The 1,089,230-nt window shown below is 40.9% G+C and overlaps 14 protein-coding genes, 4 non-coding genes and 3 pseudogenes across 40 annotated transcripts; 10 read left to right on the forward strand and 11 right to left on the reverse strand.

Annotated features, from left to right (window-relative positions):
* Positions 1–8,214: 8,214 nt before the first annotated feature.
* LOC102390453 lies at positions 8,215–9,066 on the reverse strand (annotated as a pseudogene).
* Positions 9,067–23,303: 14,237 nt separating this feature from the next.
* On the reverse strand, positions 23,304–24,155 carry LOC102390123 (ferritin heavy chain-like). The gene has a single exon (XM_044936784.2). The coding sequence runs from the start codon at positions 24,052–24,054 to the stop codon at positions 23,503–23,505; it is 552 nt and encodes a 183-aa protein (XP_044792719.1). The 5' UTR covers positions 24,055–24,155; the 3' UTR covers positions 23,304–23,502.
* Positions 24,156–46,184: 22,029 nt separating this feature from the next.
* LOC102391137 (ferritin heavy chain-like) lies at positions 46,185–47,067 on the reverse strand. Its single transcript, XM_006066439.3, has one exon. It carries the CDS (start codon positions 46,972–46,974, stop codon positions 46,306–46,308), a length of 669 nt encoding a protein of 222 aa, XP_006066501.1. The 5' UTR covers positions 46,975–47,067; the 3' UTR covers positions 46,185–46,305.
* A 9,083-nt stretch (positions 47,068–56,150) lies between these two features.
* Positions 56,151–56,426, reverse strand: LOC112582105 (ferritin heavy chain-like). Its single transcript, XM_044936787.1, has one exon. It carries the CDS (start codon positions 56,397–56,399, stop codon positions 56,151–56,153), a length of 249 nt encoding a protein of 82 aa, XP_044792722.1. The 5' UTR covers positions 56,400–56,426.
* A 19,156-nt stretch (positions 56,427–75,582) lies between these two features.
* Positions 75,583–432,463, reverse strand: PRRG1 (proline rich and Gla domain 1). 9 transcript variants are annotated; one of them, XM_044937112.2, is made up of 7 exons: positions 432,183–432,454; positions 319,929–320,113; positions 234,268–234,433; positions 166,222–166,274; positions 148,181–148,353; positions 135,790–135,950; positions 75,583–77,430 (listed from the first exon to the last, which is right to left on the reverse strand). In XM_044937112.2, exons 5-7 carry the CDS (start codon positions 148,197–148,199, stop codon positions 76,945–76,947), a joined length of 666 nt encoding a protein of 221 aa, XP_044793047.1. In that variant the 5' UTR covers positions 148,200–148,353; positions 166,222–166,274; positions 234,268–234,433; positions 319,929–320,113; positions 432,183–432,454; the 3' UTR covers positions 75,583–76,944. The 9 variants fall into 9 exon arrangements, with proteins under 9 accessions (XP_044793047.1, XP_044793043.1, XP_044793046.1 ...); XM_044937108.2 differs by lacking the exon at positions 148,181–148,353 and having other exon boundaries at positions 432,183–432,455; XM_044937111.2 differs by lacking the exons at positions 135,790–135,950; positions 148,181–148,353 and having other exon boundaries at positions 432,183–432,463.
* On the reverse strand, positions 272,843–278,381 carry LOC112582023 (annotated as a pseudogene).
* LOC102391476 (protein FAM47E-like) lies at positions 300,423–301,658 on the forward strand. The gene has a single exon (XM_044937223.2). The coding sequence runs from the start codon at positions 300,423–300,425 to the stop codon at positions 301,656–301,658; it is 1,236 nt and encodes a 411-aa protein (XP_044793158.1).
* Positions 318,492–319,040, forward strand: LOC102391795 (ferritin heavy chain-like). The gene has a single exon (XM_006066441.2). It carries the CDS (start codon positions 318,492–318,494, stop codon positions 319,038–319,040), a length of 549 nt encoding a protein of 182 aa, XP_006066503.2.
* Positions 334,084–335,131, forward strand: LOC102392127 (ferritin heavy chain-like). Its single transcript, XM_045164446.1, has one exon. It carries the CDS (start codon positions 334,435–334,437, stop codon positions 334,945–334,947), a length of 513 nt encoding a protein of 170 aa, XP_045020381.1. The 5' UTR covers positions 334,084–334,434; the 3' UTR covers positions 334,948–335,131.
* On the forward strand, positions 362,641–363,192 carry LOC102413936 (ferritin heavy chain-like). Its single transcript, XM_044937114.2, has one exon. The coding sequence runs from the start codon at positions 362,641–362,643 to the stop codon at positions 363,190–363,192; it is 552 nt and encodes a 183-aa protein (XP_044793049.2).
* A 126-nt stretch (positions 432,464–432,589) lies between the features above and the next one.
* On the forward strand, positions 432,590–554,070 carry LANCL3 (LanC like 3). Of its 2 annotated transcripts, XM_006066431.4 has the most exons (5): positions 432,645–433,645; positions 528,883–529,006; positions 529,627–529,824; positions 538,512–538,719; positions 544,444–554,070. In XM_006066431.4, the coding sequence occupies exons 1-5, from the start codon at positions 433,073–433,075 to the stop codon at positions 544,601–544,603; spliced, it is 1,263 nt and encodes a 420-aa protein (XP_006066493.1). In that variant the 5' UTR covers positions 432,645–433,072; the 3' UTR covers positions 544,604–554,070. The 2 variants fall into 2 exon arrangements, with proteins under 2 accessions (XP_044793040.1, XP_006066493.1); XM_044937105.2 differs by lacking the exons at positions 528,883–529,006; positions 529,627–529,824; positions 538,512–538,719; positions 544,444–554,070 and adding an exon at positions 502,925–503,967 and having other exon boundaries at positions 432,590–433,645.
* On the reverse strand, positions 458,622–458,868 carry LOC102414272 (annotated as a pseudogene).
* A 394-nt stretch (positions 554,071–554,464) lies between the features above and the next one.
* XK (X-linked Kx blood group) lies at positions 554,465–604,645 on the forward strand. 2 transcript variants are annotated; one of them, XM_044937106.2, is made up of 3 exons: positions 554,465–554,804; positions 564,120–564,382; positions 600,932–604,645. In XM_044937106.2, the coding sequence occupies exons 1-3, from the start codon at positions 554,797–554,799 to the stop codon at positions 601,756–601,758; spliced, it is 1,098 nt and encodes a 365-aa protein (XP_044793041.1). In that variant the 5' UTR covers positions 554,465–554,796; the 3' UTR covers positions 601,759–604,645. The 2 variants fall into 2 exon arrangements, with proteins under 2 accessions (XP_044793041.1, XP_006066494.1); XM_006066432.4 differs by lacking the exon at positions 554,465–554,804 and adding an exon at positions 555,217–555,670.
* TRNAR-UCU lies at positions 580,036–580,108 on the reverse strand. The gene has a single exon. It is a non-coding gene; the product is annotated as a tRNA-Arg (tRNA).
* Positions 604,646–619,414: 14,769 nt separating the features above from the next.
* Positions 619,415–619,487, reverse strand: TRNAG-CCC. The gene has a single exon. It is a non-coding gene; the product is annotated as a tRNA-Gly (tRNA).
* Positions 619,488–646,237: 26,750 nt separating this feature from the next.
* Positions 646,238–680,227, forward strand: LOC102415288 (cytochrome b-245 heavy chain). Its single transcript, XM_006066433.4, has 13 exons — positions 646,238–646,393; positions 648,603–648,698; positions 650,075–650,185; positions 657,068–657,152; positions 657,944–658,089; positions 660,509–660,699; positions 664,593–664,722; positions 667,121–667,213; positions 669,903–670,156; positions 671,462–671,624; positions 673,562–673,708; positions 676,173–676,297; positions 677,728–680,227. The coding sequence occupies exons 1-13, from the start codon at positions 646,349–646,351 to the stop codon at positions 677,852–677,854; spliced, it is 1,713 nt and encodes a 570-aa protein (XP_006066495.1). The 5' UTR covers positions 646,238–646,348; the 3' UTR covers positions 677,855–680,227.
* Positions 680,228–708,710: 28,483 nt separating this feature from the next.
* Positions 708,711–708,783, forward strand: TRNAS-GGA. The gene has a single exon. It is a non-coding gene; the product is annotated as a tRNA-Ser (tRNA).
* Positions 708,784–719,136: 10,353 nt separating this feature from the next.
* DYNLT3 (dynein light chain Tctex-type 3) lies at positions 719,137–731,246 on the reverse strand. 2 transcript variants are annotated; one of them, XM_006066434.4, is made up of 5 exons: positions 731,163–731,246; positions 727,880–727,921; positions 722,175–722,298; positions 721,481–721,558; positions 719,137–720,963 (listed from the first exon to the last, which is right to left on the reverse strand). In XM_006066434.4, the coding sequence occupies exons 1-5, from the start codon at positions 731,190–731,192 to the stop codon at positions 720,887–720,889; spliced, it is 351 nt and encodes a 116-aa protein (XP_006066496.2). In that variant the 5' UTR covers positions 731,193–731,246; the 3' UTR covers positions 719,137–720,886. The 2 variants fall into 2 exon arrangements, with proteins under 2 accessions (XP_006066496.2, XP_025133157.1); XM_025277372.3 differs by lacking the exon at positions 731,163–731,246 and adding an exon at positions 730,882–731,001.
* Positions 731,247–792,039: 60,793 nt separating this feature from the next.
* On the forward strand, positions 792,040–1,052,029 carry SYTL5 (synaptotagmin like 5). Of its 12 annotated transcripts, none has more exons than XM_044936827.2 (20): positions 792,040–792,297; positions 792,789–792,862; positions 793,247–793,340; positions 941,614–942,093; positions 971,567–971,776; positions 990,194–990,309; positions 992,745–992,853; positions 996,406–996,540; positions 1,012,024–1,012,165; positions 1,017,918–1,018,050; positions 1,020,181–1,020,287; positions 1,022,806–1,022,898; positions 1,023,508–1,023,573; positions 1,028,403–1,028,581; positions 1,030,495–1,030,594; positions 1,032,160–1,032,321; positions 1,043,511–1,043,619; positions 1,045,169–1,045,304; positions 1,047,879–1,048,087; positions 1,049,409–1,052,029. In XM_044936827.2, exons 4-20 carry the CDS (start codon positions 941,975–941,977, stop codon positions 1,049,549–1,049,551), a joined length of 2,268 nt encoding a protein of 755 aa, XP_044792762.2. In that variant the 5' UTR covers positions 792,040–792,297; positions 792,789–792,862; positions 793,247–793,340; positions 941,614–941,974; the 3' UTR covers positions 1,049,552–1,052,029. The 12 variants fall into 12 exon arrangements, with proteins under 12 accessions (XP_044792762.2, XP_044792764.2, XP_044792760.2 ...); XM_044936829.2 differs by having other exon boundaries at positions 793,272–793,340; XM_044936825.2 differs by lacking the exon at positions 792,040–792,297 and having other exon boundaries at positions 792,304–792,862; positions 1,049,409–1,049,553; positions 1,049,935–1,052,029.
* On the reverse strand, positions 852,135–852,241 carry LOC112582450. Its single transcript, XR_003106980.2, has one exon. It is a non-coding gene; the product is annotated as a U6 spliceosomal RNA (small nuclear RNA).
* Positions 902,395–902,745, forward strand: LOC102392276 (histone H2A-beta, sperm). The gene has a single exon (XM_006072320.3). It carries the CDS (start codon positions 902,395–902,397, stop codon positions 902,743–902,745), a length of 351 nt encoding a protein of 116 aa, XP_006072382.2.
* Positions 1,052,030–1,089,230: the final 37,201 nt, after the last annotated feature.

The raw sequence follows: 1,089,230 nt of genomic DNA on the forward strand, positions 1-1,089,230 counted from the left end.
TTTCAGCTTCAACATCAGTCTTTCCGATGAACACCCAGGACTGATCTCCTTTAGGATGGACTGGTTGGATCTCCTTGCAGTCCAAGGGACTGTCAAGAGTCTTCTCCAGCAACATAGTTCAAAAGCATCAATTCTTTGGTGCTTAGCCTTCTTTATGGTACAGCTCCCACATCTATACATGACTACTGGAAAAAGCATTTTTTACTATCAGACCTCTGTTGGCAAAGTAATGTCTTTGCTTTTAAATACACTGTCTAGCTTTGTCATAGCTTTTCTTCCAAGGAGGAAGTGTCTTTTAATTTCATGGTTGCAATCACCATCTGCAGTGATTTTGGAGCCCCCAAAAATAAAAGATAAAGTCACTGTTTCCATTGTTTCCCCATCTACTTGCCATGAAGTGATGGGACAGATGCCATGATCTTCACTTTTTGAATGTTGAGGTTTTAGCCAGCTTTTTCACTCTCTTCTTTCACAGTCATCAAGAGTCTGTTTAGTTCCTCTTTGCTTTCTGACATAAGGGTGGTGGCATCTGCATATCTGAGAGTATCAGATCAGATCAGTTGCTCAGCTGTGTCCAACTCTTTGCGACCCCATGAATCACAGCACACCAGGCCTCCCTGTCCATCAACTCCTGGAGTTCACTCAGACTCACGTCCATCGAGTCAGTGATGCCATCCAGCCATCTCATCCTCTGTCGTCCCCTTCTCCTCTTGCCCCCAATCCCTCCCAGCATCAGAGTCTTTTCCAATGAGTCAACTCTTCGCAGGAGGTGGCCAAAGTACTGGAGTTTGAGCTTTAGCATCATTCCTTCCAAAGAAATCCCAGGGCTGATCTCCTTCAGAATGGACTGGTTGGATCTCCTTGCAGTCCAAGGGACTCTCAAGAGTCTTCTCCAACACCACAGTTCAAAAGCATCAATTTTTCGGCGCTCAGCCTTCTTCACAGTCCAACTCTCACATCCATACATGACCACAGGAAAAACCATAGCCTTGACTAGACGAACCTTTGTTGGCAAAGTAATGTCTCTGCTTTTGAATATGCTATCTAGGTTGGTCATAACTTTCCTTCCAAGGAGTAAGCGTCTTTCAATTTCATGGCTGCAGTCACCATCTGCAGTGATTTTGGAGCCCAAAAAAATAAATTCTGGCACTGTTTCCACTGTTTTCCCATCTATTTCCCATGAAGTGATGGGACTGGATGCCATGATCTTAGCTTTCTGAATGTTGAGCTTTAAGCCAACTTTTTCACTCTCCACTTTCACTTTCATCAAGAGGCTTTTTAGTTCCTCTTCACTTTCTGCCATAAGGGTGGTGTCATCTGCATATCTGAGGTTATTGATATTTCTCCCGGAAATCTTGATTCCAGCTTGTGTTTCTTCCAGTCCAGCGTTTCTCATGATGTACCCTGCATATAAGTTAAATAAACAGGGTGACAATATACAGCCCTGACGAACTCCTTTTCCTATTTGGAACCAGTCTGTTGTTCCATGTCCAGTTCTAACTGTTGCTTCCTGACCTGCGTACAAATTTCTCAAGAGGCAGATCAGGTGGTCTGGTATTCCCATCTCTTTCAGAATTTTCCACAGTTTATTGTGATCCACACAGTCAGTATACTCTGTTCTAAATTAGGTGCCAAACATGCAGATCCTCACTGAATTATCATTGTTTATACTAGTATATGCCTTTCATAAGTGTGCTGTTTTTCACATTAAAAAATGTGATTGTGAAACTATTTTAGGGTTAGCAATTTGCTCGGATGTGAACTCTATCTGATATGGACTTGCTTCTCTAGAGTGGAGGACATCATTTCCAATATTGAAGTTGATTTGGGCCTATCACTGTATAAGGGCCTACCTCTACAAAATAAGTTTTGACATATAAGGTTTCTTTTTAATATGTTGTTGTATTTGATCTGCTAATATTTGTTGGAAATTTTTGCCTGTATGTTCACAAGGGATGTTAGTCTGTTGTTTTCTTGTAATGTCCTTGTTTGATTTTGGCATTAGGATACTCCTGCCCTCATAGCATGAGTTAGGAAGTATTCCCTCAGCTTCTGTCTTCTCGAATAGATTGTAGAAACATTGATACAATCTGTTCTTAAAAACTTGGTAGAATTCATCCCATTTAGAATTCTGGTAGAATTCTGAACTCATTTAGACCTGGGGCATTCTGTCTTGAAAGGTGATTAACTATTGGTCCTTTTTTCCTTAGTAGATATTGGCCTATTCAGATTATCTGTTTGATTAATTTTAATTAGAAAATAAACTCAAGATACTAAGGAGTCACCCTGGGTGTAGCCTCCATCTAGATTTCTTTCGAATTATTTATAAATGTTAACATTGCTCTTCTCACTTTTAGTTTGATGATGTTTCCTCTCACCTTTATGGAATCACAACAAAGTACACAACTCAGTTTTCATATGAGCTACTCTCTCTTATACTGTTTGTATTGCTTTAACTGGAAATTAAATTATCCAGCTATCTGAACTTGTCAAGTAGTGTTAGGAATATCGTAAAGAACACAGGTTATTCTTGGTGTACACATTCATCTCCCCATGAGAAAGGACCTACAACAGAGCAGCCCACCAGCCCCGAGTCTTGAGTGTGCGTTCAGATCACCTGACTCCATGTACAGAGACAGTAGAGTGCACCTGTTAATTAGGTGAAGTGGTTGAGTAGACCTCGGTTTGTTAAATGAGCTCATGACACATTAGATACCATAGGAGCTGTTTCATTGCAAAAGAAATCTGCTTAGAAAGCATGGGTGGCCTGATACTTATGATCTCTCCATCTCCCAAGACTTCCCTCATCATCTCGTACAATAGTGAGTGTAACTGGACATAGGGAAGGGCTGTCCTCAATAAGGGCATCCCTTTGGGTTCCTTGAGATCAGTTGAGTAAAAGGGAGAGGAAACCACATTCATAGTGCATTTCAAGACCTCTGCATATATTACATAACACAGAGATCTGTCTACACCACACACATCTAAGGTCCTTATTTTAATCCTTGCAAATTAAAAAGCTCCTTCTGTAAAGTAAGATTATTTTTACCACACCACAGATGGCCCAGACAAATGATATTTTTCCAGTAATTATAACAAAATACAGTTTAAAAATATCCTACAAGCCAGATGTCTTCACTCAACCCTGGTTAATATAGTAGTCTTATATTATACATGTTTTTATTATTATTATTATTATTGAGATAATAATACAAAATATGAGCCAAGATTGTGACGTCTTAAAGGTTAAGTTTCAAGGTTGGTAGAGGAAGAAAAAGATTGAAGGAAGTATGTGTCTGTTTTCAGAAAATGTGAGTCACTGCTTTCTTACTCTGAAAACAGTTTGTAATTGGCTTATGTAGGTGACTATGTATGAGAGAATCAAACAAAAAGTGAGATGAAAGCAATCTTTAAATAAGTAAAAGTAATCATGACTACTTTATATCAAAATTCCTGTTTTTTCTTTCTGTTGTTTTCCTCTTCCTCCTTTCTCCCTCTCTATTTTATAGAGGGGCTTAGAAATAAACATTGAATAAATGAAATTAGAAAAGACCATAAACTTAAAATATAAATGACTACAGAATTGGGAAGCATGGAATAGCTTATTTTATAAATTATTTTAAAGGAAACCTTTTATCTATCTATTTTGTCTTACAATATTTTATACTGAACTCCGAAAATTGAGCAGTGAAAACTCAACTTGGTTTTTCTCTATGTGCATTTTGCTTCTCTCTCTTAAAATGGAGCCCATCCTTAAAAAACAAAATTAAAAGGATATTCCAGTACAGCCATGAGTATTGGTGCTACACATCAGGTCAGTTTATGGCAGTCAATTTGGCTCCCTCAGAAGCACACACAAAATCTTAAATCTATGACCGAATGAGTTTTCCAAGACTGAAAAAATAATAATGAATTGGGAAGAAACTCAAAGCATTTAAAAATCATTTCAGTAGATAGTGAAAAGAAGGATATATTGAGGGAATATACATATTTGAATGTGTTCATGATTTACTTCATCCTTTTGCTCTATTAAAATTCCTGACATTTTGTCAAATAATGTTAATGAATTATAAGAAATTCCAGTTTCTGCCTTTTTAACTCAAAGCTAATGGTAAAAATAAACAAACACAGAAAGACTCTGGTGTCCATCACCCTCATTCGATGCCAGCTGTGAACAACTGCTTCCTATTGAATTATCCCCTTGTCTTTCAGTCTTAACCATCATCCCTAATAATCAGTGATGCTTATTTTTCTCTTATTTTTTACATGACCTATCAATGGTTCATATAAATCGAGCCAGTATAACTTTAGAAAAATATTGGAGTATAGTTAATTTGCAATGTTGTGTTCGTTTCAAGTGTGTTGTATAAGTTTTATAAAGCAAGCTTTGCTTTTATTTTAATTCTCTCTTGTTGTTCAGTCAGTGAGTCATGTCCCACCCTTTGCAACCCCGTGAACTGCAGCACTCCAGGCTTCCCTGTCTTTTACTATCTCCCAGATTCTCTCTGCCTTGTGCAGTCATCTGGATTCCATTCAGAATAGCTCCATAAATGGATTGCAGAGGTGGGATCTGCCCTCATCTTCAGCATTCACTGAGACAACTTGTATGCAGGCACAACTGCAGATCATCTGTTCCAACTTCCCCAGCTTAGTCTATGTAAGTCCATGGATAAGATTTTCCCACACTCCTCACATCACCATTCTGAAAGTCCAGCCTCCCTCAGAACCTTAAGAGTGGGTATTTGAGGTGCCTTGGAAAGACATCATTATTTATCTTCATCCATCAGTTAACCCATCACCACATATATGAGCGCCAAGGAGAATAAGAGTTCTGAGAAGTAGGAGCATAATAATAATAACAATAAATAACATGCTTGAGAGCCACAAAGTCTAGAATACACTGATGGTAGCTAAAACAAACGAAGCTGACTCACAGTTGCCAACTGGACCAATTCAGTGGCAAATAGAGCCTGCTGATGAGTTGACAGGAACACCGTTTTCCTGGTCACCAGGTGATGTGTTGAAGAGTAAGGTACACAGTGGTGAATTTTTACTCTCTTAGAAACTGTTTTGGTACAGCTACTTTTAGTAGAAGTTGAGCCTGGAGAGATATGAGAAGATTCTGTAGATCAGTGCTTCTCAAACTTTACCTTGTACATGAATCACTAGGGATTCCATTCAAGTACAGATTCTGATTCACTTGGTCTGGGGTCTGGCTAAGAATCTGCCTTTCTAGCAAACTCCCAAATGAAGCCAGTATTCTTGGTGTCAGGGAGCTTACTTTGAGTAGCAAGAATTTAGAGCCCTTGGCATGGAATCCACTAGATGAGCAGATGGAGAGATGAGGAACGGATGGGACTGTGAGAAGAGAGGACAGGTGTGGATCTTGTTGAGACAAGCAAGATGTGGAAGACTTTCCTCCTTATCATGTAGAATCCCTTCCTCTATACTTGGCAAGTTGTTGAGATTGTTGTTCAGTCGCTAAGGCATGTCCAACTCTGCAACCCCGTGGCCTGCAGCAGGCCAGGCTTCCCTGTCCTTCACTATCTCCCGGAGTTTGCTTAAACTCATATCCATTGAGTCAGTGACGCCATCCAACCACGTCATCCTCTGTTGCCCCCTTTTCTTCTTACCTTTAGCCTTTCCTAGCATCAGGGTCTTTTCCAGTGAGTCACCTCTTCGCATCAGGTAGCCAAAATATTGGAGCTTCAGCATCAGTCCTTCCAGTGAATATTCGGGACTGGTTTTCCTTAGGATTGACTGGTTTGATCTCTTTGCTGTCCAAGGGACTATCAAGAATCTTCTCCTGCACCACAGTTTGAAAGCATGAATTCTTCAGCACTCAGCCTGCTTTATGGTTAAACTCTCACATCCATACATGACTACTGCAAAGACCATAGCTTTGACTATAGAGACCTGTACAACAGAGCAACCCACGTAGCCCTGCATCACATAAGCTGCTTCCTGTACACAGACAGTGGGCAGCACTTGTTAATTAGATGAACTGGTTAAGTAGGCCTAGGTTGGTTAAATGAGCTCTTGATACATTAGATACCATATAAACTACTTCAATACCAAAGAAATCTAACTAGAAAGCCTAGGTGGCCTGACCTTTGTGATCTGTCACTTAATCTTCCAGGACTCTGCTTATCTTCTTGTCCAGTAGTTAGTTTATCCAGTCCTGTGAGTCCAGCACTCTCAAGAAGATGTTGGCTCCCCTATGTTTATTCAGTACTGTTATCTCACCTTGTTACTCAACCACCCTGGGCTTCACTCCCCCAAAACACAGTGAAACCAATCTACTGGCACAGGTTGCATAAGGGAAAGTACAGCCTTTGTTGCAGGCCAGGCAAGGAGAACCAGCAGCTCATGCTGAGAAGACCCCAGCTCTCCAGCTGCTTTCACCAGAAGGTTTTTTAACAACAGTGTGAGGCAAAGGGTCTCAGGGTGCATGACCACCTTGTGCTCAATTCTCTGATCCATTGATGGCGAGGTAACAGGGTGATGTTTTCAGGAATCTCAGTCATGAGCCTCCTGGTTTCAGCAGGTCTGGGTTATACATTCTTGTGGCCAGCATGTAGTTAACTTTTTCTACATGGTGGAGTTTTAGTAACTGCAAGACAAGTCAAGGACATATTTCAGAATATTATATAAAGCCCTTGAGAAGAAACTGAAGGTGTTTTAATGGCTAAACCATTATTTGTTCTTTTCTGTTTTCATTTGTTTCTGTATATTCTGATTTCTCTGATTAAATTTGCTGTAAGCTTCCTTAAAATCAAGAGGTGGGAGGGCACACCGAGATCTAGCCCCAGAAATGCCCCTCAGAGCAGTGCTTGACTTCCACATGAGCTTCAATTTCAGTTTTCTGGCTGCCTGCAAGGTATTTCCACTTGCACATCTAATAGGCGTCTGAGACTTACATGACATGCCTTCCCACATCCTTTTCATCTCCCCGCGAATGTCCCCAGATTAATTAATAGCAACACTTCAACCCAGGTGATTAAGTGAAAAAACTGGAATGGAGATTATTTCCCACCATTTCCCATTTTTCTCCTCTATCCCATAAGCAAATCTTATCTCCTAGTCCAAAATCCATCGGGAACGTGCAAAGGTCTCTTCCTCAGCGACCACTCTATTTCCAGCCACCACTGTCTCTCTGCCCTGCTACCATGTCTCCTAACTTGTCTCCCAGCCTCAACTCACCCTCACTCACCTACTTTGTTTAAAGGAGCTGAAATCACTGGCTTAACATTCGGGGAGTCTTATTTTATTTTTTATTCAGAAACAAAAATTTGACCTTAACCTTGACCACATATTTTTCAGCCCTTCTCCTGAGGTAGTTTGAGTTTTCTGGTATGATTACTTTAATGGAAGAAAGGGTACAATGGAAGGGGGGAAAATGTGTGTGTGTGTGTGTGAGAGAGAGAAAGAGAGGGAGAGAGTTGCACCATAAAAATTGCTGAGTGCCAAAGAATTGATGCTTTCGAACTGTGGTGCTGGAGAAGACTCTTGACAGTACTCAATGGACATGAAGTTGAGCAAACTCTGGGAGATGGTGAAGGACAAGGAAGCCTGGCGTGCTGTAGTCTGTGGAGTTAACAAAGCTGGACATGACTTACAGACTGAACAACAACATATATGATGGATGTTTTTTAAGGGCAATATGCATGACTAACATGGTGAGCTAGGATGTCACTCCTGTGTCTATAGGAAAGTCAGCCTATGGCTTAGTTACCAGTATCATTGTTGTCCAGTGATATGACGGACCCTGCCATAGCTGTTTAGGACCCAAGGTGCTACTCAGAAGCAACAAACTTTAACATTTGCATAAACTATTGAGCTAAAAGTTTTCAGGTAAGGTTGAAGACTCCTTTATTTTACTCCCTGTCCAATCTCATTCTTCACTTCTCCCTAAAAGACAACCAGTATTTTGAATGCTGTACTAGTTTATATATATATATATATATATATATATATATATATATCATTTTACCATGTACCCACATAGACTAGTGTCTCAGACGGCCCACCCCACCCTCTTCACCTACTTTGTTCATGGGGGTCCTGTGTTTTCCAGGATCTCAGGAACCCCTTCTCCATCCCTCTGCAGAGATCCTGAGCTATATATGGATCAGACCTGGGTAGCCAAGAAAGATTCCTGGATACCTGTTTCAAAGTTTAAAAGATGAGAGAGCTGCACACAAAAATCAAACAGAGAGACCTTTATTTATTGAGGAACCAAATAACTTTATGTGAAGAACTAGTAAAACTGCAAGAAAAAAACTTAGGTGAACTTTTTCTGCAAGGGCAACACTGTGGTCTGCATGGCAGGCAGGGTGACCTTGGCAGTCACCCGGGACTCGGGGGAAAGTCCAGTCCAGGCTCGTTCCTCCTTGTCACTGGTGTCCAGGGTGAGCTTGTCAAAAGTGTACTCTGCCAGACCACCTTCTGGCGCCCCCATCTTGCGCACGTTGGTGAGATGGTCCCCCAGGTCCTTGATGAGCTCAAGCTGCTGGTCCAAGTGGCGCGTCTCCAGGAAGTGGCACAGGTGGGCGTCGCTGCTCTCGGTGGCCAGGTGGTGCAGGTCGAGCAGGCTCTGGCTGACTCTCTTCTCCAGGTGCAGGGCGTCCTGCGTGGCTTGGAGGCCGCTCTCTGGCTCTTGGGTCTTGGGCATCCTGGTGTCCAGGAAGGAGACACGGCCCCCACGCTGGTTCTGCAGGAACATCAGGCTCTCAGCTGTCTCGCTGTGCTCCTGGGAGCGGAGCAGGAAGAAGTGGAGAAGTGCTCCAGGGCCATGTCGTGGTGGTGGTGCAGGGAGCAGACCCTGGCCAGGCACTGGAAGGAGGCATGGAACTCCAGGGCAGCGCGGCTGTTGGCCATGGCCTCGCACTCGGGGCGGTAGTGGTAGCGCGCCTGCAGGCCGCTGTGGGCAACATGGCGGGCAGCGGCAGGACCATCCGGAAGGCGTCTCGGATGAGGGAGGTGCAGCGGGGGCAGCAGCCGGGTGGGCAGCAGCGGGTGCGGAGGTGCTGGCCGCCTCCTCGAAGCCTTCTCACGATGACCCATGACGGCGGCCAGAGGCGGGCTCTGGGCCCCAGGGCAGGTGGCTGGGTGCGGGCTCTGGGATGGACAGGAAATGGTGACCGTTAGTGCAGGGTGAGCGCCTGGGCTTTGGGTCCCTTAAGGAAGAGGTCACCGGGTGGGCGGGGCCTGTGGGCAGGGCAAGAGCACTGAGTCCAAGTTCCATCAAAGCCTGGGTGAGGCACGAATGCTTTGACCTGAGCACCTGATGCCTATTAAGTTTTAAATTTTGCATTAATAATAATTTGAAAGAACTTTTTCTCGTTGTCTAATTCAGCATCCTCCAACATTTTTGAAACTTGGGACTGGTTTCCTGGAGGACAATTTTTCTCTTGGAGGGAGAGTATGTTTTCAGGATTATTCTCCTAAGGAGAGTACAACCTAGATCCCTCAGGTGCACAATTCACAGTAGGGTCTGTTCTCCTTTGAGAATCTAATGCCACTGCTGATGTGACAGGAGGTAGCACCCATGTGACAATATGAGCGATCAGAATCGAGTGTCAATACAGGTGAAGGTTTATGTGCCCACCACTCACTTGTTGCTGTGTGGAGCCATTCCCAACAGGGTGCTGGGGAGACCTGCTCTGATTGTTTTCTTCTATAGTATGTTTCCTTATTTGAAGGTTTAATGGTATTCTCTTCAGCTTTATATATCTGGGGGTTTTGCTCCAGAAATGGTTTGTTTTATTCATCATGATCTTCTCTTTTACTTGCATACCTTTCTTCATGTAAACTTAGGAATAAAGGGCTCATTTGATTTGCCTGGCTAATTAGCATGGATCAGCTCTAGAGCTAGGATGCCTATTTCATGTACAGTCTCAATTGTATTGGAGGGCAGAGTGTGTCAGTTATTCAGTGACCTTCTTTCTCCTTTGGGGAATGCATGGCATGGAGAACTCAGGTAGGCTAAGGACCCTCACTGTCACCCATTGATACCTACCTAAGTGGCTATAGAGTCATCCACGGTATGAAACAGCATCTGGGCTGCTGTCTGTAGTGAGGGGTGAAAGATAACTGTGGAATTTGATACTGATAGATCCAATACCAGGAGAGTTGGCTTGTTCCTTCCCCTGACTGCTTTTAGCCATGCAGGCTAATTGAGGAAAACTGTCCAAAAAGCTTTTGGTTTTTGTATTGCCTCCAGGATGCAGGAGAAAGGGCCCCCATATTTCCAAAGGTAAGCTTAGTGGGCCCAGAATGTTAAATGTTTTACACTGTTCTCTCTTCCAAATGCGAGGAAAATGGTTACATTCAATTCTCAGGAGTGAAGCAAAACTTTAGAAAAATCACAGAAGGGAGAAAGGCTGGAGGGGACACTCCAGCCATTTCTTTGACTTAGCTCTTATGGCAACTGCACTGCCCTTCTATGTCATATTCCAGACCAGATCTCCAGGATCTGTAATGTTAATGTTGATTGATTGATCTTTTTATTCGTCTGTCCATCCATCCAACTATCTATGCATCTATCTGTACGAAGTCTTAGTTGCAGTACGTGGGATCTTAGATTTTTGTTGTGCCGTGGAGGATCTCTAGTGACATGCAAAGTCTTACTGGTTGCAGCATGTGGGATCTAGTTCCCTGAGGAAGAGTCAAACCCTGGCCGCCTACATTTGGAACTTGGAGCCTTAACTAGTGAACCACCAGGGAAGTCCTAGGATCTGTAATGTTAAACCCATACCTTTTGAATTTCTTGTTAGGGGTTTGAGTGAATAATTTGTGCTGAGGAAAAAGAATCATAAAAAATGAGTTTGTACTTTGTGGCTAATTGCTTCTGGGTGTATGATGACATGGATATAAAATATTATATCCTTCTAATTATATAAATGTTACGAAGGAAAGCTGGGGGTGGGGGAAGCATTCGTGGAACATGCTTTCCTTGTTCTTTGCCATTGCTGGGCTGATTGTAAGTTAAACTCTTTGAATATTGAAAACTGTAAATCTTCATAGGCTTCCATAGTTGCTTAGTGGTAAAAAACAAACAAACAAACAAAACCAAAAAAAACAACCTTCCTGCCAATGCAGGAGATACAGGAAATGAACAGGTTTGATCCCTGGGTTGAGAATATCCCCTGGAGGAGGAAATGGCCACCTGCTCCAGTATTCTTACCTGGGAAATCCCGTGGATAGAGGAGCCTGGCGGGCTCAGTCCATGGGGTCACAAAGAGTTGGACATAACTTAGTGACTAAACAGCAATACATCTTGATAAGTGATGGTTTTTGCCTATTGGGATCTCTGGAAAAAGGGAGGCAACATGAAAGAGAAGCAGTCTCCAACTGGAGATACAATTTTAGAGTTTTTAAATACAGTTTTTAATTTTTTAAATTAATTTCATTGAAATATAGTTGATTTACAATGTTTTGTTAGTTCCAGGTGATGAGCACAATGATTTATTTATATACATACACATATCCACTTTTTTAGATTATTTTCTCATGTAGGTTATCACAGAGTTTTGAGTAGAGTTCCCTGTACTATACAGTAGAGCCTTGTTGGTTATCTCTCTTATGTAGTATATAGTGTGTGTATGTTCATCCCAGTCTCCTGACTTATCCCTGTCCCCCACATTTCCCTTTTGGTAACCATAAGTTTGTTTTTATATATGTAAGTCTCTTTCTGTTTTGAGAATAAGTTAATTTGTACCTTTTTTAAGAAAAAAATAAGATTCTACATATGAATGATAACATATGACATTTATCTAGGTTCATCTTTGTTGCTGCAAATGGCATTATTTTGTTCTTTTGTTTTCTGACCGAGTAATATATTTCATTGTGGGCTTCCCTGTTGGCTCAGCCTTAAAGAATCAGCCAGCCAATGCAGGAGACATGGATTTGATCCCTGGGTGGAGAAGATCCCTTGAACAAGGAAATGGCAACCCACTCCAGGATTTGTGCCTGGGAAATCCAATGGACAGAGGAGCTTGGCAGGCTACAGTCCATGGGGTCGTAAAGAGTCTTTACATGAGTTAGCAACTAAAAACAATGGCAACAACAATATTTCATTGTATATATGTACCACATCTTCTCTATCCATTCTTCTGTTGATGGATATTTAGGTTGCTTCCATGTCATGGCTGTTAGGTTGCTTCCATGTCCTGCTTCAGTGAACAATGAGGTGCATGTGTCCTTTTGGATTATGGCTTTCTCCAGTGCCTGCTCAGGAGTGGGACTGCTGGATCATATGGTAGTTCCTACCTTAAGTTTTTAAGGAACCTTCATACTGTTCTCCATAGTGGCTATACCATTTACATTCCCACGAACAGTGTAGGGGGTTTCTCTTCTCTCTGTACCCTTTCTAGCATTTGTTGTGTGTATACTTTTTGTTCACGGCCATTTGGGTGATGGCCATTTTTGTTGAAGGCCAGTATGAGGTCAAAATGGTCAATACTACCTCCTTGTAGTTTTGATTTGCATTTATCTGATATTTAGTGGTGAGCATCTTTTCATGCGCTTTGTGATTTTTGGCCATCTATATGTCTTCTTTGAAGAAATGTCAATTTAGATCTTCTGCTCATTGTTTGCTTTTTTGACATATAGCTGCATGAGCTGATTGTATATTTTGGAGATTAGTCTCTTGTTGCTCACTTCATTTGAAAATATTTTACCCTATTCTGTGCGCTGCCTTTTAAAAATTTTTTGATGATTTCCTTTGCCCTGCAGAAACTTATAAGTTTAATTAATTAATAAGCCCTGCAGAAACTTATAAACTCTTTGTTTATTTTGATTTTTATTATTCTAGAAAGTGGATCAAAAAATATATTACTGTGAGTTATGTCATAGAGTGTTCTGCCTATGTTTTCCTGGAAGAGTTATATAGTGTCCAGTCTTACATTTAGGTCTTTGATCCATTTCAAGTTTATTTTTGTGTATGATGTTAGAGAATGTTTTAATGTAATTCTTTTATATGTAGCTGTCCAGTTTTCCTTGGAACCGCATATTGAAGATGCTGTCTTTTCTACATTGTATATTCTTGCCTCCTTTGTGGTAAATAAATTGACCATAGCTGTGTGAGTTTAAATGAAGTTTTCAGTTGTTAGTGAGCTCTTACGAAATCAGAAGTCTGACACTTAAAAGTTGATTTTCTCGCCTGGCAAGTCGATTTTTTAGTGGGTCAGTTTCAACTGTAAGACTGATAAGCAAGTGTACTTAGGAAAACTCTGCCATTGTAGTGTAACAATAGCCAGGTGTAACAGCACCCCAGTGACAGGCTGTCATCAAATGAGCATGGCCGTGTTCCAATACAATTGTATTTAGGGCTGTTGAAATTTGAATTTTAGAAAAATTTTTTTTTAAAAAAAAATTACTGCTCTTTTAACATTTTCCAATCATTTGGAAATACAAAATTCATTTTCAGCTTGTGGGCTGTACATAAATAGACGGCGGGTCAGATTCAGGTTGTAAGCCATTGTTTGCTAACCTCTGTTTCAGAAAACATGTATACTTTTAAAACTGTAGAAATGAATTACTACAACCAAATAAAAATTTACAATTGAAACTGACTGATGAATGTAGTAAAGAATCACAGATGGGACATCATCATGCAGCTTAATATACTCCACACGGTTCCAAATCCTTATCTGACTCTCGGTTTATATACAGCTGTGTCAATACCAGTTGCTGCTGGAGAATTTGTTCTCAAATTGAAAAATTATCCCACAAGATTTAAGGCCTACCAAGTCACAAAAAATAGAGTCTAACTCAGTGGGCTTTTCTGTAGAGTGAGACACAGTTCTAGATAAATATTGAGATTGCTGTAATAAATTTGTTTGCAGGAAGAAAGGAAGACATATGTAATTGTGTTAAATCATTTCATGATAATTGCTTGACATTTGTGATTTATCGAGTTTATAGTTTTGAATTGTATATGATTTGATGTTCAATAGTTTCATTTGTGAATTTTATCGAGAATGACTTTGCCTTTTTTTTTGTATTTATTATGACTTGAGAAATAAGTACTACAGTGATAACCAAATAACTCAAAATGGATCAACAGGCCTAGTGGTAAAGCACAAAATTGGAGGTATTCTTACCTCTCCAGACTGGAAAAGGTGCTAAAATTAGGAGATTCACTGTTACGAAAGCATGTGGAGAGAAAGCCAAGGTGTCCCTGTGCAACAGAGAGAAGATGAAACAAAGGAATGTCACAAGGATTCCAAATCCTATATGCAGGAAACAGGCTACAACTACTCAGATACAAACATATGCTACCCTTTAAGAAAAATGAAGAATAGCTTTAAGAGAAGAATCTTGGGCTTGGAGCATGGAGCCTTCAGCACAGAAGGGGAAATCTTGACCCACAAAAAATTCCTCCTAGGCCTGGCAGCCTAATGAAATATCCATACTGGGCTTTGAAATCGCCTGGAATCAGTGACCTCTTTGTTCTTCTGTTTTTTGTTTTTGTTTTTTTTTTCCATTTTGAAATAGGAATGTCTAAAGCTCTTAGACTTGATTTGTTCCAGCACTGTTTTTTGAAAAGACGTAACCTGTTTTCTGGGCTTCCCTGGTGGCTTAATGGTAAAGAATCTACCTGCCAATATAGGAGACACAGGTTTGATCCCTGGTCTGGGAAGATCCCCTGGAGAAGGAAACTGCAGCCCATTCCAGCATTCTTGCTGGGGAAATCCCATGGACAGAGGAGCCTGGTAGGCTACAGTCCATGGGGTCGCAAAAGAGTCAAGAACAGCTAAACAACAACTTGTTTTCTAGTTTTACAGGTATAGAGATGGACAAGAATGTTGTTCTAAGATGGATCATACGCAGAGTCTCACTCTCTGATTTACATAATGCTGATAATTAGATTTTGAACTTCTAAACTCATATTTATATGAAATTTTGGACTTGTTTTACACTGTAAAGGATTAAGATTCAATGGGATGTTGGGATGGATGAATGTATTTTGCATGTGGGGTAAATGTGAATTTTGGGGGCCAGAGGGAAGAAAGACTATGGTAAGCTGAAAAACACACTACCAAAAAATATTTACATATGAATCTCTTAAACCCATGAAGGTAATCTTATATGGCAAAACTAAGACTGTCTTTAGATGTGGTTACTTTTAATATCTTGAGATGGGAATATTATGCTGGATTATCTAGGTGGGCTCTAAATGCAGTCACACACAACCACTTAAGAGGGAGATAGAGTTTTCACACTCAGAGAGGAAAATGTAATGGGCAGATAGAACAAAGATTTGAAGATGATGGCCTTAAAGACTGGAGGGATGCAGGCAGAAGCCAAGGAAAGCTAGCAGCAAACAGAAAGTGGAAGGAGAAAGGAAGATTCTCCCCTGGATCCTCCGGAGGATATGTATCATATCTGACACTTTGATTTGGGCCGAATGAACATATTTTGGTGCTTCTGGCCTCCAGACCTCTAAGAGAATAAGTATGTGGTTTTTGTTTTATGGTGGGAGTGGGGCGGGCGGTCATCAATTCAAGGCAATTTGTTACCACAGCCCTGGGAGATTATTTAAAGTAGAAGCAATCTAAATGCCCATCAAATGACTAATGGATATAAAAAATATGATATAACCATCTAACAAAATATTATTAATAAAAAAATAAAGTAATAATATGTTCTGCAAAATGAATGGACCTTGAAAATATGCTAGGTGAAAGAAGCCAAAAAGGAACAGATTGTACAGTTCCATTCCTATGCAATGTACAGAACAGACAAATCTGTAATACACAGAAAGCAAATTAGTAATTGGCTAAGATCAGGCAGGTAGGGATATTGGGAAATGCTAGCTAAGTGGAGTGGAGGGACAGTGAAGATATTCTAAAATTTATGATGGATGTATAACTATGGATATACTAAAGGTTCTTGGATATAAATTCAGAGGGTGAATTATATGGTATATGAATCATACCACAGTAAATTCATTTTTTCCAAAGAAGGCTCTACAGTGTGCTGAGAAAAAGGCATGAAATTACATTGAGAAAGACAAGTCCCATGAACTTCAGTGTCAAGCTGGAGACCTAGGAGTGCTGACGGTATAGTTCCAGTTCAAGTCCAAAGGCCTCAGTTCCAGTGTAAGGGTCAGCAATCTCAATACCCAGTAGAAGCTAGTGTTTCAGTTCAAGTCCAAAAGAAAGAAAAATCCCCCCTCATTTAAAGAAGGGTCAGCCGTTTTGTTCTAGTCAGACTTTCAATTGATTGGATGAGGCTCACCACCATTAGGGAAGTCAGTCTGTTTTCTTTATTTATTCTACTGATTCAAAGGTTAATCTTATCCAGAAACACCCTCAGGAACACACTCATAATAATATTTGCCCAAATATCTGGGCATCCCTTGGTCCAGTCAAGTTGACAAATAAAATTAAACATTATGTAAGTCCTTTATCACAGATACATATTGTAATGTTTTTCCCATTTGCAGTGTCTTTTAGTTTTTAATTTTAATCATCTATTTGATCACCTTTTTTCTTTTCACTTGTGTGTTTTTAAGATCAGCATGTTCATTCCTGCAAAAATAAGGCAGTAGCCTTTTCCCAATAGCCTTGGGAAATGCTAGCTAAGTGGAATAAGGTTGATGTGGGGGACAGAGAAAATATTCCAAAATTCATTATAATACATTTTTTGGGGGGATTTTGAGAGAAATTACGTTGAATCTGTGAATTCTTTGGGGGGCTTTAACATATTTACAATATTAAATATTCCCATAAATGAACAACAGATGTCTCCTCACTCGTGTTGATCTAGTTTAAATTATTTTAGCAATGTTTGTGGTTTTCACCGTAAAAGTCTTGCATCTTCTTGGCTAAACTTATTCTTAAGTATTTTCTTCTTCCTGATGCTCTTAGTGGAGTTGTTTTCTTAATTTCATTTTCAGATTATTCATTGATCAGGTATACAATAGAATTTAGTTTTGTGTGTTGAAGCTGTGCTCTGCAATTTTTCTGAACTTATTACTCCTAATTTGTTTTTTTCCTTTGGGATTCTCTTTGTATAAGGTTGTGTCATCTGTGAATAATTTTACTCCTTCCATTTCAATTAGAATGTCTTTTTCTCCTTGCCTACATGCTAAAGCTAGAATGTTTGGTTCAATGGAAATAGCAAAAGCAGGCATCCTTTTCTTTTTCCTGACCTTAAAGGGGAAGCTCTCGTTCTTTCACCTTTGAGTATGGTGTTAGCTTTGAGTTTTTCAAAACTGCCCTTTATCATATTGAGGAAGTTCCCTTTTCTTTATAGCTTGTGGAATGTTTTAATGATGAAATGGTATTTGATTTTGCCAAATATTTTTGTGTGTCTGTTGAAATGATTGTGTGCTTTTTCTCATAATCATTCTGTTAATAAGATTAGTTGATTTTTGTGTATAGAACCAACCTGGCATTCCTAGGGAAAATTCTACTTGGCCACGATATATAATACTTTTAATATGCTGCTGCATTCAGTTTGCCAATACTCTTTGAGTGTTTTATATCTGTACTCATAGGGGATATTGTTCTATACTTTTCTTTTGACATCAGTATCTGACTTTGGTATCAGTTAATACTGATCTTATTGAATAAGTTAAGAAGTGTTCCTTTTATTTTTTGTAAGAATTTAGGAAGAATTAGTATTCTTTATTTTTTTTACTTTTTTAAAATTTTGATTTATTTGTTTTAATTGGAGGCTAATTACTTTACAATATTGCAGTGGTTTTAGCCATACATTGACATGAATCAGCCATGGGTGTACATGTCTTCCCCATCCTAAACCCCTGTCCCACCTCCCTCCCCATCCCATCCCTCTGGGTCATCCCAGTGCACCAGTTCTGAGCACCTGCTTGCCTGCATCGAACCTGGACTGGCGATCTGTTTCACATATGATAATATACATGTTTCAATGCTATTCTCTCAGATCATCCCACCCTCACCTTCTCCCACAGAGTCCAAAACACTGTTCTATACATCTGTGTCTCTTTTGTTTCTTTTGCATTTATCTCTGCCCTAATTTTCATGATTTCTTTCCTTCTGCTAACCCTGGGGTTCTTCATTTCTTCCTTTCCTAGTTGCTTTTGGTGTACAGTTAGGTTATTTATTTGACTTTTTTCTTGTTTCTTGAGGTAAGCCTGTATTGCTATGAACCTTCCCCTTAGCACTGCTTTTACAGTTTCCCATAGATTTTGGGTTGTTGTATTTTCATTCATTTCTATGCATACTTTTATTTCTTTTTTGATTTCTTCTATGATTTGTTGGTTATTCAGAAGCGTGTTGTTTAGCCTCCAGATGTTGGAATTTTTAATAGTTTTTTTTTTTTTTCCTGTAATTGACAGCTAATCTTACTGCATTGTGGTCAGAAAAGATGATTGGAATGATTTCAATTTTTTTGAATTTACCAAGGCTAGATTTTATGGCTCAGGATCTGATCTATCCTGGAGAAGGTTCCGTGTGCACTTGAGAAAAAGGTGAAATTCATGGTTTTATAGTGAAATGTCCTATAGATATCAGTTATGTCTAACTGGTCCGTTGTGTCATTTAAGGTTTGTGTTTCCTTGTTAATTTTCTGTTTAGTTGATCTATCCATAGGTGTGAGTGGGGTATTAAAGTCTCCCACTATTATTGTGTTATTGTTAATTTCCCCTTTCATACTTGTTAGCATTTGTCTTACATGTTGCGGTGCTCCTAGGTTGGAAGCATATTTGTTTATACTTGTTACATATTCTTCTTGGATTGATCCCTTGATCATTATGTAGTGTCCTTCTTTGTCTCTTTTCACAGCCTTTATTTTAAAGTCTATTTCATCTGATATGAGTATTGCTACTCCTGCTTTTTTTTGGTCTCCATTTCTGTGAAATATCTTTTTCCAGCCCTTCACTTTCTTCTTTAAATGTTAGATAGGATTCATCCTGGACTTTTCTTTGTTGAGAAGGTATTTATTACTGATTCAATTTCTTTACTTGTTATTGGTCTTTGCAGATTATTTCTTAAGTTTTGGTAGTTTTTGTGTCTAGCAATTTGTTTCAACTAGGTTATCACATTTCTTGACACAATTTTTCTTTGCATTTTTATATATTTTATTTTTTGTAAAATCAGTAGTAATGTCCCCATATTCATTCCAGGTTTCAGTTCCTTGTTTTACTTCTTTAGTATAACCTAAAGCTTGTTACTGGAGAAGGCGATGGCACCCCACTCCAGTACTCTTGCCTGGGAAATCCCATGGATGGAGGAGCCTGGTGGGCTGCAGTCCATGGGGTCGCTAAGAGTCGGACACAACTGAGCGACTTCACTTTCACTTTTCACTTTCATGCATTGGAGAAGGAAATGGCAACCCACTCCAGTGTTCTTGCCTGGAGAATCCCAGGGACAGGGGAGCCTGGTGGGCTGCTGTCTATAGGGTCGCACAGAGTCAGACACGACTGAAGTGACTTAGCATAGCATAGCATAGCAAAGCTTGTTACTGTTGTTGATATTTTTAAGGAAAGAACTATCAGTTTCATTGATTTGCTACTTTGTTTTCCCATTCTCTACTTCATATATCTCCATTCTAATCATTTTTATTTCCTTCTTTGTGCTAGTTCGTCTAGTTTCTTAAGATGTAAAGTAATATTTGAAATCTTTCTTTATAAGTTGAGGCTCTTATAGTAATAAATATTCCTCTAAGCAAGGCTTTACATGCATCCCTTTCAATTAAGTAATTAGTAACAAGGGAAGACTTACTTCTGCTCTTTATTTTCTGTGTATCTTATTTTTGTTCCTCGTTCCCTCTATTGGTAACTTCTTTCAAGTTTGATTTTTTTGTAGTGAACCATTCTGATTCCCTCTCATTCATTTTCTGTGTATATTCTTATTTACTTTTTAAATGATTACTGTGCAGATTGCATGTAATATCTTCAGTGTAGAGCAATGTGTTTTGAATTAGTAGTAAATTAGTTTCAGGTGTACAAAGTATGCCACTACACAGCTCCATACTTCCCCCTTTATGTTGTTGTCAGAAATTATATATTAAATATATATATATATAGTGTTCCCATTAGTTTACATTAATGACAAATATTTATGACTTTTTAAATATCCTAGATGATAAAAGAGGAGTTCTCAGTGAAATATACAATAATAGTGACTTTTATATTTATTTATGTAGTTACTTTTAACAATATTCTTTATTTCTTCATATGAGTTCTTGTTACTATCTATAAATAAACAAATAAAGATATACTCAGCTCCATTAGTAATTATAGAAATTTTTAAAAAATCACAATAAAGTACTACTTAGGACCTAGTAGAATGGCTATGATTTAAAGTAAATAGGCAGGTTTGTGTATTGCCAAAACATTACAGAAATTGGACCTTCACACATTGCTAATGGAAATGAGAAATTATGTGGACACTTTGGAAAACAGAATTGCAGTTTCTTTTTTTTTTAATTTTTTTAATTGAAGGATAATTGCTTTACAGAATTTTGTTGTTTTCTGTCAAACCTCAACATGAATCAGCCATAAGGATACCTGTGTCCCCTCCTTCTTGAACCTCCCTCCCATCTCCCTCCCCATCCCACCCCTCTTGATTGATACAGAGCCCCTGTTTGCATTCCCTGAGATATACAGCAAATTGCCATTGGTTATCTGTTTTACATAGGGTAATGTAAGTTTCCGTGTTACTCTCTCCATACATCTCACCCTCTCCTCCTCTCTCCCTGTGTCCATCAGTCTATTTTTTATGTCAGTTTCTCCGTTGTTGCCCTGCATAAATTGTTCAGTACCATCTTTCTAGATTCCATATATATGTGTTAGTATATTTATCTTTCTCTTTCTGACTTCACTCTGTATAGGCTCTAGGTTCATCCACCTCATTAGAACTGACTCAAATGTGTTCCTTTTTATGGCTGAGTAATATTACATGGTGTATATGTACCACAACTTCTTTATACAGTCATCTGTCAATGGACATCTAGGTGGCTTCCATGTTCTAGCTATTGTAAATAGTGCTGCAGTGAACAATGTGTCTTTTTCAATTTTGGTTTCCTCAGGGTCGGAATTCCCTAGTGGCTCAGATGGTAAAGAATATGCCTGCCATATGGGAGACCCAGGTTCGATCCCTGGGTCCAGAAGATCCCCTGCAGAAGGATATGGCAACCCCTCCAATATTCTTGCCTGGGAAATCCCATCGTCATGAACTCCTCCGTCCATGGGGTCACAAAGAGTCGGACACAACTGAATGACTTCACTTCACTTTCTTTCCTCAGGGTATATGCCTAAGCATGGGATTGCTGGGTATTATGGTGGTTTTATTCCTAGTTTTTAAAGAAATCTTGATACCATTTTCCATAGTGGCTGTATCAATTTGCATCCCCACCAGTAGTGCAAGAGGGTTCCCTTTTCTCCACACCCTCTCCAGCATTTATTGTTTGAAGACTTTTTGATGATGGCCATTCTGACCTGTGTGAGGTGATACATCATGTAGTTTTGATTTGCATTTCTCTGATAATGAGCAATGTTGACCATCTTTTCATGTGTTTTTTACCCATCTGTATGTCTTCTTTGGAGAAATGTCTGTTTAGGTCTTTTTAGCATTTTTTGATTGTGTTGTTTGTTTTTCTGGTATTGAGTTGTATGAGCTGCTTGTATATTTTGGAAATTAATCCTTTGTCAGTTGTTTCATTGGCTATTATTTTCTCCCATTCTGAGAAAATCGGTTGTCTTTTCACTTTTCACCTTGTTTATAGTTTCCTTTGCTGTGTAAAAGCTTTTAATTTTAACTAGGTCCCACTTGTTTATGTTTATTTAGATTGGCAGTTTCTCATGAAGTTAAATATATGTTTACCATATGCCATTGCAATATCAGTCCTAAAGTATCTTGCCAGGAGAAGTTAAAACATTCTTTTTAAATTTGTATATGAATGTTCACAGTAGCAATATTCCCTAAAGACTATAAGTAAAACAACTCGAATGTCTTCCAACTGGTGTATGAGCAGAAGTAGCATATCTATGGAGTAGAATAGTATTCAGCAATAAAAACGAATGAAGTAGCAACATGTAACCCAGGTAAACCGCAAAAACACTATGCCTAATGAAAGAAATCCAACAGAAAAGTTTGCGTATTGTATGTTTCCATTTATAGTAAATTTCTTGAAAAGGCAGATGTCTAGAAACCAAAACTAAACCAGTATTTACCAGGGTCTATCTGGGGATAGTATTACAGAGAGACTGTAAATGGGCATGAGGTACCTGGGGTGTAATGAAAATATTCCAAAATTAGTTGTGATGATGGTTGTACAGCTCTGTAAATATATTAAAGTCATTGAATTGGGTGATTTCAGCATCACTATCAAAGTAAGAAACCCCAAGGACATGTCTCTCCATAGAAACACCCATTGGATAGAGACGATTGGGAGCCTGGGAACAGTGACAATGAATAATTCATAATAAATGTTTTTATATACTTCAATTTCTGAATCTTATGGATGTTTTCCTACTTCTAAAACTTAACACAAAGAAATTCACTCTTCCAGGGAAGGAAAAAAAGTACAGATAACTCTTTCAGGAAGCCTAATTTTGACTTAAAAGTAAAGTGTGCCAGGTGAGGATTAAGAGACCAGGTGTTAGTGAGCACCAAGTATGAAATAAGTCATTCAGGGCTGGAAACAACAGAGAACATGGATGCAGGGTCTGAACACCTGAAAGAAACATACAAATACCACGTATAAACCTATCGATTAAAAAAAAATAAAACAGGGATAATGCCATTCATCCTACAGGAATATTGCCTAAATGAAATCACGTATGTAGTATTGATTACATATCTCAAGGAAATGCGATGGCAACACAGCAGACAATAGGCAGTTCATCCCTTCTGAAGCCAGATAATTCTAGCCTCCATTCACCAGGGCTGCTCTTCACTTTGAACTTGTCAAAGAGGGATTTGGCCAAGCTGACTTCTGGACCCCCCATCGTGCTACCCAGAATTAAGCAGTAACATTTCACATAAAGTGAAAACCCCCTTCATTTCAACCCTTGCCCAACCCCATCCCCTTCACTCTTTCCCCAGATCAACCCCAATCATGATTTTCAGGCCATGTTTTGATACTTGAACTCTGCTCAGGCATCCACACTCACCAGGGCCCCAGACCACGCCCCACCCAACATTGTTTTACTAGGGGAGGATTGATTTTCTGTTTTCCATGGTCCCATGGAACACCTTCCCTCTCCATCAGTGGAGATCCTAAGCTGCATGTGGACAGGGCCTGGGTAGCTGGAGAGACTCTTGTACACCTGTTTTAAAGTTTAAGAGTGAGAGATTTGCACATACAAATTAGAGACGTTTATTTATGCATCAACTATTAACTTTATTTGAACAACCAATAACTTTTTATGTGAAGAACTGCCAAAACTGCAAGAAAAAAACTAAAGTGAAGTTTTTCTGCAAGGGCAATACTGCAGACTTCATGGCAGGCAGGGTGACCTTGGGCAGTCACCCGGGACTCAGGGGAAAGTCCAGTCTAGGATCAGTCCTCCTTGTCGCCGTCGCCCAAGGTGAGCTTGTCAAAGAAGTACTCTGCCAGGCTGCCTTCCGGGGACCCCACGTTGCTCAGGTTGCTGACATGATCTCCCAGCTCCTTGATGAACTTGACCTGCTGGTCCAGGTAGCCAGTCTCCAGGAAGTCGCACAGATGGGCGTCGCTGCTGTCGGTGGCCAGCTTGTGCAGGTCGAGCAGGCTCTGGTTGACGCACTTCTCCAGGTGCAGGGTGTCTTGCATGGCCTGGAGTGCACTCTCCCACTGCTGGGTCTCAGGCTTTCTGATGTCGAAGAAGGAGACGCGGCCCCCACGCTGGTTCTGCAGGAACATCAGGCTCTCGGCTGTCTTGCTGTGCTCGTGAGAGCGGAGCAGGAAGAAGCGGTAGAAGTGCTTCAAGCCCACATCATCACAGTCGAGGTAGAAGGCCAGGGCCAGGCACTGGAAGGAGGCGTGGAACTCCAGGGCAGCGTGGCAGTTGAGCGCGGCCTCACACTCAAGGCGGTAGTTCTGACGAACCTGTGAGGGCGGTGTGGGCATCATGGCGGGCGGCTCCAAGGCCCAGGGAATGGCGGCTCGGTCGGCAGGGGCGCGGGCGCCAGTGGCCTCCTCGGAGCCTTCCCATGGTGGATGATGTGGGTGGCCGGAGGCGGGCTCCGGGCCAGACGACAGGTGGCTGGGTGCGGGCTCTGGGATGGATGGGTAATGGCGTCCGTTGGGCCGGGTCAGTGCCTGGGCTTGAGATTGGTTAAGGAAGAGGTCACGTGGGCGGGCGGGGTCTATGGTCTTGACCCTCCTTCTTTCTGCCTGGTGACGTAATGGCTGTTGAGAAGGGACTCTAAGGCAATTTCAACAATCAGCTCCTGGGAAATAACTCAGAAAAGCTCCACTCCTTGTCTGTCTCCAGGTCCTTCTCACCTCTCTACTTTCTGATTCAAGTGAAATAGTCAGACTACAGTGTGTAGAAACTAGTCTCCTGAGGGGCTGATGAGAGGCTGGATAACGTGTCATTTACGTGTGGAAGAAGCCCCTTCGGGGTGGGCTTTGACCAATGAGAAATGGGGGCTGGAGAGAGCCTGTAAGATAAATACCAATGCCACCCTCTTGCACACTGCCAAGTGACCTGAGGAGTGCTTTCAGATTCTAAACCTCTAGACAAGCCTGTTCAGTGAATGATCTGCTGAGTCACTGTGGCTCATTGGGAAGCAGTGGCCAGCGTGATAAACACATAGGATTACATTTCTTCACATCTTTCCCTGCCTGATGTTTCATTCCTCTCACCCTTATTGCTGTGAGTTCACACATTCTAACAAAATCAGCATCTTAACAGCATTTAAGCTGAGTCTCAGTCTCTGTTTTCTAAAAATCAAGGATCAAACTCCTGTGTTGGTCATTCTGGGAATCTGTTATATGCCTTGTTATATATTATTTTATTTTCTCATATATTTTATACCTATTAGTTCTTTGAGAATTTCCTCGCTGTTCCTTTACTAGCTGGTTGCGATTTCTGTCCTCCCTTGGTCCTATTGTATTGCGGCAGGATTGTTTGATTACTTAACCATCTCTCTAATTTGCTATTCAGCAGTGCCTATTCTATTATTCTATTTATTGTACTTTTTATTCCAACAGTTAGTATTTTCATTTTAATGATCTCTAGTTTATTTCTATTGATGAAATATAAATATATGTGTATATATATATATATATATTTTTTTTTTTTACTGCCTGAGGATATTAAGAGTATTTATTCTGAAGTTCTGTTCTTACTCTACTAATGCTTTATCTTTGGGTGTTAGTAAGGTTTTTGTATGTATTTTTATTTTGAAATATTCTCAAAGTTTCAGAAAAATTGCAAGGATAGTGCAAAGAACTTGTTTCTGAACTATTGGAGAATAAGTCGTTGACCTGATGTTTCATCAGCTGAAATACATTAGTGTCTAATTTGTGAAAATATGGAAATTCTCCTGTAGCTACAATACAACAGGCAAAATTGAGGAATGAACAGTGATGCATTACTACCATCGAATAGTCAGATGCCATTCAAGTTTTTTTCCAAGTTATCCCCCAAATGCCTTATGCAGTAAAAGGACCCAATTAGAATCTCATGCTACAGTTAGTTATCATGACTGTTAGCTTCCTTCAGTCTGGCGTAATTCTTGAGTCTCTCCTTGTCTTGCATGCCTTGCCACTTTTCAGAATCATAAGCTGGTTATTTTGTAGAATGTTTCTGAATTTCGGCTTGTGTAATGTTTTGAGTATAAGGGCTCTTTTTTTCATTTATTCAGTTTGATATTTCTTCTTGATAGTTTATTTTTTCAAGTTTTTCTTCAAACATTTGATGACTTTTAATTCATGATTGGTTTTTAGATTCCTTTTTAAACATTCAGCTGTCTGAATTTAGAAAGCCGGGGAGATAAGAGGGGGGACAACTTCTACTCTGGCCAGTCATTAGTGAAATTGGAGAGAATCAACTCATATTTTTGGTGAACTGCTGGATTTGGATTCTCCTTGTTCTTCCTGGGTTTTTCTACTCACCTGTGGGTACTGTCCCAACCTGTGACAGAAGCTTCCACACATCCTGCTCTGATCTAAAAGCATTTACCCCCGCTCTTGCTACTGCTCGGTGTGGGGACTAGGAAGCAGCTGTGGGCAACAGTATGTGTACTTCCTGTGATATCCAGCTAATCACCTTCTTAGATGTGTCCAGGCTCAAGGCTGAAGGACCCTATGCATAATTGGAAATAGTAGAGCCAAGCATATTCTATCTAATTAATCAGTTCAGAACCTGCCTAGTAACATTTGGAAGTGGGTTATGTTCCCAGTGAGTTTGTATTGCTGAGGAGGGCCCAGCAACATTTATATACAGCATTCATATGGCTTCTTCCTTTCTTTGAACAAGCATGACAGGAAAGATAATCAGAGATGAGGGACAAAAACCACGATCCAAGCTCCAAAAACTGCCTTGTGTTGAGAACATAAAACAGAAATATCTGCAAGTTGGGCCATTCACAGAGAGGTGGACTGGAAGTTGCTAAAAAACTTAAGAGCCACCTCATCAACTTGAATGTTCTAGGGAAAATGGATAGACTATCACACAAGTCACTTAACATCTTTAATTTCTTCATCTATAAAATAAGATTTAGAAACTCAAACTTTTAGCAAAAATAAATAGGTAGAACACATGCAAATTGGGAAGTTCCATGCAAAAAGTATTCTATTGAAATTGTCACAGGGGAAGGCGGAGGACACATCGCTAAAATGCATTGTCTATGCTGTGTAATATCACTGCCAATTAATTTTAGTAACTATTAAAGATGAATAACTTGGGAAAGAGGAAGTCAAAGGTTGGTTGCATCTTGCTTAAAATAACCATAAATACTATTTGTGCAAGGTGGCATAATTGATATAAAGTAAATTGATATAATTTGATATAAAGTAAATTGATACAATTTATCAATAAATATATCAATATATCAATTGATATAAAGTAAAACTTCTTTCATTTTGGAAGAGTGTTAGAATTTGTATTCAGGACACTTGAATGGAAGTAGGAAGGGATTGGTAGCTGTCTTGGTGGACATTGTCTCGCCTCCTTACTGACTTTGTAGAATAAACCCAGTAACAGGCTACATGTAAATAAATGGTCATGGGTCAATTCCAGTAAAATTTTATTACAAAAGCAGATGGTAAAATCACAGCAAGTTATTTTGTGGATATCACTAAAATTATTCTAAAATTGGTAAGCAGAGGTAAACAGAAAAAACGAAACAGAAGAGCAAATACACTATTAAAGGAGAACAATAAAACTGGAAAACTGACATTACTCGACCTCAAGACTTACTATAAAGCAATGGTAGTTGAGACAGCATAATATTGGGGAAAGAATAGCCAGATAGTTCAATGAATAAACTAGAGAATAGGTAAAGAATCTGCCTGCAATGCAGGAGACATTGCTTGGATCCCGGGGTTGGGAAGATACCTTGGTGACAGGCATGGCAGCCCATTCCAGTATTCTTGCCTAAAGAATTCCATGAACAGAGGAGCAGTCCATGGGGTTGCAAAGAGTCAGACACGACGGAACACACACACTTTATCTCCAAGCAGTGTTAGGACCCCCAAATGGATATACTAAACCACCACCAGGGAGTCCAGAAATACAACCATATAAATATGATGAAGTGATCTTTAGCAAAGAAGAAAGGGCAATGCAATGGAGCAAAGATAGTATTTTCAAGAAATGGTGCTGAAACAACTGGACATGCAAAGAAAGGACACACACTGTACATCATTTACAAAATTTAATTTAAAATGAATCATAGACCTAAATGTAAAATGTCAAGTTATAAAGCTTCCAGAAAAGAACAGTGGATAAAGCTCAGATGACCTTGGGTATGTAATTGACAAACTGTATTTGATTAAAATTAAAAACTTCTGCCCTGTGAAAGACAATATTAAAAGAATGAGAAGACAAGGCACAGATTGGGAGAAAATATTTGCAGAAGACACATGATCAAGGACTGTTATCAAAAATAGACAAATAACTCTTAAAACCTAACAATAAGAAAACAAGCAGTGTAGTTTTAAAATGGGACAGAGACCTTAAGCGCTCATCAAAGAAGATATATAAATGGCAAACAAGCATATGAAAAGATGCTCCATATTGTATGTCATCAGGGACGTTAACACAAAAACCTGCATGTAGATGTTTGTAGCAGCTTTATTCACAATACCCAAGGTATCCTTCTATATGTGTAGAGATAAAATAAATTTTGATACAGACAGTGGAATACTAATCAGCACTAAAGAGAAATGAGGTATCAAGATATGGAAAGATATGGAGAAGACATAAATGCATCTTACTAAGTGAAAGAAGCCAATCTAAGAAGGCTATATATACTGTATGATTCCAAATGTATCACAATCTAGAAGAGACAAAAGTATGAAACATTAACGAGAACAGTATGGTATTGGCATAAAAACGGACACACAGATCAGTGGAGGAAAATAGAGCCCAGAAATAACCCAATTTAATTAGTTTATGGCAAAGGAGCCAGGAATATACAATAGAGAAAAGACAATCTCTGCAGTAAATGGTATTGGGGAAACAGGACGTCCACATGGAAAACAATGAATCTGGACCACTATTTTACACCATACACCAAAATCAACACAAAATGGATTCAAGACTTGAACGTAAGACTGCAGCCATAACAGTTGTAGGAGAAAACAGAGGCATTAGTAAACTCCTTGACATTAGTCTTGGAGGTGAGGTTTTGTATTTGACACCCAAGTGAAGGCAAGAAAAGCAAAAATAAATAGGTGGGACTACATGAAACTAAAAGACTCCTGCACGGCAAAGTAAAACTATCAACAAAATAAAAAGGCATGAATGGGAGAAAATATTGGCAAATGATAAATGCGATAAGGCAGCAGTCCCTAGTCTTTTTGGCACCAGGGACCAATTTTGAGGGAGACAATTTTTTCATGGACTGGGTGTGAGGGGATGGTTTCAGGATGATTCAAGCACGTTACATACTTTGTGAACTTTATTTCTAATCTAATGCTGCTGCTGATCTGACTGGAGGTTGGGGGCTCCTGTGATAAGGGGTTAATCTCCAAAACAGCAAAAAAAAGAAAAAAGTTGAGTACTAAAACTGACAGATCTGAATCAATGTTTCTGCAAAGAAGACATACAGATGGCTAAGGGTTATATAAAAAGTATTCAGCATCATTTATCATCAGTTCAGTTCAGTCACTCAGTCGTGTCCGATGCTTTGCGACCCAACGAATCGCAGCACGCCAGGCTTCCCTGTCCATCACCAACTCCCAGAGTTTACCCAAACCCATGTCCATCAAGTCAGTGATGCCATTCAGCCATCTCATCCTCTGTTGTCCCCTTCTCCCCCTGGCCCCAATCCCTCCCAGCATCAGGGTCTTTTCCAATGAGCCAATTCTTCACATGAGGTGGCCAAAGTACTGGAGTTTCAACTTCAGCATCAGTCCTTCCAATGAACACCCAGGACTGATCTCCTTTAGGATGGACTGGTTGGATCTCCTCGCAGTCCAAGGGACTCTCAAGAGTCTTCTCCAACACCACAGTTCAAAAGCATCAATTCTTCAGTGCTCAGCTTTCTTCACAGTCCAACTCTCACATCCATACATGACCACTGGAAAAACCATAGCCTTGACTAGACGGACCTTTGTTGGCAAAGCAATATCTCTGCTTTTCAATATGCTATCTAGGTTGGTCATAACTTTCCTTCCAAGGAGTACGCGTCTTTTAATTTCATGGCTGCAATCACCATCTGCAGTGATTTTGTAGACCCAAAAAATAAAGCCTGACACTGTTTCCCCATCTATTTGCCATGAAGTGATGGCACCAGATGCTATGATCTTAGTTGTCTGAGTGTTGACCTTTAAGCCAACTTTTTCACTCTCCTCTTTCACTTTCATCAGAGGCTTTTTAGTTCCTCTTCATTTTCTGCCATAAGGGCGGTGTCATCTGCATATCTGAGGTTATTGATATTTCTCCCAGCAATCTTGCTTCCAGCTTGTGCTTCTTCCAGCCCAGAGTTTCTCATGATGTACTCTGCATATAAGTTCTATAAGCAGGGTGACAATATACAGCCTTGATGTACTCCTTTTCCTATTTGGAACCAGTCTGTTGTTCCATGTCCAGTTCCAACTGTTGCTTCCTGACCTGCATACAGGTTTCTCAAGAGGCAGGTTAGGTGGTCTGGTATTCCCATCTCTTTCAGATTTTTCCACAGTTTATTATGATCCACACAGTCAAAGGCTTTGGCATAGTCAATAAAGCATAAATTGATGTTTTTCTGGAACTCTCTTGCGTTTTCAATGATCCAGCGGATGTTGGCAATTTGATCTCTGGTTCCTCTGCCTTTTCTAAAACCAGCTTGAACATCTAGAAGTTCATGGCTCATGTATTGCTGAAGCCTGGCTTGGAGAATTGTGAGCATTACTTTACCGGCATGTGAGATGAGTGCAATTGTGTGGTAGTTTGAGCATTCTTTGGCATTGCCTTTCTTTGGGATTGGAATGAAAACTGACCTTTTCCAGTCCTGTGGCCACTGCTGAGTTTTCCAAATTTGTTGGCATAGTGAGTGCAGCACTTTCACAGCATTATCTTTTAGGATTTGAAAATTCCTCAAATGGAAGGCATTAGGCTAAATTAAATAAGTCAGACTAAGACAGACAGATACTGTATATGTATCTGTATATGTATACATATCTCCTTTATATGTGAGATCAAAAACAAGAAGAAAAACCAAAACTCATAGAGGACAGATTGGTAATTGCCAGAGCAAAGGTGAGAGCATCAAGGTGAGCAAAATGGGTTACGGAAGAAGACAAAATCTTCAGGTTATAAGTCATGGGTTATAATGTATGGCATGGTGCCTGTCATTAATAACACTATTGTATATTTGCAAGTTCCTAGTATAGTAAGCCTAAAAACTTCTTATCACAAGTAAAACATTTGTAACTATTGTATGGTAATGGATGTCAAGTACTTGGGATCTTTTCACAACATATACAGATATCTAAACATTATGTTATATACCTGAAATCACTGGTGTATGTCAATTATATCTCAATGTAAGAAATACGGAGACATTAAAAAGATGAGTGGTTGAGAGGGGAGGAGTAAAGAATAGGTGAAGAGGATATTTTTTAGGGCACTGAAAACTCTACATGACTATAATCAGGGATACATGTCCCTATACATTTGTCCAAGCCCATAGAATGTACACCACCAATAAGGAATCCTAACATAAACTGTGGCCTTTGGGTGATTATGATGTATCATTGTAGATTCTTCATTTGTAACAAATTTACCACTCTGTTGCTGGATGTTGATGGTGGCATACATTATGCATATGTAGGGCCAGGGAATATGTGGCCTGGGAATATCTCGGTTCCTTTCTCTCAATTTTGCTATCAGCCTAAAACTTCTCTTAAAAGTGCAGTAATCTCGTACCCTAGTGAAAAATGGGTCCTGAAGATTGGGTTCTTAAAGGTACAAAATTGGTAACAAATACATAAAAGCAAAAATTAAAAATCTAGAGTAGAGTTTGGAATTTCAAAAATGCAATGTTAATGAAAAGAAGAAGGAAAAGAAAGAGAGAAAAAACGAACAAAGAAAAACAAACAAGGTCGTGAAAATTATAAAGAAACTACAGGTACAAAATTGATAACTAATACCAAAAAGCAAAAATTAAAAATCTAGAGTAGAGTTTGGAATTTCAAAAATACAACGTTAAAAAAAAAAAAAAGAAGAAGAAGAAGAAGAAGAAAAATAAAGAGAGAAAACAAACAAACCAACAAAAACAATGTCGCAAAAATTATAAAGAAAATACAGGTACAAAATTGATATCAAATACCAAAAAGCATAAATTAAAAATCTTGAGTAGAGTTTGGAATTGCAGATATACGATGTTATATAAAAGAAGAAGAGAAAGAAACAGAGGGAAAAAAAAAAGTCACAGAAATTATGAAAAAAACTATAGGTACAAAATTGATAACATATACCAAAAGGCTAAAATTAAAGATCTAGAGTAGAGTTTGGAATTTCAAAAATACAATGTTAAAGAAAAGAAGAAAAAGCAAAAAGAAAAAAAAAAAACACGGTCAAAAAATTATAAAATATATATATGAAGTTTGCTGAAGAAGGAAAAAAAAAAAAAAAATAGGGTCTTTTTTTTTTTTTCTTCTTCAGCAAACTTCATATATATATTTTATAATTTTTTGACCGTGTTTTTTTTTTTTCTTTTTGCTTTTTCTTCTTTTCTTTAACATTGTATTTTTGAAATTCCAAACTCTACTCTAGATCTTTAATTTTAGCCTTTTGGTATATGTTATCAATTTTGTACCTATAGTTTTTTTCATAATTTCTGTGACTTTTTTTTTTCCCTCTGTTTCTTTCTCTTCTTCTTTTATATAACATCGTATATCTGCAATTCCAAACTCTACTCAAGATTTTTAATTTATGCTTTTTGGTATTTGATATCAATTTTGTACCTGTATTTTCTTTATAATTTTTGCGACATTGTTTTTGTTGGTTTGTTTGTTTTCTCTCTTTATTTTTCTTCTTCTTCTTCTTCTTCTTTTTTTTTTTTTTAACGTTGTATTTTTGAAATTCCAAACTCTACTCTAGATTTTTAATTTTTGCTTTTTGGTATTAGTTATCAATTTTGTACCTGTAGTTTCTTTATAATTTTCACGACCTTGTTTGTTTTTCTTTGTTCGTTTTTTCTCTCTTTCTTTTCCTTCTTCTTTTCATTAACATTGCATTTTTGAAATTCCAAACTCTACTCTAGATTTTTAATTTTTGCTTTTATGTATTTGTTACCAATTTTGTACCTTTAAGAACCCAATCTTCAGGACCCATTTTTCACTAGGGTACGAGATTACTGGCTTGACTGCTCTCTCTCTCTTTGGACTCTCCATTTTCTCCACCAGGTCGCCTGTATCTCCTCCCTAACCCCTCTCTACTCTACCCAACTCTGTGAATTTCTGTGTGTTCCAGACAGTGGAGAACACTTAGGGAACTGATTACTGGCTGGATCTGTCTCCCTCCTTTTCATTTCCCCCTTTTATCATTCTGGCCACCTCTGTCTCCTGCCTCCTTCTTCTCTTCTCTGTATAACTCCGTGAACATCTCTGAGCGGTCCAGTTGTGGAGTGCACATAAGGAAGTGACTACTGGCTAGCCCACTCTCTCCACTATTGATTCCACCTCATCTCATTTGGGTCACCTCTAACTCCCTCCTCCCTCTTCTCTTCTCCATGTAACGCTGTGAACCTCTCTGAGTGACCCTCACAGTAGAGAAACTTTTCATCTCTAATGTAGATGTTTTATCAGTAGTGCTGTATAGAAGGAGAAGTTTTGAAACTACTGTAAAAATAAGACCGATAACTGGAAGTAGGAGGCTTAAGTCCAAACCCTGACTCCAGGGAACTCCTGACTCCAAGGAACATTAATTGACAGGAGCTCATCAAACACCTCCATACCGACACTGAAACCAAGCACCACACAAGGGCCAACAAGTTCCAGGGAAAGACATAACAAGCAAATTCTCCAGCAACAAAGGAACACAGCCCTGAGCTTCAAGATACAGGCTGCCCAAAGTCACCCCAAAACCACAGACATCTCATAACTCATTACTGGACATTTCATTACACTCCAGAGAGAAGAAATACAGCTCCATCCACCAGAACATCGACACAAGCTTCCCTAACCGGGAAACCTTGACAAGCCACCGGTACAAACCCACACACAGTGAGGAAACACCACAATAAAGAGAACTTCACAAACTGCCAGAATACAGAAAGGATACCCCAAACTCAGCAATTTAAACAAGATGAAGAGACAGAGGAATACCCAGCAGATAAAGGAACAGGATAAATGCCCACCAAACCAAACAAAAGAGGAAGAGATAGGGAATCTACCTGATAAAGAATTCCGAATAATGATAGTGAAATTGATCCAAAATCTTGAAATTAAAATGGAATCACAGATAAATAGCCTGGAGGCAAGGATTGAGAAGATGCAAGAAAGGTTTAACAAGGACTTAGAAGAAATAAAAAAGAGTCAATATATAATGAATAATGCAATAAGTGAAATTAAAAACACTCTGGAGGCAACAAATAGTAGAATAACAGAGGCAGAAGATAGGATTAGTGAATTAGAAGATAGAATGGTAGAAATAAATGAATCAGAGAGGACAAAAGAAAAACGAATTAAATGAGGACAATCTCAGAGACCTCCAGGACAATATTAAATGCTACAACATTAGAATCATAGGGGTCCCAGAAGAAGAAGACAAAAAGAAAGACCATGAGAAAATACTTGAGGAGATAATAGTTGAAAACTTCCCTAAAATGGGGAAGGAAATAATCACCCAGGTCCAAGAAACCCAGAGAGTCCCAAACAGGATAAACCCAAGGCGAAACACCCCAAGACACATATTAATCAAATTAACAAAGATCAAACACAAAGAACAAATATTAAAAGCAGCAAGGGAAAAACAACAAATAACACACAAGGGAATACCCATAAGGATAACAGCTGATCTTTCAATAGAAACTCTTCAAGCCAGGAGGGAATGGCAAGACATACTTAAAATGATGAAAGAAAATAACCTACAGCCCAGATTATTGTACCCAGCAAGGATCTCATTCAAGTATGAAGGAGAAATCAAAAGCTTTTCAGACAAGCAAAAGCTGAGAGAATTCTGCACCACCAAACCAGCTCTCCAACAAATACTAAAGGATATTCTCTAGACAGGAAACACAAAAATGGTGTATAAATTCGAACCCAAAACAATAAAGTAAATGGCAATGGGGTCATACTTATCAGTAATTACCTTAAACGTAAATGGGTTGAGTGCCCCAACCAAAAGACAAAGACTGGCTGAATGGATACAAAAACAAGACCCCTACATATGTTGTCTACAAGAGACCCACCTCAAAACAGGGGACACATACAGACTGAAAGTGAAGGGCTGGAAAAAGATTTTCCATGCAAATAGGGACCAAAAGAAAGCAGGAGTAGCAATACTTATATCAGATAAAATAGACTTTAAAACAAAGACTGTGAAAAGAGACAAAGATGGTCACTACATAATGATCAAAGGATCAATCCAAGAAGAAGATATAACAATTATAAATATATATGCACCCAACACGGGAGCACCGCAGTATGTAAGACAAATGCTAACAAGTATGAAAGAAGACATTAACAATAACACAATAATAGTGGGAGACTTTAATACCCCACTCACACCTATGGATAGATCAACTAAACAGAAAATTAACAAGGAAACACAAACTTTAAACGATACAATAGACCAGTTAGACCTAATTGATATCTATAGGACATTTCATCCCAAAACAATGAATTTCACCTTCTTCTCAAGCGCACATGGAACCTTCTCCAGGATAGATCACATCCTGGGCCATAAAGCTAGCCTTGGTAAATTCAAAAAAATAGAAATCATTCCAAGCATTTTTTCTGACCACAATGCAGTAAGATTAGATCTCAATTACAGGAGAAAAACTATTAAAAAATCCAACATATGGAGGCTGAACAACACGCTGCTGAATAACCAACAAATCACAGAAGAAATCAAAAAAGAAATCAAAATTTGCATAGAAATGAATTAAAATGAAAACACAACAACCCAAAACCTGTGGGACACGGTAAAAGCAGTCCTAAGGGGAAAGTTCATAGCAATACAGGCACACCTCAAGAAACAAGGAAAAAGTCAAATAAATAACCTAACTCTACACCTAAAGCAACTAGAAAAGGAAGAAATGAAGAACCCCAGGGTTAGTAGAAGGAAAGAAATCTTAAAAATTAGAGCAGAAATAAATGCAAAAGAAACAAAAGAGACCATAGCAAAAATCAACAAAACCAAAAGCTGGTTCTTTGAAAGGATAAATAAAATTGACAAACCATTAGCCAGACTCATCAAGAAACAAAGGGAGAAAAATCAAATCAATAAAATTAGAAATGAAAATGGAGAGATCACAACAGACAACACAGAAATACAAAGGATCATAAGAGACTACTATCAACAATTTATATGCCAATAAAATGGACAACGAGGAAGAAATGGACAAATTCTTAGAAAAGTACAACTTTCCAAAACTCAACCAGGAAGAAATAGAAAATCTTAACAGACCCATCACAAGCACGGAAATTGAAACTGTAATAAAAAATCTTCCAGCAAACAAAAGCCCAGGTCCAGACGGCTTCACAGCTGAATTCTACCAAAAATTTAGAGAAGAGCTAACACCTATCCTGCTCAAACTCTTCCAGAAAATTGCAGAGGATGGTAAACTTCCAAACTCATTCTATGAGGCCACCATCACCCTAATACCAAAACCTGAGAAAGATGCCACAAAAAAAGAAAACTACAGGCCAATATCACTGATGAACATAGATGCAAAAATCCTTAACAAAATTCTAGCAATCAGAATCCAACAACACATTAAAAAGATCATACACCATGACCAAGTGGGCTTTATCCCAGGGATGCAAGGATTCTTCTATATCCGCAAATCAATCAATGTAATACACCACATTAACAAATTGAAAAATAAAAACCATATGATTATCTCAATAGATGCAGAGAAAGCCTTTGACAAAATTCAACATCCATTTATGATCAAAACTCTCCAGAAAGCAGGAATAGAAGGAACATACCTCAACATAATCAAAGCTATATATGACAAACCCACAGCAAACATTATCCTCAATGGTGAAAAATTGAAAGCATTTCCTCTAAAGTCAGGAACTAGACAAGGGTGCCCACTTTCACCATTACTATTCAACATAGTTTTGGAAGTTTTGGCCACAGCAATCAGAACAGAAAAAGAAATAAAAGGAATCCAAATTGGAAAAGAAGAAGTAAAGCTCTCACTGTTTGCAGATGACATGATCCTCTACATAGAAAACCCTAAAGACTCCACCAGAAAATTACTAGAACTAATCAATGACTATAGTAAAGTTGCAGGATATAAAATCAACACACAGAAATCCCTTGCATTCCTATACACTAATAATGAGAAAACAGAAAGAGAAATTAAGGAAACAATTCCATTCACCATTGCAACGGAAAGAATAAAATACTTAGGAATATATCTACCTAAAGAATCTAAAGACCTATATATAGAAAACTATAAAACACTGGTGAAAGAAATCAAAGAGGACACTAACAGATGGAGAAATATACCATGTTCATGGATTGGAAGAATCAATATAGTGAAAATGAGTATACTACCCAAAGCAATCTATAGATTCAATGCAATCCCTATCAAGCTACCAACAGCATTCTTCACAGAGCTAGAACAAATAATTTCACAATTTGTATGGAAAAACAAAAAACCTCGAATAGCCAAAGCGATCTTGAGAAAGAAGAATGGAACTGGAGGAATCAACCTACCTGACTTCAGGATCTACTACAAAGCCACAGTTATCAAGACAGTATGGTACTGGCACAAAGACAGAAATATAGATCAATGGAACAAAATAGAAAGCCCAGAGATAAATCCACGCACATATGGACACCTTATCTTTGACAAAGGAGGCAAGAATATACAATGGATTAAAGACAATCTCTTTAACAAGTGGTGCTGGGAAATCTGGTCAACCACTTGTAAAAGAATGAAACTAGAACACTTTCTAACACCATACACAAAAATAAACTCAAAATGGATTAAAGATCTAAACCTAAGACCAGAAACTATAAAACTCCTAGAGGAGAACATAGGCAAAACACTCTCGGACATACATCACAGCAGGATCCTCTATGACCCACCTCCCAGAATATTGGAAATAAAAGCAAAAATAAACAAATGGGACCTAATTAACCTTAAAAGCTTCTGCACATCAAAGGAAACTATTAGCAAGGTGAAAAGACAGCCTTCAGAATGGGAGAAGATAATAGCAAATGAAGCAACTGACAAACAACTAATCTCAAGAATATACAAGCAACTCCTACAGCTCAACTCCAGAAAAATAAATGACCCAATCAAAAAATGGGCCAAAGAACTAAATAGACATTTCTCCAAAGAAGACATACAGATGGCTAACAAACACATGAAAAGATGCTCAACATCACTCATTATCAGAGAAATGCAAATCAAAACCACTATGAGGTACCATTTCACACCAGTCAGAATGGCTGTGATCCAAAAGTCTACAAGCAATAAATGCTGGAGAGGGTGTGGAGAAAAGGGAACCCTCTTACACTGTTGGTGGGAATGCAAACTAGTACAGCCACTATGGAGAACAGTGTGGAGATTCCTTAAACAACTGGAAATAGACCTGCCTTATGATCCAGCAATCCCACTGCTGGGCATACACACTGACGAAACCAGAAGGGAAAGAGACACGTGTACCCCAATGTTCATCGCAGCACTGTTTATAATAGCCAGGACATGGAAGCAACCTAGATGTCCATCAGCAGATGAATGGATAAGCAAGCTGTGGTACATATACACAATGGAGTATTATTCAGCCATTAAAAAGAATACATTTGAATCAGTTCTAATGAGGTGGATGAAACTGGAGCCTATTATACAGAGTGAAGTAAGCCAGAAAGAAAAACACCAATACAGTATACTAACGCATATATATGGAATTTAGAAAGATGGTAACAATAACCCTGTGTACGAGACAGCAAAAGAGACACTGATGTATAGAACAGTCTTATGGACTCTGTGGGAGAGGGAGAGGGCGGGAAGATTTGGGAGAATGGCATTGAAACATGTAAAATATCATGTATGAAACGAGTTGCCAGTCCAGGTTCGATGCATGATACTGGATGCTAGGGGCTGGTGCACTGGGACGACCCAGAGGGATGGAATGGGGAGGGAGGAGGGAGGAGGGTTCAGGATGGGGAACACATGTATACCTGTGGCGGATTCATTTTGATATTTGACAAAACTAATACAGTTATGTAAAGTTTAAAAATAAAATAAAATTTAAAAAAAAAAGGAAAAAAAAAGTGTTGTTGTTTAGTCAGTAAGTCATATCCAACTCTTTGTGACCCCATGGATTGTAGTATGTCAGGCTCCTCTTTCCTCCCACTGTCTCCCAAAGTTTGCTCAAATTCATGACCATTGAGTCAGTGATGCCATCCAACCATCTCTTCCTCTGTCACCCCCTTCTGCTTTTGCCTTCCATCTTTCCCAGCATCAGGGTGTTTTCCAGTGAGTCAGTTCCTTGCATCAGGTGGCCAGAATATTGGAGTTTCAGAAATAGTCCTTAAAATGAATATCCAGGGTTGATTTCCTTTAGAATCAGACTGATCTGATCTCCTTGCAGTTGAAGGGACTCTCAAAAAATATCATCTTTAACAAATTAAAAAAGTAACACAGTAGATGGTGGGCTGGGTTTGGCTTGCAGGCCATAGTTTGACAACCCATGGTATAAAACAAAGCAGTCTGTGATGAAACAAATAGGTAAATGTGTGTGTGTCTATGTCACTTGATGCGTCTGGTTAACCATGCGTCTGTTACCAAGAAAGGCTCACTGTGCATAGAATGTGCATAGAACCCCATACTATAGCATTGGCTTTTGAGAAAAGGAAGTTTTATTGTGAGGTCAGCTGGCAAGGAGACAGGAGGCAAGGCTCTCAAATCTGGTTCTTCACCCCAAGGTTAAAGGAGAAATTTAAGGGGTTCGAGGAATCAGCTGATTGGCCAGTCTTAAATCAGCCCATTTGAACTACTTGTGCTGCTGGAAGCCATGGTTTCCTTTTCTCTTGGGAGGGCAGAATATATTGCTTTACAATGTTGTGTTTGTTTCTGCTATAGAACAAAGTGAATCGACTGTATGCATCCATATATCCCCTCCCTTCAGCCTCCCTCCCACACCCACATCCCACTCCTCTAAGCCATCCCAGAGCCCCAAGCTGAGCTCCCTGTGCTATGCAGCAGCTTGCCACTAGCTGTCTATTTTACACATGGTAGTGTATATATGTCTGTGCTACTTTCTCAGTTGCCCCCCCTTCCCCCTCTTGTCCACATGTCCATTCTTTACGACTGCATTTCTATTTCTGCCCTGCAATGGGTTCAGCAGTACCGTTTTCCTAGATTCCATATATATGCATTAATAGACCATGATTTTTTTTCTCTTTCAGACTTACTTCACTCTGTATGACAGACTCTAGGTCCTAATTTTATTTCTTTTTGTGGGTGAGTAATATTCTATTGTATATATGTAGATCTTGTTTATCTATTTTTGTGTCACTGGACATTTAGGCTGCTTCCATGTCTTGGCTATTGTGAATAGACCTGCATTGAACATTGGGGTACATGTGTCTTTGAATTATGGTTTTCTCAGGGTATATGCCCAGTAGTGGGGTTTCTGAGTCATATGGTGGTTCTATTTTTGTTTTTTTAAGGAACCTCCATACTGTTCTCCATTGTGGCTGCACCAATTTACATTCCCACCAACACTGCAAGAGGGTTCTCTTTTCTCCACACGCTCTCCACCATTTATTGTTTATATAATTTTTTGATGATGGCCATTCTGACCAGTGTGAGGTGATACATCATTGTAGTTTTGATTTGCATTTCTCTAATTATTACCGACATTGAGCATGATTTCATGAGCTTTTTGCCCATCTGTATGTCTTCTCTGGAGAACTGTCTGTTGATTTGTTTATTTTGGCTGTGCTGGGTCTTTCTTGCTGTGTGAGGGCTTTCTCTATTTGTGCTGCATGGGAGCTACTCTCCAGCTGTGGTGTGTGGGTTTCTCATTTCGGTGGCTTCTCTTGTTGCAGAGCATGGGCTCTAGGCACGTGGGGTTCAGTAGTTGTGGCTTGCGGGCCTAGTTGCTCTGCAGCATGTGAGATCTTCCCAAACCAGGGATTGAACCAGTGTCCCCTGCATTGCAAGGCATATTCTTAACTACTGGGTCACTAGGGAAGCCCTCATGGTAAGTTTCAATTTGTATTGCTCTACTAATTAGTGATGTTGAGCATAACATCCCCATTCATCTGCTCTCTAGGTCCATGACTGAATACTGAGGCTTAAACAGCAATAGGTCCACACGTGGGATGAGTGCTAGGGTTTTAGGACCTGGGGTTTTGGTTCTGGCTGATTTTCTGTGGCCTGACAGACCAAATTATTTCCCAGGTGATGCTAGTGGTAAAGAACCCGCCTGCCAGCTCAGGAGACACAAGAGAGGTGCATTTGATCCCTGGGTCGGGAGGATCCCTGGAGGACGAAATGGCAGTCCACTCCAGTGTTCTTGCCTGGGAAATCCCATGGACAGAGGAGCCTGGCAGGCTACAGTCCATGGGGTTGCAGACAGTTGGATACAACTGAGTGACTTAGCATGCATGCATGATGGGCCAAATTATTTCCATTAGTTATATTACTATCCATCTTTTGGTGGCCTGGGGAGTGAGTGATGGCTGGTTCTTCCAACATTCTAACAGAGTCTAGTAAGTCCTGGATCTCCTCTGTGAATTTCTTTCCTTCCTGATGTTCATAGACCTCTCTTTTCATATGGCCCCACATACTTGTACCACAGAGAAGGTGTACTTAGAATGAGTAGCAGGAGTTACCTTTTTCTTAGCTCCAAGGTGCAGGGCTCTCATGCAGGTTATTAGCTCTGCCTTCTGGGCAGACATACCTGGAGGAGGATTTCTGCTTCTAGGGCTTCCTGATGAGTTACTGTTGCATACCAAAGAGTCCCCCGTCCATGAAGCTGCTCCCATTTGTAAGCATTTCCATATCTGGATTGTCAGGTCAGGTCTGCTAGAATGGACTTGAGTGAATTGTACAGAAAGGCCTTATGGCATTCTGCAGTCTATCTCAGTGGCTCATTGTCATTTCCTTTAAGAGCGTCATATAGGGGTTTACCATGATCCCAAACTTAGGGATCCAAATACAACAAAGCCCAGCCATTCCTAAGAATCCTCAGGATTGCCTTCTGGTGGTTGATGCCGTTACTCTAATGCGTCCCTTCCATTTGGAATATGTTTTTTTGTCATAAATATTTTACAGTTGGTTGAGAAGTTTTCACTTTTCCCATGGACACTTTATATCCCCAGTCTGCCAGAAAGTTGAAAGTAAGGATTGTATTTTGGCCTGAAGCTTCCTTCGTTTTACTGGCCATTAGGTATATTATTCATATATTGCAGTACAACTCTTTGATTTAATTGGCGGTCCCTTAAGTCCTTGGCTAAGGCTTGCCGAGAAGATGGTGGGGGCATTCTTCGATCCTTGTGGGAGCATCATCCAACAATAGGGTTGTTTCATATTAGTCTCTGGATCATCTCATTCAAAGGCAACAGTTTCTAGGCCTCAGGACTGAGTGGTATGCAGTACAAGGGATCTTTTAGGTCCAGAATTGTAAACCAGCAAAAGTCTCCAAATAAGATTGTAAGTAAAAGTATAAGAATTTGGCACTGTGGGACATACATCGTGTACAATTTAGTCAATGGGTCTCAGATCCCATGCAAACAATCTCTGGCCCCTGGCTTTTGTACCAGCAGTATTGGAGTATTTTATTGATATTGGTAAGTTTGATAAGGGGCTTCCCTGGAACCTCAGATGGTAGGTAGAGAATCTGCCTGCAATGCAGGAGACCCAGGTTGGATCCCTGGGTAAGGAAGATCTTCTGGAAAAGGGAATGGCTACCCACTCCAGTATCCCTGCATGGAGAATCCCATGGACAGAGGAGCCTGGTGGGCTACAGTCCATGAGGTCGTAAAGAATGGGACATGACTGAACCACTAACGCTACAAGTTGGATTACTTGGCATTTAATAAAGGTGGTTCTCAGAAGCTTTATACTTCACATGCCTCTTTAAAGGTTATTGCTTTTTCAGTTCTGACACTTGGCACCGGGCTGGAGTTTTCCTCCTACTGGGTCAGCGGTCTTGGCTCTTCCTGGCCTCCCCGCAACCCAAGCATCAGCTCTTACCTTTTGTAGAATTTCTTCAGCTACTTCTGGTTGAAGTTTGTCTCTCCATTGTCATGCACAGCTTGGATGGGGCAGGCTTGACCTAGGAGTACTTTAGTGTCTACTTTTTCTGGTGAGAAAGTCACTTGGGCATTTAACTTTGTTAGATTTTCCCCCAGTAAGGGAATAGGGCATTCAGGCAGATACAGAAAGCTGTGCCCTACATATGCTCCACACCACCCCCCCCCCCACCAATTATATCAGATCTGAGGTAGAAAATGGAAAGTGTACATGTACGAATGCCCTAGGTTGACCCTGGTCATCTAGCCCTTTGGGAACTTGTTTCATTTGATACTGCCCTGCCTGAGGGCAATTGAAAAGATACAAATTTTAAATATGTTTAAATTTAAATTAAACATTTTCAATATAATAAACAATCTACTCTTTTAAGCCATAGTTTTTTGATCCCTATTTTACATATGAGAAAACAGAGGCACAGAGAAGGTAATTCACATTCCCCAATGCCCTCAATTTAGTAAGTGGCTAGAATGGCATTTGAACCCAGGCCATCTGTGGGGAAGAATCCATGACACCAAACTATTTCTCCAAAACTGGAGAGTAAGAAGGATCTTCAGGCTTCCCTGGTGGCTCAGTGGTAAAGAATCCTTCTGCCAAACAGGAGACCTGGGTTTGATCCCTGATCCAGGAAGATCTCACATTTCGCAGAGCACCTCAGCCTGCGCATCACAACTACTGACCCTGCGCTCTAGAGCCGAGGAACCACAACTGCTGAGCCCATGTGCCACAACTACTGAAGTCCAAGCGCCTCGTGCCCATGGTGTGCAACAGGCGAAGCCACCACAATAAGGAACCCACATACCGCAACTAGAGAAGAGCCTGAGCAGTAATGAAGCCCTAGCACAACCTAAAAGTCAATTTCTAGTTATAAAGATGAAGAGATACTCACCTGGTGCTTGCTTCTATCTAGAGGAGAACAGTTAATTGACATATGTAGCATCTGAGACATTGTCAGAGAGAGGAAAATGAAAGTGTTAGTTACTCGGTCGAGTCCGACCGTTTGCGACCCCATGGATTGGAGCCTGCTAGGCTATTCCATTCATGGAATTCTCCAGGCAAGAACACTGGAGTGGGTGTACATTCCCTTCTCCCAGGGATCTCCCTGACCCTTGGACTAAACCAGGGTCTCCTGCATTGCAGGCCGATTCTTTACAGTCTAAGCTACAGGGAGGAATATTTGTGAATATTTGAATATTTGTAAATATTCAAAGCAGTTTGCAAACTTTAGGGAGACTCAGACTGACCATGTGTCAATCTGAGGACCATGTCTTATCAAGGACCATAAGACAGGCAAGATCTGTACAATTTTACCTTTTGCCTTATTAACCACACCTAGGCACAGAAGAAACATATTTTGAGTGTTTTTGTTAGGATATTAGGGTTTACATGTGTAGAGACTTCATCTGATCAAATAGAGTTGACCGAGAGGCTGAATTTTTAAAGGGGAAGAGAAAAAAATAAAGATTTTTTTGGCTGTGCTGGGTCTGTGTTGCTGCACATGGCCTTAGTTCTCCTGAGGCATTGTGGAATCAAAATTCCCGGACCAGAGATCGAACCTGTATCCCCTGTGTTGGAAGGCAGCTTCTTAACCACTGGACCACCAGGGAAGTCCCTATCATTTTCTTAAGAAACCCTTTTTTTTTAACTGGAAAATTTATTTCTGCATAGTCACAAAAAGATGAAAAGTTCAGTCTTCTCCCCATTTTGAAAGCAGATCCCAGAAGGCCACACTGAGGTCAAGAACAGGCTGATTTGGGGCCACAGGGTGTGGGCACAGGTGGGCACAGTCTGCAGTGAGCTAATGGTCAAGGTGAGGTCAGCACCCCTCTGGGCGTTTCATCACCTCAGCCCTGCTTCTACATGTTCGTTTCCCAGGGCTTGGGCTCTGCCACACTCCTAGTCCGCTCTCCAGTGAGGTTTTCCACTCCCATGACCACACACAATCTATATAGGGATCATGATATTTCCCATAGGTCTATTTCTAAACTGACATCCACATTCACTCTGAACTCCAGATTCATTTTTCTGGCTACCTGCATGACAGTTCCACTTGGATGTCTAATATGCATCTCAGATTTTACATGACATGCCTTCTCCAACCTTCCATCCCAGCTGTGCCCCTGGAAAAAGACCTCAAATTGACAAAATGGCACCACCATCAACCCAGGCTAAATTAGATTAATTTCTTCATATCTCACTCTTCGTCTCTGGTCCATGAAGAAACCTTGCTGATGTATCCCAATCCATCTGCAATGTGTCTACATCTCTTCATTTCTTCATCCTCCACTCCAGTTCAACCACCATTGTCTTTCACCTGGACCAGCTGTGATACCTCCCAGCTTCAACCCTTCCCACACTACATTCCTCAATACAGCCAGTACCAGTGACTTCATATTCAGGGGGATTCATTTTACTTTATATTCAGTATCACAAATTGACCTTCATTCAAGAGCTTATATTTTTCACTGTAGAAGGGCTACATAGATTCACCCTCAATGGAAATGAGGTAAATTTTGAGTGGTACCACGTTACTTGATCACAGGGTGGTACAGTTCAAGTAAAAATCACACGGGGATGTTTTATAAGGGTAGCATCCATGCTCAACTGACCACAGGAAGTGTGTCTCTAGGAAAGCCAGCCCTGCCACCCTTAGATTGTCACTGTAGCCCAGGGTGAGCTTGTCAGAGAGGGACTCTGCTATGCCAGCATCTAGGGCTATCATCTTGCTACCCAGAAGTCTGCTTCAAACCAACTGAAGACCCCTTTATTTCATTCCCTTCCCAATCCCATTGCCTTCACTGTTTCTGGAGATCTACACCAATCATGATTTTCAGGCCATATTTTTATAGCTCATCTATTCACAGTCACCCACATTCACCAAAGCCTCACCTCACCCACGCCCACCCCATGTACCACAGTTTATTAGGGGAAGGTACATTTTGTATTGTTCAGGGTCCTATGGGTCCCCTTCTTCCCTCCCTCTGTGCAGATCTTGAGCTGGCTGTGGACAGGGCATTGGTAGCTCAAGAGACTCCTGGATACCTGTTTTAAAACTTGAAAGGTTAAGGGTTTGCACGCATAAATCAACAAGGGACCTTTATTTCTTCAGGAAGGAATTACTTTATTGGAAGAACTGGCAACACTGAAAGAAGGAAAACTTAAGTGATCTTATTCTGTGAAGTTATTCTGCAAGAGCAATACTGCAGTCTGCATGGCAGGCAGGGTGACCTTGGGCTGTCACCCAGGTCTCGGGGGAAAGTCCAGTCCAGGTTCAGTCCTCCTTGTCACTGTCACCCACGGTGAGCTTGTCAAGGGCGTAGTCTTCCAGGCTGCCTTCCGCGGACCCCACGTTGCTCAGGTTGCTGACATGGTCCCCCAGCTCCTTGATGAACTTGACCTGCTGGTCCAGGTAGCCGGTCCCCAGGAAGTTGCACAGATGGGCGTCGCTGCTGTCGGTGGCCAGCTTGTGCAGGTCGAGCAGGCTCTGGTTGACGTACTTCTCCAGGTGCAGGGTGTCTAGCATGGCCTGGAGTCCGCTCTTCCACTGTTGGGTCTCAGGCTTTCTGATGTCGAGGAAGCAGATGCGGCCCCCACGCTGGATCTGCAGCAACATCAGGTTTTCGGCTGTCTTGCTGTGCTCGTTGGAGCGGAGCAGGAAGAAGTTGGAGAAATGCTTCAAGCCCACGTCATCATGGTTGAGGTAGAAAGCCACGGCCAGGCACTGGAAGGAGGCGTGAAACTCCAGGGTGGCGTGGTTGTTGATTGCGGCTTCGCACTCGGGGCGGTAGTTCTGACGCTCCTGTGAGGGCGATGTGGGCAGCAGGGCAGGCCACTCCCCGACCCAGGGAATGGCAGCTGGGGCAAAGCGTCTACGGGGCAGGAATCTGCGGGGGCGGGGGCGGGGGCGGGGGCGCCAGAGGGCTCCTGGGAACTTTCCCATTGTGGACGATGTGGGTGGCCGGAGGCGGGCTCCCGGCCAGATGACAGGTGGCTGGGTGTGGGCTCTGGGATGGACCGGTAATGGCGTCTGTTGGGCAGGGGTCAGTGCCTGAGCTTGAGATTGGTTCAGGAAGAGGTCCCGTGGGTGGGCGGGATCTGTGGCCAGGGCTTAACCACTGTCTAACAAAGCCAGGGTGTGGCCAGGGCGTGGCCAGGGCGAGACCACTGTCTATCAAAGCCAGGGTGTGGCCAGGGCGAGACCACAGTCTATCAAAGCCAGGGTGTGGCCAGGGCAAGACCACTGTCTATCAAAGCCAGGGTGTGGCCAGGGCGAGACCACTGTCTATCAAAGCCAGGGTGTGGCCAGGGCGAGACCACTGTCTATCAAAGCCAGGGTGAAGCAGAGCTGCTTTGAACTGAGTACTTCGCATCCACAAAGTTTTTAATTTTGCCATAATACTTTTTTTTCCAAGGACTTTCTCTTATTCTCTAATTACTCCCTTTTATAGCACCCTGTTCCCATTTTATAAACCCACTGTCATTTTTACAGTTCTGAGAATATGAATTTGGATTGTTTGGTAATGTTCTCTTCTGTTTCCTGTAGTATATTTGTCTTTTTCTCCATAAATCGTTCTATTTATTCATCATGATCTCTTTCACTTCCGTCAAATATCTGGTAATATTTGTCCATCCATATTTGGGAGTAAAGGACTCAGGTTCGATCCCTGCATCTGGAAGATCTCTGGAGAAGGGAATGGCTATCTACTCCAGTATTCTGGCCTGGAGAATCCCATGGACAGAGGAGCCTGGCTGGCTAATGTTAGTGGGGTCGCACAGAGTCTGACAGGACTGAACGATTAACACTTCCACGTTTTTCATTGTTATTTCACCACCTCACCCCCACCCAACCCCCTGCTCAGCCCCGCCTTGTGGTTCTTGTTATGATTGCAAGAGGTGTCTCAGCAACAACCCTTAGGGAACTTTGTAAAGAAAATATGGCTTATTACTCACAGGTGCTGGAGGCTGCACGGCATGCATTGGGCTGCACAGCCTGATCATGGGTAGAAAATGAGTACATGTGCCACCTGGGTCGCTTTTATTGGGGTCTAGGATGGGATGTCTAGCGTGTCACAGATTTAGTCTTTCTTGGTGAATTTAAAACAAGAGCGTGAATTAAAATGTCCGAAGGGAAAACCAAGTGGTCAGATGGTCAGTTATCCTAGTCATCCAGTGATGTCTAAAACAAAGGAAACTTCTGTGATGGGGAAGCCTGGTTCTCATCTAGTCTGGTAGCTGGCACTGTGTTTATTTAAGACAGCTGTCTGTGATGTGGATGCCTTGGCAATCAACAGCTTAAGATCAGACACTTATGTTACAATAAAAAAAAAAAACATTAAAAACAAACAAACAAAAAAAAACAACTCAGGGGATTTCCATGGTAGCCCAGTGGCTACAACCCCAAGCTCCCAGTGCAGGGGGCCTGGGTTCAGTCCCTGGTTGGGGAACGAGATCCCACATACTGCAGCTCAGACCCAGTGCAGGCAAACAAAACAACCCAGGTGCTTAGAGTACAGTCCAGCCTGTGATACTGAGACAGCAGAGTTAGGAGGTGAGAACATGAATGGCCTTCAGTATTTGTAGGCAGCAGCGCTGTCTGTTTTTGGTGCACCTTTTGGCCTGAGAACTGACTGACAGTCTGACGGGCCTCTTGGTCTAGAGTTGGGTCAGCCAGCCAGCACCCAGCAAGTTCCGCCAGATAACATCATAGTGGCTCGTCCTCTGGTACCATCAGGCAGTGCACTTAGTCCATTGTTTCTGGAACGTCTCAGTCCACATTGCAGTGTTCCACAATGTGAACTGGGGAGCAAGCCATCTGGGTGAGCAGCTGCATCTCCAACATGGTGCCCTGGCCCTTGGGTGTCATCTCTAGTGGACAAGGCATAGGCGTCTCCGATGGTGAACTCCTGGCCTGGGACGATGTCGCCTGGGATGGGATCATCTCCAGCGATGAGTCTGTCTCACTCACGAGTCAGGTCCTCTGGAGTGGAGGCCACCCAGGGGTGGGAACCCATGTGGATATGCAGTGTTGGTCATCGGCTGGGCATAGGCTAGCCTGATATAACGTAGAGGCTTCCTTGAGGACTGCAGGGCATGCTGCCTGTGGAACAAATTGTTGAGAGCTCTCTGGGGTCATCAAGGACATCTTCAGCAGTGGAATGAGTGGCTGTCCTTTCCTTCCTGGAAGAGCTCATCCAAAGCACATGAATATTCTGGGGACATTTATATCCTAGGCTACAGGCGATCTTATGGATGCTACTTAGGCACAACCATGAGGGCAGTCCCTGCACAGATCCTGGGAGCACATTCCCCATATCCAGATGGGTTTTGTGGAGGAGCGATCATAGGGCCAGTTGGCTTGTAGCACTATTTGGTGTTGATCCTGGAGGGCAAGTATCGTTTGGATGTTGCTTCCAGACAGCCTGTTGCCTTTAAAGGGCTTCCCTGGTGATTCAGAGGCTAAAGAACCTGCCTGTAAGGTGGGAGACCTGGGTTTGATCCCTGGGTCGGGAGGATCCCCTGGAGAAGGGAATGGCTACCCAATCCAGTATTCTTGTCTGGAGAATCCCATGGACAGAGCAGCCTATCGGGCTACAGTTCACAAGGTTGCAAAGAGTCAGACAGGACTGACTAACAGTACACTACTAAGTTTGGATTACTTGGCATTTAATAAAGGTGGTTGTCAGAGGCTTTATTCTTCACATGCCTCTTTAAAGGCAGTTGCTTTTTCAGTTCTGATACTTGGCACTGAGCTGGAGCTTTCCCATTACTGGGTCAGCAGTCTTGACTCTTCCTGGCCTCCCCACAACTCATGCAGCCACTCTTATCTTTTGTAGAATTTCTTCAGGGACTTCTGGTTGAAGTTTGTCTCTCCATTGTCATAGCACATCTTGGATAATGCAGGCTTGACCTAGGAGTACTTTAGTGTCTACTTTTTCTGGTGAGAAAGTCACTTGGGCATTTAACTTTTTTAGATCTCTCCCCATAAGGGAATAGGGCATTCAGGCCAATACAGAAAGCTGTGCCCTATGTATGCTTCCCCCCGCAATTATATAAGATCTGAGGTAGAAAATGGAGAGTGTACATGTATGAATGCCCTGGGTTAACCTTGATGATCTAGAGCTTTTGGAACTTGTTTCATTGGGTATTGCCCTGCCGGAGGCTGAGAACCCCCTGCGCCAAATTTAGTACCCTGGTAGGTTCAAGGATGGGGAGACCAATCCCTTTGGCCTCTCTGGTGAGGCAGGGTTCAGGGCTATAGGTGGATCTGTGGCCTTTGGAGGAGTATTGATGGAAGCTCTAAACTTTGTGGAGGGATTCTCACTTTTTATGGCGGGGGAAGCATGGGAGTCACTGAAGGAGGAGCCAGATGGACTCAGTCAGGATTGTCATTAGGCTCTGACCCAAGCGAGACAGGCTTTTTCTGAGGTTCAGTCTTCTCCCTGAACCATACCTTCCTTCTCTTCTGCAAATTCATATTCTTCAGAATAACTTAGAAAAACCGGTTGAGGTCAGACATTGTGAACGCACTCCTTGTACCTGCCTACTCTTGATCTGAGGGGAGTTGATAACGCCAGTGCCAGGCAGAGCTAATGGGAGGACCACCAAGAGTTCTCCATCTGGGAGTACGTCCTCTGAAGAAAGACTGGCCCTTCGTGAAGCCAGAGCTCAGAGGTTGGCGGACCATTTTCCACCACTGTATGGCTCAAGCTAGTTGACTTTTACGCCAGCAAAACCACGAAGGGCTGAGCACAAGTGCCAGTAGGAAATGCCTGCCACCTCTTCCCAGCCTTCATGGATGGGGCTCAACCTGCAGTCTTCTGAGAAACGCGAGGTCTGGGTGATGTGGGAAATTTGGTGGCACCAAACATTGCTTTCATGGGTGCTGCAGGGAAGCAGCAGGGTTTGCCAGTCTGGGCTCACAGTACACTTTGTCTCTTGGTAGGAAAAATCGAGGCACACGAGAGACTTGCCCCTCAACCACTCTCCACTTTTGTGCTGGTTCTGAAGGGTTAGCCAGCCCCTCTGAGAATGGATGTTTTGAGGAGAGAGAGAACAGACAACCCCTAAGTCAAAGGCTTAGTCTGTATCCCAGGTTTCAAACCCAAGAACTGAGAACAGTCTATGGATTGTCCTGTCTTAAAAAAACTGGCCTCCTTCATTCCCCGCCCCCACCCTAAACAGTCTAAGAAATTTAAGAGAGGGAGCTGGAGCGTAGTTTAATTTCTGGAGCAAAGGCGGCAGTGACTATCCACAGTTTAGCTGTAAGAATTTCCTGGAGAAGCCACGGAGGAGAATGGACCAGCTCCAGGATGACCAGCTTGGGTTTGAGGGTTCACTTAAGGAAGACAGAATAAGAAGCCATCGCTTAGAGATAGTTGGCACAAATGGTAGCTTGAAAGCACCCAGCTGCCAAGGAAGCCGTCCCAGCAGTTCCAAGACTGGAGCCCATTTGGTCAGAGGCTCCTAATAGCTTTTCCCCTGGTGCTAAGCGGCAGGCTTGCCTATCACCGAGGGGCCTGTGAGAGTCCAGGCTCCATCTCACTTGCCACCTTGAAGAACTTACCCAATGAGGAGGAGGGTGAAAGATGTGATTGTATCACCTGGGAAAAAGTGAAGTGCAGAAGCTCTGATAAAACACAGTGGTTAAAGTGTGCGGGTGTCTGTTGGTGTGTCTGTGTCACCATGTATGAAACATCAAATGCAAGAAGAGGTTTCCAAAGCCCTTTGTATAACTGCTGTTGAAGGCACATTAAGTTTTTATTGTGTTTGCTTCAGTCCTAACACGAGGGTATGCTGAGTTCATCTCGAGGCGTCTGCATTATTTGCCGGTGCTGCACGTGATTCCAAGGTGGAGCCATGTTTGACAACTAGGATGCTAAAGAATGCTTCTCAAAATCCAGTGTGCATATTCATCACCTGGGACTTTGTTAAAATGTCGATTCTGCTTCAGGAAGCCTGGGGTAGTGCTTAAAACTGAAGACTACTGAGTATCTAACAGGCTGTCAGGCGAGATGGCCACTGCTGGTTCCCACAGCACAGTTTGAGGAGTAAGGTTCTCGTGCTGGCTTTAGTTGCCTGGGATGTCCGGGTCCTGCCCCAGGGACTCATGTAATTAGTCTGGGATGTGTCTGCAGCAGCCAGCATCTTAAAAGCTCTATAGGCAATTCCAATGTACAGCAAAGCTTGTGACCCTCGATGGCAAAGTGCATGGTGATTTATCAAGTGTAATTATTATTTTATCAGTAGCCCTAAGGTGGTCTTCTCTTCCCATTCCACTCACCCTGACTTACTCCTCTCCCACCATCATAGATGGGATCAGGATTACCTCTACATCCTTCCTATGTTTCCCACCTGTGAGGTGTGAACTGTAGCTCAGGATAAAAAGAGGAGGCTCAGGCAACCTGAGTTGCAGAAGATGAGGCAAAAAGGGTTCTGGGGGCCAATTTAAAGAAAAAGCTAGTTGAAACAGAATGTGGCAGAGGCATTGCCAAGAAAACTTCTCACCTGGAAACTTGCCTTCAGTCTTGGGCCTGAGTCTGCAGCAGTGAAAAGAGCAATCTGTTCTCCTGATTCCTAAGGTAACACTTGACAATCAAGCAGTTACAAAGGATTTTTCCCCTTCAGTTAGTACAATGACAAGATTGGTGAAAATGCAAGAGAACCCCGTGGCAAAGAAAAGATAAATAAAAAATGCTTTCTCCGAAGTATAAACACCACAAGGGAACTTACAAGTAGTGTATGATGGTGATGATGGTGATGACGAGAAAAGATGATTACACAAAGTACTTATTATGTGCCGGCCACTGTTCTAAGCATTTAAAATATACTAAATCATCTAGTCTTTTAAGCAACAGTTTTATGATCCATATTTTACATGTGAGAAAACAGAGGCACAGAAAAGGTAATTAACATGTCCCAATTCCCTCAGTTTAGTAAGTGGCTCGACTGGGATTTGAACCCAGGCCGTCCATTGGGAAGAATCCACAACACTGAACTGTTTCTCCAAAACAGGAGAGTAAGAAGGATCTTCAGGCTTACCTGGTAGCTCAGTGGTAAAGAATCCTCCTGCCAAAGCATGAAACATGGGTTTGTTCCTTTATCCCAGCAGATCCCGCATTTTGCAGAGCAACTCAGGTAGTGTATCACAACTGCTGAATCTGTGCTCTAGAGTTGGAGGCAGCTACTGAAGTCCAAGCACCTCAAGACCATGGTGTGCAACAGGGGAAGCCACCACAATGAGAAACCCACATACTGCAACTAGAGAAAAGCCTGTGCAGTGATGAACACCTAGCACAGCCAAAAATAAAGAATATATATATATATATATATATATTTTAAAATAAAGCAGGCTCTTCACTCAATTTCTAGTTAGAAACACCAACCCGGTGCTTCCTTCTGTCTGGAGGAGAACAGTTTATTGACTTATGTAGGAGCTGAGATGTTGTCAGAGAGAGAAAAATGAAAGTGTTAGTCACTCAGGTGTGTCCAACTCTTTGTGACCTCATGGACTGTAGCCGGCCAGGCTCCTCTATTCATGGAATTCTCCAGGCAAGAACACTAGAGTAGTTAAGCAGTCCCTTCTCCCGGGGATCTCCCTGACCCAGGGATTAAACCCGGGTCTCCTGCATTGCAGGCAGATTCTTTACCATCTGATCCACCAGAGAACGCCCGTCAGAGAGAGGAAAGGTCCTCAAAGTGATCAGAGAAAGGAACAGAGTAAAAGGACAGCGGGTCTCTAAGAACAAAGGGACAAGCACATTTTCTGGAAACTTAACTGAAGGGACTTAATCCTCATTGGAAGAAAATATTCAAGTGCAGTCATGTTGAAATGGGAAAGTTAATTCCTTTCTAGCTAAGCTTGTTCATATATTAGTAAATTTTGAAAGCAGTATGCAAACTTTAGACTCAGACTGACCATGTGTCTTTGATAAGGCACACAAAATCTATAAAATTTTAACTTTTATCTTATTAACCACACCTGGGCTCAGAAGAAACATATTTTGAGGATTTTGCTTAGGCAAAGACAATACTAGGGTTTATATGTGTACAGATTTCATCTGATCAAATAGACTCGATCAAGAGGCTAAATTTTTAAAGGGGAACAGGAGAAAACAAAAAAGATGATTTTCTTGGCTATGCTGGGTCTTTGTTGCTGCACATGGCCTTAGTTCTCCTGAGGCATATGGGATCACAGCTCCCAGACCAGAGATCAAACCAGTATCCCCTGTGTTGGAAGGCAGCTTCTTAACCACTGGACCACCAGAGAAGTCCCTATCATTTTCTTAAGAGTTCTGTTTTTTGTTTTTATTTTTTTAACTGGAAAATTTCTTCCTACATAGTCACGAAAAGTTCATTCTTCTCCCCATTCTGAAAGGAGAAACCAGGAGCCACACTAAGGTCAAGAACAGCCTGATTTGGGGCCATGGGGTGTGGGCACAGGTGGGCACAGTCTGCAGTGAGCTAATGGTCAAGGTGAGGTCAGCACCCCTCTGGGCATTTCATCACCTCAGCCCTCCTTCTACATGTTAGTTACCCTGGGCTTGGGCTCTGCCGTACTCCTTGTCCACTCTCCAGTGAGGTTTTTCATTCCCATCACTGCAACACAATCTGTATAGGTTGATATCTCCCATAGGTCTTTTTCTAAAGCTGCTGTATACCCTGAACTCTAGATTCATTTTTCTGACTTCCTGCATGACAGCTCCACTTGGATATCTAATATGCATCTCAGATTTTACATGACATATCTTCTCCACCCTTCCATCCCAGCTGTGACCCTGACAAAAGACTCCAAATTAATAATTAGCACCACCATCAACCCAGGCTAAATTAAAAGTTCGATTATCTTCTTCATATCTCATTCTTCCTCTCTGCTCCATAAGGAAATCTTGCTGATGTATCCAAATCCATCTGCAGTATGTCTATATCTCTTAATTTTTTCAGCCTCCACTCCAATTCAACCACCATTGTCTTTCACCTGGACCAGCTATGATATGTACTGACTGGTCTCTAAGCTTCATCCCCTTCCTCTCTACATTCCTCAGTGCACCTGGAACCACTGACTTCACATTCACGGGGATTCATTTTACTTTATATTTAATATCACAAATTGACCTTCATCCATGAGCTTATATTTTTCAGCCCTTCTATTGAGGAAAATTTTGAGTGGAACAATTATTTTACTGCAACGTGGTACAGGTCAAGTAAAAAAAATCACAGGTGCATGTTTTCTAAGAGCAGCATCCATGCTCAACAGTGGTGACCACAGAAAGTGTCTGTAGGAAAGCCAGCCCTCCTACACTTTGAGTGTCACTGTAGCCCAGGGTGAGCTTGTCAGAGAGGGACTCTGCTATGCCAGCATCCGGGGCCCCCATCTTGCTACTCAGAACTCTGCTTCAAACAAAATGAAGACCCCTTTATTTCAGTCCCTTCCCAATCTCATCCCCTTCACTATTTCTGGAGATCAACCCCAATCATGATTTTCAGGCCATATTTTTATATTTATTCTATTCACAAGCACCTGCATTCACCAGGGCCACACCTTACCCCCCCCCCCCCATGTACCACATTGTTTATTAGCATGTGTGTGTGCTTAGTTGCTCAGTCGTGTCCCACTCTTTGTGAGCCCATGGACTGTATAGCCTACCTATAGTCCCTGGGATTCTCCAGGAAAGAATATGGAAGTGGGTTGCCATTATGTCCTTCAAGGGACCTTACCAACCCAGAGATTGAACCCAGATTTCCCATTGCAGGTGAACTCTCTACCGTCTGAGCCACCAGGGAAGTCCAGGGAGAGTACGTTTTTATTTTTCAGGATCCCATGGAACCCCTTCTCCCTTCCTCTGTGCAGATCCTGAGCTGCCTGTGGACAGGGCATTGGTAGATCAACAGAGTCCTGGATACCTGTTTTAAAACTTGAAAGGTTAAGGGTTTGCACGCATGAATCAACAAGGGACCTTTATTTCTTCAGGAAGCAATTACTTTATTGGAAGAACTGGCAACACTAAAAGAAGGAAAACTTAAGTGAACTTTTTCTGCAAGGGCAATACTGCACACTGCATGGCAGGCAGGGTGACCTTGGGCACTCACCCGGGACTCGAGGGAAAGTCCAGTCCAGGCTCAGTCCTCCTTGTTACCATCACCCAGGATGAGCTTGTCAAAGACGTACTCTGCCAGGCCGCCTTCCAGGGACCCCACGTTGCTCAGGTTGCTGACATGGTCCCCCAGCTCCTTGATGAACTTGACCTGCTGGTCCAGGTTGCTTGTCCCCAGGAAGGAGCACAGGTGGGCATCACTGCTCTCAGTGGCCAGCTGGTGCAGGTTGAACAGGCCCTGGTTGACGCACTTCTTCAGGTGCAGGGTGTCCATAAGGGTGGTGTCATCTGCATATCTGAGGTTATCGATCTTTCTCCCTGCAATCTTGATTCCTGTTTGTGCTTCCTCCAGCCCAGCATTTCTCATGATGTACTCTGCATATAAGTTAAATGAGTGGGGTGACAATATACAGCCTTGACACTCCTTTTCCTATTTGGAATCAGTCTGTTGTTCCATGTCCAGTTCTAACTGTTGTTTCCTGACCTGCATATCGGTTTCTCAAGAGGCAGGTCAGGTGGTCTGGTATTCCCATCTCTTTTAGAATTTTCCACAGTTTATTGTGATCCACACAGTCAAAGGCTTTGGCATAGTCAATAAAGCAGAAATAGATGTTTTCCTGGAACTCTCTTGCTTTTTTGATGATCCAGTGGATGTTGGCAATTTGATCTCTGGTTCCTCTGCCTTTTCTAAGACCAGCTTGAACATCTGGAAGTTCACGGTTCACATATTACTGAAGCCTGGCTGGGAGAATTTTGAGCATTACTTTACTAACGTTTGAGATGAGTGCAATTGTGTGGTAGTTTGAGCATTCTTTGGCATTGCCTTTCTTTGGGATTGGAATGAAAACTGACCTTTTCCAGTCCTGTGGCCACTGCCGAGTTTTCCAGATTTGCTGGCATATTGAGTGCAGCACTTTCACAGCATCATCTTTTAGGATTTGAAATAGCTCAACTGCAATTCCATCACCTCCACTAGCTTTGTCTGTAGTGATGCTTCCTAAGGCCCACTTGACTTCACATTCCAGGATGTCTGGCTCTAGGTGAGTGATCACACCATCGTGGTTATCTGGGTTGTGAAGGTCTTTTTTGTACAGTTCTTCTCTGTGTTCTGCTTCTGTTAGGCCCCTCCCATTTCTGTCCTTTCTTGAGCCCATCTTTGCATGAAATGTTCCCTTGGTATCTCTAATTTTCTTGAAGAGATCTCTATTCTTTCCCATTCCGTTGTTTTCCTCTATTTCTTGGCATTGATCACTGAGGAAGGCTTTCTTATCTCTCCTTGCTATTCTTTGAGACTGTGTATTCAAATGGGTATATCTTTCCTTTTCTCCTTTGCTTTTTGCTTCCCATCTTTTCACAGCTATTTGTAAGGTGTTCTCTGACAGCCATTTTGCTTTTTCTGTGTTTCTTTTACTTGAGGATAGTCTTGATCCCTGTCTCCTGTACAGTGTCACAAACCTCCTTCCGTAGTTCATTCAGGCACTATGTCTATCAGATCTAGTGCCAGACCACTTCAGTATTCTTACCTTGAGAACCCCATGAACAGTATGAAATGGTAAAAATATAGGACACTGAAAAATGAACTCCCCAGGTCGGTAGGTGCCCAGTATGCTACTGGAGATCAGTGGAGAAATAACTCCAGAAAGAATGAAGGGATGGAGCCAAAGCAAAAACAACACCCAGTTGTGGATGTGACTGATGATAGAAGCAGGGTCCGATGCTGTAAAGAGCAATATTGCATAGGAACCTGGAATGTCAGGTCCATGAATCAAGGCAAATTGAAAGTGGTCAAAGGGGAAATGGCAAGAGTAAATGTCGACATTCTAGGAATCAGCGAACTAAAATGTACTGGAATGGGTGAATTTAACTCAGATGACAATTATATCTACTACTGTGGGCAGGAATCCCTTAGAAGAAATGGAGTAGCCATCATAGGCAACAAAAGAGTCAGAAATGCAGTACTTGGATGCAGTCTCTGAAATGACAAAATGATCTCTGTTCGTTTCCAAGGCAAACCATTCAGTATCACAGTAATCCAAGTCTATGCCCCAACCAGTAACACTGAAGAAGCTGAAGTTGAACTGTTCTATGAAGACCTGCAAGACCTTTTAGAATGAACACCCCCCAAAAAATGTCCTTTTCATTATAGGGGACTGGAATGCAAAAGTAGGAAGTCAAGAAACACCTGGAGTAACAGGCAAATTTGGCCTTGGAGTACAGAATGAAGCAGGGCAAAAGCTAATAGAGTTTTGCCAAGAGAATGCACTGGTCATAGCAAACACCCTCTTCCAACAACACAAGAGAAGACTCTACACATGGACATCATCAGATGGCCAACACCAAAATCAGATTGATTATATTCTTTGCAGCCAAAGATGGAGAAGCTCTATACAATCAGCAAAAACAAGACCGGGAGCTGACTGTGGCTCAGATCATGAACTCCTTATTGCCAAATTCAGACTTATATTGAAGAAAGTAGGGAAAACCACTAGACCATTCAGGTATGACCTAAATCAAATCCCATATGATTATACACACACTTGGGCCCATCTAAATTTTAAGATTGTTGATTCTACTTCTACTAAAAAAAAAAAAAAAAAAACACAATTGGACTCTTCTTCATATGGATTCCATTAAGTCTATGGATGGGTTTGGGTGAAAAGTGAAAGCAGTATGAAAAATTTAAGTATATTTTTCAAATCTATGAACATGGGCTATCTTTTCATTTATTTATGTTTTCTTTGATTTTGTTCATCAATGTTGTACAGTTTAAAGTGTATAGATCTTTTGCCTACTAGGTTGTACTTTTCCATTAAGTATTTTTTTGTTTTTGATGCTATTGTAAATGAGATCATTTTCTCTACATCATTTTCAGATAATTCTTTGTTTGAGTGTAGAAACACTACTGACTTTTGAATATTAATTTTGAATCCTGCAACTTTACTGAATTTGTTGATTAGATTGAACTGTTTTTTGGTAGAATCTTTAGGACGTTTCTAGATATAAAATCATGTCATCTGCAAATAGAGACAATTTTACTTTTTCTTTTCAAATTCTGATGCATTTTATTTCCTTTCCTTGCCAGACTGCACTAGCTAAAACTTCCGTGCTATGTTGAATAGAAGTGTTGAGAATGGGCACCCTTGTGTTATTTCAAATCTTATAGGAAAGCTTTCATTCTTTCACCATTTAGTATAATTTTTGCTGCTGCTTGTCAACATTGCAACAATGTTATATGTTGTTATCATGCTGAGGTAAATTCCTTCAACATCTAATTTGTGAAGTTTTTTTAAATCATTAACAGATGTTGAATATTGTGTAGTGCTTTCTCTGCATCTATCGAGTTGATCATATGATTTTTTTTCATTCTACGAATATGATGTATCACATTGATTAATTTGTATGTGTTAAACCTTCCCTGACTCCCAAGGATAAATCCCACTCGATCATGGTGAATGGTCTTTTTAATGTGCTGCTGAGTTCAGTCTGCTAGTATTTTATTGAGAATTTTACATCTATGTTTATCAGGTATATGGGCCTATAATATTCTTTTCAGATAGTGTCCTTTTCTGGCTTTTAGGTAGTAGGATGGCCTCATAAAATGACTTTGAGAGTGTTTGCTCCTCTTTGCTTTTTGGGCAAGTAGTGGCATTAATGTTTTTTTTAATATTTAAAAATTATTTTTATTTATTTGGCTGTGCCAGGTCTTAGTTTTGGCACATGGGATCTTTGATCTTTCTTGCAGCATGTGGGATCTAGGTCCCTGACAAGGATCAAACCCAGGCTCCTTGCAGGGGGAGCACAGAGGCTTAGCCACTGGACCACCAGGAAAATCCCTAATGGTATTAATTTTTTAAAAGTCTAGTAAGATTCAACTGTGAAGCCATCTGGTCCTGGGTTTGTCTTTTTTAGGAGATGTGTGATTACTGACTCAGTCTCCTGACTAGTAATTTGTCTGTTCAGATTTTCTTTTCTTCCTGGTTCAATCATGGTAGATTGTATTTTTCCAAGAATGTTCCCATTTCTTCTAGGTTCTCCTGTTTGTTGGCATATAGTTATTCATGGTAGCTTATAATGATTCTTTGTATTTTTGTTGTAATGTCTCCCTTTTCATTTATAACTTTATTGGTTTGAATCCTCCCTTTTCCCCTAGCTAGTCTAGCCAACGGCATGTCAATTTTGTTTATCTTTTCAAAGAAACTACTGTTAGTTGGGTTAATCTTTTGTATTATTTTCCTGTTCTCAATTTCATTTATTTCTACTCTAATATTATTGATATCTTTCTTATGCTGCTCAATTTGGGTGTAACTTTCTTTCCCACCCCCCCCCCCAGTTCCTTAAGACATAGAGTTAGGTTTTTCATTTGAAATTTTTCTAGCTCCTCAATGTAAATGTGTTTTGCTGTGAACTTCGTCTTAGAATTGATCTCACACTGACTTGGTGGGGTTGTGGCCTGTGGGACATTCTGTGATGAGGGCATCATAATGGACTGTCTGCCCTCCATCAAGTTACCAGAGTGAAGCAGATGGTCAGGTGATGTAAAAAAAATCACAGAAGCATGGTGAAACAGAATCAGAGCTCAAGATACTGGGTTGGCAAAAAAAAAAAAAAAAAAAAAAAAAGTCTAAATTTTTCCATAACATCTTACAGAAAAACCTGATTAAACTTTATGGCTAACCCAATAAAAAGGGTATCATGTTAGAGTGTAAAAGCTCGAGGATTGCCAGAAATGCCAAAAGTGGAATTTGGAGGGATATGGGAAATAGATGGGGAAACAGTGGAAACAGTGTCAGACTTTATTTTTCTGGGCTCCAAAATCACTACAGATGGTGACTGCAGCCATGAAATTAAAAGACGCTTACTCCTTGGAAGGAAAGTTATGACCAACCTATTTAGCATATTGAAAAGCAGAGACATTACTTTGCCAACAAAGGTTCATCTAGTCAAGGCTATAGTTTTTCCTGTGGTCATGTATGGATGTGAGAGTTGGACTGTGAAGAAGGCTGAGTGCCAAAGAATTGATGCTTTTGAACTGTGGTGTTGGAGAAGACTCTTGAGAGTCCCTTGGACTGCAAGGAGATCCAACCAGTCCATTCTGAAGGAGATCAGCCCTGGAATTTCTTTGGAGGGAATGATGCTAAAGCTGAAACTCCAGTACTTTGGCCACCTCATGCGAAGAGTTGACTCATTGGAAAAGACTCTGAAGCTGGGAGGGATTGGGGGCAAGAAGAGAAGGGGACGACAGAGGATGAGATGGCTGGATGGCATCACTGACTTGACGGACGTGAGTCTCCGTGGACTCCGGGAGTTGGTGATGGACAGGGAGGCCTGGCGTGCTGCGATTCCTGGGGTCGCAAAGAGTCAGACACAACTGAGCGACTGATCTGATCTGATCTGATCTGATAATTGTATAATAACGTCCATCATTGTTTCCAAGGTTCATATCAAATAGTTTAAAATTATAACACCTTATTTTACACTGATAACAACTTCAATTTAATTTCTTTATATATATAAAGAAATTATATATATATAATTCATGCATCATGTGGGATCTTTCTTTCATTGCTGTGCATGCCTTTAGTTGCCTTGTGGCATGTAGGATCTTAGTTCTTCAACCAGGGATCAAACCCACATTCCAACCATTGGAAGATGGATTCTTAACTGGACAAGGGAAGTCCCTCAACTGAATTTCTAACCTTACCACTTTTACTTCTCCTTCCCATCACATTTTTTTGATTGTTGATATTACAGTGTACATATTTTTTATATTGCTTAAGTGATAACAGGCTATTGTAGTTATACTAATTTGTATTACATTTGTTTAACTTTTAAGCTAGAGTAGTAAATGATTTATGCACCACCATTATCATACTATAGAGTCTAATTTGAATATATATTTACCATCACCAATGAGTTTTACTCTGCTTTTTTGTTTTTATGTGTTTATTTATTCCTTCCTTCCTTCATTTGCTTTTTTCAGGCAAGGCTTTATTGGGGCCGCTCCTGCAGCAGGGGAGAGTGAGAACAAACAACAGGTTCTCTTATTTATTTGCTCCCTGAGGTGGGGCTAGCTTGTTCCTTATATGGGGTGAGGGTGGAGGTCTGTTCAGAGGTCAAGCCGGAGTCGTCACCCCTTAGGTGGTGTTCTGTGCAGAGGGCATGCGCAGTACCCTGCTTTTTCTCCAGGCTCTTCAGAAGTGGCAGTTGGGTTTTTTGGTCTCTCTGTATCTTTTGTCCAGCATTTGCCCCAACTGCACATGCACACAGCTATTTTCAGTCCCATATAGTTCCTTCGTATTTCGTTGCTGGAGGAAAAGTGTCTCCAGGTGCAAGCTTTGCAGCACTGCAGCAAGGGTCCCAGATCCCAGCCAGTCTCATTCCCGCAAGAGACTCTACATCCTTATTCTTAAGGAGTAAGGGGCTGAAGGTCTCTTTTTCTGAAACTTCTTCCTGCTGGACAGGGGCACAGACCTTAGCCTATACTGGAGGTGTAGAAGTCCCTCGGTGACTGTTTCAAGGACCTGTAGGGACCTGGGCCACTTGCCACTGGAATGAGCTGAATTCCTTGAGCCATCATGAGCCTCACTTCAAACTGTTAACAGCTTTAAAAGACACAAACTTAACCAAAAGGGTAATAAATAAACAAGGGATAAAAAAGACAACAGCAATAGCCATTGAAGGGCCTAGAAAGGGAAGGAACCAGGGTAACTTCCTTAACTGTTGACCATTCAAGTGAGGCAGTATCTCCCCTGCCAAAATTAGGAAGCCATTCTGCCTAGGTGTGTATTTCCTTAATATTAACTTGTATATGTCCTGTTGCATTGATCCAAATGTAGCAGGGAGTATCAGTTATTGCACAGACTCTGCCTTGGTCTGCCAGAAGGTAACCAAGGGCTGGACAACTGTCAAGAACCACATCAGCCAAGGAAACAAGAGGTCCCAGGTCCAGTTAAGACTTCAAATAGGAGCCAATGCACTACATCATTTTACTTAACTGTTGATCATCCCTGTCTTTTTAAAAATTAATTAATTTATTTTTGGTTGTGCTGAGAGTTTGTGGCTATGTTGGGTCTTCATTGCTGCACGCAGGCTTTCTCTAGTTGCATCAAGTGGGAGATTCTCATTACAGTGACTTATGTCGTTGCAAAGTGTGGGCTCAGTAAGTCATGGATTTAGTTGCCCTGCAGCATGTGGAAATCTTCCTGGATCAGGGATCAAACCTGTGTCCTGCATTGTCAGGTGGATTCTTAACCACTGGATTACCAGGGAAGTCCCATGCCTGTCTTTTGAAAAAGTATCTCAGATCTTCCACAGGCTCACAGGTGTATTGTTCTTCTGTTGTGACCTTTGCTGTTTCTGAAGGTAAAAACTTTAGTCTGGACAAATGTACCCAACTAGATATCCCTTGCAGTTTGACAGTAATCGGGATGGTTAAAATTACTTTATAGGGGGCCTTCTATTACAGCAATCTTTGGTATTTGAGGGACCCCCCTTTCCAGGTTTTAAGAAGAACTTGGTCCCTGGGGGTTTATTTGTGAAGGAACTGCTCCTTTCTCTATGTTTTTACTGGGAGTGGGCAGTGCCTTATAGGCATTGTCCTGGATTGCCTTCTGAACTTGTGCTAGATTTTTTTTATGTGTATATCTCATGGCCTGGCTCACTTCCTCATCCAGTAGAAAGTTAATAAGCAAAGACCTCCCATAGGTCATTTCAAATGGGCTAAATCTCAGACCACACCTGGGGGTTATATGGACCCTGAGGAGTGCAATAGGAAGCAAATTGGTCCGGGGTTCATGAGTTTTTTTGGCAGAGTTTCAATGTGGTTTTCTTTAAAGTATGGTTCATTTTCTCTGCCTTTCCTGAAGACTGGGAAAACCAAGAGGTATGTAGCTTGTAGTCTACTCCTAGGGCTGTTGTGAGCCCCTGTGTGATTTTGGCTGTAAAAGAGAGCCCGTTACTGCTCTCAAGGGACTTTGGAAGTCCAGACAGAGGAATTATTTCTTTTATGGGGGACTTACAGGTGTGTTTCACCTTTTCAGATTGGGTGTGGAAGGCTTCAACCCATCCTGTGAAGGTATCAACAAATGCTGGAAGATGTTTCTATCCTGACGGTGTGGACATTTGGGTGAAATCTAACTACCAGTCTTCCTCCAGGTATGGACCTCAGGGTTCAATTGACCTGAGTAATGAAGGGGGGATTGGATGGGTCTGTGCGTTATTGTGGGCACATAAATCACAGGCAGTATTGCTTATTTTACTGTTCTTTTAAGCCTCTTCACTGAAAAGGCCTTCTGCATCAAGTCCCATAGTACATCCCTCTCAGAGTGAAGGGCGTCATGTAAGCTCTCAGTGAGTTTCCATTGTTAGGCCTCAGAGATTAGAATCTTACCCTCCTTTTTAATATCAGCCTGTGATTCCCCTACTCATAGCCCCATTTCTTAGCATATTCTTGTTCCTGTGGGGAAACTCTGGGGAAGGCTAGGAAGTTCAGGGGGACCAGTCACTAAAGCCGGAACCTGTTTAAGTTCCTGTGGTTGAGCTGCCTGTTTTTCAGTTCAGTCAGCTTTGCTGTTCCCTTGGCTCACAAAAGCTCCTTCCTCTGATGGCCCCTACAGCTGATCACTGCTACCAGGGTCAGAAGCTGCATGGCTTCTAAAAGAGCTGAAATCACATCTTTATGTTTTACGGGGGAATTTCTAGCAGTTAACATTTCTCCTTTTTTCAAAATGGCAACAAGAGCAAGTCCATCCTAAAGGAAATCAGTACTGAATATTCATGGAAAGGACTGATGCTGAAGCTGAAACTCCAATACTTTGGCCACCTGATGCGAAGAGCTGACTCATTTGAAAAGACCCTGATGCTGGGAAAGATTGAGGGCGGGAGGAGAAGGGCACGACAGAGGATGAGATGGTTGGATGGCATCACCGACTTGATGGACATGGGTTTGAATAAACTGCAGGAGTTGGTGATGGACAGGGAAGCCTGGCATGCTGCAGTGCATTGGGTCACAAAGAGTCGGACACGACTGAACAACTGAACTGAACTGATCCTCATTGGCCTCTTCCATTAAGTCTCAGTTGTTAGAGACCTTGGAGGCATCCTCTACCAAGGTTGATAATGGGTTTTGAGGCCCAGCCTCAAGCTTTTGTAATTTTCTCTGGATATCAAGAGGCCAGTATGTCTTCCCTTCTGTGGACTCTGGGTCTATATGGGTGTCCTTCCTGAATGCCTCTGTCACTTGACTCAGGAAGACTGCCAGGTTTTTAACTTCTTCCTTGACAACCTCTCTGACCTTATCATAATTTACAGACTTTCTCATACACCTTTTCAGTCCTCCTGGAAGACAAGTAATGTAATGTCTCATCCTAGCCTGGTTTACACGATCTTCATAGTCCCCATGTGGCTCATGTTCTGGGGTTGCATCCCTACCACCTGATGAATTTGGTAGTGTGGATGGGTGGCCAGTAGACTTTTTCTGTGTATTCCCTGGCCTTTCTCAGTATATACTCCTTTTCATCCAGGGTGCAACAGTGGGCCAAAATAATTATGATACCCTGCCAGGTGAGAGAGAATGCCATCCCTAGCCTGACAAATTCATCCCTAAATTTGTTAGGGTTCTATGAGAATCTGGCCAATGACTCCTTGCAGATGAACCCAGTTAGTTTAGGATTACTCTTTGGGACATTCCAAGGGCCCTTTGGAGCACTCCACAGTTAACTGGAAGTCTAGAGACTTTCCATTAGAATTTAATATTTTGATATTGTCAAAAGCTTAGAAAACATTTTAAAACACCCAAACAGGATCGTAGGTTTCTGTGAAACTATTCTTTTTTTTTTTTTTTTTAATGTGTGAGAGTTTTAATTTTTCCAAATCTTCACCAACAATCACTCTAAGTGTTTTCAATTTTCATTTTCCTAATGATAAGTTAAGCAAATGTCCATGTGCATCCACATATCTCCTCTGGTCAAGTGTCTGTCCAATTTTTTCCCTTATTTTTTATATTGGTTGTTTGATTTCTTACCATCAAATTTGAGAATTCCTTATATATTGGGGGTACAACTTCTTTATTTGATACAAGATTTGCCAATATTATATTCTAGTTTGTAACTTTTTTCATTCTCATAACTGCATTTTTAAGAGAAGGAGCTTTTAAAAATTTTGAAGATACTAAATTTATCATTTTTTTTCTTTTATGGATCATGTTTTTGGTGGTGTATGAAATATTCCTTTAGTCTAAATTAATAAACATTTTATCCTCTTTTTTCCTAGGTGTTTTACATAGAGTTATTTTTAGTTCATTTTTGTTTACAGTCCAAGTTATGCACGAAAAGTTGATTTTTTTTGCATACATATAATTATTCTGGAATAATTTATTTAAAAGACTATCCCAGCTCCAGTGTTATTCCTTTGAATCTTTATTAAATAATAGTTGCCTTTATATGTGTCAGTCTTTTTCTTGATTGTTTATTTCCTTGATCTGTTTGTCTACCTTCATGAAATTATCACATGGTTTCTTACTGTAGCTTTATTCCTTGAGGTAAAGTGGGAGAAAAATCTAGAGTAAATGTAGATCACTTAAAGGCACATGCTCTGTTATCAAACGTAGCATTCCAGAACAACTTTGTTCTCTTACGAGAGAAACCGAATCCAGTCGTGCATCAGTCTTTGTTATTGAGTTGTTAAGTCATATCTGACTTTTTGCAACCCATGTACTGTAGCCAGGCTCCTCTGTTCCCCATTAACTCCCAGAGTTTGCTCAAATTTATGTCCATTGAGTCAGTGATGCTGTCTAACCGTCTCATCCTCTGCCACTCCTCCTTTTGCCTTCAGTCTTTCCCAGCATCAGGGTCTTTTCCAATGATTCAGTTCTTCGGGCCAAAGTATTGAAGCTTCAGCTTCAGCATCAGTCCTTCCAGTGAAGATTCAGGACTGATTTCCTTTAGCATGGACTGGTTTGGTCTCCTTGCAGTCCAAGGTATTCTCAAGAGTCTTCTCCATTCTCCAGCACCACAATTCAAAAGCAGTTCTTTGGAACTCAGCCTTCTTTGTGGTCCAACTCTCACATCTGTACATGACTACTGGCCAAACCACAGCTTTTTACTCTACAGACCTTTGTTGGCAAAGTGATATGTCTGCTTTTTAATATGCTGTCTAGGTTTGTCATAGCTTTCCTTCAAAGGAGGAGGCATCCTTTAATTTCTTGGCTGCAGTCACTGTCCACAGTGATTTTGGAGCCCAAGAAAATAAAATCTGTTACTGCTTCCACTTTTACCCCTCTATTTGCCATGAAGTGATGGGACTGGGTGCCATGATCTTAGTTTTTTGAATGTTGAGTTTTAAGCCAGCTTTTTCACTCTCCTCTTTCACTCTCATCAAATAGTTCTTTAGTTCCTCTTCACTTTCTGCCATTAAGGTGGTATCATCTGCATATGTGAGGTTGTTGATATTTCTGCCAAGTATCTTCATTCCAGCTTGTGATGCACCAGTCTACTCTTCACCAGACATCTTTAGTTTCTTTCACAAGACAAAACTAGGTATATTTAGGTCTGTTTAGCAATTAATATTCCAATATTGTATCTTTACTTGAAATGGCCTGGCCTGAGTATTCAATAAATTCCCATCATTTAACTTAATTTAGTTTCAAATGTACCAGCATTTGGAGAGACCATTTTATTTTATTTTTTTATTTTTTTTTTTTACATACAAAAAGATCTTTTCAGTTCTTTATTCTTGCGATTTATTTTCTTATACTGACTGATTCATGGTTATCCCCCTCCTATATTTTAATTATACTGTGTCTTCCTCTACCTAATTTTCCTTAGCTAATTTATTTTTTTTTAATTTTATTTTATTTTTAGACTTTGCATAACTGTATTAGTTTTGCCAAATATCAAAATGAATCCGCCACAGGTATACATGTGTTCCCCATCCTGAACCCTCCTCCCTCCTCCCTCCCCATTCCATCCCTCTGGGTCGTCCCAGTGCACCAGCCCCAAGCATCCAGTATCGTGCATCGAACCTGGACTGGCAACTCATTTCATACATGATATTTTACATGTTTCAATGCCATTCTCCCAAATCTTCCCACCCTCTCCCTCTCCCACAGAGTCCATAAGACTGTTCTATACATCAGTGTCTCTTTTGCTGTGGAGAGACCATTTTAGATGGACATTACCAAAACATACCTATTCCTTTAGATTTTACCAAAATGTTCTTATCTCAGTTACATTTACTTAAAAATTTAATCATATCTGGTTATTATCCCTGTTGACAGATTTTTGTAACAATATGCACTTACTGACTTCTAGTACCCCTAGATACAATGAAAGTATTACACTTAATGCTGATGACTCTACACCCAGGTGTCTATTAAGTAAACCCAGTAGCTTAAGCTAGATAAGGTAATTATATAGAACCAGAAGTGTCATGGTTTTCCTGCTTATATTTAAAATGGCTTTTATTTTTTCCAGTCTGGAGGACTACAGATAGATTAGCTAGTTCCTGAGAGCCCAGGCAGAAAAGTTACATTGCAAAGACAGAGGAAAGAAAACTGTAAGCTTTCTTGTCTTGTCTTTTTGTTCTTTGAAATCCCACTAAGTAACCCAAGGCTGGAGTCTTTGGCAGTGTAGGCTATATCATCCATTCTCTCTTAACCTGAAATGTTTTTGAGAAATCCATCAATAGTGTTAAGGGGTTCCCTTGTATATAACTTCTCTTGCCGCTTTGTAAATTCTTTGTGTTTGACAATTTAATTATACTGTGTCTTGGTGTAGTCCTATTTAAGTTGAACCTATCTGGCATCCTTTAAGACTCTTGGGTCTGAATGTCCATTTCTCTCCCCTGGTTTGGGAAGTTTTCAGCCATTATTGCTTTAAATATACTTTCTGTCCCTTTGTCCTTCTTTTTTTTTTTTTTTTCCTTCTGGAATTCCCATAGTGTGGATATTGTTTCTTTTTATTGAGTTCCATCTGTCCTAGCAGCTTTCTTTACTCTTTTATTCTCCCCCCCCCATTGGATAATTTCAATACTCCTATCTACTCAGTCACTGCCTTCTTCTGCATGGTTGAATCTGCTTTTGAAGTTCTCTGTTGAATTCTTCAGTTTACTCATTATATTTTTAAGCTTCAGGATTTGTTTTTATTTTTGATGATTTGTATTTCTTTGAACTTTTACTTTTGTTCATGTATTGTTTTCCTAATTTCATTGAGGTGTCTGTGTGTACTTGTAGTTCACTAAACGCCTTTAGAAAATGATTGTGAATTCTTTGCCTGACAGTTTACAGATTTCTATTTAGGGTCAGCTGTTGGGAGCTTTATTAGTTTCCTTTGGTGCTTTTCTATTTCCCTGTTTGTTTTTGTTTTGTTTTGTTTTAATCTTTGATTTCTTACATGGGTATCTACACATTTGAGAAAGTGGTTTTCTGTTTCAGACTTTACAGGCTTGCTTTGTCAGAGATAGCTCCTCAGCAGTCAGTTTAGTTTGGGTTCCTGTACATGCCTGCTAATAATATCATTGGGCCATGGGGCTTGCCATCTGGGTCTATTTTGGGGTGAGGCCACTGCCTGAGCTACAAGGTTGGAGGTGTGTGTTGCTGGCTGTCCACTGTGGGATAGGACTCTTGGCCTATTTCCCTGCCCACAGAAGGCTGTAGGGTGGGCTCCACGGTTGCTTGAGTGCTCCAGTCAGGCTTCCTAGATTGTGGGGACTGGGTACTCTACTAAATAAGAGGTGGAGCTATGAATTAATATTAAAGAATAGCAGCTCTGGAAATCAGATACTTCCCCTCCTCAGGGTTTGTTTTTTCTACTTGTTCTAGTTGTTGTTATTTTAGTAACATTTTAAACTCATTTTGTAAAGTCTGTATTCTTAATCAGATGTGGCTGAAGTCTCTGTTACTGTAGTGGTCAACTAGTGATTTGACAGAATTCCATAAACACGTGGAACACTCCCCCTTCAAAAATTGTCCTAGCTTTCGCAGGTGGGCTCTTTGTGTTGGAGAAAACCTTCGACTTACAGTCAGACAATATGCGATTCTGTCATAACCTTCACTTCTTGCTTACAGAGAACCTGAAGGTCAGACAAAGGTGAGTTTAAAGTCTCTCAGGTTTTTTTTTTTTTTTTTTTTAAGAGCATGTACCCAGCTTTTGATGTGCGCTTGACCTTTTAGATTACGAAGACCACCTGAAAGCTTTTCAAAGTCTGTATCCTCCCAAGCTTTTCCGTTTGTCTATTGTTTATCCCTGCTGTCAGTCCTTGTCTAGTTGCTAGCCCTAATGCTTTTACCTTTAAGTATTTTGACTGCCTTCTCTCCCTGCTACCCTGCCCCGTTGCTGCCTCCAACTTGGGAGATTTCCAAGTCAGGTTAAATAAACATAAACCTTTGAGCTGGTACTTCAGGAAGCCAAAATACAGAGCTGAGCAACCAACCTCTATTCTTTGAGGATAAGATTCATTTTTCTCCCTCTGGTACTAGGAACCTCGTCAAGAATTCTACAGTGCCAGTGAGAAGGGAAGCCGGGGCTAAGGACAGGGTAAAGGAAACATTTTTTCTTGATTGGTTGCTATAAGCTTTAAGTAGTTTCCAGAGTGCTAATAAAGTTGATTCTGCCAGATTTTGGCAGGTTTTTTTTTTTTTCCTGATTTTGTGGAAGAACATGGAGTTACCTATTTTTATTTACATTGCTGCTGCTGCTGTCACTTCAGTCGTGTCCAACTCTGTGCGACCCCAGAGACGGCAGCCCACCAGGCTTCCCCGTCCCTGGGATTCTCCAGGCAAGAACACTGGAGTGGGTTGCCATTTCCTTCTCCAATGCATGAAAGTGAAAAGTGAAAGTGAAGTCGCTCAGTCGTGTCCGACTCTAGCGACCCCGTGGACTGCAGCCTACCAGGCTCCTCCGTCCATGGGATTTTCCAGGCAAGAGTGCTGGAGTGGGCTGCCATTGCCTTCTCCATTCATTGACGTTACTCAATGCTTATTTTAAAACATAGTTTATGAGTATATTCAAACTATCATTTTCACAAATGCAAAAGGACTGATTATTGAAAATGTAGCAAACAGTATGGTGATGATGGAAATGATGTAAACAAAGAATCAGAACTGTTAGCATTCTGTGGTACTTCTGCTGACAAAATTCTGATAGTGTATGTTGGTGGTCAGGGCAGTACACTTGTGAGTTAGGAACAACTGAACCAGAAAAAACGTTAAAACTCTAAGCAGTCCATTAGTGGAAGAGATTCTGTAGATTGTTTTAGTGTGTGTGTAAAGATGAGGGACTAAGAAACTGGACATCAATAGGAGATGTTAAGTGATGATGTTCATCAAATTCTAACGTTTGCAGAGGAAACTTTGACCTGAAATAAGGGCAATTGATAAGGAAGGTCATAGACAGTGAGGTTCCAAGCTTCTCACTTCTGTCATCAGTCATCATCATCTCACCTGTTTAATATATTAGGGTTCTCTGAAGAAAATATTTCAAACTTTGTTTCTATTGTTAAAAACTTATAAAAATCACAATATAGCCTGATAGGACTGTATGATGACAATGACTAATTTTATAATATAAAATTTTCAGCCAAAAGATTGTCTGTGAGATGGGGTAGAATTAGGGTTATACCAAATTAGAAGATTAGAAGGTTAGGCCAGTCTAATTCCCAGGGACAAAGCTATAGGCACCACTGCTTTCTAATCCCATTAGTGTCTGTCACAAGGTAGGTACTTTGTAAGTATCTATCATCTGAGTTACTAAGAAAATAAGGTTAGATAAGCCTGTGGGACCAGATTATAGCAGGTTTTGGTCTAAAAAAAAAAAGCAGTAGATAAAATAAATAAAATTACTGAGAACAAAATGTCGTCATACAAAGTTTAAGGAAATGGCATGTGATAAGAATTACAAGACAAAGACAAACAAGAGACCAGCCAGAAAGGTACTAAGGTTTTGGTCAATATATAGTATTAGAAAGGCCTCATTTTAGGTGGCAACCCACTCCAGTATTCTTGCCTAGGAAATCCTATGGACAGAGGAGTCTGGCAGGCTACAGTCCATGGGGTTGCAAGAATCAGAGACGACTGAATGACTGAACCACAACCACATACTTGTGGAAGGGAGGTAAAGGGATTAAACAGAATTCTGGCCCTCAAAGAGCTTTAGGTATGTCAGAAAGGCTTAGAATGAGTAGGTGATTTCAAGGAGGGCCAGGAGATAGAAGAGCAGCTCTGGAATTTATAGCCTGAACTTTTTGGAAATACTTTGAAAAAGGAAGAGGGACAAGTCCATATGGCTACAGCCAAGTGTGAAATTTTAAAAACTGATCTGTTATGATCGATATGAGAATTGTGTTCTCTTTAAGGAGGGGGTAGGGTAAGAGGGGAGAAGGCAATGGCAACCCACTCCAGTGTTCTTGCCTGGAGAATCCAGGGACGGGGGAGCCTGGTGGGCTGCTGTCTATGGGGTCGCACAGAGTCGGACACGACTGAAATGACTTAGCAGCAGCAGGGTAAGAGGGAGCCTTCTGGGGGTAGAAATATCTTGATCTAGGTTTTAGGTTTCATGGATGTGTTAAGATGTATGTTATAAAATTTTTAGAAACTGATGTTTTTAAAAGTACCTAAACTTACACTTATAAAATATACATTTTAGGCTTACAATTTATACTTAAAATTTTTCATTGGATATAAGTAAATTGTTTTAATTTTGTATACCATAAAGATCAAGTCATATTTACATTTGCTTAGTTAATGACACGTCACATCAGCTTCTCATCTTTGAGGTAACTATACTTAAGGAGATGTCCTGTGATCAAATACATTTCCATCTTTTGCTTTCCTTTCTCAGTGTGTCATGTCAAATGCAAGCTATTCTGCTAAGGAGAAAACACAGGTCTTTTGTATCTGTAGACAACACTGTTCCCAGTAGTCGACAAACTCCACTATAGCAGGGAACTGAGTCTACCCCTTTGGAACAAGTGTTCCCATTTTGTATCATTCCAGCATCATTCACAAGTAGTATGGATCATTCTTTCTTAGGCTTCGAACACCCTGAAGTTATCAGCAGGTAATTTTTGATTACTGAGCAGTGTTCCCTAAATTCCTAAGAAAAAAAGAAGTGTAATAATTTTACCATGTTAAAAAGATCACAATAAGAGCTTATACAGCATGTTTATCACTTTACCATAATCTAATTATTAACAAATGGCAGAAGAAATCTTTTGGGTTTAAAAATAGCTTTATTTAGCATACCCAAAACAGAAACATAAGAAAAACCTTACCTGGAATGAACATAAAATAGTTAAATACCATAATTTAATGTAAACCAGCTGTTTAAAAATGTGAAATATTATCAAATACATGCTATTTACACAGAACCAAGGTAAAGCTCCCTCCACAGTTATTCTATCAGATCATCAATCTTGAAGTCATCATTAACAGTGAATCAAACACAGCATCTGTATTTGTACTGGTCAATAGGAAAAAGAGAAATCATTTAATTTAAACAGATACAATTCATTGTGACATTCAAAGCAGGGAGGCAGAAAAGTGCCAGTTCTAGGATTCCAGACACAATCACTGCAGATGGAAGTCTGGAAACCAATCCACTAAAAGACCAGGTAGCCCATTCTTTCATGTAAATATACACTGGTTGATTCAATGTAGTTACTTTTTAAGAAAGGTACTAAATAGATCTGTAAAAATAAACATTTATTAAAAATGATCAAAGGTGAATGTAATATCAGTCAGGTAAGAAAGGCTAAAGCGTAAAAATAGACACTATTCCAGACAAGCCCCTTTAATTATAACAAATGTTAAGAAACTCAGTGTACAAAACCAGATAGGGTAGCAAAAGGGTTTCTAAAAAGGTCAAACCCAAACCAAGATCAAACAAACTAATAGACTGTTTCTTAAAGAAAGTATTTTGTTTATCTTAGACATTTGCTTAGCCTGTCATTATCACCTGAATGCGGCCATGAGACCTGTGGCTGATGTGAACAGTGTGGAATAGTGTGTTCTCTGACAACGGTCTAAAAAGCTATAGCCATTGATCAGTGTAAGCATTTGGCGTTTGCTTCAAGGATCAACATTCATTCTTATACTTAAATTCAGGTATCTCTAAGAGGCAGCGTTAAATTCACTATCAGGAGTTTAGAATGTAAAATTAAATGACAAGTATGTATAGTTAGTAATAGAACATCCTTCTCCTTTGTCTCATCCTGTAATTTTCAAACTTTTGGTCTCCAGACCCCTTTATATTCTTAACATTTGTTGGGGATCTGGACACCAAAGAGCTTTTGTTTATGAAATTTATAGCTACCAGTATTTGCCATATTAGAAAGTAAAAGTGAAAAAAAAATTAAGTACTTATTGATTTAAAAATATAAAAGAAGTCCCCAAATTAAAAAGTCCATTACATGCTAAACACAAATAACATTTTAAAGAAAATAGCTATATTCTAAAACAAACAAAAGCATGGGAAGATGACTAACGTTTTTAACAACTTTTTGAGAGAGAAAGTGAAAAGACAACGTGTTGGTGTTATTATGAAAATACTGTTGGTCTCACAGACCTCCCTCAAATTTGAATGTTCTCAAGGACTCCCAGCGGGGCTCATTGCCATTTGTTGAGAACTGCTGGTTTAATCTGAGGCCTGATATTAATGACAAAAGAAAAAGTCCACATAAAAGGAGCCTTAATTTTTCTCTAAACCAAAATACATTACTGGCTCAAACACTCCCATTCTCAGCTTTAAGTAGAAGCCAGAGATTACCATGTACTCAGGGCCAAATTCAAAACAATGCTGTCATTTCTGCTGAGACCAGGTTCAAGATTTATTAATTTTTAGTCCATGAAAGCCGTAAAACCTGTTATCTAAACACAGTCAGCGGTAGTTCCCTTTCCAGCATTTGCTTACTCCTGCTTGTGCTGAGCAGACAGTTGTCATTAAGTAGGCCCAGCATTGGTATAGACCAGAGAATGACAGGTGTTGAACTAAGAGCCCACACACTCAAAGTAGGAACCTGTGAGCCACTAATGGAGCAACCTGCTCTATTTCTCACTGTGAAAACTCAGATGCATTTTAGGGAAACAGAAGCTTCTTCCCCCTTGAGAGCAAGGAGAACAATGCTGTGACCTTACACCTAGAGTGCTCTTCAGGTCTTACAAATGACTTTCACACATACCATCTCATTGCATCCTTTTAAAGCCCCAGGAGGGACTTTAAAAGGCAGGGCGAATGATACTATCGCCATTTCAGAGGTAAGTAAGGAGCTTGAGAGTCAGATATGGGTCTTTCCCAAAGTAGCCTGGCAAGGGTATGGCAGAGTGGGATCTTAATTCAGGTCATCTGACTCCTAGTTCAAGGTCCTCCCAAGCCGTGCTCCTCCTTAGGGTTTAGGGGAGTCTGCGTGGGGATGGATATGGAAGCCGCAGGACATGACGCTTCCAAAACCTGCTTGCCTTCTGCCTGATCAGCCATTTTATCCAACACTAAGGAGTTGTGGGAGTGGCACAGAAATCTGACCGATATAATGCATCTTCCATCAGTGCATGTATAACTGTTGGATTTTTTCTTCTTTCCTAGCCAGTTTATGTTGGCAATTCATTCACAGCCTGTTCCCCCTGCTCCAAAGATTTTCAACAAAAAGTCTGCAGTTAAAAAAAATCTGAAAATACAAAATGAAATAGCAACTGTGAGATATGTTTGCAGCTATAACTAGATTTATTGTGCGCCTGGCACAACACAGACTTTGCAGTCTTCCTCTGCCAACTGGAGAATAATACAGAAATCACAGTTCTTAATTTAAGGGAAAATTGCCTGGTAATCATCTTGAGACAAAGGCTTCACTCTATAGAAAAACATTAAGAAAATAATTCCCAGGGTTTTAACTAAATTCTTACTTGCTAGAAGATTCTGGGGTGGTAGGAGAGCAACTAGAGTAAAAGGCAATGTAACATGGAGAAAGAAAGTGTTGCCAATGAGCCAAGGAGAAGTCTGCATCAGTTCTGTCATCGATTCGAGTATCTACTTGAGAAATGATTCTTTTGCCAGGAAATCCACTCCACCAAGATGTTAATACAAATAGCATGTGACATTCAAGGACACTAAGCAAACACTGTTTAATTTTTGTGGGGGAGGCAGTCAATTACAGCACCAAAATCCCTCCTGTGAAAGCAGCCAAAAGCCATGAAGGACCAATGATTTTCTTGCTGTCCACTAGGAACAAGGTATCAATTATTATGCCTTCCTTCTCTCTCTGTCACCCTCTGAGATGTTCCTCAAGTCAAGACTGACTATATGCATTTTTTTCCCTTTTAAGGAAGTTGAAGAAGGTTAACAAAAGCCTGTAAAATTTTAAAAGCAGGCTAAGTTCATCTTATTTTCAAAATTCAACAGCACGTTGCTGTTACACAAATTGTTGGTGCCTTCCCCCCAACCTCCAATTTTGGTGAGTAATGTTCTCTTTACAGGTGATTTAGATAGATGTTAATGACTTTTTAAGACAGGTGCCCATATACTGGGCTGATGTACACACACGTATATGTTCAGGTACATATATACATAAACATACATACGCACACACCGATGTACAGCTCCTAGGAAGACCTCCACTAGTATTTTTCCCTCTTCACATATTTCCATTAGCAAAAATGAGCATGGATAAAGAGTTTAGAGTGGGAAACAGAACTAATGAAAATCAAATTGGAGAATATGAAGTGGTATGCTGTCAGAGTCCAATAAGTCAGATGCACATGTATGTAGTGGTAAAGTGCTAGAAAGTTCTCTCATTAGTATTTTAAAAACGATTATAGTAGAAAGAAGTTTGCAGTTTCATTTGATAGTGGTGACCACAGGCACCATAGCAATGGCACTGGCTGAGTTGGAGTTGATGATGTCTTCATACTCCGGAGGCGGATCAAGATGAGGTTCTGTTTCACTCCTCCGTAGGTTCATCTGCCCAGTGGCTTCCTCGTAGGTTGGTGGGGGATCGCAGTTGGACAGGCGAGTGGAGACGGAATCTGAGCGCCCAACCACGTATTCCAGGAAGCCTGGGGACAACCCGCTGTTATCAAAGACTTCATCTGGTGGGGGAGGTGTAGTGATAATATTGAGGTGTTGAGGGAAAGGAATATGACCTTCCGTCACTGTCTGTCGGCGAGTCTTGTTTCTTAGGAAGCATCTCCAGATCAGGAAAATGACAAGGAGGATAATGAAGAGGCCAAAGATTAATGGAAAGGTAAGGTAAAACTGAAACCAGTCACTTCCTCTGTTACTCTCTCCTTGTTGTGCTTTTGTGTACGTGTTCCAAAACTCCTTCTGAAAATATAAGAGGAGATTAACTGTAAATCAACATGATCCAAAGATCGGAAATAGCAAATGAATGCATATCTGGGTTTTATTAATATGATGAAAAGAAAACCCCAAACCAGATTTGTTGGTTCCAGTGACCTGCGGCCTGTATTTTCCCTGACAAGAAACTGCAGATCATGGTGCTCCCTCTGGACTCTCCCCTAAAATGGGGAGTCAGAACCCAAGGTCTTCAAGACTTGGTGTTTTTTGTATTTTCAGTTATGATATATTGGAAGGGAAAAAAGCATAAAGAATTTTCCCTTTTCCAAATATACCACCTAATCTCCCCTTTAATATAGAAGGTACATACCATTTTGCATGTCCAATTATGAGAGAGGGACCCCATCATCATTGTGCTATTTCGGGCTGTTGGAGGCTCTTAGTGCTCAGATGCAATGCCTTGTTTTCCAATAGCTCTGTTTGGGACTCTCTCCTACCAGGTATTCCCTCCCAGCCCCAGAGTACACAGATTTAATGCATCTAAACATTCAATAAGTAGTGGTGATTATAATGAATTTTTGTATATCATGGGCTTCCCAGGTAGCTCAGATGGTAAAGAATCCGCCTGCAATCCTGGAGACACAGGAAATGTGGGTTCGATCCCTGGGTTGGGAAGATCCCCTGGAGAAGAGGATGGCTACCCACTCTAGTATTCTTGCCTGGGAAATCCCATGGACAGAGGAGCCTGGCAGGCTACAGTCCATGGGGTCGCAAAGAGTCAGACACAACTGAGCGATTAACAGTTCACTTGTGTATCATAAGTCTGCTTCAAATTGGAGTAATCTATATCCCAAACCTTGGTACAAACACCACCCCCAATGCTTAAACTTAGCCAATAATGTTTGGTTTTTTCCCCTCACAATATTTGTTTGCAGGCTACTGATAGTATTTAAATACTTGGCAGAAGGTAAGACTGTGGGCGCTAAAACTGTTTGTTTCATAGCACTATCTTTTATTAGTCAAAGGCTTTTAAAGTACTATGTGGGTCTAAGAATGACCCACAGTGTTCCACCCCTAAACTTGGTCGTCTTATAAGGTACATTATTATTCCAACATTCTGTGATTCTAAGATAAAAGTTTTATATGCTGTAAGAAATACGGTATGACTTAGTAAAGGCTGTGGGCAGGTAAAAATATGCAAGGTACAACATTAAAACAAGCCAGGAGTAGAGATACTGTAATCCCAAGGTGTATAGCATTTATTTTAGGACAATATCCCAAACTGGAAATTAAATTTTTATTAGTGAAACAGTTAATAATCCAGGTTGAAAACTCATGAAGCTTTTTGTAAACAATAAAAGTGTACACTATTTTTGTATAACTGTTACTTTTAGTATTGCCAACTTTATTACAGAAAATATAGATTCTATAAAAATTTACTAATGCATAAATATCTGAAAAGGAAAAACCAATCATCTGTAATTACATTGCAAAGATATAATCACTATTAACATTTTAGGTTTACAACTACTCTCTTCCAACTCTCAGTCAAATCCTTACACAAATGTACATTTTTTAGAAATTTGGAATCAAACTGTACTAAATCTCAATAAAATTTTTATTAATCTACTTATAGAGACCTACCAAGTATCTACTTTGTAGGTAACTTTCTTAATCTATAGAGATGAAGACTTCTCTCTTTGCCATCTCTCAGATCACCATCTCCTTCCCCTCCATTTAATCTTAACCACAAAACACAAATAATATGTGATTTCAAATAATTATATAATGTTAATCTTAGAATAAATGGAATAGACAAATGACTTTTTAATCTTGTCCAGTCACTTTTGGATAATCAATAATGCACATGAAAATGGTTCTTTTTTTTTCATGCTTGGCTGGTATAAATCAATTTCTGTGGTTTCCTTGGCACACTTAGGAAAAAGCAGCAAAGTTGTGTTTTTTTTTTCCTTTGGGAGAAAAAAACTTTAACCCTTGAAAATAAAAGTGTGATTCTGTTTTAAAGACAAAGCTTAGACAAGAATAGAATCATCACAGCAGCTTTTCACTTTACCAATAGCAACACAATTCACAAGCTGCACCTAATAATCATTCCCACTTGCAGATGAGGAAATGGAGGCTCAGAGATATTACATTTTAATAAAACCAAGGTCACTTAACACACAAATGTTGGAGCTGGCATTTGAATGCAACAGGCCTGGTGTCAGAGCAAAGCAAAAAGCAGTCTGTCCTGATGCATAAGGTATGTCAAACTTGGACAGTTTCCTAGAAAATTCAATCTTTCTCATCATGCTAAATGTGTAGTTTGAAAACAAGTAACATTCATTGATCTGAATAAAAAGGTCTGCCAGATTTATTTCTTTGGAAACTAGACTGACTTTGTCCTTGAGGCAAGAGAATCAGGGAAATACTCACTTAAAATCAAGTAAAATAACTGTCATTCAAATAGACAAACCAGATTTATGTCTCTCTAAGCTATTTAGATTGTTCTTTATTTTACTGGAAACAGCCAGAAGATATTCAGAAAGCAAATAAGTGATTTCAAGACTCAGTAAAACAGAGCTTTAGAGGCAATGGAAGTTTATTTAAGAAAGAAAATTTTAATGAAAGAAAGGGATTCAGTAATTTTAGATAATGCTAAAATTACATAGATAATGAATCTCAAGGGATCAGAGGGGTCTGGCAAATCATTCAGATATGGATGAACCCTTGCACCCCTGGGATAAATCCCATTTGATCGTGGTGTGTGATCTTTTTAATGTACTGTTGGGTTTGGTTTACCAGTATTTTGTTGAGGATTTTTGTGTCTGTGTATGTTTATTAGTGATAATGGCCTGTAATTTTCTGTTTTTGTTGTATCTTTATCTGGTTTGGGTAACAGGGTGATGGTGGTATCATAGAATGAGTTTGGGACTGTTCCTTCCTCTGCAATTTTGTGGAAGGGTTTTAGAAGGATAGGTGTTAACTCTTCTCCAAATGTTTGATAGAATTCACCTGTGAAGCCATCTGGTCCTGGACTTTTTTGGTTGGGAGGTTTTTTGTTTTTGTTTTTTTACATGTACTTACATACTTATTCAGAGATGGCAATGGCATCCCACTCCAGTACTCTTGCCTGGAAAATCCCATGGACGGAGGAGTCTGGTAGGCTGCAGTCCATGGGGTCGCTAAGAGTCGGACACGACTGAGCGACTTCACTTTCATTTTTCACTTTCATGCATTGGAGAAGGAAATGGCAACCCACTCCAGTGTTCTTGCCTGGAGAATCCCAGGGACGGGGGAGCCTGGTGGGCTGCCGTCTATGGGGTCGCACAGTCAGACACGACTGAAGCGACTTAGCAGCAGCAACATACTTATTAATAATGAGAGGTTTTTTTCTTCATGTTTTGAAATACTGATGTTAGGTTTCAGATCCCATGACCTTCCACCAGCACCCTAAAAGATAGACTCTCATTATGGTAAGCAGACCTAGGGATTACAAATCTATGCCTTAGCATTTGTTGGGAGTTTTTAAATCACAGTTTCAGTACTTGTGACAGGTCTGTTCATATTTTGTATTTCTTCTTAGTTGAATCTTGGGACACTGTACCTTTCTAAGACTTTGTCCATTTTATATAGTTGCCTTATAGTCCTCAGTATTTCTGTGGTTTCCAAGTTCTCCTTTTCATTCCTAATGTTAGGTTTGTGCCCTCTCTTTTCTTGATGAGTCTGGCTAAAGGTTTATGAATTATTATCTTTTCAAGGAAGCAGTTTTTAGTTTCACTGATCTTTTCTATTGTTTTCTATTTATTTGTGCTTTAATCTTTATGATTTCTTTCCTTCTACTAACTTTGGGGTTGTTTGTTCTTTCTCTAGCTGCTGTAAGTATAAGGTTAGATTATTTGAGCTTTTTTCTTGTTCCCTGAGGTAAGATTGTATTGCTGTAAACTTCCCTGCTTTTGCTGCATCCCATACGTTTTGGATTGTCATGCTTTTGTTTACCTAGAGACAAATGAATTATTTTTTTTTTCTTCAGTGATCCATTGGTTGTTATTTGTTGCAAAATTTTCCCTTGTTGCTTTTTATATTTTCTCTAGTTTTTCAATTATTTCAGAGGCAAGAGCCCCAAAAGATAGATGTTTCATCACAGTAGGTAAGTATGTGAAAGATTCTACCAAACCAAATTTGTTGCTATTTTATTATAAAATGTCTGCTTTTCTGATTTGAATTTTCTCAATACCATTTTTAAGTGGAATTTGAGTGACTCAAGGCCTGAAGGACCGTATTCCTAAATTCAAAGAGTAAAGCCAAGAATATTTTTCCAGTCTTTGAGTAATCAGCTCAGAACCTACCTATGTGGTGAAGTTTGGAAGTGGGTGATGGGCCCAGTGAGTTTGTATTGCTGAGGGCCCGGCAGCATTTATACTCAGCACTCATATTCTCCGTTTTACTGAACAAGCATGACAGGGAAGGAAAGACCACCAGAGAGAAGGGACAGAAGCCACAATCTTAACTCCAAAAGCTGCCTTGTTGAGAACAGGTCGGAATATTCCAGCAAGAGGTCGTTGAACACTGTTAAGATTCTTTATATTCTTTATCTAGATGGGTATTCTAGGGTAAAAAAAAAAAAAATCCCTGTAAAAGTTACTTTGTGTTCTTTCTTTCATCAAAAGAGTAGGACTATGTAGATCTAACTTCTGAGAAAACAAAGACTACTTGTAAATTATGAACTACGATATAAAAGGTAAGGCATTCTCTTGACAATTGCCACTAGAGTGTATACAATTTGCTGAGAAGCAATATTTATGATAAGTATGGTGTCAACTTATTTTACTCTAAGTTGTAAATGATATGGCTGGGGGATGAAGAACAAGGTACGGTTTTTCTTTTATTTTTAATTGGAGGATAATCAGCCACAGATATACATATGTCCACTCCCTCTCAAACCTCGCAACCCCCCTAGGTTGTCACGGAGCACTGGTTTTGGGTGCCGTGCATCAGAGAGCAAATTCCCACTGGCTGTTTTCCATATGGTAATGTATATGTTTCAGTACTATTCTTAAGTCATCCCACCCTCTCCTTCCCCGCTCTGTCTACAAGTCTGTTCTCTATGTCTGTGTCTCCTTTGCTGCCCTGCAAATAGGATCATCAGTACCATCTTTCTAGATTCCATATAGATGCAATATGATATGATATTTGTCTTCTCTTTTTGACTTCACCCACCTCATTAGAACTGACTCAAATGTGTTCAGAAGTTACAGTTCTATCTTTTAAAAAATTATAGGGATTATTATTTTGCTAAGCAGCATACAGCTTACATAAAGTAAAAAACTCTGTAATTTAGGTATAATGGTAATGGTTGTAAAACTGTAAAGGATCAGATTCAGGATACTTGAGGTGGGAACTGATAGCCGTCCCAGTATAAGAGGCAACAGGAGAACTCTCAAGTCCCAAAATATCCCTTGTAAACAGCATTAAAAACTGACTGGTATTTTAGGGTTGCAGTTGAATATACCAATGTAGGAAGGCCCCGGAGAAGGCAGTGGCACCCCAATCCAGTGTTCTTGCCTGGAAAATCCCAGGGACGGGAGAGCCTGGTGGGCTGCAGTCCATGGGGTCGCACAGAGTCGGACATGACTGAAGCAACTTAGAACCAGCAAAGGCCCAGACTGTACTTCCTTCTGTGGACACATCAGATCTATGCAGGGAACAACTGTTTTCTGGAAAAAACTTATAAAACTAGCAGAGCAACTTCTACTCATCAGGTGGACCAGGAAAAAACCCTACACTGAGCTGGGTAGGAAAGGCTGGGACACAACCTCCCCATGGACCCCACCTGGCGTGTGAGGACCTATCATGGGGAGGGATCTCAGAAACATGAGCTGTTCTCCTTGAGGAGTAAAGGATTTGAGCTCACATGGGAGCACCCCGACTGTATTTAGCAGGATGGGAGCAGACTCAGAAGCACCCAGACTTTCTGTGAAAGAGACTCACTTGCTGATCTTAAAGCATCAATCGGCCTGAGGCACAGGCCTCTGAGATAGCAGACATCTTTTAGGCCTAATGCAATGCTCTGGGGGTGGAGGATGGCAGGGGCCACCTTGGCATCCTGGAGAGGGGCTTGTACCTTTGTATGCAGCCCCAGTTTCTGAGGGTTCTCTCTGGGTGTCTGGCTCTGGTAGGGCTTGTGCACACAGGTCACCAAGGGCATAGCAAGAAGCAGCACTAAGGTGCCAAGTCCTTCTGGGAAAGAGGCTTTATGTCACAGCTCTGTGGCCTAAGGGGCAGATTTCTACGGAAACACAGCTAGGGCCCCCTATAGTCCTCTCCAGAGCACCAGCACCTCCCAGAGGGGAGCTTGTACATGTGTCTGCTGCCCCCTAATCACCTGGCTGTGATGGCTAGCAGGTCCTGTGTTTGTGGACCTCTCGATAGTGGAACAGATGTAATAGTTCCTGGCTGGCTACCACTCTCAGGGCACAGCACAGACACAGATTGAAATACAGCCCAATTTTTGTGTGAAAAATCCTTCTTTGCTTGTCTTAGAGCTTCAGGCTGAGGGGCAAGAGTCCGGTTTCATGGTTATATATAGGGATTTCTGAGGGCTCTCTGTGGATGAAGGCCAGTGGATGGTGCCTTTGCACTCTCCCACCACGCTGCTCCAGGCTGCTGGTATCTCCTAGAAAGGTGCTTGTACCCTCCATCTGGCACCCCGACTTTGTAGGCTGCTGCCTAGGACACAAGTCTATACCACTGGGCCCTGGTAGTCAGATGACTTACGCTTGTGGTGCCACAGGACTATAGAGTTATGTTCACACATTTTAAAAGCTGCTGTTTGCGGTCTGGCTTCTCATCAGCCTGAATGTAGGTGCTGATGATGATCCTCTTCTTTGGGTCACTGAAATGTCTTGGCATACCCCCAAGCGCTGGGAGCCAATAGAAATAAAATGGGCTGCTTGAACAATCAGAAAGGTTTGGCAAGCAACCAAGAGCTAGGACAGGGTTGAATGACAAGGTTCTTCTTTTGTAGACTGCTGCTTCAGGACTGGGACAGGTGGTGGTTTCATCTACTAAATAGAAACCAAGAGAGTCAAGGAAAATGAAGAGAGGAATGATGAAACATCAGGAAAAAACCTTGACCGAAACAGCAGTAAGTGACTTATCTGATGAAGAGTTCAAAACAATGATCATAAAGGTGCTATAATGGAATGGGCACACACAGTGATAACCTCAAATGGAAGTTACAGAGCTGAAGGATATACTAGAGGAGTTCAGCAGCAGACTAGATGAAGCAGAAAAGGTCAAGCATTTGAAGACAGGTGAGTGAAACTCAGCCAGTGAGAGCAGCGAAAAGAAAAAAAAAAAAAAATGAAGATAGCTTAAAAGACTTTGGGGACAACATTGAACTGACTTAAGATTTGCATCTGAGGGAGGTGCCAGGAGGAGGAGAGACAGAGAAGCATGGAAAGATATTTTAAAGAAAGGATGGGGAAGGAAACAGACATCCAGATTGGGTTCATCTTGTTTGGAACTCTCCAGGTTTCCCAAAGAGACACACACCAAGACAGATTATAATTAAAAAGATTAAAGTTAAGGAGAGACTTTTAAAAGCAGCAAAAGAAAAACAATATGTAACATACATAAGACCAGCAGTAGATTTTTCAGCAGAAATGTTGAAGGCCAGGATGGAGTGGCATGATCTATTCAAAGTGCTGAAACGAAAAAAACTTCCAACCAAGAACACACTTCCCATCTAAATAGTTATTCAAAGTTGGGAAGAGGGTTTTTTTGGACAAGCAAAAGGTAAAGGAGTTCATTACCAGCCTTATAAGAAATGTTACAGAATTTTCTTCAAGCTGAAAAAAGGTACTAATTAAATCTCACTGGTAAAGGTAAATAATGTAATAAAATGTAATAAAAAGGTACATAATGTAGTAAAATGGTAGATTAATAATTTATAAAGCCAGTATGAATGTTAAAAGACAAAAGTAGTAATAAAAATAACTAACTACAATCCCATTACTGTTGACCCTTGAACAACACAGGGGTTAGGTGTACCAACCTGCTACCTACTTGAAAATTCCCATAGAACAGTTCCACATCTGTAGATTCAACCAAGAGTACACTATGTAGTCCTATAGTACAAGTTTAGTGAAAAAAAATCCATGTATAAGTGAGCCTGCACAGTTCAAAACCATGTTGTTCAAGGGTTAACTGTATGTAAGGGATATACAAGATACAAAGATGTAAAATGTGATATGAAAAGCATAATGGAGTGGGGAGGAGTAAGAATGTAGAACTTCAGAATGTGTTCAGATTTACAACAACTTAAGTTGATAACTTGTATGTATAAGCCTCATGGTAGCCATAAAGCAAAAACCTATAGTAGACACTTAAGATAAAGTATACTATTCAAGAAAATCATCAAATCACAAAGGAAAAGAACAACAGATGAATGACTAGAGGAACTGCAAAGTAGTAAGAAAACATTTAACCAACAAAACAGCAATAAATATATACCTATACTTCATTGTTGCAAGACATAACCGACCTGGGGATTTTTGCAGAAGCTAGTAAACTGGCCAGTGATTTGTTATGTAAATGAATAGTGAACATCTGCATTTGAGTAAAAACACTTTTTTTTTTGTACTTGTGCATGTCTTACTAAATAAAGCATTCTAATATTTCATTAGAGGCAGTATAGCTGGCACTCTGTGCAGGAGGACAGAGTATCTATTTCAAATATACTGTTTCACTGCTCTTTTCCCTGGAAGGACATTCTGTAATTTCTGGTGACATTTTTCTTTAGTCCTGTGGGTATTATTTCACCTAGAGTGTGTTCTTTTACCTGGAGTTGACAAGGTGGATCTTGTGGAAATGAGAAATTTCTCGATGTGTCAGTTTTGAAAATATTATGGTAATACACCTGTGTTTCTAACATATACAAGGTTGGAACAAAAACCTAACAGAGCAAAATGTGAATGATAATGACAACTATAAGTTGTATAATAAACCCCTGATCAGTGTTAAGCTTTAACAACTTTATACATTAATGCTAATTGTATCACTTTCTAAAAACATATTGATATGTGTTTGTTACACCAATGTTATTGCCTGGAAATGTATCAATTGATCAAGGGTTCATGATACAACTTACAATTGTCATTATCATTCACATTTAAGGCTGATGTTCTGTCTGATCTGTCCATTGATGAAAGTGAGGTATTAAAGTCCCCTACTATCATTAAAAACTGCTATTTCTCCTTTAGAGCCATTAATATTTGCTTTATATATTGAGGTACCCACTATGTTGGGTGAATGAATATTTACAAGTGTTATATACTCCTGTTCGATTGACCCCTTTCTCTGGAAAATTCAGAAATATGCAGAGATTAAACAACATATGAACAATCAATGTGTCAATGAGATCAAAGAGAAAAAAATTTTCAAGACAGATGAAATGGAAACATACCAAAACTTATGGGATGAAGCAAAAGCAGTTCTAAAGGGAAGTTCATCACAATAAATTCCTATATAGAAAAACAAAAATTAGAGACAACCTAACTTTATACCTCAAAGAACTAGAAAAAGAAGGAAAAACTAAGGCCAAAGTTAGAAGAAAGGAAATAACAAATCAGAGTGGAGATACATGAAATAGGAACTAAAAAGGCAATAGAAAAATCAGTGAAATTAAGAGCTGGTTGTTTACAAAGATAAACACAATTGACAAGCCTTTAGGCTCCTGAGAAAAAAGAGGAGGACTGAAATAAAAATCAGAAAATAGGAGATATTACAGTTGATACCACAGAAACTGTAAGAGGCTACAATGAACAATCACATGCCAACAAGTTTGACAAATTACTAGATATGTACAAACACCAAGACTGAATCATGACTAGAAAATATGAACAGTTACTAGTGAGGAGATTATTAAAAAAAAAAACCTCCCAACAAAAGACAAGGACCAGACCGTTTAACTGGTAAAATGTACAAAACATTCAAAGAATTATTAATACCAATCCTTCTCAAATACTTCCCCAAAAAAGAGGAGGAACACTGCTTACTCGAGGTCTATTGAGCTGCTGTGAGCTTTCACATACTGCCTTGGTTGTATACTGTGTTCAGGATCTTATCCCAAAGTTTCATGGCTGTTATATTAACTCAGCAGTATACCTAGAGCAGTATGCTCAAGGGCGAGGTGAGTAGACCATTAATTACAGAGACTTTAATTGACTAAATTGACTATGAATGTGTGTGAGGGCACTCTATACCTCAAGGCCAAGGAGAGCTTATGAAGGGAGACTGGATCACCAGGCTGTTGTCACTGCCCAAGGGGAGGCTCTGTGTTAAAGGCAGGATGAAAGGATTCCTATAGGTAAGGAAGATAAGAGACCTCCTCTTGTGACAATCACGTTGGTGGGTCATGGCTGGACTGAGAGACTTAACCTAGAACAGAGAGAGAGCCTTGTGACAGGAAACTGCTGGCTGCAATGAAAGGGAAAATACAACAAGAGGCCTGCAGTCTGTCACTGCCTCACTCACAACTGTTGCGCTCTTTGCCCCCTGACCTGATGAGGTCCCATGGGTGTACTACCTGCCGTGATGTTGCTGCACAATGGACAAATATAAATATCCTGTCATGAACATCAGGGGCCAGCACCTCCTAACAACTTTAAGGAGGTGTACTAGTGCCTCATAACAGGAAGGAAATGAGCTGCAATCCTGCAGCCAGCAGAAAGGAAACCCCCAAAAGAGAAAGTTAGAAAAACTGAGAGATGGCAAATGTGTTCCAGGCAAAGGAACAAGATAAAAAGCCACAAGAAAACCCAAATGAAGTGGAGATTGGCAACTTATCTAACAAGGATAATGATAGTGAAGATGTTCCAGGATTTTGGAAAAGAATGGAGGCACAGATCAAGAAAGATACAAGAGACGTTTAACAGTTCTTTAACAAACAAATGAATTAGCGATACAATCAGTGGAATGAAAAAGACACTAGAAGGACCCACTAGCAGAATAATTGAGGCAGAACAACGACTAGTTGGCTGAAAGAATAGTGGAAATCACTGTTGCAGAACAAAATACAGACAAAAGAATGACAAGAAATTAGGACAGTCTCAGAGACCTCTGCTGCTGCTGCTAAGTGGCTTCAACCGTGTCCAACTCTGTGCAACCCCATAGACGGCAGCCCACCAGGCTCCCCCGTCCCTGAGATTCTCCAGGCAAGAACACTGGAGTGGGTTGCCATTTCCTTCTCCAATGCATGAAAGTGAAAAGTGAAAGGGAAGTCGCTTAGTCGTGTCTGACTCTTCGCAACCCCATGGACTGCAGCCTACCAGGCTCCTCTGTCCATGGAACTTTCCAGGCAAGAGTACTGGAGTGGGGTGCCATTACCTTCTCCAGAGACCTCTGGGACAACATTAAATGCACCAACATTCCCACTCTAGGGGGTTCCAGAAGGAGAAGAGAGAAAGAAAGGCCCTGAGTAAATATTTGAAGTGATAAAAGCCAAAAACTCCCCTAACATGAGAAAGGAAACAAAGTCCAGTAAACACGGACTCCCAGGTAAGATAAACTTATGTAGGAACATGCTGAGACACATACTAATCATACAGAAAAAAATTATAAAGACAAAAAATATTAACACATAATAAAGGGAAAAGCAATAAATAACATAATGGGGAACTCCAACAAGGTTATTAGCTGGTTTTTCAGCAGACATTCTGCAGGCCAGAAGTGAGAAGCATGATGTATTTAAGGTGATGAAAGCCAAGAAATAACAGTCAAGAATAGTGTGCCCAGCAAAGCTTTCGTTCAGATTTGTCAGAAAAATCAAAAGGTTTACAGACAAGCAGAAGTAATGGAATCCAGCACCATAAGACCATATTTACATCAAAGATAAAGGAACTTCTCTGGGGCAGGGGAAAAAAAAAAAGGCCACAGCCAGAAACAAGAAAATTACCAATGGGAAAGCTCACCAGTCAAAGCAAATAAACGGTACATGTAAGAAATAATCTGCACACAAATATGATGTCAAAACCAGCAATTGTGAGGAGAGTACAAGTGCAAGATACTGGAATGAAATGGAAATTGAGATAACGGAAACTAAAACAACCTTGCACATTCAGAGAATGCAGTATCAAACCTCATGGGGAAAAATCCTCATAGAAACTGCAAACCAAAAATCTACAACAGATACACAGACATAAAAAAGAAAAAGGAATCCACACACAACACTAAAGTTATTCATCAAATCACAAGAGAAGATAAAAAGGGAAGAGAAAAAGACTTGTAAAAATGAACCAAAACAATTAATTATCTTAAATGTCAACTGATTGAATACTTCAACCAGAAGGCACAGACTGGCTGGCGGGCTGCGAAAACACCACCTGTATATATGCTATCTACAACAGACTGATGAACAGTACAAGAAGGCAAAAAGATATGACACTGGAAGATAGGCCCCCAAGGTCGGTGGGTGTCCAATTTCCTACTGGAGAAGAGTGAAGAAATAGATCCAGAAAGAAAAAAAGAGGCTGTGCCAAAGTGGAGACGTTGCCCAGTTGTGGATGTGTCTGGTGGTGAAAGTCAAGTCTGATGCTGTAAAGAACAATATTGTACAGGAACCTGCAATGTTAGTTCCATGAAGAAAAGAAAATTGGAAGTGGTCAAACATGAGATGGCAAGAGTGAACATCGACATTTTAGGAATCACTGAACAAAAATGAACTGGAATAGGTGAATTATATTTAGATGACCATTATATCTACTATTGGGGGCAAGAATCCATTGGAAGAAATGGAGTAGCCCTCACAGTCAACAAAAGAGTCTGAAATGCAGTACTTGGGTGCAATCTCAAAAATGACAGAATGATTTCTGTTTCCAAGGCAAACCATTCAATATCACAGTAATCCAAGTCTATGCCTTGGATTTTTCATTTTTCAGTAATGCTGAAGAGTGAAAGTCGCTCAGTCATGTCCAACTCTTTGCAACCCCATGGACTATACAGTCCATAGAATTCTCTAGGTCAGAATACTGGAGTGAGTAGCTGTTCCCTTCTCCAGGGGATCTTCCCAACCCAGGGATCAAAGCCAGGCCTCCTGTATTGCAGTCAGATTCTTTATCAGCTGAGCCACCAAGGAAGCCCTGGTGAATGCTGAAGTTTAATGGTTCGATGAAGACCTACAAGACCTTCTAGAACTAACACCAAAAGAAAAACAGATGTCCTTTTTATTGCAGGGGACTGGAATAAAAAAGTAGGAGGTCAAGAGATACCTGGAGTAACAGACCAAGTTTGACCTTGGGGTAAAAAATGAAGCAGGGCAAGGGCTAAAAAGAGTTTTGCTAAGAGAACACTTAGTCACAGCAAACTCCATCTTCCAGCAATATAAAGATGACTCTACACATGGACATTACCAGATGGTCAATACCAAAATCAGATTGATTATATTCTTGGCAGCGGAAGATGCAGATCCTCTATACAGTCAGGAAAAAGAAGACCGGGATCTGAATGTGGCTCAGATCCTGAACTCCTTATTGCAAAATTCAGAAGTTGGTGGCTCAGAGGTTAAAACATCTGCTCACAATGCAGGAGACCTGGGTTCAATCCCTGGGTCAGGAAGATCCCCTGGAGAAGGAAATGGCAACCCACTCCAGTACTCTTGCCTGGAGAATCCTATGAATGGAGGAGCCTGGTGGGCTACAGTCCATGGGGTCACAAAGAGTAGGACACAACTGAGTGACTTCACTTTTGAAGAAAAGTAGGGGAAACCACTAGACCATTCAGGTATGACCTAAATCAAATCCCTATGATTATACAGTAGAAGTGACAAATAGATTCAAGGGATTAGATCTGATAGACAGTGTACCTAAAGAACTATGCATGGAGGTTCATAACATTGTATAGGAGGTGGTGACCAAAATCATTCCAAAGAAAAACAAATGCAGAAGGCAAAGGAGTTGTCTGAGGAGGTCTTACAGATAGCTGAGAAAAGAAGAGAAGCAAAAGGCAATGGAGAAAGGGAAACATATACCCAAGTGAATGGAGAGTTCCAGAGAAGAGCAAGGAGAGATAAGAAAGCCTTCCTCAGTGATCAATGCAAAAAAATAGAGGAAAACAACAGAATGGGAAATACTAGAGCTCTCTTCAAGAAAATCAGAAATACCAAGGGAATATTTCATGCAAATACAGGCACAATAAAGGACAGAGATGGTATGGACCTAACAGAAGCAGAAGATATTAAGAAGATGTGGCAAGAATACACAGAAGAACTATACAAAAAAGATCTTCATGACCCAGATAACCACAATGGTGTGACCACTCACATAGAGCCAGACATCCTGGAGTGCGAAGTCAAGTGGGCCTTAGGAAGCATCACTATGAACAAAGCTAGTGGAGGTGATGGAATTGCAGTTGAGCTATTTCAAATCCTAAAAGATGATGCTGTGAAAGTGCTGCACTCCATATGCCAGCAAATTTGGAAAATGCAGCAGTGGCCACAAGACTGGAAAAGGTCCTGTTTTCATTCCAATGAAAAGTTTTCATTCCCATTTCATTCCAAAAGTTTTCATTCCAATCCCAAAGAAGGGCAATACCAAAGAATGTTCAGACTACCACACAATTGTGCTCGTTTCACATACTAGCAAAGAAATGCTCAAAATCCTTCAAGCTAGGCTTCAACAGTACGTGAACTGAGAACTTTCAGATATACAAGCTGGATTTAGAAAAGGCAGAAGAACCAGGGAACAAATTGCCAATGTCTGTTGGATCAACGAAAAAGCAAAAGGATTCCAGAAAAACATCTACTTCTGTTTCACTGACTAGGCTAAAGCCTTGACTGTGTGGATCAGAACAAACTGTGGAAAATTCTTCAAGAGTTGGGAATACCAGTCCACCTTACCTGCCTCCTGAGAAATCTGTATACAGGTCAAGAAGTAACAGAAGTGGACACAGAACAAAAGGCTGGTTGAAAATTAGGTAAGGAGTACGTAAAGGCTGTATATTCTCAGCCTGCTTATTTACCTTCTGTACAGAGTACATCATGCGAAATGCTGGGCTGGATGACTCACAAGCTGCAATCAAAATTGCAGAGAGACATATCAACAACCTCAGATATGAAGATGATACCACTTTAATGGAAGAAAGCAAAGAAGAACTAAAGAGCCTCTTGTTGAACATAAAAGAAGAGAATGAGAAACCTGTGTAAAACTCAACATTCAAAAGACTAAGATCATGGCATCTGATCCCATCACTTCATGGCAAATAGATGGGGGAAAAAATGGAAACAGAGACAGACTTTCTTTTCTTTCCCCCTAAAATCACTGCAGACGGTGACTGCAGCCATGAAATTAAAAGATGCTTGCTCTTTGGAAGAAAATCTGTTACAACCTAGACAGTGTATTGCAAAGCAGAGACATCACTTTGCCAACAAAGGTGTCTAGAGTCAAAATTATCATTTTTCCAGTAGTCATGTACAGATGTAGAGTTTGACCATAAAGAAGGCTGAGCACTGAAGAATTAAGCTTTCGAACTATGGTGTTGGAAAAGACTGCTGAGAGTCCCTTGGACAGCAGAGATCAAACCAGTCCAGCCTAAAGGAAATCAACCCTGAATATTCACTGGAAAGACTGATGCTGAAGCTTAAGCTCCGATACTTTGGTCACCTAATGGAAGATTCAACTCATTGCAAAAGACCCTGATGCTGGGAAAGATTGAGGGTAGGGGAAGAAGGGGCGACAGAGGATGAGATGGCTGGATGGCATCATGGAATCAATGGACATGAGTTTGAGCAGACTCCAGGAGACAGTGAAGGACAGGGAAGTCTGGCATGCTGCAGTCCATGGTGTTTCAGGGGGAGAGGGAGAGAGAGCGAGGGTGAAGAAACTCCTTATTAAATAGACATAATTGGGATACATATTTAGAAGTGAACTTTCCTACAGAATTTATGTTTCATGCTATGTCTATTTAAAGAGTTACTCAAATCTTTCCGTAACTTGAAACCTTACAGTTTTTCTAACTTAAGATAAATGATGGCAATTCAATGCATATCTGCATCATTGCAAATGAGAAAATATTGATAGATTAATTACCCAATATAGGTTTTGTCACCTTTGACGTCTCATTACAGGGAAGCTAAAGATACTGGGATCTGTCAGCAGACATGTGCCACATTAAAAGATATTATACTATGAGAAGTCATATGCTTCTAGAAATTATGAATTATATTCAGATGTGTTCCACTCTACAGAACACTTGTACAGCAATTCACAAGTACTTCTTAGTCTTCACTAAAAGTTAAGGTCTCTACAGGTTCAGAATGCTAATACATGTAATTAAAACTACTAGAAATACTAAGAGAAAGAAATATCACTATGCCAAATAAGCTGGATGTTTTGGCTAAGAAAAGATATGATGTATGGAGATGCGTTTTTTAAAAGGGAAATGAAAGTTATTTTATCCTAAAGTAAAACTGGGTGTTTCCAGACATAGAGAACAGACTTGTGTAGGAAGGAGGGGGTGGGATATATATGGAGAGAGTAACATGGAAACATACATTACCATATGTAAAACAGCCAGCCAATGGGAGTTTGCTGTATGAAGCAGGGAGCTGAAATTGGTGCTCTGCAACAACCTAGAGGGGTGGGAGGTGGCAGCGAGGTTCAAGAGGGAGAGGACATATGTATACCTGTGGCTGATTCATGTTACTGGATGGCAGAAACCAACACAGTACTGTAAAGCAATTATCCTTCAATTAAACATAAATGTAAAAAATAAAACTGGGTGTTTCATAATGAAAAGAGTAACATAAAGGGCTAACTGAATGGATATAGGAAGTTGAGGGCAGAGAGAAAGAACTTTATCTTGGGTACTCAAGCTAGCTAAAAATGGAATAATTTTATGGTAAGGTGTTTTTTTTTTTTTTTTTTTTTTTCCCCCAAGTAAGTAGTGAATGTACAGGAATCTAAAACTTAATTTTCTTTCATTTGCTAAAAGGACAAAATTTTCATGGGCTACTGGTCAGCTCCTGATAAGACTGAAAGGTTTCTCTTTACTTTTTAATAAATTTGCCTAGAAAACAAAGATCTTATGTTTTATCAAAAATAATTTCCTGTGTTTGGTGTTTTATCAAGTCTCTGGAAACTTAAAAACACCCAGTCTTCTCTATTAAAAGAGCTAAGGTGTTGTTTTTATAATTTTGTAACTTTCTGCTTTCCCTGATAAGTCTTTGTCACTTTGATTAAATGGATAACTCAGTACTGTTTCAGAGGGACCTATGATCCTATTTGTTTTAATATTTTGAGATTCTTTTGACAAACTTCCCCCAAATCAAATTACCAAATGAAGTCTTCTTGACCTTGAACTACTTTTGGGATTTTCCAGAAGTATCCTGGAACATGTCAAAAGATGTGTTGTCTCTCCTTACAAAAAAAGAGACTTTACTTAGGTTTATTTGATATGTTAAATTATATGGTAAATATTAATAAATAAGAAGTAATTATAAACCTTCTCAAGGTTTTATTTGACATATATGTTACTAATATTGTAGTCCCAGAAATTTTATAAAATCCCTAAAACTCTGATATGTCCTAGTAGACTGTTATTAGTTATATATCTAGTTATCATCTTAAAATGTTCTCTGTGATTGGAATAACCAAATATCCATGTCAACTACATTATTATGAACTCTTATCACATTTTTAACGACAGACATTTGTCTTTTTGTCATTAGAGTTAATTGTTTCTTGCTTTTGCCAGACTATTCCTACACAAAGTGTTTCATTTTCAAGAACACTCATGGAAAGCACTCTAACTAGTAGAGGTTCCTGATAACTTTCAGGTCTTTAAACAAAAAATATGGGAGGCAGATGGCCAATAAACACATGAAAAGATGCTCAACATCGCTTATTACAGAAATACAAATCAAAACTACAATGAGGTATCACCTCACACCTATCAGAAAGACCAGCAAAAAAAAATCTACAAACAACAAATGCTAGAGAGGATGTGGAGAAAAGGGAACCCTCTTGTGCTGTTGGTGGAAATGTCAATTGGTACAGCCACTATGAGAACAGCATGGAGATTCCTTAAAAAAAAAACTAGGAATAAAACTACTCTATGACCCAGCAATCCCATTACTGGGCATATACCTTGAGAAAACCACAACTGAAAAAGACACATGTACCCCAGTGCTCACTGTAAAACTATTTTCAATAATCAGGACATAGAAGCCAGCTAGATATCCACTGACAGATGAATAGACAAAGAAGATGTGGTACCCAGACACAATGGAATATTACTCAGCCATTAAAAGGAACAAATTTGAGTCCATGATAGTAACGTGGTTGAACCTAGAGCCTGCTACACAGAGTAAATGTCAGAAAGAGAAAAGCAAATATATATTAACACATGTATATGGAATCTACAAGAATAATACTGATAAACCTATTTGCAGGTAAGAAATGGAGATGCAGATGTAGAGAACCAACTTGTGGACACAGTAGGGAAAGGAGAGGGAAGGACGAATTGAGAAAGTAGCATTGATACAATACTCTATCATGTGTAAAGTAGTGGGAAGAAGATGTTATATATATAACACAGGGAGCCCAGCCAGGCGCTCTGTGACAACCCAGAAGGGTGGGATGGAAGAGGTGGGGAGGCGCAGGAGGGAGGGGATCTACATATAATTATGACTGATTCACTCTGTCCTACAGCAGAAACCAACACAACACTGTAAAGCAATTATCTTCCAGTTAAAGAAAAACATAGGGAAGAGAGGAACTCAAGATGGCAGAGTGGGAGGAGGCTGAGCTCACTTGGCCTCGTGAACACATCAAAAATACATCTACATGTGGAGCGAGCAATTCACACTGAAAACAAACTGGAGACTGGCAGAAAGGCTCTTCTAGAACCAAGGCTGTAAACAAAGATCTGCACAGAGTTGGTTAGAAAGAGAGGAGAAGTGATCAGCTTGGGACCCACATACCTAGGAGGGGACAGAGACGGGCAGGGGACTATCATGGGGTGGGAGATTCTCCTTGGGAGTAAGCGGTCTGAAGTACATATTGGGCACCCCAGCCCTGCGGTCCAATACTGGGAAGACGAGTCCTCTTTGCTGGTTTGAAAAACCGGTGGGCTGTAAGAAATTGAGACTCCACCCCTGAAAACCACACGCACAAGCTTGCTTACTCCTTAAACAAGGAAGAGATGTGGGGGATGGAGCCGGCTTGCAGCCCGCACATCTGAATGGGGTGAGAGCAGCCACTGCTGGCCGTTGGTGCAGGCAGTGGGTTGACAAGTAGCTGTCTGGAGCTCGGACTGGCATGTGGGGACCATCCCGTAATGCACCCCGGCCATCACGGTGCACCCACTCCAGCCTCTCTTGCTGCAGTGCTGCACCCCTCTGTGCCAAAGATGCCATTGCCGGCAGCAAGGAGAATGTATATTTCGAGGGAACAGGTCAGGCTTCTCCAGCACCTTGGGCCCTACCCCCACCCCCATCAGGACAGTAATGGCCGTGGAGAGTAGGAAAAGCACTGGCTCACCCCTGGCGCCGGCTCTAGCCCCAGCCCACCTCCCACCAAGGTGGTAACTGCCAACACTTCATAGGTGAACATTTGACCTGTGCTCACTTCAGATCCGGCTCTCTCACCAAAGCCACGGGGCCCGTGCAGACTGCACAGGGACACTGCCACACAAGGACACCTTTAAGACTGGGATAGGTAACTGTTTGACCTAATTTCAGAGAGACAGAGAAAGTTGTTTCAAATGAAAAAAGAAGGAAAAAACCCTGGAAACACAACTAGTGGAAAAAAAAAAAAAAAACAACTAGTGATCTAGAAAGAACTAATTAATGAGATAAGAGTTCAAAGCATTAGTACTAACAACTGAAACATGGAATAGATGGATACAGTGAGAATTTTATCAAGGCACTAGAAAATATAAGAAAGAACCAGTCAAGATGAAGAACACAGTAAATGAAATGAAATAAACACTCAAGGAACTAATAACAGATTAGATACAGAAGAACACAGAAGTGATCTGGCTGATAGAATAATGGAAATTATCCAATTCAAACAGCAAAAAGAAAAACAAATTTTAAAAAATGAAACAGTTTAAGGGATTTTCTGTTAGACAACGTCAAATGTACTGACATTCACATTATAAGGGTCACAGAAGGAGAAGGGAGAACGAAAGCGGTCAATAATGTATTTGATGATTTCATGGCTGAAAATTTCCTGAACCTGGGAATGGAAACAGATACCAAGGTATAGGAAAGCACAGAGAGTCCCAAACCAAGACATATCATAATTAAAACTGCCAAAGATAAAGAATTCCAAAGGCTGCAAGAGAAAAATAGGGTCAGTTCAGTTCAGTTCAGTCGCTCAGTCATGTCCGACTCTTTGTGACCCCATGAACTGCAGCACACCAGGCCTCCCTGTCCATCACCAACTCCTGGAGTTCACTCAAACTCATGCCGATAGAGTCGGTGATGCCATCCAACCATCTCATCCTCTGTCATCCCCTTCTACTCCTGCCCTCAATCTTTCCCAGCATCCGGGTCTTTTCCAATGAGTCAGCTCTCCACATGAGGTGGCCAAAGTACTGGAGTTTCAGCTCCTGCATCAGTCCTTCCAATGAACATTCAGGACTGATCTCCTTTAGGATGGACTCGTTGGATCTCCTTGCAGTCCAAGGGACTCTCAAGAGTCTTCTCCAACACCACAGTTCAAAAGCATCAATTCGTCAGCGCTCAGCTTTCTTTATAGTCCAACTCGCACATCCATACATGACCACTGGAAAAACCATAGCCTTGACTAGATAGACCTTTGTGGGCAAAGTAATGTCTCTGCTTTTGAATATGCTATCTAGGTTGGTCATAACTTTCCTTCCAAGGAGTAAGTGTCTTTTAATTTCATGGCTGCAATCACCATCTGCAGTGATTTTGGAGCCCCAAAAAATAACGTGAGCCATTGTTTCCACTGTTTCCCCATCTACTTGACATGAAGTGATGGGACTAGATGCCATGATCTTAGTTTTCTGAATGTCATATAGGGTCAAACCCATAAGGCTATAAGCTGATTTGGGGTGGAATGACAGTGTGCCTGGTTACTGGTGAGAAGTCATAATTCCTCTATGCCAATACGGCAATTATGTTCTTAAACGGTGCTGGGAAAACTGGACCACTATCTTACATGATGCAAAAATTCTACCAAAATGGATTAAAGACTTGAATGTATGACCTGAAACTATAAAATTTCTAGAAGGAAACATAGGTCATAAGTTCCTTGACATCAGTTTTGGTGATGATTTTTTTGGACTAGACAAAAAAATGAGCAACTAAAGCAAAAATAAACAAGTGGACTACATCAAACTACATAGCTTCTGTACAGCAAAGCAAGCTGTCAACAAAATGAAAAGGCAACCCTACTGAATGAGAGAAAATATTCACAAATCATATATCTGATTAGGGGGTTACTGTCCAAAATACATAAGGAGCTCTTACAATTCAATAGCTAAAAAACTATAAATCCCAGAAACAATCCAGTTAAAATATGGACAGAGGATCTGAATAGACAGTTTTAAAAATAAAGACATATAGATAACCTATAGGTACATGAAAAGGTGCTCACTGTCACTACTCATCAGGGAGACACAAAGCAAAACCATTAGGAGATACCACCTCACACCTGTCAAAATGGCTGTTGCCAAAAAGACAAGAAATAACAAGTGTTGGCAAGGATATGGAGAAAAGGGAACCCTTGTGCACTGTTGGTGAAAATGTAAATTGGTGTAACCACTATGGAACCTGGCTCCTCAAAATATGAAAATCATAACTACCATAAAATCAACAATCCCTCCACTGGGTATTTATCTAAAAGAAATGAATACAGGATCTCAAAGAGGTATCCACACCCCCATGTTCATTTGTAACATTATGCAATAATAACACATATATGGAAACAGTCTGAAGTGTCCAATCAACAGATGAATGGATAAAGATGATTTAGAAAGATGGTAATGATAACCCTGTATGCGAGACAGCAAAAGAGACACAGATGTATAGAACAGTCTTTTGGACTCTGGGAGAGGGAGAGGGTGGGATGATTTGGGAGAATGGCATTGAAACATGTATAATATCATATATGAAACGAGTCGCCAGTCCAGGTTCGATGCATGAGACAGGACGCTTGGGGCTGGTGCACTGGGATGGCCCAGAGGGATGGGATGGGGAGGGAGGTGTGAGGGGGGTTCAGGATGGGGAACACGTGTATACCCATGGTGGATTCATGTCGATGTATGGCAAAACCAACACAATATTGTAAAGTATTAGCCTCCAATTAAAATAAATAAATCTATATTAAAAAAAGAAAAAAGATGATGTGGTATAATACATAAAATGGAATATACAATCATCCACTATAAAAAAAAGAAATCTTGTCATTTGCAACAACATGGGTACACCTTGAGGGAATTATGCTAAGTGAAATAAGTCAGACAGAGAAAGACAAATATATGATCTCATATGTGGAACCTAAACAATCAAAGCAACAAATAACTGAGCTCATAGATACAGAGAACAGATTGGTGGTTTTCAGGGGTGGGAATGGGCAGAATGGTTACAAGGGGTTAAATGGTACAAACTTCCAATTATCAAGTCATGGGGATGTAATGTATAACATGATGACTATAGTGAATTGTATATTTGACAGTTACTAAAATAATTGATCTTAATCTCATCACAAGAAAAAAAGTTGTAATTATGTATGGTGATGGATGTTAAATAGACTTGTTGTGATCATTTTGCAACATATACAAATATCAAATCATGTTGTATATACCTGAAACTAATAAAATGTTATGCCTAATAAAATTATATAAAATATATAATAAAATTATAATAATTTATAACCAATAACAGTATATCTCAATAAAAACACTCATTCTTTTATATTGCTAAGGATAGAAAAAAAAGCAATATGCAGGATCCTTTAAATTATGCTACTCTTTAGGTTGGGGGGAGGGTATGCTGAAATATACATGAAACAAATGTACATATGAATATACAGAAAACTCCCAGGAAAAGTTTACCTTGAGGGAGCAGAGGAGGGACAACTGAGAGCCTAGGGATAGGAACTGGAGGGAGTCTTTCACATAATTTTATGTGTTTTATTTCTAAATCTTCTGGAAGTACTACTTCTAAAACTTAATAGTAAAAAATTCCTTCTTTTAAGAAAGTCAACAGATACAGGCAAACCTTTCCAGAAGCCTGGCTATGAATGAAAGGTTGAAATAGCTGTTAGTTTGAGATGCAGATAAGGTTTAGGGATTCGTGTATTTAAGGAATATTAAACACCTAAAGAGAGAGAGAGGGAAGGAGCAATCATACAGGGCTGGGTGTGACAAGGAGAGAATGAGCTGTAGGTCTGAACACCTGAAAGGGGTATGCAAACACTACCCACAAACTAAACTGCATTGCTTTTTCTAAAACAGAGGTATAACGACTCATCTCACAGGGCTATTGCTTAAATAAAATCACTTGTGTATTATGGATCACAGAGCAGAAGGAACTGAGATGAGAGCAAAGTAGAAGTGATACACAGACATTCATTTCAGTTCAGTTGCTCAGTCGTGTCCAACTCTTTGCGACCCCATGAACTGCAGCACGCCAGGCCTCCCTGTCCATCACCAACTCCCGGAGTTCACTCAGACTCACGTCCATCGAGTCAGTGATGCCATCCAGCCATCTCATCCTCTGTCGTCCCCTTCTCCTCCTGCCCCCAATCCCTCCCAGCATCAGAGTCTTTTCCAATGAGTCAACTCTTCACATGAGGTGGCCAAAGTACTGGAGTTTCAGCTTTAGCATCATTCCTTCCAAAGAAATTCCAGGGCTGATCTCCTTCAGAATGGACTGGTTGGATCTCCTTGCAGTCCAAGGGACTCTCAAGAGTCTTCTCCAACACCACAGTTCAAAAGCATCAATTCTTGGGCACTCGGCCTTCTTCACAGTCCAACTCTCACATCCATACATGACCACAGGAAAAACCATAGCCTTGACTAGATGGACCTTTGTTGGCAAAGTAATGTCTCTGCTTTTTAATATGCTATCTAGGTTGGTCATAACTTTCCTTCCAAGGAATAAGTGTCTTTTAATTTCATGGCTGCAATCACCATCTGCAGTGATTCCCTGAAACCAGAGGACTCTGGCTCTATCACTTTGCAGCTAGTGGCTGTAGAAAATTGCACCACCCTAAACCCATCCTCTCATCCAATAAGGAGCATCCATACCTCACAGGATTGTTAACAACAACACAGAAAATGTCTGGAGAGCACCTGAAACAGGTGCTGTATCTGAAACCACACATATAACACATAACTTACAACACTGCTTACTTAACAAGGGAGGGAAAAGTTATGATTTAATGTTGAGTAAGGCTAAGCAATCAGCGGTAAAGAATCCACCTGCCAATGCAGGACACCTAGGCTTGATTCTTGGGTTAGGAAGATCCCCTGGAGAAGAAAATGGCAACCCTTTCCAGTTGTCTTCCCTGGAGAATCCCAAGGATGCAGGAGCCTGGCTGGCTACAGTATGTGGGACTTAGCGATGAAACAACAGCAACAATCAATACCTTGCCCCTGAAGTCATCTTAGACCTGTTAGATCAGCCACAAGTAACAGAATACACACAAAGTACATAATAATATCAATTGTGCTTTCTTATCAAGAAGCCTAGGTGATAAAAAAAAAATGATAGGGTTGATGATTCTAGCAAAAGTATGGTCTATGTCTTCCTGCAATTCTCAGCCTTTCCTTATGGCTACAAGGTGGCTCTCTCTGCTCGTGGTATCACATCCTCATACAAGCATCCCAGTAAGAATGATTAGAATGGTGGCAAAATGCTTTTCACAAAACTGTATCTTTTATCAGAGAAGCAAACTTTGCTCAGGTGGCCAGGTTATTTACAGCTACTTCTTAGGCCAAAAATCAGTCACATGGCTGGCCCTAGCATCAGGAAAGATGAATAAAGCAAACCTCTTGTAAGGAGAATATAATTGCCATGCCTGATGCAGACTACTTATGACTTATCACCAGTAACTGGGGACATCGTCATTCCCCCCAAATTAGTGCCACCTTAGTAAGGAAGGATGAGTGGAATGGCCATTGGATAAGTAAGCAACAGTGTCTGCCACACTTCTCTTAGCTGGAGATGCTACTGTCGACTAAAAAATATAGTCACAACCTGAAAGTAGAGTTATTTTATTTGGTGGGAATGTTTAGGACTCTGAGCCTGGGAGACAGCATTTCAGCAGCTCTGAGAAAACTGCTCCAAGGAGGCAGGACGGGAAGTCAGGCTACATACAAGTTTGCAACAAAGGGAGCAGGCAGTCTGATCATCAAAGATCTGGTATCAAGGAATTTAACAGTCTATGTATGGGAAGATGCAAGCCTCTGGGCTCACTGAATTCCTTCCTTTCATATGCACCTCAGCTATCTGGGGCCAGTCCTGTTTTCCTTGGTCACCTTGCTTCCTACATCCCCCCAGCTCCTCAGCAATCACCATGAGGGGTGGTGGCATCTGCTGGATCACAGTTATGGGAGCCCTCATTCACATTTGGAGGCCAGAAGTCGCTGATGGCTGTGACATTTCTTGCTTATTGATATGGCAGGAGATATTTTCATTTCACACTATATTAAATCATTAACCTCCAAGATTAAACATACGCATTACCTTGCTTTCCTTTCTGCCAAAGGGTGGCTGTGGTAGGGAGATGGATGATTAAATTATAATGTCTGGATGTTGGAAGTATAAAGACACTTGTGGGTTTTTAAATATTTAGCACCTTTAGGTAAATTCAGGGCTTGTGACAAGTTAGTATAATACAGGGGTTGGCAAACATTTTGTTGCAAATAAGACAGTATTTTAGACTTTGTGGGACATACGGTCTTTGTCACTATGTACTAATTTGTGTAAGCAGCTCTTGGCAGAAAATAGCTCTTCACAGGAGGCAGCTTTTGTCTTGTCACTTCAGCAAACAAAGCTATATTTTAACTAACCTCTGGCTCAAGCACACTTTTCAAGTCTTTTGATTAGACAGAGCCTTGCCTAACCTGCTGGTTCCTCCCTTAGGTCAAAGAGATAGAAATGAAGAATAAGTAATTAACAGATGACCAGATCTCTTCCCCAGGTTCCCCTTCAGTAATATTGCAGACAAACTGGGTGAAGGAGATACATCTAAAGAAAGATCACAAGGCAACAGGCCTGTGCACAGTGGGAGATGGCAATGAGTCCAACCCCCTACCTCAATGATTAACTGAGATCACTTCCCTTTTTTCCCTTAAGAAGTTTCATGGCCAAGCAGAATCTTTATAGAGTTGGTTTTGGGACACTAGTCAAGTCTTCTCTCCAGATTCCAGCAACTTTTTAAAAGCAGCTTTTCTGTTCCTACCACCATTGTCTCTCCTACCAACTTTCTGGCGGCCAGCAGCTGGGCCTGAGATTGGTAACAACTGTACCACTGTAGCATGAACCCTGTCAACAAGCAGTATGTAATCAAATGGTCATGCATTTGTTCCAATAAAACTTTATTCCAAAGTAGATGGTGGACTGGATTTGGCTTGTAGGCCCCAGTTTCCAACCCATGTTTGTGATAAAACATAGCAGTTGCCATATGTTTACAAAACAGAATGCTTAAAAGTGTGTGTATGCACATGCAAGTATGCAACCTAAGTGGAAATGAGGTTTTCAAGTCTTTGTCAATATTTGCCAATTCAACAATTGAAGTTAAAGTTTTAGTGTGTTTGGTGCATACGTGCATAAGGATATGCCTGGATGATCTGTTTAAATCTGAGCATAAGTATCCTTTTCTAGCATCCCAGTCCCAGATTATCCCAAGATACAGCCATCGTTGAGAAGCAGGATGCTAAAACAGCAGTTCAAAAACTTCAGTGTGCATATTCATTGCCAGGAGTCTTATTAAAATGTAGATTATGGTTCAGTAAGTCTGGGGGTAGCATCTAAGATTAATGAATTTCTAACAAGCTCTCCTGGCTTCCCAGGTAGCTCAAACGGTAAAGAATCTGCCTGCAATACAGGAGACCTGGGGTCGATCCCTGGGTTGGGAAGATCCCCTGGAGGAGGGCATGGCAACCCATCCCAGTATTCTTGCCTGGAGAATCCCATGGACAGAGGAGCCTGGCGGGCTACACTCCATGGGGTCACAAAGAGTCGGACACAACTGAGCAACTTTCACTTTCAACAAACTCTCCCACTCCAGTATTCTTGCTTGGAAAATCCCATGGACAGAGGAGTCTGGTGGGCTGCAGTCCATGGGGTCGCAGAGAGTTGGACACAACTGAGCATAAGCATAAGCAAGCTCTCGAGGTGAGGTTCCTGCTGCTGTCCTACAGACCACCGTATAAGTAGCAAGGCGGTCTTGCTAGTTTACCTGCCTGGGATGCCTTGGTCCTGCCCCAAGAGACTGATAAAAGTGGTCTGGCATGTACCCTGCATGGGACTGTAACGTGCAACAAAGCATGAGGGACCCCCATGGCAAAGCATGTGGTGATTTATCAATTTTAGCTATTATTCTGTTACTAGCTCTAATGTCAGAGAAGGCAATGGCACCCCACTCCAGTACTTCTGCCTGGAAAATCCCATGGACAGAGGAGCCTGGTGGGCTGCAGTCCATGGGGTCGCTAGAGTCGGACATGACTGAGCGACTTCACTTTCACTTTTCACTTTCATGCATTGGAGAAGGAAATGGCAACCCACTCCAGTGTTCTTGCCTGGAGGATCCCAGGGACGGGGGAGCTTGGTGGGCTGCCGTCTCTGGGGTCGCACAGAGTCAGATACGACTGAAGTGACTTAGCAGCAGCAGCAGCTCTAATGTGGTCCTGTTTGCCTACTCCACCGCCCATGATCTGTGCTCACACATTACTCTCCTTTTCAGATTCCAACATCCAGATGATGGCAGGGGAACGGGGGGAGTTCAGGATTAACACTTCATCCTTTTGCTCTTTTCCATCTTTGAGAAGTGAAAGTTAGTTCAGGATGGAAAAAGAGACTTGGGCAATCTGGAATGGGGAAGAATAAGCAAACAATGTTGTATGGGATGATCTAAAAGGGAAGCTCATTGACACAATGGGGAGGATTGCCAGGGAAAGCTGTCATAGCAAAATTCACCCATAGTTTTCTGCCTGAGGTTAGGGCAGTGAAAACAGCAATCTACCCTCCTGAATCCTGGCAGCACCTGACAACTTTGTTGTTACTGTTGCTCAGTTGTGTCCGACTCTGCGACCTCATGGACTGCAGCATGCCAGCTTTCCCTGTCCTTCACCATCTAACCTCATGACTAAGCAGCTACAAAGAACTTTTCCTTCTAAATAGAGTGACAAGGTTGGTCAAAATGAAAGAGAGACCCACGAGTGGCAAAGCACAGACATGAAATCTTCTCCCCAAAGCACCAAAAAAAAAAAAAAAAACTTAGAAGTGAGTGAATGAGGAAGATGGTAATGATAAATGATGACTAACACACAATGTACTTACTATATACCAGACACTTCAAAATGATTTACATATAACTCATTTAACTGCAAAACCCCAATGGGGTTAACACTTTTATTATCACTATTTTACGTGTGAGCAAACAGGTGCAGAGAAGTTAAATAACTTGGCTAAGCTCACCAAAGATACGTGGATAAACTGGGATTTGAAGTCAGGCATTCTGAGGTTAAGAAATCAGTACAGGGGGACTTCCCTGGTGGTCCAATGGTTAAGAATTCGCCTGCCAATGCAGGGAACATGGGTTGGATCCCTGTTCTGGGAAGATACCACATGCTGCAGAGCAACTAAGCCCATGTGCCATAAGCACTAAGCCCCGTGCACCACAACTACTGAAGCCCACACACCTAGGGCCTGTGCTCTGCAACAAGAGAAACCACGGCAGTGAGAGGCCAGCACGCTGCAACTGGAGAAAGTCAGCATGCAGCAACGGAGACTCAGTGCAGCCAAAATAAATAAATACTTTAAAAAAGATATCAGTAAACTGCCTCTCCAAAACAGGAAAATAAGGCTCCTCAGTCAGTTTACAGTTATGAACACAGGTACTCACGCTGTGCTTCCTCATATCTAGAGGAGAACAGTTAATAGTTAGATCTGAATGTTAGAGAGAGGAGAGGCCCTCCAAGCAGGAAGAGAAAGAAAAACAGTACAAAGACCAGCACTAAGAAGAGGTAAATGACAATAGCATTTCTGAAAACCAAACTCACAGGGGCCTAATTTTCATTTTTTTTAAAGAAGTGTTACAGTGCAGTGATGAAATGTGGATGCTAATTACTACACAGCTAAACTCATGCACATTTTACTAAATGTTTAAAGCTATCTGCTAGCTATAAAGAGACTTGCACTATTCCTGTAACCTTAATTACCACAAACAAAATCTGTACTGTTTGACTTTTATCTTTGTAACACACAGGCAGCTCAGAAGAAACAAAATATTTTGCAAATTTTTTTCCCAGACATGGACAACCTTAGAGTTTACATGGGTACAGATTTCATTTGGTTAAACATAGTGGACTGAGTGAGACTGGGGGTTTTACAAGGGAACAGAGGGACTGCCTGAGGGTCCAGTGGTGAAGACTGGGGTCCCAGTGCAGTGGGCCTGCGTTTGATCCCCGGTCAGGCAACTAGATCCTACATGCCAAAGCTAACAGTTTGGAAGCTGCAAGATCCCAATGAAGGTCGAAGATCCCGCATGCCACCACGACCCAGTGCAGATAAACAAGTAAATTGTTCTCCCTACAAAAAAAAACAAAAGGGAACAGAAAAAAAATACAAACATAAAAAAGCAGATCATTTCCTTGGGGAATCTTCCTTTAACTGAGAAATATTTCTTTCTACCCACAGTCATGAAGGTGGCGCTAGTGATAAGGAACCCACCAGCCAATGCAGGAGACATAAGAGACACAGGTTCAATCTTTGGGTTGGGGAGATCCCCTGGAGAAGGAAATGGCAACCCACTCCAGTATTCTTGCCTGGGAAATCCTATGGACAGAGGAGCCTGGTGGGCTACAGTCCATGGGGTCACAAAAGAGTTGGACATGACTAAAGCGACTTAGCACTAACAGTCGTGAAGACAAAGTAAAATGCTCACTCTTTTCCACATTCTGAAAGGAGAAACCTGAAGCCACACTGAGGTCAGGAACAGGCTGATTTGGGGCCAGTGGGTGTGGACCCAGGTGACCACAGTCTGGAACGAGCTAATGGTCAAGGTGGGGCCAGCAGCTCTCTCAGTGCTCCAACGCTTCAACCCACCACCTACACTTAGCCACCCTGGGGTTACGGCTGGCTGTGCCATACTCTCTCTACACCCTCTTTCCAGTGAGCTTATCCAGTCCCTTGACCTCAACATCTTCTATAGCTGATACCTCTCATATGTATATTTCAATAGCTCCAGATTCATTTTTCCACCCACCTGCATGACAATTCCACTTGGATATCTAATACACATCCCAGATTTTACAAGGCAGGTCTTCCCTAACCTTCACCTCCAAAGTATCCCTGGCAAAAATCCCCAGCTTAATAACCAGTATCTTTGTCCCCCTTCAATAACAATTTGACATCCAATTGTGGACAAAAGTGCTTCGTGGGACGTGTGGGATGATCCAGCTCCATATGCCAAGTATCCCAGAAGCAGTTGCAACTACCCACACACTGAGTAAACTTGGTCTCAGGTATGACTCCTGGGGTGGCCCATGAACCAGTTCCAGTTTCTCTTGGCCCCAGTCCAGGAACCCCTGGAAAATACTGTTTTACACAATCACCCATAGATGTGAGAACCTCTGTGGAAGTCCAGGTTTCCAGAGGAAAAGTTCCAACATACCACTGGAAAAAGTAATACAAATTTCAGACACGTTGGAGAGGAATACTAAAGGACTGGGGGTCAGGCAGAAGTTGAGAGAGCAGCAGATAAGCCTCTAAGAGGGTATTAAAGGGACCTGGATCCTACTGTGTCTGACTCCATCAAGAGGCCTGCACACAAGCACTGGTTGCCCCCCATGGATGATCCCATCTGACCCCCCAATTGACCCCTGGGTACCCTCAGTACTCAGCATGCCGCCTCTACACACACACACACACACTTTGGTCAGCTCCCTGTGTGTGCTCCCAGTGGTGGTGGCAAGGGAAGGCCTTGGAAAATGGCTAGTGAGCATCTGCAGACAATCACCCAATTCTATAGGCTGGGGAAAGACGACAAACTTGAGATTCAGTGTCACTTTTTGAAAAATAAAACTGAGACTGTCAACTCTTGGCCTGATGCAGTGCAGGATCAAAAGAAGGCATAAGAGAAAGCTTAAGAATTCTGCCACGAGAGGGAGGAAGAAGTGTGGAGCAGCTGTGTCTATAGAAGATCTGAGAAAGCCTCACTAACAGGGCTCAGAGTACGTATTTTTCTCCTGAATGCAATTAGTAATGTAGGAAGTGACTACTGCTTCAAAAGAAAAGCCAGCCAAACAGAAAACAGCAAAATTCTGTAAAGCAATTATCCTTCAATAAAAAACAAATTTAAAAGAAAAGACAGCCAAGTAAAACTTCAAGGAGCATGAAAAACATCAAGTAAACATGACACGACCAAAGGATCACAATCATCACCAGTAACCAATCCCAAACACAAAGGAAAACCTGTGTTAAACACAAAAGCAAAACACTACCAACAAAAAGATTCTAGGACTTCCCTGGTGGTCCAGCAGCAGAATACACACATTCTTCTCAAGCACACAAGAAACAGTCTCCAGGATAGATCACGTGATGTCACAGAACAAGACATAGTAAATTTAATAAGACTGAAACCATACCAAGTAGCTTTCCTGAGCACAACGTTCAAGTCAAGTCACTCGCTCACTCATGTCTGACTCTTTGCGACCCCGTGGACTGTAGCCCACCAGGCTCCTCCGTCCATGGGATTCTCCAGGCAAGAATACTGGAGTGGGTTGCTATTTCCTTCTCCAGGGGATCTTCCCGACCCAGGGATCGAACCTAGGTCTCCCGCATTGCAGGCAGACGCTTTAACCTCTGAGCCACCAGGGAGCACAACGTTATGAAAGTAGAAATCATTAATGGAAGGGAGGATGGAAAAATCACAAATATGTGAAAAGAAAAAAAAAAAAACACACTGCTGAACAACCAGTGTGTCAAAGAAGAATTCAAAAGGGAAACAGAATATTATCTTGAAACAAAAAAGATGGAAACAGCATATGAAAACAAATGGGACGCATAAAAAACAGTTCTAAGAGGGAACTGCATAGTGACAAATGCATACATCGATAAAAATAAATGAAATTGACAGCCTTTGGCTAGACTAAGAAAGAGAGAAAAGACTCAAAATCAGAAATGAAAGAGAAGACATTACAACTGATACCACAGAAATACAAAGGATGCTGAGATCCTATAAACAACCATACACCAACAAATTGGCACCTGGAAGAAATGGATAAATTCTGAGAAACATGCAACCTACCAAGACTGAATCAGGAAGAAACAGAAAATCTGAAGAGAACAATACTGAATAAAGAGATTGAATCACGAATGAAAAAGGTCTTCCAAAGAAAAGCCAGGACCAGATGGTTTCCCTGTTTTAAAAAGAAGTAACACCAATCTTTCTCAAAGACTTCCAAAAAACTGCACAGGAGGGAACACTCCAAAAATCATCTCACAAGGCTAGCATTACCCTAATACCAAAGCCAGGTAAGGACACTACAGGAAAAGAAATTACAGGTCATTGTCCCTATTCAATGTAGATGCAAATATTCTCAACATAACCTTTGTAAACTGAATTGAGCAGCACATTAAAAGGTCATATTCTATGATCAAGTGGGATTTATCACTGGGATGGAAGGACAGTTTAACATATGCAAATCAAAACCTGACCCCACTACATTAATAGAATGGAAGATAAAAATCATATGATCACCTGAACAGATGAAGAAAAATGATTAATAAAATACAACATCCTTTCATGATAAAAATTCTTAAAAATTTGGTATAGAGAGAAGACACTTCAACATAATACAAGCCATATAGAACAAGTCCACAGCTAACATCATCTGCAATGCTAAAAATTTGAAAGCTTTTCTTCTAAGATCAAGAACAAGTCAAGAAACCCATTCTCATCACTCCTATTCAACATAGTACTGGAAGGACCAGCTGTAGCAACCAGGCAAAAAAAAAAAAAAAAAGAAATAAAAGGCATCCATATTGGAAAGGAAGACGTGAACATGTCTTTACAGATCGTATGATTTTATATACAGGAAGTCCTAAAAGAATTCCCCAAAACCCTGCTATAACTAATCAAGGAATTCAGAAAAGTTGCAGGATACAAAAATAACATCAACAGTTGCATTTTTCTATACACAAGACCTCTAAAAAATAAAATCTTATTCACACTAAAATAAAAAAGCAATAAAATACTTAAAAGTAAACTGAATCAAGTAGGTAAAAGATATGTATGCTGAAAATTTTAAGATCTTGATAAAAAATGGAAGACGCAATAAAATGAATAAAATACTGTGTTCACTAAGTAAAAGAATTGATATGGTTAAAAGGTCCAGACTAGCCAAAGCCATCTGTACATGCAGTGCAATTTCTGTCAAAATTTCAATCACATTTTTTACAGAAATAGGAAAACAACCCTATAATTTCTAAAAATGCACAAGACACCCCAAAGGGTGTGATTTGAACTATAATACAGAAACTTTAGTACTCAAAGCAGTATGGTACTGGTATAAAACACACGCACATAGTCCAGTGGAACATAAGAGCTCAGACATAAAGCCATGCATGTAGGGCCAACTAATATTCGATAAGGGAGCCAAGAATATTGAGTTAGGAAAGGATAGTCTCTTTGTTAAATGGTGTTGGGAAAATAGATAACCACATGCAGAAGAATGAAACTGGACCCTTGTACACCTCAAAAATTAACTTGAAAAGGATTAAAGACTTAAACATGAGATCTGAAGCCATTAAACTCCTGGAAGAAGATAACATAGGAAAAACTTCTTAGACTTTTGTCCTGGCAACAGTTTTGTGGATATGACACTAAAAAGTGAAACTGAAAGTCACTCAGTTGTGTCCAATTCTTTGCGACCCCATGGACTATACAGTCCGTGGAATTCTCCAGGCCAGAATACTGGAGTGGGTAGCCATTCTCTTCTCCAGAGGATCTTCCCAACCCAGGGATTGAACCCAGGTCTCCCGCACTGCAGGTGGATTCTTTACTAGCTAAGCCACCAGGGAAGCCCATGACACTAAAAGTACAAGCAAAAAAAAGAAAAAAAAAAAAGCAAAAATAAGTAAGTAGGACTACATCAAACTAAAAAAAGTTCTGTATGGCAAAAGAGACCATCAGTAAAGCAAACAGATAAATCTTATATCTGATAAGGGGTTAATATACTAAATATATAAAGAACTCACACAACTCAATAGTTTAAAAAAATAAAACCTAATTAAAAAGTGGTCAGAGGACCTGAGTAGACATTGTTCCAAAGACATAAAAATGGCTAACAGGTACACAAAAAGGTGTTCAACATCACAATTATCTGGGAAATACAAATCAAAACCACAATGAGATATCACCTCACATCTATTAGAATGGCTATCATTAAAAAGAAAAGAGGTAAGTGTTGGAGAGGATGTGAAAAAAATGGATCCCTTGTGTACTGTTCTGGGAATGCAAATTGATACAGCCAGTATGAAATCAGTATAGTATAAATGCTCCTCAAAAAGGATAATCCTAACATATTATTCTGCAATTCCTTCTCTGGGCATTTATCTAAAATAAATGAAAACAGGATATCAACGAGATATCTGCATCTCCATATTCAATGCAACATTATTCACAAGAGCCTACATATGGAAATAACGTGTCTATCAATAGATGAATGGATAAAGATGATGTGATATATATATGTGTCTTTATGTAAGTGTGTGCATATATATATCTGCATATATATACACACACACAAACACACACAACAGAATATTATTCAGTCACGAGAAAGATGGAAATCCTTATGTTTTTAACAACTAGAATTAACCTTGAGAGTGTTATTCTAAGTAAAGTAAGTTGGGCAAATATTGTATTCTATCACTTACATGTGGAATCTAAAAAAGCAAAACTCAGAGAGTAAAATGGTGGTTACTAGAGGCTAGGGGTGGGGGAAAGGGGGGAGACGTTAACCAAAAGGTACAAACTTTGGGGAATCTAATGTGCAGCATGCTCATTATAATTAACAATATTATACACTTGAATGTTGCTAAGATTGTAATTCTTAAATATTCTGACTACCAAAAAGAAATGGTAAATATGTGAGGTAACAGTTTTTAGCTAAGGCTTTGGTGGTAATCATCTCACAATACATGTATATAAATCAACACACCATACATCGTAATATTATATAGTCTTATAGCTCAAAAACTGACACCAAAACAAATAAACAGTGACAAAGTAAGTTTCATTCCAGGAATAATTCCACATAGGGAGATCTATTAATCTAATTTAGAGTGCTAGTATAATAAAGGTGAAAACTATATGATAATAGCATTTGGATGTAGTTAGTATTTAAAAAATGCTTCTTGATTACTGTCTCCTTTTATACAACCTTCTATTTTCACCTTCTGAAATTTCTATTGGTGGCTATCAGTTATTGGACAAGGTCCTTATGACTCATTTCTCTAAAGGAAATTCAATCTACTATACATTCATTATCAAAAATTTGATGTTCAGCTACTATGTTAAATTTTCAAACTTTGTAATAAGTAGGGTTTTCTTTCTCTACCAAATTATTAGAAGTTCTACAAAGGAAAAAAATAAAGGCAGAAGTTTTATAACAGCAGCAGCATATATGCCTGGCACTGCTAACTATAGAAAGTCACACCTGTGTCTATGGAGCCATCAGCCTAAGGCACAGTTCCCATAATCACTGACAAGGTGAACCTGCCAAACAGGGATGCCACAATGCCAGTTTCCAGGGCCCCAAATTGTTACTGAGAAACAATAAACATGGACACTTACATAATAAGCTAAAATACTTCAGATAAAGTGGAAGACTTCATTTATTTGTAGCTGTTAAGTCACTCAATAGTGTCTGATTCATTGTGACCCCATGGACTGCAGCATGCCAGGCTTCCCTGTCCTTCACCATCTCCTGCTCAAACTCATGTCCATCAAGTTGGTGATGCCATCCAACCATCTCATCCTCTATCATCCCCTTCTCCTCTGCCCTCAGTCTTTCCCAGCATCAGGGTCTCTTCCAATGAGTTGGCCCTTTGCATCAAGTGGCCAAAGTATTGGAGCTTCAGTCCTTCAGCATCAGTCCTTCCAATGAATATTCATGGTTAATTTCCTTTAGGATTGACTGGTTTGATCTTGCTGTCCAAGGGACTCTCAAGAGTCTTCTCCAACACCACAGTTCAAAAGCATCAGTTCTTCAGCACCCAGCCTTCTTTATGGTCCAACTCTCACATCCATTTAGTTAATGCCTGCCCAATCCCATTTTTGGGGCTTCCCTCATAGCTCAGTTGGTAAATCATCTGCCTGCAGTGCAGGAGACCCAGGTTCAATTCCTGGGTCAGGAAGATCCCCTGGAGAACAAAATGGCAACCCACTCTAGTATTCTTGCCTGGAGAATCCCATGGACAGCAGAGCCTGGCAGGCTATAGTCTACAGGATCGCACAAGTTGGACACAACTTAGCAACTAAACCACCACCACCACCAATCCCATTTTTCACGTCTTTCTGGGATGCAACCACTATTATGAATCATAGAACATATTTTTATCCATATTTTTTACCATATACGTGCACCCACAGACATCAGTGTCCCAAACCACTCATCTCACCCCACGCCATATAACCACAGTTTATAAGGGCAAAGTGGAGATTTTCTAAGGACAACATGCATGTTCTGCATAGGGGATCAGAGGAAGTCACCCTCACATCTTATACAGAAGACAGGTGAAACCTCAGTTTCCCTTATCACTGCAGCAAAGGATGAGCTTGTCAAAGAAGGACTCTGCCATGCTGGCTTCCAGGGCCCCCAACTTGCTACCCAGAATTAACCACTAACATTTCAGATAAAGTGAAAAACCCCTTCATTTCAACCCCTGACCAACCCCATCACCTTCACTCTTTCCCCAGATCAACCCCAATCACGATTTTCAGGCCATGTTTTGATACTTTAACTCTGCACAGGCACCCACACTCACCAGGGCCCCAAACCACCCCCAACCCAACATTGTTTTACTAGGGGAGGAATGATTTTGTGTTTTCCATGGAACACCTTCCCTCTCCATCGGTGGAGATCCTGAGCTGCACGTGGATGGGGCCTGGGTAGCTGGAGAGATTCCAGGATACCAGTTTTAAAGTTTAAAAGGTGAGAGATTTGTACACACAAATCAGAGACCTTTATGTATCAACTAATAACTTTATTTGAAGAACCAATAACTTTATGTGAAGAACTGGTAAAACTGGAAGAAAAAAACTTAAGTGAACTTTTTCTGCAAGGGCAATACTGCGGTCTGCATGGCAGGCAGGGTGACCTTGTGCAGTCACCTGGAACTCAGGGGAAAGTCCAGTCCAGGCTCAGTCCTCCTTGTCGCCGTCACCCAGGGTGAGCTTGTCAAAGACGTACTCTGCCAGGCCACCTTCTGGGGATCCCATGTTGCTCAGGATGCTGACATGGTCCCTCAGCTCCTTGATGAACTCAACCTGCTGGTCCAGGTGGTGCATCTCCAGGAAGTGGCACAGGTTGGCGTCACTATTGTCGGTGGGCAGCTGGTGCAGGTCAAGTAGGCTCTGGTTGATGCTCTTCTCCAGGTTCAGGGTGTCTTGCATGGCCTGGAGACCACTCTCCCACTGTTGGGTCTCAGGCTTTCTGATGTCGAGGAAGCAGACACGGCCCCCACACGGGTTCTGCAGGAACATCAGGCTCTCGGCTGTCTTGCTGTGCTTGTGGGAGCGGAGCAAACACAGAAGTGCTTCAAGGCCACGTCTTCGTGGCTGAGATAGAAGGCCATGGCCAGGCACTCGTAGGAGGCGTGGAACTCCAGGGCTGTTGACCGCGGCCTCACACTCGGGGCAGTAGTTCTGGCGTGCCTGCGAGGGTGGTGCAGGCAGCGTAGTGGGCGACACAGGTGCGGTGGGTGTGAAGGTGAAGCCACGGGGCAGGTACCACCAGCCTCGGAGAGTTCCCAGAGTGAACAATTAGGGTTGCCAGGGGAATGCGGCCCAGGTCTGCAAGGGACCAAAAGTCAAGTCCCTAACCGGCTTGGGAGGGGCAAGAGAAGGTTCCTGTTTCATTCGGGGCAGCGGGGGCGCGCGAGGGGGGCGGGGCGCGCGAGGGGGGCGGGGCGCGCAAGGGGGCGGGGCGCGCAAGGGGGGCGGGGCGCGCAAGGGGGCGGGGGGCACAAGCATCCTTTGTGACCCCATGAATTGCATGCAGCTCGCCAGGCCTCCCTGTCCATCACCATCTCCTGGAGTTCAGTCAGACTCATGTCCATGGAGTCAGTGATGCCATCCAGCCATCTCATCCTGTCGTCTCCTTTTCCTCCTGCCCCCAGTCCCTCCCAGCATCAGAGTCTTTTCCAATGAGTCAACTCTTCGCATGATGTGGCCAAAGTACTGGAGTTTCAGTTTTAGCATCATTCCTTCCAAACAACGCCCAGGGCTGATCTCCTTTAGAATGGACTGGTTGGATCTCCTTGCTTTACTTTTTAAGGACGTTCCTTTGTTCTTTAATTACTCTCTTTTATAGCACCGTGTTCTCCTTTTATAGTATCACTGTCTTCGTTAAAATTCTGAGAATAGGAATTTGGTTTTATTGTTTCCTGTATTATATTCATCTTTTCTCCAGAAATATTTATATTTGTTCATCATGAACATCTCTTTTATTTTCCTCAAATATCTGGCAAGCTTTTGTCCATTTAAACATAGGCATAAAGGACTCATTTGATTAGCCTTGGTAATTGGCATGGATCTGCTCTAGAGTTTTGACATCCATGTATGGAAGAGCAGACTATGTCTATTATTCAGTGACCACTTTTGTGGGTGCATGGCGTGGAGCTTGCAAGTAGGCTAGAGATCCTCACTGTTGCTTAAATAAAGATGTTATTTCTGACATAGCCAGGCAAATGTTTTTCCCTTGGAGGTAGCTGTGTCCTGATGTTTCCCTTCTGTGCAGGTCTGCAGTTTGGGGAGATGAAAGGTGCTCAAATGGCACAGGTCCTTATGTCCAGTATAAGTAGAGGTGGGAAAGGTTCAGGGCAGGGCAGGGCAACACGTGTGCTGTTCTCAGAATAGCCGTGCCATCTCACAGCTGACCTAGGACTCTGTACAGTGCTTCAGTTTTGGTGACTGTTCTTGAAGTGTGTCTGAACATCCTCAGTTTTCTACTGCAGATGTTTCAAATTCTCTTAATTAACTTGTTTGACTGCATCTGCATTTCCTATCTTCCAAGAATTCCTCATATTTATGATGTGCTAATAATACCCTTTAGTGTGGTATGTGTATGTGTAGATGTCTGTGTGTGTTTAACCACTGCCATGATTCAATTATAATTTTTAAAAATTTCTATATATATATTAATGACTGATTCACATTGATGTATGGCAGAGACCACCACAACACTGTAAAACAATTATCCTCCAAGGAAAAAAAAATCTCTAAAAGTGTACATAATTTTCTTAATAGGTAATATAGTCATATGGTTCAAAGCCACACTGGTCTTCTCTCTGCAAGCAAGCATTATGGCATTACTTCTTATAAATCAGGAGAAGAAAGAAGGAAAAGAGGAAGAAATAATATTCATGAGATTGAAGAGAATAAACTAAAACATATTCTTTAGAAGCACATTACCAAGATAGATCATATTCTAGGCTATAACCATGTCTCAATAAATTTCAAGACTCAAATCACACATCATTAGAAAAGAAAAAACATCTAAATCAAAAAAATCTACCCTCCTTTAAGGAATAAGAAAATGAAGAGCAATGAATACACAAGTCGAGCTGAAGTCAGAAAATGATAAAGAAAGGAAAATTCAGTGAACAAGAAAACAAAAAAATAGAACAAACAAAACTAAATATAGATTCTTTAGGATTAAAAAAAAAGATAAATTTCTCAACAGACTGATCAGGAAAAAAAGAGAGAAGGCAAGTTTCCAACATTAAGAATGAGAGTGAACACATTACTAAAGATTATGAAAAGGAACAATATTGCTGTGATCAGTCATGGTGATGACTAGATTAGAACTAGATCATGCTTAGACTATTAATAATTGTGAACTATGGTGTTGGAGAAGACTCTTGGACTTCTTGCAGAGTCTCTTGGACTGCAAGGAGATCAAACCAGTCAAACAATCCTAAAGGAAATCAATCCTGAATATTCATTGGAAGAACTGATACTGAAGCTCCAATACTTTGGTCACCTGATGTGAAGAGCTGACTCATTAGAAAAGACCCTGATGCTCGGAAAGATTGAAGGCAGGAGGAGAAGGGGACGACAGAGGATGAGATGGTCGGATGGCATCACTGACTCAGTGAAGGACAGGGAGGCCTGGTACGCTGTAGTCCATGGGGTCACAAAGAGTCGGACATGACTTGTGATTCACCAGTGGCTCAGATGGTAAGGAATCTGCCTGCAATGCAGGAGACCTGGGTTCAATTCCTGGGTCGAGAATACCCCCTGGAAAAGAAAATGGCAACCCACTCCAGTATTCTTGCCTGGAGAATCCCATGGAGAGAGAAGCCTGGTGGGCTATAGTCAGTGGGGTTGCGAAGGGGAATCAACTGAGAACTAACACTTTGACTTTCACTTCACTTCATCTGCCACACAAGCAGCAACTCAGAATACATTAAGTCAGGCAATTAGTTTCTTTTCTCAGCAAGAAGGTTAGTGGTAGGGCAATTCATGACTAAACTGCAGTGAGCACAGGATTTCTAGTGTAACGGAAATGCGTAATACAAAAGGTGGTAGAGTAGTTAAGGCAAACAGAATGGCATACACTGGAACAAAGGATCTTTTTATGGTAAACTGAAGAATATAATTCCTAGTAAATAAGTCTGTCTAAAGTTTACCCTGTTTTTATTTTTTTCAGGAATAGCTGATTTACTGTTGTGTTAGTTTCTGGATTTTAATACTTTAAAATACAAAACAGGAAAATGGAACAGTTTTGATGAAAAAACATAAATTCTAGGTTTCTGGGGAATTAATTGTTCTTACTACTTTATCTCATTTAAGTTATTAATATGTACCTGGATCTTTATAATATAATCTGTCTTTCAAAGTAATAAAAGTCAATCTCTGTATTACTGTAAAGTTTCATTAACTCTAAACAGCTTTATCATCTCTTCTACCACTTCAGACGTTACTCTAGAATTATAATGAAACCCCACTAGTTTATTTGGCTTAAAGACAGCTCTCTTGAAAATGATCTTACCATCAAACCAAACAAGTTCAAAACTGTCTAAGAGTTCAGGTCGCCACTTTTCAGGTAACAATAGGAAGTTTCAGCCTACCTCTATATTCCTTCCCAATTGGCCCTTTTATATTACAAGCCTTATTAAGTTTTCTTTTTCTTTTCTTCCTGTCTTGTGCTCCAAGTCTATCAGCTACATGGTATGATGTTCAGGAGTACTTGATTAGGAATCAAAAGCCACAAATTCCAACTCCAGTCAGAAATCAGGTACATCACTGGTCTTTTTGGCACTCACAATATTGGTTTAAAAATGCAAAGGATGTCACCTGCTTTGCCTGTTCTAAAGCATTTTAAAACAGTAAAAATAAAAATGCAGCCAAGAGTACGAACCAGCCACCAATTTTTCCATTACAACCGTATCTGGGCTTGAATAAGGATATGGTGATGTGCCTTTACTAATGGCCTAATAAGAACTGGCATAAAAAGCCTAAACTGTTCCACTGTGAAACCCCAGCCTCACCCTCACCCACCAGATTAGGAGGGAACTGTGTTCAATACAGAGGGAAGGGAGGGCAGGAAGACCTGGGTTCTCCCCTTGGATTCCCCAATCAGTATCTTGCTAGGGGGAAATGAGCAAATCAACAACTTCTCTTATTATTGCCTTATTTTTGAAATGAACAGCTTGACCTATTTGGTTTTCCCAAACCCTATCAGTTATAAAAATGACTGGAGCCTATATGGAAAGAAAAATCAGGCTTTAGTCTATTCATGATAAGCAGTGACTGGTATCAAATACTAGCTTTGGAAATGGGGTAATATTTTAACATTCAAATAATAATGCCACATTAAGTTATGGCATTAGTACAAGTCTCTGAAGGTTACAATTCAAGAAAAAGCAGAGCCCTCTTTGCTCTGCTGGTTGCTGTGTGCAAAGTGGGGGAAAAGATGCCCTGTTTCAGTTTGATGGTACCCAAGTCCTAGGTCTGACAATACTAGACTATTGCAGAGTTCTAATTTCTTTTGCTACTGATTTTATTGTACCTTGGAAGGAGCGAAACTGAATCTTATTTCTACAGTTGTTGACATTCCAACCATGAGAACCATGGTCAGAAGTCTTGCCCTGGGGCAGTTGTGCCCTAACACTAGGGAAACTGTGCCCTAACACTGGGGGAAAGAACCAGTTACAACCCCCAATATATTAAATCAGCAGCTGGGCTTCTAATTAATATGGCTCAGTGGATAAGAATCCATCTGCCAATGCAGGAGACACAGGTTCATTCCCTTATCTGGGAAGGTCCCAGATGCCGTGGAGCAACTGAGCCCGTGTGCCACAACTACCAAGCCTGCGTTCTAGAGCCCGGGAGCTACAACTACTGAGCCAACACACTGCAGCTGCTGAAGCCTGTGCTCCACAAGAGAAGCCACTGCAACGAGGAGCCCACGCACGGCAACTAGAGAGCAGCCCTTGCTCGCTGCTCACCACAACCGGAGAAAAGCCCGCACAGCAATGGAGACCAGCACAGCCACAAATAAATACAATTATTAAAAAAAAAGAAGTGTGAGTTGTTCTAAAGTGCACATTTATCTCTAAAAAAAAAAAGAGAGAGAGAGAAGTGATTGTAAGATATCCTAGAATATTAAAAAAGAAAGAAAGAAAGAAAGAAACAGCAGCTACCTACTTGATGTACAGTAGTGGCCTCACCCAGATGGGCTCTGAGGAGTGGTGACTGGTTGCTGCATTTTATCAAATATACCATGAATTGAAAAGCACACTTTTTTTCTGGGTGGGTTAAAAAAAGGAAAAAAAAAAAAACATGTTTTCAACCATATGTCATCAATTGGAAGCTGCACCTCAATTTCACAGAACTTAAAATGTGAATAAATGATTAGCGAATTGATGAAATATATTGGGTTTTGTAGAGAATTGACATAATATATATTGGATTTTGTCATCCACTTGCCTTAGTATATTTATTAAAGTAGCTAGTTTTTTAAACTATTCATAATTGCTTATTACTTTTGGAAATTGATCTGTGGCCCTAATGGTCTCTGCTGCTGCTGCTGCTAAGTCACTTCAGTCGTGTCCGACTCTGTGCGACCCCAGAGATGGCAGCCCACCAGACTTCCCCATCCCTGGGATTCTCCAGGCAAGAACACTGGAGTGGGTTGCCATTTCCTTCTCCAATGCATGAAAGTGAAAAGTGAAAGTGAAGTCATTCAGTCATGTCCGACTCTAGCGACCCCATGGACTGCAGCCTACCAAGCTCCTCCATCCATGGGATTTTTCCAGGCAAAAGTAGTGGAGTGGGGTGCCATTGCCTTCCCCGATAATGGTCTCTAGTATTATATATAAGGATAGAAAACCTTATTTAAAAAAAAACAAACTGGCATTTTCTATTGGATACTGTATCATTTTTCAACACATCAGCCTCATCCTAGAATGGGTGTTTTCTAACCTTTTTCTTCTTTCTTTTACATCTTTGAAGAGAGAGGTTTAATGTATTCAGTTAAGGAATAATTCCTCGGGTAATAGGTAACCCCTGTTCTCTGAATTCATAGCTAACCTCCTCCTAGCATGCCATGGGAGACATGTGACACCATCTTTCAGATGAAATAATAGGTGCATTAAATACTTAGCAAGGAAAGTTGCTGATTTAGGGTTCTACTCAAATCCCACTTTGAATGTGAAGGTTTCATTCTCATCAGTTCCACTGACTGAATGCCACTCACTACTGGATAATGTAAGCCACTTCTAACAGTGACAGCACTCTGGAGCAGCAGCACTGCATAGGCCAGGTCGGTCTGTCACACTTTCATAGATTCAAAGGTACTGCTGAGAACCCAAGACCCCGAACTACTGAAAGGAGCTTCAAGGAAGCCCAATGTAGGGTACCTGCACAAGGAGCTCATGAACAGTCATACCCTGAGCGGACGTCCGCTTCAGCAGTGGAATGGCCGGGGTGCCTCACTCCTGCCCACTGTGTCCACAGGAATATGAGGAAAAGCAAGGTGGGGAATATGCTCAGCAACAGAGCCGACGCCTTCAAAGGGTTAAAATGAGGCTGTAAGAACTTCCTGTAAGTTAGGTGGCTGCTGTGGAAAGCTCAAGCTATGTTGCTTCTACTCTGCCCCGCAGTGCTGTGTGCCAGGCAGAGGGCATCAACAATGAGGAAGTGACGTGTGCACAGCAGGACAGCAGTCCGCTGGGGGATGGGGCAAAAGAGGCCACCACACAGTCCTAACTCCTGTTCCTGGAACTGCGTCATGGGAAGGCTTCTTCTCGGACCCTTTTCAGAACACTGTGCACCTGCCAGCCAACTTATAATTACGCCCACCTGAGAATTGGTGACATCCAAGAAGGGGAGCAGTGATGGCAATACTAGTGACATTAGAGACATCTGTCCCCTTCTCCTCCCCACCCCCACCCTGGTCCTCAAAATACCAGGGGAGAGACAAATGGGGAAGGTAAGTGCTGAACAGCAGATCATGACCTTCTCCTTACTGCAAGATCTTCTGGTCAAGATGTGGCAGAAGCTGAAGTAGCAGAGGAGGAAAAGGTGAGCATAAAGCAAATCCAGCACTCCAGTTTTAAGTGGAAGAGAGTAGATAGGAATTTTTATGGCCCAAAGTGCCTAGAAAGGTAAGAGATCTGCCTGTCTTCAAGAAACAAGAGTTTATAGACTGTCAAACTAGAGGGATTAGGCAAAGCAGGGTCTTTTCAAATACCTGACTCACCACTTTCGTGACCTTAAACTCTGATGCAATGTCGCCAGGGGACCCTTGGCTTTCCACCAGCTCCATTAGGAGAACTCCTTCCGGCAAAATGAGGAGCACTGATGAGTTCTGAAATTCTACCTATGTCTTGGGGGGTAATCATGGGTAAATAGCAGCATGAAAATGTTGTGAACGTGTTAGCCACTCAGTCATGTTTGACTCTTTGCGACCCCATGAACTGTAGCCTGCCGGTTCCTCTGTCCATGGGATTCTCGAGGCAAGAATACTGGAGTTGGTAGCCATTCCCTCCTCCAGAGGATCTTGCTAACCCAGAGATCAAACCTGGGTCTCCCACATGGCAGGCAGATTCTTTACTGTCTGAGCCACCAGGGAAGCCCTGAATAGCAGCATATTTGGAGGCTAAACAGGACATCATTAACTAGACATTGCAGCCTAAGATATGCAGTTATATTAAATCTATGGTGCAGAAGATTATACAAATGACCAAAAAACAAAAAAAAGTGGACCCATCAATCCCACCAGTCACCAGTTCTCTGAGGGCTGGCCTGAAAAAAGGATAACTGGTATTGAAACTTGCCAAGGTTAAAAGACTGCTGGTATGGCAGTAGAGACCCACACTAGAACAACTCCACTGCTTTAGTAACATGCAGGCTGAAACCATCCAAATAAAGTTACTACCATAACTTGAAAAGAATAACAGACTACATAGCATTTACAATCTACAAAAGGGCCCAATTGCCAGAGAATAAAGTTCACCACTAATTGAGAAACATCGACAGTATAATCAATAAAACTAAATGATCATATACGATCATGGACAAAGTGCTGTCAGACATTCCTGATCTTTCTGGGAGCTCAGAATACCAATGATACACGATAACAGACTTTAGCCCTGGGTAACTTATTCTCAAGAGATCCCAAAAGATGTAGTGATGAAGTCCATGGGAACCCCAGGAAACTACCACCTGTAGCTGAGAGGGAACTTCACATTTCACTCCTCCAAGAGGGTCTAGGATGGGTCTATGGAAAGTGTGGTAAGTTCTGGATGGATATGCACAGAGGATGGCTGTGAGAGAGCCACGGTGAGGCTCCCTGTATGCCCCCGTATGTCTATGCCCAGACTTAACTCCCTCCCTCCCTTTTTTTTCTGAATTCTCTCAACCTTCAAAGGGCAAAGTTATGAATCAGTGGCTCAAATGCCATCAGTGGATCATGAGAGGCTAAATGAAATCAGAGTTCCCCTAACAGTGTCAAAGAATCCCAGTTTCTCCCTGTAAGTGTGATGAGTCATTTCCAGGGAACTAGTGACCAACTCTTAAATACCTCTGATCTTTTCTTATGAATCACCATCTCCACCCATGAATATCCACATGCTGTCTCCTGCTGTGGGCTCTGACTTTAGAGATCCCCAGTGTAGCTACTGTGGCATATTCTAGTATGAAGTGGCACTTTCTTCAATTTCTCTGTTAATAATTTCCACACAAGACAAATTTAAGGCAACACTTTGGAATGAGAGGTGTCATCCAAAAAGGAATAGCTCAACTTAGACTAAAATCCTTGGATTTGGTTTCTAAACTAAGCACTTTTAGTTAAATCATCTGGTTGACAGTCTAACAAAATGTTATCAGCTGATCACCTGCATTAGAATCCCCTGCTCATTAAAGCAGGTTCCCTGGCCGCATGGAGACCTGTGGACCCTGGACCGTACATTTGTAAAATGATTTTTTTTTTAATTTTGCTTGCTTGGGGCTGGTGCACTGGGACAACCCAGAGGGATGGTATGGGGAGGGAGGAAGGAGGAGGGTTCAGGATGGGGAACATATGTATACCTGTGGTGGATTCATTTTGATATATGGCAAAACCAATACAATATTGTAAAGTTAAAAAATAAAATTAAATTAAAAAAAAATTTGGAGTAATTTTAGATTTACAGCCAACTTGGAAAGATAGTACAGAGCATTTCTCTGTGTCCCTCACCCAGTATTCCCTCACATTAGCCTCTTACATTAGGATGGTACATTTGTTACAATGAACAAATATTGATCCATGACTATTAACAGTGGATTTGGACTTCACTGGTTTTCCTACTAATGACCTTTTGGTTCCAGAATTCAATCCACATTGCACTTAATCATTACATGTCTTTAGTCTCATCTGTTTTGTGACAGTTTTCCAGTCTTTTCCTCTTTGTCACAACCTTGACAGTTTTGAGGGGTCAGGTATTTTGTAAAATGTATCTCAATTTGCATGTTTTTGGCAGTTTTCTCATGACTCCACTGGGGTTATGGGTTTGAGGGGGAAGATACCACAGAGGTGAAGTCCATTCTCATAACATGACCTGTTACTGATGATGCTAACCTTGATCACCCAGTCAAGGTGGTGGTTTGCCAGGTTTCTCCACTGCAAGGTATTTCCCCCACTTTCCATACTTTAGCCTCTGGAAGCAGATCATCAAGTCCAAGCAACCCTCAAGAGAGGCCAGGAATTAGGCTCTACCTCCTGGAGAGGGGAGTATTTACATAAGTAGATTAGAATTCTTGTGTAATAAAGATTTGTCCCTTCTTACCTATTTATTTATTCATTTATTTGTATCATTATGGACTCATGTGTTTATTACATGCTTTACGTTATAATCCAAAACTACATCACATATATTGTTATTCACGTTGTTCTGGCTTTGGCCACTGAGAGCTCCTTCAGGTTGGCTCCTATGTCCCTTGGACATGCTCTCTTTACTTTGAGTACTTCCTTACTTGCTGCTGGGCTTCCCAAGTGGCTCAGTGGTAAAGAATCTGCCTGCCAATGCAGGAAACGCAAGAGATGCAGGTTCAACTCCTGGGTTGGGAAGATCCCCTGGAGTAGGAAATGGCAACCCACTTTAGTATTCTTGTCTGGAGAATTCCATGGACAGAGGAGCCTGGCAGGAGCTCTGAAAAAGCTCTAGCCCATGGGGTCAAAAAAAAAGTCAGAAACACAAATGATATGGCAGTACAACAGATTTCACTTCATCTTCCATTCTCTTGCTACAGCCCTAGAATTTGCCATACCCCAGGGAATCCTGATTTCTCTTGCTATGGAATTGTATGAGGGACCTAGATCTGGGCACTGAGGGGGACTGTGCAGTTTTGAGAAGCAACCAAGCAGATTCTTAGGCACGCTCAAGTTTGAGGGCAGCCATTTTAGAAAGTCAAGCACAAATAAACTTGATATAATTTGTCAAGAAAAGCTCTGAAATAGCTCGTTTAAAGAATTACTACTATTTTCTTCATGTTAGTTCAAGATCAAAAGTTCAAAAATGCAAACACCCTGGGGGACCCATAGAGAGGAAAAGAGAGAAGACAACAGTACAGATCAAATACTGATTCTGAAATACAGAGGTTAAAATTCAACACCTAAAAACTAGAATAAAATAGATTTATGGAAGGCTTTCTCTGTGCCAGGCACTGTGCCAAGCTAAGTGCATGGTCCCAAACCTAACGCTAAAGGTGTAATTTCTCCTTTTGTAAACGTTCTGAAATTGAGGCTTAGAAAGGTGAAATATTTGCAGAAACAAAATAGTCAGTAGGTGGCAGAGCTGAGACACCAAATCAGGTCCAGGTGCTTGCCCACGAAGAGGATTTCACTTGGCATTCTGTTAACTAGTGCAGAGGTGAGCTTTTCTGCAAAATTCAGACTTAAATTGAAGAAAGTAGGGAAAAACACTAGACCATTCAGGTATGACCTAAATCAAATCCCTTATGATTATACAGTGGAAGTGACAAATAGATTCAAGGGATTAAATCTGATAGACAGAGTGCCTGAAGAACGATGCTTCAGGAGGTTTGTGACGTTGTACAGGAGGCAGTGATCAGCACCATCCCCAAGAAAAAGAAATGCAAAAAGGCAAAATGGTTGTCTGACAAGCCCTTACAAATAGCTGAGAAAAGAAGAGAAGCTAAAGGCAAAGGAGAAAAATAAAGATATATCCATCTGAATGCCGAATTCCAAAGAATAGAAAAGAGAGATAAGAAAGCCTTCCTCAGTGATCAATGCAAAGAAATAGAGGAAAACAATAGAATGGGAAAGACTAGAGATCTAAGAAAATTAAAGGTACCAATGGTACATTTCATGCATAGATGGGCACAATAAAGGACCTAACAGAAGCTGAAGATATTAAGAAGAGGTGGCAAGAATACACAGAAGAACTATACAAAAAACATCTTAATGACTCAGATAACCACAGTGGTGTAATCACTCACCTAGAGCCAGACATCCTGGAATGCAAAGTCAAGTGGGCCTGAGGGAAACATCATTATGAGCAAAGCCAGTGGAGGTGACAGAATCCCAGCTGAGCTATTTCAAATCCTAAAAGGATGCTGTGAAAGTCCTGCACTCAGTATGCCACCAAATTTGGAAAATTCAACAGTGCCCACAGGACTAGAAAAGGTCAGTTTTCACTCCAATTCCAAAGAAAGGTAATTCCAAAGAATATTCAAACTACCACACAATTGCACTCATCTCACATGCTAGCAAAGCAATGCTCAAAATTCTCCAAGCTAGGATTCAACAGCACATGAACTGAGAACTTCCAGATGTTCAAGCTAGATTTAGAAAAGACAGAGGAATCAGAGATCAAATTGCCAACATCCGTTGGATCATAGAAAAAGCAAGAGAATTCCAGAAAAACATGTAATTTTGCTTCATTGACTATGCTAAAGCCTTTGACTGTGTGAATCACAACAAACTAGAAAATTCTTAAAGCGATGGGCCTACCACACCACCTTACCTGCCTCCTGAGAAACCTGTATGTAGATCAAGAAGCAACAGTTAGAACCAGACATGGAACAGATGGGTTCAAAATTGGGAAAGGAGTACTTCAAAGCTGTATATTGTCACCTTGCTTAGTTAACTTATATGCAGAGTACATCATGCGAAATGCAGGGCTGGATGAGGCACAAGCTGGAATCAAGATTGCCAGGAGAAGTATCAATAACCTCAGATATGCAGATGACACCACCCTTATGGCAGAAAGCAAAGAGGAACTAAAGAGCCTCTTGATGAAAGTTAAAGAAGAGAGTGAAAAAGCTGGCTTGAAACTCAATATTGAAAAAAATGAAGATCATGGCATCCAGTCCCATCACTTCAAGGCAAATAGATGGGTAAACAATGGAGACAGTGACGGACTTTATTTTCTTGGGCTCCAAAATCACTGCAGATGGTGACTGCAGCCATGCAATTAAAAGATGCTTCCTCCTTGGAAGAGAAGCTATGACAAACCTAGACAGCATATTAAAAACCAGAGACGTTACTTTGCCGACAAAGGTCCATCTAGTCAAAGCTATGGTTTTTCCAGTAGTCGTGTATGGATGTGAAAATTGGACTATCAAGAAAGCTGAGCACCGAGGAATTGATGCTTTTGTGGTGTTGCGAGTCCCTTGGACTGCAAGGAGATCAAACCAGTCCATCCTAAAGGAAATCAGTCATGAATATTCTTTGAAAGGACTGATGTTGGAGGTGAAGCTCCAATACTTTGGCCAGCTGATACAAAGAACTAACTCATTGGAAAAGACCCTAATGCTGGGAAAGATTGAAAGCAGAAGGAGAAGGAGATGACAGAGGATAAGATAGTTGGATGACATCACTGACTCGATGGACACGAGTTTGAGCAACCTCCAGGAGATGGTGAAGGAAAGGGAAGCCTGGTGTGCTGCAGTCCATGGGGTCACAAAGAGTGACACGACTGAGTGACTGAACTGAACTGAGCTTTTTTGCGTGCTTGCCTTTCCCAGATCTCAAAGCCAGGAGGGAGGGTCAGCACATTCACTGCTGAATGTCCTGTGTCTGTTATGTAGCAGGCAGTCAGCAGATAACATCTGAATAAATCTGCACAAATTCCTACATTGGTGAAAATGAGGACCATGAAGCATAACACATTTACTTCTACTGTCTCACAACTAGACTTATATTCCCAATTAGGTAAAAAATCAATGACAACAACAAAAAATTCTACTGAAATCATACTTTTAAACTTCAAGAAGTTCAGATTTGGGGATAAGGAAAATAATTATGTGTAAACTGGTCTGAATGCAAGGTTTTAGTAAACAAAAAGTCAATTAGCTTACAGGTGGTTTCTCAGGTGGCTCAGTGGTAAAGAATCTGTTTGTCAATGCAGGAGAAGCAAGAGATGCAGGTTTGATCCCTGGGTTGGGAAGGTCTCCTGGAAGAGGAAATGGGAACCTATTCCAGTATTCCTGCCTGGAACATTCCATGGACAGAGGAGCCTGGTGGGCTACAGTCCATGGGGTCACAAAGAGTCAGACACGACTGCTTACACACAGGTAGTCTAAGACTAGAAAGCAAATGCCAAAAGTCATGAGATCACTACTTCCTATAAATTAAATGGACTTCATAATACACCAATACATTCATTCATTACTTCATCAAGTATTTCTTTAATGCCTAGCATGTGCGGGCACTGTTTCATATGCTAAAGACCATAGCTATGAACAAAACAGAAGAGAAACACTGCTGTCAGAGCTAACAGTTAACAAATACCCTGAATACACGTCAGATGCTGATAAGTGCTGGGAAGAAAAACAATGCTCAGAAGGGGCAAGAGCTTGCAACTTTCAGTAGAGCTTGCAACTTTCAGTAGGATACTTCCTCCCTGAGAATGTGACCTTGATGGAGAGTGGTGACAGAGCTCAGAAACATCCACCTAGAATAGGAAAGAGCAAGTGCCAAAGCCCTGAGGCAGGACACGTGCTACATGTGTGTATGGAGCCACAAGGTAGCCACAGGAAAGTGACCAAGGAGTGATGTGTCACAGGAGATACAATACAGAAGTGCCTGCAGCCGTGGTGGAGGTATGGAGTAGACAGAGACGAGGACTTATGGTGCAGTGCCCTGTGGGTGATTCTGACCTCTTGAACATTTATTGAGGAAGACAGGAAGCTGTTACAGAGAAGACACTTGGAAGGATCACTGTAGCCTGCTGTTTTGAGAACGACCAATGATGAGGTGGCCAAGAAATCATACGAATGAGCAAGTGATGGTGGCTTGGACGTAAAGTGGTACCAAGAAGACAGGCTAAGAGGTGGTTCTATTCTGAATATATTTTCACGTTAGAACCAGCACTCTTGGCAGATGGAGTGTGGATATGAAAAAGAAGAGTCAGGGGTGGCAACAAGGTTTGGGGCTTAGCAAAGAGATGGATGGATGTATGGCTACCACATACCGAGATTAGAGTGGGATCAATCCTTGGTGGCTCAGCGGTAAAAAATCTGCCTGTCAATGCAGAAGACATAAGAGACATGGGTTCGATCCCAGTGTGGGGAAGAGCCCCTGGAGAAGGAAATGGCAGCCCACTCCAGTATGCTTGCCTAGAAAATCTCGTGGACAGAGGAGCCTAGTGGGCTACAGTCCATGGTCACAAAGAGTCAGACACAAATGAGCGACTAAACAACAAACAACTGAGATCAGAAAGGCTGTGGCAATTCCAAGAGGAGATGTTGAGTAGGCAGTCAGTCACCTGGGTCTGCATTTCAAGGTAACTCTCCAGGACTCCAGGATATAAATTTGGGAGTCATTAACATTTCAAGCCACAAACTAGGAAAGCTCACCAGGGGTGTGAGTACAGACAAGGCAAAAATGAGGTTATTGCTGGAGGGAGATAAGAGGGTGAGAGAAAGTTCTTTTTTTTTCCCCTAAAAGGTGGGTAGGTTAATGAGAACGATTCTACAGAGGGAAAAGGTGATGCTGGAGAGCACAAAGCAATTGCTGGAAGACTTTCTTTGATTTGCTTTGAATATTGCTGAAATGCAGCATCCTGTCTCTGAGGGCAGGAAAGGATATAGAGAAGCATTGACATGCATTAAGGGCCAGAGAGGGACGCCATAAAGACATCATCACTCACCTTGAAGGAAACAAAAGAGGCCACTGGTAAGGTAGTACGATCTATAATTAACACATAAAAATCAATAGCCTACAAAACACATATCTAACCACAGATTTGTGTCCAGGATATACAGAAAACTCGGAAAACTCAAAAATACAAGAAAATCTGATCAGAAGGTAACCAAAAGATAGGAAGAAAGATTTCACAGAAGAGAATATATAAATGGAAAAAAAGCATATGAAAAGATGTTCCTATGGCCACTAAGGAAATGGAAATTAAAACCACAATGTACCACTACACACCTATCACAATGACTAAAAACAAAAAAACAGTGATGACACCAAGTGCTGGAGAGTATACAGAGAAACAATCACTCAAACAGTGCTCTGGTGGGAATTTAAAATAGTCATTTATACAATGACAAATTAATCTGTCAGCAGCCTACAGAACTATACATGTACTTACCATACAACAAATATATCCCTGGGGATTTACCCCAGAGAAATAAAAACTGATGTTTACATAAAAACCTGTACACAAACATTCATAGCAGCCTTATTTGAAATAGCCTCAAACTGGAAGCAACCCAGGTGACCCTCAACGAGGGAATGGTTCAAAAAACTGTGATACATCATAGGGATCAAACCTAGGTCTCCTACACTGCAGGCAGATTCTTTACCATCTGAGCCACCAGGGAAGCCCATTACCATGGAATACTACTCAGCAATAAAAAAGAATGACCTATTGGTACACACCGAACTTGGATGAAGTTAAGAGCATTATGTTGAGTGTAAACAGACAATATAAACAGGTTGCCTATTATATGATTCCAATTATATAACATTCTTATAATGACACAGGTGGGGAACAGAAGAGTGATTACCAGAGGTTAGGGATGTCAGTGGTGATAGAAAGGATGTGACTATTAAGGAAGATTTTGTAATAGTGAAAGAATTTTGCATCTTCACTGTAGTGGTTACAGGAGTCTACACAAGTGATAAAATGGCATAGAACTATACAGACAGGTCATACCAATGTCACTTTCCTGGTTTTGCTACGGTACTACTATTATGTAAGATGTAACCACTAGGGTAAAGTAGATAAAGGCTCTGGTGGGACCTCTCTGTGTTATCTTTGCAATTCTCTAAGAATCTATAATTATCTCAAAATAAAAAGGTTTTAAAAATCTAATGCATCCTTGAAAGTTTAACTTGGACCATAGGATTTCTTAGAATTCAAGTCAAAATAAATATATATGGTTCATTAATTTTAAAAAGTCAATAGCCCAGTACATGAATATTCATAGCAGCTTCATCTGTAATAACCTCACACTGGAAACAACTCAAACGTCCATATACATACAATGATATACTACTCAGCAATAAAAATAACTACTGTTATGTGAACTATGGATACATCTGAACATAATTATGCTGAGTAACAGAAGTCAGACAAAAGAGTGCATAATGTATGATTTCACTTATAGAAAACTCTAGAAAATATATACTAATCCGTAGCAACAAAAATCAGATGAATCATTGCCTGGGGGTGGTCTTGTTCATGGGGAGAGCTGGGAAGGAGGAATTACAACGGGGCTTTTGGGAGTGATGAATCTATTTACTATCCTCACTGTGGTTTCATAGGTGTATGCATATGTTAAAACTTAGCAAGTTGTACAGTTTATATACGTGCAGTTAATTGTATGTAACTCAATAAGGTTTAAAAAAAGATCAATAGCTCACACATTCACAAATAATAACCAGTTAGAATTTTTCATGGAAAAGAACAACCCATTTACAACAGCAACAAAGAAACAGGAACCAACCTAACGAATGTGCAAAACTTGTATGATGAAAACAATAAAACATTTCTGAAAACAGTAAAACTTTCCTTATTTCAACAAACAGAAAAAAATCTCTTCTTGAGAGGGTGATTTAATACCTTAAAGATGTTAGTTCTCCCTAAGTTAATTTACAAACCGAAAGAAATCCAAATAAAAACACTGACAAATGACTTCTTTCTGTGCTAGACACATTAATACTAAAATTTATATGGAAAAATAGGCATATGAGAACAAAACACTGAAAAAGCTTATAAAGGAAACTAGCTGTAATTTATATTAAATATGCTAACAATCTTCTATAATTAAAACAGTGTGGACTAGCATTTAAGTAGAATGATGGACCAGCGGACTAGAATATGAACAATCCTGAAATTCACTAAATACACACGGAAATTGGGTTATGGTAAAAGGTAACTAAAATCACTGGGGCAAAGAAGGATTTCGTAACAAATTGTGTTTGGACAACTGGATAGCTACATGCAAAACAATCAGATCCATAAGTCACACCACACCCAAGAATAAACTAAGTGAATCAGAGGACTAAATGTAAAAATTCAAATATATTAGAAGAAATTGTGTGAATTCCTCTATAACCAGGGGCTAAGAGGAAAGTTTTCTAGTATGATTTAAAATCTAGATTCAATAAACTACTTGTTCAATGTATAGCTACAATGAAAATGAAAAAAAACTGCATAAGTAAAACCCATAAGCAAAGTCAAAATATAAATGACAATTGCAAGCACATATTTGAAATGTATCACCAATAAAGGCTAGTATCTCTAATATATTTTCTAAAAATTCGGGGTGGGGAGGCATGGGAAGGACCATAAATATGATAGGAAAAAAATGAACAAAAGGCCAAGACAACACACAAAATAGATATAATAATGGCCCATAATACATGGCAAAATACACAACTTCACTCATAAGAGAATTGTAAACTGAAACACAACCAAGATACCATGTCACACCCTGCTAGTCAGACTGTGAGGGAATAGGCACTCTCTCAAATATCTGGGGGGAATGTAAAACATTACAAGCTTTCTGGCAAATTCTAACAAACCTATACACACATCAACCCTTGATAAGCAATCCAATTCTAAGAATTTACACTGAAGATGTACTTCCTATCGTGCAAAATGATTTACTATGGCGTTATCTGTAATTGTAAAAATAGTGGAAACTACTTAACGCCAAAATACAACAGACCGGCTGAAAAAATGGTGACATATCCTTACAAGGAAGTCCTGTCAAGATATTTTTTAAACAGAGTAAGCTCTGTGAATACATACAGAATGACTTTCAGAAGGGACAGATGGATGAACATAAACGTTTTTCCCTCCCTATTATGATATGGGCATTAAAATTATAAAACCACTGTATGTGTGCTGTAGAACTGGGCAAATGAGTTAATATACTGGTGTAATTGACAGCCAGGCTTCTCACTGTGGAAGAACATCTATGAAGAATATTTACATTTCACATACAAATACAGAATGGGGAAAAGAGAAACCCTGAGGGGTGTTGGAACTGGAGATAAGCAGGATGAATATGCAAGTCCCTAACACACACAGACACGTGTGCGTGCATACACACACACATTTATATGCATATACATGTATCATTTTTTTCCCTCGCTCTGTTGTTGGAACATCCAGAAACAATGATACTCTGACAGCAATGAAAACACTCTAGCTCCCAGATCTTGGTTTCTAAATATTATTCCTAACTAAAAGCAAGCAAGGCTCCTCAGAGAAACAACCAATGCCAAGACTGGGGCAGGCAAAGTACAACAGTATCCTGGAGCACCTTGCTGGGCCAAAAAATTAAAAAAAACAAAAATGATAAGGACATGTCAAAGAGACAGAGAAGCTGGTTTGAAGAAATTTCCATTAGCCAAATTTAAGATATTTTTATCAAAACACTGACAGTAATGGATTATAACTCACAGAATAAAATGATCTATGAAAGAGATAGATCAAGGGAAAATTTTTGCCCATAGTGGACTGCCAACTAACAAATGTACACAGACGATGGAGTCAGAAACTCACCATTTAGCATCATGTTAAACTAGAATTTAATTGATTCAGTCAAGAACTATCAATAGCAGATGTTAAAACTAGTGGGTAGAAGTTTGCTGGAGAACAGAACATTTTTACGTAGTGTCAAAGTATCTTCCCACTAAAGTTCTTACCTTTCCTTTAAAGGAACATGATAAAGCAGGATGAAAAGGCACTAGCTTTATAAAAATCACAGTAGAGTATCTAAAATTTGTACTTTTTTGGAAAAACACAATATCAAAACCTAATTTTTAAGTACATGAGCCAGGTTTTATCAGAAACTCCATGCTACAAAATACTATTTATACTATAATCTTATTGTTATTAAAATTATCTATGTACTATGAATAGGCTAGAATGATAAGTACCAAAATTATAAAACTGATAGTACTAAAAATTCAAGTAATTTTATTCATTTTTATGTTTTACCATATTTTCAATGTCTCTACAATAAACATGTATTACTTTTATAAGAATAAAAAGTATGGGAAGAAAAAAACCCACAAGGAGTAAGCAGATACAACATAAAAAAGCTGGAAGGAAATTTAAAAGCTAAGAGTGTTTTGTGATTGCATGATGGCATGATAGATGATGTATTCTTTTCCCTGTTTTTACCTGTGGGACTTCAGAGTTAAAAACCCTGACGCTCACAACTGATCACTTTACACACTGATTTTGCCTTTGCTGTGCACAACGAAATCTAGCAACACTGCCTCTCTGCTCATCTCTCCTGAACTCCTTCCTCTTACCCCCTGGATCCTTCCTTACCTAACAAGAAACCACATCATCTTTCTTTAAAACTTCTGCATCCACTGCTCCTGAGATTATCTGATGTCCCCTGAGCACATCCCACACCACTTGTTTCTCAAGTAGTGTTCTTTTCACAGGAGCATACAGGAGTGGATCTTTATACAATATCTACCTCTCTGAAACATCATTTCCTACTGTAAAGCAGTTTCAAAGAATGTACACCATTGTCAGAATGGGGAGGGGAGTTCTGATATGTCTTTTCTCTGGTAGAAGTAAAATGTTTTAAAACAGCATCACTATCTATCAGCTTTCTCTGTACTTTCTCTGTGATCAAGCATGGTAGGGTCATGATGGTATCTGCAACTTTCCTGGACAAAGCCTTGTGTAAAACATGCTTACTTAGCCCTTGCACGGATGATCAAACTCAGCTCAGCAGGGTCCTATGGAAATGGAGCCCTCAAACACAGATCAGCACACAGGAAAGTGGACCGAGACCTCTGACCCACATCGTGTTCTTAGAGGCCACATTTAGAGTTAGCTCTTCGAGAGGTTAGTTTTTAACTGATAGCAACGCACACATTTGGGAATGCAGGTTTTAAATATACATCACAAAGGTAGGCAAATCTATGAATATTTTAAAAGACTGCCAATATACTCACAGTTTTTTCATTATTTTCAAAAGCTTCTCTTGCCTCTTCAAATGTACAGACTTCTTCTTTGCATTCACGCTCAATGTTGCCCTGTCTTATTTCTTCGAAGAGTCCATTCGCTCTTGGGTAGCGTTTTAATACTGAATTGGCTTTTTCTCCAGTGAGAAAAACTACAAAGAGATATAATAATAAGCATAAAATTGTAATTAAAAATACATGTGGAAAGTTACTGTACAAGATGAAGTCTGCTAGACGCTCTTTAGAGAACATAGCCAACACCCTCAACCTCTTTCTCTAGGTCAGCAAGGAAGTAACACTCGGCTCTCAACCACCCCATCCATCTGCTGTCTTCCTCATCATGTGTGTCCTTTCAGTGGCAGTTGCCCTGGGCAGGGACAGTGACATGATGAACTATCCTATATCCAGACTTTAGCACATTCCTGCCAACCATGGGTGTTTAAATATAGCAATAATGAAACCAGTACATGCATGCATTCATTACTGTAAGAGGATGCCCCAGGCATTCTGCTGGTGGATAGCAGCAATGAAATAAAAATCCAGTCTGTGGACTATCAGTCTTTGTTACCCCTAACTAAAAATAAATAAAACTCCAATTGACCTAATTATGTAAACCCAAAGCACCTTTACTCATGTGAAAAGAAGAGGTGACAAAATACTATCAAGAAATTAAGATAAATCTGGCCATAATTCATTCCAAAGGATATTAATAGTCATTTTGTTCTAAATGCACTTAGCTTGAATATATTTTGACATGTTAATATATTTAACCCCATTTTGATGTCCTTCAGAAAAAGAAAATTGTTCTGTCTGACTTGTAGAGGCATTTCATATAAACATTCAAAATGCACATTCATGATACCCAGTAAAATAAGGCAATGGTTATAATGCACACTTGTGGGAAATAATTTTTATGCACAGATTCATTTTAAACTATACCTCAATTACATTTGTCTAAAATGGTCATGCTTGTTTGAAGAGATAAATAGAATGCTACCAGAATTTAATCTTCTGCTAGAGCAAATAAATTAGAAAATACCCTAATCTTAAAGACCTCTGACATGTGACAAGGTACATAATAGATCCTTCAGAAAATTAAGGGAAAAAAAAGGCCACATTTTGGGGGGGAAAAACATTTTGAAGTTAAATGAAAATAAGTAAATATTCGCTTAAAAATGGCAACAACAGGAATGAATTTAAGGTTTACCTCAATTTTAGAAGTGTGTATTTGTCTTTATAGAGGATATGGATTCATTACTTAGGACTCTTTAAAATATCCAAATTGACACGAGTTAGATGGGTACACTGAAAACTATGGTACGTCTTCCTTCCTTCTGTGCCTCAGAAGGGTTAGGTAGCGATAAAAATGGATCACAGAATCATAAAAAATCATTAGAAGAAATCCTAGAACATAAAAGGGTGCTGCTGAGTTGGAGAGTAATAGTAGAATTTTCTGCCAGTGCTTTTCAGTTTAGCTGCATGACCATCTCTTGTTGGACTTACTATCACACATCCTGCTGGGCCTACCTCCCAGAGTCTCTGATTGCACAGGGCTGGGGTAGAGCCAAGAAGCTGCATTTCAAGTGAGAGCCCAGGTCACGCTGGTGCTGCTGGGCCCACTCCCACAGTTTGAAAACCACTACTCAAATGGGAGATCCTTAGAAAATTAGTTCTGAGGAAGGTGTTTATGGAATGCTGGGATTAACAAATGTAAAAAGATCTTTTACTGTATGACTTTTTAGGACTCCTACTATGTATTTAATATATATTTGAAATCTCCAGAAAACAAACACAACACACGTGTATGTCACATTTATTTGACTATGGAGCCCTTTTCCAAGGGACATTTCACTGAATTAACAACTTCCTAGTCACTGGTCTTATTTATGGCAATGAGAAACAATTCTCTTCCATATAATAGGCCAACTAATACATGAAGATGGTAACTGACTTCCCTTGAGGCTTCTCTTTTCTAGGATACACATGTCTTGTTCCTTCATCTGTTGGTCATATACCAGAAAAACACATAGGAGTCCCTGTATCATTTTTATCACATTAAATGCTATATTCTACACTGAGTGTTGTCTGACAAGTACAAAACTAATCATGGCTATCAGCTTCCTTGTTTTTAGACACACTAGATATGTCAATTGTGCTTCCCTGGTAGCTCAGCTGGTAAAGAATCTGCCTGCAATGCAGGAGACCCTGGTTTGATTCCTGGGTCGGGAAGATCCGCCAGAGAAGGGATAGGCTGCCCACTTCAGTATTCTTGGGCTTCCCTGGTGGCTCAGCTGGTAAAGAATCCACCTGCAATGCAGGAGACCTGGGTTCGATCCCTGAGTTGGGAAGATCCCCTGGAGAAGGGAAAGGCTACCCACTCCAGTATTCTGGCCTGGAAAATTCCATGGACTGTATAGTCCATGGGGTCGCAAAGAGTCAGACATGACTGAGCAACTTTCACTTTCAGATATGTCAATGAAATCTAAGGCTTCCTTAACTTTTGGTGACAGGTTTCTTGAAAATAAACCGATCAATAATATTGTATTTTAAGCTTTTAAGAGGGGAAAAACCCTAAATTCTCCTAAGGGAAAATCTTACATGCTGTCTACGTTGAAAAATGTGTCAAGCAAAGCAGCTGACTCCTAAAATCAGAATGCAGACTAATTCAGAAGATCACACAACTATAAGGTAATGTACAGCAGGACACAGCCCTTCTAATTCCAGCCTAACCAAATTACCAAGAGCATTCTACAAACATCTCCTGTGTATTTCTTGTACTGGGAGGCAACGTGGTATAATACTGAGACCTCTAGATGCAATAACCTGGCAATGAGGTTTTTATCTCACTTGCCAAATATGGTCAATTAGAAGTTATCACTTGGAATAAGAATCTGACCAGTAGGAAAGATACTGTTACAGATTAGTTATGTCCTGGGAAAGATTGAAGACAAAAAGGAGAAGGGGTGACAGAAGATGAGATGGCTGAATGGCATCACTGGCTCAATGGACAGGAGTCTGAGCAACTCCAGGAGATAGCGGAGGACAGGGAAGCCTGGTGTGCTGCAGTCCATGGGGTCACAAAGAGGCGGACACAACTTAGCGACTGAACAACAACAACATGTCTGCCATATATTAGGGAACACGAAATTGTGGAAGAGTATTTGCCAGTCCTAATCAAAGTAATTTGGAAATCTAATGGGTGATGTCAGAATTGGGATCCTTTCTATGCGAAAGCAAAATAAGGGAAAGGTGGCATCTTGAACCTGTAAGGTAAGATCAGACTATTTCTTCCTAAAACGCTGGGCAATCTCCATGATGCAGGGGCTTGTGTTTGGACTTAATGTTTGAAACTAAGGTTGATTACTTTCCTCTACCTCCTTTTCATCAAAATGTGTGAGGTATCCCTGAGGTGTCCAGAATCGTGTGTATGCCTTCATCAGAGATGACATGATATGACAAGTATACAGACTGTAAAGCTACTCTAAGAACACAACACTGAGGTGGTATTCAAACATGTTCTTGTCTCATTAAAGTACATAAGGAAAAACCTAAGCTGTTTTCTATTCAGTTAGGGAACATCCTCACTAAGGAAAATATTTCAACTCTAAGACTGAAATACCACCATAAAATAAGTATATTAATTAAAAAAACATAGCTACTTTTTCATAATTTCAAAATGAATAGCTCTCACCCATGCTTTCTCTTCAAAAGAAAACAATAAAAATAAGTGAAATAAGATGACTTCTCAAGTAACTCCCTAAATTACTCCCTTAAACCAAAATATGTAGTCATGTTGCATATTTTTAACATTGCAGGATACCAAAACTGATATTTTAATGTCAAAAATCTTTATCTAGGTAAAATCATGTGCATATATTTGCTGAAAAACAGCAGATGGCAGGGCCTGAAAGTTAACAGCTCATGTGGAAAATCTCTACTCCACTTATCTTATCAGTTCTCTCATCTTGGGTCTGAATTTACTCAAAGAGCCATTATTTAAAGTGGCAAATATTTACATTTTTCTTTTAAGTGAGCAAAATTTTTTCTTTAGGACATATTTACTGAACACAGACTATGTACAATGAGATAATGACAAGTCACAAAGATCAATAGGAAATGGCCTTTGCCCTCAAGGTTCTTTGGTGCAGATAATGAAGATAAGATATACAAACAGCTCTAATGGAAGATGAACTAGATATATGCTGTTTGAGGTTGGCTGATGCTGCTGCTAAGTTACTTCAGTCGTGTCCGACTCTGTGCAACCCCAGAGAGGGCAGCCCACCAGGCTCCCCCGTCCCTGGGATTCTTCAGGCAAGAACACTGGAGTGGGTTGCCATTTTCTTCTCCAATGCATGAAAGTGAAAAGTGAAAGTGAAGTCGCTCAGTCGTGTCCAACTCTTAGCGACCCCATGAGGTTGGCAGGCAGGCAAATTTCTTCTGGGTAGGTGTGTTGGTGGATGGGAGAGAGGCCTGGAGAAGGACAAGTGAAGTGTATTAGGGCTGGCCTTTTAGGGACATGCAAAGATGGTGAGGAAAGACACCCTACAAAAACAAAAAAGTGAGTGAGGGCCTAGAATCAAATAAACCTAGGGCCATAAATGAGAAATAATGAGCTTGCCAGTAGGGCAGAGTTCACCATTTAAAAAAGGAAGAGAGGGAAATGGGATTTGAAATGGCTTGATAGCTGTGTCATGAGGCATTGACTGTTAGGCTAAAATATTTAAACTATTTGATAGGCCCAGCACAGTCATAAATAAATAAATAAAGTTATTTTTAAAGTTTACTGAAAGAGAAATGCTAAATAAAGGAAGCAATATTCCAAAAAAAAAAAAAAAATCTTAGACCGATACTTCACAGAGAAAAACCTAGAAAAATGTATATGTACAAGATTTAGGGGTAGGATGAGGAGAAAATGGAGGGATAAAGGCCAGAAAAAACGCTGCTTACATTAGACCAGGTTAAGAAATGATAAGATCATGCTTTAGAATGGTGCCAAAAGGAAGGGAAAGAAAGGGACAGATGTGAAATTTAGGGTTAATATAACCCAACATATAAATATAACTAAATGTGTGATGCCTTTGGCCACTACACCTATCATGTAGCTTATTCCTCAGTCAAACCAAATCTTGTCATTCTCCATACAGGCTTTTTCATGCCACCGTTAAGTCTATACCTAATATTTCCCCTGCCAGGCAAACTCCTATTCTATTCAGATGTGAAGTGAAAGTGTTAGTCACTCAGTTGTGTCCAACTGTTTGCAACCCCATGGACTGTAGCCCACCAGGCTCCTCTGTCTATGGGATTCTCCAGGCGAGAATACTGGAGTGGGTAGCCTTTCCTTTCTCCAGGGGATCTTCCCGACCAATAGTCGGACACAACTGAGTGACTAACACACACTATTCAGCTGTAACATCCTCTAAAAATGCTCCCTAGATTCTATTTCCCACTTCATTAGACACAGCTGCTATAGACTCTCAGTATTTAGGTAGAATTCAATTATAGCAATTAAATAAACTATATTGTAATTTTATTAGAAGTTTTAGTATGCCTATCTGATTCCCTCTCAAGACTTGCTGACGGGCCTCACGTATTAATATTTTGATCTAACCTCTGTCTTTCATAATGCCTAGTAAAGATTTTGGTATAGAACAGGATTCAGTAAGAGGGGAAATAAAGGAAAATGCAGAACAGGAGAAACTTGAAATCTGAATGACTAGAAACTGGGAATCCATGGGCCATACCTCCAATTATGAAGCAGCATCACAAAGTTAATATATGATTGTGAAACGAACACATTTACAGCAAAGTTTCTAGTTAGCCGGCACTTGAATGTCCTTTTCGCAAAAGCAAGCACCTTTTGAAATTTGTACAACAGTTCTATTTGGACTCTGATTGGAGTATATGTTTTGTTGCTGTTCTGAAAGAAACACTGATTTGCCCCAACAGTTACGTAGCAGGAGAGCAGCTGGACACCTACTGATGTGGGAACAGGGCAGAGCCAGTTCCTGGCAAGGAACTAGCAGCTTAGCTTCGCAAGGTGTTGCAGCCAATTCATGACAGATGTGTGGGATAGTCTACATTTGGGGAGAAATTCATTGATACGTCACGTTGGTTGGATACCACACAAACTATGAGCTGAAGGTCATTCAGTTTCATTATTAGGTAGTTCTACACAGAAGGTGGATTTTGGCTGTGATTAAAAAACAAAACAAAACAAAACAAAAAACAGGTGCTATGTGTGAGAAGAAGTAAGAATGTTTGAGAAGTTTTGTGATCCTCAAAAGGTACACACATCCAATTAGTAAGTAACTGCATGGCTATTTAAAAGAAATATCAAAACAAAGTGTGAGTTTTTTGGTTTCCTAATGCACATAAGTTCAGTTCAGTCGCTCAGTCATGTCCAACTCTGCGATCCCATGGACTGCAGCACGCCAAGCCTCCCTGTCCATCACCAACTCCTGGAGCTTACTCAAACTCATGTCCATTGAGTCAGTGATTCTGTCCAACCATCTCATCCTCTGCCATCCCCTTCTTCTCCCACCCTCAATCTTTCCCAGGATCAGGATCTTTTCCAATGATTCAGTGCTTCACATCAGGTGGCCAAAGTATTGGAGTTTCAGCTTCAGCATCAGTCCTTCCAATGAACACTCAGAACTGATTTCCTTTAGGATGGACTGGTTGGATCTCCTTGAAGTCCAAGGGATTCTCAAGAGTCTTCTCCAACACCACAGTTCAAAAGCATCAATTCTTTGGCACTCACCTTTCTTTATAGTCCAACTCTTACATACATACATGACTACTGGAAAAACCATAGCTTTGACTAAATGGACCTTTATTGGCAAAGTAATGTCTCTGTTTTTTAATACGCTGTCTAGGTTGGTCATAGCTTTTCTTCCAAGGAGCATAAACATAACTAATGCCCATAAAAGTTATGTTTATACTATACTATATACTATTAAGTATGCAATAGCATTATATCTTTAAAAAGTAATGTACATACCGTAATTAGAAAATACTTCATTGCTAAAATGTTAACTACCACCTGAGAACACAGGGTTGCCCAAAACCTTCAATTTGTAAAAGTCACAATATTTGACAAGTGCATTAACAGGAAGTATTTATTATCTTTTTAAGAGGTGACCAAGCTCTCAAGATATAAATACCTATTAAGTTGTTTGGACCTAATTACTTCATAAATGGAACTATTAGGCATTTCTTTTGGCCTATAGCTGCTATGAAAAAGTCACTGCAATAACTAAGAGTACTTTAAACTCAGCAAGTTTGGGAACCTCTGACCTAGGGGTTCTGAAGACAGATTGGGTCTTGCCAGTGTGCTCCCAAATCCATCTGGCTCATCAAGTTTCAATGGGCTGCGAAGTTTCCTCTTTGAGGAAGGAAACTGAGATCCGTTTTGAAACTTGAAAGTTGGTGACACCTGTCACACGGGCTAGTTACTGTGGCCCTGATAAAGTTAGCAGGAAAAGAATCCAGTGTAGTCCCCACCCCATCCAGTCACACCCCCTCAGTTGTAGGTTACCTTCAGTTCTCCCCCAATTAGCTGCTCCAGTTCTGTGAGCTTGTCTGGGGAAGAGGCTAGGGAGATGAAAACTGAAATACACGATCACTAGGTAGCCGAAACACTGGGCAATCAGGCTTCCTGTGTTATGGAGCGCGCAGAGGGGAGTGAAGTGCCGGGTAGAAAGGTGTTCTCCTCTTTCCCTAGTGCTGCTGGTAATTACTACCAGCCCAGCCAGGGCAAACCTATGCCTCAGTTCAGGAAGTGGCTCCTCTACTGTCCTTGGAATTGCTGGGTATCAAAAAGCCTGGTTTGGGTGCCCTGGTTTCAGTGTAAGACGGCTCAGAGATTAAAGCGTCTGCCTCCAATGCGGGAGACCCGGGTTTGATCCCTGGGTCAGGAAGATCCCCTGGAGAAGGAAATGGTAACCCACTCCAGTATTCTTGCCTGGAGAATCCCATGGATGGAGAAGACTGGTAGGCTACAGTCCACGGGGTCGCAAAGAGTCAGACACGACTGAGCGACTTCACTATTCACTATATGCCAGCAACAACATGAAGAGCAAGAAAAAAGGGAGACTTCCTACAGATGCGCCTAGCATTCCATTATCTTTCTTCGGTGCAAGAGGCAGGATGTACTCCTCTATTTGTGGGAGAAGGTGAGCTTCACATCCTACTACTCCTTCATCTTCATCACTCCTCACAGGATGTACTCCTCTAGACTTCAGGTGCAACCCTAGAGTTCCTACATGTCCCACGGGAACAGGGCTGGTAAGGGAAGGAAGAAAGACATTCTCATATTTTCAGGGGCTGTGGTTAATTTGAGTAATGAATGTGATCTCACTGGTATCCCAAGTTTGTTAAATGGTACCCATCAGCTACACATTTACAAAGTAAGGAAGAGGCATTAAAGCAAACAGCTATGTGAGGAAAGCCAAAACCCTAAGCTTCCCTTCCTCATCTGTAAAACTGGAATAACAGCACCAACCTCAGTTATAAATGAAGTAGGTATTGGACATAAAGTGCTTTGCTCAGAGCCTGGCAAAGACTGGAGCTCAATAAACAAGAGTATGATTTGTTGTCACTGTCCTGGTAGCAGTTATTTCATTAAAGGAAAAACAAGAGATTTATTTACCAAGATGATAAAAAAATACACTTAGAAAAGAAAGAATAATTGATCAAGGATAGGATTAACTTGCAGTGAGTCTGTATGATTAACTCCAGGGATGCCTGGAAGTCTGGTCTCCATGGTCAAGTTTGGGATGAAATGTACAAGCTTTATACAATGCTGTAAAGCCCTTGGAGGCACTCTGTACTAGCCTGTCTAGTTTATTGAAAAATGTATAGATCGATGGTTTGCACTGATGGCATGCAGCCTACTTTCAGCTATATGACCATTAAATATCAGATTCTCAGTAAACTTGTCCTCTGGCACCCCTGAGACCAAGGTTATCTTGCATGTATCTTGACTGTTCTCAATGAGAAGACAAAGCATATCCTGTGTTACAAAAAATGGGCTTAGGAGCCATCTTTCTCCTGCTGCACCATACCTTCATCATTGTTGTTCAATCACTAAGTCAAGTCCAACCCTTTGTGACACTATGGACCATAGCCCCGCCAGACTCCTCTGTCCATGGGATTTCCCAGGTAAGAATACTAGATTGGGTTTTCATTCCCTCCTCCAGGGGATCTTCCTGACCCAGGGATTGAACCCACGTTTCCTGGATTGGCAGGCGGATTCTTTACCACTGAGCCACCAGGGTAGTCCATACCTTTATAATACCTTATGAGAATCTCATAGGTCCTTTCAATTAGTTAGTGTCAAGTAGTGGCTACTTGGAGAAGGCAATGGCACCCCACTCCAGTACTCTTGCCTGGAAAATCCCATGGATGGAGGAGCCTGGTGGGCTGCAGTCCACGGGGTCGCTAGAGTCGGACTGAGCGACTTCACTTTCACTTTTCACTTTCCTACATCGGAGAAGGAAATGGCAACCCACTCCAGTGTTCTTGCCTGGAGAATCCCAGGGCTGGCGGAGCCTGGTGGGCTGCCATCTATGGGGTCGCACAGAGTCGGGCACGACTGAAGTGACTTAGCAGCAGCAGCAGTGGCTACTTTGATGATTCATAAATATTCTGAGGATATCATGAGATTTAAAATTTTGAGGGCTTCCCTGGTGGCTCATTGGTAAAGAATCTGCCTGCCTGTGCAGGAGACATGGATCCCTGATCTGTGACAATCCCACATGCCATGGAGCAACTAAGCCCATGTGCCACAACTAGCAAGCCAGTGCTCTAGAGCCCAGGAACCACAATTACCAAAGCCCATGTGCCCTAGGACCCATGCTCTGCAACAAGAGAAGCCACCGCAATGAGAAGCCTGTGCACCACACCTAGAGAGTAGTCCGTGATCTCCGTAACTAGAGAAAAGCCTGGGAAGCAACGAAGCCCCAGCACAGCCAAAAATAAGTGAATAAATAAATAAAATTATTTTCAAAAACTTCAGAAATTCTTCAGAATATAAATTATGGACTATTTCTGGTCCTTATTTAAGAAGGACTTGATTTTATAAGAAACTCATAAGGAAGTATGCTTTACCATACCTTGCATGCTTACTTTTATTAACTTCAATTTTTGTCAAATGTGTGCTGATAAGTCTGTCATCATGCGAGTTTTAACAAAAGATTACAAAGACGCTCTTAAGGATTGAGAATTGAAAATCACACACATGACAGATATACATATTTAGAGAAGCATGAATGAGTAGCTGTAACAAAATATCCTAAATTATTTTCTACTGATATTTGGGTTATTTGATAGTTCAGGTAGCTATTCAATATCTGACATAATCATTGTGGATATTAAGGATAGTAAGACATTATTTATGCAGAAGTCACTCATACCATAAACTTAGAAACAAAACATGACCAAGGTGATGCATTAGAACGTCTGTTTTACCTATAAGGGAGCCCTAGCTCCCTTAGACTTAACAAGGATTAATTTACTCGTCCCTCATCCACGAGCCTAGCTATAAGACTGGAAAGCTTATTTTGCACATTAAAGCTGAGAAGTAGAAGGGACTAGGGGTGAGCTGAACTAGATCAACACACTGACAGCAACAAGAAGTGAAAGTTGGTGGATCTGAAGAGGAAAGAGATAGGAGGCCCTTTGAGGTTATTTACAAGTTTACAGAGGGCTTTTGTTTACATGATCTCATTTTACTCAGAACATTTTGCAAAGTACAGTATTTGCTATATCTCACAAGCAAGAAACTGCTCTTTAGAAAGGATGTATCACTTGTGGCCATGCTTCCTTTGTTGGGTTTTGGGGGCACCACCTTCTTCAGTCGTTTTTCCCCTTCCTCTCATTCTTCCCTCTCAGGAAAGGCTTTTTCTGCTGTCTTTTCCCTTAAAATAAATGTTAACTGGCCTCTCCTCTTCTCCTTCCCTCTTATTAGGTGACCTCATCCACTCTCATGTTTAGCCATCACATATAAGTGACAGCTGCCAACTCTACAATGCACAGCCTGGCCCTGTCCAAGGAGCACCTGACCGATACACACACCTTCTGCTAAAACTCTCATGTTCATCACCTGTGCCCAAGGAGCACAGTGAGCAGTCCCAGACTGGCAAAGGCAGTTGGCAGGGACTACTAGGAGGGAGGAGGCTTGTGTTCAGCAGAGGGGCAGGACTGGCAAAAGTCACTGGAGCTCACAGGTGTGCAATTCCTAAATGCTCAGTATTATCTTCCAATATTTTGATTTTTGATTCCTATGCTGTTTTTATACATGGTTTTAATTTCATGTTGCTTCAATTCTTTCTTTGAAAGCAAGAGAAGCTTAAGATATGAATTTGAATGACACAAGAACCTTGTATGCTACATAAGCCAAGTATTATTAGTCTAATTTTACCATTCACTGACTCACTCATTGATTTGTTCAAACATTTATGCAGCACTTTTTATGTGCCAGATGTTGGTGCAAGGCAGTGGGCTTAACAATAAGACAAAGTCCCTCAAGGAGCTCACAGTCTAATAGCAAACTACTGAGTAACTGAGGCACAGAGTGGTAAATGCTTTGCCCAATGAAGTGGAAATAACAGGTACCTGGAAATGACTGACTAGAGCTGGAGAGAGGGCAGGGTACCATGATGTCATCATAAGTAAACCCCTTTGACTGAAGAGCAAGGCTACATACAGAAACATATTACAGAATCTGCTTGCAAAAAAGGTTAAAATAGGGGACTGTCCCGGTGGTCCAGTGGTTAAGACTTTGCCTTCCAATGCAGGGGTGTGTGTTCAATCCCTGGTTGAGGAGCTAAGACCACAAAACCAAAAACACAGAACAGAAACAATACCGAAACAAATTCAATAGACTTTAACAATGGTCCACAGTAAACATTTTTTTTTTAATTTTTTTAAAAGTCAAAATAGTTTTCAACTGTAACCATGACTGAATTCACATCTTGCAAGGAATTATTAAACCATGATCTGATGGCATTTCTACACTTGCCCCCAAAGCCTGGGGCATGCCACCAGTCTGCTCCAACACAATCAATCTGTAGGGACCTTGAAGTCCAATTTTAGCACTGGGAACCATAGTGAAATACATTAATTTCACAAACTTTAAGTATACAGCATATTTATGATACCTCTACATACAGAGGTTTGGAAAAAACTCTTTTCTAACCCTCATTCAGAGGGTTCTGGTCAGTTATAAATACCAGAAAAATTAGAGAATACACCTGTTACTTTCCATATAGACATTATTTTGGTTGCACAAGGGTAAACAGTCTCACTTTGAAATACTCTATAAGCAATCTAAACATTATACAAATATAAACAAAGACATCATGTCCAGATGCATGCATACCCCTATCCATTGCAGACATGAACCCGTATTAAGGCAATTTCTCTTGTGATAAAAACACCTGATCCATGCAGCAAAGGGCAGAGTCCACAAAGAGCTGTCCATCCAGCCTGCCCAACAGTTTCAGTGATACTCTGTGTGATGCAGTAATCTCAGGAGGCAAGATGTCTATTTCACTGGCAAAAAAAACAGGGAATAATTAATTTTTTTTAAAAAAAGTTGTTTTCAAATGCAGAAACCATAATTATCTAGTAATCTAAGTAGTGAACTGCCCGAAGTTACTCCTGGCCTTATTGCTGTAAGGGAGAATGAGAAAGCATCGAGGATGATTTATTCCTCTGAAAATCACATCTGGTGTGTAATTCACCCACCCGGATGTCCCCAAAGATTCAATACCTGGATCCTCACATGCCGTTAGTTTTCACTTCAATCAACTCTTCACTCTGCTCTGGAGGATCTTCTTCTTTCTCAGGGTGAGGGTGTTCTGGCTGTGTGCTTTCGGCCGAAGAGCTTCCTACACCATCCGGTGTTTCCTTACTTGAGAGATCCTCCGTCGGACATACATAAACATCGATAGGTCCTGTGGTGCTCTTCATATTTAGTAAGACAGAACCCTCTAGGGGAATTAAAAGCTCCAAGCTGGTATCAAGCGGAGATTTAACTGCAACTACAGTCTGTTCACGGAAGATGTCAAGGCTACGAATATCTTCATATGACACATATGCTAGCCTCTTCTTTTCTCTGTCCGCTGTTAACTCATCCCACTGTTGAGAACAATCCTTAATTAATTCATCCAGAGATGCTTCTTGCGCTGATAAGTCAAGAAGTTCCGCCTCCAGCTGCCTCTGTTCAGGCCGTATTTCCAATTCATTAAGATCAGGTCCTATCCATTGAATATGGCTCCTAGACTTTTTTTCAACCAGCTTGATTCCACTTAAAACATTAGTGACATCATACAATCTTCGTTTTTGTATTCCCAGTGTTTTTGCAGCTTTATTTAAGTCAAGAACACCTTCAGGACTAGATTTGAGAAGAGCCATAAATCTTCGAGTTAAATCAGACAGGGATGAATTACACCGAGGTCTCTTCATACCTGGGCCTTTTTTCATGGACACCTGTTGCGTACTATCTTCTAAATTAACGCTTACTTTTAATGGGCGCAGGTCCTCCATGCAGACGGGGTCTTTGGATTCACCACACACCGTCTTCTCCTCCACCTGGTCCACATGCAAGCTGCGCGGCTCCCAGGCAGGCTGCTGCTGACTCATGCTGCCCGGCTGGCCCTCGCTTCGCACTGCACGAGCTCTCCCGCCTTCTCCCACTCAAGTCGGGCACCGCTTCCAACACACCGGTCCCGGGGGACAAGCACGAACCTGGCCCCTGTTGTGATCAGATGCTCAACGTGGCTAGGCCAGCCCTCAAACTGGCACACCGCTGCCCCACGCCCCTGGGAGCTGGAACGCTAGCGGAAAGAAAGCACACTGATCTACGGCACTCAGAACACGAGTGCCGCCATCTTTACGCATGCGCAGTGCGCTGCTTCTAGTGCGCATGCCTGCTGCGGCTGGCACGTTCTGATGCACGCAGTACGGTGTTTTACGTTTGTTTTGTTTTTGTTTTTTTTTTTTTTTAATAAAAAAAGATCGGCCTCAGCTTTGTGGCTCAGCTGGTAAAGAATCTGCCTGCAATGCGGGAGACCTGGGTTCAATCCCTGGGTTGGGAAGAGCCCCTGGAGGAGGGTATCTGGCTACCCACTCCAGTATTCTGGCCTGAAGAATTCTATGGAGTATATAGTCCATAGGGTCACAAAGAGTTGGACACAACTGAGCGACTTTCAGCAATCGGCAACATGTATTTATTCAAATAGAAAGTTTGTTCCTAGTCGGTGTTGTGTAAATGTTGGTGTGCCACAATCTGAAACTATAAGGAGTCCACGTACTAAGAGGTTATTTTTCTCTTTTTTAAATACATCTAATATCTTGTTTAGTTGTGAATTTCTCATAAAAGACTGTGTAAGATGCTAAGTTATCCATTTATTTGAGCCTTCTGTTCTTGGTCATATGAAAACTGCCTTTTGAGACTCTCTGGTTGAAGTCTGAGAAAGCCAGTATCTGTTCACTGCTTTCACCAACCCTGTATTGAGACAAATGAAAATTCAGGCAGAGTATGGTAGGGAGGAAGGATCCTAAATTTGTAGTCAGGTATGCGGATTTCTGTCCAGCTCTGGGACTAAACTGGCTACATGATTCGGCATTTGTTGCCCAATTTATCTGGGCCTGTCTCCTAATTTGTTAACCTAAGGTTTATATGTATGATTTCTTAGGTCTTTTCAGTTTTTACTGTAAAATTTTATACTTGGAAAGATTTTTGTTAAGTGGGAGTAGTGTATTGCATTCAAATTCTTTGGGGATATGAATATATTATTTTTCAGCCAAGCAACCACCATCTCCCAAACCAACAATAAAAACAAACAAGAAGCAAAAATCAACAAGATACCCTCCCCATCAAATCCTGTGCTCAGATTTATATACTATAAAATTTTTATAAAATGTCACACTCATATTTCCTTGCTTCTAAACTTTTGATACCATCATTCAGTCAGTTGTGTGTATGTACAATGCCTTCAAGTTTTTTCTGCTAAAATGGGTATAAATAGACATTTCTTATCACAAATGAATGGACACAACTTTCCTTAGAACAACTAAGTCTCACTAGAATTTTCAAGTGACATCTCACTTCCTAAAAACCAAAATTATGCAAAATAAAAAGATCCTATTTGACTGTTGGTGGGAATGTAAATTGATACAGCCACTATGGAAAATAGTATGGAGATTCCTTAAAAAACTAGGAATAAAACTACCATGTAACCCTGGAATCCCACTACTAAGGCATATACTCTGAGGAAACCACAATTGAAAAAGACACATGGACCCCAATGTTCGTTGCAGCACTATTTACAATAGCTAGGATGTGGAAGAGATCTAGATGTCCATTGACAGATGAATGGATAAAGGAACTGTGGTACATATATACAATGGAATATTACTCAGTCATAAAAAGGAATGCATTTGAGTCAGTTCTAATGAGGTTGATGAAACTAGAGCCTATTACACACAGTGAAGTAAGTCAGAAAGAGAAAAACAAATATCATATATTAATGCATATATATGGAATCTAGAAAGAAGATACTGTTGAACCTATTTGCAGGGCAATGATGGAGACAGTCCCTGGGGTCACAAAGAGTCAGACATGACTGAGCGACTGAACTGAACTGATGGAGACAGACATAGAGAACAGACTTATGGACACGGGGGGGGGGGGGGGTTGGAGAGGGTAGGATGTATGCAGAAAGTGGCATGGAAACATATACATTACCATAGGTAAATCAGATAGCCAATGGGAATTTGCTATGTGACTCAGGGGGCTCAAACCAGGATTCTGTGACAACCTAGAGGGATGGGATGGGGAGGGAGGTTCATGAGGCAGGGGACATAGGTATACCTATGGCTGATTCATGTTGATGTTTGGCAGGAACCAACACAATTTTGTAGCGCAATTACCCTTCAATTAAAAATAACTTTCAATACTAAAAAAGATCCTATTTGGATCATCTTCCTATTACTGAAAAAAAGAAAAAAGTTCCTCAGTCATGTCCGACTCTTTGCAACCCCATGGACTATACAGTCCATGGAATTCTCTAGGCCAGAATACTGGAGTGGGTAGCCTTTCCCTTCTCCAGGGGAATTTCCCAACCCAGGGATCAAACTTAGGTCTCCCGCATTGCAGGCGGATTCTTTACCAGCTAAGCCACAAGGGAAGCCCTCCTATTACTTAGGGAGGTGGGAAAAAGATTATTTCTCAAATGTATTTCACCACTGTAACCTATCTGTGGAAATTAAAAGGCTATTTTTTTCATAGAAGGTAGGTTTACAATTCAGAATTTGTTGTACAGTGGTGCTCATGTGCCCATACAGGTTGTCACAAACCTACAACTTAGTTAGAATGGCATGTAGTATACATTTTCACAGGAATTAGGAAGTGGAAACCCACTCAGGAACTGAGACATTTAAAATATAATTTAATGTTATAGGACTGAACTAGAGAGAGTGGGGCATCTCAGGGTTTGAGAGAAGTAACTGTTGTATCTTTAATATCCTGAACCTGCTTCTTAAGGACAATGTAGTGGTTATGATCCCTGTCTAAGAGTTCAAAAAAAGACATCTTTGTGCTATCAGAGGTATGCAATGAAATGCCAGATAACAGGCAGGTTTCCAGGAATAAGTGTGGAGAAAAAGCCAGAAATGGATTTCTATAAGACTGAAGACAAAAGAGGTAGTGTATGTCTATAAAGTCAATAGATCCCTTCCCCCATGAGGAGGGATCTATTACTAATTCAATATGGTTTACTTGAAAGCCAAATTTTACATCATATATTCAGATGTCTCTTGTCTAATGATTTTATGCTTTGTAAGAAATAATTAGATACAGAGAAATTATCCAATAGATTCTCCCACAAGGGAAGGTAAAAAGCCAAATTTTCTTTGAAGGAGTTTTACAATAACTCCTTATCAAAAAGAATACTTCATGAAATGGTAGATGACAGCAATCAAGTTACTAGCAATTACACCAACTGCTTAAATGTATGGTACTTTAACATGTGATATTTATGAACGAAAGCCGTGCCTTACCCACAGGAAGCAAACAAATATGGGTTTAGAAAATGATCCAATTTGCACAACATTAAGCACACAATCTGGTAGAAGCATGAAAACAGGGGAATTCCCAAGATAAGTATTTCCCATCACTAGTGCCTCAACTCTCATCAACAAGAAGATTATTTGCCTTAGAGTTTATAGTTGCTACAACCACAAAACTTTGTTTTTAGTTTATGAATATGATTTACACTGATTCTGGTTACACTGGATCTGTCCCATTTGGAAGAATACAGAAACAACTATAACAATCACCATTAAATGGGCTGGCGGGGGGCAGGGTAAGGCATGTAGTGAGACTCAGCAAACATGAAACATAGCTTTAAATATATAACTATGTTACAGTGAATGCTTTACACTCTGTCAACATAGACACTATGGTATTATCTATGGGATAGTTAACTGTAATCTAGATGCTAGGAGTGAATGATTGTCCTAATAGAATACATACTACATTTAATCAAAAAGTCTCATATCAGAGATGGTTGTTCAGAGAACATGCAAATCTAGTGGTCAGCTATCTTTCTATTATGCACAACAGCAGAGCAGAATAGATTTCAGAAACGGAATCTCACTGACAAATTAGTACTTTTATTAATTAGCACACAGATTTCAGAAAGGACTTTTCGCTGGTGAAATCAATGTTGTTTATATGTGAATTTGTTCTAGAAGTGATGTTGACAGAATTCAAACTTGTGCTTGTTCTGTCTGAAGGGGAGAGGAACACTCACCAGTATTCCCTCTTCTTTCCCTTCTCTCCTAGTGGCTCCTCAGGGACCCCATGTAGGAAACCTGGGGCTTCACTGAGCACACTGAAACCACGGATCCATCTCAATCCCTTCATTTTGCTGACAATAAAAGGGCAATCCAGGCCAAATGACTTATCCAAAGACTCCAAGGACAGCCTTATCCAAGGCTGCTTGATTCTAGGACCAGCACTACATCTTGGTTTCTAGAACCATAATGGAAGCAAATTTCACATACTAAGGTAAGGGGGAGTCATTCTGGCTTATATATGATTAAACTCAAAGTTTATGCTAACTAAAACAGCCTGTTTATGGCCTATCAAACAAACACCCTACATCTTCCTTGATCCTCAAAGAAAAGTGTGCATTCACCAGAAGTAAAAAACGTCTATGTTAAAAATAAACCTTAAATGCCTCCCTTCCTGGGCTGCCAATGGTGGTGCTCCTTCAATGATGAGACGCCCTTCCCAGGTACCAAGGCTATACTGACTCCTGTGTACATGCTGATTTGTTATTGTTTCAAAATCTTGAAGGAATGGATCCCTAACTTCTTATCAGGACAAAAAGCAAAAATGGTATTTTTTGTTCTGACAAGATATAAAACTGTGCTGTGGAGGAGGAGATGGCAACCCACTCCAGTATTCTTGCCTGGAGAATCCCATGGACAGAGGAGCCTGGCGGGCTATAGTCCATGGGGTTGCAAAGGAGTTGGGCACGACTGAGCAACTAAACAACAACCAGCCACTCACACACAGCAGAGTGAGCTGCTAAAAACAAACCTCAGCATCTAACTTTCCTCCTGCAAATTCTTCAGTGGCTTCCAGCTGCTTTTGGAAGAAAGTCCTAAATCTAAAGACCTTTCATAAATCAGCCTCTACCTTGCATCACCCCCCTCTTCGTTCCCTGTGTCCCAGTCACACTGGCTGGCTTTCTGTTTATTAAATATCTTCCTGCTTCAGAGCCGACACACAGGCTGTTCTCTCTGCTTGCAACACTTTTCCATTTCCCACTGTGCTAATCTTAAGTGTTTCTTCTCCACAGAGAACGTTTCTGGTTTCTCCATGTAGGTCAAGACTTTCTGTTAAATCTTCTCTTAGCACCAGGCCCATTTCAGAGCACTTACTGTGACAGTAATATAAAATTACAGATGTTAATTGGCTGGCGGGCTGCTAGACTATAAGCTCATGAGGGCAGATGTTGTGCCCATCTTATTCAGTACTGTATTCCCAGTGTTGGGCACACAGTTGCTACTCAATAAATTTTGATTGAATGAAAAAACAAAACAAAACAACTATGCTGAAAACTCCAGCGTAACTTCTCCAGCGTAAGTTCCTCAGAGTGATCTGAATTGTCTCCTGGGCTATAGTCCTTGTTGTTGTTCAGTTGCCCAGTCATGTCCAACTCTTTGCAACCCCATGGACTGCAGCACATCAGGCCTCCCCATCCCTCATCATCTCCCAAAGTTTGCCCAAGTTCATGTACATTGCATCAGTGATGCCATCCAACCATTTCATCCTCTGTCATCCCCTTCTCCTTCTGCCCTCTATCTTTCCCAGCATCAGGGACTTTTCCAATGAGTGGGCTGGTTGCGCCAGGTGACCAAAATACTGGCGCTTCAGCTTCCTTTGTTTGGCTTCCTTAATCCTTAGTTTGGCTCAAACAAAATTCCTTTCTATTCTGATCATAGATTGGTTTACTGATCATTTCTGTTGACAACCATATACATTTGTCCCTCAGCAGCTGTGGAGGATTGATTCCAGGCTCCCCTATGGATACCAAATTCTGCAGGTGCTCAAGTCCCTTATGTGAAATGGCATGCATGCTCAGTCGCTTCAGTTGTGTCCAATTCTTTGTAACTTCAAGGATTGCAGCCCTCCAGGCTCCTCTGTCCGTGGGATTCTCCAAGCAAGAATACTGGAGTGGGTTGCCATGACCTTCTCCAGGAGATCTTCCTGACCCAGGGATCAAACCCATGTTGCCTACATTGCAGGCAGATTCTTTACCATCTGAGCCACCAGGGAGGCCCAGTGCAATGTAGATTATACATAAATAGTTGCAAACACAACATGAATTCTATGTGAACAGTTGAGGACATGTAGCAAATTCAGGTTTTGCTTTCTTGAACTTTCTGAAATTTTTACTTTTTCCCAGTATTTTTGATCCTTAGTGGATTGAATCCATGGTTGTGGAACCTGAGGATAACTGAAGACACAGAGCACCGACTCTAACGCTCTCCTTGAGACTCAAATTACTTCTATGAAAATCACAATGGTGTTGTTTGGCTTATCTCTAAAGATTTCCTATCCTTTATTCTGGGGCTTCCCTGCTGGTAAAGAATCCGCCTGCAAAGCAGGAGACCTGAGTTCGATCCCTGGGTTGGGAAGAGCCTCTGGAGAAGGGAAAGGCTACCCACTCCAGTATTCTGGCCTAGGGAATTCCATGGACTGTATAGTCCAGGGGGTCACAAAGAGTCGGACACAACTAAGTGACTTTCACTATGACTATCCTTCATTCTAAATCAGTGGTTTTCTATCTTGGGTGATGTTGCACCCCAAGGAACATCTGGCGATGTCTGGATATATTTTAAAAAAATTTTTTTTAAGTATTTATTTGTCTGTGCTGAGTATCAGTTGCAGCACACAGGCACTTCCTTGTGTCATATGAGATCTTCTGTTGCTTAGCTGCTCCGTGGCATGTGGGGGTCTTTGTTCCCCAGCTAGGGATTGAAATTTGCATTGCAAGGTGGTTTCTCAACCCTGGACCACCTGGGTAGTCCCTGGATACATTTTTGATTCTCACAACTTGGAGGAGTAGGTACAACTAGTGGGGAGAAGCCAAGGATGCTGCTGAACATCTTACAATGCACAGGTCAGCCTCCACAACAAAGACATATCTGGTCCCAAATGTTGATAGTTACTCCTACAAATCTGGCCCAAATAATTGAGAACAGATACTCAAACAAAAACTTGTACATCAAGGTTCACAGGAGCACTATTTCCAATTAGCCAAAGGGTGGAAACAACCCAAATGTCCACCAACTGATGAATGACTCATCAAATTGTAATACATTCATACAGTGGGATATTATTCAGCCATAAAAAAAGAATAAGGCACTAATACAACATGGATAAATCTAAAAAAACATTATGTCAAGTGAAAAAAGCCAGACACCAAAGGACACATATTATATTATTCCACTTATCTGAAATATCCATGATAGATAAATCCATAGAGCTAGAAATCAGCCAATAGGTTGCCAGGGCCTGGAAGAGTGCAAAATAGAGACTGACTGTTTAATGGGTAGAGAAGGTCTCCCTTGGAGGTGATGGAAATGTTTTGGTACTAAAGTTACACAATATTGTGCATGTACTAAATACCACTAAATTGTACAGTTTAAAATGGTCAATTCTGGGCTTCCCTGGTGGCTCAGTGGTAAAGAATCCACATGCCAATGTGGGAGACATGGGTTCAATCCCTGATTAAGGAAGATCCCACATGCCACAGAGCAACTAAGCCTGTGTGCCACAATAGTTACTGAGCCAGTGTTCTAGAGCCCAGGAGTTGCAACTACTGAAGCCCGTGCATCCTAGAGCCCATACTCCACAAGAGAAGCTCCACAGTGAGAAGCCTGCTCACAACTAGAGAGTAGCTCCTGTTCAATACAACTAGAGAAAAGCCCACACAGCAGCAAAGACCTAGGACAGCCAAAACTAAATAACTAAAATAACTAAACAACTACAATTATTTTTTTTAAAAAAGAGTCAATTCTATGTTATATGAATTGTTTTGCCTATATTATGTATTTTGCCTCAAATTTTTAAAATGTCAACAATGCTAGGGTTAAAAAGCCATTCTAAATTTATGGAATACATTTGAAGCAGTTCTAATGAGGTGGATGAAACTGGAGCCTATTATACAGAGTGAAGTAAGCCAGAAAGAAAAACACCAATACAGTATACTAACACATATATATGGAATTTAGAAAGATGGTAACAATAACCCTGTATACGAGACAGCAAAAGAGACACTGATGTATACAGCAGTCTTTTGGACTCTGTGGGAGAGGGAGAGGGTGGAATGATTTGGGAGAATGGCATTGAAATATGTATAATATCATATATGAAACGAGTCGCCAGTCCAGGTTCGATACACGATACTGGATGCTTGGGGCTGGTGCACTGGGACGACCCAGAGGGATGGTATGGGGAGGGAGGAGGGAGGAGAGTTCAGGATGGGGAACACATGTATACCTGTGGCAGATTCATTTTGATATATGGCAAAACCAATACAATATTGTAAAGTTAAATTAAATAAAATTTTAAAAAATAAAAAAATAAAATAAATTTATGTACCAAAGTTATTCTTTTCTTCAATAGGTAAAAGGCAGAGAGGATCGTATCAAAGACAAAAAGCATCAAGCACTATAATGAGGTTTTTTTTTTTTTTTTTTTTTTAACACAGCCTGAACCTCACATAGTAAGCTCATTTTTTGTTTTCTAATGGGAAAATCTTGCCAGGAAAAAAATAATGGCTGTTGCCAGCTCCAAGTAGATTTGTTTTACTGTTACAAAATTATGAAGCTAGATAAGGATTTATAATAAATTGGTGACATCATCTGAACTGCACAGGCATGAATATGCTACCATAACAGCGAGACTCTCAGATTTAATATAGGCCAGAAAATGAAACAATTGTCTTTGAATGTGTGCCTTCACTTGAATTATAAACCTGGGAGCTGTCAAACAAAATTAAGCAGTACATTATTAAACAGTCACTTTACAAGCCTTGTCAGTTTGAATGTGCATTCCCTGTTTGAAAATATTGAGCTGTATGGCTTGACTTAAAGCTTAGGATTGACCTCAACTGAGCACTAATTCAGCAGAGACTCAAAGAACTTAGAAATTTACTCTAGTAGCTATGAACCATCTTTCCTTCCATTAAGTCTTGGTAAGTGGAGGGGATCTGTTTGGGTTCTTTGAAGTAAAGGAGCCAAGGGAATGATGCTGCTATGGTTTAATCAGTTCAGTTTGGTTCAGTCCCTCAGTCATGTCTGACCCTTTGCAACCCCCATGGACTGCAGCATGCCAGGCTTCCCTGTAAATCACCAACTCCTGGAGCTTGCTCAAACTCATGTCCATTGAGTCGGTGATGTCAACCAACCATCTCATCCTCTGTCGTCCCCTTCTATTCCTGCCTTCAATCTTGCCCAGCATCAGGGTCTTTTCAAATGAGTCAGTTCTTTTTGCATCAGGTGGCCAAAGTATTGGAGCTTCAGCATCAGTCCTTCCAATGAATATTCAGGGCTGACTTCCTTTAGGATGGACTGGTTTGATCTCCTTGCAGTCCAAGGGACTCTCAAGAGTCTTCTCCAACATCACAGTTCAAAAGCATCAGTTCTTCTGTGAGGGTCAGTCTCTCCCATCAGGAAGCTTCCATAAGCCCCTTATCCTTATTCATCAGAGGGCAGACAGAATGAAAACCACAATCACAGAAAACTAATCAAACTGATCACATGGACCACAGCCTTCTCTAACTCAGTGAAACTATGAGCCATGCCATGTAGGGCCACCCAAGACAGATGGGTCATGCTGGAGAATTCTGACAAAATGTGGTCCACTAGAGAAGGGAATGGCAAACCACTTCCATATTCTTGCCTTGAGAACTCCATGATTTAATAATAATAAACAAAAGACTGTAACTGGTAGCACCATCACTGTTTCTCTACAGCACAACCACATGTTCATGGATCCTAGGACATCAAAGGCATGTTACTATTAAGTATGGAAAATGAAGATGGAAACTGACTTTGTGGATTAAGAATTTATAGGCCTAGGATTACCTTCTAAGCTAGGTAAAACCTATCTCCAAAGACTAAATACCAAAAGAGGAGAAACAGAAAACGTGCTGAGGCATCTTTATATTTTTATGTTAGTTCAGTTCAGTCGCTCAGTCATGTCTGACTCTTTGCAACCCCATGGACTGCAGCATGCCAGGCCTCCCTGTCCATCACCAACTCCTGGAGCTTACTCAAACTCATGTCCATCGAGTTGGTGATACCATCTAACCATCTCATTCTCTGTCATCCCCTTCTCCTCCCACCTTCAATCTTTCCCAGCATCAGGGTCTTTTCCAATGAGTCAGTTCTTCACATCAGGTGGCCAAGGTACTGGTGATTCAGATTCAGCATCAGTCCTTCCAATGAATATTCAGGACTGATTTCCTTTAGGATGGACTGGTTGGATTTCCTTGCAGTACAAGGGACTCTCAAGAGTCTTCTCCAACACCACGCTTCAAAAACCATCAATTTTTTAGCACTCAGCTTTCTTTATAGTCCGATTCTCACATCCATACAAGACTACTGGAAAAACCATAGCTTTGACTAGGTGGACCTTGGTTGGCAAAGTAATATCTCTGCTTTTTAGTATGCTGTCTAGGTTGGTCATAGCTTTTCTTCCAAGGAGGAAGCGTCTTTTCATTTCATAGCTGCAGTCACCATCTGCAGTGATTTTGGAGCCCCCCAAAATAAAGTCTGTCACTGTTTCCATTGTTTCCCCATCTATTTGCCATGAAGTGTTAGGACCGGATGCCATGATCTTAGTTTTCTGAATGTTGAGTTTTGAGCCAACTTTTTCACTCTCCTCTTTCACTTTCATTAAGAGGCTCTTTAGTTCTTTGCTTTCTGCCAAAAGGGTGGTGTCATCTGCATATCTGGTTACCGGTATTTCTCCCAACAATCTTGATTCCAGCTTGAGTTGGAATCAATAATTTTATGTTAATTATTCTCCAAAAATATAACCAGTATGTCTGTTATCATTCAGCAATTCCAGATATTGTTTTCTGTACAACAAAGCAAAATAAAGCTGTTTGAAGATTCATGGGTAAATATTATTCTTATTCTGTAAAAGAGGAGTCGGAACATCTTGTAGTTTGCTATTATTGAGAAGGCAAGATGAATTTCTTTCACAAGCTTTGTTATTATGGTAAAGACATGAAATTAACCATCATAACTGCCTATTAGAGTAATAAATACCATAAATTGCTGCTATAGTACTTAAAATATACAGTAAGAGAAGTGTGTTCTGACATAGAAAAAAATCTGATGGAAAATAGGTATGACTAAAAATCAAATTCTACTCAAACTCTGTAACAAAAACAACCCTCAACTTTTTAGCAAGAAAACTCCCAAGAAATTGCTTTGTGGAGTACTGAGACCTTTGTCATTTTATCATGAATGTACCAGTTATTCAGTGGCTAGGGGGTAGGGGAAGAGGATGAAAGGGTAGGATAAAGTTTTAACGTCTATCTGAAGATGACTACAAGTACTTCTGGTACATAATATCTGGTAAGCCTAAACGTGCACCTTTGTAAAATTCTCATATTTTCTTTGTGAAAATGTTAATTCTCTACTAAAATCTTACACATAATTTAATTTATACATGCTGTTCTTTTTTTGTAACAGCATCTTTCCTTGTTGACTACATACTGTTCTGGTGTTTCACAGTGTATTGTCTTCTCTGTGTTATGAAAAACCACGGAGATAAAACCTATCAATCAAGAAGGGTGACTTTCACCATGGAAGTGGTGTCTTAGGCCCCTTACCTTGGGGACCTCCCACTGTGTGTTGTGTACACCAAGCTTCTGAGTTGAATTTCTTGTTACTTTAACTTAGTGACTGCCAATCAGTGCTGCTGCCTTTGAGTAACCATAGCCAGGGACCACTGCTGCTCAGAGGATTTTGATATTTGAGGCACTCCACTATGTGACACAGATGTTTTAGCTGTTACCATAAATGAGGATGAACACTGAGCCATTTCTCTTTTCTTCTCCTCCCACCCCAACACCATACTGTGAGAACATAGTTTTAAGAAAATATTTTCTTTCACACCATAAGGTAGTTCCTAGGTTTTTAATTGACTTTATACACAGCTGATGACTAGGGTGCTCAGAATACAGTTTACTGGAAGAAAATGAAAACTGCCTATGACATAAGGAGACCTAGGTTTGCCTACTGACTCTTCATGCATAAACTGTAGACTTTAGATAAGACTTTCTCTCATGACTATGTTTTATACTACATAAAATGAAGATAATAATCCATATTTATACTACAGGGTTCTCTCACAACTCAAGTAAGATAATGGAGAAATATAGATACTTGTTAATACCAAAATAATTATATATTCATAAGAATCATAAAAACTAAACCCTACTTAAATACTAAATCTCTATATGGTAAATGGAATTTCAATGCCACATACAATGGACACTGCTGATGGTCTACTGAGAAATGATTCACACAAGTCTGTTCTCATCCCCTCCACCATTTGTAAGACTATGAATTTTTCCATATCATACAAGCAAAAGAAGGATTCCTCTAACACATCTATAAATAATTTCTTCATCCAACATCAAAGAATACTAAAAGAAGTTGACCTCAATTTAATTTTTCATCTATACTGTATGGTTTCCCAGCTGTGTTCTTTGTTTTTGTGGCTCCTTCATTAATAAGGCCAATGACATGTCTTTTTGATATTTTCCTCTGCTGTCCCTTTGTATGACACATTGAGCTATGTTTGTGAGAACCTTCGCCAAAGCCAGTAAAAACTTCATTGTACACGGCCAGGAGAAAAAAAAAGAGCACACAGTAGCATCTTTTTTTCCCCCTCACTAACAGAGTCAGCAATTAACAAGTATAATCAGACAAACTAAAGCTTAGAGTGTCAAGGATAGATTCTTTGCGATTCAGGATGTTAAGGATGTTTTCAAAGTGCTCACACAAATGCTGCTATTACAAGCTGCCATGTGTTTGTAAAAGTAGCGTTTTTGGAAGTGCTTCTCTTATCTCATCTCCGGGTTGGAAACCTCTCCATCTTTGCAGATTACACTAACAAGCCGTATCCTTTAGCAAGAACTCTATTAACTCCCTGACTATTTAAACAGACACTTGCTGAGGCATCTTTTAAAGCAAGCACTTACTGATAATGATTTGATGACTATTCTAAAAAGGAAGAAGGGAAACAAGGAGTATGTTGCCCTGTCTCAGTGCCACTCTCTTCACTACAGGGCCATGATGAAAACCAAGAATCATAGCATTCTCCAAATCCACTTGAAGCTTGAAAGAAAGTGAAAATCAAACCATGATTCCAGTTACTCTGGAAGGTTCTGTTGATAGTTGATGCTGGAGTTAGGACCTGGCATAGATTAGTTCTAGAACTTTGACCATTTAAAAAAAATGTATTCAGGTTTTAAAAATTTCAAAGCTATCAGAGATAGGTATCTTTTGTGAAGGTGGGGACAGAACCAGAATCTCTGAGGGAGTGCTGGAGAAAACACACAAAAGCTGACCCATCAAGGTTCAGGAAGATATTTTCCATCTATAATCCTTGGGGCTGCCTACCAGGGCCCAGACTGGTGTGGGGTGAGAAAGATGCCTGGAACACAAACATAAGGAAGCACTCTATCTCTAACACGCCCTAGTCCCAGTCTTCCTGCCTACAGAGGCATCTGATCAAATAACTTCATTTTAACTACTGAATGACAGAACCAATGGAGATCTACGTCTTCAACAAGGACAGCAATGAGCAGAGACCTCTGCATTCTTCCATTACGCATTAGGATTTTCAACATGCTTTCATATATATTCTCACATTATGCCAGCCACAACCTTCTGAGGCTCACAATGTACTATGTTATTAATCCCACCACAGAGATGAACAGTCAAAGGCTTTGGTGTAGTCAATAAAGCCGAAGTAGATGTTTTTCTGGAACTCTCTTGCTTGGCAATTTGATCTCTGGTTCTTCTGCCTTTTCTAAATCCAGCTTGCACATCTGGAAGTTCATGGTTTACATACTGTTGAAGCCTGGCTTGGAGTATTTTGAGCATTACTTTGCTAGTGTGTGCAATGGTGCGGTAGTTTAAACATTGTTTGGCATTGCCCTTCTTTGGGATTGGAATGAAAACTGACTTTTTTCCAGTCCTGTGGCCTATGCTACATTTTCCAAATTTGCTGGCATATTGAGTGCAGCATTTTCACAGCATCATCTTTTAGGATTTGAAATAGCTCAACTGCAATTCCATCACCTCCACTAGCTTTGTTTGTAGTGATGTTTCCTAAGGCCCACTTGACTTCGCATTCCAGGATGTCTGGCTCTAGGTGAGTGATCACACTTTTGTGGTTATCTGAGTCATTAAGATGTTTTTTGTATAGTTCTTCTGTGTATTCCTGCCACCTCTTCTTAATATCTTCAGCTTCTGTTAGGTCCATACCATTTCTGTTCTTTATTGTGCCCATCTTTGCATGAAATGTTCCCTTGGTATCTCTAATTTTCTTGAAGAGATCCCTAGTTTTCCCATTCTATTGTTTTCCTCTATTTCTTTGCATTGATCACTGATGAATGCATTTTTATCTCTCCTTTCTATTCTTTGGAACTCTGCATTCAGATGGGTATATCTTTCTTTTTCTCCTTTGCTTTTAGCTTCTCTTCTTTTCTCAGCTATTTGTAAGGCCTCCTCAGTCAACCATTCTTTTTCTTGGGGATGGTCTTGATTACTGTCTCCTGTACAATGTCACAAACCTCTGTCCTTAGTTCTTCAGGCACTCTATCACATCTAATCCCGTGAATCTATCTATCACTTCTACTGTATAAGCATAAGGGATTTGACTTAAGTCATACCTGAATGATCTAGTGGTTTTCCCTACTTTCTTCAATTTAAGTCTGAATTTTGCAATAAGGAGTTCATGATCTGAGACACAGTCAGCTCCTGGTCTTGTTTTTGCTGACTGTACCAGACCACCTTACCTGCCTCCTGAGAAATCTGTATGCAGGTCAAGAAGCAACAGTTAGAACTGGACATGGAACAACACTGGTTCCAAATTGGGAAAGGAGTACATTAAGGCTGTATACTGTCACTCTGCTTATTTAACTTATATGCAGAGTACATCATGCAAAATGCCAGGCTGGATGAAACACAAGCTGGAATCAAGACTGCCGGGTGAAATATCAATAACCTCAGATATGCAGATGACACCACCCTTATGGCAGAAAGCGAAGAAGAACTAAAGAGCCTCTTGATGAAAGTGAAAGAAGAGGGTGAAAAAGCTGGCTTAAAACTCAACATTCAGAAAACTAAGATCATGGCATCTGGTCCCATCACTTCATGGCAAATAGATGAGGAAACAATGGAAACAGTGAGAGACTTTACTTTGGGGGGTTCCAAAATCACTGCAGATGGTGATTGCAGCCATGAAATGAGAAGATGCTTCCTCCTTGGAGGAAAAGCTATGACCAACCTAGACAGCATACTAAAAAGCAGAGATATTACTTTGCCAACCAAAGTCCACCTAGTCAAAGTTATGGTTTTTCCAGTAGTCATGTATGGATGTGAGAGTTGGACTATAAAGAAAGCTGAGTGCCAAAGAATTGATGCTTTTGAACTGTGGTGTTGGAGAAGACTCTTGAGAGTCCCTTGGACTGTGAGGAGATCCAACCAGTCTATCCTAAAGGAAACCAGTTCTGAATATTCATCGGAAGGACTGATGCTGAAGCTGAAACTCCAATAGTTTGGCCACCTGATGTGAAGAACTGACTCATTGGAAAAGATCCTGATGCTGGGAAAGATTGAAGGTGGGAGAAGAAGGGGACAACAGAGGATGAGGTGGTTGGATGGCATCATCAAGTCGATGGGCATGAGTTTGAGTAAGCTCCAGGAGTTGGTGATGGACAGGGAAGCCTGGTGCGCTGCAACACTCTGTGCTGGGGTCACAGAGTTGGACACGACTGAGCAACTGAACTGAACTGAACAGAGATGAATAGACAAGTTTAGAGCAATGACAGGATTTGATCAAAACAGTAGAGGTAGAACTCGAATTCAGGACTCTGACTCTCTGCCAAGTACTCTTCTCATTATACTACCCAACACCAACTCTTCCTTTGAGGTCCTTTATAACATCAGATTTCATGACCTATGTTGATTAGAATTTATCATCAGGTCACTGCAGTGGCTGGTTAACAAAGAAATAAACTTAAATTTGTCTGTTGTCAACTGCCCATATAACAGCCTTATGAGAAATGAAAAATGGACAAAAAGAATTGATCTAATGGGTCTTATTTCCAGTCTTTAACACTTTACAGGCAACCAAAGCCATTTAAGTCAACCTCACAGGTGATTTTTCCCCTATTATCATTAGTTGCATAGTACAATCATATTGTTGTTTATGTTATTATCATTAAGGCCTTAGAAATCATTAGCAGCATATGAGTAACTTTGCTAAGAGTTGTAAAGAAGCAGAGATTAGGGCAGGTTTATATAATATCAAGTTTGAGCCTTCTCTCCCTGTACTAAGAGATGTTCAGAAAAGAGCAGGGGTGGGGGGGGCGGGCAGTGCGGGGGAGGAAGACACTTTCCAGTGAGCAACCTGTCTCTGCACAGCACTGCTTCAGACAAAACCTTTCTAACACTAACCAGAAACACAATTTAGTTGTCCACAAAAGAAAAAAAAAACTTTGAGTTGCAAATCTAATTTCCTGTATATAGTGGATTACTGTAGAGAGAATCTAAATTATTTAAAAGTGAAGAGAGACTTACTTCTCCCCATGTTTTCCTGTGGTCTCTGGTAGATCCTTGGATGATGAGTCCCTCTGCAAAAGACAGCACACACACAGTCAGATTCAAGTTCCATTAAAACTGATGTTGTCAACATGAGCATTTCATTTCAGTGCTTTCCAATCTTTCCCCCTAATATAAATAAAGCTGATATCTAACCTCAGAAGATGGAAACACGGTATTCTGGAACACATGGGCTCCATATCAGTTGGCTATGACCTTGTTCATCTGGCATTAGTTTCTGCCCTTGCCAAATAAAAGTCATCAAATTGGTCACATGCTTCTTTCATGGGAAAGCAGGGATATCAACAAAAAAAAAGGTGGACAAAAATGCCAAAAGGCTCAATTTTAATAACAAGGCTAGCGTGTTATTAGCCTGTCTATCCCTGGTTTCTCTTCAGTGTCACTCTGTGACAAATCCAATACCCTTTACAGTGTAACATTTTCCTGAATGGTGTCAAACAGCAGTACCTCTAATCAAATTATCCCTCTGGCAAAGCAGCCCACAGAGTTACTACCAGTAAACAGCATGAATCAATAATAACTATGAGCTACTGACAACAGAAACTTTGGAGGAGAAAAATACATACTGCAAATGCAGGTATGCATGGAGGAGCAGCAATTCTGCTTCTTTAGGAAAATACACACACACAGAAGCTAATTTATACCACAATGGCTTCATTTTCTTACAGGGTTCAATCACAAAACTACCACACATTTACTGTTCTCTTGTCAAATTCCCAATATGGAGCTAAGCACCAGAGAGGCACAATTCTAAGACGTAATTTATCACTATGTTAAGGAATATATAACCTGCTTAAGTCAAACATATAGAGGAGAGTAATGTCAAAACCAGGGAGCTGGAACAGTAACCCTGGGCAACAGGAGAACCCAGCCTATGGGACTGCTAGAGAAGCAGAGCCGAGCCTACACTCCCAACCTACTCCTACACCCTACCAACAAACACAGGAGCCTAGCCTTACAACCATGATAAGCTGAGGAGCCCAGCCTATGGCCCGGCTCACTTGCTGGGAACAGCCTGTGGTCTTGCCCATGCAGGAAGCCCAGCTAGTAATCTTGTCCAATGAAGAAGGGTAGCTTGCAGTCCCACCCAACAAGGAAGCTCAGCAGCATGCAGCCTTGTTCAACTTCATGGCAGTGTCTGTGGCCCCACCTAATCCTGAAGCACAACCTGAAGCCATGTGAAAACACTCTGTCCTGCCTGGGGCCCTGCTTAAACATAAAATCCAGCCAGCAGTACCACTGGGTTGTGGAGTGCAATCTGAGATCCCACACAACAAGGCGTGACTGCTGAACCAACCCATAGTCCTGCTCAATCATGGAATTGAACTGGTGGCACCACCCTACCAACAAACACAGTCTGGGACCTTACCCAACTGGAGGTGATATCAGAACTCAGATAGTGGTCCCATCTCACTGCTGAGCAAAACTGGTAGCTCCACCCAAACAGGGAGATGGTCACCTAGTAGTTCTGCTTGAACTTGGAGCCCAGCCAATAGGCCTACCCAACAGTGGAGCCCAGTCAGTGGCATTTCCCCCAACCTCAGAGCATAGGCAATGGCCTCACCCAATGAGACTCCAAGTGCAAGCCCTGCTGACTGTGGAAGCTATCAGCTGACCCGCAGCTGAAAGCTAGCATGAGTGGTGAAGGTCTTTCTCTACAGAAGTGAACCTGTAAAGTGTGGAGGAGGAGATTGCTTAAACAAATGCACAGACACCAACGCAAGGAATCATGAAACAAACAGTTAAACATGACATCACCAAAAGAAACTAAAAGTTACAACAACTGACTCTAATGAAACAGAGGTCTATAAGCTGTCTGAAAAAGAATTCATAAAAAATCTCTTAAAGAACTTTCAGTGAACTACAAGAACACATTGACAACTAAAGAAAATCAGGACAATAGTACATGAACAAAACAAAAAGTTAAAGAAGTAAAGAGAAACCATAAAAAATAAAAAAAAAAAAAAACAGGATCTTTTGGGGGTTGATGGAAGTGTCCACTGTTTGTTTTTTTTTAACTTTTTATTTTATATTGGGGTATAGCCAATTAACAAACAATGTTGTGATAGTTTCAATGAACAGCAAAGGAACACAGCCATACATACACATGTATCCATTCTTCCACAAACTCCCCTCCCATCCAGGCTGCCACATAACATTGAGGAGAGTTCCATATCCTATACAGTAGGTCCTGGTTGGTTATCCATTTTAAATCTAGTAATGTGTACATGTCCATCCCAAACTCCTTAACTGTCCCTCCATCCTTTCCTTCCCCCAACCATAAGTTTGTTCTCTAAGTCTGTGAGTCTCTTTCTGAAAAACAGAAATCTTAGAGCTGAGGAATACAATAGCTGAAGAATTCAATAGAATAAAATGGTAATATCTAGCAATAATTACTTTAAATGTAAATGGGTTAAATTCTCCAATCAAAAACAGCATGGCTGAGTAGATAAAAAATAAGATTTCAATGATATGCTGTCTACAAGAGATTTACTTTACTTTTAAGGACACATATAAAATGAAGTGAAGGGATGGAAATAGATATTCCAAGCAAGTAGAAACCAAAAGAAAGCAGGGATAACTATACTTAGATCAGACAAGGTAGACTTTAAGCTAAATATGGTCATGAGAGACAAAGAAAGCCATTATATAAAGAAAAATGAGTCAATTTCATCAAGAAGATATAACAACTGTAAATGCTTATGCACCCAATGTTAGATGCACTTAAATATATAAAGCAAGTACTACTACAAATAAAATGAGAAACAAACAGCAATACAGTAACATGTGCTGACTTTAATACCCCACTCTCAACAATGGATGCATCATCCAAATAGAGAATCAATCAGGAAACAGTGGATTTTAACTACACTACAGACTAAATAGATCAGACAGACAGAGAGCATTCCATCCAACAGTAGCAGAATACACATTTTTCTCAAGAATAAACTTTTTCTAGGATTGATCATATGGTAGGCCAAAAAATAAGTTTCAACAAATTCAAGAAGGCAGAAATTATATCAAGCATCTTTTACAAATACAATGTTATGAAGTTAGTAATCAATAACTAGAGGAAAGCAAGAAAAAATTTAAGTACATGGAAATTAAACAACATCTCCTGACCAACCAATGGATCAAAGAAAAGAAATCAAAAGGTAAATAAAACAAATCTTGAGACATACAAAAACTGAAATACAATACAAGAAAACCCATCATATGCAACCAAAGTAGTTCTAAAAAGTTTATAGTGGTAAATTTATAAAAGAAAAAAAGAAGATCTCAAAAGAACAACCGAACTTTAGCCATAAAGAAATTAGTAAAGGAAGAACAAACTAAGCCCAGAATTAGTAGAGGAATTAAATACTAAATATTAGAGCAGAAAGAAATAAAGAATAGGAAAGCAACAGAAAAGATTAACAAAACAAAACTGACAAAATTTTAGCTAGACCAATGAAAAAAATGAAGATCCAAATAAATACAAATGATCATGAGACTACTATGAACAATTACCCACCAACAAATTAAACAACCTAGAAGTACTAGCATAAAAAAAAAGACAAATAGACTGAAAAAACAGAATCCTGAGTCCAGAAATAAATCCAAGCATATAAAGTCAACTAATATTTGACAAGGGAGCCAAAAACACTCAATGGGGAAAAAACAGTCTCTTTAACAAATGATTCTGGGAAAACTAGATATTCACATTAAAAAAATTGAAAATGGACCTCCTCCCTTACACCATGGACAAAAATTAACTTTAAATGAACTAAAGACTTAAATGTAAGACTTGAACTCATAAAAAGTCCTAGAAGAAAACAAAGGGGAAAAAACAGGCAAAAAAAAAAATCACAAATTAAACAGACTACATCAATCTAAGAAGCTTCTGTATAGAAAAGAAATGATCAACAAAATGAAAAGGCAACCAAAGGAATGGGAGAGTTTATCTGCAAACCACATATCCAACAAATGGTTAATATTCAAAATATACAATGAATTTCTACAACTCAACAGCAGAAAACAATCAAATTTTAAAATGGGCAATGGATCTAAATAAACATCTTTCAAAAGAAAATACACAAATGGCCAACAGGTACATGAAAAGGTGTTCAACATCACTAATCCTGAGAGAAATGCAAATCAAACCACAATGAGGGGTGGGGGAGTTGGTTCAAGAGGGAGGGGACATATGTATACTTATGGCTGATTCACGTTGTTATATGGCAGAAGACAACACAATATTGTAAAGCAATTATCCTCAAGTTAAAAATACATTACAAAAATACAATGGAACATCACACCTCACACCTGTTACTATGCCTACTTACAGAAAGATGAGAGATAACAAATGCTACTGAGAATATGGCGAAAAGGGAACCCTTGGACACTGCTAATGCAAATTTAACCTCATACAGCCACTGGAGAAAGGAGTATGAAAGTTCCTCAAGAAAATAAAAAACAGAAATAACATGTGATCCAGCAATTCCTCTTTGGGGTATATAGGCGAAGGAAAAGAAATCACTATCTTGAAGAGATTTCTGCACCACCATGTTCATTGCAGCATCATTTATAATATTTGAGACATGGAAATACCTAAATGTCTACCAACAGGTGAAGAGATAAAGAAATGCACGTGCAAGCACACACACAGGAATATTATTAGTCATAAGAAAGGGAATTCTAACATCTGTGACAACATGGATGAATCTTTGAAGCATTAGGCTAAGTGAAATAAGGCAGACCTCAAAAAACAAATACTGTATAATCTCACTTCTGTGTAGAATCTGAAAAAAAAAAAAACTTACAAAAATAGAGAGTAGAATGGTGGTGGCAAGGGGTGGGGGCAGGGGTGGTGGTAAGAATGGGTGAAGATGTTGACCAATTTTAAGACTTCCAATTTTAAGATGAGTAATTTCTGGGGATGTAATATACAGTATGATGATTACAGTTATCCATACTTACTGTATATTTGAAAAATGCTAAACAAGTAGACCTTAAAAATTCTCAATACATCACACAAAAAATTCTAACTATGTGAGGTGATGGATCAGCTAACTAACCTTTATTGTGGCTTTCATTTCACAATATATTTATGAATCAAATCATCACATTGTACAACTTTAACTTATACAATGTTATATATCAATTATATCTCAAATAACGCTGGGAAAGAAAGAAATTAAGCCTATATGAAATAGGGACACTCAGGGAATAAATACGTGACTGAAACCTGATAATGAGTTGTACAACACTGGAAAATTATTTCTATCTCAAGTTCCTTGCAAAAGGAAGGGGCAGAATTAGATGAATGTTTCCCAAGTTGATGTCCACAGGATGTTAAAAGGTGCATTATTCAAAAACAAGGCTCTTATCAAATAAATGGAAGAAATGCTATCTCAAGGTTAAATGGGTTTATTATAAAACTTTTCAGAGCCTTAAAAATGCTAATAAGCAATGTGACAGAAGTGTACTCTCTCCATGTATTTGGCTATACAATCCTTTTCATAAGCAATCAGTATTTCTTAGGAGTTCTATTCTCATGAGTTCAGTTTGGGAACCCACAGAAGATAACTGCTAAAACCTCTTTTAGCTCTGAGATTTCATTACTATCTAACAAGGCATTAATTGTATGGAACAAAAGTAACAGTGAATCCAGAAAGAAGTCAAGGGGGTTGATTCGCACAGTATTTTGGAGCCAAAAGGAACTTGAGAAATCATCTAATGATTTTTCCTCACCCCACCTTTTACTTAAAGCAGCAGATCACACTCACAAAATCTTATGCAGAACACTAATATATAAAATGGGTTAGGGCCAAAGTCTTCAGGGTGAATTGACGTAGAGGGCTGTAGTCCCACTTACTGGGATTTCTCCTTGAGGGAGCCTAGAAACTTCATTGGAAAGTAGAGGTTAGTGAGCCCTGACCCTTCTGATTAGCTATTCTGAGAAGGCCTTGGGGAAAAGCTGAACTCTCCTACATATTCACAGGAAGGTCCTTCACCCTTCCCGGTATCAACTCAATTTTAAATCCTCCTTAAAGGACTCCTTTAAGTCGGACACATAAAATAAGCATTATGTAAAGAGAATCACAAACCTTTTCTCACTCTAGAAAAAACCACATGACAGTAAATACACTAAAATGCAACCCCTGTAGAGACGAGAAGCTATTCAAGTGTCAAGCCGGGGAGTCACGTGGCTACACTTGGATTTCAAGAAGTTCTGAGTGGCGGCAGTTTGGAAAAGAGGAGATTTGACAGGCAAGACTTCTTGTACTTTATTTCCTGTTTGTTCTTTAATATTTAATAGTCTTTTTGCAAAGAATCAAGCCTTTCTCAGTTGTGTTCGGGGAAGCACAAAAGGCTTTCAGGCCTAAGCCAGGACTTTCAAGAGGACTGGCCTCTCCAGAGGTCAACACGGTGGAGAGAACAGGTTTCAGAGGCAACTCTCTTCCAGGGGAAGATGAAACCAAGGAGGTAACCGTCAATTGACTCACCTAGTGTTCCAGCAATAAACTTCCAAAGACCCGAATTTTGTTTTAAAGAAGACAATTTCCTGACAGAGGTATGGAGTTTACCACCTACTGACAATAAACCCTGGATTCCCCCAGTCCCAGGTTACTACTCTGCTTCTCCTGTTGCCAGGGTTAAGCTAATTTCTTTTTTTCTTTTTTTAAAATTAATTTATTTTAATTGGAGGCTAATTACTTTACAATATTGTATTGGTTTTGCCATACATCAATGCTAATATCTTAAAGTAACGACAACATACTTAAAAACAACAGTAAAGCAGCTTTTAGCCAGACATTAACAAATCTAAATAAAAATCACTGTTCCATGGGTTTACCCAGCCTGGTATTAAACATTCTCGACAAGCAGGTTCCACCTTCATTAGCAGTCACCCTACATTCCAGCCAAACCAGCCTCTACTCATCCCAAAAGTATGCTTTAAACTGTTCCAAATCTATGCCTCTGCTCTTCTCTGTATTATCCATACCTACTAAAATCCCATTCATCCCTCACTATTGGTAGCGAAGCCTTTCCTCATTCCATGAACAGGAAGTCATCTCTTTTCCTTTGAACTAAGACAATGTGGAACTTAGGTGCTATCTTGTACAGATGTGCACACCTTACAGTGTCCATCAGACTGCACTTTTCAGAGGGTAAGTAATTTGTCTTCTATGTCTGCGTCTAGGTTGTGCAGGACACCAGATCATTCCCAATGAGAGCTCTAGTGGCCAGACTTAGGGGAGGCTTTCATACCAAGTATGTTTAGGACACTCTTTTTGCCTAAGTTTTCCTTAGTATATAGATCTATGAATCATACTTCAGTCACTTACATACCACATTAGTTGATTTATTGATTTTTGCTAAATGCATTTATTGTCTTCACTTCAGATTTCCTTCAATGAAGTCATTTTTTTAAACTTCACCATTCACTTTAGCCTTATCCTGTAAAATACTATGTGAAATCATAAATTCAATGTTATCTTTTTCTAATGCATATAAAAATACATAACTGGTAAAGTTCAAAAACTTTTTCAAGGTTTGCTCTAGTCATTTTGTTTACTTTGTGGAATATTGTTCATTCCTATTTTCAGTCAATTAAAAAAATAATGGGGGTCTTTTACTTGCCAGGTGCTGTTCTACTCTTTAAAAGGGCAGTTGTTCTCAACTGAAGGTAATTTTCTCCCCAAGAGATGTTCGGCATTATCTACAGATATTTGAGAGGCTGGCGCAGTGGTAAAGAATTCGCCTGCCAATGCAGGAGACACAGGTTTGATCCCTGGGTTGGGAAGATCCCCTGGAGGAGGAAATAGCAACCCACAGCAGTATTCTTGCCTGAAAAATCCCATGGACAGAGGAGCCTCATGGGCTGCAGTCCTTGGGGCTGCAAAGAGTCAGACACAACTGAGCACACACACACGAAAGATATTTTTGCTTGTTAAAACTGGGGAGGGAAGCTACTAACATCTCAGGGGTAGAGGAAGCCAAGGATACTGCTAAACATTCCACAGTTTCCAGAACAGTCCCCCACAACACAGAATTATCTGATCCAAAATGTCAACAATATCCAAGTTAAGAAACCCTGCTTCAGAGAAACATGGCAAATGAAAGACACATTATCTGCTTTTCTGGAGCTTACAGTCCAGTAACAATGTTACAGATGCTACTACTTTCTTCCTGTACATTCAAGTAAGATTCATTAAGCCTACAGTTTTCAGGATTTCTTCTCTTGGTATTAATTTCTTATATCAGGCAGGCATTCTGGCACTGAGCAAATTTCCAGAACTGTGGCCTCTTAAATAATGGCAGGTTTCACACATTTCTGACAAGGGTTCCACCACCAGGTCAGAGTGTGAGCTTTGCCACCATGTGTCCCAGGTTTGAGACTGCTCTGCCAATTACTAGCTATGTGGCCTTGGGCAAGGGATTTAACCTCTCCAAGCCTCCGTTTTTTCAACCATAATGCAATTATTATTGGTAGCCCTAATTTCACAGACTTTGAGGGAAGATTAAATGAGAACAGTTCAATGTAACAACAAATAAACAGTGAACAGGACCTGTGAGGAGGGTAACAAAGATTTTCATTCCCCCAAATGTCTTGGTTCAGTGTAGTTCTGGTGGTCGATCTGGTTCAATACATTCAGTTCAGTTGCTCAGTTGTGTCCAACTCTTTGCAACCCCATGGACTGCAGCATGCCAGGCCTCCCTGTCCATCACCAACTCCAGGAGTTTACTCAGACTCATGTCCATTGAGTCGGTGATGCCATCCAGCCATTTCATCCTCTGTCGTCCCCTTCTCTTGCCCCCAATCCCTTCCAGCATCAGGGTCTTTCCCAATGAGTTAGTTCTTCATATCAGGTGGCCAAAGTACTGGAGTTTCAGCTTCAACAGCAGTCCTTCCAATGAATATTCAGGACTGATTTCCTTTAGGATGGACTGGCTGGATCTCCTTGCAGTCCAAGGGACTCTCAAGAGTCTTCTCCAACACCACAGTTCAAAAGCATCAATTCTTCGGTGCTCAGCTTTCTTTGTAATCCAACTCTCACATCCACACATGACTACTGGAAAAACCATAGCCTTGACTAGACAGATCTTTGTTGGCAAAGTAATTATTAAGTGTAAATATTACTACTTAAGACAGAGAGTAGAATACTATATATTTAATGAGCTGAATTTTAAAAAATTTTGATTTTAAAGTTTTAGCATCAGTTGCATGTCCTATTTAAGTTTGGAATGTCTGCCCTCAGTTCTTTAAGAGCTTCCTTTGCCATTTTTGCTGTCCTTAAATGTGCTTGTGCCTCTTTTCCCAAGCTTCCAGTGACAATCAGAGCCTGAAAACTCCTAATCCTGGTAGCAATTCTTCTTTCAGCAATCCTCTGAGACTCGATTATTATTTCCGAAACACTGAAGGGTACATTTGAATTTGTAGAGAAGCACTTCGATGACGGTTTTATTTTTGAGCCACATGGCTCTCTCATGGCTGATTAGGTAGGTCCATCACTTCCCTGTCCTCTACTGTGGAGGACTCAGATACTTGCATTAATTTCTGGACATCCTGCTAAAGGCTGTGCCAGTCCTAGTCTCCTGTTCTTCCCCAAGCCCCAAAGTCCTTTCCATTTTGAAGAGTAAGTGGGCCTAAGGGTCCTGTGGCATACTCTAGAGTTGAGAGGAAATCCATTGTCTCTTCATGATGTCTCTTAAAGCCCCAACTCTCTTGAGCTGCTGAAGGGCCTTCTGTAAGAGGTGAGTTTACTCTACCGGGTTCCTCAGAGCTTCCCCTCTGCATCTTCTCCACTTCCACATACTCCAAATAATAAAGACTCTACTGGTATACGTTGTATATCTACAACAGTAAAGCCATTCCATATATATCATCTTATGAGTGCTCACAACAATAACTTTTGATAAGTGATAAAACTAACTTTCAAAGAAATTGACTCATGCATGTTCACATCATCAGTAAGGAGGAGAGTCCCAGGATTGCTGTTTTTAGTTCATCAACACATTTACATCAATTTGGTACACTTTCATACATGTACAGCTCAAAGACTTCACAAACACACCTGCTCTAACTGGCATTCAGATTAAGATTTGGAACACACTCCACAGGATTTTAACTGAGGGGTTCCGACACCAAGCCCAGTGCTCTTTAAATCACAGCTGTAAATCATACACATAGGCATTCAACATATTTTTAGTTACTGCTTCTAAATGTCAGAATTTTGCTAAGCACTGCAGAGCTGATGGTAAATAAGACAGATTTGATCCCTGCCCTAATATAGCTTAGAGTCTATAGGGGGTCATAATAATTTATTTTTTAAAAGACCATACATAAAGGAGCTTAAGGTATTAGAGGAACTTTAAAAAGTTCAGTATGGCTTTGTTGTGGCAAGAAAGAGAGAAGAGGTTAGAGAAAGAAATAGTCAAATCATAGAAGGCTTCACTGCCTGAAAAAGAGTTTGGATTCTAAATGTTGTGGAAGAGTGCTAAACAATGCCCCTTCTTCATAAAGCAGCCTCTTCCCAAAGAGCTGGCTGAATTCTTCAATTGCTCCAACCTTTGGGTACTTACTCCACACCATTCACTTCACTAGGCCCATTAACCTCAATGTATAAATAAAATAACTGACATAAAGTTAGGATATATATTTTAATATGTACATATTAAGTACTAATAATTATAAAATTCTAAATCATGATATGAAATAATGTTAAAATGTATATGTGTATATTATAAATATTTATAAATGCTGTTCCTCCCAGTGATATACACAAAGCAGCAGCACGACCTTCTTTTCAATTCAACAAGTACTATGACTATGCAAATACATATTGTGTTTCTACCCTGTGCCTAGATGCTGGAAAGACAGCAGTAAATAAAAAAGATAAAAATCCCTGCCCTCAGGAAAGTTACAACCTAGATGGGTGGAAGCCTGTGCTTGTTTACTGAAACAAGCAAAATGTATAGTATGCTAAATTGTGACAAATAGCGGTGCACAGCAAGGATAAAAAAATAAGGCCTGAAAGGAGGATAAGGATTATTTAAATCTGTGTAAACAGGCAAGCATTTTTTGAATACTTGTTTTTTAGTAGTTTATCAATGTAGTTTATCAGTAACTGTTGGTTGTATACCAGGGGTCAGCAAACTTTTTCTGTAAAGGGCCAAACTTTTTCTGTAAACTGTTTCTGTAAATGTTGAGCTTTGCAGGCCATATGGTCTCTGCTTAAACTATTCGACTTTGCTGTTGTAGCACGAAAGCAGCCACAGAAATGAAATTGTGTGCAGCTGTGTTCTTTTTTTTAAAATATATTTATTTTAATTGGAGGCTAATTACTTGACAACATTGTACTGGTTTTGCCATACATCAACATGAATCTGCCATGGGTGTACACGTGTTCCCCATCCTGAACCCCCCTCCCACCTCGCTCCCCATCCCATCCCTCTGGGTCATCCCAGTGCAGCAGCCCCGAGCATCCTGTATCATGCATCGAACCTGGACTAGCGATCTGTTTCACATACGATAATATATATGTTTCAATGCCATTCTCCCAAATCATCCCACCCTCTTCCTCTCCCACAGAGTCCCAAAGACTATTCTATACATCTGTGTCTCTTTTGCTGTCTCTCATACCGGGTTATCATTACCATCTTTCTAAATTCCATATATATGCATTAGTATACTGTATTGGTGTTTTTCTTTCTGGCTTACTTCACTCTGTATAATAGGTTCCAGTTTCATCCACCTCATTAGAACTGATTCAAATGTATTCTTTTTAATGGCAGAGTAATACTCCATTGTGTATATGTACCACAGCTTGCTTATCCATTCATCTGCTGATGGGCATCTAGGTTGCTTCCATGTCCTGGCTATTATAAACAGTGCTGCGATGAACATTGGGGTACACGTGTCTCTTTCAATTCTGGTTTCCTCAGTGTCTATGCCCACCAGTGGGATTGCTGGATCATAAGGCAGTTCTATTTCCAGTTTTTTAAGGAATCTCCACACTGTTCTCCATAGTGGCTGTACTAGTTTGCATTCCCACCAATAGTGTAAGAGGGTTCCCTTTTCTCTACACCCTCTCCAGCATTTATTGCTTGTAGACTTTTGGATCGCAGCCATTCTGACTTGCATGAAATGGTACCTCATTATGGTTTTGATTTGCATTTCTCTGATAATGAGTGATGTTGAGCATCTTTTTCATGTGTTTGTTAGCCATCTGTATGTCTTCTTTGGATAAAAGTCTGTTTGGTTCTTTGGCCCATTTTTTGCTTGGGTCGTTTATTTTTCTGGAATTGAGCTGCAGGAGTTGCTTCTATATTTTTGAGATTAATTCTTTGTCAGTTACTTCGTTTGCTATTATTTTCTCCCATTCTGAAGGCTGTGTTTTAATAAAACTTTATTTATGGATAGTGAAATTGAAATTTTATATCATTTTCGTGTGTCATGAAATTTCCTTTTAAAAATTTTCAACCATTTAAAAATGTAAAAAGCATGCACCATATAAAACAGGCACAAGCCATTATCTGCCAGTCCCAGGAGTATAGTGGGAAATGGCTTACTGAATTTCCATAAATCAACAAGTCAAAAGAAATCCAAGTAAGCCCAGGATAAATATTACTGAAACATAAAGATCTAGCACTATCAATAAGAAGAGTTAGACAACTGTCTAATAACTTTTAAGTCAGAGATATTAATTTTATATGATAGTGGGACTTGTATTTCAAGTACACATTAAAATATTAAAGACAATGGTGTAACTATCTAAATAAATCATGCTCAAGCTATAGAAGTGCCTCAGTGAATGAAAAGAAGTCATCACAGATAACATCAAATAATCTAGATGCCCTGTAAATCACTTGATGAAGTCAATGGGATTTCCTAACAGAAATCATTTATTTCATCCAAAGTAATGTTTCAATTATCACTCCAAACCCAATGAAATACAAAGCTATCTATCTAGTCTTAACCTTTCCCCTAACTTCTGTAATTTCAAATGCCCCAGAGAAATCTACACTTGGATACTGTGCCACCACCTGAAACATCAGGGATCTGAAACCAACTATTTTCTCCACTATGTATATTAAGTAGCTGACCCTCTAAATTCTGTAACTGTATTATTGATATCTTTATTATCAATCATTCAACCCAAGTGTTGTGGGATGACATTTTTTTAGATACTTCAAGTTGTATTTCTCCCAAGAGTTCATTTTTTTTTTCCTTCTTTCTTTACTCCTTTATCAACTATTTTCTCCACAAGTAGCTAAGCCACTCTGCACTCATGGCTTCAAATGTAAGATAAGCTTGGGTCAGAAAAAGAGAAAAGTAAAACTTCCTGACTTTGTCTTCCAAGATACAGCAGAGACCACGTGACTGAAGAATGTAATGAGAACATGGGTTCCCTCTGCAACCCCATCATTCATGCCCCCATCCCAGTGAGCAAATAAATAAATGTTATCTTTTTTCTAGCCTGTGCTAAGATAAGCAGCTTTCACTGAGGTGTCTGCCAACAGGTTGATGACTAAGCCACCTAGAAGCAGATCCTCCAGGCCCATTTGAGCCTTCACATGACTGCAGGCCCCAGCTGACATGTTGAAAGCAACCTTGTGAGAGAGACTGAGCTAAAACCACCCAGCTTAGCTACTCTTGGATCAATGACACTCTGACTGTGTGAGATAATTATTAAACTGCTAAGCTTTGGGATAATTTGTTATTCAGCAGTAGATAAATAACATGGTACTTATTATTCTTTTATATAAAATATTAAAATAAAGCATACATACATCAGATCAGATCAGTCGCTCAGTCGTGTCCGACTCTTTGTGACCCCATGAATCGCAGCACACCAGGCCTCCCTGTCCATCACCAACTCCCGGAGTTCACTCAGACTCACGTCCATCGAGTCAGTGATGTCATCCAGCCATCTCATCCTCTGTCGTCCCCTTCTCCTCCTGCCCCCAATCCCTCCCAGCATCAGAGTCTTTTCCAATAAGTCAACTCTTCACATGAGGTGGCCAAAGTACTGGAGTTTCAGCTTTAGCATCATTCCTTCCAAAGAAATCCCAGGGCTGATCTCCTTCAGAATGCACTGGTTGGATCTCCTTGCAGTCCAAGGGACTCTCAAGAGTCTTCTCCAACACCACAGTTCAAAAGTATCAATTCTTCAGTGCTCAGCCTTCTTCACAGTCCAACTCTCACATCCATACATGACCACAGGAAAAACCATAGCCTTGACTAGATGAACCTTTGTTGGTAAAGTAATGTCTCTGCTTTTGAATATGCTATCTAGGTGGGTCATAACTTTCCTTCCAAGGAGTAAGCGTCTTAATTTCATGGCTTCAGTCACTATCTGCAGTGATTTTGGAGCCCCCAAAAATAAAGTCTGACACTGTTTCCCCTGTTTCCCCATCTATTTCCCATGAAATGATGGGACCAAATGCCATGATCTTCGTTTTCTGAATGTTGAGCTTTAAGCCAACTTTTTCACTCTCCACTTTCACTTTCATCAAGAGGCTTTTTAGTTCCTCTTCACTTTCTGCCATAAGGGTGGTGTCATCTGCATATCTGAGGTTATTGATATTTCTCCCAGCAAGTATACAAATCCTAAGTATATACCTCGTTGAATTTTCATAAAGTGAGCACAACTATGTACCGGTACCCAGATCTGAACAGAACATTATTGGCACTCCAGAAGCCCCCCTTGTGCCTCTGGCCTGATTTCTTACATCATAGATGAGATTTGAATGTTTTTGAACTTTGTATAAGTGGAACCACAATGTATGCTCTTTTGAATGTAGCTTCTGCTCAGCATCATGTTTATAAGATTCATCCATATTGTTCTATGTAGTTACAGTTCATTCATTCTCACTACCAATTTCATCCTAGGTCTATATCCCCATTAATGCATTCATTTTACTACTGATGGACATTTGGGTTTTCTCAAGTTTAGGTTTACAAAAAATAGTGCTATGAACATTCTTGTACTTGTCTTTTTATGAACATCTATAACCATTTCTGCATCTATGCCAAAAAGTGGAATTAATGGGTTTATAGGCATGCTTATATTCAGCTCTACTCATTACTTAATCACCACTTTTCCAGTATGGTTGTACACTCTCAGCAGTACTAGAACAGGGCTCCAGTTGCTCCACATTCATGCTGACTTTTGATACTGTCCTTTTCATCTTTGCTATTCTGGTGAGTGGTCGTGGTACTGCACCACACATCTTCCTGATGATTGATGAAGCTGAACAACTCTTTTTACATTAATTGGCCATTTGGACATCTTGTGTGAAGTGCCTGTTTCAAATCTTTTGCCTATTTAAGCAAATATTACTTTTAAGATCAGCAAAATACCATAATTTTCTCAACAGCTTCCCTAGTGGCTCAGTTGGTAAAGAATCCACCAGCAATGAGGAGACCCAAGTTTAATCCCTGGGTTGGGAAGATCCCTTGGAGAAGGAAATGGCAACCCACTCCAGTATTCTTGCCTGGAAAAATCCCACAGACAGAGAAGCCTGGCGGGCTACAGTCCTTGAGATCACAAGAGTCGGACATGACTAAACCGCCAATAGGTTCTCTATAGTATTGTGAAAACAAATACCTTTGAACAGAGCCAGTGGGGGCAAAGACAGAACTAATAGCAGGAATATGGTTAGATGACTCTTCTAAATCTAGAAATGTTTTGAAAAGAGAGACAAGAAAAGCAGTAAGGCAGAAGGAACTTTTCAATGTGGGCATGAGACAAAAAGAGAAGAACAATTATGAAGATAATGCATGCGGGTGGGATCTGCTTTGTTTTGGTGGATGGGAAATGCAGCACACCTAGGACATAACTCAACAACTATGTCACCATAGTCACTGTCCAGAAGAGCTTTTCTGTGGAAACAAGGTGCACAGATGGGCGTTACCCCTATATAAATAGCTTCCCAGGTGGCGCTTGAAGTAAATAACCCATCTGCCAGTGCAGGAGACAAGAGACACGGGTTCAATCCCTGGGTCAGGAAGATCCCCTGGAGAAGGAAATGGCAACCCACTCCAGTACTCTTGCCTGGAGAATCCCACAGACAGAGGAGCCTGGGGGGCTACAGTCCATGGGGTTGCTAAGAGTCAGACCCAACTGAAAGAGACTTAGCACTAGCACTATATTATTCAGAGCAGTTCAGTGCTAGTACGGAAAGCAGTAAACATTCTGCAAATAGAAAAGTATATCACCTGTAAGTGTGATCCCATTACATCACACATCTCGAGAGGAAAAATGGTAATTTATATATACCTGTGCACACATGCTCAGTTTGTATCTGACTCTGCAATCGCATGGACTGTAGCCCACCAGGCTCCTCTGTCCATGGGATTTCCCAGGCAAGAATACTGGAGTGGGTAGCCATTCCCTTCTCCAGGGGATCTTCCTCACCCAGGAACTGAACTCAGGTCTCCTGCATTGCAGGTGGATTTTTCACCACTGTACCACCTAGGAAGCCCATATATACCCTTGACTAGCCAATAAACATTCACCTTCCTTTAACCTCACATGCCTATATTAGGCTTTACTTTATGAGTTACCAGAATGTGCTACAGCATTAGCTGCTTATTTTTAGTTTACTGATTAAATTTTAATAAGATGCTTCAGACAGCAGAACGATCAGTTAAAGAAAGTTAATACTGCTGGACAAGATCAATGCATAATGGACACCATGCATGAGTGAAAAAGTAGAAGAATAAACCATGTGACTTTGGTTGTATTTACCTTAGGCATACCACAGAACAAAATCTTAGCCCTAAATGTAACAAAACTGGTACTTTAAATGTGATCATATAAGTAGTTCAGGTTTATAATTTTTTTTAAATGAGGTCAGATATATTAATTTACTTCAAGAGCTCAATATTTACAATTCAACCAGAAAAAAAAAAAACATCCATCTCACATTTTTAGTATTCCCACTATCCTACTGTGTAGGCACATGACAAAAATATGGCATTGAAATAACATAACAAATAGTATATGGAACAAATCTGATATACCTCTAAGGCTTTAGAAAGAAGAGCTCTTGCTATGACATGTAAAAAGTTGCATCATTCTCTAACAAAGCATATCATTGCAATGAATATGTCCAAGGATATTACATTAAAGCTATTGGGAGAACCAAAATTTAATGGTTTGACATGGACCATTAAACATGAAATTAGAACATTAACCTCAATTCTAAAGAAGGTTTATTTTGCAGGATGACTTTCTTAAATAAACAAGATTTATAGTTTCTTCGATAAAAAAACTATTTCTGAGTGAAGGTCCATTTCCTTTAAGTATCATTCAAATTTTTCAAAGGAAAATTAATTTTAAGAACAAAATTAAGTTCATAATGCTTGCCAACCATAAGAATCATTCTGTAAAAGCAGGTGTAAGGTAAAATAGAAAGACCCCAAAGAAATGTTTTTCCTTTGCACACTAGTATCTTCTCCTGCATAAGCAGCCCAGATAAACTCAGATAGATTTCTAGGAGAAGCTATTATACTGATGTCACTGGGCAACACTAACCACATAGGTTAAAAAAAGAAATCTAAAGATGACAGGGAATGAGGCTTGATGTTGTCTGTTGCTATTGTTTTTAAATTCTACCACTCAATCTAATGGAACTGGAGAACTATGGATTCCCATACAAAACGCAGAAGAGAAATGAAACCAAGGTCCTGGAGAATCCACAAACTAGAAAATGAGCTTAATCACATTTGATGAGAAACCACCAATCCCCAAAGGGAGATTCAACTGCATAATCATGTCCTATTTTGTTTCATGCTGGCAGAGAGCATGTAAATCTTGTTTGATGCTAGATCTTCATACTTATCACTCTACTTGACACATACTAGACATGAGAAATTTATCGAGTAAAAAACTTGTTGAATAAATAAAATATTGTATTTTAACGTGTTGAGTTTATATACTACTCCATTTTGTGTCCAACTTCTCTCATTCATACATCCTAATAATCTTATGAATTATGTACTTCCTAAGTATGATTCTTGATGGGTGCATTACATTCATGAACCATAATTTAAGCATTCCCTAAATGTTCTTTCAGAAATAAACTTTGTTATAATCATACAATAAAAATTTTTGCAGTCATTAAGAACTGATTCCAATTTTTGCTGTCATAAATAATGTAGCAGTGTGGATTTTAAAATATAAACCACTATTCTCATTTCTCATTATTGCCTTGGGACAGATAAATGAGAGAACCTGGATTTAGATATCTAGAGATAGAGCTATCTTATCTTTGGGGGCAAACCAGCATATATTAATAGTAGGAAAATCAGAGGGCATTATCAGCTCTTCACACATGCATAAATTAATCCACCTGCTTCTTAATGCCTAGCTGAAACAGACAAAAAATTGGAGTCTTCCCATGATAAAACAGAAATGGATTTTATCCAGCAAGAGCTGTGTTATATAGGGTGGGTATGGGAGAACTGATCCTGATCAAGGAACATGCACTGAGGTAGGCCTTTGTTCTGTTACTTAGTGAGCTGTAAGAAATTTCTGAGACTCTGTTTCCTCTCCTATAAAAGGCTTCCTGGTGGAATGAACTGAGACTTGAGAAGTTTGACAGGAAAGGGCCAAGAAGACAGAACTTGTGCACACTTTGAGGTATTCACTGCAGGGGTTACTGCAGGCATATGATCAGTTGTTACTTTATCTCTCGTGTATCTAAAAGTTCAGTTGTTATACACGTCAGTAGTATCACTTACTTGGGTATCCCAGATCACCACGAAGTCATAATATACAACAAAAGCAAAATAGACACCATTTCAACACATTAAATTTAACATTTCAGTATCAAATTAATTGTATTTACTTATACCTTGTCTAGTTCTGGAAAGAATTAAAGATGGCCTATATAAACTTAGATAATTAAAGAAGATAAAATAAAATTAAAAAATAAAAAGCCTTTGAGGGAAATGTGACAAAGGGGAAATCAAGAATAGAAGAGTTTCAGGATAATGTGGCCTGTATAGAGAGAACTGAGATTAATCTATGAAAAACTCGCTGGCAGGCTCTGTATCTTTGTTAAAGGAAGAGATAAACTTCTTAGGAGCCAATGCCAAAAGAAAAACACTACTAGCTACATGAGCCATAGTATCTCTAAAATAAAAACAAAGCAATTGCCTAGAAGCCTTATTAGTTATGATTTTGAGAGTAGAGAAAAAAATTATCCCGAGTGTCCTCAAAAGAAGAAATGTGATGAACAGTATCTTCAACATTCATAGAGCAAATACTATGAGGCATTTTACAACACGATTTCTATAGTTTTTTGTTATAAGTAGGCCAATGGCAAGATAGCACAAAAGCCAGGTACTCTACATTTGTATAATATATTTAGAAATTGACCCACTCAATGGCTTCCTAAAACTGCCTGAAAAAAGTAGAAGTCACTCAGTCATGTCTGACTCTTTGTGACCCCATGGACTGTAGCCTGCCAGGCTCCTCTGTTCGTGGAATTCTCCAGGCAAGAATACTAGAGTGGGTTGCTATTCCCTTCTTCAGGGGATCTTCCCAACTCGGGGATTGAACCCGGTTCTCTTACATTGCAGACAGATTCTTTACTGTCTGAGCCAGGGAAGCCCAAAACTGCTTAGATACAATAAAAAACACACCAGGCTCAACCAAATGCCCGTGCCAAAGGAAACTCATTACATTTGGCTGATTCAGACAGCAATCCTGAGGGCCATTCTACGAATAAATTCTAGATGCTCTGACTCACTCTGCTGGCCCTTCTCCAGAAAAGAGCAGCAGCCCTGAGGAAAAAAATAGCCACAAAGCAACCTCATGGACCAAGAGAATTCAGCATATCATTCCACTCTAAATAATTAAGGATGAGGGACTATAGTTCATCTGGGGGTAGCCTTGGGTCCCTAAGAATTACTGCACTATGGAAAAACATTGTGGAATGCCTGTCAGGTGAGTTTACCAAATCAGTACAACCCTGGGATTCATTGGCCAAAACCAAAGAGGATATTTGTTACAATATGAAAGTGTTCATTGATCAGTCATGTCTGACTCTTTATGACACCATGGACTGTAGCTCACGAGCCTCCTCTGTCCATAAGGATTCTCCAGGCAAGAATACTGCAGTGGTAGCCATTCCCTTCTCCAGGGTATCTTCCTGACCCAGGGAGCGAACCTGGTCTCTCACATTGCAGGCAGATTCTTTACCATCTGAGCCACCAGGGACATACTCAAAAGCAATCCCCAAACCTATACTGGAGCCCAGCTGTCTGGGGACAATGCACTAAAGATGCTGGTACTGGGTGGGGGAACATTTTTCTGGACTACTGCTCCGTCAGTACTCAATTTTCAGGTGGGTTCAAATTTCTCTATAAATGCTTTTATGTCCCCTAGTTGCACACCCTTTCATCAGAGCTGAGGTTGAGAGAGCACAGGATACAGAGGGGGTTCTGTCTGAAAGTTTTTTTTTTTTTTTTTTTTTGATCCTCCAACCCTGCACCAACAAGAATCTTTCTTTCACTTTATGAATACTTGACCTACACATTAGGAACCCTGTGTGTTCAGTCTGGCAAATAATAATATACTTGTCTTACAGATGAGGAAACCAAGGTTTGGGTTGGTTGTAACCAAACTCTGTAGAGTTTCTGCTTGGCAGACCCTGTAGCACATCTCAGTCTAATGCTGTCCCCACTGTAGTACTCTCAACCAAGAAGGGAAAATTTTCAGCTCTCAGCTTAATTTCATTATGTCCTACAGTGGGTTCTCTAATACTAAAATGGATATTTTTGTGTCATGCAATTAAAAGCAACAAACACAATTGCATGCAAATCTGCATCAGAGGTCTGAAGACAAGTGTCACATTCCAGACTGACTTCTGGTCCCTGTTATTTGTTTTTCCCCTCCAACAAGAACCCTACAAGTCAAGTCAGCTAGCTCTCTACAAAAAAGGTCTCTGCAAAAATTTAGCTCTCTCCCACTTACAAACCTGTGTTCATACCATTCTTCTTCACTGAAATATGATGTCCCTTTCTTTTGGCATATTTGAATCCAAACACCATTATTAAGGGCAGTATGATTTTCTGCCTCCTTAGAGATGCATCTCTATCAGCCCCGCAGGACATAAACTCTCTGTTCTCTGAATCTCTATAGTACTCAAATCTGTAGTACTCATTCATCAAATATGACTCTCTCTTGCTTGCTTACCAGTTTTCTGTGTATTTTTGTATTGTTCAGTCACTAAGTCATGTCTGATTCCAGCACGCCAGGCTTCCCTGTCCTTCACAATCTGCTGGAGTTTGCTCAAACTCATGTCCGTTGAGTCAGTGATGCCACCCAACCATCTCATCCTCTGTCACCCTCTCTCCTCCTGCCCTCAGTTTCCCTCAGATCACAAGCTGCTTGAGGGATGAGACTTTCACTTGCCCTGTCTGCACTGACAATAGCAACTAGCACCCAGGTGACACAGAGAAAAAACACCCAATAACTGATGGCTAAGACTGCAGGTCCTCTGAACAGTCTAAACAATGGAGCTGCCGACTTCACTGTTTTTCTTTCATTATAAACTTGTCTGACTCTTTGCAACCCCATGGACTATACAGTCCATGGAATTCTCCAGGCCAGACTACTGGAGTGGGTAGCCATTCCCTTCTCCAGCACATCTTCCCGGTCCAGGAATAGAACTGGGGTCTCCTGCATTGCAGGTGGATTCTTTACCACCTGAGCTACCAGGTAAGGCTTAAACTCAACCAATTTTTTTTTCTTTTTGGTTGAGCTGTAAGGCATGCGGGATCTTAGTTCCTGGGTCAGGGATCGAACCTGTGCCCCTGTGGTGGAAGTGCAGAGTCCTAACCACTGGACAAGTCCTAACCACTTGAGGTTAGTCCCCTCAATCAATCTTTTAACTTTTCATTTTCCCCTTTACCTCGTTCTATTTTAACTGTTCATAACACAAAAACCAAATTATATGTTTTTAACACATATAAAGGAGAAGGCAATGGCAACCCACTCCAGTACTCTTGCCTGGAAAATCCTATGGACGGAGGAGCCTGATAGGCTGCGGTCCATGGGGTCGCTAGGAGTCAGACACGACTGAGCGACTTCACTTTCACTTTTCACTTCCATGCATTGGAGAAGGGAATGGCAACCCACTCCAGTGTTCTTGCCTGGAGAATCCCAGAGATGTGGGAGCCTGGTGGGCTGCCGTCTGTGGGGTCGTACAGAGTTGGACATGACTGAAGCGACTTAGCAGCAGCAGCAGCAGCATGTTTTAACACTGGACTGACCATCGATTCTTGCATGACATGTACGGGAACTATTTTCCACTCACTGATGCATACTTAGGAACAGACAACTCGGAATATGCATAAATTTTCATGGCCACTTCATAATATGTTATAGGAATATCATTTATTTAACCAGTGCTTTATGGGTGCTCATTTAGGATGGTTCTGTTTCTTTCTTATAAATTATGGTGGTAAATCTACCTACCTAAATTTCTATGAACATTTCATTAGTTTCTGAGATTAAATTCCTAAGGTGATTGATATTTACTGCTACCTTGCCCTCCAGGCAGTCTGAAGCAATTTCATTTTTACCATCAGTGCAGGACAGTGATTGTTTACAGACAGTGGTTGCCTCAGGTTGGCTTTAGGGAGGTTGACAGTGAAGGAAGGAGGGAAGAAGAAAGGGAAGCAGATTAGGGAGGGTTAGGTCTTTAAGGGAAAAAAAAACTTTTAAAGACTATTTCCCATACTTGTTGGCAATGAGAATGAGCATTTTGTTTTTCAAATTTGTGAAGTCAACAGATTAAAAATGCACCTCATTGCTTTAGTTTACAATTCCTTGATCACGATCAGGTTAAATATATAATATATAATGTATGTATGAGCTAGTTATATTTGTTCTTTTATGAACCTATAGCTTTTGGTTAAAATTTTGTAATCTCTGCTCTTTGTGGGACATGGACACTGTTTTTAATTGTAAAAGCGTGCATGAAGAATATTTTCTTTCAAAATGTAAAACTTCTTCCCACAAGAACTACCCTCTCAGTAAGATCTTGACATGTGTAGCCCTTATTTGATCTCTTCCTCTTTATATATGTGACTTGCAAAGGAAAAAAAATTTTTGCCACTACCGAATTGGACATAACTTTCCTAAAGGCATTGAAGACCTTGCTTCAGCAAACTTCCTTCAATAAAGCTCCTGCCATTCCTGGAACAACTAAAGGGGAGGACTGTGGAGGAAAGCCTGGTCTCTAAGGAAAGGGATTTGTGTAATAGATATGACTGTAGGGTTTTCCTGTGGCTGTGGTAAGTAAGGACAAGGGAATTTATGGCTGAAAACAAACATTCTGTATTTGGATAAAGACAGAGACATTACAATTCACAACCATCTAGAAAATATAGTCAGTAATGCATAAAAGCCACAAATGATAGAAATGAGTGTCCTAGGACAAGAGTAACAGTGGGGGCAGCAGGAGCAAAAATTAGAGGGTCTTAAAGGTTCCCAGATGTCCTCAGGTTCGTTCCAATCAGTATAAAGAAGAGGACACTCAGAAGTTACTTGTTGATACAGATTTATTTTCACACTACACATAGTAGGAGGGCATGGCAACACACTCCAGTATTCTTGCCTGGAGAATCTCCATGGATAGAGGAGCCTGGTGGGCTACAGTCCATGGGGTCACAAAGAGTCAGACATGACTGAGTGACCAACACCCACACACACATAAGGGGACCCATCAAGTGCTACGGCCCCTCCCTCTATGAAATGCAATTGGTCAGAGAAGAAAGGAATTGAAAGCTAAAGGACATCGAGAAATCACAGAGCCCTAGGAATCAGACAGATTGTTTATGGAGTCCATTACTCACAGGGTTGAATGGTTTCCACACTGCTGGGGCCACATTCCTGGAACCACATTCTATTGTACTCCTGCATATTTCCATCTCTGACCATAACCTTCATCTTGAAAATGGCCAACGTAGGTTTAATTTGAAACCATGAGCCAGACCACACTTTTAAAATAGATGCAAAGAATCTGAAGAAATAGCAAAGAAACAGATTTTGTCCTTGAGGTTTAAGATGGTGAGCCTATGACTAAAATCTGTTCAATATGTGACAAAATTGATTGGATGTGTGCCAGGACATTTTTGAGGGAGACCCCAATCATGAATAAGACACTGTAGACTGCCTACAAAAATGCTATCCACAATGCTTTTGCCCCCAGTCTTTCTCTAGGAGGAGGGCCGGAAAAGTTCTCAGACTCCCTTGTAACTGTGGGTATACACGTGATCCAGTTCTACCAATGTGATGTAAGGGGGAAAAAGTCTTTTTTTCAGAGGACATACTTCTGGCAATCCTTTCTGCACGTGCCCTCTTTCTTCCCACATGGAATACAGATGTGAGGTGTGGACTACAGCCATTGTACAACCATGAGAATGAGAACCACATGCTACGCTTAATGGGTTGGAAAAACAGAAAAATATGTGCCCTTGAAGGCATTCGCTCTGAACTGCCTACCTCCTAACTTATTTTGTGAGATAACAACACCCTTATCTAAGTGTCTATTAAATGCATTTCCTGCCAATTGCAGCCAAACTCATTCCTACTAATAGACCAAGGGTAAGCAAATGAACTGTAATTGAGCTCTCCACTGTGGTATAAAGAGGCAGATACACATCAAAAATGAAGTAAAAATGCCATAGATGCTATAAAAGAAGTCAAGGATACATTAAGGGGAAAATGACTAGGTCAGTGGTACCCAGAAAAGATATGGTCTAGCATCACAGACCAGGTGACACTTTTTCTTTTTTAAAAAAATATTTATTCATTTATTTCGCTGTGCCATATCTTAGTTGTGGCACGTGGAATCTAGTTACCTGACCAGGGATCAAACCCAGGGCCCCCCATTGTGAGTGTGGAGCCTTAGCCACTGGACCACCGGGGAAGTCTCCAGGTGACACCAGAAAGTCTCAAAAAATGACTTGTTTGCCAGGGGCAGGAGGGAAAGTCTCTCTTACTGTGCTTTCTGTCCAGCATTGCTACCTCTATTCCCAAGCTAAAACAAGTCAAGCAACCTAGGAACATTGCAATAATACAGCAGACATCTCATTCTAACAATAATCTATCAGGATCTTCCACAGCCAAGCATCATACCAGGAGTCTGATCATCAAAATATTAAATAACATAAAACCTGCCCTCATGTTGGTTAGTTTAACTGACTTTTTCAAGGCTATCTCAATAAAGCAAGCAGTCAGAACTCCATGGCTGCACACCTGTTTCTGATATATACTACTCTGTTTGGCCTACAAGAAGTCTGATGTTTCAAGTCTTCCAAACTAAAACCTACTCTTTGTTCCTTATCATCTCAGAATCACCTCTCTGCTAGAATAAAAGGAGAGACATCATGTTGTCATTTGTGATCACAGAAAATCTCAATGCAATTATGAACCTGGCAAAGATCCCAGGAGATCAAATCAGGCTCTTTGGTAACTCACAGCTTCAAAGCCTCTGGCGACAATGAGGATCCAAGTACTTAAGAAAATTATCTCACGAGCCATTCACCTCCTTGGAAACTGCTTCTGAAACGTCTGCAATGTCTTGCTTTAGCTACCAGGAAAGCCAATCTGAGGGAAGGTTCCATCCTCATACCAATTTCTCCTACTAACTGGAGGAGAAAATTCTCTTTGGAAAAGCATTTCACCGAACTTCATATAAGCGTTACAGGATTCTAACACCTCATACAGTTTATTCTAAACCAGATTTTTCTTCCTGTTCTTACCACCCAGACGCTGTGAAACACAAGGCAAACTCCATGGAAACATAGCTCCTTACCACCCTTTGAGCTGAATGAAACATTCGTCTACCTCAGAGATGGGAGATTAAGACAAAGGGTCACAGTTGATGTGGTCTGGTACAGAACCAATAGGAATGCAACTGGGTGCCAAGAAGAATCAAATGTAAATTTGTTAAACTATAAAGGAATCTTTCAGAATCATCTGGGGAAAAAAATGAAGTCTGCTGGCCACATGCACGAATAACCATAAGAACATTCTTTGGCCTTACTTACCTTGTTATTCTGGTCTATAATTGTTTTCACATTTTTAGAGCTCACTCATGCAATTAAGGCCTCAAAACAGCTTTGGGGCACTGGATTTCAACCCTAGAATGGGGCTGCATACAGGGGGATCCACAGCTATGGGTCACTAGTGCCAACAGCAAGATAGCTACCATAGCCCCTTTAAAGTCCCAAGCTTTCTCAGGATTCCCCAATCTGCCTAAAGCACTGAGTCAGTGGAGGCCTAGGGCAAGAGAACTCGATGAGTTTCTGAGTTGCAATGCTGAATATTTGGATTACTCTCAGGAAATAGCTCCATACGGCATCTCTCTTACTATAACCACTCTGACAAGTCAATGCCAAATCTCTCATTTTAGTGACAGGCCAACATGGCTGCTTTGACCTCATTCAATAGTGAGCAGTGCAGCCCATGATTTACCATAATGCTTTACCATAAGAGACCACACATAATCTCTTACATGTGAATTAACAAGAGGGTAATGAGCTAAAAGTATTGTGAGCTGTATTTTGATGAATTTTATACTTTGTACATATGCAGACATATATGCAGAACACTTTAACCTCGTTATTAGTGAAACTGTAATTCTTCGCTCTTCTATCATTGTAAATTCCTTGGTGATTTCTACAAGCCTCCTAATTATTATATGCATTCTTAAGGTGTTCAAGTTAACCTCATTTACTCTGGCTGTTCTATAAGGTTCATACAAAATGAACTTTATCTAATTACTAGCTCACTATTCCCTACAGTTCTTCAACAAATGAGTTATTAGTAAGAAATAACCATTACAGGAACTTCCTCCCAAATATTTCAGTTATAGAGCACTATATAACAAGGTATATCATGGACAAAGTAATCTTTGATTTAAAATGGCTTGAAATATATTAGCTGCCTGTTCGTATGGTTACAAGAAAAATATACAAATATATTTCTTTAATCACTTATGAGATATTCAAAATGCTCACTCTTAATTTATTAATGATGAGTAATTTATTATGATGAAATATGATTTACTGAACACCAGAATTCTTGCCTGGGAAATCCTATGGACAGAGGAGCTGGGGTCACAAAAGAGTTGGACACAATTCAACAACTAAAAAACAACAACACTGTACTAAGCAGAACAGAATCTAGCATTTGACTCAAAATATCAATAGCAATAAATAGGTTTTTTAAAATCTCCAGAACTGATGAAAAGTAATTCTATTTTCAATACAACTTAGTGAGGTGGGATCATATATGTTGTTCATAGCCCCCAAAGGAGGCTGTTTATCTCTAAAATGTCTCCCCCTGGACTCCCTTTTGTATGGAAAACCAGAGGTTGGACATCACAAGATTCTATATCGCCAATATTAACTAAAGGAACACATGGTGCTGGTTAATAAGGGACTATTCAGTGAATTGGTTTTTTGCCCTCCGGAAATACTCCTCAAAACTTTCCATTTCTGGACATGATAAACTCAGAACCCATTGGACTCTTTCCCTCTCCTGCATGTGCACATGCGCTCATGCACACACACACACACACACACACACACACACACACACACACACACACACAACAAGCACAAAGCCTAGGAATGACAGAAAGAGAAACAAACTTAAGGTACCAGACAGTGAGCAGAAGCATATGGACTCTCACAAGAACTCACAACTGCTGGGAGGGACAGAGACAGAGAGCTAGATAAATAAGTTTTAGTCACTATGGCTTTCAGCTTGAAGCTAAGTCAGCATTTGTGATGAACAGTAGCCAGTGGAGGACAGGGCACACATGGAAAAAACCTGACATTATCCTGGCCTAGGGAACCAGGAAAGATGAGTTGGAAAAATGCTGAAGAAGTGAGGGAATCCCAGGAGGAGCAGAGCCAAATGCTGTCTACCCATATCCTGAACAACACTGGTAATTGAATCCTGAACTACACTGGTATGAAATAAATGCAAAGCAAAAGAACAGACTCAGAACTGAGACTGTAACTGCCATCCAGAAGGTTCTGGTGAGCAAAGAGAAGCAGACAGACACTGGCAGACTGTGCGCTCACTTGAAGGAGGGGAGATGGTCAGAGTTTTAGTCTGGGTCTAGGTGCAGCTCAAGTACTCAGAGCAGAAGCAAGTAGGTGGGAAAAACCTAGTCATTCAGCCCTGGAAAATCAGGTAACAAGAATCCAGGAAGTCATGAGCACTGAAGAGAAAGCGCCAAAGAGCAGATCCCTAATCCCTGATTACCCACATCTCTGACTAAACCCTGAACAACACTTGCACAGACTAGACTCTTAACAGCCATCCAGAAACAACAGATCTGAACAAAGACAAGAGCTACTACACAAGAGTTAGCTCTTCAAGCCCAGCCAACAAAACTGGCTGCTAAAATACAGTACTTATTGGATAAACATCATATAGTCCAGTATCTACTGAATTTTATAACACTCATGATATCCAAGATACAATCCCAAAGTACCCAGCATACAAAGAATATATATCTATATATGAATATATATATATATATCTATATATGAATATATATATATAATACACACACAATATAAAACATTATCAGGAGAAAAGAAAACCATTCTAGTCCAACTCCTAGATGAATTGAGATGTTGGAACTAACAGACAAGGATGCTAAAGTGGCTATCTTCAACGAAATACAAGGAGACCTGCTTTCAATTCATAAAAACCTGACTTCTGACCTTGGCATATAAGGACCTTAGAAGTTGCCACTCCCACTTCCACAATAAGAAAAAAGGTGAACAAACTGAAAATCAACAATTCTTTCTAGATCCATCAGAGGACTGAGCTCACAGGGCAAACCCTTCAAAACTGGAGAGACAGACAGGTCCATTTAGAAAATCCAATGTATCAAAGCAGAAAGAAGCCCAGGAAAAGAAAACTCCAGAACCAGAATCAGAGTGAATGTGAAAGTGAAATTCACTCAGTCGTGTCCGACTCTTTGCAACCCCATGGACTGTACAGTCCATGGAATTCTCCAGGCCAGAATACTGGAGTGGGTAGCCTTTCCCTTCTCCAGGGCATCTTCCCAACCCAGGGGTCGCACCCAGGTCTTCTGCATTGTAGGCGAATTCTCGACCAGCAGAGCCACAAGGGAAACCCAGAATCAGAGTAGGGAACCTAAACTGTAGTTGATTGCTGGAGGCTCAGTGTAGATAAGTTTGAGAGTTAAAAACTTCAGGGGGTGGGGCTGATCTCAGGCGGACCCTAATACTTTTGTGAGTTTGACTACCAGGAGCCCTACCAAGTTCTCACAGAGAAGATCAGAGAAAAATTCCCTCAGGCTTTCAGCAGGGAGAGGGGGGAAAAATAGCCATTGTGCAATATGTTCAGAACATTCTCTACCTCTTAACACGGCCTGCCCTCAAGAGAAACTATTTGGGGCTTCCCTGGTGGCTCAGTGATAAAGAATCCGTCACCAATGCAGGAGACATGGGATAGATCCCTGGTCTGGGAAGATCCCACATGCTGCGGAGCAACTGAGCCTGTGCACCACAACTGTGGAGCCTGTGCTCTAGAGACCAGGAACTGTAACTACTGAGCCCACATGTCACAATTACTGAAGCCTATGGTTTTTCCAGTAACCATGTATGGATGTGAGAGTAGGACCATAAAGGAGGCTGAGCACCGAAGAATTAATGCTTTCAAACTGTGGTGCTGGAGAAGACTCTTGAAAGTCCCCTGGACAGCAAGGAGATCAAACCAGCCAATCCTGAAGGAAATCAACCCTGAATATTCATTGGAAGGACAGGCTGAAGCTGAAGCTCCAATATTTTGGCCACCTGATGTGAAGAGTTGACTCACTGGAAAAGACCTTGATGCTGGGCAAGATTGAAGGCAGGAGGAGAAGGGGACAACAGAGGATGAGATGGTTGGATGGCATCACCAACTTGATGGAAATGAGTTTGAGCAAATTCCAGGAGACAGTGAAGGACAGGGAAGCCTGGTGTGCTGCAGTCTATAGTGTCACAAAGAGTCAGACAAGACTGAGCGACTGAACAACAACAATGTGCCCTAGAGTCCATGCTCTGCACCGAGAAGCCACTGCAGTGAGAAGCCCATGTACCGCAACTAAAGAAAAGCCTGCGCAGCAATGAAGACTCACCACAGCCAAATACAATAAACAAATAAAATTATAAAAAAGAGAGAGAGAGAGACTATTTAACAAAGCCTAGTCAACTTTGGCATCACTGACTCAACGGACATGAGTTTGAGCAAGTTCCGAGAGTTGGTGATGGACAGGGAAGCCTGGCATGCTGCAGTCCATGGGGTCGCAGAGTCAGATGCGACTGAGCGACTGAACTGAACTGAGTCAACCTCTGGGAAGTGAAATACTCAAAATACCCAAATACCCTGTTAGTTCTAACCCCCTTTAGCCTTCCACATGGGGGAAAGAAATCACCCAATTCCAGCCCCATTTAGTCTTCCTGTCTCATCTAAGGGGCTTTCCAGGTGGCGCTAGTGGTAAAGAACCCACTTGTCAATGCAAAAGAGATGTAATCTAAGAGGGAAAAACAAAAGCTGAGAAGTACTTGTGAAGGTCACAGTGCAGGCATACAGTTTCACTAAAAGACTGAGACCCAACCTTAGGAATATAAAGCACTTCGTCTCTCCCTGCACCTTCCCACCTCATCAATAGAATTCTTGTATAATGACAGGGGAATAAAACTGAAAGTACAGCACATCCCAGACCTTATTTAAGAACAAGTCCCTAGGAGAACCTGAATACAAGAGGAAAGTGAAAAATAAAGATACCAGAGGAAAGTTTATCCTGACAACTACAGTTACAGTAAATACTACACACAGCCTAACTTTTGGCCAGACTAACATCAAACTTCACACTAAAGGCCTATTTATCTCAGTCCCTATTACCCAGTACGTGATGTACAGTTTTCAGCAAAAAAATGTTAAAGCATAATAAAACAAAACAATCTAGTTAGATGAGACAAAGAAAGCATGAGAACTGGATTCGATTATGGCTGAGATGTTGTAATGATTAACTGATGAAAGCTTCAGCCGAGATACTAGAAGTCTCAGCAGAGAAACAGAAACAATGAAAATGACATTTTAGAACAAAAAATACATAATTTCTGAAAAAATATCACTAGGTTGAGTAACATCCAAATGGATATGACAGAGGAATAAGTAAGAGAACTTAAAGACTGAACAATAGAAATTATAGAAGGTGAGGAATACAGAGAAATAAAATGAAACAAAATGAACAGTAGCTAAGAGACCTGTTAAATGATATATATAGTCATAAATAAATGTAATTAGACTACCAGATGAAAAGGAGAGAGGAAAAAATTTTAAAGAAATAATGGATGAAAATTTCCCAAAATTGATTAAAGAAATTCATGGATACAAGATACATGAATCAAAGCAGGATAAACACAAAGTAGATAATAAACCATTGTAAGCTGAAGATGAAGAGCAAATCTTGAAAGCAACCAGAGAAAAATGGCATATCACCAATAAGAAAACAATGATCTGATTAATGTTTAACTTCTCATCAGAAACCATGGAGGACAGAAAGACTGAAGCCAACATCTTTAAAATCTTGGAGGGCTGGGGGAATGTTAACCCAGAATTCTATATCCAGTACACAAATCCCTGAAAAGGGAAAACAAAATAAAGACACTTTCAGATCTTTAATTTAAAAAAATTAAAAGCATCTGTCACTGGCAGATCACTATAAGAAGTGCATTTGTTGGTAGCAGACTTGCCTTGTAAGAAATACAAGAAGTTATTTAGCTGTAAGGGAAATGGTATCAGATGAAATTGGGACACTCAAATATGAATAAAGAACATCAGAAGTGATAAAAGGCAGAATAAAAACAGAGGACTATATTTTGCTTTTTTCCTCTAAATTTTTTTATAAATCAAGAAACTGTCTAAAACCAAAGCGATAACAGTCTTGTGGAGTGTGTGTGTATGCGTGTGGACATTTAACACCTACAAAAAGAAAGAACAGAAATGTGGACATATAAGTTTGTAAGATTTTCATGTTTTACTTGAAGTAGTACATTATTAACTAATGTACCAAGTAGTACATTATTAACTAATTAAGTGGACTGTGAAAAGTTATGCTTGTATATTGTAACCCCTAGGGCAGCCACTATAAAAATAGTACAAACAAGAATAGCTAAAATATCAATAGACAAAATAAAATAGAATTCTGAAAACATATTCAAGTCCTCTAGAAACATGGCAGGAAGAAGAGAGGAAGGAAAAACAGATGTGTAGAAAATAAAAACAGAAATATTTGGCATAAGCCCAATCATGTTAATCATTACAATTAAGAAGTAGAAACTGTCAGAAGGCAAAAATGAAACAAACTACACAAGTCTATGCTGTTTACAAAATATTCATTTTAAATATAAATACATGGGTTAAAAATGAGCAGATGAAAAAATATACCTTGGAGAGAGTAATAAGGAAAAGGCTAAAACGACCATTAACATCACAAGACGAATTTTAAAACCAAATGTATTATCAGATATAAAGGACTCTTCATAATGATTAAAGGGTCAATTTAACAGGAAGGGGTCAACCTAAATGTGTATGCATTTCATAACAATTTTCAAGTATATGAAACAAGAACTGACAGAACTGAAGGGGAGAAATAGGCAATTCTCCAACTATAGTTGGAGACTTTAACACTCCTCCTTCAGCAATGGATTGAACTAGAGGAAAAAAAATGTCAGCAAAACCACAGAAGACCTGCACAACATTATCAGCCACTTTGACTTAATATATATTTATAGAATGATATAATCAATAATGGCAGAACACATTCTTTTTCAGATTTACATGGTATAGCTACCAGGAGAGACCATATTCTAGGTTATAAAACAAGCCTCAATAATTTTTTCTTTAAAAAGAAAACTGAAATCATATGGAGTATGTTCTTTGACCACAATTGAATCAAATTAGAATACAGTTTTAGGGCACACAGGACCACCCTCAAGCTTGTGATTCATCAAGAAAGAGTCAACATCAGGTTATACTCATGGCTAAGATTCATTGCAGTCTAGAGTACAGAGTAAAAGCAAGAGAGAAAATATATGCATTGGGTAGAAGAATCCAGAGAGGTCAGACACACACCTTTTTATACATTTTTGAAACAAAATACAGGGATATATGCAAAATATCTCTGCCCAGGGAAGAGCAGAAAAAGCAACTGAGTCTCAATGTTCACGGCTTATATGAAGGGCTGGTCATACAGGCATATCCAGCCATTGGAACTGACACTCAGAACCCCAACAATGAAACTAGGTATACTTCATCAATATAGATGTTTGTACAAAGTAGTTCTGACAAACAGGTACAGCATGGTCTATTGCTCCTGGTGTGCAAAACAAAATCAACCATTAACATGAAAACATGCAGAGGGCCACATTCCCAGGGGTTAACCAAGAGTATGGTTCCAGGTTCCTTTAGAGACATGAAAAGTTAGCAACTAGACTCCCTGTGTTAACATCTTCCTCACAAATACCAATATGTAAATGAGGAAAACCCTACATATTTGGAAAGTAAACAATAAAACTCTAAATAACCATTGGATCAAAATTCAATTATACACATACTAACTTCTCTTCTGAAAGGGGTCTGATAAATTGAAAGAGTACTACAGTACTAGAATAAAAACTATAGTACCATGTAGTGAAAAAAATGTATATGACTGCACGTGGATAAAAAGCTTTCAACATGGGAAAGCACATAAAAATTTAAAAGTAAATGACAAGAGAAATTAGACAATATTTTGAACTAAATGGTAATAAAAGTACAACATAAAATCTGTGGAATGCAGTTAAAGTTGTGCTTAGTGGTAAAGTTATAGCCTTGAATGTCTACATTTAAAAAAAAAAAAACTCTAGTGCAAAATCAAGAAGTATTATAGAAAAAAATTTCAAAAATATGTAAGTAGAAATTGCTCTCCATATTGTTTTCTCTTTTTCCCAGATCTAATGCCAGAATAGAAATGTTTTGTACATGCTTGAATGGTGAAACATTTGGTGTCTTTGGAAACCAAAATGTCACACAATCTATGAGCAAGAGAACCACCTCCTGAGTAAGAATGTACCATTTAAAGTACACCATTCTGAGCAGGCCCAAACACGGTGATTAGTCCTTGTTTTCCACCACACTTCGAAAGAGTCAGAGGCTGGGAGGTGGGGGGAAGGGAACTTCAGAAATTGTGTGGTCTTTCCAGTTCTATAAATAAGGCTTTCTAAAAAGCAGATATTGGTCTTTTCCTTGGCCTGGAAATGTGAGAAAAGGGTAATTCCAATAGAAAGGCTCTGTTCACCTACAAACTGGGGGCCCCACTCTGCTCAAAGACAAGTACAAAGGCTGAAAGTGTACCCCATGGTACATCTAGGAGCTGAGGGTTTGGCCAGTGAGAGCCCCAATGCCTCACTGTGTCACACAGTCAACATTCCCAAAGCACCAATTCAATGGTTCACGAGGTCACAAGTATTATTAGTGCAGCCGCTGGGTTGGCTTGCCACACTTCCATAGATTAGGCTGGTAAGCAGACAATGAGTTCAAATGGATTCAAACAATTTATTACTTACACACACAGCAAAAGCAAAATCAGTATGTGTCAGTGTACCAAGTACTTAATCCCATAGGCTGACATCAAACAGGAGGGGCCCAATGACAGACGTCCAAGCGATGTGTCATGCTGCCATCAAGGAGCCGCCTCTAAATGAAACCCAAGCAGCTTTACTGACGTACACAGACACCAAAAGTTGTACTCCACGGGGAACAAGACGGAAGCCTCTGCCCTCAGCTGAATGAGGAGATGGATGAGAAATGGACTTAGGATATTTCCCACGAGGTATGTTATAAGAAACTGCCTCATGACAGCTCCTCACCAGGCTGCTTATTTCCCCTTGCTCCAGGAGGAACCATGGGGCATTTCGCCAAGACTTGACTCAGACTATGGTCAAGCACTGCCCGTGGGGCCTGAGTAAAGACATGCAAGGTGGCCCGGGTGCCACACAGAGAAGCTTTTCTACAAGATGCTGAATTTACATGTTTTTATTAGAATGATATTCAGTGCCAAGATTTCTGAAGCACTCACTAAGGAGAAACACTGAGCATTTCAGCTGAGCCCTGAACTAAATAAAAGAAAAGTGATGGGGGAGGAAGGTAAATGTGAAGTTTTTAACAAAATGACCTTTCACATACTCATACAGGTTAATGGAATTAAGCACTCCAAATATAAGCACCCTTGAAGCAGGGGGTCTATTTGTGGGAGGTATGTGGAATCACAATGAAGGAAGTGGTATACCAGCCCTGTACACTTCCCCAACCACTCACTTTTGGTCCTCAGAAGGATGTTCTCAGGATTTCATAATATTCCATGCAATTAATGCTGCTGCTTCTGGTCTAACACAGTAAAGTCAAGATCAAGGGGTATGGTTCTAAAGCAATCAGTGCACTATAATCAGAATCATCTACCCCAGACAGTGCTAGAACCTTAGGTTGTCAACAAACCTATGTCAGAGCTCCCTGTGACATTCTCTGCCTTAGTCCTTGCTAGCTGGGGAACCGACAACAAAATGAGTTGGAATTACATTTCTTTAAATACAGATATGGACAGACAAGGGCTTTCCTGGTAGCTCAGCTGGTAAAGAATTCTCCTGCAATGCAGGAGACCCCAGTTAGATTCCTGGGTTGGGAAGATCCCCTAGAGAAGGGATAGGCTACCCACTCCAGTGTTCTTGGGCTTCCCTGGTGGCTCAGACAGTAAAGAATCAGCCTGCAATGCAGGAGACCTGGGTTTGATCCACGGGTTGGGAAATCCCCTGGAGGAGGGCATGGCAACCCACTCTAGTATTCTTGCCTGGAGAATCCCATGGGCAGAGAAGCCTGGTGGGCTACAGTGCATAGGGTCACAAAGAATCAGACACGACTGAGCGACTCAGCACAGCACAGCACAGCATGGACAGACACACAGTAGATGATCACATAGCAACTAAGATTCACCTATGACAACATGGAGCTTAGATGTACATTAACTTTTGGTCATCTTAATAGAATCCACAGCTTTCATCAATACTACATAAGAAGTTCTAGTAAATATTTTGGAATAAAAAGAATAAAATATTTTTAATAAATTTCTCTTTAATGTGACTAAATGTAGGAAAGAAATGCTTAACATTTCTTTACCAACATTATAGAGACAGTGTCTGGCTTTAAGGTTGTTTGAAAACATTTCATATACAGCTTTAGACAAATGGGTCCCACATAAATGGGATAAAGGAAAAAAAGGAAAGCAAAACCACATGCCATTGTAGTAATGTAACAGGAAAAAACATAACACTATCAGCTGAAGTCCTGTGGCTCTAGCACAAAAAGGGGAAACTATGGATAGGCCCAGAGAAATAGGTAAGAGTGAACTGCACAGTGTCACTGGGAAGGCCTCCTGTGAGGACTGGAAGTCACAGGAAAAATAACTCACAAAAAAACATATGGTCTATTATCCAGCCAGGAAAGGAAGAGACAATGGGGGAAAAATCCACACAGACCTTGACAGTTCTGTGGACGTGATGATCAGAGTACATTCTCACACATCACACTTGAGAAAGGAAGGTCCGAAGAAAGAGGCCTCCTGCTCCTGTCATCCCTACTTGCATCAGCAAGGAGGAAGGAAGGTCACTGGCACAGAAAACAATTGAGGGCTTCCCTGGTGGCTCACTGGTAAAGAACCTGTCTGCCATGCAGGGGACGTGGGTTCGATCCCTGGATCAGGAAAATCCCCTGGAGAAGGAAATGGCAACCCACTCCAGTATTCTAGCCTGAGAAATCCCAGGGACAGAGGAGCCTGGGGGGCTACAGTCCATGGGGTCGCAAAGAGTTGGACGTGACTGAGCACAGGACAACACACACAGTGCAGCACAGAAAAGCACCACAAGACAAAACTTGTTTGGCAGAGGTGATGCAGACCACAGCCCCTGAAGTTAGAGGCCTTAACTCAAGGTCAAGACGGCTATTTCTCCCCAGCAGTGGCTAAGGGAATCCCACGTGGTCACATTCGTAATTAAATTCAGGCCACTTCTTACCAAGAGGTCTCTGTCCTGAATACAGAATCTCCTCCTCTTTAACAATATGAGCCACAAAGGAGAAGCAGAGATACATACATGGGGCAGTGGGCAGGGGGGAAAGTTCTAAGACGTTTTAGTTTAAGGTTGACAGTCATTTATATGACCCTAGGTCGTTGAGGAAAAAGTTTGACTAAAAAATTCTGATCTATTTGTGGGAATTGTCAGTGTGCAGAATGTAGCAGGTTATGAGAATTAATGGCATCATCTAGGGAAAGGGCAGAAGTCAAGGAAGGAGTTTTTAGCAGTGAATGAGTGAGAGATTGAGTAAGACGAAGTAGGTAAACGAAGCCTTTACCGCAAGTGGAGTTCAGCATAGGATATCAATTACTCTTTGAGGGAATCAAAGGACAAAAGCATCCATTAAAATCTGTGTTTAGGACTTCTCTGGTGGTGCAGTGGTTAAGATTCTGCGCTTCCAATGCAAGGGATATGGATTAGATCTCTGGTCAGGGAACCAAAGTCCATATGCTGTGTAGAGGTCAAAATTAAAAAAAAAAAAAAAAAAGCTCATCTTTTCTTTCCCAGAAGACTATATCTATCACTCAAACACTTATATTCATCATCATGTTCTAATAGATGGGTACACTGGATAATCTAATTCAACAATATTTGAATGAATAGTGTCATCAATTCAACAAATATTTTCTGAGCACCTACCCCATGCCTGCTGCTGTGTTAAGCACAAAGAGATTAACCTTTCTAACAAATTTACACAGTATCCTCTCATTCATTCATTTATTCAACAATGAATAAGCACCTAACGCCTGCAAGATCATGTCTGATGCTTGAAACGCATGCATGGTAAGTGTTCAATATACATTTTCTCTTCCTGAACACCCCGAAGTGACCTTGAGCTCTAAAGCTTGATGAACTGCAGTGTCCTTGGTATAAAAGTGGGTGTAAATATCATATCCCTTACAAGGTAATAAAAATAATAGAAGCAAAATGTCTGGTACAACATGGAGGGGTTGTCACTGCTGTTATTATCATTATTAAGGAAGATAATCCGTGTCGCTTCAGAGATGAGAAGAAAAAAATAATGTGGGCAACCTTCTGAGTAATGAACTCAACTATATTCCTGTGAAGGACAGGGTTGCTAAGAGTGTGCTTGGGTCCCAGAGGAAAAAACAAAATCCCATTCCAAACAGGATTTACCCCAGTGTCTTTCCTGGTTTTCTGAAGGCCCTGATATATGCTGCCTCTTATCAGCCCTGATAAAGTACAGTGGAGGCCACCCACTCCAGTGGTGAGGAGTCACTGGATGTTCAGATTTCTGATTCCCAACCCTCACCAGGCAAAGACCAAAGTAGACAAAGACAATAGAGATGCTCTGACCCCTAGCTAATGAGGCTGAGATTCTGGCAGAGAACTAGCACCAGTTCAACAGTTAAGAGCTGAAATGCAAATAAGGAACTAAGGCAGAAAAGCAGAACCCAACTCAGAAAGGTTAGGGGTACACAACCTTTTAAGAAAGTGAAGAGGTCAGTCTTTAGGGGTGGGTGGGGCTTTATAGGAGCTTCCCTGGTGGCTCAGACAGTAAAGAATCTGCCTGCAACAGGAGACCCGGGTTCCATCCCTAGGTCAGAAAGATCCCCTGGAGAAGGGACTAGAGAAGCACTATGAAGTGGTACCTGCAGGCTGGAAGCTTCCAGTGTTTGTGGATAGTTCATATTAATGCAACAAAAACGTGTATTTTCAGACTAACTGCTTATGAGCCTAAAGAAAGAATTTTTATTTTTACTCCTCTATATAATAATATTTTCTTGATAAATCCTAGGGAAAAAATGAGTGAGAAATTGAAGTATGATAAAATTACACAGGAAAGTAAATATATTCTTGCCAAAAATCATTATTCTGCTCCCATGAGTAATACTAACATAGAAGAAAAGACTAGGAATATATTCCATTAACTTTTTTCTGCAGTGACAGCAAATTTTCAACTAGGCATGTGTTTCTAACTTTGCCAGCTTTCTCTCTGAAACAAACATGTCAGACAGGATTACTGTGGCAAGTTAGTCATATGGATTTTTTTTTCAAAATGGTAATGCATAACATTAGAAACCAAACCACAAAGAACAGGCTCTCTAGAGCCAGACTAGAGCCCTTACACAGAACACACAGTGCTTTGAATAGGTTTTGTCGGTCAAAAAGGAGGAGCTTGGTTACCTAGGATTCCAGGAAATAACATGTATCTTCTAGGACACAAAGAAGGGAAAAAATAGAATGCAGGGAACTTATTCCAAGTCAGGAATATAAAATAGCATACCCTCTCCTAAAGAAATCCTAGGTTCTAAATTATGAGGCACTGAAAATTGTTATTTTCAATTAAGAAGCTCAAATTGTTATTTCAATTCTGGCCCATTTAACCACCAAGCATTTCCAGAAGATAATGAATACTATCAAAAATTCATATATGTATGTGAATGAGCTTGAAAAGAAGTATACCAGCTATTACCACACAATAATAGAGAAAGAAAAGCAACCATTGAACATTTTTAAGAGCTCTGATTATCCCTGCCTTGTGGAACTTTATTCGACTCTCATTTCATTATGCTCAATAATATTGTTGAGAAATACTTATGTTTCTACTCTACAAAGGGTAAAGCACACCCCTTTCACAGCAAAAGTGCTCAATAAATGTTGAATAAAAGTTTGACATACATTGCATAAAGCCACTTCTTTGGGAGATGCTGAAATGTTAGAATTATCAGACCAGGAATTTTAAAATACTAGGAATAACATGCTATGGACTTTAGACTTCTCTGGTGGTGCAGTGGATAAGAATCTGCCCGCCAACACAAGGGACAGCAGTTCGACCCCTGGTCTGGGAAGATTCCACATGTCGTGGAGCAATTAAGCCCGTATGCCACAACTACTGAGCCCACATGCCCTAGAGACCAGGAGCCACAACTGTTGAGCCCATGTGTGGCAACTATTGAAGCCGGTGCACCTATAGCCTGTGCTCTGCAACGAGAGAGGCCCCCACAGTGAGAAGCCCATGCAAAGCAACAAAGACCCAGCAGCAGTTAAAAAGCAAATATGATATGGGCTTTAATGTAAAAAGTAAACAACATGCAAGAAAAGATGGATAATGTAAGTGGAGAGATAGACATTCCAAGAAAGTATCAAAAAGAAATGCTACCAATCAAAAATGCTGTAACTGAAATAAAGAATGCTTTTAATAGGCTTATTAGGAGAATGGATGCAACTAAGTAAAGAATTTCTAAGCTTGAAAATATGAAAACAGAAACAGCAAAACTGAAAAGAAAGGAATATCCAAGATCTCTGAGACAACTACAAAAGATGTAACATATGTATAATGAGAATACCAGAAAGAGGAAACAGACAGAAGAACAGCAGCAGTACTTGAAGCAATAATGAGTGAGAGTTTCCCCAATAAATGTCAGACACCAAACCATAGATCCAGGAAGCTCAGAGAACACCAAGCAGGATAAAATGCTAAACAGGATAAAAGCAAAACAAAGAAACAAACCAAAAGCTATGTCTAGGAATGTTATAGTCAAATTGCAGAAAATCAAAGACAAAAAATCTGGAAAACAACCCAAAGGAGGAAAAAAAAAAAAAAGTATCACTAGAGGAACAAAGATAAGTTGCCCCTTGAACAACCTGGATTTAAACTGCCCAGGCTCACTTATATGCAGATATTTTTCAATAGTAAATACTGAAGTACCACAGAGTCCGTAGTTGGTTGATTTTGTGGATGCAGAGGAACTGGAGCTATGGAGGTATGGCCGTAAGTTATACTCACTTGGATTAATCCCCACAATGTTCGACAGCTAACTGTATATCTGACATTTCCTCAGAAACCAAGCAAACGAGAAGGGAGTGAACAGAAATACTTGAGAGTGTTGAGAGAAAAAAATTCACCCACTCAGAATTTTGTACTCTAAGAAATTATCTGTCAAAAGAGAAGGAGAAATAAAGATTTGCTCAGACAGGCAAAAACTAAGGCAACTTTTTGCTAGTAGATTTACCTGACAAGATTTGTTAAAAGTTCTTCATAGAGAAGGAAAATAATATAGGTCAGAAATAAGGAGCTACATAAAGAAATGAAGAGCATCAAAAAATGAATAACTAGAAGTAATATAAAAACTTTTTCCTCATTCTTAAATGATCTAAAAGATCACAATTTGCTCAAACTACTAGCAACAGTACATTCAGTTATAAATACTTATATATATGCTTATGTATAAGTGAAATGAATAACAATGATATAAGGAATAGGAGGGAGGAATTTGGAATATTTTGTTATTATACAGTACTTCTATTACCTATGAAGTGATACAGTATTATTTGAAAGTGGAATTGGATTAGTTGGAAACGTGTATTTAGCAAATGCTATGGCAACCATTAAAAAATGTTTTGTTTTTTTTTTTAAGTTTACTGATACACTAACAAATAAGAGAAAATGGAACCATGTAAAGTGTCAATTAAGACACAGGAGAAGTATGAAAGACAAAAACAGGAACAAAGAACAACAAACAGAAAGCAGTATGGTAGTTATTAATCCAACTATATCAATAATCCTTTTAAAACATCAATGATCTAAATATACCAATGAAAAGACAGATTGTCAGAGTGGATGAAAGAATAAAACCCAAATATATATTGTCTACAAGAAACACATTTTACATAGAAAGACACACATAGATGAAAAGTAAAGGCATGGAGAAATATACCATGCTAGTAATTAATCAAAGAAAGTAGAAGCAGCTACATCAATTTCTGACAGAGCTACTTCAGGGCAAGGAAAGTTGTCAGAGATAAGAGGATAATATCATAACACAATGACAAAGGGGGTCAATTCTTCAAGAAGACATAACAATCCTTAATGTATGCACATAACAACAAAGTGTTAAAATATATGAGGCAAAACCTGTCAGAACTGCAAGGAAAAACAGATGAATCTCCTATTATTACAGACTTCAACACTCCTCTAACTGAACTGGACAGATTCAGCAGGCACAAATTCAGTAACTCTATAGCACCACCAATCAATTGGATACAACTGATATCTAAAGACGACTTCATCCAACAACAGAATTCTCATTTTTCTCTAGCTTGATGGAATATGCACCAAAATAAACCACGTTCTGGGACATAAAATGCAACCTTAGCAAATTTAAAAGAATAGAAATCATACACTGTCTGTTCTCAGACCACCATGGAATTACACCAGAAATCAGTAAGATAACTGCAAAATCCTCAAACACATGATGATTAAACAACTCACTCTAAACAACACATGAACTCTCAAATTTTAAAATATTTTGAACTATATGAAAATAAAACTTACCAAATACTATGGAATGCCTGAAAGCAGTGCTTAGAGGAAAATTTATAGCAATGAATGCATACATATAAGGTTCTTTACCGCTACCGCCACCTGGGAAGCCCATTTAAAGACAAAAGTTCTAAAAATCAACAATCTAAGCTTCTACCATAGAAAGTCAGAAAGTGACTTAAATTCAAAGAAGCAAAAGAAGATAAATAATAAAAATTAGAGCAGATATCACAATGAAACTGAAAACGAGGAATGAATAGAGAAAATAAAACCAAAACCTGACACTTTGAAAAGATTTTTTTAAATTAATAATCTTCTAGCCAAGCTAACAAAAAAAAGAGAGAGAGAAATTACAATACTTGAAATAAAAGCCACCATTACAGATTGCATGGAGACATTAAAAGGTTAATAAAAGATTATTATGAACAAATCCATTAAACCAATTCCTTGAAAGAGTCAACCTGCCAAAACTCATACAAGAAGAAATAGACAATATGAATATATATTATATATTAAAGAAATAGAATCAATAATTAATAACCTTTCAAAAAGTAAAGCAACAGGCTCAGATGGGCTCACCTGTGAATTCTATCAAACCCTTAAGGAGAAACTATACCAATTTTCTACAGTCTCTTCCAGAAGATAAAAACCAAACCAAGGGAATACTTCCTAACTTATGAAGCCAGAATTACCCTAATACCAAAATCAGACAAAGACATTACAGGAAAAGAAAACTACTGACTAGTATCTCTCATGAACATACCTGCAAAAACCCTCAACAAAATACTAGCAAATCAAATGCAGCGATGTATAAAAAGAATTACAAACCATAACCAAGTGAGATTTATTCCAGATATGCAATGCTGATTCAATATTTGAAGATCAATTAATGTAATCCATCACATCAATAGGCAAAAGAAGAAAAACAGCATGAACATATCAGCAGATGCAGAGAAAGGACTTTACAAAATCCAACACCCATACATGATTAAGAACTCTCAGAAAATGAGAAGTAGAGGTGAACTTCCTCAACTTGTTAAGAATATCTACAAAAACCTATAGCTTAACACCATACTTAATAGGGAGAAACACAAAACTTTCCAGCTAAAATAAGGAACAAGTCAATAATGTCTCCTCTTACCACTCTTCTCCAAGTTATGTGTGTGTGCGCTCAGTCATGTCCAACTCTTTTGTGACCCCATGGACTGTCGCCCACCAGGCTCCTCTTGTCCATGGGATTGCCTAGCCAAGAATACTGGAGTGGGTAGCCACTCCCTTCTCCAGGGGATCTTCCTGACCCAGGGATCGAACTTGCATCTTCTGCATTGGCAGGTGGCTTCTTTACCACTAGCGCCACCTGGGAATTCCTTCCCAAGTTACACGGATTGGTAAGTAAGAAATCAAACTTTTTTCACAGATGGCATTATCAACAATGTAGAAAACCCCCAAAGAATCAACAACAAAGACTCCTGGAGCTAATAAGCAATGATAGCAAAGTTGCAAGACACAAGATTAATGTGCAAAAGTTACTCAATTCCCTAAACACCAGTAATAAATAAGTGGAATTGGAAATTTAAAACATATTACCATTTATATTAGCACTCCCCACAAAATGAATTACTTATATATAAATCTAAAAAAGTTTGTCCAAAATCCATTATGAGGAAAATGCCTCATATTTGTGACCAAAGACATCAAAGGAGAACTAAATAAATGGAGAATTATTCCACATTCATGGAAATACAGATTCAATAGTGGCAAGATGTCAGTTCTTCCCATGATGATCAATAGGTTCAACACAATCTCAATCAAAATCTAGCAAGGTATTTTATGGATATCAACAAACTCACTCCAAAATTTATACGGAGAGCCAAGAGACCTAAAAGAGTCAACTTAATACTGAAGAACAAAGCTGGAGGACTATTTTCTACTCAGTTTTGCTGTGAACCTAAAATGCTCTAAAAACAGTTCATTAATTTATTTTTTTAAGGAGTGAGTCCTTCTCTTTCCTTGTAATGATCTGATCTATTCCCAGAGCTTCCTCTCCACCCATGCCACTCTCCTGAATTCCACCTGGATAGCAGAAAGTCTTCTCAGACTCAGCATGCCTAGTACTGAATGCTTGGTCTTCCTTCTCTCAAATTTTCTTCTCCAACAATCTTTCGTATCTCACTAAGTGTCTACTCCATTGTTCTAGCTGCTCAGACCAAAATCCTTGGCATCATCCTTGACTCTCATCCTTTGTCATATTCCCCTTCCAATTCCACTTCCAATAAGTGAGCAGAAAATCTGGTCACTTATCATACCTTTAGCATTATATTACTTTGGTTCAAGTCACCCCAACCTCTCCTCAAACTGCTCTCTACTGTTCCTGCTCCCCTTGCAATTCTATACTCCACAAAGCACTCAGATTGATCCTTATGAAACAGAAATCAGATCACATCATTTCACTCTTCAAACCTTCCAAGGCTTTTCCTCTCACTCAATAGCCTTACAATATCCTCTCAAAATGAGTGGAATAGCCCTACCCTCCAACACACCTTCTTACTTATGTGACCCTGTTTCTTATTATTGACTCCCACTCATTCATGCTATTCTCATCACAAGGACTGTTTTGTGATTCCTAGCAAAAATGTCTCAAAAAGGTACCACCTCAGGACCTCTATACTTGCTGTTCTCTATTCCCAGAAAGCTCTTCCTCCAAATAGTTTTCTTATCTCTTAAAACTCTTTGCTGACACTGTCTTCCCTGATCACTGCCCTCCAAAAGACTCTATTCACCTACTGATGAATATCTATAGATGCTCCACTATTCACTTTTCCTACTTTGCATTTCTCTAAAGAATGCAACACTGTAACTCTACTCACATACACATATACACATGTGTATACACACACACACACACACACACACAGAGCGCACATACACCCACATTTTACTTACTTATGTTTATTTTCTTCCTCCCTCAAATAGGATGTTAGCTCCTTGAGGACAGAAATGTCCAGTAAAATACAAATATTTTATTCAATGCTATATCCTGAGTGCTTAGAATAATACCTGGCAATTGAGAGGCACACAAACATTTGTTGAATGATAACCATATACTTATGTCAGTCTTAGGGGAAGGGCTGGGGCAATGGGGTTATGACAGAGCATGCCTGAACTTAACTTCAAAAAATTCTTCTAAATGAAAAAAGGTAGAAAAAAACACAATTGTGCAACCATAAGAGGTAGCTGGAGTCCTGAACTTTAGTAACCAGCATTACTAAACTTGAAAAATCCATAGAGTTCATGGCCTATTTAAGTTCCACTGAAAAGTAGTGTGCAAACAAACCTCCCTTACAGAGTGTTCCTCCAACTTCTCCCCTCTCACATTTAGATTTACTTTTCTTAACTCATTCTTTCCCCCTCTATTCTCTTGGTGCCTGATTCTAGGCCCTCCTGCTCTCTGGATCCAGTTCTCTGTTTTATCAATTATATCCCCTTAGCATTACACCTTCAAACATTCCAGTAGGCTTTTCACCCCTTTCACAATACAGTTTTCTTGATCCCTTAAAATTCTCAAACTCCAGTTTTTTTTTTTCCCTTCTTCCTTCATCAACAATTAAAAAAAAATATTTTTCACTGCTTCTACTTCCTGACCAGCATTATTCAAAGAAGTGGTTCTTAACTAGAGTGTACATGAAACCCTCCTTTTTCATGCCCAGGTTCCACACTCTGAAATTCTGACTTGATCAGTTTGCACTGGGGAGACACTTTAGAGAACACAATAAACCTAAGTGTGTTGGTGAAAACTGCTCCCTAACAGAGTCTAATGCACACCCCCATATTAAGAACCATTATCTCAAAGATCTGCCATATGTTGTTTTCCTTTTTTTCTGGCCATAATAATGTTAATATTCTACCAATTGAGGAGTATAATTAGATCAACTCTTGTACCTGACACACATGAAAAACAAATAAAAAGGCTCCAATCAGAACACAAATCCAACTGTGTTCTCTCAGTTTTATCCTTTCTGAACTTTCCAAGGCATCCAGTACCACCAATTTTAAGCATGCTGCTCTCTTCGATAACATCTTGGTCTTTTGGTTTCGGTCTCCCCTCCTCCCTGCCAATCTGTCTTAATGCCATCTAAATCAGTGCCACTCAATGTGGATCCGAGGGTAGGCAGCAACACCATCATTTGGAAACTTACAAGACATGAATATTCCTCAGGCCCCATTCCAGACATCAGAAATTCGAGGGATGGGGTCCAGAAATCAATGAATTCTTGTGATTATTAGGCACGCTGATGTCTGCAAACCAGTGTGCTGCTGCTGCTGCTAAGTCACATCAGTCGTGTCCGACTCTCTGCGACCCCAGAGACGGCAGCCCACCAGGTTCCCCCGTCCCTGGGATCCTCCAGGCAAGAACACTGGAGTGGGTTGCCATTTCCTTCTCCAATGCATGAAAGTGAAAAGTGAAAGTGAATTCGCTCAGTCGTGTCTGACTCTAGCAACCCCATGGACTGCAGCCTACCAGGCTCCTCCGTCCATGGGATTTTCTAGGCAAGAGTATTGGACTAGGGTGCCATTGGTGCCATTGCCTTCTCTGAACCAGTGTGCTAAGCCACCTGCTTTTGGAAATATGGGAGGAATCTACTCACAGGACTGAAGCATGATGTCAACACATTCATATTTTGAAGTTAACTGTTACTGTAGTTGTCATGTGTGTTTGTTTAGTCGCTCAGTCATGTCGGACTCTTTGTGACCCCATGGACTGTAGCCCACAAGACTCCTCTGCCCACGGGGATTCTCCAGGCAAGAATATTGGAGTGGGTGGTCATGCCCTCCTCCAGGGGATCTTCCCAATGCAGGGATTGAACCCAGATCCCCCGCACTGCAGGCAGATTCTTCATCATCTGAGCCATCTGGGAAGCCCATGGTGGGCTTAAGTAGGTGTCCTAAGAAATGGCAATTACAAATAATTGTAACTACTGTTTTCAGGGCAATTAGTATGTGCTAGACACTTTGATAAACTGTTAACACACCTGATCTCACTTATCAGGTGTTGTAATCATCATTTTTACAGGTAAGGACACTGACACTTTGAAAAAGTTTAAACTCTTGCCTCCAAATTTGACACCATTGACCACCATATCACTGTCTCCTGCAAAGACTCGGAAAGAAAGAGTCTTGAACAGAACCCTAAGAAGAAGACTCAGTGGGAGTGACTGAGGTTGACTGGTCAAAGAATCAGAGGAGAAACCAGAAATAGGGAAGTCAGTCTAGGTGAGCAAAGTTTTAAACAGAAAGCCTTAATCACAGTGGTTGGGAAAATTTTTTCAGTAGTCTACAGACCACAAAGGATGTAGAACTTTCTTTTTTTTTTTTCTTTTTTTGAAGTTTTATGGAGGCTACTCATTCTGAGTCCCAAGTTTTACTGACAAAACCAGACACTAACTTGGATTGTTTTGGGGGGGATAATGGTTAATATTATTTATATATATTTATATTTAAAGTGACATGAAGAAAAAAAGTTTACATTTAGGTGGAGAGGGGATAAATTAAATGAGGGGAGAAAACTTAGAAATGTACTAAGAGCCAGAATAGGTTTTCTGCCTTTCCTTAAAAAAACTTTTTATTAAGATTTATCTTATTTAAAAAAGAAGAAAAAATTATATATATATTGGAGTGCAGCTGATTAACAATGTTGTGATGGTTTCAGGTGGACAGCAAAGGGACTCAGCCATACATATACATGTATCTGTTCTTCCCCAAACTCCCCTCCCATCCAGGTTGCCAACCAAGCAAGATTCTGACTTATTTTTAAAACTAAAGTATCAATTTTATTCACTTATAAACTGAGTAACCATTTGCTCATGATATTCTCTCCAATGGGTAAATCCATTTAGCAGAGGAAAGCTGGCTGTTGGGGTGAGGAGCTTGAATTGTAACAAGCAAAAGGAAGATAATTTCTGTTATTAGCTAGAGGTGACTGGAAGGCCAGGGATGCTGGTGGAGTTAAGAGAACTTGCAGGCAGAAAAGTCAGGCCAAGTCTACTGAGGGCACTGTGCTGTGAAGAGACTCCCTAGCCAAATGTTTAAGTCACCTTATGATTTTGGAGGAGTATAATACAACTGATTAATCTAGCTGGTCTAATCGGTTATAGCTTCTTTACTTACATTACCCTCCAGAAGATGCCATCTAGTCAGCCTGATCTGCTTACAAATTTCCTAAATTCCAGTGGCACTCTATTTGTGTCTTTCTACAAATGATTAATCATTTTGCATTGACTTTTCACTTGTTTTGGTATCAGAAATCAACCTTTAAAAAAATAATCAGCCTTTTTCTGATGTTTACTTCGCCTATATATATATATATATATATATACAAAGCTTTTATACCTTTTTAAGAAGAGTATATAAGTGAAAGTCACTCAGTCGTGTCTGACTCATTGCGATCCCATGGACTATATAGTCCATGGAATTCTCCAGGCCAGAATACTGGAGTGGGTAGCCTTTACCTTCTCCAGGGCATCTTCCCAACCCAGGGATCTCCACAGACTAATACATGGGAACATATTTCCATGTTTATTTCCTATCCATATTCTAAATAATGGTGTTCAAACACTATAATTTCAGCATTCTGAATTTCTTCTATTATCCCATGAGCCTTATGTGATGTGAATTACTATCTTTCTAATAACACTTGTTAACATCTAACTGTAAGTGCATTTATTAGGCACTGAGTACATACCCAGCAGTCCTAGGTACTGGGATAACACAGAAGACTGAGGTTCCAGTAACAAGAGAAAAAAGGCCAGTAGTGTCAGCTTGACAGAAAAGGAGGTGATTAATACATTCTGAGTGCATATGTGTTCAGTTGTGTCTGACACTATGAGACCCCCATGGACAGGGAGCCCACAAGGCTCCCTGTCCATGGGATTTTCCAGGCAAGAATACCAGAGTGGATTGCCATTTCCTCCTCCAAGGGATCTTCTCCATCCAGGGATCGAACCTGCATCTCCTGCATGACAGGTGGATTTTTTTTTTTTTTTTTTTTTTTTTTTTTTTTTACCACTGAGCCACCTGGGAAGCCCAATACATTCTGAAAGATTTGGCCAATTTTTTCCAAGTAGTGAACTGGGCTGAATCTGAAAGGATAAATAGAAGTTCATCAGGCACTGGAAAAGGGATGTATCCCTAATACTTCTCTCCCCAAATTTGGTAATGTTAGTGGCATTTAACTTAAAATAACAGAAAAAGAAAGAGTAAAATGACAATAATGCAAGAAGAAATCCTCCACTTTACGATCTGGGGGTTGGGACTGTGCCTTTAAACACATTTCAGATCTGAAAGTAAATGTTTATAAAACAGTATTCAGAAGCAGGGGAAAGGGGTGGAGGAGGAAGAAGCTCAGTTTGTTTTATTGTATTAAGTTAAACAAATGAGTAAAAATATCAACATCTATGCTTGGGAACACATATAACTACTTTCCATAAAAACCCTATGCTTGAAAATGAAAGCCTCAGAACCTTATCCTAAATTACAAGAGTTGCCCTGGTGTTTTATATCCCCAATGTAATTTTGCGTGCACACACACACACACACACACAAATCCATTCTTAATTGAAACAATCAACCACGCCCTAACCAGCTTCCACTTACCCTGACTTTCACACCTCCACATCCTTCAAAGTTTGGCTGAATTTATACTAGGACTATCTCAAGGCATTAATTTAGCTCTAAGTTTTCACACACCACCTCTTCATTCTTCCTTTCAATTATTTCCTCTTAAATTCCATTAGTTTCCCATTTCTCCTTAAGGGACACTTAGAAATACATCAACAGCACAATTACAAAACCAATGGCTGCAGCCAGTCTGAACACACACACTAATTTCCACTCACATCCCTCTTGAGGCTGTTTCTACCAATAATCAAAATCAGCGGACCAGAAAGGAGGAAAAAGCTGAGGCAGGAGGGTTATTGCCTTCCACTCCCCCCATGTGTGCCCCCCACTTTCGCTCCCCCGTCCCCCAAGGCTGCACCGCGACCTTGTGCGCTCCCCCTTCCACCGACTCGCCCCCGCTGTCACCCGCCACTGCCTAGAAAACAGTCCTAGCCTTTGTTAAAATGTCCATGAGCACAATGTACCAGAAGACGGACACATTCCCGGGGGCGGGGTGAAGAAAGTCACACGAGTGCCACGCCCTCCTTGGCACAAACCTGGGGCGACAGCCCACCTCCTCCAAATCCTCTCCCCCCGCGATGAGGAATGTTCCTGGCAACTCTGCACTCCAGGACGGCAGCGCGGGGGAAGGGATGGGCCCGGGACGCCCGCCGCTCAGGGGCACTAAGCGGGGGCTACTAAACTTGAAGCTGGGACACCCTCCAGAGCCCTTGGCGAGCCTCCCGGTCCTGCCAAGCCTGAGTCCAGACTTTCAGCCTCCGCAGCCCTTTCCTTCAATTTCTCCTCTTCCACATATCCTTGCCCGCTCCTGCCACCACGCACTCTTGCTCCCCACGCAGCAGGAGCCGGACACCCTCCGGCAGCGCGGCCAATCCCGCTGCCGCACGTCTGGCTGGTTTCTCCTTACGGGACCGACGGCTGTCCCGGCCGTCACCCGCACACACTCCAATCCCTCTCGGGACGCCCAGCCCGAACCACATTCTGCGGCTGCGAGCCCCGTGTGCCCACCACACTCACCGCGCGCCCCGCACCGCTACTCCGCACTCTGTCTGCCGCCAACGGCGCCTGCGCGCTACCACCTCCACCGAGCCGGGTGGGAGCCTGGAGCCTGGAGCCAGGAGCCGACGGGAAGAGCTGTGGAAAGCGGCGGAGGCGGGGCCCGGGAGGAGTTAGGAGAGGCAGGGCGGGGCCAGGCAGGTTGGGAAACCGAGGGGCGGAGCCCGCCGCCGGGGTACGGAAGACCTAAGGCTTGGGGCACTGGGTTAGAGCTTTCCAGTCTTGAGATCTGTTTATAAATAACACTGGCATGAGAAGTCATTGAGGACCCTGGGTGCACCCCATGCACACTCACACTCCAGAAAGCCCAGCTCGGCGCGGGGCCAAGCTAGCCACCCCAGGCGTCAGCACGCCTCTCCCAGGAACCACTCTGGGTCCTCATTACCCTTTCACCTTTTCACATGCCTGGCTCCCCACACGTTATTCCGCCCACTGGCCTCTCGCCTCGTCGTGCACGGTCCTTGGCGCTCCAGAGGCGAGCCCACAGACTGTCTGTGCAAGGCACCCTAGTTAACACGTCTATGCTGTGTGAGGCCAGAACACGGTTGGTGACTTTCCAACCGTTGCCCACTGTTACAGCACAGTCCTTTCCCAGAGAACAAACTCTTTTGCTGTTCTGGCCTTTTGCTGACAACGTCTGCTTTTTCTTTAAAAAAAAGAAGAAAAAAGAAAGAATGAACGAAAAGAAAAGTCTTAAACAAACCTACCCAAATATCTTGGGAAGAAGAACACATGTCAAATAAGACCCATCTCTGACCCTGCTTATTTAGGGAGCCACTTCAGAATTTGAGCCTTCTTAAAAGCCCCTCTGAGAAACAGGAATATTCAGAGTGTGTAGCCCTGTGAATTTTGCTCTACTGGCTTCAGGTTTTTCTGGCAGTTAGCATTTTAAGAAGCCTAACTTGATTATTATTCCATGCTGCATGCGTGCTTAGTTTTTAAGTTCTATGCTTTTCTGTTTAAAATCTGGTCGGCTGTGGTATTCCACGTGCCTTCAGATCAGTTATTAAAATAAACATACCTGAGTGGAATCCAAGTGAATTGGCCTGTGGGCCTGAAGTGACTTATTCCAAATTACTTTTCTTCTTTTTACTTGAGTTATGATGGAACTGAGAAACAACTGGCTATTAAGAATAATAGAATTGCCACAGGGCCAAAGCAATAGTCCTTCACACCAAGTATTTTGACTGAAAAGGGAAAGGAACATTTTTGGTGAGAGACCGGTCATTGCCCTTAGAGATCTGAATATCCTGAATTTCTTTCCATTAACCTTTGTGGTTCTTCTGTTTGTGTATTTTTACAAACCAGACTATCTGAACTCATTTCTGTTTTGCATGTGTCAAATAAGCAGATGGGGATTTCAGTGAGGACAGACTGCAAGAGGGTATGTATATTGGTAAGTGTAGACACAGACTCTATAGGCTAGATAATCTGTAACTGCTTGGAAGTAGGAATTTGTCCTAGTCATTTCACTGGTAAAATGTTTCACATACAGAAGGTGCTAAAAGAAAAAAAAAAAAAACACTAACCCTGCATTGATAAAGATAATTTTTACATCTTTAATAGATGCATATGTTTGTTCACTTTCATTTGATTACTGGATTTATTACTTTATGTCCAAATTGATCTGAATATTTTGATTGGATGCAGAGTTTCAGAGAACACTAAGGAGAGATAAGAAGGCCTTCTTAAATGAACAATGCAAACAAATGGAGGAAAACAATAGAAGGAGAAAGAGTAGAAATTTCTTCAAGAAAATTGGATGTCAACATTTTATGCAAGGATGGGCATGATAAAGAACAGAAACAGTGAGGACCCAAGAGAAACAGAAGATATTAAAAAGAGGTGGCAAGAATACACAGAAGAACTGTACAAAAAAACATCTTAATGACTCGGATAACTATGATGGTGTGGTCACTTACCTAGAGCCAGACATCCTGGAGTATGAAGTCAAGCGGGCCTTAGGGAGCGTTACTACCAACAAAGCCACTGGAGGTGATGGAATTCCAGCTGAACTATTTAAAACCCTAAAAGATGATCCTGTTAAACTGCTGCACTCAATATGTCAGCAAATTTGGAAAATAGCAGTGGTCACAGGACTGGAAAATATCAGATTTCATTCCAATCCTAAAGAAGAACAACACCAAAGAATGTTCAAATTACTGTACAATTGTGCTCACTTCATATGCTAGCAAGGTTATGCTCAAAATCCTTCTAACTAGGCTTCAGCAGTAAGTGAACTAAGACCTTCCAGATGTGCAAGCTGGGTTTCAAAGAGGCAGAAGAACCAGAGATCAAATTGACAACATTCGCTGGATCATGGAGAAGGCAAGGGACTTCGAGAAACACATCTACTTCTGCTTCACTAACTACACTAAAACCTCTAAACGTGTGAATCACAAAAAACTGGGGAAAATTGTCAAAGAGATGAGAGTACCAGACTACCTTACCTGTCTCTTGAGAAACCAGTATGCAGGTCAAGAAGCAACAGTTAGAACCAGACATGGACCAACAGACTGGTTCAAAATTGGGAAAGGAGTATGACAAGGCTGTATATTGTCACCCTGCTTATTTAACTTATATGCAGAGTACATCATGAGAGATGCTGGGCTGGATGAATCACAAGCTGGAATCAAGATTGCAAGTAGGAATATCAACAACCTCAGATGTGCATATGACATGACTCTAATGGCAGAAAGTGAAGAGGAACTAAAGAGCCTCTTTTTGAAGGTGATAGAGGAGAGTGAAAGCATTGGCTTAAAACTAAACATTCAAAAAACTAGGATCATGGCATCTGGTCCCATCACTTCATGGCAAAGAGAAGGGGGAAAAGTGGAAAGAGTGATAGATTTCATTTTCTTGGGCTCCAAAATCGATGCAGGTGGTGACTACAGCCATGAAATTAAAAGACACTTGCTCCTTGAAAGGAAAGCTATGACAAACCTGACAGCGTATTAAAAAGCAGAGACATCACTTTGCCAACAAAGATCCATATAGTCAAAGTTATGGTTTTTCCAGTGGTCATGCACAAATGTGAGAGTTGGACCATAAAGAAGGCTGAGTGCCAAAGAATTGATGTTGTCAAACCGTGATGCTGTAGAAGACTCTTGAGAGTCCTTTGGAAGCAAGGAGATCAAACCAATAAACCCTAAAGGAATTAACCCTGAATACTCATTGGAAGGACTGATGCTGAAGCTGAACCTCCAATACTTTGACCACCTGATGAAGAGCAGACTCACTGGCAAAGACCCTGATGCTGGGAAGGATTGAAGGCAAAAGAAGGGGGCATCAGAGGATGAGATGGTTAGACTCAATGGACATGAATTTTAGCAATTCCAGGAGATAGTGAAGTTGAGAGGAGCCTGGCATGCTGCAATCCATGGGGTCGCAAAGAGTCGGATACGTCTTAGCACTGAACAACTATAATTGGTAATTTGGTATTTATTAGCAATTCAAGAATTTGATAAAATATGTTCAAGAAAAAATATAAAGATTTAAATTAAAAAATATTAAATGATGTAGCCAATGGCTCAGCAGTAAAGAATCTGCCTGCAATGCAGGAGACACAAGTTCAATCCTTGGGTCAGGAAGATTCCCTGGAGGAGGAAACCCACTCTAATATTCTTGCCTGAAAAATCCCACGGACAGAGTAGCTTGGCAGGCTACAGTCCAGTGTGTCACAAAGAGTTGGACACAACTGAGCACAGCACACAACAAAGCAGAAAAATAGGAAAAACACTTGTTATAATGAAATATATTGAGGGTATATATATTATGGAAACTCTCTTTGGCGGTATGCCTGTCAGATCTTCCTTCAAGAAAGAAGACTGTTGTTCAGCTACAAACAGTAGGTGTAGCTGGTAGGCTCCAGTTAAATCATCTTCAGGATGCACCTCAGCTTTTGAGGTGGGAGGGGGTTATGCATGCTTGATGGGTAACTCCCCACCATGTGAATGAGCATGGTGGGGCACTAGAGCCTGGCTATTCCTGCCCAAGGTGAGACTCAGTCTAAGGAACAATCTTTGCTCTGGAGCTCTGTTTGGTTCGCTGAAACTTGATCAGATCTGTGTTCTGTTGTGAAATTTTCTCTGACGTGCTTCCTCCTCACTTTCCTTTCAAAAGTGTCAAATCAGCATCTTAGGACCAAGGTTTTCTCTGCCCAAGCCTTCCTCCCCCATTTATCTTTCAGAGATGTTACTTTTCCATCCTTCCCCCAAACCTCTTATAATCCTGTCTCAGATTTAAATTTCTGGAGGTCCCAAACAGGCATACTCTCTAAGCTCTAACTGCATTAAATTTGGATGATCTTTTTGGTGGCTAAACAGTTCTCAGGTATTGGAAAAGGATAGTCAATATTAATATGGTCCTGTCAATACTAGAATAAAAGTTAAAATAATTATTATACATATAAGTTGTATTTCATATTCTTTTATACCCCAGGCTAATTGTCTAGTTTCTGATTAAACAGAATGAGGACTACACAAAAGGTATTCACAGACCCTGATCTTCATGCCAAAGAGCAAGATCTGTGATGAGAATTTGACTAGGGTGTGGTCACCCAGGACTATACCTTAGGGCACCAGCATTTCTTTAGAGGCTGAAAAATTGTACATACCTTTTTAAAAAATAGCTCCCTTTCAAAGAGCTAATGCCACCAATTCTGACATTCATTCCTTCCTGCCAGTCTCCCTACCCACCTCCCCACAAAATGAATAATTACAGCTAATATTTGTTGAGTACTTGCATGCTGGCCACAGTGCTATGTTCTTTACATGTTTATTCCATGTAATCATCACTTCTACCTATTACATTTTGGTTCTATTATTATTCCTGTTTTGCGAATAGCAAACCCAAGGCTAGGAAAGGTTAAGCACTGTACCCAAGATCATGGCTGCCAAGGATCAAGGACTAGATTAGAATCTAGTAAGTGTCAGATCTTAATTCACTCAGCTCTGAGAGTTTAAGTATCTTCACCTACATATAGAATGGATTTGGGACTAGAATGAAAGTCTTCAGAAACCTCATTTTGTGCTATTGCTTCTAAATCACAATTATCTCTTTTAAGGCTCAGAGTTATGACTCTTAATCTAAGACGTTGGAATTCTGAAATCTTTTAGTCAAACAAACATCCTGCTTTCAGATGGAAAAATCAATGCAACGTTCAAGTGATTTTGTACTTGCCCTATATTTAGTCTGAATGTTTGTTGGTCATTTTGCCTTCAGCTCTAACATGTCTTTAGTTTCATCACAATTTGAGTTGACTTTCCTAAATCCATCATCACTGGGAAAAGAGGGACCAAGTCTCTTTTTATCCTTGGGAAGAAGCCCAAAGATAAGGACTTTTTTAAGTCCTACCTTAATAAATATTGCTGTTGTTGTTCTGTCACTAAGTCGTGTCTGGCTCTGTGACCCCGTGGACTGCAGCATGCCAGACTTCCCTGTCTTTCAGTATCTCCTGGAGTTTGCTCAAACTCATGTCCATTGAGTTGGTGATACCATCCAACCATCTCATCCTCCATCACCCCCTTCTCCTCCTGCCCTCAATTTTCCCCAGCATCAGGGTCTTTTCCATAATAAATATTATTGTACAATATTTACTTCCTTCCTATTAATCTTCCCTTTTGATCAACAGCTGCAGACTTTCCCTAATCTGACCCTCAAAATAGAGAACGTTTTTCCCCAAATAATCACAAAATTTCCATATAGAACATTTTGAGAAAAGCCCAATTCCTAGTTAATAGAACATTTAGATGATTCTATCAACAGCTTCCTGTGATCCCACTGCCTTCCTCACTTCAGTCCACTATAGTCAAACCAGAAGTAGTTAATAAGTTATTCTGATCTTGAATAAGAAAAAGGAAATTCTGATTATTTTGCTGGGAGGTAGTAGTAAATTTCCCTCATTTCTGGTTGGGTAGACCCTTTGGGTGGCCCAGGGCAACACAATAGGCTAGGTCTCAGGAGAGTTCTGACACCATTTACTTCAATATGACTTTTTAAGGTAAGATAACAAGAAAGATGCAACATTGAAATATTTGAAAGTAGGTGCAAAGCGAATCCTTCACCAGCTACAGAGGGTAACCTCAGTATGGAAAGACCTTGGCCCTTATTTTATAAGATGAATGTTGCATGAGCTGGAGCATACAGGATGCCATGGATGACAGGCACATTACTATTTAAAATTAATTTAAAAAAATGTATGAAAGGTGGCTTCCCTAGTGGTAAAGAATCTGCCTGCCAATGCAGGAGACACGAGTTTGATTCCTGGTTGGGGAAGATCCCACATGCCGAGGGGCAACTAAGCCTGTTTACCACAACTACTGAGCCTGTGTACTAGAGCCCAGGAGCCGCAACTACTGAAGCCCACACACCCTAGAGCTTGTGCTCTGCAACAAGAGAAGCTACTGCAATGAGAAGGCCATGCATGGCAACTAGAGGGTAGCCCCTGCTCACTCCAACTAGAGAAAAGCCTGCACAGCAACCAAGACCCAGCTCACCCAAAAATAAATAATAAAATATATTTTTTATAAGTATGGAAGGAAAGAATGAGTGGGGCAATACTTATATGTCATGGGAGTTTTACATCTTTATAGGATTTGGGTCTTATTTTTATGTTTTTAAGCTAATAAATTATAGAAAAATAAACCAACTTGTAGGAGAATCCCTCATCAAGAGCAATTAGGATTGGAATTGGTTTAATAATTGGCAAAGTTGGCTACAATGGAAAACTGAAAATGTCCTTTTAACATAAGACTAGATGTACATTTATTTATCAGTCTTTTGACCTAAAGCCCAGAAGTCTTCTTTGAGCATGGTTCCATTAATAGATGGTCCAGTTTTTTGAGATCTCCTGTATCATTTGTCTAGTGGTTCCTTTCATCCCCTTCCTCATATCCCTCCAACCTCTTGGTTCCATTGTTGTATTCCATATTTGGTTGCCAAATCTCCCTCCATCTCCCTCTCATAAGAACCCTTGTGAATTAGTTGCTCAGTTCTGTCCGATTCTTTGTGACCCCATGGACTGTAGCCCACTGGCTGCTCTGTCCATGGGATTTTCCAGGCAAGAATACTGGAATGGGTTGCTGTTTCCTTCTCCAGGGGCTCTTCCTCAGTGATCGAACTCAGGTCTCCTGCATTGCAGGCAGATTTTTTACCTTCTGAGCTACCAGGGAAGCCTGTGATTACATTTAAGACTCAGTTAAATAATTCAGAGGATTCCTAGGTGGTGTGAGTAGTAATGAATCCACCTGCCAATGCAGAAGGTGTTAGAGACCTGGATTGGATGCCTGAGTTGAGAAGATCCCCTGGAGGAGGGCATGCAACCCACTCCAGTATTCTTGCCTGGAGAATCCCTTGGACAGAGGAGCCTGGCGGGCTACAGTCCATGGGGTCGCAAAGAGTCAGACATGACTTTAGTTCAGTTTAGTTGCCCAGTCGTGTCTGACTCTTCTCGACCCCATGAATTGCAGCACGCCAGGCCTCCTTGTCCATCACCAACTCCCAGAGTTCACTCAAACTCTCATCCATTGAGTCAGTGATGCCATCCAGCCATCTCATCCTCTGTTGTCCCCTTCTCCTCCTGCCCCCAATCCCTCCCAGCATCAGAGTCTTTTCCAATGAGTCAACTCTTCGCATGAGGTGGCCAAAGTACTAGAGTTTCAGCTTTAGCATCATTCCTTCCAAAGAACACCCATGACTGATCTCCTTTAGGATGGACTGGTTGGATCTCCTTGCAGTCCAAGGACTCTCAAGAGTCTTCTCCAACAACACAGTTCAAAAGCATCAATTCTTTGGTGCTCAGCTTTCTTCACAGTCCAACTCTCACATCTATGATCACTGGAAAAACCATAGCCTTGACTAGACATGACTTAGCATGCAAGTAAATGATGCAGGCTAATTTTCCCTCCTCAAGATAATCAATCCACAAAGATCCTTTCACTATGTTAGATAATATAGTCACAGGTTCCAGGGATTGGGATGTGAATATCTTCGGGGTTCATTCTTCAGTCTATCACACATGGCTTAATTAGAGACTAAAGAACAAATTTCCCAAAGTAAACTGAAAAACTAATCAGGTCAATGTTTTCAACAGGGGTGCCTAGAATGCCTAAGCTGTGAGGAACTAAACAGTAATTTAACTTTTAATAGCAATTTAAGAAGTTTGGTAATGGAAGATTTTTAGATTGAAGTTGGGAACTTGTAGCATACATGGCTCGTTTCTTTTAAAAAACAAAATCTATTTAAAACTTAAGAAAGAAAATCCTCCCAGTGTACCAGAACCTGAACTAAAAAGAAAAAGAAAATCCTCCCTCTCTTATGCTTTCCTCTTGCCTTCCTTTGCTCTTATTCCACTCTTCCTTCTTCACTTTCTTTTCTCAGTTACATGCCTCTATAAATTATTTCATGAGTCTATTTCTTGAGCTTTTAGTCATTGCTGCTACTAAGTTGCTTCAGTGGTGTTCAACTCTGTGCGACCCCATAGACGGCAGCCCACCAGGCTCCCCCGTCCCTGGGATTCTCCAGGCAAGAACACTGGAGTGGGTTGCCATTTCCTTCTCCAATGCGTGAAAGTGAAAAGTGAAAGTGAAGGCGCTCAGTCGTGTCTGACTCTTAGCGACCCCATGGACTGCAGCCCACCAGGCTCCTCCTTACATGGGATTTTCCAGACAAGAGTACTGGAGTGGGGTGCCATTGCCTTCTCGGTTTATAGTCATTTCTTATTCAATTTTGAGTTCAGCAAGAAAAAAAAACCTCAGCATGATTTTTTCTGTTATCAATCCTAAATGGAAGAGCAGTAGTTATTTGAAAAGCGATGCATATAAAATATATAATCAAAATAAATATAAATGGAATAATTTATTTATTTTTTTTGCATCCAGTGAAGAATTTGTCAGATTGCTCTTTCCCAACTTGGGGCATAAATTAATTAGTTTTGCCTTATCCTGTTTGTTTTTTTTTTTTTTAGTATTTAAATATTCTTGATTTATTTTTTAATTTATCGTGTTAGTTTCTGAAGCATGTTGGCTACTCTGAAGTCCCATAGGGCTTTTAGTGCTAATGTTATTAGTCTTTGGTATGACGTCAATTTTTCTATTTTGGGGACTTATGAGCTATCTCCAGCATTTATTCTTTTGAGGAACTAGCATTTAAGAGATTTTTCTTGATCTAAGAGATTTTGTTTATGGCTCATCACTTCTTTTCTTTCCCTTAAAAATGGTAAAACTATACCTTCCTAAGTGAACAATGTAAAGAAATCGAGGAAAACAATAGAATGGGAAAGACAAGAGATCTCTTCAAGAAAACTAGATACCAAGGGAACATTTCATGCAAAGACGGGCACAATAAAGGACAGAAATGGTACGGACTTAACACAAGCAGAAGATATTAAGAACAGGTGGCAAGAATACACAGAAGAACTATATAAAAAAGATCTTCATGACCTGGATCACCACGATTGTGTGGTCACTCACCTAGAGCCAGACATCCTGGAGTGCAAAGTCAAGTGGGCCTTAGGAAGCATCACTATGAACAAAGCTGGTGGAGGTGATGGAATTCCAGTTGAGCTATTTCAAATCCTAAAATATGATGCTGTGAAAGTGCTGCACTCAATATGCCAGCAAATTTGGAAAACGCAGCAGTGGCCACAGGACTGGAAAAGGTTAGTTTTCATTCCAATCCCAAAGAAGGGCAATGCCAAAGAATGTTCAGACTACTGCACAATTGCACTTGTTTCACATACTAGCAAAGAAATGCTCAAAATCCTTCAAGCTAGGCTTCAACAGTACATGAACTGAGAACTTTCAGATATACAAGCTGGATTTAGAAAAGGCAGAGGAACCAGAGATCAAACTGCCAACATCTGTTGGATCAACAAAAAAGCAAGAGAATTCCTGAAAAACATCTACTTCTGTTTCATTGACTAGGCTGAAGCCTTTGACTGTGTGGATCAGAACAAACTGTGGAAAATTCTTCAAGAGTTGGGAATACCAGTCCACGTTACCTGCCTCCTGAGAAATCTGTATACAGGTCAAGAAGCAACATTTAGAACCAGACATGGAACAACGGACTGGTTCCAAATTGGGAAACAAACACATCAAGACTGTATATTGTCACCCTGCTTATTTAACTATTATGCAGAATACATCATGCCAAATGCCAGGCTGGATGAAGCACAAGCCAGAATCAAGATTGCTGGGAGAAATATCAATAATCTCAGATATGCAGATGACACCACCCTTATGACAGAAAGTGAAGAAGAACTAAAGAGCCCCTTGATGAAAGTGAAAGAGGAGAGTGAAAAAGTTGGCTTAAAACTCAACATTCAAAAAATGAAGATCATGGCATCTGGTCCCATTACTTCATGGCAAATAGATGGGGAAACAATGGAATCAGTGCCAGACTTTAGTTTCTTGGGCTCCAGAATCACTGCAGATGGTGACTACAGCCATAAAAGTAAAAGGCGCTTGCTCTTTGGAAGAAAAGCTATGACAAACCTAGATAGTATATTAAAAAGCAGAGACATTAGTTTGCTGACAAACGTCCGTCTAGTCAAAGCTATGGTTTTTCCAGTAGTCATGTATGGATGTGAGAGTTGGACCATAAAGAAAGCTGAGGGCCAAGGAATTGATGCTTTTTAACTGTGATGTAGGAGAAGACTTTTGAGAGTCCCTTGGACTGCAAGGAGATCAAACCAGTCAATCCTAAAGGAAATCAATCCTGAATATTCTTTAGAAGGACTGATGCTGAAGTTCCAATACTTTGGTCACCTGATGTGAAGAGCTGACTCATTAGAAAAGACCCTGATGCTGGGAAAGATTGAAGGTGGGAGTAGAAGGGGACGACAGAGGATGTGATGGTTGGATGGCATCACCGACTGGATAGACATGAGTTTGAGCAAACTCGGGGAGATGGTGAAGAACAGGGAAGCCTGACATACTGCAGTCCTTGGTGTTGCAAAGAATTGGACATGACTGAGCCACTGAAAAACAACAATACCTTTATAACATTTGTACTCTATAAGGGAACAAAATCAGCCACACCAAAATGTGTCTCTTTGATATGTGGATTATTTCAAGCTGAAAACAATCAAGGTCTAAAAGAGTCAGGATCAATCTTTGACCTTACACCTCACTGCATGAAAGAATTTAGATAGAAGTCCCATTCTCAGAATAGAGCTACCACTAGAGATATGTAAAGAACATGGGCTAGATGTACTAGGGAAACACAGCAGGGTCTAGAGATCAGGGTCCACTCTGTGTCCCATGGTCTCTGTGTGGCCCAGCAAACATTTGGTTAGCAAATATTTGCTTTTCCATCTCTGTGTGAATTGCCTACCTCCTCTTTGAAGTCCCAAACCACCACCCCTACTTCTTTAGCTGAAGATGGTATTGAAGGTGAGGGTTTCAGCCATTTTGGCAAGTTACTGAATTTTGCTGGGTCTCTTCTATGTCTATATGTTATTAAACTTTTGTTTGATTTTCTGCTGTTAATCTGTCTGATGTCAGTTTAATTCTTAGACCAGCCAGGAGAACTTAGAAGGATGGAGGAAAAAAATTTCCTGACTCCTTTTCATTCATTTAGTTGCTTTACGCTCTTCTAATATCAATGTCTCAAATCTCCCATTCTCTCCATTTCTACAGACTGCCTCCTCAGCTAACCAGCTGTTCACGATTCTGTAGTGGATTTGCTCTCTCTCTACTTCTAAATATCATCAAGTTTTCAGTGTATAATCTTCCTAAATTGTAAACAATGATTGAATGATGGGACTTTGAGTGTTTTTTCTTTTTCTTTTAATCTTTTGGGGGATTTTTCATATACTTTATATTGTATAAATTCTAGAAAACATGATATGTAATATATTAATATAGAACAATATATTACTGTATTATAATATATGATTCTAGAAATAATATATAACATTATAATATATAATATAACATATTCTAAAATATTATTAAAATAATATTGTATTTTTATTAAAATAAGTTCTTGATAAAATTATTGTGACAGATCTGGGCTCTTTTGGAAAATAGTTTCTGATCATTTCTACACAAAAATACTATCCTGTGTACAGAAATCACCATATTCCTGTATCTTTTGGGTTTTCTCTCTCTACTTCTCTCCCTCTCTGTATATATGTGTGAAAGGAGTTTTAAAAAACTGTTTTAAACATTAACTTAGTGAAACTGAGGAAAGAGGTTAAAGTTTGTTACAATAATAAAACAAAACCCACCAGATAAATGATGAAAGATCAGCTAAGATATTCCGAGGTTAAAAAAAATTAAAACCCAACTGTAACAATAAAACAATTCATTCATGGTAAGTCCAAAACCTGATGGAGGGAATATTTTTGAGGGGAGAATGAGTAATCGATGGAGAACTTTTCAAGCTTTGGGATTCCTAAATGGATTACATATAGGCCAATCCTGCATGTTAGGGCAGGGAGCCCCAAGAGAGAAAGGTCAAAGCCAAGTCCACTAGCCAAGCCTCCTTGGGGTTGAAGGACAATGAGCATGAAGGTAGCCCCAGCTGCACCCCCTCAATGGTAAGTTCCCAGTGCTCCTACCCTCCATATAGGCTGTAGATTACCTTCTTGTACATAAAAGCTATTAATACAGGATACTTGGGGCTGGTGCACTGGGATGACCCAGAGGGATGGTACGGGGAGGGAGGTGGGAATGGGCTTCAGGATGGGGAACATGTATACACCCGTGGGAGATTCATGTTGATGTATGGCAAAACCAATATTGTAAAGTAATTAACCTCCAATTAAAATAAATTTATATTAAAAAATAGTAACAAAAAAAGCTATTAATATATATAGTGTATCAACAACTACAGACTCTATTACCTCATAATATAGAGTAGGTTGCTAAGACTACTGAATAAAGGGAGCAGAAAGAACATCTTATAAAACACTCCCTCAAATATCTATAAATAAAGATATTACTCTTTATTGTTAAGTAGGTCTCTTTGCTTTTTTTGGATCAATTGCAGAAATACTTTTCTGAGGTAGTCTTGATCTCATCAATACTCTTGTGATATGCAAGAAGTAGCAACTAGTCCTCCCATTAAGAAGAGAAATGTGGACTAAAAATTATCTTTCTTTGCTTCCTGTGTGTGTGTTAGTCGCTCAGTTGTGTCTGACTCTGTGACCCCATGGACCATGTCCTGCCAGACTCCTCTGTCCGTGGGATTCTCCAGGCAAGAATACTAGAGTGGGTAGCCATTCCCTTCTCTAGGGGATCTTCCCAACCCAGGGATCGAACCCGGGTCTCTTGCATTGCAGGCAGATTCTTTACTGTCTGAGTCACCTTGGAAGCCCTTTTCCCTCTAATACTATCCTCAATGAAAAGGAGAGCATTGCACATGCAGCACTATGTATTCACCACACTACTTCATCTTCCTGGACACACAGAAAGACAATATTTCCAACCTCCTTTGAAGATGGATTGGGACCATTTCACTGAGTTCTTGCCAATGGAATGTAGACAGAAATGGCATATGCCATTTCCAAGTCTGGCTATAAAAAGCATGTGTAGAAGCAACGTTCTGGTTCTTTCTCTCCTAATAGCAGAGGTTATGCAAGCCACATGGTTACATGGGAATACAACAAACTGGTGGAAACCCGGATCCCTGAGTCACTAAACAGAAGAGACCCCTGCCAACCCACATCAGACTTTAAGGTAGTAAACCTATTCTGAGGTCCAATGTTTTTATCTATAATGACTTAGAATCAAGGCCACAGCCTTTGTGTTTACTTCTCATCTTATGTCTTCTGCAATGCCACTTATTCTTCCTTCAAATATTCTTAATTTATAATATGATTTTCCAAGTAGTATTGCTCTCTTTATTATTTTACTCTCTTTTGAAAAGTCTATTTTTAAAATATTTAAATAGCTTATAGAAAAGTTATATCTGGGAGGCTCCCTTTTAATAGCTACACTGATTATTTTTATTATATTAATTAATAATAGCCCACTAGTGAAAACACCATATAAACTTTTATAGCCATAAAGTTCATTTTACAGCTGTCATATTTGAAGTCACATAGAGCTATAGAGTTTTGCTATTACTATAGCTGAGTAGCTCTACTAGATCCAATCCTGCCACAGGAAACAATTAAAAATTCTGGGGAAAAAAATAATATAAAACAGTGACTGGGAAGCATTGGAGAATAAACAAAAACAGGAGGTCTTAGAGGGAACTCAAAACTCAAAAGGAGGAACACTGCACAGAATCAGTTTAACATCCATTAGACTGAGGACAAAACAAAGATCTCTCTACGTGGAGTGGCTAAAACTTGAATAGAAAATCTCCAGAATTTCTGGCCTCAAGAACTAGAGGACAGAATCCAGGGCAACCACAGACACTGGAAAGGAGGGGCGTGACAATGAAAAGGAGACAAGTGGGGGGTGTATCCATTTCTCTCTATAAATTTTGCTCAGCTCTGTGGCTGACCCTTGAACCACACAGGGGCTGGGGTAGGCTCAAATTAACAAAGTTTTATCTGTGAGAGCTGAAATTTGAGATGTCGCCACCTCAGGAGATTCAGACCGTGAAGTCTGAAACCAACCAAAGCACATACCTGATTTGAAAACAAATGAGCAAAATATCAAAACCAACTCTTCAGGAGACTATAGCAGAATCCAAATCTCCATGATATAACATTCACAATAGCCAGCAAAAATCCAAAAGTATATAACAAAACAGGAAAACGTGGCCCAATTTTTAGCAGAAAAGATAATCAACAGAGATCAACCCTAAGGTGACTCAGTTGTCTAAATTATTACACAAGGATATTGTAATTGTGCTCAGGGAATTAAATAAAAATACCTCCAGAATGAATGTAAAGACAGGGGCTCTCAGCAAAGAAGTAAGAACTATAAATAGAACCCAGTGGAAACTGTAGAAGTGAAATCAGATAGAGTGGCAGTCCACCTCTCAATTATGAATTACAAAGAAAAATTAATTTTTTATTACATAGCTGTAAACAAGGAAGAACAAAAAGCATTGCTCAGCACCCAGCTCTAAGTCATTACTGACTGACCAGGCACCCTGAGAGGAATTCAGGATGAAAAACAGGATGAGGTTCTCTGTGCTTTGGAAAAAACAAGTCCCCTTAGATAGTTAGATCCATACATAGAAAAGCACTCAGATCATTAACTTGAGATATCTGTTCTTTGCGAATAGCAGTAATCTTTTACCAAGCTGCATGCTTGACTGCATGATTCCCTAGCCAAATGTCATATGCAAACAAGGTTTCTTCCTCTTCCTTCTTGAAGCAGTTCCCTCAGAGCTACAGAGAGGCTGTCTCCTTGGGCTATCGACATGTACACATGGCTATATTTAAAATGGATAACCAACAAGGACCTACTGCATAGCATAGGGAACTGTAATAACTTAATTGGGAAAATAATTTGAAAAAGAACAGATATATGTATAGATATTGGAGAAGGCAATGGCACCCCACTCCAGTACTCTTGCCTGGAAAATCCCATGTAAGGAGGAGCCTGGTGGGCTGCAGTCCATGGGGTCGCTAAGAGTTGGACACGACTGAGTGACTTCACTTTCACTTTTCACTTTTATGCATTGGAGAAGGAAATGGCAACCCACTCCAGTGTTCTTGTCTGGAGAATCCCAGGGACGGGGGAGCCTGGTGGGCTGCTGTCTATGGGGTTACAAAGAGTCGGACACGACTGAAGTGACTTAGCAGCATGTATAGGTATAACTGAATCACTTTGTTGTACACCTGAAACTAACACAACATTGTTAATCAACTATACCCCAATATAAAATAAAAAGTTACAAAAAACAAACAAAAAACCAACTCATAACTCTGATAGAGTGCATTTTTCTCCCAAGTCGACATAGCAAGGAAAGGAGCAAAGTGCCCCCATCACTCCCTATACTTTTCTCCAAACTCCTATTATGAACTAAGCATTGAGAAGAGTCTGAGAGTATGGGGAGAAAGATATAAGGAGAAATGGATTCACTTCACTTCCTTAAAGGAGTTTAAAGTCTTAGAATTTTGTGAAGTGAAATCCATTCACCTTTATTATGAGGAATGTAACAAAAATATCTGTTACAAATGATTTATATATTGTAACTGGAGAGTATTGGAAAATAATCCTTTTTGAGAGAATATTAAAACTCTTTGATAGACATAGTTATTTTTCATATCTATTTTCATGTGAAATCATTTCAACAGGCTTCACATTCCAATTAGAGTAACTCCATGCCATATGTAGTCCTCAAACCATTACTCTCAACTGATCTTTCTTCTTTTTAATCTTATTCTCTCGCAACTTTTCTAGCAAAACCCATTTCCCCTTAAGGCCAGTCTTTTACCATTTGTTTCATTAAGAAATCTTTAGTTTACAGAGAAAAATAAAGTTAATTACAAAAGTAGTCAGTGGGTGACAAGTGGAAAAACAGGATCAGGGAAGATGCTGAAGACGCATAAATGCTACAGGAATCTTAGAGGAGAGGAAGAGAGTTTCAAGCCACACTCTGAACAGGTGAAATATCTTTCTTAAATTATTACTCATATTCTGGAAATACTTTGTGAAACTATATGAAATGTGTTAAACATTGTCATAACATTATATTTTATGCATTCTAAAAACATCACATTGCTTTAAAGGATGAGAAAAAGCTACAGTGATGCTTAGATGTACACTGCACTGCACTGCTGTTTTCTAACATTTCATTTTGTGTTACAGTAGCTCTTCATGACATACTTATTATGAAATTGACATTTTAATTTTACCTGATGTCAGGTGTTGGCATTTTAATCCTGTCAGGCATCTTTTCTTTTTATATGATGATCTCAATGAACGCTCTGCTTTGTTCTTTTCTTTTGTTTTCAATTCCATTTCAAAACATACTGCATATTTTTTCTTCCTTTGTTCATACATTTAACAGCCCTCCAGTACCTAAAAAGAAGAGTAGATAAAACACATGTGGATATTGTAGTAAAGGTAATTAACTGTAATTTTAAAAAGATAATATTTACAAAGCCAAAAAATTTTAAAGGAGAAAAAAACATAAAAAAATAAAAAGGACAACATTTGTTAATAACATGATTCCTCTTTATCTCTGCCCACTTTCTCCCTTGGCTGATATTTTTAAAAGTCCACAAGAGATCTTCATATAGCTTCTTGGATTTATTTTTCCTCACAATTCTCAGAACAAAGAATAATTGTGCCCCAAGGCTAAAGGAACAATGACACTTCTGCTTATTTTTCTTTAAAAGTGAGCTATTGTTTCTGCTGTGTGCATTCATTGCCTTTCTGATTCTCTTTCAGAGCTTTTTACTGTGTAAAACATTTGTTGCAGGCTGATGTATTGAAATCACAGATTGCAAATATATTTGGAGTTTTATTTATCTTGTCAGAACAGGGTGAGACATCATCTTTCTGATGAAACACACCAACTTAATACTGCTTTTTAAATTAAAGCTTGTGCATATAAAATGCCTGTAGAAAGTACCTGTGTTGAAGGGTCTCCAAGACCATCCCTGCTTTCAGACATTCACTAGAAAGACTCATAGGACTCAACATGCAGTTGCACACATCGCTAAGAATTATTACAGTGATGCAGCATGGATATACAGCCAGATCATGAAGGGAAAAGACACAATCAGAATCTAGAAGAATCCACATGCAGGCTTCCTTTTGTCCTCTTCCTGTTACTAAATCAAATTTGGGTCTACTTGCCCACTGACAAGCAAAGCCAATCTACTGATAACAGGTGGTGGTGAAAGAAAGTACAGCATTTATTTGCAGGGCACCAAACAAGAAGAGAGCTTCCTTGGTAGCTCAGATGGTAAAGCATCTGCCCGCAATGTGAGAGACCCAGGTTCAATCTGTGGGTCAGAAAAATCCCTGAGTTGGGAAGATCCTCTGGAGAAGGAACTGGCAACCCACTCCAGTATTCTTGCCTGGAAAATCCCATGGACAGAAGAGCCTGGTGGGTTACAGTCAATGGGGTCGCAAAGAGTTGGACATGACTGAACGACTAACACTTTCACTTTCAAACAAGGAGAATGGGCAGCTCATGCTCAAAAGACTAGAACTCCTTGATGGCTTTCAGGGCAGAGTTTTTGAAAGGCAGCATTTGGGGTGACTGCTGCAGGATACAAGACTTTCTTCTGATTGGTTGGTGGTAAGGTAACAGGGTGATGTTTTGGTAATCTTAATCAATCATCAACCTTCTGGTTCCAATCAGTCTGAGGTCTACCTGCTTGTGGTCAGAATGTAGTCACCATCTTCCAGCTAGGTGGGTAGTCTTAGTGTTTGCAGAATGACTCGAAGATATATGTCAGATTATTATGTGGATTCTTTACCAGCTGAGCTACCAGGGAAGCCAAAATCACAGCAGACGGTGACTGCAGTCATGAAATCAGAAGAGGATTGCTTTTTGGCAGAAAAGTGATGACAAACATAGACAGTGTGTTAAAAAGCAGAGACATTACTCTCCCAACAAAGGTCTATATAGTCAAGGCTATGGTCTTCTCAGTGGTCACATACGGTTGTGAGAGTTGGACTGTAAAGAAGGCAGAATGCCAAAGAATTGATGCTTTCAAACTGTGGTGCTGGAGAAGACTCCTGAGACCCCTTGGACAGCAAGGAGACCAAACCAATCAATCTTAAGGGAGATCAACCCTGAATATTCACTGGGAGGACTGATGCTAAAGCTGAAGTTCCAGTATTTTGGTCATCTGATGTGAACAGACGACTCATTGTAAAAGTCCCTGATGCTGGGAAAGATTGAGGGCAGAAGAAGAGGGTGTCAGAGGATGAGATGGCTGGATAGCTTCACTGATGTGATGAACATGAACTTGGGCAAACTCTGGGAGATGGTGAGGGACAGGGAGGCCTGGCATGCTACAGTCCATGGGGTCGCAAAAGTTGGACACAATTGGGTAACTGAACAACAATAACAACATTATGTGGATCTCTTGAGGAAGAACTAAGACTCTGTTTTATCACTGAACTATTATCTAAGCTCTCACAACTTTTCTTGCTTGAGTGTTTTTCCTTTGTTTTGGCATTTCCTCACTTCCCTAATTAGCAAATGCTTGAGTCTGCTCTTTGGAACTCAGGAAGGGTTTAGGAGACTAAAGCCTTTTTCTACAGAAAAGAAATGGGGGACACGGAGGGGCTTTTGTACCTGGGAAGGCCTGCAGGGTCTTGCTAGGTTTTATTCCTCCCATCAGGCGTCACTCAAGAGTGCACACTTACCCCAGCAAGAAAGTTGCAGCAACATATGTGTGATGTTACTACCCAGTGCCATCCATTAGAGACTTAGCATTTGGGGTTTTCATTGGGGGCTGGTCACATAGGTACCCTCTGCCAATCATGTATCAAAATTCCAGATGATACTATGCAGGGCCCAGTGGGACTCCTGGGAATGAGGCTTTTCTGTGTCACCCATTTCCTTGATTATAGGAAACAGCCTTCATTCAGCCTCCATGACCTTCCCTGAGTTCCAACAGGCAGATTCAAGCAGTTGTTCATAGGGAAGGGAGGGGATGTGAGACTAGGGAGAAACAAACAGTCAAGAGCAGCCTTGGGTCAAGGTCCTGTTTTCCCATTTCCCCATCCATGGATACACACAAGAGTATCTTTGAGCTATTTTTCAGATATTGAAAGCCCCCCCCCCGGGTGGGAGAAGTTAACAATTAATAATGGTATACTGCCCACAAGCACGTAGACCCCAGACCAGTTGGACCTGAAGGTCAATGATGCGGACTCCTACTTACATCACCAGTAACCCATACGAAGAATGTCCATGAGCTGATCACAGCCTCTTTGAATCATTACTATAAAACTTTTCAGTATCTACCCCAAGTTGAAACACACACGGTTTTGAGGGCATTAGCCTGCTGTGGCCCCCTTTGCCTGGCAAAGTGATAAAGCTACTCTTTTCTACTTCACGCAAAACTCTGTCTCCAAGATTTGACTTGGCACCATTGTGCAGAGAAGCTGAACTTTCAACATTGAGACTTCCAGAAGGAAAGCAGAGTTCAGCAGGAACTACACTGTTTGCACAAACCATTTAGACACAGTGAATCACCCTTATCAGTTTGGGGACTGGTGGGAACCCTCCCCAAATCCAAGTTCCCACATGCCAGGCAAAGTTCAACCTTACTAACAGACCCTTCTTAGGCAAGCAGTCTCAAGCATGTTATCTTAACTCTTTTCTGCAAAGTAGCTAACCAAGTTAGCCTTGCAAATAGAATATTTTTGAACACCAGTAATTTACCTAAAAATAAATGCCCTTTATACTGTAGTCTACCTACCTCAGCAAAGTTACTGTAATAGCAATTTATTTTCTGGTTACAAATATAGATTTCCCAATGTAATTTATTAGCTTTTCTTTTTGAAGGTAATGTCAACTAAAAAGCCACAATAAAAAAAAATTGATTTTACATTCTTCTGTCAACAGTCTCATTAATGAGTTTGTTGAAGTATTCAATTAACAGGATGTTGGAATTAATAAGAGTTAAAATGTAATTTCTCTCTGATCCTGTTGAAAACTAAAAGCCTATTATGACACTTGGGCTACTCTAAGTCTCTTGGCAGGCCTGAAAGTTCACATGTTAACAGATGAGCTGAAGCTACTGCACATTCTTTGCTGTTCATCTCTACTTTGACTAAAGAAGCCTTTGACATACCTACCAGTTTGAGCCAGTTTTTTAATACTTGTTTTCTTTTAATATTAAGAATTCAGCTGCTTATATTTTAAAAAAAACTAATTTTATTTATTTATTTTTGGCTATGTTGGGTCTTCATTACTGTGCACAGGCTTTCTCTAGTTGAGGCAAGCAATGGCTACTCTCTAGTTGCCATGCAAGAGCTTCTAATTGTGATGGCTTCTCTTGTTGCAGAGCACAGGCTCTAGGGTACACAGACTTCCGTGGTTGCAGCATGTGGTCTCAGTAGTTGTGGTGTATGTGCATATGGAATCTTCTAAGACCAGGGATCAAACACATGTCCCCTACATTGGCAGGCAGATTCTTAACCACTGGACCACCAGAGAAGTCCTCAGTCACTTATCTTTAAGCACAACTATTTTCTCATTCTTTCAACCTACAAAAGCCTGCTATTCCTTACTTATATACTTTAAACATAGATATCAATGTATTAGACGTATCCTACTTCCCAGGTGGTGCTAGTGGTAAAGAACCCACCAGCCAATGCAGTAGACATAAGAGATGCAGGTTCGAACCCTGGGTTGGGAAGATCCCCTGTAGGAGGGCATGGCAACCCACTCCAGTATTCTTGCCTGGAGAATCCCATGGACAGAGGAGCCTGGTGGGCTACAGTCCATGGGGTCACAAAAAGTAGGACACAACTGAAGAGGCTTGGCACACACACATGCACTATTAATAGTAGGTAGGTGATCATTATGCTTTTGGGAAAATTATGCATACTCTTATCTTATTAGGATGTATTTTATCAGGCCCTAAGTAACTGTTTTTTTTTTTTTGTTTTTTTTTTTTAATATACACTCAGGGATTCCATGTGGATAAGTTCAGTTGGATAATCAAACTGTACTATTTCACTTTGAGGGATGTGGGGTCTTGGTTAGCCCTTGAGCATAGAGTGTTACTAGGAGCACTGACTCTGGTGCCAGGGAGACTAGGATTTGCATGCTCCCTCTGCCACTTACTGTGTGATCCTGGTTAAGTCTCTTGTGCTTGTGATCAGTTTCTCAGCAGTCCCCAACTCTTTGTGATGTCCTGGAGTGTAGTAACCCAGGCTCCTCTGTCAATGGGATTTATCAGGCAAGAATACTGGAGTGGGTTGCTGTCCCTACTCCAGGGGATCTTCCCGACCCTGGGATCAAACCTGTGTCTTTTGCGTCTCATGCACTGGCAGGTGGGTTCTTTACCACTGAGCCACCAGAGAAGCCCTGGTTAAGTCTTTTAGCTTCTCCTCCATCTCTACAATTGTAAAATGGTGGTGGTGGGGGGGTGGACACTAATAGTTCCTCTTTTTGAGGGATGAAATAAGTATACAAAGCTTAGTAAATTAAGATATTGTTTATTATTATTATTTTCATTTCATGACTATGCAAATTCAGACTTGGCTTTAAAGGCAAACATTGAATTATCCAGCTGGAATCATCAAGGTTAACTTAAGAAAAAAGCTACAGTCCATGCTTACAACCTAGTAAACTTGATAGGCTTTCTCTAAAACAAACTTCCTTAGTCAAAGCACATTTTTAAGGAGTTACTTTGAATTAAAGCAACCAGAATGCATATATGCACACACTGAACATCAGGAACAAAAGACTATATTACAGAAAAACGATACTTTAGGAATTATACATCTATAAATTTATGATAATACAAACAACTCAAAAAACATATCCATGTATCTTGATATTGTCCTAAAATTGGAATGCGACTGACCATTTTATGCAGGTTTCTTAAAATGCTTGAAAATTGTATCATTCTGCTTGTGGTGATGGTTTTAGGAAAGTAGACTAATCATATAAATATTAAAGAGTGAAAAAACTGACTTGATACAATGTGTACTTAGGGTTGGGATGATTCATTTCAGGTTGATTTGCATTCTTACATTGTTGATTTGTGTTCTTATATTATATATTAAATATTTTTCCTTTTTATAAATTTTATTTTTGGCTGTGTTGGGTCTTTGTTGCTGCATGGGCTACTCTCTAGTTGTGGTGCACAGGCTTGACATTGTGGTGGTTTCTCTTGCTGTGGAGAATGGGCCCTAGGGTGCACGGGCTTCAGTAGTTGCCCTACATGGGCTCAGTAGTTGTGGTGCATGGGCTTAGTTGTTCCAAGGCATGTGGGATCTTCCCAGATCATAGATCAAACCCGAGTCTCCTGCACTGGCAGGGGGATTCTTTACCACTGAGCCACCAGGGAAGCCCAATATCTTTCTTTGGAAGCAACAGTTTACAATGCTTTGGTTTTTAGGCTATGCCTTCACAGATGTAATGGACCCTGTGGAAGTTAAGCGTAGACAGGTGACTTGCTTTAACTGAAGGAATGTGAGGAGAAGTGGCTCATTTCTGGGCCACAGCTTTAACGGCTGTGCACATGATGTGCTTCATCTCCTTTTTCATGGCGACAGTACAGTAACTCTCCAGATGCTGGCTGCTCTAACAGCCCAACTCAGCCAGAGAAGAGAGCTGTGGAGGTGGGACCCAGTCTTCTCACAGCAGATTGGTTATGTAAGCAAGAAATAAGTCCTTGTGATTATATATGGTTATAATGCTGGACTTCTTTGTTACTGACTGACACAGTCCATACATTGTATTGTGCTTAGTCACTCAGTTGTGTTGGACTCTTTGCGGCCCCATGGACTGTAGCCCACCAGGCTTCTCTGTCCATGGGATTCTCCAGGCAAGAATATTGAAGAGGGTTTCCATTTCCTCCTCCAGGGGATCTTCCTGACCCAGGGATCAAACCTAGGTGTCCTGCACTGCAGGCAGATTCTTTACCATCTGAGCCACCAGGGAAGCCCACATTATATTGGAATGACTTAAAATTTGCTTTTGCTAGTTTCTACTTTTTACATTTCTAAATGCTTAAAGGCCACATTTTCAGGTCACTAAAGTAATCTTTTGTTATTCTTGAACTTTCCTGGCATCTCATTAATGAGCTCATGGTCAGGGAGAGAAGACAGGGAAGTACTGTGCATGCAACCTGGGTGTAGCACTTGAGGGATTATTTTACCTCTAGTCCATAGCCTCGGTCTTCTCCTCTTGTTACGGTCATGAGGCATATGGTACATATATGTATATGGGGACGTGCAAGGAGAGAGAGATCCAGAGCAGAGAATACCACCAGCACAGCAGCAAGGATAATTTTCATTTGCTGGGTGCCTAGTCTATGTAGGGCACAGTTGTAAGTGCTTGACATTTATGAACTCATCCAATCCTAAACATTACCCAATGAGGTAAGAACTATTATATTCACATCTTACAGATGAGACACTGAGATGCTGAGTGACCTGCTACAGCTTACAGTTTGGAAATGGCAGAGCTGGGTGCAGGCTGCTCTCAAAAAACAAATTTCAGGAGTTGCTACTTGGCTATGCCAAAATTTGAGGATAAAAACATTAAAAAGTAGCTAAGATTCCAGGCTGCCACTGCAGGGGGCCTGGCTTCAATCCCTGGTCAGGGAGCTCGATTCCACATGCTGCAACTAAAACCTGGTGGAGACAAACAAATAAAAAAAAAATTTAAAAGAAAATCAAGAAAAGCCATTTCTTTTGGTTGTAGAGCTTCCAGATTAAAAAATAACAACAAAGTAAAACAAAAGCAAAAGCCTATAGTTTCTGTGAAAAGGGAGTCAATCAGCATTTAGCAAAGAGGACGAGGCCTCCTAGCTTTTACGTGGCTCACACCTCTCTTTCCAAGTCAGACAGATGTCTGAGTTCAACCATGTCCTTGACCTTTTCCACTCCCTCTGCCTCAGGCATTTACTCACAATAAATTCTTTCACTCTCTGAGGGGCCAGGCAGCTTGCCAGCCTCATATCCAAGTTCCATCAAAGCAGAAGCTCACTGTAGAGACGGGCTCACTGCTGCTGTGCAGAACCATACTTTTATTCAGCACCAGCCCTTTAGCAGCCAAATTGGTGCCACAGCCCTCCACACCCTGGGTCATGAATGAATCGTTGACAAACCTGAAGGGGTTAGGAATGAATTAGGAATCTATTTAACTCAGGGTGAACCATGAAGTGAACCCTCTTTGCTTCATGGCTTTCAGAGATAAATTATTCCAATTTTAAATATTCCTGCCCCTGGACACTAAGTCTAACCCTAGATTATTGAACTTAGAAAATGTCTCCAGAGATTCTGGGCAACAAAAACTCCTGTTCTAGAGGAAATGTTCAAATCTGTTAAGGAACCGTGACTTGCGTGTGAACTCCTAGGGGAAATAATTCCATGCCCATATTGTCTTCAAAAATCACTAACATAGTGTTATGCATGAAAGGTAACTGAGAATCTCGATGATGTTTCTACATTGTATCTTTACCTCCTTCACACGATGTGTCTCTTTCCATTTCTTGTGTACTGTTATAGCTGAAGGGGACCCACCTAGCCTGCATCAAAATCACCTGGAGGGCATGTTAAAACACCAGCACCTAAGCCCTATCCCTAGGGCCTTAGAGTTTCTGATTTAAGAGGTCAAGAATGGGGTCCAAGAACTAACATTCTAAAAATAATACTTATGTAGGTATATATGTCTCTGAAGAATTGATGCTTTCAAATTAGACAGCAAGGAAATCAAACCAGTCACTCCTAAAGGAAATCAACCCTGAACATTCATTGGAAGGACTGAGGCTGAAGCTCCAATACTTTGGCTACCTGAAGCGAAGCGCCAACTCATTCAAAAAGACCCTAATTCTGGGAAAGATTGAGGGTAGGAGGAGAAGTGGGCAACAGAGGACAAGATGATTGGATGGTATCACTGACTCGATGGAGATGAGTTTGAGCAAACTCCAGGAGCTGATGAAGGACACGGAAGCCTGGAGTGTTGCAGCTCATGGTGTCACAAAGAGTCAGACACGACTTAGCAACTGCACAACAACAAATGTTTATATGTGTGTACGTATGTATTTATTTGACTGCGTCACTTCATAGTTGTAGCATACAACCTCTTAATTGTGGCATGTGGCATCTAGTTCCCTGACCAGGGATTGAACTCAAGCCCCCTGCATTGGGAGTGCAGAGTCTTAGCCACCGGGCCACCAGGGAAGTCCTAAGAACTTTCATTTCTAACACGTTCCCCAGCTGAGGCTGACACCGCGGGTCCAGGGATCCCACTTGGAGAAGCACCGTCTTTGACTTATCCTAGCTCCGGAGAGGACTTACTGCAGCAGTTTCAGAATCATCACCCACATGTCCCTTGTCATAATTCACAACTACCTGATGGGTCTCAGTCGTGTGGGCCCCTCCCACCACCACTTCCTGGGTGCACTGTTTTGATAATTATGCTCCTGTGCTGGAGTTTTCTAAGCCCATGCACATCCTTTTACACATTTTCCCTGCCTTGGAAATCAGAGACTTGGAGACTTATTTTTGACATCAGATTTTGCTATTCACTAAACTCTCTGCTGACAAACCTAGACAGGGTGCTGAAAACCAGAGACATCATTCTGCTGACAAAGCTCCGTATAGTCAAGGTTATGGTCTTTCCAGTGGTCACACACAGTTGTGAGAGCTGGACCATAAAGAAGGCAGAATACCAAAGAATTGATGCCTTCAAACTGTGATGTTGGAGAAGATTCCTGAGAGTCCCTTGGACTGCAAGGAAACCAAACCAATCAGTCTTAAGGGAGATCAATCCCTAATATTCACTGGGAGGACTGATGCTGAAGCTCCACCATTTTGGTCATTTAATGTGAATAGATGACTCATTGGAAAAGTCCCTGATGCTGGGAAAGATTGAAGGTAGGAGGAGAAGAGGGCATCAGAGGATGAGATGGCTGGACGGCATCACCAATGCAATGAACTTCGGCAAACTCCAGGAGATGGTGAGGCACAGGGAGGCCTGGCCTGCTACAGTCCATGGGGTCGCCAAGAGTCAGACACAGCTGGGTGACTGAACAATAGCAACAACAACAAACTCTGCTAGGAAGAAGGAATGAAGGTACTGAGAGCCAGCCAGAAGCCAGAGACTTTTACACATCAGTCCTCACCAGATGAGTTTCCTGTTTAAGTACAGCCCAAGATTCTGCCCACCCATTCCACCACCTTTACAGGCATCAACTGTGGAGTTGCAGGGCCAGGAGGCTGTCACAAATGTTTCAAAAGTAAGAAACATCTCAAGTGCCTGATATTTTGGAAAGAAATTTGAATACATGTTTTGAAAAGAAACTTGAACATACATTTGCAAAAACAGGAGGAATGTGATGAACGGAATTCTAAAAGGGACTCCCCCAAGAGTCCCTTTTCCTGGTTGTTCAATCCAACACTAACCGAGTTACTACTGTAAAGGGGCTGTGCAGATGTAATTAAAATTTTTTACAGTTATTACAGTTTATTACACTCACCAGGTTATTAATAAGCAATTAATGGTGATGCATCAGTTAACCTTAAAACAGGGAGGATATTATGGATTATTGACATGGGCTCACTATAAACAGATGAATCCAGAAAAGCAAGAGAGGAAGGCAGAAAAGTCAGTCAGAGAGATGCAGCGGTAGAGGGGAGGAGAGATGCTAGAGAGGAACATTTCAGGGAGATTCCAATTGTGAGAGGAAGTCAACCCACTCTTGCTGGCTTTGAAGATAAACGGGCCACAAAGCAAGGAATATGAGCAGCTTCCAGAATCTGTGAATGATTCCCAGACAACAACCAGGAAGGAAATGCGGGCCTCAGTCCTAAAACAGCATGGACTGAATTCTGCTAAAAACCTGGCTGTGCCAAGCAGGGGAATGCCTCCCAGAGCCACCAGACAAGTGCCCAGTCCAGTCAATACCTTGAGTTCAGCCTTGTGGGACCCAGAGTAGAAAAACCTGCTGATCCATCCTATACTTCTGATCTGCAGAACTGTGAGAAAATAAATTTGTGTTATTTTGAGTTGCTAAGTTTGTGGCCATCTGCTATGTCAGCAATAGAAACCTAATACACTGGGACTTCCCTGGTGGTCCACTGGCTAAGACTCAGTGCTCCAAATGCAGGGGGCCTGGATTTGATCCCCAGTCGGGGAACTAGATCCCACATGCTGCAACTAAAATCCTGCATGCCTCAACTAACACCTGGAGCAGCCAAATAAATAACATATTAAAAATAATACAGGTAATAAGAGAAAGCAAAGTGATATATTTTTTAAAGTATTCAAGTATATATTTTGAAAAAAGAAAAAGTCACAGACTAACAAGGCATGTAGAAGGGGAACCACAGTCTTCAACAAGAAAAGGATGATTTTGAATATATGTAAAGGGTTCAAGGGGCTTCCCTGGTGGCTCAGCGGTAAAGAATCCACCTGCAATGTAAGAGACATGGGTTCGATCCCTGGAGTCAGGAAGATCCCTTGGAGGAAGACATGACAAGCCACTCCAGTATTCTTGCCTGGGAAATCCCATGGACAGAGGAGCCTGCCAGGCACCAGTCCATGGAGTCACAGAGAGTCGGACACAGCTTAGCGACTAAACAACAAAAGGGTTCAAAGGGTTCATTCAAGAGAGTAAAGGCATCCAGGATCCTTTTTGTTAGCTAAAACTTGTGATTACCTGGCTGCTACCCTCTTTAGCGCTGGTTTATGAAGCTAGATTTCTGTTTTGGATGCTGTTCTACATTTCTGCTCTGTTCAACGTTCTAGTGACCCAAGGCCTCTTGCAGGAAGAGTGAGTCCATTGTGCTCCTGTAGGAAACTGGTATGCTGCTCCTGAATATCAGAGATTGATAGTTGTCTCCAACTCTTGTGACCCCATGAACTGTAGCCTGCCAGGTTTCTCTGTCCACAGGATTTTCCAGGCAAGAATACTGGAGTGGGTTGCCATTTCCTTCTCCAGGGGATCTTCCTGACCCAGGGATCAAACCCAGGTCTCCTGCACTGCAGGCAGATTCTTTACCAACTGAGCTACCAGGGAAACTCAGAGATAGATAAACTGTGGCCCAAAGACTGACCTTTCAGAGGCTCGCTGCTTTTCTCTACTACCATTTCTGAACCTCTGTTGCACCATCCTGGTGAGTGTCCAGTTTTTTTTCCAGGTACTGACCAAATGCCTGAACCACAACTGGAAAAGACCCTACCCATGAGAAAGCAGCCTCTTCATTAAGACATATTTACTGAGCTTCTCCTTGGTGTACAGTGACCATAAATCTAATTGTCACTTTGCACAGTGAAGGGAGTATAGTTAATAATCACACCATGACAACAGACATAACTGGGACAGTCCTGGCAAACCAGTATGGATGCTCAATCTGGATATATTCCAAGTGTTATTCCAGGGGCTTCAACTAGAGCAGTGAGCAGCATATAAGGTTAAAAACCAGTAACTTCTTGGAGCTTAAACTGTAGCAGGAAAGACAGACAATACAACAATCAAGAAAGATAATGTAGAATGTTAAATGATGATAGGAGGCTATGGAAAAATTAAAGCAGGGAAGAGAGAATTTAGTCTTTTGGACTCTGTGGGAGAGGGAGAGGGTGGGATGATTTGGGAGAATGGCATTGAAACATGTATAATATCATATAAGAAAGTAATCACCAGTCCAGGTTCAAAGCAGGGTACAGGATGCTTGGGGCTGGTGCACTGGGATGACCCAGAGGGATGGTATGGGGAGGGAGGTGGGAGGGGGGTTCAGGATGGGGAACACGTGTACACCCGGGGCGGATTCATGTTGATGTATGGCAAAACCAATACAATATTGTAAAGTAATTAGCCTCCAATTAAAATAAATAAATTTAAATTAAAAAAATAAACTGAGAGGACAAGAAAAAAAAAGTATACATGTGTGAGTGGGCTGTCTGGAGAGGGTGCTAATTGACATGTGGCAGTTGAGGTAAGCCTCAGTGAGAAGGTGACTTCTAAGCAGAGACTTGTAGATGATGAGGGAAGGTGCCATGAGGAAACCTGAGAGAAGAGAATTTCAGGCAGAAGAGACAGTAAATGCAAGGGTGTCCCTGGTGGCTCAGATGTAAAGAATCTGCCTGCAATGTGGGAGACCTGGGTTCTATCCCGGGGTTGGGAAGATCCCCTGGAGGAGGGAACACTCCAGTATTCTTGCCTGGAGAATTCCATGGACAGAGGAGCCTGGAGGGGTACAGTCTATGGGGTTGCAAAGAGTCAGACATGACTCAGAAACTTTCACTTTCAGAGGAAGGCATGTGCTTGGTGTGTCCAAGGTCCAGCAAGAAGACCAGTGTGGGGACTTCTCTGGTAGTCTGGTGGTTAAGAATTATCCTTCTAATGCAGGTGAGTTGGGTTCAAACCCCAGTGGGGGAACTAAGATCCACCATGCCACAGGGCAATTAAGCCTGGGCACCATAAGTACTGAGCTGGCATGCTCCAGAGCCCATGTGCCACAACTCGAGTGCCCTACTGAGCCTGCAGCCATAGCTGGAGTCTGTGTGCCACAACAAAAGAGCCTGCATGATGTAACGAAGATCCTGCATGCTGCAACTAAGACCCAAGGCAGTCAAATAAATAAATATTAAAAAACAAAAGACCAGTGTGGTCCAAGTGGATGGAGGGAGGGAGGTGGAGAGTAATAGGAAAAGAGGTTGGAAAAGTAAGAGGAGGGCAGAGATCAGATCAGGCAGGGCCATTGTGAAGACTTTGTCTTTCCTTCAAGTGAAATGAGAACCCAAGGGATGGTGTGAAGCAATGGAGTGACATGATCTGATTCCTGTTTCAACAGGATCCATTGGGCTGCTGTGTGGGGGCCAGGATGGGGGCAGTGAGACTACTGTCTTGCTCACTTGGGTCACAAAGGAACAAACCTCACAGGTCCTTGCACCTCCCTGGGCCCCACGAGCCATCAGGCCCCACAAGCCTGTGCCCATGGGAGGACCCCTCCTGCCAATCCACCATGCCATGAACAGAAAGCTACAGCTGACAACTGCCAAGTGTCAAAGATCAGACATGAACCAAAGCTTCAAATATGTGTGTGATATAAGTGGAGAAGAAACACGGTTAACCACCCCTGCAGGTGATCCTCATCAGGGCTACACGCTCTTGACATTGAAATTTCCCTAGCATCGCTACACCAAATATGTCAGCATCCTGGAACATGTGCTAAGCCAAGCAGAAAACATTATGCCTGAATCTTTCCTTTTAGCAAAAAGGAGAAACATGACCTCTCATCCAGCCTCCTGCACAGTGATAGAAGTAGCTCGAAGCCATGCATGGCCAGGTGAAGACACCAGAAACATAGCTAGTAACTGTTAACTGAATTTGCTGTTGACCACGAGGCAGATTTTCCCTGAAATGTGAAGTTCTGAGACAGAAGCAAAATTAACATCTGTGAGGCTCCCACTGCCATGCCCTGCTGCGCTGTGACGGAAATGGAGCCCAAGACATGGGAAAAATTATCCTCATTTCTGAGGTGAGAAAAAAAAAAGCTAAACAAATTCAAACAGAAAAGAAGTTAATAAACCATCATTTCCAATGTTTGGCGTGTATCCAATGCTCACAGCATTCAGCATTTTCTGCTGTCCTCATTTTCCTCATTGTTCTAAATAATGACCACCAGAGAATTCTCTGGTTTCCTGAACTGAGAGCCACGTGTATGAGAAGCTTTTATTTCAAAGGCAGCTTTGGTCTTTGTCCTGCAGTCATTCAACCATAAAAATCATCCTGTCCTTTTTCCTGTAGTAAGAATTCATAACCACTGGGCAGGGGAGGTATATGGGAAAAGTCTGTACCTTTCTCAATTTCTCTGGGAACCCAAAACTGCTCTAAAAAATAGTCTTAAAAGAAAAATCCCCACACAATCAAAAAAAAAAAAAAAGAATATACAACCACCAACCACAATCGAACCCTACAATATTTCCCTGGGGCTTTTCAATTGAAGAGTCACATTTTCTCCACACTTTCTCATTTTGGAGACCAGAGTATCATATTGATATTAAATTTATACAAGGCATAGTAAAGGGTGTTGACCAAAAATGATGATGATGAAAGAGGCTGCAAATAAGTTTATTTGGGGTCTTAAGAACTGCAGCTTGGGAGATCCCATATTCAGGTAACCCCAAAGGAATGTTCCAGGGAAGAGAAAGAGTCAGGGGCTTACAGAGAAAAAAGCTACAGGATGGCTAAAAGTTGCCTGAAAACAACTGTGACTGACTGTGACTTAAAAAATATTTGTCCTTAAGGAATCAAAAGTTGTTCTAGGGTAGGGGTCTGTTAATACATAGACTATCAAGAGTTATTTTAGGGTAAGGGTCAGATAAGTATCTTGAGTTTCTGGCAGGTGTTCTGGATGGCTTCATCAGGTTGAAAGATCAGATTCCATCCAGAGTGAGACATCCATAAATCACACTTCCTTAATGGCTCCTGGCTTCATTTTAGAGAGCTCTCTTAGCAATATCAACTCCATCTTGATTTTCCTTTCAGGGTTCACTTAAGGTCCTAGAAGTTGTTACCAATTTGGTTTAGAAGAGCATTGTGTGTGTGTGTGTGAGAGTGCGCGTGTGTGAGAGTGTGTGTGTGAGTATAACCTAAGTAAGTGGTTCATAGATTTTGATATAAGCAGAGCTTCACTCATTTAACAAGTATTTCTTGAGTACATTCCTGTGGAAGAGGAGGCAATTAACTCTAAGCATAATCTGATTATTTGTTGATAGTGTCCGTCATCTATCTATTGTTCGATCAATCATTATCAATTTATCTACTTCAGAGTGTAAAAATGCTACAGAAGGAGAAGATGAAAGTGGAGTAAGAAGCTTCAGAAATGTGTATAGATATGGACTGCATATACCAAGGGAGAGGACAGGATAGGGAGGGCTTTATGAAGAAGATGGACTTTTTTTTCTTTCTTAAAAAAAAATTTTTTTTGGAAGCATAGTTGGTTTACAATGTTTTGTCAGTTTCTGCTGTACAGCAAAATAAATCAGATATATGTATATGTATACCCGCTCTTTTTTGGATTTCCTTTCCATTGATTTACAATTTTGTTTTAGTTTCTGCTGTACACCAAAGTGATTCAGTTACACATATTTACATACATTTTAAAATATTCTTTTCCATTATAGTTTATTTCAGGATATTGAATATAGTTCCCTATGAAGGTGCATTTTGAGAAAAGCCTTTTGAAAGGGGATGAAGCAAGCAATGTGGATGTTTGGAGGAAGAGGGCTCCAGACAGAGGGACTCACCAGTGCAGAGACCAGGAAATGTGGGAATTGTCTGAGGAACAGTGCAGAGACCAGCATGGCAAGAGCTCAGGGCAAGTGTGTGGGAAGTGGGGACAAGGGTAGTGTTACAGATGTCAGAGCAGAAGTGGATCTAGGTTTTGTGGCACCTGAGTATTGCACAATTAAAAGAAAGAATTCAGGGACTTCCCTGGTGGTCCACTAGCTAAAAATCTGTCTTCCGATGCAGGGGTCGCAGGTTCCAACCCTGGTTGGGCAACTCAGATCCCACATGCCGTGGGGCAACTAAGCCCACATGCAGCAACAAGAGAAGCCCATAGACTGCAACTAGAGAAGCACCCCATGTGCCACAAAGACGACCCAGAGCAGCAAATAAATAAGTAAATAAATAAATGCTTTTTAAAAAGGAAAGAATTCAAAGGTACAAATACAAAATTAGGCACAAAATCAAGGATTTATGTAGAATGACAAAGAAAATGGCAATAAATGATGAACCCTAGGTATCTGCACGTGTGCTCAGTCCTGTCTGACTCTTTGCAACCCCATGGACTGTAGCCCCTCAGGCTTCTCTGTCTATGGGGATTCTCCAGGCAAGAATACTGGAGTGGGTTGCCATTTCCAGTCCAGGGGGTCCTCCCAACCCAGGAATGGAACTTGAGTCTCTTACATCTCCTGCCTTGGCAGGCAGGTTCTTTACCACTGCACTAACTGGGAAGCCCAAACTTTACAAAGGCAACAAATGCCACGAACACTGATGTCCCTGAAGTATGGAGTAGAGTTTATGGCTGCATTTTCATGTATGTTCCTGATAGGAGAGAACTTCTGTCTCAACAGACATTGGCATGAGTAAACCACCCTGCCTACAACTTTATACATGCTAGTGATCAGAAGAGTTTCCAACAGTCTGGCTTGTGGCATCATCCATTTCAGTAATTGTTTCTCTCCCACCATCTCCATTCTTCCAGGTGCCGGCAGCCAGAGTGCATGGTTATATTACTTAACAGCCTTTGGTCTTGCATCCTCATGTCCAACACAGATGAGTCAGCAGAGAGGACATGAGGAGCATTTCGAGAAGCCATTCCTTACATGGGGAAGCTAGCTTACCTCTAGGTACAACTGTGAACCACAAAAATACATCCCAGAAATCCAAGCTACACGTATCTGCAACTCAATACGCCCGTGGCTAGATTCCAAACACTCACAAACTCCCTCTGGAACAAAGACAAAGGGGCTTGGGCTGGGGACAGGGAGCTCACACAGCACTCGGTAGGATATGGTAGGGGTTCTCATAAGTGCAGTGGAGAGCCTTTGTTAGATATGAGTACAGAAGGGATGGATCTGACTTACTGCATTTTATCAATTTTCCCCTACATTTTATCGTTGGGGTTATTGGGATTACCTTTGTAGCAACTGTATTACAATACTTGTCTGCCATGTGACAATTCAGGCAAAGTTGTTATTTGCCTGCACAAAGGAACTTGTTCAGGAAAATTCTTTTCTTCCCTTTAGGCAAGTTCTCTGCATTATCAGTACTACATGTATTGAGTTTAATTGCTGTTTAAAATGCCTTCCAGAGACTTCCTTGGTGGTTCAGTGGCTAAGTCTCCATGCTCCCAATGCAGGGAGCCTGGGTTCGATTCCTAGAAAGGGAACTAGATCCCATATGCCCCAACTAAGAGTTTGTATGCTGCAACTAAAGATCCGGCACAGCCAAATAAATAAATATTTAAAAAATAAAAATGTCTTCCAAAAGATTGTATGATGATTTGGCACTGAAACAAAAAGTTAAGATGCAATAGAAAGTCAGGGAAACACAGCAGCCGTGTAAAAAGTGATACTAGTGAAATGAACATTCATTGTTGGAGGAATGAGTGAAAGTCTGTCATTTCTTGCAAAGCCATTACCAAGTTAGTACTATAAAAGGTAAAAGAAAATATATCAATGAGTACAGGGACTTGGGTTTTCTTTCATCCACGGTATACATCCAAAAGGATTGCCTATCATTCCATCAAATGATGAATGAATCTGAATACAGTTTTTAAAAAAAAGTGTCAAATATCCTGTAATTGTGAAATCTCTTCAAGCAGACAGATTCTGGTGAGACGAAGTGATGTTTTGCACAAGATTAGCGTTCAGGCAAGGGGCTTACCTGGTGGCTCAGCAGTAAAGAATCCACCAGCAATGCAGGAACCACAGGAGACATGGGTTCGATCCCTGGGTCGGGAAGATCCCCTGGAGAAGGAAATGGCAACCCACTCCAGTAATCTTGCCTGGAGAATCCCATGGACAGAAAAACCTGGTAGGCTACAGTCCATTGGGTCTCAAAGAATTGCACATGACTGAAGCGACTTAGCACACATGCACGCAGTTTTAAGGCAAAGCTTTATAGTTTAGTTCATAGCCATGTCCCTTACCTTACTTATACATAACATAAGCCTGCTTCTCACAATTGATGGCATCTTGGGCTTCCCTGATAGCTCAGTTGGTAAAGATTCCGCCTGCAATGCGGGAGACCCTGGTTTGATTCCTGGGTCAGGAAGATCCGCTGGAGAAGGGATAGGCTACCCACTCCAGTATTCTTGGGCTTCCCTTGTGGCTCAGCTGGTAAAGAATCCACCTGCAATGCAGGAGACCTGGGTTCGATCCCTGCATTGGGAAGATCCCCTGGAGAAGGGAAAGGCTACCCATTCCAGTATTCTGGCCTGGAGAATTCCATGCACTGTATAGTCCATGGAGTTGCAAAGAGTCAGACATGACTGAGCGACTTTCACTTTCACTTTAAATTCAATAGGGCTTCCCCGATGGCTCAAGTAGTAAAGAATCTCCCTGCAATGCAGGAGAAACAAGAGACATGGGTTGTATCTCTGGGTCGGGAAGATCTGCTGGAGAAGGAAATGGCAACCCACTCCAGTATCCTTGCTGGAAGGTTCCATGGACAGAGGAGCCTGGCAGGCTACAGTCCATGAGGTCCAAAAGAGTTGGACATGACTGAGCACACACATGTTAGATTCAATAACATAGATCACTCTCACTACTTGGTTTTAAATAGACCCTAACGGCACAAGGCTAAGATGGAGGGAGGCCAGTTAATAGATGATTATGTTGATCCAGGTGACAGGGAGGTGTGGTAATGGTACAGGTGATGAGAAGTGGTCAGACTACAGATGTATTCTCAAGGTAAAGCAAATAGGATTGAATACAGGGTAAAAGGAAAGAAACATGAGAAGGAAGACTTCAAGACTTTTGATGTCAGCAACTGGAGAAACAACAGCAACATCAGTGGGGACTGATGCATAAAACTTGGGAGAAGAGATTGTGGGGACAACAGGAGGAGTTCACTTTTGAGCCCAGTTATGTTGGAGATGTCTGTTAACAGGTGGAAAGGCAGAATGTGTGGGTCTGAATGCAGGCAGGTCAGTAGATGAGGTGACATTTCTTCTGATTCCTACAACTTTCTTGGTACAGCAAGAAGCAGGGCACTACCTGGCTGCAAGGATTGGGAGGAGGTGTTAGAAGCTTGGAGGGAGATAATAAGGTATAAAATTGTCATCGAGGACTCTGCTACTCAATGGCCACCAAGGTCGTAGCTTACCTGAGGCTTATTAGAAACACAGGCTCACACACTCCAGGACCAGTTGAGAAAGTGTACTTAATTAAGATGCCCAGGTGACTTAGAGCACACTCAAGTTTGAGATGGGCTTCCCTGATGGCTCAGATGGTAAAGAATCTGACTGCAGTGCAGGAGACCTGGGTTCAATCTCTGGGTTGGAAAGATCCCCTGGAGCAGGAAATGGCCACCCATTCCAGTATTCTTGCCTGGAGAATTCCATGGACAGTCTGGTGGGCTACAATCCAAAGGGTCACAAAGAGTCACACACAACTTAGCAATAAGCCACCATCACCACCAAGTCTGAGATATACTTTTAGGGAGAGTGACTACATTCAGGAAGAACAGTCTGATGGTTCAGCTGCATTAAGGCCCCATGTGAGGTTTCCAGCATCAATTTCAAGACAGAACCATCTGCATGGTAATGAATTTTATTCCAGCCAAAGGCATTAGTGGGGCACAGCTGCAGGGTAGGCAGAGAGCTGGCTGCGATTAGGGTTCTGGTTGTTTCGAGGAAGGAAGCTGAATGAGAATGAGTCAAGAGTGTCAAGCATGCAAGGAAATAAAAGATATAGACAGGTGGGGATATGACTAATTTTTTTTACTGATACAACTGAATTTTTCCTCCTAGAAATCAATATTTTTTACATAATACGAAACATTTAGAGAACCCTGATTTCGATGGCACCCCACTCCAGTACTCTTGCCTGGAAAATCCCATGGATGGAGAAGCCTGGTAGGCTGCAGTCCATGGGGTCACGAAGATTCAGACACAACTGAGCGACTTCACTTTCACTTTTCACTTTCATGCATTGGAGAAGGACACGGCAACCCACTCCAGTGTTCTTGCCTGGAGAATCCCAGGAACAGGGGGAGCCTGATGGGCTGCCATCTATGGGGTCGCACAGAGTCGGACACGACTGAAGCAATGCAGCAGCAGCAGCAGCTAAAGCACTACTTCACCCAGGGGTATTTATTTTTAGGGGATGTTTTGTGACAGTCAACATATTAGTAAGATGCAGAAAAATAAATGTTTAATGGTAAAATGGGAAGAGCTCTGGTCAGCTTCATCTGGGACTAAGGAACTTCCCAGTGTATACTGAAATTGCATCTAAAATTTAAGAGTTGCTCACTGAGGTAGTGTCTTGATGTTTATCACATAATCCTTAAAGATTAATTCTAGAAGTGAAATTTCAAGCATGAACCTTGCCAGTGAAGAGTTTTGTCTCCAAATTGAGGGCCTGCCTGTATGAGACAATGTTATGAAATGAGCCCCTAGCGCATGTGAGCATCTCCAGGGCTCCTATGGCAACACTCAGAATGAGATTCACAGACACCAGGCAGAGGTCACCACTCTTGTTCTTCTTTTGACTGTCCATTCAGCAGCCTCTGAGACATGAGCACAGTGGAGACATCTAAATTAACAGAACCACAGGGTCAAGCACAGTGGAATAGAAAGAGATGGTGGCTCGATGGTAAAGAACCCAGGTGCCAATCCCCTAGATTGGCAGATCCCCTAGAGAAGGAAATGGAAACCCACTCCAGTATTCTTGCCTGGGAAATGCCATGGACAGAGGAGCCTGGTGGACTATAGTCCATGGGGTTGCAAAGAGTTCAACACCACTGAGCAACTGAGCAGATACACACACACACGCAGATCTTCAGTTCCAGTGTCTCATCCAGCCTAGAGACCCATGTTCATCCAGTTGTGTGAATACGTGCATTATTGGGGAAGACATTCTTGCCCACATCAGCTAATTCCATAGTTGGTCTGTTCTAATTCTTTTCTACTGTGTCACTGTATCTACTTCCCTAAAGCTGCCTCCACTGGTCTCAATTCTGCCAAATGGAGCAAGAGAGAATCACCCAGACTCATTTCAAAAATTTCAAGGGCTCATTTCAAAAATGATAAGGTTGCTCATATATCAATGTCACTCTGGCAGCCCGTACAGTTACTGCAGTTTTTTAACTTATTCATATCTGTATTAGAATAAAAACCTTAGAAGTGTTTTTCCAAATGATATTTGATCGTTTCAGAATACCATGGGAGTTCTACCCCCATTGATCTAGACATGACACACCCATTAATTTAGAATAAGTTTCCATTAGTTTTTCCAATGGCTCAGTTAACATTGTTAATTGATATTGAGCAACAAATCCCCTTGGGGGTTTTTCACATTAATTGCTGTCAAGCTGGGTCTCCACCATCCAGTACTAGTCATTGATCTTTTGGACTTTAATGCAAAGCTCTCGTTTTCCCTTAATAGGCTTCACCTTGTTGGTTTCACCTCATCATTCTATCCCATAGGGTTCCATAATACTACTGATGGTATTATCTAAGGTTTCTGCCAACTCTCCTCTGCAGAAATAAGAACGAAGCAGATCTGAGACTGGTACCCTTAGAAAGGCCTGTTTGCCAACTTGGTCCTTGGCTGGTGTCTGGGAGCTTGGATTTGGGGAGGATCCTTAAGGCTTCCTAATTGATGAGGATTTTTACTGTGCCTTGACTGTTCACACAATGTGTTTTATTCTGAACACCTACTTTCCTCCTGGAAATTGGGCCTTCTGCTACATGCGAGGCAGAGGGTACCTATGTGACCAGTTTCCAGCAAAAAAGAAAAAAAAAAAAAACCCTAAAAAGAAAAAAACAATAATAAAAAAAAAAAAGAGAGAGAAAACCCCACACTACGTCTCAAAGGGCTTCCCTAGGCAGAAACATTGTGTGCATGTTGCTCCCTTTTAACTGCTGGGGGAAAAGGATGTTCTGTGTGACTCCTCATGGGAGGCAGAAACCATTAGGAGGCCTACACATGGATTGGGCTTAACAGGTGGTTCAGTGGTAATGAATCAATGCAGGAGACCCAAGTTCGATCCCTGGGTTGGGAAGATCCCCTGGAGGAGGAAATGGCAACCCACTTTAGTAATCTGGCTGAGAAATCCCATGGATAGAGGAACCTGGTGGGCTATGGTCCATGGGGTCGCAGAGTTGGACACGACTGAGCAACTGAGCGACTGAACATGAGCACAGACACACGAGTTACTCCAGACTCTGCCTGTGTCCTGTCCCCTTAACATCTGGTCCTGTATCTTTACTACACTGCTGTGATAAATCTTAGCCCATGGTTGCCTACTCTCCTTTTATACTGGGAATAGTTTGAAAAGTGTAAGTAGCCATTGCTCCAATCCAACAGATTTTGTTTGTTTGTTTGCTTTTGGCCACACTACAGGGCATGTGGGATCTTAGTTCCCAGACCAGGGATTGAACCCACGCCCCCTTCAGTGGAAGTGCAGAGTCTTAACCACTGGACCACCAGGGAAGTCCGAGTACAATAGTTTTAAAGGGTGGTCCCCAGACCTGCATCATCGGCATGACCTGGAAGATTGCTAAAAATGCAGATTATCAGGCCTCACCTTAGACCTTCTGAATCAGAGACTTTAAGGGTGAGGATTGTGATCTGTGTTTTAACAACCCCTCCAGGTGATAGAGATGCACACTGAAGTTGGAGGACCACTTTTAGTCTCCTAACTCTAAAACTTTCTATCCATTTTACATTTACTTTAATTTTCAGTGAATGCAATGATAACTTCCATTGTTCCCTTCCATTTTTACCAACTGTAGATATGCTTTTCATCTTATTTTTCTTAAATCTTTTTTTTCTCACTACAGGTGTTTTTAATATTCATCTCACTTGAGGTCTTTTACTACATGACAGCTTTGACCATACTTAAAATGTTTACAGAGTCGTTGGAAAAAGATCTGGGTTGCCAAAATAAGACATGCGTCTTTTGAGGACTGATGCTAAAGCTGAAGCTCCAGTACTTTGGTCACCAGATGCAAAAAGCCAACTCACTGGAAAAGACGCTGATGCTGGGAAAGATGGAGGGCAGAAGGAGAAGGGGATGACAGAGGATGAGATGGTTGGATGGCATCACTGACTCAATGGACATGAGTTTGAGCAAACTCCAGGAGATGGTGAAGGACAGGGAAGCCTGGCATGCTGCAGTCCATGGGGCATGAGAGTCAGACATGACTGACTGACTGAACAACAACTTTTGAACCAGGAAGTCCCTGAGTCTGTTAAATGCTGAAATCTTTCTAGGAAAACACAAGTACCTTAACGTCTTATGCAATCACCTCACTTTTCAAAGTGTTATATTTTTTAGAGGTTAGAAAAGGTGATTTTCTGGATTGGCCAAAAACTTCATTTGGGTTTTTCTGTAACATGGCATGGAAAAACCCAACCTTTTTGGCAGGCTCAATATTTAACAATCAAACTATGGTAATTAATTGTACTACAATATGGTGATGTTTGTGAACATTGTTCCACTGTTTATTTTTTTAATATCATGTCAAAATGCTGGGAAGAAGGTTTGAGTAATTATTTAAGATTCGTCATGAGTGTGTATGGAATAACTTTTCTTCTCAAGCAATTTTATTTGACGATTACTTATTCCTTTGGTCATATGGTTCATCATCTTTGTTGCAGCAGAGCTGACACATTGCACAAGTGCAGGTTCCACAGGCTCAGCTAACACAGAAAATCCTGGCTCCTGTGATAGCAGCAATCTGGAAGCACTGTGTGAAAACTCAGTTGCTTTAGTCATGTACAACTCTGTGCGACCCCATGGACCATAGCCTGCCAGGCTCCCCACCCCATCCGTGGGATTCTCCAGGCGAGAATACTGGAGTGGGTTGCCATTTCCTCTTCCAGTGGATCTTCCCGACCCAGGGATCGAACCCTTGTCTCTTACGTCACCTGCATTGGCAGGCGGGTTCTTTACCACTAGATCCACCGGAGAAGCCCCTGCACACCGTGAGCTGTCAATAAACAGCGCAAGTTGAGGAGAAAGGACACGCAGGGGAACAAAAGCAGCCATGGGAAACTTGTGACACACCCTTTCATTTTAACCCTATCCTTTCATATTGTTCTCATACAACCCTCTCTTCTCACAGCTTTAAACATCCTTTTTCCTGAAGTTTCGCACACAGCCTTCTTCACCCTACTTGTTCCCTACACCCAGTCCCAAATCCTCACCCCATTATTTCTTCAGTGGCTTTGGACAAGTTATTTCGCCTCTCAGAAACCCCATTTCCTCATCTCTTAAGTGTAAATAAAGCACTTAACACATAATCTCTGGCACATGGTAGACAAGTCAATGCATGGTAATTCTTATGCATTTCTATCCTTACTATTTCAGTTATGAATGGGAGAATTTTAGGTATTTTATGATAGACTTGTCTGAGGCTTTCCTACAACCTTCCAATGATACCACATGGGCAAACATCACAGAGGCTGACCCCATGTGGCATTCCAAGGGTGGCCCAGTGGGAGTGTTCATGCCCCTACACTCAGGGGGCCAGACCAGGAGTACAGCCAATAATAGGGTTCACTGACTACAGACAATTTCAATAAAAAAAATCCCACATGCAATTTATTTGGTGGAGCCAAATAGTTTAAATATTAAAGAAAAACCTAACTAAAATCTGTCTCCATTTTATTATCACAGTGCATAGCAAGACAGTGAAAGTCATAAGCCTTCCCATGTGGGCAGACACTCCCACTGCCTGGTCATTGTATGCCAGCTGGCTGGCTCTGAGGAATGATATTGCTTTTTTCCCATAACAACTGGAAAATATTCTGTGGGGTTTTGATAGTAAATGGAGCTCAATTTAGAGTTCAGAAACAAGATTCATATTGACTTAATTTTGGCTGAGCATTTAAGACATGGGTAACTATTAATGGTTTTACCCACTTACTGAAAAAAACGAACAGACTAGGACCTCAATTTTTCATGGAAAATATCACAAAGTCCATAAATAAGTTTTATTGGGACACAGTCACACGAATTTGTTTACATAATGTCTATGGCTACTTTTGCACTGCAGTGAGCAACTCTAGTATTTGTGACAGAGATCATGTAGCCTGCGAGCCTCAGATATTTACTACCTGAACCTTTACAGGAAAATTTTGCTGGCCCTTGATCTAGAGTAAAATATATATTGAATTAGTGATGCCATCCTTAATTGGAAAGAAAGGTTATACATGTTCATATACAAAATAAGTTTTAAAGCAAAAATGACCATTTATTTAGACCTTTTTTGAACTCTGTTTTTTTAAATCTATTGATTTTAAGATTCTAGGGGTCAGAAATCCCTGAGGCACAGCATCATGTCTTATCGTCACTGCGTTCTGTAAAATCTCCCCATAGGATGATTCCATCTGCAGAGCTTACTCATGACTCCAGAATGTGACAGTTACATGTGAGGTAAGGGCCATCTGAATGTGATAAAGACAGACTAGCTTTCTTTTCCATCAAAATGGCTAAGTAATTAAACTGGAGGTCACACCAAGGTGGCTTGGCCAGGAGACATGTTTTGCATGTCCTTTATAGTATTTTTTAAATGTTTTAAATTGAATGCCTTTGTATAGGGCATGTGTTTGCTACTCTACCACAGTCCTTATCATTCCTTGATAAACCTTTGACCCATTTTACATATTTAAATGACCTCCCTGACCCAGGTGGGCAGTGGAGTTTGTAATCCTTGAACTAAAAGCAAAGTGTTCTCTGTTGTAACCAGTCTATAGATTACTAAAATGTTCCCTGATGCAACCACAGTCTACATGTTACTGAAACATTTCTGGGAAATTGTTTTTTGTACTAACACCATGTTTCTTCTTTTTTTTTAAATTGGAGTATAATTGCTGTACATTGCTGGGTTAGTTTCTGCTGTATGACATAGTGAATCACCTATATGTATATATAGATCCCCTCCCTCTCAAGCCTCCCCAACTGCCATTCCATCCCTCTAAGGGAGGATGCACAGAGCACCGAGCTGAGCTCCCTGAGAAAATTATTAGTTCTCATCAATGAGGCTATTATTTTATGAGCCAGCAGAAATCCTTTTTTATTTTGCTATTAATCCTTTTAACATTTTTCTATTATTAATATATGCTGGTTGTACACCTGATATTAACATAGCATTGTAAATCAACTATACTCCAATAAAAATTGACATATATATATGTATATGAGGGTCAATGTTAGCATTGACATTAAATTAGGGAATAAGAATATTTGATTTGTGGCAGAGGATGGGTATGAAATGAAATGAAAGTTGTTTTCTCTTGCTTCCTCCCACCTACTCCCCTCCTTCACCACAGTTCTTCATCCTCTAACAGTCTTACATTAATTTACCCAAGAAGTTCTCATGTCTCACTCTAGTTTGTATTTCCTTAAATTTAAATTTCCCAGGTTGCAGAATTCAAGACTATGACTCTCTGATACAGTATTTCCCTTTGATGGAATTGAAAATAAAGTTTTAAATCTTTTACCTAAGGATTTTTGTGTGTAGCAACTAAACATCAATATGCCTTCTAAAAGTAAACTAAGGATGAGATTTTTCAAAATTTAAAGTCTCATCTCTTTCTTGGATCTTACACTTTAAATTTACCATTAATGGGTAATAGAGACAAACAATACCGTCCTACTGAATATCTTGTGATAAACCATAATGGACACAAATATGAAAAAGAATATATACAATATAAATATATATATATATTTTTTTTTTTTACAATGTTGTGGTAGTTCCTGCTGTATGGCAAAGTAATTCAGTCACATACCCACACACACACGTGTGTGACTGAATCACTCTGCCATACAGCAGGAACCACAAGATTGTTACTCAACTGTACTTCAATTAAAGAAAACCAGGTAATAGAACACAGGGAATTTAAAAATAGTTCTATACTTAAGTCACTAAAATGCACTGTGTTCCATACGGGGGAATCAAAAATTTAAGAGTCTGCTTCTAAAATCTCATTCAAATTTATGCATAAGATAAAGTGTGATAACTGTTATACCATAAGTACAAGTAAAGTACAATGAGAAAACAGGAGAGGCTTCCCTGCCCTGGTGGCTGAGTGGTAAAGAATCTACCTGCCGATGCAAGGGACACAGGTTCAGTTCTTGATCTGGGAAGATCCCACAGGCTGTGGAGCAACTAAGCCCATGTACCACAACTACTAAATCTGTGCTCTAAAGCCCAGGAACCACAACCACTGAGCCCACATGCCTCAATTATTGAAGCCTACAGGCCCTAGAGCCCACACTCCACAATAAGAGAACCACAGTGAGAAGCCCAAGCACCGCAAACAGAGAGTAGTTCCTGCTCTCTGTAGTTAGAGAAAAGCCTATGCAGTAACTAAGACCCAGCACAGAAAAAAAAATAAATAAAATGTATTCTTAAAAAAAGGAGTTTGAGAGATTATGAACAGTATGAGCAAAGAATAATTAATACCTTCCAAACCCAAAAACATGCTGTCTACAAGAAATTCACTTCAAATACAATGACATAAGTTAAATAAAAGTAAAAACAAAAGGATGCAAAATGATATATCAAAAGAAACCAGAAGTAACCATACAAATATCAGATAAAGGAGACTTCACAGGAAAAAAAAATCACCAGGGATAAAGTGGGACACTATATAATGCTAAAAACATTAGCCTAGCAGGGGATACAACAATCCTACATATATGTATACCCCAAACAACAGAGCTGCAAAAAACGCAAGAGCAAAACTTACATGACTAAAAGAGAAACAGACAAATCCACAATCACGGTTGACAATTTTGACACCTCTTTTCAGTAACTGATAGAACACTAGATAAAAATATCAGCAAGTATATAAAAGAACTGAACAACATCAGCCAATGGGATCCACCTTACAGTTAAAGAACATTCTACCCAACAACAACAGATACCCATTCTTTTCAAGCACACAAGGAAAGCAAAAAGATAGGTAATAAAACATTAACAAATTGAAAACAACAGAAATCTCTGATTGTAATGAAATTAAAATAGAAATCATTAACAGAACATTAGGAAAATCTCCAATTGTTAGAAATTAAACATCACACTTCTACAGAATCCAGTGAAAAGAGGAAGTCTCAAGAGAGATTTTAGAAAATATATTTATGAAATGTATTTATGCAGGGAGAAATGAACATTTTCAGTGCATTCCATCTCTCCCAGGCTTGCCTCCTTCCTTGCCAATCTTTTCTAATGATTACTTGGGCCCAGTTTTGAATGTGCACATGAATCCATCTGGATAGATTTGTCCAAACCACTGAAGCAACAAATTCCTTACCATTTGCGAAACTGACCCAAATAAAACTACGCAAGTTAATCAGTCCTGGCCCTGGGACATAGGATGGATGGGGATTCACAAGGAGAGCATGGGAAATGGCAAGAAGAAAGTGTACTGTCCAGATCTCTAAGGGAATATCATTAGTCCTGGAATGACAGCCACTAAAATACGGAGACAAACTGCAGAGACGCTAGAGCATCCCTATTCAAACACCCTCGCGTACGCTGAGCATGTCTTAGTCATATTCTTCTCCAAAACTTACTGACGACTAAGAGGAAGTCAGGGAAAAGAAGGGATGAATTGGGGACTTCATCTGACTATTCAACAAGCATTTATTAAGGTCCTACCAAATACTGTATTAAGTGCTCGAGAGGCCAAAAACAAAAGAGAAAAGAAATGGCAAACATATCCTTCAGAAGCTTTATGGCCTAACTAACTGAATTAAATGGTAGGGGAGAGGAAATAAAGATGGTGATAATCTACTGTACAGTCTACCGAAATTAATCACAATTCCATCTGAGAAGATTATAAAAGTATTAATCTGGCAAGTCCCAAGCATGAAGCTAATTAACAGCAGGGATTGAAAATGGAGTTGAGGACAAAAAGGACTGAAAAGACTGGATCCCATTGAGGTTAAACGGCTCAGAAGGCTTGGAGCTGCCTGGCTGTATATAAACCTGGCTCTCTGAGAGTTCAGCTGGGAAACAAAAAATCAGGGGACAAAGTGGTGGATGAAAGAAATGTGGAAGAGGACAAAAGGGAGTGAAAGAGTGTGAAGCAGTGGTTTTATGAAATAAAAGTTACAATTATTTGTTCCATGTGTGATGATTAAGTGGAATGAGTTGCAGATCTTTTTTCATTGTTCTTATATCACACGTTTAATTTCTAGCCATATGTAACTTTTACTAAAAGAGTCAACAATTAATATTAAAATGATCCCATATTTTCTGTTTCTCTTCCCTTTCCCAGTTTACAAGTATGGAAGCTAAGTAAATCATGTATTGCTGCTTAGAATTATTCACACCTGAGTAGTAACTAGGTCCCTTGAAAGTGTCAGTTGCTCATTCGTGTCCAACTCTTTGGGAATCCATGAACTGCAGTCCACCAGGCTTCTCTGTCCATGGAATTCTCCAGGCAAGAATACTGGACTGGGTTGTCATTCACTTCTCCAGGGATTCTTCCCAACCCAGGGATTGAACCTGGGTCTCCTGCATTGCAGGCTGATTCTTTACTGTCTGAGCCACCAGGGAAGCCCCTTGAGATACAAATAAATGTGTTAAGATATTACCAAATATAGGACTCTTTCACTCTTTCTCAAAGTTCTGTTCCAAGATATTACAAGTTAAAAGAAACCTGGAACCATGTAACTGAAGCTATCATCTGGCCCTCATTTTAAGAGTGTTCATCTTGTAGACATTTGCATGCTCACTGTGATAAAAAGAATTATTCAGATTCAAGCATATTTAAATTCTTCATGGCATGATCATGTGTTATTATTAAAGAATAGAGTATCTCAATTTTAAGTTAATTTGGGGCTATCATTTTGCTATAGGTTCAAATGCTGAACAGTTTATCACAAGAATATTACACACATGACTTTGTGCCTGGTGACCACTTGATCAAAGGTTATTTACTAGGACCTTTTGGGCTTCCCTGGTGGCTCAGATGGTAAAGAATCCACCTGCAATGCAGGAGTCCCAGGATTGATCCCTGGATCGAGAAAATCCCCTGGAGAAGGAAATGGCAACCCACTCCAGTATTCTTGCCTAGAGAATCCCATGGACAGAGGAGTCTGGTGGGCTACAGTCCACGGGATTGCAAAGAGTCAGACACAACTGAGCAACTAAGTGTGTGCGTGCACTCACACACACACACACACACACACACACACACACACACTAGTACCTTTCAGTACTGGCATAGTAACTATTATCTACTGAGGAGGGTCTTGTTACATGTCTGATGCCAGCAAAACTTCTTTAAAAGGCAGTTCCTGGCTTGATGCTGGGCACTGGTTGGCAGAGAGAATCTTGCTAGCTGTATGTGTATATATGGCTGATTCACATTGTTGTACAGCAGAAACTAACACAACACTTTAAAGCAATTATGAAAAACAGTGTTAGTCATGTCTGACTCTCTGTGATCCCATGGACTGTAGCCTGCCAGGCTCTTCTGTCCACGGGATTCTCCAGGCAAGAATATTGGAGTGGGTTGCCATTTCCTTCTCCACACAACTATTATGGTATTTTTAATTATAGGAAGTCATCTTCTGAGGTGCTTGTATTAAAAACCTCAAACTTACTTTCCATCTCTCTTTTCCTCTTAGTATAACATGGGAAATTATTCAATTAGCCAAATAAAAATTTATTTTGTGGGAAATCATTTTCTCTCGGTTCTTGTTCTTGTTCGGTTGCCAAGTCGTGTCCAACTCTGCGACCCCATGGACTGCAGCACACCAGGCTTCCCTGTCCTCCACCATCTCCCAGAGCTTGTTCAGATTCACGTCCATTGAGTCGGTGATGTTATCTAACCATCTCATCCTGTCTTTTCCTTCTCCTTTTTCCTCTCAGTACTTCAGTAATTTTTCTATTAATCCAGTGATCACAAATCTATCATTTTAATTAATCATATTTGAAACTGAAGTGAAATAACATAATTGATAAACTATTAAATTTTAAAACCCTTATAAGACAATCTCATTTAATAGCTCAGTAATATTTTATTGCATGCTTTTTTACTAATACGACAAAGAGGTAATCACCACTCAGTGGTAATATGAAGGAAAAATATTAAGTGCTACTCCTATCTTAGGTGATCATCATGCATATGCTTCTTATCTGAAGTTGGCAGCAAGTGAAATTAAATGGTTTTCCACATGACTGCATTGTCAATCCACCTGCTCTCACCTAATTGACTGATTCTCATCATTCTGCCTCCCAAGGGGTCACTTGCAATGATAAGGAGTATGACAATCCCACACAGCGTCAAAGCTCCCTACAACCATGGGTTGGTGCAACCCTACAAGGAGCCTTTTAGACAACACTGAATAGGAATCACTTCCTGCCAGGAAAGGAAGGATGAGATATAAGCAGGGCACTGCAGAGCGGCACACTCCAATTAGCCTTGTCACAATCCTCAGTTTACTCATCTGGAAACTGGAAGACTGCCTTTAAGGTTTTTTCTCAACCTGTGGCTCTGGGTACCACAGAATCTACACTTTCCTGACTACAAAAATGGAGGAGGGACCCTGAACACTCCCAAGTCTGGTTAAAACAGGAGACAGGAGCAATCATAACTGGCATCTAGAAACATGTTTACCACCCTGCAGACACAGATCCAAAGTTCAAGGACACAAGTACAAGAGCAGGTAGGAATCCAAAGCTTCATGTGCACCCAAAGGTGACAGTCATGGGTGACTGGTGCCAGGTCCATAACTGAACTGTAATTGCTTTTTCTGTGGCTCTCCTGGGGTAAGGCAAGTCTATCAGGACTTCAAGTTGCAAGCAGTATAAAACCTGTCTTACAATGACTTAAACAAAGATGAAGTTTATTTTTTTCCAATAACAAAAAAATCTGAAGGTAGGTAGCTATTGGCCTTGATCCAGAAACTTGACGACCTCAGAACCAGCATCCTGTACTCATTTGACTTTTTTCTCCTGGTTGACCCTTTGTGATGATAAGATGAATGCCCCAGATCCATATATTTCGCTGACCCAAGGTAGTATGAAAAGAGGATCCAAAAGTTAATGGTTCCAAGACAGGGTTTCTCAAATGTAAGTGATGTAGGGGACAAAATTAATTTTCCCTCTACCCTTATAGGCTCTTGGCTGAGAACCTCCCTAACAAAAGACATAGTAACAGGAGAAAAACAAACAGAAATTTAATAATGTTAATATCTCCTATATACTTGGGAGAGACCCAGGAGAACTGAAAAACTCCCTGAAATGGTCCAAGCCACCATTTAAATCCATCTCCAGCTAAAGACGAGGGCTTCCCTGGTGGCTCAGATGGTAAAGAATCTGCCTGCAATGTAGGAGACCTGGGTTTGATCTCTGAGCCGGGAAGATCCCCCTGGAGAAAGGAATGACAACCCACTCCAGTATTCTTGCCTGGAGAATTCCAAGGACAGAGGAGCCTGGAGGGTTACAGTTTATGGAGTCCCAAAGAGTCAACAGGACTGAGTGACTAACACTTTCACTTTCCAGCTAAAGACAAAAGAAGATATTGGAGGGGCAAGGGAGGTGGTTTTTGAAGGCTATCAAGCTTTCTCCATTGATAAGTGTTTGGTCATCCTCCTCTTCCTGGTACAGTGAGGGAGATGCCCTTACAAATGGAGATTTCCCTAACAAATGTAAATGTCTCTTACCAAAGGGTCACTTCTACCAGGTTTTCAGAGTTTCTCCTCTATCTGCAGCTTGTCCAAAGTAATTAGTCTCAAACAATCCTTATGCCAAAGAAGGCTATTTTGGGGTGGCAAATTCTGTTCCCCTTCAATGACAATGAGTACTTGATTCTCTGAGCCTCATGCATTCAATAAATATTGCTATGTGCTGAGTAGATGGGTTAGCAAAACAGTAATAGCCACTGTTCTCAACAGCATGTTACCATTTTATTCTTACAATGTATTTTATTCTGATAAAGAGATCATGAACAACAAAAAAAGAACAAAGAGTGTCACTCATCATCCATTATACAAGATTTAAGTCACAACCCACCGCAGTCATCCACCAACAGTGCGCTGAGGGGAATTCAGGATGAGAAAACAGGATGAGGCATTCTGTGCTTTGGATAAACGGGCCCTAGATAGTTAAGATGCACATCTCAGGAAGAATAGACCTCAGTAGATATTTCTCCAAGACATACAGATGGCCAATAGGCACATTAAAAGATGCTCAGTGTCAATAATTATTAGAGAAATGAAATCAAAACTGCAATGAGGTACCACTTCACACCAGTCAGAATGGCGATCATTAAAAACTTTACAAATAACAAATGCTGGTGAAGGTGTGGAAAAAAGGGAGTCCTCCTACACTGTTGGTGGGAGGGCAAGTTGGTGTAGCCACAATGGAGAACAGCATGACAGTTCCTTTATAAAACTAAAATAGACTTGACATGTGATCCAACAATTCCACTCCTGGGCATAATACCCAGACAATACTCTAATTTGAAAAGATGCGTGCACCCATATGTTCAAAGCAGCACTATTTACAATAGCCAAGACATCAAAGCAATCTAAATGTCTATCAACAGGTGAATGGATAAAGAAGACGTTTATATATACAATGGAATATTACTGAGACATAAAAAAGAATGAAATAATACCATCTGCAGCATCATGGATGCAACTAGAGTTTGTCATAATGAGCCAAGTAAGTCAGACTGAGAAAAATAAATATATGATATCACTTATACGTAGAATCTAAAAAAAATGATACAAATGAACTTAATTACAAAACAAAAATAAACTCACAAAGAAAACAAACTATGGTTACCAAAGGAAATGGGCTTCCCTGGTGGCCCAGATGGTAAGAATCTGCCTGCAATGTAGGAGATGCAGGTTCAATCCCTGGGTCAAGAAGATCCCCTGGAGAAGGAAATGACAACCCACTCCAGATACAAATGAACTTATTTACAAAACAGAATTAAACTCACAAAGAAAACAAATTTATTGTTACCAAATGACATAGTGGGGGTAGGGGAGAGATAAATTGGATTGGGATTAACATATACACGCTACTATGTATAAAATAGATAACTATCAAGGACCTACTGTATAGCATGTATAGTGCAGGGAATTATATTCAGTATCTTGTAAGAGCCTATAGTAGAAAATAATCTGAATATATATATGTGTGTGTGTGTATATATATATATGAATAACTGAATCACTTTGCTGTACATTTGAAACTAACAACACTGTAACTATACTTCAATTGGTTAAAATTGGTTAATTTTTTTATAAAAAGAACATTTAAAAATATTTTGGACGGCAAACAAGGCTTACTATTTCTGATGTAGGCCCAATATGTAGTGTTGCTCCATAACAAGTGTACAGCCCACTGGTAATCCATCTGGATTTACAGAATACTCGCTTGGCATAGAATTTGATAATCAGAAAAACCTCAAACAAATTTCAATGCACTTGATTTGGTAAAATTACTGCCACCTCATGTAATGTCCCTACTACCATTGGAAGCCTTTTACAGCCTGGTACATCAGAATATAATGCAAAACTTACTAAGATTGAAAACAGATGATGCTCATTTTCCCTTTTTACCAAAATTCTACAGTAGCAAAAATCAAATCTACTCACCATACTGAATGTGCAGGAGGACATAACGGCCCTCCATGAAGGTGTTCAGGGTTTGGTGCTGTCAAAAGATAAACTGAGGCATACTAAAAATTTTATGAGCTTATCGGAGTAAAAATTGATTCCAGTGGAATTGGAAATAGTTAGGCGCACACTGCCAGGAGGAGCCAGGGAAGAGATTATATAGAGAAGTGCAGAAGCAAAGAAAGGAAATTCTCTGATGGGCTACAGCTTAAAGCCTAGGTGACTTGTTGTGACTGATTGTTCTTAGGTTTCAATTTCATAACCTTGAGGCATTTGCAGGCTTAGGTTTTAGTTGACTTGCCTAGTGGCATTACAATCACCTCAGCCTAATGACCTCCTTGTTTAATGAATTTAACTGTCCAGGCCAGTACTTCTCTGGCTAGGATTCTACACTCAGAGGCAGGAGTAGCAGCAGCACCATGATTTGAGTCTACTTGGAAACAAACTTCCAGGACGTATACTCTTTAGGCCTGATTTGTTTCTGCTAATGACATAGTGATACCATGATTAAGAAGCTCCACTTCTGGTTTAACCTCATCACTCAGAGAGAAAGGCCAGAGAATAATAAGGAAAACTCAAAAGTTTGGAACACTTGAATTCACCAGTAAAATTGGCCCTGGGGCCTCTGCAATACTAGAGGAACTTGCCCTTTGTTGTTGTGAAAGTCACAATGAGCACTGATTTACTTTTCCAGAACAACTAGGAAGCTACCTGAGTTAGGATGCTACAAGTCTACCATTAAACACTTCATTAACTAGCAGTCCTATAAAATCATGGAAGAAGAATAAGACAGATACATTTGGTGGCCAAAACCAACACGGTAGCACATGGAATCGTCCATATTCAAACAAAGATCTATGATGGTCCCATGGTTTAAAAGTTTTTGTTTTTAAAAGCCTGAAGATAAAAGCACCACAGATTGACTACACAACATAGCAAGCTCTCTCCATCCTATGAGTGGGATTAGGTACAAGGAGCAAAGATCACAGATACTGAGAATAGTGGCCTTGTGATTTGGAGTGGGCAGGGGAGTACGGGTTATGGAACAAGGCACTCTGGCTTAGGGCACAGAGAGATACCAGGAAAGTGAAACAGAAGTCAGATTTCTTCTGACTCCTCAAAGTTTAGCTTCTGAGCCAAGTCAGGAGGGTGGCATCCTCTCCCATTCGCTCCTCTTTCAGCTTTCTTCCCACCCTCGGCTCCCTGGCCTTGAATGCAAACAAATAATGTTAGTATCAGGGTTTTGGTGTACCTGGTGATAATTGTGCTTATTAAAAATAATAAAGGACAGCACGAGTCTCAAATTACAAGCTTTTGGTTTGTGGTTAACAAAAAATGCATCTTTGGGATCTGATGATGTTTGGTTTGAAGCTTAGTCATGAGGAAAGAAAGGATTTCTAGTGCTGAAAATACTTGTAGAAAAGTGAGGACTCCCTGTGTTGGAAAATAACAGAAATACTAGAAATGAAGATGAAAATGTGACTCTAGTTGAAAAATAGAAGTTAATTTCTTCTGGAAAAATAAAATAAAGGTGACAAGGTTAAATTTAAAGTTGAGAGGCAGTAACTTTCTAGGCATTACCTAGATACCCCTACAAAATGGCTGACAGGCAATCATGAGTTAGTTTCACAAAGGGCTTTTCTCTTTTGCCACCAGTGACAGCCACTGTTCCACTCAACAAATGATGATATAAATTAGATGAAAATTCTTTCAAGTGCTGTATGTATTTAAGAATTTATTAAAATTGAGTTAATAAATGGAATTTTCTAAACAACAATTTTCTTTATAGCCTAGTGGGATAATAAAAATAAATAACAAAAATTACTATCAAATCTAACCTTCATCAAAGCCATCAAGGAGGTCAGTGAGCGACTAAGAAAATCATGGCTCTGAAATACAGAATGTAGGGGAATTTAAAGCTTCGTTTTTTTGCAAATCTTCCAGTAGACTTGTTCTGCCTCAATATATTCTAAACAGTTAGCTGGAGTAAGTCCTAGCATCCAAATGCAAAATAGGTGCTTTCTTATTTAAGGGGAAGGTCCTTTTTGTTAACTGAAATAAAGTGTTTTGAATATGGATACTAAAACAGTTAAAAAGAACAGAACTCCTGTGAGGGCTCAATCCTTAAAGAATAGATAGCACACCATAACTTAGCTGTGCTATACTTTTAGATATCTTCATGACTTTTATTGTGGTCTTCCTTAATTTATCTTTATTGGGATAAAGCTTGTGGACTCCCACACTATAACATGAATGAAAATAGTAGCTTTGAGACCTCTGTTTGTGATAATGTTTTAGAAGATTTTTTTTCTTAACCAAACTCGTCATATGTTAAAATTAATTTGAATGAGGCATTTGAAAATAGAAATCTATAAGATTATCCTTAGAAGATGTAAAAGATATTAATAATTTCTTATATATATCATTTCTGTGTATATAAACACACCCGCATCTGGTCCCATCACTTCATGGGAAATAGATGGGGAAACAGTGGAAACAGTGTCAGACTTTATTTTTTTGGGCTCCAAAATCACTGCAGATGGTGACTGCAGCCATGAAATTAAAAGACACTTACTCCTTGGAAGGAAAGTTATGACCAACCTAGATAGCATATTGAAAAGCAGAGACGTTACTTTGTCAACAAAGGTCCATCTAGTCAGGCTATGGTTTTTCCAGTGGTCATGTATGGATGTGAGAGTTGGACTGTGAAGAAAGCTGAGTGCCGAAGAATTGATGCTTTTGAACTGTGGTGTTGGAGAAGACTCTTGAGAGTCCCTTGGACTGCAAGGAGATCCAAACAGTCCATCCTAAAGGAGATCAGTCCTGGGTGTTCATTGGAAGGACTGATGCTAAAGCTGAAACTCCAATACTTTGGCCACCTCATGCGAAGAGTTGACTCATTGGAAAAGACCCCGATGCTGGGAGGGATTGGGGGCAGGAGGATGAGATGGCTGGATGGCATCACCGACTCGATGGACATGAGTCTGAGTGAACTCCAGGGGTTGGTGATGGACAGGAGGCCTGGCGTGCTGCGATTCATGGGGTCGCAAAGAGTCAGACTGAGCGACTGAACTGAACTGAACTGATATGCCCTCCTAATGATGTAGATATGTTTATGTTGATAAAAATCTCAAAGATTATAAAATAAAAAGGAATTTAAAGAAAAACTTTAGTTGCTCCTATACCACAGGTGTCATATAGTACTTATTAAAATAGCAATTATGAATTTTTTTAAAGGTAGATAGTGAGGTAGGTAGACAGGTAAGTACGTAGATTAACTATAAAAAGCACTTCTATACAAACATGAAAATAAAATACAAAGTAATACATACGTTCTAAATGGTAAAAAAAAAATAAATAAAAGTCTCTTTTTATTGTTTAGATTGAAGTAGAATAAAACCTATCTGGTGATATGATTGTACTGTTAGGAAATTTGGTTTCAAACCTTTTGGAAGCCAATAAATTATTGGCTGAAATGTTCACTATCCATTATGTTGTCATCGGAAAAAGATTCAATTTCTTCAGCAAAGAAACAATGTTAAACTAATAAAGTACAGGTTAGTCATCATATATTACAAGTGTGACTTCATGAAATAACAGGTGTTCGAGTAGATCAAAGTTAACTACACTCTTGTATTTTTACTTTGAAGCCAACCTACCACTGGAATAATTTTATCAGTTAACACAGACAATGGGTGTCTGTACCAAGGTGTCTCAAAGTTTGTATCACTGGTTGTATTAGCTAGGGCTGCCAGGACACAAAGTACCACAAGCCAGATGGCTTAGAAAAACAGAAATGCATTGTCTCTCAATTCTGAAGGCTAGAAGTTCAAAATCAAGGTTTGGGCAGAGTTGGTTTCTTCTGAGAGCTGTGAGGGAAGGATTTGTTAGCGTTTCCCTCTTGGACTTAAATAAAGGGGTGATGTGTCTAAGTTTTCATGTTCTCAGGACATTCTCTCTTTGTACATGTCTCTATATCCAAATTTCCCCTTTATATGACACCAGTCATGCTGGGTTAGAGTCCAAACTAATGACCTCATTTTAACTTAATTACATCTGCAAGGACTCTACTTCCAAATAAGGTACTGGGGGGTTAGGACTGCAACATATGATTGGAGGGGGCGGTGCACAATTCAACCTCCAACACAAGTCTATGGCAGATTAGCAATAAGACAAGTCAAACGGTACATGAAGCAAGAGGATAACTGTGTTAAAGAAACTTGTCTTTCAATCTAAACTCAATGAATTCCTGAAGTGGTGCCAACTCTCCTCTATCAGTCAAATTGAAATCTTGAACAAATAAAGCACTTAAAGGGCACGCTATGGCAGGCCTTTTCTGGCAGCTACATCACAGAATCAAAGTGCTGGTAAGAAAGGTGGGCAGTAAACTCTGGACAGATGCTTTAGAAGAGTCTTTACCACAGATATAAGATTTTGGGGAAATGGGGCACCAATCTTAGAAGGAAAAAGCTTCACAGTAAAGTTCATCCTGAACTCAAGGCATCAAATGGTCAATATATTTTGGAGCAGGACACATGACTGCTGTCAAAACTAGTATCATCTTCCCAGTGATGTTCAGATCTTGGATCTGCAGCTTGTTTCAATGCTGAGTTGTGATCTGGCTGAAGAAATGCATAGTGTTAACTGTCATCCATTGACGGAGATCCTCTTCCTCTGGCAACATGGCAGCTTCCTTCATGTTCCCACTTCCAACAGTGCTTCTGCAGGTTTTAAGTGTTCATGTTGATGAGCTCCTTCAGGGATGTTCTTGGATTTCAATGTATTAGAGGAATGGCTGCTGAAGGGGAAGCTCTTCTTTTCTTCTTGAGGTGAGGGTAGAGGTTGGGGAGGGAGAGAACACTGGGTTGCAGTGCATTCAGTATGCAAAGGCAGCACTTGGTAACCAGGAGGGGCAGACTCTGCTCAGTCTGCGGACAGCGAAACACAGACTACTGCTACCCTGAGCAGGGGTCAAACTTGAGGCAAAGCCCAGTGCTGCCTCCCCAACACCACCAGCAAGAAAAATGGACCCAGCCGTATTTCAAAAGAAAAGATTCCACTTACACTGCAATTATAACATCGGACATCAATCATAATGTTTGGACATCAAATAGCCAAACAATATATAATGATGAATTGTGGTAAATCATATGAAGGGAAAGGAAGACATTCTCTAAAGAACCCCAGTAAAATGTGAAAATTTGCTGTATGTCTCAAGAATAAAATGAGATAATGTGTGAAAAGTACTCTGCACAGCATCTGGTGTTCAGTAAATGCTCAATAACATGAGCTATTTTGATATGATTTTTCCCTGTAAGTCCAGACACTAATAGCTTTTAAAATTTTTTATTTATTTTACCTTTGGCTGCATTGGATCTTTGTTGCTTTGCATGGGCTTTTCCCTAGTTGCAGGAAGAGGGGGTTACTCTGTTGCATTGTGGTGCATGGGCTTAGTTGCACCAGCATGTGGGATCTTCCCAGACCAGGGATTGAACCCATGTCCTCTGCACTGGCAGGCGGATTCTTATATCCACTGCACCACCAGGGAAATTCCTTTAATACTGTCTATATTGAAATGTTTGTTGACTTATAGTGAAGGATCCTTCTTAGGAATTCATAGTCCATTATGTAGTACAGTCAATTCACCAACTTGTCTGTCTATCCTTCCATAAAGAATTAAGTATATTCTATGTCACAATTCAAGCTTGTATAGTTTCTTCTCTCTGTACCCTAATCACAGCATTCTATTAATGCTATGACTGTCAGACGGAACTGACAAATTAGATGATGATGTTTGCATTATTTTCTGCCAAGACACAAGAAGTTATAATGTCTATATCATGCAAAGATCAGACTGGTATCTAAATCATCCTTGCCAGTTTTTATTGTCAGTCATTTCCTTAGGTCTCTGTTCAGTCATCCTGCAGAGTCTTACTATTTTCATTTCCTTCAGCTTGATGCCCGTCTCTCCTCCATTAGGAAAGCATTCTTGGCACGTGACGCTGGGAGGGAGGGTGCCGTCATGGGCAGCCTGTGTGCCATTCCAGGAGCATCCCTGGGTGACTGAAAGGGACCCGAGTGCCCGCCACTGAGGAGGAGAGAATGGAGTTTCCCTCCAGAATGCGGGGCGGGGTCAGCCACAAGCTTGTGCGGAGACGTGTCTCTGGTCCCTTCTGCTGTTGGCCTCTGCTCATGAATTTCCAGGCCACAAGCAGGTCAGAGAGTCAGGTGATTCAAAATTTTCAGCCTGTGAGGGCTTTGAGGTCCATTTTATCAAGGCCTTCAAAGTTCACTTCAATCGCTTCTACAGTTTCTTCATATCAAGTGGCCATTCAAGTACATCCTTTCCCCTTAGAAGAACGAGCCTTCCATCTCTTTGAGGAGAGCTTTATGAGGAATTTTAAGTGCTACTTTAATTAAGTGGGATCAACGTGGACTTGAAACACCCTTATAAACTGGAAGTAGAATTTCTATTTATGGAAGGGTTCTCCTAGTCTGTCATAAAGCTGAAGCTGGGGCTGTATCTCCTAAAGAATAGCCAACACAATAAAACAGTAAAATAGTAATAATAATGTAACCGAGCAGGACCCTATGGTGCCTTCCCCCCCACATACTCTGCTTTAGCTCCTCTCTGAAGTACCTGGATAATAGTATTGCATTTGATACACATTTCCTGAGTTGCTTTGCAGAAGCAAAAACCTCCCACCAAATAGAAGATATTAATTACTTGATGACCATGAGGGCAAAGTCCCAGGCTTCCTGGAGCCTAAGGACTGAGAAAGTTAACCCCTGTGACACCACCCTGTTGCTTCCTCATCAGACTATCAGAGAATTGTGCATGATTCCCCAGGCGCCCCCCTCCCCCCACCAACTGGCTTTTAAAAGTGCTTCCCTTGAAACCCTTCTGGGAGCACGAGGTTCTTCGGATATGAGCCACCTTATCTCCTTGCATGTCTGCTCAGTTGGTAAGTTGTGTCGGACTCTTTGTGACCCCATGGACTGTAGCCCGCCAGGGTACTCTGTCCATGGGACTTCCCAGACAAGAATATTGGAGTGGGTTGAAATTTCCTCCTCCATGAGATCTTCCTGACCCAAGGATCGAACTTGTGTCTCCTGAATTGGCAGGCGGATTCTTTACCACTGAGCTACCTGAGAAGCATGGCCCGCAATGAATCTTTCTCTGCTCCAGACTCTGACATTTCACTTTGTTTGGCCTCACTGTGCACGAGGTGCATGGGCCTCATTATAAATAATAGCTAAATTTATTAAATCTTTAATACTGTGTCAGTCAAACACAGTGAAAGGTAAAGTAAGCACTTCAACCATTGACTCATATGATCTCAGCCACACATACATGCAGGATGTATTGTTATCCCCAGATGGGCCAGCTGAAGCTTGGAGAAGCTGCACATCTTGCCCAAGAATCTATTGCAGAGGCCACGTAATTACTGATATTTTCCCCGAAAATAATGCTGTATATACATGTACTTCTTTAGAGCTTACAAACTTGTTTGGTTTACACTATTTCCATTTGATTTCCCTCCTGACATATTCACGAGGGTCTGCTCCAACCACATCTTGCCTGCCATCTCTTTCATCAGAGAAAGTAGAAAGCATTATCTTTAGAATACTGTTTACATCATAGAAACAATGAGTTCAAGTCTGGCCCTAATGGCTGCCTCCATGTGTTCTGGACCAAGACAATTTTCTTATCTGGGTAAATGGTGGATTGGGTAGAGAGGCTGATAGTCTCCAATGTTCCCAAGGAGCCCTCCACATAGTCAGTCACTCAGACACTCAGCACAAACCCCAGTCCCCATCTCCTCTCCTCACTGAAGTCACAGTGAAGCCAGGCAGAGCCGGAGTGGGAGGTTCCTTGCTGGCCACTAGAGGGCAGCAATCCACAGCCGAGACGCTCCGAGCTGCAGGGCGCTGCTTTGTACATCATGAGGCTGCAGGAAAATGTTGCTAGAACGTTTTTAGAAGGAAAAACACCCCATATATGTTCAGGCATACTGAGATGCCTCCGGTTCTTAAGGCTTCCGGAAACTTCCCAGAGTGTAAGTCTTAAGGAAAGTAAACAAATAGAGAAGGCGTGTCTCTGGGGTGTCCATCTGAGTCTTCCAAACGCCCTATGCTTCCATTTTATCACAAAGTTTCATTTTCTCCACCCCCTTAGCTATTTGGAACAAAACACAACCTCAAGTGTTGTCTTTTTTTTCTCTAGTAATTTATTTTCTTGAAAGCAATAATGTCCCGCCCCATCTTCACTTCTCCTGAGGTTACACACCCATTCTCTCCCTGTTTTTCTTTCCCCTGCTCAGTCCTTCCTCTCTTTCCCGCTGTGTTGCATTTCTGGAAAAGAATGAACACTCCAGGAGCAGATAATTCACTATTGCTGTTTCAACTCCCACCTGGGGGCTGATGACTTACAGAACTGTTCTCTCAGGCCCACACCTCTCCTGCAAGCATCAAAGATCTATTTCTCACTGTTAGACATCTGCATGTAGGTAGGTCCTCAAAGACTGCCACTCAACCAGACTGAACACGAGATGGCACTGTTTGAAATGATCCCAACCACCACAAACATACTTGCAAACATTTGCATTTATAGAGAGTATCTTTGAAATGATACACCAGAAACCAATAAAGGCGGTTACAGTGCCGAGAGCAGGACAGCCAGGGGACAAGGCTGAAGAAAAACTCACTTCTCTCCAGCCTTTTGAACCCTTTGGATATATAATGTGCATGGGGTACCTACTAAAAAAAAGTAATTGTATAAACATTTTAATGTTTATATCATCTAGAGTTCTGCCAAGCTCAGTGTTCTTCTTCCACCATGGGCTCCCTGGGTAAGTAAGTTTACTCTCAGTTTCAACCACCAGCTATGAGCTGGTGACTTACAGATCTGTCATCTCTGGCCCACCCCTGCTGCAAGCTTCAAAGTTCCACTTCTCACTGTCACACATTGGTCTGTGGCTATGACACCAGAACCTCAAACGCCATGTCTCCTGCACCCCATTCACCATCTGCCAGCACTTGACCTTGAGGAAGGCCCTCAATAAATCCTGATGAAATGAAGGACAAAACTGCTGCTGCTCTTCCTGAGTTGTCTCTCACAGCTGCCAAAGCCCCCTCACAACCCCTTCCTGTCTCACCCCGTCTCCACCATAACGAGGGCTCATTCCTTCCCTCCCCAACCAGATCCACCCAACCAGTCAGCCACGTAGCCCTGCGCCTCCCCTAATATACCTCTCAGATTCAGCCCATCCTCCCCTTTTCTATTACCTTCTGGCTCAGTGGGTAGATAATCTGCCTGCAATGCAGAAGACCTGAGTTCCATACCTGGGTCAGGAAGATCCCCCTGGAGAAGGAAATGGCAACCCACTCCAGTATTCTTGCCTGGAGAATCCCATGGACAGAGGAACCTGGTGGGCCAAAGTCCATGGGGTCACAAGGAGTCAGACATGACTGAGTGACAGTTTCAACACTTATCATCTCTTTCCTGGGCCTCCATGCTTCCTCCCAATGTGATTTCCTTTTTCCAGGATTGTGCTTCACAAAGTTCCCCCTGACAAAGCTGCCCAAGGCACGCATGCAAGTCCAATAGCACCACTCCTGGCTCACCCCTGGGTTGGGGGGCCTCCCTGTACCTGCTGAGGAGGCCCCTACTCCCCAGTACCACATGACATCCTTGTCCCTCCCCACGTGGCCTTGCCTCTCCCCACATGGTCTTGACAACATATCTGGCTACATCTCTTCCCATTTCCTACCTTGTTTCCATGCAACTGTTTCAGTTCAGTTGCTCAGTCATGTCCGACTCTTTGCGACCCCATGAATTGCAGCACACCAGGCCTCCCTGTCCATCACCAACTCCCGGAGTTCACTCAAACTCATGTCCATCGAGTTGGTGATGCCATCCAGCCATCTCATCCTCTGTTGTCCCCTTCTCCTCCTGCCCCCAATCCCTCCCAGTGTCAGAGTCTTTTCCAATGAGTCAACTCTTCACATGAAGTGGCCAAAGTATTGGAGTTTCAGCTTTAGCATCAGTCCTTCCAATGAACACCCAGGACTGATCTCCTTCAGAATGGACTGGTTGGATCTCCTTGCAGTCCAAGGGATTCTCAAGAGTCTTCTCCAACACCACAGTTCAAAAGCATCAATTCTTCTGCACTCAGCTTTCTTCACAGTCCAAATCTCACATCCATACATGACCACTGGAAAAACCATAGCCTTGACTAGACGGACCTTTGTGGGCAAAGTAATGTCTTTGCTTTTCAATATGCTATCTAGGTTGGTCATAACTTTCCTTCCAAGGAGTAAGCGTCTTTTAATTTCATGGCTGCAGTCACCATCTGCAGTGATTTTGGAGCCCAGAAAAATAAAGTCTGACACTGTTTCCACTGTTTCCCCGTCTGCTTCCCATGAAGTGATGGGACCAGATGCCATGATCTTAGTTTTCTGAATGTTGAGCTTTAAGCCAACTTTTTCACTCTCCTCTTTCACTTTCATCAAGAGGCTTTTTAGTTCCTCTTCACTTTCTGCAATAAGGGTGGTGTCATCTGCATATCTGAGGTTATTGATATTTCTCCCAGCAATCTTGATTCCAGCTTGTGCTTCCTCCAGCCCAGCGTTTCTCATGATGTACTCTGCATAGAAGTTAAATAAGCAGGATGACAATATACAGCCTTGACATGCTCCTTTCCCTATTTGGAACCAGTCTGTTGTTCCATGTCCAGTTCTGACTGTTGTTTCCTGACCTGCATACAGGTTTCTCAAGAGGCAGGTCAGGTGGTCAGGTATTCCCATCTCTTTCAGAATTTTCCACAGTTTATTGTGATCCACACAGTCAAAGGCTTTGGCATAGTCAATAAAGCAGATGTTTTTCTGGAACTCTTTTGCTTTTTTGATGATCCAGCAGATGTTGGCAATTTGATCTCTGGTTCCTCTGCCTTTTCTAAAACCAGCTTGAACATCAGGAAGTTCACAGTTCACATATTGCTGAAGCCTGGCTTGGAGAATTTTGAGCATTACTTTACTAGCATGTGAGATGAGTGCAATTGTGCAGTAGTTTGAGCATTCTTTGGCATTGCCTTTCTTTGGGATTGGAATGAAAACTAACCTTTTCCAGTCCTGTGGCCACTGCTGAGTTTTCCAAATTTGCTGGCATATTGAGTGCAGCACTTTCACAGCATCATCTTTCAGAATTTGAAATAGCTCAACTGGAATTCCATCACCTCCACTAGCTTTGTTCGTAGTGATGCTTTCTAAGGCCCATTTGACTTCACATTCCAGGATGTCTGGCTCTAGGTGAGTGATCACACCATCATGATTATCTTGGTTGTGAAGATCTTTTTTGTATAGTTCTTCTGTGTATACTTGCCACCTCTTCTTAATATCTTCTGCTTATGTTAGGTCCATACCATTTCTGTCCTTTATCAAGCCCATCTTTGCATGAAATGTTCCCTTGGTATCTCTAATTTTCTTGAAGAGATCTCTAGTATTTCCCATTCTGTTGTTTTCCTCTATTTCTTTGCACTGATCACTGAGGAAGGCTTTATCTCTTCTTGCTATTCTTTGGAACTCTGCATTCAGATGTTTATATCTTTCCTTTTCTCCTTTGCTTTTCACTTCTCTTCTTTTCACAGCTATTTGTAAGGCCTCCCCAGACAGCCATTTTGCTTTTTTGCATTTCTTTTCCATGGGGATGGTCTTGATCCCTGTCTCCTGTACAATGTCACGAACCTCCATCCATAGTTCATCAGGCACTCCAAAATCAGATTGATTATATTCTTTGCAGCCAAAGATGGAGATGCTCTATACAGTCAGCAAAAACAAGACTGGGAGCTGACTGTTGCTTGGATCATGAACTCCTTATTGCCAAATTCAGACTTAAATTGAAGAAAGTAGGGAAAACCACTAGACCATTAGGTATGACCTAAATCAAATCCCTTATGATTATGCAACTGTTTACAGTTCCCAAACATCCTCTGCTGTTCTTCCCTGACACCTTTGTGCTGGAATGCCCACTCCTGACCCCCTTTAGCTTCCCTTCATCTTGGCCGTCTCCTCACCTTCATGTGACACTCATACAAAGATGTAAGGAAGAAACATGGAATAAAGATGTTCTGAGACTGTAAAGATTGAAAATCACCAGCCCCGGGCCTAGTCATCATGCCATTTATAAAGCGAAATTGACAGGAACATGATTGCCTGCTAGTTTAATTCTGTGGTGTAAACGAAACTTCATTGAAGACATTAACAATCTTGCATAATCACTTAAGGAAATGAAAAGGAGCAAGAGAAAACTCAAATTTCAGCTGCATCATGTGTGGTTGCCCAACAAAAGGTACTGAGTAGGTACTGAGATTCACGGAATCCCCTGTTGTCATGTGACATGTTCCAACAACTTTAATTAACTTTACAAATCAAGTTAGCATCTACCCTCTTCTTAGACTTGGGAACAAACTAATGAATATGATGTGCAGGTAGCGGAATGAAAATGTATTTTTGTCTCTCATAAAGGCTCCTTTTTCATTGCTAGGGTCATATCTTGAGATTCAGGGCAAGTCTGAGTTCATTTAGTGCAGAGAAAATATGTCAGGATTTGGATATTATAGATTTAAATCATAAAACAAAAGTACCTTGAGTCTCGGTATTAATATAAGCTTGCAGTGATACATAGAGGAGACATTTCCAATACCCAAGAGGTCTTGATCAAATAAAATTAGGACTCAATCATTGGTGCTGATATGGGAGACATATGCAGAACAGAAGTGTTCAAGACTTTGACATCTCCCTAAGATGGCAGAGGAATAGGACGGGGAGAACACTTTCTCCCCCAACAAATTCATCAAAAGAACACCTGAACGCTGAGTAAATTCCACAAAACAACTTCTGAATGCCGGCAGAGGACATCAGGCACCCAGAAAAGCGGCCCATTGTCTTCAAAAGGAGGTAGGAAAAAATATAAAAGATAAAAAGAGAGACAAAAGAGGTAGGGACAGAGCTCTGTCATGGGAACGGAGTCTTAAAAATGAGAGGTTTCCAAACACCAGGAAACACCCTCACTGCCAGGTCTGTGACGAGCCTTGGAACCACAGAGGGCAACATAACCAGGAGGAAAAATAAATAAATAATTAAAACCCACAGATTACGTGCCCAACAGTAACTCCCCCAGCAGAGAAGCAGTGCAGACGCTTGCACCTGCCACTAGCAAGCGGGGGCTGGGCAGGGAGGCACGGGATGCATTGCTTAGAGTAAGGACCGCCTGAATGCCCCGAGGGCAATCTGAGGGAAATGACTTGAGATAGCAAACCAGACTGTGGGAGAGCTACCTCGTGAAAAGCCCTAACCTAAGACACCTTCAGGCCTGCTCACAGATGAAGGACTGAGCAGAGCTAGCCGGCTGTGGACTGGCCCATCCCCCTCCAGAGACAGGCAGGCAAGGGCAGCCAGAGCCAGAAGGGGGCAATTGTGGCCCCAGAGAGGCATTATCTACCAAACTGCAAGCAGGCTTCATTGCTAACCAAGACTTCTTGGGAATCTGGATGGTAAACATCCGCCTGAGAAGGTGCGCCAGTTGTACACCCAGAAAACTGAGCGGCAGGGACAGGGGAGGTGATAAGTCGCAGCGACTGCACTCACCAAACTACTGGTCACCCGAGCTGCTCAGACCTGGGAAGGGCACAAAACGCAGGCCCAACCGAGTCTGCGCCTTTGAGGACTACCTGAGTACTTGAACCTAAGCGGCTTAGACCTGGTAAGTGCATACAACCCAGGGCCAGCCTCAGAGAGTTCCCGGCAGAGCAACCTAGAGCCTAAGCAATGTAGACAGGGAAAGAAAACACACCATGAGTGGGGGCAAACCCAGTGTGGCCAAGATACTGCGAGCACACGCCAGTGTTATCTGTTTGCAGCGTACCTCTCTCCCCACAGCACGACTGAACCAGTGAGCCTAGAAAGGTGTCCACCACTGCCCCCTTGCGTCAGGGCAGAAATTAGACACTGAAGAGACCAGCAAACAGAAGAAGCTAAAACAGAGGGAACCGCCTTGGAAGTGACAGGTGCAATAGATTAAAACCCTGTAGTTAGCACCAACTACATAGGAAGGGGCCTATATATCTTGAGACACATAAGCCGGATCAAGGAACTATCCGAAAATGAACTGACCCCACACTCCCCACAACAACACTAGAGAAAGTCCTAGATATAATTGTACTATTTTTACTATCATTCTTTAATTTTAATTTTTTAAATTTTAAGTCCTCTATTACTCCTTTAATTTTCATTTTTATAACTTACTATTACTTTGGCAAAAAAAAGAGAGACCCTATTTTTTAAAGCAAACTTCATATATATATATTTTATAATTTTTGTGACTTTGTCTTTTTTTTTCTTTAATATTGAATTTTTGAAAATCCAACCTCTACTCTAGATTTTTAATCTTTGCTTTTTGGTATTTGTTATCAATTTTGTACCTTTAAGAACCCAATCTTCAGTACCCATTTTTACTTGGGAGTGAGATTACTGGCTTGACTGCTCTCTCCTCTCTTTGGACTCTCCTTTTTCTCCACCAGGTCGCCTCTATCTCCTCCCTCCCCCTTCTCTTCTCTACCCAACTCTGTGAATCTCTTTGTGTGTTCCGGATGGTGGAGAACACTTAGGGAACTGATTACTGGCTGGATCTGTCTCTCTCCTTTTGATTCACCCCTTTATCCTCCTGGCCACCTCTGTCTCCTTCCTCCCTCTTCTCTTCTCTGTATAATTCCATGAACATCTCTGAGTGGTCCAGACTGTGGAGCACACATAAGGAAGTGCTTGCTCTCTCCTCTTTTGATTCCACCTCATCTCATCCTGGTCACCTCTATCTCCCTCCTCCCTCTTCTCATCTCCATGCAACTCTGTGAACCTCTCTGGGTGTCCCTCACTGTGGAGAAACTTTTCATCTTTAACCTAGATGTTTTATCAACGGTGCTGTATAGATGGAGAAGTCTTGAGGCTACTGTAAAAATAAAACAGAAAACCAGAAGTAGGAGGCTTAAGTCCAAATCCTGAGAACACAAGAGAACTCCTGACTCTAGGTAACATGAATCAATAGGAGCTCATGAAATACCTACACTGGAACCAAGCACCACCCAAGGCCCAACAAGTTCCAGAGCAAGGCATACCACACAAATTCTCCAGCAACACAGGACATAGCCCTGAGCTTCAATATACAGGCTGCCCATAGTCACTCCAAACCCACTGACATCTCACAACTCATTACTGGACACTTCATTGCACTCCAGAGAGAAGAAATCCAGCTCCACCCACCAGAACACCGACCCAAGCTTCCCTAAACAGGAAACCTTGACAAGCCACCCATACAACCCCACCCACAGCAAGGAAACTCCACAATAAAGAGAACTCCACAAACTGCCAGAATACATAAAGGCCACCCCAAACACAGCAATATAAACAAGATGAAGAGACAAAGGAATACCCAGCAGGTAAAGGAACAGAATAAATGCCCACCAAACCAAACAAAAGAGGAAGAGATAGGGAATCTACCTGATAAAGAATTCCGGATAATGATAGTGAAAATGATATAAAATCTTGAAAACAAAATGGAATCACAGATAAATAGCCTGGAGACAAGGATTGAGAAGATGCAAGAAAGGTTTAACAAAGACCTAGAAGAAATAAAAAGAGTCAATATATAATGAATAATGCAATAAGTGAGCTCAAAAACACTCTGGAGGGAACAAATAGTAGAATAATGTAGGCAGAAGATAGGATTAGTGAGGTAGAAGATAGAATGGTAGAAATAAATGAAACAGAGAGGAAAAAAGACAAACGAATTAAAAGAAATGAGGACAATCTCAGAGACCTCTGGGACAATGTTAAATCCCCCAACATTCGAATCATAGGAATCCCAGGAGAAGAAGACAAAAAGAAAGACCATGAGAAAATACTTAAGGAGATAATAGTTGAAAACTTTCCCAAAATGGGGAAGGAAATAATCACCCAAGTCCAAGAAACCCAGCGAGTCCCAAACAGGATAAACCCAAGGCGAAACACCCCAAGACACATATTAATCAAATTAACAAAGATCAAACACAAACAACAAATATTAAAAGCAGCAAGGGAAAAACAACAAATAATACACAAGGGGATTCCCATAAGGATAACAGCTGATCTTTCAATAGAAACTCTTCAGGCCAGGAGGGAATGGCAGGACATACTTAAAGTGATGAAAGAAAATAACCTACAGCCCAGAAGACTGTACCCAGCAAGAATCTTATTCAAATATGAAGGAGAAATCAAAAGCTTTACAGACAAGCAAAACCTGAGAGAATTCAGCACCACCAAACCAGCTCTCCAACAAATGCTAAAAGATCTTCTCTAGACAGGAAACACAGAAAGGGAATATAAACTCGAACCCAAAACAACAAAGAAAATGGCAACGGGATCATACTTATCAATAATTACCTTAAATGTAAATGGGTTGAATGCCCCAACCAACAAAGACTGGCTGAATGGATACAAAAACAAGACCCCTATATATATTGTCTACAAGAGACCCACCTTGAAACAAGGGACACATACAGATTGAAAGTGAATGGCTGGAAAAAGATGTTCCACGCAAATAGAGACCAAAAGAAAGCAGGAGTAGCAATACTCATATCAGATAAAATAGACTTTAAAACAAAGGCGGTGAAAAGAGACAAAGAAGGACACTACATAATGATCAAAGGATCAGTCCAAGAAGAAGATATAACAATTATAAATATATATGCACCCAACATAGGAGTACCACAATATGTAAGACAAATGCTAACAAGTATGAAAGGGGAAATTAACAATAACACAATAATAATGGGAGACTTTAAATACCCCAATCACACCTATGGATAAATCAACTAAACAGAAAATTAACAAGGAAACACAAACTTTAAATGATACAATAGGCCAGTTAGATCTAATTGATATCTATAGGACAATTCACCCCAATACAATGAATTTCACCTTTTTCTCAAGCACAAACGGAACCTTCTCCAGGATAGATCACATCCTGGGCCATAAATCTAGCCTTGGTAAATTTAAAAAAATTGTAATCATTCCAAGCATCTTTTCTGACCACAATGCAGATTAGATCTCTTACACGAGAAAAACTATTAAAAACTCCAACATATGGAGGCTGAACAACACGCTGCTGAATAACCAACAAATCACAGAAGAAATCAAAAAGAAATCAAAATATGCATAGAAACGAATGAAAATGAAAACACAACAACCTCAATCCTGTGGGACACTGTAAAAGCAGTGCTAAGGGGAAGGTTCATAGCAATACAGGCATACCTCAAGAAACAAGAAAAAAGTCAAATAATAACCTAACTCTACACCTAAAGCAAGTAGAAAAGGAAGAAATGAAGAACCCCAGGGTTAGTAGAAGGAAAGAAATCTTAGAAATTAGGGCAGAAATAAATGCAAAAGAAACAAAAGAGACCATAGCAAAAACCAACAAAGCCAAAAGCTGGTTCTTTGAGAGGATAAATAAAATTGACAAACCATTAGCCAGACTCATCAAGAAACAAAGGGAGAAAAATTAAATCAATAAAATTAGAAATGAAAATGGATAGATCACAACAGACAACACAGAAATACCAAGGATCGTAAGAGACTACTATCAGCAATTATATGCCAATAAAAATGGACAACTTGGAAGAAATGGACAAATTCTTAGAAAAGTACAACTTTCCAAAACTGAACCAGGAAGAAATAGAAAATCTTAACAGACCCATCACAAGCACAGAAATTGAAACTGTAATCAGAAATCTCCCAACAAGCAAAAGCACAGGATCAGATGGCTTCACAGCTGAATTCTACCAAAAATTTAGAGAAGAGCTAACACCTATCCTACTCAAACTCTTCCAGAAAATTGCAGAGGATGGTAAACTTCCAAACTCATTCTATGAGGCCACCATCACCCTAATACCAAAACCTGACAAAGATGCCACAAAAAAAGGAAACTACAGGCCAATATCACTAATGAACATAGATGCAAAAATCCTTAACAAAATTCTAGCAATCAGAATCCAACAACACGTTAAAAAGATCATACATCATGACCAAGTGGGCTTTATCCCAGGGATGCAAGGATTCTTCAATATCCGCAAATGAATCAATGTAATACACCATTAACAAATTGAAAAATAAAAGGCATATGATTATCTCAATAGATGCAGAGAAAGCCTTTGACAAAATTCAACATCCATTTATGATAAAAACCCTCCAGAAAGCAGGAATAGAAGGAACATACCTCAACATAATAAAAGCTATATATGACAAACCCACAGCAAACACTATCCTCAATGGTGAAAAATTGAAAGCATTTCCCCTAAAGTCAGGAACAAGACAAGGGTGCCCACTCTCACCACTACTATTCAACATAGTTTTGGAAGTTTTGGCCACAGCAATCAGAGCAGAAAAAGAAATAAAAGGAATCCAAATTGGAAAAGAAGAAGTAAAGCTCTCACTGTTTGCAGATGACATGATCCTCTACATAGAAAACCCTAAAGGCTCCACCAGAAAATTACAAGAGCTAACCAATGAATATAGTAAAGTTACAGGATATAAAATCAACACACGGAAATCCCTTGCATTCCTATACACTAACAATGAGAAAATAGAAAGAGAAATTAAGGAAACAATTCCATTTACCATTGCAACGAAAAGAATAAAATACTTAGGAATATATCTACCTAAAGAAACAAAAGACAAATATATAGAAAACTATAAAACACTGGTGAAAGAAATCAGAGCAGATGCTAATAGATGGAGAAATATACCATGTTCATGGATCAGAACAATCAATACAGTGAAAATGAGTATACTACTCAAAGCAATCTATAGATTCAATGCAATCCCTATCAACCTACCAACGGTATTTTTCACAGAGCTAGAACAAATAATTTCACAATTTGTATGGAAATACAAAAAACCTCAAATAGCCAAAGCAATCTTGAGAAAGAAGAATGGAACTGGAGGAATCAACCTGCCTGAATTCAGGCTCTACTACAAAGCCACAGTCATCAAGACAGTATGGTACTGGCACAAAGACAGAAATATAGATCAATGGAACAAAATAGAGAGCCCAGAGATAAATCCACACACCTATGGACACCTTATCTTTGACAAAGGAGGCAAGAATAGACAATGGAGAAAAGACAATCTCTTTAACAAGTGGTGCTGGGAAAACTGGTCAACCACTTGTAAAAGAATGAAACTAGAACAGTTTCTAACACCATACACAAAAATAAACTCAAAATGGATTAAAGATCTAAACGTAAGACCAGAAACTACAAAACTCCTAGAGGAGAACATAAGCAAAACACTCTCTGACATAAATCACAGCAGGATCCTCTGTGACCCACCTCCCAGAATATTGGAACTAAAAGCAAAAATAAACAAATGGGACCTAGTTAAACTTAAAAGCTTCTGCACAACAAAGGAAACTATAAGCAAGGTGAAAAGACAGCCTTCAGAATGGAAGAAAATGATAGCAAATGAAGCAACTGACAAAGAATTAGTCTCAAAAATATACAAGCAACTCCTGCAGTTCAATTCCAGAAAAATAAATGACCCAATCAAAAAATGGGCCAAAGAACTAAACAGACATTTCTCCAAAGAAGACATACAGATGGCTAACACACACATGAAAAGACGCTCAACATCACTCATTACCAGAGAAATGCAAATCAAAACCACAATGAGGTACCATTTCATGCTAGTCAGAATGGCTGCTATCCAAAAGTTTACAAGCAATAAATGCTGGAGAGGGTGTGGAAAAAAGGGAACCCTCTTGCACTGTTGGTGGGAATGCAAACTAGTACAGCCACTATGGAGAACAGTGTGGAGATTCCTTAAAAAACTGGAAATAGAACTGCCATATGACCCAGCAATCCCACTGCTGGGCATACACACCGAGGAAACCAGAATTGAAAGAGACATGTGTACCCCGATGTTCATCGCAGCACTATTTATAATAGCCAGGACATGGAAGCAACCTAGATGTCCATCAGCAGACGAATGGATAAGAAAGCTGTGGTACATATACACAATGGAGTATTACTCTGCCATTATAAAGAATACATTTGAATCGGTTCTAATGAGGTGGATGAAACTGGAGCCTATTATACAGAGTGAAGTAAGCCAGAAAGAAAAACATCAATACAGTATGCTGCTGCTGCTGCTAAGTCGCTTCAGTTGTGTCCGACTCTGTGCGACCCCATAGACGGCAGCCCACCAGGCTCCCCTGTCCCTGGGATTCTCCAGGCAAGAACACTGGAGTGGGTTGCCATTTCCTTCTCCAATGCATGAAAGTGAAAAGTGAAAGGGAAGTCGCTCAGTCGTGTCCAACGCTCAGCAACCCCATGGACTGCAGCCTTCCAGGCTCCTCTGTCCCTGGGATTTTCCAGGCAAGAGTACTGGAGTGGGCTGCCATTGCCAATACAGTATACTAACACATATATTTGGAATTTAGAAAGATGGTAATGATAACCCTGTATGCGAGACAGCAAAAGAGACACAGATGTATAGAACAGTCTTTTGGACTCTGTGGGAGAGGGCGAGGGTGGGATGATTTGGGAGAATGGCATTGAAACATGTATAATATCATATGTGAAACGAATCACCAGTCCAGGTTTGATGCATGATACAGGATCTTGGGGCTGGTGCACTGGGATGACCCAGAGGGATGGGATGGGGAAGGAGGTGGGAGGGGGGTTCAGGATGGGGAACATGTGTACACCCATGGTGGATTCATGTTGATGTATGGCAAAACCAATACAATATTGTAAAGTAATCAGCCTCCAATTAAAATAAATTAATATTAAAAAAATAAAAATATCTTTATTATCATAAGTATTTGTTTAAAGTTTCACTCACCGAACAGAGTTGAAACTTGAGGGCACAGCAATCACTGCTTACTGATCATTTTATTTCTAGCCTGTGGTATACTGTATGAATGTTAGGTGAACACCAAAACTCATGTTGAATGCATTAATCAGTAAGAAATAAATAAATGTTATGAGACCTAAAAAAAAAAAGACTTTGACATCTCTCTAATGTCACTAAGTTATCACAGCTTATCAGAGATACTATCAGAAAAATTCAGGGTCTGGGTTAGCTTTTGCCTCACCTTTGTGGCACACGCCAAGGATCAAAAAATGGAAACCAGAAGAATAACCACCACAAAGAGCAGTTGTATGCTACAGCTGGGGAAAAACAAAACAAAACAAAACATCAGCCTTATTTCAATTTGTTTATTCACTCATTCCACAATATTTACTGAATATCATGTGCAACAATTTGGAGAAAAGTCATGCTAAAGAGAGTGATAACATATCCCTGAGATGCTTCTAAATGAACTAGTCTCTCTTTTTCAAGGACATTTGTGGAGAGGTGTAGTGAATAAGAAGACATAACAGAATCAAGCTGCATATCCAGTCAGGAATGGAGGGTATCCAAGTCCCTCTCCTTTGTTCTCATGTAAAGGAAAGTTACAGCCACAGAATAAAGGACACAAAATACACATAGATAGGTATGATGACCATACATCTGAAGATTTGGGACAATCTCAATTTTAACATCCTTTTCCCTTGTCTCAAAAAGCATACATGTCAAACTGTATGGCCCAATTATGACTTGGGAAATACAGCTAGCTTGACAGATACACAGAGAGGACATCTAATGACTTGCCAGTCCTGTCAGGAGAAGAACAAAAGAGAGCAAATCAAAGGCTCCCTAAGAAGCACTGAATTTGAAGGTCATGAAGGCAAAGATATGGATGGCTTTGAATACAGAAGACAGAGCAAAGGGACCTGGACAAGTTGCTCTCCAGAGTGGAGCTCCTTAGAAACATTTCCTTGGTATTCAGAAAGAGGATAAAATTTAAAAATAAAATTAAAAAGAAACTAGAAAGGCAAGGAGAATGAAGGAAGCACCTCCTGAACTTTTCTTGAAGGTCAAGATAATTTGATAATTTATGAAGAGACTCGCATTAACTCCACATTCCCCATTTTGGAGCTCTAGTAAGCTCTGGGATAATTTTTCCTTTCTTTCAGAGAATAAACTACACTAGTCTTGGGAGATGGTCATAGATATGTTTTAGTGTAATATTGGTACTGCTGAAACACAAGTAGATAAGTTGGTTTATACAGAGAAATTGAATTATTATAAGGATTTTTTCAAGGTTAGCTATACTCTGGGAATACACCAACACATTGACTAGGTTGGGGGATGGACCACAAATAATGTTTCTAAAGACCAACTCTTCTTCATTCTCTTGGTCTACAGACCAGCTCTTCTACATTCTACATTCTTCGTAGCTTGTTCCAAGTCAGAAAATCTGGATTTGAACCTGGTTCTGCTATTTGTTGAATGTTAGATGTGAGACACAACATTTTAAGCCTGAGATTCCTCACTCAAGAAAGGAAACAAGTCCTGCCTTGAAGAGATTTCAGACAGATTAAATAACCTAAAATACATTAAAGTGCTCAGAACATGATAAAATGATACATAAGTGATAGTTATCAGTAGTCTTTACCAACTCTTTCTGGCCTGTTGGCCGTGGTACAGGAGAGAGTGTTCTAAAAGCAAACAAGGAAGACCCCTGGTCAATGAGCTAAAAAATATATTACACTATGGTAGGAGAACTGACTCTCAATTATCATATACTACAAATTTGTGTTATATCTGGGTAACAACAAATTCTATTTAAATGCTAATATCAACTGCTTCTATTTAACTCTGAGTCCTCTAATAAAGATTTTATTTTTATTAGTATAAACAGATAGAATGGCTATCTTGAATAAAGGGGATAGAAATGTTTTATCTACCGTGTTCTTTATCGCCAAATAGTCTTACAAATAAGGCCAGAAATAAAGTTACCATTAAAACTAACAAAATGTTTGGTATTACCTCCTGCATGTCATTTGCATGATATTTTGGCTATAATCTTACTTTTGGTTGTCACCAAATGTTTTCCGAATCCTCATCAAATATTCACACTATGCTAGGCATTATTGGGGTCATGATGATGATTAAGGCACACACGCTTTTCATCCTGTGAGAGACAGGCAGTGAGGGTAACAGACAAAGCAGCCAGCTGTTGTAAGAGTTTTCTGGAAAAGGTTCAAAGTGCTCTGGGAATAAAAGCAAAGGTAGATTATTTCCAACTGCAGAGGTCTAGGAGGGTTCTGTAGGGAATTATTTGAACAAGGTCATGGAGGGTGGGTAGGACCCCACTGTGAGAATGGCAGTAAAGGGATGGGGTTAGTGGTGAGGTTGAGAAGTAAGCTTGAGCTTGACTCAGAAAGTATGAAAGCAGAATGCATTCAGAACAGTAGCTACAACATTGTGGAGTTGTACAGAACACAGGGAGTAAAGAAGACAAATTTGAAAAGGCAGGTCAAGAGAAGACTGTGGAAGGTTTTAAATGATTGGCCAGCAGACAAGTTTTTTTTTTCTTTTTCTTTTCCCTCGATGCAAAAATCCAATGAAGGAAGAATGTCATGATGGATCTTTGTTCTGGAAAGATGCACAACCAGAGTCAGTATGGAGGATTTATTGGAGAGGTGAGAAAGAGATTAAAGGGAAGTCAACCAGATAAGGAGCTCAGGCCATAGGTCAGAGGTATTAAGACCTAGAAGCTGCGCAGTGATGCAGAAAGCAATAGATGAATGGCACTTTGCTTTTTCATCTTTAGGTGCCACACTCCTTGAGTGCACTGGTCTAGGATACACTGTGTTGCTGAGATTAAGGGCCTTGGGCTCTGCTTATCTCCAAGGTAGAAGAATTTCATTTTGTTCCACATGAAAAGATAGAACTCTCTGTTTCTGGTTAGAGATCATTAAGATGATACTTTAATATTCTCCTCACAGATTTTTCAGATATTTATAAAAAAATCTTCCTGATTTAAATTATCTTGGTCTATAAAGTCAGAAAATCTGCTTCAACTACTTCATTTTTACACATGAGAAAAGTTCCCCAAAGGTCAAGGACACAGCTCTAGATTTTTAGGGCTTCCAAGGTAGTGCTAGTGGTAAAGAACCCGCCTGTCAGTCCAGGAGATGTAAGAGACACAGGTTCGATCCCTGAGTCAGGAAGATCCCCTGGAGGAAGAAATGGCAATCCACTCCAGTATTCTTGCCCGAGAAACCCCATGAACAGAGGACTTGATGGGCTATAGTCCATGGGGTTGCAAAGAATCTCAAAGAGTCAGACACGACTGAGCAACTAAGCATATGCTTAAAAAGTGAGCACATAAAGCATTTCTTATTAGTATATACAAGCTTTTTTCAGAAATCTTTTGGATCATGAGCATGTTTGGAGTGCTAGAAGCCCTGATACCTAAGTAACCAAGGTCAACATAGGACAATGCCCAGGTATCAAACCTTGAACTGAATTCTGAGTTGATCCACTGATTCTCAACCCAAAACACTGTGATAAGTTCATACTCATATCTCTGATAGTCTCATTTTTCCCTACCTCCATTTTTCTTTGGCAATGCATATCCTTCCTGCTGTTAGGTTCTGTGGCATATACCAGTTGCATGGAGTCATAGGTAGATGTCAGCATATTAGTAAAATAATAAAAACACCCCCTATAAAATCCTATTAGCTTCTCAAGCCTCCTTAGCACAAAACTCAAGTATTACCTTTTGCTCAGGTCACCTTATTGCTCCCATAAGAGTTGGCTGATATTGATATGTATTTATTGGATATATTGTTTAGGTTGCTATAGAAGGGGAACAAAAGAGTCAATTCTTTGCACGCATCAGCTTTTTTTTTTTTTTTTCATGTGATCCTGGTGCCAGGTGGAGTATCATAGAAGCATGAAGAGTACCAAGTTCCTGTCCTTGACCCTGGAGGAGCAGCACCACAATTTTAAAAGGTGGGGGTCACAGGGTGGGCCCCCAAAGGGATGCTCTAAAGTTAGCCCTGTCCAGCTTGGCTCAGCCTCTCCAGCCTGGCAAGTGTAACTAGACTTATACCACACAAAACAGACATTTTGTCTAAAACTGTCTTTGGAGTCAAAGAAGGTAAATGCATAATGATAAAAGGGTCAGTTCAACAGGATTATATAACATTTATATGAATACACAGCTAAATGTATAAAGCAGATATTGATATATCTCCATAGTATATGTCTTAAATATATAAAAATTCTTTATTTGTCAATCATACATTAATAAAGGTGGGAAAAATACTGACAGTTCTAAAGGCAGAAAGTGACAGCAGTACAATAATAGTAAGAGACTTCAATACCTCACTTAGTGGGTAGAATATCCAGACAGAAAATCAAGAAGGAGGCAACTGATGTGAGAACACAATAGACTAAAATGACATAACAGAAATATACAGTAGTTATTATCCAAGTGTAGAAGAACTCACATTCTCCTCGAGCGCACAGAGAACCTGCTCCAGGATAGAACACATATTAGGTCACAAAGTAACTGTAACAAATTGAAGACCCCAAATAGCCAAAGCAATCCTGAGAAATAAAAACCATACTTCCTGATTTCAAAATATATTGTGAGGCTACAGTAATTAAAATAGCATCATATTGGCATTAAAATCAGACATAAATACCAAATAAATCCATGGGGCTTCCCAGGTGGTTCAGTGGTAAAGACTCTGCCTGCAATGCAGGAAACCCAAGTTTGAACCCTGGGTGGGGAAGATCCCCTGGAGAAGGAAATGGCAGCCCACTCCAATATTCTTTAAGGGAAAAATCCATGGACAGAAGAGTCTGGTGGGCTACAGTCCATGAGTTGCAAAGAGTCACACACAACTGAGCAACTGAGCACAGCACAGCAGCAGAAAAGAACACCCAATGTGGAAAAGATACTCTCTTCAGTAAATGCTGCTGGGAAAACTTGGTATCTACATGCAGAAGAATGAGATTATCTCACATTTAAAAAAAAACTCAAAACGTATTAAGATTTAAACATGAAACTGAAACTGTAACACTACTAGAAGATAACATAGGGAAAAAGCTTCCTGATGTTGGTCTGGGCAATTACTTTTTGGATATATCAGCAAAAGCAGAAATAACAAAAGCAAAAGTGGACGAGAGAAATTTTATCAAATAAAAATGCTTCTGCAAAGCAAACAGAACAGCCAACAGAGGGAAAAGGCAACCCACAGAATGGGGGAAATATTTTCAAACCATATCTCTCATAAGGCTTAATATCCAATATATGTAAGTAAGTCATACAACTCAATGGCTGAAAACAATGCCTCAATTTTAAAAAAATGGGCAGAAGACCTACATTTCTACAAAGAAGACATACAAATGACTAAAAGGTATGAAAGGGTACATGATATCACAAATTATCAAGGAAATGTGAATCAAAATCAAAATGAGATGTCATCTCACACCCTTTAGAATAGCTATTTTCAAAAAGACAAGAAATAACACATGTTGTTGAGGAAGGGGAGAAAACGGAACCCTTGTGCATTGTTGGTGGGAATGTAAATTTTTATCACCGTTCTTTAAAACAGTATGGAGATATTCCTCAAAATATTACAAACAGAACCACCTTATGATCTAGCAATCTCACTTCTGGGTATACATCCAAAGAAAATGAAATATACTGAGATACATTCACTCCCATGTTCACTGTAGCATTATTCACAATAGCCCAGATATGGAAACAAATTAAATATCTATCCAGAGAAGAATAAAGGAAATATGAGATACACACACACACAAGAATATTATTCAACCTTCAAAGAGAAGGAAATCCTACCTTTTGCAACATGGGTTAATCTGGAGGGCATCATGCTAAGTGAAATAATCAAGATGCAGAAAATCAAATACTGCAGGATTTCACTTATATGTTGAATCTAAAAGAGTCAAACTCCTAGAAGCAGAGAACAGTAGTAGCAACAGAGTTGGTTGTCAGAGACTGGTAGACGGGGAAAGTTGTTGATCGAGGGGTACAAATTTTAAGTCATTTAGGATGAATAAATTCTGAAAACCTAATGTAGAACACTGTGAATATAGTTAACAATATATTTGAAATTTTCTAAGAGGGCAGATCTTAAGCCAAGTAAGATGAACAGTATGGGGAATGATGAATATGTTGATTAGCTTGATTGTGGTGATTGTTTCATTATGTATATGTTTATCAAATCATCAAGCTGTATACCTTAAAAATATGAAATTTTAAATTATCAATTATACATCACGAAAGCTGGGAAAAAAGATTATAATAAATTTCAAAAGACTGAAAAGAAAAAAATCTCTTGTACATGAAGGTTTGTAGCAACATTATTCATAACAACAAAAAAAGTGGAAAAACCCAAATATTCACCAACAGATGAACAGATACATTAAATATGGTATATCTACATAATTGATTAGTGTTTGGCAATACAAAGAAATGAAGTACATATACGTGCTACACCATGGATGAAACTCAAAAGCGGTATGATAAATGAGAGAAGCCAGTCAAAAGTGACCACATATTCTATAATTGCATTTATATCAAATGTCCAGAATAGGCAAATTTAAAAAGACAGAAAGTAGATTAGTGGCTGCCAAGGGCTGAGGTGTCTGGGGGATGGACGAGGTGACTGCCAATGGGTTTGGTGTTCCTTTGAGATTAATGACTCTGAGTCAAAACCGATTGCTTTGATAGTTGCACAATCCTATTAATACACTAAAAACCATGAGACTGCACACTTTAAAAGAATGAATTGATAATATATAAGTTCTACCTCAATAAAGCTGTAATTTCAAAAAGGAAGAATCCACATCAGTGTGGAGCAGAGGAGACAGGCTAGAAAGAAGAGAGGCCATAAGAAGAATACAGTCATCTGTCAGCAGCCAAAGGAGACTGGTTTCAGGACCCCTGCAGATACCAATGTCTGCAGATTTCAAGTCCCTTGTATGAAATGGTGCAGTACAGTCGGCCGTCCATATCTTTAGGTTCTACATCCATGAAACCAGCTACATGCAGATGGAAAACATTTAGAAAAAGAAAAATCCAAAAAGCAAAACATGAATTTGTGCAACTATTTACAGAGCATTTACATTGCAAGAGGTATTATAAGTAATCTAGAGATGATTTAAAGTATACAGGCATGTACACAGATTATATGCAAACACTGTACCATTTTACATAAGGGACTTGAACATCCACATATTTGGGTATCTAAGGAGAGTCCTTGAGCTAACCCCAGGCAGATACCAAGGTACTAGTGTGAAATGTTTCTCCTCCGTGAAATCAGGAATGGTAGTTTATCCTTTGATATTCTTCCGTATACCAAATATATTGCATTATTACAGGAAATAATTTGCGCCTCTCCTGATAGTTTAAAGCTGAGTTTCAGCTATTTAATTCTTTACTTTCTAAAACTCCTAACTAAAAGATTTGGTTTATTGCTATTCTAGAACATTTCTGATGTTTGTTATAGTGGCTAGTTTGCTTCTTTTATTAAAGCTGTACATACTTTACACAATGCATCATACTGGTTGTGGTTTCTTTTGCAAGTCTGGAAATAATATAAATTTGCATTGTCATACTATTTTCATTTAACTAAGTAGTAAAATAAGAGCTTTCTTGACAGTTTAGTAAGAACAAACTTTGTATCTTTCCATAGTGGAAGCTAAAGACAGGAGGAGATGAAACAGAAGTTCAGAGAAGATGAACAACAACAACAAAAAGATGTGAAAGATGTATACACTGACAACTACAAAATATTGCTCAGATAAATGAAAGAATATATACATAAATGAAAACATGCACCTTTGTCATGGGTCAGGAAACTCAATATTGTTAAGCTGTCAAATATCTCAAAATTCATTCATAGATTCCACAAATCCTTATCAAAATCCCAACAGGTTTCTTTTAAAAGACATTGATAAGTTGATTCTAAAATTCTCATATATATTCAAAAGACCTGGAAGAGTCAAACCAACTTTGTAAAAGAAGAAAGAGGTTGGAGAACTAATGCAGCCTAGTTTCAAAGCTTATTGTAAAATACAGAGTAATCAACACAGAGCAGAATTGGAGTAAAGACAGAGAAATCAATGAAACAGAAAAGTGTGTCTAGACACGGACCCACAGAAATATGGACAACGCATACCTACAAAGTTACAAAGGTAATTGAATGGAGAAATTTTTCTCTTTAAAAAAAATAAAAAATTTTGGAACTACTAGATATCCGCAGGAAGAATAAAAATAAAAAACTTTGGGACTTACCTCATGGTGCAGTGAATAAGAATCCATCTGCCAATGCAGGGGACACAGGTTTGATCCCTGGTAGGGGAAGATTCCACATGCTGAGGAGCAACTAAGTTGCTCCCCAAATGCCACAACTACTGAGCCCATGCTCTAGAGCCTGTGCTCCTGCAACAAGAGAAACCACCACATTGAAAAGGCCACACACACAACTAGAGAGTAGCCACTGCTAACTGCAACTAGAGAAAGCCTGATCACAGCAACAAAGACCCAGTACTGTCAAACATAAATAAATAAATAAAATTAATAACTTTGCTCCATATCTTACATCATCTAAAGAATTGAAAGAGATGACAAATCTTAACGTAAAACCTAAAGATTATACAAATTTTAGCAGAATAGGCAAAGTTTGGATAGGCAAAGCTTTCTTAGATACAACACAAAAAGACAAACCATATACTGGATATATACTTGATATACTGGACTTCATCAAATGTAAAAACTGTTCTTTAAAAGACAGTATTAAGACAATGGAAAGAAAAATCATAAGTGGAGAAGAAAATGCTTACAAATCATATATTACATCCAGAATACACAAAGAATTCTAAAAATAAGAGATGTCAATCAAAATTATTTTATTTTTTAACTTTACAATATTGTATTGGTTTTGCCATATATCAACATGAATCTGCCACAGGTATATACGTGTTCCCCATCCTGAACCCTCCTCCCTCCTCCCTCCCTGTACCATCCCTCTGGGTCGTCCCAGTGCACCAGCCCCAAGCATCCAGTATCATGCATCGAACCTGGACTGGCGGCTCGTTTCATATATGATATTATGCATGTTTCAATGCCATTCTCCCAAATCATCCCACCCTCGCCCTCTCCCACAGAGTCCAAAAGACTGCTCTATACATCAGTGTCTCTTTTGCTGTCTCGTATACAGGGTTATTGTTATCATCTTTCTAAATTCCATATATATGCGTTAGTATACTGTATTGGTGTTTTTCTTTCTGGCTTACTTCACTCTGTATAATAGGCTCCAGTTTCATCCACCTCATTTTAAAAGTACAAAAAATTTGAATAGACTTTTGTGTGTGCATGCTCAATTGTGTCCGACTCTCTGTGACCCCATGGACTATAGCTCTCCAGGCTCCTCTGTCCATGGAATTGTCCAGGCAAGAATACTGGATTGGGTTACCTCTTCCTACTCTAGGGGACCTTCCCAACCCAGGGATTAAACCCATGTCTCCTGAGTTTCCTGCATTGGCAGGCAGATTCTTTACCACTAATGCCACCTGGGAAGCCCCTAAACACAACTAGAAGAAATATTAACTAGTACAACCAGTTTGGAAAAGTTTGGTAGTGGTCTAAAACATAAAGCCTCATCTGCTCCCAGCTTTCCATCAGTTAAAGTTTACCCAAGAGAAATGAAAGTATATGGATATACACAGACAGAAACACAAATATTTGCAGCAGCTTTGTGATAGCCTCAAACTGTAAATAATCCAAATGTCCATCAAAAGGTGAGTGCATAAATAAGTGATGCTATGTCCATACAACGGAATAGTAACAACAACACAGTAACTACAACAAAAAAGAATGTGCCTTCACTGCACATCCTGGGAGAATGCAGGTTTCACATGGCGCCTGCGTTGACCCTCCTCCAGGAAGAAATCTAGCGGCACCTAGCTACGTGGTCTCCTAGCAACCGGAGAAGCCTGGACAAAAACTACTCAAGTGGTGAGTCCCCCTCGAGGCCAGGGGAACCATGGCAGACAAGAAGCGGCTGCTAGGGCCGGGGTTACTGGAACCGATGCCCCTGGGCATGAACTGCAAGCCCTGGTACAAAGACAAGTTACCCTCCAAGTGTTTCGCAAAGCACAAGAAGGCACTCCGGAAGTTCCCCACATACCTGGACAGCCGGCAGTGGGTATTTGTGAAAGAGGGGCTGGACGACTTGCGGAAGGGCTGCCCACCTTGTAAAGATCTGATCACTCGAGGACCTAATGAGGGCTTTCTCCCCGTGATTGCTCACAGAGTTCCCCAGCATGCCCCCCCAAAGAAAAAGCTGCCCGCGGAAGCAGAGGTGTTCTCCACGCTTTCTTCAGCCCAGCAAGCATGGAAGACATTCGTGAAGGAAATCGAAGCCCACCTGACCAGGCATCCCTTGGCGCTCTACCCAAAGCTGGAGGAAGATCTACCTGCAAACCTCTTATTAAAGGTGCTGGAAGTGCTCGATCCTGACAGAAAGCTGGAGGACTTGTGGGCTTACTGTCTGGGTCCCAAGAGAAAAAATAAGTCCCCCAAAAAGCTTCATAAAAAACGCCCTGCGATGGTCCAGCTGGAACCTGTCAAGGAGGCTCCTGTGTCACACCCAGCCAATTTGTATTATGAAGACAAGAAGTCAAGCTTAAAGGATTCACTCACTGATCCGTCTTCTAATGTACCAAAAAGAATTCGGAAATTCTGCAAATGGGTTTCTACTTTAGGAGACTTGTGCATTGACAAACAGTTCATCATGGATCTGTGTGAGGTTGGCTGTGACTGCCCACCAACCCACGACAAAGCCTGCATGAAGAAAATATCCCAGGCTTCTTCAAAGGTAAGTTTCGGCATCAGGATAGGTAAAATGGAGCCGAAAATTTTCTCCATGAAGGTACCAAACTGGGAGAGGAAACTCCAGAAACCACACAATCCTTATAAACCTGACTGGGTGAAGATAAGGTATGGTGCATGGTACCTGCAGCCCAAGTTGTGGAAAAAGCTAATAAATGATGAACCTTTGATTGATCCCAAGACCTTACTTGGAGGTGGGATTTTTGGAAGGAAGTTTCTTGAACAGGACATTCTTGAAGATCTTTATGGAACAATTGCATTTAAAGATTTCATTCTAAGCAAGGGCTACCGGATGCCAGATATCCTTGAGAGGTTGTTCACCAGGAAGGGATGGAAATATGATTCTGTTAAGACTCCTATACACAAAGTGATAAAAAAATCAACTTAATGGGAGAAGATGATGCACGGGAAGATGCTTAGACATTTTTCTACTTAACTTGGCTTTTTTCTCTCTCTCATTGTAACATCCATCAGAATTCATGGTGAGTGTCCATCCCACCATGTATGTACAACTTTGATTCTACATCTGTAAATTTAATACCTAATGCTTATCAACAGTTCTCAATGACCTTCTGCTTGGGTTTATCAATATTTTATCACTTTTATTGCCTATGAAATCAATATTCACAAATACTCTTCTCACATTTTATAGCATTGTGAATACCACATTGTTGTATCAGTTATTTGTAAAAATAAAACCACAAAAATAAATACTTTTTAAGAGTATGATCTAGCTATGTCAGCTACAAAATGAGATCAATTTCAAAATAATTGTGCTGAGAAAAAGGAGACATGCAGTTCCACTTGTATTAAAATCATAGTGAGTTAATTATGACAATTACTCTTAAGTACAACTGGTAGCCAAAATAATGTTAGCCCCATTTAATAATGAAATTGCTATCCCCCTTATTAGGATTGCATCAAGCTCCCAAAACAGATGGAAAACTATCAAAATTATAGGTGAAACTTTGTTATGCTGGTTTGTCATGCCTCTCAATTAAATATACTTAAAAAAAATTTAACCATATTCATAAAAAATTCACCAAGAAAAAGTATTTCCACAGAACACAGGTACAGAATAGCAGGGAGCTTCAAGTTCTTGGCAAATCTAGTGTGCAAAATAGAGTAAGCAAAACTACACACAGCATCATCAAATATCCACACATATTTATTCAAGTAAGATTAATCGTTTCATTTCATGAATAGTGACTAAAAACTCACTCGTGAATTTAAAAGAAGAAGTCAAGCAACTTCTTTACATTTCCAAAATAACAGGTAAAATTGTCTGGGATAGGAAATTGGTAGTGAGAAAGATTGGTGAAGGCAATGGCAACCCATTCTGTACTCTTGCCTGGAAAATCCCATGGACGGAGGAGCCTGGTAGGCTGCAGTCCACGTGGTTGCTAGGAGTCGGACACGACTGAGTGACTTCACTTTCATGCATTGGAGAAGGAAATGGCAACCCACTCCAGTGTTCTTGCCTGGAGAATCCCAGGGACGGGGGAGCCTGGTGGGCAGCCGTCTATGGGGTCGCACAGAGTCAGACACAACTGAAGTGACTTAGCAGCAGCAGCAATGAGAACGATTAGAAGCACAGATCTGCAGTGCAATTCTATTTCTGGTAATGAAGGAATTCATCTGTAAATAGAAGTATGTGCATATACTTTACCCTCGTGAGAAGGGAACAGAGCCATCAGGTTATCAGTCAGTCAGTCATTTCAGTCGCTCAGTCATGTCCAACTCTTTGTGACCCCATGAACCACAGCACACCAGGCCTCCCTGTCCATCACCAACTCCCAGAGTCCACCCAAACCCATGTCCATCGAGTCGGTGATGCCATCCAACCACCTCATCCTCTGTCATCCCCTTCTCCTCCTGCCCTCAATCTTTCCCAGCATCAGGGGCTTTTCCAATGAGTCAGCTCTTCACATCAGGTGGCCAAAGTATTGGAGTTTGAGCTTCAGCATCAGTCCTTCCAATGAACACCCAGGACTGATGTGAGAAGGGAACAGAGCCATCAGGTTGTAATGTTCACCAATATCCTTACTGCAATCAACTACTCCCTTTTCACTCCTCCATCTTCAGTGAGGTTACTTAGTGTCTGAATTACTGACTTACTCCCTTTAACTACTCTCAAAGTTCTTGATTCAAGTATTCACAAAGACTATCCATTCACATCCTGGCACTGGATCTCACTACCTCCATTCATCTTGTCCTCATCTCACTACAGACAGTAGGTAAGATGATCCCTACAGTCAGACTCTAGCCTTTGTTTCTGGCAATACTTATACCAATTCAAAATCTCCACTTCAGTTATCCCACCTTCCAATCCATACTTTTTACCTTGTGGATAAGGCCCTTTTAATATTCCCAAACCTCCAATTCTTCTACTCCAACATGTTAACAATCCAATGACCCTCACCACCCTTTCAGCATTAATTGTGCCTTACTTCAGTTCCTTACTTTCCCAGCTTAGGCTCCACTGACTACTATTATCCCTTCTTTGAGTATACTTTTAACTCCCTTGACTCTTATAGTCCTCTGATAAAACCCCAATCCTGGTTAAATCTTAATCTCTGCCATTCTTGTACTTGCACCCAAATGGTTATACATGGCTGGAGAAAATCACATACCACAGGGACTGGTCACATATGGCATGAATCTTAAATGTGCCTTCAACACTAGCTGAAATTCTGCTCCATTTATTTCCCTCATCAATACATTTTCCCATTTTCTAATGATCATCTTACTTCTACAATCAGTTGCCCAAATCCCTGTTTCTATTCCTTCTTCTCAAAGCACTGCTTTGTACTTCACTGAGGAAAAAAAATATTTAGAAGAGAACCATCTTTTCCTTCCATTACCACATCTACCAGGCCACTGACATCTGTACCCGTATCTCCATCCTCTGAAACAAAGGATGAACTCTTTATTCTACTAAGGCAAAGCCTTTCATTTGTGCATTGGATGCCAACATTTTGCCCAATTAAATATTTGTCCTGTATTTTTCTCCTTATTTTCCTATATTATTGTTCTGTCTTGGGGAAGAATAATTCTTGTCATTAAAAAACAAACAAACCAAAGCCAAAAAGGCTTTTATAACTCCCATCATGTGAAATAACCAAACCAAATAAAAATTCTCTTGATGTATTTTTTCTTTCCAGTTACCACTCTATATTTTCTGCTCCACTTTGTAGAAAAATTACCAAAAAGAGTTGTTTATAAATCATTGTTTCCATGTCTTCATCTCCTAGGGTCTCTTGAATTCATTCCAATCAGAATTTTGTTCTAATTTCCTAGTGACATGTTCTTGTCAAGGTCACCAATAAGGTGTCATGGCGAAATTTAGTATTTTCATCTTATTCAAGAGCATTGGGCCTAATAAGTAACTCATTCCTTTTTGGATCCCCTCCTTTTTTTGTTCTTCTAACATGACAATTCCTGTGTTCTGGTCCTTCTCCAGTCTGAGACTTAAATTTGAAATTCTCCTGTTTCTGACCTGGATATACCCAGAGATCAGTCCTGGGACTAACCCTGCAGGTAATTCAATTGAATAGCATGATTTTATCTCACACACACGCACACACACACTCCCCAGTTTTTAGTGGTGAACTCCAGATTGCAATATAGTCAATTGCCCACATGACACCTCTACTAGCATGTGTAATAGGAATTTAAAATAAAGCATTATCTTCCACATACAAGCAATATCATATGAAATTTGTCTTTCTCTATGTGACTTACTTCACTTAGTACGATCTCTAGGTTCATTCATGTTGCTAAAAATGGCATTATTTCATTCTTTTTTATGGCTGAGTAATATTTCATTGTTTATATATACATCTTTATCACTTTTATGTGGAATCTAAAAAAAATGATACAAATGAACTTATTTACAAAACAGAAATAGACTCACAGACATAGAAAGCAAATTTATGGTTACCAAAGGGAAAAGATGGAGGGATTAAGAGTTAGGTATTAACAGATACACATTATTATATATAAAAAATAAACAACAAGGACCCACTGCATAGCATAGCAAACTATATTCAATATCTTTATAATAATCTATAATGGAAAAAATCTGAAAAAGAATATATTTATGTAGGTATAACCATATAAGGGCTCCCCTGGTGGCTCAATGGTAAAGAATCTGCCTGCAATTCAGGAGATGCAGGTTCGTTCCCCAGGCCGGGAAGATCCCCTGGAGGAGGAAATGACAACCCATTCCAGTATTCTTCCCTGGAGAATTCCATGGACAGAGAAGCCTGGTGGGCTACAGTTCATGGGGTCACAAGGAGTCGGACACAACTGAAGTGGCTGAGCACACATGCACGTAGGTATAACAGAATCACGTTGCTGTATTCCTGAAACTAATACATTATAAATCAACTACACTTCAATAAAAAGAAAGAGCATTATCATAAGAACTCTCATAATTTCCTACTTCTAAATTTGCTCATCTTCTCATGTTTCCTATTTTGGTAAACAGCATCATCACTCAGAGTTGCCAGGCTAGCCTTGACTTCTCAAATTCTATGCTGAAGTTTGATATATCTTCACAATGTTTTCCCAAAGGGAGAGCCTCTACTCTTATTACCCTCTCTACTCTTACTGCTCTTCTCTGAGCCATCATATCTTGCCACACAGTAGCAAAAGCCTCTCACCTTACCTTCTGACTGCAGTTCTTTTCACACTGTAGATTATTTTCCACAAAGTAAACCAGAGTGATCTTTTAAACACCGAATTCAGGTCATATTCCTCTCCAACTACAATGCTCAGAGGTCTCCCATTACACTTGGGATAAAATCTCAAGTCTCCACTGAGAGTGAGAAATACCCCATCTCAGAGCTCTTGAATTTGCTCTTCCTTCTGTCTGCAATGTTCTCTTCCTAGATGCTCATATGGTTCATTTTATTCAGGTATAGTTCAAATGTCACCTCTTTGGAGAGTCCTCCTTAGATTACCATACTCCAATTATCACCATTGATCATTCTCTACCACCCCACCTTCCCCTGCTTTGTCTTTAATTTCATAATATGTATCTCTATGAGATGTGGTGTGTGTGTATGTGTATATATATATAATCACATATATATATATATATATACACATATGTATATATGTATTTGTTTATTTCCTCTCTTCTCCAGGCTTAACACCTTGTGAAAATAAGGATACTTTTAATTAGCCTCTAAATAAGGATACTTTTAATTAGCCTCTAAGTTCTCACTACACAGAAAATGCAGGATACAAAGTAGATGCTCGATAACCATTTGTTGAATGGATGAAAAGAGGAGAAGCTTTTTTAAATAACAGGATTTATCAAAAGTTTACAATATTTCCCTCACATTTTAATAATCAAACCCTGTTCTACCCTCATCTCTTTTTTTTTTTAAACCAAAATGTGACATGATCCCTTTCCAAAGTGGTCTCTTCCTCCCCAAAAGGTCTCCTTCATTTTCCTTCTTTTTTTACTGACCAGAATTTATCACAGTTTCCAGCATCATAATACATGCCTTTCTCATACTTTCCACTGCAATCACATGCAAAACAAAGGCTATTTGTCATTTCCTTTGTATTTAAGGTTAGTACTATATGCATCACTCAATGTGCTAAGTATCTGCTTCATCCCTTTGTATTTTAACACAAATCACCCCTTTTTAAACAAAGGAAAGGGAAAGTGAAGTCGCTCAGTCCTGTCAGACTCTTTGCGACCCGTGGACTGTAGCCTACCAGGCTTCTCCGTGCATGGGATTCTCCAGGCAAGAATACTGGAGTGGGTTACCATCCTTCTCCAGGGGATCCTCCCGACCCAGGGATCGAACCCGGGTCTCCTGCATTGGAGGCAGACGCTTTAACCTCTGAGCCACCAGAGAAGCCACAGACACTCAAATGTTCAACTACATGACTGAATGAATTTCTCTGTGACATAAATAAATTAGGTAAACCAAACTGTAGTGTGAAATGACTCCATGGGCAGTAGTTCATTAGAAGAGCTAGGATGTGCAAGGGAGGTAAGAAAGGAGATTTAGGGCTTCCCTGGTGGTTAAGAATCTGCCAACCAATGTAGGGGACAAGGATTCCACTGATCGATCCCTGGTCTAGGAATTAAGACCTCACATGCTGCAGGGCAACTAAGCCCACACACTGCAACTACTGAGGCCCGCATGCCCTCGAGTTCATGCTCAGCAACAAGAGAAGTCACCACGACAAGAAGCCAGCACACCGCAACGAGCGTGTAGCCCCTGTTTGCTGCAACCAGAGAAAGGCTGCATACAGCAACAAGAGTCCCATTGAAGACCACGAGCAGCCAAAACTAAATAAACAATTTTTTTTTAATTTTTAAAAGAAGAAAGGAAATTTCAGTCTTCCATGTAACCAAAATTGGAATCAACTATCTAAAATTTCCTCAATTTTAAAAGTGCATTAAGGAATATGCACATGTTACAGAAATAGCAACATATTTATAGTCAGAAGACACACCTAGAATACCTTCTTTTCCATATTTTGGTTACATGACCTTGTACTTCAAGAAGCATGTCTCCTCATCTATAAGGTGGAGACCATATTATCAAACTCAGATTTTGCCGAAAATTAAAGGATCACTTTATATAAGTGCCTAATACCACCAACATCACAGACGAGATACACAGCATACATTTGTGAAAGAGAAGGGAGTAAGAAGGGTTTGAAAAGGGTACATAGGAAAGAAGCCAAGAGGAAAAAAAAAACTTTCGATGGTGTTTATCCAGGGTGATAACATTCAACTAAAACCTCACTCAATTCTAGCTTTTGCTTAAGATGAAAATGCATTTTCAAAATAAGAGTCACGAATAAGGCCACTTATCACTTACTGGTGAAAATAAGTTTCTTCAGTGAAATTGTATGGGTTTCTTCACTGCAGCAATTATCCACATTGGTATTAGTTGTCATACAGACATAAATAGACACAAACAGAATTTAGATTTCTTAACACCAGTGCAACTTCAAATCCACAGAAGCCTTTTTAGAAGGAGAGGAACTTCAGGGGAGCTTGATTAGTTATAATTATGTTAGTATAGCTACTTAAAAATTTGTGTTAGTATAGCTACTTAAAAATTTTTCGAAATGCTCATTCACAATCTTTGTGGGGTTTTGTTTGTTTGTTTCTTTTGAGGTTGACAACACAGAGAAACCCCAAAGAATTATTATCTCCATCTTATAACTGAGAATACTTCAAAAAAAGTGAGTTATCTAAGGTCAAGTGGGAGGTCAAAGTCTTCTAATTGTATTATTTCCACACTGACACTCAGCAATTTACCTTGAAACCTTGGACCCCTCAACCACTGAAACTGGAGGAAGAACATACACAACACTGGAGCCTCAAATAAGGGAAACATAAAGATGTATTTTTATTTGCTGGAACCAGCTGTACCCTGCTCTTCCATCTTGCTGGTTACAACCACCACAGCTTTGTCCGTTGTGTGGCAGGAGCAGGGAGAAATGAAATTCAGCTCTGGGAGGATGCAAAAATCATAAACCAAGTAGAACTGTATAGCATGGCCAGTGATACCTATGTCATGCTCTCCTGATCTCTTAACAATTAAATAGAAGATAAGGATACTATCCTCTTTGAGGTCTATCATTAGAGCAACTAAGGAATCTTCGGTGTGTAAAATAAAAATTATGCCTTTAAATAAGGAAACTATAGCACTGTTCATAATAGTTCTAGCTTACCCAACAAATCTTTGCATTGTGAGGAAGAAAATTGATAGCACATGGAAAGACTGAAAGATAAATGAAATAGCTACTTTTGTAGTTCAATAGCTTGAAGTGAAGTGAAGAGGTGTTAGTTGCTCAGTCATGTCTGACTCTTTGTGACCCCATGGACTGTAGCCCATCAGGCTCCTCTGTCCATGGAATTCTCTAGGCAAGAATACTGGAGTGGGTAGCCATCCCCTTCTCCAGGGGATCACCCTGACCCAGTGATTGAACCTGGGTTTCCTGCATAGCTTACATAATGGGAAATCTGCTCGGCCATCAAATGGGCTGTATGCTGGGCTCCAAAGCCAGGCAGATAGGTGCACTGGGTTCCACGATTTCTCAGAGTCACTGTTTGCGCTTCCTGGCTGGGCAAGCCTAGAGGCTGTGCTCTGGATGAGGCATCTGGATGGTGCTGTTGGCTTGCGACCCTGCCTAAGCAGGGATATAGGATGAATTCCAATGGCTGGGCCAGATTTCTGGCTGGGCACCTCATGTAGGTAGAGCTGCTCTCATGCTCCCTGGCCAAATGAGGTTACTGGCTCCACACCACAGGTGGGCAGAACTGCTCGCTGTGCTCTCTGATAGGGGTACCACTGCCATCAGGTACACAGTCCATCAAAATCTATGCACTGGATGCTGTAAACCCTGCCCCACCTCCCTTTTATTTCAAGCTAATTCCAGGGAGTCACTCCCTTTTCTCCCAATGTTCCCTGTGAGATGGAAAGAAGTGCATCTCAAGAGAAGTTTCCCAGAATGTTGTGGAATCTGGAAGTTCACACAGGGATCTCTTTTCCCTGCTGGAGAAATCTTTTGGTGTGGCTCTGTGCTGGCCTGCAGGAGGGGCTGTGTGGTCAGAGTGAAGTTGCTTTGTGCTCCAGAGGAGGGTGCTTCAGCCTCACCTCTGGGTTCTGGGATTTTTTCCCCTTCTCCCTCCCCCCAAAGGCCTTCTTGTCTGTGGATAGTTGCTAGCTGGTCTTTCTTTAATGGAAAGTAAAACCAGGAGCCTCTGATTCTGTCATCTTGCCGATTTCACATCTACTGCCACCTACCCCCTCATCAGACTTTCTTTATAGCATCTGTGGAAAGTAACTAAGTTCTAAAAATCACTCAAATCTGCTACACATGGCATATCTGCATTATTTCCTAAATATACTTATATAAAAACATATTCACCTTTATGAGCTACCATGCTTTTCATAACACAGTATAGAATACCAGTGTTTAATGGTCTGTATTCAATAGACTAAATACCTATACTCTTGAAATAATTTAAAATAATATCTACTACATGACTACCACACTAAAATAAAGTTAAAGAACATGATTAAAATAACATCTACTACTCTTTGCATTATTATTATTATTAAGCCCCAAGTAGAGAAAGATCCTTGCAAGGAAAGTTATGACCAACCTAGATAGCATATTAAAAAGCAGAGACATTACTTTGCCCACAAAGGTCCATCTAGTCAAGGCTATGGTTTTTCCAGTGGTCACGTATGGATGTGAGAGTTGGACTGTGAAGAAAGCTGAGCGCCGAAGAATGGATGCTTTTGAACTGTGGTGTTGAAGAAGACTCTTGGGAGTCCCTTGGACTGCAAGGAGATCCAACCAGTCCATTCTGAAGGAGATCAGCCCTGGGATTTCTTTGGAAGGAATGATGCTAAAGCTGAAACTCCAGTACTTTGGCCACTTCATGCAAAGAGTTGACTCACTGGAAAAGACTCTGATGCTGGGAGGGATTGGTGGCAGGAGGAGAAGGGGACAACAGAGAATGAGATGGCTGGATGACATCACTGACTCGATGGACAAGAGTTTGGGTGAACTCCGGGAGTTGGTGATGGACAGGGAAGCCTGGCGTGCTGCAATTCATGGGGTCACAAAGAGTCGGACACGACTGGGCGACTGAACTGAACTGAAGTGAGAGAAAGCTCTGCAATAGAAATAAATAGACATGATCTAATGTCCCTGACCTTAGGAACTTTACAATTTCCTTAGAGTGCAAAGACAGATACACTTGAAATTAAGTAGTAACTCAGGACAATAATATTAGAAATGTCAAAAGGCTATATAAATCTATACTTTTTATAAGCTACATTTTGAAGATTAATTTCTCTTTCTCATACTAATCTTTGGGATTTATTGATTCCAAAGCTATTCATATATTTTGTAACTGCATTATCTGCTAACCTTTCCAGCAAAAACAGCATAAAATAGATTTTGCTGCTGCTACTGCTGCTGCTGCTGCTAAGTCGCTTCAGTCGTGTCCAACTCTGTGCGACCCCATAGACAGCAGCCCATCAGGCTCCCCCGTCCGTGGGATTCTCCAGGCAAGAACACTGGAGTGGGTTGCCATTTCCTTCTCCAATGTGTGAAAGTGAAAAGTGAAAGTGAAAGTCGCTCAGTGTGTCCGACTCTTAGCGACCTCATGGGCTGCAGCCTACCAGGCTCCTCCATCCATGGGATTTTCCAGGCAAGAGTACTGGAGTGGGGTGCCATTGCCTTCTCCGAAAATAGATTTTAGTGACTAGCTAAAAAAGAGAAAGAACAAAATACGTGAGAAGAGAAAAAGCATTATATTTTCGGGATTTTAATAGAAGAGCCTAAAATTTAAAAATTAAGGTGAACTTTTTCTATAGTGAGTAGACTACTTTCTCAGGGTCAGTCTAGTTCCTAAAATAAAAGCTACTGTGTATTGACTTTAATCAATCAACTGTGTAATATTAGCATAATCATAAATGCATCATCTAATCCTCTTAACATCTCATATCATTAGTACCATTTTTCTGACGAGTGAAACACTATAGGCAAGTTCAGACAGCTTGGAAGGCATAGAGTCAGGCTTTCAGCTGATGACTATTTGACACGAAACCCCACATCTTTCACTGCCTCCTAAGAAGGGAGTAAAGAAAGGGTACCTTAAATAATGCAGCAATATACTGAGAATACAGAACATGCATGTGTTCTATGTCATTCAGTCGTGTTCAACTCTTTGCCACCCCATGGACTGTAGCTCGCCAGGCTCCTCTGTCCATGGGATTCTCCAGGCAAGAATACTGGAGTGGGCTGCCATTTCCTTCTCCAAGGGATCTTCCCGATGAGGGATTGAACCCGTGTCTCTTACATATCCTGCATTGGCAGGCAAGTTCTTGACCACTAGTGCCACCTGGGAAGCTAATATAGAACATGAATCATCTAAATTCTCCAGATTGAAGTGTACATTACACAGAAATTATTGAGAGATTAAATTTTAAAAGTTTACATTTTAGTAGCTAGCAAAAAATTTCCTGAATCACTTTGTTGCAGGAAGGGGACCCCTTCCAGGGCCCGAAACTGGGCTCTTGTCTAACACTTGGAAATGAATTGTCTGAGGAGACACATGTGCTGACAAAGCAAGAGACTGGAAGAGGGCACCCAGGCGGAGAACAGCAGGGTAAGGGAACCGAGGAGAACTCTTCTGCCACGTGGCTCGCAGTCTTGGGTTTTATGGTGATGGGATTAGTTTCTGGGTTGTCTTTAGCCAGTCATTCTGAGTCAGAGTCCTTCCTGGTGGTGCATGCCTTGTTCAGCCAAGATGGATGCCAGAGAGAAGGATGCTGGGAGGTGGTCGGATATGTGGTATCTCCTTTTGATCTTTCCTGAACTCTTCTACTTGTTGGGGTTTATTAGTTTCGTGTTCCTTACCAGGATCTCCTGTTGTAAAACGACTCATGCAAATGGTTACTATGGTGCCTGGCCAGAGTGGGCAGTTTCAGTCAGTGTGCTTCCCCTAACAACTTCATATTAACAAATATGAAAAATGAAGAATAATTCATAACCTCAGTTTTCAACTAATGCTGACTCAATCCATGATATTTAGTACAACATGTGTATTTTTTAAAAGTAATAAGGACTTTCCTAGTGATCCAGTGGTTGGGAATCCTCCTACCAATGTAAGAGACATGGGTTCGATCTCTGGTTTGGGGAGATTCCACATGCCGTGGGGCAATTAAGCCCCTGTGCCACAACTACTAAGCCTGCGCTCTAGGGCCTGTCAGTCATAACTCCTGAGCCCTCGTGCCCTAGAGCCCGTGCTCTGCAATAAGAGAGGCCATTGCAATGAGAAGCCTGCACACTGCGATTAGAGAGTGGCCCTGGATCACTGCAACTACAAAAGCCCACTTGCAGCAATGAAGACCCAGGACAGCCAAAAATGAATAAAATAAATTGAAGAATTAAAAATTCACATAATGCACACCCACACAGTCGGCCAAGATGCATGTTCCCACTAAGGTCTACTTTACCTGGCTAATATATATCCATACCACAATCCACAGTAAGGTCTAAATTTTAGCAAAAGTAACTCTTAGCAATCAAAGGCTAATATTCACATACAAATCATACAAATACATGTATTCCATACACACATAGACACACTGTGGTTTTCTCACATGTTATTCAGACTATCACAAAATGTGAATTGAGATGTCATATTTTTGCAAAAAGAGTTATAATATTATATTATTACCTGCTTTCTCTTATTTATTTGACTCAAAAGCAGTCTTTTGCAAGAACACAGTCTGAGGGATGCTCCACGTCATCTAGCTATGAAATAGTTTTATAAACACAAGTGTCCCAGAGAGAAGGGCTTGCCAGTTGGCCCAGTGGTAAAGAATCCACTTGTCAATGCAGGAGATGCGGGTTTGATCCCTGGGTTGGGAAGATCTCCGGAGGAGAAAACGGTAACCCATCCTGGTTTTCTTTCCTGGAAAATTTCATGGACAGAGGAGCCTGGTGGGTTACAGTCCATGGGTCACAAAGAGTTGTACACAACTTAGCAACTGAGCATGTACAAACATCTCGCATAGACATCTACTCCAATAACCTGTTTTGATTCAAAACATAATCTATCCAAACATGTTTAATAGCCTGGCTAGGAAAATCAGTACCACTGGTTTATAGAACAGTCTCTCTGGAAAGAAAAGGAGGAGGTAGACTCTTGGTTCTGCATAAAAATCTTGTTAATCCTATTTACGTTTCCCCTTCCTACATTTGTAACAACTGAATAAACAAATTATGCTTTTTATTTTGTAGCTGCAATCTCTGTAGACAAACTGATTAAAATACTTACATTGATGTGATCAATACATTTAGCAATCAATAAAGATCCAGGAATTGATTCTTAAAATTTAAGGAATTCTGTACCTTGATTCACTTGTGTGCTATTGTCTTTTTTTCTAAAAATTAGGGATTGTTGGTGCAAAAATCAAAAAAGAATTAAGGGGAAAGGGCCACAAAGAGAAGACTTCAGTTTTCTACTGCATCATTGAGGAATACATGTTATTAAGGAACAAAGTGGTGATTTAGGGGGAAATAAAAGCATGTATAATTGAAAGAGAACTCATGAAAGAGGGAAGCAATTGGAACTGACATTTCCCATTATCATCACTTTTTTTTTGTCCATGACAGTTAAGATCTGAGGAATATTAAGCAATGTTTCCATAGCTGCATGTAGAAGAAAATAATATTCCTGCCACCAGAAGCTGCTCTAGTACATCTTTCTCATTGTACTCCAGGCCACAGATTCTACCACACAGACACACAAAGGGAAGTGTGTTATCCCTGAAAACTCTTGTCAGTAGTTCTCTTCTCCTCAGTTCACAGTTCCAACAGCCTCTTCCCTTTATAAAAGGCTGCCTTTGGCCTCACCCCTTCCCAAATTCACCAGTTACTTCACAACACATCTGAAATTCGTGTCCTGTAAAGGAATGCTAGGCTTTGTCTTGGTGTTCAGCTTCTCTTCCAAGAGATATGTCTACACACACAAATTGTTAGGTTTACAGTTCTAACAGCATATTTTAAAGCTACAGAGCTTTATACCTAGCTATATGTTTGTGCATATTAAAGTAAAATTATAAGAATAATTTGCCACAATTGAGTCTCTTTGATTGGTTTTCCTTTTGTACACCCGTGGCTGATTCATGACAATATTGTAATTAGCCTCCAATTAAAATAAATAAATAAATTTAAAAACAGAAAGTTTAAATACAAATTTAATACCAAGTCCACTCATTGTTTTTTAATTTGGACAGATGAAACTAAAACTTTAAAAGGCCCTCAGTCTTTAAATCATGTTTCTGAGCCCCTACTTTGTGAAATCTAGCATCAAACAAGTTAAACACAATCTTTGTTCTAATCCTCATGGTCCAGCCAAACTTTCCAAATTACCGATAGAGGAATCCAGTTCACAGTGTCACTCTCTATTATTTACAAGTTATGTGCTTTAACGTGTTATATACTCTGTAATCCACAATTTCTTTATCTGTAAAATATGGGTAGTAATAGTGAAAACTCAGAAAGTAACTGTAATAAGAGAAGGTAGAGTGAACAGCCCAGTGACAGACAGGATTGATTTTAGATTGATAGATCACTTTGTGTATGTGTGTGTTAGTTGCTTAGTCGTGTCTGACTCTTTGCAACCCCATAGACTGTAGCACACCAGGCTCCTCTATCCATGGAATTCTCCAGGCAAGAATACTGGAGTGGGTTGCCATTTCATTCTCCAGGGGATCTTCTGGATTCAAGGATCAAACCTGTGTCTCCTATGTCTCCTGCAACTACTGCATTGGCAGGCAGATTCTTTATTACTGAGCCACCTGGGAAGCCCCATTTAGTAACAATACTGTACTGTATATTTGAAAGCTGCTTAGAGAGTAGATCTTAAAAATTCTTATCACTAGAAAAAAAATTCTGTAACTATCTGAGATGATTAACATTAAGCAAATTTATTGTGGTAATCATTTTGCAGTATATATCAAATCGTACATCTTGGACTAATACAATGTGATATGACAACTGTATCTCAAAAAAAAAAACTTGAAAAAGACAGGAGACCTGGTATGCTGCAGTCCATGGAGTGGCAAAGAGTTGGACATGACTTAGCTACTGAACAACAACTTGAAAAAGACATTTGCCTGAAAATAACTTGAATTGGTAGACTCAGTAAAGCAGACTGCCCTCCTTAGTGTGACTAAGCCTCAACTAATCAGTTGAAGGCCTCAAAAAACAAAAAGGCTGACTCTCCTTTGAGTAAGAGGGAACTCCTCCTGTCTGACTGCCTTCAACCTAGGACATCAGTATTTTCTTGCCTTCAAACTTAAACTGACACATAAGCTCCTCTTGGTTCTCCCCCTATCCAGGCTCTCCTGTACCTTCAGCTGACTGTCAATCTCAGGTCTTGCCAGCCTCCATAATGAGGTGGTTTAGTAGCTAAGTTGTGTCCAACGCTTGCAACCCCATGGACCATAGCCCACCAGGCACCTCTGTCCATGGGATTCTCCAGGCAAGAATACTGGAGTGGGTTGCCATTTCCTTCTTTAGGAGATCTTCCCAACCCAGGAATCGAACCTAGGTCTCCTGAATTGCAGGCAGATTCTTTACCAACTGAGCTTCAAGGGAAGCCCCGCCCCAATATTTACATGAGCCAATGCTTAAAATCAATCAATCCTATTGGTTCTGTTTCTCTAGAGAACACTGAATAATACATATACTGACCACAGACATTTCATTTTATGGTCCTATAATTGTTGCAGGGAGGAAGCCAATTCTGACTCCATGTTGGAAACTGTTTCTTTGACTTGCTTTTCCGTTGTTCTTGTTATTATAATCATACTCAATGGCTTGCCTGGAGGACTCTGCCCCTCTGCTTGACAGTAAACTAAAGTGCCTTTGTTCAGTTCCTGGAGAGATAGTTTGTTCCTGCCCATCCGTGAGTAGAAGAGATGAACACATCCCTTCCAAAGGCTGGCCATTCCCTTGGAGATGTTTTGCAAGACTGAAGACCCTTTCACTTTACTTCCCTAATGCCTCTCTCTCTCTCTCTTATTCTGCCTTTTTAATTTAGTTCCTCATTGCTTCCTTCTCTCTGATCTATAAAAGAACCTGACATCCAGACCCCAATACAATGATTATTTTGAGGCACTAGCCTGCCATCTTCTCTGTCTGCCAGCTCTCCGATTGAAGTCCTTTCCCTTGCCTCAACACCCCATTACTCAGATTCACTGGCCTGTTGTGTGGTGAGCAGAGTAACATTGGACTCCGTAACATAATCATATTTTTTAAAAATCACATTCTGCTCTGAAGTTTTCTCATTTTGTGTTCGTACTTAGTTTTATATTCTTCATTAATGAAAAACTGAATGAAATGGTTGATACACAAACACACACACACACACACACACATATTTCCTTTCTGGAAATTTGAGTCCCAGTCCATGCTTCTTTGTTGATTATTCCTTAGAAATGTTGGTTAAGTTTTAGGGTTCCCTTAGTTATAATATATATTTTACTATTACCTACTTACTTAGGATTAAGGATAAGGTATAAAATATCTGAGAAACACCATTATCACCCTTTAGGACAAATATATCCATTGAAGAGTATTATTAAGATTTTATGGAGTAAAATTGTAGGGATACTAAATATTCAATAAATATTTGATGAATGAATGAAAGATAATTTGAGATCAATGGTATTTCCTACCACTGTGGCTCATTCCAAACAACATAATTGAGGGGTTAAAAAATGCTTGCTGAGTGGCAGCGAAAGGACAAATGAGGCTGGAGGGGATGAATATATCCACATGGTTAAGTGCTTTCTTTAAGAATGCATCTAAGTCTTTTGTTTTCTAACAGAGAAAAGAGAAGTTTGCACTTACCCAAGAGGAAGGAAATTGGTAAGTCAGATGAAAGGGCTGGGTTTCTAGGACTGTGCTGAAAGATTAGGAGATGAGAGAGAACAAAGGGAGCATAGATGAAGGTCAAAAAGAGTGAAAGCTGCAGAGGTGCAAAGATTCACTAAGACTCTGGAGGTGGCACCCCGCTGTCAGACAAGTGTGAACTTGACCAGAAACAGAAAAGTGGAGATCACTGGAGTTAATGAGGTCCAGAAACCCAATGAAGAACCTATCAGAAGTGTCATTAGTATGGGTATTGAAGTCACTGAGGAGAGCTGCCTTCAAAAAGAGCTCTGTAATAGTAAATATAACCATGATACCAAAAGAGGACTGTTTAATAAAACAATCACATTAGGGCCCTTTGCACAAATAAGTTGTGCAAAGAAATCACGTACATGATTAACGCAAAACGGATGCACTAATATTCATGAATAATGCTTTAAAATATTATATCATCCAGAAGCTCATTGCAGTTGCCCTGCATCACCCAGGTTTTGGAGGAACCTGGGACGCTGCACTCATGCTCTGCCCACTGACATGCACCACCTTCCCACCCCACCCCCATTATGGAACCGGAACCTCCTCTCACCCCTCCCAAGCCCAGTAAGGGACTTGACTTCCAGTCCTTTGCAGAGCTGCTGACCTGACCTGAGACGCCTGCTCCTGGCTACCCTCATTGTCCACCCTGGGAACTCTTTGAGGCTGGTGGAAATGGCGCCGCAGCTTCGCATTCACCTTCTTGCCCACTGCACCCGTGTCGCCCGCCATGCTGCCCGTGCTGCCCTCACAAGTACTTCAGAACTACTGCCCCAAATGTGAGGCCATGGTCAACAGCCACGCTGACCTGGAGTTCCACGCCTCCTTCCAGTGCCTGGCCGTGGCCTTCTACCTCGACTGTGATGACATGGCCTTGAAGCACTTCTCCCGCTTCTTCCTGCTCCGCTCCCATGAGCACAGCGAGCGGGCTGAAAACCTGCTGTTCCTGCAGAACCAGCGTGGCGGCCGCACCTGCTTCCTCGACATCAGAAAGCCTGAGACCCAACAGAGGGAAAGTGGCCTCCAGGCCATGCAGGACGTCCTGCATCTGGAGAAGTGCGTCAACCAGAGCCTGCTCAACCTGTACCAGCTGGCCACTGACAGCAGTGATGCCCACCTGTGCCACTTCCTGGAGACCCACCACCTGGACCAGCAGGTCAAGTTCATCAAGGAGTTGGGGTATGTCAGCAACCTGAGCAACATGGGGTCCCTGGAAGGCGGCCTGGCAGAGTACGTCTTTGACAAGCTCACCCTGGGTGACAGCGACAAGAAGGACTAAGCCTGGACTAGACTTTCCCCCGAGTCCCGGGTGACTGCCCAAGGTCACCCTGCCTGCCATGCAGACCACAGTACTGCCCTCACAGAAAAAGTTCACCTAAGTTTTTTCCCTCCAGTTTTGCCATTTCTTCACATAAAGTTATTGGTTCTCAGAATTGAAAGAGACACGTGTACCCCAATGTTCATCGCAGCACTGTTTATAATAGCCAGAACATGGAAGCAACCTAGATGTCCACCAGCAGATGAATGGATAAGAAAGCTGTGGTACATATACACAATGGAGTATTACTCAGCCATTAAAAAGAATACATTTGAATCAGTTCTAATGAGGTGGATGAAACTGGAGCCTATTATATAGAGTGAAGTAAGCCAGAAAGAAAAACACCAATACAGTATACTAACACATATATATGGAATTTAGAAAGATGGTAACAATAACCCTGTATGTGAGACAGCAAAAGAGACACAGATGTATAGAACAGTCTTTTGGACTCTGTGGGAGAGGGCGAGAGTGGGATGATTTGGGAGAATGGCATTGAAACATGTATAATATCATATATGAAACGAATTGCCAGTCCAGGTTTGATGCATGATACAGGATGCTTGGGGCTGGTGCACTGGGATGACCCAGAGGGAGGGTACGGGGAGGGAAGAGGGAGGGGGATTCAGGTTGGGGAACACGTGCACACCCATGGCAGATTCATGTTGATGTATGGCAAAATCAATATAATATTATAAAGTAATTAGCCTCCAATTAAAATAAATAAATTTATATTAAAAATAAATCTTTATTCCTAAGTAAAAACAAACAAAAAGTTATTGGTTCTTCAAATAAAGTTATTAGTTGATGCATCAATAAATATCTGATTTATATGTGCAAATCTCTCACCTTTTAAACCTTAAAACAGATATCCAGGAGTCTCTCCAGCTACCCACGCCCTGTCCACGTGCAGCTCAGGATCTCCACCAGAGAGAGAAGGTGTTCCATGGGACCATGGAAAACACAAACTCATTTCTCCACTAGTAAACAATGTCCGGTGGGGGGTGGTCTGGGGCCCTGGTGAGTGTGAGTGCCTGTGCAGAGATAAAGCATAAGGTACATATACACAATGGAATATCACTCAGCCATTACAAAGAATACATTTGAATCAGTTCTAATGAGGTGGATGAATCTGGAGCCTATTATAGAGTGAAGTAGCCAGAAAGAAAAACACCAATACAGTATACTAACACATATATATGGAATTTAGAAAGATGGTGATGATACCCTATATGCAAGACAGCAAAAGAGACACAGATGTATAGAACAGTCTTTTGGACTCTGTGGGAGAAGGCGAGGGTGGGATGATCTGAGAGAATAGCATTGAAACAGGTATACTATATATGAAACAGATAACCAGTCCAGGTTCGATGAATGAGACAGGGTGCTCAGGGCTGGTGCACTGGGATGACCCAGAGGGATGGGATAGGGAGGGAGGTGGGAGGGGGGTTCAGGATGGGGAACACATGTAAACCCATGGCTGATTCATGTCAATGTATGGCAAAACCAATCAGATCAGATCAGATCAGTTGCTCAGTCATGTCCGACTCTTTGCGACCCCATGAATCGCAGCACGCCAGGCCTCCCTGTCCATCACCAACTCCCGGAGTTCACTCAGACTCACGTCCATCGAGTCAGTGATGCCATCCAGCCATCTCATCCTCTGTCCTCCCCTTCTCCTCCTGCCCCCAATCCCTCCCAGCATCAGAGTCTTTTCCAATGAGTCAACTCTTCACATGAGGTGGCCAAAGTACTGGAGTTTCAGCTTTAGCATCATTCCTTCCAAAGAAATCCCAGGGCTGATCTCCTTCAGAATGCACTGGTTGGATCTCCTTGCAGTCCAAGGGACTCTCAAGAGTCTTCTTCAACACCACGGTTCAAAAGCATCCATTCTTCAGCGCTCAGCTTTCTTCACAGTCCAACTCTCACATCCATACATGACCACAGGAAAAACCATAGCCTTGACTAGATGGACCTTTGTTGGTAAAGTAATGTCTCTGCTTTTCAACATGCTATCTAGGTTGGTCATAACTTTCCTTCCAAGGAGTAAGTGTCTTTTAATTTCATGGCTGCAGTCACCATCTGCAGTGATTTTGGAGCCCCCCAAAATAAAGTCTGACACTGTTTCCACTGTTTCCCCATCTATTTCCCATGAAGTGATGGGACCGGATGCCATGATCTTCGTTTTCTGAATGTTGAGCTTTAAGCCAACTTTTTCACTCTCCTCGTTCACTTTCATTAACAGGCTTTTGAGTTCCTCTTCACTTTCTGCCATAAGGGTGGTGTCATCTGCATATCTGAGGTTATTGATATTTCTCCCGGCAATCTTGATTCCAGCTTGTGTTTCTTCCAGTCCAGCATTTCTCATGATGTACTCTGCATATAAGTTAAATAAGCAGGGTGACAATATACAGCCTTGACTTTCTCCTTTTCCTATTTGGAATCAGTCTGTTGTTCCATGTCCAGTTCTAACTGTTGCTTCCTGACCTGCATACAAATTTCTCAAGAGGCAGATCAGGTGATCTGGTATTTCCATCTCTTTCAGAATTTTCCACAATTTATTGTGATCCACATAGTCAAAGGCTTTGGCATAGTCAATAAAGCAGAAATAGATGCTTTTCTGGAACTCTCTTGCTTTTTCCATGATCCAGCGGATGTTGGCAATTTGATCTCTGGTTCCTCTGCCTTTTCTAAAACCAGCTTGAACATCAGGAAGTTCACGGTTCACATATTGCTGAAGCCTGGCTTGGAGAAATTTGAGCATTACTTTACTCGCGTGTGAAATGAGTGCAATTGTGCGGTAGTTGTTGTAAAGTAATTAGCCTCCAACTAAAATAAATAAATAAAATAAAATGTATAATAAAAAAAAGTGACCTGAAAATCATAATTGGGGTTAATCTGGAGAAAGAATGAAGGGATGGGGTTGGGCAAGGGTTGAAATGAAGGGGGTTTTCACTTTATTTGAAATGTTAATGTTTAATTCTGGGTAGCAAGAAGAGGGGTCCAGAAGCCAGCTTGGCAAAATCCCTCTTTGACAAGCTCAAAGTGAAGAGAAGCCCTGGTGAATGGAGGCTAGAATCACCTGGCCTCAGAAGGGAATAAACTGCCTATTTTCTGCTCTGTTGCCATCTCATTTCCTTGAGCTATGTAATCAATATTACATAGGTGATTTCCTTTAGGCAATATTCCTGTAGGATGAATGGCATTATCCCTGTTTTATTTTTTTTTAAATGATAGGTTTATAAGTGGTGTTTGTATGTTTCTTTCAGGTGTTCAGACCTTGAGTCCAAGCTCTCTGTTGTTCCCAGCCCTGAATGACATATTTCACACTTGGTGCTCACTAAACACCGAGGTCTCTTACTCCTCAGCTGCCTCTCTCTACTTTTAGGTCAAAATTGGGCTTCCTAAAAGAGTTATCTGTATTTTTTTTTCTTCCCTGGAAGAGTGAATTTCTTTCTGTTAAGTTTAGAAGTTGCAATACATCCATAAGATTCAGAAATCAAAGTATATAAAAAGATTTATTGTGAATTATTCATTCTTTCACTGTTCCCAGGCTCCCAATTGTCTCTAGCCAATGGGTGTTTCTATGGAGAGACAGGTCCTTAGGGTTTCTTACTTTGATAGTGATGCTGAAATCACCCAATTCAATGACTTTAATATATTTACAGAGCTGTACAACCATCATCACAACTAATTTTAGAATATTTTCATCACACCCCAAATACCTCATGACCTTTACAGTCACTCTGTAATATCACCCCCAGACCCTGGCAAACAATGATCTATTTTTGGTCTCTGCACATCTGGCTTTTTAAGACATTTACTATAAATGGAAACATAGCAATATGCATTCTTTTCTGTCTGCTTTCTTTCATTAGGCATAATGTTTTTGAGGTTTATCTGTCTTATATATTGGTACTTCATTCTTTCTTATTGCTAAATAATATTCTACTCCATGGATATACTACTTCTGTTCATTCACCAGTTGGAAGACACTTGAGTTTTTACTTATAGGCTTTAGTGAATATTGCTGCTGCAAACATTCACATACAAATTTAAAAGAATATTTTAACTTCTCCTGGCAAGATATTTTAGGATTGATATTGCAATGGCATATGGTGAACTTATATGTAACTTCATAAGAAACTGCCAATCTAAAGAAAAATAAAAGTAAACAAGTGAGACCTAGTTAAACTTAAAAGCTTTTGCATAGCAAAGGAAACTATAAACAAGGTGAAAAGACAACACTCAGAATGGGAGAAAATAATAGCAAATGAAATAACTGACAAAGGATTAACTTCCATAATATACAAGCAGCTCATACAACTCAATATCAGAAAAACAAACAACACAATCAAAAAGTGGGGAAAAGACCTAAACAGACATTTATCGAAAGAAGACATACAGATAAAACACATGAAAAGATGCTCAATATAGCTCATTATTACAGAAATGCAAATCAAAACTACAAAGAGATATCACCTCACACTGGTCAGAATGGCCATCATCAAAAAGTCTACAAACAATAAATGCTGGAGAGGGTGTGGAGAAAAGGAACCCCTCTTGCACTGTTGGTGGGAATGTAAATTGATACAGCCACAATGGAAGACCATATGGAGTTTCCTTAAAAAACTAGGAATAACACCACCATATAATACAGCAATCCCACTCTTAGGCATATACCCTGAGGAAACCAAAATTGAAAAAGACACATGTACCCCAATGTTCATTGTAGCACTATTTACAATAGCTAGGACATGAAAGCAACCTAGATGTCCATCAACAGATAAATGGATAAAGACGTTGTGGTACATATACACAATGGAATATTATTCAGCCATAAAAAGGAACACATTTGAGTTAGTCCTAATGAGGTGGATGAACCTAGAGCCTATTATACTGAGTGAAATAAGTAAGAAAGAGAAAGAAAACATATTGTATACTGATGCATATATATGGAGTCTAGAAAGATGGTATTGATAAATTTATTTGCAAGGCAGCAATGGAGAAACATATAGAGAACAGACTGGTGGACATGGGGAGAGGGGAGGAGAGGATGAGATGTATGAAGAGAGTCACATGGAAACTTACATTACCATATGTAAAATAGATAGGCAATGGGAATTTGCTGTATGTCTCAAGGAACTCAAACAGGGGCTCTGTATCAACCTAGAGGGGTGGGATGGGGAGGGAGGTTCAAGAAGGAGGGGACATAGGCATACCTATTGCTGATTCATGTTGAGATTTGACAGAAAAAAAAACCACAAAATTCTGTAAAGCAATTATCCTTCAATTGAAAAATAAATTAATTAAAAAAAAAGAAACTGCCAATCTGTTTCCCAAAATGTCCACATAATTTCTCATTTCCATCAGCAATGTGTGAGGATCCAATTTCTGTAATGTTTTGGAAATACACAAAACTGCCTATGTACTTTAAATCACAGCCATTCTACTAGGTGTTAAGTAGTACCTTATTGTGATTTTTTAAAAATTTCTCTAATTACTAATGGAGCTGAGTATATCTTTATTTATTTATAGATACTATTAATAACTAGAACTCATATGAAGAAATGAAGAATATTGTTAAAAGTAGCTACATAAATAAATATAAAAGCCACTATTATTGTATATTTCACTTAGAACTCCTTGTATCCTCTAGGATATTTAAAAAGTCATAAAAGTTTGTCATAAATGTATACTAATGGGAACAAAATATATATATAATTTGTGACAGCAACATAAAGGGGGGAATATGGAACTGTGTAGTGGCATATTTTGTGCACTGTTGAAGCTAATTTACTACTAATTCAAAATACATTGCTCTACACTGAAGATATTAATTGTAATCTGCAAGGTAATCATTTAAAAAGTAAATAAAAATATACACAGAAAATTAATGAGAGGGAATCAGAATGGTTCACTACAAAAAATGAAACATGAAAGAAGTTAGCAATAGAGGGAACAAGGAACAAAAATAAAATATATAGAAAATAAATAGAAAAACAGCAGAAATAAGTCTCTCCTTGTTATTAATTACAAGAATGACTAGAATGCATGTAAACCCTTGCTTAGAGGAAAATGTATAACTTAAGAGCCTAAACTTAAAAATAAAGGTTTCAAATATTACTTTACACCTTAAGAAACTAGAAGAGCTAGCACAAAGAAGGAAATAATAAAGATTAGAGAGGAGCTATATGAAGTAGAGAATGGGAAAACAAAGAAGCAAATCAATGAAACTGATAGTTCTCTCCTTAAAAATATCAACAACAGTAACAAACTAAAGAAGTAGGAGAAACAAATAACTAAAACCTGGGATGAATATGGGGACATCACTACTGATTTTACAAAAAATAAAGTATCTAACACAATGCAATGGACAATTGTGTCAACAAATGTGGGATAACCTAGATGAAACAAATTACTAGAAACACAAACTACCACAATTTAATCAAGAAGAAATAATCTGCAAAGATCAGTAACCAGTAAAGAGATTGTTGAGAGGCTATTTATTATTGATTCAAAGAAAAGTCCAGGATGAATCCTACTGAACATTTAAAGACGAATACCAATTCTTTCTAAATTCTTCCAAAAAATAAAAGGAACACTTCTTAACTTAATCTATAAGACCAGTATTAACTGATACCAAAGTCCGATACTGACATCAAAAGAAAACTACAGAACAATATCCCTTATGAGTACAGATATAAACACTCTCAACAGAGTACTAGCAAACTGAATGCAGCAGTATATTAAAAGTACTATATACTGTATTATATAATTCAGTATAATATACAGTATTATATACTATATTATAGGCCAAGTAGAATTTTCCCTAGGAATGCAAGGTTGATTCAATACACAAAAATCAACTAATCATACTAACAGAATGATTGGGAGAAAAAGCATGCAATCATTTCAATGGACGCAAAAATATTTGACAAAATTAAATACCATTTCAATATTAAAACACTCAACAAGCTATAAAGAGAAGGGAACTTCCTCAATATGATAAAGGGCAGCTTTAAAAACTAGAAGCTAACACCATATTCAATGGTGAAACAACAAAAGCTTCCCCTCTAAAGTCAGGAAAAAGAAAAGGATGCCTGCTTTTGCCATTTCCATTCAACCAGACATTCTAGCCTTACCATTTAGGCAAGGAGAAAAAGACATCCTAATTGAAATGGAAGGAGTAAAACTATCTCTATTCACAGATGACACAACCTTATATAAAGAGAATCCTGAAGAACAAAAAATTATAATACTTTCAGGAAAATTGCAGAGCACAGCTTCAACACACAAAAATAAATTGTACTGTATACCTGATCAATGAATAATCTGAAAAGGAAATTAAGGAAACAACTCCACTAAGAGCATCAGAAAGAAAAAAATACTCAAGAATAAGTTTAACCAAGGAGGTGCAAGACTTTTACTGTGAAAACTACAAACATTGCTCAAATAATTTAAACTAGGTCAATATGAATGAGAAGACATCTCTTGTTCATTTACTGAAATATTTAATATTTTAAATATGGTAACAGTCCCCCAAAGAGTTCACAGATTCAATGCAATCTCTCAAAATCCCAATAAAAAATGTATCATAATAAATTTTGGAATATTTTCACTGTCCCCCAAATAAACCTCGTTCCACTTAGCCATTTCCCAAGGCTACTGGAAAAAGGCTACTATATTTTTGCAGGAATGGACATACTGATCCATTACATACAATTGATCCAATACATACAAGTGAAAAGAAAAAAGGTGATCAAATGGACTTGATTAAAATTAAAAACTAAAAGACAAATTGCAAATGGGAAAATATTACAATATGTATCTATGACAAAGAAATTACATAACGTTAAATTTTATTTGTCAACTTGACTGGACCAAGGGATGCCCAGATATTTGGGCAAATATCATTATGAGTGTGTCCCTGAGGGTGTTTATGGGTAAGATTAACCTTTGAATCAGAATAAATAAATAAAGCAGATTGACTTCCCTAACTGGGGTGAGCCTCATCCAATCAATTGAAGGTCTGACTAGAACAAAAAGGCTGACCCCTCTTTAAATGAGGGGGGATTTTTCTTTCTTTTGGATTTGAACTGAAACATTAGCTCCTACTGGGTACTGAGGTTGCTGACCCTTACACTGGAACTATACCATCAGCTCTCCTTAGTCCCCTGCTTGACACTGCAGATAGTGGGACTTGTCTTTCTCAATATAATTTCATGCCTTTTTCTCACCACACTTTAGAGCCTTCTTTTGAAAAAATGAATTTACTATGGCATCATTCATATACCACATAATTCACCCTCTGAATTTATATCCAAGAACTTTTAGTATATTCATAGTTATACATCCATCATAAATTTTAGAATATTTTCATTGTCCCCCGAATAAACTTCACTCCACTTAGGTAGCATTTCCCAATATCCCTACCTGCCCAATCCTAGGCAATTACTAATTTGCTTTCTGTGTAGTATAGATTTGTCTATTCTGTACATTTCATATAAATGGAACCATACAATATGTGTTCCTTTTTGGCTTCTTTCACTTAGCATGTTTTCAAGGTCCATTCATGTGGCAGAACACATTATTACTTTATTCTTTTTATTAATGAATAATATTCTGTTAGATGGTAATATCACACTTTCTATATCCATTCATCATTTGATGGGCATTTGGATTGCTTCTACTTTAAATAATCTCCCAGGGCTGTGGTAACAAATTGCCTTGAACTGATGACCACTCCCCCTACCCCTGCCATAAAACAAAAACCACATACTTATTCTCTTAGAGGTCTGGAGGCCAGAAGCACCAAAATATGTTCATTAGGCCCAAATCAAGGTGTCAGCTACTATATATATCCTCTGGAGGATCCAGGGTAGAATCTTCCTTTCTCCTTCCACTTTCTGTTTGCTGCTAGCATTCCTTGGCTTCTGCCTGCATCCCTCCAGTCTTTAAGGCCATCATCTTTAAATCTTTGTTCTATTTGCCCATTACATTTTCCTCTCTGAGTGTGAAACCTCTATCTCCCTCTTAAGTGGTTGTGTCTGACTGCATTTAGAGCCCACCTAGATAATCCAGCATAATATTCCCATCTCAAGATCTTAAAAGTAACCACATCTAAAGACAGTCTTTTTATAGTTTTGCCATATAAGATTACATTCATGGGTTTCAGAGATTCATATGTAGATTATTTTTTGGTAGTGTAATTTTCAGCTTACCACAGTCTTCTCTCTGGCCCCCAAAGGGTCACATCTACGTCACATGTGAAATACATTCATCCATCCCAACATCCCATTGAATCTTAATCCTTTACAGTGTAAACTCAAGTCCAAAATTTCATATAATGAGTTTAGAAGTCCAAAACCTAATTATCAGCATTATGTAAATCAGAGAGTGAGACTCTGCATATGATCCATCTTAGGACAACATACTTGTCCATCTCTATACCTGTAAAACTAGAAAACAAGTTGTTGTCTAGCTGTGTCTGACTCTTTTGGAACCCAGGACTCTAGCCTACCAGGCTCCTCTGTCCATGGGATTTCCCCGGCCAGAATGCTGGAGTGGGTTGCCATTTCCTTCTCCAGGGGATCTTCCCAGACCAGGGATCAAACCTGTGTCTCCCATATTGGCAGGTGGATTCTTTACCATTGAGCAATCAGGGAAGCCCAGAAAACAAGTTACCTCTTTCCAATAAACAACGCTAGAACAAATCAAGTATAAGAGCTTTAGCCATTCCTATTCCAAAATGGAAAAAATCAGAACAAAGAGGTCACTGATTCCAAGTGATTTCAAAGCCCAGTATGGATATTTCATTAGGCTGCCAGGCCTAGGAGGAATTCCTTGCAGGTCAAGATTTCCCCCTCTGTGCTGAAGGCTCCATGTTCTGAGCCCAAAGTTCTTCTCTTAAAGTTATTCTTCATTTTTCTTAAAGGGTAGCATATGTTAGTATCTGAGTAGTTGTAGCTTGTTTCCTGCATAGAATTTGAAAACCTTGTGACATTCCTTTGTTTCATCTTCTCTCTGTTGCACACAGACAGCCTTGGGTTTCTCTCCACATGCTTTCATAAGAGTGAATCTCCTAATTTTTTCCAGTCTGGAGAGGTAAGAATACCTCCAATTTTGTACTTTATCACTAGGCCTGTTGATCCATTTTGAGTTAATTTTTTGTCACTGTAGTACTTCTTTCTCAGTCATAACAAATACAAAAAGCATAAAGTCATTCTCTATAAAATTCACAAATGAAACTATTGAACATCGAATCATATAAAATTCAAAAATATAAACTCAATAAGTTACAAATGTCAACCAATTATCATGGAGTGATTTAACACACTTATGAATTTCTTCCTTAGCAAACAAATTACAGCAATCTCAATATTTATCTGTGTCTCATCCTATAGAAATGGTCACTGAGTTAGACTATATTTTTTTCTGATTTGGTAGGCCTTAAATCTTGTTGAATAATTTTTCAATTTGAGAACAAATTCTCTACTGGCAACCGGTATTGACAGTTATATATAAACTGAGAGTCAGATAAGGATTTGGAACTGTGTGCAGTATATTAAGTTGCATGATGATGTCCCATCTGTTATTTTTTACTAGGTTCATCAGTCACTTTCAATTGTAATTTTTTATTTAGTTGTAGTAATTCATTTCTACAGTTTTTCAAAGTATACATGTTATCTGAAACAGAGGTTAGCAAACAATGGGTTACAAGCTGAATCTGACCCATCATCTATTTGTGTACAGCACACAAGCTAAAATGGCTTTTGTATTTTTAAATGATCAGAAAATGTTAAAAGAACAGTATGGATGACATACAAAAATTTTTCTAAAATTCAAGCTTCAACAGCCATAAATACAATTTTATTGGAACACAGCCATGCTCATTTGATGACACCCTGTCATTGGGGTGCTTTTGCACCTGGCTGTTTATAGACTACAATGGTAGAGTTTTCCTAAGTTCACTTGCCTTATCAGTCTTACAGCTGAAATTGACCCACTGAAAAATAGACATGTGAGGCAGAAAAATCAGCACCCTTCTAAGGATCAGACATCTGATTTCATAAGAGCTCACTAACAACTGAAAACTTCATTTAAACTCACACACCTATGGTTAATTTATCTACCACAAAGGAGGCAAAAATATACAATGTAGAAAAGACAGTGTCTTCAATATGTGGTTCTAGGGAAAACTGCGCAGCTACATATAAAAGAAATACATTAAAACATTAAAACATTCTTTAACATCATACACAAAAATAAACTCGAAATGGATCAAAGACCGAAATGTAAGACTGGGCACTATAAAACTCTTAGAGGAAAACATAGGCAGAACACTCTATAACATAAATTACAGTAATATCTTTTTTGATACACTTCTTAGAATAATAAAAATCAAAATAAACAAATAGGACCTAATTAAACTTAACAGCTTCTACAGGGCAAAGGAAACCATCAAAAACAAAACAAAACAAAAAGACAGCCCACAGAATGGGGGAAAATATTTTCAAGTGAGGTGAGCAACAAGATACTAATCTCCAAAATTACCAACAGCTCATGCAGCTGTATGTCAAAAAAGCAAACAATCAAACAATGAGCAGATCTAAATTGACATTTCCTCAAAGAAGACATATAGATGGCCAAAAAGCACAAAGCACAGGAAAAGATACTCAACATCACTAATTATCAGATAAATGCAAATCAAAAACTACAATGAGGTATCAGCTCATACTGGTCAGAATGGCCATCAACAAAAAATATACAAACAATAAATGCTAGAGAGAATGTAGAGAGAAGGGAAACCCCCTACACTGTTGGTGGGAATGAAAATTGGTATAGCCACTATGGAGAACAGTATGGAGGTTTCTTAAAAACTTAAGATAGGAACTACCATATGATCCAGCAGTCCAACTCATGGGTGTGCATTGGAGAAAGCCAAAATCCAAAAGGACACATGTACCTCATTGTTCATTGAAGCAGGACATGAAAGCAACCTAATAATCAGGACATGGAAGCAACAATATATCCATCAACAGAAGAATGGATAAAGAAGATGTGGTACATATATACAATGAAATACTGTTGTTGTTTAGTCACTAACTAATGTAAAACTTTGCAACCCCATGGACTGCAGCCTGCCAAGCCCCTCTGTCCATGGGATTTCCCAGGCATGAATCCTGGAGTGGGATGCCATTTCCTTGTTCAGGGGATCTTCACCCAGGGATTAAACCCATGTCTCCTGCATTGGCAGGCTGATTCTTTAAGGCTGAGCCAACAGGGAAGCCCACAATGAAATATTACTCGGTCAGAAAAAAAAGAACAAAATAATGCCATTTGCAGCAACAAGGATGGACCTAGAGATTATTATACTTAAGTCAGACAGAGAAAGATAAATGTCCTATGTTATCATTCAAATGCAGAGTCATTTTCTTTTTTTAAAAAAAAAAGGTGCAAATGAACTTATTCACAAAACATAAAGAGACTTACATATATAAAAAACAAACTTATGGTTACCAAAGGGGAAATGTGGGGGAGAGGGATAAATCAGGAGCTTGGGATGAATATACACACACTATACTATATAAGATAGATAACCAACAAGGCTCTGCTGTATAGTACAGGAAACTCTACTCAATATTCTGTGATAACCTATATGAGAAAATAATCTAAAAGAGAGTGGATATATGTATGTGTATAAATAAATCATCTTGCTCATCACCTGAAACTAACACAACATTGTAAATCAACTATATTTCAATAAAACTAATTTTAAAAAATTTAAAAACCTGTATTTAAAACTCCAGCTGGAGAGTGCTTCTCTTTCATGTTGCCTTCCTTTTTCCAGAGATCCAAATAAGCAAAAATCATCACTTATCAAGATGTGTTGTTGTTTACTCACTAAATTATGTCCAACTCTTTGTGACCCCATGCTCTGTAGCCCACCAGGCTTCTCTGTCCATGGGATTTCCCAGGTAAGAATACTGGAGTGGGTGGCCATTTCCTTCCTTCCCCAGGGGATAGTGCCAACTCAGGAATCAAACCTGCACATTTCCTGTGTCTTCTGAATTGGCAGGCAGGTGTTTTTTGTTTTTTGGTTTTTTTTTTTTTACCACTAAGCCCCTAGGGAAGCCAATGAAGATTTACAGTTTTCAATATACAAAGAGTTCAAATTCCAATAAGCCCAGCAGTGGCAAAGAGCAAGGAAAGTATAGTCCGCTAATGCTTTTTTTTCCCCCAGATTTCCCTTGCAACATTTATATAATTAGAAGAATATTTTATATCCATGTCATCATACACCGAGAAGCAATTAGCCACAAACTAAAAACTCATTTTTTATGATTCTTGCTTATTCTTCAGCACAAATTATTCACTCAAACCCGTAACAAGAAATTCAAAATGTATGGGTTTAACATTACAGATCCTAGGGACTACCATTGTGGTCCACTGGTTAAGACTCTAAGCTCCCAATGCAGGCAGCCAGGGTTCGACTCTTGCTCAGGGAACTAGATTCCACATGCTGCAACTAAGAGTTTGCATGTCACTAAAGATCCTGCATGGCACAGCAAAACTCCAAGATCTCACATGCTGCAACTAAGACTTGGTGCAGATAGATGCATAGAGAGCTGGATGGATGGATAAATAGATCAATCAATCAATATTAACATTACAGATCCTGGAGATCTGGTCTGGAATATGACATAGAAGGGCAGTGCAGTTTCCATAAGAGCTAACTCAAAGAAATGGCTGGAGTGTCCCCTCTTGCCTTTCTCCCTTTTGTGATTTATCTAAAGCTTTGCTTCAGTCCTGAGAATTGAATGTAACCATTTTCCTCGCTCTTGGAGGACAGAACAATGTAAACGTTTAACATTTTGCTCCTGCTCAAGCTTATTTTTTGGAAATGTGGGGGCCCTTTCTACTGCATCCTGGAGGCAATACAAAAACCAAAGGCTTTTTGGACATTTTTCTTCGGTTAGCCTGCATGGCTAAAAGCAGTCAGGGGAAGGAGCAAGCCAACTCCCCTGGTGTTGGATCTATCAGTTTCACATTCCATAGTTACCTTTCACCCCTCACTACAGACAGCAGCCCAGATGCTGTTTCACACCGTGGATGACTCCATAGCTACTTAGGTATCAAAGGGTGACAGTGAGGGTCCTTAGCCTACCTGAATTCTCCATGCCATGCATTCCCCAAAGGAGAAGGTCACTGAATAACTGACACACTCTGCCCTCCAATACAAATGGGACTGTACATGAAATTGACATTCCAGCTCTAGAGTTGATCCATGCTAATTAGCCAGGCAAATCAAATGAGTCCTTTATTCCTAAGTTTAAGTGGAGAAAGGTTTGTAAGATATTGAGGGAAGTAAAAGAGAAGATCATGATGAACAAAACAAACTATTTCTGGAGGAAAACTCACAGACATAATACAGAAAACTGAAGAGAATATCATTAAACCTTCAAATACAGAAACGTAATGTAGAAGGAAACAATCAGAGCAGGTCTCCCGAACACTCTGGTGGGAACGGCTCCACATGGCAGAAAGTGAGTGTTGGGCACATAAAGCTTCACCTGTATTGACACTCGCTCCCGATTGTTCATATTACCACCTGGGGGCTACCTCCTGTCACAGCAGTGACATTAGATTCTCAAAAGAGAACAGACGCTACTGTGAACTGTGCACCTGAGGGATCTAGGTTGTGCTCTCCTTAGAATAATCCTGAAAGCATAGTCTCCCTCCAAGGGAAAAATTGTCCTCCAGGAAACCAGTCCCAAGTTTCAAAAATGTTGGAGGATGCTGAATTAGACAACGAGAAAAAGTTCTTTCAAATTATTAGTAATGCAAAAATTTAAGCATCAGGTGCTCAGGCCAAAGCATTCGTGCCTCACCCAGGCTTTGATGGAACTTGGACTCAGCGCTCTTGCCCCGCCCACAGGCCCCGCCCACCTGGTGACCTCTTCCTTAAGGGACCCAAAGCCCAGGCGCTCACCCTGCACTAACGGCCACCATTTCCTGTCCATCCCAGAGCCCGCACCTAGCCACCTGCCCCGGGGCCCAGAGCCCGCCTCTGCCGCCGTCATGGGTCACCGTGAGAAGGCTCCGAGGAGGCGGCCAGCACCTCCGCACCCGCTGCTGCCCACCCTGCTGCTGCCCCCGCCACACCTCCCTCATCCGAGACGCCTTCCAGATGGTCTTGCCGCTGCCCGCCATGTTGCCCACAGCGGCCTGGCAGGCGCGCTACCACTACCGTCCCAAGTGCGAGGCCGTGGCCAAGAGTCGCGCCGCCCTGGAGCTCCACGCCTCCTTCTAGTGCCTGGCCAGGGCCTGCTCCCTGCACCACCACCACGACATGGCCCTGGAGCACGTCTTCCGCTTCTTCCTGCTCCGCTCCCAGGAGCACAGCGAGACTGCCGAGAGCCTGATGTACCTGCAGAACCAGCGTGGAGGCTGCGTCTTCTTCCTGGACACCACGATGCCCGAGACCCAAGAGCTGGAGAGCGGCCTCCAAGCCATGCAGGACGCCCTGCACCTGGAGAAGAGAGTCAGCCAGAGCCTGCTCGACCTGCACCACCTGGCCACCGAGAGCAGCGACGCCCACCTGTGCCACTTCCTGGAGACGCGCCACTTGGACCAGCAGCTTGAGTTCATCAAGGAGCTGGGGGACCATCTCACCAATGTGCGCAAGATGGGGGCGCCAGAAGGTGGTCTGGCAGAGTACGCTTTTGACAAGCTCACCCTGGACACCAGTGACAAGGAGGAACGAGCCTGGACTGGACTTTCCCCCGAGTCCCGGGTGACTGCCAAGGTCACCCTGCCTGCCATGCAGACCACAGTATTTCCCTTGCAGAAAAAGTTCACCTAGTTTTTTTCTTGCAGTTTTACCAGTTCTTCACATAAAGTTATTTGGATCCTCAATAAATAAAGGTCTCTCTGTTTGATTTTTGTGTGCAGCTCTCTCATCTTTTAAACTTTAAAACAAGTATCCAGGAATCTTTCTCAGCTACCCAGGTCTGGTCCATATATAGCTCAGGATCTCTGCAGAGGGATGGAGAAGGAGTTCCTGAGATCCTGGAAAACACAGGACCCCCATGAACAAAGTAGGTGGAGAGGGTGGGATGGGCCATCTGAGGCCCTAGTCAATGTGGGTACCTATATGTGGTAAAATTATACACACACACACACACACACACACACACACACACACCATAGTACAGCATTCAAAATACTGGTTATCTCTTAGTGAGAAGTGAAGGAGATTAGACAGGGAGTAAAATAAGGGAGTTTTTAACTTTACCTGAAAACCTTTAGCTCAATAGATTATGCAAATATTGAAGTCTATTGCTTCTGAGTAGCATGTGGGGTCCTAAACAGGTATGGCATGGTCCATCTTTAACAGTGTCTCCCTGGACAACACTGATACTGGTAACTAAGCCATAGGCTGACTTCCCTATAGACACAGGAGTAACATCCTAGCTCACCATGCTAGTCATGCATATTGCCCTTAAAAACATCCATCATATATGTTGTTCAGTCTGTAAGTCATGTCCAGCTTTGCAACACCATGAACCACAGCATGTCAGATTTCCCTGTCCTCCACTATCTCCCAGAGATTGCTCAACTTCATGTCCATTGAGTTGGTGATGCTAACCATCTCATCATCTGCCACCCTCTTCTCCTGCCTTCAATCTTTCCCAGCATCAGGATCTTTTCTAATGAGTCAGCTCTTCACATCAGGTGGCCAAAGTATTGGGGCTTCAAGTTCAGTCTTTCCACTGAATATTCAGGGTTGATTGCCTTTAGGATTGACTGGTTTGATCTTCTTGCAGTCCAAGGGACTGTCAAGAGTCTTCTCCAGCACCACAGTTCAAAAGCATCAATTCTTTGGCACTGGGCAATTTATGGTCCAACTCTCTTTCTCTCTCACACATACACACATATTTCCCCCCCTTCCATTGTACCCTTTCTTCCATTAAAGTAATCATACCAGAAAACTCAAACTACCTCAGGAGAAGGGCTGAAAAATATGTGGTCAAGGTTAAGGTCAAATTTTTGTTTCTGAATAAAAAATAAAATAAGACTCCCTGAATATTAAGCTAGTGATTTCAGCTCCTTTAAAGAAAGTAGGTGAGTGATGGTGAGTTGAGGCTAGGAGACAAATTAGGAGACATGGTAGCAGGGCAGAGAGACAGTGGTGGCTGGAAATAGAGTGGTCACTGAGGAAATGAGATCTTCGCATGTTCCAGATGGATTTTGGAGACAAGATTTGCTTAAGGGACAGAGGAGAAAAATGGGAAATGGTGGGAAATAATCTCCATTCCAGGTTTTGCACTTGATCACCTGAGTTGAAAGTATTGCTATTAATTAATCTGGGAACGTTAACAGGGAGACCAAAAGGATGTGGGAAGGCATGTCATGTAAGTCTCAGATGCCTATTAGATTCGAAAGTGGAAATGCCTTGCAGGCAGCCAGAAAACTGAATCTGAAGCTCATGTGGAAATCAAACACTGCTCTGTAGGGCGTTTCTGGGGTTAGATCCCTGTGTGCCCCTCCCACCTCTTATTCCTAAAAAAGCTTACAGCAAATTTAATCAGAGCAGTGAGAATGTACAGAAACAAATGAAAACACTCAGCCAAGAACAAATAATAGTTTAGCCATTAAAACACCTTCAGTTTCTTCTCAAGGGCTTTATATAATATTCTGAAATATGTCCTTGACTTGTCTTGCAGTTACTAAAACCCCACCATGTAGAAAGAGTTAACTACATGCTGGCCACAAGAATGTATAACCCAGACCTGCTGAAACCAGAAGGCTCATGACAGATTCCTAAAAACATCACCCTGTTACCTAGCCTCAGATCAGAGAATTGAGCACAAGGTGATCATGCACGCTGAGACCCTTTGCCTCACACTGTTGTTAAAAACCTTCTGGTGAAAGCAGCTGGAGAGCTGGGGTCTTCTCAGCATGAGCTGCTGGTTCTCCTTGCCTGGCCTGCAACAAAGGCTGTACTCTCCCTTATGCAACCTGTGCCAGTAGATTGGTTTCACTGTGTTTTGGGGGAGTGAAGCCCAGGGTGGTTGAGTAACAAGGTGAGATAACAGTACTGAAAATAAACATAGGGGAGCCAACATCTTCTTGAGAGTGCAGGACTCACAGGACTGGATAAACTAACTATTGGACAAGAAGATAAGCAGAGTCCTGGAAGATTAAGTGAGAGATCACAAAGGTCAGGCCACCTAGGCTTTCTAGTTAGATTTCTTTGGTACTGAAGTAGTTTATATGGTATCTAATATATCATGAGCTCATTTAACCAACCTAGGCCTACTTAACCAGTTCATCTAATTAACAAGTGCTGCCCACTGTCTGTGTACAGGAAGCAGCTTATGTGATGCAGGGCTATGTGGGTTGCTCTGTTGTACAGGTCTGTATAGTCAAAGCTATGGTCTTTGCAGTAGTCATGTATGGATGTGAGAGTTGAACCATAAGGAAAGCTGAGTGCCGAAGAATTCATGCTTTCATATTGTGGTGTTGGAGAAGACTCTTGAGAATCGCTTAGACAGGAAAGAGATCAAACCAGTCAATCCTAAAGGAAATCAGTCCTGAATATTCACTGGAAGGACTGATGCGGAAGCTCCAATACTTCGGTCACCTGATGGGAAGAGCCGACTCATTGGAAAAGACTCTGATGCTGGGAACGATTGAACGCGGGAGGAGAAGGGGATGACATAGGATGAGATGGTTGGATGGCATCACTGACTCAATGGACATGAGTTTGAGCAAACACCAGGAGATAGTGAAGGACAGGGAAGCTAGTCCTGCTGCAGGCCACGGGGTTGCAAAGAGTTGGACATGCCTTAGTGACTGAATAACAATCTCAACAACTTGCCAAGTCGAGAGGAAGGGATGCTACACGACAGAGAGGAACGTCTTCCACATCTTTCTTGTCTCAACAGGATCCACACCTGTCCTCTCTTCTCACTGTCCCATCCCTTCCTCATCTCTCCATCTGCTCATCCAGTGGATTCCATGCCGAGGGCTCTAAATTCTCGCTACTCAAAGTAAGCTCCCTGACACCAAGAATACTGGCTTCATTTGGGAGTTTGCTAGAAAGGCAGGTTCCTAGCTGGACCCCAAACCAAGTGAATCAGAATCTGTACTTGAATGGAATCCCTAGTGATTCATGTGCAAGGTAAAGTTTGAGAAGCACTGATCTACAGAATCTTCTCAGGCACTCACTGTGCATAATGGTTGCCATTTCCTGTCCATCCCAGAGCCCACACCCAGCCACCTGCCTTGTGGCCCAGAACCCACCTCTGTCCTCTGTCATGTGTCACCATGAGAAGGCTCCGAGAAGGCAGCCAGCATGTCTGCACCTGCAGCTGCCCTTGCCGCTCCTCTCTCATCTGAGACGCCTTCCGGATGGTCTTGCCGCCGCCCGCCATGCTGTTCGCAGTTGCCTCGCAGGTGCGCCAGCACTACCACCACGAGTGCAACAGCTACGCCGCCCTAGAGCTCCACGCCTCCTTCCAGTGCCTGGCCAGGGCCTGCTCCCTGCACCACCACCACGACGTGGCCTTGCAGCGCTTCTCCTGCTTCTTCCTGCTCCACTCCCAGGAGCACAGTGAGACGGCCGAGAGCCTGATGTTGCTGCAGAACCTGCGTGGGGGTAGCTTCTCCTTCCTGGACATGAGAAATCCCGAGACCCAAGAGTGGGAGAGTGGTCTTCAGGCCATGCAGGACACCCTGCACCTGGAGAAGTGCATCAACCAGAGCCTGCTCGACCTGCACCAGCTGCCCACTGACAGCAGTGACGCCCACCTGTGCCACTTCCTGAAGACCCGCCACTAGGACCAGCAGATGGAGTTCAAGGAGCTGGGAGACCTTGTCAGCATCCTGAGCAACAAGAGGTCCCTGGAAGGCAGCCTGGCAGAGTATGTCTTTGACAAGCTAATCCTGGGTGACGGCGACAAGAAGGACAGCCTGTACTGGACTTGCCCCAAGTCCCAGCTGACTGCCCAAGGTCACCCTGCCTGCCATGCAGACCGCAGTATTGCCCTTGCAGAAAAAGTTCACTTAAGTTTTCCTTCTTTCAGTGTTGCCAGTTCTTCCAATAAATTGCTTCCTAAAGAAATATAGGTCCCTTGTAGATACATGCGTGCAAACCCTTAACCTTTCAAGTTTTAAAACAGGTATCCAGGAGTCTCTTGAGCTACCAATGCCCTGTCCACAGGCCGCTCAAGATCTGCACAGAGGGAGGGAAGAAGGGGATCCATGGGACCCTGGACAATACAAAATGTACCTTCCCCTAATAAACAATGTGGTATATGGGGTGGGTGTGGGTGAGGTGAGGCCCTGGTGAATGTGGGTGCCTGTGAGTAGATGAGACATAAAAACATGGCCTGAACATCATGATTGGGGTTGATCTCCAGAAATAGTGAAGGGAAAGGGATTGGGAAGGGAATGAAATAAAGGGGTCTTCATTTTGTTTGAAGCAGACTTCTGGGTAGCAAGATGGGGGCCCTGGATGCTGACATAGCAGAGTTTCTTTCTGACAAGCTCACCCTGGGCTTCAGTGACAATCTAAGTGTAGCAGGGCTGGCTTTCCTAGAGACACACTTCCTGTGGTCACCACTGTTGAGCATGAATGCTGCCCTTACAAAATATCCATGTGTGATTTTTTTACTTGAACTGTACCACCCTGCGATAAAGTAGCATGATACCACTCAAAATTTACCTCAATAGAAGGGCTGAAAAATATGATATAAAAATATCTGATTTATTGATATGGCAGGAAACATTCCTTTCTCAACATATTCATATACATTACATAGAGTATGTCAAATACCTAAGAATAATTATGAAATAGCATTTCTGATCATCATACTTTAAGTATGGCCATCTCAAGAAAAATAAAGAACTGACTTGTTCACAGTACTTTTTTCACAAACCACAGACTGTTAGGAATCACTCTTATAAACCTCTAGTGTACCTGGGCTGGAAATATGAAATTTTTAAAAACCAGTCTTCCCAGGTTATATTTATGACTGGAGCAGGATTGCAAGATGCCTTCTTAATATTACAAAGGGGACCAACAAGTTGCTTTTTTTTTTCCCCCTTCTAACACAGTAAACATAAGACTTGAGAAAGCACTTCAGTACCTCCATATTTGCTGGATGTAATTCTGCAGTTTTATTTTTCCAGTCAGATGGGGAAAGCATAGCTCATGAACTTTTGTTGACTGAAGTGCACTGTTCTTCAGAGCTGTAGCTCACATAACTGCCAATTTACATGAAATGGTCCCTTGGCGACATTCACTCCTACAATGCAAGACACTTTGAGAGCAAAGTTCTCATCTTTGAAACTGCTTTGCCTTTCCAGTTATAAATACAAAACTTTTCAAAGCACATTTAAAGGTAGTGTGGTATTATTTGATTTAACAAAGAGTTCTGTTATATAGATGCACACTGAAATATTTATGCATAAAATATCTTAGCATTTCTTCAAAGTAATAATGGGTGAGGAAATATTGCCAGGAGTCAGTAACTGTTGAAGGTGGGAGATGGTATAACTGAGCTTGACACTGTGGGTCCTTTCTAGGAGAGACTCCTCCCCCATATCCTCTGCCTTAGCTCCTCTCTGAAGTACCTAAATAATACCTTTATGTACATTTCCTGAGTTGTTTTACAGATGTTAAAACCATCACCAGAGAATTCTCTGGCAGTCCAGTGGTTAGGACTTGGGGCTTTTATTGCCAGGGGCCCAGGTTCAAGCCCTGGTCACCTGGTCAGAGAACTAAGATCCCTCAAGCCACATGGTACGGTCAAAATAATGTTTTGTTTTGTTTTGTTTTGTTTTTAAATTAAACACCACCAAACGGAAGAAATTTAACTACTTGATGATCTGAGCATGTACCTCCCTCCAGACTTACTGGTGCCTAAGGATTGATAATGTTGACCCCAGTGACATCGCCCTGGTACCTTACCATCAATCAATCAAAGAACTATGCACAAACCGATCACATACCCTGAGATGCCCCTTCCTCAACGTGCCTTTCAAAATGCTTTTGAAACCCATCAGGGAGTTTGGGTGTTTTGAGCATTAGCTATCCTGAATTCCTTGCTTGGTTCCCTGCAGTAAATGCTGTATTTCTTTGCACCAAAACTCAGAGTCAATAGATTGGCTTTACTGCATGAGGGCAAGTGGACCCAAGTTTGGTTTGGTAACAATGGGAATATGGGAATTTATTGTAATATTCTGTCTACTTTTTATACATTTGAAACTGACCACAATCTAGAGATAACTCATACCTTCCAAAACACACCAGTATAGTTTTGTTACAAAGTATTGCAAAAACAGTAATTTTAATGGTTTAATGTGAAATTTATAGCACTGTTTTAAGGTAAATCTTGTTTATAATAATAACCAAAATAACTTGAATAAAATCTAGTTAGTTCTCCTTCACATTCATATATCTCATGAGATGAGTTTCTAGTATTTATACCATTTTTATAATATATTCTAGAACCTTCCATGGTAACATTATTTAGTATTTATATACCAATATTCTTGGATAACTTAACCTTGAGAAAATATTTTTCATTCCTGACAAAACCAATGCATAAATCTTTCACTGCACACGAAGAGATATGAAGAAAATAGGAGAATGTGTAGTTTTGTTTTTATGTATAAGAAACATATGGTTATGCTTTTTTTTGAAATTGTTGATGGACAATATGGAAAAATTATTTATATTTAACTTCCAAAATTAACTTAACTCAAAAAAATTCCCTTTGGCAATTAAGATTTCAAAAGCAGATGAAAGGCAATGATTTGATGTCCCATTTACAAAATGTAGCTTTACAAGTTATTACATTGAACAACTAATCTAATGTGTAGGTCATGGCCATTTGAACTATTTCCCAGTTTGACAAAGCAACAATTTTATTTAGTACCACTGATGAAAAGGATTAGCACCGATTTTGGAAACATTGAAATATGATTTGAAGCTTGTTTCTGAAAGGTTGTTGTTGAATCACGCAAAGACGCCGGGATTCTTGGTCCCCGGAGGAGAAGAATTTAATCCGGGGCCAGAGACGAGGCTTGATCGCTCAGAGCTTTTGTGTAATAAGGTTTTATTAAAGTATGAAGGAGATAGAGAAAACTTCTGACATAGGCATCAGAAGGGGGCAGAAAGAGTACCCCCATGCTAGTCTTCAGGTGGATGTTATATAGTCACTAGCAGTCTGTTAATGAAAGAAAGGAATGTCTTAAAACTCAGAATGGCACCAGGCCCCTCACCCATAAGATGCATTTTGGGATAATCTTGGCACCAAATGGTTCATCCTGGGCCATAAAATGATTAACTTGAATCTTGAAGAAGGGAAGATCACCATACAAATAGTTTCGTTTACATAGATTAGAGGAATAATATCTGAGTATAACATACTGGTTTGTCAAGTAGGTTCTGAGCCAAGAGGCAGAACCGACTTAAAGACAGAGTCTGGGGTAAATGCATAGTACATTAGCATAGCTTAAGACAAACATTTCCATAAGAAAAAGGCATTAGTTATCTCTAGGTTTGAGAATAGTTAACTTCAGGTGAAGCCAGGTGTCATTAAGGCAACACAGTATTTTAAGAGAAACCTCCTTTTAAATTTGTATAGAGAAGGAAAAAATATCGCTAGTTTGTTTCCTCCTGCCGCTTAAGAAAGAGAAAAATGTCTGACAATTGCAGGCTATTTCCTCTGTTTGGAGACCCCTGGCCTTCCTGCCTGTTACCCTCTCATTTCCTAACATGGAGGAGTCTACAAAATGTGTTGTTTCTAAACTGTAAACATGATTAAGGGATCCAAATGACAACATGTGAATCATGACTTCAGACCCTAAACAGTTTTTCTCCCATGTAAGTATCTCTTCTCTCCTCAGAGACAGTATTATTACTCAGGGCCCTCAACCTCCACCACCACCATCTCCTCCATCCCTTCCTCTCCCCCAGCAGATGCACTCATGTGACATTTTCCCACATAATCCCAGACCAGAAGTTTGGATTCTACAGCATAGTTTGATGGTGATGACTGAAGAGAGCAGGGGCAGTTGATACCAAGGCTTTGGTATGTGATCCATTAGTGTGGCTCACTTCCAGCACTCTGGGCCCACAGATTTACAGATACGTTCACACAAGCCCTTAATTATCTCATTCTTTACATACTGTTCACAGTCTTTTGTATGTTTTTAAAACAGTGTATATTATTAATCACTTTCATCAGAACACAGCAATGGAACATATGAAATACCACCCACTGTCCAATCAGTATTTCAGATGACATTAATAGCACCAAATTTTTACCCTATTTGGTACTTTTCTCTCTTTACTGACTTTAAAAGCTAAAGATCATGCTGGAAACCCCCCTTAATTGTCTTGCAAACTCTTACATTCCATGAGTGCATGTAATACTTTATTAACCTCATGAATATTTTGAGGCTATACACCCTATGGGTGAAACATGTGCTTCACATCCAGTCTCTACTTTGTAAAGTATGCACTGGTGCCTTTAATTTGACCTAAACTATTTTTTTCAACTTCCAAAGAGTGACTATTCATCCTGGAATTTTAAAAAACAAATTTACATTCATTTTCTCTATATACATTCAGATTTTATATGCTTCAATCTCACATTCTTGTTAGTATCTGCTTTTGAAGACTAAAGAGTTCTTTCTTAGAAAATTTCCCTCAGTAAAGTTCTCCAGCCCCTCAACTATATAAATTGCTATCACTGAAAATGTTTCCAGCACTGCTAATGTTCCACCTGCACTCTGTAGCCAGAGCTGAACAAGGAAATCTGCATGTTAAAAAAAGATCAGAATGGCTGTGATCCAAATGTCTACAAGTAATAAATGCTGGAGAGGGTGTGGAGAAAAGGGAACCCTCTTACACTGTTGGTGGGAATGCAAACTAGTACAGCCACTATGGAGAACAGTGTGGAGATTCCTTAAAAAACTGGAAATAGACCTGCCTTATGATCCAGCAATCCCTCTGCTGGGCATACACACTGAGGAAACCAGAAGGGAAGGAGACATGTGTACCCCAATGTTCATCACAGCACTGTTTATAATAGCCAGGACATGGAAGCAAGCTAGATGTCCATCAGCAGATGAATGGATAAGAAAGCTGTGGTACATATACACAATGGAGTATTACTCAGCCATTAAAAAGAATACATTTGAATCAGTTCTAATGAGGTGGATGAAACTGGAGCCTATTATACAGAGTGAAGTAAGCCAGAAAGAAAAACACCAATACAGTGTATTAACGCATATATATGGAATTTAGAAAGATGGTAACAATAACCCTGTGTACAAGACAGCAAAAGAGACACTGATGTATAGAACAGTCTTATGGACTCTGTGAGAGAGGGAGAGGGTGGGAAGATTTGGGAGAATGGCATTGAAACATGTAAAATATCATGCATGAAACGAGTTGCCAGTCCAGGTTCAATGCACGATACTGGATGCTTGGGGCTGGTGCACTGGGATGACCCAGAGGGATGGAATGGGGAGGGAGGAGAGTTCAGGATGGGGAACACATGTATACCTGTGGCGGATTCATTTTGATATTTGGCAAAACTAATACAATTATGTAAAGTTTAAAAATAAAATAAAATTAAAAAAAAAAAAAAAGATCAGTGTGGATTTCTGCTGGGTGCCATGACATTTGACAACTTATACCTTGAGACAGTTACTGCCTTTCTCAGACTGCCCCCCAAACCAGAGCATATGATTGCATTCATTGGTTGGTTGATTTGTTCAATTGTTAAATCATTCATTTTGTAAAAATAATAATTATCTAATAATTACTGTCTGCCATGCCTGGTTGGGGTATTGTTGGTACAATGGTGATTGTGCCCTCATAGCAATCACAATATGCATAGTCTTTATCTTCCTAAAAGGAAATTTAATTTGGCTAACATTGAAAAACATGTAAATCCAGTTTGAACATCTAGAAGTTCATGGTTCATGAACTGCTGAAGCCTGGCTTGGAGAATTTTGAGGATTACTTTGCTAGAGTGTGAGATGAGTAAAATTGTGTGGTAGTTTGAACATTCTTTGGCATTGCCTTTCTTTGGGATTGGAATGAAAACTGACCTTTTCCAGTCCTGTGGCCACTGCTGAGTTTTCCAAATTTGCTGGCATATTGAGTGCAGCACTTTCACAGCATCATCTTTTAGGATTTGAAATAGCTGAACTGGAATTCCGTCACCTCCCCTAGCTTTGTTCATAGTGATGCTTCCTAAGGCCCACTGGACTTCGCATTCCAGGACAACTGGCTCTAGGTGAGTGATCACACCATTGTGGTTATCTGGGTCATGAAGATATTTTTTTGTATAGTTCTTCTGTGTGTTCTTGCCACATCTTCTTAATATCTTCTGCTTCTGTTAGGTCCATACCATTTCTGTCCTTTACTGTGCCCATCTTTGCATGAAATATTCCCTTGGTATCTCTAATTTTCTTGAAGAGATCTCTAGTCTTTCCCATTGTATTGTTTTCCTCTATTTCCTTGCATTGATCACTGAGGAAGGCTTTCTTATCTCTCCTTGCTATTCTTTGGAACTCTGCATTCAGATGGGTATATCTTTCCTTTTCTCCTTTGCCTTTATCTTCTCTTCTTTTCTCAGGTATTTGTAAGGCCTCCTCAGACAGCCATTTTGCCTTTTTAAATTTCTTTTTCTTGGGGATGGTCTTGATCCCTGCCTCCTGTCCAATGTCATGAACCTCCGTCCATAGTTCTTCAGGCACTCTATCAGAGCTAATCCCTTGAATCTATTTCTCACTTCTATTGTATAATCGTAAGGGATTTGATTTAGGTCATACCTGGATGGTCTAGTGGTTTTCCCTCCTTTTTTCAACTGAAGTCTGAATTTTGCAATAAGGAGCCATGATCTGAGCCACAGTCAGCTCCTGGTCTTGTTTTTTTCTGACTGTATATAGCTTCTCCATCTTTGGCTGCAAAGAATATAATCAATCTGATTTCGCTATTGACCATCTGGTGATGTCCATGTGTAGAGTCTTCTCTCGTGTTGTTGGAAGAGGGTGCTTGCTATGACCAGTGTGTTCTCTTGGCAAAATTCTATTAGCCTTTGCCCTGCTTCATTTTGTACTCCAAGGCCAAATTTGCCTGTTACTCCCGGTGTTTCTTGACTTCCTACTTTTGCATTCCAGTCCCCTGTAATGAAAAGGACATCTTTTGGGGGTGTTCATTCTAGAAAGTCTTGTAGGTCTTCATAGAACCGTTCAACTTCAGCTACTTCACCATTACTGGTTGTGGCACAGGCTTGGATTACTGTGATACTGAATGGTTTGCGTTGGAAACAAACAGAGATCCTTCTGTCATTTTTGAGACTGCACCCAAGAACTGCATTTTGGACTCTTTTGTTGACTCTGAGGCCTACTCCATTTCTTCTAAGGGATTCTTGCCCACAGTACTAGATATAACGGTCATCTGAATTAAATTCACCCATTCCAGTCCATTTTAGTTTGCTGACTCCTAAAATGTCGACGTTCACTCTTGCCATCTCCTGTTTGACCACTTCCAATTTACCTTGATTCATGGATCTAAAATTCCAGGTTCCTATGCAATACTGTTCTTTACAGCATCACTTTACTTCCATCACCAGTCACATCCACAACTGGGTGTTGTTCTTGCTTTGGCTCTGTCTTTTTATTCTTTCTGGAGTTATTTCTCCACTCTTCTCCAGTAGCATATTGGGCACCTACCTACCGACCTGGGGAGTCGTCAGAACTCTCCACCATGACCCATCCGTCTTGGGTGGCCCTACATGGCATGGCTCATAGTTTCATTGAGTTAGACAAGGTTGGGGTCCATGTGATCAGTTTGATTAGCTTTCTGTGACTGTGGTTTTCAGTCTGTCTGCCCTCTGATGGATAAGGTAAGAGGCTTCTGTACGCTTCCTGATGGCATAGAGTGACTGAGGGGGAAACTGGGTCTTGTTCTGATGGGCGGGGCCATGCTCAGTATATCTTTAATCCAATTTTCTGTTGATGGGCGGGCTGTGTTCCCTCCCTGTTGTTTGACCTGAGACCAAACTATGGTGGAGGTAAAGAAGATAATGGCAACCTCCTTCAAAAGGTCCCCTGCACTGCTGCACTCATACACTACATCTTCTTTATCCATTCATCTGTTGATGGGCACTTGAGTTGCTTTGGTATCTTGGCTATCATAAGTAATGCTACTGTGAACAATGGGGTGCATATATCTCTTCAAAGTGGTGTTTTTATTTTTCTTTCCCTGATATACACTTAACAGTGGAATTGCTAGGTCATATGGTAGCTCTATTTTTAGTTTTCTGAGAAACCTCCATACTGTTTTCCATAGTGGCTTCACCAATTTCCATTCCAACCAACAGTGTAAAAAAGGGTTCTTTCCTTCACATCCTCTCCAACATTTATTATTTGTGTTCTTTTTGATGTCGGGGTGAGGTGATATCTCATTGTGGTTTTGATCTGCATCTCCCTGATGATTAATGATGTTGAGCATCTTTTTCTATACCTGTCAGCCATCTCCACCATATGCTACTTTATAAAAGAAACTTATCGTACCTACTCTGTAAAGAACCAAAGCCAAATAACTGTCACCTAGGAAATACTTTTTTCTTTGCATGTAGAATACAGGGTCATGTGCTCCTTGAGCTTACTGGTTTTCATGGTAACTGAGTCTTAAGACACTGCTGCTGCTGCTGCTGCTGCTAAGTCGCTTCGGTTGTGTCCGATTCTGTGTGACCCCATGGACTGCAGCCTACCAGGCTTCTCCGTCCATGGTATTATCCAGGCAAGAACACTGGAGTGGGTTGCCATTTCCTTCTCCAATGCATGAAAGACACTACATAAGGGTAAACCTATCCTCTTCAACAGATTTGCATTCAAGCACTTGCTGAAGTGAATTAGGACAATAAAAGTGATTTTAACAGGTACCAATTTGCAATGGCTAACAGCCACTGTATTTATAACTGACAGTAACCAAATTCTGGCTGCTATCATTCCATACAGGGGAAACACATTCGTAAAATACCTAGGTATGAAACTCTTGCATAGGGATTTGCCTTAGGCAATTTTGCTGCAGTAAAGCTGTCTAACAAGCAACCCCAAAATCACATTCGCAGGTCTGCAGAATGACATTTTCAGGAGTCAGGTTCTACGTGCTAGGCTTGGCTATAGGTTGAGTTTGGTTGAGCTAGATTCTCTTCTGTTCTACATGTCTCATTTTTCTACAACCTGCCCAGGACATGTTCTTCAAATGGTGGATGGAAGAAACATAAGAGGCCATGCCCAACCATGCAAGCACATTTACATCTTTTGGTCAAACTTGACAAACCTTAGGTCTTCTCATATATCACTGACCAAAACAATTGGCTTGGAACAGCCCAAGTCAGAGAAGAGAGGAGTATTTACCACCATCAATGAAGCCATGATTAGGACAGGGAGGGAAGAAAGAATTTGAGTAAATAATGAAATCTACCACAAGGAAAGGGAATTCTTGGAGTGGCAGGGAGAAGGTGAATGGTAAGAGTCCAATCTCAGTCCATCTTGGGTCTCCAAACAGGTGGCAGGACTAAACTGATATATGGTTTGGATGACTGTAATGACTGACAGCAACATCAATAAATTACTCAGACTGGGCAATTATGCAATAAACACAGATGACAATTCAGACTTTAAAAACCAATGACAGCTTAAAGAAAAATCTGGTGACAGCTTTTGTTCATGCCACAAATCCAGTTTGAATAAATCAAGTGATCGCAAAAAAACTAGCATTTGAAAATGTAGATGTTGTTAGGCTTCCATCTAGTGGCCACCAAGAGCATCTGCTCAAGATGGATGCTGAATAAAGCATGTTAAAGGCAGAACAAAAGTGAAAACAAACAAAAATGCCCTATACATTTAGTATGGGTGAGGCTGAAAAGTCAAATTCAACAGATGTTTAAAGACAGAGTATTTATAGGCCAGGAACTTGTTTCTCAAGGATTTCTGTCTTCTGTAGTATACCTAGAACAGTTTCACACACAGAAATTAACAAGTAATTATTGCTGGATTCAATAATAGGGCTTAGTATTTGCCAGGGGCTGGAGGGAAGGGGATTGGGAAGTGACTGATAATGGGTATGAATGTGTACATGGCTTCCCTGGTGGCTCAGATGGTAAAACATCTGTCTGCAATGTGGGAGACCCAGGTTCGATCCCTGGGTTGGGAGGATCCTCTGGAGAAGGGAAATGGCAGCCCACTTCAGTACTCTTGCCTGGAACATCCCACGAGCGGAGGAGCCTGGTAGGCTACAGCCCATGGTGTTGCAAAGAGTCAGACACGACTGAGCGACTTCACTTCACTTCACTTCATTGATGGATTCAATTTTACCAGTTTCCTTTTCCCATAAGAAGTATTAAATCCTTTTTTCTGAATGTTTTATTCCTCTTATTCTACTGCTGGGTGGTAGAAAAGAAGCCATCATTAACATGAAAATTTGCTTCCTTCAATATTGCCAAATGATGAAAGTAGTAACATTTCATGACAAATGAGCTGCACAGCCTACTCTGAATTTCATCTCTGTTGCACAGCCTCATCTTTGGCTGACACACTGTTCCTTTTTAAAAAAAAAATAACAGCCTTATCAAGATATGATTGCATACCATATGATTCCAAGTATACCACTCAATGTTTTTTAGTACATTCAAAGAGTAATGCAACAATCACACGACTACATCACTTCAAGGCATTTTCATTATCCCCCAAAGAAGCCATGTACCCATTCATACCCATTAGCAGTCACTCCCCATTCCCCTTCCCTCTAGCCCCTGGCAAATACTAATCTACATTTTTTTCTCTATAGGTTTGTCCATTCTAGACATTTCACATAAACGGAACCATGCCATATACAGCCTTTTGATACAGATTAAAATAAAATTTTTAAAACACGTCGAGGAAAATCTAGAAAGGAGATGTATCATGCTTCAAGGGCAATCTTAGCATGAAGGTTGGATTTCCATCTTTTTCCCTAGGGGCAGGAAGTTAGATAACTGACAAGAAGGATATATGATTCTGAATTGGCTCTTTTTCTCCAGTCACTTGCTTCCAGGCACAAAGGTCATTCAAAGGACCAAGCCTCAATTTTCCTCGGCCCAGAGCCTAAGAGGAACTCTCAGTCTGTCCCCAGTCTTTGTTTCAGTATCTTTCATCATCACACAGTAGAAAGAGTTCTCACTTAGACATCCGTTCCAAATGGCCGGTTCAACCACAGACCCTAAAGTTGACCCACTGGTCTCTCCCTGGGGCCAGTCCCCAATAATAGTAGACATGCTCCTCAACATCTTAGCTTTGTCCCAGGTTATAAGACACTGCTTGGCTTGCAACAAACTCTTCCCTCTGCTTGATTTAGATTTCTTTCCATTTCTTAAGGTGGGAAGTTCAACAATTTGAGACTTCTTTTTGTTTTTTAATACAGGCGTTTGGTTCTTATACATTTCCATCTAAGCACTGATTTAGCCACATTTCACAAATGTTGATATGTTGTATTTTACTTACTGCCTGCCAAGTCACTCCAATTGTGTCTGACTCTTTGTGACCCTATGGACTGTAGCCCTCCAGGCTCCTCTGCCCATGGGTCCATTCCAAATAATTTTAATACACCCATTATTCTTTGACTTTTGGATTGTTTAGAAGTATATTTTATAATTAGCTTTCAAATATTTGGGGATTTATCAAATATCTTACTGTTAATGATTTCTAGTTTAATCCCACTGTGGTCAGAGAACATATCTTGCATGATTTAAATCTGTTAAAATTTACAGAGACCTGTTGTGTGGCCCAGAATTTAGTCTGTCTCGGTAAATGCTCCATGTATACTCAAAAATTACATGATTCTAAAGAATAAGTTTCTAAAGATTCCTCTCTTATGTGTTTATGATTTTTCTTCACATGAGTATTATTTGTTTTTCTTCCTCTTTCTTCTCCTTATTCTAATAATACTCCACTGATTGACTACAGAGAGAAAACTATGTGGTTTTTAAGCCATGCAAATGTATTAACTTTTTATTTTTTTATTTTATTTATTTTTTTTAAAATTTAATTTTATTTTTAAAGTTTACATAATTGTATTAGTTTTGCCAAATATCAAAATGAATCCGCCACAGGCATGCATGTGTTCCCCATCTTGAACCCTCCTCCCTCCTCCCTCCCCATTCCATCCCTCTGGGTCGTCCCAGTGCACCACCCCCAAGCATCCAGTATCGTGCATCAAACCTAGACTGGCAACTCGTTTCATACATGATATTTTACATGTTTCAATGCCATTCTCCCAAATCTTCCCACCCTCTCCCTCTCTCACAGAGTCCATAAGACTGTTCTATACATCAGTGTCTCTTTTGCTGTCTCATACACAGGGTTATTGTTACCATCTTTCTAAATTCCATATATATGCGTTAGTATACTGTATTGGTGTTTTTCTTTCTGGCTTACTTCACTCTGTATAATAGGCTCCAGTTTCATCCACCTCATTAGAACTGATTCAAATGTATTCTTTTTAATGGCTGAGTAATACTCCATTGTGTATATGTACCACAGCTTTCTTATCCATTCATCTGCTGATGGACATCTAGGTTGCTTCCATGTCCTGGCTATCATAACGAGTGCTGCAATGAACATTGGGGTACACGTGTCTCTTTCCCTTCTGGTTTCCTCAGTGTGTATGCCCAGCAGTGGGATTGCTGGATCATAAGGCAGGTCTATTTCCAGTTTTTTAAGGAATCTCCACACTGTTCTCCATAGTGGCTGTACTAGTTTGCATTCCCACCAACAGTGCAAGAGGGTTCCCTTTTCTCCACACCCTCTCCAGCATTTATTGCTTGTAGACTTTTGGATTGCAGCCATTCTGACTGGTGTGACATGGTACCTCATAGTGGTTTTGATTTGCATTTCTCTGATAATGAGTGATGTTGAGCATCTTTTCATGTGTTTGTTAGCCATCTGTATGTCTTCTTTGGACAAATGTCTATTTAGTTCTTTGGCCCATTTTTTGATTGGGTCATTTATTTTTCTGGAGTTGAGCTGTAGGAGTTGCTTGTATATTCTCGAGATTAGTTGTTTGTCAGTTGCTTCATTTGCTATTATCTTCTCCCATTCTGAAGGCTGTCTTTTCACCCTGCTAATAGTTTCCTTTGATGTGCAGAAGCTTTTAAGGTTAATTAGGTCCCATTTGTTTATTTTTGCTTTTATTTCCAATATTCTGGGAGGTGGGTCATAGAGGATCCTGCTGTGATGTATGTCAGAGAGTGTTTTGCCTATGTTCTCCTCTAGGAATTTTATAGTTTCTGGTCTTACGTTTAGATCTTTAATCCATTTTGAGTTTATTTTTGTGTATGGTGTTAGAAAGTATTCTAGTTTCATTCTCTTACAAGTGGTTGACCAGATTTCCCAGCACCACTTGTTAAAGAGATTGTCTTTAATCCATGTATTAACTTTTTAAAAAACAAGCATTTTATTTTCAAATAGTAAAAAGTGATAGTTGACTCATACTGGCAGACTAGAAACAAAAAAACAATTATCTAAATGAGAAAGGATATAGTTAGCAAACCAGAGATTTTGAGGCATGCATGAAAGATAAAACCATGATATGCTTTCACAATTATAAAACCAGAGAATTAAAAGTAACTGCAGCAGACTACTCGGAGATCAAGATACCAAAAAAGAGGACGCTGAGCTTACCTCCCCTCATGAACAGATCAAAAATACATCTACACTTGGAGTAATTTATCACTGAAAACAAAATGGAGACTGACAGGAAGGCTCTTCTATTCTACAATGAAGACTGGAAGAAAGATACACATAGGAAGGAAGGGAGGGAGGGAGGGAGGGAGGATAAGCAATAGGATTGGGACCTGCGCTCCTAGCAGGGAACACAGACGAGGGAGATCACATGTGCTTGGAATCTTCCCTGGGGGGTGAATGGTTCAAACCACATACTGGGCACCCCAGATCTGGGGTCTGATCTGGGTAAGATGAGTCCCTTGGCTGGCTTGAAGACCAATAGCACTGGCAAGGGTGCTGTGAGAAACCTAGACACCACTCATGTACACACTTGCAGAGGAATAAGATTGAGACTGAATGGGACTCTAACCAGTTTCCTGCAACCACCCTAGTGCATACCCCATTCCACTTCAAGTGCATGCTCTGGCCTGTCTTGCTCCATCACACAGCTCCCCACTAAGGCAAAGGCTGCCATTGCTGAAGAGAGTGCACAGTTGTGGGGTATGGAGCTGGCTCAGACCCAGCACTACATCTAAATGGGGCAAGGGCAGCCAATGATGGCACTCTAGGGAGGCAGCAGGTCAGGAATATCTGGAACTCAGACTGGGTGCTGGGACAAACCAAGCACAAGCCCAGACCCACACAAGGAACCCACTCTGGCACCTCTTGCTCCAGTGCTGCTCCCTTCCAGGGTCAAAATGTTGATGCTGGGAGAAGGGAGAACATACATTTAGAGGAAACATAACCAGCTTAGACCCAACCCTCTAGGCTTCTGCTCCAGCACTTTGGGACTCAATCCCACCCCTAATAGAGTGGCATTTGCCACTCAGCATAGGAGAAGCCCCATCTCATACCTGGCTCTGACTCTAGCTCCTCCATCTCCAGCCCTACTGCCCACCAAGGTGATAGTTGCCAGGAAATCCTTGGGGAAGATATGATTCATGGTCACTTCAGATTCAGCTCTACCACCAAAGCTACTGGGCACACACAAATTGTATAAGGATGCTCCCACAAAAGGACACCCCTTCAAGAATGGGATTGGTAACTGTTTTACCTAATTTCATAGAGACAGACAAAGTTAAACAAAATGAGAAGATGAAGGAATTTATTTCACACACACACAAGAAAAAACTCTGGAAAAAAAATACTGAAACAGGTAATTAATTTACCAGATAAAGAGTTCAAATAATTAGTAGTAAGAATGCTAAGTGAACTAGGGAAAAGAATAGATGAATATAGCAAGAATTTTAACAAGGAACTAGAAAATATAAAAAAGAACCAGTCAGAGCTGAAGAATACAATAAGTTAAATGGAAAAAAAAACAAAAAACAAAACAAAACACTATGAGGGATTAACAGCAGACTAAGTGATACTGAAGCATGCATAAGTGATCTGAAAGATAAAATAATGAAAACCACTCAATCAGAACAGCAAAAAGAAAAAAAAAAAAAGTCCAGTTCAAAAAATGAGAACAACTGAAGGGACCTCTAGGACAACATCAAATAATACTAACATTTGTATTATAGAAGTCATAAAGGAGTATAGTTAATAAAAAAAAAGAGGTCAAAAATAAATTTGATAGATTTATGGATGAAAAATTCCCAAACCTGAAGGAAATTGTTATCCAGGCATAGGAAGCAGAGAAGTTCCAAAATAAAATGAAAGCAAAAAGACCTACACCAGAATGTATCATAATTAAAGTGGCAAAAATTAAACAGAATTCTAAAGGCAACAAGAGAAAAATAGAATCATATACAAGGGAACATCCATAATGCTATCAGCTGACTGATAGCAGAAACTTTGCAAGCCAGAAGGTAGAGGCATGGTATTTTTAAAGTGATTAAAGGGAAAACCCTATAGCCTAAGATACCCTACCCAGCAAAATTATCATTCAGAATTGAAAAAGAGATAAGGAACTTTCCAGAGAAGCAAAAACTAAGAGTCCATCAATACTAAATCAATCCTAAAGAAAATAGTAAAGAATCTCCTCTGCATAGAAAAGCAAAGGCTACAACAAGAACTAAGAATCTCCAGAAAAGGAAAAACCCCACTAGTAAAGGCAAATATATAGTAAAAGCTATGGAATAACCACTTAAATAAGCTAGTATAGATATTAAAAGACAAAAACTGAAAAATCAACTATAAATACAATAACAGTTAAGGCATAAATATGAAGATGTAAAATATGACATCAAAAACACAAAATGTGAAGGAAGGGAGCTAAAATAATGAAGACCTTTTACAATATGTTTGAATTTAAATGACTACCAGTTTAAAACAATTATAGTTATAAGTCACCATATCTGAATCCCAAGGTAACCACAAATCAAAAACCTACAACAGATTCACAAAAACTAGAGAGAAAGGAACACAACTATGCCACTAAAGAAAATCATCCAATCATCAGGGAAGAAATTAAAAGAAGAAAAGAACAGAGTCACTACAAAAACAACCAGAAAATAAATAACAAACTGGTAGTAAGTACAATACACATCAATAATCACTTTAAAGGTCAATGGACTTAATGATCCAATCTGAAGAAAAAAGGTGGATGACTGGATAGAAAAAAAAACAATATTACTGGATAGAAAAAAAAAAAAAGACCATCTATATGCCACCTACAAGAGACTTATTTAAGAGCTAAAGACAAGCATAGGCTTAAAGTGAAAGGATGGAAAAAGATTTCTTTGCAAATGGAAATGACAAAAAAGCAGAGGTGGCAATACTCATATGAGACAAAATAGATGTTAAAACAAAGTCTATAACAAAAGACAAAGAAGGGCATCATATAATGATAAAGGGATCAATACCAGAAGAGGATATAACATTTGTTATCATATATGCATCTATTATGCTATGCTAAGTCATTTCAGTCGTGTCCGATTCTGTGCGACCCCAAAGATGGCAGCCCACCAGGCTCCCCCGTCCCTGGGATTCTCCAGGCAAGAACACTGGAGTGGGTTGCCATTTCCTTCTCCAATGCATGAAAGTGAAAAGTGAAAGTGAAGTCACTCAGTCGTGTCTGACTCTTAGCGACCCCATGGATTGCAGCCTAGCAGGCTCCTCCGTCCATGGGATTTTCCAAGCAAGAGTACTGGAGTGGGGTGCCATTGCCTTCTCCGATAGGAACATCTAAATATATAAAGCAAATATTATCAGACATAACAGGAGAAACAGACAATAATACAATAATAGTAGGGAACATTAACACCTCACTTATATCAATGGACAGATCATCCAGACAGAAAATCAAATAAGGGAACAGTAGTCTTAAATGACACAATACACCAGCTGGACTTCATAGATATCTATAAGACATTCTATCCCAAAACAGCAGGATACATATTCAAGTGTACATGGAATATTCTCCAGGTTGGATCACATACTAAGGCCAAAACACCAGTCTCAACAAATTTAAGAGGATAGAAAGTATATCAAGCATTTTTTTCAGACCACAATGGTATAAAACCAGAAATTAATTACAGGAAGAAAAATGGGAAAACACTACAAAAACCAGTGGATCAATGAAGAAATCAAAGACGATATTAGAAAGTACCTCAAGACAAATGACAATGGAAACACAACTTTCCAAAATCTATGAGATAAGGGGACTTCTATGGCAGTTCAGTGGTTAAGACTCTGCACTTCCAATGCAGGAGGAGTGGGTTCAAATCTGGTTGGGGAACTATTAATAAGATCTCACATGCTGTATGGTATGGTCCCCTCTCCAAACAACCACCACCAAAAAAAAAAAAAAAAAACCACCCACAGAATAAACCCAAAATCTATGGGACGCAACAACAGCAGTTCTAAGAGGGAACATTATAGTGATACAAGCATACCTCAAGAAACAAAAATCTCAAACAACCTAACCTACCATCTATGAGAATTAGAAAAATAAGAACAAAGTTAGTAGAAGGAAGGAAATTATAAACAGCAGAGAGAAAATAAGAGAGACTCAAAAACCCATAGAAAAGATCAATGAAACCAAGAGATTTTTTTTTGAAAAGAATAAAACCACAATATTGATTATTCTAATCCAAGAATGTGGTATACCTCTCCATCTGTTTGTGTCATCTTTAATTTCTTTCATCAGTGTCTTATAGTTTTCTGCATACAGGTCTTTTGTCTCTTTAGGTAAACTTATTCCTAAATATTTTATTATTTTTGTTGCAATGGTGAATGGGATTGTTTTCTTAATTTCACTTTCTGACTTTTCTTTGTTAGTGTATAGGGGTGCAAAGGATTTCCGTGTATTAATTTTATACTCTGCCACTTTGCTATACTCAATGATTAGGGCTAGTAATTTTATGGTGTCATCTTTAGAGTTTTCTATGAAAGAATCATGTTATCTGCCAACTGTGAGAGTTTTACTTCTTTTCCAATCTGGATTCATTTCATTTCTTTTTCTTCTCTGATTGCTATGGCTAGGACTTCCCAAACTATGTTGAATAATAGTGGTGAGTGTGGGCACCCTTGTCTTAAATGACCATATTACTCAAAGCAATCTATAGATTCAATGTGATCCTGATCAAACTACCAATGGTATTCTTCACAGAACTAGAACAAATAATTTCAAAATTTGTATGGAAACACAAAAGTCCCCAAACAGCCAAAGCAATCTTAAGAAGAATGGAGTTGGAGGAATCAACTTCCCTGACTTCAGATCATATTATAAAGCTATAGGCATTAAGACACTATGGTACTGGCATAAAAACAGCATTATGGACCAATGTGTTCCATTGGTCTACATTTGTATAGATAGAAAGCCCAGAGATAAATCCATGCACCTATAGGCACCTTATCTTCGACAAAAGAGGCAAAAACATACACCAGAGAAAAGACAGTCTCTTCAATAAATGGTGCTGGGAAAATTAGGCACCTACATGGAATGGAATTAGAGCGTTTCCTAACACCACACACACACACACACACAACCAGAAAAAAATTAAAATGCATTAAAGACCTAAATGTAAGATCAGAAACTGTAAAACTCTTAGAGGAAAACATAGGCCGAACACTCTTTGACATAAATCACAGCAAGATCTTCTATGACCTATCTTCTAGAGTAATTTGGCAAAACTAATACAGTTATCTAAAGTTTAAAAATAAAATAAAATTAAAAAAAAAAGAAAATAAAAACAAAAATAAACAAGTGGGACCTAATTAAACTTAAAAGCTTTTGCACAATGAAGGAAACTAGAAGTAAGATGAAAAGACAACTCTCAGAATGGGAGAAAATAATAGCAAATGAAACAACTGACAAAGGATTAATCTCCAAAATATACAAGCAGCTCATGCTGCTCAATACCAGAAAAACAAACAACCCAATCAAAAAGTGGGCAGACCTAAACAGACATTTCTCCAAAGAGACATACAGATGGCTAATAAACACCAAAAAAGATGCTCAACATCGCTTATTATTAGAGACATGCAAATAAAAACTACAATGAGGTATCACCTTACACTGGTCAGAATCACCATCATCAAAAAGTCTACAAACAATAAATGCTGGAGAAGGTGTGGAGAAAAGGGAACCCTCCTGCATTGTTGGTAGGAATGCAAATTGATACAGCCACTATGGAGAACAATATGGAGATGCCTTAAAAACACAACAAAAAACTAGGATTAAGACTATCATATGACCCAGCAATCTCACCACTGGGCATATACTCTGAGGAAAGCATTATTGAAAAAGACACACGTATCCCAATGTTCATTGCAGCACTAGGTACAATAGCTAGGACATGGAAGCAACCTAGATCTCTATGGGCAGATGAATGGATAAAGAAATTGTGGTATATGTAAGCAATGGAATATTACTCAGCCATAAAAAGGAACACATCTGAATCAGTTCTAATGAGGTAGATGAACCTAGAGCCTACTGCACAAAGTGAAGCTAAGTTAAAAAGAGAAGACAAATATCATATATTAACGCATATATATGGAATCTAGAAAGATGGTACTGATGATCCTATTTGCAGGGTAGCAAAGGAGATACAGACATAAAGAACAGACTTAGGGTCACTGAGAGGGAGGGAGAGGGTGAGATGACTTGAGAAAGTAGTACTGAAACATATACATTACCATATGTAAAATAGATAGCCAGTGGGAATTTGCTGTATGATGCAGGGAACCCAAAGCCACTGCTCTGTGACAACCTAGGGGGTGGGATGGGAGGTTTGAGAGGGAGGGGACATATGTATACCTATGGCTGATTCATGTTGATGGATGGCAGAAGCTATCACAATATTGTAATTATCATCCAACTAAAAATTAAAAGAAAAAATAATTTAAGATAAACAAACCCAAAAGCCTAAAGACAAAAAGAGAGAGGACCAAAGTAAACCAAATAAGAAATGAAAGAGGAGAAATTATAATTAATATCACAAAGGTACAAAAATCATAAAAGAATATTATGAACAGTTATATGCCAACAAATTGGACAACCTAGAAAAAATGGATAAATTTCTATAAATACAAAAATTTCCAAGACTGAATCTGGAAGAAACAAAAAATCTGAACAGACTGTTTACTAGTAGTAAAGTTCAATTAGTAATAAATGAGCTATCAGAAAGGGAAAGCAAGAAAACAACCTCATTTAAAATCACATCAAAAATATATAGGAATAAACTTAACCAAGCAAGTGAAAGACTTATACTCTGAAAACTATAAAACACTGATGAAGGAAACTGAAGATGATACAAAGAAGGGGAAAGCTATGGCACCTTCATGGATGAGAAGAATACTGTTAAAATGTCCATATTGTCCAAAGCAATCTACAGATTTAATGCAATCCCTCTCAAAATACCCATGACATTTTCCACAAAACTTAGAACAAATAATCCTAAAATTCATATGGAACCACAAAGACAAAGCAATCTTAAGAAAAAAAGAACAAAGCTGGAGCTATCATGCACAGTGATTTCAGACTATGCTACAAAGCTACAGTATCAAAACAGTAGCTAAAAAAGGCACAAAACAGATGCATAGATCAGTGGAACAGAATAGAGTGCCCAGAAATAAAGCCATGTACATTATGGTCAGCTAATCTACCACAAAGAAAAGCAAGAATATACAACAGAAAAAAGACAGTCTCTTCAATAAGTGGTGCTGGGAAAACTGGACAGCTACATGTAAAAGAATGAGATTAGAACATTTCCAGACTCTACAAAAACAAACTAAAACTGGATTAAAGACCTACATGTTAGACCAGAAACCATAGAACTCCTAGATGAAAAAACACTATTTGACATAAAAGGTAGCAGTATTTTAGACCTGTCTCCTAAGCAAAGGAAATAAAAGAAAAAATAAACAAATGGGACATAAGTAAATTTAAAACTTTTGCACATCAAAGGAAGCCATCAACAAAACAAAAAGACAACCAACTGAATGGGAGAAAATATTTTCAAATGATATGAATGATGGGTTAATATGAAAAATATGTAACCAGCTCATACAACTCAAAAAAAAAAAAAAAAAAAGAACCCAAACAACCCAACTGAAAAATGGGCAGAATGCGCGAGTGGACATTTTTCCAGGGAGGACATACAGATGGCCAAAAGGCACATGAAAAGATATTCAACATCACTAGTTAGAGAAATGCAAATCAAAAACACTTGAGAAATCTCCTCATACCTGTCAGAATGGCTATCATCAAGAAGACCACAAATAGCAAGTGTTGGCAAGGATGTGAAGAAAAGAGAACCCTAGTACTCTGTTGGTGGGAATGTAAATTGGTGAAGCTACTGTAGAAAACAGTATGGAGAATTCTCAAAAAATGAAAAACAGGACTACCATATGACCCAGGAATTCCACTCCTGGGCATATATCCAAAGAAAATAAAATAAAAACACTAATTTGAAAAGATGCATGTAACCCAATGTTCATAGCAACATTATTTACAATAGCCCAAGTATCCATCAACAGATGAATGGATAAAGATGTGGTGTACAGAATACTATAATGGAATACTATTCAGCCATAAAAAGACAAAATCTGCCACTTGCAACAACATGAATGAACCTGGAGGATATTATGCTTCATGAAATAAGTCAGACAGAGAAAGACATATACTGTATGTTATCACTTATATTTAGAATCTAAAAAATAGAGCAAATGAATGTAACAAAACAGAAAGAGATTTACAGATTTAGATAACAAACTAATGGTTAACAGGTTCCACTAGTAGGGAAGGGGAGACAGAAAGGCAGAAGGGAGGAGAAAGAAAGGAAGAGGTACAAGACAGGAGTAGGGGATTAAGAGGTACAAACTATTCTGTATAAAATAAATAAGCTACAAAGATATGCTATAGAGCACAGGGAATAGAACCAGTTATTTTTATAGTAACTTTGAATAGAGTATAGTCTATAGAAACATTGAATCACTAAGTTGTACACCTGAAACTAACATAGTATAAATAAACCATACTTCATTAAAAAAAATAAAGAAAAATAAAATAATATGCCTGTAGTAGAAAGCCAAGCACATTCAAAGAAAGTTCAAGAACAGAGTTGATGAAATCCAAGCAGTGCAGAAGGTCCTGGTGGACTGTGAGGTTGAAGAGTTCCTCTCTGAACAACAGTTCTGTTTTCCACACCCAAGCTCTGACCCTACCCAATCTTCCTTACATTGGACAAAGCCAAAGTGGCATTTGATCAGCTTAATCTCCCAAAACTACACTCCAAAGACAGTGAATTACTTGACCAGGAAAGGAACCCAAATTAGAGCAGACATGAGGCAAAACAGAAGGACACATCTATCTGAAGAGCAATCCACTTAAGTTTTCTGATGTCAGAGAAATGCCATGCTTTTAGCATTTGGAAGGGTCCCTATACTACCTTAAAAGTTTTATGCCACATACACCCAAAGGAACTGACACACTCCCCCCTACCATACAAAGGAGATGCATGTTGATGAAATGGATGTCATAACTGTACATCAGATCCATGCTAATCATTTGATTCTGAGGCTAATCCAATGAATCCTTTATTCCCAAATATGGATGGATAAATGCTTGCCAGATATTTGAGGGAAGTGAACGAGAGGATCATGATGAACAAACAGAACTATTTCTGGAGGAAAAAAAATATAATACAGGAAAAGAAAAGAACATTACCAAAAAATGCAAATTCATATCCTCTAAGGAAGCCAGCGGGTTTATAAAATGAGAATAGGGTGCTGTAAAAGGGAGCAATTAGAGAACAAGAGAAAGTCCTTGAAAAACAGAAATATTACAGCAAAAGGATGCTTGGGGCTGGTGCACTGGGACGACCCAGAGGGATGGAATGGGGAGGGAGGAGGGAGGAGGGTTCAGGATGGGGAGCACATGTATACCTGTGGCAGATTCATTTTGATATTTGGCAAAACTAATACAATTATGTAAAGTTTAAAAATAAAATAAAATTGAAGAACAAAAAATAAATAAATAAAATAAAATAAAATATAATAGATGCCAGGTGCTCAGCTCAGTCTCTGCCCCACCCAGGCTCTGGTGGAACCTGGAACACTGGGCTCGGGCTCTGCTCACCAGCACGCCCCATCTCCAGCTGAAGTGGAACGTCTGTCCCCCTCGTAAACCTGGTAACGGAATCCTCTTTCAGTTCATCCCAGAGCTGCCGCCCTGATTTGAGCCGCCTGTCTCAGGCCACCTTAATAGTCCACCCTGGGTACTCTCCCAGGCCACCTGTACCGGCGCCGTGGCTTCACGGTCACTCTGGCCCTCTCACCTCCCACACCTGCGGTGCGAGTTATGCAGCCCGCACCGCCCTCGCAGGTACGCCAGAACTACCACCCAGAGTGTGAGGCCATGGTCAACAGCCACGCCAACCTGGAGCTCCACGCCTCCTTCCAGTGCCTGGCAGTGGCCTTCTACCTCGATCGTGATGATGTGGCCTTAACGCACTTCTCCTGCTTCTTCCTGCTCCACTCCCATGAGCATAACAAGAGGGCTGAGAGCCTGATGTTCCTGCAGAACCAGCGCGGGGGCCATGTCTCCTTCCAGAACATCAGGAAGCCAGAGACCCAAGAGTGGGAGAGTGGTCTCAAAGCCATGCAAGATGCTCTGAACGTAGAGGAGCACATCAACCAAAGCCTGCTCGACCTGCACCAGCTGGCCACCGAAAAGCGCGACCCCCACCTGTGCCACTTCCTGGAGACCGGCTACCTGGACCAGCAGGCGGAGTTCATCAAGGAGCTGGCGGGCCATGTCAGCATCCTGAGTAAGATGGGGTCCCCGGAAGACGGCCTGGCAGAGTACCTCTTTGACAAGCTTACCCTGGGTGATGGTGACAAGAAAAACTGATACCTGGACTCTAAGTCCAAAAGTGGACTTTTCCCAGAGTCAGGGGTGATTGCACAAGGTCATTGTGTCTGCTATGCAGTCCCCAGTATTGCCCTTGCAGAAAAATTCACTGAAGTTTTTCTTCTTTCAATTTTGCCATTCCTTGCAATAAAGTTATTGGTTCCTAAAGAAATAAAGGTCTCTGGTTGATGTTTGTGTGCAAACTCCTAACTTTTCAAGTTTTAAAACAGGTATCCAGGAGTCTCTCCAGCTACCAATGCCCTGTCCATAGACAGGTTGGGATTTCCACAGAGGGAGGGAGAAGGGGTTCCATGGGACCCTGGAAAATACAAAATCCATTTCCCCCTAATAAGCAATGTGATATATGGTGGGGGGGGGGGTGAGGTGAGGCTCTGGTGAATGTGGGTGCCCGTGAATAGTAGAAGTATGAAAATCACAATAATGGTGCCTCTGGAGGAAGAATGAAGGGAATGGCATGGTTCATGGGTTAAAATAAAGGGTTCCTAAATTTTACCTGAAAACTCTGAGTTTACTACAATATGTAAATGTTAGTGTTTGTTGATTCTGGGAAGCAGGATGGAGATCACAGAAGCCAGACTGGTGGAGACCCTCTTTGACAAGCTCACCCTGGGCGATGGTGACAAAGGTAACTGAGCCTTAGGCTGGACTGTCCACAGACAAAGGGGTGACTCCCTAGGTCACCATGCTGAACATGCATGTTGTCCTTACAAAACATGCAAAAGTATTTTTATTGTGCCCTTCCTTCCATTAAGGTTACATGGCACCCCAAGCCCCAGATTACCTCAATAGAAGGACTGAAAAACATAAGGCCAAGATTGAAGGTCAATTTGTAGTATTAAGTATCAAGCAGCATAAATCTCTCTGAATGTTAAGATTCTGACTCTGACTCTGGCTGCTTTGAAGAATGCAGAGAGTGAAGCGAGTTGAAGCTGGAAGACCAATTGAGAGACTATAGCAGGCCTAGAGAAACAATGGTGGCTTAAACTGTGGCATTGGCAGAGGAAGAGATGTAGACAAATTTCAGATGAATTGCATGAGTCTATAATGTTTGCTTTATGGACCAGAGGTGATGAATGGAAAATGGTGAAAATAACCTAGGATTCAGTTTGGATTTGAACACCCTGGCTGATGGTCGTGCTATTTATGAAGCTGGGGATGTCTTCAGGGGGACTCGAGGAGCTGGGAAGACATGTCATGTAAAATCTGAGATGCCTATTAGATACCCAAGTGGAACTGTCATGCAGGCAGCCAGAAAAATGAATCTGACGCTTGGGTGGGAGATCAGGTTTGGAAAGACACATATGGGATATATTAGCGTATACATAGATGGGTTGAGGTCATGGAGTAGATTAAGCTGACCAGAAGGGAAGTAGGGAGATTATGGCATAGGCAGCCCCAAACCCAGGGCAGCCAAGCTTCAGAGGATGGGATGAGGTGCTGGAACACCTAGAGGGCTGCTGGGCCCATCTGGATCGTTACCTCATTCCAGACTGTGGCCACCTATGTCTACTCAGTTGATCTCAAAATCAGCTTCTTCCTAACCTCAGTGTGACCTCAGGCTCCTCCTCTGTAGATGTGGAGAGGCGTGATCCTATTACCTTATCTTCTTGACAATGGGTAGACATTATTTCCCAGCAAAAAGGTTTCCCAAGGAAAGAGTAGACCTGATTTTCTGTTGTTTTTCTTTTTTTCTGTTCTTTTAAAACTCTTCCGTTCTTTCAATTTGTTCTTTATTTACCAGATAAAATCTGTTCCCATGTAAACCCTAAGGCTGTCTCTGTCTGAGAAAAAATACTCAGAACATACAGTATTATTTCTTCTGTGTCATGAATGGTGTTCAAAGATCAAAGTTAGAAATTTGCCAACTTTGTATCCTATTTGCAAAGCCACATAGATAGCTTGAGCCATTTTTGAGATAATAGATTGCTTTTAACATTCACTAAAGTATGAACAAGTTTAGCTAAACAGTACTTTCTTTCTATATTGCCTCATAATTGTGCTTTAATACTTTCTTAAAAATGAAGATTATAGCCCTTTTAGTTTCCAGAAAATGATAGTGAATGGTATTTGCCCTTTTACTCTTTTTAGTCAAATTTGTTCAAATATGTTTAGTCAAACATATATATATATATATACACACACACACACACACACACACATATATATGTACATATATTTGAGATTAATATATATATATATACACACACACACATATATAGTTGTTGTTTAGTCATTAAGTCATGTCCACCTCTTTTCAACTCCATGGACTGTAGCTCGCCAGGCTCCTCTGTCCATAGGATTCTCCAGGCAAGAATACTGGAGTGGGTTGCCAAATCCTCCTCCAGGGGATCTTCCAGGCCCAGGGATTGAACCCAGGTCTCCTTCGCTGACAGGCAAATTCTTTACCACGAGCCACCTGGGAAGTATATATATATATATATATATATTCATGTTCTCCTCTAGATATGAAGAAGCACAGAATGAGCAGCTGTTTGTCTGTAACTATAATATAAATCCTTCTTCTCTTATTTTGGAGAAGCAGTTTAGTGTCATGGATTCTTGAACACAGATGCCCTGAGTTCAAATGCCAGTTAAACTACTTACAAAATTGAGGGAACTTAGGAAATTTATTTTATTTCTCTGGGCCTTGCATGTAAAATAGGGATAATAAAAGCATCAGCCCCACCAGAGAAAATATTTTAAATGACGCAAACAACAAGGGATTAATTTCCAAAATACACAGCTTATATACATGAATAACAACAACAACAAAACCCAATCAAAAAATGGGCAGAAGACTTAAATAGACATTTCTCCAAAGAAGACATTCAGTTCAGTTCAGTTGCTCATTCGTGTCTAACTCTTTGCAACCCCATGAATCACAGCATGCCAGGCCTCCCTGTCCATCACCAACTCCCGGAGTTCACTCAGACTCATGTCCATCGAGTCAGTGATGCCATCCAGCCATCTCATCCTCTGTCATCCCCTTCTCTTCCTGCCCTCAATCCCTTCCAGCATCAGAGTCTTTTCCAATGAGTCAATTCTTCGCATGAGGTGGCCAAAGTACTGGAGTTTCAGCTTTAGCATCAGTCCTTCCAATGAACACCCAGGACTGATCTCCTTTAGGATGGACTGGTTGGATTTCCTTGCAGTCCAAGGGACTCTCTAGAGTCTTCTCCAACACCACAGTTCAAAAGCATCAATTCTTCGGCACTCAGCTTTCTTCACAGTCCAACTCTCACATCCATACATGACCACTGGAAAAACCATAGCCTTGACTAGACGGACCTTTGTTGGCAAATTAGTGTCTCTGCTTTTGAATATGCTATCTAGGTTGGTCATAACTTCCCTTCCAAGGACCAAGCGTCTTTTAATTTCATGGCTGTAGTCACCATCTGCAGTGATTTTGGAGCCCCCCAAAATAAAGTCTGACACTGTTTCCACTGTTTCCCCATCTATTTCCCATGAAGTGATGGGACCAGATGCCACAATCTTAGTTTTCTGAATGTTGAGCTTTAAGCCAACTTTTTCACACTCCTTTTTTACTTTCATCAAGAAGGTTTTTAGTTCCTCTTCACTTTCTGCCATAAGGGTGGTGTCATCTGCATATCTGAGGTTATTGATATTTCTCCTGGCAATCTTGATTCCAGCTTGTGCTTCTTCCAGCCCAGTGTTTCTCATGATGTATTCTGCATATAAGTTACAGATGGCCAAAAATTACAAGAAAAGATGCTCAAGATCACTAGAGAAATTCAAATCAAAACTACAATGAGGTATCAGCTCATATTGATCAGAATGGCCATCATCAAAAAATCTACAAATAATAAGTGCTCGACAGGGTGCAGAAAAAAGGGAACCCTCCTACACTGTTGGTGGGAATGTAAATTGGTATAGCCACTATGGAGAACAGTATGGGAGGTTCCTTAAAACACTAAACACAGAACTACCACATGATCTAGCAATCCCACTCCCTGGTATATATCCAAACAAAACTAAAATTCAAAAAGATACATGCACCTCAATGCTCACAGCAACACTCTTTACAATAGCCAAGACACGGAAGCAACCTAAGTATCCACTGACAGATGAATGGATAAAGAATATGGGGGATACACATACACACAAAGTGGACTATTAGCCATAAAAAGAATGAAAGAATGCCATTTGCAGCAACACGGATGGATCTAGAGATGATTATACTAAGTGAAATAAATCAGAGAAAAATAAACATCATATGATATCATATGTGGAATCTAAAATATGACACAAATGAACTTATTTACAAAACACAAAAAGGCTCAAAGATATAGAAAACAAACTTATGGTTACCAAAGGTAAAAGGAAGTGAGGAAGGAATAGATTAGGAGTTTGGGATCAGTGGATACACACCACTATAAATAGAATAAACAACATCCTACTGTATGGTACAACTATATTCAAAATCTTGTAATAAATAATAAGAAAAAAAAGAGTATGAAAAAGAACATGTTTATTTATAAATGAACTGCTTTGCTGGATACCAGAAACTAACATATCGTACATCAACTATACTTCAATTTTTAAAAGAAGTGTCAACCCCACTGGGTTGCAAAGAAGAATAAATGAGTTAATGTTTTTAAATGCTCACAACAGTGCCTGGCACATATAGTACATATATTACTTGTAAGCCATCATTTATCATCATTATCATCATCATCATTCGCTTAATTTCTAAGTCCCTCTGAGGTGTTTATGATTTGTTTATGAAAAGATTTCACATCTATACTTTGCCACTGGGGGTCTCTCTTGCATTTCTACCAACTGTGTCACTCTGCATATCAAGAAGGAGAAAGCCTCCCTAACTGCTTGGCTGTCAGTTGCTGCCAGGCTTCAGGAGAGTAGATGGCTATTTTCAGTGCCCCAAACTCGGGCCCAAGCCTGGAGGTGAGTTTTGCTGTGACAACTCTTTCTGGTAATCCCCCATTCATCTCAATCAGCCTTCCCTTTAAATCGGCCCCTAGAACAATTTTTTGCTTCTCTTTCCCCAACTCAGGTTCCCTGAGAGTCCTCTTTCCTTCCTGAACTACAGTCCACTCCTCAGAGGTGGGGAAGATGAAAGGATGAAGAGCTAAGCCTGAACCCACTGTTTTCTGGATGTTTGGGTCTGAAAAGGAGAGGAATGGATGGAGTGAAAGGGGAGATAGGCAAAAGGGCTCCTGATAACACAGTAAGTGAAACTGACAAGTCACCACACACTTGATCTAGCACAGAAGTTCTCAAGCTGTGCTGCACCTTAGCATCACCTGTGGAGCTTTTCGAGTTCTCAATGCCCAGGCCACCTCCCAGACCAATTACATCAGTGTTGGGGGCGGGCCCTAGACATCCCAGTCATTGAAAACTCGTGAAAGTATCTTGCTACACAAAATGTGGTCCATGGACCAACAGGTCAGTGTCATCTGACAGCTTGTTAGAAATGCCAAATCCCAAGCTCAACCTCAGACCTACTGAATCAGAATCTGCATTTTAACAAGATCCTAGGTGATACATATGCACACTGAATTTTGAGTAGCATTCTTTTTTTTAATAAACTTATTTATTTTTAATTGGAGGATAATTGCTTTACAGTATTGTGTTGGTTTCTGCCATAAATCAACACGAATCAGCCATCAGTATACATATGTCCCCTCCCTCTTGAACCTCCCTCCACCTTCCACCCCATCCCACTCTTCTAAGTTGTCACAGAGCACGAGATTTAAGTTCCCCACCTCACACAGCAAATTCCTAGTGGCTATCTATTTTACATGTGATAATATATATGTTTCAATGTTGAGTAGCAGTCTTTAGCATTCTATTTGTCAAACATGGCGGCACCTTGGAATCACCTGGGGTGCTGGAAAGTAATACCGATGGTTCAATTTAACCAACTCACTCAGTCATACTCTCATGTAAGTACTGGACCAAGAACAATAAAAACATACAAAGCACAATAAAAGCTCCAACAACAATAAGTGAACCAACAATTATTGATTACACACACATATTCAAATAGTGGCTTTTGCACAATCTGCTGTTTTATCTCCAAATGGTGTTTTTCGAGTGTGGGTTGGCCAACTACAGTCTGCAAGCCAAGTCTGGCCCCAGCTGGTTTTGAAACAAAGTTTTACTGTAACACAGCTACACCCATTCAATTACCTATTGTCTGAGGCCATATCCACCTACAACAGCAGAGTCAGTCACTGCAACAAAGACCGTATGGTCCACAAAGCCTAGAAGGTTTACAGGAAATCTCTGCCAATCCATGTTTGACAGTAATTGGCCACAGCCCTGAAGTCATCTCAAGCTGTCACATATTTTAAACTTTTCACCAGTCTTTGTGCAGCTCTTTGGCTTTTCCTGTTCCATTTTTCCTCACTTTCAATGACTATACTAGAATGGCTTAGCTGTTTATAATATTTTTTACATGTCCCTAACCCTCACACTGCCCAGAATTGTCATGGCCACCTTCCAGACTGACATCTTTGTGTATTTCAGCAAGTCAACCTGTTGACTTTCTTTGTCTTCAGTTTCCCTAGGCCCATACTCTAGCTTTGTTAATTGAGGGCCATTAGTCATCTGTCTTCTGGGAGCATTGGAGTGGGACTAGCCTTTTTGACTGATTCTCCATAATCACACATTCATCACAGATGCTGTTTAAAGTGCACTCATTTTTAAGTTATTGCAGTCTATTTCAATCACTTTTCTTACTGTGAGACATTTCATTAATATGCAAAGCTACTGCTCTGCCTGAGGAAGAATAGACTTCTTCCCTTTAATGTGTATTTTAACGTTTATTTTTTGGTCACATTTCTTCTGGTTTACAATGCATTATATCTGATATTAACTAACTATACCATGTGCAACAAGGAGATTTATTTTCTTTTTTTTTTTTCCTGTGGAGTAATTCCCTGGGCATGATTTTTTTCTCCCCAAAGTTTAGTTTACCCATAAAGTTCATGGAGAAGTAAAAGTTCCAATGTAAAATATTTTTAGAATCACAACTCAAGAAATAAACCTAAAATAAAGCATTCTAGGAGGGAGCATTCATGCAGCTTGGGAAATTTGTAACCAAGTAGCCAGTTCTTTCAACAAGTGATCCTAGATTCTGTGAAATGTTCTTCGCTATGCTTGGCACTAAGAATATAAGATGACTATGGGGCCACACAGAGTCGGACACGACTGAAGCGACTTAGCAGCAGCAGCAGGGTACAGTTACTGCTCCCAAGTGAGGTGGAAAAGATTGAGGAAGATACCTCAAGTCTATTTGAGTAGGATCTAAAAGAGGCGGCTTGAGACTTCCCTGGTGGTTCAGTGGCTAAGACTTCATGCTCCCAATGCAGTGGGCCCAGGTTCAATCCCTAGTCAGGGAACTAGATCCCACACGCCGCAACTAAGGGTTCATATGTCACAACTAAAGATTCCATATGATGCAACTAAATCTCGGTGCAGCCAAATCAACCTGTGGCGGATTCATTTTGATATTTGGCAAATCTAATACAGTTATGTAAAGTTTAAAAATAAAATAAAATTAAAAAAAAAAAAAAAAAAAAAGTAATCACAATTTGAAACCACCTCAGCCTGATTTTAAAGCCCATATAGTGTCCTATATATGTGTGCTGGAAGTCCATATATCTGTCCAAATACAGATAATTAATTTATTTTTTCCAAATCCTTAAAAAAAAAAAAACTATTTATTTTACTGTAGAAAATTCACAGAATACAGAAAAATAGAAATTAAAAAATTGAAGATCACGTGAAATTCTACTTTGGAGATTTGACAGTAAGTGTTCAATATTTTGGTTAATATCTTTTTGTATCTGTGTGGGCCATGTATGTTAATATAAACTTATCATAAGTGAGGTCATAAATGTTTTTTGACTTCCTTTTTGCATTTAACAATGAATCACAGGGGATTTCTTTATCAGTGAATAAAGAGATACACTTTTAATGAAAAAAAAAAAAAAAAATATTAAAAAATAAATAAATAAAAGAGGAGGCTTACAAGGTATAAAGTGAATGCATGAGAGGAAAAAGGTCTGAATCTTACATCCACTAAGGTGACATTGGGTCTTCAAAGAGGAACTGGAGCCCTACAAGTGTAAAAGAGAGGGAAGGATATTTTAATGATGTTTATTTGCTGCAGAGGAGCCAATAGAGAGGGAAAGGTTACAAATTCAGGAGTGGTCTGGGATACAGTTAACTAAAGAAGATCCAGAGAAGAGAGGGGAGGTGGAGGATTTACGTGACACAGGAGATGGGGAAGTTTTTCCCTTAAAGGAACTCTACCAAAACTCTTCTCTCAAAGGTAACCACTGGCTTTCTACCTCACATTACCAGGGGTCTCTCTTCAGCACCTGTCCTCCTTGATAATTCTGTAGTTCTTAATAGTGTCCTTCTTTCCTTACCTCCCTTGTCTTTTCATGGTTATCTAAGGTTTGTTTATAGAGAAGTATATAGACCTAACCATTCCCTGGATTCTGCTGTTGGCCTCTTCAACTCTTGTTCTCTACATATTTCCTCTCCAATTCAGCCACATCCATGAGCTGATCTTTGTCTGTCTCTCTTTCTCCTCCCAGACACTCCTCTTGACCATGAAATTTGCACAGTCATCTGTGAAAGATCTCCTTCTGAATGCCCCCAGAAAACTCAGACTCAACAAGTCCACAGACGAACCCACTGTCCTTTCTCTAAACTCATTCTAGTTGTGCCATGCCTTCTCGTAGTCTCACAACTAAAAAAATTCAGAGTCAACCCTAGGCTTCTGGCTCTTAGTCTGAAATGTCTCTCTCCTCTCCTTGGGCTCTTCTCTTACAAGATACCCCCATCTTTTTCAGGCTCTAATCATCTAGGACCTAACAAGTTCCATCATCTCTGAACCTGTCAGGGTTCTTGGTGGCAAACCACAATGCTGCTGCTGATGCTGTTGCTAAGTCACTCCAGTCATGTCCGACTCTGTGTGACCCCATAGACGGCAGCCCATCAGGCTCCCCTGTCCCTGGAATTCTCCAGGCAAGAACACTGGAGTGGGTTGCCATTTCCTTCTCCAATGCAGGGAAGTGAAAAGTGAAAGTGAAGTCGCTCAGTAGTGTCTGACTCTTAGTGACCCCATGGACTGCAGCCCACCAGGGTCCTCTGTCCATGGGAGTTTCCAGGCAAGAGTACTAGAGTGGGGTGCCATCGCCTTCTCTGAACCACAATGCTAGACTCTGGCTAATCAAAACAGAAAAGGCATTTTTAGAAGGATGTCTAATGGCCTCTGGGGAAGGACTGAGAACTTTGCTGAGAAAATGCAAAGCATCACATGGAGTGGAGCCCTGTCTTCCATCTGTCTTGACATTTCTCCCTCAACAGGAAGGGTACTCAGATGTTGGGCTACCCAAAGTGATAAACATATCATCTAGCTTTTTCTAACCCTCTTTTAGCAGACGTTACTGGTGATCTGCCCACATCAACTTGACCAGCCAGGACAGCTAAAGCCCCAGTCACTTCAGCCCCAGACTGGAGCTGACAGCTTATGTCTGTGATGTTCTCAGCATTGCCCTTGGCTAACCAGAAGAGCCAATGACAGGTACACAAAAGCCTGGACCATTTTGCCCCATCTCTGCTGTGAGACTTGCACTTCAGAATCTGTCATGTTAGACTCAGCCTGAGATCACATCCTTGATTCTTTCTCCTGCTCTATTCGGCCTCCCTTCCTTCTGTACAGTTTTCCTCTGAGTGTATTCCTTCAATAAATCCCTGTCTCCAGCTCTGTTTACAGGAAACTCAACCTAAAAATCCACCCCTAAACAACACAACTCCTTCTTCTTTTAATGACATTTACCACTCTTATGACAATTTTTTTCTTCACATGCCTATATTTCTTAATAGACTACAGAATCCTTGAGTGCAAGGATTATGTGTTTTTTCCCCCTCTCCTTAAACCCTGGCATACATGTAATAGAAAGCTTAAAAAATAGTAAACTGAACTTAATTGAAAATAAAGGCCTGATCACAGTGAATTTAAAAATGAATAGAAATGAGATAGTGGAAACAATAAAGGTAGGCTATTCTGTCTAATGTCTAAATGTCACTATTGGCTTACCTATTTTTATCCTCCTATTAGACTGTGGATGATAGAGCAAAAGCAAGTTTTTAGTAATTAATCTCTGATCAAAAGGATTTCATAACAAGACAAGGTTTATGCAATCTGGTTAATTTCCCAACTGGGTAAGATGTATTCTTTATTTCTTTGCTAGTTTCATCATTACCTACTCAGGAGGGGTTCAAGTTTAAAACTTTGTGGCTCGGCAATCTGTTCCATTCGAATGTCTGAAAATATGAATGGCCAGAATGGATGGCCATTCTGGATGGCCAGAATGAAGGATTTCACCCACTGTGTTTGCATTTTTGAAGCCTATGTTCCTTATCACTCACCTATTATGCACAATTACTTGAATTTGGCAAATGATTCCAGTTTTATTACCATGTTGGTTCAAGGGTAGGAGTCTGTGTGTGATGGATATGAGATAATGTTTACTGAGCATTTATTATATATATATATTTCATCAATTGTTGGGGGCTAGACCATTGACAACAAAGAATAGAAAGTATCTCCATGTGGAAGGAGCTCAAGATAGCTAGAATCATGGCATCCGAGAAGTAGGATCACATACAGAGGACCTCCATCAACCATTTTCAAACTGATTAATAATTAATGCTGAGCCTGTAAGAATCAAGAGGGTGCAGTGCAATGGGATGATACGCAAGCTTAGGTCAGTCAAGAAAGAACATCTTTTGGAGAGAAATGTCTAAGTGCACTTATGACCCTCATTTTAAGACACTTTTTCAACATTCCCTTCTAACCCATGCCCTCCTATTCATGTTTACTCGTGAATTCTCAAGACATGATTCTGGACATGATATAACCAAACACTGGGACAAACTGAGTGGGTGCTGATCAGCCTGGCTTTTAGGCTAAGATGTTGCCACTTAGTGAAATATCATTGGTCCAAGTTCTGGCCCTTGTACTCACAAATATAATTCATGGCTTCCTTTTTCTCAGTGAACCCACTGAGAAAGATGAACAGTTTCTGTGAGGGGTCAGCAACCTTTTCCTGTAAGGCATATATATTTTAGAATTTACAGACTTATGGTCTTTGTCACAGCTCCTCAACTCTTACTGTAATGTGAAAGCAGCCACAGAGAATATGTAAATGAGTAAGTGTGGCTGTAGTCCCAATAAAACTTTATAAAGAACAAGTGGCTGGTCACATTCGACACACAGGTTGTCGTTTGCCAATCCCTGTTCTAGAAGACTGACTTATACCAACAGGATTTCAAAGAGTCACTAATCAGCCAGATAAGACTCACATATAACCAAGACAGATTATCTGCAAAGAACATCCTACCAGAAATTAACCATTAATGTAACTAAATACAAATCAAAAGACTGCTTAGTAAGCAGTGAGTCAGGCAAGTTAAACTGTTTTCTTGGATTTTGTTCTTCCAGAAGTGATCCTGAGAAAATGGAAGTGTTTACTTGGCAGATAATCCCTGGAACTACCAGTAAGGAAGCAGAAAAGTAAAGCAGGGAAGGGAAGGAAGCCAGTAAAATCTGCATAGATGAGAAGGATCACTAAGAGCAACTTCTTGATAGAACACACCTCGAATTGTAATTCAGAAAGATACATGCACCCCAATGTCCATTGCAGCACTATTCACAACAGCCAAGGCATGGAAGCAACATAAATGTCCACTGATTGACAGATGAATGGGTAAAGAAGATACATATACCATGGAGTATTACTCAGCCATAAAAGAGAACAAAATATGCCATTTGCAGCAACATGAATGGACCTAGAGATTGTCATACTGAGTGAAGTAAATCAGACAGAGAAAGACAAATATCATATGATATCATTTAAATGTGGAATCTAAAATATGATACAAAGGAACCTATCTATGAAATAGAAACAGAATCGGGGACATAGACAACAGACTGGTTGCCAAGGGGAAGGGGTGGGGAAGGAGTGGAGTGGAAGGTTAAGGTTAGCAGATGTAAACTTTTATACATAGAATGGATAAATAACAAGGTCTTAGTGTATAGCACAGGGAACTATATTCAATCTTCTATAATAAATCATAATGGAAAAGAACACTTTTAAAAATAATGTATGTATGCACAGCAGAAATCAAAACACTGTAAATCAACAATATTTATGTATATATTATATAAAAATTAAATATATATATACACACACATACATACATAGATAATGAAAAAAGGAAACATGGGGCTTGCTAACCTGAGGTGAGGTCAACACTTGTCCTATTCTTGTTTTGCTTCTGTCTACAGTGGTTCAGGACACTACGTGCCCTGTGCTGCCATGGTTATTATAAGAGGAGACCAAAGGCTGGCCTATGGAAGAGCAGAAAGTGGACTAGCAGTGGAAGAAGAAAAGTGGGCAATGAGGCCAGAGGACGAGGGCCAGAGAGAACCAGAAGCAGTGGGGTTTAGACAGAAGTAGGGTGAGCAATAATCACTGCAGCCTAGGGGAAAAGGAAGAGATAGAAACAGACCTCTTCTGACTCCTAAGATCAATATGTTACTAGTAGTAATAGTGGTGGTGATGGGAGGGTTTGCGAGTATTCATCTTATGGATCCAGCATTTGTGCTTTCCGCTTCTCTCCATTGCTCTTCACCAGAGACTGCATTTTCTTCTGGTTTGGCTGTTTGGGCTTGTAGTTCCACCCAGAGTCACTGCTTCTGATCACCTATAACCTATTCCAGGGGATCGAGGATCAACACAATAGTAACAGCTGAATGCAAGGATATGGATGATCATGGCTATCTTCTTTGTCAGGTCATGTGAACCCTCAGGGGTTGACTAACCAGGTAGTTACTCTGGAGCAACTACGGAGAACAAGAGTGGGTCTATACTTTCTGGGTCCACACCCCGGGTTTTGGAACACAAGCCCATAAAAGAAAGTGAAAGTCGCTCAGTCGCATCTGACTCTTTGCGAACCCATAGACTACGTAGTCCATGGAATTCTCCAGGCCAGAACACTGGAGTGGATAGCCTTTCCCTTCTCCAGGGGATCTTCCCAACCCAGGGATCAAACCCAGGTCTTCCACACTGCACAGATTCTTTACCAGCTGAGCCACCAGGGAAGCCTGAGAATACTGGAATGGGTAGTCTATCCTTTCTCCCGTGGATCTTCCTGACCCAGGAATCGAACCAGGGTCTCCTGCATTGCAAGCATTTTCTTTATCAGCTGAGCTACTAGGGAAGCCCATGAAAGACAGACCTCCAAAGTTCTGGCATATTTGGGACAAAACAATTTTCCAGCTGTTTCACTGACTTTGTGAACCACTGCCACCCTCTTTCGAAGTCAACAAACAACAGTAAGCCTAGCAGTTGAGAGTGTAGGTTTTGGCATCATGCAGACCTGATATTGACCATGTCTCAGCTACTCAGTGCTGCTGCATGGTATATTCATCCAGACATACATGTCCATAACTCATCGAGGACCCTGTGAAGAATGCACTCTCACAACAGCATTTGAGGCCAATGTAGACTTAAGATACCACAGTAGAAATCAAGAAGGAATCCATATCATGCCACCCAAAGTAATCAATGTTAGTATCTCTGACATTTATCATCTCCCAAATCCCTTCTTAGCCTTCCTTGATATAATGATCTTCTCTCTGTCCTTCATACAGTGTCCAGCATCACTGACTCCATTCTTGTCAACCTTATCCCTATTTATTTTCTCTTCTATCTTGCTACACCGCTGAGTCCCCTCCAGATCTCCAGCTCAGCAACATAAAAACTTCACCAGGTAACAGAACCTTCTGAGAAGGCAAGTGGGGTTATATGGTATTAGTTGCAAGAAGCAGAGGGAATTATTTCTTATGTCTCAAGGACTTCCCCTTCATTGGTATTTCTTTCTGGGTTTCCACTTCATTCCTTGAGAAAGAAGCACACGGGAGCACCTTTTCCTGCTTCTCTCTGCTCTCTGGCCCACTTCTCTTCGAGGGTGAAGGAATAACTTTTCTAAACAAAGACACTAAGAAAAAAAACACAGTAGGTCTACGTGGCAGCCCTGGAGGGGTGCCGCTCAGATTCGACTTCAAGAAAGAACTTGCCAGTGAGTTGCAACAAGTCAAGTTAGTTGACAGCCTCCAGATTTTGAAAACCATGTTCTTCTCCTTGGGCAGCCCCAACCCATGACTAAACACAGTGGGAGTGCCAAGGCCTGGCCATTTCTGCCTAAGGTGGTACCCCTTTAAGAGACAAGGTTTGCTTTGGAGGTCCCCATGGGTTGGCAGGGGTTTTGTCAAATGTGCTTTGAGATCCCAGGCTCTCCTGCCCTATTGTGCTTTCTTCCTTTTTTATCTTTCAAAACTTAAACTCTCAATAAAATTTTTGCACTCCTGGGTCTCAGAGTCTGCCTCTCAGAAGACCCAGCTTTACCCCTTCCCCATCCCTCCTTCCCTCCTCTGTTTCTCTGTGTATCTCTGTGTAGTCTCTCTGTGTGTCTGTGTCTCTGTGTGTGTGTCTCTCTGCGTTTGTGTGTGTCTCTCTTTTTCTCTCTGTGTATCTGTGTGTGTCTCTCTGTCTCTCGCTGTCTCTGTCTGTATGTGTCTCCCGCCACCCCTCACAAACTCATGTGGTAAGTTCACCAGGAAAGATTTTCCCCCACAAGTGAGAGGCTACATTTTCTCATGCGCTGTCAGGAAGGGAGATTCTGGGAGACTCCTTATGGCCATACATTCAGTTTCATTCTGTAATTCAATCTTAAGAGTGACAGAGCTGATATTTTTATCTCATCCATTTGATTCTTATGTCTCATGTCTCAATTGGTTTTGGGCTCAAGGAGGGAAACAGAGTTGATTTATTTTCAACTCCAGCATGAATAGGAAAAAAAAAGAAACTCTTACATGTAATTGGAATATTTGAATGATTTCCTAGAGGCCATATAGGGCATTTCTTCTACTCTTTTGTAATGAGTTCATTTAAAAAAAGTTCATCAGGAAAAGAAAAAAATAAAATGTAAGGAGAAATAAAGAAATTCTCAGACAAGCCAAAAAAAAAAGTTCATCAGGGACCTCCCTGGTGGTTCAGTGGCCAAGACTCTGCACTCCCAACACAGGGGGCCCCAGGTTCAATCCCTGATCAGGGAACTAGATTCCACATACTACAACTAAGACCCGGCAGAGTCAAATAAATAAAATAAATATTTTTAAAATTCAAAGGCATGATCTTAAAAGGTGATGAATATTTAGCAGGGTGACAGGCAGAACTGGGTACATCCCCAGTTTCCTCACCCTCTTGGAGGGACAGTTCTGCAGTATGATCCCCATTCTCTCAGAGGGTCCCTTGGAGAATCAAGCTCCAAAGCATTAACTTACTTCCTCTATTACTGAACTTCTACCCTTTCTCTTGCTTTTCCCTCTCTGTGCTTCCTGTTTTCACTCCAAAACTACATTGCTTGCATTCAACCCTTCTTTTAGTATATATTCTGGGGGAAGACGCAAACTCAGACACCTCCTAGAGCCTATCAGACTTTCTCCAGGAAATTAGAAGAGCGAGCGAGTTGGTGAGAAAACAGGAAGCAGCAGACATGGTGAGTGCAGTCAAACCACAGGAACTGTGGAGCTTCCATGTGAAGGACCAGGAACTCCTGCAGTGATGGTTTCTGGAAAGGCCTCAAGCACAGATTACAGAAGCCCTCTCGGGTTTCAGCTCCCGTGAGGCTTGGTTCCATGTCCATGAGGTCGCCTGCTGCCCGACTAAGTCTGTTTCTGTTCCTTGCAGGTTAAACAGCCTTGACTCGACCAGAAGGCCAAGTAACTCCAAGCTTGCTCCCAATATGTCTCTTCGGATCAGGTTATTCTCATTTGCAATGCAGAAGCTGAGATCACCAGCACATTCATCATAAACAACAGTCCTTTTAAACCATCACACTCTAAAAGATGTTGTAGAAGCTCCAGGCCCAATGGCAGCTGGTTATTAAATCATTCTGAAGTTAGGGATTGAGTGGGGAAAGAAGGTCCCTGCAACCACAGTCAGCTTTGAGAAATACGTTCCTTGGGGTCCTTATCACTGCCTAGTTCAGAAGTAAGTCCAAATAGATAAAGTCAGGCTTGTTAAACCAAACCTCTCTGCAACCAATCAATACAGGACTCAGGTTCTGAAGAACATGGTTTTCAGCAAATGTAGTTTTGGATTTTGAGAGAATGCTTTATGAGTTCCCTCCCTCTAAAGAGCTATCTACATAGTGTGCCTTCCTAGGAAAGAGACTCAGCAGGCCCCCTCAGGGGTTACTGTGTAAGTATTGCAGATGGTAGGGTTTGGCAGAAGGAGGTCTGGAGGAACTCTGTAAGCTGGGATCTTTAGTGAGGTCCCTCAGCTGCAGGACTAAACCACAATGGCCAGCACCACAAGGAACCATACTTAACCCTAACTCTTGCCAAGTTTGTATCTAGTCCAGGTCACAGAGGGATTTTAGTACCTCCTGCTGTGCAGACTTTCTTTCCTACCTCCCTCCCCACCCCCTCCCTCTAGGCTGTACCAGAGCACCAGCTCTGGGTGCCCTGCATCATGCATCGAACTCGCACAGGTCATCTATTTTACATATGGTAATATACATGCTTCTAAGCTATTCTCTCAAATCATCCCACTCTCGCCTTCTCACACTGAGCCCAAAACTCTGTTCTTTATGCCTGTGTCTCCTTCGCTGCCCTGCATGTAGGATTATTGGTACCATCTTTCTAAACCCCATATATATGCAATAATATACAGTATTTGCCTTTCTCTGACTTACTTCACTCTGTATAATAGGTGCCAGGTTCATCTACCTCATTAGAACTGACTCGAATGTATTCCTTTTTATAGCTGAGTAAGGAACCAGAGATCAAATTGCCAACATCTGCTGGATCATGGAAAAAGCAAGAGAGTTCCAGAAAAACATCTATTTCTGCTTTATTGACTATGCCAAAGCCTTTGACTGTGTGGATCACAATAAACTGTGGAAAATTCTTCAAGAGATGGGAATACCAGACCACCTGACCTGCCTCTTGAGAACCTATATGCAGGTCAGGAAGCAACAGTTAGAACTGGACATGGAACAACAGACTGGTTGCAAATAGGAAAAGAAGAAAGTCAAGGCTGTATATTGTCACCCTGCTTATTTAACTTATATGCAGAGTACATCATGAGAAATGCTGGGCTGGATGAAGCACAAGCTGGAATCAAGATTGCCAGGAGAAATATCAATAACCTCAGATATGCAGATGAAACCACTCTTATGGCAGAAAGTGAAGAGGAACTAAAAAGCCTCTTGATGAAAGTGAAAGAGGAGAGTGAAAAGTTGGCTTAAAGCTCAACATTCAGAAAACGAAGAGCATGGCATCTGGTCCCATCACTTCATGGGAAATAGATGGGGAAACAGTGGAAAGAGCGTCAGACTTTATTTTGGGGGGCTCCAAAATCACTGCAGATGGTGACTGCAGCCATGAAATTAAAAGACACTCCTTGGAAGAAAAGTTATGACCAACCTAGATAGCATATTGAAAAGCAGAGACATTACTTTGCCAACAAAGGTCCGTCTAGTCAAGGCTATGGTTTTTCCAGTGGTCATGTATGGATGTGAGAGTTGGACTGTGAAGAAAGGTGAGCGCCAAAGAATTGATGCTTTTGAACTGTGGTGTTGGAGAAGACTCTTGAGAGTCCCTTGGACTGCAAGGAGATCCAACCAGTCCATTCTAAAGGAGACCAGCCCTGGGTGTTCTTTGGAAGGAATGATGCTAAAGCTGAAACTCCAGTACTCTGGCCACCTGATGCGAAGAGTTGACTCATTGGAAAAGACCCTAATGCTGGGAGGGATTGGGGGCAGGAGGAGAAGGGGACAACAGAGGATGAGATGGCTGGATGGCATCACTGACTCGATGGACGTGAGTTTGAGTGAACTCTGGGAGATGGTGATGGACAGGGAGGCCTGGCGTGCTGTGATTCATGGGGTCGCAAAGAGTCAGACACGACTGAGCAACTGAACTGAACTGACTATCCCATTGTGTATATGCACCACAACTTGCTTATCATGCTGTGCTGAAGATACCCTGCTAACAAAACTCAAAGACCCCCACTTAACCAAATGTCAAAGATGTTATTACCAACAGCAGATAAACTAACATCACATGCTTCCTGACGTGGTGCTCTAAGGACACAGACTCATTTATGTAGTGTTTCTGCCAGAAGAGCACATAAATCAAATCTATTCATGAGGAAACATCAGACAAACCCAAACTGAGAGACTCCTCCACAACAGCTAGCATGTAATCTCTAAGAATATCTGTGTCATGAATGACAAAGAGAGGCTAAGAGCTGGCCCATGTCAAAGGAGGTTAGGGATTTCCCTCGTGGTCCAGGGGTTAAGACTTCGCCTTCCAATGCAGAGGACATGGATTCGATCACTGGATGAGGAACTAAGATCCCTCATGCCATGCAGTGGGGCCACAGGAAAATTTAAAAAAATGAGGCTAGAGAGACATGGTAGTTAAACACAAAACACATATACCAGGATTAGATCTAGGGGGGGAAAATTGCCAGGATAACACTGTTGTGACAATTGTTGAAAACTGAATGCAGACTATAGTATGGGCCTCCCTGAGAGCTCAGTTGGTAAAGAATCTGCCTGCAATGCAGGAGACCCCAGTTTGATTCCTGGGTCAGGAAGATCCCCTGAAGAAGGCATAGGCTACCCACTCCAGTTTTCTTGAGTTTCCCATGTGGCTCAGCTGATAAAGAATCTGCCTGTAATGCGGGAGACCTGGGTTCAATCCCGGGTTGGGAAGATCCCCAGGAGAAGGGAAAGGCTACCCACTCCAGGACTCTGGCCTGGAGAATTCCATGGACTAGTCCATGGGGTCGCAGAGAGTCAGATACAGCTGAGTGACTTTCACTTGGTGAAAACTGAATGCAGGCTATATTATACAGTATGTACTGTGTGCAGTGCTTAGCCGCTCGGTAGAAATTTGAATACTTACAGTATAATTTTGTTTTTAATTTCATTTATTTATTTTTGGGGGGGCCCTGCAGCATGTGGGATCCTATTTCCCCAACCAGAGATCAAACTCATGTCCCCTGCATTGGAAGCACAGAGTCAACTGCTGTAGCCCCATGGAAGTCCCTATAGTTTTCTAAGAGAATTGTTTGTTCTTAAGCTAAATGAAGTGGTGTTAGCTGCAGCCATCTGCCTCAACTTGAAATAAATAAGCATTTATATATGTACATATATGCATATATGTGTATATATGGACATATACAACATGAAAAAATGTTAACAATTAACATATCTAAATAAAAGATTAAGTTAGGAGGATTCCCTGGTGGCTCAGTGGTAAAGAATCTGCCTGCCAATGCAGGAGACATGGGTTCAATCCCTGATCCAGGAAGATTCCACAGGCCAAGGAGCAACTAAACCCATGCACCACAACTACTGAGCCTGCTCTAGAGCCTGGGAACCAGAGCTACTGAAGCCCGCGTACCTAGAGCCCGTTCACTGTCAGAAGAGAATAGCCTCCACTCACTGCAACTAGAGAAAAGCCTGTGCAGCAATGAAAAGCCAGCACAGCCAAAAGTTAATAAACAAAATTAAAGCTAGGGAGGTATGCGTATGATATATGCAATTCTTCTGTAAGTTGCAAGATTTTCTCATTATAAATTTTTAAAGGCCCACTTTATGATTCTTTTATTAAAAACAAATAACACAGAGGAAAAAAAATTAAATACATTGATGCCACAGTAAAGTGGAAAGAGAATGGGCCGGGACACCCTGAGTACTAATTACTCAGAGTTCTACCACTAAATAACTGAGCATTTTGGGAGAAAGTCACTAAATCCCTTCATGACGCAGTTTTCTATAAAATGAAAGAGCTGCTCGAGATAATCTATGGGATGAGTTCTTGTTCTCACACTTCCCAAGGCTCCTCTCTCCACATCTTCCCTCTAACAATACCACGTCATAAACTTGAGTATATTTATTCTTTATTGATTTCTTTAAATATAGCAGCCTTCTTCCTGAAAGCAAAGCCACAAACCAGCAACAGTAACCAGTTTTGATATAAATGGCCTGCAAATGCAATTTAATGCATTTTTAAATAGAAGTGCACTCACAGGCAGTATAATTAACTCAGAGGCATTCTTTTAGAGTAACCCTGGGTTTTTGGTATAAGTTCACTTCATCCATAGAGTCAAGAGAACATAATTGAGGTATATAAAAGTCAGCTCATTGGACACATTTTAACAGGGAAGACACAGTTGGCATCTCAAGTAAATAAAGCAATGACAAAAAAAAAAATGAATAGTCTCATCAACAGATTATGATGTTATCTGCTGGCAATATTAGTCTGACGCTTACTGATACAATATAAGCCTGACAGTCAGTTATATGAGTAATGAATCTGAGCAAAAATTGATTACAAAATGTTCTTGGTTTAAACCTGGGCTAACCAACCTGCTGACCTGACAGAAATCCATGCAGTAAATCGCTTTGGGAGGTGTAAGGATCCAGAAAACTCTGCCTGTAAAGGGTAAAGCATCATTTTCATTTTGAGACCTACTTTCAGGTACTAAATTCAATTTTAGATGGCCTCAGCTTTTTTTTTTTTTTTTCCTGTCTCTAAAAGACCCAACTCACAAATCTGTCAGGCCTTCAGTTTCAGAAAATTGGCAATGGTAGGCTTTTTTCCAGATGAATTCCAAGGCTCGTTCAGCTTGGTTAGTTAATTACAGTCATTATCATGAAAAATACTAGGTCATGTTAGTTCCATTTTTTGCAGAAGAGTAACGTGTGGCTGTTTAGCCTGGTCATTTTGTATTCAGCAACTAACGCTGGCTTTTATTGGTGGTGGTGACATTGCTAGAGGTCAACTGCAAAGCACTGAGCAGGCAGGACAGCGTAACATGTCAGGAAAGTGACAACTGAACTGCCTAGTGTCACAGCACTGTTTCTTCCTTCAACATGAATGCACTGAGCCACTGCCTCCCTGCAAATGCTGTCATCTTGGAAAAATGACTTGACTTCTCTGTCCCCAAAATATTCTAACTGTAAAATGGGGGTATCATTTTATGTCTTGAAGATCAACGACTAACTATCTGCTAAAGAGAACATAGAGGTCTTACTTTGTAAGGAATTTTGAAGCCGAAAATCTAGGACTTTCCTTTGTTTCTTCCCAAAGCTCCACCGAAACAATAGAAAGGAAATTTTCTAAAGGGAGAAACCTGAAAGGATAAGTCTTAATATAAGATAATGATACTGCAGGGCCCTGTGGGGCTCCTGGGCATTAGATCTTTGTGTCCTCCATTTCCTTGATTTTAGGAAACCACCTTCATTCAGCCTCTACGACCTTCCCTGAGTTCCAATGGGTAGATTTGAGCAGTTAATTAGGGAAGGGAGACGATAGGAGACCAGGGAGAAACAGTTAAGAACAGCCTTGGGGTAATGTCCTGTTACCCCAAGTAACAGGAGAACGTCAAGGCTGTATATTGTCACCCTGTTATTTAACTTATATGCAGAGTACATCATGAGAAATGCTGGGCTGGAAGAAGCACAAGCTGGAATCAAGATTGCCAGGAGAAATATCAATAACCTCAGATATGCAGATGACACCACTCTTATGGCAGAAAGTGAAGAGGAACTCAAAAGCCTTTTGATGAAAGTGAAAGTGGAGAGTGAAAAAGTTGGCTTAAAGCTCAACATTCAGAAAACGAAGATCATGGCATCTGGTCCCATCACTTCATGGGAAATAGATGGGGAAACAGTGGAAACAGTGTCAGACTTTATTTTTCTGGGCTGCAAAATCACTGCAGATGGTGATTGCAGCCATGAAATTAAAAGACACTTACTCCTTGGAAGGAAAGTTATGACCAATCTAGATAACATATTAAAAAGCAGAGACATTACTTTGCCAACAAAGTTCCGTCTAGTCAAGGCTATGGTTTTTCCAGTGGTCATGTATGGATGTGAGAGTTGGACTGTGAAGAAAGCTGAGTGCTGAAGAATTGATGCTTTTGAACTGTGGTGTTGGAGAAGACTCTTGCGAGTCCCTTGGGCACCAAGATATCCAACCAGTCCATCCTAAAGGAGATCAGTCCTGGGTGTTCTTTGGTAGGACGGATGTTGAAGCTGAAACTCCAATACTTTGACCACCTGATACGAAGAGCTGACTCATTGGAAAAGACCCTGATGCTGGCAAAGATTTAGGGCAGGAGGAGAAGGGGACGACAGAGGTTGAGATGGTTGGATGGCATCACTGACTCAATAGACATGGGTCTGGGTAAACTCTGGGAGTTGGTGATGGACAAGGAGGCCTGGCGTGCTGCGATTCATGAGGTCACAAAGTGTCGGACACAGCTGAACGACTAAATGAACTGAATGTCCTGTTTCCCCATCCATGGATATACGCAACAGTATCTCTGAACTATTCTGCAGATACTGAACCCCCCACCCCCGGGGGGGAGAAGTTAACGATTAATAATGGTATGCTGCCCACAAGCATATAGACCCCAGACCACTTGGACCTGAAGTTTGATGATACTGACTCCTACTTACCTCAGCACTAACCCATCAGAAGAATGTCCATGAGCTGATCACACCCTTTTGAACCATTACTATAAAACTTCTCAGTATCTTCTGCAAGTAGGACACAAGGTTTTGAGGGCCTGCAGTGGCCCCCTTTACCTGGAAAAGCAATAAAGCTACTCTTTTTTACTTCATCCAAAACTCTATCTCCAAGATTCGATTTGGCACCATTGTGCAGAGAAGCTGAGCTTTTGGCATCAATTTGACAAGTTTCCAAACAAAATCTGGAAACCGGAAAGCAGTAAATGATTTAGAAAACTTGAGGACTCTGAATCCTAAAGTGGCAGCAGGGGAAGCTGAGAACCAATCTGATCTACCCAGAGCACCTTGAAAAGCTTATAAATTGGTAATAACAACTAATTGTGGAAGCTGGGGATGAGGGTGGGCCTGAACGTAGGATGATCGGGTCAAACTATTTTCATGAAGACTAGATTCCAGACACCCTATGTGTCTATGTGCAGCATTTGACTGCACTATCTATTACTCTGGCAGCAACTGGGGTGTTGGTCTTTGGAGAGAACAGGACAGGAGACTTCTGGCCTGGAGAACACCAGGTACAGTTGAAGTCAGGAGTATTGTATGGAAAAATAGGGGATGAAGTCAACAAGTATATACTAAATTTGATATGCTACTTCTCTTAGCCCTCTTCCATTCAGATCCTATTGCAATGACAGCTAGACTTGTGCCTTCCAGGAAGGTCATTGGATAATCCTTCTTTGTGTATGTAGACATCAAACATTCCCCACGGGAATATGTCGGTCATGTCACCACTTTACCATGTCACCCACATTCAACAAGACCAACCTACTTCCAGTCAGCTTTTAAATACTTCATTCTCAAGTATGAACTGAAGAGAGAGACCTTCTCAGGAACACCTCTAACCTGAAAAGACTGAAGTCAAACAGAACAAAACATACATGCCAACAGAAAAAGGAGTATGTAGGGGAGGAACTGAATTTGCAAGGAGAAGAAAACGTCAGAGCATTCCATTAATGTCCTTAAAGAGAAAAGAGAATACTGCATCCATGAGATGAGAAGAAGGTGCTAGTAAAAGGAATATTCAGAGAACTACCCTCCAAAAATAACAGGTATTATAGAAATGAAAACTATGATAGTGAAATAAAATGTGTGGCATATTAAGTTGAAGAAATCTTCCATAAAGCAGAGACAAAAGACAGACTGTATGGAAAAGATAAGAAAACTCAAAGCCCAATCCAGATAGTCCAACAGCCAGTTAACAAGAATTGAAGAAAAGCAGAAGAAAATGGAGAGGAAGAAATTCTTAAAGAACTAGCAATAAAATGCCCCACAACTGAAGGACAAGAGTTTTTAAAGGACCTATTAAGTGCCCAGCAAAATTCATAAAAATATACCTACAACAAGACATATCATAACTAATTTTCAGAACTCGAGGGGGAAAAAAAGAGATGATCCTATATGCTTCCAGAGAGCAGAATAAACTGTTTCTATTCAAAAGGCCACATATTAGAATGACTCCAGTCCTCTAAACAACAGCACAGTATCAAGGTAATGGGGAAATGCCTTCAAGATTCTGAAGGAAAATGACTCTCAAGCTAGACTTCTATTTAATTACCAATGTTTCAGAGTGCAATGAAAATATTTTTGTACAAGTTAAGTCCCCCCAAGTTTGCTTCTTTTAAGTCCTTTCCCAGGAAACTCCTAGAGGATGAGCTTCATCAAAAGGAACAAATAAATCAATGAAAAGGGAGGTAAGGAACCAGGCAACAGTGGATGCAAGTAAAGGAGCCACAGAAATTCACAGGCTGAAGCAGGTGGGAGGTTCACAGAACGACACCTGTGTACCAGGAGTAGAGAGGCCCAGCAGTCCAGGTTGGAGGTGGTCAGAAGACTTTAGCTTTATTATTTAAGATATTTGAAATGGAGAGAACACCTGAGGATCAAAATTGTTAAGAAGAGATTTAGACAATAGATAGAGAGTCAGGGGTTGAAATGGAAATACGAATGTAGAAAATCAAACAAGCAAAGAAACACTGGTGATCATTCACTCCAGGTAAAATAAATAGTTGTACAAAAATAAAAAAAACTAACCACAGTATTTTATGGAGCTCAGTTGTGACTAGAATTTACATAGTCAACTGAACTCACCATAATTATGCTGTAACTATATAAAGATGGTGGATGACAAGAGCAGGTGCATGATGGGGGCTGGAAGGATGAAAGGGAGCTAAATTGTTAGTAATGAGAAGTCAATAGATAAGGCTGAAAACTGAAAACAAAGAAAGTGATAAGCATATTATTTAAAGATATCAAACTAATTAGGTAAAAAATCACTGACAATTGTTGCCATTGGAAGGGGAAATGTGGAAGAGGCTTGAATTTTTATACTCTGTGCAGAGCTTCACTATAAATAAAAACTCAATTATAAGAAAGAGGATATCAACAAGACTAAAAATAATGAATGCACATCAAATATGTTTAAAATTATGTAAGGAAAACAAATCATTGTTTTGAAAGCTATCTTCTGTTTTAGAAGTACTCCAGCAATAAATGAAGACAAAACAATAGAGTTAGAATATTACCATTTTGTGACCCTAGTAAAATAATGAATCTGGAACATGATCATCAGTGTCTGCTAATTACACAAAAAAGCAAGGAAACATTACAAGCCTGATGATGGAAGTACACAACCCACATATGATGTATTGCCAAAAATTCAAATTAAGCAAAACAAACCTTTAGAGAAATTTGAACACTGACTGATGATTTAAAGGAATTGTTATTTAAACATTTCATTGATATTAAGATTATTTTCCCTAAGTGTTCTGTTTTAGTAGAGGGGTCCTCAAACTTGAATGTACATCAGCAAGATAAATAAAAAACTGGTTAATTTAAAAAACAGATTGAAATTAAAAAGAATGCATCTGAGTCAGTTCTAATGAAGTGGATGAAACTGGAGCCTATTATACAGAGTGAAGTAAGTCAGAAAGAAAAACACCAATACAGTATATTAACACATATATGTGGGATTTAGAAAGATGGTAATGACAACCCTATGTGCAAGACAGAAAAAGAGATGTAGATATAAAGAACAAACTTCTGGACTCTTTGGGAGAAGGTGAGGGTGGGATGATTTGAGAGAACAGCATCGAAACATGTATGCTCAGTTCAGTCGCTCAGTCGTGTCTGACTCTTCACCACCCCATGAATTGCAGCACGCCAGGCCTCCCTGTCCATCACCAACTCCCGGAGTTCATTCAAACTCATGCCCATCGAGTCAGGGATGCCATCCAGCCATCTCATCCTCTGTCGTCCCCTTCTCCTCCTGCCCCCAATCCCTCCCAGCATCAGTCTTTTCCAATGAGTCAACTCTTCGCATGAGGTGGCCAAAGTATTGGAGTTTCAGTCTCAGTATCAGTCCTTCCAAAGAACACCCAGGACTGATCTCCTTTAGGATGGACTGGTTGGATCTCCTTGCAGTCCAAGGAACCCACAAGAGTCTTCTCCAACACCACAGTTTAAAAGCATCAATTCTTTGGCACTCAGCTTTCTTCACAGTCCAACTCTCACATCCATACATGACCACTGGAAAAACCATAGCCTTGACTAGATGGACCTTTGTTGACAAAGTAATGTCTCTGCTTTTCAATATGCTATCTAGGTTGGTCATAACTTTCCTTCCAAGGAGTAAGCGTCTTTTAATTTCATGGATGCAATCACCATCTGCAGTGATTTTGGAGCCCCCCAAAATAAAGTCTGACACTGTTTCCATTGTTTCCCCATCTATTTCCCATAAAGTGATGGGACCAGATGCCATGATCTTCGTTTTCTGAATGTTGAGCTTTAAGTCAACTTTTTCACTCTCCTCTTTCATTTTCATCAAGAGGCTTTTTAGTTCCTCTTCACTTTCTGCCATAAGGGTGGTGTCATCTGCATATCTGAGGTTATTGATATTTCCCCCCGCAATCTTGATTCCATCTTGTGCTTCTTCCAGCCCAGCGTTTCTCATGATGTACTCTGCATATAAGTTTAATAAACAGGGTGACAATATACAGCCTTGACGTACTCCTTTTCCTATTTGGAACCAGTCTGTTGTTCCATGTCCAGTTCTAACTGTTGCTTCCTGACCTGCACATAGGTTTCTCAAGAAGCAGGTCAGGTGGTCTGGTATTCCCATCTCTTTCAGAATTTTCCACAGTTTATTGTGATCCACATAGTCAAAGGCTTTGGCATAGTCAATAAAGCAGAAATAGATGTTTTTCTGGAACTCTCTTGCTTTTTCCATGATCCAGCGGATGTTGGCAATTTGATCTCTGGTTCCTCTGCCTTTTCTAAACCCAGCTAGAACATCTGGAAGTTCACAGTTCACGTATTGCTGAAGTCTGGCTTGGAGAATTTTGAGTATGTCAGATGAGTGCAGGGTCATGGTGGAGAGGTCTGACAGAATGTGGTCCACTGGAGAAGGGAATGGCAAACTACTTCAGTATTCTTGCCTTGAGAACCCCATGAACCATATGAAAAGGCAAAATGATAGGATACTTAAAGAGGAGCATAGGTGCCCAATATGCTACTGGAGATCAGTGGAGAAATAACTCCAGAAAGAATGAAGGGATGCAGCCAAAGCAAAAAGAATACCCATCTGTGGATGTGACTGGTGATATAAGCAAGGCCTGATGCTGTAAAGAGCAATATTGCATAGGAACCTGGAATGTTAGGTCCATGAATCAAGGCAAATTGGAAGTGGTCAAACAGGAGATGGCAAGAGTGAACGTCGACATTCTAGGAATCAGTGAACTAAAATGGACTGGAATGGGTGAATTTAACTCAGATGACCATTATATCTACTACTGTGGGCAGGAATCCCTTAGAAGAAATTGAGTAGCCATCGTGGTCAACAAGAGAGTCTGAAAAGCAGGACTTGGATGCAATCTCAAAAATGACAGAATGATCTCTGTTCCTTTCCAAGGCAAACCATTCAATATCATAGTAATCCAAGCCTATGTCCCAACCAGTATCACTGAAAAAGCTGAAGTTGAGCGGTTCTATGAAAACCTACAAGACCTTTTAGCACTCACACCCAAAAAAGATGTCCTTTTCATTATAGGGGACTGGAATGCAAAAGTAGGAGGTCAAGAAATACCTGGAGTAACAGGCAAATTTGGCCTTGGAATACAGAATGAAGCAGGGCAAAGGCCAAGAGAACACACTGGTCATAGCAAACACCCTCTTCCAACAACACAAGAGAGGACTCCACACACGGACATCACCAGATGGTCAACACCCAAATGAGATTGATTATATTCTTTGCAGCCAAAGATGGAGAAGCTCTATACAGTCAGCAAAAACAAGACTGGGAGCTGACTATGGCTCAGATCATAAGCTCCATATTGCCAAATTCAGACTTAAATTGAAGAAAGTAGGGAAAACCACTAGACCATTCAGGTATGACCTAAATCAAATCCCTTATGACTCTACAGTGGAAGTGAGAAATAGATTTAAGGGACTAGATCTGATAGACAGAGTGCCTGATGAACTATGGATGGAGGTTCATGACATTGTACAGGAGACAGGGATCAAGACCATCCCCATGGAAAAGAAATTAAAAAAAGCAAAATGGCTGTCTGGGGAGGCCTTACAAATAGCTGAGAAAAGAAGAGAAACGAAAAGCAAAGGAGAAAAGAAAAGATATAAACTTCTGAATGCAGAGTTCCAAAGAATAGCAAGGAGAGATAAGAAAGCCTTCCTCAGCGATCAGTGCAAAGAAATAGAGGAAAACAACAGAATGGGAAAGACTAGAGATCTCTTCAAGAAAATTAGAGCTACCAAGGGAACATTTCATGCAAAGATGGGCTTGATAAAGGACAGAAATGGTATGGACCTAACATAAGCAGAAAATATTAAGAAGAGGTGACAAGAATACACAGAAGAACTATACAAAAAAGGTCTTCACGACCAAGATAATCACGATGGTGTGATCACTCACCTAGAGCCAGACATCCTGGAATGGGAAGTCAAGTGGGCCTTAGAAAGCATCACTACGAACAAAGCTAGTGGAGGTGATGGAATTCCAGTTGAGCTATTTCAAATCCTGAAAGATGATGCTGTGAAAGTGCTGCATTCAACATGCCAGCAAATTTGGAAAACTCAGCAGTGGCCACAGGACTGGAAAAGTTCAGTTTCATTCCAATCCCAAAGAAAGGCAATGCCAAGGAATGTCCAAACATGTATATTACCATACGTGAAATAGATGACCAGTCCAAGTTCCGTGCATGAAATAGGGCACTCAAAGCCAGTGCACTGGGACGACCCAGAGGAATGGGATGGGGAGGGAGGTAGGAGGAGGGTTTGGGACAGGGGGACACACGTACACCCATGGCTGATTCATGTCAATGTATGGCAGAAACCACCACAATATTGTAAAGTAATTAGCCTTCAATTAAGATAAGTTAATAAAACAAAACAAAACATTGCTGAAACCCCACCCCCAGAGCTTTTGAATCGGTGGATCTGTGGTGTTGGAGAAGACTCTTGAGAGTCCCTTGGACTACAAGGAGATCCAACCTGTCTATCCTAAAGGAGATCAGTCCTGAATATTCATTGGAAGGACTGATGCTGAAGCTGAAACTCCAATACTTTGGCCACCTGATGCGAAGAACTGACTCACTGGAAAAGACCCTGATGCTGGGAAAGATTGGAAGCAGGGGGAAAAGGGGACGAGAGAGGATGAAATGGTTGGATGGCATCACTGCCTCGATGGAAATGAGTTTGAGTAAACTCTGGGAGTTGGTGGTGGACAGGGAGGCCTGGAGTACTGCAGTTCATAGCATTGCAAAGAGTCAGACAAAACTGAGCGACTGAACTGAACTGAAGAATTTGCATTTAAGATGAGTTCCCAGATGATGCTGCATCTGCTGATATGGGGACCGCAAACTGAGAACCACTGTTTCAGAGATACATAGTGAAATATTTACAGATGTAATTATATGATATTTGAGATTTGTTTCAAAATAATCTGGGAAGCAGAGCAAAGAGTGGCTTAGGGAATGCACTGTAAAGATAAACCATGAGTTGTTACTTGTGGATACTGGAAGATTTAAAACATGAATGTTCATTATATTCTTCTGTTTACTTTTATATATGTTGGTAATTTTCTGTAGTGAAAGTTGTTTTTTTTTTTTTTTAAGGAAGGAAGAAAGAAAGGTGAGAAGACAACCAACATGAAATAAATTAAAAAAAAGACAAACCATTTACAAGGATTTTCTTTAGGGGCGTTCTGATTTTTTAAAGAATGACCATATATTATACTTAGTATTCAGAAAATTTATTAATATTTATTCACACCTTAAAATGCTAATTTGATATATTATTAGAATGAATAAGAAAGACTTCAGCAATGTTTCTGGATGTACGGGCAATACCCAAAAATCAAGTGCAGTCTTATACACCTGCAATAAATAGTTAGAAAAGGTAATTTCCAAGATGGATGATGATCAACATTACCAATAAAAATATATCTTTATATATATGGAAGGGATAAATCTAACAAAAGTTCAGGAAAACTTCTATGCCAAAAAATTTTAAATGATTCAAAGATGATAAAGGTCTAAACAAATGTAGAGATAAATCATATCAATGGATAAGAACACTCAATATTTTAAAGATGTCCACTGCACATATTAATCAATACATTCTATGCAATTTCAATGAGACTTTCAATCACATTTTCATGGGACTTTAGAAGCTGATTTTAAAATTAATATGGGAGAACAAAGGACCAAGAATAGCTGGAATTACTTTGAAAAGAGCTAGAGAGAAGGCATTGCTTTGTCAGATACCAAGATTCATTAGAAAGCTATAGTATCTAATACACAGTAGTATTGATGCAGAGATAAATAGACAAATGGACTGACTAGAAAATTCAGAAAACAGACCTGTGTATATATAGAAACCTTATATGTGATAGAAGTGGTATTGCAATTCAGAAAGGATAAATGGCTTAATAAGTGGGGTGGGGTAATTGGTTAACAATAGATAAAAAATTGAATCAATACTTCATGGCATACACAGAAAACAATTTGGATAGATTGTGATAATTAAAACTTTAAAATTTTGAGAAGGAAATTAGAAGTTAATAAAACAAATTTTTATTTATGATTTGAGGTTCAGTTCGGTTGCTCAGTCATGTCTGACTCTTTGTGACCCCATGAACTGCAGCACGCCAGGCCTCCCTGTCCATCACCAACTCCCAGAGTTTACCCAAACTCACGTCCATTGAGTCGGTGATGCCATCTAACCATCTCATCCTCTGTCATCCCCTTCTCTTGCCTTCAATCTTTCCCAACATCAGGGTTGGGAAGAACTGACTCATTTGAAAACCTTGATTTGAGGTAGAGATGGGGTTCTTTTTCTTTCTTTCTTTTTTGGCCACATGGCATATGTGATCTTAGTTCCCCAACCAGGGATCAAACCTGCACCCTCTGCAGTGGATGCATGTAGTCTTAACCACTGGACTGCCAGAGAAGTCCCTGGGAAGGGGTTCTTAAACAGACATTAAAAGTATCAACCATATTGGAAAAGATTGAGAAGTTTGAAAAGTTTATATTAAAATAAAAAATGTCTATTCATCAAAAGATACCACAAAACAATGACAAGATACATACTATGAGAATTTTAGAACACATATAACTGACAGAATTAATAAGAATATAATAAAAGCTACTATAAATGTAAGAAAGACAAACCAATCAAAAGTGGGCAAAAGATATGAACAATCAATTCACAGACCATAAAGACTCACTGACCAATGAACAGAGCAATGATGCAATGTGGGAGATGAATATTAAAGCAATCATGAGATACTATTTCATATTAATTATATTGACAAAAATTTTAAAGTTTTGATAATATCATGGGTTGATGAGTGTGTAAATCATTGCAACCTCTCAGTTACTGCTTGTAAGGATAAGTTGCCTCATTTTTTTTTAAAATTCAGCATTACCTAGTAAAATATATGACATGTATATTTTATGACCCAGTAATTCAGATCCTAGGTATATTCCCTAAAGAAACTCTCATACATAAAAATGATTAGATATCTACAGCATTATTTTGGTAGGAAAAACAGTAAAACAGCTCTAATATCCATCAATGTAAAATGGGTAAGTATAATATGGCATACCACAGTCATATAATGAAATACCATACAATGAAGAAAATAAATGAACTAGAACTACATGCATCAATAGAGATAGACCTCAAAACCCTATGCTGATCAAAAAAGTAAGGTTAAAAAGGTATGCACAATATACCATTTGTGTATAGCTTATCAACATGTATATATACATATTATATACACACACACACATATATATATACATGCATTAAAAAGCAGAGACATCACTTTGCTGACAAAAATCTATATAGCCAAAGCTATGATTTTTCTAGTACTCACGTATGGATATTAGAGTTGGACCATAAAGAAGGCTGAGCACCAAAGAATTCTGAACAGTGGTGCTGGAGAAGACTCTTAAGAGTCCCTTGGACTGCAAGGAGATCAAACCACTCCTAAAGGAAATCAGTCCTAAATATTCATTGGAAGGACTGTGCTGGAGCTGAAGCTACAATACTTTGGCCAGCTGATGTGAAGAACTGACTCATTGGAAAAGACCCTGATACTGGGAAAACTTGAGGGCAGGACAAGAAGGGGATGACAGAGGATGAGATGGCTATATAGCATCACTGACTCAATGGACTTGAATCTGAGCAAACTCTGGGAGACAGTGAAGGACAGGGAAGCCTGGCATGCTGCAGTCCATGAGATTGCAAAGAGTCAGAAGCGACTTAGCAACTGAACAATATATACATATATAGATTATATAAATATATATATATAGGGGCATAAACTATAAAGATATGAATAAAAATAGCGAATTTAGGATTGTGGTAACCTCCAGAGTGGGAGGATACATAGTGTCCAATAAAGATACAGTTTTAATATCATCCAATTAAAAAATAATAAGAGCATGATTATATACCATTTTCAAAGTCTCACCACCAATTACTTTATGTACATGAAGTATTCAGGGAACTTTAATTCAGTAATAAAGTGCTAGCTGCATATGTGAGTGCTAAGTCACTTCAGTAGCGTCTGATTCTTTGCAACCCTATAGAATGTAGCCTTCCAGACTCCTCTGTCATTGGGATTCTTTAGGCAAGCATACTGGAATGGGTTGCCGTGCCCTCCTCCAGGGAACCTTCCTGATCTAGAGATTGAACCTGAGTCTCTTATGTCTCCTGCATTGGCAGGTGCGTTCTTTACCACTAGTGCCATCTGGGAAGCCCCTGAGTAAATCTAAAATGCCATCACTAGCACTCTGAGAAATTGAATAATGAGAGTTACTGTTCAATCATTGCTATAATAAGAAAGATGACTATTCCTCCTTCAGACAACTCAGAGCAAAGCTGACTGCACCTTCTCTGCCAAAGGCTGTTTCCATTGGTTGGCTTGAGCTATTTTAAGTATGTCAGGTCTTGAGCAATTTCTATATCTCTCTTTGGCAGATGTCCCAACATCCAAATTAGCAACTAGAGGTATGAATAACCAAACAAGATAAGAAAGTGCTGTATGCTTTTAATCTAAGCCCCATTTGTTCAAAGGGTAGGTAGAATCCAACTCATTAACAGAAATATCCCTGTAACATAATTTAGTTGTGTTGTCATTTATAGTTACATAATTTTAATGTGAGACTTCACTATAGGTCTTTGCTTTTAGAAATGAGAGAGTTTGAAAAAATAAAAATGAGAGTGTGCCAGTCTAGTCAAAGTTATTTAATTATTTAAGTTCAGGGCTTTGCAGGTAGGTCAGTGGTAAAGAATCTGCTTGCCAATACAGGAGAGTCGGGTTCCATCCCTGAATCAGGGAGATCCCCTGGAGCAGGAAATGGCAACCCACTCCAGTATTCTTGCCTAGGAATCCCATGGACAGAGGAGCCTGGTGGGCTACAGTCCAGGGAGTCACAAACAGTCAGATATGACTGAGGAACTAAACAACAACATTTAAGTTCTGCTGTGACATATACTATGATGAACCACACTGTCAAAGAAGGGTAAGCATATTATGTCCCATGCTGATTTATAAAAAGTAATTAAATACTAGATAAACAACAGTCTATAAATGTAGCCATTATAGATATCTAATACGGACCTACTGTATAGCACAGAGAACTCTATTCAATACTCTGTAATGAGCTATATGGGAAAAGAATCTAAGAAAGAGTGGATATGTGTATATGTATAACTGGTTCAAATTGGTGTGCACTTGAAACTAATACAACATTATAAAACCAACTATACTATAATAAAGATTTTTTAAGTGGCCACTATTTTTTTAAAAAAACTATATTTTATGATACTTTTAATAGAAAATACAGCACTTTCACAGTTAAAAACTTAAGACACCTGTGTAAATGCATAAAATTATGGAAGGAATATATGAAAATGTTATATCTCCTTAGGTGTTGGGTTTTATTTTTCAACATTCCTACCATGAGCACATATTGCTTTTCTAAATGGAATTTTTTTTTTACTGAGAATTCAGTATTATAATGTAGGTAAGTGTTTAAAGGATACACTTTCAATCCTAATTGCTGAGTTATTAATAAAAAGCCTAAATGGTTGACTACTGCAGTATGGAACTTCATTTGCATGTCTTGGCAATTTTTGTTCATTAGAACAAAACATTAAGTGTTCTATTCCAAACAGAAACAATAGTTCTTCCACTTTCCAAAATCATCTCTTCAAGATTCTTTTTTTCTTCCTCTAAATGGTACTTTACTTACATGTCACAAATAACCCCTGGTCATTTGCGTGTGCATTTATATCTAGCTGGGATGGCTCTCAGTCTGTGCTGTTTATTGGAATCACCTTGGGAATTCTAAAAGCTTCTAATGCTCAGGCCACACCCCTGACACATTAAATCAGAATTTATGTGGGTGGAATCCAGGCTCTAGCAGTTTCAAGAGTTTCCCAAGTGATTGCAGTGTACAGTCATTGCTGAGAAGCAGTGAACTAGTCTTGTTACTCGAAGTGTGGTACAAGGACCAGAAGCACTGGCATTACTTAAGAATTCATTAGAAGTATAGAATCTTTGGCTCCACCCCAAACCTACTAAATCAGAATCTGTATTTAGATATGATCTTTAGACTATTCATATGTATGTTAAAGGTTGAAAGGGCTGTTCTAGAGTCCTCAAACAAGTGACTGAGATAAGATTAAGGTTATGAGTGTGACCCATGTTCTAGTCAGTAGTTTTGAAACTATATACATCAGATTGGGACTTGAACTCATGTGTCAGAACTCACACTCAGCCAAAACTCAGTTTGAGACTTAACCTACGTGGCTGTGACTTGAACCCAGCCCAAATTCACAGTCTTCCAACTGAGATCCCAGACCTGGTTTTGTTGTAGCCATGCGTTCCAGGAAACAAACTCACTCAGAAGGACAATGCAGATAGTGGAGTGCAGTTTATTACACCAGCAGGCCCAAGGCAGAGTCTCCTCTTAGCCAGGGACCCCAACAGTTTTTGCAAAAACCTTATATACCCTAAGTGTACGTGCCCAAACCCACCTCCCCAAATTTCCTGAAACTAGTCTGAACAAAGGAAAAGAAAGATACAATAAAAGTTAACCCGTGATCCATATGCCTTAAGCCTAGGTAGTTAACAGTGGACAATTATCAATAGGCCTGTGGTCATACCCAAATAAGCATAATAGAATGTATGATTCTATTCGGCTAACACAGATAATTAGGGTATTCTTTTAGGTGGTAGAGAGTCTAGGTATGAGCCTTGGGGCTCTTCCTTCCAGGGGCCTGGTTTTCCAGTTGGTATGTGGTTTCCATAGATACTGAGCATATAGCTAAAAGTCCACAGTCCGGCCCAAGATGGAGTCCTGCTTTCAAGATAGAGCCTGTTCTGTTTCCTCCTTTAGTTTCAGAACATAATGAAGCTCAGGTTTTTGATGTCTCATCTCAGAAAGGATTCAGTGAGAAACAAAGTGATGAGTGAGAAGTGGATTTATTTAGAGAGAAACACCTCACGGAGTGTGGGCCTTCACAGAGGGTGAGTGCAGCCTCGAAATGTGGTGTGGTTAGCTTTTATGGGCTGGGTAATTTCATAGGCTAATGAATGGGAACTGTGGTGTTGGAGAAGACTCTTGAGAGTCCCTTGGACACCAAGGAGATCCAACCAATCCATCCTAAAGGAAATCATTCCTGAATATTCATTGAGAGAACTGATGCTGAAGCTGAAACTCCAATACTTTGGCCACCTGATGCAAAGAACTGACTCATTTGAAAAGATCCTGATGCTGGGAAAGACTGAAGGCAGGAGGAGAAGGGGATGACAGAGGATGAGATGGTTTGCTATGGCATCATCAACTCAATGGACATGAGTTTGAGCAAGCTTCAGGAGTTGGTGATGGACAGGGAGGCCTGGCGTGCTGCAGTCCATGGGGTCGCAAAGAGTTGAGCGACTGAGCGACTGAACTGAACTGAATGAGTGGGAGGTTTATTCCACCTATTTTGGGGAAGGGGTGGGGATTTCCAGGGGCTGGACCACAGCCCACCTTTTGGTCTTTGATGGTCGACCTTGGAGCTGCCATGGTGCCTCTGGGTGTGTCATTTAGCTTGCTGATGTGTTCCAATGTGTGTATACTGAGGATAAAGGTCTAGCCAAGTTGACTAGTCTGCTAACTTGGACCCATTTTGTTCTGATCAGTTTATGTTGTGCCCTTGGTCTATGTCATTCTTTCAAAGGTTGTGCTCTGTTCCCTTCCCTCCTGTTTCAGTTAGGCTATGTTTGAGACAGGTAATCCCTAGCATTTATGTTTAATATTTTCTGATGTTAAGATCCTGCACACGGATAGCCTTTTGCATCCATGGATACATGCATGATTGTAATGACCTCCCAGAGTAAAGGATATTCTGTTCCTTGTTCAAAGTTCTTTAGTAAACCAGTGAAACCAAGCAGGACCCTGTGGAGCCCTCACCAAGTACAAACGATTATCTTGTCCCTGTTTCTAGTTTGAAGGAAAAAGTCATCAGCCTCCTAGACCTTCCCCAAGTTCCAAACGGCAAATTCAAACAGTTGCTAATCGGGGAAGTAAGGAAATGCAGAGACAAAGGAAGAATAATCAAGAGACAATAGTGAAACGATTAAAGCAGGGTCCTGGTTCCTGCTCAAAGAAGATAGGTAACAATATCTTTGAGTTCTTCTGCCCAAACTAAGACCCCCACCCAGGTGGAGGATGGTATAATAACTTCAGGCTGAGCACAAGATTGCCGGAGCACCACCTGTTACCTCACCGCCAACCAGAAGAAAGTCATGTCTGCATCCCTCACCCCAAAATCTATAAAATCTTCTACAAACTATCAGGGAGTTCAAGGTTTTTGAGCACAAGTCACCGGTCTCTTTGAATGGCCCTGCAATAAAACTTCCTCTGCTCCAAACTCCAATGTTTCCATTTGTTGGGCTTCACACACATCCCAGTGCACGGATTTGTTTGGTGACACCCGGAAATCAGTTAATGACTTAATTACTCTGACAACATTTATGAACCTCATCACACAAGAGTTTTCACAATCAGATTCTACCTCCTCAGTTACACTCCTGCTGGACCCCTTTCAGTATGTCTTTCAGTATGTTGATTCACAGGTGGGGTTGTAGTGAAGAAGTCTGACAAAACGTGGTCCACTGAAGGAGAAAATGGCAACCCACTCCAGTATTCTTGCCTGGAGAATCCCATGGACAGAGGAGCCTGGAGGGCTACAGTCCATGGGGTCGCAAACAGTTGGACACAACTGAGCGACTAAACAGAACTACATTGTTATTCTTGCCTTCAAGTGGGCAATAACCCTGACTAGAATCCCCATCCCCTCCCTCCTCAACTGGCATATGCAAACTTAGCATACAAACTCCAACACACATTTTCTGTGTAGCATCTCCCTAACACCTTAAATCGGAGAAGGCAATGGCACCCCACTCCAGTACTATTGCCTGGAAAATCCCATGGACGGAGGAGCCTGGTAGGCTGCAGTCCATGGGGTCGCTAGAGTTGGACATGACTGAGAGACTTCACTTTCACTTTTCAGTTTCATGCATTGGAGAAGGAAATGGCAACCCACTCTAGTGTTCTTGCCTGGAGAATCCCAGGGATGGAGGAGCCTGGTGGGTTTCCATCTATGAGGTCGCACAGAGTCGGACACAACTGAAGCGACTTAGCAGCAACAGCAGCAGCAACACCTTAAATAAAGAGACCCTCCTGTGTGTGGCCTGTGATTATAATTCATCTGCAGTGAGGCTGTAGCTCCTGCTACTCTGTGTGCTCCTTCAGGGGAGGGAGCAGATGTCCTTGAACTCCTAAGGCTCCCAGACCCTCCAAAAATATGCATATAATGAATCAATAATTAAAAGAAAGAACCATTCTCCTCAGGGAGATTTGCCAAGTACCTGGTGAGGTTCTATTCAGGCAGGAAAGAAAACCACTAGAAAGCATCCAGTTTTGAAAATGATAGGGTTATGAGATGTATTCTTCATGAGGTATTTATTGTTTAAGGGGAAAAAATTAAGATTGCATTCCTTAAGTCTTGAACTATAGTCTCTTATTTCAGGTGCAGGGTTTCCAAGGAAAATTTTACATTATGAAAATTGGATTTTATCTGCTCTTTGTCCACTAATTAATTCATTGCCTCATTGATTCAACAGGAAGTCATTTTAAATATCTACTCCAAGGCGTTATATATTTTAACTGCCTACAGAAGGGTGCAGAGAAAGAGATGGTTGGATGGCATCACCGACTCGATGGACATGAGTTTGAGTAAGCTCTGGGAGTTAGTGATGGACAGGGAAGCCTGGCGTGCTGCAGTCCATGGGGTCTCCAAGAGTCAGACACAACTGAGCAACTGAATTGAACTGAGAAGGGTGCAACAATATGAATGTATCACCCCTTAGCAGGATTAAGTGGAAATAGTATCATCATATCATAAGTGTTATGATCAGAGATGATGTATAGTTTATTATCAGGCAAAACAGGCCACACTTGCTATAGAAGGCATAATGATCCCTTTTTATGGGTTTGTGTGTGTCTCTGCCTCAACTTTGGTGGGCTTTCAACAGCCAGGCCAATACCTGCAGCTCTTCTTCTGGAAGGAGACTTCCCTGAGGCTACTGGCACTGCTTGGTACTCACTGTGGATATGGAAGTATGAAACACATCAGGTGGGGATGACTGAAGTGTAACTTACACTCGAGTTCCCTCATGAAAATACATTAAAGCTACGCTTCATGAAATGTGGCCTAAAATGGAACTTGGCTTTCTCTCTTTTCTCTTTCTGCTCCTTCCACTCCCAGTATTAGAGCCTTCCCCCAGCTCCCCTACTTCATCCACCACTTTATCATGGTCAGATCAGATCATGGTAATGTGTCCTTAATAAATTACTTGCATGCAAAGCCTCCTCTCAGGGTCTGCCTCTGAGATTCATGACCTAAGGCAGTTTTTAACACTGTATTTCTATATAAACACACACACACAGAGCTTTAGCTGGGCACTCTTTAGCATGTATTTTATTCTGCCTTTATCAATTAGTCATTTATATTATTTATATATCTGTACTTCTCTCTGTCCTAAAGGAAATCAACCCTGAATATTCATTGGAAGGACTGTTGCTGAAGTTCTAATACTTTGGCCACCTGATGCGAAGACCCAACTCACTGGAAAACACCCTAAGGCTGGGAAAGATTGAAGGCAAAAGGAGAAGGGGGCAGCAGAGGATAAGATGGTTAGATAACATACTGACTCAATGGACATGAGTTTGAGCAAACTCCGAGAAATATTAGAAGACAGAGGAGCCTGGTGTGCTGCAGTCCAAGGGTTCACAAAATCTGACATGACTTTGCAACTGAACAACAACAAACTTTCTCTGGGTTCTTGAGAATGTGAAAGCTTTATTTCCTTTGTGTCCCCTTATCTCTTCCCTCCTTACCACCCACAACACCCCACAGACCACCCATACAGAATATGTGCTCAATAATGTTGTGTTTTTTCAAACCTGATAGGATACACATACACTTTATAGACATGTACATTAATTAAAAAGAGTCAAAGAACTTAAATCATATGTTATTAAAAGACCATTTTTCTAGGCAGGCAGAACATATTTTTAAAAGTCTTATGACTTGAAAATAGCCAAGTGAGGGACTTTCCCTGGTGGCTCAGTGGATAAGAATCTACCTGCCAATGCAGGGGACACGGGTTTGATCCCTGGTCCAGGAAGACCCCACATGCCCTGGAGCAACTAAACCTGTGCACCACAACTACTGAGCCTGTGCTCTACAGCCTAGGAGCTGCAACTACTGAGCCACACACCTAGAGCCCGTGCTCCACAACAAGAGAAGCCACCACAATGAGAAGCCCATGCACCACCACTAAGAGTAGCCCCCACTTGCCACAAATAGAGAGAGCCCATGCACAGCAACAAGGACCCAGCACGGCCAAAAATAAATAAATATGTAAATAACCAAGTTAAGTTTTCCTTAAAATAAATTCATCAAAAGGGTTTTTAAGTAAGAAATGGTGAAAATATAATAATAATTACACCACTGCTACTGCTGCTGCTAAGTCGCTTCAGTCGTGTCCGACTCTGTGCGACCCCATAGACGGCAGCCCACCAGGCTCCCCCGTCCCTGGGATTCTCCAGGCAAGAACACTGGAGTGGGTTGCCATTTCCTTCTCCAATGCATGAAAGTGAAAAGTCAAAGTGAAGTCACTCAGTCGTGTCTGACTCTTAGCGACCCCATGGACTGCAGCCTACCAGGCTCCTCTGTCCATGGGATTTTCCAGGCAATAGTACTGGAGTGGGGTGCCATTGCCTTCTCCAATTACACCACTACATAATGTATTTTCAGTTAGGTGGCTCAGTGGTAAAGAACCCACCTGCCAATGCAGGAGTTGCAGGAGACTTGAGTTCAATTCCTGAGTCGGGAAGATTCCCTGGAGAAGGGAATGGCAACCCACTCCAGTATTCTTTCCTGGAGAATTCCATGGACAGAGGAACCTGCTGGGCTACAGGCAATGCTGTTGCAAAGAGCTGGACACAACTGACCAACTGAGTATGCATGCACACATCATTGATGCCTACTAAAATTACTTATGGTCTCACACAAATTTTTCAAAATTCCATAATTAGAAATGAAAGAGGAGATGAAAATTTTCCTCAAATCTATTTTGCCATCCAATCCAGTCCTACCCAATGCCTTTTCCCTAACACCCTTCAGCTAAGCCCATTTGGGACACACATGTAAAATCCTCCCAGCAGGCAAATGAGCTTGGCATACCTGGCTGCCCTTCCTGTCATCTCCCAGATGTGACAGTTCCCAGAACAATGAAGTGGCCCTTCCTAACTCTGTTTCCCTTAACTCAGTTACCTAAAATGCCTTGGAATGTTCTTTCAATCAAGCACTTGTACCTTAAATTTCAGAAGTCATCTTATTAGAGAGAAAATTGATGTCCACCTTCAACCAATTTCCATGCAAATTAAGCTTGGCTAAACATATAGCCTGAAAATACAAGCTGCTGCAGAAATTCCATAGACTGAAGTATTTTTCATGACTTGTCATATGTAATAAAAAATAGTCATTTTTCCATGGGCTTCCCCATGATTGAGTTGCTGCCTCATGCCAGCTTTTTACAAAAGTCCACAATTATTGCAATGTAGCTGTTGTTAATTCTATAGTTCTTCATTCATTGTCATGGTTGGCCCTTATTGCCAAAGTACCAGATAGTGTTGCCAGAGAATATTTCCTAGCATTGGGGCATGTGGATAGAGATGTGAAATTCTAAGCCATGGCCAAAAATGATGATGCCTCTGTGCAGACAAATGTCTGTTTCTCAATTCCTTTCAAGGATATTCCATGCTCTTGGAATAGAAGAATATTGTTAAAATGACCATACTATTCAAAGAAATCTATAGATTTGATGTGATCCCTATCCAATTACCCATCACCTTTTCCACAGAACTAGAACAAATAATCCTCAAATTTATATGAACCACAAAAGACTCAGAATTGCCAATGCAATCCTGAGGAAACCGAACAAAGCAGGAGGTATAACCCTTTCAGACTTTAGATACTACTACAAAGCTACAGTAATCAAAACAGGGTAGTATTGGCACAAAAATAGACATACAGATCAATGGACCAGAATAGAGAGTCCAGAAATAAACCCCACACATCTGTGGTCAACTAATCTTCAACAAAGGAGGCAAGAATAGAATATGGGGGAAAAAAGGCAGTCTCTTCACCAAGTGGTGCTGGGAAAGTTGGACAACTGCATGTAAATCAATGACATTAGAACACACCCTCACACTAGGAACAAAAATAAACTCAAAATGGCTTAAACACTTAAATATGACACCATAAAATTCCTAGAAGAGAACATAGGCAAAACATTCTCGGGCATAAATTGTACCAATGTCTTCTTAGGTCAGTCTCTCAAGGCAACAGATATAAAAATGGAAATAAACAAATGGGGCCTGATCAAACTTACAAGCTTTTGCACAGCAAAGGAAACCATAAAAAACGTGAAAAGACAACCTATGGAATGGGAGAAAATATTTGCAAACAATGCAACCAATAGTGCTTAATTTCCAAAATACATATACAGCTTTTACAACTCAACAACAACAAAACAAACAACTCAATCAAAAAATGGGCAGAAGACCTAAACAGACATTTCTCTAAAGAAGAAATACAGATGGCCAATATGCATATGAAAAGATGCTAACACAGCAAATTATTCAAGAAATAAATCAAAACTACAATAAGATACCACTTCACACCAGTCAGAATGGTCACCATTAAGAAGTCTATAAATAACAAATGCTGAAGAAGATGTGGAGTAAAGGGAACCCTGCTACAGTCTGATGGGAATGTAAGTTGATGTAGCCACTGTGGAAAATAGTATGGAGGTCCCTGAGAAACCTAAAAATAGAATCACCATATGATCCAGCAATCCCACTCTTGGGCATAAATCTGGGCAAAAGTATAATTCAAAAAGATACATACACCCCTATGTTCACAGCAGCACTCTTCACAATAGCCAAGACATAGAAACAACCTAAATGTCCATCGACAGACCAACAGATACAGAAGATGTGGTACATATATACAATGGAATTCTACTCAGTCATAAAAAAAGAATGGAATAATGCCATTTTCAGTGTTCTGGATGCAAATAGAGATTATCATACTAAGCGAAGTCAGTCAGACAGAAAGACAAATGTGCAATATCACTTATATGTGGAATCTAAAATATGGCACAAATGAACCTGTCTACAAAACAGACTCACAGACACGAAGAACAGACTTGTGGTTACCAAGGGGGAGAGGGGGTTGGGGAAGGATGGACTGAGAATTTCAGGTTAGTAAATGCAAACTATTGCATATCAAGTGGATAAACAATAAGGTCCTAATGTATAGCACAAGGAACTATATTCAATATCCTGGGATAAACCATAATGGGAAAAATACTAAAAATAATGTATATACGTATATAACTGAGTCACTGAACTGTGCAGCAGAAATGAGCACATTGTAAAACTTCAATAAAGCAATTTTAAAAGAAGAACCACCTAAATCATAATCTGTTGGTGAGGCTTATTTAAAAGCAAATTCCCAGGATCCACCTTTTGAACGTCAACTTCTAGAAAGAAGGCCCACCCTTTTATCAAGCTCCACTTGACCTTTAATGATTGGCCAAGGAGTGAGCCTATCACTCAAACAGAGCCAATCAGAGCTCTTCCTTAGAATTTTAAATTTGGGGCTCCTGGACTGGAAGTTCCATGAGGAGCAGAAACTTTGTTTTGTTCTCTGATGTATCCCTAGCACTTCAAATAGTGTTGATAACATAGTAGGAACTCATTACACTGAATTAAGAGTAAGTCTCAGTTTCCCTTGGATGGTGAACATTGGCAACTGTGAGGGTGCCATATTCCCCTAACTTTAGAAAAAGGACAGAGACAGAATGAGATTGTCCTAGAAATACTCAAGCCCCTAATTTCAGTTGTCCCTGAGGTCTATCTCCCTGCTTTGTGAGCCAATATACTATTTGAATTTATTGTCCCACCTTGCTTGATGTGGGTTTCTGTCACTTACAACCAAATGTATTCTAATAAGCATAGCCAGCATCTTAGCGTCTCTCCCTATAAAAAAATAGAAAAACACAAAACTGTGTTTATTGACTGCACAGATCTTAGTTGTCTCATGTGGGATCTTTAAGTGGCAGAATGCAGGATCTTTCAGTTTCAGCATGCAAACTCTTATTTATGGCATGTGGAATCTAGTTCCCTGACCAGATCCAGGGTCCCCTACATTGGGAGCACAGAGTCTTAGCCACTGGATCACCAGCGAAGTCCCTCAGAGTCTCTTACCTGTAAATTGTTTTATGATATTTTACCGCACTGTAGTCGAAATCAGCCTCTGAAATAGACAGCAAAATTTGAGATATAGAGGTTGAGAAGACTTGCCTAAGGTCATATGCTAGTGTGTGGCAAAACCAGAACTAAAATGTGTATTGACTTCCCTTGCTGGTGGAAGAGGACAGATAAAACTTGGGAGAGACTGACAGCCTTGAAATTGCTTCTACCTTTAATGCTTTCCAATTAGCTTATTATAGCATAACTGGTTCAATGAGGAGGGTGAGTTTCAGCCACCAGGTACTTTCAGAAATCTCATTCTACTAAAGATAGAATATCTGATAAATTCTTGTTTAGCCTCAGTAAACATTTCATCTGTCAATGGAGAGTTAGGGTAAAAAGGAAACAGTTGTTTTTTATTTAATTCTAATCACAAGGAAGAATTCGGTGGTGTGGTGGTGATGCAGAACTGTTAGGAATCTGAAGAATATTACATTATTGTCTTAGAAATTGTCTGAATTAGATGACCCTGGATATGTCTGTATAGATATTTGATAAGCAAAGATTTCAAATTTTTCACAGAAGAAAATCAGGAATAAATTCTTTGACAGTTGTGTTATAAGTGTGGGGGTGAAAGACTAAGGACAGTTTGGGGTGTTTCGTTTGCCCTGCATCCCTCATCCTTTGCTTTGGCAGCAACACCCTATTTTATATATAAATAAATATGAATGTATATAAATAACTTGGTCATACTTATGACCAAAGTCTGGACAATCAAATTTCTTCTAGAATAGGCATGTGACCCAAATCAGGCCAAAGCAAGCCAAAACTTTGAGAGAAGCACTACTATTAAAGAGAAGTAAAAGTAAGTGTTAGTTGCTCAGCCGTGTCTGACTCTTTGCAACCCCATGGACTGTAGCTGCCAGGCTCCTCTGTCCATGGGATTTCCCAGGCAAGAATACTGGAGTGGATCTTCCCGACCCAGGAACTGAACCCAGGTCTCCTGCATTGCAGGCAGAGTCTTAACCATCAGAGCCACCAGGGAGGCCCATTAGGGTGTTAACGCTTAAGGCTGTCTCCACTGTCTAATGCTGGCTATTTTGTCAGTATAAGGAAAGAGGAAGCAATTAACAAGGAATCCAACATATGCAGTAGAGACAGGGAGAGAAGAAGAGAGGTTTAACTATCTCCCTGTTTTGTGAACCAATAAATTGCTGAATTTATTGTCCAAATTTGTTTGATTTGGGTTTCTGTCACTTGCAACCAAAAGTATTCTAGTAAGTGTAACCAGGATTGTAAAGCCTCTCCCTTGTTAAAAAAATATATATATTTAGTTATTTGGTTACACCAGATCTAAGGGAGAGGGATGGGGAGGGAGGGAGAGAAAGAAAGGAGATACATTAACATCATTATTTTAGCACTTGATTAGAGCCAAGGCAGGATATTTTGGTTATGAGCCTGTAAGTTCCCTTTTGGCAAAACCCAGGTAGAGAAATTGAGTTGAATTCTGCCTAATTTAGGCATCTAAAGGATCTAATGTAGTTGCATAGGGTATTTGCTGAGCAACAAAGATTTCAGAAAGACAAAGGCAAGATAGTGCAACTAACCAAATAGAAGGAGGAGTAGCATGAAGATCTAGGGGAAGCATTAAGAAGACAGAGTTTAAGCCATTAAGTGTGCAAAAATAAGATACAATCTTCTTTAAAAAACTATTTTCTCAGCAAGAAGATATAGGAAACTATAGGAGTATTTGTTGGGTCATAACAGAGGATAGAAGCAAAGTCAAAATGATTCCACTTCTGTTTCTATTGCTTTTCCACTGAGGAAAATTATTTTCAAATTGAAAGTGTCGGAACAAGGAAGATCAGGAGAAAACAGAACCCAGGAACACTTACAGAGATTGGAGGTTCAGTCTGAAAACAACTTTGGCTGATTTGAACACAAAAGTGATTTAGTTACAGGAAATTGGGTAGCTCATAGCAACTCTGAGAGGAGTAGAAAGCTAAGCTCAGAGATTATAAAAGCAGGGACAGTGACCTAAATGACCGAGCAGAACAGCCTATTGAGAAATCAGCTACCACCATCTCTGGGCAGTGGATACTATAGTTTGTGCTATAGCTACCACAGTGTCAGACATTACACACTGCCACTAGAATTCTGTCTCTGCTGCCCTGGGAACTCTATCTTGACACAACCATACTTTCCACCCAAGATGAATCGCCACAGCTATGGATTTTATGCAAAGTTGGCTCCAGCGCAAAGTCTGAATGGAATGACAAGTGTATCTGAGTACCAAAACAGACTTATGTACCTACGTCCTAGCTACAGGGAGGCTGGGAAAAATCAGTGTGGTATTTCCCTATTCTCTAAGAGGAGGTATACTGCTTCTCACTAAAACTTACAAAGTGCAAACTCCTCAATTTTTTCATATATACTTATTGATGTGTTAACATCCTTTCTATATGTAGCTTTTCCAGAGTCTTTACCATGAAAGGGCATTGTATTTTGTAAAATGCTTTTTGTGCATATATTGAGATAATAATGTGATTTAATATCCTTAACTCTGTTAATGTGCTGTATCACATTTATTCATTATTCATGAATTTGGGTATGTTGAACCATCCTTCCATCCCAGGGATTAAATCCCACCTGATCACAGTGTGCGATCCTTTTAATGTGCTGTTGAATTCAGTTTGCTAGTACTTTGTTGAGAATTTTTTTAAATCTATGTTTATCGGGGATATCGATCTGTAGTTTTCTTGAAGTATTTTCTTCTACCTTAGTTATCAGGGTAATACTGGTCTCATAAAGAGAGCTTGGAAGTCTTCTTTCTGGTTCAATTGCTTTGGAAGAGTTGAGAAGGATTGGCATTATTTATTCTTTAAATTGTTTGGCAGAATTCATTCAATGAAGCCATCTGATCCTGGGCTTTTCTTTATTGGGAAGTTTTTGATTATGGATTTAATATTCTTACTAGTTGTACTAAGAATTTTTTTTCAGATTTTTAATTTCTTCATAATTCAGCTTTTGGTAAATTATGTTTCTAGGAATTTATCCATTGCTTCCAGGTTATCCAATTTCTTAGTGTATACTTGCTATTAGTCTCATAAACCATTATATTTCTGTGGCATTGGTAGTAACGTCTCCTCTTTAATTTCTGATTTTGAGTCATCTGTTTCTTAGTCTAGCTTAAGTTTTGTTAATTTTGTTGTTCTCTTCAAAAAACCAAATCTTACTTTTGTGGTTTTTCGTTCCTGTTCTCCATTCAATTTATTTTCACTTTAATCTGTATAATATCCTCCCTTTTGTTATTTTTGGGTTTAATTTTGTAACTGAGGACTCCATGGGGCCTTCCTGGGAAAGAACAACCCCTGACCATGTTCTCTGCCTGCCTCTTGTTTGTAGAAGAACTTTAGACCCCTAAGTCTTCCCCAAATGCCAACAAATTTAATCAGAGAAGAAAATACAGTAACACAGGAAAACAAGAGAAAATAATATTTTAGCCATTAAACAAAGTCAAGGACCTTTAGCTCCTCCTCGAGAGCTCAGGTAATATTCTGAGCCAAATCCTTTGAGCTGTTTTGAAGTTACTGAAATCCCCAAGAGGTGGAAGAAGGAGCATAAGCATAGAGACTTCAGACCAGTTGGAACCAGAAGGCTTATGATGTTGACTCCTTATTACCTCATCACCAACCAATCAAAAGACTGTCCATGAAGTGATCACACACTCTGCAACCTTCCCTCTCTCGCTTTTAAAACCTTTCCCTGAAATACTTTGGGGAGTTCAAGTCTTTTAAGCATTACTTGCCCTTACTCCTTGCTTGGTGCCCTACAGTAAATGCTGTGCTTTTCTTTACCATAACCTGGTGTCAGTATATTGGCTTTACTGTGGGCAGGCAAACTAATATTTGTTATTTGTAGATTTTTTGATGATAGCCATTCTGATAGGTATGAGGTAATATATGATTGTGGTTTTGATTTGCATTTCTCTAATTAGTGATCTTGGGCATCTTTTCATGTGCCTGTCAACTACCTGTATGTTCATGAATACTTTTCCTGAAATCCTTGAGCATCTTTATGATAGTTATTTTGAATTCTTTTCCAGGTAATTCACATACTCCTGTTTCTTTATTGTCAGTTTCTTGAGATTTATTTTATTGCTTTGACTGGGCCGTTCTTGTTTCATTGTGTTCCTTGTAACTTTGTGTTGGTATCTCCACAGTTGAAAAAGCAGTCAACTCTTCCAGTCTTTATGGACCAACTGAATACAGGGAAATACCTTTACCAATCAACCCAGTTAAAGATTCTGGGGGCCTCTCAAACCTTTTCTGTGGATGTGTCTTCTCTGAACTTGTGCATGTAAATTGTTAATTAGAGGGACTTGCTGGGTTTTTTCCCAGTGGTTTGTAATCTCTTGCTCCGTCTGTTGTCTGTCTACTGTACTGCAGGCCCTCTGAAGCAGCAGCATGTTAGACAGCTCTTTTTCATTCTCAGTGGGCCCCCAAACATTAGAGAATGCCAGTTCCTATTTATGCTGAGATAGGTGAGACAAAAACTAGTCCCTTGCATAGCCCTCTCAAAACTCAGAATGTTGGATGCACACTCCACTCCTTTTCCCTTGAGGGAGAGGCCACCAAGCTGTATCAGCCTTTGTCTATTGTATTGTGGTTTCCCTGGAGCTCTAGTGTGCTTCACAGGTAGTGCTAGTGGTAAAGAACCCAAGTGCCAATGAAGGAGATGTTAAGAGATGTAGGTTCAATCCCTGGGTTGGGACAATCCCCTGGAGGAGAGCTTGGAAACCCACTCCAATGTCCTTGCCTGGAGAATCCCGTGGACAGAGGAGCCTGGAGAGCTGTAACCTATAGGGTTGCAAAGATTCAGACACGACTGATGTGACTTAGCAAGCAGCCTACATGCCTCATAAGGTATGCAGCTTACCTTCAGTACGCATCTCGACTGCGCTGGTTCACATAAGTGTTCTAAGATAGGTGAAACAGAAACCAGTCCCTTGTGCAGACCCCTAAAAGTCAGAACATTGAAAGTAATGTCCAGTGTTTCATTTCCCATGGAAAATCCAGGAGCTAGGAATTTGCTCCAGATCACAGAGCACCGTAGCAGGGAAAGAGACTATAGCGAGAGATAGTCACACATTTTCCTATGGATGTCACAGTGACTGGTTGCATACTTGTATCAGTATTTCCTTGGGAGGGAAAAAGGTCTAGGGCCACTGTTCTGCCATCTTTCTGGCACTACTCTCTATACCTTTAACTTTAAAAAAAAAATAGGAGAGAGAAACACACTTCTATTGTACTTAGAATTTTTTTTAATATATTTTCTCTTTATAAGCAGCTAAATATAATTTGAGTGGATACAGGTAAATGCTCACTTTTGATGGTAGGAAATACTAGATGAAGTCTTAAAACTTTACAAACCTAGGATGATACAAATCTAAGATTCAAATTAATTTTCTTCTCCCAAATATTTGATGAAAAAAGAGGAAGTTTTAAGAAATGAGGAAAATGAGGGGGCAGGAGGAGAAGGGGACGACAGAGGATGAGATGGCTGGATGGCATCACTGACTCGATGGACTTGAGTCTGAGTGAACTCCAGGAGTTGGTGATGGACAGGGAGGCCTGGCGTGCTGCGATTCATGGGGTTGCGAAGAGTCAGACACGACTGAGTGACTGAACTGAACTGAACTGAAAACCTAGAGTCAGCAGAAGGAAGGAAATAATAAAGATCAGAGAGGAAATAAAAGAGATTAGAAAAATGGAAAAAGTCAATAAAACCAAGATCTGCTTCTTTTGAAAGAATAAATAAGATTGACTAGCCTATGGTCAGGCTCACCAAGAAGAAAAGAAAGAGAATCCAAATAAACAACACAGAAATGAAAAAGGAGACATAACAACTGATACCACAGGAATACCAAAAAAAATAAATAAGGGAATAATATGAACAACTACATGTCAACCAATTTCACATCCTATGGACAAGAAATGGAGAAGATTCTAGAAACATACAGCCCACCAAAACTGAATCAAGAAAAAATAGATAATTTGAACAGACTGATCACCAGAACTGAAACTATCTGCAATTTAACAACTCCCTGATAACAAAAGTAGGGAGGACCAGATGGTTTCACAGGTGAATTCTACCAAACACGCAAAGAACTTATACCAATCCTTCTCAAACTCTTCCAAAAAACTGAAGATTGTTATAATTTGTAACTTAGTTAGAAATAAATCTCACAAATGAGGTGAAAGAATTATACACTGAGAACTGTAAAACATTACTAAATGAAACCAAAGATGATTCAAAGAAATGGAAAGATACCCCATGCTTTTGGACTGGAAGAGTTAATACATTAAAATGGTCGTACTACCCAAAGGAGTATGGATTTAATACAATCACTATCAAATTGCCCGTGACCTTTCTCACAGAACTAGAATAAATAATCCTTAAATTTATATGAAACCATGAAAGACCCAGATTTACCAAAGCAATCCTGAAGAAAAAGAACAAAGCAAGAGGTGTGTCCAACTCTTTGTGACCCCATGGACTTTAGCCCTCCAGGCTCCTCTGCCCATGGAATTTTCCAGGCAAGAATACTGGAGTGGGTTGTCATTTCCTAATCTAGGGGATCTTCCTGACCCAGGGATCAAACCCACATCTCTTGTGTCTCCTGCATTGGCAGGTAGATTCTTTACCATTGTGCCCCTGGGAAGCCCAAGAATCATCCCAACTTCAGATAATACTACAAAGCGATAGTAATCAAAGCATCATGTTATTAGCACAGAGACATATGGAGTAATGCAACAGAATAGAAAGCCCATATATAAACCCACACACCTACAATCAATCTTTGACAAAGGAGGCAAGAATATACAATAGGAAAAAGTTTCTTCAGCAAGTAATATTGGGAAAGTTGGACAGCCACATGTAAATCAATGAAGTTAGAGCATGTTCTCTTACTGTACAGAAAAACAAACTCAAAATGGCTTAAAGACTTAAACATAGGAGAAAACAAAATAAAACTCCTAGAATAGAACAGCAAAACATGTTCCGCTGTAAATTATACCAATGTAAGAGAAGCTAAAGGCAAAGGAGAAAAGGATATTCCCATCTGAATGCAGAGTTCCAAAGAACAGCAAGGAGAGATAAGAAAGCCTTCCTCAGTGATCAATGCAAAGAAATAGAGGAAAACAATAGAATGGGAAAGACTAGAGATCACTTCAAGAAAAGTAGAGATACCAAGGGAACATTTCATGCAAAGATGGGCACAATAAAGGACAGAAACGAATTGGTATGGACATAACAGAAGCAGAAGATATCAAGAAAAGGTGGCAAGAATACACAGAAGAACCATACAAGAGAGATCTTAATGACCCAGATAATCACAATGGTGTGATCACTCACCTAGAGCCAGACATCCTGGAATGTGAAGTCAAGGGGGGCTTAGGAAGCATCAATACAAACAAAGCTAGTGGAGGTGATGGAATTCCAGTTGAGCTATTTCAAATCCTGAAAGATGATGCTGTGAAAGTGCTGCACTCAATATGCCAGCAAATTTGGAAAACTCAGCAGTGGCCACAGGACTGGAAAAGGTGAGCTTTCATTCCAATCCCAAAGAAAGGCAATACCAAAGAATGTTCAAAGTCAAGTGAAGTGAAGTTGCTCAGTCGTGTCCGACTCTTTGCAACCCCACGGACTGTAGCCTACCAGATTCCTCCATCCAAGGGATTTTCCAGGCAAGAATACTGGAGTGGGTTGCCATTTCCTTCTTCAGGAGATCTTCCCGATTCAGGGATTGAACCCGGGTCTCCTGCATTGTAGGCAGACACCTTACCGTCTGAGCCACCAGGGAAGTCAAACTACCACACAATTGCCCTCATCTCACATGCTAGCAAAGTAATGCTCAAGATTCTCCAAGCTAGGCTTCAACAGTACGTGAACTGAGAAATTCCAGATGTTCAAGCTGGATTTAGAAAAGGCAGAAAAACCAGAGATGAAATTGCCAACATCTGTTGCATCATAGAAAAAGCAAGAGCGTTCTAGAAAAACATCTATTTCTGCTTTATTGACTATGCCAAAGCCTTTGACTGTGTGGATCACAACAAACTGTGGAAAATTCTGAAAGAGATGGGAATAAGACCACCTAATCTGCCTCCTGAGAAATCTGTATGCAAGTCAAGAAGCAACAGTTAGAACCGGACATGGAATAACAGACTAGTTCTAAATTGGAAAAGGAGTACGTCAAGGCTATATACTGTCACCCTGTTTATTTTACTTATATGCAGAGTACATCATGTGAAATGTCATGCTGGATGAAGCACAAGCTGGAATCAAGACTGCTGGGAGAAATATCAATAACCTCAGATATGCAGATGACACCACCCTTATGGCAGAAAGCAAAGAAGAACTAAACAGCCTCTTGATCAAAGTGAAAGAGGAGAGTGAAAAATCTGGCTTAAAACTCAACATTCAAAAAAAAAACCAAAGATCATGGCATTCTGTCCCATCACTGCATGGCAAATAGATGGGGAAACAATGGAAACAGTGACAGACTTTATTTTCTTGAGCTCCAAAATCACTGAAGATGGTGACTGCAGCCATGCAATTAAATGATGCTTGCTTCTTGGAAGAAAAGCTATGACCAACTTAGACAGCATTATTAAAAAGCAGAGACATTACTTTGCCAACAAAGGTCCATCTAGTCAAAGCTGTGGTTTTTCCAGTAGTCATGTACGGATGTGAGAGCTGGACCATAAAGAAAGCTGAGCATCAGGGAATCGATGCTTTCGAACTGTGGTGTTGGAGAAGACTCTTGAGAGTCCCTTGGACAGCAGAGAGATCCAGCCAGTCCATCCTAAAGGAGATCAGTCCTGAATATTCATTGGAAGGACTGATGCTGAAGCTCAATACTTTGGCCACCTGATGCGAATAACTGACTCATTTGAAAAGACCCTGATGCTGGGAATGATCGAAGGCAGGAGGAGAAGGGGATGGCAGAGGATGAGATGGTTGGATGGCATCACTGACTCGATGGACATGAGTTTGAACAAGCTCTAGGAGTTGGTGATGGACAGGGAAGCCTGGCATGCTGCAATCCATGAGGTCGCAAAGAGTTGGACACAATTGAGCAACTGAAGTGAACTGATCCCCAGGCAAAAGAAATAAAAATGAAAATAAACAAATGGGGCCTAATAAAACTCGCAAGCTTTTGCACAGCAAAGATAACCATCAACAAAATGAAAAGACAACTTACAGAATGGGAAAAAATATTTACAAATAATGTGACCAACAAGGGCTTAATTTCCAAAATATACAAGCAGCTCTTACAACTTGACAAACCCAATCAAAAAATGGGCAGAAGACCTAAATAGATATTTCTCCAAAAAAGAAATACAGATGGCCAAAAGGTCCATGAAAAGATGTTCAACATTGTTAATTATTCGAAAAATGCCAATCAAAACTACAATGAAATTTCACCTCACACCAATCAGAAGGGCCATCATTAAGCAGTCTACAAATAAATGCTGGAGAGGGTGTGGAGAAAAGGGAACACTCCTACACTGTTGATGGCAATGTAAGTTGGTGTGGTTACTGTGGAAAACAGTATGAATGTTTCTCAGAAACTAAAAATGGAATTACTATATGATCCATCAATCCTACTCTTGGGCAAAGAGTAGGATTGCTGGATCCTACATCCAGACACAACTGTAATTCAAAAGATACATGCACCCCTATGTTCACAGCAGCAGTCTTCACAATAGCCAAGTCATGGAAACAATCTAAATGTCCATCAATATATACAATGGAATACTATTCAGCCACAAACAAGGAATAATGCCATTTGCAGCAACATGGATATAACTAGAGATTATCATACTAAGTGAAATCAGTCAGAAAGATAAACACCATAAATCACTTATATGTGGAATCTAAAATATGACACAAATGAAACTATCTATGAAACAGAATCAGGGACATAGATAATAGGCTGCTGGTTGCAAAGAGGGAGGGGGTGCAAGAGGATTGGATTGGGAGTTTGGCATTAGTAGATGCAAACTGGTATATATATAATGGATAAATAACAAGGTCTTACTATATAGCAAAGGGAACTATATTCAATATCCTGTGATAAACCGTAAGGGAAATAAATATGAAAAAGAATGTGTGTGTGTATATATATAACTGCATCACTTTGCTGTACAATAGTAATTAATGCAACATTGTAATTCAACCATAGTTCAATAAAAAATAAAGAAATGATTAAAATGCATAAACTTATAGTTCCCAGTAAAGCAAGTCCTCCTCTTTTATTTATTTCTGTTTTTACCCATAGGAAAACAATGACTTTCATGCTGTTTTGGTTAATTAGAAAGAACAGAACAGACATCCAGATGTTAATCCCTTAGCTAGTCTCTTTTACACATCTTTCTTTGGTCTGGATATGAAGTCTGCATCAGAAACCCACGTCAGCTTGTATTAAATAAATGGTCTCATTTTATTTATATTTAACCATTTGGTAAATGAAATAAAGCCATTAGGAGAGATAATAGACCTCAGATTTTAAAATAAATGTTAGGATGAGATAAATATCTCTGCTTTTCCATGACATTTATCTGGCAGCAGGAACCTATTAGACTGTCATGATGTTCTATTCCTTTGACTTATTGCCAGGCTCCCTTTTATAGAAGGCCAATCTTTCAGATGCTTTTATACTCATCATTTATACGTACTTACCTATTTATCTTTTCTGCATTCACTAGTATTCTATATCTGAGTTCCATTTTTGTATGTCTAATATGAAACTCAAAGTCCAAATGCACAAAGTTCTTGACAGGAAAAAAGGCTTAATGTCCCCATCTGAATAAAAACCAACTTTACCGAAGATTCAGTTATGTGGAGGGTCTAACTGTGAATTTCAAGTGATCACATGTGAGCCACTTACCTGCATGTTCAATAGAAAGACAATATTGATGATTTTATAGACATCTTAATTGAAAAAGAAAACAGGACTTCCCTGGTGGATGACTGGCAAAGAATTGGCCTGCAAATGCAAGAGACACAGGTTTGATCCCTGATCCAGGAAGATTCCACATGCCTCAGAGCAGCTAGGCCTGTGTGCCACAACTACAGAGAATGTGGTCTTCTGCTCAAGAGCAGCAACTGTGGAAGCCTGCACACACTATAGCCCGTGCTCCACAACAAGAGAAGCCACTGCAATGAGAAGCCTGTGCACAGCAATGAGAGAGTAGCCCCTGCTTGCCGCAACTAGAGAAACCCCACACAGAGCAACATCCAGCAAAAATAAATAAATCTATAGAAAATTTATATAACTAAATTTAATTTAAAGCTTACATAAATAAAATTTATATAAATAAATTTAATATAACCTCTTAGCCACCAGGGAAGCCCATAATAAATTTATAGAAAATATAAATAAATTTATAGATAAAAGAAAGAAAAGACTGAATATACTGATTTCTTAAGTTTGTCTTGTACAACTTCCAGCCATTAATAAACTACATTTCTCTATCAATCTTTCCAGAAGCAGCTCAAATAACCAACACGCCAAAGATATCTTGCAGGTTTTCTCTTCAAAATTGTGAGACAGTGATAAAGGATAGAGAAATTATTGAAAGCTTCCATTGTGTTTAAGAAACTGAAAACCAGAGTCAAATATCCACCTCATGTAGTACATGCCTATGCTGTCTTTGCAGAAGACATGCTCACCTGTATGGCTTTATGTCACATGCTTTTAATTTCCTGCCTACTCTTACCACTGTAGAACCAGAAAAACCTAGAAGAAGATTGATTTTATTCTGTATCATGCATTAACAACAAAATTTGTCAACTTGAATCTTTATTATCGGTGATCACATTAAAGCTGAAAAACACAGCATGATTTCTCTTTTCACCTTAGAAGCTGAATTTGTCACACTAAAAAAAGAAAATTATTTAGGCTTGTAAATGGAACACATTTGATTTAGGAATCATTGAGAAAGAATAAGCAAACCCTCTCCACCCCGTCCATGATTCTTTTGTAAGGAGAACCAGTTTAGAAAAAGAGAAAGGGTAGATGGTAAGCAGGCAATGGGAATTCATTGCTTGAAACAACTACATGCAGAAAAATGATGACTTTAGACAAAGGCTAACATTTATTCAGTGTTAGACAACAAGTTATACCCTTTATAATTATCACCCTAAACATTCTGTGAGAAAGATTCTATTATCATTACCAACTTACAGATGAGAGAATTGAGGTTCAGAGAGGTTAAATAACTTCCCCAAGGCCACATGGTTAGATCTGGTGAAGAATTTGACATTAGGTCTCAATTAAACACCTCCACTAAATCACTGCTCGAGAGCTGTTCTCAGTCAATTCTTGTTCTCAATGATTCCCTCAAACATGCCTCCACAACTGTTTCAAACATTTTCCTTGCTCCTCTCCCTATATACCCAGCTTTTCTAAACAATCATGGCAAAGTACTTCAAATGATCAAAAACACAAATCAGTCCGGCCATCTTTCTTTTGCAAATGACAGTCACCCCCTTGAGCAAAAGCAGAAAAGTACTGAGCCTTATAACTGAAGAGTTCTTCAGCAAAGGCCATGTGCAGGCATGCCAACAATGTTATCAGGTCACACTTTTCATCTGTTACTCAGTTCTGCTTTCCACTGTGTGGCCTGATCCTCAGCTTGCCTTCTCCTTGCCATCATAGGATGGCCACCAGAAACTGTATGTTTAATCCTTTCAGTTTAGCAACCCCAGCTTTCCCAATGTTTCTAGCCAAGAAAGCTCAGAATTACTTCTCCTAGGGCAGGCCTGGGATATATGCTTCCCCTTGGGGACATGGAAATGGTTTAGCTCCTCTCAGATCACATGTTATGGGAATGGGGGATGGTTGTCTTTTAAAGGAAACTCAAGATATTACTGATGGGATGTAATGGAAGCTGGGTTAGCAAGCACAACAGACCTCATTCTGAAGTCTAGCCACACGCCTCTTTCTGTATCATCACTATCTGATTGCATTTTCAAAGCTGACCTCCATCAGCCTCCTTTAGCCAGTCTTCCTGAAATTTGAGTGCATCTTCAGGACTTCAGTACTGAAATTTTGTACACACACACACTCCCATAATGACTATCGAGTCATCCTTGGCAGCTTCAAAACTGTATTAGCCACTCTCCTTTGCCTCCTACTCCATACCTATTCTACTACCTGTATCCTTTGGCTTGGTGTACAGCATCCCCACTGGCCCGATTGTCCAGAGCAGAAAACAGCCATAATCTTTGACTCTTATCCTATATTACTCCCATTTCTAGTCTTCATCAAACCCTGTAAATCCCATCTGCTTAATATCTCGAGTCCTTCTAAGTCCGTCCATCTTTCCTGCCATAGACCTAGCTCAGATTTCCTCATTTCTTGATTATTTTACTTATCATCCCAATACATCTTACTCCTTTCAAGCGTATTTTCCAGTTTTCCAGAAAAATAAGCTTTCTAAATCATATACGATTCTCTCTCTCCTCTTTAAAACTGTGCAGTAACTTCCTGTTTTATGACTGCCAGAGGTCTCAGTTTCCTCATTGTTAAAGCAACGGATTAAATTAATTATCTCTTGGATCCTTCCAGTGCCATAATTCTTTTCATCTTTGCTAACCTAAAGCAGTTATCTTTCTTTGGCCATCTGGTAATGGGTTTTTCTGCCTTGTGGATTATGGGCTAAGATCCAGGTTCTTTCTGCATATCACTCCTTATTGTACCTCATAGGAACACAGGGTCAAGCTATCTTCAGAAGTAATCTCACACTGAGAACAGTTGGAAAAGTGTGAGCATTGACATTTCAGAGTCATAATCAATTATCAATTATTTGAGACATATCTGATCCTTTAACTATGTCTTGCTGCTGCTGCTGCTAAGTCACTTCAGTCATGTCCAACTCTGTGTGACCCCATAGACAGCAGCCCACCAGGCTCCCCTATCCCTGGGATTCTCCAGGCAAGAACACTGGAGTGGGTTTCCATTTCTTTCTCCAATGCATGAAAGTGAAAAGTGAAAGGGAAGTCGCTCAGTCATGTCCGACTCTTCATGACCCCATGGACTGCAGCCTACCAGGCTCCTCCGTCCATGGGATTTTCCAGGCAAGAGTACTGGAGTGGGGTGCCATCGCCTTCTCATTCATGCAAATATCTAGAGAGTGACCGTATCAGAGAATAAACTGTATTTCTGATATTGAAACTTCTTCCAACAATGAGAACTATAGATGTAGAAATATTGCTTTATCATAAGATGAAAAGCAGGAGTATTAGTGCATTATTCATTACTACATTATTATTTGACAGCTGTTGAGCTATAGTGCCATAGAGATCCTCAACCACTCCTTTCCTCTTAATATCCTGAATACTGGAGAAAACCTTGGAAATGACTACATGTAGGAAGCTGTTATAATATTCAAGCTAAAGGATTTACTCTAACCAAATGAACACTTCCATCTGCACTTGTTGACTTAAGATAATGACACAGATTCATCAATTTAAAATAGAGGCAAATATTTACTGTACACCTGGGACCAACACAATACTGTAAATCAACTATACTCCCATATAAAATAAAAATAAACAAAATAGAGGCATATCGGTTTTAGCACTGTCATACAACAATGATTTACTATAGTACATTCAAATCTTATATCCATACACACACATTATAGTACCCATAGAAAAATAGTAAATATATCTTTCTCACATCCAATACAGTAGGGTGTGAATTATTATCTGCTCTTGGTCAACGTGACTGATCAAACTGGGCTGCCCCTCCTTCAGATGGAGTGATGGGCACCAGTTCATTTACTTACTGCACCCGGTGTCTGATTCTGCCATGATTATGTTTGGCTTATAATGGCTAAAAAAAGCTTCACATTGATAATACTGGAAGTAGAGATTAATACTGGAGGTATAGAAAGAGAGACAAGAATCAAATCGTATGTCAAAAATGCACATTTTTATGGCTGCCTGTGCAGAGGAGCACAATCAGGAAACTGGTCATCAAAGCACACAGCAAAGACCAGCCATCAGTTAGGGACTGGTGGAAGTTTTCAATATTCTGAAGGGTATTACAGACATCAATAAATATCTGTTAAGCAAATATTGTGTGTCACACCATTAATCCAGATGCTGGGGATAAAACAGGCAACAAGAGAGACAAAAATTCCTGTCCTCATGGGGATTACATTCTAGTGCAGGCAGACAGAAAAGAAAAGAAAGTATATAGTTTCTAGACACTAATGATTGGGGGAAGGGTTGTAACTTAAAATAACAAGTCAGGGAGAGACCTATTCACTGAGAGAGATGTGAAGGGGCAAATCCATGAGCATTTCATTTGAAGAGTATACCAGGAAGGGGAAACTTCAAAGGAAACTTTTTAAGTTAAGGCTATAACTAATATGTTTGAGGAACATCAAGGCAGCCAGTGTAGCTGGAACTGAAGGAGCAAGAAAAGGAAAAAGAGGAGAAGTCAGGGAAATGATGAGGGTGAGATGCCTGTGAGCCTTTTAGGCCATCAAATGCACAATTTTACTTTCAAGGACCTTGTGAAACACTGACATCATCAGTTAGATGATATGGCCTACATCGTTCTAGCTCCTATTTTGAGAACAGCCTATAGAGGACAGAAAGAGTAGAAGCAGGAGAAATTTCCAATAAGGTTGCTGAGCTAAAAAAAAAAAAATCAGAGACGTGGTATCTGGTTTGGACTTATGGAGGCAGGCTTGAGGTCCCAGCTGAGCTGTCCTAGGTGGCTACTGTTGGTGTATTATGGGAGAACGGAGAACCAGTAAGGCAGCCACATTATGCTGCTTGGCTCTTGGAGGCCAGAAGATGCATATCTGAACAAACCACTTGACCTGACGGTGGAGACAAGATCGCAGAGTATAAGGATGTGAGCTCAGTCTGTCTCATGGAAACATCATTAAAATCACTAACTGCTGAACAACCATCAATTAAAAAGAAATGCTGAAACCTACCAAACAAAGACATCCTCCAAAGACAAAGAAGAAGCCACAATGAGAAGGTAGGAGGGGTGCTGCTGTGATAAAATCATGTGGAAACTAAACAATATGCTAAGAAACCACCAGTGGATCACTGAAGAGATAAAAAACATCTAGAGACAAATGAAAAGGAAAGCATGACAATCTAAATACTAAGGGTTGCAGTAAAAGCACTTCTAAGAGGCAAGTTTATATAGCAACATGATCTGATCTGAATCTTACCTCAGTAAATAAGAAAAATATCAAATAAACAACCTAACCTTACACTTGAGGCAACTAGAAAAAGAACAAACAAAACCCAAAGTTAGAAGAGATCATAAAGATTGGAGCAGAAATACATGAAAGAGAGACATAGAAAAAAGAAAAGCTCAGTGAAACTGAAAGCCTTTTCTGCATCTTTGAAAAGATAAACAAAATGGATAAACCTTAGCCAGATTCATCAAGGGAAAAAAGGAAAAGGGCTCAAATCAATAAATTTAGAAATGAAAATGGAGAAGTTATGATGGATACGAGAGCAATACAAGGGATCATAAGATGCCACAAGCAACCATATGCCAATAAAAGGGACAACCTAGAAGAAATGAACAAATTCTTAGAAAGGTACAATCTCCCAAGACTGAACCAAGAAGAAATAAAAAATATGAACATACCAATCACAAATACTGAAATTGAAACTATGGCTTAAAAACTTCCAACGAATCAAAGAATTTGAAAAAGAATGGATACATATGTATGTATAACTGAATCACTTTCTGTATACTTGAAATTAATACGATATTATTAATCAACTATACACAGATATAAAATCTGTCTTTCCTAAAACCAAAATAAATAAATACATATATAGATATTAAAAAAAAAAACTTCCAATGAACCAAAGTCCAAGACCAGATGGCTTCACAGGCAAATTCTATCAAACATTTAGAGAAAAGTGAATACACATCCTTCTGAAACTATTCCAAAAAACTGACGAGGAAGAAACACTCCCAAGCTCATTCTATAAGGCCACCATCACACTGATATCAAAACCAGACAAATATACAACCAAAAAAAAAAGTACAGGCTGATGAACGTAGACTCAATAATCCTCAACAAAAGACTAGCAAACTGGACTTCGCTGATGGTCCAGTGGTTAAGAATTCTCCTGCCAGTGCAGAGGACACAAGTTTGATCCCTGCTATGGGAAGATTCCACATGCTAGGGGGCAACTAAGCTCATGTGCCACAACTACCAGAGCCCGCACACCACAATTACTGAGCCTGCATGTGCCCTAGAGCCTGTGCTCTGCAGCAAGAGAAGCCACTGCAATGAGAAGCCCACGTACCGCAATGAACAGTAGCCCCTGCTCACTGCAACTAGAGAAAGCCTGCAGGCAGCAACTAAGACCCAGTACAGCCAAAAACAAATAAAATTTAAAAACAAAAGGAAAAAAAAAAGACTAGCAAACCAAATCCAACAATACATTAAAAGGATCATACACCACGAACAAGTGGGATTTATCCCAGAGATGCAAGGATTTTTCAATATATGCAAATCAGTGATATACCACATTAACAAACTGAAGAATAAAAACCATATGATCATCTAAATAGATGCATAAAGAGCTTTTGACAAAATTCAACCCTCATTTATGATAAAAACTCTCCAGAAAATCAGCATAGAGGGAATACACCTCAACATAATAAAGGCCTACAGCTAACATCATACTCAACAATGAAAATCTGAAAACAATTCTTCTAAAATTACGAGCAGGCCAAGAATGTCCACTCTTGCCACTTCTATTCAACATAGTTTTGGAAGTCCTAGCCATGGCAATCAGAGAAGAAATAAGGGGAATCCAAAATGTAAAATAGGTAAAACTGTCACTGTTTGTAGATTGCAAGGATACTATACATTGAAAATCCTAAAGATGCTACCAGAAAACTATTAGAGCTCATCAATGAATTCAGTAAAGTTGAAGGATACAAAGTTAATACACAAAAAGCTGCTGCATTTCTATATACTAACGAGAGATCAGAAGGAGAAATTAAAGCAACAATCTCATTTACCATTGCATCAAATAGAATAAAATACCTAGGAATAAACCTAACCAGGGAGGCAAAAGACCTCTACTCTGAAAATAAGATGCTGATGAAAGAAATTGAAGATGACACAAACAGATGAAAAGATATACCACATTCTTGGATTGCAAGAATCAGTCTTGTCAAAATGAATATACTCATAAGACAATCTACAGAGTCAATGCAATCTTTATCAAATTACCAATGACATTTTTCACAGGACTGGAACAAAAATTTTACCATCTGTATGGGAACACAAAAGACCCCTTAATAGCCAAAGCAATCTTGAGAAAGAAAAACGGAGCTGGAGAAATCAGGCTCTATGACTTCTGTCTATACTACAAAGTTACACTCATCAAAACAGTATGGTACTGGCAGAAAAAAGAAATATAGAACAATAGAACAGAATAGAAAGCCCAGAAATAAACCCATGCAACTCTATGACAACAGAGGCAAGGCTATACAATGGAGAAAAGACAATCTCTTCAATAAATGGTGTAAGGAAAATGGTACAGCTACATGTAAAAAATGAAATTAGAACATTTTTTCATACCATATTCAAAAATAAACTCAAAATGGATTAAAGACCTAAATGTAAGACCAGATACTATAAAACTCTGAGGAAAACATAGGCAGAACACTGACATAAATTGCATCAACATTTTTCAATCTCCTAGAGCAACATACATTAAAACAAAACAAAAAACAAATGGCATCTAATTAAACTCAAAAGCTTTTGCACAGCAAAGGAAACTGTAAACACAATGAAAAGACAACCCACAGAATGGGAAAAAATATTTGCAAGTGATGTGACTGACAGGGGATTCATGTTCAAAATTTACAAACAGCTCATGCAGCTCAACATTAAAACACACACACACACACACACACACACAAACAACCCAATCAAAAAATGGGCAAAAGACCTAAATACACATTTCTCCAAAGACATAAGATAGCCAAAAAGCACATGAAAAGATGCTCAACATCACTGATTATCAGAGAAATGCAAATCAAAACTATAGTGAGGTATTATCTCACACCAATCAGAATGGCCATCATCAAAAAGTCTATGAACAAATTCTGGAGAGGGTGTGGAGAAAGGGGGACCCTCCTACACTGTTGGCAGGAATGTAAATTGGTTCAGCCACTATGAAGAAGAGCATGGAGGTTCCTTAAAAAACTATAAGCAGAGCTACCATATGATCCAGCAATCTCACTCCTGGGCATATATCCAGAAAAAAAAACATGATTTGAAAGGATACAGTCACTCCTATGTTAACTATAGTGTGGTTTATAATAGCCAACACATAAAAGCAATCTAAATGTCCACTGACAGATGAATGGATAAAGAAGATGTTGTACGTATTTGCCATAGAATATTACTCAGCCATAAAAATGAATGAAGTAATGCCATTTGCAGCAACATGGATGGACCTGGAGATTACCATATATGGCTTCCCATGTGGCATGGGAGTCATAAGAGACATGGGTTTGATCCCTGGGTTGGGAAGATCCCCTGGAGAAGAGCATGGCAACCCATTCCAGTATTCTTGCCTAGAGAATCCCATGGATAAATAAGCCTGGCGAGCAACAGTCCATGGGGTCTCAAAGAGTCGGACGTGACTGAAGCAACTTAGCAAGCATATCGCATGCGTGTGCACGCACACGCGCGCACTCTCTCTCTCTATATATATATATATATCTGAATCACTTTGCTGTACACCTGAAACCAATATATTGTAAATCATATTCAAGTACAGTGTAAAATTTTTTAAAAAATCAGAGATGCATCTCCAAAGAAAATGTGCTATAAGAACTGGACATTGCACTGATTCAATTATCAAAACCATTTCTAGGATGCACACTTTGAGCAAAACTTTGGAAAACTCTGAAAGTATTTTTCAGATGGTTTATCCCATAAAATGTACTAAACTTATGTGTTGAGGCTTGACAGTTACACAATGACTTTTTGTTTTCATAGTCACCCTTAGAAAGCAAGGATTTGTATTAGAGGAACCCTTTAACATTTTTCCTGATAGCTTTGCATAATTTTTACGTGAGTTCCTTGATAAACCCACTAAAACTATTTTCTGTCCATAGTTTTGCATAATCTGCCTACTAAGGAAATACTGAGGAAGAGCTCAGAACTGAGCAATTCAGCAAGATCACAGAAACCACGTGTAGGGAGCTGCCTGTCAGCAAATGCTACTAGAGATTCTATAAGTATCAGGAAAAATCTTGCAGGTAAGGGTGAAATAAATGGCTTTGGCTGGTTTGTATAGGCTGCATATTTCTTGCAGAGTCATTGATACTTCTAAAGAGTTCAAGTAGAATAATTATTTTGGAATACTGTCTTTTCTGAGCGCCTAGGATTCTGATGGAGCTGTGGTCATCTGAAGGCTCAACTAGGCTGTATATCCAAGGTGGTTCATTCACATAACTGTCAGTTGATGCTCTCAGTTGGGGTGTTGATCCAAGCACCTACAAATGGCCTCTCCATGTTGTCTTGCACTTACTTACAAAATGGCAGCTTCACTTAGATTCTTACAAGGCGGCTCAATGCTCCAAATAGGAGCATGCCAGCATGTAACATGGAAGCTGAATCTTTTTTATTACCTAGCCTAGTATGGCATGCTGTGTCATTTTGATCACATTCCATTGGTTACAAGTAAATCATAAGCCCACTCAGATTCAAGAGAAGGGGTACATACCTTACCTCCTGATGAGAGGAGTGTCAAGGTCATGTTGCAGGGAAGCATGTGGCAGAGCAGATATTGCTGGGGCCATATTTGGAAAATATAACCTGCTACACAGGGCTAGTTATTAAAAATAGAATGTGTGAAGTCACTGAATTCAAGGTAAAGTATAGAGGTCACCAGACTTGGTGGAGAAACAAAGTATGGAGGCAGAAACTGCAAAATGTTTACATTCGCACATTCACAAGAGCAGAAGGATCCAGGAAAACAGTGGGAGTTTAATCAAGTCAAGATTCAATACAGGCTTCACTCTGCCTGCTACACCCCAGCTGACTTTGTCAATGGTGCTCTTATGGCAATTCATTCATCCTTTCACAAACTTCTGGTGAGTGCGTACTACATGTGCCAGGGAGTAGTCCAGGTTCTTTGCACAGATGAGTAAGCAAATATAGCAACAAGCCCTACCCTTGTGGATGGTGTATTCTAATGAATTCATATTAATAAAAAATAAACAACACTATTTGCAAATTAAGTAAATCACCATTAGAGGCAAAGCCGCACATGGTCTAACTAGCTAACTCTGCCCTAAAGAATATTCTAGGCTAAGTTTTGCCAGGTAATTGTCCAACAGCCACAAGTGGTGAGGTCTTTGGGAAAGAGGTTTACAGGTAAAAGGGTTCATCTGTCCTGTGAGTTTAAGAGGGCTACTGGATACCACCCATCTCGTGCTTCTCCCAAACTGTTAGGGGAAGCACACTGACTGAAACCGCCCACCCTGGCCAGGCACCATAGTAACCATTTGCATGAGTTGTTTTATGACAGGAGGTCCTGGTAAGGAACACGGAACTAATAAGCCACCATCAACCGGGAGAGTTCAGGAAAGGTCAAAAAGTGACACCATGTGTCCAACCACCTCCCAGAATCCTTCTCGCTGGTATCCCTCTGGGCTAAACAAGGTGTGCACCACCAAGAAGGACTCTGAGTCAGAATGACTAGCTAAAGATAACCCGGAAACTAATCCCATCGCCATAAAACCTGAGACTGGAAGCCACGTGCCAGAGCAGTTCTCCTCGTTTCCCTTACCCTACTGCTCTCTGCCCAGGCGACTCTTCCCAATAGTCTCTTGCTTTGTCAGCACATGTGTCTCCTCGAACAATTCATATCCAAGTGTAAGACAAGAGCCCACTTTTGGGCCCTGGAAGGGGTTCTCCCTTCCTGCATTAAAACCAGACTGTTTCTCAATCATCTGATGGCCTTTGTTCTACTTGGGGGTATCACTGTCCAAAAGAAACTCCTTGGAACCCTAATACTTCACCCTACCCTGTACACATGTACTCATGTAGCTGTGGAGTTCCATAAAGACACCATGTATTTCCTGGTGTGATTTTCCAGTTGAATAAGGCAGACAACAATGTGTCAGCTCTGAGACCAGCCCTACAGAAGTCCTGCTTGTTCCCCCTCGAATCTTGTTCCTCTGCCATCACAAGGCAGGCATGCCGGGGCTGAAGCACTGAGGATGAGAGACATGGACCAGAGCCTAGTCGACCCAGTCTCCCCAAGCAACAGTCAGCCCACTCCCAGAACCTCGCCACAATCCCAGGCCCATGAGCAATCCACTTATTGTCCTATGTCACAAGATTTTGTGGTTGCTTGTAATGCAGCATTTGGGGGCAAGGCAGGGCACAAGGGTGGCAGGGGGACACAACTGGTAAAAAAGCAGAGCTCCTTCTCTTGGATACCTGCTTCCAGTATTATTTTGAAAGTAATCAGCCCATGTCCCTGTCATTGCTCTTGGCACTACCTTGGTGCTGGGCAGTGTGGAAGGATAATCAGTCAGAATTAACCGAGTTGCCTGGAGATTCATGACAAGGGTGAGGGGGGGGATAAAGTGGAATATGGCTTCCTTTCTGCCTATGAAGGTTTGCATTTGATGTTGTTACCGAGTCCAAGCTTGCTCTGCTTGTCACATGATACACCAATGAATCCAAGAGACGAGGTGTTGGGGTGAGGGAGAAACTTTAATTGGAGAGTCGGCAGCCCGAGAAGATGGCAGGCAAGTGCCTCAAAATAACCATCTTATGGGGTCTGGATGTCAGGTTCTTTTATAGGTCAGAGATGAGGGAAAGTGAGGAAGCAAAGTAAAAAGGCCATTAATCTTGCAAACATTTCCTAGCATGGCAAGTTTCAGGCAGGGGATGTGTTAATTTCTTTCTTACTGCCATTCACAGGTGGACAGGGTTCTGAACAAAGGCACTTTAACAGTCAGGCAAAGGGGCAGGATCCTCTGAGGCAAACCGTTCTGTATGATTATAATAACAAAAGCAACTAAAAGCAAGTCAAAGGAACAGTTCCAACATGGAGTCAGAATTGGCTTCCTCCCTGCAACAATGTCACAGAAGGCAATGGCACCCCACTCCAGTACTCTTGCCTGGAAAATCCCATGGACAGAGGAGCCTGGTGGGCTGCAGTCCATGGGGTCGCTAAGAGTCGGACAGGACTGAGCGACTTCACTTTCACTTTTCACTTTCATGCATTGGAGAAGGAAATGGCAACCCACTCCAGTGTTCTTGCCTGGAGAATCCCAGAGATGGGGGAGCCTTGTGGGCTGCTGTCTATGGGGTCACACAGAGTCGGACATGACTGAAGTGACTTAGCAGCTACAACAATGTCTCTGTGCTTAAAGGGGTAGAAATCACTCCTAAGGCCTACTACAGCTGATGGAGGAGGAAGAAGCCAGGAGAAGAAATCAAACATTCCAGTTGCTCCTTTGACACCCTTAGCCCAACAATGAACTCCCTGCCTACAAGTGGACTTAGCTTTTTATTATTATAATGAAAAATGAACCTGTTCTGGCACTCACAGGAGAATGGAGGCCATACCATCCATTCTTTGGATGTCAGTCCTGGCAATCATCTTGGCCAACTGAACTCCCTCCCCAGAGAATATCAAGCAAGGACAGAGCAGCAGGCTATTTCATCTCTGCTTCCAAAATCACTGTGACTATTAACACTTTTGAGGAAAAAAATTACCTCCAAGCAAAACTGGCCTTTCAAGTCAGTGGAGCAGTTGCTCTCCCCAGAGTGTCAGAAACTTTTCCATGAGTCACTTATTCTTTCGTGGCTTGCTCGGTCCCTATCAAAATGCAAATACCCCTGGGAAAGATGACCTCTTTGGCCTTCACTGGCCAACACTTTGGGAAAGGAAGAGTCATTTCAAAACAGCTGAGCAAAAGAAAGGCAATTCATTTGTGTCATTGTTCACTTTCTGTGTTTGCCACTGGACTGTAACCTCCCCAACATCTAGGACCATGTCTATTTTGTTTATCCATCTATTTTCAGGGTTTGAGACCCACAGGAGACACTGAAAATGTTGCAGAAACGACTTCTCAAGAAACCAAGCACCACACTCGGAGAGTTGGAGAACTCAGGTTTATTACGCCAGTGGGCTCAGAGGAGTTAACACTCCAAGCTCTGAGCCCCGAACAAAGGGTTTACAGAGTTTTTATAGACCTACTATAGTGGGCAACACTAGCTGCTAACAGGCTGGTTTAAACTAAGGGGTTTCCCATGCCTGGGAACAGTAGTCAAGATGGGGAGGGGGATCCCTGACCTTTACACGGACAAGCATGATTAAGCAGGTTTGTAGGGGCTGGGCAATTGCAAAGAGCAGGACAAGGGTGAGTGAGATAAACCCCAGTTCCTAGTATTGTAAGTCCCCACTTTCTGACACTACGTGACCTACGTGATCCAGACTTTGCAAGGAGCAAGCTGAGTTAGAGACAGAAGGAGCAGGAGGTTATGTAAAATTTTAACTTTTCCTCTTCAAATATGCCTGAGGTGGGATGAGTTGGGGGTAGGGGGACAGAAGGAAAAAAACATGGGAAAGAAATAAAAGAGTGAAGGAAATAACTAAGGACACACAGAAAATGGTTCAAAATGCCGAATTAAAATTCTCAGCAGCATTTACCCTTAACTTCACTGGTTAATGACCTCAGGTCATTTATGGGGTCCACAAGGTGCCTGAATAGGTCTGGGGGGCTGGTCTCTAGAAGACAGAATCTCCATTCCTTACCTTATCCTGGTGTGGTTCTCTGAACTTCTACTCCTGGGGATTCCGAGAAAAACAACCCGACAGCCAAGGCTGAGGAAAAGTTTCCCTATGGGGCACTTCATCGTTTTACTGCATTCAAATCCCTCAGCCTTTGGGATGAAACACTCAGAAGACTGAGAACGCCAAAGTGACCGAGACGAAAACACAACTTTCAGGAGGGCGCTTAGCTTTTTTTCCCAGAAGCCTCTACAAGTTCCGCGGCTTCTCAACCTTTTCTGTGCATGCGAATCACCTGGGGCTCTTGCTAAATATGCTGATTGTGATTCACTAGGTCGGAGGCGAAGTAGGAGCCTCTGCATTTTTAACGCGCTCCAGGTGATGCTGATCTGCTGACCCTCGGAGTACACGAGGGACTCGAGGTCTTCACCTCCCGGCCAGGTGTGCGTATGCCCAGCCTCGGCTTTCCGGCTCGCTGTCCCGCGCGTCCCTGGCCTTCCGCCGAGAGGGGAGGAGTCGGGGGCGGAGCGGGAGGAGTGGCGCGGCCCCCGCGTGGGTCCTGCCGGAGATCACCTCGGCCCCTTGGCGAGGAAGCCAAGCTGCGGCGGCGCAGGAGGGGGCGGGTTCGGCGAGGGCGCGGCCTCTGGGAGGGGGGCGCACGACGCACATCCCCCGCGCTCGCCGGGGCCACTAGGGAGCCTCGCGGCAGTCCGGTGCCCCACTTGGCAATCCGCTCCGCGCTGCTTCCTCGCGCCCGCCTCCTCTTGTCACCTCCCGTCTCAGCCTCCTCGCTCCATCCCGGCTGTATCCACCGCCATCCGAGTGCCTCAAAGAGCGAGAGGTGGTGCGCGGGACTGCAAGGCGCGTCCTCCAGCAGACCCCGGCTCGGCCTTGGTGGGGGCACGGGCGGCAGCATGGACACCAAACGCTGCTTTGCCAATCGCTTCGATGACTACCAGGGCAGCCTGCTGGCGGGCCAGTGCGAGGAGGCGGTGGCGCCCTTGGTCACCGCCACCATCGAGCGCATCCTCCAGGAGCTGCCCCCACTCGGGGGCGGCCCGGAGGGCCGGGGGGCGGCAGCCGCGGCCAGCAGCTGCCAGTGGGGACTGTACGGCGGCGTGGCCGGGGTGGCCTACATGCTCTACCACGTCTCTCAGAGCCCGCTCTTTGCCGGGGCTCGGGAGCGCTACCTGCGCTTGGCCAAGCGCCTCATCGACGCGTGCGCCCGCGCTGAGGAGTGGGGCGAGCCGGACGCCGACACCCGCGCCGCCTTCCTGCTCGGGGGCGCGGGCGTGTACGCCGTGGCCACGCTCGTGTACCACGCCCTGGGCCGGCCCGACTACGTGCAGCCGCTGGGCAAGTTCCGGGCTCTGTGCGCCGTCTGCGCGCCCGTCTCCTTCCTCGAGTGCGGCTCAGACGAGCTATTCGTGGGCCGCGCGGGCTACTTGTGCGCCGCGCTAGTGCTCAAGCAGAAACTCGCCCAAGAGGTAAGAGGCCACCCCGGCCACAAGGGGGCGCGTGCCGTCCTACCACCCGGCTCCCGACTCCGGGAGCGGCGCCCCGGCTGTTCTCCATCTCTCTTTGTTACTCTTTTGACTCTGCGGTTTCTTGAGGCTCTTGAGGTTTATCCCCTGCTTTTGTCCGTCTCCCCCCGCCCCACCCTCCCCCCACTGCTTTCAGTCTCTCAGTTGGGATTATGCGCCTTTGCTCTTTGTTCGTGTTTTACTGAGACATGGCATCTCCCCAAATGCCTCTTTGCCCAGGTGTTGTCTGGAGGTCTTTTCAAGTGAGATTTTTTAATATCCCAAATGAAAGAGATTTCCCTTCCTTTAAACCCTCCTGTCAAAAGCTGAAGTACCCTCGCATGTCAGAGTACTAGAAAGTCATAGAAGTTTGGGAATGGGCTGATCTATGCTAGTATTGTTTCCATCATTAAGGTGAAGATAAGTTGTTTCTGCGACCCCCGGGTCTGTATGTGCTTCCTGTGTTGCTTTCTATTCAGTAAATTGCATGGGTCTTATAAAATGCATGTCTGAGGGGAGTGTCCTCTTTTAAATACATAAATGTAGACAATTCTACACTATTGTAATCGAAAGTGCTTCTCTCCCCCCCCCCCCCCATTTTAAAATGAATCGTTAGGATTGTCAAGACGACCGCATACTTGACAGGGCAGGTTTTCTTAATGAATAGCTTTCCAGGGGCTCCTTGAAGTGAATTGGATTTCACAACTATATGTGTTTGGTTTTTGTTTTTGTTTTTGTTTTTTTTTCCTGGATTCACTTTGAATACAGCGCGTGGATATTAGAAGAGAGAGTGCCAGTTTCTGTGGTGTAGGGGGGAAAAAAGTCCTCCAAAGGATCATAGTAACTAGAACTGAAAGAGAGGCACTTCATTCATAACCCACTGGAGCCAAATACTGTTTAGGGAGGAAGTGACACATTTAACTTGGCTCCATTTGGGTGAGAGAAGCGTTTGAAGACAAATTAAAGGTACACAGTGTTTTTAAAGTGTAATTAACTTAGATAACCTCTACAGAGGCAGTCTTGATTTTTTTTTTTTAATTTATAGCAGATGAGGTTAATTCAAGTGAGAAAGATTACCAAAGACTGTACACTGTGCTAGCAGGGAAGCAAAGGGTTGTGTGACAAAGTTGTCTTGAAATAGTTCACTCTGCTTTGGAGTCACTGTTACCAGCTAGCAGTTTCCCAAGGGCCTTTCCAGTTGTAGAAAACCTCTGAGAAGGCCACCAGGCTATTTACATATCATTTGCATTATATTTGCATCTGCTTCTCAGACCTTGCAGTCTGGTGGCAGGCGATTTTCAAGTTTGTGGGGATTTCTCCCCCTAGTTGTTTTCCTTACACATGCTGCTTTCCCTTTCTATGCTTTTCTCCAGAATGGAATGGCAGAGTGGGAGAACCATCAGGTCATGTGCAGGTGGCAACTGATCAGAAGGACTCCTTGCCTGAAGACTGGTGGCCCAGGGCCAGTCTGCAGTGCTGATCCACAAAGACATTTCTTAAGACCTCTCTTGTGCCCTGCTGCCAAACTGGATCTATCTTTTTATACTAATCAAGTTGAGGTGCTCTAGCCCCTGCTCCCAGGAGACAGAACAAGTTCTAAGGCTGTTTTTTTTTTTTTTTTTTTTTAAAAAGCAAAGAAAAGCTCTTAACCTGAGCAAATCAGCTAGTCTCAGTGGCAGCCTCAGCTGTGGTCATCCAAAAAGTTCAGGCATGAAAGGACAGAGGCTAAGCATGCCAGGCTTGAAGCCCTTTGAGGGGAAAATACAAGTCTTCTGCACCATCCCCACCCCCATGTCCTAGCCTGCATATGGCTTTGTCATCAGTAGATGATCCATAAACCTTGATTAAATTGAATTGCGAACTTCTGTCATTTCTCTATGAATAATCTGTCATTCTGCCCTGGGTTTCTTTCTCTCCAATGTCATTTATATTCACTTTCCTCTTGGCAGTGCCCTCGGTTATCACCCTGGTCTAACTCCTCCCCACCCTACTTGACACATCTCTGCCACCTAATAAATAGTTGAATGAGTGAATCACCCTGTACTGGGATTAGTACTCTCAGCTAGTTTCTCTCACTCCAGCCATTCCATGTATCTCTGAGAAACCAGGCTGCTTATAAACACTTTTCATTATGTCACTACCCTGCTCAGCGTCCTGCAATGGCTCCCTATTTCCTTTTCTCCAGTGGCTGCTCATCTCACAGTGCAAGCCAAGATCCTTAAAATGGCTGACAAAGCACCATGTGATCTGACCCCAGCTTACTTACTCTACTTTTTGCTCACTCTGCTTCAACCACACGGGCCTTCTTGCTGTTTCAGGCATTATTGTCTCAGGGTGTTTGTACTTGCTATTCCCTCTGCTTGGAATACTCTCCCCCTATCTCTTTTTATAGTTAGCTCTCTGACCTTGTCTGGGTTATCTCCTAAATGAGTCCTTCCCTATCCACCCGATTTAAGACTGCCACCTGTCCCCTGACTTAGGCCCTTTTCTTGCTTCATTTAACTTATTTTCTTTACGTCTTCTTCACTTAGAATGTAGCTCCATAAGAGAGGGTTTCCATTTCATTGATGGACTTAAGCATTAAGATTGTACCTGGTACATATGTGGATTCTCAACTTTCCTTGTTTTGGTTGTGGTGGAAATATTTTCAATGCTTTGCTTCATCTCTCAGTTCTAATAGCATCCCATTTACCAGTATTTTCCTTTATGGTGGTGCCTTTGATATTATGTTTAAAATAATCCTTTCCTGTTTTCGTAAGAGCTTAAAAAATCCTTTCCTACTGCCAAGGTATCAGTAAGTATTTGTTGAATGTGTGAATGAACACTACTTTCTTACAAATTTGACCTCAAAGCAAGCTTAACCACTAGACCAGTGTTTGTTAAACTTTAACATTATAGGCATCACCTACAGATCATGTTAATAAAATGCAGATTCTGTTTCAGCAGACCTGGTATTGGGCCTGAGACTCTGAATTTCTGTCAAGGTGCTGCTGACAGTCCAGGGATCACGCTCTGAATAGCAAGGCAGTAATACATTACTGCATGGATTTTGGCATTATACCAGCCCCATCTATTAAGATGCTGTTTTGTGAAGCTTGTGTATTTATTCATAAAGTTGTAGTTTAGAATACTGATTACTATATCCTACCATACTTTTGTTTTAACAACCTGCAAGAGGAATTTCTGTCAGGGCTTTGAAACAGGAAGAGTTGTGCTCCTCCTGGAAATGAATTGAATCTTTTTAAATCTCCAGGATGAGTTGTATAACTGATCATGTTGCTCACTTTATGTTGACTCCTAGGAAGCATATGGTCAGAACTATGGTCCACATAGCTTGTGTACAATACCGTATCACCTGTATTCTTATATACTAAAATTTACATTTGGTTTATCTGTATTTTTTTCTTCCTTCATTTACCCTTTTCTGAACTTTCTTCCTTACATCTGATTTTATTGTTTGTATTTGTTTAGAAGATTCAGAGATGGAAAAAAGTGTGTGTATGTAGACAGAGAGACATAGAGACAGAACCATTCTCTCCAGATAATATATTTTTTATTAATTTGGCCTTCCTGGAAATATTCCAGGGAAATAGCTTAGAGCAGGGGTCACCAACCTCCAGGATCTAATGCCTGATGATCTGAGGTGGAGCTGATGTGACGATAATAAAAATATTAAGTGCACAGTGAATGTAATGTGCTTGAATCCTCCTGAAGCCATCCCCGCCCCCTACCCATGGGAAAATTGTCTTCCAGGAAGCTGGTCCCTGGTGCCAGAAAGGTTGGGGACTGCTGCCTTAGAGAGTTTGTTAGGCAGATATCCTTAAGAAATGGAGCACTTAAGTCTTAAGAAATCGCACTGTAAACACTTGCATTGGTTTGTTCTGCTTTCCAGATTGGTGGAAATGTAGCAGGGAAAAGGAAGTGAGAATGGTGGTGGGGTTAAGGGGGAGGCTTGGGGAACCACAGTTAAAATAATAACTTTTGCTCCTTGGTGACCTTGGACAAATAATTTTAACATCTTGGAGCCTGAATTTCCTCACTTGTAAAATGGACAAATGACAGCTTCCTCCTTCGCTTATTCTGTCATTCACTCACTCAGTGAATGTCAGGTTTCTCCGTATGCCCGGAACCTTGCTAGATGCCAGGGTTGAGCAGTGAACAAAAATCAATACAGTTATGTTGTCAGAAGTGCTCTCAGAAGGAAGTAAACAGGAAGTGCTGGCGGGGTGGGAGCGGGCGGGGTGCTGCCTGGCATACATTAGCGGGGAAGGAGTCTCGGTGGAGGTGACGTCCTGGCTCATCACTGAAGCATGAGAATGAAGCAGCTGCCTTAAAAGCAGGCATTCCGGGCTGAGGGGATGGCAAGGACAAAGCCCCCGAGGCAGGAAACTGCTTGGTGATTTCCAAGAAAAGGAAGGTGGTGGCCCGGATGGAGAAGAGTGAGCAAAGGCTAGAGGGCTAGAGGCCAGGGAGGAGCTGTGAGCAGGGGAAAGGCAGGTCTGGCTGGGCAAAGTTAGGAGTTGGGCATTTGTTTCATTTGGGAATAGGGGAATGTCTTCATCTGATTCACCTTATAAAACAATGATACAGATTGGTTTTCTGTATAGACAGTGGATTGAACAGTATTAAGAAAGGTCACAGGAGGACTTTTTAGAGGGAATCTAAAAACCCCTTTCGTGCCAAGGACTCCTTTGTAAATCTGGTAAAACCTCCAGTACTTCTTTTGAGAAGAACGTTTTAAGATGCAGAAAATAAAACACGCAGGATTACAAAGGAAGCCAATTATCTTAACATTCAGTTACCAAAACATTTTCAAAACGTGTGATGCACTAGCATATGTGCTGCTTGATTCACACATTCAATGCGGTTTTGCAGTGCGGCCTAAGGAGTATGGTACTTTTGCAGCAGTGATGAGGGGCAGTGATATTTCGAGATGTCTTCAACAACTGCAGTGTGACATGATCGTATCTGTGATTTCTATAGGTGCCAAAGTCACGAGTACTCCTGGTGTTTCGTGGTCTGCATTTGTAATAAAAGGAAATGCCAAGCTGTTTAAATAAGGTTGGGGAAAATAGAGATGCGATTTTCTTTTCTTGGCCAAAGGGGACTGGTCTGGAGGTGGGTGTGATGACTCACCCAAGATAAAGTGCCTAGTGTAGTGCTTGGCACAGAGTAGCTGCTTAATGAAATCCATGTTATGCCCCTACTAACAAAAAATCAAAAGTGATTCTGAGCATCACATAGACAATTATGCCCAAGGAATCTATCTTCCTGCCATGATTAAAGGAAAAAGCCTTTTGCTAGATTGTTCACTGGGTCCTTAACTCATTCCTAAGCATGTGGTTGGCAGCTAAATGGGGATGCCCTTAGCTGGATATAATAGAATGTCTGATAGAAAGTGATTTATAAATAACGGGAACACTTATGACCTCACTTGACAAGGATTGTAGAGCTAGGTCATTCCAGGATTGGTTAAGTAACTCAGGAAAATCATCAGAACCAAAGCCCTCTCCAGCCTTTTTCTCTGCTGTTCTGGGTGTGTGAGCTGTGCATGCTAAGCTGATTTAATCATGTCCAACTCTCTGCAACCCTAAGGACAGGCTCCTCTGTCCATGGGATTCTCCAGGCAAGAATACTGGAGTGGGTTGTCATGCCCTCCTCCAGGGGATCTTCGTGACCCAGGGATAGAACTGGTGGCTCCTGCGCCTCCTGCATTGCAGGCGAATTCTGTACCACTGAGCCACCAGGGAAGCCTTGGTGAGCTGTAGCACTCTTCAGGATTGCAAGATGGCTATTGCCTTTCCAAGCATTGTGTTCTCATATAACCGAGGCTGTTTTTTTTTTTTTTCCTTGAATTTTTTTCTTATCATATGGAACAGTCTGTCCTTAAAGAATTTCCATTCTGCCTCATTGCCCAGCACTTGGTCAGCAACCCAGCTCTGACCACTCCTGGTTTCCGGGGAGGCCAGAACGGCTCGTATTCTTTATTTCCAGCTTCTTATCAGTGGATGCAGATTCTTTCAAGAAAGGAAGAGGGAATGGCTGTTGGGTGGTTACCAAAGTGTCTGCCTTTTGGCTCACTTACCAAGGTCTGTCTCATGACTTCCCACTTCCTTGACTCTTGTCAACAATATTACACCTCCTCCAGATCCTGTTTTGATTTTGTTTGGATAAATACCCAGAAGTGGGAATGATGGATCATATGCTATTTCTCTTTTTACTTTTTTGAGGAATATCCATACTGCTGTCAGTAGTTGTTGTACCGATTTAGGTTACTACCAACAGTGTACAGGGTTCTCTTTTCTCTGCATCCTCGCTAATGCTTTTTGATGATAGCCATTCTGAGAGATGGAGAAGGCAATGGCACCCCTCTCCAGTACTCTTGCCTGGAAAATCCCATGGACGGAGGAGACTGGTAGGCTGCAGTCCATGGGGTCACAAAAAGTCAGACACGACTGAGCGACTTCACTTTCACTTTTCCCTTTCATGCATTGGAGAAGGAAATGGCAACCCACTCCAGTGTTCTTGCCTGGAGAATCCCAGGGATGAGGGAGCCTGATGGGCCGCCGTCTATGGGGTTGCACAGAGTTGGACACGACTGAAGTGACTTAGCAGCAGCAGCAGCAGCATTCTGAGAGATGTGAGAATATACCTCATTGTGGTTTTGATTTGCATTTCTCTGATGGTTAGTGATACAGAATACCTTTTCATCCAACTGTTGGCTGTTTGTATTTCATCTTGAGAGAGATGTCTATGCAGTTCCTCTGCCCATTTTTAAAAATGAGTTGTTTACTTTGTATGAGTTCTTTATATATTTTGAATTTTAACCGCTTATCAAAATGGGGTTTACAGGTGTTTTCTCCTACAGTGTAGGTTGCTTGTTCTTTTTGTTAATTGTTTCTTTTGGCTGTGCAGAAGCATTTTAGTTTGATGTAGTTCCACTTATTTTTTGCTTTTGTTGCTTGTGCTATTGGTGTTATATCTAGAAAATCATTGCCAAGACCAATGTAAAGGAGCTTTTCCCCTATGCTTTCTTCTAGGAGTTTTACATTTTCAGATCTTGTATTTAAGTCTTTAATCCATTTCAAGCTCATTTTTGTGAGTTGTGTAAGATGGGGTCCAGTTTCATTTTTCTGCATGTAGTTATCCAGTTTTCTCAATACTGCTTATTATTGAGAATATTCTTTCCCCATTAAGTATTCTTGGCTCTCATATCAGATGTTAATTGACCATATATGTGGGACTATATTTATGGGCTCTTGATTCTGTTCCATTGAACTGTTTTTATGTTAGTACCATACTGTTTTGATAATATAACTTTGTGATACAGTTTGAAATCAGGAAGTATGGTACCTCTAGCTCTGATCTCTTTCTCAAGATTTATTTGGCTCTTTGGGATCTTTTTTGGTTCTGTATGAATTTTAGGACTCTGTTTTTCTTTCTGTGAAAAATGACATTACAAATTTCAGAGCAATTGCATTGAATCCATAGATAGCTTTGAGTAGTGGTGGTGGTTAGTCACTAAGTCGTGTCCAACTCTTGCCATCCCATGCACTGTAGCCTGCCAGGCTCCTCTGTCCATGGGATTTCCCAAGCAAGAATACTGGAGTGGGTTGCCATTTCCTTCTCCAGGGGATCTTCAGGTATCCAACCCTGGCCTCTTGCACTGCAGGTGGTCTCTTGCATTGCAGGCAGATTCTTACTGACTGAGCCACCAGGAAAGCCCAGTATGATTACTACAGTCATGTTCTGGTAAAGGATCAATTGTGTCTGATTCTTTGAGACCCATGGACTGTAGCCCACCAGGCTCCTCTGTTCATGGAATTCTCCAGGCAAGAACACTGCAGTGGGTTGCCATTCCTTCCTTCAGGGGATCTTCCCAACCCAGGGATCAAACCCAGGTCTCCTGCCTTGCAGGCAGATTCTGTGGCTCAGATGGTAAAGCGTCTGTCTGCAGTGCAAGAGACCCAGGTTCGATCCCTGGGTTGGGAAGATCCCCTGGAGAAGGAAATGGCAGCCCACTCCAGTATTCTTGCCTGGAAAATCCCATGGACTGCAGAGCCTGGTAGGCTACCGTTCATGGGGTTGTAAAGAGTCGGACACAACTGAGCGACTTCATGATTCTCTACCATCTGAGCTACCAAGGAAGCCCTTAGTAGTATGAACATCTTAATAATATCAATCCTTCTGATCCATGAACACAGAATGTCTTTCCATTTATTTATCTTTAATTTCTTTCATCAAAGTCTTACAGTTTTCAGTGTACAAAATTTTCACCTCCTTTGTTAAGTTTAACAAGTATTTTATTTTTGATGCTATTATAGTGGGATTTCTTTATTTTTCAGATAGTTTGTTGTTTTTTTAGCATATAGAATCATAACTGATTTTTGTATGTTGATGCTATAACTGCAACTTTACTGAATTACTAGTTCCATCAATTTTTTGGTAGAGTCTTGAGAAGTTTCTGTATGTAAGATTATATCATCAGCAAAGTTTTACTTCTTCCTTTCTGATCTGGACATCTTTTATTTCTTTTTATTGCCTGATTGCTTTGGCTAAAACTTCAGTAGTATGTTGAATAAGAGTGAGAGTGGGCAGCCTTATCTTGTTCCTGATCTTAGAGTAAAAGTTTTCAACCTTTTACCACTGAATATGATGTTAGCTGTGGGCTTGTCATATATGGCATTTATTACATTGAGGTATATCCCTTTTATACCCAATTTGTTCACTTTTTATCATGAAAGGATGTTGAATTTTGTCAAATTCTTTATCTGCATCTATTGAGACAGTCATGATTTTTATCTTTAATTATATTAATGTGAGGGATTCCCTGGTGACTCAGATGGTAAAGAATCTTCCTGCAGTGAAGGAGACCCGGTTTCGAACTCTGGGTCAGAAAGATTCCCTGGAGAAGGGAATGACAACCCACTCTAGTATTCTTGCTGGAGAATTCCCTGGACAGAAGAACCTGGAAGGCTATAGTCCATGGGGTCTCAAAGAGTCGGACAAGACTGACCAACTAACACTTCCACTTCCATATTAATGTGATGTATCACATTTTTAAAGGAAAACTTTTTTTTTTATTCCTTCCATCACTTATTGAACAGACTATGTGGCATGCAGTGTCCTTTGTACTATGTATACATTTTTATTTTCATTTTTTCAACTGTACTGAGGTATAATTGACAAAATTGTAAGATATTTAAAGTGTGCATTGTGGTTTGATGTATGTATACTTTGTAAAAGAATTCTCACCATATAGTTAATTAACACATCCATCGCCTCACATATTTGCATATGTTGAACCATCCTTATATCCCAAGGATTAAGTCCTTGGGTATGATCCCATTAATGTGCTCTTGAATTCAGTTTGCTAGTATTTTGTTAAAATTTTACATTTATGTTCATCAGGAATATTGGCCTATAGTATTCTTTTCTTGTAGTGTCCTTTTCTGACTTTTTAGTATGAGAGTAATTCTGGCCTCATAAAATGAAGTTGGAAGTGGCCCCTCCTCTTCTTTTGGAAGAGTTTGGGAAGGATTGACACTAATTTTTCTTTCAATGTTTGGTAGTATTCTCTAGTGAAACCATCTGGTCCTGGACTTTCCTTTGTTGGGAGATGTTTTATTAGTGATTCAGTATCCTTACTCATTATTGGTTTGTTTAGATTTCTGTTTCATCATAATTAACTCTTGGTAAGTTGCATGTTTTTAGGAATTTATCAATTTCTTCTGGTTGTCCAACTTGTTGGCATACAATTACTTGCTCATAGTAGTCTCTTAAGATATTTTGTATTTCTGTGGTATCATTTTTAATGTCCCCTCTTTAGTTTCTGATGTTGAATTTTCTTTTTGTCTTAGTCTAGCTAAAGTTGGTCAATTTTGTCATTTCAGAGAACCAATTCTTAATTTCATTGATTCTTTTCTCCTGTTTTCCTGTTCTCCATTTCATTTACTTTGGCTCTAATGTTTGTTTATAATTTCCTTTCTTCTGCCAACTTTAGGCTTAGGTTCCCCCTGCCCTGGACCCCAGTTCCTGAAGGTATAAATGTTAGATTGTTTTGAGAGTTTTTTTTCCCCAAGTTTTTCTTTAAAATTATTACTGTCATACAGGGGAAACACAAACAGTAAGAGGATCCAGGAAGATATAGAGGCATATTTCAAAGATACTGTGGATTCAGTTCCAAACCACTGAAATAAAGTGAATATCTCAATAAAGCAACCCACATGAATATTTTGATTTCCCAGTGCAGATAAGTTACATTTACACTTATACTTTAGTCTGTTAAGTGTGTAATCATTATGTCTAAAAAAAACAAAGTGCATACCTTAATTAAAAAATACTTTATTGCTAAAAAATGCTAACCCTCTCAGCCTACCATTAGTCATGGTGCTAACATCAAAAACCACTGATACAGACCATCATAACAAATATAATAATAATGAAAAAGTCTGAAATGTTGGGAGAATTACCAAAATGTGACTCAAAGACAGAGTGAACAAATGCTGCTGGAAAAATGACTCTGATTTGCTCGACACAGTGTTGCCACAAACCTTCAATTTGTAAAATAATAAATAAAAATGGAATGTCTACAAAGCACAATAAAGCAGAGAGCATAAAACAAGGTATGCTTGTTTTAAAAAGTCCTCTTTGAACATAAAACATTTTCTTTTTAAGAAATATTCTGGTTATGTAAACTACCTGTATTTTTGCCCATTTATGTGATACTTGTGTGTGTGCATATATATGTGACACACCTTGTTTTCATATTGCCTTCCCTATGCTATGCTATGCTAAGTCGCTTCAGTCGTGTCCGACTCTGTGCGACCCCATAGACGGCAGCCCACCAGGCTCCATCGTCCCTGGGATTCTCCAGGCAAGAATACTGGAGTGGGTCGCCATTTCCTTCTCCAGTGCATGAAAGAGAAAAGTGAAAGTGAAGTCGCTCAGTCGTGTCCAACTCTTAGTGACCCCATGGACTGCAGCCTACCAGGCTCCTCCATCCATGGGATTTTCCAGGCAAGAGTACTGGAGTGGGGTGCCATTGCCTTCTCCACTGGTAGATGGTAAAGAATATGCCTGCAATGCATGAGACCCCAGTTCGATTCCTGGGTCAGGAAGTTCCCCTGGAGGCTACCCACTCCAGTATTCTTGTGCTTCCCTGGTGGCTCAGACAGTAAAGAATCCTCATGCAATGCAGGAGACCTGGGTCCAATCCCTGGGTTGGGAAGATCCCCTGGAGGAGGGCATGGCAACCCACTCCAGTATTCTTGCCTGGAGAATCCCTATGGACAGAGGAGCCTGGTGGGCTATAGTACCTGCGGTCTGAAAAAGTTGGACACAACAGAGCGAATAAGCACAGCACAGCATAGAGAGGTCTCATTCTTTATATTGGTTTGATTTAATGGCTATACCACAATTTAACCATTATAGACATTAAGTTGATTCAATGTTTTTCCTTTTTTGCTATCAGAATTAATGCTGTCAAGTATACACAGTAATACATATAATGTACATATATACATATATGACATTTACATGTAATATATACATATATGTGTCTGTATCTTTGCCTTCTGTTACAAGTATATATGTAGGATAAATTTTTAAAACCCAATTGCTGAGTCAAAGTTTATAGCTGTTTTTCACTCGATGGAGATTATCAAGCTGCTATCCAGAAAGGTTGCATCAATTTCCATTCCCTCCAGGAGCATTCGGGGGTGCCTGCATTCCCACATTATTGTCAATACTCGGTTTCATCAGACTTTTTAACATACGACAGAGTGACAGGTTAAAAAAAAAAATGAAGATGGAGATTTCTCGGATAGAAAATGTGTCCCCTTATCTTTTCATTCAATACTCACTGAACAAAATGCATATACCGGATTTTACCCAGTCTAAATCTGAGTGGTCCCTGGTTTGTAAGCAGCGGTGTGTTGTGCATTGCACAAGTAAACCCGGCAGTTTGGCTTGAAATGACAGCAGGTTGGGGAAGCCAGATTTTTGTAAGCTGAGTCCAGTTCATAATTGCTTGATTATAGACATATCAGGAAATGGGGCACTTCCGTGGGCTGTAGCTTGGATCCTTTGTTACTCTTGATCCGGAACCCTGTGATGACTAAAAGGACATAAGAACTAGCATTACTTGATCACTTAGTGTCCACCCTGTCATGAACCCTTTCCATATATGTCATTTAGTACCAATACTTAAGACTAGGCACCATATCATCTTCCTCCTCCCCAGTTGAGGGAACTGAGGCACAGAGAGGCTGTGGGACTTGTTCCAGGTTCCACCGCTAGTCAGCGGCAGAGGTGGGGTTCCATCCAACACAGGCTGGTCGCCAAATCTGTGCTTTCAATGAGCACTCTTCACACTTCAATGTGCACTCAGATCTCCTGGCGATCCTGTTAAAAATCAGGTTTTGATTCAGCAGATCTGGGGTGAGGCCCAAGATACTGTATCTCAACAAGCTCCCAGATGCTGCTGCTGCTGGTTCATTGAGCAGATTTGAGTAAAAACCTTGAAATCATTAATTTTTTGTCAATTTTATGGGATTGCCTGTCGACAAATTTCACTGATCCCTGCCCTGCCCCCCGCCCACCGCCCGCCACTTCATGATGTTCATCAGTTGGCCTTTTTACTGAAAGTGACTTCTTCCACAAATGCCAGAATATCAGCTCTCCAATTCATAGGTGCTGCTGAAGGACTTTTTGCAGGTTTAAGAACTCTGTTAACATCTATGAGTGAATGTGTGGATTTCCTTTTTTTCTGATAAATGTAATTTTACACTCTATATACAAAGATGTTTTGTTTTTTTTAGAATTCCTTTAAAGGCCCAAATAGACCATGTTCCAGCATTTTTAAATGATTTAATAATAAGAGACACTTTATTATTCCCACATCAGATTGAAAACATGATGCTCTGATCATTTTTCAGGGCATGAATGGAACCACTCCTGTTTTAGAATCATTCAGTTAAATTTACCAATCTGACCTAAAGGAGTGTTGCCCCAACTCTAAATTAAATGGAAGATGCTTAGACATTTTGTGGGTTTTTTTTTTTTTTCTGATACAATGATTTAACACTCAGAATAAACTTGATTTCCTTAGAGATAACTTATCCCTTTTAATTAGTCCACTGATATACATTCCACTAAAAACTAAACTTATTACTTGTAATTATTTGGAGAGCATGGTTCATAATTTTCTTATTACTGAATAAATTGGGGAAATGTGGATAATAAAAGTTCTTTTAAATGTTCTGAATTATTTGTTTTGCCAGTAACCTGACCTCCCAGTGTTCCATGAGAAGGTGGTTTTAATGGAACTGTGCTGTATTTATGACTTCTGAATGTAAAAATGACAGATTGTATTAATTCCTTATTAATTTGGCTAATTTCCTTTTCACTGGTTAATGAAAGATGTTTGTCTCTTGACTGGCTCCTACACAATGCACAGATTTCCTCTGTGTAGCAGGGGAAGAGCATCCTTTAATATCCCCATGTGGAGATGGTCTCTTGGTAAACTGGCCAGCAGTCCATGATATGTCCAAATAAGTGTTTCTCTTCAAGATTCACTTTTACTGATTACTCTCTGACCTACATTCACTAATTAAGTACAGTGCCTTGGATGTTGGTTTGAGTCAAAGAAAAACATGTTTTTCTCATGCATTATTTACATATATTGAAGTACCTCTTATCTTTTCCTAGTTATTTTCTGTATGGATTTAGTTACTAAGGAAACTTACCAAGTTAACAGCCTTATTATTCCTGGGGTGCTAGCCACTTGAACAAATGGAATTTTCAAGAAGTCATTTGATCCATTCTTTCTTTTAGCAAGCTGAACAAAGAAGTGTTTTGTGTAAGGTCATATTTCCTTTTCTGAACAGCTTTACCCATTCAACAACCCAAACAAATGAACGCCTTTGACACATTGAAGTGTGAGTGTTGCTACCTGGGCCATAAAGAAGCTGGTTCTCAGATGAGAGGCAGTCATAAAAGCTTCATGGCTGAGAACATCATCTAAATGAGAGGTGGCAAAACAAATATTGGTCATAGCATTATGTGCAGCTAGCTGTTACTGTGCCCATCTGCTGGCTCCATTGCTTTGCATGGAATGGATTCCTTATGCTCAGTGGTGTATTGAAATCTGGTGTCCATGGCAACCAAAGCATCACCAATCCAAAGCAAGCACTGTGGGGACCAGCTGAATCTCCACTCCTACAATGACTTTAGAAGGGAGCCACATCCCTAACAGACTTTACAACTATCTAAGGCTGAAGAGTTCCAGTGATCCACCAGAAAGGAAGTATTGTTCTCGTGCACGTTTCAGTAACATAATTTTGCTATTTAAAATGTTTCTTCTTTCCTTGTGAGGCAAAGAGAATTGCATGAGCTATCACCCAATGCAGCTGTTGAAATAGTTTAACATCTCAATGAAGGCATTAAAAGATGATGGTTAAGAACAGGGCTTTCAGAGTCCCATAGCCCTGGTGTTGAATCGTGGCTCCATCCTGGTTGACCTTAGCCAAGTTACTTTATCATCTTTAAAGTTTGATTTCCTCATCTGCAAAAGGTAAGGTGAGCACCCCCTTCTTAGGTGTGGTAGGAAGATCCACTGAGAATGTGTGTGTAACACACTTAGTAGAGGGGTCTGCTAGGCACATAGTAAAGACTCTGTGTAAGTCAGTCCTTGTTTTATTAGTATTTTGAATATTGTCATTAATGTGAAGTGAGATCCTCTGTGGACTAAATGATACAGGTGTGTTTTAGGGGGAAGTTTAGCCCATGTAATATTCCCTGTGGTGGTATTCAGAGCTGCTATGCCCCTGATCACAACAGCAAAGCTTTGAGATCTTCAAAGAGAGGCCATAAAGTGCTGGACAGAAATATTCTTTTCTCTGCCACATGGGAGATTAAGCTGAGCTTCTCAGAGAAATTATGTGTCAAAGTAAATTGAGTGGCTGGTCATCACCCCTGGAACCCGAACCTGTTCAAGTTGCCCTCTGCACTTTGGTTCCTCCAGGAAGAGGGTGTTCTTTTCTCTTTTTGCTAAGTTCAAGCTCTTTGAAGACTTAATCTAGGAATTGGTTTTCCTGTGTCTGATTTGTGCTTCTCAGAGTAAATCACCTAATTGGCTTTATCAGCAGAGATTTGCTATGCAGGTGATATTGGGATGTTTGTTTTTTTGCTCTCTTCCCCCCAGAATCTGAGGGGGAGATTCAAGGAGCTCTTTCCTGCTCTTAAATCCTCATCTGTGCTTCTAAAGATCATTTGCTTGTATGGCACTAATTCAGAATTTCAGGCAAATTTCAGTAGTTGCCTCTCTGGTGAAGTGACAGTTTCAAATGAGTTTTCCTCAGCAAATGTTCCAGATCATGTACAGTCAGTAGCTTGTCTCAGCAAAGGATTAATACAATTAAGGATTCTTCCAAGTGTTTCTTCAGCTTCTGGGCCCAGAAATTATGTTTTTTCTTGCATTAGTGAACTTTTCTATTTGCATTTCAAGGCTGTGTCATACGTATAGACTCACTGTCAGTTTTACAAACTTAAATCTACTCTTTAGCTCCTATTCATACTCATTTATGACATGATCTTGACATTTACAACTACACTACTCTAATAGTAATGGAGTAGCAAATGGCAACCCACTCCAGTATTCTTGCCTGGACAACCCCATGAACAGAGGAGCCTGACAGGCTACAGTCCATGGGGTCACAAAGAGTCAGGTATGACTGAGTAACTGAACACATACTCTAATAGTAAAGGCATCATTATGGTTTCTTCTTATCCCTAATAACTGAGTTGTTGTGTATATCCATTCAGTCATTTCAGTCGCTCAGTCATGTCTGACTCTTTGCAACCCCATGGACTGCAGCATGCCAGGCTTCCCTGTCCATCACTGACTCCCGGAACTTGCTCAGACTCATGTCCATTGATTTGGTGATGCCATCCAACCATCTTATCCTCTGTCGTCCCCTTCTTCTGCCTTCAATCTTTCCCAACATCAGAGTCTTTTCCAATGAGTCAGTTCATCGCATCAGGGGCCCAAAGTATTGGAGTTTCAGCTTCAGCATCGGTCCTTCCAATGAATATTCAGGACTGATTTCCTTTAGAATTGACTGATTTGATCTCCTTGCAGCCCAGGGGACTCTCAAGAGTCTTCTCCAACACCACAGTTCAAAAGCACCAATTCTTCGGCACTCAGCTTTCTTTATAGTCTAACTCACATTCATACATGACTACTGGAAAAACCATAGCTTTGACTAGATGGACCTTTGTCAGCAAAGTAATGTCTCTGCTTTTTAATACGTGGTCTAGATTGGTCATAACTTTTCTTGCAAGGAGCAAGCGTCTTTTAATTTCATGGCTGCAGTCAACATCTGCAGTGATTTTGGAACCCAAGAAAATAAAGTATAGCCATTAGTTCTGCCTAAAATCTCCAATACCCCAACAGCTGTCTCTAGGTCTGTGGCCTTTGTCTCCATGGGGGTCCATAGTATCTTTCCCAGATCTGTGGCCGTAGGTCAGTGTTTCTCACACTTGAAAGTTTATGAGAATCCCTTGGAGGACTTGTTCCAGCCCCAGAGTTTCTGATTCAATGGATCTGGAGTCAGACCTGAGACTTTGCACTGTGAACAAGTTTCCACTGATGCTGCTGCTTGTCTGGAGACTACATTTTTAGAACCACTGCCTTATACTATACCCTTAACCTTGGCCAGACATCTCTGAAATGTGGGAACTGAGTGAAGGCTGTACAGTGGTAGTACCACAAACTTACCACCACCACCACCAGAAAATAACTCGAAAGATAGGACTGACTCTATGACAGGTACTGTGATGAACATATTAAATCCATTTCAGGGGAGAATACTGGGACTTAGGTTCAGGAACTTGCCTGGCATACACAGCTGGGCAAGTAGTTGAACCCACATCTTCCTGATTACAGAGCTGCTTCTGGAGATTTAAGTCAGATAAGACTTCTGCATGTTTTTCTACTGAGGTATTCATGGCCAAGAGGAGAGCGAGTTGTACCCCAAGACACCTGGAATGATAGTTTGAACTTGACTCTCTGAACTTCAAGGTGTTTTTAAAGTTTAACTTAAGAGTAATAAAAATGGTGGTACAGGAGAGTGCTCTGCATGGATTCTGAAGTTCCAGAAGCCAGTTAGTCTCAGCTCAACTTTGTCAGTTGCAACTTTGATAGGTCCTTTCACAGACCTGAGCAACTCGGTGATACTCTTAGGCTAGGCTCTCCAGTGAGGTGTGGATATACTTCATTCAGGAAGGACTCTCAGAGAAACCAGTATAGGAGTAGGGCAAACAGTGAAGAGTGGGAAGCCAAGCAAAGGTGTGATTTTTAGGCTGAGTTACAGCTTCCATCTCATTCTTTAAAGAACCCCAGAGGGGAGATAGCATCTCATAGTTTGTCCTGACTTGAGTCAAGCACTCCCACCAGCATTTCACTACTAGATGGATGTGTAATCTTCCTGGTACTTCCAGGCTTCTGGAAATGTGGGGCAAATGTGAAAAACAGAACTTTCTAGATTTAAGGACCCCCTCCCCAGCAATGTTGGATAGAAAAAGAATAAAGAAAAGATTCTAAAGGCTTCTAAGAAGAAAAATAAAACTGCTTCCTTAAAAGGATTTGCACTGGACTTTCAGTAGCAACTTAAGCTACCCAACAGTGGAGCAAGGCCTCCTAAGTTCACAGAGAAAATTATCAACTAGAATTCTGTAGCAGCTAAAATTATCAATCAACTGTGACAGTAGAAAAAAATCTTTGCAAGTTCTCAAAAAAAAAAAAAAACCCACACATTTTTTTTTCTTTCAAAAGTGTAAGGCATAAGTAATTTTGCTTCACAGAATGTATTTAAAGAACTTACAGACCAGACGTTCCAAATGAAGCATCCACTGTCTGGAACACTGCAGGAGCTGGTAAAACATTTTTGAGGGAGGTCCATGGTGTTGGTGGAATGAACCAAGAAATAGGGAAGTATGAGATTTCAAAACCTGGAGCTCCAGTGCAGATGAGATCAGAAAACTTCGAGAGTGATGGTAAAGGACAGCCCAGAGTGAAGCTGGGTATCAAGTCTTGAAGGAAGCCTAAGTACTGAAGCAGAGCTACAGCCAGGATGATGCTAAGAGAAAAATAATAAAATAGAATGGGTGAATTACCTGATATGCTTGGCTGTACCTAGAGGAGTTATGCAAGTTTGTCGGAAAGTTAAGGTGTGAATTTGGTATAGACAAAATAGAAAACCAAACAATATAGAAAGAAAAGGAAGTTATCTTGCAGGGGGAAGTAGAGGGAGAAAGGAAATACTAATCATTGAACATGGTTTTGCTTAATGAATATTGATTTAACCTGATACTGTTTTGGTAAAAAAAAAAAAGATACAATTATCTTGGGTGTTTGGGAAAGGAAACGTATGTGTGGAGAGATTATAAGAGAGCTAAGTCTTCATCTTCCATGTTAGGAGATGAATAGATAACACCTTTAATGGAAAAGTCAAGAAATAGCTGTATAAGTGTATCATCTAATATTAAGATGAATAGCTTAAAAAAAAGGCAAAAAAATATTTTCAGCTTTTGCTGTGGATGAGGAGGAGTGGGACAGGAGCTTGATGTTATCTTAAGGAACTCCACTTTTTAAGTTATATACGTGTATTGGGTTGACCAGAAAGCTCATTTGGGTTTTCCCATAATGTGTTACGGAAATGTCTGAACAAACTTTTTGACCAACCTAATATTTCTTTGAGAAATATAAATACCAAGAACATAAGAGCTATTTTTCTTAATCTCACCTGTGCTTTTTAGCTGTGATTTCACCATATTCTCTTCTTCATAGTCTTATTCCTGCTTAGTGATTAACAAATGTTCTTAGAGAACATCTATGGAATATTACCTAATGATAGAAATAATGTCATTTATAGATAAATTTTGTCAGCATATTTCCTCATCAAAAGTGTGGCTTGATACATTCCTTATATTCTAATAAGTAATACTAAATTAGGATTTAATGACATTAGTTTGGCTGAATAGCTCTGTGTCATTTAAAATCTTCATATGGTGTAATTTAAATAGTTGTGCTTTTAAAAATATTGAGTAAAATAATGAATATCAGAGCTATATTTATTAAACTTCTACCCAGAAAGGAGGGGAGATTCCAGTTAAAATAATTACAAGTAAAAAGATAGATGGTTAGAATACAGTGAAGATTGGTGGAATCACATATATAAAGCAGAATAAGAATATAGTTGTTGTTTTTTTTCATGGCAGTGGCTCTAAGATGCTCCAAGATTCTATAATGCTTCCAAGTCATTGCAACCAGTGGTAACTAATAATTATATAGAACATTAAGTCAACTAACTACTTGTTACATAAACTGTCTCATTTAATTCTCACAATCTCTCTTCAAGTTAGATATTATTACTACTACATTTTCAGAACAGAAAATAGAAAACATTGCAGAGAGGTTGAGTAACTTCCCCACGAATGTAGGGTTGAGAAGTAGGATAATGATAACATTTATTGCCCAAGCAGGATACTTTTGGTGGGAACCAGCCAGTTAAGATTCTAAGACAAGAGAGAGAAACCAAGACTTACCTGTGGGATTTATGATCCCCAGTTGATAAGGGATTGAATCTTGTCTAGAATTCAGGTTCTTCTGCAAATTTGTGCTCTTTCTGCTGCCTTGGGCTAGTGGTACCCTTTGTTGTTCAGTTGCTCAGTTGTGTCTGACTCTGCAACCCCATGGACTGTGGCACACCAGGCTTCCCTGTCCTTCACCATCTCCTGGAGTTTGCTCAAACTCATGTCCATAGAGTCAGTGATGCCATCCAACCAGCTCATTCTTTTTTGCCGCTTTCTCCTCCTGCCCTCAATCTTTCACAGCATTAGGGTCTTTTCAGTGAGTCAGCTCTTTGCATCAGGTGAAAGTGAAAAGTGAAGTATTAGGTGCTCAGTCATGTCTGACTCTTTGCGATCCCATGGATTGTAGCCTGCCAGGCTCCTCTGTCCTTGAAATTCTTCAGGCAAGAACTCTGAAATGGGTTGCCATTTCCTTCTCCAGGGCATCTTCCCAACTGAGGGATTGAACCTGGGTCTCCTGCATTGCAGGCAAATTTTTTTTTTTATGGCCAAAGTGTTGGAGCTTCAGCTTCAGCATCAGTCCTTCCAATGAATGTTCAATCCTTTAGGATTGATGGGCTTTGATCTCTTGGCTGTAGAAGGGTGGTACCCTTCATGTTAAATGAAACTCCCCATTCCCTAAATATACCAATAAATGTTAACTGATGAGTGGCAAATAGTTGTTTCTGTTCATTGAGAGAACCCTCGAGGCAGTGGGTAGAGTGTCTGCATATCCATTCTGGAGTTTCAGGACCGAATCCGTTGCTGACTCCCACCCAAGATGCCACTTAGTAGCCTGAAAACTCAAAGAGAGGAAGTGTCTGGAAGGCATTCAGACACAGTTGACAAGTTCCCAAATAGAATATGATAGAAGAGAGAATTGGAGACAAGCATGGACAATTAAGTGTGAGGATGGAAGTGGATGGCCAACTGTGAGAAGGATCCTTAGCAGGAAGTGCCTAATACCACCTTTGTTCCCTGAGTTTCTTTTGTTACTTTTCTCACAAGCCTTTTTTCTCAACGGATCCCTTTCCTCAGCACTTCTGGCTGCCCTTTTGGGTGTACTGTTCACTGCACATTTCATGTTTGTTTCCATCCTACACATTTCCCAGAGAGCCTTGCTTGCAGCAAGACTGCAGCAGCTCTAAGCTCTTCATCTCCACTCCCTTTTCACTAATACTGATCTGAATAATAGGCAGACCTGGCAAACAGAAGATTCCTAATACATATTCACAGAAGAGAGGAAGGGATGCACATGAACTGTTTTTAATTTCACAAAACTAAATAATCCCCTTTATTGGAGTCTCAAGAAGGGACAGCCCACGTTTTAAAAGGAGCTCCTATCAAAATGTGTTTTAGCTTTTCTGGGTCTGACAGCAGAGCTACTTAGGATCTTGGGATGAAATATTTGGTCGACAGGTTACTTGGTTGGTCATGAATTCTGTCACATTTTCATACACCGTCAGCCTCATGACAGCCAGTGGATGGTAAAATTCTACCACTTTTACATTACAAAGTGAAAAATGTGCCCAGCTGATGACAGGTCAAAATGATCTGCTTGTGCATTTCTGTGCTGACACACAGAGCTCTCTCATTGTTAACGTTTAAGAGACCCTAAAGGAAACTCTATGTTTGGACTTGTATAGTTTCAGACATCTGAAATGATTTTTGTTTTTAAAATAATCTGTTACTTTTATATTCATGCAGCTGATAAAGTCTTGTTTATGTTTCTCAATCTTTATCTCCATCTGTTGAAAACTTATATTCACTTTTGATAAATTGAACACTGACAGATATAGATAATCAGTTGTTAAGAATTCCTTTTTTGTTTGGAAGGAATTACGCTGTCCTACACATAAGAACTTAATGTAGAAAACCGCTCCTTTAATTACATATTAAAATACCATTCCTCAAACAACTGTTAAAGTAAATATTTATGAATAAAAATATGTAGAGGAATAGAAGAATCAAAGCCAGTTTACAGTAAGTATGCTTTTACTACAGCTAAGAAATGAGTACCTCATCACGTCCTTCCTAGAGTGAATAAACAGATACCTGAAGAGATAATTAAATCAGAAATTAGAAGGAAGATGTACCCTCAGTATTTGTTTACAGCATACAATGATTTAATATTTCTTTTCATTTTAGATAGCATGAGCTTTTAATTAGGTGGTACACAGTATGGGACAGCTGTTTCTGACTCATACTATTGAATATTGACCAACATATAAACAACTCCCTATCAGTTTTTTTAGCAGTCAGAGGAAAGCCCCCAGTTCTTGGTGCAGGTAACTTATTAGAGATTCTAACTAAAACTACTATGTAAATGGCTTTTGACATTTAGCTTTCAAGCTTGAGGCATTTTTTTTTTTCATCAGGCAAGCTGTGTTCTACAAACCATTCAATATCACGGTAATCCAAGTCTATACCCCAACCAGTAATGCTGAAGAAGCTGAATGGTTCTGTGAAGACCTACAAGACCTTTTAGAACTAACACCCAAAAAAGATGTCCTTTTCATTACAGGGGACTGGAATGCAAAAGTAGGAGGTCAAGAAACACCTGGAGTAACAGGCAAATTTGGCCTTGGAGTACAGAATGAAGCAGGGCAAAGGCTAATAGAGCTTTGCAGAGAATGCACTGGTCATAGCAAACACCCTCTTCCAACAACACAAGAGAGGACTCTACACATGGACATCACCAGATGGTCAGTGCTGAAATCAGACTGATTATATTCTTTGCAACCAAAGATGGAAAAGCGGTATACAGTCAGCAAAAACAAGACCAGGAGCTGACTGTGGCTCAGATCATGAACTCCTTATTGCCAAATTCAGACTTAAATTGAAGAAAGTAGGGGAAACCACCAGACCATTCAGGTATGACCTAAATCAAATCCCTTACGATTATACAGTGGAAGTGACAAATAGATTCAAGGGATTAGATCTGATAGACAGAGTGCCTGATGAACTATGGAGGGAGGTTCATGACATTGTACAGGAGACAGGGATCAAGATCATCCCCATGGAAAAGAAATGCAAAAAAGCAAAATGGCTGTCTGAGGAGGCCTGACAAATAGCTATGAAAAGAAGAAAACCAAAAAGCAAAGGAGAAAAGGAAATATATACCCATTTGAATGCAGAGTTCCACAGAATAGCAAGGAGAGATAAGAAAGCCTTCCTCAGTGATCAATGCAAAGAAATAGAGGAAAATAATAGAATGGGAAAGACTAGAGATCTCTTCAAGAAAATCAGAGATACCAAGGGGATATTTCATGCAAAGATGGGCTCAATAAAGGACAGAAGTGGTATGGACCTAACAGAAGCAGAAGACATTAAGAAGAAGTGGCAAAAATACACAGGAGACCAATACGAAAAAGATCTTCACAACCCAGATAATCATGATGGTATGATCACTCACCTAGAGCCAGACATCCTGGAATATGAAGTCAAGTGGGCCTTAGGAATCATCACTACAAACAAAGCTAGTGGAGGTGATAGGGTTCCAGTTGAGCTATTTCAAATCCTAAAAGATGATGCTGTGAAAGTGCTGCACTTAATATGCCAGCAAATTTGGAAAACTCAGCAGTGGCCACAGGACTGGAAAAGGTCAGTTATCATTCCAATTGCAAAGAAAGGCAATGCCAAAGAATGCTCAAACTACCGCATAATTGCACTCATCTCACACGCTAGTAAAGTAATCCTCAAAATTCTCCAAGCCAGGCTTCAACAGTATGTGAACCATGAACTTCCAGATGATCAAGCTGGTTTTAGAAAAGGCAGAGGAACCAGAGATCAAATTGGCAACATCTATTAGATTATTGAAAAAGCAAGAGAATTCCATAAAAACATCTATTTCTGCTGTATTGACTATGCCAAAGCCTTTGACTGTGTGGATCACCACAAACTGGAAAATTCTTCAAGAGATGTTAATGCCAGACCACCTGACCTGGCTCTTGAGTAATCTGTGTGCAGGTCAGGAGGCAACAGTTAGAACTGGACATGGAACAACAGACTGGTTCCAAATAGGAAAAGGAGTACATCAAGGCTGTATATTGTCACCCTGCTTATTTAACTTATATGCAGAGTGCATCATGAGAAACACTGGGCTGGAAGAAGCACAAGCTGGAATCAAGATTGCCAGGAGAAATCTCAATTACCTCAGATATGCAGATGACACCACCCTAATGGCAGAAAGCGAAGAACTAAAGAGCCTCTTGATGAAAGTGAAAGAGGAGAGTGAAAAATTTGGCTTAAAGCTTCATATTCAGAAAACTAAGATCATGGCATCTGGTCCCGTCACATCATGGCAAATAGATGGGGAAACAATGGAAACCATAAGAGACTTTATTTTTGGGGGCTCCAAAATCACTGTGGATGGTGACTGCAGAAATTAAAGATACTTACTCCTTGAAAGGAAAGTTATGACCAACGTAGACAGAATATTGAAAAGCAGAGACATTACTTTGCCAACAGAGGTCCATCTAGTCAAGGCTATGGTTTTTCCAGTAGTCATGTATGGATGTGAGACTTGGACTATAAAGAAAGCTGAGTGCCAAAGAATTGATGCTTTTGAACTGTGGTATTGGAGAAGACTTTTGAGAGTTCCCTGGACTGCAAAGAGATCCAACCAGTCCATCCTAAAGGAAATCAGTCCCGAATATTCATTGGAAGGACTGATGTTGAAGCTGAAACTCCAATACTTTGGCCACCTGATGCGAAGAGCTCACTCATTTGAAAAGACCCTGCTGGCTAGGAAAGTTTGAAGGTGGGAGGAGAAGGGGACAACAGAGGATGAGATGGTTGGATGGCATCACCGACTCAATGGAGATGAGTTTGAGTAAACTCCGAGAGTTGGTGATGGACAGGGAGGCCTGGGGTGCTGCAGTCTATGGGATTGCAGAGTTGGACATGACTAAGTGATTGAACTGAACTGAAATTTAGCTTCCAGCGGAATCACCTTGGAAACCTTATTAAAACATGGGTCATTGTGCTTTACGTGGGTCTGGGGTAGAGTGAGAGAATTTGCACTTCTAAAAAGTTCCCAGATGATGCTGATGCTGCCATTCTAGGGACCACAATTCCAGAACCATTGCTCTAGACCACCATATTGCTGGAAGCAGAAAACTTGTCACCAGGGATTTCCAGCTTGGTCTGTAGAATGAAAAATCCTGATGGTCTTTTGGAAAGTTCCTGCTTCCAGTGATCACTTTTAAGATTTGTCTCTCTCTCTCTTTTTTTTGTTTTGTTTTGTTTTTGTATCCAAAACGTGTTTATTGGGATAGTTCCCCATTCTTCTTGATACAGAGTACTTTTAGTGCTGCTTCTGTCTGAAGGAGTATCCTTTGTAGCCTTGCTTTTCCTCCTGTAGGCTGGCAGAGGACAGCAGAGCAGCCAACACACAAAACTGCTGTTTGTGCATGGCTAAAGATGGTGGTGATGTTATAGCATCCTGGGCATTTCACATCCATGAAACAGGAATTGGGGCTCTGCAACAGGCTCTTCTTATGTTTCCTGTTGTCTTTTGGAGAGGGATACAGGAGATCCTTTGGGAGAGGCATGTTCTCATGGGGAGGTTGTCATTGCTGGAAAGCTTTTTTTCATTTCTTTTCTTTTCTTTTTTTTTTTTTTTGATGGGGACCAGTTTTGAAGCCTTTATTGAATTAGTTACAGTATTGCTTCTGCTCTTTTATGTTGGGCCCTAAGGTATGTGGGATCTTAGCTTCCCCATCAGGAATCAAACCTGCACCCACTGCATTGAAAGGTGAATTCTTAACTGCTAGTTTTCCAGGGAAGTCCCATTTTTTTTTTTTTTTTTGAAGATTGTATTTGTTTAGAGAAGTTTTAGTTTCACTGGAAAATTGAGAGGAAAATACAGATTTCTGCACAGACTCCCTGCCCTCACATGTATAGCCTCAACCATTATCAACATTCCTCACTTGAATGGTGCATTTGTTACAACTGATGAAACAACATTGCCACATCATAATCACCCAAAGTCCATAGTTTACATTTTGGTCACTCTTAGTTCACAATATCTTTCATGATTTCACTTTGTATGTCGTATTCTGTTATTTCTGCAGTATCTCATTGATATTCAGTGTGGGAGGGAATTACACTTTTGTTTTAAATGAATTCTTTATAACTTCTCTAAACTTCATTTGTTTAATCTCCATTCCGTGGTGCACTGTTCAGAACATCACTGGCTTTCAGGGCTGTCACATTCAGTGTAGATGGCAAGATACTGATATATGTAATCATGTTTGATATTCACCCTCTCCTTACAAGAGCAAATGGACATTTTCTTTTTTAAGTGAATTGGTGCTATGATTAGGTATAAATAAGCTCCCAGTTTTTTGGATAATACCATTGACAATCCATTGACAGCATTCTTGGGTCTGATCAAATAGCACCAATGCCCAGAATAACCATTTCCAGTGGTATAAACCAGACCGCACACCAGACTTCTGAGTTATTTGTGTTGCCTTGTTGAGGTGACAGAGGGAAGCATCTTTATGAAAAATCGCTATCGTATATCCATTGTGTAGTCACAGCAACAACTCTCGTTATCACTGTCATCTTGAAGAATATATATTAACCTCAGAGACCTTGATAAATGACCCTTTAGGGGGAAATTAATATCTTTAGGCGAGTCAAATATATTAATCATTGGTGCCACGGACAGAGTAAATTTCCTTCTTGCTGCTGTGGCAAATACTGTAAATCCTTGCAAGGTCCACAGGCAACATTTATGGCCTTCTAAATACTGAGCAATGCCTGCCATTCACTGGAATGGGAATAAGTAACATCTCCTGACTTCAGGTGTTCTAACATGTTAGGAAAATTGTCAAAACCAGTGCTTCTCAAGTTGTAATGTACCTGAATCACCTGGAGAACCTATTGAAGATCTGGGGCTTTCCCTGGTGGTCCTGCAGTTAAGAATCCACCTGCCAGTGCAGGGGACGTGGTTCAATCCCTGGTCGAGGAAGATCCCACTGAGCCCATGATCCACAACAAGAGAAGCCCACACTCGCTGCCACTAGAGAAAGCCTGCATGCAGCAGCGAAGACCCAGCACGGCCAAAAATAATATGTGGGATGAGACCTAAGATTCTGCATTTCTTAGAAATTGTAGGTGGTGCCAGTGTTCCACTGAGTGGTCCTTTGCTCAACACTTTTGAACCACCTGCTTGCATAGAGCATCCTTTCTTATAGCCTAGCAAGTCCGGTAGGAGAAGGCAATGGCAACCCACTCCAGTACTCTTGCCTGGAAAATCCCATGGACAGAGGAGCCTGGTAGGCTCCAGTCCATGGGGTCACTAAGAGTCAGACACGACTGAGTGACTTCACTTTCACTCTTCACTTTCATGCATTGGAGAAGGTAATGGCAACCCACTCCAGTGTTCTTGCCTAGAGAATACCAGGGATGGGGGAGCCTGGTGGGCTGCACAGAGTCTGACATGACTGAAGCGACTTAGCAGCAGCAGCAGCAAGTCCGGTACTGGTATAGCTCTTCACCCAGAAGCTCAGTCTGGTCACCTAAACACGTTGCCCTCTTCTTGACGTTCTTTTAGTAAAAACATTTCTGCTTACTCTGTGGACAAGATTCATATTGGCAACTATTGCTTTTATGTCTGTGTCCTTTAAGAACTTTTTACCTTGGTTGTTAGGTCAACTTCATTTTCATCAGAAAATGCTGTTGGTACACAGGGTTATTGTTACCATCTTTCTAAATTCCATATATATGCGTTAGTATACTGTACAGCAAAAGAGACACTGATGTATGGAACAGTCTTATGGACTCTGAGAGAGGGAGAGGGTGGGAAGATTTGGGAGAATGGCATTGAAACATGTAAAATATCATGTATGAAATGAGTTGCCAGTCCAGGTTCGATGCACGATACTGGATGCTTGGGGCTGGTGCACTGGGACGACCCAGAGGGATGGAATGGGGAGGGAGGAGGGAGGAGGGTTCAGGATGGGGAACACATGTATACCTGTGGCGGATTCATTTTGATATTTGGCAACACTAATACAGTTATGTAAAGTTTAAAAATAAAATAAAATTAAAAAAAAAAAAAAAAAGAAAATGCTGTTGGGGGAATTCCTTGATTTTCCAGTGGTTAGGAGCACAGATTTTATCTGTGGTCAAGGAACTAAGATCCTGCAATCCTCACAGCGCTGCCAAAAAAAATTGCTGTTGGGGGAAGAGTTGTCGTGAATGTCCGATTAAAGGTAATTCCATAACACCGTGTTGTTGTTTGGTTGCTAAGGTGTGTCCAACTCTTTTGTGGCAACCCCATGGACTGTAGCCCACCAAGCTCTTCTGTCCATGGGATTTCCCAGGCAAGAGTAGTAGAGTGGGTTGCCATTCCCATCTCCAGGGGATCTTCCCGACCCAGGGATCAAACTCAGGTCTCCTGCATTTCAGGCAGATTCTTTACCACTGAGCCACCAGGGAAGCCGCATAGGATTGTATGAGAGAGGCAAACCCCAAATTCCAAGGAGAGACTTATGATGCAAGCTCTGTGCTATGCCATTTAATGATGTTCTCGGAAGACCATAGCTTTCCTTTGTGAACTTCAGCTTGTGATCAGTGATCACTGGTGCATGACGCCAAGTACAGCTTTAATAAAATGGTTTCATTGCTGGCTTTGGTCTTGGGTGAAACAGGAGTGATGAAAGATACTGTTAGAGCCTGTATGGAGCCATCACTCAAATGGTTCTATTCCCAAGGAACAGACAAATTACTGTAACCTAACAGGGATTATTTTAAACAATGAAATCTGCTCAGATCTGAGGGTGGAAGCTGGATTCCTTTCCTGGCTTAATATATCTGTTACCAGTGCTGTTAGCTGTAGCTGATTGAAAACCTGACTATGGTGGTTTCAACAGATTGTTGTTGTTGTTGTTCTGTCGTTCAGTCATGTCCAACTCTTTGTGATGCCGTAGACTGCAGCATGCCAGTCTTCCCTGACCTTCGCCGTCTCCCAGCGTTTGCTCAAACACATGTCCATTGAGTCGGTGATGGCGTCCAGCCATCGCATCCTCTGTCACCCGCTTCTCTTCCTGCCTTCAATCTTTCCCAGCATCAGGGTCTTTTCCAGTGAGTCAGCTCTTCACATCAGGCAGCCAAAGGACTGATGCTGAAGGCTTCAGCATCAGTCATTCCAATGAATATTCAGGGTTGATTTTCTTTAGGATTGACTAATTGGATCTCCTTGCAGTCCAAGGGACTCTCAGGAGTCTTCTCCAACACCACAGTTTGAAAGCATCATTTCTTCAGTGCTCAGCCGTCTTTATGGTCCAACTTTCACATCTGTACATGACTAGAAAAACCGTAGATTTGACTATACAGACCTTTGTTGGCAAAGTGATGTCTGTGCTTTTTAATACACTGTATTCTAACATATAGAGAGGTCTGCCATCGGATGGCTGCTGGTATTGGTACAATGAGTTGGTGATGTCAGGGACTTTCCCAGGTCATGGTTACAGAATCCATGGGAAAGGTCCAGATACCATGTTTACATTCAAGATAGGAAGCAGAGAAAAGGCTGTGCTGAGTATGTCTCCACTGATCAGGGAAGCAAAAGCTGTCCAAGACATTTCCAAATTTCTCCTTGTATCTGTTGACCAGGAGTGTTGTATGGCCACACACGGGAGACTAGGAAAGCTTGCCTTTATCTAGGCCACCTTGAAAACTGCTGGGGTTCTGAAGGGAGAAATGGATATTGGGTAGGCAACTAACTAAATTTCCCTGCCTCTATTATTCAACTTTGCTCTTTTTTTTCCCCCTGCAGAATCCAATATTCAGTACTAGGAAAGAGAGTGAGTGTCTGCTGCAGGTAGGGGATGGGTTTGGCAGAGGGAAGAAGCAAAGGTCAGCCTTTCAACGTCCAAACTCCATTTCCCCCCAGTGAGATAAGTATACAGATTGGGTTTTGAAGGCACAAACTGCACCTAAAATCAAGAGGAAAGATAAACGGACATCACACTGTGCACACAGAGTAGTTTGGAAATTCAACAACGGAATTTCCAAAGTCATAAATATGGTGTTACCCCTTATCCTGCAATGTCATTAGACAGTTCAAGTGTTAAACAGCTTGTGTTGTCAGCTTAGTGAATCCCTAATGATTTTGAAAGAAGACCTTGTAGTATTAATTATCATTAGTCTGCCTCTCTGGACACCCAGATTCTTGATAAGGAGCAGTTGATAAGGTCTTTTGATAAAGAATGAAGCAGCATAGAACGTGAACATCTTGGGGGTATTACATTCCTTTTAAAAATGCCCTTTAGACATTGACTCTTAAATAATGAGGGTCTTTCCAATGCTATTACTATATACTTCCTGTTGATTTTTAGATGAAGTTTTGCATCAATTAGAGTTAATTAGACCTGCATTAGATTAGGGTTTTGCCCACTGTGGAGCTGGATAACTGCTTTTTGCTGCTGCTTCTTCATTTAACCTTATTAAAATAATTTAGTTGCTAGGAGTTCATTCTTCTTTTAAAGAGGAAAGAAAATACAGTTTGGTAGGTGACAGAATGATGTATTTCTCTTTTTTGATTAAAAACTGTGTGTGTATGGTCAAGATCAGGCTTTTCAGCTTGGCTTTGTAACATTTTGAAGGTGATTGCTTTGTTTAATCCTCTGACTCTGCTTTATGCCTCTGAATTAGCTCGTACATTTTTATCTGTAACCTGGTCACTGGATGAAAGGGAATGATGATTTCTCCATTGTGCAGATTTCAGAATTTGGAGGGGAAAAGTGTGATAAAAGACAACTTTGCATTTTGTTTCATCTGCGTAAAGGATATAGAAGTGTTTCATGGATTCCCATAGAAAGTCTGGCAGAAGATGGAGGTTGGAAAGAGAGATGGATGGGCTTCTTTTGCTGTGTCTTTAAACAGGAGATTAGTTATTCCAGAGAATTTCCTTTTGCCCTTTCCAAAATGAATGCAGAATAGCTTGTGTCAGGGTCTAAAGGCCGGTTGGGGTCCTGGTGGGATTGTGTGGCAGAGATGAGACAAAGAGTTTTAGGATTTTTCACAAGAACCTCCTGGTAGATGGCCTGAACTCACTCACCCTTGGAGAAGTGAACATCACAGTGCTGGGCACTCACTTCACATGGGTGCCTCTAACCTTATTGACAGACTTGTAAGCATGACTCTCTCTTTTGTGTTGGCCTAGAATTTGGAACCTGTTTCCATCGTAGCATTTGACACTTTGTGTCCTGAGTTCTGACAGGGCTGAGAAGATTTCTTTCTTTCTTTTTTGTTAAGATTTTCTTTTTTTGATGTGGACCATTTTTGAAGTCTTTATTGAATTTGTTACAATATTGCTTCTGTTTTCTGTTTTGGATTTTTGGCCCTGAGGCACGTGGGATCCTAGCTCCCTGACCAGGGATCGAACCCACACTCCCTACATTGGAGGGAAAGTTTTAACCACTGGACCCCCAGAGAAGTCCCTGAGAGCTCTTTGAGGGCAGACCAAGACCTCAGAATCCAGAGGACAAGGAGTGTGTTCTGTCTTGCTTTTCACAGTACATGGTACCAAGTAAATGGATGCAAGATTGAAGCAGCCCACTGCAGTGTTTCAATGTGAGTTTGTCTCTCATTTCATGATCCTTATTTTCATGGGGACATTAGGTCTGCTTTCACTCTACTTCTTTGACTGGTGTCTAGAGAGTTCTTGGTATGGATTTAAAAGGCACTTGAGGGGGGTGGTCCTAAGATAATGGAGGAATAGGATGGGAGACCACTTTCTCCCCCATAAATTCATCAAAAGAACATTTGAACACTGAGTAAATTCCACAGAACAACTTCTGAATGCTGGCAGAGGATATCAGGCACCCAGAAAAGCAGCCCATTGTCTTCTAAAGGAAGTAGGAAAAATATAAAAGATAAAAAGAGAGACAAAAGAGATAGGGATGGAGATCTGTCCCAGGAAGGGAGTCTTAAAAAAGAGAGAAGTTTCCAGACACCAGGAAACACTCTCACTGGCAAGTCTGTGGTGAGCCTTGGAACCACAGAGGGCAACATAACCGGGAGAAAAAATAAATAAATAATTAAAACCCACAGATTACGTGCCCAACGATAACTCCCAGTAGAGAAGCAGCACAGACACCCGCAGACGCCTGCATCCACCACTAGCAAGTGGGGGCTGGGCAGTGAGGCGCAGGCTGCATTGCTTACAGTAAGGACTGGGCCTGAATGCCCCGAGGGCAATCTGAGGGAACTAACTTGAGATAGCAAACCATACTGTGGGATAGCTACCCTGCGAAAAGCCCTAACCTAAGACACCTCCAGGCCCACTCACAGAACAAAGGACTGAACAGAGCTAGCCGGCTGCGGACCGGCACATCCCCCTCTGGAGACAGGCAGGCAAGGGCAGCCAGAGCCAGAAGGGGGCGGCCGCGATTATCTACCAAACTGCAAGCAGCCTTCGTTGCTAACCAAGACTTCTTGGGATTCTGGACGGTCGACATCCACCCGAGAAGGTGCACTGGTTGTACACCCAGAAAACTGAGCGGCAGAGAAGTGGGAGGCGATAAGTCGCAGCAACTGCGCTCACCAAACAACTGGTCACCTGAGCTGCTCAGACCTGGGAAGGGCTCAAAACGCTGGCCCAACCTAGTTTGCGCCTCTGAGGAGTACCTGAGTACCTGAACCTGAGTGGCTTAGACCTGGGAAGTGCATGCAGCCCAGGGCCAGCCTCAGACAGTTCCCAGTAGAGCAACCTAGAGCCTAAGCAGTGTAGACAGGGAAAGCATACACGCCGTGAGTGGGGGCAAACCCAGTGTGGCTGAGACACTGCGAGCTCTCCCCACAGATGCCAGTGTTATTTGTTTGCAGCGTCTCTCCCTCCCCACAGCACAACTGAGCAAGTGAGCCTAAAAAAGTGTCCACCACCGCCCCCTTGTGTCAGGGTGGAAATCAGACACTGAAGAGACCAGCAAACAGCAGAATCTAAAACAGGGAACTACCTTGGAAGTGACAGATGGAGAAGTCTTGAGGCTACTGTAAGAACAAGACTGAAAACCAGAGGCAGAAGGCTTAAGTCCAAATCCTGAGAACACCAGAAAACTCCTGACTCCAGGGAACATTAATTGATAGGAGCTCATCAAACGCCTCCATACCTACACTGAAACCAAGCACCACCCAAGGGCCAACAAGTCCCAGAGCAAGACATACCACGCAAATTCTCCAGCAACACAGGAACATAGCCCTGAGCTTCAATATACAGGCTGCCCAAAGTCACTCCAAACCCATTGACATCTCATAACTCATTACTGGACACTTCATTGTACTCCAGAAAGAAGAAATCCAGCTCCACCCACCAGAACACCGAAACAAGGTTCCCTAACCAGGAAACCTTGACAAGCCACCCGTCCAACCACACCCATAGCCAGGAAACTCCACAATAAAGAGAACTCCAAAAACTGCCAGAATATGGAAAGGCTACCCCAAACACAAGATGAAGAGGCAGAGAAATACCCAGCAGGTAAAGGAACAGGATAAATGCCCACCAAACCAAACAAAAGAGGAAGAGATAGGAAATCTACCTGATAAATAATTCCAAATGATGATAGTGAAAATGATCCAAAATACTGAAAACAAAATGGAGTTACAGATAAATAGCCTGGAGACAAGGATTGAGAAGATGCAAGAAAGGTTTAACAAGGACCTAGAAGAAATAAAAAAGAGTCAATATATAATGAATAGTGCAATAAATGAGATTAAAAACACTCTGCAGGGAACCAACAGTAGAATAACGGAGGCAGAAGATAGGATAAGTGAGGTAGAAGAATGGTAGAAATAAATGAAACAGGAAAAAAGAAAAACGAATTAAAAGAAATCAGGACAATCTCAGAGACATCTGGGACAATGTTAAACACCCCAACATTCGAATCATAAGAATCCCAGAAGAAGACAAAAAGAAAGACCATGAGAAAATACTTGAGGAGATAATAGTTGAAAACGTCCCTAAAAAGGGGGAGGAAATAACCACCCAAGTCCAAGAAACCCAGAGAGTCCCAAACAGGATAAACCCAAGGCAAAACACCCCAAGACACATATTAATCAAATTAACAAAGATCAAACACAAACAACAAATATTAAAACGCAGCAAGGGAAAAAACAACAAATAATACACAAGGGGATTCCCATAAGGATAACAGCTGATCTTTCAATAGAAACTCTTCAGGCCAGGAGGGAATGGCAGGACATACTTAAAGTGATGAAAGAAAATAACCTACAGCCCAGATTACTGTACCCAGAAAGGATCTCATTCAAATATGAGGGAGAAATCAAAAGCTTTACAGACAAGCAAAAGCTGAGAGAATTCAGCACCACCAAACCAGCTCTCCAACAAATGCTAAAGGATCTTCTCTAGACAGGAAACACAGAAAGGGTGTATAAACTCGAACCCAAAACAATAAAGTAAATGGCAATAGGATCATCAGATCAGATCAGATCAGTCGCTCAGTCATGTCCGACTCTTTGCGACCCCATGAATCGCAACACGCCAGGCCTCCCTATCCATCACCAACTCCCAGAGTTCACTCAGACTTACGTCCATCGAGTCAGTGATGCCATCCAGCCATCTCATCCTCTGTCGTCCCCTTCTCCTCATGCCCCCATCCCTCCCAGCATCAGAGTCTTTTCCAATGAGTCAACTCTTCACATGAGGTGGCCAAAGTACTGGAGTTTCAGCTTTAGCATCATTCCTTCCAAAGAAATCCCAGGGCTGATTTCCTTCAGAATGGACTGGTTGGATCTCCTTGCAGTCCAAGGGACTCTCAAGAGTCTTCTCCAACACCACAGTTCAAAAGCATCAATTCTTTGGTGCTATACTTATCAATAATTACCTTAAATGTAAATGGGTTGAATGCCCCAACCAAAAGACAAAGACTGGCTGAACGGAAATGGAAACAAGAACCCTATATATGTTGTCTACAAGAGACCCACCTCAAAACAAGGGACACATACAGACTGAAAGTGAAGGGCTGGAAAAAGATATTCCATGCAAATAGAGACCAAAAGAAAGCAGGAGTAGCAATACTCATATCAGATAAAATAGACTTTAAAACAAAGGCTCTGAAAAGAGACAAAGAAGGACACTACATAATGATCAAAGGATCAATCCAAGAAGAAGATATAACAATTATAAATATATATTCACCCAACATAGGAGCACCATAATATGTAAGACAAATGCTAACAAGTATGAAAGGGGAAATTAACAATAACACAATAATAGTGGGAGACTTTAATACCCCACTCACACCTATGGATAGATCAACTAAACAGAAAATTAACAAGGAAACACAAACTTTAAATGATACAATAGGCCAGTTAGATCTACCTGATATCTATAGGACATTTCACCCCAACACAATGAATTTCACCTTTTTCCCAAGCCAACATGGAACCTTCTCCAGGATAGATCACATTCTGGGCCATAAATCTAGCCTTGGTAAATTCAAAAAAATTGAAATCATTCCAAGCATCTTTTCTGACCACAATGCAGACAGATTAGATCTCTTACAGGAGAAAAACTATTAAAAATTCCAACATATGGAGGCTGAACAACACGCTGCTGAATAACCAACAAATCACAGAAGAAATCAAAAAAGAAATCAAAGTATGCATAGAAATGAATGAAAACAAAAACACAACAACCCAAATCCTGTGGGACACTGTAAAAGCAGTGCTAAGGGGAAAGCTCATAGCAATACAGGCATAACTCAAGAAATAAGAAAAAAGTCAAATAAATAACCAAACTCTACACCTAAAGCAAGTAGAAAAGGAAGAAATGAAGAACCCCAGGGTTAGTTGAAAGAAATAAATCTTAAAAATTAGGGCAGAAATAAATGCAAAAGAAAGAAAAGAGACCATAGCAAAAACCAACAAAGCCAAAAGCTGGTTCTTTGAGAGGATAAATAAAATTGACAAACCATTAGCCAGACTCATCAAGAAACAAAGGGAGAAAAATCAAACCAATAAAATTAGAAATGAAATGGAGAGATCACAACAGACAACACAGAAATACAAAGGATCATAAGAGACTACTATCAGCGATTATATGCCAATAAAATGGACAACTTGGAAGAAATGGACAAATTCTTAGAAAAGTACAACTTTCCAAAACTGAACCAGGAAGAAATAGAAAATCATAAAAGACCCATCACAAGCACAGAAATTGAGACTGTAATCAGAAAGCTTCCAGCAAACAAAAGCCCAGGTCCAGACGGCTTCACAGCTGAATTCTACCAAAAATTTAGAGAAGAGCTAACACCTATCCTACTCAAACTCTTCCAGAAAATTTCAGAGGAAGGTAAACTTACAAACTCATTCTATGAGGCCACCATCACCCTAATACCAAAACCTGACAAAGATGCCACAAACAAAGAAAACTATAGGCCAATATCACTGATGAACATAGATGCAAAAATCCTTAACAAAATTCTAGCAATCAGAATCCAACAACACATTAAAAAGATCATACATCATGACCAAGTGGGCTTTATCCCAGGGATTCAAGGATTCTTCAGTATCTGCAAATGAATCAATGTAATACACCATTAACAAATTGAAAAATAAAAACCATATGATTATCTCAATAGATGCAGAGAAAGCCTTTGACAAAATTCAACATCCATTTATGATAAAAACCCTCCAGAAAGCAGGAATAGAAGGAACATACCTCAACATAATAAAAGCTATATATGACAAACCCACAGCAAACATTATCCTCAATGGTGAAAAATTGAAAGCACTTCCCCTAAAGTCAGGAACAAGACAAGAGTGCCCACTCTCACCACTACTATTCAACATCATTTTGGAAGTTTTGGCTACAGCAATCAGAGCAGAAAAAAGAAATAAAAGAAATCCAAATTGGAAAAGAAGAAATAAAACTCTCACTGTTTGCAGATGACATGATCCTCTACATAGAAAACCCTAAAGACGACCAGAAAATTACTAGACCTAATCAATGAATATAGTAAAGCTGCAGGATATAAAATCAACACACAGAAATCCCTTGCATTCCTATACACAAATAATGAGAAAATAGAAAGAGAAATTAAGGAAACAATTCCATTCACCATTGCAACGAAAAGAATAAAATACTTAGGGATATATCTACCTAAAGAAACAAAAGACCTATATATAGAAAACTATAAAACACTGGTGAAAGAAATCAAAGAGGACACTAATAGATGGAGAAATATACCGTGTTCATGGATCAGAAGAATCAATATAGTGAAAATGAGTATACTACCCAAAGTAATCTATAGATTCAATGCAATCCCTATCAAGCTACCACAGAGCTAGAACAAATAATTTCACAATTTGTATGGAAATCCAAAAAACCTCGAATAGCCAAAGCAATCTTGAGAAAGAAGAATGGAACTGGAGGAATCAATCTGCCTGACTTCAGGCTGTACTACAAAGCCACAGTCATCAAGACAGTATGGTACTGGCACAAAGACAGAAATATAGATCAATGGAACAAAATAGAAAGCCCAGAGATAAATCCACGCATCTATGGACACCTTTGGAGGAGGCAATGGCACCCTACTCCAGTACTCATGCCTGGAAAATCCCATGGACGGAGGAGCCTAGTGGGCTATAGTCCATGGGGTCGCAAAGAGTCAGACATGACTGAGCGACCTCACTTTCTCTTTTCACTGTCATGCATTGGAGAAGGAAATGGCAACCCACTCCAGTGTTCTTGCCTGGAGAATCCCAGGGACGGGGGAGCCTGGTGGGCTGCCGTCTATGTGGTCACACAGAGTCGGACATGACTGACGTGACTTAGCAGCAGCAGCATGGACACCTTATCTTTGACAAAGGAGGCAAGAATATACAATGGAGAAAAGACAATCTCTTTAACAAGTGGTGCTGGGAAAACTTGTCAACCGCTTGTAAAAGAATGAAACTAGAACACTTTCTAACACCATACACAAAAATAAACTCAAAATGGATTAAAGATCTAAACATAAGACCAGAAACTATAAAACTCCTAGAGGAAAACATAGGCAAAACACTCTCCGACATAAATCACAGCAGGATCCTCTATGACCCACCTCCCAGAATATTGGAAATAAAAGCAAAAATAAACAAATGGGACCTAATTAAACTTAAAAGCTTCTGCACAGCAAAGGAAACTATAAGCAAGGTGAAAAGACAGCCTTCAGAATGGGAGAAAATAATAGCAAATGAAGCAACTGACAAAGAATTAGTCTCAAAAATATACAAGCAACTCCTGCAGCTCAATTCCAGAAAAATAAATGACCCAATCAAAAAATGGGCCAAAGAACTAAATAGACATTTCTCCAAAGAAGACATACAGATGGCTAACAAACACATGAAAAGATGCTCAACATCACTCATTATCAGAGATATGCAAATCAAAACCACAATGAGGTACCATTTCATGCCAGCCAGAATGGCTGCTATCCAAAAGTCTACAAGCAATAAGTGCTGGATAGGGTGTGGAGAAAAGGGAACCCTCTTACACTGTTGGTGGGAATGCAAACTAGTACAGCCACTATGGAGAACAGTGTGGAGATTCCTTGAAAAACTGGAAATAGAACTGCCATACGACCCAACAATCCCACTGCTGGGCATACACACCAAGGAAACTAGAATTGAAAGAGACACATGTACCCCAGCATTCATCACAGCACTGTTTATAATAGCCAGGACATGGAAGCAACCTAGATGTCCATCAGCAGATGAATGGATAAGAAAGATGTGGTACATATACATAATGGAGTATTACTCAGCCATTAAAAAGAATACATTTGAATCAGTTCTAAGGAGGTGGATTAAACTGGAGCCTATTATCCTGAGTGAAGTAGGCCAGAAAGAAAAACACCAATACAGTATAATAATGCATATATATGGAATTTAGAAAGATGGTAACGATAACCCTGTATGCGAGACAGCAAAAGAGACACAGATGTATAGAACAGTCTGTGGGAGAGGGCGAGGGTGGGATGATTTGGAAGAATGGCATTGAAACATGTATAATATCATATAAGAAATGATTCACCAGTCCAGGTTCAATGCATGATACAAGATGCTCAGGGCTGGTGCAGTGGGATGACCCAGAGGGATGGTATGGGGAGGGAGGTGGGAGGGTGGTTCAGGATGGGGAACACATGTACACCTGTGGCGGATTCATGTCAATGTATAGCAAAACCAATACAATATTGTAAAGTAATTAGCCTCCAATTAAAATAAATAAATTTATATTAAAAAATAAAAGGCACTTGAAATATCTTGACTTTTTCTTTTCAGGGCACAATGATTACAGGGGATACCTGGTGTAGCTGTCAAGCCAAAAAACAAAAAATGTGGGGAGTCGAGGAGAGTGAAAAAAGCATGGAGGCTGATGGGCATGGATACATTCAGGTTTTCAATTAACTCGCCATGTTCCTGCCTAAGAAGCATACAATAAAATGGGCATCTCTGTCATTCTTGGGAGATGAGACTATTCTCTCAGCTCTACAAAATGAGACTGTGGTGATATTGAAATGCTGCCAGTCTCCCCACTGGGCAGACTGCCTGCATTTCACCCAGGCCTGGAGTTCTTTCTCAGCTGCTCTGGAATCTGCCCTTCCTGCTGTTCCCTTTCCGCCAAAGGCCAGCCTCCCTGCGCTGAGAGAATCTGCCCTTTGTTGTACTTGAGGGGAGACTGTTTCCAGCGTTTCAATTGCTCTTCTCTTGGGGAGCCAGAGAGAGAGAGGGAGAGGAAGAAGCCGTGTGACAATTGTTTGACTCTCAAGCCAAAATGCAAGAGTTCTCTGAAGCTATCCCATCTTTGAAGTGAGCAGTCTTCCTCCAAGTCCTTCTGGCTTTGAAGTGGTCATCAGCCCTGCGTTTGTCCTGAGAGAGCCCCTGAGAGACACTGCAGTGATTTCAACTTTGGAGCCCCTGTCAGGAGGCACCTGTACAGCTTTGGCTGAGACACTCAAGCTTGGGCACGCATCTCGGTCACCTCTAGCTGCCAAACAACATTAAACCCTCCTGGCTTCTGTTTGGGTTGTGATTATCACTCCTGACTCCCATCTAGTGGCTCGGCTGGTCAGGGCCAGTCTTGGCTGATCATGGCTGGGATTGCCAGTGTGTCGGCACTGAGAGGGAAGGTCGACTGGAACTGGCTGGTCTGGGTGGCCTTGCTCATATATCTTTCCATTGGCCAGCTATTGGCTGGGGCCATTGGGGTGACTGAACTCCAAGACTGGGGACAGAGGCACACAAGGCCTCTGGAGGCTTTGATTCGGAATCACTGAATCACCACTTTCACACATGTTGACTGAAGCAAAGTCATGTAGACGCTCCAGTGTCAAAGGGTAGCCAGCTGGATTTCACGTCTTGATGAGAGGAACTACAAAGTAAAACTAAAAGTGCCTGGATGCACAGGGGGAAAGACTTTGTGGCTGGCCTTGCAGTCCATGGCAGCCTGTGATGTCAGGGGCAGTGTGAAGTTGTGTGTCAGGTGTGGATGTATATTCAGGGTTCTAGGCTTTGGGGAGATTTGGGGGGATGGGTGTGCTGGAGAGGGGGTAGAGCAGATGCTGAGGGGCTTTATACATCCCTTTGGCCTTCAGCATCTTTCATTAGGTCTGCCATAAATAGGCCACAAGAGCTTCCTTCACCTCATGAGTATCATAGATCCTTTATCTTCCTGCCCTTCCAATAAAGCCGATGTGTGTGCTCAGTATCTCAATCATGTCTGACTCTTTGTGACCCCAGGGACTGTAGCCCATCAGTCTCCTCTTTGCATGGGATTCTCCAGGCAAGAATACTGGAGTGGGTTGCCATGCCCTCCTCCACGGGATCTTCCCAACCCAGGGATTGAATCTGGGTCTCTTGCATCTCCTGCATTGGCAGGCAGATTCTTTACCACTGAGCCACCTGGGAAGCCTTAACAATACTAGGTATTAAATTAGAGAAGGCAATGGCAACCCACTCCAGTACTCTTGCCTGGAAAATCCCATGGATGGAGGAGCCTGGTAGGCTGCAGTCCATGGGGTTGTTAGGAGTCAGACACGACTGAGCGACTTCACTTTCACTTTTCACTTTCACGCATTGGAGAAGGAAATGGCAACCCACTCCAGTGTTCTTGCCTGGAGAATCCCAGGGACAGGGGAGCCTGGTGGGCTACCATCTATGGGGTTGCACAGAGTCAGACACGACTGAAGCAACTTAGCAGCAGCAGCAGCATTCATATGAAAAGTCAAAAATGAATAGTGTTTATTTAACTAAATTATTAAGTGATTACAGTTGATCCTTGAACAACTGGGAGGTTGGGGGCAGTGAGCCTCTGTGCAGCCAAAACTCTGCATAGAACTTTACAGTCAGCCCTCAATATCCACAGTTTCGCATCTGTGGGATCAAAGAAGCTCAGATTATGTGGTACTAAAGCAAATATTTATTGGAAAACAATATCAGACCTGCACAATCCAAACCCATATTGTCCAAGTGTCAATCCAATATGATTACTTTTGCCATAGTTTTTGCCTTAAGGTTGAAATACAGTTACTCAACACCTGAGATTTTCCCCCTCATACCAACATGAAGGTCAATGGGGCACATATTTTTGTTTATTTACCCTACCCTAGTCACGTAGGCTCCCTCTGCCCAGCACATATACAAAATTCCAGACTCCCAGGAGGAAAGCCAGTGTTCAGAATCAACTATATTGTTCACACAAACAGTTGAGGCGCACCCTTTCTAGTCCTGGGCTTGGTTGTCCAGAAATCCAAGTTCTCAAATGCCAGCCAAGGCCAGCCTTGCCAACAGGCCTATCTAAGGATGACAGTCTCTGGCCTGTTATGCTACCTTTTTTCTCCACACCATGCAAGAATCTAAGCTCCTCGAGGGTCAACATCTTTGTGTTGTGATGTGTGTTGGGCACAGTGTGTGACACACAAGTGCCCAACAAATATTTATTGAATGAAGAGAGGGAACACCGGCCCTCAGGTGGACTTTTCCCTATGACAGAAATAATGCCCAAAGGAAGAACAGTCTCTTGATTTCCCCCACCTAGACTTTCCCTGAAGCAGCAGGCCTGTATACGACTCCCATCCAGGCAGCTCCTTGTCCAGGGAACCTGAAACAAGCCCGGCTTCCACACCCTCTCAAGGCCATCTGGACATAGGAGCAGTGTGTCCAGAGTAACCTAGTTAGTTGCTTGGTGAGGCTGCAGGTCACTCTCTTTTTTTAAAAAAAAATTTTTAATACAATAAAGTATACTGTATTGTTACATGCAGGAATCACTGACTTTTCCTTTTTTTTTTTAATATATTTTTTTAGCCAGGGCGTCCACATCTCTTGATCCTGATTTTCCTCTTCAGCCTGTTTGTTTTTCGCCTTCCCTCAGTGCTTGGGGTTGAACTGAATCCTGGCCTAGGTGCAGACCATTTGATTTGACCTGCATCTGATTGTGATCTTTATACCAGCAATGTCTTTGTTTCTTCTTCTAATGTTTATTTTTAAAGGCAAAAAGACCATTTGAAAGGACTTTCCCCTTACATTGTATACATTTCTTCCTCTGTTTTCAGATCCAAAACTGTTTTTCACTGTGACTGTGTAAGCTCTTTACCTGTGATCAGTGACTCCTCAGGGTAAAAATCTCATTTTTTCATTCTCTGTTCCTTCAGTAATAGAAAGATTAAGCTAATTTCAAAACTACTTGTGTCAGGATTTCATTCCATCTGGAAAGTCTATCTATTTCATCAAAGGCTTGTTTGTCACATTCTGAATTTTGACAAATGGATGCAATGAATCATTGGTTGAAATTCAACAAAGAGTGCCCAGCCCTGTATTCTCTGTCTTGGCTTAAGATTGGTCTCAGCTCAAAAATAGGCAGATGAATTTATCCGCAGGGGAAAAAAATAAAAGGTTTTAAAAATGCATATCATAGTACCATCTGAGAATATAAATCTTATGTAACATTTGTCATCAAAATTAAGTTTTAATATTATTTCAAGAATATGTTGATCCATCATTTCTACCCATAGAATATGCCAAGTTGGCATATTAATATTAATTCTAACTAATGCTGAGTCACTTTTGTACAGGGAGACTACTCTTCTGAATGAAAAGAATTATGAATCTATTCTTAGGGCAAATAAAAAATGATTGCCCATCAAGATTCCCAGACTGATGAGATGAATTAATATTTCTGGCTGAGAAATGATAAATTCTGAGGGAGAAAACTGTCAGGGAGCATTCACCAGCAACTTTAATAAATGACTTGGTCTTGACAGAAATGTTTTAAATACAGCTTCTAGATGTTTAAAGTATTTAGTCATGTTGACAAGAGTGGGTTTGCCTTTCCTAACTTTAAAAAAGAAAGAAAGAAAGAAAACTGATATGTTAGAAAAAAGAGAATCACCTGGCAGGATATCAGAGTCCTCGGCTAGTGTTCTTGAGGGCAGTGGCTTTTTACTTTCTGGAGCTTGTAGGAACCTAAAAGAATTTCTGAACTTTGTTCTTCATTGTATAGATGAGAAAACTGAGGTCCAGAGAGGTGCAGCAACTTGACAGAGGCCACACAGTAAACTGAAGCAGAGCACAGAACAGAACTCAGGTTCTTTCACTTTCAGGTTGCTGTGCCTTTCTCATCCAATTAATTATATGATCGGAGGCAGGGGGCCCCAACCTCTAGGCTGTGGACTGCTACCTCCTATCAGATCAGCAGCAGCATTAGGTTAGAAATAAAGTGCACACTAGAGCCTGTTATACAGAGTGAAGTAAGTCAGAAAGAGAAAAACAAGTATCATTAGTTTTTCCTATATATATTAGTTTTTCCTATATATGCACTATATATATATTCCTATATATGCACTATATATATTAGTGCATATATAGGAATCTAGAAAAATAATACCGATGAACCTATTTACAGAGAAGAAATAGATTTGAAGATGTAGAGAGCGGACTTGTGGACATGGCAGGGGGAGGAGAGGCTGGGAGAAATTGAGAGAGTAGCATTGACATATATCCACTATCATGTGTCAAATAGATAGCTAGTGGGAAGCTGCTGTATACCACAGGGAGCCCAGCCTGGTTGCTCTTTGATGACCTACTAGGGTGGAATTGGGGAGGAGGGAGGATCAAGAGGGAGGGGAGATATATAGATAGATAGATAGATAGATAGATATAGATATAGATATATAAAATTATGACTGATTTGAGTTGATGTACAGCAGAGACTACCACAACATTGTAAAGCAATTATCCTCCAATTTAAAGAAGAGAAAGTGCACAATAAATGTAATGCACTTGAATTATCCCAAAACCATCCCCTCTCCCCTGGTCTGTGGAAAAATTGTCTTCCACAAAATCAGTCCCTGGTGCCAAAAAGGTTAGGGACCACTTGTCTAAGGCAGTGGTTCTCAAAATCTGGGAGGCTCAGAATTGCCTGGAGAGCTTGTTCATACACAGCTTTCTGGACCCTACTTTAGAGATTGTTTCTATAGGTGTGGGGTCAGGACAGGGAATTTGCATTTCTCTCAAGTTTTCAGGTGATGCTCTTGGTTCTTGTCCAGGGACCACACTTGGAAAACCCCTGAGCTAAGGGTTGGAGGAGATAGTCAGGAAGCTAAGAATAAATGTGCACTTTTCTGCAGGGGAAAGGAAATAATTGACTGATTTTAGCTATTCCTGAGTATCTTTGTACTCAGAGAATAGAAGATCTGTTAGTAATTGTACTTTTCCTCTTGTACTTGTAATTATTGTTAAATAAGGTTTCTACTATTAGCCCCAGTACCTGGTAAATTTCTTTCCTGAGTCAGAATTGTGACCCACTGGGGGCCTCGATAATGGGTAAAGGGGACCACAGCAAATCAGTGCTAAGGAAAAGAAAATCCCTAAGAGGTATTTTTAAAATACAGAACAATGGCTGATTGTAAAACCTCTTCAGAATCAAAATCACTACCAGGAAATCATCAGATTACCTTTATTCATTTTGAACATTTCCATTAAAGTGGGAAAAAAAAGAGAGCCAGAAACGGTGACTGCAGACAGACAGAAAAGTTGGTTAATTGAGTTGACAAAGAGAATTGAACTTAAAGCAGGAATTGTATCCCTCCAAATACTGTTTTTTTCTGGACCAGTTAACAAACTGCTTGCCAGAAATGTGCTTTATGTTTTCCATGGTGCCACAGCATGGGAAGACCACCTGATATAAAGATGATATGTAAAAATCACAGAGTCTTTTCATTAACATGAAGTTTATTTCTTCTTTTTACCTTTTCATCAGTAATCATTAACTAAATTGAAATGGATGCTATGTAATATATTAAGACAAAATCACAATCAGTGGTTGCAAACTTCCTTCCCTCCTCTTTTCAGAAATCTACCTGATTAAAAGAAACCCATGTTTACCTGCTCAGAATCCCTCTAAATTGTTCCTTTCACCTTCCTAGAGTAGGAAAAACTTATTCCTTGCTGGCCTAGAAACTAAACCATGGCTTGGGGAGAAGGAGAGAGAAAAGAGAGAGTGGAGGAAAAGGATCAAGATGGATTCTGTGCCCAGTTTGACTCTTTGCGACCGTATGGACTGTAGCCCTGTCTCCTCTGTCCTGGGATTCTCCAGGCAAGAATACTGGAGTGGGTTGCCATTTCCTTCTCCAGGGGATCTTCCTGACCCAGGGATCAAACCCACATCTCCTTCATTGCAGACACAGCCTGCAGGGAAGCCCAGATAAGGACTTGAAAAATCTTGTGTGTGTAAAAGTTTCCGAAGCAGCTGTGAGGGACAAAGAAATTGGAGATCGGGGAAGGGGTTGAGAAAGTGTTACATGGGTTATGAAGGGATCTCTATTACATTGTTTTGAACATCAAAAAGAGCTGCTTTTTTGATGGTCTGTAACTCCTAAAAGAGATAGTGCTCCAAGATTGGACCACATGGGTCCTTGGATTTATTAAGTTTACTCAAAGTGCCTACAATTCAATCTCTGCTCTAATAACATTTGTTTGCAAGAGGGAATCAAGGGAATCCATGGAAAATTAGGTTTCCAAGGAAACCAGCTTGGATGGGATAAGAGGAAGATTAGGCCTTTCTGTCAATTAACAAATATTTACAGTCACATGAAGTCTCTTGCTGTTGGTGAGAAGGGAAGCATTCCCTACTGCTCCAGTGAAAGTGCTAGAAGAGATGGAGATACAGGGGAGAACTTGAGACGGCAGGCCCCCAAAAGGGAAAAATATACTGTGGCTTTAAAAAAAAAAAGATTCTGATAAAAACTCTCCATCAGTTACCCATCACTGCATTATAAACGGCCTCAAAACTCAGTAGTTCAAAGTAAGTCTTTTATTTTGCTCAAAAATCTGCAATTTGGGGGACTTCCCTGGTGATCTAGTGGCTAAGACTCGATGCTCGCGATGCAGGAGGCCCAGGTTCGATCCCTGGTCAGGGAACTAGATCCCATGTGCCACAATTAGGACTTGGTACAGCCAAATACATAAAATAAATATTAAAAAATCTGCAAATTGGATAAGGTTCAGCAGGGAGGGTTTGTTTTTTCTTCTTTTGTCCACTAGGAAGGCTCACTTTGGGGCTAGTGAAACCATTTTCAAGATGGGTGGAGAGTTGGTGCTGGTTCTCTACTGGGAGCTCACCCGGAGTCGGGAGCCTTGGTTTCTTGCCCCATTGGCCTTTCTCTGGACTGCTTGGGCTTCCTTGCATGAAAAGGGAAAGTGTCAGTCGCTCAGTCATGTATGACTCTTTGCAATCCTATGGACTATAGCTTGCCAGGCTCCTCTGTCCGTGGGATTCTCTGGGCAAGAATACTAGAGTGGGTTGCCATGCCCTCCTCCAGGGGATCTTCCCAACCCAGGGATCGAACCGGCATCTCTTCTATCTCCTGCATTGGCAGGTGAGTTCTTTACCACTAGCACTACCTGGGAAGCTCCAGTGCTATACAGTAGGTCCTTATTAGTTATCAATTTTATATTGGGTTAGCAAAAAAGTTCGTTTGGGTTTTTCCATACGATGGTGTGGAAAAACCTGAATGAACATTTTGGCCAACCCAATATAGAGTGGTGTGTCTGTGTCAATCCCAGTTTCCCAGTTTATCCCTTTTACCCTTTCCCCCTGGTAACCACAAGTTTGTTGTATATATCCGAGACATCTCTCATTTAAAATGAGGATTGGGCCTGTGGTCCCCTTCCCATGTGGGTAATGGAAGAGGTTCTTGAAAGGCCAGGGTCACAGTCATAGTATTAATAAACATAGCTAGAAGATACAGGAATTGAAGGAGAAGACTGATACAGGCCAGGGTTCTTAAAGTGATGCTCCTCCACCACCCACATATCTGGCCTGCTTGATGAGAATATAGGCTGAGTGGCGATAGACTGGGGTGCTGCTTCAGAGCTTTGGGTCCAGCGGCTTGAGTTTGAACCCTATAACTTCTTACTAGTTGTGTGACCCCGGGCAAATTACCTGAGCCTTCTGTGCCTCTTTCGCCTCATCTATAAAGGGTGTCACCGAATAGTTTTGTTGTTTAGATGGGAGAGACCCTGGAATGCATCTAGAACAACACCTGGCAATTACTTAGTGCTCAGTGATGCTTGTTGTAGTTTTTATTATTGTGCTTGTCCATATCCCTTAATGAATCATAATCTCCAAAGAGAGAGCCTGGAAACCTTCATTTCTAACCAGCCCCCTCCTGTGTGATTCATATACGTCCCAAAGTGTGAATACCACCGCTCAGGCCAAGAGAGCAATCAGGTGATGTCAAGGCAAGATGGACTAGCCCAGGAGCATCTCACTTCCCAGCAATATGGGGAAATGAGGATTTTCCTGCAAGTCAGTTCTCCAGATGACTGACACTTTTCTCTTGTTTTAAACACCCAGTCATCAAAGTTAAAACTTGATCAATTATTCATTCTAAAGTCTAAAGTCTATTATATGCTTGCACAGAGACTTCTAGAAAATAGTGGTGGTATTAGCAGTATTTGGGAAGGTGACTCAGTGTCATCAAGACAGTCACAGATAGTAAATATTTATAGACTCCTTTGTTGTGTCCCCTTATTGTGGTGGGCACTGAGAATACAATGACAAACACGATGCAAACTCTGCCTTCAAGAGGCTTGCTGTCTAGTGAAGGAAAGGCCAGGAGATGGCGCTGATGCAGTAAGAGAGGTGACAGAACAGAAGGCTGTTTTGAGCTTTGTCACAGGGATGTCCTAAAGGCTACAGAAGTGTGTGTGTGTGGGGGGGGTGGCCCTCATGCTGGGCCCTCTGGGTGCTTGGGCTGCTCGTTTGATGGCTGCTGCATCCTTCCTGGCTGTCAGTTGACACTCCTCACTCCTGTCAATTTGTCTGCCTTCAAATGACATTCCTGTCCTCATCAAATGCACTGCTTCTAATCTGCTGTGGGCTGGAAACTGGATACCCTGAACTTGCTGGAACGCTGCCCTCTCAGAAAGGCCTTCTCTGACCTTGCCATCTAAAATAGTGCTCCACTCCCACCACCCTCCCTGCCCCCACACATGGTCTGCAACCTCTTACCCAGCTTGACTTTCCCCTGTAGCATGTATCACCTCCTGATGTTACCTGTCTGCATTTATATCTGATGGTTTGCCTTCTTCGCTAGGTTACAAGTGCCAAGAGGACACTTAGTCCACCTCTGTGTCCAGTACCTGGTACCTGACCTGACTCAGAATAGGTTTTTAATAAATATTGAGTGTGTGCATGCTCAGTCATGTTCTACTCTTTGCAACCCCATGGACTGTAGCCCATCAGGCTCTTCTGCCCATGGAATTCTCCAGGCAACAATACTGGAGTGGGTTGCCATGCCCTTCTCCAGGGGATCTTCCCAATCCAGGGATCGAACCAGGGTCTCCTGCATTGGCTGGCAGATTCTTTACCACTGCTCTACCTGGGAAGCCTAAATATTGAGTGAGTGAACAATAGTAATAGATAAATTTCATTTTCTTTTTTTGTCAACATTTTACTTGTACTCAGTGGCTCAGCAGTAAAGAATCTGTCTGCCCAGCACAGGAGACATAGGTTTGATCCCAGTCAGGAAGATCCCCTGGAGAAGGGAATGATGGCAACCCACTCTAGTATTCTTGCCTGGTGAATTCCATGGAGAGAAGAGCCTGGCGGGCTATAACCTATGGGGTCACAAAGAGTCTGACATGACTTAGCAATTAAACAACAACAAATAACTTGCACTCAGTAAAATGCACCCATCTTATGTGTTCAGCTCAACCAACACAGGCACATGTGTGCGCACATTGTAACTCTACCTAGAGCAGGATACAGAGCCTTGCTGGCAGCCACCCAGCAGGTCCCTCAGAACCCTCTCAGCCCATACCTCCTCCAGAAGGTACTCATTCTTCTGACTTCTACCTCCATTAATTAGTTCTGCTCATTCTTGAATTTCATAAGTGTAATCATGTAGTGTTTTTTCTTCTGTGTCAACCTTCTCAACACTGTGCCTATGAGGTTCATCCATGCTGTTGAGTGGAGTGGCACTTCATGCTTTATTTCATTGCTTGTAATGTTCAGGCTGAATTTGCTGTATTAAATGTCACCCCTTTTACTCACATGTGGATTGTTTTCAGGTCTGGCTGATAAGGAAAATGAGTTTTGAGAATGGTCATGCAAGGCTGTATGAGTTAAAGGGCATGAATGTCATGGCAACTTTTTTGGACAGTTTACTTGTTACCCATTTTCTTAGTCCTCCATTTCTGGAACCCTCCCCCTCTTCATACTCCTTCAGGGTTCTGATTTATGCTTGGACTTGTGTAGTCTGCCTGGAACTCAGTCAAATTTACAAAACCCTTAGTTGGCCTGCTGGAGCAAAGCCACATTACTGGTGGTTCATTCCCAAGACACAGAAGCAAAACGCTATTAGCTATTCCCTCATAGTGACCATCCCTTTTCTTCCTCTGTTGTCCTTGATTCTTGTTCCCTTTCTGCTAATTCCCTCCACTGACTGAGGACACCTTTGGGCTGCATGTATGTCATAATAGGTGTTATCAACCATTGCTGCACATTATGACCACTTGGGGAACGTTAAATAGCATCATGCATGAGCTACACTCCAGAGCAATTAAATCAGATTCTCTGGGGTGGTGTCTGGGTATCAGTGTTTTGGAAATACTTTTCAGATGATTCTAAGAGACAGCTAAGTTTGAGAACCATTACAGGACACATCTTGGGGCTTCTGAGGTAGCTCAGTGGTACAGAATCTACCTGCCAATGCAGGAGATATGGGTTCCATCCCTGGCTTGAGAAGATCTCCTGGAGGAGGAAATGGATACACGCTCCAGTATTCTTGCCTGGGAAATCCCATAGACAGAGGAGCCTGGCAGGCTACAGTTCATGGGGTTGCAAAGAGTCCGACATGCCTGAGCAACTGAGCGCACACACACACACACACACACGGGAAACATCCTAGGAGATGGTGCAGATATGTAGAATCAGCTCAGCCCCTTTCCCCACATCAGGCAGAATCAACTTGTTCCCACAGGACTTACTAGCTAGGGCTCTTTCACATGCTGTCAGCTTTATAAATTGCAGGGAGAAATTTTTATAAGAATGGCTTAAAATGAGGAAGTCAAGGAATATGGCTTTTTTTCCCACCATATTAGTCACTCCATGGTGTCTGGAGCAGTATTAATTCAAGTTTGACTCATGTATTACAATCAAGATCCATCATTTAAACTCCAGGCTGTAGCGGAGAGCAGAGATGCCTTGACTACCATTGGATTGGCACTTCTGAAAGACTGTTACTTTTTTTTTTAATTTGCTTTATTGAAGTATAGTTGATTTAAAATATTTGTTAATTTTGCTCTACAGTGAAGTGATTCAATTATACATAGATATTCACTCTTACTCATATTCTTTTCCATTTTGGTTTATCACAGGATATTGAATATAGTTCCCTGTGCTATACAGTAGGACCTTGTTGTTTATCCATTGTATATATAGTAGTTTGCATCTGCTAACCCCAAATTCCCAATCCTTCCCTTCCCCATCCCTTCCCTCTTGGCAACCACAAGTCTGTTCTCTATGTCTGTGAGCCTGTTTCTGCTTTGTAGCGAAGTTCATTTGTGTCATATCTTAGATTTCCACATGTAAGTAATATCATACAGTATTTGTCTGAAAGACTGTTACTTGTGATTATGTTAAAGTGGGTACTACGTATAAATAGAATTAGTACCACCACTTCAGAAGTGTCATGAGGTCAGGGTCAATTTTTTAATCATCTGTTTCCTGCCAGTGGGCTTTCCTGGTGGCTCACAGGTTAAAGCGTCTGCCTCCAATGCAGGAGACCCAGGTTCGATCCCTGGGTCGGGAAGATCCCCTGGAGAAGGAAATGGTAACCCACTCTAGTATTCTTGCCTGGAGAATCCCATGGATGGAGAAGCCTGGTAGTAGGCTACAGTCCACGGGGTCGCAAAGAGTCGGACACGACTGAGCAACTTCACCTTCACCTTCCTGCCAGTAGCCAACAGTATTTTGTCCAGTACAGCTAACAATTGTTATTTATTGCACTCGGCGTTTAAAACTTAATTAGTCATCAGCTATCACAACAGCCCTAATGAACACTTAGGCACTGTCCCCTTTTCTAAGCTCTTTACATGCATTCATTCATCTACTCTTCTCAGCAGCCCTGGGAGTGGAGTTATTATCATCTCCATTTTATGGATAAGAAACTGGGGCACAGATTGGTTCAGTTCCTTACCAAGGGCTCAGAGCTGATAACTAATAGAGCTAGGATTCAAGCACTTTGGGTTCAGAGGCTGTTTCCTTATCATCTACCCAGTGCTTCTCAAATTTTAACATGCATAGGAATCACCTCGTAATCTTATTAAAAATGCAGGTTCTGGCTCACTAGATCTGGGGTAAGGCCCAAGATTCTGCATTTCCCACTCCAGTGTTCTTGCCTGGAGAATCCCAGGGACAGGGAAGCCTGGTGGGCTGCCGTCTATGGGGTCGCACAGAGTCGGACACGACTGAAGCGACTTAGCAGCAGCAGCAGCAGCAGCAAGTTCTCAGGTGGTGTCAGTGTGATAGGCACTGCATTCATGATCTGCATTTTGAGTAGCAAGGACGTGCCCTGTGAGATTATTTCTTTTCCTGTCCCCATTTTCAGGTGAGCATTCTGAGGCTTGGGGCTTCCCGAGTGGCTCAGTGGTAAAGAATCCACCTATCAACACAGGAGATGAGAGTTCGATCCCTGGGTCGGGAAGATCCCCTGGAGAAGGAAATGGCAACCCAGTCCGGTATTCTTGCCTGGAGAATCCCATGGACAGAGGAGCCTAGAGGGCTACAGTCCATGGGGTCGCAGAGTTGCACATGACTGAGCGACTAGATAACAACAAACAATTCAGAGGCTCAGAGAGGAGACCAGTTTCACCAGCTTCTTGCAGAAAATATACAGTGAAGCTATGATTAGAATTCTTGCAATGAGGGTCTCAAAGGTGATGGTTTGATCACTATGCTTGGGTGCTTGGTGTATGGCTGTTGAGTGCATGAGTAAACGGCCACCAAATGCTGGGTCTGACAGGTCACCATTGTGTAGCCAGAGGTTGGAAAGTAATGAATAGAACCTAGGTAATCACATGTCTTTCATCTGTGCTTTTTACAGCTAGGAAATGAATCTAGTATCAGTTTTTATCTTCATGTTTTCTTCTCATGGCCTAGACAGGTCCTTCCACCATTGCTGTTGATGAACCATAAAGGAAGCAGCTCAGCGAGCGTTTGTGGGGGACACCTTGCCACGTGTCTGTCTGCTGTCACCTTTACTTTGCAAGAAGCGACACAGACCTGGCATCCTGCTGACATGAATGCTGGTTCTTAACTGACAGCAGAATCAAGAGATGTAGAAGCAATGCGCATTCAGAAATAATGCCACTAGTTAAGCTTTTGACGTCAGCAAAGAGATCGTTTTCTACTTTTTGGAGGAAAGAAAATATTTCCACAAATAGCCTTGACACCCCCACCCCTGCCCCCGCCCCAGGCTCAATGCAATTGTGTGGTGGATGAGATTCAAGCTCTCATCTGCCCACTCTGTCCTGATACCAGAGATTTACTCCCTGAGGGACTTACTGAGAACAAGGCCATGAGAACAAAATCAGAATGTTCATGTTCATGTTCCTTGCAACAATTCAGCAATTATAGGTTCCAGGAAGAAACCTCTAAGCACTCCCACCCCTCTGGACAATGTTTTCCAGCTAGATAGTGCATCCAGTGAGCCTTGTGTGTCCACGGCCTCCATGTCTGCTGTTAAGGAGAGCTGACAGTAAGGGACTTGATCATCCTTGGATTTTGGTAGCCGTGGGAGGTCCTAGAGTCAATTCCCCATGAATATCGAGGGATATCTGTATGTGTGTCAGAGAGGCTTTGCTTGGAAGAAAATTTATTTACTTATTAGATTATTTTAAGAGGTACTTCTTGCCTCAGAGAACTGAAGGGGTCAGACTGTGTAATAGAAAATATGTGACTCATAAAAATATATGACTTCATGCAACAGAAATCAGGGGTGAAGTCCTGGCACCTCCACATTGTCATGGGGTCCAATGTTAAAGAAAACACTCTTAGCTGTATTTTATTGATTAGAATTCTGAAGCTGTGATTCTTTCTGCAGAAATGTCAGTTGAGGTACTAGCTTGTCTCATATTTATCACTGCTGGGAATGAGAACCCAGACCTGAAGATGAACAGCTGTATTCACTTCACTCCATCACTCATTCATTCCATTCAGTTTCTCAATAGAAGTGTTAGGTGCTCTGGAGGTCTCATGGAGCTTAAAACAAGGTGCCTATCCTCAGGGGGTTCACAAAACTACTAAGAATGCAATACAAAGGTTAACAGTAAGAACTGGTGTGTGACAAGTATAATACAAAAGGTACACAGTTCCACAGAGCAGTATTTCCTCAAAAAGCAGACCTGGGTTGTGCTTCAACATCATCTGGGAGCTTATTTGAGATGCAGATTATTGCCCCCACCCCCAGGCCCACTGAATCAGAAGCTCTGTGGTTGGGGCCCAGGGATCTGCATTTTAAACAAGATCCTAAGGTGATTTGTAAGCACATTAAAGTTTCAGAAGCACTTTTAAAAGATCACTTGTATCAGAGGAAGAACACACTAAGGTCTTGTCCTCAAGGGCTGGTGATGCGAAAGGAAAGATGAGATTTGAATATGAATAATCAAGTGGGATAAAGAACATGAACAGATATGACTGTGGGAGCAAAGAAGGGGGGGAGGTGCAGAGCTTGCTGGGAGGGTTGTGGCAGGGAGGGAAATCTCTGTATGCTGGAGAGGGTCTTGTGTGCTGAGTCATTCAGTTTTGTCCAACTTTGTGATCCCATGGACTGCAGCCCGTCAGGCTCCTCTGTCCATGGGGATTCTCCAGGCAAGAATACTGGAGTGGGTTGCCATGCCCTCCTCCAGGGGATCTTCCCAACCCAGGGATTGAACCCAGGTCTCCCACATTGCAGGCAGATATTTTACCGACTGAGCCACCAGGGAAGCTGGAGAGGACCTTGGAGGATAGGAAATGTATCAGTTAGGCAGGCCCGTGGCTATGAGTAACAAAACCTGATGGAGAGTGCATAGGGTAAGGGAGTTAGAGAAGGCGAGGTTCAGAAAAACAACGAGACCAGCACTTTACAGGAACAGATCACCTTTAATGAGGAGAGAAGCGGCAGCAGTCAGATTAGTGAGCTGCTGCCCTAACCCAAGAAAAAAGTACATATAGGCATATGTGTATAGGCATATATTGTCTTAAGGGGGCGTGTTCTTCTCCAAGGTTGTTGGAAATAGTTATCTCTTAAACAGCTGGGGCAAGGAATTCTGGAGATTGGCCAGAGGCTGGACTGGCTGGGAGCTGGGCGTAATCAACCTTAGTGTCCTTTTTTTTTTTTTCTTCCAGTGAGAGAGTTCTTTGTTTTGCATAGAATGATGGGGAGGACTAGGAGGGGAGTTTTAACTCCAGGCTATTTTGAGCCATGTAACTTTCCTTCATTCCAGACCCTAAGGAATATATATACAAAAAGAGAGAGGTGGGCGCTGTTAATGTTCAGGGCTTCTTCGTGCTGATAAATGAGGGTCAGGGGTTTGTGGTCTGGGAGGAAGGAAGCCTAAGGCCCGTAGTGTTGATTTTTTATTCCACGCATCAGGGTTTCAAGCAAAAGAACAGTCTTGACTTGGTCTCGAGAGATGGCCCGAATCCGTTCTTGGAGAAACCTTTGAAAGAGATTGAAGAGACAGGGTCCAAATAAGAGGAATAAAATGATAAGTACCAATGGTCCCAAGAAAGGGAGCAACCAAGGGAGGGCCTGTTGGAACAGGTTTTGGGGAGTGTAAAGGTTTTGTAACTCTTTTCCTCAGCATTCAGTTTTGTCTCTAAGTTCTTTGACTCTGCCCTGGACTATGCCTATTTCATTAACAAAATAGCAGCAGTCCTTGCCTAGGAAAAGGCAGGTCCCTCCCTTTTTTTGTGGTGAGAATATCCAGGGCTTGCCTATTTTGTAGGGCCACAGAAGCTAATGAGTTAATTTGTCTTTGGACTGAAACGAATATCCTTATTAAGTTCTTGGGACAGCTTGTAGTAGGAAAAATGGGCTGAGGTCGAGATGCCCCCAATCCCAGTGCCTAGGGCTGCTGCTATGCTGGTCCCAATCAGGAGGGGGGCTTTGACAGCTCATCTTTTCCTGTGGGAAAGTTCCCCGGGGGTAGACTATTTGTTCTCGGGGTCAGGAAGACCAAGATGCAAGGTCCAGGGGGGGTCCAAGGGGAGACATGAATATGCATAGGTCCCGCAGAGAATGAAGATTCCTGGATTGGTACAATTATTTGTGCTGTTCCAGAGAACCCAAGCGGAACAGAAGGAGGAAGCGGAGTTTGTAAGACCAGTGTAGTTGGGACTAGAGTAGTTGATACAGGTTAGGTTTGAAGAGGCTGAGAGTAGGACATTGTCAGAGACTGGCCCAATGAGTTATGTAGTTTTTTGTTGGGAAGGGGAGGTATAGTTGCCCTGTGACAGCCAGGTTGAGGGTAAGGGAATTGCTATGTGGTGAGGGAGACAGTGACATGCATATCCAACACTGGGATGTGTGTTGTGTGTAGTGGAAGAATTGGAAGGAAGAGTTGAGAAGGCGGGTAAGGTGTTGGTTGCCAGAGAGAGGTTTTAGGAGAGGCTGTAATTGGGAAAGGAGGTCTAGGCGTTTATAAGGCTCAGGGGTCGCCTGTAACCAGGAAATGATGTTCTTTATAACTTGTTCTTGTTTCTTTTCCCAATTTTGATCTAGAACCCTGCCCCCATTTGAGTACCTCCAGTGGGTAATGGCAGAGAAGGCAATGGCACCCCACTCCAGTGCTCTTGCCTGGAAAATCCCATGGATGGAGGAGCCTGGTAGGCTGCAGTCCATGGGGTCGCTGAGAGTCGGACATGACCGAGTGACTTCACTTTCACTTTTCATTTTCATGCATTGGAGAAGGAGATGGCAACCCACTCCAGTGTTCTTGCCTGGAGAAACCCAGGGACAGGGGACCCTGGTGGGCTGCCGTCTATGGGGTCACACAGAGTTGGACAAGACTGAAGCAACTTAGCAGCAGCAGCAGCAGTGAGTAATGGGATAGAAACATATGTTTCTTCCATTTGGCTTACGGCAGGTGCTCACGAAACTCCCTCTCTTTTGTACTTTTAACAGTGAGTAGGGATTTGGACTTCCCTCCCCCCACCTGCCGCCCTGAGGTTCATGGTGCGTGGTCTTGTAGCCGTATTATGTAACATGAGGAATGAACATAGGGATAAATGTCTGAGCAGGGACAGGACTAGCCAGAAGGCTGGGGAGTGCAGCAAGGATAAGGAACAGGGGTCATGGGTCTGTTAGTTAGGCAGTGTGGAGGAAATAGCACCTAGGAGTAGAACACAGCTAACAATGCAGGCGATACCGATGAAGAGACAAAGGATAGGTGGCCAGTCCTGAGGGGAGACAGTTACTAGGCCTATAGCAAGGACTAAGATTAAGAGTGCAGTTATCATTAGAGAGACGGGGAGAGGCCAGTCAGGGCGAGGGGCGGAAGGCCCCAAGTTGGTGGTTGCTTGAATCTGAGGAGGAACAGTGTTCATTAGGATGAAGAATGATGTAGAGAATGAAAGTAAAGAAATCAATTTCATCTGGAGTCAGGTTGTAGAAGGTTCCCTGAAGCCACAGTTGAGACACCAGTGTGGTCAGGTCTTCGAAGGAGGTTCCTGTCGGGGCGCTGGTCCAGAGGTCTTGTAATAGTTGGGTCAGGAACAGTTGTAGCTTGAAGAGTGTCCAGGTCATTCCGTGTCTTCTTGGATGGTTGACAGAGGTTGTCGCCGGGTGAATTTCAAGGAGGTAGGCCCTGTGAGGGAGACCTGATAGGGGTCAGTTAAGGAGAGCAGCGCAGGATCGGAGGTGACCCATGTTAGGTGAGAGAGGTGAACCCAGGAGGTGACCTTCTCGAGTTTAGCTGCAGTCAGGGTAAGGAGAATAATTTTGAATGGTCCCTGCCATTTTGGGGTTAGGTCACCCTGGGGATTATCAGACAGGTAGACCATGTCCCCAATTTGTAAAGGGGGCAAGGGGGCTTGGGGGTCAGGGGCAGGCAAATTGTGGTTGATATATTTCCAGAGGGCACTGCGGACTTCCACCAGCAGAGGGGAGTGTAGGAAGCTCGGTATGGGAGGCGCTTCGGGGGGGAGTCCAGGAGGGAGCACGGGCCTTCCATACATCACCTCAAAGGGGCTCAGCCCTAGGGGCTTTCTGGGCAAAGCCCACACTTTGAGGAGAACAATCGGCAAAAGTTTAGTCCAATCCAGATGTACCTCAAGGGTTAGGTTAGTAAGAGTTTCTTTGATTATTCTCTTCATCCTTTCTACCTTTCCTGAGGACTGGGGATGATATGGAATGTGAAATTTCCAGGGTATCTGTAAGAATTGGACAAGTTGTTGGGTGACCTTGGATGTAAATTCCAGGCCATCGTCAGACTGTAGGGACGAAGGCAGGCCAAACCTGGGAATAATTTCTGTGAGGAAGATTTGGGCCACGGTGTGAGCTCTTTTGTTTGTAGTGGGAAATGCTTCTACCCATCCCGAAAAGGTGTCCACAAGGACCAGGAGGTATCTGATTCTCCGAACTGGGAGCATAAGAGTAAAGTCTGTCTGCCAATCCTGTGCTGGGAGGCTGCCTTGCATTTGATGGGTTGGAAAGGAGGTAGGTTTAAGGTTGCAATCGGGATTAGTAGGTTGACATGTTTGACAGGAGTGGGTGAAAGTGAAGTCGCTCAGTCGTGTCCAACTCTTTGCGACCCCATAGACTGTAGCCTACCAGGCTCCTCTGTCCATGGGATTCTCCAGGCAAGAGTACTGGAGTGGATTGTCATTTCCTTCTCCAGGGGATCTTCCCAACCCAGGGCTCAAACCCAGGCTCTCCTGTATTGCAGACCATCTGAGCCACCAGGGAAGTCTCTAAATATTGTTGGTCAGCAGTGGATATGGGGAAGTGGTTATGGAGGAACTGTTGGAGTGTCTTGGATGAGGGATGAAAGAGTGAGTGTAGATAAGAGAGGATTTCTCTGGGGTTGGGAGGGTTGGATGGAGTCAGAGCTAAGATGACAGGGGACTGGAGGGAGGGATGGGACAGGGCTATCTCCTTTGCCTTCTGTTCTGCAGCATTGTTGTAGGCTGATATGAGACTTCTCTTTTGATGTCCCCTGCAGTGGAGGATGGCAACTTTGTTTGGTAAGAGTGCTGCCTCTAGAAGTTTGTGGATCAGGTCTGAATTAATAATGGGGGATCCCTTTGGGGTTAGGAAACCTCTTTCTCTCCATATTAGGGTGTTTGAGTGAAGTATGTTATAGGCATATTTGGAGTCTGTGTGGATGTTAACCCTTAGATTTTTAGCCACAGTTAAAGCTCTGGTGAGAGCTATCAGTTCTGCCTGTTGGGAGGTGGTGTGAAGTGGCAGAGGTAAAGCTTCAATTGTCTGGGTCCCGTGATTGTAGCAAAGGTCCCCCTGGATGATGGCATATCCTGCCACGAAGGGTGGATATTTTTGAGAGCTGCCATCAATGAACCAGTGTGGAGTGTCTGGGTCTAGGATGGGCTGATCTGTTAAATGTTAAAAGGGGTTTTGGGTAAGATCTACTGTTAGGCTGCAGCTATGTAGGAGATGGTCTGTTGTAGAGGATGTGGGTAATAAGCTGGCAGGGTTAAGGGGAGAGCAGAGGGAGAATGAGAGCCGAGGGTCGAGGAGAAAGGCATGTAGGACCTGTACCTTGGAAGGGGGAAGAGAGAGGAAAGCCCAATGTGATGGTAAGTCTCAGAAGGTGTGTGGAGAACAGACTGTTAAAGGGGCATGCCTAGAGAGTTTATTTGCTTCGGGTACGAGGGCTGTGATAGCAGCCATGGCCTGTATGCAGGGAGGCCACCCCTTGGTCAACATGTCAAGCTGTTTTGACAGATAGGCTTTGGGAGCCCAGGTGTCTCGGGCCCACTGACATAGAAGTCCCAGGGCCTGTCCTTGGTTGGAATGGGCAAAGAGAAAGAATGTTCTGGTGTGATCTGGCAGGTGGAGAGTTGGCACTCGGAGGAGGCTCCGGGTGAGCTGGTGAATAGGACTGGCCGGTGAGGAGGGGTTAAAGAGGGGCTCATCCAGACATCCTTTAGTAGCCTCATAGAGCGGCTTTGTAATGAGGGAGACGTTAGGGATCCAGATACGGAAAAAGTTGAGGAGGCCGAGGATAGGCAGGAGTTCCCTTTTTGTTTTTGGAAGTGGACAGTTAATTAAGGCCTGGATTATATCTAGGGGAATAGTTCTTTGCTGATGGGATATGGGGAGCCCCAGGTAGGTGACGTTTGTCTGGGCTATTTGGGCCTTGGATCGGGACACGCAATAACCCCAGGATCCCAGGACCCCAAGGAGTTTGGCAGCATGTTGGAGACAGAGTTTTTGGGTTGGGCTACAAAGGAGGAGGTCATCTATATTGGAGGAGATGACTTGGGACTAGGTCAAGTGTCTGTAGGTCCTTTTGTTAAAAAAAAAAAAATGGACCAAAAAAGTGGGGACTGTCTCTGAACCCCTGGGGGAGAACTGTTCATGTTAGTTGTTGGGAAACATGAGTCTTGGAGTCTTGCCAGGTGAAGGCAAAAAGGGGTTGGGAGAGGGGGTGGAGGGGGATGGTGAAAAAGGCATCTTTGAAATCTAATACTGTGAAGTGGGTTGCAGTCAGGGGTATGGCAGACAGAAGGGTGTAAGGGTTAGGGACTACTGAGAATGTTGGTGTGATAGCCTCATTGATTTTTTGCCGATCCTGGACCAGTCTCCAAGAGTTTGGTCCCTTTCTTACTGCCAGAATAGGGGTGTTGTGTGGTGAATGGGTAGGAATTAGGATAGAGGCTTGAAGAAGACGGTCTATGATAGACTAAGTCCCTTGTGGGCCTCTGGGGTGAGAGAGTACTGTTGTTGGGTGATTATAGTCGAGGGGTCTTTTAGGGTAATGTGGGCTGGGGGATGATGTTTGGCTATAGATGGGTGATCAGTGTCCCAGACTTGGGAGTCTAAGGTGGGTAGATCCAAGGGAAGGTCAGGGGTGAGGGAGAGGGACGGTCCAGGTGCCATCTGCATGCAGAATATAGAGACTGTATCAAGGGGGGATATGGTAATAAAGACCCCCAATTTGGATAACAGATCTCTCCCTAGGAGTGCCATTGGGCACTTAGGCATTATGAGGAATGAGTGTATGAGAGTCGATTTTTCAAATTGACGGAGTAATGGAGGGCTGATTTTTGGCCTTAAGGGAACTCCAGAGACCCCCTTGATTGTGAATTATGAGTCTTGAGTTGGGCCAGAGTAGGAAGTTAAGAGAGAGAAAGTGGCTCCAGTGTCTGCTATAAAGGAGGTCTTTTTCCCGGCCACTACCCCGTCTACCCTAAGTTCTGAGCTCATGTCTGGGACATGGGCCAGGGGGCTGGAACCCAGGCCCGTCATTGGAACAATTCTCGTAGGGTTGGGCTGAGGTTCTGGGGAGAAGTGGGGATCTCACTAGGGGCACCAGGGCATCCCTGTGGACATTTCACTCTCCAGGTCTGGTAAGTGGGGACTTCCCCAAGGGTGTCAGGGCGTCCCTGGGGACAGTCCATCTTCCAGTGTCCCCATTGACCACAGGTTGGGCATGCTTTTGTGGGGGGCCACGGGTTTGAGCATGCCTTTGTCCAGTGTCCTGACTGGTTGCATCAGAAGCAGGGTCCCGGGGGAGGTGGGTGGGTCTTAAGTCCCAGTCTGGGATGACTTGGGCTGGGCTGATCTCTTCCCTTAATTGCTACTGCCAAAAAGGTATATTTAGCTTTTCTCTCATGGTCTTTTTCTCTCTTAGCCTCCTCCTCTCTGTTATTGAACACCCTGAAGGATACTTCTAGAAGGTCTCTTTGAGGGGGTCTCAGGGCCCTTCTCTAGTTGTCTAATGTCAGGGGCAGACTGGCTGATGAATTGAACATGAAGGTAGAGCAACTCAGCTGGGGTGGTGATATCTAGGTTGGTATACTTCTGGACTGCCTCTATTAGGTGTGTCAAGAATAAGGCTGGATTTTCGTCTGCCCCTTGGGTGATTTCCCTGACTTTATCATAATTGACATGGATATGAGTATTTTTCTGCATTCCTTCTAGAAGTCAGGTAATCATATGATAGAGTCTCCTGATACCCGGGTCACCGGGCTGGTTTAAGTCCAGTGGGGATCTAATTGAGGCACAGCCTCATCAGCAACTGGGCTATCCTGGTCTTGGTTATGTAAGTGATCAGCATGGGTTTTTGCCGCTTGCCAGATATGGTCTTTTTCATCCGGGGTGAGAGTGGCATTTAGGATATAATATACATCACTCCATGTGAGGTTATAGGCCTGGGAGAGTCTCAGGAATTCTTTTCTGTATCTGGTAGGATTTTCAGAAAATGATCCTAACTTTTCTTCTATCTGGCTCATGTCTGACAATGAAAATGGCACATGGACTCGGGTGGGGCCCTCGGGTCCTGCCACCTCTCTCAGGGGAAACGTGTTGGGTACGTGACTGTGTGGCAGGAGAGGAGGGAAGTGGGGAGGGGGAGTCGGGGAGATAGGGTAGCAGGGTTGAGGGGGAGTCAGGAGAGGTTTCGGGGTTAGTAGGTGAGTTGGATGAGGGGGAAGGAGAGGGTTGGCAGGGTGGCGGATAGGCAGGGGGCTCATCCGCAGGGTCGAACTCCGGGGGTGCAGAAGGTCGTGACCAGCAGTTAGTTGAAGAAGAGCCCTTTTGCTTGGGAGGCAAGGTGCATAGAAGGACTTCATGGGTGGAGCAGGCCTTGCATAGGGAGGGCCCAAAAGGCTTGGGCATATGGGACCTCCGACCATTTGCTATTCCGTTTGAGGAAGTTAGTGAGATCTTATAAAATATTGAAATCGAAAGTCACAAACTCAGGCCAGCCGTTTTGGTTATCCAGTTTGTATTGAGGCCAAATTTGAGTGCAAAGTGATTCGAGTTTATGAACCTTGAGATTGGTCAAGAGTAGAGGTTTGAGGTTTCATTTTACGCAGGCCTAGGGAGAGTCCCATGGGACAGATTGGCTTGACCCCATAGCAAATGGCTCCGACTGTCCAGTGGAGAGAAAAGGTCATCACCTAATCTTTTGACCGGGCAAAGAGAGAGAGACTCTGAAGGAGGGAGAGGTATCCCCCAAGTACCTCCCCAGAGGGCCTATTAGCCGGAGGGTTCCCTAAAAACCCAGAAAGGACGATAGTCTATGGCGCCCTAGAATACCATCCGAGCTTACCTGGGCTACTGGGTCAGGCGAGAATTCGTGGTGGATGGAGGGAGGTCGAATGGCAAAAGGCCTCTGTCCTGGAGTTGGTCGGTCTCGCAGAAAAGAAAGTGTAGAGAAAAGAGGAAGAGAGAGAGACCAGTATTCCTCAGGTTACGTGGAAAACCAATAAAGCCCTTACACAGGACTTGTACCGCTCACAAAGGTACAGGGCGTCTTCTCGAGGAGGTCTTGAAAGCCCAGGCGGGAGAGTGAGCTCGTCGGCAGGCTTCCACACTCAGAAGAGCTGGCTGTGGAGAACGAGAAGGAACCTCAACCCTCCCGGGTTTCGGCACCAAAAAATGTAGAGTAAGGGAGTTAGAGAAGGCGAGGTTCAGAAAAAGAACAAGACGGGCACTTCACAGGAACAGATAACCTTTAATGAGGCGAAAAGGGACAGCAGTCAGATTAGTGAAAGTGAAAGTGAAGTCACTCAGTCATGTCAGACTCTTTGTGACCCCACGGACTGTAGCCTACCAGGCTTCTCCATTCATGGGATTTTCCAGGCAAGACTACTGGAGTGGGTTGCCGTTTCCTTCTCCGGGGGATCTTCCCGACCCAGGGATGGAACCTGGTCTCCCACATTGTAGGCAGATGCTTTTACCGTCTGAGCCACCGAGCTGCTGCCCTAACCCAAGAAAAGAGTAAGTATATATGTGGAAATCTACTGTCTTAAGGGGGTCTATTCTTCTCCAAGGTTGTTCGGAGTATTTATCTCTTAAATGGCTGGGGCAAGGAATTCTGGAGATCGGCCAGAGGCTGGACTGGCTGGGAGCTAGGCATAATCAACCTTAATGTCCATTTTTTTTGCCTTCGGGTGAGAGAGTTCTTTGTTTTGCATAGAATGGTGGGGAGGACCCAGAGAGGAATTTTAACTCCAGGCTATTTTGAGCCCTGTAACTTTCCTTCAGAGTGGTTTAAGGAAGAGGACTGGTTCTTTCTTACACAAGAAGTAGCCTGGCGGTAGATGGCCTCCGGCGCTGATTCAGATATCTGAGCATGTCAGCCCTCTTCTTTCTCCCCTCACAATCACAAGATGGCTGTGGTAGCTCTGAGAATCACATCCTCTGCTGACTGTATTCAAATGCAAGATGCTGAAGGGTAGGGGACAAAGAATTCTCCTGCTTTCTTATCAAGGAGGCAGCTATTTCCTAGAGACCTCCTAGCAAACTCCCCCCTCAACCCTTGAATTGAGCCTGGGACATATGACCACCGGGGGTTGCTCTACCATCCATGGCTTCTAGGAATCCTAGCCTAATATTTAAGTAGAACTGGGATTCTTTTAAGCAGAGAATATGTTTTGGGGGTTCTTTTTTAAGGTTTGTTTGTTTGTTTGACGTGGACCATTTTTAAAGTCTTTATTGACTTTGTTACAGTATTGCTTCTGTTTTATATTTTGGTTTCTTGGCCAGGAGGCAGGTGGGATTTTGGCTCCCTAACCAGGGATCAAACCCATGCCCCCTGCAGTGGAACGCAAAAGCCTAACCACTGGACCATCAGGGCAGTCCCTAGGGAGTACCTGTTTTTAAGTGGCAGAGCTTCGGAGTACTCCACCAACACTGTAGGGCTCAGGAGGACTTCAGTGGCTGGAGTCAGGAATAAGGGTGTTCCCTGGAGAGGGAGAGGTGTTAACAAAAGCCTGGGGCAGGTGGGAGGTGGGGTGGGGGGTGGGGGAGTGGGGGGGTGGTAGAGGGTGTGTAAAGAATGGTTACACCCTATAAGTTTGACTGAAGCATAGGATCTTACAAAAGGATTTCCAGACATTTATCTTTACTCTGTGGAAACTCAATTCACAGAAGAAAGGACAGCATCACTGCTTTGGTCAGAAGTGGCCTGGAAAATGCCATGGACGGAGGAGCCTGGTAGGCTGCAGTCCATGGGGTCGCTAAAAGTCAGACACGACTGAGCGTCTTCACTTTCACTTTTCACTTTCATGCATTGGAGAAGGAAATGGCAACCCACTCCAGTGTTCTTGCCTGGAGAATCCCAGGGACGGGGGAGCCTGGTGGGCTGCCGTCTATGGGGTTGCAGAGTCGGACATGACTGAAGCGACTTAGCAGCAGCAGCAGCATGGGAGGCCTGGAGCCGGCCTACTTGGCCTCTGCCTTACCCTAGATGAAAGAGGGCTGCTGCTTCTGTGTTTTTTCCCCAGTTTTGTTCGGATATAATTGACACGCACAGTGTTTACAGTGTCCAGCATAATGATTTGAGGGCTTTCCAGTGGCTCAGTGGTAAAGAACCCATCTGCCAATGCACAAGACCTGGATTCGATCCCTGGGTCGGGAAGATCCCCTGGAGAAGGAAATGACAGCCCACTCCAGTATTCTTGCCTGAGAAATCCCATGGACAGAGGAGCCTGGTGGGCTACATACATGGGGTTGCAAAGAGTCAGACACGACTTAGTGACTAAACAGCAACAGCATAATCATTTGACTTACATGTATGGTGAAATGATTACCACCATATGTGTAGTTACTAACATTCATCACCTCATATAGTTACAAAAAATTTTTGTTTCCTTGTCATGAGAAATTTTGGGGTTCACCTCTCTTAGAAGGTTTCCGGTATACTGTACAGTAGTGTTAACTATAGTCATCATGCTGTAACAAAAGGGTTTCTTCAAGACCAGACTGAAAAACAATGCCCCAGGCCCTGCTCCTTTGACCCCTGCCACACCCAAGGTTTCCTGGGGCCCTCTCTTTGAAGGAGGCTGTGAGGCACAATTAGCAATGTCCCCCATCTGGCCTCAAACAGGAACTTCACAGGTATATAGGGAAAAGAGATTGGGTTTGTTGGGGTTTTTCCATAGCATCTTATGAAAACTCCAAGTGAACTTTTTGGCCAGCCCAATATAGTGATCCAGCCTGGGTCCGTGTGCTGTGTTTTCGTGGCAGTGGGCTTTGAAAATGCCACGTGGGGCCCCGCACCTCTTAATCCTATTACTGACCCTGAATCAGTAAAACAGGAGTGGAGGAGAGCCTCATGAGAAGTGGTCTGCATCCTCACACCCTGCCCGTACCACCCTGTACTAGATGCCCAGCGCTGTTGTTACAAAATACTATGAACTTGATGGTTTAAACAACTGAAATGTATTGTCTCCCCATTCTGGAGATCAGATATCCAAGACCAAGGTGGGGGCAGGAGTGGTTCCTTCTGAGGGTGAGTAGAGTCTGTCCCAGGCCTCTGCTTTAGCGTTTGGTGCTTTGCTGGCAGTCGTTGGCATCCCTTGACTTGTAGATCTCTGCCTTCATCTTCATGTGGTGTGTTCCTTCTGTGCCTTCACATTGTCTTCCCTGTATGCATGTCCATCTGTGTGCGAATTTCCACTTTTTAAAGAAAAAAAGTATCAGACCATAGTTGATTTACAATGTTGTGTTACTTTCCTGCATGCAGCATAGTAATTCATTTATACATATATATTCATCCTTTTCAAATTATTTTCCCATATAGGTTATTACAGAATACTGAGTACAGTTCCCTGTGCTATATAGTAGGTCCTTGTTGGTTATCTATTTTATATATAGTAGTGTGTGTATATTAATCCCCAACTTCTAATTAACACCCCCATTCCCCCTTTGGTAACCATAAGTTTGTTTTCTAACTCTGTGAGTCTGTTTCAGTTCTGTAAATAAGTTTGTTTATATAATTTTTTAAAAACAGATTCCATATATGAATGATATCATATGATATTTGTCTTTGACTTACTTTGTTTATTACTATCATCTCTAGGTATGTCTACATTCCTGCAAATGGCATTATTTCATTCTTTTTATGGCTGAGTAGTATTCCATTGTATATATGGACCACAGCTTCTTTATCCCTTCACCTTTCAGTGGGCATATAGATTGTTTCCATGTCTTGGCTTTTGTAACTAATGCTGCAGTAACAAGTTTCCACTTTTTATAAAAACACAGTCAAATGAGATTCAGGCCCACCATAATGACCTCAGCTTAATCATCAATTTCTAAAGTAATATCCATAGATACTGGAGGTTAGGACCTCAACCTCTCTTCTTTGGAGGAATGTCACTTAGTCCATAACACATCCCACATTGCAAACCTCCACTTCCCTTTCTCTGGGCCTACTCCTCCCACTCTTGATCCCAGTGGCCAGTCTAGTCACCTAACTCTTATACCAGTGAAATTTGGCAGAGGAAGATGGGTGACTTAAAGGAATATTTTACCCTCACTGTTCTGCTTGAAGGGATAATTGTGTAGAATGTGAGAAGAAACTCTGGACTAAATTATATACCTATGTTCAATCTTGTGCATGGGATCCTAAGTTTGAATAGAAAAGAATGATTATTATAATTTTACCACTATTATCATTTATATAACATTTTCACACAGAGTCTCATCAGGAAGCACAGTCCTTTTTTGTTTTTTTTTGTCAGTAATGAAGATCCTTTGTTCCCATCCCCTTTAACCTCATAATAAATTCTCCTTGAGGATGTTTTCTGGCACGATTGTCTGCAGAAAACCCTGTATTTAAAGATGTAACCAGATCTTCCTAAATTTAGCAGAGCTGAAACCCAAGTAAGGGAAGATGGAGAGAGAGAGTAAATGAGACACTGAAGAAATATAAAATGGAATTTATAGAAAAATCTCTCTCTTTTTTTTGGTCAGGGCACTGACAAAAGTAGGGTCAAAATTTGGTTAAGTGCCAGTTCTTTTTAGATTATATGGTTCTAATTTGGTGATGTGCTTTCTTTTTAAAGTTGGAAACTTGCTCATGAAACACTAGTTACCAGTGACAAAATCTGCCCTTGATCAAGGAAGCAAAAAGGTGAAGTTACAACACTGGCTGTGGTCTCTCAACTTTCTTACATTCAGCCATGTTGTCAGATGTTAAGATGCTTTCCTCTTATGCAGTGGAAATTTCCTCTTGCCCCATTTTCCCTGGAAATGTAAAACAGCTGCACAGAACCTCCATTCAACCCTCCCTGTATGCAGAGATTCTTATTTGTGTCATCACATCTTCTCTCTCCATTATCCTGGTTCATCAACAGGCTCGATTCATTTCTCTTCTTCAGAGTACAAGCCCGACACCAAGCTTACACTGTCACACCTACCGAAAATGCTTTTCCCTCTGAATTTTATGCCAGAATATATCCTTGATTCCTTGGATACTTAGCCGAGGAGAGAGTTCTGGAGCACATCCAGGAGAGCATAAAATGGGGAATCCTGAAGTGATACAGCATGGCTTCCTCATCTCTCCCTGTAGCCCCCCTAGTCATCCATGCCTCAGATGATAACCGTCATTGCCCAGTTGGGGTTTTCTGAGAGTCTACTTTTCTAAGACCCAGTTAACTTCTAGGATGAAATGTAGAGTGTGGGAGTCTCCAGAGAAAGAAGGCCTATGGTGAAATAACAGGTGACTCTTGAGGTCTCAGACAGGGAAGACCACTACAACCAACAGGGTACTCTTGGAGGTCTGGGTACCACTTAGCCTGCTAAAGGATGAAACCCCTCCTAAAGAATGGAAAGGAAAGAATATTCAGACCTGTCATGGATTCAGTGAATTTCATTTACCCAGTTTCTCTCAGGTCTGGGGAAATAGGGACCAGCTCTAGAGTCTAGTCAACTGCTGGGGCCAGTTGCAGAGAAATTCCAGGGACTTAAGTCCAGTATAGCCTGATTTGCGTACCACCCGAACACAAACTCTTCCCAGCGCATGCAGTTCTTAATCTCTGTTGGCCCCGCATCCAAAAGAGATCCCAGCATTCCTATGGCCATTTTGAGCCCCAGTGCCACAGGGCATTTGCAAACTGGGCCAAGACTGTAGAACTAACCATGAGACTAGGGCCAAAACTGAGGGGTTCAGCTATATTCCTCAAGACCTTCGGAGCCTTGATAGCAGCTGTCGAAAACTGACAAATGAGATCTTGTCTCCAGTACAATCATTTGGATCTTTGGCGGTTCTTTAACATTGAATCCCACATGCAGGGCTTAAAGGAGTGTTCATGCCATCACATGGATTCTTCTAGTGCACTCCTGGAATGACCTAAAGGGCTGGTGAAGTGGCACCGATACTTACCTTACAACCTCTCAACACTGATCCCCACAGATCACATTGTAGTTTCTGTCACATCAATAGCTCCCCAGTCTCATTTAAATCCAAACAAAAGGGCTTCCCTGGTGGCTCAGTGGTGAGGAATCCGCCTAACGGTGCAGGAGACACGGGTTCAATCCCTGACCCCGGAAGACCCCACATGCCGTGGAGCAACTAGGCCCATGCACCACAAATACTGAGCCTGTGCTCTAGAGCCAGGGAGCCATAATTACTGAAGCCCTTGCTCCCTAGAGCCTGTGCTCCGCAATAAGAGAAGCCCCTGCTCGCCCAAACTAGAGAAAAGCCCAAGCAGCAATGAAGACCCAGCACAGCCAAAAATAAATACATACATTTAAAATAAATAAATAAATGTGTTTCACCCAAACAAAGAAAATCTTAATACAGGATTTCATTTTTCTATATTGGATCAGTCTGCCTTTGGATATCTCAGTAACAAACACCTTTGTCCTTTTCAGCCCATTATTTTGCTCCTGAGGCAGTGTCTGCAACTCCAGCGGGTACTACAGTATTTGTGTAACCCTGCCCCTTTTGTCCAGTCATACATACTTCGAGGTCACACACTACGTCCTTTATTAGTTTATCAGACTCTACATGGAGCTTGACACAGCGTTTACCGAACATGTGAGATACTGTTGCTTAACATCTAAAATTCAAGGTGTTTGGTTGATTCTGAAGATGAATTATGTTGTCTTTCTCTAACTGTAGGCATTCAGTTCCAGAAAACCCAGAGGTTAAAGGAAATCCTGGTTCAAGGTCATCTTTATGGAAGAAGTAAGGGTGGTGGATCAACAGCAACCCATTACAGATATTTTCGCATTAAAAGCAGCATTGTAAATAGAATACCAATAACATCTTATCACCTTTAATTAACATTTGGTAATTTTTCCCCTATTTTCCTCAGCTTGCATGAGAATTTGCTTTCTCACCAATTGTAATAAAATTATGTGCTTTGTTGCAGAAAATATTCATGTATGAAAAGCCACTTTTGGCCTGTGTCTCATCCTATGTCCAGCATTTCAGTCCTTCTGATTTTAGGACTCCAATATTGTTGACCTTGAACTTCAAGTGGTCCACCTTAGAGAACCACTGTATCCTAAGGTTGGAGAGGCACTTGGAAGCTTGAGATGGAATAAGCCATGTTGGGATGGCTCAGCTCCTGCCTGAACTCCCCTTCACTGGCAGGAATCCCCTCGGGCCCACCTCCATAGCCCAAGGCAGAGCACCTGCCATCAACTTCTCTCACACATGTGTCTCTCCAATGCGAGTTTTCGGTTCTGAGGTCTAGATTGATCTCATCTTCCTTTGTCTTTCTGAGGACATCATTGCAAGAGCCCCTACTGCTCTTCACTATTTTACCTCCTAATTCTCAGCTTCTTCTTTATTCTAAGACCACCTCCCCCACACAGGATAGACCTCTCACATGGCATCTCACCCGTTCTTAAGGTAGTGAAAAGGTATCAGAATTGTATGTACATGAGAGGGAAACTCAAGTTGGAGAAACCTGTGTACTCATCACAGAGAGATTCCAGCGTTTCCATGTCCATACTTTAACCATTTCATTGGGTGGGCCAAAAAGTTCTTTTGGGTTTTTCAGTACAATGTTACAGAAAAGCACAAAATAATTTTTTGGCCAACCTAATACAAGCCATAGTTTATAGACCTTGTCTGTCCTTAGACCTCTTCCCTTCTCCAGAATGGGTTTCCCCATTGTCTCCCTGGTATTCCCCAGTCATGATATTATTGCTGCTGCTGCTGCTAAGTCACTTCAGTCATGTCTGACTCTGTGCGACGCCATAGATGGCAGCCCACCAGGCTCCTCCATCCCTGGGATTCTCCAGGCAAGAATACTGGAGTGGGTTGCCATTTCCTTCTCCAATCCATGCATGCATGCTAAGTCACTTCAGTCATGTCCGACTCTGTGTGACCCCATGGACAGCAGCCCACCAGGTTCCTCTGTCCACAGGATTCTCCAGGCAAGAATACTGGAGTGGGTTGCCATTTCCTTCTCCAATATGATATTGTTGGAGGTAGTGTAAAAAGCTTTGTCAAATATTTCCTTCACAAACTCTAACCCACTCTTGGAGATTCATACTACACTGAGGAATTCTACATTGGAGGAATAAAACCCACTTTTTTTAAACTTAACACTTCTCAAATATTTAACTACAAGGACCAGGACTATGCCTTTCGCCCCCCTCCCCACCTCCCCACCCCCCCCGCCCCCGCCCCATAGATCATCTGTTATCATTGAGTAGGACAGAATTTTGCAAACACTAGGGTAACACGAGTTGCAGATTTCCACATGGTTTCCAAGCCTGCTGCAAACTTGACTGAGCTTCGTTCATCAGCCCGAACATTCTGTCTCGTCTTCACAACATGATGTCTATGCCACCAGGGGCCATTTTCACCAGTTGCTGGTAATCCACCTCTAGGCCTTTGCTCATGCCTTTTACCTACCTGAATATCCTTGCCCTCAGGCACAACCTATGTTCCAAATCCCCTGTGAAGCCTTCTCCAGCTTCTCCAACTGCCAACACTGCTTTTGCCAATATACTTTGTCTCCGGTCCTACACCAGTTAAAGCCTGATTCTGACCCTACCACAAACCTGTACATTCTCATTAGGCATGATCATAACATGTCCAACTGCACAGTTTTTCCTTTGCTTCTTTTGAGAATAAAAAAAAAAATGCACTTACCACCTCTTCATTGACTGATGGATAGCCAGATACCATAGAAGTAGCACCTTTTTATCTCCACTTTTGGGGGCATTGAGTGTGGTTTTGTTAACCATGTAGAGTTCAGTTCTTCCTGAGAACATAGCTACCCTGCCTTTACCCCCATGAAAGTCCAGCACACTTATTTGTACTTTTAAGGAAGGAGAGAATGAATGTTATGGGGTTCCCCTCCCCCCGATTTAACAGAAGTGATGGCTTAGAAATTTCATAATGGCTCAGTGCCTAAGAAACATTTTGATTCTCCTGGACCAGTCATGCCATTGTGGCAACTTACGGGTGCTGGCCCTTCCTCCTCTCTGCAGCAGAAGATGAGCCGTGAAGATAATGCAGACATTATCTTTCCTGTGTCCTCAGAGTTATGTAAATAACCCTGCCTTCCTTACTGACGGAAAAACTGTCATTAGTTTGCTTTTTCAGGTCACTCTGTGTCTACTGAATGAAATTCAATAGTCCTTGGAAATTCAACCTTCTGCAGTCTAATCACTAGATCATTGTTTTTAAAAAAAACCAAAGGTTATCATTTTAAATGCATTGATTTTTTTTTTTCTGGAGGAATTGAAAGGCAGTTAGGTTTTGTTTTTGTTTTTCCTTTACACCTTTAGGGGCTGTTCAATTTTTGTTTTTATTAACTGGATTTTCATTTTTAAAAGTATGGCATGTGCTTGGTAAACACACACACACACATCCAAGTGTACAAAGTGTATACGTTGGGCCCTCTGTATCCCCAGGTTTCAAATCCACAGCTTTGCAGATCTGTTAGTTGAATCGTATGTGTGTGTGTGCGCACTCACGCGCATGTGCATCTACACACACTGTGCTTAGTCACTAAGTCGTGTCTGATTCTTTTGCAACGCTATGGACTGTAGCCCGCCAGGCTCCTCTGTCCATGGGATTCTCCAGGCAAGAATACTAGAGTGGGTTGCCATTTTCTTCTCCTAGGATCTTCCCTACCCAGGGATCAAACCTCTGTCTCCTGTGTCTCCTGCACTGGCAGGTGGATTCTTTACCACTGCACCACCTGGGAAGCCCATTGTTGGATCAGGGGATGGGAAACCCACAGTTACAGATGGCTGACTGTATTTATTGTACTACACACTCTTATATAAGGATCTTGAGCATCCAAGGATTTTGGTGTCTGAGAGGGTCCTGGAACCAATTCCCTGCAGATACTGAGGGACAGCTACATAAAACAAGAAGTAAGTCTTCCTCTCACCTTAGATTCCCAATCTCCAGCTATCCCCATAGGTGAACAATATTACCTATTCCTTGTATATCTTCCAAAGGATATTTTTACATCTCCACCACACACATGTGTTTGTCAGTGGAATGTGCTACAATCACTGTTATATACTATTTTTTAAATACAACCAGATGTGTTGGAGAATTTCCATATCAGCACATATAGATCTACTTTATACCTTTCATTACTGAGTATTTCATTGTGTGGGTGGTACCACACTTCATTTAACTAGTACTCTCATAACAGCCATTGCTTCTAGTCTTTTGCCATTGTTTATAATGCTGTAGTGCATATATGTACATATATCTTTCTACACTTGGGAACAAATGTTTGTTGAAATTGATAAGACAGTTTTTGATCAGTGTTGAGAAATTCCTTTCCAAGAGGCAGCAGCTATTTAGCTCCCCGCTTAATAGTATATGAGCTTTTTTCCACAAAAGTTTTGTGTGCTACAAATTTTACTTACCCATTTCTACCCCACTGCTAGATTAAACATGGTATCTAATTTTAAATTGCTTCTCTCTAATTATGTGTGACGATGATCTTTGCATACGTTTTCGCATATCATTATATGCAGATTCCTTGCTCATGTCCTTTTCTTTTTTTCCTCTAAATTGTTTCTCTGATTGTTTTGTGGAATTTTAAATGTTAATATCATCCATCACGTCTTACCAACATATGTAACATCATTTCTAACATGTTTTCTTCTACAACTTTTATGATTACTTTTAAAATATTGTTTAAATATTTTATCCATGGGAAAATTCTTTTATTATACTAAATAAATTTAAGTTCCATGGGAATAGAGGCCAAGTTTTTAATTAGCTGTTGCATACCTAATACTGACGCATTTTTTAAATACCAATTGTGGCCAGAATATAATGGGTAGCACATTTCTGGCATTTTCTTTGCTCTTTTAAACAACTTTCTCTCAAAAGATTCTCTGACCTGAAGTTTGGGAGAGATAAGCCATACCACACTACATATTTTACTGAAATATCAGCAGTTGCGCAGTAGTGTTGGAGGTGATGGTTAAGGAATCAACCTCCACCCTGGCCTCCATTGCTTCCTCCTCATGATGGGCCTTGGGTAGCCCCCAAAAGTGCTTCATCCCACATTCAGAACCTTTCCAACGCTCCCATGTGAGTTTTGGTCATCTTTCAACTGCCTCTGAGTAGGAGAAAACCCATAGAACTGTATACCAGTCAAACTGAGGGCAGTGGGGAGAGGGGAGTGTTTTAGAAGATTCTTTGGAATGCTCTTTGACTAAGGTAGCTACATGAAGTGCCATGTGCAGACATCCCTGAGTGGTTATCTAAAACTGATAGCCATATGGATCTGCTGCTGCTGCTGCTAAGTCACTTCAGTCGTGTCTGACTCTGTGCGACCCCATAGACGGCAGCCCACTAGGCTCCCCCATCCCTGGGATTCTCCAGGCAAGAACACTGGAGTGGGTTGCCATTTCCTTCTCCAATGCATGAAAGTGAAAAGTGAAAGTGAAGTCGCTCAGTCGTGCCTGACTCTTAGCGACCCCATGGACTGGAGCCTACCAGGCTCCTCCGTCCATGGGATTTTACAGGCAAGAGTACTGGAGTGGGGTGCCATTGCCTTCTCCGATATGGATCTGAATGAGCTTCAAAACACTGTTACCATTTTAAAATTTCTTACAAACACCCCTAAATCTCAGTGGCTTACAACAACAAATATTTATGTTCCCTCACTCCTGGGGAAGCTCTGTGTGGGTTCAGCTTGGCTCCATGTGTGTCCTCATTCTCCTTGGGCCATCATTTACCTGGAGGGTGTTCTTCTCATGGCGAGCGCCAAAGAAGGGGCCAAATCATGTTACCATATTAAGCTCACTGTGGTCAAATTGGAGGGACTTCAAAGTAGCTTCTGCCTACCTCTGATAGAACACAGTATAGGGAACTGGTAAAGATAATGGACATTGGAGCCTGACAATACTGGGGCAGCAGACACTGTTGAGTGTCTGCTCAAAAACATTTATCTCCTCTTCTTTCTATGCTGATGGACACTAGTCCCCATAATAGGGACTTATAATGCCAGATGCTTTTCTGGCCTCTCTTACAGCTATAGGTAGCCATGTTACACAGTTTTGGACAGTCAGACATTAGGAGAACCCTGCTGGATGCCCCTGGGAATTTATTTTCCTATTTGAATCATCCACTTAATTCCTCATCTCCCTGGTATTCTCATCATCTAGTTGGGGCTAGATATATTCCACAGAGTTTTTGTATTAGTCAGATTTACTTTGTAAGAGATAATCCCACATCTAGGTAACTTACAATAAATAACATGTATTGATTTTTTTTCTTGCTAATGGTCTGCAGGTTTTCTGGAGGGGGTAGGGTGGCTCTGCTTCAGGCCATGGGTAGGATTTAGCCCCATTTCATGTGTTTCAGAACATGACAAACTATGCAAGCATATTTAAAGCACCTGCTTATGTCATTAGCACTTCTTTGACCAAACTAGTTCACATGGCCAAGACCATCAATAAATAAGGCAGCAAAATATGCCCTCCCCACGATGGGAAGTACTGCAGTTACATGGCAAAGGTGTGGATGTATAATCCTATATGAGTAGAATGAAAATTTAGAATAAGAACCCAACCTCTTGCATTTCCTAGATGTGTGAGCATTAACAAATCACTAGCTTTTTAAAACGGAGAAGGTAATGGCACCCCACTCCAGTACTCTTGCCTGGAAAATCCCATGGATGGAGGAGCCTGGTAGGCTGCAGTCCATGGGGTCGCAAAGAGTCAGACACGTCTGAGCGACTTCCCTTTCACTTTTCACTTTCATGCATTGGAGAAGGAAATGGCAACCCACTCCAGTATTCTTGCCTGGAGAATCCCAGGGAGGGGGGAGCCTGGTGGGCTGCCGTCTCTGGGGTCTCCCAGAGATGGACACGACTGAAGCGACTTAGCAGCAGCAGCTTCTTAAAACCTTAGTTTCTTCATTTTCAAGATAGCACTGAGCTCTTTTCCCTGGATGCATTTGAAGGTTAAACATAAACCATGAAGCATAGGTGGACCTTAAGGAAAGTTAGCCCTCCACCCCCACAACCGAATTCTGATTGTTTACTAAATGAGTTCCTCCCCGAAGTCAGGTATGGCTCATGATTTAATGTTGGCTTCCCCCTGGGGTTGATGAGTGGCTAACAGGGAGGCGGCACTATTCACTAAGCACACATTTCCTGAACACCTGACCATTTCAAGGTCATTGTCATGCTTTCATGCTTCAATAGTCTGTCACTGTGTTTTTCTTTTTTTGGCAAATGATCCTTAATTCACTCTGACAAGATCGAAGGAACACTGGCATTTTAGGGTTGCTTTTTGGCTGTTTCATAGGCTCCCTCTGCTGGAGTAAAATGTCCTGTTTGGTCCTCAAGATTTGAACATCCTTTCCCTTTAATTGAAAGCAAATGTAATCAACAATTTGCTGCATGGTTAGACTGGCTTTTCACATAGTGTTTCTCCTGCCATGTCCTCAATTTACCTTCCATAGAGCTGTAATACCCAACTGACATTCTTGCCTTTTCAAAACAGAGCCTTACAAAAGAGACTGACTTTAAAGAATTTGCCAGACTTGTGAATTGTTAATAATAACCAGGTTCTTGTTTCCTGTGAGTAATGCCCTTGCTACTTCCATTCTAACCTTCTCAGTTTGAGAACATCTGGGAGTATTATGGGAAGGCTGTGACAAGCCTATTTAGAGGTGCTTGCTGAAAGGAAATTAGCCTGAGTCACCAGGTCTGTTATGTTATGGATGTGGTGGTGTAGTCCCTAAGTCGTGTCCAACTCTTGCGACCCTAAGGATTGTGGTCTGCCAGGCTCTTCTGTCCATAGGATTCTCCTGGCAAGAATACTGGAGTGGGTTGCCATTTCCTTCTCCAGGGGATCTTCCTGACCCAGGGATTGAACCTGGGTCTCCTGCGTTGCAGGCAGATTCTTTACCAACTGAACTATGAGGCAAGCCCTCATATTATTGTTATGATGAAGGTAGACTATAATCGTGTGTAGAAAAAGTGAGGATTGCTGTAAAGTCAACACTTCCCCTGCCAGGGGGAGCCACCCCTTTTCAGGACACACAGTTTTTCAGGACCATCAACGTGAGACTTCACGTGAATTCATTTTTTATAAGGCCATTGTTCACTTGTGGTGGTGTTGTTTAGTTTGCCAAGTTGTGTCCAATTCTTAGCGACCCTATGGACTGTAGCCCACCAGGTTCCTCTGTCCATGGGATTCTTCAGGCAAGAATACTGGAGTAGGTATTTGCTTGCCATTTCCTTCTTCAGGGGATCTTCCTGACCCAGGGATCAAACCAGCATCTCCCACTTTGGCAGTCGAATTTTTTACCACTAAGCCACCTGGGAAGCGCCATTGTTCACTACTTCCCATTTATGGAGTTCCACTTTATTTCTGGCTTTGCAATGTGCCAGGTGTGTCATCTTTTCCTTTTTCACCTCTCTATCTTTTAGGAGTCACTTTTGGGATTTAAATGACTTAGGAGAGTATTCAGTGACTTCTGAATCAATAGGCTCATAGGAGCTCCTGGGCGATGGTATTTAGAGGAGAGGGGACTGTCACAGTAATGGCAACTCCAAGGTACGTGTGGAAGTGTTAGCACCTCCATTTCTGCCACAGCCCAAAACTGTGTTCTCTGACAGTTCTAGAACTCCAAGTGCTGTTTGAACCAGCACCACTGGCATCACCTGTGGATTCGTTAGAAATGCAAAACTTCAGTCCTCACTCCAGACTCTGCACATTCACAAGATCCACAGGCATCCAGATACATATCAAAATGTGAGAAGCATTGGTCTGGGGTAATGGGAAGTCTCAGTGTAATGCCACGCCTGAGGTATGTGAGAGAGTACGGGCACCTTAGGAACTGCCAAAGCCAGAAACACCTTACTCTTGCCCGCCTCTACGGTCTGTGACTAACACCCCCGGAGCTGGTGGGCTGGCTCCACCCATCAGCTTTATAAAGCCAGGCAGTGAACCTGTAACCCTGCCCTGCAATCAGTATTTACGATCCTTTTTGACTGGCGCTTTGACCTCAGTGGGCTCTGACTTCCGGGACCTACCTGTCTGCTCTCCACCCACTCAGCTGACTCATTGACTCTCAGAGTCTATTTAATAGCTGTTCTGCTTTGGCCCAAACTCCTAAGTTCTGGTGCTTTCCAACTGGGATATAGCCAGGCCTTAAGTGATGACACCTTACTGTGGAGATGATGTTCAAAGAACCTGGGGGATCTTTAGCAACTCAAGCTGTAAATTAGTCATAACTTTAAAAAGTCTAGATGACAGAAATTCAGGTTGAAGTAGCTTAACTTTAAAAGGGGGAATATGGGCACCTGTATGGGTCGAATATGACATCACTTCTGGGAGCTTTCTACCCAAATGCATAACTATAATCTGATTGTGAGGAACATTGTACATATCCAAACGGAGGGGCATCCTATGAAATAAATTGTCCATATTTTTCCAAAATGTCAAAGACAAAGAAAGGCTGAGAATCTGTTACAGACTAATGAAGTCTAAAGGGTGTGACAACTAAGTCCAATGTGTGATTTTGAATTGGATCCTGTAACAGAAAACACAGCATATATGTATTTATGTATGTATATATATGTGTGTGTGAGTATGTATATATACATATAGTTGTTGTTTAGTCATTCAGTCGTATCCAACTCTTTTTGTGACCCCATGACTATAGCCCGCCAGGCTCCTCTGTCCATGAAATTTTCCAGGGAATAATACTGGAGTGGGTTGCCACTTCCTTCGCCAGGAGATCTTCCCAACTCAGAGATCAAACCCACATCTCCTGCATTGGCAGGCAGATTCTTTACTGCTAAGCCACCAGGGAAGTCCAGATAGAAAGATGGATAGATAGATAGAAATATATAGATATATCTTTCAGGGGCATTATTGGGATTATTGGGGAATTGTAAATATAGACTATAGATTACATAATAATACTGCATCAATATTAAACTTCCCGATTTTTTATAGTTACACTGTAGTTAGGTAAGAGAATGTCCTTGTTTATAAGAAATATACACTGAAGTATTTTAGGGTGATGGCTTCCCTGGTGGCTCAGTGGTAAAGAATCTACCACCAATTCAGGAAACATGGGTTCGATCCCTGGGTAGGGAAGAGTCAGACATGAATTAGCAACTAAACAACAACAATTTTTGGGTAAAGGAGCATCATGTCTGCAACTTACTCTAAAATCCCCCCTTTGAAAATAAGCAACGGTAAAGCAAATGTTAACAAAAGATGACTATGGGTAAATGGTATATGGGAAATTTTGTACCACTCTTATAATCCTTTGGAATTCTATACTAATCATTTACAAAAATAAAAAATTGAAAGTGGGTTACATTAACAGAATACTGGGGAACTTTACAGAATTAAGTGAAGAAATGTCAGACTAGGGTAGTCTGGGGATCTTGGGAACTTGAAGACTTGAAACCACCAGAGCAAACTCTGACCTTAGTAAACTTCTTTAACAAAGTGAATTTAGAGCAAGAAAGGGCTTTTAAGGCTCTTTAATGTCTCCATTTCATGGGTGAAAAAACTGAGATCCACACAGCAAAAGTAATTTGCCCAGGGAATCACAGATAATTATTTCAGTTTCCATCTGTAGACTTTTAGGATTCTTCCTCATATTGGTTTATAAATTAATCCCCAACATTTATTCTTTTCCTTCCACTTTGAGGTTAGGATATGAGTTGAAGTAAGAACAAGATTAACATATGTAAGTATTCAAAAATAACAAGAACCTAGGTTTTATGAACAACTATCTAAACAAAATCTCCCCCCATTAACATGGTTCTCCCCCACTTTTGTCATTAAATGTATATATGATAACTACATATTTAAATATAAAAAGCAGTGCCATTGTCTTTGAAGATGATTTTATTTGTATGTTAAAATCAGCTAGAAGATTAGAATTTCTTCACTTACCATGGCTTACCACATGGGTAGGTACACTTTGTCCTTTTCCATGGCCTTTTTCTCACCTCATAGAATACATCATCTCTCAGTTAAAAGGTAATGCTAATCTACATTTGTTTCTTGGAAATGCCCCTCATGATTTGAAGAGACTGATTTAGAAAGCACAATATCAATATTGTGCATGTAGGGATGCCCAGGAGCCATCTAGTCCCACCCCTGCCTTTGAAAGGTGAGCCTGCCTATGGTTGGCTATTCCCTCTCCCCTCAACTCCTACACCTGCTTCTACTACAGAACAGATTTTAAAAGGGAATAGGATCTATTTGCATATATTGAAATACCTTTGAGATCACTTCTGAAATAGCAGTATAATTAGAGAAAGCAGAGCTCTTTTGATCATGCTTCCTAAAATCCTGTATTGTCTTTTGGTACCAAAAAGGCATTTGTATAGCACTTGGACCATTAGACTGGGAGCTGATAAACCTGCCCTGACCAGTTTCCTCCCTGACAGCTTTTGAGAGAGAATGCAAACCCTAGCCGAAGGATCCTAGGTGGTGCAGTGCAAAATTGAGTGGCTTAGTGTGTGACGAGAGGCAATGGATTTTTTTTAAAAGGAATTAAGAGTGCTTTCCATCACCTGTGTTTGGACATAGTCGTGAATGACTAACATAAATTTTTCAGAAAAGGTGGGTTCTTATGGTTCTGTCTGGTGGCAAACACTGTCTGCTACCTCCCAAATACTCATTTTCCACGTTGTCTTTACTAACAGAAGCCTAATCTTGTTTGGCATAGCGATGTTCTCAGATAATTATTTGGTTTTCCAACCTCTCTGTCAGGGTGGCTATATCAAACAGTACTAGCTAATGACATGTCAATAGAAGTCCGCTTGAAGTTTGGGGAAGCATTTTGCTCTCCTGAGAAAACGGGCGTGACTGGTGCTGCCCTTCCCCATTTCTTCCTGCCTTGAATGTAAACATGACACCTGGAGTTACAGCAGCCATTTTGTGCCCATGGGCCAAAATGAGGGAAGGAAGAGAGAATTGTGACATCCTGGCTCTGACATCACAAGTAAACAGTATCAGCCAGCAGTCAGCTACTTATAGACTATTTTTTTAATGCATATTTGACAGTGAAATCACTGAACTATGCACTTAAGATTTATACATTTTTCTATATGTAAACTATACTTCAACTTTTACAAAGCAAAATAAATCAAGGTATTGAACAGTTTACTTATCGAATGATAGAACTAACAGTCTAGCTGTTCGTTAACACATTTTGTCTGAGCATCAAGGTCCTTTGCATGGAAGATACCAACAGCGCTAGGTTGGTGAAGAAGGGCATGAAGAAGGGTCTTTCTTAGTCTTGTGTGAAATTTAAGGAAAAAAATAACCTTTTATTGGATTAAGCCACTGGGTTGTCAAGTTTTCTAATAGTTAGTGTAGTAGACTTTGGGAGAAGTCTGCTTAGCTCGAAATAATCCTTGTTCTTTATGAAACACCATCCCACTCCCTACCTGGGTGGGTTTTTGCACTCATATTGATGCATTCAGGGTAAATGCACCTGACCAAGAGTGAGCCAATCAGATTTTCTCTCAGGAATTCAACATTAGGTTTCAGTGGTTCTAGGTGATCCTCAAGTATGACTGAAACTGAGGGACATTATAAACCTTGGAAGCTGTTGTGTATTATGGTGTGGTGGAGGTGACCTTCAGCCATAGAGAAGTCGAGAAAATGGGTCTGTAGAAGGTGACAGAGGCAGAGACCTGTGTCACCAAAAGAGACAACACTGCCTGGGGTCTGGCAACTTTCTGGATTCAACTGTGAGTCCTTTTTCATGCTTGGCTGCTCCCAGATCTCTGGTTTCCTTCCAGAAAACTGGGCAGCCCTGTGATTGTCAAGGTTGCCTACACAAGGGCATCTGGTCAGAAGGGCAAGGGACGTGAAACCCAGCCTCTGTGTTTTGGTCACAAAGCCTTGGCCTGGCACTGCATCAGCCCAGAGGTAATGTGCTACTTTATGCAATTCGTCTGCCCACAAGGGAGCACTTCTCCAACACCACAGTTCAAAAGCATCAATTCTTCGGCGCTCAGCCTTCTTCACAGTCCAACTCTCACATCTATACATGACCACAGGAAAAACCATAGCCTTGACTCAACGGACCTTTGCTGGCAAAGTAATGTCTCTGCTTTTGAATATGCTATCTAGGTTGGTCATAACTTTCCTTCCAAGGAGTAAGCGTCTTGTAATTTCATGGCTGCAGTCACCATTTGCAGTGATTTTGGAGCTCAAAAAAATAAAGTCTGACACTGTTTCCACTGTTTCCCCATCTATTTCCCAAGAAGTGATGGGACCAGATGCCATGATCTTCGTTTTCTGAATGTTGAGCTTTAAGCCAACCTTTTCACTCTCCTCTTTCACTTTCATCAGGAGGCTCTTTAGTTCTTCTTCACTTTCTGCCATAAGGGTGGTGTCATCTGCATATCTGAGGTTATTGATATTTCTCCCAACAATCTTGATTCCAGCTTGTGCTTCCTCCAGCCCAGCATTTCTCATGATGTCCTCTGCATATAAGTTAAATAAGCAGGGTGACAATATACAGCCTTGACTTTCTCCTTTTCCTATTTGGAACCAGTCTGTTGTTCCATGTCCAGTTCTAACTGTTGCTTCCTGACCTGCATACAGGTTTCTCGAGAGGCAGGTCAGGTGGTCTGGTATTCCCATCTCCTTCAGAATTTTCCACAGTTTATTGTGATGCACACAGTCAAAGGCTTTGGCATAGTCAATAAAGCAGAAATAGATATTTTTCTGGAACTCTCTTGCTTTTTCGATGATCCAGCGGATGTTGGCAATTTGATCTCTGGTTCCTCTGCCTTTTCTAAAACCAGCTTGAACATCTGGAAGTTCACGGTTCACATATTGCTGAAGCATGGCTTGGAGAATTTTGAGCATTACTTTACTAGCATGTGAGATGAGTGCAATTTTGAGCCTAGTTACAATGATTTAAAATTCACTATCTGAAACCGCAATTACATTTGCACCAGGCTAGTAATTCTATATTTAATACATCTTCATGCTTCACATATTAAACATTGAGCTGCTCTTTTAGTATCCTGGAGATGCATGCTTTTGTGTGTGTGTGTGCATGCTCAGTTGTGTCCAACTCTTTGCGACCCCATGGACTGTAGCCCACTAGGCTCCTCTGTACATGATATTTTTCAGGCAAGAATACTGGAGTGGGTTGCCATTTCCATCTCCAGGGGATCTTCCAGACCCAGGAATTGAACCCATGTCTCTTGCTTCTCCTGCATTGGCAGAATAATTGGTAAATGGTCAGTAATATTTTGTGTTACAACCAATGAAAGATATTTACAGAGACATACCTGGCATTAAGCTTATAATTAAGAGTCTACTCTGTGACCAGGAATAAAAACAGCCCAGCTTAAGTGAACCAGATAAGATTAAGCTGAGTTCCTTGTTCTAACCACCTGTGATATTTGCAATACTAAATCATGCTGGATTTGCAATGCAAAGCCCTGTAGAGAAGTGTCTGTGCCCCAGCATCCTGAGTGGACCTTTTTTTTTTTTTTTCCAGAAAAAAAAAAAAGAAAGATAAGTGTTCAGTTCTACCTCCTTTACAGTCTTAGTATAGAGCGGGGCCTCTGTTTTTAAACATTTCCTGGGAATTATCTGCTACAGCAACTGGCCAGCTGGCCATTTCTCTCCTGTGTCCATACTTACACTTTTGGTGATTACCCTCCATTGAACATTGGAACCTATGAATGGATTTCATCTCCTGTTAAAATGTTCCCCAGGCAACCTGAGATGAGGCACACAATTTACTTAACATTGATTTCTTTCTAAAGACAGCCCCATTAAAATAATAACAAATGATGGAGAGTGGCTGCACAAGACATATTGGGGGTAATAAAATATGGAGCATAGTATGCATGTATTCAAAGTGAAATGTCATCTCCACAATGGCAGGGATTTTTCTCTCTTTTGTTGACAGATGTTCTCCAAGTGTAGGGCTCCATAAATATTTACAGGATAAATGGTTTGTATGACAAAGACCTTACTAACTTACAAGGTTATAAATCCTGCTTTGCTTAGTACTGGTTATACATCCTGGTGGTTTACTATCCCCAAGCCTTTGTAAGGACCAGGATGGAGCCCCTAGCTGTGTTCATTGCACAGCAACCATGTGGAATTTGCAGATGCTGAAATCTAAGGAGGTGGCTCTGGGGAGTGTACTTAACAGGGTAAAGGTGTCAATCTAATACTTGACTCTCCTCTCGTCTTCAGCCTCAGAACCAGGCCCTCCTGAGATTCATTCTTCCTCCTCCTCCTTCCCCCGGCCCTAAAATGAAAATTGAAAGCAGCCACAGAGATGCTTGTGTTCATCCTGGCTTCCTGGCCCCTAAAGAGGTGGGAGGGCTGGCAGCTCCCTCCAGCATACTTGCATGCCCAAGTCACCCCAGATCTCTTTTTCTAATTTTTTTTAAATTTTTTTAAATTGAAGAATAACTGCTTTACAGTATTGTGTTGGCTTCTGCCAAACATCAACACAAATCAGCCATAGGTACACCCATGTCCCCTCCCTCTCCCTCCCACCTTCCTCCCCATCCCACCCCTCTAGGTTGTTCCAGACCCCCGGATTGAGTTCCCTGAGTCATACAGCAAATTCCCATTGGCTATCTATTTTACCTATGGTAATTGAAGTTTCCATGTTACTCTTTCCATACATCTCACCCAAATCTCCCTTTTTAATGTGTTGTTTATATAGAAAGGGATTCTTTTGGAATCTTAGGATATAGCTTTCCTAAAGATCCCTGGCTAAAACTGTTTCTGAAAAGATACCAGAAAACAAGAAACCAGAATCATTTTCCCTTCAAAGTGTCTGAAAGCACAGTGTGTCACCATGATGGAACCACTTCAAACACGATCATGCAGAGAATTCCTCCCAGTGCTTCAATGATACATGGGAAAGAAGGAAAGTTAGATGCATATTTATAAACTGTCAGGAACCAGATAGGCCCCAGGAACTTATTTGGTCAGCTACCTCATTTTTTAAATTAAAAAAAATTTTTTTTAATTGTTGGCTATGCTGGGTCTTCATTGCTGTGCAAGCTTTTCTCTAGTTGCAGCGAGCCAGGGGTACTCTCTAGTTGCAGTGCACGGCCTTTTCATTTCGGTGGCTTCTCTTGCTGTGGATCACAGACTCTAGGCACTCTGGCTTCAGTGGTTGTGGACCCCGGGCTCTAGAGCACGCCAGTTTACCTGCTTCATGGCATGTGGAGTCTCTGGAGCAGGAATCAAACCCGTGTCTCCTGAACTGGCAGGTGGACTCTTTACCTCTGAGCCACCAGGGCAGCCCCAGCTACCTCATTTTACCAACGAAGACTGTGCAAGCAGAGAGGTTACATCACTCACTCAGGGCCATATAATCACAAAACCAAAAATTCCAAATTTCCCCACCATGGTCATCCAATCCACCCCACCGCCCCAATACCTTTTGGTTTTATTTTGCATGCAGAAAAGGTACCATTTATGGCCTTAGCTTCCTTTAGACCCTAGGAACACATTTATTAAAAATGTATTTTAAGGTATTGGGGGAAAAAGAAGACTAAAAGATTTAAACTGTTTTAAAGCATCTCTGCCTTCTCTCCCCAACTCGGACCTTCAAGGCACCTGTCATTCCCACAGGCCCATGGAAAAGAAACCCTTTCAGCTTATTCTGTCCAAAATATCTAGGCAAAAGAGTTATTAAGCCTTAAAATGTCACAAATGGTTCAGATACTGTTCTTCTAGGACCATTTTCATGAATAGCTCTCTCTCAAGTGACAGGGCAGATAGTACATAATACAGTTACTTAAGTTGAGGTGACAGTGGTTCCTGGTGTAGAAGGTGATTGCTTCACAGAACTTGTTTCTGAGGTTCCCACAAGTCTCCTCACTGTCTCCCCACATCAACTTTGAGGGTTTGAGGATCTACTGTCCTGGGGCAGCTTCAATAGTGTCCCCTGTCCCTGACCTGGAGCAAGATAAGTGCAACAAGTCGGGTGGTCACACAGGGCAGCAGCAGCAAGGTGACAGTGTGTTTGCTAGGCTTTGTCTTTGGGCTCTAGGATAGCACTTAACAAGAAAAATCAATCACAACCTTGTGAGTACTGCCAGCACTAAAAACTGCATTTGAATTTGTCCACTCAGGCAGTCAGTTTCACTATAAAGAGCTCCGGAGCTAGAGGTTTCCATGGAAACAGAGGAGTATGTGGGCAAAAATTGCTTTACAGGGAAATGAATGTTAGCAGTGCTGTTAGATTGGCACTTTATGGCTGCCCAGTTGATGTGAGTTTGTAAGTAATCCAATGAACAATGACTTTAAGAAAGGAAATACTTTTTCTCTCATAACAAAAGACTTAGGAGATAGGTGGTCCTGGTTGTGGTACAGATGCCCAATGATGTCCAAAACCCCCAGGATCTTTCTCGTCTATTGTTCTTTGAATGTTGGCATGTCATCCACAAGCTTATTGCTTCAGGATGCAAAATGGCTGCTATAGCTCCAGGCCTCACATAAACATTCAAGGCGCCAAAAAAGCTTTCCAGGAAGCTCCCACCTCAGCAGATTTCCCCATTGATCAAAATGAAGTCACATAGCCAACTCTAGCTTCACGGACTGCTGAGAACTGAATATCTGGCCAGGGACAGTGGGGACAACTGATACGATTGACTAAGGCTGATATTCACTATGACCTAGAGCTAGATACAATTGTAAGCTTAATAAAATCGGAATTTGCTAATTGGAACTGCTTTTTTTTTTTGCTTTTATAAAAATGTAAAGTATAGTTGATTTACAGTGTTGTGTTAATTTCTGCTGTACAGAAAGTGACTCCACTTTATATATATATATATAATATATATATTTACTTTATATATATATATATATCTGTATATACATACACATTCTTTTTCAAATTCTTTTCCATTCTGGTCTATCACAGGATATTGAGTATAGTTCTCTGTGCTATACAGTAGAATCTTGTTATTTATCCATTCTATATATACCAGTTTGCATCTACTAACCCCAAATGGGAACTGCTTTTTTAAAACAGGTCTCACTGTCACCTGAGGGGGTAGAAGGGGCAAATCATTGTGAGCCTATTTTTGTAGAAAAGGCAGCTCAGGCTCTGAGACATTTCATCTCTTGGAGGAAACAGAACAAAATCATCTAGTGACACTTGCTGCAGATTGGGTTACCAGGTACTTATAATAAATGTTTCAAACTGGCAGTCAGTCTGCAGGAATGGGGTAAAACCTGTTTTGCTTTTCTGGTTCCCAGTGTTTTCCTGGCTTGGGTGTCTCAACATGAGAAGGGAAAAGAAACAAGTTTGAAACGGTGTCTAGGACCAAATATTTGTAAGTGAAATTCCCTGCTGAATCCCTTTGATGATTGGAAGATAATCATTAACTAGAGTAACCTGCCTCTGGTTCCTCATTGCCCAGCATAATAATGGTCATAGAGCATCAGGAAAACTAGATGCAAGGGACTTGCTGCTTCTGCACCAGCACACGCGCTCTATTTGGAGACTAATTAAGTTAAATAACAAACCTGGCCACATTGGCTAAGAGAGCTCCCCACTGGGGTTTGCAGATTTTGGAGGGACTTTTCCTCCACATGGCAAAATGGAAGAGAATTTACCATTGTTATCGCTTCTCTTTCCTGGGTTCTGGTCTTTGAAATTACAGCTGCAGTGTTCTTGCCTCTGGGGCACACTCTTGCTTCCTGGAACGTTCTTTGGGAACTTTCTACAGTTCCTTCCATCTAAGTTCTCACCCTTTTCAAGAGAAATTCTCTCCTGCAGCCAGCCTCCCTGCTCCCATAACCCCTTCCTGCTTCAGGTGTGGTCTAGGTGAGGTCAGCAACCTCGCCTGGGAGCTTGTTAGAACTATAGAGTCCTGGTCCCATCCCGGACTCACGGAATCAGAATCTGCATTTTAACAAGAGCACCAGGTAATCTGTGTGCACACTGCAATTTGAGAAGCCTGGCAGTAATACACAGGGTTTTCTCCATCCCACCACTTAAAATACCTTCTCTCCCTCCCCCCATCTCCTTTCATTTATTCACTTCCTAACTGTACTTCAAAGCTTAGCTCGTATCCCTTTCTCTCTGTGAAGCCCTCAATATTCTCTCCCTCCACCTTACCCCTATAGATCATGACTTTGAGAATTTAAACAAATGCAAAATATTTCACTATTTAAATGATTCAGATGTTAAGTCTATTTATTGAGATTATATCTTGTCTTGGGACTTCCCTGGTGGGCCAGTGGTTAAGATTTCGGCTTCCATTGCAGGGGGTGCTGGCTCAATCCCTAATCAAGGAGCCAAGATCTCACATGCCTCACAATCAAAAAACCAAAACATAAAACAGAAGCAATACTGCAACAAGTTCAATAAAGACTTTAAACAATGGTCCACATCAAAAAAAGAAAGAAAAATATATCTTCTCTCAAAGTGCCCAGCACAGGCCAAGCACATAATGTAAATTGTCTGATTCATCAGTATCTGTTTCCTGTTTGAAAGCCTTCCCTTAGTTGTGCATGCTCAGTTGCTGAGTCATGTCCAACTCTGTGCGACCCCATAGACTGTAGCCCACCAAGCTCCTCTGTCCATGGAATTCTCCAGGCAAGAACACTGGAGTGGGTTGCCATTTCCTTCTCCAAGGGTCTTCCTGAACCAAGGATCAAACCCATGTCTCCTGCATTGGCAGGCAGATTCTTTACCACTGCACCACCAGGAAAGCCTGCCTCCCTTAGCTGTACCTTATCTCTTTACGCTTCTTCTGCATGAAAGAAACTCCTATAAGTTTTTGTCTTCTCAACACCTTACATACATCTCCACCCACTCCAGAGATTTCCTGCAGGCCTGGCTCTTATCTGTAACTTAGTGGCTTTCAACTGAATCAAAGCCTGAAAGAGGCCTCTAACCATTTGTTTGTATTTTGACTTTGTACCAAAAAAAATCCCTAACTTCTAAATTTGGACAGGGAATTTTGTTCAGGCCTGGCTCTTATCTGTAACTTAGTGGCTTTCAACTGAATCAAAGCCTGAAAGAGGCCTCTAACCATTTGTTTGTATTTTGACTTTGTACCAAAAAAAATCCCTAACTTCTATATTTGGACAGGGAATTTTGTTCAGGCCTGGCTCTTATCTGTAACTTAGTGGCTTTCAACTGAATCAAAGCCTGAAAGAGGCCTCTAATCATTTGTTTGTATTTTGACTTTGTACCAAAAAAAATCCCTAACTTCTAAATTTGGACAGGGAATTTTGTTAGAAAAAGTTACTTTTTTGGATATGGGATGTTTTTCTGCTCCACCATGATACCCACAGGAAACTTGGCATTGCTTCTGTCTCTCTTGTGGACATGCTATGTAGCAGTATCTCAGGGTCTGGACCCTGAGACAAGAGCCACATCTCTGAGTCTGCCATCTCCCCAAATTCCAGGTGGGAGGGGGGCATACATCCTAACTACCTATAATTTTCCAAACCTTTTCAGGAGATTATAGGATCTTTCGTAATGCCTATTGCAAGGGAGTGGAGCTAGGACAGCAGGAACTCCACACTGACTTTCAACTTCCTGGTTTCTATTCCATGTCACCTCTGCCCGCCTTGAACAGCTTTAGCTCCATCCTGACTCTATATAGCCTTCAAGTCTGTTGTTTATCTTATCAGCTTTAAGTACTAAAATACCCAGGATCTTAATAACTCAAAAGCCGTTTTTCCTCAGAGCTATTATCTCCATGGGTATCATAAAAAGAAGGAAGAGGGGGACTTCCCTGGCGGTCCAGTAGTTAAGACTCCACACTTCCAGTGCAGGGGATGTGGGTTCTCCCTTGCCAGGGAGCTAAGATGCCATGTGCCGAGCAGTGTAGCAAAAAAAAAAAAAAAAAAAAAAAAAAAAAATTAAAACAAAGAATGAATATATGTATATGTATAATCAAATCACTTTGCTGTATACTTGAAACTAACATGACATTGTAAATCAACTCTACTCCAATAAATTTTTTTTAAACCTAAAAAAAAGTCATTTTTGTGTTCATTGATCATCAAATGGCTTTTTTCTTTCTTGAAGCAGAAATTTGTGCTACCACCGGAATGGTGGGGCAAAGGAGTGGGTGAAATACATTGCTGAAGGAAATCACCACATGTCAGCTAACCTGACATTAACTGCGTTAGATTCTTGCTCTGTTACATGTGTGTTTGGCATGATATTGGAGTGACCTTTTGCATTCCATCTGGCTGGGCAGTCACTTACTCGGGGCATTTTGGACTGTTGCTTGCTCATGCTGGCCGTGGTTGCTAGTAAGCTAGCAAAGACCGCCACTTCAGAGGGCCTGTGGGCAGGACACTTCACTCTGAAAAGGGGTCTGTGGTGAGGCAGGCTTTCTGTGGCTTAGCCCATTTTGTTTATTTCCTTAAGAAAGATCATGTATCCTCAGTAGGGAGGTGGTTGCATCAGAGCTCGACCTTTAGGTTGGGGCCAAGCAACATAGCATGAGCTTTATTGTGCTCTCATCTCTTCATGCTCACAGCCCAGCCCCATAGGACTCTTTCACAACAGACACCTCTGTTCAAGGACCAGCGAAGGCAATCAGCTAAACTAATCCAACTATTTACACCAAACCACCAGAGACTTGCGTTGCATGTTTGACATATCTTAATTTATTTCAATTCAGTGTAAAAAATTTATTTAAAGAACCAAATCCAAATACCATCTGGTGTCACTTATATGTAGAATCTAAAATGTGTTACAAATGAACGTGTCTTTGAAACAGAGACTCACGGACATAGACAACAGACTTGTGGTTGCCAAGGCAGGGCTGGGTTGCGGGAGGGTGGACTGGGAGTGTGGGATTAGCAAATGCAAACAACCACATACAGAATGGATAATCAGCAAAGTCCTACTGTGGTAGCACAGGGAACTATGTTCAATATCCTGTGATTACTGTAATGGAAAACAATATAAAAAGAATGTATATATGTATATAACTGAGTCCCTTTGCTATACAGCAGAAATTAACACAACACTGGAAATCAACTATAGTAAAAAATAATAATAATAATTAGAAAAGAGAACCAAATCCATCCAAAACATCAGTACGCAAATAACATTATTATATGCTACAAATACAGGAGAGGGAATTTGGGTGTGTTCTGATAAAGGCCTAATGGGCAGGGAGCCCCTCTCTGCCACCCGCAGTCACTCCTTTCCCCCCAGTGGAAATGCTGTTTCCTCATTCCTAAGGCTTCAGCAGGTTTCAGAAGCTGGGAGGCCGTCTTCTTCGTGGTATGTGTGCTTATGTGTTACTCTGAGCTGGGAGTGGGACCTGAAGGGATATTGGAGAGGGCAGACCTATGAGAGAACATGAAGCAGCCACTGTCCACCCCCACCCCCCCCACCATGTCATCTCCTTCCTTCCTAATGTACTGTGCTTTGGGGGAAATGACGGTGAGACCAGGACCCTCTTCCTCGATGGTCTCCTCCGCACACTTTTCATGAGCACTCTTCACTTTTTATTTGCTGATCAATAAAGCCAAGGGTAGGTCTTGCCTGTTCCCAGCGATAAAGAACTGCACGCATAACTGGTCTTTATCCAGCCCAACAAGCGCCGTTTCTCTTTGTTTTTCACAGTGTTTCTGAGAGATAAGAGGAAACCGCCCAGACATGATGCATGACCGGGGAGGTTTTGCAATATTTTATAAACTCATTCTCTATTGGGAGCTGTGGATTAGGGGTGGAAAGGAAAAGAGAGGGCACCACATAGAACCAAAGTTAATTTTTTTTTCCTAGGTTAAAAACAAGCAGGTGGATGGGACTTCCCTTGGTGGTCCAGTGTGGTTAGGACACCACACTTTCACTGCAGGGGATGAAGGTTCAATCCCTGGTCAGAGAACTAAGATCTCCTATGCGGCACTGTGTGGTCAAAAAATAGAGGAAAAAAAAGAAAAACAAGCAGGTGGAGGAAAAGGAGACATGAATATATGTTCAACGGAGGAAAAAGTAATCCAGTTTTCAGTTATCGGCACAGAAGTCAAATAGGGAAAACTTAGGTCATTCAAATGAGTACATACCCTGAAACTCCAGTGGCCTTTTCCTGTCACAAAAACTGTCTCTGTTGTATGGATTCAAGACCAGAAGAGGCAAACAGGACCTTAGTTCAGGTGAAGAGCCAAATATATTCCCAGGGAAGTATGGATGGTACCAGAATAGACTCCTTTTAAGTTCATGCCTTTTGAGGCTCTTGGCAAGTTTCTGAGAGTGAGCCAGGATGGTGGGGTTGATATGAGACTGATAATGCAAGATATTAGGTAGAGTCAGACCAAATGTGAGATCAGTTGATGCCAATAAAGGCACAGAGAAAGATGTTTTTAGTGGCAAATTGAAATTTTGGTAGCAATTTGATAGATGCAGAGTGGAAAATATAAGAGAAATGGGCTATTCAGCTAAGGAAAGACCTGGGGCTAAGCCTTGAAATGATGGTGGGAAGGTGTCGGAAGATAGGTCTTTGGGAATGTTAGGAAGGAGTAAACCCAAGAGGCAAAGATAGGTACCTAATAAAAAGAGAAATTTAAGTTGAAACTCATGGCATACCTGTAATTGTTTCTGAGCAACTAAATGGAAAATGGGGCCCCAAAGTCTTAATGAAGCTGATGTGTTACATGCTCTGCACTACAGCTTCTTTCCACGCCTGCCTGGGCTCATGAACTTTTCTTCTTTAATTAAAGAAAAAATTTAAGTTGTTTTACAATGTTTCAGATGTACAGCAAAGTGATTCAGTTATATTTTATATATATATGTATTCCTTTTTTCAGATTATTTTCTCTTATAGGTTATTAAAAAATACTGAAGATAGTTCCTTGTGCTATACAGTAGATCCTTGTTGGTTATCTATTTTATATATAGTAATATATATCTGTTAATCCCAAATTCCTAATTCATCTGCCCCCCCTTTCCCCTTTGGTAACAATAAGTTTGTTTACTCTGTCAGTGAGTCCATTTCTGTTTTGTAAATAAGTTCATTTATGTCATTTTTTAGATTGCACATATAAATTATATCATATGATATTTGTTTTTCTCTGTCTGACTTTCTTCACTTAGTATGATAATCTCTAGGTCCATCCATGTTGCTGCAAATGACATTGCTTCATTTTTTTATGGCTGATAAATATTTCATTATATATATAAACCACATCTTCTTTATACATTCCTCTGCCAATAAACATTTAGGTTGCTTCCTTGTCTTGGCTGTCGTAAACAGTGCTGCTGTGAACATTAGGGTGCATGTATCTTTTCAAATTAGAGTTTTCTCCAGACATATATGGTATTTCTATTTTGAGTTTCTGAAGGAACCTCCATGCTGTTCTCCATAGTGGCTACACCAATTTATATTCCACCAACTGTCTAAGAGGGTTGGTTCCCTTTTCTCCACACCCTCTCCAGCATTTGTTATTTGCAGACTTTTTGATGATGGTCATTCTGACGTGAGGTGGGCTTGTGAACTTTAATTGCTCTATTATAGACTTTTGTCTAAAAAAAATGTTTCCCAGGCTTTCTAAAGTTCCCCCACAATACTTAATAGAGGGCCTCACTGGACTAGTAGCTCAGTAATGTTAATTGGCAAATTAATGAACAACTTCCTTTTTATGTAATTATTTTTCCAAATTAAATGCTAGATTTGAAGAGGCCAAATCCTGGATTATAGTTTGCCCTTCTGTGCATGCATGGATGCTAAGTTACTTCAGTCATGTCTGACTCTTTGCGACCCTATGGACCATAGTCCACCAGGATCCTCTGTCCTGGGGATTCTCTAGGCAAGAATATTGGAGTGAGTTGCCATTTCCTTCTCCAGGGATCTCCCCAACCCTGGAATCTAAACTGTGTCTCTTAGTCTCCTGCATTGGCAGGTGGGTTCTTTACCACTAGCGCCACCTGGGAAGCCCCTTCTAATGTTGGGTAAATCAGCCCCTTCTAATGTTGGGTAAATCATGATTTAAGAAATCATTAGTTATTTCTAAAGATTGGGTGAGTCAGATGGCAGATACCACATAGGAAAATTTGATGTGTGAGTCTTTAGAGAAAAAACAAAATCCAATAGACTTGATCCCAGATTCATTCATTCAGGCCAAGGCTGAACTGTAGGTGATTTTTCTTTTTTTTTTTTTGGTTACTCTGACTAGTACTTTTCTTACATAGGTTTGCCTTTTCTGAAGGTTGGTTTCATGAGAGTAAAGGTCTTGTCATCCTGTTTACTGTTATGTCTCCAGCATCTGGGACAGGCTTTCCTGCCATGTGATGCTAAGGGCTTAAGAAATAATTTCGGAAGGAAGGGGAAATGGCTGGGGGGTGGGCGGGGTGGAGTAAAGGAAAGAGGAGAGGGAGGACTCTGCTTTTCATGCCAGTACACCTGGCTCTTACTCACTCATCAGTTACCAAAGGCCCCCTCAGGCTCAGCATTAGGAACCAAGGATACCAAAATGATGAGACGTCAGGGTCTTTGCATCTGATCATCCACTAGAGAGAAAGAGAGAAAGAACACAGTGGGTGCTGTGCCAAGAGTAACGGGGACATGAGAGGATGCCAGAGGGAGTATCCAGTCAGCCCTGAGGCTGAGTGGGTGGCAGAGAACATTGCATACCTGAGCGGAACCCTAATAATTGCAGTGATGCTTTGTAGGCTTGAGAACATTTTAATCTCTATAGCCCTCAAACTTACAGTGGGGAAATTGAATAAAATATGGGAGACGGCATGTCATGCATTGCCTTTTGGCCATTCTCTATTCAGTCATTTTGTTTTTGATGTGGGATCTTCATTCCCCAACCAGGGCTGGAACCCCTGCCCCTTGCAGTGGAAGCAGGGAATCTTAACCGCTGGACCAAAGGGAAGTGCCCAGAGTCATTTTGATAGTGAAAGTTCTTTTGTATTGGTCCTTACTGGACTTTGGTTTCCTTCTGCTCTACTGTGCTGTGCTCAGATGCGTCTCACTCTTTGCAACGCTATGGACTATAGCCCACCAGGCTCCTCTGTCCATGGGAGTCTCCAGGCAAGAATACTTGAACGAGTTGCCATTTCCTCCTCCAGGAGATCTTCCCCACGTGGGGATAGAACCCATGTCTCTCGTGTCTCCTGCCTTGGCGGGCACCTAGGAAGCCCTTCCGAGACTGCAAAAGCAGGCTCTATTGAGTCTGTCGTGTAGCAGTTGTCATAGAATTGTGGCTTTATAAGCACAATCAAAATGACACAAACTGAAGGCCCATTGTCTGAGCCAGACCCATGCCATATATCAGGAGTAACAGCTTTGTTAAGCACGGTCACTTAGGACCAGTCTTTGTTCTTTTCTGAGCAACTGCTTGTTCTTGTGACAAGGATTAATGACATAACAGCTGTAAGGTGGTCTTTGCCTTTTACAAAAGCCTATAGCAGTAAAGATTTGTGTTTGCCATCAGAACAGCAAATTTTCTAAAGAGGGGAGATAAACTTGACAGCAGAGAGAGAATCAGTGGTTTAAAAAAAAAAGGTGTGGTGGGCTGAGCTTATTTACAAAGAAGAGGAGTGTGGGGGTTTTATGCTGATGGACTATTTAAGCAAGAAAATCTGGTGTCAGAGGAATAATGAAGATCCTGACTTTACTTCTGCTTCTTGATTTCCTTACTCAGGTGCTGACCCCAGCCCAGATCAAATCAATTTGTCAGGCCATCCTGGACTCTGGGAAACAGTATGCCATGAAAAAGAGGAAGCCATTCCCGCTGATGTATTCTTACTATGGAACCGAATACTTGGGTGAGTGAAGGTGTTGGCCAAGGCCTGGAGGAGGAAGGCAGTCTCTAATAGCCGCTTTTACACAGGTCATCACTATCACTGGGAACCTTTTAAAAAGCCATTTGAAAATAAATATTGATGGATACTTCAAAGCATAATTTCATATTTATTTTCAGAGTCTACCTGTCAGAAAGGTAACTGTTTTAACAATGTATGTGTGTGTGAGAGTCAGTCAGTCATGTCTGACTCTATGCGACCCACCCCATGGACTGTAGCCCACCAGACTCCTCTGTCCATGAGATTTCCCAGGCAAGAATACTAGAGTGGGTAGCCCTTCCCTTCTCCAGGGGATCTTCCTGACCCAGGGATCAAACCCAGGTCTCCTGCATTGGCAGGTGGATTCTTTACCACTGATCCACCAGGGAATTTCACCAAAGACTAAAATACTTTATTCTTGATTGTGAATTCATTGGCCTATTTTTGCTGGAAGTTGAACAGCTTATACAATCACTGCCAGTAGTACCTGTGCACAGGGAAACAGGATTCAGCCACTGACATCTTCAAGTTTTTAATATTAATGGATTAACTTCAAACTGGTCCTCTTCCCAATTGAATTAACAATGCTTCTCTTGTCTGTATAGGAGCAGCTCATGGCCTATCGTCCATCCTCCAGATGCTTCTTTCTTACCATGAGCACCTCAAGCCCTCGGACCAGGAGCTGGTGTGGCAGAGCGTGGACTTCCTTATGGAGCAGGAACAGAACTGCAACTGGCCCCCTGAGCTCGGCGAGGCCATCGAGAGGGAGAATGAACTGGTGCATTGGTGCCACGGCGCCCCAGGTCTCATTCCCATTCTTATCTGAAAACTTTGCCTTTCAGCGGGCTTAGCCAAACACACATGCCTTTTCTGAGAAGTGAGGGTCTTTCTCACCTTACACCATTACCACAGGAGGTGAAAAGGTCAAGAGGAAACTTTTCAAAGGCAGAAAAGTCTCCATCAGTTAAAGATCTCTAGAAATGATCCTGTGTTTAAAATATAAATGATCAGTATCTATTTGCATACAAATTAAACTAGTGTTCTCCAATAAAATATAATATGAGCCACAAATGAAATAACTGTTTAGTAGCCCCAGTAAAACCACAGAAACAGGTGAAATTAATTTTCATAATAGATATACCCCAGTATACCCCAAGGGGCTTCCCTGGTAGCTCAGACAGTAAAGAATCTGCCTGCAATGCAAGAGACCGGAGTTCGATCCCTGGGTCAGGAAGATCCCCTGGAGTAGGAAACGGCAACCCATTCCTATATTTCTTGCCTGGGAAATTCCATGGCCAGAGAAGCCTGGCAGGCTATGGTCCATGGGGTCGCAAAGAGTTGAACACGACTGAGTGACTAACACTTTCAGTACACCCCAAATGTTATTTCAACATGCAGCCAATTTAAAAATCTAGTAGGATTTCACTGTTTTGAAATATTGTCTTTGAAATCCCGTGTATATGTTAGACTTACAACCCATCCTGATTCAGACTAGCCATGTTGCAGGTGCTCAGGGGCTTCATGGGACAGTGCAGGTCTGGAACCTCACAGTTCAAAACGTGGTCCCTGGACCAGTGGCATGGGCCACCTGGACACTTGTTGGATATCGAGAATCTCAGGCCCCACCCCAGCCCCAGTGAATCCCAATCCACATTTCAACAAGGTCCCTAGTCAATTTGTATGCACAGTAAGGTTTAAGATGGACTGTTTTGTAATTCATCTTCAAATGACAGTTTCCATTATCACCTAATGAAAAGTCTAGAGAAATGAGAAGCCATTTGGAGTGAACTCTCTGGAATTGAGCCTAGAAACTTATCAGACCCCATCTTTTCACTTTCTTTCTTTCTTTTTAACCCCATTATACCACTAATTAGGCCTTAGAGAAGATGCAATTCAAAATAAATTAAATTCAGGGAAAACAATTAATTTTGGTCTATTGGCCAGGGGAGAGACTTAAAATACCGAAATAACGCACATTTTTGATTAGCAGTGTATTTAATTTTCAAGGCTATGCTTCAATGCCATGAGTGAATACAGCTTTAAAATATATTTAATTTGTCTTTAGTTTGTTACCTGATTTTTATTACTTCCTTTCCCCTCCTTACCTATGTAACGTTCTTTAATCCAAGTGGAATTTCATTTTTTATTTCAGTACAGTCTGAGATGACAAATAATAGAAGTCTTAGTCCATTGGCTAGATTTTCTCTGCCTGCCACTTTTACTTAAGGGAGGACTTCAAAGGCTCCTGTGTGTGCTTGTACCACCACCAGGGCATTGTACATTATGTCCAGGCTAATTCCCACCAGTGATCATTTGAGTCCTTTTTTTTTTCTGGCTTTGAACTTTTTCTTGAAGAAAAACAGCAGTTATTTACCATTCTGGAAATGATATTTCTTCATGTTATGCTCAACACTCTCATTTCCTATTCCCTTTGATCATTAGCACTGATTGCCATTGGATATCCTTCAAGCACCCCAGGATCCTTGAATTTTGGAAATGTCCCAAATTAAATACAGCCTATTTAAAAAGGATCCAATGTATAGTAAAAGCCCTGTAAAGAGTGGGCAGATTGTCTACTAAGATAAGTGGCTGGGTCACTTAATTGATATGGGGGTCTTGAAAGATAGTTATTCCATTCTTACTGTACATCCCATCTATCTTTGTAAATCATGGACCATAACAGTACAGCATAGGATTCATTACCCTGAGGACTTTATTCTCATATATCATTCATGTTCAGTATCTTGGTAAGATTAAATGTAGGTTGCAAAGCAAAAGCATTCAACCTACGTATTCACCAGACTGCCAAAAATAAGCCAGTTCACAAATGAATAAACAACCAAATGGAGCCCATTATGTCTGCCAACTACCACTTCCATTCTCAAGGGTATCGGTCTTCCTTTTAAGAGATGTGGTAAAAATAGCACCAAGAGGGATTACGAATCTGATAAGTGCAGGTTAAAAATCAAGATTCCTCTGAAGTTGGCAACAGTAAGCTCTCCAAAAATTCTAAAGCAGGAGATGACCTAGAAAAATAATTCTCACTTGTATGAGGAAGGCATTTTTTTTGAGAGTAGATTTATGAACAGTACAGATGGTTTGGGGCAGCAGGCTGATTCTGTGATTAAAAACCTGCCAGATATAGTCCACAATGTGGAATTTCATCAATGATATCTTATCTCCCACTATAATTGTTTCCTGTTGAATTTCCTTCAACCCACCTCTACAGGTGACAGCCTTAGTCATCATTTATGCAGTGTGAATATACTTCTGGGCTCTTAAGTTAATAACTCTGGATTCCAATTGCAGCTCCAACACTAACCAGTTAAGTAACCTTGAGAAAACCACTTTGTTTCTTTTGTGCTTTTTTGTTTTTTCATCTGTGAAAGGAGTAGGTGGAGATGGAGTAGGAAAACTCTTTTTTTTTTTTTTAAATCACTACAGAAACCTTTTATCCTGTGGTCCCTTGCCGTTCCTGAGGGATATGGCCCCAACAATTTGCAGACACTCACATTTATAAATACCTAGTGAAACGTCGAGTTTTTCTCACTAGATGCAGGCAGATTCACCTGACCCCTTCCTCGCCTTAGTGATTCTGAAATACAAGATGAAAACTATTTACAAAATCATTAAAACAAATGCCATGGCTAGAATAAAGTCTGGATGGCATTATGTTACATCATTATTGTGGTCACACTAACAGTTCATTTCCTTTACTCTGGGTGAAACACAGCTGTAGCTATTTTTTTTTTTTTAATCATTTCATGAGGGCTCCTGGATAGGTGACTTTTTTCCTTGTGTTTTTTTTTTTTTTTTTTTTGAAGTATAGTGAATTACAAGGGTGACTTTGAATAGATAATAGCAGGGATTTGTACATGCGAGTGTCTTTGACCCTAAGCTTTGTAGTGTACACTGTACAGTGCCTGCTTCAGTGCAATCACAGATCCCAGAATGGACCTGTGTGCTGATTCTACAGGATGTTGAAATAATATGTACCAAGTCTGACTATTATGAGGCTCTGCTAGATCACATGTTTTCAAAGATTCAGTCTCCCAAACCATATTTCTTAATAATTCCTTTTCCTAGTTGTATTAATATTTAACAAAGACATATATCATTGCTGCCTGGGAGTTTCGTGTCAGTGGACAATAATCAGTGTTTCCATGATGACATGACAGTGTTCCCAGCAAAAGCAAAGAAAGCCAACAGCCTTTCCTTTTAGATTAAGCCACCTGATTGTGGACTTCTCTAGGTTAGGTAAGAAGACAATAGGTTTAGGAGTTTTTCAAGGTCCCTTCCATGTACCATTCTTTGATCTGAGCTGCAGGAAGAGGCCCTTTCTCTCTGACCAGAACCCCAGGATCAATATCCATTAAGCTGCCAGGGGCTAGTGGCCTGGTTTAGCAATGGGACCATCTCAGCCCATCTTCCTTCCACATATCTCATCTCCACTTTAGCATCCGCCTGCACTGGGGTGAGAAATGAGACATTACAGGGTCAGCAGGCATTTGTGGAGGCCTTGACATGGGTCAAACACCATGACATAGATTGGAGAACAAAAATGAACATGACAGAGTACCTGCCCTTAGTTAGCTGGCACAATATGAGGGGCGGCAGACATGAGAACAGGTAATTTTAACAGGTTTACCAATACAGAAAACAAACTAGTGGGTACCAATGGGGTACCAGAGGGCTTCCCTGGTGGCTCAGTGGTAAAGAATCTGCCTGCCAATGGAGGAAACATGGGTTCCATCCCTGGCTTGGGAAGATCCCCTGGAGAAGGAAATGGCAACCCACTCCAGTATTCTTGCCTGGAGAATCCCATGGACAGAGGAGCCTGGCAGACTACAGTCTATGGGGTTACAAAGAGTTGGACACAACTGAGTGACTGAACATGAGCACAGTGGGTACCAGAGGGTGGGCAGAAGGGAGGAGGGGCAAGATAGGGCTAGAGGATTAAGAGATACAGACCACCATGTATAAAATTGCTAAGCAACAACGATATGTTGTATGTTGTTCAGTTGCTAAGTTGTGTCTTACTCTTTGCGACCCCATGGACTGTAGCCTGCCAGGCTCCTCTGTCCACGGGATTCTCTAGGCAAGAATACTGGAGTGCATTGCTATTCCCTTCTCCAGGGGATCTTCGTGACTCAGGGATCCAACCGGGTCTCCTGCATTGCAGGCAGACTCTTTACCATCTGAGCCACCAGGGAAGCCCATATGTTGTATAGCACAGGGAATTACAATTTTATTATAATAACTTTTAATGGAGTTTAGTCTGTAAATGGAGAAGGCAATGGCAACCTACTCCAGTGTTCTTGCCTGGAGAATCCCAGGGACAGGGGAACCTGGTGGGCTTCCATCTGTGGGGTTGCACAGAGTGGAACACTACTGAAGCGACTTAGCAGCAACAGCAGCAGTCTGTAAAAATACCGAATCTCTATCCTGTACACCTGAAATGAATATAATATTATAAATCAACTATACTTCAATTTAAAAGAAATTATGTTTAAAAACAAGTAATTTAAATATGATAACTGTATAAGTGCTCAGAGTTGTAGGACTGATGGGAGCTCAGAGGAGGCATCTCTGAGGGTCCTTCTCCAGATTCCAGGAAGGCTTCCTGAAGGAGGTGATGCCTGGGATAAGTTGGCCAGACCAAGAAAGGTGAGAAGTTTATTCCAAGAAAAGTCAGAGGCATGGAGCCAACATGGTGAAGGAAGGGAACCGTGGGGGTGATTTGGTTTTACTGAAGTGAAAAGCTCCACAGAGGGAGAGGGGGAGGAGTGGCCAGGGGACAGAGTAGAAGCTGGGTGGCCAAGGGCTCTCTGTCTCACCTAGATAGGAGCTTCACCTGGATTCTGGAGGTGGAGAGCTAAGAACCACAAATTACACTGCAGAGTTGGTCCACCTTAAAGCAGAGGGAGCTGACCTATATGTCTGTTATTGGCCAAAATTGCTTGGGGGTGGGGGTGCATTGCATAGCCTCCCATTTGACTGAGGGCATATCCTCCAAGAAGAGGGAAGCTGTGAGTTTTGTCAGCAGCCAACTCACAGCAGCTGGGAGATGGGGCGCCTGCTGGTAAAGAAAAGGGATCTGATAGAGCGCCAAGGGCTTCTGATTCACCTTCAGTACCCGGGTTAGATGGTGTCACATTCCTCATGGGTCTTTCCTCCCTTCACATGTGGGTTAGGAGCCTTCCTGTGTGCTTCCACAATGCCTTGCTTTCCCCTCACATGGCCTAATGAATGCACCCAGTTAGGTTGTAAAGACTATGAAAGGAGGGGCTTTTAAAAATCTCAGTACCTACTACTGTCCTGGAATATAGTAGATAATTAATATCTAAGCAGCCACCAAGCCTATGAGCTGTCTCTTTCATTAGCCTCTTTGTCATCTTTCTGCCGACACGCTCAGCTCATAGCTACCCTATTGCCGTTCTTCAGGTCTTGGTTGACTGCACAGTGGGGCATTTTGTCTATAACAGTAATAATCATCATTAAAAAGATAAACGAAAATATTCACAACAAAACACTCCCACTGGTTCCCTACCACCCACAAATACATTCCAAGGTGCCCAATTGGACTTGTAAAATCATCCCAAATGTGAATGCAATCTACCCTTCCATTATCCTGTTGCTTAGAACACTCTGCCCCACTGGTCTCCATGTGACTTGTTTATCATGGCTTAGAATCTTTGCCCTTGCTGATTTGAATCCTAGAATGCTCTCTCCCCCTCTCCTCCAGCCTGCAGTTTCCTATGTATCCTACATAGTTCTGGAGAAAGCCTGACTTCTAGCAAAGCTTCCCTTGACAGTCTCCCTCAGGGAATTTAGACTTTTCTGATCCCTCTAGTATGATTTTCAGTGCCATTCATTTTATGTTCCAACATCATCATAAACTGCGTGTCTTATGTATCTGTCACAAGTACATATTATTTTCTCCCTTTCTAGATTGTACCTTCCTGAAGGGCAGGCATTGTGTTGAGTTATCATTTATTTTATATCACCCAGGGCCAGAACTGGCTACATAATTTGGGGGACCCAATACAAAATAAACACGCAGACCCCTTTTTGAAAAAGGATTAAGAAATTCAAGATGGCAACAACAGAGCCTTCAGTACAGGGTGGGGCCCTCCTGGAGGTCCTTTGTGAGGCTGTACAGGTCACCCGCCCATGAAGCTTTGGCCCTGCCTAGTGCTGTGAATAAAGCAGATCATCAATGCACACTTTCAAATGAATGGATACAGTGAATGAATGAATGCGTAATTAACTAAGTGAAATTCTTTTAAAAATCATTCTTTGTGGAAATGACACTTTCTTCCTAAAACTGAAGGAGGATAGTGCTATAGGTGACCATTGTCAGTGGTTCTCTGGAAAGCACTCGCTGAGGAGAGCCCGTTGTTAGATGTTCATCAGATCAGATCAGATCAGTTGCTCAGTCGTGTCCGACTCTTTGCGACCCCATGAATCACAGCACGCCAGGCCTCCCTGTCCATCACCAACTCCCAGAGTTCACTAAGACTCACATCCATCGAGTCAGTGATGCCATCCAGCCATCTCATCCTCTGTCGTCCCCTTCTCCTCTTGCCCCCAATCCCTCCCAGCATCAGAGTCTTTACCAATGAGTCAACTCTTCGCATGAGGTGGCCAAAGTAGTAACTGGAGTTTCAGCTTTAGCATCATTCCTTCCAAAGAAATCCCAGGGCTGATCTCCTTCAGAATGGACTGGTTGGATCTCTTTGCAGTTCAAGGGACTCTCAAGAGTCTTCTCCAACACCACAGTTCAAAAGCATCAATTCTTTGGCGCTCAGCCTTCTTCACAGTCCAACTCTCACATCCATACATGACCACAGGAAAAACCATAGCCTTGACTAGACGAACCTTTGTTGGCAAAGTAATGTCTCTGCTTTTGAATATGCTGTCTAGGTTGGTCATAACTTTCCTTCCAAGGAGTAAGCGTCTTTTAATTTCATGGCTGCAGTCACCATCTGCAGTGATTTTGGAGCCCAGAAAAATAAAGTGACACTGTTTCCACTGTTTCCCCATCTATTTCCCATGAAGTGATGGGACCAGATGCCATGATCTTCGTTTTCTGAATGTTGAGCTTTAAGCCAACTTTTTCACTCTCCACTTTCACTTTCATCAAGAGGCTTTTGAGTTCCTCTTCACCTTCATCATTAGAGTGTTAAAGAATACCTTTTTTTTTTCCCTTTTTTGCCACATGGTGAGGCATGTGGGATGTTGGTTCCCCAACCAGGGATCAAACCCATGCCCCCTGCATTGGAAGCATGGAGTCTTAAGCATGGTCTTCCAGGGAAGTCCCCAAAGATACATATTTAAAAGAGAATAAAATCATGACTCTCAGACAAATATAAAATAAACATGTCAACAATTTTATTTAACTCATAAATTAATGAGGGAACCAGAGAAAAGTGTTATAACTGGCTCAAAGGAATCTCCAAAGAGCAGATGTATCTCTAGGCTGGGAAGAAGGCTGACATGAGTTTGCTTAATAGATGCAAAAACTAGCTGCTTCCACAAAGACTGAGGGAAGTCAACTCAACATCTATTGGACAGAATGTGAAGTTTCTAGAGACAAGTATTATTTACATTATTGTCAGTTTTCTACAAGGTAATTTCTGTCTCTACACAGTTGTAAAATAGGCCAGTCACAGACAAAGGCAGAGATAACCCTGATGGATGAGCTAGTCCAAATATCTACTAAATTCCAGTCTGTCCCTCTCAGGCGAGGCAGGAGAGAGTGATCTTGGGCTACTAATCTCTCCCAATATGAGCACCTGGAATGTGGGGGAAATGGTTTCTATTAATAGCTATCACTTCTCTTGTTTCCATTCCTGCCTGTGTAATGGAGATTGCCTTGGTTGAGCAGTGTTGAAGGAAAGATCTTTCTTTGGAACAGTTAGATGGCAGGGCCTCACTTCACAGCTGAAGCCAGAGTCTTGGCCAAGTCACTTGGAATCATTGTTGTTTTTGGAAGGACTCCCAGTTTGTCTCTTAAGAAAAGGTGTATAGTTTTAAATACTTTTAACATGACAAATTCTGAATGTCCGTGGGGGGATGGGCAAACTGTATAAACATTTAGCCTTTCCAAAATAGCAAGACAAGCGTAATGCTTACCACGGTATTTGTCATTCAATATTAACCTATTTGCAAATTATGGATTTTATCTGACTAGGTGCTTGTTGCTCTTTCTTTCGGTACTGATAATCACCATACAATTCAAACAATTTAAATCTCACAGGTACAATAAGACTCCCTTGGGTAAGATTCTATAGCCTTGCTACTTAAAATGTGGCCCCTGGAAGGGTCATTGTTAGAAATGTAGTACCCTGGCCCCACCTTAGACCTACTTGATTAGAATGGATATTTTACCAGTACCCTGATGAGTGGGCCTCTTCCAGTTTGAGAAGTTTTACTCTATAGTATTAAGACTTGAAAATCATCTCTAATATCTGTGATGTTTTTACAGGAATTGCCTATCTGTTTGCCAAAGCTTATCTGGTTTCCAAGAAACCACAGTACCTGGACACATGTATCCGGTGTGGGGAACTCACATGGCAGAAGGGCTTGCTAAAGAAGGGCCCAGGGATCTGCCACGGGGTGGCTGGCAGTGCCTATGTCTTCCTGCTGCTCTACCGGCTCACCGGAAACTCTAAATACATCTACCGAGCCCAAAGGTCAGCCTTTCTTTGCATGTTTTTTTGTTTTTATAAGTATTAATCCAGTTAATGTTCAGAACAACTAATAGTCACATAGTTTTAAAAGTGTAAACACAGATACTTCCATGGTGCATTTTAGCAATTTAGTTCACTTCCCAGGAGATGGTTACCAGTATCTTAGTTGCCTTCTCAGAGCTATACATATCTGTATGTGTGTGTATGTGTGTGTGTGTGTGTGCAGATAAGTGTATATGTAAAATTTTGTCCCTCTTTTTGATACAAATGGTAGCATTTTGCTATCATAGTGATCACCCTCAATCAGTAAATAAAGGACTTTCCATCTTTGTTGTTGTGTAGTATTACATCTGCCTGGAGAATCCCAGGGACGGGGGCGGGCCTTGTGGGCTGCCGTCTCTGGGGTTGCACAGAGTCGGACACTTAGCAGCGGCAGCAGCAGCAGCAGTATTACATCTTATGAATAAGCCATATGGAGGGCAGTTTGGATTCTTTCCAGTGTTTTGCATTACTTAAAATGCTATGATGAATAATCTTGTACATATATCATGCTGTTCACCTATGGGTATGAAAGTGTGTTAGTTGCTCAGTCGTGTCTGACTCTTTGCAACCCCATGTACTGCAGCCTGCCAGGCTCCTCTGTCCATGGGATTTTCCAGGCAAGAATACTGGAGTGGGTTGCCATTCCCTTCTCCAGGGGATCTTCCCGACCCAGGGATCAAACCTGGGTCTCCTACATTGCAGGCAGATTCTTTACCATCCTAGCCTCCATACCTGTAAGGTAAATCCCTAGAAGTGGAATTACTGTGCCAAGGGGTATGTCTATTTGTGATTTTTTTATTGTGGTAAGAACACTTAATATGAGCTCTAATCTCTTAGCGTATTTTTAAATGTACCATATTGTTAGCTACAGGCACAGTATTATACAACAGATCTCTGAAACTTACTCAGCTTCAATAACAGAAACTTTCTACCCATTGAGCAAAAACTCCCCATTTCCCCTCCTACACCCCGACCCTTGGCAACCTTCATTCTATTCTCTACTTCTGTGAGTTTAACTGTTGTAGATTCCTCATGTGTTATCGTGGAGTATTTGTCTTTTTGTGCCTGACTTATTTCACTTAGCATAATGTCCTCATTTATCATTTAGAACAGTGCCTGACACAGAGTATCTGCAGTGTATGTATTCAATGTTATCATCACTAAAAATTTGAGTTATATCATTCCAGACATTTCTCTATGCATAAATGTATGTTCTTATATCTAAGTATATATATTTTAATAAAAACCTACAATTATGTATGTGTAACTGTACCATACATAACTGTTTGCAGTTTATAATTTTAAATAAACAACTGTTAAGGGACACCCTTTATTTCAGTTTATGTAGATCTAGCTTATTGTTTTAATGATTATATAGTTATTTATTATAGTTGTACCATGATTAATTTAACCAATCTTTAAGTAATGGACACTTAGTGTATGTGCAGTCTTTACTAAAACAAACAAAATTGTCCCAAATATCCAATACATATCTTTTGGTACACTTGTCAGAAAAATTTTAAAATTGAAGTCATTAAATCCAGAAGTATTTTTAAACTGTCTTTATCTTTTGCCCATTTTTTTTCTGTTATGATGCTTATTTTGAGTACTGTAACTCTTTGTCAATGTATGTTATAAATATTTTTCTACTTTGCCATTTTTCTTTCAGCTTAGTTCATGGTCTTTTGTCAGACCAAAATTTTTATGTATCTCTCTTGAAAAAGTTGTCAAATTTTTAAAATTTCCAGATTTTGTGTTATACTTAAAGAAACCTTTCCCACTCTAAGATTAAAAAATAATGTTAATTTACATGGACCTTTAGTACTTTTGGGCTTCCCTGGTGGCTCAGATGGTAAAGAGGCTGCCTGCAATACAGGAGATCTGGGTGTAATTTCTGGGTTAGGAAGATCCCCTGGAGAAGGGAATGGCTACCCACTCCAGTATTCTTGCCTGGAGAATTCCTTGGACAGAGAAGCCTGGCAGGCTACAGTCCGTGGGGTTGCAAAGAGTTAGACACGACTGAGCTTTTAGTACTTATATAATTTTATTTTAATTTTTAAAATAAATTTATACCCCTTTGCCCATTTCTCCCACCAATTTAAAAGTTACTTTAACTTTTAAATCTTTGATTAGCTTAGAGCTTACTTTTTAAAATAGTGTCAGATGGGTGTCTATCTTTGTGTTTTCTAAAAATCTTTTTTGTGTGTTTTTTAATTAAAAAAATGAAACTTCCTCATAATGTCTGTTGACTCCAATGATTTGAAATTCCAAATTTATCACAGACTGAATTTATATAAATGTATGAGTTTGTTTCTGGACCTTATTTCGTTATTCATTTATTTCTAGTTTTTCTTAGCTGTACTCTCTCTTTTATTCTTCCAATTATATTTTAGAATCAGTTTTTCAGAAGTTAAAAAAGCCTGTGGACATTTGATTGGGATTTCAATGAAAGATTCTGCCTACAATGCAGGAGACCTGGGTTCGATCCCTGGGTTGGGAAAATCCCCTGGAGAAGGGAATGGCAACCCACTCCAATATTCTTACCTGGAGAATTCCGTGGACAGAGGAGCCTGGCGGGCTATAGTCCATGGAGTTGCAAAGAGTTGGACATGACTGAGCAACTAACACACACAAACTCTTATAAAAGCATCTAGTTCATATGGATTTTTTTTGAATCTTTGATGTAAAGATCAAAAAGTACAGTTCCATGGTATTTAAAATTTCCCATGTCTGTGATTCCATGCCCTTTCACATTTCTAATGCTTTTGTTTCTCCCCAGTGGTGGTTTAGTCTCTAAGTCATGTCGGATACTTGCGACCCCATGGACTGTAGCCTGCCTGGCTCTGCTGTCCATGGGGATTCTCCAGGCAAGAATACTGGAGTAGGTTGCCCTTCCCTTCTCCAGGGAATCTTCCCAACCCAGGAATCCCAACTGGTGGTCTCCTTCATTATAGGCAGATTCTTGACCAACTGAGCTACTAGGGAAGCCCTGTTTTTCCCCAGACGCATTAGCATTTTGTCTATGTTGTTTATCCTTTAAAGAAACTGGCTTTTGGTTTTTATTAATTCTTTTTGTTTTCCTCTTTTGCTTCCTAATTAATTGTTTTCTGCCTTTATTTTTTATTTTCCAGTGTTCATTCCCTTTACTTTGTTATTCTCTACAGTTTTTAAAAAGTGCTTAATTAGAATACCTTCCATCTTTATAACAACAACTCAGATCAATGACTTTTCCTCTGAGTTCTATTTTAGTCATAATCAATAGGTTTTGATATGTAATGCTTTGTATCTGTAATTCTTTTTAGTTCCATAATTACCATTCTGACTTTTATTTTTACAGAATTTCTTAGAAAAATGAATTGGTTAGTTTGAATTTTGTACCATTGGGTATATTTTGAAACAATCATTTTCACTTTAATATGATAACATGCAGTATAGGTCAGAGTGCAATGAAACTGCAACTCTCACACACTGCTGATGCTTTTGTAAATTGCTGTATATCATTTAGAAGTTATTTTGAAAAGCACAAAAATATTTATCATGTTATTTTTAGGTTAAAAAATATAGGATATTAAATATTATACAAAGTATGATTTCAGTAGTATAATAAATAAATCAAACCCTGACGGGGAAAGGTCAGATGAGGAAGCAAAATTAACTGTGCATTTCTCTTAAAATATAGTGGAATGGTTGTCTATCTTACAAATATTCTGCTATACTATGTTTTTTGAAAAAATGCATATTTACCGTGTATTGAATGCTTGCTCTTTGCCCAGATCCCTAATATATGGTATCTTTAATCTATACAGATAATCTTATGCAACTCTGCAACTTCATTTTAAAATCAGATGAAGAAGTTTGCTAAAGGTCATCTAACTTGAAATTATCCGAGTTAGGTATTGCAACCCCCAAAGCCCTTCCTCTTTCTACCACACCAGGGCTTTGTGTGTGTGTGTGTGTCTGTGTGTCTGTGTGTCTGTGTATGTGTGTTAGTCACTCAGTCATGTCTGACTCTTTGTGACCCCGTGTACTATAGCTTGCTGGGTTCCTCCATGGAATTCTCCAGGCAAGAGTACTGGAGTAAGCTGCCATTCCTCTTTCCAGATCTTCCCAACCCAGGGATTGAACCCAGGTCTCCCACATTGCAGGCAGATTCTTTACAATCTGAGCCACCAGGGAAGCCCCAGGACTTTGTAATCTAGGGTTTGTGAATTTACTTGAGAAAAGTATTACATTTTACACTGAAAGGTAGCATTTCCTTCAATTCTGAGTCTGCAGTAGACATGACTCTGTCACCAGTAGAAGTCATAGATATTCTCATGTTATTCCTATTGTTGCAGAAACTGTGAAATGTATTTTGCTCCAATCACTAGTTAGAAATGTCAGCAGTTATTAGATCCACTACTGGATCTTGTTATTTAATGTGCTAATTAAGAATCCGTTTATCATTGTATCACAAATTTGGTTTAAAAAATTCTGCTAACTTATAATTAATTTCCTTGGAAATCCTGTGTATTTTACTTTATGTATATGGAGACTTTTTTTTTTCTGATAATGAATCCAGATTGCCAAATGATACAGAACACTAAAAGGTGGCTATACCAGGAAGTTTCAGTGTGTTAATTATAAATTTTGAATTAACTCTTAAGATGCATCATTATTCTACTGTTTTTGACTTCTATTAAAAATTGTTGCATATTCAGGAAAACAGTTGAGAGAAAAATTAGCCCAAACAAAATTGCCATATGTTTCCTGCTCATTTATTTTAAGCTACTGTCAATAATTCCAAGAGCCTGAAAAAGATCAAATAAGTAATTACTCTTCATAGGACCCCCTATGTAGTAGCAATAATCTAAATTTATGGCAGAATCAGCTGTCAGGCCTTTTCAGCCTGTGAGCTGTAGCCTCTGAACGGGTGATTATTTTTGTTGTTGATGGGAATCAGTAGAGCGAGTCTGTAAAGAGGTGACAGCACTTAAAACCTGTAAACTACTAAAAATGGTCCTCATTAGAAATGATTTGAATAGGCTTTGTGACAAATACAGGTAAAAGAAAAAAAGATCTCTCATTGAGAAGTTAGAGATCAGTGATTTGTTTTTAAGGCAGATGTCCTAAAAATAATCTATCTTGTAGCTGAGTTTGCTGTTTGATGTCATGATTATAAAATGTTGCTTGCCTTTTCCCATTCATCTTATTCTTTTGTTTGCCCAAAGCAGAGATCGTATAATATCTTGCCCATTTATTTTCATAGTCTCTGCTCTCTGTCACATATAAATGAAACCTAGCTCAGAAATAATATGTCTGCAGAAACACAGCATATTTACTTTTTTAAAGGCACAGGCATATATCAGCTTGCTTCTACTCAAGATAAATAAAAATATGGCTACTTACCTGTCTTTTTTACTTTCAATTATTGGATGACAGAAGGAATGAAATCCTCAGAAAGTGCTTTGCTTTGCAAATGCCGAAAATAGTCAAGTTTGCTTGCCAACCTAGGCTATGAACATACACAATGGCATAATGGTGTCTCCATTTCTTAACAGAGAAGAAGGCCTTCTTAAAATCTTATATACATCTGTAAAGAGAATGCTGCTAAACCTTGAACTTATCAGAGAAGAGGATGAAGCAACCCAGGGTCAATAATATGGAGACACTCATATGAAAACTGTTCATATCTTCTTCTTTTAGGTTTGCTGAATTTTTATTTACGGAGGAATTCAAGGCTGGTTCCCGGGTCCTTGAAAGTATATACAGCTTGTATGAAGGCTTCTCTGGGACCGTGTGCTTTCTGATCGATCTGCTGCAGCCCAACCAGGCTGAGTTCCCTCTCTTCAGCGTCTTTGTTTAGAAGGCTCCATGTCCCATCATGGCCCTGCAGAAGGTTCCCGAGATTTCCTGAGCCTACTACCTGAGGCAGTTTCCACATAAGCCACATTCAATGGTATCACAACCATGAGCCTTAACATTGCTGCCAGAAGGAAGGAAGGGAGCAGGCAGGTGAAGAAGGCAACATGATTCCAGGTTGAAGGGAGAACAGTGTGAGAACGTGCAAACATAAAGACACCACAACTCTTCTGAAACCCCTAGAGATGGAACAGTTCAGGGAATGGATGTGACACCAAAGATCAGAGGAAAAAGGGAAGGAAAAATCATCTGTCTCACTTAAACCAACATTGAGATGTGGATTATGGCAATGAAATGGCAAAAATATTTTTGCAATTGGAAAGAGAATTTGACCACTTGTGGGTGCCCTCCACCCCTAAATTCAGAAATAAAGACCATCAGAAAACTAAAGTCATTGCCCAGCTGAAAACTGCTAGGAGGGATGGGTCAGGTTGCCAAAGGACAAAAAGGGAAACTCTTGGTTGTCCTTTGCCTTTACTTACTGAAATTCATGATTTTTAATGAATGGAGAAATTTGCCTATGAATCTATTTTTATCATTACCCTGGGCACTTTAAAGAAATCATACCATAACTTAGCTTCAACCCCCAAATTCCAAGTTCCCTTAGGTCTTAGAGCATATCTTTTCCTGGTTCCTTCTTCTTTCCAAAAGCTCAATTAGAATAACAAAATTCACAGGCTAGCAAATACCATAGCAGGTGTTGCTGTCAAGTGTTTTTCTCAATTTGAAGCATAAGCTATGTTCTGTCTATTGTTAGTAATTTTTTAAATGCCTATGTAATCTCAATGAAGCTATTAGCGGAACTGTAAAATACACTTGTGGCAAAAATCTCTCATCTCAAAGATGAGGGTAAACACCAAGGAGGTGGGTCGTTTCTGCCTTGGGTGGAATACTGTGTGCCCTGGGACACACACTGGCCTAGAAAGGGACCAGTGATTATGAAAAGAGCATTGCTCAATTTTATACTATTAGATTAAGATATGCGTGAATTCCCCAGCTGATCATCATATCCTCCAAGACACAGGCTCCACTAGAATTTGTCTACAATATCCATTGAGCCAAGCTGTCATATTAAATTCAGCCCTGCTGTAAACACATAGAAGCTGTAAAACTATTTCAAATAAGTAGTGGTTTCCAGAACACTGTGGGAACATCTGTCACTTCAATACTCAGAACACGAGTCTATCCGTTTCCTAGAATTTGGTCACTGGCAATTTCATATATCAGAATGAGGAGGAAATTGAATGCATTTTAAGATTTCACAGTTATTTAAATAGTCATTAAGTATTTGGATATACGTGATAAATATAGAATATATACGTATCAATAGGCACTTTGGTTTACAGGGGAATAGATGTATATATACATCCGGAGAAGGAAATGGCAACCCACTCCGGTATTCTTGCCTGGGAAATTCCATGGACAGAGGAGCCTGGCGGTCTCCAGTCTATAGGGTTGCAAAGAGTCAGACATGATTGAGTGACTGAACAACGACAATACATCTGTCCCCATGTAAATTTAAGCACTTACTTTGTTCAGTACTTCCAACTTCTTGATTTATAGATGAACTTTGGGAGGAGTTGGGGAATATTCTGTTGCCTAAAAATGTGTGTGTGTGTGCACATGCACATACTTTTTTCTGGAAAGAAGATCTCTAGCATTTATAAGATTCTCAAAGAATCTGGGACTGAAGAATGGTAAGAACTGTCTTTGTATATTTTATGACTTTGTTATGTGTGTGTTCATCAGAGCAAGCTAAGACAAAGTGGTTTTGAAAAGCACATACCTTTTCAGCTCATTGTTTCCTTTTCCCATCCTCACATGTAAGTATATAAAATTGCCCTCAGTTGTTCATCTTTGAAGATACTCAGATTGGGGCAGTACCACATAAATAGCAGCTTGCAGGTGACCTCCAAAGTTGGGTTCTAGATGTTCTTTCAAGAATTGAATGGTCAAGGACCTCTCAGAAAGTCTTAGGACAAAATGCCTTCTACACAGTAGTCTCCTTTTGGAGTGATAGTGGTACCTGCTTTTCACCATTTGGATGTAAATTCATTTCATTTGACCCCTATAGGCTAACAATAATAAGCATGCAATATACAGGGCTTTAGTAGTGCGTGCTTTTTTTCATCATCCAGCAACCCTTCGAGGTGATTTACATAACTGATTCAAAGTCTCACAGTTAGAAAGGGGCAGAATAAGAATTTGGATTCAGGGTTTCACTTCCCATGTGTATTTATTCCATATTCTAGACTTGAACATGGGGATACAGTGGTGAACAAAATACCCTAGAAGTTAGCTTCTGTTTCTGTTTGCTGATCCTTCCACCCTTCATCCTTAAGACCTAAAACCTGAGGTCTAAGAAGTGGTAATCTAGCTCGACATGCCAGATTCATTTCTAGGAACTTCAGAAAAACTGGACACATTTCTGCTTACCCACCCTTTGGAGGTCCAGTAGGGTAACTGTGTTGTCATTGTGAAAAGGCAACATTTTTGTGTATCAAATCCAAGAAGAGGCCATGTTTGTGTCTTTATGAATTGACACCTCAGTAAATTAGAGACAAAGATAAACTTATTTAGCACTTAAACTTGTGGAAAGTTTTCATTTTCCTGAGAAAGTAGAATTAAGGGTTTGGGAAGGTCCTCTTCTATCTTGTTTTCCCAAGGAGGAAAGAGACACTTTAGTGTTGCTGTAGAAAAGTGTGGCATGTCACTTCTTATTTAACTAACCAATGTGTTCCCGTCTATGTAGTAACAGTCTTTTTTGAATAATGCTAAAGTGTGTCACCTCTTGAAGGCTACAGGGGTATTTTCACCACCACTAGCATTACTTTAATATTATTTACTATATGTGGGCATGAACAATTATAAATCTTGAAGGTAACTGTGGAAATATTTAAGGATAGATTAAAAGAATCTCGCAACAATGGGAGAGACTGCCTTATACTGGGTTGGCCACAAAGTTCGTTTGGGTTTTTTAACTTTTTGGCCAACCCAATACTTGGCAAACAGGAAGCATCAGAAAATATTTCAACTCTCTGTGTTTTGTTTCATTAACACAATTATGTACCTTCTCTTTCACACCTCCCCAATGTATTTTTATTTTGCCTAATCACATTTTAGTCATCAAATTTTACTTTTTCTTTCCATTTGTAACTTGGTAACGGAGAGCAGAGGTTTGACAGCATATATTCCACCGTGCTTTAGGTAATTGACTATGCTATTAAGATAATAGTATTTACTTTCTGATAACTCAAGAAACAGTCATTTTCTTAGCCCATCCTACATTTGAACTTTTCCTTGGCAATTTGGATCTTTAACTTTCTTTTGACACATTTAAGATTTTAATCAAGATTGTGCTCAAATTGTTCAGCTTCTGTAGAGAGCAAATCTCAAAAATTTTAGTGCAACAAATATGTTTGTGATTTATTACCATTTAAGGGAACAATAATTAAAAGAAAAAAAATTAGTAATGCAAAGAGCCCTATTTTGGAAATTTCAAACTCTTGCTCCATGGGCCACTGTAATCATCACCGTCATCCTTTCCACCTCACAGGGTGGTCAATGATAAAATGGATATAAGAGAGTTTTATGGACTTCCCCGGTAGTTCAGCAGTAAGGAATCTGCCTGCAATGCAGAAGACGCAGATTTGATCCCTGGGTTGAGAAGATACCCTGGAGGAGGACATGGCAACCCATTCTAGCATTCTTGCCAGGAGAATCCCATGGACCGAGGAATCTGGTGGTCTATAGTTCATGGGGTTAGAAAGAGTTGGACATGACTGAAGTGACTGAGCACGCATGCAAGAGAGTTTTATAATAGGCAGGTCCTTTATATGTTTAAAATGGAAGCTATATTTTAAGTACCTACTAAGAGCATAGAAAATCATGCTCAATTATGACTTCAAGTGAGCACTTCGGCCAAATGGAATCTCCTTGTGATGCAGTGCTCAGAGTCTGGATCACTTGCTGGGTAAAAACAAAGTATGTTTTTTATATTCTAGAACCAGTCCTGTCAATAGTATTTGTGCCTCAGAAAGTTCTGATTCACTGGGCTGAGTACGTAGGAATAGGCTGGTTCAGAGGGAGCTCCTTTTAATGCAAATATTTATTTTGCTCTCTGGAAACAAAGGATTACAGTGCCAGTAACTCAAGAAAAGGAGCTACCGGTTAGGTCTGCAGAGCAAACATGAACTGGGGGTAAGGTAATTTGGAGTTGAGTCTGGTTTGCACTTTAATTCAGGCCTCAGTATTGCATGACATAGAGCGATAGAAATATACTCTCATGGCATAGAAGGCCTTCCTTTAGGGGCCTGGGTTATTTATTCAGCGCTATCCTAAATCAAGAGCAAAATGACTAAGCCTCATATTCACCAAGGCTGGGTGATTATGGCATAAACTTGGCAAGGAAAGCCAATGAGAAGGCAGGCAAAGATTGGGTGGGAGAAAGCTTAGCATCTCAGTGTGAGTTGTGGAGGCACGTTTAGTGCTGCTAAAAACCAGTCATCTTACTCATGGGTTTTATTGCTTCCTGGGACCTCTAATCCCATACCACCCCGATCCAGCAACTTCTTGTCCTCCTTCTCTTTAAATAGTACATTCTGATGTGTTGGTTCTTTTTTTTTTTTTTTTTTTTTTTTTCTGTGTCTGCTTAATCATGTGACCTCCTTTCGCCTGAGAGGGCAGCTTTTTCCTTATCTCTTCCATCCATGTCAGTTGGTAGCTAAGAGCTCCAGGCCCAGGAAGGCTGGAGTCCCCTCTGGATGGAAGGGCTGACCTCAAGGTCAGCAGCAGGAGTTGGGCCCATTCTGCAGTCTGAGATAGCCCACCCCAGGTACAGCTGTTCATGGGAGGAGAAGGGTGACTGCGTTTATCCTGCCTCTTCTCCATAAAGAAACCTGGTCATTTTATTTGTACTGCTCTGGGAAAAAACAACAACAAAGTTCATGCTACATTAAACATCTGGGCCTCCCACATGATCATAAATCTCATACTAGGGGTGCCCTCTCTCTCCTTGTTTCTTTAATTACAAGTGTTAGTGAACTGAAACCTGATGGATGATGCCTTTGGGGTGGAAGATATACTTGTTTGTATTTTCTTTAAAGTCCTGAACCTTGTCATTTGCACATGGACTTCTCCACAAATGCCCAAGTCCCTTATCTGCAGAACTTTCTGCACCTTCTTTGGCCTTTGTGTGTACCTATTACCCCTCTGAACTGAATTTGAAAAAAAAATCCTTTAAAATGAAAACTAAATCATCCATGTTTTTATTCTTTGTGGGGAGGGGTGGTGGTGGTGAATAGCACGGTTTAAAAAGCAGATGGCCCTTTCTTTTCTTGCCTTTCTTCTCCATGTAGAATATTCAGGAAGGAGAGAGAGAAAGGGAGAAAAGATACACGAGGCTTGACTGTCACACTCTTTAAAAACACAGTTTTCAAGGACTTCCTGTTTGTTTCCTGTTTGGCTTTTCTTAGTCTGTGTAGAAAATAGTTTGTGTGTGTGTCTGTCTGTGTTGTGTGTGTGTATGTAAGAGAGCGAGAGACTGACTTAGAATGAAAATCACATATGAAATAAAACCCAACATTTAGCTCTTAGATGTATCTGAGTGAACAGATATATGTAAGCATAAACTGATTAATGAGTGGCTCTTCATTGTGTGTTAACTGCTCTCTAATCAATTAGCACATAATTAACGAGGGCCCTAGTTATATTTGAGTGTCTATCTTAAGCATCACTTTGATACAACATCTGCTGCCGGGTTAAAGGCGTTAGTAGCCATCTCGTAGATGAGAACACATGTGAGTTTCACAAACAGAGCCGCTAGTGTGAGCCACATATGTAGTTTTAAAATTTTCTAGTAGCTCCATTAAAAATGCAAAAGAAAGGGTGAAATTAATTTTAATGGTGTAGTTGATTCAACTCAGCCTACCCAAAATATTATCATTTCAACATGTAATCAATATAGTTATTAATGAGATACTTAACATTTGGGGGTATTAACTTTTAAAAACCTAGTGTGTGTTGGACACTTACTGTACACCTCAAATCAGACTGGCCACATTTCAAGTGCTCAAGAGCCACATGTGGGTTGGCTGTTGCATTGGACAGTAGGGTTAGCATCCCACTGCTGTCCCTCAGGATTGAGAAGGTCCTCCTAGACCGCTTGTGTGTTTTTGTTGTTATAAGAGAAAATGGAAACCAAACACTACATGTTACTTGAGTACTGCAGGGTTTCCCTGTGTGCAAGACACTAGGACCAAGAGCTGCCCTGTAAAAAAATAGATTCGGTGATGAAATAAATTAGGGAAGTTCTATTCTTTTATCCCCTTTTTGGAGATTACCATGGTATGCTAACATGTCTGAAAAAACTCTTCTGGATAAAGAAACCGGTGTGCAGCTGTTGAGTTCTGTGTTTATAAGGTTCCACCTCTGGATGGTGGTGGTTACCCAGCTACCACTATAAAAACATGGTTAGTCTGGCATCATACATTTATGGTATGCTTATAATATTTATTTTTCTGTGGAGGTGTTTTAACATCCCTCCCCCTCCCCACATCACATTAAAGATACCAGAACAATGTCCTTGAGTATTAATCCCTACTAATTATCTTACCCTCACAAAGATGTAAGGTCATTCTTTAGTACACTTCTGGGAAAAAGAATTCTGGAAATTGCCACAAGGTCTCTGAATGAGAAAAACTTTGTGTCTTCCCTTCCTTCTCCATTCTCTTTGGAGCCTATCTCTACTTATTCTTTGTATTCAGAATCACCCAAGAGCTAAGATATGTCTTCTTGTTCTAGAACCACCTCCTAATTTGAAACCAGCAGATGGCTGTAATGTCTTGCACGTGGACACAGATCTTCAGAAAGTACCCCAATACATACCTTCCTCTCATTTTTTCAGAAATGATGAGCTCTACCAAGATGAGGGGAGAAACATCAGAATGTGTATATGTGTAAACATAGAATACAGTTTCATAAGTAGAGTAATACTGTTTCTGCTAATACTTTCTTTAAAAATATTTTGTGTGTGGTGTTCATTTACTTGCTTTAGTGTGTGCTGTTATCGTAAAGTGCGTGAAGTAGTTGTGACTTAGCGATCAGTTTGAAGAAGATATACACTATACTTGACAACTGTCAACCTTCAGCAAGTGATCTTTTTGCCTTTGTTTGAGTGGGAAGTCTGATGCTGCCCCTATAAGTTTTGTTTTACGATCTGTGCTTAAGTGGCAATTACCAATTAAATAACTTCTGCTGCTTAATTTGGTCCAAGTTGACTGTAGTAACCCTTCTATATGGATGTATTTAAATAAGGTTAAATGATCCGTTTTGCTTCTTTTTTTTTTTAGGACTTTAGTATTTCAATATTAGAGATGTCTTCTGAAGACTCTAGTAGCAGTAGAATCCCTTTGCTCTTGAAAATGAAGATTATATACCATGAGGTTTTATATAGACTTTCCAGATGTAGGAGGGGGACATTCTAAGTGCAAAAGTTTGGTTTTAGAATCTGATTCGGAAGAGCAGTCCATTCTCTAAAAGGGTAACAGCCTTCCCAATTTTGAACATGCGTGGGAGCTCTACTTGGAAAGGAAGTCTGAATTAGTCTCATGGATTTAATGGCGCTAAATTAACATTTTTCAAATGGATTTTGTAGTAGAATCCAATTATTAGAGGAAGTCACTTGGTTGCAAAGCCATATACTAGAGAATAGTCAAACACCACGTGCTAGTTTTGGAATGTGCATTTCCCAAGTGAATAGAATTTACTTCACCAAAAAGATTTTACACAATTCATGATACTTAGAGAAATATGATTGTATCATTGGAGAAAAAAGCTCACCTCTGTAAATGCTACATTTCACATTCACTAGTAAACCAGTGTAATTCCTTAATTATTTGGGGGGATACAAAAGAATAATCTGTCAATAGAATAGAACTGCTTATTCCTAACTGTATTTAGGAATGAATACATACTATAATTCAAGAGACTTGGGTTCAATCCCTGGGTAGGGAAGATCCCCTAGAGGGGAGCATGGCAACCCACTCCAGTATTTTTGCCTGGAGAATCCCATGGAAAGAGGAGCCTGGTGGGCTACAGTCCATGGGGTTGCAAAGAGTCAGACATAACTGAAGCGATTTCGCATGCATGCATGACTTAAGGTATTACTGAATTTTGAAGAACTGCTCAATAAATTAGTAGTATTAATAAAATTGTACTCTTTTTATAATGCATTTGCCTCAGCACACATGCAGAGTTAAAAACATAAATTTATTTTAAAATACACCAAATAACACAGATTAGTTATTATGACTTTAAAAGCCTAATTTCCAATAGCATTAAATCCAACACCAGTTATATGTTGTATATAACTAAAATTTAGAAAGCCTTGCACACAAAATGAGAGACTTATTTAAAAATGCCTTTTTTTTTCTTTTTGCCAAAAAAGGTTCTACAACCCATTGCTAATTATTATATTCCTTTAGGGGTACTTTGAGGCGCTTTCAAAGACATATTTGTAGCAGTTACATCTAAATTTAGAGCAGAACATTGTGTCAGATATTTTGCTATATCACAAAATGTTGTAGTACTGTATTTTATAATAAAACCAAGTTCTCAAGTATTCTGGTATATTACATATTATTATGCCAAAAAAACCACTTTCTAGAAGTCTGTTATTGTGTACTTAATATTTCAAGAAAATAATGGGTATTTCAGTCAGAGCAAGAAAGTATAATGCAATACATGACATTCGATTGATCTTTAGTCACAATCCATTTAGGTATTTGACAGAGAAACTAGCAATCACAAGCTCGAATGCATACATTATTCTCAAGGACAAAATGGCAAACACTTAATACACAAAGACATGGTCACTGGGGCAAGTTAGCTGGTGCCTGGCTGAACAGGATCAACTTGCCAATCAATGCTCATCGGATTTTAGCTTTTGTTCTTGGTTGTTCCTGGCGGGGGAAGTGCTACAGGTCAGTTTATGTCGCCTCCCCTTCGCGTGGGGGATTTGCTTACAGCCAGTGCATGGTATAATGAATTCTCTGGAAGCAGGGTTGAGTCAGAAGCTTAGAGATGCACCTTACTGTCTTTAAAACTGCTGTTATACAATGTTCTGAACACTGTGATCTTTCCAAATGTATTTTCTGTATTAGTTTTGTACTGTTAGAAAATAATATGCCATAAACTGGACTCTATAGTGTTTAAAGCAATGTTATTTATTGGCTTATAACCCCCTGCCTGTTTATGTACAGTCTAGTTGATATAAAACCTGTGATAATCCTTTGCCTTAAAAATAAAATCTAATGCTAAATATTGAGTGTGCTCTAACATAATTTTAAGCTACAAGTTAATTTTTCCTTTAAAAGTTAAGATGGTGTCAAATAAAATATCAAATGAATACTTTATGGAGTATGGCTGCCTATTCTGTACTTGTGACAGTGTGTGTATCTTGATCCAGAACATGATGACCTGCTGGGTGCTATAAATAGATATTAGTAATCCTTTTAGAGAATGGGCCTGGCACTTCTCAGCTATGGGCTGAATACCTCCCCTTAACCCTTATAAATAGATTTTCTCATGCCACAGAAGAATGAAGAAAAACAGTCCTTCATGTTCTCTACATTTTTTGTCTTCATTCCTCTTGAATCTTCACATTCTATTTGTGTTGCCATCATATTCTTAAATAGAAAAATGCCAGAGATGCCTGAAGATGGATGAAATCACCTAACTTCAGTGGGGAAAGGGATCTCACAATTATTCAAGTCCAATCTCTTATGGAACAGGTTAGAACTCGAATTGTAGAGATTTAATGAAGGCTCAAGCTCTGAGTGACAAAGGGAGGGGTGGCTGAGCCCATCCTGATGTCCAGAAGGCTGTCACCGATCCAATGAGTGAAAGGGCATTGTGTTAGTCTTGGGGCTGGCACAAAGCAGCAAGCAGAGGGAGGTATGGTGTGGCCTAGAAACTCGTTTCCTTATTAGGTCTTGGTCTTCGGCAGGCTGAATTAGTCATTTATGGAGGAATATATCAATATTTTTGAAAGCAGATTTTCTGGGAAGGAAAGTGTTAGCTCTTCGTGATTACCATGATGCTCTTTCACCTTGGAAGCAATGCTTCAGACTTGGTCGGATGAAAAGGTACATTCCGGGTGCGTGACGATATACTTGCACTTGGAAAAGCATCTGCGGGCTCTGCTTGTTTTTTTTTTTTAAGTGACCGGAAACGCTGATCCTTTGAGGTATTCGGCGTTATTTAGGTCCAGAAAACAGAGCCCGGGCTGGAAAGGCATCCTGATCCCAATTCCGGGTCCCGCGGGGCTGCAGGTTTTTGAAGGGATGTGAAGGTTTCCCACAGAAGCGTCGACCAAAGGGCTTTAGGACCCAGCAGCTGCGCGCGGGGCCGGCGGGGCCCGCAGCCTCCTGTGCGGTTCGGCGCGGGCGGTCGCCGGGCGCGGGTTCGCGGTCCGCCCGCGGCTCGTCGCCGCAGAGACGCGACGGGCGCTGAGGCGCGCGGGCGGCGCTCGGTGCGCGTGGGCGTGTCCCGCCCCGGCCGCGCGCCCCGCCCCAGCCCCGCCGGGTCGCTCGCCCCCAGGCCCAGCTCCAGCGCCCGGGCCCCGCGCCCTCGGCGGGCAGCGCAGAGCGCGGGAGCAGTTAGGGCCGGGCATGCCGGGAGCCCCCGGGGCAGCCGCCGCCGCCACCGCCACCGCTACCGCCACCGCCACCGCGTCCGCCGCCGGTGCGCGCCGCTGACGCGCGGAGATGAAATTCCCGGGCTCGGTGCTGGCGTCCGTGTTCCTGTTCGTGGCCGAGACGTCGGCGGCGCTGTACCTGAGCAGCACCTACCGCTCGGGCGGGGACGGCATGTGGCAGGCGCTGACGCTGCTTTTCTCGCTGCTGCCCTGCGCTCTGGTGCAGCTCACGCTGCTCTTCGTGCACCGCGACTTCACCCGCGACCGGCCGCTCGTGCTGCTGCTGCACCTGCTGCAGCTTGGGCCCCTCTTCAGGTGCGTGCGGGACCCCCGGCGGCGGGGGCCGGGGTCGGGGACGGGGGCCCAGGCCGGCCCGCCCGGCTCCTCCGCTCCACCACCGTCCCTGTCACAGGAATGCGACAGGAACCTGGGAGGATGGGAATGGAGCCGGGGCGTACCGCCTTCCTGTTAGGGGCTAGCGTTGGAAACTGCGGACAGTCGACTGAATTTGACCAACGGAAAGGGCCAATTCGGGCCCCTCAATCCTCACCGCGACCTGGTGGGCTCTGGCAGGATGAGCTCGTGTCGCGACGGGGCCTTAGGAAGAGGGTTCTAAATGGCCGTTAGAATCGAAGTGGGCACAGTTGATTGAATTGAATTGAAATTGAACAAACACGTGGAGTGGCCTGTACTAGGCACTGTTCTGAGCTCAGTTACAAATACTAACTTATGTAATTCTTATACACGACCCTAAAAATCCACGCGTCCGTCTTTTCTGTCCGATGTGGAAACATGGAGGGGAGAGGGCGGTAGGGGGGAAGCGGGGTAGAAATATCTTCAGGGCCCTGCCTGACTTGTAAACTTAGCCGATGAAGCTGGAGCACAAGTGTCACGGAGACCCCAACTCTTATTGTGTAAAGAGAAAAAAAATTATTAGTGACTGGAAATTGTAGAAACACAAAACAAGTAAAAAATTTTCTGGTAATGAAGTAGAGTTTGGTTTATCTGAGGACCATGAAGAGAGTTTAAAATGTGTTGTTTTGATACCTCTCATCTCTGTAGGAAAAGCGAAATAAAGGGTTTCTATCTGGATTATAAACAAATTTATAATAATGAACTGTAGATATAGGTGGGAGAGAAAGGGGAAGAGGTAGAAAAGCCAGGCACTCAGCTGCCAGAAAATTCAGCCAGCTGGGAATCTTTCCTACCAGGAAATATCTCCCCAGCCAACACATCACAAACACACACACACAGCAAAATATCTCCCCCACCAACACACACATTCGAGTAGCAAAATAGATTTTACAGAGCCCTATATACACACACAGTCGAGTAGTGAAATAGATTTTATAGGGCCCTATTATAAAACTTCGTGTTTCATATCAGAGACAGTCATCCCAGCTGACACTCAGAATACTAACTTGTAGTTTACACAGTGTCAAAACAGACCAGGTGAACAAGTTTCCCAACCTCGAAAGCCACAGACTCCTACAGAGGAAGAGAAACAGGTGCACTGGCAGGAGTAAGAAGTTGCTACCAACCTCATGAGAGCAAGGGAACAGTTGGGGGGGAGGGGAACAGAGAGAGAGAAAGAAAGTGAGGGGAATTTTAAAAGCCCTGCAGCCTGGGGCCAGAGAATGAGGAGCGAGTCCTCCGTGGCCAAGTAGGCCGCAGCAACCTGATTGTGTGCCCACTCAGTGGGATCAATGCGCTCTACTTGGACAAGGCACTCATTTCTTAGCTCCATCTTGTGAAAAGAAAGTTCATTGCCTATGCTATTTGAGTAAAGTGACAGAGAAAGGGAAACTGACAGTTCTTAAATGCTTCTTGTGCCAAAAGTTTGGTAGGTAGCAGTTTCTCTCAGTTCATTGACTCCTCACCATAAAGTAGGTATAATTGTTCCCATTTTATAGATGAGAAAAATGAGACTCCACACTACATTCACAAGGCTTCTTACAAGTGGAATTGGCTTAATTATGTGAAAGAAGTCTGAGGAGTGTGGAATGTGTTTTATCTGTAGTTCCATCTTAAGAAAGTTTGGTCATCTTGGCAAAATTGAAAAAACACAACCTAAGTTGCCATCTTGGTAAATGAGAATACCTTATCAGTACTAACATTTAAAATGTTTCTAAATACTGAATGACCCAAGACAAAACTAATGACATAATACTATGTATAAAAACAGGATGGTATTCATAGACCTAAGCTCAGAGAAATATACCAATTTGTTAAGAGTGGTAGTTTCAGGATGATGGACTTATGGGGCAGTTTTCCATTTTTTTCTGAAAAATATAGAAAAGTACATAATTTACTCCTTTATTATATTATACTTCTCTACATTTTTCAGTTTTTACCGTAAAAATATTTTAACTTTATTTAAAAAAAGGAAAAGTTTGGTACTTTGGAGCGATAACTTCTCAACTGATATATATATAAAGTTTCAACACTATGCTGCTGCTACCGCTGCTAAGTCACTTCAGTCGTGTCTGACTCTGTGTGACCCCATAGACGGGAGCCCACCAGGCTCTCCCGTCCCTGGGATTCTCCAGGCAAGAACACTGGAGTGGGGTGCCATTTCCTTCTCCAAAGAGACCTATTTCCAGAAAATTCTGAATAGGTCATTGTGCTTTGGGGGAAAAAACAGAATAACCATTAAAAAAAAAGAAACAAACAACCTACTTCCTTCAACAAGGGCACTTTCATTCTAATGCAGCTGATTTCTTTCAAGAAGATGCTGGAACCATGCTGAGATACACAAAATGTGGTTCCAAGCCTCTTATCTTCCAGATGAAAAGAAAAGCAATTTGATGTTGTGTGTTAGCATGCCTTAATATCTTATTGAAAGTTATTCCTGCTGTTTGATTTTATTCTAACTCTAAGACGTCAGCTTTACATAAATATCAAAATTATTTCCCCCAAAGGAGAGTCTCTCTGCCCTTCTTATCGATTGGACTTAGTAATATTTTAAAACTGTTTGGGGAAAATTTCGCTCTCTTTAATTCGGGATGGGTACTAACTAACCAAACTCCTGTTCTTTTTAGGTGAGATATTGGTTTTGGATTCACTCAGTTCAGTTGCATTTCATTACATTGTAATGATGGTGGACTAAACACTACAGACTAGGCCTTGCTCCTCCTTTCATGTAGGGAGGCTTTGGGAGAGCACCATGTTTCATTTATATCAGCCTCATATTTAAAACTGTAATTGCAGTTTGAAGAATTGTTTCCTCATGAAGTCTAGGTTGGGATGATAGGAACATTAAATAATGTCTTGAATTTCTTTTTTTTCTATTATAAGGACAATCTTATTGTGAATGATAATAGACATTCTGGATAACCAGAGTGGGGGGAAAGCACCTCTTAACAACAAACAAAATTTATTTCTCATTCTTTTACAATTATGTTCATTTTATAAATTAATTGGGAGAAGGAATAAATATGAATGACTTACAGGTTCAAGGAATTTGCCCCCATTCTTATTTATTGGCATAATGAAGGAAAAATGGTACCCAAAAATCTAGCTTTATAAAATAAAAGCTAAGACATTCTAGTAATTTTTTTATTCAAGTATAGTTGATGTACAGTGTTATATGTTACAGTTGTACAATATGGTGATTCACAATTTTAAACGTAATGCCGCATTTATAGTTATTATAAAATATTGGCTATATTCCCCATGTTGTACAGTATATTCTTGTAGCTTATTTTATACCTGAGTTTGTACCCCTTAATCGCCTTTCTCCCTTCCTGCTCCCTATTGGTAACCACTAATGTGTTCTCTGGATCTGTGAGTCTAGTATTTTTGACAGAACATTACAAAATGATTCATTGCAATGAAAAACATTGCAAAATATTTCTCTCTTCTGTAAACTTTGAGAAGACTTTAAAAATAACAATAGCCTAAATATCAATAGCTTTTTTGTTGTTGCTTGCAAAGTGCTTTCACGTACAGTATGTAATTCCATCCACTGTAAAACCTTGTGAGCTAACTGTCATTATCTTTTTTTTACAGTTGAGAATTGAGGCTCAGTGAGATTATGTAAGTGGCTTTTCAGAGGTCACAGGGAGCTTTCCATTTAACCAGTTTGGTTCTTGGGTAGCTTCACAGAGCATGTATGTCATAGGAAGATAACATGGCATAGAGGAAATCATAATCAGTATTTCTTTTGAAAATGTGTTTTTAGTAACTACCTCAGAGGGTCTCTGGTACCACAGATTATTTATGCTGACACCAACATGCATGGTTTCAGCTAATTAATAAACTGCTTCCACTATGATGTTTGAAAATGGGATAAAATGAAAATAAAAAAGGATCAACCTGCTGATTACCTACATTAGGGATCAGCAAACCATGCCCCACAATGAAATCCCCTTACTGCCTGTTTTTGTAAAGTTTTATTGGAACACAGACATGCCCATTCACTTCTGTGTTGTCTGTGGCTGCTTTTGTATTACAGTGGCAGAGTTGAGTAGTTGCAATAGAGACCATGACCTGCAAAGCCTAAAATATTTATTCTTTGTAAATACACAAAATGTTTGCCAACCCTTGGTCAAACTGAAAAACTATCTTGAATGATTGTGATGAAAATACTTAATTTATGGCTACATTTAGGCAACTTCTCAAGTAAAAACAACAGCAACAACAACAAAACATTTGGAAACAAATAGTGGAAGTCTTAGGGCCTTTCACAAATTCATTAAATACTTACTACATGTAAACTTCTGTGCTAAGATTTTTATTAGTTGAGAAAAACAGTGAATTACAGGAGGGTACACCTGGGTTTCCTCGGAGAAGGCAATGGCAACCCACTCCAGTACTCTTGCCTGGAAAATCCCATGGATGGAGGGTCCTGGTGGGCTGCAGTCTATGGGGTCGCTAGGAGTTGGACACGACTGAGCGACTTCACTTTCACTTTTCACTTTCATGCATTGGAGAAGGAAATGGCAACCCACTCCAGTGTTCTTGCCTGGAGAATCCCAGGGACGTGGGAGCCTGATGGGCTGCCGTCCATGGGGTCGCACAGAGTCTGACACAACTGAAGTGACTTAGCAGCAGCAGCAGCACACCTGGGTTTCCTGGAGAAGGAAATGGCAACCCATTCCAGTATTCTTGCCTGGAGAATTCCATGGACAGAGGAGCCTGGTGACCTACAGTCCATGGGATCGCAAAGAGTTGGACGTGACTGAGCGACTAACACACACACCTGGGTTTCAGGGCCACCTCTGTGATTACTTCATTGGGGGACCTTCCTTCATTTCCACTGTAGACAAAGAAGTGTCATTTGTCTATAATTCTGCAAATACTTTCCATTAAACACAGCCTTCTCCTCAGCATCCAGAGACTTGCTTTTTCCTCTGGACCTTCATTTTATTCATTCAGCTCTTAATATGTGCTGCTGTTTCATTTGCTTGTTTTGTCATTAAAAATTCTGAGCTTGATTTTACTATTCAGGTAAAACATATTTGTTGTTGGAATGACAGAAGGGCAGAAAACAGATAAGCACAACTAAAAAAATTTAAAAGCTCTAATTTGACTAACTAAAGGGAACAATTCTTAATATTTTGTTATATATCCTCACTAATATTTTTACAGTCATTAAGCTGGTAAACCATGAACCATCTAGGGGGAGGGAGGGGGTGTAGGAAGGAAGACCCTGATTTGCAATCTTCGCTGATTTCTGTGATTTAAAGATTTCCATCGTGGCCTATTTCAAGCTACTGAGTTGTTTAAGAACTGCCTCACAAAATTCCTAACCATTTAACTGTCTCATGAGTCAGTATGAGCCAGCTGAAGCACTCCACTGTTTATGTGTATATCTGTGTGTATCCATATGTATATGTAATTTTCTTTTTATTAAAAATGGAATTATCTATGTATTTTCCATTGTAATACATTACTCCTTTTGCTTACCAAACATGATAAAATTTTTTTGTATGTCAGTATATGTGTGTGTATAATGTCAATTTTAAGGACTGGATAATATTTCATTGAATATACATATTAGGATTTATTTAATCATTGTTTTGTTTAGGGACCTTTAGAGTTTTCCCCAGAGAAGGCAGTGGCACCCCACTCCAGTACTCTTGCCTGGAAAATCCCATGGACGGAGGAGCCAGATGGGCTGCAGTCCATGGGGTCGCTAAGAGTCGGATACGACTGAGCCACTTCACTTTCACTTTTCACTTTCATGCATTGGAGAAGGAAATGGCAACCCACTCCAGTGTTCTTGCCTGGAGAACCCCAGGGACGGGAGAGCCTGGTGGGCTGCCGTCTATGGGGTCGCACAGAGTCGAACACGACTGAAGCGACTTAGCAGCAGAGTTTTCCCAGAACTTTGCCATTAAAAATAATGGTATTCAAATTTTTACAGTAACCTTTCTTTCTAAGGGCTTCCCTGTGGTGGCTCAGAGGTTAAAGCGTCTGCCTGGAATGCAGGAGACCCGGGTTTGATCCCTGGGTCGGGAAGATCCCCTGGAGAAGGAAATGGCAACCCACTCCAGTACTCGTGCTTGGAGAATCCCATGGAGGGAGGAGCCTGGTAGGCTACAGTCCATGGGGTCGCAAAGAGTTGGACACGACTGATCGACTTCACTTTCCTTTCCTTTCCTTTCTTTTAAGTGAGTTAATCTATGAAAAATATCTTACAAGCTGAAAGTGCTATATAAATATTACTTATATTAATTAGGTCCTGTTTTCTTGTTTAGAGTATGTACATCTCTGAATGAGACAGTGGTGTGCAACTATCTTTGCATTCCCCACAGCACTTAGCAAAGTGCATCCACATTTGTTACATATTTGAGAATAAAGACAATGGTCAGTTTATTCTGTCTTCTAGTGCTTGTGATCAGTGGTCCACCTGTGTCAAGTTACAAGGCCTCATACAGCCCTCAGTCATAGATCTGAGTTTTTCCTCAGAGCAGATTCAGTTGGATCAGCTAGCCTTAGCTCAAAACCTTGAACTTCATTGTTTTCAGCTAAACAAGTTGATCCACATTGTTTTACATGTTTTCATGTAATATATTAGGGCTTCCCTGATAGCTCAGTTGGTAAGAATCTGCCTGCAATGCAGGAGACCCCAGTTTGATTCCTGGGTCGGGAAGATCCGCTGGAGAATGGATAGGCTACCACTCCAGTATTCTTGGGCTTCCCTTGTGGCTCAGCTGGTAAAGAATCAGCCTGCAGTATGGGAGGCCTGGGTTTGATCCCTGGGTTGGGAAGAGCCCCTGGAGAAGGGAAAGGCTACCCACTCCAGTATTCTGGCCTGGAGAATTCCATGGACTAAAGAGTCCATGGGTTGCAAAGTGTCAAACACAACTAATATATTAAAGTATCTATGACTCCAGTGGACAAAATGTAGCAGACAATTGCCTCTCCCTCCCCACCCCCTTGCACAAATACACTACTGTGTACCTCTTTTTCTCCCAGGAACAAATGAAAAAAGATAATCACAAAATATATCCACTTTGTACTCACTAATGAAAGAAGTTCCTGCATTTCCTTTCTTACTTCAGGTTTTATTTTAGTATTTCGAATTATACATGTATTCTCATTTCCTTGGTTGCCTCCAGGTGAGAGTACAAAGTTAACAACACTCAATAAAATAAATGAAGCCATAAAATCTTCTGGCAGCATTATAAGGTTGTTATAAAAATGCACATTTGGGGAAAAATGTCCTTTAACAATTTTGAAACCTAAAGCCATGAACATTTTTTAGTACTAAGAAAAAAACATTTTCCTCAATATTTTGTTATGAAAATTTTTGAACATACAGAAGACAGCTTGAAAGAATTGTACAAAGAACACCCAAGTACTTGCCACCTAGATTCTACAGTTAACGTTTTATTTCACACGTCTATCCATCCCTCTATCAATCCCTCAATCCATTTATAAGTGTGTGTGTGTCTGTGTGTGTGTGTGTGTGTGTGTGTGTGTAAATTGTACATATCAGTACTCTTTCTCTCTTCGCTATTCATATCATTACCTATAGAGGAAAATCCAGTTTTAAAAGCCAACTACTCTATCAGTCTAGAAAGGTGACTGGTTCAGGCTCCATCCTCAGGCAAGCTTGAAACTCCATAGATAAGACAGAGCTGGCAGGCTTCCAGGTATGATTGACTTTAGTCCTGTCCTGAAAAGGCTTAAGAGAGCAGAAATAGATAATGTGGTCTTCCAGGGGAATTCTAGGTGGGAGGCTGCTCTGTGCTGGGGGATCTCCCAACCACAGCTGCTGTTTTAACTGAAGTAATTTGGAGCATCTATTGGATCTAAAATATGTGTGTGGGGGTGGGTGTTGTATATATATATGCACACGTGCACACACACACCCCCATATACTGCATTATCTCCATGACAGTGTGGCAAAGTAGGTCTTATCTCTGCTTTATAATTCAGGGAAGGGTTAAAAGACATATCCAAGGCTGCACAGCTAATAAGTGTTAGGAAGGGAAATGGAACTTTTTTTTTCTGGAGCCTGAACCACTTCCCATGCCATTCTCAGCTTGGTTTCCTTGCCTCAGTGGCCCTCGGTGTCACCTCTCAATGTGGTTCATGCTCAGGCCAGTTGGCCTGCTGGAGGGCCTCAAGAAGACTGCGTGCTTACAACTGGTCCTTAGAGAGGATGATTTTAGTGGCAGGGGTGCAGGGCGAGTTGCAGTCCAGAGTAACCAAGCCAAGGCTTTGAGAAAGCTAAGTGAAAGTGGGGTAACTGAGAAAAGACAGGATCCCGTCTGCCTCTGATGATCATGACTTGCTGGTTTGTTTCCAGGTGTTTTGAAGTCTTCTGCATCTATTGTCAGTCAAACCACATTGAAGAACCTTATGTCAGCATCACCAAGAAGCGGCAGATACCAAAAAATGGCCACTCAGAGGAAATTGAGAAGGAAGTGGGCCAGGCAGAGGGCAAGCTATTCACCCACCGATCTGCATTCAGCCGGGCATCGGTGATCCAGGCTTTCCTGGGCTCAGCCCCACAGCTGACCCTGCAGCTGTATATAAGTGTCTTGCAGCAGGATGTCAGTATCGGACGATGTATGTATATTTTTTATTTCTGTTTGCATTTGGGAAGTGTGGAGAGCAAAACATAAGGTCTGTTTTGTTTCAGGTGAAATTCATTTCTATGCGCCTTCCATCCGAAGTCTGTGTTGCAGTTACTAAGCTCAAAACGTAGTGAGTTAAAATAATAGTGTTTCTTTTGCTTATGAATCTGAAGTTTAGGCAGCTCTCAAAAGGGCTCACCTCGGCTCCACTGTGCGTTAACTGAGGTGGCTCAAAGATGGGGAGTTGGAATCCACTGAGGGCTCATCCACTCACAGTTCTTACGGTCGGTGCTGGCTGTTGCTGGGGCCTCAGATCTTCCCCACTTTGTCTCTCCATGTGGGCTAGTTTGAGCCTCCTCACAGCATGGTGGCTGCTTTCAAGAGCGAGTATCCTAAGAGGGAGAGGGGGCCAGGTGGAAGGGTATCCCTTTTGTGATCTGATTTTGAAGTCATGCAACATTACTTTTGCTGCCATTTTATTTGTTGATACAGCCAGGAATCCTGTCGAGGTTCAAGCCAAAGGGAAAGAAAGGAAACTGACTTTTGTTGGGGAATGGCCACAGTCTAGAGGTTCACGGCTGTGATCATTGTGGAAAATACAATTTGCTGTACATAGGCCGAAAGGATGGCTGCCAGGGGCTGGGCCTCTTCAGATTGTGCCTCTGTCACTCAGGGTAGTTGTAAAGCAGCTGAGACAGTTGTAACAGCTTCTTTGTGGTGAATGAGGGCATCAGGAGTTCTTCCTGTCTTCTTGAAGTTCTAATAGATATCTCATCTTTAAGATAAACACACTTCTCTAACCTTTGGACTAGTCTCACATCATCAAATTGAGGGCAGGTTTTGATTAAGCCAGACTAAAAAAAAAAAACTGCACATGCATTGGACACAAGTGAAAAACCTTCATATGAAAAGAGGAAATAATCCTTTGCAAATATTAATATTGTAAGTAAATGAAAACCAGATATTCTGGTAAGTTTTACTATACAGATAAGCAAAAGTGAGTTAAAAGCCTTAAGTTTAAAAATACATATTTAAGATAACACTGAAATTTAATATTTTAAAATAAATCACCCTTATTAATTTAACTTCCCTCAGTCTTCTTTCTGCCTCTAATCTAGGCTGGATGGTAAAATGTCTTTAATTTATGGCTGAGTCACAGGTTGTTTGTATATCACAACTGTCTCCCTTATCCAGGTTACGTAAGAATGACTATGATTCTTAAGATATATCAGAACTTTAAGTTGACATCTTGGACCTTGGTGGATTAACACCTGTGAAAACACCTTCCACAACCCCAGGTAGACAGTAGATGCTCAATAAATGCAGCAGCACCCTTGTTTTCTAGGGACTTATAACTAGAATGGGCATTGACCAAGGTGAGCCCTCTGCATGCCAATATACCCTTTACCCAGTTCATTGTTGTTCTATGTGGCAGGAACACAGCAAGAGACCAGATATGGTGATAGCCAATTTGATTTTTACATGTCAGTTCAATTTTTTTTTTCAAGTTACTGAAAATGAAGTTGTCTTTTAGCTCAGAGGTTGGCAAATAGCAGCCCATGGATGTAATCAGGGGGTGCTTGTTTTTGTAAATAAAATTTTTTTGGAATGCAGCCATGCACTTTGATTTACCTGTTGTCTATGTCTGCCTTTTTTTTTTCCTTTGAGCAGAGTTGAGTAGTTGCATATTTGCAACAGAAAATAAGTGGTCCACAGAACATAAAGTATTTACTGTCAGGCTCCTTACAGAAAGTTTGCCAACCCACATTACAGTTTTTCAGATGGAATTCTATTCGGGAAAATGAAACCTATCTCATAAAATGTCAGTGTCACAAAGAATATCTGTAACATGCACCTCGAGAGTCCCCTGAGAATTAAACGATAAATTAAATATGTATAGAGAAAGGAAGTGGGCATGGTCCTCTTAAAAATACAGATAACTGCCATTTATATAGGTTTTGACTAACCCTAATCACTGCCTTAGCATATCTGAGGAAGTAATCCCTCAGCCTGAAGGGGAAAGGTAGTTATAATTAGAGCACAGGCTGGGGTGTGTCATGGAAGCCAACATGGGCAGTATCTATCATATGATTAGGAATGCATTTGGTGCAAGAAACAAACACCTGACTACAAGGTTAGACAACCCATTATTTTGCTCATCTAAGAAGAAATTGGAGTTAGGCCATTGCTGGCATTATATCAGCTGCTCACACTGATAAAGTTGATGTCCCTACAATTCCATTGGCCTTTCTTTTGGGTTGATACTGCATAGAATCCATCATGGCTTCATTCAAGGTAGGAAGAAAAGCATGAAGCAGAAGGGGGAATGTCTTTCTTCCTTTAGTTCAGTCGCTCAGTTGTGTCTGACTCTTTGCAACCCCATGGACTGCAGCATGCCAGGCCTCCCTATCCATCACCAACTCCCGGAATTTACTTACACTCATGTCCATAGAGTTGATGCCATCCAACCGTCTCATTCTCTGTCATCCCCTTCTCTTCCTGCCTTCAATCTTTCCCAGCATCAGGGTCTTTTCAAATGAGTCAGTTCTTCACATCAGGTGTTCATGTTCAAAGTATTGGAGCTTCAGCTTCAGCATCAGTCCTTCCAATGAATATTCAGGACTGATTTCCTTTAGGATGGACTGGTTGGATCTCCTTGCAGTCCAAGGGACTCTCAAGAGTCTTCATCACCACCACCACAGCTCAAAAGCATCAATTCTTCAGCACTCAGCTTTCTTTATAGTCCAACTTTCACATCCATTCATGACTACTGGAAAAACCATAGCTTTGACTGAACAGACCTTTGTTGGCAAAGTAATGTCTCTGCTTTTTAGTATGCTGTCTAGGTTGGTCATAACTTTTCTTCCAAGGAGCAAGCATCTTTTAATTTCATGGCTGCAATCACCATCTGCAGTGATTTTGGAGCCCCAAAAAGTAAAGTCAGCCACTGTTTCCATCACTTCCCCATCTATTTGCCATGAAGTGATGGGACCAGATGCCATGATCTTAGTTTTCTGAATGTTGAGCTTAAAGCCAACTTTTTCACTCTCCTCTTTCACTTTCATCTGAAGGCTCTTTAGTTCTTCTTCACTTTCTGCCATAAGGGTGGTGTCATCTGCATATCTGAGGTTATTGATATTTCTCCCGGCAATCATGATTCCAGCTTGTGCTTCATCCAGCCCAGTGTTTCTCATGATGTATTTTGCATAAAGTTAAATAAGCAGGGTGACAGTATACAGCCTTGATGTACTCCTTTCCCGATTATTAGTAAGTAAAAGCTTTCCCAGAAACCTCCCTAATAAACCTCATTTAGGTCTCATTGACCAGGATTGGTCATGTGATCACTTTGGTTCAAGAAATGCTAGAGAAGCTGGGCATAGGACAGTTACAACCAGTGGCTTTGAACAGCATTCCTTCAACTTCTCTGGTGATGATGTGACCAGAGGTGGGAGCCGGGGAGTTTGTTAAAAAATCTACAGAAAACCAGCCTTCATTCTCGGAAATTGTGATTTGCTAGGTATGGGATGGTAGCCTCAGATAGGTCTTTTGATCTTTTTTCTCTTTTGTTTTTTAAACAAGTGCTCCTGGTAATTTTTATGTTTAGCAAAGTTTGGGAACACTGGACTAGATAAGTCACAGCCTGCCTAGGGCTGGGCCCATTGCCACCCACAACAAAATTATGTTTTCTTAAAATATAGGAGGAGGACACTGTCTGCCATACCATATGTTGAGACCAATAAAAATATCCATTCTTGATAGGAGAGGACACAAAGTCCATCCAAACCTGATCCCATTCAACATTCAAACTCTGTATAGCTTTCTTTTCTCTCTTATCTTATGCTCACTTAGCAAATGCTAATGAATTTGGCCTTGGCAGAGCTTGGATGGGAGGTAGAGCCAGCCACATGGTCCACTGGAGAGGTTTTTGTTAATTGCAGTGCAGTTCATACAACAGTAAGTTCACCATTTTAAATGTACAATTTAGTGGATTTTAGGATATTCAGTATGTTGTGTCATCATCATCACTATCTAATTTTAGAATATTTTTGATACATCGAAAAGAAATCCCATACTTAGTAGCAGTCACTCCTCATTTCCCCTCTCCAGACCCTGGCAATCACTAATCTACTTTCTGTCTCTATGAATTTGTCTATTGTGCATACTTCATATAAATGGTATCATATATGTTTGGAGAGTTTCTTCCCCCGTAGTCAGTGAATAATGGACACTGTCTATGACCCTCAGCCTTTGAGTGAGACTAGTCAGCTCTCAGGGGACTTGATTAAGTCTCTGGACCTTGGAGGATAGGTTGGTCTGAGGCCCAGGTGAGTACACCAAGGTTTCTGTGTTCTGTGAAGGCCTCTGCAGCATGCCACTTGGCCTGCCTGGATCTCCAAGTGCCCTTCTCTCTTCCAGTCAAGGCGGTAATGTTGGCAGTAATGATGACTGCTTCTCAGATCCTTGCTTTGTGCCAGGCGCTGTGATTGTTACGATTTTGTTTCACGTTCACAGCACCCCTGTGAGGTAGATCTGATTACTTCCATCTTCTTAAGGATGAAAATTGTACTCCTAGTGTACCAGAGGAGGCAGGACGTAGGATTAGATTTATCTGAATTCACTCATTGAAGTCAATGAATATGTATTGAATATGTTCTGTGTTCCTGACCTTGTACTGGGCTCCAAGGATAAAGTGGTTAATAAGGTGGACGGGGCTGTATCCTTCTGGAACAGGATAAGCAAATAGGATACAAATAGTCATATATTTATTTTATTTCAGGTAAATCCTGCAAAGTAAAAGTCTGTTGGGGGACTCTAACCAAGTCTGGGAGATAAGGGAAAATTTCCCAGGGGAACTTAAGTATAAAGTAAAATCGGGTAGATGAATCAAGTGAAGTAAAAGAAGGAAAGGGTATCCCAGGATTTCAAACTTTATCCCAGAGGCACTAGGAGGTCACTGGTGAGTTTTAAACGTCACAGTGTCATGATCAGATTTTGTTTTAGAAGCTGATTACTCTGGAAAATGGATTGGAAGGGAGTGAGGGGAGAAACAAGGAGGCCCAGAAGTGGGCTGCTACCGTCGTCAAGTTGAGAACAATGATGTCTTAGGCTGTAATAGTAGAAATGGGTTATTGGAGCAATATTACTGGTGCAGAAGTTGAACAAGGTGATGATTGATTGAATGGGAAGGTGGGACAAAGGCAGACGTCAGACATAGTTCCCAAGTTCCTGACATATACTGTTGATTTATACCCTGCCTCATTCCAAAAATGGACTTGGCAACAGGGCTTATTAGTGCTGTGATACTCTCTGTGCAATATACCCTTCTGTCTGCTCTTGTGGAAACTGGTAAATTAAATGGTAATATTATATAAACATATCATCTGGACTAAAACATGCAATTCAAGCAATTCATATGATTACTAAAGATTACTGAACTTATTTATGAATGTGTCTCATTGTAAACACAATTAAAAATCTCACTCTCACATGAAATACCTAACCTGTCTAACACCATTTATTTGAGAGAGGAACAAAGTTATCAGTGGCTGAATACATGTTTTAAGATGTACAAGTATATAAATTCTGTCCCAAGTGATAGACTCAGATGTATACACAGTTCTTATAAACACTCTACGTGCAGTGTTAGGTTGAAAAAAAAAAGTTGTCACATCAAGTGAAGAAGGAAACTAATTACTCTCCTATTAGCTGACATTTTCTCCTGTTCATCAGATGCCGAAGGGCCCCCCTCTGCTGCTCCTGGCCTGTCATACAGGACTGGGCAGAGGCTGCCCAGCTGGCTTCAACAGTGGGGTCAGTGGACCTGGGTTCACCATCCCAGTTCACCACTTTCTGGCTGTGTGATCTTGGACATCCGTCTGTTTCCTGTGAGCAGCAGCTTCTTCACCTGTAAAACGGGGATAATCAAGAGTTCCTCCATCTTGGGGTTTTCCCAGAGATGAAGTCACCATGTGCTTATAAACTGTGACTTAACACAGAGCCTGGCACAGGCCACACCCTTAACAGATGGCTGCCTGTGTCTCTCTCCCCAGCTGCTTGGACAGGTCCCCCAAGGGGCAGCCAGGCCTGGTTCTCATGTGATTGCTGGATGCTTGGGCCTCTGGCTGTGAGAACCCCGGCCTGGCCTGCTGCACCTTGTGGGGGTAGAGTGCTGTGCAGAGGAGGAAGCCAGGGCTACATCTGGGAACCACACAGTCCTCACCTTGGTTCCCTCTCTGCTCCCCTCTGTCTAGTGACACCCTCTATCTCCCTCCTTCCTCCACTGATGGAAGCTTGGCACTGGCTTAGCCTTTGCTGGCTTTTCAGGAGTGTCTGAGAGTAACCATGTTGGGTGTGCATACAGCTTGGTGAAGTAGGTGCTTGTTTAATCCAAGAAACCTTTCTTGACACCTGGTGCTCCTTCAACCAGATGCCTCACTGTCAAGATGTTCACCACACAAATTTGTGGATCATTACAAGAGCCATAAAGCCCTTCTGGACTCAGGCAAGCCTCCCTCTTACCCTCCTGCTTATTTGAGTAGCCAGCAGGCTTCTCCCCAGCGACGGCAGGTGGAGAGTGTCCTTCAGCTGGTCACATGAGGACACCAGCCATGCCACCCTATCCCTGAAGTGGAGCATCTTTATGTCCAGGGCATGGTACCTCATCTTCCACTGACTTTCAGACAACAGGGAGTGCCTCCAGGGTGGGTAGTGCCAGGGAATCAGTCATGGTACTCACATCCTGCCAGGTTGGTTAAATAGTTGTATGGTTGCTGAAAGTGGTTGATTTTGGCTTACTGCTGTGGCATGTTTAACACTGAATGTAGTCTCCAGGATACCTCACTGGAAGTCACGCCATGACTTGTTGTAGCATGAGACCTGGTCTCCAGGATACCTCACCGGAAGTCATACCAGAGGATCCATTGAGGACCAGAGAAGTCATAGTAGGTGGATAAACCGTGTCAGGTTAGCAGGTCTGTGTGCTCAGGGTCACCTTACAGACCATGCCGTGTCAGCACTAGTGACCCTGTGACACCTGCAGGGAGCCAGGCTTCCTGGGCTCTTTAGACTCTGTTTGATGAGTAGGTTTGGAGGTTGAGCTTTTCTGACCTCATGTGGGCAGGCCATGTGCAGAGTCACGTGGACAGGGGAGAATCAGGCAGAGCTGTACCACTGTTGCTTTAAGAATCGTGTTCCAGCTGTGCCTGTGGGTTCACAGCAGACATGGGGGCCCCGGGCAGCTTATCCTCTGTCTAACTGCGGCACCCTGCCACACCCCTCTCCTCCCCAGGACCAGGGGTCCTCCACCAGGGGAGGAAGGCAGGCAGAGGCTGAGAACCACTGCCCTTGGGAAAGCATGAGTCACCCAAGGTTAGGCTTTTTGTGCATTTTGAAAAGACGGAAGGGGACTGGTGAGGGAGGATTTGTTCTAACTTGAGCCCTGCAGAGACCGGTGACAACCAATGCCCTGTTGGGAGTGGGAAAACTAAAACCAGTGTGAGTGGGAACAAGGGCTAGGGAGGGCGTGCCTGCCAAACCAGGTCTGTGATCAAAAGCAGTGTCAGGGCAGGCCAGGGTCAGACACCAGACACAGGTCAGCACAGGTGAAAACATCACTTGTGAGATGACATGAGCCCAAGAGTCCAGCCTGGAAAGACCTTGGAGAGTGATGTCAGATTGCTGTTGGTGTGGACACAAGGCCTGGGAATAAGGCTGGCCTCCCTCTGAAGACAGCCTCTGAGAAGAGGTGTTTTGAGGGCCCAGGCTCCCCTGGTCCCTGAATCTGACAGGTCCTGCAGTCATGTAGCTGTAACTCTTAGAATAGGTCTCTAGATCCCCAAAATAGAGTCTCTAAATGAGGGACCATTTAGTAACCTCTAATACATTCTTTACTCCTTGGAAGGAAAGTTATGACCAACCTAGATAGCACATTGAAAAGCAGAGACATTACTTTGCCAACAAAGGTCCGTCTAGTCAAGGCTATGGTTTTTCCAGTGGTCATGTATGGATGTGAGAATTGGACTGTGAAGAAAGCCGAGTGCTGAAGAATTGATGCTTTTGAACTGTGGTGTTGGAGAAGATTCTTGAGAGCCCCTTGGACTGCAAGGAGATCCAGCCAGTCCATTCTGAAGGAGATCAGCCCTGGGATTTCTTTGGAAGGAATGATGCTAAAGCTGAAACTCCAGTACTTTGGCCACCTCATGCGAAGAGTTGACTCATTGGAAAAGACTCTGATGCTGGGAGGGATTGGGGGCAGGAGGAGAAGGGGACAACAGAGGATGAGATGGCTGGATAGCATCACTGACTTGATGGACGTGAATCTGAGTGAACTCTGGGAGTTGGTGATGGACAGGGAGGCCTGGCGTGCTGCGATTCATGGGGTCACAGAGTCGGACACAACTGAGCAACTGAACTAAACTGAATACATTCTTTCCTAAAGCATAAATTGCAAAGTGGCAGCTCACAAACCTAATCTGGATGGTGTTTGCTAGTCCTCTGCAGACATCTTAAAAGAAAATTCATAAGTGCTGACAGTTAGAATCACAAACTTTTAACCTAAGTATCTGGATTTCTGACTTCTTTCGTGAAATCAAAATGTCTGGGTGTCCATGTGGTTGCAGTCAGCTGCAGATACAAGATACTATCCCATTAAGGTTGGCCTTTGGTTTGCCACTTCTCTCTTTTGGATTTCATGTCTCACCCACTTTACTCATAGTGGCCACTATAGTCTGGACACTATAGAGACTTGAACTTGTTACTCACACCACAAATTAATTCTAAGTTCACAGTGTTCATAAGGATCAATTTTCTCCTTTAATGATGTGTTATAGTACAGGGCTTCTCATTACTATCTTCAGTGTACAGTCAGTATTATCTGTTTTTCTTGTTCTAATTCCTTATGAACTGATAGGAGGTCCTATAATTCATGACTGATACACAGCTCACATTTGACTAATGTCTTTATAAGAGAGTCAGGAAGAGATTTGATTACAGAATGAGATGATAATGTGAGGACTGGAGAAAGATGCTATATGCTTGCTTTGAAGATGGAGGATGGGGCCACTTGCATTCCTAGCAGGCAAGGAATGCAAGCTAGAAAGTCAAGGAAATGGATTCTTCTCTAGGGCCTCTGGAGGGACCATGGCCTTATCAGCACCTTGATTTTAACCCAGAGAAACTAATTTGAGACTCCTGGCCCCGAAAGCTGTAAGAGAATAAAGGTGTGTTGTTTTAGGCCACCAAGTTTGTGATAATTTGTTATCACAGGAGCCATAGGAAACTAATAACAGGTGCAGAGTAAATCTCAGTGAACTCCGGGAGTTGGTGATGGACAGGGAGGCCTGGCGTGCTGCGCTTCATGGGGTCGCAAAGAGTCGAACACGACTGAGCGACTGATCTGATCTGATCTGATTAGGAGCAGACCAATACTCCAAGAAGACTCATTTTCACAGAGAGCAAATAAATTCTAGATTTGCTACAATGTAATATTTGACTCTAAGGAACCCACAATCTCTTTTTGACAAACTTACAAGTAAACCCATAAACTGAGCCAGATTTGGCAAAGTTTAACACAGATTTGTGTTACTTTTCAGATTCTTCTACAAACTTAATGCTTTCTATATTCATTCAGTTTTTTTTCCTTCACCATTCTTCCTCTTTCCCATTCTGGAACAAGTCATTTTACTTCAGCCCAAAAACACTTTTTCTGCCCTTAATTTTTAAAATGTCTCATTATCTTCAGACTCATACTGGAGACTCATTCTTGTAGAGTCTCATTTACATAAATTATAACTTTTAAGCAGTCACAGGTATTTCATGGAGAAAACCAGGGGGTGGATCATTGTAAATTTCTGCCATTTTAGCAGAGGTTTTGAATACATTCAAGCCAGCTTTATTCAGCCATGCAATTCCTTTCTATAGTTTCACATTCTGGCAGAAATGAACATACTCATTTACAAATCCAAAGATACAGCCTCTGTAGTGTAGCAAAAGTATATCAACTCAAATCATGCTTAGCAACCAATGTTTTAGTATTCTTTCTTAGACATTTTCTAGGCATCCATTGAATTTCTATTAATTATCTCATAATATCACTTCAGAGCCTTCAGTTGTCTAAAGATTTTAGAAATGTTCTTCAACAGAACATACTCCAAAATCTCATTACTGTGGAAAATACAGGTTTATCAGAACAGTGACTCACTCTATTTGCTTAAATATAAATTGATTTTTTTTCCTATAATCTTAGACCTTCAGTATGAGTAATTCTATTTCTTTTGATCATAAACCTTTACATATTTAGGAAAAATATACCCAAAAGGCTTAAAAATGTATGCTTGTATTATAATTAACACTGATGAATCAGAGAAGACCTAGTTGTCATTAAACCCAAAATATTATACTTGTCATCATAGTCAAAGATTAACGTGAATTATGTCAATTTGAACTTTTAAAATATTTTAAAATCTAGCACTTTTATTTTATTTTTATTATTTTTTAATCTAGCACTTTTAAAGTATTAGAGTTCATTTTTATATTTTAGGAAATTTTAGTTATATTCAGTCTATGTAAGCAATTATTTATTTAGATATGCCAATCAGAATAGAGGTCCTGTATTTTTTTTCAAATTTTAAACCTTTTTTTTTTGTATTGGTATATAGCCGATTAACAATGTTATGGTAGTTTTAGGTGAACAGTGAAGGGACTCAGCCATACATATACATTTATCCATTTTCCCCCAAACCTCCCTCCCATCCAGGCTGGCACCAAACATTGAGTAGAGTTCCATGTGCTATACCATAGGTCCTTGTTGGTTATTCATGTTGAATATGGCAGTGTGTACATGACCTTCCCAAACTCCGTATCACTTACCCCCCACCACTGGCAACCATAAGTTCATTTTCTAAGTCTGTGAGTCTTTCTGTTTTATAAGTAAATTCATTTGTATCATTTCTTTTTAGATTCCACATAAAAGGGAAGTCATACGATATTTCTCCTTCTCTGTCTGACTTACAGTATGACACTGTAGGTCTGTCCATATTGCTGCAAATGGCATTATTTCATTCTTTTTAATGGCTTAGTAATATTCAATTGTATATATATGCCACATCTTCTTTATCCATTCCTCTGTCAATGGACATTTAGGTTGCTTCCTTGTCTTGGCTGTTGTAAACAGTGCTGCGATGAACATTGACATGTATCCAAAGGTAGGAACACATTACATCCTCACATAATCAGAGATGAAGGAATTTCTGAATTATAGGCACAGGTACATATAGCCACAGAGACATAGCTTCAGTTCTACAACTTCAGTCATGGGTTAAGTGTAAACACAAGCAGAAAATCTCCCTAGTCCAGGTTTCAAATAGCTGTTTTCTTCCCAAAGGGCATGAAATTTTGAATTGATTTGAGATAAAAAATGGACTAACAAATAAAAAGGCTGACAAACTGGATTCTCTTTTGTGGGCAGGGACCTGAATCATATAGACTTGAATATCTATAGACCATGAACCCATTTAGAGAGAGCTCTGGATGATCAGACCCTAGTACCAAATCCCCATCCATTTCTGCCAATGATAGGGAATAACTTAACAGCCAAAAATAAACCAAAATAAAACATTAGTAGAGAGGCAATTTTAAATTAGAAGAACACAGAGTCCACATAGTTTTGTTGGTGTTCTGGCTTCACCCAGGAGAGAGAAGAAAAGACACACCTGGGCTTTCATCGCACACCAGGCGCACTTCTCCATGAACAGTGTTTACCTGGCTCTGACAGGTGAATCTGTTGGGCATCTCACCGTGAGCTCCAAAGCAGTTAAAAGATATTTTTCAAAAAGGATGAAATCTTGTCACTCATATAGATATGGACACATTAAAAGATTTTATTATTCATGAGGGAATTTGCAGATGTTAAAACGAATTCAAAAGAAAACAAAGGAATGTTGAGCAGGAATATTGAAAGAAGTGTGTAATTGGAAGCAAGACTGGTTTTATTGCATTGTGTGTGTGTGTGTGTCAGGGGGTGGGGGGAGCGACAGTTGAACCTCTGCTGGACAACGCATTTTGTCATGTATCTGTGACCTGATAGCCTGGATCTTGGAGCCAGCAAGCGACAGGCCCACGACCACCGCAGGAGGTGCATTGCCCCCAACATGTGGAAAGGGCAGTGCCCAATCCTGAGCTCCACCTCTTCTTTACGAATGTGACCATCTCTCTAATGTCCCAATTCAGGAAGAACTGCTTCCAGAGCCTGGCAGGGGCCTTCAGAGTCTCATCCACTGGCTAACCCACTCACAGTTGAGGGAGCCCATGCTGCTGCTATCAGCAAATGTAACTAAAGTGTTTGGATCCATGGGTGTGCTCCAGACTCCTCTCAGTTTCTGTCATTGTGAGTTGAAAGTGTCTGTGGGATATCTGAAAGGATAGAGCTCATGGAGTTGATGGGTTTAGTCAGGAGAAATGAATGGACTCATAGCCTGGAGAGCTGGATGTAGGGCCTGTAACAGGCTCTTCTGTACTCTGAGCCACTTGTCCTTGGCCCTTTTGATTTTAGCATAGCTGTGGTGAAAAGTTCCGTGGACATTGCTAACATCCCCTGACCAGCCCCTGTGTCCCAGCACACCATGAGAGGTATTTTTCTTCTTTTCTGTCTTAATATTTTCTCCTATGCCAGGGAACACAGCTCAGTTAGTGTTGGAAAGTGTGGGCAAGGTAACGCTTTTTGGGCCACCTGCAAACTAAGGAAGATGGTAGTGAATGAATAAAGCTTCGGCCTCTGTCCTTAAGATGAATAATTCGGGATCCAATATGTATGGTGGATCCCCAGTGGGAATGATGTCCATGGGACACAGTGGTAACCAGCTTGACAGTGTTATGTAGTCTTGATGAGCCTTGCTTCCTTTCCTCCTTCACTCTGTTTCCTAGGCTCCCCTCCCAGTGAACTGCCTGCATCCAGATGCTTGTCTCAGGCTCTGCCATTAGTGCTGTCATCTGAATGGAGGTGGTCTTTTCAGTCAAAGCGGGCCAGGCATGTGCAGCTGTGGAAAAGGCAGTTAAGTTCTTCAAGGGCACACGTTCTGATGGAGGCTGTGAAAGAATAGAGGGGTAGGAATAGAGAGGTTTGTATAAGAAATAGGCTGAAATTGTGCCCCAGGGCTTCTTAGCTGGATGAGGGAAAATAGAGGATTCATTTGATTTCAGAGCTTCTTGTAGGTTTCTAATGGAGGGCCACTTGAGAGAATAGCCTGGGGCAAGGAGAGACTATGGAGTAATATGCGTGGAAAGGGGACAAAAGGTCTTCATTGTATCAGCTAGCTATTGTGAATAACAAACTACCCAAGACTTAGTGGTTTAAACAGTTAACATTTATTGTTGCTCAGTAGTCTACAGGTCCACTGGGCAGTTCTGGTCTGGGCTTGGCTAGGCTGATGTTGAGTAAGCTTGCCCATGAATTCACATGCAGTCTGGGGGTCAGTGGGAATAATCGGTCTAGGATGGCAGCACTTGGAATGGCTCTCTTCCATGTGTTTACTTCCTGAGCAGGCTGGCCTGGTGGTGGCAGGGCTCTGAGAGTCAAAGAGTGCGCAGCCTCTTGTGGTCTAGGCTCAGAATTGGGACATTGTCACTTCTTCCAGATTCTGTTTCCACTTAGCACAATCGAGAGGAGATCAGGAGAGAAAATGAAATCCCTTTCATGATAATACGCCACTAAGTTGACACTACTCAGTAGAGCATTTTCACTTGTATTATATGGAAATTAGCCTCCTTTAATTTTTAGCCTGTTGGTTAGACCTGATTTTTCCCTGCTGAAGCAACGCTAACACAACTACTTCCCTTACGACATGGCAGGTCTTCACATTTTCACAAGTGTCCTGTCTTCCTTTTCTTTTCCGTTCTCCAAACCCTCCAGTGTTTTCTCTAATGGCATGCTTGGTAGCCATCAAGGTCTCTACCTGAAATACAGTCTGGTTCATCTGACTTGTCACTCTTAACACATGGCATTCATAACTGCATGTGACATTGTAGGCATATATGATGAGCTTATAACAGTGAAACTGTGTTTTATTTTATTTTTGCTTTAATCTGAACTCGGCGATTTTATTGATGTGCCCAAATGTAGCTTTTGGGAGAGCTCAATCACACAATTGGTTTATACTGATAGATGATCTGATAAATTGGCCTAGTTCTTTTTCCATACTGAGAGCAGCTAAATCAAGATTTACCCATCTTGTACTTGCTCAATATAATTTTACATATATAAAGTTAGGGTTTGATATATTTTTTTTCTTGTTCTATTTCCTTTTCTTGGATTCAAGCCCAGGATATCAGTCTGTTCAGATAATTGTGAATCATGCTTCTCTTGTCTTCCCAGTTTTGTCCTGGCTATAAGTTTATGTCTTCGTGCAGCAGTTGACAAGACAGTGAGGCTAGGACAGCCCCAAAGCTACAGCCCTGTGCACTCCTTGACAATTGCCCTTTGGCCTGGAAGGAAGTAGTAAAGCATATGAGTAGAGATTGCATATCTGATTGAAAATCCATTTGCATTGCACTCGTAGTAGCATATGCATTTTCTCTAACTTGTCCACAAGGACGTCATGAGTGGGCTTTTTCTGTTTTATGGGGCTTTTTCTGGAGGCCTTGCTGAAAACCATACATAATATCTATAATATACACCCACTTATTAGCTGCACATATCTTTTCTTTGTGCATGTAGACAGGAATAAAGAATATTATAAGAAACACCCATGTACCTACTTGTCTGCTTTATTGAATATTCACATGACATGTTTGCGTCAGAATTTTTTTTTCTGTTTAAGAAATAAAACAATACTAGTACAATTGGGGCACCCCATGATGCTTCCTTGCCATAATTTCAGAGTTTATCATTCTCATGCATGATTTATAACTTAACTGCATTTACACTGTCTCTATGACTATTATGTATTAGTTTTGTAGGTCTTTAAACTTTATCATACCGTAGATATCATTATGTAACTTGCATTTTTTGCTCAGCATAGTATTTCAAGAAGTATACATGCTGACATGCTGATGAATGTAGTGCTAGTTCGTTCGTTCTTGTGGCTAAGTATTCTATTGCAGGGAACAATTTTCTAAGAGGTAGATAATAAATGTTTTTGATTAACAGTAAAGAATCCACCTGCCAATGTAGGAGATGCAGGTTCGATCCAGGGGTCAGGAAGATCCCCTGGAAAAGGAAATGGCAACCCACTCCAGTATTCTTACCTGAGAAATCCCTTGGACAGAGGAGCCTGGTGGGCTATAGTCCATGGGGTCTCAAGAGTCAGACATGACTGAGCGACTAAACAATAAATGGTCAGTGTCACATAGTCTTCTTGGTTTTTGTCTATTTTTATAACCCTTTAACAGTGTTCAAAGCACTGTTAACTCTCATACTGGACAAAAATAGGGTTTAGATTGCCAACCTCTGTTCTCCTGTCCTGTCTGACTCACACTGTTTCTCCATCCTCCTTTTGATCTACATGGCTTCCTACGTCGTACGTTCCCTTTTTATAAAACAGAATGACTGCTTGCCTACCTCCTCAAGAGAGTAGGAAGATAAGGCAGATGATAGGTATGAAAGTGCTTGGAAATGTTGCTTTTTCCCACTCTGCACAGCATGTAGTATCTTAATTCCCCAACCAGGGATCAAACCTATGCCCCCTGCAGTAGAGGTACAGAGTCCTAACCACTGGACCATCAGGGAAGTCCCTGAAATGTTTTGGGATTTTTTTTTAATGCTTTTTTATGCCTTCTCTCTCTTTTCACTTCCTTTTTCTTTTTTTCCTCTCTCCTTCCTTTTTTGCTTCTTCATATTCCATGAAGAAATATGGGAGCTCATTGAGAAATGTAGATGACTGAGACACATAGGTAGACACTGTTGGGCAGTAGGGGGTTGGGAAGACCTGAACCCAAAGTGTATATGTAGTGTTATGTTCTTGCTGGTGGTTTCTCTGCAGCTCTGGGACATCAGTGGCTGGGAAATTCAGGAGGCACGCTCATTCTAGGCAGCCTATTAGCAGAACACAGCTGTTACTTTGTTTAAATGTGCTTGGTCTAAGGTCTGGGCTGATGGCCTGTTCTGCCACCGAATAGCTGTGTGACCAGTCTCACCTCACAGGTCTTTTGGCTCTTCATCTGTCAACTGCATCTGTCAACACAGGTTTCACAAGATTGTTGTGAAGATTAAACAAGATAAGCTTAAAATGTTAGTATGTGGTGCAGGCCCTTGGTGAAATGCTTATTAGAGGTTAATTTGCTATATTTTTACCTATGGAGGTTAATTACTATACTTTATTGTTTACTTATAGAGGGTCCTCCTTTAGGATCACTGCACTAGACAGCAAGTCCACAAAGGGTATGTGCCTACTTTTCTCTTTTTTTGTATAGCACTGGTAGCTTTAATGGATTTTAATAAAATTTATAACTTTTCAAAAAGTGAGTAAGGTGAGCTTGGATTAGGTATTTCAGCACCTTCTCTGGTCTTGATGCAAAACAATGATGAATTAATTTTTATTTGTGGAAAAGATTTATTAGTAATTTAATTTCTTTAATGGGCAGATAGCTATTCAGATTTTTAACTTCATCATGTGTCACTTTTGGTATGTTGTATTTTTCTACCAATTTGTCCATTGCACCTACGTTGCTGAATTTATTGGCAACTGTTGTTAGTAATATTCTCTTACATGATTTAATGTTTATAGGACTGTAATGCTATTTCCTCATTTCTGATATTCATAATTCATTTTGTATCTTTTGTTTCTTAATCAGTCCATCTAGGAGTTTATCAATTTTGTTGATCTTTTCAAATAACCAACTTTTGTATGTCTACTTTAAAAACTATCTCAAAATGGGAACTTTAATTTGAGAAAAATAATAGTGTCCTTCATCTGTTACTACAAACACCTTTTTTAAATGCCTTGCTGCTGCTAAGTCGCTTCAGTCGTGTCTGACTCTGTGCAACCCCATAGACGGCAGCCCACCAGGCTCCCCCGTCCCTGGGATTCTCCAGGCAAGAACCCTGGAGTGGGTTGCCATTTCCTTCTCCAATACATGAAAGTGAAAAGTGAAAGTGAAGTCACTCAGTCGTGTCCGACTCTTAGCAACTTCATGGACTGCAGCCTACCAGGCTCCTCCATCCATGGGATTTTCCAGGCAAGAGTACTGGAGTGGGGTGCCATTGCCTTCTCCTTTAAATGCCTTAAACACATAGTTAATAGTACCTAGCCTGGTGACAGGTATGTGGATGTACTAAAGACTTCTTTAAAAAGTTGAACTGAATTCACATTTTTATTTCTCAGGTATGACATACTCAATCCTTCCACATCCTGTGCAGTTAAAGATCACCTTACTCTTAGACTGGCTGAAGGTTGGAGATTTAAACATGGGCAAGAGGAACCTGTAGAAAGGGTCAGACCAGCTCTCACAGCTATATGATTATATGCATAATAGTCATTGGTGTTGCTGGCCTTTCCTTATTAAGGCTGATTCTGCAGTTTTTCCACATGTAGGAGCCTGAGGAAGAAGATTGAGATAGCCAGTCTTTATATTTCCAGAGATAAGTAGTTTTTAATGCTTACTTCTAGTTGAAAGCTATTTCTGGTATTTCTGATTATGCCTCAAGAGACCAAAAAGTAATTTGGGCTCAGTGGATAGAATGAAATTGAATTTTCTCTAGGGAAGATAATATTAAACATAAATGCAAAGCAACTTGTAACAAGGTTATTACAATGGTATATGTCCACTATGTTCAGGAAAAAGTAAGACAGTAAAATTCACGACTGTAGACTTGGTGAGAATTAGCTACTTATGGACAAAACAGTTCTTACCATTTGCTTCTGTAACATTTTCTGAGTTGTTCTTTCATATGTGGACCAGGATCCAAATGTCAAGGTTAATTAAAGGAAGTGTGTGTGTGTGTGTGTGTGTGTGTGTGTGTGTGGGTAAAGTGATGAATATCTACGAAGAATCTAGGAAACTTTGATTTCAAAGTTTTCTATTCATTTTTAAACCTTTTAGAAGCTCATTTGAATTGTTTTAGTCAATGCTTAGTAAAAAGAATGAAAATATGTTGAGCAGAGTTGGTTATCCAATTTCTTCTCTTTCAAAGTAAGAGTGCCTGGCAGAACAGATGTGTCAAATGTACCATGAAACTCAGTTAAACAATCCAAAAGGAATGGAGATTTCTGGACATCTGACTTTCTGATAAACGTGGGCCACCCAGAAATATATTTTGCTTGTGTGTTTTTCAGCCTTATATTTGTTATTTTTATACCTTTCTTTGGAGAAGATCCTATACATTTTAGAAATGTTCTTCAAGGATTGAGGTGTACCGTTTGGAACATGTTTGTATTAATAGCATATGGTTTGATAAATGAAAAGGCTATGTAGCACTGACTCGGATACAGTGTTATTTTTTTTTAAAAATGATAATAAATCCTTGTTATCAATTAATTTATTCAACAAATAACTATTAAAGGCCCACTGTGTGCCAGGCACTATACTCCATCCCAGACAGCAGTGAATAAAACAAAATCTGTTTTTATTGAACTTATATTCTATTCTATCTAAATATTCTATATGAATATTTTTCTTTTGGGCAAATTGAAGTTTGTGGTTATTTTTAATTTCTGAAAATTTTACATGCATGTGTCCAAAATCATCAAACTGTACCCATTAAATATGTGCAGTTATTTATATATAAATTGTTCATCAGTAATGAGCAGTAAAACATTTACTCTAGTTTGTTTTCTTCTTACCCTAAGGTTGAGCTGTATTGTATTGACTTCTCCAGTATGAAAGTTTCTCAGACTTCTATTAATACTTCATGTTAGACGTCTGTGATTTGGATCCCACATTACTCTCAACTACCTATACCAGATGAATTTGACTATTGCAAATCCAGTAAGTGATATATATATATATATATATATATATATATATATATATATATATGGAGAGAGAGAGGTATTAACTGGAGAAGGAAATGGCAACCCACTCCAATAGAGAATTCCATGGACATAGGCGTCCATGGGGTTGCAAAGAGTTGGACACGACTGAGTGACTAACACATACATGGGTGTTAACTGTTTATTTATTTATATTTTTCTACACCAAAGAGCATTTTCAGCTATACTCAGTATAGTATATATAACTGCTATAGCCGTCTAAACAATGGTCTAAATGATTGTGTAATAGTGAATTTCAATGTGTAAGACAATATGAAGTGTGTAGGAGTTGAGGGTGAGTTCATATCCATTCCTCCAAAATTAAACTCACCCCAAATGAGCTGGAGGAAACGTGCTTCTATGTACCACCAAGACTTTTCATTCAGGCTTGGCTTTTGCCTGGATATGGATTCCAGTTTTCTTTTCTGGAGTGTGTGGCCACAAGCTGGTGGAAGTTACTTAATGCTACTTGATGGGGAAGTACACACTCCTCCCCACCCCTCATGTCAAGGCTGTATTTGAGTTCACTGGAGCCTGGCAATGTTGCTTATGTAGCCTCTCAGTTTTCCTTCTAGAGCCTACATTTGAAGAATCTAGCATAGGACCTTCTGATTCCTCACTCATGTCTCTGTAAAGTATTGATAGGCCTGGTGGTATAGCTTAGGATCAGGCGTGTGGAACAGGTGCAGTCATACACAGGAGAACTGACGTTTTCTTTGCAAGGTCCAAGCCATTTGTTTATCCATTTTTTTTAACCTTGGCAAGGCAAAGGCTTTTTAAAAAATAATTGTATTTATTTATTTATTTTGGCTGTGCTGGGTCTTTGCTGCTGCACGGGCTTTTCTCTAGCTGTGGCAAGCAGGGGCTACTCTTCAGTGCGGTGTGCAGCCTTCTCATTATGGTGGCTTCTCTTGTTGTGGAGCACAGGCTTCAGTAGTTGCGGCCCATGGGCTCAGTAGTTGTGGCTCCCGGGCTTTAGAGCACAGGCTCAGTAGTTGTGGTGCACGGCCTTAGTTGCTCCTTGGCGTGTGGGATCTTCCCAGATCAGGGGTGGAACCAGTGTCTCTTGTATTGACAGGCGGATTCTTTACCTTTAAGCTACCAGGGAAGCCCCTATATATCCATTAAAAAATTTTTTTAATTTCTTATATATTTCTAAAAGGTTTATAGCCATAAGCACATATAAAACAAGACCATTAAATAAGAGAATAGAATAAAGCATTTGAAAAGAGGGACGGAAAAATCAAAATATACTCGAAATGACTAGTGCAGGTAAGGATGTGTGTGCAAATGTTTGTGAGCATCTTTGGTTCAAGTGGTGTCAAATGTAGAAAATGCAAAAGCTTATTTCAGTTTTGGAGGGTCAAGTGGCTGTGCCTGATTGTTTACAAAGTTCACTAAACATGAGTAACTGTGTTTTAAGAAGCTTTGCTGTGCCTTGCCAGAGGTGAGAATCTGCAGCAGAATGCAGGGTTCTAAGTGGACCTGCTGACTGTTTTGTTGTTAAAAACCTAATAGAGGGCCTTGCACATGGGTCAGGTACTACCTTCCTTTGTGTGGCTATGGAGAGCAAGGGTGTTCCTTTCTCTAGTTCAACACACTGATGGCTCTTCTCTCTGCCTGAGGCAGATTGATAAGAAAGTTGGTAGGCAGATAGAGGAGCCTGTCCCTCTTGCTTCTGATCATTGGTTGTGCCTTGGGAGGCGATTCCCAGAAAACCTGCAGTGAGGCTTACCAATGCCTAGGTGCCTAGATAGCATGATTTCAAGAAGCTTTTATATATAGAATACTCATACAACAGGAAATAGGCATAAAATTTGGGCTCAGTGGGGAAAAAAAGAAGAATTGGACAATTCTCCACAATACTGTAGGCAAGAAGGGATTCTCCAGACTTTTTGAGGCCCTGGACCTCAAGGTTAGCAGACTCCGGCTTCTTGCCACCCATTGATATAAAGGAGATAAAAGGTAAAGCTAAGACCACTGCTAGGCCTCGTTATATTTAATATTTATTTAGGTAGATTTTCCTGTTGGTTAAGACCAAGACTGTTTAGGTATGAATTCCAGCTCTGCGAGCTGAGTTTTTTCTGGAAAGTTGTTTAGCACCTTGAGTTCCTGTTTTCCCATGTGTGTAATGAGGATAATAACAGTGTCTACTTTATAGAATCATTGTTAAGATTAAGTGATTAGTACCTGTAAAGTGTTTACAATAGTCCCTGACATGAGTTGAGTACAGTAGTTTTTTTGAGCATAAGACAGATGAGCTGGAATGGATCTTATCATCCAGTTTGCTTAGTTAAGAAATTGAAATATATCTGGGAGAAAAATGGTAAAAGCATTCACATCATATGTGCTGTGAATGACATGCCATAATATTTGTTCTGACAATTCTGAATATTAAACAAGATACAGATATGTATTAAAAGGAAAATCCTCAAGTTCTGACTAAACAGCTGGTAAACTGGCAGATGTTCAAGAAGCATCTTGGTAACAGTAAGGTCTTAGTCACTAGAACTTTAAAATGTGTTTTATGGTATTAGGATGTTGTTCTGGTTACATCTGTAGAACAGGTTTTGCTATTGTGATTCAGGTAGGGGTTTATGTTTGTTTTCTACTTGGCATTTTGCCAGGGTAGGGAAGGAAACTATTCATGAAATAATTTCATTACAGTAATGAAAGAGTAGTCTTTTGCCTTTAAAAAAGTCTACTTAATAAACATTTATTGACTTGCCTAGTTGTGCTGTGTGCTAAGTTGCTCAGTCATGTCCAGCTCTTTGCGACCCTATGGACTGTAGCCTACCAGGCTCCTCTGTCCATGGGATTCTCCAGGCAAGAATCCTGGAGTGGGTTGCCATGCCCTCCTTGAGGGGATCTTCCTGGCCCAGGGATTGAACCTGCATCTCTTACATCTCTTGCATTGGCAGGCCGGTTCTTTACCACTAGCACTACCTAGGAATAGTATTAATACACCTAAATATTTTTAAATAAAAAATGTTATTGGGGTATAAAATGTATATAGAAAATTATACTCATATGGGTGAAATCTGATGAGTTACCAAAAAGTAAACACACCTATGTGTTGTAGGAAGCGGGGCCCCCTCCAGGGCCCCAAGAGTGGGCTCTTGTCTAACACTCAGAAAAGAATTGTCCGAGGAGACACATGCTGACAAAGCAAGAGATTTTATTGGAAGAAGGCACCTAGGCAGACAGCAGCAGGGTAAGGGAACCCAGGAGAACTTCTCTTCCATGTGGCTTACAGTCTCGGGTTTTATGTTGATTGGATTAGTTTCTAGGTTGTCTTTGGCCAGTCATTCTGACTCAGTTTTTCCTCTTGGCACACACATGGCTCAGCCAAGATGGATGCTAGTGAGAGGGATTCTGGGAGGTGGACGGACACGTAGTGTTTCCTTTTGACCTTTCCCGAACTCTTCCAATTGGTGGTGGCTTATTAGTTCCATGTTCCTTACCAGGACTACCTGTCGTAAAACAACTCATGCAAATGGTCACTAGAGAGCCTGGCCAGGGTGGGCGGTTTCAATCAGCGTGCTTCCCCTAACATATGTAGCCCTCTTGGCAGGTCAAGAAACAAAAGAGTATCTGCACTCCTAGAAGCATGCCTTTGTCTCTTTTCAGTCACTTTTCCCAGCCCTTCTTCCCAAGGGTGACCACTAAGCAAAAAGCTGACTTCTACCCAGAAATAAACCCAGGGGCCTATGGTCAATTAATCTACGACAGAGGAGGCATGAATGTACAATGGAGAAAAGGTAGCCTCTTCAATATGTGGTGCTGGGAAAACTGGATAACTACATATGAAAGAATGAAGTTAGAACATTCTCTAACACCATACACAAAAGTAAACTCAAAATGGATTAAAAACATCAATGTAAGAGTGGCTAGTATAAAACTCAGAGGAAGACATAGGCAGAACACTCTTTGACATAAAATGCAGCAATATCTTTTTGGACCCACCGCCTAGAGTAATAAAAATAAACAAATGGTACCTGATTAAACTGAAAAGCTTTTGCATAGCAAAGGAAACCATAAATAAAACAAAAAGACAACCCACAGAATGAGAGAAGATATTTGCAAGTGAAGCAGCCAAGAAGGGATTAATTTCTAAAATATGTAAACACCTCTTCCAGCTCTATATCAAAAAAGCAAACAACCCAATCAAAAAATGGGCAGAAGACCTAAATAAAAATTTCTCCAAAGAAGACATATAGATGGCCTACAGGCACATGAGAAGATGCTCAACAGCACTAATTATTAGAGAAATGCAAATCAAAACTATTGGAGGTTTCACCTCACACCAGTCAGAATGGTCATCATCAAAAAGTCTACAAACAATGAATTCTGGAGTAGGTGTGGAAAAAAGGGAATCCTCATGTTTGCTGGGACTGTAAATTGGTGCACCCACTGTGGAGAACAGTATGGTGGTTCCTTAAATGACTAAAAATAGAGTCACCATATGACCCCACAATCCCACTGCTTTGCATATATCTGGTGAAAACCCTAATTTGAAAAGATACATGTACCCCACTGTTCATTGCAACACCGTTTACAATAGCCAAGACATGAAAGCAACCTAAATGTCCACTGACAGATGAATGGATAAATATGTAGTACATAAATACAATGGAATATTATTCAGCCATAAAAAGAATGAAATAATACCATTTGCACAACATGGATGGACCTAGAGATTGTCATCCTAAGGGAAGTAAGTCAGAGAAAGACAAATACCATATGGAATCACTTATATGTGGAATCTTGAAAAATGATACAGGTGAATTTATTTACAAAAGAGGAACAGACTCACAGAATTAGAAAACAAACTTATGGTTACCAAAGGGGAAAGGTAGGAGGGGAGGGATAAATTAGAAGTTGGGGTTATGCACACTACTGTGTATGAAATAGATAATCACTGAGGACCTACTGTATATTACAAAGAATTATACTCAGTACTCTGTAATAACCTATATGGGAAAGGAATCTCAAGAAGAATAGATGTATATATGTATAAGTGAATCATTTTTCCATATACCTGAAACTAACACAAAATTATAGATCAACTATTCTCCAATATAAAAAAAAATTAAAAAGACAGCTGATTTCTAACATCACAGATTAATTTTTACTGTTTTGTAAAAATTTTATACAAGTGGAGTCAGGTCTAGCATCTTTCATTCAACATAATATTTATGAGACTTATCCATGGTGGCTTGTAGCAGAAGTTTGTTTTTTAGCATTGCTGTGTAGTATTCCATTATGTGAATATACCACATGATACTTTCATCTCTTATTAGATTATTTTCAGATTGGGATTATTAAAAATAATGCAGCTAAAATATCCTCATACATGCCTTTTTGTATACATATATATGCAGTTCTGTTACATCTGTCAGTTCAGTCGCTCAGTCGTGTCTGACTCTTTGTGACCCCATGAATCGCACCACGCCAGGCCTCCCTGTCCATCACCAACTCCCAGAGTTCACTCAAACTCATGTCCATCGAGTTGAGGATGCCATCCAGCCATCTCATCCTCTGCTGTCCCCTTCTCCTCTGCCCCCAATCCCTCCCAGCATCAGTGTCTTTTCTAATGAGTCAACTCTTCTCATGAGGTGGCCAAAGTATTGGAGTTTCAGCTTTAGCATCATTCCTTCCAATGAACACCCAGGACTGATCTCCTTTAGGATGGACTGGTTGGATCTCCTCGCAGTCCAAGGGACTCTCAAGAGTCTTCTCCAACACCACAGTTCAAAAGCATCAATTCTTCGGCGCTCAGCTTTCTTCACAGTCCAACTCTCACATCCATACATGACCACTGGAAAAACCATAGCCTTGAGTCGACTGACCTTTGTTGGCAAAGTAATGTCTCTGCTTTTCAATATGCTATCTAGGTTGGTCATAACTTTTCTTCCAAGGAGTAAGTGGCCACAGGAAATGCCTGTGTTTAGCTCCTATAGAAACTACAAAAGTGGTTATATCACTTTACACTCCCACAAGCCGTGTATAAGAGTTGCAGTTGCCCCACATCTTGCCAACACTTGCTTTTACTTTCAGTAATACAGTGGGTGTGTCGTAGTGTCTCATTTTAGTTTGAATTTGCATTTACTGATGACTATGCCAAAGCCTTTGACTGTGTGGATCACAATAAACTGTGGAAAATTCTGAAAGAGATGGGAATACCAGACCACCTGACCTGCCTCTTGAGAAACCTGTATACAGGTCAGGAAGTAACAGTTAGAACTGGACATGGAACAACAAACAGGTTCCAGATAGGAAAAGGAGTACATCAAGGCTGTATATTGTCACCTTGCTTATTTAACTTACCTGCAGAGTACATCATGCGAAATGCCAGGCTGGAGGAAGCACAAGCTGGAATCACGATTGCCGGGTGAAATATCAATAACCTCAGATATGCAGATGACACCACCCTTATGGCAGAAAGTAAAGAAGAACTAAAGAGCCTCTTGATGAAAGTGAAAGATGAGAGTGAAAAAGTTGGCTTAAAGCTCAACATTCAGAAAACTAAGATCATGGCATCTGGTCCCATCACTTTATGGCAAATAGATGGGGAAACAGTGGCTGACTTTAATTTTACTGGGCTCCAAAATCACTGTAGATGGTGACTGCAGCCATGAAATTAAAAGACACTTACTCCTTGGAAGGAAAGTTAGGACCAACCTAGACAGCATATTGAAAAGCAGAGACATTACTTTGCCAACAAAGGTCAGTCGACTCAAGGCTATGGTTTTTCCAGTGGTCATGTATGGATGTGAGAGTTGGACTGTGAAGAAAGCTGAGCGCCAAAGAATTGATGCTTTTGAACTGTGGTGTTGGAGAAGACTCTTGAGAGTCCCCTGGACTGCAAGGAGATCCAACCAGTCCATCCTAAAGGAGATCAGTCCTGGGTGTTCATTGGAGGGACTGATGTTGAAGCTGAAACTCCAATAGTTTGGCCACCTGATGCGAAGAGCTAACTCATTTGAAAAGACCCTGATGCTGGGAAAAATTGAGGGCAGGAGAAGAAGGGGACAACAGAGGATGAGATGGTTGGATGGCATCACCGACACAGTGGACATGGGTTTGGGTGGACTCTGGGAGTTGGTGATGGACAGGGAGGCCTGGCGTAGTGCAGTTCATGGGGTCGCAAAGAGTCGGACACAACTAAGCGACTGAACTGAACTGATGACTAATGAGCTTAACTTCCTTTTGATGTCTTTAGTGACCATTTTGTGGAGTGTGTGTGTGTGTGTGTGTGTGTGTGTGTGAAGTGATTGTTCAAGTCATTATAAAAATTGAGTTGTATTATTGGGGCTTCTCTGATGGTTCAGCGATAAAGAATCTGCCTGTCTATGCAAAAGACGTGGGTTTGATCCTTGGGTCAGGAAGATCCCCTGGAGGAGGAAATGGCAGCCCACTCCAGTATTCTTGCCTGGGAAATCCTATGGACAGAGGAGCCTGGCGGGCTATAGTCCGTAGGGTCGCAAAGAGTCGAACAGAACTAAGAAACTAAACAACAGCCACATGTATTCTTTTGGTCCCTGTTCAGACCTTCATGTATCTCCATGCTTCCATGTGGGATCATTTTCATTTGGTCTGAAATGCTACCTTTACTATTTTCTTCAGAGCAGGTCTATTGACAAATACCCCCATTTTTGTTTTGTCATAAAATACCTTTCTTTTCCCTTGACCTCTGTATATGGGAAACTTAAGTTAGTGGTTATTTTCTTCCCACTTTGATGTTACCATTCTTTTGTCTTTTGGCTTCCATTATTTCGGTTGAGATGCCAGCCATTATTATTGTTGCTCCTTTGAAGTTTATCTCATTTTTGTTTGTTTCTAACTGCTTTTTAAGGTTTTCATTTAGACTTTGATGTTCAGCAATTTTAACATGATATGTATGCTTATTGAGGTTTTCTTTGTATTTATCCTACTTGGAGTTTAGTTTGATATTTTAGCAGTTTGGGGAAATTCTTATGGCCCCTGACCCATTCTTTTTCTTCTTTTTTCTATCTCTGTCTCTCTCGCCAACATTTTTACTTTTCTGTAGGTCTCTCATGCTTTTTGTTTCTCCATTTTCTTCTGGCTTGCCTTCTACTTAGTACTATTTATCTTTATAGCTATTTCTAACATATTAGAGCCACTGTTGATTTCTTAATTGCACTTATTTTATTTTTCAGTTCTAGAATTTTCATTTCATTTCATAGCAACTATTCTAGTTTTTAGAATAGTTTCCAGTCTCTGATAAATTCTCTATCTTGTCATAATTTCTTGAGCATATATTAATTATGAATATTTTAAGTCCATGTCAGATAATTACAGAATCTCTGTTTCTTATGGGTATATTTCAGTTTTTGGATTTTGATCATTTCTTTTGTTTTTGTTGTTGAGATGCCATGGTACTTTTAACAAATGTCAGATATCTGTAGTAAAAAATAGAGATAATTTGAGACTCTGGATGAGTTGTCTTTCTCCAGGAAGATTTTACTTTTGTTTGTTGCAAATATTGGATTAGATACAGGTTGAACTGATTCAGTCATAACTTGAGTTAGTTAAAATCTGTACTTCAGCTGTATGAGGGATTATCTATTTCTGGTCACCCTTACTCCTAGTGTCTAGTCTTTGGGGTTCCCACCAGAAAGCTTTGGCTGTATCCAGGACCACTATAGAGCTAGAATGTGAATAGTTGCTCCCACACTCACTGGATTTGAGACTGCTGAAAGCTGTGTTCAGATTCTGTAATAGTATAACCACTACTATCATACAGGCAAATGTCTCAAGGGGAAAAGCAGCTTCAGAATTTTCTCTTAGGACTTTTCTTTAATATCTTAGCTCCAAAGTACTGAGGGCTTTGGTAGATCTCTGATGCCTTTGAACAGGTGTTTGTACAGTTGTTCTTGGCAGAAATATTGGACCAGAACAAACTAATCTGCCATTGCCAGCATGGAAATCCTCTTTTTTGCTTTTGAATGCATCTTAAAGGGAATTTTAAAAGTATGAGAAAATCAAATTATACTTTTTTTTATTTTAAATGCTCATTGACAGCTGTTGATAAAGCTAATATATTGTTCTTAAGTCAGTCTGTGCAAAACTGGCCTTTGAATTATGGCAGAGTTTTGGGGATACATATAAGACGATGTGAAATTATTATGAGTTTGTGCTATAGCTAAGAACCAAAGCAAGTAAGGAAGATATGCAAATACCAATAAGCACATGAAAAGACTGTTGTTCAGTCGCTAAGTTATGTCTGAGTCTTTGCAACCCCTTGGACTGCAACATGCCAGGCTTCCCTGTCTTTCTCTATCTCCCAGAGTTTGCTCAAACTCATGTCCATTGAGTGTATGTTGTCTTCCAACCATCTCTTCCTCTGTTGCCCCCTTCTCCTGCCCTCAGTCTTTCCCAGCATCAGGGTCTCTTTCAACGAGTCAGCTCTTCATATCAGGTGGCCAAAGTATTAGAGCTTCAGCTTCAGTATCAGTCCTTCTAGTGAATATTCAAGGTTGATTTCCTTTGAGATTGACTGATTTGATCTCCTTGCTGTCCTAGGGATTCTCAAGAGTCTTCTCCAGCACCATAATTCAAAAGCATCAGTTCTTCAGCACTCAGCATTCCTTATGGTATCATGAAAAGATACTCTATGTCATTAGTCATTAGGAAAATAGAAACTGAAATCAGAAAAAGTTACCACTTCACACCCACTGGCATGACTAGAATCAAAAAGTTAATAAAAATTTAAGTTAATAATAATAGCAAACATTGGTGAGTTTATGGAGAAATTATAATCTTCATACACTGCTGGTAAGAATGTAACTTTGAAATACAGTCTGGCCATTCCTCAAATAATTAAACATAAAGTTACCATATGACCAGGCAGTTCTACTCCTATAGACCCAAGTAAAAATATGTTCATATGCAAATGTTTGGAGCACTCTTCACAATAGCCAAAAGGTGGAAACAACCCAAATTTTTATCAACTGATGAATGGATAAACAAAATGTAGTATATCCATATAGTGGAATATTATTTGACCATGAAATGAATGAAGGACTGATGCATGTTACAGTATAGATGAATGTTGAAAACATTATGTTAAGTGAAAGAAACCAGTCACAAAAGACCACACATTACGTGATTTTATTCATATGGAAGTCCAGAATGGGGAATTCTATAGAGACAGAAAGTAGTTAGTGGTTGTTCATGACTGGGTGGGGGAAGAGATAGAGGAATGAGAGTTAAAGGGTACAGGATTTCTTTTTGAAGTGATGAAAACATACTAAAAGTGACTCTGATGACAGGTGCACATATCTGTGAATCTACTTTTAAAGAAGCAGTGAATTACATACAGTTTAAATTGTGAACTGTATGGTATGTAAATTTGTCTCAATGAAGCTGTTGCAATAAAGGACCAAAACAGTATTTGTGATAGCAGTTGGAGAGGGAAAGTGGCAGATATGGGTGTGAGCTCAAAGTGATGATGATCTCGCTCATTTTCAGTCTTTTCATTAGCAATTTGTAGTTGGCAGGGCCTGGGGTGGAGTTAAAGCAGAACACAGGGTCCTATAATAAGTGGTCAAAAATAACTCAAGTAAGAGTAAGCCATGGTTTCTAGCAAGAACAGTGATCTGGATAACAGACCAGGGTGATACCACTGCTGAGATTATCCAGACTTGTCTTAATCCTGGTTGGGCCCCACATCCTGAAGCAGTACTTAGCTTCCTTTGTTCTTCCTGGGATCAGAAATTGCTCTGTTCCTAACCTTGTTTTGCAAGTCTCTCATGTACCTAAAAGAGATTCTTTAGAGTCTAAACTTAGATCTCAAAGACTTTTTCTAATTTGGATCCTACTTTTCTGGAAGTGTTGGAAACAGGTGCAACTTCATGATTGAGAAAGGCACATAAAGCAGATATATTTGCATAGGAAGCCTATAACCCCAGAAGTCATCCTCTGGGAAGGGGCTTTAAGAGTTCTCACTTAACTTGCATCTGTGAGAGGTTTAGAGCTTCAATTCCTTGTTCAGGGTTTGTTTGCTTTTTTTTGTTTGTTTGTTTGTTTGTTTGTTTGTTAGTATTCTTGCCTGGAGAATCCCAAGGACAGGGGAGCCTGGTGGGCTGCCGTCTATGGGGTCTCACAGAGCTGGACACAACTGAAGCAACTTAGCAGCAGCAGCAGCATGGATTATACAGTTTTCAATTAATTCATTTATTCAATATACATGTATCAGTTACCAACTTTGTGCCAGTCACTATGCTGGGTGCTGGTAGTAAAAATCTGTATGAAACAGTGGCTACCTCTAAGAGCTTACACTAAACCCAAGGTACCAAGTGATGACATAAAGGTATCCATGATGTCTGTGAGCAGTTGAAAATTTAGAAGAGAAAGATCATAATTGAGTAAGATTTTGGAGAAGGCAAGTGATGGAGTACATACAGTACAGGTGGAGATCCTGGCTCCCAATAGTAAGAAAGACATATTGTCTACTGAGGGAACAGCAAAAGAGGCAAAACTCACAGCCTCTCAGAATCTGGTTGAGATTTCCATTTCCAGAAACTTCTGTGCTAAGTCCTTCAGTTTCCCTCTGCCACTGTGTACTGTACCCCTTCGGAATGTCTCACTTCCTGCCTTGAAGTCATTAGATATTTTCTGAAAAATCTATTCTACCCAAGCATTTTGTGAATTCAGACATTTTATTGAAGATCCAGTGGAGAGTAGTCACTTTACAGAGAACACCCACTTCCCAGTGGGTCTCCATCTTGGGAACAGCCTTGGTTCTCTCTCCAAAGCCACAGAGAAACTGCTGACCTTGTCCTACAAATAGAATTCCCCTCCTAAGAGGAATCCTGAGGAATAAAATGTTCTCCATCACTTAACAGAGAGATTAAGTTACCAGCTCAATTTAGTGTCAAGTCAGGAAATGAGAAAATTCATTCCTAATAACAATGAATTTCTCTGTGAAATAGGAAGACTTTATTTGGAGGAGTTCATTTGGCTGGAATTGAGTGGGAAGAAGCTTTCTAAGTGTGGCGACTATTTGGAATATTGACACAACCTCCCTTTTAGCTTTACCTCAAGTGATGTCTCACCTTATAATAAAAAATAAAAACAGCAGAATGCCCCCCTGACCCCACACACACATCGGAAATGAGAATAAGATTATTAGGGGATATTAGGCTTCTATGAGGTGCCACATAAATGGGCGGGACCTCCAACTGACCCGCTTTTGTGTTGACTCTGGGAAGAGAAGGTTGGGAAGTGATGTCAGGAATGTTTCCCCATTTAAGTCTGAATAAGTAGGTATTTGCATGAATATCATCCTAGCCATTCATTAGATAACCACTTAATTCTAGAGGTAGAAATGTACATTCCACTCATTTTGTACAGGAGCCTTGTCTCCCAAGTATACCTTTCTTCCCAAGTACCTTTCTGTCGGTGACATTTTGAAGGGAGCACCCAACAGTAGGAATGATGGTTGAAGGCAGTGCTTTCAAGGTAATTTTCTTGCATTCTTGGAAGGCTTCAGTGGTTAAATGCTACAAATCACCAATTGGGTGATAATTGGCTAACTCTCTTGATCGAGAAAAAGATGTTATTTGGAAATAATTGACCTAACAAGAGAAAAATGGATAGATGCTTAAAAAATTGTTTGGGTCATTGCATTGTTAAAAGTAGTAAGTAATTTTAAATAATAGTAAGTAACCATAAATATAACAACATAAATACTATATGTATGCTGCTACTGCTACTGCTGCTAAGTTGCTTCAGTCGTGTCTGACTCTGTGCAACCCCATAGACGGCAGCCCACCAGGCTCCCCCGTCCCTGGGATTCTCCAGGCAAGAACACTGGAGTGGGTTGCCATTTCCTTCTCCAATGCAGGAAAGTGAAAAGTGAAAGTGAAGTCACTCAGTCGTGTCCGACCCTCAGCGACTGCATGGACTGCAGCCTTCCAGGCTCCTCCATCCATGGGATTTTCCAGGCAAGAGTACTGGAGTGGGGTGCCATTGCCTTCTCCAAAGATAAAGACTGCTGCTGCTGAGTCGCTTCAGTCGCTTCATATGCATACATATATATGTATATGAATATATAATTAACATAATTTATGCTTAGCTCATCTTCTGCATTTGATGTTATTTTTCTTATAGTGGAAAAAACATAAGGACTAAAAGAAATGGATCCAATACTAGATTCTTAAGATCTGTAGAAATTTGTAACCATACATATAAAACTATGGACTTCCCAGGTGGCACAGTGGTAAAGAATCAGCCTGCCAATGCAAGAGATGCAGTTCCATCCCTGCATTGGGAAGATCCCATGGAGGAGGAAATGGCAACCCGCTCCAGTATTCTTGTCTGGGAAATCCCGTGGACAGAGGAGCCTGGTGGGCTACAATCCATGGGATTGCAAAAAGTTGGACACAACTTAGTGACTTAGCACAAGCACATATAAGAGTGTATTACCTGGGATAAACCATGATGAAAAGACTATAAGAATGTATGTATATGTACAACTGAGTCACTTTGCTGTACTGCACAGATTAATAAACATTGTAAATCAACTATACTTCAATAAAAACAAAAAGTGTATCAGCAGTATGTACTGCTTTATAATGCTCCATTGAACTAACCTCTCAGGAAAAATAACTCAGTACAATTACTTCCCAGTATACTCCTATGATAGTATTTCTGTCTTTTAAATTTGATCAGTAGATGACAGTCTTTCCAGAGAATGATATCAGTGATTTAAATCTGTGCAACAAGACTGTGAGAGAAACAGATGCTTTAAGTAAAACTGAACTTCTTCCAGGAAACTTAACTACCAAAGCTCCATTGATTCAGAACTCAAGAAAAAGAACCCTTTATTTCCACACATTTTAAATTATAAGTAAAGACAATTTTGTTATAGGAACATTGCATTTTAAGAGGCTTCAGTTTATACAGAGCAATTTTGTGGGCAAGAAAACAAAACCCAAGGAGATTACCATTTCCCCAGTGAGGCGTGGAGAGACCAGAGTAAAACCAGGGCGAGACTCTCGGTTCCTAACTCCAAACCCCACCTCCTGTCCCTCCCTTCTCCAATATTTGGAGGTGGTGGCAGACTATAGTAAGTGACTGTATTCCAGTTTTGACCACACAGTGTGTGCTCATGGGTCCAGTTCAGTTCAGTCGCTCAGTCATGTCTGGCTTTTTGCAACCCTATGAACCGCAGCACTCCAGGCCTCCCTGTCCATCACCAACTCCCGGAGTCCACCCAAACCCATGTCCATCGAGTTGATGATGCCATCCAACCATCTCATCCTCTGTCGTCCCCTTCTCCTCCTGCCCTGAGTCTTTCCCAGCATCAGGGTCTTTTCAGATGAGTCAGTTCTTTGCATCAGGTGGCCAAAGTATTGCAGTTTCAGCTTCAACATCATGTAATGCTCATGGGTTAGCACTACATTTTTAAGATAATAGAACTCACAGCCAGCAGTGTGGTGCTCTCAGACATAGTGCCATGGTCCATTCAATGAGCCACATCTTGACCCCACCCCCACTCTGCTCTATATAAACTGAGTAAGCCCATTAGCCATAAGTCATTTTAAGAAATAAATAGGTAGGGTTGAGATTTCTTGAAATATTAAGGCATTTTAGCCTAAGACAGACAGATTCTTGGCAACAGTGAGGTCCTTACTTCTTTAGCAATGTACAGAATTTAAGAAAATAACTGAAGACCAAAGAAAAGTGAGCAATCTATAGTCAGTATATATATTTAAAATATCCTACAGATAGAGAGGAACTCATGAGCAGTATATTATGGCATGTTCTCTGTTTCAGTTTCTACACTGCCATATGTTGAGGTTCTCAAGAAGAAATATCTAATGGGGTCACTCTTGACTCCTCAGGAGCTTATAAGTTGATCGAGGAAACAAAACACACCATGTAAAGTTCAGTTCAGTTGCTTGGTCATGTCCAACTCTTTGCAACCCCATGGACTGCAGCACACCAGGCTTCCCTGTCCATCACCAACTCCCAGATCTTGCTCAAACTCATGACCATCGAGTCAGTGATGCCATCCATCCATCTCATCCTCTGTCGTCCCCTTCTCCTTCCTTCAATCTTTCCCAGCAACAGGGTCTTTTCAAATGAGTCAGTTCTTCACATCAGGTGGCCAAAGTATCGGAGCTTCAGCTTCAATTTGTGAGATGAGTGCAATTGTGTGGTAGTTTGAACATTCTTTGGTATTGTCTTTATTTGGGATTGGAATGAAAACTGACCTTTTCCAGTCCTGTGGCCACTGTCAAGTTTTCCAAATTTGCTGGCATATTGAGTGCAGGACTTTCACAGTCCTTCCAATGAATATTCAGGACTGATTTTTTTGCAGTCCAAGGGACTCCCAAGAATCTTCTCCAACACCACAGTTCAGAAGCATCCATTCTTCAGTGCTCAGCTTTCTTTGTCGTCCAACTCACACATCCATACCTGACTACTGCAAAAACCATAGCTTTGACTAGATGGACCTTTGTCAACAAAGTAATATCTCTGTTTTTTAATATGCTCTCTGCGTTGGTCATAGCTTTTCTTCCAAGGAGCAAGCATCTTTTAATTTCATGGCTGCAGTTACCATCTCCAGTGATTTTGGAGCCCAAGAAAACTGTTTCCATTGTTTGCCCATCTGTTTGCCATGAAGTGATGGGACCAGATGCCATGATCTTTGGTTTTTGAATATTACGTTTTAAGCAAGCTTTTTCACTCTCCTCTTTCACTTTCATCAAGAGGCTCTTTAGTTCCTCTTCACTTTCTGCCATAAGGGCAGTGTCATTTGCATATATTTCTCCCTGCAATCTTGATTCCAGCTTGTGCTTCCTCCAGCCCAGCGTTTCTCGTGATATACTCTGCATACAAGTTAAATAAGCAGGGTGACAGTATACAGCCTTGGCATACTCCTTTCCCAATTTGGACCTAGTCCGTTGTTCCACGTCTGGTTCTAACTGCTGCTGCTTGACCTGCATACAGATTTCTCAGGAGGCAGGTCAGGTAGTCTGGTATTCCCATCTCTTGAACAATTTTCCACAGTTTGTTGTGGTCCACACGCTCAAAGGCTTTAGTGTAGTCAGTGAAGCAGTAGTAGATGTTTTCCTGGAACTCTTCTTGGTTTTTCTATAATCCAATGGATGTTGACAATTTGATCTCTGGTTCCTCTGCCTTTTCTAAATCCAACTTGAACATCTGGAAGTTCTCAGTTCACGTACTATTGAAGCATAGCTTGGAGAATTTTGAACATTACTTTGCTAGTATGTGAGATGAGTGCAATTGTGTGGTAGTTTGAGCATTCTTTGGCATTGCCTTTCTTTGGGATTGGAATGAAAACTGACCTTTTCCAGTCCTGTGGCCACTGCTGAGTTTTCCAAATTTGCTAGCATATTGAGTGCAGGACTTTCACAGCATTGTCTTTTAGGATTTGAAATAGCTCAGCTGGAATTCCATCACATCCTCTAGCTTTGTTTGTAGTGATGCTTCCTAAGGCCCACTTGACTTCACATTCCAGGATGTCTGGCTCTAGGTGAGTGATCACACCATCATGGTTATCTGGGTCATGAAGATCTTTTTTATACAGTTCTTCTGTGTATTCTTGCCACCTCTTGTTAATATCTTCTGCTTCTGTTAGGTCCATACCATTTCTGTCCTTTATTGAGCCCATCTTTGCATGAAATGTTCCCTTGGTATCTCTAATTTTCTTGAGGAGATCTCTAGTCTTTCTCATTTTGTTGTCTTCCTCTATTTCTTTGCATTGATCACCGAGGAAGGCTTTCTTATCTCTCCTTGCTATTCTTTGGAACTCTGCATTCAAATGGGTATATCTTTCCTTTTTCTCCTTTGCCTTTCACTTCTCTTCTTTTCTCAGCTATTGTAAGGCCTCCTCAGACAACCGTTTGCCTTTCTTTTTCTTGGGGATCATGTAAAGGACTCTATATATTCAGACAGAGCAAGATGGGGTCCAAAGGTGTTTTAGTTTCAGTTGACCGTGAAGTAGACCAAGACAAGGAATCTGAGCACAGGTCTTTCTAACAACCGTGGGAGAAGGGTAGTGAGACAGGGAAGAGAAAGTGGCCAATAAAGGGAGCATTATTAGACAACAGTTTCTGTGGGTGACTAGAAAATAATCCTGTGAGGAAACACCGATAAATACTGAGTTAGCCAAAAAGTTCACTTGGCGTTCCCTTAAAATGCTGTGGAAAAACACAAAGGGACTTTTTGGCCAACCCCAAGAGTACAGAACACACACCTCCGAGTTATTCTACCCAAAGGGTAGGGAAATTTGGTTTGTTATATTCCAGCTCTTCTCAGGGCTAGGGTTGGGGTATTGAAGGGTTCTCCCAGGGGTATTAATTCCAGGGCACTTCTGCCTGCCTGGCGCCTGGGCACAGCAGGCTTCTGCAACCCTGAAAAAAAGCCCTCAGGCACAGTGAGTGACCCTGACAGCGGAAGTCTGCCTGTGCACATAAAACAGAAGGGTCCAAGGAACGCGGGTAGGGGAGTGACCATGGCCGCCACAGGAGGATTCTTGGTGGAGGTGAGACTTGAGAGCACTCTTTCTCTTCTCTCCTCAGGTCTGTTCATGGTCCTTTCCCTATTGTCCATTGTGTACGGAGCCTTGCGCTGTAACATCCTAGCCATCAAGATCAAATACGATGAATATGATGTCAAGGTGAAGCCCCTGGCCTATGTCTGTATCTTCCTCTGGAGGAGCTTTGAGATTGTCACCCGAGTCATTGTCCTGGTCCTCTTTACCTCTGTCCTGAAGGCCTGGGTGGTCATAGACATACTCATCAACTTCCTCGGCTTCCTCTTCTACCCCTGGATCCTCTTCTGGTGCAGTGGCTCCCCCTTCCCTGAGAACTTTGAGAAGGCCTTCAGTCGGCTGGGCACCACCATTGTGCTGTGCTTCCTCACCCTCCTCTACGCCGGGATCAACATGTTCTGCTGGTCGGCGGTGCAGCTGAAAATCAACAACCCCGACCTCATCAGCAAGTCTCAGAACTGGTACCGGCTCCTGGTGTACTACATGGTGAGGTTCATCGAGAACGCCTTCCTCCTCCTCATGTGGTATCTTTACAAGACTGACATCTATATGTATGTGTGCGCACCCCTGCTGATGCTGCAGTTACTCATTGGGTACTGCACAGCCATTCTGTTCATGGTTGTGTTCTATCAGTTCTTCCACCCTTGCAAAAAGCTCTTTTCCCCCAATGCTTCTGAAAGCTTTCAGGAGTGGCTAAAGTGTGCCTGTTGTAACCGCAGGCGGCGGGAATCCTGTGAGTCTGCAGAAAATACAGACCTAAGGTCACCCACAGACAGAGAGGAGACCCCTTCTAGCAGTAAAATAAGTTCCATGCCTAGCCAGATCTTGAATACTGATGAGCTCTCTTCTGCTTAATGGGACCTGAGTCTCTTGAGGCCCAGATATAGTGTTTGCTGGGTTGATCCCTGTTCTTCATGCAAGTGATGGGCCCTGCACGATTAACAAAGCAGGAATTTGGCTCTCAACTCCTTGTGAGTTGCTCCCCTTTAGAGAGCTGTCGGTCAGGTGAGTGGGAACCATGGAGAGGAGTCAGGGGAACCCGTGAGTGTTGCAGTGGCAGCCTAAAGCACCACCTTTCACAGTTGACCAGACGTTACTGGCCTTGTCACTGACAAGGTACCCATGATATCTGAGTTGGCTGTTGAGAGCCAACACATAGAATGAGGACAGGGGATTTCTTATGTTCTAGTTTTCTGGACTACTGGTTTAGGTAGCCTAATGTTTTATTTTCCCTGAGACGAGTTCTCACCTAAGAGCTGTCTGATGACCAGAGATGGTCACTGGGGTTTTTGCCATCAGCCACATCATTCCTGTCAGAGTTTTCAGAGAAGGCTGTTCAAGTTTGGTTTTTGAATAGACAGATGTTCCATTTTCATCTCACTAGGGCTCTTTGTACATAACCAGCCGTAGCAACCTTGGCCTCCTATTTCTCATTGACTCAAAAGTCTGGATTTGCAAACTCTATTCTTAAGAATCCATGGATGCAAAATTGAATTCTAAATTTGGTTATGGAAGCCGTAGAGTTTTAGAGAAGTTGTGTTCCTTCAATATGTTGGAGAAACTCTGGATCGAGGGGGTTGTTAAAATATCAAAATGATTTTGGCTTTTATAAGCAGAATTCTTACCTTCTTGTGATGGTTGAAGATGTGACTCTGCTAGAAGGTAGGCTTAATCTCTTCAAGATTCAGTCCCATCCTACAGTTTTGGAAATTTCTAGTAGAAAACTCCATAGAAATTTCTCACCTAGCACAGGTATATAGGGCATTATAAGTTTCATTATTTGAAGGAGCAGAGTTCCCCCCTTCAGTTAGATACAGACTTCAGAAACTTAAATTTTACAAAGAGATGGTATGACCAGAAGATTTTTATCTTTAACTGAATGTACCTTGATTTGGTATGATTATGAGTTAATTTGAATAAGAACTTCAATTTTATCCTCCTACACTCTCCTGTCTTCAGTATAATTTCTCCTTTAATTTTGAACCCTGTTTCTTTTGTAAAAGGATCTGTGGAATCTCCTCAGTTGTCCAGGGAAAATGCCTTGATCTAGTGTCGTTATTTCTACCATAAAAACCTTGATAATGAAATACCTGGGAGCAGGTGACCTGTCACTGACAAAACTGGACATTGCAGGTCAGTCAGGCTTGACAGTCTTAGGACCCTAATGGCTGAACTTTCTGAACCATCCAGTTTCTAATAGCTAGTTTATCGGAGAACAGGTTAAAATGGTGAGTTTGAGCAGGAGTTGTGGTCAGAATTAGACCAGGATGGAGAGACTAGTACTTCCCCAGCCTTCATTTGGAAGCCTGTCTCAAGAACCATTACAAAATCTGGGCCTTCAAATACATTTAAAATCATTTTAATGTAGCATGTAGGTAAGCATATTGAGTGACCCCAAATCAATCTAACAGTGATGGTCTGTCACACTCCCAAAGCCCAGTTTTAAGCCACCTTTATAAAGATATTTATAAGGTTTGGTAACTAAATTGGACATTTTGTTGTCTTTAACTCTTGATATGAAGATACCCCCACTTTGGGACCACAAAGTGACCATGGAGTCACTTTGGGGAAAGAAACCACTGCTTTTTTCATGGCAAAAATTTAAATCCTAGTGAACTGAGAAATTTTTTTAATGATTTATATTATACCTCTGAAGGCAAAATTATGCAGAATTAGGTTGCCCTAAAGACTAACAAACCAGCAAATCTCCTATCTTGAGAGTTGAAACATCTTTTTCAGTTATAATTCCAATTTTTAAAACTCTCAGTGCTTTGTCTAATTAATTACATGCCTTAACTTGTCATAAGAGATGCACCAACTGAATCACTATCATTTGACTGGATGGAAGTGAAGTTTTTCCTCCAAATATATTGAAACAAGGTCATGAAACATATTTAGACTTTCTTCATTACTGGAGACAGTGCAGTATAGAGGTTGGCATCACCCTGATAACCCAGCAAATTACTTACTTGATCTCTGCCTCAGTTTCCTCACCCATCAGATTTGCATGATATTCTTGCCCAGCCTACCTCACAAGGTTGTCAGCAGAACAAATTTAAATAATAGCTGTGAAAATGCTTTGAAAATGTTTTTAAAGTGCCATGCATGTTTAAAGGAGTTGTTTTTATAGTTACTCAAATCCCAAAACAGGTTATTGTTTTTGTTTTACTGTTAGAAAAGAAACATCATCATTCACGTGAGTGTCTTCAGGGAATATGTCGGCCTTTGACCTTATGGAAGGACAAGTGTAAATAAATGGTCTTTTACTCTTGGAGAGAACTCAGCAGTTGCCCTTTCTCTTACCATCAGTTACGTAAAAAATTAGCACTCAAACATATAGTACTTGGAGGAAAAAGACCCACTGAAATCTGCGAAATTGCTTTTGATAGCAGATGAGCTTATCATTTTTGTATCTGTCATGTTTCATAAAGGATATAACAGCATCTTTTGTTAATTTTGCTTTACAATTTGAATGCCTGATCCTGCTAGACTTTAATTGAATGTGGATATAATCTTTTCAGCCTTGTAAATGGGAAAAATAAACTTTAAAATTGATTGTTAAGTGCAGCATTTCCTTGGAAGCCTCCTCAGAACATTATTGCTATGGTTATGAGTGTATGTATCAGTACTTCTCAGCCTGTACATTGTGGATGAGAGCTTTTGCAGGCTGCTTCTCAGCAGCCATTCACTCTAATAAATATTGTTTATGTTTCTTCATATAATAAATTAATTTTTCAATTTCTCCTTGCTTTTCATTCCTTAGAGTCCTTGCATGGCTTTTTTACTTCAGGGACTATTTTAGAAACAAAATTGAAACTTTTTTTTGTGATTAATTATGATTTTGTAATCTCATCTGGAAATTTTGTCTGTAGGATGAGAAATTTGAGAGTGCTAGTGCTCTGCCTAGCAAGACACCAACAGTCCATAAAATTCCTCTGATTGTTTTATAAGCCTTTATCCCATTTTTTAAAGCTACACTGCTAAATCCTAAAATTCTGCTCAAACATAAGTGGTATACTGATCCAGAAATATAATATATCAAATAAGTGACTTAATAGTTACATAAGCAAATAGTCAAATTGTAAATGATGATCTGTGGTTGGAAAAAAAATCAGGTTTTTTCTACATGTCAAAATGCATTATTTTTTTTATTGAGGTATACTTGACATATTAGGTTCAGATGTACAAGTATAATGATTTAATATTTGTATAAATTGCAAAATGATAACCAACAATTCTACTTACCATCTGTCACCATACAAAATTACAAAACTTTTTTCTTGTGATGAGTTTTATTTTAAGATTTACTCTCTTAGCAACTTTGAAATATGCAGTACAATATTGTTGACTCTGGTCACCATGCTGTTTATTATATCCTGTGACTTATTTAGGACTAGAAATTTGTGCCTCTTGATCCCCTCCGTGGATTTTACCCACCCACCCCCAACTGGCAATCACTAATCTATTACCTATATCTATGTGAAGTTGGAGAAGGCAATGGCACCCCACTCCAGTACTCTTGCCTGGAAAATCCCATGGACGGAGAAGCCTAGTAGGCTGCAGTCCATGGGGTCGCTAAGAATCGGACACGACTGAGTGACTTCACTTTCACTTTTCACTTGCATGCATTGGAGAAGGAAATGGCAACCCACTCCAGTGTTCTTGCCTGGAGAATCCCAGGGACGGGGGAGCCTGGTGGGCTGCCGTCTATGGGGTCGCACAGAGTTGGACACAACTGAAGCAACTTAGCAGCAGCAACAGCATGTGAAGTTGCTCAGTCATGTCTGATTCTTTGCGACCCCATGGACTGTAGCCCACTAGGCTCTCCCATCCATGAAATTTTCCAGGCAAGAGTACTGGAGTGGGTTGCCATTTCCTTCTCCACGGGTTCTTCCTGACCCAGGGATCGAACCCGGGTCTCCCACATTGCGGGCAGACGCTTTTACCATCTAAGCCACCAGGGAAGCCCTCTATATCTATGAGGGGTTTTTTGTTTGTTTATTTTAAGAAAGATAAATACTGTATTATTTTACCTATATGTGGAATCTAAAAAACAAAACTATCAGTTATTAAAGGGGTCATTTTTGGAGCATGAACTAGACAAGGATTGTTGCAGTCATTTCTTTGCCTCTGAAGGTAGCCTTGCAATTTGGAAAGACTTAGCTACAGGATAAGTCTTTTGGAAGAGATCTCCTGGTGTTAAGTCAACCCCTTGAAAAAACAGAAGGTCAACAAGAGTGGTGTTTAAGTAGGTCATTCTAAAATTACTTCATATGGTGTTTGTAAATGTTTTATTTTGAAATAATTTCAAGCTAATAGAAGAGCCTTAGGAATGGTGCAAGGAATTCCTTTATCCTTCACTCAGTTTCATGTATTAATATTTTGTCATGTTTACTTTATAATTCTTATTTTCACTCTTTTTCCCCTTTATTCCTAAACACTTCACTGTGTATTCTCTTATACACTGAACAAAGTCATTTTCTTACATAGCCATAGAACAGTGATCAAATTCTGGAAATTCAACATGATTATGATACTGGTATCTAATCTAGAGTTCATATTCCATTTAACAATTGGATCATTTCATTTGTTTCCAGAAACCTTCCTTAACAATCTGAATATCTACTCAGTTCTTTTCTATGAGTTCTCTTTGTTTAAAGTTATGATGAAATTTTAACTTTCCTATGAAAGCTGGGGAAACTAGAGCAGACTTTGAAAATCTATTTGAAGAAAACATGCATTTTATCAGTACTAATAGCTTAACAGCATAAATTTGGGATGTTTACTGGCAAACTGTGTTGTTCAGTTGGTAAGTTGCATCTGACTCTTTGTGACCCCATCGACTGCATCTCACCAGGCTCCTCTGTCTTGTACTGTCTCCCAGAATTTGCTCAAATTCAAGTCCATTGAGTTGGTGATGCTGTCTAACCATCTCATCCTCTTCCTCTCCCTTCTCCTTTTGCCTTCAATCTTTCCCAGCATCAGGATCTTTTCTAATAAACTGTCTCTTCACATCAGGTGGCCAAAGTATTGGAGCTTCAGTTTCAGCATCAGTCCTTCCAATGAATATTCAGGGTTGATTTCTTTAGGATTGACTGGCTTGATCTCATTGAAGTCCAAGGAACTCTCAAGAGTCTTCTCCAGCACCACAGTTCAAAAGCATCGATTCTTCAGCACTTAGCCTTCTTTATAGTTTATCACATCCGTACATGACTACTGGAAAAACCACAGGTTTGACTATAGGGACTTTTGTCGGCAAAGTAATGTCTCTGCTTTTTAATATGCAAACTATGGGTGATGCTTTTTCATGGATCCCCATCTTAACTATCAAGGGTTGGCTGCTTAATACATGAACGTGTAGTTCATACCCTGCCCCCGTCCCACTGTGATAGTTCGTTTTACAGTTTTTAGGCCCAAGTTTCTAAAGATTTGGAAGCAGGTGAGGGAAGTACAGTATATATTATTCCTCCATGACTACATTTTTCTGGGTGCCCCATTCCAGGAGACTATATTCTCTGTGAACAACTTTCCAACTGGGAAACAGCTCAGAAATACCAACTCTAAACACTGTAATGAGTGATGTTTTGAGCCTTTTTTCTTTTTTCAAAAAAGGCACTTCATATCAGCATATGATATGAAGAGAGCTGGGAATTCAGAAATATTCCCAATCCCTTCTTTCCCGGGGCACGAGAAACCCCATCAGATTAGGCCTCTAACCTGCTAAGAATGTGTGTCCACTGCAGAAGCCTACCTAAGGGGATGCCTTATGGCTCCCTGTCACCCTCTCTGTGTGGTCGTTTCTCTAGAAATGCTCTGGAGGTCTAGACCAAGGAGGTCTAAAACAGTGCTGTTTTAAGCTGGGTTTTGTACCCCAAGCATCCCTGAGAAGTATACAGCAGGATGCAGCAGCGTCTCTTTGCAGTGGGGTTTTTTCAGAAAACTTCTCACCCAGACTCCCCCATGTGAGGTTTTAGCATCTGCATCCTCCCAATGAGAGATTTATCCAGAGAGATTTTGAGATTCTGCCTGTGCTTCTGCTCCCTCCCTGCCTCCTGTCCTGAATAAATTGTCTGTCTCCAAATGATGAGTTCCTGATTGAAGTTCCTGATTAGCCTGCTTCCTAGAGCCCTGGGAATATCTTCCTCCATAGACATCTGCATTATGCATACTGGTTTCATTTCTTATCACTCAGCTTCCTATTTTAATTACCTAAATTTGACAGTTAATGAATCGGGTTCTCAGGAGCAATGGCACTCAAGAAAAAAAATAGGATTTAGAAATTCTATTTTGGAGTGGGGCTGCAGGACTATCCTCACCCCACCACCATCACCGCTCCCTCCCCCTCCCACCTCACCCCTCCGCCCTGTCCACTGCACAGGAAACTGCGGCCCTGGTGTGTTGCCTTCTCCCAACAAGGTGACCTTCTGAAGTAGAGCGGCAGAATTTTTTAGAACAACAGTGCTCAGCTGTAGAGCTGCACACCTCCACCAATTGCAGAAGCATTGCGCTGCTCTCCACTGACAAGGGATGTTTGACACTATTCAGAGGTGTCTGGCACACATTTGTACAATTGTTTTTCACACCTATGAGGATGCTGTTGTGAATGATAGAACAAGACTGATTAAAAGTGTTACTGTATTTAAAGTAACTTTGTCATTACCCCGCCCAAGTCCCTACTTTGAACAGGTGTTAAAAATTCAACCACCATCATATGGGAGGTGACCTTAAAAGACCTCCTTTGTAATTGAGAGTGTGGGGAATTATTATTTTTTCTTTAATTTTTGGGGGTATATAATTGATTTACAATGTTGTGTTAGTTTCAAGTGAACAGCAAAGTGAATCTTTTATATTGTATACATGTATGCATTCTTTTTCAGTTTCTTTCCCCATGTAGGCCATTACAGAGTATTGAGTATAATTGACTGTGCTATACAGTAGGTCTTTATTAGCTATCTATTTTATATATAGTAGTGTGGGTATGTCAGTCCCATTCTCCAAATTTATCCTTCCCTGTTGAGAATTACTACTCTAGAAAGTTTTTTCACTAATGGAATATCTTCTCATGTGTACTTAAAGTCTACTTTTTGTTCACACACAAATCACTTGGCTTCTCTCATTTCCAGCTTGATTCAAGAGACAAGAAAATATATATTTTTTTATTTTTAAAATGTAATGTGACTTTGTGAGTATTCTATCTTCAAGAAGTAAATTATCTACCTTTACACAAAATGTGTCGTCAAGGTGAAATACTTTTACAATTTCAAAATACTAAAAAGATGTGTATTATTTATCATGATAACCATCAAAATAATGAGATTTCTACACATTCTTCAATTCACTTCCTTGGATTCATGAGAAATTCTATCAAGGTGCTTTCAGCTACAATTCATAGAACACCTGATTCAGTTCAGTTCAGTCACTCAGTCGTGTCCGACTCTTTGCCACCCCATGAACCACAGCATTCCAGGCCTCCCTGTCTATCAGCAACTCCCAGAGTTTACCCAAACTCATGTACATTGAGTCAGTGATGCCATCCAACCATCTCGTCCTCTGTCGTCCCCTTCTGTCCCCTTCTGTCGTCCCCCTCTGTCATCCCCTCTGTCCCCTTCTCCTGCCCTCAATCTTTCGCAGCATCAGGGTCTTTTCAAATGAGTTAGCTCTTTGCATCAGGTGGCCAAAGTATTGGAGTTTCAGCTTCAACATTAGTCCTTCCAATGAACACCCAGGACTGATCTCCTTTAGGGTGGACTGGTTGGATCTCCTTGCAGTCCAAGGGGCTCTCAAGAGTCTTCTCCAACACCACAGTTCAAAAGCATCAATTCCTCGGTGCTCAGCATTCTTTATAGTCCAACTCTCACATCCATACATGACTACTGGAAAAACCATACCCTTGACTAGACAGACCTTTGTTGACAAAGAAATGTCTCTGCTTTTAAATATGCTGTCTAGGTTGGTCATAACTTTCCTTCCAAGGAAAAGTGTCTTTTAATTTCATGGCTGCAATCACCATCTGCAGTGATTTTGGAGCCCAGTAAAATTAAGTCAGCCACTGTTTCCACTGTTTCCCCATCTATTTGCCATGAAGTGATGGGACTGGATACCATGATCTTAGTTTCTGAATGTTGAGCTTTAAGCCAACTTTTTCACTCCTCTTTCACTTTCATCAAGAGGCTCTTTAGTTCTTCTTCACTTTCTGCCATAAGGGTGGTGTCATTTGCATATCTGAGGTTATTGATATTTCTCCCGGAAATCTTGATTCTAGCTTGTGCTTCCTCCAGCCCAGTGTTTCTCATGATGTACTCTGCATGTAAGTTAAATAAGCAGGGTGACAATGTACAGCCTTGATGTACTCCTTTTCCTATTTGGAACCAGTCTGTTGTTCCATGTCCAGTTCTAACTGTTGCTTCCTGACCTATATACAGGTTTCTCAAGAGGCAGATCAGGTGGTCTGGTTATTCCCATCTCCTTCAGAATTTTCCACAGTTTATTGTGATCCACACAACCAAAGGCTTTGGCATCGTCAATAAAGCAGAAATAGATGTTTTTCTGGAACTCTCTCCCTTTTTCCATGATCCAGCAGATGTTGGCAATTTGATCTCTGGTTCCTCTGCCTTTTCTAAAACCACCTTAAACATCTGGAAGTTCACGGTTCACGTATTGCTGAAGCCTGGCTTGGAGAATTTTGAGCATTACTTTACTAGCATGTGAGATGAGTGCAATTGTGCAGTAGTTTGAGCATTCTTTGGCATTGCCTTTCTTTGGGATTGGAATGAAAACTGACCTTTTCCAGTCTTGTGGCCACTGCTGAGTTTCCAAATTTGCTGACATATTGAGTGCAGCACTTTCACAGCATCATCTTTTAAGATTTGAAATAGCTCAACTGGAATTCCATCACCTCTACTAGCTTTGTTCTTAGTGATGCTTTCTAAGGCCCACTTGACTTCACATTCCAGGATGTCTGGCTCTAGGTGAGTGTGAGTGATCACACCATCGTGATTATCTGGGTCATGAAGATCTTTTTTGTACAGTCCTTCTGTGTATTCTTGCCACCTCTTGTTAATATCTTCTGCTTCTGTTAGGTCCATACCATTTCTGTCCTTTATTGAGCCCATCTTTGCATGAAATGTTCCCTTGGTATCTCTAATTTTCTTAAAGAGATCTCTAGTGTTTCCCATTCTATTGTCTTCCTCTATTTCTTTGCATTGATCACTAAGAAAGGCTTTCTTATCTCTCCTTGCTATTATTTGGAATTCTGCATTCATATGGTTATATCTTTACTTTTCTCCTTTGCTTTTCACTTCTCTTCTTTTCACAGCTATTTATAAGGCCTCCTCAGACAGCTATTTTGCTTTTTTGCATTTCTTTTTCTTGGGGATGGTCTTGATTCCTGTCTCCTGTTCAATGTCATGAACCTCCATCCATAGTTCATCAGGCACTCTGTCTATCACATCTAGCCCCTTAAATCTATTTCTCACTTCCACTGTATAATCATAAGGGATTTGATTTAGGTCATACCTTAATGGTCTAGTGGTTTTCCCCCCTTTCTTCAATTTAAGTCTTTAAATTGAAGAACACCTGATTAGAAGTGGCTTAAACAATAAGATTTTGTTATCTGACCTAAGAAATTTTGCTGCTTCATCTTCACATTTGCCTCCTTATGATTGCAGCATGACAGCCTGGGCTCCAGGCGTCACAGTTACACAACTGAACCAATATTAGAAAAAGGATTTTCCTTCTTTCAGGAGGAAATCTTTCCTAGAAGCCACCTATCCCCTTCAGCAGAATTCCATAAATTTCTTATTGGCTGGAGTTGTCATATCCCTACCTCTAAAGCTGTCTCTGGCAAGCAGAATGATGTCATGGTTTTGTTTGACTACACAGCAGTCATTCCTTGGGGCTGGCAAAGAGGCCACTATCCTTTAGCTTATGGGAGGAAGAACATCCACAAAAATAGGATTCTGTAAACAGCAACAAGTGGGGGAAATGGCCATTTTCTGGGCAATCTGACATTTCACTCTCATTTCTTAAAGTTTATTTATTTATTTATGGCTGTGCTAGGGCTTCGTTTTTGCACAGGCTTTTCCCTAGTTGTGGTGAGCAGGGACTCCTCTCAAGTTGCAGTGCTCAGGCTTCTCATTGTGGTGGCTTCTCTTGTTGTGGAATATGGGTTCTAGGGCGTGTGGTCTTCAATAGTTGAGGTACACAGGCTTAGCTACTCCATGGCATGTGGGATCTTTCTGGATCAAGGATTGAACCCATGTCTCCTGCATTGGCAGGTGAATTCTTTACTGCCGAGCCACCAGGGAAGCCCTGTCATTTTTAAAAAATAAAGATTCAAAGACTTCCCTAGTGGTCCAGTGTTTATGAGTCCACACTTCTAATGCAGAGGACACAAGTTTGTTCCCTGGTTGGGGAATTAAGATTCCACATTAATCTTAAGGTGGCACAGCCAAAAAAAAAAAAAAATGCAGCTAAGATGATGAATTTGGGAAGAATATGAAGACTATGAAAGCTCCCTGTCTCCCCTCCAGAAACAAAATCTTGTACTTGTCTCCTTTTGCATTATATGTCCCTGATTAAGAAACTCTCAGGGAGAAGGCAATGACACCCCACTCCAGTACTCTTGCCTGGAAAGTCCCATGGACGGAGGCACCTGGTGGGCTGCAGTACATGGGGTCACGAAGAGTCGGACACAACTGAGCAACTTCCCTTTCACTTTTCACTTTCATGCATTGGAGAAGGAAATGGCAACCCACTGCAGTGTTCTTGCCTGGAGAATCCCAGGGATGGGGGAGCCTGGTGGGCTGCCATCTGTGGGGTCACACAGAGTCGGACACGACTGAAGTGACTTAGCAGCAGCAGCAGCAGGAAGAAGTCATATGTTGAAAAAAATAGGAACAATTACATCCAATTATCTTGTGAGAATGCCCATTAGTGGGATTGTGTTTGTGTCCTTGGAGTGGAATTGTGGATCTGCGGGCATCTAAGAGAAGGAGGGAAGAGAATTCTCAGCTCTGGAGAATTAGGAATCCTAGAGGTTGGAGAGGGAAACCGGATATTCTTTTGTTAGTTCAACAGCTATTTGAAGTGCGCCCCCTTGTGCCAGATGCTGGACTAGGCACTGAGGGTAGTGTGACTAAGACACCAACCCTCCTTTCCAGAACTCACAGTCCCTTCAAAGAGTCAGACACCCAACCTGGTGATCTCAATGCACTGTGGTAAGGGCTGTGATGGGACTATAAGCCAGGAGGTCCGAGGGACAGACAGAAGGAGTTCAGATCTGGTCTTGGAGGTCCAGAGAGATTCAAAGAGAAAGTAACATAAAATCCCAGACCAGAGATGAATTTATCCTGAAGTTTATAGCGCTTAAGCTTTAGGCCCCCAATGAATGCCGGGAGTGTAGCACTTTCTAGACAGCAAGGAGAAATTGGATACAATTCGAAAGGACATTTACTAAGCATTTCTGCCACACTGTCCAAAGAGATCACAGGACGGGATCAGAATCTCTAAGGTGCCAGTACTGTGTTCTGATTTTCATTCGGAACATTCTTTCATTTTGCACCTAATTTTGAATTCATATTTTTTATCTTTTTTTCAAAGCTTCTCCCCAGACCAAATTGTCTAGGTTTCAGGCCCCATTAAACTTAGATCTGCCCCTGCTTATGATCTGAAGCATGAGTAGGTGTTTACCTGGCGGAGGCAGTGGAAAGAATTTTCATGGTGTTCTAAAACACCATGTGCAAAAGCCTGAATTAATAAAAAAGGATATTTATAATAAGACAACAGCTTATAGGTCTTTGTTGATGGAGCATGGGAGAGAGGTGAGGTTGGATCACTGGCCACATTGTAAGGGGGAGAAAAAAAGTGTTGACACAAGCCAGGTCCTCTGCTAAGCACCAGTATCCACGTGATCACTTTTATTCCTCACAATAATCCTATGCAGCCATTGCTGCAATTATTTCCATTTTACAGAAAAGAAAGCTGAGAGTAGTGAACTAAAGGAATTTTCCTGTGGTTGCACAGTAAGTAGTAGAGTTAGTATTCCAGCTCAATATTGTCTGATGCCAAAGCTAAAGCATTTAATCACTAGACTCTCCTGACTGCTAAACTTTGCCCAGATTGCAGATGTGATTAAGTTTGGCAGATGTCAGAGACCAAGGAAAGAAGCAAGCCTGGTGGCACTTCCCAGGGTAGCCTGGAATGAACGGGCAGAGTACATAGAAGGCAGCTCTTACTCAGTAGGGAGGGATCATTTCTGCTGAGACCCCAGGCTGGGGGCTGAGGCAGGGCACCCCCCACAGCTCCCAGCACTGGAGCCCTGCTCTGAAGCCATAAGGGGGACACTGGGCTGAAACCAGGAGGGTCCCAGGAGAAAGAACTCTGGGTTGAAGTCCTGTTCTTCTACAATATATCTGCTCAGGGCCACGGTCCTCTTTTTCTAGAAAAACTTATAGAACTTCTCAAGGCCAACAGGTGTAGTTCAGCACAGGTGAACCTAGAACCCAGTTGATCAAGTCTTATTCTTTGGAACCAAAGAAGTTAACACTGCCTAAGTAGATAAATGAGAAAAAATATATATTTTCTTCAAACTGATTTTCAGGAGGGACACTATTAAGTGCTTACATTGTACAGGGAGAGTTTGGCTAAGGGGTCATAGTTATGGGACAGGTGATGGTGTCAGGCCAGGATCCAAGGAAGACTTCAGTCCCTACCCAGACCATCCACTTCTTTCTTCACAGTGGCCAAGGATGGTGTTTCCTGAGAGAAAGAAGAAAGACCTTTTGTTATGTCCCCCAACCCTGATGGAGAACTCTAGTTGGCTGGTGTGACACGTCTAGAAAAATCCTTCTTCCCCCATTAGGAAGGTTTAAGTAACATATGTTAAACAGCAAACTGCAAGACCTATGCCATTGATTTTGTGTGACCGCCAATCCTAATACTTGTGAATGCCATGATGGCTAAGCCAGCATTGTCCAGTATGGCAGGCATTAGCCATGTGTGATTACTAAGTACTGAAATATTCCTAGTCTGAGTTGAAATGTGTTGTAAATGTAAAACACACATCACATTTCCAAGACTTAGTACCAAAAAGAAGAAAATATTAATAATTTTTATGTTTGATTATATTACAATGATAACATCTTGGATATATTGGACTAAATACAGAATTTATTAAAATGAATTTCACCCCATCTAGTTACTTTAAAAAATTTTTTTAAATAAATATTTATTCTTGGCTGTGCTGTGTCTTCACTGATGCATGGGCTTTTCTCTAGTTATGGTGCACAGGCTTCTCATTGAGTGACTTCTGTTGTTGCAGAACACAGACCCCATGGACGCACAGGCTTCAGTAGTTGTGGCTCCCAAGCTCAAAAGCACTTACTCAACAGTTGTGGCGAGTGGGCTTACTTGCTCCTCCGCATGTGGGATCTTCCTGGTCCAGGGATCGAACCCGCATCACCTGCATTGGCAGGCAGATCCTTTACCACTGAGCCACCAAGGAAGCCCCTACTTTTAAAATTTTTTGTAAAAAAATGTATTGGCATAGAGTTGATTTACAATGTTTGTTAGTTCCAGGTATACAACAAAGTGAATCAATTTTGTGTGTGTGTGTGTGTGTGTGTGTATAAATATAATCTCCAGTCTTTTCAAGATTCTTTTTCCACATAGGTCATTGAGTAGAGTTCCCTGTGCTGTGCAATGAGAGTGTTAGTCGCTAAGTTGTGTCCAACTGTTTGCAACCCTGCCAGGCTCCTCTGTCCATGAGGTTTCCCTGGCAAGAATACTGGAGTGGGTAGACATTCCGTTCTCCAGGGGATTTTCCTGGCCCAGGGATCAAACCCAGGTTTCCTGCACTGCAGGCAGATTCTTTACCATCTGAGTCACCAGTGTGGCTATTAGGAAATGTAAAGTGTTGTATGTGATTGGCTTCTGTGGCTTGTGGTATATTGGCCAGCGCTGCTCTAGACATTTGAATAGCTAGATACCTTGAGGACCTGCTTTTCTATGAAGAGTACTAAACGCACCACAGAAAAGTCAGCCTGGTCTCATTTCTGGATGTGATTTTCCACCCATCATGTCAGAAAAATTGTATTTGCAGTAAGAAGGAGTCATCCTTACTCTATTATTTCTGTGTTCAAAGAGAGGGTGAACACAGCATGTCCTGGGCAATGGGGCTGATGTTTTCCTATATAGTGGTTCTTAACCTTGGCTGTGCATTAGAACCACCTGGGGGCTTTAGAAAATTCTGAGGTCAGGCTACACCCCAGACTACTCAAGTGGCAATGTGTGGGGGTGAGACCCGGGCATCAGGGTTTTCCTAAAGTTTCCCCAGGCGATTACACTGCAGCTGGGCTGTCCAGCAATTCAGAAATCTTGCTGTATAAGAAAGGCAGGTGTCTGGGACTTAACAGCAGGTGAATATTTCATCAGATATATGTGTCAAAAGGTAACAGAATCACTGATTTCCTTACACTGAGCTTAGATAGCCAAATAAAATGTAGCTTCTTTGTATTCTAGAATGGATCTGAACTTCCTCCTGACTCCCCTTCCCCAGTGGCACACACAAACACACAAAAACCCAAACACACAAAAAAACCCAAACAAAACAAAACTTTCCTAAGCCTGGTGTCTCCATCTATGCTAAACTGAATAGTCTCTCTGCACTAGCTGAAGATCTTAGACTTAAAATGCTTTGTATTTCATTTAAATTTTTTTCTTTAAATTTGTTTTATTGAAGTATAGTCATTTTACAATGTTGTGGTAATTTGTGCTGTACTGCAAAGTGACTCCAGTTATATATATATATATATATATTCTTTTTCATATTCTTTTCCATTATGGTTTATCACAGGTTACTGAATATAGTTCCCTGTGCTATACAGTAGGACCTTGCTGTTTATCCATCCTTTATATAACAGTTTACATCTACTAACCCCAAACTCCCAGTCTATCCCTCTCCATCAGTCCCCTCCTCCTTGGCAACCACAAGTATTTTCTCTATGTCTGTGAGTCTCTTTCTATTTCATAGAAATGTTCATTTGTGTTATATTTTAGTTTCCATATATGTGATATCATATGATACTTGTCTTTCTCTTTCTGACTTACTTCACCTAGTGTGACAATCTCTAGGTCAATCCACATTGCTGCAAATGTCATTATTCCAATTCTTTTTCTTGGCCAAATAGTAGTGTGTGTGTATATGTATATATATACATATACACACACACCCCACATCTTTTTTACATTTTAATTTTCATATGTATTTAATAAATTTACACATTTTAATTTTTCCTTATAATTTGTACAGAAGACTCAAATATGGACAATCTGTGTTTTTCTCAGTTCAGTCGCTTAGTCATGTCCAACTCTTTGTGACCCCATGGACTGCAGCATGCCAGGCCTCTCTGTCCATCACCAACTCCCGGAGTTTACTCAAAATCATGTCCATTGAGTTGGTGATGCCTCCAACCATCTCATCCTCTGTCATCCCCTTCTCCTCCCACCCTCAATCTTTCCCAGCATCAGGGTCTTTTCAAATGAGTCAGTTCTTCACATCAGGTGTTCAAAGTATTGGAGTTTCAGATGCAACATCAGTCCTTCCAATGAATATCCAAGACTGATTTCCTTTAGGATGGACTGGATGGATCTTGCAGTCCAAGGGACTCTCAAGAGTCTTCTCCAACACCACAGTTCAAAAGCATCAATTCTTTGGCACTCAACTTTCTTTATAGTCCAACTCTCACATCCATACATGACTACTGGAGAAACCATAGCCTTGACTAGACAGACCTTTGTTGACAAAGTAATGTCTCTGCTTTTTAATATGCTGTCTAGGTTGGTCATAACTTTCCTTCCAAGGAGTAAGCGTCTTTTAATTTCATGGCTGCGGTCACCATCTGCAGTGATTTTGGAGCCCCAAAAAGTAAAGTCTGACACTGTTTCCACTGTTTCTCCATATATTTGCCATGAAGTGATGGGACCAGATGCCATGATCTTTGTTTTCTGAATGTTGAGCTTTAAGCCAACTTTTTCACTCCTCTTTCACTTTCATCAAGAGGCTCTTTAGTTCTTCTTCAATTTCTGCCATAAGGGTGGTGTCATCTGCATATCTGAGGTTATTGATATTTCTCCCGGCAATCTTGATTCCAGCTTGTGCTTCCTCCAGCCCAGCATTTCTCATTATGTACTCTGCATATAAGTTAAATAAGCAGGGTGACAATATATAGCCTTGGCGTACTCCTTTCCCGATTGGAGCCAGTCTGTTGTTCCATGTTCAGTTCTAACTGTTGCTTCCTGACCTGCATACAGATTTCTCAAGAGGCAGGTCATGGGGTCTGATATTCCCATCTCTTTCAGAATTTTCCACAGTTTGTTGTGATCCACACAGTCAAAGGCTTTGGCATAGTCAATAAAGCAGAAATAGATGTTTTTCTGGAACTCTCTTGCTTTTTCGATGATCTAACAGATGTTGACAATTTGATCTCTGGTGTTTTTCTAAAAAGATACAAATGAACTTAATTTACAAAACAGAAACAGACTCAGACTTAGAAAATGAGCTTCTAGTTGTCAGGGGGAAGGATTGGGGGCAAGGATAGATTGGGAGTTTGTCCCACATCCTTTTTATCCATAAAATGCTATCTTTCAGAATATCATCCCTGCCCTCCTCCTTTACTAAGATGGAGTCAAGGAAAGACACCATATGGGAGAGACACTGTGTGCACTGGCCTCATGGCAGAGGGACAGCCGAACCCTGTGGCCTGAGGCTGGTCCTGGGGCCAGGTCGGGCCAGTGTTAGCTCACACCTGGGCCCTACGTCTTCTGCTGGGTTCTGCTGCCCAGGTCTGCCATGGATAGGGCCAATCCTCTGCTGCCTTCCTCAGCATTCCTCTTCTCACTGTGGCTTGCCAACCCCAGAGCACACCCCATTCCCTCTTTTGGGGCCTGCAACCTGGCTGCTCCACAGAGGGCACATTGAAGGCTTTTGGCCTGAGCCTCATGTCCCACCTCCCCAGCAAGGCTGGGCTTCTGGATCCCTATGGCCACACCGGAGGGCTCATCCCTGCCCTCTCTCTGTGTGACCTCAACTCCTCCTTGGTTACTCATGATTAGGTTGGGCCTTGAACAAGTGTCACTCATAGAGTCAACAATGGGAAGAGAAGCACAAGCTCCGAATCTCTCAACTGATTCCATATGTCCCTTCCCAGGCTGAGGTCAGGGGAGGGCCTTCAACATGCAGAGGACTCCCTCTTCTCTCAATCCCACCCCAAGGGCCCACTGCCCACTTTTTCACTCACATGACCTGCCTTTCTGTGGGGCAGAAAATCTGTTCTAGGTGACCCAGGCTGAAATAGTATCTTCTCTATTCTGCCAGAGCAATGTGGCCTCAGCCCTTTAGGATTTGATTTTCTTTTATTTTTTTTATTTGTTTGTTTTTTTAAGATTTTATTTGGGTGCACCAGATCCTTAGTTGCGGCACACAGGATCTTTAGTTATGGCATGTGGGATCTAGTTCCCTGACCAGGGATCTAACCCAGGCCCCCTGCCTTGGGAGGGCAGAGTCTTAGCCACTGGACCACCAGGGAAGTGTCTCGGATTTGCTTTTAATGTGCTCAGTGAGAACCAAAAAACTTAGAAAATGGTTCTCACAGCAAAGCCTGGCTCTCGAGATCATGGCTTCAACTCAAAAAAATCATTTCTCCAACCTCAAATGGAAACACTACCCTCCTCTCTTAGATGCTAGCCTCAGTCACATCCCTCCATTCTGCCATCTCAGGCCGATGTTGCTTCAGGGTGACTAGGGACAGGGTCAGCCACATGGAAACGCAACAGGGAAAAGTCCACTAATGTGCATTTTCAGATATGATTATTACTCAGTATAATTACAGAGGAGCAGTTTACTGAGGACCAGGTCCTGTTCTGTATGCTTTGCATGAATTAAGTCATCTTAATCCTGATCACACCCTCATGAGAAAACAGACACAGAGAAGTTAAGTAACTTGCCAAAAGTCACACATCTGTCAAGGTCAGCTAGGGATTTGAATCTAGACTGGGCTTCAGAGTCTATTTTCTTACCTTATTTTTTAAATTTTTAATTGGAGGATATTTGCTTTACAATATTGTGTTAGTTTCTGCTGTACAACAACATGAATCAGCTTTAAGTATATGTATATCACCTCCCTCTTGAGTCTCTCTCCTCTGGGAGACTCCTCCTCCTCCTCAGACTCACCCTCACCCGCATCCCACCCCCCTGGGTCATCACAGAGCACTGAGCTGAGCTCCCTGAGCTATACAGCAGCTTCCCACTGGCTGTTTTACACATGGTAGTGTATATCTATGGAGAAGGCAATGGCACCCCACTCCAGTACTCTTGCCTGGAAAATCCCATGGGCGGAGGAGCCTGGAAGGCTGCAGTCCATGGGGTCACTGAGGGTCAGACACGACTGAGCGACTTCACTTTCACTTTTCACTTTCATGCATTGGAGGAGGAAATGGCAACCCACTCCAGTGTTCTTGCCTGGAGAATCCCAGGGGCAGCGGGGCCTGGTGGCTTAGCTGCCGTCTATGGGGTCGCACAGAGTCGGGCACGACTGAAGCGCCTTCGCAGCAGCAGCAGCAGCAGCCATGTACTAGCAGTGTGCAGTGTACAGTGTAGTAGCAGTGCTACTCTTTCAGTTTGCCCCACCCTCCGCTTCTCCACCTGTGTCCACATGTGCATGCTCTACGTCTGCATCTCTATTCCCGCCCTGCAACTAGGATCATCTGTACAGTTTTTCTAGATTTCACATATATGTGCTCATATACGATATTTGTTGTTCTCTTTCTGACTTACTTCACTCTGTATGACAGACAGAATTCATCTTCTTAACCTCTTCTCTCCCTCCATGAGGACCCTTCCCCTCTGCATGCTCCCCACTTCTATTCTTGAAAGGTATAAAGACAAAGAGCTCTAAGAAAATATTCTTTTGACATGGGAGGCCCAGGATGTCTCACTACCAAAAGACTTTTCAGAAAGAGCTGAAGTACAATATTTTAAAAGTAAATGTATGTGCCAGAAGACTATTCAGTTGGGTTAACTATCAATCATTAAGTCTCCTACTCCCAGCAGAATTTAATCTGTCTCTGTGGAGTCCAAGTCCTTGCTTCAGGCTCTTTTGAATTCTAAACACTTCCATTAACCTAGTTTGATTGTGAAATGCTTCCACTCTCACTCCTTAGCCTCAATCACTGCTGCTGCTGCTGCTGCTGCTGCTAAGTCGCTTCAGTCGTGTCCGACTCTGTGTAACCCCATAGATGGAAGCCCACCAGGCTCCCCCGTCCCTGGGATTCTCCAGGCAAGAACACTGGAGTGGGTTGCCATTTCCTTCTCCAATGCATGAAAGTGAAAGGTGAAAGTGAAGTCGCTCAGTCGTGTCCGACTCAGCGACCCCATGGACTGCAGGCTACCAGGTGCCTCCATCCATGGGATTTTCCAGGCAGAAGTACTGGAGTGGGTTGCCACTGCCTTCTCCAGCCTTGCTCACTACTGCCTTTTAATTCCTTCTGTCCATTGCCTATACCTGCACAATGTACAGCATAGCCTGGTGAGATTGTATATTGTTTCCTTTAAAACACACACACACACACACACATTTTTGTCTTGAGATGAGAAGTCAGGATTCACTTTGTTTTTTGTTGATCTATATTTTTAGTTGTACTGGATCTCTGTTGCTGGGTGGGCTTTCTCTAATTGCAGTGAGCAGGGGCTACTCTTCATTGCAATGCACGGGCTTCTCTTTGCAGTGGCTTCTCTTGTTACAGCGCACAAGCTCTAGGCACGTAGGCTTCAGTAGTTGTGGCCCACGGGCTTAGTTGATCCACAGTTTGTGCGATCTTCTCAGACCAGAGATCGAACCCATATCCCCTGCATTGGCAGGCAGAATCTTATCCACTGTACCACCAGGGAAGTCCTATATATTGTTTTCTGATTGTGTCCTCTGTGTATATTTTATTTCCCCAAACTGACTATGAACTCCTGGAGGGCAGAGACTGTATCCTGTATCAGACTCACAGCCCCCCAGTGTTAGCACAGGAGGGCACACAGAGAAGGGGCTCAGTCAATATTTGTGGATTGATTCTCTTGGGAAAAAAATAAATGATCTCTATTTGCTTACTTTTAAATCTTTGAAACTTAAATTCAATCTCTGGCTTCCTTTATTTGTCAAATATATACACTGGGCTCTGTGCTAAACTGCGTAGGTCAAAACTTTAGTACTTCCAGTTCCTGGCTTTGGGCTAGGTGCATTCACCCTCTGTGCCTCAGTTTCCACAAATGTAAAATGGGGATATAATTGTGTTATCTCACAAGGTTGGTGTGAGGAGTATAAATGAGATAATATACACTGAAGAATTAGACTAGTGCCTGGCATGTTGTAAGCATTCAATAAATTCCAGCTATAAAAAATGGATGCACATTTACCTTATAATTCCACTTCTACCCTCTAGCTTGAATACCCCAAGCACACATTTACATGCACATGATAAAACATAATATTTAAAATATTTAAAATTTTCTATCCATTCACCCATTCCTCACATTTTTCAAGCACTGTTTGTTATGTCAATTCCCAAGAAACTCCCTGATGGTCAGGCTTTCCAGATGGCGCTAGCGATAAAAAAAAAAAAAAAAAAACCCTCCTGCCAGTGCAGGAGACATAAGACACCCAAGTTCGATCCCTGGATTGGGAAGGTCCCCTGGAGGAAGGCATGGCAACACACTCCAGTATTCTTGCCTGGAGAATTCCATGGACAGAAGCGCCTGACAGGCTACAGTCCATGGGGTCTCAAAGAAATGGCCGCAAATGAACCAACTTCACAGGCACGTCAACGGTCACATGATCCTGGCCACCAGGTGGCGGTGTTGTTCAGTCGGGTACAGTATATTAGCAGTTGCCTTACACTAGGGCTTGGCCTGAACTTGCAACGCTATTTCAGAAGTAGCACAAGTTACTTTCTTTGTCCTGTGACTGGCTGTTTTTTCCTTCTGCTTCTTTTCCCGTCTACTGCTTGACTCACCTCCATTACACATCTCACCATCTCCTCAAATGACCCACCTCCATTACATATCTAACCACCTCCTCAAATATGCACCGTATAACTGGCCTCATAGAAATCTGGTTGACCAGAAATGAGAAAAGTGAAAGTGTTAGTTGCTCAGTCATGTCCAGCTCTTTGTGACCCCATGGACTGTAGCCTGCAGGCTCCTCTGTCCATGGGATTATCCAGGCAACAATACTGGGGTGGATATAATGTTTTTTTAAAAGAGCCACCTTGAACATCCTGGAAATTAAAGGTTAAATCACTAAATACCTGCAGTAAATCACTGCTGCTGCTGCTGCTGCTAAGTCGCTTCAGTCATGTCCGACTCTGTGCGACCCCATAGACGGCAGTCCACCAGGCTTCCCCGTCCCTGGGATTCTCCAGGCAAGAACACTGGAGTGGGTTGCCATTTCTTTCTCCAATGCATGAACATAAAAAGTGAAAGTGAAGTCGCTCAGTTGTGTCTGACTCTTTGCAACCCCATGGACTGCAGCTTACCAGGCTCCTCCGTCCATGGGATTTTCCAGGCAAGAGTACTGGAATTGGGTGCCATTGCCTTCTCCGGCAGTAAATCACTAACGGGTAGAAAAGGCAAATGCCCTGCTGGTCTGTCCACGCCAATCTCTCCCCTCCTCTGCACTCCAAGCCCATAGCTGGGCCACGGGGACCAATCCTGACATTTGGTGGCCACCCAGACACTCTCCATGGCTTCAGAGTCCTTCCCAGGGCGACTTTCCTTGAAGCTTCCAGTAACCAACGGGCCAGCAAGCCAAACCCGTGTTTGCCAGATAGAGCAAGCTTGTGGGTTCAGGTGCAGTGTATGTGCAGTTCCCAAGCCCCACACCTGCATTCAGCTGCTTCCCAGAACCACCACTAGGCCCCTGCACCATTTCCTCCTCCCCAATATGATGGCAATAGCCAGGCGTTTAGTAACAGCTGCCACCTCCAGTGAGCCTGTCCCGTGTGCTCACTGATTCACAGGCATTAACTCATTTCACCTTCAGAACAGGGCTGAACTGTGGCGGTAACACTTGTGGACACCATGGCTGAGGTTAAACAATCAAAGTCACGCAGCCCCAAAATGGAAGAGCTGGGGTTGAGTCCAGGTCACTGACTTGAAAACCTTCCCTCTTACCCTCCCACTCCCTGGAGGTCCCACAGGACATCACATGTTCTTGCTTCAGCAGCTAAAAGTGGAACAAAGCTGCCACCCTCACACCCACCCCACACCCACAATTCCCAGCTGTCCCTACCCCCCCCTCCACCCACCCACAGCTCACGACTCTGCAGAAAAATCAGATCTGACAACTCGACCTGCCACTCTGGAAAGGCTGTGGTCTGTGGTCTTTCCCTCTGGGGCCCCGGCTCCAGCGAGCTAAGAAGGTACCCTGTGATACCCAGACAGGCAGGGTGGCCTTGTGGCAATGATAGTTGGGCACATGGAGAGGGAGCTGACACCGTCTGCAGGGCTGAAGAAAGGCCCTGAATTTGGGAAGGAGAGAGGGTGAACTTAGGAAGGATGGGAACACAAAGGTTGACCTACGGGGACCCCTGTCCTCTGACTCAGAGCTGAGGTGCAGCTTCTCCGGGTCATCAGGAATTCTTCCACACCCTGCAGAGGGGCAGCTCCTGCATGGAGAACTTCTCCGACATGAGGGAAGGGCTCAGCACCTCCCTAGCCGGGGCAGGATGCACAGATAAACCATTCCTAGGCCACGAGGCTTCCTACGGAGCCAGGCCTAGAGTCTCTCTGGAGCGCTGGTGGCGGGGTCCACCTTCCTGCCACTGCATCGTGTGTTGCGTTCCCAGCCCCATGCTGCTGCAGAGAGGAAGGAGTAGGTGGCCGTGACAGTGTTGGTTCACTACACGGTAGATTGTGTTGGCCTGAAAAATGGGTCATCATGGAAACCATGGAGGGCTTGCCCTGGAAGGGCCCTGCTAGCCTCATGTTTCCACCCGTGTCTCATGTAAGGCAGTTTCCAGAATTCTTCCACCTGTAGCTATAAACCACTAATGGATCCCAAAATCAGTTTCATGTGTCACAACCAGAATTTTGTTTAAAAAATAAAATAGGCTAGAGTTGAATACAAGGGAAAATATCAGAGTGCCTAGAACATATCAAATCACTTATTCTCTGGGGGCATTTTTGTTTCAGTTCTATATGTTTATGAGGGTAGTGAGTCACAGTATAAAATAGATTCTTGATGTAGCTGTGGTCCAAAATGCTTGTAAACTGCTGCTAACCTGAGTCTCATCTTGACAAAAGGGAAAAGCTTGCATTTTTTTTCAGAGGAGAATAACATTTCTAGTAGTCAAAAATGGGACACAACCCAAATGGTTCTCAAAGATAGAAGAGATAAATAAGTTGTGGCATAATCATGCAATGGGCATATTATATATATGGCAAAGAAAGTGAATGAACTATAGCTATAAACAGTAACATGGATGAAATATATTAACATCATGTTGAACATAAGCAAGATGAAAAGGAAGACATAATTTATGATTCAGCTTATATAAAAATTTTAAAAGGCGAAACTAAACTCTGTGGTTTACAATTACATCTATAGATGGTAAAATTAAAAAAAGAAGTAATCATTACATAACATCAGGCAAATGGTTACCCCAGAGGCAAAGGGGTTTGACGACAATCAGAAAGGGACACCAGGCAGGGAAACCAGAGGCCTGACTGTGTTGTTTCTTAACCCTGCTGGTGCTTACCTGGGAATCCACTTTAACATTATCCATTAAATTCTATGTTTATGTTATATGCATTGCTAGGTATTCATCTTTCATAGTTTAAAACAAGATCATAAAAGTATAGCGATGAAATTTTACCTTTCATTCTACATGTTTATTAGTTTCTAGTTTTATGACTTTCTGGAAAACATCTTGACAGTGAAAAGAAGTAATTATGAAGTAAAGTATGTCAGGGCCTGTTCATTCTAGACCAGCACTGGACAATAGACATTTCAGTGATAATGAGAGTGTTGTGCTTCTGTGCTATCCAGTGCCAAAGCTACTAGCACATGTGGCTGTTGAGCACTTGAGACAAGGCTAGTGGAACTGAGAAATTTCAAGTTGTATTTAAATAATGAAATCTAAAAAGCCACATGTGACTAGTAGCTAACATATTGTACAACACTGGTCCAGACCCACTTGCTTGGTATAATCAAATGTAATAATGCTTTTCAGATCAACCTAAATTTGAATCCTACTTCTGTTCCTACCACTGTAAGAATTTAGGTGGAATAGTTGGTTTTTCTAATCCTTACCACGCTCATCTGTAAAATGGGGATAAAAAGAAACACATCTTAATCTTGATATGAGGACTGTATTAAATTCATGAATGCAGACCACCTATCACAGACCCTGCCGGTGGTTGATGTCAAGAAATGTTGATTTCCTTCCCATAACTGTGTGGCCATCTTAAAATCAAGTGATCTCCAAGTAAGGCCTGGATGAGTCAGTTCAGATGACTTAGTGCTGTCTACACCGCATCTCTATCATCAATTCCAGGGATCTATCTACAGGGCAGCAGCACCATCATTTGCAGATTGTTAGTCCCTGACCAGGGATGGAACCTGGGCCCTTGGCAGTGAGAGTGTGGGGTCCTAACCACTGCACCACCAGGAAGTGACTGAGCACACACACAAACATAGTTGATTTACAATGTTGTGTTAGTTTCTTGTATATAACAAAGTTAGTTATATATGTTGTTGTTTAGTCATTAAGTCATGTCTGACTCTTTTGCGATCCCATGGACCGTAGCCCACCAGTCTCCTCTATCCATGGGATTTTCCAGGCAAGCATACTGGAGTGAGTTGCCATTTCCTTCTCCAGGATATCTTCCTGACCCAGGGATTGAACACACGTCTCCTGCATCTTCTGCATTGGTAGGCAGATTCTTTAGTGCCGAGCCACCAGGGAAGCCCATATAAATATATAATATAAACATATATATTCTTTTTCATGCTATCTTCCATTATATTTTACTACAGGATATTGAATATATCGATAGTTTCCTGTGCTATATAGTAGGACCTTCTTGTTCCTCTGTTTTATACATAGCAGTGTGTATCTGCTAATCCCACATTCTAATTTATCCATCCCTCACGCCCTTTCCCCTTTGGCAACAAGAAGTCGGTTCTCTATGTCTGTGAGTCTGTTTCTGTTTTGCAGATAAGTTCATTTGTATCATATTTTAGATTCCATATATAAGTGATATCATATAATATTTGTCTTTCTCTTTCTGACTTCTCTTAGTATGTATAATCTCTAGGTCCATCCATGTTACTACAAATGGCATTATTTTGTTATTTGTAATTGTTGAGTAATATTCAGTTGTATACATGTACCACATCTTCTTTATCCATTTGTTTATCAATGGACGTTAGGTTGTTTCCATGTCTTGGCTATTGTAAACACTGCTGCTATGAAGGTATGGCTGCATGTATCTTTTTTAATTAGAATTTTGTCTGGGTATATGGCCAGGAATGGAATTGCATCATACCAGCCAGATAATTTTTATCAATTTTTTATCAGCCACATCGACTTGGTTGCTGTAGTTTACATTAAGATGTTTTGAGTCAAAGTTGATTGCACACTTCTCTGTGAGCCAATAATGTGAGGCAAGTCTTTGAAAGGGTAGCACATTCGGTCTAGGATTACACCATAGATATACTATCTCCAAAACAATGGAAGTCAGGATCCCCCTTCCCTCTTGACCAGTCTGACTGCACCTAGAATATTTTCCTCTTCTTTGGACCACATTTTGAAAGGGAGGTAACTCACACATCATGCAGTCACCATGTGTCGAGCACTGCGCTATATGCATCATGTACCTTCATCTTCCCACCAACCCAATGAGCTAGGTATTAATACCTCTCTTCCATTATACAGATAAGGAAACTGAGACTAAGAGAGGCTAAGTGGATTGCCAAAGATCATGTATCTGGTAATAGGAAGGTCAGAATTTAAACAAATTCTGTGTAATTTCAATAACCCCCTTTGTAATGAGTGGAGGGCCTTCCTTCTGGTAACTCCCCTGGATCCAGAACCTTGCCTCACTCTTCCTTTGCTTTCTCACCCAGAAATCTTGCCCCCTCCATTTCAGCCACCCACGCCCCCAGGCCCCAGTCTGGAGCCCATCACCTCTCAGAAGTGCATCATGTTTAAAATCTCCATTGCAGACATGCCCCCTCAGAACACCACCTCCTCTCGGTCCCTCATTCATTCACACCCAGACGATGGTCCTTCAGCCTCATCCAGAGCTTTGATTTCTTCCCAACTCTTTGGCTCTGTTTCCCTCTGGTGTTCCCATCCTAGTGTTATGCTTGTCTTAGATGCCACCATCTGTCATTTGAGTGTTCTCGTGCACATGTCTGGAGTCCCCTCACACTGTCCTCCTGTGCCCTCTGCCAGCACAACCCAGGCCCAGTCCCCTGCACTGCCTGCCTCCTCTACATGTGCACATGTATTGGTAAGGAGATCCAGGACCATTACCCACTATTCAGACCACTATCGGCTTATGATCTCCAACCTCACTGGGCTCTTAGGTCTCTGCAATCATTTTGGCCTCTGCAGTCAAGCCCCACTTTTGAACAGCAGACATGGAACCTGAAAATTTTCATCATCATCCTGAAACATCCATTTACCACTTCATTTTCAACAGAAGACCTTCTCTGCTCTTTCACAAAAGAAAATGGAAACCACGAAGAGGAAGTCCTGGGCCTCCTGCCCCCAGCCCTGCACATGCTCCTGCCTGTGCCCTCCTCCTACAAAGGAGGCCCCTCCCGACCAAGGCTGCTCCCATCTCCCTCCTGCCCTGTGCCCAGAAACCTGGCTCCATCAAAGAGCTTCCATGTGGCTCCTCCCTGCCTCCTGCCTGGCTCCTTCTCCACCACGTGTACAGGCTCCTATTTGAAAACAAAATGGAACCAGATCCACGTGGTGTCCACATGTCTTCTCCATTCCAGCCACGCGCTCTCTTCCCCTCACAGGTGGTGTTTTGAGGTGGTGCCACTCCGCACCCCAACCTGTTAATATCTAGAGCCCTCCTTGATGTCCACTGAGACCACGTCTGAGGTCATTCATGGCATCCTCACTGCTGAATGTGGGTCCCTTGTCAGTCTGCATCGCACTTATACACTCGCATTAGATGCCGGGTACCTGGGACTCAGTGGCTGCAAGACCCCTGTTGCAGGTGCAGCCTTTCCTCTCCGCCTGCCTTTCCACGTCTGCATCTCAGTCACCTCCTCTTCTGCTTTCCTCTGAACCCAGGTCTCCAAGAAGGCCGCGTCATGGGACCCCCTCCTCCTCTCTCACTGCTGCCCTCTCCCGTGACCTTTTGTAGCTTCCTACTCTAACTTCTGCTGATGATGCCCACACCTGTGTCTCCAGGCAGTCCTGAGCTCCACACTTGCTCATCCAACTGAGCAGCCAGTGCCTCCACTCGGAGATCTCATCTCCCCTCACCCCCACCTACACTCAGGCCTGAGGAAACCAGATTCCTTACCTTCTCCACTCAGTGACTGTTCTTCCTCCCGCTTTTCTTCAGGGGATGGCGGCACTGTGGCACCTACACTGGCTACCCAGGGCCAACCTCCACTCCTTCCTGTCCCTCAGTCTCATGCAGTTCACCCCGCAGGTGGCAAATCCTGGCAGTATGGCTTCCAAGTCCTCCCGTGGCTCGTCCATGCTGTCCTGTCTAGTCTGGTCTCACTCACATCACCCCACCTCTCACAGTGGTGGAGTGACTTCTGGCTGCTGTACTGATGGAAAAGATTCAATTCTGCATAAAAAACAAGAAAACGCCACCAGTTAGGTGTAGATAAGTGTCTCAGCAGCTCAGGCTGCATTAACCACATACCATGGACCAGAGGTTTAGTCGGCAGAGATTGGTTTTCTCATAGCTCTGCAGACTGGCCATGCCAGGGTGGCCGGGTTCTTGTCAGGCCTGTCTTCCTGAGTTGTAGATGGCCATCTTTCTGGTGTGTCCTCACCTGGCCTTTCCTCGGTGTGTGTGCATCGAGAAAGACAGATCTCTCTCTCTCTCTCGCTCTTCTTATAACGAGGCCAGTCCTATCAGACTAGACACCCCATCTTTATGATCTTATTTAACCTTCATTTTCTCCTAAAAGCCCTGTCTCCTCATACGCTCCCATTGGGAGTTAGAGCTTCAGCGTATGAGTGAGGAGGGAGTGGATGTAATTCAGCCCATAGCAGTAAGCTATTAACCTGAAAAACATGAGATAAGTAAAGTGAGTAGTGCATATTTGTGTAAATATAGATAAAACAGGATGGAAGGACAAATACACACTACTATGTATAACATAGATAACTAATGAGAACCTACTGTCTAGCACAGGGAACTCCACTCCGTGCTCTGTGGTGACCTAAATGGGAAGGAAATCCAAAATAGAAGGGATATATGTATACATATAACTGATTCACTTTGCTGTACAGAAGAAACGAACACAGCATTATAAAGCAACTATACTCGAATAAAAATAAATAAACCTGCCAAATACACACACGCAGACACACACACACAACAAAAAGGATAGAAGGAGAAAGGAAACACTATTACTCTGGGTGTATATGATAAATAAACATGAGGTCCATGAGGCAGACTATTTTTATATCAGAATTATGCAAAAATACACACAGAATCTTAATTCAGTCACCCATTGGTGACACTGATCCTGGCCCCTGCCTAAGAAATACAAATAAACCCTTTAGCTGTTCAGCAGACTTACTGACAGGTGACAGCTGTGGCCAGGTGTGCTTGTCTCTGCATTTCTCAGAGAAGGTATGTGTCATTGGTCCCAGGCATCTTCTGTCTCTGGACCCCTGGCTCCAAACTCAATGCTGGTGCTTGTAAGCGCACCATTGGCAGGGAAGGCCGATGCAGCAGGGACAGAGAGAGACCAGATGTGTGCCTACTGTGTGTTCCAGGATTCCGGAAGCACAGTATTTCTGCTTGTTTGCACCCTGTATTCAGTGTCCTCATCTCTTTTGCCTTGCTATTTGCTGTGTGTTCTAAAGCTTATTGATGAACTCTGTGATTCAAGCTTTTTCATATGGTCAGCAGGTTTTTCTTTGCTGTGCCCTCTTATATAACTTGCCTGGTGGTGTACTTGGAGGCCACTCTGACATCATGACGGATAGACTCGTACGTGACAGGGAGGACACTTTAATGGCCTCAACTCTTCACCCTTCCCTATGTGCACTGCCTTTGTCATGTGACTTTTCAGCTCCCCCCCATCAAGGGATGACATGTATTTCCTCCCCTTTGAAACTGAGCTCAGCCATGTGGTGTGCTTTGCTCCATGGGATGTTAGCAGAGGCTTGAAAGAGAGCCTGTCTGGTTGGGCTTGCTCTCCTGCACCACTTCCACCCATATAAGAAGAATGTGTGCAGGTTTGCCCACTGTTCCTAGGAGGAGGATGAAAGACACAGGGTGTGGAACCGTGGCCAGCCAAGCCCATTCTAGATCAGCTGACTCCTAACTTGCCCAGCCTAGATTAGTCATCTATCAGTTCAGTTCAGTTCAGTTCAGTCGCTCAGTCATGTCCGACTCTCTGCGACCCCATGAACTGCAGCACGCCTCCCTGTCCATCACCAACTCCTGGAGCCTACCCAAACTCATGTCCATTGAGTCAGTGATGCCATCCAACCATCTCATCCTCTGTCATCCCCTTCTCCTCCCACCTTCAATCTTTCCCAGCATCAGGGTCTTTTCCAATGAGTCAGTTCTTCACATCAGGTGGCCAAAGTATTGGAGCTTCAGCTTCAACATCAGTCCTTCCAATGAACACCCAGGACTGATCTCCTTTAGGATGGACTGATTGGATGTCCTTGCAGGCCAAGGGACTCTCAAGAGTCTTTTCCAACCGATCCACAAATTCACTGAAATAATATTGCATGTTATTTTAAGCCACTGGGTTTGTGGCATTTTATTAAACAGTAATAGCCGATTTGTTATATTCATCTAGACAAATTCTGTGACCTCCTCACTTTTATTCCTGCCTACAGTGGTATCTTCCAGTCCATTCCCTACTGAAGTCATAGTACTCTTATAACACATAAATCTGCTCATTTTACCCATCTTCTTTAACCATTCAATGAATCTTTTCTTTACCTTTAGGATAAATTGCAACCCCCCGCATAATCTGGTCCCTACTTGTTTATCTAGCCAGCCTGATTTCTTGGCATGACCCACCTCTTTCTCTAGACTTTAAATACACTGAACTCTTCACAGGTGTCTGACTGAGTCATTCTCTCTCTTGCCTCCAGGCCTTGGAACATGTTGTTTTCTCTACAGGGAGCATGTGTGAATTTCCTAGGACTGCCTGAACAAAGTAGTACCACAAAGTGAGTGGCTTAAAACAGCTTAAATTCATTGTTTCCTGGTTCTGGAAGTGAGAATTCCTAAATCAAGTTATCAGCATATTCATGTGCTCTGTGAAACCAGGAGGGGAGACTCCTTCCTCATCTCTCCCTAGTCGTTGGTAGTTGCCAGCCATTCTTGGCATCCCTAGGCTGGCAGTGGCTAAAATTCAATTTCTGCTTCTGTCATCACATAATCTTCTTCCCTTGTGTCTTCACCTCCTTTTCTTTTTTTAAATTTTTATTGTTTATGAATAATGAAGTCCTGGGTCTTCATTGCTGTGTATGGTCTTCTCTAGTTATGACACATGTGCTTAGTTACAGCATGTGGGATCTAGTTCCCTGACCAGAGTTCGAACCCGGGCCCCCTGCATTGGGAGTGTGGAGTCTTAGCTACTGGACCACCAGGGAAGTCCCACACATCCTTTTCTTATAAGGACACTAGTCGGATTGAATTGAGGGCCCATTCTACCCCAGGATGATCATATCTTTTTATTCCCCCACGTTTATTGGGATATAATTGACAATGATGTATAAGTTTAAGATTAGTTATCTTAAATAAGGTTAGTTATCACCTCTGTCACCACACATAATTAACATTTAATTATTGTAATAAGAATGTTGAAGATCTACTCTGTTAACAACTTTCAAGTATATGATACAGTATTGCTAATTATAGTCGCCATGCTATACATTAGATCCTCAGAACTGATTCATATAACTGGGCATTTTTACCCTTTGACCACCAAGTCATACTGATCTAGGGTGGCATCATCCTACAGCAGCTTGGGTTTCCAGCCAGAGATTGAGGTTGGGTTGTGGTGCTGAGAGCACCGAATCCTAGTTACTAGACCAGTGGTCAGTGACAAGGCCCTGGCCCTTCGGCTGTGCAGAAAAGAATTCCCACAAAGATGGAAAGTAGTGAAACAAGTAAAGTATTTATTGGGAGGAAAATAGAGTACAGTGTGTATGGTTAAACACACAGGCAAGCTCAGAGAGAGTCACTGAGTCGCACCCTTGTGGCAGTTTGAATCACTTTTATGGGCATTTCTTCCGGGTTTTCTTTGACCAATCATCTTGCTTTGTCTGGTCCTGAGTCTGTATTTGGTTTGTCTCAGGGTCCTCCCGTGTGTGTGTGTGTGTGTGTGTGTGTGTGTGTGCGCGCACGCGCGCATCTCTCAGCCAAGATGAATTCCAGCAAAGAGACTTACGGGTAGTTGAATCACTTACTATGAGGTGACAACACCCTCTCTCTTTTGACCTCCAAGGAGCCTTTCTGTGTATGTGTAGTCAGGGAGGTCTCCTTGACTTCAAGAATGAGAAATATGTTGTCTTTTATCTCTTATCTTGGCAGGGCCCAGAATCCTCCATCAATCCTGCTTTTATGGAGTTTCTGTTGTTATGGAATTTCTGTCCACAGAGGAGAAAGTGTTCAGCCTGGGGCCTATCTATCTTCTATCTCAATACATATAGCTCACATCTTCTTTATCCATTCATCTGAGCCATACTTTCTTGTTTCTTCACATGCCTGTAATATTTTGCTGAAAACTGGACGTTTTGAATCTTATCCTGTACTGATTTAGACTATTTGCCTCACTTCCAGGATTTGTTGTTGCTTGCCTTGGGTGGTAGTTGTTTGTTTAGTGACCTCTCTAAACTACTTTTGTGAAGACTGTATTCTTTGCAATGAATGCTATATGAGGTCTCTGTTCCATCAGCTCAGTGGTCAGCTAGTCATTGAACAGAGATTTCCTTAAATGCCTTGAGTCAAATTTTTAAAAATAGAAAGAAAGAAAAATATACTCTCCAGGTCCTTGAAGAATGGCTCCCTTTTGGGATAATCCTTTATACATCAGTCATGCCATTTACAATTCTGCCTAAATTTTCACATCCTACTTAGTTGGAGCATAAAGATCAGCTATATGTAGAAGTGTATAGTTTTCTCAGATCTTTTTTGAGCATGCATCCTTCCCTGGACATGAGTGTGGCCTTCTAGTTTCCCCAGTCTACAAAGCAGCTTGTCAAAAGTTTTATTCCCCCAAGAATGTCCTACGCAGCTTTTCCTGCCAGGCTATCAGTGTTTCTGTCATTTGCCCCAGTGGTTATGTTTGGCCCCAGGTCACAGTGGCTTTCCTTTCAGTGCTTTTGAGGGAGGATCTTTGCATGGCCCCTCCTCCACTCTGAGAGAGCTCTGATTTAGAGGAAACAAAAGCAAGCACTTGTGCCAGTCCTTCATGGAGCCCCTAGACCAATCAAAACAGACAAATGCTGTCCTTGGGATTAAGGTCTGCTCTGGTCCCTCCACAACCAGGTACCCACAATGGGAATGCAGGCTGCTGTCTTCAAAGTCACCGCCATCCTGCAGAGGGGGATGGGACTAAGGTAAATTAAAATGCCACAAAGCTCTCCTACTGTGTTTTCAAGGCCTTAGTTAAGTATTCACTTGTTGCTGTAAACATTTCTTTATCGTCCAGTGTTCTGATGAGGTTTCTGCTGACACTTTTTCCCCAGGTTTTTCAATGATTCTGGGCATGGACAACCTCCCCGATTTCCTTATTATGCCTGTATTAATCTACTCAGGCTGCTAAAACAAAATACCAATAAGTGGCTTCAATAAGTGAATTTTTTTTTTTTTTTGCACAGTTCAGGGGGCTAGAAGTCTTAAGGTGCCATCAGGGTTGGTTTCTGGTGACGCTTCTCTTGCTGCTTCCTCACTGTATCCTACATGGACTCTTCTCTTGCACACAGGGGAGAAGAGAGTGTCAAAGTCTTCTCTGGTGTCAAAGTCTTCTTATGAGGACACCAGTCCAATCAGATTAGGGCCCCATCCTTGTGGTCTCATGTAACCTTAATTACCTCCTAAAGTCCCTGAGTCCAAATACAGTCACAATGGTGGTTAGGGATATAACAGATAAGCTTTATTTTTTATTTATTTTTTAAAACTTTATTATTGGGTTATAGTGCTTTACAATGTTGTGTTAATTTTTGCTGTATAACACCGTGAATCGGCTATTTGTATAATAATTCCTTCCTTCTTAAGCCTCCCTCCCACCCCCACCCCCAGATTTTAGAGGGACCGAATTCAGTCCATAAAACCACCATTTTCACTGACATCATCCTTGACTTCATTATTATTACAGTTTTTCAATGAAAGGAAATTTTTTCCCTGTAATGTTTTATCTTCCATTCTCCTGGAAGATATTTTTTGATTTTTGGCCATGCCGAGTTTTCATTGCTGTGCACTAGCTTTTCTCTAGTTGCAGTCAGCAGGACTACTCTTCATTGCAATGTGTGGGCTTCTCTTGCAGAGGAGCACAGGCTCTAGGTACATGGGCTCGGTAGTTGTGGCACACAGGCTTAGTCACTGCACGGGCAGGTGGAATCTTTGTGGACTAGGGATCGAACCCCTGTCCCCTGCTTTAGCAGGTGGATTCCTAACCACTAGACCACCAAGGAAGTCCTGGAAGATTATATTTTAAAGTCTACTTGTGAGGAAGTTTGGGAGCTTCCAGAGACCTTGTATTTGTTTTTATTTCTGTTTTTGTTTTCATTCTCTATATTGGGAGGCAGTGGAGGAGAAGGGAGTTAAGAAAATCTTGAGAGTAATGAAAACAGTGCCTGCTGTGCTGATATTTAACAGGCTAAACCATCCTGGGGAAATGGATCGAGTTAGAGAGTACCTCATTTTGACTCTGAGTTTGCATTGCTCATGGTGCCTCTTTGATTTCAGCTATTTCATTAATGCCTGCAATGCGGGAGACCCGGGTTCAATCCCTGGGCTGGGAAGATCGTCTGGAGAAAAGAATGGCTATCCATTCCAGTATTCTTGCCTGGAGAATTTCATGGACAGGGAAGCCTGGCAGGCTATAGTCCATGGGGTCACAAAGAATTGGACATGACTGAGCGACTAACACTTTCACTTCATTTCATTAATAATTGCAATTTTATACAGTCACTTAAGACCCAAACATTGTTCATCATTGCACCATATTGCTAGATATTTTATGAGAGTTTTAGCATCTAGAGCCACATATTTCCATGGACACTATCAGCTTTGATGGGCATGTGTTGTTTTTAAGCCCAATCAGTGCTTTTAAAACTGAATCACACTCTCAGGACTGATATTTATCCAATTATATGTGTATAGATATAGACATTTAAATTTCTAAGGCAACTGAATAAATGTTAAATATCATCCAGAGTCATCAAATCTTTCTTTAATTGTGGTTTCATTTCCACAAAAATGTTTGCCTTTGTTCAAAATCATGAATCCGTTGAGTCCAGGGAAGTTTAATAAGGGAAATAGATGTGATCTCTGAATTATATAACAGTCTGAGTTGTGTCTGAATATCTTCACTTCCTTGAACTGACAACAGTATTTCACATTTTTAGCCTGTAGTTTCAAGTTCAGTGTGTGCAGATGTCTTCTCACATCAGTGAGAAAATAAAACTTCATGGTTCATTTGAACTCTTGTTGTAGAGCTTCTTAGACTTTTTAAATTCCTGAAATCTCAGTGTCAAGAAAGCAGTACAGTAAATCTCACAAGTAACCACAAATTAATAATCTCACTGTGCTAAAATCAAATAAATAGTCATTACCTGCCTTCTTATTTTTACACATGGTCCCTAAATTAGCAAAGTTTGAAAGTCCACACAGAGGAATATTCTCATTCTTGATCCACCTCATATGCAAGGGATGAATTTGCCTAAAAAAATCATTATTCTCCTGGTGCTTGTTGTAGTAGAAGTTAGGCACACCAACTCTTCCTTTGGACTTGAATAAACCACTCAAGCATATTTTTTTAACCATTTATTGTACATGACCCACATGTGACCAATGAACTCTACTTTCCTATATATGCTCACATTCTCCGGAGTTCTGCAATTTTCTTCTCCTTAACAGCCAAATCACTACAATTCAAACACCACAGAATGCCTGGAAGTCCAGTGTCTTTTCCCAAATATTTCCAGGAAGTTTTCAGACTGTTGGTATCCTCCTGATTGTCTCCTGCTCTTCCTTTCACGTCTGATCATCTCATCATTTTATTTTTCTCCTTTCTGCCTCAGACCCTCCTAGTCTATTTCACCACATGGCCAGCTTCCACTTTATCCCTCAAGATGACCATTAATTCAAGGCTGATGCTATGTTGAGCTGGTTTATCAGCTGTAGTGAAGACAGAGGAACAACATGAATGACACTATAGAAAAGGGAAAACCAACAATCATTATCATGTGGCCCCGTTCTCACAGATTATTACCATGAACAGGAAAGTTCCTTATTGCCCATGTCCTCTTTCTCTTTTTAAAAATTAGATGACTTCCCCACCCCCGCCCCTGCCACCACCCCCCAACCATGCCACAAGGCATGTAGAATCTTAGTTCCCTGACAAGGTATCAAACTGGCGCCCCCTGCATTGGAAGCATGAAGTCCTAACCACTGGGCTACTAGGGAAATCCTGCCCATGTCCTCTCTTGAGCCAGATACTCTGTTCTGTTCTTGGGCCTGTTACTCATCTCTGTGAGAAACACTTCTGTCCTCCAGGACATTCTATTTCATGGTCTCCAGTGCAAGCCTCATATCAAGGTAACACTGTAAGTTTCTCCACTCAAGGCCATCATCCTTTTGTTGTATTATGCTAAGCAGCTTAGCTTTTCTCTGACTCTACCTCTAACCCCTTGACCAGGCAATGCCTTTGAATCACCAAGAAGCCCGTTGAAGTGCCTTCCCTCACAAAAAGCAGCATCCACCCCCCAAACCAATGCTGCCCTCAAGTGCCAGAGCAATCTGTACACACTGAAGACAGCTTCTAATATGTCAGATTTTTAAGCTGCTTTATTTAAAAATGATGTCAAGCCTGCAGTAGAGTTATCAGAACAGGACAAGGAAATCCAGTGTGCTGTTGACCCAGATTTATCAGCTATTACCATTTTGTCAGATTTCCATGATCATGGTTATTGTTTTTAAACCATTTGAAAATAAATGGCCTACATTTACTCTTAAAGATTTCTGTGTGTATTGTCTAAGAGTAAGGTCATCATCAGCAATGTGACAGACTGTGACATCATGTGCCTCCCTGATGTGATGCTCTAACAAGGACACTTGCCATTTCTAGCATATTCCCACCCAAAAGGCGTAAATTGAGTCTGCTGCTACTGCTAAGTCACTTCAGTCGTGTCCGACTCTGTGTGACCCCATAGACGGCAGCCCACAAGGCTCCCCCGTCCCTGGGATTCTCCAGGCAAGAACACTGGAGTGGGTTGCCATTTCCTTCTTCAATGCATGAAAGTGAAAAGTGAAAGTGAAGTCGCTCAGTCGTGTCCGACTCTTAGCGACCCCATGGACTGCAGCCTACCAGGCTCCTCCGTCCATGGGATTTCCCAGGCAAGAGTACTGGAGTGGGGTGCCATTGCCTTCTCCAAAGTTGACTCTAGTCATAAACAAATGCAGTACCTCAAAGGAGGGACATTCTATGCAATAACCAGCCTATATTCTTCAAACATGCCATAATCAGGAAAAATAAATAAATAAAAACTCAGGAACTGGTCCAGATTAAAGGAGCCCAGAGATAAATGACAACTATATTCCATACATGATCTTAGACTACATTCCAGAGCACAACAACAAATCACAAAAAGGGCAGTTGGTCAACTCCATGAACTGTAGATTACACAATAATATTGTATTTGTATTGTATCCCCTAATTTTGACAACTGTACTGGATTATATATCTTAACAGATTTTTGCATGTGGCTACAAGTATTGACCTGAAATATCTTCAGTTTCTCCTTAGCAAGCAGTCAGATCCTATTATTAATAGTTTTGTTAGGCTAGACATTATTTGGTGAAACTGTCAAGGGAACTAGACCTCAGGCTCACATGAAATGAAGATGCTTTTTCTCTTGGAGAGAATCCTATTTCAATGCCAGTGGTCCTACAAGAACTGACACTTGCCTCTCTCATGTGGCTCACACTTATGATGACAATGATGATGTTTAGTTCCTCAGTCATGTCTAACTCTTTGCGACCCTATGGACTGTAGCCCACCAGGCTCTTCTGTCCATGGGATTCTCCAGGCAAGGATTTCCTGACCCAGAGGTTGAACCTGCATCTCCTGCATTGGCAGGCAGGTTCTCCACGCTCTGAGCCACCTGGGAAGCCCGGCTAACACTGAAATGACTGATTAGCATCTTCTCCAGAATGAACCCTTGCTAACAGCTGCAAGTGGGGCTATGAGAGCTCAGATACCCTCTGGGGCAAGGAAAGGTGATGGCAGAAACACAGAAACAGAGTTTTCCTGCTTCAGGTCAGAGTGAAATAGGCAGAAACTGGTAGTACGGAGTCACCCTTGTGGCTCAACAGACTCCTTCAGGCTTCTTGGGTGGAGCCAGTTCTGCATGCCAATGGTTACTGCAGGAAACCATCTGCAACATCTAGACTGTCAGAGGGAGACTGGAAATCAAGGGCAATTCTGGTCAGTCCTAGGTGGGAGAGCCATGTGTTGCAAACTAACAGCAGGATAGCAGAGTTCAATCCAGGGATCTTGGGACAGCAGCTGATGCTCCAAAATAAATGATTTTATTATTGACAATGAAAACCTAGCTTTACAAAATGATTCTGGAGGTGCGAATAAGCAGTGATGCATCAGACTGCCCGCATTCAAATCTCAGCTCCAGCATCAAGCAACCGTGTGATTCTGGGCGAGCTACTTTATCTCCTCACGGCTCTTATCTCTGGTCTTTAAAGAGGGATATGAGTCTTCTATTGCTGCTGTAACAAATTTCCACAAACGACTGGCTTAAATCAGCACAAACTTACTTTCTTGCAGTTCTGGAGGTCAGAGGTCTGGAATCCCTTTCATGGGGTTAAAATCAAGGTGTCAGCAGGCCTGCATTCCTTCTGGAGGCTCCAGAAGAAAATCTCTTTCCTTGCCTCTTAGAGATTCTAGAGCTGCGTTCCTTGCATTCCTTTGTTCAGGGCTTCTTCCTCCATCTTGGAAGTCAGCCACATAGCATCTTCTCTGCTCTCTGAATTCTAGCTCATCCCTCACATCGTTTCTCAATGCATCTGAACCTCCTGCCTCCTTCGAATAAGGGCCCTTGGGATTACATTGGCCTACTCAGAATAATCCCTAATAATTTCCCCATCTCAAAATTTTTAACTCAATCATGTCTTCAAAGCAAAGTTAAAGTTACTTTAACCATGTAAAGTAACATATTCATAAGTTCTGGGAATCAGTACCTAGACATTTTGGCTGGGGCGGGGGGGGGGGGGGGCAATACCTTCCCTGGTGGCTCAGATGGTAAAGAACTCGCCTGCAGTGCAAGAGACCTCAGTTTGATCCTGGGTCAGGAAGATGCCCTGGAGAAGGAAATGGCAACCCATTCCAGTATATTTGCCTGGAGAATTCCATGGACGAAGGAGCCTGGGGGACTACAGTCCATGGGGTCGCATAGAGTCGGACGCAACTGAGTGACTAACACACAATATTCATCCTACTTCAAATGGACATGATAAGTTTGCACACTTCATAATATGACTGTGAAAAGTGAATGAGATAAAGCACATCAGGCACTTGGCATGTGTAAAATGCTTTACAAATGTTAGCTATTGTTAGGACCTAGCTAAAGTCTGTAAAAATAGATTTTTTTCAAGAAAAAAAATTATTTACTCAGGAAGTGTCCTCGAAAGTTTTAAATTCAAATCAGTGATTAGTGAGAGAAAATAGGTAAGCTTTCCTCATTTTCTTCCTTATTCTTGTGAATAAATGTATGCAAATCACAATCTAAAGAGTTAAATTTTAAATCCTCATCACCAGACATTTTCACTTTCTAATAAATAAAGTATCAGGTAAAACCATGTTCTTAATGCCTCTAATCACCTACATCAGTAAATTACCCCTTCCTCCCTGTCTCTTCTTTTACTCTTTTTTCTCCTTCAAACAAGAAATAGACTATCTGGATCCCATTCCAGCAGCCTTATTCAACTTTCACTAACCTTTGAGACTGTGGTTATGGAATAAAAGTGGTTACCATTACAACATGCTTTAGTAGGAACCCTTCTAGGTATAAGTGGTAGAAAGCCAACTCAAACTGTTTTTTCTTCCCCTTAAAAATAGGAATTTATGGCTTGTGTAACTGGGTTGGATACTATAATGTGGCAACTTCAAAAGTGAAAGACTTAGTCCCCTGCTGTCTACACCTCCAGGGAGTGTCTTAGTGAAGAGCAACTGTCTTGCCCAAGATCATCCAGTCATCGCAGCTTCACATCTCCCCACAGGGTTGCTGAAGCCTTCTTATGACCACATGATAATTCAGCTTCTCCTTTTGCCCACTGCTGTTTTCTTATTTTTCCTTCCTTTACGTGGGTGCATGCCTCCAAAGACACTCTCAGATCAAACTCCTCAGCAGTAATCTCCAACTTGTAATGTACTTCCAGGGAACCCAATCTGTGAGAATAACTGAGATATCCAAGTGTCTCAGGTAGATCAGACCCAGAAAACAAATGCTGTTATATTTGTCTCCAGACCTCTCACTCCTTCCCCAACTACTGATCTGATTTTGTGTTGGCATGATTCTTATGCAGCTTATTGGCACAAAGTAGTAGAGATGGTCAGTGGCAGCAGCAGACATGCATATTCACAAAGAACAAAGAAAGAAGAGCTTTGCTGTCTCATCTCCATAGACCCTAAAAATTCCCTCCTTGTGCAAAAAGAACTCTCATTTGGGTCAAGTGCCCATCCCTGAGACAGTTACTATTTCTAGGAGGATGAGGTCCTCTCATTAGTCATCCTTAAGCAAGGGAAGTGGGGCCACATACCTCATGGATGGATAGAGAGTGGGAACATGGTAGTTCTGAAAAGAATAGTTTGCACAGTAGAGATAATCCATTTTTCATCATTACCAGGAATGAAATTTTTCAGGAATCTTGGTGCAGTAACGTACCTATCCTTCTTCACCATTCCATACATCCTTCTGGAAATAACTTTCGCATACTTTTTTTTTTTTTAATTTGACAAAGCTTCCCTGGTGGCTCATACAGCAAAGAATCTGCCTGCAGTGCGGAAGACCCAGGTTCAATCCCTGGGTCAGAAAGATGCTCTGGAGAAGGGAATGGCTACTCACTTCAGTATTCTTGTCTGGAGAATTCCATGGACAGAGGAGCCTGGCGGGCTGTAGTCCATGGGGTCACAAGGAGTCAAACATGACTGCACAACTTTCACTTTCACATACTTTTTTAATTTGACAAATCGGGAAAGAATTATACTCAGAATGCAAAATCTAGGGATCTCCTAGAGACATGGGTCTGTCTCTCTTTTTTCCCTCTGCAAGAGGTGTCTAGGATTTCAATCACAAGCTGATGGTGTTGGTCATTGTCATTACTGCCTGCTAGAAGGGTTGAACACTTTCTTGCATTTATCACAGTCTAACTTGACACTAACAGCTTAGGAGGCAATGGAAACCCAAGTGACCGGGAGAAGATAAACTATTAGCTGATGCATAGAGGTTCAATTTTCTTCATTCTCCATGTCCAGTCAATACCAGTCAGCCAATACCTGTTGCTCCTTTATCAAACTTCCTGCTTGTCTTTTCAAGAGCAGAGAGCATTGAAATTAACTTGAACAGTGTTCTCAAAAGGGAAGTTACTTGCTATAAAAGAACGATTTTACTCTTCATTGCAACTGAGCTCTCTTCCTCCAACTGTGAAACTGATTGAGGTTCCTAAGTCTCTCAAGACATCTCTACTCACAGCCCTGTGATTATTTTTATAAAGGAGAAAAAAGAAGCCATAGGAAGGAATGGTTGATCACCCATAAAAATATTCTTTCTTTTTTGAATTTTCTTCTCAAACTGTGGAGGGAGGGGAAAGGAGTTAGGAAATGTTCAAGGAGCATTATTTCCTAGTATATGAGTATCTATGGTCCCCTTGCAATTGCTGCCCCAGCAGAGCATGGTCCTTGGGAGGTAGATGACAAAATGTGGGAGAGACTTGAAGTTTAAGATAGGTAGGGTAAAGGGATGATCAGCCCGTAGGTTAGGAAAGAGAGAAGCGGGGAGGGGTGGAGAGGGGAAGACTTTGGCAAGTTTTGTTTTTTTTTTTTAATTGGGGTATAGTTGCTGTACAATGTAGTGTAGGTTTCTGCTGTACAACGAAGTGAATCAGCTATATGTGTGTGTGTATATATATATATCTTCTCTCTCTTGGACCTCCCTCACACACACACCCCCTCCCCCTCTAGGTCACCAAGACCTAGACCACCTCAGACCACCAAGCTGAGCTCCCTGTATGGCAGGTTCCCACTAGCCATCTGTTTTACACATGGTAGTGTATATGTCAGTCCTAATCTCCCAATTCATCCCATCACCCCACCATGTCCACTCGTCCAATCTCTACATCTGCATCTCTATTCCTGCCCTACAAATAGATTCATCTGAACCAATTTTCTAGATTCCACATATATGCATTAATATATGATACTTGTTTTTCTCTTTCTGATTTACTTCAGTCTATATGACAGACTCTAGGTCCATCCACATCTCTATAAATGACCCAATTTCTTTCCTTTTTATGGCTGAGTAATATGCTTCCCTGGTGGCTCAGATGGTAAAGAATCTGCCTGCAGAGGAGGAAACCTGGCTTTGATCCCTGGGTTGGGAAGATCCCCTGGAGTAGAGTATGGCAACCCACTCCAGTATTCTTGCCTGGAGAATCCCATGGACTGTATAGCCTGGTGGGCTACAGTCCATAGCGTCACAAAGAGTCAGATACAACTGAGCAACTAAGCACAGCACAATATTCCATTGTATTTATGTAGCACATCTTCATCTGTCGATGGACTACTTTGGTAAATTTCAAAGACCCTGATGGGGCAGGAATCATCCCTGTGGAAGAGTTTGAGAGTAGCAGGAAGAGAGAGAGCAGATTTTAAGGTGTTTATTCCTCTTTAGGCATACATGCCTCACTTCTTTAATTCCATGAGAAAATGAGTACAGGTCTGAATTACTTTCTGTATCAGGCAAAGTTCAGTCAGAAAAACAGAAACCACCCTGTTTCAACAGAGGTAATTTCACACCAGGGATTTGTTACATGGATGATGTGAAACTGGAGAATCCCAACATGGGTACAGAGGCAACATAAAGATTAACAGCTACAGGAAGTGGTGACCACCCTCCGGGTTGGAGGGAACCTGGGAGGAGTTGGTGTAACTCAAGCCCAGAAGCGATGGCCATCTGGTAGGAGCTGGACGTATAGTGGTGATGGCAAGCAGGAGCTCAGGCCACAGGGACAAAGGGTGACTGGTGGGAGCTGGAGTTTCTGGTTAAAGGCAAGCACTTCTGAGACCCCTCTTGAAGCCGAAAGCCAGGGGAAGAAGCACTCTGATTCCTCGCCTGCTCCTCATCCTCCAGTTTAACTGAACATCCCAGAAGCCAGTGGGCCAAGGAGCCTGGCAAATACAACTCTCTCTAAAACAGAACAGAACAAGGAAAGGGTGAGGAATAGATCCCAGAGCAGAGAGGCAAATTACTGACACATAACTTGATTGTCTGTGTTTCTTTGAATTCATCTCTGTGTGTAACTGAACCATGAAGCTGATTGTCCTTGATGTGGGTTACGCATGATTCAAGAGCCATGCAGAAAGTCACGGTTGAGTACCTTTCCTTAAATATTAAAAGGTGAAAAATAATTACTTTACTCATGGTCACAATTCTGCAGGTTGTCTCAAGTGCTTCAGTAGACACCAACCCAAATAGTTCAGGCCTCTCTCTCTCTCTTTTTTCTTCTTTTTCCCTTTTGCTCCTCCAGTTTCTTCTTTTACCTCTCTACTCTAGCTGTTCTACAACCACCTTGATGCAATTAGTCAACTTTGAACTCATAGCGGCGTTACCACCCTACCCTTGTCTCTTTCATGTCCTGAAGACTGGGTGGGAGTCGGGCGGGGGTTGGGGGGGATGCTAAATCTGACTTTTGACATCCACCACCTCGAACATAGCTTTGTTCTGACCCTGTTTACCTACCCTGCCTAGAAAAATGACCTGTCAACCTGGGACTACTACAGCCATCCAAACATTTTGGCCTGTTTGTTGTTTTCTTTGCCCATAGTTGTATTGGAAGTGATTTGGGATGGGGTTGCCACTGTCAGGCTTTTTTATTTTGGTATCATGGTCAAAGTATGGCCAAATTACTTGGCTTTCAAATCCCAACTCCACAGTTTCCTAATTGTATGACCTTGGCCAAGTAACTTAACTGCTCTGGGTCTCAGTTTCCTCATCTGTAAATGTAATCATAATAATAGAAACTACTTTATAAGGTAGAATATTAGAATCAAATTAATTTATTTACATACTGAATTTATATATGTGTGTATATGGGTGTCTTTGTGTGTAGACACACACATAGATGTGTATCAACTTATATATGTGTGTGTGTGTGTGTATGTGTGTGTGTATGTGTATCTTAGAAAATTGGCATAATGTAAGCATGGTATAAATATCAGCCATCACTATTGTTATTATTTTTCTCAGTAAGATTATAAATGCTGCTCCAGCCTATCAAAAAAGATCACATCTATCTAATTTTTTTTTTTTTTTTTTTTTTACCTAACACGAAGTCATGGCTAGTTGGGTGACTTTTTAAAAATTGCCATTTGCTAACCAGTCAGTCCAAAAATTAATTCACTGTGTAATTCACTATGAATTACACTGTTATTTGTCTCTAAGTTGTAGAAATTAGTTTCATTTCTCACTATGTTTAATTGTGATTGGATCATTGTAGACTTTTTTTTCTGTCTTTTTTTTTTGTGGTTTAAAAATTTAAATTTGTTATGGAAACAAGCTCTTCAGTTGACCAATGATTAGCTAATTTCTGATAATAGAAAAGGAAACAGATTGCCCCAAGGCTGCTGTTTTCATTTCCTCATGGGAAGAAGAAGCATAGCAGAGAAGAAAGGCAAACTCAAGGCATTGAACCTCTGCTACCATGGGGAACTGGGCTGTGAATGAGGGCATCTCCATCTTTGTCATTGTAAGTACCAATAAGAAAGAAATTACAAATTCTCTAACTTGTCTATGTTCTCTTGAAAATGAAAATAGAGCAAAGCTTTATTTCATTCGTTTGAGAAATTGTGTTGAAACTTATTTATGTGAACATGCATCCATCTGATGGATATAGAATGAGTCCATTCTTCCACATTTACTCATGGAAGGAATGTATCTAGGGGCTCATTTCGCCTAGTTTATTTCTGGAATTTTTTAGAAGTACTAAATTAAACTGATAAGAACAGAAGTACTAAATTAGCCAGCATTTCACAGTGGGAGTAGAAGACATTTCATGATAACGATCCCTGAATATGAATTGGTTACAATGTTTACTTAGAAGCAAGTTTTTCTATTTTTTATGTACTTATACCACCTAAAAATGGGCAATTGAAACTTTATACAGTTTTCCAAATAACAAATACAAGATTGGCTGATGTCTGGGAAATTGGCCTGTATTTTCAGTAATTACCAAAAATAATTGAATTTCTCAATTTTCTCTTTTTAAGAAGTATCTTCTTTCTTCTGAGGTAAACTTTAGTTATTTATGAAGTTTTTTTTTTTAAGTCAAGGAAAAGAAATTGAAATAAACTATCTAGATATATGTATATAATGTATGTATGATATATATTACACATAGTTATATATAAATTAATATAATCTATCATGAGAAACAACTTTTAAGTAAAGATATGGTGATTTTTCTAATAGACATGTTGATTTCTTTAGTTTTTAACATAACAAATATTAACTATTATTTTAAGGTGGTGGTCTCAGCAAAGCAATCACAGTGGTTGGGAAGATAGAAATATGATTTATAAGTAGCTTTTCCAGTAGCCAATGAAAGTATTATCCAGATTTTTTCAAAGGACACCTATGAATGAAATTTTTGAAAGAATTGTCATGAAGTAAATATGACTTTTTTAGCTGGAGAGGTAGAAACAAGTGGCACAAATAAAATAAAAGCCACAATATTTTTTTCATTAAAAAAATCAAACCAAATTAACACTAACAAAATGCAGAATTGTTCTGAGGACTCAAAGCTCTTAAGTTGATTTCTCATTTCTGTTTTAAGAACAGATGACTCCTATAGAAACTAAGTTCAAATTATACTTTTAGCCCTTACCACAGTTTTCCCAGGGAAATGACCTCCATCTAAATTATGTATTCATATACTTGAAAGTGAAGACACAGCTTGGAAATCAAGAGTAAACATGACAAAGTTAGGAAATGGAGAAGTGGCTTTAGCACCTTCTTCTTTGTAAAGAGAGACTATTTTCCAGCATTGAAGGACATTAAATAAACTGAAAGCTCAGTTAAGAAAAGATAGCCACTGGGGACCTGAAGGTGGAGCACCCGGCAGAGTCATTGTTGGATGCAATCAGTGCTTGAGATGAAATCAACACTCACAGTCTAGAAGAATCTCCTTTTAATAATAATAATAAATCCCATGCCTCTCATCCCCTTGGGCTTCCCAAGTGGCTCTATTGGAAAAGAACCTGCCTGCCAATGAAGGAGACACAAGAGATGCAGGTTCATTCCCTGGGCTAGGAAGATCTCCTGGACGAGGACATAGCAACCCACTCCAGTACTCTTGCCTGGGGAATCCCATGGACAGAAGAGCCTGGCAGGCTACGGTCCATAGGGTCACAAAGAGTCAGATATGACTGAAGCAACTTAGCATGCAGTCATCCCCTCATTGATGCTCACTTGAAGCAAAATTCATCAAGTAGAATTAAAGACTTGCCATTTTAGCTGAGGAGACTCCCACTAACTGGGGCAAGATGCTGTGTAATGGAGGGAGATCTTCCACCTGTGAGAATTGAGAATAGAACACAGAGTCTTCCTGATGTGAGAGACAGCATAGTAACAGATTCCTTTCCCTTCAAGTCACTTGCTATCATCTATCAACCTAAGAGAAGGAGAAAGAAACAAGAAGAGATAGACAGATAATAACAGCATAGTGGCCAAGTAGTAGAACAATCACAGGGGACAAGACAGAGTGCAAAGGTTACTGCCAAAGTGCAGAGACACCTTTGCAGGAAAGAGCTGGTTCGAAGCTGGTTCCACCCAGCTTTGTAACCACCTTTATTGAGGGCTGTCCATGGGGAAGTCTTGACCCTGGTCTGACTCCAACCTGGTGTGAAATTTGTCTGTTGAAACTTGAAAACTTCACGCAACCATTTCTATTTGTGCAGCTGGTATGGCTGGGGATGAACGTCTTCCTCTTTGTCTGGTACTACCGGGTTTATGATATCCCAGATAAGTTCTTTTACACTCGAAAACTTCTTGGGGTAAGTATAAGTTCCATTTCCCATGTTATTGACTGGCTCCCATGTCTAATCAGAGATTCTTGTTCCTATTCCTCTTAACATTTTAAAGAAATATTCTGACCAACCCAACAGCACCATCGGCCTCAGTCCCTCCATTGCAACCCCCTGAGCAAGAGTCTTTAGGTCTTCCAGTGTGGGACAAACAAAAGGGTGGCAGAAGGTCCCAGCAGCAACCTTCCCCTCCCAAGAACTACTGTGCATCTGTTTAGCTTAAAGGAGAAATCTAATACTGACTCTGGAATAGATGGCCAGGTTGAAGAGACCCATCCAGGGTGACACAGGTAGCACAAGTGGGACTTTCTGTATTCTCTAAATCATCTGATTCCTACTACTTTTTTTCATGAAAAGCCCTAGTGACATGTTATGAAATAATCTTCAGGAAATAAGCCTCTCCCTACATATGGAGCCTTTGAGGAACTTGCTCAAAGGTCACATCCGTTGACTAGACTGGTGGAGCAAAGGCCCCTGCGTTTCCTTGGGTCCATTAGCATTCTCAGTTTCCTTGAACTGCCAGAGTTCTTCTTCATCATAAACAAAATAATTACAATTAGGGCTGCCTCAGAGGATGTCAATTGTTACATCATGCTGAAACCACAAATTGATTACTTAATGATACTAATTATAATATGTATTATGCATCATATGCGTAAATATTATAGCATATAATTATACTATGTTATTATAATTGTTGTTAATTTATTCAGGTTGATGCTTAAAAGGATGATTTCCTTTTGCATTTTCCTCCCCCCATATTTAATTGCATATATGCAATTTCTTTAGGCATTACAAGGAACAGTTTTAATGTCAAAGCATTACACCATACCTACTTAGTTACTGTTGAGGTTAGTCTAAGTGCTAAGAAAATCTTCTTTACAAAGCCCCAGTTTCTATATTGAACTCTAATTAATGATATGCATACCAAAGTATTTAGGAGGAAGTGAACTGATGTCTGCAACTTGGAAATGCATCAAAAATAAGATGCATTGATGGATACAGAGGTAGGCAGATGAATGGATAGATTAATGGACATGTGCTAAAGCAAGCTTCATAAAATGTAAAAGGTAGAATCTGGGAGATGAATAAACAGGTATTCATTGTGAAATTATTTCAGATTCTCTTTGTGTTTGAAAATGTTCAGAATAAGAATGTTGGGGTGGGGAGCGAGACCTTAAAAATAAATCCTTGGCTCTGAAGAACCTTCATTCCCAGATAACTTGATGTCTCTGGAATGTGGTCCTCATGCTTGCTGGGAAGCCTGGGGGTTGGGGGGCCGAAGTGAGATGGGGGGGTGTTCTGGGCTCACAGGAGTCACCTGCTTTTCATTCTGCCCTTTCCAGTCAGCGCTGGCCCTGGCCAGAGCCCCTGCAGCCTGCCTGAATTTCAACTGCATGCTGATTCTGCTGCCTGTCTGTCGAAATCTGCTCTCCTTCCTCAGGGGCTCCAGTGCGGTAAGAACCAACGTTTACAAAGTTTGAGTTCCTCAAAATTTCGAAGGCCATCAAGCTCAACGCCCTTTTATAGGAAAAGCAAACCAAGGGTTTATGAGAATTCCAACCACTGTACAATATTCATTCATGTACAATCAAGCCATGCTTGATTCTCTAGTTTATTTTTATATTATCTGTCAATGGAGCTCCCTGAGACAACTTTTTAACCTGGAACAGACATTGAAAACAAAACAAACCCCGCCCCCAAAAAACAAAACAACCAATCTACCTATACTTCCACAATAGCAAAAAAGTACATGTACACACACACACAGATATACATAATATGACATATATATATATGTATACATATAGAAATTTATGAGACTGATGTGAAATTTGGGGATTAATCTCATAGTGTCATGTTTTTCAAAATGTTTAAATCAGAGAAAATCTCTTTGATGGATAATATCCCAAGAAGATGGGAACAATGAGCCATGAGTCACTATGTAATGAATGTGACAGGTGTTTGGTCCATGGAATTGAGGAGTTCAGAGCTTTCTAAATGCCCCAGGCTCCTTCACCCTCGCTTCAACAGTCTACTGAACCCCTAATATACTATGCTGGAAGAAAAAAAGATTATGTAGGAAGGACTTTTGTAATCTGTAAAATGGCATACAAATGTCTTATTGTTATACAAAGATGAGAAGCAAGGAACTTGGAATCTACATACATACTCAAATATGATACAAAGGAAAATGTGATGGGTCCCACAAAATGTTACAAAGAAGGAGCTACAGGGAATCAAGCAAAGGCAAAGGAAATTGTATCAAGTGGTGCAGGGGATGAAAAAAGAATTCTTAGAGAAGGTGGCATCAGATACGGGCATAAAGGATAAAAATAAGCCTGTAGAAGATATAAAGCACAGGAAATGGTGAAGAAATCATATTGAAAGTCCTGTGTGATCATGACTTGTGGCTTCTCTTTGGCTGTGTTGGCCATTCCTGACCACACCACAGAGGGTAGCTCTTCCAAACTTAGGGACTGATGCCTGGGAGGACCCATTCCACTGCTCATTAGTGACTAGTTGCCTCTGTTTGGGGGCTTCCCTGCTGGCTCAGTGGTAAAGAACCTGCCTGCAATGCAGGAGACCCAGGTTCAATCCCTGAGTCAGGAAGATTCCCTGGATTAGGAAATGGCAACCCACTCCAGTATTCTTGCCTGGAAAATCCCATGGACAGAGGAGCCTGGTGAGCTACAGTTCATGCGGTTGCAAAGAGTTGGACATGACTTAGCACGCATGCAGCCTCTGTTTTTCCTTTTAATAAAATGTTCCTTTTATATTAACTAGCTTTTTAAAAAATTACCTATTAAATAGAAGTCATTTATAGTGGAGAGAAGCAAGCAATCTACTTTGATGAGAGTGAAGGATTTTAAATGGTAGATACCTGAGGTCAAGTTGGAGCTTTGCTAGTAAACTTGGATCTGAAATGTATAGCTTAGGTGTTAATCTTAATTGATAATCAGTGACTCCGTGGGGGAAGGAAAGTGATCTAAACTGTCAATAACAATTAGAACTTGCCTTGAACTCTACCTCGCTTTTCCTTAGTCTTACTAAATTCACATTGATCCTAAAGAGATTTTTTTTTTAAGAGCAATACAACACTTGATTTACAAATATAGGGTTAACAAGCCATAACTAACACATTGATCACAAGGATTTCCAAAATAATCTTCTCAACCTAAGAAACCACAGAGGTAGAACTCCATTTGATGGAAAAGTTTTCTTTTTTATTGAAGTATAATTGATTTACAGTGTTGTGTTAATCTACACTGTATACCAAAGTGACTAAGTTATACATATATATACATTCTCCTTTATATTCTCTTCCATTCTAGTTTATCACAGGACACTGACTATAGTTCCCTGCTCTCTACGGTAGGACCTTGTTGTTCATCCATTCTAAATGTAATGATTTATGTCTGCTAGTACCGAACTCCATCCCTCGCCAACACTCCTCCCTTTTGGCAACTGCATGTCTGTTCTCTATTTCTGCAATTCCATTTCTGTTTGTAGATAGGTTCATTTGTGTCATATTTTAGATTCCACATATATGGGATTTTTCTTTCTCTTTCTGACTTTTTTCACTTGTATGATGATCTCTAGGTGCATCTATGTGCTGCATTTCGTTCTTTTTATGGCTGAATAATATTTCATTGTATATGTGTACCACATCTTCTTTATGCATTCATCTGCTGATGAACATTTATTTAGGTTGTTTCCATGTCTCAGATACTGTAAACAGTGCTTCTATGAACATAGGGGTACATATCTTTTTGCATTATAGTTTTGTCTGGATATATGCCAAGGAGTGGAATTGCTGGATCATATGGCAATTGAAAAGTTTTCTTGAAGGGTGACCTGTAAAGTACAACATCTGGACATTTTCTAAATGAAGTTCAGGGACTGTAGCTGTTTTATTCTCCCCCAATACCTCCTGTTCAAATAGTTTCTATTTAGAGGAAGTAAACCCTGAGAAACAGGCAGTGTTTTCACCAGGACAGCCTGTTAAGAAATCCTTGTTACTCCACAGGCTCAGATTGCACTGCCATTTCGTGGCTATGATCAGCACATGTTGTAATGCCCACTTTTAGGGTTCCTGTGACCTTAAGGGAGTGAAGATTCTAATGAGGGTCTCTAAAGACAAGGGTGAAATGAGGCTGTTCTTCAAATTGCAGAGAAGTTCGGCTCTCTAACGAGAGACCTGTACATCAAAGAATGCATTTTTCAAAAATGAGGAGCAAGTAACATTCTTTTATAGATGGGGTGTGTCCTTCCTTCCAGATTTCCCAACCTGAAATGTGAACTTGGCAAAGAACCTTCTTTTTTGATTGGAATTAAAATGAGTGGACATACTGTGACTCATTGGAAACGGAAACAGCTGTCACTTACTGAGTCTTCATAAACCTTACCTCCATGAAATCTGCATGTCAGGCCAGTGAGGTGGGGATGAAATTCAGTGAGAGTGTTGAGGTTCCAACCCAGGTGTTTGTGCCCCCAGAGCCTGTTCATTTTCCCACTTGGCACCTAAACTCAAAACTCTTGTGGTGCTGTTATAGTCTTAGGAAGTCCATCAAATTATATGAATGTTTGGTCAGGCTGAAGAACCTAACCTAGAAGTGGCAAGGATGTTGTCGATTCAAGGATTTATTAGTTGGCCTTTATGAAAACTAAACAGTCACAGAACTTCAGTGTCTAATGGTCTTAATCCTTTAGAGCTGGTTTTATAATCCTTCTGGTTAGCTGGAGAAAGAAAACCCCAGGGTTGGCCTTTCCCAGGGAAGATAGGGGTAAACTCTCTGAGCCTGCTCTGTTGAGGGAAATGGGGAACAGTGGGATTCAGCAGACAGACGTCCCTAAAGAAACCTTAACAACCTCAGCTTGGATGGAAGTTCTAGTCTGAAGATCAGAAAGAAACAGAAATGTGAGAGAGTGAGCTCTTTTCTATAACCTTATATAGCCTGAGAGTCAGAAGCTCTCAACGTAGCCCTCTATCCAACATGTGGTCCAGAGCAAGGCTCTTAGACTTCCTGTCTCATAGTTGTTGTTTTTTTTTTCTCTTTGTTGTTGTTTTTAGCTAAAAAGCAAATGAAATAATGTGAATGTAAGAACAGATATGAATGATATTCTAAAATTGTATTAATTGACTAAGTCTGTCAACTAGTGAGTTGTCACTGAACAAATATTTGTTGAGTGCTAACTATGTGCTAGGCACAGGGACACATAGTGAGTAGAGGGTAAGACATGGATGAGCCATGAGCTCAGAGAGCTTAGAGTTTTATGAAAGAGATAGAAGATAAACATGGATTTTAAAATTATAGACAGTGCTATACGAATCCAGTGGTGATCTTCATATTTATCGCATATTCTAATGCTTCCAGGTTTCTGTCAGCTTCTTTGCCTGAGTTCTGTAGAGTCAAGGCTGGCTTTGCAATTTCTCTCAAATTGCATATAGATACCTAATTCAGATTCATTTATGGCATTTGTGGTGAGACCAGGTGAACATAAAATAGAACTTTAAAGTTTCCGTAACACTCATGTTACAGAAGCTAATGTTATGCTCCATTAAATATGCACTTCTTTGTAGTTCTGTTTCTCAACTTTTTAAAATTTTTTTACTCTTGCAGTTTGAATCAAGCGTAGAAATCTGCCAAGGTGACTCAGTAATCTCCCTAGCACTTGAATGTTAGCTTATTGAGACTGAGCAAGGCTCTAGCTGACAGTAACAGAGGGCCTCCCCGTTATAAGTCAATGGAGTGGAAGTTCCCTGATGGTCCTGTAGCTAAGGCTCCATGCTCCCAATACAGGGGGCCCAGGATTCAATCCCTGGTTAGGGAAGTAGATCCTGCGTGCTTCTACTGAGTATCCCTCATGCCACAACTAAGACCCAGCACAGCCAAATAGATAAATATTTTTCTAAAAAAAAGAAGTCACTGGTCATTCAGTGAAGAAGCTATGGTGCATGATGGAAGCTTGGATCATTAGTGGGTGGCTAGTGGTAATTCACAAGTGACTCAAAAGCATAAAAATGGTATCTGCATGGTAGCAAGGAAGAATAAAGCCCTGGGCAGTCACAGGCATCAAAGCCCTCCCTTCCCAACCAACCATCTCACCACCACCCCTCCTTGTCAGGAAACAGTGAGGAAATTGTATCTGGAAGCCTGGTATAATCATGATATATGGCTTCTCTTTGGATGTGTTTGCCATTCCTGACCACATTATAGAGGGTGGCTAGGAAAAAAATGAGGGATTGGTGCCCTAGTAGGACCCCATTTTACTAACTCATTAGTGACTACAAGTCTCTGGTTTTCCTTTTAATAAAATGTATATGGTGGTGGTTTAGTCACTAAGTCATGTCTGACTCTTACAACCCCATGGACTGTAGCCCACCAGGCTCCTCTGTCCATGGGGATTCTCCAGGCAAGAATACTGGAGTGGGTTCCCATTCCCTTCTCCAGGGGATCTTCCCTACCCAGGGATCAAAGCTGGGTCTCCTGCTTGGCAGGAAGATTTTTTTTTTTACCACTGAGCCATCTGGGAAGCTTCAGTTTTGTTATCTGTAAAATGAAAATAGTAATATTTATCTGGTTATATTAAATGGTGTAGTGATTATGGATAAACTGCCTGGCTCATAGAAGGCACTCAACAAAGCCTAATTGTTTTTTTCCCTTTTTCTGGAATCATGCGTCTTCCTTACTAGTATTTCTGCAGTTTCAGGAATCTGCTTTCATGATCCAAAGAGCCTGCCCTCCCTAAATGTAAATAACTCCAAGATAGTGGAGTAAGCACAATTTTCCATGTAATTCTATTTTTTCTGTAAAACCAGAATATTTTATTAAAAATAAGTAAGTCAAATATTTTTTTAATTTTATTTTATTTTTAAACTTTACATAATTGTATTAGTTGTGCCAAATATCAAAATGAATCCGCCACCCCTGTATTGAAATTAAACATGTTTGCTGCTGCTGCTGCTAAGTCGCATCAGTCATGTTCGACTCTGTGCGACCCCATAAACGGCAGCCCAACAGGCTCCTCTGGCCCTGGGATTCTCCAGGGAAGAATACTGAAGTGGGTTGCCATTTCCTTCTCCGATGCATGAAAGTGAAAAGTCAAAGTGAAGTCGCTCAGTCGTGTCTGACTCTTAGCGACCCCATGGACTGTAGCCCACCAGGCTCCCCCATCCATGGGATTTTCCAAGCAAGAGTACTGGAGTGGGGTGCCATTGCCTTCTCCATAAACATGTTTAGAACCAGTTATTTATAATACCTAAGTTTTTTGTTTTGTTTTGGGGTTTTTTTGTTTTGGTCTCCTTAAAAGTTTTCTGAATCTATATGCCAGTACATCTACCCTTGGAAACAAAGCAGCCAGAGCGAGCACTTGACCCCTTTTCAGGAAAACAAGGTTCTGATTCAACCAAAAAGCAGAATTTTTCTCTATTTTGGGCGATGACCTGAATCCAGATTGAAGCATTGAAACCCACAGCCTCTAACATATGTTCCTAAGAAAACTACACTAACCAATTGGCCATAATTCCATTGTAATGCCAAGGTAATCATAAAAGGTATGAAATATCAGATTGTTGATATCTCTAGCATCAGGGAACTGGGGTTTAGACCCCAGCCAACTCTGTCACTTATTAACTATGAAACCTAGGGGAAGGTAACCTCTCTATGCCTGTCATGTGGTGATAATAATGGTACCTCCCGCATAGAATGAATGTAAGAATGAAATGAGTCAATGCATGTAAAACACTTCTGCACAAGCTCTTTGTAAATACCCTTGGCTATTATTATTTTTGCTGTGATTGCTTTAATGATTTCCCTTGTTTTGTTGTCTCTATCAACATGTGCAGGTGGACACTTTTCTACCTTTCATAGTGTGTATTTCCTGGAAGGGTGCTATTCTAAAACTATTCACTTGTAGAACTGTTTATTTGTCTGTGTCCCCACTGGACCTTCAGATCTTTGAGGGCATTCCTGTCCTTATAAAATTTCTATATCCTCTCTTTATTGAATAAATTAATCTGAACTAGAAGCTACGTAGTTAGATGCTTTCTGTCCAAACTCATATTTTATACAATTAAGCAATGAACTCCATGCAAGGCTTTTTATGTTAATAGTATGAGAATCTAAAACATTGTTTAAGCCAACCATGCTACTCATTGGCTGTTTGACCTATCTGAGCCTCAGTTTTCTTATCTGTCAAATGGGTAGGATGATATAGGTTTGGTTTTTTTTTTTAGAGAATTGGTTGTAATAATTAAATGAGAAAATATGTGTCTAGTATCTGGCACAGAGAAAACTTTCTTGTTAACAATTACTATTTTTCCCTTTAATCCAAAGTGCTGCTCAACAAGAATTCGGAGACAACTGGACAGGAACCTCACCTTTCATAAAATGGTGGCATGGATGATTGCACTTCACACTGGTAAGTTCATTCAGATATTTGAGATTGCAAAGAAAACTTGGAACCAGAGTATTCCCTCTAAGATACTTTTAAAATAAGAGATCAGCCTTTGCAGGTAGGTTGAGATATTTTTTTGAACGAGTTCTGTTAGAAAAATATTCAACACTCTTTCGGCCATCCCAACATTAGGATTTATTCCTTCAAGTCTTAAAACGTTATTCCCTAAGGCTCTTCTGATAAAATCCCAGTGCACTCCCCCTTTTCCACACTTTTTAATGTGAAAATTGTTTGTTAGTTCACATATAAGAGCTTTTGTTCATTCATTTTTTAAAAAAATACTTGGTTGAACATATAGATTCATGGATTTCTTGCAGTAACCCTACAAGGACCATAGCCCATAAATTGAGAATCTAAGATAGACATTATAAGCTAAACATTTTATTTGTATTATTTTTTGTATGTGTATATATAATAGTATTCATGTATTTATATGTGTTAAATATTTTGTTTTATTATTATAATTACTAAGAAAGTGGTGTTGGTGTAAGAAGGGATCCTTATCAAATCTCCACTACTTTATTATAGAGTCAGGAAATGGCAACCCACTCCAGTATTCTTCCTGGAAAATTCCTTGGACAGAGAAGCCTGGCAGGCTACAGTCCATGGGATCACAATGAGTCAGACATGACTGAGCGACTGAGCACCACACAGACATACATACACACACACAGGGACTATAGCCAGAAACTCAGCTCCAAATAAAATTATGTATACCACTCACCCTCTTTGTTTCTCTTCTCTGCTCTCTTTAGCAATTCACACCATTGCACATCTATTTAATGTGGAGTGGTGTGTGAATGCCCGAGTCAACAATTCTGATCCTTATTCAATAGCACTCTCTGACATTGGAGATAAGCCTGGTGAAACTTACCTCAATTTTGTTCGACAGAGAATCAAGGTAAGCCTCTAATTTCCTAATTCAGATGTTCTCTAGACTATTAAAACTGAGGATTAGATTTCAGTGAGTGAACAATTTTACTTGATCAGAACAGCAACAATGACAAAAGTAGACTAACTATATCAGAGGGCCAGGTCTGTAGGTTCTAAGAATGTGGGCACAGAAAAAAATGCCTCCCATACTCTTGATGCTAAATGTTGAAGGTCACGAGATGTTTTCCAGTTTCTTAAACTCGCCTGTAAGAACGAGTATACATGAAGCCTGGAGCAACTCAGGCTTATCCTTCACAAGGCCCAGCAGTCAAAGAAAGCCAGAAACATCGTCTAGTCAAACAAACTTGGGTTTATTACTTACTGCAGCAAAGAAACCTCACACTCTGAGGAAATCTGGGGTTTCTCAGGAGGATGTTGAGAAAGGCTTGTTGTGGGATTTGTGTCAGATGATTTGGGAGGGGTTTCAGAAAACAAGCATTTGCTCTGGGTCAGATTCAGTCCAGAATTGGGGATAGTTCCAGCATTAGGTATCTTAATAATTTTTTTTTTCTAGGAGGCAGAAGAATGGGGCTAAGTCTGTAATAGGCTAAGAAGCAGCAGTCATGCATGTGTTTGTCTTGACTGGTCTTGAATGACAAGGTCACAGAATGACCTTGTCTGATGTTGGTGTTCTATGAAACTGTTTATGTGAAATAGGGAAGCTTCTGGCTGAGGTGTTAATACCAGGTCAGCCACCAGCTGACACCCATCAGCAATGCTTTTCCTCTTCCTTGCTTACAACATCTGAGAGGTGGCCTCTGTCTGCTAATTGCTCCAGCAGCAGCCATATGGGCAATCCATAGGCAAGGATTTCTTCCCTTCCAGTAGTTGCTAGAGCCTTCTACACTCAGAGGGAGAAGGTCAAAATCATCTTCATGTGCCCAGTCATTGGGTAGGATAGCTGAATCAAATCACTCACTATACACTGAATTCTAAACACATTTTCTTGTCCATTAGATTACAAAAAAAGTCCTTTAATTTTGCAGAAATCATTATCGTCAGGCTGATATTAAAAAACGTGATCTATTTAGGGACAGAATTAAACAGCATCAAATAAAATAGGAATTCTTTTCTATGATGTCTTGGATGACTTTTCTTTTATGTATACAATGATACATAGAGGCGGCACTGCGAACATATCCAGCGAGCTGGCACTGCAGTGCTGGGCCCAGATCACTCTGCTGATGTCTGTGCTCCCCCGCCCTTCTGTGTGCTTTCATTTTCAATTGTCTGTATTTGTGTTTCTTCCTCAGAGGATTGCCCTGGGGCCACTGGAGGCCCTTTGCCCACAAGCTCCAAGATCTGAGAGGGCCTAGGTAGCTATCTTGCTGAGCTGGTCTTAACCAATAACTGATGGGTTCAGGCCAAAAAAACCCAGCTTCTTTGCCTCTAGTCAGGCTAAACACTGAGGTGTGTTTGACCCTCCGCAGTTTCCCTTCAGCATCAGGCTGAAGATTTGGCCCAAGATCACCCTCTTGGAAAGGACCCTGATGCAGGGAAAGATTAAAGACAAAGGAAAAGGAGGCAGCAGAGGATGAGATGGTTAGATAGCATCACCGACTCAATGGACATGAATTTGAGCAAACTCCGGGAGATAGTGGAGGACAGAGGAGCCTGGTGGTCTGCAGTCCATGGGACATGACTAAGCCACTGAACAACAACACCCTCTTATTTGACTTGACATGTTCCTCTTTCCTGTCCTGTTAACCATTCTCTTACCAGTTTCTCCAGGAGCACATTCTTTCAAAATCACTTACCCATGAATCCTCATCTCAGGATCTGCTTTGGAGGAACATAGCTTAAGATGTGGCATGCCCAGAATACTTTTACAAGCTAAGCATTATGACACTTTCCAAATCAAAGCGGGAAAAGAGCTTCTGACCCTTTTAGGACATAGAGTTGACAAATGTCCTTTTTTCTGATACTGAGAACTACTTCTGTATATCAGTTGATATTTCCTGTGACACTTCAACCATGTAAGACTTTTAATTTGGAACTATCCATTCTAAGTCTATATGGGCTTCTCTGATGGCTCAGTGGTAAAGAATCCTCCTGACAGTGCAGGAGACGTGGGTTCGATCCCTGGGTCAGGAAGATCCCCTGGAGAAGGAAATGGCAACCCACTCCAGTATTCTTGTCTGGAGAATTCCATGGACAGAGGAGCCTACAATCAATGGAGTCACAAGAGAGTCAGCCACAGCTGAGAGACTAAACAACAACAATTCAAAGTCTATACCACCCTGTTGAGGGACGGTTAGGATTATCTAAAGAGGGAAAGAACATACCTATTGCCCTATTCATTGGACACTCTATAGATAGGGAGTCCTGCATCTGAGAGCATACAAATAATGTGTGTGTGTTTGTGTCTGTGTCTGTGTATTTTACAGAATCCTGAAGGAGGCCTGTATGTGGCTGTGACTCGGTTGGCAGGCATCACTGGAGTTGTCATTACACTGTGCCTGATATTAATTATCACCTCCTCCACCAAAACCATCCGGAGGTCTTATTTTGAAGTGTTTTGGTACACACACCATCTCTTTGTGATCTTCTTCATTGGTCTTGCCATCCATGGAGCTGAGTGAGTATTTAAACTCCAAGGCCAAGTACTTTATGCCCCTCAGTTCCCAGATGTGGTGCTCTGTTAGAGGCACAGTGTCCTTGTCTTGGTGTGATCAGCCTGTCTGTTGAGAGAATAAGAGGTGAAAACAGAAGTCACTTTGATAAAAACCACTCAGTACCACTTTAGTTTCTGGTATGCAACTCATAACTATTTATAGTGCAGTTATTTATAGCAAGCTTGAAAAATACACCAAAGTTTTGAATATCTTTGCAAGCATATATAAAGCATGCTGAGAGTGCTGGTAGAGTCTTGGATGTCTGCAATGATGTTTCCCATGGCTTAATCCCTCGTAAATTAGACAAACTCCCAAACCAGGGAGGGTAATGATTCATCAGGTGAAAGGGTCTGCTGTAGTTCAATGAGTTTTGATTCAAACCAATCATTCACTGATTACCTACCGTATATGAGGGCCAATCTCAGACACAGTGGGGAATACTAGAATGAGAAACACATGGTTATTGCCTTCAAGCATCCTAACATAATAAAGGGAAGACCTAGCTTCTATTGAGCATCTGTGACAGCCATGTTTCTTTTAACCTGTAAAAGGAAGACATGCTCTTACTGTCCTCGTTTCCTGGGGAAATGATAGACAAGGAAACAGACTAAAAAAGGGTAAGTACAGGGTTGGCCAGAAAGTTAATTTGGCTTTTTCTGTACCATCCTATGGACAAACCCAAATGAACTTTTTGACCAACTCAGTATGTAGCCAAGCCATCACCAGTGGTTTAGATGGGATTGGAGCTCAGAGGGGCTAAGGCAGGCAGTGATGAATCTGTCCTAGAGACACTCAGTGCCTGGATGTGCGGTTGAGAGAGTTTGCCTTATTGGGACCCCTGTTTCATACCAGGCTTCCTTTTTCTACTGTTTCACACTAGCCGATTCTCCCACCTGCACGCAAAAGCAGGCCTGGGAAGTTCCCCAGTGGGTATGGGGCTGCAGATAACTAAGAGTAGAGGAAGTAGGTGCTCAAGGCTCAGTGATTCTGCTCTGAGTCAAGTCAGCCTAGAAGTGGCTGAGACTTGAGTATGAAAAGGGGAAGAGTGGGGAGAAGCAGCCTGTGGCAACTCCTCATGTGCATTCTTTTTTAAAAATGTTTTATTGAAATATAGTTGAGGTACCATGTCATGTTAGTTTCAGGTGTATGGCAAAATAACTTACTTATACATTCTTTTTCATCTTCTTTTCCATTATGGTTTATTACCAAATATTGAATATAGTTCCCTCTCCTCGTGTGCATTCTTGATCAACTTGCAGACCCTGACCCCTGGTCATCCCTTTCTAAGCACTGAAAAATCTGTATAGACAAAGACTCTTTCAGTTCAGTTCAATCACTCAGTCGTGTCCTACTCTTTGTGACCCCATGGACTGCAGCATGCCAGGCTTCTCTATCCATCACCAACTCCCGGAGCTTACTCACACTCATGTCCATAGAGTTGATGATGCCATCCAACCATCTCATCCTCTGTTGTCCCCTTCTCCTCCTGCCTTTCTTTATAGTGTAACTCTCACATCCATCCATGACTACTGGAAAACCCTCTTAAACCAATGAGTATCTTTAAACGGGACTTGGTCATCATCCAGTTGTTTCAGAGAATCCTAGAGAAAAAAAAAATTAATCTCTTCCCCTCTCTGAGTAATTCCACCACTTTACATTTGTATAGATTCATAGATTTGTATCTTTTTTTTTTTTTTTTTTTGGCCAGGGATCATGTGGTATCTTAGTTCCCAACCAGGGATTGAAACTGTGCCCCCTACATTTGAAGTGCAGAGACTTAATCACTGGACTGCCAAGGAAGTCCCTCACAGATATGTATCTTACTGTGGAGCAGGCCAAGGACAGATATGTTCCCTGTTCACCTGAGGAAAATCTGCCACTTACACTGGTTGACTGATTACTTATTCTCATAGCTAGGTAGCAGCTGAACTGGGATTAAAATGCAGGTTTTCTGACTTCCAGTCTTGGCACTGAGAAGAGAAGAAAGTCAGATTTTTTTTTATCACTCCCCATGTGATCTTGAACATTAAGAACTCTAATAGCTATCATTTGTTGGATCATTACTTTGTGTACGGCGTCTTATATGCATCATGCCAATTGATTCCTAAAGTAAACTTTTAATGAGGTACTTATGCCTAATCTTATGGGCTTCCCAGGTGGCATTAGGGGTGAAGAACCTACCTTCCAATGCAGGCGACATAAGAGTTGCAGGTTCGATCCCTGGTTGGGAAGATCCCCTGGAGGCGGGCATGGAACCCACTCCAGTATTCTTGCATGGAGAATCTCATGGACAAAGGAGCCTGGCGGGCTACAGTCCATAGGCTCACAAAGAGTCAGGCATGACTGAAGAGACTTAGCACGCACGCACACGCCTATCTTACAGCTGAAGAAACTGAGGCTCAAAACAAGTAAAATAACTTGCCCAATTTGCCACTAAATTAGCAAGGGGTGGATGTGGGATGTGAAACCAAGGCTGTCTGGCTTGGGTCCAGAATTGCTTTCACCAAATCATTCTGCTTCTAGTTACCTGGTCTCTTTAAGCCTCAGGGTCCTCATATGTAAAATGAGGGTGCTTACATTTCAGGCCTGTTATGAGAACCAACTGAAATAATTTGTGTACAGTGCCTTTCCCATACCTGGCACATGACAGATGTTCAACACCTGGTAATTCTCTTCCCTAGGACCCAGGGATAGAAAGCGATGGTTAATGACCTTGAAGTAAAACACCCTCTGAATATACCAAGTGGCCCAAACTTTTACAAAGGGCCTTCTATGTGTCATCTTATATATTTTGAAGTGTTAATGTTAGTCACTCAGTCATGCCCGACTCTTTGTGACCCCATGGACTACAGCCCGCTGGGCTCCTCTGTCTATAGGATTTTCCAGGCAAGGATTCTGAAGACCTTGCCATTTATGTTTCTAGAGACCAGAGACCTGACTCTTTCAACTTTGTGCCTCCCTCCACCTGTTCCTACTCAACCTGCATTGTCTTATGTTATAGCAGTTGCTCAATTAATACTTATTGAAGTGAATGGGCTCTGAGCATTTCAGGGAGCATACTATCAGTGTTGACGTCTGTGAGAATGGCATAATCTCCACAAAGTCATCTCAAGTGAATTTCAGCCTTTTGATTTAATTTAGACAATTTTGAAAAAACAAATAAAGTAGCCTCAGGGCTACTGTAGATGGTTGTAAAGGTCGTCAACTACACAAGCGTACCTGGCCAATGGGAATGAAATTAGTCCATGCTCTGCTGGCCAAACTCTTTGCCTCTAGGACTGTCCTCAAATAGGTGGGGCATCTCGTTCTAATTTTCAGAAAGACCCTGTACCCGTCAGCAGTTGCTCTTTTAGATTTGCAGTTTTTCTGTTTCTGTTTCTAAATGAGAATAATATTTGAAACAGAAGCACACATGTTGCACTTCAGAAAACATGTATGGATGATCCAAAACTTACCCTGTAGATGTAATGTTGCATATAAATATCCTTTGTGCCACCATACATGTTTTTCCTTTTTATTCTTTTTCTCTTTTTTTTTTTTTGGCTATGCTGCGGAGCGTGTGGTTTGTGGGATCTTAGTTCCCAGACCAGGGATCAAACCCACATCCCCTGCAGTGGAAGCTTGGAATCTCAACCACTGGACTGGCAGGGAAGTCCCCATATAATTTTTTTTTCTATTGCTAAAGATCATGCATTTTTCCCTTCCTCTAATCTATTTGGAGGGGACAATAAGATATTGCTTGTAAATGAAAAGTGTAAGACCCATATTAGAATACTAAAAACATGTCCAGAATCTCAAAAAATTAAGAACTTAATGTCCAATTTCTAAATGGTCAGGTCTTACATTTCCTCCTCAGGCGGATTGTACGTGGGCAGACTGCAGAGAGTTTGTTGAAACACCAACCAAGAAACTGTTATCAAAACATCTCACAGTGGGGAAAAATACAGAACTGCCCAATCCCAGAGTTCTCTGGGAACCCTCCTATGGTATGTACAACCCATTGTTGCTATTATAGTTTCATTACCAATAATCTTCAAACTGCATCTAAGAAATACATACAAATGTCATAGAGTTGTCCATTATGAATGTCATGGAACTGCTAGGATAAGTATCCAGTGTTTTTCTGCTATGCTAATTGTCTAGAATTAGTTCTTGAAAAGTAACCTTTACATTAGTCTGTTATGAGCATCCTGGTATAAAACTTGGAAAAGTATTGTTTTTTTAAAGTGCATTTGGATTCAAGAACTTCTATCTCTTCTGGATATGATGGCGATGATATCAGTTAATGATTTTCAGAGGGATTCCATCCTGAGCTGAATTGGAAAGCTCAGATAATGATTTATAATATAAGGAGCCAGGAGCCTCCTCAGATACCAGGAAATAAGATTTTCCATCCCGCTTTCAGAGCTGGGTGGAAATTTGTGAGATGGTACATAGGGCTGCCATTAGGTATCAGGAGGTCCTGTCTGTGAATAAAGGAGACTGGAGAGCTAGGTTCATGGCAACACCCAATGGCACTTCATGGTAAAGCAGGAGTGTGGCAAGGGTGACCAAGGGGAAGGATGCTAAAATATTTCCCTTTTGTTGGGAACTCTCAAGAACTCCATTTTGTTTATTCTCAATATCTCTGTTCCATAGAGTGAGACGTGAACCCTATGATTTTCATACCTTTTCCCCCATTGGCAAGCAATACATGTTATCGGTTATTATGTTAGCTATTGGTATAAAACTAAGCAAAAATCAACGTTTGTATAGGTCTTCTGAAAAGGATCATTAATTGTGTCCTTAAACACAGTATAATATAAAGGCAAATTTCCCATCCCATTTCTCCTTCCTTTTTCCCTACTCTCCTAATATAGGAGTACTCTTCCTCTAGAAACAGCATGCTGTCTGAGGACTTAACATCTTTCAGCATCCTTACTTATTAATGAAAGTAACCAGACACATCACTGAACTACCCCCACTACATAGAGACATCAATTGTTGTTGTTGTCGTTGTTTTAGTCACTCAGCCTCATCCGACTCTTTGCGACCCCTATGGACTATAGCCCACCAGGCTCCTCTGTCCATGGGATTCTCCAGGCAGGAATACTGGAGTGGGTTGCCATTTCCTTCTCCCGGGGATCTTCCCAACCCAGGGACTGAACCCACATCTCCTGCATGGCAGGTGGATTCTTTACCGCTGAGCCAACAGGGAAGCCCAGAGTCATCAATAGAAAGGATTAAAAGGGAACTGTATTGCAGGTCCTCTTATGAGTTGGGGAAGGCATATTTCCTTGAAGACAGCTGGAGTCAGAATGCTACTACCTTAACAGACACGTACCTCAGAAATGCTCCTGGGTTTCTGGGAAGATTAGAGGCGATGTCCAACACCTGGCTGCATTCAATGTGGCCCCAGGTGGCCCCCAGGAAATAGATGGATAATGCTAGATGGTTTGAAAAACCTGTCCCATGAAATTGAAGGCCAGTAGCAGAGAATTTATGACCTCCAGGCAGATATTTTTCAACTTTAATTGGAGATAGGGCTATTTGGGTGCTCTCAACTTCCAACAATAAGTTTCTTAAAAATTTTCATAGGAAGATCATAAGTGAGAGTACGGAAAGTCCTCTGGGATTTCTTCCCCTCTTGGAATCCCTTCTGGAATGTCATATTTTAGATGATATCACCTTCTAAAATTCTTTTCTACTTCAGATATTCAACTAGGAACCTAACTGACTGAATCCCAGGATGGATCTGTTTGGGCTAAATATTTTTGGACAGCCAACAATGCCACAGAGTAATTCCAGTGGTCTGAAACATTGCAGATTCTGACAAGAGGGGACCCTAGAAAAAGCTAAAAATCTCTGGATCTGTCCCTATTCAGCAAGTACATTGCTCTGAGAACTTGCCAGAATATTGGAGAAACAGCTAAATTCTTACATGAAATTTCTCATCTTGTGATGAATTAAGCTTTGACTACGTGACTGAGAGAAAGTAATTGCAATGTTACATTAAAAATATGATGTTGTTGAAATGCTATCCTTTAGAGAAATGTTAATTCCGAAACCAACTTTACTCTGCTGTAGGATTATTGCAACTCCTGTTGCAACAATAGGAGGAAATCCCATTCTTGGGGGCAGTTCCTCTTGGGAGAGTTTCATACTGTAGATATAGTTCCCCAATGTGACCAAAGAGAATGTTCATTTTTACTGGCTCAGAAATTTATTTTAACTTTAGGTATTTTCATGCATTCTTTTATGGAAGAAATTTACTAATATAATATCAAATATTTAAACAAGCCCACAAATGTTAATTGCATTTCTAAAATGTTTTGTCCTCGTGAATCTTTTATTAACTACCACCCCTTAACACATGCTTTTTTTCATTGTTTGTTCTGATTACAGACTTGGAAATGGATAGTGGGTCCCATGTTCCTGTATCTCTGTGAGAGGTTGGTACGGTTTTGGAGATCTCAACAGAAGGTGGTCATCACCAAGGTAGGCACTGGCTTAGGAATGACTATCTAACTATATCATGGACAAGTCTACCCAAGTTCTCTACAAAACTGTCAGAACTGTCTTTTACTTGGTTTCTTTTGATTAAACTTAGGGCAGAGCGATGACCTATGGTTTGTTTCAATGCCCCTAGCCTGATAATCAAATGATTGGACCTTTTCATTGGGGAAACTAGAATTTAACATTTTCTGTTGAAAAATGAATGAAAATGTTTTATGTAAATGAATTTGCGTTTTGTGTGTGTGTTTGTGTGTGTGTGTGTGTGTGTGTGTGTGTTAAGGGGAGAGGCATGAGGGATGATGTGATTAGTTAAGAGTAAAGGAGCAAAAGAGATGAGTTCAAAAGGTCACAAAGGTCATTTATTGAGCTTTAAAATATTCAGATGCTGAAAGAATCAGGTAACCAGGGCAGGTCTTACTGAGATAGAGATCATTCCCCAGGTCCTCTTTGCCTCCTTCTCTGCTTTGTATGTAGTAACAGAATGTCAGAGGTAATGTCCTCAAAGTCTTCAGTAAGCTAACTAAACTTCATTGAGAGTTGAGTCTAGTAACTTCAAATATATAGCGGTTTATTCCTCTCATGTAGATGCCACTTCTTATCACTAAATAAATAAATATCTAACTAAATAAATAGAAATAGAATCACCTTATTATAGTTTCAGGAAACATCAGACGAGACTATTTTTATCAAATAAAATTGAATTCAATTCAGTTCAAAAAGTATTTACCAAAGTTTACAATGAGTTGCTTTTGCAAAACACACAAAACCTTCCTGTCCAGCTACCTCTTCTTTCTGGACCTCTATGGCAGGTCATAGGAACGTAGTCCAGCTGGCAATGGAGATCTTGAAATATAGGAAGCCACAACAGTTCTCCTTTTATGATATTTATATTGTATGAGGAAAAGCCCACAGATCAGCAAAAAGATCAACCACAAAATTTCCCTTACTAGACTAAAATGAACTAACCAGACAAGTATTTCTGCTAGGCCTATTTCTAAGGCAAACTTGTTTTCCTGTGAATAAAATGAATATCCATTTTCTTCTCATGTCAACACATGTAAGAAACGAAGTACCCTCCAAAAGTATTTTGTGACTGTGTTGTCCACTAGGACATTTTACTCCCTCCTATCCCAGTGTCGCCTGTGGTGGCAACATTGCGATATGGTAAAAATCATGTTCACCACACAAAATTGCAATGTGAGCAGCATAATTTGCGAAGTCATTTTCATCAATCGTTATTTTCTGTTTTCAAAATGAAGCTTTACACCTCCTTAATTCAGTGATGAAGGGACATGGATTGCAGCCTTGTCATTTAAGTTATATTTGAATCACAAATTTTGGAAACATTTGACAATTTTTCTTAAAAGAATTTCCTATTCTCCTACTCCTCACTCATGAAAAGAAAAGCTCAGCAGTATCAGTCAACATTGTGCTCAGTCCCTTCAGTCGTGTCTGACTCTTTGCAGCCCCATGGACTGTAGCCTGTCAGGCTCCTCTGTCCATGGGATTTTCCAGGCAAGAGTAGGTTGCCATGCCTTCCTCCAGGGGATCTTTCCAACTGAGGGATTGAACCAGTGTCTCCTGTGTCTCTTGCGTCACAGGTGGATTCCTTACCACCGAGCTACCAGAGCAGCCCCTCAGTCAACATTAGGAGACTGATATTTTGTTTCTATTGATTTTCCTTTCCTTTGATGTCCCTTGGTTTGTTTTCTGTTGTACATATAAAGTCCTTCTAAGATCTCAGGAATTATCATGGGAACAGCATATTACAATGAAAGCACTTTGTTGTGTTCTATTTTTATTTTTATTTACCAACTCACCAGTTGATGGGCATTTAGACTGTTTCCAAACTATTTTGCTATTGTAAACAAAGCTATTATGAACATTCAGGTACATGGAGAACGAACAATGGGTGGATGGGGCCTGGCTTTGGGAGAGATGGACAGTGTACTCCCCAAGTAGGGAGAAACAGAAACAATGCATGAAATCAGGCAGGCTCAAGGTGGGACTTGGGACAAAGACAGACCAGCACCTTAGGCTTGGTTTGGGGGACGTTGCTATAGAACTGTGAATGGGGTCACCTTCTGCCTCTGTCTGGCTGCTAAGGCTCTTGATCATCCCCCCTGGGGAAACAGGAAAGCTGAGTAGGAAACCATCTCTTCTTCCTGTTTCTAGCCACTGCCTTGATTTCTTAAAGGAAAAAAAAAAATCACAGTAAGCCGGAGTCTTAGGTTGAATTCCCTAGCCAAGACTCAGAGACAGAGAACTGCATGCAGAAGGCTTATCCGGGGCGTGTTCTCTGGAGATGAACTTGTAAAAGGAAAAAAAGGCAGGGCTGGGGGAAGAAAATGGGTGGCTGTCAAAGTGGTTGCAACTGCAGCCTCAGCTGATCCTACAGGAAGTGCTAGAGCTGGGATGGCCCCTGGGAGTTGTCCCAAAGTGAGGACAAGGGCCAGGCCTTTGGGTCCCTGCATCAGAGCTCATTGTGGGCCACTGGCTACAGCCAAGGGCTATTCCCAGTTAGAGATTCATTTGCTGGAAGAACTACTCTGTTGGCCCTGAAGAAGGAACCTGGGTGGGGCCTCTTAGCTCAGCCTCTTATCCATACAGACACTGAAAGACAAGTACTGGGAGAAAGGGGCATTTCCAGAGACATGTTTTATTTCCATAGGTGGTCACTCACCCTTTCAAAACCATCGAGCTCCAGATGAAGAAGAAGGGATTCAAGATGGAGGTGGGCCAATACATTTTCGTCAAGTGTCCCATGGTGTCCACGCTGGAGTGGCACCCTTTCACCCTGACCTCTGCCCCCGAGGAAGACTTCTTTAGCATCCATATCCGCATCGTGGGGGACTGGACAGAGGGACTCTTCAAAGCTTGTGGCTGTGATAAGCAGGAGTTTCAAGATGCCTGGAAACTACCAAAGTGAGTACAGAGTGCCTGTTACAAAGGTGCATGAGTTCAGGAAAATATGTCACTAAATAGTTTTGCTTCTCCCATCTCTTACTCCAGTAGCCCCTGAGTCTTGACAAAACACACAGATTCTACAAACAGAGGTAACGATCTCTGTGTTCCCCATCTTACATGTGGTGAAGTGTTAGTCTCTCAGTCATATCCGAGTCTTTGAGACCCCATGCACTGTAGCCCACCAGGCTCCTCTGTCCATGGAATTCTCCAGGCAAGAATACTGGAGTGGGTTGCCATTCAGTTCTCTAGGAGATCTTCCCGACCCAGGGATCGAACTCTGGTCTCCTGTGTCTTCTGCATTGCAGGTGGATTCTTTACCATCTGAGCCACCAGGGAAGCTGTTTATGCATATCTGTATAAATCTTATGTAAAATATAAAATATTTGAATCATATGTTAATCATGAATATTCCCCAATGCCTTTACATTTGTAAGGGTCAAGGTCAAGGTATATTAACTTTCAATCAAAGCTATACTTAAAATTTAATTGCTGTACATTATTTGAGGGGAAATGCCAGGTGGCGCTAGTGGTAAAGAACCTGCCTGCCAATACAGGAGACATAAGACACTCTGGTTCCATCCCTGGGTCGGGAAGATTCCCTGGAGGAGGGCATACCAACCCTCTCCAGTATTCTTGCCTGGAGAATCCCATGGACAGATGAGCCTGGCAGGCCACAGTCCATAGAGTCGCAAAGAGTCAGACATGACTGAAGTGACTAAGCATGCATGCATGCCAGATATTACTCAGTTGGCCTCCTTCTTCCCACATGCCTAACATGGCGTCAGGTGCTTAGTAGATGCTGAAGAAAAGTTGGTCAAATAACTCAATGACTAGACAAATGAAAAGTGGAGATAATAAATTCATAAGATATTATAGCATGGAAAACTTCTCACTTTAATGTGCAAGAATTTCAAGTGCGGGCTGCCCTGGCGAAACACAGACATGTGTGTGTGGGTGTGTATGTGAGTGTGTGTGTGTGTGTTTGATGTGTGAAGGGAGGTACAGGAAAAAATACCCCTGAGAGTTACCGCATATTTTAGCTAAATATTTAGTTAGCTAAAAATTCCTCTTCTTACTTCCAACCCCAATGTTCACACCGAGTTGGTTACTTGAAAGCCGTCTCACGGAAGAAAGTGCCACATCATCAATACATTTTCCCGGTTTGAAGTGATGTATTGCACACCCCCAGTGATAATGTGTGCCCCCTCTGCCTGTGAAGAGCAAGACATCTGTGTAACCATCTCCCCCCATACTTCCCTCCAGGATAGCTGTTGACGGGCCCTTTGGCACTGCCAGTGAGGACGTGTTCAGTTACGAGGTGGTGATGTTAGTGGGAGCAGGGATCGGGGTTACGCCCTTTGCATCCATCCTCAAGTCGGTCTGGTACAAATATTGCAATAAAGCCCCAAATCTGAGGCTCAAAAAGGTAGGTTCTTTGTTTTTTTCAGAGAGCTTGGACTGGTCATCACACTCTGCCAAGTGAAGCCTCAAAGAGCCATCAGGGCAGTGGCTGGCAGAGATCAGGCAAAGTGAAGACAAGTTCTGGGTGGTTTCAGAGAGGCAGGCTTCTCACGAAAGGGCTATTTGATAAATTAAAGGTGTCTCTGGGACTTACCTGGTGTTCCAGTGGTTAGGACTCAGTACTTTCACTGCCAAGGGCTTCAGGTTCGATGCCTGGTCAGGGAACTAAGATCCCACAAGCCTCACAGCACCACCAAACAAACAAATAAATGTGGTTCTATAGAAGCAAGCCTATTATTGAAAGTAATATACCATAGAAGCAGGCCTATTATGGAAAGTAATATACCATATTTGCATGGTATTACTAGAAATTCAGAAGAGAGAGAGCTAAAGTGTTCACAATCCCAATCCAGTAATTTTCCTTTTGGTAAATTCTCTTCCAACACTTTTCCACTTGTTTATATATTTTTAGAAAGCTGCATATATTGAGTACGTACAATTTCATGTCCCAGTCTTTTGGAAACATATAGTGTTTTTCAGTGTTGTCACAAGCTTGCTAATAATCATTTTTGATGAGTCCTTCATGTTCCGTTGAGAGGATATAGAATACTTTTTCTATCATCTTATGTTAGATATTGAGGTAGATTCCACTTCCAGTCACCCCTCCCCCACATTTATTTGCAGGGGGAGGGCAGGAGACATGTCCTTTCATGACACTTTTACTTTTTTACTTTATATGGCTGTCTCCTCAGAGTAAAGTCCCAGGGGAATTTTTGGTCCCATGTAAGTTGGGTTTCATTGCCTGAGAAACGACATCTTTAATAAAGCTTGAGTCACTCTAATGACTGTTGTTGTTTAGTCGCTAAGTTGTGTCCAAGTCTTTGCGACCCCAGAGACTGTAGCCCAGCAGGCTCCTCTGTCCATGGGATTTCCCAGGCAAGAATACTGGAGTGGGTTGCCATTTCTTTATCCAGGGGATCTTCCTGAGAGATAACCTCTAATAGGCACATGGAGCTGACTTTGACTTTCATTCTCCCTTCCCCTCTTTTCGATGTTGAGGAGGTGTGGGTAGAACTACTTTTTCCCCTAGAACTCAGAGGTGTCTGGTGTAGCAGGCAGGGAAGTTGCATGGTGGCAACCATGGCTCATCTACATCCTACTGATCTTTCTGAAAGGAGAGTCCAAGGAAGTGACGAAATCTGAGAGGGCAAGAGCAGCCCCAGGGGGCAAGTGGTGGGTTCATGTTTTCTTCTTAAGCTACAGATTTCTAAGAACAAGCTGTTTATTTACTATCCTGCTGTGTAAAGGCCAGAGCAGGTTCATGCAAGCTAGTTTGTCAAATATCTAGAGTTCTCTGAAAACATATGTTTCTAGGCATTCTGAGCAACAGGGAAAAGTGGAAGGTGGGAGGGTAGAAATCCATATGTCAATGCTGATAGGTCTCTATTTAAATATAATCTACTCAATTCAGAGATATAGAGAACTAACTGGTGGTTACCAGTGGAGAGAAGGGACAGGGAAGGGCAACATAGGGGGAGAGGATCAAAAGATACAAACTATTAGAAATAAAATAAGCTACAAGGATATACAGCATGGGGAATATAGCCAATGATTTATAATAATTATAAATGGGGTATAACCTTTGGAATTGTTGATCACTCTACTATACACTTGTGATTTATATAATACTATACATCAACTATACTTCAATTTAAAAATAAAATATATATATAATGGTTGGATGGCATCATCAACTCAATGCACATGAGTTTGAGCAAAATCCAGAAGATGGTGAAGGACTGTGAAGCCTGGCATGCTACAGTCCATGGGGTTGCAAAGAGTTGGACATGACTGAATGGCTGAACAGCAAATAATCTGCTTCACGGTCTGTCCGCCTCTCAGATCTACTTCTACTGGCTGTGCCGGGACACACATGCCTTTGAGTGGTTTGCGGACCTGCTGCAGCTGCTGGAAACACAGATGCAGGAGAAGAACAACGCGGACTTCCTCAGCTATAACATCTACCTCACTGGCTGGGATGAGTCTCAGGTAAGGACAGGATCCCCAATCTCAGGTCTCTCCCATAGCACCCAGGGCTTACCGACTTCCCTTTGGCTCTTGGAGTGTCTTGTGTACTGGTTTTAAGAATAGTCAATGTGTTCAGGTGATCCACCACATTCACTCTGACTCAGTATGCCCTTATATTCAGACTGTTGAGACTAAATTCAAAGCTGGTATCTGTGGGACAGGTCAAAGCTAGGGAGCCTACAAAGAAGTCAGAGCCATGACTGTGACCTTGTTAGAGCAATGCCCCACCCAGGGGTATTGAACCAGGTGGATAAGATGATCCACTGGGTTATGGGAGAAAAGAAAATATTAGCTTTCTCTCACTCTCTTTCTGTGTGTGTGTGTGTGTGTGTATATATATATATATACACACACACACACATGCATATGTATGTTGCTGTTGTTTAGTCACTAAGTCGTGTCCGACTCTTTTGTGACCCCATGGACTGTAACCCTCCAGGTTCCTCTGTCCCTCGGATTTCCCAGGCAAGAATACTGGAGTGGGGTTGCTATTTCCTACTTCAGGGGATCTTCCAGACCCAGGGGTCTCCTGCATTGGCAGGCAGATTCTTTACTGCTGAGCCCCCTGGGAAGCCCATAAATACACATGCATATATATGGGTATATATATGGGTATATATTCCTTTAATTTGTATTATGTATGTTTTATAATATACATAATACATTTAATAAGGAGTCATAATAACTGGTAATAATTCTTAAGCATATGCTTGTGCCAAGTATTCTTCTTAGTGTTTATATAGATTGTCTAATTAAATCCTCACAACCACCTTATAAGTAGCTATTAGCCTTATCCATATTTTACAGATAGGGAAGCCAAGGCCCAGAACAGCTTAGGTCATTTGTCCAAGGGCATCCAAGTAATAAATGCTCCAGGACCTGCACTCTTAGCCACTTCCAGTAGTTCATGATAATCATTTGTAAATAAATCAGTATATATCTAGTGAAGGTGATATATGTATGTATATATGTATACATGTGTGTAGTACACATATGTATATATACTCCCTCCTGAGACATTTAGCAATGAAATTGTGAATTTTCAATGGATAAAACAATTACAGCTACAAGTATTGATAAGATAACAATTCACGAGACAACCCCCCACAACAAAGAACTATCTGGCCTCAAATGTCTAAAGTGGTGAGACTGAGAAACTTAGAAACAAGTTAATGATTCCTAGCGGGTAACGTGTTTCTAAATAAGCAAACATTAATGACTTGGCCCAGAAGCAGCATAACTGTCCTCCTGAGTGAGGAGCTAAGGCAAGAGTTTCTGGTCACTGGCTCAACTGGCCACACCCATACACTGGCTCCTCATCAGAGACATTTTTCACATGTGCCTTGTACCTGTGAAAACTGATTTCTTCTCATTCAGGTTTTGGCATATTGCCTATCATAAATTCTCCAAGTCTTCAGAAAGTTTTGTAGGTCCCGTAGGTCCCACAAACGTAGGTCCCGGGCCACATGACCATGAAAATTGCTGCTCTAGAAAAAGTGGTTTTAAGATGTCACTTCTGCAATTTAAAGACAAAGCAACAACAGACTTTGATAAAAATGAAACCCAGGGGAAAAATGTATAATATATAAATTGCTCTGCAGTTCTGTTTTTTTTTCAAAAGCCAATTTTTTTTTTCCCAGTGGGGAATTTTTTGCATTGAAAAATAGTTATCTTGCTTTGCAAAACTTTGTGTCTACAGGATTATTAAACCAGGGAAACCACCCTTCTTAACCTCTTCCATCCCCATTATCCATCCCCTGTCCAGTAAATTTAAAATCTGATTTAATTGTTAAATTTAATTAACCATTTTTACTAAAAAATACCTGTGGTTCAAACTGAAGCTCCCTAGAATGGTAACAGAAAGCAACCCCCCCCACCCCCCACCACACACACACTATTAATAGCTTTAGGCTTGGTTTGATGTCTCATTACATTAGCAAAATATGAGTGCATTTTAATCTATGATTGTCTTAATTCTTAGTGATTCTCTCAAAACAGTGGGAGTATATTCAGGACAGACTGCTAGATGTACTGCAGAGAGAAAAACAGTGAAACAGAATTTAAATCGTACCCACACTTTAAAGTCTGGCTCAAATGCTGCCACCCTGAGACCTTCTCATATCCTCCACTTGTCCTCCCTTCTTTGTTCTCATGGAGATGTTTGTGCCTCCTCTATGGCATTCATGGTACCTTAGTCTACAAACAGGATTGCCCACCTTTTTACTTCAAGTTCTCCCTTTCTAGACTATAAATGGCTTGAAATCAGTGCGTCCAGTGTTGTTGACCGCCTAGCTTCTGGCATAATGCCTTGCTTCATATATGAACATTTAGAATGGGTAGAGCTTGGTTTGTGGGATAGGTTCGTCTATCTGTGTGTGTTTATAGAGCATGACTCTTTTTTCTGAATTCATGTCCTTTCCTGCAGGCCAGTCACTTTGCTGTGCATCATGACGAGGAGAAAGATGTAATCACAGGCCTGAAACAAAAGACCTTGTATGGACGACCCAACTGGGATAACGAGTTCAAGACCATTGGAATTCAACACCCCAAGTAAGGAGTTCCCCCAACAGAGTGTTCTTGAGGCTTACAGTCTATGTAAAGCAGCAGCTCCCAAACACAGCTAAATTTATATATTCTGGAAACTAAAATATCTAGATAACTATATTCACACTCATAAAATGTTCTAAATATCTCTCACTTTAAGAAGTCTTTAAATCACACCCAACATTGACTGGTGAGTTCCAAACAGATTCCTAGGCCCCACCTCAGGCTTTCTGAACCCTGCTGCCCCCAAGTAGGCCTGTAACTCAATTCTTTGCTTTTATCTCCTAAATTTCACTCATGTATCTGCTTCTATTAATTCAACAAGATTTATATTGTTTACTAAGGAGACACTGGCCCCATTTTCATGTATAGCTTTTGGGTCCTAGATCATAAGTTGACAGATACCCCAGGTCCTTCCTGCCCTCACTAAAGCTTTAGTCATTATGAAGCTTTGAGGAGATCTTTTATCTTGTTAGAACACATGACAAACTCAAGAAATCACCATAAATACTCTCTTTATGTCATTGCTTCTTACACTTTAATGAACATGTAAATCACTTGGAGGAGCTTTTTAAAATGCTGATTTAGTATATGTGGGGTGGGGCCCAAGAATCTCCATTCTTGGCTTTGAATGGCTTTTTGAGTTTTCTTGAAATCTTAACATGAACAAGGAATTGGAAATACAGTCACATCAAAGAACAAATCATCACAGCTTTGACATTTAAGCCAAACAGATATTTTAGGGCAGATTTGAAAAAATTGTGAAGTCATAACAATTTAAAAACACAGCTGACCTACTTCAATAATATGAATTCCTGAAAAGCTGACACCAGGGCTCTGGTCTGAAACCACAGCTAGAGGAACAAGGCTTTAGAATCTAAAAAGTTGAAGGACAAAGCCACACCAAGTTGTTAGCAGAGTTGCCGTTCCTAAGGCGGGCTTGTTCCTGATTTTAAGGCACTGGAGGGACTTCCCTGGTGGTCCAATGGTTAAAAGTCTGTGCTTCAAGTACAGGAGGGTGTGGTTCGATCCTGGGTCGGGAACTACACATGTCCCATGGTGTGGTCAAAAATAATTTTTTTTTTAAAAAGATGCTGGAGTGTTTGAGAACACAGAGCCCTGAAAGGAAGTAGACCACAGGCTCACAAATTCACCACCATTTTCTCTGTGGTAGAAGTTTCCATAAACCTTGCTTGAATGTCATTTTTTTTTCTCAATAAAGTCAGCTGCCTTTTGAAGTAGCCAGCTGCCCCCATAAATAGGACCAAGCCACCCTTCCAAGGGTCACCTGAACTCTATCATTTGTGGAAAGACAAAGGAGCTGAGGAGACTGCTCTGAGGCCTAGAATCAGTAGGAAATCTCCCCATGTGCTTTGTAATTGATCCCATCCCAAAGCCTAAAACTGTCTTTTTCTTTCTCTTTTTCTCCCCAAAAGTACCAGAATAGGAGTCTTCCTCTGCGGACCAGAAGCCTTGGCTGACACCCTTAATAAGCAGTGCATCTCCAGCTCCGACTCTGGCCCCAGGGGAGTGCATTTCATTTTCAACAAGGAAAACTTCTAACTGGTCTCTTCCTTGAGGAAATAAATGTGGGTTGTACCACTGAATAACCAAGTAATGCTAGTGGGTAATATAAGTTCCTCCCTTTAAAAAAAAAAAGAAAAAGGAACTATGATGTGATGATTTTCCCTGAGAGGAATGTCAAAGATTTTTAATGGTGATAAATTTGCATTTGTATGGAGCTTTATGGTTTTCAGAGCAATTATATAAACTTTTTTTTTCCATTTTTTTTCCCTTCACAGTAATGCCAGAGAAACGTAGGGCAAAGATTCTCAGACTCAGTTTTCAGGATGAAAAAAAAAAAAGGTTCAAAATGGTGAAGTAACCTCCCTAAGATGAGACTGGCTCTAGGCCATCTGACTCTAGGTTTGGTGATCTTTCAGCAACAGCAGGTTGCCTGGAAATTGGTTTGCATGCTCCCCCAAAGAAGAAGCAAACCAGGGAATAATTATTCATATTCCCTTTTGTGTCATCTTTGTTATCATTATTGTTCTATTGAAGGAAATTTTCCAAGTAGGAGATAATTTATGTTGAGAACGATTCATCACTTAATAGTGATGACATCCTCCAGTTTACCAATACAGCAGCCTAACTGGGTCAGAGATTTCTCCTAGAAAAGAATATTAGACTGACTGGATGTATGTATGACCCACCATTTACACTGGTGCTTGGCAGAGAGTGGATACTCATTGAAAGTTAGCTGAATGAATGAAAAGACATTTAGAACCATACAGTGCCAAGGTAGAATCAACTGAAAGCCTTAAACAGTATTATCTGAGGAAATCACTTCTGATACTCTAGTTGACCAACTCTAGTTGACCCATTCTCTTAAGGGTACAGAACAGGCTAAGGTTAGTAACCAATAGGTTGTCCTGTCCAAACACTCTTATTTGAAGCATTGCACCAAAGGGAGATGGAGGCAGAGAAATGAACTCCTCTCATAACTCTGGCTGGCTCCTTTAGTCCTGCTCCTGATGCTATGAAAGAAATGCAAACTAATTTATTGCCCAAAACGTTCCTCTCCAGCCAGCACTTGTGAATTTGAAATTAAGAATTGTGACAAGTATGTATCTGACAGCTGCTTTAAATAGCATCCACCCTTTGTTTTACTTAAATACACATGGAAAATTGATCTTACTGGTGTAACTAATGATTTATCCTTCTATCATCATGATCATAATAAAATTTACATCCCAGAAACTAAATCCCTAGCTCCAATAGAATATTCTGGATATTCATGAGTTCAAGAATCTCTAAATCACTGTTAATGTAACTGCCCCTACTTCTGGGAACGAAAAACAGCTTTATTTGTTATATTCTATGCAGCCACAGATATTTAGAAGTAATCAACTTTAATAATGAGAAAGAAGGAGAAAGGAGCAGAGGGGACGGGCAGAAGGCCAGGTTAGGAGGAAAGGGGAGGGAAGGAGGAAGACAATAGAAGGAAAGTGAGAGAAAGCCAAAAAAAAAAAAAAAAGGCAAAAGGGAAGGGTAGGGGAAGGGGGTCATTTTCTACCGCAGATTTCTTAAAGTCTTGTATGTATTGAATGTAATTGCAGGAGCCATACACATATTCATTTTATTTTGGTCACATAAGGTATTGAATCTGAAATTCTAGCCACAAATTTGATGCTGAGTGGACCTATTCAGGGGACCAAGCTGAACTAGAAAGAACTCAGATGTTCCATTGGGTCCCCAGGATGCCCAGGGCACTGAGGGCATCAAATCAGGCTTGCTTTGGGAAGGTCATTTCCCCACGATGTCCAGGACTGTTTCTTCAAAGAGAAACTTAGGTCCACCCCATTCACACTGCACCTGAGGTATCAGTTCATTCATTCAACAAATTTGTATTGTGCTATTGCTATGACTCAGGCTCCATGTTTGTGGTTTCATTTCTTTATGCCAAAGTGCGAGCCAGAAGGGACCAGGGTTACAGGGAGTCTGAGAATCTGGGCCCTTGCTCCCTATGTGGCATAAGTAAAACCAGCTTCATTTGTTGCTCTGAAAATATTTCTCCAGGGTTTTCTATTTTTGACACCCAGAGAGTTACGCCCTGTGTTATCCTGGTTATAAGATGAAAAATGAGTGTAAACGCGCTTGTCATTATAAGAGCTTCCTTCCTGTTCCCCAGCCACCAGCTGCCCGTGCAGCCTTTTTAGCATTAGTATTTAGCAACAGTTACTCAATTAAGCATTATTTTTCATCTCAAGGCTATGAAGGCGTTTCTTTTTTCTTTTGCTTTTGCAACATTGTTTTTATTAATTTGAATACTTGTAGATGTTGTGTGTGAATAGTTTGGGAGAGGGGGGCCCTGGGAGATAATTCTTGGGAAGAACTATCAAAATTGCACTCAGTTATTAAAATGAATGAGCTCTCTCTGTGTCTGTGTTATTGATCTTCGTATTCAAGGATGGACTCAGAGGGCATAGATTTTCTCTGCCCCAGTGGGATTGAGATTCTCTGTGTTTTCGTAGATGACATGTCAAACACGGCACAATTTCTGGATTGAGTAGGGAAAACTAAGTACTGAGTTCTGTACTGATATCCGGGTGACACTCACAACACTGGTACAAGGAAATGGACAAGAGAGTATCACCTGATATTGTAGATAGAATTTCAAAGCGAAAGAAGCCCTAGTATAGCAACTTTTTTTTTTTTCATTTCCACTCATCTTTTAGGTTCTAACTTTGCAGTGAGGTGCCATCAAATCAGGTTGTGAATAGATATACAGTCATGGTTCTGTGTTGGTAATTGTTCTAAATGAGTCATCCAATTATGATTCCCCCATCTAGGAAAGGTATAGAGATGTGGGCATATGTTCCTGTGGGGGTCAGCAAATGCTGCCATGGAGGGAAAGGTCATTAACTCAAATAAACATCAGCAACATCAACAGCTAATCTTTAATAAACACCTTCTACCATGTCAAATGTTTTAATCCCTCAGGATTTTTCAAGGTAGTTGTGTGCATGCGTGCTAAGTCGCTTCAGTCGTGTCTGACTTTTTGCAACCCTATGGACTGTATAGCCTGCCAGGCTCCTCTGTCCATGGGATTCTCCAGGCAAAAATACTGGAGTGGGTTGCCATGCCCTCCTCCAGCGGATCTTCCCACCCCAGGAGTTGAACCCCCATCTCTTAGCAAGGTAGCTATTTTATCTCAGTTTTGTTGATTAAAAAAACTGAAGCTGAGAGAGAATAACTGATAGGCTCAAACTATCCCACAACTACTGGGCAACTGTATCAATATTAAGTCCATATATTTCTAGCTAAAAATTTCATGTTCTTTATGCCACGCTAGCAGATTAGGCAAGGTATAAGTAACCAAGGATTTTTTTAAAGCTATTGTGCTGCTGCTGCTGCTGCTGAGTCACTTCAGTCATGTCCAACTCTGTGCGACCCCATAGACAGCAGCCCACCAGGCTCCCCCGTCTCTGTGCTATTGTGCTAGGTACAGATAATGCACTAAGAAGAGCTGGGTAACAGTGGTGTATAAACCTTTGGTTTATACTATCTAAGCATCTTGGTAACTTAATTTAGAAATATTGGTTAACCAGATTCATGCTAATTTTTACTTTATTTTAATGTTCTCGGCTTTGTTGAGGTATATAGTTGACAAATAAAATTATAAGATATTTAAAGCGAACAGCATGATGATTCACTTAACGTTTTTCCAAAGAACAACTTTCAGTTATATAACCACAGTGCAATGAATCAATCCAAGAAATTTAACACCAACACAAAACTATCATTTACTATATAGTCTATGTATAGGTGACGTTGTATCCTTAGTGCATTGCATTGGGAGGTAGGTATTATCAGTTTGTCCTGTTATTATTGGTATTAAGTTTGACCACCAGATTTTTCTGTTATAAATGTAAAGGTATTATTTTACTTTTGTAATCAGTAATTAACATTTGGGGAATACTTCCGATGATATCCATATCATTTTCTCCAATAGTCTTTCACCCAGGCATTTTAAGATACATTGATGAAATCACACTGAATTGATTTTTATAATGATGGTTACTGAATATCTAGATTCTTAATACAACTAGATATTTTATTAATATCTTAAACCTCAGTAACCTACCAATTTCTTTCCCCTCCTCAGATTTATTGAGATATAATTGACATGGAATATTGTATAAGTTTAAGATGTACAACATGTTGATTCAATACATTTATATATTGCAAAATGATTACCACTATAGCCTTAGCTAACACTTCCATCCTGTCACATAATCACAATTGCTTTATTGTGGTAAGAATAATTAAGATATATTTTTTGCAGTATCCCAGACATTTTGACATATTTCACTTCCATTTTCATTTGTTTTGAGATATTTCTTGATTTACTTTGATTTCTTCTTTGACCCTTTGGTTGTTCAGGAACATGTTTAATTTCCACATATTTGTGAATTTTCCAGTTTCCTCCTGTTACTGGTTTCTGGCTTCATACCATTGTGGTCAGAAAAGATACTCATGATTTCAATCTTCTTAAATTTACTAAAACTTGTGTGAGACCTATCATTTACTCTATCCTAGAGTATGTTCTGTGTTTGCTTGAGAAGAATGTGTATTCTTTGTTGTTTGATGAAATGTTCTATATATGTCTGCTAGTTCTATTGGTCTGAAGTATGTTTCAGATTCATTTCCTTGTTGATTTCCTGTCTGAATAACCTATCCATTGTTGAAAGTGGAGTATTGAAGTCCTCTACGATTATTGGATAGTTGTCTATTTCTCCCTTCAGATCTGTTAGTATTTGCTTAATGCATTTAGGTGCTCTGATGTTGGGTGTATATATATTTATGATTATTATAGCTTCTTGACTAATTGCCCCCCCTTATCATTATATAATGACTGTCTTTGTCTCCTTACCATTTTTGCCTTGGAGTCTATTTTGTCTGATCTAAGTATAGCTACTTTTGCTCTCTTTTGGTTTCCACTTGCATGGAATACCTTTTGCCATCCCCTCACTTTGAGCCTATGTGTGTCCTTAAAGCTGAAGTGAGTCTCTTGTGGGCAACATAGACTTTTTGGGACCCTATGGACTGTAGCCCACCAGGCTCCTCTCTCTGTCCATAGGATTTTCCAGGCAAGAATACTGAAGTGGGTTGTCATTTCCTTCTCCAGGGGATCTTCCCGACCCAGGGATCAAACCCAGGTCTCCCACATTTCAGGCAGACTCTTTACCGTCTGAGCCACCAGGGAATCCCATATAACATTATAAAACAGTCTACCTTACAGTGATAATTTCAGTTTAATTACATACAAAACCTCTTTTTACTACCCCCTTTTATATTCTTTATGTCACCATTTACATCTTTTTATATTGTATAACTAAACAAATTGTAATACTTTTGTCCTTTAACTTTTATACTAGAGTTAAGTAGTCAACACATCACCATATTACAATGTTAAGGTATTTGGAATCTAACCTTATGCTTACTTTACCAATGTGTTGTCTTATTTTCACATCTAATTAGCATCCATTCATTTCAAGCTTGAGGAGCTCTTTTCAGCATTTCTCTTAGGGCAGATTTACTGGTGAGAAATTCCCAGTTTTTGTTTGCTAGGGAAAGTTTTTATTTTGCCTTCAATTGTTTTTTTTTAAGATTTACTTATTTTATTTATGGCTGTGCTGGGTCTTCGTTGCTGGGCATGGGCTTTCTCTGGTTACAGTGAGCAGAGGCTACTCTTCGCTCCAGTGTGCGGGCTTCTTCTCATTGCAGTGGCTTCTTTTGTTGCAGACTGCAGGCTCTAGACCCAAGGGCTTCAGGAGTTGTGGTTCGTAAGCTCAGTAGTTGTGGCTCCAGGCTCTAGAGTACAAGCTCAGTAGTTGTGGCACACGGGCTTAGTTGCTCTGCGGCATGTGGGATCTTCCTGGACTAGGGATCAAACCCGTGTCCCCTACATTAGCATACAGATTCTTAACCAATGGACCACCAGGGAAGCCCTTGCTTTCAATTCTGAAATACAACTTTGCTGGCTAAAGTTTTCTTGGCTGGTAGTTTCTTTCAGCATCTTGAGTTTTCAGCATCCTTTAGCATCCCATTCTCTCCTGGCCTGCAAGGTCTCTGCTGAGAAATCCACTGATAGCCTTATGGAAGTTCCCTTGCATGAGAGATTTTTTTTTCTTTTGCTGGTTTTAAAATCTTTGTCCTCGGTTTTGGACAGTTTTGTTATTACATGTCTTGGAGAAGATTGTTTTGGATTGACATTTTTAGGTGACATTAGCTTCCTGAACTTGGATGTCTAAATCTCTTCCCATGTTTGGGAAGTTCTCAGTCATTATTCTTTAAATAAGCTTTCTACTCCTTTCCGACTCTCTTCTTCTAAAACTCTAATGGAGTATACATTATTTTTTATCGTGTCCCATAATCCCTCAGGTTTTCTTCATCCTTTTCCATTCTTTTTTTCTTCTTACTCCTTGATTGGATAATTTCACTTGGTCTCTCTTCTTGCTCAAAGATTCTCTCTTCTGTTTGCTAAATTCTGCTGTTCTATACTGACTTCTTCAATTATTGTATTCTTCAGCCCCCAAAATTGTTTTTTCATTTTTTTCTATCTTTTTGTTGAACTTCTCATGTTGTTCTTGTATTTTTTCCTGATATCATTAAGTTGTTTATCTGTGTTCTCTTGTAGCCCTCTGAGCATCTGTAATTATTTTGAACTCTTTATCGGGCAATTCTTAGATCTCCATTTCTTTGAGGCCAATTACAGAAATTTTACTATATCCCTTTGGTGGAAGCATGTTTCCTGATTCTTCATCATTCCTGCAGCCTCAAATAGGTGTCAGCATGTTTGAAAAAGCAGTCGCTCCTTCCAGACTTCATGAAGTGAGTTTAGGGAAGGAAGCCTTTTACCTGAAAGAGGGGCATACTGGATCATATGGTGACTCTGTGTCACCTGGTCCAGGGTCCCGAGCGTGGGGGTATGTTGCAGCGCCCAGTCTGGGGAAACACGATGTCTCTTCAGCTCAGGCCACTGGACTCCACAGTACAGAAAACTGTGTGGTCCTTGGTGAGTACTGCATGGGGGAGAGGGGTTCCGTAGTGGCTGCTAAACAGTACCTCCAGCTCTGCTAGCTAGTGTAGGCAGTGGGGATGGCCAGAGCTGGTGGCATGCACACACTTGGTTGTGGCAGCCAGCTGCAGTTCCCATGCAGTGGCGGAGGCTCCTTGCAGACACACTCGTAGTGATAGGAACCAGGGCTGGTAGCGAGGGCCAGGCTAACCATGTGCCCTCTAGTAGCTGCTGGGGATCTGGCTGTTGACACGTTCTCTTGCAGCTGCAGACACTTCCCTGCAGGGTGTACACTGCGGTGTAGACTGGTGATGGGTTCAGGCTAGGGGCATGGAACAAAGCTGGAGGTGCTAGGTACAGGTGGGCAGGGTCGTGCTGGCCAGTGACAGAACATGGCCGGATCCCAGTTCACAAGCTGCTGTGGGAGCCTTGGTTGTTGGTGCACTCACCCATGGCTGAGCACACTCCAGCTTGCAGGCTTCAGTCAGAGGCCAATGACTGGCGTCAGGCCAGTGGTATGCAGGTGCACAGCTACAGGGGCTCGCTTCCAGGGCAGGCCCGGCAGTGGGGTCACTGAGGGGTGGGTGCTGGCCTGGCTGTGAGCCTGACTCCAGGGCGCTGGTGAGGGTGGGGAGGGACTCAGGCGGCTGGTATCTTACACTTGCCCAGCCACCGAGACCTCAGTGCCTGCAGGTATGACCAGCTTCTGGTGGGGCCGGGGTGACAGTGCTAGGGTAGGGGGCGGGGCAAGACTCAGGTGTTAAGCATCACTGAACAGACTACCTATGGGGCAAAGGCTGGAGACATCAGCAGGGCGTCCACGCAGGTGTGCTGGCCATTGCCTTCATCAGTGGAGAAACCTGCAGAGTTTTTCTGCACAGCGGGTCTCCGTGAACCACACTCTCTCCCACTGCGTGTCTGCTAATAGTTAGCAGCTAGCCTCTGCCTTTCTTCCTGGTTCGTAGCCGGCTGTATTAACCTCTCAATTTGGCCAGTGGCGTGGGGATGAAACTGAAGCAGAACCTTCCTGCAGTATCGCAAGAACCCAAGGAAGCTGTCATTCACCCCACTCTTAGGGAAGGAGTGAGTTCCTGGTGAGGGCAACTCTTTCTAACTGGGAGGTTCTTTCTTGGCCCTGAACAATGCCTGCTTGGGAAGGGGGTGGTGGCAGGGAATGATGTGGGCAAAATGAATTTGTTTTTTCTTCTCTCTTTGTGTGATGATTCCCAGGTGTTTTTGTTGTTGTTGTTCCACAGTGTTACTAACAGTTCCTAAGTGGACTCCAGATGTCTCCCAGAGCTGTTTTTGTTCAGGAAGAGTGTCCAGTCATTAATCTTTGTAGGGAGATTAGAAAGCTGGGTGGGTTCTCCTATGTCACTATATATTAGTTTTTGGTTGGGTTTTCCTTGCATTGTGTGGACTTTCTCTAGTTGCAGCAAGCAGGGGTTGCTTTTCTTTCCAGTTCGAGGGCTTCTTATTGTGGTGGCTTCTCTTGTTGTGGAGCAGGGCCCTAGGGCGCTAGGCCTTCAGTAGTTGTAGCAAACGGGCTTAGTTGCTCTGCAGTATGTGGGATCTTCCCTGACCAGGGGTCAAGCCCACCTCTCCTGCATGGATAAGCAGATTCTTTACCACTGAGGAGAAACAAGAGAGGTGGGTTTGATCCTTGGATCAGGAAGATCTCGAGGCGAAGAAAATGGCAACCTACTCCAGTATTCTGGCCTGGGAAATCCCATGGACAAAGGAGCCCAGTGGACTACAATCCACAGGGTCGCAAAGATTGGAACGTGATTTAGCGACTGAAACAACAAGCAAACAATACCAGGGAAGCCTCCTACGTCACTATTTATCCCATAACCTAATTTTCACTTTAGAATGGACCTATTAAGAAATGGAATTATTTTGCTTGGAGAAAAGGCTTCAAAGTGATTCAATAATATTTATGAAATCCATGTTTTTAATATTTATTTTATTCATAAAGGATTTCTGACAGAAAAGGCCAGTTATTGTCAATATTGTTGTGTGTGTATTATGAAATAAAATTGCATGAGGAAGAAGCCAGTTTGGAGTTTTAAGCCAGATTTTCCACTTTCCTCTTTCACCATCAAGAGGCTCTTTAGTTCCTCTTTGCTTTCTGCCATAAGGGTGGTATCATCTGCATATCTGGGGTTATTGATATTTCTCCCGGCAATCTTGATTCCAGCTTGTGCTTCATCTAGCCTGGCATTTTGCATTAAATACTCTGAATATAAGTTAAATAAGCAGGGTGAGAGCCTTGACATTCTCCTTTCCCAATTTGGAAACAGTCCATTGTTACATGCCAGGTTCTAACTGTTGCTTCTTGACCTGCATACAGGTTTCTCAGGAGGCAGGTCAGGTGGTCTGGTATTCCCATCTATTTAAGAATTTTCCAGTTTGTTGTGATCCACACAGTCAAAGGGTTTAGCATAGTCAATGAAGCAGAAGTAGATGTTTCTCTGGAATGCTCTTGCTTTTTCTATAATCCAACAGATGTTGGCAATTTGATCTCTGGTTCCTCGGCCTTTTCTAAATCCAGCTTGTACATCTGGAAGTTCTCGGTTCACATACTATTGAAGCCTAGCTTGGACAATTTTGAGCATGACCTTGCTAGCATGTGAAATGAGTGCAATTGTGAAGTAGTTTGAACATCCTTTGGCATTGCCTGTCTTTGGGATTGGAATGAAAACTGACCTTTTCCAGTCCTGTGGCCACTGCTGAGTTTTCCAAATTTGCTGGCATATTGAGTGCAGCACTTTCACAGCATTATCTTTCAGGATTTGAAATAGCTCAGCTGGAATTCCATCACCTCCACTAGCTTTGTTTGTAGTGATTCTTCCTAAGGCCCACTTGACTTCACACTCCAGGATGTCTGGCTCTAGGTGAGTGATCACACCATCGTGTTTATCCAGGTCATTAAGCTCTTTTTTGTATAGTTCTTCTGTATATTCTTGCCACCTCTTCTTTTTCTATATTTTTTTTAATATCAGGGCAATATTTTTTTAAAATAATAATCATGCAAAAGAATCCTGAATATCAAAACTCTAAAGGACAAGATCAGTATGTTACAGTTTCTCCGGGTCTGTTTATCTTAATAACAGGTCTATTGAGCTGTAACTCACAGACCATACAATTAACCCATTTAAAGTGTAGACTGTAGTGGTTTTTAGTCTATTCACTGAGTTGTGGAACTGTCACCATAATCAATTTTAAAACACTTCATCACCCTTTAAATAAGCCCTGTACCATTAAGAGTCACTCCCCATTTCCCCCTAATCTCCCCAGTCTTAGACAACCATCAATTTACTTTCTGTCTCTATGGATTGAATTTGCTTATTCTGGGCTTTTCTTATAAATGGAATCATTCAATATGTAGTCATTGGTGATTAACTTCTTTCACTTGGCATAATGTTTCCACTTCTTCCTAATATCTTCTCCTTCTGTTAGGTCCATACTATTTCTGTCCTTTATTGAGCCCATCTTTGCATGAAATGTTCCCTTGGTATCTCTAATTTTCTTGAAGAGATCTCTAGTCTTTCCAGTTCTATTGTTTTCCTCTATTTCTTTGCATTGGTCACTGAGGAAGGCTTCCTTATCTCTCCTTTCTATTCTTTGGAACTCTGCATTCAAATTGGTATATCTTTCCTTTTCTCCTTTGCCTTTTGCTTCTCTTCTTTTCACAGCTACTTGTAAGGCCTCCTCAGACAACCATTTTGCCTTTTTGCATTTCTTTTTCTTGAGGAATGTTTTGATCACTGCCTCCTGTACAGTGTTACGAACCTCCATCCATAGTTCTTCAGACACTTTATCAGATCTAATCCCTTGAATCTATTTGTCAATTCTACTGTATAATAATAAAGGATTTGATTTAGGTCATACCTGAATGGTCTAGTGGTTTTCCCTACTTTTTTCAATTTAAGTCTGAATTTGGCAATAAGGAGTTCATGAGCTGAGCCCCAGTCAGCTCCCGGTCTTGTTTTTGCTGACTGTATAGAGCTTCTCCATCTTTGGCTGCAAAGAATATAATCAATCTGATTTCAGTATTGACCATCTGGTGATGTCCATGTGTAGAGTCTTCTCTTGTGTTGTTGGAAGAGGCTGTTTGCTATGACCAGTGCATTCTCTTGGCAAAAATATGACCCGTAGAGTTTTCTAAATACTAGGCAAAAGATCAACCAGGTAGCCTGAGATTCTTTAAAAACTATAGTCTTTATTATCCTGTGGTGATGGTTGGGAAATAAAATAGCCTCAGGAATTGGATATTCCAGTTAATAATTAATACCAACAGATTTGCAATGTTCAAGGAATTGGGATACTTTATAAAGTAGAAGAGGAAATTCAGTCCTGATATATACTATTTTATGGACAAAACGAGGTACCAAGAAAGATTATAATACATAAATAGTGGACTCTCTGAGTTTATTTTCTTGATCTTACTCTGAGAACTATTAGCTGTCTGACTTTGGGAAATGGTCCAAAATATTACATTCTGAAACTTCATCTTTCAGAGAATACTACTAAAATCTGATTTATATTTTTAAAAAATGAGGCTCAAAAATCTTAAGTTTTAGAATTACATGAGAATATTAAGTAATCACCAAGTTTACCATTATATTAGATCACTTGCTTGCTAAACACTGCTTCCTCTTTCCAGTCATGCAATTCCCAATTAAGTAACAATAAAAATCACTAGCTTTCACATAAAAAAAGTGAAACATCCCTCTTGCACATCAGATGGAGGGAAATTCAGGGCAGAAGGAATGAACCACCTTTATCTTTCCTGAGATTCCAGAGGAAATTTCAGATCTCCTTGCATTTATTGATAAGAAAAAAGAATCATGCTTCTAAACATCTCCCAGGAATAGCTAATGTGTCTGTATTGGCTGAAAATCACCAGAGCATACAATTCACATAGTAATTCTTCCATATGTAGCTAATGAAGTTCAGCAGACCTCTCTGATGATCCTGTTTTTCGGTTGGGGGCTCAGCAGCACCCACCCATGGCTAAAATAGTAAAGTCAAGTATCTCCGTTGTCAGCTTCCTGGTGCATTTATTACTTGGTGTTCCATTCTTCTAGGGCCACTGTGCCTGTTACTTGACAGATCAAGGCAACAGCGGGTTTGACCACATCCAACTCACAATGTAATTAGACTGTCAACCTCCTTTTAAGAATATGAGTTTTTGCACCTTTTTCCTTTGTAGAAACCATTCAGCAAATTTTACTTTCCATGTGCTCGGTAGAAAAATGCATTTTAAGAAGTCTTCCTCTTTAAGATATTGTATATCAAAGAATGTGGAGATGGGAAGAGGGGAAAAAAAACGAAACATCACTAGATGATACCGGCATTAATTAGAAGGAGTGAAACAAAATAGGGAATATTACAATAAAATAGAGTGATTTTTTTCCTTGCTTTAAAAAAAAAAAAGAGTAAATGTTTTCAATGATTGCCATTTGGCCCTGAGTTTCCATTACTCTCTGTATCCATGTCCTCTGCAATGTGGCTTCACGGTATCTTCCAGCAAGAGCAGGAATCTATTCACTCACCCCTTAAACCTCGGCTATCCTTATGACTTGGCACTGACCAGTGGAATGCAGTGAAATTGATGTGTGAGTTCCAGAGTCTAGGCCTCAAGAAACCTGGCCTGCTTCTCTGTTCTCTTTTGCCCTTCTGCCTTTTCCATGGCAGTATGCCCAGGCTAGCTTGCTCAAAGGTCAAGTGTGGAGAACAGAGCAGATCCAGCCTAGTAGTGCCAGCCAAGATACCAGACATACAAGAGCCCAAGACTAACAAAACTACTAACTGTGAATGTATAAGTGAGCCCAGCTTAAATCAACAGAATCACCCAAATGACCTCTAGATGCATAGAAAATAGTAAAAAGTTCTTGTTTTAAGCCTCTAACTTTAGAATAATTTGTTACATGACAAAGCTGCTGACTAGACAGGTCTAGGATGAGAGGTGATAATATACTTGTTGACACTGCATGAGAAATTTTTTCTGGGGATTACCATAAAGAACATGTTGGCTTTACTTTGAGTAAAAACACAATATCCTCTGAATTATCATGACTGATGTGGAGTTATACTTGCTTGGAAAATCCCTGGGATTATGGATCCCAAAGGTGTTGCCATGTAGAAAATACAAGTAGTTTATTTTAGACAGTTCTAACCCAATAGATAGCATCTTGTCCTGTCTATGCAGCAATAAGCTATCAGACAGTCTATCTGAAACAGAAGTAAAAACTGGGGATGAGGGCAGGAGGAAGTGTATGAGCCACCAAAATAGAACTAAAATCCACAAACAGTACATTTAACTCTGCCCAGGCCAATCTGAAATTCACTCAGAGCGTTTTCATACTTGCCATAACAAGCTTAGTGATCTTGGTCCCAAATCCATAGTTGAAGAGAAGTAGCAAGTTAGAAGAAGAGGGCGGCAGAGGATGAGATGGTTAGATAGCATCACTGACTGAGTGGACAAGAATTTGAGTAAACTCCGGGAGACAGTGAAGGACAGAGGAGCCTGGCGTGCTGCAGTTCATGGGGTTGCAAATAGTCAAACACGACTTAATGACAAAAAAACTACAGGACAGAGTGGTATCAAGTGACATCTGAGAACCTAAAGAAAGAGCAAAGAAAGACATGCTACAGCAGAGTCAAAAACTCAGAAGCATAGCAATCTGGAGTCATGTAGTGTAGGGGAAAAGAGGTCCATATACCACAACAAAACATAAAGACATCATTGTATTGTATTTCCTTTTTTTGTACTGTATTTCTTCATTCATTCATTCATATTCAACACATGCTATATACACCGAGCGTTTTCCTCTGGTCATTGTACTGGCCGGAACCTAAAGGGTGGAGAATGTTAATTAGAACCTACAATTTGACACAGTATCCTGTGTGATGGCAGTGATGTTTTTACTGAAAAGTGTTAGTTGCTCAGTCGTGTCCGACTCTTGCGACCCCATGGACTGTAGCCCACCAGGCTCCTCTATCCATGGGATTCTGCAGGCAAGAATACTGGAGTGGGCTGCCATTCCTTTTACCAGGGGATCTTCCTAACCCAGGGATCGAACCCAGGTCTCCTGTGTTGCAGGCAAATTCTTTACTATCTGAGCCACCAAGGAAGCTCTACTCCATTCAAAACAAGGAAAAAAAAAAAAAAGAGTTAAATCATGCTAGCCAGCACATGCACAATGGTTAAGATTTTTGTCTCTGATTAAAGGGTAGATTTTCACTTATCTGGAAAGTTCAGACATTGAAAATGACTCATTTCAGGGTGTTCCTAGATGGCTTAAGTTTTGCATTATTGCTATGTCCAAGTTATGTCTAATGTGGGTTTTGTATAGTTAGTGTATCCCTGTCCATTATAGGAATGTCCACATTTCTTGGAGAAAGACAAGGAAAACTTGTGTAGATTTTCCTTTAAAAAGTAAACTTTGTTTATAATTAAAGATAAAAATACAGAATTAGATTGCTTTCAAAGTGGGGAGGGGAAAACAAAGTTATGTGATATGTAAGACATTAAAAGAAGAAAAATAGTTTTATTCTTCTGAAAATAATGCCTTAAATCTTCTGCTGAAAATGAAAAAATACAGAATACACTAACACTTTTTTTTTTTACTTTTCATTTTCTTTTACTGGTATTTAAAAACAAAATTAGTTATTTTCAGAAATGAGGAAGTTTTGACCTGCTGGATAAAGTTCTGCTGCAGGTGGTGTTGATTGCTTTCAGATGGCAGAGAATGGTAAGCTCTTCTCTGCTGCTGCTGCTTCTGCTGCTGCTGCTGCTGCTGCTGCTAAGTCGATTCAGTCGTGTCCAACTCTGTGGGACCCCATAGATGGCAGCCCACCAGGCTCCCCTGTCCCTGGGATTCTCCAGGCAAGAACACTGGAGTGGGTAAGCTCTTCTCTAAGTGAAGATTAAACTGGGAAAATGAACCCAAAGCATGCCTAGCACTTAGGGAAAAAAACACGAAACTCACAAGTCACATGGAAAAGACAGATTCAACTACATAATAAAAATTTAGACACTTCCAGTTCGAGATGAACTGACCCTAAGCAATTTTCTTCCTCTTTCTTCCAAGACTTATAAAGCACATTTAAAAATAATAATAGTATAACAGGTGCAAAAAGAATAAAAGAGGGCCATCAAGGGATAAAAGATTTCAGTATATTCCTAGAAGCTGGGTAATTGGCAAGGAAGTGGTAATTCATGAACTGGGATGAAGAAAACCAAAACCAGAATTCTGTGAATAGGAGGCTAAAGCTCAGGAAGATGCCTACCTGTCCTGAAGGATGCCAGAGGGTTTCAATTCTGTTCAGTCACTCAGTTGTGTCCAGCTCTTTGTAACCCCATGGACTGCAGCATGCCAGGCCTCCCTGTCCATCACCAATTCCCAGAGCTTGCTCAAACTCATGTCCATCGAGTTGGTGATGCCAGCCAACCACCTCATCCTCTGTCATCCCCTTCTCCTCCTGCCTTCAATCTTTCCCAGCATCAGGGTCTTTTCCAATGAGTCAGTTCTTCACATCAGGTGGCCAAAGTACTGAAGCTTCAGCATCAGTCCTTCCAGTGAATATTCAGGACTGCTAGAGGGTTTAGGGACATGGAAATATCAGGTATAAAGGAAGAGAATAGTGACAACTGTGACTAAAAAGAGTAGAACATCATCCAACTAATGAAAATCCCAGAAAGAGTGCAGAGATAGCAGGTGGGAGAAAAGCATCAAAGAGAGAAGATAATTTTTCTGAGCTAAATAACACAAGTTATCATGCTGATAGGATCCCACTGAATAACCAGTACATTGAAAGCCAATCCCCACATCTAGACACAGTGTTACAAAATTTCAAAATATCAGGTTAAAGCAAGATGGAAACAGCCTACACAAAGCACAATCAAACAAATCAAAACACAGCTAACCCATAATGTAGAAAGAAGCAAACAGTTTCTACCAACACTACAGACTTGAAGATCCTGAACTTCCATACCTCCTCATAGTTTTGCTACAAGTTATATTCAACTTTGAGTTCTATTTGGTCTCAGACTAGGTTCCCTTGAAAGCAGAGTTTAAAGCAAAGATTAAAGTGCAAGAGGTGTGCTCTGCCATCTGAGCCACCAGGGAAGTTGGGTCAAGTTAAACAAAGTATGCTTTTCATTTATTTCAGATGGGACTGAACCTTTAATTTGTGAAATCTGTTGATAACTCCAGATATTAATAGAGGGTGCCAAAACTGAATTGAGCTGTAGGACACCCAGCTGGTGTTAGAGAATTGGTCAGTGTGGGGCAAAATCCATCCATACATCTGGCAACCAGAAGTGAAATAGTGAGAGGAGAAAGACTTTCCTTTTCATCACCCTCCTCCCATCCCCCCAGCCTCTAACCCACGCTTTTGCACTGTATGGTCCAGCCTCAGTGACACGAGAGAAACAAGATGTCATGCTTTGTGTTGGGATATTTCATTGAAGTCTGGGGAGAAAGGAGCCACCCCACACAGATGGGGCTCTGACATGAGGGAAAGAAAGGAGACATTTGAGAGAATCAAGGAGGAAGCACACAGTTCATGTTCTATAAGCCAGTTGGTGTTCAGGCGCCCAGTCATGTCCAACTCTTTGCATCCCCATGGACTGCAGGATGCCAGGCCTCCCTGTCCCTCACCATCTCCCAGAGTTTGCCTAGGTTCCTATCCATTGCATTGGTGATGCCGTCCAGCCATCTCATCCTCTGATGTCCTCTTCTCCTTCTGCCCTCAATCTTTCCCAGCATCAGGGACTTTTCCAATTAGTTGACTGTTTGCATCAGACGACCAAAATACTGGAGCTTCAGCTTCAGCATCAGTCCTTCCAGTGAGTATTCAGGGTTGATTTCCTTTAAGATTGACTGGTTTGAAGAATTGAAATAGACACATGTACCCCAATGTTCATCACAGCACTGTTTATAATAGCCAGGACATGGAAGCAACCTAGATGTCCATCAGCAGACGAATGGATAAGAAAGCTGTGGTACATATACACAATGGAATATTACTCAGCCATTAAAAAGAAAGCATCTGAATCATTTCTAATGAGGTGGATGAAACTGGAGCCTCTTATACAGAGTGAAGTAAGCCAGAAAGAAAAAAGCCAATATAGTATACTAACACATATATATGGAATTTAGAAAGATGGTAACGATAACCCTATATACAAGACAGCAAAAGAGACACAGATGTATAGAACAGTCTTCTGGACTCTGTGGGAGAAGGATAGGGTGGGAAGATCTGAGAGAATAGCACTGAAACTTGTATATTATCATATGTGAAACAGATCGCCAGTCCAGTTTCGATGCACGAGACAGGGTGCTCAGGGCTGGTGCACTGGGATGACCCAGAGGGATGGGATGGGGAGGGAGGTGGGAGGGGGGGTTCAGGATGGGGAACACATGTAAATCCATGGTGGATTAATGTCAATGTATGACAAAAACCACTACAATATTGTAATCAGCCTCTAAAATAGATAAATTAAAAAAAAAAAGATTGACTGGTTTGATCTCTCTATAACCCAGCTAAACACTCAATTGTAAGGCAGAATAAAGACATTTTATGACTTCCATTTTTTTTTCTTTTTCAAATCATTTGTTGATTATATAATGTATGTAAAGCTAAGTGTATAATGGACACTAATCTTAAGTGTACAACTCGAGCCATTTTTTACATATGTAGGCACCATGTAACACCACGCAGATTGAGATCCAGAACATTTCTAGAAACCTGATTTCCCTCTTGCCCCTCGTCAGTCAATACCCTGACCCTTAGCGATAATCACTGTTCTGACTGCTAATATATACTTGTTTTTTGCAAGCTCTGAATTTCATATTCATAGAATCCTGTAGTATATGCAGTTTTGTGCCTTCTGTTCAAAAGTCTTCCTGTGAATCATTCATGTTGTGTGCAGCAGAAGTTTGTCCTTTTTTGTGGTGGTGTTACCTTCAGTTGTGTGATGCCACTAAAATTCATTTACCCATTCTTCCATTAATAAACATCTGGTTTGTTTCAGGTTTATTTCCAATTTTCAGTTATCATGAATAAAGCTGCTCTAAATATTTTTGTATATCTTTTGGTAGACATATGCATATATGTAGGAGTCAGATTCCTAGATCACAGAGTAGTGTTTGGTGTTTTGTTTTGTTTTTACAGATTTTTATTTATTTATTTTTATTTTTGGCCCTGGCTCGTGGCATGTGGGATCTTGTTCCTCGACCAGGGAACCAACCTGAGTCCCCTGCATTGGAAATGAGCACTCTTAACCACTGGACTGCCAGGGAAGTCCCTGAGTAGTGTATGTTTAGATTAATAGACACTTCCAGACTTTTCCAAAGTGGTTGTCCCAATTTATAATTTATAGTCCTGGACTTCCCTAGCAATCCAGTTGGCTAAGACTCCATGCTTCCATGGCAGTGGACACAGATTCGATCCCTGGTCAAGGAACTAAGAGCTCACATGCCATGAGGTGTGGCCAAAAAAAAGAAATAGAAAATATATAGTCCTACTAGCATACTATGAATGTATGATAATTAAGACAGTGTGGTATATTTTATAAAATAGGCTATATATTTTTCAAGTTTATATAGTCAAGTTAACATAAATGTATATAAATCATAAATATATATAAATCAAGTTAATATATATTCATGTAAACCAAATGTACTATTTCACTTAAGGGAGAGGTTGGTCTTTTCTATAAATGATACTAAGTGAAGTGAAATGAAGTCGCTCAGTCATGTCCGACTCTTTGCAACCCCATGGACTGTAGCCTACCAGGTTCCTCCATCCATGGGATTTTCCAGGCAAGAATACTGGAGTGGGTTGCCATTTCCTTCTCCAGGATAAATGATGCTAAAGCAATTACATATCCATATGAAATAATATAAACCTTGACTTCTATCTTACCAGAAAATTAGAGATTAGTATAGACTTAAGTGACCTAAATGCAAAATGTTACTAACAAAACATGTAGAATAAAATGTAGATTATCTTTATGATATGGGGGTAGGCAAAGGTTTTATAAACAGCATATAATTAGCATTAACCATAAAAGAAAAAAATTAAAAATCAGACTTTATAAAATTAGGAAATTTTGTTCATTGAAAAATATTAAGAAAGTGAAAAGATAAGTCACAGATGGGGAGAAGATAATTGAAATACATATATCCATAAAGGACTCATTTTTTAAGTATATAAAGAACTTGTACAGATCTATAATAGAGACAAAGATATTCAAAATGGACAAAACACTTCAACAGTCACTTCTCAACAAAATATATCTACATAGCCAATAGCCATGAAAAATTCTCAACTTCGTTAGTCATCAGGAAGATGCAAATTAAGATCACAAGGCAATACTACCTCATATGGACCAACGCAGCTAAAATTTTGAACTTTTGGTGTTAGGGTGGACGTGGGGCAATTAGGACTTTAAGACATTTTCATCTTTTTAGGTACACTAAAATTAGGCTCCCATTACTCTTTCTTGAGAAGTCACTTAAGGCTGTATTTTTTGAAAAATGAGGAAGTAATATAAAACAAACGAGGAAATAGGATCTAGAAAGCAGTGGTTCTAACCCAAGAGAGCAGAGAAAGAATATCGCAGGATTATGACTGTGGAATATTTCAGGCTGAGCAGGTATTTCGATCGAAGCTACAGGAAATAAATGAATGGGATGGAATACATAAAGTGATGGGCAGTTGGGTTTCTTGAGCACATGGGAAAAACATTTGATGGGAGCTTGGATAAAAAAAGAATCAATTCAGACATCACTCTAGGAATATCTTCTTTTTAGTAGCAAGGACATGACATTAGAGCCATAGAGAAGGAAAAATATACTAGCACAACTCAGCTCAAAATTAATAATAATAAATAATGAACCTGGAATGTTAGGTCCACTAATCAAGACAAATTGGAAGTGGTCAAACAGGAGATGGCAAGAGTGAACATTGACATTTTAGGAATCAGTGAACTAAAATGGACTGGAATGGGTAAATTTAACTCACATGACCATTATATCTACTGCTGTGGGCAAGAATCCCTTAGAAGAAATGGAGTAGCCATCATAGTCAACAAAAGAGTCCAAAATGCAGTACCTGGATGCAATCTCAAAAACAAGAGAATGATCTCTGTTTGTTTCCAAGGCAAACCATTCAATATCACAGTAATACAAGTCTATGCTCCTATCAGTAATACTGAAGAAGCTGAAGTTGAATGGTTCTATGAAGACTTAACACCCCAAAAAGACGTCCTTTTCATTATAGGGGACTGGAATGCAAAAGTAGAAAGTCAAGAAATACCTGGAGTAACAGGCAAATTTGGCCTTGGAGTACAGACTGAAGCAGGCCAAAGGCTAATAGAGTTTTGCCAAAAGAACGCACTGGTCATAACAAACACCCTCTTCCAACAACACAAGAGAAAACTCGACACATGGACATCACCAGATGGTCAACACCGAAATCAGATTGATTATATTCTTTGCAGCCAAAGATGGAGAAGCTCTATACAGTCAGCAAAAACAAGGCTGGGTGCTGACTGTGGCTCAGACCATGAACTCCTTATTGCCAAATTCAGACTGAAATTGAAGAAAGTAGGGAAAACAACTAGACCATTCAGGTATGACCTAAATTAAATTCCTTATGATTATACAATGGAAGTGAAAAATAGATTCAAGGAATTAGATCTGATAGAGTGCCTGAAGAACTATGGACAGAGGGTTCATGACATTGTACAGGAGACAGGGATCAAGACCATCCTTAAGAAAAAGAAATGCAAAAAGACAAAATGGTTGTCTGAGGAGACCTTACAAATAGCTGTGAGAAGAAGAGAAGCAAAAGGCAAAGGAGAAAAGGAAAGATATACCCATTTGAATGCAGGGTTCCAAAGAATATCAAGGAGAGATAAGAAAGCCTTCCTCAGTGATCAGTACAAAGAAATAGAGGAAAACAATAGAACTAGAAAGACTAGAGATCTCTTCAAGAAAATTAGAGATACCAAGGGAACATTTCATTCAAAGATGGGCACAATAAAGGACAGAAATGGTATGGACCTAACAGAAGAGGTGGCAAGAATACACAGAAGTATACAAAAAAGATCTTCATGACCCAGATAACCACGATGGTGTGATCACTCACCTAGAGCCAGACATCATGGAATGTGAAGTCAAGTGGTCCTTAGGAAGCATCACTATGAACAAAGCTAGTGGAGGTGATGGAATTCCAGTTGAGCGATTTCAAATCCTAAAAGATGATGCTATAAAAGTGCTGCACTCAATATGTCAGCAAATTTGGAAAACTCAGCAGTGGCCACAGGACTGGAAAAGGTCAGTTTTCATTCCAATCCCAAAGAAGGCAATGCCAAAGAATGCTCAAACTACTGCACAATTGCACTCATCTTTCACGCTAGCAAAGTAATGCTCAAAATTCTCCAAGCCAGGTTTCAACAGTACATGAACCGTGAATTTCCAGATGTTCAAGCTGGATTTAGAAAAGGCTGAGGAACCAGAGATCAAATTGCCAACATCTGTTGGATCATCAAAAAAGCAAGAGAGATCCTGAAAAACATCTATTTCTGCTTTATTGACTACACCAAAGCCTTTGACTGTGTAGATCACAACAAACTATGGAAAATTCTTAAAGAGATGGGAATACCAGACTACCTGACCTGCCTCTTTAGAAATCTGTATGCAGATCAAGAAGCAACTCTTAGAACTGGACATGGAACAACAGACTGGTTCCAAATTTGGAAAAGAGTACGTCAAGGCTGTATATTGTCACTCTGCTTATTTAACTTATATGCAGAGTACATCATGAGAAATGCTGGACTGGATGAAGCACAAGCTGAAATCAAGATTGCTGGGAGAAATATCAATAACCTCAGAGATGCAGATGACACCACACTTATGGCAGAATGCAAAGAAGAACTAAAAAGCCTCTTGATGAAAGTGAAAGAGGAGAGTGAAAAAGTTGGCTTAAAACTCAACATTCAGAAGACTAAGATCATGGCATCTGGTCACATTACTTCATGGCAAATAGATGGGGAAACAATGGAAACAGTGAGAGAGTTTATTTTCTTGGGCTCCAAAATCACTGCAGATGGTGACTGCAGCCATGAAATTAAAAGATGCTTGCTCCTTGGAAGAAAGGCTATGACCAACCTAGACAGCATGGGCTGGTACAGTGGGATGACCCAGAGGGATGGTACAGGGAGGGAGGTGGGAGGGGGGTTCAGGATGGGGAACACATGTACACCCGTGGCAGATTCATGTTGATGTATGGCAAAACCAATACAATATTGTAAAGTAGTTAGCCTACAATTAAAATAAATAAAATTTTAAAAAAAGCAGAGACATTACTTTGCCAACAAAGGTCCATCTAGTCAAAGGTTTGGTTTTTCCAGTAGTCATATACGGATGTGAGAGTTAGACTATAAAGAAAGCTGAGTGCAGAACTCATGTTTTTGAACTGTGGTGTTGGAGGAGACTCTTGAGAGTCCCTTAGACTGCAAGGAAATCCAACCAGCCCATCCTAAAGGAAATTCAGTTCAGTTCAGTTCAGTCGCTCAGTCGTGTCTGACTCTTTGCGACCCCATGAATCGCAGCACGCCAGGGCTCCCTGTCCATCACCAACTCCCAGAGTTCACTCAGACTCATGTCCATCGAGTCAGTGATGCCATCCAGCCATCTCATCCTCTGTCGTGCCCTTCTCCTCCTGCCCCCAGTCCTTCCCAGCATCAGTCTTTTCCAATGAGTCAACTCTTGGCATGAGGTGGCCAAAGTACTGGAGTTTCAGCTTTAGCATCATTCCCTCCAAAGAAATCCCAGGGCTGATCTCCTTCAGAATGGACTGATTGGATCTCCTTGCAGTCCAAGGGACTCTCAAGAGTCTTCTCCAACACCACAGTTCAAAAGCATCAGTTCTTCAGCGCTCAGCTTTCTTCACCGTCCAACTCTCACATCCATACATGACCACTGGAAAAACCATAGCCTTGACTAGATGGACCTTTGTTGGCAAAGTAATGTCTCTGCTTTTCAATATGCTATCTAGGTTGGTCATACCTTTTCTTCCAAGGAGTAAGCGTCTTTTAATTTCATGGCTGTAGTCACCATCTGCAGTGATTTTGGAGCCCCCCAAAATAAAGTCTGACACTGTTTCCACTGTTTCCCCATCTATTTCCCATGAAGTGATGGGACCAGATGCCCTGATCTTCGTTTTCTGAATGTTGAGCTTTAAGTCAACTTTTTCACTCTCCTCTTTCACTTTCATCAAGAGGCTTTTTAGTTCCTCTTCACTTTCTGCCATAAAGGTGGTATCATCTGCATCTCTGAGGTTATTGATATTTCTCCCGGCAATCTTGATTCCAGCTTGTGCTTCTTCCAGCCCAGAGTTTCTCATGATGTACTCTTCATATAAGTTAAATAAGCAGGGTGACAATATACAGCCTTGACGAACTCCTTTTCCTATTTGGAACCAGTCTGTTGTTCCATGTCCAGTTCTAACTGTTGCTTCCTGACCTGCATAGAGGTTTCTCAAGAGGCAGGTCAGGTGGTCTGGTATTCCCATCTCTTTCAGAATTTTCCACAGTTTATTGTGATCCACACAGCCAAAGGCTTTGGCATAGTCAATAAAGCAGAAATAGATGTTTTTCTGGAACTCTATTTCTTTTTCCATGATCCAGCGGATGTTGACAATTTTATCTCTGGTTCCTCTGCCTTTTCTAAAACCAGCTTGAACATCTGGAAGTTCATGGTTCACGTATTGCTCAAGCCTGGCTTAGAGAATTTTGAGCATTACTTTACTATCGTGTGAGATGAGTGCAATTGTGCGGTAGTTTGAGCATTCTTTGGCATTGCCTTTCTTTGGGATTGGAATGAAAACTGACCTTTTCCAGTCCTGTGGCCACTGTTGAGTTTTCCAAATTTGCTGGCATATTGAGTGCAGCACTTTCACAGCATCATCTTTCAGGATTTGAAATAGCTCAACTGGAATTCCATCACCTCCACTAGCTTTGTTCGTAGTGATACTTTCTAAGGCCCACTTCACTTCACATTCCAGGATGTCTGGCTCTAGGTGAGTGATCACACCATCATGATTATCTTGGTCATGAAGATCTTTTTTGTACAGTTCTTTCTGTGTATTCTTGCCGCCTCCTGTTAATATCTTCTGCTCTGTTATACAGTGGAAGTGAAAAATAGATTTAAGGGACTAGATCTGATAGATAGAGTCCCTGATGAACTATGGAAGGAGTTTTGTGACATTGTACAGGAGGCAGTGATCAAGACCATCCCCATGGAAAAGAAATGCAAAAAAGCAAAATGGCTGTCTGAGGAGGCCTTACAAATAGCTTTGAAAAGAAGAGAAGCGAAAAGCAAAGGAGAAAAGGAAAGATATAAGCATATGAATGCAGAGTTCCAAAGAATAGCAAGAAGAAAAAGCCTTCCTCAGCAATCAACGCAAAGAAATAGAGAAAAACAACAGAATGGGAAAGACTAGAGATCTCTTCAAGAAAATTAGAGATAAAGGAAATTAGTCCTGAATATTCATTGGAAGGACTGATGTTGAAGTTGAAACTCCAATATTTTGGCCACCTGCTATGAAGAATTGACTCATTTGAAAAGACCCTGTTGCTGGGAAAGATTGAAGGTGGGAGGAGAAGGGGATGACAGAGGATAAGATGGTTAGATGGTGTCACCGACTCAATGGACATGAGTTTGAGTAAGCTCTGGGAGTTGGTGATGGACAGGGAAGCCTGGTGTGCTGCAGTCCATGGGGTCACAAAAAGTCGGACATGACTGAGTGACTGAACTTAACTGAATGATCTCTATTATCACAATATCATAATGTCATAATAATGTAAATGTTTATTGGTTTTCTGATTTCAGAATTATTATAAGCCTACATCATTTTATTGCATTTTCTTTTATTGTGCTTTACAGATACTGTATTTTTTTACATATTGAAGGTTTGTGGCAACCCTGTGTGGAGCAAGTCTATCGGCACCATTTTTCCAACAGCATTATTTTTAATGAAGGTATGTACGTTGTTTTCTTAGACATAATGCTATTTGCACATATATTAGACTATCATATAATGTAAAGAAAACTCCTATATGCACTGCTGCTGCCGCTAAGTCACTTCAGTTGTGTCCGACTCTGTGCAACCCCGTAGACGGCAGCCCACCAGGCTCCGCCGTCCCTGGGATTCTCCAGGCAAGAACACTGGAGTGGGTTGCCATTTCCTTCTCCAATGCATGAAAGTGAAAAGTGAAAGTGAAGTCACTCAGTCATGTCCAACTCTTAGCGACCCCATGGACTGCAGCCTTGCAGGCTCCTCCATCCATGGGATTTTCCAGGCAAGAATACTGCAGTGGGGTGCCATTGCCTTCTCTGCCTATATGCACTGGGAAACCCCAAAATGTGTGTGACTACCTTTATTGAGATATTCACTTTATTGAGGTGGTCTAGAACTGAAAGATCTCTGAGGTATGCTTGTAGACAAATCACAAAAGAGTTAGGCATGTATAAACAGGTTTGAAATTATGTGCACCAAAATCTTGCTATGTTAATCTGAGGAAGTAAGAGGGGCTTGGGGTTGGTGAAAGGCTGTTCTCACTTTTATTCCATGTTGTGTTATGCTGTGTTGTGTTATTTTTTGGATATTTTGATCAGATTTCACATGATCAGATTCATGCATAGATTTTGTTTATAAAACAGCCTATTCTAAGTTTTGGTGGGAAACATAATTCTGGTCAGCCCATCTTACATCTTTCCTCTTTTGAAAACTTTTCAAGGCTTTAGAGCCCTGACTTTGTAACATGACTTAAAAGGGACTGTGTTTACTTCTTTGGCTTCACTTCTTTACTTCTTGATTTTGTACCTAATAATATTGATATTATGAGGGCTTCCCCTGTGGCTCAGATGGTAAAGAATCCACCTGCCAGTGCAGGAGACCCAAGTTTGATCCCTGGGCCAGGAAGACCCCCTGGAGAAGGGAATGGCAACCCACTCCAGTATTCTTACCTGGAGAATCCCATGCACAGAGGGGCCTGGGGGCCTATAGTACACAGTGTCACAAAGAGCCGGACACCACTGAGTGACTAAACAATACAACAAACAACATTATACCTAATATTGGGTGGGCTGGAAAGTGCCATCCTGCCATATGCCTACAAGTCATACTGGGTACTTGTGAAGAACATGACTATTTCATGGTCCTTTTTGTGTACAAAATACACTCAACCTTTGCCTAAGGCTGACAACCCCAGGGTTCTTCCTTCCTGTCACAGTATTAAGCTCAAAGTCCAGGTATGTTGGTTGATACCCAGGAGTTACTGTCATTTCTACCTGCAAGCCAGTCAATTCTCAGTTAGCAGCCAGGAGCTCATTGCCAGCATTGTTTTCCAACTTTCCCTCCTAGATCTACAGGTTTAATAGATACAGGATTTTCTTCCCAAGGGACTGCGAACAACATTTTAACACTTTGATTGCTATGTCAAACTCATTTATTTTAGGTTTGCTTATGCTATGCCCTACTTTCTATCTCAATTTCTATGTCAGTAGTTAGTATTAGACTCTGCTGAAGTAACAAACAACACCCATGTCTCAACAGCTTAAAGCACTAAAAGTTTACCTCTTGCTATACTACATGACCATTGCATGTTGGCTGGGGGTGACTGGAGACTCTGTTCAACATTGTCCTATGTGGACCCAGGCTGGTCAGGCTCCATCTTCTTGCTCCTGTGTGCTACAGGTGCTATATGCTTCATTTCATTCAATCCTCGCAATTATTCCTGCTTTTCAGAGAAGGAAATTGAGACATAAAGATATCTAAGAAACAAGGCAGTTAGGATTTCAGTCTGATTGGTTTGTCTCCCACCAAACTTAGCTACTACCCTTCATGCTGTTTCTTCATAGAATAGTGATGAAGGATCAAGGTAAACGGATGAAGAGACTGACGTTCACTGGGATGAAGGGGGGCAGTTTAAATTCAAAAGATGATCTTGGAAGAATTCTTTTTTAAATGTATTTATTTATATATTTTGGCTATGCTGGGTCTTCATTGCTACACACAGGCTTTCTCTAGTTGCAGCGAGCAGGGGCTACTCTTGGTTGCCGTGTGCAGGCTTCTCTTGTTATGGAGCACACAAGCTTCAGTAGTTGTGGCATGCAGGCTTAGCTGCTCTACAGCATCGAACTTATGTCTCTGCATTGGCCAGCGGGTTCTTAACCACTGGACCCCCAGAGGAGTCCTTGGAAGAGAATTCTGCTTTCAAATCCAGAAGTTTAATTAGTGACAATATATAAGAGCAAAATTGGGTTATGATGTTAAAAAAACAGTTAACAATTGAGTGAGAATAAAGTGCATCTATTTTAGTAATTTCATTTACTTTGACAAGATACTTAAGATATAATCCTAGAATACAGTGTGGTTTTGTACCAGATCTAGGGCCACCGTGAATCCTGGAGTACCTGTGATTATCTGGGGAGCTTGGATGTGAGAGGCGAATGGCCGTGGAAAGGGTTGGTGTTGCTTGAAGCCCTAGGAGTCCTGTGGATGGTCAACCTAACTGAAGCAGCATTCTGGGTGGAAAAGAGCCACCCTGAATCGAGAAATCTATGTTCCTCTTACAGACTTGTGACGTGTTTGCTCGTCTCCCACTGTAGGATTGAGAATTCAGCTGTTTACTGTCTAGTAGAACTCGTAGAAGTGCAAAACTGAGAACAGACATAGAGAACAGCCATGTATTGAGGCTGGATATGAAAATTGTCTCTGGACTTCTGTGGCAATCCAGCAGTTAAGACTCTGCACTTCCACTGCAGGGGCACGGGTTCAATCCCTCTTTGGGGAACTAAGATCCCAAAAGCTACGTGGCATGAAGTGAAGTGAAAGTCACTCAGTTGGATCCGACTCTTTACGACCCCATGAACTATACAGTCCATGGAATTCTCAGCCAGAATACTGGAATGGGTAGCCTTTCCCTTCTCCAGGGGCTCTTCCCAATCCAGGGATTGAACCAGGGTCTCCTGCATTGCAGGCGGATTCTTTACCAGCTGAGCCACAAGTGAAGCCCAAGAACACTGGAGTAAGAGGCTATCCCTTCTCCAGGAGATCTTCCCAACCCAGGAATCAAACCAGGGTCTCCTGCATTGCAGGCAGTTTCTTTACCAACTGAGCTTTCAGGGAAGCCAACCCGAAAATAAATGAATAAATATTTTTTTTTTTAAAAAGAAGGAAAATTGTCTCTAACAGTCCATGATATCAGTGACACTGTGAGGTAAGCGGTGACTGTCACCATAGCTGCAGCCAAAAGGGTTGCCATCCACCTCCTCAGTGCATGACTGAGTTGATCACAGCCTTCTCCTTGCGAAACTCTCCTCACTGGACTTTCCAGGACCCCACCCTCTTCTGACTCTGCTGTCATTTTCTTCTGACTCTGCTGTCCGTTCCCCAAGCCTTCCGTCTCCAGTGCACAACGACTCCATTTGCTTACCCAGAACCTCCACTTACCCAGTCACCTGCCGCTGACTTTTCTCTTTCTCACAGAACAGGCAGCTCATTTTCAAGTCCTGTCCACCCTACCTTCAGAACGTGTCCAGCATCTGACCTCCATGGCTGCTCGTCACCTCTGCCTTGACTATCCTAGTCTGGGCTGCCGTCATCTATCACCTGCACTATCACAGTGGCCCTGCTGTCGGGGCTCTTGGCTTCTGTCCCTGCCCGCCTACTGTTCACTCTCAACACAGGAGCCACAGGGATCACTCCCTCCTCTGCTCAGAAACTTCAGAGCAGCAGCATCTCACGCAGATATGGTCCCATATGATCAAGTCCCCTGGCACCTATTTGGTTTTATTTTCCATTACCTCCCTCTTTTTCTCACTCAGCTCCAGCCACACTGGCCCTTTTCTTGTTTTAATATTTATTTATTTATTTGCCATGCAGGATCTTTAGTTGTGGCATGTGGCATCTATTCCCTGGCCTGGGATCGAACCCAGGCTCCCTACGTTGGGAGGGTGGAGTCTTAGCCACTGGACCTCCACGGAAGTCCCTCACACTGGCCACTTTGTCCCTCAAACATACCAAGCCTGGTTTCACCTCAGGATCATCACGCTTATGATTCCTTCTGCCTGGAAGATACCTTCTGTCACAATTCTGTGTGACTCACTCCCTCATCTCCTTCTGACCTCAGATGGAATGTCACCTTTACGAGAGAGGTCTGCTCTGACTGTTGTGTCTAAAACAGCAGACTTGACACTGTCCCCTCCCTCCCTGAGTCACGCCCTCCCAGTGTTACTGCTTACTTCTTATGACTTCTCTATAGTACTTTCTACCCTCTGAACATACCTGCTTATTGTCTGTCTCTCCACTAGAATGTAAGCTCCAGGAGGGAAGAGTTTTGTTCATTTCTTTCCCAAAAGCCCAGAATGGGGTGTCTGGCACATGATGAAAACTTAAGTAACTGCTAACTGCATAAATTACTGACCTTACACTGTTCTGTGTATGGAAGAGTCTAGAGAAGGAAAGTAGGTCTTGGGAGTTTGGCAAGAGGTGGCCTGGAAGGGCCACTGAGAAGTACAAATGAGACCCAACTGAGAGGTAGTGAAAGAAGCAGATCAGTCACTGCCTCCTGTCTCTACTACTTATACTCAGAGGCCTGGGAAATGCGAATTCCAGTGTGATAGGTTTAGAGGTTGACTTATTTTAACCATATGAACAAATTACATATGTTTTATGGGAAAAGCTGGAAATCTCTGAATATCCATCTTGGATAAGTGATCAAAGGCAGCAGGGAGCCATGGTTTTTCATCTCAGGGAGAACAGACTTTGGAGCTTAGACTTCAGGACACAATCAATGGCATCCTTCTGTCCCCTGGTGGCAGCACAGCTAAACTGCACAGGGAGACAGATGCCTTGAAGAAAAAGAAAAGGCAAAACAAAGACGTCAAGCAAAGGTTGCAGCTCTCAAAGCCTGTACCCACCAGAAGTACGTGCACATGGGTGTGTTTGCCTGGGAGTAAGATCTCTAAGTGATTTTCCTTTCCGAAATCTGATCATGCTTCCTTACTCACGTGACTCCAGCATCCCAGGGGACCAGTTTTCATGAAATACATTACCCCAACAGCTAGGTTTGGATATAAAACACACCCCTTAATCCAGGCCCTGGACAACCTCCTCTCATAACCATCTGCCGAACGTGTTTGTAGAAAGGATTTCTCTTGTGGCTGGGAGGTTGACAAAGGCAACCTCAAAGTCCCCTCCAGCTCTAGGTTTCAGTGACTTCACAATGAGCCCTTGTCACTCCATTCCCTTGTCTGGAGTGGGAGACTGGCCAGCCCTAAGTTTTCTGCTTCAGACTCTCCCTTGCTGGAGGCATCTCCATTCCCCTTGAAATCGTCACTGCTTGCATCTTACTTCTGCCTAGCAACATGCTCCTTTTTACAGTTTTTTTAAAATTTTTTGGCCACACCATGTGGCATTTGGGATCCTAGTTCCCCAATCAGGAATGGAACCTGCACCCCCTGCAGTGGAAGCAGAGTCTTAACCACTGGACTGTCAGGGAAGTCCCTAAGCAACACATTTCTTATTCTTGATTTTGTGTAACTAGAGATCTTATCTTTAAACTGTGTCGTGAATGTAGTGGACTCCCAAAGTTAGTGGTTCTCTCTAACATGCATATGGATTGCCAGAGGAGAATGTTAGAAATGGAGAATTTCAATTCTTCCCCATGTCACTCTCCACCTCTGATTCAGAACATCAAGCAGGGAGCCTGGGTATTTTCCTTTTAGCTGGCACTTCCAGTCTTCCCTGGTGGCTCAGAGGTTAAAGCGTCTGCCTGGAATGCAGGAGACCCAGGTTCGATACCTGGGTCAGGAAGATCCCCTGGAGAAGGCAATGGCAACCCACTCTAGTACTCTTGCCTGGAGAATCCCATGGAGGGAGGAGCCTGGTAGGCTACAGTCCATGGGGTTGCAAGAGTCTGTCACGACAGAGTGACTTCACTTTTACTTTCTTTCACTTTCCAGTCTTCCCACTGTAGGTGGTCTATGGACGACCTTTGGGAGATACTGGAAAAAATGGTAACAGAAGAGAACAGAGTTCTAAGGCCCCTCCTCTGACACTGCCCTGAACCATTAAAAGGAAAGTGTCAAGCAGTTTGTAAATATCATACGTAGAATTGGATTTTCTCAGAAGATATGTCCTGTAGGCTGACGTGGAGAAGAATATGATCCAGTGTTGCCAAGGCTACTGGCCTCAGCCGCTGATCACTCTCCTGTCTTTCTGGCTTCTGGGTCATGGCCAGCTTTAAGCCAAACTTCCTGCTTGAACCTGCTCCCTTGTTTGGTGCCAGTCTTGGCTGGATTTTCTATTTATCCCATCTTAATTCTGTAAAGTCCTATAACATATTATGAAGGGGCAAAGTACCAGAGAAGCTTCTGGACAGATGCAAACGGTTGATTTAGCATCAAATATATATTAGATGAATAGACTGTTGCTTAGCTGCCGTCTATGGGGTCGCACAGAGTCGGACACGACTGAAGTGACTTAGCAGCAGCAGAGAGGAGCTGCGGAGAAGGCAATGGCACCCCACTCCAGTACTCTTGCCTGGAAAATCCCATGGACAGAGGAGCCTGGTGGGCTGCAGTCCATGGGGTCGCTAAGAGTCGGACACGACTGAGCGACTTCACTTCACTTTTCACTTGGGTTTTTTATTCTGTGATACTAAAGGCCCTAACCTGCCCTCTTCATTTTATAGATGAATCAAGTACAGTTTAGAATGGTGAAATGATTACTTCAAGATCATGTAGGCAACTGGAGTTAGAGCCAAAACTAAAATGGAGGCTTGTTTCTCCCAGTCAAGTGCCATTGCTGACTCTAGAGAGGCAAGGCTACAGGCCTTAATGAAGCTGATCCCAGTGAGTGGTGCTCTGTGTGATTTTTTTTAAAAAATGTTAATCGTAACTCATTTTATTTTTGGCTGTGCTCAGTCTTCGTGGCTGCACAGTCTTTTTTCTAGTTGCAGCAAGCGGGGGCTGCTCTTCGTTGGGTGCATGGGCTCTCGTTGCAGTGGCTTCTCCTGTGAAGCACAGTCTCTAGCCATGTGGGCTTCAGTAGTTGCGGCTCACAGACTCCAGAGCACAGCCTCAGTAGTTATGGTGCGTGGGCTTAGCTGCCCTGCAGCATCTGGGATCTTCCTGGATCGAGGATCAAACCCGTGTCCCTTGCATTGGCAGGCAGATTCTTAACCACTGAAATACCAGGGAAATCCACTCTATATGATTTTAGATACTTTAACAAACCTTATTCAGCTCAACCAGTGAGAAACAAAATCCCATGGCATCCTTAGATTTTCTCTCTTCTTGGCTCCCTAGATCTACCAGTCATGAGTTCCAGATAATTCAAGCTCCACTGTATTTCTTACATTTACACATTACCTTCCTACTTCCACAGCACTTGCTGTCCTGAACACTTGCTGTTCAGGACAGTCATCCAGAAGAAAACCTACTGCAAGTTCTCTGAAGCACACACGCACACACACACACAAATACACATAATTATAAATAAAGAGCTGGGCAAGTATGATACCCTGAGCATGACAAAAAGAGCAGGCCCAGTGTGTATGATTTTTGTGCTTTGTTGGGGGAGCTATACTGCAATTCACAATGAATTCCATTTTAGAATGGATCTTTTTAAGGGCTGGCACAGCATCTCTTTAGCTATATGTGTATATGTTGTATATTTATACATGGCAGAGGGAATTCTCTCCCATGTACAGATATATGTGCTTGCTGTTTTCCAGAGTCTTAACTCTGTTCTCTCTCCTGAAGACAAATGACAAAAGAAATACAATCTATTAAGAATTAAAAGGTACTCATCTTATAACCAGTACTCTTGCCTGGAAAATCCCATGGGCACAGGAGCCTGGTAGGCTGCAGTCCATGAGGTCGCTAGGAGTCAGACACAACTGAGCGACTTCACTTTCACTTTTCACTTTCATGCATTGGAGAAGGAAATGGCAACCCACTCCAGTGTTCTTGCCTGGAGAATCCCAGGGACAGGGGAGCCTGGTGGGCTGCCATCTCTGGGGTCGCACAGAGTCGGACACGACTGAAGTGACTTAGCAGCAGCAGCAGCAGCAGCAGCAGCAGCAGCATCTTATAACCCCAGAGAAGGCAATGGCAACCCACTCCAGTACTCTTGCCTGGAAAATCCCATGGGTGGAGGAGCCTGGTAGGCTGCCATCCATGGAGTCGCTAACAGTCGGACACGACTGAGCAACTTCACTTTCGCTTTTCACTTTCATGCACTGGAGAAGGAAATGGCAGCCCACTCCAGTGTTCTTGCCTGGAGAATCCCAAGGACGGCGGAGCCTGGTGGGCTGCCATCTATGGGGTTGCACTGAGTTGGACATGACTGAAGTGACTTAGCAGCAGCAGCAGCAGCATCTTATAACCCAATAATTGCACTTTTAAAGTGTTTGAGAAGCATTCACACATGGACACAAGGAGGTTTGAGCAAAGGTATTCATGCCAGCATTGTCTGTAAGAGTGGAACACTGGAAACCACTTAATGTCCACCAATACGAAATGGAATAAACTATGGCCTGTCCATACTATATGATACAATATATCAGCTAAACTCAACAAGGTGACTCTATATATGTTGACATTAAAAAAAAAAAGAAATCCCAAAGGCATACTGTTGCCTAAAAGGAGCAATCTGCAGAAGAATATGCATTATATACAATAATACATGCATATATGTATATAAATGTGAAAAGAAACAGAATCATATACATCAAAATAGCAATAATTATTAGCTCCTATTACACTTGGGAGTGGATGGCAGGATAGGAGATCAAAAGAGGACAAGATGGAGAGCAAGGGGCTTTTAAGCTTTTGTTATGTGGAAAAGCTTGGTGTAAAACAGTGCATTCACGTACTGTGTAATTTAAAATAAGTTTTTCAAAGTAATGTATGATTGTTTCTAACCACATAATACATAAAGTGACATGTGATACTTCCCTTTTCTTCCCCATAATTTCTCTCTTCCCCTATTGGTCGGCATTTCAGTTGTTTTCTTCTTCTTTTTTTTTTTTTTAATTAGCTTTTACAAACAGTATTGCAAGGAAACTTTTTGTTTTTATCCATTTATGTTATTATTTCTGTGATATAGATCTTAAGAATTGTGATCATGGAACATAACACTTAAAAAATTGATAGATGCTGCTGAAGTACCCTCCAAAAAGAGCATACCGATAATTCATAGAACAGTAGTTCTGTGGTAACTCTCTAGATCATATTATCATGATTGCAACAGTAATAGCTGCTTCCAGACATACTGCATTGGCCTTAAGGCCAGACAATAGCTGACTTAGTTTCCTTCCCCTTGCCTGTTGACCCCTGGTGGAACAATCACAGAGCCTGCCGCATCAGCCTAATGGTGGAGGAGACTGGGATAGTATGGGAGGGGAAGGTAGAGGCTGGTAGACCATGAAACTGACACAAATTAATGACCCATGGGCCACATTAACCCACAGACATGTTTTCTTTGGCCTGTACAATGTTAGGCTACACAGTGCTTAAAAATATATTTATATATATATCGAAATCAGTGCCAAGTGTTAAGGGAGCAGTGCTTAATTCCAACTCATGTTCTCTTTCATATGGTTCTCCATGTGGAGAATCATTGATTTCCTTAACATTCCTATTCTTTCTTTACTCTCTCACTTATTCCTGACCTGGAAAGTAGAGTGCTGCTTCTTCCTTTCCTCTATGTTGATTCATCAGACAGCGAGTGTTTATGCTTATGACTGGATGGTACCTCTAATTCTGGGGGTCAGTATATTTTATGTATTTATTAAATTTTGGCTGTGCTGGGTCATCATTGCCGCACACCAGCTTCTCTCTGGTTACAGTGAGCAGGGGCTGCTCTTCACTGTGCTGCACAGGCTTCTCACTGCGCTGGCTCTCTTGTTGCAGAGCACGGGCTCTGGGCATGCAGGCTTCAGTAGTTGTGGCTCATGGGTTCATTAGTTGCAGTTCCCAGGCTCTAGAGCACAGGCTCAAAAGTTGTGGTGCATGGGCTTAGTTGCTCTGCATCATGTGGCATCTTCCCAGACCAGAGATCGAACCTGAGTCCCCTGCATTGACCTGCAGATTCTTATCCACCACGCGACCAGGGAAGCCCCTGGAAAGTGTGAAAGTGTTAATCACTCAGTTGTGTCTGGCTTTTTGTGTTCCCAAGGACTCTAACCTTCCATGCTCCTCTGTTCATGGGATTCTCCAGGCAAGAATACTAGAGTTGGTAGCCATTCCCTTCTCCAGGGAATCTTTCCCACCCAGGGATTGAACCTGGGTCTCCTGGATTGCAGACATAGCTACCGTCTGAGCCATGAGGGAAGCCAAAATATTAAAATATTAATAAGACCAGTTCCCCTCAGTCCCATTCTCCAACAAAAAGGTCACTTTTAAAATTTTTATAATTTTTTTAAACTGAAGTATAGTTGTTTCACAATATTGTGATAATTTCTGGTATATTATAGAACAAAGTGATTCAGTTATACAAATCCATGCATTATATATTATTTATATTGTTTTCCATTATGGTTTGTTACAAGACATTTAGTAGAGTTCCCTGTGCTGTATAGTAGGACAAGTTGTTGTTTATCTATTTTATATATAGTAGTTTATATCTGCTAATCCCAAACTCCTGATTTATCCCTCCTTCACCCTCTTTCCCCTTTGGTAAACATAAGTTTGTTTTCTGTGCCTGTAAGTTCCCTTCTGTCTTGTAAACAAATTTATTTGTATATTTTAGATTCCACATGTAACTGGTATCATATTTGTCTTTCTCAGAAAGGTGATATTTTGGTTTTAATTTTTCTGTCTCTTAATTTGTTCAGAACTCAGGAATGGAAGAGGTATACTAGTTATGAGACCCACCCACCCCACCCCCATCCCCCGCCACCACTAGGTCCAAATATCAATGTTGAAAAATACTGAGTCTTTGAAATTGAGAGACTTCACACATATTTCTGAATTTCTTGCAAAGCTGGAAGATTAGGGAACCCCAAAACCTTGTTTCTAAATGTTAATAATGACTGGAGCTGAGGTGTAGCCTCCATCTGAAGGGGCATGTGCTGTCAAACACCTCACAGTCCTCAATATTCCCTATTTCTTTTCTGATACTGAGTCATTTTCTGATATTTTTTAAATCACTGAGATGCAGTGTCATGTGATAATGGAGTTGTACTAAATAAAATGATGCCCAAAGGTATCCACTTCTCAATCCTCAGAACATGTAAATATTTTACATTTCAAAAGGACTTTGCAGATATGATTAAAGCTCTTGGGATGGGGAGGTTGTCCTGGGTGGACCCAGTGTAATCACAACGGTCCTAATAAGGGAAAGATAGAGGCAGGAGCCTCAGAGTCAAAGGAGATGACAGAAGCAGAGGTCAGAAAAGAGAAGAGATTTGAAATTGCTACACTTCTGGTTTTGAAGATGGAACCATTAACCAACAAATGTACATAGCCTCTAGAAACTAGACAAGGAAAAAAAAAAAAGGATGCTCACCTGCAGAAGGAATGCAGGCCTGTTTAAACTTTGACATTAACTCAGTAAGGGGCTTCCCTGGTGGCTCAGTGGTAAAGCATCTGCCTGCAATGCAGGAGACACAGGTTTGATCCTTGGGTCAGGAAGATCCTCTGGAGGAAGAAATGGCAACCCACTCAATATTCTTGCCGGCAAATCCCACGGACAGAGGAGACTGGTGGGCTACAATCCATGGGGTCACAAAGAGTCAGGCACGACAGAGCAACTACGCATGCATGCACACAGTCCAGTAAGACCATTGTGGACTCTGACCTCTAAAACTTACTGTAAGAGAGTCAGTTCAGGTTGTTTTCAGACCACGGAGTTTAAGCAGCAATAGAAAACTAATAGAAACATTAACAAGAAAGTATTTCTTTCTTTAATTGAAGTGCAGTTGATTTACAATGTTGTGTTAATTTCTGGTGTACATCAAAGGGACCCAGTTAAGTATTTATATACATTCTCTTTTATCTTCTTTTCCATTGTGGTTTATCACAGGATATTGAATATAGTTCCCTGTGCTGTACGGTAGGACCTTGTTGTTGATCCATTCTACATATAATAGTTTGTATCCCCAAACTCCCAATCCAGCCCTCCCCCATCTCCTTCCCCCTTGGCAAACAGAAGTCTGTTCTCTACGTCCCTGAGTCCATTTCTGTTTTCCAGACAAGTTCCACATGTGATAGTATATGGTATTTGTCTTTCTCTTTCTGACTTGAAAGTATTTCTTTTCACTCACTTTATTCAGATTTCCCCCAATTTTACTCATACTCATTTGTATTTAGTTCTACACAATTTTATAATGTGTACGTTTGTGTATCCACCACCACAGCCAAGATACTGAACAGTCCCAATACAAGAATTCCTCATGTTGGCCTTTTATAACTACACCCACCTCCCTCCTGCCCATTTCCTTTTCCCCCTCCACTATGTCTAACCTCTGGCACCCACTAATCTGTATGACATTTTTATTTTTATTATTTTTTAAAATTTTGGCTACATTGGGTCTTCATTGTGGCACAGGCTTTTTGTAGTTGTAGAGAATGGGCTCTGGAGAGAGTGTAATCAGTAGCTGGGGTTTTGGGGCTTAGTTGCCCAACCAGGGACTGAACCCGAGTCCCCTGCAATGGGGGGCTTTCCTGGTGGCTCAGATGGTAAAGAATCTGCCTGCAATGCAGGAGACCAGGGTTTGATCCCTGGGTTAGGAAGATGCCCTGGAGAGAGGGAATGGCGACCTACTGCAGTATTCTTGCTTGGAGAATTCCATGGACAGAGGAGCCTGGTGGGCTACAGTCCATGTGGTTGCAGAGTCGGACACGACTGATGTGACTAACACTTTAACTTTCACTTTAACCACTGCATTGGATGGTGGGTTCTTAACCACTGGACCACCAGGGTAGTCACTGTTAGCCATTTTTTAAACGTTTGTTTCAAAATATTATATAAATGGAATCATAACAGTATTCTTTTTGGATTGGCTTTTTCACTCAGCATAGTTCTCAGGAGATTCATACAAGTTCTTGTGTGTGTTTTCTGAGTAACAGCCCATGTATGTACCAGTTTGATCAACTATTCACCGGTTGACAAAGTGGTTTCTAGGTTTTGGCTGTTACTAAAAATGCTGCTATGAACATTATGTATGGGTTTTGTTCTGTTTTTAATCACCCTATGCTGGTGATTCTAAACTGACCACCAGACCATTGCCGTCAACCTGCGCCCTGCCTAATACACCCCCTCTGCCACATTTGCTGCTGACACCATTCTCAACACTCTGCTGGTGTTGCTGGTATTTGAAGTGTGGTATGTCTTCCCTGGGTTGGAGGGTGGTAGAGAGGAGTGGGCAGCTGTGATATTTCTGCTAATAAAACTTGGATGAGTCCTTGACAAGATTTCTGCTTTCCATCTTCCCTTTTTCTCCTGTTGAATAATACTCTCCTTATTTTACAAACCAAAATTCAGAGAGAATTACTTTGCCTGACCAAATGTGTCCCAGCCACCTTATGGATTAAAAATAAATTTATGGATAAACTATCATTGGGTCAGGTGCTCATGCCTCGTGTAACACGCAGCCATTCCTGGGTAAAGAACATCTACTTCCCCTAAATTTTTATGGGGGAGTCATTTTATCTTTGGCCTGTGCAATTTTGTGTTTGTGTGTGTGTGGTATGATTTCTAGCAGGAGGCACTGAATGGGTGACTACCATGTTCAGTGTGCATGGATGACTCTCTTGGTAGAGGGGATTCCATCTTAGCTATTAAAAAAAAGCAAAAATCAGTAAATAAAACGTTAACCTTTTTATAATAACGTTCTTTCAAATAAGGCTGTAAAATGAACTCCAAGACAATATAAAATTACCTGTACACCAGTAAAAAGTGAGGTGATATACATCAAAAAATGAATACGTTGGAATATCCCTGGCGGTCCAATAATTAAGACTCTGCCCTTCCAATGCAGGGGCCATGGGTTTGATCCCTGGTTGGGAAACTAAGATCCCACATGTTAGAAAAAAAAAAATGAATACTTCAGTTTTGGAAAAGCTGACTTCATTCTTTTAATAAGCAGAGTACAGGTTTGGTTTATTGGTAAGGTCTCTGAGTTCAAGATAATAAAAACATAATATATGAAAGTACCTTGTATTCCATTGTTTATAACTGAGAACAATAAAAAGAAAAAAGTCCTCAAATTAAGGTATAATTTTTTAAGTGGCTGGGAAACACCTCTTACTCTAAACAAGGGTTGGTAAACTCTGGCCAGCCTGTCACCTACTTTTGTAAATAAAGTTCTACTGGAACATGGTCATGCTCATTCATTTACATACTATCTTGGGCTGTTTCACACTGCAATAGTATACTTGAATAGCTGCAAAGGCCTATGAAGTCTCAGATATTTATTACTTGGTCCTTTAAGAATGAGTTTGCTTTAATTATTAAGAGACCACTACTGTAGTCCTGATCATTTTGAGTGGTACTCTCCATGAGCATTATCTGTAGAAGCCTATGTTAGCACATGCAGCTTACTCCAAATTCCTAGCATACAAAATTAAAAATTAAGGAAAAGTTAGTACATGATATAATATTAATTTTCATGGAGATTTTCTCTATAGGTATTATAGGGATTGAAAACAACAGAACTGTCATTAAGTAATAATGCTGCCTCATGTAAAATTCTGTGCTGAGAAGCCTGATCTCAAGTTAGAAGCTGGCATACAGAAAAACATCTAAAAAGACAAAGCATTCAATAAAATAAAAAAGCTTATTTTGGCATGAAGCAAGCTGAATACACATTATTGGCTAAGCCCAGGCATCAAATTCCCTGACCTGGTTAGGCAGAACTGCAAAGACACTTCCCCATACAGTCTTCACCTTTAAAGCATCCCAGAGGGAGGGTAGCTGCCCACATTTTATGTCCTCTAGGGAAGATCCCAGTGGTGCCTATGAATGTCTATACAAAATCCCAGCTTCATCTCTGAGATCCTTAGAAACCATTTTAGGAAGAGACACTCTTCATGAAGTAATTAGGGGCCATTTCTAATTAGGCCTGGATTGCCAGTATTTCCTACATATTCAAGGTTGACATGGAGTGACACAGAGTGGGACCACCGTGAGAAATACGGGATTTGCAATTAGACAAGGTAGACTAGAAACTCCTGGACCCCTGAGGTTGCTGTATGTTAATGGTGGCTATCTAAATCTTGGAAAGGCTGAATGCTTAAGATCCTTTCATAGGGAATTTAGTAAATATGCAAAGGTCAATTTTATTGAATTATTAGACACTGAAACTATAAACCTCTTTAGCCACAAATATAACTCTACCTCTGAATATAAAACAAGTTTCCCTTGGGTAGATTCTAGTGCATGGGGTGAAATTTTCAATTCATCTTTCAAACTTTTCTTTGGTGTCTGTTATAAAAAAAAGACCTAATTCCTTTACCACACACACAAAAAAATCACAGATTTTAATCCCACTTTTAAAAACCTGTTATCAAGGATATAGTTTCTTACTCAAACTTTAAAAATACAATCTGTGGTATCGTAAGATTACCTTAAAAATGTGATGACGACTGTAGGGGATGAAAATGCTTTCGGTGACTCATAATTAGATAACACCCAACTTGGAAAGAAGAGCAAATAAGTACTTCTTATCAGAGAAAACGTAATGAGATGTTGCCATCATTTAGGGCTGTATACTGGTACTTTACAAACATAAGATTATAGCTTTACCAAAATCCAAGTTAGTACTTACAGCTGAATACCCTAATTTTACATACTTAAAGTCCTTAATTAAAAAAACACAAAACAGCAACAACTCAATTGCAAGTTGACAAATAGGACAAAATCCCTTGCCACAAATAGTTATTAGAAGCTAATAAATAGTTACAGAATATATTTTATACTGCTTTTTAAAATAATTTTTCGTTAAAAAATAATAGAAGGCATAAAATAGGAGCCGTTATTTATGTTAACATCGGTGTTCACCCGGTGAACACCAGTGTTTGGCTTGCTATTTTAACAGCATTTATTCTGTACAATGTATCTCTGTGGTCCAACATTCATTTCACGTCCCCATTCTTATTATTTAGAATTTCTTAAAGACGATGTCATTTCTTATTCAATGATCATCCAGAAGCAAACGTACAGTGCAGGAAGATAATCTTTATTACATTTTAACTAGAAACAGAGCAGATAGCAAGTTCACGAGGTATTTTTGATTATTATTCTCTTAAAATCAGGCTTCAATAACAATAGTCAAAAGCGAGCCTTAACTGCACAGATATATTTTGGTCACTATTAAAATCTTCAAGGGCACCAAAGCCAGCAGCGTAAACTAACATAAAGGTAATCACTGAAAAATTTAATGTGCCAAAGTGTAGATCACTGCATTAAACTCTATCCTTGTATTTTCTTAATCATCTTCTTCAACACTGAACAATTATTGTTACTCGGCAAAATCTCAAACATGCACATAGCATGCCTACAAGAATACTCTCTTAACATTGTCAACACTATGCCTTCCTTTCCCCCTGGAATTCAATGACTCATGGTTCCACTCCCTACATGTATTAGTGGTAATATGCAAAATTGATTTTGTTTTCAAGGTTAAATAGCAGATTGACTTTGCATTTGGTGGCCAGCTGTGTACCCTAATTTTTTTATCAGTTATTTCTTTCACAAATTTAACTACATTTCATAAGCCCTGAGATATTCAATAACCTGCTAATGATTGTATACTTTTAATTTACACTTTACTCAATTTGAACCCCTCATAAGTACTTAAAATTATTTACAGATGATTGTAACTAAAGCAATGATGGAATTTACTACTTGTGTATTAGACTGATAATAAGGCCTTTAACTAAGAGTTGCATATTTTATGCAGTTTTTTGCTTGCTAGGAGCCATTCTTAAAATTACATCAATGATTCTCTGTCAGTAATAATTGCTTTTCATTTGCTTATTCCTACTTGGATAACCAGATTCACTTTTTTCCTCTCTTGTAAAACAACATTTTTTTCTCTTTCCCAGACATAAATGTTGTCCAACTGACTAGGTACCAAAAGAAAGTCTGAACAGCATATTGATAACTATGATTAGCAGAAAAATAGCTCGTAATAGACATTCAATAAATGCATCTTCTATCTGGAATGAATAAGTTGTAAGGCAGCTGTTGGAGTCTTATACTTTCATCATATGCTGTAACTAATTTTCTTTTTTTTTTGAATTTTATTTTATTTTATTTTGCTAATTTTCTTTACCTAGGGAATTCAGGTTACCCAATTCAATTCGCCCTCAGATGTAAATCTAAGAATTTTAAAATTTAAAAAGTGATTTAGCTATTCTCAGAAAAGGTAAACAAGTTAATAATAACAGTTGCTACTAGTTGATGAAAAAAAAAAGGATGGGATTACTTTCCACTAAATCATACATACAACTGAGGAGAAATAAAAACCTAAGCATTAACTGATTTTTATCATTTTCTCCACAGTTATCCTTGCAGCATTTTTGTTCATATATTTATCCCCGTTAACTTTTCTAGCTGAAAGAAAATTTAATTATCTTCACGGATTTCCCCATCTCCTTACGTACATATTGTTAGTGAAAAGCTGGTGTAAATTTAAGAGTGTATTTTCATGTCATGCCATATTTCTATATTTGTTTTTTGCTAACATTAAGTTTTCCCTATTTAAATGATTCTGTATGGAAGATGAGAAAATCTGCCAACTTCCTACGAGACTGCTTGCTTGCACTATTCTGTTTTTGTTGATAGTTTTGAAGCATATTGCACACTTGTCATCTAGCATATGAATAAGTAACTGTTACTCTTTTTAGAAAGGATACACTGACAAATTCTTAGGTTAATGGCTTTGGCCAAGTATTTTTAGCCAGCTACAGGACAATAGCAATGGCAAAAACGTTGACGATACAGTTCATGGTTCGGTTCTCCCATCTTACAGTGCAGGTTCCTGAAAACACACAATGAAAGGACTCAGAAACATCCAAACATCAAAATTACCAGGAATATATATACATTTTTCATAGGTTTTAATATCATATTTAATACAACCCATTAACTCTTCCCCTTTCCTATTTGTCTGATAGCAGACTTGCCACTAGGTATAAAGCAATTCTGTTGATCAAGTCTTGTGGGAATTTAAGTAGATATAAATAAAGATTTCATAACAAGGACCACTATTTAACTTTGCTAGAAGTTGGATTTTGTTTGAGTCAGCTTAAAGTCTCTTAGGGGTTCCCAGATGGCGCTAGTGGTAAAGAACCTGCCTGCCAGTGCAGGAGACATAAGAGATGTGGGTTCGATCCCTGGGGCGGGAAGATCCCCTGGAGTAGGAAATGGCAACCCACTCCAGTATTCCTGCCCAGGAAATCCCATAGACAAAGGAACCTGGTGGGCTACAGTCCATGGGGTCACAAACAGTCGGACAGGACTGAAGTGACTTAGCACACACATACAAAGCCTCTTACCATCAGATGTGGTGTCCCAAAAACATGAGCTGGCTGTGTGAAAGCCATATGGACTCCTCTGGACCACTGCACAGGTCACTAAAAATAAAGACGCAGAGTGAGAACACTTAAAAGGAAAAGTAAGTGTTTGAGTTCAGAGCAGTAAATGCTATATAAATAAATAAATAACAGAAAACAAAGCCTTCAGTGAATCAATTGAAAAACATAAGTCTCTCATTTTGATGATTTATTACAATAACTGTGAACTCACTGGATCCAGTCTGTTTGTTGCCCAGTGCCATAACCAATGGTAATCGTACCACACGAAAAATGTGGGCCAAATCATATGCCTTGTCCCATAGGCATAATTCAGACACAAAAACAAAGAAAATCAATATTATGTGTCACCTCACAATCCTACTGAAAAGACAGTAGGGCTGAGGCGGTTTCAGTGAAAATAACCGGTGCAAATGTACAAGGTGATGTTACCAAGACAAGTAGATGGTTGGCAGGAGCACAAACTGCTTTTGAGTAGCAAGAGATCTCCATCTTTCAGGTATTATTACAGATTATTTGGGGATGAATAAGTCAAAAGTCCTTCACACCCTATTAGTATCCAACTTGAGGGTCTATCATTCATTTACATTCTCTAAATTCAGAGAAAACCACAGAGACTAAAGTGAGTAAACTAATGAGGAAGGACACAAATACTTACCAATATACTTATAAGCTTTTCCCAACTTAACCAGATGTGCTAGGGATTGTTCCACTATGCTTGCAGTCCATTGGTTGATATTGTTCTGATTATAATCTTCACCTCCCAAGACCCCATCTATACACTAAAAGGGCAGAGGACAATTATACACATATTGCAGGAAAAGATTTATTCAAAATATAAAATATAACCCAATAAAACATTTTAGGAAATATGCATCTGGTAAATATTTATTATGCATTGTCTGTAACTGTTGGAGAATGTTCAAAGCATTTCTGCATGCATTATCTCACTCTGAGATATTACGGGCCATATAAAGATAAATGTGACATGGTCTCTACTGTAAAGAACTCAACAGCCTAGCAGAGAAGCTAATAAAAGAACTCTATCACACAAGGAAGACCAATCCAGGGTGATAAGTTATGTTGTAAAATGATTATGGGGGGGTGATTTTAAAAGGGTGTTATCAATTGGTTAAAGAATGGCTTTGCAACACCTGAGATTTGACCTAGGTTTCAGATGCTAGAAACAAAGGAGACCAATGAAGAAATATATTTCTCATGTACAATAATTATATTTTCATCCATATAATGCTTAGCTATCAAAGAGCAAGCACACCTACCACTAAAAGTGAATCATCAACAAACACTACTTTTGAGGCACTCTAGAAACAGTTAAACACTTTCCCACAGTGTTTACTAGCATCCACTTCTGATACTTGATGAAGAGCACTGGTGTAGCATCACAGTCTTAGGTTTTAAGACTCTAAGACTCACTTTAAGACTCACCTCTCCCACCCTAGTGTGACCTTTTGCAAGTGACTTCATCTCTTGAAACCCCTATTTTCCCAACCACTGGACCACCAGGGAAGTCCCTTATTTATCTTATAACTAGAAGTTTGTACCCTCTGACTGACATTTTCCCCACCCCATGACAATTATCATTCTACTGCTTCTATGAGTTTGGGGTTTTTTAGATTCCACATATAAGTGAGATCATATAGTATCTGTCTTTCTCTTGACTTATTTGGCTGCTACTATTTTTAATTCAAGGGATAACAGCCTCATCTTAGCAAGTTGTTTTTGATGGAGCGCGGTAAGGAAAGTCATGTGCCCAAACACAGTGACTGCCACAGAGTGAACACGTAAGTAATGACAGATATTATTATTGTCATCATAACATTATTGCTGTTATTTTTCCAGTTTTATTGAGATATAATTGACATACAACATTGTATAAGTTTAAGGTATACCATGTAATGATCTGACATGTTATATTATGAAACAATTGCCACAATAAGGTTAGTTAACACATTCACTTCCTCATGTAGTTTGTGTGTGTGTGTGTTGAGAACACTGAAGATCTACTTTTAGCAACCTTCAAGTATACAATACAGCACTGTTAACTGTAGGCACCATAGTGTATATTAGATCCTCCGAACATATGCTTTTTTTTTTAATTACTTATTATTTTTTCAGTGTTTTCGGTCTTCATTGCTGCCCCCAGGCTTTCTCTTGTTGTGGTGAGTGGGGGCTGCTCTCTGGCTGTGATGTGAGGGTTTCTCATTGCGGTGGCTTCTCTTATGGGGGAGCACAGGCTCCAGAGTGCAGGCTCAGTAGCTGTGGCACAAGGGCTTAGTTGCCCCATGGCATATGGAATCTTCCCAGACCAGGGATCAAACCCGTGTCCCTTGCATTGGCAGGCAGATTCCCAACCACTAGACCACCAGGGAAGTCCCTTATTTATCTTATAACTAGAAGTTTGTACCCTCTGACTGACATTTTCCCCACCCCATGACAATTATCATTCTACTGCTTCTATGAGTTTGGGGTTTTTTAGATTCCACATATAAGTGAGATCATATAGTATTTGTCTTTCTCTTGACTTATTTGGCTGCTACTATTTTTAATTCAAGGGATAGTGCCAGGAGAGTAAAGCATTTTTTCAGTTCATTCATAGAATCCAGCTTAATAAGACAGACATACACACAGGTGCACAGCTTTCATTTACTACAATTGGATTATAGTAGAGGCAGAGTCGGACATGACTGAAGCAACTTAGCAGCAGCAGCAGAGGCATTAATGGCTTCCCAGGTGGCTCAGTGGTAAAGAATCCGCCTGCCAATGCAGGAGATGTGGGTTCAATCCCTGGGTCAGGAAGATCCCCTGGAGGAGGAAATGGCAACCCACTCAAGTATTCTTGCCTGGAAAATCCCAAGGACAGAAGAGCCTGGTGGGCTATGGTCCATGGGGCTGCAAAGAGTCAGACACGACTGAGCACTCATGCAGAGGCATTAATGGGCTTCCCTGGTGGCTCAGACAGTACAGAGTCTGCCTGCAGGAGGCATTAATTAATATGGAATCCTAAGCTGGATGGTATAATATCCTCACTAATTATAAAATATAAAAAGAGAAATGAAATTTAGAGGGACTGAAGAAAGTAACATGGCTCAAATTATTCTCCCAGGATGTTCAATAACATGAAGAGTTAGGAGAGTCAGTGGCCCAAGGGTCAGTGGGCCAGCAATTTCATTCTGGCTTTACCGTTCCCAAGCTAACAGTCTTTGGGAAACCTCTGCCTCTCCCTAGACTGCCATACCTTAATGAGAATCAAGAGCCCTTGTTCCCTTTCACATTATCTAATAGGACCACTTCAGTTTCTATTCGAAGCAATAGAAACATCTGGGGCCTGTGGATGTCATTGTAAATAACCCTGCTAATTACTATTAATTAACATTTAGCCTCTTCATTACCATTAACCAGGAGACCTACTAGATAATGAGGTCCTTAACCTGCTCTGTATCCACAGGGCCAAACTCAGAAGTCAGGCACGTAGCACGCACTCCATACATGTTTGCTGTTGAAGTAATATTGGCTTTGATATACTCTCTGGACATCCTGAATCAAATGTACTTTAGATTAAGCTCCAAGTTAATTCCATTTGTAACCCACTTTTTCTACCAAAATGTGTTTGTGGCAAATTCTATTACTGACAATGAATAAAATATATGCGTATCACTGATGAGTGAGTGGCTCTAAGACTTCAGTAGGAAAAATATATTAGCAGAGCAGCTCAGAGCAAGGACTCTAAGAAAATAAGGAGATTGGCAAAAGATAAGAAAAACAAAAATGCCTGCTGAAATTATACAGTTATCTGGGAAGTGTTGAAATGTTTTCAGTAGCGCGCTCTCTCCCCACCCCACTCTCTGTCCACCTTCCCTCCCTCCCCCACCTCTCTCCCTCAACTTTTTAATGTCTCAATAGCAAACAGAGTTGGCTCAGGGAGAGGAAAAAGAATAGACTAGTAGCAAAATGCCACCTGTGGGAAACCTGAGATGTCTTTCAAGTCTCATATTTCATATGAAAATTTCAAATGAAGCTTGCTTTTGACTCCATAGTGTATCCATTTGTATCCGTTGTATCCGTTTGTTATCCGTATTTGAAAATGGTTATTTATATTACTTAACTCCTTCTTGCAAGTATGGAAGTAAAACTGATGCCCTAAAACACACTCAGTGGCTTCTGCTGCTGCTAAGTCGCTTCAGTCGTGTCCAACTCTGTGCGAGCCCAGAGACGGCAGCCCACCAGGCTCCCCCGTCCCTGGGATTCTCCAGGCAAGAACACTGGAGTGGGTTGCCATTTCCTTCTCCAATGCATGAAAGTGAAAAGTGAAGTCGCTCAGTCATGTCCGACTGTTCGCGACCCCATGGACTGCAGCCTAACAGGCTCCCCTGTCCATGGGATTTTCCAGGCAAAAGTTCTGGAGTGGGGTGCCATTGCCCTCTAGGACTACCTAACCACCACTAAGTATGTGTATCACATTTTAAGAAGCATGGTTCTTTTACCTGAATAAACTATTTAAGTAACCCATGCATGTGGGTTGAAAAATCCAACAGAAGAGTTTACAATGAAAAGCAAAAATCCTCTCCTCCCTACTTTTTTTTTCCCCATCCTTAGCCCCCTTCTGCAGAGCAAACACTTTTAGGGTACAACTGATTTTTAAAATCTCTTAAGGGTCCCTTACATATCTCCAGATAACGTTTTTATTGCTATGACATGAAAATTTAGTTCCCTGTGACCACCTGCCACCTCCTGCCCCCCAAGCATGTCCCCTCAATATAGTGAATTCACTATTTTTACTTCAGTATATTTACACCATTAGGAGCACATTTCTTTTCTACTCGGGATGTTTCTTTCCACACAGAAGATTTTTCCTGATCATCCCTGGCCTCTTGCCCCACCTGTTATCATTTCTCCCCATGGAGGGGGAGCGAGTTACCTGCTGGTGCTCCACCCTTCTCATCTGGGAGAGCCAGTCTAAAGAGTGAGTACAAGGAGAATCAAATATCACCTTTGTTATTGGTTAAAAACTAGATTAAAGATTGGGGCTTCCCTGGTGGCTCTGTGGTCAAGAATCCACCTGCCAATTCAGGAGATGTGGGTGTGATCTCCAAATGCCGTGGACTTGAGTATTGGGTTTCTCCTTCCCTCTTCACCCAAACCAACGAAAGGCACCAGCCTGGTTAAGTGTTTCTCTCTGCTGACTCTAACTTTTCCCTGGATGCCTCTTCAGAGGTCTGAACTGAACCGGTACGCCGTTTGAAAAACAAGCTCCCATCTCTAATCTTCTCGTTGTTGTTCAGTCCCTCAGTCATGCCTCTTCGGCAACCCCATGGACTGTAGCCCACCAGACTCTTCTGTCCATGGGATTTCCCAGGCAAGAATACTGGAGTGGGTTGCCATTTCCTCTTTCAGGGGATGTTCCCAACCCAGGGATCACACCCACATCTCCTGAATTGGCAGGTGGATTCTTGACCACAGAGCCACCAGGGAAGCCCCAATCTCTAATCTAGCTTTTAACCAATAACAAAGGTGATATTTGATTCTCCTTGTACTCACTCTTTAGTCTTTTCATGTGGTTCATAATGTGTGTAAAGAAGCAGGTACCATTGAAAAGACTCCTCCAATACCTCAGCATCCTTTGCTTCATTTTCCATCCAGCAAGGACAGTCTTTCTTGACTTTCCACTTTGAAAAATGAGGCTGCTATCATTCCTGCCCTCCCATGATCCATGCTATCTTCCACCTCCCCAATGCTCTCATTTGTGCTTCTGCATTGTCAAAGTATGGAAAACTTTGCATTTTTAAAATCATGATTTCATTAAAAAAAAAATTAGTTGTTTAGTATTTTTAACTCTATATCGTATTTGTTACAATATTGCTTCTATTTTTTTTTGGGGGGGGGCGTGATTAAACCCATGCCCCCTGCACTGGAAGGCAAAATCTTAACCACTCGACTGCTAGGCAAGACTCTGCATTTTGTTTTAATAATGAAATATTCCTGGCTACAAAGTTTTAATACATGATTCTGAACTATTAAACATTTACAATAATATGTGGCCCCATTGGAATAAAAGTTATTTTATTCAAAAGACAGAAAATCAGCTTTAGAAAACAGCAAGCCAATATTCTAGATCAACACTTAAATATCCCTTTCAGGGTAAGCCCCAAGATGCCTGAGAGCATACAATATGACTGACAGCATGCAATATAACAAACACAGAAGCAGCCCTATAAAGAATTAGTGAATGAATATTAAAAATCTTGTTTAATACTCAGGCTTTTAACTTCGTACTGAAAGTGAAAACAGTTTTAAAAAATTTCACCAATGCATCAATCTTCAAGATAAACAAGATATATAACTCACCTCTTTAACAATATTGTGTGCTTCATCAGCATTGAAGCCAACCTAAAGATGGAAAACAAAAGATACAGTGGCTTTCAACACAGACTTCCTTTTCCTGGGAGCTATGATGCTACACAGAATACCCTAGGCTGGCCTAGACAGGTATTGGTGACAGGGGACCACAGTGAAAAGGGGCATTAAGATTACTGAGGCTACTAATCCCACCTTGATCTTTAAAATCGCAAAATGCCATGCCACCTACCTCCCTGGAGATTTTCACTTATTAGATCTCGGGCAGAGCCTAGGCAACATTTTTCTTGAAGTGCTTTACTCATATGGGGTTTCCCAGGTGGTGCTAGTGGTAAAGAATCTGCCTGCCAACACAGGAGATGCAAGAGATGAGGGTTCCATCCCTGGATTGGGAAGATCCCCTGGAGGAGGAAATGGTACCCCACTCCAGTATTCTTGCCTGGAAAATTCCATGGGCAGAGAAGTCTGGTGAGCCCATAGGATCTCAAAAGAGTCAGACATGACTGAGCATGTGAGCACTCATATACACACTGCTACTGCTGCTGCTGCTGCTGCTAAGTTGCTTCAGTCGTGTCCAACTCTGTGCAACCCCATAGACGGCAGCCCACCAGGCTCCCCCGTCCCTGGGATGCTCCAGGAAAGAACACTGGAGTGGGTTGCCATTTCCTTCTCCAATGCATGAAAGTGAAAAGTGAAAGTCAAGTCACTCAGTCATGTCCAACTCTTAGCGACCTCATGGACTGCAGCCTACCAGGCTCCTCCACCCATGGGATTTTCCAGGCAAGAGTACTGGAGTGGGGTGCCATAGCCTTCTCCTAGCATATACACACTACTATATATAAAATAGATAATCAACAAGGAGCTATTTATATAGCACAGGGAACTCAACTTAATATTCTATAATAACCTACATGGGACAAGAGTCTGAAAAAGAATACATATATGTATAACTAAATCATTTTGTTGTACACCTGAAACTAACACAACACTGTAAATCAACTATACTCCAATGTAAAATAAAATTTTTTTTACAAAGATATGGGCAGCACAAGAAAGAAAAAAGTGTTTTCCTGGTGATTCTGATAAACACCCAGACTGCAGATCATTGTGTTGTAAAGCTCAGGAAACAGGAGACAGACATATGATGTGTTATCAGTACACAGGAAATAGTTGTGACTAAATAATAATGAGGGGGGCCATGAAAAAAGAATACTGGTAAGTCTGAATTTTGTTCTTAACTTATGCTTGGCAATTTATGTGGCTTTCCTGAGTTAAAGTTTATGAAAATGCTTGATCATTCCAAATTAGTCACTTTATAACATATAAATAATATTTAGACCTTTAATCTATGCCCATAATACAACAGGTCTGGCAACTTTGTCTTTCTTGGGGAGTGGCCTGATACAATCTTGAGTTAAAAGCAACTATTAATGACTAAAAAATGTCCTAGAGTCAAGAAATAGGTTATGTGATAAGATCTCAGTCTAAACCAAAACATTTCAGGTAGTACATGACTTGTTTCCATGGAGACATTTTTTAGGTGCTTTATGACATCAGCATGTTTGTAAATCCCACTATACAACAAAATGGTTAAAAAAAAAAAAACAGTAAATTCTGAAAATAAGTACCTTGTTGAGTACAGATTTAAAGTATTTTCAACTTATTTAATTATACCAGATAATTCCCCAACACCCTAAATCATCAGAATAATCATGAAAACAGGTGTCACAACTGCCCCTATTAAAATAATTTTACCTTCAAATAAGGTCCTTATCTATTTTCAAAAGTGGTCTACAAACTAAATAATGTCCATTTCCGTTCAGTTTGGAAGGTCACCAGGGAATCAGGTTGTACTGGATGGCCATGGTAACACATGTAATTTTATTTCTTTTATAATACAGGCATTTAGGGGGTACCACCTTAGCAGCAACAGCAATACAGAACCCTCTCAGGAGTCAGGAGACTGGTACTTTCGGGGGATATGCCTTGAGGATGAAATTGCTTATGTTTCAATTTCTAAAATAAGAAAACCACTAACCTTGAAGCGTGTATGCCACCTGCATACACCTGCATTTAAACTCGAGCCTGAGTTTAAATGTGATCTTAGCTTCTGTAAAAGCCCACATCCTAAAGATGAATGGTCCAGAACGCCCTTCCAGGGGTCTAATAATATACTATTTTATGCTGCACCTCCACCATGTGCCTGCCTAGTTATATTTCACAGCACCATTCACCTGTGGCTACCACTGGACAGAAAATGTCTTTGTCTGTTCTGCCCTGTCACAGGTTATGCTGGGATCCAACAGGCCTCATCCTCCTCCTGGTTAGAGAGAAGCCAGAGTTGTAGCTGTGTAGTCAGAGGTCTGGGTTCAAATGGAGTGGCTGTCATTTCTGGCAGTTCTAACTTTGACTTAGCCGCCATATAAGTCACAGTCCCCCGTGGGTAACAGGAAGATGACAATTGACATCACGGGCTTCTGGTGAGGTTTTGGGAAGCCTGAGTCAATAAGCAAGGGCTCATAATCCATAAAGTACCTCCTTCCAAACCACCCCAGTGAGAGTGCCCGGGAGGGGGAGCGGCTCTGCCACCAGGGCCTCGCTTGGCAGGGATGTGGCTCCTGCTTTGGGGACACCAAGGGGCAGAGGAAGCAGCCAGGAAGACCGGTTCCCAAGGCCCGCCCTGTATACGGGCGGCTCCCGCCACCCCACGCACCCTAAGTCAAGGCTTCTAACCTTCGGCCCCGACCCCACTGCCAGCCCCCAGCGCTCCCAGTCGCCCCTGCCATCCCGACTCTCACCCCACCCTCAAGGCCTCGGGGTTGGGGGCCGGAGAAGGGCGGGGCGGATCCCAAGCCCTGTGGAGAGGACCTGGGCACGGCGGACGCTGCACCCCAACTCTCTTGGCTGCTGGGTGCCAGGAGACCACCCTGCCGAGACAAAGTGCCGAAACGGGCGGGGGCGGGGGTCGCTCGGGGGCGGCGGAGGGGCGGTACCTCGTCGCAGGGGCGATGGTACTCCTCCATGGTGGCGCCGAGTCTCCTGGGGGGCGGAGCTATGGGCGGGTCAAGCTCCGCGGCCGCGCACTGGCCTCGGGGGAGGCCCCGCCCCCGTTTATGGCCCGGGGCGTTCCCTACGCAGGCCCCGCCTTTGCGTCCTCACAGTGGCTCCACCTTCCTTTCTCCTGGCTGCCGGGTGCCAGGAGACCACCCTGCCGAGACAAAGTGCCGAAACGGGCGGGGGCGGGGGTCGCTCGGGGGCGGCGGAGGGGCGGTACCTCGTCGCAGGGGCCATGGTACTCCTCCATGGTGACGCCGAGTCTCCTGGGGGGGCGGAGCTATGGGCGGGTCAAGCTCCGCGGCCGCGCTCTGGCCTCTGGGGAGGCCCCGCCCCTGTATATGGCCCGGGGCGTTCCCCACGCAGGCCCCGCCTTTGCGTCCTCGCAGTGGCTCCACCTTCCTTTCTCCTCATCCCAGCCCTGCCATCACCACACTCTCGCAGGGCTCCTGCGACTGGGTGTCTCTCTCCGTTGCCTCCAACCATTCTGGAAACCGTAGTTTGCTGTTAAAGAGCTAGGATTTGTGCCAGTGAGAGTCAAGATAGGGTGACCTAGTGTCAGTCTGTCTAGAGTCCTCATTATTTAGGAGTGCCCACTGCAATGGTTATTTGCACATATTCGTGCATCATCCAGCAAATAGCGTAGTGAATGCAATGGTGAATAAGTTGCTTTGATTTGTCTTCTTACTAGCTATGTCACTTGGAAAAATTAACCTCCCACAGCCTCAGTTTTCCCATATGAAAACAAAATTATACTTATTTTATGACTGGTTGTGGCATCAAATAAGATACTGTAGGTAGAGGCTCTCACACCCTTCCTCCTCCATGACTATGTAAAAAAAAAAAAACAACTGATTTATAGGAGAGAAGGTACAAATATACTAAATTATAAATATTAGCAGAACAATGGTTATATTTATTTTTAAATAATGAAGCTTCAGATACTCCTAAGTAGTTTCTCATTTAAACCCATGACAACCCAGCAGGTTTGCTTCTGTTACCATCATCCCATTTTTCGAGATGAAACTGCAGGGTAGAGAGTTTAATTTACCCAAGGTCTCATATTCAGTAAGTAGTAGAAGGATTTAAACTTAGGAGGCTGATAGCAGCACCCAAATTCTTAATCACTGTATTAGTTTCCTCTTGTTGCTGTAACAAATTATCATAAATTTTGTGGCTTAAGGCAGCATAAAGGTCAGAAATCTAAAATGAGCCTGTAGAACTACATTCCCTTTGGAGGCTCAAGGGGAGAATCCATTTCCTTGTCTTTCCAGCTTCTAGAAGCTGCCTACCTTTCTATAATATTTGACATTCAATAAATGTCAAATACTTTAGGGACCATGCTTTAAAACCACTATAGCTCTGTTAGCATCTGGGTTGCAAGAAAAAGAAGATTCAAATAGGATGAGCTGAAATACTAAGGACCTTTGTTTTCTGGTATAGTCAGAAATACAACAGTAGACATGTTCCAGGTTGGTTCAATAGCTCAACAAGCTTTTGGAACCTTTGTGCTTTCCAGCTTTCCATTCTACTATCCTCAGCATATCAGCAATATTTGGTCATGGTCATACATAGCTGCAGCAATTCTTGTGTTACAAAGAATGAAGTTATCACATCCAATGAAAAAAGTGCACATTGACTTGGGTTTATCGATTTTTCTTAGGAAGGCAAATCTTTCCTTCAAGTTCCTGGGAGTCTTGTCTTCAGGTCCCTCCCAATCACCAACATTTAGTCATGTAGATTCATCCCTTGACAAAACCTATGTGAAAAAAAAGTCTTGTATTTTCATCTTCTATGATGAAAAGTGAGTGTTATTAGAAGGAAAAAAGGGATGTGAAATAAGCATTGGTAGGAAAGTCCTTATCAACTATATTCATGCAGTGGTCCATATATAATAGTAATATTTGCGTGGTGAAGTGAAAGTGTTAGTTGCTCAGTCATGTGAAACTCCTTGCGACCCCACAGACTGTAGCACACCAGGCTCCTCTGTCCATGGGATTCTCCAGGCAAGAATACTGGAGGGAGTAGCCAATCCCTTCTGCCAGGGATCTTCCTGACCCAGGGATCAAGCCTGTGTCTCCTGTATTGCAGGCAGATTCTTTACCGTCTGAGCCACCAGGGAAGCCCCCAAAAGATTTCCATGCCTCCCCATTGGGGAATCAAACTCTGGTCTCCTGCATGACAAATGTGGGTACTCACCACTATGGGGTAAACTACAGAGGCTTTGGGGGCATTTTTATGGTGTTTGGTTAAAAAATATGTATTTTCTTTAAGTTATATAATTGTAAGGAAAAAATAAAATACAAAGGTTGTTAAACACTGAATTTGTAAAAACTTGCAAGTGAAATCATTCAAATGTTTTAATGAGACCCTCAATTTTGCTTTCATGGATAATATTTTATATCTGGATTTATGCTTAAAATAGCTATATGCAATTTCTGTTTGAGAAATTTTAATAATTATTTATCCTCCAAATCTAAATAGATTCTGTTCTTGAGAAGTGTTCTTCATAGGAGTGACTGATAAAACATTTAGACCCATTTTATAAACCATTCAATTTATATTTAAAAGCTTCTGCAATAGTAGTCTAAGTAATTAGGACTAACCCTTTCACTGCCAATTAGGAAGGCTGTGCAAAAATATAATCATTTGCTCAAAGGAATTGGAGCTTCAACAACATGAGGAAGAATCATGGATCTAAGGCCTGGAGAAGAATGAAACTTTGAAGCATGAGCAGGGCATTTGGGACAAATTTTCCCCCTGAGGGGAGAGAAGGTACAAAGCTTTTTGCTCATAAGCCAGGAGGTAAAATCAGATTTGTGCCCTGCCAAGGAGGAGATCTCTGATAACAATCATATTTTGGGTTGAGACTCCAAGGATTACACCCTAGAAAAATAGTGTAAAACAATAAGACTTGATCTTGCAGGCATTGAATCTCAGTTTTTGCTGGCATTGTCTCTTTTGTGACCCCAAGGACTGAAACCCGCCAGGCTTCTCTGTCTATGGGATTTCCCAGGCAAGAATGCTGGAGTGGATTGCCATTTCCTTCTCTAGGGGATCTGCCCGACCCAGAGATTGAACCCGCTTGTCCTGCATTGGAAGGCAGATTCTTTAACACTGAGCCACCAGGGAAGCCCAAAGCTCAATTTAAAATCACTCCAAGTCTTGAAATCAAATTAACATGACCTGGCATTGCTAATGCCTCTAGCCAACTTCTAGAAGCAAATGTAAATTCTTTCTGGAGGAAGAAAACATCATCCTAGATCTCAAGTTAGATCCTTAATTGTTCACATATATCATTGGATGCAGAATAAAATATAACTAGGCACATAAACAGACAAAACATTATCATAAATCAACAGACAATGGAAACAACTCAACCAGGGATCTAGATGGTGGAATTATCAGAATACAGTAGATTTTAAAATAACTATGCTTCGGGACTTCCCTTGTGGTCCAGTGGTTAGGACTCTGCACTTCCAATGTGGGGGACCTGGTTTCAATCCTTGGTAGGGGAACTAGATCCCACATCCTGCAACTAAGACCTGGTACAACAAATAAATAAAAATATATTTTAAAAAAACTGTGCTTAATGTATTTGAGATAATATTGAGAATTTCCTCAAAGAACTGGAAACTAGGACTTCCCTGGTGATCTAATGGTTGGGAATCTGCCTGCCAAAACAGGGAACATGGATTCGATCCCTGGTCTGCGAAGATTTCACATGTCACAGGGCAACTAAGCCCGCTTACTGAAACTACTGAAGCCTGCTCTCATAGAACCCATGCTTCGCATAGAACTCATGCTCTGCATAGAACCCATGCTCTGCAACAGGAGAAATCATTGCAATGAGAAGCCAAAACACCATAACTAAAAAGTATCCCCTGATGGCTGTAACTAGAGAAAGCCCCTGTACAGCAACAAAGACCCAGCGCAGCCATAAATAAATAATTAAAAAAAAAAACAACTAGAAACTATGAAGAATATCCAAATGGAATTTCCAGAAGTGGGAAATGCAATAACCAAGATTAAAATTTTAAAGGACTGGTTCTGTAGTAGTTTAGACAAAGCTGAAGATTTAATTAGTGAAATTTTAAAAATAGGTTGTGAGAAAATATTCAGAATGGGAAATAAATGAATGGAAAATATGCAAGAAATCAGAGGCAAAAGGAACATGATGAGAATGTTCAACACACATAATTGTAGTTCCAAAAGGAGATGAGAGGGAATGGGACAGAAGCAATATCTGATGAAATAATAGCTGACTATCTTCCAAAAATGATTGAAGGACCATATTAATCAGGTTTTCTACAGGAAGCAGATGAACACTTGAAGTATAATAATTCAATAAGGATTTATTTACAATGATGTGTGTTCAGGAAGTAGGTATGGGCAATCCATAATGAATAGTTCAGGAACCTGATACAGTCTACAACTTTTGCCCTCAACATTCAGCCTCTTGACCAGCTACAAAGGCAGAGACATTCACTACTATTTCATGTTACTTGAGCCTCTCCTCTTTGTAACTCCACCATTTCATATAGGACACAAATTATAGCTAACTTTTTTTGGTTTCAGGTGGTTACATGATCAACTTGTTTTCACATTAGAATGATACTGCAGTTGATGGGTCACCTCTGTGTGTCAAGCAACATATCTTAAACTGCACATTTACTACATTTATATGGAGCTTGTGATTACCATTTTAAAGTCACCTATGTGATGGGTCAATGTGATGTTGTACAATTATGGGAAATGACGGACTCCTTCAAACTTGCCCTGGAGGCCTTCTAATGTCATAGTGCAGGTTTTAAATTTTGTGTTCATAACTCTTAATTTTTATCTGTGTTTTCCAAAGTTATGGTAAGATTCCAGGTGACTCTACAGTTTTTTTTAGTGCTCTTGTTACCATTGAGACTACCCTATAGCCCCTTGACCCTCCAGTACCTTGCCCTCCACATGCATTTCACCCTCTGCTGATAATGTGAGGAATTATGATGTCACCTCATGCCATGAATTACTCATGCTCATGATTCTCAGTAGGAAGATCATCCATGAGCTCCCTTAGAATATGAACATTTAAGGATTTATTTCACAAGGATCTAATTCCTAATACCTTGTGTTAGTCAGGGTTCTCCCGAGAAACAGAACCAACAGGATGTATGTATATAGAGAAGGAGTTTAACTTAAGGAATTGGCTCACACAACTGGGTAGGCTTGGTGAGCCCAGAATCTGACGGGGAAGCCACCCACCTGAAGATTCAGGAAAGAAATTCATTTCAAGTCCAAAGGCAGCCTTCTGTAGAACCAGGAGAGCCTATATTGCAGATGAAGTCAGAAGGCAGTCTGCTAGAGAATTCTCTCTTACTTAAGGGAGGTCAGCCTTTTGTTTTAGTCAGTCCTTCAACTGATTAGATGAGACCCACCCACATTATAGACGGCAATCTGCTTTACTCAAAGTCTACTGACTTAAATGTATATCTCATTCAAAAATACCCCCACCAAAATATTCAAAATAATGTTTGACTAAATATCTGGAAACTGTGGCTCAGAAAATTTGATATATAAAAGTAACCATCACAATAAGAATACAGTTAAAATAACCATCAGAGACTACTTCTCATACTAGTTACTGTATAGTCAGGTTGCCAGGATGAAGGTGGCACACTCAAATTAGCATAAATTGAGGGGGGCTTATTTACAAGGGGACTAATTACATGGGTGTGGGCAGGTGAATGACAAGTCAGATTGCAATAACCTGAGCTGAGAAACTGTGGAACTGTCAGTCTTTTCCCCATAAGTTTAAGGGGAAAAAGAGGCTTAAACAATTATGTAGAGAAAGCCACTTTGAGAGGAACAGTAGTACCCTTTTGTCAAAGGATACAGCAAACCCAGGATACCTCCGAAAAAGGGAGCCAGAGGAATCATTATCCTAATCTCTTCATCCTCCTTCTGACCTCCTACTAATGCTCCTCATTGGCTGCAATCAACTGGAATCAGAAGGCATGGGAGCTATTGTATTAGTAAGCAATATACGTCAGCTTCCCAAGGCAGAGGAGCATGGAGAATGGATGTAGAGAGGCAAACAGGATATGTAGCAGAGATTGAAGGCCACAGATCCAAGAATCCCTAAGATGTCCCATGCAGAGCGAATAAAATAAAACTCACGTTTTGGCACATTGCACTAAAATGATTGAAAACCAAAGGAAACTGAAAAATTATGAAGTAGCGTCCCCTTCCAACACAGAAGACAAATTACCTACAAAAGTCAAACAAGAAGACTGACATCTAACAGCTCACAGAAACAATAGAAAACCAAAGACAGACAATACATTTGCCTTCAATGACAATGTATTTTACACCTTCGATGACAATGTATTTTGACACCTTCAGAATACTGAAGAAAAGTTCCATGAACTTAGAATGTGTCCCTAGCAAAATAACCTCCAAAAATAAAGATGAAGTAATAAAAAAATTTAGGCAAATAACTGAGAAAATTAGTCAGCAGCAGAAGTCAAGGAATTCAAAATTCCACATCAAGGAATACAAAAATCTATTATTTTGGCAAAAGTAAATAATCCTGGGAAGAAATTAGGGCAAATTAGGAAGAAATGCAGAGAAGGCAATGGCACCCCACTCCAGTACTCTTGCCTGGAAAATCCCATGGACGGAGGAGCCTGGAAGGCTGAAGTCCATGGGGTCACTAAGGGTCGGACACGACCGAGTGACTTCACTTTCAGTTTTCACTTTCCTGCATTGGAGAAGGAAATGGCAACCCACTCCAGTGTTCTTGCCTGGAGAATCCCAGGAATGAGGGAGCCTGGTGGGCTGCCGTCTATGGGGTCGCACAGAGTCGGACACGACTGAAGTGACAGCAGCAGCAGCAGCAGCAGGAAGAAATGAGTAAAGAAAGAATAATTAAAGAAGTAAATTTTTTGATAATTTAATGACTATCAACTCTATAAAACAATAATGATAATGTCTCATGGAGTTGAACTGTTGCCTTTCGGTTGCTCAGTCGTGTCCAACTCTTTGCAACCCCGTGGACTGCAGCATGCCAAGCTTCCCTGTCCTTCACCAATTCCCAGAACATGCTCAAACTCATGTCCATAGAGTCAGTGATGCCATCAAACCATCTCATCCTCTGTCGTCTGCTTTTCCTCCCGCCTTCCTTCAGTCTTTCCCAGCATCAGGGTATTTTCTAATGAGTCAGCTCTTCACATTAGGTGTCCAAAGTATTGGAGTTTCAGCTTCAGCATCAGTCCTCCAGTGGATATTCAGGACTGATTTCCTTTAGGATTGACTGATTCGATCTCCTTGCAGTCCAAGGGACTCTCAAGAATCTTCTCCCCCACCACAGTTCAAAAGCATCAATTCTTCGGCATTCAGCCTTCTTTATGGTCCATCTTTCACATCCATACATGACTACTGGAAAAACCATAGCCTTGACTAGATGGACCTCTGCTGGCAAGGTCATGTCTCTGCTTTTTAATACGCTGTCTAGGTTTGTCATAGCTTTTCTTCCAAGCAGCAAGTGTCTTTTAATTTCATGGGTGCAGTCACCATCTGCAGTGATTTTGGAACCCAAGAAAATTAAGTCTGTCATTGATTCCATTGTTTCCCCATCTAGTTGCCATGAAGTGATGGGACTGGGTGTCATGATTTTAGTTTTATGAATGTAGAGTTTTAAGCCAGCTTTTTCACTCTCTTTCATCTTCATCAAGAGCCTCTTTAATTCCTTTTCACTTCTGTCATTAGGGTGATGTGATCTGCATATCTGAGGTTATAGAGTTGAATAGATAACGTCAATTAAAATACAGGATAAGAATATAAATTGAGAGGAAAATAGAATTAAAGTGTTCAAAGGCCCTTACATTGTCAATGACATGGGTGAAAGTATCAAATTGTATTTCGACAAGTCAAAGATACATTTTATATATGGTAAGCAATAAAGGTGGAAAATTCTGAAAGAGATGGGAATACCAGACCACCTGACCTGCCCCTTGAGAAACCTATATGTAGATCAGGAAGCAACAGTTAGAACTGGACATGGAACAGCAGACTGGTTCCAAATAGGAAAAGGAGTATGTCAAGGCTGTATATTGTCACCCTGCTTATTTTACTTATAAGCAGAGTACATCATGAGAAACGCTGGGCTGGAAGAAGCACAAGCTGGAATCAAGATTGCCGGGAGAAATATCAATAACCTCAGATATGCAGATGGCACCACCCTTATGGCAGAAAGTGAAGAAGAACTCAAAAGCCTCTTGATGAAAGTGAAAGAGGAGAGTGAAAAAGTTGGCTTAAAGCTCAACATTCAGAAAATGAAGATCATGGCATCTGGTCCCATCACTTCATAGGAAATAGATGGGGAAACAGGGGAAACAGTGTCAGACTTTATTTTTGGGGGCTCCAAAATCACTGCAGATGGTGACTGCAGCCATGAAATTAAAAGACGCTTACTCCTTGGAAGGAAAGTTATGACCAACCTACATAGCATATTCAAAAGCAGAGACATTACTTTGCCAACAAAGGTCCATCTAGTCAAGGCTATGGTTTTTCCAGTGGTCATGTATGGATGTGAGAGTTGGACGGTGAAGAAAGCTGAGTGCCGAAGAATTGATGCTTTTTAACTGTGGTGTTGGAGAAGACTCTTGAGAGTCCCTTGGACTGCAAGAATATCCAACCAGTCCATTCTAAAGGAGATCAGCCCTGGGTGTTCTTTGGAAGGAATGATGCTAAAGCTGAAACTCCAATACTTTAGCCACCTCATGTGAAGAGTTGACTCATTGGAAAAGACCCTGATGCTGGGAGGGATTGAGGGCAGGAGGAAAAGGGGACGACAGAGGATGAGATGGCTGGATGGCATCACTGACTCGATGAACGTGAGTTTGAGTGAACTCCGGGAGATGGTGATGGACAGGGAGGCCTGGCATACTGCAATTCATGGGGTCGCAAAGAGTCGGACACGACTGAGCGACTGAACTGAAGCAATAAAGGAAAAGTTTAAAAACAGTATAACTACCAAGCCAATAGAATGAAGAAATGGAATAATAAAAAAAAATACTCAAAAGAAGGCATAAAGGGAGAGGAAAAAAATAGCATAATGCAGGTGGGACAAATATGTATCAAGGAATAAGATAATACAGGTGTCCCCAACCTCTGAGATCTAATGCCTGATGATCTGAGGTGGAGCTGATGTAATAATGATAGAAATAAAGTGCACAATAAACGTAGTGTGTTTGAATCATCCTGAAACCATGCCCTACCCCCAGATCCATGGAAAAATTGTCTTCCATGCAACTGATCCCTGGTGCCAAAAAGGTTGGGGACCACTAAGATAATATATTTATACCTCAATGTATCATAATTATGATAAATATAACTAGATCATATGTTTCACTTAAAAGACCAAAGGCAAAACAAAACTTAATCCACCGATATGCTGTTTACAAGAGACACATAAAAAATATTAGGGAAGCGTAAAAAGTTGAAAGCAAAACGATAGGAAGGAAATGCCATGCAACATGATCATATATACGTTATTTATTAAAAATACATATATATGCACATATACATATATGTTAATATCAGATATATAGCATACATACATTAACATCAGATAAAGTAGGCTCTCAGGCACAAAGCATTACTTGAGGAGAAGACAGACATTTCACAATGATAAAGGAGTCAATTCACTAGGTAGACATAACTGTCCTACATTTGTATGCACTTAATAGCCCCCAAACATAAGAAATAAAAATTAATAGAATAAAAAGATGAAATAGATAAATTCATAATCATATGGGAGATTTTAATACCACTCCCTCAATAGGTAACACAACAAGTTGGCAAAAACATAGATCAGAAAGAATATGGGAGACTTAAACAAGATGAACACATTTTTTTCCAATTGACCATGTGTAGAAAACAATGCAGCAACCACAAAATACTTATTCTTTTGAAATACAAACAGAACTTTATATGAACTAGATTATATTGCATGGGGAATTTAATCAGCATTATTTTTATGAACAATGATTGCAATATGATGATAGATATTAGGCCTATTAGTTTTGTAGCTGACAGACCTTCAGTTTCAAATGGGAGAAACACATACTCCCTTAAGAAATCTTTTCTAGAATTAGAAAATAATAATTTTATTTCAGAATTATTCATCTTTGACACCAGAGTTCATTTTTCAAGCTACACTTTACCACTTTGGGAATGAAAAACTCTGTCTACTTAATAAGACACAAAGTCATAGTTATCAATGTTCTCACTAGCAGGGCATCATATGTAACTTAACTCTGCAATTTGTAATGCTAACCCTGCTTCCCTATAGGTTCTGTTTTAGGTATCTGCTTCTATAATCCTTTTGTTTCCAGCAGGTAAGCCACTATAAAACTTTCACATCATACTATTTTAAAGCCTTTGTGACATCTGGTCCCAATATGACAGAATACATTTTCTTCCATAGCATAAGCCATTATCAAAAAAGAAAATTACAAGGTAATACATTTTTTCTCATTAGTAGTGTGTATTGTATGTCAGTCGCTCAGTCGTGTCTGACTCTTTGCGACCCCATGGGCTGTAGCCCACCAGGCTCCTTTGTCCATGGGATTCTCCAGGCAAGAATACTGGAGTGGGTTGCCATTTCCTTCCCTAGGGGATCTTCCTAACCCAGGGATTGAACCCAGGTCTCATGCATTGCAAGCAGATTCCTTACCATCTAAGCCACCAAACAGAACACTAATTTTAAATTGCCTCACTTAGGATGAACATCGGAGAAGGCAATGGCACCCCACTCCAGTACTCTTGCCTGGAAAATCTATGGACAGAGGAGCCTCGTAGGCTGCAGTCCATGGGGTCGCTAAGAGTCGGGAACGACTGAGCGATTTCACTTTCACTTTTCACTTTCATGCACTGGAGAAGGAAATGGCAACCCACTCCAGTGTTCTTGCCTGGAGAATCCCAGGGACGGGGAAGCCTGGTGGGCTGCCGTCTCTGGGGTCGCACAGAGTCAGACACGACTGAAGCGACTTAGCAGCAGCAGCAGGATGAACATGGATCAAAATGGGGCAGGGTCCGGACTTCCTGGTGGTTAAGGCTCCGCACTTTCAATGCAGGGGGCCCAGGTTTGTTCCCTGGTCAGAGACCTAAGATCCCACATGGGGTGTGGCCAAAAAAAAATGAGGCAGGGAATAGAAGCTACAAATGCAGTTACTATGCTGACATACACTTTCTCCCATTCCAAAAACACTGATCAGTAATGCAGATGTGTGAGGAAAAATGTCCTATTTATGAGGACTGCAATGCTGTGAAATTAGTCTTCGGAGGACTGAAAAGAACAGGATTTGAACCCAGGCTACAAATCAGAATCATGGGAGGAGCCTTGTAAAACTCTCTATCCTAGACCCCCCGGCTTTCCTAGTGGCTCAGCAGTAAAGAATCAGCCTGTTAATGCAGGAGAAGCAGGTTCCATCTCTGGGTCAGGAAGATCCACTGGAGAAGGAAATGGCAACCCACTCCAGAATTCTTACCTGGGAAATCCCCTGGACAGAGGAGCCTGGTGGGCTACAGTCCATGGGGTCACAAAAAGTTGGATACAACTGAGGGACTAAACAACAACATCCTAGACTGCCCCCTGCTGCCCTGCCCAACCGCAACCCGAGATTCTCATTTAACTGTTCTGGCATCAGTAGTTTTTCCAAAGCTTTTCCTAGGTGATTATAACATGACGTCCCAGATGAGAACCCTTGGTACAAAATCCATTCTACCTATCTCTGAATGTCAGTAAAACAAGGTCAATTCACTTTTGCTGGTAAGGCATAAAGTTCTGCTGGAAGTTAGGACAATAAATTATATTCTTGGGTTTTTTTGGTGATCCATGGTGTGGTGATTCATTCATTCATAAAATGTTTGCTTAGCACCCACTATGTGCCAGGCATCATGTTAAAGCAGTAGTTCTCAATCAGGGGTGATTTTTGCCCCCTTTTGGACCTGAGGGATACTTGAAAACATCTGAAGATATTTTTGATTGTTATGACTAGGTTGGATGGTACTGCACGTAATTAGTACTGGTCACTGATGCTGCTAAACATTCCACAATGCACAGGAAAGTTCCCCACCAAAAAAAAAATTATTTTGCACAAAATACCAATAGTGCTCAAGTTGAGAAATCCTGTATTGGATGTGGGTAAACGGGAGGAAGGAGAAGGCAATGGCACCCCACTCCAGTACTCTTGCCTAGCAAATCCCATGGACGGAGGAGCCTGGTAGGCTGCAGTCCATGGGGTCCCTAAGAGTCAGACACAACTGAGTGACTTCACTTTCACTTTCCACTTTCATGCATTGGAGAAGGAAATGGCAACCCACTCCAGTGTTCTTGCCTGGAGAATCCCATGGACGGAGAAGCCTGGTAGGCTGCAGTCCGTGGGGTCGCACAGAGTCGGACACGACTGAAGCAACTTGGCAGCAGCAGCAAACCGGAGGAAGTCCCTGTCTCTCTGGAGCTCATGATCTAGTGGAAGAAGCCAGCCAATAAGCAAATACTATACATATTTGTGTATTTATATGTATGTGTATGACGTCAGGTAGTTTAACTATTACAGAGATGAATTAAGCAAAGTAAGGGACTAAAGTGTGATTGGAGAGAGGCTCTTTTACATGAGGTGATGAGGGAAGGTTCCTCTGAGAAAAAGAAGTTTAAGCTATCACTGGAATATCAAGAAGCTAGATGAGAACTTGGGAGTTAGGCTGGGGGTTAGGCTAGAATTTAGATTAGAAATCGGCAGTTAGTGAGAGAGGACAATGCGTTTTCTCAGAGAGCAAGGGAAAGAACTAATTAGGAAAATATGATAAGACAAGGCCGCTTGGTTGGGCTTTTTGACCCTTATTTCAAAGTAAAAACAATTATTCAAGTCACGAGGTCTAGCCACATTCAGCTCTTGGCAGCACTTGCAGAAGAGTAGGGTGAACCAGCGGTAAGCTTTTTCCAGGTGATTCTAATCGAGGAAGAGCAGTGCTTGGGACTTGAAGGCATTTGCAGGGGAGAGAATGTGAGGATAGGTCATGGATTTTAAGCTGGGTGAGTAATGGTGGACAGTAAAAAAGTAATAGGGTCTTTGCTTTAAATCAGATTAGAGAATTACTGTGGTGAGGGTTTTAGAAGAAGTGAGATGGGAAGAAAGAGAGTAAGGGTCAGAAAGTCAGATGATTGAAAATAAAAGTTTTTGAAGCCAACATCTACAGAGCAAGGAGGAGCCTTTCCTACTTGGTACCCCCTTTGTAGCCCACTGTTGGCAGTGAAGCCAAGGGACAGGGGACTACAAGGAGTATAGGAACTTTGTGTTAGGGTCACACCTGGGGGCCAGTGCTTGTATCAGATTCTATGATTTGGACTTGATGTCTTTCCCTGGCTTGTTGGTATATGGGGTGTTCTGGGGTATAAGTGAAGAGAGGTACCTGAGGGACTTCACTGGTGGTCCAGTGGTGAAGAATCCACCTTTCAATGCAGGGGATGAGAGCTCGATCCGTGGTGGGGGAATATAAAAAGAAGGAGGTCACTGAGAACAAAGCCCGGTGTCGTGCACCATGATGAGCATTGACTCAGGCTGGAGTAAGTAGGCACGAGGGAAGAAAAAGAATTTTTCCATGCAGGCTGATCCTTCCTCCCAAACACGTAAATTCTATATGAGACATCTATGTCTTTTTTTCTGTCCTTTTCTCTGAGTGAATTTTTAGTATGATTTAGTATTTGTTCATGCAGCAAAGGTGACATTACATTTCTGACTCTGATATGCTCTGCTTGTCCACACAGTTGCATAACAACAATAAGGGTGTTTCAGGCTAAGGTTTGGAGGATTCATTTATTTGTGCATTTTTGATCCCTCCTACTCCTGCTATTTCTACCAAAGGCAGTAATTTTCGAACCATATGGTTTTAAAAATTCTATGCATGTTTTGGGTGATCCATTCCCTATCCCATCCACAAATTGCGAACTTGAAATGACTCAGAATATTTTCTCCCATCACAGAGGAAAAAAATCTATTTATTATTTATTGTCTATATTATGATGGAAAGAAACGCTGACCTTTTGATTCAGGGCATATAATCTGACCCTGTTGTCTATTATAGTGCCTTATTGTACCCATGGGAACTATAATCTGGTTAAAAAATAAATGTACTTCATCAATCTGCTCTATACTTACTTAGGGAAAATACAGGTGCAAAGAGACCAATTAAGTCTCACCAAGCTCTTCATTTTTGTGATTCTTCTAAACCATATCTCACGAAGGACATTTCTTGATGATTTTGAAGGCCTGGAGTAAGGTATTTACAAGCATAAAATGCCTTCATTAAATTTAGTCATTTTGCTCATCAAAAATCTTCAGGAAATCATTCATTGTCAAAGCTTGCATGCTAATAACCCTCTTCATAGGCAAAGCACATTATAAATATTTATTCACAGGCCAGATGAGAACCTTTAAAGTGGTTAATTTTAAAACAACTTTTGTTACAGGGTGAAAATAACACTGAATATGAACAAGATGAGCATTTGTGTCATGGTTTCCACATAATAAAGCATTTGCTAAGCACAAGTACTAATCACACATGTTTATTCAACACGTCATACAGCTCTGGTTTTCAAAGGCATAATCAAAGAGAAACTTATATAGTTTGATCTTAGTCGACATTAAGGGATTATGGATAGGTTTTTAAATTTTATTTTATTGAAGTATAGCAGATTCACAATGTTGTGTTAATTTCTGCTGCACAGCAAACTAATTCAGTTATACATATGTATATATATCCTTTTTCATTATGGTTTATCACAAGGTATTGACTCTAGTTCCCTGTGCTATACAGTTGGACCTTGTTGTTTATCCATTCTATATATAATAGTTTGTATCTGCTAAACCTAAACTCCCAATCCCCTCTCCCGCTTGGCAACCACAATCCTGTTCTCTGTGTCTGTGAGTCTGTTTCATAGATAAGTTTGTGTTGCATTTTAGATTCCACATATAAAGATATCATATGGTATTTGTCTTTCTCTTTCTGACTTCACTTAGTATGATAATTCCTCAGTCCATCCATGTTGCTGTAGATAGAGTTCTCATAACAATCATCAATATATTCCACTCTCCTTAGGTAAAGACATGGATGACACAGATATTGAACAGTGCTTTGAAGCAATATGATTAAACACATTTCTCGTTCTTTTATTCCCAGGTATAAAAATTTAGGAATCAGCACCAATTGAAATGTTCAAATTTCAACTGTCTCCTTCCAGACACAGACAAGTGCATAGGGAGCAATGAAAGTTGTTTGTAAAGGGTTTTCTGCCCACCCTGGTCAGTGGTAAAGAATCCGCTTGCCAATGCAGGAGACACAGAAGACTTGGGTTTGATCCTTGGGTTGGGAAGATCCCCTGGAGGAGGGCATGGCAGCCCACTCCGGTATTCTTGTCTGGAAAAATTCCATGGGCAGAGGAGCCTGGTGAGCTACAGTCCATGGGGTTGCCAAAGAGTCAACTCTTTTGACTCTTTTGACTGAGCCACTAAGCACACAAGCGCACATACATGCTCACATGCAATCTTAACTCTCCCCTGTTTAATGTTTGATAGAACGTGAGATTCAGGGCCTGGAGACGGACAGCCATGATGGTGAGCACGTCAGGCCAGTGTGACAGGAATTTGTTCAGATGTGAAGGAGGCCCTCACTGGGGGATTTTTACCAGAGGTGTCTTTCTGAAGTCATCTTGAGATTTAGCTTTTGGCTACTTCTTTTAGAAATCATCACAAAGTGAAGAAAATTATGGTTTTCTTTGACTCTTTGTTGACTAATAGCTTAACACAGCTGAACACTTCAGTTGATCCAACTCATCTGCCTTTTCTCTACCTAAGCCAGGCTGGTGAGTAAGTCCTTCAGGGAACAGAGTGGGACCTCTAATTCTGGGGTCTCCATCTACAGTGGGGTTTTCAGAACAGTGGGGTAAACCTCTGGATTATTCTCTGGTCTCCACAGTCCATGGAATTCTCCAGGGCAGAATACTGGAGTGGGTCAGTTCAGTCGCTCAATCGTGTCCAACTCTGTGACCCCATGGACTGCAGCACACCAGGCTTCCCTGTCCATCACCAACTCCCAGAGTTTGTTCAAACTCATGTCCATCAAGTTGGTGATGCCATCCAACCATCTTATCCTCCGTCATCCCCTTCTCCTGCCTTCAATTTTTCCCAGCATCAGGGTCTTTTCAAATGAGTCTGTTCTTTGCATCAGGTGGCCAAAGTATTGGAGTTTCAGCTTTAGTATCACTCCTTCCAATGAATATTCAGGACTAATTTCCTTTAGGATGGACTGGTTGGATCTCCTTGCAGTCCAAGGGACTCTGAAGAGTCTTCTCCAACACCACAGTTCAAAAGCATCAATTTTTTGGCACTCAGCTTTCTTTATAGCCCAACTCTCACATCCATACATGACCACTGGAAAAAACCATAGCTTTGACTACATGGACCTTTGCTGGCAAAGTAATGTCTCTGCTTTTTAATATCCTGTCTAGGTTGGTCATAGCTTTTCTTCCAAGGAGCAAGCATCTTTTAATTTCATGGCTGCAATCACCATCTGCAGTGATTTTGGAGCCCCAAAAAATAAAGTCTGTCACTGTTTCCCCATCTATTTGCCATGAAGTTATGTGACCAGGTGCCATGATCTTAGTTTTCTGAATGTTGAGTTTTAAGCCAAGTTTTTCACTCTCTTCTTTTACCTTCATCAAGAGGGTCTTTAGTTCTTCTTTGCCTTCTGCCATAAGGGTGGTGTCATCTGCATCTCTGAGGTTATTGATATTTCTCCTGGCAATCTTGATTCCAGCTTGTGCTTCATTCAGCCTGGCAGTTTGCATGATGTACTCTGCATGTAAGTTAAATAAACAGGGTGACAATATACAGCCTTAATGTACTCCTTTCCCGACTTAGAACCAGTCTGTTGTTCCATGTTCAGTTCTAACTGTTGCTTCTTGACCTGCATACAGATTTCTCAGGAGGCAGGTCAGGTGGTCTGGTATTTTCATCTCTCTCAGAATTTTCCACTGTTTATTGTGATCCACACAGTCAAAGGCTTTGGAATAGTCAATAAAGCAGAAGTAGATGTTTTTCAGGAACTCTGTTGCTTTTTTGATGATCCAGCGGATGTTGGCAATTTGATCACTGGTTCCTCTGCCTTTTCTAAATCCAGGTTGAACATCTGAAGTTCATGGTTCACATACTTTTGAAGCCTGGCTTGGAGAATTTTGAGCATTACTTTGCTAGCATGTTCTCCGGGGGATCTTCCCAACCCAGGGATCAAACCCAGGTCTCCCGCATTGCAGGTGGATTCTTTACCAGCTGAGCCACAAGGGAAGCCCAATAATGCTGGAGTGGGTAGCCTTTCCCTTCTCCAGGGGATCTTCCCAACCCAGGAATCGAACCAGAGTCTCCTGCATTTCAGGCAGATTCTTTACCAACTGAGCTATGAGCGACTTTCACTTTCTGCTCAGCTCTTGTTCCCCACCATGGCCATTATAAACATTCTCCCCACTCTCTGACCCTCTGACTCCAGAACATTCCTGTCAGAATTGTCAGAATATTGCTTCCCACTTCACCAAGAAACCGTATCCATCATGTGAGGCTTCTTTTAACCTCTTGAACACACTTGCAAGCCTAGCTATTCTTTGCTTCTCTTATAACAGAAGTAGTAATCTCTCCATCAGTTCTTTGATGTTTTGTTCTTTCTTACTTGGGGCTTCCCTGATAGCTCAGTTGGTAAAGAATCTGCCTGCAATGCAGGAGACCCCAGTTTGATTCCTGGGTTGGGAAGATCCCCTGGAGGAGGGAAAAGCTACCCACTCTAGTATTCTGGCCTGGAAAATTCCATAGACTGCATAGTCCATGGGGTCTCAAAGAGTCTGACACTGACTGAGCGACTTTGACTTTATTTCTCACTCATAGACAATGAGAAGACACTGTTTTTAATTCCCCCTTTGTTTTTAATCCCCCTCCATTTAGGGTTCATTGTAACTGCAAAACTGCACGCATCTTTCATGTAAGTGTAAACCCTATGAGGGTATGTGTTGAGGCAGTCCGAACACGGGTTGGAAAAGAATTTCCAGACACAGAGTATTTCAGAAGGGAGTGAGTTTATTAAGAACAAAGAGCAGAGATAAAGTGAGCACCTGGGGAGCAGCAGACCAACAACTCCTGGCAGGCCAGGGAGAGTGGACAGTTTCTGTAGGATAATAGCCAATTTTTATAGCCTCAGGACAAAGAAAATTCCTGCTGCTTAGTTTGCGTTAGTTGATTGTTTGGGCACTATAGGAGTGGGCATCTTTGGTTAACTGGGAGTCAGGGAGCTTGTTAGTTGGAGAAGGCAATGGCAACCCACTCCAGCACTCTTGCCTGGAAAATCCCATGGACAAAGGAGCCTGGTAGTTTGCAGTCCATGCGGTCGCTAGGAGTCGGACACGACTGAGCAACTTCACTTTCACTTTTCACTTTCATGCATTGGAGAAGGAGATGGCAACCCACTCCAGTGTTTTTGCCTGGAGAATCCCATGGACAGCAGAGCCTGGTGGGCTGTCGTCTATGGGGTCGCACAGAGTCGGACATGACTGATGCGACTTAGCAAGCTTGTTGGTGATGATCAACGGACTTTTGGCCAGGTTACAAAGGGATTCAGTCAGCTTTGGAGGTGTTCTTGGTTCTGGGCTCCTCTTCTGTGGCCTTGGTGCAAAGTTTCACACCTGTGGCCTTGGGGGCAGGACACAGACAGTATAGACAAAGAAGGTTGCCTGCCATGTAAGAAAACAAAGGATGTCGTGGCCACCAGTCCATCAGTCACTGCAACCACACCCGACTGTGCACCCTGAAGGGTTTTAGAATACAGAAAAAGAGGATATTGGCCCTGGAGAGTTAAGGTGCATAGCAAAGGCGTAATTTCATTAAGACACAGACTCTTGCATCTTCCCACACATCGAAAAGCAGTAAATTCATTAACTTGAGACATATGATTTTTCTTTAATTAGCAGTAATCTTTTGATGTTCAAATACCTGGTTTGGTTTTGTTTTCCAAAAACTCCTGTATATCCTGGAGTCTCTCTTATCTCTTTGGAATAGTCCCTCAGTTATCCGAGCGATTGTATCCCAGGCTTCAGTCCTCCACATGCTGCTGGCCAAAATCTTGTCCTTCTCTACCCACGGAAGCCGAATTAAAAAAAAAAAAAAATACGGAGACATAGTTTGGAGGAAATAGAGGTGGCTTTAATTCTCAGCGGCAGAGAGGGGAACACAGTAGGCTCCTGTCTCAAGAACTGTACCAAGCCCCATGAGGAGTCTAGGGGCTTATATAAGATGAGGGCTTGCAGTCAGGAGTCAGTGATGAGGAACAAAGGTGATAGTATCTTGATGTCTTCCTCTTGCATTGTTTCAAAGACAGTCATAGACTGGTGTCAGTAACCAAGTAATTGAGTCTGACAGTTCAGTGACTCTTAGGCCTTCTTTCTGATAAGTAACTACAAGGGAAAGAGTGTTGTAAGGGTAAACATGAGATACGGGATGTATTTAAGCATAGAGTCAAAGGAAAGAATGTGAATTTTAGCTCCTGCAGAGTTAGGGGGCAGAAAAACAAACTTAGTCACAGACATGTAGAGTCGGGAGCAGTTAAACTAAAAATAAACTAGGAATGTTCAGGCCTGCTTACTGTACTCTTTATTTTCTTTGTTCTCAGGAAAGGGAAAGAGAAAAACTCATTCCTTTTTTTTTTTCTTTTCACTGCAACAAGAATGCTCCAAATAAAATACAATCCATAACTTTTAGGTTGTGTTCCCCTCCAGTAGTCAGCAGTTTTGATGGACAACAAAGGGAGCCAGAGCAGATTTCTCACCTTTCCCTGAACGCTATGAGAACCTGAGCCTTGTACCAGCAGAGGCCTCTTGTGCCTGTCCACCTCCTCAGAAAGTTCTGGCAAATTTGGGTGAGCCTTTCCTGGTTTTTGAACCTTCTGACTATTGATTGGTTGACGATCCTGAGTGGTATTTGGTGATGTCTAATAGGTGCGCACCCCACCACAACATCCCGCAGTTGAAAAAATACTGGAAGAGCCCAGTTGAAAGACATGGGGAGTTGCCCAATTGAGAAACACCCAACTGTCTGGACTAGCTGATTAGGTAGGTAAGAGGCTGGTCTAACACCTTTCCTAAACAAGGCACATCAGAAAGTCAGCTTGGCTTATGTACTTACCAAATCTTATACTTACACCCCAGCCAGGTTTATGTACTTAAAAAACTATAAGTACTTAATTGGGAATTAAAGGAAAACTTCCCTTGAAAATGGCCAAAATGGGGCTTATTTATTGTGTATGCAGTTAAGTTAGAGAAAGTAGGCTTGATTAAACATCACTTTAGAATTCTGACCTTAAAGAAACAGAAGTCCTTCTGGGGGGAATTTGCATTTCTCTCCCTGTGTCTTTGAGGTGTAAATCCTGATCTTCTTAGGGAGTTCTGGTATGTGTATGTATGTGTATGTGTTTGGAGAGCTTGGTCGCTGCCATCTGGAAGGTACACATATGGTGTACAGTTGGTAGCCAATCAAATAGACTGGGATTCTGAGCAGACTTGTCTGACTGTGCCAACTCTCAGGGACTTTTGCCATCTTAACTTTCATTGTGTCAGTCTTTATTTAGACTATTTTGGGGAGAAAATTTTCTAAATGTAAAGATGGCATTCTTCACACTTTTGTGGGGACACCTCTTATATCTTATGACATTCCTGGTGGCTCAGTGGTAAAGAATCTACCTGCCAATGCAGGAGAAACAGATTCAATCCCTCAGTTGAGAAGATCCCCTGGAGGAGGAAGTGACCACCCACTCCAGTGTTCTTGCCTGGAGAATTCCATGGACAGAGGAGCCTGGTGGGCTACAGTCCATGGGGTCACAAAAGAGTCAGACGTAACTGAGTGACTACAACAGCTGTTACATCTTACTGCTTTTGTTGCAGGAAGAGGGACCCCTTCCAGGGCCTGAAACTGGGCTCTTGTCTAACACTCAGAAATGATTTGTCTGAGGAGACACATGTGCTGACAAAGCAAGAGATTTTATTGGGAAAGAGTGCCCAGGTGGAGAGCAGTAGGGTAAGGGAACCCAGGAGAACTGCTCTGCCACGTGGTCTCAGGTTTTATGGTGATGGGATTAGTTTCTGAGTTGTCTTTAGCCAATCTTATTGACTCAGAGTCCTTCCTGGTGGTGCAGGCCTTGTTCAGCCCAGATGGATGCCAGCGAGAAGGATTCTGGGAGGTGGTCGGACATGGGGTGTCTTCTTTCAACCTTTCCTGAACTCTTCTGGTTGGTGGTGGCTTATTAGTTCCGTGTTCCTTACCAGGACCTCCTGTTGTAAAACAACTCATGCAAATGGTTACTACGGTGCCTGGCCAGGGTGGGCGGTTTCAGTCAGTGTGCTTCCCCTGACACTTTGAGTCACTGTTAACAAATATATCATTAATGGCAAGACGATGGATCCTTTAAACTGGAGAAACTTGTTATAAACAGCTGTTTTATTGGCACCAATGAAAAACAGAAATTAGAAGGTTGAAAGAAATATACACAATGGTAGCCTAAGAGCTCCCTTAGTTTTAAACAACCAAAACAAAACAACTGGTTTAAGAAGCCTTATTTGAGGTCTGTGCTTTCCCTCAATGAGTCTAGAGATACTAATAAAAACATTAGGATAATTAATGTTAATTAGGTTGATTAACAGGGAAATAAGAAAAAAAACCTGAAGGAAAATTTAGGGACTTCTTCCCAACAAGGTAGAAATTTTAAAGGGAATCATACCAAGAGGATAAAGAAATCTTTATATGCTTATTTATAATAGAATAAGTAAAACAGACATTAATGAGATAAAAACAAAAAATTTTGATACAATACTGCCTGAGTTTAGATCTCCCAAAAGGACTCCTTATTCGTTCTCAACATTAAAGGGCCCCAAGCAAGTCTGGTCTATTTATGCCCCAGTTTTTTAAAAAATTATATATATATATATATATATTTAAAAGGCTACAAGAAAATTACACTGAGATACCTGACCAGCAATTGCTTGGGCCAACAAGCCAATTAAGTTTTTTAAAAAAAATTAACAAAAAGCTTGTGTCCCTTGGCTCAATTCTCATTGGGGATCCCAAGGTCTTTTGCATAAAAATAGATTCAGTGGTCAGGATAACAAGAAAGATTTGTGGACTCCTTGTAAGAACAATGGCTGTTGATGGGATTCTGATAGAAACAAAACTTAAAATGTATGAAAGTTGATAGAATTGATATGAAAGCTAATATAAATTGCTATATTTAAATGAGATTTATATAAGATGGTTACATCTCTTTTGCCTAATTATATCGTGGGGTAAGCATGTTTCACTGGGGAATGCTTCCCCTGCTTGAAATCATAAATGTGCCCATCAGGAAATATTAATTAAACATACTAAAGGTAATCAGCAGGGTTACCTGAGCCCACATGATATAAAATAAAAACTGGGAGTTAATATTCAGGGGCTAATATATATATATTTTTTTTGCTTCAGGTTTAACCTGTGCACTCAGAGGGCCTCTGTTGAATGCCTTATACAAACTTTTGAAGACATGATATATTGAATCTTGGATGATATGTGATATATACATGATATATTGAATCTAGAACATAGAACTTTTGACTTGCAGTTTAGTTGGAAATATTCTTGCTGATATGAAAGCAAATTAGAGAAAATATAGTTGGGCCAATCAATGTTTTAATATCATTTAGGCAGCAGACTAGATCTTTGGGGAATTAAAAGCAACTGTCTTTGTCTTGCAGATCCCTACAAATCAGAAATATACCCATTCCCTTCTCCAGGGGAGCTTCCAAACCCAGGGATTGAACCCAGGTTTCCTGCATTGCAGGTGGATTCTTTACCATCTGAACTACCAGGGAAGCCCAATATAAACACAGCCCACCCACATGTAAAATGTAAATACAGACCTGAGCCTGAGTCTGATTAGATTAGTAGAACCTGAAACCAAAGAGAAAAAAGAGACTTTTAAAACTCAAACTTCATTTTGATATTTGGCAAAACTAATACAATTATGTAAAGTTTAAAAATAAAATAAAATTAAAAAAAAAGTGATACAAGACAAAAAAAATAAAAATAAAAAAATAAAAAATAAAAACTTACTATGAAGCACGAAAAAAAAAAAAAAAAAAAACCTCAAACCACCGGAAAGGCTCCCTCACCTAAAATGTAATCCACAACTTCTTAAATATTTATTAAGGACAAATATGAATCTTAAAAGTCCTTTCCACAAATAGTAAAGATTTAGTCATCTGAGAAAACAAATGTAACTTATTCCAATTGTTATTTATAAACTAGTAAGGTGGGTGGCTCAGTGGTTAAGAATCCACCTGCAATGTTTGATTCCTGGATTGGGAAGATCCCCTGGAGGAGAGCATGGCAACCCACTCCAGTATTCTTGCCTGGAGAATCCCATGGACAGAGGAGGCTGGTGGGCTATACAGCCCATAGGGTCACAAAGAGTCAGACAGGAATGAAGTGACTGAACATGCACACAAGTTTCTATTGTAGTACCTGATTCATAACTAAGCCATAAAGTGAAGCTTTGAGATCTCTAGATTTGCCTACATATGTCTGTGTGTATGTTATATATGTGAGATTTCTCTACCTCCAGAAAATATTATCAAAATTAAATTTATAAATATGCTCTGTTTGATTGACTTAAAAGTAAACACTTACAAATTAAATATTTCTAGATATAAAAGAAACTGACCAAGATGAGTTTCAAGTTCATGTGATCTAAGAAATATTCAGTATTAGCTAATATCAGGTATTAAAACTAACTTAAGCTTGTTGGGTTGACCAGTACAGATATGTCTTGTTTTTGTTTACTTAAGGTCAGTAAGTTCATGTTATTTCTGTTGCAGAGTATCAGCAAGCAAAATTAACTTGGTATGATGATATTTTCATAAGTTAAAAAATAAAGGTATATGATATAAGAGTTTTCAGGAAGAAGTATGTTTAATTTCTCTAGATTTTTGGTAGCCTGCAGCTTTATTTTTTAAGTTAAATAATGGGAGTTTATTGAATATCTAGGTCATTTCAAATAAGATAAAATATTAGAACATTAATTTCTAAACATGTCTAAAATGAATTACTTTTGTCTCCTTATGAGAAGGAAGCTAAAGATGTTTCGGTTTGTTAGACATATGTCTTAAACCATGTTGAGGAAAGAAATCATGCTATGAGAAGAGGTATGTTTCTAAAGGTTATAGGATAATCCAATCAGGAAATAAGTATAGTATGATAAATAAGCTAGTATTACAAAGAGTTTACAACTACTTGCTGCTTTTGGTTTTAACTAGAGATTAAGATTTTCAAGGATTAAAATTACAATATGTAATTAAATCTACTAAATATAATAAGGGAAACATTTCAGTATGCATGGAAAATAGAACGCGTGTTTTCAGCAAAAGAAGGTATGAGGAATTAAAATATATTTTGTTAAGGGGAAAGAGTGATTTTACTCTAGAGCTTGCTGTTTCTGGGTGGAAGAATAAGGGACAAATAGGAATATAGAAGGCTGTGGAAGGTATTTAGAAAGGCAGCCCTGGAAAAGGAGTTTTGTGAATGGTTGGGCTGAGATTGGATTAAATTTAAATAGTTAAATGGATTTTGTTATTAAGAGTAGGCTGATGCAGACTGAATTTGGTTCCTCTCTCAAAATAACAAAATTTTCTTGGAATACTGCTTTTGATAACAGGTTGTGTGACTTTCTTTGCCTTTAAGTGGTTTGTATTTGCTTTCGAAATCTTTTGTCACTTTAGTTAAGTGAATGAGTACTGTTTCACAATAGAATCTATGATCCTATTTGACCAAGTACTTTGAATCTTTTTGATATTTTAAAAAATTAATTTATTTATTTGGCTGCATCTAGTCTTTAATTGCCACATGTGGGATCTAGTTCCCCAATCAGGGATTGAACCCCGGCCCACTGCATTGGGAGCACAGAGTTTTAGCCACTGGATCACTGGGGAAGTCCCTTCTTTTTGATATTTTTGACAAACTTCCCAAATACCAAATTTTAACTGAAATTCTTTTGACACCTCAAAGAAACCTTGAGGCATCTCCGAGAGGAATGTTAAACTAATTAGACTTATTTGGTATGTTAATACTGGAGGAGCATTGTCAGGTAATTGGAGATAAACCTTCTTAGGTTATATTTTGTATGGGAAAATAATATAGATATTCCAAAATTTATATGGAATTCCTGGGAATCTAATATGATATTCATAACTTTATGACTTTTTTCTGAAATATACTGACTTTTAATCTTTACAGAAAACCTATTCTCTTATGCTAACTATGACCTACAATAAGTTGATAAAGCACAACTTTTGTAAACAAAGACAAAACATTAATTTTTTTCTGTCTCCCTGATCCCTCCAGAATTTGGCTTCTCCAAGCCAACTGGCTCCCCTATGGACTTGATGGCTTATTGTAACTAGACTACAGCTAGTTATACTAATCTTAGTTCTAATTTGTTCTCTCCTGTTATTTTCAAATCATTTATGTCTGATGCCTCTCTCTACTATGATTTTATTAACATTACTAGATGTATTGCTTGTACATCTAGTACTTGCACATCTTGGCTGTTTTATAAGGTGGTTGTCTCTTTTTTTTTAACCAAATGTGTAACCAGGGTCTCCAACAAAATTAATGATGGTTAAACATCTTGAGGCAATCAATTATATATATATATATATATATGTGTGTGTGTGTGTGTGTGTGTGTGTGTGTGTGTGTGTATCCATTCCCCTGAAGGAGGAAATGGCAACCCACTCCAGTATTCTTGCCTGAAAAAATCCCATGAGCAGAGGAGCCTAGTAGGCTACATTCCAAAGGGTTGCAAAGAGTTGGACACGACTGAGCAACTAAGCATGCAGAGTATGCATATATATACTCTACATAGAATAATTGTAATAATGCAACTCTTTATGTGAGAAGAAGCAACAAGGGGAGACATTTCCTAGATGATAACAGACCAGTTAGAGAGGCAATTCAGATAATTTTAGATTATCAATAGGACCTGATCCAAAAATTAGCACATTGAGTGGCCTATCAACAAAATCTTTGCATGATCTAGGAAGGATGCTTAGTAGTGCCATGGGATAAAGTTGGTCATGAAATGCCTCCCAAATGTTGGTTAACTTTACGAGCAAGAGGAGGCACTGTGGACAAACAGTGTTGCCTGTCATATCAGTAAACAAAGGATACTAAAGTGTTGAAACCTTCAAGCCTTTAGTCACTGCAACCAACCCCCAATGGTGTACTCTCAGGGGATTCAGGATGAAGAGAAAGAGGGTACTGGCTCTGGGATAGCTAAGGTACATATCAAAGGAATCATTTCGTTAAGCCCAAACTCTTGCATCTTCCCATACATAGAAAAGCACCAAATTCATCAGCTTGACATGTCTGGTTTTTAATTAGCAGTAATTTTTTGGTGTTTGATTTTTGGCTTTTGTTTCTTTTCAAAAACTCATATATATCCTGGCTCCTCCCTTCTCTCTTAAGAACAGTCCCTCAGAGCTACCTGAGAGGCTGTATCCCAAGCTGAAGTTCTCAGTACAGTAAGTCCCCTACATCCAAATGAGTTTGTTCCAAGAGCATGTTCCTAAGTCCCACTTGTACATAAATCTGACAAAGTTAGCCTAAGTCCCAACTAATATAATCAGTTGTTATTTGTGTGAGAATTTTATAATTCTTCTCACACAAATAACATATAAAAAACAAACACAAAAAGACATTTTCAAGATAATACCTTGAAAAGTACAGTAGTAGAGTACAACAGCTGGCATACAGGGGCTGGCACTGAGTGAACAGGTGAGAACAGTTACTGACTGGAGGAGGGAGAGGGGATGGGAGATGATAGAGCTGAAGGATCATCAATAGGAGATGGAGTTAAAGTGAAAGTTGCTCAGTCGTGTCTGACTCTTTGCAATCCTATGGACCGTAGTCCATGGAATTCTCCAGGCCAGAATACAGGAGTGGGTACCCTTTCTGTTCTCCAGGGGATCTTTCCAACCCAGGGATCGAACTCAGGACTCCCACATTGCAGGAGGATTCTTTACCAACTGAGCTACAAGGGAAGCCCAGTAAATGGACGGCAAACTGCAGTTTCATTCATGCCTGACATTGATGGCACAGGTTCTGGTTTCTTGCTGCATTCAATTCTATCTACCCTCTAAAAAAAATGACGCATGTGACAATGTATGCCAGACAGGTGAACTATGACAACTTACGTGATTGGATTTGCAAACACACATTTATATCCTTGAAAGTTTCCAACTTGAAAGTTCATATGTAGGGGATTTATTGTAATGCCCCTAATAAAACATAATTCTCAACTTTATGTTATGTGTATATATATATATATATTTTTTTTCAGTTGACAAGGGCAAGGAACCATATGCCCCTGTATTTCTAGAGCCAAGATCAATGGCTGATGCAAGAAATGGTTTTGTTTTTCAGTGTATGTATGAGGGTTAAGAGGGGTGTGTAGGGGGGCGGGGCGCAGAGTACTGTTATGGAACCCAGAGTGTTTTATCATTCAATTTTAATAATTCTGTTCCTTATGAAATCTCCTACTGATAGGTAGTCTTCTATCAACAAAGCAGTGGTGCTATCGAAATACTTATCTACAGTTGAGTTTACTTTTACGTCAACACAGTCTCTGACTCTAACTAGTTGTCAACTTTATGACATTTATACTGTACTATGCTACCACTACTGATGGTGACTGCAGCCATGAAATTAAAAGACGCTTACTCCTTGGAAGGAAGGTTATGACCAACCTAGATAGCATATTGAAAAGAAGAGACATTACTTTGCCAACAAAGGTTTGTCTAGTCAAGGCTATGGTTTTTCCTGTGGTCATGTATGGATGTGAGAGTTGGACTATGAAGAAGGCCGAGTGCCAAAGAATTGATGCTTTTGAACTGTGGTGTTGGAGAAGACTTTTGAGAGTCCCTTGGACTGAAAGGAGATCCAACCAGTCCATTCTGAAGGAGATCAGCCCTGGGATTTCTTTGGAAGGAATGATGCTAAGGCTGAAACTCCAGTACTTTGGCCACCTCATGTGAAGAGTTGACTCATTGGAAAAGACTCTGATGCTGGGAGGGATTGGGGGCAAGAGGAGAAGGGGACGACAGAGGATGAGATGGCTGGATGGCATCACTGACTCGATGAACGTGAGTCTCAGTGTACTCCAGGAGTTGGTGATGGACAGGGAGGCCTGGTGTGCTGCGATTCATGGGGTCGAAAAGAGTCGGACATGACTGAGCAACTGATCTGATCTGATCTGATGCTACCAATGTGTGAATTTCCCAGTGAGTTATTTATCAGGAAGTTAAGTAGTAAAACTCAATGTGAAATGAGGGAGCTGCGTAAGAAACTGTTTTGATAAAATTATACTTATTCAATTTGTTGGAGCATTGCATAGTATCTTAGATATCAGTGACATGGTTGAACAAAGTATGCTTTCCTCAAAAGAAAAGCATTCAGCCATTTACATAGAAAATGAAGATACAAAAGGTCAACTTCAAAACAGAGAATGTCATCTCTTTTTTAAAAAATGCAATTTAAGGCCTATCCTTTAAAGGTTATGTGTGAGGTCCAAATAAAATGAATTATTCACTCCTAGCTATCACATATTACACTGTGAATCTCTCTTGAAGAGCAGTGAAAGGAAAAAGCAGTATAAAATCTGTCTCTTTGTCACCTTTTATCTAAGTAGCCTAAAACAAATTTTGGTGTTATGTCTTTCCCCAGTAGACTGATTTTTAAAAAATCTTTGGAATTAAATACAGATTTTTGTTTTAAACAATATTTCACCAAATGTTTGTTGATGGCCTGTTATAGTCTAACAGTAGTCTGGGCTTTTGAGGGTCATGGGAGGAAGGGAATGTGACACATTAGCTGAGCTCAGACTTAGAAGAAAGGTAGATATTAACTAGATTAAGGAAGGTAAAAATGCCAGGAAGAAGAAACAGAATGTTCAAAAGCATGGAAGCGTGAAAGATTACAATGCATGTGGGAAAGTATAAATGTTTCCATTTGAATAGAAACAGGATACATGTTGAGATATAAAAATCAAAGTCCTTAATATATAAAGAGTGGTTAGATTACCCAGGGGGAATATGGAGAGTGAGGAGAAAAAGAGGAACACAGAGGTTGAAATACTAGAAAACACTTACATCCAGGGGATAGGCAGCAGAAGGGTGCCCCCAGAAGACAGAAAGCATAATTATGAAAGACGTGAAATCACACACACACACACAAATCCAAAGTCGAATAAATAAATTGCAGTAATGACTAATTTTTTTTTACCCCTCCTGGTATCTACTCCTGTTATTATGTACATTTTCAGTGTTTTCCTTCTCTGACTCTAAGCTTGGTCACATGACATGTTTTAGCCAGTGGAATGTTAACAGATGTGACACAGAGATTGGAAATGAAGCTTATACAAATTGGCCTGTACTCTTGTACCCCTGCCATGAGAAGGACTAGTCTGTGTAGCTCACTGCTCATAGCAGAAGAATAGACCAGCTTAGATCAAACAGCCCCCAACTGATTCACAGCCTTGTGTTAAAATAACCAATGATTATTTAATATTTACTATTTATTTGACTGTGCCAGGTCTTAGTTGTGGCACACAGGATCTTTGATCTGCGTTACAGCATGCAGGATCTTTAGTTGTCTTTAGCTGTGGCATGTGGGATCTAGTTTCCTGAACAGGAACTGAGTCCAGGCCCCCTGCATGGGAAGGTCAGGGTCTTAACCCCTGGACCACCATGGAAGTTCCACCAATGGTCATTAAGTCACTGAGTTTTGGGGTAGAGTGTTACGCAGCAATAGCTGACTAATGCATAAAGTTTCAAAGAAAGAATGAGCGTTGGCGTGGAATGTCAGAGAAAGAAAATAAGGATTGAACATAGTACACTGAATTATGCAATTAGGAGAATTCTGTTTACCTTAATCAGAGCGGCTTCAATGAAGTGATGGGTTCAGACTCACAACTGCAGAGGATTTGAAGACTGTAAGGATATATTCAGCCTACCATGTAATGGAAACAGACTGGGAATGTAGTATGGGGAGATAGATGGCAATAGCTAGCTGATATAGGTGAAGGGAAAGGTACTGTGTAAAAACTGTAGAGATCTTTTCTATGCTTAGGAGACAGAACCAGCCAAGAGGGAGGAGTTGAAAATACAGAAGAAAAGAGAATGACTTATGCAGAGTGATCCTTGAGCAAGTGGAAGGAGATGACCCCCTAGAGCAAAGGAAGAGAAAATCACGTTGGTTAGAAGAAGGGTTACTTCTCCACTGAGCTAGAAAGATAGAAATTAGGATTGGGGAACTTCCCTAGTGATCCAGTGGTTAAGACTCTATGCTCCCAAAGAAGGAAGCCCGGGTTAGATCCCTGGTTGGAGAACTAGATCCCACATGCTGCAACTAAGACCCTATGCAGGCAGAAAAGAAAAAAATTTTTTAAAGTAGGATGGAATAAAGATACATTTCCAGAAAAGAAGTGAGAGGAGAAAGAAAAGTGAAACAGGGAGTCCCAATATTATGGCCTCTATATAAAGTGCAAAAGGATATTGGTCAGGAAATGCCACAAAGTCACATAGGAAAGAGCAATAAGGTGATAAACATTGATTATGGCTAGTACGTGAAGAGAGGGGAGACTTACTCCAGTGTTGAGTAAAGCTCAGGATGCTTTACCAACTAACACTGCAGTGGTATGACTTGTATGATTTTTCTAGATAGGCTTTGTAATTCAGGTCTAGGAGTAGTTGGAGGGATTCTTGCATGAAATGTTGCAAGGCAGTGTGATAGAAGAGAAGATGTATTAAATACATTAGGACCAAATAGGGAAGTGAGTTGTAACAGTCCAACTGTACTATACAGCCATGAGCTATAGAAAACCTTATTGTATGGAATAGCCTAAATAAGTAATCAATTACTTTTCTTATACAATGAGAATCCTGAAGAAGGGACTTGGTCTATGTTGTAATTCTGTAGTATCATCATTGTAACATCAGTGTATCATCTTCTTCATCCTTGTCGTATAGCTTTGATCTTTGTGGTTGCCATATGGCTGCCAAACAAGCACATCACCACATCTGAGTTCCAGGCAAGAAAGCGGAAGGTGTAGTCAGGGGCTTTCTCTTAATGAGATTCTCTTTGGGAAGGAAATTCTTCCATTGGGACTTCCCCTAACCTCTTTGGAGAGAATTGTGTCACATTACACCCCTTATTGCAAAGGAGACCAAAATTTCAAGGTTTTCATCTTCCAGCCTCTATTTACACAGGTGGTTTCAGGAAGAGAGGTCTGATATTGGGGTTAAATGAGCCAATGTATAGTGTCTGCAATAGTAGTGAGATCAAGAGAGCTGGAATACTGCAAGCAAACAGAGGAACCAGAGATAGAAACTTCCAATAAATCAGATATGGTGAGAAACGGGAGGAAGCTAAAGGATATTGGAGGTTAAAAATTCTGGGGTGAAGCAGTTCAGATAGTGAGAGATGGTTGTTGAAGAGCCATGAGGGGTAAAGGTTCTTGGACTTGAGAAGGTAAAACAAAACAAAACATCAGGCTAGAGAGACCCTTCCACATGGATATTGACATTTCTCAGAATGATGGAGGGGTCTGGGATTTCAGCAAAGTAAAAAGTTAGTGTTGCTAATAAAATAGCATCCTTTTCTGTGTATTAAATCAGTAATGAAGACAAGTCCTGTTGCTCATGTTTGAAACCTGAAAGAAGAAATGATTGGGTTGGCCAAAAAGTTCCTTTGAGCAGCAAAAGAGACACTGATGTATAGAACAGTCTTATGGACTCTGTGGGAGAGGGAGAGGGTGGGAAGATTTGGGAGAATGGCATTGAAACATGTAAATATCATGTATGAAATGAGTTGCCAGTCCAGGTTCGATGCACGATACTGGATGCTTGGGGCTGGTGCACTGGGACGACCCAGAGGGATGGAATGGGGAGGGAGGAGGGAGGAGGGTTCAGGATGGGGAACACATGTATACCTGTGGCGGATTCATTTTGATATTTGGCAAATCTAATACAGTTATGTAAAGTTTAAAAATAAAATAAAATTAAAAAAAAAAAAATGTTACAGAAAAACCTGAATGAACTTTCTGGCTAACCCAATAGGATAACTCCAAAGAAAATCAGACAGCAGAGCCAAAAGAAACTTAATATTCATTGACTGTTCAATTAGCTGTAGCTAAAAGTAGTACCTTAAAACAACAACTATCTATAATTTTTCAGAAGTCTATTGATTGGCTAGGTGCTCTGGGTTTTGTTGATTTGAGCTGGGCTCAGCTAATTTCTGGAGAAGGCAATGGCACCCCACTCCAGTACTTTTGCGTGGAAAATCCCATTGACAGAGAAGCCTGGTAGGCTGCAATCCGTGGGGTCGCTAAGAGTCAGACACGACTGAGCGACTTTACTTTCACTTTTCACTTTCATGCATTGGAAAAGGAAATGGCAACACACTCCAGTGTTCTTGCCTGGAGAATCCCAGGGACGGGGGAGCCTGGTGGGTTTCCGTCTATGGGGTCACACAGAGTCAGATACGACTGAAGTGACTTAGCAGCAGCAGCAGCTAATTTCAGGGCTCAACTTATTTCAGGCTTCCCAGGTGGTACAGTGGTAAAGAATCCACCTGTTAATGCAGGAGACACAGGAGGCACAGGTTCAATCCCTGGGTTGAGAAGATCTACTGGAGTAGAAAGTGGTAACCCACTCCAGTATGCTTGCCTGGAAAATTCCATGGACAGAGGAACCTGGTGGGCTACAGTCCTTGGGGTCACAAAGAGTCAGACATGTCTGAACGATTGATTATGCACACTCACAGCTTTTTTCAACCTCTGTCATTCATACATCTCTGGATGGCAAGTCAGTTGGTGGCTGACTGGTCTAGGATGGTCTCATCTGGAATGACTAGGCTCTGTTCATCATGGTCTCTCATCTTCCCTCAGTCTAGCCTGGACTTGTTTTCATACAAAGGAAAAGTTCAAGAGAAAAAGCATAAGACTGCAAGGTTTCTTGCTACCCAGGCTCAGAACTGGAACATCATTATTTCTTCTGGACTGTGTTGGCCAAAGTAAGGCACAGGTTGTGCTGTGTTGTGCTTAGTTGCTCAGTCGTGTCCGACTCTTTGCAACCCCATGGACTATACAGTCCATGGAATCCTCTGGGCCAGAATACCGGAGTGGGTAGCCTTTCCCTTCTCCAGGGGATCTTCCCAACTTGGAGATCGAACCTAGGTCTCCAGAGTTGCAGGTGGATTCTTTACTGAGTAAGCCACCAAGGAAGCCCAAGGCACAGGTTGACCCACATTCAAAAGGTGGGAGAAAGGACTCCACCTCTTGGTGGGAGGAGCTTAAATTTCATAGTGTAAGGGGTACAGATGCTGGAAGGGAAGTATTAGAGCCATTTCTGTTATCAATTGACCACGTTGTTCATTTTTTTGAGTCACTTATTGAAATTTAAGACCGTGGTATGGTAAGTCTGATTACATCTACTTCATAAAAATAAGCAAGCATAAATGCTTACAGCTTGACTAAGTGGTTTCTCTTAGATTACTTAGATGAGATGATTTGAAGTGTCAGTAGTTGGTAGTCATAAATATGAATGGATATAGCCACTTAGAAGTTTGAGTGATTCTTTTATTTCAGGTTGAATCGCTAACCCTAGTAGCTACTGTGCATGGTGAGGACTTTTGACCCTTTAATTATGACTTTACCCTTTTCTTGCCAGCCATGTAGAAACATATGGACTCATCACTGAATTGCTTGGCTATCACATGCCTGCTTTTTAATTTTTTTGGCTGTGTCATAAGGCATGTGGGATCTCAGTTCCCCAACCAGGGATCAAACCCATGTCCCTTGCACTGGAAGTATGGAGTCTTAACCACTGGACTGCCAGGGAAGTCCCCCATATGCCTGATTTATTAAGTAACTTGTTATACGGGTGAAACTGAGGCAGACACTTTCTGGTAGTCTACTTTCAGTAGATCTTTCTACTATTTTCATAACCCCTGGGAGTGGAAATGACCACCCACTCCAGTATTCTTGCATGGGAAATTCCATGGACAGAGGAGCCTGGTGGGCTACAGTCTGTGCTGTCGCAGAGTCAGACACTACTGAGCATGTATGCATTTTCATGAGAGAAGGAAGAGAAATTTTTGTAAATCCAGTGATCCTTGACACATCTGAAACAAACAAGCCCAAGCCTGGGGTGCTGAAAGCTGTGACCACAAATGGTCCCCCAGCTGTGTCTGCCCTCATCCGGAGCACACGCAGATCCATCTGTGTCAACACAGGTCCTTCTCTTCTCCTTCCCCCTCTCCAAGGTTGCTCTACATGAATACAGGTTTGTGTGCATGCGTGCATGCTCATTCATGTCCAGCTCTTTGCAACCCCATGGACTGTAGCCAGCCAGGCTCCTCTGTCCATAGAATACAGGTTTGGAAAAGAGTAAAAGCAGAACACTCGCTCTGCCTTCTCTGGATGAGTGAGTTCCTCTAACAATAACGCTCCTGGTGCCACAAAGAAGCTGTTGTCAGGTTGTGGAACCTGAAGCCACAGCTCCCTTACAGGTTGTTCTTTGATGCATCACTTCAGGAGCGTGAAACAGATGAGATCTAAGGGCAAGCACAGTTTTCCACACAGTTCAATGAAACAATCTGTCCCTTGAAAGCTACTTTATTTCCAGTGGTACTTTCCATATCAGTGTGTTGAAAATGTCATTAAATCAAGCTTTTTATTAACTTGTCAGTGTATCCAAAGTGTTCCACAGAATCTCCGCGGGGGATTTTCTTGTCTTTTAAACCTACACATTGCCACACAGTCTTTCCTCCCTAATTAACACTGACAGGTTCTCTTTAGTGCAAATATCCCCACCTAGAGCACAAGAGAGCAGGTGGGTGGAAACAGATTTTGATCATTTGCTAGACACAGAAAGAGAAGCCAACAGTGCTAACGGGCGTATGGCAAGATGGGAATATTGTACGAATGAGTCCAGGGCAGTGAAGTCATACAAGTCAACAGTGGGTTGCGGTATTAACACAGGCTGCTTATTCTGAGAAAACTGGAACATGTTGGATCCTATGGGGACTGAGAATTTTTTTTCCTAATTCAGGAAACTAACACATATTGCTGAGTTCTGAGTTGTGCTGGTAGACATATTATCCTAAGGCCAATATTTCTCACTCATTGGATGTCTTGGCTAGTGTGTTTCATGGTGTCTGGGTAGTTTTCAGAGTACACCTTCCTTGACTAAACTGATTTTTATGGCCCTAAACTCCAGATGCTGATTCAGGTTTTTGCCTTTGCCCCATCCCAATGTCCTCAGATTTCCAAAAGACCATGAGTCCACCCTGATATCACTAGAAATTCACTCACTTAGCCTAAGGTAAAATTCAAATTCAGTGTTTGGTGATTTTGTAGTGTCAACTCTGCCCTTTGACCCAGAGGGTTCCCACCTATGTAGTGTGATTTTAAGATTTTATACCCTATCATCCACATTATATGAACAGCTTGCCAGAAGATCCCAAGTACCTGATATTGGAGTGAAGCATCATTTTCGTCAGATCCAAATTAAAAAAGAATCAACACTTTCAAGTTGTGGTGCTGAAGAAGACTTTTGAGAGTCCCTTGGACTGCAAGGAGATCAAACTAGTCAATCCTAAAGGAAGTCAACCCTGAATATTCATTGGAAGGACTGGTGCTGAAGCTGAAGTTCCAATACTTTGGCCACCTGATGCGAAGAGCTGACTCATTGGAAAAGACCTTGATGCTGGGAAAGATTGAGGACAGGAGAAGGGGGTGACGGAGGATGAGATGATTAGATAACATCACCAACTCAATGGACATGAATCTGAGCAAACTCTGGGAGACAGTGGAGGACAGAGGAGCCTGGTGTGCTGCAGTCCATGGGGTTGCAGAGTCAGACATGACTTAGTGACTGAACAACAACAACCAAGAGTTGCACCCCAAGACCTGGTAGCCATACCTAGCTGCAGGGAGTCTGGGAAATGTAGTCCTTAGCTGGATGGTTAGCTACCCAGTTTAAACGTAGAGGTTTCTAGTCCTAAAAAGGAGAAGAAAGAATAAATGTTGGGGACATTTAGCAGTCAAATCTCTGGTCAACCAAATAGCCATGAATACCACTTCCCCTAGGGAAACAATCCAAAGAGCCATGCAATCACTTTATCTGAGAACCCAGCATCCCTTTGTGATGCATAGTCTGACTTTCAGGTTTTGATGTGACTTCTCATGGTCTAGTGACCTATGAACTTGACAAATGATCAGCCTTCTCATCATCTAATATGCTGTGATGAGGAGGGCTAGGATAACCACACTTAAAGCTCCCATTTTGGAAAAAGGAAGAATTGGAAACACGTGATAATTATTGTACCTGGCAGTTATCAGATTCTGTTGCACAGCAGTTGTGAAAGGTTCCTTCCTGGCAGTGAAGTGCCACTGGGTCCTACTCTGGAAGTAACTCATGTATCTTTTTCTGGAAGGCCACACTTGGAATGTATTGGAACGCGTACCCTTCCTGGGGGTTGCATAGTTTTAAACAGCCTAATTCCTACGGGTACAGATTGGAGGGATTAGGGGTTGTTTCAGAGTTTAAATTGGAGAAGGCAATGGCAACCCACTCCAGTACTCTTGCCTGGAAAATCCCATGGACAGAGGAGCCTGGTAGGCTGTAGTCCATGGGGTCGCTAAGTCAGATGTGACTGAGCGACTTCACTTTCACTTTTCACTTTCATACATCGGAGAAGGAAATGGCAACCCACTCTAGTGTTCTTGCCTGGAGAATCCCAGGGACGGGGGAGCCTGGTGGGCTGCCGTCTATGGGGTCGCACAGAGTCGGACACGACTGAAGCGACTTAGCAGCAGCAGCAACAGCAGGGTTTAAATAGGTTTGAGCATCGTAAGTCCACCAAAAAATTAGAAAACTCACAGTTTATTTGCTTTCAGTCAAGTCCATGAGAGAAAAGTGAAAAAGTTGGCTTAAAGCTCAACATTCAGAAAACTACGATCATGGCATCTGTTCACATCACTTCAAGGGAAATAGATGGGGAAACAGATGGGGAAACAGTGGAAACAGTGTCAGACTTTATTTTTTGGGGCTCCAAAATCACTGCAGATGGTGATTACAGCCATGAAATTAAAAGACGCTTACTCCTTCGAAGAAAAGTTATAACTAACCTAGATAGCATATTGAAAAGCAGAGACATTACTTTGCCAACAAAGGTCCATCTAGTCAAGGCTATGGTTTTTCCAGTGGTCGTGTATGGATGTGAGAGTTGGACTGTGAAGAAAGCTGAGTGCCAAAGAATTGATGCTTTTGAACTGTGGTGTTGGAGAAGACTCTTGAGAGTCCCTTGGACTGCAAGGAGATCCAACCAGTCCATTCTAAAGGAAATCAGTCCTGGGTGTTCTTTGGAAGGACTGATGCTGAAGCTGAAACTCCAGTACTTTGGCCACCTCATGCGAAGAGTGGACTCATTGGAAAAGACCCTGATGCTGGGAGGGATTGGGGGCAGGAAGAAATGGGGACGACAGAGGATGAGATGGTTGGATGGCATCACTGACTTGATGGACATGAGTTTGAGTGAACTCCAGGAGTTGGTGATGGACAGGGAGGCCTGGTGTGCTGCAATTCATGGGGTCGCAAAGAGTCAGACATGACTGAGCGACTGAATTGAACTGATGTAAAAGTGACATGTAGTTTTAAGTTAACCAGGACTTTATTTACTAACCTCTGTGCTCAACTCTTCTCCTCTTCCTCAATTATGTTTATTCTTCCTCAGGACCATGGTGGCTATCTTGAAGGCACCTAAAACAATAAGAGGAGAGAAGGCAAAACCCTTAATCTGAATTTTCCTACTGGTCTGGCTCCTCTTGCCTGGCCAAGAACAATCATGTGAGATGCTCTTGAGAAAAGTTTGAAGCCACAGTCTTCTTTGTGGTGTTAGGAGTGTGGAAGCAGTTGATTTATCCAAATGTGCAAAACCTTAATTTGTCAGATTCCCAATCAGTTTAGATTGTAGGCTACAGGCTGTAAGTATCCCTTCATAGAACTGCATTCTGTTCCATCTCTTTTTGCAGACTGGTTAATTCTTACTTGTGGTTAGTTCTTGACTATAGTGCTTTGCTAAAAGAAGCCGAGATATACCAACCAAGTGACTTTTGTTACCACTTCCCTGTGAGTTACAAGCTCAGTAAGCAAACGGCCTTCATTTCAAACACACTGACAATAGGTTTGTTGCAGGAAGGGGGACCCCTTCTAGGGCCCAAGAGTGGGCTCTTGTCTAACACTTGGAAATAAATTATCCAAGGAGACACACGTGCTGACAAAGCAAGAAACTTTATTGCGAAGGGGTGCCCAGGCAGAGAACAGCCGGGTAAGGGAACCCAGAAGGATGGCTCTGCAATGTGGCTCACAGTCTCAGGTTTTATGGTGATGGGGTTAGTTTCCAGGTTGTCTCTGGCCAATCATTCTGACTCAGGGTTCTTCCTGGTGGTGCATGCATTGCTCAGCCAAGATGGATTCCAGAGAGGGTTCTGGGAGCTTCGTAGGGCATATGAACTGGCATCTCCTCTCTCCTTTTTTTTTTAAAAAATTTTTTATTTTATTTTTAACTGGAGGATAATTACTCTGCAATTAATTGTGATGGTCATTGTAGCACTGTTTATGGTTGCTAGGAAATGGAAGCATCCTCTCTCCTTTTGACCTTTCCCAAAATTCTTCTTGGTGGTAGATTGTTAGTTCCGCATTCCTTACCAGGACCATCTGTTGTAAGATAACTCATGCAAATGGCTACTATCTTGCCTGGCCAGGGTGGCGGTTTCAGTCAGTGTTTCCCTTAACAGGTTTACCAGATGTTTGCTATGACACAATAAGGGTCACCATCTATCTAGCCTACATGATCTGTTACCTCACAGCCTGCTGTCCTAAATGCTAAGCAAATAGCACATATTTCAGCTTCTGTAGTGTCAGCCCTGTTCCTGGTAGCAAACTCTGTTGGGTTGGTTGGTTTGGCTGCTTTAGCAGAGATCAGACAAGAAAGATTTTTAAAATAATACACAATGTACTTCTCTCTCACAGGAAAGTCTGACATGGAAGGTGGATGGAGGAATAGGGAAACTGCTTTTAAAAGTCATCCAGGGCAGACTTGCCTGGTGGTCCAGTAGCTAATACTCTGGGCTCCCAGTGCAGGAGGCCTGGGTTCGATCTCTGGTCAGGGAACTAGATCCCATCATATGCTGCAACTAAAAGAAAGAATAAAAAATCAGCCAGGGGACCCAAGTTTCTTTTCTCTTTGCTTTACCGCCCCCTAGAATGTTGTCTTCATCTGTCTGGTTAAAAGTTGCTCACCACTGCTTTCTTTGTGGTCTGGACTACAGAAACAGGAAGAGGGGAAGGGGAAGGGTAGATGCTTCCTTTTAAGAATGTGCCTGAGATTTCACACATTACAGTTGAGCCTTGAAAAACACACTTCAAACTGTGTAGATCCACTTATACGTGGATATTTTTTCAGTACTAAATACTACACATTCTGCAGTTGGTAGAGTCTTTTAATGTGGAACCGTGGATGAAAGTGAAAGTGAAAGTCGCTTAGTCATCTCTGACTCTTTGCAATCCCATGGACTATACAGTCCATGGAATTCTCCAGGCCAGGATACTGGAGTGGGTAGCCTTTCCCTTCTCCAGGGGATCTTCCCAACCCAGGGATCAAACCCATGCCTCCTGCACTGCAGGCAGATTCTTTACCAGCTGAGCCACATGGGAAGCTCAAGAATACTGGAGTAGGAGCCTATCCCTTCTCCAGAGGACCTTCCTGATCCAAGAACTGAACCAGGGTCTCCAGCATTGCAAGCGGATTCTTTACCAACTGAGCTATCAGGATATGGAGTGTCAACTGTACGTAATACTCACATTTTCAACTGCGAAGAGGGATCAGCATCCCCAACCCCTATATTGTTCAAGGGTCAACTATACTTCCACTTAATGGTGTATCAGAACTTCCTCACACCAGCTTGCACAAGCTCACAAGAGGCAATTGTTAAATTTTAGAGAATTTTGTGAGCTGGTTGAGAAAGACAGCCATTGCTAAAAACTAAATATATAAATTTACCATTAAACAAATTGTATTAGAAGAGTAAATAATTAAAGTGTGTTTTCCCTCAATTATTTTACTACACTTTACTATTATCTATGCTGCTGCTGCTGCTGCTAAGTCGCTTCAGTTGTGTCCAACTCTGTGCGACCCCATAGATGGCAGCCCACCAGGCTTCCCCGTCCATGGGATTTTCCAGGCAAGAGTACTGGAGTGGAGTGCCATCACCTTCTCCAATTATCTATGCTACTGATGTTATTTGTATCTATCTATCCACATGGTCCAAATACAATATAATGTTGTTGCAAATACTTTCCAACTCTGCCATTCAATGACATTGTAGATTGAAATCAGATATGGTTGGAGTATTTACACCATAGAAATTAGCAAATGCTACAAATCTGGGCTCCTCCTCTTTTATACCCACATGTGCTCTGACTCTTCATGGCCCTATTGACTGTAGCCCACAAGGCTCCTCTGTCCATGGGATTCTCTAGGCAAGAATACAGGAGTGGGTTGCCATTCCCTCCTTCAGTGGATCTTCCCAACCCAGGGATCAAGCCTGTATCTCTTATGTCTCCTGCATTGGTAGGCAGGTTCTTTACCACTAGTACCACCTGGGAAGTTCCCTACACCCAAGAGCTGGTGGTTAAACATTTACCAATACACAATCACTTCCATTATATCTCTTTGGCCAGAATTTACTCACATGGCCATACCTACTTACAAGGGAAGCTGGGACATGTAGTCTTTAGCTGGGTGACCATATACCTATCTATAATTGAGTGATTCTATTATAAGGAAGAAGTGGAGAATGCTTTTTGGAAGACCATGAGCATGCACATGTTTTGAAGTAGAAGAGGAAGCTCTGGTCAGGTTTCCAGAACTGAGACACACTCTATCAGTAGTTCTTTGTAGAGCTGGTAATAAACTCAAAATAGAGATTTTAGTGCTTGTGTAGTCCACCACCCCAGGGTTAGTGAAAATGAATGATTTCCGTTTAGAATAGTGGACGAAGCACATAAGACAAGCCTCCTCTGTCCTGTGTCCAGTTGCCAGAAAATTCAAAAAATATATTAAAATATAAAAAAATGTATAAATGTGCCAGAAAACAAGAACGTGAACCCTTTGTACCTCCAGAAACTCTGAGGAATCACTGAGAGGCAGAAAGATGATGTATTAATAAGATTTAAGTATGTACCTAATGGGACTTCCCTGGTGGCTTAGATGGTAAAGCATCTGTCTACAATGCAGGAGACCTGGGTTCGATCCCTGGGTCGGGAAGATCCCCTGGAGAAGGCAATGGCACCCCACTCCAGTACTATTGCCTGGAAAATCCCATGGACAGAGGAGCCTGGTAGGCTACAGTCCATGGGGTCGCAAAGAGTCAGACACGACTGAGCGACTTCACTTGTATATACCTAAAACCCAAATATGCCTGAGTGATGTGGGTACTGTAAAAACTGGAAACCACTCACAGAGAACTAGTTTCAGGGAAATCCAAATTAGAACATTGAGTATACTCTGGAATAAAAGAAAGTCTGTACTTTTGATTTGGTAAGGAATTGGGATATGGAGGTATTGAGCCCCTGCCTCTTCCTTTCTCAATGTGTTCTTATGAAGGGCAACTCTTGTTGTAAAGTTTTAAGTCTGTGAGTATTTTTTTTTTCAACTGATACACCAAGCTCCACAATTTAGTACCCAACAGAGACTCCTAAGGCCAGAAAAGATATGACCAGTGACTGAATGCAATGCTTATCTTGGGTATTTGCCTGCAGAGTAAACATTCATGCAAACTGTTTGCTCTTTCTATATTAAAGTATAATGAGGATATTTGGACTAGGTAATATGGTCAGAGACTTGTCTTATGCATATATGGCTTATATTAAACGATGATTCTATCCAAACATTTTTCTTTAAAATCATGTTAGAACCAAGCACACACACACAAAGCTAGAAGTAAAAATATTCCCAAGATGATGGATGATAAATTGCTTTCTTCTTCCTTACAAAAAATTAAAGTGGTAGGTGTCTGTTTTTAGCAGCATTTTCCACAGGAGATCAGGAAAGCCATTAGATGGTTATGGATGAATTCTTGGTATTGGATGATAAAAATGACTAACATGTCTATGGGTTTAAGAGAGCTGGAAAAGGCTGTACAGATAAACAGTACTTTAGGATATTAGACATTTGGATTCTGGAAGGAAGAAATGTAAAATTAGAAACACATTCAAATGATTTATCTATTTCTCTTTAAGGAGTAAATATTGTTTTTTAAAAGATTGTTTTTAACAGTATGTCCTTATTGGTTATTTTGTGTGTAACAGTGTGTACATGTCAATCCCTAATTCCCAGTCTATCCTTTTCCCCTCCCCCGACCATAAATTCATTCTCTAAGACTGTAAGTTTGTTTCTGTTTCGTACATAAGTTCATTTTTATTATTGTATTTGTAATTTTTTGATCATTGGACACATACATCTAATACTATTAATTGAGAACCTACTATATGCAAAATGCCACTAAGCCCTAAAATAAACACAAGGAGCTTGCAATCTAGAGGGGAATGTAAGAGAGACATTTCAGCTCTTTTTTTTTTTTTTTTGTAAAAGTATTGACAGCAAGTACATATGGACAGTCCCACATTTAAAACAGGTGCTGTCATTCTCAACAAGGTGGGAATTCCTAAGTTAGGAGATTTGTAATACTAGGCAAGAGAGCTAGCATTCCACTATTTCTTCAGTATTCAAAGAGCGCAGCCTACATGTCCTAGTTTAGAGGGAGATAAATCCTTTATAATAAGCCTGTTTTTCCCCTAAATGGGCTGAATTAGCATAGGAGGGAGAAAAGACAGGACTGAACTGACAATTTTCCACAAAAAACTTCACAATGTTGCTTTTAACTCTGACAGGAAGCAATTTTAGTAATGTATGTTTATTTCCAGTCTTTTTCCTTATTTCTCCTTTTGAGAATCCTGGGTTTTTGAAGCACCAGTGCTGGAGTATGACGTGGAGAGAAGAATTTGAGAAAGTGAAAACACTATATGAAAAGATGAGAATAGTCTGGAAAGGATGGCCATCTGTGGAGAAAGAAAGGCACTGGGAGATTCATGAGAAGACAGGGAATAAGGAAAGCAACCACAAAGGAACTAGCAGAATGATGCCTTGAAAAAGGACTTTGAGATTGACATATATACGCTATTGATACTGCATATAAAATAGATAACTAATGAGAACCTACTGTGTAGCACGGGGACCTCCACTCAGTGCTCTGCAGTGACCTAAATGGGAAGGGAATCCAAAAAAGAGGGTATATATGTATAACATATAGCTGGTTCCCTTTGCTGTACAACAGAAATTAACGCAACATTGTAAAGCAGCTATACACCAATACAATTTTTTAAAAACAGCCAACCAGGACCTTGGCTGCCCAAGGTCACCCAATTCCAGGGGCAGGGCCAATTTGCTGCTTTAGAAAGCAGGAGATATGAAAGGAAACCCCAGTGGAGAGCCTGGGAGAAGGGAAGAAGTATTATTTCTTTTCTATCTCTGTGCTGCTTGACTGGCTAGAATATTCATTTACTAGGAAAGTTTTTGTTAAAATCTAATAGAATGTTTTAAACATGGAGGAAAAAAGGACTTTGGAGAAGTCTTAGTCCCTGGTGAGATACAGTTCTACTTTACTGATTCCTGAAGAGACATCAGGACATGCTTTCCTGGCTTTACAAGGCTTTTTAGAATCAGACTTGTGGGAGTTTTGTCCATGTTTTGTTATTTGCTTGTTTTGGATGTCACTAAGGCTATGGTTTTTCCAGTGGTCATGTATGGATGTGAGAGTTGGACTGTGAAGAAAGCTGAGTGCCGAAGAATTGATGCTTTTGAACTGTGGTGTTAGAGAAGACTCTTGAGAGTCCCTTGGACTGCAAGGAGATCCAAACAGTCTATCCTAAAGGAGATCAGAAGCTGAAACTCCAATACTTTGGCCACCTCATGTGAAGAGTTGACTCATTGGAAAAGACCCTGATGCTGGGAGGGATTGGGAGCAGGAGGAGAAGGGGACGACAGAGGATGAGATGGCTGGATGGCATCACCGACTCAATGGACGTGAGTTTGAGTGAACTCCGGGAGTTGGTGATGGACAGGGAGGCCTGGCATGCTGTGATTCATGGGGTTGCAAAGAGTCGGACATGACTGAGCAACTGAACTGAACTGAAGGGCTTCCCAGGTGGCGCAGTTGTAAAGAATCCGATTGCCAGTGCAGGAGATGCAGGAGGCACAGGTTTGATCCCTGGGTTGGGAAGATCCTCTGGAAAAGGGAATGGCAACCCACTCCAGTATTCTTGCCTAGCGAATCCTATTGACAGAGGAGCCTGGTAGGCTACAGTCCATGGGGTCACAAAGAATCAGACATGACTGAGTATCTGAGCACAGCACAGCCTCTACGATATGGGCTTTAAGCAAGGGGTGAGAATAATCACATTAATTGAGAATAAACAGGAAAAATTCTGCCACCCCCAATGGTGTACCCTGAGGGGCCTCAGGATGGAAAAGAATAGAATACTGGCCCTAGAGAGCTAAGATGCATATCAAAGGAATGATTTCCCTGAGCCCAGACTCTTGTATCTTCCCACACAAAGAACAGTGCTAAATTCAGTAACTTGAGATATCTGGTTTCCTGTTGTTAACACTAATCTTTTGATGTTCCTACTACTTGGTTTTTGTTGCAAAACTGTATGTCCTGGCTCCTCCCTTATCTCTTCAGAATAGTCCCTTAGAGCTACCTGAGAGCTTGTCTCCTATGCCTAAGTCCTCAGTATGTCCACTGAATAAAACATAATTCTCAACTTGTAGGTTGTATAATTTTTCTTCAGTAGACACTGTACTGGTATTCTCTAACATAAGTTGGTACACCCCTGCTCTTCCTTCCAACAGGTACTTCCCTCTTTGCATAGAGGACTTTTAAAGATTAAATATGCTTTGAAGCCCAAAGGAATGGTAAGATTTCAGCACAGAAACATACTGCTGGGGTGGTGGAAAGGAGAGCTCTTTTTCAAACATATCACAGACATAACTGCCTTTCTTACTTGAGGACAAAACTAAGCATAGCATATTACTCCAATGTTTAAGCTTTCCATTTCAGATTTAATTTTGCTTTAAAGAATAGTACCAATTTCCTGCTTGAACAGTGATTCTTCCCTCATCACTTTTCCAGTCCCATTTTTAGCCTTAGGTGATAAATGGGCAAACTTTCACAACTGGACTTTTCAGACCAGACTCTAAGTATAAAAAATATTGAGAGAATCCCCTGGTGGTCCAGTTGTTAGGACTCCATGCTCTCACTACCGAAGGCCTGGGTTTGATCATTGGCCAAGGAACTACAATCCCATAAGCCACATAGTGTGGCAAAGAAAAAAAGAAAGCAACAAAATAAACAAAAAAAGAAAATTGACATTGGATTCTTAAATTATGCCTTTGCAGCCTTATACTGAAGTATTTTCTGTAATTGAAACAGAATTTCAAATCTAGACGAAAATGTTAATGATGGACATTTGTGTACTTAATACATAGTGAGGCCAATCAAACTAAAATGTTGGAATTTGGAGTAGAGAAAGGTTATTGCAGGGCCATGCAAGGAGAATGTTGGCTTGTGCTCAAAAAGAAAAAAAAGAAAAGAAAAGAAAAAGCAAACTCCCCAGTGGTTTTGGGGAAAAGTTTTTAGAGGCAAAATTTGGGATGAGTCTGCAGGGTGTGTGACTTTGTTCTAATATTTGGTGGTGAGGTAACAGGGCAGTGCTCTAGGAATCTCGTGCTCAGCCTGAAGTTACCATCCTCTACCTTGGTGGGCACCTTAGTTCCTGTATTGTTTTATATATATATTCATATTCCTTGAGGAGGAACCAGGATCCTGCACTGTAGTTTCTTGATTTTTTTCCTCCTTTGTTTCTGCATTCCCTCACTTCCCTAATTAGCAACTGTTTGAAACTGCTCTTTGGAAATCAGGGAGGTCTAGGAGTCTAAAGACTTTATTCCTACAAATAAGAAAGGGGGACATGGAAAGAGTTTCATGCCCTGGAGGGCCTCAGAAGGTCCTGTTCCATTACAAAAACAAGTAGCACAAATAATTTTTTTCTGTTAGATTTGGTCCAGTGGTTAAGATTTCTCACTTTCACTGCAGGAGGCTCAGGTTTGATCCCTGGTTGGGAGAGTTCCACATGCTACATAATGTGGCCAAAAAAAAAAAATCAAAATAGTGCATATACTGGACATTATAAAATCCAAGAATTTTATACTAGAAATGCAATTTAAAAATAATACCTCACCTTGAGCCTTCTAAAATAAATTAATGTTATAATGGATGGGAACAAGAATTGGAAATCAAGAAAGAAGCCCAGAAAGATAAAATGTAAGGTAGTGGGTATTACAAGTAGGTTTAGTTTTTTTTTTTTTAATTTATAGTTTTCCACCTTTTAAAAGTGAGAATGTATAATTTTAAAAATCATAAAACTATTTCATTAAAAATTAAATATGAATAAGAGATCTACTTTTATAATTTTCAGAGAGTTAACTGAATCTTCTAGGATCACTGGATTTAAGAACTAGCTTTAGTAACCATTTGGGCTGATTGTTTCATTTGGGGGTTGAGGTTGTTGAGGTCAGAGAGGTCCTATGGCTTATCTCAGCTCACACAGTGAATAAGTTGGCAAATCTGGATATAAAATTTGGATTTCCTGGAGTCTCATCTAATATTTATTCCACTGTGCCCCCAATTAATTCTACACGTCCATCTCCAGAGGCTATTATAGACAGGAGATGTGGCAGGCTCTCTGTTAGGTATTTTTGTATGTGTGTTGTCAAGTAAAGGGTAGGTCACACGATAAAGAATCTGTCTGCAGAGACTTGGGTTCAACCTCTGGGTTGAGAAGATCCCCTGGAGAAGGAAATGGCAACCCACTCCAATATTCTTGCCTGGGAAATCCCATGGACAGAGGAGCCTGGCGGGCTACAGTCCATGGGGTCAGAAAGAATCAGACATGCCTAATAAAGGTGTGTTTTGTAATTCAAACTATATTGCACAATGATAAACACGGCCTACTGTAAATGTCAAGACAGAAGATAGAAAATCAGGTTGTGGGGCAGCTGTTTGGCTAGCCTAGGTGGCTGAAGAGGGCAGTTCTGCCATGTGCCCTGGGCGTTGTTGACTTGAAAAATATTCACAACCTAAAATTTGAGAGTTATGTTTTATTCGGTGGAAATTTTTAGGACTTCGAGTCTAGGAGACAGTATTTCAAGTAACCCTGAGAGAACTGCTCCAAGGAGGCGAGGGTGGAGGAGCTAGGTTATACAGAAGTTTTGTAACAAAAGACAGGTATTCTGAACATAAAAAGATTATTGTACATTAAAGTAAAGCAGATATCCCAAGTTAAGGAATTCAGTGATTCTCTGTGTTTGGGAAGATGTAAGAGTCAGGGCTCACTGAAATCATTGCTTTCATATGCATGCACCTCAGCTGTCTGGCGGAGAAGGCAATGGCATCCCACTCCAGTACTCTTGCCTGGAGAATCCCATGGATGGAGGAGCCTGGTAGGCTACAGTCCGTGGGGTCGCAAAGAGTCAGACACAACTGAGCGACTTCCCTTTCACTTTTCACTTTCATGCATTGGAGAAGGAAATGGCAACCCGCTCCAGTGTTCTTGCCTGGAGAATCCCAGGGACGGGGGAGCCTGTTGGGCTGCTGTCTATGGGGTCACACAGAGTCGGACACGACTGACGCGACTTAGCAGCAGCTGTCTGGGGCCAGTTTCCTGTTTTCACATCCTGGGTTTCCTTAGGACATACTGCAGGGAATGGGTGCTAGATGGCAGGTATTCTTTTCTTTCTTGAGTTTCCTCAGGGCTCACCAGCTCACATTGGAGGGCTGCAGTCACTGATGGCTGTGTCATCCTTGTTTACCGCCATGGCAGGAAATACTCCATTTCTCAGCATGTTACCAAGAAGTTCAGCAGAGACTATTCCTCTGACTCTTCCAAAGTTCAATCTGTGAGCTTTTAATATTCATCTATAGTTCCCTCTCTGCTTATTTAGATTCTGAAGCTTGAATCCTAGAAACTATCAAATAAACCTGCCTACAGCATCTCAGCCAGTAATGGGAAGATCTAGGGCTTGAAGTCGGTTCTGACTCTCTTAGCTGACACTCTTCAATTCTGAAGTATCAGAAAGAAAAAGGAGAGGTTTACTCTGTTACTCATTTATTCCGGAGTGATTTTTTTTTTTTTAAGAAGCAATTATATCATAAGTAGAAAAGCTTTGGGAAATGAAAATCTCTAATCAGACACTTTATTGAAAGGATTGTGGGTTCCACTAAAAGAGCTGGAGTTACGAGCAGAATGGGAGAGGATATTTGCTGATTCCTTTGTCAATGTGGCATTAAGGAAAACCTAGGTGGCCTAGATGTTAAAGGAAAGAAATTAGGTTGCAGAGACTACTGAATTAATCACAGCAACAAAGAGTGCTAACCAGACAGTGCTGGTACTGGGAGTGTTTTTGCAGAGTCAGTAACAGGAACTGTACATAACCTGGAGAATACTCCTTACCAAATGCGATTGTGTGTGCCTGATGCATAGTGAGGCCAAACAAACCAAAACACCAGAGCTTGGATCAGAGAAAGGTTTACTGCAAGGCCAGGAAAGGAGACCAGTGGCTTGTGCTAAAAACAAACAAACAAAAAAACCCCATACTCTGATTGTTTTGGGGGAGAAGTTTTATGTGCAAAATTTGGGGTGAAGGCTGCAGGGTGTATGACTTTCTTCTGATTGGTTGGTGGTGAGGTAACAGAGTGGTGTTCCAGGAATCTTGTGCTCAGCCTGAAGTTACCGTCCATACTTCACCTGTGTTGTGTGGTCAGAGCTCTCCATGGAGTAGTCTAATGTAGACAACTATCTAATGTTTTTTTTTCTTTTTTTTCTTTTTCTTGGAAGTTCATATTAGAAAAGAAAAATTAAATTGTCTCTTCTACTACAGATATGTTAATCCTAGAGATAGTTATATGAAGACAAAAACTCCTGGATATGGGAAGGTGTTTGGGGGATGAGCATACAAAGAGTCTTTTTTAGAAACATTTTAAAAGCAAACTGCAATTTGCCTAATAATAGCCTACCCAGTAGAAAAGAATTGCTTTAACTTCTCTTGAGTGCTTTCATCTCAACTCTGACAAAATGAACGCCTGTTGGCAATTTAACAATTCCTTGGTTTTTAGCTGAAAGAAAATCAAATAAATGGAGTGCTACTAATACTGAGGTGAATGTGCAGTCTTGCAAGACTGGATTTAACTTGTTTTCCAAAATATATTACATAAAATATATGTGATAAAAATATATTACATAAAATATATGTGATAAAAATATATCACATATATATTAGGTCGGGAAGATCCCCTAGAGGGGAGGGCATGGCAATCCACTCCAGTATTCCTGCCTGAAGAATCCCATGGACAGAGGAGCCTGGCGGGGCTACAGTCCATGGGATCGCAAAGAATTGGACACAGCAGAAATGACTTAGCACATACGCACATACTGCATTTAACTATTTTTTCTGTGTTATTTTATCTTTGTGTTATACTGACACCTGATATCCCCAGACCTATATGTATATTGGTCTTGCCACTGTGAGAGAGAATTAAATGGGAACATTTTATGAATGAAAAATGTTGCCTGCCATATCAATGAAGATGCTGTGACTATCAAGCCATCTTCTTTGAGAAGTCAAGTGAGTTGATCTGATGACAACATTGTGCCTTTATAATAATCTTAACAAACACAAAAGTATAGGGTGACATTGGAGAAAGTGGGAGAGGGTGGCTGAAAAAGAGAAAAGGATAAAAAATATATGTAGGTAGGTAAGACATCATGTCCCAGTCTAAAAAATAAAGTTCTCCATAATAACGCTGACATTGGGGGTGGGGAAGGGGGGAGTGGTGAGCAGAATAGAGCATCTGATATTCTGAAAATTAAGCTTCATCGTCTGTATCAACATTAACCACACACATAGACACACTAGAAAAGAGACTGATTCAGTCTTAATGATACACTATAAGTAGATTTGCATTGAACTGAAAATATGTCCATGTGAAAGTATATCAAAATTAAAATCTCATTTGCATATATAATATCAGTTAGAGCAAATGTTCACTGCATGATAATCTTCCCTCTAGGAGAGGCCATTAGGTTGATTTGCATTCATTTAAATGTTCATGTGAAACGTGGATTTTATCTATGCAATTACGAGAGTGGTTAATATATTGTGCTATTAAAAGTTGAAAGACTACTCAGAATTTGTAAGACACAAATGTGGCATTAGATGGGCCCAACTCAAAGGAAAGCCTCTCACATAAATAGACACCATTTCTTCAGTGTGGGCAGAGAAACGGAAACTAATCACTCCACGCAAATATCTCCGCATCCGGTGTTATTCTTGTGGCAGGGATTCATGAATGAATGGAGAGTTATTTTTACAGTAAGCAAAATAATCAGTAAACTACATGACATATTAAAGATGTGATAGATTGCAAATATGGCCATGAATTCTTTCCATCCCTGTTTGTACACCCTTCTACTGTTTTACTGTGCAGCTCTACTCACTAAGCATTGGAGTCTGTTTCTCAACCCATTAGATCTAGCCTGTTCACAAGACTTCCTTTGGCCAAAAGGACATTAGCAAATAAGATACAAATACAAGCAAGGTTTGAAAACTGCTAGCTCACTGGGGCTTACTCCCTTATTGTTCTTGGAATCCTGAAAGAAAGTGTGTTAGTCGATAAGTTGTGTCTGACTCTTTGTGACTCTATGGACTATAACCTGTCAGGCTACTCTGTCTATGGAGTTCTCCAGGCAAGAATACTGGAGTGGGTTGCCATTCCTTTCTCCAGGGGATCTTCCCAACCCAGGAGTTGAACCTGGGTCTACCACATTTCAGGCAGATTCTTTACCATCTGAGCCATCAGGGAAGCCCTCAAACCACTATATGAATGATTCCAAGGAAAACTGCTAGAAGATAAAAAAGCTACATGGAAGAGAACAAACACTAGAAATGTGAATGAGGCCATTGTGGATCATGCAACCATCAGCTGACCGTAGATGCATGAGCAAACCTAGGGGAGGTTAACTGAGTCAGTCCAGGCCAGAAGAACTGCACAACCAACCCACTGTCAACAAGCTAGATAAAATGGCAGTTGTTTAAAGCTGCTAAATTTGCAGTGTTTTGTTACAGAAGTAGCTAACTGGTACATGCATGCTAAGTTGCTTCCGTCCTGTCCGACTCTTTGCGACCCCATGGACTGTAGCTCGCCAGGCTCCTCTGTCTATGGGATTCTCCAGGCAAGAATACTGGAGTGGGTTGCCATGTTCTCCTCTAGGGGATTTTCCCAACCTAGGGATCCAACGTGTGTCTTTTATGTCTCCTGTATTGGCAGGCGGGTTCTTTACCAGTAGCGCCACCTGAAAAGCCCCGGCTAACTGGTACTGCAGGTTATAAATATTTTAGAGAGAAAGAGAGCAGATAAAGTGGGATTAGAGGTGTGTATGTGGATGTCTGGGGGGATATGTTGCCGTTTTAAATAACTTTGTTGGCAATTCCCAGGGATCCAGTAGTTAGGACTCTCTACTTTCACCGCTGAGGCTTAGTTTAATCCCTGATTGGGGAACTAAGATCCCGCAAGGTGCATGGAATGGCCTAAAAAGAATTTGTTTAAAGTTTAAAAATAAATAAATAACTTTGTCAGGGAAGGCTTTGCTGAGAAGATAACATTTGACTCAATATATGAAAGAGATAAGGAAGTGATTCATGGGGTTATTTAACAGAAGGGCATGCCTGGCAAAGGGAGTGGCAAGTAGAAAGTTTCTGAGGCAGTGTGTCTGTCTATTTTGAGGAAAAGCAAGGTCAGAGTGCCTGGAGTACTGTAGGAGATGAGGGCAAAGGGGTAACAGGAAGCCATCTATTTATTCTCTGAGTTCCTTGTTAACATCTGGAAAAAAAGCCTTCCAATGTATACGATGGGATACCCCTGTACCTTGCCCTGACTTATAGGAGACCACCCTAATGAATCAATCCAGAGGTAGAACACTGACACAAGCTGGCCAACCAGCTTCTTCCTCCTGAGAATTTGAAATTTGGAAACCAGGAAACCAGAGATTAAGAGGTGTTAAGAGCTGAAGTCCCCTTACTGGCTGAGCTCAAGAGACCTAGGGTCCACACCCAGCTCTAGTTGCTGAATTTCTAGAGCTGGCTGGCTTGTTGTCCCTGTCAAGGTTTCGGACCTAAACTCATTTTTGAGGCCATGGAACACCCCTGAATCATTACAATGAATTTATTCTCACTCTCAATCTTTTTTCTTAAATAAGACAAAGTTAATTTCTGTTGCTTGCAAATAAAAGAACCTTAACTAATGTAATCATCTTGTGATTTCTCTCTTGTTGTTTAATGTATGTCTTCTCTTCTGAAATGGGATTATTAGATTCTTAGAAGAATTTCTTCAACTTATTTCAAATCTTTTGTCTATCCAGCTGTGCATATAGGACAAGATAATCACAGCTAAGTATTCATTCAGTGCCATAATGTGGCAAGCACAGAGCTAAATGCTTATGTAGATTATTTTATTTAAGTGTCATGATAATTCTATGAATAACTACTCTGATTATCTCCATTTTTACAGATGAGGAAACAGAGGCCAGAGAGGTGACATGGCTAATAAATGGAGGATGGATTCAAATCCAGACAATCTCACCCACATTCTTTCAGGACCCAACACCAAGTAGGTACTTAAAGATACTTGTGTATTTTTTCATTGAAGTGTACTAGGTATGTGCAAAATCACCATCTGGGATGATCATCTGGCCTTCACCATCCAGATAAGGTTTCGCCAGCATCCCCTCCACTATGGGCAGAGAGGTTTTGTCCTAGGAACTTACTGTCAGTGACAAGTTAGGGGGTGCGATGTACAGACAGCAGGAAACCATTCCTGCTCAGAAAATGTTCCTTATCCCATCAGGGCCAGACAGGACAAAAGCAGATCACATTTTGGGTCAGCATTCTTGTTAAGATGCAAATAAGTTATGCCAATGTGAGTTAAGTATAACATGACATGAATTCATTTACATACATCAGTACATATTAATTTACCAGGAAAAAGCAAACAAACAAAGCTCTATGAAGGCAAGGCCTGAGACTCCTCTGCTTACCTCTGCATTACCTCACACAATGTCTGACTCATAGTATGTACTCAATAAAATATAGCCAAATGAATTGGATGAATGAGTAAAGAGAATTAGGCACCAGAGAATAAGGGTCCAGCTAGGAGAGTTTAAATACATATAATTATCCATTCCTGATGGATGCATATGAATCTTATTGTATGAATTTTATTTATTAATTTTTTTCCTTTGCTGGCACTACATGGCATGTGGGATCTTAGTTCCCTGACCAGGGATGAAACCCATGCCCACTGCATTGGAAGGCAAAGTCATAACCACTGGACCACCAGGGAACCCCAGTATGAATTTTACGGTTCTTCTGAGTTGTAGGGGTTTCTGTGTTGTACATGTGCACTGGGTGAACTTAGATGAGGCCATTCCCCTGTGTTTTGGAGGTAGGTCTCACAGGAAGGGTAAGATGAGAGTTTGAATCAATAACACAGAAAAGACTGTCAGAGAGAAATGCAGTGGGAGAGCCATGATGGGTGGCAAAGCAGGGACATGTCCTTTGATTCTAATTTGAAAACAGAATAGACATCCATTGTCTCAGCTATAGGTAGCTAGAATGTAGATGACAAACCTATATGGAGAAGTTGCCTGGTACCCTGGGGAAGAGCACTGGGTTGAATACATTGATGGCTCCAGCTTCTTATCCCTTCCTATATAGATGCCCATTGCCATGTTATTTTGCAGTGCCTTCTTGGGTTGGGTGTACTTCTCTGTCCCTTGACCTTGAGTTCAGCAAAGGATTTTATTTGGCCAACAGAATGAGGTGGCAATGATGCTGCACCAGTTTTGAACCTAGCAAGAGACTTTGCAAGTTTCCTCTTGTGTCTGCCCTTTTACTATTACCATAAGAAGAATATGCAGGCACCAGCCTTCTAGTCCCACGTGGTAACAGACTCCATGTAGCAGAGTCACCTCCAACCAAGCTCAGCCTAAATTAGCTGACTCTGATTCAACTCATAGATACTTGAGAGTAAACAATTCTGGTTTTAAGCCACTGATTTTTAAAGAATCAGTTTATGGCTAGGGCTAATTGATACAAGCACCAAACTCATGGAAGAATAGACCTTAGTTTGAACTCTAGCTCAAACTAGAGTTGGCTATGTGCCCATGAACAAAGCATTTAAATGTTCTGAGCCTCAGTTTTCTCATCAGTAAAATGGGCATAATAATAGCTACCTTATCATTTAGGGCTACTAAAAGGAACATCAAGATACGTGTGAAAATCTTCATAAGTAAATATTAGATTAATGCTTTTTTCTTTATTAATGGAGATCATTGGTTCATTCTACAATACTTTTTTTTTCTTCTTTGTGTGTTATAGGAATCTCACTTAAAATTTTACATTGTCACAACTGTTCTACCCCATGTCAATTTTTTTTTTATTTTAAAATCATGTATTTATTTTTTATGTTTTAAAATCTCATGTAATTTTCAATTAAATTATAGTTGGTTTACAACAGGTTGTTGGTTTCAGGTGTACAGCACATGCCAAAGTTTTAATGAGGGAACAGTGAGCCTCTGGGGACCACAGTGGTAGTGGGAATAAGTGGAAGACTGAAAGACCCTCAAGAGGAATAATGAAACTCAAGCGGGCAAAATCAATACCTCCCCACTCAATGGTGCTTTAGTGTTTGGTTTCATAAGAAAACATTTCCTGATACTTAGAGGGAAAAGCTATCTGAAGCAGCCCAACTGTCCCTGCCTTCCTGGCCACCCTTGATGTCAAAAGCCTAGAGATGAACCAGAAGATAAAAGGAGATACAGAAAGAGCAAATCCTACAAGCTATCATAACATGACACTTCCCAACTCCAGGAGTGCTGTAGTCAATGCACTAGAAATGCAAAAATACCCAACCCTTAGATCCAGCTTCTCCACCTACAAATTATTACTTCTCCTCTGAGCTTACAACCCATTCTCTCTGTCTGTCTCATTTGTCATTTAATTATGTGCTGCCCCCATAACACTAGTGTGTTACTCTGATCATGTTAATTTCAGTATCGCATGGACTGCTTGTAATTTTCCTCTTCAGATCCTTTATTTATTTATTTTTTCCAGACCCTTTATTTTATGTCAGGTACTTAAAACAATGGGTTCTTCCCATTACAAAACAGATTTACAGATTTATAGTCAGCTTGTGATGGTTTAATGCCAAGATGTTACAGAACCATCTACCAGTGAAAAAGGGTTCAGTGGAAGCAGACTTAATGATTAATTGGACTTTTCAGATTTAAAGAAAAAAATTAAGCAACATAGCAAACAGACTTTTTCTAATTTACAAGTATTAATAAGCTTGTAGGGGGAGCCTTGTTGCATAATATTCATTATTTGTTCTCTTAAGCATAACAACTTTGCTTGTTCATGTTGAATAGGCTGAATGATGCTAAAACAGGTCTTTCTTTTTAGAAGGTAGTATTTAGGGAGTCACACACATATGATAGGGAGGCTTAATCTGTTTTAACTTTTTTATTTACTGTCGTATTCCTAATGTCTGGAACAATTCCTGGCATATAGCAGGCAAATATGCACTCCAATATTTCTTGACTGCCTACTACTTGCCAGATTCTGTTCTAGGCACTAGGGATAATCCATTATGTAAAGCAGAAATGCATGTTTTCATGGCATTTATATTGTACAAGTGGGAGACAGAAAATAAAGAAATAAGTGAATACCAAATTTAGTATGTCAGATGGGATAAAAGCTATAGGGGGAAATAAAGCAGGAATAGGGGATGGGGTGCTGGGGTTAGGAGAGAGAGTTAGTATTTTAAATTTGGTAGTCAAGGAAGACCTCAGGGATAGATGACATTTTTTTTAGGCTGCCTGCATATGGCATGTGGGATCTTAGTTCCCTGACCAGGGATCAAACCCATGCTCTTTCCATTGGGAGTGCAGAGTCTTACTTGCCAGACCGCCAGGGAAGTCCTAGGGATAGATGACTTTTGAAGAGAAACCTTAAGTTGTTAAGAGACAAGCCCTGGTGATATCTGGGGGAAGAGAGTTCTGGGCAGAGGGAACAATTAGTGTATCAGCTTTATATGTGGAAGGAAGAGCAGGAAGGCCAGTATGAACAGAATGGAGGAAAGTAGGGAGACAGTGGGAGATGACAGGCTTAGAATGGTGGTGAACTCTAGAATATGTAGGGACCTAGTGGCCATTGTAAGAATCTGGTTTTTACTCTGAGGGAGACAGGCAATGGGGGATTTTGAATAGATGAATGACATGTTTAGAATTATAATTTTTAAAATAAATCAAGGATTAAATTAATAATAAATTGTAGAGACTAGACAAATTTCATGTTCAGAAAAAACCACAAATAATTTACACAGACACCTTACATTTAAGGAGATGGAAAATAACTTCCCACCCCTTTAAAAGGGTGGGTTGTGATTTTCTTCCAAAATGTACGGTATAAAAAGGGAAAGAACAGTAACTTTATTTTGTGTTTTGTTTTTGGCTGTGTGGTATATGGGATCTTAGTTCCCAAGACAGGGACTGAACCTATGCCCCCTACAGTGGAAGTGCAGAGTCTTAACCACTGGACTGCCAGGGAAGTCTCCCCAAATTAATGTTAAAGTGGAGAAACCTGCCAAATACTTCCTTGGCCAGGTGACCAAGGCCAACATCTACAGTGATGTCATACTGATAATATATACACTATCAATACTCTTATATATACTATCAAGTATATCTTGTATATACTATCAAGTATATCTTGTATATACTCTTGTATATATATTCAAGTCAACATAGAATTGTATTTTTAAAGGATAATTCCAGCCACTGTGGGAGAATAGATTAGAGGGGTCAAAGGGCAGAAGCAAGGAGACTAGCTGGACTGTTTGTAATAATACAGCAGAAATAATGGTGGCCAGACTAGATGGTAGCAGTGCAGGTAATAAGAAGTGGTTGGATTCTAGACGTGTCTTGAAGGTAGAATAGGCAGGGTTTGCTGGTGAATTGTATGTGAGGTATGAGAAAAAGTCAGAGTGATCTAAGGATATTTAGCTTGAGTGTCAATATGGATGGAGTTTCCATTCAAAAAGATGAGGAAGATCTGAGAAGGAGAAATCTGATGAATATATCAAGGGTTGGATTTTGTATACAAGGCAAGTTGCAGATTCCTATTTAGCCATCAATGTATTGCCATGCGTGTGCACTTAATTGTGTCTGACTTTTTGCGAACCCATGGACCCCCCCAGGCTCCTCTGTCCATGGGATTTTCCAGGCAAGAATACTGGAGTGGGTTGCCATTTCCTATTCCAGGGGATCTTCCAGACCCAGGGATTGAACCTGAATCTCTCCTATCTCCTGTGTTGGCACGCAGGTTCTTTACCACTGCACCACCTAGGAAGCCCATTTAGCCATCAAAGTGAGGATATTAAGCAGGTTGTTGGATTAATGTCTGGAATTCAGAGGAAACTCTGGGCGGGAGATAGAAATCTGAGAGTCATTAGCAAATAATTGGAGTTTAAAATCACAAGACCAGATTAGATCATGGTGCTTGATAACTATTATTTGATAGAAAATAAATATATACCATCTCTTCCGGTCAAACACATTTTCTATAAGAATTGTTTATATGCAGTTGCAAATAGGGGAACAAAATCAATATAATGTGGAAATTGTATTGGAGTATAATTATAACCTTCAGCATGAAAGGAAAAAGGATTCAACTTGGCTGCTGCACAGTCAGAAGCCTTCTTAGCTTTATTTTAATAAAATGAAAAGTGAGAGTCTGTACCAAGGGGCTTCTCCCCAAGGAAGCCTTACTTATGGTTCTTGCACCAGGTAGATTGCACTTCCTCCTGTGCTTACCTTAATGACAAGCTCAGGTCTGAGTTCCACGTCCTTGTGTGCTGTCTCAGCTCTATCAAGTCAGAATTTCAGCTGTGTTGGTTTATTGCACATTTAATATTCTATGGATAGCCTCTTGCCATATCAAACTGTTGTGTCTGAGACATTCATTTTTTATTTTATTAATGTTCTGCTAATAAGATTGCATACATTTTGAGTGATCTGCCCCAACTCTATTTTTTTTCCAGAAGTCTTATTACTTGTAGTGTGCTTTTTGCAAAATGAGAGATTTTTCAGGGAAATGATTGTATACATGTAGTGGACATGTTACTTTTGTCCACATCTTTCCTAGCATCTTTTTCTTTAGGAACTGTACCTTCCTCATCAGGTAAGGTTATCAACCTGTCCATTACATTCCCCTCCAAAACAGACGGACAGGAATGGGCACATGACTCAGGATAGCCAATCAGAGTACATCACCTACCTGGCCCATGGTGATTGGCTCAGGAATAGACCCATGACCCAAGCAGAGCCAATCGCTGGAGCTTTGCTGCAACTCTGAGGAAGTTAGGACTCTTTCAACTCTGGAGCTCTCTCGGACATTATCTGACTAAATGATGATGCCATCCCAAGAAAAAGACACAAATTAAGAATCCACAGTAAATTATTCAACTCCTGTGTATTTCTCCCATTATTATTTTCTTGGAAAATACATACTCTTTCTTCAAGTCTCAGTTCAGTTGTTATCTTCTGATGAAATAATTCATGACTACTGCACCTCCTCCACCGAGGGCCGCAAACTCCCTTCTCAATCCCACAATACGTTGTACACATCCCTTTTACAGCTTTCCTGCCTGAGTTTGTTTATCGTCTGCTCTTCCCCTTCCTCCACTCTGCAGTGTATGGTATATGGCATTCTTGATCTTAGTGACTTTGCCTTATTCATCTTTATAAGCCCAGGACCTAACATAATGCCAAGTACATGGTAGGTGTATATTAAATGTGAGTTGAATGAATGGATGATGATATGATTCTAGTAATACTTATAGTTGATAATCTTGCATGAAAAGAGACATTGCCTTACACACACACAGACACATACACACTCTAGGGGAAAATAGGATTTATGACAGGAAAGAATTTTAATCCATGATGCTGAAGCTGAACCTCTGATACTTTGGCCACCTGATGCAAAGACCTGACACCTTAGAAAAGATCCTGATGCTGGGAAAGATTGAAGGCAGGAGAAGAGGATGACAGAGGAAGAGATGGTTGGATGGCATCATCCACTCTATGGGCATGAGTTTGAGCAAGCTCTGGGAGTTGGTAATGTGACAGGGAAGCCTGGCACGCTGCAGACCATGGGGTCACAAAGAGTCGGACATGACTGAACTGAGTGACTTAAAACAATACAGTTCATTGGGATGAACCTTGAAAACAATACAGTAAGGAAGAATGCAGAATATTGGACACTTTGGAAGAAGAGACAAAATAAAGTTAGAAAAGAAACAGTGCCTTATAAACTTGGAGAGTAGAGAGAGAGAGAGGCTGAGGCTTGATATTATTAAGGGAAGTAGGTATAGATAAGGAAGAAAAGTAAAAGGAAATAGATAGGAAAGGAGGAAAAGTAGAGAGGTGTTGGTGGAAGGCAGGAGTGTGAGGAAAATCCTGGTGTCAGGCTGGATATTGGAACACTGAAATGAATGTCATAGCCTCTGCCCACTGTAGGGGAGATCTAGGTTTGTCATGACAGTTAAAAAAAAAAAGGATGATAAGGGTGTGTGTTAGGGGAGATTACACACTTTTCTGAATGGGCAGCAACCTTCCACAGCTGAAATGCTGTCCTCAAGCTGGGAAAATGTGCCACTCTCCCCCCATTCTTTGTCTCTTTCTCTCTGAACTCTGGATTCTCTCAAGCTTGTCAAGAGTAACAGGATTTTTATTCTACATGCTGTTCATCCCAGTTTTGATATGGTGGAGACAGGACTGTGGTCTCATCACCCTTCTCCACCCAGTAGAGCAAGATTTTTGTTGTTTACTTGCTAGGTCTTGTCCGACTATCTTGCAACCCTATGGACTGTAGCCCGCCAGGCTCCTCTGTCCATGGAATTCTCCAGGCAAGAATACTGGAGTGCATAGCCATACCCTTCTCCAGGGGGATCTTCCTGACCCAGGGATGGAACCCTGGTCTCCTGCACTGCAGGCAGATCTTTACCATCTGAGCCACCAGGGAAGCCTGTGGGAGGTTCTGGGCATTGCCTAATCCAGCTGGCAGGTGGAAAGAGTTGTTGAAGGAGCTGCTCTGCAGTAATTGATCAGGACCCTAAGGGGCCTTCTCCATTATCCTCTGCTTTAGCTCCTCTCTGAAGGAGGCACCTAGATAATAGTATTTGATGTAAATTTCCTGAGTTGTTTCGTAAATGTGAAAACCCCCCCACCAAATGGAAGATGTTAACTACTTGATGAGCACAAAGCCCCAGGCCTCTTGGAGCCTAAGGACTGATGAAGGTATCCCTTTTGACACCACCCAGCTACCTCACCAGCTGCCAATCAGAGACTTGCACAGGATTTAATCACAGACCCTGCGACCTCCTTCCCTCAGGTGATTTTATGCACGATACTGGATGCTTGGGGTTGGTGCACTGGGACGACCCAGAGGGATGGAATGGGGAGGGAGGAGGGAGGAGGGTTCAGAATGGGGAACACATGTATACCTGTGGCGGATTCATTTTGATATTTGGCAAAACTAATACAATTATGTAAAGTTTAAAAATAAAATAAAATTTAAAAAAAAATAAAAAAAATAAATAAAAGTGATTTGTGAAAACCCTTGCGGGGAGTTTGGGGCTTTTAGGGCAGGAGCCACCCCGTCTCTTGGCATGGCCCTGCAAGGAACGATTCTCTGATCCAAACTCAGACCTTTTTTTTTTTGGCCTCACTGTGCAAAGGACTTAATAACGAGCCTTAACGAGGAGGGGGAGACCTACAGGAAAGGACACACCTGGGATCTTGGAGCCAGCTGTGCTCGCTTCTGGGAGGGGTAGGTTCTGGTGCCCCGGCCACAAGGGGGAGGCCGAGGGTAGCAGGGCAAGGGGGTCTTGCCGGGTTGGTCCTGCCTTCCCCGGAGGGAAGGGGGTACGGGCCTTGGCGTTGTGTGTCCAGATGGCACGTGGAAAGTGTGTTGAGCTCAGATGGGTAGGCCAGGGGTAGCGGGTCCCCGGGTAGCGGCGCAGAGGGGAGACCCACGAGGGCAGCTCATGTCCGGCAGGGTCGTCTCCAGGGGCGAGCTGTGGCAGGCGCAGCCCCCGCTGGATGGGCTCTGGCGCCGCCGCCTAGGGGAGTCCGGTAGACGGCGCTGAGCTTAAGGGCGGCCGGAGACGCCCCCCAGCGCTTCGACCCGGTACCTGCCGGGGGCGGGCGGCGCGAGGGGCGCGCGGCGCGAGAGGCGGGCACCGAGCGCGTGAGTCACTCTGCTCCCCTGGGCTCGGAGCGGGACTTCGCCTCCCGCCTGGGGTCTAATTTCATCTCCAGCTTCGGCGACTCAACCTTGAATACCTGCCCCTCCTGAGGGGGGACCGGCGTTCTTCCGTCTAGGTGACGGCCAGGTAAGTTTCTGGTCTTTGGATGCTTGGGTAGCTCGCGGGGAGGAGGGGGGGGCGGTCTCCTAGTCTGTGCCTCGGTCTGCCTTTGCTTTCACCTCTGGTTCTCTCCGTTGGAGACAGAAAGTTAGATTTAAAAAAAACGCAACAGAGAAGATCAAATGCACGCTAAGACCCCAAACAAGCCAAACTCTGGGGCCCTATTTAATTTCCCGGGTATCTTCAAATGTCCGGATGCGGCGTTTATGGGGCTAGGAATGTTCGATTTGTTTCGTGTGTCCCTCCTCCCCCACTTTCTTCCTGGGTTATTCTCAGAGGTCGCGTTTGGAGGGGGGTTGGGGGACAAGGGTGACGAGAAAGCTGGAAGGCTGAGCTGGAATCCCTTGCCAGGGCGGTTTCCTCATTTCTCTGCGAGGTGGCAGATGCTCTACCGTAACCCGAGTTGGGATCTTGGAGCCAGCCCAGGACCTGCCAGAGCTGTAAGGTAACTGCAGTTGCTGCATATCAATCTCGGCACCGCTGACTGAATCAAAATGTTCCGGAGGCACAATTAATGTGACTGCCACGATCATGTTGAAACAATTCACTGAAGGACTCTCTTGAATATTTTATTTTGAATGTATCGTATTTCAGGAAATTTTTAGGAGGCTACCGCGGGTCTTATTTTCTCTGTTTTCAGAGATGCTTCCAAACCTATTATTTCTCTTCAAGAAAATCAGTGAACACTGTCTCTTAGAAGGATTTAACACTGCAAAGCTACCTCTTACTTTTCCTTTACGAGTGTGTGTGTGTGTGTGTGGGGGGGGGGGTGGGGGGGAGGTGCTCCCACCAGCTGCTTTTAGAAAAATCGACGCGGGGAGGGTGCATGCCCCTTTCTCGACCATTAAGCTCAAGTGTTTCCGTGACTATTAAATAGGTACTAATTGTTGCTGCTCTTTTTTTTGCTTAAAAGTAGCAAAGGAAAGAACCTCCTAGAATGCCCTGCATTTGTGGCTCGTCTTGTCGACTGATTGCTTTACATCAGTACTGTTTGGTTTGATGCAGTGTTAACAGGTGGTCTAAATTCACAGCACAGTTCTGTTCTACATGAACAAGCCTGCTGATATGGGCGGAAGGCGAACGTCTCCTCACCCTCCCCCCGTACCCCCCCAAAAAAACCTCGTGTCTTTCTCCTGCTTTGTGGGATAGAGAAGTATGGTGGGGGCAGCTTTTCTGGCAGTTGATTGGGTCGCCTATCATTAATTGTGCTTTCCTGAATCATCATTTGGTTTATAATCTGTGATTATAGAGATAAACCTTTACCCTCCTCCCCCCAGAAAATTAATAAAACATGAGATGTTTAGTCAGTTCCCAGGGGTAACTTTTTAGAGTTAAATGGAAACTGTGGTGATCCTTTTTTTTTTTTTCAAAGCTCTTCCCAAGGAGACCCCCAAACTGAGTCAGATTTCCCACCTGTTGGACAACATGACTCTTCTCTGCCTCTTGTGACTCTTGGTTTGCACAACAGTCTTGCTCAAGATAGTAAAATTTCTTGAAAGGCAGGGTAATGTCTTATTCATCTGTATATCCTTGGAGCCTATAAAATTAGGTGGGGGTCTGAATGAATGAATGAATACATGAATTTGGCAGTTTAAATTGGGTTTGGCATCCCTTGAACATCTCCTGGGCATGCTTTTTCTTCACTCCTATAAGATAAACCTCCTAATTCAATGATTCTTAGTGTGGATTCTCAGACTATACTTATTCTAAATAAGGGTTTGACATATATGGAAAACATCTATATATTAGTTATGACTTTTTTTTTTTCTGCAACAGAAAAGTCAACTAAAAGCGGCTTTAACAAATTAGAGAAAGCTGACAGCAGGTGATTACTGGAGTAGGCTCAGTGGCCCAACAGTGTCAGGGGATTAGATTTACCCTCCTGGTTTCCTGGGCTTCCCTTGTGGTTCAGCTAGTAAAGAATCCACCTGCAATGCAGGAAACCTGGGTTCGATCCCTGGGTTGGGAAGATCCCCTGGAGAAGGTAAAAGCTAGCCCCTCCAATATTCTGGCCTGGAGAATTCCATGGCTGTATAGTCCATGGGGTCGCAAAGAGTCAGACACAACTGAGCAACTTTCACTGTCCTGGTTTCAAGATGTCTGTAACAGCTCTAGACATTACATCCTTATCCCACATTCAAATGCAGTTAATGGGGTAGAAAGTGGTAGAATAACTTCCTCCTGCAACTTTCTCCTATCAGATAAGAAATAACTTCCCCAATGTTCCTCAACAGAATCTCCCTTTTATCTTATTGGTCAGAGTTGGGCCACCTATCAATCCATGGGACTGGACTGTGGCATGGGGAGGCCAGGAAATATCTGGTTTTTTAGCTTGTATTGTGGGAAGGAGGCCAGGGAGAGGGGCTTTGGAGAGAGATTTTGGAAACTAGCTGGCAAGTCTGTTGAACTGTCATGAAAGAAAGTGGTTCTGTTTTAGCCAGTGATGGTATTAATGATTGGTCCAACTATCACATTAAATATTAAACAGTGTAGCAAAAGCATATTCAGAACAGGATTATTTTCTCTCTCGGGTATGGTATTTTAAGGGTGCTAAATCATTTTTGTAGAGTGGTAACTTTTAGAGACTGCAGGTAGAAAAATAAATTTCTATATATAATATATATATGGCATGTATGGTTTTTATTGTTATAAATGTGGGTCAGATCCTCCAGCTTCTGAAAGAGAGTAAACCTTCAGTAAGTAGATAGTTGTGCTGTGAGTTTGGGAGCATCACAACCTCACAAGGACAAATGGAAAAGGGTTTAGCGATTAAAAAACATAATTACTGGTTTGGCACCTATGCCCTGAAATTCTGGGTTACACAAACTCAGAGTCTCGAATTTGCATCCTAGGAGTCTGGAGAGCAACTTAGCTGGAGGGCCAAGAAAAACATGAGAAGTTGTAGATACTGATGATTTAGGGCGATGGATTTTCTTTGAGAACCTTCTCTGTTTCTTAGTGTGGAACATGTACTACAAAAAATGTTTGAGATGATCCTTAGCGCACACATGAAAGCTGAAGTTGATGAAGGAAAAAAGAGCATATATCTCACTGCCAGCTTGGATTCTTGACTTTTCCAGTAGAAGTCCTGATGTATTTGCAGAGAGGACCTACTGATGTGGGGTGCCATTGCCTTCTCTGACTTAGCATCAGTGGTTCTCAAACTGTTTTGCACTTTAAAAATCACCCAGGGAGCTCTTAAAAGTCCAGATTTAAGGCCTGATACCTGGACTTCCCCGAGAAGGCCATCGCAACCCGCTCCAGTACTCTTGCCTGGAAAATCCCATGGGTGGAGGAGCCTGGTAGGCTGCAGTCCATGGGGTCGCTAAGAGTCGGACACGACTGAGCGACTTCACTTTCACTTTTCACTTTCATGCATTGGAGAAGAAAATGGCAACCCACTCCAGTGTTCTTGCCTGGAGAATCCCAGAGACCGGGGAGCCTGGTGGGCTGCCGTCTATGGGGTCACACAGAGTTGGACATGACTGATGCGACTTAACAGCAGCAGCAGATGACTTTGCTGCTGACTTTGGGAACTGTTATCAGTTGCTCCGGCTCCCAAAATCAAGTACCGCAGACTAGATGACTTAAAAACTGAATTTATTTTCTCACAGTTCTGAGAGCTAGATGTTCAAGATCAAGGTGTTGGCAGGGCTGGCGTCTTCTGAGGTAGGTCCCTCTCCTTGCCTTGTACATGGCCTCCTTCTCACTGTTTTCATGTCTTTCCTCTGATGTATCTGTGTCCCAGTCTCCTCTTACAAGGACACCAGTCATATTGGATTAGGGCCCACCCCTCATTTTGATTTCATTACCTCTTTATAAAAGCTCTGTCTCCATGCACAGATTCTGAAGTACTAGGGGTTGGGATTTCAACTTGTGAATTGGAGTGGGGTTGAGGGTGAAAGTGAAGTCACTCAGTCATGTCTGACTCTTTGCGACCCCATGGACTGTAGCCTACCAGGCTCCTCTGTCCATGGGATTTTCCAGGCAAGAGTACTGGAGTGGATTGCCATTTCCTTCTCCAGCAGATCTTCCCAACCAAGGGATGGAACCCAGGTCTCCCGCATTGTAGACAGAAGCTTTACCATCTGAGCCACCAGGGAAGTCGCTGGGGTTGGGGGTGTGGGGATACAATTCAGCCCAGAACAGGAACCACTGGACAGGTATGAGTATGGCACTACCCAAAAGTTACTGTGCAGACAATTCACCGGAAGATCTTTCTATAGTTGAGATTCCAGTTCACTAACTCTGGGTGAGGCATGAGGGTCTGCAGGTCTCATGAACTCCAGGTGATGCCAATGCTGCCAGTCCCCAGATAATGCTGGAAGCAGCTTTGGTGCTGTCTAGATTGGTACTTCTGAAGCTTGAGCAGGCATGGGAATCACCTGGAGAGCTTGTTAAAAACAGATTGCTGGATCCTGACTTCAGAATTTGTGATTCTGTACGGTTAGGGCCTAAGGGTTAGAGCCCAAGAATTTGTGTTTCTAACAAGTCTCCAAGCTGGCAGTGAGACATATGCTCTCTTTTCCTTCATCAACTTCAGCTTTCATGTGTGCGCTAAGGATCATCTCAAACATTTTTTGTAGTACATGTTCTGCAGTAAGGAACAGAGAAGGCTCCCAAAGAAAATCCATCGCCCTAAATCATCAGTATGCACTACTTCTCATGGTGCTGCTGGTATAGGAACCATCCCTTCTTTTTTTATTTTTTAAATGTTTAATTTCAGTTATTTAAAGTTCCGTCAGTCTGTATACACTTTATATTAAACACACAGGAAGCCGGGGCTCCTAGTGGAAATACACATTTCAATTTTAGGGATTGTTCAGATACTGAGAAGAGCTTTGTGAACCATGTCTCTCTCACATTTTGAGATTCTGTGGTATGGAGTGAATCTAGTTCATTACATATATCATTGTTTGTGAAGTTTATAGCGTTGTACTTTTTGTTTTGCCAGACTTAATTACTTTATCTGCTCAAAAGACAAAGGATGAGGAAATGAGAGAAAATGCTACACTGATGTCTCTTAATCTCTTATGCAAATGGAAGTGAATGAACAGGGAGTCTATACATCGGCCCATTTATCTCTATTTATGTTTATTTTCTAATCACAGAGCTAAATTGCAGCTTGCCCTTATATCAGCTCAAAGATGATTCTATGAGATGAGTTGCTGGCTTCTTATATGTGATTTTTTTCTTTGGAGGATTAACTATTCTAGAGATTGTACAATCTGGGGCAGGGCTGGGAGGCATTGCACATTTCTCAAAACACATTAATTTTAAATTCTAATTTAATTAAATTTTTATTTCTACGTGAGACCAATGGTGAGCTACATCAAACAATACCCCCCTCTGCAAAATGACTGGAGGTGGAAAAATAGTTTGCCTGCTCTTTGAAAGTTCAATTAGAATTCATGGTCTGCAGATGTTTTTACTTTTTTGGGAGAGTAAAACAAGAGACTGTCTGCAAATGTGAGACTAAATGGTTTAGAAACATCCAAAAAAATATGTTAGTGACCTGGGTATAATTTCAAGAATGTGGTTTTATTTTTTTTTAAAGTAGAAACTTGTCCCCCAAAATAGCTATATATATATTTTTTGTATATTGGTCACTCTACCTTTGATATCTCATTTAGCTGTTGTAACCTCTAATATATCAGATACGTGTGTGTCAGTTATCTGCTGCCATAATAATGCTGCATAACAAGCAACCATAGAATCTCAGTAGCATATGACAATGTGCGTATTATAAGCTCATGTGTCTAGGTCAGCTGGGGGTTAACTAGGCTGTTTTGTTGATCTTGGCTGGGATTGTTCACATGTCTTGGATTTATCTGGATATTGGCTGATGTAGGCTAACCCTTTCAGTTTTCTCAGTTATGTACACACACACACACACACACACGCTTTTTTTTTAATGTTCTCTTCCATTATAGGTTATTACAAGCTTTGGGTATAGTTCCCTGTGCTGTACAGTAGGTCCTTGTTGGTTATCTATTTTATATATAGTAGTGTGTATGTTTTAACCCCAAACTCATAATTCATCCCTCCCTCTCCCCTTTCTCCTTTGGTAACCATACATTTGTGTTCTGTGAGTCTTTCTATTTTGTGAATAAGTTCATTTATATCATTTTTTTTAGATCCTACATATAAGTTGTGCTGTATGATATTCATCTTTTTCTGTCTGGCTGGCTTCACTTAGTATGATAATCTCTAGGTCCATCCATGTTGCTGCAGATGGCATTATTTCATTCTTTTTTTTTCCTTAAATCACTGAGTAATATTCCTAGACTAACCTTGAGTGGAGTAACTGGTGCCTGGGCTCTGTTTCACATGTTTCTCATCCTCTGGCAGGCTACCCGGTCGTGTCCTCAGGGCAGCCAGCAGAGGTACAGAAAAGAACAAATGGAAATAAATAGGTCTCTTGAGGCCTAGATGCATAACTGGCATACCCTCACTTTTACCTTGTCCTGTTGGCCAAAGTAAGCCCCATAGTTAGGCCCAGAGTCAGAGTGGGAGGACCCTACGAAGTTATGACCAAAGAAATGGATATAGAGAGGGATAAGGAACAGGGACTATTTTTTGCAGTCTATCACAGAGGAGAAAAAGTTTTGAGACATTAAATAACTTGTTCAGATCTCATTACTTACAAGAGGTCAAGCCAAGACTGAAAAGCAACTTTGATGCCAAAGTTTAACACACTTTCCTTTATGCCACATTGCTCTCCTACTTTTTATTGTACCCTATTTAGAGCAAAACTGGCAACAGAAGGTATATGTACAGCCTAGAAGATAAAAAATTGTCACAAGTGAGATTCTGGCACATGCATGTATATATACATTGTTATATTTTTGTTTGCTCAATTTGTAGCATTTATGTTTTTAGTTCTTATTAATAATGTTCTCTCATCTCTGGTATGAAGCATCTAAAATATTTCCATTTTAAAGTAAAAAATGAATTCAACTTTTAATCCAATAAATCTAAAGCGGTTTCATGCTGCCCCATTTTCCCTCACTTCTGACTTTTCCAAAGTTATGCCAGGTTTATAGGGCCTCCTATTCCAGAATGAATTTGCTGATGCCAAAATTGTTGGAGTTTACCCTCAGGGTCTTCGCACAGTTTCTACGTTTTTGGTGAGTTTTGCCAGCAATTGGTAAAACCTCCTAGCACTGTCCAGGGGAGAGGTTACCTGTGATACTTCCAGCCTGATCATCGGACCTGCCAGATTAGATAAACTCAGTTGTGGAGACGATGCAAGAGAGTGTCCAAGCCCAATGCCATTAAATAGTTGAATTGTATAATGAATTCTGTTTCTCCTGATTTCATGCTTGGCAGTCAACCTTATGATTCTCCATGTCTGTTGCCTTCAGGGAGCGAATAACCTGGTCAAGCTGTCTGGTCTGTGTGAAAGTTTCATTTCTCATTGTAAATTACTAAGCCTCCACTCTGACTTTAAACACTTATGAGCATTATGGGAGTGAGTCAGCATCCAGCACCTTCAAGCCTGAGAAATGCAGAGACACTGATAAGATCAGTTATCCGAGCTTGCACTGCTAGCGTTTATTCATCATTTTCTGCATCCCAGCAACTGTGCAATTTTATTTACATGATCTCATTTGGTCCTCGTAATAACTTTGTGAAGTAGTACTTTTACTTCCAATGTACAAAGAGGAAGACTGCAGTATAGATTAAGAGCTTGCCCCACATCAAACGGCTCCTTTGGCAGAGACCTCTAGTTGCCATTCAGCATCCTTTCTTGCCTTCTCCCTTAGTGATGGTGCAGTTTTATTCCTGGTGCTGATGCATCCACTGAATGGTCTCTGTGACCCAGCATCTCTTGTACCAAGGTGTGATCCTATGACTGAGCGGTGCCACAGAGAACCATTGTGTTGTGTGGGGACTTCTAAGGAAGCCTGCCTAAAGAGAGATGGCTTGACTGGGAGGAGGGTCCTTTGCATACTTCCTGTTTCCTCCAGCTGCTAGCCTGGAATGCAGGCATGATGGCTAGAGCCCTCTTGGACTCAGGATGTATGTCAGCACTGATGTGGTGAGAATGGAAAAGTCAAGGAATCTGGGCTCATGACAGAGCCCTGCAGCTACTGTGCCAGCTCCATTTCAGAGCTCTTCGCTGGCTTCCTGAGCATGTTAGTGTTGTCCTAGCCGAGAAGAAAGGTAGTGAAGGCTGTTGGGTAGGCAGTGGACACTGTTTACATACTATGTACCAAATGCCTACTGTTTGAACTGTAATAGACACATATGTTTGCGTTCCATCCCTGCCACTTAGTAGCTGCGTATATTGGGCACATCTTGTGTCTCACTGTGCATCCTTTCAGCCTCCCTTTTAGTCAAGCCATTGATCCTGCAGCCAATTTCATGTGGGTGTAACCAGACAGGACCTTGCTTGAACCTTACAGTGGATAGTTCACTTTCCACCCTGGGACTGCTTCAATGTTACAACACAGAGGCCTGTTGGAACTGCCTGGCACTCACATAGGTATTGGGGACTGTGAGGGTATTTAAGGCCCGTGAATCAATCCTTGACTAACATGGGTTGGGAGCCAGAGATAAAGGCTTCTTTCTCCCATCCTTGACTAGATAATTTTGAACTGCATTTAAGTTTTGTGAGCTTCTAAGTCATTCACATAGAGTCTAAGAAAGGTGAAGGTCCCCATTGCCTACAGTTTGTGGCCAACTGAAAATATGCCCCTGTATTGATTTTCTCTTTTCTGCTTCCCTTTCCTAAATTCCCTAATTCTATTTTCTGAAATCAATTCCCCAAATTGCTTGCCTGCAAACCCTTGTCTCAGGCTCTGCATTTCAGGGAGAACTTAGGTTAAGACCTTGTATAACTTTGAATTAGTTGTACTGATAAAAGTTTTGGCACTTGCTGACACTTCTATGCCCCTAATAGGATGAAGCAATATACTATCTTGAGTGTGCAGAGATGGCAATACATTATGAAATCTGATAGTGTCAAGTATTGGTATGTACATGGATCAATAGGAATTGATGTACCTTGTTTTTTTAAAAAATTTTTAATTCATTTTTAATTGGAGGATAATGGCTTTACAATGTTGTGTTGGTTTCTGCCATCCATCAACATGAATCAGCCATAGGTATACATATGTCCCCTCCCTCTTGAACCTTCCTCCCACCTCCCACCCCTCTATGTACCTTGCTGAGGGGAGTGCACATTTGGTAAAATCATTTTGGAAAATAAAACTGGCACTATCTTTTTTTAAAATATTTTGTTTAGTTATTTGGTTGCACGAGGATCTTTATTTGCAGCACGGGAACACTTAGTTGCAGCACGTGGGATCTAGTTCTCTGACCAGGGATCGAACACAGGCTCCCTGCATTGGGAGTGTGCAGTCTTAGCCACTGGACCACCAGGGAAGTCCCCTTGGCATTATCTTGTGAAATTGAACATGCGTATATTCTTTGACCCAGCAATTTTATTTCTAGGTATAACCTCTCAAATTCTTCTGCATGTGAACCAGGAAATCTCCTTAGACATGTCCTTGGCAACATAGCTGATAATACAAAAGTACTGGAATAAAGTATTTGTTCACTGATGGGAAAATAGATAAAAAATTTTGTTATTCATTATTTTATATAGATAAATATATATATATAATATATTTATATTTTATATATTTTATATATATTTTATATATATATATTCGTTATTCTATATTTATATAGAATAAAAATGAATTCACCACTGTTATATATAAGAACATAGCTGCCTATTAGAAACAAAATAGTGAATGAAAAGCTAAGTTACCAAAAACTTCATGCAGTTGGGCATAATTTTTATAAAGCTTAAAAACAACACTAAGCAATGCTTTGAGAGGAATCCCACACACATGATAAACTGTAAAGTAAGGTAAATCCCAGTTCAGGCTAGTGCTTTCCTCTGCTGTGGAGACAGGGATGGGGGAGGTAGGAGCACACAGTAGATGCACTGACATTCAGAATGTTCTAGGTCTTGCATTTGGTGATAGGTTCACTGAAACTCATTTATCATTATTCCTTATACTTTATAAATGATATAGAATATTTTGTATATATCAGATTATATAAATTTTTTTAAATGAAACTGCCACCAACAAAGATGCTGTGCTAACAGAACGTGGTCTTGGTGAAAGCCTATTCCAGTCCTTGCTCTGAGCTAATGGCTTTGAGTCAGTGTTCTTCATCATGTGATATATTTCCTCCCTTTTTGTTTCCAGTGTATTGTGACCAGTTAGAATGGCAGGGCACAATATTCAGTTTCCTTATGGCCCTGAGGGGCTTCCCTGGGTGGCCCAGATGGTAAAGAATCTCAGAAAGATCCCATGGAGAAGGGAATGGCTACCCCCTCCAGTATTCTTGCCCAGAGAATCCCATGGACAGAGGAGCCTGGAGGGCTGTAGTCCATAGGGTTGCAGAGAGTCAGAAACGACTGAGTGACTAAGCATGTGGCCCTTAAGTGTTACGTCCTTTCGTATACTTAGAACAGTTTGCTGTGTCCTCCGTTTCATCATCTGCTTTGCCTGTGGCTCCTCTGTGTCCTGAGGCTCCTCACTGCTTTCTGCTGCACGCCCACTGTCATTTTATTGCTAGTCTTAACACTGCATTCGTGGGCTACAGTCCCCTTCTCTCTTTGGGGTGTGTGTGTATTGGTTGCTAGTATAATGGCGGGGAAGTGGTGAGGCTATTAACAGGACATTTCCCTCTTCATTTTTAAACCTTCTCCTTGTTGTATCATAAGGTTGATAACCTTTACCCCATTTTTGTGTCATGGACCCTTTGACGAAGGTGATGGTCTGTTTATCAGAATAGTGGTTTAAATACATAAAATCAAACAGATTGGATTACAAAGGAAACAAATTATATTGAAATACAATGATCAGAATTGCAATGCACTTCTTTATTAACTTCACTGGTAGCTCAGACGGTAAAGTGTCTGCCTACAATGTGGGAGACCCGGGTTCCATCCCTGGGTCGGGAAGATCCCCCAGAGAAGGCAATGGCACCCCACTCCAGTTCTCTTGCCTGGAAAATCCCATAGACGGAGGAGTCTGGTAGGCTACAGCCCATGGGGTTGCAAAGAGTCAGACACGACTGAGTGACTTCACTTCACTTCCCTTCTTCTTTATTAACTTACTACACAGTAAGATCTAATTGTGGGCCTACTGACTGCCCAAATTTTAAAGTCGTAATGAACAAAGGGATATTTCACAATATACTGTTGTTCAGTTGCTAAGCCATGTCTGACTCTTTGCGACCCCATGGACTGCAGTACACTAGGCTCCTCTGTCCTCCACTGTCTCCTAGAGTTTGCTCAGTCAGTGATGCTCTCTAACCATCTCATCTTCTGCCACCCGCTTCTTGTTTTGCCTTCAATCTTTCCCAGCATCATGGTCTTTTCCAATTAGCTGGCTCTTTGCATCAGGTGGCCAAAGTATTGGAACTTCAGCATCAGCCCTTCCGATGAATGTTCAGAATTGATTTCATTTAGGATTGACTGGTTTGATCTCCTTGATGTCCAAGGGACTCTTAAAGAGTCATCTCCAGCACCACAATTTGAAACCATCAATTCTTTGGCACTTAGCTTTCTTTGTGGTCCAGGTCTCACATCCATACATGATTACTGGAAAAACCATAGGTTTGACTATGTGGACCTTTGTTGGCAGAGTGATGTCTCTGCTTTTTAATACACTGTCTAGGTTTCTCATACCTTTCCCCTCAAGGAGCAAGTGTCTTTTAATTTCATGGCTGCAGTCACCACCTGAAGTGATTTTTGGAGCCCATGTATTTCACAATATATGCAATAACTGTAATGTGATGTGTGAAATATGTGTGATTTCTATTGGTGACAAAGCCACACAGATACTGAAACTATTGTGGTTTATTGCCTATATCCATATTTGAAGGAAATACTAAATTTTGGTTAGAGATTGGTGAATTCAATTCTGTCACTCAGTTGTGTCCGACTCTGCAACCCCATGAACCACAGCACACCAGGCTTCCCTGTCTATCACCAACTCTCAGAGTTCACCCAAATTCATGTCCATTGAGTCGGTGATGCCATCCAGCCATCTCATCCTCTGTCGTCCCCTTCTCCTCCTACCCTCAATCTTTCCCAGCATCAGGGTCTTTTCAAATGAGTCAGCCCTTCGCATCAGGTGGCCAAAGTATTGGAGTTTCAGCTTCAACATTAGGCCCTCCAATGAACACCCAGGACTGATCTCCTTTAGGATGGACTGGTTGGATCTCCTTGCAGTCCAAGGGACTCTCAAGAGTCTTCTCCAACACCACAGTTCAAAAGCATCATTTCTTTGGTGCTCAGCTTTCTTTACAATCTAACTCTCACATCCATACATGACTTGGAAAAACCATAGCCTTGACTAAACGGACCTTTGTTGACATAGTAATGTCTCTGAGATTAGTGAATATAAGGATGTAATTTTTTTTTCCATCCAAGTTCATTGACCTTCTAAATTCTATCCATACATCCTTGGGGACCGTGGACCCTAAGTTGAGAACCTTGCTGTAAGCAAAACGAAGGAAATTACAACAGATGAAGGAAATGATTTAAAGTGAATACCCAATGTTATCTAATCCACAGTCCACAAGGAAAGCATTTATTAAGTATCTCCAACCCTTCATGGGGGGTTTCCCAGGTGGTGCCAGTGGTAAAGAACCCGCCTGCCAATGCAAGAGATATAAGAGACGTGAGTTTGATTCCTGGGTCAGGAAGATCCCCTGGAGGAGGACATGGCGACCCATTCCGGTATTCTTGCCTGGAGAATCCCATGGTCAGGGGAGTCTGGTAAGCTACAGTCTATGGGGTTGTGAAGAGTTGGACACTTCTGAAGTGACTTAGCACTCACACGCAACCCTTCATGGGAGGAGGTAGGGATTGCAATACATCCCAGTTCCCTTCGAATCTCACAGGCCTTCTCTTTGAGAGGAACTTCCTGTTCATTGCCCTGCAGACAGACCTCCATGCTTCTTGGTGAAAGTCCTGCCTCCTCCTCAGAGGAGTTTGTCTTACCATTGTATTCATCCATCTCCTTTCTCCACTCTATTTTCCCCATTCAGGGATGTCTACCTTCAAATAGTTCTCTAGTGACTGCCCTATAACAGTGTACAGTGGTCTTTGGCACCCTGAGCCTCTTCTGCTTCAAGGCCTTTCCCCTGTGGCGTGTTATCTTGAGCAGAGCCATGCACGCCTCCTAACTCTCCAGTAAAAACACTCTCAGAGGTAGTTCAGTCTTTATAAAAAATTTTTATTGAAATACAGTTTATTTACAATGTTGAGTTTCAGGTGTATAGCACAGTGATTCAGTTTTATATATATATATGTTTACATTCTCTTCTCTTATAGGTTACAAGATATTGAGTAGAGTTCTTGGTGCTATATATTAGGTCCTTGTTGGCAATCCATTTTATATATAAAAGTGTCTATATGTAATCCCAACTTTTTAATTTATCCCTCTTCCTCCACTTTTCCTCTTTGGTAATCATAAGCTTGTTTTCTCTGTCTGTGGGTTTATTTCTGCTTTTTGTAAGTAAGTTCATTTGTATCATTTAAGATTCCACATATAAATGACATCATATGATATTTGTCTTTCTGTTTCTGATTCAACTTTACTTAGTTTGATAATCTCTAGGTCCATCCGTGTTGCTACAAATGGCATTAGTTCATTTGTTTTTATGGCTGAGTAGTATTCCATTGTATATGTGTACCACATCTTCTTTATCTATTCATCTGTTGATGGACAGTTAGGTTGCTTCCCTGTCTTAGCTCTTGTAAGTATATAATAAACATTAGGGTACATGTGACTTTTCAAATTACGTGTTTTTTTTTTTGCTGGATATATGCCCAGGAGTGGGATTGCTGGATCGTACAGTAGAAAGGAAGCCACTCTGTGCAGTCCGTGCTCAAGTTGTGGGGAATTATGTTCCATCTCCTTGAGGGTGGAGTATCTATATGAATTAGGTAGAATTCTTCTGTGTAGGAAAATGGTCTCCTCTGTCCCATTTACTTATTCAGTCATTTATATTAGTATGGACTCATGGTAATGAAGTTTTAATGAAATAATCCCAATCTTATTTATGACCAATAGCATGAATTTCTATACCAAACTATGGCTAGCCCTATAGTTTTTAAGCACACAAAAAAGAGTAAAACCAATGGTTACATGTGGACTTGTTTTACTGTTTGTCTCTCTTTCCTTTTTAGGGGCAGGTTTTTGCTTTAATTTCTAACCAAAAGAATAATTAACTAATGTGGTTTTAAAAAAATCAACCATCAAAGAGCACACAGTGAAAATTAAGATTACTTTCCACCCCATATCCTTTAATCCTTTTCAGATACATCTCTTATTAACTGTTACTGGTATTTTTCCAGAGATTTTTCAATGCATGTATTAACATATATCATTCAGCTATTTTAGACTCCAAAGCAAAGGATTAGGAGAGGAATAGCAGGGTAATGAAAGAGAAATAAGAAAGGAGAGGGTAGAAGCAGACCAAAGGTGGTTAGGTAAACCATAGAATTTTTAATCACTATATTGGAAATTGATTCCTTTTTCCAAGGTTTTTTTCTGGTAGTTTTGCTGCATTTGTGCATTTTAACCTTTGCTTGTCAAGCAGTATAGCTGTATCAGTCTGGTTTCTTAGCAGAGGACAATCAAATCCTCTTTCACTAGTTTAAGAAGAATTTATTTGAAGGTATTAGGTGGTATGGTGTTTCTGGCCCCACTTTTCCCCACCTCCACCCAGGCCTTTTGGATATGTGACTGTAGTTTTTCTTTCTTTTTTTTTTTTTAATATATATTTAATTTTTGTTTGTTTATTTAGGTCTTAGTTGTGGCATGCAGGATCTTTAGTTGTGGCCTACAGGTTCTAGTTCCCTGACTAGGGATTGAACCTGGGCCTCCTGCATTGAGGGCTTCCCAGGTGACTCGGTAAAAAATCCATCTGCCAATGCAGGAGACTCAGGTTTGATCCCTGGGTTGGGAAGATCTCCCTTCAGGAGAAGGGAATGGCAACCCACTCCAGTATCCTTGCCTGGAGAATCCCATGAACAGAGGAGACTGATGGACTACAGTCCAGGGGTCACCCAGAGTCAGACATGACTGAGCACGCATGCATGCATGCCCCTGCATTGGGAGCGTGGAGTCTTAGCTACTGAACCACGAGAGAAGTCCCTGAACTCCTGACTGTCTGCCGTCACCACATAGGGACAGTCAAGGATGACATTCCCAGGACTTGAAATCCTGAGGGGAGGCACCATGGACCCTTCATTTGCTCTACACCAGACTTGCTATGTATGATCTTCTTAGCTCTAAGAAAGCAGTTTGGTTCTGATATTGTTCGCTGAAGGTTTCCCTGCCATTTCCTCCCATGACATCTGGCAGGGTGAGTAGCATGAGAATAATTCCAGGTGATACAACACTTTAATTACACTGGATACTGTAAACAAGGAGTTTGACCCCATTGCACTTTCCCCATAATAAGTGAAAAGTCATAAGCAAAGGCCTATAGAAAAGAATATTCAGGCTATTCAGGCTGTCCTGTGGAGAAGATGTAAAGGAAGAGATACATCCCTGTTTCTGTCTAGACCCTATATTTATATGCCAGTTGCTTTGGCTTAGGTATACTAAATACCTAAAGGGTGACAGTGGTGGGCTAATGGATTTAAAGCTCAATCTTGCCCTCCAACGTCACTCCCACCACAAGCTAGACTGGCCTTATCAAGTGTCTGGTCTGGGTTATGTGGCATTAACTGATTGATCGAAGACATTTCCATTAAATGAAAAGGTTTTGAGTGTAGGTGTATATATTTGTTAAGTGCCAGTTGTGAGATTGGCCCACTTGAAACCTTTATTTGTTCTTTTTTTTTTTTCCCCTCTGAAGACCTTGTTCCAACTAAATATTTGCTGAAACATTTTGGCGACCTTTTTGTGTTTTAATTTAATAGGTAAAACCATACCGCTGCTAACAGTACAGATGCTAAAAACTACTGCATTTATGCAGTATTTTAAGGGGGGGATTTTAGTACATCTGGGTGAAAAATGAAGTATTGATATTTAGCTATGTAGCCAGTATCTGGATTCTTGATTGGATATTAATGAAAGGAGTTGGAATATGTATATATGAATATATTGAAATATATATACACACATATGTTATATATATGTGTGTGTGTGTGTGTGTGTGTGTATATATATGCTTTAGAAAAGCATATAGTCTATAAACATTCCCAACTATGGCAACATGACCAGGATATTTACTTGGAGGATCAAAACATATTGTGATATTGGCAAGAAGCTACTTGGCCCATATAGCTTTGTACATTTAGTCATTTGGTTTAATGTCCCTTGTGAATTGATGGAGATAGTTTACAAGGGATGTTAAATATGGAATAATCCATTCAGCTGTCTGGGAGTTTGTGGTAGGCACTCATTATTATTGTTATTTTTTGAGGTAGACTTTCTTGTGTAATATGTTACCAAACATATTTGTGACAAGGTCTGAAACTTCCATTCACAAAGATGCCAGACTTGAATCAAGACTTAGGCTAGGAATGATATATATGGGATGTAAAATATGACACAAATGAACTTACCTATGAAACATTCACAGAGAACAGACTTTGTGGTTGCCAAGGGGGAGGGAGGTGGAGGAGGGATGGAGTGGGAGTTGAGGGTTAACAGATGCAAACTATGACATTTAGAGCAGATCAACAAGGTCCTACTGTATAGCACAGGGAACTATATTCAGTATCCTGTGATAAACCAGAATGGAAAATAATATGAAAAAGAATGTGTGTGTGTGTATAACTGAATCACTTTGCTGTACAGCAGAAACATGGCAACCCACTCTAGTACTCTTGCCTGGAAAATCCCAAGGACAGAGTAGCCTGGTAGGCTACAGTCCATGGGGTCGCAAAGAGTTGGACATGACTGAGCGACTTTACTACTACTACTAGAAATTAACACAACACTGTAAATCAACTATACTTCAGTAAAATAAATTAAAAAAAGACTTAGGCCAGGGGAAAACTACGTCTACATATTGGCCCCTACCTATACCATTCACTGGCACCTTCCCTATGAAATCTTTCCCCCAGCCAACTGGTGTAATTGGTCACTAGTCGTCATTTCTGCCTTTGCCTGTAACTTTTGACCTGCTTTGAGGACCTCCCTGGCTCTCGCTGTGCATCTGCACTCTATTATATAAGGCCTGGCCTAGACCAAGGTAGAGCTTAGCTTATAAATCCAGAACTATCCTGGGTTGCTCAGCTCTTGCCCACTGCCCTCTCCTCCGAACTGTTTCTTTTTAAATTACTTTTTAGTGGAGTATAGTTGCTTTATAGTGTTGTTAGTTTCTACTGTACAGCAAAGTGAATCAGCTATACGTTCACATGTATTCCTTCTTTTTTGGAGCTCCTTCCCATTTCAGTCATCACAGAGCACTGAGTAGAGTTCCTTGTGCTATACAGTAGGTTCTTCTTGGTTACCTAAGTAACTAAGTGTTAGTGTATATATATGTTGATCCCCAATCTCCCAGTTCATCTGCCCACCACCCCCCCTCCACCAAACTTCTAATGTGCCTATACTTTTGGTATCTAAGCTAGGCCTTCTGTGACTCCAAGATGTCTGCTCACAGCCACAATGTTGGCCTCTAGAGGATACAAATAGACTGACCTCTAGCACAGAGCTGGAGTTTGGGTAGCAAAATTCTTTACATATCCCTAGAGCTTCCTTCATTGCCTTGTCTGACTTCTGTTTGTCTTAGTTTTTCAAGAGTCATGTGATTCCTTTAGTGCTTTTCTCCAGAAATGGAGAGACTTCCCTGGTGGCACAGACAGTAAAGAATCCACCTGCAAGGTAGGAGACACAGGAAGGTCCCCTGGAGGAGGAAATGGCAACCCACTCCAGTATTTTTGCCTGGGAAATCCCACGGACAGAGGACCCTGGCAGGCTGCAGTCCATGGGGTTGCAAAGAGTTGGATGCAACTCAGCAACTAACACTTTCTAGTAATGGAGAAGGAAGGTGTTGTCTCACTGATCTTTTGTCCCAAATGCCTTTACATAGACGCTTTATGTGTAAGAGGGACCAAAGTACTGTTGCCTTTGGCCTGTGGGCTTGGCAGCCTTAAGAGTTTGGTGCTATTATTATTCCTATTTGGAGGAGAGGAAACTGAGGCCTGGAGAAGTGAAGTATCCTAATGTCATAAGCTATGAAGTGGAGGAACCAGGATTCACACTAGGACATTCTGGCTCCCAGGTCTGTGCTGTTCTTTTTCTTTTTTAATATTTATTTTTGGCTATGTCAAATCTTGATTGTGGCACATGGGCTCTCTAGTTGTGCATGGGCTCCCAAGTGCACAGGCTGCAGTAGTTGAAACACGCAGGCTCAGTTGTTCCATGGCATGTGGGATCTTAGTTCCCCGACCAGGGATCAAACCTGTGTCCCCTGCATTGTAAGGCAGATTCTTCATCATTGAACCACCAGGGAAGTCCTTGTGCTGTTTACCTCTACACTGCACTTCCTTTCGTGATGCCAGCTTAGTGTCCATCATGTGATCCTGTAACCCTCGGGGTTTCCTGAGTTAAAACCTTGTAGCAAATGGAAAGGATGGCTCATCCAGGAACAACTTTTGCTTTTCTCACTGTGCTACTGTTTCCAAGAACATCCTCTTGGTGGAAGAATTAAATGGGAAGAATATTAATCTGATATTCCCCTAAGGGCACAAAATATAGGACTTTAAAAATGTCATTAAGATCAAATCTGGTCTTCTAAGTACAGGCAGAGCCAGGATGTGAATCCACACTGAGTAAAAGGACTGAGGCTGGAATTCTGCTGTTGCCATTTATTAGTTAGAACACGAGTGTGTTACTTTACCTCTCTTACCTGGCACTTGGTAAATACTAAAAAAGTGTTAGCTGTAATTTCTATATCACAATATTTCCTTAGCCCTCTACCTTTCCTTATGACAAAGCACATGTAACTAGCTTTTATGTCAATCAGCAAGCTGCCTGATACGTCATTGAATTAAATAAATGTTAGTAAATATGAGACGGAACAGTGATGATGAAAAAATGGATACCCAAGAAGTCTAGATGGTCAAGGTGACTTTGTTTCTTTGTTAACATAATGACAAGTTGGAAGGAAAAGGAATGAGTCACACTGACAATGAAGTATCAATTTAGGGTTCATTTTAACTTATTATTTTATGACTGTTGCTTGTTTCCTGTTGCTATTCATTTCTTATTCATTGGGGGAACAATAGTCGTTTTTGGCTTTGTGAGTTTTGTATCTGAGACATTCGCTTCAAAACATATTAGTCAAGCCTTTTCTTCTCCCCATCAGTCATCTCCAACACCAAAAATCAAATTTCCAATTTTTTTTCAGAAGTATTAGATGTTCAAAAATGTTGGCATGTGCTTACTCTTTTGGGATTACTTCTTATGAAGGTTCAATATAGGATTATTTTATTACAGAGAAGATGAATATGAAAGATCTTGTGGCAGTTGTCAGTTTCCTTCTCTTAAAATGATGTTGTATAGAGAGCCTTGATGATAAAGGACTTAACAGTTGATGGACGATCCATTTTAAAGGGGAGAATTTGAAGTAGTAACTATAGCCTAGGGAAAGTTTGGCTATTCTTTGTTGTTCAGTTGCTCACTTGTGTCGGACTCTTTGTGACCCCAGGAACTGCAGCATGCCAGGCTTCCCTGTCCTTCACTATCTCTCGGAGTTTGCCCAAACTCTTGTCCATTGAGTCAGTGATGCTATCTAACCATCTCATCCTCTGCCATCCCCTTCTCCTCCTGCCCTCGATCTTTCCCAGCATCACGGTCTTTTCCAATTAGTCAGCTCTTCCTGTTAGTTGGCCAAAATATTGGAGCTTCAGCTTCAATGATGCTGGAGCTTCAGCATCAGTCCCTCCAATGAATATTTAGGATTGATTTCGTTTGGGATTGACTGGTTTGATCTTGTCGCTGCCCAAGGGACTCGCAAAGAGTCTTCTCCAGGACCACAATTTGAAAGCATCAATTCTTTGGCACTCAGCCTTCTTTATGGTCCAACTCTCACATCCATACATGACTACTGGATATACTTTATGGAGTATTTAAATACAAATACTTTGTCTACTTTGTGCTGTGCCTTACCTGGGACTGCTGAATGCATTTTCTGTCTCTACACATTTGTTCTTACCTCATGTGCCTTCTGGTAACGCCCTTTATTATGCCTGGATTTCAAGGCACCTCTTCTATGATGTAATTGAAGTATGTCTAAATTCTTCAGTCTTCTCTCAGAGATTGGGGAGGCATGGCATTGCCTCTCCCTTTAGTAAGCCAGGAATGTGGTTATTTGCCATAAGTGAAAGTGAAGTAGCTCAGTCGTGTCCGACTCTGCGACCCTGTGAACTGTAGCCTACCAGGCTCCTCCCTGCATGGAATTCTCCAGGCAAGAATACTGGAGTGGGTTGCCATATCCTTATCCAGGGGATCTTCCCAACCCAGGGATCGAACCTGGGTCTCCCGCATTGCAGGCAGATGCTTTAACCTCTGAACCACCAGGGAAGCCCGGTTATTTGCCATGCTGGGAGTCAATTTCCTCTTCTGGTATGCTTGAGGAGCCCTGAGTGTCATTACACGTATCACAAGCTTGTCATGGTTATCTCTTGTCCCCTCACTTAGCTCATCACAGGTATCTGCTGCCTAGTAACTGAGCCTCCATGCTGCTGCCTCTCTCTGACCCATCCCCACACTATGGACAAGGGCCTCTTTTTTCCTTTTCTGTCTGTCTATTTGTATCACCACCAAATTTCCTTACATAAAGCTCTTCATACCTACATTTTTATCACCTTTTTGTATCTTGTTTTTTATAAAGTTTTGTATAAAACTTTATTTTATATTGGGGTATAGCTGATTAACAATGTTGTGATAGTTTTAAGTGCACAGCAAAGGGACTCAGCCATACATATACATGTATCCATTCTCCCCCAAACTCCCCTCCCATCCAGGCTGCCACATTACATTGAGCAGAGTTTTCTGTGCTACAGTAGGACCTTGTTGGTTATCCATTTTAATTATAGCAGTGTGGACATGTCCATCCCAAACTCCCTAACTATCCCTTACCCCTAGTCTTTCCCCTTATGATAACCATAAGTTTGTTCTCTTAGGTCTGTGAGTTTCTTTCTGTTTTGTAAGTTCTTTGGTATTGTTTCTTTTTCAATTCCATGCAGAACGGATATCATATGGATTTCTCTTTCTCTGCCTGACTGATTTCACTTAGTATGATAATCTGTAGGTCCATCCATGTTGCTGCAAATGGCATTATTTCATTCTTTTTAATGGTGGAGTAATATTCCATTGTATATATGTACCACTTCTTTATCCATTCCTCTGTTGATAGACATTTAGGTTGCTTCCTTGTAAACAGTACTGCAATGAACATTGGGGTGCATGTATCTTTTTGGATCATGTTTTTCTCCAGATATATGCCTAGGAGTGGGATTGCAGGGTCATATGGTAGTTCTATTTTTAATTTTTTAAAGGAACCTCCACATTTTTCTCCATAGTGGCTGGCTGTATAGACAAGGTTTTCTTTATCAAAACTCTGCTCACAGAAAACTGTGTTATTTAAGGCTTGGAGGTAACAGTGGGGGAGTACAATGCAGATAGGAAATTTTCAACTGGATATCAGCCATATTATGCTTTCAGTCCACTGGCCCTGCCCCTTCATTCTTCTTCCCTCCTGGCCTTCATTTGTGTTTCAGATCTCACCTATGCCTCTTGCATAAGAGTCATCCTTTTCCTATTCTCAATCCTTTCTCCTCCGTGTCAGGAGAGGCAAAAGCCCTTTACAACCATAATGATCTTTGGTGAATGGATCCTGGGGATCATAAAAACACTGTTGTACAACATGCTACAAAATCCATTGCCTCTCACTTGGAATCATCAGCTCCTGGGTTTCTCCACGAGTCCAGTCATGTGTGTGTCATACTCTTCAACCTGCTTGGCTGCAAACTGTTTCCAATGTAGTGACTTAAAGAAGGAAATAAACATGTTTGGAGTTCTGCTCTGAAGATTAAGTATGGCTACAGGGTCAAACATAGTATTTTCTTTGTCCCCTTGTCTGTGGTTTACAAAGGGTGATTATGACTGTGGAATCTGGAAGAAACATAAATGTAAAATATAAAAACAAACCACTGCACATTTTCACAAACACTTGAGACCTAATTCTACTGGTCCACAAAACTCATGTGCCTAGCAGTAGGTGGGGTTCCATGTGTTCCAAAACAAAACCAAATGCAACAGCAGCACCAATTAAGACTTTGGATCAAAGAACACTTAAAGTCTACTTAGTCAATACTGTGAATTTCATGTGCAAATATTGTTTTTAAGTTCTTCTGGTTTAGCTCTTTATTAATTAAATGATGGAAACAGGTGACATTTTTAGTTAGCATATGGGTTTTTTAGTGTATTGTTTGAAAAACATTATTATTGTCTGAGGAGAGACTTAATATTTAGTGACTTAACTCTAAGCTTTTCCATTTATTTCATTCAGTCCAGTATTTGTTTGTTTGGCCACACCATGCAACTTGCAGGATCTCAGATCCCTGACCAGGGCCATGCAGTGAAAGCTCGGGGTCCTAAGCACTAGGTCACCAGGGAACTCCCTTCTGTCCAGTTTTTGGACATATGTTTAATAAGTTCCTGCTGAAGGCCAGATCACCAGACACCAAAGATGATTCAGACCCAGATTGCACCCTAAAAAATCACCTCCTGGGGAGAATCAACATACATACATACATACACACACACGTGTGTGTGTGTGTGTATATATGTGTGTGTGTGTGTGTGTATATATATATGTATATGTATATATATATATAAATACAAGGTAGAGAGTTGTGAGTGCCCCAGGAGAGATTTGGATAAAAAGTTCATTTACAGCACTTAATATTCAAGAGCAGTATGATTCCTCTGATAGCACTTTCAGCTGTCTAGGGCATCCCACTTGATTTGCACGTCTTTGAATCTCAATAGACTGAGATTCAAATCCTGCCTCTGACACATAACAACTATATGACCTTAGAGTGTTCCTTTATATTCAGTGAAATTCAGTGTCCCCATTTATACACTGAGGTCAATAATTCCTCAGAGGGTGACCTGAGGATGACCTGCAATGACACATATGGTATATAAAGTACTTGCCACATAGTAGGTACCCAGCAGGTGTCTCCTCTCCCGTTGCTCCATAAACAAACCAAGTAGATGAGTAAATGTAAGTGCCCTAATGTGTGAAAATGTATTGGATAATCCAAAGGAGGAGAAGGTCACAGCTTCCAATCTAAGGGTATAAAAACTTTATGACATATTTAAAATTTACTTTATCACAAGGCCTTTGCTGACGGCCCTATATAAAATAACATAGTGTGTGTATATATACACACACTATGTTGTATATAGTGTATGAGGTAAAGAATCTGCCTGCCAGTGCAGGAATTGATTGCTGGGTCAGCAAGATCCCCTGGAGGAGGGAATGGCAACCCATTCCTGTATTCTTGCCTGGAGAATCCCATGGACAGAGGAGCCTGACAGGCTATAGTTCATGGGGTTGCCAAGAGTTGGACATGACTTAATGGCTAAACAGCAACAACACTGCTAACTTCTTTTCTACTTTGTTTTCTCCCTAGCATGAATCATCTGAAATATTACATATTTACTTGTTTTCTGGCTGCCCACAACCCTTCCCCTTAGAGAATGTATGTTCCCCAAGAGCACAGGCTTTGTCATTTAGTTCACTGCTGTAGCCCTGGAGCCTAGAACAGTGATTAGCATATAGTTAGCACTTAATAAATATTTATTAGATGAATGAATGTAGGGACTAAAACAAATTTTGAAGTAAATTAGTTTTTTTCTTGTTTAAATTTATTTCTTTATTTTGGCTGTGCTGGGTCTTTGTTGCTGTGTGGGCTTTTCTCTAGCTGCGATGAGCAGGGGCTACTCTCCAGTTACAGTGCGTGGGCTTCTCATTACGGTGGCTTCTCTTGTTGCAGAGCACAGGCTCTAGGGCACAGGGGCTTCAGTAGTTGTTGCACATGGGCCCAGTAGTTGTGGTTCCTGGGCTCTGGAGCACAGACTCAGTAGTTGTGTTGCATGGGCTTAGTTGCTCCATGACATGTGGGATCTTCCTGGACCAGGGATCAAACCCATGTCTCCTGCATTGGTAGGCAGATTCCTTACCATTGAGCCACCAGGGAAGCCCCTGGTTCTTTTTCTTTCCATTGGCTTCTGTGATAACATGAAACTTTTTGGCTAGTGAGTTGGCAACACTGGTACATTGGATCCTGAGGTTTTGCATTCCATCATGTCTGTTAGTAATGGTCATCTCTTAGCTATTTTCATTTTTTTCCAGTGTGCTACTTGCTTGTCTCCAGAATCCCCCTCTACCGTCAAACCTTACCAGCCTCTCTCACCTCTGCTGATCTATTTCCATCCAGGAGTATGTATCCCTAACTTTGTATTTGTAACTTCTAGATCTTTCTTTTCTCTCTCTTCAGTGGTTTCTGTGTGATGGTGAGACTCTGTCACATTTCCACCAGTAGGTGCCAGTATCTGATATGACTTGCAGAGACAGATTTACCACTTATGGAGGATTCTTTTTCTGGAAAATGTTCCCATTTGAGGAGAATTCAGAAAGAGCAAAACCTTCTCTCTGCTTGGAAGAAGGCTAGGTTGAAATCTTATTAACCTATGAAAGATGCCCTGGAGAAGGAAATGGCAACCCACTCCAGTATTCTTGCCTGGAGGATCTCATGAACAGAGGGCTATAGTTCATGGAGTTGCAAAATGTCAGACGGGACTGAACACACACACACACTGCATTATGAGAAGAGACTGTGGGTGTGCCTTGGAGTTCTGCATTCAGAGCTGCTTTAAAGGTGTCATCCGCTTAGTATGAATAGAATGCTAGATTTCTAATTTTAAAAAGTAGATATGCAACAAGCAACAGGGAACTATAGTCAATATCTTATATCTATAATGGAAAATAATTTCAAAGCTAATGTGTACATGTACAACTGAATCACCTTGCTCTGCACCTGAAACATTGTATGTAAGTCAACTATACTTCAATAAAAGATATACATTAAGAAAACAATAAAGATGACATGATTGAAGGTGTTATATTCCTTGTTTCATTGTTCTTTTAAAGTAGATAGTTCTTACTGCCTTTATTTATATGGTTTCAGAAAAAACTCATTTTCCTGCATGTTGGTGCCAACATAGTAGGCAAAAACTATTTTGAAAAAGGCATACAAAAGTAAAAATAATATACAAGTGAGGGTAGTATTTTAAAGTTTTTGGTAAGATAAAAAGTTTGGTTTCTTAGATGACTTAAAAACTGGAAAATATGCATTTTCAAGATGAATATTTAAAACAAAAGTTAAAGCTGTAATATATCCCAACATTGTAAAATATTAATGTTTCCCTAAGAATCTTACCCTTGATCCTATCAGATACAGGAAGAATCTCAAAGAGAGGCTTCATATGTTCTCTTTAAAGTTTTGAAAGTAAAGATTCAATGCAGAAATATTTAGAGGGTGATAACAATGATTAGATTTAATGTAATGATTTAAATTCTGGTTGAAAGATTATTCCATATTAGGAAGTCTCTTCATATAATATTTATCAAATAAAATTTAAAAGATTGCCTTTTTAAATTGAAGTATAGCTGATTGACAGTGTTGTATTAATTACTGCTGTACAGCAAAGTGATTCAGTCATATATATATATTCAGTAATATAAAAATATATTCTTTTCCATTATGGTTTAGCATAGGACACTGAATATCGTTCCCTGTGCTATACAGTAGGATCTTGATGTTTATCCATTCTATATATAATAGTTTGCATCTACTAATCTTAAACTCGCAATTCTTCCCTCCTTCCCATTCCCTTCTGCCTGGCAACTCCAAGTCTGTACTGTTACATCTGAGTCAATATCTATTTCATAGGTAGTTTCATTTGTGTCATAGTTTAGATTCCACATGTAAGTGATATCATATGGTATTTGTCTTTCTGACTTAACTTCACTTAATATGATAATCTCTAGTTGCATCCATGTTGCTGCAAATGACATTATCTCATTCTTTTTTATGGTTTAGTAATATTCCATTGTATGTACATACCACATCTTCTTTACTCACGTATCTGTTGATGGACGTTTGGCTTGTTTCCATATCTTGGCTATGTAAAGAGGGTGGAGGTGTTATATTTCTGGACAGAGGTCTCTGATACCATTTATCCTCACATAAATACAAATTCTTTACAGCGTCTTTTTGATGGATACGTCTACACACTGGAAACCTTTAAAAGGCATATTTAAATCAGCCTCAAAAGCAGTTACCCCATTTCATCTCCCAGATGTTCAAGGAACTCTTCCATGCTGTTGGGCTACTTACCAAAAAAATTCACAGTATCCACTGAAAAATGTGCACAACCAAAAAGTTAAGAATAATGTTTTATTGGGGGCATTATTAAGGACTTAAGCCCAAGATACAGCCTCTCGGACAACTGAGGGCCTGTTCTGAAGAGGTGAGGCAGGAGCCAGGATGCATAGAGTTTTTGCAACAACAACAAAAATACCCAGGTAGTTGGACGTAAAACGATTACTGGTAATTAAAGAAAACCAGACATCTCAAGTTAGTGAATTTAGCACTATTCTATGTATGGGAAGATGTGAGAGTCTGGGTTTTTTGAAATGACTGCTTTGATATGCACATTAGCTATCTAGGGTCTGTATCCAGTTTTTCTCCATCCTGAATCCTCTGAGGGTATACGTCTGGCTCAAACCTTAACTTAGAGCTAGTGATTTTTTTTTTTTTTTTTTGGTAAGCCATCTCATTTCTTATTTGGAAGGTAGAATTTAAGCAGTAAGTTAACATGATACGGTATTGTCATTCTGCCTAACAGTCAAATGATGCTTTAAAATACGTGAAGTCAGACCAAAATTGCTACTTTAGTAGCTTCCTGCAGTTTGTGCTTGTAACTTTCAGGGCGAGGACACAATTTATCATTGGGACACCTGAGCTATTGTGTATGGGGGGAAAATACCACTTTAATGCATCTCTTGGTTATTCAGAGGCAAGGCCCAGATCCTATTATGCATAAAAATGGAAAATGCTGTCTTCTTTGGAGCACAGCTGTGTCTCTAAGAGATGATTATGTTGTTAATATACTTTTTTTTTTTAACTTTCTTTAAAGGGAGTGAGTTATGGGCCCAGTAATTTGTGGGAGAGAGCAGGAGAGGGAAGTCTGTAATGAGAGGAGAAAGTGAGGTAGGAGACAGTGGGCCTCTGGGCCAGACACCTGGTGGTTATCAAGTGGAGTAAAACTGAGCCATTATTCTCACCCAGACATTTCAAGGACAAAGCTAGTGGCAAAAACTGAGCTCAGCTAAATCAAAGAGATAAGGTGCCCACTGCTGAGGTCAAGGAAGACTTCCCCGTCTGCACATGCACAGGAAGGCTTCTTGGGGGTCGAAAAGGGAGGGAGGCCCCACCCCGTAAGAAGTGTGGACATGCACCCATAGGCCTTTACGGTGGGATCCACAATGCAAGTTGCACATGCATTTTGGGGAGGATCCATGGACCAGTCAGGTGTGAAGAAAGAAAAAAGGTAACTGGTCAAGGGTAAATAAAGACCCGGAAGGACTGTCCTATATAAGTGGTTTACCTTACCTCCATATTGCGCTCCTTCTCACTCAGGATGTCCACACTCCTTTCCGGGTGTGTATCTCTGCCTAGCTTCTGAGTTGGATAAACTGTTTTACTGTGTGCTCGCCCAAACATTGTCCTGTATCTCTAATAGTAAACATTGTACCTGTTTGTACAGTCTTTGCCTCCTTGAAATATTCTTCCTTTCAAACAGGGGCAAGAGCCAGGGCCACTTTGCTTCTAGCCTCTAGCCCCTGGTGGTCTAGTGGTGAGGACTCCTGATTTTCATCCAGGCTACCCAGCTTTAATTCCTTGGCAGGGAACTAAGATCTCTCTTCAGGACTGCTCACTGCAATCAAAAGGAGCTTCCCCCCCCCTCAACAGCAGGGGTGTGCTGAGTTGCTAAAGAGGAAGAGAGGTCCGTATGAGACCCCAGAGAATGGGTATGACCTGTTGGCTCTAGAAAAAAGAAGTTTCGGGAAAGGTTTTACAGCTTTCAGATTTGTGTAAAGGTTCCCCTCTGTTTATCATAAGCCTGCAATAAAGTTGGTTAAATAGTAGCCTGGTGTTTATCACACTTTGCTGAAAAATGGGCAGGGCTGTGTCAGTGGTTTGGATCAAGTACTGTTGCATTCAGTGGAAGTGAGGAGGGCAACATGCAGAGGAAAAAGAGAGCAAAACAGTTATAAGGTGGACAGAGGTGGTCAGGGGAGGATTGACGAAGTGATCTCACCAGCTTAGACAAGTAGCCACCTTTGGGGAACCTCAGAAGCATGTAAGGAGAGAACTGGCTATTTTCTTTGGATCAATCAAAAGAGGGATCTCAGAAAACTGGAGAACTGTATTGGCATACATAAAGTCCTTTCACATATAGTTATTAGCATCACTTTAGTGTTTTTAGCAGAAAGTTATGAAAGTTTAGCAGAAAGATATGAAAAAACATAACTGATTTGGTTTTGACCCTTCTAAAGAGGAAACGTGACAAGAGTTCAGAATTCAATCAGGCTACACAACTGAAGGAAGTTAGCTGCAAAAATAATTGGAGTTCAGTGTCGACTTCTGGGCAAGTCAGAAATTACATTAGGATAAAACCCGAAATAGGCAGAGACAAATCCCCTTCAAAAAAGTATTGATTGAGAGTTTCACATTTCATAGTAAATATAAAAGGGGTTTAAAGGCATCTGTTAGGACCTCACAAAGGATACTTATCCTAAAGCTTGGATCCTGTGTCTTGCCTACCTGCGTGTCCTCTGAGATGGTAACTGAGTTTGTCTTATTAGTAATCTGGATATGTTTAAGCTTTGTGTTTGTAATATTGAGACAGTTGTCCTCAAATATTCATTTTTTTCTTTTTCTAAGTTAATAGCGTCCTTGCTTTTTAGCCAGGCATGTGATTGTTCAAGATTACACTTACTAGCCATCTTTTTAGTTAAGTTTGACCACATGAATGCATATAAGATGTGGTGTGCACCATACAGAAAGTATCTTTGAAAGGAGAGGGGGACCTGTAACATTTATTGTTTTCTTTTTTCATTCCTGGTGGGGGGATATAGATATGATGGCTGGATATGAGGTGACGAATAGCAGACAAGAAAGTGGCCAATAGAGTGGCAAGATAGAAGGAGCCTGGGTCCCGGATACCATGAAACAGCTGGACCAGCCTAACCACCTTTCTCTAGATTTTTACATTAGGGATAAAGACATGTTGACTTTTTTAGCTGCTTCTGCACGTGAACCTGGTCCTGATAAGTATAGGAAAGTACTCTCAATTCACTTGAAAGGAAAATATTTTCTCTTTGCTGGTAAGTACATTTCCAAACCAGGGAATATATAGAATAAAAATAAGGTTGCATCAGTTATCTTTCACTACTGTAATGCTGTATGACAGCCACAGCACAGCACAGCTTTCTTCTATGCGTCCCTCATCCTCCAGCAGGCTAGCCCAGGCACAGTCTCATGACAGTGGCAGACATGTGAGAGAACAAGTGTTTTTCCATGCTTCTACTTGTCTCATGGTTGTTAACACTCCATTGTCCAAAGCAAGGCATGTACCTGGACTCAATCATGGGGATGAAAAATATATTGTCTCTTTCTTTTTTATTTTATTTATTTATTTTAACTCATTTAATTTATTTTTTTAAATTTTATTTTATTTTTAAATTTTACATAATTGTATTAGTTTTGAAACATTTATTTATTTGTGTGCACTGGGTCTTAGTTGTGGCACATGGGGGATCTTCGATCTTTATTGCGGCATGTGGGTTCTTTAGTTGGGGCATGTGGGATCTAATTCCCTGACCAGAGATCAAATCCAGGTCCCCTCATTGGGAGTGCTGAGTCTTAGCCACTGAACCACCAGGAAAGTCCCTAATCTGTCTCTTGCTGTGGGAAGCTGCAAAATCACTTGGCAAAAGACATGGATACAGAAATGAGTAAAGAACTGGGACCAGTAATGCAATCAGTCTAACTTTAGTACTAACACTTAGTACTAATAGTTTGTCTGTATTTGGTATTTAATGTATTCGCAATATTGAGGTGAATTGGGCATGTTAGAAATTGTGACTCACTTAGATTGTGATTCCAATTTTGCATGTATGATTTTATCATTAATTTGAATCTTATGATTCACAGTTGAAAGGTGTAGGCTAACTTTACTAAGTGAAGAATATTGAAGGTCTAAGAGAACTTGAGGTTCATTATACTTTTTAATTGAATTTTTAGATTTTTCTAAGATTTGATACTTAAGGAAAATACTTCATTTAGTGCTATTCTTAGCTCTTTTGAAAGGCTTTTCCTGACCAGGCTATTTTCTTTAAAAGAATGACTGTATCCTCTTACCTTGTTGTCTCTAGGGCATTTATCACTATGTGGCATTATATATTTAATAAAAAATGACTAGTTTTACCCCTAAAATATTACTCACCATAAAGGTAATAATTTTGTGTTGCCTCCTGCTATATCCAGAACACCTTAAAATCATTTGGCATATAGAAAGTGTTCAAAAAATTTACTGACTGAATGAATGAAGCTTTTACTTTTTGGCCATGTGTTTGAAATGCTTAAAAAGCATTGAAAATAGGTCAATTGAGATTACTCAGTCTGAGGAGCAAAAACAAACAACAGAGAAATGAACAGTGCATGTGGGATACCACCAAGCATAACAACATAGTCATAAAGGGAAAACTGAGAGAATTTATTAGTACCAGACCTACCCAACAAGATGCATTAAAGAGAGTTCTTCAGACTGAAATGAAAGGACATTAGTAAGTTACCCAAATCCACATGAAGAAATAAAGAGCACCAGTAAATATGCATATTTTAGTAAATATATGAAAGACAGCATAAATGTATTTTTTGTTTAACTCTTTTACCATATCTAATTTAAAAGACAATTACATAAAACAATTATTATAATTCTGTGTTGGTGGGCAGACAGTGTATAAAGCTATAATTTGTGTGACAATAACAGGACAAAGGTAAAGAATGGAATGGAGACAAGTTGGAGCAGATTTTGTATATTACTGTAGTTAAGTTGGTATTAATTTGAACTAGATTGTTTTAAGTTAAGATGATAATTGTCATTGCAAGGGCAATCACTAAGAAAATAACTTAAAATATATTAAGATAAATGAAAAGTGAATGAAATGGTACATTATAAGACATCTTTTAACACAAAAAAAGACAGTGGTAAAGGAATAGAAGAATGAAAAAGACATAAGACATAAGGAAAATAAATAGCAAAATGATGGATATAAATCTTACCTTACGAGTAAACACTTTAAATGTAAATGGATTGAAAGTTGCTCAGTTGTGTCTGACTTTGTGACCCTGTGGACTATACAGTCCATGGAATTCTCCAGGCCAGAATACTCCAGAAGAGTTGAGTGGGTAGCCTTTCCCTTCTCCAGGGGATCTTCCCAACTCAGGGATCGAACCCAGGTCTCTTGCATTGCAGGCAGATTCTTTACCATCTGAGCCACAAGGGAAGCCCAAGAATACTGGAGTGGGTAGCCTATCCCTTCTCCAGTGCATCTTCCCAATCCAGGTTTCGAACTGGGGTCTCCTGCATTGCAGGCAGATTCTTTATCAACTGAGCTATCAGGGAAGCCCATAAATCGATTAAGCATTCCAATTACATGAATTGGCAGAATGGATTTAAAAAAAATGAACCAATTACATGCTGGCTACAAGGGCCACGTTGGCTTGGCCAAAAAGTTTAGTAAGATGTTACGGAAAAAAACCCGAACGAACTTTTTGGTGTACCCAGTGCTTTAGATTCAAAGTCACAAAAGATCGAAAGTTGAAGGGTGGAGAAACCATGCAAACAGTAATCAAAAGAGAGCTGGAGCAACTATTCTAATATCTGACAGAATAGACTTTAAGACAAAGTTGTAGCTAGAGCCAAAGAAATACATTTTATAATATGTCTCAACCCACTAAAAAGATATAACAATTGTTTGGTTGCTAAGTCCTGTTGGACTCTTTGTGACCCCTGTGGACTGTAGCCTGCCAGACTCCTCTGTCCATGGCATTTTTCAGGCAAGATTACTGCAGGGGGTTGCCATTTCCTACTCCAGGGGATCTTCCCCACACAGGCATCTCCGTAGCTCCTGCATCTTTTACTGCTGAGCCACCAGGGTATGCACCTAACCAAAAAAACCGCTGAGATACATGAAGCAAAAGTTAACAGAAAAGCATATGTATTAGGGGTATCCTGGCTATCTTTAGAAAATATAATCTGCCACATCCACATACTTTAAAAGCAGGGAAAATTACACAACTTTTGGAATTCACCTCATCTTGTTCCAATAACTCTTGTTTAGATACATGTTGTGAAAATTAATGGGCTGATTACCCTGTCAAATCTCAAGATTGTTTATTGAACCCAAATTAACAGGGAAAGGCTGAGGCAATGCAGAGCGTATACAGTTCATATGACTTTATTTACTTTTTTTAAAAATTTTATTTTATTTTTAAACTTTACATAATTGTATTAGTTTGAAGGCACCCATATGTTTAGGTTGGTCATCTCTTGTATATCAGTCTGCATTCCTCTAATGGCCTGGATATCATGTATTGATACTAGGTATTTAGGGCTGTGGCTGATTATCCTTTAAATTATGGGGGGCATGTATTTATGCTCTCCCAGGAAGCTGAGCCTTCCTTCATTGGATATTTGGAATGCTATTCTTTACCTAAGAGTAGTCGGAGAAGGCAATGGCACCCTACTCCAGTACTTTGCCTGGAAAATCCCATGGACGGAGGAGCCTGGTAGGCTGCAGTCCATGGGGTCACTAGGAATCAGACATGACTGAGCGACTTCAATTTCACTTTTCACTTTCATGCATTGGAGAAGGAAACGGCAACCCACTCCAGTGTTCTTGCCTTGAGAATCTCAGGGACGGGGGAGCCTGATGGCTGCCGTCCATGGGGTTGCAAAGAGTCAGACACGACTGAGTGACTTCACTTTCACTTTTCACTTTCATGCATTGGGGAAGGAAATGGCAACCCACTCCAGTGTTCTTGTCTGGAGAATCTCAGGGACGGGGGAGCCTGGTGGCTGCCGTCTCTGGGGTCACACAGAGTCGGACACGACTGAAGCGACTTAGCAGCAGCAGTAGTAGGTAAAGTAGTCTATGTTGTACCAGTGAGTTGTCCCTACAAGGGGACAGTATGTGTCAACATGTACATCAACAGACATGATAGGTAGGTAGACTTTCTAGAAGTGGCCCCCAAGATTCCAGATCTCAATCTCCAGGACCTGTAAACATATATGGATGTCTCTTTTTGTGCTGTAGGACACAGTTGATCTTAAAAATACAGATTTTCAGAGTGAGCCTAACCCAATCACATGAGCTTTTAAAAGCAGAGAGCTTTCTTTAGCTGGTGGTAGAATAGGAGGGCAGAAGGGAATATCTGAGTCAGAACATAGCAAAGAATTTTTAGAAATTTATTTTATTGAAATATAGTTGATTTACAGTGTTAATTCTGCCATATAGCACAGTGATTCAGTTTTACATATGTGTGTGTATATATACACATACACACACATTATTTTTCATAATCTTTCCCAGTATGGTTTATCACAGGAAATTGAATATAATTCCCTGTGTTCTACAGTAGAACTTTGTTGTTTATCCATTATATATATGTAATAGCTTGCATCTGCTAATCCCGAGCTCCTAGTCCATTACTCCCTCACCCCTATCCTCCTTGGCAGTGACAAGTCTGTTCTCTACATCACTGAGTCTGTTTCATAGATAAGTTCATTTGTGTCATAATTTAGATTCTGCCTATAAGTGATATCATAAACCCTGTTGCCTGGTAAGTCGGCCCTGCTCTTGTGCCCAGGTGTCAGATGAGGAAACTGATGCTCAAAGGACCAAAAGTCGCAGTGAAAAAGACACAGAGCTGGGACCAGAAGCCAGCTCATGAATGAGTCCAGTTAAGAACTACCAGAGCCAGTATCCCTGGGGCCCAACCCAGTTGTGTTCCTGGATCCTGATATTTGTCACTTTCTTTTTGACCTACTTCACTTAGTTTGATAACCTCTAGTTGCATCCATGTTGCTGCAAATGGCATTATTTCATCCTTATTCATGGCCAAGTAGTATTCTATTGTATATATTGCATGTACCACAGCTTCTTTACCCATTCATCTGTTGATGGAGAGTTTGTTTCCATGTCTTGGCTATTGTGAATAGTGCTACTATGAACATAGGGGTGCATGTATCTCTTTGAATTAAAGTTCTGTTTGGGTATATGCCCAGGAATTGAATTGCTGGATCATATGGCAACTATTTTTAGTTTTATGAGTAAGAACATGAGAAAGATTTAGCACACTGTTAACAGCCTTGAAGATGGAGGGGACCACTTGGTAAGAAATACAGGTGGCCTCCAGGAGCTGAGAGTCAGAAAGGACAGCTGACAATCAGTAAAGGAAATGGGAACTGGAGTCCTACAACTTCAGGGGAATGAATTTTGCCAACTACATACATGAACTTTAGTTTGGAGCAGATTCTTCCCCAGAATTTCTGGATAAGAGCCTAGCCCAGCTCGCACCTTGATTTTGGTCTCATGAGACCCAGAGCAGAGAATCCACATGAGTCCACCGGACCTCTGACTTACAGAGCTGTGAGGTAATAAATGGTGGTTATTATCTTCTCAGTTTACGGTAATTTGTTAAACAGCCATAGAAAATAGACACAGTGGTTTGAGTACCATTATATTCCTGTTATTTCTCATGTTTCCATGATCATATGAATGAGGTACATGCTGGATGTTGACTATGGAACACCAGAAACATATCTGTGATGAGTTATGGACCTCACATGGGCTTCCCTGGTGGCTCAGATGGTAAAGCGTCTGCCTGTAGTGCGGGAGACCTGGGTTTGATCCTTGGATTGGGAAGATCCCTGGAGAAGGAAATGGCGACCCACTCCAGTACTCTTGCCTGGAAAATTCCATGGACTGAGGAGCCTGGTAGGCTACAGACCATGGGGTCACAAAGAGTCAGACATGACTGAGTGATACCCTATGGACCTCACAAATTCAGGTATTTCCCCAAAGCAAATGGAGAATTCATGGATTTACCAATTTTTCACGTACGTGACACCCATTTTCTTTATTATTGTTTCAAAACATTGTCTTGCATTATGGAAGGGGGCTGGGTTATAACCCTGCCTGGAATTTTCTTCACAGTATTTCTACAGATGATTGGGGGAGTATGTGAGAAGGGCCTACCTGATCCGTGTGTACAGTTTCCACTTTATTTTTAGAGCAGCAAGTTCTGGTATTGTTTACTGAGCCTGTAGAATTTAAAGGACTTATTTTAGGTGACGTTTTTGAGCATATTTTTAGAGATTTTTTGGGAATGTGAGTAGAGAAACTTATTTAGGGATTCCTTTATTGTGAAATTTTCCCTAATTGAAAATGTCCCTTCACCAAGTACAGGTGATAAGCTTCAAATTGGTGGTCATTCTGTTGTTGTTCAGTTGTGTCCAACTCTTTTGAGACCCCATGGACTGCAGCATGCCAGGCATCCCTGTCCTTCACCATCTCCTGGAGTTTGCTCAAACTCAGATTCCATTGGTGATGCCATCCAACCTCCTCATCCTCTGTCCTCCCCTTCTCCTGCCTTCAATCTTTCCCAGCATCAGGGTCTTTTCCAATGAGTCAGCTCTTCGCATCAGGTGGCCAAAGTATTAGAGCTTCAGAATGGCCCCAATTGGGTCATTCTGTAGCCCCCCCAAAGTAGAAAATCTTTCTTTTGTCATGTGCCACCTCTCGCTGGTAGGAGCAACCTCACCTTGCATCTTGGCATAGATCAACCCATTACTGGCTTTCAAAGCTGGCTTTCAGCAAACCCTTATTTGCCTTGATTTTTTTCATTGTTTTTATATTGCATCCTGTTGATTATAGGGTCAAAATGCCTTAAAACTTTGCTTTGAATAGAAAAGGAATTTAAAGATACACAGAGCTGAGTTGGACCCACAAAATAAGAGCAGAGCAAAATAATACACAGAGCTTGACCCACAAAATAAGAATTTTGCATCTGTCTCTGTTCAATCTCTTTCTCTCCACCTTCCCCTCTCCCTTTACCTCCGGTTTTTAATATTTATCCCTATCCCACCTTCATGCCCCAAGGCTGTAAGTTTAGCATAACTCTCATTTGGGCCTTTTCTCTTTTATCAACTAAGTGCAGGAATTTTCAAAGATTAACTATGATAAGTTACTGTGAAATAGTGAGACAGACCTTTGGGCGATAATCCTTTCATCCAAAAGAAGGGTGAACCTTTGAACAGTTCATTTACTAGGTTATGCACCTCTTCAAATGAATCTACGTATACCCCAACTTTTTTTTTTGGCCTGAGGTTTTTGAGGTTGCTTGGAGAGATAATTAACCTATTCCATGAGGAAATAAGTTGCCTTGCTAACAGATTACTCTCTGAGATACATTTTTATTCCTTAGGTGTAACTTCTTTCCATGTTTTAGCTGCATAGCCTTTATCCCTCCAGCCTTCCACTGCTCTGCTGGTTCTGATGTAGAAATTAGCTAGGGGAAGGTTTGAATAAGGTTGAGGCAGGACCTTTTGCATGATGGAATCAGGAGAGTCTTGCTAAGAGTCCAACAGGAAGTGGATAGATTCTCTTAGATTATTTTATAGGCTGTACATTGTCATCGTAGGTACACTGGCTAAGTGCAATGACACCCATGAATACAGCCAGTCAGGGCAAAGAAAGCCATATTCTAGATGTAAACTCCCTTCGTCTAAGGTATCTGTTGGTATAAAAGGCGAAATGTGCTACATTTCCTAAGCTCAGTGCTCAAAATTCTGTTTACTGTGTTTCATCTGAGTTACAAATTGCACGCCCCTAGAGGCAAGACAGATAGACAGTAGAAGACAGCGGTCACTGTAGCAAACCAGAAGTGTGCAGCCTGTCATCAGGGGACAGCTGTCCACCAACCCCTTCCTAACGATGCCATGCAGATTTTGACACCAGCATTTCTCGATCCTCTGATTTTTCAAAGAGGAAGCAGAAACATGGGTTATTTTATGTGAAATGTCCCCATTAATAAATGTTTGCCATTATTTTGTAAAAATTTAAAACAATAATTAGGACTGAACAAAATACTCCTGGAGGCTGGATTTAGTCACTGGATCAGTTGGTGAACTTTGATCAAAACCAAGGTTTCCTTGGAGATTTCCCTGGTGGTCCAGTGGTTAAGACTTCATTCTTTTGCTGTAGGGAAGACAGGTTTAATCCCTGGTCTCAGGGAACTGAGATCCCCGCATGCCTTGCTGTGCTGCCAAAAAACAAACACAAAACCAAGGGTTCCTTGTGATCTTGTTTTCCTCATTCGTTCTCTCTTGGAGAAGGCATGCATGTTGAGTAAACAGGTATTTTGAATGAAGACTAGGTACATCATGGGTGATATAATTTGTACAAGGATGTAATTTTTTACATCAATATTTACCTAGCTGCATGAACTAGGGTTGGGAAATTTATAGGAAGTCAGTGATACATGCATATGACCACTGTGTTTGTTTTCCTGTCTTTTACTATATGATGTATGGTGACTGGAAAGAGTTTTGATAAGCTGGAATTGCAAAGTCATAGGGGACTTACTTGGGAAATTTGATTAAAACCCATGAGAGGGTAAATGACAGAGTCTAGGGGGAAGAAGTAATTCCTTTAGACTGCTGTATCCATTCCTCAAAAGGCTGTTTTTGGAAATAAAGCTTTAGAGAAGAACGCTGCTTAACAAGGGCTTTCTGCAGAAGGAGTTTTCCTGTTCCTGCTGGTAGTTTATGTGGTTGCTATGAATCACTGTTAGAATTAGATGAATTTGTTGCCTGAATAAATTGGAGTTTCGTTTTAAGTCAGGCGTACAATATATCATGCTCTGAAATAATATTTAAATAGAGTTTTAGAATCACTAGATTATTAAATTTCAGTGTCAGGGGGACCAGTAAAGCTCATCCACTCGAAAGATTCCTTGCTAGAAAGTCATGTTTCCTGTATTCATTGCACAGCAGTAACTGGGACCAGCACCCCACTCCACCCAGCTTGTGCTGGGACACAGGGAAATGGAGAGTGGCTAATTAGTGTTTGGTAGTGTAATGAATTGGGCTTCCCTGGTGGCTCAGTGATAAAGAACCTGCCTGTCAATGCAGGAGACACAGGTTTGATCTCTGGGTTGGGAAGATGCCCAGGAGGAGGGCATGGCAACCCACTCCAGTATTCTTGTCTGGAGAATTCCATGGACAAAGGAGCCTGGCAGGCTACAGTCCATGGGGTCTCAAAGAGTCAGACACAACTGAGTGACTAACACACACACACACACACACATACTCTGTAATGAGTTATCACCCAAGATTCCTTACCCTTTGTGATCATGGAATTCATCATTCACATTGACATAAGAATGATGATTTGTGTAATCAAACCTAGACCTTGCTCATAAAAAGTTCCGGGACTGTAGTCAAGGTGATGCATTCCCAGCCCATATCCCTTCTGTGCTCATCTCACATGCCAAGGCTTGCTAATTGCTAATACTTGCTAATCTCTGTCTGAGGTCTTTGTTCTGTGGCCGTTGGGGCAAGCTCACCTTATATAGCCAAGGTTCCCAGAGTCAGCCTTCAACCAATGACAAGTGGGGAATTGCTGGATTAAAAACACACCAAGTTTGGCATTTCCCTGGTGGTTTAATGGTCAAGACTCTATACTTCCTGTGTAGCAGGCACGAGTTCGATCCCTAGTCAGGGAACTAAGATCTCACGTGCCATGCAGCAGAAAACAAGCAAACAAAAATCCAAGTTCTTTGCTACTTCCTTGAGGTATTCCTAAGACATGCTCTCACAGTCTCCTGGTGTTCTCTAGAAGGACTGAGACCCAGTTACCCACAGTGGTAGGAAACTGGCTTGATAACAGACTCTTCATTGCTTTTCTTTCCATGCTCATTTCTCTTCCTACTTCCATACTAGGGTTTTTACTCTGTGATTACTTCCTAAAACAACTTCTTGGACTCAAATGCTCATCTCAGGATCTGCTTTTGGGGACACCTAAATGAGGACAGGAACACTGATCTAGTGCTCCAAAATTCATTTTGACCAAGTTTGGAAGAACATTAGTTTGCATTTTAGGATCACTTCTTAGCTTTAAAATAAAATGAAATCTATGAAAGACTTCCTGTATCTTTTATAATTTTTGGTGTTGATAAAATGTGGCACATAAGTTTAGGGTATAGCTGATGGTTGAACACTTTCAGTGAGGTCTCTGGGATACAGACCTTCTAGTTGATGGTGAGAGAGCTATTAGTTTAAGGTCTGCATCATCCAGGATGGGCACATGAATATAATGTAATATATTATAATTACTTATAATTATATAATTACAATTATATGTATATAACTCAGCTCAGTTCACTCACTCAGTCATGTCCAACTCTTTGCAACCCTGTGGACTAGAGCATACCAGGCTTCCCTGTTCATCACCAGCTCCTGGAGTTTACTCAAACTCATGTCCATCAAGACGGTGATGCCATCCAACCATCTCATCCTCTGTCATCCCCTTCTCCTCCCGTCTTCAGTCTTTCCCAGCATCAGGGTCTTTTCCAGTGAGTCAGTTCTTTGCATCAGGTGGCCAAAGTATTGGAGTTTCAGCTTCACATCAGTCCTTCCAATGAACACCCAGGACTGATCTCCTTTAGGATGGACTGGTTGAATCTCCTTGCAGTTCAAGGGACTCTCAAGAGTCTTCTCCAACAACACAGTTCAAAAGCATCAATTCTCTATGCTCAGCTTTCTTCACAGTCCAACTCTCACATCCATACATGACTGCTGGAAAAACCATAGCTTTGACTAGATGGACCTTTGTTGGCAAAGTAATGTCTCTGCTTTTTAATATGCTGTCTTGGTTGGTCATAGCTTTTCTTCCAAGGAGCAGGCATCTTTTAATTTCATGGTTGAAATCACCATCTGCAGTGCTTTTGGAGCCCCCCAAAATAAAGTCAGCCACTGTTTCCATCATTTCCCCATATATTTGCCATGAAGTGATGGGACCAGATGCCATGATCCTAGTTTTTTGAATGTTGAGTTTTAAGCCAATTTTTTCACTCTCCTCTTTCACTTTCATCAGGAGGCTCTTTAGTTCTTCTTCACTTTCTGCCATTACGGTGGTGTCATCTGTATATCTGAGGTTATTGATATTTCTCCTGGCAATCTGATTCCAGCTTGTGCTTCATCCAGCCTGGCAGTTCACATAATGTACTCTGCATATAAGTTAAATAAGCAGAGTGACAATATACAGCCCTGATGTACTCCTTTACCTATTTGGAACCAGCCTGTTGTTCCATGTCCAGTTCTAACTGTTGCTTCTTGACCTGTATACAGATTTCTTAGGAGGAAGGTCAGGTGGTCTGGTATTCCCATCTCTTAAGAATTTTCCAGTTTGTTGTGATCCACACAGTCAAAGGCCTTAATGTAGTCAATAAAGAAGAAATAGATGTTTTTCTGGAACTCTCTTGATTTTTTGATGATGCAACAGATGTTGGCAATTTGATCTCTGGTTCCTCTGCCTTTTATAAAACCAGCTTGAACATCAGGAAGTTCACAGTTCACGTATTGCTGAAGCCTGGCTTGGAGAATTTTGAGCATTACTTTACTAGCGTGTGAGATGAGTGCAATTGTGCAGTAGTTTGAGCATGCTTTGGCATTGCCTTTCTTTGGGATTGGAATGAAAACTGACCTTTTCCAGTCCTGTGGCCACTGCTGAGATTTCCAAATTTGCTGGCATATTGAGTGCAGCACTTTCACAGCATCATCTTTCAGGATTTGGAATAGCTCAACTGGAATTCCATCATCTCCACTAGCTTTGTTCGTAGTGATTCTTCCTAAGGCCCACTTGACTTCACATTCCAGGATGTCTGGCTCTAGGTCAGTGATCACACCATCGTGATTATCTGGGTCGTGAAGATCTTTTTTGTACAGTTCTTCTGTGTATTCTTGCCACCTCTTCTTAATATCTTCTGCTTCTGTTAGGTCCATACCATTTCTGTCCTTTATCGAGCCCATCTTTGCATGAAATATTCCTTTGGTATCTCTAATTTTCTTGAAGAGATCTCTAGTCTTTCCCATTCTGTTGTTTTCCTCTATTTCTTTGCATTGATTGCTGAAGAAGGCTTTGTTATCTCTTCTTGCTTTCTTTGGAACTCTGCATTCAGATGTTTATATCTTTCCTTTTCTCCTTTGCTTTTCGCCTCTCTTCTTTGCACAGCTATTTGTAAGGCCTCCCCGGACAGCCATTTTGCTTTTTTGCATTTCTTTTCCATGGGGATGGTCTTGATCCCTGTCTCCTGTACAATGTCACGAACCTCATTGCATAGTTCATCAGGCACTCTATCTATCAGATCTAGTCCCTTAAATCTATTTCTCACTTCCACTGTATAATCATAAGGGATTTGATTTAGGTCATACCTGAATGGTCTAGTGGCTTTCCCTACTTTCTTCAATTTCAGTCTGAATTTGGCAATAAGGAGTTCATGGTCTAAGCCACAGTCAGCTCCTGGTCTTGTTTTTGCTGACTGTATAGAGTTTCTCCATCTTTGGCTGCAAAGAATATAATCAATCTGATTTCGATGTTGACCATCTGGTGATGTCCATGTATAGAGTCTTCTCTTGTGTTGTTGGAAGAGGGTGTTTGTTATGACCAGTGCATTTTCTTGGCAAAACTCTATTAGCCTTTGCCCTGCTTCATTCTGTATTCCAAGGCCAAATTTGCCTGTTACTCCAGGTGTTTCTTGACTTCCTACTTTTGCATTCCAGTCCCCTATAATGAAAAGGACATCTTTTTTGGGTGTTAGTTCTAAAAGGTCTTGTAGGTCATCATAGAACCGTTCAACTTCAGCTTCTTCAGTGTTACTGGTTGGGGCATAGACTTGGATTACTGTGATATTGAATGGTTTGCCTTGGAAACAAACAGAGATCATTCTGTCGTTTTTGAGATTGCATCCAAGTACTGCATTTCAGACTCTTGTTGACCATGATGGCTACTCCATTTCTTCTGAGGGATTCCTGCCCGCAGTAGTAGATATAATGATCATCTGAGTTAAATTCACCCATTCCAGTCCATTTTAGTTTGCTGATTCCTAGAATGTCGACATTCACTCTTGCCATCTCTTGTTTGACCACTTCCAATTTGCCTTGATTCATGGACCTGACATTCTAGGTTCCTATGCAATATTGCTTTTTACAGCATCGGACCTTGCTTCTATCACCAGTCACATCCACAGCTGGGTATTCTTTTTGCTTTGGCTCCATCCCTTCATTCTTTCTGGAGTTATTTCTCCACTGATCTCCAGTGGCATATTGGGTACCTACTGACCTGGGGAGTTTCTCTTTCAGTATCCTATCATTTTGCCTTTTCATACTGTTCATGGGGTTCTCAAGGCAAGAATACTGAAGTGGTTTGCCATTCCCTTCTCCAGTGGACCACATTCTGTCAGATCTCCCCACCATGACCCGCCTATCTTGGGTTGCCCCAAGGGCATGGCTTAGTTTCATTGAGTTAGACAAGGCTGTGGTCCTAGTGTGATTAGATTGACTAGTTTTCTGTGAGTATGGTTTCAGTGTGTCTGCCTTCTGATGCCCTCTTGCAACACCTACCATCTTACTTGGGTTTCTCTTACCTTGGGCGTGGCGTATCTCTTCACGGCTGCTCCAGCAAAGTGCAGCCATTGCTTCTTACCTTGGACGAGGGGTAGCTCCTCACTGCCACCCTTCCTGACCTTCAACGTGGGATAGCTCCTCTAGGCCCTCCTGTGCCCGCGCAGCCATGGTGTGGGGTTGTTCCTCCCGGCCACTGCCCCTACTTATAATTATGTATACAATTATATATATATAATATATATGTAATAATATATAATAAATTGTATAATGTAGAACAGGTGCTTAGCACAGAACAGGGTCTGGGAAAATACAGCCCATTGGCCACATGTAGCCTGATGTCCGGTTTTGTGAATAAAGTTATATTGCAACACAGCTACACTCATTTGTTTATAGATTGTCTAATAATGGCTGCTTTTGTGCAACAATAGCAAAGTTGAATGGTTGTGACAGAGGTTATATAGCCCACAAAGTCCCAAATATTTACTGTCTGGTTCTTTTTGAAATTTTCCAACCCTCAGTACAGAATATCTTATCAGTTCAGTTCAGTTCATGTCCGACTCTTTGTGACCCCATGAATCGCAGCACGCCAGGCCTCCCTGTCCATCACCAACTCCCGGAGTTCACTCAGACTCATGTCCATCGAGTCAGTGATGCCATCCAGCCATCTCATCCTCTGTCGTCCCCTTCTCCTCTTGCCCCCAATCCCTCCCAGCATCAGAGTCTTTTCCAAGGAGTCAACTCTTCGCATGAGGTGGCCAAAGTACTGGAGTTTCAGCTTTAGCATCATTCCTTCCAAAGAAATCCCAGGGCTGATCTCCTTCAGAATGGACTGGTTGGATCTCCTTGCAGTCCAAGGGACTCTCAAGAGTCTTCTCCAACACCACAGTTCAAAAGCATCAATTCTTTGGCGCTCAGCCTTCTTCACAGTCCAACTCTCACATCCATACATGACCACAGAGGGCTTGTATAATGTTTTAATTTAGTTTTTTTTCAAGTGAATAAAACATCTAATTGAGCATGGTTTGTTCTTGCTGACTCATACCAATGGCTAGCTTAGTAATACTGTATGGGGTGCTAGTGTGGTGGCTTTAAAAAAAATAAGTGATGTGTAGTGTGGAAATGCAGCCCTGAGTATGAATTGTTGGCCAATTGGAAGAACAAATGTTAATTTCTACAAAGTTAATAGATCCAGACATGATCTTGTAAAGATGCAGAATGATGGTTTGATACAGTAAGGCAGGTGAATGTCTGTGTTTGTATCTATTTAATAACTCTGGTGTGAAAAACTCAAACCTAGAGAATCATTGTAAGAACAGTCCAGTAAATGCTCATATATCTTTGACATAGATTCACCTATACTTGGTATTTTACTGAATTTCTCGTATGCTTATCTCAAGCATAGTGTTAATTGCTCAGTCGTGTCTGCCCCTTTGCAACCCCATGGACTGTAGCCTGCCAGGCTCCTCTGTCCATGGGATTCTCCTGGCAGGAATACTGGAGTGCGTTGCCATGTCCTTCTCCAGGGGATCTTCCCGACCCAGGGATCGAACCCAGGTCTCTTGCATTGCAGGCAGATTCTTTACCATTTGAGCTACCCCGGAGGCCCTCTCAAGCATAAGGACATTCTTTAAAAAAAAACACAGTAAATTTATCAAATTCAAGAAATTTATTATTGTCACAATATTATCTTAAAGTCCATTTTCAAATTTCAGCAATTGTCCCAATTTTGTGATTCGTGTTTTGTGTTTTAACCTGCCCACTAGATAATCCTGATGCTTTTTAACATTTGAGAAGGCTTCTCAATCATTAGGGCAGGTTAAAACACAGATTCCCAGGCTCCACCCCTAGAGATTCTGGTAATAGGAGGTTTGGGGTGGAGCTCGAGTATTTTCATTTATTACAAACTCTCAAGAGATTTGGTCAAAATGCTGCCAGCTTTATACCTTCGCCCCACATCCACCCCACCCTCCTAAATCCAGGCTACTACTCAGGGGCCCACACTACATTTAGTAACTTGTTTCTTTAGTCTTCTTTAAGCTGGCACAGCTCCTTTGTCTTGCCTTTGTTTTTCATGATATTACCATTTTAAAAGAGAACATGCTGGGTTTTGTTCACCTGTAAAATGTCTTTCACTTTGGGTTTAGCTGATATTTTCTCATGGTCACATTTAGATAGTGCATTTTTTGGTAGAAATATTACAGGAGTAATGTTGATCCATTTGTCCCTTTTGTTGATGATTTAATGTTGATCACTAGGTTAAGGTAGTGTCTACGTGATTTCTCCTCTGTAAAGGTGCCTTTTTACTTTGAAATTAATCTGTAACCTATGGGGAGGTACTTTGACCCTGTTTTCTGACAGACTTTCATCCCATTTATTTGATTCTTGCCTGAATTATCACTATATTTATTAGTTGCTGAGTATCGATTTTCTAACTCTATCATTCCCGCTTCATTTATTATTTTTTTTCTTTTTTTTTCCCCGCAACATTTATTAATTTTCCTTGTATACTAAATAGTAAAGAAGAACTTTCCCAATACTCTTACTTGTTTTATGGAATCATTATGAACTAATGGTCTCCTATTTTATTTATTGGATTATAATCCTTTGTTTTCATGATTCATTTTTGATCCTCAATCATCTCTGATTTGACCAGTGCCAGCACCTCCAGGGAACTCCTGTGTTCTTATAACATGACTCCATCCATTTTTGGGCACACTAGATACATCTACTTATATTTCATCAATATATACCTCTTATCTGTCACTAAACACTTGCTGTGCCTTTAGTGTACCTCTAGTGTTCTTAGGTGTCAAAAGGTATACAGGGGTGCTGAAAGACATCCCTTCCTTCACCAAAGAAATAATATCTCACTTAGTATAGTAGTACTAACATAGAGAAATCAGAGACTAATTTAAGAGGATATATGCTGCTAAGTCGCTTCAGTCGTGTCTGACTCTGCGACCCCAGAGATGGCAGCCCACCAGGCTCCCCCGTCCCTAGGATTCTCCAGGCAAGAACACTGGAGTGCGTTGCCATTTCCTTCTCCAAGAGGATATATAATCCAATCCTATTGTTTATTTCTAGTTTATTACTCCTTCTAAAACGAATTCATACCACTTAACAATAGCAACACATTTTATTCTTGTGAAATAGGAAACAATCTTTAGTCTATACGCAAGACTTATTCCTATGCTACTGTGTAGGAAAAAGTCAGCAAGATACACCTGAAATTTATCTTTCTGTGTTTAGTGTGTGAAGTGTAAATTTTAGGGTCTTCTCCAACAGCTCATCAGTGAAGAATCTCCCTGTAATGCAGGAGATGCAGATTCAATCCCTGGGTTGGGAAGATCCCTTGGAGGAGGAAATGACTACCCACTCCAGTATTCTTGCCTGGAGAATCCCATGGACAGAGGAGCCTGGCGGGCTACAGTTCATGGGATCGCAAAGAGTCGGACACAACTGAGCATGCACACACGTGTAGATTTTAATACAGTTAGACAAAGAATTTCAGGTTTTGTAGTGTCACATATCCCGTAAGTTTGTGGAATGCTATTTGGTGTAATAGGTATTTGGCCAGTCTTGTGATTAGCTAGCTAATTCTTTTTTTTTTTTTTTTTTAAGATACTTTTATTTATTTATTTATTAAATTTTATTTTATTTTTAAACTTTACAAAATTGTATTAGTTTTGCCAAATATAGAAATGAATCTGCCACAGGTATACATGTGTTCCCCATCCTGAACCCTCCTCCGTCCTCCCTCCCCATAGCATCCCTCTGGGTCGTCCTCGTTTTATATGTTTCAACTTTATATAGTATCGTTAGGTAAGACCATTTTACTGTTTTTTATATATCTCCAGTCATCTTTTTTTTTTCATCCTTTTGTCCTTCTAAATATTTTAAAGAAGTTCTTCTCTGGTCTGTCTTCCTGAATACCAATTCTCTTCCATTTTTGTACTATGTCTGATAATACTCATCTGTTGAATTCTTCATTTTGGTTCTTGTATTTTTTCCTATTCTAGAAATTCTCTTGCTTTAACAGATATGCTATATCACTTATAGTTTCCAGTTCTCTCCTGAACAATTTAGTCTTGTCTTTTATGTCCTTAAACATTGTAACCATAGTCATTTTCAGATCTGTATTTATTGTTAACTAGACTTACTATGGTGATCACTTTGCAGTATATACAAATATTGAATCATTATGTTATATACCTGAAAATAAAGCAATGTTATGTGTCAATTATACTTCAATAAAAAGATAAAGCAATACAAGTTTCTAGATCTAGTTACAACCTATATCTGTTGTAGAGAGCTAGTCATCTTTTTTTTTTTTTTTTTTAAATTTTATTTTATTTTTAAACTTAACATAACTGTATTAGATTTGCCACATATCAAAATGAATCCGTCACAGGTATACATGTGTTCCCCATCCTGAACCCTCCTCCCTCCTCCCTCCCCATTCCATCCCTCTGGGTCGTCCCAGTGCACCAGCCCCAAGCATCCAGTATCGTGCATCGAACCTGGACTGGCAACTCATTTCATACATGATATTTTACATGTTTCAATGCCATTCTCCCAAATCTTCCCACCCTCTCCCTCTCCCACAGAGTCCATAAGACTGTTCTATACATCGGTGTCTCTTTTGCTGTCTCATACACAGGGTTATTGTTACCATCTTTCTAAATTCCATATATATGCGTTAGTATACTGTATTGGTGTTTTTCTTTCTGGCTTACTTCACTCTGGATAATAGGCTCCAGTTTCATCCACCTCATTAGAACTGATTCAAATGTATTCTTTTTAATGGCTGAATAATACTCCATTGTGTATATGTACCACAGCTTTCTTATCCATTCATCTGCTGATGGACATCTAGGTTGCTTCCATGTCCTGGCTATTATAAACAGTGCTGCGATGAACATTGGGGTACTCGTGTCTCTTTCCCTTCTGGTTTTCTCAGTGTGCATGCCCAGCAGTGGGATTGCTGGATCATAAGGCATGTCTATTTCCAGTTTTTTAAGGAATCTCCACACTGTTCTCCATAGTGGCTGTACTAGTTTGCATTCCCACCAACAGTGTAAGAGGGTTCCCTTTTCTCCACACCCTCTCCAGCATTTATTACTTGTAGACTTTTGGATCGCAGCCATTCTGACTGGTGTGAAATGGTATCTCATAGTGGTTTTGATTTGCATTTCTCTGATAATGAGTGATGTTGAGCATCTTTTCATGTGTTTGTTAGCCATCTGTATGTCTTCTTTGGAGAAATGTCTACTTAGTTCTTTGGCCCATTTTTTGATTGGGTCATTTATTTTTCTGGAGTTGAGCTGGAGGAGTTGCTTGTATATTCTCGAGATTAGTCGAGATTAGACTAGTCACCTTATTCTAGATTCTACATTTGAATTCAGTTCTCCTGTGCAGAAAGCATTTTATTTGACTTGGAAAATGAATTTTCCTATACTTTAGTTCCAACTTAAAAATTCCAGGGCTTTTCAGTAGACATCACTTTTCCTTACAATTAATAGTTGGAGCAGGGTTACACACAATAGTATTTATTTAGGAGGTCAAGTTAAATCATCATTGGGGGAAGAAAAGGAACAATGGAAGAAGGAGCTTTAAGTGAAACTCAGTGTGCAATAAAAGCTCTGTGCATATCTAATAAGGCTAGAATTCATAGATTACTTAAATGTCAAGCGAGCCAATATATCAGAAAGATAAATACTGTGCTGTCCCAGGGTATGTTTGCAACATGGGCAAATGGGGCCATAGTATCATAACATTAAACTCTCACAGTGATAAGTAACATTAAGGATGCTGTGTTACTTAACAGTTCCTGTTCTTCCAAAGGTGAAACAGATAGTAACCCTAATGATAAACATTTCAATGAAGTGATTATCAATGTGCATTGTTTCTGTGTTAGAATAATGGAAACATTTCAAGCTATTTACTTCTTTTTTAAGACAAAGGAAGTAATCTTTTAAATATGAAGCTGAAGGATTTTTTTTAAACTCCTGAATTTATATCTTGGCAAGATCTTGGTGCTCATTGTTTGGATCTAGGTAGATGGTCAGGATGACGATAGAAGATGCCATCTAAACTCTTTATTTGTTGATTACACTGTGGGAAGAATAAAACAGTGTTATTTGGGGGGGCAGGGGGAGGTCAGAGCTGATTCAAATAAGCAAAAATTTCTGTGACTTCAAAGTCAACATGGATTTCAGAATAGTAGTAGTTGTTCAGTCACTAAGTTGTTCCTGACTCTTTGTGACCCCATGGACTGCAGCATGCCAGGCTTCCCTGTCCTTCACTATCTCCCAGAATTTTCTCAAACTCATGTCCATTGAGTTGATAATGCCATCCAATCATCTCATCCTCTGTTGCCTCCTTCTCTTCCTGCCCTCAATCTTTTCCATCATTAGGATCTTTTCTAATGAGTGTGCTCTTCACATCAGGCGGCCAAAGTATTGGAATTTCATCATCAGTCCTTGCAATGAATATTCAGGGTTGATTTCCTTTAGGATTGACTGGTTTGATCTCCTTGCTATCCAAGGGACTCTCAAGATTCTTCTCCAGCACCACAGTTCAAAACCATCAATTCTTCGCCACTCAGTGTTCTTTATGGTCTAAATCTCACATTCATACATGACTACTGGAAAAACCATAGCTTTAACTAGACGAATGTTTGTTGCCAAAGTGATGTCTCTGCTTTTGAATACCCTGTCTAGGTTTGTCATAGTTTTTCTTCCAAGGAGCCAAGTATCTTTTAGTTTTATTGCTACACTCACTGCCTGCAGTGATTTTAGAGCCCAAGAAAATAAAACTTGCCACTGTTTCCATTTTTTTCCCCCATCTATTTCACATGAAGTGATAGAGTACTGCTCTTTTAAAATAAAAGAGAAGAGAATTCAATAAATCAGGTTGTGGACACTAACTAGAGAACCATTGAATATTGCCATTTAAGTTTTCTTCCATTTCTTCAGTTTTAATGTCTAAGAAGTCTTAAACACAAAAATTTGCATATGATAATTCCAATATCTGAAGCCCTGTGGCTCTGTTTGTGTTGGTGTTGTTTCTGCTGGTTTTCAGTCATGAACAAGAGCCTGAATTATTCTTGTCTGAGGACCCACAGTTCAGATAACAGTAAAAGAATCATTTTTCCCCCACTGGAAAAATGTGCATTTGTCAAAGAATGGATGAATAGAATGACAATGTAGTAGGGTCATACTCTATAAAAGTATAGTAAAACATAATGGTTAAGAGTGACATGACTGGATTGAGGCTGCCTATGTCCAAATCCCAGCTCCTTTATCTGCTAAACCTCAGTTTCCTCATCCTTAAGATGAAATACTTACTTTTTTTAATTGAAATATAGTTGATATTGTAATATAATACAATATCATTTTGTATAGTATACAATATGCTGTATTGTATACAAATTAACAATGTTGTATTAATTTCTGCTGTACAACAAAGTGATTCAGTTTGTGAATTCAGGATGTGTGTACACATTATTTTTCATATTTTCCATTATGGATTGTCACAGGATATTGAATATAGTTCCCTGTACTATACAGTGGGAACTTGTTCTTTATCCATCCTATATATACTAGTTTGCCTTTGCTAACCCCAAACTCCCAATCCACCCTTGCCACTTCCCTCCTTTTTGGCAACTGCAGACTGTACCTATGTCTGAGTCTGCTTCTGTTTCATAGATTCATTTGTGTCATATTTTAGATTCCATATATAAATGATATTGTATTTGTCTTTCTCTTTATGATTTAACTTCACTTGGTAAGACAATCTCTAGGTCCATCCATGTTGCTGCAAATGGCATTATGTCATTCCTTTTTACAACTGGGTAGTATTCCATTGTATGTACATATCACATCTATTTTATTTATTCATCTGTTGATGGACATTTAGGTTGCTTCCATGTCTTGGCTATTCTGAATATGCTGCGATGAATATAGAGGTGGATGTACATAAGATGAAATAGAGTTCTTATAAGTATTAAAAGAGAAAATGCACATGAAGTAATTAAGCCAATACCTGGCAAGCACTCAATAAATGTAAACTTTATCATTATTGTTAGATATTCAGAGGGAAGAGAGTCTCAAATTTTGCACCTGGGAAATGTTTGAGATGGTGTTGAAAAATGCATTCATTCATTCATTTATTCATCATTTATTTTATTTGATATATACCTAATAGTTCTTGAAATTAATAATTTGAGCAACTGATGGACAGAATGAGCAGAATCCCAAAAGGAGGGTAGAGCTGTAAAGGGTCAGACAAGAGTAAAGGATATCATAGAAACAGCCAAAGCAAAGCTTGGAATCATGATTTATATGACAAGATCACCATGGATGGAATGTATAAGAGAAAAAGATAACCTACAGAAAAATAATGGGCAAGTGTATTATTTTGTAATGTTCTGTAATCATCTTATATACAGGTATACACTTCTGGATCCTGTCCTATTCCTAGTTCTATCCTGTGACATTAAGCTGATTATGTGTACAATAGTGCAGGAACCACATATCAACTATCAGATCAGATCAGATCAGTCGCTCAGTCGTGTCCGACTCTTTGCGACCCCATGAATCGCAGCACACCAGGCCTCCCTGTCCATCACCAACTCCTGGAGTTCACTCAGACTCATGTCCATTGAGTCAGTGATGCCATCCAGCCATCTCATCCTCTGTCGTCCCCTTCTCCTCTTGTCCTCAATCCCTCCCAGCATCAGAGTCTTTTCCAATGAGTCAACTCTTCGCATGAGGTGGCCAAAGTACTGGAGTTTCAGCTTTAGCATCATTCCTTCCAAAGAAATCCCAGGGCTGATCTCCTTCAGAATGGACTGGTTGGATCTCCTTGCAGTCCAAGGGACTCTCAAGAGTCTTCTCCAACACCACAGTTCAAAAGCATCAATTCTTTGGCGCTCAGCCTTCTTCACAGTCCAATTCTCACATCCATACATGATCACAGGAAAAACCATAGCCTTGACTAGACGAACCTTTGTGGGCCAAGTAATGTCTCTGCTTTTGAATATGCTATCTAGGTTGGTCATAACTTTCCTTCCAAGGAGTAAGCGTCTTTTAATTTCATGGCTGCAGTGACTGTCTGCAGTGATTTTGGAGCCCAGAAAAATAAAGTCTGACACTGTTTCCACTATTTCCCCATCTATTTCCCTTGAAGTGATGGGACCAGATGCCATGATCTTCATTTTCTGAATGTTGAGCTTTAAGCCAACTTTTTCACTCTCCACTTTCACTTTCATCAAGAGGCTTTTTAGTTCCTCTTCACAAGGGTGGTGTCGTGTGCATATCTGAGGTTATTGATATTTCTCCCGGCAATCTTGATTCCAGCTTGTGTTTCTTCCAGCCCAGCGTTTCTCATGATGTACTCTGCATATAAGTTAAATAAACAGGGTGACAATATACAGCCTTGATGAACTCCTTTTCCTATTTGGAACCAGTCTGTTGTTCCATGTCCAGTTCTACCTGTTGCTTCCTGACCTGCATACAAATTGGGCTTTTTTCCACTTACGTAATAGATACCCCTTGAGTAACCTGGAAGGCTCCAAGCCATTAATGTCTTTAGCTCATGTGATCTATGTCTTTTGTATGAACTGATAATCTTTGAGAGCTGTTTTATCTGAAGCTACTCAAGCAGTGATTCTCAAGCTTGAGCATGCTTTAGAAACACCTGGAGAGCTCTTTCCAGTGTCAACTGCTGAGACTTATCCTGAAAGCTGTGGATTTCATAGGTCTGGAGTAGGTTCCTAGAATCTACATTTCTAACAAGTTCTTAGGTGACACCCATGTTGGTGGTCCTGGGACCACATTGTGAGAACTACTATGTTAATGACCATACTGAGTACTAAACTATCTTAGAATTTCATCATGTTTTCTTTTGGTAGAATAACTTTCTAACTTGTGTATTTAGTTGTTTCTCCTACCCATGGAATTCAATTCTTTGAAATAACTTATGGGGAAATAAATAAAATGCACTTTTTCATTTATATTTTATCTTAGCTGTTCCCTTACTGTGATTTTGGATTTTCTTGCTGTTAAGGATAACTGCTTTGGGAGGCCTAAGCTACCATTAAGCTCCATTAGTGGTATATATTTTATAATATTTCAGAGAAATCCCATTGCATTATTCATAATGGGTTGAGTGGGGATTTTTCCAAAAGTAATTGTTATAATAATAGGCCTTTCATAAATGTAAGCATGAATTCTTTCATCAGTACGTTCTTGATGTTCATAATATGTCAACATTTAAAATAAAGTGCATGTGCAAATTTTATGGCATTTTTCCCCTTCGTGATCATAACTCTTTAAAGCAAATACACATCCCTTCAAATTCCTGTTAGTTTTACCTGCGCTGCCTCCTACCTAAATGAGTCACACCAAGTTTTACATGTCAGTTCTCCTGACAAGAAACTGAACGCTGAAGTAATTTTCATATAGTCTTTTTCACTTTTCCTCATAGTGCTTTCATGCACAATAAGCAGGAAATTACTTTGATGTGAAGAGGTGGTAAGAGGATGGTCAAAGCACATAGTGCCCAGATCATTCGCTCACCCTCAGCCTTCTCTTTCAGCTCTGACCTCCACTGTCTACTTCCCCATTGCTAGGCCTCATTTTATCTGTTTACTCAAATAAAACTAACAAAAGGCTTTTGTGCGTGGCCAGACTTCTAAATCTTGGTAGTAACAGGAAAGGGAAGATGGTGACAGCCAAGGCCTGCCTAGCCCCACAGATAACTTGCAACTGAATATCACACCACCATATTTACACTGAATCTCTCCGGAGGACTCCATATTGCTTCCACCCAGGCCCCTCTCATTCCCCTGCTCTCATTCCCTCTTTCCTTCTTGCTGATCTCCCTCTCAGCCACCTTAATCTCTTACCTGTTTCACAGAGTAATTCAGCTCTCTTTTCTGGCTGTCATGCATTTAAATTTTGGGCCAAATGTTCTCTACTTCTCCATTAAAAAACGAGTCAAGTTTCATTATGAAAGGATTTCTCTAAACAAACTTCCTCTGAGGTGATTTGGATCATTTCCTTAGAGAGCAGTAAGTGGCTGCAGTCAGTACTAAGTACCATTTTATTTTCTTCCTGGTGCATTTGTTAAAGAAAAGACAATAGGGCTGTTGGTGCTAAGAGGACTGGCACCAGGTTGTTGATGCAAAACCCCCCTCCCAACCCTCTCCTCCCACCAAAAAAAAACCGAGGTGAATTAGGAAGTGTGTTGCTAGCTTAGAACTCAGATTCCTGGTCTTAGCTTTGTTTTTATTTGGCAGTACATTCATTAACAAGCCACTTTTCAGCTCCCAGGCTGTTGCTTCATTTTTTATTTTTATTTTTGGCTACGCTGTGTGGCTTGCAGGATCCTGGTTCCTCTTCCAGGGATTGAACTTGGGCTGTCATCCGTGAAAGCACTGACTCCATACCACTAGACCACCAGGGAAGTCCTGTTTTCATTTATATATTTCTTTTATTTTTTTTTTAATTTTATTTTATTTTTAAACTTTACATAATTGTATTAGTTTTGCCAAATATCAAAATGAATCCGTCACAGGTATACATGTGTTCCCCATCCTGAACCCTCCTCCCTCCTCCCTCCCCATTCCATCCCTCTGGGTCGTCCCAGTGCACCAGCCCCAAGCATCCAGTATCGTGCATCGAACCTGGACTGGCGACTCGTTTCATACATGATATTTTACAAGTTTCAATGCCATTCTCCCAAATCTTCCCACCCTCTCCCTCTCTCACAGAGTCCATAAGACTGTTCTATACATCAGTGTCTCTTTTTCTGTCTCATACACAGGGTTATTGTTACCATCTTTCTAAATTCCATATATATGCGTTAGTATACTGTATTGGTGTTTTTCTTTCTGGCTTACTTCACTCTGTATAATAGGCTCCAGTTTCATCCACCTCATTAGAACTGATTCAAATGTTTTCTTTTTAATGGCTGAGTAATACTCCATTGTGTATATGTACCACAGCTTTCTTATCCATTCATCTGCTGATGGACATCTAGATTGAAAGAGTTGGGTTAGTGTTCTTCAAGTTTAAGCAAAAACTGAAAGGAAACAAAAACATTTCAGAGTGACACCCATTGAAGTCCAGACTCACCCTCTTAATTCTTCCTCCCCAGTGGCCCGTTGAGCTTTTTCACAGTGTAGTTCTGAAAGCACTGACCAATTTTTTTTTTTTTTGGCCCTTTGTCATGTGGGATCCTTGTTCCCCAACCAGGGATCAAACCCATTCTCCCTACACTGGAAACGCAGACTCTTAACCACTGGACAGCCAGGGAAGGTCATGATCTATGATGACCTTTATAGGTCAATGATGGTTTTCATCCATCATTGTTCCCTGATTTTCTGGAATTTATGACTGGAGTTTCACAGTTTAATGTGAATGCTCCTCATAATTAGAATGAAGGCAAATGATTGGAATAATTGATTCCATTGAATCATTGATCAATCAACCAATTCCAAATGATTGAGAGAGAAACTCTCCACGACCTGGCATAGCAGAGGAATTTTGGAATTGTCTGATGTTCAGTCAGGCTTCCCTTGTGGCTCAGGTGGTAAAGCATCTGCCTGCTTGACTGAATGATGTTCAGTCATTAGTTACTGGTGGCCTTGAGCTGAGAGGTAATCAAATCTCTCTTGCTACCTCATGTATTTCCAATATTTAAAAGTCCTTTGCAGGTCTGCTTGTTTTAGAAAAGATGTCACTCTTGAAAAATACTTCTAAAAAAGAGATGGGGATCATTTTGATTGAAATTTGTCCTTCAGGACTTGACAATAATTGATGAACATCTGTATTGTCTTAGGATCCCTGTGCAGTCAATAATATAGGAACCCATCCCACTAGCATCTGATTCTGTGAAGACAACAGCAATCACTCAGACCTCTTTAACAGGGTTTGGTGATATACCACCTGACACCTCAGGCACTTGGTTTATGCTTATCTGTGAAGGAGAGTCTCCTGCAGATGCCAGAGACCCATGTCAAATGGGCACATGGGGCCAAGAATGGTGTCTGTCCATGGATGCAGGCACAGATGAAAGTAGGGTAATGCTCCATGGGACAAGCCTCAGCCAGTGGTGTGTATGAGTGGGTAGATTAATGTCCTCACCCCCGCAAACATCAGTGGTATCCTTTTGAGGCATGTACCTTGCAATTTCTCATATTCTGTCCACATGAACTCAGTCCCATTGGCTCACAACAATAATAAAACTTTGATTTTCTTTCCTTCTTCCTTTGCCCCACTTTCCCTACTCTCTCACTTTTACAATCCTGGGGTTACCTTGCAAATAGTTAATCTGCCCCCAAGTCCTTGTCTTAAGATCTACTGTTGGGAGACCCAAGTTAAACTTGATGCAATGGAATAATATACAACAATGGAAAAGAATAAAATAATGCAGTTTGCAGCAACGTGGAGGAACCTAGAGATGCTCATACCAAGTGAAGTAAACCAGATAAAGACAAGTATCACATGATATTAAATTGTAAAATGATATAACTTATGTGGAATGTAAAAAAGAAAAATACAGATGAACTTATTTACAAAACAGAAATGGACTCACAGACATAGAAAACAAACATGGTTACCAAAAGAGAGGGAGAGGAATAAATTAGGAGTTTGGGATTAACATATACACACTAAAATAGATAAGAAACAAGGACCTACTGTATAGCACAGGGAGCTCTATGCAATATCTTGTAATAATCTATAAAGCAAAAGAATCTGAAACAGGATATATATATGTATAACTGAATGATTGTGCTGTATACCTGAAACTAACATAACTTTGTAAATCAACTTTATTTCAATAAAGTAAAAAACCTCACAGATTAAGCTACTAACTTTCAGTGCTGTTACAAAAATGGATAGTGTGCTGTCTATTTTGAACTCTGCGACCACTCTTACTTTTATATATGCACTCTTGTTTCAACAAATCATATTGTGCTCCTGATGGCCCAAGCTGAAGAAAAGCAGGATGTAGGTAATTTTATTTTTCAGAGAATTATAAATCAATGTGGCCATGAATTACATGATTGTAAATTTTATCATTTTAGGTCCTAGAACCAGTTTGTTGAAGATTTTTAAGTCATTGGGGGCAAAAAAGTGATACAGCTTTATTTTTACCAGGGAACTGTCCCCCAACTGTGTCAAAGTTCCTTTCCCATTAATCAGATACTACCTTAAGGATATCTTAGCCAGATTCTATAACTCTCCTCTTGCTTTGCATTCCTGGAAGAGGACCATTTCATTTCAGATAATTATTTCCTCCCCATTGAAAGGCAAGAGAATAATTTGTCTTCATGAACACCCCCTAAAAGACTGGCAACCCTTTCCCCTCCTGCATATTCTCTTAATATTGACTGGGAAAGCAGGGTGGTGTTGGTTGATGGTAAGAATCATACTGTCTTGGCACACTTTAGTAGGCCTGAGGGGAAGAGGCTGGGTTGAGCTGTTAGCTCACTGGTGGTTCATTGAACTTGCTGCTGCTGCTGCTAAGTCGCTTCAGTCGTGTCCGACTCTGTGCGACCCCATAGATGGCAGCCCACCAGGCTCCTCCGTCCATGGGATTTTCCAGGCAAGAGTACTGGAGTGGGGTGCCATTGCCTTCTCATTGAACTTGGAGTGTCCTTAACCTTGGGTCTTAAAAATGTCATCTGCATCCTCTTATGGCATGTTTACTTAGCTCTAACAGTCTAACAGCAAATTAATATGTACCTCCTGAGTTCACATCAACAAACTTGTTATTGAGATAAGTCAATTTGAGTTTTAGAGATTTATCAGCTATGATTTACTCATGAGTCAGTGAAAGTCAGCTAAGGATAAGGGAAATAACAAAATCAGAAGGATCAAAAAAAATCATGGCTAGAACAAAACCACTGTTGATTTTAGTGCTGAGAAGTACAAATAAAAAAAATTAAATTCAAGGATATTAGGGATTAAAAAATTAAATCATAAAATGCTTGAAGCATGAACTTCCTTGACGGTTTCCTTCAAGGCCAGAGGGGAAATGTTTATGTTCAGAAAAGTTATGTAAGTAGCTGCTGTACTCAATAATTGGGTGTGGGGGAATATAATCAATTCAACCATGAGAGTCCTTATATCTGTGGATTCTCTGTGATATTTGAGCCATTAAGGTTGATCTTGGAAGACATATAAGGGGGAAGAATCGCTTTGGTTCATAGAAAATTGATCTTTCCTTTTACTTCAAATGGTTCCATCTCAATAATTGTGACAGAAGCTCTTCTTCCAGAAGAACATCTTGTGTGATAGAATGTTCTTGATAATGGCTACTTTCCTGCCCAAACAGTTTTGCCTTCATCACTTAATAGCCCTAGTACCTCTTCTCTCCCATTTCCTTCTCTCTCTCTCTTTCACTGCCCACCTTACTTACTTTTCTCTCCCTTCTCCCTCACTCCTTGGGGTCTAAATTGGCTGTCTTCCTATTACAAGGTTCATTATTTTCTTGGTCATCTCTGGTCAGTTAGCTTTACCCACAATTGCTTTGAGAACTTTGTTTTGTGATTGCTCTGTGCATCCAAGGGCATTTCCTATTTCCTTCAGGGAGCTGTTGTCATTTTAACTGGGCTTTGCATCTTTTTCATTTAATAGAACATTTCTGAAGAATACACCTATTCTGGGCATGTGTGATGGCTCCTCTTTCTCTGTTTGGTGGAAAAAGTCAAAAGTACATTGATTTGGCAGACAGACTTTATTTTTTTTAATATATATTTATTTATTTTAATTGGAGACTAATTACTTTACAATATTGTGTTGGTTTTGCCATACATCAACATGAATCCACCATGGGTATACACGCGTTCCCCATCCTGAAACCCCCTTCCACCTCCCTCCCTGTACCATCCCTCTGGGTCATCCCAGTGCACCAGCCCCGAGCATCCTGTATCATGCATCGAACCTGGACTGGCGATTCGTTTCATATATGATATTATACATGTTTCAATGCCATTCTTCCAAATCATCCCACCCTCACCCTCTCCCACAGAGTCCAAAAGACTGTTCTATACATCTGTGTCTCTTTTGCTGTCTCACATACAGGGTTATCGTTACCATCTTTCTAAATTCCATATATATGCGTTAGTATACTGTATTGGTGTTTTTCTTTCTGGTTTACTTCACTCTGTATAATATAGGCTCCAGTTTCATCCACTTCATTAGAACTGATTCAAATGTATTCTTTTTAATGACTAATATTCCATTGTGTATATGTACCATAGCTTTCTTATCCATTTGTCTGCTGATGGACATCTAGGTTGCTTCCATGTCCTGGCTAAAAATATGGAACGCTTCATGAATTTGCGTGTCATCATTCTGCAGGGGCCATGCTAATCTTCTCTGTATCGTTCCAATTGTAGTATATGTGCTGTCAAAGCGAGCACGGCAGACAGACTTTAGTGTAGATTCTGATCTTCCCAGTTTGTAACCTTAATCAAGTGATTTATTTGTTCTTTATTCAGTTTCCTTACTGTAAATGAGGGTAATAGCCACCTCCAAATTTGTTGTGAGATTAAATAAAATGAACTACTTAATTTTTGTGAACACTGTAAGCTGAAAACTTTTAATTTTCTTCTTGTTCCTATTTAATTTCTCATTTCTTTTTCTGATGTTTTTCTAGATTTTCAGACTAGGTCAAGGTACCAAATGATCCAGTCCATTCGAATCCAAGTGCACAAACTTTTCTTCTTCATAGATTCATGTTTGTTTTCAGCTGAGGGAACATTTCTTAAGTGGGCAAATCCTACTCCAAGAAGTTTCAAAGTTGTAAGGATTTTCCTCTTATTTTATCACACTTACTTCATTTAAATCCTGAATAATTTCTCCCCATTTTGTTCTATTATTAAGCAGCATAAGGGACAATACTGATAGGGGAGCAAATAGAATAGTAAAGGTTAACAACAACATGAGGTATAATGGGAGCTGCTTTCGTTTTGTAGAAATATTAGTAACTCTTCTGAAATTTTATTTTTTTAATTTTATATATTTTAGTTGAGCTATAGTTGATTTACAATGTATTAATTTCTGGTGTACAGCAAACTGATTCAGATATACATATATATATATATATTTTTTTTCATATTCAGATTCTTTTCCATTATAAGCTATTATAAGATACCAGTTTAGTTTCCTGCACTATACAGTGCATGCTTAGTCACTTCAGTTGTGTCCGACTCTGCAACCCCATGAACCATGGCCATGGAGAATTCTCCAGGCAAGAACACTGGAGGGGTTGCCATTTCCTTCTCCAATGCATGAAAGTGAAAAGTGAAAGTGAAGTCGCTCAGTCGTGTCCGACCCTCAGCGACCCCATGGACTGCAGCCTACCAGGCTCCTCCGTCCATGGGATTTTCCAGGCAAGAGTACTGGAGTGGGGTGCCACTGCCTTCTCCACTATACAGTAGGACCTTATTATTTATCTGTTTTATGTAAAGTAATGTAGATCTGTTAATCCCACTCTTGTAATTTGTGCCTCCTGCCCCTTTTTTGGTAACCATAAATTTGTTTTCTATATCTGACAGTCTCTTTTGTAAATAAGTTTATTTGTATCATTTTTTAAAGATTCTACCTGTGATACCATATTATGTTTGTCTTTGTCTGACTTCACTACTTATAATCTGTGGGTCCATGCATGTTGCTGCAAATTCTTTTTTGTGGCTGAGTAATATTCCATTGTGTATATATACCACACCTTGTTTATCCATTCACCGGGCAATATACATGTAGGTTGCTTCCATGTCCCGGCTGTTGTCAATAGTGCTACAGTGAGCATTGGGTGCATGTATTATATCTTTTCAAATTAGAGTCATTTTCTGAATATATGCCCAGAAATGGGATCGTTGGATCATATGATAACTGTTTTTAGTTTTTTAAGGAGCCTCTGCACTGTTCTCCATAGTGGTTGCACCAATTTAAATTCCCACCAATAATGTAGGAGGGCTTCTTCTGGAATTTTAGAGTCCAAAAGCATCACTGGAATTGAGTCACTGCATTGATGTAATGTATCATTTTGACCAAATGCTGAACTCCCAGGTTTATTACTTCTCACTCTGGCAATACTTTATAAAATACCTGTCCTCTTCTCCAGTTCACACCGGAGTCTTGATACTTTTCCTTTCAGTTAAAAAATATCCTGTGAGGAATAGATGTGTTGGAGTTGTGAAGCATGCAGTGAATTCCTGTGGAATTCGTTCAGAGAGATTTTCATATTCTGCCATCATTTGTTCTATGAAAATGTATGAAATTTCTAAAGTGGAAATAAAACCATGAACAAGACAGCTTCTACCTACCCCAGATTCACAGGTGGATAGGAAGGGGAGAGCTACAGACAGCCACAACCTCCATTTACGTATTGCTGTTCTTTTTTTCCTATGTAAGCCTAAAGATCTCTATTTAATCTCATGCACATTGTCTGGTATGGCAGGCACATTGAGTTCATTCCCTGGAAACCATTTTTAATCCTTTTTCTCACTGGCTTCCTCTGTGGAGGCTAAAAAATCCTGAGAGTTACTTCCCTGTTCTTCCTTGTCAATGAGATATAAAGGAAACTCATCTGGGGCTTCTTGGAAAGTTTGTACTTTCTGATAAAAGGAATGAAGTGCATGAGGGGAAAGAGTGATTTGGGTTTAATTTCTGTCACATCCTGCCTTTGTTTTCTTGTTACTGTGACACGTGGAGCTAGGAAGGTCATCTTGCAGTCATGAAGCAAATAGCCAGGGGACCATATCCCATATGCTAAGTATGGTAGAACTTAACAATAGAGAGAGCCTAGATCTTTGGTCACATGGGTGAGCCACCAAATCAACCTGACATTGCTCTTCCTCCAGCGGTTTATGTCACTGTAGCTTTTTTATCATTGTTGTTCCTGATATCACTGTTACTTACTGCCCAAAGCATTCCTCATTGATAGATCTGGAAAGAGTAATCTGTCATACCATTAGCATTTTAGCTTTAGTCAGCTTAATTTCTCAAACCTTGTAGGGCCTGAGTACATTTTGAATGTACTTAGCGGGTAGAACATGAAAAAGACAAAAAGTGAGTACCACACAAGGGAAAGTTTTTGAGCACCAGGGAAGAAATATTACTTTAACAACAAAGAGAAGAAAAAGGGAATGCAGAGTACAAATTTTGCCTCTGCAGTTGCACCTGGGGTGATCCTCGGTACAACATTTAAGGAGAAATGTAGTGTTTAGTTGGTAATTTGTTCTGTGCTGTGTAATACAGTACTTAACACATGAACCGTGGCTATCAATTTTTCATGATCTCAATGTTTTTGAGTTTTTTTTTTTTTTAAATTGAAGTATAGTTGATTTGGGCTTCCCTGGTGGCTCAGATGGTAAATGATCTGCCTGCAATGTGGGCGACCTGGGTTCAATCCCTGGGTTGGGAAGATCCTCTGGGAAAGGGCATGGCTACCCACTCCGGTATTCTTGCTTGGAATCCCATGGACAGAGTAGCCTGGTGGGCTATAGTCCATGGGGTCACAAAGAGTTTGACATGACTGAGCAACTGACACTTTTATACTTTCACTTCATAGTTGATTTACAATTCTGTGTTAGTTTCTGCTGTACAGCAAAGTCAGTCAGTTATACATATGCATATATCCCCTCTTTTTTAAGATTCTTTTCCCATATAGATCATTACAGAGGATTGAGAAGAGTTTCCTGTGCTATACACTAGGTCCTTGTTATCTATTTTATATATAGCAGTGTGTATATGTTAAACCCAACCTAATTGACCCCCTCTTTTTCCCCTTTGGTAACTGTAAATGTTTTTTCTATGTCTGTGAGTCTATTTTCTAAATAAATTCTTTTGTATCATATTTTAGGTTCTACATATAGGCTATTTCATATTGTATTCATCTTTGTCTGTCTAACTTAACTTTACTCAGTATGACAATCTCTAGGTTCAGATTTTTGAGTTTTTAAGATGTGTTACCCAATGCTTGTTTTAAATCCTCAGGGAATGCCATTACAGACAGGTGGGAACTTCAAAACTAGGTTTCTCAATAGATTGAGTTACATGTATCTTTCTCTTGCCTTTCAGCCTTCTCGCTACATAAAGAAACACCAACCATGCCTTTGAATGCCCTCTTGCTCTTAGATGAGTCATGTGCTGATGTGACCCTTCCTGTCATCATCTCTTCTATGCTGTTGGTCACTTAGAGCAAACCTAACAAATGTAAATTCGAAAGATACCCCTCTACTATGTGTATGTATTTTACAGGAATAATTACTTGCTCAAAGTATTTTCATAAGAGCTCTCTTAGGTAGGAAGACTTTATTGTTTAATAACATATTTGAATTACAGTCGACCCTTGAACAATGTGAAATTGAACTGTTCAGGTCCATTTAACAGGCAGGTGTTTCGCAATAGTAAATTCTAGAATACTACACAGTCTGTGGTTGGATGAATCCACGGTGTGGAGGAACCATGGTTATGGAGGCCTGGCAAGCTATATGCAGATTAACCTCCATGTTATTCAAGGGTCAACTGTAGTACATTTTCAGAAACACTCACCGTGTAAAGCAGAGTAGATCTTTATTAACTTTTACCTTTTTGAAGTTTTTGTATATGCATTCAGTTATCAGAAGCTATGCTTGAAATTCCAGGTACAGGTATAACTGGGAAGTACTTGATGCTTGGGAATCCCTGGTGGCTCAGTGGTAAAGAGTTTGCCTGCAATGCAGAGGATGCAAGCTCTATCCCTGGGTCAGGAAGATACCCTGGAGGAGGAAAAGGCAACCCAGTCCATTATTCTTGCCTGGGAAATCCCATGGACAGAGGAGCCTGGTGGGCTACAGTCCATGGGGCTGCAAAGAGTCAGACATGACTTAGCAACTAAACCACCATGACCATGTAATGCTTTTCTATTTAAGAAATTCAGACCAATGTGTTGCTTTTTAGGTGGCTCTAAAAATGATGGAGATTACCTTTAATGTGTGATGTGTATTCAGTTGGTTGTCATAGAATAGCTTACTCAATAATAATTTTTATTACAAAAATTAGTAATTTAAAGTACTAAATATTGGCTTTTGACTAAATGAAATAAGTACTTTTCCTGAGATCTTTTTAGGCTATGGAAGTGTAAAGATATTTGCAAACATACCTTGGATTTATGTGTTACTTTTCATGTGTATTGAAGTTTTTGAATAGTGGTACATATGATGGGTACTATCTATCCAGTGTGTACTACTAATTTTATTTTTAGTAATTACCATAATTGATTCTGAGGCAAAGAGCTTGAGGAGAACACTAACAATGGAAGAAATTGAGTAGGTATAGATTGATTTGATCTTAGAGGATAGAAAGAATTTCATAGCATAAAAATAAATCTTAGATCCATAAATGAAAAAGAAAATGGTTTATGACTAATTAAAAATTTAAAAGTTTGAAACATAAATATATACCCAAGAAAAGTGGCATCTAAGTAAGAGGTCCAGTTTTCTTACTAAATATGTCTTAAGATGTGAAAGTAAATACAAATTCCCAATCTTAGAACTTTTGGAAATAGAGAGTTGGGATTCACTAGAATGGTTACAGGAGAGCAGTGGGATAAGAGTTAGATTACAGCAATTTGAGAAGTGACTGGGAGGTAGGTTGGACACACAGTGTAGCCAAGCATTTCAATAAATTCAGTAAATGTGATGAAGATACAGACTGTATAGTAGATTGACAACAATGTGTATGTATTTTAGACTTGTTTATAGGCTAAGGCTTTAGGAATAAGTGAAATTGGAGTTTCAAGACAAAGAAGAGCATGTTTGCAGGAACAAGGAGATGGAGGAGGGATGAAGGGATAAGGGAGAGGAAGACATGAAGGTACTAGATTTGAAAAAGGATGAAGGTTGGAAGCAACCTAAATGTCTCAACAGATGAATGGATAAAAAACATGCGTATATATATACACAATGGAATATTACTTAACCATAGAAAAGAATGAAATACCATTTGCAGCAACATGGATGAACCTAGAGATTATCACGGAGAAGACAATGGCAAACCACTCCAGTACTCTTGCCTGGAGAATCCCATGGACAGAGGAGCCTGGTAGGCTGCAGTCCAGGGGGTCGCGAAGAGTCAGACACGACTGAGGGACTTCACTTTCATGCATTGGAGAAGGAAATGGCAACCCACTCCAGAATTCTTGCCTGGAAAATCCCAGGGACGGGGGAGCCTGGTGGGCTGCCGTCTATGGGGTCGCACAGAGTCGGACATGACTGAAGCTACTTAGCAGCAGCAGCAGCAGAGATTATCATACTAGGTGAAGTCAGGCATATGATATCACTTATAGGTGGAATCTAAACTATGATGGCAAAAGAATTTATCTATGAAACAGAAACAGACTCACAGGCATAGAGAACAGACTTGTGGTTACCAAGAGGGAAAGGGGCTGCTGCTGCTGCTAAGTCACTTCAGTCGTGTCCGACTCTGTGCGACCCCAGAGATGGCAGCCCACCAGGCTCCCCCGTCCCTGGGATTCTCCAGGCAAGAACACTGGAGTGGGTTGCCATTTCCTTCTCCAATGCATGAAAGTGAAAAGTGAAAGTGAAGTCGCTCAGTCGTGTCTGACTCTTAGCGACCCCATGGACTGCAGCCTACTAGGCTCCTCCAGCCATGGAATTTTCCAGGCAAGAGTACTGGAGTGGGGAGAGGGATAAAGTAGGAGTTTGGGATTATCAGATACAAATTACTAGATATAAGATAGATAAACAACAATGTCCTACTATATAGCACAAGGAACTATATACAGTAACTTGTAATAACCTATAATAGAAAAGATTATGTAAAAGAATATATATCTGAACCATTTTGCAGTATACCTGAAACATTGTAAATCAACTGCACTTAAACTTTAAAAAATGTAATGAATAAATGTTTATTTAGTGATACTGAAAGTCTTAGAGGTCATTGCAAGAAAGTCTTATCAATAACTAGAAATATTTTGTGGCATAAAGAACACAGAGTTCCTTTATCACAAATGCAATTTGAGATCCAGGGCAAATGAGTTTCCCCCTATCTGTGAAATCGGAGTTACAATTTCTTCTCATATATATTACAGTGTGGTTATAAAAAAAAATCAAAGAGGAAATGTTACAAAAATCTTTAAAAATAATAAATGAGATTATGTTTTTTGAGTAACATGCTTTTATTGATATCACATTTATATTCATTTGGCACCATGGCATGTGTTGATTACACATTGGTCTCTTTCTGGGGAACCTGGAGGAATAGTATAAACTGGTTACACACTATATGAAAATTTTTTTTAAAAACAGCTGAATTCTTAATACTTTTAATTTATGTAACATGTTAAGACTGCAAGGACAAGGATTCAAGTCATTTATTGTATTTGCAAAATTAGTGAGGTGAATGACTAGAATTATTTGTCATCATCATCTGTATCTATCCTGGAAACATGTAGATTTACATCTTATACTCGTTTTTTGTTTTTTATCTTTTATCTTATTTCTTATCTTTTAGTTATTCATTATTGTTAGGGTTAAGAGATGACAGCCTTGAATTTTTCAAGTCCAGCGGATTTGCTCACATCTTCTTAGTTGGAGCTCACCTTCAGCCAATGATTTCCTGACCAATAGGCATAAGGAGTGTCTTAGAATTTATTAATAAGTAAGTGAATTTGATTACCTTTTCCCAAAGGAGTCTATGAATTGGCTTAATTCATATGTCCTACCTGGGGCCTTGAGTTCAAGGTTAGGCTTTGATAAGGACCCCTTCACTCTCTTACACTGAATCCCAAATTTGCAACCTGAACATCCATGTATCTTGGAGCTTCTTGTGTGTCACGGTAGTATGGTTATGAGAGGCATGGGGGACAAATGCAGAATTTAGTCATTTATTTGTGGCCTGTTTCCCGTGAGGAATCATGTTAAAAATGCGCACAATTACATTTTATTGATTCTCCTATATCAACCCTGCTGGTTGAACTATGTTGGGGAGAGAGAGCAATATGGCGTGGAATAATCTTGCAGTTCCAAATCAGGCTTGTTATTTAACACATAATATCATTTTGAGACCCAGGAGAAGAAATTATATGATTGTAGCTAGAAAGTTTAGAGTTGTTGGTTCTTGCTTATGCTTGGTATAGGAGGCACTTTTCTGCAAAACTGTGCTTAAATCAAGTAATTTTAAATGGCATAGAGAAGTTTATTGTTAAAGTAAGTTGAGTGTAAAGTTTTTTTTATCAAGTATATAATCACTTAATTTGCATGCCCAAATATTAATATATCAGATTTTCTTAAATGAAGGTTTTTTTCATTTAGATAAGTAATTTTTAACTTAAGGTACATCTGCTATCATTTTCATTATTTGTATTAAGAGGAGTTTCTTTTATTTAAAGAATGGTCCATTTTGTAAGTTACAATGGAATGGTGCTCATAAGTTCCTTGTTTTTAACTATAGATTCTCAATGTAGGACTATGCTGAAGGCAATTTACACTGAATTTATTCACAACCAGCTTTATGGTAATCTTGACTGCTTCTTTTTATAGAATTTCAGCCTCTTAAAGGTTCAGGGCTTCCCTGGTGGCTCAGACAGTAAAGAATCCGCCTGCAATGCAGGAGACCCAGGTTTGATCCCTGAGAGAAGGAAATGTCAACCCACTCCAGTGTTCTTGCCTGGAGAATTCCACAGACAGAGGAGCTTGATGGGCTACAGTCCATGGGATCGCAAAGAATAGGACACAACTGAGTGACTTTCACCTTCACAAAGGTGAAATTTGCATTTTTAAAGGAAAATCAGACAATTTAATCGTTCAGGAGAAGCTTGTGATATATTTTTTTAATCATTTTATTTATTTATTTGGTTATGCTGAGTCTTTGTTGCTGCTCAGGCTTTTCTCTAGTTTCGGCGAGTGGGGGCTACTCTTGGTTGCAGAGCACAGGCTCTAAGGTGTGGCCTGCGGTAGTTGTGGCACATGGGCTCAGTAGTTGCAGCTTGCAGGCTCTAGAGCACAGGCTTAGTAGCTGTGGCTAACGGGCTTAGTTGCTCCGTGGCCTGTGGGATCTTCCTGGATCAGAGATGGAACCTGTGTCTCCTGCACTGCAGACGAATTCTTCACCACTGCATCACCAGGGAAGCCAATAGGTATATCACAATTGGTTTATCCCTTTACCAGCTGATGGACATTTGGATTGTTTCCAGTTTGGGGCTACTGTGAATAAAGCTGTTATGGTTATTTGGATGCAGGTATTCTGCTTTATTGACTGTGCCAAAGCCTTTGACTGTGTGGATCACAATAAACTGTGGAAAATTCTGAAACTGATGGGAATACCAGACCAGCTGACCTGCCTCTTGAGAAACCTGTATGCAGGTCAGGAAGCAACAGTTAGAACTGGACATGGAACAACAGACTGGTTCCAAATAGGAAAAGGAGTACGTCAAGGCTGTATATCGTCACCCTGCTTATTTAACTTATATGCAGAGTACATCATGAGAAACCCTGGGCTGGAGGAAGCACAAGCTGGAATCAGGATTACTGGGAGAAATATCAATAACCTCAGATATGCAGATGACACCACCCTTATGGCAAAAAGTGAAGAGGAACTAAAGAGCCTCTTGATGAAAGTGAAAGAGGAGGGTGAAAAAGTTGGCTTAAAGCGCAACATTCAGAAAACGAAGATCATGGCATCTGGTCCCATCGCTTCATGGGAAATAGATGTGGAAACAGTGTTAGACTTTATTTTTGGGGGCTTCAAAATCACTGCAGATGATTGCAGCCATGAAATTAAAAGACGCTTACTCCTTGGAAGGAAAGTTATGACCAACCTAGATAGCATATTGCAAAGCAGAGACATTACTTTGCCAACAAAGGTCCATCTAGTCAAGGCTATGGTTTTTCCAGTGGTCATGTATGGATGTGAGTGTTGGACTGTGAAGAAAGCTGAGCACCAAAGAATTCATGCTTTTGAACTGTGGTGTTGGAGAAGACTTTTGAGAGTCCCTTGGACTGCAAGGAGATCCAACCAGTCCATTCTAAAGGACATCATTCCTGGGTGTTCTTTGGAAGGACTGATGCTAAAGCTGAAACTCCAATACTTTGGCCACCTCATGAGAAGAGTTGACTCATTGGAAAAGACCCTGATGCTGGGAGGGATTGGGGGCAGGAGGAGAAGGGGACGAGAGAGGATGAGATGGCTGGATGGCATCACCGACTTGAGTTTGAGTCGAGGACATGAGTTTGAGTGAACTCTGGGAGTTGGTGCTGGACAGGGAGGTCTGGCCTGCTGCAATTCATGGCGTCGCAAAGAGTTGGATATGACTGAGCGACTGAACTGAACTGAACTGAAAGCCCAGAGAAGGTGGAGAAAGAAATGGAGAAGTTTATACAGGATTACCTAGATGATAAGTGGTAGGACCAGGATTTGAACTAAAGCCTGTGCCATATTACATAGTTTATCATCCATGTAGGTAACTAATTGTAAGAAGTTCAACAATTATATTCCCTTAGTGAAGTAAATTCTCGTCAGCTATGTGATTTGCCACTTTGACTATATATATGTGTGTGTATGTGTGTGTGTGTGTGTGTGTGTGTGTGTGTGTATAGTCAATTTTTTTAAATAACTTTGTTATTTGGTTAGAATCATTGAGGGGGCTTCCCTGATAGCTCAGTTGGTAAAAAATCCGCCTGCAATGCAGGAGACCCTGGTTCAATTCCTAGGTCGGGAAGATCTGCTGGAGAAGGGATAGGTTATCCACTCCAGTATTCTTGAGCTTCCCTTGTGGCTCAGCTGGTAAAGAATCCACCTGCAATGCAGGAGACCTGGTTTCAATCCTTGGGTTGGGAAGATCCCCTGGAGAAGGGAAAGGCTACCCACTCTAGTATTCTGTCCTGGAGAATTCCATGGACTGTATGGGGTTGCAAACAGTCGGACACGACTGAGTGACTTTGACTAGAATCATTGAACTTCTTATTCAGATAATCAGAGTCCAAAAGTCATAGGCTCTTTTCCCTCTTTTTATTTCTTAATGAGCACATTTGTGTTATTTATTAAGTAGCAGAACTGTTAGGGGAGGCACACTGACTGAAACCGCCCACCCTGGCCAGGCACCATAGTAACCATTTGCATGAGTTGTTTTACGACAGGAGGTCCTGGTAAGGAACACGGAACTAATAAGCCACCACCAACCAGAAGAGTTCAGGAAAGGTTGAAAGAAGACACCACATGTCCGACCACCTCCCAGCATCCTTCTCTCTGGCATCCATCTTGGCTGAACAAGGCGTGCACCACCAGGAAGGACTTTGAGTCAGAATGACTGGCTAAAGACCACCTGGAAACTAATCCCATCACCATAAAACCCGAGACTGCAAGCCACCTGCCAGAGCAGTTCTCCTGGGCTCCCTGACCCTACTGCTCTCCACCCAGGTGCCCTCTCCCAATAAAATCTCTTGCTTTGTCAGCACATGTGTCTCCTCGGACAATTCATTTCTGAGTGTTAGACAAAAGCCCAGTTTTGGGCCCTGGAAGGGGTCCCTCTTCCTGCAACAGAACTACTGTAAATGTTTTGCAAACACTAACTCATCACAACTGAACAAGTTGTACTCCTTTCCAGTAGAAATGTACTGTCATTTCCGTTTTAGAGGTGAAGTAACTGAGGCACCAGGAACTTAAATAATAAGGCTAAGATCACACAGCTTTTAATCTAATAATAATTGGGAATCAAACCTAGGCAACCTAGTTTAAGTGCCATGCTTTTAACCTCTAGACTGCATGCAGAACAGTTCAGCTGAGTCCCAAAGAACTATACTTTATTAAATGACAAGAATGAATTTTTCACATTTTTAGACTAAATATTTTCAGTTCTTCTGAAGGAATGATGCTGAAGCTGAAACTCCAGTACTTTGGCCACCTCATGCGAAGAGTTGACTCATTGGAAAAGACTCTGATGCTGGGAGGGATTGGGGGCAGGAGGAGAAGGGGACAACAGAGGATGAGATGGCTGGATGGCATCACTGACTCAATGGACGTGAGTCTGAGTGAACTCCGGGAGTTGGTGATGGACAGGGAGGCCTGGTGTGCTGTGGTTCATGGGGTCACAATGAGTTGGACACGACTGAGCGACTGAACTGAACTGAATCTTTCCTGATAGTGCAATTTGGCACTTACATGCACTGATTATTTTCAGTTCAAGATAGGAAAGATAAAGTGAAAGCAGTACAGTATTCTGAGCTTTTTGTATAAACTACTTGAAGGTTAATTCTATAGTGTATAATTGTTTAAACCTCTCTCAGACCTCAGGGTGGAAGAGCCATGATAGGTGCTCCATAATTTGGTTCTTGATGAATTGATGTATCTTTAATTTTCATATTAAGACTGATGTTCTTTTTAGGTCCTACCTCATGAACAACAACAATAACAATAAATATTTTGCCTTATCAGATATGTCTAAATGTGAATTACAACTGGATCTCTATAAAAATCCTTCTCATGTCATTTATGTAAGTTAGAGAATAGATAGCATCTGTTTTTTAAAAAAATTGTATTTAGCTTTTGTAAATGGAGCTGTAATGGCATATAATTAAGGGAAATCACTTATCAGTGTCATCTGTCATATTAACTCTTCGTCATTACTACTACTTGAACAAGTACTTGAAACAAGTGCAAATCTGCACCATGTCATTCTGTGCGTTGATGGGCTCAGCTAATAAAGAGTATCATTTTAGCTTTAAATAACATTTCTAGTTTGGAGAACACTTTCAGGTAACCTCTTTTGATCTTTCTTTCTGACTTTCTATACTCCTTTCACTTCATCGGTAATTGTTTTTCCTATCAAACAGAAACTCCAGGTGTTTTCAAAATAACCAGAGAGAATGTGATGCGGGGGTTTTAGTGTAAATATGTCAGGTTGAACTTCAAGCCAGTAAAATTCAGTCAAGTGCTATCATTTAAAAAGCTGTCATAAAGGATTGTATGACTCACAGTACACATTTTGTTTTTATAGGTGACTAATGCTTCACAGATGTGTGATTGTTTGGTGGTTATAATGACAAAGAATGACTTTGCCCTTTGATTCCTGGATTTAATCCGTCCTTTCCCTCTTCCTACTTCCTTTGACCTTGATAAGATCCACCTTGAGTGTATAAGTGTTTTCACTACCCAGATTCCTAAAATGGTCTCCTGGCTATTTGTTTTTCCTGGGGTTATTGTTGAACTACCCAGTGGAAAAAATGAGCTTGTTGAGTTGAAGAAACATCCAAATCTTTGGGAGAAAGGCACCCAAGCAAGATCTCCTGAGCTATTTAATTATTTCGCAGACACTGTTGAGAACCCAGTAAATTCTTGGCATTGGGCATGGGATTAGGTATTCAAAGATGAATAGCATTGGCCCAACCTCAAAGGGCTCTTGGTCTCTTGGTGTATGAAACCAGAGAGGTAGAAATTGACACCTGCATATTCCACTACATCAACTGTCTTTCCTGTGTAAATTGAGAACTAAGACAGTAAATAGTTATTAAATATTTTAACAGACTTTGTACATATCTCATTTAATTCTTCCCCAATTTGTCATTGTGTGTGTGCTCAGTTGTGTCCTACTCTTTGCAGTGCCATGGACTGTAGCTCACCAGGCTCCTTTGTCCATGGGATTTTCTAGGCAAGCATACTGGAGTGAGTTTCTGTTTTCTCCTCCAGGGTATCTTCCCAACCCAGGGATCAAACCCATGTCTCTTGGGTCTCCTACATTGGCAGGCAGATTCTTTACCAGTGAGCCACGTGAAAACCCCTAATTTGTCAAGAAGGGGATAAAGCTGCAAATTTTACAGATGAGGGAATGTAGAAAAGTTAAATAATTTGGTTAAAGTTACAGAGTTGGCAGGGCTGAGGTTGAACACAGGTTGAGGCTGAAGCTCAACCTGACATGTCAGAGATATTTGTTTGTTGTGTCTAAGCTCATGAATCCCCATCATTCCAGCTTGGTTTTTAACACTGAAAAAGTCCCAATTAAAAAAAGGAAAAAAATGTGAGAGAGAGAAAAAAAGCCAACAAAAAACCAACGAAGTAAATTGGAGTAACAGCTAGGGCTTAAAAAGTGTGGAAATTTAGATTGAAGGAACAAATTTTATCTTGTACCATGGAGTAGAATATAACATCTTGTGAATAGCTATGTGAGATGTGAAAATGCCTAGCCTCTGGATGTTGGAACTTTAATGACCATAAGACCTCTTTTATATTAGGATGGTTTACATCATCTGCTATTAATATTTCATGACTGAGGGCCAGTCAGCTATTTCAAGCAGTTTCAGTAACAGAAAATGAGTGTAATATTTGAGATAGTCCATCATATTTGAAAACTACTGTCAGAGTAATAATCAAATATCTAATACCTGTGATTTCTATTAATGGATCCTAGTTCTGTCCCTAAAGCAACATAGAATTTGCATTATTTACAACATTAGAATTTACGTAGTTCTGTGTTGGAGCAAATGCTGTTTGGCTATCTCTCAAGTGTGAATTGAAGAGAATTCTTGGTTTCCAGGGGAAGAAAATCTGGTTATCTGAATTTGCAGTATTCTGGTTCCTGTAATAGTTTTTTTCTCATTGTGTTTTGTTGACTTGTTTAATGTCAGTAGACCCCTATCCACTGTTAGTGTGGTGAGAGGAGTCAAGTTTTTGAGCCTTGGCTGAGGGTGAAATCCTTGAAGTATTATTTTATTGGACATTTCTCAGTAGCCAAGCAGCTGGGGCTCTGGTGGGAACTCACCACTCTTGACCTTGCTACATGGAACATGCATGTCTTTATGATATTCCTTTTCCATGCCCTGATTCAATTAAGTATGGAATACTGTGGGAACAGTTAGGGCAGGTAGCCCAGATTTGGTGCGAAAAGGTTTTCTGAAATAGTCGGCAGACATCAGAACTAATTTCACAAGTTAGAAGAAGAATTAGCCAGGCAAAGCTGAATAATGGAAGTAAGGAACAGGGTACCTCCAAAAGAAAAGGAACACTATATGTGATGGTACCGAGGCGAGAGAGAACGTGGCATGTTTAAGCAACAAGAAAGGATTTAGTATGACTTCTTTAAAAATTTCCAACTTTTTTGAGGTGTAAACAATAGATATAATTTATATACAGTAAAGTATATCCATTTAAAATATACATTTTTATCGGGTTTTAAATTGTTCTGTGAAACATAAAATTTACCATTTTAACCATTTAACATGTATAATTGGGTAATGTTAAGTATATTCACATTGTGGTACATAGTCTCTTTTGAATAAAAACATACTCAACCTCCTTCATAGGACAAGAAAAATAATATAGCATTACCCTTTATATTTTCATGACACTTGGATTGCAAATATGTTGGTAATGAGGACATTGATCAAATGAAGTTCAGATTGTAATCATTAAAGCCAATTAATTTTTCTCTATCATTATCCCACTCACCTCAATGGAAATAGTTCTTTTCCTTGTCCAGGATGAAATTTGAGTAGGCTTCACAACTTTTTTTCATCACTTACACAACAGCAAATCTTGTGGTCACTGTGTGTGAAAGTCACTCAGTTGTGTCCGACTCTCTGCGTCCCCATGGAGTATACAGTCCATGGAATTCTCCAGGCCAGAATACTGGAGTAGGTAGCCTTTCCCTTCTCCAGAGGATCTTCCCAACCCAGGGGTCGAACCTAGGTCTCCCACATCACAGGCAGATTCTTTACCAACTGAGCCACAAGGGAAGCCCTGTGGTCACTATAAGGATCAGAATAATTTAATATATTGCCTGTGGCCAGGAAATTAGTAGGTAGGGCAGGTCATATTAAAATAAAATTCCTTTCATTCTGAGTGTGAAAGTCTTTCCCACATTCTTTGATAAAAATATATAGCACTGAGGATAAAGATGAAGAAATGGGCAGTAAATGAAAGTGGCCACCACTGGCCTTGCAGATGGTTCTCCACTATGGGGAAGGGTTTTGAGAGTTTATTCATTTTCATTGCTACATAAAATTTCATGGTATAAACATACCACTGTTAATCACACAACAAACTGTTTCAAATATTTTGCCACATCAAACAGTGTAATAGAAAACATATTTTATGCCTAGCTCTTGTGCCTGTGTGCAGGAATTTCTCTACTTAGTTTATAACAGAGTAAAATTCCTGAGTCATAGGGGGTGAAGATCATCAAAATTTAAAGATATTGGCAAAGTGCTTTTTAGGAGTTTGTCTCATTGCTATCTTTTTAAAAAGTAATTTTATTCATTTATTTATGGCTGCACTTGGTCTTTGTTGCTGTGCGTGGGCTTGCTCTATTTGCAGCAAGTGGGAGCTACTTTTCACTGCAGTGTTCAGGCTTCTCGTTGAGGTGGCTTCTCTTGTTTGGGAGTGTGGGCTGTAGTGCACTCGGGCTTCAGTAGTTGTGGCACACAAGCCCATTAGTTTGCATGGGCTTAATTGCTCCATGACATGTGGAATCTTCCCAGATCAGGGGTTGAACCCATGTCTCCTGCATTGGCTGGCAGGTTCTTTACCACTGAGCTACCAAGGACACACTCATTACTATCTTTATAAAAACATTTAAATGTTTACTTATTAGGTGAGTATGAAATTGTACTTCATTGGCATTTTAATTTGCATTCTATTTATTATAAATAACATATTAAATTGAATTTCCATAGCAAGTTACCACAGACTGGGGTGGCTTCCCTGGTGGCTCAGATGGTAAAGAATCTGCCTGCACTGCGGGAGACCTGGGTTCGATCCCTGGGTTGGGAAGATCCTTTGGAGGATGGCATGGCAACCCACTCCATTATTCTCTCCTGGAGAATCCCCATGGACATGACTGAGTGACTAAGCACACCCACAGGGGTGGCTTAAACAATAGAAATGTATTTCTTATAGTTCTGGAGGCTGTAAGTTTGAGATCAGGGTGCAGGCATGGTTGGTTCTTGTGAAGGCTTGCTGATGGCAGTCTTCTCATTGTGTCCTCAAATGGTGGAGAGAACTCAGCAAAGTCCCTGGTATACGGCTTTTATAAGGGCACTAACCCCCTTGTGAGGGCCCCTCCCTCATGACCTCATCTAATTCTTACTACCTCCCAAAGGTCCCATCCCCAAACAGTATCGTTTTGGAGACTAGGGCTTCAACATAAAGAAATGTGATAAGCCTTGATCCATGTATACACCCATGAAAACGCTGCTACAGTGAATTTATGGAATACTTCCAGTTTCCTAAGACCCCTTGGAGTCAATCCTTTCCTCCACCCCTGGTCTAAGGACAGCAATGATTTCCTTTCTGTCTCTATGGATTAGTTTCCATTTTCTAGAATTTTATGTAAATGGAATCATACAGCCTATACAATTTTTTTGCCTCGCTTCTTTCACTCATTTTGAGATTTATTCATATTATGTCTATCAGTAATCTGTTCCCTTTTATTACTGAATATTGTTTCATTGTATGGATATTCCACATTTTGTTTATCCATTTACTTGTTGATGGACATTCATATTGTTTTCAGTTTAGGGCAGTGATGAATAAAACCTTGTATGAACATTCATGTACAAGTCTTTCGGGGGATCATTTTACTAGCAAAAATGCCTAGGAGTGGAATGGCTGGGCAGTTTGCTAAATGTCTAAATTTAAAGAAGCAGACAAAAGTTTTTCAAAGTGGTTTTACCATTTTACTTTCCTAACAGTAATGTGTAATCGTTCCATTGTTTCCACATCCTCTCTAACACATGGTATTGTTGCTGTTGACTTTTTGTTGTAGTCATCCTAGTGGTCATATACTGGTATCTCATTCTCTTTTAATATGCATTTCCCTAAAATTCCAGATATATTTTAAAGAAATTGGATATTTTTTTCATGTGCTTACTGGTCAATTATATATCTCTCTTAAGAAGTTCTTGTTAAAGTCTTTTGCCCATTTTTAATTGTGTTGATTTTTGAAGCATAATATATCTTTGTATATTCTAGATGCAAGTTCCTTGTGTTGTATTTTCTCCTGTTCTTTGGCTTCCCTTTTAATTTTCTTAATAGTGTCTTTTAATTTTGATGAAGTTCAGTTTATCCTGTTATTTTTGATGGTTCATGCTTTTAGTGTCTTACTAAGAAATCTTTTTCTACCCCAACATCACAAAATTTTTTTTCCTATGTTTTTTTCTAAAAGTTTTATAGTTTTAGCTTTACATTTCAGTCTGTGATCCATTTCTAATTTATTGTACATTGTATGTGTATTATATATGTTGCATATATCTGTGTGTATATATTATATCTAATATGGTTTAAACTATTATACAGTTTACATTAATATTGTAATAAATATACAATTATAGTGCTGTAATTAATGTATATATTATATTAGTGTGTATATATTAGCTTAGCTCACATATACCATATATGCACATATACACTGTAATCTGATAAGATACTAATTATAGGTAAGGGCTGAAGTTCATTTTTTTCTCATATGAATATCCATCATGCAAATACCATTCACTGAAAAGATTACCCTTTCTCCATTGAATTTTCTTGATGACTTTATTGAAAATCAACAGACCATATATTCTTGGTCTGCTGCTGCTGTTGCTGCTGCATCACTTCAGTCGTGTCTGACTCTGTGCAACCCCATAGATGGCAGCCCACCAGGCTCTGCTGTCCCTGGGATTCTCCAGGCAAGAACACTGGAGTGGGTTGCCATTTCCTTCTCCAATGCATGAAAGTGAAAAGTGAAAGTGCAGTCGCTCAGTTGTGTCCGACTCTTAGCGACCCCATGGACTGCAGCATACCAGGCTCCTCCGTCCATGGGATTTTCCAGGCAAGAGTACTGGAGTGGGGTGCCATTGCCTACTGATCCTTTAATTCTGTTAAATGTGTCTATCGTTTCACTGGTACTACACTATATTTATTCCTGTAGCTTTATAATAAGACTGAAAGTCAGGTAATGTATGTCCTCCAACTTGTTCTACTTTTTAAAACTGTTTGGCTATTTTAGGTCGCTGTGACTTGAACTGTACAGTATTCACAAAAGATTAGGGCTGAGAGTTAGACTGAGGCCAGATAATGCAGAATATTGTTAATCAGGTTACAAAGCTTTTATTCCCCAAACAATGGAGGAGTATTAAAGAATTGCTAAAACCTGTATGCAGGTCAGGAAGCAACAGTTAGAACTGGACATGGAACAACAGACTGGTTCCAAATAGGAAAAGGAGTATGTCAAGGCTGTATATTGTCACCCTGCTTATATAACTTTTATGCAGAGTACATCATGAGAAACCCTGGGCTGGAGGAAGCACAAGCTAGAATCAGGATTGCTGGGAGAAATACCAATAACCTCAGATATGCAGATGACACCACCCTTATGGCAAAAAGTGAAGAGGAACTAAAGAGCCTCTTGATGAAAGTGAAAGAGGAGAGTGAAAAAGTTGGCTTAAAGCTCAACATTCAGAAAACGAAGATCATGGCATCCGGTCCCATCACTTCATGGGAAATAGATGGGGAAACAGTGGAAACAGTGTCAGACTTTATTTTTCTGGGCTCCAAAATCACTGCAGATGGTGATTGCAGCCATGAAATTAAAAGACGCTTACTCCTTGGAAGGAAAGTTATGACCAACCTAGACAGCATATTCAAAAGCAGAGACATTACTTTGCCAACAAAGGTCTGTCTAGTCAAGGCTATGGTTTTCCAGTAGTCATGTATGGATGTAAGAGTTGGACTCTAAAGAAAGCTGAGCGCTGAAGAATTGATGCTGTTGAACTGTGGTGTTGGAGAAGACTCTTGAGAGTCCCTTGGGCTGCAAGGAGATCCAACCAGTCCATCCTAAAGGAGATCAGTCCTGGGTGTTCATTGGGAGGTCTGATGTTGAAGCTGAAATTCCAATACTTTGGCCACCTGATGTGAAGAGCTGACTCATTTGAAAAGACCCTGATGCTGGGAAAGATTGAGGGCAGGTGGAGAAGGGGATGACAGAGGATGAGATGGTTGGATGACATCACCAACTCAATGGACATGAGTGGACTCCAGGAGTTGGTGATGGACAGGGAGGCCATGCAGCTCATGGGGTGCTGCAGCTCATGGGGTTGCAAAGAGTTGGATGCGACTGAGCAACTGAACTGAACTGAGGAGTAAAGTTGTATTTGCATTCTGGAAATCTTTCTGGGAAACAAGTGGGGCATAAATTGAGGGATAGGGCAAAGGCAGAAAAATTAATACCTAGACTGTTTCATTTGGAGAAGGCAATGGCACCCCACTCCAGTACTCTTGCCTGGCAAATCCCATGGATGGAGGAGCCTGGTAGGCTGCAGTCCATGGGGTTGCTAAGAGTCAGACACGACTGAGCAACTTCCCTTTCACTTTTCACTTTCATGCATTGGAGAAGGAAATGGCAACCCACTCCAGTGTTCTTGCCTAGAGAATCCTAGGGACAGAGGAGCCTGGTGGGCTGCCATCTATAGGGTCGCACAGAGTCGGACATGACTGAAGCGACTTAGCAGCAGCAGCAGCAGACTGTTTCAGTAATATTAGAAAGAGATGAGCTCTCCTTTAAGGCATTGAAGCTGGAACAGTCCAGCAGAGCTCTCTGGTATGATGGTAATGTTCTAGAGCTGCTCCGTCTGATGCAGTAGCCACTGGCTACATGTTTCTCAGCTTATTTCAGTCACTTGTTGCTGGGGTCCAGCCCTGGCTGATCCAGGGTATTCGAAGGAGAGACGGCGTAGGCGAGGGTCAGGAAACAACTGCTTAATTAAACGTTAATTAAGGATATAAAGAGTAATAGAATGAGGATAGCTCAGTAGGAAAATTCAGTGGAGAAAAGAGGCTGAGTAGCTTGCTTTATGCGGGAGACCAATAAAACTTCAAGACAAGAAGTTTGCACCACTTATGTAGGCCGCAGGTGTCCTTCCGTTCTCCCGAAGGAGAGGAGACACTGAGGCCTCCCCTGTCGGATCTTAGAAGCCCAGGCATAATTAGCAAGCATGGCGGGTTCCGCGCTCCAGATGGAGACTCAGCCAGAATTTGAGGGAGCAAGCAACATGGGGAGACCAAGTTTCGGTAAACAAGGCCCGCACTTTATTTTCCAAAGTAGTTTTTATACCTTAAGTTGTGTATAGAGGATAATGGGGGAAGGGGTGGAGTCATGCAAGGACAGCAGTTCCTGGTCCTAATCGAAGCCAGGCTTTCAAACTTATCATATGCAAAAGTTCAGGTGATTGACATCATCTTCTGGCCAGGAGGCCTGTTAACATTTTAAGAAACTTACTTTTCTCTAAAGGTGATTATTCCAAAGTCAGGCACCAGCCTCCAAAAAAGCATTGGACAAAGCTGCATTTTACATTTCTATACACCCATTATATCAATCAATACACTGCCAAGGACACAGTAGGTAAGGAGTATGGAGACTTAGCAGCAAACATTGGCTCAATAAGTGAAAAACCCTTCACCAATACAATTTCTAATCAATCTTTTAACTACTCAAAAGAATCTGTGTTTAGACAGTTTAGAACATCTCCTGCCTCTCACAGTTGGGAGGCTCTGAACAATCACATGTGGCCGGAAAAACCTATTCAGGCAGGCTAGAGGATTTCCAAAGGAGTTTGTAGGTTGAAACACTGTCACACCCAGGAATTATTAACTGGAGCTGTAAGCTAACTCTCTTTTCAGAGAGAGGTAGTGGGGGACAGCCCCCCGTAAAGTCAGAGGTGTAGGTGAAAGCACAAAGCAGAAAGTAGGCAGACTTTGGTTTTGGGGGTAGATGCTCGAGAATTTCCAGGGGGACTCCTGAGGCTCGATCCCGCCTTTGCGTATGCCGAGCCTCCTTCCTCATGACCTTTGTCATGGGCGGAGTTCCTCACGCTGGCTCCTGGCAGTGATAGAATTCCAGTTGAGCTACTCCAGATCCTGAAAGATGATGCTGTGGAAAGTGCTGTGCTCAATATGCAATATGCACTCAATATGCAAAAGCCGGCTCCCGGCAACTTGTTTGTGTCCAACTCTTTGCGACCCCATGGACTGCAGCACACCAGGCTTCCCTGTCCATCACTTAACTCCTGGAACTTGCTCAAACTCATGTCCATTGAGTCGGTGATGCCATCCAACCATTTCATCCTCTGCCGTCCCCTTCTCCTCCTGCCTTCAATGTATCCCAGCATAAGGGTCTTTTCCAATGAGTCAGTTATATTCCAATGAGTCATGTTTCTACTAAGTTCTTATATGACCACTGGGACTAGGGAATTGACTTTCTAAATTTTATTTAATTTTAACTAATGTGAATCTGAATGTAAATGTCTACATATGGCTCAGCGCAGAGCTCAAGGAAGGAATAGACTTCAGAGATAATAAGGAGAAAAAGTGGGAAGCGTTTTATCACTCATGAAAGTCAAAACACACAGAACAAGGGTAAGGGGAGAAGAATAAAAAGATGACACTCAACTTTCTGTACTGTATTAATTAGTTATCATGTATATTACCATTAGAGTATAAACTTCATGGGGGTGGGGACTGTCTTTTAAAGATTTATTTTTTTATTGAAGTATAGTTAATTTACATTATGGAGTTAGTTTCAGGTATACAGCATGGTGATTCAGTCATGTGTGTGTGTGTGTGTGTGTGTATTCTTTTTCAGATTGTTTTCCCTTATAGATTATTATAAAATGTTGAGTATAGTTCCCTGTGCTATACAATAGATCTTTTAATCCCAAACTGCTAATTTGTGTCCCCCTACCCCCCACCTTTCCCCTTTGGTAACCATGAGTTTGTTTTCTCTGTCTGTGAATCTGTTTCTGATTTGTAAATAAGTTCATTTGTATCATTTCTTTAGATTCCACATATAAGCAGTATCGTATTTGTCTTGGCTTATTTCCCTTAGTATGACAATACCTAAATGGCAACCCACTCCAGTGTTCTTGCTTGGAGAATCCCAGGGACAGGGGAGCCTGGCGGGCTGCCATCTATGGGGTCACACAGAGTCAGACATGACTGAAGTGACTTAGTAGTAGTAGTAGTAGGTACATCCATATTGCTGCAAATGGCAAATTTTTATTTTTTTTGCTGAGTAGTATTCCATTTTGTACACCTCCCCCCACCACACATCTTTATTTTTGGCCATACTGTGTGGTATGCAGGATCTTAGTTCCCTGACCAGAGACTGAACCCAGGCTTCCTGCAGTGGAAGCATAGAAACTTAACCAATGGACCACCAGGGATGTCCGTATACCACATCTTCTTTATCCATTCATCTGTTGATGAACATTAAGGTTGCTTGGAATGATCTTTCTTAGTCATTGTTTTATTCCCAGCACCTTACATACTGCCTGGCATATAGCAGGAACTCAGTGAATATTTGTCAAAGTGTGAAAGGAAAGGAGGGAGAGAAAACGATCTGATATGATATTAGCCATATTCAATATGATGAGAGACTAATGTGAGAAGAAAATCCAGGAGGAAGTAGATGATACTAGTAACACCTAATGTGTATTGAGGACTGTGGTCAGGTGCTACTATATGTTCCTACCTACATCATATCATTTAATCTGTACAACAATCCGGAGTCAGATATTATGCCCATTATACAGATACAAATACTGAAAATCAAAAAATTAAGAAACAAAAATAAAGTGACATTACCAAGTGGTAGAGTTAGAATGAGGTTAGTTTGGGCCAAGTGGTGGGACAAATAGTGGTAGCTCAAAGAGAAATCTCGACTCCAGATAACAGATTTTGGAATCATCAGTAAAAGATGTTTGCATGTGAATGGAAGTGTTTGTTTAGTAAGAGAGATTATAGAATGAAAACAGTGATCTGTTCGGAGAGAATCCTTGAAACTGAGAAGTCCTGAGAAACGATAGATGGATGAAAGAGGAAACCCAAAGAAGGTCATGTCCCCAAAATCAAGGGAGACAAAGGATTGAGGAAGGGCAGGGTGTGGTCTGCATTTCATAGGCTGGAGATCTCTATGTATTTCATGGAGTTAGCAACTAGCAGTTTACTGTATTGATGACAGAAACAGTTTTCTGAACTGGTGGAAACAGATTACAAGTCACCGAGGAGTAAATAAGGATGTAGTGATAAGATATGAAATTCTTTGTTCATAACGATAAAAAGATATGGTGGTATGGGAAATGGGACTGTGGGTTATCTACATTGTTGTTTTAAGAAGGAAAATATTTGTGCATGCTTATGAAAGAAAAGGCTGTTGTGGTGGAGGAGGAAGAGGTTGGAATATGAGGGTTGGAGAGTGAGAACCTTGACAGTGAATTTTGTTGTCTACACTAATGCTGCTCATTGTGGTCAGCAGACCCATGCCAGTCCATGCACTGTGAGCTACTGGACTGAGACATGATGAATATGGAAATGAAAAATAAATGTGTAGGAATATTAATTGTTATTTGACAGTCATTTGATACCTATTGAATATAAATATAAGGGCTTCCCTGATAGTTCAGTTGGTAAAGAATCTGCCTGCAATGCAGGAGACCCCAGTTCAATTCCTGGGTCTGGAAGATCCGCTGGAGAAGGGATAGGCTACCCACTCCAGTATGTTAAAACTAGGAGCTTGTACTCTGTATATTCTTCTTTGGTCATTTTTGCTTTTGCAGTGATTCACTTTTATTATGTTTTACACAAAGATAAGACAAAAAATGATCCTCAGAAGACTGGATGTTTTTTTTAAATGGTCCTTCATCACAGTTTGAGAACCACTATGGAAAACAAAACAAAACAACAGTATGATGAAGCAGGCGTGGTAAAATGTTAACATTGAGGAGACCTGGTTGAAAGGTATATGGGAACTTTGTATTTTTAAAAAATATTCTATAAATCTGAAATTAATTAAAAGTAAAATGATTTTTTTTAAAGCTTGAAGACTAACAAATGTAGATAACAAATCAGGGGATTAATCTTAAGGGAAAAATTGACAACTCTTCCATTGCAGTTGAAAGGTGGGAAGGAAGTATGAGTGTGGATTAGGTTAAGTTTTTTTTTTTTTTAACTTGTTTTTCATTGGAGGATAATTGCTTTACAATATTGTGTTGGTTTCTGTTATACAACAAAGTGAATCACCTATAAGTATACATATGTCTGGTCTTCCCTGGTGGCTCAGTGGTAAAGAATCCTCCTGCCATTACAGGAGATGCAGATTTGATCCCTGACTTGGGACTATCCCCTGGAGAAGGAAATGGCAACCAACTCCAATATTCTTGCCTGGAAAATCCCATGCACAGAGGAGCCTGGCAGGCCACAGTCCATGGGGTCACAGAAGAGTTGGACACAATTGAGCAACTAAACAGCAATGTACATATGTCCCCCTCCCTCTTGAACCTCCCTCCCACTTCCCACTCCATCCCACCCGTCTTGGTTGTCACAGAGCACCGAGTTGATAGTTTAAGTTTATAACTGGAGCTTTGGCGTCGAACACCACCCCTGCCTGGGACTTGGGTGGTGTCTCTATATTCTCTCTGGGGAGTACGAGTGAGTACTCTTGCTGAAAGGAACTGCTTTTGTACCTTCTTGAGAAGGGAATGGCAACCCACTCCAGTATTTTTGCCTAGAGAATCCCATGGACAGAGGAACCTGGTGGGCTACAGTCCATAGGGTCACAGAGAGTCAGACATGACTGAGCAAAACTTTCACTTTTGTACCATCAGAGGTGGGCTCTGAGTCAGAGTTTGTGTGCAAGTAGTTTATTTAGAAGTTCATTCCAAGAATCACCATTAGTTTTAGTTAGGAAGTCAAGAGAGAGATGAGAAGTCAGGTGATAAAGTGTGTGTTATGGAATAGGTTTCTCCCATGGACAACTGGGATTCAGTCCTTCTGGGAAATGCTATGGAACAGTGCAGAACATAGATCGTGATTATCCCATTTTAGAGGCAAGAGAACTGAAACCTTTGTCCTCCATCTGCCATCTATTTATCATCTCCTGAGAGCAACCCAAAGAAAGGCAATGCCAAAGAATGCTCAAACTACCACACAGTTGCACTTATCTCACATGCTAGTAAAGTAATGCTCAAAATTCTCCAAGCCAGGCTTCAGCAATACGTGAACCATGAACTTCCAGTTGTTCAAGCTGGTTTTAGAAAAGGCAGAGGAACCAGAGACCAAATTGCCAAAATCCATTGGATCATCGAAAAAGCAAGGGAGTTCCAGAAAAACATCTATTTCTGCTTTATTGACTATGCCAAAGCCTTTGACTATGTGGATCACAATAAACTGTGGAAAATTCTGAAAGAGATGGGAATACCAGACCACCTGACCTGCCTCTTGAGAAATCTGTATGCAGGTCAGGAAGCAACAGTTAGAATTGGACATGGAACAACAGACTGGTTCCAAATAGGGAAAGGAGTACATCAAGGCTGTATATTGTCACCCTCCTTATTTAACTTACATGCAGAATATATCATGAGGAACGCTGGGCTGGAAGAAGCACAAGCTGGAATCAAGATTGCCGGGAGAAATATCAATAACCTCAGATATGCAGATGACACCACCCTTATGGCAGAAAGTGAAGAGGAACTAAAAAGCCTCTTGATGAAAGTGAAAGAGGAGAGTGAAAAAGTGGGCTTAAAGCTCAACATTCAGAAAACGAAGATCATGGCAGCTGGTCCCATCACTTCATGGGAAATAGATGGGGAAAGAGTGGCTGACTTTATTTTTTGGGGCTCCAAAATCACTGCAGATGGTGACTGCAGCCATGAAATTAAAAGACGCTTACTCCTTGGAAGGAAAGTTATGACCAACCTAGATAGCATATTCAAAAGCAGAGACATTACTTTGCCAACAAAGGTCTGTCTAGTCAAGGCTATGGTTTTTCCATTGGTCATGTATGGATGTGAGAGTTGGACTGTGAAGAAAGCTGAGCGCCAAAAAATTGATGCTTTTGAACTGTGGTGTTGGAGAAGACTCTTGAGAGTCCCTTGGACTGCAAGGAGATCCAACCAGTCCATTCTGAAGGAGATCAGCCTTGGGATTTCTTTGGAAGGAATGATGCTAAAGCTGAAACTCCAGTACTTTGGCCACCTCATGCGAAGAGTTGACTCATTGGAAAAGACTCCGATGCTGGGAGGGATTGGGGGCAGGAGGAGAAGGGGACGACAGAGGATGAGATGACTGGATGGCATCACTGACTCTGAGTGAACTCTGAGTGATCATTGAGTCTGAGTGAACTCCGGGAGTTGGTGATGGACAGGGAGGCCTGGCGTTCTGCGATTCATGGGGTTGCAAAGAGTCAGACACGACTGAGCAACTGAACTGAACTGAACTGAGAGCTGCAGTAGGGTGAAGCTGGGACATACTGAGAATGGTGGGAGTTGAGGATTTGAAGGCACTGACAGCATCTTCTATGATGAGATAAGAAATGAGGGAAAACAGGGTTTGAAGAGAGGGATGAAAGTTAAAACATGATACCGGTAGGAATGGGCAAAGGAACTAACCAGGGAACATGTGATTGATTGCCATGATTCCCATGTAGGCTTGAGAACTTGGTGAAGGTTGGAGTCCATGGATTTATCACCGTGTCAGTCCTCCCATGGCCATACCAGTGGGTCACGAATAGAGGCTATGAAAGCAGTCAGATGTTTGACTTTTATTATTTTCCTTCACAGCTGCATAAATCTATGAGCACATCTCACTGAGCTTTTAGACTACAAGAGTAGTAGCTCACATCTTTTCAGATGAAGTACTCTCAAGCTTGATTTTCACTTTAGGTATTTAGGCAGTTGATTTGCAAGCCTCACTATAGAATTTACATCCGTATCATTCCATTGCTTTCAGGATTTGCAGTCTTTAGGTATCAGTAAGTTCCATAAGGTAATGAGGCCCGGTTTCCTTCAGCCCTGGATCCATATGCCAAGCTAGTACATAGTGTGTGCTGAGTTGTGTCTGACTCTTTGTGGCCCCATGGACTACAACCCATCAGGTTCCTCTGTCCATGGATTTCTCAGGCAAGAATACTGGAGTGGGTTGCCATTTCCTCCTCCGGGGGATCTTCCCGACTCAGGGATGGAACCTGAGTCTCTTGTGTCTCCTGCATTGGCAGGCAGGTTCTTTACCACTGAGCCACCTGGGAAGCCAAAGTCAGCATGTGTAGTGGGTATTATGTGAAAATAGGATGATCTGTGCACTCAAAAGCTCAGAGACTTGCAGGGGAACAGGAACCTGTAAAGATATAAGCAGAGCACAGTGGATTGAGTTCTGTGATACAGCTTACATAGTAGATGCTCAATTAATATTTGCTGAGTGACTGAAGTGTGATCCAGTATACAAGATCCCTCTTGTCATGAAAAGCTTTTCATATTCTTAGTGGAAGTTAGCAACTATGGACTTAAAGTGGTTTCAAGAAAAGATGGCGGTATTTGCCATCATATGGTGAGAACATTTTCTTCACTCTTCCATAAACAAAATGGAAGAAAACACTGAACCCATTAGTTTGCAAATTTTGTTTTTATGAGAGGAGAGACTGAGACACAGAGTCATTTTCATTTTGTTAACTAATTATCTCATGATTATTGAGCCGTAGCGGTCACATTGCTGCTTCTATGGCTATTAAATTTAACAGAGTAGCAACATTTAGGCCTCAAGACATCTAACTCAGTAGTGATGAAATGTTTATGATCTAGGAATGAGAAATAACTCATCTTACCTTGCTATTCCCCCAAAATAAAAATCTTTAATGGCTAGGTTTTGACTATTACAGTTTTTTGTTAGCCATGCAACAATTTCTTAACAGTCATTGCATATAACAGACAAATATAGAAAAATTCTAGTTCTTGCTTTATCTTGAAAAGCTCAAAATATTATAACATTATTTCATTCTTAATAAGATTTCCATTTTATTTTGAAAAAGTCACTACTTCCTCAATATGGTGGGGGGGGTTGTATTGCTAATTTAAATTTTTTTTCACATAATATTATTCAACAGTGATTATATTCATAAGAGTAGACTAGAGATAAAGCATATTAGGTGAAGAAAGGGCTTCACAGGTGGCACCTAGTGGTAAAGAATCCTCCTGCCAATGCAAGAGACCCAAGAGATGCAGGTTTGATCCCTGGGTGGGGAAGATCCTCTGGAGGAGGGAATGGCAACCCACTCCAGTGTATTTTCCTGGGTACTCCCATGGACAGAGGAGCCTGGTGGGCTTCAGTCCATGGTGTTGCTAGAGTCAGGCATGACTGAAGTGACTGAGCACACACATGGGTAAAGAAAAGAGGTTTCTGCCATGAAAAAGTTCAGAGCCTTGCACGGGGGAAGGACTTGTAAGTAGGCAGGAACAGTGACTGACATGCCTTCAAATGCTTTGAAGGGAAGAAGAAATCTCCATTTAGAGAAGTTAGTGGAAACTTTAAGAGGACATCATATTTTTAATTGATCTTAGGAGCTGGGGAAAACATTTTGTAGCCATTGGGGAGGAAGATGTAGTTTGGGAGTTGGAAAAGGAAGGGGGAAATGGAAGTAGGAAGGACATGCCAGACAAAGGGAAAAGCAGATACACAGAGATCATGGTTGGCCATGGAATATTCTGGATGGTGGAGAGTCCTAAGGGATGTGCTAAGAGCTTTGTTCTGTACTTTGTGGGGCAGCCGGGGCTGAACAATAGGGCAGCACTGCTGTGGTCACCTTTAAGATACAGGATGGACTCCCAGCCCAGATATAATGTGATCTTGCTCACTCTCTCTCGACACACACACACACACACACACACACACACCCACACACACCCACACCCACACCCACCCACCCACCCACCCCGAGAGGGTATGAAAAGATGAATCTCTCACATAGTGAGGCTTTCTGGGCAGAACAGGTTCCCAAGTAGTCCTAAAATAGATTGAGAGAGCGAGCAAGCAGGGAGAGAAGACTGGCTCAGGGTTTTATGGTGGTTAAGGAGTGGGATTAGGGTAAAGGTTCCCAGGCCTGGGAAAGGGCTTGTATGATTGAAATCTCCCACTGGCACCCCAAGAAGGAGCATGCAGGCTTTCTTCGTAAGCTGACCCACTTGTGGAACAGAAGGAGAAGAGGGTGGGGTGAGCCTTGAAAACTGTTAGTAGTCAATCATCAAAAATGGAGACATGGGACTTCCCTGATGGTCCAGTGGCTAAGAGACTGTGCTCCCAATGCAGGGGGCCCGGGATCAATCCCTAGGCAGGGAAGTAGATCCCCACATGATATAACTAAGGATGTGTGCCACAGCTAAGAGTTCACATGCTGCCACTCAAGATCGTGCATGCCACAGTGAAGACTGAAGATCCCACATGCCGCAACTAAGACCCAGTGCAGCCAAATAAATTAATACTTAAAGAAAATGGTGACATTACATGAGGATGATCAGATTTGGGAAGGAAAATCACCAGGAACAGTGAGAAGATAACTTGTAAAAGGATGAGGAGGCTAGGCCAGAAGAACCCTCAGGAGCCTGTGGCAAGTTGCTGGGTAAAAAAGAAATGAAGACCTGACTGTGACCACGAAAAGAAGGATGCTTTGAGGAATGTTTCCGAGGAAGAGTTAAGATTGGTACCCAATAAACCTGGTAGTGAGTGAGAGAGGGTGCTCCAGGATGACTTTGAGAGCTGGTTGTACAACTAGAGAAACAATGAAAACAAAAATAGGCTCTATGGGAGAAGGGACAGGTGGTGAGGAGGAGACCAGGAGTTACTTGTTTTATGTGTTTTGAAATGTCATGGCCTAGAGTCACCACATCCTTTGAGAAATGCACCACAGGTCTTCTAGACTCTGCCCTTTTCTGGGTCATCTTGAGTGTCACTGGTCAAATACCATAATGCTAAAAGTTAAAGTGTCTCTGGGAAGCCCAGTTGAACATGACTTCCTTTTCTTTTTCTAAGGAACATTTATTGTTTCTTATTATAAAACATGTTTCATGTAAACAATTATGGAATATAGACAAGTATAAACAGGAAAAGATAAATGCCCCATAGTTCCTCCCTATGGAAATGATAACTAACATCATATTAGTGTATTTTTTATTTTTTTTTTTTGTAGAGAGGGCCATTGGAAATTAAATGGGAGAGAAACTCAGTCTAAAGAGTGATAAGCTTCAAAGAGGAAATAATGTTTTATCTGGGTATTTGAAGATTTTGAGAACATTTGCTTACCATAAAGGGAAAGAAAGTGGACTGAGAGTGGAGGAAGTATATGAGAATAAGAAGGATACACGTTTTAAGATTGAAGTCATATGTTTCATTGTGGTTTATAACTCAAAATTTTAAGATAATATCAGCACAACGTTTAAGTAAAAATTTTACAGTGAAATATATGTATAGGAAACATATTGTATCATGTCTCTTGCCTTTAGGAAAGACCACATTGGAGATTTGTAAATCTACTTCCTGAAATGATGTGTGGGGACTGTGGACTAGCCTGCCACAGAAGTCTGTTACCACCAACTCAGTTTCTGAGCGTTGGGCTTGCTGGCTTCCTTTTTGACTCAGACTCCAGAGATTAGCAAGTGTGATTGCCCAAATAGATATTTCCCTCATATTTGAAAATTTTTACATGATGATATTTCAGTTTTTCTGTTATAAATTATAGATCAAAAATTAAACTTAGAATTCCCAAGGACTCAAAGTTTAGCTGCAAATATTCCCACCCCCACCCCCACCCAGGTTCACTGAGTAATCATTGACATACATCACTGTATAAGTTTAAGGAATACAGCATGATGGATTGATTTATTTATATGATGAAATGATTACAAAAAGTTTTGCTAACATTCACCATGCAAATTTTGCTTTTTAAAAAATGTGGGTGTATTGTGGCAGAGAAGTCAGTTCCTGGGCTATGAGTACCAGTGATGTGTGCTCTTGTAGGTCAAGAAAAGGGATTCTGGGACTTCCCCGGTGGTCCAGTGGCTAAGACTCTCAGCTGTCAATCCAGGGGGCCCAGGTTTGATCCCTGGTCAGGGAACTAAATCCTCCATGCCGCCACTAAGACCTGGCATAGTCAAATAAATATTTGACTCTGCTGAAAATGCTGTTGGATTCTTTAGTTATCTTTATTAGAAGATTCTATTGATGGATAGATGTGATTGATTTCCTGTGATTCTATTGATGGATAGGATTTTTCCAGTTTGGTGATTTTGGCATTTTTTTCATATTGTGGGTGAAGTATACCAGATAGTCAGTATTTCTGACTCTGGAATTAAAGCAAAGAAGTTCTTAGATGTTCTTTCTGTCACTTTCTATGTCAGACCTAATTAAATGTCTGGAGAAGGAGGATCTCTGCACATTCAGTTTTCAAGAAGAGCTATTTTTTTTTTATTTTCAAGAAACACTGTTTTTAAATGCAGTGATGACTCCTCTTAATTAAGAGCAAATCTTCAGTCTTACCATCTTGCTGACCACTGTGAATTTTGAGAGTAGATATTTTTCTGTAATGCAGTGAATAATTGGCCCCTTCTCATTGCCTAAAGCATTAAACTTTATTTAAGCCTCTCTGCAAGTCAGATCAGTCAGATTCTTCCAGTACAACTCATTTCTGAGAAGCACTTTTGGAAACTGTATGAAGTATTTTTCAGTCCATTGGATTATTTACCATAGAAGTGATTTAATGCACTAAATTCCTAGAGTGGCTTCAGTGTCAAAAGACAGAATACTCTGGATTCCCCATGAAGTCTTGAGAGCCTGCAGTTCCATGAGTGGTTCCATGAGTAAGTGGTGTGCATCAGTTATGTATTGCTGCAATAATGCTAGATAGTCAGCTACCAAACCTTAGTAACTTAAAATCCGCAACCAGGGACTTGGCCTGTGGTCCAGTGGTTAAGAATCTTTCTGCCAATGCAGGGGACGCAGTGATGGGGGAGCTAAGATCCCACATACCATTGGGCAACTAAGCCTACATGCCACAACTAGAGAGCCCATGTGCTGCAAGCTCTGGAGCTCACGTGCCAAAACTGGAGAGAAGCCTGCATGTGACAATGAAGAGGCCATGTGCCACAAGGAAGTTCCTGGGTGCTGCAACTAAGACCCGACACATTCAAATAAATAAATAAAAAAGATCACAACCCACGTTCCACTTCCAGCAGGGAAGTGAGACATGCTCTGTGGACCAACTCCCCAGAAAACTGATGAAAATTATTTTTGAAACAACCATTTAAGATTTCTGGAAATGGTCTTAAGGGCATACAGCAAATGAAGAAATATTTCTTCAAGGAAATCTATTAAAACAAGGAGACAGCAGCAAGTCTTAAGGGGTTTGAACTGGTACCCACTGCATCCTTCCTCCCTCCCATTCAGCAAAATGGAAACTCCACTCAGGACTGATGCAGCCAAGGACACAGGGCTCTTCCCTCCAGCTCCTAGTCCAAGGGCTGTCTTTAGGAGAGGGGCTGGACATCAGTGTTTCTTATTCTGCCTCCTGTTATTTGTTACTAAGACTATGTTCTGGGCAAGTGTGGCTCAGAGATGGGGACTCGCTTCTTCCTCCCAATTCCTGCTCATGGGATAGAGGTTCTACCTTGGGTGCATCATCCCTGAGTATGCTGGGACCTGATCGCCCTTACATGGGTTATAATTCATGGTTGATGCACACTTGGAGAGGCAAACTGAGAAGACCTGAGGCTGCCTCACCCTCAGGTATTCAGCTCCTAAAATAGGATATCACTCAAGAAAAGAGCTCCATTGTCCCCACTCTCAGCTCCAGAGCCAAGGCTCTGCATTATCAGAGGTGATGCAGGCCCTAAAACTGAATCTCTTACCAAAGGAACTGATTTCATTTGCAACAGAGTATGGAGAAGTTCAAACCTAAGGAAACTCTCAAAAACAGTGGAAGTTGTGTTGAAAGGCAATTGGAAAGAGATTGGGAGATTAATTGAGAGATCCAGACAAAGCTATAGGCTGGCTAGTTTTCTGGAGAGAAACTGAGAAAGTGACACCTGGGAGGAGCCTTCCTGAGGACAGAACAAACTTAAAGACAGTGACCTAAGCAACTGACCTTTCAAGAGAGCCTGGATTGGATTTTACCAAGTATATAGTACAATACATGCCCTCAGGGAATTTTTAAAAATAACAGGGCAATCAACTAGTAATTAGTGGAACTTAAAGGTTGGGTTTGGTCAGAAAAGAGATAAAGAGAGTTCTGCGGAAACCAATGTTGTTCCGTTGTTCTGGGGTGTCTGGGCTCATACCCAAGTCCGCACCCCATGAAGAACATCAAAGGCTTCCTCATGTGACAGGAAGCTATAGTCTTCAGTAAAATAATCCAGCCAATTACTAAACAATTAAACAGAAATAATAATAAGCATTTTGTGGGACCAGTATGCAGAGTTCCTGCAATGTGTTATCTAAAATTTCCAGTTTTCAACAAAAAATCATGAGACCTGCAAAGACACCAGACAGTATTATGACCCACACAGCAGAATAAAAGTGAAAGTGTCAGTTGCTCAAGGGTCTCCGAATCTTTGCAACCCCATGGACTGTAGTCTGCCAGGCTCCTCAGTCTGTGGGATTTTCCAGGCAAAAATACTGGAGTGGGTTGCTATTTTCTTCTCCAGGGGATTTTCCTGACCCAGGGATTGAATTTGAATCTCCCACATTTCAGGCAGACATTTTACCATCTGAGCCACTAGGGAAAGAGACTAGAACAAAAGCAGACAACAAAAACTTGTGAGAGCAGCCAGGTGTGGGATTTAGTAGATAAAGACCTTCAAGTTACCATTATAAATATGTTCAAAGGACTAATGGAAACCATGATTAGAGAAATAAAGGAGGATATGATGACAATGCTACATCAAATAGAGCACACCAGTAAAGAAATAGAAATCATAAAGAGGAACCAAATGGAAATTCTGGAACTGAAAGTTACAACAAATGAAGAAATTTCACTGAAGGCCAGTAGGTTTGAACTGGTAGAAGAAAGGATGATGAAGTGATGATGAAGATAGGATAATTGAGATTTCCTAGTTCGAGGAGTAGAAAAAAAAAGGAAGGAAAATGAAAGGACGTTATTCAGGCTGAAAGCAAGTAAGCAAGCAAGCATCTCCAGGCAGTAATTCAAATCAATTAAAAAAAAAGGAAAGTACTGATAACTTTAAAAGACATAGATGCATATTTCTTTTCTTCTCTTAACTGATTTAAGAATTGTGTAGTGTAATGGGCATGTAAGATATGAAAATGCAATCTATTTATGTGTGTGTATATATATTCCAATAATAGCACAAAGGGAATGGAGTGGAAGCACAGATGTACTGAGTTAAGTAAATGACTCCAGATGGTAACTGGAATCCATATGGACAAATGAAGAGAACCATAAATGACAGATAAGCAAGTCAGTATAACACAATCTATAAATACATGTTTGTTTTCCTCTCCTTGTTTAAAGTTATATAAAATTATATAAGGTAATTATTATGTTAATGTATTACTGATTTTTTAGAATCTATAGATTTACTATGTATAAGTAACACTGTGAAAAGGGGATGATTTGACTTGGCTGATCATGACTGGGCTCACATATCTAAGGCCTTCAAAGGGACAACTGGGCGGATTCGGCTCAGCTTCACATGGTCTGTCACCTTCCAGCAGGTTATCTTATGCTTATTGGCATGATAAGAAGTAGGTGTTTCAAGTAAGAGTAAAATTACATGGAGTCTGTTTAGGACCAGACCCATTACTAGCCCACCATCACTTCCACATTTTAGGTGGTAAGGCCAGTCTAGATTTAAGAGTGGGGATATAGGCACCACATCTTGATTAGAGGAGCTGCTGAGTCACATTTAAAAAAATGAGAATGGGACAATTTTAGCCACTTCTGCAAATAATCCACTACACAGTATTAGAACCATTCATCCTACACTTCCTTGTTTTCTTAAAACTTTTTAAAATTTGGGTGGTGATGGTAGTGGTTTAGTCACTAAGTCATATCTGACCCTTGCAACCCCATGGACTCTAGCCCGCCAGGCTCCTCTGTCCATGGGATTTCCCACGAAAGAATACTAAAGCAGGTTGTCATTCCCTTCTACAGGAGATCTTCCCGAACCAGGGATTGAACTCGGGTCTCCTGCATTGCAGGCGGTCTCTTTACCGTCTAAGCTACCAGGGAAGCCCCATTAGCTAATTAGAAAATATATATGGAAACTGTGTGCATGTTTATCTAGATTTGAGAGATGGATCTAAGTGCCAAGAAGTCTGTTAAAATCCAGATTCTTTATCGCTTATGGGTAGATACAAGGTCATCTCAACCTCCCTTCTTCTTACACTTACTAGCTTTTATTTAAAACACTCCAAGTACTTTATCAGTTTAGAGATTTGCCTTTGCCATCTTTCTGGAACGTTCATTTGTCTTACCACATCTCTGCCTCAATTCAAGGCATAGAAGATGATGTCAGTATCCTGGACAACCCCCAACAGCCTGTACAATTTAGAGGCATATTTGCCTAACTTTCAAATGTCAGAACCTGTATTTCTTTTTTTTCCAATTTAAAAAGTTGTATTTATTTATTTTGGCCATGCTGTGTGGCATGTTGGATCTTAGTTCCCTGAGCAGAGATTGAACCCTCACCCCCTGCGTTGGAAGCATGGAATCTTAACCACTGGATCACTTGGGAGGTCCTAGAACAGGCGTTTCTTTGTGTGAGGGCTTTTATTAGATTGTCAGAACCCACCCTGCCTAACTGCATGGTAGTCAATGGCACCCTACTCCAGTACTCTTGCCTGGAAAATCCCATGGATGGAGGAGCCTGGTAGGCTGCAGTCCATGGGGTCGCTAAGAGTCAGACATGACTGAGCGACTTCACTGTCACTTTCATGCATTGGAGAAGGAAATGGCAACCCACTCCAGTGTTCTTGCCTGGAGAATCCCAGGATCAGGGGAGCCTGGTGGGCTGCCGTCTATGGGGTCGCACAGAGTTGGACACGACTGAAGTGACTTAGCAGCAGCAGCAGCAGCCAGAATGCTGAGGCATTATCTTCCCCTGGAAAGTGTGTTTTCTCCCTTAGAAGTTTTTCAGTGATATTAAGCTGATTAATAATGAACACTTTGTTTGCTTTCTTCACTTCCCTGTCTGAATTCTTCACTTCCCAGCTAGAGTTTCCTGGGAATGCTGGGTGTGATAGGCTAAACAGTTTTGTTGCTGAGTCACTTTGTGTCTGACTCTTTTGCAACCCCGTGGACTGTAGCCCCCAGGCCCCACTCCACGGGATTTCCCATGTCAGAATACTGGAGTTGGTTGCCATTTCCTACTCCATGGTATCTTCCTGACCCAGTGATCGAATTCACATCTCCTGCATTGCAGGCAGATTATCTACCACTGAGCCATCAGGGAAGCCCTAATAGGCTGAGTAAGGCCACCAAAAATAACCAGTTCCAAATCCCTTAAATCTGCAAATGTTTCCTTATATGGCAAGAGAGAATTCACATATAAGATTAAGTCAATGATCTTGAGGTGGAAGATCATTGTGTATTATCTGATCGAGTTCAGGTGTAAACACACGTGTCATTATTAGAAGGAGGCAGAGAGAGATTTGATACAGAAGGAGGAAATTTGACCCCTGAAGCAAGATGCTACATTGTTGGCTGTGAAGTTGAAGACAGGGGACAAGAAATAGAAGGAATGTATAGAGAGCCCTGGGGTCTGGAAAAGGCCATGATACAGATTCTGCTGTGGATCCTCCAGAGGATGGCCCTCTTGGCAAGTTGTTTTCAGCCCAGTGAAACTGTTCTGAACTTTTTACCTCCAGAGTTGTACAAGACTAAATATGTGTTGGTGTAAGCTACCAAATCTGTTTTAGCAACCATAGGAATCTAATACAGATTTTGGTACCAGGAAGTAGGGTGCAGCTGTAACAAATACCTAAAAGAAGAAGTTGCTTTGGAATTGGATAATGGCTATAGATTGGAGTAATTTGGAGGAGGATGACAGACAAATGCTAGATTACCTTGAACAGTTAATAGAAATATGAATGTTGAAAGTGCTGCTGGTGAGGGCTCAAATGGAAGTGAGGAACACAGTAGAGAAAGCCAATATTGTCATAGAGAATACCTATATGAATGTTACAGATGTTGCTGGTGAAGACATTTTTCTTAAATTTAATTTTTTGTGGTTGATTTACAATATTGTGTTAATTTTAGGTGTATAGCAAAATGGTTCATATATGTAATCTTTTCAGATTCTTATCCCTTATAGGATATTGCAAAATATTCAGTATAGTTCCCTGTGCTATCCAGTAGGTCTTTGTTGATTATCTATTTTATATATACTAGTGTGTATCTGTTAACCCCCAAACTCCTAATTTATCCATGCCCCTTCTTCCCCTTTGGTAACCATAGGCTTGTTATGAAATGGTTGTTCATCTATTTCTGTTTTGTATATAAGTTCATTTGTTTTGGCTTTTGGGGGGTTCTACATGTAAGCGATAGCATATGATATGTGTCTTTCTCTGTCTGACTTAATTCACACAGTATAACAATCTATAAAGATTCATCCTTGTTGCTGCAAATGGCATTATTTTGTTTTTTTTTTTAATGGCTGAGTAGCATTCCATTGTATATATGTACCACATCTTTTTTATCCATTCACCTATTGATGGACACTTAGGTTGCTTCCATGTCTTGACTGTTGTAAATAATGCTGCAGTGAACATACGGGTACGTGTATCTTTTTGAATTATGGTGTTCTCTGGATATATGGCCAAGGGTGGGATTGCTGGATCATATGGAAACTCTATTTTTAGTTTTTACGGAATCTCCATACTGTTCTCTACAGCAGTTGTACCAACTTATGTTCCCACGAACAGTGTAGGAAGGTTCCTTTTTTCCCCACATCCTCTGCTGGTGAAGATTTGGAAGGAAATATGGAACATGATTTTGGAAACTTGAGAGGATTCTTGTTACACAGTGGTATAAATTTTAGGTGAATTGTCTCCTGCAGTTATGTGGAGAACAGAACTTAAAAGCAATGAATTGAAAATTTAGCTTAGAAATTAAATTGTAATTTAATAGTGCAAATTAAATTGTAAGCTAAATTTTAAATACATTTCAGTTAAATAGAGCAGATTTCCAAGGTAAGTGTTGAAAGCATGCCCTTGTTTCTTCTTGCTACTAGTAGTGAAAATGGTAGAGAAAAGACAAATTGAGGGAAGATCTTTTAAGCAAAAAGGAACTTAGGACTTAAAGATATGAGAAAATCTCAGCCTGTCCAGTTTGCAAAAGTACATTAAAATGAAAGGATTCACTGTCAGGAAAGTGTCCTGTAGAGAAAAATATCAAGGATGTAGCTAGATATTTTTTGCTAGTTACCTCCAAGGTATGAGAATACCAGAATATACAAACAGAGGGCTCCATGAAGCAAAATGGGCGGTGACTCATAGATAACCCTAGTCATCTTAGTAGTAACAAGGAATATAGAATCTCTGAATGAGCCTTCTGTGTAAGGGCATGGATTCCTCAAGATACACATGGGAGACTACAGGATTCTTGAGCATGTTAAATCAGCATGAACAATGCCATCTCTAATTGAAAGGATAGATAGAAGATGAAAGGAGGCTGTGGGGCTCCCAGAATTTGACAAGCAGAAAACAGGCTGATAAAGCTACTCAGCTGCAAACATGTGTTCCGTTCAAAATAAAGGCAAGATGATTCTGAAGGGAGAGCCCAGGGCCTAGAGGGCAGAGCTATGGTCAGGGGGTGAAGTCCTGGAGACAGAAGAAGGAGCCTCAAGCCACAAAGAGTTATTCCCAGGCCTTGAAACCTATGGAGGTTTGCCTGCTTGAATATTGAAATTGCTGGAATCAGAGAGTTCTATTCTTCTACTTTTGCTTTGGGAATTGAAATAGCAGTAACTGTTATCAGCTGTATATGAACCAGAAGTAAGCAGAAACACAAACTTTGTAGAGATGACAATTAAAATGAGGGAAAACAGAAAATGAGAAGAAATATTTCTTGTGCTTTGGCTTCACCAAGGACAGCCAGGAAGAGAAACATCTGAACTTAAACTGAGCACCAAGTGCACTTTCCCTCTCTTTACAATGTTTACCAGGTTCTGATTAATCCATTAAGCATCTCATCGTAAATTCCAAAATGATCCAAAGATATTTTTCAAACTGTAAAAATCAAGACACATAATAAACACGAGGTGAACATGAGTTCACCTCCAATACTTTGGCCACGTGATGCAAAGAGCTGACTCATTTGAAAAGACCTGATGCTGGGAAAGATTGAGGGCAGGAGGAGAAGGGGATGACAGAGGATGAGGTGGTTGGACGGCATCACTGACTCAATGGACATGGGCTTGGGTGGACTCCGGGAGTTGGTAATGGACAGGGAGGCCTGGCATGCTGCAGTTCATGGGGTCACAAAGAGTTAGACACGACTGAGCGACTGAACTGAACATGAGTTAAAAGATTTTATTTTACTCAGTGAAGGAATGGAAAAGTGTTATAACTTGTTCCAAAGAGAAATCAAATGTTGGATACAGGAATACTGATCAAGAATATTTAAATGAATGTGTACATGGAAGCAAAACTGATTTCATTACATCATGAGAAGGGGACAATTTAATCTCTACTATACAGAATCTCTTATATGTTTATGAGTAACCTCCAAGTAACCAAAGATTGTCAAAGACCTCAAAGTCAGTGCAAGCCTAGAATCAGATAATGTGGTCTGGTACCCTAAAGAGAGGGAAAAGTTTGCCAGAGAAACACACATCTGTACAATGTTATAGTCAAGTACACTTCCCTCGATATCAGGGGGCAGTGGGGTGACCAGGTTTCTGACATGGACGTGGCTTGGCTGAGGCCTGATTAGGGCGGAGTGGAAACCAGTGACATCCCAAAGTTGAGGGTGTCACAGAGGTAGCCCCCTGATCATTGCAGGACTAGAGCACAGGGATAAAATGTGTTGTGCTCAGTGCACGTGTCTTGAGAGACTCAGTCCAGCAGGAAAATCTGCAGAAGCAAAGCCAGCAAACAGCATGTCTGAAGAACAAAGTGAGGAGTGCTTTTACCAGACACCAGCCCATCCTGTACCCTCCCTGCTGCAGTTCCCCATGTGCCTCTTAGACTGTCTTCTGCAAGAGGATGAATATGTCCACACCCTGAGTTCATCCAAACAGATTTCCTTCTTTTCCATGCTCAATTATCTCACTGACTACATTCTGGCTGGGTCTGGTCAGCGCTGAGGCCAATGGCGGTGTGCAGGTCTCTCCACAGGGTGTGGAGAGCCTGGGGGGTGACAACACAGAACCTCATCACCACTTAACGAATGTGCCCTTCACTCTGTTTGATGAGATGCCTGGATCCAGAAGGAATGGCTGAAGCTGGGTCCCCATAGCTTGGCAGGAGCCTTCATAACCTCAGCCCAAGGTACAACTTCTCAGCTGACAAACCCCAGCTTCTGTCAATAAACGCTATTAAAGTGTTTAAATCCATGTCTGTGCTTCTGACTGCTCTCTCTCTCTCTGTCATTTGTTGTTGAGGCGTCTGGGGAACATTGGTGGGGGGTCCTCTCATGGAGAGTGGAGGAGTGAAAGGTGTGGTCAGGGTGGGATGATGAAATCTGTGATTTCAGGGAATGGTTTCCAGTGGTGACAGTGTGGGGAGTGATTCTGGGGGGAGTCGCTCACTGAGGTTTTGGGGTGAAGACTTTCTCACTGGCTCTGAGGGAATCTGGGCTGGGAGGTTGCAAAGTTGGCCAGAGAGGGGGCATGTTGAATTCCGCGAATGATGGTGGTAACTCGGGAGGGGCTACAGACCGTGATGGACAAGCTGAAGGCTTTACTCATCATGGGGAACACCTGAAAGTGGGTGATGATGACAAGGGGGATAGATAGAGTGGAAGAGCATCTGGCATGAAATTTATTCATGATGGGAAATATCGAAAATCAGAGGTGATGGCAATGGGGTGAATGGAAAGGGTGGTGTAGAAGTTGGTGTTAATTTAATGGGGCCGGACCTTTAGATGGAGATCGAGGGATGATGGGGAAACCATAGAGAAATACGCATAAAATAAGTTGTTGTCTGGTTTGTTTCATTTATTTATGTCATGCTTCATTCCAGAAAATATTAGTAATGTATTTTACCATGTTGGGTAATATCAGTGCTATGTTTTTGGCAGAATATAGCCTTCTATCCTCTTGTGGACACGAGTAAATTAGCCTGGACCTGGTTCTCACATCATTGCTGGATGCTTGGGCCTCTGTGAAAACCTCAGCCTGCTGAATTTTGTAGGGAGACAGAGAGTGAGAGTGCTGTACAGACGAGGAAGCCAGGGCTACATTTGGGAACCAGACAGTCCTCACCCTAGTTCCCTTTCTGCCCCTCTCTGTTTGGTGACACCCTCTATTTCCCTCCTTTCACTATTGATGGAAGCTTGGAGCTGACTTAGCTTTTGGCAACTTCTCAGGAGTGTCTTGAGAGTAACCACGTCGGGTGTGCTTAGAACTTGATGGAGTCAGTGCTTGTTTAATCGACTTTTCTTGGGATATTAATATATTTATAATTATGGCTGATTCACATTGTATGGCAGAAACCAACACAACATTGTAAAGCAAAAAGTCACTCAGTCGTGTCCAGCTCTTTGGGAGCCCATGGACTATACAGTCCACGGAATTCTCCAGGCCAGAGTACTAGAGTGGGTAGCCTTTCCCTTCTCCAGGGGATCTTCCCAACCCACGGATCAAACCCAGGTCTCCTGCATTGCAGGTGGATTCTTTACCAGCTGAGCCACAAGGGAAGCCCAATTATCCTCCAATTAAAGATAATTTTTTTTTTACTTTTAAAAATTTTTATTGAAGTATAGTTGCTGCTGCTGCTGCTGCTAAGTCACTTCAGTCGTGTCTGACTCTGTGTGACCCCATAGATGGCAGCCCACCAGGCTCCCCCATCCCTGGGATTCCCCAGGCAAGAACACTGGAGTGGGTTGCCATTTCCTTGTCCAATGCATGAAAGTGAAAAGTGAAAGTGAAGTTGCTTAGTCGTGCCCAACTCTTAGCGACCCCATGGATTGCAGCTTACCAGGCTCCTCCATCCATGTGATTTTCCAGGCAAGAGTACTGGAGTGGGGTGCCATTTCCTTCTCTGGTATAGTTGCTATACAATATTATATAAGTTACAGGTGTACAATACAATGATTCACAATTTTTAGGTTATACTTCTCTTATGGTTATTACAAAATATTGGCTATATTCCCCATGTTGTACAATATATTCCTTTTTAAAGATTTTTTTTTGATATGAACCATTTTTAAAGTCTTCATTGAACTTCTTACAATATTGCTGCTGTTTTGTGTTTTGGTTTTTTGGCTGCAAAGTATATGGGATGTGAGAGTTGGTCCATAAAGAAGGTTGAGCGGTGCTGAAGAATTGATGCTTTCGAATTGTGGTGCTGGAGAAGACTCTTGAGAGTCCCTTGGACAGAAAGGAGATCAAACCAGTCAATCCTAAAAGAAATCAACCCTGAATATTCATTGGAAGGGTTAATGCTGAAGCTGAAGCTCCAATACTTTGGCCTCCTAATGGGAAAAATTGACTCCTTAGAAAAGACCCCTGATGCTGGGAAAGATTGAAGGCAGAAAGAGAAAGGGATGACAGAGGACAAGATGGTGGGATGGCATCACCAACTCAATGGATATGAGTTTAAGCAAACTCCGAAAGATAGTGGAGGACAGAGGAGTTTGCCGTGCTACAGTCCTTGGGATCAAAGTGTTGGACATGGCTTAGCGATTGAACAGCAAAAACATATGGGATCTTAGCTCCCCAGCCAGGGCTGGAACCCTGGGAAAGGTGAAGTCTTAACCATGAGCCTGCCAGGGAATTCCCTGTACAATATAGCTTATTTTATATACAATAGTTTGTACTTCTTAATACTCTACCCTTATCTTGTCCCTTTGCCCTCCCTCTCCCTATGGTTAACCACAAGTTTGTTCTTTATTTCTGTGAGTCTGCTGCTTTTTTGTTATATTCACTAATTTGTTGCATTTTTTAGATTCCACATATAAATCATATCATACAGCATTTGTCTTTCTCTGTCTGACTTATTTCACTTATAATGCCCTCCAAGTCCATTTGTGTTGCTGCAAGTGGCAACATTTTATTCTTTTTTATCAGATCAGATCAGTCGCTCAGTCGTGTCCAACTCTTTGCGACCCCATGAATTGCAGCACGCCAGGCCTCCCTGTCCATCACCAACTCCCGGAGTTCACTCAGACTCATGTCCATCGAGTCAGTGATGCCATCCAGCCATCTCATCCTCTGTCGTCCCCTTCTCCTCCTGCCCCCAATCCCTCCCAGCATCAGAGTCTTTTCCAATGAGTCAACTCTTCGCATTTTATGGCTGAATAGTATTCCACTGTGTGTGTGTTTGTGATCAAACCCAGGTCTCCCACATTGCAGGTGGATTCTTTACCAGCTGAGCCACAAGGGAAGCCCAATTATCCTCCAATTAAAGATAATTTAAAAAAAATTTAATAAAAAACTTTTCTCTCACTGACAAGATGGATGTTCACCACACAGATTTGTAAATCATTAACGAGAGCCATGGCACCCTCCTGGCCTTAGCCAAGGCCCCCTCTTACTCTCCTGCTCATTTGAGTGGCCAGCAGGCCTCTCCCCAGTGACGTCAGGTAGAGTGTCCTTCAGATGGTCATGTGAGGGCACCACCTGTGCCACCCTGTCCCTGAAGTGGAGCATCTTTGTGTCCAGGGCACGATGCCTCATCTTCCAGTGACTTGCAGGCAACAGGGAGTGCCTCCGGGGTGACTGATGCCAGGGAATCAATCACGATACTCACATCCTACCATGTTGGCTAAATAGCTGTGTGGTTTTTGAAAGCTACTGATTTTGGCTTATGGCTGTGGCATGTTTTAGCACAAGATATAGTCTCCAGGATACCTCACTGGAAGTCACGCCATGACTTGTCGTAGCATGAGACCTGGTCTCCAGGATACCTCACCGGAAGTCACACCAGAGGATCCATTGAGGACCAGAGAAGTCATAGTAGGTGGATAAACCGTGTCAGGTTAGCAGGTCTGTGTGCTCAGGGTCACCTTACAGACCATGCCGTGTCAGCACTAGTGACCCTGTGACACCTGCAGGGAGCCAGGCTTCCTGGGCTCTTTAGACTCTGTTTGATGAGTAGGTTTGGAGGTTGAGCTTTTCTGACCTCATGTGGGCAGGCCATGTGCAGAGTCACGTGGACAGGGGAGAATCAGGCAGAGCTGTACCACTGTTGCTTTAAGAATCGTGTTCCAGCTGTGCCTGTGGGTTCACAGCAGACATGGGGGTCCCGGGCAGCTTATCCTCTGTCTAACTGAGGCACCCTGCCACACCCCTCTCCTCCCCAGGACCAGGGGTCCTCCACCAGGGGAGGAAGGCAGGCAGAGGCTGAGAACCACTGCCTTTGGGAAAGCATGAGTCACCCAAGGTTAGGCTTTTTGTGCATTTTGAAAACACGGGAAGGGGGCTAATGAAGGAGGATTTGTTCTAATTTAAACCCTGCAGAGAACACCAGTGATGACCAGTGCCCTGTTGAGAGTGGGAATGCTGAAACCAGTGTGAGTGGGAACAGGGACTGGGGAGGGCGTGCCTGCCAAACCAGGTCTGTGACCAAAAGCAGTGTCAGGGCAGGCCAGGGTCAGACACCAGACACAGGTCAGCACAGGTGAAAACATCACTTGTGAGATGACATGAGCCCAAGAGTCCAGCCTGGAAAGACCTTGGAGAGTGATGTCAGATTGCTGTTGGTGTGGACACAAGGCCTGGGAATAAGGCTGGCCTCCCTCTGAAGACAGCCTCTGAGAAGAGAGGTGTTTCGAGGCCCAGGTTCTCCTGGTCCCTGAATCTGACAGGTCCTGTAGGAAGTTGCCAGAGACCACCTGACTCTTTACAAAGGGCTTTCAGAGCCTCGAAATGAGATTCAAGGAAGAGGAGACTATATGAACACCAATATATGATGTCCCTAGAAAACAAATTACAAAGTGGCCACTGAACAGACCTAATCTAGTCAGCAAATAGAATTATTAGGCCTACAGTGACTATCTTTTTAAAATTTTATTTATTTATTTTTGGCTGTGCTGGGTCTTCATTGGTGTGCACGGGCTTTCTCTAGTTGCAGCGAGCAGGGGCTACTCTCTAGTTGTGGTGCAAGGGCTCTTCATTGCTGTGGTCTCTCTTGTTACAGAGTACAGGCTCTAGGCATGTGGGCTCAGTAGTTGTGGCTCTCAGGCTCTAGAGCCGAGGCTCAAGTAGTTGTGATTCAGGGGTCAGTTGCTCTGCAGCATGTGGGATCTTCCTGGACCAGGGATTGAACTGGTGTCCTCTGCATTGGTAGGCTGATTCTTTACCACTGGCCCACCAGGGAAGTCCCCTACAGTGACATTTTTAAAGGAAAATTCATTATCAAGCATCATTTACAAATCAAGAACTTTTTGCCTGAAAAATCTCAATTTTTTTGGTGAAAATCAAAATGTCTGGCCATCCATGGCTATAGTCCGATGAGGATGTCTGACTGCTTGTACCATTCATACCGGGCCTTTCCTTTCTCTGTTGTATCTCATGTGTGACCTACTTCACTCATTTATAGCATATTCCTGGCTCCTGGGTCATGGAAAAAGCAAGAGAGTTCCAGAAAAACGTCTATTTCTGCTTTATTGACTATGCCAAAGCCTTTGATTGTGTGGATCACAATAAATTGTGGAAAATTCTGAAAGAGATGGGAATACCAGACCACCTGACCTGCCTCTTGAGAAACCTGCATGCAGGTCAGGAAGCAACAGTTAGAACTGGACATGGAACAACAGACTGGTTCCAAATAGGAAAAGGAGTACGTCAAGGCTGTATATTATCACCCTGCTTATTTAACTTATATGCAGAGTGCATCATGAGAAACGCTGGGCTGGAAGAAGCACAAGCTGGAATCAAGATTGCTGGGAGAAATATCAATAACCTCAGATATGCAGATGACACCACCCTTATGGCAGAAAGTGAAGAGGAACTCAAAAGCTTCTTGATGAAAGTGAAAGAGGAGAGTGAAAAAGTGGGCTTAAAGCTCAACATTCAGAAAACGAAGATCATGGCATGCAGTCCCATCACTTCATGGCAGATAGATGGGGAAACAGTGTCAGACTTTATTTTGGGGGGCTCAAAAATCACTGCAGATGGTGATTGCAGCCATGAAATTAAAAGACGCTTACTCCTTGGAAGTAAATTTATGACCAACCTAGACAGCATATTCAAAAGCAGAGACATTACTTTGCCAACAAAGGTCCGGCTAGTCAAGGCTATGGTTTTTCCTGTGGTCATGTATGGATGTGAGAGTTGGACTGTGAAGAAGGCTGAGTGCCAAAGAATTGATGCTTTTGAACTGTGGTGTTGGAGAAGACTCTTGCGAGTCCCTTGGACTGCAAGGAGATCCAACCAGTCCATCCTAAAGGAGATCAGTCCTGGGTGTTCATTGGAAGGACTGATGCTGAAGCTGAAACTCCAATACTTTGGCCACCTCATGTGAAGAGTTGACTCATTGGAAAAGACTCCGATGCTGGGAGGGATTGGGGGCAGGAGGAGAAGGGGACGACAGAGGATGAGATGGCTGGATGGCATCACTGACTTGATGGACATGAGTCTGAGTGAACTCCGGGAGTCGGTGATGGACAGGGAGGCCTGGTGTGCTGTGATTCATGGGGTCGCAAAGAGTCGAACACGACTGAGCAACTGAACTGAAAGATATTTGAGTTCATCGTTTCCATTGTAAATTAATTGTAAAACCACAATTTTATGAAAGATAAAATCTTCTCTTTCAGTGAAATAGTGTAGTGTAGTGCTCTTCAAATTGTTTTGGTATAGTGTCAATATTTTCTGTTACTGTGCAAGTTCGTTGCAAACGGATACAGCCTTATTTTATGTGACTATTATGAAGCTTACATATGACACTTCACTGAAGTTCAGCCACACCTGGACTAATACATTTTCTGTTCAACAAGATGATTCCACTCACCTAAGTGTTGTTGTACAGCCAGATTGCTCGAATGGTCACTAAATGCTAACCTGTGATTTCTGTAGGTCTTGTCACTGACTAGTAGACAATAATGACCCCATGGCAGTACCCAAATCATGTTTGCAGAGCAGTGCAATAGTAAATTTGTTTCATTTTATTCTTTGAGAAGTATGGTTTCAAATCTAAGGAAAGGCAGTGAGGAGGCCCTGAGTTTAGTGTTTCATTTAGCATTTCTCCTTCAGAGTCCTTAATATGGACAAAAGGCTAAGCGCATGCTCAGTTGCTCAAGTCATGTCCGACTCATTGCAACCCCATGGTCTGTAGCCCGTCAGGCTCCTCTGTCCATGGGATTTCCCAGGCAAGCATACTGGGGTAGAGAGGCCATTTCCTTCTCCAGGGGATCTTAACGAGGGATTGAACCCCGGTCTTTTGTATCTCCTGCATTGGCAGGCAGATTCTTTTACCACTGAGCCACCTGGGAAGCCCCACACAAAAGATTATATTACTCTCTTATATTTAGGGTTCTCAAATCACTGTGGGGAAAATATCTCTAAACTTCTGTAAATACAAAATCGACTAAAGCAAAAAACTGGTTTGCTGCAGGGAGGCAGGTTAGATTCTGTTGTTGTGAGATCCTTGGGTTCCGAGATGTAGTATGAGAAGAATTCGCCCACTGAACTGTGGAAGAGAGTCTTCATGTCACAGTGGGGCAAAATAGTGAAAGAAGAAGGGGGCAAACTGGGTTCTGGTCTCCCGTAAGTGTAGTTTACTTGGGGCCCGTCAGCTTCCATGGCTATACAATGTGGTGCTGATGTGCTCAGTCATGGCTGATTCCTTGCGACCCCATGGACTGTAGCCCTCCAGTTTTCTCTGTCCATCAAATTTTCCAGGCAAGAATACTGGACTGGGTTGCCATTTCCTTCTCCAATACAGTGTGGCTGCTGCTGCTGCTGCTAAGTCGCTTCAGTCGTGTCCGACTCTGTGCGACCCCATAGACGGCAGCCCACCAGGCTCCCCCGTCCCTGGGATTCTCCAGGCAAGAACACTGGAGTGGGTTGCCATTTCCTTCTCCAATGCATGAAGGTGAAAAGTGAGAGTGAAGTCGCTCAGTCATGTCTGACTCTTTGCAACCCCATGGACTGCAGCCTACCAGGCTCCTCCGTTCATGGGATTTTCCAGGCAAGAGTACTGGAGTGGGGTGCCATCACCCTAACCCTAACCCTAAGATGGTGCAGAGACACCCAAATGAACTTTTTGACCGACCCAGTATATTGTTTAAATGTAGTTCATTTAAGGTACCATAATTCAGTTTCTTTAGTCTCAAGGAAATTTAGGAATAGTCAGTTTGTATAAACAATTTATCTGGATATGTCACTCAGAACAGAACCCCTTTAAGAGATTTTATAATCAACTGTAGTCCATTATAGTAGTATCATTCCAAGATAGGAAAACGTTACACACTCAGTCAGAGGTAAGGGCATTTTTGAGTTACAGACATGGACATACAAGCATGGAAAAACAGAGATTATAGCTTCAATGTTATAATTTTAGCCATGGCTCAAGTAAATATCAAAAAGTGTTCTTCTCTAGAGGGTATGATTTGAAGAAGCAAATAGACAAACAAAGACTGGAAAAGCAGTTTCTCTGTTGTCTCTCACTCAGTGGAGCCTAGATCTCTGTGAACCTATTTCAAGAGGTCGCCAGATGGTCAGATCCTGAAACCAAATTCTCCACCATTTCTGCCAACAATAGGAATAACTTATCAGCTATAAATGAACAAAAACAAAGCAACCACAAAATTACTACAGAGGAAAATTTTTAAATTAAAATTAGAAAATCATGGAAATCCTCTTGGTTTCCATGAGGCTTTGGAATCACCTAGAAGAAACAAGACACTCCTGGGCTTTAATTGAGAATGTGGCACTTTTCTGTCTTGGGAGTTTACCTGGCTCTGACAGGGGAGTCCATGGGCATATCCATGTGACCTCCAAAACAGTTAAAAGATATTTTTAAACAGAGAAAATCATGACACTCCTAAAGATATGAAATGTACATGTATTCAAAGAATCTAACTCCTGAGGCGATTGGCAGATGGTATAACAAAAGGTAACCTGAAGAACAAACATAGAAGTTTTGAAGCAGAGTATTTTAAATGTGTAATTGGAGGCACGCTTGGTTTTATTACAATATGATAAGGGAGACAAATGGATCTCCCCTGGACAAGGCATTCAGTATGTCTATCACTGACCATCAATTTACAGAGGGATGTGAACCAGTTCAAAGATAATCCAAGGCTAGGCTCAGATAAGCTGAAGTGGTGTTCCAGAGACAGGGCTGTGTTTCCATTAAAATATTCTTTTTCTCTCCATGCCCCCTGTTTGTTTATTTATTTATTTTTACTAGACTGTTACAGTGAAATAGAAAGAGTTCCCTATAAAAAGAGGTTCCTGTCACAAGCATTTCTAGGCCAGTCCCGGTCAGGGCCAATTGGCTACTGATGACATCACAAAGCCTGAGCTGTCACAAAGGCAGCTCCCTGAGCAATAAGAGACCTGAGCAAGGGGACACAGCCAGCAGAGAGACACTGGCATCTCAGGAGGCCCCAGCCAGAGGTATCATCAGTCTGAGCTGATAGAGGCAGCATCCAGCCGACACCATGTCTCCGGGAAGACACCTCTGGAACCGCCGTCGCAGCAGGAGACACTCCCTCTCCCGTTCCACCAGGGCCGGGCTGCAGTTCCCTGTGAGCCACGTGGACCGCCTCCTGCGAAGTCAGTTCACCAACCACCTGAGCTCAGCGACGCCCGTGTTCCTGACCGCAGTCCTTGAGTACCTGATAGCCAACATCCTGGACCAGGCGGGGAAGGAGGCCTGCACCAACCACAAGGTGTGCATCGGCCCGGAGCACGTGCAGATGGCGCTGATCAACAATGAGAATCTCCGCCGCCTCTTCCAGCCCCGTGCCTTCTCTCAGCCTGAAGCTTCACCACCCGCTCCTGAGAATTAGGGATGCCCAGGCCCCTGAGTCCAGCCACACCTCATCAGTAGCTTCATCTCGCCCCAGACTGCCCACAGAGGAGGGAGGCCTGGTCTTCTGCCCTTAGCGCTGCTATTAAAGTGTTCATGGCTGTGCTTGTAACTGCTTGCTTTCTGTCATTTGTCCTTGAGGTGTCTGGGTGACATGGGGTGGCAGGGGGGTCCTCTCATGAGGGATGGAGGGGTGGAGTGGGTGGTTAGGGAGGGATGCTGGAATCCTGAAATCGGGGAGCAGTTTCCGATGGTGACAGTATGGGGTGTGGTCCTGGGGGGAGTCGCTGGCTGAGGTTGCGGGGCAGGACTTCCTCACTGGCTCTGAAGGAGTCCAGACCAGGGAGGTTGGGAGGTTGGCGCGCAGAGGGCCTCTTGAATTCCCCGAAGGATGGTGGTAATGGGGGAGGGGCTGAAAACCGTGAGGGAAGAGCCTAAGGCTTTATTCCTGATGGGGAACATCTAAAAGTGGGAGGTGAAGCCAAGGGGAGTGATTGAAGAGGATGGTAGAGCAGTCAGTGTGAACTTAATGGGGCAGGACTTTTCCATGAAGATTGAAGAGTGATGGGGAAACCATAAAGAAACACACATAAGAGGAATTATGGCCATGTTGAGTTCATGTATTATTTTACCATCTCATTCCAAAAAAGGGACTTGAGACGGGGCTTCTTAGCCAGTGCTGTGACACTCTCTGTGGACGTTCACCAGATGCCGAAGGGCCCCCCGCTGCTGCTCCTGGCCTGTCATACAGGACTGGGCAGAGGCTGCCCAGCTGGCTTCAACAGTGGGGTCAGTGGACCTGGGTTCGCCATCCCAGTTCACCACTTTCTGGCTGTGTGATCTTGGACATCCGTCTGTTTCCTGTGAGCAGCAGCTTCCTCATCTGTAAAACAGGGATAATCAGAGTTCCTCCATCTTGGGGTTTTCCCATATGTCACCATGTTCCTGTAAACTGTGACTTAACCTGTGACTTAACACAGAGCCTGGCACAGGCCACACCCTTAACAGATGGCTGCTTGTGTCTCCCTCCCCAGATGCTTAGACAGGTCCCCCAGGGGGCGGCCAGGCCTGATTCAGTTATTCTGTTGAGGTACAGAATCTCTGCTTGTGGGGGCAAAGTACAAAGTAGGTAGCCCAGAGAAACATATTTCAAACTTCTGACCTCCAGAATTAAAACCAAATAAATGTTTTATTTTTTTATTTAAGCCGAGTCTGTGGTAATTTGTAAGCGCAGTCTTAGGAAACTAATGGAGCTGAGGAATGAACTTTTGCAATCTTCTAATAAAAGCAGACAGACTTGAGGAAACTATAGCTAACTCTCTAACAAAACTTAATCTTTTTTACTGACAGCAAATGCAGTTCTCAGATTTGAGTTCAATATGATATTTGATACTAAATAACCGGAAGCTGTTTTTTTAAATCATATGAATAAATTCATGAAAACTGAGTCAGACTTGGAAAAATGTAATACAAATTTGTGCTATTTTTCAAAGTTGATTTCCGTACACCTTCTCTACTTTTCTGTATTAAGTACATACATGCTTAATTTTGTATTTTGGTGCCCTCTTTCCTATTCTGGAACAAAATGTCATTTTACTTTAGAACCGAAACATTCGCTTTTTTCCCCTGAGTTTTGAGGCTCATAGTAGGGTCTTGGTAATGTATATTAATTAAAAATTTTAATTAAAGTCACTTTTATTTTGCAGAGAGGTCTGGGGGTCCATAACTGTGTACTTCATGTGATTTTTACTGGACTAGGTCACACATATACCTAACCCACCTTTTTAAGCCACACACATTCCTTATATGTACAGCTTCTCAGTGTGACAAATGTGAATATGTTGATCGACAGACCTGAAGATGTAGCCTCCTTGCAGCATGTACAAATAAGCACAAATGTATAAGTTAAAATTATAGCTAAATAGTGTTTCACTGTATTATCTTTTAAATAATAAAACCATCCATTATGGAGCTCAATTTAGTGTCATCCAAGGTTTTTAGTTACCTAAGGATTTTGAAATGCTCTCAAGCTGACATACCTAGAACTTTATTATTGTGGAAATTTAGGTTTGTCAGCAAAATAATTGGATTTGATTAAACAGATTTTTCAAGTCTTTAAGTTTTATTGGAAGGAATTCTAGGCCATTTGATCAGTAAAAGTGTATAAGTTTTGGGGGAAAAAAAATACCCAAGTAGCTTTAAAAAGTTTGCTTGTATTACACCTAACATGGATAAATGAAGGATGATACAGTTTTCACAAAACTTGAACTGTTAAGCTAGACTTGCTTGCTAAAGATTTAACCACATTTTATGCATTTGAGTTCTCCAAATGGTTGTTAGTTTCTTAGAGAATACGTATTATTTCAGTCTAGCTCATTTTAAGTGTCACAGTTCAATTTCTTTATTTTCAGGGAATTTAAAGAATACTTCCTTTATATAATTAATGATTTATTAGATATTACAATCAGAACAGAGCTCCTTTAAATTCAGAGTTTTCATGATCTAATATATTAATATCTCCCAGATGAAATAAAGGGCTTTACAGGTGTGATTTTGCAGGTGGCTCAGTGGGAAAGAACCCACCTGCCAATGCAGGAGAGGCAGGAGATGGAGTTCCATCCCTGGGTCAGGAAGATCCCCTGGAGGAGGGCATGACAACCCACTCCAGTATTCTTGCCTGGAAAATCCTATGGACAGAGGAGCCTGGCGGGCTACAGTCTATGGGGTTGCAAAGAGTCAAACACAACTGAGCGACTAAGCACACACAGATGAAAGAAAACATTACGCACATAATCAGAGGTGAAGACATTTCTGAATTAGAGCCACATAGATATATAAGCAGAGAGAAATAGAGCTTATAGCTTCAGTTCTACAACTATGCCATGAGTTAAGGATAGACATAGAAACCAAAGAACTCACCAGTCCAGATAGCAAAATGCTGTTTTCCTCCTAAAGGGTATGAAATTCTTAATTGAGGTGAGCTCAATAACAGGTAAACCACAAAAAGAAAAAGACTGAAAAACCATATGTTTTTGTCTCATCCATCAGAGATGAGATGTGTATAAACCATCAATCCATGTAGAGAGATCTCTAAATGACCTGACCCTAAAACGAAATTCCTATCTGTTCCTGCCAACAGTGGAGAATAACCTATGGGGCTATAACATATCTGAAGTAAAACAAAGACTTAGTAGATTACTAAATTAAAACTAGAGAAACAGAGTCAACAACATTGCTTTGGTGCTTTGGGTTTACCTAGACCACCAAGAAAAGACATGTCTGGGCTTAAATTCTGCACAAGGTACACATTGTCTATCTTTGAATTTGATCTGCTCTAGTAGGTATCAATGTATTAGACATTTTGATTTGACCTCTAAGATAACTGAAAGGTAATTTTTTTTCTTTTGGAGGGTTTAGTTTAATTCATTTTTAAAAATCTATTTTTATGCAATTTTAAAGTTTATATTCTGTGTGCAGTTATTACAAAATATTGGCTGTAATCCCCTTGTTGTATAATACATCTTTGTAGGCTATCTTATACCCACTAGTTTGCACCTCTCACTTCTCTACCCCAAAATTGCCCATCTCCTCACTAGTAACAAGTAGTTTGTTCTCTATATCCATGATTCTACTGCTTTTGTGTAATAGTCATTGTTTTGTTGTAATTTTTAGATACCACATGTAAGTGATGTCATACAGTATTTTGTCTTTCTCTGTCTGACTTATTTCAATTAGCAAAACGCCTTCCAAATCCATCTATGTTGCTGCACATGGCAAAGTTTTGTTCTTTTTTATGGTTGAGTAGTATTCCATTGTGTGTGTGTGTGTATGTATCACATCTTCTTTATCCATTCACCTATAGATGGATACTTATGTTGATTCTCTATCTTGACAATTATAAATAATGCTTCACTTGAACACTGAGGTGCATGCATCTTTTCTAATCAGTGTTTTGTTTATCTTGGCTATATACCCAGAGTGGAATTGCTGGGTAGTTTTATTTTTAGTTTTTTTTTCTTTTTTTTGGAAGCTCCACACTGTTTTCCACAGTGGCTACACCCATTTAATTTCCCACCAACAGTATATGAGGATTCCTTTTTTCCCATCCTCATCAATATATGTTATTTGTGCTCTTTCTGATGATAGGCATACTGACAAAAGTGAGGCAATATCTCATTGTGGTTTTTCATTTCCTGTTTAGAAAAATGTCTATTCATTTCTTTCACTCATTTCTAAATCAAGTTGTTTTTGGATGTTGAGTTGTATGAGTTATTTATATAGGTTGTGTATTAATCCCTTATTAGTCGTATCATTTGCAAATTTTTTCTCCAATTCAGTAGATTGTCTTTCATCTTGTCAGTGTCTTCCTTTGCTATGAAAAAGCTTTTTAAGTTCCATTCGATCTCATTTGTTTATTGCCTTTACTTTAGGAGACAGATCCAAAAAAATATTCCTGTGATTTATGTTACAGCGTTTTGCCTATGTTTTCATCTAGGAGTTTTTTGGTATTCCATTTACGTTTAAGTCTTTAATTAATTTTGAGTTTATTTTTGTATATAGTATTAGAGAATGTTCTAATTGCATTCTTTTACAGTTTTCTCAGCACCCCTTATTGAAGAGACTGTTTTTTCTCCATTGTATATTCTTGCCTCCTTTGTTATAGATTAATTGACCATAGTGGGTTTACTTCTGGGCACTCTATCCTGTTCCATTGGTGTATGTGTCTAATTTTATGCCAGTACCATACTGTTTTGATTACTGTAGCATAATAATACAGTGGGAACTCAGGGAGCATGATTCCTATAGCCCTTTTCTTTCACAAGATTATTTTGGCTATTCAGGATCTTTTGTGTTTCCATACACATTTAAAACTCATTTTTCTAGTTTTGAGAAAAATGCCATTTGTAATTTGATAGGGATTGCATTAAATCTCTAGATTGCCTTGGGTAGTATGGTCATTTTAACAATATTAACTCCTCCAAGCCAAGAACATGGTATATTTTTCCAACTATTTGTGTCATCTTCAATATATTGCGTTAGTATCTTTTAGTATACAGAGTATAGGCCTTTGACCTCCTTAGGTAGGTTTGTTTATTCATAGGTATTTCATTCTTTTTAATGCAATGGTGAATGGAATTATTTCCTTAATTTCTTTTTCTGATATTTTGTTATTGTGTAGAAATGCAATCAATTTCTTTATATTAAATTTATCTTAAAGATAATTTTTCAGTTCAGTTCAGTCGATCAGTCATGTCTGACTCTTTGCGACCCCATGAACTGCAGCACGCCAGGCCTCCCTGTCCATCACCAACTCCCGGAGTTTACTCAAACTCACGTCCATCGAGTTGGTGATGCCATCCAGCCATCTCATCCTCTGTCGTCCCCTTCTCCTCCTGCCCCCAACCCCTCCCAGCATCAGTCTTTTCCAATGAGTCAGCTCTTCGCATGAGGTAGCCAAACTATTGGAGTTTCAGCTTTAGCATCTGTCCTTCCAATGAACACCCAGGACTGGTCTCCTTTAGAATGGACTGGTTGCATCTGCTTGCAGTCCAAGGGACTCTCAAGAGTCTTCTCCAACACCACAGTTCAAAAGCATCAATTCTGTGGCTCTCAGCTTTCTTCACAGTCCAACTCTCACATCCGTACATGACCACTGGAAAAACCATAGCCTTGACTAGATGGACATTTGTTGGCAAAATAATGCCTCTGCTTTTGAATATGCTATCTACGTTGGTCATAACTTTTCTTCCAAGGAGTAAGCGTCTTTTAATTTCATGGCTGCAATCACCATCTGCAGTGATTTTGGAGCCCAAAAAATAAAGTCTGATACTGTTTCCACTGTTTCCCCGTCTAATTCCCATGAAGTGATGGGACCAGATGCCATGATCTTCATTTTCTGAATGTTGAGCTTTAAGCCAACTTTTTCACTCTCCTCTTTCACTTTCATCAAGAGGCTTTTTAGTTCCTCTTCACTTTCTGCCATAAGGGTGGTGTCATCTGCATATCTGAGGTTATTGATATTTCTCCTGGCAATCTTGATTCCAGCTTGTGCTTCTTCCAGCCCAGCGTTTCTCATGATGTAATCTGCATATAAGTTAAATAAGCAGGGTGACAGTATATAGCCTTGACATACTCCTTTCCTATTTGGAACCAGTCTGTCGTTCCATGTCCAGTTCTAATTGTTGCTTCCTGACCTGCATATAGGTTGCTCAAGAGGCAGGTCAGGTGGTCTGGCATTCACATCTCTTTCAGAATTTTCCACAGTTTATTGTGATCCACACAGTCAAAGGCTTTGGCATAGTCAATAAAGCAGAAATAGATGTTTTTCTGGAACTCTCTTGCTTTTCCCATGATCCAGCAGATGTTGGCAATTTGATCTCTGGTTCCTCTGCCTTTTCTAAAACCAGCTTGAACGTTAGAAAGTTCACAGTTCACGTATTGCTGAAGCCTGACTTGGAGAATTTTGAGCATTACTTTACCAGTGTGAGAGATGAGTGCAATTGTGCAGTAGTTTGAGCATGCTTTGGCATTGCCTTTCTTTGGGATTGGAATGAAAACTGACCTTTTCCAGTCCTGTGGCCACTGCTGAGTTTTCCGAATTTGCTGGCATATTGAGTGCAGCACTTTCACAGCATCATCTTTCAGGATTTGAAATAGCTCAACTGGGATTCCATCACCTCCACTAGCTTTGTTTGTAGTGATGCTTTCTAAGGCCCACTTGACTTCACATTCCAGGATGTCTGGCTCTAGGTCAGTGATCACACCATCGTGATTATCTTGGTCATGAAGATCTTTTTTGTACAGTTCTTTTCTATATATTCCTGCCACCTCTTAATATCTTTTGCTTCTGTTAGGTCCATACCATTTCTGTCCTTTATCGAGCCCATCTTTGCATGAAATGTTCCCTTGGTATCTCTAATTTTCTTGAAGAGATCTCTGGTCTTTCCCATTCTGTTGTTTTCCTCTATTTCTTTGCATTGATTGCTGAGAAGGCTTTTTTATCTCTCCTTGCTATTCTTTGGAACTCTGCATTCAGATGCTTATATCTTTCCTTTTCTCCTTTCCTTTTCACTTCTCTCCTTTTCACAGCTATTTGTAAGGCCTCCCCAGACAGCCATTTTGCTTTTTTGCATTTCTTTTCCTTGAGGATGGTCTTGATCCCTGTCTCCTGTACAATGTCACGAACCTCCGTCCATAGTTCATCAGGCACTCTATCTATCAGATATAGTCCCTTAAATCTATTTCTTACTTCCACTGTATAATCATGAGGGATTTGATTTAGGTCATACCTGAATGGTCTCGTGGTTTTCCCTACTGTCTTCAATTTAAGTCTGAATTTGGCAATAAGGAGCTCATGATCTGAGCCACAGTCAGTTCCCAGTCTTGTTTTTGCTGACTGTATAGAGCTTCTCCATCTTTGGCTGCAAAGAATATAATCAATCTGATTTCGGTGTTGACCATCTGGTGATGTCCATGTGTAGAGTCTTCTCTTGTGTTGTTGGAAGAAGGTGTTTTCTATGACCAGTGCGTTCTGTTGGCAAAACTCGATTAGCCTTTGCCCTACTTCATTCCATATTCCAAGGCTAAATTTGCCTGTTACCCCAGGTGTTTCTTGACTTCCTACTTTTGCATTCTAGTCCCCTATAATGAAAAGGACCTCTTTTTTGGGTGTTAGTTCTAAAAGGTCTTGTAGGTCTTCATAGAACCATTCAACCTCAGCTTCTTCAGCATTACTGGTTGGGGCATAGACTTGGATTACTGTGGTATTGAATGGTTTGCCTTGGAAACGAACAGAGATCATTCTGTCGTTTTTGAGATTGCATCCAAGTACTGCATTTTGGACTCTCTTGTTGACCATGATGGCTACTCCATTTCTTCTAAGGGATTCCTGCCCACAGTAGTAGATATAATGGTCATCTGAGTTAAATTCACCCATTCCAGTCCATTTTAGTTTGCTGATTCCTAGAATGTCGACGTTCACTCTTGCCATCTCCTGTTTGACCACTTCCAATTTGCCTTGATTCATGGACCTAACATTCCAGGTTCCTATGCAATATTGCTCTTTACAGCATCAGACCTTGCTTCTATCACCAGTCACATCCACAACTGGGTATTGTTTTTTGCTTTGGCTCCATCCCTTTATTCTTTCTGGAGTTATTTCTCCACTGATCTCCAGTAGCATATTGGGCACCTACCGACCTGGGGAGTTCCTCTTTCAGTATCCTATCATTTTGCCTTTTCATACTGTTCATGGGGTTCTCAAGGCAAGAATACTGAAGTGGTTTGCCATTCCCTACTCCAGTGGACCACATTCTGTCAGACCTCTCCACCTTAACCTGCCCATCTTGGGTGGCCCCACATGGCATGGCTTCGTTGCATTGAGTTAGACAAAGCTGTGGTCCATGTGATCAGATTGACTAGTTTTCTGTTATTATAGTTTGTGTGTCTGCCCTCTGATGCCTCTCTTAACACCTACCATCTTACTTGGGTTTCTCTTGCCTTGGATATGGGGTATATCTTCACGGCTGCTCCAGCAAAGCACAGCCACTGCTCCTTACCTTGGACAAGGGGTATCAATGTGGAGTAGCTCCTCTCAGCCCTCCTGCACCCGAGATTTTTAGAACAAAATAAATCATGTAAATGCAGATGTGAAATGAACACGTTGAAAGATTTTACTTGAATCATGAGAGAACCAGGAGATGTTAAAACCATTAAAAAAAGAAAAGTGAATACAAAGAAGAGATACAAGAATATTGTTTGGTAGTATTGAAATGAGCTAAAGGTCAGAGCCACAGGCCCTAGGGTGAAGACTTTGTCCCACAGGGTTGAATCACAGGCCAAGGACTTCAAGCCATAAAGAATTATTTTCAGGCCTTGAAACCTCAGGTAACTTCCTGGCTAGATTTTGATTTTGCTTGGGCTAGTGACTCTCCTTGTTCGGTCTTGTGAAATGAGAATATCCATAACTATGCCTGTCCCACTACAAATTTTGAGAGTAGATAACTTATTTTCTAGTTTCACAAGTCCGTAGATGGAGAGGAATTTTGCCTGAGGATCTCACTCATACCTGATCAAGATGATGAGGTTTTACACTTTGAGTTTGTTCTGAAATAGTTTGAGACTTTTGGGATTGAAGTGTTCGGTGAATGTATTTTGCATGTGGGTGGGGGGCGGGTGGACATGAACCTCTAGGGGCCGGAGTGTGGACTTAGGTAGGCTGGATAGTGATTCCAAAATATATCCAGGTTCTAGCCCATAAACCTGTGAATATTACCTTCTATGACAAAAGATATTTTTTTTTTCCTGCAAATATGATTAAGTGGAAGATTTTGAGTGGAGGAGAATATCCTAGATTTTATGCATGGACCCTTAGTGTAATTGCAAGTGTTCTTATAAGAAAAAGGTTGAGGAAGAGTTTTGACATAGAATAAGGCATGGTGACTACTGAAGCAAGATGCTATACTATTAGCTTTGAAGATGGTAGAATGGACCATAGACAAAGAATGTACCTCTAGGAGCTGGAAAAGGCAAAGAAACAAATTCTCTAGAACCTCTGGAGGGAGTGTGGCTCTGCCAGTGCCCAAGTTTAGCCCAGTAACAATAATTTCAAAACTCTTGACCTCTAGACTGTAAGACAATGATTGTGTGTGTGTGTTTTAAGCCACCAAGATTATGATAAATTGTTTCAGAAGCCATAGGTAACTAAAACTTCTCTCAAACTACTTTTACTTGAATCCATGTCTTAGCATCTGCTTCTAAGGGAACACAAACTAAGATGCTCGGTGAGGATAAAGGATGTAGCAGCCAGTTGATTGATTGTTCCCCACCACCTTCCTGACATATGATGCATATGATTATGTTTTGAGGTTGGGTAAAGCTGTGCAAATTAAAAGACACTTACTCCTTGGAAGGAAAGTTATGACCAACCTAGATAACATATTAAAAAGCAGAGATATTACTTTGCCAGCAAAGATCCGTCTAGTCAAGGCTATGGTTTTTCCAGTGGTCATGTATGGATATGAGAGTTGGACTGTGAAGAAAGCTGAGTGCCAAAGAATTGATGCTTTTGAACTGTGGTGCTGGAGAAGACTCTTGAGAGTCCCTTGGACTGCAAGGAGATCCAACCAGTCCATCCTAAAGGAGACTAGTCCTGGGTGTTCATTGGAAGGACTGAAGCTGAAGCTGAAACTCCAATAGTTTGGCCACCTCATGCGAATTGCTGACTCATTGGAAAAGACCCTGATGCTGGGAGCGATTGGGGGCAGGAGGAGAAGGGGACAACAGAGGACGAGATGGCTGGGTGGCATCGCTGACTTGATGCACATGAGTTTGAGTGAACTCTGGGAGTTGTTGATGGACAGGGAGGCCTGGCGTGCTGCAGTTCATGGGGTCGCAAAGAGTCGGACACGACTGAGCAACTGAACTGAACTGAAAGTCGTGCAAGATTGTGTAAGATGAAACAGAAGAAATAGGTCTCTTATTACCATTTAAATTTTGTCAGAGATGAAGCTCCCTGGGAGACTTTTACTCTGGAATAACTGGCACTAGAGTAGCTCTTCTGCCAAAAACAGTAACAGAACTGGGCAGAATATGTGAGCTGACTGTTTTTGAGCATTGTACAACATGCAGCACAAGGTTGTGATTCCAGAGACAAAGGAAGCACTGCTGCTGCTGCTAAGTCACGTCAGTTGTGTCTGACTCTGTGCGACCCATAGACGGCAGCCCATCAGGCTCCCCCATCCCTGGGATTCTCCAGGCAAGAACACTGGAGTGGGTTGCCATTTCCTTCTCCAATGCAGGAAAGTGAAAAGTGAAAGTGAAGTCGCTCAGTCGTGTCTGACTCCTAGCAACCCCATGGACTGCAGCGCACCAGGCTCCTCCATCCATGGGATTTTCTAGGCAAGAGTACTGGAGTGGGGTGCCATTGCCTTCTCCTAAAGGAAGCACACAGGTAGCTAAATCATCACTCCAGTTGTCTGCCTGGGGAAAACATTCCAATGGCACAGTAAGCTGGATTCTAGGCAACACACAATGGTACTGCTGGGCTGATGAGGTAGAAATCAAGTTTCAGTAAAGCTAAAGAAGCTGGAATTTGCAAGACAAGACATCAGAGAAGAGGGAGCTATGTAAAGGAAGATCTTCAAAAGTTCATTTGGAGGTTTCCCAAGAGTCTTTGGCTGAGGACTGAGCTGTATAGTCATAGGGAAAGACTACTGAGACTGACCAGAGGGTACAGGGTTAAGAGAGGAACAGAGATACTACCAGTTGACCCATGCTGGGGAATGTTGGAGATACAGGAAACAAGAAATGAGTCCTTGATAATACCTCCCTAATATGTTGGGTATCCAGCTGAAACATCAGAAGCTTTAGGAGTAAAGATTATGCCCCATTGTAAGGCCTACAGTAGATTCATTCTTTAACAATCCTAAAACCCAACAAGAGATAGAATTTTGAGGTTGATTCCTCAAAATTAACTGGGCTTAGGAAACAACTTAGGCTTTTTGCATACTTTAATAAAGCATAAGATCCAAGGTATCAAACTACCTGTTAAACCATCGACACTCTACAGAACCCAGCGTTCCTAAAAGATCTAAACAGAACAAACATCAACTCTTCAGAACCCAGCGTTCCTCAATATTTTTAATATACAGTAAAAATATTCAGCATGGAGAAAACAGGAAAATAGTCAAGAAAAAGTCAATAGAGAAAAGCCCCAAGATGGCCAGTTGTTGGATTTTATAGACAAAGACTTTAAAGCAATTATTCTATAGTCAAAGAACTAAAGACAAATGTTCAGTGAATGAAGGAAATATGGTCTTAATGAATGAACAGATTAGGAATTTTAACAGACAATGGAAAAGTGTAAATAACCAAATGAAAATTTAGAACTTACAATCAGCAAAATAAAACACATAAAAGATGGGCTCAACATCACCTTGAAGAAAGAATCAGTGAATGTGAAGACAAATTAGTAGGAATTATTTAATCTGAATTGATACTTTTGAACTATGGTGTTGGAGAAGGCTCTTGAGAGTCCCTTGGACTGCAAGGAGATCCAACCAGTCCATCCTAAAGGAAATCAGTCCTGAATATTCATTGGAAGGACTGATGCTGAAACTGAAGCTCCAATACTTTGGCCACCTGATGCGAAGAGCTGACTCATTGGAAAAGACCCTGATGCTGGGAAAGATTGAAGGCAGGAGGAGAAGCGGACGACAGGGGATGAGGTGGTTGAATGGGATCACGAACTCAATGGACTTGAATTTGAGCAAGCTCCAGGAGTTGGTGATGGACAGGGAAGCCTGTTGTGCTGCAGTCCATGGGGTCGCAAAGAGTCGGACACGACTGAGCAACTAAACTGAAGTGATCTAATCTGAAAAACAGAATTAAGCATTTATCCTTTAAAATAAATAAATTTAAATTAAAACAAAAAGGTATTATATTGGCTTCTCCTGTATTAGTCTTTGGACTTAAATTAATAACTTTACTGCCACTTTAAGCTGGACTCATGTGATTTGTTTGTTTGTTTTAATTTCCCAGAACCTCGAAGGACCATTGCAGAAAAACAGAAAAAGAGGCCTGCTATGATAATATAAATGAATACTCATCTTGGGGAAATAATCTTTCAAAATTTTCACTTACTCCAACATAGTACAAGTACTAAGAAGAGTTCACTCATTATCTACTGTTCAGCTGAGCAGCCACATCCTGTTACAGTTTACCTTCTAAAAGTCATACGTACACAGGGCAGGTTCATGGTTAGAAACATGATCTGTGTTGCTGGAATGCCTGGATTTAACTTCTGGATGTACCACTTACTAATTGGGTAACTGTGGGCAAAGTTCTTAGTTTCCTTATCTGTATTAGGGGGATAATAGCTCATACCTCTTAAGTTTTGGAAACTATAGGAAATGATATGTATAAAGCACTTGGAATAGTACCTGGCAGATATGTGTTGGCTGTTATCATTAGATACATTTTCCCCCAGGTCCTTTAATAATACGAGTTTGGGGGAATAGAATATTCAATGAATAAATCATCTTGAAAACATTGATTTAAAAAGTAACTCATGTCAGTGTGCTTTAAAGGCTAAAACAGCTCTTACCTTTCCCCTGCTGATTCGTTTTTTTTAAAGTAGAGATATGCGTGCTTCTTTGGAATAGCTGTCCACCACAGATAAATATTACTTTGTGCTACTGGGCGTGTTCAGTGTGTAAATAGATCGTGGGAACACAAGAGGCTAGTTTTTCAAGTTTCTGCTCCGTGCACTCCATGAGGGTCAGGTAGTCCAGCATTCTACAGTTTGTGTGTTTGAAAGAAAAGTAAGCCTACAAAAGTGTTCCATCCATCAGATTGAGGTAAGAATACTGTGTCTAGTGGACTTTAGTATGACATCTTCTTTCTTGATTTTTATATTTTGTGTTTGTGAGGTGGGGTTTGGTTTCAGGAAATGAAAGACTAATCTCACCATTTGGTTAAAAGGAAAAAGACAGGAATATATAAAGAAGGGGCATTTTGGCCAATGGGCTGCTCTGTAAATTTGATGGAATGAGGAGGGAGATATAGGTATCTTCTTGTTATTAGCATTTAATTTAATCTACAAATTGAAGCATTGCTCTAGATCCCACTGAACATAGGAGCAATTATGTATCTAGGACATAATCAATTTCATAGCAGAAGTACTGTGTCACTTTGCCAAATCTATTACACCTCTAGGTATAAAGTAGTAGTCCTTTTGCTCTGAATTTCTTTTCTTTGTTAGATAAGTCAGATTTTATTTAGCACCATTGAATTGTTCTTTGCTTTCACTCCTATTCTTGATACGGTGACATATCTAGTATGGATATATATTTAGTATGATTGCTGAAGTTTGAAAGCCTTGGAATAAGTTCAATATGAATATGATGTTTTTAACACCACAGGAAGATGAGATACTGACTGTGAATATGAATATAATACACTAGAGAGATGCATCAGGTTTTAAAATATTTCTCTTTATTTTTTTTAATTTTATTTTATTTTTAAACTTTACATAATTGTATTAGTTTTGCCAAATATCAAAATGAATCCGCCACAGGTATACATGTGTTCCCCATCCTGAACCCTCCTCCCTACTCCCTCCCCATTCCATCCCTCTGGGTCGTCCCAGTGCACCAGCCCCAAGCATCCAGTATCGTGCATCGAACCTGGACTGGCAACTCGTTTCATACATGATATTTTACAAGTTTCAATGCCATTCTCCCAAATCTTCCCACCCTCTCCCTCTCTCACAGAGTCCATAAGACTGTTTAAAATATTTCTCTTTAATATGGATTGTTTTAATTAGCTAGACCATCGTCCTCATTTAAGTCAAAACTGCATTTTGCAACATATCAGAGTATGTATTTGGAGAACAAAGGAGGTATCTATTTAAAGCATTCAAAGTCATGACTAGAAAATATTATATATGATGATATATTTTAAATACTGCTTAAATTTTGGCCTCCTTAAAATGTCTTTCAAGCATAGGCACTGAGTGTTTAATGTTTTCACTTCATAATACACTGTTTGTATGTTGTTTAGATAACAGCTTAAACACGAGACTGTTATAATTTAAAGCCTATGGCTTAAGTGCATAAAGACATTCAATTGGACATCATTAAAATTCTTAAACAGATCCCTCTATCCCTGTGTGCATAAAAACATGTACACAAATATGTATTTACATATGGGCAACTAATATCTGGGAAACAGATAAGGAAAAAAGTAAGAAGATGTCTTTTTGTTGTCAAATCATGTTTATTCTATGTACTTAGGATTTCTGAAATGCTCTACCAGTCTGTGGTAATTAGCTGTGCTGTCATTCAACTTATTCAAGTTTGACAACGTGTTCTAATAATTTAGGGAATACAATAATAAAATAGTTCTTTTTACTTCTTTGTGTTCTGGAGACACATCTAGTATTTTTGTTGAAATGACTTTCTTCTAATCATTTTGTATGTTAAGAGAAGGAAGTGCAACTTGAGTTTGTGAAACATGCAGTTTGTTTTACCTAAGCCTTATTACTCAATGACATATGTTACGGCTATCTTGCCAGCATATGTAAACATTTAGCTATAATCCTTTCTATTTAGAATTTACTTGTAACTACGTTTTTGTATATCCCATATGTTGTTTGTGTTTGCACTCACTCTCACCCATTTACTCCCACACACATCCACATATTTTGAATGATTTCGTGAAACGCTTTTTTTCTTTTTACTTATTTCTGTCTGTGCTGGATCTTCGTTGCTGCATGAAGGTTTTCTCTAGTTGCAGCGAGCAGGGTCTATTCTCTAGTTGTGTTGCTCGGGCTTCTCATTGTGAGGCTTCTCTTGTTGCAGAGCTCTAAAGCATGGGCTCAGTAGTTGTAGTGCATGGGCTTAGTTGCTCCGTGGCCTGTGGGATCTTCCCTGACCAGTTATCGAACCTGTGTCCATTGCATTGGTAGGCAGATTCTTTACCACTGGACCACAAAGGAAAACCCCATCAAGGGACTTGAAATTTGTCTTAAATGTGGGTCCATTCCAGGCTATGTCTTTCCGTGGGTAGTATCATTTTCTTGACTTCTGTTTCTTTACCCTGCTTTATACCATCTTCCTTGATGCCTAATCCATGGAGTTCTGACTCTACTCAAGATAGCACTAGTAAAGCAGGTAGGTCCCCTTACTTCCATCACTTGTAGACTTGGCAACTATAGTGACTGCCTTAAGTTCTTGAAGATCATCTGGAAGTCAGGCAGAGCTGTTAGAAGGACAAAATCTGATAAATATATAGTATCCTAGGGTAGGAAGTCCACCTGATCTGTTATATCATTTGAGCAAGAACACATCTCTAAGAAATGGTTAATTAAATATGCCTCTATTATTATACTACCCACTTTCTCTGTTTTAAAATCCCACTTTCTGTAAATTGCCCTATGACATGACATCTATCTTCATTGGCTTATTGACACTGTATTTCCAAGGGTCATTTGTGGTGCTTTTAGGAAATCTAATTATGTTCATTCATATTTCTATTGATTCCCCTATTCAGTAACTGTTTATTTAGTAACATGTAAACATGGGCACTACTGTGTGCTGAAGTTACAGTAGGAAACACTGAAAGTTTGCCTTTAAGTACCTCTATTCTAGTTAGGAACGATGCCAATTTACTCAAGTAATTTATTATAAATGTAATAAGTGCTGTGACGTATACTTATTCGAATCCTCATTCCATTTGACTCCTTTGCTTTATGTGGCATTCATTGTCACTTCCTACTTCTTGAATTTTTTCCAATCTTAATATCTGTTATTCTATGCTATCTCTTCAGCTACTTTTGTACCACTTTCCCTCTTGTTTCTTCTTCTCTTCCCTAAGTGATGGTTTCCCCCTAGGTTTAGCATTTGGGCCATAATGAATTACTTGTTTTCTTGGCCTGTGCCTTCTATCGATTCATAGTTTTAAATATCACCTCTAAGTGGATGCCTCCAAGTTATCCATTTCTAGGTTTTTCTATCTACTGCATATTTTCCCACTTGTACATCCAAGTCCAACTGTCACTCAGTGTTCTTCAGGATTGTAGCCAAACTCACTTTTATGTGAAACCAATTCCTCTTTAATCCATGTTTCTGTTAATGGCATTGACGGTCTCCTGGCTTCTCATGTTTGACACCTTGAAATCAGTTTTGCATCTAATTTCTCATTGACTCTCAATACCTAAACCACTACCAAGTTCTTTCATTTCTTTCATGATAATCTAGCTAATATCTATCCTTTCTCATCTCCTTTTTCTGTTATTTTTCCTTTTATTCTGTGTTTTCTCATCTTCCCCTCCCCGAGAGTCATCTTGAATTCAGAGTCTTGGTTATATTCTAGCTCCATCAGAAAATCCATCCCCAGAAAGTCCCTAACTCATAGGTATCTTCTTTTTCTAAACCTTCAGAACAAAATAATGGAAGTGATGGGAATAACAGGTTTTGGTAGCCAAAGATGCAGGGTTAAGCTCTGTTCTACCTGTCACTACCTCCTTTACACTTTTGCTCTCTGTGAGCCTGTTTCCTCATAGTTATCCTATCTTGCATAATGGTCACCAGGAACAAATAAGATCATGGAGGTGAAGTCATTTAAAGCCATGAAGCACTAGGTAAATATTAAAGTAAGATTTGTTAATATAAGAGTAACTCAGGGGCGGGGACCAAGGTTCTGGGTCTTAACTATACCCAGGAAGTATAGTGTAGGGTTAAGTTTGAATCCCACTTTTGCTACTGACCAGGTGTGAAACTAAGAAAATTTAGCTTCTCTGTTCCTGTGTCCTCATCAGTAAAATGGGAGTAATAATTGTTTTCACTCAGAGGGGTGTTGTTTGATTTAAAGGATTAACAGATGGAAAATACTTACAAAACAGTGCCTGACCTATAGTAATTGCTCTATAAGTGTGAGAGGTGGTGCTGGAGGCCAGTGACATGTAGATACAAGGTGGGAGTGAGTTGTTATTAATAGAACTGAGTCACCAGGTGAGGATCAGGTGTAGTAAAGGTGGAAACACAGAGCCGTGGAGCAGCCACTTAAACCTGGCTGAATCCCTCATCATTGTCATCACAAATGGCTGTCCTTTCGTGTGAATAGATGCACGTAAGGAGATACAAACATTCTGAGTAACTATTTGGAGATAATGGTATTTCAGGCGCATTTTTGTTGTTGTTAAAGAGAAAAGAATGGTAAGCAGTTAGCCCTTATAGTCATGAAATACGTTGATATGTCATGGAATCAAAATATCAGTATCCAATTTGCACTCCTTTTACTTCTTTTTCTTCTCTAATTGCTATGGCTAGGACTTCCAAAACTATGTTGAATAGCAATGGCAAGAGTGGACATCCATGTCTTATTCTTGATCTTAGAGGAAATGTTTTCAGGTTTTCCTCATTGAAAATGATGGGAATATAAATTCATATAGCCACTATTGATTACAGTAGGAAGTTTCCTTAAAAAACTAAAAATAGAATTACTTTATGACTCAGTAATCCGACTACTAGGCTTATATCCTGAGAAAACCATAATTCAAAAAAATACATGCACCCCAATGTTCACTGCAGCACTGTTTACAATAGGGCTGCTGCTGCTAAGTCGCTTCAGTCATGTCCGACTCTGTGCGACCCCAGAGATGGCAGCCCACCAGGCTCCCCCGTCCCTGGGATTCTCCAGGCAAGAACACTGGAGTGGGTTGCCATTTCCTTCTCCAATGCATGAAAGTGAAAAGTGAAAGTGAAGTCGCTCAGTCGTGTCCGACCCTCAGCGACCCCATGGACTGCAGCCTACCAGGCTCCTCCATCCATGGGATTTTCCAGGCAAGAGTACTGGAGTGGGGTGCCATTGCCTGGAAGAAACCTAAATGTCCATTGACAGATGAATGGATAAAGAAGATGTGGTAGATATATTCAGTGGAATATTAGCCATAAAAAGGAACAAAATTGAGTTATTTGTAGAGATGTAAATGGATGTAGAGTCTGTCATACAGAGAGAAGTATTAATAAGTCAGAAAAGTATCGTATATTGACACATGAAATCTAGAAAAATGGTACACAATGAACCTATTTGTAGAACAGGAATAAAGGTGTAGACATAAAGAATGGACATGTGGACATAGCGGAGGAAGGGGAGGGTGGGATGAATTGAGAGATAAGAACTAAGTTATCTAAACTACCCTGTGTAAAATAGCTAGCTAGTGGGAAGCTGCTGTATTGCACAGGGAGCTTCGCTTGGTGCTCTTTGGTGACCTAGAGGGGTGGGAGGGAGGCCTAAGAGTTAGGAGATAATATGTATACAAAGAGCTGATTCACTTGGTTATACAGGAGAAACTAATACAATGTTGTAAAGCAATTATTCTCCAATAAAACACACACACACACACCAGTATCCAAATGTTAAGAAACCAAACTTATCCTCTGCAGTCTAGAAATCTCTCTCCCCTGCCGCCTTCTTTTGGCCTCACTGCAAGGCATGTGGAATCTTTAGTTCCTTGTGGTTTAGTCACTAAGTCGTGTCTGACTCTTGCAAACCCCATGGACTGTACCCCACCAGGCTCCTCTGTCCACCGCATTTTTCCAGGCAAGGATACTGGAGTGCATTGCCATTTCCTTCTCCAAGTGATCTTCTGAACCCAGGAATCGAACCCAGGCCCCCTGCATTGCAGGCAGATTCTTTACCAACTTAGCTACAAGGGAAGCCCAGAGGTCAAACCCTCACCCTCTGCAGTGGAAGCTGTCCAATCTTAACCACAGGACTGCTAGGGAAGTCCCTAGGAATCTCTTTCTTTAACAAGTATACGCTTCTAGCATTTCAGAGTGCAAGGGACCTTAGAAATTTCTCTCAATTAATAGGATCATTGACCAGAGTATGTATTTTTACTAACACACAGTATTCACTTTGGGTGAGGGTTTTTTTTTTTAAATGTTCAGATCAGATCAGTCACTCAGTCATGTCCGACTCTTTGTGACCCCATGAATTACAGCCCTCCAGGCCTCCCTGTCCATTACCAACTCCCGGAGTTCACTGAGACTCACGTCCATCGAGTCAGTGATGCCATCCAGCCATCTCATCCTCTGTCCTCCCCTTCTCCTCCTGCCACCAATCCCTCCCAGCATCAGAGTCTTTTCCAATGAGTCAACTCTTCACATGAAGTGGCCAAAGTACTGGAGTTTCAGCTTCAGCATCATTCCTTCCAAAGAAATCCCAGGGCTGATCTCCTTCAGAATGGACTGGTTGGATCTCCTTGCAGTCCAAGGGACTCGCAAGAGTCTTCTCCAACACCACAGTTCAAAAGCATCAATTCTTTGGCGCTCAGCCTTCTTCACAGCCCAACTCTCACATCCATACATGACCACAGGAAAAACCATAGCCTTGACTAGACGAACCTTTGTTGGCAAAGTAATGTCTCTGCTTTTGAATATGCTATCTAGGTTAAGAAAGGATAAATGATACTTAGACTATTCCAGCGGTGTTTCTAAGTGCTTTAGATTGTTTAACTCCCTTTACTCTTCACAATAACCAAATGGGATAGACTTCATCATCCTCATTCCATTTACATAACAATAAGCTCAGGATCATAGAGGTTGTCCATAATTAATGAAAAATTGAGCTAGGCTGCAGACCCTGGTAGTCTAGAATCAAGCACCCGTATTCTCACCCATGGAGTCCTATTATCCTAGCCTCTCTATACTCTCATGTCTTACTCAAGAGAACAGGTTGTGATGACTTGGGCAGCTGTTAGATGTTACTGTTCCAGTTTTCCTTGACAAGTGATATTAAATGTTTGCTAGTTTCTCAGAATATATAAAAATAAGGTTTATACTAGGTATTCCAGTATCTGTTCAAGAAGAGTCTGATTTTTCTCACCTGTGATTCTGTATATGAGCCTCACAGTTCTCCAATAGTGATGCCCTCTTTCCTAGACAGCATATTATACTGTGCATTGGCAGGTACTTTGCACTGTGCTTCATTGTTGCCCCTGCCATGGGGATGCTCTCTTGTGTGCATGTTAGTTTCCATCTTTGTTGTCTGTTAGTTTGCATCTTGGTTTTTGCCAACAGAAGTTTAAGCTCAGTTTTTAGAGTTGCCACTTTTTGTTTCTTTGTTTAATAACTTCTTGTCCATTTAATTGTTCTCTCACCTAATTAAAAATTATTTTCTCTAAGCCTTACCAGCTACAAAAATAATTTGTTAGACTTTTACTTCATTTTCTGCTTCACTGAATAAAAATATTAAAATCTGACTTACCTTCTCTGAGCCCCTTAATAACCTTATTCATTTCCAAGTAGGTACAGTACCATTTGTAACTCTTGTTAACGTTTAATTTAGCAATTTCCAGTCCTTGTAACAGTTGACTTATCCAGGCTAATTTGATTTAATCTTTCTAACCAAATGCCAGGAACACTCTGTTCCTACATTATGAACACATCCAGTTCATTTAAGGATTTCTGGTTCATGTAAATAGATTTTGGTGACATTTTCGTTTTTGGTGTTGTGCAGTCAGAAAATATTTCCAAGAGTCAGGACTTGAAGGAAAATTAAGATAATGAAAAAAAAGCTCTAAGATATATTTCATTAGCAAGCAAAATCCTTAAAAACAAACAATATAATGTAAAAAAATCACTTGACATTGACATGTAACATAAGAATGAAAGTGATAAAAGTGTGAGTTGCTCAGTCGTGTCCAATTCTTTACAACCCCTTGGACTGTAGCCCATCAGTCTCCTCTGTACATGGAATTCTCCAGGCATGAAAACTGGAGTCGGTAGCCATTCCCTTCTCTAGGGGATCTTCCTGACCCAGGGATTGAACCCTGGTCTCCTGCATTGCAGGCAGATTCTTAACCATCTGAGCTACCAGGGAAGCAGAAATTATAGTAGAGATAGGGTGTGGGAAGATTTCTGTATGTGTAGGGAAATCATATTTGGAATCTAGCCATCAAATAATGATGTTCCAAGGTTCAAAAATAGACTTTAAAAACATGCTTTTATCTGGGTTACAAAAGCTAAGTTCAGCAACAGCCCACTTGGTAAATACAGACCAAGAGATCATATGAAATATATTTCTCTAATTCAAGTATCAGAATATAAAAAAATCCAGTTGATATATCCTCCCAAGACCTGTGTATAGAGATCAATAGAGTTTAGTCTCCTAGTGTGAAACTATATTAACATTAGCATATGATTTAAAAATTTGAACTTAATTTCATTTAAATCAAATGATACAATATCAAACAGGGATTTTCTAAGTAGTAAGGGTCTATTTTAGAATGGGAAAGACTAGAGAGCTCTTCAAGAAAATTAGAGATACTAAGGGAACATTTCATGCAAAGATGGGCTCAATAAAGGACAGAAATGGTAGGGACCTAACAGAAGCAGAAGATATTAAGAAGAGGTGGCAAGAATACACAGACGAGCTATACAAAAAAGATCTTCACGACCCAGATAATCACGATGGTAGATGGTGATAATCACTCACTTAGAGCCAGACATCCTGGAATGTGAAGTCAAGTGGGCCTTAGGAAACATCACTATGAACAAAGCTAGTGGAGGTGATGAAATTCTAGTCGAGCTATTTCAAATCCTAAAAGATGATGTCATGAAAGTGCTGCACTCAATATGCCAGCAAATTTGGAAAATTCAGCAATGGCCACAGGACTGGAAAAGGTCAGTTTTTATTCCAATCTCAAAGAAAGGCAAAGCCAAAGAATGTTCAAACTATCCCATAATTGCAGTCATCTCACACTCTGGCAAAGTATTGCTCAAAATTCTCCAAGCCAGGCTTCAACAGCACATGAACCGTGAACTTCCATATGTTCAAGCTGGATTTAGAAAAGGCAGAGAAACCAGATCAAACTGAAACTAACACAACATTGTAAATCAACTATACGTCAATAAAAATTAATTTAAAAAATAATAAATCCAGTGATATCAAGGATAAATGTTTAAAAGTAGTAAGTACCTGATACAAAACAGGCAGTTTTCCCCAACTTTCCACAAATAATGGTGTATTCCATGATGTCTGTGCCTGTATAATTTTCAAGTTGCACGTTTTGGGTAGAACTGGAAGTGTATTAAAACACATTTTGTGAGAATGAATTACTGTCCTCTAACTGAGAGACCAGCTCAGGAAAAATAATTCCAGGGAGTTCAGTCAGTAACATGTAAAAAAAAAAAAAAAGATTGGAATGTTCTCTTTGTAGTAGCCATGGTACAGAAGGAAGAATTTAACCTGCTTCAAACCATTCACAGTTGTCTTCTAATTTTGTTGTTACTATGTTTGAGCTCTAAACACAGCAAGGTTATTTCTAACACACAACAAAATCAAATAGCTATTGATTTTCTTTCAAGTGAACTCCTGTTTGTCTCATTGTTCTTGTGAGTAATAGCTATATGTTTAGCTTTATACTTAAGCACAGTAGGATATACCTACATATTAGCAGCACTCAGATCTACAGAGTAGATTCCTGAACATTGAAGATAAAATCCACTGGTAATATTTATTTGATTATCTTGGGGCTTCCCTGGTGGCTCAGATGGTAAAGAATCTGCCTGCAATGCAGGAGACCTGGGTTTGATCCCTGGGTTGGGAAAATCCCCTGAGGAGGGCTTTGCAACCCACTCCAGTATTTTTGGGGCTTCCCTGGCGGCTCAGAGGTTAAAGCATCTGCCTGGAATGCGGGAGACCTGGGTTCGATCCCTGGGTCAGGAAGATCCGCTAGAGAAGGAAAATGGCAACCCACTCCAGTACTCTTGCCTGGAGAATCTCATGGAGGGAGGAGCCTGGTAGGCTACAGTTCATGGGGTCACAAAGAGTCGGACACGACTAAGCAACTTCACTTTCACTTTCCAGTATTCTTGCCTGGAGAATCCCTATGGACAGAGGAGTCTGGGAGGCTATAGTCCAAGGGGTCGCAAAGAGTCGGACGTGACTGAGTGACTAAGCACAGTACACACACACACATTGGGATAACTGTTGAACCCGGGTCAGCAAATATAAAATGTGGGTGCAATACTGCCACCAATAATAATAGTAAGTATTCATCTTCTCTGTGGATTTCCTATGAACTAAGCCCTATTCATATGCTTTCCATGTAACCAAGATCATGTCTTTGTTCAACCATATCTTCAAGATCCCAAGTGTGACACATTTCAGAGCTTGGATTTGAACCAGAGTCCCTGTTCTATGCAAGTTACCCTGGTCAAGTTAAGTAACTTCTAAAGGCATTTCCCTGGTATATTTTTTTTTTCTGTGCTGACTCAATTTTTACCTTTCTCCCTGTTTCACAGGCTCACCCAATCTGTGCTGGTCTTTATCTGTAAAGTTGTCCCTGATCTGGCCCTGATGCCAATGTCTCGGGACTGACATACTCTCTGTGACCTTCTGTCAAGGTGTGTATGAAGGAGAGAAACCTATGTTTGTCATTATTCAAGGTTCTTAGGTCAGCTGGCCCCTCAGCACTTTGAGTTCCCACAGACAGTGCTAATTTCCTCTCTCCCAGCTGAGCTGTTCAGACCATGCTTGTAGGAGCCCATGTAGCATCAGGCCCTTCCTTGCTTCATTTTCCTCTACTCTCTCCATACCCTGACCACTGCTGCAGCTTTCACATCCTTTCTCACTCAGGAGAGGCTGCCTCAGTGTTGTATCTTACCTTCCTCTCTCCACTGTCTCGTAATAAATTTCAGTGTTCAGATCGCCAAGCTTTGTTCTTGGCAGAGAGAACAGCTAGTTTGAGATACATTAGAAGAAAAAGAAAACATTGAGGATGGCCTCCCAGCATTCTTTCCCCAACTATATGTGATAAACACCCAGTTTCTTTGTTTTGAATTTTCCAAGCCACCTTGAACTCTTAATACTTTTGTAAAATTCCCTGTACGGTGAAGTGAGTCCACTGATGATATGCTCCTTTGTCATGTCAATGTCAGAGTCCCATGAAAGTTCTTGAATGCTCTGAATTCTGTACACATCTTGCCTGTTACAAGTTTACTGAACAGCACTATTATGTCCATGAACCACATTCAGAGCAACATTACTGTAGAGATCATTTTTTCATGGGGAAAAAAGGTACAAAGAATCTGCTTTTCCCTCAGTCTATTTCTTGTTTTGCTGGTGTGCCTGCGTATCCATCTTTGTATGGTCCTTTGGTATACAAATGTGGACCCTCCAAAAGCTGGTGGGCCGGGCATTGGTATAATATTGACCAAGACAAAAATATACATGGTGGTGGTGGTTTAGTCACTAAGTCATGTCCGACTCTTGCAATTCCATGGACTATAGCCCACCAGGTTCCTCTGTCCATGGGATTTTCCAGGCAAGAATACTGGAGTGGGTAGCCATTCCCTTCTCCAGGGGATTGAACCTGGGTCTCCTGCATTGCAGGCAAAATTTTTTACCTTCTGAGCTACCAGGGAATCCCATATATGTGTGCATATATATATATATTTCATTCTATGGTACAATGTAATCATGGACAGAGGAAGATTGCTTTAATTTGAATCTTAGCTCCAGCACTTTTGAGCTCTGTGGCACAGAACAAGTTAATCTCCCTCTGCCTAATTTTCCATATCTGTAATATGGAAATAGTAAAAATAACTCAAAGGGTTAATGTTAAGATTGAATGAGTTAATATGTATAAATCAGCACCCCAGAGTAAGGTCTGGTATTTGGATATGAATGCTATGTGTTTCGGAGAAGGCGATGGCACCCCACTCCAGTACTCTTGCCTGGAAAATCCCATGGATGGAGGAGACTGGTAGGCTGCAGTCCATGGGGTCGCTAAGAGTCGGACACGACTGAGCAACTTCCCTTTCACTTTTCACTCTCATGCATTGGAGAAGGAAATGGCAACCCACTCCAGTGTTCTTGCCTGGAGAATCCCAGGGACGGGGGAGCCTGGTGGGCTTCCATCTATGGGGTCGCACAGAGTCGGACACGACTGAAGCGACTTAGCAGCAGCAGCAGCCATGTGTTTGGGCTTCCCAGCTGGAGCTAGTGATAAAGAACCGCCTGCCAATGCAGGAGACATGAGATGCAGATTCCATCCCTGGGATGGGAAGATCCCCTGGAGAAGGGAATGGCAACCCACTCCAGTGTTCTTGCCTGGAGAATCCCATGGGTGAGGAGCCTGGCGGGCTACAGTCCATGAATTTGCACAGTTGCACCCAGTTCAGACATGACTGAAGCAACTTAGCAGGCATGCATGCATACTGTGTGTTTACTGTCATTATTACCATGAACCATTAGGAAAAGGCATTAAGGCAAATATGATTGATAATGGAGCTGAAGATAGTCTATCCAATATAAAATATAATACAACATGGATAATAGATCAGGCATGGTTAATTATGACTTGGTTAATGTGAAGTATGTCATGATTTCAAGAGTGTGTTACATGGACTGTGCTAGACATTTTGCATTAACAGTTACTTTTTATGCCCCTAGTACCCCTATGTGATGGGTACTGTTATTATTTCTACTTTACAAAAGAAGAAATTGAAGTTCAGAGAGGTTAAATAGCTTAGTGTCTGTAACACAGTCAGTAGTACAGCTGGAGTTTGTACTCAGAGCTTCCTGAATCAGAAACCTGGAGTCCTTGCAATTCTCTACTTGAGCTGTCTATTGAAAAACTATGTGAAGTTTTAAAAATGCATTTAAAATTCACCTATAAACTCAAGTTCTTCAATTTGATTTTTTTAAGAAGCCTCATTGAGACAATTCACCTCCCATAGAATCCACCCATTTGGAATATAAAATGCAGTGTTTTATAGTATATTGAGAGGTTAAACACCATCGCCACAATTTAGTGGCAGAACATTTTCATCTTGGTGGTAGGCCTGGCAAGAGAGTCCCTTGGGTCTTTACTTCAGGGCCAGAGACCCTGTAAGATTTCTTGAAGTGAAACTTTGGAAGTGTGAAAGTGTTAGTCACTCAGTTGTCTGATTCTTTGTGACCCCATGGGCTGTAGCCGGCCAGGCTCCTCTGTCCGTGGGATTTCCCAGGCAAGAATGGTTTGAGAATGTTTTCTAAGTCACACAACTTTCATTTTCTTTTGTTTTCAATTTATTATTTTTGGCTGTGCTGGGACTTTGTTGCTGTGTGCAGACTTCCTCTAGGTGTGGAGAGCCAGCGTGACTCGAGTTTTGTGGTGAGGTGGGCTTATCACTGTAGTGACTTCTGTTGCGGAGCACAGGCTAAGTAGTTGTGGGGCATGGGATTAGTTCATGTGGAATCTTCCCGGACCAGGGATCAAATCCGTGTCCCCTACATTGGCAGGTGGATTCTTAACCATTAGACCACCAAAGAAATCCTCATTTTCTTCTTTAAAAGCATAGAAATGCAGCTCAGATAGCATTAAGGAACTCGACCACTGTGTTCTCAAACTTCAGGGTGCACAAACACCACTGAGGGCTCTTGTTAAAATTCACATTCAAATTTAGCAGGTTTGGGGTGAGATCAGGCCTACTTTCATCAACTTGGTTATAGGAATACTAACATTGGAGCCCAGTTAAGTGAAATGCTATCTTTCCTGTAATTCCATTCTTCTCATTAGTAGTTATGTGTTACCAAAACCTCCCCCCAAAATGACTGTTCTCAATCATTATTATATTTTGATTTTTTTCAGTAAAATATTTGTAGACATTTTTCTTTCTTGTTATATAAATAGCTACAATATAACCATGATTTTGCCTCTTGTAACAAAAAGCCTAACATATTTATTGGCTGGCCCTCAGTAGAAGAAGTTTGCCAGCCCCAAGTGTAGAGCATCTGGCTTTCCCGGTGGCACACAATTGGTAAGGAATCCACCAGCAAGGCAGGAGACGTGGGTTCAATCCCTGGGTCAGGAAGATCCCCTGGAGAAAGGAATGGCAACCCACTCCAGTATTCTTGCCTGAGAAATCCCATGGACAGAGGAGCCTGGTGGGCTACAGTTCATGGCATCGCAAAGAGTCAGACACAACTGAGCTCACATGTACAGTATAGAGCATGGTGTAAGACCACCTCTAAGTTGCATGAATCTTGTTCATCTTACTCCCCAGTTGCTTGCTGTGTTTGTCAGACTTGGCATTAGTAATCAGACTGATAGGAATCCGAACTAAGTCAGAGGGGCAACAAACTGGCTGTATTTATGGGTAACCAACCCCCCTCTACCCAGGAGGAGCTGTCTGAGCTCATGAGAATCAGCTTCAGATTTTGTTTAAAAATAGATCTTCCTGGGTTGCAGGATACTTGCTCGAGTAGCCTAGGTAGGTATAAGGACCTAGTCTTCTCAGCTAGGTCATGTCAATAAGATTTTGGAAGCAGGATTTCCTAGCAGTAATTTGTTATCCATACAGAGAGCTTGGTTAATCAGGTTTGGACGACAGGTGAACTTATGGGTAGAATATTGCTTCCTCTTATGCCAACTTTAAAGCTGCTTTACCCTGAAGGAGTCCCTGGTGGCTCAGAGGTTAAAGCGTCTCCCTGGAATGCGGGAGACCTGGGTTCGATCCCTGGGTCGGGAAGATCCCCTGGAGAAGGAAAATGGCAACCCACTCCAGTACTCTTGCCTGGAGAATCCCATGGAGGGAGGAGCCTGGTAGGCTACAGTTCATGGGGTCACAAAGAGTCAGACACAACTGAGCAACTTCACTTCACTTTACCCTGAAGGATCTATGCTATACTCATACTAGAACACAGATGACTTTTCAAAACTCTCCAGGCTTCAAGTTGTCTCCTACAACATAACTTATTGTAGAGCTTCCCCCCAGATGTCTATCTTGTACTCTTCTTTCCTGTGGTCTTGGTCAATGACAATTTTAGGTCTCCTAGCTGATGGCTGATTTTCAGGCTGTCTCTTTTTTCTTTTTGGATGCAAGAACTTATCCAACAATCAATAGTTGCTGCAAATAATCCTTGTTCCCACAAGACCCCTAACTGTGATCATATTTTAGTATGCTCTGGAGGGGGGGGGACAAGTACAAAGTATGATCTTGAAGGAATTAGATTACCCCCCCCAAATAATAATGCAAGGTTTACTAATCTATATTATTAGAAACTAGGATATGGCCAAGGAATATGTGATATAACACTGGATTGAGTTCAATGTATTGATAAGGTACATTTCCTAGAGTTTCTGGGTTTAGTGTGGTACCCAGAAACTCTGGAGATCATGCAACTGGAGTTGTTTGTAACAGTTTACTTGATTGATTGATTGAAATCTGAACATAATAAAGTGAAAGTGAAGTTGCTCAGTCGTGTCCCACTCTTTACGACCCCAGGGACTCTAGCCTGCCAGGTTCCTCCATCCATGGGATTTTCCAGGCAAGAATACTGGAGTGGGTTGCTGTTTCATTCTCCTGGGGATCTTCCCGACCCAGGGATCAAACCCCAGTCTCCCACACTGCAGGCAGACTCTTTTCTGTCTCAGCCACCAGGGAAGCCTCCCTGGACATGATAGTGGCCTCCATTGATTTTTGAGTGATATGCTTGACTCCCAGTTCATTAGACTCAACTGTGTCTTTTGCTGTGTTGATTATCCTCTGCCCCTAGTTTCTTTCATCAGTGCATTTATTTCTTTGTGTCTTCTTTAAAAATTACTGATCTTCATGATCCTGTCTCTGCCTCTTCTCTTCCTGTGTATTCTCACTTCCATGATTTCAGCCACCATGTAGGTATCAGTAATTCTCATTTGAATGCCTCTTGTATAGACTTCTCTGATAAACTCTATTCATACCAAATGCCCTTCTGAACAGGTCTTTGTTTTTGATATTTGCCTCCTAAGCACCTGGACCCCAACATCTTCAGATTTTAAATAACTTTTTTTCTCTCACCCTTTTTTGTTGTGTATCCTCTATCTCTGTTAGTAATACTACCATCAACATTCCTAGGCTTTACCCCAGTCCTATTGAATTAGGATTTCTGGAGATGGAACCTCAGGAATCTATGTCTGAACAAGTCCCATGGCTGGTTCTAATGTAAACTAAAATTTAAGAATCTTTGCATTTCCCCATGCCAGAAACTTCAGTGGCTCTCTTCCCACTCACATCTAGTTGGTAACTGGACCTTATGAGATTATCCCCAAATATATAAAAAATGATCCTTTATTCCTTCCCCACAAACTTCACTTCCCAGTCTCTCCCTGGTCCTCCTGCCTGATCCTCCTCATTGTCTACATTACCTCTACCCTCTCAGACAATCACTGAATACTGATGTCTTTCAAAACACGCATTTAAAATAGAAATCTGACTGTGCTATTCCTTGTCTTAAAAGCATCCAACAGTTTGATGGCATGGGAGCAGTGTTCAGACTTTTTAAGGTCATGGGGCTCTTTCTTCAAATAAAACCGTGCCAGAAAATCCAACTTATAGAAGAGATAAAAGCAGAGCTGCTGTTTGAAGCAGGGGTCGGCGCCACAGACTTGGCCATGCAACCTGCCTTGCTGTGTTTCCTAAGAAACAAGTCCGCAAGACACAGTGTGGGAAACACTGGATAAAGTCCAGGTGATTTATTTGGCCATCAAATTCCTCCCTGGCTGGCTCTTTCCTTCCTCTCCCCTTTCCACCATGAACTCAGACCCCAGCCTTGGGATTATTCACTATTCCCTGGACCAGTTCTGTGTAGTTGTGGCTTTTCATATTTACCATCTTCACATCCCACAATGACCACTTTCCTTTTCCTCACTGTCCTTTTCTTTGTGTTCTCAAAGCCAAGTTGGCATTTATGACCTTTTTTAAAATGTTTTCATCTGTCTTCACTACAAAATAGACAAACTCTTTAGGAACAGAGCCCATGCTTTATTTATTTATGTATCTTCTAGATTCAGCATTTCATTGCATGAACATTTATATGCTCTGTAACCCATTGTATCTGTTCTTTGGCTTTATTTTTTCCCACCCTGAACATGCCTTAGTGAATTAAGCATTATTTTAAAATTACATTTATTAACCACAAAACTATATGACACTACTCATTCATTGTAGAAACATGGAAATGAGCATTATAAAGAAGAAATTAAAATACAACTATAGTATAACTACCCAAAGATAAACTTAATATTTTGACTTCCTCCCATCCTTTTTTCCATATTTAGGTGTGTATTTATTTCATTTAACACATTTAGAATGTATATGTGTGTATGTGAATATTTATCTTTGTGTGTATTTATTGTAAAGACAGCACATTTTTAAGTAAACAATGCAGTATTGTTAGCTGTGGTCAATGAGCTGTCCTGTAGATCCCTAGGAGTTATTCATCTAGTATAACTGGAACTTTGTACCCTTTGACCAATTTTGAAAGATTCAATTCATCCTCTAAAAAGGTTACGGTTATGGTAAGAACCATAAAAGATCAGATTTTTTTCTACTTTCAAGCTATAAAGCAGCTCTGTCAGTTTTATGTATGGTGGTTGAAGACACATGATCCTGGGTCAGATACAATGGATTTTATTATTATAGTCTTGTGAGCTTCACGTTGGCATTGATTCCCCTTGCCCACAAGTGCCCTGATGGAAACTGTGTGCATGCAGTGGATTTGTGTAACAGCTGAGGAACCCTGAAAGTAGGGAATTCAACTTTTTTACAATGGACTGCAAGGAAATCTGCCCTTGGCCCTTGAGGGAGACTTTTGCTTTTTGAAACAAATTGTAAGGGAATCTTCCCTTGCTCCAAAGAGAGGCAGACTATGTCATTCACTAGTCACTCTACAAACAGTTTGGGAAGGATTGTCCAGAATAAAAGGCCAGTTAGTGCCTCTGCTCACAAGACATGTAAATATGGAAGAGCCCATGGAGAACTGTCTTTCAGCTAAGAGTTGAACCTATTTGCACTTCCACCAATGGAGCATGAATATGCCCATTTCTACACACCCTCACCAAACATTGGATGATGGTGGATTTTGCTTCTTTTTACATTTTCATAATCTAATGAAAAACTAAAAAGTGTTTTCCTTGTCATAATTTTCTTTTGAATGACCAAATAAGCTTTATTTCATATTTATATGAATTGCTTGTAAATTGCTAATACTATGGCTTACCTGTTCTTGTTTTTGCCCCTTATTTTACTGGTTCATTTTCCTGTGATTTATGGGAGCTGTTTATACTTTCTATGTTATCCTTTTTCTGCTTTATATAGAAAAATCTTATTTCCCAGCTTGTCTCTTCTTTCTTTTTATTTATACTGGCTTCTTTTGTATAGATACTTAAAATTTATATATGGCCTGTTGTGTGAAACTTTTTTTGGCAATACAGGATTTTGTGGGTCTTGCTAGTTAAAAAGCATATGGAGGAATTACCAGATATTATGGTACAAGTGTATCTAGTAATTCCTTCAAATCTTTCTTTCTTGAATTTATTTAGGTTTATTCCTGACCAGTTTTTTTATTAAAAAAAAAATAGACATAGTCTCCTCTTTAAAAATATCAAAACATGTGATGCCATGATTAAGAACAAACAATGTTAAATATCTTTTTCAAATTGAGGGTTCTGTGAAAATTCACAGTGAACATCAGAGCATTAAAAATTCTGATAAGTTGTGGAGTGCTAAGTGGTAAATAATTGGCCTGCCAATGCAGGAGATGCAGTTTGAGCCATGGATTGGGAAGATTCCCTTGGGGAGGAAATGGCAACCCACTCCAGTATTCTTGCCTGGAGAATCCCATGGACAGAGAAGCCTGGGCGGCTGAAGTTCATTGGGTCGTAGAGTCAGACATGACTGAGCATGCAGGTTGTTCCATGGAGGCCCTGAGAGGTAGTCACTATCATGGTTAGAAGCAGGGTCCTTGAAACCAGACTGCTCTGAGTTACTTACTGACTGCATAATTTGGGGCATGGTAATTAATGTCCTTTGCCTTAGTTTCCTCATCTATAAAATGGGGGTATTGGAACTTATTTTGTGAGAGGGTCATGAGGATTAGTTGAATCATCTATGTACTAGCTGTTTTTATTTTGGGACATTCTGAGGATGCTGTTCTTGGAGCATCATGGTAAAGCTGCTGGTCTTATTAGTTGACCATCCTACTATTGCTCAGGGAATCAATACCATTTTGAAAAGAAATTCAACTACTGCACCCCTATGAAATGTGCCACACAGATATGTCCATGGGAGAAGAAACTGCTCAATTAAAAGTAAATGCTTGCAGTTCTGTAGCATTGGCCCTCGAATCTTTCAGGTTGTGTTCATAGTTAAGGAACTGTTCATTTCTCTCCTCACAGCATCTTTATCTCTCTCTCAGTTCTAACCTCTTGATAGTCATGTGTAGTCCTCCCTGCTTCAGTGTTCTTGCCTGGAGAATCCCAGGGACGGGGGAGCCTGGTGGGCTGCCGTCTATGGGGTCGCACAGAGTCAGACACGACTGAAGTAACTTAGCAGCAGCAGTCCTCCCTGCTTATCTATTTGAAAGATGCTCTCAAGTAAATTTTGCATATGCTATTTTGCTGGTTATTCTAAGCATCCTAAATATCCCTCTAAGTGTGCTGAAAATTCATCTTGCTGTTGTGCTGTCAGTAACAGGCAACAGAAAATTAATTTTGTGTTAATTTCCTCATAAGAGTTCTTCCAGAAGCATCCTATTTTTTTTTCCAATTGATATGTGTGTTTAGCTTTATAAAGAAGGATTCTGTGATACATTGTTCAATAACCTGATTTTTTAACTTGACATACAGTATGTATGTTTCCATCTTGTTGTTTAGTCACTAAGTCGTGTCCAACTCTTTGTGACCCTGTGGACTATAGCCCACCAGGCTCCTCTGTCTGTGGGATTTCCCAGGCAAGAATACTGGAGTGGGTTGCCAGTTCATTCTGCATATTTCTACCTTAATATTATATAATATGTTATATTGATGTATCCATTTCCTGTGATCTGACATTGCTTCCAATTTTCAGCTATTAAGCAGTGCCCTGGCAAATCTCACAAGTTTCTTACTAGTCCTTAGGACACAGTTCATACTTGAAATTGGAGGCTCAAGTTCATGCACTCCTTGCCAGATCACCTCCAGTGATAAAAGTCTTGGAGTTAATGTCCTTCATATTGCATTAGAAACAGTTAACCTGCCAAAGATGTAAGTTCTCATTGTCTCTATTTCATAACTATTATATTCCCTCTGGCAGTGCATTTTTTAAAATGAGTATTTTTTTCATTAAAAATGTGATTTTTTTTCATGACTAGCTGAATTTATAACTAAATAACAATGCAACAAAATTGTTTTTCTTCGTCTCATAATCTTCTCAAGTGATGGAAGAAGCATAGCTAGAAACCGTCTTCACAAAGATAATTCTAGGGATAAGACTGGCTTATCACTTCCTTAGCCGTTAATCACAGTGTTTTATGGTTATTTGTTGAAGATGATAAAATGGTTAAAGGATTATCTGTGACATGTCATTCTTCTTAGAGGTTTGAGACGTCAATTACCCACCTGAGATTAGGAAATGTAATTCAATCATTTTAAAAGTAATTTACAGTAATTCTAAGTTCTAATGCATTTTTCTGCCGAAAATGATACACAGTTATCTCGATTTGTCTGGGCTACAAAAAAAGCACCATAGATTGGATGGCTTAAACAAGAAACATTTATTTCTCCCATTTTTCGAGACTGGGAAGTCCGAGAGGAAGGTGCTGGCATATTTGGTGTTCGGTGAACACCCACTTCCAGGCTTTTAAATATTATCTTCTTCCTGTCTCCGTACATGGCGGAAGGGAGGCGGGAGCTCTCATCATTCACGAGGCCTCTGGTCTCTTGAGCTAATCACCTTCCGAAGGCCCCACCTCCAAACATCATCACACAGGGGCTTAGGTGTCAACGTATTGATTTTGAAGGGGCACATGCTGTCTATAGACACAGTGCAGTTGTCATCACTGATTCAGCTTTGCGAACTTCCATTTATCATGCTCATTTCCCGACGCGTTTCCTTTCACTTCTTTTAATGAAATGTTCATACATACAGGAATGTTGAAAAGAAATACAGTAAACCCTCATGGACTTGCCAACCGGGTACTGCTATTAACATTTTACCATATTTAGTTCATCTCTATAGTTAATACTTTCTTTGAAAATTCTTTGAAAATAGGTTACAAATAATACACTTACCAACTGGATGCTTCTTTATGCACCTTCTAAGAACAACAACATTTCAAAGAATATTCTTACTAATAACCACAATATTATTTTCATACTTAAAAGGATTAGTAATTTCATATTATCTAGTATCTGGTCCATATGCACGTGTCCTCAGTGTCCTTAGAATGTTTTTTTTTAATAATTTTTGTTTTAAAGGATCTAATCTAAATAATCAAGGTTTTTGTATTGTATTTAGTTATTTGGTTATATGGCTCTTTGGACTCTTAATCTGTAAGAGTTCATCCATTTTCTTCTTCTTTTTTTTTTTGTCATTGACTTGGAAATGTGTTGGTTAATCCAGAATGTGAAGTACTCCCATTTTATATTTGTAAAACATACGATTTTTTTAAATGTGCGTACATGTTTTGATTTATTTATTTATTTGGCTCTATCGGTCTTAGTTGTGGCCTGTGGGATCTACTTCCCCGACGGAGGATCGAACCTAGGCCCCCTGCATTGGGAGCACAGAGTCTTAGCCACTGGACAACCAGGGATGTCCCAAAACATACTATTTTTAAAGCTGCATTTCAAGTACCTCATAATGAAATTCATTCAGATATACCCTTTCCTTTGCCTACAATTCCAACCCTGATGAATTTTAAGTGTGTGTTACTCAAAACAGATGCTTTTAAAGAAACTTAGGTCTTTGCGGGATGTTGTGGGATTTTTTCCTTATTGCATTTTGTGTGGTACTGAGCAGAGGGAATGACCTGTCCTGAGTTATCTAGCAATAGAATGACATCCAAACCATCTGGTCCTCTTTTTAAATATTTAGCTTAGTTTGGCAAGGCTACTGGCCAGAGAGGGAAAATTCCATATCTGAAATGCTGAAGGAGAGAGATCTGTTTATAAGTGAAGGTTTTGAAGAAGAAAATAAACATGAGTTCGTCCCTCCTGATTTGACTAGTGTTCCCTGGGTCCATTTAACTAAAAGAATGAGACTCAAAAGAGAATGAGACTCATCTCTAGATCAAATACACTCCTGATTAGTGTTATTCTTTTTTGTCACTTGATTAAAATGTGTACATAGTGGGTAAGGGATTCAATAGCAGAGGATATGAACTAGCTTAACACAATCATCCAAAAATGGTACATATTCGGACTTCCCTGGTGGTCCAGTGGTTAAGAGTCATTGCCCCTCCAATGCAGGGGGCGTGAGTTTGAACCCTGGTCTGGGAACTGAGATCTCACATGCTGTGTGGCACAGCCAAAAAATAAATAAATAATACAAAAATGGTACCTACTTAAGTAAATTAATCACAGCCCAGATGCTGGTCCTCCAAGGGTTCAGAAATGTGATTTGGTTAGCATACAGACAGCAGATCAGACATAGGTTCAAACTAAACTAGACACAGAGGGTTCCTTTGGGAGGACCAGGACATCCATTTCTTGAAGGGAGAGCTCTAGGGGAAGCCAATTGCAACCAGAAGTCTCCAGAAGAAAGTTAAACTCAAGCAAGAGTGAAATAATTGTCTGCTTTGAGGTATTGATGACATGAAAATTTGCCAGACTGAGTCCTCATCACCCAACATGGAGCATGTACTATTGGGAACAAATTGTTAACTTTCACTTGGGGGCCCAAATACTTCTGCTCGGGTCTGAGTCTGGCTGGGCACTGTCGGCATGTAGCTCTCTGGATCTCCTCTGTCTTGTTCCACGCTCATTGTCTCATCTTCTCCATCCTGTGTTTTTCCAAAAGGACTGGATGCCCAGCATTTTGATTCCATGTTACTAAATGATACAGTCCCGTCCTGCCTTCTGGAGGAAACATCTTGATTTTCATGATAAAATTTTGGCTATTTCTGATCTCCTTGGTCATTCATTTATAAATCATTTCTATTAGTCCAGGTATAGATGGGTAAAAATCCATTCAGGGCTAATTTTGTTAAACTCTTACTGACTAATTTCATTTTTCTTATATCCATGTTTGATTTCCCATCTTCTCTGTCACTATCCTGCGATAGCCCCATGGTGTTACTCCACCCCTCCCTCTTTTCTCCTCAGTAGACTCTTGGACTTTTAGAAGGCAGACTTGCATATACTTAAGCCCAAGGCAAGAATAACCAGAAGCCTCAGGTCAAGCATTTTTATAGCTTCCAACCTTCTGAATAAATTCTAAATACAATTCTATTGAAGAGTCACATAGGGCATTCTAAATCTGACATTGCAAATACACAGTATGTGTTAAGTGAACCTGGCTGTGATGATAACATATTCATTATCTGAGTTACCAAGTGCTTTTCCTATTTTTACCTGAAAATAGATGAGACACAGAAGGGGCAGAAACAACAGCTGTGCTATTTATCTGAGAGAGACTGCAATCTGATGGAAAAACCAAACCTTTCTATGTCTATGGGTCTATTTCTGCTGTGTAAATAAACTCGGTTACCAAAGGGGAAGGGTAGGTAGACATTGATTAGGAGGATGGGATTAACATACACACTACTATATATAAAATGGATAACTTAACAAGGACCTAGTGTATAGCGCAGGGAATTCTACTCAATATTTTGTAATAACCTATATGGTAAAATAATCTGAAACACACACACACACACACACACACACACACACACACACAATCACTGTGCTGTACCCCTGAATCTAACATGATATTGTAAATCAGCTATGTCCTCAGTTTCTTAGTCGTGTTGGAGTCTTAGTGACCCCATGGATTGTAGCCCACCAGGTTCCTCTGTCCATGAGATTTCCCAGGCAAGAATACTGGAATGGGTTGCTATTTACTTCTCCAGGGGATCTTCCCAACCCAGGGATCTAACCCACACCTCTTGTGTCTGCTGCATTGACAGGCAAAGTCTTTGCCACTAGTGCCACCGTGTTTTTTTAAAAAAGCCTAAACCTTTCTGATGAGCCCCATTTACTCTTAACCTTGTTATTTCCTTTTCATGTCAATCTTGGCATCCTCTGAGCCTTACAGCCTTTAGGACTTTGGAAATGGGTTAAAGGCCTGCAGTATATTTAAAGAGTCTACTACACTCACTGAGATCTGGTCAGTTTCCCCCAGGTGGAATCGCTCTTGTTCTGTGGGAGCAGTTCAGTTCTAGGTCATTTCAGCAAGGTTCTGGTTTCATTATACTATGCAGAGAACAAACACATGGGGACTTTGGAAAGTTAAAGAGGCCCTGGACTAGAGCCTGTCCTTTCAGATCTGAGAATTTGAGGTCAATCTGAACTTATGGTAACTGGGAGACCCCAAAGCAGTCTAGGAGTAAGTATCTAGTTGCACTTGGAAATCTGGCTAGAATCAACCAAACCAAGTGTCACATGCATGTAGATTGTAGTTCAGAGACCTAGAGGGAGGCTGAGGAACATTGTCATGGGATGATACCAAATCCCAAAACCCAGTAGGGCATGCTAAGAGCTATCATTCTTAAGAGGATGCACAGAGAGAACTGAGGTACCAAGCCAATGAAAGAATGTGCTCAAGAATTAATATGAAGGAGAGGGCCTGGTGAGCTTATGTTGACAAAATGGGAGTCTTAAAACAGCTATCTTGCAGTACGTAACATAGATCTGGTATAATTCACAACCATGTACGTCATAAGATATAAACCTACATTGAGAATAAAACGTCACCCAGTAGTTGAAGTTCCTGTGTTCTCCAATTGCATCTCTGAATTTCCCATGAATTTCCTTGTATTTATACTACGAATGTATGTGGCCTTAAACTAGATGTAATGTCTTTGAAAATTATTTCCTTCATGTATAAGCTGTTCATATTATTCTGCATGAATTCTGCAAGTGTTTTCATTCAACATTATGTTTGTGAGAGAAATTTAGGTTGATACGTGCAGCACTGGTTCGTATTTGTTTTGTTAGTAGTATTTTCTTATGTTGTGGTTCTAGTTTCGGGGAGGGAGGGCAGGATGGAGCCTCTTAAGGGACCTGTCCTGTTGTGGACAGTCCAGGCTGCCCTAGTGACCCAGTTCTCCCATGGGTCAGCTGTAAGGGTGGTGACAGGATCTGGCTGGTAGGGGATGCTCGTTATAATGGAAGAAACTGAATTGACATAGAGAACTTGGAATCAACGAAATATAAGTAACTCTTTGTTGCTGTATTAAGTACAATAGATATCTCATCAGTGCCTGTTTACAGATTGAAAAGTGGTGTTTGAGTTAGGTACATCACTGTTTCGAATACTAGACACATTTACAAATGCTTTGGGGAAAATCACCTAATTAATTTTTCTTTCCTTTGTTCCCTCCACCTTTGCAGTATTTTCTGGATTCCATCCCAGCAGATCTGTTTTCTGCTCTGTAGCTTCCTGGAGTAATGCTGAGCATCATTAGGGGAACTCAGCTGCCATTGGACTGTATATCAAAGCGAAGGCTTTGGAGATCTTTTCAGTTAAAACAATAATGACTTTCTTGAAATGTAATCCCAGTGGAGCTTGTTTTCTGTGTTGCCTGGAAGAATCCTTACCTACCATCATCAGATCTTCAGAGACCTCATAAAAGCTTCTGTTCATCAAGCAACTGAGTGACTCTTGAGTTATTCACGGGGACCTTAAGAACTGCGGGTATCAATTTACCTGGAAAATTCAACCACTGCCACTCAGGGCTACTGCTGAAATACCATGTCTAAGAACTCTGAGTTCATCAACCTGTCATTTTTATTAGATCATGAGAAGGAGATGATCCTGGGAGTCCTAAAGAGAGATGAATATTTGAAAAAAGTAGAGGACAAGAGAATAAGGTAATATTATTTAACTTGTCTGCCTTCCTTGACTGTTTTCTGTTTGTTGGAAACAATTTAGATCAGAACTGGGGCAACTCCAACCACACTGGAGACCATTGTAGGTCAGTCTCTTCCTGGATTCCAAACAATAGCATAGATATTAGAAAACATCTTTGGCACTTTATCATTTAGCCAGAAAGAAGGTTGGAATTGAGTGGTAAATATGGTGTTGATGAGGATGTTCGTTTGCCAGTGACATCATAAGTTGTAGTTAAGTGGAAGGACTGCCCAGGTTTGAGTACCAGCCCTAGGATGTACTAGTTGTGTGACCTTGAATCAGTGATTCGACTTCTCTATACCTTGGTTTCCTCAGCAAAACAGCAGGGGTAAGTATAGCACTCATCTTATAGGGTTGTTGCAAAGATTAAGGAAGATAATGTGTAGTGCCTGGTAATTCAGTGCACAGTAATTTTTATCTATTATTTATTTGTATAATATCTTTCTGTGGTCAATCTTAGTGGAAATTTTTATCGACCAGAGCTGTGAGAGGAAGGGTGTCTGGAAACTGAGAAGTTCCCATTGTATCCCAGAAATCATTTGAATTTTTTGAAATAAGTTTCTGTGTGAAGAAAGTTGAGTAATGTGGGCAGAATTGAGTTTCACACAGGTTGTAGGCAGGGTTGATATTTAGCTGAATCCCTAGGTGTGGCCTCATCTGTGTTTCAGCCAGCATCCATTCTGATTGGTTACATCATCAGTTCCCAATGATCAAAGCATCATTCTGATTGGTTACTATGTTCGTTATGATTGGTTGCTGCCTGACCTGTCCTGCTTGTTAAATGTATTTGGTTATTATGTCTCATGGAGAAGGCAATGGCATCCCACTCCAGTACTCTTGCCTGGAGAATCCCATGGACGGAGGAGCCTGGTAGGCTGCAGTCCATGGGGTCCCTAGGAGTCGGACACGACTGAGCGACTTCACTTTGACTTTTCACTTTCATGCATTGGAGGAGGAAATGGCAACCCACTCCAGTGTTTTTGCCTGGAGAATCCCATGGACAGAGGAGCCTGGTGGGCTGCCGTCTATGGGGTCGCACAGAGTCGGACACGACTGAAGCGACTTAGCAGCAGCAGCAGCATTATGTCTCACCCCTGAGTAGAGGGACAGAAATAAGCAGAGTTCCTTCCTCAGTCCCTGTCTACTGTGTAACGTGTAGTTTTGTGTATCGAGTATCTCCGAAAACTGCAATCAGAAGCTTATGTTTGTTTTACTTGAGAAAACACATCATAAGATTACCCTTACATGTTGCAAAAATAATCAATGTGCCTAAAGGAACTAGGATGCTTAGAATTGGAACGACATTGAAATATTCTTGATTGATGCTTATTTCATAATGAAGAGCTCAAGAGTTTTTATTTTCATTATTCTAAGGCATTCAGCTAATCTTAAAGGCTTTGATGAAATATGCTGTACTTTTTCTATGCCTAGAATTCAGGTGGCAGTGAAATCCAGTTAATAATGATTTTAAAGAATTCCAAAGTGATATTTTTGGCATTGATAGTCCAGTCTTGAAAAGTGACTAAATTTTCTAATGGCATTGAAAACGTTCTATTGTTTATGGGAGACAGGGTACTAAGGAGTTATTGATAACACTCTCTGGGGAATTAAAAACCACTCTGTTCAGGAAAAAGCAATTTAATAATCAGATCCCAGGAAAGACTGAAGTACAGCGAACAGGACTTTGTTCAGAATATTTGTTCCTGTCATTCTCAGTAACTTTTAGTAATGATCTAGTATACTCCCTCTTTTTCTCTACCTTCCCTTGCCTTCTTTCCTTATTCTCTGTAATGGAAATTTGGCCAAATCATGTAATATACAATAGAGCTATCAAGAATAAACATTGATTCCCTGGCTCTTTAAACATTGGGAGGACAGCAGAAGAAAGACTTTTACAGACCTAAGAGATGTTATTATAGAAAAAAGATTTTTTTGAAAGAGGCAGTGTCATTCCCTTCCTTAATAACAACACTGTCTAATATTTAGTGCAGGTTTTTGCTGCACTGACTGTGTTAGATGCTCTGTCTCATTTTATTGTGAGCTATCAAGATAGGAGCCCAGACGAAATGACTCAGGCTCTGTCCCTCTTCACAGCTTCCTGTATTGAGAAGCCATGCCAAAGTGGGTAATGTGGTGTTTAGAGTACATTGCTGTCAAATCACCCATCTCTGTTTGCAAATTCAAATCTTAGTTACACCATGAAGTCTTATCATCACTTTAGACAAACTGCCTGTATAGATCTAGGTTCCTTAATGGACAGAACAGAAACAATAACAGTAGCTACCTCATGAGCTTGTTGTAAGGATTAAATAAGGTAATATTACCAAGAGCCTAGAACAAGACTGACTTACAGTAAGCACTTAATAATGGCTGGCTAAAATCATTTGGGCTTATTGCTGGTTTGTGTTGCCCTTGATCTTATGAGTTGTCAACACCATTACTCCAATCCTTTTCAACCCCTTTGCTGGATTTGCGCTCTCATCTCCCAGTTTCCACGTGCTTTACTTCTAAAGACTGGCACCTTCCACCTTCTTTGGAGGACTACCTTTGGGTGGCTGGAGTAGCCCATAGGTGTAAAGAACCACATGTACCAGATAAACTTGCGTTTTTGTCCCCACTGGGTTGCCCCAAGCCAATGGCTCATGGGTATAGAAACCTCGTGCCTCCAGACTCTGCAATACAACTACTTTTTTCCCCAAATTTTTATTGGATGATTATTGCTTTACAATGCTGTGTTAACTTCTATTGTACATCAATGTGAATCAGCTGTATGTATACATATATCCCCCCACCTTGAGCCTTCCTTCCACTGCACCCCCCCATCCCCACCACCTCACTCATCGAGGTCATCACAGAGTACTGAGCTAAGCTCCCTGTGCTATACAACAGGTTCCCACTAACATTCTATTTTACACATGCTAGTGTATGTCAATCCCAGTTTTCACAAGTCCATTCTCTAGGTCTGTGTCTCTATTCCTGCCCTGCAGATAGGTTGCAATGCAACTTCTGCTTCAGAGCTCCCCATGGGATCATGCTGAGACTGGCCTGTCACTATAAGTCACACCCTTCCTAGCCTCCCTTCTCTTCCCTTTCCTCCTTCCCCTACTCCCTTCTGCCCTTCTCCCTCACAGGTTCCTCCTGAGAGCAGTTCATAAGTCACATGCATGGGTATCTATATCTCCAAGTTAGTTCCTCAAAAACCCAACCAGGAGATTGGTCAGACCAGGCAGTGAACTTAGTTGATTTTCTTCTATATCCTCCAAAATCATCAACACAAAGAATTTATGGTGTGGCAGATTTTATTGTAACAGTAAACATTGATGCTAGCTTTTACAACCATTGTTTTCGCTAGGCTACAGCGGTGCATGTTGGTACTTTGTGGGAGTCTGGAGGAGTAAGTAAGTTATGATGAATAAGATAGAAAGTGAAAGAATGGTTTCACAGAAGAGCTAACGTAAGGCTTCTGTTTGGGAGGTTAGACGGTTTGACAGAGTCCTTCCACCTCTAGGAGATTTTCTTTTGTAATTTTATTTATTTATTTATTTGGGGGAGTTCTGGGTCTTCATTGCTGCGCGGGCTTTTTCTAATTGTGGTGAGCAGGGGCTACTCTTCCTTGCGGTGCATGAGCTTCTCATTACAGTGACTTCTCTCATTGCTGAGCACAGGTTCTACGATGCACAGGCTTCAGTCCTTGCGGCGCATGGGCTCAATAGTTGTGGCTCCTGGGCCCAAGAGCACAGGCTCAGTAGTTGTGGTACATGGGCTTAGTTGCCCATTGAAGCCCCCTTCTATAATATCTTATAGCAACTGAACATTAGCTTTTAGATCTGTGACAACTTAACCTTAGATTAAATCATTTGTCCAGCTGGTAAAGATCAGAGCCCATGTTCTCTTATTGCATAATTGCTTTCTTTCCCCCTATGCTTTGATGCTTTTGCGGAACTGCACCTATTCCGACCCTGTTGAAAGCCCATCCGCAGCTTTACTAATAGTTGTCAAAGAAATGGAACAGAACAGAAAACAGTTCTATAGTCTGGTATTTACTGACAGCTCTGACCTACAAGCTATATAATATATTATACAACTTTTATTGAAGTGTTGCTCTTATACAATAAAAACTAACAGGAGTTTCTTATGTGGTTCTACCCTTTATGCTGGTTGAAAACCAAAGTGTAAGCACATAATGACGTGTTCCACATAGGGAGCTCAGCTGAGATGGGCCACCAGGCAAACAGGAATTAGTGTCATCAAAAGACCACAGTGCCCAGCCTGGGAACCCTATGGCTTTGTCTTTAAGTGTTTGATTCCATCATTTTCCAGCACAATGGTGGAAGAAAGAGAAGGACGGAGAGACAAAAGGGGAGAGTGCATTTAAATTAGCTGTTTGGAATCCTTCAGATAAGCTAAATATTTGGTTCAAATGGATTTGAAGCAATTTCAAGAATTACCCATTCACACGGGAAGTAAGGGCAACCAGTAAGTGCCAAACAACAGTATCTTCTTAATACTGTACAAATGTTTGATCTGTTGGGCTGTTTGTTTTTTCAAATCTTATCACTGCCACTAAGAATGAAATTGGTTTGACCTTCTCAAGAGCCTAAAGACACACTGTTCCCATTAAACACCAGGAGAACTATTGGAGTGGACTTCTAGTTTGGTAAACATCTTGTTTTATTCCTAGTATTAAATAGAATTGCCACAAAGCTTCTTAATAGATTAACAGAAACTCTCAGCATGAATATCCTTGTTCTCTAATAGAACCCAAACTCTTAGTGAGTCACAGAGACCTGGGGGAAAAAATCTGACTCTGCCTTAAACGAATTTAAAACCTTAGGGGTTTTCTCACTAAATACCTTATTAATTCCCACATATACATACACATAGGGAAACTAAGTTAATTTTGATTCTATACCATTTTCCTTCAAGTGATTCATATTGTAAGTCTCATCATAGGCACAGGGCCACAAATACCTGATATTTGATGACATTCCAAACCATAGATTGTGTAAGTAATTATACTTAAACACTTGTCAGACTGGATATTGTTTTTGTTTGAAATAATACAGTCACCATAGTCATGAGTAAAATTGTTACCTATGTAGATATTATGTATTCATATATGTGTATATAAATATATATGTGTGTATATGTCTTAATACACACACAGTTGACCCTTAAATAGTGCAGGGGTTAGGGGTTCTCAACCTCCCTATTAAAAACTAGAGACATCACTTTGCTGACTAGAGTCTCTATTTTCAAAGCTATGGATTTTCCAGTAGTCATGTATGGATGTGAGAGCTGGACCATAAAGAAGGCTGAGTGCCGTAGAGTTGATGTTTTCAAACTGTGGTGCTGGAGAAGACTCTTGAGAGTTCCTTGGACAGCAAGGATGTCAATCCTAAAGGAATCAGTTCTGAATATTCATTGGAAGGACTCCAATACTTTGGCCACCTGATGTAAAGAACTGGCTCATTGGAAAAGATGCTGATGCTGGGAAAGATTAAAGGCAGGAGGAAAAGGGGACTGCAGAGGATGCGATGGTTGGATGGCATCATTGAGTGAATGATTTTGAGCAAGCTCTGGGAGATAGTGGAGGACACGGAAGCCTTGCGTGCTGCAGTCCATGGGGTCACAAAGACCTGGACATGACTTAGCGACTGAATAACAACAACCACCCTCCGTATAGCTAAAAATTGGAGTATAACTTACAGTTGGCCCTCTGTGTCCACAGTTCTACATCTGAGGATTCAATGAACCATAGATTATGTAATGCTGTAGTATTTACTATTGAAAAAATTTGCGTATAAGTGGACCTGTGTAGTTCAAACCTGTATTGTTCAAGAATCACTTGTGTACATCTCTTTGATTATTCTCTGAATTCCTCTTTCATTATCCTTGCCTTTTCTTGCATACTGTCTCTACCTAGATTTGGTGTAGAGGACATGACCCTAGGCAGCAGAGATTCATTTGCACTCATGTCTAGGAAGGTGCCATTCCCTTTTAGCCTATGTAATCTACAACACGGCTGGATGTCTATAGGGTAGGATGTCAGGACTGGGAGAATGAATTCATCTTCCACAGTTAGGTCAGTTCATAAGGAAAGATTTAATTAAGCAAATACTAACTGTATTCCTGGGGAAATGTGCATTTTTCCCCCTAGGTAAATACACATGAAAGCTTTACTAACAAAAATGTTACCTCTGACATTTTAGTTTTCAGTAATAAGACCATTTTATATGAAGTTAATATTAAGGTTCCTATAGTAATAGGAGTTCGGAGAAGGCAATGGCACCCCACTCCAGTACTCTTGCCTGGAAAATCCCATGGATGGAGGAGCCTGGTGGGCTGCAGTCCATGGGGTCACACAGAGTCGAACACGACTGAGCAACTTCCCTTTCACTTTTCACTTTCATGCATTGGAGAAGGAAATGGCAACCCACTCCAGTGTTCTTGCCTGGAGAATCCCAGGGACGGGGAAGCCTAGTGGGCTGCCGTCTATGGGGTCGCAGAGAGTCGGACACGACTGAAGCGACTTAGCAGCAGCAGCAGCAGCAGCAGTAATAGGAGTTAGGGTTTAATTGATTTAACTCTGTAATAAGAATAGGTTAACATGTATTTAATAAATTTTCTAATCATTATTTCTTTGCAGAGTAATTAAGCATATGTGGTAAACATTTCATACAAATGTCTAAAATTGATACAGCTGTTACATGGCAAAGGACTGTTTTAGGTTTCTAAACTTAATGCACTAAGATCTATAAAGAGCATCAATAACTACAGTAGTTTTGTATTATTAATTCTTAATTCACAAAGGAATATTTAGCATTTTCTGATACACTTTATTATGGAAATAATGTTTATGACAGAAAATTAGAAAAAACATACAATATGAACTTTAAAAACCCACATGGGACCCTCTTCACAGAGATAATTTCCACTTTTGCATTTCTTTTCTGTTACTTTTATGTGTGTACATGTAATGTTCATATAATTGGGAACATATTATATATGTAATTTTGTATCCTCTAACATTATTGTTGTTGTTCAGTCACTCAGTCATGTCTGACTCTGTGCGACCCAAGGGAATGCAATATGCCAGGTTTCACTGTCCTGCACTATCTCCCAGAGTTTGCTCAAACTCCTAAAATTGAGTCAGTGATGCCATCCAACCATCTCATTCTCTGTCATACCCTTATCCTCCTGCTGTCAATCTTTCCAAGGATCAGGGTCTTTTCCATTGAGTTGGCTCTTCACATCAGGTGGCCAAAGTACTGGAACTTCAGCATCAGTCCTTGCAATGAATATTCAGGGTTGATTTCCTTTAGATTGACTGGCTTGATATCCTTGCTATGCAAGGAACTCGCAGGAGTCTTCTCCAGCACCACAGTTAGAAAGCGTCAGTTCTTTAGTGTTCAGCCTCCTTTATATATCTGTACATGATTACTGGAAAAACCATAGCATTGACTCTACAAACCTTTTTCAGCAAAGTGATGTCTCTGATTTTTAATATGTTGTCTAGGTTTGTCATAGCTTTTCTTCCAAGGAGCAAGTGTCTTTTAATTTCATGACTGCAGTCACCATCTGCAATGATCTTGGAGCCCAAGAAAATAAAGTCTGTCACTGTTTCCATTTTTCCTCCATCTATTTGCCATGAAGTGATTGCATCAGATGCCATGATCTTAGTTTTTTGAATGTGGAGGTTTTATTTTATCTTTTTATTGAAGGATAATTGCTTTACAGAATTTTGTAGTTTTCTGTCAAACCTCAACATGAATCAGCCATAGGTATACATATATCCCCTCCCTTTTGAACCTCCCATCTCCCTCCCCATCCCACCCCTCTAGGTTGATAAAGAGCCCCTGTTTGAGTTTCCTGAGCCATACAGCAAATTCCCATTGGTTATTTATTTTACATATGGTAATTAAGTGTCCACAGTACACTTTCCATACATCGCACCCTGTCCTTCCCTCTCCCCATGTCCATAACTCTATTCTCTATGTCTGTTTGCCTATTGCTGCCCTGTAAATAAATTATTCAGTGCAATTTTTCTAGATTCTGTATATGTGCGTTAGAATACGATATTTATCTTTCTCTTTCTGATTCACTTCACTCTTTATAATAGGTTCTAGGTTTATCCGCTTTATCAGAACTGACACAAATGCATTCCCTTGTATGGCTGAGTAATAGTCCATTGTGTTTATGTACCACAACTTCTTTACCCATTCATCTGTTGATGGACATCTGGGTTCCTTCCGTGTTCTAGCTATTGTAAATAGTGCTGCAATAAGCAATGGGATACACGTGTCTTTTTCAACCCTGGTTTCCTCAGGGTATATGTCTAGGAGTCAGATTGCTGGGTCATATGGTGATTTTATTCCTAGTTTTTTAAGGAATCTCTATACTGTCTTCCATAGTGGCTGTATCAATTTACATTCCCACCAACAGTGCAAGAGTGTTCCCTTTTCTCCACACCCTCTCCAGCATTTATTGTTTGTAGACATTTTGATGATGGCCATTCTGACTGGTGTGAGGTGATACCTCATTGTAGTATTGATTTGCATTTCTCTAATAATGAGTGATGTTGAGGATCTTTTCATGTGTTTGTTAGCCATCTGTATGTCTTCTTTGGAGAAATTTCTGTTTAGGTCTTTTTCCCACTTTTTGATTGGGTTGTTTGTTTTTCTGGTATTGAGTTGAATGAGCTGCTTATGTATTTTGGAAATTAATCCTTTGTCAGTTGTTTAATTTGCTATTATTTTCTCCCATTCTGAGGGTTGTCTTTTCACTTTGCTTATAGTTTCCTTTGCTGTGCAAAAGCTTTTAAGTTTAATGAGGTCCCACTTGTTTATTTTTATTTTTATTTCCATTACTCTAGGAGGTGGGTCATAGAGGATCTTCCTTTGATTTATGTCATCGAGTGTTCTGCCTATGTGTTCCTCTAAGAGTTTTATAGTTTCTGGTCTTACATTTAGATCTTTGATCCATTTTGAGTTTATCTTTGTGTATGGTGTTAGGAAGTGTTCTAATTTCATTCTTTTGCATGTAGCTGACCAGTTTTCCCAGCACCATTTATTGAAGAGGCTGTCTTTGCCCCATTGTATATTCTTGCTTCCTTTGTACAAAATAACATACCCATAGGTGCATGGGTTTATTTATGGGCTTTCTATCTTGTTCCATTGGTCTATATTTCTGTTTTTGTGCCAGTACCATACTGTCTTGATGACTGTAGCTTTGTATATAATCTGAAGTCAGGAAGGTTGATTCCTCCAGCTCCATTCTTCTTTCTTAATACTGCTTTGGCTATTCAGGGTCTTTTGTGTTTCCATATGAATTGTGAAATTTTTTGTTCTAGTTCTGTGAAAAATGCCATTGGTCATTTGCTACAGGGATCAAATTGAATCTGTAGATTGCAATTTGGTAGTATAGTCATTTTCACAATATTAATTCTTCCTACCCAGGAACATGGAATATCTCTCCATTTGTTTATGTCATCTTTGATTTATTTCATCAGTGTCTTATAATTTTCTGTGTACAGTTCTATTGTCTCCTTAGGTAAGTTTATTCCTAGATATTTAATTCTTTTTGTTGCAATGGTATATGGGATTGATTCCTTAATTTCTCTTTCTGATTTTTCATTGTTAGTATAGAAATGCAAGTGATTTCTGTGTATTGATTCTGTATCCTGCAACTTTGCTAAATTTACTGATTAGCTCTAGTAATTTTCTGATACTATCTTCAGAGTTTTCTATGTACAGTATCATGCCATCTGCAAACAGTGAGAGCTTTACTTCTTGTTTTCTGATCTGGATTCTTTTTCTTCTCTGATTGCTATAGTTAGCACTTCCAGAACTAAGCTGAATAATAGTGGTGAAAGTGAATTCCCTCGTCTTGTTCCTGATCTCAGAGGGAATGCTTTCAGTTTTTCATCATTGAGAATAATTTTTGCTGTAGGCTTACCATATATGGCCTTTACTATGTTGAGGTAGTTCTATGCCCATTTTTTGAAGAGTTTTAACCATAAATGGGTGCCAAATTTTGTCAAAGGCTTTTTCTGCATCTACTGAGATGATCATATGGTTTTTATCTTTCAATTTGTTAATATGGTGTATCACATTGATTGATTTGCGTATATCGAAGAATCCTTGCATCCCTGGAATAAACGCAACCTGATCATGATGTATGAGCTTTTTGATGTGTTGCTGAATTTGTGTTGCTATTTGATGTTCTTCTTGTTTCTTGAGATAGGATTGTATTGCTATTAACTTCCCTCTTAGGACTGCTTTTGCTGCATCCCATAGGTTTTGTCTTGTCATGTTTTCATTGTCATTTGTTCCTAGAAATTTTTTTATTTCTCTTCTGATTTCTTCAGTAACCTGTTGGTTATGTAGAAACATGTTGTTTAATCTCCATGTGTTTGTGTTTCTGACAGTTTTTTCTTGTAATTGATATCTAGTCTCATAGTGTTGTGGTCAGAGAAGATACCTGATACAATTTCAATTTTCTTACATTTACTGAGGTTTGATTTGTGACCCAAGATGTGGTCTATCCTAGATAATGTTCCATGTGCACTTGAAAGGAAGGTGTATTCTTCTGCATTTGGATGGAATGTCCTGAAGATATCAATGAGATCCATCTCATCTAATGTATCATTTAAGATTTGTGTTTCCTTATTAATTTTCTGTTTTGATGATCTGTCCATTTATGTGAGTGGGGTGTTAAAGTCTCCTACTGTTATTGTGTTACTGTCAGTTTCTCCTTTTATGTCTGTTAGTGTTTGTCTTATGTATTGAAGTGTACCTTTGTTGGGTGTATAGATATTTACAATTGTTATATCTTCCTCTTGGATTGATCCCTTGATCATTATGGAAGGAAGTGTCCTTCCTTATCTCTTGTTATATTCTTTATTTTAAAGTCTATTTTGTCTGATATGAGGATTGCTCCTCCAGCTTTCTTTTGCTTCCCATTTGCAAGGAATATATTTTTCCATCCTCTCACTTTCAGTGTATATGAGTCTTTAGGTCTGAAGTGGGTTTCTTGTAGATAGCATATATATGGGTCTTGTTTTCGTATCCATTCAGCCAGTCTGTGTCTTTTGGTTGGAGCATTTAATCCATTTACATTTAAAGTAATTATTGATATATATGTTTCTATTTCCATTTTCTCAATTGTTTGGGGTTGATTTTGTAGATCTTTTTTCTTCTCTTCTATTTCTTGACTATATAAGTTCCTTTAACATTTGTTCTGAAACTGATTTGGCGTTACTGAATTCTCTTAACTTTTGCTTGTCTGAAAACCTTTTCATTTCTCCATCAATTTTGAATGAGATCCTTGCTGGGTACAGTAATCTTGATTGTAGATTTTTCCCTTTCAGTACTTTAAATATATCCTGCCATTCCCTTCTGGCCTGCAGAGTTTCTGCTGAGAGATCAGCTGTTAAGCATATGGGTTTCCCTTGTATGTTACTTGTTGCTTCTCCCTTGCTGCTTTTAATATTCTTTCTTTCTGTTAAGTCTTGTTTAGTTTGATTAGTATGTGCCTTGGTGTGTTTCTCCTTGGGTTTATACTGTGTGGGACTCTTTGTGCCTCTTGGACTTGATTGACTATTTCCTTTTCTGTGTTGGGAAAATTTTCAAGTATAATCTCTTGAAAAATTTTCTCATACCCTTTTTCTCCTCTTCTTCTGGGACCCCTGTAATTTGAATATTGGTGCATTTGATATTGTCCCAAAGGTCTCTGAGACTATCCTTAGTTTTCATTCTTTTTACTTTATTCTGCTTTTCATAAGTTATTTCCACCATTTTATCTTCTAGCTCACTGATTCGTTCTTCTGCTTCAGATATTCTGCTATTGATTCCTTCTAGAGTATTTTTAATTCAGTAATTGTGTTGTTTTTCTCTTCATGTTTATTCTTTAGTTCATCTGTGTTTTTGTTAATTGATTCTTGCATTTTCTCCATTTTGCTTTCAAGGTTTTGGATCATCTTTACTATTCATTATTCTGAATTATTTTTCAGGTAGTTTGCCTATTTCCTCTTCATTTATTTGGACTTCTGTGTTTCTAGTCTGTTCCTTCATTTGTGTAGTATTTCTCTCCCTTTTCACTATTTTTTTTAACTTACTGTGTTTTAGGTCTCCTTTTCCCAGGCTTCAAGGTTGAATTCTTTCTTTCTTTTCACTTCTGCCCTCCCAAGATTGTTCCAGTGGTTTGTGTAAGCTTCTTATAGTGTGAGATTTCTGCTTAGTTTTTGTTTGTTTGTTTGTTTTTCCTCTGATGGGCCAGGCTAAGTGAGGTGGTAATTCTGCCTGCTGATGATTTGGCTTGTATTTTTGTTTTTTTTCTTGTTTAGATGAGGTGTCCTGCACAGGTTGCTATTGGTGGTTGGGTGATGCTGGGTCTTGTATTCCAGTGGTTTCCTTTGTGTGAGTTCTCACTACTTGATACCCACTAGGGTTAGTTCTCTGGTAGTCTAGGGTCTTGGAGTCAGTTCTCCCACTCAAAAGGCTCAGGGTTTGATCTCTGGTCAGAAATGAAGATTCCACAAATGGTTTATTATGGCATTAAGTGAGATTAAAACAAATATCCAAAAACGAGAAACCAAAGATGAACCCCAGACAAATGGCAGTTACAAACTCAGGCAAATAGTAATTCAAATAATGGAATATACACATATACATATACACCCATGAGCAAAGTCAAAACAGTCCAACAAATATAAAGTACAATAGATTGACCCAGTGAACAAAGAAAATAAAAAATTATATTCACCAGTTAAGAACAAAACTAACTAAAGCACAAACTGGAAAACAAGACTAAAGCAAAGTGCCAAGTGGGGAATAAAGCAATGAAAACAAAACTAACAAATATGTTGAAAGAAAAGAAAGAAAAGAAAGCAAGAATAGATATGCAAAGTTAAATAGAGGTAGATGAAGATTTATATACATTAAAGATTAACTGCAAGGGGGAAAGAAGATTAGGAAAGGCAAACAAAGGAATAAATGTAGAAGAGATATAATAGGTTTAAAAAGTTAAAAGTTAAAGTTATAAAATGAGAAAAGAAAAAAAATGGAAGAATAAATAAAAAAGGAAAACTCCACAGAACTGCAGAAGCCCAATGTAGAGGCACAGGTTTATGACAACAATGAAAAGTGTGATTATACACATATACACCCATAAGCAAAATCAAAACAGTCCAACAAAAATAAAGTACAATAGATTGACCTGGCAAACAAAGGAAACCAAAAATTACATCTACTTGAGCAAAACTAACTAAAGCACAAACTGGAAAACAAAACTTAAATGAGCTGCCAATTGGAGAATAAAACAATGAAAATAAAACTAAGAAATATGTTGAGAGGGAAGGAAAGAAAGAAAAGGTAGATGAAGGTTTATATACATTGAAGATTAACTGCAAGGGAAAAAGAAGAGTAGGAAAATCAAACAAAGGAATAAATGTATAAAAATAATAATAGGTTTTAAAAATTAAAATTAAAAAAAAAAGAGAGAGAAAAAAAAACTCCCCAGAACTGCAAAAGCCCATCATAGAGCCAGAGGTTTATAACAACAGTAAAAAACGTGACTGAGAAAAAAAAAAGCTCAAAAGCTTAATTAGATTTTATAGGACACAACTGAAGCGACTTAGCAGCAGGAGCAGCAGTGCCAATAAAATTGACAGCTGCAACAGGGAGGGTGGGGATAAAGAAAAAAAAGAAAAAAAATACAAGAGAGTCTACAGAACAAGTCAAAACACAAGAATAATAAATGTTTTTCTTGAGTCACTGCTGTCTGAGTCCTTTCCATCCCTGGGAGTCACAGTCCACCTCATCTCCCTAGGATGCCCTCTAACACTGTGCTGATCACTAGACTTGCTGTGGGAACAGCTCATATTCTAATGTCCTACTCCTCTGTGTTCTTGCCTCCAATGTCCACAGCTATCAGAACTAGTGTGTTTTCTTTTGTGGGAGTTCTCAATGACCTTTTATATATTCCATAGACACAGAGTCTGCCTAGTTGATCGTGTAGATTGAGTCTGCATCTTATACAGCTGATGGGAAGAAAGGTTTTAGGTCTTTTTCCTTAGCCACACTGCCCTTGGGTTTCAATTGTGGTTTTATTTCCACCTCTGCATGTGGGTCATCCACTGAGGTTTGCTCCTGAGGCTGCCCTGGAGGACTTGGGTTTGCCCCTGTGAGGGCCAGGTGTGGAGGTGGGGCAGCTGCTTGGGTCACAGGGGTTCTGGCAGCACCAGGTACTCAGGGGTGTTGGTGGCTAGGGCAGCAGGAAATATAGTGCTCTAGAAGGGTATGGCAACCAGTATTGGCCAATACGCTCCAGTATTCTTGCCTGGAGAACCCCCATCCCTGACAGAGAAGCCTGGCAGGCCACAGTCTACAGGATCACAAAGAGATGGACACTACCTGAAGCGACCCTGTGAGCATAGGCGCAAGATTTTTTTTGCCTGTGGCATCTCTGCCCCAGCTAGTGTTGAGTGTGAAGGTGGCACAGTTGCTTGGCTTGCAGGGACCCTGGCAGCGCCAAGTGTATAGGGACATGGGCTGCCTCTGCTGCAGTAGTTATGGCCCTATCAGAGTCTTTTTTTGAGCCTCTTGTAGTTGGCAATCAGAAGGCCTCTTTGATGAGTCTTTCTCCATAGCTCTGCCCATTCAAGCACTTAGAGGGCTTCCTTGCCTGGGGTCCTTCTCTGTTGTTTGGTGCATCAGGCACATAGACAGGCCCCCCGGCTGGGGTCCTACTCTGTAGATCAGCACATCAGGCACTTAAAGGGGCACCCTGGGTGGGGTCCTACTCTGTAGTGCATCAGGCATTTGATGGGCCAGCCTCTCTATTGCTAATGCTGGTGTGTCGGGGGTGAGGGGAGAGGCTATGGTGATAGCTCCACCCCCTACGTGTGATTCTACTACCATGGCTGCCGGGCTTTCCTCCACAGGCATTTCCCACCACAATCTCTTCCCTCACATCCCCTCAACCTGTCTCTCCGAGGTCAACAGTAGCCCTTGCCCAGGGATTGCTCCACAATCCCTACACTCCAGCTCCCAGCCACTGTACCATCTGCGGTATGTATGGGTGCGGCAAGGAGTGTCTGATTCTCATTCCATTTACACTGCCGCAGATCAGCTGTTTCAGTCTCAGCCTTAAATGTTTCTCCTTTGACTCAGACAGTTGCCCTGATGTGGGGATCGGACCCCTGCTTCAGTTCCCCCACCTGCCAAGGGCAGGTCCAGGGCTACTAACACTCCTGTTTTTCCCCCTAGTTCCTTTGTCCTACTGAGTCTTGCGTGGGTCTGTATTTTTCTTTTCTGCTGGTCAGGTACTCCTGTCCACTCTCAGCTGGTGTTTTGCATGCACTTCTGCGTCTGAAGGTGTATTCCTGATGTATCTGTGAAGAAAGATGTACTCCATGTCCACCTACTCCTCTGCCATCTTGTTCTCTCCCTCGAATGTTGAGTTATAAGCCAGCTTTTTCACTTCTTCTTTCACTTCCATCAAGAAGCTCTTTAGTTCTTCTTTGTTTTCTGCTATTAGGGTGGTGTCATCTGCATATCTGAGGTTATTGATATTTCTCCCGGCAATCTCAATTCCAGCTTGTTTTTCATCCAGCCCAGCATTTCACGTGATGTACTCTGCATATAAGTAAAATAACCAAGGTGACTATATTCAGCCTTGATGTACTCCTTTACCAATTTGGAGCAGTCCGTTGACCCATGTCCAGTTCCAACTGTTGCTTCTTTAACTGCATACTGGTTTCTCAGGAGGCAAAGAAGGTGGTCTGGTATTCCCATCTCTTTAAGAATTTTTCATAGTTTGTTGTGATCCACATAGTCAAATTTCATGCAAAGATGGGCACAATAAAGGACAGAAATGGTGTGGGCCTAACAGAAGCAGAAGATATTAAGAAGAGGTGGCAAGAATACACAGAACCATACAAAAGATATTTTCATGACCTAGATAACCATGATGATGTGATCACTCACCTAGAGCCAGACATTCTGGAATGTGAAGTCAACTGGGCTTTAGGAAGCATCACTATGAACAAAGCTAGTAGAGGTGATGGAATTTCAGTTGAGATTTTCAAATCCTAAAAGATGATGCTGTGAAAATGATACACTCAATATGCCAGCAAACCTGGAAAACACAGCAGTGGCCACAGGACTGAACAGGTCAGTTTTCATTCCAATCCCAAAGAAGGGCAATGCTAAAGACTGTTCAAACTACTGCACAATTGCACTCATCTCACACGCTAGCAAAGTAATGCTCAAAATGCTCTAAGCCAGGCTTCAACAGTATGTGAGCCATGAACTTCCAGATGTTTGAGCTGGATTTAGAAAAGGTAGAGATACCAGAGATCAAATTGCCAACATCCACTGGATTGTTGAAAAAGCAGGCAAATTCCAGAAAAACATCTACTTCTGCTTTATTAACTATGCTAAAGCCTTTGACTGTGTAAATCACACCAAACTGTGGAAAATTCTTCAAGAGATAGGAATACCAGACTACCTCACATGCCTCCTGTAGAATCTATATGCAGGTCAAGAAGCAACAGTTAGAAATGGACATGGAACAACAGACTGGTTCCAAATCAGGAAAGGAGTACATCAAGGCTGTACATTGTCACCCTGCTTATTTAACTTATATGCAGAGTACATCATGAGAAACACTGGGCTGGAAGAAGCACAAGCTGGAATCAAGATTGCTGGGAGAAATATTTCAATAACCTTAGATACACAGCTGACACCACCCTTATGGCAGAAAGTGAAGAGAAACTAAAGAGCCTTCTGATGAAAGTGAAAGAGGAGAATGAAAAAACTTCTTAAAAGTCAACATTCAAAAAGCTACGATCATGGCATCTGGTCCCATCACTCCATGGCAAATAGATGGAGAAACAATGGAAACAGTGAGAGACTTTATTTTTTGGGGGGTCCAAAATCACTGCAGATGGTGATTGCAGCCATGAAATTAAAGGACACTTGCTTCTTGGAAGTAAAGCTATGACCAAACCTCGACAGCATATTAAAAAGCAGAGACATTACTTTGCCAACAAAGGTCCATCTAGTCAAAGCTATGGTTTTTCCAGTAGTCATATATGGTTGTGATAGTTGGACCATAAAGAAAGCTGAATGCTGAAGAATTGATGCTTTTGAACTGTGGAGTTGGAGAAAACTCTTGAGAGTCCCTTTGACTGCAAGGAGTTCCAACCAGTGAACCCTAAGGGAAATCAGTCCTGAATATTCATTGGAAGGACTGATGCTGAAGTTGAAACTCCAATACTTTGGCCACCTGATGTGAAGAACTGACTCATTGGAAAACACCCTGATGCTGGGAAAGATTAAAAGCAGAAGGAGAAGGTTGAATGGCATCACCGACTCAATGGACATGAGTTTGAGCAAGCTCCGGGAACTGGTGATGGACAGGGAAGCCTGGTGTGCTGCAGTCCATGGGGTTGCAAAGAGTCGAACACGACTGAGTGACTGAACTAAACTGAATCAACAAGACACCTGCAGCCACACTGCAAGATGACTAAGAATTATTTGGGGAGCTTGCAGAACTGCCCTGTGTCTCATTCTAATTGTAAAGTAATTAATCTCCAATTATAATATATAAATTAATTTTAAAAAAAGAAAGCTGAGCACCAAAGAATTGATGGTTTTGAACTGTGGTGCTAGAGAAGACTCTTGAGAGTCCCTTGGGCTGCAAGGAGATCCAACCAATCAATCCTAAAGGAAATCAGTCCTGAATATTCATTGGAAAGACTGATGCTGAAGTTGAAGCTCCAATACTTTTGCCCCCTGACGCGAAGAACTGACTCATTGGAAAAGACCCTGATGCTGGGAAAGCTTAAAGGCAGGAGGAGAAGGGGACGACAGAGGATCAGATGGTTTGATGGTATCACAGACTAGATGGACATGAGTTTGAGTAAGCTCCAGGAGTTGGTAATGGACAGGGAAGCCTGGCATGTTACATTCCATGGGGTTGCAAAGAGTCTGACATGACTGAGTTACTGAACTAACTGACTAACACAGTCAAAGGCTTTCGCATACTCAATAAAGTAGAAGTAGATGTTTTTCTACAATTCCCTGGCTTTTTCTGTGATCCAACAGATGTTGGCAATTTGATCTCTGGTTCCTCTGCCTTTTCGACATCCAGCTTGAACATCTGGAAGTTCTATGTTCACGTACTGTTGAAGCCTAGCTTGGAGCATTTTGAGCATGGCCTTGCTAGCATGTGAAATGAGTGTAAATGTACAGTAGTTTAAACATTCTTTGGCATTGCCATTCTTTGGAATTGGAGTGAAAACTGACCGTTTACATTCCTGTGGTCATTGCTGAGTTTTCCAACTTTGCTGGCATATTGAGCACAGCACTTTAACAATGTTATTTTAAGTAGCTCTGCTGAAATTCCATCACTTCCACTAGCTTTTTTTGTAATAATACTTTCTAAGGCTCACTTGACTTCACACTCCAGGATATCTGGCTCTAGGTGAGTGATCACACTATCGATGTTGCATGGGTCATTTAGATCTTTTTTTAAATTAATTAATTTATTTCACTTTACAATATTGTATTGGTTTTGCCATACATTGACTTGAATCCACCATGAATGTACATGTGTTCCCCATCCTGAACACCCCTTACACCTCCCTCCCCATCCCATCCCTCTGGGTCATCCCAGTGCACCAGCCCCAAGCATCCTGTATCATGCATCAAACCTGGACTGGCGATTTGTTTCACATATGATATTTTACATGTTTTTATACAATTCTTCTGTGTATTCTTGCCAGTCAGGTAGTTCAGTCATCCAGTCATTTCCAACTCTTTGCAACCCCATGGACCACAGCCACACTGCAGTGTGGATGTTTTGTAGATAAGTTCATTTTTGTCGTATTTTAGATTCCATATATAAGTGATATGACATTTGTCTTTCACTTTCTGACTTACTTCACTTCATATGATAATCTTGTTTTCATCCAAGTTGCTGCAAATGACATTAGTTCTTTTAATGGCTGAGTAATACTCCATTGAATATATGTACTATATCTCCTTTATCCATTCATCTGTTGATGGACATTTAGGTTGCTTCCTTGTCTTGCCTCCGTAAATAAATACTGCTATGAATATAGGGGTGCATAGATCTTTTCAAGTTACAGTTTTGTCTAGATAGATGCCCAGTGGTGGGATTACTGGATCATGTGGTAATTCTATTTTTAGTTTTCTGAAAAATCTCCATACTGTTTTCCATAGTGGCTGCACCAGTGACATTCCCACCAACAGTGTAAGAGGCTTCCCTTTTCTCTGCACCCTCTCCAGCATTCATTGTTTATAGACTTTTCTTAATGGTGTGAGGTGGTACCTCATTGTAGTTTTGATTTGCATTTCTTATAATTAGCGATGATGAACGTCTTTCTACTGTTTTTGATACTCAGGAAAGGGTATCCTTTGGGTTTCAGATTTTTAGAATACATACGTTCTTGTTCCTTGTCAGGCCAGGAAATTTTGATGATATTTTGCAAGGTGTTCCCAGGTTGAAGACTTGGTTTGATAATTATACATGAGATCAATTTCTGCTATGATTTTAAGACTATTGATAATAAATAATTGCCTCTGTCCACATGGTTTTGTGAGATCTCCTGATATGTTCCTATGAGCCAACTGTTCCTACCACTGGGAAGTGCTTAGTGTCATCCCAGATTGCACAGTGCCCTCTTTCCTTGAGATAATTTGTTTGTTGTTGTTGTCTGATTGCACTGTACAGCTTGCATGATGTTAGTTCCCTGACCAGTGATTGAACCTGGGCCCTCAGCACTGAAAGCAGAGAATCCTAACCTCTGGATCAGCAGGCAATTCGTGAGACAGTTTCTAAACTTAGTAAATTGACACAGATGGCAAGATTTCTTTATCCAGACAAGGGTTCTTTCAATTCTGTTCCTTATTTATGTTCTCTCAAGTAGCTTTCTCTCTGAGTGAAACTATCCCCTCATTCTTGGATGGTCTGGATTCTTTTTAATAGCCATTGACTTGCAAATTAATCAAAAGCTTAATAAAGTTTATAGTGGTATTTGATGAGGAACAGCTCTGTTGGAGAATGTTCGCCAGGAGAGATTCTGTGATAAGAGGCAACTTGGGCGCATATCATTCGGTGGGCCGATAGGAGAAACCCTTCATGTTTGACTCTTTACCTCGAATATGTTCAGTCTAGGTTTTTACAGCTGGGAAAGTGATACCAATTGTTAGTATTCCCAGTGTTCATTCTGAGCCACAGTATTTTAATAAATTGAGAAGCAATGAGGGGAGTCTTGGATGGGCAAAAGTACAGATTTGGGAATATAAAACTTGGAATCTGAATCATGAGTGCACCACTTAATAGCCCTGTGGTGTTTCTTCTCTGAGATTCCACTTTTTTATCTGTAAAAATTGGAATCATAATGTCTTTTTCATGGGTCATTGTCAACGTTTATGGGCGTGAAACTTAAAGCAGAGTGCCTGTCATAGTGGCTAAGTGTTGTGATGGTTTTAATAATAGATGCCACACACACAGGCCTGCAATCAAAATGAAAAAGTCAGGAGTGCAGGAGGCATGCAGCCATTGGCATCAGGCTGCTGTGACATTATTCTGCCCACATTTATTATGTCAAGTGCCTTTTTTTTTTTTTTTCATTGTTTTTGGTTTGACAGTATTTTTTGTCAGTCACCGTGGTTTTGTTCTCTTAAAGGAATATGAAACTCGAGCTCTAGACAAGCATTTAGCTGGTAGGCTCTGCAGCAGAGGCTGAAGCAAAACCTAGTAGCAACAGCTGTGCAAGTGGACAATAATAAAAAGAGCTACTATCTTATCTGCTGAGTTCTTCTTTTATTTGTTGAGAGAGAGGTTTGTCTGTGGATGACAGAGACATATTTTAATTACGACTTACAGAAGATGGAAGTCCATTGCTGTCTAACAGGAAAGTCTGAATTGGTTGGCAGCTTTGTGATGTTGTAATGGTGGCTCCATTATTGCATGGATCTAGGTGCCTTGTCTTTTGTAGTTCTACCATCTTGAAAGTTTGGCTCTTCTTCCAAGATGACTCACCCCTATATTCTCATCCTAGCTTCTGGCAGGGAAGAAGAGTTCATGGAACAGGGATACCCCTTTTCCATTAGGGACATGACCTAGAGGTTACTTGTATCATTTCTGATCATATCATATTGGCTAATATTTGGTCTCATGGAAAAACTAACTGCAAGACATGCTGGGAAATGTAGTCTTGAGTGGCCACGAGCCTAGCTAGACATTCCACTAATAGAAAAATGGAGAACACATATTAGGAGATGCATACTGGAATGGTCTATTCCACAACTACTGTGTGCCATGCTGTGCTTTACACTATAGTTATGCTCATGACAGCATCATCTTATTTAATGCTCACAAAAATCCCATGAGCTTGTAATTACTATGAATTTTTCTTGTAACAGAGGGAATATTTTGAGACAGAGAGAAGTCAAGTCTTTTTAAAAGGTCTTGAGACACAGAGAGGCTAAGTAATTTTTTTAAAGTCTCAAGGGAAATAAGGGGCAAGGCCAGGATTTGAACCCAGGGAGTCTGACTTTGGAGCCTTATGTTATGAACCACTGTATAGTTCTGGCTTGCTCAGTATTTTTCTCAAGCCTTGATGTGCTCTGCTAGATGAAACTGCAGATTGTTGAAAGGCATCAAGGAATCAAAGAAGCTTTGTGAAGCTTCTATTGCTTCCTCTTCCAGGCAGTTAATTGCTTCCCTTCTAGAATTTCTAGCTTATTTGATGCAAAATAGTGTTCAGCACAATTGGGTCTAAACAGGGTAGCAAAAGAAAAGCAACACCATACACACATGTGACAGGAATTTTAATGAAAGCAATTCCTGATTTGAAAGCAATGTGTCTATGCCACGATAAAGCAAGCACTCTTTGTACTGCATTGAACAGTTTTGATTATGGGATAGAATAAATTGAATTCAGTATATCACCAGAATATAGAAATGAAAATATTATCATTCAACAACAGTTGAGACTGTTGGTCTCTGTAATATTTAGGATTTCAACTACATATAAGTCATCGATTCACATGTTAATACATATTTATCTGTGTAGCAACAAGCAAACCTAAAGAATAAACTGATGTTTTTAAAATACAAGGGCACCCTGAATTTATCTTTTTGTTGTTATTGTTCTATTTTGTTTTACTTTTTATTACAGAAAATTTCAAACACTCACAAAAATATAGTAAAATGAACCTAAAATAGCCATCACCCAGCACAACATTTATTGATTTAAGAACATCCTTATACCTTCAATGTCTTTCCCCACTGGATCCTTCCACTGGATTTTTTTTATAGAGCATCATATACATCATATTATTTCATCCACCAATTTTTCAGAACATATCTCTTTTTAAACATAATTACAATTCCATGATCACATCTAAAAAGTTTAATATGAGTTCTTTAAATTCATCAAAAATCCAGTCAATGTTCAAATTTCCTTCAGTCATTTATATTCTCAAAATATTTATTCGTTTTTTAACTGATTAGTTGATTTGATTGTATTAAAGTTTGCTTCTTTTATTTATTTATGTTTTGGAGGCTAATTACAATATTGTATTGGTTTTGCCATACATTGACATGAATCCACCACGGGTGTACATGTGTTCCCCATCCTGAACCCCCCTTACACCTCCCTCCCCATCCCATCCCTCTGGGTCATCCCAGTGCACCAGCCCCGAGCATCCTGTATCATGCATCGAACCTGGACTGGCGATCCATTTCACATATGATAATATACATGTTTCAATGCCATTCTCCCAAACCATCCCACCCTCGCCCTCTCCCACAGAGTCCAAAAGACTGTTCTATACATCTGTGTCTCTTTTGCTGTCTCGCATACAGGGTTATCATTACCACCCTTCTACATTCCATATATATGCGTTAGTATACTGTATTGGTGTTTTTCTTTCTGGCTTACTTCACTCTGTATAATAGGCTCCAGTTTCATCCACCTCATTAGAACTGATTCAAATGTATTCTTTTAAATGAACTGATGTTTTTAAAATACAAAGGCACCCTGAGTTTATCTTAGGTGAAAAATTGGCCTTAGCTGGAATTAAATGTCTTCAACAGCTTTTTTTTCTTTTTTCCTGTGTATTCCTTTTTTTTTTTTTTTTAAAGGAAGTGTAGCTGATATATAATGTGTTACTTTCAAGTATACAGTGTATACCTGCTCACCTTCTGTGGTGGCTACAATCACTGATGACTGGGACAGCGTTTGTTTCCTGATATGGCAGGCAGTATTCCATTTATTAATAGCAAAGTGATTCAGGTATACATGTATAATGTATATCTACTCTTTTTCAGATTCTTTTCCACTATAGGTTATTATAAGATAATCTGAATATACTTTCCTATGCTATTCAGTTGGCCCTTGTTTATTTTCTATATATAATAGTGACTATCTGTTAATCTGAAGTTCTAAGTTATCTCCCCCTACCCCTACTTTCCCCTTTGGTAGCCATGAGATTGTTTTCTATGTTGATCAGTCTATTTCTGTTTTGTAAATAAATTCATTTGTATCATTTTTTATGATTCCACATGTAAGGGATATATAGTATTTGGCTGACTTCACTTGGTATGATAATCAGTAGGGATAAGACCCATCCATGTTGCTGCAAATGACGTTATTCTTTTTTATGTCTGGGAAATATCTTTTTCATAACATTTTTTTCTTTGTATCTTCATTACTTTTCAACAGTTGATTTGGGCCCACATTTATGTCTACTATACTTAGTACTCTGTTTTTGTTTCCAAATAAGAACAAAGAGAGGAAATGGTGAGAATTTTAATATTTTAAAGAATCAAAATAGTTTTTCTTTCTGATCAAAAGTGTACAAACAAGGTTAAGGAAGATGGAAAAGTTCTAGAAATCCTTACTGTAGTTTTCCCAGGCTTGCATTACTTTTTCAAAGTGTGTCTGATATCAGTTTTAGCCAATTTTGATTTTATTCTCAGGAAATCTAACATTGTACATTTTTCTCTTCGCATTCTTTTTTAAATAATAATGGCTTCACATTGTAAAGTCCTCTATAATTCCCCAAACATATTACCATACTTAACTGCCTCTGGCTTTCACAACCACCCTTGAGGAAGATAGGAAAGGAATCAGTATCTTTATTTTGAAGTTGAAGTACTGACACCTGGAGAGATTAAGTGGAATGCCCAGTAATACCTAGTATGGCTGAGATTTCCTCCCTCCCGCCCCATTCTCTTCCTTTCTCCCTTTTTCCTGTCTTCTTTCTCTGTCACTCACCAGCTTTTGCGTATGCTCTCTTTTTTTTTCATTCAATTAAATGATCACTATTATGTTCCTGACACTGCTTAGATGCTATAAAATGAAAAACTGAACAAAACAGATGCAGTCTTGCCCTCATGGAAATTTCAGAGGAGTTCGGGAGACAAACATGAAACCAGTTTAAAAAAAAAAAAAAAGTACAACTAAGACATATGCTAAGTTCTGTGAAGAGAAAGAACACAGTTCTCTGAATGAGAATAAGATGGGAATCTGCAGTAGATTTTGTAATCAGAGAAAGCCACTCTGGGTAAGCAGCAGTAAAGCTGCAATAAAAGAATATATGAAAGGCAGCCAAATGAAGAAACTAGGCTTATTTTTAAAAAATTATTTATTTATTTACTTTTGTCTGTGCTGGGTCTTCCTTGCATTTGTGTGGGCTTTCTCTAGTTGCAGCTCTCGGGCTTAGTAGTTGCTGTTGAAGGGGCCTGGAGTGTACAAGCTTCAGTGATTGTGCACAGAGGCTTAGTTACTACACGGCATGTGGAATCTTCATGGACCAGGGTTTGAACCCATCTCTCCCGCATTGGCAGGCAGATTCCTTACCTCCTGCACCACCAGGGAAGTTCTTAGGCTGTATGTTTATCATTCAGGGTAGGCTAAGTGATGCTCTAAGAACAGTTCCAAATTCTTACTGGTTTAAAACAATGAAGGTTTATTTCTCTCTGATGTTCCATGTCCATAACTGAGTGGCTAGGGTCTCTAGTTCTGGCATCTTCAGACCAGGACTCAAACTTACAGGGCAGACACTATTTGGGACATTGCCATTCTTCATGCGAAGAAGAGGGTTTGTGGTAACCTGGTGATTTGCTCTTAAAGCTTTTACCTGGAGTCACATATTGCAGTTCATGCACCAGCGGGAGTCACTTGACCACATCTAATGTCAAGAGGGCAGTATCTACAGTTCCAACTTGTTCCACCTACCCAGCCTCCCTTGCAGCTAATGGTGATGCTGTGACACGGTCTGGTCAAGTGAACCTAAGAAGGACTTCCCTAAGGGAAGTCCCTAAGGGAAGTCTTTCTTCATTGGAGGACTCCTGCATCAACTTTTGCTTTTCTGTTTAGATACAGGTGTAACTGTAAGAAACAAGTATAACTGACACTCCCTCCCTATTCTTACTGCCTTAAACTCTGCTGATGCACTACTGAAGCTGCCTAACCATTTTGCATAAGAATGATAAGCCATACTTTGAAGATAGGGGATCATCAGAATGAAATGATTCTTTAATAACCTGACTTTTCAGTTGAACTAATACAAGCAAGTGGCTAATTCTGGATTTCTTGTATATGGGGAATAAAGTGAAAGTGTTAATCGCTCAGTTGTGTCCTACTCTTTGCGACCCTATAGACTGTAGCCTGCCAGGCTCCTCTGTCCATGGAATTCTCTAGGCAAGAATACTGGAGTAGGTAGCCATTCCTTTCTCCAGAGGATCTTCCTGACCCAGTGATCAAACCCAGGCCTTCTGCATTGCAGGCAGATTCTTTACCGTTCTGAGCCACAAGGGAAACCCTTGTGGGAGAAAAATTACACCAAATATTTAAGACTGTTATTTGGAACCAGAAACATTTCTAGCTTATGTGGATAAGAAAGATGAACAGATTCTGTGCTTACAGCCCAGAGACCCATCTTCCTCAGATACCTTCCTGAGACTGGGCCAGGAGTACAGGAACCAAATGAGATCGACCTTGCTTTGTGAGTGGCGGCCAGTGAAGCAGAGGAAAAAGAAATCGTCCATCCTATTCCTCTCTTCTAGCTCCCTGTACTTCCCTTTCTCCTTCATACAATGTCACCAGTTGCACAGTTTCTTTTCCTGACTACAACTACTGTCCCTTTACCCTTTACTCTCTCATTACCCTTTCTCCTCTTCTTGAGAAATGCCTGTGTCCACTTAAGGTGAAATTATCCTAGGTATGATTGAATTGGGTTTCCCTGGTGGCTTAGCGGTAAAGAATTCACCTGCCAGTGCAGGAGACATGGGTTTGATCCCTGGGTTGGGAAGATCGCTGGAGAAAGAAATGGCAACCCACTAATGATTGAATTAGGTTAGTTTCTCAAAGATTTGAAAAACCTATAAGCTGCTAGTGAGTGAAAAAGGTTGCCTGCCATATCAACAAACAAAGGGATCTTGCAACCATCAAGTCACTCCAGCTACCCTGAGGGGACTCAGGATGGGAAAGAACAGGATACTGGCCCTAAATAACTGAGTTGCAAATCAAAGGAATGATTTCCATGAGCCCAGACTCTTGCCCCTTCCCATACACAGAAAAGGGCTAAATTCATTATCTTGAGCTTCTGGTTGGTTTTCCTTACTTGTCGGTAATTTTTGATGTTCCTACTCCTTGTTGCAAAACTCCTATGTATCCTGGCTCCTCTCTTACTTCTTCTGAGCAGTCCCTCAGAGCTATAGCTGAGGGGCGGCCTCCCAGGCTTCAGTCATCAGCAAGTCTGCCAAATAAAACAATTCTCAATTTTTAGGTTATCCATTTTTTTCAGTCAACATGCTTAATATTTTGTGCTGCCTGTGGAATTCTTCCCAGCTTTCCCCACAGTCTCAGAGGTTCCTCTCAGAATATGTGGGACAGTTAATGCTGGTTGTCTTAGGAATTCCCAACTGGTGTGTTTGGACCTTGAAATTCTTGGTTCTCTGTGTCCTTCCTGTGGTGGCCCACATCTTTTCCGACTTTGAAACTGGGAGCTAAGTGAACGCTGATTGCTAAATGAAGGCCTGTGAATAGAACACAAATAAAAATGCAATCTAAATATTTGACTTTATGGCCATAATTTCTCCAAATGGTCTCAAGCTCTAGTTTAAGGAGCAACCAAGTAGTTAAACTTCAGGCACCTGATCATAAAATTTATTATTTTTTTTTTTGTCTCTGGAGTATCCTGGAATACCCCATGTTCTCAATTTCTTATTCTTTGGCCCACTATCCTACTGGGATAGGACTGCAGTCTATGATTATTCTTTATTTCACTCATTTTGGTCATTTTTGTTTATGATTGTTGCATGAATTGTTACAGATTGTGACTAGGCGGTGTTTTATTTCTCCTGTGCCCTGAGGTGTTTAAAGGGGTGTGTGTGTGTGCGTGCGTGCGCGCGCGCATGTGCACACATGTGTGCACTCAGTCATATCTGACTCTTTGAAACCCCTTGGATTGCCAGGTTCCTCTGTCCATGGGATTTTCCAGGCAAGAATACTGGAGTGGGTTGCCATTTCCTATTCTAGCATATCTTCCCGACCCAGGGTTCAAACCTGTGTCTTCTTGAGTTTCCTGCATTGTCAGGAAGGTTCTTTACCACTGCACCACCTGGAAAGGTCTGTTGTTATTTTCCAAATAATACAATTGGAGTTTTCAAATGAGAATTCATCTCATTTTAAAAGTTGTAGCTTTTACAGGTTTTCAAAAGTAAGTTGTGTGGAGCTTTTCTTACACTCAATTTCAGGAGCCAGTTGTTCATGAAAAAAAAAAAGACATAAGGATGCTTTGTAAGTTCTAAATCAGGGAGTAGAAAACATGTGTTGTGTGTTCTTGTCATCTGTGCTCAATTGGACAAGAAAGGGAGAACTTTCTTTTCAATTATGGATTACTACAGGATATTGAATATTATATAGTAGGACCTTATTGTTTATTTTATATATAATGCTTTCTGTCTGTTAACACCAAACTCCTAATTTATCCCTCCCCCATGCCCTTTTCCTTTTGGTAACCATCTGTTTGTTTTCTGTCTATTAGTTTGTTTCTGTTTTGTAAGTAAATTCATTTGCATCATATTTTAGATTCCACCTTTGAGTGGTATTTGTCTTTTTCTTTCTGACTTTTTTAACTCAGTATAATCTCTAGGTCCATCCATGTTGCTACAAATGGCATTATCCTTTTTAATGACTGAGTAGTATTCCTTTTGAATAGCTATTTTCTAAAACGTATGTAAATAGATCACGTCATATAGTAAAAGGAGGGACATAGAAATAGCATTTATTTAGTACTTGTGTGGCAGGAAACAAGCTGGTATCTTCCCATATATTTTCTTACTTAGTCTTAAAAATGGTCACTTTGGAATATTATTACTCCTGTTTTTGAAATGAAGAGACCGAACTTGAGTGGGTAAATCATTGTTTCTGTTTGAATAGGTAATTCATGATGGACCCAGGATTCAAACAAATGTATATCTAACAGCAAAGCCCATGGGTCAGTGGCAATTGTTTGATTTTCAATGATGGGCAATGTCTTTGTAACAAAGTTCACATTGGCTCATTTAAGGCAGCAATCCCAAACCTTTTTGGCATCAGGGACTAGTTTCGTGGAAGACAGTTTTTACATGGACCTGGTGTGGGGTGCTTTGGGGATGATTCCAGCATATTACGTTTATTGTGCACTTGAAGTGTTAGTCGCTCAGTCGTTTCCGACTCTGTGCGACCCCATGGACAGTCTGCCGGTCTCCTCTGTCCATGGAATTCTCCAGGTAAGACTACTGGAGTGGGTTGCTGTACCCTTCTCCAGGGGATCTTCCAACCCAGGGATGGAACCCAGGTGTCCTGCATTACAAGCAGATTCTTTACCATCTGAGCCACCAGGAAAGCCCATTGTGCAGTTAATTCAATCATTATTATATCAGCTGTACCTCAGATAATCAAGCATTAGATCCTGGAGGTTGGGGACCCCTGACTTAAAGAAAGCACCCATGTTGCCAAGTTTGATTTCACACTCTTGCCTCATATCTAGGCAAGGAGACAACATAGCATTGTGCATGCCTGTAGGCTGGGGTTGTGCTCCCTTGTTATGGTATCAAAGACACCCTGGAGAAGGTAGAGTAGGATGTAAATAAATACTGATAGCAAATAGAAGTGCCTGGATAAGATTTCAAAATCCAAGAGTAAGACACAAGCATTATATTTTTCCACTAATGAGATCAAAGGATTATTGATTCTGGAGGAAGAAAGTATGGATTTTTGAAAGTCACTTGAATGGAACTCCTTGATCCTTTCAAATAGTCTCCCCAGTGAACACATCCCTTAGATAAAGATAGCTCTGCTCCTCTTTTGTAAGTGATTTTTTCCCCCTCTCCTTCCAGGAAGCTGAAGAATGAACTCTTGGAAGCAAAACGCAGAAGTGGGAAGACTCAACAGGAGACCACCAGGGTCTGTGCCCACTGTCAGAGAAACCTGGGCTTGATATTCGATCGGGGAGACCCGTGCCAGACCTGCTCCCTCAGAGTGTGCAGCCAGTGCCGGGTCTCAGGCCTTGATGGCAGCTGGCGGTGCACCATCTGTGCGAGAGTCGCGTGAGTTTCTTGCCTTTGTGTGCAAAGTCAGCTTTGATGACTGAAGAGCTGGGGAATGGGGAAAGCAAGGAGGAAGAATACGTAAAAGGTAGCGATAGAGAATAGAATTGAAAGTATAGCCCCACTAGAAGTTCAGTAGTGCTTTGGCAGGGTGTGATGTGTATTTGTGTGTGTCTGAGACACAGAAACATTATACAGTTGGAAGCCTCACAGAACGTGGTCTCTTCCCGCATCTGAACACCACCCTCAGGCTTTCTTAGAGCCACACTTGGCTCCACCCAGCTTCTTAGGGTGTGTGTGCTCAGTCGTGTCCGACTTTTTATGGCCCCATGGAATTTTCCAGGCAAGAATACTGGAGTGGGTTGCTGTGCCCTCCTCCAGGGGATCTTCCAAACCCAGGGATTGAACCTGCATCTTCTGCATTGGCAGGCGGGTTCTCTACCACTAGTGCAGCCTGAGAAGTCCAAAACTGGGTTTCAGTTCAGTTCAGTTGCTCAGTCGTGTCCAACTCTTTGTGATCCCATGAATTGCAGCACACTAGGCTTCCCTGTCCATCACCAACTCCCGGAGTTTACTCAAACGAATGTCTATCGAGTCAGTGATGCCATCCAGCCATCTCATCCTCTGTCGTCCCCTTCTCCTCCTGCCCCCAATCCCTCCCAGCATCAGGGTCTTTTCCAATGAGTCAACTCTTCGCATGAGATAGCCAAAGTATTGGAGTTTCAGCTTCAGCATCTGTCCTTCCAATGAACACCAGGACTGATCTCCTTTAGAATGGACTGGTTGGTCCAGCTCTCACATCCATACATGAACCACTGGAAAAACCATAGCCTTGACTAGATGGACCTTTGTTGGCGAAGTAATGTCTTTGCTTTTTTATATACTGTCTAAGTTGGTCATAACTTTCCTTCCAAGGAGTAAGCGTCTTTTAATTTCATGGCTACAATCACCATCTTCAGTGATTTTGGAGCCCAAATAAACTAAAGTCAGCCACTGTTTCCACTGTTTCCCCATCTATTTCCCATGAAGTGATGGGACCAGATGCCATGATCTTCGTTTTCTGAATGCTGAGCTTTAAGCCAACTTTTTCACTCTCTTCTTTCACTTTCATCAAGAGGCTTTTTAGTTCTTCTTCACTTTCTGCCATAAGGGTGGTGTCATCTGTATATCTGAGGTTATTGATATTTCTCCCAGCAATCTTGATTCCAGCTTGTGCTTCCTCCAGCCCAGCGTTTCTCATGATGTACTCTGCATATAAGTTAAATAAGCAGGGTGACAATATACAGCTTTGACATACTCCTTTTCCTATTTGGAACCAGTCTGTTGTTCCATGTCCAGTTCTAACTGTTGCTTCCTGACCTGCATAGAGGTTTCTCAAGAGGCAGGTCAGGTGGTCTGGTATTCCCATCTCTTTCAGAATTTTCCACAGTTTATTGTGATCCACACAGTCAAAGGCTTTGGCGTAGTCAATAAAGCAGAAATAGATGTTTTTCTGGAACTCTCTTGCTTTTTTGATGATCCAGCAGATGTTGGCAATTTGACCTCTGGTTCCTCTGCCTTTTCTAAAACCAGCTTGAACATTAGGAAGTTCACAGTTCACGTATTGCTGAAACCTGGCTTGGAGAATTTTGGGCATTACTTTACTAGCGTGTGAGATGAGTGCAATTGTGCAGTAGTTTGAGCATTCTTTGGCATTGCCTTTCTTTGGGATTGGAATGAAAGCTGACCTTTTCCAGTCCTGTGGCCACTGCTGAGTTTTCCAAATTTGCTGGCAACTGGGTTTAGTAATCTGCAAATCAAGGTGCAAAAATAATTCAGGATATCTTCCTGTCTTTCCCATGAAATCAAATTGTTTACTTGGGATATTTCTCCATGCTACTAAGTCACTTCAGTCATGTCCGACTCTGTGCCATCCCATAGACGGCAGCCCACCAGGCTCCCCCGTCCCTGGGATTCTCCAGGCAAGAACACTGGAGTGGGTTGCCATTTCCTTCTCCAGTGCAGGAAAGTGAAAAGTGAAAGTGAAGTCACTCAGTCCTGTCAGACTCTTAGCGACCCCATGGACTGCAGCCTACCAGGCTCCTCCATCCATGGGATTTTCCAGGCAAGAGTACTGGGGTGGGGTGCCATTGCCTTCTCCAATTTCTCCATATATGTGTACAGAAAAAGTATCAGTAATGCACTTTGCTTTCTACTTAAAAGGAACATGATAAATCTGTGACTAAGTACATAATGTAAAACTCGCTCTTTTAGACCCTGAACTCTTCTTAGAAAGTTTTTCTCAGTGTGAAATAATGGGTCTTTCCAACTCTGCTCCCCTTTACTTCACATTTCAGAGTTGGATATAAAGGCTCTTCCAGTATTGTCAAATTGGAGAAGGAAATGGCAACCCACTGCCGTATTCTTGCCTGGAGAATCCCATGGACAGGGGAGCCTGTCGGGCTATAGTCCATGGGATGGCAAAGAGTCAAACACGACTGAGCGACTATTACTTACGGTATAGTCAAATAATGACTTACAAGGAAATAATGGACAGAATTTCCTCAGTTATAGTTTTGCCTCTATATAATTTTGCAGGAGCATTTATCCCTCTCCACTCTTAGTGACCACTAGAGGACAACAAATCGGAAGAGGAAAACTTGGAAAGAGACTAGCACCCCCCTTTTTTTTTTAAATGAAAACATAATGCACATGGCTTTTGTTTTTAACTAGAGTTAACTTACACAAAAGGACACAAATGACAAGTGTACAACAGGGTTTCTCGATTTCAGCATCACTGAAATTCTTGGCAATATGGTTCTTTGTGGGGGAGGGAGGGGCTGTCCTAGGTACTATAAGATGTTTAGCAGTGTTCATGGCTTCTGCCCAGTAGACACCAGTAGCACTCCTCCCTTTTTCAGTGGTGACAATGACAGATTCCTGCCAACATTGCCACATGTCCCGTAAAGAGCAGATGTCTTTGAGAAGCACTGATGTACAGCTTTGCAAATTATCACAGTTTCTGTGTAACTACCATTCAGGCAACGAAATAGAAATGCTACTGATACCCCAGAAGCTTTTCTTCTTCCTCCTCCCAATCACTAGTCCCTTCTTATTCTCCAATGATAAATATTATCCTGCTAACACCATAGGTTAACTTTGACTTTTTTATACTTTATATTGATTTTATGCTTTAAATTGATTTTAATTGTTTAAATTGTTGATTTTATACTTAAAATATAAAAAAAATTAAATTTTTTTACTTTAAATTGACTCATACAGGATGTATGTATTTATTCATAACTACTTTTGGTCAACATTATGTTTGTGAGACATCCATTTTTGTTGCATTTGGCAGATGTCTACTCATTTTCATTTGTATACTCATTTCACTCATTTTCACTATAGTGTTTTGTTAACACTGTGTTTATAACTAGATAAGAATTCATATACCATTCTATCATTGATGTATATTTGGGATGTTTCTAGCTTTCACCTCTTATAAATATTCTTGCACATGTCTCTTGGTACATATGTGTATGTATTTCTATTGAATATGTACATAGTAAAGTTGCTGGGTCATAGAATTTATGCATGTGTTTCATTTCAGTTGTTCAGTCATTTCATTTAGTAGCTAAGTTGTGTCTGACTCTTTGCGACCCTGTGGACTGTAGCCCTCCAGGCTCCTCTGCCCATGGGATTTCCCAGGCAAGAATACTGGAGTGGGTTACCAGGTCCTCATCCAGGGGATTTTCCCAGATCAGGGATCAAACCCATGTCTCCTACCTTAGCAGGTGGATTCTTTACCACTGTGCCACCTGGGAAGCCCCACGATGCCAGTTTTTCCAAAGTGGTTGTGCCAACTTATCCTTTCACTAGCGATGCATGAGTGTTGGTTACTTTATATTTTTACAACAGTGTTTTTTTGTTTTTCCATTTTTATAATTTTGTTGGGTGTGTAGTGGATTAATTGCATTTTTCTTTATTATCAATAAGAATGAGGATATCTTCATATGTTGACTGACCATTTGAATGTCCTTTTCTGTGAAGTGCTGGTTCAGGTCTCTTGCCTTTTTTCTGTTAGGTTATCAGCCTTTTACTGACTAATGTGAAGGGGTCTTTTATATATTCTGTGTACAAACCATGTTGGTTCCTTGTGTTTCAGATATTTTTTTCCCAACTTCTGATGTTCCTTTTCATTCTCTCAGTGGTGTATTGAAGAACAGAAATCTCTAATTTTTTAGTAACTCAATTTGTTCATCTTTTCCTGTATGAGATTAGTGGGTTTTTTCTTTCTGTATCCTAACAGAAAAAAAAAAAAAAAGCTTTTTTAAAAGTTGATGAAAATATTCTCCTGTGTGATCTCCTGTAAGTGTTATTGTATTACCTTTTTAGACTTACAGTCTACTTGGAACTGATTTTTGCATGTGCTGTTACAGATTCATTTTTATATTTTAATATGAATATCCATTTGATCCAGCAACATTTATTGAAAGGACCTTTTTTTCATTTCTCTACAGTGTCACCTTCACAAATCAAGTTTCATTTCTGACTACTCTATTACATGTGTAATGTACCAATGACACATTATTTTAATTCATTGTAGCTTTATAAAATTTTATATCCAGTGGGCTTGCCACTTTGCTGTTTTTGTTCAAAATGCCCTGGCTGTTATTGCCCTGGTTTTTTCAAATACATTTAGAATAAGCTTTCTGTAAAACAGGTCCTACTAGCATTTTTATAGGGACTATATTACATCTACAGAAAGTTATGGAGAGAATTGATGTCTTTCAATATTTAGTCTTTTGATCCACAAACACTATGTGCCCTTTCATTCATTTACCTTTAATTTCTTTTAGTAATATTTCATATAATACTTTTCCTGATACATCTTACATATCATTAGATTTAATCCAAGTATTTGATTTTTGTGTTATTATAAATAGTATCCTTAAATTTTTTTTATTTTCTAATTGTTGTTGATACGGAGAAATGCAGTTGATTTGGGTAGTCTAACTTTGTATTTGGAAATCTTGTTAAACCCACTTATTAATTAAAATAATTCCTGTGGCACCATTCAAATTTTATTTTTGCACAAGTGTGTCTTCTTTTCTAACACTTGACATCTTTTTTTCTTTCTGTATTGCATACTTGTTTTCAATTTTATTCATTTCCTGTTCTTTCTTTTACTTTTTTAGAATTTTTCATTAATAGTGTTTTGATTCATATGTTTAGATACTTCATTTTTTCCATCCTTTGTCCTTTTCTAACATATACATTTAAGGATATGAATTTCCCTGTTTGCACAGCTTTAGCTGCATCTCACACATTTTCATATCCATTATTTTTTATGATATTGGTTTCATTCTGTTTTCTAATTTCCATCACCTTTTTTTCCCAACTACGAGTTATTTACAATTGTCTTTCGATATCTAATTTCATGGGGATTTTTGATATCTTTTTGATATTGAAATTAGCTTTATTTCACTTTGGTCAAAGAACATACTCTATATGATTTCATTCTTTGAAATTCAGCCCAGAAAATCTTCAATTTTGTTAAATGTTCCAATTTCCTTAAAAAAATGAATTCTGCAGTATTTATTTGAATATCTTAGTTTTGTCTTTCAATGATATTTGTTAATTGTGTTGTCCAAATCTTCCATATCTCTACTGATTTTTTAATCTATATATTCTATGTGATATTGAGGGAAATATATACTAATCTCTTTCAATAATGATTGTGGATTTTCTATTTTCCTTTTTAGCTTGATAATATTTGCTTTGTGTATGTTGAATTTAGAGTCTTGATTGCTAAAGTATTTAGAATTGTGAGATTTTATAGTTGTACAGAAACCTTTATAATTATGAAAACTCTCTTCTTATCTCTAGTTATGATTTTTTCCTTTTAAAGTTTACTTTATAATTAGTATGGCCTCAGTTGCTTTCTTTTGGTTGGCATATGCCTGGGGAATCCTCTTTATCCTTTACTTGCAACTTTTTTCTTTCCTTATATTTGCCATATGTCTCTTATAAGTGGAATATTATCGTGTGTGCATATTTTAAATCTAGGCTGACAGTTGTCATTTAATTAGGATATTTGTCCCATTTGTAGTAATAACATAACCCATATATTTTATTTAAAATTTACCACCCTTTTACTTATTCTCTTTTTGGTCCCATCTATTCTGTTCTTTTATCTTTACTCATTTGCCTTCATTTAGGTTGTTGCAGTATTTCTCTATTTATCTCCTCTAATATGTATACATTTTTTACTACTCATCTAATGATTTCTCTAGAGATTACAGCATACATCCTTGACTTGTTAAAATATAATATTAATTAGTAGTTTTGGTACTTCTAAGACAATATCAGGACTTAAAAACACTTAGATTGCCTTTACTCCCCTCCTAGTGCTATTGTATATTTTAAATATTTGTATATCTATATCTATGCACACACATATACACACATAGCTGAGTGTGTGTGTGTATACATATATGTATTTATGTATGTATGTATGATTTGTCTTAGTCTATTTAGGCAGCTGTAACAGAATACCATAGACTAGGTGGCTCTTAAACAACAGAAATTTATTTTTCACTGTCCTGGAGATCAGGGTTCTGGCAGATTTGTCGTCTGGTGAGGGTGTGCTTCCTGGTTCATAGCCAGCTGTCTTCCCACTGTGTCCTCACCTGGCAGAAGAGGACAGAAGAGACAAAGGAACTCTCTGGAGAATCTTTTTATAAAGGGAGTGATCACTTCCCAAAGACTCCATCCAAATAACCATTGCACTGGGGGTTACATTTCAATATATGAATTATTATGGAAGGGGTGCATTCAGTCTATAACATAATTCCACAAAATATTGTTATTTTATAGTCATTATTTCACTTAGATTTACTACTTAGTTAACCTTTCCATAACTATTTTCATATCCTTGAATTCAACTAATCATGGATAGTAAAAATTCATGTGTAAGTGGACCTGAGCAGTTCATACCCATGTTATTCAAGGGTCAACCATGTTTGAAAAACTGTAAAGCTGAAACTCCAGTACTTTGGCCACCTCATGCGAAGAGTTGACTCATTGGAAAAGACTCTGATGCTGGGAGGGTTTGAGGGCAGGAGGAGAAGGGGACGACAGAGGATGAGAGGGCTGGATGGCATCACTGACTTGATGGACGTGAGTCTGAGTGAACTCCGGGAGTTGGTGATGGACAGGGAGGCCTGATGTGCTGCGATTCATGGGGTCGCAAAGAGTCAGACACGACTGAGCGACTGAACTGAACTGAAAGCTCAGTGAGACTCTGTTTAATAATATGTATCAACTGAGAATATACTTTTTTTTTCCTAGCAAGGAAATTGGATAGGGCCTGTAAATATTCAAGATTACCTTAATCAGATCATGGTTTAAGCTAATTTCAAAATTGAAGCCTTAGTCTTTGAGAGAGTTGATCTGTTTTGGGATCACATTTATTCCTGGATAATACTAATAGTCCTACAAGGTCTCAAAATATATACCAATTAGATAAGAGAGGTGATTGATTTTCTGTATTATAAATAGTGGAAATAAGCACACCAAGAGTTCAGAATGTGCATTAGTACAGTTGGATTGAATAAATATCAAAATTTGTTTGTTTTTCTACCCAGTTCTTTTCCCACCAAACTCTGCCAAGGTGAGGTTTGTTATTTCAAGTGATGAAAGGAAAAGGGATTTTAACAAATGACTGACCTACTAATTGCAGAGTCTGAAGACTTATAAGGAATATTTCAGTAACTGTTTCTCCATTTCTTATACATATTATTTTATTTGATCCCTAATATTTGATCATTTTCAGTTTTTATTCCATTTCTGTTTACCTCTTCTCTACATCCTGAACCCTCATTTGCTCACACAACAGTAACTAGGGACTGTGACTCACGAGCCTTTCAATCAATCAGGAGTTGCCTCAAGCTTTTGTATGGAGAGAGGAATTTTGTCTTTAATTTCTAAATGTCAGTTGTAATTACTGAAACAGTCTTTTCAATACAAGACCCAAGAGATTTGTGTATTCATGCATTGCTAATTGAAAGTTTTGCCATCAGCTCATCTGGTAGTCAGTATAGATGGTAACTGCAGGTCTAATTCATAAAAAATCTCCCCTCAATCTGGTCAGATCAATATTAGGTTATATATGTATATAGAGAGAAACTTTTAATGTGTGTAGTCATTGGAATTTGCAAGTTGTTTGTTACGGAAGTTAGCTTACCTAACATAACTAACATAATCCCTTCCTGTTTTTTTTTCCCCTTAATACTTATATGGTATATACTTTCCTTCTCTTGTTTATTATCTTTATTCCTCCACTAGAATATAAGCTTCACAACCATGAGAGCAGGGCCTATTATCTGTAGTGTTCAATGAAGTAGTTCTAGTGCCTAAAAGAATACCTATGGTAAATACTCAATGATGAGTAAATAGACGGCAAGGCCCCACTTAAAGTATTTCAGGCTTAAGCACGTTATGGAACAAATGTGGTTTTCTTCGGAATTAACGCACACACACACACATATGCACGGACACACATCAGGCCAAATATATTTGCCCTCTGAAGAGAGTAAATTTCCAGCTGTCACAGAAAGATATGACAAGTTGTTGTCAGAAGGATATAAGAATAAATAATTAAAAAATGAAAGGTCTGTGTCTTCCTGAGGGGATGTTAAAACCTCAATACAGAACTTCAGAATTACTTGTACTTCTTTTTTTCTTTGATGTGATAATAACTTAATAAACCCAACTATCCACCTATCCACTTGCTCTATCTTTTGACCCACTGTCCATTCTCACTACAACAATTATTGATAACCTGTTGGAATACTAGAGGATAAGGATACAAAGATAGATGAAACATACATAGACTACCCTCAATGGTTTCATAGTCTAAGGAGGAGGAGTTTATTACATTATTATCTCATCACTAGAATAAATTCTGTATTTGTGCATTACAATGTTCTGAGGAAAAAACAGCTTTCAAAGTGTGGTTCTTATACCTCTTTTTAAAAAGTTAATTTATTTATTTTAATTGGAAGCTAGTTACAATATTGTGGTGGTTTTCGCCATACAGCGACATGAATCGGTCATGGGTTGTACATGTGTCCCACCATCCTGAATCCCTCTCCAACCTCCTTCCCCACCCCATCCCTCTGGGTTGTCCCAGAGCACCAGCTTGGACAATAACTTATAGTTGTAGCATCTGTGTGACAGCTGGAAATTTACAAGATGTGTGTTTCACTTGGTAGAAACAGAATCTCTCCTCATTTTAAAAACTGAAAACAGAGACCATTATTTCTCCAGCTATGAGTCTATGTGATCTCAGAGATTATCTGTCAGTGTTGGAAGTACCCTGTTTGCTATTCATGGAGTGGTTTTTGAGAGGAAGCATGAATGATACTCTATTGGCAGTGAACACCCTTAATTTGTTGTGAGAGAATGCTATAGTGCCAGTGGGCTGTCTCTATGTTCAATAGACCATAAAATTGAAATTCCCACCCTGACCTCTAAGAGATGAGATGAGTCAGAAAGTGACTCATTCTCTAATCAGTTGGAAAACACAACCTTTGTTGTCATTTACCTTGGATTGGGTAAAAGTAAAGAGCTTTAATTGCTGTAGCACTGAAAAGGATTACAGCAAAAACTAATAAAGGGAGGCTACCTCCTTCAATGGGATGATCAGCCCTTGACATTTTTTGCAGCCCCTTCTGGTTCTAACAAGTTGGTTGCTGTTGGTCTCCTTTTAAAATTAACTCTATAGAAACAGAATAAAAGTGACCCTGACACAGCCAGTTAGTTCATGTGGCTATCCTAATGAGACCTACAAAATTCCACATGATTATGTTAGCGGAGGCAGTTGCTTTCCAACACAAAGACAGCGATAATGATCAGTTTTCCTAATTAGCACCTCAGTTGAACTCAGACCCCAAATATAAAAACAACATGATCAGGAGCCCAAAAATGAAATACTTCTGATATGATGTTTATGAGCTGATCTTATTTATATTCATGCCATGTGGTGACATTTCATGCTGCTATTTGTCCCTGTGGAAGCCTTTGTCATGTTTGTTTTACATCAACATTTGTTTAGATTTATCCACGTGTTTTACCAATTCCATTTGTTACCATTCCTTTTTATATGTTAGATCTACTTTACTTCCTCCTTTTCTTTCTTTCTTTTGGTCATGTGACACAGCTTTTGGGATCTTAGTTTCCTGACCAGGGAGTGAACTGCAGACCACAGCTGTGAAAGCACTATGTCCTAACTACTGGACCGCTAGGGAATTACTTCACCTCCTCTTTAGAAGATCCTTTAGTGAAAATCTATTAATAGTAAATTATGTCAGTTTTTATTGTACTGAAACATTTTTTATCTCACCCTTTTATCTCACTCCTAAACAATGGTTTCTCTGGATACATGATTTTAAATAGATATTTTCTCTCGGAACTTTAAAGATATCATTTCACTGGCTTCTAGCTTTCGTTATTTCTAATGGAAGTCACCTGTCATTCTAATCATCATTCCTTTGTTTGTAATATGTTTTTTTCTCCTCTCTAGCTGTTTTAAAGATATTCTCTTTATCTGTAGAGTTCATAATGTGTTTAAGGATTTCTTGTTACTTTTCCTGTTGGAAAGGAAGAAAGGAGTAAATATATACCATCATCTCCATAACGCCAGGGTCTTTTTTGTCTTTTTCACTTCTGTACTCTTAGCCTTATTTTTTTTTCATTGCTTAGTCTGACTCTTTTAGGACCCCATGGTCTGTAGCCCACCAGGCTCCTCTGTCCATGAGATTTCTCAGGCAAGAATCCTGGAGTGGGTTGCCATTTCCTTCTCCAGGGGATCTTCCTGAACCATGGATCAAACCCAGGTTTCCTGCATTGCAGGCAGATTTTTTACTGCCTGAGCCAAGAATGCAATAAATAATTGATATGTAATGAATGAATTAAATAATTCTAGCTTCCTTGTGGATGATAAGAATGAAACTTGTTATATTTCAGTGTATCTAACTACCATATCTTATCTCAGATCTCTCCAGCAGTTAATAGAAAATAAAGGGAAAAAATGAATGTTTAGGGCACTCTTCTTTTTTAGGATATGATTGCCTACTTTTTCCCTATAAGTCTAAGGAGAACTTGACTTTACATTAAAATAAGCTATCAAGCAAAAGTTTGTGGTCCCAAGAGTTTAATGTTAAAGAAAATTAGAAGCTAGCAAATTCTAAATATTTAGTAATCATTGATCACGTGTCACAAGTGTAACTCAATGTCAGCCAAACTCTTCAGAGTATGACTTGTAGGAAACACACTGTTTATTCAAAGCTTTCTATTTCTGAAATATTAGATTGATATGGCAGAGAGAAAAAGTTCATAGTAGGTTTCATGTTTCTTTTATTTCTTCTTTCACTCCTTTATTCCTGTCACTCTGCTCCAAACAGAGAGACATAGTCACAGATGTGTGCACGCACACACAGCCAGTCACAGCCCATCATATGAAATACTGCATGTTATTCCTTGGCTTCTATACCTTTTCACCCTTACTCAAAGCCTTGTCATAGCTGGTTCTTTTCTGAAGAGCTTTGCTAAATGTAGGGGCTTTTAGTATAAATCCTGTTTTTGTCATGATACTGTATAACTTTGGGCAAGTTATTTCAGCCATGTGAACTTCGATTTCCTCATCTGAAAACTAAGGATGATATAGCTACTTTATGACATATAGTGAACATTAGAGATGCCGTGTATACAGTGCCTAGCATGTGGCTTGGTGCATGGTACACATTCAGTATTTGTTCACTGTTCTTCAACTAATCCTTCCACCTACACCTCCAGGACCTGAGAAGGTGGCAGAGGCATAATCGCAAGAGGTGGTTCTGATGTTGCAGAGTTCTAAAGTAACAAATGACTCAGGTCCATATTTGAGTTGAGCAAATACAAGGGCTATAGTTGTTGTTCTTACAAGGATGGTAAGAGGTAATGACTAACAGTTCTGGGAAGATCTTATTTGTGTTAGGTGTTGCCAGCTCTAGGCATATATGGTAAAGATGATAATGTGGAGGGCCATTTGCTGGGGCATGTAGACCTGATGTGGCTCACTTTTCTGTGACACCTGAAACTGCTATTTATGTGTTTCCACCTTACTCTGTATCCCAAGAAAATGACAAAAACAAAACAAACAGAACTTCCCTGCACACTTCCAGTGCCGGGGGCACATGTTCTATCTTTGGGGAGCTAAGATTTCATATGCTATGTGGTGCAGCCATTAAAAAAAAAAACAAAAACCCAAACAAACAAAAAAAATAAGACAAGCCTTTGGCATGCCTCTCTTAGGTGGTTCTCTATCACCGATCTATGTTATCCCCTTGTTCTTGTATCTTTTTGTGTAAATTCTTTGTCATATTGCAGAAGTTGGCAAACCTTTTAAAAAATAAAATGCTGAAGAGTAAGAATTTTAGACTCTAGGCTCTGTTGTTCCTGTTAAAACTACTCAAGTTTGCAGTTGTAGCAGAAAAGCAGCCAGAGACAATATATAAATGAGCATGGCTGTGTACCAATAAAACTTTATGAACAGACTCTGAATTTTAAATACTGTTCATATAATTTTCACAGGTCAGTAAATATTAAGCTTTGGGGAAATATTTTCTCCAACCATTTAAAAGTATAAAAACCATCCTTAGCTCATCAGTATCAGTATCAGTTCAGTCACTTGGTCGTGTCCGACTTTTTGGGACCCCATGGACTGCAGTACATCAGGCTTCCATCGAGTCGGTGATGCCATCCAACCATCTCATCCTCTGTCATCCCCTGCTCCTCCTGCCATCTTTTCCAGCATCAGGGTCATTAAGTATTGGAGTTTCAGCTTTAGCATCAGTCCTTCCAATGAATATTCAGGACTTATTTCCTTTAGGGTTGACCGGTTTGATCTCCTTGCAGTCCAAGGGACTCGAAGGAGTCTTCTCCAACACCACAATTCAAAAGCATCAATTCTCTGGCACTCAGCTTTCTTTATAGTCCAACTCTCACATCCATACATGACTACTAGAAAAACCATAGCTTTAACTAGACAGACCTTTGTTGACTAAGTAATGTCTCTGCTTTTTAATATGCTGTCTAGGTTGGTCATAACTTTTCTTCCAAGGAGCAATCGTCTTTTAATTTCATGGTTGCAGTCACCATCTGCAGTGATTTTGGAGCCCCGAAAAATAAAGTCTGTCACCATTTCCACTGTTTCCCCATCTATTTGCCATGAAGTGATGGGACCAGATGCCATGATTATAGTTTTTTGAGTGTTGACTTTTAAGCCAACTTTTTCACTCTCCTCTTTCATTTTCATCAAGAGGCTTTTTAGTTCTTCTTTGCTTTCTGCCATAAGCGTGATGTCATCTGCATATCTGAGGTTATTGATATTTCTCCTGGCAATCTTGATTCCAGCTTGTGCTTCATCTAGCTGGGCATTTCGCATGAGGTACTCTGCATATAAGTTAAATAAGCAGGGTGACAAGGTACAACCTTGACGTACTCCTTTCCCAATTTGGAACCAGTCTGTTGTCCAGTTCTAACTGTTGCTTCCTGCCTTGCATACAGATTTCTCAGGTGTCAGGTCAGGTGGTCTGGTATTCCCATCTCTTTAAGAATTTTCCACAGTTAAAGGCTTTGGTGTTGTCAGTAAAGCAGAAGTAGATGTTTTTCTGGATTTCTCTTGCTTTTTTGATGATCCAGCAGATGTTGGCAATTTGATCTATGGTTCCTCTGCCTTTTATAAATCCTTAGCTCATAATCTGTATGAAATATGTAGTGAAGAATTTGGCCCACAAGCCATAGTTTGCTTACCTCTACCCTATTGTTCTGAATTTTTCATAGGTATCTTTTTAGAATCTGTGCAAATTATTTCCTGAGTTGAACATTAAGACAAGTAGGTTTTTATGTTTAATTATTCTTAGTTTTGTGTGGCCATCATCACAAACTGCCACGATTTAGCAGCTTGCTCATGTGCTCAGTCGCTTCAGTTGTGTCTGACTCTGTGACCCCATGGACAGTAGGCAATGTAAATACATGATCTTGATGCTGTAAACTCAGCCTCTGTGTACCAGTGCAAAATTGAATCTTGGAGACAGAGTTTTGGGTGAAGTAGATAAGAATAGCTTTATTGATTTGCAGGAAAAGGAGTACACAGCATGCTAATGCCCCTGGAAAACTGTCTCAGTCCTGGAGAATTTGGTGAGGAGTTTTACAGCAAAGCCTCAAGGGCAGGGTTGCTGATAAGATTAGAGTGTGTGGGGTCGCAAAGAGTCGGACACGACTGAGCTACTGAACTAACTAACTAACAGGTGGTCTTTTTAGAAATGAAGAATGCTGACATCTGCCATTTGTTGGGGGGTTTTAGTTCTGTAAAGAGCTCAAAGATATTGTTATGTGTATCCCTTTTGAGGGAACTAGGACTTAATGTTGCACTATTGTTTCTTGGCTGCTCCTTCCTTGTGTTATATCCCCTCCCTTCCTTGATTAGCAACTGTTCAGGTCTGCCCTTTGTAACTCATGTTAGGTCATGGAGTCTGGAGTCTGTTCCCTACAAACAAGAAACGACAGAAAGGCTTCCATGCCCAGGAGCCCCATAGGGTACAGCTCAGTTTCAGTCTTACAGTTCTGTCGCTCAGAAACCTAGGTTGGCTTGTCTTATTTCTCTACTCATGGTTCACTAGGCTGAAATCAAGGTGTCAGCTGGCTGAGTTCCTACCAGAAGGCTCTGGGAAGATTGCACTTCTAAGTTCATTTTGGTGGACAGATTCTGATTCCCTGTGACTGGGAATGAGGCTCCCATTTCTTGTTGGCTGTTAGCTAAGAGGCAGCCTTTGCTCCTAGAGGCCCCTCCCTCTGGTTCTTGCATGTGGACATCTGCATCTCAGAGCCCTCTTTTCACATTTGGAATCCCTCTGACTTCCCATTCCACAGCTTCTCAGTATCCAACTTCATTTTCTTCCTGTTTTCAAGGGCTCAGTGACTACTATGGGCCCACCCAGATCATCCATGACCATATTCCTATGTTAAGGTCAGGTGATAAACAACTTCAGTTCCCTCTGCAAAGTTCAATCACAGTACCACCTCAATTAGCATTTGATTGAATAAATAAGGCCTGGAACTCTGGTGGCAGTACCTTTATAATTTAGAATTGCATTATTACTGCCTACTTTTCCAACATAAGTACTGGTGTATGCCTATAGATCACCTGAGATATATCCAGATAGAGCCCATTCAAGTATTAAGTATATACCCACTCAAGTATTAGTTTTTGCTGTATTTTATACAGTTTTGAAGCTAATCCAATAATCCTTGCTTCTTGATAGGTGATCTAGCCACTTGAAGATAAATTTCAGAAGTACAAGCTATGGTCATTCAATGAATAATTTACTCCAAGGATAACCTTTTCACTTTTTCCCCAGTGATGGAACTGGGTTTCATAGGTAACTTACCTTTGTTTCCTACATTTAGGAGTAGTATTTCAGGGACTCACCTGGCAGTTCAGTGGTTAGGACTCCATGCTCCCACTGCAGGGGGCATGGGTTTGATCCCTAGTCAGGTAACTAAGATTCCACATGCTGCACAACATGACATAAATGAATAAGTAAGTATTTTATGATAATTGCTAGAGAGAACAAATTGGCATATTTTTCTAGAGTGTTTTTTTTTTTTTTATTTAATTTAGGATCCAATTGTTAATTTCTCAGTTCAGTCAAGGAGGTACTGAATCTCATGGATATAATACTATGGGGCTAGAGATCTCTATTTGACTCTTAGCTGCTTTACTTTAGCCATGGCAGACTTGTCACCAATCTTGCTGATTTTCATCTTCAGTTGTTAACCTGAAAACTGGGTTCACCTCTTGGTGAGTGTTGAGTCAGTAGATGCAACCAAGCCAAAGATCAAAAGAAGGAAGTATTTATTATTACTTGCAGCAAGTAAGGAGAACAAGATTCTCAGGTGACTCTGTTAAAGAATCCACCTGCCAATGCAGGAGATACAGGAAACATGGATTTGATCCCTGGGAGGAGGAAATGGCAACCCACTCCAGTATTTTTCCTGGAAAATTTCATAGACAGACTGGCAGGCTGTAGTCTATGGGATCACAAAGAGTCAGACATGACTGAGCGCTCGCACAATTAAGGGGAATACCAGGGATCTTTCTCAAAGCATTGTCTTCCCAACAGCAAAATTGGGGAAATTTTAAGCTAAAGGTACATGAGTATTCATGAGGGGGCTTGAGAAGAGGAGAATTCAGCATAGTACTGGGGGCAAAGGTCCACAGAGTCCAGCTTCAGTTGGAGTCAGAAGGATCAACATCATCTTCCTATCCTCCACCCTTGTCGGGGCCTTAGTTCCTGTAGAACTGAAAGATACGTTGCTAAGTATGTCCCTTGAGGAACTAGGACCCTCCCCATGGCTCCACCATTGTTTCTTGACTGCTTCTCCCGAGTTTTTTCATTCCTTCCCTTAAGATCATTAATTACTGAGACCTGTTCAAGGGTGAGCACTGTAGCCAGGCTCACATAACAAAATGGCTCAGGCCAAAATTGATTCTATGTCAAGAAAGCCATTCCTGGTTATCTTTTGCCAGGGACTCTTTAACCTATCTGCTTACATAGTGGCCTAAGTATCTTTTATCTTTCTTTTCACACCTTACCCCCATGATACCCAGATATACATCTTTATCATTTCCTGTCCTATCTGTTGAGTTACTTCTTCATTGGCCTGCCCACTTCTGGTTTCTACCCCATATAATACTTCAGAGATACTTCAGAGATTCTATAATTCAACTTGAAATTTAGATTATCTGCCAGTGTTCCCCATTGCCTCCAAAATGGCATTCCAACTCCTTAGCTTGACTTTCAGAGTTTTCCATTTTGTGACTCAATTCTACCTTTCAACCTCATTTTCCATTACAGTCCTCCATAGAGGCCTTAGGTCAAGTAGTAGATGAACATATGGGCCATGTTCTAAGAATGATCAATAGGCCTATATAACTGGGGTAAAGGGTTTGTATAAACATTGCACATGGTTGTGATTGTTCCAAGGTCTTTCTTTTCCATCTTCAACATTCTATTGATTGTGAAACCCAGACAGGTCCTTCTACCACCTACATTTTTAATTTGGCTCTTCCTCTTGTCATTAGTCTTATCATTGTCATTGGTCTTGTCATTGCCCTAGCTTGAGTCTCGCTATCTCTCTTCTGGACTATTGCCATGGCCAACCTGTCTCTTTATCCCATTATCTCTTTAATCCAATCATTATATTACATCAAGATATCATTCTAAAACAGAGTGTGATCACAGCCCCTTTATAATTCAAAGCTTTCATTTGTTCCCCATTGTTTCCACTGAAGCTTATTTATTCACTAATGCAGTAGTTAGGACTCCCCGGTGACACTGGCTGTAAAGAAGCTGCCTGCCAATGCAGGAGACATAAGATGTGGATTTGATCCCAAGGTTGGGAAGATCCCCTGGAGGAGAGCATGGCAACCCACTCTAGTATGCTTGCCTGGAGAATCCCATGGACAGTGGAGCATGGCAGGCTACAGTCCATAGGGTCGCAAAGAGTTGGACATGACTGAGGTGACTTAGCACATGTCGTGGTTAAGAACTTGAACTATAGCATAAAAAAGAATGCAATAATGCCATTTGTAGCAACATGGATGGACTTAGAAGTTATAATACTAAGTAACCCAGACAGAGATAGGCAAATATCATGTGATGTCACTTATATGTGGAGTCTAATCTATGACACAAATGAAATTATTTACAAAACAGAAGAAGACTCACAGACACAGATGACAGACTTGTAGTTGTCCAGGGAGTGGGAGAGGGATGGATTCAGAGTTTGGGGTTGGTAGAAGCAAACTATTATATATGGGATGGATAAATAACAAGATTCTATTGTATATCACAGGAAACTATTCAATATCCTCTGATAAACCATAATAAAACGGAATAGGAAAACGAAAGTATGTATGTATAACGTTAAAGCAGAAATTAGCACAACATTGTAAATCAACTCTACCAAATAAAATAAAAATTTAAAAAACCAAACAAAAAAGAAGTCGAGCTATAGGTCAGACTGCTTGGAGTGGGATCCTGGCTTTATGTGTGAGACACATCATTTTATTGCTCTGTTTCCTCATCTATAAAATAGGGATAATCATGTTTACAGAGTGGATAGAAATATAGTAAGTATGAAGAGCAATTAGCGAGTGCCTTGTATATAGTACATATTCAACTAACAGTGGATTATGATCACCATAAATTACTCCAAGGAGTGAGATGGACTCTCTAACTGGCTATCTTTTACTCAATTAGGGGTTTTTGAGTTAATTATTTGGCTGAACAGTTGAATTCCAATGCTCTCCTCTTTGCTTTTGAGTAGGCAGCTAAGGATTGTAACTGGTGAGTGGTTCTTTGAAGAGAAGGCAAAGCGTTTCAAGCACGTCAATGTTCTGGGCACTGATGTTGTCCGACAGTCCATCTTAAGAAGAAGTCCAGGTAACTAAAGCAAAACTGCTTTAATCTTCATTTTGGTGGGCTAAATAACTTCTCTATATTATGTATCAAAAGACCATAGTTGAATTTCCTCTGTTGAATCCCTTAGATCATTTCAAAACTTGGAGGCATCAAATCTAAATCTTCAGTTCATACAAGGGAAGATGAAGTTGGTAGAAAATTAAATCCACAGTCATTTTTCTCATATGTGGCACACTGAGGTTTTCAGGGAAGGCATTGCTCTTCATCGCAGACTTCTTTTCCTGAATGCACTTCCAATATTTTACTAAACAGTTAAAGGAACATAAAACAGATGCCTTACGTGATTCACATTGTGGAAGAAATCTTTGGTTTTTCAATAAAGATATATTTCAGATTTAATTTAAATGCTACTTTTTCTCATCCAGGGATTCTCAACCAAGTGCTGATATTTTATAATGTGCCCCCTCCCCTAATCAGGCTAAGGGAAGTGTTTGGAAATGCTAGGGGCCCTTTCTGGTTATCCCAGTGACTGTGGGGGAATCAGTGGCATTGAGGGATGCTAAATGGCCTGAAATGCACAAGGCAATTTCACTCAATAATGAATTATACTGTCACCAAATGCAAATACAGTACGTTCCCTACATATGAACCTTCAAGTTGTGAACTCTCAAACATGACAGTGTGCATTTTCATGTCCAGTTAAATCAGATGTGAATGAAATTACAGCTTGCCCTTCATCTCCTATTGCTGATTGCCCTTCAGCTCTGCCATCTCCCACTTCCTCTCCCTCCTCCACTTCATAATTCTTCTTGCCTGTTCACTCAATGCCAGCCCCTATATGCCAGCTGTTGAACTGTACTACTGTACTAATGTGTCTTCTTTTTGTATTTGTTTTTTATGTGTTGTATTACACATAGAAGTATTACAAACTTCTCACATAAATAACAGCCAACTATACTGTTGGGTACTTAGGTTAACTTTGTTGGACTTACAAGCACACTCTCAGAACGGAATTTGTTCATATGTAGGGATTTACTGTAACACCCCACTTTGAGAACGCTAGTCTGTGCATTCAAACCACAATTTAACTGCTTAAATATTGAGTGAAACGTATGTTTAGAATCATAATTCTCATCTGGGCTACAGTAAAGCTGGAGCAGACATCTGTGGGTCTGTTCCTAGGGTATCTCACCTTTCACATACTGGAGAAAAATGCCCTGATTTTGAAGCCTGGCTGGGAGGCTTGGACCTGCTTCCAGGGCCCCTTCTTGGTGTCGCACTACCAAGGAAGGGCTCTCCCAGATGGGTAACCCTGGGACTAATGCCACAGAGAGAGCAGAGTCGAGTTACAAGGAAGCAGTCAGTTCTGGCTGCTTCCTCCATTCAAACCTCAGCAGTGTAGACCGTCAGAAGGTATGTGCAGAGCTACTCACCCTCCCAGGATCAGATCAGATCAGTCGTTCAGTCATCTCCGACTCTTTGCGACCCCATGAATCGCAGCACACCAGGCCTGCCTGTCCATCACCAACTCCCAGAGTTCACTCAGACTCATGTCCATCGAGTCAGTAATGCCATCCAGCCATCTCATCCTCTGTCGTCCCCTTCTCCTCTTGCCCCCAATCCCTCCCAGCATCAGAGTCTTTTCCAATGAGTCAACTCTTCGCATGAGGTGGCCAAAGTACTGGAGTTTCAGCTTTAGCATCGTTCCTTCCAAAGAAATCCCAGGGCTGATCTCCTTCAGAATGGACTGGTTGGATCTCCTTGCAGTCCAGGGGACTCTCAAGAGTCTTCTCCAACACCACAGTTCAAAAGCATTAATTCTTCGGCACTCAGCTTTCTTCACAGTCCAACTCTCACATCCATACATGACCACAGGAAAAACCATAGCCTTGACTAGACGAACCTTTGTTGGCAAAGTAATGTCTCTGCTTTTGAATATGCTATCTAGGTTGGTCATAACTTTCCTTCCAAGGAGTAAGCGTCTTTTAATTTCATGGCTGCACTCACCATCTGCAGTGATTTTGGAGCCCAGAAAAATAAAGTCTGACACTGTTTCCACTGTTCCCCCATCTATTTCCCATGAAGTGATGGGACCGAATGCCATGATATTGTTTCTAGAATCCCATGCTACAATTCAGCCTCTAGGTATTTGGAGTTCTCCTGAACCTTGGATCCTCTGCCCTAAAAATATTTGTAGAGGAGGATGTTTAATTCCTCCATTGTGATTATCTCTACAAAGCTTATCTCAGCAAAACTCCCACAGATGAGTCCCAATCTTAATCTTCGTTTAACTCAACAGATGAAAAATACATGTGTGACTGGGAAACATAAGATGGAAACATCATTGCCAGTTACTCTGTCCTGTGTTAATGTAGAAACATGAATGAAGACTAGGAAATAGCTTTCGTTTCTTGCCATTTTGTGTGTAAATTTGTCTTCTGATTGTTTTTAATGAGGAGATGGAGAAATACAAAGCCAAGAACAAACCCGCCAGAACACAGAAAAGTCAGATGCTTTGCCTTCTTCTGGGCAGAAGGCCAGCCACGATGGACCCAGGAGAAAGGGGTAAGACACAGCCTCTTTAAGGTAATCTTTGATCCTTGTTCTGGTCACCTGCAACATAGACACCCCCCCCCCCGAGCCCCCGCTGTTTTTCAAGTCTAATGTCACTTAAGTGACCCAGAAGAGGTCAGAGAGTTGACTGAGGTAACATTTTCTTATCATTTGCCTCAGGAAATGCAGTTTTAATTACTTTCAGTTTTAGATAAAGGTCCCTTCTGACCTGAACCTGTGAGGATTTTGCTTTCATTTGACATATCTAATCTTATACCAAGTGAATCCCTTTATTTCTCAGTAGAAGGCTTCATGCTCGGGCCAGTGTTGCCTGTAAGGAGGTGATGACCACCTTTGTTGTAGTCGACACCAACCCCTCCACCCTCCCCAAGCTGCCCAACCTGAGTGCTGATGTATGAAACAGCCAAATCCAAGATTTCTTTTTTTTTAATTTAAATTAATTTATTTTAATTGGAGGCTAATTACTTTACAATATTGTATTGGTTTTGCCATACATCAACTCTTAATAGGGCTTAAAACACTGTCTCCCCTGTTTAAAATGCAGGTCTCCTTAAGGAAAGAATCATTTGGCCACCTCACTAACTTCATTCAGAAAGCAAATCTATGTGTCAAGTACTGAGAATAGGAATGGGAGGCCAATAGGGAGGCACTGGGAAACTGGAAATGAGAAGGTTCCATCAGGGGAGTCAATTGGCCCCAAAAATGCAGGTTATAAGGACTGAAAGGCACAACTTCCCTGGTGGTCCGGTGGTTCAGACTTTGCCTTCCAATGCAGGAGGTGTGACTTCAATCCCTGGTCGGAGAGCTAAGATCCCACATGCCTCATGGCCACAAAAACCAAAGCATAAAACAGGAATAATATTGTAACAAATTCAATACAGACTGTAATAATGGTCCACATCAAAAATTTAAAAAGGACCCAAAGGGCAAAGTATTGCTTCATAGCCCTGCCTGTTGCAGTCTCTATCTCTCAGTCAGCTGGTGGCCAGTTTTGTGGTCCAGGTAGTGAAAATCCTAATCTATACCAAGTGGCTTTATGGTTTGTTCTGAGTAGTGTGGGGCTTCCCTGATGAGTCAGCAGTAAAGAATCCACCTGCCAACACAGTAGACGTGGGTTCAGTCCCTGGGCTTGGAAGAACCCCTGGAGAAGGGAATATGGCAACCTACTCCAGTATTCTTTCCTGGGAAATCTCATGGCCAGAGGAGCCTGGCGGGCTGTAGTCCATGGTGTCACAAAGAGTCAGATATGATGGAGCACATACACGCACATTGGGTAGCATGGCTTTGTTCTCAGCAAAAGCCAATGTGAAAGGCTGCCAGTCCCTGAGTCTTCATCTGTCTCTACAGAAAGTGTATTTTTTTTTCTTTTTTTAAAGAATCTTTTACTATGAGTAGGCGTGAATCCTAAATGTCATTTGACTCAAACACTCATGACTAACCATGACTTCGTTAATTAACAGTGATGAATGGGAAAGATAGCTAGAGGGGCCATATGTCCTATATCTTAAGCCTTCCTACCATTCTAAACCTATTTGTCTCTCCTTGGGGCTCCCACAATGGCTTGTGCCTCTGCATCACTCTTGATTTTGCACTCTGACATCAAGCCCCTCCTTACACAAGAATGTAAAGTAAATGAACTGATCTCGCCGGATACACCCCCTCCCTCCCCTGCTCTTAATTGTAAGCTCTTCTACTGGCTTTTTTACCTTTGTGTTGCAGTATTCAGCATGGTGCCTGGCCCATCAAAAACAATCAGTGATCTGATTGAATTTGGTGTGGAGCCCACAAGGGCCTCTAGGAGGTAGAGTGTGTGGACCCCAGGCCAGGCATCACTATGTGGGTTACAGAATGGCGAGCCTGGAGCTGGGAGACAGTAAGGAGCTAAACAGTACCATGAATGATATACATCCTGAATTGTCAAAAGAGTCCTAGTGCTGGACTGAGCTCTGCTGAAACTCCAAACTGGGGTCTGATTGTTCTGTCATCAAAGAATGTAACACCTAGTTGGAAAGAAAAGGTTTAAAGGTCCACACTTGAAAAGTTAATAATATAGAGAAAGATTTTAGGAAAATCTAAGATGGCAATATGAGCGGCCTGATAGCCCTTTTGAAACACGGCAAGAAGTTTGTTGTTGTTTAGTAGCTCAGTCGTGTCTAATTCTTTAGGGACCCCGTGGACTATAGCCCACCAGCCTCTTCTATCCATGGGATTTTCCAGGCAGGAATACTGGGTTGCCATTTCCTTCTCCAGGGGATCTTCCCGACCCAGGGATTGAACCTCTGTTTCCTGCATGGCAGGTGGAATTTTTCCCACTGAGCTACCAGGGAAGCTGTATGACTACAAAAGATATAATATGGGAACAAATAATTAAATATTAGATTATCAATGTTGGGAGGGCACAGGGACCATTGGGAAAGGAATCAAATTCTAAGTGGGACTTGATGAGGAGCTTGAAAGAGGGAGAGGGCCCAGGATAACAAAAGAGGAGGAAGAGTGAGTTCACATGGAGGAGACACTGGAAGCAGCTGTGCAGAGGTAAGGACATGTACACAGTGGTTCTCAAAGTAACATCATTTGACATGATATTAAGTGCTATTCTCACCAAAAATGTAATTTCCAGGCAGACTGAAGCTTCTGACACTTTGACGAGACACTCCACCAGTGGTCTTTGAAACAGACAACTTGGCAGATCCTATTAAGATTGTCTCAGTACCTCTGGAATAGTTTTTCCCCATGAGAAAACTATAACCAGTAAAGTAAATGAATTGGTCTCTACCAATACCACACAAAAGGAAAATAGCTTTGGTTTGTCTTTATGTGAGTGCATTTGAAAAGACCCATGTTTGAGGCTTTTGATAGCTTGGATCATGACCTGAATGTTAGTTTCTGAAAAGCTCTTTTTGCTTAAGTTCCAAATAATTTGGGGAAATGGGAATGCAGTCAAGTTTCATGTGGTGTGAGCCATTCCATTGTTCAGACTTATTACCCCAGGAGCATGCGTGCAGTCACTTAGTCCTCAAGAACTGGCTGGGTTGTAGTTCATGCCAGGCCTCCCTCTAACCTTAGGGGACCTGACAGGAAACAAGAAGAACAAGAGTTGTCCTTCTCATGGAGCTACAGTCTAGTAAGTTGCTACATTAGTTGATCCCAAAGGATCATCGTAGCTCTTCTGTCTGAGCAAGGTGAGTTCAAACTCCCCTTTTCTCAGCATTGTGTAAATAAGTTCAGCCCAGGCAGTGCTTCTCCATTCTCAGGTGATAGTGGTGAGTCCCCAAAGTCAATGGTATTTTTCTTTGAAGGACAGAGTCCTAGCCTACCAGCAGCTGGTATGGCTTTGGGAGAATGCCCTCACCGCCTCTACTGGTACCTTTGACATTCTGTTGCAGAAGCCATGGGGACTCCCCAGAATTTCTCAGCCTCGAGTCAGCTTTGTTGAAGAATTATATACTGTTGGAAGTACAATAAATGGTATTCTTAAAATGATATACTTAAGTGTTTTATTATCTTCCTTTTAAATATATGTATGTATATATGTAATTTCAGATTTCTTCTTAGCAAGTTCAGATCAGCAACCAGAGGAGAAATAATCACTCCAAAAACTGAAAGTGGGCGGAGCTACAGCTTGGACTTAGACAGCCACAATTTTCGGAGTTTAAAGTCAGCCCCTGGTTCTGACAGGTAAGACACATAACAGATTGGCCAAAAGAATAGACTGAGGACAGTGTTGGTATGTGCATTCGTGCTCAGTCACTTCAGTCGTGTCCGACTCTTTGTGACCCCATGGACTATAGCCTGCCAGGCTCCTGTGTCCATGGGGATTCTCCAGGCAAGAATACTGGAGTGGGTTGCCATGCCCTCCTCCAGGGGATCTTCCCAACCCAGGGATTGAACCCAGGTCTCGCACATTGCAGGTGGATTCTTTACCATCTGAGCCACCAGGGAAGCCCAGGTTTGTATATTTCTATCCAAATGATGCTTCCAGATACCTGTAATGTATTCCCTCTCAGAGATCTTCTAATACATAATGTGAAAACCCAGGAGGATAGTTTTTAGTTGAAATGGTAAGCACTTATATTTCTGGAATTACAGCTATCGAAATCATCTGTGCACTTGCATGGCTGAGACTTGATGTCTTTTGGGGACTCAGGGCTGCAGTTCACATGGATAAATCCAGGCAAATAAATTGTTTTCATTGATTTCTTGATTTTTTTCTGTTTAAGCTTTGGAAAAAGAAACCTCTAGGTGTCATATACATTGCTTGCAACTTTAAAAAAATGAATAATAATTTCCTTTGAATTGCCTCAGAGAATTTCCACAAAGTCCACTTCTTTATAGTTCTACCACCTCTAACTTGTTATCAGAGGGCCAGCTCCTCAAATCTCCCATGCATAGAGCTAGCACCTTGTCAAGAAAAGTAAAGAGAGAAAAGATAGCCAAGAGCCTAATCGTTTCCTATCAGGCTGAATGTTCTTTATCCTGTTGGAACAGAAGTCAAGGCTGATTTTCATGACTGGTATATTATCAAAGGCAATGATGAGAAAAAAGATCTATCCTCATGGGTCATTAAGAGTGCAGGTACTGTCCATACCAATATCTTTTCCCTATAGTATTCCTACAAACTTGTGTCACTTTATGTAAAACTTCAAAGAAAAAAATAAAACATAAAATAAATCATTTCTCATCCACTATCAAAAGATTATGATTGTATTCAGTCCTTTGCAAATTCTCAAAGAATGTAGCTATATTTCCTTTACGATAAAAAATACTTTAAACTCTGGTTGCATTTGTCCTTGAAATCATTTCCTTTGACTTCTCTTGGGGTGGCCCTCTATCTTGTCCCATAAAACCTTATGTAGGAAAATCTCATTTTTGGTTTTGATTGCTGAGTTCCTAACTCTCAGACAGGGATCAAAATTATTTAGAGATGCTATTTTTGTTCAGCCTCGTGGGGACTCGCTGGATGAGCTATCTTGGCTCATATTTCAGGCTGGCATTTAAAAGGGACAATATATCTATATAAAGAGGAAAGATGGAGTCCCCCGTTCAAAACACTTAGTCTCCTGGCTCAATGAAGAAAATTAAATTATTTCATTTTACAGTTACTTAAGAGTAAGGGTCATACTCTCCAATATCACAGTGCTTACACGGTTGTTTCAGAATCTACCTGCCTGGGTTTATTCCTTGAGTCTTAACAAGTTCTGTGTGTAGATATAGTTGACCCTGAAATAACATAGAAGTTAGTTGTGCTGACCCCACCCGCTCACTTTACCTGTCAAAAATCCGAGTATAACTTGACAGTAAGCTTTTCCTATCCACAGTTCCTCTGTATCCTCATGCAGCTCCACATCCAAGGATTTACCCAACTGAGGATCCTGGCGTACTGTAGTATTTACTATGGGTTAAAAAAAAAAAAATCGATGCATAAAAAGAACCACACACGTAAAGCTATAAAGCCATATGAACATGTTTCACCAAAGACTGGTGTATTGACCCAGGGGTCTCTTGTTGTAAATTGGAAGGTTGTCACTAAATAGACTTTATCTTTGAGATTGTAAATACCCAAGATCAATAGATAGAATATAATGGTCAGGGTGCTTTGGTTTAGAGATAGAATATATTAATAATAGTCAGGGTGCTTCGGCTGAACCAGGCCAAGAACAATGTGTTCCCAATAAGAAGGAGAGTCAAGATGTTTGGGAGATCAGTAGAGCACAATGTCCTTTTCCTGAAACATGTATTTATCATAATGATGATTCATTCATTAAAGGACTGCCACTGTGAGATGAGTTACATTATCTCCAAATTATTCCTTAGGAAGTGGGAGCAGGAGGTGGCCTATCTTTTCTTCACTCCCATCCCTAAAAGGTGTTAACTCCTTTTTTATTTTCTTGGAGCTGGAGGAATTCTGCAAAGCCAAGTAGTCAAGCTTGCAGACCTTCTTTTCTCATTAGGTTCTTCAAGCAGAACTGCAGCCTCCCCTGTAACAGCAGATTCCCCAAAAAAAGAATTTGCAAGATTCTGGCCTCTGCCGTCTATTACCTGGCCTAGCTTAGCAGTTAATTCCCCCTTCTCCTCTTCCACGCATATTTCTTCATAGTTCATTGTTCTTTTCCTGGAGCAGCTGGGCTTGAGCATCGTTTTTAAAAACTCATATCAGAGTGGAAATGATTGTTTTTCAGATGCCTGGTTCGACTTTATTTCTTTTCAGGAGTTTCAAAGCAGGGAAATATGTGAATGGCTTAGGCAAGGTGCAGCAGCTTCTCAGAGGAACATGGCAAATGGCTCTTCACTGGTTTCTTGGGACTTGACACATGAGACAGCTGCGTTTTGTTTTTTTAAAGGCATATAAATGTGAACTGTAATTAACAAACAGAATACTCTTCAAGGCAGTGATTCCTAATTCCTTTCACGCTGTGATGAGTTGTCAATGTGGTGTGATTTGTGAGATATCTATCTAAAATCTTTAAAAAAAAAAAAAAAGTCTTAGCTAATACTGAAAACAACAACAACAAAAAATCAAATAGACTCACAGACTTTGAGAAGGAACTTATGGTTGCTAGGGAGATGAATGGGGGAAGGGGATAGTTAGGGAGTTTGGGATGAACATGTACACACTGCTATACTTAAATGGATAACCAAAAAGGTTCTACTATATAGCACAGGGAGCTCTGCTCAATGTTATGTGGCAGCCTGGATGGGAGGGGAGGGGAGTTTAGGGGAGAATGGGTACATATATATGCATGGCTGAGTCCCTATCCTGTTCATCTGAAACTGTCACAACACTGTCTGCTAATTGGCTATACCCCAATAGAAAATAAAAAGTTTAAAAAAAAATCCCACTCTCCTAGAAATGAATCCTCAGACAAGGATTCCTAAGTGAGTAATTTATTAATTGAAATGATTCTGGGCTACCAGAATTGAAATGAGCTACCAGTAAGGGAGTAAGTGACCTAGATGGGTGGGATGGAGAGGGGTCAGAGAGAGGTCCAAGAGGGAGGGGATATATGTCTACATAGAGCTAATTCAATTTGCTGTAAGCAGAAACCAACAAAATATTGTAAAGCAACTATACCTCAATTTTTTTAAAAAGCAAAGAAGATGAGAAATTTGCTGTCTCTGGTGAGGTATGAGTTTGAGAACTCAGCTTAATCCTGCAAGAGATTCTGGGGCATAAAGTATTGGTATCTCTAGGTTTTTACATTTTGAGGAGCTGGACCATTGCACTTCTGTCCCAATAAGTTGTTGTTTATAGGTTCCCTTAGATTGGGTTTCCAGATTTAGCAAATGATACAGGATGTCCAGTTAAATTTTTCAGGTAAAAAACTTAAAAAAAATACGTTTCATGAAATCTTACTTGTATGTACCACATAAATAGTAGTATATTTTTATACTAAAAAATTCTTGATTGTTTATCTGAAATTCAGATTTAACTGAGGGTCAGGGGAGGCATATTTCAAGGCATGCTTGGCCTCCAGTGCTAAAGGCAAAGCTCTGAGCATCCTAAGTGCAAACCATTAGCAGAAAAGTACCCAGAAGCTTGGGATGGGTGGGTGGAGCCTGCTGCAAGGGATCTGAGGGTATCTGGAAGGGGACATCAATACTGTACCCTAAAATACAGGAAGAGTGGAACTTAGAACTGAAAAATTGATTTTGTTCAGTAAGAAGATGGATAAAGGATGCTGCTGTGTTTCTCAGCAGCATTTCTATCATGACATTGGAGGATACGGCAAGTATTGAACCACAGGAACCTGTACCTCTGACAACCAACCAGTTTCTCCTGTCCCCCAACCCCACCCCCTGCCCAAGCGCATTCTAGTTTTATCCAGTTGTTCTTAATTGCTCTCTGGGAGGCCCGGGACTGACTGTCACAGTCTCGGTGACGCTTCACAAGCTGATTTGGTCAGCTCTGATCCAAAAGCAGAAACCACACCATTCATGGCAGCCCTTACCTTCTTAGCTGATCCTCATTCTCATCCCTTCCCCCAGCTCCCTCCCTCTTGCTCACCCTCTCCCTCTGTCTCTCTCTCTTTCCTTCGGGTAAATAAGACATGTTAGGTATCTTAATGACTAAAAAAGTCATTCTTTCCTCATATCTGTTATTTTGGGCAAAATAGGTTGATGAAACCCATTCTGTCATTATGTGACGCATTCTTTTTTCATCACAAGTAAAATCATCTTCCTGTCCCCAATGTCATTTTCATTAACATCTTTGAGATTAAGATGGCAATTAAGCAGCATCCTCTTACTACTATTTGAAATATTAGCAAGCTGGGAGTGTTTTAGCTCTGAGTCAGGACCGCTTCCACAAAGTTAATACTGGTTTGTTTTGTGCAGTAGATAAAATGCTGTATAGCTAGTTTCTAATGCTCTGAGCAAACTCCTTTCCTTACCAGGCTTTAAAAATTGTTCAAATTTATAGTACATCTCTAAAAGTACATCCAGTTCATTCTGTAATCCTAGCTGTGAGAGTTTTGTGACGCAAAAGAATAATGGTTATAAGGACTGTTCTCCAAAGGAAAATTACTTTCACCTCTTTCCTGTGCCTCTGCTTAATTTGTCTGGTGCTAATTCCTTTCTTCCTCTTTTAACCTGCTTTGAGTAAGCTCAGCCCTTCTTAGTGGCAGCAAAGGATGAGCAGATAAAGCCACAAGCTTCACAAATACTAAGCCTAAAGCAATTTGCAAAATCCTGGTGTCCTGAGAAAAATGACTCTTCCTTCCATGAAGTGATAGACAGGTGACAGAAGAAGTGAGAAATAGTGGAGTTATGAGAGTATGTGATTTACTTGAACTGTGGCTGTATCCATTAGAGTTACATGAGGTCTAGAGTGGGCTTCCCTGGTGGCTCAGATGGTAAAGAATCTGCCTGCAATGTGGGAGACCTGGGTTCAATCCCTGAGTTGGGAAGATCTCTTACTTATTCTGACTTGTTCTGTGCACAGGAGCTCCAGGCTCTTGGGATTGAAAAGAAATCCTCTCTGGTAGAGTTATGTGTGTTCATAGTAAACAGAGTTCTGTGCTTAAGGGTGAGTGCTGAGCGGGAATGGGTGGGACGCTGCCCTCTGCTGCAGCATCCCCCCATAACTGCTCTCAGACCTTTTCCAAAGGTGCAGTGTCTCACACTGCCGGAGCCCCTGATTTGTGTTTTCTTTGTATACATGTGACTTTCCTCATTATAAATGTCAATAATGTGAGGCAGTATGGAGATCGGGAGTTCAGCCAGACCCTTGACACCATACTTAGGTTGAACTACTCCTGGGTTCTGAGTTCTTTTTGTTAAATTGGAGTAGAATTGCTTTACAATGTTGAGTTTAGTTTCTGATGTACAACAGAGTGAATCAGCTATTTGTATACATAGATCCCCTCCCTCTTGGACCTCCCTCCCTCTTCCACCCCACCCCTCTCCATCATCACAGAGCACGGAGCTGAGCTCCCTGTACTACACAAGAGCTTCCTACTAGCTCTCTGTTTTATACACGGTTGTGTATGTGTGTCAATCCTAATCTCCCAATTTGTCCCACCCTCCTTTCCCTACTTCCCATGTCCACATCTCTGTCTCTATTTCTGCCCTGGAACTAGGATCATCTGTACCATTTTTCTAGATTCCACATACATGCATTAATGTGTTTCTCTTTCTGACTTACTTCACTCTCACCTAAGGTGTATTAGGTGACACATTACATGCTCAGGGTAGCTAAGACAGAGTAATGGCCTTTCTTCTTCTGTTAGATCACTGAGGAGTAGAACTAAATGATTCACCCACCTATGTATTTTATTTATACAAATAAATTCAACATATAGCTCTGCCAATGTTATTGGCCTAGTACTGTATGTGTTCATTTAGTTGCTAAGTTGAGTCTGACTCTTGTGACCCCATGTACTGTATGTAGCCTGCCAGGCTTGTCTGCCCTTTCCTTCTCCAGGGGATCTTTCTGACCCAAGGATCAAACCCAGATCTCTTGCATTGCAGGTGGATTCTTTACTGACTGAACCATCAGGGAAGGCCCCTAGTACTATATGCCAAGTGGTAAATATGGAAGTTCTTAGACAATGCTGCTTTTTCCCTTTTCCCTTGGTGAACTTCCAATTTGTCAGGGAAGGTTGGGATGACTAAACGATTTCAAGACAATATGGTATCACTACACACAAAGCTAGTGGAGGTGATGGAATTCCAGCTGAGCTGTTTCAAATCCTAAAAGATGATGCTGTTAAAATGCTGCACTCAATATGCCAGCAAATTGGAAAACTCAGCAATCCCAAAGAAAGGCAATGCCAAAGAATGTTCAAACTACCACTCAATTGTACTCATTTCACATGCTAGCAAAGTAATGCTCAAAATTCTCTAACTGAGCCTTCAACATTTTGTGAACTGAAAACTTCCAGATGTTAAAGCTGGATGTAGAAAAGGCAGAGGAACCAGAGATCAAATTGCCAACATTCAGTGGATCAAAGAAAAAGCAAAAGAATTCCAGAAAAACATCCTCTTCTGCTTCATTGACTATGCTAAAGCCTTTGACTGTGTGGATCACAACAGACTGTGGAAAATTCCTCAAGAAATGGGAATACCAGATCACCTTACCTGCATCCTGAGAAACCTTTATGCAGGTCAAGGGGCAACAGTTACACCCAGACATGGAACAACAGACTGATTCCAAATAGGAAAAGGAGTACGTCAAGGCTGTATATGGTCACCCTGCTTATTTAAGTTATATGCAGAGTACATCATGTGAAATGCTGGACAGGATGAAGCACAAGCTGAAATCAAGATAACTGGGAGAAATATCAATAACCTCAGATATGCAGATGACACCACCCTTATGGCAGAAAGTGAAGAGGAACTAAAGAGCTTCTTGATGAAATTGAAAGAGGAGAGTGAAAAAGTTGGCTTAAAGCTCAACATTCAAAAAACGAAGATCATGGTATCCGGTCCCATCACTTCATGGGCAATAGATGGGGAAACAATGGAAACAGTGACAGACTTCAGTTTCTTGGGCTCCAAAATCACTGCAGATGGTGACTGCAGCCATGAAATTGAAAGACGCTTGATCCTTTGAATAAAAGCTATGACCAACCTAGATAGCATATTAAAAATCAGAGACATTACTTTGCCCCCATATTCCATATAGTGAAAGGTGTGGTTTTTCTAGTAGTCATATATGGATGTGAGAACTGGACCGTAAAGAAAGCTGAGCATCAGAGAATTGATGCTTTCAAACTGTGGTGTTGGAGAAGACTCTTAAGAGTCCCTTGGACTGCAAGGAGATCCAACCAGTCCATCCTAAAGGAAATCAGTCCTAAATATTCATTGGAAAGACTGATGTTGAATTTGAAACTTCAATACTTTGGCCACCTGATGTGAAGAGCTGACTCATTTGAAAAGACCCTGATGCTGGGAAAGATTGAAGGCAGGAGAGAAGGGAACGACAGAGGGTGAGATGGTTGGATGGCATCACTGACGGAATGGACATGAGTTTGAGCAAGCTCCTGTAGATGGTGAAGGACAGGGAAACCTAGCATGCTACAGTCCATGGGGTCACAGAGAGTCGGACATGACTGAGTGACTGAACAACAACATGGTATCATGATAAAAAGATCATCTGCATGCTATGGAAAAGCCAGAGACAGGCATTTAACCATCCAGAAGCATCAGAGGAGCTTCATGGAAATGATGCCTAAGCAACTTGAAGGAGTGAGGAGGACGTGGCCACACAAAGAGAGGTGAGACCATCCTAGGTAGAGGAACCAGAAAGTTCAAAGGAAAAGATACATAAAGCAATTTTGCATGTGCTAGAAAACAAACAGTTCAAGGGTTTTTTTAAATATATTTTAATGTTTCTTTTTCTAGCTACCATCTTTTTTATTTTTATTCATTTGTTTCTTTTTGACTTTGCTGAGTCTTTGTTGCTGCACGCAGGTTTTCTCTAGTTACAGTGAGTGAGGACTACTCTCTAGCTGTGATGCAGGGTCTTCACATTGTGGTATTTTCTCTTGTGGAGCATAGACTCTAGAGTGCTTGGGCTTCAGTAATCATAACACACAGGCCTGGTGTGGCATTTTCCTGGATCAGGCATCAAACCTGTGTCCCCTGAATTGGCAGGCGAATTCTTACCCACTGGACCAGGGAAGTCCCAGTTCAGAGTTTTTAGAATGTAAAATTGAAATGTGGTTTACAAAAGATGAGATGGAGAGTTTCATTGAGCAGGATGTGGATGGCTTTTGATACCTTGATAGCTTTTTTCTTATAAGCAACATAGCATCCCATGTAGAACAAGAGTTTAGGAAATCCAAACTATTGGGTTGGCCAAAAAGTTCACTCAGGTTTTTAAGATTCTTTGGAAAAACACGAGCCAAGCAAACTTTTTGGCCAACCCAATACTAAGTACAGAGTAAGTGCTTATTCCATTTAGTTGCTGAAAGCTAAATTCTGAGGTGAAGGCAATTGGCTTTCTCACTTATAACTTCTACTCCACCCAATATTTGTCATGGCTGCTGGCCTCTCGTCCAACTGGCTTCCAGCTCTTCTTAAAAAACAAGACATGGGAACAGGATTTTGTTGTGATTGTGAATGACAAAATATTATCAGACTGAGATTTCTACTTGTCCTTAATTTCTTTTTCCTCATACCCAGAGTCCCTCCTACATGATGACTGTCTCTTCCATTTTAGAGAGTCTTTTTAAAGAAATGAGATATTTTGAGGAAGCCCAAAACATTTTAAGACCATCAAACAAATCAGCTTTTGTTTTAGTAAATTGAATGATCAAGGCTCTTTATGTTCTTAACATTAATTCATTGAACAAAATTTCACTGAACACCTCCCACATTGTATTATATTTGTCCTTTCTCCAAAAAGGAAAAAGAAGGAAAATATATGTTATTCAGACACATAAAATCAGTGGTTTCAGAGGAAACTGCAGCAAGAGAAACTGCTTAATGAATTTCTAGTTCTTCGGTATTTCTCTGCTTCCCTAATTCAGTGGTCAAGAGCTCTTAAGATGTTTCATTTGTGCATTAAGTACGGTAGTCTACCTGCCATGTGAGAGACCTGAGTTCAGTCTGTGGATTGGTAAGAGCCCCTGGAAAATCAAATGGCTACTCACTCCAGTATTCTTGCCTGGAAAACTCCATGGACTGAGGAGCCTGGTGAGCTACAGTGCATAGGGTTGCAAAGAGTAGGACATGACTGAGTGATTAACACATGCACAAACACACATGTATTGTTCATTGCTTTGGGATGTATTGACCTCTCCAAAGAGTTTGGTATTTATTTACTTATTTAATTAATTTTTGTTAATTTTTGGCCACCATTCATGGCATGCAGGATCTTTGTTCCTCAACCAGATACTGAACCCTCACTCCATGCAGTGAAAGCTTAGAGTCCCAACCACTGATCCACCATGGAAGTCTCAAGAGTATGGTTTTTAAGTGGAGACACACATACCTGTGTGTTCCTGAGCCTGTATTCTCAGGCACACACACGGGGTCAACAAACGTTTATGTAAAGGTACAGATTGTTCCCCAGTGGCTCAGTGGGAAAGAATCTGCCTGCCAATGCAGAAGACACAAGTTTAATCCCTGGGTCAGGAAGATCCCCTGGAGAAGAAAATGGCAACCCACTCCAATATTCTTGCCTGGAGAATTCCATGGACAGTGGAGCCTGGTGGGCTACAGTCCCTGGGGTCAAAAAGAGTTGGACACAACTGAGCGTCCAAACAACAACAGATTGTTAATATTTTTGGGTTTGGGGGCCAGATGGTGTCTGTCTCAGCTACTCACTCTGCTGTTAGAGTGTCAACTGAAAAACAAAACCCAAAACCCGAGAGCTGTAAGTTAAGGTTTATTTGGGGCAGAATGAGGACTACAGCCCTGGAGACAGCCTCTCAGATAGCTCTGAGAAACTGCTCCAAAGAGGCAAGGGGGAAGGTCAGTCAGTATTATATGATTTTAGTGAAGAGGGTACATGCAGTCAAACACAGATTTTGGCACAAGATTGTTACCAGTCAAAAGGAACAGATGTCACTATTAATGATTTTAGTAATTTTATAGATACGAGGCACAGAGTGCCTCATTCCTGATCTCCACCCTGGACTCCTTTTAAGGTATCTGAAGGTCAGTGACCACAATGGCTAAATGATTTCATTATTATAGAGGCAAATGACAAGTGCCAATTTTTAGTTGGCAGTTTTGTAAAAGCAGCTGTATACAATGTATAAAGTGAATGTGAATGCCTGCATATTAATAAAACTTTATTTATGGCACTGAAATGCGACTTTCACATAATTCTCACGTTATAAAATATTCTTCTTTTAATTTTTTTTCAACCACTTGAAAATGTAAAATCGCCCTTAGCTCACAAGTTATACAAAAACAGGTGGTGACCCCAGTTCCATCCAGGGGCCATAGTTTGCTGACTCTTCTGATGCCACACATTTGCTCACTGACACAGAAAGCATCCTTCCATTCATCATATTCTAAGCCATGAGGATAGCTCAGGTCTCTTGATGCGAGCAGTGTGCTGAATAATCGTGGTATGAGAGGGAGGAATAGTACAGTTGGAGATATGCCTGAGTTGAGTGAATTTAAACTCATCCACAGAACTTTGCTGGCATCCAGTGGTTAAGACTCCACGCTCCCAGCGCAGGGCACAGGCTTGATCCCTGGTCAGGGGAAGATCCCACTTGTTGTGTGGTTTGGCCCTATAGAAACAAACTCATCCACAGTTGAGACCAGTGTTTCTCAGCTTTGGCTACATATTGCAGTTACTGGTGATGGGGGAGTGGTGGGAAAGGATCTTGATGCCTAGATCCCATGCCCAGAGGATCTGATATGGTTAGTTTTGGGTGCAGCCTGAGCACGGTGTTGTTTACAAGTTCCTACAGTGTTTCTGATGTGCAGCCAAGGGTGAGGGCCACCCATCTCCCATAAGACAGTGGGGACAAAGAAGTGGCAATTTGGGGATCTCCAAAAACGGGAAAGTTGAGCCATGTTCAGCTTTTTTCCCTTTTGTTTCTCATTTTTAGCACCTCTTTCTCATTTAACAGGCTCGCTTCACTTTCTAATTACAACCTCTCTTGCCTGTCTCTCAGGTGTTTATTTCAGACCTCAAATAACTAAAAGGAGTTAGGAAGGCATGTAAACTGCAGAATGAATATCATATCATCTTAGTGTTATGTTATGCCCTAGCCTCATTGTCCCAGTGAGCATGGTATCTTTCAGGTTAATGCTGTCTTTGGCTGATCTCTTATAAAAACACTCATTTTCGCAGGCAGGCACAGGCTCAACCTTGTCAGTCTGCTCTGGGAAGGTTGAATCCTGGGAAATTCTTTGCAGGCTTTAACTCCTGGGAGACCACACTGTAAACCAGAAAGGGAACTTGTTAAATTAGAGTTTCTGTCCCTTCTGCTTGAATTTTTTACCTAGAAATTGATATATCTAGGAAGCCATTATCAAGGTTTGAGGCCAGCATGAAATTAGAGATGACAAAACAGAAGGCTTTTTAAAAGTAAGCTAAAATAAGGGAAACTCTTTCCTGCCCTAGGAAATGTGTCTTTCAAGTAACTCAGGATTTCCAAGCTCCCCAGACAGTGTCACATTCCCCATACTTCGGGCCTTTTAGGTCAAAAGGAATGTATCCCTTTCTTGTCAGTTTCCCCCTAAGCAGATTTTAGCTTCAAGGTTTGTTAGAACTGATTTCTAATATTTCTAATTTAAATATCACTAACATGATATATAGCTTCCCTGATGGCTCAAACGGTAAAGCGTCTGCCTACAATGCAGGAGATGTGGGTTCGATCCCTGGGTCGGGAAGATCCCCTGGAGAAGGAAGTGGCAACCCACTCCAGTACTCTTGCCTGGAAAATCCCATGGATGGAGGAGCCTGGTAGGGAACAGTCCACGGGGTCGCAGAGTCGGACACGACTGAGCGACTTCATTTCACTTCACTTCAACATGATATATGGATCCAAAATAGCTCTTTCTTAATTGAACTTTAAATTTCTCTAATTTTGACTTGAGGATTTTATCCTCTTCCTATTTGAGTGGCAAAGATTCACATATTTCATGTCAGATTTTGCATAACATCTGAAAGAGTTGGCACACAAGTATTTATGATATTCTGCCTCATTAGACTAAATTTTTTTTAGTTTAATCAAATGAAGCATTCAACTGAGGAAAATATTATTAAGAAGCTCACAGTAAATGTCAGGGATAAATGTGAAAGTGTATGTCATTTTTAAGATAATGCTTCTGGCAACAGTAATTTCAAATGGCTGGCTCATGAGGCACAAGACTTTTTTCCCCCCTTATTACAGGATAGCCTCTTGAATGTCATCACCACACTTAATCAACTTTTGCCAGAGCTTCCACATAAATGGGACTTTGGGTTCTAGGAAAGCTAATCCATGGTGGAGACTTTTCCAAGACCACCTGGGTCTGGGAGGACCTTCATCACAGACATAAGCAGAAATACCCACACAAATTCCCTTGGATCATAATCTTTTGGTTCATTTCTGCAAGATTCAGTCCAACCCTTTATCTTTCGAGACTTTACCTAAAACAGTATGGTGGCTCAGATAGTAAAGAAACCACCTGTCAATGAAGGAGATATGGGTTCAGTCCCTGGATTTGGAAGATCTCCTGGAGGAGGAAATGGCAACCCACTCCAGTATTCTTGCCTGGAGAATTCCATGGACAGAGAGTCTGGTGGGCTACAGACCATGGGGTCACAAAGAGTCAGATATGACTGGGTGACTAACTCACTTTTTTTTGAGTTGAACATGCCTGAGTGACTTCCCCCCCTCCTTTTTTTTTTAAACCTAAAACAGTAGGGAAAGACTTTTTTTTGGTAGTATTACTGTACGAGTAGAGAACCTCTGGGCAGTGTACAGCATCCCTGGGTAGGTCTCTAAGCCCCTTCTCCATTGAACTTGTGAGCAAGAACAGCATCACTTCAGAAAGGTACAAACATCGTTAACTGTTGCCAAATGTAGAAATGTAGCACCTGAGATTGGAGGGCTCAGGGAAATCACCTAAGAATTTCAAACTGTATCAATCTATTTAATCCCCAAATTTTACTTTCTTGTCATCAGACACAAAAAACACAGTCATAGACCCTTTCTGAGCAGAGTCCATAGTACTATAATTTATTCAGACCACCAGTTCTAGAAAGAACCTGTCAGGGACTGTCTCTGTGTAGTATTGAAGGACTGCTACCCAGAAAATTTTCCAAGCTCACTTAATCAAATTCTAAGAGACTAACCAGCTCTCTGAGTCCTTTGATTATCTTTTCCTTGATAGCATTCCTCTTCTACATTCTATCCATGTAGAACCTGCCTGGTTGTAACAATTTCATTGGCAAAATGATGCATAAACAATTTGAAGAACTAGCATGAGCTTGAATGCTGACTTTGGATAAGCAGATAATTCTGTTTTTATTCTGACTTTATCATATGTTAATACTAACTCTGTATGTTATTAATATTAATTCTGTATGCATGTGTGGAATAAGTGCCTAACGTCTCTAAGCCTCAGTTTCTTCATCTGTAAAATACGAATGTTCATACCTTTTTTTTTTTAAAGAAAAAAAAAAGAATGTTGTGGAATGGAGACTGTCGAACACCTAGACGATACTCAGTAAATGCAGCAGCTGTTTGCATAAATCTCAATAGCTGTGGTGACTGTTTGTGTCAATCAGGGCATATTTTATTTTGGTGGCTTCTCTGGTGCAGAGCCTTGAAAAAAGTTACAAGCTGTGGTTAACAGCTCCAATGTTTATTGCTAATTCCTCTGCCAGATTTTTCTTCTATTAATGACCCGTGTGCCATCATTCTCTTTAAAATATGCCCTTCCTTTATTCCTATAAGTCTCTCCTCCAGTTGGCTCAACTGTGAGCTCTAGTCACTATTAACTGTCACTGTTGTGCTTTAACAAGAAGATTTTGTTATTACAGGTGCACCTATAAATTATTAAAATAGTAATTGAGTGAAATTCTCAAGGGCTTACATTTTACTACTGAGCATATTTTGTGCTCACTGATGGCAAAGAATGAAAGAAGGACAGACACTTCCCTTAAACTCTAATTTGTCAACACTTATTTACTTATGAAACTCAATTTAATAAGAAAATTGCAATCACCTCCAGGCAGGAACTGTTTTTTTGTTTTTTTTTTTATGAATCATTACTGAATGGAATTGAATCCATTTTAGCAAACATAAAAATGAATCAAACTCATTTACAAAAATGTCATTGTTTTTAGCCTTTGTTTATTAAATGTGCACCATGAGTCAGTCACTAAAACACTGAGAAATAAAATATAATTGCCAATCTTTGATTAAATATGTAGAGTGAAGAGTTGACTCATTGCAAAAGACTCTGATGCTGGGAGGGATTGGGGGCAGGAGGAGAAGGGGACGACAGAGGATGAGATGGCTGGATGGCATCACTGACTCGATGAACGTGAGTTTGAGTGAACTCTGGGAGTTGGTGATGGACAGGGAGGCCTGGCGTGCTGCGATTCATGGGGTCGCAAAGAGTCAGACACGACTGAGCGACTGAACTGAACTGAACTGAACTGAGTGCATCCTTTGCACCAAGTGTGTCATCAGCTCTGTCCCCACGGAGCTCATGTTGAAAGAGCTCCCAAGGCCCACGTATCTTTTAAGCAGCCAAAGAAGACATTATGTGGGCAACTTCTACACAGTCTGGGAAAGACTGTAAGTCACCAGGAATTGAGTAGAGCAGAGGTTGGCAAGGCCTGTGATGGACAGAGAAGGCACAGTCAGGGAGGCTGGACTTCATCTGGCCCTTGAAGGATGGGAGGATTTGGATAAACTGAGAATGACAAATAAGGCTTATCAAGTGGGGAGAATGTGAGCAAAAACCTTAGAAGTGGAAGCAGGAGCACGAGCAAGCATGGTGAGTTGAAAAAATAGTTGGCAACCTGGGCTGGCTAGAAGAGTACTGCTGAGCAGTGGGGAAAATAGTTGGAGAGGTAAGTTCAATTACGAAGATGCTAGAGTCAGACAAATGGCGCTGAACCTCATGAGCCCCTGAAGGTGTATCAGGTGGTCCACGTGTTGCCATTGTTTTCTGGGGAGTTTTCCCTGACTACGTCTTTGGTCACTGCTCCACTTCCATTTTAAAGTCAGAATGTTTTTTCTCATTCAGGGGAAGCACTGGCTCATCAGATTTCAACGAGCCAGAAGCTGGTCCTGGAACTCCAAAGAATGTCCGGAGCAATGGCATGACCCCAGGCACTCCGAGGTCACCGGCCCCCAGCACCCGCAGCGTGACCTCAGTCAGCAGTCGAGTAAGTTCACAGGTGTGAAGAAACAGCTCCATCTGGGACTCAGCCTCACCACCGAGGCATGGCTAGCCTTCAGCTCTCTGAATCTGAGAGCCTGTTGTTGATCTTGTTTAACAGTAATAGATGCTTCTTGCTCAGAACTGAACCTCCTACATCCATAGCTCATGGCAGGAGGCCTCAAGTGTGAAGAAGGAAAGGGCAGTTTCAGAGGTGGAATTTGTTTGATGGGGGTTTCAATGGCTACATGGTTTCAGTAAAATATAAATCATGTTTAGCACTCTGTGATTTTCATCATCCATTTTATTTGTCAAGAACTTGACTGTTATCAAATATTGCCAACAGATTTAAATTAGGAAAGGTAGACTCTTAAAATATTTTTATCATTTTCTTTTCAATACATGTGATAGAGTCTGCATTTAAATTGCATTGTGTGTGTTGTGTGTGTAAGCTGCTCTTTTGAGTGAATGAACATCTACTAGATTGTTTGATTAAGCAGGAAACTCCATATAGATAGCTCACATATTATGTCTTTACATACAAACTACAATTCTTTGATTCAGCCAATATTTAATGAGGGCCTTCTCTATGCCAAGCCCTGGTCAAACAAAGACTTGAAAGAAGTGAAAGAATTAAGCTTGCGAGCATCTCTTGCAAGGTTGTCATCCATGCTGGGAGAGCACTAATGTTCAGCAAATACATTATGGGAAGGCTGTTGGAATCACTTTATATTGCAATCACTTAAATCAAGGACCACCATCTGCATAGTCAGTGCCCTTGCTTCACCAGAGTCTGAAAGATCTTTAGTGCCCCTGGAGGAGCAGCCAGTGCAAAGACCCTAAGGTGGGAGCATATGTGGTGTGTTCAAGGAAGAACAGGGAGCCCTGTATGGCCGTTATGAGTGAACAAAGGAGGGATACGAGAAAATGAGTTCAGAGGGGAAGTAGGGCCAGATGGGCCGTGTGGACTCTGTGTGCACTTTGGCATTTACTCTGGAGAAGATGGTGGCAGTTGGAGAATTTTCAGCAGACTAATGACATGATCTGGCTTCTGTTTATGCTGGAACTGAGGGCTGTGCTGAGAAGAGCCTGTTGGGAACAAGAGTGGAAGCCAGAAGGCCTGTTAGGAAGGAGGCCATTGTATTACTGCAGGAGGTATTAGTGGGCTTTGGAACACAAAGATAGATGTGGAGATTGTGAACGACAAGATTCTACAGATATTTTTAATGAAGAGTCCAAAGGCATTCAGACGATTAAAGAATAATATAATAAGTGTATTTAAACAGTTTTAGTCTAAATTAAACTTGTTGATAAGATAAAAGGCCTATTTAAAATTTTATCAGTATTTATACTTAGCTCCACAAACAGTATTGTTCAGTAGCCAGAAAAGTGCATGCACAGTTGGTGACTGTACTCACTTCTCTGGCAGCCTGAAAAGGGGTGGCATTCAAAATATTTAGAAACTGGTATGTCAGGGGCACTGAGCCATCAGAACAGACCCTGGTGCAAGATTAGGCAGCATCCTGAGGGCCCTCCCAGGCCATGCAGTGACCTGGATTGTGGGGAAAACTAGGGTTGTGGAGGACAGGAGCACAGGAAGAAGGGGTGGACTGGGAGTTGCCCTGCTCACCAACTGATCCAGAAGTATTAAAAAAAAATGTTAACAGCTGGTACAGCTCTGCTAGTGGGAAGCAACAAACTGTCAGTCCAATAATTAGTAAGTTAGTCAAGTTTGTTCTCAAAACAAGGCTTGTCTTCCTAAGTACCATCACTGGAGGTGGGGGGTAAGGAGGGAGCTCCCTTCTCATGTGCTAATCCCCTCATATCTACAGCCTTTAGATGAATATTTCTTTTTTTTTTTTTTAAGAACTTTAAACCATTAAATTGCAATTGATGTACAATGTTGTTACTTTCTGCTGTATAGCAGTGATTCAATTATACACATATATGCATTATTTTTTTACATTCTTTTCCATTATGCTTTATCATAAGAGACTGACTTGTTGTTTATCCATTCCACATATATTGGCTTACATCTGCTAACCCCAGTCTGCAACTCCATCCCTCCCCCCAAACCCTCTCTCTTGGCAACCACAAGTATGTTCTCTGTGTGTACGATTCTGTTTTCTGTTTTGTAGACAGGTTCATTTGTCATATTTTAGATAAGATTTGTCGTTCTGACTTACTCACTGTGATAATCTCTCAGTGCATCCAAGTTGCTACAAATATATGAATACTTCTTTATTAAACAACACCTGCTCTGTGCTTAGTGGCTCAGTCATGTCTGACTGTTTGCGACCCCATGGACTGAAGCCCGCCAGGCTCCTCTGTCCATGGGGATTCTCCAGACAAGAACACTGAGGAGGGTTGCCATGCCCTTCTCCATGGGATCTTTCCAACCCAGGGATCGAACCCGGGTCTCCCACATTGCAGGCAGATTCTTTACTATCTGAGCCCTAGATATTCCCCAACAAAAATTTCCTATGATTGAGTGAGTAGACATATGTATTGATATATATATAGGCTCAGATGATAATGAATCTGCCTGCAATGCAGGAGACCCGGGTTCCATGTTCCCTGATTTGGGAAGATCCCCTGGAGAAGGGCATGGCAACCCACTCCAGTATTCTTGCTTGGGAAATCCCATCAACAGAGGAGCCTGGTGGGCTACAATCCATGGGGTCACATAGTTGAACATGACTGAGCGACTAACACACACATATGGTACTTGTGCTAATCTCATGCCTACATTCTAACTGATGTAGCTAGTCTTTTCTAAAAGAAAAAGAGGCACAAAGAGAAATACTTTCTGTCAGATAAACTTAGTGCAGCACAGTACTTTATGAAGCATATTTGCTCTTTCATGATGAATAGAAGACCCATATAGTTACATGATGATCAACTTAACAATTTCTCAATTTCTCCCACTTCTCAGAGTCTCTTTGTTTCAGTGTTCTTGTCTGCTTTAGCATGTGAGAAGTACCTTTTTAAAATGGAAATTTCTTAAAACATGAAAGTCTCTAACCTGTGCTCTGCTGTGATATAACTAATTTTGGGCCTCACATCCTGAATCTCCAGGGTATGTGTTACATACTGTGCAATATTAATTGGCCTATTAGTGCTCAATATTAATGTTATTCCCAGGGGGCCAGTTGGAAAATTTACTGTCACTGTTAATTGCTGCTAAGGAAGTTGGTCTTGCTTCATTGGAGGAATCCATGTGTGACCACCTTTTTGAATGGGTGGCAATTAGAAAAGTTAGGACTTATATTCCTCCTGCTACAGGTAGTTGCTGCTGCTGCTAAGTCGCTTCAGTTGTGTCCGACTCTGTGCGACCCCATAGACGGCAGCACACCAGGCTCCCCCGTCCCTGGGATTCTCCAGGCAAGAACACTGGAGTGGGTTGCCATTTCCTTCTCCAATGCATGAAAGTGGAAAGTGAAAGTGAAGTTGCTCAGTCGTGTCCGACGCTCAAAGACCAAATCCAGTCTATATTGGAGTTGCATTGATTTGCATTTCTATCTTTCTGGAATGAGTTCATTAACATTGCCTCAGTGTCTAAGTTATGGGGTAAATGATGTAGGGTACCAAGAAGGGGATTCCTTTCTCTAGGATGTTTAAAGACAGTTTTTGGAAGGGGCAACTAAAGAGTCTCTTTTAGGTTCAATCATATCACATCATGGTGTCATTTGCATGTACACTTAACCTTAGTCCAGTTGTCAGAAGTGCAAAATTAGTTTAATACTTAAGTGAACTTGGAACAATGCAATTGTCAAGCCCCTGTGGGCACAGGCAAAGTTGGGACAGAATTTTCCTTTATAATGAAATTAAGTGTCACTGTTGGTGGGAATGTAAGTTGGTGCAGTCCCCGGAAAATAGAGGTTCCTCAGAAAACTGAAAATCGAATTACTATATGATCCAGCAATCCCACTCCTGGGAATATACCCAGATAAAACTATAAATGAAAAAAATACATGCACCCCTATGTTCATAGCAGCACTGTTCACAATAGGCAAAACCTGAAAACAACCTATATGTCCATGAACAGATAAATGAATAAAGAAGATGTGATATGTATATAGAGTGGAATATTCAGTTCAGTTCAGTCACTGAATCGTGTCTGACTCTTTGCGACCCCATGAATTGCAGCACGCCAGGCCTCCCTGTCTATCCCCATCTCCCAGAGTTCACTCAAACTCATGTCCATTGAGTCAGTGATGCCATCCAGCCATCTCATCCTCTGTCGTCCCCTTCTCCTCCCGCCTTCAATCTTTCCCAGCATCAGGGGCTTTTCAAATGAGTCAGTTCTTCTCATCAGCCAAAGTATTGGAGTTTCAAATTCAACATCAGTCCTTCCAATGAACACCCAGGGCTGATCTCCTTTAGGATGGACTGGTTGGATCTCGTTGCAGTCCTAGGGACTCTCAAGAGTCTTCTCCAACACCACAGTTGAAAAGCATCAATACTTCGGTGCTCAGCTTCACTCAGCCATAAAAAGAACAAAATAATGCCATTCATCATACTATGTGATGTTAGATTAATACCATGTGATTTCACTTATATGTGGAATCTAAAACATGGCACAAATGAACTTATTTGCAAAACAGAAACACACTTGCAGAGAATAGACCTGTGATTGTCACAGGGGAGGGACTAGAAATTTGGGATTGGTTGATGCAAGCTATTACATTTAGAATGGGTAAACAAGAAGATCCTACTATATAGCACAGATAACTATATTCACTATCCTGTGATAAACCATAATAGAAAAGAATATAAATAAGAATGTATATATTGTGTAACTGAGTCACTTTGCTATACAGCAGAGATTTTCAGAACATTGTAAGCCAACTATACTTCAATAAAAGAATTTAAAAAAGAGAAAGCATAAAGTGTTAGACTGAATACCATTACATGAACAAGCATCTATAAGCAAGTAGATACCCAATTAAAACAAACAAAAAAAAAAACCTATTCCTATAAGCAGGTAGGTCTCCATTCTTTATCCTTTTATGAACATTATTGCAATGATGTAGGAGGACTTCCTGGGTGGTCCAGTGGTTAAGAATACGCCTTCCATTGAAGAGAATGAGGGTTTGATCCCTGGTCTAGGAACTAACATTCTGCATGCAGTGTGGCAACTAAGCCCACATGCTGCAACTAGAGAGCTCGAGTGCCATAATGAAGATCCTGTGTTGCCACCATTAAGACCCCACACAGCCAGATAAATAAATTTAATAAAATATTGAAAAAACTTAAATAACGATGTAAGCAACCATATTCTGATCATCCAGCCTATGTGATGGGGAAGGTGGCATGCTTTTCTGTTAAGTGAGGGGTGGTGAAAGTAAGGCATGGTTGAGGAGAGAGGGTGTGGAGAATGAGGACAAATGTGGAAGTGAGAGTTCTAACCCTGAGTACTACTCTGTGGGTGTAAAGCTTGCCATATTCTTACACATAGTTCATGTAAGTTTGGAGGTTCTTACACCATCTTTACTGATAACCTTATAACATTCACTAATTTTGTGAACAAATAATTATTTCAGACACCTTTTGTGCTAGTTAACAAAACTCTTGGTAGATATTTTTGAGAGTATTGATAGTAAGTTTTAGACTTATGGACTCCTGTTGAGGGTTCTCTAGGTGTCAACTGGCTCCTCTTGAAGAGTAAGATAGATATGGTTATACTGGTAGACGGAAGTATTTGGAAGTCAATTACAGTCAATATTATATGTATATTTCCATTTCTACTTTGTGAGAAGGAACGTGGTTTTGAAAATTCCACCAATTTGGCTGCCATTGAAAGCACCTCTGAGGACCTCACAAAGACTCATCGCCGAAAACCCTCCAGCACACCATCCATAGCAGTGTCCCGGGCCTCCCTCTCCTCAGGTGAGTATTTCCAACCTGACTGCTCTGTTGTGAAAATGACAAAATCAGGTGAAACTGACTGCCTTGTGGGGCCTTAAATGTTTGTTTCATGCCTTTGAAAATAATCATCCACTCTTTGACCCATGGTGTTCGGTCCACTCCGTAAGAACTGTTGAAACGTGGACCCATGTGATGCCTTGAGCCCCTTGCAAAATCTGTGAATTTTGAATTTGATAAGAGTGTATAGTCATGGGGCTTCCCAGATAGTGCAGTGGTGAAGAATCTGCTTGCCAAGGCAGGAGATGCGGGTTTGATCCCTAGAGGAGGAAATGGCAATCCACTCCAGTACTCTTGCCTGGGAAATCCCCTGGACAGAGGAGCCTGGTGGACTACAGTCCATAGGGTCTTAAAGAGCCAGACATGACTGAGTGACAGAGCCGAGAAGTCAGTAGAGGAGTTCAGGAAATATGATTGGCTCATTTAATACAAAAGATAAAGACACTTGCCCAGAATTCAAAGAAATGGTAATTCCATTGACGCATCGGTCAGAAGTGCCCTGTATCTAGACAGATGACTCATTATTCCATGGTTTAAATAAGGCCTTCTTTGCAAGCAGCATTAAAGGATTATTAATAACCCCTTTCGTTTGTATGATCCCTTCAAACATATTGTTTCACTTTAGCATCACAACAACCCCTGTGAAACAAATATTATTTTATGGTATAATTTTATTACCTTTGAATAAGGAAACTCTTCAGAGACATATGTTACAATGAGGAACTTTATGCCCCATGTCTAGATTTGAAATCATGACAAGATTCCCAGAAGGAAGAAATCACCAGATATCTAATGCTAACATAAAGCCTAAGGCTGGATTCTCTGTGCTGAGTTGGGGGTGTCTCTCCAAGACAAGTCGCTCCCAAAGAGTTGTCTAAATGTGCATGGCTATTATTGCATTTCGTTTAGGACTAGAAAATTGGTTCTCTAGTTCAATGAATAATTTTAAACTAGCCTAGAAGCCAACCTCATGGAGTGTATTTCTACTACTCGTGTTCATACTTAGTTGTTCAGTTGTGTCCAACTCTTTGCAACCTCATGGGCTCTAGCTGGCCAGGCTCCTCTGTCCATGGGATTTCCCAAGCAAGAATATTGGAGTGGGTTACCATTTCCTCCTGCAGAGGATCTTCTCGACCCAGGGATTGAACCCATGTCTCCTGTGTCTCCTGCATTGGCAGGCGGCTTCTTTCTTGCTGAGCCATTTGAGAAGCCCCTTCATTTCTCCTCTTAATAATACTCAGTAGCTCCTGTGGATTGAGTACATACTCTGTGTCTGGTGCTATGCTAAGCAGTTCTGTGCTGTTTGATTTATCATTTCACTCTTAATCAGTTGCTCTCTTCAGTCTTTCTCATTTATAAGCAAGTATTCTCTCTCAGCAGGGTTTCAACATAGAAGTCTTATATGGAAATAAACTGTTGATAAGCTATCCACAGCATTACTGAGTTTTGCATTTTTCTTTATATGTTTAAAAGCAAGAAATACTGCTGATAAAAGAATGTTCTAGTGTGCAAAGAAATAGAAGTTCCTTTCAATTTCCCTATAGCTACTCCACTTTTGTGTGAAAAGAACTTACATCATTTCATTGCATTTTATGTCAAATATAAAAACACAATGTATGTGTGCATGCTCAGTCATGTCTGACTCTCTGCGATCCCATGGGCTGTAGCCCACCAGGCTCCTCTCCATGGAGTAGACAATAGATTCTCTAATAAATAAGGAATACTTAATGTTTTATTTTTTTCTAAGCTTAATGGCCCATTCTTTGAGAGTTTGCCAAGGTTTTTGAGCACAACAAAAATCTTAAATAGCTTACAAATTGATCATGTTATAGTAGTAGAACATTTGCCTTCCTATGCTCAAAGAAGAAATGTACAGATCAGTGTTGGTAAGTCAGTCCAGGAAAATTTCAAAATACTGTTAATAAATGGTAGCATGTTAGCATAAACAGTATGAAGTTTCTGGCTATTGTTTTCATGACACTATCTATGCCCTATCCCTAGAAAGAATTGGAATAACAATGAAACATTTGCAATGAGAAGTGAACCCTTCTAACAAAACAAGATGATCCCCTTCTTCCGCTTTCCTTCCTACAGACCGGAGTCGATCTGAGTTAGATTTGAGCGGGTCATTTACAGAAGACTTAGAGGATACTATAAGCATAAGGAGCAAATCTGTCCCTGGGGCTTTGGACAAAGACATGGTAAGTTGGATATGGAAGAGTGTCTAATGGTCATGAAGAAAGGGCACAGGCTTATTCCAAACCTGTCCACTTTCGGGGAGGATGAGTTGAGAGTGAAGTCAGAATATACAATCATTTCTTCCTATTAGTCTTCACAACTAACATATAAAAACAAATATGATTTAGAAAAGGTAACAGGTGATCAGGTTAATGAGTGACAAGTATCTCTAAGAAAACACCTGTTGGGGATTTCAGTTCTTCATTAAAAAGCATGTCACTTAATCTAAACCCAGAAAATGTAAGGAATCCTAACATTTCCTAAATCCAACATTACTAGACTTATCTGACTATATGTTTTATATGAACATTTCTACATCTCACGTTATGCCCCTAAACTATCTTCTCAATTGAGATTAACTTATGTGAAATTTAATGTTTAAGGTAAAGTCATTCATGAAATTAGAATGTTGAATTAAATTATTGCGAAGGTTCTAATATTCTGAAATTCTTATTTCTACAACAGCTATAATCCAATTTGAACTGCTTGGATGAAAGATAAGACAAATGTTAAATGACATTATTTACAATTTTTCTGACACAAACCAGGAAACTTAGTTCTAACACTCAATGTTATTTACTATAGTAATAAAAAACTACAAAGTATTTTTAAATCCACCTCAAAAGGGCAGCAGTAGCGGTGGGCAATGAGAGCAAATGGTTTCAAAGCTTACTTGGTATTCAGCCTTTAAAGAACAGATAATTCCAATGTTACTAAACTATTACTGATCATAGAAAATCTTCTGAAAATGTTCAAATTCAAAACTCTGAAAATCTTCAAATTCATGATATGAAGCCATTTTATATAACCTGAATACTCAAGCTTGATTTTTAAAATAGTTTAAAAAAAGAAAACTACAAGGTCAATTAATTTATAAATATATACAGAAAACTTGAATATATACACAAACCTAGCAGTGAATCAAAAATATTGCAATAAGCAAGTTTTATTCTAGGTTTGAATAGAAGAATTCATCTCTGTAAGAATATCTTTTACATAATTAATATTTCACTATATTAAAGTGAAAGTGAAGTCGCTCAGTCGTGTCCAACTCTCTGCGACCCCATGGACTAGCCTATCAGGCTCCTCCATCCATGGGATTTTCCAGGCAAGACTGCTGGAGTGGATTGCCATTTCCTTCTCCAGGGGATCTTCCCGACCCAAGGATCGAACCCGGGTCTCCTGCATTACAGGCAGATGCTTTACCATCTGAGCCACCAGGGAAGCCCCTTCACTATATTAAAGGGGAAAATAAAAACTACATCAATAGATGCAGAAAACTTTTTAAAAAGAGAATGTAATTCGAACAGGATGCATAATACTAGCTTCACCCAGGGTAAGAAGGAAGACCAGGGAAGAGAGGAGAAACCAAAAAGAAAGGTGCCCTTAATAAAAAAAGAGAAAATAGTATGCATGATATAATCCATTTATCTGTTATCTGTATATGTACCCTGTTCATCCATCAAAGATTATTGAAATTTAATTATTAATATGTGAGTGGAGATACAAGTTTTTTTTAATCTATATTACTTGAAATTTTTACTATAAAAATGTATTATTTAAATAACCAGGGGATAAAAAGTGGGGAAAGAAAAGTAGAATCTGGAATTTTGGATAAGAAACCAATATGTAAAATAGTTTATTCTATTGGATAGATTTTCAAGATACATTTCCATGTCTTAACAGTATAGACATACACAGGCATGCATTAATGTGCATATACACATACACACACACAAATGCACCTCAACTTTTTAAATTAAAAAATAAGTACTTTACTCAAAGTAAATCACTTTAGTGAGCAGGGAAGGAGGAATTGAACGCCCAGGTCTGTGTGATTCCACATTTCATGTTCTTTCCATAAAGCAAGCATCGCTAGGAAGGGGACCCCAATCTTCAGATGGTTGTAATTCAGGTCGAATGGAGAGCAAAAGAGCAAAACCTAGGAATGGAGTTTTTTCTAGTTATTTGTATGTGATATTTCAAGTATTTAAGAAAAGTGTTCTCAAATGTCATATATTAATGCATATATTTGAAATTTAGAAGGATGGTACTGACAAATCTGTTCACAGAGCCACAGTGGAGACACAGACATAGATAATAGGCTTATGGACAGGGTTGGGGAGAAGAGGGAGAGGGTGAGATGAATGGAGACAGTAGCATGGATACATATACACTAACACAGGTAAAATAGATGGCCAATGAGATTTGCTGTATAACTCAGGGAACTCAAAGTAGGGCTCTGTAATAACCTAGAGGAGTGGGAATAGGCGGGAGGTGGGAGGGAGATTCAAGAGGGAGGGGACATATGTACACCTATGGTTAATTCATTTTGATGTATGACAGAAATAAAACCAATGTCATAAAGCAATCATAAGTCAATTATAAATAAATATTTTAAAAAGTGGTTTTTTGTAAGTGAAAAGACTTTCTAGGAAAGACACCAAGCCACTGATTTTATTCCCCTCCATCCTTCCTTAGGATTCCTTAGAAGAGCTGGAAGATGGCATTGATGACTTAGTGTCCTCCCGGTTTTCTTCAAATACCCAAAGTCTAGCGAGTGGCCTGTCAACAGTAAGCAGTTCTTGAGCATGCACTGGAATATTCTTTCTCTTGTTGGTTTTCTTTTCATTTCCAAAGAAGAGAATCAAGTTCTTGGAAAACACAGGATCATGAATTAAAAGTTATTATCATCTCCTGCTTGCCTTTTGTCCACAGAGTACCTTTTATTCAAATTTTCGGGGGCTTTTCCTAAGGCTCCTGATTCCTACTTTTAAAAAAACCTCTCCCTACCACGTTTTAAAACCTCATCACTCCCTAGTTCAGGCTCTCATCAGCTGAACCCTCTGAATTATCTGTTCTCAGTTGGTAAATTTCCCTGCTGCCATTCTCTCAGTTCCTCAGATGTCCTCCTTGCTACCACCAGTCACTTTCCTCACTTTCCTTAAACACATAGCCAAGTAACTTTCTTTCCTATTCGTACATCAAGTCCATAACTTCCCACTCCTACAGAATAATATCCCATCTTACTTTGGTGTTTGAACCCTTCTTTGAGAGGGCTTTAGGTGCTCCTGTGTCTTTTTATCTATCTGCATGCCTCCAGGTCTTTTCTTGGTGTCTTTTATTTCCATCTGTAGCTCTAATACGCTTTTGTCTTTTGACCTTTGGGCAACTTCCTTAAAGAATTCTCAAGCAGGCTCTGACAGGAAATGGACCTACCTAAGTGTGCCTGATGCTGACTCAGACACTGTGAGTGTTCAACCTTTCCTTTTTCTTTTTTTCAATCGTACTTCATGGATTTCATGGTACAGGAAATCTCATTAGCTAGGCAATTCTTCCACTCTTTCTGACTCATGTATCATTAACCAGCAATCCTCTTTTAAAAGGTAATAATATAATCAGAATCCAAGTATTTCAAAGAAAACACATTTTTAAAACATTAGAATCTGTGGACTAGAGAAAAGATACATGGTCCAGAATGGTTTACCATGAACAAGGCACCTTTTCATGGGATTCTCCAGGCAAGAATACTGGAGTGGGTAGCCATTCCCTTCTCCAGGGTATCTTCCCAACCGAGGGATCCAACCTGGGTCTCCTGCATTGCAGGCAGATTCTTTACCATCTGAGCCACCAGGGAAGCCCCTTAGAATAAACATCTCTGTTTAATTCACAGCATTGGCTTGGTTAAAAGCATAGAGTTTGGTTAGCAGTAAAATTCTTGTAACTTCTTCAGTTTCTTCCAAGCTTCTGCAGTAGTGGGTTCTTAAACTGAATTTTCTATGTACCGATCTCATGCTTTAACAGAGGACCCTCTTTGAAGGAGTGGCTACAGAAGGATGTGGTATAGATATAAGTCAGTGACCCAAGGGGTCAGTGAGATATGGTGTGGAGGTCCTCAGACTAAAAATTGGAAATCTTTTGCTTTGTTGTCAACAACAAAAAAATAATCAGTCGATCTAAGAAAGAAACGGGAAATTCTATTGGCGCTGTATTGAAGATTATAACCTGGGAACAGCATCTCAGAAAGCTCCGAGAACTGTTCTGCCCATAGAAGTCAAGCAAGGAGGCCAAAGGGCAGATGAACTTTTTCACGTTCAAATTTTTCTTGGGGAGTTCTCTGGTGGTCCAGTGGTTAGGACTCTGCGCTTTCATTGCTGAGGGCCCAGGTTGGTCAGGGAATTAAGATCATGCAAGCCATGTGGTTCAATAAAAACAAAAAAGAATGTTTAAATTTTTCAAGCTCTGCCATAAAATATGAACTTTATTTCACAATGTTTTGGCACTACCAATAATTTCTGTGAGCCAGACTTGATTCATATGTGACATGAGGGGTTTGGGGCTTATTCTTAAAGCCCTTGAAACTCAAAGTATGGTCTGTTGACCAGCAATATTGAGTGACCTGGGACAGAGACTATAAAAGGCTGTCAGTTTACAGAACCCCTAGTGTCTCAGTGGTAATTTCATAGCGCTGCTAGGCCAAGTGAAAGTGAAGTTGCTCAGTCATATCTGACTCGCTGTGACCCCATGGATTGTAGCCTACCAGGCTCCTCAGTCCATGGAATTTTCCAGGCAAGAGTACTGGGGTGGGTTGCCACTTCCTTCTCCAGGGGATCTTCCCGACCCAGGGATCGAACCTGGGTCTCCCACATTGCAGGCAGACGCTTTACCGTCTGAGCCACCTAGCCCAGTTAAATAGTTAGCTTGGGAAAAAAAAAAAAGCACTGGTATCTTAACAACTTAGTAGCCATTTGAAAATATAATGCACAGTAACCATTTGAAAAAATAATATTTTTATTCCATTCTTCAGTCTCGCTCCATCGTGTCCGACTCTTTCCATTCTTAAATAGCCCCTGAGGTGATGTGTGGGCCTGATGGGGACTACATGAGTTGGCAGCAGCATTTTCATTTCCTTTTCCTCATGGATTTTTGTGCAGTACATGTTTTTTGTCATAGTTACTGCCTAAAACTCAGGTTCGCATGGATAGGACTTGATTAAAAAGAAGAAAGTGGGATTGAACGTTAACACTGTGAACTACTGTTAGCAGTTTGCATGGTGTCTAATAGTTGTCACTGTTGTTTCCCTGGGAATTTTAAAATATCCTGCGGTGCCCCTTGTGAGTTGGGGCTGGTGCTCTGGGATGCCTTAACACACAGTTTGGGAACTGTGGACCTAGGATTTTGTTAGAAAAGCAGAATCGCAAGGCTTCCCTGGTGGTCCAGTGGTTAATAATCGACCTTGCAATGCAAGGGACACCGGTTCAATCCCTGATCCAGGAAGATTCCACATGCTGCAGAGCATCTAAGCCCTTGCACGACTACTATGGAGCCTGCACTCTGGAGACCAGGAGCCACAACTTACGAAGCCCAAGTACCCTAGAGCCTGACCTCTGCAAAGTGTGAAGCTACCGCAATGAGAAGCCCTGCACAACGCAACTAGAGAAACCCTGAGTGCAGCAACAAGGACCCACCACAGCCAAAAATAAATAAACAAATCTTTAAAAAAAAAAAAAAAGAAGACAGACTCTCAGACTCCACCTGGGACTGTGTGGATCAGAACCTTCATTTTAATGAGACCCCCAAGTGACCAGTAGGCAATTAAAGTTTGCAAAGACACCTGCTATCATGAAAATTCTGGTGTTTGGTTTTAGGAACAGAATAGACGACTTAGGTCACTCACTGGCTCTCTAAGTTTTAATTTCCAAATTATTATGGAATCCTTGGTTTGCTCTTGCCCTTGATTTAAGCTTGAAAAAGAGACTGGCCATATCACCCACTGCTTTTGTATCAGTCTCTACTTTGAGCAATTGGAGGAAGGTAATGACTTTTGTTTTATATATAAACAAAAAATATATATACAAGGTATGAGGTCTAACCTCTCTTTGCACTCACCATGGTCTTTACTTCCCAGTCGTTAATAGACAGGGCTTTTGAAATGCCTAGATCACTCCTGAACGCTTTCCAGGTGGTTTTTGTGACAGTCCTGTTGCTAAGACACAGAATTCATGTTGCTGGCACTACAGGATAATTTTGTTACATTTAATTTAAAATGCATCTCTTGTTATTAGTGTCCCATCAGAACTTTCATTCATTCTGGCACATTTGGACAGGGTTTCTTTTTGCATTTTAATTTTATTTATTGGTTGGTGTATTATTTTCTTGTTTAGTGTTCTGTTTGTGAGTTGCTATTTTATACATGTGTAGAAAGCCACGGTCATATTAGTTACTAACCCTGTGGCCTCACAGCTGGTCAGGGGAGTCCTGACAGCTGTGAGCAGTGATGTTGTCGTGGCGTGCCCTTTTGGAAGATGCAGTTATGTTACAGAACCAATCTTGGGTCTGGTTGTCTGGGTACAGTAAAGGCAATCTACTGACACCAGGTTGTGGTGAAGGAAAGTGCAGTGTTTATCGTGTAAATGTCGAGGATGGATGACTGGTGCTTGAAACCCCTCAAACTTCCTGAGGGTTTGAGCAAAACATTCCTAAAGGCCAAGTGAGGGTCTCAGGTCTCAGAGTATGTGATCAGCTTGTGCACAGTTCTTTGATTAGTTGATGATGATCAATCCTTAGGCTACAGAAGGTCTGAGGGCTATGTGCTCATGGTCATCAAATCGTTAATTTCTTCCATTTGATGAGGGTTTTAACATCTGTAAAACAACTCAGGAAATGTGCATCAGATTCTATTAATATTATCTTGGTACTTCAAGGTCCGTCTAGTCAAGGCTATAGTTTTTCCAGTGGTTATGTATGGATGTGAGAGTTGGACTATAAAGAAAGCTGAGCATTGAAGAATTGATGCTTTTGAACTGTGGTGTTAGAGAAGGAAATGGCACCCCACTCCAGTACTCTTGCCTGGAAAATCCCATGGATGGAGGAGCCTGGAAGGCTGCAGTCCATGGGGTCGCTGAGGGTCAGACACGACTGAGCAACTTCACTTTCACTTTTCTCTTTCATGCATTGGAGAAGGAAATGGCAACCCACTCCAGTGTTATTGCCTGGAGAATCCCAGGGACAGGGGAGCCTGGTGGGCTGCTGTCTATGGGGTCGCACAGAGTCGGACATGACTGAAGTGACTTAGTAGTAGTAGTTAGAGAAGACTCGTGAGAGTCCCTTGGACTGCAAGGAGATCCAACCAGCCCATTCTAAAGGAGATCAGTCCTGGGTGTTCTTTGGAAGGACTGATGCTGAGGCTGAAACTCCAGTACTTTGGCCACCTCATGCGAAGAGTTGACTCATTGAAAAAGACCCTGATGCTGGGAGGGATTGGGGGCAGGAGGAGAAGGGGACGACAGAGGATGAGATGGCTGGATGGCATCACCGACTCGATGCACATGAGTTTGAGTGAACTCCGGGAATTGGTGATGGACAGGGAAGCCTGGCGTGCTGCAATTCATGGGGTCGCAAAGAGTCGGACACAACTGAGTGACTGAACTGAACTGAACTGAAGGTACTTCAGAGGCAATAAAGTAGGGGATAAAGGGGAGGGGCTACATTGGGAAGGCCCCATAGGGTCCTGCTGGGTTATAGTATGGCTTCTCAGAGACTTATGGGATGGAATACTCGATGTAGGTATCAGAGAGAAAAGCTTGTAGCTTATCCTTGCACAGAAATATGGGTTTTTCTCTTTGTCCTGATCAGTGCATTCTAGACCTTGAAGTAGAGTGACCTTGAGTCTTCCAGTGAAAGAGGAGAAAGCTACAGGGATGGGGAGAGGAGATGGAATGGAAAATGCCTGTGTCCCCCTATTCATTAGAAGTGAATAAACAAAGGCTATTCACTAACCCAATGCCATCCACTAATGCCATCCAGCCATCTCATCCTCTGTCGTCCCCAAAAAGGCAATGCATCCACTCTTAGCGAGCATCCTGCCTTCCTTACTAATGGTCCTAGACATTGTCCTTTCTCAGGCTTGGATTTTATGCAACATCAGAAAAACAAGCCATCTTTTGCTTTCTTCCTTCACCGTAAGCTTCCCTGCTCGTTATAAACAACGGGAATTGTAATTAAGTGGTGGGAGGTAGCTTCTGTGGCGAGATCACTAGCATAACCCAGGATGCCTCTTTTCATCTCGTTGATTCCAGACCAGCCTGAACAGCATGATGAGTGCTTACAGTGAGACAGGAGACTATGGCAACGTGAAGGTCAGCGGGGAAATCCTTTTGCACATCAGCTACAGCTATGAAACTGGCGGGCTCTACATTTTTGTCAAGAACTGCAGAAATCTGGCCATAGGAGATGAAAAGAAACAGAGGACAGATGCGTAAGCACATAGCATGTTTCCCAGACTGTTTCAGTCACTGCCCATGTGAATTACGTGTATTTGTCAGCTTGTGTGTTTCTTTTTCAGAAGCCTTGTAGCATTCATCTAGAATCAGAAGGTTGATCATCACTTTCTTCCTCTGCCACACTTCTAAATATTCTCTGACATGCATGTATAATGGTCACGTTTGTAGTTACCTGAGTTTTATTTTATTTAAAAAAAATTTTTTTTTTGGCTGCGCATTATAGCTTGTGGGATCTCATTTCCCTGGCCAGGGATTGAAGCCAGGCCATGGCATTGAAAGTAGCAAATCCTCACCACTAGACCACCAGGGAACTGTAAGATTTTAAAGAAGCTATTACTCAGCATGATTCAGGACTCACAGATTTGTAGTTCACACAGAAGCAGCTTCTTTGTCATACAAGGCTGACACGTTGGCACACCCCAGGCTGTATGAGAGTATCCTGTTAATTTTTGTTCTGGGAAACCCTCCAGAAAAAATTACCAAGCTGTTTGCCTAATTGAACAACCTGAAAGGGCAATTATGAGGCTCTTGGGATTTCCAGGATCAGCCTGGGAGGGCAGGTGAGACTATGGGAAGGTAAGACCCAGGGCTTCCCAGGACCACAGCCAGCTTGGTGAGTCACTCTGAGGACTCACAGGTCTCCACACACAGTCATAATCAGTACAGGGGAAAGGCATATGTGGCAAAGTTCAAGAGAATCAAGGCTTAAGCTTCCAAGGACCTCTCCCAGTGGAGTCACACAGGATGTGCGTAAGTCCTCCAGCCACAAGTGGTGAAAACACATGGGGAGTGTTGTCTACCAGGGAAGCTCATTGAGAGACTCAGCTGGTCACATACCAAAATCCCAGTCTCCTACATGAAAGCAGGTGTTCAGCAGGAGCTATACTATTTCCACAAATATTTTTGGCACAGTGAGCCACTTATTTCTGCTCCTGGAGTGATGAAAATCCTCCTGAAACCCAGGTTCTGCATGCCAGCCAAGAGCCAAACTTATAAACAGATATTTCGAACGAGAGCAGTCTCAGACCTGCTGTTTACATCTACATAATAGATAAACTAGGTTTAATACACAGCTCAGCAAATCGGTTTCCAAAACTGACAAATGAGTAGACAAATAGATTGGTCCGGTTACCTCCTTAGCTAAATATCAGAGAGCTTCAGGATTGGTATCATCAGTCTCAAAGGGATCATTTAAAGCCACAGTAGGTGGGCTTCAGGACTCTGGTAGCATCTTTTACATTTCAGTCTTGTACATCTTGTGCATTTCTGAGTCTGCCGTGATGCCCTGCTCCTGGGACTGCTCAAGGCCAGGTATTGGGGAGAATTGCTATTTTGACTTCAGGTTGTTAATTTTAATTTCCTCTTTTTCACCATTTCTCTTTATTCACTCATTGACTCCACTCATCAGAAGTCCAGACATCTGAGTGGAGAGGAAAATTACCTCTATGATCAAGAGCATTGTTCATAATAATAGATTATACTTATTCAGTAGTATAATATATTAGCTCCTTGTATGTCAGCTCATTTGATCCTTATCATCCCCTAAGTCATCATCCCAGGTTTGCAGATGATGAAACTGGGATACAGAGAGATTAAGTAAGCTCTTGAGTTCCCCCAAACCATTGACACCTAGAGTAATTCAAACCCAGCTGGCTTGACTCTGGAACCCACTCTCTTTACCACAAGAATTTACAACTTCTCTCTTATTGAAGGGCCAGAATTATATTTCAAAATGTCCTGGTATGTAAACCACATTCTCTTTGGTTCTGTCTCTTATACTCACTAGCCTGTTTCTTTTACCCTTTTTATTCACTGAAGTCCCTGAGCATTTCTCTCAAAGTAGATGTTTCCCAAGGATTACTTTCATTTTTTTTTAAATCATATACAGTTATGTCAAGTCATACCTTCTTCCTGACAAGTCCAGAAATAACAAGCGCAAGACCAAAATAAGAACAGGCACCAATCCAGAATTCAATGAAACCCTAAAGGTAAATCAATACTCTTTCATGGTAACTTTAATGACTCGATTTACCTCATTGGTTTAGATGTAACTGTAAAGGATTTGCATGTCAAGGCTTATATGTATTTTAGAAAAACAGAATGTGAGTCAGTTGACTTTCTGTTTCTGGAAAAGAAAGCAGTGTAAACCACTCTTAGTCTATTTCTCTGCTGCTCTGATGATTGCACTGGAAGTAGAGATGATCCAGGAAAATTACATCTGAGCTGGTATCAATACCTCTTGTCCAAAAGTATGTTTCACCCTTGGGAAAACAGTTTTTTTTCTAGTTCCCTGTTAAAGAAGTTTGTCAAAGTTTTGGCCCTAACTTAGCAGGTCACTCTATACATACTCATTGTTCTGCTAACGCAGCATTAAAATGTGCTGTTTCTTGTTAGGGTTTCAGAATTTGGCTAAATTTATCCATGTGGTTAATGAACAGTGGAGATGCAGGGCTAGATTTGAAAAATCTCAGAGACAGTGGCCTAGGTAAGATATAACCCAGGCCCCAATTCTAGAGACATTACTTTTTCCCATGGGCCTCCATGTAACCTCTTCCCTCACCCTGGACACAGTTGGCCTGGTAAGAAAGTTCCAAGGGGACGGGGATGTTGAAGTTACTGCCAGTCACAGGGTAACTTATGGATCTTGAAGCCAGAATAATGGAGTCATGGAGTCCACCACAGGAGGAAGTTGGCGAGTGGGGGCATATGTCAGCAGGGTCATATGTGAAAGCAGGAGCCAGTATCAAGACAGATCAAAATGAAAAGGAATGAATATATGCAGAGGGTGAATCCAGCAGCCATGACAGGATAGCAAAGATGAGCCGAAGCAGAACAGATAAAAAGAATGACGTGGCAGATCTAGGAAGCAGGGCCAAGGTGAATCATTTCAGAAACAGCAAGGATGATGCGAATCCAAGATGAGGAATCAGTCTGAAGTGTGTCTGAAGTGGTATTTGCAGAGGACAATCAGGAGATTTTGAGGGGGTGTGGGTATGTGGCCCCGGATAATGTTCTGTTGGAAAAGGGAAAACCATGCCAGCAATATTTTCTTTCTGCTCAATCTATGTATATATCGATTTCACCCCTGCACTTAGGCTGAACTTTATGAAGTTTGACATTTGCAAGTTTCTCACTGTCAAACTTTCCTGGATTTGGGTCTTATTGTTATAAATAAGACAGAGAAATTAGAGACTTGATACATTAAACCTCGCACTTACAAGGTAGTTGTTGACAAAATAATCAGGCAAGTAAAAAGCAAGTAAAACTGAAAAGGGGACAAGCTTCATCACCTCGCACTTTTTATATAATATCTGAAGTTTATCAAACCTGCATGAAAAGCCTGTCAATAGATCTTTCAGTGCTAGGTCTCACGCAAATGAGTTTATGGAATAGAACCTGACTTGTAGCAGAAATGAAGAAAAATGAAGTGTTTTTCTCTTGGGTTTGTTTTGTTTGTATTACTACTGCATATGATCTGGAAGCTGGTAGAAGTAAATTTCACCCTGTCCTAGAAATGGATATGGAGTGTGATGTTGTAAATCTGGTTTTGCAGTACACCATCAGCCATGCCCAGCTGGAAACGAGAACTCTGCAGCTCTCAGTCTGGCATTATGATCGATTTGGACGGAATAGCTTCCTGGGGGAGGTGGAGATTCCTTTTGACTCATGGAACTTTGAAAATCCAAGTGATGAGTGGTTTGTGCTTCAACCCAAGGTAGGAAATGCTTCCAGATGAGTCAAACACTTACACAAGGAATGAGCAAAACTGATGTCAGAGGCCTAAAGAATCTGAAGACCTCTAGTTGTCAAGTGATAATCCGAAAAGATTAGTGCAGCTTATTTTGGAATGATATAATAAATGTAAATACACTCTTTTGGAGATCCTTCTTTGATATAGACTGTCTGTAAAATGCAAGCCATAATCTTGCATAATCATATTTCTTATTAATTTGACCTGCTAAAAATATAGTCAGTATTCAGTAGTCACCATGGATAAACAAAAGAATACATTATATGATCCAATTAGGTCAAAAAATTTTTTTTCAAGGCTGGTACTCGAAATTAAATGCTACAATAGTATGTTCTAAACTAAACCAACAGTGCCTGGGATTCACTCTATGCAGTTGGCATCTCTACAGTAATTTTTGAAGTCAAAAGTGAGATGGGATAAAGGTCCCACTTATGTAACCAAAGATTGTTCTTTATATAGAGAAGGGAAAAAAGAACATGATGGTTAAGATAGTGGACTCAGATCAGACTTCCTGGGTTCAATCCTGGCTTCACGACTCTCTGTGTAACCTTGGGGAAGTTACTTAACTTCCCAGGCCTTGGTGTTCTCATTGGTGATATAAGAATTGGACATCAGTTTTAGGGATGCTGTGAGGCTTGAAGAAGCCTGCCTTGTGATATTTGCAGTGTCAGACACGTTGTAAGCTTCTCGATAAATGCTAGGCAGTGTTTGTTACGTTGGAATCCTTATATTGCAATTGACAGAAACCCCAGCTCACACTACTCAAAAAATGAAAGGAAATTATTGACCAGAGATGATCAAGCATGGCTTGATCCAGATGCTCAGATCTTAGCAAGGCCTGATCTCTCTGTATTGGCTTCACTTGCAGACTTCATGCATTGTGGGCCTCCCCTCACTAATCCCAGGTCTGCTTCTCTTGAACACCACAACAGCTGCAAACCTCTCATCCTTGCCTCACACTGTCCAGGACAGGAAAGAGTTCCTCCTCCAATAGTCAAGCCAACATCCTGGACCTGGTTCCTAATTCTCATTACATTATTTGCCCATCCTTAGCCAATCATTGCAGCCAGAGAGGAGAGATACATTGAGGGGCTTAAGACCATCAGAACATAAAACTGGTCCTGAAGGTGATATCACCCCCAAATAAATCCAGGTACAGGAATACTAAAAAACAAAAATGGTGACTGAGTGCTAGATAGCAAAAACAAACATTGATCATCAGTAATAGTGTTTGTTCATCATCATGAGTAGTAGCATCATTCACATCTCATGGTTACAACCACTGCTAAGCATTGTTATCCCCATTTTATATGAGGAGCTTGAGACTCAGAAGTTAAATACAACTTTCTGGTGGATTTTATAAGTGTTGACCTCAAAAATTTGGTATAAGTAACTCATGGACAACCTTTAGGAGGTTTACTTTGGCTCTGGGTAAAATTGACAATGAAATAGGGATCCTCAAACAGAAAACAACCTCACTCCTGTGACTCACATAATATGGTAGAGAGAGGAAGTACAATGTTAACAACAAATAAGTCCACAATAGTGTAACATTTCTCTGACATTATTAATAAATACGAGAAATATTTGGTCACTACAGCATTAAAGTTCTGTGATTTGAATGAAAAGCCTCACCATAAAGGATAGCAATTAAGTTGATTTAAATCTTCTGGTACTTGCTTCCTTTTGTGTATAATGAGTGAGTATCAAAGAATCATATAAAATGTCCAGTACATCATGTGGTGTGTGACACTGATGAAGGACAAGTAACATGCATCTAAGTCCGTGAAATTAGCTTGTCCATCAGAAATGTAACAGAAGAGCACAGAGGAGCTGTTTTGGAAACCCGCTTGGAGGGTTTCCAGTCAGTTTCTTGGAAATGGTTGGAGGATTTGCTCTGAGATGATATCAATATTCTCTCAGGCATTGATTTTGCTTAGGGACCAGCAGCTTTCCATGGTAATCACCTTCACATTGACATTGAGTGGTTTGATTTTTTTTTATTACAAGTGAGAAGCATCTCTCTGAGGCTGCTTAAGGTGGAAACATTCTGATGGTGTTTAATGTTAGTGGAACTCCTGTGATCCTCTGCCAGAACCCCTTGGATTCCTTTAACCATGTCTGGTGTGAATTTTGCCTCCCAACTGCCTCTGCCTGACTGTTTTTAGAAGACTGTCCTCAGGCTATTGTAGATTTTTCCCATGTAGGCAGAGAGTCAGAAATTCCTAGGAGCTTCTGTCCCTCCTGCCGCAAGGCAAGTCTTCACCAATAACTGATAGATGGTGGAGTCTGAAAGCTCAGTTCCATTACTGAGAGAGGGAAGAGCTCTGAGGCGTTATTTACCCTCCAGAGCTCTCCTGCTGGATCAGAAGCCCTCACCTGGCTTCCTCCTCTTCCCCAACCTATCTCCCCAGCCCTTTCCCTGGCCTGGCCTGGGAGCCTTTCCTTAATAGGTCACTTGCAAAAGAATCCTCATCTCAGCATTGGTTTCTGGCAAGAAGTTGAATAGCCAGGTGTTAGTCGCTCAGTCATGTCTAACTCTTTGTGAACCCATGGACTGTACCTACCGGGCTCCTCTGTCTGTAGGATTCTCCAGGCAAGAATACTGGAGTGGGTAGCCATTACCTTCTCCAGGGGATCTTCCTGATCCAGAGATTGAATCCACATCTCCTGCAGTGTCAGGTGGATTCTTTACCATCTTCTAGGAACACAGTCTAAATTAGTGTCTAATCCATGTCATCTTTTCCTGCCAAGCTTTCTCTGACATGTATAGAGGAAAGGCTGCAGGTTATTCAGACTTGGCTTAGGTACCATGCCTTCCAAACTTGATTCTCCATCTCCCTCCTCAATCATTTCAATGCAGTAGCCACTTCATCAACTATAGCTCTAGCATGAGCCACCCTGGACACTTGATGTTTCTCATAGATTATCCAGCTGAGGAGCTGAAGGGTGAGCTACAGGGACCAATTTCCTTGGTAACAGAGGATCAGAAATAATATTCCTTAAACATTCAGAAAGACGGACATCCTTTGTCAGTGGGAAGATTGGAAAGACAGAGTGCCTTATTGCTTATCAACTATCTGTTGGTGAAAAGTCCCTGGACACTTAGCTTTGATTTTGCTATGTGTTCCCACCCATCAGGAGGCTGGTGCAGACAAAGAAAGAACTCAAGATGCCAGATGTACTTACTGTAAAGTAGTTTCACAGTATAACTCCCATTTTACAGCGTGATGTGGGATTGTTTATTAGCTGTAATTCATTATCTTACTGAAAAACAAGAAGAGCTTGTCAGTGTAAATTGCCTTTCATTTATTCCCAGAAGGTGCTATTATAAAAAGGACTTTTGAATGTCAACAGCAAGCTTAAGTGGTTTTCCAAGGAAGCCTTCTCTGTCTCACCTTCAGGCAGAGTCAATGTACAGGAGGTCCTGTAGAGTCATTGCCTAGCTAAAGGGCTCTCTTTATGTGGTATTTTGGACAGACTTGTGTCCATGATAGATGACCCCACCTTAGCCCTGTAAATGTGCTGGGAACTCTGCTTCCTACTCTGATTGGCAGTAGATCCCTGTCTCTTCAAAAAGCAAAAGATAATGGGCATTATCAGATTATTCCCCACCCCTGCTGAGTCAGATTCCTTCACTGTTTCCCTATTGACTCTGGATATTGTTTGAGTAAATTCTAACCCTCACCCTGGCACTCAGCGCTCAGTTGGTATGGCCCAGTTTTCTGGAGCAGAGGAGTCAGCGCTTTACCTGTATCCCCATTTTCATTCATACATGGCTCCCCTCAGCTGTCCCTCCTGCCAGCCAGTATCTGCCAATCTTCGCAGGATAGGCATCCTCGGGCTGCTGGAGTGGGCTTGGAATGTGGATGTCCAAAGCCAGAATAGCCTAGGAATTTCAGTCTTGTGGAAGTTGAGGGCAGAGCCCTTGGTCAGTAACTGATGGGTGAAGGAGTATAAACACCCTAGCATCTTTGCTTTGATCAGGAGCACTCCAAGGTGTGATCTGTCTTGTCTTCGGAGCTCCCCCGTGGAACTGAGCAAGGGTTACTCTCCCTGAACTTGACCTGACCTTGTAACCTTGGCGAGCCTCTCTTCCCTTCACGGTCCAGCTACTCTACTGCCCATCCTAATAAAACACTATAATAGAAATTTGTGTCTTCAGGTCTCCTGAAGACCCCAGAGTAGACACCTTGTTTTCATCTTCCTTGCAGCTTCCTCCCTGTACACACACATCTGAGCACACCTCCCAACCAGCGCTCAGACACATTCTACACAATCCCCACTGAGTTCCGCTCATCCTACTTTGTTGCTTACGTGTTAAGTCACTTCAGTCCTGCCTGACTCTTGGTAACCCTATGGACAGTGGCCAGCCAGGTGCCTCTGTCCTTAACCCAGGCTAATCTTCCCCCACCCCCCATCTTCATATGTCATCATGTCTGCCATCCTATAAGAACCAGACAAGGGCCCCCTTGTTATCCCAGTCTGGATTACTCTCTCTTCCCACAGTAGCTTGTATTTTTTGGCTGTACTGGGTCCTCAGTGCAGCATGGGTGCTTCTAAGTTGCGGCCTGTGGGCTTCTCTTGTTGTGGAGCTCAGGCTCTAGAGTGAGCGGGCTCAGTAGCTGCAGTGAACTGGCTTCTCTAGTTGAAGCCTAAGGACTTAGTTGCCCAAGGCATGTGGGATCTTACTTCTCTGTTCAGGAATCGAACCTGCCTCCCTCCCCTGCATTGGAAGGTGAATTCTTAACCACTGGACCACCAGGGAAGTCCCCCAGAGTAGTTTCTTTTATAGTGGGCCCCCTACATACGAACCTTCGAGTTTTGAGCTTTTGAAGATGCGAAAGTGCATTCACACGTCCAATCACGCAAGTTAATTCAAGTCTCTGGCATTATATATAAAGTTGGGTACCTAGGCTAAATTTGTTGGACTTATGAACAAATTGGATTTACAAATGCACTCTCTCGGAACTTAGCTCATTCAGTAGGGAATGTACTGTACTTGTATTTGGAGCAACTGTAATGGTTTGTGTGACACCGAGCTTGCTGTATGGTAGAAACCTTCTTCAAGAAATCAGGACTAATAATTATAGGTCAGTTCATGGACAAAGTCACAGAAGTCAAACACATACAATGTTTTCCAATTGCATTCCTTATGGAATTTCCAATGCATTTATTAATCACTTATTTTAACTTAAATGTGTATTCATTTTCAAGTTGTCTAATACAGGGGCACTTTTTTTTTTTTGAGTATAGTTTCAGTAGTTGAAACTCTATCATATCCTCCTGGAATACATTCTGCCCCTAATGTATCCTAATCAACAATTTCTTGTTTGAGTTTCTCTAGAGTGAAACAAAAGTTTCAGAATACTTGCAAAGTCAACCAAATGCAAAATCTTTCTGAATATTCATGATCTTTCCTCTAATCTTTTACAGCTTCAAGCCCAAATAGAATCCAATAGTGAATTTATTTTCACATCTTTAGTTCTTATAAGTTGGTCAACCTCATTTTTTATAGTAGCAGCTGTCTTTGGGGACTCTTCAGTTTGTGCCATTCAGTTATATAATTAGAGCCACAAATATGCCTGGCATAAAGAGCTCTGGGGACGAATGCAGCTGACTCAACTGATGGGAGCAGGCATACATGGTCTTTGTATAGAGCATCCTGCTCTTCAGTGGAAATAGAGAGCATTCATGTGACAAATCAGTTAAATAAGAGCAGATTGATAGAGTTGCTATGGAGTATATTCCTTCTAGATAGAATGAAAACTCATGGAAAGCAGGATCTCTCTGTGTCCCCATAGCACTTAGCAAAATGCCTTAAGAATCATTACTGTTGGGTGGGCCAAAAAATTTGTTCAGGTCTTCCCATACCATTATATGGGAAAACCTGAACGAACTTTTTGTCCAATCCAATACAAGGAGACCTTCCATATGTGTTGGTAGAATGGAATGAATTGAATTGAATTCTGCAACCTTTTTCTGAGCAAAAATTCACTGAATAGTGGAAAATGGTAGTATGTCAGGAGAGGACATTGCCCTGGAACTTCCTTGCAAGTGTACACCCAAAAACACCCTCAAGATGTTAGCTGAGTACAGGTTGAAGATGACTCCCTCCTTGGGCTCTCTTTTGTATGTGATTTTAATCCTACAATCTCTGCAAATATGCTATTAGTATAGATAGTATAGTAGAGTATAGATATCTATAGTATGTGACACTTGAACATATACTTTTCCCTGTCAATACATTTTCCTACCCAGACGTCTCAGCTGAAAGTAAATAGAGCTTGCACTGGTTAACTGTTGCTGTATAGAAAACTACCCTAAACCTTAGTGGCTTAAAACAACCATTTATTATTATTGTTCTTGAGTCTGTGGGGGTGACTGGGCTCAGCAAGGTGATTCTATTTAAGATCTCTCATATGGTTGCAATGGCACCCCACTCCAGTACTCCTGCCTGGAAAACCCCATGGATGGAGGAGCCTGGTGGGCTGTAGTCCATGGGGTCACTGAGTGTCGGACACGACTGAGTGACTTCACTTTCACTTTTCACCTTCATGCATTGGAGAAGGAAATGGCAACCCACTCCAGTGTTCTTGCCTGGAGAATCCCAGGGATGGGGGAACCTGGTGGGCTGCCGTCTATGGGGTCACACAGAGTCGGACACGACTGAAGCGACTTAGCAGCATATGGTTGCATTTGATGGTAGACTGAGGCTGAAGTCATCTGAGGGCTTGACTGGGCTGGTTGGTCCAGTTGGATGTCTCACACTTGATGTTGGCTGCCAGCTAAGAACTCATTTAAGCCCACCAACTAGAGCACCTACGTGTGGCTTCTCCATGTGATGTGGACCTCACATCATGGATTCCCAGAAGGAGAATCCCAAGAATATTCATTTCAGGAGAAGAAATGGAAGCTGTTCATCTTAAGACCTGAGCCCAGAAACTGGCACATTGTCACTTCTGCCATAGTCTACTAGTCAGAGCAGTCATAGAGCCCACTCAGATCCAAAGAGAAAGGGCAAATACCTCAACCCTTGTTAGCTATAGTAACAAAAAGAAAAACAAACCCAGTGACCTGTTTCATTTGTCATAATATCCATGATAATTTTCCATTTGTGACTTTCACATAAACTAAACTCTCCTGAAACCATCAAAGCAATAAGAAAACTCCTCACATAAGGCACTTGATTTAGAATAATAAGATTAAATGTTAAATGGATAGTCTGATTCACCACCTAATCTCATTTGTGCCTCTGGCAAGATAGCTGAATAAAAGCTTCAAATGATTTTCCCAGCCTTACTAATAAGGTTTATCACCACCAAAAAGAAGGTGTGATCACTCACCTAGAGCCAGACATCCTGGAATGCAAAGTCAAGTGGGCCTTAGGAAGCAACACTATGAACAAAGCTAGTGGAGGTGATGGAATTCCAGTTGAGCTATTTCAAATCCTAAAAGATGATGCTGTGAAAGTGCTGCACTCAATATGCCAGCAAATTTGGAAAACTCAACAGTGGCCACAGGACTGGAAAAGGTCAGTTTTCATTCCAATCCCAAAGAAAGGCAATGCCAAAGAATATTCAAACTACTGCATAATTGCACTCACCTCACATGCTAGTAAAGTAATGCTCAAAATTCTCCAAGCCAGGCTTCAGCAGTACGTGAACCATGAACTTCCAGATGTTCAAGCTGGATTTAGAAAAGGCAGAGGAACCAGAGATCAAATTGCCAACATCCATTGCATCATTGAAAAAGCAAGAGAGTTCCAGAAAAACATCTATTTCTTCTTTATTGACTACGCCAAAGCCTTTGACTGCGTGGATCACAGCAAACTGTGGAAAAATCTTTAAGAGATGAGAATACCAGGCCACCTGACCTGCCTCCTGAGAAATCTGTATGCAGGTCAAGAAGCAACAGTTAGAACTGGACATGGAACAACAGACTGGTTCCAAATAGGAAAAGGAGTACGTCAAGGCTGTATATTGTCACCCTGCTTATTTATGTTATATGCATAGTACATCATGAGAAATGCCGGGCTGGATGAAGCACAAGCTGGAATCAAGATTTCCGGGAGAAATATCAAGAACCTCAGAGATGCAGATGACACCACCCTTATGGCAGAAAGCGAAGAAGAACAAAAGAGCCTGTTGATGAAAGTGAAAGAGGAGAGTGAAAAGGCTGGCTTAAAGCTCAACATTCAGAAACCTAAGATCATGGCATCTGGTCCCATCACTTCATGGCAAATAGATGGGGAAACAGTGGAAACAGTAGCAGACTTTATTTTGGGGGGCTCCATAATCACTGCAGATGGTGATTGCAGCCATGAAATTGAAAGCCACTTGCTCCTTGGAAGAAAAGTTATGACCAACCTAGACAGCATATTAACAAGCAGAGACATTACTTTGCCAACAAAGGTCCATCTAGTCAAAGCTCTGGTTTTTCCAGTAGTCATGTATGGATGTGAGAGTTGGACCATAAAGAAAGTTGAGCATGGAAGAATTGATGCTTTTGAACTGTGGTGTTGGAGAAGACTCTTGAGAGTCCCTTGGACGGCAAGGAGATCCAACCAGTCCATCCTAAAGGAAACCAGTCCTGAATATTCATTAGAAGGACTGATGCTGAAGCTGAAACTCCAATACTTTGGCCACCTGATGTGAAGAACTGACTCACTGGAAAAGGGCCTGATGCTGGGAAAGACAAGGCGGGAGGAGAAGGGGACGACAGAGGATGAGATGGTTGGATGGCATCATCAACTCAATGGACATGAGTTTGAGTGAACTCCAGGAGTTGGTGATGGACAGGGGGTCCTGGTGTGCTGCAGTCCATGGGGTCACAAAGAGTCGGACATGACTGAGCGACTGAACTGAAATGAAGGAAAGTCAGCAAGGTTTCCTTTTGTCAGTCTCAGTTTTTTTTTTGCTGAGGTTTGAATAGCCTCAGGCTTTCTTGTGGGTTTGGGGGTTTCTGGGAATTCTTTCAGTCTGCCTTCTCTCATAGCAGAGCAGCTCTTAGCCCTTGAAGAATTGCTCAGCAGTCAAGTTCCCTCAAGAAAAGTCTGAGGAAGTACTCTACTTTTCTTACCCTATTTATGAAAAATCTAAAGTTCAGTTGTCTCATTGGGAGACCTACAGAACAAAGGCTTTGGGTATGTGCTCACACTGAATTTTCAAATTTAAAATTGGATTTTGAGAAGATTGTAGATCCACATGCTATTGTAAAAAATAACATGGAGAGATCCTATCCTTTTACCCAGTTTCCCCCAGTGGTCACATCTGACAAAGCTATAAAGCAGTGGCACAACCAAGGTGGTAACGTTGATATAATCCACTTGTCTTATTCAGATTTCCTCAGTTTTCATTTGTGTGCATGCACATGAATTTCTATGCAGTTTTGTCACATGTGTAGCTTTGTGTTGGGCTTCCCAGGTGGCACTAGTGGTAAAGAACCCACCTGCCAATACAGGAGGTGTAAGAGACACAGATTTGATCCCTGGGTCGGGAAGATCCCCTGGAGGAGAGCATGGTGAGCCACTCCAGTCTTCTTGCCTGGAAAATCCCATGGACAGAGGAGCCTGGCGGGCTACAGTTCATAGAGTTGCAAAGGGTTGGACATGACTGGAGTGACCTGGCACTGCAACACTGTAGCTTTGTGTATTCAGCCCTACAGCCAGGACACAGAACAGGTCCATCCTCACAAAGATCCTTTGTGGTCTTTTATAACCACACCCCCCTCGTTTCTGCCACCCCTATTCCTAACACCTGTTTGTGTCACTCAGTCATGTCCGACTCTTTGCGACCCCATGGCTGCAGCCCACCAGGCTCCTCCATCCATGGGATCCTCCAGGCAAGAAGACTGGAGTGGGGTGCCATTCCCTTCTCCAGCAGATCTTCCTGACCCAGGGATTGAACCCGAATCTCCTGCATTGCAGGCAGATCCTTCACCATCTGAGCCACCTGGGAACCCCTTTCCTTACCCCTAGCAACCCTGAATCTGTTCTCTGTATCTATTATTTTATCTTTTCAAGAATGTTATATAAATGAAATCGTATAGTATGTTATCCTATTAAGCTGACTTTTTTCACTCAGCATCCTTCTCTAGGGATTCAACCAACTTTTTGCAGGTATCACTAGCCTTTCCTTTTTCTTCCTGAGTAGTACTCTGTGGTATGGCTTTACCACAGTTTATTTAACTAGTTACCTATTGAAGGACATACAGTTTCTTTCCAGTTTTGTACTACTACAAATAAAGATGAGGCAAATATGTATGTACAGAATTTTTCAGTGTACACATTCTTTCACTTTCCTGGGATAAATGCCCAAGTATTGTTTAATCTATTAAGAAAATGCCAGACTGTTTTCCAGAGAGGCTGTGCCATTTTACAGTCATACCAGCAATGTTGGAGTGTGCCACTTTTTCCACATTGAATTTTAATGATGTGAATTACCAGTGTAGCTGTTCAGAATTTGTGGCTAGCAGCCCAATTAGAATCAGACATTATGCCTACTTTCCCTTTCTTGGTCACTGAGGTAGGAAACCCTTGTGACATCAAGGGCAGACAGAAAGAAGTATCTCCTGGGGCTGTTATCAGTGAGATGTTTATTTTTGCCTCTTTCCCCCAAATTATTTGTATATGTTTAGTGATGGGTCCAGACCTCAGTGCGTCACAGGCGCTCAGTGTCCATTGACTCACCAAATGTGTGTGATATCTCCCCTCTCAAATTCCTTTTACTTTAAGGTTTAAATAACTTCCCAGATGGTGCTAGTGGTAAAGAACCCACCTTCCAATGCAGGAGACATAAGAGACACAGGTTCAATCCCTAGTTTGGGAAGATCCCCTGGAGGAGGGCATGGCAACCCACTCCAGGATTCTTGCCTGGAGAATCCCCAGGGACAAAGGAGCCTGGCAGGCTTCAGTCTGTAGGGTTGCACAGTCAGCTGGGACTGAAGGGATTTATATGCAAATACCTTCATAGAGTTTTCCAGCCTTTCTTTTGTCATGCCTGAGGCAGCTCTTAAACCAGTAAGTGCCAACATAATTGAAGTGGAATAAATTGTCACATCTAAGCCACCTAGTAAATATTGTATATTCAAACACAGGCTACAAAATTATAAGCATTCTGAATTTTTCTTTTTACCTGTCTCCTCTTGGCCAGGTGGAATGTGCTGCTGATATTAGCCTTCAGTACAAAGGAGAGCTGACAGTCATGTTACGTTACATACCACCAGAAGAGAAACTGATGCCTCCACTAGGACAATTTCAAGGTAGAGGAAGAAAAATCATTGGCTTTGATCAGTGATGTTCCGTTTCTAGAAGTGTGGAAGTAGGGAGAGGGATTGGGTGGACGATGTTATTGGGTTAGCTAAGAAGTTCATTTGGTGTTTTCCGTAATATCTTCTGTAATGAACTTTTTGGCCAACTCACATCAAGTGGAAAGGGTTGAGTATCACTGTCCTTTATGGAGAGTTGAGAAGTATATACTGTATGCGGGGCTTCCCAGGTTGCGCTAGTGGTAAAGAACCCACTGGCCCATGCAGGAGACATACGAGACATGGGTTCGATCCCTGGGTCAGGAAGATCCCCTGGAGAAGGAAATGGCAACCCACTCCAGAATTCTTGCCTGGAGAATCCCATGGACAGAGGAGCCCAGCAGGCTATAGTCCATGGGGTCGCAGAGAGACACAACTGAAGTGATTTTGCGTGCACACACATGAGATATATGGGGAAGGGTTGTTACAAGAAAAGGACAGAGTTCATAATTAGAAATGAACCTTTATGTTGATATTTGTTTCTTGGAGGTCTAAGGTATATAGAATCTTCCTCTGGGTTGGGGGATGGGGCAGAAATGGGGGATGGTCTGCTAAGAGGGGAGGTGTAGGAAGCTGCTGTCTGGATTTATGAGATTCACAGCTACTCAGGGCATCTTAAGAAAGAAATTAACCTGGAACACAGAATACAAAGGAAAATTCCAGATGGAGTCCACATTTAAATCACTCTTGCCCTTCTTTCCTCCACTCCTACAGGCAGCATACATTATCTTTCTGTTCATATCACCCTTGTCATGGTGACCCTTTGCTAGTAATTTCCTATCTCTTGACCTCAGTTTCCTCACTTCATAGGGATATACTGCAACTATTAAATAGGTTCATTCCTGTAAAGTGCTTACAACACTGTTAAATAAAGGTGGTGGTGGCAGTGGTCATTATTCATGTTGAGAGTATTTCATCAGAATAAAATTGTGGTGTGGGGAGTGTTTTCTCTCACCCTGAAATGTCACTGTGCCTGGGCTTTAGCCTTTAGAGCTAGCCAGGCGTGGAGTTGACTATAATATCCAAGGCAGGAGTTATGGAATTTTCTCTATGTGCATCTTGGCACATGTGTGTGGCTTTCATTGTAGCTGTTTCTCATGGAGAGCAGGGATGTGGCCCAGGCAGCTCTTGGGGTCTTTTCTGTTTTATTCCTTTATACAATTTAGGGGAGTATTTAATTTTTTTAACTTGTTTATGTTTTTCAACAAATACAAATGAAAGATCCAGAAAGATTCCATTAGGGTAAAAAACATTCAAGTGAATTCATGGAAACATATGCAGTAATGTACATAGCCCATTCACTCACCAAATGAAATAATTCTTTGTAGTCTTTGTCAGTTTTGAAATGGACCCCATGATCTATCTCTCTTCTCTTCCCTTTTCTCTTCCCCTCCCTCATTCTTTCTCTCTTTTTCTTTCATTCTCTCCACCCACTCCCTCCCTCCCTCCCCCCTCTCCCTCCCACCCTTCTTCTCTCTCTGTTTGTCTCTGATGACTGATGCAGGAAAGAAGACCTTTAAACGAGGAAAAAAGAAGGATCCATCTATCATCTCTGGAGGAATCCTAGAAGTGTTCATCAAAGAGGCAAAGAATTTGACTGCGGTGAAATCAGGAGGCACTTCTGATAGCTTTGTGAAGGGGTAATTTGGTTTGAGCTCATTTTCAATGATACTTAGTGAGAGATGAAGCAGGAGACAGGGGTGGCTGTGAGGTTTCTGTCTTGTTCTTATTCTAAACGTGTGCTAGAAAAGTGCTCCCCTTGAGTGCTGGTGCTTTCATTGCAAACAACACGAGAGGGATCTGCTTATTCTAGCGTATTTCAGAATTTCCCATGACACTCACCTTCAAGCCTGGCGAATTTTCCTGTGAGATTTATTTCTCAAAGGAGGAAAAAGTTTACCTTTCTACATGTAATATTCTTGTATTGTGCTTTGCTATCTTTTGGTGCTGGCAGTATGTGACAACAACCAAAATATTGGATCTTTGGAATTTTTCTCTCTTGGGGGAAATTGTAAAAAGTGGGGATGCTAGAGCATCATCCCTCAAGATATCCACTGGGAAGTGCCTTGGAGAAGCTCCAAGACTGACTCTTGGGCATTTATGCCCACTTTGTGGAACCTAGGGCAGTTTCTTGAGGGAATACATCCCTTCTGATGGGCATCTTACCCATTCGAGGTAACCCAAACGACAAATCCCTCATGATTTCTATTTGAGATTTTTCTCTTATAATCAGAAAAACTAAAACCAGAAGGATATTTTTCATCCATACAGACAAACACATAAATGTGCATGTTCCAAGCAGTTAAATCTTGCAGTTCCCAATATAAGATGTGGACCCTGCTCTCACAGAGTACCACACGCTACATAAGGTAAAACAAATTCCTGTGATGCCTGCCGTGAGGTTAATTCTTTGTCAGATGACAGTATCATTGCTCTCCTCCTCCCTCCTTAGAAAAGAGTAATTTCCTCCATGAGGAAATGAGTCAAACCTTTGTGCTTACACTTCTAGCTTTGGTAAGGGCGATAATAAGGGGAAGCCAGACGTCTGGGTCTTCCCCGCTGGTGAGTGTGTGTTCCTGAATTCTCGGCCATCTGTCCTTGACTCTTCCTCACTCTTCCTTCCTTTTATGTGGATCCTGCCATTGAAATGTGTCTCCCCAGCCCTACCATCCCATTCAGGCCTCTTCCTGCTCACTGGTGGGATGAGGGGATGGCTCCTTGCTCATGAACTCATTGTGCCCTTGCACAAATGACTTGACATTCTTCTGAAACAGTTTTTACTTTATCATGTTGAACATGTATGAAAGAAGAGAAAATAAAAGACATATTTTTAAGGCCAGTAACTTTCTAGTAAATTCTGTCCCTAGTTACAGTTAACCATTGAGCTATTTTAAAAGGACCTCAATTTTTTTTTTTTTAAGAGCATGAGAGAGCAGGAATAGTCCCTTCTATAAAATTTAATATTATAACATATAACCTTAAATACTCAGTCCATGACCCAACATAAGAGTGTCTTAAACAACAGTCTTTGTATGGAAACAAACACTAAGGGTAAGGTATCCCATTGGCCAGAACTTAGTCACCTGGCTATATGAGCTATAAGGGAGGCTAGGGAATGTAGTCTTTATTCTGGACAATCTTGTGCCTAACTGAAAAAATAAGGCTTTCTTTTTTTGGAGACAAATAGGAGAGAGAATGAATGTTGGGAGATAAGCAGCATCTGTTTGGTACATGAAATGAAATCTCAAGTGTCATAATGTGTCTTCTTTATTGTAAGATTATTTTTGGTATTGTTCATGTTAATTTGATGTACTAATTCCATATCCATAAGTCTCCTTCCCAAAAGTGCCTGACTCATCAGGTACTATGATCAAAAACAGAGTAAGGAAAATGAGACAGGGAAGGGAGAGAAGCTGATAAAAATGTTACTAGGCAGGTTCCTACTGTGGTCAAATGGGGTCATTTCCACTAATGAAGTGTTAAGCAGCTCTTTGAAATATACCTTAGGATTGTCCCTTCAAGGGACAGGAAAGCTGGGAGACTCATCCACCAATTTCCTTTACTTCAATTTATTTTTTAGCTGTGCTGTACAACATGTGTGATTTTAGTTCCCTGATGAAGAATGAATCTGTGCCGCATGTGATATCAGCAGGGGAGTCTCAACCACTGGACCGCCAGGGAAGTCTCCTCATCCACCAATTTCTAAAACTCAGTGGTTGAGGGTTGTTCCAAGGGACATGAAATTCCCAGTAATCCAGGGTTTCCTGCGTGTAAGCTGAGTCGGCTCACAGAGCACCAAAGTCCTTAATTGGAGAAGCCAAGAGACACAGGCGCTTAAGGTGGGAACCTGTCAGCATGGCAGGAAGTTTTCTTCCTGGCATCACGTCCCCACAGAGGTGAGCCAGTGATGATGGGAGGCAGGACATTATTACAGAGTGTCTCCCACAGGAGGTATTTTCATTTCAAGATGAGGGAAGGACCAATAGGATTAGAAAGGAGAGTGTGGGCATTCTACTCTTGCCCCCACTTACAAGAGATAATAAACCATTCCACTATATCAACCCAGGTGTAAGCATATAAGGTGCTGGGAAAGATAATCAAACACACACACCCAGGTACACACCAGGAATTATGGGAAATTGAAATGACTATGCAAGGATGCCCTTTTCTGCTTCACTGTCTCACTGATGACTTGATTGTGTTTTCTCCTGCAGCTACCTGCTCCCTGATGATAGCAAAGCCACCAAGCACAAAACTCTGGTAATAAAAAAGAGTCTGAACCCTCAGTGGAATCATACTTTCGTGTTCAGTGGCCTGCATCCCCAGGATATAAAGCATGTTTGCCTAGAACTTACCATCTGGGACAAGGAGGCCTTTTCCAGCAACATCTTTCTGGGAGGAGTTCGTTTGAATTCTGGAAGCGGTGAGGGACTAGGGTACCCTTAGATAGTCTAACTCAGCGTGGAGCCAGGGAGTGGTTTCTACAGGTGTAATGAGTCATAGGTGTATATGTAATTTCTGCTTAGCTGACTCTCGAGATTTCTACAGATGCTCTATTCCTTTATCCAAGGTTCGGCTCACTGTTAAAAATAGTATTCTGTAACTTTGTATCCTTCAGCTAGAAGTCTGGGGTGCATCATTCTTATATTTGGACCTCTTATAAAATATCATTTACACTTTAGTCTGAGTGAATTTCAGCTACTTTCTTGGGCCTTACTTCAGGATTTGCTTAGGAGACAGCCACCGTGATGACACATGCTTCTGACAATGACAATACACAGCGAAGGACTTCCCAGACCAACTTCATGTTCTTCTCAGTGCTGTCCAGGGCTTGCAGCCTTTACTCAACACTGGTTGAATTGAAAGGAAATCCATTTTTTCCCTAAAAAATAATGTCTCATGTTGTTCAGACAGGTCACAGAAACACAGAATTGGTGACACAAGACACAGCTATAACAGAGTGAATTGGGAAAGTTTTAGCAGCAGAGCAGGTGCAGCCCTGCAAACTTTCATTATCCTAAACCACTCCAGGACTCTTGCCTGGAAAATCCCATGGACAGAGGTGCCTGGTGGGCTGCAGTCCATGGGGTCGCTAAGAGTCGGACATGACTGAGCGGCTTCACTTTCACTTTCCACTTTCATGCATTGGAGAAGGAAATGGCAACCCACTCCAGTGTTCTTGCCTGGAGAATCCCAGGGACAGGGGAGCCTAGTGGGCTGCCGTCTATGGGGTTGCACAGAGTCGGACACGACTGAAGCGACTTAGCAGCAGCAACAACAACACTAGGCCAGCCACAGTCTGCATGCAACAGGCTTGGCTTTCCTGTGGAGAACGACCCCACCCCTGTGATGCTCTGCTTATGTATAGATTAAGGCTGTCTCTGCCACTAAAATGACAACTCCGAGGTCACAGAAGTGGCCTCGTTCAAAAGGGAGAGCCTTGGAACCAGTTCAGCCTGTTCTTCTGACATGTTAACTCAGTCGAGATGAGCCAGCTTTCTACTTAAGCTACCAAAGTGAGTATGAAACAAGCCTCCAGGGCCATCATAATCTGTTCCCCATCACCTAGGCAGAAGAGAGTAATGTCGCCTGCAAAGGATGTATTCCACACTAACATCACTCACTAGATATGGTGAGAACAAACCAGTGAAGGTCTTTCTGGTCAGTAGAGGTTGATAGGTATCACTCCAGAAGATGAAAATATTTCAATTCTAAAGTATAATGCTCCCCTTTCGCTTCTTTAGGTGTGAGCCATGGGAAGAACGTGGATTGGATGGACTCTCAAGGGGAAGAGCAGCGCCTCTGGCAGAAGATGGCAGACAATCCCGGAACTCCTGTAGAGGGCGTACTCATGCTCCGTGCCAGCATGGGGAAGAGCAAGCTCTGAAGGTACCAGCTCTCCAAAGTGAGGCCTCCCAGGACTGTCTGGTTGTTATTTCCTACCAGTGGTAGGCTCACGACCTGGAGTCGGCTTCCTTGCCATTTCTCACCTGAGCCTATTGGGGCATAAGGGGAGAGATGTCAATGTTATGAATAGCTAGGATCTCGCCAGCTGTCTTATAAAAGCATGTACTCTCTATGTCCACAGGCTAGGGCTTTTTTGACTGGATGATAAAAAGTATACCACATGGTCCTGTTAACAAACACATTGTGCAATAGCTCATGGGCTTTATCTCATAGGGGAAATGGCATATGTTTATTTGGAACTACAGTTGAGATTGGGAGCCCCCCAGCTTCTTCTAATTGTGAGTGACTTTCGGTTTTCTCAAGGTTGAAGGTAACAGGGAACCACTTGGAACGTAGGCCTCTTGCAGAGTAAGAAGAAGGGATACTGGCTACCCTTTCCTCGCCCCAGGAATCCCCACCATCCAAAGAAGTCACTGTGGGGATGGTTGCTCGGGCAAGAGGGTGGTCCTGTTGTTGTAGCTAACTTGTGGATTAGCCGGGTGAATTTTCAAGATGAACTGAGGTTTTTTTTTTTCCTGTGGTGACTATGTAATTGATACTCTAAATCATCCCATTTTGGGGAGTGAAGAGACCTAAATCATTACACCAGGACATCAGATGTAAACCAGGACTGACCTGAGAAAATTGGGATGTAGGGTCACCCTAATTATGACCTAGCTATTGAGAGAGCTGTGTTGTAAACATTTATAAAATGTTCTAAGCCATTAACTAAAAGGGAATAAGCAATGCACATTTTTGAGCCCCTACTTGTATTACATCTGCTGTATCCTGTTGCTCAAAAGAAGTCACATGGCCAAGCCCCATATCAAGAGGCAGGGAAATATATTCTGCTCACACTGAAGCCATGGCAAGAGTGAGGGTGCTGGAAGAGATGAAGGATTGTGACCAATAGTTCCATCCTATCTCTGTCACTTGGAAATGCAGAGGCTTTAGCCACCAAACTTAGATGCAAAGGGAGTTAATGCTGAAAAGGGACCTTGGACCTGTTCCTCATTTTGCACAGTCCAAATCTGAAGCCCATAGAGCAAAGATGACTTGCCTAAGATCATATAAAATCGGTGAGTGTATCTGGACTTAAATACAGGGTGTAACTCCCAAGCCAGTGTTCTGTCGACTGTGGTCTTCCACTTGGCGTGATCCTATGCTAATCATGATGGGCAAGAGCACATAGATGGCGGGAGGTGGAGTCAAGTCTGAATGTTTGTATATGAATATACTTGACACAGTCTTCTTCTGGAGTCATATTCTAGCCTCTCAGCTCATTTTTTCACTTGAATTCATGTAAAAATCCTTAAAAGAATGGATACTGAATTTTAGTAGTAGGAAAGCTAGAATCATCTTCAGGTAGCTAATTCTTCCATATTCTAAATTTCTTTTTGAATTTTGAAAACAAATTTAAGAATATATTTACCATTATTCTTAGTAAGGTGAATAACAATCCATATTCACTGTTATTCAAAAATAGGCTATCCAGTTCTAGGAAATGGAAGTTATTAGTCTAGTGTAGCTTAGGGCATATGATACAATTTTTAAAACTCACACCTGTATCTCTATGTTGCCCTTCATAAAAACAGAAAACAAAAACTGTACGATCATCACTACTTCCTTATATTGGTAGAATAAATGTCTTCAGACTTGCCATGACTCAGTATATCCTCAATGACATTTTTAGGGGAGGTGAGAGGGTAAGCCTGGAGACATTTCTAAAGTAGACAGACTGAAGTAGATTTATTCACTAATAATGAAAGTGGCAAAATTAATTCCAAAATATCTTGAACTCAAGATGAGCATGAATTTCATATATTCAGACTTTTGCCACAGTTAGAGCAACTGTGAGAGTATTATGATTTCATAAAATCCAACATCTAACAGGGTGTTTCCATAATGTAAGGCCCAGGTATGCCAAAGTCCATCAGAATCCTGTTGGTGTGGCTCTCAGAAATAAAAGGCAAGTTGATCTTTTAGGTTACTTTTTTTAAAGTATAATTTAGAAGCACAAAAAAGATTTTTAATATAAATGATACATGTGAATGGCACAAAATTAAAGTAGTTCAAAATTGTGAAAAGCAAGTCTTACCCTTTCCTCTTCCATATCAGAATATATTGACAGCCTCTTTCTTTTTATATGGCTACAGTGTACTACATTATAGGGGTGGATTAAATTTATTTAACCATTCTTATCAAATACTACATTTAATATGGTTAATTAAGCTATCTATGGTGGCTTTTTGAAGCAATTTTTTTCCAGAGTAAACACTTCTAAATTCAAAATGAGATCTGTATATTACATGTCAATTCTACTTTTGGTTATTTATCCTACAGAGATTGATAAATATGTTAAAAATGAGTACATACAAGGATATTTCTTGGAAAAGATTGGAAAACATCCAAAAGCCCATCAATAGAGGCCTTCTCTAATATCATTCATGCCTAATTTTTCGATTTAATTAATTGTTCCCTTTCCTTGTCTGTTAAAGATTGTAAAATGCTTTACTTTGGATTCCTTTTTTTTTTTTTTTTTTGGCTGCGCTGTGTCTTCTTCATTGCAGCACAGGGGCTTTCTCTAGTTGCAGCACGTGGGTTTCTCTTATTCTCTAGAGCATGCAGGCTCTCTAGTTGTGGCAAGCAGGCTTACTTGCCCCACGGCATGTGAGATCTTACTTCCCTTACCAGAGGTTGAATCTGCATCCCCTGCAGTGAAAGGTGGATTCCAAACCACTGGACCACCAGGCAAGTCCCTCTAAACATTGGATTCTTTGATGCTTGTTCTCTTTTCTCCTCACTTTATCCATCCTCAGGTATTATCATGTATTGTATCCTCATTGTTTTATGACCATTTATATACTTATGACTTTAAATTCGCATCCCCAAACCAGACCCTTTCTCTCAGCCCCAGGCCCTGATCCAGCGGTTTATATGATATCTCCACCAGGATTGCTCATACTCTCAACATAGTAAAAAATGAACTCTTTATTCCACCCTTTTTCTTACACCTATGTCTTTCTGCTCCACTACATTCTGTCTCAGTACCTTGACCCATCATCCACCAGGTTATACTAACTAGACACTGGGTAGTGACCTTTTCTTTTCGTTGACATATAGCAGACTTACAATATTAGTTTTAGCTGTACAACATAGTAATTTGATATTTTTACAGATTATATTCATGTAAACTTACTATAAAATAGTGACCACATTCCATGTACTGTATCCTTATAACTTATTTATTTTATACCTAGTAATTTGTACCTCCTTTTACATATCTTTGGAGAAGGAAATGGCAACTGCACTCCAGTATTCTTTCCTGGAAAATCCCATGGATGGAGGAGCCTGGCAGGCTGCAGTCCATGGGGTCACAAAGAGTCGGACACGACTGAGCGACTTCACTAACTCACTTACATATCTTGCCCCTCCCCCTACACTTCTCCCCACTGGTAACCACTGGTCCTCTGTAACTGTGAATTTTTTGTGTTTGTTTTTTAATTTTTGGATGCTTTGGGTCTTTGTTGCTGTGCATAAGCTTTTCTCTAGCTATGGCGAGCAAGGGCTACTCTGTATAGTTGTAGTGTGTGGCTTTTTCTTGTTGCTGTGGCTTCTCTTATGAAGCCTGGGCTCTAGGCACCGCAGCTTCAGTAGTTGTGGATCGAGGGCTCTAGAGAGCTAGCTCAGTAGTTGTGGTCCATGGGCTTAGCTGCTCTGAAGCATGTGGAATCTTTCTGAACCAGGAATTAAACCAGTGTCCCCTGCTTTGCAAGGCAGATTCTTAACCTCTGAACCATCAGGGAAGCCCCTCTGTTTTATATTCACTAGTTTGTTGTATTTTTTAGATTCCACATACAAGTGATAGCATACAGTATTTGTCTTTCTCTGACTTATTTCATTTAGCATAATGCCCTACAAGTAAGTGCATCCATGTTGCTACGAATGGCATTATTTCACTCTTTACTATGGTTGAGTAATATTTCATTGTATATATGTACCATATCGTTTTTATCCATTCCTCTGTTGATGGGCATCTAGGTTGCATCCATACCTTGGCTATTGTAAATACTGGTGCTGTGAACATTGGGTACATATATCTTTCTAAATTAGTGATTTTTGATTTATGCTTCTTCCTTACCCTGAGGCAAAATTAATCAGGAAATCATATTGATTATATCTCCTAAAGATCTCAAAAACCTGTCCAACTCTCACCATCTCCATGCCACCACCTAGGTATAAGTGACCATTACCCCTCTCTGTAATTGTTACAAGTCTCCTAACTGCTATTTTTGCAGCCACTCTTGCCCTGCTTCAATCTACCCTCCACACAGTGGCCAGATTTTCCCAGCATGTTAATTTAAAATGTTTAAACATATAGGAAAGTTGAAATGATTTTATAGTGAATACCCTTATACCCACCACCTAAATTCAACTTCTACCAGTAGGCTATACTTACACATCATTGGCTATCTGTCTATCCCCGGTTTAGTTCAGCTCAGTCACTTAGTCGTGTCCGACTCTTTGTGACCCCATGGATGGCAGCATGCCAGGCCTCCCGTCCATCGCCAACTCCCGGAGTTCACTCAGACTCATGTCCATTGAGTCGGTGATGATCGTTTAAAAATTGCGAATCTGATCATCCTTTAAAACCTTCTGTGGCTTTCCATTGCCCTGTGAATAAAATCCAAATTCCTGCTCATGGCCTGCTAGGCCCTGTATTAGATGACTGCTGCCTCCAGCTCACCCCACACCATGCTTCCTTCCTTTCTCCCCTTTCAGCCACACAATGCATTTCTCTACTTTTCAACTGTGCCAGCCTCTAGTCTCTCTCACAGCCTTTGCAATGGAATCTTCTTGCTCTTTCTCTTCATTGACCTGATTTCCATTCATCATCCGGGTCTAAAATGTTACCTGCTCAGGGAAGTCTCTCCTGATGCCCCTCTGCCTGACTAGGTCACCTGCCTCTCTTTCCCCTTCACTACATACATCACAATTTTAATAAATTATTCATGTAATGAGTCCTATTATGCCTGTGTCAATTCCCTTCCCACCACATCCCAAGAATATAAGATTCAGAGGGGCAGAGAGAGATGATATTCATATTATTTCATAGCTGTATCCCCCATGCTTAATTAAGAGCAGGTAATAAAATATTTGTGAATTAAGTGAAAGTGAAAAAGCAGTAGAAGAATGTTAGAATATAGATATCTTTAGAGATCACTGTTACAGGGAACTGAGATCCACATAGATCAAGAAAAATATCTGACTCTGGTCTTTTAAAAGCAACCTTTCTTCTTGCCTGGAGAATCCCATGGACAGAGGAGCCTGGCGGGCTACAGTCTATAAGGTCACAAAGAGTCAGACATTACGGAAGTGACTGAACACAGCACAGCACTATAAGTACTTTACTTACAATCCTAGGCAGCACATTCAGCTTCTCTTGGCATAGATAAAGCACAGAGTGTTCTCTCCAGCCTAGCATCTCAGCTTCTCAGAAGAGAAGACCATGGCCTTGCCTGGAGGATCCTACTCCTTATTCAAGCAGCCCTCAATTTTTTTCTTAGTTGAATCAGACAAGTTATAAAGAGACCCTGACAAGCTTACAAGCCTGATTTCAACTATTCCGTTTGTAAATAGCACCTGCAGGACACACGGAAGACCCAGTATATCAGCTCTCATTTTGCCGTTTGTTGTTAATGTCATTGGAATCATCAGGATATGGATTTTCCAGGTCACAAAAGCACCAGCCACAAAGATATTTTGATGGGACTTTTTATTTTGATTTCCTTTTTCTTAGAAAAAGCTTAAATATATGATGAATCATCTCTAAGTACTTAACTAATGGGTGAATTGAGCCCACCATATTGACAGTAATATTAGCAGCAGCAGTATCTTCTACTCCAAGGTTTCTATTTGGCAGGGGAGGAGATAGCTGTGGAAAAAATAAGGGTAAAGCCCACTCTTAGAAGCAAACTGGATCAGGATATCAAGTCCCAGAAGCAACTCAGAGTAAACTACGATGGCATTTTGGGCTGTGATCAGTGTTTTTCTTCCATGTAGATACTTCACATGAAACCGAGCATTGCTTTTAGAAGTTGGCAGAAAAGGTTTCCTCCCACAATGGTATATTTATGACCTCTGAAGTTAATGAAAAGAAATAGAATGAGGAAGTTTATATAGGCACCATTATAGCAAAATTGGATCTTACAAGGCTTGAACAAGAGCCATGGAAATTGGGCCATATCAAGGCTTCCACAGGATTATCTGAATATGGGGTGTGAATGTAATACATTGATTTCAGAGCATTGCTCCAAGCCTACTGAACAAAATCTCCATGAAATTCCATCATTTTTATCAAGCTTCTTGGGTGATTCTAATACAAATGGATCACAGTTTGAGGAAGATTTTATTTGAGGAGAAATTACATTGGCTATATTATTTACACCAACTCTGCATCATGATAACACATTGGATTTGATTAACCCGGATGTTATTCATTGTGAGGCAACCATGGTGAGATGGAAGGAGCCTGAACTTGAACTCACATTGACAGAAGCTCAACTCGTGACTACTTACCAACTGTGTGACCTCAGTCAAGTTCATCATCCAATCTAGGCCTTGATCTAGTTGCCTGGAAAATAGGAATAATTGGGCTGCTTTGGAGTAATTGAAGATATCAAATGAAGTAATATAGGTAAATATGCTTTGTCACTTCTAACCCACTGTGAAAAAATGATCATTATTAGTGATCTAGAGATAGCAACAAGCTGGAATCAAGATTGCTGGGAGAAATATCAATAACCTCAGATATGTAGATGACACCACCCTTATGGCAGAAAGTGAAGAGGAACTAAAAAGCCTCCTGATGAAAGTGAAAGAGTAGAGTGAAAAAGTTGGCTTAAAGTTCAACGTTCAGAAAACTAAGATCATGGCATCTGGTCCCATCACTTCATGGGAAATAGATGGAGAAACAGTGGAAACAATGTCAGACTTTATTTTTGGGGGCTCCAAAATCACTGCAGATGGTGATTGCAGCCATGAAATTAAAAGACACTTACTCCTTGGAAGGAAAGTTATGACCAACCTAGATAGCATATTGAAAAGCAGAGACATTACTTTGCCAACAAAGGTCCATCTAGTCAAGAGTATGGTTTTTCCAGTGGTCATGTATGGATGTGAGAGTTGGACTGTGAAGAAAGCTGAGCACCAAAGAATTGATGCTTTTGAACTGTGGTGTTGGAGAAGACTCTTGAGAGTCCCTTGGACTGCAAGGAGATCCAACCAGTCCATCCTAAAGGAGACCAGTCCTGGGTGTTCATTGGAAGGACTGATGCTAACTAAAGCTGAAGCTCCAATACTTTGGCCACCTCATGCAGGGGATTGACTCTTTGGAAAGGACCCTGATGCTGGGAGGGATTGGGGGCAGGAGGAGAAGGGGATGACAGAGGATGAGATGGCTGGATGGCATCACCGACTCGATGTACATGAGTCTGAGTGAACTCCGGGAGTTCGTGATAGACAGGGAGGCCAGAGACAGACAGGCTGCAACTCATGGGGTCGCAAAGAGTCGGACACGACTGAGCGACTGAACTGAACTGAACTGAACTGAGATAGCAATCTGTAGTTCATAATCTCTTAAGCCCTTCTTTTCCTGGGTCTTTAGCTAGGTCTTAATCATTCATTATTATGAAGTAGTCTCCAGTGTATAGCAACGATACAAAAAATACCCCCAAAACTCCTTACTTTGCTATATCATCCATTGTGGAATTTCCTACTTCATCTGATTAGATATTAAGTTTTGCAAAAGTGTTTCATTTGATTGAAAGAGAGACTGTGTCAGCTTTTTGTTAAGAGGTTGTAGAAACCATAAACTATCTTTCCACCCTTTTCCTTAACATTTTCAATGTAATGACCATTTCTTACTATGGCCCATCACTTATCTCCTACGTCAGGGAGATCAAACCTGCCTTCCTCACAGGGTTGTTGTTCAGAATCTCACTTTTTATCTAGAGAAGGAAATTTACCATCCTGTCAAAACAAATTCCATAGAAATATAAATGCTGTGGTCATTATGAGGAATGCATGGTGTTTTAAAGATTAGTACTTCTTTCTCATTTACCACATTAGAATTTATTGACCTATACCGGCAAGAGGGTTCCTTTCATACTTGGAAAAGGGAGATAGAATATATAGTTAGTATTGCCTATAAGTGACAAAATACGCCTATAGGGAGTAGATCATGTTTTTATTTCCAGTATTTCAGCAAGGAGGATAAATGTCTCTTATTTTGTTTTCCTTTGTCTCTGATTGAGGCAGAAATTAATACAACAAGCAAGTAAAATATTTCAGTATAATAGTTAAAGCAAAAGTTAAAATCATTGGCATTTGCTAAGGAAAAAAATGTCTCTTTATAGAAGGGCAGAGAACTAGATATGAACTTGAGTCAAAGTATTTTTACCCTTTTATTGTTTTTATCTGCTTACTCTGGGGGAAGGAATCTAATTGCTCCTTCCAAGTATGATTTTCTACTTAGCCAGAGGTTCATTTTGTCTTCAGAAAGTTGAAACCTGTTTGTGCAAATCTATGGGAACTGATGGGTCCCAACAGTAAAAATGTTTTATTTATTTATTTATTTATGGATTTTTTAAATTGGGATATAATTGCTTTACCATGTTGCATTAACTTCTGCTGGACAATAACATGAATTGGCCATATGTAAAGAAATGGCAACCCACTCCAATGTTCTTGCCTGGAAGGCGGAGTCTGGTGGGCTGCGGTCTATGGGGTCACACAGAGTCGGACACGACTGAAGCGACTTAGCAGCAGCAGCAGCAGCAGCATACTCACTCATATCCCCTCTTGAGCCTCTCTCCCACCCCTGCCCATTCTACCAGTAAAATCTTTTAAAATCTTTCCCATTTGAAAACAGGGAGGGGAGCCATCCCCTTACAAAACAGTTTATGTCAATCATTTATGTTTGAACTGTAGTTAGAGTGATTGCATATCAGGAATATATTTGCTTTTCCATCCTTTCCAATATTCATTATTCATAAATTGACATCTTGAAGAGAGTTCATTGGTTTTCAGTCGCTATGAAGAAAGAAATGTGTAGACTTTTCTGAATCTTCTTGCTTTTGACCTTTTTTATTACCCTCAATTAATTTGTCCTTCTTAATTCCTAAGTATCGTCTTACATTGTGCCTCTGATAGATGGGGTGTAGCTCCGAAGATGGGAGATGTCCTTAATGTTTTTGGATTAATGGAAATGTTATTATTAATTTTCAGGTCTTTTCTATCACCTCTGAAACCAGCTCTGTTACAGTCATTTGTTGGCAAAGCATCTGAATGCACAAAGCCAGGTTGGGGGAGGGGGTTACCCTGACTGCTTTCTAAGGAATCAAACTGCAAGGGGTACTAAACATCCCTGTGAAAGTATAGTGAGATGGGGAACTCCTCCTGGAAAGACTATGGTATTAGCAAGAAGAAATACTGTCTTCTTGAGTAGAGAAATGAACAGCAATTCATGGTTGATGAATGACAGGTTTGATTAGAGACTGGGCTTCTGTTTTCCTGAATGGAGTATGTAACTTGGGCCAGGCATGAATTGCTAAGGACATAGGGAAAGGGGGAGAAGGGTGGCCTCCTTTGGACATTTCCTTTATCCCTTCCACTAGGCAGCATTTCTCAAAATAAATGTTGTATCAATACAAATATTTAAAGAACCTCGGAGACGGACACCACATCATCAGGGCAAACACTGGCCCAACTCTGAATGCACTAGGTCCCTGTTGCTGGATTGAGTGTGGTTGTCATAGGCAGGCTGTTTTTCTCTGGGCCTGAAGATGAATCCAAGCATTTAGTGGACTGGAGAGGGAAGACACACTTGCAATACCTAAGAACACCTGAGGATTGCTGGGTTCCTGGGGCACTGGAATGGCAGCTCTCCTTGGGAAGAAGTAAGAGTGGAAATTTTCCAAACTCTGCCAATGACTGGGTCACCTGTATCTGCCTTGTCCCTAGCATGCAACTGCTTTGTCTGCCAATTTACTCTCCTAAGCTCTGGCTTTGCTAGGAAGTTGATCTCCTTGTTTTTAAATTTTTAGACTTTAAGAAATTAAAGAAGTATTAGGTTTGTAGAAAAATTAAACAGAAAGTACAGAGTTGCCATATACTACCATTCCCCTCCCCCTGCAAGTTTCTCCTGTAATTAACGTCTTCCGTTGGTGTGGTGGTGGTGTGATATGTTAATACAATTGATTAACCAACATTGGTGTGTTATTGTTCATTGAAGTCCATAGTTTACATTTGGGCTCACTCTTGGTATTTTACAGTGGTATGGGTTTTAGCAAATGCTTGATATCATGTATTAACGATTACAATCTCATACAGAATCATTTTGCTGGGCTAAAAATCCCCTGCACTCCAACCCCTCACAACCACTGGTCTTTTTTACTGTCTCTATAGTTTTGCCTTTTTCCAGAATGTTATATAGTTGGAACCAATCATACAGTATATAGCCTTTTCCAACTTGCTTCTTTCGCTTAGCAATATGCATTTAAGTTCCTCCGTGTATTTTGTGGCTTAATAACTCATTGATTTCTTTTTTTCCACTGTGGTAAGAACACTTAATGGGAGATGTACCCTCTTAACAGATTTTTAAGTGTACAATACAGTGTCATTGGTTTTAAAGAGAGAGAGAAAAGGATGGAAGATTTAAGAATTATTGTTTCTTAAACATTTAAAATTTCTTAAAAATTTCTCAAACATTAAAAAAATTACCTGGAGAAGATGGGAGGTCTGCATTTATTTTGCTGGTTTTCTTGGTTTTATTATTGGCTACAAATGATTGTTCCTATGTACTTGTTTTGCCATGTATAGTGCAAAATCAGTAGCAATGCTTAAACACTTAAGATGCCTACTTCTAAGCTTCTGTATGGATTGTGTCCCCCAGACCAAAGCTTTGTGCCACTCTGTACTTGCTGCAAAGTGTAATATCTTTTTCATTAAATTCACTTTCCTAATAGCTCTCATGTGTTCTGTTACAAGTTATTCCTGGGTACTTGAAGATACATATACTTGAAAATGTGTTGTGTGTCACCTATTCCTCCTGTTTTTATACTTGTCTTTGGAGCAAAGCACATTTGCTGAATTGAGACACACAGTTTGGATGAGTGTCTGGTGTCTAAGATTCAGATGATGAACAACTCTTCTTGTTGCTTAGCTATTGAATCTCTCATTTTGGTTTTTCTTCACCTTTCTTTTTGTAAAGCTGAACCCTGACACCATCATTCCCTTTGCTCTGGGCAGTGATAAGAGAAGGGATCAAAGAAGTGACATTTATTGAGCACCTACTGTACATCAGGGACTTTATAAATTGTTACCTATTATCTGTGTTTAAAAAAGACAAAGGACAAAACTGGAGACATGAGTCTCAGGTTAAGTGACCCAACTAGTATATAATAGGCCCCACCCTACATTTCAGATCCCAAAGCCCATGTCCTTAGTTCTTCACCAAAATGTACCCCAGATTCTCAGGGTGTGATTCATGAACCAACAGCATTAGCTTCATCTGGGAGCTTGTTGGAAATGAAGAATGTTGTGCCCTAAGCCAGATTCAATCAGAATATTCATTAGAACAAGATCCTTGGTTGACCTGAAATCACAATAAACTTTAAGAAGCATTGACTGGACCTTAATATTTAAGGTACTTGATACTATAGCCTGGTTGATGTGAACATTGGCCTAAGACACACCCCATTTATCAGTCTTTTTTTTTAAACTTTTATTGAACTATAGTTGGTTTACAATATTGTGTTAGTTACAGGTATACAGCAAAGTGATTCAGTTATATATATATTATATATATATGGGCTTCCCTGGTGGCTCAGATGGTAAAGAATTGGCCTGCAATGTGGGAGACCTGGGTTGGATCCCTGGGTGGAGAAGATCCCCTGGAGAAGGGAATGGCTACCCACTCCAGTATTCTCTTGCCTGGAGAATTCCATGGACAGAGGAGCCTGACAGGCTATAGTCCATAGGGTCTCAAAGAGTCAGACACGGCTGTGTGACTAAGCACACAAATTTATACACACACACACACACACACACACACACACACTGAAGTGAAATGCAAGTCACTCAGTCATGTCCGACTCTTTGTGACCCCATGGACTGGATTGGGTAGCCTTTCCCTTATCCAGGGGATCTTCCCAACCCAGGGATTGAACCCAGGTCTCTCGCATTGTGGGTGGATTCTTTATCAGCTGAGCCACAAGAGAAGCCCAAGAATACTGGAGTGGGTAGCCTATCCCTTCTCCAGTGGATCTTCTTGACCCAGGATCGAACTGGGGTCTCCTGCATTGCAGGTGGATTCTTTACCAATTGACCTATCAGGGAAGTCCCACATATAATGGAAGAGAATGTAAAAAAGAATATATATATATATATACACACACATACACACACACATATTCTTATTACAAGGTATTGAGTATAGTTCCATGTGCTATACAATAGGTCCTTGTGGTTGTCTATTCATATAATATTCATAATGTGTATATTCATAATAATATTCATATTCTATTCTATTCTATTCATCATAATAATGTGTATATTTCAATCTCAAGCTCCTAACTTATCCCTTTCCCCTTTGGTAACCATAAGTTTGTTTTCTATGTCTGTTTAGTCTATTTCTGTTTTGTAAATGAACTCATTTGTATCTTTTTTAAAGGAGTTTTAAAGATATTTATTTGGCTGTGTCAGGTCTTAGTTGCGGCACATCAGATCTTCAATCTTTGCTGCAGGTGTAGCAGGGCTTCCATACCACTCTAAAAGGGGCAAAATACAGCCAGTTCTAACTGTAAGATGTTGTTCTGGGTGCTCTACCTCTGTCCCTGCTTTTTTTTCCTTTTTGTCCTTCTTCACACTGATCTGTACCCTAAGAAGCCAACCTTAATGAACTGCTTCACAGGGGCTCTCTTGCCATGTGGATTTTGGTTGGGATTGGCCAAAGGAAGGGACCAGTAGGAGATTGAATGGTGAGATTAATATAGTTCTTCCCCTGGCTCCTTCCTACTGGATCACAGGGGTTATGTTCCTCTGCCCAGGACTATAGCTCCTGGCAGGTGGCCTTCTCCAGCTGGAGGTATGGCCACCACTCTTTCTCTTCACCCCTTTAGGCCTTGGAGGGGTAGTCTTGACCCTGGTCAGTTTCAGTGTCCCTCTTTACTTTTCTTTAACCCCAACCACCCCTTTATAAATAGTCCTTTTGTTACTTTTTCCTTAAGATTACACTCATAGTTTTAGTATTCCATTGTTTCTGGCTGGGACCCTCATTGATACAGTAATTGGTATTGGGGGATATTCTTAAAAAGTGGTTCCTGAAAATAGAATTTTAGGTTTGTCACTCCCATATTTGAGAAGCATTGTGGGCGCTTGGCAAAGTAAAAGATGCTTAGTTAGTTTGTTGGAATGAATGGAAAAAAATGATCTTCCAATCTTTGCACTTCTAATAACCATAAAAACTCAGATGGCCATAAATTAAGAGGGATTGCTCTCTAAGGTTTCCCAATATGTACAGAGATGGTCATCGAAAGATATATGTTCCCTTTAAAAGATTCCATTGGCTCTCTACAGCAGACATCCCTGCTTCTGATTATGTGTGCTGATAAGAATTAAGAAAGCATTTCTCGGTCAATACTTGGTTACCAAGTCCTAGACTTGATTGCTTTGCTCTAGTAATGATAGCGCATCTGGACCAGCAAGAACATCATCAATATGATGGATGAGCCTATGTAAAGACAATGAAGATTCCTCCAGAGCCCCTTATAACAAAGAGCCACAGAGATGGTGAGTGTCTCTTAGGTCAGAAAGTAAAGATAAACTGTTCTCTGTCATGTGACTGCACCATTATACTTAGACTCCAAGGACATCTCACAAGGTTTCTCCTCTGACCTAGAAACTCAATTTACAGTGAAGAAAGCACAGCTGTGAGTTCATGCCATGGAATTCATTGGTCTTACCACATGTCTCAGCACCCCCAAAGTAGCTGGTTTGATAGAAGAATGAAATGGTTTACTCAAAGGTCAGTTATAGAAAGCACTGATAGACTGCCGGGGTCCAGCCCCAGCTGATCCAGGGTATTGGAAGGAGAGACGGCGTAGGCGAGGGTCAGGAAACAACTGCTTAATTAAACGTTAATTAAGGATATAAAGAGTAATAGAATGAGGATAGCTCAGTGAGGAAATTCAGTGGAGAAAAGCGGCTGAAATAAGGATAGCTCAGTAGGAAAATTCAGTGAAGAAAAGAGGCTGAATAAAATTCCAAAGCAGGGAATTAACATCACCTATGAAGACCGCAGGCGTCCTCCCGTTCTCCCGTTCTCCCGAAGGAGAGGAGACACTAAGGCCTCCCCGGTCGGATCTTAGAAGCCCAGGCAAAATTAGTAGGCTTGACGAGCTTCCCCGCCTCAGAGGAAAAATTCAGCCAGAAGGTGCAAGAAAGAACGACATGGGGAGACCAAATTTCGGTGAACAAAAAAAGGGGGCGTACTTTATTTTCCAAAGTAGTTTTATACCTTAAGTTGTGCATAAAGGATAATGGGGGAAGGGGCGGAGTCATGCAAGGACAGCAGTTCCTGGTTCTAATTGAAGCCAAGCTTTCAAACTTATCATATGCAAAAGTTCAGGTGATTTACATCATCTTCTGGCCCGGAGGCCTGTTAACATTTTAAGAAACTTACTTTTCTCTAAAGGTGATTATTCCAAAGTCAGGCACCAGCCTCCAAAAAAGCATTGGACAAAGCTGCATTTTACATTTCTATACACCCATTATATCAATCAATACATATATCAATCAATACACCCAATATATCAATCAAGGACACAGTAGGTAAGGAGTATGGAGACTTAGCAGCAAACATTGGCTCAACAAGTGAAAAACCCTTCACCAATACAATTTCTAATCAATCTTTTAACTACTCAAAACAATCTGTGTTTAGACAGTTTAGAACATCTCCTGCCTCTCACAGTTGGGAGGCTCTGAACAATCACATGTGGCCGGAAAAACCTATTCAGGCAGGCTAGAGGATTTCCAAAGGAGTTTGTAGGTTGAAACACTGTCACACCCAGGAATTATTAACTGGAGCTGTAAGCTAACTCTCTTTTCAGAGAGAGGTAGTGGGGGACAGCCCCCCGTAAAGTCAAAGGTGTAGGTGAAAGCACAAAGCAGAAAGTAGGCAGACTCTGGTTTTGGGGGTAGATGCTCGAGAATTTCCAGGGGGACTCCTGAGGCTCGATCCCGCCTTTGTGTATGCCAAGCCTCCTTCCTCATGACCTTTGCCACGGGTGGAGTGCCTCACGCTGGCCCCCAGCAGTGATAGAATTCTAGTTGAACTATTCCAGATCCTCACTCAATATGCAATATGCCAGCTCCCGGCAATAGACAATGCTTAGTGAGACTGGAGAGATCTTACATGATAGAGTATATACTTTAAGTTGCTATTGTTTAGTCGCTAAGTCATGTCTGACAGTTTGCAACCCTATGGACCATAGCCCACCAGGCTCCTCTGTCCAGGGGATTCTCCATGCAAGGAGACTGGAATGGGTTGCCATTATACAATGCTGTAGCCCTCATAGCAGAAACCCATGGGTTCAGGGACCACGATGTGCAACTGGGAGTGTCCCTTCTTGTTGTTATACTTAATAACCTACTTAAGCAGTTTTTCCTATGTGTCTACCTGAATTTGGGTTCAATGAGCCTAAGGGCTCTAGTGCCCAAGGAAGGCACTAGCATATTTACATAGAAAACAGTCATGGTGCTATTATATTTCAAGCTGAGAATGCCTCTTAAATAGGTAGGGCCCCTCACACCACGAAAGCTACAGGTAGAGAAGAGGTACTAGCTCGGGTGATTATTAAGAACTTGAGTTGCTTATCCACAGTTGAGTTGCTTATCTCCATAAGGAGAACTGTGTCTAGAGCTCAGGGAATTTATCGAGACATCTGTCAGTTTTCCAATAGTCATCCTGGTCAGGGGAAAATTGCAGCAAACCAATAAAAGTGGTCACTAAGAAACCACGTCCTTTCTACAGTGAAGGTTTGGGTCAATCCTCCAGATAAAGAAATTCAGCTGAAGTGCTGGCAGAGAGTCACAGGAGAATTTGAAATGATTATTAACACAGATCTCATGAGCAGCTACCTGAGTGAGATTGAAACACCTTTGTTTGATGTTAATTAACTGTTTCTTCCAACCTCTTTACCCTCCACCTAGCTTCTGGGTAGAATGCCAGTGGTAGCTAAGATTTTAGGTTTCTGGTGGGTGTATCAGAGAACTGATATTACCCTGCAGTGATCTGGTTGTCAGGAGTCGGGAAATGTTCTGATTGTATGTGATACATAGTAAATAGTTTAGGCTTTATGGGCCATCCAGTCTTAGTTGTAACTACTTATTTTTGCCATTGTGGAGCAAAAGCAGCCATTAACAATATATAAAAAAAAAAAAAAGAAAAAAATATGTGTATGCAGGCCTGTGACCCAATAAGACTAATGACAAAAACAAATGGCCAATCTACTGGCTGTAATTTGCTGACTTTTGCAGTAGGTGATGGGAACATGAGATTTTTTTTTTAATATTTATTTTATTTGGATGTGCATGGTCCTCGTTGCAGCATGCAGGATCTAGTTCCTTGGCCGGGGATCATTGGAAGCAAGGAGTCTTAGCCACTGGACCACCAGGAAGGTCCTGAGACCTGAGATTTTTTTATTCAGACAAAAGAGTAGATGCTGAGGGTAAAAGGGATGAACTGTGCTGGTATTCTCTGTCTGCCCCACCAGAGTTCCTCTCTGCAGTTTTCAAAACTGCTTTGTGCTTTGCTCCTTGGCCCTGTAATTTTCAGTTGGGTTTGACCAACTGGATCCAATAGCAGGAGATAAGAAGACAGAAGGAGAGAAAGTTCACATCATTTATTCCCCAGGCTCCCTCCCTGCTGGGCTGCAGGTTGTTAAAGGCTGGCTTCCTCTACCACGGCTCCTCAGAGGTGGTCTCTTTTTAATTATACATGGCGTTCTCTCTGGATTCTAGTAATCACTCTCTCTGCTTGCCCTTCAGGCCTAGGGTGGTAAATGGCCTCTGATGCTGCTAGCTTTAAAGTGCTTCGGTATCCCTTAATAGTTCCTTTACCATTTCTGGTTCTTGTTCTTCAGTTGCTAAGTTGTGTCTAACTCTTTTGCAAGCCCCTGGACTGTAGCCTGCCAGGCTCCTCTGTCCATGGAGTTCTCCAGGCAAGAACACTGGAGTGGGTTGCCATTTCCTTCTCCAGGGGATCTTCCTGACCCAGGGATCAAACCTGCATCTCCTGCACTGGCAGGCAGATTCTTTTTTTTTTTTTTTTTAGGCAGATTCTTTACCACTGACCATGCTCACTCATTATAAATAATTATTTCATTATGTCCTCTTCAATTCCCATTAGAATCTGCCACCTGTTTCCCACTAGAACTTAGATTGAAAAAATGTCATTGATTGTAAGACACTCTCCACTTCAGAGGTGTTAAAATGTGTGTGTTGAGGGGGTGGTGCATTTCAGGATCAATGAACTATGCTAATTGCAATATCTTCCTGATGAATGAATGAATCAAGGAATGATTCATATTCAGAGTGCAGCTTACCTCAAAGGACAGATGCAGTGGAGTGCTTTGCCAGATGGCGTGTTATTCAGAATGAACTTCAACAATCAGAATCAACATTGATTCTTCTTATGTACCTAGATGGTTTTTGCAGTCTTGAGATGGGTAATCAATATGAAGGTCATGTCCTTGCCTAGGACGCCTAATTGTTACATCAGAATGAAAATATCAGAATGCTCTTGAGTCATTCTCTTTCTCTGGAAATGAGATGACTCCAAAGGAAAAGCTACCGACAGGGGTACGATTTGGTGTTTGGTAAAGCAGGCCTAATGACTGTTGCTTGTGACTTTTCATGACCTGAGTTCAGAGCTTTCTACAGGAGAACAGTATGAGAAATCATCAGTCCTCACAAGCTGCAGTTAACACACATTCACTGCCTGTGTGACAACTGGAATATGTTCTGGCCCAGCCTACTTGAACAGCCATGGGCCTTCTTTGAGCTTCTCAGGTGGCGCTAGTGGTAAAGATCCCCCCTGCCAATGCAGGAGACATAAGAGATGCAGGTTTGATCCCTAGGTCAGAAAGATCCCCTGGAGGAGGGCATGGCAACCCACTCCAGTATTCTTGCCTGGAGAATCCCATGGACAGAGGAGCCTGGTGGGTTACAGTCCATGGGGTTGCAGAGAGTCGGGCACAACTGAGGTGACTTAGCACACACTCACGGTCCTTCTTTACAGATGTCACTTAGTCTAGGCTGCCTGTTTAGAACTTACGAACTCTTTAGCAAAGCTACTGACCCGAACTGCATAGGCTGTCTGATTGCTGAAATCTAGCAATAACTGAGGTTACTCAGGCCAGTACAAGAGCAACTGTACCTTTGGAAAAGTCTGCTGTGTTTCCTTTTTCTAATTCTTAAGTTCCTAATTGTTCCCATAGAGACAAACAAGCAAGTGTCTCTTCTCTGGCCCTTCTCTGGAGCAAAGCTACTCAGAGCACGGGTCCATGATAAAATAAGGAACTTCTATCAGAATGTAAATCAACGTGCTGCTTCCTTTGCTGAGAAAGATTTGCTATCAAAAAAATATCAGCCAAACTATATAATGCATTTATGGACATTGGTGATTTACATTCTGGAGCCAGCTCCCAATTTTTTTTTTTGAACCACTAACAAATGGTCTAGGGACCAGTAGCCAGTAGGAGGACTATACTCCAAGGAGCATTACTCTGGAGGGTCTTAGAACTCAGTCCTTTCACAGGACCATCGCCTAGAAGTGCGGCCACTTGCTGAGAAATGTATTACTTCGCGTTCCAAGAAGTGCCTCTTTTCTCCAAGGCTTTGTATCCATGCTTAGTCTCAGAGGGCATCAGAAACCCACTTAATAGCCTGCCCAGCAGTCAAATGGAATTCCCTGAGACTAACAGACACATTGAAAGATACTCAGAGAGAAGGATTCAGATTTGCTCTGTGGTCAGACAACATTTCAGTTCCATTTGAAATCAGTTTGTTAGTCCCAGGGCACTGCTGCTGAAGTATATAACATCATTCTAGAGGGAAACGTGTCACTTCTGATAGAGAGACAAACAGACAAAACAAAATTCCAGCCTCTGTGCCCTTAAATTCAATTTCCCCTGAGTTCCAACATAGCCATAGAACAAACAGGAAAATAAATCCTTAGGCTGAATATCTTCAAAAATGATACCATAATAGAAATGTATTCCTTGTATATATAAACCACATTTATCTGTCTGTCAGTGGACATTCAGGTTGCTTCTTTGCCTTGGCTATTGTAAATAGTGCTGCTATGAACATTGGGATGCATGTGTCTTTTTGAATTAGAGTCTTATCTGAATATTTGCCCAGGAATGAGATTGCTGGATCATATGGCAACAATATTTTTAGTTTTTTAAGGAAACTTCATCCTGTTTTCCATAGTGGCTGCACCAATTTACATTCCCACCAACAGTGTAGGAGGGTTCGCTTTTCTCTACACCCTCTCCAGCATTTGTTATTTGTAGATTTTTTTCATGATGGCCATTCTGACTGGTGTAGGGTTGGACTTCATTGTAGTTTTCATTTTCATTTCTCTAATAGTGATGTTGAGCATCTTTTCATGTGCCTATTGACCATCAGTATGTCTTTGAAGAAGTGTCTATTTATGTCTTCTTCCTGTTTTTTTTTTTTTTTAGTATTAAGTTGTATTAGCTGTTTGTATGTTTTGAAAAATAAGCCCTTGTCAGTTGCATTATTTGCAAATATTTTCTCCTGGTCCATGGGTTGTGTTTTCATTTTGTTTGTGGTTTCCTTTGCCATGGACTGGAATGGAATATTACTTATCCATTAAAAACAATGGAATATTGCTATTTACAGCAACATGGATGGACCTAGACACTATCATACTAAATGTACTAAGAAAGACAAATAGCATATGATATCACTTATATGTGGAACCTAAAATATGATACAAATTTACTTATTTACAAAACAGAAACAAACTCACAGACATAGAAAACAAATTTATGGTTGCCAGAGGGGAAAGGGGGTGGGGAAGGATAAATTAGAAGTTTCTATTAGCAGATATACTCTACTATATATAAAATAGATAAATAACAAGGTTCTAAAGTATAGCACAGATATTCAATATCCTGTAATAAACTATACTGGCAAAGAACATTAAAAATAATATACATATATATTATATATATATATATATCTGAATCACTTTGTTGTACATCAGAAACTAACACATTGTAAATCAACTAAACTTCATTGATTTTTAAAAAATAATAGAAATACATTTTCATGTGCACATTCTCCAGTGAAATTGATTCTGATTAACAAAGCTACTTGCCTTGCATCATTCCTATGTCTTTCAAGGAGAAACAAATGCTATATTTTAGATGAGTTAAGCATACTTCATGGGAAATAGATGGGGAAACAGTGGAAACAGTGTCAGACTTTATTTTTGGGGGGCTCCAAAATCACTGACGATGGTGATTGCAGCCATGAAATTAAAAGATGCTTGCTCCTTGGAAGGAAAGTTATGACCAACCTAGATAGCATATTGAAAAGCAGAGATATTGCCTTGCCAACAAAGGTCCATCTAGTCAAGGCTATGGTTTTTCCAGTGGTCATATATGGATGTGAGAGTTGGACTGTGAAGAAAGCTGAGCACCAAAGAATTGATGCTTTTGAACTGAGGTGTTGGAGAAGACTCTTGAGAGTCCCTTGGACTGAAAGGAGATCCAAGCAGTCCATTCTGAAGGAGATCAGCCCTGGGATTTCTTTGGAAGGACTGATGTTGAAGCTGAAACTCCAGTACTTTGGCCACCTCATACGAAGAGTTGACTCATGGAAAAAGACCCTGATGCTGGGAGGGATTGAGGGCAGGAGGAGAAGGGGATGACAGAGGATGAGATGGCTGGATGGCATCACCGACTCGATGGACATAAGTTTGAGTAAACTCCGGGAGTTGGTGATGGACAGGGAGGCCTAGTGTGCTGCGATTCATGGGGTCGCAAAGAGTTGGACACGACTGAGCGACTGAACTGAACTGAACTGAAGCATACTTCTAAGCTTGTAATGCAAACTTTAATCATTGGCCATAAGCAGAGATCCAATGACTTTGGTAAGTGTTTTTGTCAGTGATTATACTGGCATCCTTCTCACCTCATCCAGAATAGTGACTCATACTTTTGGCTGCACATGAGAATCCCCTCAGAAGCTTTTAAAGTCTCCCCAGGACCTGTCTGCACCCAGGAAATTTACATCTTAATCTCCAGTGATGGCACATAGGCATCAGTCTTCTAAAACTCCCCTAGTCCATGGGGTCACAAAGAGTCAGAAACAACTGAGTACACAGACACACACACACAAGTAATTCAGTGTGCATCCAAGGTTAAGAAAGACTAACACTAAGGGTATTGAGAGAACTGTAGGCTAAGGGTAGAATGATTGCTAAAAAAGACATACCCCTTAGGGCACTAAGCTAAGGGGAACCTTCCAGCACCTCTTCTGTTACTCTAGTTTCCAAAGTTAATATTGTTAAAAAGGAGTTAAAACTGCAAGGAGAGGAAATACTCATGACTTCTTGTGAGGATGAAATGAGATCATGTGAGTGCAATGTTTGGATTCTCAATCAGCCTGCTATTCATTTCTGATTAAATTAGTGAAGGATTATTAATAGAATTTATTGATAAAAAGAGAGCTGCAGACAACAGAAATGGATGCAGCAAATTTGAAGTGATTTTCCCTTGTGCTTTGGGTCTCTACAAGGCACACTTGCCCACGAGTCCTGCCAGAGTTGAGAAAAAGAGCCAAATTTTTGTTATGCTTACACATATTCCTACTCAAGCTTCTGTCATCATTCCAAAATTATATTCACAATCAGTGCACTTCAGTTGAAGGCAACAGATCATGGTGTGTGGTCTGCAGACCCTTGGGCAACCTAAAACCTTTTTGAGGGGTCAGCAGGGCCAAAGCGGGTTTTCCTTATTTACTTTTTTTTTGCTGTGTTGACATTTGCTGGGGTGGTCCAGAAGTGATGGTGAATAAAACTGCAGACACTTCAGTAGTTTGTTTGCCCAAGTACACATAGGAAAAAAAGTAACATACCACTTTCATTTTTAAAAGTCCTGATGAAGCAGTAAAAGTTATTAATGTGTTTAAATCTTGACCTTTAAGGACATGTGATTTTTCAGATGTTTTATGCATGCTCAAGTTTGAAGGTTGTCTCAGGGAAAAGCACTTGGGCATTTTAGTTGCATATTGAACTGGCTATATTTTTCACCATTTTTATTTTAATGAATGAATGAATGACGGATAAAGTGTAATTATTTAGGCTTGAGGTCTGGGCATGCATTTTCTCAAAATTAACAGAAAGAGCCTGTCATTTCAAGGAAAATAACTGACCGTATTTCCTTTTAATGATAAAACTTGAGCGTTGAAGCAAAAACTAGAATTTTGGAAAGCTTGTGTACACTGTTCTTTATGACAGCTTCCCAAAAACAGAGATGTTTTTGATAGGATCGGTGATGACATTAACCAAGGTGAATTTTTTATATTGTATAACAAATCTTATTGACCTTTGGAAGATCTGCCTAACTCAGTGAACCAATATGTTCTCAATGACCAATGCATGAGTTATAAAATCTTGTGTGGGTTAAAGTGCAAAATAGACCAATGGATTTTGTTTTATTTTTTTATTTTAATTGGAGGCTAATTACTTTACAATATTGTGGTGGTTTTTGCCATACATTCACATGAATCAGCCATGGGTGTACATGTGTTTCCCATCCTGACCCTCCCTCCCCATGCCATCCCTTAAGGTCATCCCAGTGCACCAGCCCTGAGCACCCTGTCTCATACATCGAACCTGGACTGGTGATCTATTTCATATATGATAATATACATGTTTCAATGGTTCAATGCTATTCTCTCAAATCATCCCACCCTCGCCTTGTCCCACAGAGTCCAAAAGTCTGTGTGTCTTTTGCTGTCTCGCATATAGGGTCATCGTTGTTTTATTGTTTTATTTTGCCACACTGTATGGCATGCGGAATCTTAGTTCCCCAACCAGGGATTGAACCTGTGCTCCTTGCAGTGGAAGCATGGAGTCTTGACCACTGGACTACCAGGGAGGTCCTAGACCAATGGATTTTAATGCAACACATTGTAAAAATTTTCCATATTGGCATCAATATTTAAGGAACTACTACTTCCTGAGTTTTGAGGAAGTATCAAAGAAAAATATCCAGATACCTAAGTAGGGCTATTAAACTCTCTTTTCTGTGAAGTCTGACTATCTTCATATACTTTAATTAAAAGAACATTGATATTGCAATGGACTGAATGGAAAACATATGTGAAAATCTAGACGTCTGCTTTTATGGTACATTTTTGAAGAGTTGCAATAATGCAAAATAATGCCACTTATCTGACTTTTTAAAAATTTTGTGATGCATATGTAGTTTTTCTTAAAAATGTTATCTACATTAACATGAGTTTATAATTTTTTCCTAAATGAATTGAAATATAAGTTTTGAAAAATGTGTTCAGTCTTAATTTAGGTACAACTGACATATAACATTATGTTAGTTTCAGGTGTAAAACATAATGATTCAATATTTATGTATCTTGTGAAGTGATCAACATGTATGGTTAATGTCATCATCCATATTTACAAAATGTTTTTTCTTGTGATGAGGATTTTTAAGATCCGCTCTCTAAGCAACTTTTAAATGTGAAATACAGTATTATTAACAATAGTCACCTTGCTATTATATAACATTCCTGTGACTTACTCATTTTATAGCTAGAAATTTGTGCATTTTTGACCCTCTTTACCCATTTCACCAACTACCACCTCTGTCTCTCCAGTGACCATCAATCTGTTCTTGAGTTTGGAGTTTGTTTATTAGTTTGCTTTTTAGACTTCACATGTAAGTGATGACATATAATATTTGTTTTTCTTGATCTCTCTTACTTCACTTAGTATGAGTTCTTAGGGGAGGCACACTGACTGAAACCGCCCACCCTGGCCAGGCACCATAGTAGCCATCTGCATGAGTTGTTTTATGACAGGAGGTCCTGGTAAGGAACACAGAACTAATAAGTCACCACCAACTGGAAGAGTTCGGGAAAGGTCAAAAGGAGAAACCACATGTCCGACCACCTCCCAGAATCCTTCTCTCCAGCATCCATCTTGGCTGAACAAGGCGTGCACCACCAGGAAGGACTCTGAGTCAGAATGACTGGCTAAAGACAACCCGGAAACTAATCCCATCACCATAAAACCTGAGACTGGGAGTTACATGGCATAGCTGTGCTCCTGGGTTCCCTTACCCTACTGCTTTCCTCCTGGGTGCCCTTTCCTAATAAAATCTCTTGCTTTGTCAGCACATGTGTCTCCTCAGACAATTCATTTCCAAGTGTTAGACAAGAGCCCAATTTCGGGCCCTGGAAGAGGTCCTCCTTCCTGCAACAACCTTGCTATTATATAACATTCCTATGACTTACTCATTTTGTAGCTAGAAGTTTGTGCATTTTTTGCCCTTTTACCCATTTCACCAAGTACCACCTCTGTCTCTCCAGTGACCACCAATTGGTTCTTGAATTTGGAGTTTATTTGTTTGCTTTTTAGACTTCACATATAAGTGATATCATATAATATTTGTCTTTCTCAATCTCTTACTTCACTTAGTATAATCTCTAGGTCCATCCATGATGCCATAAATAGCATTATCTCGTTCTTTTTTATGGCTGAATAGTAACACAGCTACTATATCCATTTATCCATTGGTGGGCATTTAGGTTTCCATAGCTTGGCTGTTGTTAGTAATGCTGCCATGAACATGGGGGTGCATATATATTTTTTTGAATTTGTTTTCATTTTCTTTAGATAAATAACCAGAAGTGGAATTGCTGGATCATGTGGTGGTTCTATTTTTAACTTGTGCTGTTTTTCATAGTGACTGCAGCAATTTACATTCCCACCAACAGTACCCAGAGTTCCCCTTTCTCCAAATCCTCACAACATTTGTCGTCTTTTTGCTGATAGCCATTCTAACAAGTGTGAGAGAATATCTCTGTGACTTTGATTTGCATTTCCCTGATGATTAGTACTACTGCACATCCTTTCATGTATTCATTGGTCATCTGTATATCTTACTTGGAAAAATTTCTATTCAGATCTGTTTTGTAAAAAATTTTATTGGTGTAGCATTTATTTTCCTTGTTTTTTTAATTGGATTGTTTGTTGTTTTGCTATTGAGTTATATGACTTCTTAATGTATTTTCAATGTTCACTCTGTTATCAGATATATGATTTGCAAATATATTCTCCCATCTGATACATTGCCTTTTCATTTTATTGATAATATCCTTTGCTGTACAGAAGCTTTTTATTTTGAGGTAGCCCCAATTTTTGCTTTTGGTTTCACTTTTGAAGTCAGATCCAAAAAAATCATTGCCAAGATGTCAAGGAGCTTACTGCCTATGTTTTCTTCTAGGAGTTTCATGGTTTCAGGTATTACTTTCAAGTCTTTAATCCATTTTGAGTTGATTTCTTTGTACAATGTTAAGGCAGTGATCTTGTTTTATTCTTTTGCATGTGGCTGTCCAGTTTTCCCAACATCACTTATTAAAGAGACTGTCCTTTTCACTGTCTATTCAGGGCACATTTGTTGTAAATTAATTGAACATATATGCATAGATTTATTCCTGGGCTCCATGTTATTCCTGGACTCCCTGTTGTGTTCTGCTGGTCTGTGTGTCTGGTTTTATGCCAATACCATACTGTTTTGATTACTATACTTTTGTAATGTATTTTGAAATCAGGATGTGGACCATGATGCCTCCAGCTTTGTTCCTTTTTCTCAAGATTGCTTTAGCTGTTCAGGGTCTTTGTTTCATATGAATTTCAGAATTGTTTGTTCCTGTGAAGAATGCCATTGAAATTTTGAGAGATTGCATTGAATATGTATATTTCATTGGGTAATATGGACATTTTTACAGTATTCTTAAAATCCATGACCATGGAATATTTTCTTGTGTCTTCAGTTTCTTTTATCAGTGTCTTAACAGTTTTGAGTCTATAGGTCTTTCACCTCCTTGGGTAAATTTATTCCTAGGTATTTTACTTTTTGGTGTGATTGTAAATGGGATTGATTTCTTCTCAGTTTTAATTTCTAACACAGTAAATATCAGTAGGATAACCCACATAAATGAAAGTACTTTCAGTTCAGTTCAGTCACTCAGTTGTGTCCGACTCTTTGCAACCTCATGAACCGCAGCATGCTAGGCCTCCCTGTCCATCACCAGCTCCCAGAGTCCACCCAAACCCATGTCCATTGTGTTGGTGATGCCATCCAACCATCTCATCCTCTGTCGTCCCCTTCTCCTCCTGCCCTCAATCTTTCCTGGCATCAGGGTCTTTTCAAATGAGTCAGCTTTCTGCATCAGGTGGCCAAAGTATTGGAGTTTCAGCTTCAACATCAGTCCTTTCAATGAACACCCAGGACTGATCTTCTTTAGGATGGACTGGTTGGATCTCCTTGCAATCCAAGGGACTCTGAAGAGTCTTCTCCAACACCACAGTTCAAAAGCATCAATTCTTCAGCACTCAGCCTTCTTTATGGTCCACCTCTCACATCCATACATGATCAGCAAAGTAATATCTCTGCTTTTAAATATGCTGTCTAGGTTGGTCATAACTTTCCTTCCAAGGAGCAAGCGTCTCTTAATTTAATGGCCGCAATCAGCATCCACAGTGATTTTGGAGCCCAGAAAAATAAAGTCAGCCACTGTTTCCACTGTTTCCCCATCTATTTGCCATGAAGTAATGGGACCGGATGCCATGATATTAGTTTTCTGAATGTTGAGCTTTAAGCCAGTGCTCCAAAAGTTTGACAACTGCTAGTTTAAGGAAATATCTACACACATAGGCTAGCTTTGTTTTCATTCTTGCCCAGTTAAATTCAGTCATCTTGATCTTATGGAAGTTTGGCTGTAGGTTCTGTTGAGCAGATCTATTTCAGTTTACCTTAGACCAAAGGCTTAATCTTTATTTCTGGGTTTTCAAGGGAAGCCCAACTTGTTCAAAAAGCCCCTTTACCTTGATTCAGTCTCCAGCACTGATCAGCTACTGAGATGTCTGTTCAGATCTTTTTCTTTCAACTGTTGTTTTCTCCCTGGGCTCCTTTGAGCTTGGCTCTGCACATGCACTCCTCAGGGGGCACTTACGGATTTGAGATGAATTTATATGCAGATTTGGAGCCTCCCTCCCTGTGGCTTTCTCCTCTCTCCAGTCTCCTAGATTTCTAGCCTCTTCATAGCTGCCCTCTGAATGGCCTAATGGTTTTCCCTATGTTGTTCTTCAATATAAGTCAGAATTTTTGCAATAAGGAGTTCATGATCTGAGCCACAGTCAGCTCCTGATCTTGTTTTTGCTGACTGTATAGAGCTGCTTCATCTTTGGCTGCAAAGAATATAATCAATCTGATTTCGATCTTGGTCATATGGTGATATCCATGTGTAGTCTTTTGTTGTGTTGCAAAGAGGGTGCTTGCTATGACCAGTGTGTTCTCTTGGCAAAACTCTGTTAGCCTCTGTCCTGCTTCATTTTGTACTTCAAGGCCAAACTTGACTATTACTCCACATATCTCTTGACTTCCTACTTTTGCATTCCAGTTCCCTATGATGAGAAGGACGTCTCTTTTTGGGTGTTAGTTCTAAAAGGTCTTGTAGGTCTTCATAGAACTGTTCAACTTCTGCTTCTTCAGCATTAGTGGTTGGGGCATAGACTTGGATTACTTTGATACTGAATGGTTTGCCTTGGAAATGAACAGAGATCATTCTGTCGTTTTTGAGATTGCACCAAAGTACTACATTTTGGACTCTCATGTTGACTATGAGTGCTACTCCATTTCTTCTAAGATTCTTGCCCACAGTAGTAGATATAATGGTCATCTGAATTAAATTCACCCATTCCTATCCATTTTAGTTCACTGATTCCTAAAATATTGATGTTCATTCTTGCCATCTGTTTGATTGCTTCCAATTTACCTTGATTTGTCAGGAGCCACATTAGGCATTACTGACAAAATGGAGGCACGGCCCCACCCCCCATCTCCTCATCTCGCAGGCATGGTCCCCGGATGAAGGAGTTAGGCCTTTGATTCTGACTTGTTCTTTCCTTTCTTTGGTTGAGTGGCTGGAAAGAATGTTAAGGTGCTTGAGAGAAGCATGAGAAAGCACAAAGCCTTCTACAGTTGTGCCCAGAAAATAATCATAAAGTAACCATTGACATTTGCTCAAGGATCTTTACAAAGATGAGCACATAGGCCGCAGCTTGAGGCCATGGGAAGGATTGTTTTCTGAGACCTGTTTGTGAGGGAAATATTTATGGCAAAAGAATTTTGCTGAGTTTAGGGTTTAGGAATAATGAAGAATAGCTAGAAGCCTTTTTAGGAGATAGTGATCTTAAGATGCTAGGGGCAAACAGGATTTAGAAAGATAAGAAATAAACTGAGGAATGTAGCATGAGTTACAATGTAATCACAAGTTAAGTATAGGACACATAAGAGAAAGTAGATAATAGATAGTAAAGCCAATTCTGAGAGAATCGCTGAAGCAGGAACTCTGTTTGAAGGACAACAATAATTTCTGGAGACAGTAAATCTGGGTGGGGGAAACTAAAAATGTCAAACCTCTGACCTAATGCTTTTGTCAAAGTATAAAAGAAAACCTGAAGCTTGAAATAAACATGTAGTTCTGTACTACGAGTCAGAGGCTACATCATCGTCCATCGATACTGCTCACCTCTTCAGGCTGATTCCCTAGCTGCTGGAGCTGGACTCTGGCATTGATTCATGGAACTAACATTCCAGGTTCCTATGCAATATTGTTCTTTACAGCATTGGACTTTACTTTCACCACCAGACACATCCAGAACTGGGTGTTGTTTCTACTTTGGCTCAGCCTCTTCATTCCTTCTGGAGATATTTCTCCTCTCTTCTCCAGTAGTATACTGGACACCTACTGACCTGGGGGATTCACCTTTCACTGTCATATCCTTTTTCCTTTTCATACTGTTCATGGGGTTCTCAAGGCAAGAATGCTGAAGTGGTTTGCCATTCCCTTCTCCAGTGGACCACATTTTGTTAGAACTCTCCACCATGACCTGTCCATCTTGGGTGGCCCCACATGGCATGGCTCACAGTTTCACTGAGTTAGGCAAGATTGTGGTCCATGTGATCAGTTTGGTTAGTTTTCTGTGGTGGTTGTTTTCATCCTGTCTGCCCTCTGATGGAGCCTCGGCCCAGTTAAGACTGCAGCCTTCTGCTTGAGCTCCGTGTCCAATGCACCAAGCAAATGGAGGAGGCTTCAGAGTAAAAGCCAACTAAATGTGTGTGCTTCATCCAGTGTGCTTCATTCTTTGAGGGTTGCATCTTCTATAATTTTTGCCTGCTTTTGGTTGAAATCCAATGAACTCAGGTGACTTTTTTTTTTCCTGTATTTTTCCAGATTTATGATCATCATCAAGGAGAGGTAGTATAGTATAAGCTGCACTGCTGTGAAATGAAATGGAGTTATTGTCTTTTCTCATATTTGAACCAAGATCAACATGTCGTGTCCTGATCTGTAGGGACACAACAGAGTCAATACCAGGACATTGGAAAATGTGTCCTCCTCCAGCTGTGCAGTGTTCTATAAACTCTTTTCCCACAATCCTCATACTGATTCCCACTTAATATTGTTCTGTATATGTGCTTCTGATGCCAGACTAACATAATCTTCTCACAGCTTATGCCTTCATCTTTGGTAGTTAGTCATCTATCCAGCATCCTTGGCTCACACTGGCATTTTGTGATTAATTCACATCATTATATATGTCTTTCTAAAGGATGCTTTTTGAACATTTACATCGGTGTGGATTTACAGTTCCAGTTGACATTAATCATTATCATATTTTTGGTATTCAGTTAGCCTTTACTAGTTCTTTCTTCAGGGTAACTAATTTATTCCTTTGTGTTTTTTTTACCCTTTTTTATTGAAGCATAATTTACTTACGATGAAATGCACCTATTAAAGTGTAGGGTTGGATGTGTTTTGAAAGCTGTATCAGTTCAGTCAGTCATGTCTAACTCTTTGCAACCCCATGGACTGCAGCACGCCAGGCCTCCCTGTCCATCATCACACTCCCAGAGTTTACTCAAACTCATGTCCATTGAGTCGGTGATGCCATCCAAACACCTTATCCTCTGTCATCCCCTTCTCCTCCCACCTTTAATCTTTCCCAGCATCAGGGTCTTTTCAAATGAGTCAGTTCTTCTCATCAGGTGTCCAAAGTATTGGAGTTTCAGCTTCAGCATCAGTCCTTCCAATGAATATTCAGGACTGATTTCCTTTAGGATGGACTGGTTGGGTCTACTTACAGCTCAAGAGACTCTGAAGAGTCTTTTCTAACACCACAGTTCAAAAGCATCCATTCTTCAGTGCTCAGCTTTCTTTATAGTCCAACTCTCACATCCATACATGACTACTGGAAAAACTATAGCTTCGACTAGACAGACCTTTGTTGATGAAGTAATATCTCTGCTTTTTAATATGCTGTCTAGGTTGGTCATTACTTTTCTTCCAAGGAGTAAGCATCTTTTAATTTCATGGCTGCAGTCACCATCTGCAGTGATTTGGGAGCCCCCAAAAGAAAGTCTGCCACTGTTTCCACTGTTTCCCCATCTATTTGCCATGAAGTAATGGGACCAGATGCCATGATCTGAGTTTTCTGAATGTTGAGCTTTAAGCCAACTTGTTCACTCTCCTCTTTCACTTTCATCAACAGGCTCTTTAGTTCTTCTTTGCTTTCTGCCATAAGGGTGGTGTCATCTGCATATCTGAGGTAATTGATATTTCTCCCAGCAATCTTGATTCCAGCTTGTGCTGTATACATCCATGTAACCCACATCCCTATCAAGACAAAACATTCTTACACCCTGTGATGTTTCCCTTATGCTTCCTTCCAGTTTCTCCCCGATGGATGAAATCACTGTTGTGCTGATTTCTGTCACTACAGAGTAGTTGTGTCTGTTTGCAAATTTCATATAAATGGAATTATACAATGTGTGCTCATTTGGGTCAAGCTTTCATTCCAGATGATTTTGAATGTTGCACATATCAGTAGTTTGTTGTTTTTACTGCTGAATTTTATTCTGTCTTGCTGGTTTATACACTTTCTTGGGCCATTTCCAGTAGGGGTTATGATGAATAAAGCTTAAAGCCGTTTAGTGTATATGCATTTTTTGTTCCCTTAAATAAATACCAGGAAGTGAGACTGTTGGGTCATAGGGAAGTTGTATGTTTAATTTTATAAGAATTTACCATTTTTCTAAAATACTTTTTACCACTTCACACCCCTACCTGCAGTGTATGAGAGTTGCAGTTCTACCTCTGATCAACACTTAGTATTATCAGTCTTTTTAAAATTTTAACCACTCAAAGTTATTTTTTTTAATATATGTTTATTTAGACTGTGCTGGGACGTCGTTGTTGCACACAGGCTTTTCTCTAGATGTGGAGAGCGGGGGCTACTCTCTAGTTGCAGTGCAGGAGCTTCTCATTGTGGTGGCTTCTTTTGTTGGGAAACACAGGCTCAGTAGTTGTAGCGCATGGGCTTAGTTGCACTGCGGCCTGTGGGATCTTCCTGGCCCAGAGATCCAAACTGTGTCCCCTGCATTGGCAGGATGATTCTTAACCACTGGACCAGCAGGGAAGTCCACTCAAGTGTATTTTATTGTAGTTTTCATTCTTCATTTCCCTGATGACTAAAGATGTTGAACATCTTTTCATATGCTATTTACCATTCATATGTCTTCTTCTTGAACTGATTAAATCTTCACTATTTTGTTATTTATATTTTATTATTGATTTGCAGGAGATCCTTATCGTCACTGAAGACAAAATATTACTTCAGTTACCTCTGAAACCATTCTTACCTTTTAACAATAAGGAGATGTCTCAGGATCCCTTTTGAGTTTTCCTGCCCCACAGATGGAACCAACTACAGTTGACCCTTGACCAACATGGATTTGAACTGTGTGGATCCAAATATATGTGTTTTTTTATTTCAATAGCAAATACTAAAGAACTAAATGGTTTGAGGTAGGTTGAATCCAGGGATGCAGAACCACGGACATGGGCCTACTTTCCCACTTTAAAGTTATATATGGATTTTGAACTGTGTGTGTCAGCATCCCTAACCCTTATGTGGTTCAAGGGTCAGCTGTACTGTCTAGGGAATCCTGTCACTTTTTGTGACAACTCATGATAACTCGTGTAACCTTTCTTAGACCCTGAAACAGGAAGAGCTGGGCCCAGCTCTCACCATAGAGTTAGTTCTGGCCATGGTAGGGCCCTGGCTCTTCCTGCCTTGGAGTCTAGGAGGGCATACTTGGAAATTACTGTGCGAGTCACTTCTGGCACCAAAGCATTGTGCCCTAAAATGAGAACATCAAAGCTGTCAGATTCATCCATGCTTATTTCTATAATCCTTCAGTTATAAGCCTGAGATGTCTTACCAATCTTCTCACTGGTCTTCTTTTGTCCTGTAATTCTCATACTGCTCTGAGTGGTCCCCAAGCTGAACTCTCTCCCAGACTTTCTTTGATGCCTTCTGGACCACTACCATGTGTGGGCACATGCACACACACACACACACACACACACGCACATGCACACACTTCATAGTAAATTAGGTTTCCTATATCTTTGGTGTCTTTTCAGGACAATCCTGAGTAAATCCTGACTTGATCCTGCATCACTTTTCTTAGAGGATATTGTTCTTTGTTCCACAGTTCAGTATTTGCTGCTTGAGAGACACTGTCATTATCATTCCAATTCTCCACTGCCCTTTCTAATTCTTCATCTTTAACCTAACCTAAGCAAAAGACTTTCTCTGAGATTCCTGCCTCCTAACATATGACTTCCATCACCTCCCCTTACAACCACCCATCTACATTACATTTGGTTCTCTCCTCCACACTTAGATAAGCCTTTGGAATTTCAATCTCATTTATCTTCTCTGTCTTCAATCTTGCCAAGAGGACGTATCATATGGACAACCCATCCACCTCTCTAACATCACAATTCCAAGGATGTTGTCCTCCATTCTCTGTCATCACCTATTTTCTAAATGCCGCTTATCTTTTACTGACTATTCAATCTTCCACCACCTGGGGATCACCAGCCTTTCCCTATATGTGTTCAGTATCTTAGTGCTGTTGCTGCCCTTTCTTTTCAGACTCATCCAGGTCGCTGTTGGTCATCACATTTTCTCAGTCCTACATATACCCCCCTCACCCTTGTCCTTTCACCACACTTTTAGCACAACCCTCCACCCCAGATCAGTTCTCTAGCATGCCTTCTATCGTCCTCTACCTGGATGATGAAGCATTGCTGAAAAATAAATGCTCATTTGTGCTGATTGGCTTCAGTATGGCTTATAAGATATTTTTCCAAGAGGTACTTAAATATCTCTGTTAACTATTGAATTTCAAGGAAGCAAAGTCCAACAAATCCAGTGTTTGAAGACTACAATTTTTATTTTGCTATCAGTATTACTCAAGATTGAATTTCAGAAAATAGAATCTATTACAGCTAACAGAAAGGATTCCCTCATCATCTAGAGGTGAAAGATGAAGAAATAGGCTGTATGCTGAACTTACTGAACACCTCCCCAAGCCACTTGGGACTGCCAAAGGAGCTGCCAAGAAACTAGAAAATCAGGAATTTGCCTACCAGATTGAGAAGGTACCGGTAGATTTGCTTGTTCTAGAACCATTCCATTCTTGCCACCATCAAGAAGTCATGGTCCCAATTAAGAAGCTGCCATCAGTTATTGGCAAAAAAACCACACTGCCTCAGCCACAGTCTAGAATAATATGCTTGTTCTGCATTTTTCTCTTTCCACACATTGATTTAGTTTCAAAACCAAGTCACACTTTGAGTGCATGTGACTGATGGAATCTGTTTTGTTTTTCAATTTTTGTTGAAGTATAGTTGATTTACAATGTGTTAATTTCTGCTGTACAGCAAAGTAATTCAGATATATATTTCCATTATGGTTTCTATTGAATATAGTTCCCTGTGTTATACAGTAGGACCTTGTTACTTGTCCATCCTGTATAAAATAGCTTACATCTGCTAACCCCATACTCCCACTTGATCTCTCGCCCCCACCTCCCTTGCCTGATAGAATCTTCATCACTTCTCAAACTACAGCTGCAATGGGACCTGGGGAATATAATTTGTCTTTCTTCATCTGCATGCTAAAAAGGGTTGAATATATATTAAGCAGACCTATCTACATTATTGACCACACTACCCCTATCCTAAAGATCACTGAATGATTCTCTAATATAAAAGTGTTTAGATGCTGTAGAAGTCAGCTTTCAAATTGTCTCTCCCCACCGTGATCTTTACCTCTTGATATCCATACATTTATATATCCCCTTCCCTCACTGAATAGGGCTGACGTATGTGAGATCTAGGATTCCTTGGAAGTAACTGCATGTCTTCTGAGGCTAGGTCATAAAAGATATTGTCACTTCTGCTTGGTTCTCTTTTGGATCACTTCCACTGGAAGAAGACACCACCATGTTATGATAACACTCATGCCACTCAAGGGGCTCATGTGGGGAATAGTAGAGGCCTCTTCCAACAACCAGTACCAACTTGCCAGTCATGTGAGTGAGCCTCCATGGAAGTGGATCCTCCAGCCCACCAAGCCTTCAGGTGACTGCAGCCTTATGAGAAAGTACAAGTCAGAGTTGTTCAGCTAAGCTGCTCTCAAATTCATGACCCACAGACAATGTGAGAGAGAATAAACGTTTCTTGTGACATCACTAAGCTTTGGGGTAATTTTCAATGCATGAATAGATGCATGACATGGTTACCAGCATGTCAGTCATTGATCTTATCTTCAATGTGCTTTAGACGATCTCATTGCCTTTTTTCTCCTTCATTCCCCACCCCATTCATCTAAGCTGAAGTCCCGGCATTGAAGGCCTGTAGAGGTGAAATCTGCAATTCTCTGAGAATGGCCTAGACTCTTCAGCCTTCTGGTTCACCCTTCGCTAGCCTTCTGATAATGGTCCAGCAGCTCCTAGTAGACCTCCGTCCCACAAACAACTATATGTGGACAAAATATAGAAAATAGCTATCTGCAGGAATTGGAGAGTGGCCAAAATGCAGGCAGATACTGGAGGGCAGTCATCAGTTGGAAGAGGGCACATATACTAGGTGAGTCATCAGGGTTTGCTGGGTTTTGTGTAAGGGCTGGTTGCTGTGTGCACCAGGCTGATCTTAGGGAGGAGGCTTTACTGAAGATAGTCTTTTTTTTTTTTTATGTTTAACTTTTTTTTAAATTTTATTTTATTTTTAAACTTTACAAAATTGTATTAGTTTTGCCAAGTATCAAAATGAATCCACCACAGGTGGGAGAAGGAAAGAGCAACCATGGCAACTGAGAAGTCAGAAGGGAAATCTCAGAAAGGAGATAGCCAAAGGTAGGGAGCAAGAAGGGGAGCTCCTGATTCTGTGTGTAAACTACCTGCATTTCTCACAGATCACTGTGCCACTCATATGCAGGTGAGGAGTGGGGGGCAGGTTCCAAGGAGCCCAGTGAAGTTTAAAAGAACTGAACTGAGACTCCAGCTGCTATCTACCAAAGCAGAGTCTGAATTCAGCCAATTTAATCGCCTGCCCCTTTATTATACACACACACATGCATGCACATTAGTAAGAGTGCTACTGTGCCAAACGGTGTGACCAGGCATAACTGAGGATTGTTTTTCTGGGGTCCAAAAGGCACATAGAAATATCCTGTAAGATTTGCTGTGAGCAACCAGTCCTCTAGAAGACAGCCTATTATTTTGAAATGGCCCCAAAGTTTGTTGTAGGGTATGTATACAAATGCATGCATGCATCTATGTACTTTTTATTGAACAAATTTGACATACAGCATTTTGTGGATTTAAGGTGATATGATATTTAAATATTGCAATAGGATTGCCATTGTAGCAGTATTTATCACTTTATATAATTTTAGTATATATTATTTGTCTGTATTCATTATACTGTGAATTAAATGTCTATGGTTTATTTACTACTCATTACAAGTTTGTGCCCTTAAACAACATCAGTTTTATGCTCCACCCACTGGTAATCACCATTTTACTCTAGTCTTTACATGTTTGACTTTTTAATTTTCCCCATATAGGTGATATCATGCAGTACTTATTTTTCTCTGGTTTCTCTTTGGTATGTTATGCTCAAGGTCTATTCATGTTGTCACAGAGAGCTGGGTATCATCCTTTCTCATGGCTGAATACTATTCCATTATGGTATACATGCCACATGTTTTTTCCATTCATCTGCTGATAGGCATGTGGCTTATCTTCATGTCTTGGCTATGGTTAATAATGCTGCAATAAACATGGGTGTGCCTATTATCTCTTCAAAATCCTGTTTTCATTTCCTTTGGGTAAATACATGGAAGGGGGATTATTGGATTCTATGATGGATCTATTTTTAATTTTTTGAGGAACCTTCATATTTTCCATAGTGGTTGGACTAATTCCCTTTCACCACATCCTCACCAGCATGTGTTGTCTCTGTCTCTGAGGACAGGCATTCTAACAAGTATGAGATAACTATTTGTTGCTTTGATCTTGATATTCCTGCTGAATAGTGAACTGGGCATCTTGTCATGTGCCTCTTGGCCATTTTGATGTACTCTTTGGAAAAATGTCTATCAGATTTTCTGTCCACTTGGTTTGGTATTGTGCTATCGAGTTAAGTTCTTTATGTATTTTGGATATTACTCTCATATCAGCTCTGTGATTTACAAATATTTGTTGATTATTTTATTTGCTGTGAAAAAGTTTTTGAGTTTAATGATTTTGCTTTTGTTGTTTGTCCTTTTAGTGCCATGCCAGAAAAAAACCATCACTGCCAAGTCTAGTATCAGGAAGCTTATTCCTTATATTTTATTCTAGAAGTTTTATGCTATTCCAGATTCTCCTGGCCTGTAGCTTCTTTTGAGAAACCTATTGATACACTAATTCAGCTTCATTGGTGGCTCAGATGGTAAAGAATCTACCTGCAATGCAGGACACCCAGGTTCAATCCCTGGATTGGAAGATGCCCTGGAGAAGGAAATGGCAACCCACTCCAGTATTCTTGCCTGGAGAATCCCATGGACAGAAGAGCCTAGCCTACAATCCATAGGGACGCAAAAAGTCAGACACAACTGAGCGACTAATATACCCTAATATGGGCGGGGGGGGGTCCTTTGTGGGCTACTCTCATCTTTTACCTAGCTGCCTTTGAAATTCTTTTTCATTGACTTTTGATAGTTTTATTATAATGTGTCCTTGAGAAAGTCTTTTTGCATTGAGATGATAAGGTTCTATTAGCTCTGAGGACTTGTAAATACAGTTCCTTGTCCACATTTGGTAAGTTTTCAGCTACTGTTACTTTAAGCCCTCTGCCCACTTCTCCCTTTCTTCTTCTGGTATACCCATTAATCTTAACTCTCTCCCCTTTTATACTCATATCATTTTTAAATTCCAATCCTCAAGCTTATTTATTCTCTTTTCCATCTGATCTCTATTTCAAATGCTTTCTGATACATTTTTTCTTATTTCTCAATTCTTTATAGGATCTCAGTCTCTTTGGTGAAATAGTCCTGTTCGTTCATTTTTTTCCTGAGTTCACAGAAGTGCTGTTTTGCTTTCTTTGTTAGATTGCAATATTCTGTATCTTTGGCCTCGGTTGCTGGAGAATTGTCATCTTCTTTTTGTGCTACCATGTTACTATGAGTTTTTTCTTTCATAGTGTTTGCGAGCCTCTGCTGCCTTGTTTGTCATAGGGAGCACCTTTCTTATTTAGGTAAGATTTTGTTTATTTCCATTCAGATTAGAAGTTAAGAGCCTTCCTTCTGCTTTCCAGAAGGTGGCGCTACAGCAAAAGTTTTAGTCCTTATTAGAGGAATCAACTCCCTGCTAGGGTTGGGAGTGTATATAGTTAAAAAACAATGGTGGGGAAAACTTTTTTAAAAAGGTGGCAGCAGAGTGTGAGATGTGTACGTACTGGGGGCTTTGGGTGCCCATGGCCTGGTCGGGGGAATCTTCAAGTAGGGGGTGGTGGGCATCTCAGGGCAGACAGCAGGAGATCCATTCCTCCAGTTCCCTTGGTCTGCCTTCTTCCCTCTCCCTCCCCACAATTGTGGATGTCTCACTTCAGCTATGCAGGATGTTGCTGAAGAGCAAGGGGAGCCTCCAGCTGTAGCCCCCATGGCCTGACAGACTTTCACTTCCTTTGCTAGAGAGGTCACCACTGATGTTTCCACTGCTGCTTTTGCAGTTCCCTTTACCTCAGTAGCCACTTCTGAGCTCCTATCTACTCACTTTTGTATGCAGATGGACGGATTTCTTTGCTGGCCTGTGCAAACATTCTTTCATTTATTTATGCACGTCCAGATGCTGGGAGGGATTGGGGGCAGGAGGAAAAGGGGACAGAGGATGAAATGGCTGGATGGCATCACCGACTCAATGGACGTGAGTTTGAGTAAACTCCGGGAGTTGGTGATGGACAGGGAGGCCTGGCGTGCTGCAATTCCTGGGGTCGCAAAGAGTCGGACACGACTGAGTGACTGAACTGAACTGAGCTGAACTACAAGTTAGAGGGGAGGAAAGAAAAAGGTAGGACTCATGTACCATGACATACCACAGTGTACTCATTCTTCAAATAGTCTATATCTCATCAGGCAAAGTGTCTATAATAGAATAGAACAGAACAGAAGACTTGAAGAAATCTGAGCAGCTCCTTAAATATCAGCCCATCTTCAAGCCTTGGATCTTTCATGTATGGGGCAAAGGGCACAGGCTGGCTTTTCACAGATAGATAGGAGAGCTTTAATGTGGGCTGATACATTTACCGAATTGTGACAAGTGGTCTTTTGAAATGTTCATGGCTTCACATACTCGCCATTGGCTAATCTTCCTTTCCCAATCATGTCGTTGACCTTTTATCTGATTGATAGATACATTTGCGGAAGACAGAGGTCAAAGAGCAGCTACTAGGGAAAAAATCATTTGTAAATGAAATATAAACCTATTCACAGGAGAGCAATCACTGTCTAATGTTCAAAAGTGTCAAATCTGCTGCTAGTTTTAAACCTCCAGGTTGGAATTTGGACGTTCCATCATTGATTTAGTTATTTGTTCAGGAATTGATTGAAATTTTCCCTTCAGTTTCAGAATGTCAGTTTGGATCAGGGTTTGCTTATGAGAGTTGAGAGAGTCCAACTCCTAGTTGTAAAAGTATGGTTTTTTTCAGGCCTGACCTTAGGCAAATACTAATACAGAGCCTTCCCTTGGAAGGCTTCATGAGGGAAAGCTGCTTGCCCCACACAGACTGCTGGTATACAGTCAATGAAT

The sequence above is a fragment of the Bubalus bubalis genome, chromosome X (assembly GCF_019923935.1).
Source record: "Bubalus bubalis isolate 160015118507 breed Murrah chromosome X, NDDB_SH_1, whole genome shotgun sequence".
In the NCBI taxonomy this organism is placed as follows: Eukaryota; Metazoa; Chordata; class Mammalia; order Artiodactyla; family Bovidae; genus Bubalus; species Bubalus bubalis.

Coding starts and splice junctions, on each gene's coding strand:
- LOC102390123 (XM_044936784.2), bottom strand. CDS start 24,054: ATGATGCCCACACCGCCCTCACAGGTTCGTCAGAACTACCGCCTTGAG.
- LOC102391137 (XM_006066439.3), bottom strand. CDS start 46,974: ATGGGAAAGTTCCCAGGAGCCCTCTGGCGCCCCCGCCCCCGCCCCCGC.
- LOC112582105 (XM_044936787.1), bottom strand. CDS start 56,399: ATGGACACCCTGCACCTGAAGAAGTGCGTCAACCAGGGCCTGTTCAAC.
- LOC102391476 (XM_044937223.2), top strand. CDS start 300,423: ATGGCAGACAAGAAGCGGCTGCTAGGGCCGGGGTTACTGGAACCGATG.
- LOC102391795 (XM_006066441.2), top strand. CDS start 318,492: ATGCTGCCCGTGCTGCCCTCACAAGTACTTCAGAACTACTGCCCCAAA.
- LOC102392127 (XM_045164446.1), top strand. CDS start 334,435: ATGGCCCTGGAGCACGTCTTCCGCTTCTTCCTGCTCCGCTCCCAGGAG.
- LOC102413936 (XM_044937114.2), top strand. CDS start 362,641: ATGCAGCCCGCACCGCCCTCGCAGGTACGCCAGAACTACCACCCAGAG.
- PRRG1 (XM_044937107.1), bottom strand. CDS start 432,283: ATGAAGTGCCCCATAGGGAAACTTTTCCTCAGCCTTGGCTGTCGGGTT. Junction 166,275..432,182: donor GAGAACCACACCAGGATAAG/GTAAGGAATGGA, acceptor TGTCTTTTGCAG/AGGGACTCATCATCCAAGGA. Junction 135,951..166,221: donor ACAGGAAAACATGGGGAGAA/GTAAGTCTCTCT, acceptor ATCTCTTTGTAG/TTTTTCTCACTGGAGAAAAA.
- LANCL3 (XM_006066431.4), top strand. CDS start 433,073: ATGGACACCAAACGCTGCTTTGCCAATCGCTTCGATGACTACCAGGGC. Junction 433,646..528,882: donor AGCAGAAACTCGCCCAAGAG/GTAAGAGGCCAC, acceptor TTCCTTACTCAG/GTGCTGACCCCAGCCCAGAT. Junction 538,720..544,443: donor TACATCTACCGAGCCCAAAG/GTCAGCCTTTCT, acceptor TTCTTCTTTTAG/GTTTGCTGAATTTTTATTTA.
- XK (XM_006066432.4), top strand. CDS start 555,426: ATGAAATTCCCGGGCTCGGTGCTGGCGTCCGTGTTCCTGTTCGTGGCC. Junction 555,671..564,119: donor CAGCTTGGGCCCCTCTTCAG/GTGCGTGCGGGA, acceptor GTTTGTTTCCAG/GTGTTTTGAAGTCTTCTGCA. Junction 564,383..600,931: donor GGATGTCAGTATCGGACGAT/GTATGTATATTT, acceptor TTCTCTCCTCAG/GTCTGTTCATGGTCCTTTCC.
- LOC102415288 (XM_006066433.4), top strand. CDS start 646,349: ATGGGGAACTGGGCTGTGAATGAGGGCATCTCCATCTTTGTCATT. Junction 646,394..648,602: donor GCATCTCCATCTTTGTCATT/GTAAGTACCAAT, acceptor CTATTTGTGCAG/CTGGTATGGCTGGGGATGAA. Junction 671,625..673,561: donor CAAATCTGAGGCTCAAAAAG/GTAGGTTCTTTG, acceptor TCCGCCTCTCAG/ATCTACTTCTACTGGCTGTG.
- DYNLT3 (XM_006066434.4), bottom strand. CDS start 731,192: ATGGAGGAGTACCATGGCCCCTGCGACGAG. Junction 727,922..731,162: donor ACCATGGCCCCTGCGACGAG/GTACCGCCCCTC, acceptor TTCCATCTTTAG/GTTGGCTTCAATGCTGATGA. Junction 722,299..727,879: donor CACACAATATTGTTAAAGAG/GTGAGTTATATA, acceptor CTGCCCTTTTAG/TGTATAGATGGGGTCTTGGG.
- LOC102392276 (XM_006072320.3), top strand. CDS start 902,395: ATGTCTCCGGGAAGACACCTCTGGAACCGCCGTCGCAGCAGGAGACAC.
- SYTL5 (XM_044936827.2), top strand. CDS start 941,975: ATGTCTAAGAACTCTGAGTTCATCAACCTGTCATTTTTATTAGATCAT. Junction 942,094..971,566: donor GTAGAGGACAAGAGAATAAG/GTAATATTATTT, acceptor CTCTCCTTCCAG/GAAGCTGAAGAATGAACTCT. Junction 1,045,305..1,047,878: donor TCTGATAGCTTTGTGAAGGG/GTAATTTGGTTT, acceptor TTTCTCCTGCAG/CTACCTGCTCCCTGATGATA.